Source organism: Ambystoma mexicanum, chromosome 1q, assembly GCF_040938575.1.
Source record: "Ambystoma mexicanum isolate Mex_15411 chromosome 1q, UKY_AmexF1_1, whole genome shotgun sequence".
In the NCBI taxonomy this organism is placed as follows: Eukaryota; Metazoa; Chordata; class Amphibia; order Caudata; family Ambystomatidae; genus Ambystoma; species Ambystoma mexicanum.
Window position 1 is genome coordinate 1412254266 of NC_090922.1, and position 1153433 is coordinate 1413407698.

The following is a 1153433-nucleotide window of genomic DNA, read 5'->3' on the forward strand; positions in this document are numbered from 1 at the left end:
TATTTGTATTTGTCAAAATTGTTAATTCAATTTAATCGGATATATAATAAAAAAAAGTACCATCTCTGAGTGTGACCAAAAAGTGATCTTATGACAAAAAGTGATCTTGCTTCCATCTCCATTGCAAATGTATGTATCTGATGTCAGAAAGTTAAATTAAGTGTATTATAACATGTTGCTGTATGTTATCACAACACTGGTGATTTCTGCCCTAAATATTATTTGTTTGATTTTGCATTGAATTTTAAAAATAAATAAATATTTCATTATTACACACCGGCCTCGTTCATGGTCCATTGTGACGCGCGGTGTCTGTTAAGCGGGGTGTGAGACAGGTTGGGTGCCTTCTCAAAGTGGAATCCGGAATCAATAAAGAGAGTAAAGCGTTTTTATTGTGTGCCGCATCCCTTGCCAGTGGAAAGAGTCCTGGTCTGGAGTGCGCTGTGTCATAAATCCGTTACAGTTTTGTCAAGTGCTGAAGCTGAGAGAAGGGTTCTCCAACAGAGAGCACTGCGTTTCCCTCTTCTCTTAAGATTTCTTTTTAATACTATCAGTGCATTTATTCCTGGCTGTTTGACATCCATCTCTATTTGTCACGTGTGCCTTCTTGGATCAACACATGAAAAGAATGTTTGCAAATATTCCTTGTCAAAAATGCTGAATGAAGGTCAACCTAAAAAAGACATTTACAAGAAATTAAAAAACGTTAAAGGGTTAAACAAAAAAAGTACAAAAGTAAGTACAAAAAGTAGGGTAAGGTTACCTAATACATAGATGCCATATGGAACACCATGCCCAAGTCCTAGCCTTTCTTTTCTCCTTCAATTGCATTCCGAAAGTTGTCGTTTTTGTTGACTACAACTGAATAACTAATAAACTACAGTAATATCAAAGCTCAGCACTGGAAACGGGTGTTCCTGGTGACATGGAGTCAGCGGATTACCTAGTTTAAGGGAAGACCAACAGGCAGATGGGGAAAAACAGCAGGGAATGAAAGAACCCCAACCTCCCAAAGGTACAAACAGAAAAGAGCAAGCTTGCAAAAAGCTACCATATTCTGGTCATGTAGTTCACAGGGAAGTTTTTTCATAAAATAGTTTTCGGGTGAAACCCCTCTGGCTTTACTCGCTCTTCTCTGATCAATGCCACAAGAGCCGTCAGCTTCCTACTTACCACAGCACAGTCACCTTTGCCACGTTCTATTTCACCTGACCCTAGGCTCGGCTACTAATAGAGCAGGGATAAGGGGAGGAGATTAGGAAAGGATCATGGGGGAAAAAACTGTTCACAGAGTATTCTTTTACATTATCCGCAGGAATAGTTGCTTTTTCAAGCGTTTCTGTAACTCCTTGAAGTCGGCCTCAAGGCGCAGACTCAGAGAATGGAAATCATGGCATAGTCTATAGAGTTTATGGATTGATGACAGGAATGTCTGGAGTTTGTGCCAGTGAAATAAATGCACTCTTCATAGACACTTGGGTGGAAAATCGCTTCATGTAAGAAATATTAAGTATTTTGATAATTTTCTAGCCTAGAATCAAAGGGGCAGATATGTCACGCGGGAATACATGATCAGAGAAACCGGCCGATACTCCACCCTACTCCACCCTTCTTTATGCCGTAGGCACACCGTATCGGGCTCGTGCCTGCATCGAGCTCAACGCAGTAGCTGAAACTGTTCTCCAGTGACTAGATCTCAAAAGCGGCTGATCCGTGTACCGATCGCTCACAAAGCTGGGAGTCCGGCAGAATTTTCTTCGCCCTGCCAGTCGCCCGCTCCCCACGCGTGAAGAGCAGGAGATTAACATAACAGACGGTGCCGTCGCCACCTCTCACCCACTCGCGGAGGCTAGCTGTGAGCGCCAGGCACGCTTCGCATGCTTGGAGTTTCCCTTCGGCTGAGCATATGCTGTGTCATTATGAGGGGAATGCTTTGTAAACAGAGGAGCTGACGTGTTCCCAGTGCCAGAGCCGAGGCGTATTCCAAGGCTGCCCAAGTGGGTTCTCTTTTTTTTTTTGCATTCAGTCCGGTGACCGGATATCACCTGGCAAGATCGTCGAAGGGTTCGAGACTGCATCTCCGGATAAGTTATTTCAGCGCCTACTCAACTCCATGACAGAGACGGGACTGTGTCCATTATTGGGAGTTGTTAGTCCGCAGCCTGAAGTCTACCTGTAGGAAGAGAAGCCCGCGTCGATACATCTGGGGTACGGAGAGCTTCTCACTGAAATTATGAGAGGGATGGAAGGAAGAGTGTGAGTTCAGAGCCTGGAATTGAACAGGGGTATTCGGCCGCGTAGTGGACGAAGTGCGACCAGCACCTGGACAGCTCCCTGCTGGGATCAAGCGGTGGGGCGAACTATCAGCACCTAGACGGCTGCTTGCGGGGCTTCGTAGGGAAGTGTGACCAGCACCTGGACAGCTCCCTGCAGGGATTAAGCAGTGGGGCGAACTATCAGCACCTAGACAGCTGCTTGCGGGGCTTCCGAGGGAAGTGCGACCAGCACCTGGACAGTTCCCTGCAGGGATCAAGCGGTGGGGCGAACTTTGAGCACCTAGACAGCTGCTTGCAGGGTTTCGGGGTAAGCGCGACCAGCACCTGGACAGCTCCCTGCAGGGATCAAGCAGTGGGGCGAACGTTCAGCACCTAGACGGCTGCTTGCGGGGCTTCGTAGGGAAGTGCGACCAGCACCTGGACAGCTCCCTGCAGGGATCAAGCAGTGGGGCGAACGTTCAGCACCTAGACGGCTGCTTGCGGGGCTTCGTAGGGAAGTGCGACCAGCACCTGGACAGCTCACAGGGCTGCGGAAGGATCGCGTCCAGCACCTGGACAGCTCCCTTCAGGCATTCCGCTTGGAAACTCCGTCACGCTCTATGCTTGTGACCCGCTGCGTCTCCTCTGAAGCCGTGCAGCGATCACACGATGTAGCTCAGGGCCGGCTACACCATGCCTTTCCCAAAGATTCCTTTCCTTGCTTGCCTGGGCAGCTCCTCCGAGGAATTCGGTCGGAGAACTGGGTCAGTTCTCGGTCTGCACACCTCACTGATAATTGTGGACAGGAATAATCTGCAATAAATAACGGGTTATTTTGTTAAAGAAGACCTCCTCATGCTGGAATACTCCAGTAGCTGACGAACTCCGAGAATCACTGATTTAGAAAAAAATAAAAAAAAACAGCGACGCGCGACGCTCGCGCCATCAACAAGTGTGCATGCAGGATTCCGCAAGGCTTCCCTGGGCTGACCGGAAGTGTGTTCTAAGGCTGGCATACACACTTTAAACGAAGCTTGGCTGGGGTGGACCGGCAGCCTATTGCAAGCTCTAAAACCTTTTGCTTTACCCCATTGAGGGCAACTCCGGTGAGAAACACGGCGCTGAAAAGCGAAAGTATTTGTAGAGATCCATTTTTCTAATGAGGCACCAGAAGTCTTCAGCCACGTCCTTTGGTCACCGCAGCAGAGGTGGGAATGGCTAGCAGGCAATAGCTGGAAACAACGGGCTGTGCTCGTTGTTTTCTTTCATCTAAACAAAGACCGTGTATTTCCTGGCGGAGTCCCCATTCCTCTCTCTATTGCATCAGGTTTGCATTTGTTCAAGCGGAGGGCTAAATGCAGACGCACTGCATTTCTGCTGGTGATTTTTTACCAAACATGGCTAGAAATAGATACCTCCCTTCCCTATCTCAAATGAGGTAATGTAGAGTAACTATGTGCTGACTCTCTTTGGACAGCTCTTTGCGGTCAGTGCCAAAGCAACACTTCTTTATTAATGTTGACTAAGCTGGATTTATCAGGATCAATTTTCAGCTTTTAAAAAACACTATATATTTCTTTCAATCTTGGCTTAGTGTTGACACACGTCTGAATTCGTAGTTCAGATCATCTGTGCACCTGCTAGACTTGAGCTCTCCAGTATGATCATATGTAACATCAGCGCCATCAAAGATTGGGGCTCTTTCCTCACCCAGCTGCTCCCGGGCATCAACAAGACCCTTAACCTTGTCCACCAAGGTATCAACACAGTGGAGGTGACCACTGGCAGCGTGGTGAGCGTCCTGCAGGACCCAAAGCCAAGCGGCCTCATCCCCAGTAGTGAGCCCCCGATGAATTCCACCAACTTCACAACTGGCCTCGACCACCTCTTCCAGTACTCCTACTCCGAGTCTGAGGATGAACAGCTGTACAAAGATTACAAGCCTCCCCCCAAGGAGCCCGTCCCACTTCCTAAAGCTGTGCTCTACCTGCTAATGGCCGCGCTCGTGATGGTGGCCGTGGCCTATGCTATTGTTGGCCATCTCGTCAAGGACTTGGTCTATGACTTTATAGGTAAGTCATTGATCTCTCAAGGCATTATCAGGTGTAACAGCTGCCAGGTAACAGCTTAATGGTGGGTGCTTTCTGAGTCCTTGGTTTTGGTCATATTGATACCGACAAAAGGTTTTGCCTTCTAGCACACTACCAAAATAACATAACCTTGTTAGAATATATTTACCTTCGAGCCTGAGCAACACTATTTGGAACAACCGTATGTTGACACACAAAAAGGATATATTTACATGGTTTAGGTGACCTATTGACCTAATAATTGTCAAGTCTGCACTAGCACTTTAATGAAAACAAGTTAAGGCTGTGCCTAGCTCTGTACAGAATTCTGATGAAATAGGACAATGGGGGAGTCTAGTCAGAGGTTACATTGTGTCTGTACTTATTTGTATTTCTATTTCTATTTATTTGTATTTATTTTATTTGTATAGCGCAGACCAGGCCCGGAGGCTACCGGGCGCATTTCTTAAGGCAATGGTTACATAAGTTGCATACAGTGATAATATATCAAACAATAAATATGGCATAGAAATAGACATAGGTAGGTAGTACAACGATACATGGTTTGTCAAGTAGTACATCCCTACATAGGTTATTGCAACACGTTTTGACTTTTATAATTATATGTACTTCATTCTAGTAGTCTTGCTAGTTGGATGTACACACATGCCTTTGTTGATTCATTGTTCAATGTAAAATACTGATAAAATGAAATCATTTTGAGACGATTGAGAAGGCTCAATGTTTCAAGTCACCCAGGGGATTTTCCATGCCTAACCGCAGCCGACATGTTCAGTGAGTTAGAGTACACTTCACTATGAATGCACATTTTCTAAATGCCTGATTTGTATATCCCACACACAACTTTGATTACACTGTGCATGAGTTAAGAATAATGTGTATATTGATAATGTGTATATTAACTTCGTTAGCTCGGTCACCTTGATGTACCTCCAGTGGTTTCTAATAATCTCCATATGTGCCCGTTTAGGCTCTACAGGGTGTGCTACATAATCTTGCACAGGATCACACCATTTCAGTGAAGTAGGGAAGCCGTGATTAGAACACATAACTCATTGGTCCAAAGTCAGCAGCTTAACCATACAGAAACAGGATTCCCTCTAATTTTTATATAGTACTTCTAAAAGGGTTGAAAACAAAATCTTAATTTTTTTTGTTGCCAGGTGTCCTTGTTCAGTAACTGGTTTCTCTCAAGTTGCACACTGTAAGTAACGCACCATCTCACCCTCTTTATCTGTGCCAACAAATGCCTTTTCTATTTAAAAAGTGTTTGACATTGCGCAAGAAGCATTTACTGCTGGTCTGTCTATGGGTTGTGGGCTTAGACACCATTTAGATTCCGTGATATATAAATTCATGAGCATTGTTGTAACAAATGACATCATTCTAAACCCTGATTGACATATCAATGTTAAGGGCTCCGGTTTTCATTTTGTGTTTCTGGAGGTTTAAAATCCGTGATCCCTGTTAACATTCCAGAGGCTGTAATATGTAATTTGGGAGAGTGCAACTTATTTTCTGACAAGCTGCCGGGATCAGAAGACCATTCTTGATCTCTGCAATGAACACCTGCGGCTCTCAGTTTGCAAATGGGCAATCAGACCTAAATGTAATATTTGCAGGATTATCATGGAACATTGGGTGTCCCAGCTGTGTTGCATGCACAATTTTCCTGCCCTTTTCGTGAAAATCATATGTTCAGCACTTTAACCACTCTACAGAGAGAGTCTCTGAGCACAGATATTTCAAGACAATATGTTCTGAAATGTGTTAGATTTTTTTTCTATGTGAGCCTGTGCGCTTGTTGATTTAGCTGTCCTCACTAGTTCCCAAATTTGGTAATGATTGTGAGGTACACACTTGTTAGTGTTTTTCATACAGTGTTACACTTTATTCAATTTGTTTCACATTCATCCTAAAAACACAAGTTAGTGTATTCAATTTCATTATTTTGCTTGTGGTGACTGTTTTGTTGGAAGATGCACCATTCTTCAAAAAGCATTTGTGCCCGTGAAAGATGTCTCATTTGTAAAATAAATAAATAAATAAATAAAAAACTGTCCTGAAATGTGCATTCCATTCTTGGTATACAGTGTTTATAACGAAATTAAAATAGTGACAAGCATTTTCAGTGAAACATAAATAACAACAGAAATGTCGAATTTGTAATGTTAAGTACATGTGGGGGTGGGATAAAGGATTAAACAGGGTGGGAGGGCCTGGGGACGGGTTTAGTAAAGCAAGGAAAACGGAGCACTTGGGGAGACGCCCATCAAAATAAAAAAAAGAGAAAAAAATCATTCTTTCGTTATTTTAGAGTCACTGCAAAAGTTTGTCATTATATTTCTTGTCTTTATAAAGACATGTAACCATGCATTCTGTGGCCACGCCCCACATTCCCAGGTGGTAGATGCACTTATAAGGAATTACCGCCTAATGTCTCCTTTAATGCAAAGTATTGCTCCACTCTCTTAGAGGAGCAAACGATCCCCCACGTCTTGTCATTCATATGCATGCCGGGAAGAAGTAGGTTACTGGGGCTGCACGTCTGGTGAACGCGTATACTCATCTTAACTTTGGTTTTTATTAAAGGTTAGACATAAGGCCCATCTCTGTTACAGACAAGATGAAAAACAACACATTGGGATCACATACATGAATATTATACAACTTATCTATTTGCTAGCACGCGGCGCCAGCGTGCGCACTTCTCAAGTGGAAATTGTGTGTGGGCAACAACCATCAAACATATAATATTAATTATGGAAGGAGTAATAGCAACGATACAAAGTACATAAACACAACAAAAAACCTAATTTTAATTAGTACAAATATCATAACAGTAGTATGAATACTAATAACAACAGCAATCACAGAGCCAAATCAAATTACTATTGTAAATGTATAACTCGCTTAAGAGCGGAATTGGGGATCGAACCTGTGATGTTCCATGTTGGCATATTTCCAAGGCAAGCGCGTTGCCCTTGAGCTATCCTCCCGAGACAGTTTTACATCTCGTTTTCAAAGCTTCCTACTACCACTTGTGGTCTGTGTTTACAGGAAGAATTTCGCTCTTTCGGCGATTGTCCTATTCTTGACAGTGGCTTGTGATTGGGAAATCCTCTTAGCCCCCATGCCACCATGCGCTCTTTCTCCCCATGTCCATGCACCCCTCGCTGGTATCTCGGGGAACACACTCAATCGTCTTCCAGCAGGAGAAAGTTCCAGGTACAAATGCCTGCGAATATAACTGCCACTGCAGGAACCTGTGTGTAACCCGTGGCACACCTGCTAGAAGTCCAGGCGGGGCTGACTCAGCCTTTCAACCTTCTAGGTTGATAAAAAGGACTGTGTTTTTGCTGGGAAACAGCAATGCCTGTTATTAAGGGGACAATCTGATTGGTCGGTGTTAAAGCGACTACTTAACTGAGCACTATTTCTTACTCTCATAAGCCCTCTTGCCCCTTGGCAAAACCAGCGAGTTGATAACAGCTAACCCTTCATTCAACACTAGCTTGGAACATGACACGAGCATGTCAGCCTTTACAAACACCATGCAGGTGCTGACATACACCAGAAGACACCATTGACCAAAAACAGCCATGGGAGATCTCCTACCACTTACAACGCAGACTCCTACAGAAAGAGAAAACCGAAGCATCCACATTCACCAATCTACCATTAAAACAGCCACCAGTCACATTCATACCCCTGAGACTGCACATATCACCAACCTAGTCACACCCACCATATCCTGCAACACACAACCAGGGTCGTCACCCCTACCACCTAATCACCAACCTAGCCACACCCACCATATCCTGCAACACACAATCAGGCTCGTCATCCCTACCACCTAATCACCAACCTAGCCACACCCACCATATCCTGCAACACACAATCAGGCTCGTCATCCCTACCACCTAATCACCAACCTAGCCACACCCACCATATCCTGCAACACACAATCAGGCTCGTCATCCCTACCACCTAATCACCAACCTAGACACGCCCACCATATCCTGCAACACACAACCAGGTTCGTCATCCCTACCACCTAATCACCAACCTAGCCACACCCACCATATCCTGCAACACAGAATCAGGCTCGTCATCCCTACCACCTAATCACCAACCTAGCCACACCCATCATATCCTGCAACACACAATCAGGCTCGTCATCCCTACCACCTAATCACCAACCTAGCCACACCCACCATATCCTGCAACACACAATCAGGCTCGTCATCCCTACCACCTAATCACCAACCTAGCCACACCCACCATATCCTGCAACACACAATTAGGCTCGTCATCCCTACCACCTAATCACCAACCTAGCCACACCCACCATATCCTGCAACACACACTCTGGCTCGTCATCCCTACCACCTAATCACCAACCTAGCCACACCCACCATATCCTGCAACACACAATCAGGCTTGTCATCCCTACCACCTAATCACAAACCTAGCCACACCCACCATATCCTGCAACACACAATCAGGCTCGTCATCCCTACCACCTAATCACCAACCTAGCCACACCCACCATATCCTGCAACACCCAATCAGGCTCGTCATCCCTACCACCTAATCCCAACCTAGCCACACCCACCATATCTTGCAACACACAACCAGGGTCGTCACCCCTACCACCTAATCCCCAACCTAGACACACCCACCATATCCTGCAACACACAATCAGGCTCGTCATCCCTACCACCTAATCACCAACCTAGCCACGCCCACCATATCCTGCAACACACAATCAGGCTATCCATACCACCTAATCACCAACCTAGCCACAACCACCATATCCTGCAACACACAATCAGGCTCGTCACCCCTACCACCTAATCACCAACCTAGCCACACCCACCATACCCTGCAACACACAACCAGGCTCGTCACCCCTACCACCTAATCACCAACCTAGCCACACCCACCATATCCTGCAACACACAATCAGGCTCGTCATCCCTACCACCTAATCACCAACCTAGCCACACCCACCATATCTTGCAACACACAACCAGGGTCGTCACCCCTACCACCTAATCACCAACCTAGCCACACCCACCATATCCTGCAACACACAATCAGGCTCGTCATCCCTACCACCTAATCACCAACCTAGCCACACCCACCATATCCTGCAACACACAATCAGGCTCGTCATCCCTACCACCTAATCACCAACCTAGCCACACCCACCATATCCTGCAACACACAATCAGGCTCGTCATCCTTACCACCTAATCACCAACCTAGCCACACCCACCATATCCTGCAACACACAACCAGGGTCGTCATCCCTACTACCTAATCACCAACCTAGCCACACCCACCATATCTTGCAACACACAACCAGGGTCGTCACCCCTACTACCTAATCCCCAACCTAGACACACCCAACATATCTTGCAACACACAACCAGGGTCGTCACCCCTACCACCTAATCCCCAACCTAGACACACCCACCATATCCTGCAACACACAACCAGGCTCGTCATCCCTACCACCTAATTACCAACCTAGTCACACCCACCATATCCTGCAACACACAATCAGGCTCGTCATCCCTACCACCTAATCACCAACCTAGCCACACCTACCATATCCTGCAACACACAATCAGGCTCGTCATCCCTACCACCTAATCAGCAACCTAGTCACACCCACCATATCCTGCAACACACAATCAGGCTCGTCATCCCTACCACCTAATCACCAACCTAGTCACACCCACCATATCCTGCAACACACAATCAGGCTCGTCATCCCTACCACCTAATCACCAACCTAGTCACACCCACCATATCCTGCAACACACAATCAGGCTCGTCATCCCTACCACCTAATCACCAACCTAGTCACACCCACCATATCCTGCAACACACAATCAGGCTCGTCATCCCTACCACCTAATCACCAACCTAGTCACACCCACCATATCCTGCAACACACAATCAGGCTCGTCATTCCTACCACCTAATCACCAACCTAGTCACACCCACCATATCCTGCAACACACAATCAGGCTCGTCATCCCTACCACCTAATCACCAACCTAGTCACACCCACCATATCCTGCAACACACAATCAGGGTTGTCACCCCTACCACCTAATCACCAACTTAGCCACACCCACCATATCCTTCAACACACAATCAAGTTCGTCATCCTTATCCCTTAATCACCAACGTAGGCACACCCACCATATCCTGCAACACACAATCAGGGTCTCCGTCCCTACCACCTAATCACCAACCTAGTCCGACCCACCATATCCTGCAACACACAATCAGGGTCGTCATCCCTACCACCGAATCTCCAACCTAGTTCCACCCACCATATCCTGCAACACACAATCATGGTCGTCATCCCTACCACCTAATCACCAACCTAGCCACACCCACCATATCCTGCAACACACAATCAGGGTTGTCACCCCTACCACCTAATCACCAATTTAGCCACAACCACCATATCCTGCAACTCACAATCAGGGTCGTCACCCCTATCACCTAATCACCAATCTACTCACACCCACCATATCCTGCAACACACAATCAGGCTCGTCATCCCTACCACCTAATCACCAATCTAGTCACACCCTACGTATCCTGTAACACACAAGCAGGGTCGTCATCCCTACCACCTAATCACCAACTTAGTCACACCCAACGTATCCTGCAACACACAATCAGGGTCATCATCCCTACCACCTAATCACCAATTTACCCACACCCACCATATCCTGCAACACACAATCAGGGTTGTCACCCCTACCACCTAATCACCAACCTAGTCACACCCAACTTATCCTGTAACACACAAGCAGGGTCGTCATCCCTACCCCTACATAGTTTCCATTGAGTGTATGCACACATATATCACGACACACTCCTACAGCGCTTCCCCCACTGCCTCATGGCCGTGGGGGCGGGGGCTAGTGATCTGGATCCAGCTGAGCTTTGCTGTAGGAAGCCTTTCCCGTAGCAGAGAAACACCAGCTAATGAGGCAGGCATCCACAGAACAGTGTAGAATAAACCTCTGAGGTCCAGTCAACGCTTCTATGACCATAGTAACAAGACGACCGCACTCCAGGCAAGACAGGCAAGGGCAAAGGAACGAAGGCTATTCATGCTCTACTTTGCCAAGTTGCCAGATCCAACCTGCCAACGGACCTGATGGATCTGCCATTGCCGGGGAATCCAGAACGATCAGAGAACACTCTGCCACGTTACCAAGTGAGTGGGAGGGAACCCCACTACAACCCTACTGCAAAGCTTCCACTGTGGGAGAACACTTCTCGCAGACAACACCCTGCCAAAGAGAGATGCCAGCATCCAGAGGCCCCGTAAACTGCAGGCGCGATTCATGCTGGAGTCGGAACATAGTATAACCTATGACATAATATGACGTACAACAGAACCACTTGGTTGACTTGCTTCATGCTGGAAGTGGCATGCCGTGAACACCAGGACCCTTGTCAGTAAAATGAAAATTCTCCTAATTACAAGCATGCTTTTTTCTCTGCAGCACAAGGCGATTCTACCAAGGGGACACCCACATGACATCAAGCCTCAACTCCACCAAAATGTACTTCTGAATCCCATCCCTGATGATTCCCCAGTTAGGAAAGGCCCACAAAACATAGCTGTTCCATCGTGCCTTTTTGGTCCTCTGTGAATGCCAACTGTACCTCATGCCAGAGTCTAAATACTGGTTCCCACTCTGCCCGCTATTCACACGGGAGACTCACATTGACCAGAATTGGGGGCGTGTGTTCTTTTACCATTTCAGGGGCTTTCCAATCTGGCTCTGTGTTCCACATGCTGTTTTGGGCCCCATCGCCATTACCCCCATACCGTGCCCCCATACCGTGCCCCTATGTCCCTGTTGCTTGCCGGTCTTGCTGCTGCACATGAAGCTTTCCCTCCTGCCATGCAGCACACCACACCACACCACACCGGTGGCATTTTCTACATTCTGTGTAAATATGCTGGCTAGCAAAGTGGCAGGGGTATTTCCCTTGGCCTAGTCTCTCTGCATGTTCTTTCCTGTCTGTCACTCCTATCACTTACGTGCATTACCACGTAAGCCCCTTTCTGCTAGAATCCTGAAGAAGTCCAGTGCTATACGTAGGGTCTATGAATGAACCCTATAATATAAGCAATTAAGTAAAATTCTGTATAAAGAATGCCTTTGGCACAGCAGTTAATGGTGATTTCAATAGCTCTGATATTGTTTCATACTTTGTGTGTATGTATTTATTTATTGTGTGTATACATATATAATGTGGTGTGTTACCGTGGGCTTGCTACGGGCATTCAGGCAACTGCTTCACAAAATGCTTTGCACAAAGGGGAAATACAGTGACAGGAACAGTAGCCTGGCCTGCACCTGCATGGGCCGAAGAGGACTCCTGATTTCATCAGGCTGCAGGTGAGGCATAGGTGACCACGTGCTTCTCCAAGCTCCACATGAGAACTCTTCCAATGATGACCTCTTTGATTGCATCAGGAGAGATGCTGAATGAGGTTTAGCACAGTACTCTTTCTTATAGCCACATGTATGTTCCTAAATATAACATTTAGCACAGGATCTATGTGCACTACCTAGAAGATAGCTGGTGACATTCCTAACACAGCTGGCCATACCGCTTACCTGCACTTGAACATTTCTAATGCTTTATGTAATTATTTAATTATTTATTCTTTGCTTGTTAGGTAAGAATGTACTGTTCAAAGCGCCCATAGGGCAGGGAGGGATGGTACATTACAACACAATATTAAGAGCTGAGGGGAAGAGGAAAAGTGATGAACCTACTATGCCTTGTGAGTATTCAGAACGTGCAAGTGCTAGGAATGTTGAGTGCTACACGGCCAGAGCCGCGGGAGGTGTAAATTCGAGTCTCCAGAGCAGAGGTTGTGCAGATGCAAAGTGCTGTGGACAGACAGGAGCTGGGAGTAATTGGTGTGAGAGGTCAAGGCCCCGAAGATTCATATGGGCCAAGGACACTGATTCAGCAACTGTGGGACTAGCAGAGGAGAGAAGGTGAGAAGGAGGAGGAAAAGAGGAAAGTCCTATAGAGCTTCCAGAATTTGAGAAGGTACTGCTCAAGGAGCAGGGGCAGGGAGAGGCTATTCCAAAGGACAGAGCCTGCAGAGAAAAGTGAGCGACCCCCCCGCCCTCTTTTTAGCAAAATGCTTTACACACAAAGAGTTGGTGCCAGAGGAGTGAAGAGGTCTAGTGCGAGAGTACTTAGTGAGATAAAGTTGAAGATAGTGTGTTCCCCAGGCCCAGACAGCCTTGTGGATGATGCAGAGGGAATTGAATTTAATCTGTGCAACAACCGGGAGCCAGTGAAGACTTTTTAGAGCAGGAGAGATGCGGTCCCTGGGCTTAAGACCAAGGATAGGTCTTGCTGCTCTATTCTGAATAAGCTGAAGGGGTCGCAGAGTGGAGGAAGGAAGATCCAGGAGAAGGCTATTACAGTAGTCAAGTCTAGAGAGAACTTGGGCTTGGGTCACATTGAACCTCTGCAGGAAATTTAGAAAAGGTAGAATTCCTCTGAGAAGGAGGAGCTGGTAGTTGGACCTCTTGGCAATATCCTGAGTGTGAGGGAGGAAGGAGAGAGAGGAGTTGAAGATGACTCAAAAGTTTCTAGTTTCAGTTGAAGGAGCAGGGGGAGAACCCAAGGAGGAAGGCCAGAGTGAAGGGAAGAAAGAGGGAGCAGGGGTTCCAATGGGAAGGATCTCAGTTTTACAGGCGTTGAGGCAGAGATCATTTGAGGTGCACCAGAACTGAGACGCAGAAAGGCAGTTAGGGATGATGGAGGGTCAGCAGGGAGTCTGAAGAAGAGCTGTGTGTCATCTGCGTAACACTGAAAGTTGGAGTAGAAGGAGGAGATGAGGCATGCAAGGAGAGCAAGGTAAATGTTAAAGAAGCAGGGGAGAGAATAGAACTCTGGGGACATCACAGGTGGAGATGGAAGTAGGAGAGGAGAACGGGCCCAGGATGACTTGGGAAGAGCGGTTAGTGAGGAAAGAGAACAGCCAGTCCAGTGCCTGCTCTGAGATACCAAGTGTATCTTGGAATCTTTCAATGAGGATGGACTGGTTAACCGTCAAATGCAGAGGAGAGATCAAGAAGGATAAGGACCGCTGGGGATTTGGAGGAGTTGGAGTCAAGAGAGGTGAGCAGTTCTTTACAGGTGTTCAGAGGAGCAGTTTCCATGCCTCTGGATGTTCAGAATCCAGATGGATGGTCATGGAGGCCACCAAGACGTTCAGTGTGAGAGTTAAGGTGGGGCAAGGCCAGCTTCTCGAGAAGCTTCCCAAGTAAGGGGGTGATAGAAATAGGGTGATAGCTAGCAGGGCAGGTGGGGTCAGAAAAAGGTTTTTTTCAGCAGTGGGTGCACAAGGGAGTGCTTTAGGACAGTGGTGAACAATCTTGTGGTAAAAGCGTGATTGCAGAACTCAGTGAGAGCAGGGGCAAAAGAGTACATTTTATCCTTGACGGTCATCGATGAGCAAGGGGAGACCTGTTTAGAAGAGACATTCATGGAGCGATGAAGTCTTGTAACTTCCTCAGGAGTGACAGATGAGAAAGAAGGAAAGGAGGAAGGAGGGGTGTGGCAGAGGGCTGTGGAGTGGGGTGTGGGATGCGATGTGGGGGAGTGTTGAAAGGGAGGTCAGAATGTCCTGTGTTTTGGTGGCAAAGTGTGAGTCCAATGCATTGCAGAGGGTATGTGAAGGAGAAGGAGAGGTGGAGACTGCGGAGGGGTTGGCTAGTTCCCTGCAGATTTTGAAAAGTTTAAGCCAAGTTATTGGATGCGCAAGAGACCCGTGCCTGAATGTGGGCTCTTTCCTTTGCATGGATGGCTAGTCTGTATGCTTTGGAGTAGATGGCAGGCCAATTTGTCAGAAGATAAGCCTGAGGTTAGCGACTTCCATTCTGCTGCCCTGCAATTTCCTTTCAGAGCTGCAATTCAAGTGTTACGCTTTGAGGCAGGTTTCATACGAATCCTCATGAGTGGGGCAAGAATGTCAAAGGTGTTAGTGGTGGACAGGTGTAGGTTGCTGAAGGCAGAGTCTGAGGTGGATGGGGCTAGGTAGAGATGAAGGCAGTCACAGTCACTCGATTCAGTGGGCGTGTGTCAGTGAACGAGGTTGGTGTGACTTTTTGGAGGGTTGGAAGGGGGCCAATGGTACCCGGGTGAGAGGAGATGAGAGAGTGGTCAGACCAGGATAGAGGGGTGACTAATGGGGGGAGAGAGAGAGAGGTCTGATTGTATGAGGGCATCCAGAGTGTGTAGAGCTATGTGGGTTGGCACAGAAGGGAGAATGGAGAGGGGAAGCGAGAGTGGTCTAGGAGCCAGCGGAGTCCAATTGAATGTTGAAGTCACCCAGCAGGAGAAGGTTAGAAGTGGAAACAAGTAAAGAGGAGCAGAAGTCAGCCCATTCAGAGATGAATAGGGAGACGGTGCCTGGAGAACGGTAGATGGCAGCAATAGTCAGGGTGGAGGTGGGAGAGGTGACAAACCTGCAGAACAGGCTTTCAAAAGAGGAATAGGTCTGGGTAGGTAAGATGGAGGCAAACACCCACTCAGGGAAAATTAAGGCAAACCTCCCTCCCCACTGTGGTGAGGTCGAGGCTAGGAGATGATTATGAATTCAAGAGGGAAGGATTGTCCTTGTTGGTTGTCCTTCATTTATGTTTGTCACCCATGTATTGTCCCAGGTGACTGTTCCATTTACTCCCCATCAAAACCTGGTCACAATGTCCCTCAATCTCCCCCCATTGTAAGAAGCTCAACAACATTGCCCCGATCAAACAAAAAAAAAGCAAAACCAATAGCCCACCTTAATAAATGATTTACAACTGAACTAAAAATTCTTCGCAACACCAAAATAACTGCAGCATCCCAGTGGACAAAAATCGCCTACCTCGCTCAATAAGGCAGCTTTCATCACAGCAGCCACTTCGTACAAATAAGCCATCCTTAACACTAAAAAAGAGACTTGCAACAACAGAATTCACAATGCTAAATCTGGCACCAAGGAATTCTTTAGCATCCTGCGAGAACTAGAGACACCAGCCCCACCAACTGAAACCTGCATCAAGGATGCAGCATGGTGTGCCAAAATCTAGAAGGCTCTGTCAGATAAAAAATACTATGTTACAAGTAGAAATAGAGACAAAATCAACCTGCTTGACCAACAATACCAACGCCAATACCTCGAGGGTCCGTCACCCTCCACCTTGCCCCCTTTATCCTTCTCCTCAGTCACATCGAAGGAAGTGGAAAATATATTCTTAGGCCTCAAACCCTCAAGATGTCAGGGAGACACCTGTCACGCCAAAGACTTGGCCTCTTTCATTGCCACCATGATCAATGTGTCATTCAATGACGAGTCTATCCCAAACAACCTCAAGGAAGCCTGGGTTATGCCCCTTCTGAAAAACTGAAAAAAAAACATAGACCCCAATATCCCGACTAATTACAGGCCCATTACCATTCTTCCATTCCTACTAAAAATATTGGACAGAGTGGCCTACCTCCAGATCCAAAAGCATCTGGAGGACAAAAATGTACTAGGTCTGTGTCAATCGGGCTTCAGACCAAGGCACAGCACTGAAACATCCCTCCTGGATTTAAAAATCAAGATGAATGAAGCCAAAGAAAAGGGCAAACTGGCCATTCTTCTGCTACTTGATCTCTCTGTGGCATTCAAACTCGTCGATCATCAAATTCTCTCAGAACATCTATCCACAGCCGCCGCCTTCTCCTCAAATGACCCACAATGGATCCAATCCTTCCTCTCTAACCGAACCACTAGGGTCTTTGCACCTTCAACCTCAGCTGAGCCAATCCCCATACATTGCCTAGTACTCCAAGGCTCCGGCATCTCCCCTACACTTTATAACATATTCACTAAGCTCCTTTTTGGTCGTCTTGACAACATGGGTGTCACTTTTACAAATTATGCTGATGATACCCAGGTTCTCATCACACTCTCAGGGAACTATGCAATGACGCCAACCTGATTAATGACATCTACCTGGAAATCGAAGCCTGGATAGGGGGAATACAGTTTGTGTCTTAATGTTGAGAAAACTGAGCTCCTGATCATTGGCTCCTCATCTCGTCTAAATAAACTGGACCCGCGGTGTACCTCCTGGGGAATACCATCAATGTTGCAACAAAGGTCGAAACGCTAGGAGTATACTTAGATTCTACTCTCTCACTTAAGAGACAAGTAAATGCCACAGCCTCTTCAACTGCCTATACCAATAAATAGATTAACGCTTGCAAATCCTACCTGTCCCCAACAGCTGCATTACGCTAGCCGGGGCTCTAGTCTTATTAAAATTGGACTACTGCAATACTCTTTTCCTAGGCACCATAGAAAGGAATCTCAATAGATTACAGGTCTTACAGAATAACACCCTGAGATCAACGTAAAACTTCCCAAGGTCAAACAATATCTCAAGCATCAGGCAGGATGCCCACAGGCTCCCGGTGCGAGACAGAATCACACTCCGTACTCTAGCCTTCACGCATAAATGACTGTCTAATTCTGCCCCAAAATACCATTTGGAAAAATTCTCTAGAAATGACTCAGCCAGACCTACCAGATCCCTCTACTCTTTCTGGCTCAATATCCCGAGGTTCAAACTAAAAACGGCGGGAGGAGCCAGCTTCTCAGTCATGGCCACCAAATGTTAGAACTCTCGCCCTCCCTCAATCCGAGCCGAACTCTCCTTCTGGTCCTTTAGAGCCAATGTGAAGAACTGGCTCTTTAATAAGAATCACTAACAAGCCCCGCAGACCTTTCTCCAGACAACAACTTCTCACACTGCTTTCATATCTTCCTGCTGCCTGCACTGTCTATGTAACTGCCGGCAATAACTCTCTGCACTTACCTGGGGGCGTGGCTTGATGGCTACGTGAGAGGACGTTCCTTGGAGGAGCTCCCGATGATCCGATCCTGATCCTGGGAAAAAAGTGATGGTTTTTGGCGGACTTTCGAGCCCACGGTGCATCTAAAGGCGTATGAAAGTGGGGGGCATATGGTGCGTGCCCTCCCCAACGGCGGGACTGCGTATTCACGGAACTAGACCCCGAAGAAGTTGGCGGTCGCGCAAAGGAAGGGGAGCACCCAAGATGGCCGCCTGTGGACAAAGGGCCATAAAAGGTCCGACGAGCTGAGGAAGACGAGGTTGGTCGGAACGTGGGTGAGCCCAACCAGATAGACGGGTCGCATGCGCCTCGGGCTGAAAGCAAGAACATAAGGGCGAGCCCCTACTGCAGCGGCCATGGGTTGTGGCGGACTAGCAGATTGAACCCGCTAGGATACAGCTGGGCGTGTGGGCCCAATCGACGCAACAGGATGTCTTCCAAGGTGGTGCGACCCCAGATCAAGCAGTCTACGATGGAGACCTATGCTAGGTCGCCCTCGGGCACGGAAGGGGGCAAGAGCAAAGAAACCCCTGCGGCGGCGACGGACCCACCGGGTACCATCCAGGAGGTGCTGGCAGCAATTGCTGACCTGAAGGTGGCCTGGGAGACGAAGCTAGGCCTGGCCATGAAAGAGTTGCAAGAGGGCCTAAACCTCAAGATAGGAGCGGTCCGGGAAGAAGTGAACCTGTTGCGCCAGGATGTGCGAACGATCGCGGAGCGTAATGGGGAACTGGAGCAGGAGTTGGCCCCGACCGTGGAGGCGTGCAATACACACGCCAAGGAACTTCATGCCCTCGTGCAGCGAGTGGGCAATTTGGAGGACAGAGCAGAGCAGACGGAGGGGCGCGCCAGGCGCAACAACATTCGCATAGTGGGGGTACCGGAGGGAATGGAAGGATCGAACCCCACGGATTTCGTTGAAACCATGCTTTTGCAGGAGATCACAGGCGGAGAGCTAACCCAGGGATTCCTGGTCGAAAGGGAGCACAGGGCCCTGACCCAGGAGCCCCCCCGCGGCCGTTGATTGCTAAGATCTTGAACTATCGTGACCGCGAGAAGATTCTCAAATTTTTCCGGAAAGGGGGCACGATAGAAAGGGGGTCAGCGAATATAACAGCGTATCTGGATTACACGCTGCTTGTACAACGGAGTCGAATGAACTTTGGAACGGTGAAGAGGAGGCTCAGAGAGGCAGGCCACCGCTACATGTTGCTTTATCCCGCCAGGTTAAAGGTGATCCATAAGAACAGATCCCTCTTCTTTGAGACGCCGAGCGACGCGATGGAATGGCTCGTTATGCAAGGTCGACCACAGGAATCGGATGCCCAGACAGAAGCGGATGGAGATAAGTAGCACGCTGCAGGGGCACTCGTGAGGCCATAGCTATGACATTGGGACTAGAATATAGTTTGATATTGTGCTTGTGAGGGGGAAGTCACAGCATCTGCGGGCGGGTCCTGTTGAATTCACTTCTCCTAAACAGATGACTGGGAGCTCCTGGGGAGCAACCTCTGTACCCGATAGTAGTATACTTAGTTAGGTCACTGTTCGATTGGTGACACCCCGCGGGGTCCTTGTTCTTGGTTACGAGACGGGTCCAGACGTGGGTAGGCCTGAGATCCAGGGATGGAGCTGGGCTATTGTTGGGGGTTGGTGGGGAGGGGGGGGAGTTGTGTGCAGTGGTGTGAGGTTGGAGAAGGGGGGAGGGGAGCACGGTTTGTTAATAGTAGGGAAGGAGCCAGGAAACGACCCTACATGGGGAACATTATGGGGAGGGATGGGACGGAGATAGACCGACTAGATGGCATCGGGTAATCTCAGAATTGTGACCTGGAATGTATGGGGCCTCAACAGCTATCTTAAACGCAACAAATTGATGAAGTATTTAAAGAAGATGCGCGTAGAAATAGCCCTGCTGCAAGAGACCCACCTCACTAGGGATAGGCTGGAGGTGGTCGGGAGGGAATGGAAGGGCACCGTTGTGGGGACGGCGTACTCAGCGTATGCCAGAAGGGTCGTCACTTGGGTGGCGCCCCACGTGCCGTTTCGAGTGCTTGATTCTTCGGTGGACCCGGAGGGTAGAATGGTGGTGGTAACGGGTCTCTTGGAAAACAGAGAAATACACATCATAAATGTGTACGCCCCCAATAACGATACAGCGGCTTACTTTAGGACCCTCTACGGTAAACTTGGCCCCCTGGCGGGGGGTACGGTAGTGTGGGGGGGACTTTAACTGTACCGTAGACCCCAGTATGGATAGGTCCAAGGATAGGGCAGGAAAAATGGCACCGGCGGCTAAAGCGCTGAGTACCCTACTGAAAGACCTAGGCCTGGAGGATGTGTGGAGGCGGCTGCATCCCACGGATAGACAGTACTCACACTACACAGCGCCACATGATTTGTACACAAGGTTAGACTACATGTTTGTAACATCCGGGATAGTGAGAGAAATAGAAGGAGCAGAATACAAGGCCCGAGTGCTGTCGGACCACTCGCCCTTGGTGGTAGACTGGAGACACCAGCCCCCACGCCCGCAGATCCCTACATGGAGACTTAGGACCGAGGCTCTGCAGGATGAGGGGTTTCGGGAGGGCCTGAGAGACGCCATTGAAGAATATTTTGATAAAAACACGGGAAGCGTAAGCTCCGTGGGCACACTGTGGGAAGCGTTTAAGGTGGTGGTGCGTGGGGTAGCTATTTCCCAAGTTAAAGGGCTACAGGGGGGGTTGAAAGGGAGCTCCGGGAGGCGGAAAGAGAGCTAGAGGTGCTCACGCGTTGCGTGAGCACCGCTCATGATAACAGAACTAAAGTAGAGGAGCTACAGTTGTCCTGTGGTGCACTCTGGGATAGACTGTGCAGACTCAGCTACAGGAAATATACGGAGCGGATACACGCAGGGGACGATAAGCCGGGCAGATTGCTGGCTTGGCTGTACAAGAGTGAGACCCCCCGCTCGGCGATTAGTGAGATTCAGGGCGAAGGAGGTAGCATTTGCAACACCCAGAAAGAGGTAAATGGGGAATTCCTTAAGTTCTACAGACACTTGTATGAGGACACGGGGGAGGATATGGGTCAAGACATACTAGACACATTGGGGGACATTGAGCTGCCCACCTTAGATGATCTAGAACGCTCTGAGTTGGACGCACCCATCACCTCGGATGAGCTGGAGGTAGTGATTCGGAACTTGCCCACTTGCAAAGCGCCGGGTTCGGATGGGCTGCCCAGCGAGTTCTACAAAACATACCAGCAAGAGTTGCTCCAGCCACTGCTTGCCACTTTCAACGAGGCCTATGAGAAGGGAGAACTCCCGTTGTCTCTCCGTGAGGCCGTAATCATCCCACTCTTGAAACCAGGCAAGCCGGCCGTGGAGTGCGGGTCTTACAGACCGTTGTCCATGCTCAACCAGGACAGCAAAATACTCACGGCGGTGCTGGCTAATAGACTGAAAAGGGTGATTAAGAAACTGATACACCCAGATCAGACGGGATATTTTCTGGGCAGGAACATCACCGACAACCACCGGAGGCTACACCATGTCATGGACCAAACTGAGGAGGACACGGGCGAGCTGGCCATAGTGTCGTTAGACGCGGTCAAGGCCTTTGACTGGGTACGATGGCCCTGGCTGAAAGCAGACCTGAAGGGGTATGGAGTGGGACCCGGATACCTCAGATGGGTACAGTTGTTTTACAGCACCCCGATGGCGAGGGTCAAGACAGGGTCCACGGTCTCAGATTCTTGGCAACTGGGCAGGGGGACCAGACAGGGATGTCCCTGGTCACCAATGCTATATATACTGGCATTGGAGCCGCTGGCAATATGCCTGCGTCAACAATATGGGGAGGTGGGCATAAACACGGCCAGTGGAGAGCTTTTGATATCATTATATGCGGATGATATGCTCCTTTATTTACGCTATCCAGAAGAAAACCTACAGTACGTCCTAGAGGTGATAGAACGGTACGCCATCCTCTCCAGTATATCGGTGAACCCTGGTAAGTCCAGCCTGTTCCCTTTGGGTAGATATAGGAACGTCCCGGTGCAGAGGCTGCCTGTTCTGCCAATACCATGGCAGCCCGTAACATTTAGGTATCTGGGAATAAACATTTACCACCAGATCGAGACAGAACACAAGCACAACACGGAAAAGGCGATAGAGGGGATTAGGAACAGTATGGTATTTTGGTCCAGACGGCCCCTGACCATGATGGGGAGGGCGGCCTTGCTCAAGATGGTGGTCCTGCCTAGACTCTTGCACTTTTTTACAAACATCCCGTTTCTGATACCCCGAAGCCTATTCGCGAAACTTCACAGCGTGTGTAGGGGTTTTGTGTGGGGCAGCTCTAGGAATAGGGTGGCTCTGTGGAAGCTCCAGAACCCGTGCGACAGGGGGGGGATAGGCCTGCCTAACTTCGAACTCTATTACCTGGCGGGGCAGCTACAGTACATGGCCAGGTGGCTCTCGACTGAAGATTCGGCGGAAGCCAGGCTCCTGCGCGAAGATACAGCCCGATACTTTCTGATGGAGTGGTTGAGCAGAGATAAACTGGTGGGCAAGGGGCGGTTACTGAGGTTGGGCTGGGAGATCTGGCACAGGACATGGAAGATGGGGGGGACTCGGAACCATACTCCCAGCAAGCCCCTTTGGCGGCTCTGTGTGGGAGCGACTCCCAACTACTTGAATCGGTCCGCAGATATTGGGAACAGGTAGGCCTAGCCACCCTCGGGGACATATGGCAGGAAGGGGAGGCGGTGGACTTTCAGCGGCTGCAGGAAGAGACGGGAGTACATGGTGGCCAATATATAACCTACACTAGGCTGGTGAAAAAGACTAGAGAAAGATGGCCGGAGACAGTGCTCGCGGGGGATCCAGATGCCTCCCTGTTAACCATGTACGATGTATCGGAGGGCGGGCACGAAATATCGAGGATTTATGAGCTCCTGCGGGCAAGGGCAGGGAAGGAGTTGCTACAATTGAGACAAGATTGGGAGGAGGAGGTTTGAGGACCCATGACGGATGGGCAGTGGGAACGGGCCCAGAGGTACCATAAAAAGGTGTCCCGTAATGCGAGATTCCAACAGCTTCAGTTGTATGTTACCCACAGGGCTTATTTAACCCCCGGGAAGATTGCAAAGTTTGGGGGATCAGCTATACAGCAATGCCCCAGGTGTGGGGAGGTGAACGCGGGACTGCTACACATGTTTTGGGCTTGCCCGGAGGTGCATAGATCTTGGAATGAGATCAAGACGAAACTGGCTGGCGGGGGGGTAGTGCTGGATGTGGAATCGGCCTGGTCATGCTTGCTTGGACTATTCCCTAGACCCCGGCATTTGAAACACATAAGCAAGATGAAGGACCTGGCCTATGTCTTGGCCAAACGTAGGATCGCAATGGGCTGGAAGGCGACCCATAGACCCAGGGTGGAGTTGTGGTGGACAGACCTCTTGAGATGGGCGGAAGCTGAATCCGTAGTCTGGTTTGAAGCGGTCACCAGGGGGGGCAAAGAAGAAGTAGGGCCCTTGTTGGCCTGGCGGCAATTGGTGGCCTCGTTGGCTAACCCTCACCAGGGTGATAACGAAACAGAGGACCCGGTTGATGGCAGTCTAGGTAGTGTGCCACCCAGTGATGTTCCCGTAAATCATATGTGAGAACTGGCTCTAGTTTAAAGGGGGAGGGGGGAGTTGGGGAGTTTGAAAATGTGTTGAAATATGATGCTTTCTATGTTTTGAAACGGTTGTAGTGTGTTTGTTTGACCTTAAAAAATAAAATAAAAATGTATTAAAAAAAAAAAACTCTCTGCACTTACCTGTTTTTAATTATCTGCATTAATGATGCTAGCCAACTAAATATGTAAACCTTAGTTGTCTAAGCTCTGCGATCTGAATTATATGTATGTATATGTAAACTTGTCTCAAGTTCCAGCGCCCAGTTATCTTAGAGTTAGGTGCGCGTTACAAATAAATAAACTAAACTAAACTCAACCGCTTCCCATTAAATCTAATTTCTTATCTAGTCTATGTTTTTTTGTGATCAATAGAGCATTGTTCCTCCCTGTATATAAATAGATAAATAAATGTGTTAGTGGACTCACAGAAACATCTCTTGTAGTGCTCTTTGACATATATAGGGCGCGTCTACCAAGGTGTTTCTTGGATGCATAGAACACATTGAACTAAATATGAACTGAGACTGAATCCTAGGGTGGAGTTTTTTAGAGCTGGACAAGAGTAATCCCTTATGTCAGATTTTAAATTTAACTGGCTCTCCCCCTTTGAACAGTCATCAGTATTCTCATCTACCCAGTTGACCGTTGTGTAGGGATTGTGAGCTTTGGCAAGTCGACTGCTTTATTTGTCAAAAGAGATAATGATAATGCTCGATGATAAATCATTATCATTTTCATTATCAGTGTTCTGATCTACCCAGTTGGACCATTGTGTAGCCGGCATTTCAATCTCATTTTTTTGAGACCTTGATGAAAAAATGGCGCCATGCTTTGAGCTGGTCAAAAGTAGGGATTGAGATTTAGCGGCTTTATAGTTCTGAATATGTTCCATTTTTTATTTATTTTTAATTGTTCATTTACAACATGCTTAATACTAATGAGTGGTTTGCTAAGCACCAGACCAGGATTAGAACCCGCGTTGCTCTGTGTTGTCTTGTTTTCAGGACGCAAGAGCTATCCTTCCTTGTTTTGCCATTTTGACTAATGTTGGGGAAGTTTCAGGGGGCATTGAGGACTCATCAGCCAGAATAGCTGCTGAATCTTCTTCACCTTCAATGACAGCCAATTGTACCTCATCTTATTGAGAATGACTGTTATAAATTGTATCTCACGTTCCTCTCCCAATTTTCACCACAATCTGTATATTATTTTTATGCATTTGTAGAGACAGTAAAAAAATGAAGTCATGTAGATTTTCGAGTGATTTTTCTTCCAAAAAGCCTTTCAGTGGGAAAGCCCTGTTGCGCGGGGCATGCTTTTTTTAAAATTCACCATTTGTAATTATTGTATTTGTATTTTTCTATTTAAATAAATAATAGTTTTGAGTCTTCCATCATTTAAAGAATGTAATCTCTCATTTACCTCGACACAATTCACATGAAGTGGCAACCAAAATAATATTTGTCTAGAGGAATTGCAGAGTATATGCATCATATGTGAACAGGGCTTTATTTGGGGCCTAGTGCTGGGGGTTTGTTCTCATTAGTAAAGGGCAATATCACCCCTATCCCTCAGTCCAAATCTGCCTTATAATCATCATCATCAGCAAATACTTTTATTTCGGCATCGCCATAAAAATTGCATGCAAAACAACAATCACAATGAATATATAAGGGAATATATAAATATATACGAAATGCACCACCATAAAAGCTCCGCAAAAGACATCAAACAGTTGAGATTATTCTACTGTGACTAAAAATCAAAAAAGGTCCAGTGCCTCTGCCTTATCTCATTATGCTTGCCCTATCAGGCTCATGAAACCCTGCCCCAAGGTACTGACTCACATTCTCAATAAATCTCTCAGCTCAACCGCTCTTCCCCATCCCTTCAAATCCACTACTGTCTCCCCAATCCTCAGAAGCCTTCAGTGGACACAGCTGTGTTTCATAGCTTTCATCCTATCTCTCGTCTGCCTGGCCCTTCTAAGATCTTGTAAGCCCATGCAATTACTCACCTTCAGCCTTCCTCAAAAGGTACCAACTCTGTCACCAACTCGTTAGTTTGAGAGGACAATGGACAACTCAGTTCTGTGGGAGTCGAAAGGGAGGTCACAGAGCAGAATAGAAAGATTTCAAGCCTTTCTGTTATGATTTCTTTCTCTTCATCTTCAAGCCTCCCTCAAAAAGTACCAGCTCCGTCACCTGCTTCAGTCAGCCTTTCTCCCAGGTCCGGGCACTCAGTCATTGCTGGTTGCAGCAGTCAATCACCCTGGCTTACCCACGGATAATGGGACAGCTGTGGCCCAACCCTTTTAGACCTCCCGGCTGCCTTCAACACGTTGATCATGATAGTGTAGTAAAGTGGCTCCATTCCTGAGGCATATGAGTCTCAGCCCTACGTGGGCTAATTATTTCTTTCAGACTGCATTCAGGCTTTCCCATTACTTTCTCTCTCCACCAATTCACTTGTTGTGTATCCCAGGGCTTTTTGATTTCTCCCTCCTGCTCAACCTCTAAATCCAACTGCTGGCATCACTTCTTATAGAATCTCATGGCTGGTTATTCTTCACCTATGCTGGATATGTTCAACTACTGGTTGACCTGAACAATGACATTAACTGCTCATCCATCTCGTAGTCAAATTTGATGACGAATTCTATTTATACCCAAAAATCTGTGACATTGCTTCATTTTGCTTTCATCCTAGAGTAATTTGTAAGATCCTTCCTTTGCTCCCTCCCCTTGCACAAACAATGTCACCACACTTGTGCAATCTCACTCAGATTATTGTAAGTTTTTATCTTGGTCTCTCCCCCTACAAAATTCACCATCTGCAACTAATCCAGAATGATGCAGTCTGACTGTGGGTAACTCCCTGATATGGGACTATCTGAAGCTGAAAACACACCCTGTAAAAACCTTGGAGGTAACAGAGGCGTGGGCACACATCCAAGGGTCACCATGGCTATGCAGGATACGCGGCAGTGGCAGCTTGGAAACTGCGCAACAATTGATGACCCAATGCGAGTCGACATTTGCCTTACTGGCAGTGGCAGGCTAGCCACTGGTCTAGATCTTTCTTTCTCCGAAAAGGCACTCTGGGACACTTTATGAGGGGAACCTTGAGTCCTGCAATATATTCTTCACCTTTTTTATGGAAAAAGATTGTTCTTCTCTTGGCAACCTACAGCGAGTAGTCTGGTCACTTTTCCTCTTTCTAATTTTAACTGCCATTTGTCTCATGTGTTGGTAGGTTGCTGTATAAGTACTGTGCAACACAGTAAATAAATAATAAATGCAAAAACTCCATTAGACATTATCACACCAAATAAATATTTTCTCCCTCCACTTGCTCCCCATCCACTCAAGAATTTAAGATTATTTGTATAGCTCATAGATGCTTTGATCAATCTAGCTAAGCCATTTTCCCCACTCCATCTCAGCCCCTCTTCACTTCTCAGCCTTTGCTTTTTCTGGCTCCTGATTTTCACCACTCTTAGAAAAAAAAATGATTGTGCTTGCTGCCCAAGAATGGCCAATCATCCATTCCACCTTCATTCTTGTCATCACTGGTCTTTCTGTTGCTCTCTCAAACCCATCTCTTCTGTGCTTTCTTTTTTCTCTCCAATGCTATCACTCTGTCAGTTTAGTTGGCTGCTATAACGTCCCCAAACTTGTCTTCCGGATATTTTAACAGCTGAAGGGGACACTTCCTCAACACAGAATGGGCAATTTCCAGGTGGTAAATGCGGATATGGACCATTTGGTCAAGGTATTCCTCCTCTGATCGATTTCAGTGTATGACCAGCAGTAAACATGTGACACACGGTGTAATTCACCCTAAACAGTGGAACATGTTCCAACAAATTAAGAATGAACCAGTCTACAGCAATATTGGCAGCAAGACTTTCTCCAGTCTTACATGTGTGGAGTAATGCAGCTGTTCAAGCGTGACTTTCAATTAAGTTACTGGCATCACTGGCTTGCCAGTGCTTTCCTGTCGCCCCTTCATTTCCACAGTTCTTGCTCTTCCTGTGGTGCTCTTACCTGAATCTCTATCAGTTGGGTTATCAACAGCATATTAAACCCCTGCTGTTCGAACATGCTTGTAGTCACATTTTCTTTAATATCCTCAGTATCAAAACTCTGAATTTCTGGAGAATATGCAACCCTTTTGGCTTCTATGTCCGTGGCTTTGTTCCCAGAAGAGACTGCCTCATCATGAGTTTGGTGGTAACCCTTAAATGCGGCGGTAACGCTATTACTGCTACATTTGAGGGTTCGCCAAGTCACAGTTTTTTTGGTGCTATTAACGTGTGCTAATACCGCCAGTGGTAGTAGCGCCTAAAATTCCCCATTGGGCCTAATGGGGAATGGGGAATTCCCGAATGGGCCCAATGGAGAATGGGGATTTACCGTTCTGCCAAACCTATGATCCGGCGCTAATAGCGCTGGGGGGTTTGGCAGTAATGCTATTAGCCCCAGTGATAATACCAGTGGTAATACCACCGGGGATACCACCTAACTCGTGATGAGGCAGAAAGTCTGTTCGTTTAGTATGGGCTGCAGATTTTAAAACCGCTATGGCTACTGGGAGTTGTAGTGCCTTAATGAGCCTATCCAATAAGTATGCATGCTGAACTGGAGAGCCGTCTGCCCAGAGTTAGCGCCTTCTTTTCCAACGTGACAACCCTGCATGTACAGTTGATGTCACATAGGCAGAGTCACTCTACACCTTCAATTCCTGCCTTTCATGTTCTCAAGCGTGACAACAAGCGCTACTCATTCTGTATGAGATGGTACCCATGCTCTTGCCACCACCTTGAATTCTCCATTCAATCTGAGTTACAACTGTGGCGCCTGAATGCCTTTCCCCATTAGTATGATCAATTTTCGATGAACCATCAATATAAAGAATCTACCCTCCTGGCAAAGCATTCTCTTTCACACAAAGTATATCATCATAAAGTTCAACATAATTTGCACAGTCATGCACATAATCATCTTTGTCCACTGGCTCAGCTATGAATGTGGCAGAGTTCACTTTTTTACATCTTCCAATTTTAATCAATGGGTTAGAAGTCATTACCTCATAAGCCAAAGCTCTTTGGGATGTCAGTGTGCCCTTTGGGCTTCTCTAAAATAGCAAACAAGGCATGCTCCAAGTAAAGGGTCATAGAGCAGCCCATGACAATACTTGTGACTTCTCAATTGCAAATGAGGCAGCTGCCAAAGACTATTCACAAGGGAAGTGTCCTCTCATAACTGGATCTAGAATCCCACTGTAATATGCCAAAGGTTTATATAATGTGGTTCTTTGTGTAAGCAATGCTGTCATGACTGTCCCATTTGTGTGTGAAAACAAATAAAATTCCATAATTGGCAATCCCTAAAACTGGAGCCATACATATGTTTTTTTAACTCCTCAAATCCTTCCTCCATTTCTTCAGCTCACTGAATCTTTTTTTTTTTTTTACCAACTTGTGCTTTATTTAATGCTTGCAGAAGTGGCTTTGTATACTTGCTATAATCAAACACCCTTGCTCTAATGTAATTGCACAAGCCCAGAAATTGTTGCATTTGTCTTACTATGCTCGGTTTTGTTGTTTTCATAGTTGGCTCAGCCCCTCCAGGTGTCACTTTCTTTCCTTCATGTGAAATTAACTGACCTATACCCTTGAAGCAAACAGGTGTGTTTTAGTCTTTTTTGATGAAATGTAAATTAAGTGAAGTCTTTTGAGTCCTTGTGCAACAGGATCGAGTAAAACACATTTTTTAAATCGATCATGGTGTAGTCTTGGGTTTCTACTGGGATACTGCATAATATTGTCGCAGGATTAGGAACTTAATGAAACTCAGCATTTACAATCTGCTTAAGAGGTCTCAAATCCTGGATAAATCTCCATGACCCTCCTTTAAATTATTTATTCAGATACACCGCAGTATTACACAATATCATGAGAATCCCCTGATTCATCAGTGCTGAAATAGTCTGGAATATACCTTCATCAGCTTCTCGAGACATGGAGTACTGTTTTGCTTGGGATAAAATTGCTCCTGGCTTAAGCTTTATTTTATCCACTCCTATGCCCTTCAATAAACCTACGTCATAGAGGCCTGTGGTCGATAGGGCACTCAGCACGTTCTCAAGATCCTCCTGAATAAATGCTGGTTGTTGCTTCATTATCTCCATTCTTTGTGGGACATCCCTTTTTTCTATTCTTATCCAGTATGTAATGCTCATGAAGAACACCACTTCGTCATCGCTTCGGTCTTCCCTGAACATATCATCATTGGTTATGTCAGTCAGTCTGTATCCCTCCTCAAGAGCTGTCACTGTTCTCCATGGTCTACCCTCATCATCTATCCCCTCGAGCATTGCCATCTCTCTTAGTATAGCTGCTTCCAGCTCTATCGAATAGTCTGCCCACCTTCCTCCTCCATAGGTATCTGTGGTCTAAATAAAAACTCATCAGGTATCTTCACAATCTTTCCTACCAGACCAGGTAGTCATTTCAGCACAATGCTTACTCCATGGATCTACTGGAACGCCTCACAGAGCCACTTGCCCTGTGAATGCCAGTGTGAACTCTCCCATGTTTAAATTGTGTATTCCTGGAGTAGTAGACATGAGATGGCATTTATAACACACCTAGTGTATCAAGGCGCGACGAGGTAAAGGATGGGAACAAAGGGAGGACAGACAACGATCCTACTAGGCCAGCTGTCATTCAGATCATGCAATTGCATTGGAAGGGGGCAGGGACAGTGCAGTACATGGGAATTAGTGGAGCACACTATTTCTTATCAGTAAATGAAATCGTTATATTAAGTTTCGTCATTAAATCTCTTCCTAAGATGTTAACTGGTGCCTGTTGTTAATAGAACAATGGGACAGATATGACACATTCTGCTATGGATAACAGTAATTTATCAGTAAAAGTAACTCTGCAAGTAGCTCCAGAGAACCCTTGAGCATTCCTGACAATACCTGACATTGGATATTTTCCTTCCCATATACACAAACGTGGTGCTCCAGTGTCTGCAAGAAAATAGAAAGACTTGCCTCCTATCGTCACTTCGACGCTTGGTTCCTCTTGGGGATCTGGTGTCATAGATAGTACTGAACACATCAAGTCACCCTGTGAGCTGTCCAAATAGAGTACAAGCTCATCCCCGTCCCTGTGAAAGGATTTCCTCCTACCACAGTGACACCTTCTATTCTAGGTGTTAGTATGTGTCCTGTATTCGCATACTGCTGTGTCTGCATCAGGGATTGTTGCGACTGCCCCTGCGATGGATTTATTTGTGCTTGTCACTGCTGTGGTACCTGCTGTACTTATGGCCCTCTCTCGTCTGTGTGATGTATGGTGGGGGTTAGCTGTTATGTTAATTAATTTTATAAAGCGCACGCTCGCCGAAGAGAAGAATAGAATGAAAGGAGACTTAAAACAAAAAGGGTTTCAACAGTCAACGAAATGACAGGTGGTTAGCCATGAATCTCAATGGAACCAGCTACGAGTTCCACAGCTTAGCAGTGGCCACCAAAAAAGAGCATCAACCTATTCGCTCAAACCGATAATGGGGAAAAGCAAGAAGACAAGAGTCTTTGCAATGTAGATCGCGGGAAGTCACATAATGACATACTTTTCCTGGAGATATTCTGCAACCGACCAATAAAAGGCCCAATGTACTATCACCAGTGATTTAAACTGCAGCTGCTGCACAACTGGCAGCCAGTGAAGTGATCTGAGAATGGGAGAAATGTGAACACCGTATGGATAACCTGTACCAATCTGTGCTGTATAGTTCTGAAGTAATTGTAAGGGATGGAGCAAGTATAAAGGTTGCGCCAACAATAGCGAGTTGCAGTAGTCTAGTCGACTAAATACTAATGAGGCCGTAACTAAGGGCCTAAATCAAGATGGCAGAAGTGGTAAGACCCTACGCAGGACGCAGAGTTGTAAAAAACCTGCATTACAAATAGCCCCAACTTGGGCATTCATCGATATTGATGTAGAGAAAATGACTCTTAAATTCTTAACCTCCAAAACCGGAAGGGGGCATGTCCCCAGCTCACTGGGCCAAAAGGCCAGCGATCAAGACAGAATGGGCTTGGTGACCATGCACTGAGGGCCGCACGTGGGGTGCACCACCAGGACCTCGGTCTTGTCACCATTCAGTTTCAGCCAATTGCTGCCCATCCACCCACTTACTGCCGCTAGGCAACTCCTAAGTTGAGATGCGAGGTCCGGCTGGGAAGATTCCAGCTGGACAATGATCTGGGTATCATCAGCATAGGAGTAACACCTAAAGCCAAAGTTGCGGATGTGCAGAACAAGAGGCTGAATATAAAAGTTTTGTACACTCCCTCAGCTCTTGCATGTGCGTGCAATATGTCCTGTCATTATACAGTGCCAACATACTGGGGCTATATCCTCCCTGAGCGTTTTGTGTGTTTTGAAACTCACATTGATCATTCTGAAATCCGCCTTCCCTTCCACTATAACCCATACCTTGTGGCTCGTGGCGTAAACCCATATCCACCTTGGTCTTTTGGGCACAGATTATTTGCCTGTAATGTATCTTGGCATCCTGCATTCCTATCCCCTCTCCGCCAGTCAATACCACCCCTTTTATGGCAAATTTTGACTACTTTCTCAGAACTTTTTCTGAACCAACTTGGCTTCCTCAATCTTTCTACTTTCATCTGTCTTTTTGTTCTTCGCATGCATCTTAAGGCCTACTGGCGAGGTTGCGCATCACTAAGAATACAAAAAATAAAAGAATTAAATAAAAATAATAACCGGCAATGGTGTACTATTGTCAACTGTATTTCAGCCCATGGCTTTGCTTCCATTCCCACTTGTTTTTTCATCTGTCTCTGTACTTGCTCAGGCAACTCTTAACATAAAATATGGTAAAACAATGCTACTGTCTTTTCCATGTTTTAAGCTACCATTTCTCCTGAATATCTTGAATATAAGCAATAGGCTCTTCATCTTCCTTACGTGTCATAATTGCACCCATATCTAATGTATCAGGATACTGTACCCTGAGAGCCCTCCAAACATCTACCCTACAATTATTAAATTGTACTCCATCATGCACTGTGTTTTGTGCAGTCACACTGGACTATTCCGCTCTCCTCCATATATCATCAGCCCAAGAATGGCTGCCAGGAGGCCTTTAATGTCCCCTATGGCCAGCATATTTCCTCCTGTCATTATCTCTAATTTGTATAATCATTTCCCAGCCCCCGAAGTCAAACTAGGTAACTTACATTTTAAGTTATCCTTGTCCATCTGTGGCCATGGAATATATTGCGGTCTTGCTCCCCCCTCTCTAACACGGGGAACTGTATGAACCCCATCACATAGTCGTATCCCATTATTAGTCTATCCATGGCTGGGATAATCAACCCTGTTTGTCTTCTTGCTGGTAATGATCTTAATCTGCTTACATATGGTGGAGACTCTCCCTTCACACTATATGCTATGGGATCTGGCATTCTATCCTATCCATTTGAGGGCTTCCTTCAGGGATGCACGTTCTCCCTCCTTCTGCCCCAAGACCTGACTCTCTTTGATCGTCTGACATGTCTAGGCCCCAACTAGTATGACTAACATTCTCCGCACCTTTGTCTAGGTTCAGTCTGCTCAAAGACAATGCTCGACATTCATCACTAAACAGGTTTCCCTCCTCACATTGTTTTGAGGTACTAGGGATCAATCACCGTTCCCTCAAGTTCTATACTCGCTATCTTTTCTTAACTGTTGGTAGACCTTATCGATCCTTTCTCCAATTCTTTCTGCATCATATCTTTCTTCTTCTAGCACTACTCTAGATGCTGCTGGCATTACATCCCTTATCAGGAGAATCTCTTCCACTCTGTCCCATCTTATTTCTGGGTTCTGCCTCATTTGTTCTTTATGAATGAGACTGGCATCGAAAACTTGCTGTCTCCTTTTTCATTCTATTTCTTGATCTTCTCCCTTCGCTTTCTCGCATCCCTTCTAACTCTTCTTCTTTCTGCCTTTGTTCTTTCCTCTTTACTCCTTCTTTTCTTTCCTCTTCTTCCCATTCGTCTCTGTAACATTTTTGTCCATTAATCTTTGGGCTTCTTCCTCCTCTCTCTTGCTTTCCTTCCTATCCCTTTCTTCTATCACTCTGTGTCTAGTGGCATACTTTCTTTGTTCCTCTGCCTGTTTTTTGTCTTTCTCCTGTTCTTCCTGCTATATCTATTCTCATCGATCACTACTTTTCCTTCTTTGCTCATCCCCCTTTAATCGCCTCTCACGTTCCTTATCCTTCCTCTCTTGTTTGTCCTTATCTTTCCTTTGCCTAACTTCCTCGATACTTTTCCCATCTATCGTAAGTAATATCTGTCCTCCCATCAATTTGTTTTGTACAAGCGCTACCTCGTCAGACTTATCCTTTTCTCCTTTCCATTTCATAATCTCCTTGTCTATTTCTAGTGAAAAATTCAACCATTTGCTTCTTTCTTCCTTGTCTTGTATGATTTTATAAATATGTTCCTTTCTTTTATTCTCTTCCAGACTATCATCACTATTGTAAGCATGGGGTTCATATATTGGATTACTATACCCTATTGTTGCTTTCAATTCCTTTAAAAGATATATTCCTATCTCTTCCCTAGAAACATTCTTTGCTTCAGGCAACGTAGGGGGAGCTGTGGGCTCAACACCTTCCCCCTTATGCGGATTAAGCATCCACTCCTCAGGTGGCGGATCTTCTCAGTCCTCTTGATACATCTTCCAAAATTCTAAAATTGCTAATCTTTTGCCATAATATCTTTCCTGTGTATGCAGCATGCAATTATGTGGTCATGTGTTGCAATAACGCTCTTGACAATGATCCCCCTTGAGGCCATGGCATGAACATTTTATCTGCTGTGCCCTTTATCCATTCTGCACTGTACTGTTTGAGCTTGGTTGCGTGTTTTGGCAGTGTCTTGCATAGGTGCATGGTGCATGAGATGAGTGTCCTCCATAATGACAAGTCTCAATTGACTGCCAATACTTACCAGATCGTTAAATAAAAACCTTTTGCCTTGGCTTAAATTACCACTTTTAATGATTTAAGACAACAACTATGAGCAAGCACCATCAATTGCTGCTTAAGTCTCTTATTCTAATGACCTAACTATTCTTTTGATTGGTGCCAATCGTTTTGGGCATCATTACAACCCAGGCGGTGGACCATGGGTCTATTAGCACCATGGTCCATGCCGGAATCCGCCATGGTGAATGGCGGAACTACCGCCCCATTCCAAGGTTGGTGGGGCGGTAATTCCACATTCACCATGGCCCCTTCCCCATTCCCATTTTTGGCCCATAGGGCTCAATGGGAATGGGGAAGGCGCTAATTACGGCACCGTAAATTACGGTGCCGTAATTAGCTCCTAGGTCCCTTTGCGGGTTGGTTTTTTAATGCCTGCTAAAAGCAGGCATTAAAGTGCACCCCTCAAAGGGACCTCGTAATCAGGCGTTAAGGGTTCAACGGCGCCGACACCTTTTACAGCGCCGTTAACCCCTTGACGCCTGGGTTGTAATGAGGCCCTTTATCTTTAATCACAATTACATTTCCAATTCTTCACAATTCTGTCGCTTTATTCAACAAACAAACATTTGGACTATCAGATATTACACATAATAAACACTGTGATCACCTTCCCACTTATTCATTTCTCATTTATAAATATGGGATACTTCTTCTCTCGCCTTTACTTTACCCTATACAGGGTTTAAGACATCACCTTACACAGTCCTGACCTGTTTTCTCTATTTCTACTCCTGTTGGAGTTTGAAATTTCTCCTTCTACTTCTCTTGAATTAGGAGTCCTAGGCGGTATCTCTTATCTTCACAATATTTCCCGTTACTCAAAATTATCAGAATCCTGTCCCCTTATCTGCCATTCCCCATAGTCTACTTACCATGTGTTAATTGACTTGAGGCCTTCGGTATCGACTCCTCCTTCAATCCAACCACTTCGCCTTCCATCCGCAGCGCGCCCGTGGAAACCGAGCAGGGATTTCTTCAAAGCGAAACCTGCCCACCATCTTGGTTCTTCTTGCAAGTTTATTTCAATGTGACCGCTCTCCACAGGAAACACTGCGATCTTCCAGCTAATGGCGGAGGATGCCCGATCATCTGAACCTCTGGAGCTGAACTAGTTTGGATCTTTAAACCATCCGCACCGCTACCACGTGAGCTTAGGGCCCTTGGAGACATTATATGTAATGGATGGGATCACTGTTAAGAATTTCAAAGACACGGTACAATCCAGACCAGGACTCTTTCTTCTGGCCGGGGATGCAGCTCACAATTAAAACACTTTTATTTTATTTATTACGAATTCAGTTTGAGAAGGCACCCAACCCGTCTCACACCCACCTTTACAAACACCCCAGGTCGCAATGGATCATGAAGCAGGCCGGTGTGTAATAATACAATATTTATTTATTTTTAAATTCCAATGAAAATCACACGAATTTAATATAGGACAGCAATCACCAATGTAGTTTGAACTTGTTACATAAGATATATAATGTACAATTGAATAAAGGCAAATTACTTTTTGGGAGGTATTTTCTGATAGCACCACAGTTAATATTTTCCCCTGCAACACTCCCTGAAACCCCTGTTAACCGAAATGTGTGTGTGTAGCAAGGAGTATCAAGGGGTCAGGTATACTAGGCAACAAACAGAATACAAATCCGACCTTTCCACTCTGAATGGGAGGCAACATCGGTTTGAAAACCTTTGAAATTGAGCAAAATAGCACTCAGAATTACTCAATATTTGTTTTACATGTGCGGTTGAATGAATAAGGCAAAAATCAGTATATCAGTATCAAAGATGTCAGAAAACTAGCAAACTATAAGGCAATGTTCTAACAAAGAGCGTAAAGTTCAGAAAATAGATTTGGAAGGAAAAACATAGTGCAGCCAAATCACACGTGGAGAAATTGCATTTGCTTAGTTTCACGGGTTTAAAATGACGAAACAGCTTGGAAAATGCGTTAAACAGACAAAATCGGAAATCGGTTGTTATGCTCAGGTACAAAGACACCTCACAGGTAGGATATGAAAGTGAAAGGGTAAGTCTGAATGAAATGACAGGATGGGACTCTTAAAGGGGAAGGAAACTCATTTTTTACTTGAAAGCAGTTCACAGGGAAAAGTGGTTTGAAAAGGAAAATGAAAAGTTTAACTGAAACTATATTTTAGTGGCTAGAAAAGAGGAAAACCTCCCGTGAAAAGGGTTAAGCTTCAGTTTTAACCCCCTCACGCCGTGTGTCTCTTTATGCGGGAATTAATTTATTCAAAATAGTACTTACACAACGGACTAACAGGATTGGAAAGAATGGTGCTAACACATGCAGATTAAAGGACAGGATACACAGAGGATTCTAACAATTTTAAAGATTTTGTTAGGGCAGTTATAGGATCTCGATGGGATTGCACCTAATTCAAGGTAACAAAGCAAGGGATGTGGTTTGTGGTTACTGGGGAAGGGAAATACTCACGACAAGCACTTGAATGAGGTAACTTGGACAGCGAACCGGGTTTCTGGACAGCAAGGCAAGATCTGGTCAGTGTGCAGCAGGCTCTCCTGGAGGGGACAGCTGGACCTAGTCCGGTCACCGGAGACAGTGAGTTGCATTAGCTGTGCAAGCAGGTAGCGGGGCAAAAGCCAGTCTAGTCACAGGATACTCCCAAAAAGGGTCCCATAGCCTTTCCCCGTCTCTCTTGGAATTATTGGAATTTTAGTGGGGTTTTTCTGGATCAGTGGATCTGTCTGGATAGGGTCAGCAAGCTCTGGCCTGGCAGTGGAATCTGGAATCTTGCAGGGTGAATCTGGAATGTCTGGATCTCTGTATGCACGGGAGCTGGAAAAGTCAGAAGAAATTATCCAGACCTCCCTTTGCCTCCCCTTTTTATCACTGGTCATGTTCTCATTAATTTTCAAAGTTGTATCATGTATGTTTTCCCCAGAATTTACATTTTCATGGTGCCAACATGACATTTAAATGGTTATAATCTCATATTAATATGTATTTTGATTTCTGAAATAAAAGACATGTTCTGAATAGTCTCTGGAATCAACTGGGCTGGCTTTGTTTTCCAAATATGGGCATTACTTCCAACCCCCAGCCAAATGTCAGGCTCTGGTCAGTTTAGCCCAGTGTTGCCATGGATTCGCCTTTGAAGTCCTACAGTTTGAGTTGAGGGGGGGTGTCAACAGGAATTCACACCTATGTGTCCTGGCAGTCCATTGTCTCCTGCTAGAGAAGTGCTGCTTCGTCTGAAGTGGATGCAAGATTCTCCCCGTTGGCCCATTCATAGTCTCCGGGGCCCTGGTCCACTTAGGGAAGGTGATTCTGATCCCAGGGGAGGCAGGGCCTTTTGAAGCCAGGGCCTGTCAAACCTGTTCTGCTGGCCTCAAAGTACTTTTATTTCTTTATTTCTTTTTCTTTCTTTAACCAAAGCAAGTCTTTTGGGAATAAATATCCTATGCATATTTTAAATCAAACCCCATCTCCCCTCACATTTCTATGCAAGCACAAAACCTTAGTTTAACATTTCTCTTTTTAAAAGGCATTTTCTTGTTTGGCAAAAGCACCATTGTACATGTGGGTTAATGTTCCTTGGATGTCACTTTTCAAATGCGTTTTTTCCTAGCATCTGTATTCTGAGCATTTCCATGGCCCTAGTCAATTTCTACTATACATAAATCTGTTCAATGCAAGGTTCCTTTGAAACTGACATGAGCAAAGAGAGAGAGGGCTTCTTGTGAAAGGTTTGCCTGTGTTATTTAGTTGCAAAAAGTAAAGTGTTTGTACGGCCTGGAGTGAAGTTATCTGCTCTTTCACAGATTTTTCCTGACGCAACATGCCATTCAGTGAAGCATGCCCCATTTGCTGGTGTACACCCTGAATATGGATGAACATGGATGTGTCTTACTGGAACCAAACTGTGAAATGTCGAAAAGATGAAAAGGGCATCAGGGTGCAGTCATTTTAAATGCAGAATATTTTCTTTTTCAGTGGGAAGTTTTGAGCTGGCATCATAGTGCGCTGCCTTTGAATAATGTTCTTTGGCGCACATGAAGAAAACACTGGCAGCCATTATCAGGGTGTTCCATGTTCCATCTCGCCCCATATATACTTGGCAAAGACAGTGCAGCCATTATTTTGGTGACTGCAAAATACAGTTGTGATGCAAGGCAATAGGGCTCAACAGAGCCAGTGCAGCCATTCTGCTGGTACTGCTGAAATGCAGTTTGGTGATGCGGGGAGATCTGCTGGTCTGGTAAATGTACCCCACATCACACAGAATAATGCTGAGTCCAAATAACTGAACCAACTCAGGAAGGTGGCAAAGTCCTTTTTTGTTAACAATTATCTAAAACACAGAGCTTATAATGAACATCAATGGCTGTAGGCTCGGCCCCTCTCAGCGATCTTCCTACAAATCATAGCTTTTATATTAAAAATACATCAGCAGTGACATCATACTACGTGGCAATAATGAAACACCTATCAAGGGGCGGGACTGGCTAAGGGGAACATCTAAGTATACTTTCTTTCGAAACTGGGATTGTGATTGGCTGTACACTATCAGGTGGAAAACATATGCCTACCTCTTAAAACATGTCATCTTCAGAAACATTAGATACACAGTTTCTTATTGGTCTTCAAACTATGAGATCCTTCGTTATATGGACTAATACAATTGGTTGGCACGCTTGTGCCAGGTCTGGAAAATTCGGTTTACTTAGCAGCATGTAATCCCCGACCCAGGTCCAAGGAGATGGGGCATGACACTACCTCCCCATTCAATTAGCCCAGCATTTCTCATTGCCCATGCCTTCTGCTCTGAAGATTGTCTTAGAACTTGCCCTTGCAAAGTATCCTTGTCTTTAGAATACCTGGGAGTGAGAGAATTCATGGGAGAACACTCACTATCATTTTCTGGGACTCCAGGATTGAACTCTATTTTCATTCTTGGCTCACGTGATAGGAGACCATAATGTGGTCCATTTTGCTTTAAATTAATTAAATTTGGCACTCTTGCTGTTCTTTCTTTGCACCTTAACAAGGGATGATTCATCCTTCACACATTCGCTTATTTTCGGAATAGATAGCCAACCGTTACTGCTTCAGTCTTGACTCCAGGCCAGACAGCCTCGTCTTGCAGCTGCACAATTATGCTTATTTTCCCTTCCCTTATGCCAGGGCCCTTCCCGCTTCATTGGTCCTGGCTTACTAAATCCATGATACCGATGTCCATCTTCTATATAATGGCGGCTCTGTCTGTGTTCTGTTCACTACGTATAGCCAATTTCTATGATGACTTAAGTCTACCTTGCGTTTCATAATCTGTACATTTATTGAAAGGTTCTGTGGCACTTGTGCACGTGTAATCTTTTTCATACTTAAAAGTTTACTTGATTCTTTACTCCGTCATTAGTTTCCTTAGGATCCATACATCCTCTTCAACCAGTATCTCGGGACGTCGTACATACTTTTTGTGACGTCAGTAGCTCCTTTTCTTTGCTCTCTCTCATATTCCTTCAGGGAGTTCCTCCCTTAGGTTGTCATCACTTCGGGGATACATTCGGTAGGGTTGTCTCAATGGATATCTTCTTTCGAACACACAGTGCGGTATTGGCACAACGTATGGTGCAAACATGGAAAGGTCTCATGTTTCCAACATATGGGAGGAAAGGGGGCAGGATCTCCAAAAGAGGTATGCCGCTGCTCCTCTACAGAACGTAGGTGATGTTATCCTTCATTGTGAAGAAGGAGAGAGGAGGTCACTGCTGATGTGATTACTGCCCAGGTGTTGGAATCAGTCAATTCTTGGAATGACAGAGCGATAGTGGCTTTTTTGTGAGTGTGCTATAAAATATACAAAATGGGAGGGAGACTGCACTTGTGATAATCACATGATGAAACACAAGGAAGAAGGTTGTGTGATTTGTAAAGGTTAAGTGAAGATGGCAACATTATCATACTACACCTGTTACCCATTATTTGTCTTTATATAATACACTATGAGATTCTCACTGTTGCTGTGATTACAATCATTAATTCAATGAAAAGTTGGAACTCGACTACTCTTGTATGATAGACTACTATTACTACTACTACTAAATCTATCATTACCCGAAATACTCTCGTTACAACTTTACAACCTTGCAGTCACTACTGCTACACTACTACTACTTGCTATTGTAGCATTACTGGTAGAATTCATGATAGTCACACCAGCCATTCCAGTGGTGCTAGTAGCATCCCCAAAGGTAGCACTGACTGGTAGTGTGTGTATTAGTAGCAGTTATTCTTCTACAGGTAGCATAACTAGTAGGACTAAAAGTAGTAAAGACATTTGCTGTGGTTCCTGCAATAGTCACAGGAGTAGAAGTAGTGCCTGATGTAGTAAAAGTAACATCAGTTGCAGTGGTGGGGCTAGAGTGTTGGCTCTTTTAAGGCACCCATGTTTTTGTATTAGACTTTAAAGATTTAGCATGATATTTCTTTTTAAATCATCATATCAATGTTGTGAATTTCTTTTTTTTGGTGGGGGTCACTTCTTTATTCCCTGTTGTGCATCCCCTTGTGTTTTAAATGGCAGCTTTTGTGGTTTTTTAATTGATCATGTGGTTCCTTTTCACTGAGGCCTCACACTTTCACAGGAAACATTTACACCCGTGAGTGAATCATTTCTGAAGTTTTTAATCTTGGCAACCTGGTGTGCACTGATTTCTTTGTAGTTGTGGTTTTACAGTCCTGGGTAGTGAAAGTAGAGGTTGGACTAGTAAAAACATTATTCGCACCAGTTGCAGGGTAGATTTAGCAGTAGTGCAATCAATAGTATTGTACTGGTGGTAGTGCCAATAGGACTGGAATTAGTGCTACCACTAGTGACTGGGTGACATGATTTGGTTCAGCAGGTATGTATGTCAATAGGGAAAAAGGACATGATTATATCTACTGGGCGGTGCAGGAGTACACAATGTTGCAGATTCTGGTGTGAGGATGGGGCAGGATCACAAGGTATACTCATAAGACAAGGTCACAAGGGTCGGTTTTTAAGGGGGTGATGTTGAAAATCACCATGTTGCAGTTCATGGTGTGGTGATGGGGCAGGGCCACCTGTTGATGGAAGGTAACCACATTCAACAATTTTCTTTGCAATGATGGTGCTGTAAGGTGTTTGCAGACTCCATTACCTTTCCCTCTTCCATGTTACATCTTCTTTCAGGGACTGAATGAAGCTGACAAAATTAATGCTGGCCCATGTAACAAAATGCTGATAAACAGTAAGATGCGCCCTGTTGTTTCCTGGCCAATTTGAACAGGTAAAACAGTAATAGAACGCCATACTTTGGGCCTCATTGCAGGGATGCCGGAAAACACTTCGGCAGGCGGTCGGTCACCGCCAACCCCGTTACACCTTTTCTACCGCCTGACTTCCAGGTACCACCGGGATATTAAAGCAGGTGGCGGAAACAGTAAATCCCCAATGCTGTGGAGTCCCATGGGACTCAATGGGAATGGGGGCATTGAAGCACCGGCACTGTTGCTAATGTTGCTTCAGTGACGACCATGCTGTAGAGGCCTGAAAACCCAGCAGATCAGGCCTCCCAGAGGATCCGTGACCCCTACCGGCATTTCTGTCATATGGCAGTCTGGAAAGGGTGCCGGTACGTATCTACCAGCACCCTTTTTTCCAGACCGCCATAATTATAATGAGGGCCTTTTATGTGTAAAGAAACAGCCTTCGTTAATAGTTTTGCTGGGCATGGTGGAATTACGTACACCACATTTCTGAATTACCACTTTATTATGATTTAAGATACCTCATAATTTATCTACACCTGAATGACCGGTGGACTGATCCTGTTTTGGCTTAAGTAAAACACTAGTCCTAGCCTATATGGACGATGTGGGCCTGATTCTTAAAACTCCACGCTCCCTGATTGATCAATAGATATGTGTGCCATATTGTCTCTTTAAATGTCACTGCGGCCAAGTCAGTAGACATTAGTTCTACAATAGAACAGAAACCCATTAGAGGAGTCACTTATACTACTGGGCAGAATGTCAGGATCCCAGACAAAGGTAGCTTTACCTACTGGGGGTGACTCTGGTAAAAACCCCTAGGCGCTTTGAACATGTAAATATCACGAATAGAACAATGATGCAATGATATAGGGGATGTTAATACATTTGGCTTCACATTTGAACAACCACCAATCTCAACCATAATGACCATTTACACTGCCCTTTCTAAAGTCATGGCAAATTATGGTGCAGAGGTATGGGGTCAAGAAGCATCACTTAAACAGAAGGCTATAGAAAATCAGTTCTGCCAGAGGATCCTGGGGCTACCCACATGTGCTCCCGCTTAACAGTTGGTTATTGTCTTGATCAAACAATAAAGCAAAACTGACCGACATCTTCTTAGATCAGTTTTTCTCACACTGTAGAGTGAAGAATATTTCCTAGTGTAATCTTGTCATGAAATCTTTGTTAGCTGCTCAATGCACTAATTTGTGGCAGACCAGCTGTATGCTTACGAAGAAGAAAATAAAACAGATAAGTCTGAAGGTTGGTTCTGTTACCAGTGAAAACCTGGGGGATGGAACGAACTCTGAGTTAAATCCGGTGGAGTTCCAATCTATCTCGTCTGGATGTATGCAGCCCTATTTAAACTTCACATAGACCGGCATGAATGCTGGGCAGTGACTAGGCTTCGTTTCAATTTGCTCCCAAAACATTTTGCTTATTTATTTATTTATTTATTTATTTATTTATTTATTTATGTATTTCTAGTTTCTATGAAGCACCACTCACCCATAGGCTGTGGTGCTCTTGCTGAAACACGCAGGGGAGAGTTTCAAACAGTTATGCCCTTACTGCCCCACCTTGATTGAGTCAGGCTTATATTTCACACTTATCTGCCCAAGTTATACACAATACACATGTTCAATAGCTGATCTCAATATTTAATTTAACCAATACTAGAAAGTCCTTCTCAGATACAAGCGTTTGATGTCCTGTAATGATCGCTGGGTCTTCTGCTTTCATAGTAAAGCAACTGACATCGCTCAAACCTATTGAAGGCTTGGATATGAATTTTGCTGTCTAGTGTATTATGACTTGCATATATATATTATATCTATGTACCTGTGATCTTAACCTGTTTATATACTTTGATGAAGAGATGGTTACAATTTGAATACATTTGTATACATACATACATACAACTTCAATGTGTACGTCCATCCACTTGGTGGAGATGAACATTTTAAAAATGTGTCTGAAATGTTGTGAATCCCTTCAATGCAGTAAAAGCGATTATTTTATGGGGGGGCAACAAAATGGGGATAAAAAGTGGATATCTTTGAAACCCACCATCCCACCTAACTTTTGAAATGTTTTTATTGAAAATTGTTTCAGTTGATGGTTCAAATTTTTCAAGTAGTCATTTAGAGTTTAAACAGTTTTCAAGCCATTTTAAATAAATAGCAAATATATTACTGATTCCGATTCATAAAACACGGTAGGATGCAATAGTGAAACAATACCGATGGAACATTAGATTGCAACCATTGCATTGATATCAGCTCAGAATTATCATGAAGTGCACAGATTTTCCACTGTTATGACGGACTTCAAGTAAATTCTGATTATATCTTATTTAAATATAACGATGACCAGTAGCCCAGCAGCTGCCATCTAACAGAATGAGATTAGACAGTATGAATTAGAAGGAGTATCACCAGAAAGATTAGGAAAAGTTTTAAAACCATCAATTAGATTAAGAGAGGCATTTCCAATAAATAAGCAACCAATTTTTTAAAACTGCAATAAATTATTCAGACAGTATAAATTAGAAGGAATGTCATCGCAAAGTTTACGAATAATTTTTAATACCATCAACTAGATTAAGAAAAGCATTTGTGATAAAATAAGCAATCAATTAATTACAACAGTAATATAATTTAGCAGCTATAATCATAAAATCATCCAATAAAAGCCTATTGATACTAAGTTTCACATCAGTTAAATCACTTTTACGTGAGAGATTATAGTTATACGGTTTCCTAAATATAATCTTCAAGCATCACATAGAGGTAGAGATAACTCAGATTGATACTAGCATGTTAATAGTGGTACAGTATCATGAATCTAGTGAGCGAATCTCACGAACTATCACATATCGCAAAATTGCATCGAAAGACGGTATGGATGTAGAATCTACTACCGCTATTTGGCGTCTTTCGTTTCCATAAAATCTATTTCAAGATCTTTTAGGGATATTGTTCTGTATGTATTTCTCGAAGAGCATTTGATGGATTAAGATTCAAAGCTGCCACGAATTGTACGGTGGCAATATTCGATGCTCTTTCAGAGGTATTGAACACTGCAACCCAAAATTCTTCTTTTGTCAGAATGGTTAAATGTTTATAGTGTTTGTAAAAAAACCTCTTCCTTAGGTCTGCAGTGGCGGGGCATTCTGGGTGTTTGGTGGTTTCTGGAGATGTTTTTATTTTGCAAAACCTACATGTAATATCAGAGTCAGATGATTTATTGTAGCTTGCTAGTTTGACTTTTGTTGACGAGAGATTGAAGTGAAAGCTAAGGATTGTGTTAGCATAGACTCAATCTGGGAATTTTATAAGGTACTGGGGTAATTCATTCACAGGTTTCATAATAAATGAATTCAATGCCCCTGCTTTGAAGTTACATAGGTGGTGCATTTCTCCCAGGTGGCAATCCAATCCCATAGCTCAAGTTTGATTTCAGCTCTTTCAGGGTTGTTTAGTAACATTTCTAGAGAAATATCTGCATTATTCATCGCTGTCAGACAGGAGGCCTTCCATGCTTGTAACGGGTCAGACGTTTGTGATTGTAGGAAGGACTTGCGTTTTGGAAAGAGGTTGCATGAGGCGTTGGTTGACTGCAGACACAGCCTATACGTTGCCAGCATTAGCCAAATGACTGTTGTAGATAAAGAAGTAAGGCCTAATTCAAATCAGATGAAGGCAATTGGAGTGCTCTGTGGAACTGGTAGAATGCTTTTCCAGTAATACTTTCTAAGGTATCCCACCTGGTTGGTAAGGGTAGCGCTTTTGTCTGATTTCCGTATGTTGTTATAGGGACTGCTTTCAGCCTGTAAAAAATAAAGGCCAGAGATATTGAAAACCTTCCATATTTGCCTTGAATGGCTTTTCCTTGGATAGCTATATACTGCATTCTGCTCAAATGTTCGGATTTATAGGGCTGATCAGATGGATGAGAATTGATATTTACTCCATGATTTCTGTATACTAAAATGTGCATGATCAGTCTTTTGGATAATTGACAATTAAATGTATATCCTGTTTTTGGCTGACAGTGTTGAAAAATGAGGATGTTGCATTCGGCATTATTAATAGCAAGGTTGTTTTCTTTTCAGCATAACAACTTAGGGCTGTCAGTTTCCTTAGTAGCCCGAGCAGCATCCCATCTAGAACTGCTAGATCGCTAGTGTATAAACGATAGGGAATTTCGATTGGTCCTATCATCGGAGCAAAAGAACAAACTGATTTAAAAACTGCATGGAGGTTGTTGATGAAAAAGTTAAAGAGAATTGAAGCAAGGGGACATCCCTGTTTTAGCCCAATGTTTGTTTGTATTGATTTTGATGATAGACCGCTAGTTGTTGTTTCACTTTAATAGAAGTGTTGGAGTAAAATTGATGAATTAAGTAGATAATGTATAAAGGACATAAATGTCCTGCTGGTCAGAATCGAAAGCCTGCTAAAAATCTATTAGTGCTATTAAAACAGGTTGCTTGGTTAAAATGGGTTGCTTTTTGATGGTGGATAATAGCGTTAAATTTAGTGCAGTGCCAACCCCTGCTACAAAACCCGATTGATGTGTGTCTAGGCGATTATTAAGCATTAGCCATTTTAAAAGGTCATGTAATAGTAGTCTTGCAATAATTTTACTGAGTCTGCCCTGCTGCACCGCGGTACAGCCATGGGCATAATTTTAATGGGGGATAGAGGGGTTTGTCCCCCCAACTTTCATGTCACACCATTTTGTCCCCATTCATTTCGCTGGGGCAGCTTTTCTTCAGATGTCATCCCACCCCCAACATTTTCAGAAAAGTTACTCCACTGGGTACAGCAGACAGCAATCAGTACTCGTTTGGTACTCTGCTTGGTGCATGCGCACTGGTGCGTGAGCCTGCTACTTTTGTAGAGATCACGTGACTGGGGGCGTGACTACAGAAAATAAGAAGAAATAAAAACGTGCTAGTATATTATACTAACAGTATAAATCGAAATTAAAAAGTCCAAATTGAAAAGATGATGTTGGTGTAACCAGTATGGATACTGAAGGGAAGTGAAGTCCAACGAAGTTGCAGAATGGTTCAGAGCGCGTGAGGCAGAATCCTGAAGCAGTACAGCAGTCAGTAGGCGTTCGGTACTCTCCTTGGCACGTGCACGCTGGTGTGCGAGCCTGCTACTTTTGTAGCGATCACGTGACTGGGGGCGTGACCAGTATGGATACTGAAGGGAAGTGAAGTACTCTACTGTTGTAGCATACTACTGTACACAATCAATGTCTACCCATTCAATGAGGGGGGAGGGGGCTGTAAAAATGAAGTTGAATGGATGCATATTTTCAGAAATGCTTCATGCAATATTTCAAGAAATCTACATCCATTACTGAAATCCTTTGGTTAATTTATAATCAGGGATATTTGAAGAAATAATGTATGGTGTAAAAGTAAGGGAAACTGCGCAAGCAGTGCTGGTGAGCGGAAATCCACCAAACCCCCGATAACGGAGGTACTTTCAAGCAGCATTTGAAGAAAATAAACTAACTAAACTGAGCCCAGAGACATCAGAATGCTAACTGGATACATAACATATCACTGCCAGGTAGGCAGCTCAGTGTGTTAATGCACCTTCTGCAGAAATCTGTGTGAGGCATGAAGATGATAGGTTTGGATTCCCACAAGGCCGACTCAGCCCTTCAACCTTTCCAGGTTGATTCAACGTGGACCATTAACTTGGGTCATAGAACATCGTTTAATTTGCGTGCTACAAACCAGCAAGAGAGAAGGCCAACAAAAAAAACAAAAAAAAGAGAGAGAAGGTGGCTGCAGTGTATATACAGATGTTACATTTTAATTGCAATAAAGCAGAGCTCTGCAACCTGAGGCTGTCCAGATGTGTTGGACTTCAGCTCCAAAGTTCACTCACTATTGACTCTGTCGGCTCTGGCTGTTGGGGCTTGTAGTTGAAAGCATGTTTTACCTGAGGTTGTAGAACCCTGCAATAAAGGGAATAGCTCTAGAACAGTTCTGAGTAAAACACCATTACTCACAGGGTTTATACCAAGAGATAGATGTCTTCGGGGGACCGCCAAGAAAGCAGGATTGGAATGCTCAGAACACACAGGAATTGCCCAGGTGCAGCGAGGTGCAACCGTGTATGTTTCACCGGAGGGGGTTCCGCTGCTGCGTCTGGCTTTTTGGGTGTCAGCAGAATCTGGAAAGGAACATTTTAGAGTTCGGCTTCAGCGCCTCACAGCTCATGAGTCAGCAGGTTAAAAAGCATGTACATATTTTACCAGGCAGACTTTGACATGTTTGGATACGTGATTATTTCCGTGTGTCTTATTTGGGAACTAACCCTAATGCCAGAGAAATGTAAAAGAAAGACAAGTGTAAGGGTATTCTACATATAAGAATATGGTGTGTTTAGGGTCTACTAGCTAGAAGCAGGTGATCATTGGTCTTGCATGAAAAGAAGTAGTCGAACTATGTTCCCAACTAGCCTGCCCCCACTAGTCACACACTCCATCGCCAAGCCCCCCTCCCACACACAATACACCCCCCCCAAACGCATGCACCTGCTGCTAAGTTTAAGGGAACGTTGAAAGCAGTTCACTTTTCAACTTCTTCCGATAATTTTATTTTAAAACGAAACCATTCGGGAACGATTTCTTTTTAAAATAAAAGTATAGTAACAGTAAAAGTTAATTCAAAAAAAGTAAAGGAACTCCGCTCCCAAACGTTCCCGCCCACTTCGATCACTGCAGGGGATCCCATTTCATAATGCTGGAGGCTTCCCAGTGCAGGTGAAAGTGGCCCTTGGGTTGGAGATTGGCAGCATGAAGCACTCAACATAACTCTAGAAACGTCTTCTCTTGTGCTGCAGTGACAACTAAACAACCTCGAGCCGCTATGCTCGGCGGCGCATCATCATGCAGCAATCCGCATGGACGAACCAATGGGCGCCCGAAAAGATCCTGGCACGTATGAGCAGTAGCATAGAGAATTCAGGGTGAAAAAGCGAAAGATTTGCATGAAGCAGCTCTGCCGGCTAACCTGCATCCAGGAGCCTTGAACAGGAGGATTGTGAGCATGAAGACATTAGAATGAATGAAGAATGAAACACGTGTGTAGGGCAGTGCTGCCATCTCAATTGCCTCGAGGTGCTTTTTTTTTAAATGGTGGGAGCATGAAGAATGAATGAATGCATTTTAGCAATAATACAGTGATACTGTAGATGTGTCCAAATGAAATTTTACCTAAGGAGAAGTGACCAAATTTAATTCACTTAAAATGGTAGGTAATGTGGTATATGTCTAGTGAATAATAGGTGGGGTGTGGGGTAAGGGTAAAAGTTAGGGGAGCGAGGGGTAAGGGGGGCTGTGGAGTGGTCTCCTCTCGCATTATAAAAAAAAAGTTTAAAAAGTAAAAAAGTTAATTTTGATTTTTGCTAAAATATATTCGGTCACCTCTCTCTTAGGTAAAATAATTTCGATCAAATCTACTCCATCTGGTAGGAAGGGCTTGATTTTCTTTCTTTCAGTCAGGTGAATTCAGAGAAATTTCTGAATGAATGAATAAATGAATCAAATGAAAATGTGCATAACCGATGAATTAAATTGGTTGAAGGTGCAGCTGCTTGGAAAAGTGGAAGCCTAGGGTTAGGCCGTTACCAACCTATACAACTATCAACGGTTTCCTTCACGCCTCCTGCCCTCAAGTAACCCATCGTCCGTTTTCTAATTGGTGTTAGCAAGAAGACATATTGTTTGAGGGAATGTACATTTCCTGTCACAGGGAGATGCATGTTCCCCAATGCTTCTTTTGGTGTTTTGGGGACTGAAAATGTCTTGGGAGGATAGCTCAGTGGCAACGTGCTCTCCTTGGAAGCAAGACGACACGGAGCACCAGAGGTTCGATCCCTGGTTCCGTGCTTAGAAAGCTCTGGGTATTAAGCGTGTTATAAATATCACATCATATCATATCAATAGGCTGTCTCCTTATATGAACCATGAGGTTGATCAATACTGGAGGGCAAGGTGAAAAAGGGCACTCGGCCAAGCACCACCTTGCCAGCACACCTTTCTAAAACACATATAGACTTTACTTTAACAGGTGATAGATGAATACATTTCTGAGCACCTCTCTATATTTTTTTGGTTTTACGTCAAATATTAATTGAAATATTAATTCGGATTAGGTTTAGACTGGCGGGATTCTGACTCCCTTTGTTTAAATACATGCTATTAACCTTTCGAACCTGTACTGGAGAAATATGCTTGTAGTAAAATTGTATGAGATGCTCAGTGATTCAAAAATATAATTAAAATACCGGCTTCTGATTTGATTGTTCTTGGTCAAACCCAATACAAGGAATGATGGAGGAAGTTCAAAGGTCTGCTCTGCCACTTGAATCACTTCACAGCAATTTGGTGTGAAGGGGGGGTTACACAAACATCTTCCTGCTTCATGCGATCATCCAGGAACAATTACACTGAGCTGGGTAATTCACAGGGCAATCTAATGCTATCACACGAGTGGAAGTCGTGCTGGCGTGTGCTTGTACCGTCCCCTTGCTTCCAAGCACTGTAATCATAGGTGATATTCTTAACTCATTGAATATTATGCAATTTATCAAACTCCAGACAATACTGGCCTGGGAGTGTCCTGATGGCATTTATACCCATGTCTGGGCATTACACACATATCTCGGCAGCAGGTGCTTATCCTGCTGAACTATATAAGCTCCTTCATCCATGTCCTGAGGAGTAGGGTAACTGATCATTAGAACCAAGTGGACATTTATATTGAGAGATATTTGGGAAACAGTAGCCTTCACCTTCTACATCCCGGTTTCAATCAGGGCACCTGTGAGGGGAAGGAGAGCGTAGTGGCAATTGCGACTGAGCCTCAGTCAACTCCACTTTGCATATTCAAACTTCTCATTCCGGGGGCTTGGATATGCATTGACACACTGGTTAGAAGTGGATGAGGGATGGGTGCTTGGGGTCTGTTAGCACATATTCAATGGATGGATTGCCTCAAATATGAATGCAATTTTAGATTTGGCTTGACAGAGCATTAGCTTCTTGCGATAGTCCTTTTATATATGTCTTTGTTTATTTATTTATTGCATTTATTGACAGTGCCCACACCCGTAAGTATCACGGTGCTGATACACTTAGGAAACAGAATATAGTAAGAATATGGTACATAAGCATGACAGTATATGTTGCGGAGAGTCAGGTAGGGTCCCAGGGCGAAACCACAAGTTCGGGTCAGACGTATTTGTCAAACAACCAGGTTTTTAGCAGTTTCCTGAAGATGATGTAGGATGCCTGCGCTCGGATGTGGAGAGGTAGGGCATTCCGTAGGGTGGGGGCAATGTCCTTGAAGCAAGTGGCCCCAGATCTTTTTCTCGAGAATCTAGGATGGCTAGTGACAAGGTGGTTTGGTTCTTACGCTTTAGCTGTATGTAGGGGGTACTTGCTTTCAATGCACTCTTCTGTGACGCAGACTGCATCCTGATTAAAGCCTTTTGTAGGAGATACTGCAACTGCGTGAGGTGTTGGGACCATTGTCAAATATTGCTTTTAAGAGCTCTGCGTAAGGTGTTGTGACCATTGTCAAATATTGCTTTTAAGAGCTCTGCGTAAGGTGTTGGGACCATTGTCAAATATTGCTTTTAAGAGCTCTGCGTAAGGTGTTGTGACCATTGTCAAATATTGCTTTTAAGAGCTCTGCGTAAGGTGTTGTGACCATTGTCAAATATTGCTTTTAATAGCTTCTTTTGTTTCCATGCTACTTGTTGCACTGATAGATTTTCTACTTTACTGTTGAATTTGCAGTGTAGTTGAATTATATAATAATGAGGCCCCAATCACAAGCCATCTGCTCTGTGAGAAAGAAAGTGCCTTTCATTGGTCCATTGCATCTTACCTGAAGCAATATTTTCACGACCCAATTTTTCAATAGTAGGGCATCACTAGCAAAGTAATTGTTACTTGTGTGTCAACAGCTCTGTGAAAGTGGGGCTCATTACAAGTATGTTGGCCCGGAAACAACGGTGCCGGTAAACTTACCGGCACCATTGTTTCCAGGCCGGCATAGTACAGGTCTGACTGCTGGAGCCGCCGTGCCTGACAGGTCTGACCCTGCCGGGCACAGCGGCAATGTTAGGCAGACCGTCACGGAAGCACTGGGACATTCAGCAACGGTGCAGGTGCTTGTGGTCCCCACTCCCATAGAATCCTCTCAGACTCTATGGGAATGGGGAACAACATTTTACTGGTGCCAGACTTTCCAGGCCGCCGGTGTTGTAATTCCCGTTGGCACCGGGAATTCAGGCACCAGTAAGTATTTACGGGTCTGGCGGCAACCCACTGGTAGCACCGGCACGGTTACCGTCAGACCCCGTAATGAGCCCCAATGTTTCTCTTCAGTGTGCATTATCCTTGTGTGTGACAACATTAATTTCCCATTACATAAAGATATATTATAGTCAATCATAGCATTTTAATATAGGAGAACATTATCCTTGTGTGCATTTTAACTCTGAGCTGTGACATGTAATAGAATCACGAATTATATTAAATAAATATCTACATGATATGATAAGAGAACATTTGCGCTTATGGGCTGTTTTTAGAAGAAACGTTAATTCACAGTCGAGACTTTCCCTTCAGGGCATAATTTATGACCCTCCAAGTAACTGTACATTACAGGTAAGTGGTTGTTTGATTTCCTAACAGCAGGAAACAAAACGAGATGGAAATTAAAACAAGTTAACACATTTACAATCTCTGGAGCTTCATTTGCTTTCATGGAGAAGGAACAAAATCACAAACTAAAATAAATATAACACCAAAGTGTACCATAAAAGCCAAGTAATTATGTATGTGTTTGTGTTTAAAGGACACCAACAACTTCTTTATATATAAACAATTATGCACGCAAATTATAAAGTACTTTCAAAACTATAGTTATGAAACTTCATAAGAAGAGTTTGTTTTGGAACATGGTATTGACTAGGCTAAACTGCATTGTAATTCAATCTTGATTCATTAAATCACCAACAAATATAAACAATCAAACATATCAATAGTTTAATTAGACTTGTTCTGTGGCAGACCCATTCATGGACTGAATCACAAAAGTAACTCTGCCAGCGGCAAATCATTTTGAATTGACAGAGTGCTTATTATGGTAAAACTGAGTAGACTGAACACAAACTGGCAAGATGCATGTGTAACCTGCAGTTCACAGGATTGAAGCTGGGCCGTGATGGCACAGCCATTTACATTTGCAGTAATGTGTGTGTTCATAAAACCTATTACGTAGGAATTGCGAGGACTGTGGCAGTCACACATTAGTAGCCAGCGAGGGTCAATGAGCTTGTAAAAATCAAGCGCATTGGCACACACCCGGGCCATACCTGCCCGACAAGTCTCAGAGCCTTGCTGCAACCCAGAGTTCTCTCTGTGAGTGGCCGCCATGGGAAGGGAGACTCCCATGGCAGCCAGCTTTTTTGTTTTACTATTTTTTACATTTCTTTTAATGGCCGCCATGGAAAGGGCGAAGGGATTACGCATAGTCCCTACTCCCCGATCCCTGGTGGGCATTTTCTTTGGCATTTTTTTCTTCCTTTTGCAAGTTGAGAAACGGTCACAGCGCCAATTCTCAACTTGAGAAAAACTGCTATTAGTACCCTGGTACGACGTGCCGACGTACCAATGGCAATATAACCCTCGGAGGGGGGGCATTACCGGTCCGTTAAAGCCCTTGCTTTACTCGGGTTTCTAACAATGGCTCCGGGGGCATTACCCTAACGGTAATGCCCCCCCCCTCCTCGGTTTATATTGCCTAAATAATATGCAAATGACAATCCCTGGGATCCATGAGTATTAATTTCATCAGTTTGCTTTCAACTTTAGCTCTATTTAACGACCAAGAAATAATTTAATAATAATGTCATATTTTGCATGGAGGTGTGATAACAGGCACACAAAAACGAAACCCCTTCTGAAAGCATAAAGAACCAACATTCAGAGTACAATTCTGCTCGAATTAAGTTGGAAGTGTTTCTCCTTCCCCTGGCAAAGTCAAAGTCCTATTCATACATTGTAGCATAATGGGTGATTTATGCCCTTTGAAGCAGTGGGGCAGTTTCCACGGGAATGCAGATTCGCCGCTGATCTTTAGCAGGCAAGGAAGGACACATGGACAATAACTCAGCTGTCACATAAAGGTAAAATGGTTTTTACCAGGAAATAACAGGTTGCCAGTAATTTAGAAGATGCCCTAAAAATGCCCTGAATAATATGGAAATGCACCCAGGGGCTCTGCCGTATCATTTAGCCTAAGGAAAAGGGTATTAACAGCCTGCAGAATTAATGATCATGAGTTAGTGAGTGCTCTGTAAGCGCTGTTTTGAAGAATCTTCAAATTGAAGAAGGGATTTGATCTGAGGACGTAATCAGATTGCTCAGTGAGGCAAGAACATGCCACTGTATTGTATTGTATTGTTTGTATTGTTTATTTATTTATAGAGCGCACCTGGCTGTTAAGCAACTGGGTGCTCACAGAAAATAAATCTTGGGTTGCAGGTACATAAATAAGTTACATTTCCTATGTTACAGGATCATATATCAAGCATTTCTTATGTTACAATGTCGGAAGACTTACATGTGAGATATGTTACATATATCAAACATTTCTTACGTTACAATATTGGATGACTTACATGAAAGATATGTTACATTTACAAGTGTTTACAAAAAATATACAGAGTATTTGGTACAGTTGGGGCATTTAGCGGTTGTTGGTGTTAAGCCAGAATTTAGCATTGGCTTTGAACACATGGAAGGAAGGGGTGGCTCTAAGTGCATCTGGGATGGAGTTCCAGAGATGAGCTGCTAGAACCGGGAAGCTGGACCCACCAGTTCTTTTCAGTTCAAAGTTGGGGACTTTGATGCTGTTTGAGAGGGCCTTTCTGTTCAGAAGTGTGCTTTGTGCATTTTTCTGTGATCTAAGGGCAATCGGAAGTAAACAGACTGGAATCCTGTAGCACTACCATATTGTTTTATTCTTCCAAGTTCATTAAATTGAGTGAGCTGTGCACAGGGGACCACCCAGAGGGTTCCATGTGGAGTGCAGGAGGGACAGAGGTCGCTGGGATGCGTAGCAGGTATAGGGGAGTGGACTCCCCAGAGCGCCAGAAGTAGGGTGAATTGATTGGCAAGATGGTCTTTGAGAGTAGAATCTTCAGGAGTTGTTTAGTCTTATATGCAATGGTACCTAGTTGCATTGGCACAGTGGTAGCACCGTTTCCTAGTTTTAATCCATTTTGAAATTCTTTGCTTCCAATCCGATGATGTTGTGGAGTCTGGTGGTGAGGTTGGTGAGGCATCTTTGCCTCCAGAGATGGTGAGGTTCTCAACCAGGCATAGTGGTGTTTTGTGGATGGCTGCTTTGTAGGTAAGGCTGGCTGTTTTCATCATGATGCAGGCTTGAAGGGGTAGCCAGTCCAACTCCAAGAAGATGGAGAGGATGTGGCCAGATTGTTGTTGTCCTATGACAGGATGGGCCGGAGCGTACTGCACGACCTTCAGAGAAGGCGAGGTAGCACCTGGGAGTCCTGCAAGTAGAGAGTTGCCACTGTCCAGGAGAGGAATAACCAGAACGCAGGTGGCAGTTCTAAAACTTGAAATGTGAATGAAAGGATTGTCTTTCCAGAATGGCACGAGCAATACCATGCTGGTTTGGTTTTCTTGGAGACATGTGCTTTGAATGATAGATTGCAGTCAATGTTGAAGGTGAGAAACGTGCACTCAGTGTGAGCTGAGCCAGTAATTCATCAAGTTTAATCTCCGCCAGTCAGTCCCAGCATGCTATGCACAAAACACCTTACATTGATCCAGAACTGCATTCCCAAGCTTTTAGGACATCTCTGCAATTTACAAAAAAGGAAAAATGTGTAGTAATGATAGACAGGCAATAACAATCTAGTGGCTGATTCGCAAATTGTTTCTGGGAGAAACTAAGTTAATCTTGTAGAGAGAATACTTGATTAGCAGAGTGATTATCGGTAGTAATGCTGATTTACTCCAGGTCTACTAGTCTCTTACAAGAATCAAGACAGTGTTACCTCTCGTAACTTCTTTGTGAATCAAACACCTCTCTCTAGGAGTAAACCCAAAGTAAACCAGAGTAAATGTCAGTAACCTCAGTGTGAAACAGCTCTCTAGGCATGTCAATGTTCATTTATTTATTGCATTTGAGTGTGGTTTTTGACAGCTCAGTCCATATTGTTATTGAAGAAGAGTTACTCAATAGTGATATTATAGAAAGCAATGACTAAGAAAATCAGAGAAGTGGTGTACCAGTTGTGAGAGCAACAATCAAGGAGAAAGATGTTTCAAGGGGAAGATTTGTGCTATGGAGGGAGTTGTTTCCAGTCACCTGCCAGTAAAATCAAGTGCGAAAAATAAAAAGTACCAGAATCTTCAGAGTCAATTAACTTGCCACACCTGAAAAAGAAATGCAGACACGCCTGAAAAAGCAAAGAAACTCAGCCTCCCTGAAGATTGATGAGTCATGAAAACGTGCATTTGGAGGAGAAGCTAATGACTGGTAACAGAGCGCCTGCCTTACCAACATTTAAACAAATAATTGGGGTTTATCTGAAACAAAGAAGTTATAGCTAGACATTCTGACTTACTCTTGACTTGTGTTATTCCTGTGCAGAGACTATTTGAGTCTCAAAGAAACAACAGCAGTAACTTCATATTAATCCTGACTTACTCCTAAGAAGAGAAGAATAAAGAGTGGGTCATGGCTACTACCTGTAAAATGAATAAAGTAGTCTCTCCCTAGAGATACCCCTGGTACCGTCTTTGAAAGTCAGCCTCGTTGTATGATGGACACTCATCGACAGGAAACAAGAGACAGCTGGAGAGTGAGCACCTCTGCTTTTTTGACTTTTTCCTGTGCCTCTCGAAAGCATAGTTTGTTTTGTTGGAAGTTGATGCCCGTTTCACATTTCTCATAGCCTTCCTCAAGACTTGCTATTTTTCTCCACAACATTTCTACAAATCGAAAAGACAAACACACATATGTTTAAGAAAGACTTGAACAGGTATTAAAAGGCAGTGCCTGTCTTTTGAATAAACTTATGTACAATCAAAAAGGCATTTAAATGTAGAAAGATAAACAAAGAATACATGTTGCAACGAGAAATCTGCTTTTTGTGATGCAGTTCATTGTTTTAAAGGAATAAAATGCCACTTACTCAAATAGTTTGTAATCCATTTACTGGTCTATTACCATATTAGATTCTAGTGGCTTTACAATGAACCCATCACTGTTTAGACTTTCTGATTAGGGACACCTGGTCATGTATTACCCCATCACTATGACTTAGCTCATACCCCTGATAAACTGGACATGTTCTTGGAAGCTTAGTATACAGTCATTACTTGTAAAATCCAGTATAGGGAAACCAATAAAGTCTCCAGACCAGCCAACCCCTACACTTCTTTTACATTGTCTGGGTGTTAGTAAGTGTGAATGCTATCTTTGTAGGATTTATTGTGCATTTGTTGTGGTATCTTGATTTGTAGAGTTATTTCTGTGAAATAATTGTTTGGATTATTGTTTTGTGCTTTTATGTACATAGGCAAGTGCTTTTACTTTGACTCCCAATGTAGTTCTCAACAGAGATAGAAGGGGAAACATTGCATTTGGTTATTTTGTCAATTTATATAACAATTGTTGCAACCGTTTGATTTTTCTTTATTTTTAACTCGTACTTTAGATTAGCTTTATGTTTGTTGAGCCTTATTGGTAGGTTTGTACTTTATTACTAAGACACATTTAATTTTGTCTTATGCTGATTTTGATGCTAAATCTATGTTGATGTCTGGATTATCAAGTGTTTTTTAAATATATATTAGGGGCTCAATTCCTGGTATTATTTCCGTGCGAAACAGGGGACTTGCGTGCCAAACTGCATGCAAATCCGCATTCATCAATTCATGAAACCGACTGCGCGGGACTTTCTTGGGACTGGTGTGGAATTCGCGCAGACCCAGAACATCTGTGTGAGACGTTGAGCGCCTTGCGTGAGTCACCACGTAGAGCATGGGTGTGGCTTGTGCAGAAAGATGGGACCGGGGTTCTGAGCTAACTTAAGGGTGCACGAAAGCAGTGTAGTGGGGTGCAGGAACAGTTTACAGGGTTTTGCACCGAGTTATGATTTTTTCTGCGCAGGGTCCCCAAATTGCAGGCCCGCCTGCAGGAGACCCAACGCATTGTTTGAAGGGTGCTTGTTTTGCACCCAATGAGTTGCATGCAAAGGTAGCTGTTCTAGCTGTTTATACTTTGAATATGGGTGTGTCAGGTGTTCGGGGAGTGACTTGCGATTACAGTTACTTTGAGCAGTAAATTCCATGAATAAGCAGGGCGTGCATTTTTTATTCTGCGCGCAGGCTTCTGCACTGTCATTTTTGGCACGTGGCTCTTGCAGGATTTCTGCGCACATTTCCATGAATTGAGTTTATGTTTTTATTTGTTGCTGTTTAATTAGCTAAGCTAAACATGCAAATCTTCGTCTTCATTTAGAACTTTAGTGGTTCCCACAAGTTTATGTATACTTTGTCTTAATTTAAGTATATTGTGAACTAAATCAGTGTTGGGACGTATATTCTAAAAGTTAGAAGTTGCCCAGCTAGGGGGCTTGGTGGCATTCCAGCCATTCAGGAAGCTCGGAACAGTAGGCCACTATCTTCCCCCTCCAGGACCGAGGTAAGTGTGCCCCTGTGATCCCCCACATTCCCTTCCTGCACATGCCTTTTCCACATATCTAACCCCCTCACTCCCACCCCACTTACCTGGCACTCCCTTGTCCCTGGCCGGTGGTCCCGGTGCATCCCCATTGCGGCAGTGGCCACCATGGAAAGGGAGAAAGAACTATTTGTAGTTCTTCCATAGTGGCCATCTTGGATTGTAGTTTTTCTTTCAATTTGAGTAACAGCGTGTGTGCCGTTCCTCAACTTGAAAATTAGCCTGCCGGGATGCTAATAGCAATATACCCATCACAGGGGCAGCATTACTCAGTCAGGTAATGCTCCGGGGCTATTGTTAAGGCCCTCGCTTCACTGGTGCATGTCACTAATTTCCCACACTGCTTATGGCTTATTGCTTAAATATAGTTAATAGCTTCTATTAACAGTTCATAAGAAATGCACACATAGCTGGCACTTAACAACGGGTGTTTACTGCTTCCCATCACTGTTTAAGCTTCTAATTAGTACCGGCTGTGATTTTTTTCTATCAGACTGTCTATACAATGAGGGATCTAAACCATCGCAACATTTACAAACCGGTTTTCAAGCACTGTCATTTTGGTAAAAGAGTTACACATTGTAAATCTGCAAATAAACTAAAGGTTGATGACTGGACTGATGATATGGTAAGCTAGGCTCTTTTGGAGAGACTATTGTGGATAATTAGTGGGTGACTCTTTGTCTGTGGTATAATTTGGGCTCATTTTGAAGAACGTTTTGACATAATAATATCTGTCCATGTCCTCTTTTGTGCGGTCTATGATGTGTTTGGTGTTTGTCATTGGTGATTATAAAATTCTATAATATGACAAATGACTGTAAACACAAATATAACTAAGCATGCCATTATGAGATCAGGATTTGTGTTATGTCCAAAGAACAAAAGAGTGTGGCTCCCATTGACAGTTTTTGGAACCTGATTGCCCTACATATTCTAGGTATTGCATTGCATTGAATTGTGCATTTCATCATTTTGAGGATCTGGCTTTGTAATTGTAGTGGTTTATTTGTAAAGCGCTTATACACGTGTGAAGTGCTTCAAAGCGCTTCATGGTGGGAAGGCAACAAGGGAATACAGTTGTCTTTCTTAGGCCTTGAAGATGCCGAATGATGTAACAACTATAGCTAGCATAGTTTTTTTTACTAGTAAGTGCTTGATAAAAAAGGAGAAAGATGGGATGGTGGGGGAGGAGCATACCGATCAGTACACTACAGTATCGGTCTGGTGCCATTTCAGACTGCTTGGTATTTGGTCATCCAATGCGCCTATGCATGAGAATTTCAAGCACGACCTAGTTAGGGAGGGGAGACAAAGGGAGGACCAGGCAGACCGCCTTGCAAGGCCTTGAACACTGAAGGTCAAGGTCGTGGAAGTGCGCAGAACAGGGAATGCTAGGGAGGGGGAGGGGAACAGGGAGTGTGAGGCAGAGGGAGGCATCCCACGTTATGTAGGTGGTGCTTCATTTTGTCCTGCAGTCTGCACCTTTCTATATTTGAATGGTGGCTGGAATCCACATATAAATGAAAGCCCAGGATGATGACTGGAATGTATGACAGTACCCACTGAATGAGAGGCCACCAAATGTTTGTATGGCTGCAAGCCTATGATTAAAAGCTGAGACCCCATTCACTTTCCCCATTCAACAGAGAACTATCATTATTTGTAGAATGTGCGGAAGTCACTCAAGTACCTTCCATAACTTGTTTCAGTCACTGTGCAACACACAGTTAAAGAAAATACTTGTATAACATCTCATTGTGGACTGTTACCCTAAGTACTATTGTGTTACACTGTAGTCAGGTCCACCCACTTTCACTCCAGTGCTTTGAGCCTGACTGCTCCACCTCAGTTACCACTAGCCGAGCAAGGGAATACTTAAGGGAAATCATGTTTGCTTGGGCCAGTGAGTACTGTCATACTCAGAACACAGAGCAAAGAGGTATCACACTGAGGGTGATCCCCTATATAAGGTTTTCCACTCCGTGTGGTAAAAAATGCATCATGCCAAACCAAGCAGGTGTACATAGAAAAAAAAAATTAACTCCAGTACCTAAAGAGGGAAAGGCAACATTTAGTGGTGTTGTAAATCAACTGGCCATGTGCGAAATGTATATGATTGATTGTATACAGGTAGACAGCACATATACTAAAAATAACTCTAACTGCCTGGGGCACACTTTAAGGAAAAAGGTTACCAGATCTAGTTTTGTGCAGAGTTACGTAGTACGAACTTCCTGGGAGGGTCCACATTAAAGTCTTGGTGGAAGCATTTACTCAATTGCTGAATGGTTTTCACTCTGGGAAATTGACTGATCGTTGTCGTTTCGAATCTACATTGGTCACTTATTCTGATGGTGCAGGTGAATCCCCAGAAAATTCAAGTCTCCCCCAAAATACCAATTGCTGTTTCACAAGTTATAATGAAGTGATATGACCCGAGAGACCGGGCCGATAATGACGATAGTTGAAGGCCCAAGTGAAGCGAGGGTCCCTTAATATAGGCTGCAGCGCTATTAGAAGCCCGGTCGGCCCACCCCAGGGATCATATCTCCATTAACCCCCTCATACTTGACACATGGATGCTAAGGACACTTTACAACTACAAAAAGGATACAGGCCTTATTCTGCACAGTGGATCCATGAAGCTGATGCACTTGGAAAGTCTGTTTCCTTCGTTCACGACCAGACAGTCAGGGACTTTAGAAGCGCAGCAGCTTCAGGACCGGCAGTGCAAGGTCTGTTTCCTTAAATTTTTGTTTAGCTAAAGCATGCTTAGCACCCGCGTGTCAGCTACAGAGGGGTGAAGGGACAGTGGGAGTCAGAGAATGAAGGGGACGCGCAAAGCGCAGCACAAGCTGCTTGGAATGTGGGTTTAAACCAGTATATACAGCCCTGGTTACAGACTTCCTGATTGGCTGGTGCCCTCCTCAGGTTGCTAATCTTTGTTATCTGCTTCTCTCTCTGCTCTTCCTCATATATCTCTGTTATCTCTGATCTTGGTCTTTTTGGCCGGTCAGTCATGCCAACAATCGTTCGGCTTCATCGACCTCCACATGAATAAGTATTGTGTGTTGGCTGTATTCAAACCTATTTAATACAGGCAATCCCCTCCATGGAGTCTTTTTGGGACTCTATGGAATGGGGAAGGACTGCCATTTCCAGCACCTCTAATATCCCGGGAATTCTGGGATATCAGGCGTCGGTAACAGTAGATCAGTTTGCTCGTATCCCGCCGGTAATTGCTGCAGGATACCAGCAAACTTGTAATGACCCCCATCATCTAATCTGGAATAGGAGCCATGAGTAAAAGAATAGTTGGAGTAACCTGTCCGCTGACCATGACTTTCCTTCCATAATTCCACCGAGTCCAAATCAGTGATTACGTCATTCAAAGCAATGTAAGATTGTAGCTTAAAGTGTCTCTTTTTCATCGAGCAATCCCATGTAGGATCCAAAAGACAATTAAAATCACCTCAGAAAAACAGCTCACACCTTTATCCCGCCACCCCCAATTCCACCACTGACAGAAAATATGTATTAGTGCACATGGTAATCCCCCTGGGTACCTTAAGCCTGCAACCTCTGCACCTTTGCACCACAATGTAACCAACAAAAATCCCCTAAAACTCCCCCGTCCCACCTCTCCAGTTCCTGACAACCATTCCACAGTTCACAACAAATATCCCAACCCCATCCACCCAAACCCACAACAAACCCCACAAAAACAATAAAACAGCCCCTCCCACCACCCATCAGAGGGACCCTGTAGGTTTTATATAGCACCAGTGGATCCTCCATCCTTCCACTATTGATTACCCTGTAATTCGAAAGCCCCCAATCAAACTACACTGGACCCTCTATAATGTGGATCCAGGGAGAACCAGAACCTCGGTCCATCACCTCAGTAACATATTCCAATGGCGCTGGTCAAATCCCATAAGTCCCAAGCAACTCTTACATGATGACCAACCTCCTCCACTGTCAATGTTTAGTCCCTCCCGCCTGGAAAGCTCAAAAAGCAAATAGGTATTATCAACAGCTCCTACCCCAGAAAGAGCAGCCTATGCAATTTTATATAACATCTCCCCTACCACCCTATACCCAGAGCTCAGCAGAAATCTGTTGCCAACCCCCATTCCTATCATTTATTTCATAACACGTGCGCCCGTCTATCAAACACCTCCAGAGGGAGATACGAAGCACCTCAGATTCTTTGAGTGTCAGGTGTGTACACCAGGGTGCTCTCCCAGAGCTCCATTCTGTGCTCTCGGTTTAAAACCCCTAGGCACCCTGGCCTCCAACCAGTCCCAAACCTCTTGAACCGGCTAGAAAAAGAAGGCCTTCCTATCGGCCAGAAACTTCAATTTGGCAGGAAAGCACATCATATATTTGAGGTTATTTTCACGCAAATGTCTTCTCACTGCATCAAAGGATCTTCTCTGTTTCTGGTCCTCCTGTGTGAATTTTATAAAGACCAGGATGTTTGAGGCCACCACCTTAAAATGCTTTGAAATGGCTACATTTGTGTCCCTCCTGCAACACCACATCTCCATCCCTGAAATTGAGAAACGTGGCCACTGTCACACATGGAGAGACCCCAGGGGTGGACCACATTCCGGCCCTCAGTGTGCCCTTTCGATCGTGAACAATTTTGAGAGACACCTAATTTGCAGGGTATCCGGAATAAATGTATTACGGAACAGTTCCATGCTCAGGCCCTCCTCACCTTCTGGGATCCCCAGCACTCAGACAATACACTGTCTGGATCTCCCCTCTGTGTCCTATGCCCTGTGTTCCAAAGACCCAGTGGCTCCTGCCAGGCCCATGACTTTAATTTGTAGCTTCGTCAGAACAACCTCCATATCACTAACCATTTGTTCCAGCTCTGTGACACTTTCACTTGCTTTCCTCAGGTAGGGCCGCACGAGGGAAACGTCTGATCCTACCTCCAGGAGTTTATACTCCAATGACTTTCTAGAGTCTTATATGGCTAGAAAGAGGCTCTACATAGTGACTCCCTCTGAAGCTGAGTCTGTCCCGGGGGAAAGTAACTTGAGTGGCCAATGTCTGTCTGTTCAAATTTCATCTTCTGCTGTCCTTTCACTTTTATGAGGTGCACTGCACCACTGCGGAAGGTCAAGAACACTCAAGTTGTTCCTTCCGGCCAATACACTTAACTCATGTTGGGCACTATTCTCTTCAGTGCCTCAGTGATCCAAAACCGCTTCGCTCCATCATATATCGTCCAGTTGGAGGGAACCTCAACTCTTCACAGGCTTCATGTTCGATTGTACCTTAGGCCACTCAACTGTGACACCAAATCACCTGCATGGCAATCAGGGCCATCACCAGGCATCTCTGCCTCCGTTCCCCAGGGCCCTCCATAGCCCACCCGGATCGAGTGCTCCCACCTGTGCCAATTCACTGCAAGTGCTTACCGGTACTGCTGCTCTCGGGCGGCAATGGGCTATATGTCTGTTTCCCCACAGAATGACTACAGTGTCTCTCCTACTTTGCGAACACTGCCTCTTCTCTCTCACATCCAGTCGAGCTCAAGATGATAGTCCTACTTCACTGTGATGGCCGAGTAGATTGGTCTGTTCAGGATCACACCATCCATCATGGGTACCTCTGGTTGTTTCCCTGATCTTGTGAGACTAATGGCCTCGGAATGTGTTCCCGGCCCCTCTCATTTTGGGATAACACAACAGATTTCCGGCTACAGGGTGAAAAGCTCTCATCTCTCACATCCTCATCAATCGGCTCCTGGCCACACACCCTTGGTTTCATAGTTTTCTGTAACAGCCTGGGAAATTAGAGACACTCTCGATTTAGTGGTGTATTACGTGCATGGGGATCTGGTCATTTATTTTTGATTTGTAATTATGAAGTTACCTGTATGAGTACTTGTAGGTCATATATATTTTCTGTTGATAATTGCTGGGATGTGGTAAGGCATTTTAATAATTGCATTTGTATTTCACTTGTGACGGCCACTTGTATTGACCTTTTACAGGGCCATGGTACTCAGGCTCACTTAATATTTCCGGGTTACGGAGGTTTCATAGCACGAGATTCGGTTCTTGATGAAATCACATTGAAACAATGGGCCTCATTACGACCCAGGCGGTAAGGGGTTAACGGCAGCGTTAACAGCGCCGATCCTTACCGCCTGAGTACGAGGTCCCTTAGCGCCATGGCGCTTTTAACACCTGCTTTTAGCAGGTGTTAAAATCCATGGCGCTAAGGGACCATGGAGTTAATTACGCCACCGTAATTTACGGTGGCGTAATTAATGCCTTCCCCACTCCCATTATACCCTATGGGGCAAAAATGGGAATGGGGAAGGGTAAATGGGGATTGGGGACTTACCGCCCCGCCAAGGTCGGAATGGGGCGGTAAGTCCGCCAACGACCATGGCGTAAACGTAGTTTACGCCATGGTGGTAAAGTCACGGCCCAGGCGGTAACTTACCGCCTGGGTCGTAATGAGGCCCCATGTCCGGTTTATCCCTGATATAACGCCTCACTTCATCATCTAGACGCAATATTTTCCAATGTTTAGATACGATTTTATAACGAGTGCTCCCATTGGCTGAAAATGTGGTGACAAACCTAATTGGTTTCCCATTATTTGGGGTATCTACATTGTTTGTTTTTTGAGTAAATGTTTCCTTTATTGCTTGCCCACTTTTTCTGATGCGATTGAAAAGTCTTATGCTTCATATGCTCTATTCCTGGATCTATTAGTTTGTTACTTCTTTCCCAAAATCTTACCCTTTGCTTCATCTCCTCCTAGCCCAGGTCACATCGGGATATTTTTAGTTGTGCTACGTTTGAGGTCACTAGTAGCATGTAGGATGGAGTTTACCTCAGTCTCCTTACAACGTTTTCATCACACTTACTTTGGGCCTCATTACGACCCAGGCGGTAAGTTACCGCCTGGGCCGTGACTTTACCACCATGGCGTAAACTACGTTTACGCCATGGTGGTAGGCGGACTTACCGCCCCATTCCGAGGTCGGCGGGGCGGTAAGTCCCAATCCCCATTTACCCTTCCCCATTCCCATTTTTGCCCCATAGGGCATAATGGGAGTGGGGAAGGCGTTAATTACGCCACCGTAAATTACGGTGGCGTAATTAACAACATGGTCCCTTAGCGCCATGGATTTTAACACCTGCTAAAAGCAGGTGTTAAATCCGCCATGGCGCTAAGGGACCTCGTACTCAGGCGGTAAGGGTCGGCGCTGTTTACGGCGCCGTAAACCCCTTACCGCCTGAGTTGTAATGAGGCCCTTTGTCTTGAATTGCAAACTCTAAATCCATAAATCCTATCTTGATGTTGCTGTGTACAAGTGAGGTTAATCTTAAAATCGTTTTCATTCAATTTGTTGGTGAAATCCTGATTTTCACTACCCTTCCAAATTTCAAATATGTCATTGGGCCTCATTACGAATCAGGCGTTAAGGGGTTAACGGCGCCGTAAACGGCGCCGACCCTTAACGCCTGATTCCGAGGTCCCTTTACACCATGGTGAGTTTAACGCCTGCTTTTTGCAGGCGTTAAAATCCATGGCGCTAAGGGACCATGGTGCTAATTACGCCACCGTAATTTACGGTGGCGTAATTAGCGCCTTCCCCACTCCCATTATGCCCTATGGGGCAAAAATGGGAATGGGGAAGGGTAAAATGGGAAATGGGGATTTACCGCCCCACTCACCTTGGAATGGGGCGGTAAATCCGCCATCCACCATGGTGTAAAGGTAGTTTACACCATGGTGGTAAGTGTACGACCCAGGCGGTAACTTACCACCTGGGTCGTAATGAGGCCCATTGATGTATCTTCTCCACCTCAGGACATATTTTTCCAGTCCTGAGTCTGAGGGACAGAGGGCTTGGGTAACTTCTTATTGGGCCTCATTACAACCCAGGCGTTAAGGGTTTAACGGCTTTTAGCAAGCGTTAAAATGCAAGGCGCTAACCTGCCTTGGTGCTGATTACGGCACCGTAATTTACGGTGCCGTAATTAGCGCCTTCCCCACTACCATTATGCCCTATGGGGCAAATATGGGAATGGGGAAGGGTAAATGGGGAATGGGGATTTACCGCCCCACTCACCTTGGAATGGGGCGGTAAATCCGCCATCCACCATGGTGTAAACAAAGTTTACACCATGGTGGTAAAGTAGGGAACTTACCGCCTGGGTTGTAATGAGGCCCATTGTCTCATGGAGAGATTCGCTAAAGTTGGAGGATACTTTGCTTCTATGGCAACTCCCCTTAGCTGAGTATAGTTTTGCCCATTGAAAATTAAGTGATTGTTAGACAGTGTAAATTGGAACATTGTTTCTAGTATAGCACAAATAATGTCGTAAATATATATATATATTCTATTCGTTTTTATGGCTGGAACAAATCCAACCTTTCAACATAAAATTATACATAAAAGAAAGAAAAACAAATAATTACAACACTTTTACAATTGTATCACATACTTCATACAATATAAAACTGTTTAACCAATTCTAACACAAAATGACAAATTATGATGTTAAAGCTGAAGCCTGATGCTAACTGTTAGCAGCCAGATATCAAATTGCCCCACACATCAAATTGGAAGGAGCATGATCTAGCTGTGATTCATTACTTTCACGAATATCAAATAATTTGCCCTAGTTTAAGCAGGAATAGTCAAATTTAGACTATGCAAGTACTTAACAGTAGCATAATTAATCTATTTTCTGGTTGTGTGGAACATATGTGTCCATAAAAATGTTGGACTTCTAAAATCTTCAAAATGAAATTTGAAATATAAAATTCTGCGAGAGAATATTTGATGATGTCATGGGCACGCTCATGTTCGATAGAAACGTATACTGCCTTTACATCATATGATACTAACCAACAGTGGTCTTGCCAATGCCACTCTGCTGATAAAAATAATGAAACTACATTTATCACAAGTACTGAGGCATACATTGTGTATGCAAAACAGGGGGCAGGGGCGTCTGGGAAACTCTCTGCCAGCACATTGACTTGTTGTTGGGTGGATGGCCCCTGGGAGAGTCTCAACCAAGTCTTTAGCTCGCTGTTCTTTTCACAGAGAAGAAATATCCCCACATATCAGTCTTTGTCCTGCCCAGGGGCAGTCCAGCACCGAAATGCTAGGCAATTCTCCTCTGAACAAGAGTACCACAGCAACCCGATACACATGTTTCAGCCTAGTTGGGCATCATCAGTGAGGTGAAGCTGTATTACTCTAAGAGCAGTGAGCAAGGGGTCCACGTCTGGAGTCCCCTGGTAACTTCGGGTGAGACCCAAAGTTACTTGGTATGCAAAACAGGGGGGAGTCTGGGAAACTCTCTACCAGCACGAAAACACCCCATCGACTTGTTGTTGGGTGGATGGCCCCTGGGAGAGTCTCAACCAAGTCTTTAGCTCACTGTTCTTTTCACAGAGAAGAAATATCCCCACATATCAGTCTTTGTCCTGCCCAGGGGCAGTCCAGCACCGAAATGCTAGGCAATTCTCCTCTGAACAAGAGAACCACAGCAACCCCATACACATGTTTCAGCCTAGTTGGGCATCATCAGTCAGGTGAAGCTGTGTCTCTCTAAGGCCAGTGAGCAAGGGGTCCACGTCTGGAGTCCCCTGGTAACTTAGGGTGAGACCCGAAGTTACTTGGTATGCAAAACAGAGGGGGAGGGGTTCTGGAAAACTCTCTACCAGCACAACACAGCCCATTGACAGGTTATCATGCCATGTTCTTTCTGGAGAGGAGCGCCTGCTACCTTTTTTGAAATATTTGCAAGGAACTTGGGGTTGGTCACCCTGAGTTACCTGGGGGCAAGCAGATGTGGACTCCTTGCTCACTGTGCTCAGAGAGGCACAGTTTCACCTCACTGATGAGGCCCAACAAGGCTGAACCACGTGTATGGGGTTGCTGTTGGTACTCTTGTTCAGAGGAGAATTGCCTAGCATTTCAGTGCTGGACTGCCCATGTGGGCGGGACAAAGACTGATATGCAAATGGATATTTCCAATCTGTGAAAGGTACAGTGAGCAAAAAGCGTGTGCTGCAAACTCTCATCTCAGAACAGGTTATTATGCCATGTTCTTTCTGGAGAGGAGTGCCTGCTACCTTTTTTGAAATGCATTGTGTAGGTATAACATGAAAATATTTCGGGTGAAAGCGATAAGTTAAAAAGTCTTTAGTTTGCAAAATACAATGTATATGCCAAACGAACACATTAGAAGCCAACCTACCTCATAATCGCAAGTATAGCAATTATAGCAAGTGACCCTTTAAATAATTTCACTAATAACCCTAGTTATGGTGCACCAATAATGAAATGCACATATTTCAGTATGGATATGACAGCTAGGAAATAGAATGTTTTGAAAGAAATGTACAGTATTCAGTGGAGCTAACTACAATGTATCTTGTATTTTCTCAATGTTCTTTACTTTCGGTGTATTTCGCCTTCCTATTTATTTTTTCAATTAAATTGGTTAATGAAATTGGTTAATTCTGTTCTTTTATGTTTATACTAATTCCATGGTAGCTGGTTTTCGTACATTCATATCAATTGTTTTTTAATTTGAGCCCTAATTCTTGAATATTAGTTTAATAATGGAGAGTGAATAAAAACTACAGAAAATGTTGTTGTACACTTGTTTTAATGGCTTTTGCAAGACGTGTGTAAGGAACTAGGAAGATACACATGATAACATTTCAGTTTTTGAGGTAGGCGCTGACTTACTAACCAAATGTTTTGTAATGTGTCTTCTGCTCACTCCATCCACCAGAAATGTGGTAATATCTCTACTGGGGAAGAACACAAGCTAAACATCTTTGTCTTTGGCAGTAACACGCTGAGAAGGAACTCAGCAAGGTGTTAGCTCAGAAGTGGGTCATGTGACCACAGATGAGGTACTGCAGGCAAACACTCTGCGTCCCACTGATGGTATTGATTGATCTTGCAGGCAGGGGGGCGGAGGATACGGAAGGGCCTTGCAGACAGGAAACATGGGTTCGAAAAAGGACAGACCTCACAGGAGTATCCCCCATGTAATTGGTTTTATAAAATGGTCATGGGTTACGAGGGTGCGCCCAGTGAGCCACCTGAGGGTGCAGAGGAAGACACACCTCTGCCAAGGAGAGAATGATCCACATCAGGAGCGGAAAAAGCAGAATGGCTGCGAGGATACTGAGCATCAAAAATAGGTTTGAAGACAGGGGTCCCAGGATTTACTGGAGAGGGTCACGGAGTGCCCCCAGGAGTGAATAGAAGAGGTAAGGAGAGAGGGTGGCAGCCAGAGCAGGCACACTGTGCATGAAGTCCTGTACTGAGCGAAAAGCTTGACCCCTATGCCATACCAGAGGAGAATACCCATTTACATTTCAATCTCGGCCCAACCATGAGGGCAGTACAGCTGACATGCTAGGCAAATTTCCTCTGAGAGCGACTACCTACAGTAAGCCCATGCCGGAATTTCTGCCTCATTGGGCATCGTCAGTGGGGTGTAGCAGTCTTTCTAGGTCAGGGGTCCACATATGAATGTGCCTTCTCACTCAGGGTGAAACCCGAAGGGATTGAAAATTAGCAACAACTGTGAGATGTCCTTGACTGAGAGTGAACAAATCCTGCTTTATGGACTGTAACTGGGGGCTCTCAGTCAGTCTTTGGCATGCCATTGGCCTCTTTTCTTCTGTTTATCAGTCTGATCCTAAACTACCAGGCACAAGAAGAATTTCTAATCCTAAATCTGTGTTTGGCTAATGAGTTGTCTGGCTTCCTGCTAACTAGTCATGCAGTGTAAGCACAGACATGTGTATGTTTGGTTGAGGCTGTGCAGGCGGGAGGACTCCACTCTCAGTGATATGTAGGCTAATGTAGCACCACTCTATGGGTGGATTCAGGCTGCCTGCCTGAGCTTATGCAGGTTTAGCATGAGGCATTGGGAGCTGCATAACTTATCTCTGTATCTATCTTACTGTGTCACAATAATTGAGGATGAAGCATCCTTACGAGTAAACTCGTCATTTTTACATACACTTCAATAATAGCCTGGCACTTAAGGGGTTAATGAAATGCATTTTATTAGTACGCTATGAGTAATCAATGATCAGAACAAAAAGGTCAGTGGGTGTTTTCGGTGATACCCTGTGCTTTATCAAGGCCGCCATTTTCCCTACTTTCCTTTGTGTGCATAATACGCTCATTTTGTCTATGTGTTTCACCTGGGGAGGCACACTTTATGCTGCATTAGCATCTCAAGGAGTAAACACTAAAATAATGTCATTAATTAATATTAGTTATTTATAACACACTTAATAGGTTACTAAGTGCTGACCAGGGGATCGAACGTCATCTTGCTTCCAAGGCGAGCGCGTTGCCCCTGAGCTATCCACCCAGGACATTGCTTGTAATTAGGGATTTCCTGAAGGGCAGGCGAGGGGAGGGGACACCTGAGTGCATAGGCAATGTTGGGGGGTCTCTACAGTGAACGCTTTCTCACCAGTGCCCATGAATTTGAAGCCAAGGCCGCTGTAGAGGTGGTTGTTTGTTCATCAACGATGAACGGCAGATTTGTAGAGCAGTGTTTTGGTGTGCAGTTTCAGAGTCGCATTACGCTGAGAGCCATGTAAACGTGATCCTGGCTATTACTGCAAGACAGCAGAATCTTTAGAGCATGAGGTGTCACCACCGTGAGGTGTGAGAGTAGTCAGGTAGTAACATTCTGCACCTGCTGTTTGGATTCTGTAAAACTATGTTGGACTTAAATAGCGGGTGGGTAGCTGTCACGCTGCAGTAGACCATGGGCCTGATTCATGGAACGTTTTCCTATGGGATTGCGCCATTATAAAACACTTCGATAAATCAGGCCCTCTCAAAGGCAGGCAAAGAAATGCAGCTATTGTTAACCTTTGCTTGACATGTTGATATTGTCAATATGTGGTTATGTTATGATCTATTTTATTGGTTTTTCATAACCCGCTTAATACCTGAGTTCCGTTTCTAAGAACGGATCTGGAATTCGAACTTCTGTTGTTCTACGTGGTCTTGCTTCCAAGACCAGCACGTTGCCCTTGCACCTGTTCTCCATTCACTCCGTGATTCCCAGAGGTTATACAATCCAAATACCGCAACACTCTCCATGTCCTGCTGGATAGTGTGGAGTCATCAGCTATGGAATACCAAGTCTTTCATTGGCCTATTAAAAGGATGAATCCTTCTATTCTGCTGGAGAGGCATGAGGCTACGTCTGGTTCTGAGAGCGTACATGTACGGAAATAGAGGAGGCCTTCGGAGTGGGCGAAAAACAGAGGGTCATCATCATATAATTTCTATAATATTGGAGTTTAGTCAACTCCTGTATTCACAGGGATTATGTTGCTTCTGTTCTCTTATAACTCCTTTTCACTCTTGTCTCATCAACATTCCTAACCTACAGTCACAACCTCCAGTTTGAACTTACATCACACTCTGTACACACATGTGGTTCTGGTGCTGGTATCTATCCTTAAAGAAGGAATCCATGAAATAGACCCAAGTACTGCACAAAGGAGGAGCCACATCCTACTAGATTCCCTCAGTGGCTTCGACACAACTGACCATATGAGATTATTTAAGATCATGGGCTCCCTCACAAGCTTCCAGGGCAAAGTCCTTGATTCTTTTTCAGCCTCCCTGGATACCTAAGATTAGACCCCACTGGAATGCCATGCAGCATCTAACATCTCTCCATTTTTGCCTATAATCTTTTCAACCTGTACATGGGCTACTTGAAAGGGAAATTAGGAGCCACTGCTTAACCCTATGCAATTATGCACCAGACAACAGTTGGACAAGTTGCCCTTCAACCTCATTCCAACCACAAAGGACCAGAAGGGAGTGAGAGCTTTTATCCAATCCAATACAGTCATTCTGTCACCCAATCCATATATCCAGGATAAGACTTCTCTCAGGAAGCCTGGATACAGGAACAGTACCACCGCATTTACCCTTATCCCATAGTTGGCCTGCCCGCTCTAATCCTCCTTTGTACCACTGTTGGAACCTATTAGGTTCTGAGATCAGGTCTTTTACCAGGAGGTCCTAAATAACACTTAATGGGGAAGACCATGTCGACAACTACCTAGTCCCCCCCTTTTCCCTCTATAAATCCCAAATTACATTAAGAACAGAGTGGGTTAAGATTCTTTTGGATATCCTATCCCTGCGGACCCATAACCATTTACTCAGGGAGGCCAGGTGAAAGCAGTGCTTTTTCTAACGAAACACATTGTTTGGTGGTGTGGGTGTAAAGGTGATCCATCATTACCCTCAATTGCAAGGGCCTGAAGTATGTATGAAGGTTGGGAAACCCCCTCTGCTTTCCATGGGGCGAATAAGAGTATTGTAAGCTATTAGTCTGTGATATTTTTGATCTGCGATGCAAGCTTAAGTGGGTTCCTGATATTTCTGATCTACACAAGCTTAAGCAGCTTTTGGTGTTGAATTTGGCAACCTTGTTCCAGTCGCCCAATCCAAGCCTACTGAGGCTTCTTCAAAGGTGGCCTAACATACAGCCTGCTTGCCTTTTTCACCAGCACAGTTGGGCTGCACCACACCAGTTGTCAACGGTCTTCATTAGCTACACAACCATAGCTCTACAAGACAGCAAACCTCTCTATTTACATCAGAAAAACGAACATTCTAACATTTCACACTAAGCGAGCCTCCAAGCTACCAGACCATGGTGCGGCAACGAAGATGTGGAACGGCCTCCAAACAGCCATTTGCGATCCGCCTAGCTGCATAATGAAAAGCATTGCACTTTCGTGAATTCCTACAGGTTTTACAATGTGGCTGCCTCTTTCCTATTATGTAATGTCCTCTGTCTTCTGTAGTCATGTGTAACAGCTCCTGAGGTGAAACATCTTCAGATCCCTCCCAAATATTTCTATAGAACCAATGGGAATATAAATAGCTAGGTTGCTATTTTACTTCCCACTCAAATATTAGCCAGGACCTGGCTGAGACTGGCGTGTATAGCAAAGATCCCTGACACCGCTCATTCCTCTTGGCTATCATAGTTTTAAGGGAAACATCTATTTACAATTTTCTGCCCTCTCCCCACTCTGACTATTGTATGGGATAGCATGCCCATATTTTGAGTGATTAGCAGAGTACGAAATGTTATGCACGCTTAATGGGTGATTTTAAAGGTGGCAATAGTGTTGCGCCATCCGCAACATCTTTCGCAGCCCGCTTATTGGTCATGAATGCAAACTATCATGGGCGATTAAATTAATCGCACATCTAAAGAATCTTGACTACAACATCTGGTTGCAATGCTCTTACATTCAGAACCCATGAAACATATGGTACACAATGGGCCTCATTCCGAGTACGGCGCTAACCAATGGCGCTATTAACGCTGTACCCGGAACAGCAGCGCCTTGGTGGATGGCGGAATCACCGCCCCATTCCAAGGTTGGCGGGGCGGTAATTCCCCATTCACCAAGGCTCTTCCCCATTCCCAAATGAGCCCCCATAGGGCTCAATGGGAATGGGGAAGATGCAAATAACGGTGACGGTTCATTACGGTCACCGTTATTGGCTTGGAGGCCCCTTTGCGCCCTCGACTTTAGCACCGTTACCGGTGGCCGCTATCCCTTACCGCCATACTCGGAATGAGGCCCAATGTCCCTATAAATCAAAAGTTCAGTAAAGTAAGTGGTGCAGCCAGCATCTCTTGCCAGGCTGGGTCAGCACATCAATCGCATGGGCACAGGGAATGGGCTCCCACAGCTGAAGGAGAAATATTTTTATTTTTCCTGGGTGTTTTCTTATGAATGTTCCTGCGCTCCATGGGGACGTTTGAACTACTTTTCACAAGATCAAATTCAAACCAATGCCTGAAACCATTCTCCTGGAACACAAAATAATGCAAACCCAAAAAATTAACTTATCTCAGTTTTGCAACTGTACTTTCAAGACAAACATCAAAAGCGACTGCAGGATAAGGGTACATGCTTCTAGTCATTCACAAGGGCACGCAGCTTTTAGTTGTGTGCTTTGATCGAATATTTGAAGTGCTGCATAAAGGAAATGGGGTTTACTTTGGGATACAGTTGGTTATTTTAGAATATTAGCTTGCTTAATGGGATGTGTGGCGCTTACAAACCAGGTGCACCTCTTGCAGTGTGAATAACTAAAACATTCACACTCACCAGAAAGAAACGTCTCAGGGAAAGGAGTACAATACACTGCATCATAATGAGTACCAGTAGCTTCATAACAGTATTCATAATGCATGTTGCTATTACCCAAATAGTACCCAAAGAAACCATATTAATTTAATCAAATGCACAATGATTAAGAGAAAGAGTGGGCCCTTGTACAATTGAAGCATGTTGGTGTTTTCTCTTATGGCACAAAACAGTAACAAGTAAAGTTTCTTCTGAACATGAACATTCATAAAGCTGCTAAAGACAGAAATGAAAGGCCAAGATCACAATCAGTTTGTCTCACCTAGCATCCTTCATTCATGCACACTAATATTTCTTAAAAATATGCCAAAGCTAAACTCTCAAATATTTTTTTATAAAGCATGTAAATTGTATCAAATTAAATGTTGTAATCCTTTACATATTATAAATGCAGGGCATCATGTGCCAGGATGTGATGTGATGTCAACCTAAAAGCCTGAACTGTGACAGGGCACAACTTGAGATCTTTGAAAACTGCATGTTTCAGACTTCCAACCAGTAAGAGTCTGTGTGACTCTGCTCATAGTCATTGTTTTAGGCATGCCAGCCTGCTGGTCCTATGAATAATAAGCATGACATTTGCAAATCTGCAATTAAAGGTGATAAATCCCGCCCAACAGATGGCCAGTCAAAGCCTAGTTGGCTGTTGTGAAGGTCAAAAACATTACGTGGCTTTATTTGTGTTTATTTTACCAAGATGGTCTTTCTGCAGAGGCACATGCTGCTTGCCTTTAAGGCTGAGGGCTCCAGGTGGGAAAAGGCTCTTAATATGGATGTGATGCTTGTTATGTTATGTTATTTTGCATTTACATAGCGCCTTATATACCATTGGTAAGGTCTCAAGGCGCTGTTCGATTGAACGCCCTTGGGAACAAAGTTTAGGTCAGTAGAGAGAGTAGAGAGAGTCAAAGGTGCATGTGAGCACCGGGTATGTGTGCAGCTGGTGCGGAATTCGTGTAATAGCTGCTTTTTATCGGTAGGTGTGGTGGTTGAGAGATCTGTAGTATGTGTTCGTTCTGGCACGATTTATCCAGACTGAGTGTGGCTGCGTTACGCCTGAGGAGAACGCCTGGCAGGGGGGGGTGTAACCAGCAGTGTTTACTTAGAATGATGGGGAGTAAGCGGCAGGTGTAGGTATGAGAACAGTTATGTCCTAGGGCCTCAATACAAATCGCCCGGTATGGAAACAACGGTGGCGGTAAACCCGCCGCCACTGTTGTTTCCATGCCAGGCGATCACAACTCCTGCAGGCGGGAGGTGATGTTCCCGCCAGGTCTGACCTGGCGGGTTTAAAACCGCCCACCTGCAGGCGGACGAGGAAACACCAGCAGCATTACTAGATGCTGCCGGTGTTTCCATGATCCCCATTCCCATTGAGTCCCATAGGACTCAATAGGAATGGGGATTAACACCATTCCACCTCTGTGATTCCCGGGAAACCGGGGTTGTAATGCCCCGGTAATTCTGGGAATCACGGAGGCAGAAAAGTAATACGAGTCCGACGGTAACCAGGCAGTTTTACCGCTGTGGTTACCGCCGGACTCGTAATGAGGCCCATAGTATCTCTGTGTTCTAGTTGAGTGGTGGTGTGAAGAAGAGAGTAAGCGTGGTGGTGAGATATGATGGGTTATATGCTCTTTCCAACGTTCCCAGCATTCCGAAACCATGCTATGTATGTCACGCAATTCAATGCGCTCCAGTCTGTTCCATGCACTCTTATTCGTTCCCCCTCTACGCGGAAAAATGGAGTATACATGTCCAGTGTAGCATGAACACCCTACATCCTAAAGTCATTAAAGGGACTACTTTCCCAACTGGAATTGTCCAGACTCCATTTGCATACTCGTAAGTTACGCAAATTGGTGAAATTATTTTATTTTATCTAATGAAGTAAACTGACCTGCTGTCAAAACTCTGGACACAGGTACCTTCCCATAACCTCTTGCGAAAACGAGCTCCTGCCCTCTCCTCAAAAAACGTAAGGATGACCCACGCATTTTGGCTAGCGGCTGCCCTGTTGCCAATACCCCCACTGCATTGGTTAAATCATAGAAAAGGTTATGGCTCAGCAGTCACTTGATTACAGTCAATCACAGGACCTCCCCTATGACTACTATTCTGAAATTCGGTCAGACAGAGGGATGGAATGAGCTCTGCTCTTTATCAGCGATAAAATGCTGAGTTCTTTTGATGTCAACAAATCCTCTATTCTCATTCTTCCGGACCTCTTGGCAGCATTAGATACCGTCAACCATACTTCTCTCCACACCAGCCTTGAAACATCCTTCAGCATCCCTGATGCGGCCTTGAAGCTGATCTCTTCCTTTTTGGTAGACAGGGAACTTCACATCAACTGAAGCCCTTTTCTTTCCTTAAATTTGGAGTCCCTTAAGACTATTTCTTTCTCCATGGATTGTTAATGCTCTTCTTAAACCTCTTTTTTGGCCTTATCATGGTTCGCACTACTACTTTTAAAACCTTTCTGACAATTGTGTTCAAGCTTTGTGGACTGCAAACTGCCTACGTCAGATCCAGGAGCACCTGGAAATGCATATTTTGACTTTTGTGTTCCTCCTTCCTTTCCCTTTCCCCTACCCTTCTCCATTAGGCACTCCTCCTAACCTATCATCTTCTTTGAAGAACCTTGGAGACAGCATCCTCACTTGTTCTCCTCATATTCAGAAAGTCCTGAAGAGATTTCACTTTACACTCCACACCATCAGATGGATTCTTCCTTTCTTGAATCTGACTCAAAAGATCGGGTTATCGCTCCATTACTATCACTCACCTCGATTATTGCAATAGGGCTTCATTACAAATCGCCCGGTATGGAAACAATGGTGGCAGTAAACCCGCCGCCACTGTGGTTTCCATGCCGGGCGATCACAACTCCTGCAGGCGGGGGGTGATGTTCCCGCATTACGAGATGCTGCCGGTGTTTCCATGATCCCCATTCCCATTGAGTCTCATAGGACTCAATGGGAATGGGGATTAACACCATTCCGCCTCCGTGATTCCCGGAAAACCAAGGTTGTAATGCCCCGGTAATTCCGGGAATCACGGACACAGAATGGTAATACGAGTCCGACGGTAACCAGGCAGTTTTACCGCTGCGGTTACCGCCGGACTAGTAATGAGGCCCATAGTCTCATCCTGAGTCCACCAAATGACCTCATCCAAAATTATCAGCTAACTCAAAAGAAAGCGGCTCTGCTGATTTTTAACGTGACGTTGCGTGATCACAACAGCATTAGTGTCCCTACATTGGCTGCCTGTTGGAGCATACGTCAAATTCAGAGCTCAATTCCTCAGGTTTAGGAGCAGGCAAGCCGACGTTTTTGTTATTCTATTGCAAAGGGATCAAATGACTGTGTTCCTTGCTACTCTGCAAAAATATATTGTGTGTGTTCTTTTTCCACACCTTCAACTTCATCTACAGGCTACACAAACCTATTACCAAATGTGTTGGCAAATTATCTGGCCTGGTCACCACCATATTCCTTAATTGCCCCCACAACTTCAACCTCCCAGAAAGCATGGCTCGGCCTATTCGACACACTGAAACTACCCCAGTACAAAACATACCCAACCCATAACCAAGGAAACACCCACGACCTCATTATCACTGTCATATTGACCCCCACACTCCCATTTAAACCTACCTGTACCCCTTGAATGGTTCAATCATGTTTCCATTCTCTTCAACACTGACCATGTCGCCGCAACCAACTGAACACACGTTAAGCCTATCATGAAGACTTTCCGCTCCTTCAAAGGCTTCCCTATGAAACAACTCAACCTCACTTCCTCCCTATCAGGACCCCAGCACAGGGACTGCAGAAAGATACTAAAATCACTCAATAATTCCCTGAAGATCATCGTTAACATACATGCCCCAGTAAAACAACAAACCATCAGACATAAACAATTAGGCACGTGGTACACATAGGAACTTACATTCTGAAACATAATCATCCAAATAAAAGATAAATGTGCAGCATGTTCAAAAGCTCATCTAACCTAACCCATCGTAAATAACTCACTGTCGCAGGCTCCTGGTAACCACAGCTACAGCAACCAACTACCAGAAGATCAAGGCCAGAGACAACAAAGCAAATCTGTCTTCAAAGTAGTCAAACAATGTATCAACACTCTCCCGAACCTTCCAATCCCTCATTCCATCGAGATATCCACCACATCAACAACGCGTTCATTGACATGATCAGCAAGATCCAGTTAAATGATGCCAACCACATTACACAAATTGCTCCACTCTACCCACTGCATGAAATAACAACCTGGTACAACTTCAAAACTGTATAAAGGGAGGAGCTGACTAACACCCCAGCATCGCTCAAAGCTACATCTTTGTTACACTAATAACATCCGGCCAGGCTACATCCTCAAAACACTCCACAGATATGATAGGTTATTTTTAACACGCTTAATACCCAGCGGTTTCTAAGCGTGGACCCGGGGATCGAACCTGCGGTGCTCTGTGTCGTCTATGCTTTCAAGGCGCGCATATTGCCCCTGAGCTATGCTCCTGGGACAGAAAAAGCACACCCTGAATTCCTGTCTATCCTCAATGCACCCTCACCCAAGGAACATTACCCAATAGCCTTAAAACTGGACAAATATTCCTGATTCTAAAATAACACTGGACAGAAATGACTTCAGCAACAATCGCCTCATTACACATTTCCTTTCCTTGTCAAGGTTCTTGAAAAAGCAACAGCCGACCAACTTCTAGCAGACATCTACACCAAAAAAACACCTACAGATCTACCAATCTTATAATCTGGCTTCAGACCCGATGAAGCATGGAGTCTGCCACCAATGAAGAGGTAGACAATGCTCTTCACATCCTCGATGATGGCCACCTCTTCCTCATGGTAGTCTTCGATCTCTCCTCAACCTTTCACACGGTAGATCATCAAGCCCTCATTGACATCCTGTGCAACCGCTTCAGAATTGGTGACTCTGTCCTCCAGCCTAGAAGACTGCCATCAGTTGATCCAAATGAATACCTCCATGTGACCGCCACTACCTGTTGCATGTGGAGACCACCACGGACCATCCTCTCACCCTTTATCTTCTACCTCTCCATGGAATCCCTTGAGATCCCGCCTAGCCAGCAAAAGCATCCACACCCACCAATACACAGAAGAACGTCAACTCTAAATCACTTCCAACAAAGACATTCACCAGCTCAAGGCCTGCTTTACCTGGGTACAAAGCTGGATGTCTAGTGCACACCTCAATCTCAAACCTACTAAAATAAAGTCCTCCTCCTCTGCTACAACACTAAAAACACATGTATACAGACATGACTGTTGATAGGAACCTATAGGACCTCTCCCTGCTGCTGACACCATGCACCAAGTCCCTTGGATTCCACATTGACAGCCATCTCTCTTTCAACATGCACAATGCAAATTAAAGATCAATAGCTTGCACCAACTCCCTCTTTTGTGGAAATTCAGGTGCTTTCTTCCCGACAATAACCTCCGATCCACACCGCAGGCACTCGTACTTTCTGACTTTGATGAAGAGAACCCCTACTTGCCGGTCTACCCGCTTCCACCGGGAATCAATGAGCAGCATCCTCCACACCACAGCCCACCTAATCAAAGGCCTCTGCAGTTGTGGTTGCATTTCCATCACACTCATTTATCAAACTATCTTGGTTGCACCTACCAGCACTCAAGACCAGCTTCATTATTTACAAAGCTGTCATTTTGCTTGCTCCCTCCTAGCTGGCCACCAATGTCATCACCAATGACTGCCAGCGCTTCTCAAGAAACCAGGACTTACCCAGATTAGAGCGGCAAAAATGCAAAAAAGAATGTCCAAAAACCATACCTGTCACCATTAGACGTGCAGTCGCCCATCCACAACCAATTCAGAAAGTAACTCAAGATCCTGATCCTCAAGGAGCACCTTTGTCATGCGCTATCCCCCCAATCATGACCCAAACTGACCCCTAATTAATGCTTCTTGTTGTGATGTGCTTGTCTCTGCATGTGAAAGCTGGTGATGTCATGTTGGAGTGTTGCCTTGTGAATGTCGGAATGTTTACCCAAGGATTCCACACCCAGCCAGTTAGAGTTCCTGGTGAAGGAATGCGACAAATTTGGGTTATGGTGCATCAAGGTGCTGCGACTGCAGAGGAGGCACAAGGACCGCATTTGAAGTAATGGCTGCAGTGTATCATTTTATGTTTAAGTGATTATGATGGTCACGAATCTGGTCTTTCAGAAGATAACGTTGGACATTCAGGAGCAGCAACGTGTATCCTTTAACTGTTTTTGCATTACGTTTGTGTTACCAACCTAGTTTTGTAACAGATTAAGGATTGACAAGCATGGGAGGTGCACGAGAAGTTTGTGTGTAGATATATGCGTGCAGGAATTGAGGTTCAGATCTAAAATGTATTGGATTTAACACATTTGAGGAATTTTAGGTTCAAAAGGACTCATTTGGACATTCTGAACATGCACAATATGCGTATGCATTAAGTTTGTGGTACCAACAGAGTTTTGTAACAGGTTAAGGATTGACAAGCATGGTAGGTGCATGAGAAGTTTTTGTGTGGATATATGCGTGCAGGAAGTGAGGTTAAAAGTTAAATTTATTAGATTTAACACATTTGAGGAATTTCAGGTTCAAAAGGACTCATTTGGACATTCTGAACATGCACAATATGCGTAGATGTGTGCAAGTCAGTAGCAGGGTGGGAGAGAGGTTGGAGAAACCATTGAGGGATTGCAGGGTAGGCTGCAGCCAACATGGACATGTAGGAATAAATGCGCATATTACTTGGTTACGCCATAAGGGCTGTGTACGCAAATGTCACTATGAAGTTGAGTTGTTAGGCAGTGTAGACACAAGTGTATGGGTGGGTGAGTGCCACAGAGGTGCAAGAACATAGTGTATCAGAGTGATTGTGGGTGAGTGCCACAAAGATGCAGGGTGGTACATAAACTGGCCATGGATTTTAGGAAATGTAATTATATAGTTTGCTATTGCTTTAATGGTGAGAAAAGAAGTATATGTATTGTGCAACACGAATTATTAGGATTTTAATTTTTGCAAAATGGTAATGCAAACTGTTGTTTTATGTGACTCATGTATGAAATGGGTGCACATGGGTAAAACATGTGTTTTGCTAAGAGTCAAAGAGGTTGAGTGTTGGGTAGCACCCAGAATATGTATTGTATGTGGGTGAAAGTGCCACACGGGTTTGGAGGTAGCGACTCCAGTGTATATGTAAGTATGAGTGTGGTTAAGTGAAACCACAGCTGTATGGGTGGTAGCGCCGCCATTACACTAGAGAAATGTGGTGAGTGTGCCACAGCGGTCTGTACGGTAGTACATCCAGTTGTGCAGGGTAAAGGTGGAGAGCCTGCGTGACCATTTGGGTATGTTAGAGGTGTGTGTGGTTAGGAATACCACAGGAGTTGCGGAATACCACAGGTGTTGCTGGGAGGTAGCGCCTCCAAGCATACTCTACTTCCCTTTCAAGCATAGCAGTGAAAATGTATGTGAGTTGGGAGGTAGCATTTCCAAGCATAACAGTGAGGATTTATGTGAGTTTTCATCACTCCATAATAAGATGCATTCATGTTCCCTCATTGTTCCAGTGTGGCTTTATGTGTGTAGATTAGGAGATTAATGCGGAGTACCATTCTCCATTAAAAGGCAGGTTTTTGAGAGATGCGAGGTTTGGAATGTTATGAAATAGTGTAATGGGTGAAGTTAGGTGAGAGGGAGAGTGAGTCAGAGAAGATGTGAAAGGGGGCAGCACCCATAGTGTGTGTAGCCTGTGGATGTGCTACAATTAAGTGAGGAGGCAGCGCCTCCGTGACTATAGTGGAGGTAGCACTTCCGCGAGTACAGTGGAGGTAGCGCCTCCCACATGAGGAGCATGAAAGTATTTTTGGAGGTAACGCCTCCGCCAGAGTAATTGGAGGTAGTGCCTCTGCCAGAGTAATAGGAGGTAGCACCTTCGCCAGAGTAGTTGGAGGTAGCGCCTCCGCCAGTGTGATTGGAGGTAGTGCCTCCGCCAGAGTATTCGGAGGTAGTGCCTCCGCCAGTGTAATTGGAGGTGGTGCCTCCGACAGTGTATTTGGAGGTAGCGCCTCCGCCAGTGTAATAGGAGGTAGCGCCTCCACCAGAGTAGTTGGAGGTAGCACCTCGACCAGTGTGATTGGAGGTAGCGTCTCCGTCAGAGTATTTGGAGGGAGTGCCTCCGCCAGTATCATTGGAGGTGGCGCCTCCGCCTGAGTATTTGGAGGTAGCGCCTCCACCAGTGTGATTAGAGGTAGCGCCTCTGCCAGTGTATTTGGAGGTAGTGCCTCTGCCAGTGTGATTAGAGGTGGCGCCTCTGCCAGTGTATTTTACTTGGAGGTAGTGCCTCCGCCAGTGTAATTGGAAGTAGCGCCTCCGCCAGAGTATTTGAGGGTAGGGCCCCGCCAGAGTATGTGTAGGTAGCGCTTCTGCTTGTGTCATTTGGTAGTGCCCTGCCAGAGTATTTGGAGGTAGCGCCTCTGCCTGAGTAATTGGAGGTAGCGCCTCCACCAGAGTATGCGTAGGTAGCGCTTCTGCTTGTGTCATTTGGTAGCGCCCCGCCAGGGCCCCAGTGTAGTTGGAGGTAGCACCTCCACCTGAGTAATTGGGGGTAGGGCCCCACCAGAGTATGTGTAGGTAGCGCTTCTGCTTGTGTCATTTGGTAGCGCCCTGCCAGTGTATTTGGAGGTAGCGCCTCTGCCTGAGTAATTGGAGGTAGTGCCGCTGCCAGTGTGATTGGAGGTAGCGCCTCCGCAAGAGTATTTTGAGGTAGCGTGTAGAGAATCTGCTAGAGTATTTGGAGGTAGCATATCCACCAGTGTGATTGGAGATATCACCCCAGATGCTTGAAGGTGTAGGTGGGTGTGTAGGGTTAGTGGCCTACAGAAGTAGGGAGAGTGTCCCTAAGAATTGATATTCCCCTTGCTGGTGATGGATGTGGAAAGGAGGGGAATATGCTGTGGTGTGCTTGTCCGTGTGTGTTGACGTTTGAGGAGAAGGGAGATATGTTGTGTCTATTTGATGTATCTGTGTGGTTGCATTGTGAATCAGTAAAGGAAGGAGATGTGTTATATCGTGCCTGAGTGTGTTTGTAATGTTTATCAGTAAAGGAAGGAGATGTGTTGTGATGTGCTTGTCTCTGCATGTGAAAGCTGGTGATGTCATGTTGGAGTGTTGCCTTGTGAATGTCGGAATGTTTACCCAAGGATTCCACACCCAGCCAGTTAGAGCTCCCCAGCCTGGGTGATGGGAGCCAGTGTTATGTCCTGTCCACTTATGTATATAACTTCATGTAACTGTGACTTAAGTACTTGTAATAAACATATAAGTAATCCCAAAAAGCCTGGAAGTCACTTTACAACATTTCTGTTGAGCATTTGTATTTTACTTTTGCTCCCTTACCTGTAATCATGTAGCCCTTTGCAGTACAGCGCCCTACTGCGTCTCAAATCAAAGTACATGCGCAATACATGCACACAACAAAATACAAACAGATTAGAATAGAGGGGATGCTAAAAAAAACCACTGAGACTATAAAAGATTTGCTGAGGTTACGAAAGCGATGTGCAAATGCGGTGCTTATTAGTGACTAAGCCTGTTTGGTTATTCATAATGTGTCTCTCTTTTCGATTGTAGGGAACTGTGACTCATTTCCAAGCCCTGAACCATAACTGTGTATCTTTCCAGCCATGAATAACGAGAAGAAAACTATGACTATAACTTAAAAGTGGGCGTTAAGATGATTAATTCCACTCCAAGAGCAGCCAGGAACTAGTGATATCACTTCCCCTTCCTCTCCACTTTATATTATGCAGATACTTGTGGGGATAGAAATTGAAGTAGCTTAAATCCTGTTTAAGATTTATTTTTATATGCAAAGCAGATTTTCATTAATACAACTGTATTTTTTATGATCTATAGACTAGAATTATAAGACTGGCCTCCAATTCACCAAAAGTGTTCTTTGGTTTTAATTGTACCATATTGTTTTTCCTGCTAAGATTGCCAATAAGAAGTGATGGCCCCAGGCTTTATGTGTGACCTTCTTGTAAATGTGGGTGTCAGAATATACCAACTTGCGAGCCTCAACAGCAAACACCAAAACACAAATGTGTGGTCACTGATGCTGGGCAAACATCACCGAAAGTGACTAGCCAACATTTATGAGTCGCCCTCCGTGGTGGGAAGCTATGCCGCCTGCGATCCACAAAACTCATTGTGCCCCAAAGACACTGCTTTTATGACTCTCATAACCCATAGCAACCCAAAACTGGTTAAACTCTTTTAATTGGCTTGGCAGTGGGGCATGTTACAGAGCCCAGTGTGTTGAGGCGACAGCCTGTCCTTGTGTGTGCAGTTGGAATTATACCACCCAGGTTGACTTCAAAGTTTGCATACCAATCTCTGAAAATGTTTGATAAGTTTTGAAGGTTTGTGGGATCTCGAGCCACTCAAAGCTCAGGTGGTTTGGATCTTCCCCAAGTTAGTTCAGCCAGCACAACCGTTGACATATTGTAGATGTTTCAGTGGCCAAAGCAGATCATGGGCGTCATTCTGGAGGACGTGAAATTAGATCTGACTTAAGCCTATCACTTGTTTTCAATTCCACTCTTGTTAAGAGTCCTAGAATGGTCTTCTGGGTCACAGATCAATACATCTGTCAAAGACGCCCTATCGGCACTTCTCCCATCATTACACATCCATCATTTCAAACTCATAAGGAAAACATTGTTTCCTGAATTGGATTTTTAGAGTGTAATCTACATTGGCCCACTACTGAAATCAAGACGCATGCAGCATCCATATAGAACCAAGACGTGTTGGATGCTCTTGCCCTGCCATTCTCTAATGTTTCTTCTCGACTCCTTACCCCCTTAAGTCAACTTTGTAACCTCCATATAAAAACTGTGCTACCAAAGCTGAGGTCTATCCAGACTTTAAAAGGGGCCTACGGCAAAGATCTTCTTAGGGAAGAAACATGATCGCGATGATGCTCATCCTGTGCTGACCTGACTCTGCATTTGGGACAGTCAGCCAATGAGAGATAGGCTTTTCAAAGCATGCCCCTGTTTTGTCCAGTTCTTGGTATCCTGACTGTGATTTCCCTAGAATATATGACCATTGGCTGTCCCCATCTATTTTGACATTTAATTATTTATATTTAGTGAGCGGTAATCATACCAAAATTGGCTGATAGAACCTTCTAGAAGAATTAGAAAACAGTTGCAGAGCAATCCCGTGTCATCACTATAGAACAGGTCAATATAATAACGATTCTCGCAGGATTTCCACAAGTGAATAAACAGTGCTTGATGTTAGGGAGAATTCTCAGAAATGTGCTTATTCCCTCCACCTTAGAGACCCCCAGCAACTTTGCTGGATTTTGAGGACTTGATTTCTTTACCTGGAGAGAGTGTGATCCTTTTTCCCATTCTCTCAAGCATTTTAATGTGATTTTGTCCCCTTGTTTCTTTTGGTTGTGGAGTCTGACAAACTCCATAGGCATCATCCTTTACATTGGGCCACACAGCACCTTCAGTGCAGTGGCCCAGGGAAGTCTTTCAGATTTCTCAAAGGTTTAAATACCTTCTCTTGGATGAACTACTGTTTCCAAGAGCAGTAAAGTGAAATTGATTACTCACAATTGTAACTTTCTAGACCCAGCACAGACTATCTTACCATAGGGTGCTGCGGGGTTACCTAGTATCCCCTTTTATCTAGCTTCTCATGTAACATTTTTTATGTTACCCTTTCCTCACTGAATGGCTGGTGGAAGTGGTTTCGTTTTAACAACCATTGGTGCATTTACCGTGTTCTACGTTTGCAGCCGCAGTAAAGCACCCAAGGGTGATATTTTTGTCAAAATGGCCCCGGTCTTCTTTATTTGCCATTTCTTTGTGGAAAGGTCCTTCTTGAGATTTACTCTGCGTGCCAAACCAGGTTTGGTCCCATTGTTCGGATTGCCTTTGGCGGGATTCATGAGTGAAGCCCGCCTCTGGCTCCAGGGGGTCTGGGGTAGGCAGGAAATGAGAGAGGTGCCCGAGACGCCCTTTACTTAGTCTCCTAGGAGACCCAAATGCACTCTGTGGTGATTGGTCAGCTGACTGTCCGGCAAGGACAGCCACCCTGCTGGGTGACTGACAGCTAGGCTGGAATGAATGGGAGAGAACTGAATAAAAGGCGAGGCTTTTGGTTCGGAGGGCAGAGTCGACCACTGGACGATGGAACCGGAGAGGAACTTGAAGAGGATGCCTGCTGCAACTCCTGGACCGTTGGTTTGCCCGGTGAAGCCCTGCTGCAGTGCCAAAACGCCAAGTTCGCATCAACAGGGAAGACCCTGCAAGGACGACTTCTCCCCTTGAGTTGGTGGGACCAATCAACTCCAAAGTAAGCCACCTAGACATCCATCTCAGAGCTCGTTGAATTTCCATAGAGTTGCTGCTGGAAACCGTATAACCAGGGAGAGGAACACCAGATTGTGTGTGTTGCTTTTAAGCAGGCCAAGAGCTCCAGGAATATCTTCTGGACTCCCAGGAAGCAGGACTGACCGAGCCTGAGCCCCCTCAACAGAGTGCGGGACCCCAGAAGCAAGGAAAGTCCATCTCGACAGCCAGGAACCGCTGTGTTGCTATTTGCGGTAGACACGCAGAGCTGAATAACTGAACAGCCACTGAAAGTGAAATTTGCCAGTTGCAAGTTTTGTCTGTCCCAGTGTTTTGCAGGAGTCGCCCGATGTCCTCCCTCTTGTCCCCATGACGGCGGCCCAGGACCAGTGAGAACTACAGAGCTGCACAGGAACAGGAGTCCTCTGCTGCATCTTTTCTTCATCTTTAAAGGTACTGTACACAGTCTGAGAGAACATACCTCTTGCTGTAGAGTTGATTGCATCTTCAACTACTCCCGAGTCTAATCAGCTTGTGGCCCTACATTTGATTCTTCTTTTTTTCAAAGACTTCTCAAACATTGTGCAAAGACTTTTCCATTTACCTACCAGAAGTGCTTCATCCTATATAATACATTTGCCCATTGACTTTGGCCTAGCCTATTGTGCTGAATGACTCTTTCTGGAGGGATCCAAAAGTAGTTTGCCTGCTTATTTGTGTTCTACATAATATTTTCCTTTGACTTACTACTATATGATTCTAAATGCAACAGTGATATATTACTGTCCCCAGTACCCTTGCAATTGAAGTCACCTGAGTGTGTAGGTAGTGTCTGTGGGCCATCATAAAAGGGTATCTACTTATTTAGAGATATTAAGAGTGTTTATTTCATGAAGTGTATTTGAGTGTTACTATTATATTGCTCTCTTCTGAAGAAAGCTTATTCTAACTGACTGATAAATAAATTAATAATAGTTTATTCAAGAAACCTTGGGCCTCATTACAACCCTGGCGGTATGGGGTTAACGGCGCCAGTAGAGCTGCCGGCGCCGTTAACCCCATGCTGACTCATTATGAGGTCTGATCGCGGGACCCGCTCAGGACGCCTGGTTTTACCAGACATCTTTAGCGGGTCCAGCGAGCGGCCCATCATGCTAACAACGGGACTGTCATTAACGGGCCCGTTGTTAGCATGCTCCCCATTCCCATTGAGCCCTATGAGGCTACACAGAGCCCTATGAGGCTCAATGGGAATGGGGATTAATTTTAACAGGGTCCAAGAAAAGGGCAATTACCGGGTCCGCCAAGGTCGGCATGACCCGGTTATTGCCCTTTTCTTGGACCCAGTAAAAAATCAATAAGGGCACAGCTACCGCCAGTGTCGTAATGCGGCCCCTTGAGTGTAAGAGTTTATTTTATTTGAATACTGGTAACTATAAATCTCTGTGTAACTCCACTACAGCTCACATTGACCCCTCTTGTGATACGCCTGGCTGCTCAACACACTACCAACACTGTGTAGTACAAGCTTATACCAAAGGCTGGGTTTCCTATACCTGTAGTCAGAGTTGTTTGTAGTGTTCCCAGAGGGTACTGCATACAAACATTGCCTAGTATTTGAGCAAACATATTGCATCATCTGTATATTTTTAACTATGGCAGCAATATGACAGCTCTAAGTGCTAAAACATTATTTGGGTCATTTTTTCCACACATTAGTTATGCAAATGGTACTCAACTAAGCTACTAGGGAACGTGTGGCTGGACGCATTTCAGCATAACCATGATCAAGAGAACTCAAGCCACTTACAAATGTCCACACGCAAGGCATCCAACACATTCTGCGCTTCCTATCCATCATGCAGGACTGCAAGACAGCGCACAAACATACATTGACAAGAGAAAGATGAGAGTTGGGCAGATCTTACAAATGTTCAGAAAGCTCAGTGTGGTAGTCATAGCAAGGGAGGTGAAGTGCTGTCCAAGAGAACCCATACGTGCCTTGGGCCGTCGAATAAGGTGGTCAAGGTAAAAGAATTCAGGAAAGGGGCAAAGAGGATGCATTGGACGCTAGGAGAAAGATAATCTCAATTTTACAGAAGTTGAGCATCCAGCTATGATATGATATGATATGTTATTTATAACACGCTAATACCCAGAGGTTTCAAAGCGCAGACCTGAGGATCAAACCTGTTGTGCTCTGAGCCATCTTACTTCCAAGGTGAGCATGTTGCCCCTGAGCCATCCTCCAAACCTGCACAGCCCTCCATTCATGCATTGGTGGTAAGCAGTTTTAGGAGGGCAGCGAGGGTGTGACAGAAGGGAATGGGAAGGTGATTTGGGTATCATCAGTAAATAGATGATATGAGAATCCAAGGGAAGATAGGTGTTTGCTAAGAGAGAAGGGGTAGAATGTGATGAGATCCTTGCATGACTTCCATGGTGGGGTGAGTGGTTGCAGAGGTGAGCGATGGAGCAGTCAGTAGATACCATTACTTCATCTCAGAAGATAGCAGTGGAAAGTGAAAGGTTGAAGGGAAAACATAGGTAGGTGCAGGCCAGGGGTCATGTCTCCGTCACTGTTTGTAGTTTGAAGCATAGAAGGGGTTGGCAGCTGGTGTCTGCTCATCCAGGAAAGTGTCTAGGAGTATAACATTGGTGAGAGAATAGAGGTGGCGGTGAAGAGGAGGGAGGATTAGAGAGAGAGACAGACAGAGAGAGAGAGACAGAGAGGGAGAGAAAGAGAGAGAGAAAGCTGGAGTGGGAGACTGAGGGAGAGAGAGTGAGAGAGACATAGAGTGAAAGAAAGAGGATGTATGTCCCGCGTTTTAGGGGCTTTAGATGGGAATTAGTGTGCAAAGTTGTCAGATGATTGTGAGGAAGAGAATGAGGAGAGTTGAAGGAGGAATAAAAGGACTGAAGGGCTGCGGATAACTTTCAAGGATTAGAGAGGGTATAAGACATGAGGAGGTGTGATAGGTGGATTTGTCTAAGTCAGAAAGGAGTATTTCATTGAAGGAGAGAAGGAGCGAGGTAGAGTGGGTCATTTTCCAGCACACGGGTTGAATAGCATGATCATCACCAGTTGTTGGCTAACCTTGGAAGTACATGGCAGAGGATGTGGGGTGAAATTGTGCGAAGTAGTGAGGGGGATCACAATGTGAGATGTTCCTCCAGTAGTGACAATTCAATGGGTTCGGCTAGTGTAGGAGAAAGATATTGAAGGGAAGTCCTAACTTGGTCAAGGTAGGGGGCTGTAAAGTCAGGCCTGCATTTTCATTTTATGCTTTTAGTAGAAAGGGGGATGGAGAGTGGAGTAAATACAAAGTCAGTGAAATATAGATAACATTGGTATGAGGGAGAACCCTAGGATTACCATATTGGCCAAGTATTAAGTGAGGAGGAGAGGAAGATGATATTGGGTCAGATGCCACAAATGTGGGCTGACAGGTTATTGAGGGTGACTAGAAGATAGTCAGAGAAAGTGAGGTCCTGGTGGTGACTGCGGGCCTTGCTTAGGTTGGAGAGATTTAAGTCCCCAATGGGTCTGAGTGGGCCTTTTGGAGGAGGAAGACAAGCTAATGGAAGAGGGGTTTGAGGGTGCTGTAGAGCTGTTCAATGAGGATTTTAGTAGCCAGCAGCCAAATAGCAGTGTGTTCAAAAATATTAATATGCAAAGATATTTTTGTCTATTTAAATAGGAAGATGTTAGCCTGTTACTCCATGTTTCCTTCATGGAGAGGCAGACATAACATCATTAGAGAATTTTATTTAAAATTAAAATAACTCTGCTCTGTGACAGGCTACATTTCTTGTTCAACTGCAGAAATGTTTGCTATTTGCCATACAATTATGTAATAAAAGAATCTGCATACTGTCCGTGTACGCAGCCCACAAATGAGGTTTCTCGATCTCACGCTTCCTATTGAGCTACTAGTTAGTGAGTCTATTCCAAGCCCAGGTGATATCGAGGTGCGGGTGAGGCTCAGCTGTATGCCTCTCTTATTCCCTGCCTTCCTGGAGCAGTTAACTTTCCATCTGAGGATGATGGTGGATACATGGGATGATACCATGTGATATGGGCATAATACTGCAGTTGAGTCAAACCATCTTGAGAGCCAAAGGTTGCTGAGCCCTGTCCTATACACTTAGTGTTTTTGCCCCACCCGTCTCACACTTTTTTGGGGACCCTTCATTTGTGCCCTAAGGCCACAGTGCTTATGTTTGGTGTGGTTAGTTTTCTATTGAGGTCAGGACTTGTAAGGGTCCCAGACAAGGCTGGCGCTAGGTGTTTAACCCAGCGTTTGAACAGCTAACATTATCCACCGTCAGTCATCAGGGCATTGCTGGTCTTCCCTTTCCCAATCATTGTGTCTAAAGTGTTGATGCCTGACCCAGAGCCTTCAGTGCAACAAACTGTTTATTCATTTTGATAAGGTTAGCAGGATTTCAGACTGCAAGGCCAATAGACCTAAGACCGAGACATTCAAAATCCATGCCGCATGTAGAACATCCATGTTGTCATGGCTGGAGTTTAACTTGGCAGAGAAAACATTCCCATATCTTGGGATCAATATTTTGAACAATATTAAAAGCTAGTTGGAAATGAATGTTAGGCATGTGTTGGGCAATCATGTCCTTGATAATAAAAGCTGGAAGAATCTCCCTCTGGGGGAAGTACATAGTATTGAAATGAACCTGCTATCCTCTATCTTGCACCTCTTCAGTATGAGTCTCTTGCCTCATTCTGTATCAATGCAAAAGCCCAAGGAGGAACTGTTTAATTCCTCCCCATGAGGAAACAATGACTGTGGAAAGATTCTGCTCTCCGTACTCAAGGGGGGAGTTTTATTTATTTAAATGTTATTGTTCATTTATAACATGCTTAATACCAGCAGGTGGTTTCTAAGCATGGGATCGGGTTTCAAACCTGTGTTGCGCTGCATTGTCTTGCTTTCAAGACAGATGAGTTGCCCCTGTGCTATCCTTTCACCACTTGAGAAATGGGTGCCGGTTTACCCATTAGTACCCGGGGCGGGGGGAGCAGCCAATCAGGTTTCATATAACACGGGCTGAAACTGCTAATCTCAGCCCGCATTCCATGGAACCAACAGGCTGCCTCCCCCGCCGTAGACGCCATCTTTTTTCTTTCCAAGACCCCCTCCCCAGTCCCACTTACCTGATTGTTGCGACAGCAGCACCTGCCGCCGCCGCATCAGCTTTCCTCCTCGCTTTTCCTGCTGCCATGGTAATGCAAGAGGGTTCCGTACAGCCATTTTGGATTTGGATTTTCAATCATTGAACGTGACACAGGCAGCGTCCCATTCAATGAATTTAAATACTTTGTTTTTTAGTACCCTAGGTTACCGCTTTGGTAACCCACAGTGCTAATGTCGTTAGCACTCCATTTCAAATACTGGAAGGTTGGGGTAATGGCCCAGAGCCGCCGTTAACCACCTTCGCTTCGCTCAGGCTTTTAACTCGGGCTGCTGGGCCTGCTGCTCTATGAAGCATCCCTATGGTGCAGCCTGACACTCAAATTACAAAATAATTCCCTGGATTGGAAGAACTAGGTCTCAGCGGGGATCCTATGGGACAAATCTGTCTGGTGTGATGGTGCCTTGCTGTCTTTTGACTTTGTAAAATGAAACTGCAAATTTCGAGACTGGTAGGTTCAACTTATTTATTTATTTTATTTTATTCTATTGGTTTTTTATGACGCGCCTAAAACCATACCTGAGTTTGGTTTCTTTGCACAGATCCGGGATTGATACCTCTGTTGCTCTGCGTGGTCGCGTTGCCCCTGGCCTGAAACAGAGAACACTGTTCCTGGAATTGATGTATGCTCTGCAGGTTACATTCTATCGTGATCCACAACATTTATCTCATTACTGTTAAATACATTTTTGCGACTTTACATACGTGGATTATGCCCTGGCTGTACAAACCATACGATCAGTATAGACCACATTTGGAGAATGAGGATGGCATGACAGTCTATGAGGAAATATGCTAGAAGACATGACCTAATGATGCCAGAAGTAGGATTGATCTAAATGTTAAGCTTATCCAGCAGAGGGTCCTGCGTTCGCTATAGTGGTCACCTGCTAAGAAGTACAACTGTTACTTATTGGCCAACGGTTGACTGAGCCATATGATTTGTCACTGTGATAGAGTTATAGGGGAAGGTGAGGTATTGGTAGAATTAGATGTTGGCTGTTTAATCTCCAGGGTTCCATTATTTATTTATTTTTGTATTGTTATTTGGTGAACAAGTAACCTTTAACAAAACATAGACATTCAATGAAATTTGTTAAAATAAGATTTTATGATACAGAATAGATGCTAAAATTACATAATACAACGCATATTAAAATACAGAGTTACAAGGTACATGTTGGAAAACAGGACAAACAAGGAAACCAAAGTAAGGCAGGAAATAGGAAAAGCAGATTGAGAGACACATGTGAGACCCTACAGATATGAACATAAATCAAGTCATTTTTTCTTCTAGATGTGCTTGGGTCAGTGCTGTGGTGCAAAAACGGCTATATAGGGAAGTGGCAAAAGAGGAAGTATTCAATGTTTGAAAATCAGCATTTAGGCTGTTGTGAAAACCCCTTGCTTATCTTACTTTCAGCAAACTAGAAAATAGCTCTCTGAAATAGGGATGTGCTTTACTAACTGGGTTCAGTGTACGTATCTACAGCTCACTGTTCCTCTTATGATAAGCCTGACTGCTCGGCCACTCTACCAAGGTCCTGAGTTAGCACAGACTGATACTGAGAGTTGGGGATAGCTTACTAAAGGATTGCCTCCAAGTGGGATTTCAGGGAAACTCCCCTAACACACACATGAACGCACACACGCAAGCACGCGCACACCCACTCACTGCCATAATAATGCATTATTAGTTTAAAAACGCTCTTATACAATCTATGGCATTAACTGTGTTAATATCAATGCAGAGCCCTGAAAATGTATTTAACATATCACAGAATAGAAAATGGTAATATACTTAAATGTCAGAGAGTATTCATGACTCCACCTGCACCCCATAATGCCCAAAGGAAGTGTCTGTTGGCCGAAACCCCTGACGGCGTGGATGGATGACAGGTTGGGCAGTGTTAGCAAACAGACTCTCTGGCCTTTTTATCCACTTGAGGATTCAATTAATTAAGTTGTAAAAAGGTTGCGGAAGCCGCAGCAGCTGGACTGAAATATCATTTCTCTCTGGCAGCTTTCCCTGGGAGCCACAGATGGGATCTCGGGAAAGTCATGTGTTCGACACAATTATCTTTGCATTATCTTTGCAGGTGAATCTTTATTGAATTGGGGTGTTTTTTCAGCCAATATCTGGCATCAGGGCACTAGTGTTGGGGCACATGGGGTTTGCATCGTACAGTGGCACCATGCCTGACCAGAACCCATCAGTTGATCAGGTTTTTTTTTACTAGAACATATTTGGACCTTTTCGCACCGAGCTTTCTTGTGAGTGAAATGAGTAGGTGAATGAGTGAGTGAAGGGAGAAGGAGCTGGATGCAAGCAGGCATCAAAGTAGGGAATGACTGGGTGTGTGGCTGAATGAACAAAAGAGTCAGAGAAAGGGCACGAGTGAGGAAATATGCAAATGAACATGAAATTCAATGACTGAATATTTGAGTGAAGCGTCAAAACTAAATTGGCTTTGCACATACATTTATTAATGATGAGCGTGCACAAGTTAACGAGGAAGTGAAAAAATATGAGGTTACACGAAGAGTTACTAAATGAATACATGAGTAATTGTGGTATGTATGTATTTATTTATTTACTGGAACTTAATATGATACCAACCGTGAACACAGTCACCTCGATGTGTCTCCATGGGCGCTTTGAGGCACAGTTTACTTGCTGTATAAGTGCCTTCCAAGTGCCCAATAAATAAATAAATAAATTAAATAAAGCAAAGGGAGGGGTGGAGGTGATCTTTCATAGGCTTGGGAGACATTCAGATCATTGAAGTGAAAAGGGGAGGGAAGCAAAGGCAATGTGCGCTGGCAGGTACAACAGCATGCAAGGTTCCATGCAGACATGTCGCTATGCAAACAATTTGCAGAAAAATTGCATTTTTTTGCAGAGACATGATTACATGGAAAATGCGAGGGACACCACTGGACACTCCTGCAACCCCCATTCCCTGTGTCCTTATATATATGCTCACCTATATAATGTCGCCACAACCTTCCCCCCAAAATTATGTACAGCAACCAAATATATAGGGACATTATTACCTGATACCGTACGCAAGTGCAGAGTCGCAAAGTCCAGACAGAAGTGTGTCAATGGCAGGAAATGATGCTCTGAGGGTGGGTTTTTCGTTCTTTTCAGAACTGTGGGTGGTTCTACACAGATCTGATGTCATCTGGGATGTTGGTTCAGAGGGAAGCCCAATCAGACTCCAGGGCCCTGTTGACATGAAGCAATGATCACAAGAGTCTTTGATCCCACGTAGCTCCCAAGGCTATGGGGATTTGTGTTCTAATCTTCTCCCTGTGGGAGATCGACAGAAGTTCCATTGCTAGACTACTTAGATCAGTATCTTCTATCCACTACAGTTTACTTGGTATTACTCCTGCCCAGCCGTGCCGGATTATCGATCTATTTATTACGGTCAAAAGGAAAACTGGGGAGATCGGATTATCTCTCTTGCAGAAGTGCTGTGGTAGGAAAAGCAGGTCTTCACAGCTTTTCCATGTGATTACAGTGCATCTCATTCATGATGTTGTTAACTCACACATGTGTTTCAACCATGTTGTCATATTTGAAGAGCTGGGTTGAATGACATAGGGGCATACAGGAACGAAGTTCATAGTCAAGTAGAAAGTGACCCACCAACGAGTCTATATTTTGCTCCACCGTGACCATTGATGTACATTTCAGTTTGTATGTATGCATGAATGTGTGTATGTATGTTTGTGTGTATGGGATTATTAAAGTGCTAATCTAACTGGGAAGCAAACAAGCACTTTACATAGGGGGGAGTTACAGGAAAGGGTGCACCGGTAGCAGAGGAGATGGGATGAATGGGGAACAAGGGAGGGGAATGCTCCAGTGGTAACACATTAGGGTTCAGTAGATTTGGTGAAATGTTCTTTCAACCGTAGGGTCTTCAGGTCCTTCCTCGAGTGTAGAAGGAAGGGGGCTAGTCGTATTTGCATCGGTTACTTGTTCCAGAGTCAGGCTACATAGCAGAACATTGCCTGTTTCTTTCACCTAGCGATGTTGTGGGTTCTGGTTGTGCACTGGCCTACAGAGATAATGAGCTTCTCATCCCAGTAAAATGGTACTTTAGATTGACTACTGCTATGCTGGTGATGCAGGCTGTCTTGAACATGATGTTTACTTGAAGCAGTAGTCAGTGCAGCTTGCTTTAGAATGTGAGTGCTGTTTTTCCTAGCCCCGTGATGAAGCTTGCTGTACTGTGCTAGATAGTTTTCAGAGAGTGTTAACAAGATAAAGGGGAGGGGGATACCACCTGTAGGACGACTGGTCAGTGTAGGAGGAGAATTTATAATATTTCTCAGTGATTGGTTTTCAGAGGGTCAAAGGTTGCATCTGGGACTCCAGAAAATTAGATGGGAGTTGACCCATAAGAGATGAATCTATGTTCCATTCGTGGTAGCATCCGGCAGAGTAGGCTCAGCCAATCAGGTTGATCAGAACACATACTGAACCCATCAAAAAACAGCGCCTGTCAAACCCTCCACTTAACTGACACAATCTATCGCTATCCCCATCCAGGAACATACACAAGGGTCGTATACCTTGACTTCCTTTTCTATTTTCCAGGAAGTAATCTTGTTTTTTTTGCTGTTGCAGTGAAATAGTTTGCATGGCTCAAGCTGAGCCTTTTTTGATGTACATAAGAATCCATTAGCACCCGAGACCTTATGCAATAACGATATTGGTGTGATTCAGTCATCCTACGTACCGGTAACATCTCTAAGACCTCTTTGAATGCCCTTGCTTAACTCAGGCCTGTCAACTCATTCTACCGGTCTGTTATCAGCTATTACCGCCCGCACATCCAGCTACTATCAACTCTGGCTCTCAGACCCACAAACCTATACGTTTTTTAGGCTAGTCACTGAGTATGTAAATGAATTCCTATGTGAGACTTAAAATGTATATCGTGCATAGTCATGTTGCATATTCTGTAAACCTGACCTCTTTATGACCCTGGAGAGCCAGAGTTGTGGGCCCCAGTTCTACACTTGCTGAAGTCCACTTTTAGCCCTAACGCTGTATTGCTTTTCTCAAGGTTTGAAACTGTTCCCATCATGCAGAAAACATTTCTCTTGATCTTCATCCTTCACTGGGTGGGTATTGGGATCCCCCCCACCAACCCTCCTCCCCTGTCCCACTCATCCTCTCCTGAGCCAGATCCTGGGACCCACATTTCAGGTCCCCTCGCCTGGAACTGGGATACTCATAATTTTAAACTGTAGTTACCTTAATAACAGCACCACTGGTTAATGTCCCCCATTATTCAATACATTTCTCCAGATTCTAAAGAGCACAGTAATGGGGTTGCTACCGTCAGGCGTTCTCATGTGTGTGCTTTCTTTTTTTCAAAAACATCATCTGCTTTTCACAACAAAGTACACAAAAAAGAAATGTCCTCTGCTCTGCCCTCACAAATCCAATGTATGCGCTCGCTCTTCCCCAAAAACCAGTGACCTATGTGCACCACAAGTGGAACGCAAGAGGAACAGTATGGCCAGATGTGGGCCTCACAACTACGCCTGCCTGTTAATTCCCAAAGGGACCCCACCACCTCTGGGGCTGCTTGCGGTTTTGTGCAAAGTAAATGTGACTTAGTGTTTGGACTCAAGTGCCTTTTTTTATGGGCACAGTCTATGGTTTTTACCCTTTTGAAATTGATACAGAAGACTAGAAAATAGTGGATTGGAGTGTTGCCCAGAGCAATGTCAGTGGTTATGATTGTTTTATCCATCACTTTCCACTTGTGAACTGAGACAGCACTGGCATTTCAACCCAGGAAAGTATGATGCTGGTATTGCACTGATGTTCTGGTAGCTTCTGTCACCTTACATGGCTCACTGAAGAATGACACTCTGACATCCCATGCTCGGCTCCCCACTGGCTACATCCTCGCTGTGTACTGCCCACTTTTCTCAAGTTGTGTCATGAGTCAGTATGACTCGGCAGTCCAAGTCTGGGCCTCGAGGACTGGAATCCTGAAGAGTTTTCAGTATGGCTCTTATTAATATTTATGATGAAAATATTAATGTGCAACAGGGGGAGTGAAGTTAAGGTGGCTTTAGCTGATTTTCAGGGTTTTTGTTGCGTTAAGTTCTCACCTTGACATCCCTGAAATTAAAGTTTAATATCTTTGGGAAAGTTTGTTTGTATGTTCGAGCTTGGCTCCATCCCCATATCAGTTGGTGGGCTGAAATGTTGCCCTAAGCTCGGCATACCAGTCAAGGGTGTGCTGGCGACAGTGAAATTTGACCAACTTCACCCATTCGTCCTGCACATGGCTGGGTCCGGATCTATGCAATCAGTCTAGGCATTGGCTCGAGCCCATAACAGTTGGTGGGCTCAAACTTTGGGCCAAGGTCAGCATACCAGTATGGGGTGTACTGGCGGTAGTGAAATTTGACCACCCTCACCCATTCGTCCTGCACAGGGCTGGGTCTGGCTCTGTGCCATCAGTCTAGGCATTGGCTCCAGCCACATAACAGTTGGTGAGCTAAAACCTTGGCCCAAGGCAGCATAAGAGTCTTGGGTGTACTGGCGGTAGTGAAATTTGACCAACCCCACCTATTTGCCCTACAAGGGTGGGGTCTGGCCTTGTGTTATCAGTATAGGAGATTTTGGGAGATTGATGATTTTGTGACTTATTCAAAAATAGGAAGTTGGGACACTAGGTGGGCATACCAGTCTGGGGTGTACTGACTATGCTAAAATATGACCAACCCTACCCATGCGCTCTGCACAGGCGTGGAGCGGGGTCTGGCCCTGTGCTAGCAGTATAGGCGATTTCGGGAGATTGCTGATTTTGTGAATTTTCAAAAATAGGAAGTTATTTCACAATAAAACATACACAAGGCTATAGCAGACTCCCATGTGCATGTCAGATACAGACCCGGCAAACACTGAGTGGTACCCATAGTATATATATATTGACATCTATATCTTTCATAATGTAGTCATTTATGGTGCAGTTATTCAGAAACAGGCTCTTCAATCAATGCCTCCTAATTAGTTCCTAATCATGTCATTGAATCCAACTACAGTTTACCTTTTGCACTAAAACTGGGGATTGTGCATTATTACCGGCCAAAGGAAAATCTAGCACTGCAAAGTGTTGTCACTTTAGTGGAAAATGTAATATGGCTCCATGGAAGTAATTGATGTCACAATCCTTTGTCTTTTCCATGCTATATTGTATATTTCATCTGGGGGCATAGCTCAGGGGCAACGTGCTCACCTTTGACGCAAGATAACATGGAGCACCATAGGTTCGATCCCCGGGACTGCACTCAGAAACCTCTGGGTATCAAGCGCGTTATAAATAACCTATTAGATGATATCTGTGTTGTGTTCTTTTCTTTTTTATGTGTACTTTTGTAGCTATGTCCTCCGCAAAAAAGTTTCTGATTGAATAAAATAGAGTGGCCCTACAGCAGCTGGAAGCAACAGAGAGTCACTGTATATTACACGGCCATGCAATAACACGATGCAATGATATGGGTAGAATATAGAGCGCGCACTTGGAAGACATAGAAAGAGGAGATGCAGAGGTTCATAGGAGAGTGATGCCTGTTAGGGGGGGGGGGGTCATGCTCAGGGGCTGGTTCCTGAAGACGCGTCCGATCATCACTCAATGCAAAGTCCTTTGAGGAAATGCGATTTCAGCCCTTTCTGTAAGTTGCAGGTGAGCGGGGGCAAGCCTGATGTCAGGCGGAATGTTGCATTGGCTTCTCTCTGTTATCCCTCAGAATGTATGCACTTGTTAGACTTCTCTTTTGCTGGCAAACAAGCATATCATGCTTTTTAGACGCAACCCTTGGGCACGCTTCTTTGATTTTCCCACCGGTTTCTTGGCCACCCCAAGTGCCTGGGTGGTATGGTACCAAAAGGAAATTAGACAAGGGGGGGAATATGGAAGTGAAAAGGCAAACACGCTGCAAATCTGGAACAGAATTTGTGGGGAGAATGAGGAGAAAAGACACCTCTGCTAGCTACGGCACAGAGGAGTAATAGAAGCAAGAGCATTGCTATATCAATGGGCACTGCTCTTTTTATTATTGATGAGTTTTATTGCAGTCCCAAAGCACCACGGGTCATTTTTGATATTTGTATTTCTTTCTTTTTCGCTTCCGTTTTCTTTTTTCTCTTTCTCACAATTTCTCATTTTCAATGTTTTTCCCTTCCTCCCTCCCCTCCCTCCCTCCCTCCCTCCCCTCCCTCCCCTCCCTCCCCTCCCTCCCTCCCTCCCTCCCTCCCTCCCTTTCTTCCTTCCTTCCTTCCTTCCTTCCTTTTCCTTCCTTCCTTCCTTCCTTCCTTCCTTCCTTCCTTCCTTCCTTCCTTCCTTCCTTCCTTCCTTCCTTCCTTCCTTCCTTCCTTCCTTCCTTCCTTCCTTCCTTCCTTCCTTCCTTCCTTCCTTCCTTCCTTCCTTCCTTCCTTCCTTCCTTCCTTCCTTCCTTCCTTCCTTCCTTCCCGCCCATGAGGTAGCGAATCAGAGTTGCTTTGAAAAATAAGACTAGTTTTAGAGTTACTAGTGTGAGTCAGTAGCCATCAGGCCAGTGCCACCCCAACAAAAGCTGTCAGGCATCAGAACCCTAAAAAGGTTGATTTCCTTCTGGTAACTGACCAATCATTTGTATTACTGTAGCACCTGCCTGCCTCCACCCATTGCAGAATGATTAGGCAGCCTTTGTGCTGCATTCCCATTGCACTGTGGCACACCCACAACTTATAAAAAGCAAAAGTGGAATTTGTGTTAAAGAGCACTCCTATAGTTACCAAGAATAATCAGCAAAACCTTTCGCTAAAAATGTGTAAGTTGTAAGACACTCCCATGGTCTAGTGGACTTGGTGGAGTACCAGAGTGAACTTGGTAGACAGCCAACGGTGTAGCAGAAAGCGGCACAGAAAAGCATGCATTCTATGGAACCTTAAAATCAGTCCACCTGAGGGTTTGGATGCACTCGAATATGTGAGCTAGAAAAATCCAGCGCACTTGCGTGTCGGTGTGAAGACACGCCAGTTTGACCGTACATTCAGATTCAGAGACACGCAAGGGTCAGCAGCCTTTGGCTCTCCAGATGTTTTAGACTACATTTCCCATTAGACCTAGCCAGCAGAGTCTATGGCTAGGAACGATGGGAGTCTTAGTCCAACATATATGGAGAGTCACAGGTTCTGGACCCTGTCTATGGTGTACACCTATTGCACCTGTGATTTGGAGACACACTAAGGACGATATTTCAGGGCTTGATCACGGATAAGGCTGTGTGATGAAATTCCTACTGCTCTGTAGGCTTAGATGGCTGAGTAGTCGATCAAATTCCTACTCAGCCCCACCCTACTCCTAAACCAGCAGTGATCCGAATTATAAGGGGTAAACAAGTACCGGCTGACTGGTTTATCCCCTTGCCCTCTTTAAGGTAGTATAGGCCAAGGGCATGCTATATGGGAGGATAGCTCTGCAGCAATATGTGGGTCTTGGACGCAAAACCATGCTGAGCAAACACAGGTTTGAATCCTGGGCCGCACTTGGAAAGAAATATATATTACATGGCCGCTGTAGCGGCCATGTAGTTATGGTTAAGTTGGTGTTTCCATAGGAAAAGCACTTTTTGGGCGGCTTATAACTTCGCTCCCCCTGGACGAATCCTCACCAAACTTTGGAAACAAAGTATATGGCCCACTCTGAATCCTTTTGCGAAGTTTGGTGAGGATTCGTCCAGGGGGGTTAAAGTTATAGGGGGGTCCCAAAACTTTTTTTTTCTCACGGCTACAGCCCGAACCGCTGGACGGATTTACACCACATTTGCGGCAGGAGCGGTGGCCTGGTCCCGAAAGCGTGCTTTTGCTAATTTGGTGTAAATCCGTCCAGTAGTTTTTTAAAAAATGACCAAAATGTAAGGCAAAAAAATTAGTGATATCTGTGTTTGCTTCGCGGACGGAATTCCCTGTTCGCTCCGCGTACAGCACCCCGATTGGCCCAGCGGCTTGCGTCATGTCCGCGGACATGTGACGTGTTCGCTGATTGGGCGGCGTGGTGCGCGTTAGATTTTCTGTCGCGCCCGCCATCTTGCATTTGCGGACGTCCGCGGACAGTGCGGTGAAAGTTTGTTCAAAATGTGTATTTAGTAGAGTGTGTTGGTGTGTAGAAGTCTTTGGGGAGGATGGGGGAGTATGAGATAGGTTCAAAGTTGTATTTTATTTATGTGCTAGACGCTTTTGTTGTGTTCGATTTGTCTGCGGACAACACGGCTGTTCTGGAATGTTCGTAAATAAACAGAATGGATTCGGTGTCAACTTGAAAGTGTTCTAAGAACACTCGTGGGGTCTTGGAATGTTTGCAGGGGGTGTCCTGGGGATGTTGTCTGTATTGTTCGTTGACAAGGTGAAAATGTTTTAAGAACAATCGCGGTGTCCACAAATGTTCATACATAAAGAAAATGGGGGTGTCCTGAGGACGCTGTTTGTATTGTCCTCTGGCAAGTTGAATGTGTCCTAGGACCTTCCCCCTGTCTGCGGACATAACAATGGTTGCAATGTTTGCATCTATGGGTGTGATATGCTGCGGTGGTTGTGGCCAGGGTATAGAATGTTGGGTGCATGGCCATTTGGCCATGCACCCAAGAGTGTATGCCCTGGCCACAACCACCGCAGCATATCACACCCATAGTGGCTTTTAACTTTGGGTCAAAAACTAATTTATAAGGAACAATGTTATAAGCTTGTATGGGTGTGATATGCTGCGATGGTTGTATTTATCTTGTTATACGTACTATTTGGTTTAGTAACGGGAGTCCATGTTTTTCTTGTTCATTTCTGTAATAAAAGAAAATAGCATGTTAGTATTAGTATTTTATAATGACTTATTACATTGTACAATCAACATTTTCTTCTTTTTATTGACCCTCATATTTAGTAGATTACAAACCAGAATACTGTGCAATGTGCAAAGTTTCTGTGTTTGTTGCTAAAATCATTGGGTCTGTGGGAGAAAAAAAATCCATGTTGGATTAATAAAAAAAAACATTTTTCTGTTATGCTACAGTTTATTTATTTGTTTCTTTTCCGCGTTTACTTGTTCTTTCTGCCTAATGCTTTATGCATTGGATTGTTCCAGTTTTTGTGAGCAGTAAGATATTAGGTATTTGTTTGGATATTGTAAAATTTTGGCCCAGTTAGATAGCAGTAGGCGTATTATAACTGTTTATGTTTTGATATAATTTCGTGGTATTGATTTATCTGTTTGCATATTTGTACATTTTGGGACAGTTAGATACCAATTGGCTTATTCTAACTGTCTATTTTTTGCTCTATTTGAGTGGTATTAATTTATCTGATTAGTTTTTGTAGAATCTTTGGGCAGTTAGATAGGTTTTGAAATATTGTGACAGTTTATATTTTTTTACTACAAGTGTACTTAAGGTTTAAGTACAGTTCAGTTATCAAATTTTGGTTTTAAGAACATTAAATACACGTTTGTAAGATTAGCTGCTAATCTCTGCTTTAGAGTAACGGTACTATCATTACATTCAAACCATCCACATTTTTTTTTTATATATGCAGTGTAGTGCCCTGAGTTGGTTGTGGCTCCTGCGTGGTAGATTATACCTATTGTTGTGAAGGTTTTCCTCCCAAGTGAAATTTGACCATGTGTGAATCCGGTCAGCTTGCAGTTGTTTTTCGTACCATCTGCATTGTAACGTAGAAGCATTAGTATTACCTATTTACTATGTGTTTGTATTAGTAACGTGGAGCGATTATCCGAATTGCAGGTAGAACATAATCTAGCATGGTTTGCATTTTGTACAAGTTGCTGAAATGGAACGGATTCACAATTAGGTATTGATATATAGACAAAGCGCTCATTGGGGATTTGTTCTTGTGTCACATTGTTGCAGAGAGTGCATGTATGTTTCCACATGTATGAAATCTGGAAGATTTCATTTATAGGTATGTGTTTGTTTTCCAGTACTAATAGTTAGTACATTAGAAATTCTTGTGGATCTTCCTGTGAGTTTTTAGTGAATTTCACCATTCCAGCACAGTAGTCCAATTGTCGTCTTATTCCAAAAACACTATACGTGTTGTCAGGATTGTTTGCTGCATTTCTGTGAAGTACTAACATTTGCAAACACAATGGGTCTGTACTGTGTAAGTAAATGTTGTCAACAATTGGTGGTAATTGAAATAGAATATTCATTGCTACATTTGCGTAGCAAGTTACACCAACTATATTTGAGAATTTAAATGGTCCAGGTAGTTCTGTATCTAACTGCTTTTTTTGGAGTTTGTCTTTCTTCTTTAAAGAAGTACCTGGTTTACTTTCCCTAATTGATTCTTTTTTGCTTGTGGTACTTGATGAAGTTTTGGTTTCTTTTAGTCTCTTTGGAGGATTTGCAGTGACATCCTGTTGCATTTCTGTTTGATTTAGTTTTCTTTTAGAACATTTTCCTTTTTGTGGGACAGGATATGTTTGTAGATGGGGGGTGTATAGTGAACAAAGTCTATTGTATTCTAAAATGCAAGGAATATCAGCGTTTACTTTACTTGCATCAAAGTTTATTAGAAATAGACCGTCAATTGTACGTAGGCGTGACAGTGCTACGTAGCTCATGCCTTCTTTAAAGACTGTGTTACCAATGTCTATCATTGCTTTGTCTAGAGTAAGACCTTCTGATTTATGAATGGTGACTGTGTATGCAAGAGTTAGAGAAAATTGTTCTCTGCGTACATACATGTCTTTGAAGAGAAGGAATCGAGCTGTTGAGCGTCCTATTCTTTTTACTTCTGAAAGTTTGTCAAAGAGAATATTGACAAACTGAATTTTGTTGTCACGTGGGTATGTTTGAAAGCCAACAACTGTACCCAGTGCTCCATTAACTAGTCCTTGGTCCACGTCAAGGTTACGTTTAAGCATTACTCTGCAATTTAAGGATAATTTTCCAAGCCTGCTGTGTTTGAGATTGATTTTTCTAAACTATTTAGTCTTGCTGTGGCTTGGCCACACATGGGTAGTGTCATTCCATGTACATCTAGTTTGTCTGTGGCGCTAATTTCCATAATTGGTTGCATTTCTTTGCTTAACATTATTTCATTGAATTTGAAACAGCTTGCAAGAGTTGGCATTAAGGCCATACAATTGACATTTTTGTGGGCTAATTGTTCCATAACATCTGTAGCACATGCATTATCACCATAAAGTGCATGAATGTGCCGGGTTTTCAATATTGCTTCTGCTTCTCTAGAAAGTATACCAACTCTGATACTTTTTAAGATGTTGGCATAAGTGAGATCTGCAGATTGGCGCATGTTTTCTGTTAATTCTCTGTATTGGAAATGTTGCCAAAGGTTGACATTTCCAATGCTGCCAACAGTTTTACGGCAGAGTTTGTGTCCTAATGTTTTAAAAATAGGCTCACCTTTTACAGGTGTCAATTGAAGAAGATCTCCGAAAACAATGATGTGTTTTCCTGAAAATAGCTCTTCATAGTTTGTTTTGAGTACTTCTTGTAATCTGAGGTGAATCAAAGCCAACATTAGGTTGGACACCATGCTCACTTCATCTATTAGTAGCATTTTCATTTGTTTCAATGCTCTGCGTACTTCCATTGCAGCTTCTGCAGAAAGTTTGTAATAATCTAACTTGTTTTGGTGTTCTACTGGCAGGAGTAGTAATCTGTGTAAAGTGACACCACCTATGTTGTAGGCAGCTAAACCTGTGGGGGCAGTGACAACAGCTGACAGTTTGCTGTTTGTCAATTGTTGAAGGAACTTACTGATGATTTTGATTAGGAATGTTTTGCCAGAAACAGCTTCACCACTGACATACAATAGTATAGGTTTGTAATTTTGGCAGGTGCATTCTTTGTTTTCATGTTGCACACCATGTGCAATTTCTTTTGTTATTTCTTGAAAAATGCTACGTTGCTCTTTGTTTAGTTTTGATTGTAGTGTACTTAAGTCTTCTTTATCTTCATAGTGACACATGGTGTTTTCTACTTCTATCATAGCTAATTCTGCCTCATTTGTTATTAGTGGTTCTCCCAGTGGTTCTTGGCTTCCTGTGACAGAAGGTTGACTACTGTCAGGAGTGTCCTTATCTAGTTGGGCCTGGAGTTCCACTTCGTGTTGCTGTTCATTGTGCAACATTGTTTTGTACTGTGCAAAGTTTACATCAGTTATACTGCTTTCATTGGCTTTGAAAGCGTCTTCATATGAGTCATAGGTATATAGTATTTCTTCTTCTTTTCTCCATGGTTTGAACAGTTGTAGCAGGGACATGTAACATATTTCTTTATGTTGAGGAGTCTTTAATGACAATTTGATATGATTCATTAAATTTGGTTTGGTGAGTTTTACTAAGCTGCCATCACAGTTTGTCACTTTATATTTACGGTTTTGCTCATCAGGTTTTATATTATTTTTGTATGTGTAGTTTTGGGCTATGTGGTATAGACACATGGTTTCCAAAGTGGTACTCCTGTTTGGGTAGTATGTGTCCAATAAATTGTTTTTTAAAATATCTTGGCTGTTGGGATCATGTTTGGCTATTGTTTCTATATCTTTGTATGATTTTAGAACTCTTTTTCTAGATTTAGCTGGACCAAGACTTAGCCATACTATATTTGCAGATTTACCATACAATGCGGTACCAGTTAATCGATCAGCTGCTTCATAGGATCCACATTCTCTATGGGACAGCATTTTTATGCCCAAGCTGTATAATTTCTAAGACACTGTTTTATCTGATGACTGGTCATTCCAGAGGTCTTGGAGCTCTGTCTTTTCTGATTTGGTTAAGTATGCTGTGACATATCGTGCAACTGCAGTAGAATTCTCTGCAATGTACTGCACATCTATGTTTGCATTCCACAAGTGGGCAATGATTGTATTGTAATCATTGATATATTTTTCTTCTTCTTTTCTTTTTATGCAATATGTATTTTTAGGTGACTTACCTTTAACACTATGTCTAACTGAAGACATGAGGTTGTTCACTTGACCTGTATTTGTAACTGGTCTAGGGAAACCAAATCAGCATTTGGTGTAGTATTTCCCTTTGTTTTTGTATTTGCGACGACAATATTTGCCACATTTGTGTCTTCGGAATTGTAAGATTTTTGCATGAAGATCACTATTTGTGGATTCTGATGGAATTTCACAAGTGACATATTTTTCAATAAACTGTAAAACAGTGGCATCACTGTCTTGACCAAATTTAGGAGCATCTTTAATCCATAAAAGCATGTGGACATGTGGCGCTCCTCTGACTTGGTATTCTTTTCTCCAAAAGAAGTGTTGCACTTCTCCAAGGGGAGGAACAGTTTTATTACAAATACAATGTAGCATAGCAATGAAGCGATGGTGAAAATATCTAGAAACATTAACAGGATCCTGAGAACAAAGTTCTCCAGGTGTTAGTATATCTATGTTTGTTTTGTTTTCGTTTGATATGCGTAGGAAAGCATGTAAATCTTCCCATGCATATTCTGCGCAACTTAATGTAACAAACCAAGTGGGTGGGCCAAGGTTTCTGATCATACAACGTACATCTCCATGGCGTCGAAACCAGTACTCTTTAGTACCTCGCATATTTGCTAATAGATTTGTAAGATTTGTCTGTAAAACCTCATCTTTTTGTTGAACTTTTTGTAATAATTGTGTGGCTGTCATATTTTGAAAGTGTGATCCTGATTTTAATATGTGTGCAACTCCGTAACATAAAGTTGCTAGTTCACTTTCAAAGAGTAGGTGGAATATGTATTACACCGGGATCTTCAGAATACATTCGTAATGAGCGATATTCTGATGCTGATATTTGAACAGGTCTATCATCGTATCTTCCTCCTTTGCCAGTAGGAAAGAGTATAGGAAAAGCACGTGCTTCTATACTTTTTTCCCATATGCTGATTGGTGATCCTTTTGTTTGACGCACTTGGTACGTTTCCAGTGCATCTTCTATGGTGTCATTAGAGTGCAATGGGTGAATTGTATAATGGTCTAAAGTGTTTGCTATTGTAGCAGGATGTAGGAGTCAAATTGACCAGTTTCTTGTGTCTCTTGAATTATTTCAGTTGTATCTTTCAAGTTTTATTTGATATTAATTTCTTTGTAATAATCATTATTCTCTTTGAGATAGTGCAGGGCTTCTCTAACTTTATGTAAATCTACCAGTTGTTGCCAAATTTTTTTGTCTTTTGTAGGTACTCCATTTACCAAGATAATTAAAGATTGTTGCATTGGACGTTGCACTCCTAGAGTGTGCACATTTTCTTTTAGATCTAATGGTAAATACACTACTTTTCCACAAATACCTTTCACTAATTCAGAGGGAGGTAATTTTGCAGTTTTTGGTTGAAGGCGTATTATTGCTTGAAATGGATGAACTGTTTGAATTATGATGCTCTGATATAAATTAAGTTGTTGAAGGAGTTTTGGTAGTGGATGTAATTCCAAGTTATTTGAGATAGGACGTGAAGGAGTTTGGTTGTTGTCAAGTTTGGTAGTGCAGTAACTGCAAAGTATTATGGGGTCAGTTATTTCGTATTTGTTTTCTGCTATAAGGTAGAGAGCTAATTCAAACCATTTAGAATCTTCATTGTCTTCTATTTTGTATGAAAGGTCTATAGTTTTTGTGTTACTTTTATAACACGTTCTGCGGCAACATACACACACGTGGTTTGGTACTTCAGCTGAAGTGCTTTGAAATTTCAGTATTTCTTTTTTGTATGTGTGTAGTGAAAGGTTGCCATGTGCAGATTTGTTACAAAGTTGGTTGACAGCTATTTCATCTTGTAAGTGGGTTTCATTTCCAAAATATATTTTCTGTATATACTCGATTTCTTCTAGTAGGTCTTTTGGTGTACCATGTAGAAGAATGTTTTTTAAATTGGCTAGTGCTAAAGCAGGGCTTTTTGCATAATACAGTTTATAAACTAGATTTCTTATACTTGCATGATGTGTTGATATCCTTTTGATATCATGGAAGGTTGTTTTGCAAGTAGCTCCAGATATGCAGGCCAACGAATGTCCTTGCAGTCCTGTGTGCTTGCGTACTGGACAAGCATCCATACTTTGCAGTATTTTAATTTTGATTTTGTCTTTGCTTTTCACATATTGATTGAGGAATAGGCGTAAAGATTGGAACATTTTTTTGGGAATGTTACACATTGACGTGCATGGCCATGTGTAAATTAGATGTTCTGATTTAATCGAATGGAGGGGTAAATCTAAGTTTTCAGGGCATATTTTTGTAAGGAGTACTTCTTGTTCCATTATGGTATTATTAACTTTTTCATAACCTCGACCACTGCTATGTATGGCAATTGTATTTGTTTGCTTTTGTTTGTACGCTTCTTCATTAAAGTATGGTTCTGTGCTTGTAGTGTGACTCCATTCACCTCCACAGATATTTAAGAAGTTATTTCTGTTCACATTTCGTTTATTGAGAAGTCTTTTTTGAAGTTTAGTTATTAGTTTTGTTAGTGGTTTAATTCTGTTTAACACAACAATAAATATGTTTCTTTTGAGAAGAATTGCACTGTCTATCAACGCTTCTAAGATTACTTTCCTACGATAGGTTTGAAGTGTTGAACCCGGTTTCTCTCCTGTTTTTATCAGATTTTGAAGGACTTTGTGACAGAACATTTTGGCTAATATGCTTTTCTTGGTATGCTTATTTTGTACTATATGAAGATTTATAGAAGACGTTTTATTTGTAGTGATAGTTGATTTTCTGTTAATACTTTTTTGGGTCGTTTTACTTTGTGATAGAGGAGGCAAAGTTTTTGCACTAGAAACTTCTTCTGTTTCACAACATGACTGTATTAGCTGTTGTGTTTCAATGTTTTTTTACAAATTCTGGTATAGATGGGTGTTTATGTTGGAGACTTTTCTTTTCATTTGCTCTACTTCTGCGTCCCTTTCTAGGGAGTTGCTTTTTGGTGGGCATTCTGTAGCGTCTGTTGAAAAAAATACAGAAGGTATGAGTTGGGGTTTTCTGCAATGCATGTGTGTTGTGTGCATGATTGTTTGAGTAAGATGATAAAGATGTATGTAATGGTGTGTGATTGTGAATTGGGAAGTTGAACTACCAGGGATTTGTTCTACAACATCTACATTCTAGCGGCTGAGTTGGGTAATTTGTGTGCCGAAAAATAGGAATTTGAGGGCCATTCTGACAGGAGATCACTGTTTAAGACGGGGGGGATTTTTGGTCAGAATGGTGCAGAATCTCTATTTTTAGGCACAGAAATACCATGAATGCACCGTACAGTGCGTGTGAGTTATAAATCAAATATTATGTTAACAATCTACTTACTTTTTTTTCAAAAATTAGTAGTTTGCTTTTTAGTTGTTCTTTGTAAATCAAAATCGGCTGCTTCTATTCAGGAGAATGGGCTTCACTGCAATTGTAAAAGAAAGAAATTTGTAATTTGGTTGCTATATAGCACTGTTTTTATTTTAGACATAGATTTTTTTAAATTGAAATGCTCAGTGCCTTCCTGAAAACCATTAAAACTATATTATGACTAAGAGTAGGAAAGAAAATATCTTTACTATGGTTTGTGGAATTCATAATCTACCAACGTATACCACTATTCTTGTAACTAAGCTTCAGCACGTAATAGTGAGTCATTGTCATAGCCTGCTTTTGCACGTAACAGTGAGTGAATGTCATAGTCTGCTTGTCCTATATAAATGTATGTAAGTACTTATATAAACGAAAAAAATTAAAACCAATTATGTGTTTGTACAAATATTATTGTTTGAGATTTGATCATAGAGTGTGTATGTTATTTTGTGTGATTATATGTCGTGTATATATTTTATTTCAAAAATGTTAGTTTAATAGTATTTGCATGTGTGTGTGTGTATGAAGAAATTAAACGATATAAAGGTTTGTAAGTGACAGGTCATTTTAGGACAATGAAACAATGATCATCCATTCATTTTTCAGATTATAGAAGGTAAAAGTCGGTTAGAAAATGTGTTCATGTACTGTGTAGAAAATATGCATACCTGTACTTTCTGTTCATGTATATGAATATGGACCAAGCTGCAAGTAGAAATATTGGAGATTTGTATAGTATTTCTCGTAGATCGTGGTTGTCAATGGTATGAGACTTGTACTCCGAGAGATATACCGTACATTTGTAGTGCTGCTCTATGATGATGCAGTTACATGTGGAGTTATTGGATTTGATTGGTGGATGGTCATGTGATTGCTTAGCTACATCCAATGAGGGAATGGCACAGAGAGTGAAATCGAAATGGTAGAAGGGCTGTACATGTTACGATACGTTCGCGGACATGGCGGTAGTTCTAGGACACCGCGTATTACATCCAGGGAATTTGGGGAGGGGAGGTATGGAAATGAGATTGGATGAAGCAAGGGATTGGTCAGTAAAGTTTAGTGAGTGTGTTGTGCTAGGAGAGGTTTTCGCAGATATTGTTTTTGCAGAGAGAAGAACAGATAGATATGGCTGAGTGTTTCAAAACACAGACTGTATGGATTTTGGGAGACACGTGGATTAATTGGTTGAAGGTGCATGCAGAAAGCTGTGGAGTATCTATAGATCTTGGATTCCCACATGTGGAAGTGCACTGGCATGGAGTGCGTGAAATGAAGTGGTTGGACTTGCTACCTCTCTGTGCAACTTTGAAGATCCAGACATAATTGTTATTCATTGTGGAGGGAACAGTTTAGGACATGTGTCTGGAATTTCTTTGCAATTTGCAATGAAAGAAGATAATGGATGTGTTTCCAAACTCTAAAATAATTTTTTCACGGATTGCGCAGAGACAAGTGTGGCTTCGTTCTTTCTCATGTGGTCCACAAATGGAGAAAGCAAGGCGTAATGTTAATAAGGCTGTTTGTGCCTTCCTAAGAGATTTTGGCATGTCCTCTTTTAACAATGAAAATATTTTGTTTCGTAGTACATACATTTTTCGCAAAGATGGAGTCCATCTTATTTATGCTGCCAATCAGATTTTTCTGAGAAATGTACAAAATGCATTGCGACCTTTTTTAGAAATACAGCATTCGTTTTGAAGTACGTCTTACGTAGTTAAAATGTTTTACATTCAAACACCTCCCAAAGGCTCTTTTCAGAGCCACCACTTCCTGTTAGAGAAAAATGCATTGGTTTCAATAGGGTAGCAATGCAATTGTTTTTCTGTTCGCGGACTTTCACGAAATGGAAATGGCTATGCTTTATGTATCTTCACTTCTATTTTTTAACTGTGAAAGGCGGCTCTGAAAAGGGCCTTATTTATTTTTTTGATTTTTTTATTTTGTATTTTTTTTGTTCTTTTTTATACGCGACACACTAGGAGAGAAGGAAGGAAAGGAGGGTAAAGGGAGGGGGACACCAACCACAGGGATAATAAAGGGCGAGCTGAGAGAGGAAGATGTAGAGTGGGTTTTATTTGGGTAGTGAGCAGGTCTTCTGGTGCTCTGAGACGATCGTCTCGAAAGCACTCCGAGATCGTCGCCCCCTTGCAGAGTACTGTATCACATTACACACATACAACTGTGACCCTCGAAAGGTAAGGGTCATCAGAATTCTGTATGGCCTGTGAGGCAGCTTGAGGAAGACGCTGTCCCACAGAGGTGTTCCTTGTGGTGACAGGATCAGGAACGGAGGATGAAGTAGAGGCAATCAACCTACTACTCTTCTCACAAGGTACAACCTTGCAAATGGCCCCAGTGTGGAATGAGCGCAGGTGTCGCGTCATGGTAGTGGTCCCAAAGCTATACGAACCATGCTTCCCATGACTGAGTACCATTTTGCACTCATTACAGGTGACACGGTTCGCATGAGACTTAGGACCATTTCCATGAACGGTAAACAATCGCCACATCCAAGATTCACGCCGAGGGCGGGTAGTAGGGATTTCCTCTACCTCATTCCCGTCATCCTCTTCTTCCTCCTCTGTATCCTCACTCCTGTTCCCCTCTTCAGGCCATTGGGGAAATGGTGGTGGTGGAGGGGGTGGGGTGGTGCTGAGGCAGATGTAGCACCATGTGGTAATAGTCGAGCCATGGATGTCATAGGCTTGAAGATGGAAATCTCAAAATCTGCAAAGTATGCAGCAAAATGCAGTGTGCTCTGTGGAATAGTCAGAAACACAATGAGAATGCGCTCTAGGGCATGGTCTTATATTGGGGTGCTTGTGCGCGGGTCGCGGACATGCGCGCCGTCTGCAAGACAGATCAAATATCAAAAAAGGTTCAAAAAGTCACAAAAACTATGTGGAAAGTTAGGATTAGTATGTGGGATTTGTGGTATGGTGATTTTTTAATGAGAAATATTGTGGATTACTTGGAAATGTACTTTTAAACTGGTCGGGGACACGAACAGTATCTGCATTTAGAGCACGAGATGAGCGTGGGCGGGGTCACATGATTGTTTTGTGAGCATGTTCGCTAAGGTAGCGGTCGTCCGCAGGACACCCAATGTACGGACATTGTTTTGCGCATGCGTGTTGATGTTCTGCGGACAGTGTTCAGGTCCTGAACTAATTAAAAGTGCGTCACATGTAAAATGAACAGTTACGGACAGCCGTTTGTTCTTAGCACAGTTTAATTTATTTGCTAACAATACGGACAGACATAGCGTTTCAAGCACACCTCCATTTTCGTTTATTTACGAACAATTCAGGACACCACAAGTGTTCTTAGAACAGTTTCTGTTTGCTATCGAACACTACGACTAGGCATAGTGTTCTTAAAGACACCTCTATTTTCGTTTATTTACGAACATTTCAGGACACTACGAGTGTTCTTAGAACATTTTCAACTTTCATGAGAACATTACGGACGGATGTAGTGTCCTCAGGACAGTCACATTTTCGTTTCTTTACGAACATTTCCAAACAACCGCGGTGTCCGTGGACACCTAAATTGGTTTTATCACAAGGAACTGAAAGTAATTACAACACAATATAAGAAAAGTAACTTCATTTCATATATATATACAATTATGACTGGGAAGGTGGGGCAGAAACGGAAACAAAAACAGGAGAATTAGGTATTTCTAGATAACTGGGATCAGGTGAAGAAGGGAAGGAAAGCTCATCGAAACGCTTTGGTCCATAGACAGGGTTTGGGGTTAACTGCGTGGGATACGGTGGGGGGGGGGACAAGTGCAGGTTGGACAATGGTGTGCTGTTGGGGGTTTCACATAATTTTCCACAAAGTTTTTCAAATCCATAAAATTTTGCATAAGGTCGTCCATTTTTTGATTAATCTGCTGTAGAGTGATATCCTCTGATTGTTGTTGTGAGAGCTTGGAATTTTTGTATGGTCTGTAATAAAAAAAATGTATATGTTAAATGTATACAGAATAATATTTATTAATTGGTTTATATAGTAAAGTGTGTACCATTAGGTGGACTATTTTCTAACATTTCCTCTCGTGGGAAATGCTCCTCTAGCCAGTCGAGAGTACTACACATTTCTGTGAGAAAACAAAAAAGTAATATGTTTTTTTTTTCTAATATAGAAAGTTTGTAAATATATGAGTAAAAAGAAGTGCACTTACTATGTCTGGTGAGATATGTAATCAGTAGTGTATACGTCTGGTCTTGCTGTTGGTTGTGGAGCGTCTGTGAGGTAATTATGGTGAAAGCCACTTTATCGTCTTTTGGTATATTCCATTTTAAAACATATTGTATTTACATGAATGGTTAGTGTGTTACATATATGGGTAACATTTTTTAAGTATTACTACATGTACTTTGTATGTGTGCTGCTTTGTGAATTTGTTAAATGTTCCTATGTTATGATATAACTATTACACATACCCCACCAGAGTTTTTAGGTGGTGGTACTGTTGTCCAAACATGTCTGCGGACCGTCAAATTCAGTAGAAAGGGTTCAGTATGTTCCATATTATATGTACATAAAGTCAAAGTTATTATTGTTAAGTTGTGCTACTAAAAAACTATGAAATTCAGTAAAAAAACTTTGTTAAAGGGACGTTATGGTTAAGTTGCGCTACTAAAAACCTATCAAATGCAGTAAAAAACACTTTGTTAAAGGGACGTTATGGTTAAGTTGCGCTACTAAAAACCTATGAAATTCAGTGAAAAAACGTTGTTAAAGGGACGTTATGGTTCAAAGTAAAACCGAAAAACCCCTGAAATTCGGCAGTTATGGTAAGATAAGCAACCATAACTCGCGCCGCCACCGTGCACTGCTAACACTAACACCCAGGACATCAAAGATGACATCACAAATGTCATTGATGACATCACTGATGACATCACATGTCTGGCTCCCTCTTTTTTCCTTTACTGATATATCTAGGCCAGTTACAATCAGGAACTAAAAATGCACTATACTATAATACAAAGTACTATGTTCGTAGACTTATACTACAAATATGTTCTTACAGTAATTCACTTAGGGTCCACTCAAAGCATATGAACCATATACAAGGGAGAAAACACAGACTTGGAAGACAACAATGCTTTCTATGTATGAAGATGATTAGTACGGTTATCAACACTGTGTTATAGTTCTGTTGTTTTTTTATTACTGTACTTTCTGTGAATATGCTCATATTTGTACACATTGCACTTACACTACTTTCATTAGGGTCTAGTCACAATATGTGATAGTTATACATAGGGAAGTAGTAGCTTTGAAGCAGAGCAATCATTTCTGTACATGAAGATAATCATTTAAGTTATGAAAATTGTCGGGTAATACTGCTGTTTTTTTGTTTACTTCACTTTCCCTGTATATGCTCTATTTGTATGTGTTATTGTCTGTTTGTGTTTGGTGTGCAGTAATGCAATAATGTAGTAATTGGGTTTTATTAGCTATCTATTACATGTTTCACATTATGCAAACCTCTAATAAAAAAGCAGTTATCATTTCAGTATTCAACATGGCAAGATTATGAATATTGCACCTTCATCATTTATGCTGCACACACTGCTTATGTTTCTGCATGAATAGCTTAGTATACTGGATAGAACTTCATAATAGAATGCTATGTATATCAACACATTCCTTAATGCACTAATTAGCTCATGATATTTATTCCAATGATCCTTGACACTTTTTTGTCAATATTACAATAAGAATCCCTTCTACAGAGTTTTTATGAAAAGTAAATGCACATGTGATGTCATCAGTGATGTCATCAATGACATTTGTGATGTCATCTTTGATGTCCTGGGTGTTAGTGTTAGCAGTGCACGGTGGCAGCGTGAGTTATGGTTTCTTATCTTACCATAACTGCCGAATTTCAGGGGTTTTTCGGTTTTACTTTGAACCATAACGTCCCTTTAACAACGTTTTTTCACTGAATTTCATAGGTTTTTAGTAGCGCAACTTAACCATAACGTCCCTTTAACAAAGTTTTTTACTGAATTTGATAGGTTTTTAGTAGCGCAACTTAACCATAACGTCCCTTTAACAAAGTTTTTTTACTGAATATATATATATATATATATATTTTAATTTTTTTTAAATGAGAGCCTTATAAATAACCAATCCTTCCACAATGAATCTAGTGCCTAGATACCTACAGGTCATGTGCGGAGCAAATAAAAAGGCAAAAATACAAAAGAAATACAAAAGTATATGTTTCAGGATGGATGTGAGCCCGCACAGAAGCAAACCAAAGAACAATAGAACCGTGGTACCCGAATAAAATAATTTCCAACCAAGGTTTCATAAAAAAAATGATGCTACAAATAAACTAATAATATGAACACATGAACCAAAAACACTATAAGCTACCTCTGTAAGGGAAAACACATATAATCTGCAGAAATGTCAAGAAATGGTGCACCTACTGGATAGGAAAAAGGGAGCCAGGGGAAATAATTGCATCAGCAATGCCAACTTCACTGAAGTTGTCTCTAAATAAGTAGAGCATAGGGTATTCATTGTGACTAAGGCACTTGAAATAAGCCAGCAGGATAGAACCAGGTATTGCTTGTTGTTGGGTCTCAAGAGCATCAGCCAGGCTTCTAGCTGCTTTAAATTTGTCGAGTCAGCATTGAGGTGGTACTTTTCAGTTGTTCCCAAATGGATTGCAGGGGTCGAAGCGGTTGAGTGAGCAGAAGAAGGCCCTGGGATGTGGTGCAGTCCTGAAACAGTGGCTTGCTTGAAAAGGCAGGTGTTGTGTGGAAACAGCTTCATCAATCAGTCGAGTCAGCTTGAAGAGGTCAAGCAATACGATGCGATTCTTCAGTGATAATAGTTTTGAAAATGGCTGGAGTGCAATCGGGCGATATATCGAGTCAGTGGCTCAATGTCTTGGCAGCGGATCGAAAAGCAGGGATCGGCAAAAACAGCTCTGGATGCTTACCTTGGCCCAGAAAGTGCCCTGAGATGGTCAAACTGGCTCAAAAGTCAATTACATTTCATAAACCAGGGTCCATAGCTGTTTCTTGTCTCCTAGTTGATGGGGGAGCCTGTCCTATGTCTCCAGGGGCAAGACAAATCATTTTTGTACACTTCCTGGCTAGGAGGTTTTTTAGAGAGCACTTGGTGAGCCATCCCCACCATTGAGTAGGTTCCTAGGTACCAGTGGTCTCAGCTTGAAGTTGGCCTTACCAGCTAGCAAACCACCCTAAATGTTCATCAGGGACAATTGAGGTAAGGGTATTTCTCCCTTCATGAAGCCTTTACCTTCATCCCTATGTCAGAGGACCTTGGAGCAGTCCAAAATGACTCAACAGGGGCTAATGGTCTATTCCCCTGAAACAATTAATCTTCTGAAGTGAATAGAATATCACCCGGTCTTATGTAAGGGGACCAATCCTGACTGCTGTTTCAGAACCTACTGCCTGTCATGTCATATCCACAGTGCTTGTCTCCAAGAACAGGTAAGGGTGTGCATGAAATGTGGGTGACCTGAAGGAATCCAGGTTGGTGAGACCCTTCTGCAGACTTATGATTCTCTCCTGTCTAACTCGACCCCCTTCTCCTGTTTTGCTACATCGACGGGTCTCTGTTTACTATCACCCTGGTGTGTTTTCATTTGGCCCGGAAGAGCCTACCCTTAGGAAGCACTAACCACTCCCTGCCCACTGGGCAGTTTCTACCTTTCTAGAAAATGACAAACCTTTCCCTGGGAAAACAAAGGCTTTTGCCTGGGCAGAGCCCAAATGGCCTATTTAAGATTATATGATATGATATTTTATTTATATAGGCCTATACACAAGTGATTCAAGGCGTGAAATGAACCCCAGGCGGGAATAACCCCAGTCCCAGAAAGTGAATGAATACAAAAGAGGCCCCGGTAGTTAGGTCACTGGAAACCAAGCTGACAATAAAAGGACGTCAAACTGTTTTGTCCATAGTAAGTGTGGATTCCCAGAGACCTCTATGTCATTAGCAGACATGGCTTATATTAAGATTTATCACCTGCCACCAGATTCAGGGAGAACACAACTGTATGATTTAATGTTGCATCAGGATTGCCCATGTTTAAAGGAAGATCCTGGCTGTTGGAGCTTGGGACCCACCAATCTGTTGGCAGGTATTCACATTTCTCTTTGCACTGCAATGTTGCCAAACTACGAGGCAGCTGACGGGAGGTGTCAATAGGCCCAGCACAGCACAGTGGCATTTTTGCACTATGCTTTCCAGCATGGAGATTTATGAAAGGGGGTCCTAATTTAAGAGCTCACTTTCAGTGACAGATCTACCCACTTTATTTTATTACAGATGGCGTTCTGTCACAGGCTGTATTTGCTCTAGAAATACTGACAACAAATATTACGATCACTCCATGCAGTGATCATGCCTTAATCTGAAGGGTGCACATAATTCTGAGTCATGCGGATCCATCAGTTTTTCACTAATTTGGTATCCCATAGAACTCAATGGGGATTTCATATTACTGCAAATGGTAATTACTGTATACAGCAGGTACCGCATATGGTAATGCTTTTGTGTGGCGGTAATTACTGCCACATAAAAGCAGGTGAAAATAAAGAGTTATAGGTATTGAAAATTGTAGTTTGTCGAAGCAGCGAAACATCTGAAATTGTAAAATACTACCAAACTTGTTTTCTTGCCCTCGGTGTACTTGTGCAGGTAAATGTGTATTGCTAGTGAACACTAATGGCTTCTTCACAAGTTTGGCCGAATTAGCAGTGTTAATACCCCCACACAGTTATCATTCCTGTTGGCGGCAATGGTAAATCTCCGCCTGATTGTGAGTGTTTGTAACTCCCCATTCTGAAGTCGCATAGGAATTGATTGGGGAGTGTCAGAATCACTGCGTTCGGTATACCACCAGCACCACTGCCACCATTTTTAGTGGAGCCAATAGCTCCACTCAGAAGCAGGCGGGCGCTTGCCTCTGGGTTTCAAAACCCATAATCTATTGGAGTGGTAAGTCATGCATTAACAGTATCACTGTCTGCTTTTACCACTGCCACAGACCGCTAATGTGTCGGTAAATTCGATTTCTGGCACCAAAGCAAAATTAACAAGTCTTGTTTGCACAACGTTGTATAAAACACAATAAATTCCACACAATACTAGTGTCTACCCAACAATTAATAAGGGATACAGATGATCAGTCTTGCAGAAGTACAAATCTACAAATCTACAAACTGCATAAACTGCTTATTTCGGCAGGTTACTTCTAAATGACATATGTCACAACTAGGAGCCATGCCGACAATCACTAGGTTTGATGGGGAGAGGAGTGATTCACGGTGTCAAAGGCGGCAGAAAGATCTAGATGGACAAGATTGGAGGAGAGCGGAGAGTGGTGGGCAGTGGTAAGAAGGGATCAGTAAGCGAGTGCCCTGAGAGGTTGACTATGCGTTTAACCGATCTCAAGGATTTTGAAGTATTAGGAAAGTTCAGGTCTGCAAAACAAGTGTATGATGGCGTCAGCACTTTGTTCGTGACTGTGGCTGTTTTTTTACAGGCTGGGTTGCTACCAGATGAGAGAGAGAGGAGGTGGAATAAGGCTGAGGAGGGAGAGGCAGTGGCGGGTACATGTGACTTAGCAGTATGCTGTACCAAGGGGTCAATTCGAGCGCAAGATGGATTAGCAGAAGGAAGGATCGTTAGGGACTCATAGGGAAAGGCCACAAGCAGTGAGCTAGAAAAAAGACTGTAAAGAATATGGTAGGAGGGGAGAATTGGGGAGGGATGGGAGAGAGAGAAAGGTGGACTAGGTGTGCCGAATTTTGGTGATTTTATTGGACATGAAGGAATAAATGGCACTGATGTAGCGATAGGAGGAAATAGAACAGTTCTTTTGATGGGACAGCATGTCCTGGAGTGTGCTGGATAGTTTGCGAGGGTGCATGCGGAGAGAGATTATAATATGAGTGGAACAGGAGGATTTGGCAGAGCTGAGAGCTGGGTCGCATAAGTAGAGAATCCAGGCACACAGTGAGAAGAGTGTGGGTTGGTCTTGGTGCCACTGTGAAGCAATGATGCAGTGTTGTCCTTAGCAGCTGGATATCTGGGTGGATCCACATTTGAGGATGTGGGAGGTGGTGAAGGAGTGGACTGGGCTGTGATCCTTTAACGGAGGTAGACAGTGCAGTGTTGTGTTGAATTTGTAAATTCAATCAAGTGAGCCAAAAGAGGCGTGAGATGACTTGTTTGAGGTAGGGAATCTTGGCACGGGGATTGGATTTATGTTTGCTAGATGAAGGAGGGGGATGGGAGAGTTTTGGAGAAATAGCCATGGTGAAGTGAATGAAATAGTGTTCCTTGCACGAGAGGTCAATTGTGTGATCAGAGGAGACCAGGAATATGAGATCAAGAGAGTTATCGTTGCTGTGGAACTGTGGGGTACATTTACCAGCCCAGCAGAACTCCCCTGCATCACCAAGCTGCATTCTCAGCAGTTACAAGAATAATGGCTGCACTGGGTCTGCAGAGCACATATTCCCTTGCATCAAAAGTGTGTTTTAGCAGTTTCCAAAAATAATGGCTGCGCTGGCTCAGCGGAGCACATGTGGGGCGAGATGGAACATAGAACACCCCGAGAATGGCCGTATTTATTTTATTTATGTGCACCAAAGAAAAGAATTCAAAGGCAGCCTGGCTCGGCGCTGCTATGCTGCCACCTCAAAACTTCCAACTGAAAGATGAAATGTTCTGTGTTCAAAATGACTTTGCACTGGTGCTATTTTTCATCTTTCAACATTACACAGTTTGGCTCCAGTAAAACACAATATGCCCATCAAAATTCAGGATGAACACCAGCAAATGGGGCATTACTTACTGAATGGCATTTTGTGTCAAGCAAAATCTGTGAACAGCAGAGAAATCCATTTCAGGCCATACGACCCACGTTCACTCTTGCAAGAAAGTAACCCATGCAGAAAACTTCAAAAAGAACGCTTTTTCTCCGTGGCCGTGCTTCAATGACAAAGAACAATATTTCCATCATCTTTCCATGCTCTGAAACTGATCTGATCTGTCAAGGCTCTTCTAAAAATGTGTGTTAAAGAAACCGCATCTTGTGAAATCCCCATGTAAAATCAGCTTGTGTAAATTCGTTTTGCAAAGGCAGTAAAATAATACTTTTTTAAAGCTGAAAATGTGAAATCATCCCAGATACTTGCACAGAAACAGTATGTTATGGGTAGAACTGGGGTGGTTTAAGTGTATATTATAGGTATTTACTAATGACTTGGTTTCTGGGAAAGAAAGTAAGAAAGAAAACAAAATGTGTTTGAAAGCAGCAGAATAAAGTGGCATGGGCAGGACATTCAAAGGCACTAAACCTTCCTGGGACAGGAATCTCCCTCACAAACTATGAATGGGCCAAGGTGTGAGAATTTGTGACCTCATCAGACTAACTGGCTTTACTACAGCCAGGAAAAATGGATCAAGGAGAACTGGCCTTGTCACGGGCAAGTGTGAATTCATTGTGACACTTCTCTTCAGTTGCATCTGCCAGAATTAAAGGGTGCTATTTTAATCCTGCTGCCCAGAACTGACACAGTGGGGGCTGGATGGCTGAGGAAATTTTAAGAACCGCCCTCCAGTGACAGATGCCATCCATTTAACTTTTGATATTAAAGCATTTATTTCAGTGACCTGAAGATGCAGCATTTTGAAATTATGACCATTTTATTGTAAATAGTGTACCATTAAAACAAGACTATGTGGGTTATCCTAGCATGTGGGGGGCAAAAATGGCATTAGAGGGGCATTTCTGGAAAAAGCGTACATGACACAGTTATGAAAGTTAAATGAAAATATGCCCGACATTAATAGGCTTAGGTGTATCCATTTTTAGAATTTTAGGGGAAACGTTTTTCATAGAAATTGTGAAAGATTGGTTGAAGGACTAAACAACATTGTACAAACATGGAGTTTGGAATAGGATACTCCGTGTGCAATATTGTATTTTTCTATCTAATTTTTTATAAGGGTCACTTTTATAAATATAAGGGTTTCGCTCCATAACTGATTTTGGCAAAAGTAACTTTGGTAAAACAAAGCACCTCATAAAAACACACACACTAAAACTGAGTCACTTCCTTCAGTCCAATCTGTTGACAGGTAGGTGGCGACATTTACAGCCTGACCTATCCCATTTTAGAGGTATGTCCCGGCTATTTCCTCCCACATAGTAAAAATCCTCTGATGTCATCCGGCCTTTAAAAGGAGGAGTCATTCAAGAATCAGAGATTCAAAAATCCGACATTCAAGAATCAGGAGATTCATAAATCAACATCCAGAGACCCAGACATTCCACATTCACCCTGCAAGATTCCAGTCTCCAGTGCCAGGCCAGGGGTAGCTGATCCACATCCATGCAGTAACTCCTATCCAGGCAGAACCACCTATCCAGAATTAAACCCTACAAACATCACAATAATTCAGGGAAGAAGGGGGGAAGGCTGCTGACCCCTTTTGGGATTATCCACTGACCAGACCTGCTTTGCCTAGCTGATGCACCCTACTCTCCACTGTGTTCCGACCCTGGTTGCCTCGCTGTGTCCCTAGAGGAGAGCCGCCACTGCGCAGTGACCAGACCCTTGTCCCGCTGTGCAGAGACCTGGCTGGCTGTCCAAGTTACCCCATTTTTGTAAGTATCACCGTTCCCCAGTAACCAAAAAGCTGCATTCATTGATTTATTACCTTGTATTATGTTCAATCCCATAGATTTTTCCTGTGTAACTGCTTTCATTATAAAATCCAATTTAGTTTACCTACAAAGAATCCCATACTGTCCCCATCCAGAGTCACCCTTTCAGTTTAGTATCATACCTTTTATGTGCCTTTGTCCTTCATCAGCAAAACCGATTTTCGATTCTGTCTGTTTAGCTCATTTATGAAGTTGTTTGCCTATTTTAAACCTGTGAAACCAAGCAATTTCTATTTTGCCACGTATGATTCTTGCTGCACTGTTTTTTTTCTTCCAAAGTCAATTTTCTAAACTGTATTCCTGTTGTTAGTACATTGCCTTGTAGCTTGTAGGTTTTCTTGCCTCGTTAGTACAGCCACTAACATTCTTGTCTTATTAATTCAACCGCACATGTAAAATAACTATTCTGTAATTCTGAGTGCCATTTTGCTCATTTTTCAAGGGAGCTCAATCGGACTTTGGCCTCCCATTCAGGGGTGGTAGGTCGGATTTTAATTCTGGTTTTTGGAGTGTTGCAGAGGGAATGCTTAACGGTGGTGCTATTTGAAAATGCTACCCGAAAAGTAATCTTGCTTTCATTCCTTTGTGCATTGTGAGTCTGATGTTAGAAGGTTAAACTAAGTGTATTGTATCATTTTCCTGTGTAATTATCACCACACTGGTGATTGCTGCCCTATATTACACACCGGCCTGGTTCATGGGCCATTGCGACACGGGGTGTACGTCAAGGGGTGTGTGAGAAGGTTGACTGCCTTCTCAAAAACTGAATCTGAATGTAATAAACGTAAAAGCGTTTTTACTGTTTGCTGCATCCCTGGCTAGTAGAAAGAGTCCTGGTCTAGAGTGTGTCACATCTTTAAAATCCTTAACAGAACCTTATGTAGGTTTACTTGCGAGATGTCAGGAAAAATGAAGTCAAATTACATCTGGTGAGCCTTAGTCATATAGGAGAGTCACAGTCCACCCATGATGACAGCAGGGACATCAGCTGGATCAGCTGTGAGCATTTTGCGTAAGAGCTCAAGGTCATTGAAGGAGAAGTTGAGCATCTTCTCTGGGTGGTAGATCTGGTGGATGGGATGAGGAGAATGGTAAGAGGGGTGGGAGTAAAGAGTCAGACTGAGATAGGCTTAGCTGAGGATGGAGTGTAATCACAGCGGAGACCTGGTGCCTATAATGTGTTGTTGCTGATTCTGAGACCAAAGCCAACACCTTTTTTGTAGAGATGAAGGGATTAACAGAAAGAGTACTTGATATTCTGCAAGTTCCTGGGCATCACCCATAGACCCACCCAGAATATCAGATCTAAATACTCAACAATGACCTTTCCTTATTCCTTTCCCGGTGTGTCTGCACCACATCTAAAGGTTTAATCACGTTTAGCAAAACCCTATTTACATGTGTCAGTGGTAAGATGGTGCCAAGCCTGGCCCCCAACTCGTACAAGCACTCTTTTATAAACTGTGACAAGAAAGGGATCATCACACATTCAGGACATTTCTGAAACCCACCTGTTCATCCAGGCCTTTCAAAATTCCAGAAGCCAACCTCCTGTTTCCTTAGCAGGCAACCAACTAAATAATAGTCTCCTATGAAGACCGGTGGTATCCCACCCTTCTCTATCAAATGCTAACTAGAAAACCCTGCTCTTCAACTAATGATGACAGCAGTACAACATACAATAATAAAAGAACATGTTCTAAGGTTTCGAGGAATGTGACTTTTGTTCTAGCTTGCAATTGATACCAATTGCTTGCCTTGTCCCGGCCATTTTCTTTTCCTCCTCCCACGCCTCCCTCCACCCCCCATTCCCGTTGAGACCCTAGGGTAGTTTAATCTGCATCACATTATAAAACCCCAGTAACTAAATATACACATCCTTCCTCTCCCATATCCTTCAGGGCCAGAGGGGTAAGGTTGAAACAGACTCCTTATAAGCTTGGGTACTGAGTGGTTGGGCCCACAGAGATGGGCCTCTCTAAGCAATTAGCTGGTCCAGTGCAACAGTCCAGGAGACTGTCTACCCTGTTTTCTGCTCTAAGATTTGGGGTCCTTTGACAGATGACATAGTCAGCAAGGGACACAGTCTCCGTCCTGTTCCTCTCATCCTACCCTACATTTTCTCCAGGAGAGGTTGTCAGTGGGCAGGCAATAGGTCCTGATGGCATCCTTTGCTTGCGGTGGCTGCAATTTGTTCCATGTTAAAACACTTGGCATAGGAGCATCTCTCTAGCAAGTCCTTCTCTCAAGCTCATGATTTCTTAATGGGACCGTCTTTAAGTGTAAGGAATTCCATGTTTTAAGATTGGAAACTTCAGCATCTGCAGAGATGACGTGTCTTTCTTTCTTTCAAAATGCAATTTCAAGTGGTCATGGCCATAGGACAGATGCAGCATTGTTTTCCTGGTGGTAAACCCTGAGGCACTAGATTGATTCAGACACTAAACCCAAAGTCTTTTTTTTATGTTCACTGATTCGAGGAAATTATTTTATATACTCTCTTTCCTCACTGTAGGACAATCTCCATCTCTGTGATGTAAGGATGCCTCTATCTATCTACTGAGCCACCCACCCTCCTGTGTGAGATCCCACCAGCCTTTGTGTGTTTCCCCAGTTTTTAGCTGGGCTCTACACCCATAATGGACTCTAATTGTGTCTGAGGCTGGAAAATGTTGCATCAGTTCCCTGTGTTAATGCACACTGGCAATTGCAGTTTATCCCAGTGCTGTATCGTGACCTTAACTCTAAAGGCCCATTGTATTTTGTACCAGAATCCTGATTTATGTTTTAAGTTCATTTCTAAACCTGAAACACACTAGCAAATAGAGGCCAGGTGTCATGTAAGACAGAATGATTTCAGACCCTGCCTCCTCTCCACCCTCCCCCGCTTCACTCCTCGTTTCTTTCATGTGTTCTTGGAAATAACACATGAAGGCTATTGGCACCTTGCTGTTTGTATGAAAAAACATTATGAATTGGAATATTCAATTTTTACAATGTTTATTGGATTTGAGATGATAGAAATTCATCTGGAATCAACCATATTCTAATGTGAATCTACCAAAAAGGAACTAGTTTGCAGGCTAACCTAAGCTGCACTTGCATTTCTAAAATGGCTGCACAAGGCTGTTCCACTGGAAAGTAAAAAGGGACTAAACCATGTCCCTTCCATTGCAGCCACAGGAAAGCTTCACACCGCAAATATACATCTTTCTCCCTGACACTTATGCCTATCCAGCGTACCTGAAGGAGACACTATTGTAATCGATTGATTGACTTTATTTCGTCAAATATTTCCATAAAAGTGCACAGCAAGAAAAAAAAACATTACTATTACAAAAGGCAGTAAATAAATAGTCAGCTAAATTAATTAAAATAAATTCAGAAAAGCACGACACGTTATATTTAAAAATTAGTCCAACTGTTACGATAAGAAAGGCACAAATACAGTAAACATCCACCATGAATATTTAAAATGCAAAATTAGTCACAATAATCAAATTAGTTTAATTACACAATTCTCTTAACAGTGGCGGAGACCAATTAGAGTGCAGAAAGTGCAGTTAAAAGTCCAGCCACAAGAGACACCAAAATCATCCCATGTGTCAATCAGATGAATGGCCGTAGATACCCTAACTGTTTCACAAGGACAATAGGATGTCGAACAATAACATTAAGGAGTACAGGGTAGATCAGCGGAAGTGAGAAGCTTTCTTCTTCTTTCCCCCCTGATCAGAATACGGGCCAGGGCAAAAGCCACGCTCGCCTATGTGCATGCTGATAGGAAGGTGAGTGCTGGTCTAGACTCCCTTATGCTGCTTTCCCTAAAATGCCCCAAACACATGCTGTCCTCATATCTAAGTAGTTCGGGCAGAAGATAAGGAAATGCACTATAGTCTCTCTGCCCCACAGGTACAGCATTAGGTACCGCTCAAATTTCAGCTGCTCATGTGCGCTGCCAACGGCAACAAGTTGAGCCTCGCTCTGGTTAGAAATATTCTATGCTACCGCTTTGTCACGGAGGTCAAATACTTGGGCATAGCATCCACTGGAGCCAGAGACAGACAAAGTCTGATTTGGGACCAAGTGGCCATTTCCGTCTCCTTCTTGTTGTCAAAATGCTGGGGGATCTTTGATTTTAGAGTCTGTTTAGATAGTTTAGGTGACAACTTAGACTCCCATGCTAAGTTTGTGCAAGAGAGATCACATGAATCCGACTTTACTCCGACCTGTTAAAGGCAGGAGATGTCTGACTAGGACCTTAGTCAGGGTCTCTGCATTTTCTACCAGAATAGAATTGAATAGAACAGAAATTGATTCTTAGCTGTCTGTAGCCTGTCCACATTTCAGTACCCCAAATCTCACTCCTGTACATCCCTGCCGGAATTTCTTTACCTCCATATACAGACAACTTATGATCAACCTGGACAATAATGAATATTAATAGCAAATCTAAAAATGCTGCCTGAGACCTGTCATAGTGTTAGAGCTGATTTGGCCACCTGATTACTCTAGGTAAGTTTTTTATAACACGCTTAATACCCAGAGGTTTCTTAGCACGGACTAAGGGATTGAACCGAACTTGTGTCCACATCGTCTTGCTTTCGAGACGAGTGTGTTGCCACTGAGCTATCCTCCAAAGAAGTTTTTCATTAAATCTAAGACCCAGGTAAGCAAAATGGTCACAGTCATTAAGTCGATGCCCATCCAAGCAGATTCTCGCATAGATCCTTCTTTTTCCTGTCACACACATAGTAAAACATTTGTTGTGATTTATCTTTAGGCCCCGAGCTCCCATATAACAATTGTTTAAGTCAACCAGTGGAGTGATTTTGGTGTTGTTGCCAGGAGCAGAGTGTCATCCGTGGTGCCCAGGACTGGCAACCGTCTGGTACTGTAGCTTGGAACATTAGGATTGGTGTCTGACAAACACTCTTCCAGTGAGTTGATATGAAGATTGAAAAGGAAGGAGGCCAGCACACAGCCCTGCCGTACACCCTTAGCTACTGCTATTTTGCTTGCTTATTTGCCCTATGGCCCATACCAAACTCACACAGTGCGGAGGGTAAAAGGCATGTGCAAAAGGTTACTGGGTACACCCAAGTCATTAAGGATTGCCCTGTTAGAGCCAATTGTGGTCTCTTTCGCTCCTGACATGGAACTCAAAATCACATACACTGTCCAACCCTGAGATGGGTACCGCTATGTAGTCAATGATACCCCTAAACCTCCCATTTTGAAAAGTGTAATTTACAGAGCCAGGTGAGCTAATCCTCCTATTAACTGCTCTAAAACCTGTACCAAGTAAAATTTCCCAGAGGAAGTGCCTCGTCGGATGTTAGCGGATCTACCAAGCAGGGTTCGGGTAGGCATAGGGCTGGTTCCTCATCATTATCTTCCCCCATGCCAAGTCCAAGATTCAAATCCCCTCCAGTTATTAAAGGATCGGTGGGTTTTGAAGATTATAGTCCATGATTCCCTTCAGTGTATAGGATGGCCGTAGAGGCCTTCGCATATGTGTTTTTATAAAAATTCACCAGGCCCAGAGAATTGTCCCCACTAAATTTGAGCAACAGGTACAACATATTAGACCTAATTTTCCTAGTACAGATATCCACCAAAACAGTGGCAAACCGATAAATAAATGGTCAGACCACCAGATGGCCTTCTTTTGGTGCTGGTCCGTGTTGCCGGGAAAGAATGAAGAACATACTCTTGTATGTCAATAGGGTTATCGGACCATGTTCCATGCAACATTAAAATTTGGTGTTTATTGATAAAGATCCACAAGATGGGACTGGTGACCCTGCCCTTTAATCTAGCTATGTGCCACACCCTCAGTTTCAGATTTCTGTGCTCCTCTGGCGTATTGACCTTGTGTGCTAAAGCTGCGCTTCGTCCGACCGTTAACCTCATATCGTCCTGACAGTTAAGGACCTGCCCCGAACAGAAGGGAGGCAGACACACACATTGGATGCTGGCTCCGTCTTTTTAGAAAGAAAGGAAGTTTGGGGCAGTCAATCCACCTCTTCTAGTATCACTAGACAAGTATAGCTATTGTGACTGCAGTAATTGATGGTCTTTGGGTTCGGGCTCAGGCACAGATCATCAGCTGTGGAGACAATACTAAAATAGGAATGCCACGAAGGGCTATGTCCTAGTGACCAGGATGGGTTATAAAAAAAAACAAGGGAAGAAACCCTATGTTAGACAGTTTCTGGCACCCATGGCACCCTTTCCATAATATTTGCTGGACTAAAGTTGGATTTCTAAGTGTCAGAGTAACACAATGCCCAGCAATATGTGTACAGCTCTTCCCCACGAAGTCTGATCTTTTAGACATCCGGAGATTTGTCCCACTATGCATTCACACTCCACAGACTGGGTCAATAAAATGAGTTGCCTTTTTAACGAAGGAGATTGTGTACTCGGACCAAGGATCTGATAGCTTTGGGACATTGACAGAACCACAACCAGCGGTGCCGCTTGGCAGGGTGCAGGCATAGTGAGAATGTATTGGGGGCAGTATTGCCATTGTTCTCTTCTCCCCATTTAGCTTACACTGGGTACTCACTGATTTGGGTTTACGCCTCCTGCCCTCAGTCCTGTCATTTCCCCCAAGTCCCGTCATCTTCTCTGTCGGAGTCGTCAGGTTGGTAATATTAGTGGGAGGGCTTGAAGATGCATACCCAACCTTCAGATGTTGGCCCGACTGTCATATCCCAGGTGTATTCGCCAGAGTGCCTTTATCCGCTGGCATGGTTCCCCACTTAAGCACCCTGGTACCCCTGACAGTCAGGCTAGTACTGTAAGAACACAGTGACAGTGACAGTTTTTAATTATTTGGGGCAGAGGGGTGGGTATTGTGAGGTTGTCATAAACCATGCCCGCGGGAGAAAGGGCGCGGGTGTTTGCGTCCCGCAGTTTGGCCCAGGAGGGCCTCCATACTGAAGCCACAACCTCTCCACTACTTCCGCTGGTCACCGGGACCCGCAGGGTGAAGCCCGCGGGAGAAAGGGCGCGGATGTTTGCGTCCCGCAGTTTGGCCCAGGAGGGCCTCCATACTGAAGCCACGCCCCCTCCACTACTTCAGCTGGTCACCGGGACCCGCAGGGTGAAGCCTGTGGGAGAAAGGGCGCAGGTGTTTGCGTCCCGCAGTTTGGCCCAGGAGGGCCTCCATACTGAAGCCACACCCCCTCCACTACTTCAGCTGGTCACCGGGACCCGCAGGGTTAAGCCCGCGGGAGAAAGGGCGCAGGTGTTTGCGTCCCACAGGGTGTTCGCGGACCCGTGGCGGTGTGCCTGGACTTTCAGGTGAGACTGAGGCATTTACTGTGGGGAGGGCCAACAAAGCCAACAAAGCCTACAGCGTACTGCGTACTGTGTACTGTGTACTGTGGAGAGCCAACCTCTATCACCCTACAGGCGCTCAAGGTCATATCATGGTGGGTCTTCCCCGGGATGTCGCCATTGGAGCCACGGAAGGTGGAGACATTACCTCTCCTTTTTCCCCTCTTTAACTCTCTAAATCCTCTCTCCTATCGAGTCTACAGGTTCCCTCGGCCCCACTGGCAAATCAGAAACCAATTAAGGGCAGAAGACTGAGGGGAGGTATGTCGATCAAAGCACTGGGGGCCACGTAGGCAAAGGGAACTTGCATTGGGAGTCTCTGTGGGAAAGGAGCTCCTGTCCAGCTGTCCTTGGTCACTGCTTGCATCAAAGAGGGAGCCTCCGTGGAGTCCTTGCTCAAGCTAACCTGCCCCCCAGCCCGCAGGTGGGGCGCCTACTAAGGCCCTCTGGTACCTCCTGTGATCTTGTTTCAATCCCTCTTCTCACAACCGGATATACAAGCCCATTTCTGGATGACCTTGGGACCCCTGTCAACCTGCTAACCCATGGAGGGGGTCTTGACTAGGTGGCTACAGCCAGACTTCTAGATACCTTAGAAATTTGGTTGTGAGAGGATCTCAATAGGGTTTTCGAAACTAATCGAAGGGAATGTGTTGCTGGCTCCATCTATGGTCCCACCTCTGTTTCCTTCTCTGGCGCTGGCCCATCTCCATCCATCTTCCGGTCCAAACCACGAGGTTATAGTTCCACTGTTGCCATCGTCTCGTCCTGAAGCTGAAGCCCACTCCGCCCCCTCCCTTGTGCCCATGTTTGTGGTTCCTGAGGTCTTGGGTCTAGTCAGCTTGAGCGGGGGAGAGAAGTCCAGCCCTCTGTCCAGATCCGGTAGTAAGCCCACGTCTGATGCTCCCCGAGGGGTTAGCTCCTTCCCCTGTCTTTGCCCTCCCTTGGCCTCTAAATCCCCCCCAAAAGGAGAACATTGCCTACCAGCCCAACCTTCCTCAGATTCTGCAACCCTGCCTAGCTGTCCCTGGAACCTCCTGTTATCAGAGATGGTCGAGATAAAAAATCTTTTACTAGTGATCCATAATGCAGCAGCAAGACTACTCCTCAAACTATCCAGAAGAGATTGCATCACTCCAGCCCTAAAAACCCTACACTGGCTCCCAGTTAAACATCGCATCACCTTCAAAACAATGTGCATAACGCACAGGGCAATCAGTGGACAAGGAGCAGAATTCCTATAAAAGAAAATAACAGTCTACAAACCAGCGAGACCCCTCCGATCGAGCAACGAAATCCGCATGGAACTCAAACCATACCTCAAGAAAAAACTTGGAGGCACCCCCTTCTACCACTTAGCCGCAAAAACCTGGAACAACATCCAAAAGGAAATAAGAAACACTGAAGATCACCTAAAATTCAGGAAATCACTAAAAACCTGGCTCTACAACACCACAGACTAAACCTGAAAAACGAAACTGGTAAAAAGGATAACTAAACCGAAAAGACACGGACATACCTGACCGGGGAGAGTAAAACCCATGGCAGCTGGACGGGTGACATCGAATAGACAGGGACACAGGTGGCACCCGGAGACTGAGTTAACTAACCCAGACAATCTCACCAACTCTTTCGCCAGCCCCGTAATTTAATTACCGCCAGGTACCACGTTGGTGTGGAATTATCGAGACATTGACAATCCCCCCACTACCTGAGAGGTTGTCATTAGCAGATGCACTGGCCACTAGAGTCTAAATGGAGGATAAGGGGAGCCATGAGAGAGCATGTTAGAGGTGGGGGCCAGAGGAGTAAGGAACCTGTAGGCCAGTCATACCCAGATCAGGACAGAGCCGCAACAGGGGAGACTACGCAAGCCGAGCGCTTCAATTCAGGATAGAGATGCAAACTAACCAACCCTACTAACAACTTCCCTTTCTGCATACACCTCTCAAACTCCAAACCAAACACAACCAAAACCTACAGCACAACAAACCGCACAAACTTCACTACATTGCAACAACAAATAAAAACACACATAGCCTTGCACAACAGTACACAACGACTACCGGCCGCAAACACCCCAGGCCCAGCCAACGGACCCACCGGGCTGAGGCCGCCAACAGCACATCACTTCTCTCTTGCATTTTTCCTGCTTCCTCCCACTAACTCAACCCCCCTCTCCCTTTTCAGAGCCACCAGAGCGCCAACGGACCACTACGGTGGTGATAGTGCGCAGTACAAATGTCCTTTAACATTAACATTAACATTAGTGTTGATCAAGGGGACGCGGGGGACCAGGGGGGAGGAGGGTACGGGTAGGGAAGGAGAGGGCTCAGTAGGGTCTGGCCCAAGGGGTCCTAATCTTGACTTTAACAAAGGGATACACCCCTCGCCCCCTTGTCCGTCCCTGGCTACCTCTGTGGTTAGGTCTCTCCAGTCCATGAGTAGGCGACCAGAGCTTGGTCTTCCCCCACTGTCAGCCCGAAAGAGGGAAACCATTGATCTAGTCTCAAAGGCTAAGCCCCCATTGTTGCAGAACCCCGTGGGGAGAGCCCAGGGCAACTTGCGCTCAGTGGGGAGGAGGGTCAGTGCCTCAATCCCCGGTCCGGGTAGGCCGAGGTTGGGCCACTACACTCATGAAGGCTGTAGTAGTTCCATGGTCCTTCTTCATGGTGTTCTAAAACCCACTACTGGCATAAGAGAACCAAGGGACGCCCTGCAGAACAAATGTCTACATTGGCTGCGGGCTCTGGGGGAGTGTGGGTTTGTGTCCATGGGCTTTTTGTTGGAGTGCACCAGACTGTCCAATCCTTCAGCCAAAACGGACATCGTCAAACTGGTTTTTGGGAATGCCCATCTGGCAAGGGCCGTATTGGAAAAATGTAATGGACACTGGCAGATAGGGATAAGTGGTATCACTGTCAGCGCACCCCCTATACCTGCCCTTGTGTGCCCTGCACGAGCCACCTCTGGTTTTAGTCCCCTTTCAGGGGCAAATCTAACCGCCTTGGGCCCGAGGCGCTACGGGAGATACCAGAGGGAAGGGGTTGATGGTACTTGATTATTGGCCTTAAGATCTGTGCGGGGGCACTCATGGAGGGTTTGGTTCTCTACATGGGTGTGTTGTTGTTTTTCTTTTTGTTGTGTTTCTCTTTGCATTCATGTATTAGAATTGTTTTTTAGGATGAACTTTGATGGCCTTTTAGGCCGAATAAAGTTGTATGACTGACTGATAAACCATGCCAAATTTCCTGGCTTTGTCTGTCTCAGTACTTTGTCAACTTTAGAATCTTGTTAAAAGTTCAAAAATATTCAAAATGTGGCTTTCCATTAATGCAAGTCTTTTACCCTGAGTGAACTCAGGGGAGGTTTCTTCATGTAATAGCATCCTGGCAAGGTTCATGCTTCCACTTGGGTCTCCCTAGCTGTTAATCAGAGCAGGGTTGGGGTTTTCCCTTGCCAGGATACTGCCCTTACCCGGCACCCTCTGTCCACTGGTCGGTAATAGAAGAATTTGCAACACACCCCGCGTGCATATCCACCTGAACCAAAATATCCTCCAACTCAGATGGGACCAGTCCAAGCTCTCCCTTCTGCCAATGTTTTTCTCAGCCTGTGTTAATAAAACAAGCTAACACAAGTTAAAAAGGAATTAAGACCAGTAATTAAACCAGGAAGTTTATATAATTATCATATACTGGTAAATACTAAAAACACATTGAGGAAAAGTAATTGCATATCACCCACTCTCTTAGCCTGTGTAAAAGACACTTTCCTCAAGTTCTATGTGGGGAGGAGGGGGTCGCCCAACTCCCTTCAGAGGATATCAGGTAATAATATCCCTACACATAATGTCCCCATAAATAATGTCACTGGAAAAAGCCATTGGCAACAGTATACATGGTGACATTATGTATTCGGGACGGGTTGCGGGGAAGTCCCCTGCTCCCATTTAAAAAAAAAAAAAAGGTGTTGTGGGGGTGTCTCCCGCATGTTCAATGTAATAATGTCTCCGCAAAAAACAACAACTTTTTTGTTAGGGGACATTATTACATGGAACCCTTCAGAGGCTGTTATGGACCTTTCGCCTCCCACCCACCAGCATCACTCATCCGAAGTGGAAAATAAAACAGGTAACATCACTAGATCTGCCCTGGGAGTGAGTGAGAGATGAACGCCCATTGGTTTGGGAGATCTTGGCCTAGTCTGTCCCTCCTCCCCTTAGGGGTCTCCAGGAAGTGTCCACAATGGGTTAGTGTACAGTTTGCGGTTATCATGGCGAGTTAAATAGACTGTGTTAGGCAGAATCCTGTGCAGTTCCCTTGGGGACCACTGCAAGAAGATTAAGACTACAGGAGTAAGCAGTAAACCCAATTGGTAGCAGTCCACACCACCCAGATGTACCTGGTAGCTGTGGCTGAGCAGTCAGACTCGAGAAGAGTTAGGCAGTATACAGAGGATACACAATAGGGCTAAAAACACAGTAGAACAAGCAAACACTGACCAGAGCTTTGTATCAAAAGTATATAATTATTTATTTAACACACACGTTAGGAAATACACTAGTACTATCAATCAAAGCAAGTTCAAAACACAATCAGAAAAGTATTCACACCTCCCTTGGCAATTACTAGACAAGTCTAAGTCAAAACACCACTTTTTGTCAAAACAGAGGTGAGCGTGTAACTTAGATGGCACTCCAATAATTAGGTTAAAGGGAGAGAAAAAGGCAGGTCATAAAAATAAAACAGTTCCCAACACTTTTAAGAGACAAAATCAAGTTACTGAAGGCAGGGTATACTGTAGAGCCAAAGTTCATAGGCCAGGCCCACTTTGAATGGAGCAAGGCAAAATGTGCCCAAGATCACACGGTTTAGCAATGCATTAAAGTCTTTGTAGAAATGTTCAAAAGAGGTTGTGGTGGTTCAAAAGATAAAGTTAGAAGGTCTGGGGGCCAACCCAGTTGGAAAGCCAAGGATTTAAGGGTCACCTTGGGCAAACCGAAGAAAGGGAGGCCAGGTGGAACACAGTACCTTTAAAGTTGAGGAAGCTCCAGCGGTGGCAGTTGTTCCTGGAAGTGGGTGCAGCTCGTGGTTTCGACCAGGGGAAGAGAGGATCTCGTAGAGGAGGAAACTTGGAGTCGTTGCACTGCCCAGGGAAGAAACCAGCCGCGGAGTTCGTCGGTGAAAAGGTGCGTTCCTGGTATTTGTGGTCACAGTGGTGCAGATTGGCTATCCGGCCGCCAGGGAGCTTGGCACGGGCGATTCGACCAAGAGACGTCCTGGAAGGCGAAATGGTGAACTGGTTGATCCCACCAGCTCAGAGGAAGAAGACTCTTTCAGCAGAAGATCTTCTCTTGTAGTCGGGAAAGTGGTGAGGTTGTTGCGGCAGGGCGCCACCGGTGTTGTCGTTGTTGGAGATAGCTCAGCTTCTCCCCTCTTTGGATTCTTAGGTCCTGTGGTGACTTCTGAAGTTCCAGTCTCAAAAGCCCTGCTTTTATGCAGAAAAACCCCCATTCAACAGCCTAGATTTCACTCAAACATGCTAAGTGGTGAGCCGGGCGGTTCACCACTGGCCCAATCAGAACAGAGTGCGACTTGGGTTGCTTAGGCAACGCAGTCCAGGGTGCCAATTCCCCCACCCACACATCCTGTGGAACCCAGACAGAGTGGCACCAGTTGGAGGGCTTCTGTGGAGAAGCCCGCCAAAATGTGGAACAAAGGGCCCGACCTTGGTTGGAGTTACAGAGACGGACACGAACGCCATTTTAGCAAAAATACCCAACCAGTGATTTAATATTAAATAAATAAACCGGCGATATCTTTAACATTGCACCAAAAAGTGGTGCGTTTAAAATCAATGGGAAAATCCCATAGGAAATATTCTGGTGGAATATTTTGTGTGGTAACCACTGCCACGAGCCAGGGGGGAATGGACAGTGCCCCCTTGGAAACAGACCCAGGGGCAATCGAATTAACCCCTTCCAGTACTTCCACAATATGATGGTTTGTACTGGCTCTGTTCACAATGTTGGACTAGTAAAGTCAATGGTGACTTTACATGCCCTGGGAGACAGTAGTCAGTGCCAGGGTATGGAGTCTATGTTTGGGGGTAACTATGACACCACTGTGTAACTGCACTGAGGGTGCTGTGTAACACATACACAAAAACAGATGATACCCTATGGAGTAAAAAATAACATAGCCCATAAGCACCCAGAAAGTCAAAAACATAGCTCAAATCATGCCTAAGAGTGGGAGGAAAAGAGTCTCACTCTTAGCAGGAGAAAAAAACAAACCCCAGAAATCCAGCAAAGCTGCTGGGGGACTCACTAGGTTTGGGAAATTAGCCTTATAAGAGAATTCTCCCCAACAGACTGTCAGTAAGGAAGTTGACTGTGCAAAGAAATACACGCTCAAATAGTCCACTGTGCTTTCGGATGTCAGCAATCAGACCACAGTCCCCTCCCCTCCCCCACACCATGCATGCCACCAATGTGAATATCGATGCATAGAGTCAATCTGCTATGAAAAAGGATTGAGACACTCAGATGTATGTTTAAGAAATTGAAAATAAAGAATAAAAAAAGGGTTCATGCTTGTATGCACCAGACTCCTAAATCGAGGAACACCGTCACAGCTATGAGGGCAGCCTTAGTCCATATCCCACACCACAATCCCTCCAAGGCTTGCCAGGTCCTGATGAGAGGTAGATTGCCAAGGTGTACCACTGTGCCCCACAAGGTGGCGCCTCCAACACTTTCCTTCCAGAGTATGTAATCATAAGTGGCAATAAGAAGGTAATAAGAATGAAGCGAAGAACAAAATGTGTGCCTCTGGTTGCAGTGTGTAACAAGTCAGACAGATCACCAAACCAGACACCAGCTGCTCTATGCAGAGGGACGGATGGATAGTAACCACCCACAAGAGTCACACCACATTGGCCAGTCGGTTGGTCACTTCTGCTAACCTCCTGTTACGCTCACCTGGTTCCCACGGGGGCGTCGACCGGAACAGGGCCGCTGTTGTTTCCACCAGCGTGACGTGTAGCGCCGAGATGACTGACTGGACTGGCCCGCTCAGCCTAGTTTGTCTGGCTCGCAGGAATATTCTTCCGCAAAGGAGAAGAGGAATTAACCACCCGTGGAATTGAGTGTCAACCCACCTTCCCCACTCCCGTTGTCTTCCCACAGATCACTCTTGATGTCCCCTCCTTAGTCTCACCTGATGGTTTGGAAGGATGAGCTCTCCATCCTGCGTCGACCGCAGGGGCGCGTTGATGGCCAGTTACTTCACTGGCGTAGAGGAATTGGTGAGTTCCAGTATTGACTCTAAAGTCCAATTGTTCATAAGAGTTCAAATGTCTGATCTTCACTCTGTCCGATTCCTTGCAGGTTGCCGATTAATCCACTCGAAGATTTCCAAATGGCAATTGGTAAGATTCAGGTAAGTCTATTGTGGTTTTCCCCTTAGGGGCCGGGGTACGGCGATGAAGCAGAGTTGACGGCGCCGACCCGAGATGAAGTGAGACCCCCGTGGTAAATCAAGTAAGTTTTGTGGGGGGTAACTTGTATTGTCTTTGCTTTCTCCCCTTAGGGGCTGGGGTACGGCGATGAAGCAGAGTTGACTGCGTCGACCCGAGATGAGGTGAGTACCCCCCGTGGTAAATCAGGTAAGTCCTTGGGGGTAGCTTGTATAGCCTTAGAGAGTCCCCTTGCTCACCTTGCTGTCTTTGTCTCCTTAGGTGTCGGAGGGCAGCCGCGAGATGGAGAGAGCGTGATGGAATGCTGAAGTACCGCCAAGCAGGTGAGTTCAGCGCGGCGCCGTAGGAATGTGAAGCAATGCTTCAAAGACTTCTGTCTTTCAGCTCTGTGGCGAAATAGATCAGGATTCAGGTAAGGATTAAAGTTAAAACTCCTGTTCTAACCTTTATCCTTCTTTTCTTCTTGTTTCAGGAGTCCCAGGACTGAAGCGGGCGTGGCCGAAGACTGGAGCTGCTGAAAACACGGTGAGCGTTACGCTGCAGCAAGCAGAATAACGCGAAGCACCTGTGGCTGTCCGGGCGTGGTTTAAATAGCCTTGGAAGAAGTTCCAGGTAAGTATTCTTCCACAGCCCCACCCAAGTAACAAAATAGTCCCTTCAGTAAAATAGTCCCTCCTAAGCCTCATTTGGCTTGAGTCTTCATGCAGCAAGGTCTGCCTCAGGTGAGTATGCAGCATGGTCTGCTTCAGGTAAGTTATCAATAATGAGCCTGGCGCCTATGGCGCCAGGACTGACTTTATCTTTATGAGCCTGGCGCCGTAGGCACCAGGACTGCACCCAAACAGCCCCTAACTGGGGTTTTTGGGCATGCTCCAAGTGGCATGATGCCTGCTTCCGGGGCTGCTGGGCCTGGTCTGGTCTTCCGGGGGCAGGCATCATGACACTCCAGACAGCTCACAACAGCTGTGGAACATCCTTGATGCAGGCTTATCTGCAGGCTGGAGAACTCTGAGTTTTGGCCCCTCCTGCCAGTCCTCAGGGGTCCTAGCACTCGGTCACACTTGTAACTCGGTCACCCCTGTAACAGCTTCAAACAGCATGGCACGCCCTCTGTGTGGACTTTGCCATTAACTAGGGAACTCCAAGTTTTGACCCCCTACTGCCTCTCCTCAGGGGTCCTAGCACATGCTCACCTCTGTAACTGCTCCCGACAGCTGTAGCATTCCCTCTGTGTGGGCTTTGCCGTGGGCTGGGGATCTCCGAGTTTTGACCCCCTACTGCCACTCCTCAGGGGCCCTGGTGTCCGCTCTCCTCTGTAACAGTTCCCAACAGCTGTGGCACGCCATTGGTGTGGATTTTGCCACGGGCTGGGGAACTCTGAATTTTGACCCCCCCACAAATGCTCCTCTGGGCTCCTAGTGTGCGCTCGCCTCTGTAACAGCCCCCAACAGCTGTGGCACGCCCTCGGGGTGGACATCACCACGGGCTGGGGAACTCTGAGTTTTGACCCCCCACAAACGCTCCTCTGGGCTCTAAGTGTGCGCTCGCCTCTGTAACAGTTCCCAACAGCTGCATCACGCTCGCAGTGTGGACTTCGCCACAGGCTGGCGAATTCTGAGTTTTGATCCCCCACTAATGCTCCTCTGGGGTCTTAGTGTCCGCTCGCCTCTGTAACAGATCCCAACAGCTGTGGCACGCCCCCGGTGTGGACTTTACCATGGGCTGGGGAACTGCAAGTTTTGATCTCCCCCCACTAATGCTCCTCTGGGTTTCTAGTGCCTGCTCGCCTCTGTAACAGTTCCCAACAGCTGTGGCATGCTCTTGGAGTGGACTTCGCCACGGGCTGGGGAACTCCGAGTTTTGACCACCCCACTAACACTCCTCTGGGGTCCTATTATCCACTCGCCTCTGCAACAGTTCCCAACAGCTGTGGGACGCCCTCAGTGTAGACTTCGCCACAAGCTGGGGAACTACAAGTTTTGACCACCCCACTAACACTCCTCTGGGGTCCTATTATCCACTCGCCTCTGCAACAGTTCCCAACAGCTGTGGGACGCCCTCAGTGTAGACTTCGCCACAAGCTGGGGAACTACAAGTTTTGACCCCCCACTAACGCTCCTCTGGGCTCCAAGTGTGCGCTCGCCTCTGTAACAGTTCCCAACAGCAGCAGCAGCATGCTCTCAGTTTGGACTTCGCCTCGGGCTGGGGTATTCTGAGTTTTGACCCCCACTAATGCTCCTCTGGGGTTCTAGTGTCCGCTCATCTCTGTTACAGCTCCCAACAGCTGTGGCACGCCCTCGGTGTGGCCTTCTCCACGGGCTGGGGAACTCAGAGTTTTGACCCTCCCCACTAAAGCTCCTCTGGGGTCCTAGTGTCTGCTCACCTCTGTAACAGATCCCAACAGATGTGGCACTCTCTCGGTATGGACTTTACCATGGGCTGGGGAACTGCGAGTTTTGATCCCGCCCCATTAATGCTCCTCTGGAGTCCTAGTGCCAGCTCGCCTCTGTAACAGTTCCCAACAGCTGTGGCACGCCTTCAGTGTGGACTTCGCCATAGGCTGGGGAACTCCGAGTTTTGACCCCGCACTAATGCTCCCGTGGGGTCCTAGTGTCCGCTTTCCTCTATAACAGCTCCCAACAGCTGTGGCATTCCCTCGGTGTGGACTTCACCATGGGCTGGAGAACTCTGAATTTTTACCACCCCCACTAATGCTCCTCTGGGGTACTACTGTCCGCTCGCCTCTGTAACAGTTCTCAACAGCTGTGGCACGCCCTCGGTGTGGACTTCGCCACGAGCTGGGGAACTAAGAGTTTTGACCCCCGCACTAATGCTCCTCTGCGGTCCGAGTGTCCGCTCGCCTCTGTAACAGTTCCCACCAGCTGTGGCACACCCTCTGTGTGGACTTCGCCATGGGCTGGGGAACTCCGAGTTTTGACCCCCACACTAATGCTCCTCTGTGATCCTAGTGTCTGCTTGCCTCTGTAACAGTTCCCAACAGCTGTGGCACGCCCTCGATGTGGGCTTCGCCACGTGCTGGGGAACTAAGAGTTTTGACCCCCGCACTAATGCTCCTCTGGGGTCCTTGTGTCCGCTCGCCTCTGTAACAGTTCCCACCAGCTGTGTAACGCCCTCGGTGTGGACTTCGCCACGGGCTGGGGAACTCTGAGTTTTGACCCCCCACTAACACTCCTCTGGGGTCCTAGTGCCTGCTCGCCTCTGTATCAGCCCCAACAGTTGTGGCACGCCCTCGGGGTGGACGTCGCCACAGGCTGGGGAACTCTGAGTTTTGACCCCACCACAAATGCTCCTCTGGTCTCCAAGTGTTCCCAACAGCTGTGGCATGCCCTCAGTGTAGACTTTGCCACATGCTGGGGAACTCCGAGTTTTTACCCCCCCCCCAACGCTCCTCTGGGGTCCTAGTGTCCGTTCCCCTCTGTAACAGTTCCCAACAGCTGTGGCACGCTGTCAGAACCCGTCCTTGGAAGCTCTGGCATAAGTGGAAGCATTAGAGCGCTTCGGTATCATTTCAGCTTTCTAGTGTTCCCCTATCATGGCCGCCTTGGATACTTAGTGGGCCATGCCCCCCGGAACAGCACATTGTATCCGTCATTTTGACTTTCAAACGCTGCTGTGCCACTTACAGTTATTCCTTCTTTGGAGTGTTTGTTCTCGCCTCCTTAAAATACTATTCCTCCTCTCGCCCTTGTTAACGTTCGCTAGCTCGGTCCTCCCCTTTTCCGGGTGTTGCCGTTTTCTGTGCACCGTGGATGCTTGCGCTGTGGTTGGCTCTTGTTTATGCTCCGGTGAGCCAGCCAACCTTATTTTCCTTGTCTTTGGGGCTTTTGGTGCCTTTCTGTTCTCCCCAGTTCCTTTTTACGGACCGTGGGCACGAGCAGTGAGTCTTTTTCTATTCCTTGGTGCGATAGCCGTTATTGTGGTACTACCGCACCTTTCTCCTCTTCCTTTTCAACTCGAATTCTTATGCTCTCTGTGCTTCTCTTGCCTATCTATTTCTCTTTGGAACTCTGATAGTTCTTTTACCTTTCTACACCTACCTCGTTCTGGGCTGCTCCTTGCTTCTTCACAAATTCTTCCTCTTATTTCCTATTGAGTACTCTTTCTCTCCTCTACTCCGCATCAGTCCAAAGTCTCACTTGCTCTGCAGTGTGTCTCCTTCTACACTGACTCCGGTGATCGCCTGTCTCGCTTACTTCTCGAGGCCATCTGGTCTGGAAACTACATCTCCCAGAAGTCATTACCATCCCAGCTTACCTACCAGTGGGGCCTTAGACTGCACTACTTGCGATCCTCCTACCAAGAACAGACCATCTGCGAACCCAGGGTTTTTTGTGACGTTGGCTTTTTCCCTGGTTTGAGGTTTGGCTCCTCGTAGTCCACCGAGGACAGGGTCCCTATCCTGCCAAAGTGGCCTCTGAGGGAGCCAGACCTTATTTGCACAACAAGAAAGAAAAGAAAGCCAAGAAAAGGAAGCCCCAGTATCCTAAGAACACCAGCTCCAGGAGAACACCAAAACACAGATGTAGCTCTTCTGAATCATCAGGTGAGGAGAAGGTTCGGGAGGATAGGAATCGTCTCGACCATTCTGACACACGCCCTCGGTGTGGACTTTGCCACGGGCTGGGGAACTTAGAGTTTTGACCCCTGTACTAATGCTCATCTGGGGTCCTAGTGTTTGCTTGCCTCTGTAACAGCTCCCACAAGATGTGGCTAGCCATCAGTGTGGACTTCACCATGGGCTTGGGAACTTAGAGTTTTGACCTCTGTACTAATGCTCATCTGGGGTTCTAGTGTCCGCTTGCCTCTGTAACAGTTCCCACCAGCTGTGGCACACCCTCGGTGTGGACTTCCCCACAGGCTGGGGAACTCTGAGTTTTGACCCCCCACTAATGCTCCTCTGGGGTCCTAGTGCCTGCTCGCCTCTGTAACAGCCCCCAACAGCTGTGGCATGCCCTCGGGGTGGACGTCGCCATGGGCTGGGGAACTGTGAGCTTTGACCCCCCCACTATTGCTCCTCTGTTGTCCTAGTGCCCGCTCACCTCTGTAACAGTTCTCAACAGCTGTGGCATGCTATCGGTGTGGACTTCGCCATGGGCTGGGTAACTCCGAGTTTTGACCACCCCACAAACGCTCCTCTGGGCTCCAAGTGTGCGCTCCCCTCTGTAACATTTCCCAACAGCTGCAGCACGCTCTCAGTGTGGACTTCACCACGGGCTGGGGAATTCTGAGTTTTGACCCCCCGACTAATGCTCCTCTGGGGTTCTAGTGTCCGCTCGTCTCTGTTACAGCTCCCAACAGCTGTGGCACGCCCTCGGTGTGGACTTTGCCACGGGCTGAGGAACTCAGAGTTTTGACCCCCCCACTAATGCTCCTCTGGGTTTCTAGTGTCCGCTCGTCTCTTTTACAGCTCCCAACAGCTGTGGCATGCCATCGGTGTGGACTTTGCCATGGACTGGGGAACTCCGAGTTTTGACCACCCCACTAATGCTCCTCTGGGGTCCTAGTGTCTGCTCACCTCTGCAACAGTTCCCAGCAGCTGTGGCACACCCTCAGTGTAGACTTCGCCACAAGCTGGGGAACTCAGAGTTTTGACCCCACCACTAACGCTCCTCTGGGTTCCTAGTGTCTGCTCACCTCTGCAACAGTTCCAAACAGCTGTGGAACACCCTCGGTGTGGACTTTGCCATGGGCTGGGGAACTCTGAGTTTTGACCCCACCACAAATGATCCTCTGGGCTCCAAGTGTGCGCTCGCCTCTGCAACAGTTCCCAACAGCTGTGGCACGCCCTCGGTGTGGACTTTGCCACGGGCTGGGGAACTCAGAGTTTTGACCCCCCCACTAATGCTCCTCTGGGTTTCTAGTGTCCGCTCGTCTCTTTTACAGCTCCCAACAGCTGTGGCATGCCATCGGTGTGGACTTTGCCATGGACTGGGGAACTCCGAGTTTTGACCACCCCACTAATGCTCCTCTGGGGTCCTAGTGTCTGCTCACCTCTGCAACAGTTCCCAACAGCTGTGGCACACCCTCAGTGTAGACTTCGCCACAAGCTGGGGAACTCAGAGTTTTGACCCCACCACTAACACTCCTCTGGGTTCCTAGTGTCTGCTCACCTCTGCAACAGTTCCAAACAGCTGTGGAACACCCTCGGTGTGGACTTTGCCATGGGCTGGGGAACTCTGAGTTTTGACCCCACCACAAATGATCCTCTGGGCTCCAAGTGTGCGCTCGCCTCTGCAACAGTTCCCAACAGCTGTGGCACGCCCTCAGTGTAGATTTCGCCACAAGCTGGGGAACTCCGGGGTTTGACCGCCCCACTAATGCTCCTTTGGGGTCCTAGTGTTCGCTCATCTCTTTTACAGCTCCCAACAGCTGTGGCACGCCCTCGGTGTGGACTTCGCCATGGCTGGGGAACTGTGAGCTTTGACCCCCACCCCCACTATTGCTCCTCTTTTGTCCTAGTGCCCGCACTGTAAGAGTTTCCAACAGCTGTGGAATGCCATCGGTGTGCACTTCGCCATGGGCTGGGGGACTCCGAGTTTTGACCACCCCACTAACGCTCCTCTGGGGTCCTAGTGTCTGCTCACCTCTGCAACAGTTCCCAACAGCTGTGGCATGCCCTCAGTGTAGACTTCGCCACAAGCTGGGGAACTCCGAGTTTTGACCCCACCACTAACGCTCCTCTGGGTTCCTAGTGTCTGCTCACCTCTGCAACAGTTCCCAACAGCTGTGGCACACCCTTGGTGTGGACTTCGCCACGGGCTGGGGAACTCTGAGTTATGACCCCCCCACTAACACTCCTCTGGGGTCGTAGTGTTCGCTTGCCTCTGTAACAGCTCCCAACAGCTGTGGCATGCCCTCGGTGTGGACTTCGCCATGGGCTTGGGAACTAAGAGTTTTGACCCCCGCACTAATGCTCCTCTGGGGTCATAGTGCCCACTCACTTCTGTAACAGCCCCCAACAGCTGTGGCACACCCTCGGGGCGGACGTCGCCACAGACTGGGGAACTCTGAGTTTTGACCCCCCCACAAACGCTCCTCTGGGCTCCAAGTGTGCGCTCGCCTCTGTAAAAGTTCCCGACAGCTGCAGCACGCTCTCAGTGTGGACTTCACCACGGGCTGGGGAATTCTGAGTTTTGACCCCACCACTAATGCTCCTCTGGTGTTCTAGTGTCCGCTCGTCTCTGTTACTGCTCCCAACAGCTGTGACATGCCCTCAGTGTGGACTTCGCCACGCGCTGGAGAACTCAGAGTTTTGATCCCACCACAAACGCTCCTCTCGGCTCCAAGTGTACGCTCGCCTCTGCAACAATTCCCAAAAGCTGTGGCACAACCTCAATGTAGACTTCGCCACAAGCTGGGGAACTCTGAGTTTTGACCCCCCCACAAACGCTCCTCTGGGCTCCAAGTGTGCACTCGCCTCTGCAACAGTTCCCAACAGCTGTGGCACGCCCTCAGGGTAGACTTCGCCGCAAGCTGGGGAACTCCGTGTTTTGATCCCCCCACTAACGCTCCGCTGGGGTCTTAGTGTCCGTTTCCCTCTGTAACAGTTCCCAACAGCTGTGGCATGCCATCGGTGTGGGCTTTGCCACGGGCTGGGGAACTCCGAGTTTTGACCCCCCCACTAACACTCCTCTGGGGTCCTAGTGTTCGCTTGCCTCTGTAACAGCTCCCAACAGCTGTGGCATGCCCTCGGTGTGGACTTCGCCATGGGCTTGGGAACTAAGAGTTTTGACCCCCGCACTAATGCTCCTCTGGGGTCATAGTGCCCACTCACTTCTGTAACAGCCCCCAACAGCTGTGGCACACCCTCGGGGCGGACGTCACCACAGACTGGGGAACTCTGAGTTTTGACACCCCCACAAACGCTCCTCTGGGCACTAAGTGTGTGCTCGCCTCTGCAACAGTTCCCAACAGCTGTGGCACACCCTCAGTGTAGACTTCGCCACAAGCTGGGGAACTCAGAGTTTTGACCCCACCACTAACGCTCCTCTGGGTTCCTAGTGTCTGCTCACCTCTGCAACAGTTCCAAACAGCTGTGGAACACCCTCGGTGTGGACTTTGCCATGGGCTGGGGAACTCTGAGTTTTGACCCCACCACAAATGATCCTCTGGGCTCCAAGTGTGCGCTCGCCTCTGCAACAGTTCCCAACAGCTGTGGCACGCCCTCAGTGTAGATTTCGCCACAAGCTGGGGAACTCCGGGGTTTGACCGCCCCACTAATGCTCCTTTGGGGTCCTAGTGTTCGCTCATCTCTTTTACAGCTCCCAACAGCTGTGGCACGCCCTCGGTGTGGACTTCGCCATGGGCTGGGGAACTGTGAGCTTTGACCCCCACCCCCACTATTGCTCCTCTTTTGTACTAGTGCCCGCACTGTAAGAGTTTCCAACAGCTGTGGAATGCCATCGGTGTGCACTTCGCCATGGGCTGGGGGACTCCGAGTTTTGACCACCCCACTAACGCTCCTCTGGGGTCCTAGTTTCTGCTCACCTCTGCAACAGTTCCCAACAGCTGTGGCATGCCCTCAGTGTAGACTTCGCCACAAGCTGGGGAACTCCGAGTTTTGACCCCACCACTAACGCTCCTCTGGGTTCCTAGTGTCTGCTCACCTCTGCAACAGTTCCCAACAGCTGTGGCACACCCTTGGTGTGGACTTCGCCACGGGCTGGGGAACTCTGAGTTATGACCCCCCCACTAACACTCCTCTGGGGTCGTAGTGTTCGCTTGCCTCTGTAACAGCTCCCAACAGCTGTGGCATGCCCTCGGTGTGGACTTCGCCATGGGCTTGGGAACTAAGAGTTTTGACCCCCGCACTAATGCTCCTCTGGGGTCATAGTGCCCACTCACTTCTGTAACAGCCCCCAACAGCTGTGGCACACCCTCGGGGCGGACGTCGCCACAGACTGGGGAACTCTGAGTTTTGACCCCCCCACAAACGCTCCTCTGGGCTCCAAGTGTGCGCTCGCCTCTGTAAAAGTTCCCGACAGCTGCAGCACGCTCTCAGTGTGGACTTCACCACGGGCTGGGGAATTCTGAGTTTTGACCCCACCACTAATGCTCCTCTGGTGTTCTAGTGTCCGCTCGTCTCTGTTACTGCTCCCAACAGCTGTGACATGCCCTCAGTGTGGACTTCGCCACGCGCTGGAGAACTCAGAGTTTTGATCCCACCACAAACGCTCCTCTCGGCTCCAAGTGTACGCTCGCCTCTGCAACAATTCCCAAAAGCTGTGGCACAACCTCAATTTAGACTTCGCCACAAGCTGGGGAACTCTGAGTTTTGACCCCCCCACAAACGCTCCTCTGGGCTCCAAGTGTGCACTCGCCTCTGCAACAGTTCCCAACAGCTGTGGCACGCCCTCAGGGTAGACTTCGCCGCAAGCTGGGGAACTCCGTGTTTTGACCCCCCCACTAACGCTCCGCTGGGGTCTTAGTGTCCGTTTCCCTCTGTAACAGTTCCCAACAGCTGTGGCATGCCATCGGTGTGGGCTTTGCCACGGGCTGGGGAACTCCGAGTTTTGACCCCCCCACTAACACTCCTCTGGGGTCCTAGTGTTCGCTTGCCTCTGTAACAGCTCCCAACAGCTGTGGCATGCCCTCGGTGTGGACTTCGCCATGGGCTTGGGAACTAAGAGTTTTGACCCCCGCACTAATGCTCCTCTGGGGTCATAGTGCCCACTCACTTCTGTAACAGCCCCCAACAGCTGTGGCACACCCTCGGGGCGGACGTCGCCACAGACTGGGGAACTCTGAGTTTTGACACCCCCACAAACGCTCCTCTGGGCACTAAGTGTGTGCTCGCCTCTGTAACAGTTCCCAACAGCTGCATCACGCTCGCAGTGTGGACTTCGCCACAGGCTGGGGAATTCTGAGTTTTGACCCCCCCACTAATGCTCCTCTGGGGTCCTAGTGTCCGCTCGCCTCTGTAACAGATCCCAACAGCTATGGCACGACCTCGGTGTGGACTTTACCATGGGCTGGGGAACTGCAAGTTTTGATCTCCCCCCACTAATGCTCCTCTGGGTTTCTTATTTTATTTTTTATTTATTTATTTATTTATTTGTAACGCGCCGAAGCTCGCAAGCATCAGGGCGCGACAAGGACACAAGGACGAAGAAGAACGGGACAACACATAGAGAGCATAGAGAGGGAGGAAGCAGAACGATGGCAACTAGAAGCGGTGTGGAGGTTGTCTAATTATATGAAGAGAAAGGTCTTCAATTGTTTCCTAAAGCGTTGGAGGTTGTTTTCCAATCTGAGGCTGCAAGGCAGTTTGTTCCAGTGGAAAGTCGCCAGGTTCGGAAAAGCTCGGCCGAGGCCAGTGGCTTTACCTGGAGGGCTGGGATTGATCAATCCTTGTTTTGCAGATCTCAAGCTACGGCTCGGCTCATACCAGCTGAATTTATTCTTAAGGTATGCAGGTGCCGTGCCATATAGGCATCGGTGGGTTAGGATCAGTGATTTAAACTTGATCCGTTCCTTTACAGCCAACCAATGAAGATCTTTTCTGTCCTTGGTGATGTGTTCACGTTTGGATTTATTAGTGATGGACCTAACAGCATTATTCTGGATAATCTGACATTGTTTCAGGCAGTTGTTGCTGGCGCCGAGCATTAACGCGTTCCCATAATCTAAGCGGGATAGTATGGTGGCTCTCCCTATCGTGGTGCTGTTCTTGGTATTAAGAAAAGGTCTTATCTGACATAGAAGCCTTTGGTAGTATTGACAGTTTCGCTTTAAATAAGCGGTTTGGGCTTCTGCGCCTAAGGAGGATTGTAAGTAAATACCTAGTGTTTTAACCTTATTAGATACCTTAATGGTAGAATCTTTTATAGTGAATGTGGAGTAATCCGAACCAAGATTGTTTAAGGCTTTAGCGCTTCCGAAGGTCATGAGTTCCGTTTTGGAGCTATTAAGACACATCCAGTGTGCAATCATCCAGTTTTCGATGATGTCGTAAATAGCCGATAGCTTCTCGTTATCTGCGTGATGGTCTCCGCTCAGCTCTAGAATGAGCTGTGTATCGTCAGCGAAGTTGGTGAAAAAAATTCCGAGCTGAGATAAAAGAGTACAAAGGCAGCGGATATATAAGTTGAAGAGCAAGGGTGAGAAACTGGCTCCCTGGGGGACGCCGCAATCTACAGGTTTGGGTGAGGTGGAATGACCTGCCCAATTGATTTTTGAGTTCCTGTCTTCTAAAAATGAAGACACCCAATCTATTGCATCATGGGAGCAGTTACCAGCTGCGCCTAGGGCCTCTCGGAGCTTTCCGTGATCTAACAAATCGAATGCCGCCGAGAGGTCCAAGAGGATTAACAGCCCTGTTTTACCTCTGTCCAGGATGCTCAACATTTCTGTCTGTAAGTCCAGCAATGCTGACTCAGTGCTGTGGGCACTTCTAAAGCCCGATTGTTGGGGGTGTAACAAGCTGTGATGATCTACATAATCTTGTAGTTGCCTGGTCGCTATTTTGTCAAGGACCTTCAGAAGAAAGTTGCAATTAGTAATGGGTCTAAGGTTGGCAGGGTCTTGTTGATCTAATCCTGGTTTCTTGACTAGGGGGGTGACTGTGACTGTTTTGATTTCTGTCGGTACCTTCCGGTCCCTGAAGGAAGCATTTGTCATACGGCAGAGAAAAGGGGAGAAGATTTCAGTATTATCAAGAATCAGTTTGGGAGGTATGATGTTTTCGGCGCAGGTAGTGCAATTTATGGAAGAGAGGGTGTCGTTCATGTCTTCAATAGAAACTGGCAAGAATGTGAATTTAGGAATGTCTAGAGCCGGATGTGTCATCTTAGGTTGCACGGGTGGCGGATCTGATATTTTGCGATTTATAATGGAATCTCTAGCCTTTTTGATTTTATTTGAGAAAGCCAGTTGGACTGCTTTGCAGTCAGACAGGGTTGGTTGAAAGGGTGAAGAGAGAGTGGGTGGTTTTTCGAAGGATTTAAGGATTTGGAACAGTTTTCCGGTGGCGTTGGAAGCGCTGGTAACTTGAGTGTTATAGTATTCTTTTTTTACTTCAGCAAGTTTGGCTCTGTATAAGAAGTCACACTTTTTCCAGTTTTCTTTATTTTCCTCTGAAGGGGTTTTGTTCCATATTCTTTCTAGTTTCCTTTTAGCTATTTTAAAAGTACTCAATTCCGGTGTGTACCATTGCTGATGGTTGGGGTTGGGGCGAACCTGTTTATTTTTAAATGGCGCATATTTGTCGAGAATCTCCCGGAAATGATTATTGAATTTGCGGATGATGCTTTGGCAGGAATCATTGTCAGCAGTGTTATTCATGACATGAATGAGGCCATCTTTAAGAATGTCATGAGTGATTTTCTTGAGGTTTCTGCTTAAAACTGGTTTAGGGGAATTGTCAAAGTGATCGGTTTTGACCGTGAGGTGGAGTGTAGCTTCGACTTTAAAGTGATCTGTCCAGATGCATGGAGTAGTATTGGTCACTGTCAGTTTAACATTATTTGTAATGATCCAGTCAAGTTGATTACCCGAGGTGCAAGTGGAGCCCTTATTGGCGATGTGGTAGTTGATGTTTGATAGGTCATTTTCTAGGCTAATAGCCTCTTTATCGCAGAGGTTACCTCGCCATCTATTCAGATCGCCCAAGAGAATAGTTCCGGTGTTAGTTCCCTAGTGCCTGCTCGCCTCTGTAACAACTCCCAACAGCTGTGACACGCCCTCGGTGTGGACTTTGCCACGGGCTAGGGAACTCAGAGTTTTGACCCCCCCACTAATGCTCCTCTGGGTCTCTAGTGTCCGCTCGTCTCTTTTACAGCTCCCAACAGCTGTGGCATGCCATCGGTGTGGACTTTGCCACGGGCTGGGGAACTCTGAGTTTTGACCCCACCACAAATAATCCTCTGGGCTCCAAGTGTGCGCTCGCCTCTGCAACAGTTCCCAACAGCTGTGGCACGCCCTCAGTGTAGATTTCGCCACAAGCTGGGGAACTCCGGGGTTTGACCGCCCCACTAATGCTCCTTTGGGGTCCTAGTGTTCGCTCATCTCTTTTACAGCTCCCAACAGCTGTGGCACGCCCTCGGTGTGGACTTCGCCATGGGCTAGGGAACTGTGAGCTTTGAACCCCACCCCCACTATTGCTCCTCTTTTGCCCTAGTGCCCGCACTATAACAGTTTCCAACAGCTGTGGCATGCCATCGGTGTGCACTTCACCATGGGCTGGGGAACTCCGAGTTTTGACCGCCCCACTAACGCTCCTCTGGGGTCCTAGTGTCTGCTCACCTCTGCAACAGTTCCCAACAGCTGTGGCATGCCCTCAGTGTAGACTTCGCCACAAGCTGGGGAACTCCGAGTTTTGACCCCACCACTAACGCTCCTCTGGGTTCCTAGTGTCTGCTCACCTCTGCAACAGTTCCCAACAGCTGTGGCACACCCTCGGTGTGGACTTCGCCACGGGCTGGGGAACTCTGAGTTTTGACCCCCCCACTAACACTCCTCTGGGGTCCTAGTGTTCGCTTGCCTCTGTAACAGCTCCCAACAGCTGTGGCATGCCCTCGGTGTGGACTTCGCCATGGGCTTGGGAACTAAGAGTTTTGACCCCCGCACTAATGCTCCTCTGGGGTCATAGTGCCCACTCACTTATGTAACAGCCCCCAACAGCTGTGGCACACCCTCGGGGCGGACGTCGCCACAGACTGGGGAACTCTGAGTTTTGACCCCCCCACAAACGCTCCTCTGGGCTCCAAGTGTGCGCTCGCCTCTGTAAAAGTTCCCAACAGCTGCAGCACGCTCTCAGTGTGGACTTCACCACGGGCTGGGGAATTCTGAGTTTTGACCCCCCCACTTATGCTCCTCGGGTGTTCTACTGTCCGCTCGTCTCTGTTACTGCTCCCAACAGCTGTGACATGCCCTCAGTGTGGACTTCGCCACGGGCTGGAGAACTCAGAGTTTTGATCCCACCACAAACGCTCCTCTCGGCTCCAAGTGTACGCTCGCCTCTGCAACAGTTCCCAAAAGCTGTGGCACAACCTCAATTTAGACTTCGCCACAAGCTGGGGAACTCTGAGTTTTGACCCCCCCACAAACGCTCCTCTGGGCTCCAAGTGTGCACTCGCCTCTGCAACAGTTCCCAACAGCTGTGGCACGCCCTCAGGGTAGACTTCGCCACAAGCTGGGGAACTCCGTGTTTTGACCCCCCCACTAACGCTCCGCTGGGGTCTTAGTGTCCGTTTCCCTCTGTAACAGTTCCCAACAGCTGTGGCATGCCATCGGTGTGGGCTTTGCCACGGGCTGGGGAACTCCGAGTTTTGACCCCCCCACTAACACTCCTCTGGGTTTCTAGTGTCCGCTCGTCTCTTTTACAGCTCCCAACAGCTGTGGCATGCCATCGGTGTGGACTTCGCCATGGACTGGGGAACTCCGAGTTTTGACCACCCCACTAATGCCCCTCTGGGGTCCTAGTGTCTGCTCACCTCTGCAACAGTTCCCAACAGCTGTGGCACGCCCTCAGTGTAGACTTCGCCACAAGCTGGGGAACTCCGAGTTTTGACCCCACCACTAACGCTCCTCTGGGTTCCTAGTGTCTGCTCACCTCTGCAACAGTTCCAAACAGCTGTCGAACACCCTCGGTCTGGACTTTGCCACGGGCTGGGGAACTCTGAGTTTTGACCCCACCACAAACGATCCTCTGGGCTCCAAGTGTGCGCTCGCCTCTGCAACAGTTCCCAACAGCTGTGGCACGCCCTCAGTGTAGATTTCGCCACAAGCTGGGGAACTCCGGGGTTTGACCGCCCCACTAATGCTCCTTTGGGGTCCTAGTGTCCGCTCGCCTCTGTAACAGCACCCAACAGCTGTGGCACGCCTTCGGGGTGGACGTCAGCACGGGCTGGGGAACTCTGAGTTTTGACCCCACCACAAAAGCTCCTCTGGGCTCCAAGTGTGCGCTCCCCTCTGTAACATTTCCCAACAGCTGCAGCACGCTCTCAGTGTGGACTTCACCACGGGCTGGGGAATTCTGAGTTTTGACCCCCCGACTAATGCTCCTCTGGGGTTCTAGTGTCCGCTCATCTCTGTTACAACTCCCAACAGCTGTGGCACGCCCGCAGTGTGGACTTTGCCACGGGCTGGGGAACTCAGAGTTTTGACCCCCCACTAATGCTCCTCTGGGGTTCTAGTGTCCGCTCGTCTCAGTTACAACTCCCAACAGCTGTGGCACGCCCTCGGTGTGGACTTCCCCATGGGCTGGGGAACTGTGAGCTTTGACCCCCACCCCCACTATTGCTCCTCTGTTGTCCTAGTGCCCGCTCTGTAACAGTTTCCAACAGCTGTGGCATGCCATCAGTGTGCACTTCGCCATGGGCTGGGGAACTCCGAGTTTTGACCACCCCACTAACGCTCCTCTGGGGTCCTAGTGTCTGCTCACCTCTGCAACAGTTCCCAACAGCTGTGGCATGCCCTCAGTGTAGACTTCGCCACAAGCTGGGGAACTCCGAGTTTTGACCCCACCACTAACGCTCCTCTGGGTTCCTAGTGTCTGCTCACCTCTGCAACAGTTCCCAACAGCTGTGGCACGTCCTTGGTGTGGACTTCACCACAGGCTCGGAAACTCCAAGATTCGATCCCCCCACTAATGCTCCTATGGGGTGCTAGTGTCCGCTCGCCTCTATAACAGCATCCAACAGCTGTGGCATGGCCTCGGTTTGGACTTCACCATGGGCTGGGGCCTCTGAGATTTGAACCCCCCACTAATGCTCCTCTGGGGTCCTAGTGTCCACTCGCCTCGGTAACAGTTCCAAACAGCTGTGGCACGCCCTCGGTGTGGACTTGGCCACGGGCTGGGGAACTCCGAGTTTTGACCCCCCCCCCACTAACGCTTCTCTGGGGTCCTAGTGTTCGCTTGCCTCTGTAACAGCTCCCAACAGCTGTTGCACGCCCTCGGTGTGGACTTCGCCACGGGCTGGGGAACTTTCAGTTTTGACCCCCACACTAATGTTCTAGTGTCCGCTTGTCTCTATTAAAGCTCCCAACAGCTCTGGCATGCCCTCGGTGTGGACTTCGCCACAGGCTGGGGAACTCTGGGTTTTGACCCCCCGACGAACACTCCTCTGTGGTCCTAGTGTCTGCTCGTCTCTGTAACTGTTCCCAACAGCTGTGGCGTGCCCTCGGTGTGGACTTCGCCATGGGCTGGGGAAGTAAGAGTTTTGACACCCGCACTAATGCTTCTCTGCGGTCCGTGTGTCCGCTCGCCTTTGTAACAGCTCCCAACAGCTGTGCCCCTCCCTCCGTGTGGACTTAGTCACAGGCTGGAGATCTCCGAGTTTTGACCCCCCCATTAATGCTCCTCTGGGTTCCTAGTGTCCATTCCACTCTGTAACAGTTCCCAACAGCTGTGGCATGCCATCGGTGTGGACTTCGCCACAGGCTGGGGAACTCTGAGTTTTGACCCCCCCCACTAATGCTCCTCTGGGGTCCTAGTGTTCCCTTGCCTCTGTAACCGCTCCCAACAGCTGTGGCACGCCCTTGGTGTGGACTTCGCCACGGGCTGGGGAACTTTGAGTTTTGACCCCCACACTAAAGCTCCTCTGGGGGTCTAGTGTCCGCTTGTCTCTGTTAAAGCACCCAACAGCTCTGGCATGCCCTCGGTATGGACTTCGCCATGGGCTGGGGAACTGTGGGTTTTGACCCCCCCACTAACGCTCCTCTAGGGTTCTAGTGTCCGCTCGCCTCTGTAACTGTTCCAAACAGCTGTGGCATGCCCTCGGTGTGGAATTCACCACGGGCTGGGGAAGTAAGAGTTTTGACACCCGCACTAAAGCTTCTCTGCAGTCCGAGTGTCCTCTCACCTCTGTAACAGTTCCCAACAGCTGTGGCACGTCCTTGGTGTGGACTTCACAACAGGCTCGGAAACTCCGAGATTCGATCCCCCCACTAATGCTCCTATGGGGTGCTAGTGTCCGCTCGCCTCTATAACAGCATCCAACAGCTGTGGCATGGCCTCGGTTTGGACATCACCACGGGCTGGGGCCTCTGAGTTTTGACCCCCACACTAATGCTCCTCTGTTGTTCTAGTGTCCGTTACCCTCTGTAACAGTTCCCAACAGCTGTGGGACGCCCTCAGTGTGGACTTCGCCATGGGCTGGGGAACTCTGAGTTTTGACCCCCACACTATTGCTCCTCTGGGGTCCTAGTGTTCGCTTGCCTCTGTAACAGCTCACAACAGCTCTGGCATGCCCTCGGTGTGGACTTCACCACAGGCTGGGAAACTCTGGGTTTTGAACCCCCACTAAAGCTCCTCTGGGGTCCTAATGTCCGCTCGTCTCTGTAACAGCTCCCAACAGCTGTGGTATGCCCTCGGTGCGGACTTCGCCAGGGGCTGCGGAACTAAGAGTTTTGACCCCCGCACTAACGCTCCTCTGGGGTCGTAGTGCCCGCTCACTTCTGTAACAGCCCCCAACAGCTGTGGCACGCCGTCGGGGCGGACGTCGCCATGGGCTGGGGAACTCTGAGTTTTGACCCCCCCACAAACGCTCCTCTGGGCTCCAAGTGTGGGCTCGCCTCTGTAACAGTTTCCAAAAGCTGCAGCACACTCTCAGTGTGGACTTCACCACGGGCTGGGGAATGCTGAGTTTTGACCCAGCCACTAATGCTCCTCTGGTGTTCTAGTGTCCGCTCGTCTCTGTTACAGCTCCCAACAGCTGTGGCACGGCCTCAGTGTGGACTTCTCCACGGGCTGGGGAACTCAGAGTTTTGACCCCCCCACTAATGCTCCTCTGGGGTTTTAGTGTCCGCTCGCCTCTGTAACAGTTCTCAACAGCGGCAGCACACTCTCAGTGTGGACTTCGCCACGGGCTGGGGAACTCAGAGTTTTGACCCCCCCACTAATGCTCCTCTGGGGTTTTAGTGTCCGCTCGCCTCTGTAACAGTTCTCAACAGCTGCAGCACACTCTCAGTGTGGACTTCACCACGGGCTGGGGAATTCTGAGTTTTGACCCAGCCACTAATGCTCCTCTGGTGTTGTAGTGTCCGCTCGTCTCTGTTACAGCTCCCAACAGCTGTGGCACGCCCTCAGTGTGGACTTCTCCACGGGCTGGGGAACTCAGAGTTTTGACCCCCCCACTAATGCTCCTCTGGGGTTCTAGTGTCCGCTCGTCTCTGTTACAGCTCCCAACAGCTGTGGCACGCCCTCACTGTGGACTTCGCCACGGGCGGGGGAACTCCGAGTTTTGACCCCCCACTAATGCTCCTCTGGGCTCCAAGTGTGCGATCGCCTCTGCAACAGTTCCCAACAGCTGTGGCACACCCTCAGTGTAGACTTCGCCACAAGCTGGGGAACTCTGAGTTTTGACCCCCCCACTAACGCTCCTCTGGGGTCCTAGTGTCCATTCCCCTCTGTAACATTTCCCAACAGCTGTGGCATGCCATCGGTGTGGACTTCGCCACGGGCTGGGGAATTCTGGGTTTTGACCCCCCCCCACTAATGTTCCTCTTGGGTCCTAGTGTTCGCTTGCCTCTGTAATAGCTCCCAACAGCTGTGGCACGCCCTCGGTGTGGACTTCGCCACGGGCTGGGGAACTTTGAGTTTTGACCCCCACACTAAAGCTCCTCTGGGGTTCTAGTGTCCGCTTGTCTCTGTTAAAGCTCCCAACAGCTCTGGCATGCCCTCGGTATGGACTTCGCCACGGGCTGAGGAACTCTGGGTTTTGACCCCCCCCCCACTAACGCTCCTCTGGGGTTCTAGTGTCCGCTCGCCTCTGTAACTGTTCCCAACAGTTGTGGCATGCCCTCGGTGTGGACGTCGCCACGGGCTGGGGAAGTAAGAGTTTTGACACCCGCACTAATGCTTCTCTGCGTTCCGAGTGTCCAATCACCTTTGTAACAGCTCCCAACAGCTGTGGCACTCCCTCCGTGTGGACTTAGTCACAGGCTGGAGATCTCCGAGTTTTGACCCCCCCGCCATTGATGCTCCTCTGGGGTCCTATTGTCCTCTCACCTCTGTAACAGTTCCCAACAGCTGTGGCTCGTCCTTGGTGTGGACTTCACCACGGGCTGGGGCCTCTGAGTTTTGACCCCCCCACTAATGCTCCTCTGTTGTTTTAGTGTCCGCCCGCCTCTGTAACATTTCACAACAGCTGTGCCACGCCCTCAGTGTGGACTTGGCCACGGGCTGGGGAACTCCTAGTTTTGACCCCCACACTACTGCTCCTCTGGGGTCCTAGTGTCCGTTCCCCTTTGTAACAGTTCCCAACAGCTGTGGCACGCCATCGGTGTGGACTTTGCCACGGGCTGGGGAACTCTGAGTTTTACCCCCTCCCCCCACTAACGCTTCTCTGGGGTCCTAGTGTTCGCTTGCCTCTGTAACAGCTCCCAACAGCTGTTGCACGCCCTCGGTGTGCACTTCGCCACGGGCTGGGGAACATTGAGTTTTGACCCCCACACTAATGCTCCTCCAGGGTTCTAGTGTCTGCTTGTCTCTATTAAAGCTCCCAACAGCTCTGGCATGCCCTTGGTGTGGACTTCGCCACAGGATGGGGAACTCTGGGTTTTGACCACCCGACTAACGCTCCTCTGGGGTCCTAGTGTCCACTCGTCTCGGTAACAGTTCCCAACAGCTGTGGAATGCCCTCGGTGTGGACTTCGCCATGGGATGGGGAAGTAAGAGTTTTGACACCCGCACTAATGCTTCTCTGCGGTTTGAGTGTCCGCCCGCCTTTGTAACAGCTCCCAACAGCTGTGCCACTCCCTCCCTGTGGACTTAGTCACAGTCTGGAGATCTCCGAGTTTTGACCCCCCCATTAATGCTCCTCTGGGGTCCTATTGTCCTCTCACCTCTGTAACAGTTCCCAACAGCTGTGGCACGTCCTTGGTGTGGACTTCACCACAGGCTCGGAAACTCTGAGATTCGATCCCCCCACTAACGCTCCTACGGGGTCCTAGTGTCCGCTCGCCTCTATAACAGCATCCAACAGCTGTGGCATGGCCTCGGTTTGGACTTCACCACGGGCTGGGGCCTATGAGTTTTGATCCCCCCACTAATGCTCCTCTGTTGTTCTAGTGTCCGCCCGCCTCTGTAACAGTTCACAACAGCTGTGCCACGCCCTCATTGTGGACTTCGCCATGGGCTGGGAAACTCCAAGTTTTGACCCCCACACTAATGCTCCTCTGGGGTCCTAGTGTCCACTCGCCTCGGTAACAGTTCCCAACAGCTGTGGCACGCCCTCGGTGTGGACTTCACCACAGGCTGGCGAACTCCGAGTTTTGACTCCCACACTAATGCTGCTCTGGGGTCCTAGTGTCCGCTCGCCTCTGTAACAGTTCCCAACAGCTGTGGCATGCCCTCGGTGTGGACTTCACCACGGGCTAGGGAACTAAGGGTTTTGACCCCTGCACTAATGCTCCTCTGGGGTCCTAGTGTCTGCTCGCCTTGTAACAGTTCCCACCAGCTGTGGCACGCCCTCGGTGTGGACTTCGCCACGGGCTGGGGAACTCTGAGTTTTGACCCCCCCACTAACGCTCCTCTGGGGTCCTAGTGCCCGCTTGCCTCTGTAACAGCCCCCAACAACTCTCGCATGCCCTCAGGGTGGACGTCGCCACGGGCTGGGGAACTCTGAGTTTTGACCCCCCACTAATGCTCATCTGGTGTTCTAGTGTCCGCTTGTCTCTGTTACAACTCCCAACAGCTGTGGCACGCCCTCGGTGTGGACTTCGACACGTGCTGGGAAACTCTGAGTTTTGACACCCCCACTAATGCTCCTCCTGGGTTCTAGTGTCCACTCTTCTCTGTTACAGCCCCCAACAGCTGTGGCACGCCCTCGGTGTGGACTTTGCCACGGGCTGGGGATCTTAGAGTTTTGACCCTCCTCACTAACGCTCCTCTGGCGTCCTAGTGTCCGCTCGCCTCTGTAACAGATCCCGACAGCTGTGGCACGCCCTCAGTGTGGACTTTACCACAGGCCGGGGAACTGTGAGCTTTGACCCCCCCACTATTGCTCCTCTGGGGTCCTAGTGCCCACTCGTCTCTGTAACAGTTCCCAACAGCTGTGGCATGCTTTTGGTGTGGACTTTGCCTCGGGCTGGGGAACTCCGAGTTTTGACCACCGCACAAATGCTCCTCTGGGTTCCTAGTGTCCGCTTGCCTATGTAATAATACCCAACAGCTGTGGCCCGCCCTCGGTGTGCACTTCACCACAGGTTAGGTAATTCTGAGTTTTGACCTCCCCACTAACGTTCCTCTGGGGTCCTAGTACCTGCTCACCTCTGTAACAGTTCCCAACAGCTGTGGCATGCCCTCAGTGTGCACTCGCCACTGGCTGGGGAACGCTGAGTTTTGACCCCCCACACTAACGGTCCTCTGGGATCCTAGTGTCCGCTCGTCTCTGTAACAGTTCCCACCAGCTGTGGCACGCTCTCGGTGTGGACTTGGCCACGGGCTGGGGAACTCTGAGTTTTGACCCCCCCCACTAACGCTTCTCTGGGGTCCTAGTGTTCGCTTGCCTCTGTAACAGCTCCCAACAGCTGTTGCTTTCCCTCGGTGTGGACTTCGCCACGGGCTGGGGAACTTTTAGTTTTGACCCCCACACTAATGTTCTAGTGTCCGCTTGTCTCTATTAAAGCTCCCAACAGCTCTGGCATGCCCTCGGTGTGGACTTCGCCACAGGCTGGGGAACTCTGGGTTTTGACCCCCCGACGAACACTCCTCTGTGGTCCTAGTGTCTGCTCGTCTCTGTAACTGTTCCCAACAGCTGTGGCGTGCCCTCGGTGTGGACTTCGCCATGGGCTGGGGAAGTAAGAGTTTTGACACCCGCACTAATGCTTCTCTGCGGTCCGTGTGTCCGCTCGCCTTTGTAACAGCTCCCAACAGCTGTGCCACTCCCTCCGTGTGGACTTAGTCACAGGCTGGAGATCTCCGAGTTTTGACCCCCCCCACTAATGCTCCTCTGGGTTCCTAGTGTCCATTCCACTCTGTAACAGTTCCCAACAGCTGTGGCATGCCATCGGTGTGGACTTGGCCATGGGCTGGGGAGCTCTGAGTTTTGACCCCCACACTAATGCTCCTCCGGGGTTCTAGTGTCCGCTTGTCTCTATTGAAGCTCACAACAGCTGTGGCATGCCCTCGGTGTGGACTTCACCACAGGCTGGGAAACTCTGGGTTTTGAACCCCCACTAAAGCTCCTCTGGGGTCCTAATGTCCGCTCGTCTCTGTAACAGCTCCCAACAGCTGTGGCACGCCGTCGGGGCGGACGTCGCCATGGGCTGGGGAACTCTGAGTTTTGACCCCCCCACAAATGCTCCTCTGGGCTCCAAGTGTGGGCTCGCCTCTGTAACAGTTCCCAAAAGCTGCAGCACACTCTCAGTGTGGACTTCACCACGGGCTGGGGAATTCTGAGTTTTGACCCAGCCACTAATGCTCCTCTGGTGTTCTAGTGTCCGCTCGTCTCTGTTACAGCTCCCAACAGCTGTGGCACGCCCTCAGTGTGGACTTCTCCACGGGCTGGGGAACTCAGAGTTTTGACCCCCCCACTAATGCTCCTCTGGGGTTTTAGTGTCCGCTCGCCTCTGTAACAGTTCTCAACAGCGGCAGCACACTCTCAGTGTGGACTTCGCCACGGGCTGGGGAACTCAGAGTTTTGACCCCCCCACTAATGCTCCTCTGGGGTTTTAGTGTCCGCTCGCCTCTGTAACAGTTCTCAACAGCTGCAGCACACTCTCAGTGTGGACTTCACCACGGGCTGGGGAATTCTGAGTTTTGACCCAGCCACTAATGCTCCTCTGGTGTTCTAGTGTCCGCTCGTCTCTGTTACAGCTCCCAACAGCTGTGGCACGCCCTCAGTGTGGACTTCTCCACGGGCTGGGGAACTCAGAGTTTTGACCCCCCGACTAATTCTCCTCTGGGGTTCTAGTGTCCGCTCGTCTCTGTTACAGCTCCCAACAGCTGTGGCACGCCCTCAGTGTGGACTTCGCCACGGGCGGGGGAACTCCGAGTTTTGACCCCCCACTAATGCTGCTCTGGGCTCCAAGTGTGCGATCGCCTCTGCAACAGTTCCCAACAGCTGTGGCACACCCTCAGTGTAGACTTCGCCACAAGCTGGGGAACTCTGAGTTTTGACCCCCCCACTAACGCTCCTCTGGGGTCCTAGTGTCCATTCCCCTCTGTAACATTTCCCAACAGCTGTGGCATGCCATTGGTGTGGACTTCGCCACGGGCTGGGGAACTCTGGGTTTTGACCCCCCCCACTAATGTTCCTCTTGGGTCCTAGTGTTCGCTTGCCTCTGTAATAGCTCCCAACAGCTGTGGCACGCCCTTGGTGTGGACTTCGCCACGGGCTGGGGAACTTTGAGTTTTGACCCCCACACTAAAGCTCCTCTGGGGTTCTAGGGTCCGCTTGTCTCTGTTAAAGCTCCCAACAGCTCTGGCATGCCCTCGGTATGGACTGCGCCACTGGCTGAGGAACTGTGGGTTTTGACCCCCCCCACTAACGCTCCTCTGGGGTTCTAGTGTCTGCTCGCCTCTGTAACTGTTCCCAACAGTTGTGGCATGCCCTCGGTGTGGACGTCTCCACGGGCTGGGGAAGTAAGAGTTTTGACACCCGCACTAATGCTTCTCTGCGTTCCGAGTGTCCACTCACCTTTGTAACAGCTCCCAACAGCTGTGGCACTCCCTCCGTGTGGACTTAGTCACAGGCTGGAGATCTCCGAGTTTTGACCCCCCCGCCATTGATGCTCCTCTGGGGTCCTATTGTCCTCTCACCTCTGTAACAGTTCCCAACAGCTGTGGTACGTCCTTGGTGTGGACTTCACCACGGGCTGGGGCCTCTGAGTTTTGACCCCCCCACTAATGCTCCTCTGTTGTTTTAGTGTCCGCCCGCCTCTGTAACATTTCACAACAGCTGTGCCACGCCCTCAGTGTGGACTTGGCCATGGGCTGGGGAACTCCTAGTTTTGACCCCCACACTAATGCTCCTCTGGGGTCCTAGTGTCCGTTCCCCTTTGTAACAGTTCCCAACAGCTGTGGCACGCCATCGGTGTGGACTTTGCCACGGGCTGGGGAACTCTGAGTTTTACCCCCTCCCCCCACTAACGCTTCTCTGGGGTCCTAGTGTTCGCTTGCCTCTGTAACAGCTCCCAACAGCTGTTGCACGCCCTCGGTGTGCACTTCGCCACGGGCTGGGGAACATTGAGTTTTGACCCCCACACTAATGCTCCTCCGGGGTTCTAGTGTCCGCTTGTCTCTATTAAAGCTCCCAACAGCTCTGGCATGCCCTTGGTGTGGACTTTGCCACAGGATGGGGAACTCTGGGTTTTGACCCCCCGACTAACGCTCCTCTGGGGTCCTAGTGTCCACTCGTCTCGGTAACAGTTCCCAACAGCTGTGGAATGCCCTCGGTGTGGACTTCGCCATGGGATGGGGAAGTAAGAGTTTTGACACCCGCACTAATGCTTCTCTGCGGTTTGAGTGTCCGCCCGCCTTTGTAACAGCTCCCAACAGCTGTGCCACTCCCTCCGTGGGGACTTAGTCACAGTCTGGAGATCTCCGAGTTTTGACCCCCCCATTAATGCTCCTCTGGGGTCCTATTGTCCTCTCACCTCTGTAACAGTTCCCAACAGCTGTGGCACGTCCTTGGTGTGGACTTCACCACAGGCTCGGAAACTCTGAGATTCGATCCCCCCACTAACGCTCCTACGGGGTCCTAGTGTCCGCTCGCCTCTATAACAGCATCCAACAGCTGTGGCATGGCCTCGGTTTGGACTTCACCACGGGCTGGGGCCTATGAGTTTTGACCCCCCCACTAATGCTCCTCTGTTGTTCTAGTGTCCGCCCGCCTCTGTAACAGTTCCCAACAGCTGTGGCACCCCCTCGGTGTGGACTTCGCCACGGGCTGGGAAACTCCGAGTTTTGACCCCAACACTAATGCTGCTCTGGGGTCCTAGTGTCCACTCGCCTCGGTAACAGTTTCCAACAGCTGTGGCATGCCCTCGGTGTGGACTTCACTACGGGCTAGGGAACTAAGGGTTTTGACCCCAGCACTAATGCTCCTCTGGGGTCCTAGTGTCCGCTCGCCTCTGTAACAGTTCCCACCAGCTGTGGCACGCCCTCAGTGTGGACTTCGCCACGGGCTGGGAAACTCTGAGTTTTGACACCCCCACTAATGCTCCTCTGGGGTTCTAGTGTCCGCTCGTCTCTGTTACAGGTCACAACAGCTGTGGCACACCCTCGGTGTGGACTTCGCCACGGGCTGGGGAACTAATAGTTTTGACCCTCCTCACTAATGCTCCTCTGGCGTCCTAGTGTCCGCTCGCCTCTGTAACAGATCCCGACAGCTATGGCACGCCCTCGGTGTAGACTTCGCCACAAGCTGGGGAACTACGAGTTTTGACCCCCCACTAACGCTCCTCTGGGCTCCAAGTGTGCGCTCGCCTCTGTAACAGATCCCAACAGATGTGGCACTCTCTCGGTGTGGACTTTACCATGGGCTGGGGAACTGCGAGTTTTGATCCCGCCCCATTAATGCTCTTCTGGAGTCCTAGTGCCAGCTCGCCTCTGTAACAGTTCCCAACAGCTGTGGCACGCCTTCAGTGTGGACTTCGCCATAGGCTGGGGAACTCCGAGTTTTGACCCCGCACTAATGCTCCCCTGGGGTCCTAGTGTCCGCTTTCCTCTATAACAGCTCCCAACAGCTGTGGCATTCCCTCGGTGTGGACTTCGCCATGGGCTGGAGAACTCTGAATGTTTACCACCCCCACTAATGCTCCTCTGGGGTCCTACTGTCCGCTCGCCTCTGTACAGTTCCCAACAGCTGTGGCACGCCCTCAGTGTGGACTTCGCCACGAGCTGGGGAACTAAGAGTTTTGACCCCCGCACTAATGCTTCTCTGCGGTCCGAGTGTCCGCTCGCCTCTGTAACAGTTCCCACCAGCTGTGGCACACCCTCTGTGTGGACTTCGCCATGGGCTGGGGAACTCCGAGTTTTGACCCCCACACTAATGCTCCTCTGTGATCCTAGTGTCCGCTCGCCTCTGTAACAGTTCCCAACAGCTGTGGCACGCCCTCGATGTGGGCTTCGCCACGTGCTGGGGAACTAAGAGTTTTGACCCCCGCACTAATGCTCCTCTGGGGTCCTTGTGTCCGCTCGCCTCTGTAACAGTTCCCACCAGCTGTGTAACGCCCTCGGTGTGGACTTCGCCACGGGCTGGGGAACTCTGAGTTTTGACCCCCCACTAACACTCCTCTGGGGTCCTAGTGCCTGCTCGCCTCTGTATCAGCCCCAACAGTTGTGGCACGCCCTCGGGGTGGACGTCGCCACAGGCTGGGGAACTCTGAGTTTTGACCCCACCACAAATGCTCCTCTGGTCTCCAAGTGTTCCCAACAGCTGTGGCATGCCCTCAGTGTAGACTTTGCCACAAGCTGGGGAACTCCGTGTTTTTACCCCCCCCACGCTCCTCTGGGGTCCTAGTGTCCGTTCCCCTCTGTAACAGTTCCCAACAGCTGTGGCACGCTGTCAGAACCCGTCCTTGGAAGCTCTGGCAGAAGTGGAAGCATTAGAGCGCTTCGGTATCATTTCAGCTTTCTAGTGTTCCCCTAACATGGCCGCCTTGGATACTTAGTGGGCCATGCCCCCCGGAACAGCACATTGTATCCGTCATTTTGACTTTCAAACGCTGCTGTGCCACTTACAGTTATTCCTTCTTTGGAGTGTTTGTTCTCGCCTCCTTAAAATACTATTCCTCCTCTCGCCCTGGTTAGCGTTCGCTAGTTCGGTCCTCCCCTTTTCCGGGTGTTGCCGTTTTCTGTGCACCGTGGATGCTTGCCCTGTGGTTGGCTCTGTTTTATGCTCCGGTGAGCCAGCCAACCTTATTTTCCTTGTCTTTGGGGCTTTTGGTGCCTTTCTGTTCTCCCCAGTTCCTTTTTACGGACCGTGGGCACGAACAGTGAGTCTTTTTCTATTCCTTGGTGCGATAGCCGTTATTGTGGTACTACCGCACCTTTCTCCTCTTCCTTTTCAACTCGAATTCTTATGCTCTCTGTGCTTCTCTTGCCTATCTATTTCTCTTTGGAACTCTGATAGTTCTTTTACCTTTCTACACCTACCTCGTTCTGGGCTGCTCCTTGCTTCTTCACAAATTCTTCCTATTATTTCCTATTGAGTACTCTTGCTCTCCTCTACTCCGCATCAGTCCAAAGTCTCACTGGCTCTGCAGTGTGTCTCCTTCTACACTGACTCCGGTGATCGCCTGTCTTGCTTACTTCTCGAGGCCATCTGGTCTGGAAACTACATCTCCCAGAGTCATTACCATTCCAGCATACCTACCAGTGGGGCCTTAGACTGCACTACTTGCGATCCTCCTACCAAGAACAGACCATCTGCGAACCCAGGGTTTTATGTGACGCTGGCTTTTTCCCTGGTTTGAGGTTTGGCTCCTCGTAGTCCACCGAGGACAGGGTCCCTATCCTGCCAAAGTGGCATCTGAGGGAGCCAGACCTTATTTGCACAACAAGAAAGAAAAGAAAGCCAAGGAAAGGAAGCCCCAGTATCCTAAGAACACCAGCTCCAGGAGAACACCAAAACACAGATGTAGCTCTTCTGAATCATCAGGTGAGGAGAAGGTTCGGGAGGATAGGAATCGTCTCGACCATTCTGACACACGCCCTCGGTGTGGACTTCGCCACGGGCTGGGGAACTTAGAGTTTTGACCCCTGTACTAATGCTCATCTGGGGTCCTAGTGTTTGCTTGCCTCTGGAACAGCTCCCAACAGCTGTGGCACGTCCTTGGTGTGGACCTCGCCATGGGCTGGGGAACTCTGAGTTTTGACCCCCCGACTAATGCTCCTCTGTTGTTCTAGTGTCCGCCCACCTCTGTAACAGTTCCCAACAGATGTGGCTAGTGTGGGATGTATTTACCCATGCATCCGAGCCCTACCTCAAAACTGTACAGTACTGACCTGAAAACATCATGATGGCCAGAGCTTCCCAGAAAATGCACAGGGAAATGCATGAAGAATAGGCTGCCACTCATTTTTGCCGATGTTATGGGCACAGAAGGACACTGCCTAAAACCACCATTGGACTACCCACACAGTAGTCTGAAACCATTGGGAATGGCAATGCTGATTGCCAAAAGCAAACCCATAACTGTGGAGAATTCATTTTCTTAAATCCCAAAAAGGGGTGCAGTACCAGTACTCACCACTATCCAAAAGCCGGCGTTTTAAAACAACACCAGATTTTACTTTTTGCAAAACTGAATAAATGAACCCAAAACAGGCCAAAGAAAGACTTACTGAGAGGTGGATCCAATGTAAAGTTATATTCTGAAGTGACTTGAAGGTTTATAACAAGACTGGCTGAGCTGGGGATTTCAGCAGTTTAAGTAAATTTGGACTGAAAGACATTAAAAATCTCAAGGTTTAAGAGAAATGAGTGACCTACTTTGAGTGTCACATAGGTTGCAATTGTTTAAATGTCATAGTTTTGAACTTAGAATCAGCATTCTAGCTGCATATGTAAAAAAATTGTCTTGACTTAAACTGGGAAACAAAAAGTGACATTTTATCTGAAACCTGGCTTAAGGAACTGAATTCTGCCTGGCAACTACCCCCATCAGGAGTGAAACTTGAGTCACAGCTGTGTTCCCAGGCCTAGCTGCCCTTTTGCTGCTCACACCAAAAGGGATATGACACTTCCCTGATTGAATTACCTGGGCTCTGCAGGAAATTGAACAAAGCCCTGTCCTGACTCAGGCAAATGTTTTATTGGCGGGAGTCGTAAACGGAGCTTCCTCTTGGCAGAAGCTGGGAGGGGCAGGGTCTCTGAGCTTGCCAGAAACTGGAAAGACTGGTTTCTGTACCATGTGACATGAAAAGACACACCTCTATAGCCAGAATATGGTTTTAGAAAAAGATGAATAACTCATAGAGCGGACATGTGAAAATTGTATAAATGACACCATAATTCTTGTGATTTTTCTGCCCACATTTTAAGAGGTTTTTAGAACCAGTGGCATGTTCAGGGGGGTTTTAGCGGAAAAGAGGATATTACTCAAAATGTGTGCATGTGAAAAATCTGACACTTCATCAACTAATGTCCATACTCCTTGCGCACATGTGTGTAAATTTGGGTCAATGTCCGGAATTGCAAAATCAGTTAAAAAGTGAAATATGTGCCATTTCTGAATGCAAGCCCCCAGGAAGAGCAAAGTTTGGACAGGGTATATCTCCTGTGATATGTGATGTGTGCATGTAATTTTAAACCAATGTTTACCTGTGCAAATATGTCTTTTGTTATCAAATATAGAATGTGTGCAATTTGACTGGGGAGTGTCCTCTCTGCAAGCCATAAAATGACATCACTCTGACACAACTTAGCTCCCCCAATCAAGTGAGAAATGGAAGTTTGACCAATTAGAAGCTGAGAGAGAGGTAGGGTCATTGATGCAAGAACACACCCACATTCTAAACACATAAAAGTAGAGAGACAGGACAGATAGGGACCTTCAAATCCATTTGCAGCTGGAAGCTCTGCCGGGAAAATCCATACCTTGCCTCCATCAAACCTCCAGAAAGCCAAACTAGAGACTTCAATCTATCCAGAACCAGAAACCCAGACCAGCAGAGTAGAGCTGACCTGTTAGCAGAACCAGAGAGAGCAGACCCAGATCACTGTGAAGTGCAGAGACCAGAGTCCAGTCCTAAACCTGACCAGATCCGTGGCAAGGCATATTTCTAATATATTGTGAGTACATAGAAAACTGTGCAGAACCAATCTCTTAGTTAAAATAATATAATCCAAGCTATTTTAATCTAAGTAGAACTGCCTCCTAACTGTCACCTGTCATTTGTAAAGCTGTCACTTGTCATTTTCTAGTTGCAAGCTGCACTTGTCTTTTTGAACTTTAAAATTTCAAATCTGAAAAACGACCTTTATTTAATCGCTCATATCTCCGCAACCGTTTGTGCTAGAGACTTGCAGTAACTTTCCCCTGAAAGCTGAGAATCCCCCTATAGTTTTGCCGTAATCGTGAAAAACGCACTCGCGAATTTTGCCGCGATTTGCAAATTTCTCCACGTGTGAAAACAGAAGCTTCTTGCTTTCAGTTGCTAAAAATTCGTTTAACCTGCTAGTTACACCCTAGATCCTTGCTAAAGTGAGCCTGGACTAATATTAACTTGATTTCACTCACCCTGAACCTCCTAGAGGGAATTAAAAGCAATTTAGCATATTTTTCACTTAATGCCAGCACATATCAAAGCATTTTGCCTGTGTTTTAAATTTCTGTAGTCTAAGTTGCTGGGTGAACTGAATCACATTTGATTGCATTTCTGAGAACTGTGTGCCTTCCTTCCATTTCCTTGCATTGCATAAAAGGGGGGGGGGTGAATTGCCAGAGAAAAGTGATTACATTGTTTGGTTGAAATCATATTGAGTATTTTCTGTACTGCATTCATTGAATATTGCATCCACCTGAGCTTACATAAAGCATTCTGTATCACCTTCTTCTTTTGTTCCTATTCACCTGTGTGCTACCTTATCCATTTCATGTCAACTCCTTATTGATTATAGAGAAGCGTGTTGGTGCCAGATTCTCCGTTGTTAATCTTTATCATATCAGATTAAGTGTGCTATTCAATTATTAATTTATTATAAATCGTGATATAATATATATTGTTTAAGTTATCAAATAAACCTTTAAACTTGCAAAACAGAACTACTTCTTGGCTCAGTGGGGTCAGGAGGATTCCAAGAGAGGGGTGTTATATAGGGGTAGTCATCCAGAACGCATGAACTGGACATAAAGGTATATCAATAAGGGTTTTCATTCAGTATTCTAGACTAGGCGTTGACTTAGCTGTAGTGTTGAATTGAATCCTCTTACACTAGCCATCAGTGTGGACTTTGCCATGGGCTTGGGAACTTAGAGTTTTGACCCCTGTACTAATGCTCATCTGGGGTCCTAGTGCCCGCTTGCCTCTGTAACAGTTCCCACCAGCTGTGGCACACCCTCGGTGTGGACTTCCCCACAGGCTGGGGAACTCTGAGTTTTGACCCCCCACTAATGCTCCTCTGGGGTCCTAGTGCCTGCTCGCCTCTGTAACAGCCCCCAACAGCTGTGGCATGCCCTCGGGGTGGACGTCGCCATGGGCTGGGGAACTGTGAGCTTTGACCCCCCCCCCACTATTGCTCCTCTGTTGTCCTAGTGCCCGCTCACCTCTGTAACAGTTCCCAACAGCTGTGGCATGCTATCGGTGTGGACTTCGCCATGGGCTGGGTAACTCCGAGTTTTGACCACCCCACAAACGCTCCTCTGGGCTCCAAGTGTGCGCTCCCCTCTGTAACATTTCCCAACAGCTGCAGCACGCTCTCAGTGTGGACTTCACCACGGGCTGGGGAATTCTGAGTTTTGACCCCCCGACTAATGCTCCTCTGGGGTTCTAGTGTCCGCTCGTCTCTGTTACAGCTCCCAACAGCTGTGGCACGCCCTCGGTGTGGACTTTGCCACAGGCTGGGGAACTCAGAGTTTTGACCCCCCCACTAATGCTCCTCTGGGTTTCTAGTGTCCGCTCGTCTCTTTTACAGCTCCCAACAGCTGTGGCATGCCATCGGTGTGGACTTCGCCATGGACTGGGGAACTCTGAGTTTTGACCACCCCACTAATGCCCCTCTGGGGTCCTAGTGTCTGCTCACCTCTGCAACAGTTCCCAACAGCTGTGGCACGCCCTCAGTGTAGACTTCGCCACAAGCTGGGGAACTCCGAGTTTTGACCCCACCACTAACGCTCCTCTGGGTTCCTAGTGTCTGCTCACCTCTGCAACAGTTCCAAACAGCTGTGGAACACCCTCGGTGTGGACTTTGCCACGGGCTGGGGAACTCTGAGTTTTGACCCCACCACAAACGATCCTCTGGGCTCCAAGTGTGCGCTCGCCTCTGCAACAGTTCCAAACAGCTGTGGCACGCCCTCGGTGTAGATTTCGCCACAAGCTGGGGAACTCCGGGGTTTGACCGCCCCACTAATGCTGCTTTGGGGTCCTAGTGTCCGCTCGCCTCTGTAACAGCACCCAACAGCTGTGGCACGCCCTCGGGGTGGACGTCACCACGGGCTGGGGAACTCTGAGTTTTGACCCCACCACAAAAGCTCCTCTGGGCTCCAAGTGTGCGATCCCCTCTGTAACATTTCCCAACAGCTGGAGCACGCTCTCAGTGTGGACTTCACCACGGGCTGGGGAATTCTGAGTTTTGACCCCCCGACTAATGCTCCTCTGGGGTTCTAGTGTCCGCTCATCTCTGTTACAACTCCCAACAGCTGTGGCACGCCCGCAGTGTGGACTTTGCCACGGGCTGGGGAACTCAGAGTTTTGACCCCCCACTAATGCTCCTCTGGGGTTCTAGTGTCCGCTCGTCTCAGTTACAACTCCCAACAGCTGTGGCACGCCCTCGGTGTGGACTTCGCCATGGGCTGGGGAACTGTGAGCTTTGACCCCCACCCCCACTATTGCTCCTCTGTTGTCCTAGTGCCCGCTCTGTAACAGTTTCCAACAGCTGTGGCATGCCATCAGTGTGCACTTCGCCATGGGCTGGGGAACTCCGAGTTTTGACCACCCCACTAACGCTCCTCTGGGGTCCTAGTGTCTGCTCACCTCTGCAACAGTTCCCAACAGCTGTGGCATGCCTTCAGTGTAGACTTCGCCACAAGCTGGGGAACTCCGAGTTTTGACCCCACCACTAACGCTCCTCTGTGTTCCTAGTGTCTGCTCACCTCTGCAACAGTTCCCAACAGCTGTGGCACGTCCTTGGTGTGGACTTCACCACAGGCTCGGAAACTCCAAGATTCGATCCCCCCACTAATGCTCCTATGGGGTGCTAGTGTCCGCTCGCCTCTATAACAGCATCCAACAGCTGTGGCATGGCCTCGGTTTGGACTTCACCATGGGCTGGGGCCTCTGAGATTTGAACCCCCCACTAATGCTCCTCTGGGGTCCTAGTGTCCACTCGCCTCGGTAACAGTTCCAAACAGCTGTGGCACGCCCTCGGTGTGGACTTGGCCACGGGCTGGGGAACTCCGAGTTTTGACCCCCCCCCACTAACGCTTCTCTGGGGTCCTAGTGTTCGCTTGCCTCTGTAACAGCTCCCAACAGCTGTTGCACGCCCTCGGTGTGGACTTCGCCACGGGCTGGGGAACTTTCAGTTTTGACCCCCACACTAATGTTCTAGTGTCCGCTTGTCTCTATTAAAGCTCCCAACAGCTCTGGCATGCCCTCGGTGTGGACTTCGCCACAGGCTTGGGAACTCTGGGTTTTGACCCCCCGACGAACACTCCTCTGTGGTCCTAGTGTCTGCTCGTCTCTGTAACTGTTCCCAACAGCTGTGGCGTGCCCTCGGTGTGGACTTCGCCATGGGCTGGGGAAGTAAGAGTTTTGACACCCGCACTAATGCTTCTCTGCGGTCCGTGTGTCCGCTCGCCTTTGTAACAGCTCCCAACAGCTGTGCCCCTCCCTCCGTGTGGACTTAGTCACAGGCTGGAGATCTCCGAGTTTTGACCCCCCCATTAATGCTCCTCTGGGTTCCTAGTGTCCATTCCACTCTGTAACAGTTTCCAACAGCTGTGGCATGCCATCGGTGTGGACTTCGCCACGGGCTGGGGAACTTTGAGTTTTGACCCCCACACTAAAGCTCCTCTGGGGGTCTAGTGTCCGCTTGTCTCTGTAACTGTTCCAAACAGCTGTGGCATGCCCTCGGTATGGACTTCGCCATGGGCTGGGGAACTGTGGGTTTTGACCCCCCAACTAACGCTCCTCTAGGGTTCTAGTGTCCGCTCGCCTCTGTAACTGTTCCAAACAGCTGTGGCATGCCCTCGGTGTGGAATTCACCACGGGCTGGGGAAGTAAGAGTTTTGACACCCGCACTAATGCTTCTCTGCAGTCCGAGTGTCCTCTCACCTCTGTAACAGTTCCCAACAGCTGTGGCACGTCCTTGGTGTGGACTTCACAACAGGCTCGGAAACTCCGAGATTCGATCCCCCCACTAATGCTCCTATGGGGTGCTAGTGTCCGCTCGCCTCTATAACAGCATCCAACAGCTGTGGCATGGCCTCGGTTTGGACTTCACCACGGGCTGGGGCCTCTGAGTTTTGACCCCCACACTAATGCTCCTCTGTTGTTCTAGTGTCCGTTACCCTCTGTAACAGTTCCCAACAGCTGTGGGACGCCCTCAGTGTGGACTTCGCCATGGGCTGGGGAACTCCGAGTTTTGACCCCCACACTATTGCAACTCTGGGGTCCTAGTGTTCGCTTGCCTCTGTAACAGCTCACAACAGCTCTGGCATGCCCTCGGTGTGGACTTCACCACAGGCTGGGAAACTCTGGGTTTTGAACCCCCACTAAAGCTCCTCTGGGGTCCTAATGTCCGCTCGTCTCTGTAACAGCTCCCAACAGCTGTGGTATGCCCTCGGTGCGGACTTCGCCAGGGGCTGCGGAACTAAGAGTTTTGACCCCCGCACTAACGCTCCTCTGGGGTCCTAGTGCCCGCTCACTTCTGTAACAGCCCCCAACAGCTGTGGCACGCCGTCGGGGCGGACGTCGCCATGGGCTGGGGAACTCTGAGTTTTGACCCCCCCACAAACGCTCCTCTGGGCTCCAAGTGTGGGCTCGCCTCTGTAACAGTTCCCAAAAGCTGCAGCACACTCTCAGTGTGGACTTCACCACGGGCTGGGGAACTCAGAGTTTTGACCCCCCCACTAATGCTCCTCTGGGGTTTTAGTGTCCGCTCGCCTCTGTAACAGTTCTCAACAGCTGCAGCACACTCTCAGTGTGGACTTCACCACGGGCTGGGGAATTCTGAGTTTTGACCCAGCCACTAATGCTCCTCTGGTGTTGTAGTGTCCGCTCGTCTCGGTTACAGCTCCCAACAGCTGTGGCACGCCCTCAGTGTGGAATTCTCCACGGGCTTGGGAACTCATAGTTTTGACCCCCCCACTAATGCTCCTCTGGGGTTCTAGTGTCCGCTCGTCTCTGTTACAGCTCATAACAGCTGTGGCACGCCCTCACTGTGGACTTCGCCACGGGCGGGGGAACTCCGAGTTTTGACCCCCCACTAATGCTCCTCTGGGCTCCAAGTGTGCGATCGCCTCTGCAACAGTTCCCAACAGCTGTGGCACACCCTCAGTGTAGACTTCGCCACAAGCTGGGGAACTCTGAGTTTTGACCCCCCCACTAACGCTCCTCTGGGGTCCTAGTGTCCATTCCCCTCTGTAACATTTCCCAACAGCTGTGGCATGCCATCGGTGTGGACTTCGCCACGGGCTGGGGAATTCTGGGTTTTGACCCCCCCCCACTAATGTTCTTCTTGGGTCCTAGTGTTCGCTTGCCTCTGTAATAGCTCCCAACAGCTGTGGCACGCCCTCGGTGTGGACTTCGCCACGGGCTGGGGAACTTTGAGTTTTGACCCCCACACTAAAGCTCCTCTGGGGTTCTAGTGTCCGCTTGTCTCTGTTAAAGCTCCCAACAGCTCTGGCATGCCCTCGGTATGGACTTCGCCACGGGCTGAGGAACTGTGGGTTTTGACCCCCCCCCACTAACGCTCCTCAGGGGTTCTAGTGTCTGCTCGCCTCTGTAACTGTTCCCAACAGTTGTGGCATGCCCTCGGTGTGGACGTCGCCACGGGCTTGGGAAGTAAGAGTTTTGACACCCGCACTAATGCTTCTCTGCGTTCCGAGTGTCCAATCACCTTTGTAACAGGGCCCAACAGCTGTGGCACTCCCTCCGTGTGGACTTAGTCACAGGCTGGAGATCTCCGAGTTTTGACCCCCCCGCCATTGATGCTCCTCTGGGGTCCTATTGTCCTCTCACCTCTGTAACAGTTCCCAACAGCTGTGGCACGTCCTTGGTGTGGACTTCACCACGGGCTGGGGCCTCTGAGTTTTGACCCCCCCACTAATGCTCCTCTGTTGTTTTAGTGTCCGCCCGCCTCTGTAACATTTCACAACAGCTGTGCCACGCCCTCAGTGTGGACTTGGCCACGGGCTGGGGAACTCCTAGTTTTGACCCCCACACTAATGCTCCTCTGGGGTCCTAGTGTCCGTTCCCCTTTGTAACAGTTCCCAACAGCTGTGGCACGCTATCGGTGTGGACTTTGCCACGGGCTGGGGAACTCTGAGTTTTACCCCCTCCCCCCACTAACGCTTCTCTGGGGTCCTAGTGTTCGCTTGCCTCTGTAACAGCTCCCAACAGCTGTTGCACGCCCTCGGTGTGCACTTCGCCACGGGCTGGGGAACATTGAGTTTTGACCCCCACACTAATGCTCCTCCAGGGTTCTAGTGTCGGCTTGTCTCTATTAAAGCTCCCAACAGCTCTGGCATGCCCTTGGTGTGGACTTCGCCACAGGATGGGGAACTCTGGGTTTTGACCACCCGACTAACGCTCCTCTGGGGTCCTAGTGTCCACTCGTCTCGGTAACAGTTCCCAACAGCTGTGGAATGCCCTCGGTGTGGACTTCGCCATGGGATGGGGAAGTAAGAGTTTTGACACCCGCACTAATGCTTCTCTGCGGTTTGAGTGTCCGCCCGCCTTTGTAACAGCTCCCAACAGCTGTGCCACTCCCTCCGTGTGGACTTAGTCACAGTCTGGAGATCTCCGAGTTTTGACCCCCCCATTAATGCTCCTCTGGGGTCCTATTGTCCTCTCACCTCTGTAACAGTTCCCAACAGCTGTGGCACGTCCTTGGTGTGGACTTCACCACAGGCTCGGAAACTCTGAGATTCGATCCCCCAACTAACGCTCCTACGTGGTCCTAGTGTCCGCTCGCCTCTATAACAGCATCCAACAGCTGTGGCATGGCCTCGGTTTGGACTTCACCACGGGCTGGGGCCTATGAGTTTTGACCCCCCCACTAATGCTCCTCTGTTGTTCTAGTGTCCGCCCGCCTCTGTAACAGTTCACAACAGCTGTGCCACGCCCTCATTGTGGACTTCGCCATGTGCTGGGAAACTCCAAGTTTTGACCCCCACACTAATGCTGCTCTGGGGTCCTAGTGTCCGCTCGCCTCTGTAACAGTTCCCAACAGCTGTGGCATGCCCTCGGTGTGGACTTCACCACGGGCTAGGGAACTAAGGGTTTTGACCCCCGCACTAATGCTCCTCTGGGGTCCTAGTGTCTGCTCGCCTTGTAACAGTTCCCACCAGCTGTGGCATGCCCTCGGTGTGGACTTCGCCACGGGCTGGGGAACTCTGAGTTTTGACCCCCCCACTAACGCTCCTCTGGGGTCCTAGTGCCCGCTCGCCTCTGTAACAGCCCCCAACAGCTCTCGCATGCCCTCAGGGTGGACGTCGCCACGGGCTGGGGAACTCTGAGTTTTGACCCCCCACTAATGCTCATCTGGTGTTCTAGTGTCCGCTTGTCTCTGATACAACTCCCAACAGCTGTGGCACGCCAACGCTGTGGACTTCGACACGTGCTGGGAAACTCTGAGTTTTGACACCCCCACTAATGCTCCTCCTGGGTTCTAGTGTCCGCTCTTCTCTGTTACAGCCCCCAACAGCTGTGGCACGCCCTCGGTGTGGACTTTGCCACGGGCTGGGGATCTTAGAGTTTTGACCCTCCTCACTAACGCTCCTCTGGCGTCCTAGTGTCCGCTCGCCTCTGGAACAGATCCCGACAGCTGTGGCACGCCCTCAGTGTGGACTTTACCACAGGCTGGGGAACTGTGAGCTTTGACCCCCCCACTATTGCTCCTCTGGGGTCCTAGTGCCCACTCGTCTCTGTAACAGTTCCCAACAGCTGTGGCATGCTTTTGGTGTGGACTTTGCCTCGGGCTGGGGAACTCCGAGTTTTGACCACCCCACTAACGCTCCTCTGGGGTCCTAATGCACGCTCGTCTCTGAAACAGTTCCCAACAGCTGTGGCACACCCTCAGTGTAGACTTTGCCACAAGCTGGGGAACTCTGAGTTTTGACCCACCCACTAACGCTCCTCTGGGGTCCTAGTGTCCGTTCCCCTCTGTAACAGTTCCCAACAGCTGTGGCATGCCCTTGGTGTGGACTTCGTCACGGGCTGGGGAACTCTGAGTTTTGACCACCGCAAAAATGCTCCTCTGGGTTCCTAGTGTCCGCTTGCCTATGTAATAATACCCAACAGCTGTGGCGCGCCCTCGGTGTGCACTTCACCACCGGTTAGGTAATTCTGAGTTTTGACCTCCCCACTAACGTTCCTCTGGGGTCCTAGTACCTGCTCACCTCTGTAACAGTTCCCAACAGCTGTGGCATGCCCTCAGTGTGCACTCGCCACTGGCTGGGGAACGCTGAGTTTTGACCCCCCACACTAACGGTCCTCTGGGATCCTAGTGTCCGCTCGTCTCTGTAACAGTTCCCACCAGCTGTGGCACGCTCTCGGTGTGGACTTGGCCACGGGCTGGGGAACTCTGAGTTTTGACCCCCCCCACTAACGCTTCTCTGGGGTCCTAGTGTTCGCTTGCCTCTGTAACAGCTCCCAACAGCTGTTGCACGCCGTCAGTGTGGACTTCGCCACGGGCTGGGGAACTTTCAGTTTTGACCCCCACACTAATGTTCTAGTGTCCGCTTGTCTCTATTAAAGCTCCCAACAGCTCTGGCATGCCCTCGGTGTGGACTTCGCCACAGGCTGGGGAACTCTGGGTTTTGACCCCCCGACGAACACTCCTCTGTGGTCCTAGTGTCTGCTCGTCTCTGTAACTGTTCCCAACAGCTGTGGCGTGCCCTCGGTGTGGACTTCGCCATGGGCTGGGGAAGTAAGAGTTTTGACACCCGCACTAATGCTTCTCTGCGGTCCCTGTGTCCGCTCGCCTTTGTAACAGCTCCCAACAGCTGTGCCACTCCCTCCGTGTGGACTTAGTCACAGGCTGGAGATCTCCGAGTTTTGACCCCCCCATTAATGCTCCTCTGGGTTCCTAGTGTCCATTCCACTCTGTAACAGTTCCCAACAGCTGTGGCATGCCATCGGTGTGGACTTCGCCACAGGCTGGGGAACTCTGAGTTTTGACCCCCACACTAAAGCTCTTCTGGGGGTCTAGTGTCCGCTTGTCTCTGTTAAAGCACCCAACAGCTCTGGCATGCCCTCGGTATGGACTTCGCCATGGGCTGGGGAACTGTGGGTTTTGACCCCCCCACTAACGCTCCTCTAGGGTTCTAGTGTCCGCTCGCCTCTGTAACTGTTCCCAACAGCTGTGGCATGCCCTCGGTGTGGAATTCACCACGGGCTGGGGAAGTAAGAGTTTTGACACCCGCACTAATGCTTCTCTGCAGTCCGAGTGTCCTCTCACCTCTGTAACAGATCCCAACAGCTGTGGCACGTCCTTGGTGTGGACTTCACAACAGGCTCGGAAACTCCGAGATTCGATCCCCCAACTAACGCTCCTACGTGGTCCTAGTGTCCGCTCGCCTCTATAACAGCATCCAACAGCTATGGCATGGCCTCGGTTTGGACTTCACCACGGGCTGGGGCCTCTGAGTTTTGACCCCCACACTAATGCTCCTCTGTTGTTCTAGTGTCCGTTACCCTCTGTAACAGTTCCCAACAGCTGTGGGACGCCCTCAGTGTGGACTTCGCCATGGGCTGGGGAACTCCGAGTTTTGACCCCCACACTATTGCTCCTCTGGGGTCCTAGTGTTCGCTTGCCTCTGTAACAGCTCCCAACAGCTGTGGCATGCCCTCGGTGTGGACTTGGCCACGGGCTGGGGAGCTCCGAGTTTTGACCCCCACACTAATGCTCCTCCGGGGTTCTAGTGTCCGCTTGTCTCTATTAAAGCTCACAACAGCTGTGGCATGCCCTCGGTGTGGACTTCACCACAGGCTGGGAAACTCTGGGTTTTGAACCCCCACTAAAGCTCCTCTGGGGTCCTAATGTCCGCTCGTCTCTGTAACAGCTCCCAACAGCTGTGGCACGCCGTCGGGGTGGATGTCGCCATGGGCTGGGGAACTCTGAGTTTTGACCCCCCCACAAACGCTCCTCTGGGCTCCAAGTGTGGGCTCGCCTCTGTAACAGTTCCCAAAAGCTGCAGCACACTCTCAGTGTGGACTTCACCACGGGCTGGGGAATTCTGAGTTTTGACCCAGCCACTAATGCTCCTCTGGTGTTCTAGTGTCCGCTCGCCTCTGTAACAGTTCTCAACAGCGGCAGCACACTCTCAGTGTGGACTTCGCCACGGGCTGGGGAACTCAGAGTTTTGACCCCCCCACTAATGCTCCTCTGGGGTTTTAGTGTCCGCTCGCCTCTGTAACAGTTCTCAACAGCTGCAGCACACTCTCAGTGTGGACTTCACCACGGGCTGGGGAATTCTGAGTTTTGACCCAGCCACTAATGCTCCTCTGGTGTTCTAGTGTCCGCTCGCCTTTGTAACAGCTCCCAACAGCTGTGCCACTCCCTCCGTGTGGACTTAGTCACAGGCTGGAGATCTCCGAGTTTTGACCCCCCCACTAATGCTCCTCTGGGTTCCTAGTGTCCATTCCACTCTGTAACAGTTCCCAACAGCTGTGGCATGCCATCGGTGTGGACTTCGCCACAGGCTGGGGAACTCTGAGTTTTGACCCCCCCCACTAATGCTCCTCTGGGGTCCTAGTGTTCCCTAGCCTCTGTAACAGCTCCCAACAGCTGTGGCACGCCCTCGGTGTGGACTTCGCCACGGGCTGGGGAACTTTGAGTTTTGACCCCCACACTAAAGCTCTTCTGGGGGTCTAGTGTCCGCTTGTCTCTGTTAAAGCACCCAACAGCTCTGGCATGCCCTCGGTATGGACTTCGCCATGGGCTGGGGAACTGTGGGTTTTGACCCCCCCACTAACGCTCCTCTAGGGTTCTAGTGTCCGCTCGCCTCTGTAACTGTTCCCAACAGCTGTGGCATGCCCTCGGTGTGGAATTCACCACGGGCTGGGGAAGTAAGAGTTTTGACACCCGCACTAATGCTTCTCTGCAGTCCGAGTGTCCTCTCACCTCTGTAACAGATCCCAACAGCTGTGGCACGTCCTTGGTGTGGACTTCACAACAGGCTCGGAAACTCCGAGATTCGATCCCCCCCACTAATGCTCCTATGGGGTGCTAGTGTCCGCTCGCCTCTATAACAGCATCCAACAGCTATGGCATGGCCTCGGTTTGGACTTTACCACGGGCTGGGGCCTCTGAGTTTTGACCCCCACACTAATGCTCCTCTGTTGTTCTAGTGTCCGTTACCCTCTGTAACAGTTCCCAACAGCTGTGGGACGCCCTCAGTGTGGACTTCGCCATGGGCTGGGGAACTCCGAGTTTTGACCCCCACACTATTGCTCCTCTGGGGTCCTAGTGTTCGCTTGCCTCTGTAACAGCTCCCAACAGCTGTGGCATGCCCTCGGTGTGGACTTGGCCACGGGCTGGGGAGCTCCGAGTTTTGACCCCCACACTAATGCTCCTCCGGGGTTTTAGTGTCCGCTTGTCTCTATTAAAGCTCACAACAGCTGTGGCATGCCCTCGGTGTGGACTTCACCACAGGCTGGGAAACTCTGGGTTTTGAACCCCCACTAAAGCTCCTCTGGGGTCCTAATGTCCGCTCGTCTCTGTAACAGCTCCCAACAGCTGTGGCACGCCGTCGGGGCGGACGTCGCCATGGGCTGGGGAACTCTGAGTTTTGACCCCCCCACAAACGCTCCTCTGGGCTCCAAGTGTGGGCTCGCCTCTGTAACAGTTCCCAAAAGCTGCAGCACACTCTCAGTGTGGACTTCACCACGGGCTGGGGAATTCTGAGTTTTGACCCAGCCACTAATGCTCCTCTGGTGTTCTAGTGTCCGCTCGTCTCTGTTACAGCTCCCAACAGCTGTGGCACGCCCTCAGTGTGGACTTCTCCACGGGCTGGGGAACTCAGAGTTTTGACCCCCCCACTAATGCTCCTCTGGGGTTTTAGTGTCCGCTCACCTCTGTAACAGTTCTCAACAGCGGCAGCACACTCTCAGTGTGGACTTCGCCACGGGCTGGGGAACTCAGAGTTTTGACCCCCCCACTAATGCTCCTCTGGGGTTTTAGTGTCCGCTCGCCTCTGTAACAGTTCTCAACAGCTGCAGCACACTCTCAGTGTGGACTTCACCACGGGCTGGGGAATTCTGAGTTTTGAATGCTCCTCTGGTGTTCTAGTGTCCGCTCGTCTCTGTTACAGCTCCCAACAGCTGTGGCACGCCCTCAGTGTGGACTTCTCCACGGGCTGGGGAACTCAGAGTTTTGACCCCCCCCACTAATGCTCCTCTGGGGTTCTAGTGTCCGCTCGTCTCTGTTACAGCTCCCAACAGCTGTGGCACGCCCTCAGTGTGGACTTCGCCACGGGCGGGGGAACTCCGAGTTTTGACCCCCCACTAATGCTCCTCTGGGCTCCAAGTGTGCGATCGCCTCTGCAACAGTTCCCAACAGCTGTGGCACACCCTCAGTGTAGACTTCGCCACAAGCTGGGGAACTCTGAGTTTTGACCCCCCCACTAACGCTCCTCTGGGGTCCTAGTGTCCATTCCCCTCTGTAACATTTCCCAACAGCTGTGGCATGCCATTGGTGTGGACTTCGCCACGGGCTGGGGAACTCTGGGTTTTGACCCCCCCCACTAATGTTCCTCTTGGGTCCTAGTGTTTGCTTGCCTCTGTAATAGCTCCCAACAGCTGTGGCACGCCCTTGGTGTGGACTTCGCCACGGGCTGGGGAACTTTGAGTTTTGACCCCCACACTAAAGCTCCTCTGGGGTTCTAGGGTCCGCTTGTCTCTGTTAAAGCTCCCAACAGCTCTGGCATGCCCTTGGTATGGACTGCGCCACTGGCTGAGGAACTGTGGGTTTTGACCCCCCCCACTAACGCTCCTCTGGGGTTCTAGTGTCCGCTCGCCTCTGTAACTGTTCCCAACAGTTGTGGCATGCCCTCGGTGTGGACGTCTCCACGGGCTGGGGAAGTAAGAGTTTTGACACCCGCACTAATGCTTCTCAGCGTTCCGAGTGTCCACTCACCTTTGTAACAGCTCCCAACAGCTGTGGCACTCCCTCCGTGTGGACTTAGTCACAGGCTGGAGATCTCTGAGTTTTGACCCCCCCGCCATTGATGCTCCTTTGGGGTCCTATTGTCCTCTCACCTCTGTAACAGTTCCCAACAGCTGTGGTACGTCCTTGGTGTGGACTTCACCACGGGCTGGGGAACTCCTAGTTTTGACCCCCACACTAATGCTCCTCTGGGGTCCTAGTGTCCGTTCCCCTTTGTAACAGTTCCCAACAGCTGTGGCACGCCATCGGTGTGGACTTTGCCATGGGCTGGGGAACTCTGAGTTTTACCCCCTCCCCCCACTAACGCTTCTCTGGGGTCCTAGTGTTCGCTTGCCTCTGTAACAGCTCCCAACAGCTGTTGCACGCCCTCGGTGTGCACTTCGCCACGGGCTGGGAAACATTGAGTTTTGACCCCCACACTAATGCTCCTCCGGGGTTCTAGTGTCCGCTTGTCTCTATTAAAGCTCCCAACAGCTCTGGCATGCCCTTGGTGTGGACTTCGCCACAGGATGGGGAACTCTGGGTTTTGACCCCCCGACTAACGCTCCTCTGGGGTCCTAGTGTCCACTCGTCTCGGTAACAGTTCCCAACAGCTGTGGAATGCCCTCGGTGTGGACTTCGCCATGGGATGGGGAAGTAAGAGTTTTGACACCCGCACTAATGCTTCTCTGCGGTTTGAGTGTCCGCCCGCCTTTGTAACAGCTCCCAACAGCTGTGCCACTCCCTCCGTGGGGACTTAGTCACAGTCTGGAGATCTCTGAGTTTTGACCCCCCCATTGATGCTCCTCTGGGGTCCTATTGTCCTCTCACCTCTGTAACAGTTCCCAACAGCTGTGGCACGTCCTTGGTGTGGACTTCACCACAGGCTCGGAAACTCTGAGATTCGATCCCCCCACTAACGCTCCTACGGGGTCCTAGTGTCCGCTCGCCTCTATAACAGCATCCAACAGCTGTGGCATGGCCTCGGTTTGGACTTCACCACGGGCTGGGGCCTATGAGTTTTGACCCCCCCACTAATGCTCCTCTGTTGTTCTAGTGTCCGCCCGCCTCTGTAACAGTTCACAACAGCTGTGGCACCCCCTCGGTGTGGACTTCGCCACGGGCTGGGAAACTCCGAGTTTTGACCCCAACACTAATGCTGCACTGGGGTCCTAGTGTCCACTCGCCTCGGTAACAGTTTCCAACAGCTGTGGCATGCCCTCGGTGTGGACTTCACTACGGGCTAGGGAACTAAGGGTTTTGACCCCAGCACTAATGCTCCTCTGGGGTCCTAGTGTCCGCTCGCCTCTGTAACAGTTCCCACCAGCTGTGGCACGCCCTCGGTGTGGACTTTGCCACGGGCTGGGAAACTCTGAGTTTTGACACCCCCACTAATGCTCCTCTGGGGTTCTAGTGTCCGCTCGTCTCTGTTACAGGTCACAACAGCTGTGGCACGCCCTCGGTGTGGACTTCGCCACGGGCTGGGGAACTAATAGTTTTGACCCTCCTCACTAATGCTCCTCTGGCGTCCTAGTGTCCGCTCACCTCTGTAACAGATCCCGACAGCTGTAGCACGCCCTCGGTGTGGACTTTGCCTCGGGCTGGGGAACTCCGACATTTGATCACCCCACTAATGCTCCTCTGGGGTCCTAATGTCCGCTCTCCTCTGTAACAGTTCCCAACAGCTGCGGCATGCTATTGGTGTGGACTTTGCCTCGGGCTGGGGAACTCCGAGTTTTGACCCCCCCACTAATGCTCCTCTGGTGTTCTAGTGTCCGCTTGTCTCTGTTACAGCTCCCAACAGCTGTGGCACGTCCTCGGTGTGTGGCAAATCCACACCGAGGGTGTGCCACAGCTGTTGGGAACTGTTACTGAGGCGAGCAGACACTAGGACCCCAGAGGAGCATTAATGTGGGGTTCAAAACTCAGAGTTCCCCAGCCCATGGCGAAGTCCACACTGAGGGCGTGCCACAGCTGTTGGGAACTATTACAGAGGCGGGCGCACACCGAAAAACAGAGGAGCATTAGTGGGGTGTTCAAAACTCATAGTTCCCCAGCCCGTGGCGAAGTCCACACCAAGGGCGTGCCATAGCTGTTGGGAGCTGTTACAGAGGCAGGCGAACACTAGTACCGCAGAGAAACGTTAGTGGGGGGGTCAAAACTCGGAGTTCCCAGCCCGTGGCGAAGTCCACACGAGGGCGTGCCACAGCTATTGGGAACTGTTACAGAGGCGAGCGGACACTAGGACCCCAGAGGAGTGTTATTGGGGTGGTCAAAACGGTACCTTTATTAGCACTAAAGTTCCTTTGCGGGTCCCGTCCTTAACGCCTGCTAAGAGCTACTGCTAAGAGCTAAGTTTTCTTGAACTTGTAGTAGGGCGGTAAGGGTGACCGTTAACCCTTACTGCCCTACTCGGAATGAGTCCCAATGTTTTTTTTCAGTGTGAAAATGAAAAATACTTGTTACGGTCCTGAGTACTGTTGTTTTCTTCAAAATAAAATGTTTCTATAATTTTTGTAAAAAGAAAAAAAAATGCATTTGTTTTATATATCTGTGCTTAAATTCTTCATTTTGGGTTAGATAACCTTATGACATTGGTGATGACAGGGTATGTTTGGCTACGCTGCCCACTGACGTTAGTGAAATACGTGGAGCTTATTTTGAGCATGTAGTGATGTTAGCGTTATGGGCGGGCTAACATAATCAGTGACGTTAGGGGATGGAATTTCATTGACTCTGTACACTTTATTGAGGAATGTGCATTAGATGTAGTCCTTAAGATTCTCCTTTTTAGTGCATTTTTTTTAACTGTGAAAGGTGGTTCCTAAAGGAAGCTTTTTTGGTGTTTTTTGTTTATTCTTATTTTTTCATGGGAGATTCAAAAGAAAGGTGAGAGGAAAATGAGAGACGAGGCACTGACCACAAATGTGGAGCAGCAGGTGGACAGAGGAAGATGTTGCAGGTGTGTTACATCTAAGGAAAGGGGCAGTGTTTCTCATGCTCTTTGTTTAGAGCTTCAAAAGCACTTTGAAACTGCTCCCCCTGCAGAGTGGTGTGTTGCAGTATATACAGAGTACTGTTGTCTGCCAAAGATATGGATCAACATCCTCTTTTATTGCTTGCATGGAAGATGATGGGAGTTTGTGTCCCACAGAAGTAGGCTGTGTGGTTATATTATTGATTGAGGAAGATGGGGTAGGGGAAGACAGCCTACTACTTGCTAAGAAAGGAACAGCCTTTCTGAGAGCATTGCAGTGGTTAGATTGGGTCTGGCGGTGCATGGAGGTAGTCCCATAGAAGCACTGTCCAGGTAGTCTGTGACTGAGTTCATCGTTGCACTCAGTGCATTAGACTTTGGTAGCTTTAGCCTTTTGTACATTCCCAACAGTGGTAAAGAACTGCCACAACCATGATTCTCTCTTGGTGCTAGATGTAGGCACTTCCTCTACCTCATCTTCTTGGTCATTTCCATTGTTTTGTAAGTACTGTGTTTTTTTTTTGTTGTGTAGATCCTGCAGCTGGTGGTGGCTCTTTGGGAGGAGGGTTGGAAATAGCTGATGCCATTTTTAAGATAAATATCAGTTGTGCTAATATTCCTCCAAGTATGTGCTGTGTACTAAATTGTTAATGGATAATGAGCAAGAATAGGTGTAGGAGCTGTGCAAGGGTACATTTTTAACTTGAACGTTCCTAGATCAATAGAAAGTGTAGTTCTGAACTTCCCTGAAGCATGGACCCAATTTTAGAAGTGAAGATGTGTTTGTGAAGACGTCATCATACTGCGCACTAGCGTGTTGTCACGTGACTTGGTCCACAAGGTCCGCAATGACATCAGATGTTACGCAAATGTTGATGGATGCAAAAAACTGTGAAAAAAGCGCCGGAAAGTGTATAGAACTTTTTAAAATGATGTCAGAAGGTGGGAAATGGCAGTGGCCCGATTATCCTTAAGACTTGGCTACTGGCCATGACCATGAGGGATCATCAATGGGGTTAAAGTGGGCATGGCCACCAGGCACCGGCTATGTGGTAACGTTTTCCAAAATTGGGATCGTTTTGAAAATGAAAGAAATATCTGTTCATGGGTACAGTGCTGGATGGGGTTGCAGCAAATATATACGAGTAGGGTCAGCAAAATTCAAAGCATGGTTTTGCAAATATGTCCTGTGTTTTATTTTTTTGAAAGTTTGAAAATGTAAGTACACAACACATTGATATAACATTAGTGTCTGGGCATTGGGTCTAGCTGTCAGCAAGGAGAACTGCGTACTAACATTTTAGTACTGCTTATTGAGGCATGCAGCATGTCCGAAGTGGTAGGTTTGAAAGGGAAATAATATTCTGATTGCAATTACAGCCTGAAATGGTGGACTACATTACAACATACTTTCACGACGAGCACTAGCAAGGTTTGAAAGCATGTTTTTTTAAATATGTCTTGTGTTTATTTTTTAAAGTGTAAGAATGTAAGTAGAAAAACTAGTGATATATTTATTTGGTGGCTAGGTAGTTGGCCTGGCCCTCTGCAAATGCACATGTGTACTCTGAATTGTTTTTTCGCGGCATGTCCGAAGCTCATGCCCCATGGATTTGGAGACTGGCCATGGCTGCAAGCCATGAGCACTGGCCATTGGGTACATTATTAGGGTATAATGGACACTGTGCTAGAATGCAGCGTAGGTGCAGTGATTAATAGGGGTGGTTTGGTTGGGCTGGGATCAAGGCACATTATAAATGCCATATCATATAATATCATAGTTGAGCCTTATGCCGTAGGCTATTGAACGATGATTGCACCCCCAGCATTTATTTATTTATTTGTGTATTTATTTATTTATATGGCACACCTAACCCTTAGGTATCTGGGTGCATTACATAACTGTTACATATTTAGTTGCATAACAGACAGGTAAGATACAATACAGAGGAAATTGGTAAAAAAAAATCTTTACACATATATACAAATACGTTGCAGATAAATACAATAGCAGGAAGAAGGAGATATTAATGTGACTCCTGCGAAAGGAGCCATGTATTAACATTCCCCCTGAAATGGTTGTAGGATGGTTCAGCTCTTAAGTCTACAGGCAAGGAGTTCCAGGATTTTGCCACAAGTACAGGGAAACTGCTGCTGCCTGCTTTTTTCCAGCTTAAATCTGGAGACTTTGAGGCAGTGTGATTGTGCAGGCCTAGTAGGGCTGTTTGACAGGTTTCTGCTGAATTTACAGGCCAATCATTTGGGAGCTGTATTTGAGAGACATTTGTGAGTGAGTGCTAGAGTTTTAAAGGCAATTCTGTTTTCGACTGATAGCTAGTGGGCATTGTATCTAGTTGCTGAAATGGGGTCTGTTCTTAGGATGTTTAGCGCAGTTCTTAGGGCATTATTTTGAAGTATTTGCAACTTTTTTTAGATTACGTTTGTTGTTTCCTAGGTATAGGGCATTGCAATAATGTGATGTAGATAGAATAAGTGGCCTTGCCAGAGACATGCAGCTTCCCGTTGACAGGAAGGTCCACAAGCGTTAATAAGTTTGCAGGTGTAAGCTGTGGCTGAGGCAGTTGCATTGACTTGTCTGGACAAGGTCAGAGAAGAGTCTAGATATATTCCAAGATGCCATCAATGTGAAAGCCTTTGAATTGGCTATCTAATTTAGTTAGTCTAGACTGGGATCCATTGAGAAGTAGTTGCACCTTCTCATCATTGAGACAGAGGCTGTGTAATAGGTACATGTTGTTAATCATTTTAGTGTCTATGTCATAGTCCCCACAGGGGTGAGGATTTGGGTATCATCTGCATAGTTAGTGTACCCAAATAGTCATGTTTATCGAAGAGGGGCTTCGTGAAGATATTGAAAAGTGTTGGTGAAACGCATGAACTCTGATGTACTCTGCAAGTGACCGGAGCAGGCTGTGCTGATGCGGTTGGTGTGAAGACCTTCATGGTTCTGCTGTCCAGAAGGATTGTATCCATTTAGTGGCTTTAGATGAGAAGTTGGCTACTGTTAAAAGGTGTTTATACAAGACTTTATGATTGACTAAATCAAATATGGCGGATAAATCCTGTAAGAGTAGGAATGCTAGATTGTCTTTATCTTTTAAGTCAACCATCTAGGTTTTTATGTCTAACTGTAAGAGGATTCAATTCAGCACTACAGCTAAGTTAACGCCTAGTCTAGAATACTGAATGAAAACCCTTATTGATATATCTTTAGGTCCAGTTCATGCGTTCTGGATGACTACCCCTATATAACACCCCTCTCTTGGAATCCCCCTGACCCCACTGAGCCAAGAAGTAGTTCTGTTTTGCAAGTTAAAAGGGTTTATTTGATACTTTAAACAATAGATATATATATGACACTTTATAATAAATTAATAATTGAATATCCCACTTAATCTGATATGATACAGATTAACAACAGAGAATCTGGCACTAGCACACTTCTTTATAATTACTAAGGAGTTGAGATGAAATGGATAAGGTAGCACACTGGTAAATAGGTACAGAAGGATAATGTGGTAGAGAATGCTTTATAGGGTTCAAGGAAATGCAAGGTTGAATGAATGAAATGCCGTATAGAAAATACTCAATATGATTTCAACCAAACAATGTAATCACTTTTCTCTGGCAATCCCCTCCCCCCCTTGATGCAATGCAAGGAAATGGAAGGAAGCACACAGTTCTCAGAAATGCAATCAATGTAATCAGTTCAATCCCCCCCAAGCTTAGACAACAGAAGTTTAAAACACAGATAGGAGTTTTGAAAACACAGGCCCAAATGCTTTGATATGTGCTAGCAATGGATGAGAAATATGCTGGAAATGCTTTTTAATTCCCTTTCAGAGGTTCAGGGTGAGTGGTATCTAGTTAATATTAGTCCAGGCTCACACTAGCAATGGGGCAGGGATAGTTAGCAGGTTAAACGAATTTCTGGCAAATGGAAGGCAAGCAGCAGCAGTTTTTACATGTGAAGAAATTTGCAAATCGCGGCAAAATTCGCGGATGCGTGTTCCGCGATTGCGGTAAAACTATAAGGGGTAGGAATGCGGTTCTAGGTGCGATTCAAAGCTAAGATTCTAAGCTTTCAAATAAAAGTTATTGCAAGTCTCTAGCACAAACGGTTGCGGAGATATGAGCGATTTTGTGAAGGTCGTTTTTCAGATTTGAAATTTTAAAGTTCAAAAAGACAAGTGCAGCTCGCGACTAGAAAATGACAAGTGACAGCTTTACAAATGACAGGTGACAGTTAGGAGGCAGTTCTACTTAGATTAAATAGATTGAATTATATTATTTTAACTAAGAGATTGGTTCTGCACAGTTTTCTAGGTACTCACACTATATTCTTGAGTGAAATGGGCCTCGCCATGGATCTGGTCAGGGTTTTGGACTGGGCTCGGGTCTCTCTCTGGGCACAGCACTGCTTTCTCTCTGGGTACAGCACTGCTTTCTCCCTCTGGTCTGGTCTCTAGTTCTGGATAGATTGAAGTCTCTAGTTTGGCTCTCTGGAGGTTTGATGGAGGTAAAGTCTGGATCTCTGGATGTTGTATGGTCCGGCAGAGCGCGTTGCAGCAAATGGAATTGAAGGTCCCTATCTGTCCTGTCTGTCTGCTTTTATGTGTTTAGAATGTGGGTGTGTTCTAGCATCACTGACCCTACCTCTCTCTCAGCTTCTAATTGGTCAAACTTCCATTTATCATTTGATTGGGGAATGAACTGTGAGTCAGAGGGATGTCATTTTATGGCTTGCAGATAGGACACTCCTCTGTCAGATTGCACACATTCTATATTTGATAATAAAAGACATATTTCAGAGTTACACAGTTGTTTGAAATTACATATACATGGTGTGGCTGAATTTAGCCATGTCTCTGTCCAAATCTGCTGTTTCTAAGAGCTTGCATTCAGAAATGGCAGATAATTGACTTTTTAACTGATTTTTCACTTTCTGACATTGACCCAACTTTACATACATGTGTGCAGGGAGTAGGGACATTAACTGATGAAGTTTCAGATTTTTAACATGCATACATTTAGAGTAATATCCACTTTTCCGCTAAAACCCCCCTGAACACGCCACCGGTTCTAAAAACCTCTTACAATGTGGGCAGAAAAATCACAAGAATTATGGTGTCATTTATAACATTTTCACATGTCTGCTCTATGAGTTATTCATCTTTTTAGAGTTATGTTCTGGCTCCAAAGGGGTGTGGTTTACCCTCAGCACAAGGTTGAATTTCTGTTTTTTTCCAGTTCTGCCAAGCCAGCTTGCTCTCACAGGCAGTGCCCCTCCCAGCTCCTGCCAAGAGGAAGCTACATTTTACGACTGCGGTAATAAAAACCTTTGCCTGAGTGAAGAGGGCTTTGTTCACTCTCCTGCAGAGCACAGGTAATTCAATTATCAGATAGATGGCATATCCTTAGTGTGGGCAGCAAAAGGAAGGTTGGCCTGGGAACACAGCTGTGACTCAAGTTTCACTCCTGATGGGGGTAGTTGCCAGGCAAATTGGAATCTCTTTAAGCTGTCATTTCTGTTCCCCAGTTTCTGCATTCAAATAAAACTAAACATTTTCACATATGCAGCTAGAAGGCTGATTCTAAGTTTAAACTATGACATTTAAACAATTGCAACCTATGTGACACTCAAAAGTAGGTCACTCAGTCAATTTAAACATTTTCGATTTTAGTGTCTTTCAGTCCAAATTTACTTAAACTGCTGAAATCCACAGCGCAGCCAGTCTTGTTATAAACCTTCAAGTCACTTCAGAATATAACTTTACATTGGATCCACCTCTCAGTAAGTCTTTCTTTGGCCTGTTTTGGGTTCATTTATTCAGTTTTCTACAAAATCTGGTGGTTTTAAAACGCCGGCTTTTGGATAGTGGTGAGTACTGGTACTGCACCCCTTTTTGGGATTTAAGAAAATGAATTCCCAACAGTTATGGGTTTGCTTTTGGCAATCACCATTGCCATTCCCAATGGTTTCAGACTACTGTGTGGGTAGTCCAATGGTAGTTTTAGGCAGTGTCCTTCTGTGCCCATAACATCGGCAAAAATGAGTGGCAGCCTATTCTTCATGCATTTCCCTGTGCATTTTCTGGGAAGCTCTGGCCATCATGAGGTTTTCCATGTCAGAACTGCACAGTTTTGAGGTAGGGCTCGGATGCATGGGTAAATACATCCCACAAGCCCCCCTCTTGCGATGGCCATTCTATTTCACGAATGGGACTCGCAAGACCTGGGATGTTTCCTCATCTTCTTCCAATAGATGGCACAGTTCAGCATCTTTTTCTCCATCCGGTCGGATCGATCGGTTCTCCTCGCCGGTTCTGATGGGAGTATTGGGCGGTCCACTGGGCCCATTGGATCTTCGTTCCCGGTCTCCGGATCGTCCTTCTTGGTCATTCTTCATGGTTTCATCTCTCCTAGGATGATAAAGCAAAAGCGGCAATATCTACTCATAGACGATTTTTTTTTTTTTACCACTGTTGAGATAGTGGGGCAGCATATGCATTTTATCATAACGAAACATTACATTCTTATTTTGAAAAAAAAACAGTATAACTAAGAGACAGTTTCATGCAAATCACAATATTTAGAGACTAGATGTGGTATGTTTTATGATTGGAACTGAATTAGTCTGATACAGTACCCGCTAGGATTCCAGAGGATTCCTCCAGTTGTTGCAGAGTGTGCCTGGGATGGCAACATTTCAACTGGTTTATGTGGACCCACTTGTCTTCCCCCTCTGCCGAACCGCCTTTGGGGATGCGGATCTTGTAGGCCACAGGGGAGATCTTATCGACGATCTCAAAGGGTCCCTTCCATGAAGGCAAAAATTTGCGCTGCTTGGCCTGGTTCCTTTGGAAGTTGTATAGATAGACCCGGTCCCCCACCTGATATTCCTTCCTGGAAGTTTCCAGGTCATAGTGGGTCTTCATGCTATCAGCCGATCTTTCTAGATTCCGCTGAGCATAAGCAAAAGCATGTTGGAGGTGTTTCCTTAAATTCTCTACATACTCATGAGTAGTGGAGGCATTTATCAGTGTCTGCTCTTGGGTCCTGTAGAGCAAATGCTGAGGAAGCACCATCTTGCGCCCAGTCATCAACTCAAATGGTGACATTTTGGTTGCAGATGAAGGGGTAGATCTGATAGCCATTAGGACCAGAGGTAATCGGATATCCCAACTTGGCCCAGAATCTGCCACAAACTTCTTTAATATGCTCACAATGGTTCGGTTATATCTCTCTACTGCCCCAGAAGAAGCTGGCCGATAAGCAATATGCAACTTCCTTTTGACCCCCAGTATCTCCCACATCTTTGTCATTACTTCACTGGTGAAGTGGCTACCTCTGTCTGACTCAATCCTTTGAGGTAGACCAAAACGGGAAAAGATGTGGTTAATCATCAAGGCAGCTGCAGTTTCTGCCTTGCAGTTTGGGGCTGGGAGACATTCCACCCACTTGGTAAACAAGCATGTCACAGTCAACATGTACTTATTCCCCCTAGCCGAGCGAATCACAGGGCCTACAAAGTCGATTTGTAAATCTGACCATGGCAGTGTCATCCCCCTCTTTTGTAAAGGCGCCCGGTGTGTGAGGGATGTCGGCTGAAATTGTGCACACACAAGACAACCCTTCAAATACTGGTCGAGGTCCTGTCCCATGTGTGGCCAGTATGCAACCTCTCTTAAGATTTCCAGTGTTGTGTGAAACCCCCTATGACCGGCAGTGGCCGCATCATGGGTGTGACTTAACATCAGGCTTCGGAACGAGGTAGGAACCACCCACTGATCGTGGCCAGCTTTGGATTTCCTTACCAACAAACCGTCTTGGATCCAGAACATTTTTGGACATTTCATCAACACTCTTAGGTCCTCTTTCCCAATGTAATCGGTATCCGTCAGGGGAAAGTTCTCAGGGTCCTCAAGGTGCTGGTAAAATTTACCAATAATTGGATCCCCCTTCTGAGCAGTAATCAAATCAGCATCAGGGGTCTCCTTACTCCATTGTGCAATTGAAAGGTCGTTGTGAGCATTTGTCTGGGACCTAGTGATAGCAGTGACCTGGATTTCCCCCAACAGGGACTCAATCTCAATTAGATCCCCTTGGATGGCCCCGGTTTTGGCCAGCTGATCAGCTAAGTCATTTCCAGTTTTGTCTGGTCCCTCTACTTTGGAATGACCCTTGATCTTTTTCCAATAGATGGTCATCTCATTCGAGGTGACCAAATCATCAATGTTTTGGATCAACTTCCCATGTTTCAAGGGTTTGTTGTTAGCACATAACATGCCTCTGGTTTTCCAATTAACCAGGTGCTCCACGAACCCGTTCCGTACATAATCCGAATCTGTGATTATGACCAGTTCGTGGAGTTGATGCTGGACAGCAGTGAGGATGGCCTGATGCACAGCCATCAATTCTGCCACCTGGCTACTTCGGGGACCAATTTTGTATCCAGCGGAGGGTTCTGGGGACTCATTCACCCATACATTCCCTACGCCAGCCACCAGTTCTTTCTCCCCGTTGTTGTCAACATGGTAAGAGCATCCATCCACATACACAGTGGGCATTCCCTCACACTTGTCTTCTTCAAAGACTTTGTGGGGGGAATTAAGGTATGCCTCCATGTTGTCCTTGATTTTCAGACTTTCGTCCTCGAGACAGTTTTCTCTGGCACAATCATGCAAGTCATCCAGACCTTGCGCGAGGGGACTCTTCTTGTTTTGGCCATATCTGACCTCCACAGGAAAGCCTTGCATTGACAGAATCCAGGAAGTAATTCGGGAATTACTCACATTTCCGGCCCGGATTCTGTCACTTTGGAGATATTGCAGAGGCTGGTGTGGAGTCTCCACTATGATGTGTTCCCCCTGGATAAACGGGCGGTAATTCTTCAATGCCCACACCGTTGCCAGGAGTGCCTTCTCACAATCGTTGATTTTTTCCTCCACAGAGGATAAAGTTTTGCTCGCATAGGAGATTACTTTATTGACCTTGTCATGCTTTTGGTATAATACTGCCGTCAAGCACGTATTAGAGAACCCCGTCTCCAGGAAGAACTCCTTGTTTCTGACAGGGTAAGCTAGGCAAGGCGCTTGTGAGAGGCTTCTCTTGAGTTGTCTTACTGCCTCGGCTTGTTCTGGACCCCATTCCCACTTGACCCCCCCCTTCAGGAGATGAATCAGGGGTCTGGTGATCTCTGCGTAGCCCTCAATGAACTTTCTGCTGTAATTAGTCAGTCCAAGGAGGCTCCTTAGTTCCCGCAGAGTTGTGGGGTCTTTCAGTTTCTGAAGTGCTTCCACTTTCTTTTCCTGGGGACAAAGACCCTGAGGAGTAATCTCATGCCCCAAGAAGTTAACACGGGTTTTACACCACTGTGCTTTCTGAAAGGAAAGTTTTGCTCCGGCGGCCCTCAACTGTGTCAGAACATAACGGATCTCCGCTATGTGTTCCTCCACAGATGAACTTTTGATGAGGACATCATCTACATAAGCCAGGTTACCCCTCGCACCCAAGTCGGGCATGGCCTTGTGTAGAAAAATGTTGAATTCATTGCCGGAGTTGAGGTATCCGAAGGGAGTCCGGGTCCATGTGTACTGCTGGCCCCCAAAGGTAAAAGCCAGCTTGTATTGGTCCTCCCTACTGACAGGCACAGTCCAGTATCCATTGGTCAGGTCTATTGCAGTGAATACCTGTGACCCCTGGATCTGGGCCAGCCCTTGGTCAATGTAGGGCAGAGGCCATCGGGAAGTATGGACCGGTTTGTTGAGCTCCCTAAGGTCAGCGCAGAGTCTCCACTGGCCGTTTGGCTTCAATATTCCCAGCACCGGATTATTGAAGGTGCTGTGGACGGGACGGATTATTCCCCGGGACTCAAGGTTCTTAATTATTTCAGTAAGGGACTCCATTGATGCGAGAGGCAAGCGATATTGCTTCACAAACACAGGAGTCATGCCAGGGTCCGTGGGGATTGTTGTTGTGTGGATGTCAGTGCGACCACAGTCATACGAGTCTACCGCAAAGAGATCTTGGAAATCCAAGAAAACTTGTTTCAACTTTTGCTTTTGTTCCAGAGTAAACACAGGCATCAGCTAGGTTGACTCTCTCTTCCACCATCTGCCTGAAGCCTGGAAAGACTTCTGGTTTGGCTATTTCCGCGGCCTCCTCCAGCTGGGTGGAGAAGTCCCTGGTCAGAGTGTTGATTTGGACTGGAGGCTTCAGGTGGGCAATGCAGCCTTCATGAACCTGGAAAATCAACTCATCCCTCCTGAATTCACAAGTCACATCTACCTTACCATAAGGGCAGGAAGTGTACACCAGGAAGTTCCCCCCATGCCGGGTAAAAATCCTGTCTGGTGTTGTATTGTCCTCACTGTCACTGTCAAAACAGTCCTTGGGGATTGGTCCTAACAGTTCATTTCTAAGATCAATGGAGAAATGTCGGTCATCAACCGCCATTCCAATAATGGTGCCTGCGGCTAGAGTAATACTCTTTAAGTCGCTGTTATCCACCTCTATTAGAATGGTGTCATGTTCTATGTTGACTAATGGAGTTGGGTTTACCCCTAACCCTTGCAGTTGGAGAGAAGCATTTAGATGTATGTAAGCATCAGGGTTTTGCAAATATTGTCCTCTTTTAACTTTCACTTCCAGGGAGAATTGTCGGGTCCTTTCTGGGATGGTGACTTCCTCTTTGATCTGAATTTCAACTGCATAAGGTAGCAATTGAGCTGACCTAAATGCTTTTTCTGGATCATCAAAGCCCATGGGATTATCCGCTATTCGGGACCAAGCTTTGAAGTTTATTAGGTCCAAACTAATGGCAAAGCGATTGAGAATGTCACTGCCTAAGTAAAAGGCGGCAGGGACGTCTCGCACGACCCAACAATTGTGGACTATGCTCTTGTTGCCAATGGAGATTTTGAGCATACACCTGCTTGGCAGGAGATGTTTGGAATTAGGCGCTTCCAGGTCCATTTCCCATTTGTCTATCAGTTTGAATGTGGGAATGGCTGGATCTTTTGGGAGTTGGCGGAACATGGCTTCGCTGATGAAGCTCTTACCGTTGTTCACACACACTCGAGCGAGAACAGAGTCCTTCCCATCATTTAACTGAACAGGGATGAACAACTGCTCTCCAATTTGCTGAATATCAGCCAGGCTCTGAGCTGATTTCGCATCTTTCTGGACTATAGGAGTGGGAGTTTCTGATTGTGGATTAGTATAGAATTTCAGAGTGTTTCCTTCCAGCGTGGAATACCACTTTAGACTGGAAGGAAGGTTGATTTTCAGAAACAGAGAGGACCCCCCATCACCAGTCTGTTGTCCTACTGCTATTACTGTCACGTCTGGAATTTGGTTGTTCTGGAAGTGAAATTCTACTTGGTCAGATTTTTGTTCAACCATGTGGCATGTGCCGTTTAAACTAACATGGTTGACACTCTGTTTTAATTTTATCGGTCGGCTAGTCTGGGTCCAGAGGACCTTGTTTACGCAATCTATTAGGGGTGACAACCTTCTCAGGAGGTCATTCCCTAGTAAACAAGGGGTGCCCTCTGGGGTCACAACTATGACCGGGTGTTTCAACTTATGTCGCCCAATTTTAATGTCCAAATCTGCCGTCCCCTCGACGGGAATTTCCTTCCCGTCAAAGTTCTGTAGTTGTCCAGGAAGAGAGGTGAGAGGAATTTGGTAATTCTCTCCCCTTCCTGCATTCAGTTCGTCAAAGGCCCTTCTGGACAGAAGGGTAGCTTGAGATCCAGTGTCCACCAGTGCCGAGGTTGTACCCTGCCCCTGTACTTGTACCGGGGCATAGTATCTTCCCTCCTTCTCCTCAAGGGGGCACAGATAATGTACATTTTTGGACAACTGGTGGGCTAATTTTCTGGTTTTGGACATCGATAGCGAAGAGATTTGGGCAGAATTCTGTGGAGAGTCTTGGGAATCTGAAAGAAAAAGTTGGCAACTGGAGATCAGAGCCATTGTGGGTTCCCCTGGTTCCGGTTCTGGGCTGCCCCCCCCTTTTTGGAGGCAGTCACCAGGATGGGTTTGAACCAGGGGATTTTCTTGCTGTTGGTTCTGGGATGAGATGGTGGGCGGCGGTAGCTCAGTCTCCACATCTCCCCAGTCTGGATTTGCATCCCTAGGGACCCATTTTTCTTTGGGAGGAGTTCCCCCCTCTCTGAAGGAGAAGATCCTTTTCCCAGGATCCTCTGAGGATCCCTCTCCCTCAAATTGGAAGATCTGTACCTCCTCCTCAAACTGAGTCTGTTTGGGTCTTTTGTTTCTCCTACCCCCCCTCTGCTCCTTAGGAGGCAGACTTTCAGGGGCAAGAGATTTTGTTTCCGGTTCCTGGGTTTCCAGGGGCTGTTTACAAGTGAGGAAGGAAGCTTCCTCCAAGGCTTTACACCCCCCTTCCCTTTGTGCCTCCTCCCTGGGAACCGGTGAGTTATCGGGGTGCTGCCCCCGTCATTGTTCTGGAGCACCAGGTCCAGAGTTGGGTGCGTTCTGCGCCGGCACGCCCATCTGAGGGTTCTGCTGAGCCCTCAGTATGTGACCCAGGTCCCGCGCCATGTTTTGAACCTGGCGCTCTAACTGGGAAACCCGCTCAGGCTGATACGGGGCCCTGTTTTCTCCCCTGGGCTGATCCCGGGAAGGGTAGCTGTCCCTCCTCTGGTAATACCCCGGGTTGGGAAGATTTGGGTACCCCTCCACCCTTGGCCTCCCCTCTCCCGGATTCAGTGGTCTGGGCTCAGGGAATTGGGGAAAGAAGGATGGATGGTTTTGGGGCTGAAAGTCGGGTGGATATCTGGGGAAAAAGTTCTGCCCAGGGTTTGGTAAATTTCTGCCCTCCTGTGGGAAGTTTGGAGGGAAGTTCCCTGGGTTAGGTGCTTGGCTGGATCCCCCCCCTTGGGCTGGAGGAGTCCACACATAACCCAGGATGGGTCGATTTCCCTTGTAACGGGGACTTACATAATCAGGAGAGCGAGGGACCCCATTTGTGGGGCTGCCTCCTTGGCTCCCTGTCTGTGACTGACCCGAGGACCTCCTGGGCCTAGCATTATTAGGTGCAGGTAGGTTTTTAGGCCCCCCCATCTCCAAATCCAAAACGGGGGTGACCTTTACCTCTGCCACCTTGGCAGCAGCAGGGGTGCTGTTGGCTTTGGGGTTTTTCTGGGCATTACTTTTGCTATCTACCGGTTTCTGCACCTCATAGATCCGGGTAGCCTGTTCAATGACCCAGTCTAAAGATCTTTTCTCGTGAAAATCCCTCACGAGCTGGGTCATGATATATTTGGGCAAGGCATGGAAAAACGTATTAATAAATTCCCTGCTATCCGTGCGCACCCTTCTTGTGGTCTGTGCAAAAGCACGCTTTAACTCCTGCACAAATTCTTGTGGGGCCTGATCCTCCCCACATTGCAAATTGTAGGCTGCCTTGCGAGCCTCTTGAGGATTTCTGTGAACAGAAAAATGTTTCAAGATGGCCGCCTTATAGGTGGACCATCTTAAATGATTTTGGTCCTCCAGCCCCGCAAAGAAACTGGAGTATTCCGGGGAGAAGGTCCACTTTACATATTGAATACAGCTTTGGCTGTCCTTCAAATGGAAAGTCTCCATCATTTGTTCAAACAACTCTAAGTGCTCCCAAACAGAATACTTAGCGTTCTTATGGTAAGGCGTGATGACGCTCCTGATCGCCTTAATCTGCTTTAAGGGGTCCTTATGCAAGGCCCTTTTTGCCTTATTGGCCTTTTTGGTTCGGGTAACCCTTGTCCATTCTTCCTCGGACTCAGAGGCACTGCTCCCAGAGGTTCCCGTCTGTTCTTCCAGGTTTTCCCGGATTCTGCGAGCCTGGGAATGGCTGGCAGAATGTGGGGACCTGGTCTCCTGTGTCCTGCGCAGTTCAGAGGAGTCTTCAGATTCCTCCTTGCTGCCAGGATTTGATGGGTACCCCCTCCACTGACCTAACTGGGCAGAGGTTTTCAGGATGCCCTTAATGGGCCTACTCTCCTGGGGTTCCCCATTGAACTGTACTGTACTTGGGTGCCCATACCCGGATGCCCACCCCTCCATTCCTGAGTGGTACTGGCCTATGAGCCCCATACTCTTAGCTGGATAGTAATCTGCCATCCCTGTGGCCCTGTGCTCATGTGCGCCAGGGGACACGGGGGTGGCAGAGTCCAGGGACTGAGAGGTATGAGGGCCTCTGGTACTAGGGCTCCTGAGGTTATGCTCCGGAGTTTCCATTTCCCAGCGAACCTCATCTCTATCCGCCCCTGCTCCCTGTTGCAATGCAAGAGCCTGCATTTGTGCTTTCAGTTCCTCTGTTAAGGCCTTACTCGACTCTATCAGTTTCTCCTGCATCGCTACCTGTTGCTGGAGCCTATCATTGTGTTGGCAGAGAGCCTCATTCTCTCTCTGTGCTTCCTGATTGGTCCTGGAGTACTGGGCCAGTCTTTGCTGCAGGAGGGTTACCTCCTGGGCAATGTCCCTATTGGCCTGCTCCTTTCTTGCCAAAGCCTCTTCCACCCTCCTGGTGTGCTCTAACAAGTTCTGATTTTCTTTTTGGAGGTCACCCAGCCCCTGGAGGGACAGGTGATTTTCTTCCATTTTCCTTTTTAAATGGCAGACTTCCTGGCCTATGGCGTCTCTTTCCTGACTAAGAGCCTGCATTTGTGCCGCCAGGTCATCCCTCTGCCTTTGGAAGGCACCAGCATTCTGGCGCTCCTGATCAAACTCTGCCTGGGTATCCAGGTCTTTCAGAATTAGTTTGTTGCTCTCTGCCTTCACTCTATCTAGGTGGCCTTGCAGGGTGACTACCTGCTCAGCACATACCCTGTTGAAGTCCAGTTGTTGCTCCAGCTTTTTCTGGTTTTGCAGTAGGAAGTCCAAACCTTCCTGGTATTCCTTCTGCAAGGCCAGAAATCTGGTATCCTGTTCTACCTTTTCCTGTTGCAGCACATCCATATCCTTCTTTATTTTAATGATGTGCTGCCTACTATCATCTTCTGACTCCTGGCTCCTCTGCAGCCTCTGCTCAGAAGAGACCAGGTCAGATTGGACCTTCTCTAACACCATCTGTTGCCTATTTGCCAGATTTTGGCTTTCAGCACATCTATCCTGCATGTCTCCCATATATAGGTACAGGTATGCTGCTATCCTGGCAATCTTATTGTGTTCCTCTTTGGCTTTAGGAGCCATATATAGTTCACTCAGGGCCACATGTAATGGACCCTGATCTCTCCATAAGTCTGACCCTGTTTCAGTGACCTGTCGCGTGATGGCCTGCAACCAGGCATCCTGGCCCTGCTCAGCCCATTCACCTCTCATAAATAATTTATGTAAGAAGTGCTCTCTGGCTATTTTCATATCTACCAAGGTCGTCATTCTAGAGATTGGTCTCTGTCCTGACTTACAGAAGTTAGTATTTTATTTTTGCAGAACAGAACTTTTCTTGGAGTGTCCCTTTTGAGGAATGCTTCACAGCGTAATGCAGCGTGGTGATCCGACCGGATGTATGTATCCCGTCAGTTAGCACACTGTATTAAGCTGCACAAGTGGTAAATCTAACCCAACGTCTCGGCTCGAGCCCCCAATTTTAAGAGGATTCAATTCAGCACTACAGCTAAGTTAACGCCTAGTCTAGAATACTGAATGAAAACCCTTATTGATATATCTTTAGGTCCAGTTCATGCGTTCTGGATGACTACCCCTATATAACACCCCTCTCTTGGAATCCCCCTGACCCCACTGAGCCAAGAAGTAGTTCTGTTTTGCAAGTTAAAAGGGTTTATTTGATACTTTAAACAATAGATATATATATGACACTTTATAATAAATTAATAATTGAATATCCCACTTAATCTGATATGATACAGATTAACAACAGAGAATCTGGCACTAGCACACTTCTTTATAATTACTAAGGAGTTGAGATGAAATGGATAAGGTAGCACACTGGTAAATAGGTACAGAAGGATAATGTGGTAGAGAATGCTTTATAGGGTTCAAGGAAATGCAAGGTTGAATGAATGAAATGCCGTATAGAAAATACTCAATATGATTTCAACCAAACAATGTAATCACTTTTCTCTGGCAATCCCCTCCCCCCCTTGATGCAATGCAAGGAAATGGAAGGAAGCACACAGTTCTCAGAAATGCAATCAATGTAATCAGTTCAATCCCCCCCAAGCTTAGACAACAGAAGTTTAAAACACAGATAGGAGTTTTGAAAACACAGGCCCAAATGCTTTGATATGTGCTAGCAATGGATGAGAAATATGCTGGAAATGCTTTTTAATTCCCTTTCAGAGGTTCAGGGTGAGTGGTATCTAGTTAATATTAGTCCAGGCTCACACTAGCAATGGGGCAGGGATAGTTAGCAGGTTAAACGAATTTCTGGCAAATGGAAGGCAAGCAGCAGCAGTTTTTACATGTGAAGAAATTTGCAAATCGCGGCAAAATTCGCGGATGCGTGTTCCGCGATTGCGGTAAAACTATAAGGGGTAGGAATGCGGTTCTAGGTGCGATTCAAAGCTAAGATTCTAAGCTTTCAAATAAAAGTTATTGCAAGTCTCTAGCACAAACGGTTGCGGAGATATGAGCGATTTTGTGAAGGTCGTTTTTCAGATTTGAAATTTTAAAGTTCAAAAAGACAAGTGCAGCTCGCGACTAGAAAATGACAAGTGACAGCTTTACAAATGACAGGTGACAGTTAGGAGGCAGTTCTACTTAGATTAAATAGATTGAATTATATTATTTTAACTAAGAGATTGGTTCTGCACAGTTTTCTAGGTACTCACACTATATTCTTGAGTGAAATGGGCCTCGCCATGGATCTGGTCAGGGTTTTGGACTGGGCTCGGGTCTCTCTCTGGGCACAGCACTGCTTTCTCTCTGGGTACAGCACTGCTTTCTCCCTCTGGTCTGGTCTCTAGTTCTGGATAGATTGAAGTCTCTAGTTTGGCTCTCTGGAGGTTTGATGGAGGTAAAGTCTGGATCTCTGGATGTTGTATGGTCCGGCAGAGCGCGTTGCAGCAAATGGAATTGAAGGTCCCTATCTGTCCTGTCTGTCTGCTTTTATGTGTTTAGAATGTGGGTGTGTTCTAGCATCACTGACCCTACCTCTCTCTCAGCTTCTTATTGGTCAAACTTCCATTTATCATTTGATTGGGGAATGAACTGTGAGTCAGAGGGATGTCATTTTATGGCTTGCAGATAGGACACTCCTCTGTCAGATTGCACACATTCTATATTTGATAATAAAAGACATATTTCAGAGTTACACAGTTGTTTGAAATTACATATACATGGTGTGGCTGAATTTAGCCATGTCTCTGTCCAAATCTGCTGTTTCTAAGAGCTTGCATTCAGAAATGGCAGATAATTGACTTTTTAACTGATTTTTCACTTTCTGACATTGACCCAACTTTACATACATGTGTGTAGGGAGTAGGGACATTAACTGATGAAGTTTCAGATTTTTAACATGCATACATTTAGAGTAATATCCACTTTTCCGCTAAAACCCCCCTGAACACGCCACCGGTTCTAAAAACCTCTTACAATGTGGGCAGAAAAATCACAAGAATTATGGTGTCATTTATAAAATTTTCACATGTCTGCTCTATGAGTTATTCATCTTTTTAGAGTTATGTTCTGGCTCCAAAGGGGTGTGGTTTACCCTCAGCACAAGGTTGAATTTCTGTTTTTTTCCAGTTCTGCCAAGCCAGCTTGCTCTCACAGGCAGTGCCCCTCCCAGCTCCTGCCAAGAGGAAGCTACATTTTACGACTGCGGTAATAAAAACCTTTGCCTGAGTGAAGAGGGCTTTGTTCACTCTCCTGCAGAGCACAGGTAATTCAATTATCAGATAGATGGCATATCCTTAGTGTGGGCAGCAAAAGGAAGGTTGGCCTGGGAACACAGCTGTGACTCAAGTTTCACTCCTGATGGGGGTAGTTGCCAGGCAAATTGGAATCTCTTTAAGCTGTCATTTCTGTTCCCCAGTTTCTGCATTCAAATAAAACTAAACATTTTCACATATGCAGCTAGAAGGCTGATTCTAAGTTTAAACTATGACATTTAAACAATTGCAACCTATGTGACACTCAAAAGTAGGTCACTCAGTCAATTTAAACATTTTCGATTTTAGTGTCTTTCAGTCCAAATTTACTTAAACTGCTTAAATCCACAGCGCAGCCAGTCTTGTTATAAACCTTCAAGTCACTTCAGAATATAACTTTACATTGGATCCACCTCTCAGTAAGTCTTTCTTTGGCCTGTTTTGGGTTCATTTATTCAGTTTTCTACAAAATCTGGTGGTTTTAAAACGCCGGCTTTTGGATAGTGGTGAGTACTGGTACTGCACCCCTTTTTGGGATTTAAGAAAATGAATTCCCAACAGTTATGGGTTTGCTTTTGGCAATCAGCATTGCCATTCCCAATGGTTTCAGACTACTGTGTGGGTAGTCCAATGGTGGTTTTAGGCAGTGTCCTTCTGTGCCCATAACATCGGCAAAAATGAGTGGCAGCCTATTCTTCATGCATTTCCCTGTGCATTTTCTGGGAAGCTCTGGCCATCATGAGGTTTTCCATGTCAGTACTGCACAGTTTTGAGGTAGGGCTCGGATGCATGGGTAAATACATCCCACATAACAATGCTGTCTCAGTGCCATGGCTCGGTCTGAAGCCTGATTGCTGCAAGCTGAGAAGGTTGTTGTTTTCTAGATGTTCTGTAACTGTAAATTCGCTGCCCTCTCTAGAATGTTCAATAGGAAGGGTACTGTTTTTATCAGCATATTACTTGTCTGGATGTTGGGGCCAAGGCTAAATTATTTTTAAAGATTTAAGATGAGAGTACCCAGGCATATTTTAAATTGGTTGGGACTGTGCTAGTTTCAAAGGAATGCGTCTATTAGAGTAGTGATGCAAGGCGCAAGGTCCCTTGCCTCCTCATTGATAATAGTTGCAGGGCTATGTCTCCCTGGCATCTTGATGGGTTGAGGCTTGCTATTATGCCCCAACCTCCTTCATATGTGCTGCTGATACCGACAGACATAAGTATGTGTTGCAAAAGATATGTTTGTTAAAGGAGGTTTATAGTTCTTCCAAATATAGGAAAATAGGAATTATTAATTACTTATCTACAGTGATGTAACACCATGAAACATTTTCACTTATGAAAACCTATTCAATTGACAGAAAAATCTTTGTTAAAGGGATGCTACGATTAAGATGCATCCCACCCTTGGAACTTACCTGCTCCAGTAGTCAGCCAGTGGCATCCCACCGTGGCATACCGTGGCATTTCCCTCCTGGGTTCTCATGAGCACTTGTCCATCAATGCTGCCCTTTCAATCTATGCACTTATCTCACTGCACAATGCATATGTGAATTTATAGGAGCACTGTGTACAATTTTTTTGTATAAGTAAGGGAAATGCAGATTGAAAAGATTTGTAGAAGATTGTTAAGTGGCAATTGGTGTGTGGAATCTTAATATGGTCATAAGGTTAAATGTACAGTTTTTGTGAGTGATTGGTGGATGGATGTGTGACTGTTTGAAAGCAGGTATTGAGGGAGTGTTACCAATATAACATTCAAAAGGGTAGAAGGTCTGCCCTTTGTGATGCCCATGCCATCTGGGCCTTTTATTGATCCATTTCCTGGAAAGGGGACTGTGGAGACCGCAGATAGTTATGAAGTTCCATCAATTATGGTCTTTACTGTATTCTAGAGAAATGTATATGGGACAGAAAATTGGTTGAGTCCTTGTATATTTTTCTCTAGTATACAATTGTCCATTAGTCCAATTAGCATAACACCAAACGCTAATGGAGATGTTGGAGAATCTTATTGAGTCTAAATACTTTACTGAGAAATGTAAAGTAGATTGAGTCTATATGATTACCATTTTACTTCTATTTTTTAACAGTGAAAGGTGGTTCCTAAAAGATCATTTTTACATGTTTTTTTTTAATTTTTATGTTTTACTTTTTTTGCAGGAGAGGTCAGAAAGTAAGTGGGGAGGTAAATGAGGGAAGAGGCACCAAAAACAAATATAAAGGGGCAGGTGGACAGGGGAAGGTGTTGCGCATGTGTTGATGAAATTGATCAACAGCCTCTTTTATCACTTGTAAGGTATCTTGTGGGATGTTGTCTCCCACGGAGGTAGGCTGTGTCATTACAGTATTATTGGTTGAGGAAGATGAGGTGGTGAAAGGCAGCCTACTACTAAGTAGGAAAGGACCAACCTTTCTGAGAGCATTGCAGTGGTTGGACTTGGTGTGGCAGCACATGGAGGTGGTCCCAGAGAAGTACTGCCCATGTAGTCTGTGACTGAGTACAATGTTGCATTCAATACATTTCACTTTATAGGTTTAGCCGTTGGCACATTCCCAACAGTGGTAAAGAATTGCCACACCCATGATTCTCACTGGGTGCTAGAGGTAGGCACTTCCTCTACCTCATCTTCTTGGACCTCTTCATTGTCTTTTAAAGTACTGCACTTTTTTAGTTGTGTAGGTTCTCCAGATAGTGGTGGTGGTGGCTCTTGGGGAGGAGGGATGGCAATAGCTGATTCAATTTTTAAGATAAATAGCTGTTTTTCTAATATTCTTCCAAGTATGTGTTGTGTGCTAAATTGATAATGGATAATGAGTAAGAATAGCTGTAGAAGCTGTGCAAGGGTGCATTGTGAGCTTCAACGTTCTAATATCAGCTGAAAATGCAGTTAAGAACTGTTCATGAAGCACAGACCTGTTCATGAAGTGCGGCCACGTTTGCGAACATGCCATCATGCCGCACCTAAAAACGTGGTTACATGACACTCTCTGGAAATTCTGCGATGACGTTAGACATTTGCGAACATTGACAAACAGAAAAACAGTGGAAAAAGTTGCAAAAAGTATATAGAAGAGTTAAAAATGATGTAAGTCATAGGAAACTAGCATGCACTAGTAAACACCATGAAATTCTCTGAAAAAACATTGTTAAAAGGACTTTATGGTTAAGTTGCACTAATAAAACATTTGAAATTCAAAGAAAACAAATTGTAAAAGGGACATTATGGTTACAAGTAAAACTGAAAACCCCAAGAAATTCACCGCTTATGGTAAGCTAAGCAACCATAACTCATGCCACCACTGTGCACTGCTAAGATGAAAGATGATGTCACAAATGTAATTGATGACAATGACATTTCTGAGCCCCAATTTTTTGTTTACTGACATGATTAAGCTAGTTTTTTGTTTTTTGTGATGTTATCTTTGATGTCCTGGGTGTTAGTCTTAGCAGTGCGAGTTATGGTTGCTTAGCTTACCATAGCTGGCGAATTTCAGGGGTTTTTCGGTTTTACTTGTAACCATAACGTCCCTTTAACAATGTGGTTTCACTGAATTTCATAGGCTTTTAGTAGCGCAACTTAACCATAATGTCCTTTAACAAAGTTTTTTCATTGAATTTCATAGGTTTTTATTAGTGCAACTTAACCATAACGTCCCTTAACAAAGGTTTTCATTGAATTTCATAGGTTTTTATTAGTGCAACTTAACCATAACGTCCCTTTAACAAAGTTTTTTCTTTGAATTTCATAGGTTTTTATTAGTGCAACTTAACCATAACGTCCCCTTAACAAAGTTTTTTTATTGAATTTCATAGGTTTTTATTAGTGCAACTTAACCATAACGTCCCTTTAACAAAGTTCAGAGTTTTTACCAGTGCATGCTATTTTCCTACAACTTAGTAAAATCATACTTACCCAATATAGCAATATTTGTGTCCCATTTACAAAGTGTCACCTTAAAACTCTGCCATTTCCCACCTTCCAGAATCATTTGTAACACTTCTATACACTTTTGCAACTAATTCAACTAGTTTTGCATCTGTAAACATCTACGAACATCTGACTTCATAGCGGACCTTCCGGACGGTGCCACATGATCATATGCTGGCGCGTGGCATGATGACGTGTCCGAGAACCCGTCGGCACTTCACGATAAGATCTCTGCTTTGCGGACAGTTCAGAACTGCATTTTCGACTGACCTAGGAACTATCAACTTCAACATTTCCCTTGCACAGCTCCAACACCTATTCCTACTCATTATCCATTAACAATCTAGTACACAGTACATACTTTTAGCAAAACTGCTATTTATCTTAAAATGGCATCAGCTAATGCCATCCCTCCTCCGCAAGAGCCACCACCACTGCGATAATCACAGAGCATGAGAAACACTGCCCCCTTCCTTAGAAATAACACACACGCAACATTTTCCTTTGTTCACCTACCCCTCCATATTAGTGTTTGGTTCCTCTTCCCTCATTTCCCTCCCACCTTTCGTTCCCAGCTCTCCTGCCCAAGAAAATACATCCAAAAACAACAAAAGACATATTCCTTTAGGAACCACCTTTCACAGTTAAAAAATAGAACAAAAAAAACATGTATAGACTCCATCTACTTTATATTTCTCAGTAAAGTACATAGACTAAATAAGATTTTCCATTTGCATTTTGTGTTATGCTAATGTGAATATTGTGGCGATCATCCTCCGTTCCAGGGACTGGATTCGTGGATACCGGCCCAGCAGCCCAAGTTATCAGCCCAAGCGAAGCAAGGGTGGATAACGAGGTCTCTGGACCGTTATCCTTCCATTCCAGCCCCTGAAAATGGGGGATGAAGGCCATTAGCACCCCGGGTTCCCAAAGCGGTAACCCGAGGTGCTAAAAAAGAGGATTTTTCTTCCTGCGGCATCCCGGTGTAGGAAGGAAAACCCTTTTCCAAGATGGCCACCATGGAAAGGGAAGGCAAGGGTTCCATACATGGTCCCTCTTCGCTTTCCATTGCAGCCTGCAGAAGGCAAAAAGAGAACCCTATGAGCATATTACCACAAGCACATTTTTCTTCCCTTTCAGATCTATCCTAATTTCGAATAACTTTACCACAAAGGTAGTCCCAGGTTGACATGGCCACTTGACTCCTATGTTTTGTCCCTTGTAGTCATGGCCAGTAGCTAGATTGTCTGGATCATGACCTTATTCCATAACCCGGACAATCTGGCCACTGCTCATGGCCACAGGCTACCACTCAGTCACTAAAGGTATACCGCTACTTTTTGCACTTTATGACACTTGTCAAATAATAAAACACTGGCACATTTGCAAAACCATGCTTGTAGGTCCTTGCCAATGCTCCTTACGCAAGTTTGCTGGAAATCCATCCATGTTTTATTTTTTCAAAAGTGTCAAATGTATGCACATACAATCATCATATAACCTAGCCCCCACTTGACAAAATCCATTCAGACTTTACAAAAACATCTATATCTAGATCTGTAATCGTTTTGCAAACCTTTGTGTAGATGTGTCAAATGACACCACATTTATAAGCCTTTACAATATTTTGGGCCCCCCCTTTAATTTTGCTCCCTCTTGACAGAATCCCACCAAACGTCACAAAAACATGTATATCTAGATCTTTTATCAGTTTGCCAAAATGAAGTGTAGATTTGTCAAATGGCACCTCATTTATAAGCCTTTACATAATTTTGGGATTCCCCCTCTAATTTTGCCCCTCTTCACAAAATCCCACCAAACTTCGGAAAACAATTATGAGGGTGATTCATGGAATTAATGTGCGCTGAAAATTCCTATGCAAGCGTGCGAAAGCGTGCGAATCGCAGCAAAAGTGCGAAAATCACAGCGAAACCCGCGCACAGCAATTCATGGAAGTCCGTGCGCGTGTCAATCCCTGGATGTGCGCTAAAATCCTGCGTGGCGCACGCTGGTGCGCACATCTCCAACATTATGTGCACAGCGAAAGCGCACATAGCGCAGCGCACACAACTAAAGTAGGCGGAACAGGGGGCGCAACATGCGGAATGGGGAACAACGCATGAAAATGTGGGCGTCACGGGGGAATACAGGAGCCAAATGTGCGGAACGCCCACACGCGCGTCTACTACACGTATTCATGGAATCGAAATGGGGCCAATGCGTGTGCCAAAAAAGACGCGCTAATCCGGAAACACGTACCCCAGCAGGAAGCAGGCGTACGTGGACCCGCGCAGCTTAAAAGTGCACGCAAACAACAAACAAGCTCAGACGCCAAGATGAATATACCGTTCCTCGCAGCAGTGGTCGTGGGATACCGCAGGAGGAGGAGGAGGAGGATAGTCAGGCCCAGAATTTTTACACCCAGAACCAGTCTTTTTGGGATGCCTGATGACCAGGTGTATGGGAGGTACAGGTTTCCACCTCACATAATACTCGACCTGGTTAGTGAGTGGGAGGATGACCTCACATCACCCAACCTGTGCTCCCAAGCACTGAGCTCCTTGAAAAAGGTGCTCAATGTACTGCACTTCTTGGCCACTGGTTCATTTCAGAGGACAACTGCCATAGTGGGGGGGGGTCTTACAGGCCACGCAGTCACGCTGCCTGCACCAGGTGTTGGCCATCAGTCCGCAGGCACATATACCTGTCCAGAACACCTGCAGAAAGGCAGGCTGTTGTCCAGGATTTTTACGGGGTGGCACACTTCCCCAAAGTGCTAGGTGCCATTGACTGCACCCATGTGGCTCTACATCCTCCCAGGGCAACTGAGCACATCTACAGAAACCGCAAGCACTGGCATTCCATTAACGTGCAGGTAGTATGTGATGCCAAGGGAACCATCACCTCAGTATATGCCAACTATCCAGGGTCCACCCATGATAGTTTCATTTACAGAATGTCACCCTTAAACCGGGACCCAGAAGCTGGGCGGCATGGCGATACACGGCTGCTTGGTGAGTATAAATGCCCCTGCACATGCAGGCATGTCAGATACTGAGTAATGTCACAACCCCACTAATGATACCCATCATCACCTCCCCAGGGGACAGTGCCTACCCACTGAGCACCCACATGATGACACCAATTTGGAACCCCACCACACCACCTGAGGTAAGATACAACACAGCCCATATTGCAACCTGGGGCATAGTGGAGCGCAGATTCGGATTGCTCAAGTCAAGTTTTCGCTCCCTTGACCGCTCTGGTGGGCAGCTGCTATACGCACTCCCGGAAGTGTGCAGGATCATAGTGGCAGCATTTGTCCTGCACAACGTTGCAACACGCCGGGGCCTGCCAGTGGACATGTTGGTGCCCCTAAATCCCCAACCACCACGTGCCCAACCCCTCCCATGCCGCTGTGCATGGGAGGGGAAAGGGCACGTGGTGAGGCAGCCCGTACGCAGCTGGTGGCTAATTACTTCACCTAAAATCACACCCCTGTGGAGTGCACACAGCCCTGGCACATACCAGCTGACAATCAATGATGATGACATAAGGGACAGTCAACTGTCACAACCATACCAGCCTGAGATTGGTCATCTGGAATTGTTACATTGTGTGTATCCCTACCTGCCGAAAGACAACCAATGCTCTGTCACAAAAAAAACACACATTTATGCTGCATGAATGACTACCCCCTTGCAAAATACAACATGAAAATAACGCAATGTCACCAAACCCATCCCCAGCTCCACCACCCAACACACCATGGCATGTCATGCAATGTGAAAGCAAACAAAGAAATGCACAAGACCTGTCACAAGTGTCACAAAGTGCACTGTCCCAAATGGAAACTGCCCACAGACAATATGCTCCAAGTAATCAATAACAAACAGCACACATGAACAAATACTTACCACCAACACAATACAGCAACACACCATGAAACATTGCAAAAACATGACAGTACTAAGTCAAAGTAGTGGTAGTCTTACAACCTGAATAAGGCAGCACATCAACCCCTTCCAACTGTAGAGTGTTGCTGCCACGCAAATGTGTCAGTGTACTGCATACAACATGAATTCCATCTGCAAAGGAGACGGCCTTGTGAAGACATGAGGAAGGAACCTGCAAATTAGGAGGAAGACATGGATGCACAAGCATATATCAATACACCATGCATTGTATAATACAACAACAATACCCACTAGGGATGTACACACAGTATTGACTACAGACTGCCCACACAGCTCATGGGAGCCCAATGTCACTGTGTAAGTCACTGTCACTTGGTCACACCTTTTGCAAGCCCATGGAAACGGGAAGTGTGTCACAAACCCAAGCATCTAACCCAAACTCAGGACAAGCCTGCATGTGCCCTGCCGGAATACAGTGGATGCCCATGGGCGCCACACAAGGCAACACACTGTAAAAAAAAAAAAAATCAAAAATCAAAAATGCCCATGTGGAGGCCAGGGGGGGGGGCACCCTGGAGGTTGGAGAATAGGGTGCACATCAACACCCACCTGCGTGGATGTTGCAGAAAAAAAATACCTCCATGGGCTCATGGCCTGCACGGCTATGCCATTGTGGGAGAACTGCTGTCGCTCTCTTCACCCTCTGCTGCTGCATCAAGAGGTGCTGGCACTATGGGAGGCAGCCCACGCAAAGCCCTGGTATGGTCCTCCATGGCAGCAAGCATGCGGGTCTGGAAGGTCTGATTCTGGAGGATTAAAGTGCGGAGATCCCCATGCAGCACGTCACGGGTTGCCTGCACTTCTGCACGCATGGCCTCGCGGGATGCCCGGATCTCCTCACGTGTTGCCTGCAGCTCAGAGAGTGAACATGTGAGCTGCTCCAGCTGCTGTTCTGCCCTAACATTTCGGGAAGCCTCAAGTTCAAGCAGACTCTGCCTGAGGTTATGGAATTCCACACTCAGGGCTTCCCTGTGGCCCTGTGACCCTATTGATATGGATTCACGCAGAGTCTCCAGAGCCGCCCGTCGGTCCCTGTCAGACGCCAACATGTCTTCCCTGTGTGATTGGCAAATGGAGTCTGTTGCCTGCTGTTGTTGCTCCATCTGCCTTTCAGGGGGGATAATGGAAGTGGCCATCCTCTCCATTGCCTGAGCCATCATTTCTACTGATGCTGCCTGTTGGGTTGCTATACCGTCCATGGAGTTTTCCTATACAGTATTGCCTGGTGGCGCACGGCCACCGCATCAGCGGGCACCACACCTGTTCCGGGCAAGGCGATCTGCACCTTGCTATGCTGGCACTGCCTGAGGCAGCAGGACTGCATTCCCCCTCTGATCTGCTGGCCCAGGAACAGGATCAGATTCTGTGGAGTGTGACCCTGTTTCCGTAACCGCCAAAAGCAGAACTACCAACACTGACATCCCCATAGAGGGTTCTAACCCTGGTGCAGGTGGGTTGGACAGAACAGAATCCCTGCCAGAAGCACTGACCTGCGACGGCACATAAGTCTCATCATCCGACTCAGTGCCTGAATAGAGGTCTGGGAAGTTGCACCCAGAGGCACCCCTCGACAGTATGGTCTGCAGTACCAAAGTGTTTTCACCCACCACCACACCACGTCCCCCACTGGTGCCTGATCGTGGCTGAGAATCCTCTTGGGTCTGCACCATCTCCTGAACCTCACCAGCATCAAGTGCGCCATCACCTGCAAAAACATGAAACACAAGAAATGGAAACAGGCATGAGCACCATAGCACACACATAGGCCTGACAAGACAGAGATCCTGTACATGGTTTACACATGTCCCACATGACTATAACCCTGGCATGCATGCACTGTCAATGATTTTGAAGGGGAGTCAAAAAGGCAGACAATGAGGACACCAAGATGGAAAAGCAACACATTCGCAGCATGGTTACCAGTCATTTGGTCAAAAACCAAATGGTCGAATGACCATTTGATCGAAGTGAAATGGTCGGAAAAAAAAGGTTGAATATTTTTATTTTTTTATTTTTTTATTTTATGGGGGTTCCCTCCCAACCCCCCTTTTTCTTTATTAAAAATATGTTTTAAGCAACCAAAACTTAAAAAATATATATAAATAAATAAAAAAAATCGGCCTTTTTTTTCCGACCATTTTGATTCGATCAAATGGTCATTCGACCATTTATTTTCGACCATTTGACCGGACACCTCGCAGCATGTCGTGTAGCACTGGCATCACACATCAGTCTGTGAGTGGCATGTCCAATACACATACATGACACATGCCAGCACACAGATGTCATGTAGCATAGCCATGGTAAATTAGACAACTACAGCGATATGTCAGTGAATGAGTACTGTCACACATCCATGTCACATGGACATGATGAGAAGATTAATGCAGAATTGTGTTGCAAAATATGCAAGTGCTGCACACTGCAACACATCCAGTGTACAATTATACAGTGATTGTAGGCAGATGTACACATCAATGGTTGGTCACTTCAACATGACAGGAAACAACTATCATGTTCCACATGCAAACAGGCCTTAAAAATAAATTTCAGCAGGCCAATACTCCCTCGCCCTGAATGGTTTAATCATTCACATAACCAGGTAACTAAAGTGGCACAATGTGGGGTGTAAACAATGACAGAAGCATGTCACATATGTGGCATTAGGGATGAAAAAAGCATATGAAAAATTGGATAATCTAAACAATCAGCCTGAATGAACACAGAAAAAAACAGAACAATGTTGTTGCAAGATGATATTTCAAGTGCAACAGCAGTAATGTGGGGCTAATTGGCTACTGTGGCCAGAAGGGATACTGTCATACCCAAATCAAAGGCACATGAATGTATTGGAGGAAGCACATGGGTGACCCATAACACTCAGGAGTACACACCCTCACCGGGCACTCAATCAGAACCCGTCACCCAAACAACATACACATGGATTACACACACATGCATGGGCACTCACCGGACAATGCCTCGTAATCAGGTAGCTCTCCCACACCTTGGATCTGTTCCTCTGTGATGAAGGTCCCAGCAACAGACTCATGTTCAGTGAGTTCGTTGTCCTCTGGTGGAGACCCACCGCCAGTCACCAGAGTAGCGACATGATTTGAGGCCAGCTTGTCTTTGCTCTGCATTTCAGGTCATTCCACCGCTTGTAGCAATCATCAGCTGTGCGCCTCACAAATCCAAGGGCACTTATGTTGTCCGCGATGGTTTGCCAGTGTGCCCTACGTTGACCAGGTGTGGTCTTGCACCCTGCAGTCACCACCATTTTGCGGCTATGTGCTGACACATAGGTCACAAGTGCATCAAGTTCGTGGCCTGGTGACACCAACTTGCACCGGCACACATGGCTTAGACTTGCTGACCTGGAAGTCAGCCTGGGAGTCATCCTGTGCCGGGTCAGGTGCCACAATGGGCTAGTCCAACAAGGTTTGAGCTGGGATGGTGTCAGCCACATTTCCCTCAACCATGGGGGGGAGCATGGGTGTCCCTAATTGGTCCTCCACACATGGGGGTCTAGGGGCACCCTGCAAATCCTGGCCACGTCCCCTACCGCGCCCACTACACACACCTTTTGGAGGTGGGCCACCTTTGCCTCCCTTACCGCTTGGTCGCATCCTAACCATGGCCCTGATGTTGTTGTGCGTATGGGAGCTGCAGTAAACAATTGTCCTGGGCAATTGGGGGTGAAAGGGGTAGGGTACTAGATGGAATTCGTACCCTAGTGCTCTAGTAAGGGTGTCCATGACCCCTGGGGGAAGATGACGGGTCACGCAACGCACAGGCACCCCAAAAACAAAAAGTAGCGTGCACGCAACCCCTCATAGACCACGTGCATGGAAAAATGAACCCGCACTACGCTGTGGCACCCAGAAACACAAAACTAAGCATACGTGTGTTACACGCAGCCTACAATATGACCTCTGAAGGGGTACGCGACACATGGGGCAAGCACAGATGGTAAAAAAAGCATCTACAAGGAAATTGCATCCTACACGTACCTTTTAAAACGGCCCACATGTACAACATCACTTACGCATGTACGCGTTAAGACCCTTTCCTCCAATGAAACGAGCTGACACTCAGATGTGCAGTTTTTGCATGTGTACAATGAACATGCACCCGTGTTGTGGGAAATGCCCTTGCGCGTCATGTCACAGACGCGCTTACGCGCTAAGGGCCTTTGGTCCAATGAAACCGCGTACGTGTGCTGACGCGCTTACGCGCTAAGGGCCTTTCCTCGAATTACACGCAGACGTGCACGATTTTCACGTGCCAAATCATTCCGTATCAAGCTGGCCATGCAACAACACACGGAAGACCACACTCCTGCCCAGAAGGCCGAATTACTGCCCCCCAGAACCCCAAGCACGCCCCCACCTGCCATCTGCTGCTGCCTGACTGCCTGCTGCCCACGTGCCCTGCTATTTGCTGCCTGCACGTCAGCCAGGGGTGCAGTTGCTGTGACCACCCCTGCTGGAACTGAAGACTCCCGACTGGGATACCATCGCTCCACAGTCCAGCCCCAGGACCCAGTTGCCCATCCACTCCTGCTTCTGGGGTTGCCATGTCGGGCACAACACCATCTGGCACCACTGGCAACCCCCAGCCAGAGAGGCAGAGGGCCACCAGCTTCAGTGCCAGGGAAGCTGGTGTCCTGGTGGAACAAGTCCTGGGGCAGTATGATGCCCTCTTCGGAGGTTCGCGCGCCGACAATGAAGGACGGACCAGGATCTGGATGGACATCGTGACTGCCATCAACGCGGAGGGGGTGTCAGTCCGCGACTTACAACATGTCAAGAAGCGCAGGGAGGACTTCAGCTCCAGGACCCTCAACAAGGCCCGGCGCCTCTTGAAGGCAGCGGATGCCAAGGGGCGCCGGGGCACCTGTCCGACCACCAAATGAGGTTCCTGGAACACATATGCACAGCGCTCCATGTCCAGGTCCTTGAGAGGCAGACCCGCCTGGAGTCGAGCAGTAAGTGTACATGCATACTGATTGGACGCTGTGCGTGTGGTGGTGTGCCAGTAGTGTGCAGGTTGCACATGTGTTTTTGTAGGGCCATGTAGGGATGTGTATGAACAGGGCCATGATGCTGCCACATGTGAGTCCTCTCAGGTTTGAGACACATCAATGGTGTATATGTTGGTAAGCATGCTGTGCAAATTCAGGTGTGGGAGCACACATGTTTGAATTTCTGTGTATGTACGTTGACATGGTTGTGGTGTCACACATGGATGGTGGTTCCTGCTGCATGTATCTGTACTGTGTACATGTGTGTGTATTTGACAAGTGTGCAACTGTGATGCAACATGGATGCACGTGACACTGATATGTAGAAGGCTGAATGCCAGATGTGACATGTATGACGATCTCATCACTGCGACAGTTGGAGGAGATGTAGACATGCATGTAAGTGTGGTGGTGTGTGTGCATGTCTAGTGCACTCCCTGTGTTTCATGTGATGTCAGGCTCACCTTTGGCTGTTCATGCTGTTGTATGTGTTTGGATGGTGCTGCCTGGTGCAATATTGCTGTGGAAAAGCTTGTGTGTGAGTTGAAATGACATGTGTGTCGTGGAGTGTGATGCCATGTCTGAAGTTTGACACTGCCACTCATGTGCAACTGTCATGTGTGTATCAGTCCATTGTACAGTGCCCTGATGTCTGTGTTTTATCTCTCCCTGTCTACAGCGTCAACTGATGAAGAGGGCAGAGAGGGTGCTGTGGAGCACAGCGGCAGGGATCGCACCACCAGCCGGAGACGCAAGGCCCGGATCCCGTCCCCGATTGTCATCTCATCGGGGAGTGAGGAGTCTGGTGCCGCATCCCAGGCCGCAGCTGCCGAGGGTAGGTCCAAGAGGTCGGAGGTGGACTCCTCGGCAGCAGAAGGGGCAGCTGAGACCCCACAGGGTCCAACGGAGGAAGATGGCACAGAGTCATCCAGGTTGGTGGGGGGTTTGTTGGAGGAGGAGGCCGCAGAAGGGACACACACGGGGTCTGGAGGTGGGGATTCCACTGGTGCTAGTGGTGCAGTGCAGGGGCAGGGACAGGAGGCAGCACAGGCCGCCACGGAGGTGCCTGTGTGCAATCCTGTCACTGATCATGTCACTGCATCATCTGGCACCAGCAGGGATTCCTACGGCCAGACCCGTTTTCAGGGAGGGGATGAGCGCACAACAACTGGCCTTCCTCTCCCTGCGGACATGGCTATCCGGGACCGTGTTGAGCCTGTCCTGGCCGGGATAGCATTGCGTCAACGGGGCATGCGAGGTGTCCTGCGGTCTTTTCGTGAAGAGACTGCACATCATCTCGGATGCCTCTTTGACCACGCTGACCTGCTGAGACGGGTCACCAGTGCTGGATTCCTCTGTGTGCTGGACCTTCTTGCGACCCCCTCTTCACCTGAAACCCCTAAGCGCCAGTCGTCCTCCATGCCATCTTCCCACCCATGTATCACCTGGGAGTCGGACGTCCAGCAGGGGTGGCCACCACGACAATTGCACCTCAGCCGGAGGAGGACGTGCAGGCAGCAAGAGCCAGGGCGCAGGCACAGGCACAGCAGCAGCAGCAACATGGTGGGAGCAATGATGGCTAGGGGGCCTTCAAAATCAGAGGGGCAGGCATCGGCCAGAGGGCAGGAGGACCCAGGATTTCAAGTGTCTTCCATGTGGCAGCGGTTGGGCCACGCCATAGATGCGGAGCGGCAGCGGGCAGAAGAGGCACGGCTCACAATGGTCAGGGCGGAGAACTCCATGCGGAGGGCACTGAGGGGGACCAAATCCCTTGAGGCAATTCGCAGGGAGTTGGAGGTGAACATGTCATCGTCCCTGCGAACCCTCGGAGCCATGGAAGAGGACCGCCTCCAGGACATTGAGCGGGAGTTCGATGATGCCCTGGCCTGGGACATCAAAAAGTGAGCCATCGGACAAGCCCGCTGCCATTGTAAATAGTTTTTAGAGTTAGGTTTCCTTTTCCTTTTTCTTTGATTTGTGGTAAATGGACTATGCCACACACATTTGCATATAGTTTTTTATTAGGTAGTTCATTAGGTAGGTTTCATTTCTTTCGTTGGGCTCATGGACCCTTGACAATGGATTGTACATAGTTGGACAATGGATTATTTTGACCTTTTTCATTTGATTTCACCATGGATCAATGGATTTTTCTTTTTACGTTTCCATTGGATTTGCGTTGTTGGAGGGAGAGTTTGGACTATTTTTCTTTCGGATTTCTTTGGATTGGTTATACTTTTCATTTACTCATCTTTTGCACTTGCTTTTCATTTCATGTTTGCTATTTTCTTATGCTTTCATGTCATTGCTTTTTTTTTGTACATAATACATTTTTATATTTTAGTTCTATGTGTGGGATTCGCTCATTGGGTTGATGCATGTGAAAATGTGGGTTTACACAATCAATGCCAACCAGTGTGTGTGTGTGTGATGACCATGTGTTGATGTACATAGTTGACTATTGGTTTGTGTCTTGAGATAGGCATGTCAGTGTGGGGTGGATTGGGAAATCAATGCGTCTCAAGAATGGGGTGGCATGCTGTGGTATTTTGGTGTAGAAGTGGGCCATGATTGTGCATCTGTATTTCATGTAGGGGGGGACATGAGTGGGGGCCTGCTGGCAGGTGCCCCTGACTGCTGGGGGGTGGGAGTGCTGGTGGACATGAGTGGGGGCCTGCTGGCAGGTACCCTTGACTGCTGGGGGTGGGGGTGCTGGTGGACATGAGTGGGACATAAGTGGTGGCCTGCTGGCAGGTGCCCCTGACTGCCGGGGGGTGGGGGTGCTGTGGGACATGAGTGGGACATGAGTGGGGGCCTGCTGGCAGGTGCCCCTGACTGCTGGAGGGGTGGGGGTGCTGTGGGACATGAGTGGGGGCCTGCTGGCAGGTGCCCCTGACTGCTGGGGGGTGGGGGTGCTGGTGGACATGAGTGGGACATGAGTGGGGGCCTGCTGGCAGGTGCCCCAGACTGCTTGGGGGTGGGGGTGCTGTGGGACATGAGTGGGGCATTAGTGGGGGCCTGCTGGCAGGTGCCCCTGACTGCTGGGGGTGGGGGTGCTGGTGGACATGAGTGGGGGCCTGCTGCCAAGTGCCCCTGACTGCTGGGGGGTGGGGGTGCTGGTGGACATGAGTGGGACATGAGTGGGGGCCTGCTGGCAGGTACCCCTGACTGCTGGGGGGCGGGGGTGCTGGTGGACATGAGTGAGACATGAGTGGGGGCCTGCTGGCAGATGCCCCTGACTGCTGGTGGGTGGGAGTGCTGTGGGACATGAGTGGGGGCCTGCTGGCAGGTGCCCCTGACTGCTGGGGGGTGGGGGTGCTGTGGGACATGAGTGGGACATGAGTGGGGGCCTGCTGGGAGTTGCCCCTGACTGCTGGGGGGTGGGGGTGCTGGTTGACATGAGTGGGGGCCTGCTGGCAGTTGCCCCTGACTGCTGGGGGGTGGGGGTGCAGGTGGACATGAGTGGGGGCCTGCTGGTAGGTGCCTCTGACTGCTGGGGGTTGAGGGTGCTGTGGGACATGAGTGGGACATGAGTGGGGGCCTGCTGGCAGGTGCCCCAGACTGATGGCGGGTGGGGGTGCTGGTGGACATGAGTGGGGGCCTGCTGGCAGTTGCCCCTGACTGCTGGGGGGTGGGAGTGCAGGTGGACATGAGTGGGGGCCTGCTGGCAGGTACCCCTGACTGCTGGTGGGTGGGGGTGCTGGGGGACATGAGTTGGTGATCACTAGTGCAAGGTGACATGTGGCCTGGCTGGGGGGCATGCCCATGGTGGATGGACTGTCTGTGGCACATGACCAGGGGTGCAGGGTAGTCCCCTGTGGTGTGGGCTGCCTGCAGGGGCCGTGGAGGTGGTAGAGGGGACGACTGGGAGGACCTACAGTGCTAATTCATGTGTGGGACTCCACGCGCACCCCACTGGATACACGTTCCCCGCTCTGACAGGGTAATCGATTGTGAAACTTCCCGCGCACCCTCAAAATACACGTACCCCGCTCGCATTGGGCCAATCGCGTGTGAAAATTCCTGTGCACCCCAGTAATACACATACCCCACTCGCACAGGGCCTATCGCGTGTGAAAGTTCCTGCGCACCTCCGAAATACACGTGCCCTGCTTCAATCGCGTGTGAAACTTTTGTGCACCCCCGAAATACACGGACCCCACTCGCACAGGGCCTATCGCGTGTGAAAGTTCTCGCGCACCCCAGTAATACACGTACCCCACTCGCACAGGGCCTATCGCGTGTGAAACTTCCCGCGAACCCCAGTTATACACGTACCCCGCTCCTATCGCGCGTGAAACTTCCAGCACACCTACGAAATACATGTACCCCGCTCCAATCACGTGTGAAACTTCCCGCAAACCCCAGTCATATACGTACCCCGCTCCAATCGCGTGTGAGACTCCCCGTGCAGCGGGGTACATGTATTCGGAGGGGTGCGCGGGGAGTTTTACAGGCGTTTTCGTGGTTGGGGGCCTGTATGCCATGTACAGAATTTGTGCGCTGTGCATGGCGCACAGGGAGGGGTTGGGGGCATAACTGGCGCTGCTACAGGGTCGCTGCACCACTCTGTGACACGGCTGGTTTTGGAAGCTAAAATCCATGAATACGCTGTGCGCGGACATGGATTTTAGCGCACACGGCTGGCGCAGAAAGTCGCACGCGCACACTGTGCGCCAGCCGCGTGCACCACTTGTGCGCTGAATTCTATGAATTACCCTGTATATCTAAATATATTATCAATTTCCTAAATTATGTGTAGATTCTTATGTGTAGCCTTTACATTATTTTAGGACCCCCCTCTAATTTTGCCCCCTCATGACAGAATCCCACCAAACGTGGCTTCCTCTCTCAGAATCAGGTCAGGAATATACATGCAAAATGTCATGCAGTTCCATTAATTGGCGCCAAAGTTATAAGCCATTCAAGAACTGCATTTCACCAACCCTTTAATGCTGAGGTGTCCACAAACTTTCACAGGACTGTTTGTGAACATCCGAACTGTTTGCGGACTTTCGCAGCAAAACAAAACACACCCGTTTCTTTGCTTCTTGCAGCCATATCCCAACCCATCCTCATCACCCCTCACCTCCCCAGAGATTATTTCATAAATTTGACAACTGCAATGTTGTGTTTTTTAATATGTTTTTACTGCGATGTCCACGGACAGCGGTGAAGTCCGCGAATCCAAGATGACGGGCCTTTCCAAAAATCTGATGCACTTCAGGCTCTTCACCATCCAATCAGCGAACACGTTGCATGCCCGCGCACATGACGCAAGCCGATTAGCCAATCAGGACACTGTCCGCGGACCGAACAGGGAAGTGTGTCCGCGGACCAGACATAGATATCACTAATTTATTGTGACCTACTTTTCGTTCCGTTTAAAAAAAACTACTGGACAGATTTTTACCAACTTTACAAAAGCATGCTTTCGGGACCAAGCTGCTGCTCCTGGTCCAAATTTGGTGAAAATTCATCCAGCGTCTATGGAAAAAAAGACATTTTGGGACCCCACCTATAACTTTGCCCCCCCTGGACCAAACCTCATCAAACTTTGCAAAAAAAAATCAGAGTGGGCTACATACCTTTTTTTTGCAATGTTTCGTCCAGGGAGAGCAAAGATATAAGCCGCCCAAAAAGTGCCCTTCCTATGGAAACCGCAACTTAACCATAACTATTGTGGCTGTGTAATATCTATGCTAATAACCTTTACAGATATAGCTGTCCAAATTCTCACACCAACACATCTCCCAACCTTTTCTCTCACTCAACTACTCAATCTATAGTATCGCTTTCCCAAACGCTCAAAGCCTGCCAGTAAAAAAAATATTGTTCCTCTCTGAAAACTACAAAGAAATTCATACTCATGGCACATTAATTAGCCACTGGGTTCATAATTTTTAAGTCAAAATGTCCTTAGTTTGACCTTTCTTGGAACTTTTTGCAACACTGGAAATTCGGGCAGTTCAAAGTCACCGAGCACTAATGATTACAGGGACATTTATATGTTTCTAGATATACACAGTAACCTAACAGAGCTGCATTTCTGTTATGCACTGAACACTTATCATCAGTTTCTGCAATTAAATCTAGCGGAGAACACTTGATCCAATTGACTTCAAGATGCATAGTCATGTTTACTATATACTGAACAGTGGACTTTGCATGACACCAATGCTCATTGCTGAGCGAGGAGGATCGACAGTGACTTTTATAATGAGCGTGTATTTATGTGTGTGTGTGTGTCTGCTCGCACTCGTGTGTATGCCCCACTTGAGTGTACATCTTGAATGCTAATACGTATTTGCAATAAAATGTATGTCATTTTTAATGTGCCAATGAGATTACAGTCTTGAACGTTTCCATCACAGAGCAAAGTAGGCTTCTAACTATTAAAATACATTGGGGGCCATTATGACCCTGGCGGTAGAGGGTTAACGGCGCTGGTAGAGCTACGAGGTCTGCTCGCGGGTCCTGCTAAGGACGTTTGATAAATACAGGCAGGCTACCTGCAAACTTGTGAAAAAATCCAGCACCCGCGAATGGGCAATTACCGGGTCATGCCGAGTTTGGCGGACCCGGTAATTGCCCATTCGCAGGTGCTGGTAATAAGGGACTCCCCATCGCCATTAGGGCCGAATGGGTATGGGGAGCTCGGATGCACCGGCACTGTTCATAACGGTGCCAGTGCATCCATAAATTGTGCTAGCGGGTGCCATACTGCCTGTCAGGTCCAACAGCGAGAGCCTCGAGCACAACTCGTAGTATGGCAGTACGGTAGCAATGGCGCAGGTAGCACTACCAGCGCAGTTGTTACTGTACCGCCATACTTATAATGAGGCCCTTTGTAATTATTAGTCACAAGTAAGTGTGACGATTTGAAATGGCACCCAATTTATTCATGAAATGTGTACTTCTTCATAAAAAATTATAATGCGTTCATACAGCACATCAAGGCAGATTCCTCCCACTTCTATGTGCAGTAACAAAAGGTGGTAATATTGAGGCGATATGCCCGAAGGTGGGATTGGGCCATTAATGTGGGCAGCAGTGCTGTTACCTACAAGCTCGTCCCACCACTGAGGGGTATATCACTATAAGAACCCATGTAGATGCCTACCCGGTTGGTAATATTTTTTTTTAAAGAAAGAAAAAAGAAACATTTAGTTGCTGGGCCGCCCGGCGGCGCATTGCTGTTATCTAGGGAAGTCCGTTTTTAATGTCCAAGACTGACTTCATGAACATTGAAGAGAGACTGCTTGGAAGACAGCTCTGCAAAGGTATGTTTATTTTATATTTTTGGGTGGAAAAAGTCCACCTCTTAGCGCGCGTTTAGGGCACTATGCGGGTGCCAAGAGCTGAGCGAGTTAGGGGTGCGGCGAAGGGAAGGGGCGCCGGCTGCCTAGGCAGCTCAGAACACAGGCATGTACCATACAGTACAGCCCATGTTCCGAGGTGGCTTATTGGCAAGCAGCCCCATACAGGGTGCTAATGCACGTTAAATGGTAATACATTCATCCCCCTTGGAAGGTTGAAGGGCTCGTGTTGTCTATTGATGGCTCAATGTTGGAAGAGGGAGCTTAACTTGATGACCTGCTAGCTGAGACATCATTTCATGAGATGGTATTGTATGTTATGGGGATCGGTAAACGATAGGTAGTTTTAAATATATTTAAAAAAAAAAAAGTTAAGACTTCTGCATAATTGCCAGGCTTGCCACTAAGTGGGGATATATTCGTTGCAATCAATGCTTGGAACATTAGTGATTATCCATTCTTTACTCGTTCATCGATTGCGATTAAACCAAGTTTCTACTGCACATGGACACATAAATTCGCTGCTAGTGCATGGATGGTGCCAACACACAACTGCATGGACACATTTGCTGAAGTCCTTTCTGTCACAGGTTTCTATCTGATACGAATCCAGTGATCCCAGAATTAAGCTTAAAATGGATGACAATGACCACTAGCTAGCATGCAATAGTATGTCGGAAAATATTCATAAACAACAGTTAGCCATCGTTTTGTACCCATATGAAAGGAAATGTATGTCTGGAAACGATTGTGTAGTAGGGGCAGCCTCTAAACTATCATTGCAGACAACCTGTAAAAATTGACAAGGTAGTCAAATTATGCATCTCTTTAGCTCTCTCTCCCTCTCTTACCTCTCTCTTCTCTCTTTCTTTATTCTCTCTTGCTCCCTCAATGTCTTTCTGTCTCTCTCACCTTCTCACTCTCGCTCACTCGTTCTTACTCTCTCGCAGACTGTGGGATTGAACGTCCAGTATTTAAGACTACTAGATGTTTTAACACATGTGTTCGATAATAAAACTCTTTAAAATGCCTGTTTCGGTGTGGAGGTAATTACTGCCACACGAAAGCAACCAGGTGAAGGAATTCCCAACAGTGCTAATTACCAAATGCAGAGAATCTGAACTCCATGGAGTTTCTATGGGACTAGAAAATGGGAATAACAAGAAGATCTGCATGACTTGATGGTAGTCGGTAGCAACAGTAGACAAGCTTTCTAGTACTACCGTAGATAACACCTCCAAACGCATACTGACAACCAGGCCCAATTTCTCTTTCTCGAACATTCTCTATCTCCCTCTCTGTCCCTCTGCCACTGTCCATCTCTCTTTCACACTACCTGCCCCTCTTTCTTCATGTCTTTCTCAGTCTCTCACTTGTTCTCCCTTGCTCTCTCTCTTAGTTTTTCAGTCGCTCTCTGTTTAGATCCTTGCTTTTCTGTCTGTCTACCTCTCTTTCTGTCTCCCATGGTCTCTTTTTCTCCCACTTTGTGCCACTGCTCATGTCCATCCCTGCCTCGCTTTCCCTCTCTGATTTGGTGGAGTGGCAGTGTTGCATTCTGGTACCTGTAGTGTGTTGCCTGTTTTCATCCTCATGGTTTAGGTATGTAATTGCCATTGACTGTCACTACAACAGTCTGGTGATGCACTGGTTTACTGTGGACTGACAACTGGGCATGTGCTGTTTGTTCCCAAAAATACATGTTGGTTCTGGTACATCCATTTGTTTCATGCCCCCCCCCATTGGCCTGTGACACATGCAGAAATATGTGTGTACTTGTCCATGTAATCACACAACATCCTGGTCCTTTGTCCTCTGTGCCGTGCCATGTATGCTGGCAGGGTGCTGTTACACAGAACCATGGAGTTGTGGGTTGACCCTGGGACCCGGGCAGAGCAGTGCGTGATGGTCAGGTCGTCATCACTGCACATTGAGGGAAGGGCACTGCTTCTGGTTCCTGTACACCTTCACTGTGGCATGGGAGGGCAACAGCTCAACATGTGTGCAGTCCAATGCACCAAGCACGTTTGGCATGCCTGCAAGTGCATAGAAGCGGGCCTTGGTGGAATTTACCTGTGCCAATGATTTTGGGAGGGAAATTTGCTGACCAACATGGTGCAGGAGGCCCTCTGGTACCTGCACCAGCACTCTGGAGAAGGCAGGCTGCGATATGCTATGCAGCTGGCCCACAGAGTGATGGAATGTGCCTGTGGCAAGAAAGTGCAGGACCGACACTAGCTTCAACAGCAGTGGTATGGCTGTCCGGATGTTGATCCTGCTCCCTATGTCACCCTGGATTAGGTTCAGTAGTTCATATATTGTCTCCCGGTTTAGCCGGTACAAGGTATGTATCTGGCTATCTGCCCGGGCCCGGGGTGTGACCCTTGTGCGGGCTATGAGAGCTTGCCTCCACCTTTTCACTTACATCCCAGCCATCATCACCCTCTTCCTCCTCCTCCTCTCCCTGGTCTCCTGTCACCATTGGTGCTGATCCAGCTCATTCAGCTACACTGCAGCATGCAGCGTCTCCATGTTCATGGCTACTATTGAGAGATGCAGCATGGTTGTACTTGGGGAGTGTTCTGGGTGTGGGAGAGAGCTGCTAGTACCATTGACTGTGTTTCCGGCACTGGTAGCAGAGAGTGTGCTGTTACCAGTGCCGGTGTTGCCAGCAACATGCCTCAGAATTGGGGAGTCCGGTAATAGTGCTGGTACATGGTTCTACCGGCACTTTATTACCAGACCAGCAAACTTGTAATGAGGTCCTATGTCTTGTGCCATGGTAATTATTATCTTGTGTTCTCTATGAGCCATTCAAACCCTTCCTAATTTCTTAGTAACAATGGATGGGTGCACAGAGATGCTGTCTGTGCCCTGCATGGGTCTGTATTCCAGTAAATTCAGCAGTTTAAGCTTACATGAAGCCTCAAGGCTTTTTCATTTCAATGCGTGCTGCTGCTTCCATTTTGAAAAGATGGCTACTCGGTACTGTTGAATTTCTATGTTAGTGAGCTATATAAGTGTGACGTTCATGTTGCATTATATATTGCCTATGTTATATTCTTCATGTCTTTATGATTGCAAGTGATATTCTTCATGTATAACATCATAATTGACCTATTGTCTGTGTTTCTTCATGGTGAGTGCATATTTGCTTTGTGTCTATTGTATGCATTTATGTTATATTACTGCAAGTTTGTTCATTCTCGCTATCTTTAAGTTCAATTTTTGCTGCACCTACCTGTGATAAGGGCGGTACGGTGGCCTTAATGAGTACTGTTTCTCAACTGTGCCATATTGGGGTGCGGGAGGGGCAGTTGCTATGACTGATGTGCTCATTTCCCTGTCAACATTCCCCCCTCTGGTCGAGTCCTCAACCACACCCCCTTAAGTGCTCTTTACCACATAAGGTAACTTGGAGTCCAACTTTTAGTCACCCCCTCGCAGGTTGCCTGCACGTCTTATGTGTTTGTTTACACTCCAGGCTATATAGCAGCACTCCCCATTGAATTTGCAGAATACCCATCGTCCAATGTAATTGTGAGGGTCCTGGAGATAAGTACATTTTGATCCTAGAGGTGTAATAAGGCTTTTCCTCACTTGGGCATGACGTATGACATCTGTTTGTGTATGCTCATGTGCAGGAGCCTTCACCTCTATTGTTATTTCCATCGCAACTGCTGCTTTGGCAGACTTTTTGCATCCACTTTTTGCTATACTTAGAATTCAGAAACCTAGTAGTATCAATACTACTATTGCTTTTAATATTTGGAATTAATTAGCCAGTCAGGTGGGTATCAATGAAACCAGGCTGCTGAATCAATCCTCATTTTCAGGCTCATTTATTGCTGCCACCATCAATTGTGTGTAATTGTGTTAAGGTGGCTATGACCTCTGTGAGGGTTCCATTCTCTCCATCATGGGACGGTATGTACATGCAACAAGATGGCCCAATTATTGGGCACATGCCACCCTCCATGGCTGTTATCAAATTGAGGACATACCTATTTTGGAGAGTCAGGAGCCACAATACTCTAAGCTCTTCCATTATGGCTTCAAAGCCCTTTACAGTTGTACTTATCACGTGTAACAACTTCCACCTGGTTATTTGCAATCATTTGGCATTTGTGCTGGTTTGCAACCCAAGAACAAAGAGAGATGTAAAGAATGTAGTTGATCTATTGAACAATGTGTGTTTATCTGGTACTTCATTAAAGGCCACTTCCAATTTAACTGAGAAATAGTTCTCTCTTTTATTGCATGTGAGGGTAATGGACCTTTTCCTTCTTAGGCGTGCATCCATTCGGGGAAAGTCGCTGAGTTGTACCTCACTCTGGGGTACTATTAGAACTGGTGTTCCTACTTTTACATTTGGGGTGGGGGAGGGGTAGTAGCTATGAATGCAATATTCATCTGCCTGTCAACAAAGCCACGTGGTATACCCCATCCAAGCAACTTCTGCCAGAGCAAATCCCACCTTACAGTGTCGAAAGCAGAGCTATAATCTAGATAGACCACATAGACAGTTTGTTCTAGTGGTTCCCGGGAAGTTTCATAAATAATACTTATAATTTTATTAAAAATCACATACCCCAAATCACTATTTGGGAATTATATTACTTGAGGTTAGACATACACTGCTACTTTCCCCCTCAAACAAATCTCCAGGCACGGATTCATTTGCTGTAGAATTTAACATTTTGACAATTTACAGACCCCATTCTAGGTAAATGTATATAATGCACTATAAAAAAAATGGCGTTTACCCAGTAACAATGAGATCCCCAATGCTGATGCATTACTCATTGAACAGTGAACAAAGCCATCCCATAATACCCAAAATAAAATATTACGCCATACCTTCCAACCCAAACTCTAAGGTCAAGCATTGCCCGCCTCCTAGTGAACCCCACCTCAAATTGAGCCAGGATCGGAGGGCCACCTATACAACCCAGGCACCAACAATCTGGAACTCATTTCTACCCTCATTCAACACATCCAAGATTACATGGCATTCCGGAAAGCACTGAAAACCTTCCCCTAAATGATGCAAAGGATCGATTTGGCCTTCACTCTCCTGCAAAGCCATGCTTCCCGAACAACACCCGCATCCACAAAAGGCATAGAACCCAACACTGCAGGAAGGTAAGAAGGACCAGGAGACAGAACCCAGTTGCCAGTAACAATCATGTTTATCATTATGACATTAATGGCTCCTAACATGGCTGGCAATGAATGCCCAGTTGCACTTGTACACCACGGCATTAATTGTGTTTACCCCTTAATTGTCTGGAAATGAATGCCCAGGGCTTCAAGCCCAGGGCCTGGTAGAATGTATGTTCTTATGCTATGATTGGACTTGATCTTTGTCTTCTACCAGGCACGCACTATGCTCTCAGATCAGCGGATGTTACCTTAATTTGTCCGACCGTTAATGCCCAGGACTCCAAACAGGGGGCCTCGTAGCACTTATATTCTAAAGCTATGATTGGGCTGGCGCTTTATCCACTATTGGGTATGCACTAGTCTTTCAGATCAGGTGAGGTCTCCAGCATGTGCAGCTCTCGCAAGGGAAAATGATGCGGTGTAACTCACAACTCAAACCATAAACTAGTACGGGAATACCCAACCATTCGCTGCAATGAATACCCAGGACTCGGAACCACAGACCTGTTAGCAATTATGCTCTAACATTAGGAATGGGACTGGTCTTGTTTCACTGGCAAGGGACTACACTCTTAAATCAGGATGAGGATCTGGCACCACAAACTCCTGTAAGTGACAATGATGAGCTGTCACCTAATAATCTCTTGGCCCTGGGGTCACCTTCGACTCTACACTCTCCTTCTCTCCTCACATCTCTGATGTCTCTAAGAAGTCACACTACCAGCTGCACCTCTTCAGGGGTATTTTTCCTTTCCTCTCCTTCCCCAGAAGCACACTGTCTCCAGAGCTCTGGTTCTCTCTAGGCTGGACTACTGCAACAGCCTCTTTCTAAATCTGCCTACTTCCACTCTCCGCCCTCTGCAACTCATCCAGAACAGGACTGTGAGACTTGTCCGTGGCCTCAAGCTCAGGGATCGCATTTCTTCGAGGATGGAAATCTCTTCACTGGTTCCCAGTGGCTGCAAGGATTAAGTTTGAAACCCTCTGCATTGTCCACAAGGCCTTCTTGGGCATGGGGCCTCAATACCTCCAACTCTCTCTTCCTAAATACCTTCCTTCTCAAGCACTTCGCTCATCCACCTCCAACGAGTTGGTGGTAGATCACTTTCTTCGGCTGTGGCCATCCTCTGGAACAGCCTCTCTGCCTCCCTGAAACTTGAGGAGAATCATCTCCGGTTCCAGAAGCACCTCAAAACCTTTCTCTTTGTTTCTGCTTTTTCTCCCATCTCCCCTGCTGACCTCCTGACTGAAACCGAAACTGCATTGGTTACCTGACCACCCTTTAGACGCTGGAGCAGGTCCCTCCCCCGCCAGTCACAAACACCTGCACTGCCTTCCTGGCAGCCCCCACACTTGGGGTCTGTTTCTGTATCCCTACAGTCCCACCACCAGCACTTGACACCTGTTGTCTGCACTTACCCTTGCACTTGCCAACTGCTGGCCTTACTTTTATTTATTATTTGTTCTATTATCCCTCGTACTGCACTTCCCCCGTCCCCCTTCCCATGAACTTGCACAATCTGAATGACACCTGGCCTAGTATAGGATCATTGTCTGTCTCTCCCCTGTTCCCCCTCCCTTGCCGTGTCGCGCCTTGAAACACTTGTGTATAGGCACGTTATAAATCCAATATCATATCATGTTGCTTGTGTGGTCATACGATGACATAGATGAACTAACTTTACATTCTTGATTATGTAATATATGTTTACGTGTATGATTTTAAAGCAATTGTTTAATCAATCCATGCATTTCCTCAGGAAGATGTCCATCACGAGGATCTCTCTAGGATGGTAAACAGCCAGGCCAAAAATACACAGATGAGGAAATACTGCATCTGTGAGAACAGACCTAAAAGGGAGTCTGGAAGCTTCAGATCTGTACTCCAGTCACCAAGGTGCCTTTATCCTGGACATTTCAGAAACCAGAAGCTCCTTCTGGTACGGGGAGTTTCTAGTTTTAATCCTACATCTCATGTAAAGTGAATTTATACATTTTGACAAACAAGAAATCAGTCTTTCATTAAGCATGTAATACATCAGAACATTAAGAGATAATGTACATTAAAGAAATATCAGTTTAAAACAAGCAAAATGCCCTTCCAATTGAAATCAAATGAATGCTAATCGGGCACTCTCTCTCTCCCTTATATCTTTCACTCTCTATGCTCTTTCTCCCTCTCACTCATTCTCTATGGTCTCTCACTCTCTCGCTCTCATCTCTCTATCACTCTCTCTCTCTCTCACTCTCTCATTTCTTTCACTGTATGCTCTTTCCATCTCTCTCTCTATCTTACTCTCTCAGAGCTATTAATAAAAAAAACAAAAAGTACATTTTTATAATTGGCCTAACATTGGAAATTGTCTCATTTTAAAATTTTGCAATGGGTATTTCGAATATTCACTTCCAGTAGATATTTTAGACATAATACCGACGCTATATTTGCCTTAATGAGCGTAACACATCATCAAAACCCACAACAACCATATCATGTACTTTCTGATAGTTTATCCATCTCGGTGTCCTGTACATTTTATTATAGTCTTATAAAATGCTCCTATAAAGGAAGGGGGAGTGGATACACAATGGTGAGTGTCTCTGACTGCCTTACATAAAATCAAAGAGCATTTTGGAGACAACTGAATGACTACAGCTCTTCTAACGTGACAAAGAATGTCTGTAATAAAAATGATGATACTTGAATCGATAAGTATATAATGTACACTGTTCTAAGTGCTAGTTTCATTTTTCACAACATTCACCCCAACATTAAAATGTTTTCAACCTGGAATCACATATACTATTAATTTGCACAACATCAAGATTTGCAGGTGAGGATAGAACAGCTGTAACATCAGTCACTCCATGGGAGTCCGACGGCTGTCCCTAAGCAACTTTAGCTGGGTCTCATGGCCAGGATGGTTGTGCACATGCTCAGTTCCCAATGCACACAGCAATGCACAAAACTTCCTAAAAGAAGTACATATTTGGAATTATTACAGAAATATCATAATTAGAACTGTCAATTGTATTTAGTTTGGAGCTAAATGGAGTGTTGGGTCATCATGTTAAAATAAAAATTATGAACCAGGTAATGTACCCACTAAGCGTAGAGAGTGGAGGACTAGTATATTCCTTCATTTAAACTCTGTTGGATAGTTGCAAAAAGGCTCTTGACACCTTAAGTGTTAAGGACGAGATTGTTCTTCACAAGTGCATGGGGTTTCTCATTAGGAACATTTCTAAAAACAATGTTATACAGTCAAACGTAGCAGTTGTTTAAACACTGGTACTTTACATTTAACAAATGCTTTGTAGTTACAATTTTGCTGACTATTGCAAAACTTCTAAAGAAATCCAAACCTGTACATAATTTTTCAATTATATTCCGGCCAAGAATCATGTCTCTCTTCGAGAGTATGCAAAATAAATAAGCTTCAATAAATCAAATGCTTGTTTATAAAAATACTTTACAACAGGAAATAAATGTGTACATTTTGCAGCGTCCCTCTAAACTGTAGGAGCGGGTAAGGGTACAATTAGCTAGTATATGCACTTGAGGCACAGCGGTCAGTGTTGCTAACCAAAATGTGATACAAGGCCATATAAATGCAATAGCGACATCTGAACAATCGTCAATGCCATCTTCCTATGAAGTGTTTCCACTATCCTCTTTTTTAAGCAGAAAAAACATGTAATGGGTCAAAGAAGAGAGAAATAATCAGGAATACACCAAACAATTTGATGAAGACACATTCAATGAAACACTGATTGCCACTCTATCAGGCCTACAATTAAGTTTCAAGTGTACTCATTTCTGCTGAAAAATAAGTGTAGAAATATGATTGAAGAAATGACAACATATCAACTAAACATTATTAAAGAGCTCCATTGTAATGCAGTAAAAACAAGAAAACTAGCAGATAAAGGAGGCCCCACCATTATTTTGAGTAACTGAGATTACAATGTTGACTGCTACACCAGTGGTCTTCAAAACATTTTGGCCTGGGCACCCCTGAGCAAAATTTGGGGAGGCTGGGCCCCCCCAAAAATGCCAAATGGACAGTATGTACAAATGGCTATGAACTATTACGCACCGTCACCGCTCCCTACTCCCAGTATAGTCACTGCCTCCCCCACCTGCTCCCATCACAGTCGCTGGCCTCCCTCATCCTACTCCTACCCAGTACCTTGGCTTTCCCCCCTACCTCACAGACCCTGGGCTCTCCCCACCTTGCTCCAACCACTATCCTAGTGCTCCCACCCATCCTGCTCCCACCACAGTCCCTGGGTTCCCCCCATACAGTTCCCAACACAGTCCAAGGGCCAGTGGGAACTGGTGAATTTTTTAAGTAGACGGGCATAAATATTTCCCACAAGTGGGATCCCGAACCAATCATTTTTTTTTTAGCCTGTGAATTTATTTTAAAGAATAGGTTCAATTGTTGCATTTTAGAGTATACTTTAAAAGAAAATGGGTAAAAAGCCAAACAGTTTGCAGTTGGCGCTCGGGGGGCCTAGAAGAAAAGCATGGTATCTTTGACTAGACATCTATGAAAGATATCCAGTAAAAAATACCCGCTCCAGGTTGCTCTATCCGTATGTGTGAGGAGGCGCAGGAGCTCGCCATCGCACATACAGACATGCAGTACCCTGGCCAGCATTTCTAATGAGCTGTGCACGGCTGGCGGGATCAAAATGCCCCCAGCGTTGCATGACTCAGTGAGTATGCGCGGCTGGGGAACTGAACTGTCAAAGGGAAACATTGTTTCCCTTTGACAGTTCAGCCAGCCCAGGAGCACTTGCTCAGCTAGAATAAGCAGCTGAGGGAATGCTCAGTGTTTCACTAGGTTGGCTCCTTGGTTCCTCCATAATGGGTGAGGGGGCCACTGGGTCGCACATTATGGATCAGCCGCCAGGTCCGGACTGGCCTATAGGGCAATAGGGTGATGCCCATACCAAAAATGAAAAATGCTAGTGTAGGCCAGTCAAAACGGGCTACTTTTTTGGCCAATGTAGGCCAGGTTGATGGGTTACTTCACTATGTAGCTAGTAGTTTTGACCATTGTTGCTGAATACATATTCTTTAAATATCACAATTTGCTTACATTTTAATAACAAAAAAAACCCTTGGGTACTATTCAAACAGTCTGTGACTAAAGGAATGAATATCCATTTGCAACTGCAGGCCACTTTTTCATTGGTGCCTGAGACTGTCACGGATTTAAAGACATGGCACACTCCAGACCAGGACTCTTTTTTTACTGGCCAGAGATGTGGCTCACAATAAAAACACTTTCAAGTTTATTAATTTCAGATTCTGCTTCGAGAAGGCAACCAACCCTTCTCACATCCCCCTTGATGAACACCCCATGTCACAATGGACCATGAACTTGGCTGGTGGATAATAATTAAATATTTATTTATTTTTAATTCAATTAAATCAAAAAGATTCTAGATAGGGCAGAAATCACCAGTGTGATTATAATTACACAGTAAAATGATAGTCTACACTTAATTTAACTTTTCTAACATCAGACACTTCAATGCAAAAATGAATGAAAGCAGGATTACTGTTGGTAATACTTTTAAATGGCACAACTGTTATGCATTCCCCCTGCAACACTCCCTCAAAACCCTGTTATCCAAGGTTTGTGTGAGTGGAGAGGAGTAGCAAAGGGTTAGGTATAAGAGGCAAAAATCAGATTGGAAATCCAACCTACCACCCCTGAATGGAGGCCAAAACCGGATTGAAAACCCTTGAAATTGAGAAAAACGGCACTCAGAATTCACTAAACAGTTATTTTACTTGTGCGGTTGAATGAATAAGACAGGAATTTGTGTGGCTGTACTAAAGAGGCAAGAAAACTTACATGCTACAAGGCAAGGTACTAAACAACATGCATACAGGTAAGAAAATCGACTTTGGTAAGGAATAACAGTGCAGCAGAAATCACACGTGGCAGAATTACAATGGGCCTCATTACAAGTTTGGAGGTAGCCCATGCTGTTCTTAGTGGCATGGATGCCTCCAAACTCGTGTCCGGGTCCGGGTCCCGAAAAAAAGGAATTACCGGGCCAATCTGACTTTTGCAGGCCCGGTAATTCCCTTTTCTCGGGACCTGGACCCGGTATATTTCACAATTCCCATTCGAGTCCCCATAGGGCCCAATTGGAATGGGGAGGAAGCTAACAAAGGACCCGTTAATGACGGGTCCGTTGTTAGCATCCTAGTCGGCTCATGGGTGGCGGTATGCACGTCCGGTCTGGTCCAGACGTGCATACCGCCACCTGCGAGCAAACTCGTGATGTGGCAGCCCGGAATGAACGGCCCCGGTACCTTACCAGCACTGTTCATTCTACGGCCGCCAGCCTCGTAATGAGGCCCAAACAGCTTAGCAAATGAGCTAAACAGTCACAATCGGAAATTGATTTTACTGAAGAGGTACAAAGGCACATAACAGGTATGATACTAAAGTGAAAGGGTGACTCTTGATGGGTGAAATTATGGGATTCTTTATAGGAAAGGAAAATCGGATTTTAAAAGGGAAACACTTTCACGGGCAAACTCGGTTTTTGTTAGCAAAATTATTTGTTCTACTGCAACTATATTTTAGTGGCTATATATTTAAAGAAAGTCATGGTACGCAAGGAGGTTAATTTGCAAGGTTAACCTATTCACGCCGCGTTCATCTCTATGGGAAAATAACTAATTTGATCAAATTACTACTAAGGACTTGCACAACGGACGGAAATGATTTGGAAAGAATTACGCTAACACATGCAGACTAACACAGATTCTTCTAAGGACGGGATACACAAAGCTTCTGACAATTAGAAAATTTAGTAGGGCACTTATAGAATTTTTATAGGATTGGACAGAATGCAAGGTAACAGAGCGGGGAATGCAATTTATTCTGGTTCTGGGGAAGGGTGATACTTACAAAATGCACTTGAGTTGGGGTTTTTGACAGCTAACCGGGTCTCTGGACAGTGGGTGAAGGATCTGGTCACTGCGCAGCGGCTGGGCTCTCCTTTAAGGAAACAACGGGGCAACCGGGGTCTGGTCACAGTGGACAGCGGGGTGCATCAGCTGGGCAAAGACAGGTCTGGTCACTGGATTCTCCAAAAGGGGTCCGCAGCCTTTCCTCCTTTCTCCCTGCATTATTGGGACTTTTGTAGGGTTTAGTTCTGGATAGTGGTTCTGCCTGGATAGGAGGTTCTGCCTGGATCTGGATCAGCTACCTCTAGCCTGGCTCTGGAGTCTGGAGTCTTGCAGGGGAATTTTGAATGTTCAATGTCTGGATCTCTGGATTTTGAATGTCCTGAATTTTGAATGTCCTGACTCTCCCTAAGCTTCCTCCTTTTATAAGCAGGATGACATCAGAGGATTTCTTTCTATGTGGGCGGAAGTAACCTGGACATTCCTCTAAGATGGGAGAGGTCAGGCTGTGGATGTCACTGACTCCCTGTAAGCGAATCGGTTCCCGGAAGTGACATCAGTTTTAGTGCAGGTGTTTTTATGATGTGCTTTGTTTCTCCGCAGTTACTTTTGTCAAAATCAGTTATGAAACAAAACTTATATTTACAATTGTTATCATCATGAAAATTAGATAGGCCAATCTCATATTTTGCACGGAATATGCCATTTCAAACCACCAGTCTGTGCGATTTTGCTTTGCCCTTCTGGCACTCTTTTGCAATTTCTATGGAAAACATTTCACCTTAAATTATACAAATGGCTACACATAAGCCTAACAGTGTCAGGCATATTTCGATTAAATTTTACATCTGTGTCATGTACACTTCCCCCAGAAATGCCCCTATAATGCCATTCACATCCCCCAAATGCTAGGAAGACCCACATCATCTCATCTTCACCTTCAACTGCTCCCTCAGGCATGCAAAATTCCAACTTCCTTCCCCCACTACTTTCTCATCCTCAGCTTACTCACCCCATTCCCCCACTAAGTCCCTCTTCTCAACCCTCTTCCTCCTCACCATGAACATCTCTTCTTTCTACCCCTCCCTCCTCCCATCCACATCTGAACCAACACCCCTCTACCCTATCTTACCGCCCTAACCTCATCTATCCCCCTGTCGATGCACCTGCCAACATTATCAACATCGCCCCCTGGAATGCTAGATCTCTCTGCAATAAGACTACCGCCGTACTGTATCTATTTCTTTGCCTAAATCTTCATTTCCTATGTTTTTCTGAAACCTGTATACCCCCTTTAATTCTACTGTACCTGCCTCTCTCACCTCCTCCTCTTCCTCCTCCACCTTTACTCATGTCTCTCGTTCCTCTGGCTGCAGAGGCAGCCTCAGTCTTCTCTATCACCCCAAATGTCTCTCTTCCCCCTGCCCTACTTCTCTCCCTGTCTTCCCCTCTTTCGATTACTTATTCAAAACCTTCACCTGGCCTCACGCTATTTCCTTTCTAATTATTTATCACCCTCCCGGTCCTCTCAACTCCTTTTATAATGATTTTGACCACATCTCACCTACCCCCACACCACTAACCATCCTTGGTGACTTTAATCTCCACCTATCCTCTTCTCACCAATCCTCCCCCTTTATCCTATACCCGACTCCTATCTCCCCCTTCCTACCTCACCTACTCATTCTTCTGGCTCCACTCCCGATCTCACCTTCATCTCCTCCTTCAATCCCTCTTCAGTTTTCTACTCTCCCCACCCAGCTAGCTGACCACGCTCTACTCTCCTTCTCTCTCACTCCCCGTCTATTCTCCTCCTCCTCCCTCCTCATCCATCTCTTTCTCCAGACGTGACCCCCATAACTTCAACCCCTCTCACTTCTATAATATTTGTTCTTCTCTCCTCCCTCTCTTTCTCAATGTTCTTCTCTCTCTGCTGATGACGCTCTTTCTTCTCTTTCTTCTGAGGGGGGCACACCCTACAGTTTGAAGACCTCTGGCTTACACCAATTAAATAATGAGTCTACCTGCATGCTCCTCAGCAACAACCAACATTTGAGGCTCAAGAGAGTAACAAACAACTTGACGATGAAGACGCATCCAATGAATGTCTCAACAAATCTACAAAAACCTCACTGCCTGAACAATCAGACTCAATATCGTGTTTTTTACATTTTGCCTAAACGTAAAATGAATCCTCTTATTCATCCCATCGTAGCACACACCAATGGATTGTTAACCTTGACAAGTTACTCTGATGTTTGGTCACAACGGCTAGTATACAGACATATTTGAACTATACCCTGATTGTATATGTCAGGTACAATGTCCACAAACTGTTTAAAATGATTGCATCGTATTTACTCATGATGCTTGCAGTCTCTACATCAATTCCTCATCGGCAAGTAACAGGGTATTAGATTGGAGACCATTAAATGCATCTGAAGTTAATGCCAAAAAATAATTTGTCTTTCTGGCACTCCATTTGGTCCTCTGTATCAGCGTTTCCAGAAATTCTACAATATCCTTTTGACAGTTAACTGGCACTACCGGGAGGGTCAGTGCGACTCAAGCATACGCCAAACATTGATGCACCCTTTTGTAGGTGCTAAACGCCAACTGTAAGGAAAAAAGAAATGTTGACATACATTTTCCTGAGTTGATTTCTACAGGCATGTTCGACCAGGCTTAGTTTTTCTTTACTGTTTATGATTTGCAGGACTACAATGAGGAATGCCCCTATGCACGAGTAGTTTCCAGTTTCTGTTCCTGAAACGTCTGGGATGCAACTTCCCAGTGACCGTTGTTCAACCATGAGGTTGTAATAAGACATTTTCAGTTCTGCACTTTTCCTCCTTTAAGCTTAAAGTTAAATTATGTTCCTGTTATGATTACTTCTGGCATTGAGTCCATTTATCCTTCTGGACACAAGCTCCTGGCTAAGGGCATCCCATCCGAAATATGTTCCGCAATGAATTAAGTCAACACTATATAAGATCTTTAAACATTGATTTACTCCGCATATGTGATTCATGTATATGTTCCTTGTACTAATTCAGTGTATTTAGATAAACATACTGTTACTATAACGGACCACCCCAGTGTCACATAAATAAGTCTCTTGATTTTCCTAAACCTTTACACATTTTTTTGGGCACAGTTCTGTACATGGGGATGCTGGTAGTCTCTATGCTGCAACTCTTTTGAGTACTCTGACAATAACATTCACATTGTGCTGGAATCTAGTGGCAACGTCAATTCCTCTTAAATGCAGGTATCTGAATGTTTCCCAGTGCCTTTTGGCTTTTTAGGGATCAGGTGTCAGGGAGTTAAATGGGAAGATGGTGCCAGGGCTTGTGGCAACACATGCATTTAGTGGTCAAATCAGTGAGAATTAGAACACACCATATTTTATTTTGTCTAACTCCTCCCTGGAAATCTTTATTTTTTATGACAACATACTATGCCCTAGGCTTCCCACACATATCATTCAACAGACATGTACAGAAAGGGTTAAGTCATGTTTGTTACTGTTAAGACAAGTTTGGTATTGTTATTTTCGATTTATTAATGACAAGTGTTAACTATTTTAAGGTGCCTAGAAATCATATTTGTGGGGTTTGTTCATCAAGTTCTGAAAGCAGACCACACAAAACAGTTGCAAAACAAGATTTTCTACAGCTCCGCCATTGACATGGTTTAGAATAACCCGGAAGGCTTGAGGGACAGACTGGATTCTTTGCTAAAGATGCGAAATTGAAGTATAGACCCTCTGCAGCAGGAAAATCCTATGTTAGATATAAAAATATATCCAGAATTCAAAATCACAAGCGGCTTCAGTCCAGAATTTAGACCATAGGCAGTTCAAAGAGAAAATATGCTGTTTAAAGATTGCTCTGAATAAGGAGTTCTGTTCAGAAGTTGATGTTTTCCAGCCACTAACAAAGTAGCTGGAAACATCTTTTCACTTATGCAAAAGGCCAATTGTTGGGTATACTTGTGTAGGCAGAGTGTATGTGCACCCAGCCTAATTAAGTATAGCACAGAGGTCCAAAGATAAGAGGACAGAGGAAACAGGAGCAGACAGGAGCACAGAGTGATGCGAAGAAGCCCACAGACCAAGACCAATGCCGCAAAGGAAGGGCAAAATATCAACAAATCTGCCATACCGAACAGAGCTAGGACACACAGGTGCAGCCAAATTAAAAATGCTATTTTAAATATTGCCAAACGCGAAATAACTTTTCAACGAATACGTGAATACACCAAATCACCTTTTTACATACGCATTTATTTGCATTTGAGATGAAATATGAAAAGAAACAGGTGAAGGGAAAGACTTGGCGCTGATCGCCGAAATGTGAGAAGCCCAGTGTCTTGTGCTGTTGTATCTCAGGAGGTGTCCTCAGTGCAATCTTAAGAGTGTAGTGCCTGTTTACCATACAAGCGGTGCGGGTACCTTTGGTGCAAGTGGAAATAACGTATGCGGATTGCGATCAAAGGAGTCCAAATCAATAACATTTGCTTTGTGTGCAATTCAAATCCAGCTGTGTCCGCTCCTCGGGATTGATCAATGCTAGGATTAGAAAATACCAACAACTCTTTACATGATGGACACAAGGAACCACTTTTCATAGTAAGGTAGGCTAAGAGATTGATATAAAAGTTTGTCCACAAGGTGGTGAAATATTTTTGGGGGTGAAAGTGGAGGGATGAGATAAGGATCATATTGTAGTTGAACTTGGCGGTAACTCCCTTTAAGGAGATAATGAGAGATGGGGAGCAAGACTTGCAACACAAATACAGATGGCTCTAGATGGCTGTCTTAAGTTGGTGGATGCCAGGAGTGATCCAAAGGTCAGGGTGAGAGGGCTTGAAGATACGAGACTGGTGGTAGTATTCAAGTCAAGGAATTCAGAGCAGAGTTGTAGTTAAGGAAGTCCTGCTAAAAGCTGGAGACCTAAGGTGGGGAAAGGGTTAGACTAGATGTCCTGATGCTGACTGGGTAACGAGCCTGTGAGTTAGGTTTGAAGGTGTTTTTATGCTGCACGGCGGCAGCAGGGTGCGGAAGAGAGAGCGGATGAAGGTGGCAACAAATGCAGAATGGAATGGGAGTCGGAGCAGGGTTGCTGTAAAGACGAGATGACAGAGGTGAGGGAGGATAATGAAAATATTAGATCCAGGAAGATTTTAGGTCATGTGTTGGTCATTTCAGATGCTATGACGTTTAAAGTCCCTGATGATGGCAATGGGGGATTCAGTGGGTAGGGAGTCAAGATGGGGGCCAACTTCAGAGAAAAGGGAATTGACAGGGCAGGGAAGATAGTTAAAAGGGTCGGGTGAGGAGTTTGGCTTCAGTGGGTAGGGAGTCAAGATGGAGGTTAACATCAGAGAAATAAAAATTGACAGGGCATCAGTATAGCTAAATGGTTCCGGTGAGGAGTCGAGTGCTAGTGTCTTCAATAGAGAGGGAGTCAGTTGGTTGTTGTGAGAGGGAAATATGGGCTTGTCTTGCTGATGAACAGATATCCTCTCCAGCGCACTTTGTCTTGCGAGGAGAGTGACAGAGTTGGTGAAGGACAGTAGGTGTCGCTGTATCATGGGTGGTGCCCATGACAATGTGTTTGGCTTGGTGTGAGTCGGAGTGTGAGAGAAGTAGAATGTGTTATCTCACAGTGTCCAAGCAGTCCAGAGCCCAACAATGAGGGAGTAATAGTGGAAGGGAGGGGTACACGTGAACAAATAGTGGGAGATGAGGAGGGTGAATCTGATGCAGCAAAGATGGCCAGGGGGCCTTTTCTGACAGCAGTGAAGGACATGGAAGCGGTTGGAGGAGAAGGGGAAAATGAAATCCCCATGAAAAGAGTAGGGAGAGTGTAGACATCTCCACACCCTCCCTACTCTTGGGGTAGATGTGCAGGCAAATGATGATGGGCAGGTGAGGACTAAGGTGAGAAAATGGTGCGGGCACTCAATAGACTGTTAACAACGAAGTAATAGCCTGTAGTGGCCAACAAGGCTGGTAGTACCCAACAGAGAGATAGGCAAGTTGATAGCATATTGAATATATGGTCTCCATGCTGTATGGGAGTAGTCTGTGATGGGAGATAGGGGTGCAGAGAACCAAGTAGTGAAAAAAAATATTGCATGCAATCATTTTATTTTCCCTTGTATGGAATTTTGCATCCCTGAGAAAGTTATGGAAATGCATGCGGGACAGCTGCAGTCCTTACCCCTCCTGTCCCACTGGAATGCTAGTATACAGCACGGGCGGGGAAAGGACATTTCGAACACTGTCCCTTCCCTTGGACCTCTTCCAAAGAGGCACATTGAACATATTCGCTTTTCCATGCATTTTAATTCTCATTTGTGTAAACAGGATGCGCCTTGAAATGTCAGAATCGGTCTTCTCCCAGCTTCCTTTGCCTACTTGCACACATGAGGGCACTACGAGCCACATTACAGAAAATTTGCATTCGGTGGAAGTGCAATGTTGCATGGTATTAGTACCCTAGACCAAAAAACATTTGGCCCATAGTAGAAAACCTTTGCAGCGCTAAAAGTGCACGTTTGCATGATATTTGTAATAGGGCAAGGTTTGCAGTGGTGTAAAAACCAGGTCAACCTTTACCCTAGTGCTCACACGGAATAGTATTAGCATAGGGCAAACCTTACCCTTGTGCAAAAAATGCATTGAAAGTATATTGGTTTTCACCAGGGCAGTTTTCGCCCTACTGCTAATACTATGCACAATTAGACTTGCTATTTTGCAAAGGCTTTCTAATGTGGCCCCAGAGTTTGTGCACTAGGGCTAATACCGTGCAAAATTGCACTTGCACCAGTGCCAGTTTTACGTAATCTGGCCGCAGAATGTGTGCATCTTTACTGCGCATAATTTGATGTCTCTTCGAAGTGAGGTTATTGTTTTTCTGCAGTTCATCCCCCTACACTGATTGGTAACAATGCTTCAGGAGGTAAAATTATGGAGCCTTTTTTTTACATTTTTTCAACTGTGTTTCCTATCATAATTGTGCTTTATTTATTGCATGCTGTTTTGTTTTGTATTCACCACATGCAGCGAACACTGCACGTGGTGCATACTCATCGTGGTCATTGGCGAGCACCGGTAAAAGAAATACAGTAAAACAATTCTGCAGGTGTTTCTTTCCAATACCCACGGTGGTTGCTTATTTATTTTTATTCTTTTATTTTTATTTCTTTATTTTCGTTTTCTTAAGTATACAACAATATTAAGAATTCATTTCATATAATACATATACAATCACAATGCTTAATCACAATTTAAATCAAGAACTAATAGACTGTACTGTTTCCTTATTTTTGAGATCTCTGCACATAATTGCGCGGATAAAAGACCTCAGATTGTAGTTGATCAGTCGCTTGATTGGGATAATCTAGACATTCTTGCAGGCCCATTTTAACCTCTTAACTGCCAGGCTATTATGCAAGTCTATGCTAAAAGGAAGAGCATACTACAGGTAAAAGAAAATGCAGGCCTGCAGTACATGTACAGAGCACCCACTGTGAAACAGAGGCAGAGTGATTGGGTGATTTAGAGGCTGCCATCCAGGGCTGGCCTACACTGCCCTCGCTGCTTGGAGTTAATTGGCTTCTGTGAAGGCTGCCACCCCCTTCCAGGAGAGCTTGGAGTCTGAAAGTGGGTCAGGGCCACGCCTCCATGCGCCTGCCTGGGAGCACGCGCTCAATCTGCCGGCAGCTGAGCGGGTCTGGCTGCCTCTGCGACTCTCCTTGAGAAGACAGGCGAGGCATTCATCATGCGAGCTCCCTGTGCAGTCAGGCTCTTCCAATGGGGACAGGCAGCGCGTGAGGGCTCCCATTTGTCGCAGAGCCAGCGAGACAAATGTAGTTTGCATCTGATTAAGGGCCCCGGTGTCATAAGAAAGAAAATGTCCTCAAGGCCACAGATGACAGGTTCTGAATTGGTAATGTCCCTCCTCATTAGGCTGCCTTATCAGTGCTGCATGGAAAACCCCTTACATATTGTTCTGTAATGTGAAAACCGGGCACTCCAATCAGCCTGGTCATTGTGTTAAAGCGCGTGTTTCAGCCCAAAGAGAGAACCCCAGGCTTTATGGTGGCTCAGAATTATTTGAGCAGAAAATAGGCTTCTTGCGTGCCAAACTGCAGGCAAATCCACGTTCGTCGATTCATGGAATTAAATGTGCTGTACTTTTTCAAGACTTGCTTGGATTTCGCGCAGGCTTGGCATGTCTCTGCGAGCCGTTGAGCGCCTTTGCACAAGACAATGCAGACGGTGGGTGCGGCCTGCGCGTAAGGTGGAAATCAGAAAATTGGGAAGAACATGCAAAAAAGTGGGCGTTATGAGGAATGGCCTGCAGACAGTCCCTCGCACGCCCACAATTGCACCGCTCATGACATATTCATGGAATCGAGCACGTAATCTCTCAGCAAGTAATTGACCACACACGTCCTTCATACTATTTCGCCACCCGAAGGCAGGTCTAAGTACACTTGCGCATAGGATTTGCAGTGCAGGGGTGGGTTTGCATGTCAGAATAAGGGGTGCACAACCGGGGTTCTGATCTTGCTTAGGGGTGCGGGTAAGCAGTGTAGCAGGGTGCAGGAACGGTTTATGGGGGTTCGCAAACAGATTATCTGAGTTTCGACTGAGTTACAATTTTTCATACCCATGTTGTCAGGGTGCCGGCAACCATTACGGGGGACCCCTGCGCAGGGTACCCAAGATGCAGGCCTGCTTGTGGGGGGCCCCCACGCATTGTTTGAAGTGTGCATGTATTTGCACCCGTGGAATGTGCAAAGTTGGTGGATGTGCATGTGGATGTGTTGGGGCATTCCGGCCGCGACTTTCGAATACGGATACTTTGCGCAGTGAGTTCCATGAATACGCAGGTAGTGCATTTTATATTCTGCACGCAGGCTCATGCAGTGTCCTTCTCTGCATGCACCCCTTGCAAGATTTCCGTGCACATTTCCCTGAATTGATCACCAGTTCTTAAACTGTAGATCACATGTTTGAAATCCAGCCGAGCAAATCACATGTATTGCAGTGGTGCCGGAAAATTTTGCATCAATATTTAGATTGAGCAAGTTGTGCAAAGATATTTTTAACTGCCTAATCAGTGAACAAAGATAATTTGCCGCACTCTGTCAGTGCAAGTAATGTTGCAAAATTGCCATTCAGCGGTGAAAAATTACACATCACTAAAGACAGTTCATGTAATCTGGTTCGCATTCCCTGCATGATCACTGGTATCTTTGTGTACATTGGCTGCCTGAGGCATGGTCAATCTGCTCGGTTGACCTAGGCACCGCTGTCAGGAACATGGGGGCAAGGAGGGGAAATAGTGAGGGGGCAAGTGAGTCATCAATATTTGTCAAGGATGTGGCAAGAGAGTTTACAATCACGTGAACCGGAAAGGTTATTTTCATTGGTTATGGCCTTCTTTATTTATTTATTTATTTATTTGGATTTGTAGAGCGCACATCTGCCCGGGGGCATCGTGGCGCTAAGAAGTCTTACTTGTTACAGGCATACATGGTGAATATACAGATATACAGATTAGCATAGACGCGTTTTTTCATACATTTGCTGTTATTTCCATAATTACAGTGGTGAGAATACAGGTGAGGCGGGGTTAGTGGAACAGCGTGGTTTTGAGTAGTCTATGGAAGGCATGGTATGATTTTCCGCTTCTTAAGGCGGTGGGGAGTGCGTTCCAATTTTTGGGTGCTAGGTGTTGGAAGCTGGACCCTCCGGCTTTGCTTCTTTTGAAAGTGGGTACATAGGTCTGGTTGGTCAGGTGTGACCTGGTAGGTCTATTGGAGGTATGGAGGGTGATCCTTTCAGAAAGATAGGGTGGGGCATTGGCAGAGAGGCATCTGTGTGTGATGGCCATGGATTTAAATAGTATGCGTTCTTTTATAGGTAGCCAGTGTGCTTCTTTTCTGGCTTGGGAGATGTGCTCCCTTTTTGGAATGCTTAGGGCTGCTCTTAGAACATTGTTTTGTGTGACTTGCATTTTTTTAATGTTTTGTGCAGATGTGCCCAGGAAGAGGGCGTTGCAGTAGTCCAATTTGGTACCTACTGTGGCTCTGGCTACATTCAGGCAGTTTTTAGGGGATAGGAAGGGTTTAACGGCGTTGATTATCTTAGTGGTTAGTGCAGCAGAGGAGGCTACGGCATTGACTTGCCGTGTCATGGAGAGAGTGGAGTCGAGGTATACTCCTAGCGTTTTTACCGCAGTGGAGACTGTGATGGTGCAGTTATCGACGTTAAAGGATTTGTATAGAGGCGGGAGTTTATTTAGTGTTTCTTTGGTGCCAACTAGTAGGATCTCTGTTTTGTCCCCGTTAAGGCAGAGTCCGTTGGCTGCCATCCAGGTTTGAATGGCTGTGTATCTTTTAGTTAGTGCTGCGGCGTCTTGTTCATATAAGCCAGTAAGGGGGAGCAGGACTTGTGTGTCGTCAGCATAGTTGGTGTAAGCTATGTGGTGATGGTCGAGGTCATTGAACAGAGGGAGGGTGAAAATGTTGTATAGGGTGGGTGCAGTGCAGGATCCTTGTGGGACGCCACAGTGGATGGTGGTTGGGGTAGCGTTTGCAGATTCAGAAAAGACTTTCATAAGTCGACCCTCGAGGAAGGAGTTTGACCCAGGAGACGGCTTCCGGCGAGAAGTGAGCTTCATTTTTAAGTTGTGTGCCTAGAATGTCATGATTGACCAGGTCAAAGGCAGCAGATAGGTCTAATAGTAGGAGGAGAGCCGGTTTGCCTTTGTCCATTATGTCATTAAATTGAATTTTAAGGTCTAGAAGGGCCGATTCGGTCCCATGCCCCGGGCGGAAGCCTGATTGCCTTTTGCCTAAGATGCGATTTTCTTCGAGGTAGTGCTGTATTTGTGAGTAGGCGACTTTGTCGAGGATCTTGAGCAGGAAGGACACTGTTGTAATGGGTCTATAGTTGTTGGCGTTTTCTGGATCTAGAGCGGGTTTCTTGAGAAGGGGGCGCACCCAAACTTCTTTTAGGCTGGTTGGGACTGAGTTAGAGTTGAAGGATGCATTAATGAAGGATTTGAGGAATGGTGCTAGTGTCTCAACACAGTCTTTGACTAGTTTGGCGGGGCAGGCGTCGCCTTTGCAGTTGGAGGGTTTGATTCTGTTAACGATATCGATTACCTCTTTTTCTGAGACTTCTCTAAATTTAAAGGGTGTGATGTGACTCATCTTTTTGTTCTCAATCACTGTTTCCTTATGGGGATGCAGCTAAGATTTGCTGAGTGAGATTTTTGCGATGGTTTAAGATTTTGGCTTGGAGGAGTTCGATTTTTTTTAGAAGGGCGGTTTGTATGGTGTTACACCAGTCTTGGTCCTTGACAATCTCTTGTGACTTAGTGGCTGGTGTGGAGAGTTCCTTGAAGATGGCGAAGAGCTCTTTGGATTCTGAGGTGGCGTTGGAGATTTTTTCATTATATGATGCAGATTTGGCTGCTATGATGCTTTTTTTGTATTGGGTGGCCAGTGATTTGTAGGACGATAGTGAGGAGGCATTGGGTGCTTTTTGCCATACGTTGAGGGCTTTGCGTTTTTTAGTTCGTAGTTCTTTTAGTTCTGCTGAGAACCACGTATTGGAGTGTTTGGAGTTTTTGGATTTTTTCTTTTGTAGGGGGGCGATGATGTCAATGGCAGTGCTAATGGTGGTTTTGTAGATATCTGCCAGTGCAGCTGGGTCAAATGAGGCAGGGAGGTTGTTCGTGAGAGGAACTAGGTAGGGTGTGATGCTTTCTTTGGTGAGGTTCTTGGCGCTCCTGGCCATGGCTGGGGGTGCAGGTGAGAGTTTTTTTACCGAGTTGATAGGTAGGGGGATGAAGAAGTGAATGAGAAAGTGGTCGGACCATGGCGTGGGCCTGGTGGAGCTGATGTCGATGCCGCAGTTGTGGTCAACTACCCAGTCAAGAGTGCGCCCTTTACTGTGGGTAGGTTGGAGAATTCTTTGTACAAAGCCCATTTCTTGGAGAGCTTGTGCTAGCTTAGTAGATGGTTTATCTTTCTGGTCGTGGAGCCCCAAGTTGAGGTCTCCTAGGAGAATGGTTTTGGTAGTGGTTTTAACGTTTTCACCTAGCAGGTGTGTGAGGTTGTCTTGGAAGTCCAGTAAAGGGCCTGGTGGGCGATATACTAGATTGAGAGTGATGGTGGTGTTGTGAGATAGTGCGATCTTGGCAGATAGAAAGTCGATGTTATCCCCTAGTTTGGAGGGAGTTTGTCTTAATTCAAGGTGGTCTTTGACTATGAGTGCCACTCCTCCACCTGTAGATGATGTTCTGTCCTGTCTGAGGATGGAGTATCCTGGTGGAATGGCTAGTGAGATGGCTGGGCCGGCGGCGTTGTGTAGCCAGGTTTCGGTGATGGCAAGAATGTCGAGGTCAAGGTTGGTGAGAAGGTCATGGATTTCGGTGACGTGGGCGGGGAGGGATCTGGCATTAATTAATGCACACTGTAGGTCTGGGCGAGGTGTGGGAGTGGCATTGGGCTTTTTGGCTACCTTCTTGGGAGTGGACTGCTTCTTGTGTTCAGGGGATATTTTGTTTTCAATTTTGCTTAGAGAGGTTTGCTGTGAGTGTCTGGAGCGGAGGCCTAATTTTTGATTTCTAGAGTTTGTGGTTCTGGGGTGCGTTGAGGGTTGGTTGGGTTTGTGTTCTGTAGGTTTGGTGAAAAAAGATGGGAGGAAAGGCATAGGGGCGATGAGTGCGGATGGTGGGGGTGTGGTATTGGCCATGACGGGTGAGCATAGGGTAGCAGTCATCTGTAGGTGCCGTTAGTTAAGGCACAGTGTGGAAGTCAGGTAACAGAGGTTTGGGCCCTGTTTACTAGCAGTGTGGGCACAGGCACAAAGCAGCAATTCACTAACAGTGTGGGGCACAGGAGTTAGGCACATAGCAGCAATTCACTAACAGTGTGGGGCACAGGCACATAGCAGCAATTCACTAACAGTGTGGGGCACAGGCACAATGCAGCAATTCACTAATATTCCTGGGCAGCGGCTAGGAGTGGGGCCTGAATCAGACGTACAGGAACGAGAGTCACGCTAAGGAGCTGCGTACATTTGAATGCGCATATGTATGCTCTATAGAGCAGCTTAGAATGGCATAGTGGTACTTACAGCGGATTTTTGTCCATGATGAGGCAGAGTTCGTTTAAGGATATCCTGGGCAACTCGCCACGCGCCGAGCACGGCGAACAGGGGCAAACAGGGCCTTAGAATGGCCTTTGAAGGTGGCCGGCTCTTCCGCCTGCCGGCGGATGTTGGGTGCTATTAAGCACGGTTGCTTAGCAACCAGGATGCTGAGCCTCGCTCTGGCGACGCATCGCACCCGACATTTTGTTTTCTTTTTTTTTATTTTGATGTCGGCGCGGCTGCAGGAGCGCGACCCGGGCCGCTTCTGGGTGAGGGGTGGGCGGCAGGGCGGTGGAAAGGCGCTCTTGGAAGGGTGGGCAGCACAGGGGTGCTGGTGGGGGCTCGTGGGGGCCTGTCTGGGCGGCGATCCTCTTCGTGCCTCGTGGCACGGTGCAGCAGCTCAGATGAGCTGATCCTGGGCTGGGGAGGGTGGGGGTTCCTGCTCGCGCCACCTGGCCGATGAGACTGAGTGCAGAGGGGCAAACAGGGCCTTAGAATGGCCTTTGAAGGTGGCCGGCTCTTCCGCCTGCCGGCGGATGTTGGGTGCTATTAAGCATGGTTCCTTAGCAACCAGGACGCTGAGCCTCGCTCTGGCGCCGCATCGCGCCCGACATTTTGTTTTCTTTTTTTTTTGTTCTGATGCTTTTGGGCAAACAAGTAGAGGATACATGTGGGTGGACAGTGTCCACCTACTTTTTCAGAGGGCATACATAACCCCACTTGGGTGTTTTTAAGGCCAGCAAGCTTGCGTACGTTTTTGGCTACCAGGATTTCATCCAGGTTGTCATGTTCCCAGTGCAGACGTTTACATACAAGATTGCATACAATTGTCATCAAGATATATGTTTCGCATTGGGATTTTGTTTTACAGAGAATATTTCATTTTAGGTTGTTGGGTTTTAAAGGTTGGCACTTTATACTTTATAGTCAGATTGAGTTTTCAAACCAAGTTTCAAAAAGATATTTTTGCAAACAATATGTCTGCAAATCACATCTGGGAAGAGATGTGTTCAAGTGCCTGAATTGCAGACTGGTCTCAAATCATGGCCTCGCCACTTAACCAAAGTGAGTGCTCCCAAGGAAATCCTTTTATCTGATTATGCCTCATCTGCCAAAATTGGAAGCAGGTTCCAAGTATTCAGCTCAAACTGTCTGCTACTTCAAAAAGCCTCACTGCTTCTATTGCCGCATAGGGAAATGTTAACGGTTACAATTCCAATTTCCAATATATTTAATATGCACATAACAATTACAGTTTTACATATAAAAAAACATAGAAATCACAAGATTTTGCCAGGGAGTACTATACAGTCACACATCTTTGTCAATCACAAGTTAAAATCTCACTATGAAAACATCAATACACCATTTGATAGTTCTGTTAAAATCTCTCAAATCTTCACATAAAATTTAATCAAGTGAAAAATTAAATTCATATCATTTCCAGCCATAAGACTCAACCACATATCAGACATATTGCACTTATACGTGTTGTTGTTTTATTTCATTAAGTATTTCCTGCGTATTTCATCGAGGCTTTCACATTCACATATCATGTGTTGTGCTGTTTCCAATGTATTTACCCCACATAGTCTACAATATCTTACATATTTATGAATACCATTTTTCACCCCTAATATTGCTAGTATGTTACAGATATTGAATTTGAACTTTAAATACCAACAAATCGTATTGCACTCTGGAAATGCATACTGATAGGTGGGTTTACCTTCCCGGGACATCAGATGATTTAAGAATGGACCACTGTTCACTTTTTCTCCCAGGTTAACTGTCATCTGTTCATAATCTAATTCACAGATTAATCTTTTTAATTTCTGCTTAATCTGCGCAATGGAGAACAGCAACCAGCCATCGTTATCATTTTTTGGCCAATTATCATATACCTTTCTCCACCTATTTATGGTAACAAAATTCGTTTTGGTGGTTGAACAATCATATTGTTCAATAACCTTTATCGCAAATGTGCCATTGGTAAGTCTTTTCAATTTCACATATAGCATAGCCATCATTAATTCAATACGACTATTCACACTTATCAGTCCACATTCCAGTAGTATATATTCGTTTGAAAGGTTTTTTGGCATCCTCAACAATATCCTCAGCACTTTGGCTTCAAATGCTTTCAACTCTTTCTTAAAGCAACTTCCCCATAATTCAGCACCATATAGTAAGCAGGATACAATTTTGGCAGAATATAGTGTGGCGACAGTATTCACAGAGAAGTTTCCTTGATTACCGATAAATTTGCTTAGAGCCATGGTGGGTATAATACCTTCCGTTTGCAAGCTGCCGAGGAGCAGGAGCTCCTCCGTCACGATCTGCCACTGCAGGAGTTTGGCGGCCGACACGAAGCCCAGCTGACCCCTGGGTCAAATTTGGAAGCCACCCGAGCCCAGCCAGGCCCACAACAGCTCCTAACCACCGCCCATTGGCTGCCCTGCCCTTCTTCAGCCGGATTGGCTGCCGGCAGGCACAGCAGGCTCTCCTCCAAGGCCCACGAGAATAAGGCCGATGCCTGTACTCAGCCTGTGGTCCTTCCCATTGCAAGCTGCCTAGGAGCAGGAGCTCCTCCGTCGGGATCTGCCACTGCAGGAGCAGTTTGGCGGCCGACACGAAGCCCAGATGACCCCTGCTGAATTTCTATGAAGCGCGGTAAGCATTGAGCCCGCCCCCGAATCGGCGCCCTGAAGCGCCACACAGCTTTGATATTTCATCCCTGATGCTGCGGATGAACTCCCCATGCCGATGCCCACATATTTGAATTTTTTATTGCCCTGATCATTGCGGATGCCATCAAGGTACACGAGGTACCTACCTACTCAAAGATGGCCGCCCGCTCGAATTTGGAAGCCTCCCGAGCCTAGCCAGGCCCACAACAGCTCCTACTCACCGCCCATTGTCTGCCCTGCCCTTCTTCAGCCGGATTAGCTGCCGGCAGGCACAGCCGGCCCTCCTCCAACAAGGACCACGAGAATAAGGCCGATGCTTGTTCTCAGCCTGTTTTCTGCCGACTCTGCCATCTGCCAGACCCCCTGGTCCTCCACACATGCCTGCTAAGGTAACTTTTGCACCCGCAGCAACATTGTTCCGCAGAGACCACAACCTATCAGCCTCTCTCATAACATACCTGAACTCTGATGCATCTGACTTTAGCCTCAGCATACCCTCAAACTGCATTTAATCTAAAAGATATACTTCACTCTTAGCCTATTGTTGGGTTATCTATGTTATTTTCCTTGACCAACACACCCCACGGCGCACAGATACTACTACTGCACGTTAGCACCGCCATGCTATGCGTTCCACAAAGCCTTCCAGTAACCTGATGCTGCGCAATTTTATCCCAGCCCACTTGTATTATCCTGCTTTGCAGGTGCTGCCCTGTGCATTTCAGCCTAACTGTGATATTTACTGGTCACAGGTGTTGCCCTGTCCTGTGCATTCTAGCCTAACTGTGATATTTCAAATCTAGGTACTGCCCTGTGCACTTTAGCCTAACTGTGATATTTCAAATCTAGGTGTTGCCCTGCCCTGTGCATTTTAGCCTAACTGTGATATTTCAAATCTAGGTGTTGCCCTGCCCTGTGCATCTTAGCCTTACTGAGTTATTGCAAATCTAGGTGTGTGTTGCCCTGCCCTATGCATTTTAGCCCACTGTGATATGTCAAATCTAGGTGTTGCCCTGCCCTGTGCTTTTTAGCCTAACTGTGATATTTCAAATCTAGGTGTTGCTCTGCCCTGTGCATTTTAGCCTAACTGTGATATTTCAAATTTAGGTGTTGCCCTGCCCTGTGCATCTTAGCGTAACTGAGTTATCGCAAATATAGATGTGTGTTGCCCTGCCATGTGCATTTTAGCCTACTGTGATATGTCAAATCTAGTTGTTGCCCTGCTCTGTGCTTTTTAGCCTAACTGTGATATTTCAAATCTAGGTGTTGCCCTTCCCTGTGCTTTTTAGCCTAACTGTGATATTTCAAATCTAGATGTTGCCCTGCCCTGTGCATTTTAGCCTAACTGTGATACTTCTGCCTGGTGCATTCTGCACTATTGTATTTGATCCGCCTGGCATTTGAATCTAGCTGCGCTGTATCTTGCACTGCATGTCCGATATGCCTGATATCTGAATCTAGCTGCGCTGTATTTTGCACTGCCTTAACCTCCTGTTGTGCCTGACAAATGCTGACTTTTCACTGTGCCGCCTTGGTCACTATATGATTGTTGTTATTTAGTCAATGTTAGGCATTTGCACACACTGTACATTCAGGTCACTTATGATTGCTGACATTTAGTCATATCAAGGCATTTGTACTCGCTGTGCCGCTCTGGTCACTGATACCTCAGTCCCATCTAATGAGACCCAATCTTGACCCGTGTGAGCAATTTCGTAGGTATCCTACTCAGGTAGCTAGTACTACCATCATGCACGTAAGTGTGCTCTTTCTACTACACTACACTCTAGCCCCACGGGCTGCCTCAGACACTCAGCTACACACTGCAACAACCCTCCCCTTTGGGCTAAATTCGATCAGTCACCTAATAGTCTGGCCTGCCCGAACCTACACCACCTGGCACTGCCGACTGTGACTTCTATAATGAGCCCTGCAGAAGCCACCGCAGGTTTACACTACTCTAGTCACCATATTAACCAATACCTTAATGACCCAGCTCTCTGGCTGGAACACTTCGCCAGGAAACCTACTCCTAACCAACCTTGCCCCCTCTTTCTTAGAAACAAGAGACTAGGCACTAGACTCCACCTACGACACTCCCGCAACAACGCCACCAAGCAAACTCATTTACACCATACACTGCCTGGCTCACCCTCACCCACTGCTACATGCAAATCCACTACCACAGGGGTTAAACTGCCTGTGTTCAAGGGCGCCAGATCTCTCACAGCACACGCATTAGACATTGCTGACCTCATCACCACCTCTGACCTTGACTTCATCGCTATATCCGAAACTTGGCTACATGCCGCATCTGGCCCCTCACTATCCCTGGCCTTACCGCCTGACTACGGCATCACACGATGTGACCGCACCACTGCCCAATCCAGAGGCTTCCATAAAAACTCTCTTGACCTAAGAGTGGTATCCGACTCCAAACTGGAATCAGCTGAGTCGTTGTCAGTCAAACTATCACTAACGCCTAAACAAACGGCCACCCTTCACCTTATCTATAGGCCCCCAGTTCCGGCACCGACCTTTGTCGGCGAAATATCCACTCTCCTCCTTGACAAAACTAAAAATAACTCACAAACAATCATCCTAGGCGACCTCAATTTAGGTCTTGGTGACCCAAAATATCCCGTAGCAAAAGATCTGGAGAATGTTCTAACTGACCTCAGCTTCACCTTGTACATTCAAGAACCCATACATATCAAAGGCAGGACCATTGACTGGTTAGGAGGTGCTAACTGCAATATCAAGGTTTTCGACAATACTCCTTGCTTATGGTCTGACCATCACATCATAACTTTTAATATTGAAGCAACCCCACAAGCCACAACACTGTAAGCCCGAGCACTCCCTACTAGAAGTAAAAAGGACATAACTAAGGAGAAACTTCTCCCACTGTTACTCCCTTCCCTCAATGTGGCTACTAACACCTGCTCTGATCCCACCTCCCTAGCAGACCTATAACCAAACTATGCTCACGGCCATAGACTCTATAGCACCCATCAAACTAAGGAAGGCCAAACCACAAGCACATCTTAATTCATGGTTTACCCCACAGTTAAGAATGCTCCGCAAAGCCAAACGCTGTGCGGAAAATCGCTGGAAAAGCCACCCTTCTGATGAGCATAAAGATGGTTTCTTTCTTGCCTCACTCACCTACAAAGATGCTATCATCACCGCTAAAAAAGAGTCTCTTAACAATCGTATTCTGCAAGCTGATTTGAATAAAAAGGAACTTTTCAGAATCCTAAAAGAGCTAGAAGCACCAGTCTCCCCCAAGACACTTGCACGAAAGATAGTAAATGGTGTGCTAACATTCAAGCAGCCTTACTAAATAAGATCTCTATGCTACAATCTGTAAGCGATATTCAATCAACACTACAGCTAAGTCAATGCCTAGTCTGGGATGCTGAAGAAAACCCTTATTGATGTATTTTTATATCCAGTTCAGTACTCTGGATGACAGCCCTCGTATAACACCCCCCTCTTAGAATCCCCCTGACCCCACTGAGCCAAGAAGTAGGTTTGTTTTGCAAATTAAAAGGTTTATTTGAAAATTTAAACAATATACATATCACACTTCTATAAATAAATTGATAATGGATATTACACTTGTGAATATGAGCAGTAATCAGCAAGAGGTAACTATGAATAGGAACAGAAGAACAAGGTGAAAATAATGCTTTATATGATTCATGGAAACGCAAGGTGGAATAAAATGCAGTACAGAAATAACTTGTTATGATTTTAGCAAAAGGTAATATGATCACTTTTTCTTTTGACAATTCACTCCCCCCCTATGCAATACCAGAAGTGGAAGGAGAGCACACAGTCTTCAAGATACCCAACAAATCACACTTTATAATGCAATACACAGTTCCAGTTCTCCCAGCAAGCTTAGGGAAAACAGGGATGAGTTTTAAACACAGGCGAATTACTTTAATGTAGTTTGCAAGGAAGTGAAAAGGTGCTAAAATTGCTTTTAGTTCCCTCTAGAGGTTCAGGGTAGGTGATGGCTACTTTATATTAGTTCAGGCTCACTTTAACAATAGTCTATGAATGATTAGCAGATTGCAAACAAATTTTAGCAAAGAGAAGCAAAAAGCTGCTGATTTCTACAGATGAAGAAATCGGGCCAAATAGCAAATCGCGGTAAATTTCGCGAGTGCGTGTCTCGTGATTACGGGAAAAGTATAGGGAGTAGGAAGTCGCTTCTAGGTTCTCTGGAAAGCCTAAGCTTTCAGATGAAAGTTAAATTCCGTTCCTAACCCAAACGGTTCCAGAGATACGGACGATTAAATAAAGGTAGTTCTTCGGATTTAAAGTAAACTCAAAATGACAGGTGACAGCTTGCAGCTGCAGAATTGACAGGTGACAGTTGTGCAGCTTTAAAAATGACAGATGACACGATTTCTAGGAGGCAGTTCTACTTAGGTTAAAATAGTTTGGATTAGATTATTTTAACTAAGAGATTGGTTCTGCACAGTTCTGCTAGGTACTCACAATATAAATTTGAACTAGGCCTCGTCACGGATCTGGTCAACATGTCCGGCTGCGGTTCTGTCTGCTCGGTGGGTCAATCAGGCACCGGTTCTGCTCACAGCGATCTGGGTCAGCTCTGCTCTGCTGGTCTAGCCTCTCTGGATTCTGGATGTAACACTGCTTTCTGGGTACTGCTACAGGTTCTTGCAAAAATTCTCAGCAAAAATTCAAACAGCTCGCCCGGCTGTTGAATAGTTTGGTTAGTTTTGAGGCCTGCTGAAGAGGATTCAGCTGGTGGATTCAGGCCTCTCTGCTACAAATTCTGGAGTTAATTTCTGCTGCAGGTTCTGGAGATTGATGGATTTGAAGTCTGGATCTCTAGATGTGAAGTCGTCGGTCAGCATGCTCCGCAGCAAATGGAATTGAATGTCTCTACCTGTCCCAGCAGTCTCTTTTTATGTCTTTTGGAAAGTGGGTGTGTGCGTTGGTCATAACTAAACCTGCCCCTCTCACTTATCATTGGCCAATTCCTCCTCTCTCCCTTGATTGGGGAAGGAAATGTGAGTCAGAGTGATGCTGTAGGTTTTATGGTCAGAGGAACCTCCCCTTGTTAGATTGCACACAAATCTATTTCTGACCCAAATACATATTTATCTATGTACGATTTTTCTAATATTATAGGTCCAGTTAACATATTTTCTGTAGCACCAAACCATTCGATCCCTGTCTTTGTATGATGTTGCGTCCACTGATGACAGAATTCTCCCCTTTTCATCCAGATAACGACCTCTAAACCTTTCCAGATTGTACACAAATGTGCACCAGGGATATGGGTTACAGATGATAAAGTGTCAGATTTTTAACATGCATACATTTGGAGTGAGACCCTATTTTCCGCTAGCAACCCCCCAGAATACACCACAGGGTCCTAACGCCTCTTAAAATGTGCACCGAAAAATCACAAGAATAATGGTATTACTTATATAATTCTGAATTATTCATCTTTTTTTAAATTATGCCCTGGTCAAAAAGGGGTGTGACTTCCCCCATCACATGGTGGAATAACTGGTTTATCCACTTCCCCCAAGCCAGCTTGTTCACAGAGGCACAGCTGCCTCCCAGTTTCTCCCAAGAGGAAGCTATTTTACGACGCCCCCAACATAACATTTGCCTGAGTCAAGGAAGTTGCATTGTTCTGTCCCTTCCAGTTCCCAGGTGTTCCACCCCTAATCTAATCAGAGAGGTGACAACTCCTTTTGGCAAGGGGCGGCAGGATGCAGCTAGGCCTGGGAAGAGTGGCTGTTGATCCAGTTTCAACTCCTGTCGGGGGTAGTTGTCAGGCAGAATTCAGTTTCATTAAGCCAGGTTTCAGCTAAATGTCACTTTTTGTTCCCAGTTTTCTACATTCAAATCAAACTGACAATTTTTACCTATACATTAAATAATGACTTCCTTCAAGTCATTTCAGAATATAGTTTTACATTGTATCCACCTCTTAGCAAGTCTTTCCTTGGTCTGGTTTTGTTTCATTTGTTCAGTTTTACACAAAAGTCTGGTGGTTTTAAAACGCCGGCTTTCTGATAGTGGTGAGTACTGGTAATGCAACCATTTTTGGGATTAAGAAAATGAATTCCCCACAGTTCTGAGTTGCTTTTTGGCAATCAGCATTGCCATTCCCAATGGTTTCAGGCTACTGTGTGTGTAGCCCAATGGTGGTTTTACGCAGTGCCCTCCTGTGCTCACAACATAGGCAAAAATGGGTGGCAGCCTATTCTTCATGTTTTCCCTGTGCACTCTCTGGGGAGTTCTGGCCATCATGATGTTTTCCATGCCAGTACTGCACAGTTTTATGGTAGGGCTTGGATGCATGGGTAAAAACATCCCACAAGCCCCCCCTCTTGCGATGGCCATTCTGTCCTTTCGCTGATGGAACTCGCAAGATCTGGGATGTTCGCGTCCTCTTCTTCCAATTCCATGGATGGCACAGTTCAGCATCTTTTCCTCCCTCCAGTCGATCAATCAGTTCTCCTTGCTGGTCCTGATGGGAGGATTGGGCGGTACCCCGGGCCCCTCGGGTCTCTGCTCCCGGTCCCCGGTCGTCCTCCTTGGTCAGTCTCCATGGTTTCCTCTCTCCTAGGATGATAAAGCAACAGCGGCAATTCACATTCCTAGACATTTTTCCACCACTATTAATGGTGTGGCGAACATGTACATTTTATACATCCGAATGCATTTTGCAGTCTGGTTTTAAAACAATATATAACAGGGAACATTTGCATTACGTTACTATATTTTTGATATGTGGAATATTTTAGAGTTTGAACTGACCTACTCTGGAGCGGCCCCCTCTGGTATTGCAGAGGACTCCTCCAGTTGCTGCAGGGTGTGCCTGGGATGGCAACACTTTAACTGATTTATATGTACCCACTTGTCTTCCCCCTCTGCCGAACTGCCTTTGGGGATGCGGATCTTGAATGCAACAGGGGAGATCTTGTCTATAATTTCAAACGGTCCCTTCCATGTAGGCAAGAATTTTCGCTGCTTGGCCTGGTTCCTTTGGAAATTGTATAGATAGACCCGATCACCCACTTTATATTCCTTTCGGGTAGTTTTCAAATCATAGTGGGTCTTCATGCTCTCGGCTGATCTTTCTAGATTCCGCTGAGCATAGGCAAAAGCATGTTGAATCTGCCACAAACTTTTTTAATATGCTCACAATGGTTCGGTTGTATCTCTCCACTGCTCCAGAAGAAGCTGGCCTGTAAGCAATATGTAACTTCCTTTTGACTCCTAGTATCTCCCACATCTTTGTCATTACTTCACTGGTGAAGTGGCTACCCCTGTCTGACTCAATCCTTTGAGGTAGACCAAAACGGGAAAAGATGTGGTTAATCATCAGGGCAGCTGCTGTTTCTGCCTTGCAGTTTGGGGCTGGGAGACATTCCACCCACTTGGTAAACAAGCATGTAATGGTCGACATGTACTTGATTCAACTAGATGAGCGAATCACGGGGCCTACAAAGTCGATTTGCAAATCTGACCATGGCAGTGTCATCCCCCTCTTTTGGAGAGGCGCACGGTGTGTGAGGGATGATGGCTGAAATTGTGCACACACAAGACACCCCTTCAAGTATTGGTCGAGGTCCTGCCCCATGTGTGGCCAGTATGCAACCTCTCTTAAGATTTCCAGTGTTGTGTGAAACCCCCTATGACCGGCGGTGGCCGCGTCATGGGCGTGACTTAACATCAGGCTTCGGAATGAGGTAGGGACCACCCACTGATCATGGCCAGCTTGGGATTTCCTTACCAACAAACCGTCTTGGATTCGGAACATATTTGGACATTTCATCAACACTCTAAGGTCCTCCTTCCCAATGTAATCGGTATCCATCAGGGGAAAGTTCTCAGGGTCCTCAATGTGTTGGTAAAACTTACCAATAATTGGATCCCCCTTCTGAGCTGTAATTAAATCAGCATCAGGGGTCTCCTTACTCCATTGGGCAGTTGAAAGATCATTGTGAGCATTTGTCTGGGACCTAGTGACAGCAGTGACCTGGATTTCCCCCAACATGTGGAAATCGATATAATATTATGACCCCAATCGCATCGTTTAAATGTATGTTGGCCTACGCCAAGCTGTCTAAAGGATACTATGTACATAGGTTCCGCGGCAAGGTCTTGACCTTAATGTATCGTGGAAGCCGCCATCTTGGATCTAGCCGCCATTTTAGGTACTCTTGCAGTGTGGAAGTCACCCTGAATCACAAAATGGAGGCCGAATGACATTTCGAGTAAGACTTCGGCCATGGTGACCTCCGCACACGTGAATGAATAATATGTCCGCAGGCTACTTGTTAGGGTCATGAACTAAGACCCTGTCCTCTGTTTAACCTATGTGTAAATATGTAACCGTATCAGCGGAACTGATCTAATGTATGGCAATCGTGTGTTCGACCTGGCTACGAACCCTAGCCATGGTTCCAGAAATGGTTAACTTGTAAGAGGGCTGGCCAATGCAGTACTAAATGTATAAAAACCCAAGCATCCCGATGATCGGTCTCTCCCACTTTCAGTGCGAACCTAACGTTGAAGGTTCGTGTGTTAGTCAGAGAGCCGAATAGCTATTCGCATGTCAATTGACTTTGGTAACTTTGTAACTTTGAAATAAAGCGCTTTGTATGTCCTTTGTAACCTGTGTTGGTGTGTTTCCTTTTGGGCTTCCCGGCCTCATGTCAATTTCTCTGTTTCCACAGTTGGCGCCCGAATAGGGACCCTCAAGATTGATGCCGGATCATTGAAGGTTGACGCAGACTATCGAATCGGGATCGGACGGTGTGATTCTGCGGGCCCGACCGATCGAGACGCGATACCTCGGCAGCGCTGCACGATCCGATCCTTGGGCGATAGTCGTGCGGTCTGACACGGCATCTTGACGAGGGTCCAATTCCGAGGCGGGCAGATTTGCCGAAACCACCGAACGCAGGTAAAATTTGTTAGTTGAAGTCCTTTGTAAACCGTACGGTCCTCCTTAGGTTTGGTCAGGTGCAGTCGTGACCTGGCTCTTAATTTAACCCTGACAATTTGAATTTGGCGTATTGTATCTGCAGACACAATTATTGGACCAGGTAACACCAATTTTTTGAGAAATGCCTGGGAAATTGTCTAGCTGCTTTAGGGTTCTGTTCCGCAGCGATCGACAATCTTTGCAATTTAGCCGTCCGGCACCACAGGAGGGGTCGCCGGCGTGTACTGTGTACTGTAAGTATGGCATTGGTAGTATTGTATTTAATGACATTTGGCACAGACAGACCAGAAATGCCTCCGAATTTCAGTGGCCAATCAATGGTAGCTTTGAGATCCCCCGTATTGAATACTTAGAGTCGATCTTGCTTAAAAAGAAGGCTAGGCCAGCAGCCTTTGATGTGTTACAAAATTGGAAAAAGGAAGCATTACAGCAGCTTAAAAGTAGGGATAAACATGCACGACGTCATAAAACGAATGCCGAAAAGGCATTGTTGTATGACAAGGAAAAACGATTAGATGAAACCCAGAAGATGGATAGAGCTTTCTCGCTCGGGGTCCAGAAAATTTACCCCTCTAAAGATTTCCATGTTTCCGAGGAGTTTATTGAGAAAATATTAAACGAACGGAGGCCTGATTCTTCAGCGCCACCTCCGTATGCTCCCGTTGTGGGCACCTTGCCCGTTCCTGCTATTGCTCCTATCGTTATTCCTACTCCTCCTGCGCAGCCTACTGCCCCTAGTTCTTTGGTTGTCGCTCCTCTGTCTATTTCGTCTATTACATTACCTCTTTCCCCTGCACCCTTGTTAGGTTCACCTACACCTCCGATTCTGGGGAGTCCCGTGTTCACTAAATCAGATCCCGGTGCAGGGTCGAAAATTGTGACTCGTAGTACTGTTCCTGCGGGCAGGAAACAGGAACTATTTGCTTGGGCTAAACATTGCATGGAAAAAGGTGATCAAACTGATGTACTTTCAACATTATCTAATTTGCACGATTTTCCCGAGAAAAACGTTTTTATTGAAGGACTGGGGATTCATTTAGGTGTAATGTGGGGTAGATTGCAGACTTCGGATCTCCCACAAGGGGTGAGAGATCTGAGTGCCTTGGCACTTTCAAGGGATACAGAGCAGAAAGTATATGGACATGTTGACAGATTGTTTGAGTTTAGGAGGGATTTTGAAAGGTTACAAAACAAGGATGATGAGGACGACAGGATGTATGCACAGAAACGGTTCCTTTCGTGCCGAAGTTCAGCACCTGAGGAGGTACGAATTTGTACCAAAGACGCGATTCGATGGATCTCGGATTCATCGATACCGCCAGATGAGGTGTATGACACATATAGTCAATACACGGTAGAGATGCAAAGGAAGGTAATCCAAGTGATGGTACAGCACTTACAGGAGGAATGTATAAGGAAGAAGGTTGGTTGCCCCATAGAGTTATTGGGTATTTGTAAAAGAGCTTTTTCGCCCAACACTTCTACAGCTGCTTTAGCGCTCGATTTGGCCCTATTGCTCAGTAAGCGGTCGGAGGTCCCTATATCTCAGTTGCCTATGAGAGAGGTCCCTCCGACCTTTGTCCCAAAAGTAGAAATCCCTGCCAACGCGGCGACTGGTGCTGCCGCGGTGGATATCCCTGCACATTACGTATCACAGTTTGTTCACGTCCCGTTCTCTCGACAGGAAGTGAACACGATTAGACAATCAGTCCCTGATATCAGGAAGAACCCGACAGGGTTTTACAAAGAAATAGAATCCGTTTTGCAGTCTTCTGTGTTCACCTTAAGTGACATGGATTTATTGTTTCCAGTGCTTTTACCTGTTGATGTATGGAAACAGGTACGAACAATAGATGATGTGCCGGGGTTAGGGGATACATGGGTAAACTTAATTAGAATAGATGGGGAACGACTAGCTGGTGAGAAACCACCCCAGGTAATACTCACTTTACCTGATAGAATAGTTGCCAAATTAAAAACTATAATCCCAGAAAAAAGGATTATTTGGGACAAGCTTACGGCCTGCGTCCAAGGGAAAACTGAAGGTACTACTGAATTCTTTAATAGATTCGAACAAGGTGTTCTCCGACTTCAGTGGACAGGATTTAGGTACAGAGTCGGGGAAGAGGTTGTTTGTGGACAAATTTGTGCGTGGATTGTTGCCCGACATCCAGTCACAAATTATGTCCTCAGAGAGCGCTTGGCAGGCAAAATCTCAGTCAGAGGTCTTGCATATGGCTCAGTATTACGAGAATCGGGTTAATAACGAAAAAGAGAAAATCGAAAAAAGAAGGGGTGACCTAAAGACTAAGGTATTGTTGCAGCAAATTGTCAGAAACCCCAGAGAAGGTACGACACAGACTAGAGGTCAGTACATTCCAAGAGGAAATACTCCTCCAAATTCTATAAATATTAATCAGTGTGCTTATTGCCGCCAGGAAGGTCACTGGCGAGCACAGTGCCCTGCCCTTCGTCAGAGGTCAGGAGGCACATTTGGAGGTATGGGTAGGCGACCAAGGGGCCGCCCCGGAGCAGGAGGCCCTGATAGGGGTCAGCTTCTACAAGATCCCCAGCAACCTTTTTCACGGGAAAATCAGACTCCGAGTATGGACTCGAGAAATATATTTGATCACCCTTCCGCCGCCTATCTTTCTGAGGAACTTCCCTTTGATGAAGTTCTGCCTTACTAGGATTGCCCGAAGCAGCGTTTGGAACATTTACCTATTCCCGTTATTCAGAAGGGCCCCTATGTTGAATTATTGGTGGGGAATAGGAAACATCAGTTCTTGATCGACACTGGAGTACAAAAGTGCTCCATCGACCATTTGAGGGTTCCAAACATCCCACTGTCAGGGCAAACAAACGTCTCTATAGGGTTCTCTGGCATACCAACTGTTTGTCCGGTTTCTGCGCCGGTATCCGTTTCTTTGGGTCCTGTTACAGACCAGTGCCCTTTTCTTCTTACTTCAAACTGTGGAGAAAATTTGCTGGGGTTGAATTTGTTGAAGAAACTGAATGCAGTGATTCATTGTTCCCCTGACGGAATAAGATTAACAGTTTCACCACAGCAACCCTTTAACTCCCAATACTTGACCCAACCTCTACCTCCCGAATTTGACATTGTCCCAGAATGTTTGTGGGCAATAGACGATAATGATGTCGGGATATTGCACATCGATCCTGTTAAGATAATATTGAAACATGGGGTTAAGCTACCGCGCATTCCGCAATATAAAATTTCAATTGAAGGAGAGCGCGCTCTGAAATGCATTGTCTCCGATTTTGTACATCGTGGAGTGATCGAAGAGATTACAGGTAGCTTATGTAATAGCCCGATCTTGCCAGTATATAAGAAAGGCGACAATGCAATTCCGTACCGGTTTATAATAGATCTTCGTGCTATTAACCGGGTGGTAGCCCCACAATTTCCAATCGTGCCTGATGTAACAACGATCTTAACAATGATCCCTGCTACGGCTACACACTTTAGTGTTGTAGATTTAAAAAACGCCTTCTTTAGTATTCCGATACATGAGGAGAGCAGGTATTTGTTTGCGTTCACCTTGGGGGGACGCTCGTTTACATTCACAAGGGCACCTCAAGGGTATACTGAAAGTCCTAGTATCTATAGTAGAGCCTTAAAAGAGCAGCTCGACACCCTTGAATTACCATCTACTTGCACGCTGCTTCAATATGTAGACGATTTGCTCCTGGCTGCAGACTCTGAGAAAGCTTGTAAAGAAGGCACTATATTGTTGCTTGTTCATTTAGCTGAAAATGGTCACAAAGCTTCACTTAAGAAATTTCAATATTGTTGTCAGGAGGTTGCCTATCTAGGCTACCTCCTGTCAAAGGAGGGGAGAAGATTGACACCTAAACGAATAAAACACATTTCTGGCATGTCTGTCCCAAAAACACAGAAGGAAGTCAGAGCCCTGATAGGGATGGCGTCCTACTGTAGACTGTGGATCCCGAACTTTGCCCTAGTGGTAAAACCGATGTTGGCTTTGACGAAGAAGGGCATTTCTCTGCCATTGCCATGGGAATCGGAACATCAACGATCATTTGAGCTTCTCAAAGCCGCGCTGTGTTCAGCACCGGTTCTGGGTACACCAAATTACGATAAGGCCTTTGTGTTGTTTGTGCATGAATGTAATGGATGTGCTTTGTCTGTGTTAACACAGGAACATGGAGGGAAGAATAGGCCGTGCGGCTATTATTCCTCCGCCCTCGATCCTGTTGCATGCGCTTTGCCGCGATGTCTGCGCGCTGTTGCTGCTGCCGCTGCGTCTGTAAAACAGAGTGAGGGGATGGTCCTAGGCCACGATTTAATTTTGATGGTACCTCACTCTGTCGATATTCTATTGAATAAAACTCAAACACAACACCTTACTTCTGCCCGGTTGACCAGGTACGAATTAGTTCTATTTGCTCCTCATATCCAAATTAAAAGGTGTTGTGTTCTCAATCCGGCTGAACTTTTGCCTCTCCCGCAAACTACTGCTTGCGGCGATGACGGATCACATGACTGCCTGTATGCCACCGAACAAGAAACAAAGGGCAGAATAGACCTCTCAGATACTCCTTTGGAGAATGCGGAAGGGGAGCTGTTTTGTGATGGCTCCTGTTTTAAACTTCCGAATGGCACGTCTACAGCTGCTTATGCAGTTACTACCTTGAACAAGATCGTAGAAACTAAAAGGATTCCGCATAACTCCGCGCAGGCCGCAGAGATTATAGCGTTGACCCGCGCTTGTGAGCTCTCCCAAGGGCATAGAGTTAACATTTATACGGATAGTCAGTACGCCTTTGGGGTGGCTCACAATTTCGGAAAACTGTGGTCGGAAAGAGGGTTTCTGACCTCACACGGGACCAAGATTCAGCATGGTCCCTTAATAGTACAACTACTTTTAGCGCTCTCACTCCCTGAACAATTAGCAATCATGAAATGTGCAGCACATCGCAAGGTCATAGACAATGTGGGAAGAGGAAATGCTTTTGCAGATTTGATAGCTAGACAAACAGCTACAGACCTTAGCACAGACATGTACACCTCGGGGGAAGTGAGAGATGGTTGTATAATAGATGAAGGCATTGGGTCTGTGCGAGATATTCAGACTGATGCCTCTGTTGAAGAATCTAGGAAATGGGCTGAAGGCATGGGGAAATTGGATGACGAAGGGTGTTGGGTGGACGCATCTGACGGGAAATGGTTGCTTCCTGATTCTTATGTATTAGCAATGGTCACGATGGCACACGGTCCAACACATGTGTGTGCCCAGCAAATTGCGAAGATATTACAGCAGGTTTGGGTGAATGATAAAATTTTGGAAACTGCAAAAAGACTCGTCCAGAACTGCATGATTTGCCTGCAGCATAATGTGGGTAAAGGGACAGTGACTCCAAGGGGAAGTTTCGGGCCCCCCTCTGTCCCCTTTGAAACCATTCACCTTGATTTTATTGAAATGGAGCGATGTAATAACTTGAAATATGTTCTTGTTATCATTTGTGCTTTTAGCAAATGGGTCGAGGCTTTCCCCGTCAAAGATGCTACCGCCATGACCACCGCAAAGATCTTGGTAAAAGACTATTTTCCTCGATTTGGGCTCCCGAGGATAATTTGGTCGGACAACGGCCCCCACTTCATCGCAGCCGTAATGTTGCAAATATGTGTTGCCTTAGGGATAGAGAAACGTTTTCATTCAGCTAGGCACCCTCAAAGTGCGGGGTTGGTAGAAAGACACAATGGTATTTTGAAAAACAAACTTGCAAAAACATGTGCCGACACTAAATTAAAATGGCCAGATGCTTTACCTATTGTGTTGTTAGCTATGCGCACCACACCCCAGACTAGAACTGGGCTCTCTCCATTCGAGGTAGTAATGGGAAGGCCTGCTAATATTTGGGGTCTCCCTAAACCTAAAGCCCTGAGGGATGTGGAGAATGTATTGCTCATAGACTATTGTAATCAATTGACTAAAAATCTGTATTTCATTTACCACCAGGTGAATGCTGCCTTACCTGTACGGTTTACGGGCCCAGGACACGATATATTGCCCGGCAGCTGGGTCCTGGTGAAGGCCTACGAAAGGTCTTCCTGTCTCGCGCCTCGCTGGCGGGGACCCTACCAGGTTTTATTGGTCACCAGGACGGCAGTGCGGGTGGCAGGAAAGAAGAACTGGATACATGCAACACATATCAAGAAGATCCCTCACCCGACGCCACACGTTACAGAAGAAACAGAACCCCTCGCTGGTGCTACACTCTCTGATCTCGGAGTAGCAGGCAGCGTTGTGAGTGCGCCGGAGAAGTTCTCTGAGCCTGAGGAGCTCGGGGAGCCGTCCATTTTGTCTCCGCACTCCCTTGATCAATCACTTCCGGAAAACCTTGTTTCGAGCTCTGCGACTTCCGTCGCTACTGATACGACGCTCCCCTCAGGGAGCGACGATACTTTGCTTTTGGATTCAACAAACTTGGGTACCATCCGGTACAACCTTCGACCACGCAAATAAAATCGCCGCACGAGTATCGTGCATCTGGAAGAAAAAGGAGTGATTGAAATACTATCGTCTTCCCTTTTTTTGGAACAAAGAAAAGGGGGGGTTCTGTTGGCCAGGGTTGGGAAGGACTAAGAAGTCGCGCGGCCGAAGTGCCGCCAGCAACGAACATTGGGGCCGTCGATCGGGATAACCATGATGCCTGCCGCCTTCACCGCTGCTCCTCGTATTGAACTATTAGATAAGGAGGTGACCAATTCGAACAATGGACAATGTGCCTGGGCCCCGAAAACGTACTGTTGTGTTCTCGTTTTGATTATTGTTAGTTTTGCAACTGCTGCTGTGGGACTTTGGTACTTTGAAGAAATTTATCCTTTGAAGCCTCTGTTACCGACCAAAATTGTACCAACTGTTTTGACTCCCTCTGTACACCTTCACACTCTGTCCCCTAGGGACTCTCGGCATAGACAGAAATATTATAATAACACTTTGATGATAGTGATGAATGCTACGCATGCTATTTTTAATAGGAGTAATTGTTGGGTCTGCACTCACTTACCACAACATGGGAACAAGGGACTGGGATGGTATATACATCCCTTACCTCTAACAACCTCTTGCTATGCCTCTCTTAGAGCACTCTTTTATGGCCGATGGAATGATAGCATCTCAGGGAACTTCGATGGGACTAATTTGAATGAATTTGAAAAACGTGAATTGACTCCCCTGGGATGCTCGCTTTTCGCAAATAGGAGTAGACCTAATATCGCTTCTATTAGGCCGTCTGATAAACTTTCTTTTCCTTTTCAAAATCTAGTTTCTTTCAAGATGGCTCCGATAGGCAATAAGGATGCCATGCCTCCTTCTTATTCTGTAAATCACAGTCCTGATTCTGTCCCTTTCTGTGTACAAAGAAACGGCACTAGGCCAATGGGAGATTTCGAGCCTTGTATAAATATTGTAAATTTGACTGGTGAAAATAGGCCTTTGTATGTAGGGGGACCGGTTTATTTTGTGTGTGGTAGTTTAGCTTTTCCCTGGTTGCCCAAGGATTGGCAGTGGACTTGTTATTTAGGGATATTGTTACCAGGTGTATTTATAGCCAGTACCTTAGAGATATCTAAGGCTCGCCCGCGACGGGATAATGATGGAGATACCCCTGGACAAGTGTTCGGGGATATAGCCAAATCAGTAGTTCCCTTCTGGGGACAAATAGCAAATTCAGAAAACATCAGGGGATTAGCGAGGGTGTTGGAGAAAACAATCAACCGGACCACGGACATACTTTACAATATGACCTTAGAGCAAAAGGCGATAAGATTGGTAGCACTTCAAAATCGAATGGCATTAGATGTCATTTTAGCTGAACGAGGTGGAGTATGTAAATTAGTGGGGTCCGCTTGCTGTGTTTTCGTACCAGATTCTTCACCAACAATATTCAAAGCAATTCAGAATTTACACACTCTTAGTTCTGAAGTCCATATCCCTGTAGGAGACTGGAGCCTTAGTACTTGGTTTTGGGATTCTCTACGATCTTGGGGGTGGAAGGTGCTTTCTGTTATTTTAGGTATTTTTGGGACTCTGTTATTCCTTTGATGCTGTTTTCAATGCCTCCCGAGTATATGCGGAATGATAGGGGGATGTTGTGCCCAAGTTATGAGCGCAATAGGGCGTAGAATATATACCCCGAAGACAGCATCTAAAGAATTCATGTTGCAAGAAGTTCTTATGAACAACTTTATGGCTATTGAATTTTCAGACAATGATGCGGAACCTATGGATGCTAATGCCCTCAAGTATTTTCAAAAGTATTAGGAAATAATGTTTTAGCACTTGGCATAGACCAAAAGGAGGGTCTGTGGAAATCGATATAATATTATGACCCCAATCGCATCGTTTAAATGTATGTTGGCCTACGCCAAGCTGTCTAAAGGATACTATGTACATAGGTTCCGCGGCAAGGTCTTGACCTTAATGTATCGTGTAAGCCGCCATCTTGGATCTAGCCGCCATTTTAGGTACTCTTGCAGTGTGGAAGTCACCCTGAATCACAAAATGGAGGCCGAATGACATTTCGAGTAAGACTTCGGCCATGGTGACCTCCGCACACGTGAATGAATAATATGTCCGCAGGCTACTTGTTAGGGTCATGAACTAAGACCCTGTCCTCTGTTTAACCTATGTGTAAATATGTAACCGTATCAGCGGAACTGATCTAATGTATGGAAATCGTGTGTTCGACCTGGCTACGAACCCTAGCCATGGTTCCAGAAATGGTTAACTTGTAAGAGGGCTGGCCAATGCAGTACTAAATGTATAAAAACCCAAGCATCCCGATGATCGGTCTCTCCCACTTTCAGTGCGAACCTAACGTTGAAGGTTCGTGTGTTAGTCAGAGAGCCGAATAGCTATTCGCATGTCAATTGACTTTGGTAACTTTGTAACTTTGAAATAAAGCGCTTTGTATGTCCTTTGTAACCTGTGTTGGTGTGTTTCCTTTTGGGCTTCCCGGCCTCATGTCAATTTCTCTGTTTCCACAAACAGGGACTCTATTTCGATTAGATCCCCTTGGATGGCCCCGGTTTTGGCCAGCTGATCAGCTAAGTCATTTCCAGTTTTGTCTGGTCCCTCTACTTTGGAATGACCCTTGATCTTCTTCGAGTAGATGGTCATCCCATTCGAGGTGACCAGATCATCAATGTTTTGGATTAACTTCCCATGTTTCAGGGGTTTGTTATTGGCACATAACATGCCTCTGGTTTTCCAATTAACCAGGTGCTCCACGAACCCGTTCCGTACATAATCCGAATCAGTGATTATGACCAGTTCGTGGAGTTGATGTTGGACAGCAGTGAGGATGGCCTGATGCACAGCCATCAACTCTGCCACCTGACTACTTCAGGGACCAATTTTGTATCCAGCGGAGGGTTCTGGAAACTCCTTCACCCAGGCATTCCCTGCGCCGGCCACCAGTTCTTTCTCCCCGTTGTTGTCAACATATTACGAGCATCTATCCACATAGACAGTGGGCATTCCCTCACACTTGTCTTCTTCAAAGACTTTGTGTGGGGAATTAAGGTATGCCTCCATGTTGTCCTTGATTTTTAGACTTTCGTCCTTGAGACAGTTTTCTCTGGCACAATCATGCAAGTCAGCCAGACCTTGCGCGAGGGGACTCTTCTTGTTTTGGCCATATCTGACCTCCACAGGAAAGCCTTGCATTGACAGAATCCAGGAAGTAATTCGGGAATTACTCACATTTCCGGCCCGGATTCTGTCACTTTAGAGATATTGCAGAGTCTGGTGTGGAGTCTCCACTATGATGTGTTCCCCCTGGATAAACGGGTGGTAATTCTTCAATGCCCACACCGTTGCCAGGAGTGCCTTCTCACAATCGTTGAATTTTTCCACCACAGAGGATAAAGTTTTGCTCGCATAGGAGATTACTTTATTGACCTTGTCATGCTTTTGATATAATACTGCCGTCAAGCACGTATTAGAGAACCCTGTCTCCAGGAAGAACTCCTTGTTTCTGACAGGGAAAGCTAGGCAGGGCGCTTGTGAGAGGCTTCTTTTGAGTTGTCTTACTGCCTCAGATTGTTCTGGACACCATTCCCACTTGACCCCCCCCTTCAGGAGATGTATCAGGGGTCTAGTGATCTCTGCGTAGCCCTCAATGAACTTTCTGCTGTAATTAGTCAGTCCAAGGAGGCTCCTTAGTTCCCGCAGAGTTGTGGGATCCTTCAGTTTCTGGAGTGCTTCCACTTTCTTTTCCAGGGGACAGAGACCCTGAGGAGTAATCTCATGCCCTAAGAAATTAACACGGGTTCTACACCACTGTGCTTTCTGAAAGGAAAGTTTTGCTCCGGCGGCCCTCAACTGTGTCAGAACATAACGGATCTCCGCTATGTGTTCCTCCACAGATGAACTTTTGATGAGGACATCATCTACATAAGCCAGGTTACCCCTCGCACCCAGGTCGGGCATGGCCTTGTGTAGGATAATGTTGAATTCATTGCCGGAGTTGAGGTATCCGAAGGGAGTCCGGGTCCATGTGTACTGCTGACCCCCAAAGGTAAAAGCCAGTTTGTATTGGTCCTCCCTACTGACAGGCACGGTCCAGTATCCATTGGTCAGGTCTATTGCAGTGAATACTTGTGACCCTTGAATCTGGGCCAGCCCATGGTCAATGTAGGGCAGAGGTCATCGGGAAGTATGGACCCGTTTGTTGAGCTCCCTAAGGTCGGCGCAGAGTCTCCACTGGCCGTTTGGCTTCAATATTCCGAGCACAGGATTATTGAAGGTGCTGTGTACTGGACGGATTATTCCCCGGGACTCAAGGTTCTTAATTATTTCAGTAAGGGACTCCATGGATGCGAGAGGCAAGCAATATTGTTTCACAAACACTGGAGTCATGCCAGGGTCCGTGGGATTTTTTGTTGTGTGGATGTCAGTGCGACCACAGTCATATGAGTCTACCGCAAAGAGATCTTGGAGATCCAAGAAAACTTGTTTCAACTTTTGCTTTTGTTCCAGAGTCACACATGCATCAGCTAGGTTGACTCTCTCTTCCACCATCTGCCTGAAGCCTGGAAAGACTTCTGGTTTGGCTATCTCAGCAGCCTCCTCCAGCTGATTGGAGAAGTCCCTGGTCAGAGTGCTGATTTGGACTGGAGGCCTCAGGTGGGAAAGGCAGCCTTCATGGACCTGGGAAATCACCTCATCCCTCCTGAAGTCACAAGTCACATCTTCCTTACCATAAGGGCAAGAAGTATACACCAGGAAGTTACCCCCGTGCAGGGTGAAAATCCTGTCTTGTGTTGTGTTGTCTTCACTGTCAATGTCAAAACAGTCCTTGGGGATCGCTCCTAACAGTTAATTTCCTAAATCAATGGAGAAATCTCGGTCATCAACCGCCATTCCAATAATGGTGCCTGCGGCTAGAGTAATACTCTTTAAGTCGCTGTTATCCACCTCTATTGGAATGGTGTCATGTTGTATGCTGACTAATGGTGTTGGGTTTACCCCAACCCTTGCTGTTGGAGAGAAGCATTTAGATGAATATAAGCATCAGGGTTTTTCAATTTTTGTCCTCTTTTAACTTTCACTCCCAGGGAGAATTGTCGGGTCCTTTCTGGGATGGTGACTTCCTCTTTAATCTGAATTTCAACTGCATAAGGTAGCAATTGAGCTGACCTAAATGCTTTTTCTGGATCGTCAAAGCCCATGGGATTATCCGCTAATCGGGACCAAGCTTTGAAGTTTATTAGGTCCAAACTAATGGCAAAGCGATTGAAAATGTCGCTGCCTAAGTAAAAGGCGGCAGTGACGTCTCGCACGACCCAACAAGTATGGACTATGCTCTTGTTGCCAATGGAGATTTTGAGCATACACCTGCTTGGCAGGAGATGTTTTGAAATGGGTGCTTCCAGGTCTATTTCCCATTTGTCTATCAGTTTGAATGTGGGAATGGCTGGATCTTTTGGGAGTTGGCGGAACATGTCTTCGCTAATGAAGCTCTTACCATTGTTCACACCCACTCGAGTGAGAACAGAGTCATTCCCATCATTTAACTGAACAGGCATGAACAACTGCTCTCCAATTTGCTGAATATCAGCCAGGCTCTGAGCTGATTACACATCCTTCTGGACTATAAGAGTGGGAGTGTCTGATTGTGGATTGGTGAAGAATTTCAGAGTGTTTCCTTCCAGTGTGGAATACCACCTTAAACTGGAAGGAAGGTTGATTTTCAGAAATAGAGAGGACCCCCCATCACCAGTCTGTTGTCCTACTGCTATTACTGTCACGTCTGGAATTTGGTTGTTCTGGAAGTGAAATTCTACTTGGTCAGATTTTTGTTCAACCATGTGGCAGGTGCCGTTTAAACTAACATGGTTGAAACTCTGTTTTAATTTTATTGGTCGGCTAGTCTGGGTCCAGAGGACCTTGTTTACGCAATCTATTAGGGGTGACAACTTTCTCAGGAGGTCATTCCCTAGTAAACAAGGGGTGCCTTCTGGAGTCACTACTATGACCGGGTGTTTCACCTTGTGTCGCCCAATTTTGATGTCCAAATCTGCAGTCCCCTCGACAGGAATTTCCTTCCCGTCAAAGTTCTTCAGTTGTCCAGGAATAGAGGTCAGAGGAATACGGTAATTCCCCCCCCTTCCTGCATTTAGTTCTTCAAAGGCCCTTTTGGAGAGAAGGGTAGCTTGGGATCCAGTGTCCACCAGTGCCGAAATTGTACCCTGCCCCTGTATTTGTACCGGGGCATAATATCTTCCCTCCTTCTCCTCAAGGGGGCACAGATAATGCACATTTTTGGACAACTGGTGGGCTAACTTTCTGGCTTTGGACATGGCGAGAGAAGAGGTTTGGGCAGAATTCTGTGGAGAGTCTTGGGAATCTGAAAGAAAAAGTTGGCAACTGGAGATCAGAGCCATTGTGGGTTCCCCTGGTTCTGGTTCTGGGCCACCCCCCCTTTTTGGAGGCAATCACCAGGATGGGTTTGAACAAGGGTATTTCGGTATTGTGGGTTCTGGGATGAGATGATGGGCGGCGGTAGCTCAGTCTCCACATCTCCCCAGTCCGAATTGGCGTCCCTTGGGACCCATTTTTCCTTGGGAGGAGTTCCCCTATCTCTAAAGGAGAAGATCCTTTCCCCAGGATCCTCTGAGGATCCCTCTCCCTCAAATTGGAAGATCTGTACCTCCTCCACAAACTGGGCCTGTTTGGGTACTTTGTTTCTCCTACCTCCTCTCTGCTCCTTGGGTGGGAGACTTTCAGGGGTAAGAGATTTTGTTACCGGTTCCTGGTTTTCCAGGGGCTGTTTACAAGTTGGGAAGGAAGCTTCCTCCAAGGCTTCACACACTGCTTCCCCTTCTGCCTCCTCCCTGGGAACCGGTGGGTTATCAGGGTGCTGCCCCCGTCATTGTTCTGGAGCACCAGGTCCAGGGTTTGGGGCATTCTGCGGTGGAATGCTCATCTGAGGTTTCTGTTGAGCCCTCAGTATGTGACCCAGATCCCGTGCCATATTTTGGACCTGGCGCTCAAGTTGTGAAACCCGCTCAGGCTGATACGGGGCTCTATTTTCTCCCCTGGGCTGATCCCGGGAAGGGTAGCTATCCCTTCTCTGGTAATACCCCGGATTGGGAAGATTTGGGTACCCCTCCACCCTTGGCCTCCCCTCTCCCGGATTAGTGGCTCAGACAATTGGGGAAAGAAGGATGGATGGTTTTGGGGTTGGAAATTGGGTGGATACCTGGGGAAAAAGTTCTTCCCAGGATTTGGTGAATTTCTGCCCTCCTGGGGGAAGTTAGGAGGGAAGTTCCCCGGGTCAGGTGCTTGGCTGGATCCCCCCCCTTGGGCTGGAGGAGTCCACACATAACCCAGGATTGGTCAGTTTCCCTTGTAGCGGGGACTTACATAGTCAGGGGGGCGGGGGACCCCATTTGTGGGACTACCTCCTCGACTCCCTGTCTGTGACTGGCCCGAAGGCCTTCTGGGCTGTGAATTATTTGGTGCAGGCAGGTTTTTAGGCCCCCCCATCTCCAAATCTAAAACGGGGGCAACCTTTACCTCTGCCTCCATGGCAGCAGCAGGGGTGCTGTTGGTTTTGGGGTTTTTCGGCGCATTATTTTTATTTTCGATGGGCTTCTGCACCTCATAGATCCGGGTAGCCTGTTCAATGACCCAGTCTAAAGATCTTTTCTCATGAAAATCTCTCACGAGCTGGGTCATTATGTATTTGGATAAGGCATGGAAAAACGTATTGATAAATTCTCTGCTATCCGGGCGCTCCCTTCTGGAGGTCTGCGCAAAAGCACGCTTTAATTATTGCACAAACTCTTGTGGGGCCTTATCCTCCCCACATTGCAAATTGTAGGCTTCCTTGCGAGCCTCTTGAGGATTTCTGTGCACAGAAAAATGTTTCAAGATGGCCGCCCTGTATGTGGACCACCTTGAATTAATTGATCCTCCAGCCCCGCAAAGAAACTGCTGTATTCTGGTGAGAAGGCCCACTTTACATATTGAATACAGCTTTGGCTGTCCTTCAAATGGAAAGTCTCCATCATTTGCTCATAGAGCTCCAAGTGTTCCCAAACAGAATATTAGTTTCAATAGGTCCTTAAGCAAGGCCCTTTTTGCCGTATTGGCCTTTTTGGTTCGGGTAACCCTGGTCCATTCATCCTCCGACTCAGAAGCGCTGCTCCCAGAGGTGCCCGTCTGATCTTCCAGTTTTTCCCGGATTCTGCGAGCCTGGGAATGGCTGGCAGAATGTGGGGACCTGGTCTCCTGTGTCCTGTAATGCTCAGAGGAGTCTTCAGACCCCTCCTTGCTGCCAGGATTTTATGGGTACCCCCCCACTGACCTAACTGGGCAGAGGTTTTCAGGATGCCCTTAATGGGCCTCCTCTCCTGGGGTTCCCCACTAAATTGCACTGTGCTTGGGTGCCCATACCCGGATGCCCGCCCATCCATTCCTGGGAGGTACTGGCCTATGAGCCCCATACTTCTAGCTGGATAGTAATCTGCCATCTCCGTGGCCCTGGGCCCATGTGCGTGAGGGGACATGGGGGTGGCAGAGTCCAGGGACTGGGAGAGATGAAGGTTATGATCAGGCGTTTCCCTTTCCCAGCGCACCTTGTCTCTATCAGCCCCTGCTCCCTGTTGCAATACAAGAGCCTGCACTTTCAGTTCCTCAGTTAAGGCCTTACTAGACTCTATCAGTCTCTCCTGCATCGCTATCTGTTGCTGGAGCCTATCATTGTGCTGACAGAGAGCCTCATTTTCTCTCTGTGCCTCCTGATTGGTCCTGGAGTACTGGGCCAGTCTCTGCTGCAGGAGGGTTACCTCCTGAGCTGTGTCCCTATTGGCCTGCTCCTTTCTTGCCAGAGCATCCTCCACCCTCCTGGTGTGCTCTAACAAGTTCTGGTGTTCTTTTTGGAGGTCACCCAGTCCCTGGAGGGCCAGGTGATTTTCTTCCATTTTCCTTTTTAAGTGGCAGACTTCCTGGCCTAAGGTATCCCTTTCCTGACTAAGAGCCTGCATCTGTGCTGCCAGGTCGTCCCTTTGCCTTTGGAAGGCACCAGCTTTCTGGCGCTCCTGGTCAGACTCTGCCTGGCTATCCAGGTCTTTCAAAATCAGTTTATTGCTCTCTGCCTTCTCCCTATCTAGGTGGCTTTGCAGGGTGACTACCTGCTCGGCACATGCCCTATTGAAATCTAATTGTTGCTCCAGCTTTTTCTGGCTCTGCAGTAGGGAGTCCAAACCTTCTTGGTACTCCTTCTGCAAGGCCAGAAATCTGGTATCCTGGTCCGCCTTTTCCTGTTGCAGCACATCCATATCCTCCTTTATTTTAGTGATGTACTGTCTGCTGTCCTTTTCTGACTCCTGGCTCCTGAGCAGCCTCTGCTCAGGAGAGTCCAGATCAGATTGGGCCTTCTCTAACGCCATCTGTTGCCTATTTGCCAGATCTTGGCCTTCAGCACATTTGTCCTGCATGGCTCCCATATATAGATACAAATATGCCGCTATCCTGGCAATCTTATTATGTTCATCTTTGACTTAGGGGCCATATATAGTTCACTCAGGGCCACATGTGGGTGACCCTGATCTCCCCATATATCTGACTCTGAATATACACTTGTGAATAGGAACAGAAGAACAAGGTGGGAAAGAATGCTTTATATGGTTCAAGGAAACGCAAGGTGGAATAAAATGCAGTACAGAAATAACTTTTTATGATTTTAGCAAAAGGTAATATGATCACTTTTTCTTTTGACAATTCACTCCTCCCTTATGCAATACCAGAAATGGAAGGAGAGCACACAGTCTTCAAGAATCCTAACAAATCACACTTTATAATGCAATACACAGTTCCAGTTCTCCCAGCAAGCTTAGGGAAAACAGGGATGAGTTTTAAACACAGGCAAATTACTTTAATGTGGTTTGCAAGGAAGTGAAAAGGTGCTAAAATTGCTTTTAATTCCCTCTAGAGGTTCAGGGTAGGTGATGGCTACTTTATATTAGTTCAGGCTCACTTTAACAATACTCTATGAATGATTAGCAGATTGCAAACGAATTTTAGCAAAGAGAAGCAAAAAGCTGCTGATTTCTACAGATGAAGAAATCGGGCCAAATCGAAAATCCCGGTAAATTACGGGAAAAGTATAGGGAGTAGGTTAAATTTCGTTCCTAGCCCAAACGGTTCCAGAGATACGGACGATTAAATAAAGGTAGTTTTTCGGATTTAAAGTAAACTCAAAATGACAGGTGACAGCTTGCAGCTGCAGAATTGACAGGTGACAGTTGTGCAGCTTTCAAAATGACAGATGACACGATTTCTAGGAGGCAGTTCTACTTAGGTTAAAATAGTTTGGATTAGATTATTTTAACTAAGAGATTGGTCTGCACAGTTCTGCTAGGTACTCACAATATAAATTTGAACTAGGCCTCGTCACGGATCTGGTCAACACGTCCGGCTGCGGTTCTGTCTGCTTGGCGGGTCAATCAGGCACTGGTTCTGCTCACAGCGATCTGGGTCAGCTCTGCTCTGCTGGTCTAGCCTCTCTGCATTCTGGATGTAACACTGCTTTCTGGGTACTGCTACAGGTTCTTGCAAAAATTCTCGGCAAAAATTCAAACAGCTCGCCCGGCTGTTGGATAGTTTGGTTAGTTTTGAGGCCTGCTGAAGAGGATTCAGCTGGTGGATTCAGGCCTCTCTGCAACAAATTCTGGAGTTAATTTCTGCTGCAGGTTCTGGAGATTGATGGATTTGAAGTCTGGATCTCTGGATGTGAAGTTGTCGGTCAGCATGCTCCGCAGAAAATGGAATTGAATGTCTCTACCTGTCCCAGCAGTCTCTTTTTATGTCTTTTGGAAAGTGGGTGTGTGCGTTGGTCATAACTAAACCTGCCCCGCTCACTTATCATTGGCCAATTACTCCTCTCTCCCTTGATTGGGGGTAGGAAATGTGAGTCAGAGTGATGCTGTAGGTTTTATGGTCAGAGGAACCTCCCCTTGTCAGATTGCACACAAATCTATTTCTGACCCAAATACATATTTATCTATGTACCATTTTTCTAATATTATAGGTCCAGTTAACATATTTTCTGTAGCACCAAACCATTCGATCCCTGTCTTTGTACGATGTCGTGTTCACTGATGACAGAATTCTCCCCTTTTCATCCAGATAACGACCTCTAAACCTTTTACACAATGTGCATCAGGGATATGGGTTACAGATGATAAAGTGTCAGATTTTTAACATGCATACATTTGGAGTGAGACCCTATTTTCCGCTAGCAACCCCCCAGAATACACCACAGGGTCCTAACGCCTCTTAAAATGTGCACCGAAAAATCACAAGAATAATGGTATTACTTATATAATTCTGACAAGTCCGTACTATGAATTATCCATCTTTTTTTAAATTATGCCCTGGTCAAAAAGGGGTGTGACTTCCCCCATCACATGGTGGAATAACTGGTTTATCCACTTCCCCCAAGCAAGCTTGTTCACAGAGGCACAGCTGCCCCCCAGTTTCTCCCAAGAGGAAGCTATTTTACGACGCCCCCAATATAACATTTGCCTGAGTCAAGGAAGTTGCATTGTTCTGTCCCTTCCAGTTCCCAGGTGCTCCACCCCTAATCTAATCAGAGAAGTGACAACTCATTTTGGCAAGGGGCGGCAGGATGCAGCTAGGCCTGGGAAGAGTGGCTGTTGATCCAGTTTGAACTCCTGTCGAGGGTAGTTGTCAGGCAGAATTCAGTTTCATTAAGCCAGGTTTCAGCTAAATGTCACTTTTTGTTCCCAGTTTTCTACATTCAAATCAAACTGACAATTTTTACCTATACATTAAATAATTACTTCCTTCAAGTCATTTCAGAATATAGTTTTACATTGTATCCACCTCTTAGCAAGTCTTTCCTTGGTCTGGTTTTGTTTCATTTGTTCAGTTTTACACAAAAGTCTGGTGGTTTTAAAACGCCGGCTTTCTGATAGTGGTGAGTACTGGTAATGCAACCATTTTTGGGATTAAGAAAATGAATTCCCCACAGTTCTGAGTTGCTTTTTGGCAATCAGCATTGCCATTCCCAATGGTTTCAGGCTACTGTGTGTGTAGCCCAATGTTGGTTTTAGGCAGTGCCCTCCTGTGCTCACAACATAGGCAAAAATGGGTGGGAGCCTATTCTTCATGTTTTCCCTGTGCACTCTCTGGTGGGTTCTGGCCATCATGATGTTTTCCATGCCAGTACTGCACAGTTTTATGGTAGGGCTTGGATGCATGGGTAAAAACATCCCACAAATCTAAAATTAAAGACAAGCAGGACAGTCTGAAGCTCGAAAACCCGCTCACTCTCCCCTGCTAGGGCCCCCTCCTCTAGACACTGCTAACACCAAACCATTTGCCTTCTCACCGTTCACCGTTACCGAGGTAGAAAATATAATCTTGAGAATTAAACCATCCAACTGCCAAGGTGACCCTTGCCCAGCTCCTATCATTAAGGACTCTGCCCATGATCTGGCCCCATTCATTACGTCCTTCATCAATTCCTCCTTTAAAACAGGTATTGTCCCGGACAGCCTTAAGGACGCTTGGGTGATCCCACTGCTCAAAAAACCCTCCCTAGACACAAGTATTCCTACTAACTTCCAACCTATCACCACGGTATCGTTTTTGGTTAAGATTGTAGACCGTGCAGCATATCTTCAGATCCAAAACTACTTGGAATCTAACAATCTGCTCGGTCTATGACAATCTGGATTTTGGCCCAGACACGGGACGGAAACTGCTTTAATAGACTTAAAAACCCAAATTGAGGTATTGAAGGATAAGGGCAAACTAGCAATGCTACTACTCCTCAACCTCTCTCCCGCATTTGATCTGGTCAACCACCAGATCCTATGCAGGCACCTCTACACTGCTGCCAACTTCTTGTCCTCTGCTGCTGCCTCCCCAATTCACTGCGGCGTCCCGCAGGGATCTTGCGTGTCACCTACACTTTATAACATTTTCATGAAACCACTCTTTGATGTGCTTCACTATCTGGGTGTCTCCTACACTAACTATGCGGATGACACCCAGATACTCATTCCCATCACAGGTGATTATCTAGCTGACACCAAGGCCCTTAACGACGTCTACCTGGTCATCCAAGCCTGGATGGCCCAACACCAGTTATGCCTAAATGACGATAAGACGGAGCTCCTTATCTTGGGCACCTCACAACGCCTGAGCAAACTAGAACCGCTCTATCATTCATTCACCATAGACGGTAATACCATACGAGTCTCAAAAGATACCAAAACGTTAGGTTTCTACCTTGACGCCACCCTATCCTTATCTAGAGAAATAAATGCAGTCAGATCTGCCTCTGCATACATGTGTAAACGTATTGCAGCCTGCCGACTGTTTCTTACCACCCCCAACAGTGTCACACTAGCTAGAACTCTCATTATGGCTAAAATTGATTATTGTAGTGCTCTTTACTTAGGTGCTAACCAAGAGAACCTGATCAAACTCCAAACAACCCAGAACAATGCCATACGAGCTGCCCTTAAAATCCCCCGCAACCACCACATTTCAGCATCCAGAACTAACCTAAAGTGGCTACCTGTCAAGCAGAGAATCTTACTAAAAACTCTTGCCCTCACGCACAAATGCTTGGCTAACAAGGCCCCTATCTACCTCTGCAGTCGGCTGTCTCGCCATTCGACCGCCCAACCTTTAAAAACTGCCCAGACTCACTGTCTATCGATCCCTAGGTTTAAACTTCAAAAAGTGGGGGGCTCTAGCTTCCCTGTCCTAGCCTCAAAGCTATGGAACTCCCTCCCCACTACAATCAGAGCTGAAGACTATTTCAACACATTCAAGGTCAAATTTAAATCTTGGCTTTTTGACCAGCACTAAGACATGCTCTGCGCACTTGTCTTACATACTCTGGCCCGCTGACCTCCGTTACTACTTCTGCACATCCTATGGGTATATCCACCGTTAAGCCTAGCGGCACTGTAATCACTGTAATATATGTAGTTAGAAACACTGTTAATGTTCTTTTCATGTGATTTTTGTCTGTATATATGCATTATTGTAACTTTGCACAAATTGCGCCCTGATGCCTCCGGGCCTGATGGCTTGCGCGTTATAAATAAAACAAATACAAATACAAATACATTTGCGCTTTGTTTCACACCAGTGTGTTTTCCAGTTAAGCTTATTATCTATAACCACGCCCAAATACTTATATTCATTCACAACCTCAAGCTGTCTCGTTTCTATCATCCATTTTGTTTTGTGATTTCTAATCAGATGTTTGGAATCAAACTTCATAACTTTTGTTTTTTCAGTATTAACAACCAAATCATTCTCCTTTGCAAACTTTGCTAATTCGTCTAATTTTACTTGAAGGCCCTAGTCAATCAAGACAAGATCATCAGCGTAGCCTAGCCAGCCAACTTTAACTGTGCCTATCTTGATATCAAATGTCTGACTATTACTAGCCTCCTTTAAAAAGTCTGCCAAGTATAGGTTAAATAGGATAGCTGCTAGGATGCAGCCTTGTTTAACACCACGTATGGTGGGTATGGCTTCTGATAGTCTCCCTTCTGGTCAAGACGAACTTGCACCGACGTATCGGTATATAGCAGTTGTATCCTATACAATAACCCAGGTGGTATGCCCCAGTTTTTAAGCTTTGCCCATAGCTTACTCCGTGTGATGGTATCGAATGCTGCTGAAAGTCTATAAAACCAACATATACCGACAGCCCACGGACCTTGCGCGAATATTCTATAGCAGTTACTAAATTTGCAGTGTTATGTGTTGTAGATGATCCCATTCTAAAACCAGATTGGTTATCGGGCAAAACTCTGCATTTGGTAATCCATTGATTTAAGTCTATTAACAATATTGTAGCAAATATTGTGGCCGGAATGTCTAGCATAGCCAGCATGCTGTAGTTAGCAGGGTCTTTACGTGGGCCTTTCTTGTATATGGGCAGTATTATACTTTTCTTCCATGACTCTGGCAGCTTACCTTGATTCCCAATCCACTGGATTATAATTAGTAGAACCCTGGCCCATAGTTCTGGGGCCTTCTGTAGCAGTGCATTACAGGTGCTATTTGGTCCTGCTGCTCTCGACTTGGGCAGTTTCCTTATTATGATTACCAAGGAAGTTACAGTCGTTGTGCCTTTCCATATCATAGCATCGTTCACATTCCCATATTCTTCGCTTATTAGCGTTCCTAAAGTGCTTTTAACATAGATGACCCATCCACTTTCTGGCACAAAGTTAATTGGGAGAGTAGTTTCTTTTTTACAGTTTATAATATCCCACATTTCTTTACTATTTCTATTTTTCGAGGCATGTGCTATTTCCAACCAGGTTTCTTCGTGTTTCTTTTTCTGATAGATTTTCAACCAATACTTATACTGCCTTTTAAGTATCTGTATCCTATATACTGCATTTATTGCCCTCTCCTTTACACATTTTTGAATACTATCTCTGAGCTTTTTCTTTTCCTTATGTATCTCATTACCAAATCTCTTATGATGTACCAGATTTCATTTTTCTTTGATAGTTCTATAAGTTCTTTTTTCCATGACAGAAGTTTTTATATTTTCGGTCATTGAGTCAAAGTCACTAAGCATTTCATTCATATTGTCAAGAGTGCTGTTTTCAAATGTATCGATAACATTTTCCAATAGATGTTCAGCGATCTCATTCCCTTTCTATATATTTTGGGGATTTCATTTGATACGATTTTCCACCTCATTTACCTCTATATCTCCATTCCTTTGGTATTCATTAATGTCTACATTTTTATCTGTGAGACAGAGATAGAGAGGCATATGATCGCTTTCTACCCTGCACCCAACTGCCATACCACATATTAGCATTCTTGCTTTTTTGTTTACAATCATATAATCTATGGTGCTCATACTATTTCCACATAAACATGTAGTTTGTAGTTCTGCGTCTCCTATGGTATTACCGTTTAAGATAAGTAGCTGAAATGTGTTAAGTAGGGAAATCCATTCTTTTACTTCCCTTTTCAGAGGATCGATATTGACTGGTTCGGACTTAGGTTCGTCATAGATGTATTCAGATTCAAATCTAAGCTTAACATTTAGGTCTCCAACTATAATAACTGGTAGTTTGTTTTCAAACTCTACCAGTACTTTAGTTAGTGTAGATATGTTTTCCCTATTATATTTTCCCCCGGGCGGGTTATATACATTTACTAAAATAAATGTATCTATTAATGGTAAGGTACATATCACAGTTACCACTAAAGTCATCTTGGTAGATACTTCATGTTTGATCCCGCTCCATGGTGATTTAATTGAGACCAATAGTCCTCCCTTTGGACGCCCTCTAATACCTTGTGTTGCAGGACTGACATGATTGCTACGTCCATCTATTTCACAGTCAGTTACTAGCCACGTTTCCTGGAGAGCCCTTATTCTGAATCTGGTAATATTCGCAAGCAAACCGTCCTCACTAGTATAGTGTGCATTTCCTCGAGTATTCCAGGACACTATTATCGCTAGCTCATCAGGAGCAAGTTTCAAAGTGGGGTTTGAAAGCAATGGGGAGCCATTGCCAATAGCCATCAGGGATCTTTATATCAGTCGATGGGTTTGAATTCACTTTCGCTACATTCTTTTCATATATTTTAGTCACCCATTGTTCGTTGTTCACTGTCTCTCCCTTATTTTCAATTTGTTTTGTTCGTTTCACTTCATATTTCGTGTGTGTTTTTTATGACTCTGCTTTTCCAGTTTCTCTTTTTCACACATATCTTTTTTACTTGGCAATTTATATTCTGACACATTATATTCATTCATTCTTTCACCGGTCTTACTCATTCTTATTTGATCATTTATTTTTTTGCAGTCACATGCAGATTCATGCTCTGTTTCTATTGCGGTGTTCACACCTTTGACACTCATATTTTTCTTGTTTCTTTTGCTAATATCACATAATAACAGTGAATGAATCGCTAACTTATCTTCTATGGACTCACATCTTTCTATGATATTAGTTGAGGCATTTTCTAATGCGTGAAATAGCTCTTCTGTGTTCATACTTTCAAAGCTTGTTTCGTCTAGTGATTCAATTATTATGACCTCAGGCTTTTCCACAGTATGTCTATCAGGGATCTGATTGTCTATTGCTAGACGAGCTTTCCTTATGACTATTAGTCCTGAATTTGGATCAATTTCAAACCTTTCTCCTGCATTTAACAATTCACCTTGCTGGGTATTTCACTCGGCTCTAGGGGGAGGGGCCACCTGGTACGAGCCAATCCTTCACTCTAAAAGAATAAAAAGAGCTACCATTAGGGTCATGTGCGTGGGAGCATCACTAAGGCGTATCCAATCTAACAAGAGGTCTGGGGAAATACAACACGGCGTATCCAATCTAACTAATAGGACAAAGAACGCTCATATATATTTACATCAGGGTCAGGCAATGTCCGGGTGTTACTGCAAACGACTTCCACCTTTTACTCGCGGCTCGCGAGCGGATTGCTCGTATCTTGTATCCAGCTGACAGGTAGTCCAAGGTCCAGACAGGGTCCATGCCAGCAAACAGCATACTTCCGTTACAATTTATTTTCTGGATGTCACAGTGTATGTGTCTCCTGCCTTACTCATAGCAACATGTTTTTAATTTAAATTCCCATTATACCTTTGCATAGGAAAGACGCATTTTGTGATTTCACGTCACTATTTATGCAAATCATAAGGCTGGCTCTCGATGTATCCAGTCGAGAATTCCACCCACATCTTCTAACATCTTCTAACACATAACATCGTTTTTGCCCTTCAGCACGCTTCACTGGTGCAATTGTGGAAACCTTGGCCTGTTTGTGTTGCACATGTTCTGAAACAGTGGTGGAGGTATCCAGTGATAATGTCGCCATGAAAATGGCTGCCAGGTGGTGACATTTTCCAAAAATGCACACTCCAGACAATCAAACACTTTCCCCAAATATTCTAGGATTAGAGGTAATACTATATAGCTATACCCCTCTTAGAATATTTAGGGAAAGAATTTTAGCGGTCAGGGAAAAAAAGTCACCTACCTGGTGACTTGTTCATGGTGACATTATCACGTGGAACTGTGGTGGATACTTACACTGTATCTGCATTTGAGATTTGTGGACAGGAGCCCTTTCTCTCCCTGTGTGCTCAGGTTTAGTATATGAGGGAGGCCTGCACCATCCCTGATGCATCCGTTCTCCGTGTGATGAAAGCTTGTACTGCTTCTGCCTGTACTGTACCTGTTCTGCATGTAAGGATACTTTGTGCTGCGCTCTGCTGTGCTTCCTGTGCTTGTGATTTAATTTTTGAATATCCTTGCAAGTGCTGTGTGCATTAGCAATATATCGCAGCAATTTTGATGCTGGCCTCTGATATCTGTGATAAGGCTGCAGAGCAGAGGTTAGAATTCCCTCAGTGCTTTGCTGTTTTCCACGGTCAATATGTTCAGCAAACATGTAGTATTACAGTGCTTTGAAACAGGAGGAATCTAATAATATAATAAAAGGCCAGATGTATGTTTGTCCCTGTATGCCTGTCCGATTCAGTAGCTTCACCTGTTGTCACCACTAGAGGGAGCTGTTGCCTTAGGATACATAAAGATACTGCCAATTTGCATAGCTTTGCATGTTACAGTGCCCCAATTCCGTAGCTCCGCCTGCTGTGCCCGCTAGAGGGAGCTGTAGGCTTAGGATTGATAGTGATACTTCTTTGTTAAATGAAAACCTGCACTTTGGCACCTCTACACGGCCTGTGCACGGCCTGTACTCTAGTTTCATATAAAGAGCTGCATATAAACGTGAAATCCGTAAGCACGTGAGGCAAGCTTTCGCATGCTATTGCCAGTGTTTTAACTATTTTCAATACACTAATATTTTACAATGCCTGTGCTGTTCCTTGTTCCAGTGCAAAGGGTGTGATGAAACGACAACTACTTTGCAAGATTACAGTGATGGTTTGTGACTAAAGGGCCTACTCAGCTCCACACCACTACTAAAGTAGCAGTGATCCCATTCAAAAATGTAAAACAGATGCAGCCCTTCGCTTTTCGTTGTAACGTGGGCCAAGAGCAGGCTATCATTTTCAGGAGGAGTGTGAGTAGATAACAGTGGCAACCCAACCAACACCTGTACAAAGACTGCAAAATAAAAGAATGTCCAGTCAAGTTCTATAGATGTAGATACATATACTTTAATTAAACAACAAAATGTGAATCAACTAACTAAAACACTTACCAAAAAACCACTTCTTTATAAAGAATGCAGACAATGCAGACTAGTCTAGCATGGCACTCTGGGTACATGAGCTTGGTTGTACAGGCACGACATTGCAACAATGTCAAGGTTCTAAAAGGATATGCTTGAGGAACAAGGTGGAAAAGGGGCCCTGCAGGGCACTAGAGTACCAGAAATTGGTCTGGGCGACAAGATCAATAAACAGCACCTTATGCGCACCATATTCTTGTCTTAGGAGGCACAAACACGCTTGATCTTGGTGCTTGAGCTATGGCCGAGCCAATATCTAGATGGTTCGAGTTGATGCAATCTCACTGGCGGTGGCCATCGAGTCGGTTAAATGGTACAAAGTCTCAAAGGTTCAAGTTGGGGTACGAGATGGTGGGATAATGTCTTTCAACAGTTTAAGTAGTAGTCGTGGCAGCAGTGGGAGGATGAGTTCTGCCTGGTTTAGGTGCCCTTTGCATGTTGAATTCTATAAGTAGGTCTAATCAGTGATAGAAGCAGTTTGACTTGTTCGAGACATCCATGACAATCAGTCGAGCCTGCTTCTGTGTTTATTGAGATACAAGTGGGTGGAAGTTGGTTTAGAGTGCCAAAAGCAGCTTGTCAGATTCTTACTTTCCTCAAAGGTGTTGAGCACAGTTGACATGACCTGGAGATGGCTGGAAGCTGACAGATGGGATTCCAGCTGCATTTGGGCTTCCAAGGAGTTGGGAGGCCCAATCCCAGCACTCTAGGATAAGGTGTATCCTTCTGATGCACTCCCACTAGAGGCATCTGAGATTGCACCTACAGGGGTTCCTTCACCTCCCATGACAGAGCCCTGGGTCCAATGCAGCAAGCAATTGAAGCCTCAGTCTAGCAACAGTTTACCCTCAACGTAATCTGGTGATGGTTAGGCAGCAGAACCATCCTGTGTCTTGGGTGCCTTCAGTTTTTACCTCCATGGCAGAGGACTCTGGAATGGACTGCTCTCCCAACAGTGGTCCAAAGAGTGGAAACCTATTTCTAAAAAATGCAACATGTCACAGGGGATTGATCCAAAGGAGTCCTGATCCTGAAGTAAGGAGTCCAATATCTTTTGAGGTAAAAAGTAACCCTTGCCTTCTTACTTCATACCTAGATTGTCCTGTCCTGCAGGCAACTGCGTACACAGAAGGAAAGGGAAACCCTGATAGAAACCCAAGAGCACCAGATCCCTTCTCAGGCCTGCCTTGCCTCTGACCCTGGATAACTACTCTCACTCTGCCCATTTCCAATGGCTGCTGACTTCAAATGAAATCTGGAGTGCAGCACCCTGGTGTGAGGTTGGCTGTGTTATGGTATGCTGCTTTTGAAGCACAGACTCCCAGGAGATCTTATACTGAGAGGTCATGACCTGGACAGGAGGTGTTACCCCTCCTCCCTGGGAATCAACAGAGGCAGTGTAGACAGTCAGACTAGACATTAATCCATAATGCCCTGAAATTGCTGGGATCAGGCTTTCAGGGTTGACACTTACATGTACATGATATCAAATTGGTGTGGCTCATAATTGTGTGCTCTTATCAATCACCATGCTACAGCCAGGCATGGCTAATTTCTAGAGATGCCCCTACCACCAGAATAATTAAGGCTTACAATTACTATTATTCAGATCAGATGTGCAGAGGTTACAATGCTACCTCTCTCTTTGAGGGACTTTGTGTCCAGCAGCTGTCAGAAATGCACATGACCTTTGATCCTGCCCTGCAACATTGTAGGGTACATTCTTTGCTTCATTAAATATATATTGAATTGAACAGAATAAAACTGATATATCTTTACATTACGTTCGATTCACTCTACATCAGCACGGCAACTCTAAGCTAAAATGAGACTACTGTTCAAAACAAATGCAAACTGCGGAATGAATTATTCAAATAACACATTAAGGTGGTGTGTTAGTTCACTTCACTATGGAATTTAAGAAGGTGTTTTGAGTGACTAACGCATTGATATTTTCTGAACATCCCTTGGTCCTTAAATAGGCGTTCCATTTGAATGACAGTGAAACATTTTTTTAAATGTCCAACTGTGCCAACTATGGAAGAAAATGATACTGTAGTATATGGATCTTACTCAACCTTAATTCACAGTGTTTAACTTGCCACTGAGTCTTGTTTTGATTCTGGTTTTTGTGAAACTACATATTTGTTCTCTCATTTGGTTGCTGTCACTTATATCATTCTAAATGGCCTATGTGTTTTCATGCACCCCCTTTTTATTCCCTTTTGATATTTGTAAACGTATTTGTATTACTAGTTTTCCTACGCTAAATGTGTTGATTTGTCTCTGTTTCTAGTAATATTATTGTGAGCTTGAACCCTTGATACTTTATGGTGTACCCTTTCAAATAATATGTGTAATTTATTGAGTTGTATTAATTATTATATATATATTATGAGTCTTGTTTGAAGTGTCTTTCCAATATGTGGCGGTGTGCTGTGCCCCTGAATATCAGGAACTGCGTATGTCAGGAAACTGGTGGAGCAAAGGCGCATGGATGCACTGTGGTGGTCTTTTCGCAGGCCACCCTTTGAGTGACATAATTAGTTGCATCATTTTATATTAATACAAATAAAAAAAGCTTGGGCTTTCACACCCTCGACGATGGCATTCCTCCGCAAAGGTACATTTGCACTGTCAATGCTGAAATAGTATTGTAGCATGTGTGGGAATCTTGCACTGTCCCCACCTGTGCTATTCTTGTATTGCATGTGAAAGAAATATGCACCCGCTCTTACCAATACTGTCCTTGTTCGGTGCCTAAATCTCGAAGGGGCATCTGGTAGGGTTCCTGCTCTCTTTAGAAAGGGAGGTTTTCCTCGTCCATGCAGGACCTGATCTGTAGCGGGTGAGGGAATCTTGCATGGGCTCTGCCTGTGCTGTACCTATGCTCTATGTGACAGAAGCTTACATTTTTCGTGGTAGTGCTGTTCCATGTGGAGGACACTGTTGTAAGCGATATTCAATCAACACTACAGCCAAGTCAATGCCTAGTCTGGGATGCTGAGGAAAACCATTATTAATGTATTTTTATGTCTAGTTCAGTACTCTGGATGACCACCCTTGTATAACACCCCCCTCTTAGAATCCCCCTGACCCCACTGAGCCAAGAAGTAGGTTTGTTTTGCAAATTAAAAGGTTTATTTGAGAATTTAAACAATATATATATATATCACACTTTATAATAAATTAATATCTGATAGTACACTTAGACATATGATCTTGATCAACAATGGGTAATCTGGCACTAGCACACTTCTTTACAATCAATGAGGAGTTAGTATAGGATGGATAAAGTAGCAAAAATGCTTTTATGATTTCAAGGGAAAAGCAATGAGGAATAAAATGCAGTACAGAAATACTTGATATGATTTTAGCAAAAGATAAGATAATCACTTTTTCTCTGGCAATTCACCCCCCTCCCCTATGCAATGTAAGAAATGGAAGGAGATGAAAAGAGGAGCACACAGTTCTCAAGAATGCAATCAAATACAATACGAAATTCAGTTCCCCCCCAGCAAGCTTAGAGGAAACAAGTAGGAGTTTGAAACACAGGCCCAAAATGCTTTTTAAATGTGATGGCAATGGATGGGAAAATGTGCCAATGATTTTAATTCCCTCTAGAGATTCAGGGTGAGTGGGAGATGCGTGTTGGTATTAGTTCAGGCTCACTTTAGCAATGCTCTATGAGTTATTACCAAGTTGCAAACGGATTTTAACAAAAGAAAGAATGGAGCTGCTATTTTGACAAGTGGAGAAATTGAGCCAAAATCGCAAATCGCGGTAACTTTCGCGAGTGTGTAAATCGTGATTGCAGAAAAAGTATAAGGAGTAGGAAGTCGGTTCTGCACAGTTCTGCTAGGTACTCACAATATAAATTTGAACTAGGCCTTGTCGCGGATCTGGTCAACACGTCCGGCTGCGGTTCTGTCTGCTCGGCGGGTCAATCAGGCACCGGTTCTGCTCACAGCGATCTGGGTCAGCTCTGCGCTGCTGGTCTAGCCTCTCTGGATTCAGCGGCCTCTGGTTCTGGATACTGCTCTGCTTTCCGGTCCGGATCAAGTGGATTCTGGATGTAACACTGCTTTCTGGGTACTGGCAAGAGTTCTTAGCAAAAGAATTCAGACAGCTCTCCCGGCTGTGGAATAGTTTGCAAATGATTTTGAGGCCTGCTGACAAATACTTTTGCTTGCAGTGGGCCATCTTGGTTCAAAGTTCTGTAGTCTATGTTTAGCTTGGAAGTCTAAGTGTTGGATCTCTGGATGTGAAGTCGTCGGTCAGCATGCTCCGCAGCAAATGGAATTGAATGTCTCTACCTGTCCCAGCAGTCTCTTTTTATGTGTTTTGAAAATGGGTGTGTGCCTGGTCCTAGCTAAGCCTGCCCCTCTCTACTTGTCATTGGCCCAATTCTCCCCTCTCCCATGATTGGGGGAAGGAAATGGATTGTCATCATGATGAGGTCTGTTTATGGGTCAGAGGATCCTCCCCTGGTCAGTTTGCCCACAAATCTATATTTGATTCAAATACATCTTTCCCAGATATACAATTTGTTGAAATTACATGTGCACATTATATATTCCTTATGGTCCATGCTTGTCCGCCTCTGATCTTCCTGGGGGCTTGCATTAAACAATGACAACATTTTGCGCTTTTTAACTGGTTTTGCAATATCGGACATTTACCCAAAATTACACACATGTGCGCAAGGAGTATGGACATTAATTGATGAAGTGTCAGATTTTTAACATGCAGACATTTGGAGTGAGACCCTATTTTCCGCTAGCAACCCCCCAGAATACACCACAGGGTCCTAACGCCTCTCAAAATGTTCACAGAAAAATCACAAAAATAATGATATTACATAGTCCGCACTATGAGTTATCTATCTTTTTAAAATTATGCCCTGGTCAAAAAGGGGTGTGGCTTCCCACATCACAGGGTGGAATAACCGGTTTATCCACTTCCCCCAAGCCAGCTTGTTCACAGAGGCACAGCTGCCCCCCAGTTTCTCCCAAGAGGAAGCTATTTTACGACGCCCCCAATATAACATTTGCCTGAGTCCAGGACAGGCCTTTGTTCAACTCCCTGTAGTCCCCAGCTGCTCCACCCCTAATCTAATCAGAGAGTTGTTAACTCCTTTTGGCCAGGGGCAGAGTGGCTGAGCATCCAGTTTCAACTCCTGTCGGGGGTAGTTGTCAGGCAGAATTCAGTTTCATTAAGCCAGGTTTCAGCTAAATGTCACTTTTTGTTCACAGTTTTCTACATTCAAATCAAACTGACAATATTTACCTATACATTAAATAATTACTTCCTTAAAGTCATTTCAGAATATAGTTTTACATTGTATCCACCTCTTAGCAAGTCTTTCCTTGGTCTGGTTTTGTTTCATTTGTTCAGTTTTACACAAAAGTCTGGTGGTTTTAAAACGCCGGTTTTCTGATAGTGGTGAGTACTGGTAATGCAACCATTTTTGGGATTAAGAAAATGAATTCCCCACAGTTCTGGGTTGCTTTTGGCAATCACCATTGCCATTCCCAATGGTTTCAGACTACTGTGTGTGTAGCCCAATGGTGGTTTTAGGCAGTGCCCTCCTGGGCTCACAACATAGGCAAAAATGGGTGGCAGCCTATTCTTCATGTTTTCCCTGTGCACTCTCTGGGAGTTCTGGCCATCATGATGTTTTCCATGCCAGTACTGCACAGTTTTATTGTAGGGCTTGGATGCATGGGTAAAAACATCCCACACTGTCTACTTGAGTGGCACCAAATAAATTCAGTAGAAACATCTTCCCATCACTGTGAAACAAACTATCAAATACATTAAATGCCCACATGTACCATTGCACACTAGAGCAACACATATTGCAGGGCTTTTTAAGTTTCCGGACAGCGAGTCTCAGAATGCAAAGACTATGCAATTCAGATGGCATCAGCACCACAATAACCAGGTCAACATCAGGGTGGTGGGATGTGTTCACACCTTCCATATCAGTCCACAATGTGCACCTAATGAAAAAGTGGCCCACAGTTGCAAAAGACTATTCATTTCTTTTGTGACAGACTGTTTGAATAGGACCAGAGGGGGAGTTTTTTTTATATAAAATGTGATGCAAATTGTGCATTTTAAAGATACTTTATTTACAAACAATGGTCAAACTATTAGCCGCATAGTGAAGTAACTCATCAAACTGGCCCATATTGGCCAAATAAGTGGCCCACTTTGACCACCAAATTTGTCCCACACCCACATTTTGCTGTTTCTTTTGGTTTGGCCCTGAACGTACTGTCCTATAGGCCAGTCTGAGCCTGCTATCAGGTAAAGTATTTTATTTGGGGGAATTTTGTGCCGATCTTTTTATGCGGTCTGTACCTCTGCACTGAGGAAAGAATGGTGTGATGCTGCATATCTACATTTCATGATTTGCATGCAATAGGAGTACCCGTGCACTCAATGTGCGTGCCTCTGCAGTACTGCACAGGATTGCGCTTGTCTGTGTGTACATATTTGCATCTGTTTCCTCGTGTGTATTTTTACCTGCATGTATGTCTGGGATTTTACTAGAGGGTCATAGGTCATAGCTTCTAATCATGGGGGTGTGTTTGAGTATTTCTGTGAGTATGCAAGAGAGTGAGAGGAAGAGAAACTGACATTTTAACGCACCAGTGAGGCTAAGTAGCTTAGTGTCATCTTTGACTCCACACTCTCCTTCTGTCCTCACATCTCTGATGAAGAAGTCAAATTATCAGCCGCACCTCCTCAGAGGTATTTTTCCTTTCCTCACTTTCCCCCAGAAGCTCACTGTCTCCAGAGCTCTGGTCCTCTCTAGGCTAGACTACAGCAACATCCTCTTTCTAAATCTGCCTGCCTCTACTCTCCGACCTCTTCAACTCATGCAGAACAGGGCTACAAGACGTATCCCTGGCCTAAAGCCCAGGGATTGCATCTGTCCAGCTCTGAAATCTCTTCACTGGCTTCCCATTGCGGCAAGGATCAAGTTTAAGACCCTTTGCATCATCCAAAAGGCTTTCTGGGGCCTGGGACCACACTACCTCCAACTCTCTCTTCATAAACATCTGACTTCTCGAGCTATCCGCTCATCCACTTCCAACTCTCTGAGGATCAGATGCTTTCCAAGCAGAGTGTTGGGGGCAATTCTCTCTCTTTGGCTGGGGCCTCCCTCTGGAACCGCCTCCCTGCCCCTCTCAAATTTGAACAGAACATCTCTGGTTTCGGAAGCAAATCAAGACTTTCCATTTCACTTCTGCTTTCTCTCTTCCTCTCCCCTGTTAATGTCCTGACTGCCCTACGCACTGCTGACCTTGCTATGCATCTGAACTCGGGCCCAGGCTCCTGCATGTCCAAATACCTTCACAATGACTCTGGGCTCCCCCCAGCACTTATGGTCTGTATCTACAACCCTACAGTCCCTTCTCTCTGCACTTATGAGCCACTCGCTGGCTGCACATATTGAGTTACCTGAACTCCCCCGCATTACAAATGCCATATCATATATCATATCACTTGAAGTGGTGTAGCACAATTACGCGGATTTTGTGTTTGACCAGCCTAATAGTGTTGTGCAGTGGGAGATGGCAAATTCATGCATAAGAAGACATTGTATATTTACCATTTCACCACAATCTGTTACTTTTCATTTCAAATGTTCTTTTCACAACAAAGATGGTTGAGCTATTGTTCAAAATGATTAAGCCTACCACCTGAGTTGAACCAATTCCATTCTCAGTGGCCTGATCATTACCAGATCGCATCTCTGAAAAATGTTAAACTCATCCATTTAAGAACGTAAACTGCGGGCCCTGGTCCCCATTCTCCACACAAGGCATCCATGAAAATTCCTCAGAGAGAGAGAGAGAGAGACGAGAGAAAATCAGACACCTGGGAGGTTCTCAGCCATCTTTATTAGCTGTAGTTACAAGACATGCTCTGGGCACGCTCAAAGACATTTGACCACTCCCCTACTTTTATTGACTAGTGTGCACCAAGCCCACATTAGTCGTAGCTGGCATCTACAATGTCCTCTGACGCACAAAACTGATAAGCTTATTTCAGACTTGGCTGGACACATTTATGACAGTTCTCAACTTCTGCTAAAAACACCTTCATTACATCAATGTCTACTCTTTTTCTGATTTTCGAGGTCATGCCAAGTTAGTTTGATCCTTATACTGTTGGAGAAATAGATCAACTCTATTATATAGTGCAAAATAATACAGATGGTCTCTCAGAATGGTCTGCATGACACACATTTGTGCCCTGTTCATTAAGAGCATAGATACATGTATCCAAGTTTCCCTTGCTTTATCTGGCTTCATCATTAATCTTGTCTGCTTTTCCTGCCAAGTTCCAAGTTTAACCTCACAAACCAAATTACTCCACTGCGAGATTCTGCCAAAGACTATCTCCAACGTGTCAGCCTCTATTGCTTGTCTGAAAATTCTTGGCATAAGTCATAGTTTCTCACACCTGGAAACCATTTTGTACTTGGGTTAATTATTTTGAAATATAGTCTGACACTGTATTTGTTCTTCATAAAGCTGCTATTTATTTATTTATTTATTTAAGCATCTCTCACTTGCATGCCTTATTCATAATGTATCTTTTACACATATTGTATGCATATGATATTTAAAGCACCCTCCATTTCCTGGGTCATCTTAACCCAAATATGTGCAGTGCCATGTGTACTTTTTACCTTAAATAAACACACTATAATCCTGATTTCTGCAATAATAGAACCATTTGATCTGCCTTTCATATTATCTATACTCGGTTGAGGGGGGAGGGGTTGGAATCCCTATTCAAAGGTATGTGCACAGGCTTCAATTTAGGGTCACTAGTTGTGCCAGATGGTACCTCTCTCATTTCATTTGCCACAGCTTCAGCGGATCTTGCAACCCCTAAATCAGACTGTGCATGGTCAGATCCTGGTCACAGCAAGAAGATGATCTCTTTCTGCTAAACTAAAAGCAAGTGTAAAATAGTGATCTGACTCGCCAATGAGGGTCTCTTTAGGGATATGTGAAACTCATTTAAATGGTCCACTGACTGTCCCTTATTTTACCCTTATTTCTAGTTAAGTTTATCCACTTTAGTAATACCCAGCTGCTGTGGATGTAATTCCTGGGAAGTGATCCCTATGCATGAAACTGGCCCATGCTTTACATGCACTACAGAATCCACAAAGAAACAAAGCAGGTAATCATTAAACATTTGTCTACATAAACAAAATGTTTCATTGATGGCTCCTTATTTCAAGGAAAATGCTGTGCTAATCGTGTTATGAACAGCGTTGAGCTTGATCAAAACAAACACCCAAATAACTCAACATTGGCTGCTTCGATTTTCAAGATTTTTGCAATATGCCTTGATCTTTTCACAAATCAATGCACTGAATATCCTTTTGAAAATTTAACCAGCCAATTTTGAGATATTCAAGTTTTAACATTTATCGACATGTCACACATGCTCATATTGAGTGTGCATCTTTTATGCAAACTGCTTACATGCGTTGAGAAGACTACATTTCATCCATGTATGCTAGTATACGTAAGAAAACACATCAAAGTCAGGACTGACACTGATGTTAGTTTTCATAAATAAATATGTATCAGAGACGTAAATAGCGCATATGTGTGAAACGAAAATCCTTGTACACTCATTAAAGTTAAAGCTCACTTTAAAGTACTCTTTTAAATCTATGAGAGTCATCTCATACATGAGGAGAATGAATGTGCATTTTATATATATGAACTGTACACATACGTCAGGGAGATACACATTTTGTACATGTACACTAACATACGTCTACAGACTCATGTCAAAGTCAGGACTGATTTTGTTGTCTGTTTTCTAGAGATGTAAATTGCAAAATTGCATTTATGTACAAACAAAGCAATTCTTATATGCCTTCTATACGATTACAAACGCACATGAGAGTCTTTGCAGTGTTAATGTTATATATGTTACCCAATCCTTAGTTTATTACACCTCCCATATTTATCTATTTAATGCATACTTACACTTTGTGTTGCATTTCATATTGTACTACCTTATAAGGAAATTAACATTAGTTAGTAATGCATTTAAGAGATACACATGATCAACTATATTAAATGAACATGTTTTGGTATCAACCTGCACTGTCATCAAAAGGAGGGTGTTCAGGTGGAAGCGGGTGCTCCAATTTATTCAGCAAATGCCCATCTGCGGTAATATGGTGTTTCAGGGCCACATCCAAAAAGCAGCAGGCCACTGATTGATGCTCATTAATCAGTGGGCCACTGGTGACTGGGAAATCAAAGCTATTGCTCCAAGCTCCAGTTGAAGGCTGATTACCTAATTGGGCAGTGCAGAGCATTTAAGAGTACATTGAATGTCCGTTAGTATGCATTAAAATGCTTCATAACTGTTGGAGGTGAAAAATGTTAGACAATAATATTGTATTGGCATCAATAAATGATCAATTGATATGATATGAAATGGCATTTATAACGCGCCTATACACAAGGGTTTCAAGGCGCGAATTGGAAATGAACCATTTGAGAAGAACAGAGAAGTTTAATTTGGGAAACTGCTTGTGGCATTCACTCTCACTGTTTGGTTGCACATCAGGTCGAGCTCGTCCATGCAGTAGCCATCTAGGCCCCTGCATGGGAAACCTCCTAGCCATTCTCTGGCTGTAAAGGACCCCTTCTTCCTGAGCTACAGACTCGGCCACTCATCTTTATATACCTCTAGGGTAGGGCACTTAGGTGAGATTACACTCATTTGTTTTGGAAGTTGGTTTCAAATGGGTTTGCGAGCACCGGAGCAGAGGATTAGGAATTTGTCCTTTTTTGTGAGTTACAATTACCAGGATTTTTTTGATCCAGCACAGAAGGGCAATGTTTTTGAAATCGAAAGGCAGCGGTCATTACTTGATTGGCAATGAACGTTCGGGACAAGGGCTTAGGTGCCCCCTCCGGGATCTTGTAGTCAAGCGGAACAGTCATATTTCTGTCACTGCTCCTCAGCGCCTCTCTCTAGCTGAGCAGTGATCTAGTATCTCCTCGCTCTGTGTGTTCGGGCAGTGCATGAATCCACAGTCTCCAGCATGTCTACCTTTCATGGTCAGCTCCTCTCCTGATCTGCAAGCTGGATTCTGAGCCGCTGTCTTCACGCTCTGGGTCCGCCCCAGCATTCTCTGATGTTGTAGTATCTGCAGGACCATGGGGTAAGAAGGAAGCCTACGCAATATAACGCTGTGCACAATGACTGCCACGTGCATTTGCCCCCAGGCCGGGCCCGACAGGCCATCAGATTGCTGGAACCGTAGGTTTAATCTCATGATCAAAGCCCACGATTTTAGCAAGCTGTAAACTGGTCGCTACTGCCCCAACTACACTTTCCGCACTCCCCACCATCCCCAGTCCCTCCGTCACCCTCATCCCTGCCCTCCAACTTCTCCTCCCACATTTTCGTTAATTCTGTGAATCTCTGTGCTACTGCTGAACATCTGCCGGGCAGTCCATGGAAATGTCGTAGGGGCTCCATGTGGAGCCTCATCTTCCATTTCCATGGGGGCCATCTTGGTGTGTAAAGGTTTAATGAACGGGTCGCAGAACTGAGGTGCTTAAAGCAATTATCAAGCCCTGCAGGGCGTCACAGGCCTTTAACAGGGCCAAGGTCCAGTGTTAAGACCTTCACTTTGCTCAGACCTGTAACATGGGCCCTGGGCCATTGTTGGCCTGTGAATCCTGGAAGTGGGGTGATTATTGCTAATGTGCTTAGCTTCCCCATTCTCATTTGCCCAATCACTTGCTCCCCAAACCGGGCTCATTATAAATGGAAATATGTCCCACCACCTGTAAATGGATAAAATATGTACATATATGACATCATACCTTAACAAAGGCCTAACAATATCCATGCACTACATCCCAATGCATTTATATTTTCTCATGACATCTTTTCATATGAAGCAAAAAATTTAATACTGGTCTTGTGTTACTCATCTATTATGTGTAAGTAACTTTACTCAGCCAGTTTAAGGCTTGCCTCAGACATCTACCACAACTTGCATTCACGGGTTCAAATCCTGCCAGCGTAACTCAGGCCTTCATCATTCCAAGGTGGATAACTCATGTATTTATGGAGGCATCTTGTACAGCACACTTATCACAGAGAATACTCAAAGTGTCTTGAAAGCTAACATGCATAAGTGCCAATTGATTACCACTGAATAACAATTGAGAACTATTAAATTGTGTACAATTGACTATCATTACATTAAGTACAAATCAATGGCCACCTGGTGGAACAGACAATAGAAATGAAAGCTGTGTGCACTATAAACAAGGCCCTTTGGGGTGTGAGTTGTCCAGCTCCAGTTTTCGAGGTGTCAGGATATCCCTCATTAATATTCATGAGAAAAAATGTCCATACATTTTGAATCATTGTATGCAAATTGATCTCAAGGGTTATCCTGAAAATGCTACATTTGCTACAGATGGATGGATACACCACGAACAACCCATCACATCTCTCTGGGCCTGAAATACCTCCACTGGCTACTGGTGGCTGCAAGGATCAAGTTTATGACCCTCTGCATTGTTCACAAGGCTTTTTGGGGCAGTGGCCCTTACCACCATCAAATCTCTCTTTCTAAGTACCGTCCTCCTAGAGCCCCTCGCTCATCTACCTCTAACTCTCTATGGGTGAGTCGGTTCTCCAAGCAGAGATGGGGGGGTGGTACTCTCTCATCTGCAGGTGCCTCCCACTGGAATGGCTGACCTGCCTCTCTCCATCTTGAGCTGGACCTCCTTAAGTTCCAGAAACTCCTCAAGAACTACCTTTTCTCCTCATATTTCTCCCCCTCTCAACAAGACTAACCTTCCCTTGCTCCTGCTCCATCTGCTGAGTGGCTGCCTGGTTGTCCTCTGAGTCTTACAGGACAACAGCTCCTCACTCCTTGACCAGTTCCCCTGCACTTGACGCCTGGCCATACTTGCACTGCACTTAACTCAGGGCTTGCTGCTCTGGGTACACTTTTCCCTTACAGTCTCCTCTGCACTTCTTGTTTGCGCATTTGCGCATCTGCACGATCTTAATGACACAAGACCTAGGAAGATCTTTGTCTTGTCCTCCCTCTGTGCCCCCTCACTTGCCTTGTTGCGCCTTGAAACACTTTTGTATAGGCGCATAATAAATAACATATCAATCAATCAAGCGGGCAGCCTTTTACCGGTTACTGGAATTCTGCTCAATGCATACTCATCAGTGAAACATTTAAAAGGGTCGGACACAATCGCACAGGGAGTAGAATGGATATAAGACCACCACAGACTCATGCTCATCGGATTTGTGCATTAAAAAAAAATCACTTATTTCTGTGTTATCCTTGGATGTAAATTGTGCTTAGTAAGAGGATTGAACACAAATTTGACAGGGTCGCATTTCTGTTTTGTAACCAGGGACGTATTGGCCCCTGAGCCTTTCGGGCCGTGGCCGTGCCGAAATCGTCCCTGAGGAGTGGGGGCCGGTTTCTGCCCCTGCCTGGGCTGGTTTTGAAAAAAAGAAAATGTTTTTTTTTTTTTGCAGTAGTGTATTTAGAAAAAATGCTATTTGATACCACTTCCTGTTTTGTCAAGGGGTGAAAGGTCGTGTTTCATTGCTTCCCGGGATGTCAGTTTGGGGTGGGGTTCAATGACATCACTTCCGTTGATGTCATCAGAGGTCAAGGGTGGTGAGGCGAGGGGTGGGTCACTTTTTTGAGGCGAGGGGCGAGTCACTTTATTTTGGGTGTCCGGGCCTATTTCTTGTCCCAGTCCGACCCTGTTTGTAACTGCAAGATGTTGGGGGTTCATTCTACAATGTTCACACATCAGCTGCACATCCATATTAAAAGGTATTTCACACATGGAGCTCTGCACTATAAAGCAAAGAACTGGGAACCTCTGCTGTTAAAACCCGCACAACTAAAACACATGATTAACAGGCCTTTTAGGACCTTTGGGGTCCGATTCATGAAATTATTTGCGGAGAAAATAGGGTACATGCACGCCAAACTGCGTGGATTCATGGAATCGAATGTGCAGCACATTTCCAAGGCTTGCGCGGCACGTTTTTGCAAGCTGTCGAGGGCCTTGCGTGAGAGTCTACACAGAGCATGGGCGTGGCTTATGCAGAGGGCTGGGAAGGGGAAGGAACACCAAGAAGGGGAAAAACTTGCTAAAAAATGGGCGTTCCGAGCAATGGCCTGCAGGCAGTCCCTTGCACCCCCACAATTATGCGGCACAAGACATATTCAATGATTTGATTGTGCAACCTTTCGGCCGGGAAATGGCCACGTAAGTCAATCATACGATCCGCTACTCGAAGGCAGGCGTAAGTACGCTTGCGCATAGGATTTGCAGCACGGAAGTGGGGTTGCATGTCGGATTTCAGGGTGCGTGTTAGCAACCAGGGTTCTAAACTTAGGGGTGCCATAAGCAGTGTAGCGGGATGCAGGAACAGTTTACGGGGGTTTGCACACAGATTTTCCGAGTTCAGACCGAGTTTCGATTTTTCATACACAGGTTGGTGGGGTGCTGGGAGCAGGCACGGGGGACCCTGTGCAGGGTCCCAGAGATGCAGATCTGCTTACGGGGGACACCACCAACTGTTTGAAGGGTGCGTGTATTCGCGCCCAGGGGAACATGCAAAGGTGGCTTATCTGGCTGTTTATGCTTTGCATGTGGGCATGTCGGGGCATTCCGCCCGCGACTTGCGAAAATGGTTAATTTGTGCAAAGAAGTCCATAAATATGCGTGGAGCACATTTTTTTATCTGTGCGCAGGCTCGCGCAGAGTTCTTCTCGGCACGCGGCCCTTGCAGGATTTCTGCACACATTTCCTTGAATAGGGCCCCAGGTAATGCAAACTAAATGCACATTGTGCATAGCATCAAGATAGCTGCACGTGTCAAACAAGGACTAAAATCAGGTGCCTCTCACACGGGCTCTGCTGGGTTCTGTGTAATTCTAAAAGTAGTACAACATAGTAGAATGCATGTTTTGCCATGTCAGGTTTGATCCAAATCTAAAAGTCAGGGTTGGTTTGTTGCGTCATATTGAGTGCTGGTACAGGTTGTCCTGCATTCGTTATATATGGTACGGAATGCAGTACAAATGCCATATACATGATTTGAGAGTTCTGTTTCAGCATCATTTTAAGAAACATGAATGTTTTTGACTGTTAGGTGAGAACAGTGGATAGTCATTTTCAGCAGCTATTTTACATGCATTTTACTAATGTATGGAAGAAGAGAAAACATGCATATACTCGAATTCTAGTCGGGTGGACTTTCTTTCATCTTTACGTAGTTGACCAAATTAATGCACTTTAGTCGATAATACTAACTGATTATTTTAAATGTTGTAAGCTTACCATATGAGTCCATCTCTCTGTGAACCCCTACTGTAGTCCTGAACTTTTTTTTTTGTTTCGTTCTACTTAAGTCTTTATTATTCAATTGAAGCATCCCAAAGTACGAGTTCCAGAATGGAATTGGTGGAGAAATGCATGCCTGCCACTTAGTCACTGTGTCCCTGATGAATTTGCTGCTAACGCTGGTGACCTTAAATGTTTTGAAGGTTCGGCTACTTATGTTTATGAAATTAATTTACACCATTGACTGTGACACACCTTCCATATTAAGTGTGAATGTCTAAGTCTCGGGAGGATAGCTCAGCGGCAGCGTGCGCCTCTTGGAAGCAAGACGACACGAAGCAACAACAGGTTCTGATCCCCGGGTCCGCGCTTAGAAACCTCTGGGTGTTTAAGCGCGTTATAAATACGTAACTAAGACAAAAAAAAAACAACACAATTACACAACTAATAAAAACAAACAATTCCTGTAACAGCGCCTCGATTCCTGTGGGCTGTGTGAGCGCTTTATAAATGTTAAATAAAAAAATAAAAAAAATAAGTGAGTCACAAATCAATGAGTGCATCTGACCTCAACGTCTAAACACACCTCAGTCACAAATCTAATCGTCCAAGAGAACAAATTGAACCACAAAGTAAAACCAATTATTTTCCAACTGTTGAGTTTATTTCCCAAAGTCTGTTCGTTAAACCTGCAAGAAATTATATTTTTTCACTTGACATCTTTCGTCAAAATAACCTTGAAAAACAATGACTACATTTAACTGCCTGTGTCACTCAGTTTTCTTTGATGTGTGTCTTCAATGCACGGTAGCGATAGTTCAATGGAAGTGGGCATTGCATTGAAGTGTGTCTTCTAATTATTAAAATAAATATATCTTCTTTAGTTGTATGGGCACCTATCCCGCCCGTCTTACACCCCCCGCCCCCAGAGAAATCAGAGCTACACCCCTGATGAGCGGTTACTTTTTATTTTTAAGAAATATAAAAGTAATCCTTGCTTTGGAACAACCATGACTAGTCAAAGAAAACGTAGACCATCTACTGAATGTTCTAGAAAGTTCTCAAATTGCGCCTAGCTTTTGCAGCTAGCCGGTCATGGTAAGACCAACACGTGTAGCAGTTCAATCAACAGCTAAATAAATACATGGGGTCTGGAAACATGAGTAATTGCTTTGAATCGTGAGTTCCCGTTGCTGTGCTTTCTTGTTGCCTCATTGTCTCCCGGGAGCTTCATTAAGGAGCACGACATCCATTCTAGAGAGTGTAGATGAACGCATCCAGACTTGCCACCGGGTTACCTCACTGACAATGTCATCTTCACCCCTGATAAATGAAACCGCCAGAGCTGCAGCTCAGATAATGGCATAAACAAAAGCTGGCCCAATTCAGGGCCTTTCCATTGCCTTGTGCTATAATTAGGGGCAAGACCTGCAGTCATCTAGAGTTGAAATGGGCTTCCTATCCAAAGAAAAACTAGATAAAAAAAATAATCTTGTGTTCCTACATAGCGCTTCTTGCCAGGCTCCTTCAGCTTCTTAGCACTGTATTAACAGGTGCTGCTATTACCCCAATTTGAATGGCGCTTGATGTATAGAGTCCGGAAGGACAAAAGGGCGTGCACAGTGCAGGTTGTGCTCATGTCAGAGGTGAACGAGGTACCATGTAGCTATGCACCCTTGGTTTTAAATCCGATAGTAAAAATGGACAAGCAAAAAGAGTGAGTGGGCATTTCACTTTCAGTTAAAGGAGTCTTTAAATGGGCACCATGCGACACCAAAAAATGCGATTGTACACTTGTGGTGCTGAAATTGCAGCTCTACTTTACTGTGGAGAGCAAATGGCCCAGGGAATACTCATCTCGTGCAGCACGGCGGGGTAGAGGGAGGAAAGAGCATCTATAGAAATGCATGTGTGTGAGGGCGCGTGGTGCAGCTTAGAGATGTAGCTGTGGGGCTCTACAAGCACACAGTAGTTAGAGACCTATTATCTGAACACCTTTCCTTAACAAATAAAGGGCAAAACAAAGGAGAACCAGCATGGATGAAATCAGGATCCCCTGCTGCTACATATTCATCGGAAGCAGACTCCTCCCTCCCTAGATTACAGCTGGCAATTGAGAACTAGCATGGATGAACTCAGGAACCTCCCCTGCTGCCTATTCACCAGGAAGCAGACTCTTGCCCTCCAAGATTACCGCCGGCTATTGAGAACCAGCATGGATGAAATCAGGATCCTCTCCAGCTGCATATACACCAGGAAGCAGACTCCTGCCGCCCCAGAATACAGCTGGCTATTGAGAACCAGCATGGATGAAATCAGGATCCCCCGCTGCTGCATATTCACCAGGAAGCAGACTCCTGCCTCCCTAGATTACAGCTGACTATTGAGAACCAGCATAGATGAAATCAGGATACTCCCCTGCTGCATATTCACCAGGAAGCAGACTCCTGCATCCCTAGACTACAGCTGGCTATTGAGAACCAGCATGGATGAAAGCAGGAGCCCCCGCTGCTACACATTCACCAGGAAGCAGAGTCCTGCCTCCCTAGACTACTGCTGGCTATTGAGAACAAGCATGGATGAAATCAGGATCCCCAGCTTCTGCAATGCCTTGCCACCCTTTATTGCCCCCAGCCCTACCCCTCCTGCAACCTGATAATGCCCTATCGCATATTCAGCCCAATGCACACATCTGCGCCAAACAACCCCAATCACTGGTGCCGTCCAAAGCGGCCTCCTCGCATGCTCAACCCCCCTTTACAACCTCCCGCCAACCACTTCGTTTCTGCACAAGCACTGCCCCAATAGGCACTGGCAGCTCAGTGAATGGTGTATCGCCTGCTGAAGAATTCAACCCAAGAACAGCATGTAGCCAACCGATGACAACCACCCGCATTGCTGAAGCTGCTCTCCTACCCTACTCCTCCCACCACCACCTCCCCCTACTGACCCCTTTCCCACCATCAGCTCTACCTCGTCAGTCCACTGTGAACCGAGCCAAGGGAGCATCCTTGGTGCAGCTCTTGATCCCCCTTCAACTCAGCATCAACTCAACTAAACCACCCACACAGCCCAAACCACGGATCACTGCCCCGGTAGCCACTCCTTTCAGATTGGCACCCTCCATCCTTGCCGACCCCCACACAGCTCCCAAATACACAACTCGCCATCAGCCAAGAGAATTCTCAGCATGTCCCTCCAGCCCATGCCGCGGAGCACATAGGCCATACAGGCTATGCGCCAGAACCTCCAATTCAAATACACAACTCGCCATCAGCCAAGAGAATTCCCAGCCTGTACCTCCAGCCCATGCAGTGGAGTGCATAGGCTACACAGGCTATGTGTCAGAAGTACCTCCAGGCTATACAGGCTATGCGTCAGAACCTCCAATTCAAATACATAACTCGCCATCAGCCAAGAGAATTCTCAGCATGTCCCTCCAGCCCATGCCGCCGAGTGCATAGGCCATACAGGCTATGCACCAGAACCTCCAATTCAAATACACAATTCGCCATCAGCCAATAGAATACTCGGCCAGTGCCTCCAGCCCATGCCGTGGTGTGCATAGGCTACACAGACTATGCCTCAGAAGTACCTCCAGGCTATACAGGCTATGTGCCAGAACATCCAATTCAAAAACACAACTCGCCATCAGCCAAGAGAATTCCCAGCCTGTGCATCCAGCCCATGCAGTGGAGTGTATAGGCTACAAAAACACAACTCGCCATCAGCCAAGAGAATTCCCAGCCTGTGCCTCCAGCCCATGCAGTGGAGTGTATAGGCCCATGCAGTGGAGTGTATGGGCTACACAGGCTATGCGTCAGAACCTCCAATTCAAATACACTTCTCGCCATCAGCCAAGAGAATTCTCAGCATGTCCCTCCAGCCCATGCCGTGGTGTGCATAGGCTACACAGGCTATGCGTCAGACGTACCTCCAGGCTATACAGGCTATGTGCCAGAACATCCTATTCAAATACACAACTCGCCATCAGCCAAGAGAATTCCCAGCCTGTGCCTCCAGCCCATTCAGTGGAGTGCATAGGCCATACAGGCTATGCATCAGAACCTCCAATTCAAATACACTACTCGCCATCAGCCAAGAGAATTCTCAGCATGTCCCTCCAGCCCATGCTGTGGTGTGAGTAGGCTATACAGGCTATGCGTCAGAAGTACCTCCAGGCCATACAGGCTATGTGCCAGAACATCTAATTCAAATACAGAACTCGCCATCAGCCAAGAGAATTCCCAGCCTGTGCCTCCAGCCCATGCAGTGGAGTGCATAGGCTACACAGGCTATGCGTCAGAAGTACCTCCAGGCCATACAGGCTATGTGCCACAACATCTAATTCAAATACACAACTTGCCATCAGCCAAGAGAATACTCAGCCAGTGCCTCCAGCCCATGCAGTGGAGTGTATAGGCCCATGCAGTGGAGTGTATGGGCTACACAGGTTATGCGGCAGAACCTCCAATTCAAATACACTACTCGCCATCAGCCAAGAGGATTCTCAGCATGTCCCTCCAGCCCATGCCGCAGAGTGCATAGTCTACACAGGCTATGCGCCAGAACCTCCTTTTCAAATACACACCTCGCCATCAGCCAAGAGAATGCCCCCCCAGCCCATGCCGCGGAGAGCATAGTCTACACAGGCTATGAGCCAGATCCTCCAATTCAAATGCACACCTCGCCATCAGCCAAGAGAATGCCCCCCCAGCCCATGCCGTGGAGTGCATAGTCTACACAGGCTATGCGCCAAAACCTCCAATTCAAATACACACCTCGCCATCAGCCAAGAGAAGGCCCCCCCAGCCCATGCCGTGGAGTGCATAGGCTGCACAGGCTATGCGCCAGAACCTCCAATTCTCCCCCACCTCTACCAAGCCTCACCTTCCCCATTGTGGGATGATGCCAGACACGCTAGGCTATCCTCTCTCTCCTACCCTCCCCACCCCCCATCTACCACTTATGCTCGGTGCCCTGCTCCTTCACAGTCACATTGCCTTCAAACAAACAAACAGTAATACCACTGTCTCCAACGAGCCAGTCAGTGCTAATTCATTGTGCCATGCTAAATACACACTCACTCGGAACGCATGCCACTGAAATCCATGACACCATCATTTACCACCACCTGCACCGTCTCGCTATCACTGAATCCTGGTTCCACAGAGCTTCTGGCCCCTTCCTCCCACTAGCCATTTCTCCCAACTACTCTATCTTTCGAGCTGACTGCCCTGATACCGAAGGGAGGGGGTGTTGCTGTGACTACCAAATCTTCCCTGCACATTGGATCAATCCAGTACTTGCTATGCCCCGGAATGAACCATTGGTCCTCAAACTCACTGTCAACCCTCAATCCACATACAACTTACTTCTCCTATGCCGACAACCCAAATCTCACACCCACCCAGAGTTAGACATCCCTCTTTTAATTACACCCCTCATTAAGCCAAATACTAAATTCATAATATTGGGAGACTTCCACTTGCGCTTCAATGACCCTGCTGACATTGACTTTCATTCAGTTGGTCTCCTCACCCACACACGCTAATGGACACATCTTAGATTGGATACTCACCTCCAACACACCATTGTTATTTCCTCCATCAGTCCTGTACCCTGGACAGACCACTCCTTAAGTTTGAACTCTCCCATTCTAAACCTCTGCCCGCCGCTTCACACCGTCTTAACTCAATACGGGTCACCCATGTGTTACTCAAACCCACCATCCAAGCTTTGCTCACCCCATTACCACTAGAGAACAATTGCCCACAAGACCTAGCCATCCTCTTTCATCAGAGCCTTCTCCACACAATGGACCAGCATGCCCCTCTCAAAAGTAAAATACCCAAACCACATAAGCCCCCTAACACATGGTTTACCGATGAGCCTTTTACACTACACAGAAGCAAAAGAGCACTACAGCATCTCTTTAGGAACCATCCCAATCCTGCCAAAGGTGTATACCTCTCCACTGTGACTAGGACCTACAAAAAAACAGTAATCACTCAAAATGCCACTTTTGAGGCCAGAATATCCAATGCAAGCTCCAACGATTGCCTCTCTTTGGTCCGCAGTCTTCTGGCCTCCGGAACCGGGTCCTATACCCACCTCCTCCTGCATCGTCAAAAACCTTGGGCTTAAGCTGTCCTCCTCTCTTTCACTTCTTCCTCAAGGGAGTGCAGTAGGCCAGGCTGTACATTTGAAACTTTGTGTTCTTAGGAATGTTCTACCTTTTCTCCTGGTCTCCCTTCACTCTATTGTTGTTTCTTCTCTTGTTTATGGTTCCCTGGATTACTGCAACTGCCTGTATCTGGCTCAACCTAAATATCTGCTCCATCGTTTCAGGTTCTTCAGAACTCTGGGGCTCACCTGGCTTGGGGTCCCTCAGTTCTCTTTGGCCTCTGCCACCCTGAATACTCTGCATTGGTTACTCATTTCTAGCAGGGTTGAATTCAAGGCCTTGTGTATTGTCCACCGTGCTTTCTATAAGAAGGGACCTCTCTATCTTCAAGCCAAATTTACATATTACATCCCCTCTCACTGCCTTCGTTCTGCTTCTTCCTGTTGCATTTCCATCCCCTGTATTCGACATGCTGGTTTTGGACGTCGTTGGTTTTCGGTCTGTGCTTATAAGTTGTGGAATTTGCTTCCCCTCTCTCTGCGTCGGATTCAGGAGCATCGTGCCTTCCGATGCCAGCTTGAGAAACTTCTCTGCCCTGCTATCCTAGTACTTTCTTTGCCTAGCGCCTTGATGCCTCGGTTGGTGATGCTGTGCTATACGAGTGCCCTAACAGAACATAACACTAAAGAATTATTCTCCATTCTGAGACAGCTAGAGAACCCAGCCCCAACTAACTCCCAGATTTGCACTGCCAAAGCTTTGTGCACCACTATATCTTCCTTCTCGAGCTCTTCGCTCATCCACCACCAACTCCCTCAGGGTCAGTCAATTCTCCAAGCAACAAGTTGATGGTAGATCTCTTTCTTCGGCTGGGGCCTCCCTCTGGAACAACCTCCCTGCCTCTCTGAAAAGTGAGGAAAACCATCTCCAGGTCCGGAAGCACCTCAAGACCTTCCACTTTACGTCTGCTTTCTCTCCTCCTCTCCCCTGCTGAACTCCTGGCTGAAACCCAAACTGCACTCGTCACCTGGCTACCCTCTGTTCTCGGTTCCAGGTCCCCTCCCCGCCAGTTGCATACCTGCACTGCCCCCCTGGCAACCCTTGCACTCTGGGGCTGTTTCTGTATCCCTACGGCCCCCTATCAGCACTTGACACCTGATGTCTGCACTTACCCTTGCACCTTCCACCGGCTGGCTGCACTTCTTATTTATTGTTCCTCTTTATTGGTCTATTTATTACTGTTTATCCAATGTACTGCACTTCCCTTTCCCCTTCCCCCTCGCACTTTTCCCCTTCTCCACCTCCCCTGCACTTGCTCGATCTCAATGTCACCTGGCCTAGTAAGATCACTGTCTCTGTCTTACCTCTGTTCCCCTCCCATGCCTCGTCACGCCTTGAGACACTTGTGTATAGGCGTGTTATAAATGCCATATCACATCATATCATATCATATGATATCACTATCAAAGATGCCCTTGCCAATAAAATTCTCACTCTATGCTCATAAATACATGAGAAGAAAAGGACAATTAGCGACCAAATTTCCATCACTAGTACACTACAATTACTGTTACCACTACTATACTATAGTATATTACTACTATAGTGAATGCTGCCCCTCCCTTACCCAACTGGCCACCACTACTGACCTTCTCCCAAGTCTCCCTAGCGAATGTTCTGGAAACAATTCAGGCCTTGAAACCCTCTAACTGTAAAAGGTCATGTGTTAGGCACACACTGTTAACCTCTGTGCTCCCACTTTGACGCCCATTATCAGTGAATTTGTTAATGACTCCTTTGCAACCAACATGGTCCTGGTCAGCATCAAAGCAGCTTGGGTCAACGCACTCCTAAAGAAACCATCACTCGACCCGACCCTGCTTTTCAACTACCGCCCCATCACTACTGTCCCTTTCCTTCTTATAATCCAGGACTGATTCACCTACTTACAAGTCCAATGGTAACTCAAACACTACCACCTTCTAGGAGTTAGCAATCCGGTTTTGGCCCCAATCACAGCACAGGGAAAGCCCTACTTGGTCTTAAAATCCAACTAGACAGCATCAGGGATTCAGGTAACCTGGCCATTCTCCTTCTTCTCAACCTTTCGGCCACCGGCGGGTTTTCGCCACCCCTGTAATGCCCTTACCACCACCTGATATCCCGGTGCCACTGGGATATTACAAGCGGTGATGGTAAGGGTTAATCCCTATTTCCATGGAGTCCCATATGGTCGTTAACGGTACCAGTGCTTCAGTGATATCCATGCCGGTAGGGGTCTGAAAACCTGGGAGTTCAGGCCTGTGGGGGATCTGTGGCCCCAACCATCATCAATGTAGAATGGTGGTCCGCAAAGTGTGCTGGTCCATTGCTATCGGCGCCCTTATTTCCGAACTGCCATACTTGGAATGGTATTATCCAAATTGATTGTTTCCAAATAATCGTATGGTACATTTGGCCGAATTCGGCCACTACCATTCGATCTGTGGTAAACAATCAGTTTGGGTAATGGCTACCAAACATGGGGAGCAGGGTTTGCAGGGATTTCCCCTGCTCCCCATGTTTGGTAATGATGGCTTTTGGGGGTGTCCCCTGTGGCGTCGGCTCCGACCCACGTAGGAGGGATGGATCCAACGCCGCAGCGTTAGAAGATGAGCAGACGCTGAAAAGGTAAGTAGGGGGTTAGTGGGGGAGTGCATGGGGGTCGGTGGGGTTTTAGTTTGGGCAGTTTGCCAATGGCAAAATTGGCTTTGTGGCCGAATTGACCACAGTCACAGGCACAAAACAATTATGCCACGGCCAAACTTTATACATCCCTTGGAATGAGGTCCTATATGTGTGGCAGTAATGATCATGCTGTGGCCCAATAGTGTCAATGTTTTAATTTGGATCAGACTCCATCATCCCAAGTTGTCCTAGCGTTAAACATAATTAAATTGGTGTGATTTGAAAATGCCTAGAGTATCACATGACGATCTAGTGCTCTCTCTCTCCCCCTCCGTCTCTCTACATCTATCTTTCTCTCTCTCGTTCTCTCCCGTTGTCTCTCTCTTTTTCTCCCTCTCTCTCAACTCTCTGTTTCTTTCTAACTCTTCCTCTCCCTCTCCACATCTCTCTCTGTCTCACTTGATGTCTCTGGTTCTTTGAATGAGGATGAGAGTCACATAGTCAGGTTATTTTGTGTTTTCTATAGCCGCCCCAGCTTTTGCTGACAGCTGCACAACCAGAGGAAAACAACCTATATCTTGTAGGATTTTTGGGGAGGCTGTGTTTTTATCCAAAGAAGCAGTTATTATAAAAAGGAAAGTATATAATTGTACTAAAATAGTAAACTGTCACTATTTGAAATTGTGTTTTCCTATTCATCTCTTCCGGTTTGTATTGCAGTCATAATAACAGTGTTTCATTTGTCTTACTGAGCAAATCACTGTTTCAAAACCTGGATTAACCATATACTTTATTTTCTCACAAAAGGTTAACATTCCAAGATGGACAGTGTGGTACACTGCTATTGCACTCTTTCAAAATACCTATGTAAGGATGTAAAAGTGAACCAAAGCTACAGTGAGGGTTCCCGCCTCCTTTGCATGATAGCAAAGAGCATTTTGGGAAGATAAGAATGACCACAGTTCGCTGTATCCGGAAATATCTCTGATGTAAGGATGCCATGCTTCAAGCCCTAAGTACATAATCCACACTGGGCTTGATACATATGTAAAGTTTCAAAACTCACCCAATATTAAAATGTTTGCAACATTGAAGACTATATAGAGATTCAGACAGCTTCAACATGGGGGTGTGAGGATAGAACAGTTGTATCGTCTGCCATTCGCTGCTTATCCTAGTGCTGGCAGTTCTTATTTTCAATGAAAACGTGGGTGTGGCCCATTTAATTATTTTTGTTTCACTTGATACTTTAATGTCCATCCCATTTGCTTTAGACCACTGCGCCAGAACACACGCAAACTTTGAGCTACTGCTCATCAGACTCTTTTTGGGAAATGTTCATTATTTATTTGTTGTTCATATTGATCTGCTGCTGATAACACCATCATGTTATTGGCTGTGCTTATGTTGATCATAAACATCAAGAGAAAGCTAAACATGTGAGAAAAATGGTGTTTGTCGCCTAGGGTTGTTGGTACTGCCTGGACCTACTTATATCAAGGTGGTTTACTCGCATTTAGTAGGCACTTGATGCATTTCGGAAGGGAAAACATGGCAGCACGTATCTTACTACTTTTGAGAAAAGTTGAGCCCCTTCCACCAGCTCTCTCCTCAATCCACGTGCTTCCAGTTGTGGCCCATGCTACGTTTAAGGCATTAGATTCCATTGGCCTAACCAGAACCTATGTTTAGCAAATAAACTGGCCTCATTATGAGTATGCCGGTGCAGAATTAATGTGCCTGTATTTCCATTTATCGGCACGTTTCCGCACCGGCATTCTCCAAGTTTGCCAGTGGGGTGGACGGAATTACATCCAGCCAAGAGCTACCGCACCAGAAAAAAATGCTGGTATTACTGGCATCGGTGCTACCGGTGCCAGTAATGCGGGCAACTCAGGAATGGAATTAACTGCCCTTACCGGCACTTGTAATCTGCGAGTTATTCCGGCAGACCAAATGCTGGTAACAGTAATAACGTTTGGTGGTATCCCTCTGGATTTAAAGGCAGGATATCACCAAACCTGTTATGATGCCCAGGTGTCGTCCACAGGTCCTAGAGAAAAGCATATGAAGGCAAAGCCTTTTCTGACATTTCTGCACAGCTATGGAATGAGTTACCACTGGCCGTGAAAACGATCTCTGATCCTGGAGTTTTCTGGAATAAATGATGACACGGTTGCTTTCATAATTCCTGCACTGGTCTCCACCGTTAGCTTTATTACCCATTGACTAGTTTTACCTAGGCAGCAGGCGACATCCTGGGAGGTGGTGGTGCACTAGGTCCTCATTATAGTTTGTTGGGCCGAGATGCCACCAAACGGGTTTACTGTTACCACCACTTGGCAAGTGGAATTACACACATATTACAAGAGGTGGTATGCAGGGTTAGCCCCCATTTAGTGGAGTCCACAGGACGCCATGGGGATTTTGAAGGATTTACCACTGCTGTAATTTTGCCGGCAGGTAATTCCGCCAATTTGGCCTTCATGGGCTGTAAAGCGGAGGTATTACCTCGAGCATTCTTCTAGAGGTTTTTCCTGCACCTTACATCCACACCCGTAATTCAGTGGTTTGGTAATGTACAGGTAATGCAGTGGTAACTTCATTACCACTGAACTAGCACCCTTTTTGGCCACACTGCCAACCGTGTAATGAGGTTCATATAAATTTAACCTCTTTAGAATGTTTTTACTTAGATTTTTTTTCACCTAGTTAACAACTCTAATTTATTTTTCTCCCATAAATGTATGGTTATTATTGAAGGAATTCTAGAAGCATCAATTCTCCATTGTGCCAGTTTGAAAATGATCACACATGTATTCATACACATTTATTGCCTTTCTTACAAAATATATGGTACAAGTGTACTCAATTTCCTGGTATAGAAAAGGGGATTTCTTGCGTTGAAAATGTGGACAGGAAGACTTATAAGGCTTCTGGTGTGAGCAAAAGAATTCCAATAAGCAAGACACTTGGTATTTTTTTAAATAATTATTTTCTTTGAATTTGTATCCAACACTGGCCCTATCCTGACAAAGCTCATACGGTATGAGATAAAATATGAAGTTGAAATATTTGCAGGACATGATAGGAAGATCGGGATAGACAGGGGATGGCAGGGGAAGTGGTCTAGCTGGATGAGGCGTGGGGAATGAGGCTTTTACAGAAAGTGTTGATGGAGGGTGTGGAGCAGATGTGCAGTGCTAGTATGTTCCAGGCACTGGGAGCCCATTGGGTGAGAGCTTGCTTGTGTGTGCTAGTTAATTTGCGCAGTAGAAATGCTAGGAGATTTTGATTAGCTTGTCTGGTGTTTTTGTGGGTGATGGGTTTCAGTTTGTTGTGATGGTAGGATGGTTTTTGAGGTGGGTGGCTTTGCATATGATGAGGAGACCTTTCATAGCAATTATCTGGCGCATGGGGAGCCAACGGAGCTGGGAGAGAGCCGGTTGGATTTTGCAGGTGTGGGTATATTTATAGGTTGTCTGTCAGTGAGTTCTTTAATCCAGGGAATGAGGACGGATTTATACCTGTAGGGAAATTATGTGGTGCTCTCCTTTGGACAGCATAAGTTTAAGAAAGTGTGGGGCCTCCAGGTGGTGAGAGTGGAGAGGCAAACTTTGTGGGTGGGAAAAGATTGGATAGTATATTTTTGTGTCATCTGCTTATTGTTGAATATGGACATTGTTCTTGCTAAGGATCTGTCCAAGGGATTCAGCATATGCATTGAAGACGAGGGGGGTAGGTACTATCATTGCAGATCTCTGTTCTTCTACGGTGGGTTGTATTGATAGGGAGACATAGAGACAAAGTGTGCCCTGTTAGTAGAGAAGGAGGTGAAGCAGCCGAGAACAATGCGTGGGAATTTCATCCTGTGTTGTAGGATTCGTAGGAGAATGGTGTGGTTGATGGTATCACAGGCAGGAGTACGAGGATGGCTGGGTGGCCTTTGTAAGTGATTTTGTGGAGGTTTACCAGGATGTGAAGTGTAGAGGTCTTGATGCTGCGGCTGGGTTGTAAGCCTGATTGTAAGAGCTTGACAAAGTTGTTTCTGGTGATGTGTTGTTCAATGATTTTGGCAATGAGTGGCAGGATATTGATGGAATTGACGTTTTTTAGGGAGTGTGGAGTTGAGGGAGGGTTCCTATTGGAGAGGGGAGAGTTGTCCTGTCTTGAGTATGTAGGGATTGTACCATGTGAGAGACAGGAGTTAAGGATGTTGACCCAATGTGGAGCCAGGCTGAGTGTGCAGTTTGATGGGGCTTGAAGTTGTCATGTGTCATCTGGAAAATGTGCTGGTTTGGTTTTCCCTGTGAGGGTGATGAGGGTGTCTTGATTGATGTGTCAGAATGTGTCCCATGGGTTGGAAGGCAGGGGAGAATGAAGTGGCAGGGGGGATGTAGACGGGAGGGCTTGTATGATATTGAGCATCGTAGAATTGAAGTCATCAATGAGTAGCTTTATACTGAGGTGGATGGGGTCATGGTAGGGGCGGATGGTGGCTTGGAGGGTGACGTGATGTTAAAATGTTTTAGTGTGTGATTGGTGGTGGATTGGAGTTCATGGAGGTAGTGGGTGACTTTGGCCTTGTGTATGGCCATCTTGTATGTGATGGGCAGTGTTTGCTTAGTGTCCTGGTGGAGGGGCATGGGTTTGTTTGCAAGGAACTTTCAAGGTGTATGGCTTCCAGTTGGATGGAGGGGAGGGAATTGTTGTACCACAGTTTGTTGTGATGTTTGATGGGGTTTTGTTTTTGATGAGGAGCTATATCGTCGAGTGTCTGGGTAATGGTGGTGTAATTGTTGAGGAGTATGTGTGAGGGGGTGGGGATAATATGAGCAGTGGATGGGGATTTATGGTCATTCCATCGAATATTTACCATCGAATGACCATTCCATCTAAAAAAATGCATCCATAAAATTCCCATCAAATGCATGTTTTTTCCTTTTTTTTTAAATGCGGGGTCCCCCCAACCTCCCTGTTTTTTACCCTTTAAAACCCATTATAAATAATACTAAACCCTTTACCTTGAAAAAAACATGCGTTCGATGCATATTTTTTTGAAGCAATTTTGTCTATGGAATGACATTCGATGGTAATGTTTTAGATGAATTAACAGATACCGTGTTCGGGCTGTGAGCTTGATTTGTCTGGCTTGGGTTCAAGGGGGATATTTGTAGGTGAGGAGATGTTGTTTGACAGACCGAGTGTAAAAGAACATTGCAGCTAGCTCCCAGGCCCATACTTGGCATTGGATAATATAACTTGAAATGGTGGCGACAGAAATATTTCTAAAGTGTTAGAAAAATGGATGCAGAGAACGTCAAGGTTCAGCATTATTGCTGAGGGTAAAAATCTAGTAAAATGTGTTAAAAATGTGGCATGATGCACTCAATCTTTCGGGTGCCGTCCCAGTTCACGACCCCTTTGGAAGGACGTATTGGCGTCATAAGATTAAGACTTTACATATCACTCTATTCCCTTTGCCTTCTCTCTGCTGCACTGGTGAACAGATTCATTCTTCAGTCCCTCTTGCTTCACTTTTATATCTTGATTTCTTTATTTCATCTTAGCCTAGAAGGTAAATCTATCACTTGCATTACATTTCACACATTCCCTGCTGATGTTCAGTTCTTGCTGACTTTCAATACTACTTTTACTTTACTTTACTTTACATGTATACCACGCACAAGGGACCCAAAGGCTTAAGGGTGCACAAAGAACAAAGAACATGACGAAATCAACAACTTGACGTTGTAATGCTTCACAGCGGTTTTTGTTTTCGAAAGCTTTCACCAAGACGGCTGCTGCAGCTCCCTTCTTTGTTCTCCTCCAAATCTTGTCTATTTCAGAAATCCTTTTCCTTTCCAAAACTGGTACTCCAGCAAAGTAGCTCTGCACATTGAGTGAATGCTGTAGCAGTCGTTGTTGAATCAACAGATAACATCCCTGATCCCTGCTGGACAGACACCGGCTTTCAATGTTTGAAGGTCAGTAACTTATATACTACTACAGAAGAAGCCTGTGTACACAGGTCAAAGTGCAGGTTTACATTAACATAGTAGGACTACTATATATCTTATGACAACAGCTCCCTCTAGCGGTGACAACAGGCGAAGCTATGCAAATTGGCATTGTCTCTATATATCCTAAAGCAACACCTCCCTCTAGCGGTGACAACAGGTGAAGCTACTGCATCGGACAAACATACATCTGGCCTTTTATCATGTTGTTAGATTGAGGAGGGTAGTGATATATATTATAGAGTATGCTGGCTATTCATCAAACGTGTATTTCAAGGCAAAATTGCAATCTTCAAATTTAGGGTGGTACATAGTCCTTCTAAACGCTAAATAATTTGGGTGTTTTGATTTAAAAACGTCTTTATCATGCTGCTGTTACCCACAGGGCTCTAGAATATGCCCCAATTCCTTTACAGTGAAAATAATATGTGCATTTTTTTTCTGTTTCTAGCATCAGTGACAGTCAAAATAATTTTAAAAAAAGGTTTCTTTCAAAAACCTAGCCTGGCACATTTTTAGAAATCGACAAAACATGTTTTTTTCTTTTTCATGTTCAACAGTGGCAGGGGCTAGTGCTAGAAATGAAAAATGTTAGTGTTTCTATGTTTAGCCCAGAAAAGCACACCTGCTGCCCACACTGAAAAGAAACATATATGTCTAGCTCAAGTGAGTTCAGTCACGCAAGAAATATAAAAAAAAGTTTTCTATTTCTAGCGGATGGCTGTTCACTCCAACCGCAAAATTTAAAAAGTAATGTTTGGGAGATTTTGAATTTCTCTGTACAAACCTTCCAACAATTGTGTCTCATCTTACTGTGTCATTGCAAAAGGGGGACGAAATATGCAAATCAAGCTTGGGGCCACCCCGGAAAAGGAATTCCAACCCAAACTGCAAGCTCATATCCTTTTGCACGAGAGCACAAGGAACCAAGGACATGTTTCGGCCTCATTAGGCATAATCAGTGAGTTGTTGGTTGTGACTCTCAGCATAGAAAGCCCAGTAACCTACATCTGAGCACCTGAAGGTGATGTCCGGTAGAGAAATGTGGAGCACAGTCTGAGCTCAGGATGAGTCTTTGAAAGGGTGTCAGCATTTAACCGGCTCTGGGGTCTCAGACCACTGCTGAGGAGAGCAACAATTGGCAAGGTTTAGTAATAGTTCAGCTGCCCTGGGGATTATTGTGCCATTTGAAAACCTGAGTTTCATGTTTCTGATTCCTTTGGTGACCTAGGAGTTGGTTAAATGTCTGTTTCAGGAGCAATGGTTAGTGATTTGATAGAGCATCAGTGTTTTCCAGATTCGTTGACCCTGAATTGGGCAGGTTCCCTTTGAAAGTGAGTTCCAGAGCTTGGCTGCTATACTAGAGAATGTGTATCCATACCTTATTCTGATGTGTTATGGAATTGTTAGAAATTCATTGCTGCTTGAAATTAGAGTTGTTCTGGGATGATATGGGCTGATTTCCCATTTGATGACACAGCTTTATGGCCCTGAAGGATACTGTGTGTGATGCAGTTCTCTCTGAAGTGTAACAAATTGCTGAACCAATTGCTAATGATGATATGCAAGGATGGTGTGATGTGATCTCTCCTGTTGACTCTGTAAAATTCTTGCTGCTGTTTCCTGGCCTCTTGGCAGCTTCTTTAGTCGATGTTCTGGGAGGTCAACGTATATGCGGTTGATGTATAGAAATGTTGTTGATACAGTCCATTCTTGATAGGTCCTGCATGGAAATCACTAAAAACCTCGCTCTACAACACCGCAGACTAAACCGGAAAAAGGAAACTGGTAAAAAGGACAACTAAACCAGAAAGACACGGACATCCCTGACCGGGTAGAGTAAAGCCCACGGCAGCTGGATGTGTGACATCGGATAGACAGGAACACAGGCGGCACGCATGGAGACTGAGTCAACTAACCCAGACAATCCCACCAACACTCTCGCCCACCCCGTAACTTAACTACCGCCAGGTACCACGTTGGTGTGGAATTATCGAGACATTGGCAATCTACCCACTACCAGAGAGGTTGTCATTAGCAGAGCCATGAGAGAGCATGTTAAACACGGGGACTAGAGGAGTATGGAACCTGTATGCCAGTCAGACCCAGATCAGGACAGAGCCGCAACAGGGGAGACTACGCAAGCCGAGCGCTTCAATTCAGGATAGAGACGCAAACTAACCAACACTACTAACAATTTCCCTTTCTGCATACACCTCTCAAATTCCAAACCAAACACAACCAAACTACAGCACAACAAACCGCACAAACCTCACTACATTGCAACAACAAAACAAAAACACACATAGCCTTGCACAACAGTACACAACGACTACCGGCCGCAAACACCCCAGGCCCAGCCAACGGACCCACCGGGCTGAGGCCGCCAACAGCACATCACTGCTCTCTTGCACTTTTCCTGCTTCCTCCACTAACTCAACCTCCCCTTCTCTTTCAGAGCCGCCAGAGCGCCAAGGGACCACTACGGTGGTGATAGTGCGTGGTACAAATGTCCTTTAACATAACATTAACATGGTAAAGTAAGAAAGGGCATCATCCGTCTGATAGAGCATACATGATAACACACATCTTGACCACAGCATTGAGGAGCAGCACCAGGGTTAGCTCATTGTTCATCAGAACTCCTTAGTCCCTGACCACATCTAATGTCTCTGGCAATTTCCCATTTCTTGAGATCACAGGATAGCTGTGTGAGTTGATGCATTTGTAGGGATTGACGTGATTTCATTTTGCTTAGGTTCAGTTTCATGTTCTTTCTGTTCACTCGCAAGCTCTCTTGGAAGAGTCATCTTCTCGGGTGGGCACCTGAGTCATTCTTGTTTGTGCGCTCGAAGATGATTAGTGTGTTGTCAGCCTCGTTGTCTTTGATTGGACTTGGGAAATAATGGATCGCATGATCTAGTGGAATTATAACACATACACAATTGTTATGGAAAAATGAGATATTGTTTCTAAATGAACAGATTATGGTTATGATCTTATCCTATGTAATCTGTTGTTTTTTGTTTCTGTTTTTGTTTTTGAATTAGTGTACTGATATATCTGGAAGAATGTGCTGAATATCTGGAAGTTCCCATTTTTGATTATTTTAGATTTTTTCTGTTTTCTTATTTTTTGCTCCTTTTCATCTTTTGTAAACTGTTAACATTTGAATTTGCAGAACTTTGATAATCATTGAAATAAATTGTTATTTTTTCATGAATACGTTGTATGTTCAATACAGAGTGTATGTACATTACTACAGTTGACAAATTACCGCAATGGCTAATCAATGTGTGTGATTTAACTCCATATTCAGATGGTGTATTGTTGAGCAGAGAGCCGGCAAGAGAACACTGCCAGAGATAGTGATTAGTTGCACCAATCCTTTCTTAACCATCACACAGTGAGACAGTGAGCACTACATTATTTACTGCAACAATTTAAGTCAACCATCCTGTTGGGACGTTCTTGTTTGTTCGTGCCTCGGTGTAGCATGTGAGGCAGTGTCTCTTAATAAGTTTCATAAGCAGTGCCATGTATGTGTGTTAAACAGCAGTGCTGATAAATGAGATCCTTAAGGAACTCTGCATGCTGTGGTTTTTGTGTTAGCTCTGTAGGGTGGTAGCCAGATTAAAATAGGACATTCTGGAAAGTAAGTGAAAAAAGATGTGCAAAATACCTACACTCTTGATATAGGTCCCTAAAGTACATCTATCAAGGCAATATTCCCACTTTACGTGTCTTGTTCATAGCTGTGCCGGTAGTGATAAAATTAGATTTTTATCATATAGAGATTCTTGAGATTTTTTCTCCATATGTGATATGCCTGCAAGGCACCAGCATTGCCTTGAGCAAGTCAAATGGAACCAATAGACTCTCCTGGCAACTGCTAGAATTCTTCCTTGGACTGTTCCAAAGTGTCCAAAATAGGGCAATGAACATCTTTTCTAAAAAATAGTCTTTCTAGTGAAAAAGTTTCACCTTTCCTCAGAGCCATGCAATGAATTCCAGTGGAATGGGGAGGGCAGAATTGAAGGCCTTATAAGCAATCCATCTAGCCAATTGTGAGCTTAGCCCATACTCCCTGTTTTACAATTCTTAGCAATATGTTTGAGCATGAAAATCTCATGATGTTGAAGCCATTGAAAAGGCAGCAGAGGAAAGAAGAACGAGTGAACAAAGAGGACTCTAGTTTATAGGGGGCATCAAAAATCATGGTCGCTCGTCAAGCAATACATCATCAGAGGGAGCTTGTGCTAGGCAGAATTATATGCAGTACCTTTTGGGAACACCACAAACAATTAGGAATACAAGTGACAGTACAAATTCACCTTTGGTAGATGCCTGTAAAGTGGTGGCGATGGCTGAGCAGCCAGCCTTATCTCAAGAGTAAAGTGAGCATTATCAATAGTGTAATGTACTCATCATCCTTTCATCACGAGGCGCTACGCGAGTTTCCCTCGTGAAGAAAGGATGAATGGAATGCGGTGACGAACGACGGAGTCAATGCGAGTTTCAAATGTGTAACGTTCAGTTGCTGCCCGCGGTCGGTGGGGCCTGTCCACCTTTACTTAGCTTTGAGTATAAATAAGTAATCTCCCAACAGTACATGCCTCTTTGCCTTACCTTAACCACTTCAAGTGGCGACGAGGATTACTTCCAGGCCCCACCGCCCCCCCCTTCATCAATCGCTTCAGGACTCTCCAGCTTCGCATCCATGAGCGTATAGCAGGCCTTGCAGCTGTGCCAAAAGCTGTGGCCGCTCTGGTCGCCCTATCAGCTGCATTTCTTTGAGCGTATAGCAGGCCATGCAGCTGTATTAAAAGCTGTGGCCGCTCCGCTCCATTTGCATCCAGTTCCATTTCCAGTAACGCAGGACCGAGCGTTTAAACCAAGTGAGTGTCTGCACAGCCCTTCTGAGTTTTCTTTTCGCTCTTCCTGTGTGTTTATTTCTGGTTGTGTACCATCCGGACACGCCTCCTTGCCTGCTTCAAGTTTCTGACCGTATTTCACGGTATATAAACACCTTTTTGCCTTCTTCAGGTTTTGTACCGTATTTCATGGTATATGAGTGCAAGTACATTACTTTACTAGTATATGGAAAATAGGGGCAAGCAAGAAATCGGTAACAGTCCACGTGTACCACAGCGATTCACAAGTTTTGCTGGACATATTTTAACATGTTGGGATGCATGATTCACTGAATTGTATCTGAAATTTAAAGGACTGCAACTGTGCAATTTGATCATCTCATCACAGCTGTGTGGTGCATACCCTCATCTCGTCCACTATGTCTTTCAATAGTGTGCCACCACCCATGTTTTTCCTGTCTGATGTTGGTGAGCCAGCAATTCCATGGAAAAGGTGGATTAAATCATTTGAACATTACGCTGGCGTTGTATGTGGTCATAACTGCAGCATGGAGAAGAGGAAATCTCTTTTGATGCATTGTTTAGGCCCAGCAGGGCAGGAAAAGTTTGAAGACCTACCAGATCTATTTCCTGATGAAAGTAATGACCTAAATGAATATGAACGTTCTGTGAAGAAGATGGGCAAGCATTATGAAAAAAAATTGAGTACCATTTTGGAACGTTATAAGTTTGGGAAGAGAACTCAAGAAGAGGGCGAGAGTATAGAACAATACATCACCAATTTGAGGAAATTGGCTAAAACATGCAATTTCAATGCCCAATTAGATGAAAGATTGAGGGATCAATTCATGTTGGAGTGTAGGAGTAGTAAAGTAAGAGAAAGGTTATGGGCTGAAGATGATCCCAACCTGGACACAGTTTTACGCATAGCCAAGGAAGTGGAGCACACCGAGAAATGTGTCAGAGAATTGGAAGACAGAATACAGACTACTGATATTAAACAAGATGTTTCCAAAGACAAGATGGTGACACCCACTGTGAACAAGAACAATGAGTCCATTGTTCAGGTATATGAAGGCCTCAATAGAAGATGCAAGTCGGAGAGGAGTGGAAGGTTGCCTTGGAATGATGATAAAAGAAAAAAACTAAGCCGTAGAGTCAATAACGGTGATGGGAGGAAGAAGAGTCTGCGCAGACGAGGAGATGACTCTAGGAAGAAGAGTACAGGGAGATGTTTTAGATTTGATAGCGTGGATCATTGGGCGGATAACCCATAATGTCCTGCTCTGAAAATTATATGTGGGAAATGTAAGGGCAAGGGACATTATGCCCGATGTTGTAGAACGCAGAACACTTCCTCTAACTGGATAGGAAATGATGAGTATAGTGATGAAGATGGAGAAGAATATGTGTTTGTCGTAACAGATGAAGAAAATAAACAAGAAATGGAAAGTCCCAAAGCCGTAGTGTGTGTTGATGGAACCGACATGCACATGATGATTGATTCAGGAGCTAAATATACCTTGATACCACAGAATCTCTGGGACAGAAAAAAACATGAGTATTTGCATGAGCCAGACATAAAACCCAGAGCTTATGGTGAAGTCAAAATAGATATCATTGGATGGTTCTGGGGAGCACTCAGATTCAAGGAAAGGAAAGCCAATGGGAAAATATACATAACAAAAAAGGGGAGAACACCCTTGTTAAGAAGGACTCACCAAAGCAAACTCAAGTAAAATTGGATGCCACATCGGACGAGTCTGTATATTCTATTGAAAGCGGTGCTGGGAAGATTCACGAGATTAAAGGGATCACTAGCAGTGTTGACATGATGAAGGAAATTTTCAGGAAGGAAATTGGATGCCTGCGCGGGTTTGTTCATGAGATCAAAATGAAACCAGGACATGTTCCTGTGGCACAGAAGTTGCGCAACATCCCACTCTCTATGAGAGAAGAAGTGAGAAAGGAGATCAAATTATTGGAAGATCAGAAGATCATTGAAAGAATAGATGCCAGCGAATGGGTTTCGCCATTGGTAGTGCTGAGGAAAAAATCTGGAAAACTGAGAATATGTGTGGACATGAGACAATTAAATAAAAGTGTGATCCCAGACAGACATCCACTCCCTAATATACAAGAGATTGTGTCCACCATTGGACCTTCAAAGTATTTCTCTACTCTTGATTTAACGTCAGCGTACCATCAAGTCAAACTTCATAAAGAATCTAGGATAATGACGGCATTCATTACGCCGGATGAATTATACCAATACAGAAGACTACCCTTTGGGTTAGTATCAGCTGCTTCAGTATTTCAAAGGATCATGCACAAGCTGTTTGAAGGTGATGAAGGGATTATTTGCTTCCAAGATGACATATTAGTGCATGCCATTGACCAGAAGGTACATAATGAAAGATTACACCATGTTTACAAGAGGTTATATGAGGCAGGAATGACTCTCAGTAGAGAAAAATGTAACATCAATCGCAGCGAAATTGAATATCTAGGACATACCATTTCTGCAGGAGGCATAAGGCCAAAGAAGCAATTAGCTGATGCCATAATGAACATGCCAAGGCCAAAATCAAAGGAAGAGGTGCGAACGTTCATTGGGATGGCGGAGTATTATTCAAAGTTTATAAGAGATTTTGCTATACATATAGTTCCACTGCGTGAACTTTTAAAGAAGAAGATATTTGAATGGAAGACCATAATTACGACAGATGCAAGCAACTTGGGATTGGGGGCTGTTGTCACCCAAGAAGTTGACGGAAAAGAAGTTCTAATTGCGTTCGCGCCAAGATTGTTAAAAGGTGCAGAAAGATCATACACTGCAATAGAGAAGGAAATATTGGCCATCAAGTGGGCGACAGAGAAGTTCAGAAATTTCATCTGGGGAGTGGAAGTGGAGATTCGCACTGACCACAAGCCGTTGATACATGTCATTATGAATAAAGGTTTGGATAATGTATCCAACAGGATCAAAAGATGGGTTGTACTTCTGCAGGAATACAACTGTACAGTACGATATGTACCAGGAGTGAAAAATCGTGCTGCTGACTGTCTGTCATGGCTTACCAACAATTCTGAGACAGATGATGAAAGTGAAGATAATTCAGAAGTTGTTTTGAATATAGAAGCACTATCCATATCCAAAGCTGAGTGGGAAGAAGCGGAGAGACAAGATGATAATATGGGTCAGTTGAAGCAAATTATACAAAGCAACGGAAGCTTGAGGAAAGTTACATTTGAGGACTCCGGTCTCATCGAATACTGCAGAATTGCAGATGAACTCAATGTAACGAATGACAGAGTCATGAGAGGAAATCGAATAATTCCACCTGCGAGCCTACGACAAAGAATCATTGATTTGGGTCACGACGGCCATCAAGGGATGGTGAAGATTAAACAGATAATACGTGATGATTTCTGGTGGCCGGGATGTGATCTACAAATCGAGAGAGCTATCAGAGAATGTATCCTTTGTAATCAGATTGACAGAGCATGTGTGAGTGTGAAGTACCCAATGGTTATAATGAACATTCCAAGAAAAGTATGGGATGAAGTAGGCATAGATATATTAGGACCCATTGTGACGGTAAACAACAATTTTGTTTAGTAGTCATAGATCTTCTGACCAGATGGGTAGAAGTTTTAATTAAACCTAATATGAACGCAAAGTTAGTTGTAGAATTCTTGTCAGAAATATGCGCCAGAGAGGGTTTCCCAAGAAGCATATTAACAGACAATGGTGTCCAATTCAGGTCGAAAGAAATGAAGAGATTCTGTGCTAGTAATTCCATTGTACACAAAACAAGCGCAATATATCATCCACAAACCAATGGGATGGTTGAGAGATTCAACCGAGTACTCAAGGATGCCATTCGTTGGGCTTGGGCTAATAGACTTAGCTGGGAAGAAGCAGTAAAAAGAAAAATAATTGCTCACCGTTTTACTCCACATAGTACGACAGGTTTATCACCCTTTGAATTAAGTAGGGGACGCAGAGCAAATACCAAATTGTCCCCATCCTGGTTAGAAAGGAAGACAGTTGGGAGGAAAGATTTTGGAGAGGCAGTAGAGAACATTAGGGACATCCAGCTAAAGAACAAAGCAGCTCATGATGGGCAAATAAGGAAAGGGAAAAAGAATGAAGTTCCAAGAGTAGGGAGTCTAGTAAGAATTAAACTACCCCCAGTACTAAGAGATGGACCCTGCAAATGGTCCAAGCCAGTAGGTGTGATTGAGGTCTTTAAACATGCGGTGAGAGTACAAGATGGCAGAGTTTGGAATATGGAGAGGGTGTATGTGGAGAAGTCATGTAATGGGGTGAGAACTGGTGAAACAGTGTACAAAGAGCAACCAAGTTGGAGTGGTAGTGGAAACATGGAGAAGAATGGTGAGCATGTGAGACCAATGTCGAATAGAAGTGCAATGTCACAAATTTCCTTGCCAAAAACAAAATCAGATTCTTCACGTGTGTCAAGAAAAGGAAGGATAATCCGCAAACCAGACCACATGAAACATTTTGTCTAAGGATGCAGAAGACACAGAAGAAATATTATCAGACAGTGTTCTACAAACAGCAAGAGACTAAGGAGGGGAGATATGTAATGTACTCATCATCCTTTCATCACGAGGCGCTGCGCGGGTTTCCCTCGTGAAGAAAGGATGAATGGAATGAGGTGACGAACGACGGAGTCAATGCGAGTTTCAAATGTGTAACGTTCAGTTGCTGCCCGCGGTCGGTGGGGCCTGTCCACCTTTACTTAGCTTTGATTATAAATAAATAATCTCCCAACAGTACATGCCTCTTTGCCTTACCTTAACCACTTCAAATAGTTACACAAAGGACATCAATTACTATGATTCAAACAACACTGACTCAAGGTTTCTGAGTAAAAGAATATACATTTATTTACACACCAGTTATAAAACATTTAACTATTATCAAACAGTTGAAAAATCACACTCTTAATACACTACACCACACCCAATAGATTCTGGACAAGTTATGCTAAAATGAAGTGTGAGCAAAATGGCACTCTAGTAATTAAAAAAGGGAGGGAAAGACAAAGTTAGGCAGAAGTTGAGCAGCACCAACAAGTAAGTAAGCATGGCAATGTAGAAAAAAGAACAACAATGAGGAAATCAAATCAAGAGGCCTGGGCCAACGACAATGGACCAAAGTCTTTGCAGAGGATCACACAGTTCAGGGTAGTTCGCGGTTAAGTCTTTGCCAAGAGTTCAGAACGAAGTTGGTTAGACGAAAAGTTACTTGAAAGAATAGAGAAGGAAAAGGTCTCGGATTAGCGAAACATTTCACACACTTTCACCACGGTTGGATGAAACGAACAACCGGGTTATCACAGTACCGTTAGAGCCGAAGAATGCTGTAGCTGAGGCAGACGTTCCTGGCAGGTCCTGCAGGATCATGGATCCTGAAGCGACTGTCGGACTGACAAGAAGGAGGAAGACTGGAGGGTCCTGTAATGCCCAGGGAACAAACCAGCCGCGGAGCAAAGCGATGAATAAAAGGTGTGCTCCTTAAAACCCAAGCAGGGTCTGATCCTCCTGGCTAACCGGTTCACTGTAGCTGTGCACAGCAAATTCGACCAGAGGAGGGAGGCCTGACTTGAATTTTGGTGAACTGGTTGTTCCCACCAGCTCAAGGGGAGAAGATTACTTGCAGATCTTCCCAGTCGTCGAAGTTTGGAGATTCAGACCCGCAGCAGGGGTTCAGTCATGGTAGAGGTCCCCTTCTGTCAGCTTCTCTTTGGTTCTCTCGATCCAGTGGCGACTCTGCCTTCTCAGTCCCAGAGACCTGCTTTTTATGAAGTTTTCCCCCATTCACACAGTCTGGCTGTCAATCACACAGCAGGGTGGCTGTCCTGGCAGGACAGTCACCTAGCCAATAAAACAGGGATGCAACTTGGGTTACCAAGGAAACCCATGGCAGGGGTCCTAAAACCCCTCCCTCGCATCGTGCCGGCCTAGACTTTCAGGTGCCTAAGGAGGGCTTCTGTGCAGAAGCCCACCAAGGGTCGGCGAACAAAGGGACCAAACCTGGTTTGGCGGACAGAGTAAAACACTAGAAAGACCTTTACAAAAATAAATGGCGTATAAACCCAGCCGGAACCAAATAAAAACATATATAGTGCAGTGGGTTTAAGTTTGAGGCTACTTAGATAGCCTAAAACAATACCAGGGCTATTTAAAATAACCGCGGTAGGAAAAATAGGGTAGATACCACTGCCACCAGCCAAATCTTAATGAAAAGGGAACGAAACACTGTTCCATGAGAGACAGACAAAAAGTGATAACTATTAACCCTTTCCAGTACTCCATGTAATATAGTTTGTACTGAGTCTGTGGTTTTAAAAAAATAAAAATAAAGTCAATGGCAACTTTATATGTTCTGGGAGACAGTAGTCAGGCCAAAAAATGGAGTCTGAGTTGGGAAGTCTAAAAAGACAACCCTGTGTCACTGCACTGAAGGTGCTGTGCAACACACAGTAAAAAGATGATGCCTATGCAGTAGGTGAGGCTCCACAATCTATGAACACAAAAATGTTAAACACACACAGCAAAACACATGTAAGAGTGTGAAAAAATGCTCACACTCTTACCAGGTGAAAAATAAATCCTAGAAATTCAGCAAAGCTGCTGAGGGACTCAGTAGGTAAGGGAAATTAGCCATTTTGGAGAATTCTCCCTAACAGCTTGCGTCATCAAATCAGGGCAGATCTGATGGAGAAGGGATCTCCTCCTGATCTAGCTTTGATGAACCTGGACATTTTAGAAGTACATTAGAACTAGATTCCAGGCTGCAGAGCAGGTGATATTTAGTGAATTTCTCGAGCAAAGATGGCTGGCCTAGAAAACTCGACCAATCACAGAGCATTAACTGAACCCAGCTAACCACCGGAACCAAAAGCAACTAGTGACAAATAAATGGGATGTACACAATGTGCCTCATACCTGTAGACAACTGTCCTGCCACAATCTGTACCAACTGAATGCCCCTAATAAAAAAGGCTAGGGAGCCAAAGTACAGGGCATCACAGCTTTCTGATCTTTAAGCCACTTATTTCATTCTGCCTTTAACAGGGAAGAAATGCTAGAAGCTTGCACAGCATATTTAGATGGAAAAATCCTGAGCTGACAATGAACTTTACCTGTAGTGTAAAGAACAAAATCTAGTTGAATCACAAACCTCAGGATTGTCTCGGGAGGGTAGCTCAGCAGTAACATGCTCGCTTTAGAAGCAAGACGACACAAAGCAACATGGGTTTGCACTTAGCAACCTCTGGGTATTAAGCACATTATAAATAACCAATCATATCATATCATAACCAATTGCACAGGAGATGGCAGAGACCGTAAGGCAGCAAGAAAGAAAGAAATCTCTATGATGATCAGGGTTCCCAAACACCTGGCACGGCCAGTTGGTCTTCATCCAGTTATGGACATCCAGCAAAAATTCCTGCAAACAGTGATACAGACGACCCTGTGTGGGATGTTTCACCCACGCATCCAAGCCCTACAACATAATTGTGCATTACTGGCAGCGGAAACATCATAATGGCCGCCGGAAAGCATGCTGCTTGCCAGAAATCATCCAAAAATGCACAGAGAAAACATGATAAATAGGTTGCCATCCATTTTTGCCTCTCTCAATGTTAATACAGGAGACCATTGGCAGACCCTATCCTTTGGCTGCACACAGAGCAAAACCAGTGCAAAGGAATATGGTGCTGTTCAAAATCCGTTTTAATTGATGTCAAAAATCGCTAAAATCATGGGCACGAAACCACCAAACAAAAAAACCCAACTTCTGGTTGGGTGTTCTACATTACTCTACTGCAGAATCCACATCAATACAATGTTAGCAAGGATCATATGCCATCAAGTAAAATCCCCTTTTTGAAATGTATTAATTCAAGACATCTGCCAAAAATGGGTGCAATACCGGGGTTTACCACTGACCGGCGCTGGTGATCTAAACTCTGACAGGAGACCTGTATTTCAGGAGCTGAAAAGGAACCTGAGTTAGCTGGGAATACAAAGCCTTGCTTGTCCCCAGGAAGTCTTCACACCTCAGACAACGACACACAAGAAGGCAGGAAATCACAAGTTTCTGTTAATCAAATTGAGAGTGGCACCCTGGTCTGCTGACCTCAGTCAAGACAATAGACTCTTTCAGTTAAATAGAATATGCTAATTTGGATGTGCCTGAACAACTGCTCTGGGGGAAGGCAAGACATCTGATCTCTCTGAGTCAGAACCAAGTTCCTGGTGGCGGGGACAAACAAATGGGTGTACTGAAGGGGAGGCAAATGTATGTTTTATTAAATTGCTTATAAAATATTGTATCAAGCTGACAGAAATGTACACTTTGGGGAATCTTAATATGAAAAATACACCCAAAATTTGAGACTAAGCTCAACTCCGTACGATGTTCTGAGACCAAACCCCATAATTATTAATATTGCAGACACTGGGATTACACTAGAGAATTGAAAACTTACTGTGATGTGCCCAGAGAGGGTGGGGACCTCCGTGGAAGATTTGATGAAAAACCAATATGCGAAACCCACTAAAAGCGCAAAATGTTGTCATTTCTGAACCCAAGCTCTTAGAAAGATCAGGGTTGAACAGAGAACTGTCTTAAATTAATCTGGGAAGTGTACATGTAATTTCAGCAACTTGTGTATCTGGGAAATATGTGTTTTGGGTAAAATTGATTTTCTATAAGAAACCAAAGGGGAGTGTTCTTTCCTTAAAGCCATAAAAATGATACCTGATGAAACAGGATGACTCAAAACTCCATTCTCCAGTCAGGGCACATAAAATCCTCTAACCTATCAGGATCCTCAGAGGGTTGGGCATAGAAAGTCAGCCTTGCCACCCACTTAATACGGTCCAAAACTAGGAGTGAGTATCCAGCCAGAACTGTACAGAACCAATCTCTTAGTCTAAAATAATCCTATTCAAACCATTTTAACCTGTCAAGAACTGCATCATAGAATTGTGTGTCCATCCTGTTGATTCAAAACCTATCACAGCGCATCTGTCATTCTGAATTCTTAACTTTATTTCTGAAAATCTACCTCCACAAAAACGTCTGTATCTTTTGACCCGTACATGCTAGGAACGTGATTTAACTTTCATTTTAAAGCTAGGAACCTAAGCTTTCCAACAAACCCAATAGGACATTCCACCTCATTATAGTTTTTCCGTAATCACGATCGACGCACTCCGAAAAAGTGCCACGAATTGCAATTTGACTCAATTTCACCACTTGTAAAAATAGCTGCTTCTTGCTTTCGCCTGCTGAAATTCGTTTTCACTCTGATAATCATTCCTGAATCATTGCTAGTGTTGACCTAAACTAATTCAAAGTAGCTGTCACCTACCCTGAATCTCCTATAGTGAATTAAAATCATTTTTAGCATATTTTTCACTTCATTGCAACCACATTTAAAAGTATTTGGCCTGTGTTTTAAAATCATCCCTGTTTCTCTAAGCTTGCTGGGGGGGGGGGGACTGAACTGCTTTTGATTGTATTCCTGAAAACCTGTGTGCCCTCATTTCCATCTCTTCATATTGCACAGGGGGGGAGTGAGTTGTCACAAGGCAAAAAGTGATCAGATTATCTCTGGTTGAAACCATATCCAGTTTATTTCTGCATGCATCCTTTCCATCATTGCTTTTCCTTGAAACCATACAAAGTATTCTCTGCTACCTTATCCTTTCTATACCAACTCCTAAGTAATTAAGGAATTGTGCTACTGTGATATTATCCCTTGTTGATCACTGTTCATACTCATAAGTGTACTATCAAATATTAATGTATTCATAAAGTGTGATATATATATTTATTGTTTAATCTTCCCAATAAACCTTTCAATTTGCAAAACAAACCTACTTCTTGGATCAGTGGATTCAGGGGGATTCCAAGAGAGGGGCGTTATATAAGGGTTTATCATCCAGATTTAAGAACTTGACATAAAAATATATAAATAAGGGCTTCCATTGGGCATTCCAGACTAGGCATTGACTTAGTGGGATTGCTAGATTGAAGTCACTTACACCTGTGACTCTCTCCAAACTGAAAATCAATTGTTTATTTTCAGTATCAGAGTAAATGTGGAGCCTGGAAGATTGGATAAGACAGTCCAAAAGCTGGGTATAAATAATAAAGAGTGATCGTAGGAGAACCTCTGTGGGACACCGTAGGTCACAGAAATGGCCTCTGGTAAGAGAAGGGTAATGCACACCAGTTGGGTATATTTAGCCAAAATTGGCTGAACCCAGGCCAAGGCAGAGCTATGAATCACAGCCCAGCCCTATCAAAACCAGGAAGAGTTGATAGCAGCCAACAGATGAAGTAACATGACCATTGCAGACCACCATGTGTAGGTCATCAACAAATCCACAGACCAATGGGTACTCCCCTTGTGGGACATTACTTCTAATGCATGAGTTAATCCAATACTGGGAATCTGAATTGGAGGTGCATCTCTACATTCTTGCTGTAAGGGATTTTAATCTCCAAATTGACTCCCTAAGAATTTTACATGGGGATATGGGATGACCAAAATTATGTTTGGAAAATCCCATCCCTCATGGCTGATAACCCTTCTAGAACTCAAAACCTGTTGATACATCCAGAATGTTTATGACCAAGATTTAAGAGCTTGCTATGGATGCATAGCTCCTGATCTGCCAATGAAGAAAATGTATGGTGGTCATGATGGTTCGTCTCTTATCGAGTTTGTATTCATTCTTGCCAGGACTGGGGCCTAGTCAAAAACATTTGAGGTGCTTGATCGCCTAGAGAGTGATCATAGACCTCTTGCTGTTAACTTTTAAAATGCTCAGGGGTTTATGAGGTGTAAAATATCAGCACTGGAATCCTCTGACATGGAGATCACAGTTGATGATTTTTGCACTGTTAAATGGGCCAAGATTGATCTCCCAGAGATAGAACAGCAAATCTATAGTACTGCTCTCCTTGACATTGAGAATATATGTCATGCTTCAAGCCCTGATTAGCTCATAATAAATACATTTAACAACCTGGTTGATTCTCCCTCCCCCTTCTTAACTCATAAGACTGGTGGAGTTAAAAACTCAGCAATCTTAAGAGAGGGGTGGTATGATGAGGATTTCTGGGGTTCCAAAAGACAAATAATGGCTTTCCTTTCGGTTAGAGGAACCGTAGCTAGGCAGCAGTTAGGGGTACTTTGTGCGAGATATAAAGTGATGATTTGAAATAAGAATAGGTCATTTGGGCATGCTGACTGGGGTGAGCTAGTGGACACGGTGAAAAGGGTGTTTCTTTGACATTCTGGAAGCTGTGTCAGCGATGGAAGTGAATACTGCCGAGGTGCTGAAATGTTGCATTGGACCAAACCTATGCGAGGAACATTTTAGAGGGTTCTATTTAGATCCGGAAGTAATAATTATTGAATCTTGTATCTTTGCTTCTGATGGTGAAGATACTATGGTACCAGATAGAGAATTGTATTCTTACTTTAGTTGAAATTAGCGAGGCTCTGGATTCCCAAAGTTCCCACAAAGCCCATGGACCAGATCATGTCCCTGCGAATATTTCTGAGGATGAGTCTCTAGTGTGGGTTACAGTTTTGTGTAGACTTTTCAATGCTGTGATAAGTTCTAGTGTTATCCCCTCTTTATGGCGCCGGGCGGTTATTGTTCCAATTTATAAAAAGGGGGGCAGAGATTTCCCAAGCAATTACTGGCCAATATCCCTATTGGATACAACAGGCAAACATTTTGCCAAAGTCATCCTTAACCATCTCCAACTATGGTTGACTCTAATTGGATAATTCACCATTTTCCAACAGGGTTTCGATGCAAATGAATGCTATTGATCAGAGCTTTTGTTTCTCCCTAATTTTACAATGTTAAACTGTCATGAAAAAGGTAAATGTTTACGCTGACTTTGTAGACCTTAAGACCGCATTCGATAGTGTCCCCCAAAATGTATTGTGACAGGTACTTAGGAAGAAGCGTATTCCGATCACCTGCTGTCTATTGTTAGTCAGTTGTATACGGATAACAAGACAGCTGTGCATTGGTGTCCAGGAGGTGAAACAACTGATGAGTTTGATGTTGCAAGAGGAGTTAGGCAGGGTTGTGTCCTTACCCCCCTCCTCTTCAGCATTTATATTAGTGAGGTTATCGAGGAGCATACTCTGATTTGTCTAAATCCTCCTAGGTTAGGCATGGGGAGATACCTAAAGTTATTCTTTGAAGACTATGCGGTTCTGCTTGTCACCAGCCCTATGGGATTGGAGTATACTTTGGGCTGCTTTTCTGCTAAATGCATTGAATTGGGGGTTGAGTTAAATACAAGACAATGTTAATGGTTTTTAGATGAAAGCATCTGTGGTCTCGTACGTTGATTGTGGAGGTAGGAGGCCAAAGATTGGAACAGATAAGATTCAATGATTGTCTGGGGATTTGATTCCAGGAGCACGGTCGTTGGCAAGAGCAACTGAGAAAAGCATGTGTCTTGCTGGAGAAAAACAGCGGGGAAGTCAGGAAATTTGCATCCAGAAATGGTAATGGTTCTATAACTCCAGCTTTGGAGATTTATAACACACAAGCCTTTTCTTCTGCTATTTATGGAGCTGAAATTTGGGGTTAATCAAACTGTCAATCCCTGTCAGTAATTGAGAACACATTCTTGAAAATGCTGCTGAGGTTGCCAAATAGCTTTTCAAACGTTACCCTTCATTTGGAGTGTGAACTCCGCCCAATATTGGATTTGGTCCTGCTTAGGCCAGTGCTGCTCTGGGTAAGAACCTGGGCAAACCCCAAATTGTCTTAAGGAGGTGCTTTTGCATGTCTTGGCCAGTGAGGATGGGATATTGGGTGGGATATTCCCCCATGCATAAAACATGTTAGGAGGTGCCTGTTGACTCTTGGTTTGGAGGATTTGTGGAACAACACAATTAATATTGATAGGGGAAGCAAACTCGAAATGTGCAAATCTGCGAAACAGCTATCATGGCAAGGGCTGGAGGAGGACTGTACCCGATTGAGTACGGGATATATGTATCTCCTGAGCAAGAAAACCTCCGTTTTTCAACCAAATTTTGATATGATGGCTCCCGCACTGGCCTTTTCTCTTTTCCTCCAATGTAGGAAAAATAATCTAGGCATAGCAAAGTTCAAAAGCAGTAGATTGAATTCTCCCATCTGTCCTGTGTGCCGTATAGAAGAGGAGACGACTCTGCACTTTCGATTGTTTTGCGAGGGCTGTAGAGCTATGAGGGCAAAGTATTTAATCCCAAGGGTTTCACTTTTTAATGATCGCTCTACAGCTGAGGCCTTGGCCTTCTGCAGATCGACATTTGATTAAAATTTCTCTTATTTTACAAGTAAGTTCATCCACCGAGCATGGATGATTTGTATCAATCAACTACATTTTGATTTTTTCATTGATTTTAATAGTTTTACTTGGATTGCTTGCAGTTTTGAGGATTTTAATATGTTGTTGTACTGTTTGCAACACTGTTCCAGTCCTTGGAACGGAGGATTAATGCTATAATCAGCACCCGAATTGGAATTGGAAATGTGTCACAGCCAATCAAGTTTCTTCAGAACACAAACTATATATATCCATATAACACTACAGTCAATCCCCACCCAGCAGCACATCACACAATGGAGAAGTGAGGCAAGCTGTCGTTGTGCAGCACTGCCCCTTCTTACACCTCTCAAGGTGCAATACATCCTCGGTCCCGAGCCTGCCCATGTCTCTGATCCAATCTCTTTAGCTTCTCTCTTGTTCTTCACCAGGTTGTGGCCACAGAGTCAGTGCTGTTCTAGGTCTTGGACTGTGTTGAATTTATTGTTTCTAATCGACATGGAAAGAGGACTGACCACTTTTAGAGTCCTTTTCTATTACCGGACATCATTTAGTGTACTCAGTGCTGCCAACATACCTGCCAAGTCTCTAGGTTTATCCCGGAGACTCTGGGTTTTTCACGCTCTTCTCCAGATCACCCAGGAAGAGCTTGGAGTATTACCGGCAATCCAAGGAAATCCACCATGCCTCGATGTGATTACAAATAATCACACCATGTGTGGACAATAACATTGAGTTGTGGGTGGAAACTAAGGATCAGCGGCAGATCGGAAGGCCAGGTGCTCAGTTCCCCTGCTAGCAGCATCTATCTCCTGCACTGTCGTGAAGAGAATGAGTGACACGCACACACACACACACTCGACTCACTTCAGAGAAAATGGCGGTTTGGAGATCTGCTACTTCATTCTGCTCAAAAAGGGGAAGAGGGCTCATGTGATAGCATCTGTAGCGTTGCTTTTACCATTGTAGTTTTATGATTTATAAATAGGAATTTAAAAAAAGAGAATTTTAAGTCAACGGCAAATTCTTTTGTAAACAGCACGTGATCTGTGTTTTATCCGAAATTTACCTTGAACTAATTTTGGAAAAGAGGCAAGTGGCTGAGTCGAGTCGGTGGGGTCTTGGAGAAGGCGGCGGGACATATGTGACGCAATTCTCTGGTTTTTGCATTTGGGAATGTAGGCAGGTATGGCTGCCAACTGACATCTACTTTTATTGAAATTTCTAGAGACCGAGCTCCCACAAAAACCACACGCAAGGCACGCTGGCCATTAGCATCACGCTACTTCTCCACTGAATAAAAAAGTCGCTCAGCAGCAGCACCTTTTCTTTGAAAGCTGTGCTGCAGCAGTGCCAGCACTACCTGCAAAACGGGGTCTCTTGCCTTGTACATCCTTTTTCCAAATCCTCATTACCAAGAGACTTCTAACAGGCAGATCCCATGCCATGTGTTGGCACTGCCTGACCTCCTTTGACCCATGCTTGTAAATTAGAAGGCCCACCCTAGAACTGCAGACCCGCAGCTCAGCTGTGTCATTAAATGACACAATGACACATCATGCCTCTCTCATGTTGCATTGGCAAATGTTATGAGAATGATAGCATTCTGACTATTGCAAACTCGTGGCAAGTCAAAATCCAATCGAAGGGCATTGTGCTTGTGATTCTTTGATGCACCTTTCCTGACTCAGTGCAGCGGGTGAGAGAAATACATTCCTAATGTGGTAAATGTTTTTTTAAATGTATTTATTTATTGCATTTGTTAGTACGCCCAAACCCGGAGGTATCACGGCGTAAGTTACAGGGAGATGTGTTGCTTGCTGGTTACAATAAACAGTAGATACATGTAGGTACAAAGAGGAAACAAATTGAGAAGAACATATCTTCTCAGAAAAGACATGAAAAAGAACATAGTAAGACAATAAACTGAAATGAAGCAGTGGGGTACAACAGATGTAAGTAATACAATTGAAGGAGTCAGATATATACAATTGGATCTACAACCCAAGGGTTGTGTGCTAGGCACCAGTGGTAGTCTTAGTATTTATTGGATAACCAGGTTTTTAACAGCTTCTTGAATTGGGTGTGGGGTGTTTAGTGATATGGGTTGGGCGGAAATTCCAAAGCCTGGGAGCTGCAATCGTGAAACTGGAATTACCTGATATTGAGTACTTGAAATGGGGGATTACCAGGTGAGTGCTGGAGTTAGATCTTAGTAGTACCTAACAGAAGTATATTACAATAGTCTAGCTTAGACATAATGAGAGTTCTCGCAAGTGTGATAGAATTTAGGGAGGAGAGGAACTGGCGGCTAAGGGCGATAAGTTTGGCTGTGTAGGCTGTGGAGGATGCAAGGGAGTTGATGTGTTTGCCCATGGTGAGGCTAGAGTCAAGGTAATCCACTAATGTTTTTACTTGACTAGAGATGGGGATAGGGGTACCATCTATGTCAATGGAGGTGTAATCTTGGGGCAATTTTTTCAGTTGGGCTGGGGATCCCACAATAAGGATCTCTGTCTTTTTGCCATTCAGGCAAAGACTATTAGCTGCCATCCATTTCTGAATGAGGGAGTAGATTTTATTTACGGTGATGGTGTCTTGTTCTGTATTACCTGAGATTGGGATGAGTAACTGCGTGTCATCCGCAAAGTTGGTATATATCACTCCCATAGCATCCAATGCAGTGAAAAGTAATTTTGTATATGCATTGTATAGCGTGGGAGAGACGCAGGATCCTTGTGGTACCGCAAGGGGGACAGCTCTAGGGTCAGCTGATTCATCCCCTGGGGCTATTCTCGAGGTGCGTTCTGATAAGAAGGATTTGATCCAGGCGGTTGCATTTTGAGAAAAGTGGACATTTTTGAATAAGGTTAGGCAAAATTTGTCATGGTCCACTAAATCAAATGCCACGTACAGGTCTAGTAGTAGTAGGATACAAACTTTACCTGAGTCTGTGAGAGCATCCATCTGATTTGTTAAATCAAAAATAGCTGTTCTGTGTTTAGGCCGGAAACTGGATTGTATGTTGCCTAATAGGTGGTTATTTTTAAGGTGAGCTTGTACTTGGGTATATGCTAATTTATCAATAATTTTGAGGAGAAAGGGAACTGTTGTAATGGGTCTGTAGTTAGTGGGGGTAAAGGTGTCGAGGGAGGTTTTTTTCAGTAGTGGTGTGACTCAAGCTTCTTAAATGTCTACTGGGACAGTATTGGTGCTAAAGGCTAAAGGATGCATTAACAAAACTAGTGATGATGGGGTAGCGTTAGGGAACATTCTTTGACCAATTCGGCAGAAAAACGATCTCCTTTGCAATAGGAGGGTTTGAGGGTGGCAATCGTGTTGATTGCTTGATCCTGAGTAACTGGGGAGAAATCGAATTGGATTGCTGGGTATATGATTTCTTTGGAGGCAGTGATTGAATTGATGTTGCTGCTTTTGTCAAGTAATGTCCTTTTTAGTTGGATTGTTTCTTGGAGGGAGGTGATTTTAGTGGCTAAGGTGCTCGGAATGGTGGTACACTACGCTTTGCTAGGGGTGATTAAGTTAGGAGGGGGGAGTGCATTTCCAGTTCTTTAAGAAGTATGAAGAATTCTTTACTATTAGATGCTGCATCCGAGATACGAAGATTGAGATAATTGGATTTATGAGAGATGACTGCAAGTTTGTACTTCTGTGAGAGGAGTTTGAGTTTTGTTATGGCTTCCTTGGTGGGGGGTTTTCTGGTGAGATGCTCTAAAGCTCTTTTGTTTCTCCTCAGCTCTATAAGTTCATCATTGAACCAGGAACAGCTACGTTTGGGTTTGGGGGTTTTGAGCTTGAGCGGGGCTACTTCATCAATGGCTGTTTTCAAACAATGGTGGTACTATTGTGATATATTACTTGGGTCGTTGGTGGTATGAGGTTGTCATTAGTAGTTGGTTGAGTATAAGGGAGAGATTATCTTAGGTAAGCTCACGTGAATTTCTCACTAGTACAGGGATGGATGGTACTGCCTGTGTTTTTTGGGATTTAGTGATTGAAAGGTTAAAACTATTGGGAAATGGTCTGACCAGAAGACGTTACTGATGTCAACAGGAGTTATTTGGGTATTCAATGTTAGTATCCAGTTCAGGGTTCTACCTTTTGCATGGATGGCAGCATTGACGATTTGGGTGAATTGCATTTCTTGGAGTGCAGAATAGAAGGCAGTTGCCTTATTATCCAGTGGGTCGTTAAATCCAAGGTTACGTTGCCTAGTAATACAAATATGGTATTAGGCTTGAGTGTGTGGGTAATGTGTGGATGTCATTTTCCGGATGGTTGGCAGAGCTTGCTGATCTATAAAATAGGAGGAAGTTAATGGTTGTTTTAGGGTCTGTTGTAAGTTTAAGTTTGAGGAGCTTGTAGCCGTCTATAGTGTCAGAGTTACAAACTCTAAGCTGTAGCAATGACTTGGCTACAATAGCTACTCCTCCACCCACGGTATCTTGGCGGTCTGATCTAAATATGGTATATTCTGTAGGGATGGCGAGAATTAAGAAACAACCTGATGCTGGGTGTAACCAGGTTTCAGTTAATGCTATAAAGTCTAGTTGGTGTTCTAGAATGAGGTCATGTACTTCAATGGCATGTGCACCTAGAGGACGCACATTCAGTAATGCATCTTCCCAGTGTTTATTAATGTTGGTAGTCTGTGGGCAGGAAGGTGGTGTGCTGTATTTTGGGCTAATGGCAAATTAGGTCCTGAGGGGGTTGAATATATTTGCTTATTAGGGGAGCAGTGTGAAATGGATGAGGACATTTCCTGTTTTATGAGGGCAGGGAAGCACTGGTGTGTACATGAGGAAAGTCTGAGCTCCGGATGGCTCCTATTATTGGAATGGAAGAAGGTTGGATTTGTGTTTGCGTTCTAGCTCTTAACGTTTTTTTGCGTACAAGGCCCACGCAGGGGGCTGCAAAAATGTGGGCGTACACATGGTGGGATAAACCAGCTAGAGCGTGTACTATGATGGTAGGGTCTAGTTCTATTGAGGTTCTGGGAATGACATGGGATTTGTAAGAGGTGTCCATGGGGCGAGAGGTGGCTAATAGTGCTACAGGCGGGAAGGCTGCTATCGTAGGTAAAAATGGCATATGACACAGTAAAGGATAGTGTCTTGGGCAATATGTACGGGCCAGACCTGATTCGAGGTAGATGTAAGCGCTCTTGGTGCAGGGTGCAGGGAGCATGACATTCTTAACTTGAGTATCGTTCATGGTGGTATGAATTATGACAGGAGGGGTGGAGAGCAGGTGGGCAGTACTAAATACATAATATAATACACAACATGAGGTAAGTGTTTGCTAAGTTAACTTTAAGCATATCCTATGAGTACAACTTGCACAGTGAGTCAAACTGTTGTATAGCGGCGTTCAATGTAACACTATGCTATGCGAGTGGATGCCGAGCACAGATATAAAATGACGGTATAGGAAGTTTAATTCGTACAGGTATACCTCCTTTCAATACTGGTACAGTTCATATGTGGCAGGAACATGAGCAACAACGCTAAATAGAAAATGTGGCACTAAGCTCCCTTAAAAGCACCTGCATACACATTTTGTGGCTTAATAGGTTTCGAATTTGTACCGCAGGTGTTGGCACAAGCGGCAAGTTGAAGAGCGGGGTGAACTAAATAGGGCTTGCTTAACTGTGTTCAGTACAGCGAGGTAAAGCAACACTCAAGGCAAAACAGTGCAGCTGCAAACATTGGTACATAGCTAAACGGATTGGGTGACAGTAACCCCAAACAGTATTAGATGAGCGTACTTGTGGTGTAGAAGTGGCCTAATGCATCGCCTTTAATGATTTGCTGTGGCAGATAGAGAGTTTCGTAGTACTGTTAGCACATATGGCGTAAACGGCAGCATAAGGTACTGAATAAGGGTGCGGTGTAGCACGCTTACCATATGGTGTGGTTCGCCAGACGGTCAGCAAAGTTCAGGAATTCTTTTGAAATGCTAGCTTTCTGGATCGACTGCAAGATGGGTGGACTACAGTACACAGTGAGGGCGCACAAAGGGAGGGGCAGAAATGAACAGAGTGAGGAGCCGTGCGTCCGTGTAGTCACGGAGAGGCACAGATAGGCGACAAGGGCCTTTTAAGGTGGCCTTCTAAGGAAAGACCGTCTGGCGCCTTCCGTCGGTGTGTGGGCCCGGAAATAGGGTGCTGCTTCCAATCCGGGATTGCGGCTCGCCTCAGTGGTTACCTAGCAACCTAGGTCAACAACTCCAGTGTCTGCCATTTTCTGGAGGCTGCACGCTTATGTTGCCAATCTCTGACTTGTATTGAAGGACTGGACACGGTAAGTTTGTTTTATGTATCTTTATTCAGAGCACACGTATTACATCTTTTCTCGAATCAGCTCTATAACTTTATTTCACTCTAGTGTTCCTTTGCATTCTCTCATCCACGTTGTTGATTCTAATTCTACCACATACTTCATTAGTATTGATGATGATGATAATTTTGCTACTTTTCTTTGACAATCTACGTTGCCAATTCTATACACAAAGTACATTGTGCAATAACATTCCTTATCATTATGCACATCATTATGTTACATTTCTGCTGCATAAACAAAGTCTCTCTTTTTCCCTGAATCTTATAGGAATCTATGAAAGGTATCCTCTTATTTTCACTCTACTGGCTATAGAATTTGTTATAAATAATGTAGGTTAATTCCTTTTTGTTGACAGTTGTGTTCTAGGTGTCACCTGAGGGATAACTCCTATCTCACTTGCTATACTGCTGCTATCTCTCATGTTTCCTTCCGGTTGATCCTCCCCCTCCTGATCTGGCAAGGGACTACAACACTGTGTGGTGCACTGTTAAGATCATCCTGTGTATTTTCTACCAGTGTGTGTAAGAAGGGTACTCAGGTGCGGCTTATTGGGTCTTGGGCAATAAAGCGTGGTATTGTAGCAACTTTGTTTACATTCCAAACTCTTCCATCTGTGGTTCTAACTGCGTTTCTTAGAATCTGTTGTATGCAAATAGGAGGCCCAAAGCAAATCAATCTTTACTCTACACGCCCCATTTTTACTGCTCGTCTTACTGAAAAGCTTTGTTCTGTTACACCTGTTGTCCCATTACACCACATTTTCATATCGCTTTGTTTATTCTTTATTTGTTCTCGTACTTCCTAATAGGTCACCCTCAAGACTATCTAGTTTCCATTCTCTGAACAACCACCAATGCCTAATGGAGGAATGTGTCTTCCTACCCCTTATGAGTCTAAAGGGAGCCACCCCTGTGGTAGAGTGTGGCGTTTTTCTGTACATTTCAAGCTTTTCCCTTCTGGCTTCTCTTCCCCTTATGTTATTGAGAAGCACAGACGGTCACAGTATTTGAGTACACGGTTAAATCGTTCTACTAATCCAGTGGCTTGTGGATGATACAGTGCTATGCTGCAGTGTTTAATGCCTGATCTCGCGAGGTATTCTGTCACTTCTCTGGATATTAACTGGTTCCATTGTCTGTCATTAATGTTTATGGTGTACCTTCCCTGTCAAATGTTTTAACTAATAATCTTATCACGTTGTTCTTGTTTATTTATTGTACACATTCTACTTCTGGCCATTTGGAAAAATAGTCTACTAGGATTATAGCAATAATTTTATCAATAGGCAAGTTATTAAATGGTCCTATTAAGTCTAATGCTACTTTCTGCCATGGACCTTATGGGATTTCTGATGGTGTGAGAGGAGATGGCCAAGTTCCTTGTCACTGTTTTGTCATAGTGAGCATGTGCATACCGTTTCTTCTATTTGTGAGTCTCCTGCTGTGCTCCATAAATGTTCTCTTACTATTCTTTTTGTCAGTTTTATTCATGGATGTCCTTTGTGGGCACGTTGTATTATACATTCTCTCATGTTTTCTGGAGGAATTATGCAGTCTCCACTAAACAGTAATGTGTCATTTATATATAACTAGTTGGCTACTATATGTTATGCCTTTACTTGCTCAGTTAATGATTTATTGCTCGGCCACCCCTGACCTATATATGATCACATTTTCTTTTGAACTTGGTCATTCTGCTGAGGATAATATATTTTGCTTACAAACTGTGCCAAATGAATTCTGAAATGAATTCATCTATTTGTGTGTGGGATGTATTAACCCACTTATGCTCTGCCCTGCGGCATCACTGTGTCCTGGTGGTGCCAGAATCATCAAAATGGCTGCAAAAGCCCTACGCGCGCCAACACCCATGGAATTTGCGCTCTACAATGTACAGAAAGATGGCTGCCAAATCTACCATGCTTGTTATCAGTGGTGACTGCATGAAAAGCAGTGCTTGCTGAAAGAAATCTAGAATCTTGTTTTTAAATCTTTTCTTGGTTGCTGAAAATACAGAATGCTGGTCCAAAACACCCACCAACATCCAATCTTCTTGCTGGGTGTCACATTTTACTGAATTAAAGAAATCGTGAAATTGCAGGAAAGCTGAATTGGTCATTGTAAAAGGATTCAATCCAGCACTACAGCTAAGTCAATGCCTAGTCTGGGATACTGAATGGAAACCCTTATTGATATATCTTTATGTCCAGTTCATGAGTTCTGGATGACTACCCCTGTATAACACCTCTCTCTTAGAATCCCCCTGACCCCACTGAGTCAAGAAGTAGATTTGTTTTGAAAATTTAAAAGATTTATTTGAGAAATTAACAATTTATAGATATATCACACTGATAATACATTAATAATTGATAGCACACTTAGGCATATGAGCAGTAATCAGCAATAAGCAATCCTACAATAGCACAGTTCCGGTGACTTATGACTAGGAACAGGGGAATAAAGTATCAGAGAATGCCTTATGGTTTAAATGAATTGCACAGATGAAAAAGAATGCAGCACAGAAATCGACTTGATAGGACTTCACTAAAAGACAATGGGCCTCATTACGACCCTGGCGGAAATCGAAAAACGATGGCGGAAATGCAATACCGCCATCGAATAGCGCTCGGTGCGATTATGACCCGTCACCGCAAAGTACGATGCCATTAGCGACACCGTAGTGAACGCCAACGCTAACTGCACCAAGTACGCGTGCGCGCCATGCCAAACCGTAATTACCACCATGGCGCAACGGTACGCGAATTCTGACCCTAGCGGACATGCACCTAACGCCATCAAGCACGGCGGAAAGTACCATTCCGCCATGGTGAGAAGTACGGCATCGCGAACCAACCGTAAACGGCCCCACTGAGTGCCTGTACACCACTCGCTGGCCACATTGCACAACTCCCCGTAGGTGCAATGAAGTCACACAATGCAACCAGTGAAATGTACTAGTCATCCATGCCTGCCAACGAACAAATGAATCTCAAGAGGGGCCAATGGGAGCTGCAAGGCACAGATGGCACGAATACAGAAGCCATCCCAATGGACATGACCTCAGTCTCCCACCAAGAAACGCACGCAAACACAGGCACCTGTGACCAGCAACATTCCGAAAATCACATCATTCCACCAATCCACCTGGCTGACCGGCATCTGTTACACAAAAGCTAATCCCCCGCCCCTGAGCATGACATCATTAAAACAGTCATATTGGCAGCCCTCATCCCTGACCTCACTGGGCTTCGTAGGCAAACGCGCCCAGCACAGTACCACGCAACTATACTCCGAAGCTGGAACCCAATGCAGATCTCCTCACAATACATCGCTCCCCAAATAGGAATATGCCACATCACTTGCAAAGAAGAACGCTACACGGTCCATATCAGAATAGAAATTTAATGCACAACAAATTCACCAAGCCCATACAGCCATTAGGCCATGAACTCCAAAACACATTTCACCATTGTGGGCTGCATCCGCAATAAATGACCAGCTACTTCTTGTGTGACGCCCTGTTCCTTCATGGTACACAGGGGCTACATTCTCGTACGAAAAGGCAACATGGAAGCGCCTAGAACCGCAGGGCCGTCCCAATAGGGAGGCACTAGTCCAGCTGAAAGGCCGAAGTGTTGCTCCTAGCCACTAGTACTGCGTAAGGGCATGTGGCCCATTGGCGATCTTCCCATAAGATCGTAATGCTGCTCCACTGATTAACACGAAGCAGCAGGTGTCGGGAGTAAAATCCATCTGCAGGAGTGGCATACAGATGGCAGTGGCAAAAGGGGAGGAGATACCTGTCAACCAAATGAAATGAAAAAGAATAGTATGGCCATCAGAACTACATTTGAATTACTCACTTCAATGATCACACCAAATCCACAGCCATATGCATGCTAGCCCACTCCAAAGGATCATCACCACCCAAAAACCACTTGCGAATCATAACTATCTATATCGAGGTGAAAACACCATCACAAACGAGTGTACCTGTGCATGCGTCTGTTAAAACAGAATCCATCAGATGGGATTGGTAACGTGCATAGACACAAGTGTCTGAAGGCGCGTTGAGACAGGGAGGGCTCAACAAGGCCAGATAGACGATGGTCCCACTATGGCAGCCCTGCATCACATAGCGCAGGGGAGGCGGACAGATTCCAAGAAGCCCTGTACATGGCAAACTCTGTATCAATTCATCTGTCCATGCATCCATTCATCATTCCCTCATCCCGTAATGAAAACGCCTGTTTCCATACTCACATAACATGTGAAATTTCCATTGAGTCTGTGCGTTATGCAGCCTGCAAAATCCACTGTGCCCCAGCCCGTAATTCCAGTGTTGTGAAGTAACATGTATTTGGGAACGTCCGGCCTCATCGTCCACTTCGCCATTGCGCATCCCAAACTATTCATATCAATCATTGCATCCTCGCCATGGCCCCTGTCCCAAGGACATTGAACAATAGAACGTTATATTTGCAGTCAGACCTGTGGGCATCTCCTCGCCGCTAGCTGAAAACCGAAAGCGCCGCCCTTCGAATTCCTCATTTGCAACATCACGTCGAAAAGGCATCTGTGGCCGCTTGAAATCACAAATTAATCCATCTAGTGCGGCTGTGTGTGAAAATGGCAACTGCCTTCACTCACAAATGGGACGCCCCGCCCGTCGTTGAACCTCGGTACAGTGATGCATGAGGGTCCACCGTTACTCGAGTACTACGTTCCACTGACCCTTCACAAGTCTGTTCGCGACTGCAAAGATAGTATGTGAAACAATGGGACCATAGCCGAATGAACATATCAACCAATGTTACACTGCCATCGGGTACAAATACATGATTGTAATAGCAAGATGCCATTCGTCGAATTGCAGCGTTGTGTGCGGGACGTGCTCGCCCAAAGGGGAGAGCAGCTTGCACAGGTGGAATGAATCACCACAGGTGGAGGCCATACAGCCTGAAAACACATAAATTGCACACCCAGTCTCCTCCCACAACCACTCCGAAATGCTACCGGCAGGACTAGCTATGTTGGCCCTGGGGGACCTGATAGCACTGCAAGTACTCCAACTTCAAGAAGAAGACGAACACCAACTACAACCGGCCGCACAGAGGAGACGCAGGAGGAGGAGGAGGGCAAGGCAGGGCCAGCAAGGGCCGGCAGCACAGCCACTACCACCACGCAGGCAGCCCGCAATCCCACGCCTCCGAGCACATCCGTTCAACCTCACTGATGAGCAGATCCACACCCTCTACCGTTTGGACCGGGACACCATAACCGCCATTGTGGACATGACACAGGCTGACCTTGTCAGCATGATAGATAGCCCAACCGCCATCCCACCCCTACTGAAGGTGGTGTCTGTACTCCACTTCCTGGCCACAGGCACCTACCAGCACACAGTCGGACAGTTGCATGGCATTTCACAGCCACTGTTCTCACGGACACTATTGCAAGTGCTCGATGCCCTCCTGCAGCACGCAGACGACTACATCTCTACCACGCTCGGAGCAGGAAATTACCAACACAAAAGTGGGATTCCATGCACTTGCCGGCATACCGGGTTGCATTGGTGCCATCGACTGCACCCATGTGGAATTGGTCGTCCCACATGCCATGGAGGCCCAGTACCGCAACCGGAAACAATTTCATTCTCTGAATGTACAAATGGTGTGTGACTCCAACAGGATCATTACACATTGTTGTGCCCGATTCCCTGGATCAACCCATGATTCTATGATCTTGAGGAACTCTACAATACCACGCTACATGGAGCGACACGCAGGGAACAGATCCTGGCTACTCGGTGAGTCTCATTTCATGCATGATGATGTGGGGTATGTGATGCGGCAATGACCTGGCAGGAAGGGGGGGGGTGCGTACGTAGCAATGGCATTCCACATAATTCGTTTATCGTCCACATACAGGTGATGCCGGATATCCACTGAAGAGATGGCTCCTCACACCAGTCCGGAACCCACGGGACCAGCATGAGGAGGACTACAACCATGCCCACTCACGTACCCGTGTAGTCATAGAACAGGCATTCGGCCTACTGAAGACTCGTTTCCGGTGCCTCAGCAGGTCTGGCGGGGCACTCCTGTACCGCCATGTGAAGGTTGCGAAGATGGTGATGGCATGTGTCATGCTACACAACATGTGCGTACGTAGAAATGTGCCCATGCCCCCTGACGCAGAACTGCAAGCACCTGAAGATGGTCATGATGAGGGTGGGGATGTGGCAGCACCTCAAGGAGTCTGCGAGGCACAGGAGGGCCGTGACATTCGTCAGCATCTCATAGATGCATGCTTCTAGCACTCACGCCTGGTGGCTGATACATGGACACGGGACTCGTGGCACTGTGTGTGTCTGGTACATGCACAATATGGACTGTACGCCTATAATGGCCTCGTACACAAAGATCAATGTCCACACATCTCATTGGTTGATCGTGCATTGTTTATGGCATATGTGATATCATGTTATACACCCTATCGACCCGCCACCCAAGTGAGCCCAACACCCCCCCTCCACCCTCCTACCTCCCCCCCGAACACCAGTGTCCAGAGATGATCATTGTCAGTGGGCAGTCGCTATTGCAAGCCCCCTCTGCGGGTATCAGGGGCACCCCTGCCTGTGGAGCGCAGGTTCCTCCCAGATCTACGTTGGGGGCTGCCCTGGACGGAACTTGCAACGGATGATGTCTCTGCCTGCTCACGTCCATGCATGTCCCTAAGGGTTTGTGAGAGCTCAGTGAGCACACGGCGCACTGCGGCAAGTTCGGCACATACGTCTTTGGACGTCGCATGCAGTTCCCCCCTCAGGCTCTCGGTGCTTCTCTCCATTTGGACTCTCAGGCTCTCGGTGCTACTCTCCATTTGGACTCTCAGGCACTCGGTGCTACTCTCCATTTGTGCCCTTAGTGTCTCTGTACTTCTCTCCATTTCTGCCCTAAGTGTCTCAGTTGATGTTTCTATGTCTGCCTTAGTGCCCCCACATTCATCGGCATGGTCCTTGAGGAGCGTGGCCAGTTGCTGCTGTTGCACGATTAACTGGTCGAGGGACTGTTGCCTCTGCTGGGCCATGGCCATTTGCGGTGGTGTCACAGAGTGGCTGTTCGCCTCATATTGCCCTGCCACAGGGCTTGTGGGGGATGGCCAGTCGTCGTCTTGTGGGTGCCCCTGCGTGGTATCCTCATGGTGTACGGGATGGAACAGACAGGGGGATTGGGACAGGTCATGGATGGATCTGACTTCGACATCCCCGTTTGCTGTGTCGGAGCATGCTGCCATTAATGCAGTGTCACCTATGGTGCTGCTGCCACCAGAAGCAGTGCCTACTGTGGCATCCATTGGGGGGACCTGTGGTGGTGGTGGTGTGGGCATGCTGGCTGCTGGGGTGCCTGTTGGAGTTCCCTCCTCTGTGCTGCCACTTGATTTGTGCTGCTGCCGTGTCTTGATGCGTGCAGCTGAGGTGGAGGGTCTTTGGCCGTTGGTCTTGGCCCTCTTTGCAGGTGTGCTGGTAGGGGTGTCCTGGAGCTTGTCGTTTGGATCGGACCCTGTGGTGGAGTAAAGGAGGGCGAGCGTTATTAATGGGTCTGTGGGAATTGGAATGGCAATGTATCACATGCATCGGGGTGGTACCTGAGGGTGATTTGGGTCGGGGCCTTGGAGGTGGTTTCATTTGTGTGTGGAGTGAGGGTGCAGTTGTTTGGCAGCCTGCAGTTAGGGTGTGCCTGCTGCATGTGTAGATGGTGTTTTTAGGATTTTTAATTATTTATGTATTTGATGTGAGTTTTGAAGTGTGCTATCAGGCCTATGTATGTGGACGTTCTCCTGGACATGTGTTACTGTTGCACTATGTGGGCACTTGGTACTTCACATGATTGAACATTGTGGTTTTGGCATTGTTTTATTTGGGCCACCTACCTGATTCTTCGGATGTCTGCACTCCTTTCTCCATCCCTCCGACTCCCTCTATGCTCTCCATTCCTATGGTGGAGGCACAGATTTCTTCCCAGGGGGTCAACTTGATGGGTGATTCCGATCCTCCCCCGGTGGCTGTGGCAATGTTGCGGTTGGCAGAAAGTATGCTACGGACGCGTATCCGCAGGTTGTCCCATCGCTTTCTGCATTGCTGTGGGTTGCGGGGTGCGGTCCCCACCGCACTTACCCGCTGTGCCACCAGGGCCCATATGGCCTTCTTGTTCGCAAGTGCCGTCCTGGTCATTTGCGTGGAGAAGACGGCGGCTGCATTCTCCTGGAGGGTCTCTGTGAGTACGGTGAGTTCCTCACGGGAGAAGTGGACCTGCCGCTTGCGGTCGAACGCTTTCTTCGCTACTTTTCCCATTTTTCTTGGTTTCACTAGGGTGGATGACGGGTTGGGATGTGTCTCAGGGTAGTATTTTTAATGGTTGTGTGGATTTTTTGGTTTTATAGGTGTACGGCGTGATGTTTCCCGTTCCGGGACCATGCTTTTACTTCCGTTTCCATATATTTACGGTCACCGTACTTTCCGGTTGGCGCTCACTGCGGTGTCCGCTAAGATGGGTGGTGGTATTGCACCTGGGGCGCCGTACGGCGGCGGTGTGGGCCGTTTTGGGGTCATTTCCGCCATCGCGGACTTTGCACTTCCGCCATGGCGTGGTGCTCGTGCCCGATGGGTCGGAATGAGCCGCACTTTGCTCCATCGTGCAATGGCGGAAACGCTATTTACGCTGTGGCGGTCCGGTCAGTCACTTTCCGCCAGGGTCGTAATGAGGGCCAATGTAATCACTTTTCTTTGAAAATTCACTCCCCCCTTTATGCAATATAAGGAGATGGAAAGGAGAGCACACAGTTCTCAGGAATGCAATCAATACAATACGAAATTCAGTTCCCCCCCAGCAAGCTTAGAGGAAAACAGGTCGGAGTTTTAAACACAGGCCCAAAATGCTTTGAATGTGGTTTGCAAGGAAGTGAAAAATATGCTAAAATGCTTTTAATTCCCTCTCAGGGTGAGTGATAGATACTTTGAATTAGTTCAGGATCACTTTAGCAATGCTCTATGAATGGTTGTCAGGTTGCAAACGAATTTTTGCAACGGAAGGCAAGCAGCTGCAGATTTTTACACGTGAGCTAACATTTCAAATCGCGGCAAAATGTCAAATCGCGGCAGATTTTTCCGAGTGCGCCGGGCGCGATTACAGAGGAACTACAAGGAGTAGCACTATTGTTTTGGGGTCCTAGGACAGCCTAGGATCTCAGCTTCCAGATGAAAGTTAAATTTCATTCCTAACCCAAACGGTTCTGGAGTTATGAACGATTTAGGCACAACATTTTCGGATTTAAAACAACTCAAAATGACAAGTGACAGCGTGCAACTTTGGAATTACATATGATAGCTCGCAGCTTAAGAATGACAGGTGACAGGATCTCTAGGAGACAGTTCTACTCAAGTTAAAATAGCTTGCATTAGATTATTTTAACTAAGAGATTGGGTTCTGCACAGTTTTGGCGGATACTCACTCCTAATTTTTAGAAGGACTGGGCCTCGTCACGATCTGGTCAGCGGGTTTTCTTCACTCGCCACAGACGGTCTCTGCACACAGCGTCTGGGTCAGCTCTACTCTGCTGGTCTGGTCTGGGTCTCTGGTTCTGATCAGGTCTGTGGGTCCGGATACAGCGGTCTCCGGTTCAGCTGGTCTCTCTCTGGATACAACACTGCTTTCTGGCAAATGGCAAGAGTTCTTGCAAATAATTCAAACAGCTAGCCTGGCTGTGAATAGTTGCAATGATTTGAGGCCTGCTAAAGAGGGATTTAGCTTGTAGTTGACCTCTCTGCTACAAATTCTGAAGTAAAGTCTTGGTCTCTGAAGGTGGATAGATTGAAGTCTCTGTGTTGGCTCTCTGGAGGTTGATGGAGGTAAAGTATGGATTTTCCCGGCAGAGCGTCCCGCAACAGATGGAATAGAATGTCTCTATCTGTCCTGACTGTCTGCTTTTATGTGTTTTGAAAGTGGGTGGAGAGGCTAGCTTTCTAGGCCCTACCCCTCTCCACTTGTCATTGGCCACTTCCTCCTCTTCCCCTTGATTGGGGGAATGAAATGAAGTGTCATCATGATGAGGTCTGTTTATGATACAGAGAACCCACCCCTGTCAACTTTACACACAATCTATATCTGATCCAAATACATACTTCCCCGATAGACAGTTGTTTGGCATTGCATACACACATCATGCATTTACTGATGGTAGCCCCTGTTCCAATTCTGTCGTTTCTAGGAGCTTGGGTTCAAAAATGGCAACATATTTCACTTTTTGGTCGGGTTACCAATATTGGATTTGTCCCCGCATTTACACAAATGTTCGCAAAGCATGTGGGCATTAGGTGGTGGAGTGTCAGATTTTTAACATACATACATTTAGAGTAATATCCTCTTTTCCGCTAAAAACCCCCCTGAACATACCACCGGGTCCTAACACGTCTTCAAATGTGCACAGAAAAATCACAAGAATAATGATATCACTTATAAAATTTTCACAAGTCCGCTCCATGAATGATCCATCTTTTTAGATTTATGTTCTGGCCCCAAAGGGGTGTGGTTTCCCCCCAGCACAAGGTTGAATTTCTGGTTTTTCCAGTTCTGCCAAGCCAGCTTGCTCTCACAGGCAGTGCTCCTCCCCTTTCCTTCCAGGAGGAAGCCACTTTTACGACCCCCCCCCCAATAAAACATTTGCCTGAGTCAGGACAGGGCTTTGTTCAATTTCCTGCAGAGCCCAGGTAATTCAATCAGAGAAGTGTCATATCCCTTTTGGTGGGAACAGCAAAAGGCAGCTAGGCCTGGGAACACAGCTGTTGTGCAAGTCTCAACTCCTGTCGGGTCTAGCTGGTGGGCAAAATTCCCTCTCTTTTTAAGCCAGGCCTCAGCTAAATGTCTCTTTGGCTGCCAGTTTTCCTGTCCAAATCAAACTTCCAATTTTTACGCGTGCAGCTAGAATGCTGATTGTAAGTTTAAAACTATGACATTTAAACAATTGCAACCTATGTGACACTCAAAAGTAGGCCACTCATTTCTTTTAAACATTTAGATTTTTAGTGTCTTTCAGTCCAAATTTACTTAAACTGCTGAAATCCACAGCTCAGCCAGTTTTGCTATGAACATTATTTTAGGCTCATCCTCTTTCCAGATTTTGTATGCCCACAAGACTTTATTCTGTCAAATGTCTGCTGGTGTTCAGTGAGATTGTTGGATATTCTGCAATGTTTGAAATGGGCATTCTGAGCTTGCCTTCAGAGAAACAAAGGGTGATTTTTAAAGTGCTTTCTAGCGAACAGGCACTGCTGTTTTTCTCTTTGGCACCTCATTTCACTCATGGCTCTTCTGACCCAGCACACCCGCACCGGGGGGTGGCAAGTCAGGCGACCATTTTGGTGTGCGCACAAACTGCGCGGTTTTCATAGATTCTGGCGCACATGTGGGCTTTTTCGGCCATTTTGGATTTCCTAAGCCCACAGCACCAAATGTTGTAGCATAATAGTCCAAACGTGGGTAAGAACACCCAACAAACCCCCCTGCCCGACTGCACTTGGATTGAGTCGAGGGGATGTCGGGTGCTAAAGATGTTGACCCACGTGCTGGGAGGTCCGCATCATCTTCTTCCAATTCCGCAGATGACAAAGTTCAGCATCCTTTCCTCCATCAGGGGTGGATCAGTCGGTTCTCCTCGCCGGTCCTGATGGGAGTATTGGACGGTACACTGGGCCCCTTGCGTCTCTGCTCCCGGTCTCCGGATCGTCCTCCTTGGCCAGTCTCCAGGTTTTCTTTCTCCTAGGACGACAAAGGAAGAGCGGCAATACCTATTCATGGACATTTCTCCCCCACCATTGATATAGTGGGGTGGCATATATATTTTAGAACTCAACAGATATGAACATGCACATTTTTTTTAAATTAAGAGACAGGAACACATAAACCTGAGAAACACAGAATTTGATAGGCTATATGTAGGATCTTTTAGGGTTGGAATTTAATTACTCTGGAGCGGTACCCTCTGGGATTACCAAGGACTCCTCCAGTTGCTGCAAAGTGTGCCTGGGATGGCAACACTTCAACTGGTTTATATGGACCCACTTGTCTTCCCCCTCTGCCAAACCGCCTATGGGGATGCGGATTTTATAAGCTACAGGGGAGATCTTGTCTATTATTTCAAACGGTCCCTTCCATGTAGGCAACATTTTTCGCTGTTTGGCCTGGTTCCTTTGGAAATTGTATAGATAGACCCGGTCTCCCACCTGATATTCCTTCCTGGAAGTTTTCAGGTCATAGTGGGTCTTCATGCTATCAGCTGATCTTTCTAGATTCCGCTGAGCATAGGCAAAAGCATGTTGAAGGTGTTTCCTTAAATTCTCCGCATACTCATGAGTTGTGGAGGCATTTATCAATGTCTGCTCTTGGGTCCTATAGAGCAAATGCTGAGGAAGCACCATCTTGCGCCCCGTCATCAACTCAAATGGTGACATTTTGGTTGCAGATGAAGGGGTAGATCTGATGGCCATTAGGACCAGAGGTAATCTGATATCCCAACTTGGCCCAGAATCTGCCACAAACTTTTTTAGGATGCTCACAATGGTCCGGTTGTAGCGTTCCACTGATCCAGAAGAAGCTGGCCTGTAAGCAATATGTAGCTTTCTTTTGACCCCCAGTATCTCCCACATCTTTGTCATTACTTCACTGGTGAAGTGACTACCTCTGTCTGACTCAATCCTTTGAGGTAGACCAAAACGGGAAAAGATGTGGTTAATCATCAGGGCAGCTGCAGTTTCTGCCTTGCAATTTGGGGCTGGGAGACATTCCACCCACTTGGTAAATAAGCATGTGACCGTCAACATGTACTTATTCCCCCGAGAGGAGCGAATCACGGGGCCTACGAAGTCGATTTGTAAATCTGACCATGGCAGTGTCATCCCCCTCTTTTGGATAGGCGCCCGGTGTGTGAGGGATGTTGGCTGAAATTGTGCACACACAAGACAACCCTTCAAGTATTGGTTGAGGTCCTGGCCCATGTGTGGCCAGTATGCAACTTCTCTTAAGATTTCCAGTGTTGTGTGAAACCCCCTATGACCGGCGGTGGCCGCATCATGGGCGTGACTTAACATCAGGCTTCGGAATGAGGTAGGAACCACCCACTGATCGTGGCCAGCTTTCGATTTCCTTACCAACAAACCGTCTTGGATTCGGAACATTTTTGGACATTTCATCAGGACTCTTAGGTCCTCTTTCCCAATGTAATTGGTATCCGTCAGGGGAAAGTTCTCAGGGTCCTCAATGTGCTGGTAAAACTTACCAATTATTGGATCCCCCTTCTGAGCGGTAATCAAATCAGCATCAGGGGTCTCCTTACTCCATTGTGCAATTGAAAGATCATTATGAGCATTTGTCTGGGACCTAGTGATAGCAATGGCCTGGATTTCCCCCAACAGGGACTCAATCTCAATTAGAACCCCTTGGATAGCCCCGGTTTTGGCCAGCTGATCAGCTAAGTCATTTCCAATTTTGTCTGGTCCCTCTACTTTGGAATGACCCTTGATCTTTTTCCAATAGATGGTCATCTCATTCGAGGTGACCAGATCATCAATGTTTTGGATCAACTTCCCATGTTTCAAGGGTTTGTTATTAGCACATAACATGCCTCTGGTTTTCCAATTAACCAGGTGCTCCACGAACCCGTTCCGGACATAATCCGAATCTGTGATTATGACCAGATCGTGGAGTTGATGTTGGACAGCGGTGAGGATGGCTTGATGCACAGCCATCAACTCTGCCACCTGACTACTTCAGGGACCAATTTTGTACCCAGCGGAGGGTTCTGGGAACTCCTTCACCCATGCATTCCCTACGCCAGCCACCAGTTCTTTTTCCCCGTTGTTGTCAACATGGTAAGAGCATCCATCCACATACACAGTGGGCATTCCCTCACACTTGTCTTCTTCAAAGACTTTGTGGGGGAATTAAGGTATGTTATCCTTTATTTTTAGACTTTCGTCCTCGAGACAGTTTTCTCTGGCACAATCATGCAAGTCAGCCAGACCTTGCGCGAGGGGACTCTTCTTGTTTTGGCCATATCTGACCTCCACAGGAAAGCCTTGCATTGACAGAATCCAGGAAGTAATTCGGGAATTACTCACATTTCCGGCCCGGATTCTGTCACTTTGGAGATATTGCAGAGGCTGGTGTGGGGTCTCCACTATGATGTGTTCCCCCTGGATAAACGGGCGGTAATTCTTCAATGCCCACACCATTGCCAGGAGTGCCTTCTCACAATCGTTGAATTTTTCCTCCACAGAGGATAAAGTTTTGCTCGCATAGGAGATTACTTTATTGACCTTGTCATGCTTTTGGTATAATACTGCCGTCAAGCACGTATTAGAGAACCCCGTCTCCAGGAAGAACTCCTTGTTTCTGACAGGGTAAGCTAGGCAGGGCGCTTGTGAGAGGCTTCTTTTGAGTTGTCTTACTGCCTCGGCTTGTTCTGGACCCCATTCCCACTTGACCCCCCCTTCAGGAGATGAATCAGGGGTCTGGTGATCTCTGCGTAGCCCTCAATGAACTTTCTGCTGTAATTAGTCAGTCCAAGGAGGCTCCTTATTTCCCGCAGAGTTGTGGGGTCTTTCAGTTTCTGAAGTGCTTCCACTTTCTTTTCCTGGGGACAGAGACCCTGAGGAGTAATCTCATGCCCCAAGAAATTAACACGGGTTCTACACCACTGTGCTTTCTGAAGGGAAAGTTTTGCTCCGGCGGCCCTCAACTGGGTCAGAACATAACGGATCTCCGCTATGTGTTCCTCCACAGATGAACTTTTGATGAGGACATCATCTACATAAGCCAGGTTACCCCTTGCACCCAGGTCGGGCATGGCCTTGTGTAGGAAAATGTTGAATTCATTGCCGGAGTTGAGGTATCCGAAGGGAGTCCGGGTCCATGTGTACTGCTGGCCCCCAAAGGTAAAAGCCAGCTTGTATTGGTCCTCCCTACTGACAGGCACAGTCCAGTATCCATTGGTCAGGTCTATTGCAGTGAATACCTGTGACCCCTGGATCTGGGCCAGCCCTTGGTCAATGTAGGGCAGAGGCCATCGGGAAGTATGGACCCGTTTGTTGAGCTCCCTGAGGTCGGCGCAGAGTCTCCACTGGCCGTTTGGCTTCAATATTCCCAGCACCGGATTATTGAAGGTGCTGTGGACTGGACGGATTATTCCCCGGGACTCAAGGTTCTTAATTATTTCAGTAAGGGACTCCATTGATGCGAGAGGCAAGCGATATTGCTTCACAAACCCAGGAGTCATGCCAGGGTCCGTGGGGATTATTGTTGTGTGGATGTCGGTGCGGCCACAGTCATATGAGTCTACTGCAAAGAGATCTTGGAAATCCAAGAAAACTTGTTTCAACTTTTGCTTCTGTTCCAGAGTCACACAGGCATCAGCTAGGTTGACTCTCTCTTCCACCATCTGCCTGAAGCCTGGAAAGACTTCTGGTTTGGCTATCCCAGCGGCCTCCTCCAGCTGGGTGGAGAAGTCCCTGGTCAGAGTGCTGATTTGCACTGGAGGCCTCAGGTGGGAAAGGCAACCCTCATGGACCTGGAAAATCACCTCATCCCTCCTGAAGTCACAAGTCACATCTTCCTTACCATAGGGGCAGGATGTGTACACCAGGAAGTTCCCCCCATGCCGGGTAAAAATCCTGTCTGGTGTTGTATTGTCCTCACTGTCACTGTCAAAACAGTCCTTGGGGATTGGTCCTAACAGTTCATTTCCTAAATCGATGGATAAATGTCGGTCATCAACCGCCATTCCAATAATGGTGCCTGCGGCTAGAGTAATACTCTTTAAGTCGCTGTTATCCACCTCTATTAGAATGGTGTCATGTTCTATGTTGACTAATGGGGTTGGGTTTACCCCCAACCCTTGCTGTTGGAGAGAAGCGTTTAGATGTATGTAAGCATCAGGGTTTTTCAAATGTTGTCCTCTTTTAGCTTTCACTTCCAGGGAGAATTGTCGGGTCCTTTCTGGGATGGTGACTTCCTCTTTGATCTGAATTTCAACTGCATAAGGTAGCAATTGAGCTGACCTAAATGCTTTTTCTGGATCATCAAAGCCCATGGGATTATCCGCTAATCGGGACCAAGCTTTGAAGTTTATTAGGTCCAAACTAATGGCAAAGCGATTGAGAATGTCACTGCCCAAGTAAAAAGCGGCAGTGACGTCTCGCACGACCCAACAATTGTGGACTATGCTCTTGTTGCCAATGGAGATTTTGAGCATACACCTGCTTGGCAGGAGATGTTTGGAATTAGGTGCTTCCAGGTCCATTTCCCATTTGTCTATCAGTTTGAATGTGGGAATGGCTGGATCTTTTGGGAGTTGGCGGAACATGGCTTCGCTGATGAAGCTCTTACCGTTGTTCACACACACTCGAGCGAGAACAGAGTCCTTCCCATCATTAAACTGAACAGGGATGAACAACTGCTCTCCAATTTGCTGAATATCAGCCAGGCTCTGAGCTGATTTCACCTCTTTCTGGACTATAGGAGTGAGAGTTTCTGATTGTGGATTAGTAAAGAATTTCAGGGTGTTTCCTTCCAGTGTGGAATACCACCTTAAACTGGAAGGAAGGTTGATTTTCAGAAATAGAGAGGACCCCCCATCACCAGTCTGTTGTCCTACTGCTATTACTGTCACGTCTGGAATTTGGTTGTTCTGGAAGTGAAATTCTACTTGGTCAGATTTTTGTTCAACCATGTGGCAGGTGCCGTTTAAACTAACATAGTTGACACTCTGTTTTAATTTTATTGGTCGGCTAGTCTGGGTCCAGAGGACCTTGTTTACACAATCTATCAGGGGTGACAACCTTCTCAGGAGGTCATTCCCTAGTAAACAAGGGGTGCCCTCTGGAGTCACTACTATGACCGGTCGTTTCACCTTGTGTCGCCCAATCTTAATGTCCAAGTCTGCAGTCCCCTCAACGGGAATTTCCTTCCCGTCAAAGTTCTGCAGTTGTCCAGGAAGAGAGGTGAGAGGAATACGGTAATTCTCCCCCCTTCCTGCATTTAGTTCATCAAAGGCCCTTTTGGACAGAAGGGTAGCTTGGGATCCAGTGTCCACCAATGCCAAAATTGTACCCTGCCCCTGTACTTGTACCGGGGAATAGTATCTTCGCTCCTTCTCCTCAAGGGGGCACAGATAATGCACATTTTTGGACAACTGGTGGGCTAACTTTCTGGTTTTGGACATTGCTAGCGAAGATAATTGGGCAGAATTCTGTGGAGAGCCTTGGGAATCTGAAAGAAAAAGTTGGCAACTGGAGGTCAGAGCCATTGTGGGTTCCCCTGGTTCCGGTTCTGGGCCGCCCCCCCCTTCTTGGAGGCAGTCACCAGGATGGGTTTGAACCAGGGGATTTCGGTATTGTGGGTTCTGGGATGAGATGATGGGCGGCGGTAGCTCAGTCTCCATATCTCCCCAGTCTGAATTGACATCCCTTGGGACCAATTTTTCCTTGGGAGGAGTTCCCCCATCTCTGAAGGAGAAGATCCTTTTCCCAGGATCTTCTGAGGATCCCTCTCCCTCAAATTGGAAGACCTGAACCTCCTCCACAAAGTGGGTCTTTTTGGGTCCTTTGTTTCTCCTACCTCCTCTCTGCTCCTTGGGTGGCAGACTTTCAGGGGTAGGAGATTTTGTTTCTGGTTCCTGGTTTTCCAGGGGCTGTTTACAAGTTGGGAAGGAAGCTTCCTCCAAGGCTTTACATCCCCCTTTCCCTTGTGCCTCCTCCCTGGGAACCGGTGTGTTATCGGGGTGCTGCCCCCGTCATTGTTCTGGAGCACCAGGTCCAGAGTTTGGGGCATTCTGCGGTGGCACGCTCATCTGAGGGTTCTGTTGAGCCCTCAGTATGTGACCCAGATCCCGTGCCATATTTTGGACCTGGCGCTCTCTAACTGTGAAAACCCGCTCAGGCTGATACAGGGCTCTATTTTCTCCCCTGGGCTGATCCCGGGAAGGGTAGCTATCCCTTCTCTGGTAGTATCCCTGGTTGGGAAGATTTTGGTACCCCTCCACCCTTGGCCTCCCCTCTCCCGGATTAGGTTATCTGAGCTCAGGGAATTGGGTAAAGAAGGATGGATGATTTTGGGGCTGGAAATTGGGTGGATACCTGGGGAAAAAGTTCTGCCCAGGATTTGGAGAATTTCTGCCCTCCTGGGGGAAGTTAGGAGGGAAGTTCCCCGGATCAGGTGCTTGGCTGGATCCCCCCCTTGGGCTGGAGGAGTCCACACATAACCCAGGATTGGTCGGTTTCCGTTGTAGCGGGGACTTACATAGTCAGGGGAGCGGGGGACCCCATTTGTGGGACTACCTCCTCGACTCCCTGTCTGTGACTGGCCCGAGGGCCTTCTGGGCTGTGAATTATTAGGTGCAGGTAGGTTTTTAGGCCCCCCCATCTCCAAATCCAAAACGGGGGTGACCTTTACCTCTGCCACCTTGGCAGCAGCAGGGGTGCTGTTGGTTTTGGGATTTTTCTGGGTATTGCTTTTATTTTCTATGGGCTTCTGCACCTCATTGATCCGGGTAGCCTGTTCAATGACCCAGTCTAAAGATCTTTTCTCATCAAAATCTCTCACGAGCTGGGTCATTATATATTTGGGCAAGGCATGGAAAAATGTATTGACAAATTCTCTGCTGTCTGTGCGCACCCTTCTGGTGGTCTGCGCAAAGGCACGTTTCAGTTCTTGCATGAATTCTTCTGGGGCCTGATCCTCCCCACATTGCAAATTGTAGGCTGCCTTGCGAGCCCCTTGAGGATTTCTGTGAACAGAAAAATGTTTCAAGATGACCGCCTTATAGGTGGACCATCTTAAATGATTTTGGTCCTCCAGCCCGCAAAGAAACTGGAGTATTCTGGGGAGAATGTCCATTTGACGTACTGGATGGAGCTACTGCTGTCCTTCAAATGGAAAGTCTCCATCATTTGCTCATAGAGCTCCAAGTGTTCCCATAAGGAATACTTGGCGTTCTTATGATAAGGCTTGATAACACTCCTTATTGCCTTTATTTGCTTCAATGGGTCCTTAAGCAAGGCCCTTTTTGCCTTATTGGCCTTTTTGGTTCGGGTAACCCTGGTCCATTCATCCTCTGACCCAGAGGCACTGCTCCCAGAGGTTCCTGTCTGATCTTCCAGGTTTTCCTGGATTCTGCGAGCCTGGGAATGGCTGGCAGAATGTGAGGACCTGGTCTCCTGTGTCCTGTACCGTTCAGAGGAGTCTTCAGATTCCTCTTTGCTGCCAAGATTTGATGGGTACCCCCCCCCCACTGACCTAACTGGGCAGAGGTTTTCAGGATGCCCTTAATGGGCCTACTCTCCTGGGGTTCCCCACTAAATTGCACTGTGCTTGGGTGCCCATACCCGGATGCCCGCCCATCCATTCCTGGGAGGTACTGGCCTATGAGCCCCATGCTTCTGGCTGGATAGTAATCTGCCATCCCTGTGGCCCGGTGCTCATGTGCGCCAGGGGACATGGGGGTGGCAGAGTCCAGGGACTGAGAGAGATAAAGGCCTCTGGTACTAGGGCTCCTGAGGTTATGCTCAGGAGTTTCCCTTTCCCAGCGAACCTGGTCTCTATCCGCCCCTGCTCCCTGTTGCAATGCAAGAGCCTGCGCCTTCAGTTCCTCAGTTAAGGCCTTACTAGACTCTATCAGTCTCTCCTGCATCGCTACCTGTTGTTGGAGCCTATCATTGTGCTGGCGGAGAGCCTCATTCTCTCTCTGCGTTTCCTGATTGGTCCTGGAGCACTGGGCCAGTCTTTGCTGCAGGAGGGTTACCTCCTGAGTCCCCTCCCTACTGGCCTGCTCCTGTCTTGCCAGAGCCTCCTCCATCCTCCTGGTGTGCTCTAGAAAGTCCTGGTGTTCTTTTTGGAGGTCACCCAGTCCCTGGTGGGCCAGGTGATTTTCTTCCATTTTTCTTCTTAAGTGGCAGACTTCCTGGCCTAAGGTGTCCCTTTCCTGACCAAAAGCTTGAATTTGTGACACCAGGTCGTCCCTTTGCCTTTGGAAGGCACCAGTTTTCTGGCGCTCCTGATCAAACTCTGCCTGGGTATCCAGGTCTTTCAGGATCAGTTTATTGCTCTCCTCTTTCTCTCTGTCTAGTTGGATTTGCAGGGTGGCTACCTGCTCTGTGCATGCCCTGTTGAAATTGATCTGTTGCTCCAGCTTTTTCTGGCTCTGCAGTAGGGAGTCCAAACTGTCTTGGCGTTCCTTCTGCAAAGCCAGAATTCTGGTATCCTGGTCTGTCTTTTCCTGTTGCAGTATATCCATGTCCTCTTTTATTTTAACAATATACTTCCTACTATCATTTTCTGACTCCTGGCTCCCCTGCAGCCTCTGCTCAGAAGAGACCAGGTCAGATTGGACCTTCTCTAACGCCATCTGTCGCTTATTCGCCAGATCTTGGCTTTCAGTACATTTATCCTGCATGTCTCCCATATATAGGTACAGGTATGCCGCTATCCTAACCATCTTGTCTTGTTCATCCTTAGATTTAGGAGCCATGTATAGTTCACTCAGGGCCACATGTAAGGGACCCTGATCTCTCCATTAATCTGACCCTGTTTCAGTGACCTGTTGCGTGATGGCCTGCAACCAGACCATGCGGTCCTGGTGAGTCCACTCACCTCTCACAAATAACTTATGTAAGAAGAGCTCTCTGGCTATTTTCATGTCTACTAAGGTCGTCATTCTAGAGATTGGTCTCTGTCCTGACTTACAGAAGTTTGTATTTTATTTTTTGCAAAACAGACCTTTTCCTTAGAGCGTTCCTTTGAGGAGTGCTTTACAGCGTAACACAGCGTGGTGGTCCGACCGGATATGTGTATCTGGTCAGCTGGCACGCTGTATTAATCTGCACAAGTGATAGATCTAACCCAAACGTCCGGCTCGAGCCCCCAATTTGTAAGAGGATTCAATCCAGCACTACAGCAAAGTCAATGCCTAGTCTGGGATACTGAATGGAAACCCTTATTGATATATCTTTATGTCCAGTTCATGAGTTCTGGATGACTACCCCTGTATAACACCCCTCTCTTAGAATCCCCCTGACCCCACTGAGTCAAGAAGTAGGTTTGTTTTGCAAATTTAAAAGATTTATTTGACAAATTAACAATTTTTAGATATATCACACTTTGATAATACATTAATAATTGATAGCACACTTAGGCATATGAGCAGTAATCAGCAATAAGCAATCCTACAATAGCACAGTTCTGGTGGCTTATGACTAGGAACAGGGGAATAAAGTATCAGAGAATGCCTTATGGTTTCAATGAATTGCACAGATGAAAAAGAATGCAGCACAGAAATCGACTTAATAGGACTTCACTAAAAGACAATGGCCCTCATTAGGACCCTGGCGGATTTTTTCCGCCATCGGCGGACTTTTCCGCCATGGCGCAAAGTCCCTTTACGCCATGGCGGATGGCGGACTTACCGCCCCATTCCGAGGTCGGCGGGGCGGTAAGTCCCCATTGACCCATTTACCCTTCCCCATTCCCATTTCGGCCCCATAGGGCTCAATGGGAGTGGGGAAGGTGTTAATTACGCCACCGTACACTACGGTGGCGTAATTAACACCGAGGTCCCATAGCGCCATGGATTTTTACGCCCGCAAAAAGCGGGCGGAAAAATGACCATGGCGCTATGGGAACTCGTAGTTGGCGGTAAGGGGTCGGCGCAGCTAACGCTGGCGCAAACCCCTTAGCGCCAGGGTCCTAATGAGGGCCAATGTAATCACCTTTCTTTGAAAATTCACTCCCCCCTTTATACAATATAAGGAGATGGAAAGGAGAGCACACAGTTCTCAGGAATGCAATCAATACAATACGAAATTCAGTTCCCCCCCAGCAAGCTTAGAGGAAAACAGGTCGGAGTTTTAAACACAGGCCCAAAATGCTTTGAATGTAGTTTGCAAGGAAGTGAAAAATATGCTAAAATGCTTTTAATTCCCTCTAGAGGTTCAGGGTGAGTGATAGATAATTTGAATGAGTTCAGGATCACTTTAGCAATGCTCTATGAATGGTTGTCAGGTTGCAAACAAATTTTTGCAACGGAAGGCAAGCAGCTGCAGATTTTTACACGTGAGCTAACCTTTCAATTTGCGGCAAAATGTCAAATCGTGGCAGATTTTTCCGAGTGCACTGGGCGCGATTACAGAGGAACTACAAGAAGTAGCACTATCGTTTTGGGGTCCTAGGACAGCCTAGGATCTCAGCTTCCAGATGAAAGTTAAATTCCGTTCCTAACCCAAACGGTTCCGGAGTTATGATTGATTTAGTAAAGGTAGATTTTCGGATTTAAAACAACTCAAAATGACAAGTGACAGCGTGCAACTTTGGAATTACATATGACAGCTCGCAGCTTAAGAATGACAGGTGACAGGATCTCTAGGAGACAGTTCTACTCAAGTTAAAATAGCTTGCTTTAGATTATTTTAACTAAGAGATTGGGTTCTGCACAGTTTTGGCGGATACTCACTCCTAATTTTTAGAAGGGCTGGGCCTCGTCACGATCTGGTCAGCGGGTTTTCTTCACTCGCCACGGACGGTCTCTGCATACAGCGTCTGGGTCAGCTCTACTCTGCTGGTCTGGTCTGGGTCTCTGGTTCTGATCAGGTCTGTGGGTCCGGATACAGCGGTCTCCGGTTCAGCTGGTCTCTCTCTGGATACAACACTGCTTTCTGGCAAATGGCAAGAGTTCTTGCAAAGAATTCAAACAGCTCGCCTGGCTGTGAATAGTTGCAATGATTTGAGGCCTGCTAAAGAGGGATTTAGCTTGTAGTTGACCTCTCTGCTACAAATTCTGAAGTAAAGTCTTGGTCTCTGAAGGTGGATAGATTGAAGTCTCTGTGTTGGCTCTCTGGAGGTTGATGGAGGTAAAGTATGGATTTTCCCGGCAGAGCGTCCCGCAGCAGATGGAATAGAATGTCTCTATCTGTCCTGACTGTCTGCTTTTATGTGTTTTGAAAGTGGGTGGAGAGGCTAGCTTTCTAGGCCCTACCCCTCTCCACTTGTCATTGGCCACTTCCTCCTCTTCCCCTTGATTGGGGGAATGAAATGAAGTGTCATCATGATGAGTTCTGTTTATGATACAGAGAACCCACCCCTGTCAACTTTACACACAATCTATATCTGATCCACATACATACTTCCCCGATAGACAGTTGTTTGGCATTGCATACACACATCATGCATTTACTGATGGTAGCCCCTGTTCCAATTCTGTTGTTTCTAGGAGCTTGGGTTCAAAAATGGCCACATATTTCACTTTTTGGTCGGGTTACCAATATTGGATTTGTCCCCGCATTTACACAAATGTTCGCAAAGCATGTGGGCATTAGGTGGTGGAGTGTCAGATTTTTAACATACATACATTTAGAGTAAAATCATCTTTTCCGCTAAAAACCCCCCTGAACATACCACCGGGTCCTAACACGTCTTCAAATGTGCACAGAAAAATCACAAGAATAATGATATCACTTATAAAATTTTCACAAGTCCGCTCCATGAATGATCCATCTTTTTAGATTTATGTTCTGGCCCCAAAGGGGTGTGGTTTCCCCCCAGCACAAGGTTGAATTTCTGGTTTTTCCAGTTCTGCCAAGCCAGCTTGCTCTCACAGGCAGTGCTCCTCCCCTTTCCTTCCAGGAGGAAGCCACTTTTACGACCCCCCCCCAATAAAACATTTGCCTGAGTCAGGACAGGGCTTTGTTAAATTTCCTGCAGAGCCCACGTAATTCAATCAGAGAAGTGTCATATCCCTTTTGGTGGGAACAGCAAAAGGCAGCTAGGCCTGGGAACACAGCTGTTGTGCAAGTCTCAACTCCTGTCGGGGCTAGCTGGTGGGCAAACTTCCCTCTCTTTTTAAGCCAGGCCTCAGCTAAATGTCTCTTTGGCTGCCAGTTTTCCTGTCCAAATCAAACTTCCAATTTTTACGCGTGCAGCTAGAATGCTGATTCTAAGTTTAAAACTATGACATTTAAACAATTGCAACCTATGTGACACTCAAAAGTAGGTCACTCATTTCTTTTAAACATTTAGATTTTTAGTGTCTTTCAGTCCAAATTTACTTAAACTGCTGAAATCCACAGCTCAGCCAGTTTTGCTATGAACATTATTTTAGGCTCATCCTCTTTCCAGATTTTGTATGCCCACAAGACTTTATTCTGTCAAATGTCTGCTGGTGTTCAATGAGATTGTTGGATATTCTGCAATGTTTGAAATGGGCATTCTGAGCTTGCCTTCAGAGAAACAAAGGGTGATTTTTAAAGTGCTTTCTAGCGAACAGGCACTGCTGTTTTTCTCCATGGCACCCCATTTCACTCATGGCTCTTCTGACCCAGCACACCCGCACCGGGGGGTGGCAAGTCAGGCGACCATTTTGGTGTGCGCACAAACTGCGCGGTTTTCATAGATTCTGGCGCACATGTGGGCTTTTTCGGCCATCTTGGATTTCCTAAGCCCACAGCACCAAATGTTGTAGCATAATAGTCCAAACGTGGGTCAGAACACCCAACATCATCCAAACACCCACAGCACAAGTTTGCCTGCCTGTGGGATCTGTCAAAATATGGGTGTAGTACCAGCGGCCGCCTGTATGACAGCTGTCAGTAGTTTGCATCATAAGGTTTTAAACTTGTACACTGAAATCTAATGTCTGAAATCTAAGTGACCTGTTATCAAGAATAACCTAGGTTGTAACTATTTAAACTTCATGGTTTAGGGTCTGGAATCAGTGTTCTAGATGTTTGTTTTAAAATTACAAGTTTATTTAAACCAAGAAAAATCTGTAACAAAAGGACATTTAAATTCACCCTGCCTCCAAGCCAAACCACAAACAACTTCCCCCACAGGGCCAGGCACCTCCCTTCTGCTCTCTAGATCCGGAACTCACATTCAGGTGATGATTAAGAGGGGAGGAGCACTTGGGCTGCTCTGGGAAGGGCACAATGGACTTCCTCCCAGGCAAGGAGATGCTATTCAGGAAGGATCGTAAATTGCCTCTGCCAGGAGGAAGCGGGCTGAGATTGCTTTTGAGCTACAAGAAGGAGAAGGAGGCGGGGACAGACAGCCCTTTGTTGATTCACAATGGACAAAAAGCATATTTCTAAAAAAACTGATAATTCACTGTGTACAATTGTAAAAAAATATGCAAACCCCAGACTTCTGAACCTAATTTTTGGCTGCATATTTTAAGAGGATCCAGAACTCTGTGCTATGTTCCGGGAACTAACTGTAGAAATTGTGGTTTTTCACCAAATATAATTATGTCAAAAGCATAAAACTTCACACGCATATGCCCATATGCAATGCGCACAGTTGTACACATTTTTGGATAAACTAGATATTTTGTTCCGGCCCAAAAGGGCAGAATCTGTCAAAAGCCGACACAAGATCCGACAATGATGGGGCTTGGAAGAGCATTTGCTCCACAAAATATGTGATCTAGATATGTCATTGTTATAAAGTTTGAAAAATTGTAAACATGTATTATCCTAAAAGTAGATTTCATGTTCAAAAGCCAAGGGGAGGATTCTCTGACTCATAAAACCACATCATCATGGTGACACCCTGTTTTCTCCTCCGATCAAGGAAGAGGGGAAATTCTAGCCTATAGCCAGCCTAGGGGAAGCACTTGGGATAATTAAGCACACTCACCCCTTTACCAAATGCATAAATAGAGAAAGCTGAGGACTTACAAAAGACACACAGATTCACCCACCAACCGATTCCTGGCGAAGTACCCTGAAGGAGATCCATCCATATGGATCCATCCATATTCCTTATTCCAGACTCCAGAAACTTGGCAAGCAGAAAGGCCCATTCCATTAGTTGAACCATTTTCAACTAGGCCTTGAATTTCCAGAACTAGAATCCCACCACCAAAGGGGAACATCAAACAAAACAGCTGGGCTGTGCTGTAACTGCTTTCCTGCTAAATAAGTATCTTCAGAACCGAGAAGGGCAGATTAAACCCAAGGCTGTGCCGTGCTGTGCCGATCCTGTCCAGTCCTGTCGTGCGGTGCCCAGACCGCCTTGCTGATTGCAGACCCTGTCCAGTCCAGTGTGCCCAGCAGAATTCCTGTCCAGAAATCTTGACTGACCAGAATTCCTGACGGTTCTGTTCAAACATATATAGTTAGTATCCATAGTCTAGGACTGTCACTAGCCTATGTACTGTCCGTAGTCAAATTTCAGTTTACACCTTGCTTATTAATGTCAAATCATTGCTAGTGTTTGTCTGCAACCATACACAGCGGTTCCCAATAGAATTTAAAACATTTCAGTGATATAAGCCATATTTAGTGTTTTACCTATTCCATTCAAAGCCAACTTTAAAACCATTTTGACAGTTTCCAATCAATTCTGTTTCTCTCTTGTGTTGCTGAGGGGAAATTGGGATTGACCTTTGTCTGAATTCTGCATTCCTGAAACCTGTTCTCATTCCTCTATCTCTCTACATTGCATATTGAGGGGCTGAGGAGTGTGCAGGGGGAAAGAGTAACCACATTGCTATTTGATTTGATTTGAACACACACACACAACAGTATTATGGCTGTGCTGCATTGTTTCTGCTCATTATTACTCCTTGTGATTAAAGAGATTGCTTAGTGTGACATCACCACATTGGTGATTATTGTATCCCTATTAAAAATAGTGTGATTATATTGTGAATATCTAAATAAATATTTTAACTTTGCAAACCAGCCTGATTCCTGGTTCAGTGTGACCGGGGGGGGGGGTTCCAAGAGAGGGGCGTGATGTGAGTGGTACATCGTTCAGAATAAAAGAACTTTTAGACACACAAAATAAATAAGGGTTTCTGTTGTGCATTACACGCTAGGCATTGACTTAGGTGAAGTGCCGGATTGAAATCACTTACATGTGTTTCCTCTGTCTTCTTATTACTGTCTACGGGTAATCGTGATAAACAATCAGCAGTTACATTGTTTTTCCCTGGTTTGTAATGAATACACATATTATCGAGAGATTTGCAGATATTCTGACTACTTTTGGTGAGATGTTGCTATCTCCCTCAGCTACCAGTATTTTAAGCAAGTGCTAGTGATCAGCGTGAAGCACACATCTGACCCCGCCCATAGAACTGTCTGAAATGCCTCCTAGCCCACAAGCACACTAATGCTTCCTGCTCGATGATGGAGTCATTCATTTCAGCTGGCGTAAGGGTACGCATTTTCCTGGAGGGCTCTTGATTAGCCATGTCAATTGCTTCAGGATAATTGAGAAATTCGGATTTCTATCTCTGGTGGACATTCGTGGTCTTTTCAGAAATATTGGTGGCAGATCCATTTGTTGTATAGTGATTTGTGTTCTACTTATGTGTTCTGCTTGTGTGCCTGCTCCCTGTTCATTTAGGTTATTGGCCTTGGCACTTGTTCCATTTGTATGGACTGTCTCTCCCTGCCCTTGTTCACTCATGAGTCTCCTTCGTTGTTGTGTTTTTATGAATGACCCTTTCTGCTTCAATGTTTCTAGTGTTTTTTACTATTGTCCGATTTCTGTGCCCGTGTCCGTTAGAGGAGTTGCGACGTGCCTATGACACATTACATCTGCTCAGAGCATTACATTACAATGCTGTTCTGTGTTCCGTGGTGCATTGACGCGTTGGCCGGCTGCGGAGGGGGCAGGCTTGTGCCTTAGTAGCTCCCACTCTTTCAACGTGAGATAGTGCTTGTGTTGAGGGAGTGTTGGTGGGCCTCACCGGCCGACTCTGTGCATCGGTGGGATTTGCATGTTGGTTACAGTTCGGTCATGCACAGGGGGGATCGCGACATGCCCGGATCCCACCTTGCTTTTGGAATCCGACTCTGGTTGTCATGTGGAACTATGTGGGCTCAGTGGGCTAGATGCATACTGTACAACCAACTGAAGACTTGCAGCCATTTTGTTGTGCTCGAAGGACCAGACACGTATGTCGGTTTCGAGTTCGTTATTCAGAGTGCATGTATTCCAGCTCCACTCCAGTTAGCTCTCTAACCGTTATTCCACTCTAGTGTTCCTTTGTATCTGCACATTTTCCCATCCATGTCCTACATTCCAATTCTACTACACACTTCATTAGTATCAGTGATACACAATATAACACTCTGGCATTATTAATGGAGGCACACAATATACCCTTTAAGTGAGATGGGCGGTGCTACACACATTTCTCAAATGTGTACATTTTATGAAGGTGAGTGTGGGAAAAGATGACATCTTTCTTAAATAATACCTGTGCTCCAAAGGCTGTAGGTAGATGACACACTGGCTGCCTGTCTTTGGGATATCACCGGTTGTTCTCTGCACTTATTTTCTGCCCAATTTCCCAGGAATTAATAGCTGGAACTGCACACAGCTACAGATAGAAGGCAACATGTGTTAGATTGCATTCACCTATCGGCCCTATGGTCGCAGTAAAGCAAGTCTATTATCGTTCTGACATCCCATAGCTTATTGCCCACCTCATATTATGTATCTGTTGTGTGAACAGACGCGCAGGGCAAGTAGTCTGTCTGTGATCATGCAGAGTAGTACCTCGGACCATGGCCCGCAATATACTTTTTGGAATAGCACCTAATGGTGTGTTACTCAAAAGGAAAAATGTCAGAAATGGGATGTTTGTGCAAGATTTGTTGCTCAGTTATATAAAAGGGCACCATCATATTTATGCTCCGTGTGCATGCATTATGGATTGTACCAAGATTCAGACATTCGTTGGCGCTGAAGTTATATGAATGCACTAGTGCTTCAAGTATCCAGAACCAAATCCAGAAGGTTGTGCACCTATCATGTGTTTCACCCCAGCACACTCCTTAAGAGCAGTCACCTCAAATGGCAGCAGAACCATGGGTATCCGCAGGGACAAGTTAGCACCAGCCTGTGCCCCCTCACTCCTGCCAAATCCCACTAGAATGTGAGAACTAACGAGCAGTCAGAAGGTGTTTCCGTGGATGTGGATAGCATGTCGCTTTTAAAGGAGGGACTATTTGGAGGGCCACTTGATAAAGGTCACCGCTCACAAGTTTGCTCTTCCAATTTTACCCCAGTCACCTAGTCAGTTTTAGGGGATTCGCCTGCACGCTTCCTCCAGTTGTGCGACCAACGAAACCTGCACCTCCTGGCCATCTTAAGCACGTTTGGGTCCCTGGGCACGGACATCTTTGGGGCCCACCCTTCACCAAACCAAAGGAATTAATTGATCAAGAATATCTGGTCGCACCCTACCTCGTCATGATCTCAACCCATGGGTTGATATGCTGCCTCCATTTAAGTCCCCTTTCTCTCTTCATTTTTGCACTAATCAGAAGGATACACAAGTTGCATTTGAAGGCCAACATTAGCAGTCTGCATTCACAGCCTACAAAGAGTTTACTTCTGTTCTAGAACAGATACAGGAGACTTTTTATCAATAGCATCCAGGAAGTTAAGCAGCCTGTAGTATTAATGCAGGACCGTGTGTAAAAAGGTACATGTACCCCAGAATAGACTGAGAACCAACATTAGCTTGCTCACAGAATGCATAAAAGTGCTCAAGCATTGATAGAGGAGACCAATTGGAAGGAATGAGAAAGCTACACATAAAATAGCATTGATAGTGAATGCAGATTAGAAGCTACTAGAAAGGTGTCGGTATCCAGACAGACCGAGATTAGAAGTGGGACATGGTTTTCAAATAGTGTTGCGATTCGAAATCAAAGTAACAAGTGCCTGTGGTATGCAATATGCCAGCAAATCCACGAGTGAGGGTTTTTGGAAGATCATACCCTGAGAAGGAAATCCCTCTGAAAGGCTGACAATTTTGAAAGGTTTCGGGACTGACAATTTTGAGAGATTAGGCAATACAAGATTAAATGAGATGCCCAGGATTACACAATGGTTAAGGGGTGAATCTGGTATTCGTGGCAACTCTGCAAATTATGCATTTGAACATTTTCTTTTCCAGTTCTTACCATGAACTACAATAATGTAATTTTATAAAACTGACTTGTAAAGTGCACAAATAACATTACCAAACACGACAATTTTTAAAAACAAAATATTATAAAAGGGTGTTACGCAAAATGGGAATGAGTTGAGCTGCATTCTCTTCATCATCAATGGAAGTATATAAGTACCAGCAAACCAATCGATGTGATTGAATAGATTCAATTTGAGCTTGTCTTTTTTATTTTAAAGCTTCAAATACTTTCAAAACACTGGCTTGTGAAATTGTCATTTATAAATGTGCAGAAAAGCCTTTGATTTTTACAAAAAAGCACCCCGTTTTTTGTGTCAAACGAGCAGACCTTCAAATATGCTTGCCTGAGGCCTGCAACATCTGGTCTGCTCTCTTCTGTCTACCACCCCCTTCCACTCAAATAGCCTATATAAGAAAAAAGATCTAGTAATGGGCCGAACGAGGCCACCAGCGTGCGAGAAGGCAAACCTCACAGAAGACAGCATAGTGATGTAAGAGATATTTGATGATTATACCAGGATCACTGTATCGTCTGCAGGCAAATCTAGGATACAAGCATGAACACTTTGGTTCCACAGTCTTCAATTTGGAGACCTATTCACCTCTTGCACTAACAATGTATGCTAATTGTTGGAAGTGATTGCCTAGGCTTTACAACACCCCATCTGAACAAACCGATTTCTAGACCTTCACCATACGGATGACATGTTAGTTTTTATAGCAACCCCTCCCTGGTGCAGGTACATTACCGATAATAGCACCTGTTGTGCTGCAAAACCAAGTACATATGCAGGCTGATTTATACACTTCAGACATAGAAAAGATTCAGCCATCCAAGCTGGAAGGTGACATTCTAATCTTGCATGTGAACACATTTCTCTGCAACGAGTGATTAGCACACTGAGCCAACATCTGAACCATTGTAGCACTCAATTTATCAATTTGCATTTCAACTTTAGCTATTGCAAATTGTATTGTATTGTACTTGTCATTTGTATAGCGCTCTTTTACCATTATTATAGTTTCAATGCACTGTTACTGGGAACACTCTCGGAGGAACAAAGTCCAGAGTGTTGGTTGTCATGGAGTGTATTTGGGATGCTGGTGTGAATTTGGACAAATAAGGCTTAGCAGTGCTGGCCAGTCTCTGGTAGAGAAGCAACCCATGCGGTCAGGCATGTGGTGGGTGCTGAGAGGAGTAGGGATAGCATCAGTGCTAGAGACTCGATAGGTGTTCAACCTGCCAAATGTATCATAGGTATGCGCTGCATTCTGGTGTCAGAGGTGTAGAGGCGTAGTCTGGTGTAAGTAGGCTGAGAATTATGAGAACAGCACGACTGAATGTTTTCGTAGTCCTTGCTGTATGCTGATGTGTGTGGATAGCCATGCCTGCAGCCAGCGGAGTCGTGTATTATGCATCCCTCGCCACCATAGATGGCGTTTTGTGGTTAGGGCGCCCGCTCCTGTACTTAGCTTCTTCTGTCAGTTCTTGCGGCTGCATTTCCACATTCCACATGATCAACATAATTCCCACCGGAAAGACAGAATGCTACAGGAGTTGTGCCGCAAGGAATGCACAAACTATGTACAGCACAGTGAACACCGAAAGCATTATCATGAATCCATCAAGGCAGGATGTACTTGTCAGAACAGACAGGCAATAGGTTCAGAGCGGTTCATAGTGATTTGTTTGACAGTCATAGTGTCGAAATACAAAAGTGTCAACACAAAAGGATCAAAAACAATTTTATTTATGAAAAACCAATAATTTTACTATACAAACCCAAAAAAAATATTTATATTAAAAAAGTGCATTCAAAAATGTGTTTTTCAATCCTTTTGTTTTGAAACTATTGTATTACGAAACTATGTTTTCCAAACTTTGACGGGACACCGTTCAGAGGCTCAGCAGCACCCCATGAAATATCTTCACGTGTGCTATTTAAGTCTGGTGAACAATGGAATCTTACTTCTTTATATCAGACAGCTTTGTGGGCCCCCCTCCAAGGTGGGGCCCCGGTGCAAGTGCCCCTTTTGCCCTCCCATAAAAACATCTCTGGCCCTGACACACTGCACCCGTGTTCTCCCGCTACTACCACTTACCTGTCCAGCCACAGCTCCATTCAGGATTCCCATGTCCAGTGTGCAAGACTGAAGCGCATGGTGCGCACTGGCCTAAGTTCGAGTGTCTTTTGTGTGTCGCCCTTTGGCGATGTGGTCTGGATCCTGCAATCGATGTTGCTAGGTCTGGAAAAGATCCTGGGCTACACTAATTTTTGGACTGTCACGACTGGGGGCTAGCTAGCCTTTTTGGTTGTAACCCCTGAGCTGCTACTATCCAGGGCTACAACCAAAAGACCTGGGGCTATAGCCGCTCAGCCCCCCACCCCCCAACCCCTAGCAATGCCTCTGCATGGACTGCTTTCTAGTGTGGAATGCTGTCCTGCAATTTGCATTGCATTTTGCATTTGGGCTTTAGAAAAAGACTCTTTTGCATAGTGGTTTTCCATACGTGTATGAAACTTGCATTATTCAGTGTATCAGGTGGGTGATGCATATAGCTGTGACAGAGTGGGGCCCTCACCTCCCGTAGTATTACTAGTAGAAGGGTGCACTTGCCCACGTGGCTGCCCGCAAGGAACACGCATTGGGGAATTGTGAAAGAGGAACCCAGGTCTGTGTGGGAGAAGCTCAGAGGAAGAGCTGAGTGCATGACAGAGTAAGGCGAAGGGTGGTCGAGGAGGCGATGATGCCTGAACACTGCCTTTTCAAGTGTCCCTTTTCCATAGAGTTTCAGGTAAGATTGAATGAGCTGTCCATGCCGTGGGACGAGGACGGGGTTCATTCATCGAGACAACACCCTCATTTCACAAGGATGCACTTGCCCACGTGGCTGCCCGCAAGGAACACGCATTGGGGAATTGTGAAAGAGGAACCCAGGTCTGTGTGGGAGAAGCTCAGAGGAAGAGCTGAGTGCATGACAGAGTAAGGCGAAGGGTGGCCGAGGAGGCGATGATGCCTGCCTTTTCAAGTGTCCCTTTTCCATAGAGTTTCAGGTAAGATTGAATGAGCTGTCCATGCCGTGGGACGAGGACGGGGTTCATTCATCGAGACAACACCCTCATTTCACAAGTCATCAAGCAGTGACTATCATGCCTGGTGTAGAGGACAGGTGCATATGAATCCGTCCTGCTTTGGTACTTAGGGCAATGTCGAATTGGGGTCATTCCCAGCATTCTCCCTGCTCTTTGCGATTTATGTCGGATGCCTGTGCCTGACGTTGCTGCTGCTCCTGTTCACGCGGATTCCCTATGCATTCAGTGGAGGCAGGCAGGAAGCAAAACATCATTCAGTGGAGGCAGACAGGAAACAAAACATCATTCAGTGGAGGCAGGCAGGAAGCAACACATCATTCAGTGGAGGCAGGCAGGAAGCAAAACATCATTCAGTGCAGGCAGACAGGAAGTAAAACATCATTCAGTGGAGGCAGGCAGGAAGCAAAACATCATTCAGTGGAGGCAGGCAGGAAACAAAACATCATTCAGTGGAGGCAGGCAGGAAGCAAAACATCATTCAGTGGAGGCAGGCAGGAAGCAAAACATCATTCAGTGGAGGCAGGCAGGAAACAAAACATCATTCAGTGGAGGCAGGCAGGAAGCAAAACATCATTCAGTGCAGGCAGACAGGAAGCAAAACATCATTCAGTGGAGGCAGGCAGGAAACAAAACATCATTCAGTGGAGGCAGGCAGGAAGCAAAACATCATTCAGTGGAGGCAGGCAGGAAGCAAAACATCATTCAGTGCAGGCAGACAGGAAGTAAAACATCATTCAGTGGAGGCAGACAGGAAGCAAAACATCATTCAGTGGAGGCAGGCAGGAAACAAAACATCGGCTTTCGTGCTGTGCCTTAAAAGTACATTTCTTGCAAAAACCTATAAAATGAATACTACCTTTCTACTCTCAGATTCCTGTTATGTTAAGCATTCTTACATAGCACGACTTATAAGCAAGGGCATCATGGCGCTATGGCGAGCCAGTAAGATGCAGAAGACTAAATACTTGGTTAAAAATTACTGAAAGAAAACGTTTTTGGAATGACGTTGAAAGACCAAATGGTCAGTAGTATTTTGAATGTACAATTGAAGGTTGTTCCATATTTGTGCAGCTGCGACAGAGAAGGCTCTACCGCCTATTCTAGCTCGGCGAACTCTAGGCACTGCGATACGAAAATCTAAGGAGGACATGAGGGGCTGAGCCGGCGCATAGCGACAAAACCTTTGCTGCAAATAGTCAGAGTCTCAATTAACCATCCTCTGCAAACCACAGCCATCTGCATTTCATCCCCGTATTATCCAACTCCCTCTTAATCCCTCTCCGCTCCCAGTCACTCCTTTCAACAGTCCACACTAAGGGCTTCATTTTGATGCAGGCAGCAAATCTGCCGAAAATAGCTCTACTGCCTATGCATCCGTTTCCAGAGACATTTCCAGCGGATGTTCATGATTCACTATGTAGAATTCTATGCAGAGTGGAGTTACGCATGCACAGTCCAGGGTGAAGCCGCAGTGTTTCAGAGTGACTGGTGCACAGGTAAACACCTCCCACAAGCATGTCTACTTCCACATGTATTTTATTATTATTATTATCATGGACCTAGCATCGGGAAGCAAAAGAGCTTTTTACAATCAGGGGACGAACACAGCTAGGGAAGCAGAGAAAAAGGGAGCAGAGAGCTAACTGGGGATGGTTGGGGTGGGCAGTTTGCAGCAAGGGATCTACAAGCAGCCAGAGGGGGGGGCAGTGGGAAGCAGATCACAGAGTCTCAGGTCCAGTGGGGAGTGCAGTATGTGTGGATCTAGGTGTTTAGGGAGGAGCCATTCCTTGAAGAAGAAGGTCTTGAGCTCTTTCCTGAACTGTAGAACTGATGGGGCAAGTCTGATGGTGATGGGGAGGAGGTTCCAGAGTCTTGGAGCATAGAGAGAGAAGGTCTGTCTCCTGGTTCTTTCCTTCCTGCAACGTTGTAATTCAAGTCTGCACATTTCCTTAATTCTGGTGGATGGCGGGCCTCTAGATATACTGAGTTTCTCAGTGAGGTATCTTGGGGACTTCAGGATCACAGCCTTGTAGATGATGCAACAGGATCTGAATATGATCCGGGCTTGCAGTGGGAGCCAGTGCAGTTCAATGAGGGTCAGGGTGATGTGGTTACATTTGTAGAGTTCTTAATGTGTCTTGCTGCAGCATGCAGGACACATTTCGGTTGTGCCAGGGTAGTCACAGGAAGGCCTTCCATAAGGGTATTGCCACCATCCAGGTGAGAGGACAAAGGCTTGGACGGCGGATCTGAAGTTGTTTTCTGGGATGAGGGGTTGATGTCCCGCAGGAGAGAAAGTTGGTACCAAGCTGTTTGTGTCTTCCTTGCTATGTGCGGTTTGAAGGTGAGGTAATTGTCGATGTTGAACCTAGGGGACTTGGTGCAGGTGGCCAGCTGGGGTGTGGCATCCTGCAATGAACCTCTTACACAGAAGAATATTCAGCATGGGGGGCATTGCCTTTTTGATCTCTGTCGCGTTCTATGTCATCCTGGATTGCAGCCAAGAGTGACTGCATGGCAGTCGTTCCCATCTCATAGATAACCAGTGCCCGCTGGTCACTCTTTCCCGGCCTGTAATACATCGGCACATGCACCCTAAGCAATCTTGTTCTCTGCATGTTCTTCTGTCACTGTTGAAGGGCTGGTTGTTGGGAGGATTCCTAGGCATATGATTGGGCGTCTGCTAGGATGTCTACCAGGCATGCTGTCTTGGGGCTGCTAGGCTGTCAGCTACACTTGATGATACTGCTCCACGAGAGGGGCTGGTATTTGTAGTGTTAATTGATGTACCATCATTGCCTCTGTATTATAGTGCATGCAGCCATTTTTACACTTTTACATTGACCACACCTCTTCACGGGGGCATGGTTTCAGGTGCTGGCTATTTAATATTATATTTGGACTAGTTTGCATTGCTATAGAGATGCATTGTACACTCTACGGTGTCCAGTCATTCATTTGAAAACAAAAGGATCAAATGATCGAATACAAAGGATCGAATGCAATACATTCGAGTCAAAAGGATCGAAAAAAAAGACCACTTTTTTTTTTGTTTTTTTTGGGGGGGGTTTGGTATAGGTAAAATTCATGGTTTTTGGTCTAACAACAGGGGTTTGGGGGGGGCGCAAAAAACACATTTTAAAAAAATGTGGTCTTTTTTTCCCAGTTCTTTTGACTCGAATGTATTGCATTTTGATCCTTTGTATTCGATCCTTTAACCCATAACCACACTCTACTCCATGCTCTACTCGCTGCCGTTTGGGTAGTTACTAATATCAGAAGGTACTTATGATAACACATGCATCATTATTCTGACATCCAAGTTTCCCACATGTGGACATTCTGACCAAAATAGTGAAGTTGCTGCGGTTTAAAAATCAGTGCTGGGTTGGATATCCCGACAGATATTTCATGAGGGATATCTGCATCCTCATTTGGAGTTTGATGGTATTTAATCTGGACATACTGCCAAGCCAAGTCACCATTATTGCTACTCACAATCTGGCATATTCCGCCAGATTATGAGATGCACTAAAGTGGCAGTAATGACTGTGTTTGGAGTCTGTGGGACCCCATGCGGATTGTGGGGGATTTACAGTGTGAGGTTATTTTGCCTATGGGAAATCTTCCTTTTTTGAGGGTTACGTGTAAGAGAAACCACCAGCTATTTACAGGAGGTTTCACCTCCACTGCTGACTCTATTCTCGTATTTGTTTGCGTGGTAAAGATTACCACCAAAAAAGTGTCAGTTACAGATCTACAGCCACCTTCTCCACATCACCCAACTCTTTATGGGGACTATAGTTTTTCCATGCGTGAGAATTTGCATATGAGGTAAAAAATACTGATCGACGTGTTCTGCAGGTTTTACAGCATGTGTGCACACATCACAATCAGTGGAGTAATTTTGCTAAAAATATTGGGGGGGACATGACATATGAAGAAAAGGTGCTCCAGCCAAATGAATGGAGACAAAATGGTCTGCAATGAAAGTTGGGGGGGACAAACACCGCTGTCCGCCCCTAAAATTACGCCCATGATTACAATGAGGTTAGGATTCTGCTCTACAATGAACGTTCCGTGGTGCCCTCACTGTCACTCTTAGACACTCATTGTATCATCTGTATGTCCAGCTCTCCTCATACCATCTCATTTTGCTCTCAGCACCCTCTCATCATCCCTTCCTTGCTTAGACCATGACCTCACTCCCTCCCCTGCACTCAGTCGCCCAAGTGCCATCCTCACTCACAGTCCACTTCATGATAGACTAAGCACACCTCAAAGTCTCCGCTCTGGAGATCATTCCCTTGACTCGCCTCCTCTCTAATGCTACCCATCCAATTTCAACTCTCTCACAGCATCCCCTCCACGCCTGGATTGCCTGTAACATCTAACATTACTCTCTCAAGCGTCTCGTTGCCTCGATTCTAAGACACCCTCAGGTATTTCTATACACTCTCAGTAACCATCATAGCACCCCTTTCATGCTCAGACCATTATTTCACCCCTCCACTCAGCCTTCCCAAGTCACCTCTATTCTCAGCCCACCTGAAGTCATCTCATGTCCTCACATCCTCCCTAATGTAATTCTCGCCTCCGTACATCGTTCCCGCCACCCTCATCCTCCCTAATAGCCCCCTTGATGTTCAGTCCTTTCAAATCATCCCCCTCCTTTACTGGGCTTCATATTATATCTACTACCCTATTAGCCCCCTCATGTCATCACATCCATTCTCAGCTACGCTTAGATAGTTCAATGCATTCTCAGCCGCCACCACACCACTCTCAGGCTCATAACAAAGCCTCAGCATTAATATATCTTTACAGGAAAATATATGTTTCCATTTCAGGGAGATTCACTAATCCTTTTCAGAGGAAGCATGCTAATATAAAATAAAAGCCTGACTCCCAGAAGCTAAAGAAACCCAGGTCTTTATGATGTTGCTTTAATTGTCAAGGTTCAGCAATATGATTAGCACACAGGGTAGGGTACGGAGCCAATCGGGTTCTGTAGATCACGGGCCGCAGTAGCATCTTCCCTTTTCCAGCTGCCATGGTCATAGAAGAGGGACTCAGTTGAATGAGGGAAAATATATATTTTTTTTTTTTATCAGCCGGGTTACAGCTTTGGTAACTCGGGGTGCTAATGGCCTTAATTCCCTGTTCCAAGGGTACACTCACTATAGACACTTGCCAGATAATTACCCTACCGTTACAGCCCTTGTAACAGGCGATTAACTCCATATTAGGATCATTCCATCTACCAGTGGCAACTGGTGAATTTTTTAATTGGAGGGGAACAAAAGTTTCCCTTAAATATGCGGGAGCCATGGAGCATAGCGAGGGAGCTTGAACCAACCAGGGTGATTCGGGGGTTGAGGTCCACCTTAGAGAACATTTAAAATAATGGGTTAAAATGGTGCATTTTACATTATACCTTTACTAAGTTTGCAGATGGTTTTTAGGGTAACTCATGAAAACAAAAACAATAGATGCAAGTCACCAAAGGTGCACAGGAGCCTCTACCAATGTATTTTCATGATGCCTTTTCCCACAATGTATGCCAGTATAAAAAACATGTTCATGCTGGCAGTGCCCATGCATTGCCATGCTGGCTGCACCAATATCTGCCAGCATTCTCATATTCAAACATACTCAAGTTTGTTTTGTGTATAATAACAGCAATGATAATATAAGAAAACATGTTCATGCTGGCTTCAGGGTATACCCATGCTTACTTTACCAGAATAAATGCCATGCCACAATATGAAAACATATAAAGATTTGCTGCACCAGTATAGGCCAGTCTAGTCATGTAAGAATATTTGCTTTACCACTTGTGCAAGTACAAAATCAATGCATGTCCAAAAATATATCCAGTCTATCCACATAAATAGACTTAGGCCTTCTAGCCAGCAAATAACACTCATCAGAATTGCTTTACTCTTCATGCCCATTAAATCTTACCATTCCACAGTAAGAAAATATACCCAGTCTTGCCCACCAAAGTAGGCCAGTCTAGCCACATAATAATGCTTATGATGTTTACTTTACCTCTGATACTCACTAATACATGCCATGTCACTGTAAGAATATGCATCCAGACTGGCCCACCAACGTAGACCAGTCTTGCCACATAGGAACCCTTATCATGTTTGCTTAAATCTTGATGCCTATTAAAACATGTAATGCCACAGTAAGAAAATATATCCAGACTAGCCACCAATACAGGCCAGTCTTCCCACGCAATAGAACTTATTATGTTGCTTTACCTTTGTTTGCCAGTCAGAAATGGCATGTCCTGGTTGCACAAATACCCTCCCTCCAACCACTCCGCGGGCAGTGCATAAGCATGCATGCACATTCATTCATTTCTTTCATTAACACACACCTTCATACATTCATTTATTTCTTGCATTAACTTGCATACAAAAATACATACATAATTACATTCATGCATAAGAAAATATATTCGTACCTTACGTACAGCCCTGGTCTGGATGCTTCGTGCTAGAATAGCTCTTTGGCTCATGCGCAGCATGATCAGGAAACGCAGAAACCTGGAATCATAGAGCTCTTCCTGGTTCCTGAGGGCATGTATAGTGGAGCCAGAGTACCTCCTGGACACCACCCAGGGATGCCTCAATTTGTGGGGAGGTGCAAGAGTGGCCCCTAGGCATATTTGGGTTTGCTGGTCTCCAGACTGCATCCGCAATGGGCCATGCAAGACAGGGGAAGCAACACTACCACGGTCTGCTATGGCCCGTTGGGCATACACTATGGGGAACTTAAACTATAACTTAGGTGCTCTCTCGCTGGTCTGGCTTTGATTCATCCATTATGGTCAATGGTGGTGATTCTGGGCCTTGTTGCCCATTATGGACCAGCCACATCTGTCACCTTCCCAGGCTGTCCTCCCCCATCTGTTGTCTCTGGTATCTCTTACTGTATTGCCTACACCAACATTTTGTATTTTATGTCAAACCTTAACATTCCTAACCTATCACCTATCTGGTTTCTGATAAATATATACAAAGGTATAAACAATAACTAGCTGTTTTATGTATCACTTGCAGCACTTGCTGCATTATTGCATTAATGCATTATTGCAGCACTTTTTGTAACAGTAGCTACTCCTTTTCTAACTCAATGGTACTCATTTTTGTACTTAGTCATAAAAGGCTAAGCCCACCCTCTTGGATGCGACCCTTTCACCTCCTGGTTTCACATAGTGTTTTCGACAGGTGCAATACCCATGGTTAATGGGACAAGATGTATAGGTTTACATACATTGCAATATGCTTTAAGTAGTAGTGATTGAAATCACTTTACTTGTCCAACTTTCAGCTATTTCTTTCTGTCTCTTGCGTCATTGTATCACACTACATTTAGCTCAATTTGTCTGGACTCAGTCTGAGTTGCCAGTCCGTCTGGGGAAAGGTCTGTTACATGCCAGTACTCTTCCTAAACCCAACCAGCCCCTCCAAATAATAGTGCTGCTCCCATTATCGCCACAGACCAGTCGTATTGTATGTTTGAGAAAGCACATCATGTCATAATAATGGCTATATTATTGATTGGTTATTTATACAGCGCATTTGTCAAACTGCTGTACTTAGACCATTTTGACATACAATGGAATATATCTGTATCCCCCTCACTTCACCTGAAACCGATATTCACAAAGAAATCGAGTGTAACTTAGACATAATACGAATAGGTTGTACCTAAAAAGGCCCACCCACATGCATAATGGGTGATCTGACATGCAGTTACTTGCTCAGGAGTAACTTTGTTCACAGTAATACTAATATTCTTTTTTACAATACTTTCTTAACCACTTTTACTTTCAATCCAATACATATGTATACTACATTTCCTTCTTTACTCCACTCATCCACCCATTTACACACACTTTCACTCACTTTCCAACCTCTTAGCCAACATTTAAATCTAGAACGTTCTGCTGTATCGAAGGCTCCACTTCTCCCGGGCTTACGCGTCTTGCCCCTTCCGCCTACTGTACGTGCGCTTTTCCCCTCGCTTCTTAGGTACCACTTGCTTCATGGCCTCGTGCGTCTTCCCTTCCCCGACTGACTCTATGTGCATTGTGCCCCCTGTCTTCTTAGGCACTCCCCTTCCATTGGCTAACTTTACTTGTGCTCATTCTCTTCTTACTTCTTTAGGTGCCCCCAGTTGTTACTATTGTATTGAATATTTGGTATTGTATTGTGTGCATTTCTCTTCTTACTTCTCTAGGTCCACCCCAGTGGTTACAGTTGTGTTGTATATTTTGTATTGTATTGTATGCATTTCTCATCCTACTACTCTTCTCCCCCCCCAGTGATTACTTTTGCATTGTTGCACTGCCACACTCTCTTTAGGTCCTCCCCCTTCTAACTGTGATTACTGCTGTTACTGTATTCTTGCATGTATCACTTGCAGCCCTAGTGTGTGACACCGCTCCCCCCACCCTCCTGCTTGTGCTTCCTCAGATTCACACTTCCTCCACATCCCCCTCTATGGTGCTTTCAGTCTCCCCTATCTTCTCTAACTGCTACTCCATCTCCTATCCTATCCCTGTCACTAGGTATGGTAGGAAACATTTCCAAAGGGATATCCTGGTCTCCAACCCAGGCCTCCCTATCGCTGATACCTACACCAGTTCTTCCTCCAGACAGACCCTTTCCGACATACTCTTTGGTGCTCCCTATCCAGAGTCCTCATATGGTCTCTGTTCTCTGTCCTTTTTCCTCCACTCCCATTATTGGTGGCACTCGGTGGGAGGTCCTCCAGGCCTCCTTCCACTCCTACATTACCATAATTAATGTCTTTCTGAATGGTATCATCTAGGTCCAGGGGCCTCAGCCCAATCTCCTCCTTTTCGATAGGCGTTTCCCGAATCTTATCAACTTCCTTCCTTCTCCTACTACTACGACCTACACCTTTCTGTCTTTGCCGCCACCTCCCTCTTCTGCCACCTCTCTGGCACCCTCCTCATTTTCTCTTGAACTCTCTGACCTCCTTCTGCGGCCACCTCTCTGGCACCCTCCTCATCCTTTCTGACTACTCTGCAATCTCCATCCTACTCTGCCTCTCGGACACCTCTACCGCCTCTGCAGGGCATACTTCATGCCTGTACCCCTCCAGGAAAGTCTTTCAAATGTGGCAATCTGCTCCACGTCCCTCCTCTCAACTCTTGCTCTGCTGTCATAAAACTAGATCTGGATGTCCTTGGTCACACCGAGACATGGTTCATGGCCAGCTCTGTCACGAGTTTTGACACTCTTCTCCCTGATGGCTACAAGATACACTCTGAATGCAGAACCAACCGTCCAGTAGGTGGCATAACTCTGATCTTCCCGGAGTGTATCCCTGCTTCTGTCATTAATAAACAGGCCTACTCCTCCTTCTTATCCCTGGTCTGCAGGCTCTCTAGCTCTCCTGGTCTCTCTCTTACTATGCCACCATTTACAGACCACCTTGCCAGATCACCCTCTTTCTCTTTGAGTGGGCCAACTCCTCTTCCTCTATCCTTGCCTCTACCTCTCAACTTTTCCTCCTCAGAGACATCAACATCCATCTAGATGCTTTTGCAATCTCTGCGACTCTCTCTCTCTTACTATTTTACCATCTGGCCCAACACACTCTGCTGGGCACACCCATATTGTTATCATCTCATCAGACATCCCCTCTCCCTCTCACCATTCCTGTCTCTTGGACTAAACACTTTCTTCACTCCTCCCACCTGACGCTCTTTGTCCCCAGGTGAAGTCGACCCCAGCACTGCCACCCACCTTCTTGGTCATCTGGCCCATGAAGTGTGTGTCAGTGGAGGCTTTCGCTGCTTTCTCTCCTCCTCCTCTGACACAGCCCTCTCTAACCTGCATCTCTCTATTTCTAACACTCTTGATATCCTTGCCCCTGTCATGAGGATCTGTTTGAAGCCCACATCCAAGTGTAACTCTTGGTATGACTTGACCTTATCATCCTTAAACGAAAGTGTAGGGGGGCTAAGAGGAAGTGCAGGGCATCAGGCACATCCTCTGACAAACTGGCCTCCCACTGCTCCAAAGGCAATACAGACTCTCTGTCCTGTCCAAGAAAAGAGCTTGTTCCAACCCTTGGCCAATTTCTGCAATCACTCTTTTGCCACTGGAACTTTCCCCTCCCCCTAAAGCATTCGCTCGTGCACCCCCTCCTTAAGAATCCTTCTGCCGATCCGTCCTCTCCAGCAAACTACTGCCCAATCGCTATCACTCCTTTCCTGGGAAAACTCCTGGAAAAGCTGGCCATCTCCCATCTTACTCTCCACACTGAATCGTTTGGTTGTCTCCATGACCATTAGTCTGGCTTTAGAGCAGCCAGACGCACGGAAACTGCTCTTCTGAACACCCGTCAAGACCTGCTCTCTAATCTCAACTCTAGCCTTCCTTCTGTCCTCATTCTCCTTGATCTATCCTCTGCTTTTGACACAGCCAACCACATCATCCTGATCAATCATCTCTGCAACAATCTGGGCATCACGGATCAGGCCCTAGCCTGTTTGACCATCTTCCTTTCTCTCCACCACCTCTCTCTCCACGTGTGCCGTTCCCCAGAGCTTTAACCTCTAACCCTGGCTCTTCAACCTTTACTTGGCACCTTTGGCCAACCTCATATCTACTTTCCTTCCTAACTTTCAGTGTTATGTGGATGACACTCAGCTCTCCTTCAGGCTCCCCTCAGCCTCCTCTCCTCTCTCGCTCATTCCTGACTGTCTATCCGCAATTCAGGAATGGTGTGCATACAAAAATCTCTGCCAGTAAGACTGAGATCCTTCTCATTGGGACCCCCGCTCCCGCTTTCCCTATTTCACTGGGACCCCCCTCCTTGGGTCCTCTACCTGGCCTCCCTGGAAGGCAAAAACCTTGGTGTTGTCTTCGACTCCACTCTCACCTTCGTTCCTCATTTCATGGAACTCTTTAAGAATTCTCACTACCAGCTACACCTCCTTAGAGGTATTATTCCTTTTCTCACTTTACCCCAGAAGTTCACTGTCTCCAGAGCCCTGGTTCTCTCTAGGCTGGACTACTGCAACAGCATCTTTCTACATCTGCCTGCCTCTACTCTTTGCCCTATGCAACTAATCCAGAACAGGACTGTGAGACTTGTTCTTGGCCTCAAGCCAAGGCATCATATCTCTCCAGCCCTGAAATTTCTCCACTGGCTCCCGGTGGCTGCAAGGATCACGCCAAGACCCTCTTCATCATCCACAAGGCTTTCTCAGGTTTTTGGTGATAAGACCATAGCTGAAATGTTCGAGGGAGAAAAAAAACAAAAGTTGTTTTTCCGAAAAGAACTTTCGGTCTTCTTTCCCCTGAACATTTCAGACTTTGCCCTTATGCCCACCCCCTTACTTACATGTACCTCCTTGTGTGCCACTTTCTCCAACATCCGTTGCAAAGCTGGTTCCCTTCACTTGCGTGTAGGGGAACCAGCACCGCAACGTCCGTTTTTCTTTATATTATTATTTTTATACTTTATTGAGTCAAGGTTGCAGGGGACTATCCCACAACCCACGCTCACATTACAGTGAAGAAGGGTGTGGGGGATGCCCCTGCAGTCCCCGCTGCCCTTCTTTACTGTAATTCTTTTATATGGCATAGTTGTTCCTAATTTTAGGCTCTACGAGATTTTCGTATAGCCAAAATTCGGTCAAATATACCATACATTATTTTTTTCTGTCTTTTAGGGTGATTCCCTTTCTGGGGCCGGGGACCACAGCCAAAATTCGGTCAAATATACCATACATTATTTTTTTCTGTCTTTTAGGGTGATTCCCTTTCTGGGGCCGGGGACCACACTACATCTAACTCTCTCTTCCTAAGTGCTTTTCTTCCTGAGCTCTCCTCTCATCCACCTCCAACTCTCTGAGGGTCAGACTCTTCTCCAGGCAGAGAGTGGGGGTACATCTCTCTCCTCGGCTGGTACCTCCCTCTGGAACAGCCTCCCTGTCTCTCTCAAACTTGAGCAGGACCACCTAAAGTTCCTGAAGCATACTCAAGACCTTCCTTTTCACTTCTGCTTTCTCTCTCTCTCTCTCTCTCTCCCTCCCCTACTGATGTACTTATCTAATGTGCTTACTGGTTACCAGGCCACCCTCTGAACCTTAATGATCACCAGGCTCCTTCACGACCATTAGCCCCTTGGACTGCCTCCGGGCATACCACGCACTTAGGGGCTGTATCTGCAACCCTACAGTCCCCTGCCTCCTTGCACTTGTTTGTTTGTTTGTTTGTTTATTATTTGTAATGCGCCGGAATACCCTACGGTAACAGGGCGCAGCAGATACAAGAATTTGCGAAGCTTAGTTGCAGACAATAAAATATATACATGGCATATACACAGTAATAATGAAGGAAAGCAAGGAATATATACATATATAGAGTTAGCAATTGTACTTTCCTAGAGCCGGCCACCACAGGGACGCTTACTTGAGCTTTTCCTTTTGCACTCTCTCCCCTCGTCCCCCTGGCACTTCTCCTCTCTCTTTCCACTTGCACTTGCATGATCTGAATGACACAAGGCCTAGTAAGATTGTTTATTTGTTCATCCCTTTGTCTGCCCTTCCTTTTCTTGTCACACCTAGAAACACTTGTATACAGTCGCATTATGAATTACTTAACATATCATATCATATATTAAGAGTGGTTGCAAAGTTGGAAATTCAACTTTGAAGTTCAATATATAGACATGAGTTCATACTTTGGGCAAACACTCTCATCCATTCAGACATTCCCAGAGCACACGTATAACTCCATGGCATGCCCTTGGGACCTCCATCTTTGTTGTCTTGGAAGTTATGCAATGTAATGTAATTTGTCATTTGTTTAGTGCCTTTATCCATTTGGTATAGCCACAAAGCACTTTAGTTGAACACTCTCGGGGGTCTGAAGTCCAAGGTTTGGGAAATTCAACAGAGAGGTTTAGAATGTGTGTGTGAATTTTGCATGGATAAGTTAAGTATCTGTGAGTAGCTCACTCTGCAACGTATACCAATAGAAAATATGACAATACTTCTGTGAATCACTCGCAAATCCTTTTGGAGTAATCTTGAAAAAGCTTTGCAAGCCTGAGCAAATGTGTACTTTATCAAGAAGGGGGCAGGGAACAGCATTGCCTTAAACCATCCCGCCTGTACTGATTGCTGCTCTCTCAGCTCCAAGACTGTCCCTCAAAATCCCACCCCACATCACCCCTGCCTACTCCCACCCTGAGACAGGGTGCTGTGGAGAAGTGTTACATTCAGTATTGCACAGGTGACCACACCGGCTTCTCGATCTTCAAAGGCATTGGGATTTTACAATTTCTTCCAAATCCTGCATAAAGCAGCCCGGGCACTGAATGCATTGGCTAACACGATACATGATTTGGCAAATGTACCAGTCTTCTGTGGCATTCTCTTTTTTGTTGCAAAATTAGAACTAATAAGTATTCCTAATTCGTAGCTTGCTCACGGTGTGCTCTACTAATAGAGCTACAAAAAGTTTGATTGCAGTTTTTAGAAAACACCAGAATTGTGGCGCATAGCCCTGATGATGGAAACAATTCTGAAATGCATTGACCGGTTGTGCCACGTCACTGATCTGGATATGCACACGGCTTCCTGATTAAAATCTGGAATTACTTTACTAAACAATGACTGCAAGTCGAGTTCTAATAGATCTTTGTGAAAAAACGAATAAGTGGGACCAATTACCTAACATTTTCGTAGCTCTCTTAGTAGAACACACCGTGAGCAAGCCACGCATTAGGAATACTTCCTAGTTCCCATTTTGCGACTTTCGATACCTAGGTGACTAGGCCTTAGTGGTCTGCTCCGATACTGCACCACGCACATTCTAACTGACCTTGTTAAGCACATAAGGACCTTTGGTGGTCTGGTTAAATCAGAGTTGTTCACTGTGTCAGACCTTTTGACGTATTCTTACACTTGCCCTCCACAATTCAATTGAATCAGATGTCTTTCCAAAGGATTGCTATATGAAATACGAGGGAGCTTATATTGCAGAGCGATGCCTCATTATAACACATGGTAGACATGCAGTTTCTTTGCACAAACGTGCACAGCATTTTCATATAATATCAATTTTAAAAAAGGATGCCCGATTAAATTAAATGTTTGTGGAGTTCTTCCTATTCCATATGAATACAACTCTGCAAGGATATCTGTGCATTGCGCACAGTCCATACACACAGACCAAGTTGTGGTCTATCCTATGATACATAGAGGAATAAAACATAATATCCGTCATACAAAGCATGGCAATATCTGCAACAGTGCAGAAATATTTGAAATATCTAACATTGTCAGTAGTATATAGGATTACCTTCCATCAAAGGCAAAAGGGGCGTGGTGTGCATAATGTGACAGGTCATACGTTATTAGTCCTGCCCCTTTTCAAGTGTTTTTTGAAGGACGTAATTACAGTCATGCCACACCCTGTTATCAAGGTCATGCCGGCCCCCGATGTGAAGGTCATAGATGTGTTTCAATAACGTTCATGTATAGAGCATTATATGACATTATAAAATAAGGTAAAATACTTACAGCAATATCTGGTCGATTTCTTTTCCTAAAAACATTTCTTTCCTAGGTACATAGTTGCTATACAAGTCTTTTCCCTGAGTGGACAGGGGTGAGTTGTTTCACTTCCGTAAAGAGGGGGGGTAGCCTTGCAGGTGGAGAGAAAAATAATAAGCACAGATCTAGTCTTGATCACCACTTCAGCACACAGTTCTAAAGCTTCACTGAAAAGGACTGAACAAGGTGTCATATCAGCAGCACATCTCTGCATGTTCTTCAATTTGAGCAATACCTGATTCCTAAAACCCAGAAAAAACACATGCCTAGAACATGTGACCACCTATACACACCCTCACAGATCCCCTGTAGCTATTCAGTGACGGTGCAAGACCCATGGATAACAATTTAGAGGGAGTGCAATAATAGCAATGAATTATTTGAAATTGTATTTATATATTTTTTTCAAATTATAGAATACATGGTGCAATATTTCCCAAAACAAATTGAAATATGCTGCGTTTCTCTGGAAATTGAGCAGCCATCCGACCATACATTAGCTTAAGTACAGTTCTTCTGTGAGTTCTATGGTAAAAAGGTCTGTAATCTCAGAAAGACATCAAGCTCCTGCTACATTTCAAATGTGCATGTTGAAAGGAGCTCTCATGTGTATTGTATGCGTATGTGTGAACTACAGGCCCATCACCACGGTGTCGTTCCTACTAAAAATCCATGACTGGGCTGCATACCTACAGATTCAAGGCTACCTCGAAACTAATAAACTCCTGGGTCTAAAAACTCAGATCGAAGATTAAAGAGACAAGGGTAAACTTGCTTTACTACTTCTTCTCAATCTCTCTGCAGCTTTTGATCTCGTCACTCATCAAATACTGTGTCGACACCTTAAACTAGCTGCTCATTTTTCCGATAAAGCCACAGCCTGGATCAGTTCATTCCTGGACAACAGATCGATGCGTGTCTTTTCCCCCTTAGCAGCAGCATTACCTTCACTTGTCACCTGTGGGGTATCACAAAGTTCTTGAGTCTCTCCCACATTGTGCAACGTCTTCACAAAACCACTATTTGATATTTTGGACTATCTGGGTGTCACATATACCAATTATGCTGATGACACCCAGATACTCATTCCAGTCTCAGGAGATTACGCCTCTGACTCTCTCTCTGTGAAGGCCATCTACCAAGTCATCCAAGCCTTGTTGCTGCAGCATGGACTTTGTCTGAATGACGAGAAGACAGAGCTCAACATTCTCGGCTCTCCTCAAAAACTATCCAAACTGGCCCCTGCGTTCCAATCCTTCATCATCAATGGTAACACTATCAAGGCCTCCAAGGACACTAAAACGCTAGGGATTTACATCGACTCCACTCTTTCCTTGGTTAGACAAACCAATGCAGTCTCCTCTGCAGCGGCATACACCTGTAAACTCACTACATCTAGCCGCACCTTCCTATCACCAGCCAACTGTGTCACACTTGCCAGGACGCTCGTGGTGTCAAAAATTGACTATTGTAATGCCCTCTATTTGGGCACTAACCAATATAACCTAAACAAGCTATAAATCATCCAAAATAATGCCATTAGAGCAGCACTCAACATCCCCAGGAACCAACACATCTCAGACGCCAAACGTAACTTACGCTGGCTCTCGATCCCTCAACGAATTACACTGAAAACACTTGCCCTCACTCACAAGTGCCTTTCCAACCAAGCACCCTGCTACTAAGCCAACAGATTTGCCTTTCACAACACTAATAGACCCAGCAGAACTGCTCAGACTAACTGCCTTTCCATACAACGTTTCAACCTTCAAAGATCAGGCGGAGCAAGCTTCCCTGTAATGGCGGCGAAACTTTGGAATTCGCTCCCTATCTTGCTAAGAGCTGAACCCTCCTTCCACAGATTCAAAAACATGGCTAAAGCTTGGCTAACCGCCCAAGACCCATCATCTACGAGCCAACCACCCCCCATGCGCTAGCCACTTGCCCCATTTCATGTACATAGGTTATGATCTTCTGCTCACCCGGTAACTGCTTTATGCATATAATTATAATCTAAAGTGTAATTTGTAATTTGTAAAGTGTAATTTGTAACTTAAAGTGTAATTTGTAATGCTCCGTTGCTTTATCATGTTGTAACCAAACCCAAGGTCCTGGTGCACTCTATAAATAAAATAAACACAAATACAAATATTGCCAGATATCATCTGTTCAATGTCACTGAAAAGAGACCATTTATGTTTTTTTTTATTGGTGCCTTTTCCATGTGTACTCCCCAAAGAGTGAAAAGGGTCAGACTCAGATTACATCCAATGATCTGTTTCTTTTATGAGCACTAAGGCAATGATTCATTTGTGTGTTGGCCAATCGTTGGTTGGCAGTGCTTCTGAGCCCTCACATGCGTTACACAGTGCATAAACACTTATGATTACCAAAAAAAAAAAAATAATAACAAACAGAGTTACAGACCTAGGTCCTCTGGTCCCCTACAAGGTCTTTCAGAACTCCAATACCACCCAGACAGTGTATGCACTGTTGCTTTTTTTAAATGTGCAAAACGTTCTCTTCCAGTATAAACTGTTGTCATAATACGAATGTTACACTGGTCTTACTTAGCAAAGCACATTATCAAGTCCTACACAAATTATAATAAATGTTTTCTGATAGAAGGTTAGCAATCCAAGATGGACATTCTCATACACATTCATACTGTACTCTTTCAAAATACCCCTATCAGAAAAGGCAATATGGCAAATAGCATCAATGAAGATTCATGGCTGCTTTGCATAGCATCAGTGATCATTTTGGTGACTTAATGAGGACCATATGTTTTTATATTTTAATAACATGTCTAAGATAAAAGAGTGGTGTGCATAAATCACTAAGTACATAATACACACGGTCCTTGATGCTTATTTCAATTTTCACAGCACAATTTAGTATTAAAAGGTTCCTAACCAGGTAGCATATATACTCATTTTGACAGCCTCAGTATTGGAATGTGAGGATACAATTACTGTGATATCTATCACTCTATTTGGGCCTGAGGGTTGTAGTACTTCTCATTTCCATAGATAATCATTTATCAGCCCTCAACAGCAGAGCCTGACACATTTTAGAATTGAAGGAGCTCAGATTGGAAGCTGTGCTCAGAAATACGTGAAGAGTCCACACAAAGGATAAATTACACTCTACAAAAGCGAATCACATTTTTCAAAAATACTCCAAGGTTCCTGACATTGTAAAAGAACTTGGTGTAAGACCAACATTCCTCTGCTGAACCTCTGTAACAGCATAACTACACTTTGATGGACTCACAGGCATGGTTCACAACTTTTCCTTGATGTCCCTTAATACCAAGAGTTCATCAAAGAGTCCCTGAGTTATGCCTGCAAGACTCTAGGGTGTGTGCCATGTTCCCTATTTTTACCCAGGTCACTAACATCCTAGTTGACTGTGTGCAGACTGCCCTAGTTGGTGGATCTTTTTATCAGCTGTCCCTTCTAAGATCCTATGAATGAAGCTGCGCAGGCAGACATTGTTCCTTTGAATGTGATTTGGGCGTACATTAGACTATATAAACACCACTATTTGAGGTCTGCTGGTATCCTTCTCTGGTATTTTATCATAAAGCAAAGAATGAATAGTCCACACATAACATGTCTCATTCAATTATATCTTGAGCGGAAGTGGATGAGATTTTGTCCATATCAATCGAGTGGTAAATTTGAAGCCAAGAGATGAATACTTGGTGCCTTGGTTTTGTGAGAACGGTTAGCATTAAAAAAAAGCATTAAAAATAAAGATGCACTAAACCAATTCACAAGGTGCTTATGCAGTGTTGGTATAGTGAGAGCTCTGGCACAACAAGGAACCTTGGAAGATCAAACCGACATGAACCTCAAAATGTAAGCGAGCGGCCGCTTAACAACCGTGAAAGGGCTTGCTCGCATGCCAGACATAACTCTGATCACCCAAAACATAGATATTTATCTTCTACTGGGAATCATAACCAAAACAAGGAGGCAAAGATGCGCCTGGAGGAGCGGAATGATAGATGGTACGAAACCACCGACAGAAGACCTCTAAAGGACTGCCCCTCACCTAGAAGAAAGGAGTACACACCGAAATACTCTTCTAGAACAGAACATCAAAGAAAACAGCTGCCACATAAGAAATACGAGAGGCACAACAGCGAAATAAACAATCAATATACTGACATGGATGAAGAACGGCTGCCTCAGAGACCTCTCCCCAACTGGAATATGACCATTGCCCAGGATCAACAGAACCCAAGAACCGATGAAGCTAGCCAAAACAACGCGCCAAACTCTAAAGACATAGAGCTCAAAAGATGGGCGTGGGTACCAGAAGCATTATCTAATTCCTCAAGATTCTAGCCACGAAAAAGGAACACCAGGGAAGGAGCAAAATTAATCGAAGAGTACTCCAAACTCACTAAGCCCACATACGGTGAACCTGGGATCATGGAACACCCAAGGTTTCACTCACCTCACACAACCAGGAGATGTAAACTTAGGGGCTTTTGATTTGCTCTGTCTTCAAGAGACCTGGTTGCTAGAGTCACCAACTCTAGACAGTTTTGAGGTTATTATCTCACCAGCTACGTAAGGTCTCAAGGGAAGACTGGCCGCAGGGTTACTGACAGCAATTCGCTCAGGCTGCGGCTTTCAACTGGACACCATCTTGAGGATCAATACCTTCATCTTAGGTATGACAATATCGGGAAACTAGACAGTAACAGATAGGGGGGGAAATGGCGAGGCCCTCCTACTGTTAATTAACACTTACTGGAACTGTAAAGCGCAGAACGATACCATGTTCCTGAACGAGAATTAACAAACCATCGACAAAGCTACAGCTCAATTTGACATCAGTAAAATCCTGAAATGTGGTGACTTAAAGGCCACCTGTGCATATCTGGGGGGAGGAACTGGAAAGGACTCCTATGGTAATGCCACTAAGGAGACGCACCGAGACAAAAAGACCTCTACAGCGAGTCGAAGAGGCAGCCAGTGGGACCAACTCATGACCTCCAGAGACCTCCGTAGCCTACATAACATAAGGTCAAAAGACAATCTTAATATCCCAACATGGGAACAGGAAGGCCTGAAAGCTAATATTGACCAGCACTGACCTCTAATTTTGATGTGAGGCGATCAATCAACCGTAATCATAACATTTTAACCACAACATGGACAATATCAGCAAAAATTAACAACCAATATATGGAACTCCCAATTGCACTAGCGACCCAAGGCATGAGATTAAAGTTAACAAACAGTGCAATAAAAACATCACAGCACAATATCACAGAGCCACATGCGATGTAACAAATAAGCAAAAACTAGCAAAAATAGACTACTACCCTCTACTACAACCTTATCAACAAACCCGCCAGAAGACCAATCACAATACAAAGCCACAGTTACATAATAGGAATCAGTTTCTGGTGGAAAAGAGAAGAACCATGAGACAAAAAATCAGAATGGCAAAAACTCGACCAACAGAAAAGAATAAAACAAATGCAAAATTGGCGATCAAGCCCTACAAATCTTGGACGAAACATAACAGACTGATCCTATACCAAGGAGACTCGGAAACCATGCTAAGTTGCATAAGTGGAAAATGAACACAAGACTTTTGGTCCGTAATAGATTCAGTAGGTAATGCCACTCAAGAAGCACTCCTGAACCATGTTGGAGAACACAAATGGGTAGCCCATTTTTCAGATCTTTTTCAGAAGCCAGCAAACGACAAGATATACAAAGTCTCCCAGTCGTCTACAACATGGAACTTAGATCATGATACAGTAATGATTGAAGATAAAATTAAGAAGTTAAAATCGTCTTGGGCTCCGGGACCAGACTGGATAACTAATCAAGATCTAAAAAAATAACCTGGAATCATGGGCCCCTCTAATATCTGACATCTTCGATACCTGTGTCAGGACTCAGTCTATACCGATCTCCTGGAATACTGCAAACGTGGTTCCCATCTACAAGAATAACGATAAGGGGAACCCAGAGAACTACCACCCCATTGTACTGCTGGACGTGCTAGGAAAATTATTCGGATCTTTACTTCTAGATAGATTCCAAACGTGGGTGAAATCGTCAAGGTGCTACGATCCATACCAGTCGGGGTTTGTCAAAGACTCGGGAACCCAAGAAAACATCCTGATGCTGAGCATTATGAAAGTGAAGATTCTAGAGGGTGGCCATAGAATATTTTTGGCGTTCGTGGACTTAAGCCAAGCTTTTGATCGAGTGAATAGGCAAAAGCTATTGGACAAACTGACAACGTGGAGATGCCCCGATTCAATCCTTGACCCAATTAAATGTCTCTACTCTAACACCTCAATGCGAGTTCGCCTTAGCGGCGCGGGCCAACTGTCAAAAGAAATCAAGACCTCGCGAGGCATCAAACAGGGCAGCCCGTTAACACCAGCTTTATACAACGCCTATACGGGTGACATAGGCAACGACAAAATCAGCCATTTATTTTACACAGATGACATCATCCTGCTTTATCAAATGGCTATAGGCCTTCAACGCAGACTCAACACCCTACAAGAATACACAAAAGAAACCGATCTCGAAATAAATACCAAGAAAACAAAAGTCATGATAATGGAGAAATCTCACAAAGACCCGGGACAATGGTTTATCGAAGGGAAAAAAGGTGGAAAGGTCTCATCTTTCAAATATTTGGGTATAACTGTCAACTGCAACCCTCAAAAAACAGTTATGCAAGAATCCCTCTGGGCCAAAACAAAATGTTTAACATCGCAAACAAAGAAAATGGACAGAAAATACGGCCGATTTTCTTTGCAACCAGCCATCAATTTCTATAAAGCAAAAGCCATCCTGTCCATCATTTATGACACAGATTCAATGCCCGCCATTGCAGACAGTATCTGGATAAGATTGGAAGGGTTTTATTGGAAGAAAATTCTGAATTTACTACCATCAACGCCAATGGCCTCAGTTAGGAGGGAATTGAGTCTGGTATCCTTAAAAGCGACCGTGCTCCTAAACGGTTTGATGCTCTTCCACAAACTCAAAACTCCAAACACAAACACTTTGAGATAATTTGAGAAGAAGCCAAAAAAGAATCCAACAAGATGTTGACAGGGTGGATACGGAAAAACTGTGCCTTACTCCAGGAGATTGGAAGCTCAGAGGTGGAGTTAGAGGAAAATCCCACAAAAGTAAAAACCAGACTAAAAGATTGGGATTGGATACAAAGACTTCAGGAGGCGTCAAAAAACAAACTCACCCAGCACCTCCCTGTGAACTTACAAAAGGTAAACATCACGGTTGAATACTTGTCAAAGTTTCCCAACAAGTGCATCAGATCAACATTCTTAAGAACCCAACTAAACCTACTAAAAACCAACGAGATCCTAGCGATAAGAGGAAACTCCATAACCAACATATGATGATTCTGCAAGAGTGAAGACACAGTGGAAACAGTAAGGCATCTACTTCTGTCGTGTAAGGGCACAGTCACTACAGGCAAACCCACATGGGCCACCTATTCAAAGACTCTTATATCCTTGACGAAACATATTGGTGGGATCAGCTGATGAGCGGAAAAACAACGAAAAACCGTGATGGCTGTTGTATGATATTTTCAAAGCCTGGGCTTGGATAACGTGGTCAACGGTTCTCCAAGAAAACACGCAAGAACATAACTTCTCTTATTGGACTCATGATATCAACAACAACAAACATTTTATCTAACAACAAGAAAATGGACTCAGAAATTTTGCAAAAATTGTATTAGACAGTTAAGACAATAATAAATAAAAAATATATATTTCTGCAGAGCCTTCATTGACACTCTTTAAATATTATCAAGAGGGATGACAAGAGAGAATTTGAGAAAGTAGAACCTCTTTGAAAATTCTACTCATGATGAAGGACTGAGAGTGGGAGGCAGAAATAATTGTAATTGTCAAGATATGGAGATTGTACAAAGTGGTAGTCATTGTAAATGACATAAAATGTTTAGTAAAATTAAAAGGATTATTTGTATTTTAGATAGGAGCATAATATAAACACCTATTCCAATTTGATCTTCAGGACAGTCAAGGACCACACAGTTGTTTCAGATTTTAAGGCATCATTTTCTGGCTCCTTAGTTTTAAAGCTATGCTTTGGAGGAAAACAAAATATAACAGACTTGTTTTTCCTAACAAGTGTCTGAAAATTGCAGTATAGAAGAAATAAATGCATGAAATTTATAAACACAATTCTATTTGATGGGTTTAAGGAAATGTGTGAATGTTGCTTGAAAGTGATCAATAAACAAGGTCCGTCTGGTATGACTTATCTACATATGTAGCCATTAATGATCATGAGTCATCTGCCTGAAATTCACATAGTCAATGCAAGTCAAGAACAAATATGGACAGTGTGATCGGAATGTGAGGAATCTTGAGCGAATCCACATCCTGATAGTTTCCTTAAGAAAGAAATCCCCAAAAAGTGACTATCAAAACCAAAATTAATTGGGTGGTGGACAAAATGTTTCATTGAATGCAACCATCTCATTGATTCTGGGGATGCTAACACTTACCCCAATTTCTAACAAATATGTGGTTTTATAGCAGACAAAGCCTGCGCCAAATATATGTATGGAAGCCTGAAATGGACTCTTCAAGACCTTTCTGATTGTGAAGCTTGGCTTGTTATGCTTGGTAGCCAAATTTCCTGCTATCAGAAAGAGTCTGAAGACACATCCTCACTTTTCTCGTCTGATATGATAATATGATATGAAATGGCATTTGTGACGCGCCTATACACGGTATCTAGTCATTGCATCGAATGAAATAGCATTGAATGCCTTGCCATTGAAAAAATGCATCGAAAAAAAGCATAGAATGCATTTCTTTTAAAGGTAAAGGGTTTATTTTTATTAGAATGGGTTTTAAAGGTTAAAAAAAGGGGGCGGGGGGAGACCCCCCATTAAAACATTTTTTAAAAAAATCATTTGATGCTTTTTTCCGGATGCATTTATTTCTATGGTAATACATTTGAAGCTATTTCATTAGATGAAATGACTATAAACCCGATACACAAGTGTGAGCAGAACTGGTCTGGATGAAAGCCTCAGCCGTGGTTCTCTCAGGCCAGTCAAGGTCAAGATCCAACTAGGCTGCTGGGAGAAATGACCTGGGAACTGAGAGAACCAGAGATGTCCCCGCTTCTAAATAACCCCATGTGACTATAGTGCTAACCCCATGGTACCCACACCCATTGTATGTGTGCTTAGATTCCCTCCAGTGTTGGAGAACACTTCAGCCTTATCTGATACGATTGTCCGTGGAGCTGCATCTCTATTAGACCACAGCGTCTGCAGCATACCTCAACAGCCTCCTATGTCCCCTTTGCTAATGTGACACCGCCCATACTGTCTGCATCTAAAGATCTACAATTACCACCACAACAGTCCATAACCCTAACACGAAAAGAACCTTCAGTTTGTGTCAGAAGGAGCTGAAAACACCTGACTGCTAAATAACAACCAGAACTTTTGAAAGTTGGATATGAGCAGAACATATATATCCCAAATTCTGGTTACCATCTATGTAAATAACTGTTTTTCTTTAATTTATTTATTTTATTTGTTGAAAGTGCAGACCTAGCTTGAGTGCAGCATAGCGCTATGCAGGCTGTGGTTAGCCAGTGTTTGGGCTTACATATTTTAAAATTAGCGCAGTACTCTGAAATGGGGTGTGACAAATCAAATTCCGGGGTACCGGTCGTCCAGGGGTGAATATCGGTTTCTAAACCATCAATCAGCCCCACACCTCTAAAACATCAGAATGTATCCAGACAGATTGGACTAAACAAGCATACAATTCAAGTTATAAACCTCCTTGACCAGTTTTTGTAACATGGATGGAATGCCAGGCTTTTCTCCTCTAAAGGTCGTGGATCGTTAGTTGGTTGCAACACAACGAAAATATCATTATTCCCCAATGATAAAAGGAATGTCCAGTCAAGGTTGTATACAAATATGTACTTTATGAATTTAACAACATGCAGTCTAACAACACTATGAAACACAACCCACCCTGTAAATGTATGCAGAGGACAGACAGTTTCAAAGAAGGAAAAGGGATGCACTCTGGATAGTCACAAGAGGGTAGTCAGTATGGTTAATAACCACAATAGTTTGTTAAGGTTTCTTGGCTTCAGCAATCTAGGGGCCTTCTGAAAAGGGCCACGGGAACACCACCTCAATGTAATTTTTGATGTAGGTGTTCTTGGTAATTGACAGGGTTGAGTCAGCTTCAGGGCGCTTTGCAGGCTTCTGTGACAGAGTTTGTGATGGGAGTCAGCTGCGAGTATTAGGAGGCAAGATGTTTTGGTGATCTACGCTTGACGAGTGGCTGCGGGCTAGCCTACACAGCGACTCAAGGTCAGAAATCGTTGTCTCAGTGCTGTTAGGCAGTTCTGAATCACTGGTCGAGACATCTCAGGTTTCTGATCGAGGAACTCGACTGGCTCGAGAATGTCCTTTAAGGCGAACAGCAGTTAATTCTTGTCGTTGCACTTCTCCCAGCTTCTTCAATGGGCTTGCATTGTCCTTTAAGGCGGATGGGCCGAAGCTCAGGACTGTGTTTCAGGCAGCTGGCTTGTGCTTGGTTTTAGGTTCAGAGACCTTCTGGCACTCACTGTCCTGGGAGCTTGCTGCAGAGCCTATGAGGGCACGCTGTGTGCTGGATGGGTACTGGTTCTGGAGCAGCTGGTTTTTTTCTCCCTCTGTGCCCTGGGGGAGGGATCTTGATTCCTTATTTGGATATTCCTGGCCTTCCTTCACTGTCTGAAGATGTAAGACAGACTGTACCTTCAGCCAGGATACAAGGATGAATTCTTCTTTCTTTCTTCTAGTGAAGTCTTCAGATTATCTGCCTAAAGAGGGGCTCCAGCACCCTTTTATATTTGTATTTGTATTTGTTTATTTGTAATGCGCATCTAACCCAAGGGTAGCCAGGCGCAAAGGCAGCAAGAGGGTTGCAAAGCTTAGTTACATACAGTGGGGTGAGGTCCAGCTAGGGTTACAGTGCCGGACGTATCACACCAAATAGGAAGGGTAGAACACGTACACTAAAGGCAATACTATAAACATATTTACATTCAATGAGGAGCCACATGGTAGTGGCGCATCTGGGTCTCTGAGAGTTGTTATGAGTCGAGAGATTTGAGCCAGTGGACGGTCCTGGCTCTGAACTGGTGGTAGGGAAGGTCCTCCCTGCAAGTAGGAGGGAGGGAGTTCCAGAATTGCGCTGCTTTTACTGGAAAGCCGTTGCCTCCAGATGTAGTACGTTTGAACCTGGGCACCAGAAAAAGGTTGGAATTGGCCGTTCTCGAGGGGCGGGAGAGGGTAGGTCTAGTAAATCTGGCGATGAGGTATTGGGGGGCTGCTTGGTGGAGGCATTTATGAATCAGAGACACCGATTTAAGGAATATCTTGTCCTTGGTGGATAGCCAATTGACAGATCTTCTGGAATCTGAAATGTGGGCTTTCTTCGGGATACTGAGGGCCGCTCTAAGGGCATTATTTTGGATTTGGATTTTGTTAGAGATATATTTGTTGCCGCCTACATATAAGGCATTGCAATAGTCCAACTTGGACAGGATCAGCGCCCTGGCCAAGGTGGTACAGTTGGTGGGGGAGAGAAAGGGTTTGGCTGCCCTGATGAGTTTGCAAGTGTAGGAAGTGGCGGAGGCCATTGCGTTCACTTGTTTGTTGAAGGTGAGGGTGGAATCTAGATAGAAGCTGAGGGTTTTAACCTCCTTAGCTACCTTGATTTTGTTATCGTCAATTATGAACGATGAGTATTTGTGGCCCAGTTTGTTGAGGTAGTGTGTAGAGCCTAGAATGAGAAGTTCCGTCTTGTCATCATTCAGGCATAGACCGTGTGAGGCCATCCATGCCTGGATGATGAGGTACACTTTATTAACGAAGGCCAAATCCTTGTCATAATCCCCCAACAACGGGATGAGGATCTGGGTATCATCGGCGTAATTGGTGTAGGTGATACCCAGATTGTCTAGATCATCAAAAAGGGGCTTTGTGAAAATGTTATAAAGTGTAGGGGAGACGCAAGATCCTTGAGGCACGCCGCTCGTGATAGGGGTAGGGTCGGCTGCTGCTGATAATGAGAAGACTCTCATCGTACGGTTATTAAGGAAGGATTGAATCCAGTGGTTGCTTCTTGAGAGAAGTGGGCAGCTATTTGTAGGTGGTTGCACAAGATCTCATGGTCGACCAGATCGAAGGCCGCAGAGAGATCAAGGAGAAGCAATAATGCTGTCTTCCCCTGGTCTCTCAACTCGTCTATCTGTGCCTTGAGATCTATGAGTGCGGTTTCGGTTCCGTGCTGTGGCCTGAAGCCCGATTGTCGGACGCCTAGGAGATGGAAGTGCACAAGGTAGTGTTGGATCTGTTGGTATGCTATTTTGTCGATGATTTTAAGAAGGAATGGTACTGTGGTAATAGGGTGGTAGTTAGTTGGGGTGGAAGGGTCTAAGTTCGGTTTTTTAAGCAGAGGGAGGACCCAGGACTGTTTTAAATTATTAGGTACGGTGCCTGATGTGAAAGACGCATTTATTAGTTTGGTAATAAATGGTGCGAGATCACGGGCAGCATCCTTAATCAGTTGAGCGGGGCATAGGTCTCCGTGGCAGTTTGAGGGTTTGAGGGTGAGAATGGTATTTTCTACCTCTTTGGTGGATACTTTGTGGAAGTTAAAGGAGGGGTTGTGCGCTGGGGGGGAGGATTGAGTCAGGTGAACCTTTTTATGGGAGACGGTACTCTGCTTGGTGGAGGAGAGCAGAGATTCTTTTTTAATGCTTATCTTGGTCTTAAGGGAGGAGATTTTGTTCGCTAGGGCATTTTGAATACCCGTGCACCAATTTTTATCTTTGATACACGAATCGGGTACTCGGATCGGGGATTCAACCTCTTTAAGTATTGTGAAAAGCTCTCTAGTGTTAGATTTAGCTTGTGAGATTCGCATGCTATATGACGTTTGTTTGGCCAGTATAATTTCTTTTTTATATTGGGAGGCTAGACTACTCAAGTTTTTTTTGTTATTTTCTGAGGGGGAAGCTCGCCATATTTTTTCACAGCGTCGCTTTTCCTGTTTGAGGGCTTTGAGATGAGGCGAAAACCAGGAGTTAATGTGTTGCCGGGGGTTGCTCTTTTTTAGCTTCAAAGGGGCTACAGTGGGCCACAGTGATTGGTGTGTGCTGAGTCCACCTTAGTGAAGCAATCCTGGGGAACCTACCAACAATATTCAGTGTGTGAGGTCATAACCAGAGTGCTTTGCAACAGGAAAAGGTAAGGGATTGAAACAAGAACAAGGTGTGCCCCAGAACTATTATGGTGGACTCCTTCTCTCAATGGAAATAGCTCAGGGGGCTCACTCCCTCGTGCTACTAAGTCCCACCCATCCACTTGTCTGTTTTGTTCAAATAGTCTCTCTGGTTAATGGTCCTCCCTGTGTGGTTACTGTTAAAGCGGCAGGTCTCCCTTGAAGATGTTGAGAGACCGGACTCTCTGGCTCCTGCAAACCACATTCTCGTACCTTATGAATGGGGTTTCCCCTAGAGGGTGTGGCCTACTGCAACAAAAGATCCAGACATGTCAGTTCATTGTCATTGATACTGAGAGGTGGGAGCCAGCTTCAGGGTGACACAGTCAGATATGAAAGGTTTTTGGGATTCCTGGTTCCTGTTATTCTCTGTAGCCAGGCTCTGTGTGAGTCTGTTTGAAGTACCCCCTGTTGGTTGATAATCATTGCCACCAGCTGCAGGTCCTAACAAAAGAGCAGGGCACTTCCATGGAGCCTTTGTCAGTTAATTAGGCTGATCTTGACAGGGCGAAGATTGGTCTCCCCCTTCCTATGATGAAATCGGCTGTCACATTCCAACTAAATATGACAGGGGTAGACTGTGCCTGAAGGTGATGTCCAGACCGGAGTACACAGGTATATGCGTTTGTTGTGGTATGACAATAGCAAAATGTGTGTGGATTAGCCCCACACATATTCCTGAGGTTGGTCTACCATCAACCATTTAATAAAAAAAGTTCAAAAAAGGCCAGGTGCATCCAGGCCCACCATGCAGATAATGGAATTCCTTACATGCAGTCTGTGCATCCACTGAGTTTAGTCCTTGGTCAGATGTTGTAGAAAAAGCCATGTTTTCAGAGATTTAAGAAATAGGAAAATTGTGGGAGAATTATCAGCCAATACCACCGTTGAGTTCCATGAGTGTGTAACAAGAGAAGGATTGTTTCTGTGTTCTCTCTATGCAGAATATTTGTTTATCAAGATTTGCTTAGCTAGGACTGTGTTCCACCAGATATGTGGAGCTTAGCCGCCACATATCTGGACCAAAGGATTGCTTATTACCCTGCTGAGTTAAGGCAGCAGATTCCCACTGAGGGATTGTAAAGAATTGGACCAGTAGGCCCAACATCCAAGGAACATTCAGTTGCAGATAGTCACAGCTGAGTACCTAACTATAACCTCTTCAGAGGGGTGATTTCAGAATCGTCAATATCAGACTTCAGCATGGTTGATAGAATTCACAAGTATCCTACAGTGCAACCATGGAGGGATTTATTGATTATACAGAAGGGGTGTCTTTACATCTTTGCCAGGCCATGAAAAAAGTGCCAGTATTTCTGTATAGCGGCCATTTTTCCAGACTGGCAGAGTGCACGTTTGCTGTGGGGGTTGCCTGATTTACCTCCAGCTGAGAGCTGTTGGTAAATCAGGCCCCCACTGGCAAAAAAAGGTGGTTTTACTGGCACCTGTGTGACGGGTGCCGGTATTACCAGTGCTGGTAATACAAGCAATCCCCATTCCATGGAGTCCTACAGACACCCCCTCAACTCCTGCTCCCCATGTTCGGTATTGATTACCCATTTTGATCAAAGTTAATCAATCGAATTGTACTAGCCAGATTCGGGCAGATTTACCATTCCATCAATTAAATTCGATGCAATTGGGAATCCACTTAGGTGATTAGAAATTTCCTCATGCATGTGGTAGAGGTTATATTTCTGCCTGTCCTCTCTTTCTGTACTTTGTCTAATACACTCATCCTTTTCAGTACTTGGTCTAATACTCACACTGATTCAAGATATTTTGTTCAGTTAGCAATAAGTAGGCTACATGGTCAATTTATTAATGTTGAAAACAAAAACATTTATAAAGAAAAATATAATAAAATGCATTTAAACATCTTCTTTTAAAATACCTGGTAACGTACAGAGAGTAGACAGTTCACCTGCATTAAACTTCAGAAGTGCCTGAAATGTCTCGTTAACAACTAATGGCTGTGAATTGCCAAGGGATCTCAAGAAGAAGGAAACCTTCAAAGCTGGGCATGGCTTTAAAGAAATGATCAACTGGCAGCTGGAACTATTAGAGTCGGTGGTGTTGTCACTTTCCTAATGCAGGCGAACCCTGATGTCAAAACTAGACTGTAGTATATGAAATAAAGTACCTCTTAGTGCCCAGTATAAGGATATTGCAAGTCACTGACGGGTTCTGTGACCAAATAGAGGAACGAGATCAAATGCCAAGTTTCTTCTGAGGTCACAGAACTGTGAGGTGACTTGCAATATCCTTTATTTTTATTTTTTGATACAGGGTGTATTATTCCTTATAATACATGGCCACACACTGCCATCTCCTTAATACCTGACCTCTTGCTTACTCTAGTGCAAGTGATCTTACAGTTGCTGATACATATAATCAATATAGAATATGGAATAAAAACAACCTAATATGCAGCGTTTCATTTATTGCAGAAAAATAGATTAGGCAGTTTTATAAAATACATCTCATTTAGTAATAACATGCAAATTGATTCTTGCTTTCAGGTGTTTACCCCCAGCAGTGCACACAATACACATACTACTGCAACCAATTCCTTATCAGTTAATGGCTGCAATGGGTCACAGGAAGCTATTTTACACAAAAGGAATTTGAAACGCTTGTCATGGCGTTTCATTAGTGCTGTGGGGCGTGCTAGGATTCTTCTCTCAAGCAGGAGGTTTAGGTATGTTTTACCAAATTTATTTTGATCACGGCAAACTGACCGCAAATCAATTTGCACAGGGCCCAATGTAAATGTACATTTTTATAAGTTTTTTAGTTTTTTTGTCCCTGCCTCCAATTTTTTGGGGACACCCCCAAAATATCTAAATACCAAACATGGGGAGCGGGGGACATCCCCGCAACCCCTGCTCTCCACGGTTGGTATTTTGCAACATATGCAACCAAATTGCCCCGAGAGCCAAATCACCCATGCAAAATACGACCAAATTGGTCATTAGGTCAATTGTTTAAGGGTTTGTGAAGTCAAAAAACAACTGTAATAACCGATTACAGAGCGTTAGTGATGTCATTGTATTATTAGAGGTCAGTAGTGATGTCATAACTAGACTGTTATAAGAGCATTATTTGCAAGCTTTTCTATGGATATTTCAGGCTTCGATTTATCATACAGCTTTATTTACAAGGTTTTGTAGAGATGTTGGAGGCTTCCATGTATTAGAATAATTTATAGATACATCAAGCAGTAGAAAACACTTGCATAATTGGCCAACATTGATACCTCTAACCCCACCACTGCCCCTGCAAATACATTTTACATTATAAATACCCAAAGCAAGAAATTGATATATCCACTGACAATCACCCAAATGTGCACTCTGATGAGACTTCATCTGTCAACGGGCAGGGGTCTGCAGCCTGTGGCTCTCCAGATGATTTGGACTACGACTTCCAGGATCTCTCACCATTGACTATGCTGGTTAGGGCTGATGGGTGTTGTAGTCCAACACATCTCGCAAGCCAAAGGTTGCAGACCTCTGGTCTAGGGCAATGTTATTTTCCACCATCTGGTGAAAAGCAAATACACTTTTGTAAGCTGCTAAAAGAAAGGCTAATTTGAAAGAAAACCATCTTATTTATCACTTCAAAAGCTGCCACACCCAATGACAGCACGATTAGAGAACACTTACAGGAAGGACCTTGACAGCGCTGCCAGCCAGTATGAAAAATACAACAAATGCCAGGAAGTGATATATAGGTCCTTTCAACAAGTTAGCAGCCCATATTCAAACGTCCCGGTGACCTCAGTATAAATGCAAGTGGAAATAATTTGCACATATTAATTGATGGTGAATTAAAAGCCATCTCCATTTGCAAATTCCAGAAGATGTACGAAAGAAAACAGGATAAACAGAAACGGGAGAGAACAGAAGCGCAAATGGGGAAGAACAGCAAGGGGGATCCTGGGTACATAACATATGGTGACTAGAGTTGCCTTTCAAATATATTTAAGATACATTGGGCTTCATTACGACCCTTGTGGTCCCGTAATGAAGGGTGCCGGTACGGAACCGTCACCCTTCATTATGGGTCGTCCTATCACGAGGTTCCCTTGCGGGACCCGGTAAGGACACCTGGTAAAACCAGGTGTCCTTTGCGGGTCCCGCGAGGTGACCAGGGAGCTAATAACGGGCCCGTTGTTAACGGGCCCGTTATTAGCTCCATCCCCATTCCCATTGAGCCCGATGGGGGCTCAAATGGGAATGGGGATGGCTTCCTTGAAGGAGGAATTACTGGGTCCTCCAAAGTCGGAATGACCCGGTTATTCCTCATTGAAGGAACCCGGTACTGGGACCCGGTATGGAGGGTCCATACTCGTAATTATACCCATTGTATTGATTGTGATCCCTGAGCCTTTCTTTCCCCATCTATGGTTTAAAAAGGGGATTTGCCTTTGCAAGCCATTAGCTCCAGGTGAAGCCTGGTACAGGTTTGAGAAGCGCCTTTAAATTAGCAGCATTTTAATCTGGAAAATGGATAATGTAGATTACAGGTCAGTGCAATTAGGAGAAAATGGAATTTAATGTTGAGCATTAATAAACTGCGAGATATATGCAAAGAACTTTTAAAGGTCCATTTTGTGTGCCATTATCTTGTGTAAAAATGACATCTCTTATAGAGATTAGAAGCAGAAGAGGTCTGAAAGTGATATATAGGATCACATGGTGTTATTATTACAGAGTAATTGAAATCAGTGTTCAGTTCTTATGCGTTGAGCGGTCACTCGATTTAGTTTCCAACTGCTCACCACACCTACAGCAGCACCACGCCCGCCAACCAACGTAGACCCTGTCCTTGAAGCACCTCTCATACCTCTAAAGCTACGCCTCTCCTTCAGCTGCATGGAGGAACTTTCCAGGAAATTACAACAATCCTCTTACCCAAACACCTTCCTATTCCAGCCAGTCTCCATTAACAGAATCACAAGCGCTTAACCTGTTCATGCATTGATTATTGTTATGCAGTACTGTATTGCCTGAGATTCACGGCTCTAACATCAAAAGTAAAGCTCTAAAACAAAAAACCCAAATGGGGGGATGGGCAGGGCAGTAACATTGGGCAATGTAGGCTGTGCTGTATCATAAAGGCCCCACTCCCCTCCTTGAAAGATCCTCCAAAGGATGGAAAGTCTGTTGTCTAATCCCGCTTTTACTGACCAATACATCATTCAGAAAATGGATGCCCTGGTAAAGGTGGGCCAGCTGCCATCCAATCGTAGCCACTCTTCATCCTCCTTCACCATCACCTCTGCAGATCCAGCCTTATTGAACAGGTATGACTTTGAAGCCATTTTGTATGAGGACCGCAAACTTGTCTGAGATTTTGCAATATTCTATCTGGCAGAGCAGCAGCAGGAAATTCAAGGATGATGGAATGTATATTTTTTTATTTTTTCCAAGACCATGTCTAGGCCTGATTTGGATTATTCATTTTTATTAATTTAATTATTCATTATTAATTTATTTATTTATAATGTGCCAAAGCCTGCAGGCATCAGGGCGCATACATTTAGACAGGGATGCCATAGTAATAGACGGGACAACTGGGTGCTTTTAGATCATCCTAAGGATCGGCTAAGGCTGTTGGTCTAAACCATGTGCAATTGTACAATGAGTTAATACTTTCTAGGCAACGCAGGGGCTGTATTACAATATCTTTGCACCGGTCCAAGTGCAATCAACACTGTGTAAAATTCTTCTTGTCCAAAAACTTGTTATTTCAAGGCATTTTGTTTGCCCTGGTCCTTTGTCCATGTGCAATGAAGCATTGATAGAACATATTTCTTGCACCAGGGCAATGCTTGCCGTACTGCAAACTGCAAATTCTCTGTAATACCTATGTCTTACTGAAAAAAGAGGCATTTTGTTTTTCATTCCTATCATTGAGTTTCTGACAGCTTTGATTAAGGAAATATGATTGGCCTCAATTGACAGCAATTGTAACAACACAGGGATTTTGATTTGAGTGTGTAACATTTAAACAGTGCTAAAAGTGGAGTGGGTGTGCTCACAGGAGATTGTGGTGTTGAAAGAATTCACTGAAAGATTTGTTTTTTAATTGTGACTTTGATTATACAAGTAAACCTTGAACAAAAACCCTTTCCCGTTCTTCCTACCCATACCTCTCCTCTTCTCTTCCTTCCCAAATTCAAATTGTTCTACATGCTGTTTTTCTGGTTTGAATCATGTTTATTTTATTGTTTATATGTTCCAAGTTTAATGTATTTTGGTTGTTATGCTGTAAAGCGCTTTGGTGTAAAGCGCTATATAAATAATAAAATACAAATACAAATACAAAACGATCAAATGCAGAAGAAATAAAATTATCTAAATTCAAATGCAAACTTTAAAAATATGACTTTTTAGCAAGCTAGAACTTTTTTAAGAGATAGCTTATAACATAATTAATAAAGTGCATTAATAAAGCCCTAATGCTAGTACAAAAATTATAAAAAAATGTGTAAAGTGGAATAGACAATAACATCACATGCTTGAGAGATACAATGAGGTAGCATTCATAAAAGACAAACACCCTGATTCATAGAACCGTGCAAAGTCTTTTTATTTGCAGTGCAAAGTCACTTTGTACTGCAGAAATACACTCTGCACTGTTCCATGAATCAGGGTGGAGCAGTGCAAAGTGTACACACCTGTGAAACACTTGTGTATAGGTGCGTTATAAATGCCATATCATATCATCACATGTTTGTAATGCAAAGTGCCTTTGCAATGCCAACAAACACCCTGATTCATGGAACTGTGCAAAGTGTATTTTTGCAGGGCAAAAGTCAGTGCAAAGTCATTTTTGCAGTACAAAATGAACTTTGCACTGACTTTGCCTTGCTAAAATGCACTTTGCAGACTTCCATGAATCAGGGTTTGTGTCGGCAGTGCAAAGTCACTTTGCACCAGTGAAGAGTCACTTTGCACCGTGCAAAAAAATCCATACATCAGGCCCATAATCTGCCTGCCTTCTAAAAGCAATACGTTTGATTCTGTATACACATTTTCGTACTGCAATTGTGAACGGGTTTTCTTTCTCACTAGATAAACATAACTAAAAAATCATATTCCAAGAGACAATCCCCTGAATCAACAAAAGTCCCGTACAATGTAGTTCGTAAATTGTGTAGTGTGGGACACTGAATCACCAGATGTTTTAAAGTTTGGGTATTTTGCAGTTGCCCATAGAAACAGCAATGATGTTCCAATACAGGCAATTTAGAGCGCAGGTCCACAACTTCTCCCATTGGTTGGGGTGGGGCCAAGCCTGATTTGCATATGATCTTTCCCCTTCTGTAATGGCTTGGCAGATGAAGAACGGTGGTCTGGAGGGTTGCCCAGAGCATTGCCAGTGGTTAAGATTCATTCTAAACCTTCCAGCCATCACCTCTTTGTTTTTGCTTTGTCACCCCGAGTGGGACGGGGATGCCCAGACGTGGGTCCCGTGTCTGCTGGGCCTAGAGACCCAAGCTACTCCTCACTGATGAGCCCCAACAAGGGCGAAACATGTTTGGGGATGCTTGTGGTCTCATGCAGAAGGGATGTGGCCTAGCAGTTCGGGCTGGACTGCCCCTTTTGGGGTGGGGCCAAGCCTGATTTGCATATGATCTTTCCTCTTCTGTAATGGCTTGGCAGGTGAAGAACAGTGGTCTGGAGGGTTGCCCAGAGCATTGCCAGTGGTTAAGATTCATTCTAAACCTTCCAGCCATCACCTCTTTGTTTTTGCTTTGTCACCAGTCAGATGACAAATCTCCTGTCCATAAAGATGAAATGGAGCTATTTTAGTTTCTTAAAAATTGATAAGCAGTGTAATCGAAAAACTGCAATACATGTTATTAATATGTTTCGTTTGAGAAACAAGTGTGCTTTCTAAAACCTTTGAAATATGATTTTCTGCAAGGTGAGGCGTTGAGATAAAAACCCAAATATTGCAATAGTGTTACAAGTTCAATTGGAGTTGTGCCGATATTCCAGGTGAATTTATATGGCTTTGATAACCTGACATTGAATCTTAGTTATGTTTGTTTTACTTGCATATATTATTGGGTCATTATTATCAGCATATTGAACGGTGGAGTTAATGAGGCGCTGAAGAACCAGTTGTGTTTGGTCTAGTAAAATCACATTGTCTGCATGTGCAAACCAATAGGAAGAAGGATGTCTCAGGGGCAACACGTTTGTCTTGGTAAGAAGACAGCACAGCACAACACAGCACAACACAGGTTCGAATCCCGATCCCATGCTTCGAAATCCCCGCTCGTATCAAGCATGTTATAAAAGAACAATTATAATACTTTTTTAATTCATTCTTCCAAGGAGCAGCAAAGATAGAGAAAGTTATATGCTCCCCCAAATCAGACACGTATAAATTAAAAAGGCAGGGGGCCAGCATGCACCCCTTTCGAAGGCCTCTATATGTTTGAAATTCTTGCGAAAGAGTACATTGCTGGTCCAACCTTACTTGTAAGTGCTCGTCCATATGCAGAGAGACCAGAATAGTCAACAGTGATTTAGGAATATGACTGTCTTCTAATTATTTCCATATTATGCTCCTATTTACTGTATTGAAAGCTAAACAGAAGTTGATACTGGCTGAAAATATGGGTGGGGAATATATAAGCTAAGCTCTTTGCTGTATTGCATCCCTAATGAATCCATTCAAAGTGGTGCCAACACCTTTCCTGAAACCTGTTTTAAATTTGCTAAGACATCCCGTAGGTACCGCTCATTGCTCTAATTCACACACAATTAGTGATGTGAATATTTTACTTTTAGCTTCAAGAAGTGCAAAGGGTCGGTAATTTGCTGGATTCAGTCGATCCCCTTTCAATAGAAATTTTCCAGGATTTAGGGGTAGATTTTGATACAATAAAAAATTAAAAAAATCAGTAGAGTATCGCAGCCCATAGATTTGGTTCACCTTTTAGAACACATTTACTTGAACCGCTAGCACCAGAGGCCCTAGAGTTTGATGCTTTCACATCATCAGGATTAAAATCATGTTCCCATATGGGCAATGAGCTAAAGGAGGGATCACAGGATAGCGATGATACAACGATGTGTAGCAGAAGCCCCACTTTTCTTCTGCGATGGGATTGCACTGAAGATATGCACCAAAAATTATAAGTGTGTTTAGTTACCACAATTTCAATCATACACTCCCAGTCCTTTTGCAAAAGCAGAAGACTATAGCTTTGGTGCCAGTTTTTATAATGCTGTCGAACAAGCAGGAATTCTTCAATTTTCAGAGTTGCACAACATGATCATAAGCATGGACTTCCAGTGAGGCCAGAGAGAGCAGATCAACAGGGGAGAGGGGGAGTGAAGGCAGAAGCAAAGCGGAAGGCCTTGAGGTGCTTCCGGAACCGGAGATGGTTCTCCTCAAGTTTTAGAGTGGCAGGCAGGCTGTTCCAGAGGGAGGCCCCAGCCAAAGACAGAGATCTACACAGGGACGTCATTTCACCAAAATGCCAGGGGTAGCGGAAGTGACATCACACGACCCTTGAGCCCTAATGACATTACAGGAAGTGATGTAATTTGACCCCACCCCGAAGTGATATCGCGGGAAGTGATGGAACACAAACTTTCTCCCGTTGACAATACAGGAAGTGGTATCACATAGCATTGTACACTACGAAAAATATGGTTACAATATCACAATAATGTGATGTACATTTCATACCTGAATGGATCGCCATATGTATCATTAAGATCAGTGTGTATAGGCCCATATTACCAAATTACTGTGATTGCAAGCAGACGTCCATGACCAAATGATAATGATGTGTTATTATATAGCACTTACGCTTAAGCGCTTTACATAGAAGAAATATACACCCAATATCACCCAACCTGTGTTGGTACCCGTTTATCGACCTAAGAAGGATGAAAGGCTGAGTTGAGACGTTTGAGAACAGTCTAAATCAGTGACTCACCCCCTGAAGTGTGCCTGAAATAAACCTTTATTGAGTCTAGCAATTATTGTATAGAATTCCAGAAAGACACATTTGTTGGCATTCCTATTCTTTCTTATTTAGATTCAGTGCTGAAAGTGTTAGACTTATGACCTTCATGTTCATATTTTTCTTCTTTTTTAAGGTGCCTGAACAAGAAAGACAGCCACTCCAGAACTAAAGAGCCACATGGTGCTGGCCACAGCCCAGGAACTTGCATTGCAAAAAAAAAGAAGAAAAAAAAAATGTACTGTTTTTTTAGAGGTCGCAAGGGAGACCACAGAGGTCGCAAGGAAGACCTCAGAGGTCGCACTTGCAACCTCTGGCGACCCCCAAATGACATCCCTGGATCTACACCCAGCTTGTTTCTTTGAAAAACGACTGACCCTGAGGGAGTTAGAGGTAGAGGAGTGAAGAGCTCGAGAGGGGAGGTATTTTCAGAGGGATAGCTGAAGGTATTTTGGACCCAGGCCCCAGAAAGCCTTGTGGACAATATAGAGGGTTGTGAATTTAATCCTTGCATTCACTGGGAGCCAATGGAGAGATTTCAGAGCTGGAGAGATACGATCCCAGGGCTTGAGGCCAAGGACAAGTCTTGGAGTACTGTTCTGGATTAGTTGCAGAGGGCGGAGAGTAGAGATAGGTAGATTTAGAAAGAGGCTGTTACAATAGTCCAACTGGTATCAGGTAATGAAATTGTGGCAAAAATGTCACTGGGTAAAAAAATCACGGCAAAAATTCTGTGGTTTGACCCAGTAAGGGTGTACCCCATTATACCATTTAAGGGGATGGGGGTTGTGGGGGCTTCCCCCGCTCCCCTTAAATGGTATAATGGGTCCAGGGGTTGTGGGGGTGTCCCCCGCATCTGTTACATGATTGTGGCGGCAAAACCACGGCATTTTTGCCACAATATTTTGTATCCACGGCCATTTTTGCCACGATTTTAAGACCTGGAACCGTCCAACCTAGGGAGAACCAGAGCTTGGGAGACATTGAGCTTCTGGGGGAAGGAGAGGAAAGGAAGAGTACCTCTGGGGAGGTGCAGTGGGAAGTTTGACTTTTTAGAGACATCAGAGATGTGGGCAGAGAAGGAAAGTGTGGAGTCAAAAGATGACCCAGAGGTTCTTAGCCTCGCAGGTAGGGGTAGGAGGAGGGCCAAGGGAGGCTGGCCAGAGAGTGAGGGAAAGGATGGTGAATGTGTGCTGATGAGGAGGATCTCACTCTTGCTGGCATTCAGACAAAGATCATTGGCGGAACACCAATCTTGAATGGCAGTTAGTCAATCAGAGATGAGAGAGGGAGAGGAGGTGGCCGAGGGCAGTCTGAAAATGAGTTGAGTGTCGTCAGCGTAGCACTGGAAGTTGGAGCAGAAAACGGCAATGCAGTGGGCAAGAGTTGCCAGATATTGGTTGAAAAGCCAGGGCGAGAGGTAGACCCCTGGGGAACACCACAGCTAGAGGGAAAGATAGATTATAGGGAGCACCACAGTTGGACCTGGGAAGGTCGATCAGAGAGTAAAGAGGTCAGCCAGTCCAGAGCCTGGTCGGTGATACCCAGGTTATCACGGAGACGGTTGAGCAGGATGGTATTGTTGACCGTGTCAAGGCAGAAGAGAGATCAAGTAGGATGAGGACAGAGGAAATATTTGAGTCAAGATTTGAGAGCAGTTCTTCACAGATGTTCAGGAGAGCAGTTTCCGTGCTTCTGAACGCTCTGAGGCCAGACTGGTGGTCATGGAGAAAGCCAACAGAATTGGAATGAAGTGTAAACTGAGAGATGGCCAGCTTTTCCAGGAGTTTGCCCAGAAAGGGAGTAATGGAAATTAGGTGATACTTAGCCGGACAAGAAGGATCGGCTGTTGGTTTCTTGAGAAGAGGATCCACAAGGGAGTGCTTCAGAGGGGAGGGTAAGGATCCTGAGGCAAAGGAGTGGTTGCAAAAATCGGCAAAGGCCGGAGTGAGGGTGTCAATGTGGTCCTTAATGGTTTTAGAGGAACAGGGATGAACTGTTTTGACGAGGCTTTCATAGATCAGACTTGTCTAGTGACCTCATCAGGGAAGAAAAGAGGAAAGGAGGAGAAGGAGGGTGGGGAGTGGGAATCGCAGAGGTCGTGAAAGAGCAGGGGTGAGAGACAGGGAGAATCGAGGTGAATGTTGAGGTCACCGAGGAGGAGTTGAGTGGTTGAGGCCAGGAGGGAGGAGAAGAGGTCAGCCCACTCAGAGAGAAAAGGGGTGATTTGGCCAGGGGACCGGTAGCGAGTAGAACAGTAAGGGAGGGGCTAGGAGAGATTGAGAACCTGCAGACAAGGCAATCGAAAGAGCGGTAAATCTGAGTGGGAATGACAAAGGCAGAAATCCACTCAGCAAAGATCAGGGCTACGCCCCCTCCAAGCCGAGTGGATCTGGGTTCAGAGAGGATCTTGTAGCCATCAGGGAGGAGAGTGTCAAAGCTTGTGATAGAGCTGGCCGTGAACTATGTCTCCGTAAGACAAAGGACATCAAGGTCCAGTTCTTCAAGGAGGTGGCAGATGTCAGATGAGTGTTTGACAGCAGAGCGGGAGTTGAGATAGGCAAGATGAAGAAGGGGCCAGCCATAATATTGCTTAAAACGTTGAATATTTCTTTAAAGACTACATTTTCATGGTTAAGTGGGCTTAGGGTTGCAAGAAGAGACTTTTTATCAGATGAGGACAGGTTGGAGATCACAGGTAGAGAGGAAGGCATGTGTCCCGGAAGGATAGCTCAGCGGCAACTTGCTTGCCTTGGAAACAAGATGACACGAAGCAACACAGGTTCAATCCCTGGTCCGCACTTAGAAACCTCTGAGTATAAATACACAACTAAGAGACATATTCTTGTAACAGCGCCTTGATGTCCCCGGGCTGTGTGAGCGCTTTAAAAATGCAAATAAATAAAAAATAAAATATATATATACCTTGTGATGAGTATAGTATACATGACAATGTCAAATAATGTTTTTCTGTGTATTGTAAAGAGCATTTGGTTGGGTGCTCATTGTTTTAAGCCTTCTCCTGATTATTTTAGATACTCTTCTTTCCATGTTGACTACTTAAGAAAACGAGTCCTGATGCTCCTTGTAGGGACTCATATGATATTTGAGTCTCTTTGTATGGCCCAAAAGACACACACATGCACATTGTTTTGCTCTATGACCTGTACAGCACTCTGGTTCACACAATACAAGCCTGTACTAATAATAATAATAATAATAATAATAATAATAATAATAATAATAATAATAATAATAATAATAATAACAACAATAATAAAATTGAATGAGGAAATACTATTTTCGGTAGCAACATGACAACTAAAAGAAAAAGGAGATGGTATGTGAAATTTAAAACCCAGAGAGAATTGAGGCCAAGTGGAGGGAAAAGGAAGGGATTGCTTAGTTTATGGGCATAGTTTACGGGCAGGCAAGGAAAGATTATAGAAAAAGAATAAAAGTGAAATTGGGTGCAAGATGCTTCGTGGGCAGAAAACAGGAACTGGAACTGGAAATACGAGTAGGGGATAGTAAGAGAAGACAAGAGTGATGGGAACGGGCAGGACTCTGGATCCATCACAATACAAAGCAGGGATAACACCCCAGAAAATGGACTGTGAAAGGAGGACTTGGAAGAGAGGTGGGCACATACAGGAGATATGAGAACGAGGTGGCAGCTAGAGGAGGAGGAAGAATGCAGCACTGAGGATGAAGGGCAGAGGTGCCAATGTGTGGCCATTTTCCGTGCACAGCTCAAGTTGCATGTGCCTTTACATGTTGCACATCTATCACACAGTGGTCACATGTCTTTGATACTCTGCATGTGAATTGAATGTGCATGTTTTGGTTTATTGTGCGCCCTTTCATGTAACATATATATTTGGCGTATTGTATACACATGCGGTTATATGACCCTGGCATCATCCGGTGACAGGACATTTGCATTCTGCCTGCACAGTGTGATTATACGTGTTGGCATGCTTCGAGCACATACACCCCCACACTGAATTGCCTCGTGCCTCTAGCAAGACTTGGCAGGTGGAAGAAACACACTTCCCCTCCCCCTGGCACTTCTCCCCTTCCCCTTCCCTGCACGTGAGTGATCTGAATGACACAAGGCCTAGTAGGATTGTTTTATTTTGTCCTTCCTCTGTTTCCCTGCCTTGCCTTGTCGCACTTGAAACACTTGTGTAGAGGCGCTATAAATGCCACATCATATCATATAATATCATATCATGTCACGGAAGGGAGGGGGAAGGTTGATGTTCAAACTCAGTCTTCAGGCGTCTGGCATACTGCGTTCAAGTTCCCTTTCCGGGAATATAGTTTATGAAGTAGCCTTGCCTTTCACGTGCATGTGAGAGTGCTCAGGTGCGTAAGTGGAATTGTGTCAGAGACAACACTTGGCTGTTGCCAGGGGCACCAGCTGGTAGCCATATCTTCCATCTTTTTTTAATCCTGCACTGACCCTGTGACTAATGGAGCAGAAGTCACAGTGGCATGACCAGAAAGAAAAAGAAAACGAGGCAATTATGGGAAGTTTCTTCCATGCAATTACTTTTTATTAAATGTTCCCCTTGTGTTTGTGTTAACATTAGTGATTATACTTCCTACAATGTCATAAGAATCAAAGCTCGTAAGGCGTTACTTTTTTTTGATGCTGTCAGGTAAAAGGTCATGCGACACTTTCTCTGATGTTATTTAGGGGCCGATTCATGGAACAAACGTGCGCCGAAAATCTACGCACAAGCAGGCGCAAGCAGGCGCAAGCGGAAAAAAACAGGCGCACGCGCACGCGTGCGATTCATGGAAGTCCCTGCACGTGAACACCCCGGGATGTGCGCCAAACCGTGCATGGCGCACAAGTCACAGCAACATCCCGAAAGGCGTGTGCGACGCGCACAGTGAAAGCGCACAACCTCGGCGCATACGCCAGAAAGTGGGCGGGACACGGGCGTAACGCACGGAATGGGGAACAACGCGCGAAAATAAGGGCGTAACTGGGGATGTACTGCAGGGAAGCAGACGGAACGCCCACACGCACTCGAACCACACGTATTCATGGAATCGAATAGGGCAAAGCCACGCACAGCCAAAGACACGCACAAGCCGAAACACGTCTGCCACACGAAGGCAGGCGGTAGCGTCCCTGCGCATTACAAAAGTGGCAACATACAGCAATTGGGCCTGTGCGAGCGGGCTATGTGTATTTCAGGGGTTCGCGTGAACTTTTTCACGCGATCGGGCCTGGGGGAGCCGGCTACGTGTACATCAGGGGTTCGCGTGAACTTTATCACGCGATCGGGCCTGGGGGAGCCGGCTACGTGTACTTCAGGGGTTTGCGTGAACTTTTTCACGCGATCGGGCCTGGGGGAGCGGGCTACGTGTACTTCAGGGGTTCGCGTGAAGTTATTCACGCGATTGGCCCCGGGGGAGCGGGCTACGTGTATTTCAGGGGTTCGCGTGAAGTTTTTCACGCGATCGGGCCTGGGGGAGCGGGCTACGTGTATATCAGGGGTTCGCGTGAAGTTTCTCACGCGATCGGGCCTGGGGGAGCGGGCTACGTGTATTTCAAGGGTTCGCGTGAAGTTTCTCACGCGATCGGGCCTGGGGGAGCCGGCTACGTGTACATCAGGGGTTCGCGTGAAGTTTCTCACGCGATCGGGCCTGGGGGAGCGGGCTACATGTACTTCAGGGGTTCGCGTGAAGTTTTTCACGCGATCGGGCCTGGGGGAGCGGGGTACCACTCACCGTCTGCCTTGCGTGTAGAAGAACGCGTAGCCAACACCCGCTGTGAAGTAATCGCGTGTGAACCCCAACGGATGGAAAACACACGCACCGCACAAAAAGCACGTACAGAACAGTGTAAAGGCACGCGGGATCTCCAAGCCCTGCCAGGGCAATGCCCGTGCGCAAAACGTCACAGACGCGCTTACGCTGTAAGGGCCTTTGGTCCAATGAAATCGCGTACGCGTGCTGACGCGCTTACGCGCTAAGGGCCTTTCCTCGATTTTCACGCTGACGTGCAGGATTTTCACGTGCCAAATCACTCTGTATCAAGCTGGCCACGCGAAAACACACGGAAGACAACGCTCCTGCCCAGAAGGCCGAATTACTGCCCCCCAGTGCCCCGAGCAGCCTCCCACGTGCCATCTGCTGCTGCCTGCCTGCCTGCCTGCCTGCCTGCTGCCACCGTGCCCTGCCATTTGGTGCCTGCACATCAGCCATCTGCAGGGGTCCAGTTGCTGTGTCCACCCCTGCTGGAACAGAAGACTCCCGACTCAGATAACATCGCTCCACAGCCCAGCCCCAGGACCCAGTTGCCCACCCACTCCTGCCCCTGGGGTTGCCATGTCGGGCACATCCACATCTGGCACCAGTGGCAACCCCCGGCCAGAGGGGCAGAGGGGCACCAGCTTCACTGCCACCGAAGTTGGTGTCCTGGTGGAGCAAGTCCTGGGGCAGTATGATGCCCTCTTCGGATCGTCCCGCGCCAACAAGGAAGGATGGGAGAGGATCTGGGCCGACTGTGTGGTTGCCATCAACGCGGAGGGGGTGGCAACCCGCACCATCCAGAAGGTCAAGAAGCGCTGGGAAGACATGAGGTCCAGGACCCTCATGAAGGCCCGGCGCCTCGTGGAGGGGGGCCGGGGCCGCATGAGTTCCATCCAGATGGGGGTCCTGGAACGCGTACACCCAGCGCTCCACGCCCAGGTCCTTGAGAGGGAGACCCGTCTGGAGTTGAGCGGTAAGTGGCCGTGCATTGCTGTGTGAGACAGGGCATGTTGCAGTGTGCTGGTTGTCTGATACTTGCCTGTATGTGTGACATAGGCCATGTACGCATGTATGTGTGCAGGGACATCATGGTAATGCATGTACGACCAGTAATGTGTGAACCGCACGGTTGTTGCATGTGTTTAAATGCGACATGGGGAGCCCTATGCAGATTGTACACATGAGAGCATGGCAGTCTCTGTTCCTGGACATGGGTGGGGGTGAGGGATGGGTGCTGATGCCAGGTACATATATGGTGTCCATGTCTGTGTGCCTGACCTGCGTGTCTGTGACTTGTGGATGCCATGGATGCATGACACATGTCTGTGACAATGTACAGATTCACTGATGCAGCCTAGTCATCCTTGTATCCACTGTGATTGGGGTGTACAGGGCCAGATGGATGTGACTGAGGTGAAGTGTGTGCATGTGATAGGCATGACCCATGATGCATGTGAGTTCCATTACATTGTATGTTTCGAGAGTCCATTGGACATGTATGGAAATGTCCATGGCATGCACCATGACTGTCACTGTGTGTGTTTTGCCTGGACTGACACATGTGTTGTGGAGGGACATGATGGAAGTGTACTTTGACAGTGGAACTCATCTGCTAATGCTTCCTGTCTAGGGGACCATTGTACAGTACCCTGATGCTTGTGTTCTATGTCTCCCTCTATGCAGCGGCTAGTGAAGAAGAGGGCAGAGACGACGCTGTGGAGCAAGGTGGAGGGGATGCCCCCACGGCTGCAGCGGAAGGGGTGGGTGAGCCCCCACAGGGGCCTGCTACGGCGGAAGACGGTGAGGAGCCATCCAGGTTGGTGGTTTCCACAGAGGAGGAGGAGGCCGCCACTGAGGCGCACATGGGGCCTGGTGGGGGCATCCCTGCTGGTGCAAGTGGTGCAGTCCAGGGGCAGGGGCAGGAGGCAGCACAGGTCACCGTGGAGGGGCCTGTGCATGTCGCTGTCCCTGACCCTGTGGGTGCACCACCATGCACCAGCAGGGATGCCCCGTCCCTGGCCCGTCCACAGGTAGAGGGGATGTCCATGTCATCTGACTCCCCTCCACCTGCGGACGAGGGGACCCCTGGCCGTATGGAGAAGGTCCTGATTGGGGTCGCGATGCGCACGGCTATGATTCGTGATGCCGTGCGTGCTTCCCAGGAGGAGCACGCACGTCATCACGAAGAGCACCGTGCCGACGTGGCCCAATTGGGATCGTCCATGTTCGCGGGTTTCCTGCATGTGTCGGCCAATCTGGCGGCCCTCTCCTCCTCTGTGGAGACTATACGCCAGTCGTTCTCCTTGCCGTCTTCCGGCCCAGATGCCACCAGGGCACCCTGTGGACCTGCCCTGACCAATGCAGCCAGCTCGGTGGGGATCCCATCCCTGCCAAAGTCGGGAGTCAGAGGTCCAGCAGGGGTGGACACCACAGCAACTGTACCCCAGCAGATGGAGGATGTGCCGGCATCATCAGGCAGGGCACGTGCACGACGGCGTCGGTGGATTCCATCAGCCTGGATGCCGTCGTGCTGGCAGAGGCAGTGGCGTCGGAGGCAGCAGCGGAGTCAACGTGGGAGGCATCATGGCTCGGGGCCATCAACATCGGAGGGGCAGGCATCGGCCGGAGGGCAGGAGGACCCAGGACGGGAAGTGTCTTCCGTGTGGCAGCGGTTGGGCCAGCATATAGGTGCGGAGCGGCGGCGGGCGGAAGAGGCGCGGCTCACAATGGTCAGGGCGGAGAACTCCATGCGTAGGGCCCTGAGGCGGGCCGAGTGCCTCGAGGCAATCCGCAGGGGGTTGGAGGAGCAGATGGCGTCGTCCCTGCGGACCCTCGGGGCCATGGAACAGGACCGCCTCCGGGTTATAGACGAGGAGTTTGATGATGCCCTGGCCCGGAACACCACGGAGAGAGACGCTGGACTTGCCCGCCGCCTTTGTATATAGTTCTTTAGTTTTAGGTTTCATTTGTTTCTTCTTATGATTTGGAGTCGACGGACACAGCTCCACTTTTTGTATATAGTTGCATTTTAGTTAGGGTTTTTTGTAGGTTTCCTTTGTTCAGTTGGGCTCATGGACCCTTGGATGTTTTGTACATAGTTCTTCATTGGATTGATTTTATTTTTAATGTGACTTTGAACAACTTTGGATTTGTAGTTTTGATTTTTTTGGACGGACATGCAGCTTATCTTTTTTTCATTGCCATTGTAGTTTGTTTCATTTCATTTGCATTAATTTTTTTTAATACAATTTTGTTTTCATACTTCACTGTGTGGTATCATCTCATTGGTTTCATGCATGTCATGTTGGGTGTTATCCCATTGATTTGCAACCATTGTTTGTGATGGACATGGGTACATTTGCTTTATGAACATTGATGGTGTAACATGTAATTTCCATTTCCATGTGGGTGAATGGGTTACTTGGTAGGGCCTTTTGGCTGTGGAGGCTGACCATAACGCACATGATTGGGGATTTTGAGGACCTGGGTGCAGGGGGACATGTGTGGGGGACTGGTGGAGGCTACCCCTGGTGACTGGGGGGGTGCGGGGGGTGGGGAACATGAGTTGGACATGGGTGGGGGCCTGCTGGCAGGTGCCCCACAGTGCTGGGGGGTGGGGGGGTGGGGAACATGAGTTGGACATGGGTGGGGGCCTGCTGGCAGGTGCCCCACAGTGCTGGGGGGTGGGGGGGGGTCGGGAACATGAGTTGGACATGTGTGGGGGCCTGCTGGCAGGTGCCCCACAGTGCTGGGGGTGGGGGTGCTGGGAGACATGGGTGGGGGCCTGCTGGCAGGTGCCCCACAGTGCTGGGGGTGGGGGTGCTGGGAGACATGGGTGGGGGCCTGCTGGCAGGTGCCCCACAGTGCTGGGGGGTGGGGGTGCTGGGAGACATGGGTGGGGGCCTGCTGGCAGGTGCCCCACAGTGCTGGGGGATGGGGGTGCTGGGAGACATGGGTGGGGGCCTGCTGGCAGGTGCCCCACAGTGCTGGGGGGTGGGGGTGCTGGGAGACATGGGTGGGGGCCTGGTGGAGGCTGCCCCTGGTGGCTGGGGGGTGGGGGTGATGGGAGACATGAGTGGGGGCCTGGCCTGGTGGAGGGTGCCCCACAGTGCTGGGGGGTTGGGGGGGTGGGAGACATGAGTGGGGGCCTGGTGGAGGGTGCCCCTCAGTGCTTGGGGGGTGGGGGGTGGGAGACATGAGTGGGGGCCTGGTGGAGGGTGCCACTGCACTGCTGGGGGGTGGGGGTGCTGGGAGACATGGGTGGGGGCCTGGTGGAGGCTGCCCCTGGTGGCTGGGGGGTGGGGGTGATGGGAGACATGAGTGGGGGCCTGGCCTGGTGGAGGGTGCCCCATAGTGCTGGGGGGTGGGGGCGGTGGGGAACATGAGTTGGACATGGGTGGGGGCCTGCTGGCAGGTGCCCCACAGTGCTGGGGGGTGGGGGGGTGGGGAACATGAGTTGGACATGGGTGGGGGCCTGCTGGCAGGTGCCCCACAGTGCTGGGGGGTGGGGGGGGTGGGGAACATGAGTTGGACATGGGTGGGGGCCTGCTGGCAGGTGCCCCACAGTGCTGGGGGGGTGGGGAACATGAGTTGGACATGGGTGGGGGCCTGCTGGCAGGTGCCCCACAGTGCTGGGGGGTGGGGGTGCTGGGAGACATGGGTGGGGGCCTGCTGGCAGGTGCCCCACAGTGCTGGGGGGTGGGGGTGCTGGGAGACATGGGTGGGGGCCTGCTGGCAGGTGCCCCACAGTGCTGGGGGGTGGGGGTGCTGGGAGACATGGGTGGGGGCCTGGTGGAGGCTGCCCCTGGTGGCTGGGGGGTGGGGGTGATGGGAGACATGAGTGGGGGCCTGGCCTGGTGGAGGGTGCCCCACGGTGCTGGGGGGTTCGGGGGGTGGGAGACATGAGTGGGGGCCTGGTGGAGGGTGCCCCTCAGTGCGGGGGGGGTGGGGGGTGGGAGACATGAGTGGGGACCTGGTGGAGGGTGCCCCTGCACTGCTGGGGGGTGCGGGTGCTGGGAGACATGGGTGGGGGCCTGGTGGAGGCTGCCCCTGGTGGCTGGGGGGTGGGGGTGCTGGGAGACATGGGTGGGGGGCCTGGTGGAGGCGGCCCCTGGTGACTGGGGGGGTGGGGGTGGTGGGAGACATGGGTGGGGGCCTGGTGGTGGGTGCCCCTGCACTGCTGGGGGGTGGGGGTGCTGGGAGACATGGGTGGGGGCCTGTGGAGGGTGCCCCTGGTGGCTGGGGGTGCAGGGGGACATGCGTTGGTGGGCAGTAGTGCAAGTTGACATGTGGGTTGGCTGGGGGGCATGGCCATGGTGGATGGGGTGCCTGCAGGACATGTGCAGGGTAGGCCCCTGTGGTGTGAGCCACCTGCAGGGGCCGTGGAGGGTGTAGAGGGAACACCTGGGAGGACCCACACGTGCAATTCACTTGTGGTGCTCCCCGCGCACCCCTGAAATACGCGTACCCTGCTCGCACGGGCCCAATCGCGTGTGGAAATTCCCGCGCATCCCTGAAATACACGTACCCCGATGGAATCGCGTGTGGAACTTCCCGCGCACCCCTGGAATACACGTACCCTGCTGTAATCGCGTGTGAGACTTCCCCTGCACCCTGAAATACACGTACCCTGCTGATATCGCGTGTGGAACTTCACGCGCACCCCGAAATACATGTACCCTGATGGAATCGCATGTGAAACTTCCCGCGCACCCCTGGTATACACGTACCCTGCTGATTTTGCGTGTGAGACTTCCCCCGCACCACGTAATACACGTACCCTGATGGAATCGTGTGTGGAACTTCCCGCGCACCCCTGAGATATGCGTACCCTGCTCGCACGGGCCCAAACGCGTGTGGAAATTCCCGCGCACCCCTGAAATACACGTACCCTGATGGAATCGCGTGTGTAACTTCCCCTGCACCCTGAAATACACGTACCCTGCTGATATCGCGTGTGGAACTTCACGCGCACCCCTGAAATACACGTACCCTGCGGAAATCACGTGTGTAACTTCCCATGCACCCTGAAATACACATACCCTGCTGATATCGTGTGTGGAACTTCATGCGCACCCCGAAATACACGTACCCTGATGAAATCGCGTGTGTAACTTCCCATGCACCCTGAAATACACATACCCTGCTGATATCGCGTGAGGTACTTCCCGCGCACCCCAGTGATACACGTAGCCCGCTTGCTGTGCTGGTACAGGGTTAGCGCAGCCCTTTGTGCTGGATTGGGTATATTGATGGCTTTTCCCTGCGCGAGAGGCGTTCTTGGGGCGTAACTGGCGCTGCTGCAGGGTCGCTGCGCCACTGTGTGCCACGGCTGGTTTTGGTGGCTGGAATCCATGAATACGCTGTGCGCGGAATTGGATTTTAGCGCACGCGGCTAGCGCAGGGATTCGCACGCGCACACTGTGCGCCAGCCGCGTGCGCCACTTGTGCGCTGGATTCTATGAATTACCCCCTTGATGTGTGTTGTCATTTCCGTTAACCCAGGGATTTCTGTGAATTGTTGTCACTGATTGTGTGTTGTTATGCATTTTGCTTGTGCTTTGATATCCCTCCATCTACTTGAGTATCTTCCTTAACATGCTCCAATGCGTTGTGTTTTAGGCTTTTTGAATGGTCTATAATATGTTGATGTTTAGTCATGCTGAGTACATTTATGCTGTGTAACTATTATGTTGCACCTTCTCTTCCTGATGTCAGTCTCTCCCTTACCATAGCTAGATCGGTTGTCTGTATTCCATATTTCCAGTGTGTGTTATTGTGGTGTGTCATGCTTTGACGTTTGAGTGGTTGGATGTGAAAAAGTTGTTTTTTCCAGTGCACCCCTAAAAGCCTTCCTCCACATATTCCAGGATGGGTACTATTTACTATGCTAACTCCAGTCATAGAATATTTGGGGAAAGTGTTTTATTTTCTTGGGAGTGCAGATTTGGAGAAATGTCGCCCTCTTGCAACCTTTTCCCAGGCGCCTTTATCACTGGAGTTTGTGAAGAGAGAAGAGCTGGTGTTCTGGCCTCGAACACTTGTGTACAGGTGCTTTATAAATGACACATCGCATCATATCATATCACGCAGTCTCTTTGATTGTGCATTTTGATTTTAAATATGAGGTGTAGAATGTGAGCAGGGTTTCTCTGGTAGTTAGTCTGAGCGTTTTCGTCATGGGGTCATAGTAGGACAAGGATCTTCTTGGATGGTGCCATTATGTTTCATCAGAGGCAACGTGCTGGTCTTGAAAGCAGGACAACGTGGAGCAACAGAGGTTCGAATACCGGATCCGCAGTTAGAACCGAACTCAGGTATTAAGCGCGTTATAAAAAAAACAATAAAATAAATCCTTGCAACTTACCTCTGAAGCATATATAAGAAGAAGTTTTCCTTTCTTACTTTGGTTGCCGATGCTTCTTTGAAGAAACTCGATTTCTCTGGATACACGTCAGCGCAACGTCATTCACTATCCAAAAACCTGGAAGGGGAGAGGCAAAACAGTGGACGAGGCTACTGAGCCTGGCAGCTGCTGCAATGGTGCGGTCTCCGGGATGCCCAGGTCTAATGTCCCATGTGTTGGGAGCCGTATAGCATGGCCAGCCATACGGAGGACCTTCCCGGTTGTGGCGCTTGGTTGGCCGGCTCAGCGGCGTCATTGGGAACCCTGTTCTTCATACACCATATCATACGGTGTATCAGCACATGTTCAGGACAGTGAAGCCTTGAAGAATGTTACCTTGAGGCCTTTCAGATGTGGGGAGAGGTGATTGGCTCCTCTGTCCCTGCTTCCTGGTTCACAGAAGGGAGGAACGCTGGAAGCACAGGCACATAGAAGAGATGGAGTGGGCTTGGTGAAGTACACTCTGTGTGCTTCATTGTGTGTACTTAGTGAGAGTGCGTGGGGCACCATTGGGTGCCTTGAGGGAATGTGGACTGGACTTTTCACAAATCAAGGGCAATGTGTAATGGCATGGGTCGTCCAGGCCGACAAGTGATTTCAACTGGCATGGAACACTTCTGAGGCAATATGACACAAAATTATGAAAGTAAGGTGGCAATGTGAATTGTTATATGCAGTTCCGAGAAAATATGGCTTGGCATGGGGACAAGTGGTGCAGCGTGGCATGTCAGCGTTCTAGGCCATTGTATGACGGGCCACAGGGCAATATCAGGGGCATCATAAGGAGCCATGTCCACTGCAATCAGTTATGTGACTCTTCAAGATGAAATTCTGATGGAGAGGTTAGTTGAGTATATGTGGACCACCAGTTGCATGGTAATATGGCAGACGCTAGCATGAAAACGCGTTTGACTGGTGCAATGTGGCAATGACATTATTGAGATTGGCATTTCGATTTCCCGGGGCTATATAGATGTGTATGCATTGCACCCAGAAAATACTGCCAGTTTCAGGGAATACCAAGCTATGGCTGCCCCAGAAAGACACGCTTACACTTTGTGAAACCGGCATATCAATTTCCCTGGGGAAATACAGATGTGTCCGAATCTCTGGAAGAATATTGCGATGCCATTTTGCAAAATGAAAACCCACTATTGATCAAATGAAATAACATTTGTTTAAACAGCATCACAATTTTCTGAGGACAATGCTGGCATTGCTTTGTTGAGAGTGAAATCTGGGGAACTGATAGATACCAGCAAGATAGTAAAGGCAACTTTGACCACACTTGCATGCATGCCAGTGTTGCAACTGGCATGACACTGCTAATCTGTGCAGAGTTTTGAAACAGCTTGGCAATGTGGACATTGGCATGGTTTTTAAACCGACAGTCTAGCACATCGAGATGCATTCTGGAATATTGTGTAGCCTGCCATATGTTGGCAAAACTTTTGCAGCTAATTTCGATTGTACTTGATGTGGTGGCAGACCTAAATAAAACATGGGCACTGATGTGCAATGAAGGAGACATTGAAGAGCACAATATTTGTAATTGATTTAACTTCTACTAGCATTTTTATGATTTTCATGTTTCATTGAGTTGCAGTTACACACTGCATTTAACTCTGTCAATGCGTTGGCATACATGTTCATGTATCTACTGTACATACAGTCTTTCTGTCAGACATTAAAATGTTTTGATTGACCCATACATCATGAGCTGTTGGTGTCCTGCCATCTGAATTATTCAAATACTTCATGAGCCCATCCCCCCTCCACTCTGTTATTATCCAATTTCTCTAAAAACAGGAGCTGTAAAGGGCACCATTTCTACATAATGTTTTTCAAACATTTACCTGAAGGGGGAAATCTCCCCATCTCTGTTGGATGGCTTTGCGCTCGCTACACCCTTTTGCTCATGCCCATGTGCGTGTAGTATTTACGCCCCATCACGTTAAAAATAAGCAGTCTCTGCTGCCAGTAAATGTGCCCAAGCCCACCGCAGAGGAATTTGCACCCCAGCTTGAAAACATGTGTATTAAATGTCCAGAAGGATTCAGTGGAGTTATATAAAGATTAAATGGCGGGCCTATTATCTAACTCCAAACAGCAGAGGAGTAACTAGAACATTCTAGAATACTAGCTGCTGCTGCTGCTCCTATGATGAGGTCTACGGTGAGGTCCACACTTCAAGATTTAGTCTAACATGTTTTAATGTAATCATAGGCTTGCACTAACATTATCGTAGAAGCGATGTCATCAAAGCATGTTAACATTGACTTTAGCCAACAAAAAATATCAATTGGGATTGTCAAATACTACCCCGCTTGTATGTTTGTGAGACTTTCTCACATTGAATTTAGACGGAAAAATGTCATCAACTGATTGCAGAATTTTCAAAATGGCAGGAAAGAGTCAAGGGGTTAGTATTGGGAAATGTAGTATATAAGTGGGCATAACACCTTACGACTCATCTTGGTTTAGCCATCTTATTAAAGCACATGGATGTTTGATATTCGTTTGCCCTCAGTATTTGTAAAGTTAGGAGGCTGTTGCCTAGGGAGCAGTGGCTGATCAAAAGTTGTGACTAGAAGCTCAGGTTCACACTACGGTCTGCAATCAACCCTCATACCACTACTAGTCTCCATAGGTTTTTAAGTGATTAGAGCTTACAGGGAGTTACAATACCGTTTTGGGATCGTGGGAATAGTCGGTTCTCCTCTCAATGGTTCAATGACGGAAAATACTAGATTTTTTATCACCCTGGTTTACCGCTTTGGTAGCCCGGGGTGCTAATGGCCTTAAGCCCCCATTCCAAGTGCTGGAATGGGGGATAACGGCCCAGAGCCCTCGCCAGGAACAGAGGCTTAACGCCACATTGGCATGTCCATTATGTGAACGGGGATTATACATTCATCCACAGTCTTACTAATTAGTTTGTAGCTAGTAAGAGTTAAAGACAGAGGACACATACGTCCTAAATAAGTAGATAAAACACATCAGGAATCCAACGTTGTACCTGGCAGAATCTTGAATTCATCTTGATCCTGTCATTACAAAAGTTTATCTTGCCAGAAGTTACTTCTTTCAGAATACGATCTGGGGAACTACTTCTCAATTAATTTAATGGATTACAATGTTAAAATGCTGGGCTTTACATATTCATATTCTCGAATACTGAGAACGTGCTCTAGCCCATTGTGTTTCTGTTTAATGGGCTTGTCCTTTGTTTGTACACCCACACAGCACTAATACACTGGTTGCATGCCTGACCCATATTAAATCATGAGAGTGGCCTTCTGGTGGGTCTCATGATCAGGGTGCCCGATACTTTGTGTGACCAGTAATTAACAGGACTTGAGTCTAGTCAATTTTCCATGTCATAGTGGGGTGGGCACCCTCGCTCCTGCTGCCCCTTCGTCACCAAACCTTCCTGCCCCCAAGAACACTGGCAAGCTTGTTTGGTGAATATCTGATGCCACCATACTGTATTAAAGTGTGAGTTGGAGTGTCTGCTCCAGTATAGATTGGTCTGTCCAGGAAGTTGTTGGAGATGTATTTCCATCAACAAGGCAACAGGGCATCGATTCAAGTGTGTCTATCTCATCTGGCCAGATCCAATTCTGACCATATTGTACCTCTACTATGGGTGAATATCTATCTATCTATCTATCTATCTATCTATCTATCTATCTAGCTGGTTTTCTATATATATCTTGTTCTACGATGGCCAACAAGAATAGCAATTGTTTTACCAGATCAAAGATACTAACATATATGGAAATTAAATAGAGTGTGGTGTGATAGTAGACTGCATACAAACAGACTTTGTTGGCGTCATGTCAGAGGTGGACTCTAAACCTGCAGACCTAAGGTTTGATTTGATAGTTTAGCTATAGTCTGTAGTCATTAGGTTAGCGAACATCCAGAGGTGAATAGGTAGTGCATTAGAGAAGAAAAGCTTTGATTAAAAACATGTTTAATGTTTAAGTTCCTAACTTAGAGAAATAGAGTATGCTCACCTAAACATGAAAAGGGCAGCTGGTGAACTTGCAGTTTTCTGAAATTCCCAAAATAGGATTGTGCATAAACACAAAAAAATGAAAATTATGCTAGATTACAAAACACTGGAATTATTAGGCCTCCATTGAGAGCAAACATTAGCAAAGTCAACTGTTTTGGCTATGCTAAGGGAAATCTTTCAGCTGCGCAGGGACACAAAAAGGTCCCAGCCAATGGGACCAGGGAGACATCATGCATGGCCAAAGGGGCTCTGCCACAAGAGAAAGTGAAGCTTCCCTGTCCTTCCCTCCTACATGACTTCTGGTGACTGTCACTATGCGCTGTAAGTTGCATGCCACAGCCTATATATTTATAACAATATATCTGGCTCTTTCTGTTTAGCAATATAGTGCCACCCAGACGGATGCACCACCACCTATGAGCCAGAGCTAATGTAATTTGTTTCTAATTAGCCTTGTTTTTGTACATTTTATTTTGTTTATTTTAGTTTACCCGTTAAAAAACGCATATGAATGTTATGCTTTGATCAGGAATTTTCCACACAGCTTGACGGCAGAGCGGTGTGGGCCTGATCCTATGTAATGTGAGAGGTCAGGAATGTGAGGCGGACAACTTGGTAAGGAGTTTTCAAGTTTTTCCAGCTTATTAAATAAACAGGTTGAATAAACGCCTCACTATCCCTACCCTGACGAGGATTTCCCTGCCTAAAACAAACTAACGAGAACACTCGAACCACAGGACATCTAACCTTACACTTACACAACAATCAAAGCAAGAAGGAAATATTTAGCAATTCAATTAAACAACAGTATGTAAGCAACCCCGGTCTAATGTCCGTCCCTGCAACGTCACCACCAAACTTGGTTAGTGGTCACTTGAGACCCTACTTCTAAAGCATACTCGGACTCTAACACGGAAGCAATCACTGAGGGCCCCTGGCCCAGATGGGACCCATCGCAACTCGCGCATCTACTGGCAACCATAAACTTTCCAACGATATTGACTGAGCTTCTTTGGCTGACATTGATCAGTTCCAAATACACCTGGTCTGTCGCGTTCTACAGCGGTCAGGCCCTCAAAGGGATTGGGGCGAGGGAGAGGGGAGGGCTTTTCTTTTTCTTTCTCTTAGCTCTGCTTCCTTACCCCCCCCTTCCACATCTCTACTCTAACACCTCTGTGTGGAAGGGGACTGTTCTTCACTCTTGATAATGTAAACTCTGAAAATGTAATTTTGGTGATCGTATTGTTACATTTGTTTATCCTATTTGAGCCTCGCTGCAGAGGCACTTGTTGATCACAATAAAAACATATTTAAAAAAAAAAACAATATGTAATTTATGACCTGGTTCACAATATAATCAATGTCTCTTGTCGTGGTATGAGCGAACTTCCCTTTCCACAGATCCAAACAAGGGATTTCTCCACAGTTCAAAGGAAATGCAAGGAAATACAGTTGAACACAAAGTTCTTTAACAGTTCTTAAGTTCTTGTACTCAATTTCACAAAGGTCTGCTGCTTCAATAAAGTGCCTTGCGAAAGCCATGAGTTGTCACTCCTCCTGGAAAAAGAACTGTCTCACATTTGTAGTAAGAACACACAATTTGGTCAGGATGGGTAACCACAACTAGTTCGCAAAACTCTGTTGTAAATGAGTGCCTTGAGAAAGTAAAAAAGCTTTTCTCCTGGAATAGGACATGTCTCATGCTTTTAGTAACAACAAATAATTTGTTCAGGGTGGTTTATCATAATTTTAACTGCAGGAAGAATTATAACTTTTCTTTAGCCAGCTTTTGCAATTCTTCCCCAAATGTCACAAATCAACATGTTGTTTTCTATCATTACCACTCCTCAGCACTTGCACCTTCTACTACCTGGCTTACCCTTTCACCAGTATCTTCTGGGCAATCACTCCTTGCCCTCTGGGTATTCTCTCCTGCCTGTCTACTTCTTCAACAACCAGAATTGAAAAGTGTGTCAATGATAATTTGAAAATTAGAATAACAACAACTTCAATAGTCTTCTTTGATGTAAAAATATTAACAATTTTCAGGGTAAAATTCACATGAATCCATGCTTGGACTAGTCTGCAAATAATGCTCATCTCCCTCTGGATAGCTCACTCCAGAAGGGCAGCCTGTTTGCTACATTGCTTTCCCTCCTGTATCAGTCACAAAATAGTCTTCAAGATAAAGTCTATTCCTGCTTCTGCCTTAGCTGTGGCAATGTGAGTTTAAGGCAACCACAATTATAGGTGTACCAGAACCTGAGACGTAACCTTGACAACCCTGGGACTTTTTTAACATTCCTCTCTTATGTTTGGCAACTTCTGTTAGTCTGATTTCTGAGTTCTTTAATTTCTCTTGGCATGGGTATTGGTGGTATGCCTGAGATTCTAATAAGGCCTCCCACCAGGTTGTTGGAGACTGAACTCACATATTCAGTTCTAGGGTTATTTTGATCTAACATCAGCCACTTTTATGAATTTTCAACAATTCGATCTTCATAATTCTTATTAGTTGGCTTTAGTGAGTTTTCAACAGTTCAGTATTTATAACACTTCTTAGTTTGCTTTTGTGAGTTTTCAATAGTGCGGTATTCGTAGCGCTTATTGTCTTGCTTTTCACTCGCTCATGAGAGTTTCTGCCAGCACTGAAAATGTGGCCTGCACCGAGGCAGCCCCGACTCACTTGTTTGCCTCAGACTCACTGGGTAAATCGCATCCAGGTGCTCCCCTTCATGTTCACAGGACTGCTGGAGCCGCTCTCTTTGGTCACCACCACTTCCACCACGTTGCTTTGGAGCCACTCTGACTCCCGAGCTTCCTGAGACCGCTCGTCTGCTCATACCATGTTTGCTTCTCGCACCATGTCTGCTTCCCACTGCACAACCTCTGCACAATGTAGTCTTACTCCGCAAGCATTTCGTCTCCACGCTTCCCGCCATGGGGCCTCGGCAGTTTAGAATTTTAAAGCACAAACCCTCTCAGGACCCGTCCTGGTCCCGGCGTCTTCTTGCTCCTCTGCTTTTTCCACCCACTGCATGCACGGCCCAGTCCTGCTCCGCTATTTTTCTTCAGCCTGCACCTGAGGGGTCCATTTAAGCATCTGCGTCTCCCTCAGGTGTGGGTCATTTAGGTTAATGAGTGGTTCGCTACAGCTTTGTTTGTCGGCATCCCTCTTCATCGTCCCAGTACTGAGGAGATAATGTGAAATTGAAGTCCCAAATAACAAAATGAGATATCTTAACTAGATTTCTACTAATAGTTTAATCTCCCTTTTCAACAACCTTTACTAAGGAAATATTATGCAAATCAGTTATCAAACTGGTTTCTAAAGTGGAATATATATAGAATATAGATTTTTAGATGACATGCTGTTAACATGTACAAACCTTCTTTTATTACACTTTGGAAGTTAGGGGGATTTTCAATTGTTTGAGTTATATGAATTCGAGAGAGATGTCTATCTGTTTTATTCTTACAAGGTTTCTGACTAATTCCACCCACAGCAAGAAGGTTAACCCATGCAACAGAAGGGTTATGGTGGCAACATGCCATTATATATTGTGGAGGTGGAAAATGTCTCTTTCAAAAGAAGGCACATACTGTGTCTCATCCCTTGGATTCCTCTCACTTCCCTGAGACTATTCTTCGCCCAGGTAATCTTTCAGCAGAGCACCACCCCCAAGTTCAGGATCAGGAAGCATCTGCCTTTCCATGTGCACCTGGATGGAGACTCTAGGAAGGGATTCAGTGAGGGGTTCATAGGATTAATCACATACCCTTCCCCTAAATACCTGACCTCCCGAGCCAGGTTCCTCTTCCTTACCGCCAACTTTCACCTACCCCGTATTCACAATGGATTCACAGGTTTCCCAGTCCCATACTGGGTCATCTATACACAACTCCTCTTGGTTCCAAGAATTTAGAAGAGAAGACAAGGGACAGGCCTTTTTAGGTGTCTGGTCAAATGTTTTGCATGATTTCACTTTTATCTGGGCTATTCTTAAAATTCATTCATCAAAGTATGAAACTTCACTTCCTAGAACCATTTGAGTAGGTAGGTCAGGTTTTCCCAAGATAAATATGTCAATCTTTGTCAAAGGGCATCATTCTGTTTATCCAAAATCAGAAGTCTTTTGTCCTATATTCCTCCAGTATTTTTGAAGACAAATAGCCTATACTGCAGAATCTTTACTTCCAGCATCAAACTGAGCCCAAATAATTTTCCCTTGCCATACTACAGGGATTTGATTAGAATTCCTTTCGCCAGTACAAAGCATAACATCAGATCTCGTAGCTGGGTTCTCATTGATGTGTCAGTTCTGGGCCTGACCTCTAGATTTCTTGGTCTGGGGACAAAGGGCAGGACAATGGACAGGTCTCCTGGTATTCATTGTTTGCAGCTCTGAAACACCACAGCACCTCGGGAAATGGCTCAGATTGTACATTGTCTTAGGGATGGTTGGTTCCACTAGCCAAAGGAAAGGAGTCAACCTCTTTGAAGTTCCGCTGGCACATAGAAAATGGGGTCAGGACGGCAGTGGTTGCTTCATGGTGTTGCAACAGGTATGCAGGTGTGTATGGTCATCTTCTTCTTTTGTTACTTCAGTTGCCAGTGGTTAACTTGTCTTTTACCTCAGGAACCTCATCTTTTATTCAGTTTCAGCACACACTCCTCTGCAGTCTCTGTATTTTACAGAAAGGGGTGGGTAGCTGTACAATCAGGACAGCCAGATGCCCAGTGGGAGCAGGAAGCAAGGCAGACAAAGAGCAGGGGAGTGAAAAACTCCTCCTCCACTTCCTGCCTGCTCAGACGCACTGGAGCCTAGGCAGGGACACCCAAGGGTTGCTGCCAACGGAAAACAACTCACACAAACCTCCTCCACACAGAATGGTATAAGTGCTAATACAGAACAACCACATTAGAAATGGTGAAAAAGAAAGTAGCCCCCAAGTTAGTACTTAGGTGCCCCTATTGTGCACAATCAAGACTGTGAATACACTATGAGGTAAAATAATAGCACAATAGTTGGCAGAACACACCCACTGCCGAAATTCATAACTAGAAGCTTGTCTATGCAACTAAACTAAGCATTCAAAGGCCCCAAACGGTAGGTCTTCTCACCTGAAAAGCAAGATTTTTTCAACACTGACACAAAAACAGCTTTGCTTGTGGCTGCAAGTGAAAACTGACAGTCTCTTTCACATAAAAAACAGGATTTTTAAACAATGACACAAAAACAGCTTTGCATTTTATTGCAGTTTAAATGTTGAAAATGTGCCACTGCTGACAGGAAAAATGTCAGGGAAAAGGACAGGGTGTGTGTTGACAAAAAGTAATGTATATTATGTTTTTGCATACAAAATACCAGTGATATTTGAAAAGCCACTTTGTTTTCCATGAACAAAAATTCTGTATGCCCCAGGAAAACCCTATTGCTGGCTAATGGACACATGTCACAAGGAACTTCAACACTGGATGGCTGGCATCCTAGTGCTTACAACTGCAAAAAAATGTGAGTTGCTCTGTAAGGTGTGGAAAACCCAGTGTTCTTTAGACTGGCTTTATCTGCAGAACTGTGTTGCCTGGCTGATCCATGTCCAAAAGGTAGACAAGAGGGGAGCTGTGAAGACAATTCAATTAAGGGAACCTGCAAATACAACTTCAAAGAGCAAACAACCAACTTCAAAGAGACTAAAAAAAACTCCAGTCACAGGCTGGCCCAGGGAGATATATGGCTGTATTAATCAGATCTCCCCTTTGCTGAACATACAGATTTACAGATTTAATTTCAAAGGACTATTATAGCCTTTTTTCCCAGAAACCATAAGGCAGATTTTCTTCATTTATATAACATTTTATAGGTAATTACCAGGTGATTTTGCACCAATGAGTTAGGGAACTGTAATGGCCAGTTAAACTGGGCTCCTGGCTGATCTGAAAATATCCCGAATGTAAGAGTTGACAAACTGGTGAAGGATAAAATTAGGAATATAGGTAGGAAATGACATGTTCATAACTGTTATGCTTCATATGAAAATTGACAAACGGCCGTGCAACATGGTGTAGAGCTGGTTGCCATCTTATTTAATTCCCCATAATTAACTGAAAAGGAAAATATATATGTTATGGCAGTTGCTATTAAAAACAGATGAAGTGGTGTTTGACATTTTAGTGAAAATTTCTATTACTTTTAATTTAAATAAATACAAATGTATTTCCTGTACACCGGCCTGGCTCTTGGCTCATTGTTAGCTCAGAGGGCGGGCGATGGGCGACTGTCCAAGGAGCATGATATGTGTCTGAAGTAGGGCTGAATAATTTAATCCATTAAACAGTTTATTGTGTGACACCTTGAATGGGGAGGGAAGGATCTCCTCGTGTTGAGGGTGACCTCTGAATAAAAAGCTACACTCAGAATATAATGTTTTAGGAGAGATATTAAGTACAGTAGAAAGTAAGGATAAGAAAGAATCTCAAAAGAGATCCCAATGGTTTACCAGCAACACTGTCCATAAGAAGCTGTGTGCTGCAATAGTAAAATACAGATGCCTTAAAAGAGATATGGAGGAAAGTAGACTCCATAGAAAGACTGAAACACAGAGAACAGAGTTCCAAATGGTAGAGCCCATAAAAATGACTGAATGGAAAAAGGCAAAACTCATTAATTACATAAAAAAAACATTTTCCAGAAGTCCAGCAAGAAGTGCTCGGGGTCTTACTAGGAGAGTGGATGAAGCATAAAATGATAAATCTCCCTAACACTGACATGATTACAGGCGAGGAATATGCTATTTTAAAAGGTGACATTTGTTTAATGAAGGTATCTCTAAGATGACATCACATCAAAATTGGAGGGAAACTGGCTTTGGAAGTTACTCCCATAAGACAGCCCTCCTCAATAATATGCCAAATGACTATGAGGACGTTATATAAGTGAGCTTTCGCGTTTCGAACACTGTCCAATTGCATACATTGACCAATTAGATTACAGAAATGATCCACAACTTTAATAGGTGTGGGTTTTGCTCTACAGAAATTTGAACCCATAGATTCTGGGACACACTCACTCCTTCACGCATTGACGGGCTGGCTGACTGAGGGGAAGAAAGAAAAGAAAGGAGAAATTATAACAACAGAAAAGGAGAATGAAATAGATTTCTTTCCCTTGGACCCATTTGAGGATTACTAAGCAGAGCACTGCAATATAGGCCAACCTGGAATTTAAGTCTGAGGCCTTCTTCAGCGGGAAAGACAGACAACAGGCCTAGACCCAGGAAGAGGGCAACCAGATGGTTGTAGCATGCTGACAGCATTTTGCTGACTGATGCCCACCTGTCCCAGAAGGGGATCATTAAACCATTCCTTAAGAGGGGAACCACCTGTCTGTTAGACAGCCAAAACCAGCTCCTTGCAAGTATAAAGCCCAGGGGAAATAATTCAGAGGGGAATAATATTGTGAATAGATGAAATCCCAGCCCCTTTTATTTGTGGAAGTACTGAGGAGTGGGAGTTTATACATTGATTGTACATCCTGGGAAGTTAGGGAATATTTCAAAAGTGTATATACTTCAGGAATTATATATTTGATAGAATAAGCAGTTTTTTTGTCTACAAGGTGATCCCCACTTTACGTTTCTGTGAAGGCGTCTAGCGCGGAAACATTATTTTGGGAGTTAAAAAGATATCTCACTTTGTACAAACCTAGAAGAATTATGGAACTGAAGACATTTCTTTTGTGCACCACCAGGAAGAACCATGTTATTTGTACTGAGACTCTCAAACCAAAAGGGAAAAGGTGATTATTTGCTACCCATGTTCCTGCCTTTAAGTTGCCATTATCGCATAAGGTAATGACCCCTACACTCAGGACTGCAAATTTATGCGGTAAATGCTTGCAAGCAAGGGGTTTATCACCATTAGTACCCGGCCTGTTATACCGGGCTACTACTAGTGTTTTTTTTCTCACAGTGAGACGCATTGCGTTTCACAGCTGGAACAGCTGGAAAGAAAAACATTTTTTTTAAAAGGCTGCTGCGTTCATGAAAACATGGTCTGTTTTCTCTTTCCGTGGTGGGCATACTAAACAAAGAAAATGGGTGTCATGGCAGGGAGTCCCTTCTCCCTTCCATGGCAGCCTTTCAAGTAAATTGAGACAAATTTAACAAAATAAATACCTGCCATGGAACAGGGAGAAGGTACTACACGTAGTCCCTTCTCCCTTTCCGTGGTGGCCTGAAAAGTTAAAAAAAACAAGCGACACCGGCGTGAAGGATGCGCAATAGCATGAGCAGGCTTACCATCTTGTAAGGCTTGCAAACGAACCAATCAGTGCATTTGTTACATTAAGAGAAACCCACAGCCGGTACTTATTTTGAATAACAGATTGTTGGCCTTAAAGTTATGGTTTGATCTGACTAAAATCATATATTTATTAGAGCAAGCTATCTTTGGGAACCTTTACTGTTCTAGGCTCTTGTCACTCAATTGGAGTCAAAGCACCCACACATTCATGCACTAGCTCTGGTCACTAACACACTGTGTGATATCAGCTGTCCTCACAAGAACATGGGTGTTTAGGCCTGGGCTGTTCACTACAGATTGAAGGACAAGGGTTTGCACCTTGTGTGTGCCCCATCAATTTGGCGAATGCCTCAGCAAGAAAATTGCCCGTAAATCAACAGGGTCTAAGGTTTTGATCGACTCCTCCGATGTTATGGTGAATGTGTTTATTCAAGAATACCTGTTACACCTAGGTTATTGGATGTGGGTTGCAAGAAATAACCATGGGACAGCACTATATATTATTGTCAATTACTCATTGTTTTTATTTATTCTCTGCTGTGTTTATAGCATTTGTCAGCTAATTGTACATATTTTGATTAAAACTACTTTTATTGTACAGTAAATGTAAAAACAAAACAGAAGAAGCCATGCACAACTGCAGTTTTCCATTAGAGATGTAGGACTACATAGCCCAGAGTGCATTCAGCATGTTGACAGGTTCTACATACTTACGGCGCATGCATATAACTCATGCATTATCTGCTTGTTAAGGCAGTTGGGAAGGCATCCCATATAGTGCACAGAAACAATCGAGACCTAACAATGACTCTACCTCCCCACAGTATCAGATTCTTCAAAATACCTTTTTTTACGCTGAACCTGCCCTCTGCTGGATGACCTCTCATTTTTATCTACTGTGCTGACTTTTGGTTTCAAGGCAAGGCCATTGTCCATGAGGATTCCTAGATTTGTTATCACTGTTAATGTCTCCAGTTGTGTTTCCATGGGCGAGGGCCATGTAAACAAATGATACATCTATGAACTTCCAACGTCCATGGTGAAAAATTATCAATACACTAGTCACCTCGGTTTTCAAGAGGAATAGAGACAGCTGGTTGCGGTTCGATCGCTTGACTGTCTTGAAAATGTCCATAAGAGATGGGTGCTGGTTGATGCTTGTTGTGGCTTTCCTCCTAGTTTCTTCAAAGGGATTGTGTCATCCTTTGCGGCGGACGGTCTGAAGCTGAGGAGAGTGTTTGCAGGCAACAGACTTGTCCTTTGTTCAAGGACTCTCTGGCACTTCCCTGATTGTAAATAACTTGCAAAAAGAAAAATGTGCTTTCCACGTGTATATTTGCAAGGTTTCGTCCAGTGGTATTTCTATAGCATTATTGTGAAAAAGTGAACATTTCTCACTTTCAGGGGACACTCGGGCCTGTAACTATGAACCCATAGTTACAGGCCTAAGTGTAGCGGGGGCCTTAATGAAAGCCCCAAGGCATTACCTTAAGCGGTAATGGCACGCAGGCTCGGGGCTTAGTGCCTAAATAGCAACATATCTTAATTTCAAAGAAACATTTATAAATAACATCAAGTGCATGATTGTACAATGTATTAACCTAAGTCATAGTCAATAATACGTGCTGCTTTTTTCCAGTCGTTGTTCCCATTCTATCATGTACAATATTCATTCATACAAAAATATACAAAAGCCATGAACAGAAAATAAAAACATAAAAATGTGCAAATTCTTTCACATCTCCCACTCCTTTCTTTGGTCAGTAAATCAGTCTTCTTCTGTCGGCTGTCATCGAAATTCTGAATTCAACATGGCACCATTAATAAGCGCCACCTAGTGGTGAAATAATAAACAGCGTCTCCGAGGTCCCTGTGTATTGGAGATGTATTGTGCCGAAAATAATGCTGGGATGTGTTCCAGAGATGGCTGATTCGTTCAATAAAAAAGTGGTTTGTGGAAATGTTGCTCTCAAGAACAGTATAATGGCTATTAGTACCCCGGCGAGAGACAATCAGAATGTAACAAGCATTCTGATTGGCTCTCGCCAGGTCCCTACCCGGCCGGGAATCCCTCCGTCGGGATTCCACAGCCTTTGACCCCGGCAGGGGGCATGGCAGCCCCTCAGCCAATGAGGATGCTCGAAGCCCCCCGCCGGGGACTCGGGTAAGTCTTTTCTTTTTTTTTATTTTTCCCTCTCCTCCCTCCCACCCGCCCCCCCAAATTACCTTGCCATCCCCGCTCTGCGCCTCCACACGGCTGGGGGCTTCCCTCAACCCCCGCTGGGGGTGCAGGTACTTTTTTTTTTTCCTCCCCCCGTCCCGTTCCCGCCCTCCCAACCCCACTTACCTTTTTATTAATCCTTTTTCGGGAGTGGGCACACGGGGAACACTTGTGTTCCCAGCGCGTCCGCTCCTGATGGCCGCCATGGAAAGGGAAAACGGACTCCGTTTTCCCTGTCCATGGCGGCGGCCATTTTCTTGGTCGTTTTTTTTTCAGTCCCAAAACGCTGCAGATTTTAGTACCCCGGTCACGCAAATTTTGCGGGCCGGGATACTAATAGCAATAGAACCCTCGCGGCGGGGGCATTACCGACTCTGGTAATTCCCTGGGGGCTTCGGTAATGCCCCCGCCCCTCGTTTTCTATTGCTTAAGTATATACCTGCTACCTATCGAGCATTTTAATAAACTTCCCTTGTACTCAACTGCCTCTCCATCTCCAATGCTAGACGATGTAGCCTCTGCATTAGCAGGGGAAAGAGAGACAGGGTGTAAAGGCAAAAGCAGGGGAGAAGGGAACGCTTTGATCTCTCCACTGCCATTCCCTTTACACCCTGCCTCCCTTTCCTCTGCTAAGGTTGGAGGCAAGAGAGTGAATGCTTCACTTCCATTCAGCCACTGCCTCTGCCTTAAAGGAATGCCATAAAGGGTTCTCTCCATTTCAATGAATTTGCCACTCCCTTTTCCTTAGGATGCCCACACATTGCCGCTCCAATCCCAAAGGAGTCAGGAGCCCTATAGTTTTGCAGGGGGCAGAGGGAGGGAGACTTCCTCCACCTTTCTACACCTTCCTTTGATGACTCAAATGGCGGGTGCAGCCCCTGCCATCACTCAACCAGTTAGGGCCCCCTTGGTGAAATCAAGAGGAAGGCCTATGGGGTGTGAATGGTATTTCACTGCCCCTGATGTTCTGGCAACATAGAATATTTAGGAAATAAGCCCCTCGCCTGTAGGCCATTATCGCATATGGTAATGGCCCGCAGGCAAGCGCCTTATTGTCATTAGTAACCCACCCTGTTAGAACGGGGTACTTACTAATGGTGTTTTTTTCTGGCTCTAGACGCATTGCGTTTCGCAGCTGGAAAAAAAAGTTACAAAATGGCCGCTACGGACAGAAAAACGTGGTACGTTTTTTTCTTTCTGTGGCGGCCATAGTAAACAAAGAAAATGGCTACCATGGAAGGGGAGAGGTCCCCACAGTCCCTTCTTCCCTTCCATGGCGCCCATTCAAGTAAATTTAGCAAAAATTAAACAATAAAAAAAGGCCTCCTTGGAATACAGAGAAAGGACTACATGTAGTCCCTTCTCCCTTTCCATGGTGCCCGGAAAAGAAAAGAAAACACAATCAAACTACGGCACAAGGGGCACGCAATAGCGTAAGCGGGCTTAACCTCTGGTAAGGAGCGCAAACAAACCAATTGGTGCATTTCTAACATTAAGAGAAATCTGTGCCGGGTACTAATTAATATTATTGCATTCTATGTGCAAATTACAGGATTTTCTAATAGCCCACCATAGATGCTATGCTGGCCATTAATGCCTGTTTAAATGGCTTTATTATGATATTGCAGTATGCACAGCAGAAAGACAGACCATTAAATGTGCAAAAGAGTAATATTACCTTCCACTGCTATGTAGGTACCAATGTGGCTGTAGGTGATACTACTTATCAGATCAGTTTCTTTTGTCTACTTTTTTGGCTAATACTGTTATGCTTATTGTTGTACCTCTTTATCAAAAAAGCTTATGGCTACTTTTTCTTTCTATATTTTTCTACCCTTTTCATTCCTTATTTGCTGTTTTCTTTTTTTCTGCTTCCTTTTTCCCAGGGCATGGCCGAGTTCAGGGGGTGAGGTGAACTGTACTCCTATCCTTTGTCTTTTTTTGCCTCATGTTCTATCCCCCTTCTCTTATTCTGCTGTTCCCATTGTCTGGGTCACGGACCTTCACCATTTCTCCTTTCGTGTCCTTGGTCCCCCTTGGCCAGTCCTTGGTGGTGCCTCTATATATGTTCTTCATGGGTACTCCTTTATTCTCCAATCTGTAAAATAACTCTTTTCCTTTTCGTCTCATGCCTATCTCCCTTTTCCTTTATTTGTATTTTCATTTGACTACCATTATAGTTGTTTTAAACATGTATTTAGTTCAGGCAGATTGTTTTTTAGGTAAAAAGTGTGTTCCAAAACTCAGGGTTTAGCTTACATTATAACATCACAGTTATCCCAGTCCTCTCAGTAAGCCTAGGCAACAATGTCTTACCATTTTATATTAAAGTAAATAGCTCTGGAAACATAACTTAGTGTTTTCTCACCTCTGAGACCTGATTGAAACAGAATGTTCGGGATTACATGACAGTAGCCCACACTTTGCGCAATAAATGGATTACTATTGAGGTGTGTGTTTTAACCTGGAGGAAGTAATTCTGAGTGTAGAAGGATGTCCGAGATTCTGGGCTCAGGTAAGTTCCCCGCTACTTAAAGGAGAGACCCACCATTGCCCGCCACCCAATAAATCTACAATTGCCACAGGAGGAACACAAGAGACTCAATATTTATGACAGATTGCCATTTGACAAGGATGTAGAAGCCCTGTTTTTTTTATTTTTATTAATTTAATAAAATGATAAAGGTAATTCAACCTCTGAAAGGGAAATCTGCTAATCAGATTCTCCTTTCTAGGATCCATGTCAAAAACATAGGGTGTGCCTGTGCTTTGCTGCATCAGGATACTGATCTGCAGGGCCTCCTCTCCCAGTGGCACAAAGCAGGTTCAGATGTCACGGGTACCCATTTGACAGCTGCGGTGACAGCCAAGTCTCTGCAGCGCAGGGGTTGCATTTAAGATATGTACTCCTGTACCAATATTATGATGATTATAAGTAGCTCATGCTGGTGGCAGGGTAAGCTCTAAACATAAGCTATGCCACAGTTAAGACATGGTGCATGGCACTGCTCATAATCATTGCAGCCACATCCAATTTGAAAGCACACTCGTGTCGGCTCCTGTGAGCCAAGCTCAGCTCTGGAAGTTGATGTGTATTCTGGCCAGACAGGCTGTTCCTGCCAAGTGACAGGACAGGTACCTACATGCCCACGCCTCTTCTTTATCTCTTTGGGAGTGTAGGTAAAGCTCTCCTCCAGAGACAGCCACTCAACAGGAAGCTGTTCTGGGCCCAGACGTCAAAGGAGAACACCAATTCAAATGGAATAGCCTCACACAGGGCTGCTACATACCATAGGGGTCTTTGCCCCTATTGAGAATGGAAGGGTGGCTGGGTTAGTGTAGACAGGGAGAGCTCGGTACAGTTGGGGAAGGATTCCATCGTCTTGTTTCTCTCTGCCTCTCTCTCTCATTCCTGTCCACTCCACTTCCTCTAGTATAAATAACTTTGGGTGTGATGTCAGAAGGTCAAAGTCCACTCATTCCATGAGCAGGGACTGGACCCCTAAAGCAGGTTAGCTTTAGTCCAACCACCTGTGGATGTTTAGCTTTAAAACAAGGGGTCTCACACCACTGCTTTCATTCACTCTAGATAGAAAAAACACCTGAGAAGGAGCAGTCCAAGGCAGAGGAGAGTTCTGCCGCCAAAGCACTCCCATTTGTGATTATTTTTCCTGCTTGTCCTTGAGTCCCAGAAATGGGCCTCTCACCACTTGAAGGACCAGACCAGCTAGGTATCCCTGTTCTGCCACCTTGACTCCATTGGAACTGACATTGCAAAGGAATCTCACTGATGATGCTTTTTGTTGTTCCTCCAAACCTTCAAACTAGTGCCTGGATCTTTAGCCCACGTGACTCTGCATCATGCCCATCCTGAGCCTGTCACCTGCCCGGCTTGAATCTACCACTTGATGCCGGGACCTGACTCGAACCGCTGCAGGCTTACTTGTCGACTTGAACCACGGGTTACACCATGACTGAACCCACCCTCCAACTGTCACTTTGCCAAATTTGCACACCGGAACAACAGGATCACCAGCTTTTTGACCCTCGCCACCCACTAACTCAAAATGCTGGAGCGTCAATCATAGACCCTTCCCGGCAGTTATAATCTGACTTGACCTCAAACAGATTCTGCTGAGATTCCTAACCTGCTTCACAAAAAGCCACCTTTGAGGAGCACAGAGCTACTGCCTTTGAACCTGCTTTATGTCCACCTGCTGCTTTGGCACACACTACCCAACATACCCGAACGGAGCTCGATCCACTCGAACACGGCTCAAAGCCGGGTTTTACGTGGTCGACCCACCACAGACCTGAAATAGGGTGCTTTTGACCAACAACTGCCCCCTTTGGCTAGTCTCCTGGGCCGCCAATGAAATAGAAGAGGGGCTCCATATGGAGCCCTGCCTTCCAGATCCATGGCATCCATATTTAGTAATTATTTTGTTTCAATGTACGGATCGCTTCAAGGCATCCCGTTCATTGAAACAAAATACATTACACTTAGCACCCCGGGTTTCCAGATTTAAAACCTCGGGTGCTTATAGCAATTGCACTCGATTCGGACAGCTGGATCGCGTGTTTTCGCTTAATTATAGTGTTTAGAAGTTGGAAGAATCTTCAAATAGTTGTAAACTCAAAAGTGATATGAATGTTGTCTAATATGCTACTTTATTTTGCATAGAAGTTCTAGGGTGCAAACCAATGCACTGGCATTGCCAGAGGACATTATTTAACGTCAATCTTGGGAGGATAGCTCAGGGGCAACGTGCTCGCCTTGGACGCAAGACAAAACAGAGCAACACAGGTTTGATCCCGGGGTCCGTGCTTAGAAACCTCTGGGTATATATAACGCATGTTATAAATAACATATATCATTTATCTTTCACACATGTGGCTTCATAGCGCTGTTGGCGTGTCTTAACATTGTAAGCTTGAGGCAGGGTGGAAGTGTGCACAGTGAAAATGTGGCCTGTGGGGATCAGGCCGGGTGTGAGCTGCGGAGAGTGGCTGCAATCATCTTGCCCTAGGTCCAGGTGATCAAAAGGGTGCTCTCAGCCAGGGCTCAAGTCAGTCCCCCCACTTTAATTGTTAGGACTTGAACCCTGCTCCTAGCACTCATTTTGAGACTGCTGCAGGGTTAGCAACAGCCTGTGCTATCTGAATATGTTTTTACTAGTGGTAAAATATAGAAGACTGTGACAAACACATTTCTTTTTATATTATACAGCAAGCGTAGTCCAACAAGAGTGACACGTTTTGCCCTAATGCCAAGGTTGTTAGATAATACGCATTCCTGCGTTCTGTCATACGCAAGCGTTAGTTTCAGCACTGGTGCAGATGTTAGACAGTCTGGCCCCTGGTGTCTCCTGCATGTGCTGTCCCAGAGTATCCGCTAGAAGGCAAGACGTGCCCACTGGCTGCTGCTGTCATCGGTTAACCTCCACGGGAGACCTTCGTGTCTGCGTCCTCCTCCCAGAAGCGTCAACTTGAGCGCAGCCAGGCAGCCTTGCTCTCCCTCGCTGGGCAAGCCGCAAGGCTGCCTCCTTTCATAATTCACCAGGCCACCGATTTCCATTCTGCATATTTCATTACAGTTCCGCACTGCCAGGCAGTGCTCAAGCTTCAAATTCGCTTTAAATGGTCTAATCACGCACCGTGACTCACGCTTCTGGGCAGTGAACTTGCATGGCCAGGAACATCTCTGAAGGACGAGACCTGAGACTCACACTGAGTGTTTGAGCCTTCCAGGCGCCCCTTGGTTTGCTAGCACCCAACTAGAACAGGGGTCTGCAGCCTTTGGCTCTCCAGATGTTTTGGACTTCAAATCCCATCAGCCCGAGCCAGCATAGTCAATGACTAGGATTAAGGGAGTGATAGTCCAAAACACATGCAAAGGCAGAAGTTGCAAACCCCTGAATTAGAAGCTCAAACTATCATTAACAAACTACCTGTATTGTTTATTATCACGAGCAGTCAAAACTCTAGCTGTAATGATTCAACTTACGCAATGGGGCTCATTACAAGTTTCCCGGTAACCTGCCAGTAATTCTGCTGGGATACCGGAATCTTCCCCTACCATCTCCGCCACCTGATACCGCCACCTGATATTCTGGTATTACAGGGATATTACAGGCAGTGGAGATGGCTGTAATATCACTCCATGGGAAGGGATTGCCAGAATGACTGACACCGATTTACCGGTGCCGGTGAACCCAGCATTAGATTGCCGGTAGGGGCCTGATCTACTGGCAGGTCAGGCCAGTCGGTTTATCAGATCCCCCACTGCAAACTCGCGTTTCCCTGGTCCGGTAGAAATTCCAGTATGTTCCATTAACATTCCCTACTGGAGCCATCAAGCAACCGAACATTAAGTTTACCAATGCCTACATAAGATTGAGACATACATTACTACATCATACCAGGAGCGCTTTGGACATTCATGGGTTATAAATGCTAAAAACCACAGCCCTGGTCAAATAGCCCCAACTGGCTACCCCCTATCTTTATATCAGTCATTGGGCCTCATTACAAATCGCCCGGTATGGAAACAAAGGTGGCGGTAAACCCGCCGCCACCGTTGTTTCCATGCCGGGCGATCACAACTCCTGCAGGCGGGAGGTGATGTTCCCGCCAGGTCTGACCTAGCAGGTTTAACACCGCCTGCCTGCAGGCAGACAAGGAAACACCGGCAGCATTACGAGATGCTGCCGGTGTTTCCATGATCCCCATTCCCATTGAGTCCAATAGGACTCAATGGGAATGGGGCTTAACACCATTCCGCCTCCGTGATTCCCGGAAAACCGGGGTTGTAATGCCCCGGTAATTCTGGGAATCATGGAGGCGGAATGGTAATACGAGTCTGGCGGTAACCAGGCGGTTTTACCGCCTCGGTTACCGCCGGACTCGTACTGAGGCCCATTGTGTGCCCAGATTCGGTGTAGTTTGCCGCGCCTGGTTGTCTGCCAGGACACTAGATGGAAATCTGACTTTTGGCATTCTTAAGCAGCTTGATGTGTTTCCGTTTATATTATACGCATCTTTAACTTGGTGCTTGTACTCGTCTGTTTCGTTTGTGCCTTTTTCGCCCATGGGCCGCAGACGCGTTATAAGTATTAAAATAAATAATAATAAGCCATCAGACTTGCTCACACCTCCCATTTTATCTATGGAAATGCCCTGACATATTTGTTTTCTGCACACATGCTTTCTGACTTTAAAAAATGTGCCTTGGCAAAATGTCTTTATTTCTCCAACAAGGGGGGTCATTACGAGTTAGGAGGTAGCCATGTCGCTATTAGCGACATGGCTACCCCCTTACCGGGTTCCTTAAATAAGGAATTACCGGACCATTCCATACAAACAATACTCCATGAGCACCTCAAAATCCTGCTAGAACGCAGCTATACCCCACAAAGAAATCATCCTATACAGGCCTAATGCCGCCAGAATGCAGTCTCGGAGACCAACCACCTGACTGCACACATTCGACTGAACTCGCACTACCACCCCACCTAGTGTTAGGATGCAACTACCATCAGGCAAATCACACTAGCTGCACACATATTGAATGCACCCAAGCACTCTATACTACCCTACTCTCTCGACTGACCTGAACTATGGTCCCCAAGTATGGTCAACCCACAAACACTTTGAGATCATACCAATGATATATAGGGTGCTATATAAATGCCAAATAACAATGACAATACTGCCTCCTAAGCCCCCTCCTCTACCTTTTTCTTACAGAACACCCTCTTGAACATTCTACAACAGATTGCATTTTCTATTTTTCTTTAAAGGTGTGGGTTTTATCTTGAGTTTTTAGTTAGTTAATTGCTTTTGTGTTTGACTAAAAGCCTACATTTTTATAGAACCTTGAATGGACATTCTTTTATTTTGGACTATTATACTTACGCTGCTTAGTTTGCTACTGCTATTACCTGACACCCATCCTAAAGATATAGACTGCCCTTGGTCTGTGCATCCAAAGAGGTGAAGGAGATCTACCTGTACATGCTTCAACTTTGTGATTTGAATCACTGCTGGTTTGCTAGCATTGTGGAGGACACTCCTGTCCCCTGCACACCATCTACACAGAGTAATATCTCAGTCAATACTTTCAGTGCATTCAAGAAAATATTCATACAGTTGAATACAGTTCTAATAGTTTTTTGTGGTGCTGACAATTGTCTGATTTTTATTCACATATAAGTAAAATACAAACAGTAATAAATAATATTGAGCTCTACGCATTTCTAGAACAGTTTCCCTTCATCAGGAGTGGTAAACCTTTAACAGTTGTATCAATAATTCTTCAAACCTCATGTTTCTCTAGGGGTAAGTAGATAATGTATTTATTTATTTTGTAGTTAATTTATAACACGCTTGATACCAGCGAGTGGTTTCTAAGCGCGGGATCAGGATTGAAATCTGTATTTTGCCGCGTTGTCTTGCTTCCAAGACAAGCACGTTACCCTTCCTCAAGATACATCCTTAAGAAAAACTTAAATAAGTAAAGAGAGATATAAAGCGTCTATATGAACAGTACATTTTCAGTATTATTGTCTTTAAAAAACCTTACATATTCACCTCAATGAGAGTGTGTGTAAATCTTGAACGAGAGAGTCTTGATACGATGATGTATTGAGGGGGAAAGTGGTTCTACCTAATATAATATTTCAAATCATTAGTATTGGTACTCAGACCAGTATAAGCATAGGGTTCAGTAGGTTAAGGAGAGCTAGGCCTACCTTTGTATAGGATAACACTGGGGTCCACAAGGAAGCAACTCTATAATGCTCTATGAGTCACCATCTTGCGCTGTGTGTCATATTTAGATGTACAATAACAAATCCACTGTCAAGCAAATCTAAAGCTACATAGCAGGGAGAGATGCTCTTTAATTATCTGAAGTGAAGTAGCTGCAGTTATTCTGCTATAATCTGTATTGTTCGTATTTAGAGGTGGTTCAATGTGTGCCTACCAGATAAGTGGCATCCAGTGATATTACTAATACCTTTATGATAAATAGGTATGTACGTTCACTTAACTAATCCCTCCCTTCAATACATTTTAGTTTGCCACGTAGGATGCCTTCATAGCTGACATACATCGAGGTATAAATTCTCTGTATAATCAAAACTGAAGCATGAGTGTGTGGACTACAGTTTGTTGTATGCCAGATTGACCTACTTTATTTTAAACTGATAATAAAGTAGTACTTTTCTATATTCTTTGAGTCTGTCCAGTTATTTGGGTCTGAGATCATTTTTGGTAACTCCATCTAGCACATTAGACGCTTCAAGGTGCTAGAGCTCAACTCCCTGATAATCCAACAATGTTATTTTCAGAATTTACAATTAGCTTTGTCTTATTTAAACTCGGGTAATGTGGTGCTGGCTCAGAAACTCTACGGTCTCACTGAAGCTTTTGGTTTTCCACTATCACAGAGTACACAGACACTTCACGCCTAAAAATGCCCTAAGATCACTCACTGCTCAGAACACAGAGGCTACCGTTCTGACCATTCTTCATTTTATCAAATTAATCTTACCAAAGATTGTGGTTCAGTCACTTCTTGGAAAGTGGACACACCGCTCTTGTGAACAGTTTCCCCACTTTCCAAATGAACACTACTAGAGATTCAGAGGTATGTTCTCTTTTTCAGTACCTGCTGCCTCTCTATGTTCTTGCATGAATATTCCTTAACAGTAACCAGGAAAATTCCAGGTTCACTACACTAAGGCACTACACAAGATGATCATGCAGCACGAACAGCCACCAGATCATCTATAGACCATTGCGATTAGACACCTTTAATTCTGTTATTGAGCAGGGGTAGATGGCCTGACAGTTTCTGCAGAGGGGTGCTAGTAGACCACCAACCACCAACCTGGAACTTTAAATAAATAGGGTGAAAAAGACCAGCTCTGTTGGCTAGTTGTTGGAGATTTAAGGTGTCTGTGGTCCTTCCATTAGAGAGAAGAAAGGAGAAGGGAGAAGGGAGAAATAGACTTTCCTTAAAGCCCGAAGAACGGATGAGGTGCACGCTGGGAGAACCAAGGATCTTTCTTGCGGCTGAGAATAAGCTGTTTAGGACACCCTCATGCCTTCAATGAAATTGTGTGCTTAGAGGTGCGTGTCAGACTTCAACCTGAGCATGAAAAGCAAAACAGAGGTGTAGAAATGTCCAGTATCCAAAGGCCAGGAAATGCCACTTCTGGCATTGCTATTGCCCAGCAGATGCAAAGTCATATTGTGCCAACATCAAGCTGTTGAGCCGACATCAAATCAGCAGGCAAACCAGGGCGCATTGGACTGCTGTATGAGCCATTGAGCTCCACTTCACACTGTTGGACCACTGTTCAGATTAGGGGAGCCAACTGCGTTGGGCCTCACTTGTCAGATACAGCATCATCAAGGCAAATTGTTCACCTTGAGATAACCTGATTGAATTGATTGATTTTCACCTTTGGAGGCTTTCAGTCTCTTGGACCCTACTGCTGTGACACAGTCCCTTCAAACCATCTTAAAATTGTGTCATGCACCAGGGCGACCATATCAACACTGCTGAGTCTTTCGGTCCCGGGAGGATAGCTTAGCGGCAACGTGCGCGCCTTGGAAGCAAGACGACATGAAGCAACACCAGTTCGATCCCCGTGTCCGCGCTTAGAAACCTCTGGGTGTTTAAGCACGTTATAAATACGTAACTAAGACAAAAAAAAATACAATTACGTGACTAAAAAAATGAACAACTCCTGTAACAGCTCCTCGATGCCTGTGGGCTGTGTGAGCGCTTTAAAAATGCAAAATAAATTAAATAAATAAATAAAAATGAGTCGCCAAAGATTAAGGTCAAACAACTAGCGGAGAAGGTGCCCCTAACAGGAGCGCAATGTAGTCTGACCAAATGTCCTTACCGTAAGCCCCAGAGACAGACTTTCACACATATCATTAAGTTGACCCTAAGAAAGAAGATTTCTTAAAGAAAATGTAGGGGCAGTGCCTGGGGGCATGATGTGAGGATGCATCGTGCCAGGCTCCTTCCTAATTTCCCCATAAAATCCTTCAAAATCCTGTATTTTTTCAGCAAAGGACCACCGTGCAAAGCGGACATTGTGTGGTTACACGAGAAGAGGGAGGTGGCTGCTGGTCCCCAGTCTTGATGCAAGATCACACTGGCTTCCTCGCTTTGAGGTGTGCACTAGTGGAGTAGAAGGAGAAGGCCTATGCAGCCCCTCTGTGGGGGCTTGGGCTGTGCTTGCCGGTGGCAGAAGTCTGATTTATAGACTGCTCCGGATCAGCAAACTACCTGCACCCAGAGCTGTGGAGGAGATAATGCTAGGACCAGGTTTGGTTCTGTGAGCCTGCTCCATCCCCCTTCACCTTTTACTGATATTCAGTTACTGATGGGCACGCACTCGTGATGTGGGGGTGAGATGTGAGTGCACTTGCCTCTGATAACTTGACCCTCTTGCTCTCCCACTTTGTAGCTATTCACCAGGAACCCTGGAATCCTCCATCCCCTTAAACTGCAGGGGGTGGAGTTTGCCAGATGCGAGCATTGTGGTGGGGGAGGTTGGCATGTTGATCTATGAGACTTTCAAGTGATTCTACTTATCGGAGGCTTGGCATCTGATCTACACTGGAGCTGAATGTTTGTCTGATCCCCTAAATACTGGCACGGACGCCCACTTGTGCTTTAAACAGGTTAAAATGGATAGCAACACCAGGAAGATGCAGACTGGGGCTGCAACATAGTCTGTGAGGAACACAGCTGATCAACAGGCCCAGCCATCAGGAGAAAACACTATCCTGAATGCAATAGCACCCCTTAAATCCTCTATAGAGCTAATGATAGGGGAGGTGCGAATGGCTTTCTCACTTCTGCACCCAGATCTGCGCACATTGTCAGAAAGAGTCACCAGGTCAGAGGCAACATTAGGTGAAACTGCAACGCAGACTGAAGCAATAAGGGAGCAGGTAGATGGCCTACTGAAGAGAACGTCAACATTGGAAGCCAGAGTTGAAGACGCAGAGTGGTGGGCAAGAAGAAACAATGTTGGATTCCTCGGTCTGCCAAAGTGTGAAGAAGAAAGTGACCCGATGACATATGTGGAAGATATGCTACTGCAGGAGATAGGACCTGAGAAGCTAATGCAGGGATTCACTGTGGAAAAGGAGCTCACGGTGTTATGCAAGAAACCTAATCCTGGTGCAGCGCCAGAGACCATGATTGCCAAAATTCTTAATTATAAGGACAAAGAATACATTTTTAAATACTCGAGACAAGACGGAAAAATTAGAAGGAGCAACTCTGCTTTGGCATTGTACGATGACTATACTGCTTTGGTGCAGCATAGGCGGGAGAAATATGACTCGATCAAGGAGTACCTTGGGCAGCATCAGATCCAGTACATGCAGATATACCTAGCGAACCTTATGAGCATCAATAAAAGAATATCTTAGTGTTTTGAGACACCAGAATTGGCACACCAATGGATGGGCCAACAGAACCTTCAATCTCCATCTAGGCTCTAGGGTCAGGAGAGCAAGGGTGAGGAGCCCTCTATAAAAAAATATGGCTGGCATTTGGAAACTACGTTGGAGCATTGTAAGAGACTAGGGGACAGAGAGCACCTTATGCTGCAGTCGCGCCTAGACACAATTGTGTACAGGTGCATTATAAATGACATATCATATCATTGATATGGTGTAGGCCCTCTAGCCTATGTATCACTGGCTCTGATTTGAGTTTGGAATGCTGAACACTATTCTGAGATTGTTGGAATGATTTGGTGAGGGCAATGGCTTGTTGTTAGGTGGGAGAGATACTGTTAGGGGTTGGTTAGTGAAATGTACACCTTTTGGCCTCAATATCTGGGTGTAGCTATGCTCATTGTCTTCTAGGCCCTTGGAAGGAGAGACCTGGCAACAAGCTGGGACGCCTCCCTAGAGGCCCAGGAAGCAGTATTGCGTAATCTCTCAATTATCAGCTGCCGTTGAGAAATATTTCTGGTTTGTTGCGTTATGTTGTTAGTGCAGAGGTGTTATTATTGCCTGACTTATCCATGAGAACATTTGGGGATGATGTTGTAGATATGCAGTGTACATGTTGTCTGAGTGGTTTAGCGCTGCACACGAGAGAAGGCTGGCTGCATAGGTGTGGGCAGGCGAGTGGAGTCATGGAATGACAGGGGATTGTCAAGGATCTCTTACGTAGCTCTGGTTCCTGCAAAGCATCAAGCGGAATGCCAAGCAAGGATAGAGTCAGTAAGGGCATTTAAGCCCATGACTGCTCTGATTCACTTGTGAAAGGTATTTTGACGAATGCAGGGATCAACTTTGCAGCAGAATTATGCCTATTAGGCTTGACACTTCTCAGGAACCAAAGCTATTTTTAATTTAAGTGTCCCACCTCTGCAAGATGTTAGATAAAATCAGAATACAATGGAAATTGTCACGCATTCAGTAAAAACTCAGAATAAGAAACCACATAACGATTAAGCCTTGAGAAAGACCCTACGGGTTGAAACACATGTGGGCTGTCATTCATAAAATTATTAAATCATTCATTGAACCTGAATATGGAATTGTATTTCTTTGAAAGAACTTGGGAATATACCGCCATTTTTTTCTGATAGAATTGGATTTCTAAGGAATATTGATTGACTTAGTGATCTATGATCACAGGATCTATTTGGTGCAGAATATGACATTTAGTAGGTGCTGTCGGGCATGGCCACCTAATAACAGGTGCCAATAAAGCCAAGTCACTAATAGATAATAGAAAAAGATAGATAGAGAGTGGACATAGTTCCCTTGCCCTGTTATGCTACAAAGGAGTGTATGGAAGCGTGGGATAGGCTGGCCAAGCATAATTACACTGTGTACTCAGAGATGCTACATGAATAGGGTGATAAGCCGGGCAGGTTATTGGCTTGGTTAATGGGATGTGAGTACCCTAAGACTAATATAGTAGACATTACGGACGAGTGCAGCAAAAAGTGGAGGACCAGGTTTGAGATTAATAATGAATTTGCTGACTAATGTGAGAATTGATATGGTTGGGAGGTTCAGGTTAACGTGGAGGACATAGAACATGTATTTGCAATAATTGTCCTGCCAGTGATATCTGCAGGTCAAGCGAGGAAGTTGGATGATCCTGTTATGGAGCAGGAAATCACTACAATAAATATCTGATTACCTTGAAAAAAAAACTTGGCAGTGATGGGCTCCTTGCTGAGTTGTATAGAACGTACCATCAATTGTTATCTGGGAAATTGCTGATGGAGCGAAATCCATCCTACGAAATTGGTAAACCTCCGAGAGCCATAAGGGAGGCAGTGATAGTGCTTATCCTGAAAGCGGGGAAACATCCTAATTTATGTGAAGCATACCGACCATTTTCCAGGTTAAATGTGGAGTATTAGCTCTATTTTGGGAAAGCGCACACAGAGGGTGTTACCTCAATTGATACATCATCATCAGACCCAGTTTGTACTGCAAAGGAACACCTTCCAAAATCTGAGAAGGCTGCAACATGTCAACGGTAGCCTGTCCCAGATGTTGGTAGCATCACTAGATGCCATCAAAGCGTTCGAATCAGTGGGGTGGAGCTGGTTGGTCGAAGTGCTGCGAAATGTCTAAAATGAGGAAACATTCTTAAAGTGGGTGCATCTTTTGCATTCTGAAACGGTGGCAAGAGTTTGTACAGGGTGCGCAATCTCCAAGGCATGGACCATTAGGACCGGTACGAGGCAGCAGTGCCTGCTTTTCACCAATATTGTTTGTATTGGCCATAGAAGCCCTGGCAGTTTATGGGTTAATAGAGTTTTGAGAGGCAGATACAATGATTGGAAACATCTCTGACTTTGCCCTAGATCCATCTCCTTTAAATCTTTGGGGATTTCAGAACTACAACAACACATGTGACACTTGTATATAACACAGACAGATCCGTACATAACTTGGCCCTATTGATAGGACACTGGAGGAGACTGCCACTCTCCTTGATGGACAGGGTTGCCCTGGTAAAGATAGTATGCCTAGAATTCTGTACTAGAACACAAATGCAGCCCCTCGCAGGCACTTTGTGTAGTTGCATAGTAGAATAAGCCCTCAGAAAGGAACCGGCCTACTGGACCATCCGCACAATCTAAAGACCTGGCTTTTCAACTAACACAGCTCCTCCTAAAACCTTCCTGATGTATTTACCCCCTCTGCTCTTTTCTCCCCTCCCCCTTTTTTTCCTCAATGTAACTAGCGCCTAGATACCCGAGGGTTTTGTGCTGTGAAATTAATGCAAAAATAAATACATAATAAGAGACCTACTGGGGGCAGATTCTAGGAGGAAATTAGCTCTGTGAACTTTGCACAGACCCTACGAGAGAAGGGGTCTGCATCTCCCAGATTCTGAACTCATGACAAGACAGCTACATTGGTGGTGCAGTGGCTAGCAGATGAGGAGAACCCTGAAATGAGTATGTTCATCTCACTAATTAATTAATGTTTCTTTTGTAACACTCTCAATACCAGAGACCAGTCTCTAAGCGTGCATCCGTATTCGAACCAGTGTTGTTTTGTGTTGTCTTGCTTCCAAAACAAGCGCTTTGCCCCAGAGCTCCCCTCTCAGCCCCTAACAAAGCCATATGACATGAAGGAGGTCGAATGGGTGGACCATAAGAGAATTGATAAGTGCCATATGCCACTGAAGCTGGGTGGAACAATATGGAAGGATGCACTTAAGAAATTAGGCAAACAGAATCCATATAAGTCCAATATTCTGCTGATGCAGCATGTGCTGGGGATGGATGCTAGCATGAGGACCAGAGTGAAAAAGTGGGAGGAATTGGGACTGGCGGTGTGGAGGGATCTGCTTGAAGATGGTACCCTGCTGCCCTTTAGCGAGCTCTGGGAGAAATATGACCTACTGAAAGGCCAGTGCAAGGTGACTAACTTGTCCAGAAAACACTGGCCAACATTACCTTTAGAACAAGAAATGTATGGGCTGCTGATTAAGATGTATGAAGCAGCTGACCCTCCTGGAGAAGTGTCAGAATTGTATAAAGAAATGGCTGATCGACTGGGTAAAGAGGAGCCGTAGATCAGAACAGCCTGGGAGGGTGGTTTGGTGCCTTACGGGATGGTGAGCTAGCACTCGGCTCCTCACTCCGCACCTATTCAAATATAACAAAATATAGCTAAAAGCTTTACTTTTCTGTAATGCAGAACACCTCCGGGAGACAAAGGATGTGTTTGGAACTCCTGTGGCGACTCAGCGCTTCCATCTCCTGAAGGTCAGGGGTGAAGATGTGGCAGGCAGCAGGGCCTGCATGACAATGCGTCACAGTTAACGCGCAGCCGAAATTTCCTATCAGCTGGTCGGATCTCATGTGACGCGCACACTGCAAGACTATGGAAGCCGTTTCATTAACAACACTGTCCTCTTAAAGGTAACGTTCTGTGAAAAACAAAAGGCTCTATTTACATAGACTTTTCAAATATAATCCTCAAACAAGCTGTCACAGGGGCTTGCGGGTAGAGAAGTACCCACAAAGCCAAAGGGAGAAAAGTACACAAGAAACAGGAGTACAAGGAGTCCTTCAGACAAGAAAGGATAGGCAACAGAGGCAGTGAACAGAAACAGGAAGGGAGTCAAAGTTAAATAAAGACATTAGGTTCCCTCTTGGGGTGTACGCAGATTGGGGAAGAGTTTCCCACAGAACCAGGGAAACTCCAGCTTTCTAAGCTGGTTACTATTACAGGGCCCCGCTCTGAATGCTCACGGAAAGGAGCAACAGCAGTGAGTGTCTGTGCCTGGACCCAAAGGCACGAAAAAGGAAACAGTACAAGACGGAAGCCTGTATAGGGCCAGCAGGAACTGAACAATGACTGCCTCCTGAAACTGGAACCAGTACACCATTGACAATGCACAAGGTACAATACTGAAAGGAGACAAAGGAAAGTGGGCAGAGATTGCCTGCTGGAAACCCAGCAACCAAACTCTAAAGAAAGGAAATACACAAGTCACAAGTGAAGACAAGAACTGTAACAGTAATATCCAGGGGGGAAGAGGAAGTCAAAGTGAGAAAGGTTCAGGACGGAGAACTGTAAGAAAGAAGAAAAGCAAGGAAACTAGAATCTGAGTACAGGGTTAAGGAGACTGGAATCTGAAGACTGATAACAAGGAGCTGTATCTCTGAAGTGGGATAACAAGGGCAGGATTGAAGACTGATAACAAGGAAACTGTAGCTCTGAAGTGGGATAACAAGGGCAGTGCTGACAACATATAACAAGGAAACTGTAGCTCTGTAGTGGGATAACAAGAGCAGGACTGAAGACTGACAGCATGGGAAATGGGCACAGAACAAGGAACTGCAGGTAGGGGGCCAGATAATTAGTCTTAGAGTGCAAAGGGCTGTAGACAGGAAACATAGGACTGCAGCCAGGGGAGCAGGGCTGCAGTATAGAAACTATAGAGGTGCAGGGCTGCACGGCAGGGAGCACAGGGCTCTACAACAGGCGCAGGTTCAGGAAACAACAGGACCCAGCAGAAATCCAAGGATCAAAGCGACAATGGGCTGGAAGTGAGCTCAATGCAAGAGACCAGTGCTCCTGCAGGCAACTGCTTAAATTTTGAGCTGCCCTGTGTTGAAGCAGGCTAATTAGTAGCACCTAGAGCAGCACACCTGAAGCTAATTGGCCCCCTCCCTCTCTGGTCCTGGGAAAGTGAAAGCAAACTAATCTCTAAGCTTCTGGGGATTGTAGTTCTAAGACTGCTGCATTGGAATATCCAGAGAATGGGAACTGCCACAAGGTGCATTATGGGACATGTAGTTTGTGAAATTAAATAAGGAAATTCTAAAGTCTTGCAAATGGAAAGTAAAGACAAACATATGAATAGGTATTGTCGAGTGAGGATTGTGGAGATGAATGAGTCCCAAATAGTCCACAAAGGGTGCCAATCGGTGCACCAATTGCACAGTCGTGCCAGTATGCCCCTCCCTACGCCCCATGCAGATAGACAAAAAAGAAGATTAAGTCCAAGGCCTGTCTCACTACAGAAGGGTCCTATACTGTAATAGCACATCATGAAGATCCAAGACCTGTTTAAGGCTTCAAGGTGAGAGTCTTTCAAGGAGGACACATTTACATCTTTTAGAACCTTTGTGATTGAATCCCGGAAAGACAAAGTTTCAAAGGCACAAAACACAGCAGTGCTTTCATAGACTGAGGAACTGTGAAGCTCTGCTGCATACTCCATGGTTTCTTCGTTTCGGAAAGAAGAGGTTTCCCTTAGGGCAAGCAGTGGTACAGTACTGAAAGGTGGAACCAGGGCTTCAGCTGAATTGGTTGCTTTAGGGAGGTCTTCCAAATCTTCAAATGTATTGATAGTTGGTGTGATTTTCTTATTGGAAGGCAAATCAGGCAAGACAGGAATCTCATCTCATAGTGTAAATAGGGGTGCATCTTTGTTCGCAAATTAATCTTCACTGGCATTCAGATACCTGGAATGGTTCTTGAAAGGTGCAGTAGCCACTAGGCACTCAGTTTCCTCAGTAGATACAATAGAAACTGTCTCCACTACAGAGTAATTTGAGGGATGTAGATCAGTTTTCCCTTGAACAATTACACAGTCTTTGTAAATGGGAGGAAAGGATTCAAGAAGCATGACATCAATAACTGTGCTTAACAGTAGATTATGGACAACTTTGTTCAAGTTCATGTCTTCCCTGTTGGTTAGGGTAGTCTCGGGCAAGGGCAGGCTTTCAGGTCGCTGGGCTTCAAAGTCTTTGTGCTCAATTTGACTGATGGATCTGGGGTATTGACCACTGTGAAAACTGGTCTCCATACAGGTACTAGGTTAAATTCAGGATTGGTCGCAATGCCTGACCCATGGTCTGGTCAAAGATATCCATATAAGCAGAGTACATATCAGACTTGGTCACTGCAGTAGGGGCTGAAAGTGTGAGTAAAGGACCGACATCAAGGGCAGGAACTGGACAATCTTTTGACTCAGCAGGATCTTCACTCAAAAGATTACACTTGGTTTGTGGTGTAAAGGCAGTTTCAGCAGGAGTGTATTCTTCACTAGCTGTACAACAGTCTGAGCTATTCTGACCGGTAAGTGAATGAGCCGTTTTAAGCTTTAGCTGGTATGATTACGACACGTTCAGGTCTTCCATCTGCTCTTTGTAGGTCTGTATCTGTTTCTTTGTTTCCAATCCAGGCCTGGTTGTGTCGATATTTAAAGACAGAATGTCGAGTGTTTGGTAGAGTGTTTAATTGTGGCCCTTTGCAAGATTCTTATAATGCAAGTAGACAAATTCCTCATAGAGATCTTCAGTTTGTCTTTTAAGACACAAGAGTTGTTTCTGTAACTCGCATGTTCCTGTATTTTCTTCCAGACTTACAATGTAACACTGGTGTAGCAGAAGAGCAAGGTGTTGAAATGTGAAGACAGACTTTTGTATTATCATGGTTAGTAGCCCTTGGGGAAGTGTTAATAAATGCTTTGGTCTGTATTGGTCTTTTATAAACAGGACCAAATGCACTAACCTCAGGACACAGAATGTCTTGTCCTGTTAAATGAGTGTTATGAACAGTCTGTGGTGGTTGTGTAGCTAGCCACGCTGATCTAGAGCAAATAACTTTGGCAACATGGATTCCATTAATGTATTGGTGTGGCATGCCTTCTGAGGTATGAGAGGTGCCTGGAAAAGGAGCATCAAGTAGATTCAAATGGGGAGTTGTGTGCTCTGAGAGACGCACAGTGGAATGCAAGCTCTGAGAGAAAAGTACATCTTTGGTATGAGGATCTGAACTGATGTGTGCATTGGCAGCACTAAAAATATTATGGGAAGTTTCCATGGGCTGTGCTAGTAATTTTAGTAAAAAGTGGTTCTCATCTTGCAGTTCCTCTGTAGATAGTAGCTCAGGGTCATAATCACATATGCATTTGTAATCTAACATTGTTGGGTCACTGAGCCAATGTGTGTAATAGGCAACACGCAAAAAGTAATTCTCTTGAATATATGTCTCTCTAAGACTAGCAGTTCTCTTGGCAAAGGTGTGTGAGCCTGCAGTTTTACGCAATGGCTTTTTTTCAGGTATAAAGATACCTTAGGCTTAAGTGTGCCTACCTTTACTGGGAAAGCAGAATAATGTTGCTCTTGCATTCTGTCAAATGGGTTTGCGGGTAGAGACTTGCCCACAAAGCCAAAGGGAGAAAAGTACTCAAGAAGCAGGAGTACAAGGAGTCCTGCAGACAAGAAATTATAGGCAACAGAGGCAGTGAACAGAAAGGGGCAGGGAGTGCAAGCAAAACAAACACGTTAGGTTCCCTCTTGGGGTGTACGCAGAATGGGGGAAGAGTTTCCTACAGAACCAGGGAATCTCCAGCCTTCTAAGCTGGTTACAATTACAGGGCCCCACTCTGAATGCTCATGGAAAGGAGCAACAGCAGTGAGTCTCTGTGTCTGGACTCTAATGAACGAACAAGGAAACAGTACTCACAAAATGGAAGCCTGTACGGGTCCAGCAGGAACTGAACAATGATTGCCTCCTGAAACAGAAAGCAGTTCACTGTTTACAATGGCACAAGGTACAATACTGAAACGTGACAAAGGAAAGGGGGCAGAGGTTGCCTCCTGGAAACCCAGCAGCCAAACTCTGAACAAAGGAAATAGACAAGGCACTAGTGAAGACAAAAACTGCAACAGAAATATCCATGGGAAAAAGGAAGTCAAAGTGAGCAAGGTTCAGGACAGAGAACTGGGAAAAAGAAGAAAAGAAAGGAAACTAGAATCTGAGTACAGGGGTAAGGAGACTGGAAACTGCAGACTGATAACAAGGAACAGTAACTCTGGAGTGGGATAATAAAGGCAGGATTGAAGAAAGATAACAAGGAAATTGTAGTTCTCAAGTGGGATAACAAGGGCAAGACTGAAGACTGATAACAAGGAAACTGTAGCTCTGAAGTGGGATAACGAGGGCAGAACTGAAGACAGATAACAAGGAAACTAGCTCTGAATTGGTATAACAAGGGCAGGACTGAAGACAGATAGGATGGGCAATGGACACAGAACAAGTAACTGCAGGTAGGGAATAAGATAATTAGTTTTAGAGAGCAGGGGACCGTAACATATGAACATAGGGAAAATAGGACTGCAAGCAGGGGAGCAGGGCTGCAGTATAGGAAGCACAGAGGTGCAGGGCAAAAGGCAGGGGTGTGAAGGCAGAGTAGCAGGGTTGCAAGGCAATGAGCCCAGGGCTCTGGAACAGGAGCAGGTTCAGGAAACTACAGGACACAGCAGAAGTCCAAGTATCAAAGCAACAAAGGGGTGGAAGAGAGCTCAATGCAAGAGACCTGTGCTCCTGCAGGCAGCTGCTTAAATACTGAGCTGCCCTGTGCTGAAGCAGGCTAATTAGCAGCACTGTGGAGCAGCACACCTGAAGGTAAATGGCCTCCCACTCTCTGGTCCTGGGAAAGTGAAAGCCACACTGATCTCTAAGGCTTCTGGGGTTGCAGTTCTAAGACTGCTGCATAGGAATAGCTAGGGAATGGGAACTGCCACAAGTTGCATTATGGGACATGTCGTTTGTGAAATTAAATAAGGAAGTTCCAAAGTCTTGCAAATGAAAAGTAAAGACAAACATATGAATAGGTGTTGTCCAGGGAGGATTATGGAGTTGAATGGTTGCCAATTGGTGCACCAGTTGCACAGTCGTGACACAAGCATTGATAGTTTCACTCTTTATTATGTGGCTTCTGCAACTTTAAGAGTTAAAACTTGGAACAAGCATTGTACAACTTTAATAAGTATTCAAACTAACTATGCAAAGGGGAAAATATACCAAACTTCATAATAATTTTTCTTCCATTAATACACTGGACGCTTTGTCTTCACAAAGTGCCATTGTCGGTCAGAGTCAATTCTTTTCAACATTTTTCAAGTAAATTATTACCCAACCTTCTCCAAGATACACTACAGCCATCTCTAAGAAAAACCCCAGCAAGCAAGGAATCTATTACCTTAAAGAGGTCCAAAAGTGAGTCGCCAACTAAGGAAGAAGCTATGGCCCAGCCATGCTAGCCATATTGAATGAAATCAGAGCCTTATAGCCATTTTTGGAAGCAACAAATAACAAATTGCAATTGTTAGATGAAAAATGGTCAGATTTTGAAACAAGGATAGCTGAAGTGGAGCGCAGGGTCAGTGATGCAGAAGATCTTACATACAGAGTTGGAATCCTGGAAAACACGGTGAAGACTCTGCAGAAACACTCTGAACATTTGGAAAATAGAAACAGGAGAAACAACATATGCATTGTTGGCATTCCTAAAGGAATTGAAAGATCATATGTTAACATATTCCTTGTCAATATGCTCACCAGGTCATTGGATTTATCCTCATCATTACAACTCAACATTCAGTGTGCGGACAGAATTGGACCTCCTCGTCCTCAAACCAACATCAAAAATGCACCAAGAACTCTCATTTTTGGTCTTTGGATTTCAAGCATGTTCAGCTCATAATGCAAAAAGTGAAACTTATTAAACACCTAACCTCGAATGGACACAACATGTTTATATCTCAAGATGTCGCAAATGCAACAGCTGCTAGAAGAAAATAACTCTTACTTTTAAATCCTGCACTAAAACAAATCAAAGCTAGGTATGGATTAGTACATCTAGCAACTCTAAAAGTAGCCCTCAGTGGTGACACCACGTCTTTTGATAACTGAGATCTGAAGGGTTTCATTCACTTCCAAAGGCTGGAGGTCATGGATACGGTAGACAATTCCACCTTTAACAACCTACCATAGGAAAATGATTTCTCTTTTTTCTTCCTGGAAACTCAGTAGGCTTTATATGAGGTGTGCGTGAGTGAAGTCCTGTGTTGCCTAATCTCGTTTTGGATGCCCCGCCTTACAATTTTTGCCTTTTTCTCTCAACATGAAATTGTATGGCTATTTCCTGTAAGCCATTTTGGTTTCGTATATCAAGAGTCATTGCCAATGTTTTGTTCTTTTTCATGTTGCTGTTCATCATCCCTCTCCCCTCGTATATCACCTTTGCCTCCTGTTCTTTCCTAAAGAGTATTTTTTATGCACACAATGACTGAAATGAATATCATAATTTCATTGAAATATAGCTAAGTATATTTACCAAAATGTCATCAAATGTCTTATTTAGGCCTATATTTTACACATATGTTTTCAAATGTCTATAAATATAACATCTTGGAATGTTAAATGTCTCCATAATCCTATCAAAAGACAAAAGGTACTCACCTATTTTAACAGATCTAAGCCCTCAATTTCTTGTATACAAGAGCCTCACCTTTCATGTGAAGAAGCGGCCAAACTTAAAAAGCTTTGGGTTGGTAAAGTATTTATAAGCGCAGTTATTGGCCAGAAAAATTGAGTCATTATACTAGTGAACAAAAAATGTGACGGTAAGATCATAAGCTTAGAAACTTGCAACTTAAGGAGATGAGTCCTGTTGAATATTTTCTTTAACTCCACATATTCAATATTTAATATATATGGCTCAAATGCACTTAATCGTAGGTTTGGGAAAACACTGAAACAACACTTGCTCCGCTCTAATACACAAAATCTTATCGTATGTGGGGACTGCAACAAGGTAGTGGACCCCTTTCTTGATAGAAAACCCAAAGTTCCATTTAAACAATCAAAATCTCTCAAACAATTTCTAAATTTTATCTCAGAAATGAGCCTTACTGACTCCTGGTAACTTCATCGTCCATCAGATATAGATTCCACCTTCCATTCTCTCTCCCATGATTCCTTCTATAGAATAGACTATATATTCCTAGCTAAATCTATATCTGCCAACCTAATCAAATGTAATATTGACTGTATATCCTTATCCGACCATGTCCCAATTCATATTAAATTAAGTGATTCCAATCCCGCCTTTAAATGAAATAGATGGAGAATTAACTATGCCCTACTGAAAGACAAAAAAAAAGTACCCCATTTTTAACTAAAATTCACAAAAATTATTTCAAAATTAACAAGGGAGAATATACATCTATTCCCAATAATTGGAACTGTTATAAAGGTGTCTTAAGAGGAGAAATAATGTCTTTTGTAGCCAAAAAGAAAAGAGATGAAATCAGAATCTGAAGAAATATGACATAAATTAAAAAGTCTTGAAAAGTCTTGAAGAACATTATTTCATTAACCGCTTCCTGATAAATCACTCAAACATATTAAAATTAAGAATTGAATACAATAAACTCACACCTGATTACTCTTGTGCTAATCTGCTTCAATATAAATCAAAATTATATCAATTCTCCAATACAATAAGCAAATCCGTCGCTTCCTATCTCAAAATAAAAAAATGAACGAAGCAGAATTATTGTGATAAAACCTTTGAATGGCATCAAAAAATGTAATGATAAGGATATCATCAATGTGTTCAGAAAATGTTATCATCAATTATACTCCTCTGAATCTTTCCCCAACAATCCAAATGTTTCTGCTTTCCTCCAAAATGTTACATGCACAAACTATCCAATGATCAATTCTGATTCACTTAACTCGCCCTTAACACAAACTGAAATTATTAATGCTATTTTACAGTTTAGCAAAGGCAAAGCGCCAGGTAAGGACGGATTCTCAATTAATTGTTATGCCCACTTCAAATCAATACTCACTCCCAAGTTATTAGACCTTTTAATTCATTTTATCTCTAACTCTAAATTAGAAGGATCCTTTACTGAAGCTGTGCTCCTAGAATTCCCGAAACCTAATAAAGACTCAGAATTACCACAAAGCTTTAGGGCAATTTCTCGAATCGATATAGACCATAAAATGTTTGCAAAAATTCTAGCAAATAGACTTCTGCCGTTTAAGCTAATTAAACAAGATCAAGTGGGATACGTTAAAGAGTTTCTGCTTCCAATATTAGAATGTTTCTGAATGCTTTGACTATCACTTCCCTCTCACCAGATTCATTTGGAGCTGTTGCCTTAGATGCAGAAAAGGCATTTGAAAGAGTTGAGTGGGATTATCCATTTTATACACTGGCATGGGTTGCATGAAACCTTTATATCTATGATTAAAATTCTTTATTCTAACCCGCAAACATCTATTTTGATCAATGGTCTGATGTCTCCCTTCTTTCCTTTAGGTTGAGGTACACAACAAGGTTGTGCTCTTTCTCCCTTGTTATTCATTTTAGCCCTTAAACTCTTCATAGAAATTATCAGAATACATCCAGGTATCCATGATATAATCTTTGGAGATCTCAATGTCAATTTAGCTGCATATGCAGATGATATTCCTATATTTCTGAAAAATCCAGAAACAGGTCTGCAAAATATAACTGATATTGTAACAAACTTTTCTTCAGCCTCAGGTTACAAATTAAATATAAATGCATCTGAAATTCTTCCCTTAAATGTCTTCTGTAACAAACAGCAGGTTCATGAATTTGGAATGAGATCGTACCACAGAAAATTCAAATACATATGTCCTCATCAATCAAAGATATCATTAAAGATAACACTAACAGTATCCTGATTAAAATCAAAACCCTCTTGGAGCCATGGTGCCCACCATTCCTATCCTGGTGAGGTCGTCTACAATCCATTAAAATGATGATTTCACCGATCATACTGTATGTTTTATATATGCTCCCTATTCCTATTCCGAGCAAATTCTTCAAGAATGTTGTTTCATGCCTTGCTAATTTTTTATGGGGAAAGAAAAAGCACAGGATGTCTCTCAGTAAATCAAAGATTAGACCCACCTCTGGTGGAGTAGAGTTCCCAGATTTTGCTAGGTATCATTCTGCCTTCATACTAAAACAAGCACAATGCTGGTTTTCTCAAAATGATCAATTTCTAGTACCTACATGGGTTAGTGTGGAAATGAACGTGGTTAAACCTTTCTCTCTTGTTGACTGCTATGCATTTGATTCTAATAATAGATTTACCAAACACTGCAATGTGCACTTCACAGCCAAACAGATCAGAAGGTATCTTACCTCTTCAAATCTACCTGAGTTCATACCACAACCCATTTGACTAAACAAACTAATGAAAATCAATGACAAAACCATGTTCTGTAAACATTGGATTATTAAGGGAATCAAATTTGTACATCAACATTTCAAGTCATGTATGCCTTTAACTTTGAATGAATTTAGAATGTAATTCCTTGTTCCATAGTAATTTTATAACCAATACTTAATATTAATCAATACAATTACAGACAATTTACAGCTTCTGTTACAGCCATCTGGACAAACCTCTGATGTCAGACATAAGTATTTCTATAATAGTCAGGTTACTGCCTCCCACTTCTATAAAGGTCTTACCAGCGATGCCAATCAGAATCCTCAATGGAAAACACAACAAGAATGGCAACAACAGTGTTCAATCTTTTTGGAAGACCATGGATGGACGTCTTTTTGAAAAAGGTCTTCCACCATAACTGTCGCTGCCAATTTGACCCAAACTCTCTTCTTCTTATGCAATAGATTTATTATTACTCCTGCTAGTCAGTCCAAGTGTAAAATCACTTTAGACAACAAATGAACTGTAAAGATGGAGAATGAACGTTTCAACACATGTTTGCTGAACGTAAATTCGTTAAAACATTTTGTAAAAATGTATGGTGTTTTTTGTCAAATGTTTTTTTAAATGTTTTAAATTGAACAAACCCTTTAATTTTAAGATCCTATTCTTGAGTAGTGCCCTCTTTCATCATCTAAACTCCCATGCATCTAATCTATTTAATCTCTTTATTCTAATTGCAATTCAAGTAACACCTTCACACTGGAAGAAATCAGAACGTATTCATTACAAAATATGGTGGAATTTTACATGCAATATACATAGAATTGAGGGATGTAATGCTTCGACTCTGTTATTGTATTGCAAATATGTATTAACATGGAAAATATTTTCTGATTTCCTGGCCTCAGATAGCCTTACTCCTTTAACATAAAGTCACATTAATTAACCAATTATTGCCCTCATTACTTCCCTCCCTTTCTTAGCATCTATCCACCTCTCCTCCTTTATTTCTTGTTCATTTATTGTATGTCTTATATGTTTTCTCCTCCCCATTCCCTGCTGTATTTCTAAACATGTTATTTGCATTATTAGAATGTACACAGTATCAATACCATGCTATATTTCATTCATTATAATAACTTGAAATATTCAATTTTCACTTATATACCAATGTTTGTTATACATTCTTATCACTTCATGTTATGCACATGCATTGTATATGAAACCTTAATAAAACATGTTTTAACAAAAACAAAAGAAAAGAACAGCCTGGGAGACATCAACATTGTCTCAGACGATGATACCTGAAGAAGAACATGTCTGTACCCACGTAAAGTCTCGAGGAACACTAAATGTATACTGATTCAGTATAACCAACTTCATAGGGTATACCTGGCACCGACAAGAATGACTAGAATGTTTCCATACAACTCTCTGTGAATGCAAGGTAGTGCAGGGATGATACATATGTTTTGGGACTTCCCCTGGATACAAATGTTTTGGACAGGGGTATATAATGAATTGGAAATTATGCATATTTGTCCTGAGTCTGTCTTTTGGGAATGCACCCTAGGCAAGGGATAAACACCCTGGAGCATGAGATAAAATCTGTGGATTCGTCAAAACGTCAAACTGCACTGGCGTGGAAAGATAAAACTGCCCCCACATTGACAGGTGGTCACTAGATTAAACGGCAGTCTGGTTGAAAGCCAGGGGGAACAGGATCGGGGAGACAGATGGCACTCTGATGGCCTGGAACTGTCTAACTTAATTACTGTGTTAACCTATGGATGACAAACCAGTGTGATGGTTTGGGATGAACCAGAAGGGGGGAAAGAATGGAAATATTACTAGAGGACACTCATGAGTGGGGATGGATGGCATTGCTGATAATCCTGGGACTGCCTTTTGAAAGTTATTCTGGAGTCTGTAATGTGCAGTCAATATTATTGTAGGAAAATGCAATTTTCGTCTGTGCTACTGTTATATTTTGTAATATCTGTAGACAGGTACATGGGAGGGGAGTCAAGGAAGTTGTGGTGGAATGGTTGGGTGTGAGGAATTCGACTATCCACACTGGGAGAGTGTCTTGGCCTGGGTTCTTTGATTTTTTGATAATGAAAATGATTGATGGTATATCAACCTTTTGGAAATGTGTGAGGCCATGCTGCACATATTTCATCTGCTTCCCACACGAAACGCATAGTCATGTGCACTCCGATAAGACACAGCCAACAGCTGCCGTCTTCCCCTGTCATATTCAGCTGGAATGGGACAGCCACGGGTACATCGAAGCGTTTCAAGAAAGGGGAAGGCATAATTTTCTCCAGCCATGGCAGCCTAATTTAAAATAAAAGGCTCCATGGATCTGCTTTCCTGTTGTGTTTATTCGGCTGGTGGTAGTGCATACTAAAGAGAGATAATTGAGGCAAGCCTGAAGGGGCTTGGTTGTCGTACAAGATATCAGGAAAGCAGGGCTAACACCCCTTTGTATGCAATGTGTCAAATTGAAGCTAGTTCCCACTTCTATGTATGAAAGCCACTCTGGCTCCAGCAGTTACTGCAGGTGTCCCTGCAGAGCAGACCCATTTCAGAGGAATGAAGGATGTGATTTAGAGGAGACACACAAACTTCAAGGGAGACCTGCGTTTTAATAAAGAGTCACAGAGGGCTCAGTTAACCAGAGTGAAACTTTGATCTACAACAGACAGGAAGATGGATGGCACTTGGAAATATGCTGTCACACCTTACCCTTACTGTTGCACAAGACTCTGGTCCTGACTTCATGCATAACAGAAGATTGTTAGTGGAACTCAGGATTGGTTCATTAAGGTGGGTTTAGCCTGCACCAATCACTGTGGCCCCTTTGGATTTAAGAGAGGGCTGAACCCTTAACTTAACAGATCATTCAGCGACTTCGAAAAGGAGTAAGAAGAAGGATTAATTTTGACCCGACCCAAAGGTACATTCTACCTTACATCTTCCTCCAGTGAAGGGAGGCCAGGAGTTCCAAGAGGGAAGCAGGATCCCTCCCCTAAATATCTCCCAGGGAACAGAAGTAGATACCAGATTCAGAGGACCCATCCAGCAGCTCCAGAACCGGTATCCAGCCAGCACACAGAGTGCCATGCTAGGTTCTACCAGCAAACTTCCTACCCGGGAAGTGCCAGAGAGTATCTGGACTAAGGACAAGGCGTTGCCTGCAAACACTCTCCTGAGGTTTGGGCCATCCACCTTGAATGGATGATATGAGCCCTGCGAAGAAGCTAGGAGGAGTGCCCCTACAAGCATCAACCAGCATCCATCTTTTAATTCCATTTTCGAGACAGTCGAGTCCTCTAAACGCATCCGGCTGCACCGCGGACTGTTGTCATGCCGCAGTCACCAGACCCATCCGAGCACCTTGACCAGCATTCCAGAGCCACCAACCAGCACAGAGCAATGATTCTTAGCCTCGTGCCGCTGCACGGGCCATGCTGCAGCCGTCCATCCAGCCTCGCTTGCTGAACTGCCTGCTATGATATGATAGGTTTTTTATAATGCGCTTAATACCCAGAAGTTTCTAAGCGCAGACCTGGGAATCAAACCTTTGTTGCTTTGTGTCGTCTTGATTCCGAGCCGAGCAGGTTGCCCCTGCGCTATCCTCCCGAGATACCTGATACCTGATGGTGCCTGATACCAGCAGTTGACTCCTGCCATTAACTCTGTCTCAAGGGCTGCAAAACGCCCTGGAACTGCCTTGACACTGTTGAGCACCAAGAACTTCCTCAGCACCAGGTACATTGTGGTTCTGCCTCATGGTGCTTCTCCGAGGGCCCCTAGAGACAGTTACAACCCTTTGCCCCCTTGGAGCTGGAACCAAATAACCTTGAACAGTAATACTGATTACTTTACCATCTTACCTCCTGTCAGTATTCAGAGTGCATTCCTTTCCTCTCTGTTCCTTTACAGTGTGGGTTGTATTGCTTTAGTGCTAGAACACTCTGTTGTAGTAATAATAAAGTAGATATTTTGTATACAACCGTGACTGGACAGTCCCTTTAATCATTGGGTAATAATTGTATTTTTGCTGTGTCACAACTAACCAACGATCGATGACTTTGCGGAGATAAGCCTGCTGTTCCATCCATGTTACCCAAATTGGACAAGGTGGTCTTATAATTTACTTGTATTAATTTACTTGTATTCCAATCTGTTTGGATCCCTTCTGGTGTACTAGAGATGCGGGGTTGATTGCTGCTTTAGAAGCCGATATTCATCCCTGGGCCACTGGTGCCCCAGAAGTTGATTCATCACTGTGAGTCCTGTAACAACAGTGGGAATGAGTATAATTTTTGCGATTGTGGGACATATTTTCTTTGGATTTCTGTTATGTCGTTTATTGGAAATGCAATAATAAACAAATTCAATTTTAAAAAATAATACTTTTTTGTGTTTTTTCTTTTACCAATTAAAAACGTATTTTTATTTCCCTTCTGCATCACGCCACTCGGCTTTCCAGCCTGCCTACTGTAACAGCCTGTCTGTACTATGCTATTTCTCTTGCAGTGATAGGCTGTTAATATTGTTAGCGTTTTTTGTGACTTTTAGTAGAGATTTGTTTGGAGAATAATTTTATTCAGTGCGTAGTACACTTTGATTGTTTTCTCTGCTGACCTACGACTCTGGTGCGTGTAGCCTGCCCCCAGCCATTATCGCATGAGGCGGAAGCGGCATGTTAGAGCTTTGAAGCCTTCATTTCATTACCCCCTGCGGCCCCTCAGCTTGTACTACTTCAGGCCACAGAACGATTTTCACAGAGCAATAAAGCAGAGGTAGAAAGGTTCTGCTTAAAGAGTCCGTTGAAGTCTTTGCAGCTTTTGAGGGCCGCAGAGAGGCCTTGCGAGTAATCTAACGGGGAACAGCTATTTCCCTTCTGATTGGCATTGCCTCTGCTTGTTTTGCCCTTTTCCACACTTTAAGCAATTAACTCTTCGAAGGATAATCGAATCTCAAGAAAGTATGACAATGAATGAATTGTATTAAACAGCATTAGTCAAGGCGAATGTGCACGTTTACAACGTTTCATTAGTGCAGACAGATGTCATGCAGTGAAGGGTTTGTTTTCACTGCAGGGATGTCCTCATGAAGATGCCCCTACTGGGGAAACAGTAGCACTACTCACACCCCTGGTTAGGATGTATGTTCTTTTCTCAGCTGTGGCTAGGCTTTCAGGCCTTACAGGATGACTCCTGTCCTCGTTAATGTGTGGAAACAATGAATGGGGACAGGAGGGTAAATTCCCTTCTACTCCCTCCATAGGTCATGATATGATATGATAGGTTATTTATTACGCGCTTATTACTCAAAGGTTTCTAAGCGCAGACTCGGGGATCGAACCCGTGTTGCTCCGCGTCGTCTTGGTTCCAAAGCGAGTACGTTGCCACTGAGCTATCCTCCCGCTCCCCAAACACCGTGTGATAGACAGGAAATCTGGGAGTAACTACAGGCACTCTTCAATCAGGGTGGGATGTGTGCCCTCTTGGAGCAATGCCCCACTCCGGGCTGTCTGGAAGTTGTTTACGGTTGCTTGTAGCTTCAGGGGCATATTCCCCAGAAATATCAACAACACAAAAGCAGACCTGGAGAGGGCAAGATGGTCTCTTCCCTCTCAAATATAATGTTCATCCTGGTTAGACTTTAAATCCGCACACATCCACTTGCTAGGTGTGTTTTCACTACTGGTAATTTATGCGGGTAAGGAATACTTCTCAAAATTGGTTTTGCATGTTTGAAGCTTAACGCTTTGGGGCAGTTCAAGCATAACCTTTTTAAGACAATTTGGTATGTGGATGTGGGGTTACAACCCAAAAGAACTCCATGCACATCAATAACACTAGTATACTTCAGAGCTACTGGTGGATGGCACATCTTCTAATTGGTAGAGCATACGTATTTGCCACAAATGTGCAATAGTGACTAGAGTGTAGCACTGAGTCTGTACCAACCAAAGGCGGTGCGATTGAATAATATGAAAAAATGGTGCATTATACAGCACACCTTCAGTGAACAATTGGGTAAAAAGCCAGTTTTCTTTAGGTTTTGTAGGGTAATTCATGAAAAATTCAATGTATGCAAGTCACCAACAGTGCACAGGAGCATTTCCCAACGCGTTGTTAGGATGCTTTTCCACACAATATTATGCCAGAATAAAAAAAACATGTTCACGTTTGCTGGGTTTATACATTGCTAAACTGGCTGCACCTATATATGCCAGCATTCCCAAATAAGAACATTGTCATTTTTGCTTTGAGCATAATGGCAGTAATAATACTGTAAGGAAAAATGTCCAATATTGCCAGTATCTACACATAAGAACATATTCCTGTTGATTTTGCAATAAAAAATGACAAACCACAATAAACCAACATGTTCAAACTGGCTGCTCCAATGCAGGCCAGTCCAGACACATAATAACATTTATCACGTTTGCTTCATCATACATCATAGATGCCCAGTACAAAATGCCATGCCATAGTAAGATAGTAAAGCTGGACTGGCTGCACAAAAATGCCAGTCTAGCCATATAACACTTATTGTGCTTGCTTTAACCAAGATATCCAATTACACATGTCATGCCAAAGTAAGAAATTGCTAGATCTGTTTACTAGGTTTCTATGATAAAGCAAGCATAATTAATGTTACTACATTCCTTGACTATCATTTTGGTTTAGTATATGGCTGTCATGATGCCTACCCCCGGAACACCAGGCCAGGCCCAGCACCCCCGGGAGCAGGCATCATGCCCCCGGGTAAAAGCCCAGTGGCCCCTTATAGGGGCTCTTTGGACTCTGTCCTGGCGCCAGGCTCATGTTGGACATCAGTCCTGGCGCCATAGGCGCCGGGCTCATAAAGGAAGGTGTTTTGTGCACTTACCTGATGCAGACCATGCTGCAAGATTCAGGCCTCCCAGAGACCTGAAAGGGACTATTTTTTCATTGGGACTATTTTGCCACTCGGGCGTGGCCAGGAAAGGATACTTACCTGGAACTACTTTGGGGGCTATTTAAGCCACGCCCAGACAGTAGCTCACGCTTCGCGTTGTTCTGCATCCAAGCAGCGGAACGCTCACCGTGTCTGCTCCTGCATCTGGTCTCCAGCCACGCCCGCCTCGATCCTGGAACACCTGTAAGGAAAGAAGAGAAGAGAAAGGTGAAAACCAAGAATTTTATCAAACTTCTTACCTGCATCCGGAACCTTCACGCCAGCGTTCCTGAGAAAAGACTTTCATTGAAAAGCACCCTGTTGCTCACCTGTCCTCGGGAGTTCTTCTGGCTCCACCGCGACTGTCTGCACCGGTCGCCACATCTCTGCGCCTAGGGGAGAGAAGAAGAGACAAAAGGTGAGCAGAAGGAACATATGAGGAAAGCCTAATTTTCCGCCATAACACTTACCGGTCTTCTGTTGGTGGACCATTCGTCATTTCAGGTCGGCTCCGCTTCGTTTGCAGGTACCGCACCCCGGCCCCTATGGGGAAAGGACAAAAAACATTACTGGGGGAATATAAAGACATTAAGAGCGATCGCTCCCATCGCTAACTCACCTGAGTTTACCATCGGCAATTCAATCCCTCAACGCATCGCCTTCATTCTGCACCTGAAATAAAGGACAGATCACAGGTTAGGAAGGCAACAGAAAAGGAGGCTCAGCACATGAACTTTTCTAATCTTCATACTTATGGCGTTCCGCTCGGAAAAGTCAAGTGGATTTTGCCAGCGCCATTATGAAAACCAGTGAAGTAACTGGACAAACACGTGCCCATGCACCAGAAGCAGGATGGAGAGTTCATCCTTTCAAACCATAAGGTGAGCTTCAACCGGGGATTTCGGAGGAAGTTAGAGAAGAACGAAAGGGGTGAGGGGGGAGCAAGCACACTATTCTGCAGACTGTTAATCCCCTTTCTCATCTGCAGAAGGATATTCCTACGGGCCAGACAAGCCAGATTTGAGAGTCCTGTTCAGTCGGTGTTCCGAGTTCTGCGCATCACGCTCGAAGAGGCCACAGCAACCCAGACTAGACCAGTGCCTCCATGGGAGTCAGGTGAGCGTTACAGAACGCGAAGCGTGCCTACAAATTCCCACCCAGGTGCTATGGAAACTTCTGAGACTGATCAGTTGGCCCAACTACTGGGGGAATTACGGGCCGAAGTACACGCTGCTCGTCAAGAGACTAATGCTATCAGGAGGGAAGTGATTGTATCAAAGGAAAGAACTGATGACCTGGCTAGACAGTTTTTGCAAGGTCAAGCTGGACACACTGCTCTACCCGGTTCCGGGGGGAATCCCTCTCCTGTGGTTCCCAGTAACCCTGTGCAGATTAATCTACCTGGAAACATGCCGCTGGCCACACCCGAACGCTTTGCTGGGGACCCCAAACGATTCGCCGTATTCATGAATCAGTGTCGTTTGCACTTCCTATGCAGACCTGGGGCCTTCCCTAATGACCAGACCAAGGTAGCCTTTGTATTGTCATATCTCAGCAGCTGTGCTGTCGATTGGTCAGTTCCACTGGTTACTCAAGATGACCTGATTCTCCGTGATTTTCAAGGATTTCAAGCAAGCATGGAAAGGTTATTTGCTCGACACTCTCAGGGGCAGGCTCTGGATGACGAACTCCTATCCCTGCGACAGGGCAATCAGGACCTCCTATCCTACATTGCAACCTTTAATAGACTAATTGTGGAAACTGGGTGGCCAGAGGATAAAAGAATCACGTTATTTTATCTAGGTCTACGTGGAGAACTTAAAGATGTCCTGGCCCAAGTTGTAAATCCTCCCCAAGAATGCACAGAATATATAGACTTAGTGGTCCAATTGGATCACAGACTTCAAAACAGAAAAGCAGATTGGTCCAAGTTTGAGACCCGGGTGTTGGTCAAGACCCACGCTAACCCCAAGGGTGCTGATGTCTCTGAGCCTATGCAAATCGGAGGGGTTAAAGGACCTTTAACTCAAAAAGAACGTGAAAGAAGACGGCAGATGCAATTATGTCTTTATTGTGGGTCCTCTGGACACTATCTACGAGATTGCCCGGCAAAACCGCCCAAGAAGGTGGTAGGAGCCGCTGATAAAAACCATGAAGACTCTGTTTCGGGAAACGACCACGCCCGACAAGCGTAGGGGTCCGCTTGCCAAGCTTGAAAACTAACTCTCAGACCTCGCATTTCATTGTGCCAATGGTCCTCATAGATCTGGAACAGCCTAAGCGGTTGCATGCAATAAAGGCATACATCGATAGTGGGGCTATAGGAAATTATGTGGATCGTGAATTGGTCTCTAAGATTAACCTCCCTCTGCGTCCTAAAACCAGCAAAGATGTCATCACCACAGTCGATGGAACCGAAATTGCCTCTGGACCGGTAACACATTCCACTGCTTAGGTGACACTTATAGGTCCGGACGGCCATCGGGAGGCAGTTGTGTTTGATGTGATCAAGGCTGAACAGTTTCAGGTTTTTCTCGGAATCCCTTGGTTAGAGACACATAATCCTCGAATTGATTGGCGAGCAAAGAGAATAACCTTCCCGGATTGTGCACAAACCTGCTACCCAGAAAATCTGAAGATTAGTCTAGCGTCTCTAACCTCTGTCTCCATGCAACTACCTCCGGAATACCAAGACTTTCAGGACGTCTTCCAAAAGGAACAGGCCAACACGTTACCTCTCCACAGATCGTACGATTGCCAAATCGATCTGGTGCCCGGTGCACAACCCCCTTTTAGCAGGATTTATGCCCTTACTGAACCTGAGAATCTGCATTTGAGACAATATTTAGATCAATACCTAGCCAATGGTTTCATTCGCCCGTCAAAGTCTCCGGCATCCTCGGCTTTGTTCTTCGTGCCCAAAAAAGAAGGCGACCTTAGAACTTGTATCGACTACCGCGCATTGAACCAGATAACTGTTAAAAACCGTTACCCTCTGCCCCTGATCCCTGAACTCCTTGACCAGGTGAAGGACGCTTGCGTATACACCAAGTTAGATCTCCGGGGGGCTTATCATCTGGTGCGAGTAAAAGAAGGCGACAAATGGAAAACGGCCTTCCGTACAAAATATGGATTATTCGAATACCAGGTGATGCCTTTCGGGTTGTGCAACGCGCCTGCTGCCTTCCAATTCTTCATGAATGATGTCCTTCGGGAACTCATCGATGTTTGTGTTGTCGTATATATCGATGATATTCTTGTATACTCCTCTTCGGAATCTGATCACAGAAGGCATGTCAGGGCCGTCCTTGAGAAATTGCGCCAGCACAAACTGTTTGCAAAGCTGGAAAAGTGCGTTTTCCATACCACCGAGGTTGAGTTTCTTGGATTCATCCTGACACCTAAAGGGGTCCGCATGGACTCACGAAAAGTGGATGCCATCCTCAAATGGCCATCACCTCGTTCGGTGAAAGGTGTCCAAAGCATGCTTGGTTTTGCTAATTTTTATCGCAGATTTATCCCGGAATTTTCACGTGTGGTACAACCCATCACTGCACTCTTGCGAAAAAATAAACGCTTCGAATGGACCGAGGAAACCGAACAGGCCTTTCAGGAATTGAAAGCTAAATTCACGTCCGCACCTATTTTGAAGCACCCGCGTCCCGATCTCCCATATATAGTCGAAACTGACGCGTCCAGCTTAGCCATGGGAGCTGTCCTGTCTCAGAGAGACTCTGAAACCAACCAACTGCACCCCGTAGCATTTTGGTCCAGAAAGTTCTTGCCGCCTGAGGTAAATTATGCAATCACCGACAAGGAATTATTAGCCATTAAGTCCGCCTTTAAGGCTTGGCGGCATTATCTTCTTGGCGCCAGGCATACCATCACCGTGATCACTGATCACCGAAACTTACAATATTTAAAAACTGCCAAGGCTCAATCGTCACGTCAGCTCCGTTGGGCTTTGTTCTTTGCTGAGTTCGATTTTGTAATCACTTACCGCCCCGGCTGTAAGAATGGCAAAGCGGACGCGCTATCTCGAATAGGAATGGGAGAAATAGACACAAACTCAGAACCTGTGCCGATAATTCCCAAACAAAGAATTTTGGGGATAACCTCTTTACAAACCCTTGAAGACATTCAAGCACGGGTAAAACAACTCCTGGACTCTACAGCCTTGCAGGATTGGATCCAAAGGGGGTCTTACTTTTCGGTCAACGATGACCTACCTTACTTCCAAGGACTCTTATTTCTGCCAGAAAAGGAGTTGCAAGAACTGGTTATTTCCCGTCATCATGATACCCTGATGGAAGGACATCCTGGCATTGCCAAAACTGAGGAAAAAATTAAACGACAATTCTGGTGGCCTTCCTGGCGAAAGGATATTAAATCTTTCGTGATGTCCTGTGGAGTTTTCGCCCAAAACAAAGGCCAAAAGACAAAACCCGCCGGTCTTCTTCAGCCTTTAGACATTCCACCAGCACCTTGGCACACCTTGTCACTAGATTTTATCACGGACCTGCCCCCTTGTAATGGATACAATTCTGGTTGTAGTGGATTTATTTTCCAAGATGGCCCATTTTGTTCCGTTGAAAGGATTACCTTCAGCTTCTGTCCTAGCCAAGCTTGCATGGATTCCCGTCCATACTAGTCTCCGACCGGGGAAGCCAGTTTATTTCTCATTTTTGGAGAAAGTGTTGTCAACTGGCACAAATCGACGTAAGACTCTCAACCAGCCACCACCCACAGACCGATGGTCAGACGGAGAGAACGAACCAGACCCTTGAACAATACCTACAATGTATGTTGCACCAATCGGAGGATAATTGGAAGGATATTTTATGGGTGGCCGAATATGCATACAATAACTCGGTACACTCTGGAACTGGACAAAGCCCCTTTTATACCCTATATGGACATCATCCTCATACTTCAGACCTGGACTCACCTCTGAGCCTTGAAATGCCCGCAGTGGACCATTTGCATTCCACGATAACTCAAGCCTTCAAGGATGCAACTGCACATTTGCAACAAGCGAAAGGGAAATACAAAAAGAATGCGGATCTGCATCGGAGTGAGGCGCCTCCATACCAAATAAGGGATCAAGTATGGTTGGCTACCAAACACTTATTGCTCAAGGGACCTCGAACTTTTAATCCAAGGTATTTGGGCCCTTACTCGATCAAAGCTATAATTAACCCAGTGGCAGTCAAGCTCGATCTACCAGCTAACATGCGGATTCACCCCCTTTTTCATGTGTCACTTTTGAAACCAGTGCAACCAGGAACCAGATTAATAAAGCCACCAGAACCAATCCAGATAGATGGGGAATTCGAGGTGAAGAACATTTTGGATTCTCAGATCTCAAAATCAAAACTTTTCTATCTAATTGATTGGAAAGGGTACGGGCCTCAGGAAAGGTCTTGGGAACCCAGTGACCACGTACATGCACCTCGGCTGGTAAAAAGGTTCCATCAGAACTTCCCAAACAAACCGAAACCTCCAGAGGGAATGACCTTGGGAGGGGCCTTGGGGGGGGAGTGCTGTCATGATGCCTACCCCCGGAGTACCAGGCCATGCACAGCACCCCCGGGAGCAGCCATCATGCCCCCGGGTAAAAGCCCAGCGGCCCCTTATAGGGGCTCTTTGGTCTCTGTCCTGGCGCCGTTGGTGCCAGGCTCATGTTGGACATTAGTCCTGGCACCATAGGCGCCAGGCTCATAAAGGAAGGTGTTTTGTGCACTTACCTGATGCAGACCATGCTGCAAGATTCAGGCCTCCCTGAGACCTGAAAGGGACTATTTTTTCATTGGGACTATTTTGCCACTCGGGCGTGGCCAGGGAAGGATACTTACATGGAACTACTTTGGGGGCTATTTAAGCCACACCCAGACAGTAGCTCGCGCTTCGCGTTGTTCTGCATCCAAGCAGCTGAACGCTCACCGTGTCTGCGCCTGCATCTGGTCTCCAGCCACGCCCGCCTCGATCCTGGAACACCTGTAAGGAAAGAAGAGAAGAGAAAGGTGAAAACCAAGAATTTTATCAAACTTCTTACCTGCATCCGGACCCTTCACGCCAGCGTTCCTGAGAAAAGACTTTCATTTAAAAGCACCGCGTTGCTCGCTGCAGCGCCGCACTTCACTCACCTGTCCTCAGGAGTTCTTCTGGCTCCACCGCGACTGTCTGCACCGGTCGCCACATCTCTGCGCCTAGGGGAGAGAAGAAGAGACAAAAGGTGAGCAGAAGGAACATATGAGGAAAGCCTAATTTTCCGCCATAACACTTACCGGTCTTCTGTTGGTGGACCATTCCTCATTTCAGGTCGGCGCTGCTTCGTTGGCAGGTACCGCACCTCGGCCCCTATGGGGAAAGGACAAAAGACATTACTGGGGGAATATAAAGACATTAAGAGGGATCGCCCCCATCGCTAACTCACCTGAGTTTACCATCGGCAATTCAATCCCTCAACGCATCGCCTTCATTCTGCACCTGAAATAAAGGACAGATCACAGGTTAGGAAGGCAACAGAAAAGGAGGCTCAACACTTGAACTTTTGTCATCTTCATACTTACGGCGTTCCGCTCGGAAAAGTCAAGTTGATTTTGCCAGCGCCATTCTGAAAACCAGTGAAGTAACTGGACAAACACGCGCCCCTGCACCAGAAGCAGGATGGAGAGTTCATCCTTTCAAACCATAAGGTGAGCTTCAACCGGGTATTTCGGAGGAAGTTAGAGAAGAATGAAGAGGGGAAGGGGGGAGCAAGCACACTATACTGCAGACGGTTAATCCCCTTCCTCATCTGCAGAAGGATATTCCTACAGGCCAGACAAGCCAGATTTGAGGGTCCTGTTCAGTCGGTGTTCCGAGTTCTGCGCATCACGCTCAAAGAGGCCACAGCAACCCAGACTAGACCAGCGCCTCCGTGGGAGTCAGGTGAGCGTTACAATGTAGCCATGTGGCATGACATTTTTACTGGGCATCTAGATACTCTATCATAGATGGCAAGTAAACATTTTTTACGTAACAGTAAGAAATGGCTAGATTTATGGCTTCAAAATGACAATCTATCCATATAATAACAATTATGCTTGCTGCATCATGCTTTTAAAAGGAGCATGATACGTGTCATTACATGGCTAGACTTGTATTTTGGTGTAATATGTCTAGCCATTTCTTACTATGGCATGCCATTTTGTACTCGGCATCTATGATAGAGGACTAACATTTTTCCTAATTCTCAAAGGGTTCTAGATCAGTAATAGGGGAGGACATGTTGAGGACTGTCTCTATGAAGGTTATATCATTACAGACTCTGAAAATCCCGAACTACATTATTCTCATCTTCAAGGCCATACGTGTAGCAGCCTTAACTGGCATTCGAGTGAGGACATAAAATGCAAGATATGATATATTTGTTATAACCCTAAATGCTACCTTAGACCATGGAAGAAACATCTACAAAAGCATGTTGTAGGACACTTTGTCTGAGCACAACACCATCTCTTGCAGATCTTTAAAATCTACACGGGATCCTGAACTTTGTATCAATGAAACCTAAAACATCATCTTTCATATGCAGAATGCCGGACCGTGTGGTAACAGCACCTTGGCCAGGGGTAAGGTCCTCGTTGCACTCGGGCCTCGTTCGGTCGTTCACATCCAATCTGGCCCACCGGATCAGGTATTATTGCTAAAATAACATCTTTACTGGGATTTTAGGGCATTGCAACATTGATTCGAAAATATTGTGGCATCAGAAGGGCAATTTTGCGGCACAGTGTTTGAATATTTGCGGCCCACATGTAGCACTTACATTTATAGAAGTAAAATAACATCCTTTAGAGAAGAATACACATTGAAATAGCTCTCTTTTAATGTAATCTTGAGTAGTTTCTACAAGCAAGCTGATGCCCGCCGTAGTCTTCATCTGTATTGACTTCAATAGAATTATCCTCCAAAAGCTTCTGACTTACTCCTCCCTCTACACTATACAGGGTGGGAGGCATTGCACACTAATATACACAGACCACCCCCTCACAAATGAAACCATGGTGCCCTGCAATCCGCCCCACAGCATACCCAACAACTGCAGCCGTGCCTCCCCTCCACCACCCACAACAATATCTGTATCTGGGGACCTGCCTCCCTACACTGCTCACGTTTCACAAGGCCATTTGTGAGTCTGTAATGCAGTCCCAGTGGTAGTCTTTGCACTCCCATTTTAAATGCAAGTCTAACATTCCCAAAAAAGTCAAACAAGAACTAGATGACCCACTGAAGCTGGAAAGCTACTGGCATACAGAACATTCAAGTGGGTATGGATTATTTTGTGCTGCTTGGGTGACTACCAAAATATGATTTATTAACACGTGATTTAATAACAAAAAGTACATCCTTTTAAGTTTTTGGAAATTAGATGGCGCTAAGAGCGGACCCTATGCAGCAAAATCTATTGGCATGGTAATAGCTGGCATAGGGGAGATGGCATATAAGGAGGGACAGCCAGCCTGCTGATGTGGTTTGGTTAAGTGTCTTCCCCATCACTGTCCAGGGCCATGCAAAGGCCTATGTGGTCCCTGCCCATTCCTCCCGTTCTATGCACAAGCTACGACCATTGCACACCCTTACCATGTGGCCAATGAGCTGCGTGCCTCACAGGCCCGTCAGCGAGCCTGTAATGCGCAGCTGCTTGACACTACGAGAAAAGGGGAACTGGCGCAAGAGTTTACAGTGTCCATAATTGGCTCCCGTCTGTTGTGCACCTGCACATCGCCACTCATTCCTGGAAGCCGACACTGGCCGGCGATGAACTGTTCGTTCATTTTTTGTTTTTGTTTTATTTTCCGTGTTTTCTCTCTTTGTGGGTTTAGATTTGTTTTTTATAGACTGACAGATTTAATATTTTTACCCTCGTCAGTAGACTGTGTAGATCAAGGAAGGATGTGCGCAGCCGTGGCTGCTTCAGTCTCTTTTGTGGGAGAGGGATGTTGCAGTGACAGTGCGGAAATGAGTTGTGTCATGCAAGCGGTTTTACATGCCTCTCTGCTGGATTCCTGCCTCTAGGAATGTTCTCCTTTACTTTACTTTATTAATTTGTAAGGCACTGCCAAAGTGGCCCGGAGGCTGGGGTATCTATATGGGGTTAGAGGAAAGTGAAGGGAGCAGGCAAAGAACGCCAAAGTCTAAATAAGTGAGTTTTAAGTTTTTTTTCTTAAAACAATCCAGGGAAGTGCAGCTTCTGAGTTCTCAGGGCATGGCATTCCAGCCGGCGGGTGCTGCAACCCAGAAAGCACTCTTTTTAACCATGGTCAGATTTACTCTAGGGACTCCAAGACGTTTTTTGATTGTTCGATCGTAAGATTATAGTTTCCTGTTTTTTGTTTAGTCTGAGCACCAAGTACGCTGGGTATTGCCCCGCCAAACATTTGTGGGTTATGGTGAGTAGGCGAAACTCAATCATGGCCTCTGGTCGGAGCCAATGGAGGCATCTCCGAACATTGGATATGTGTTCGCATTTCTTCCTCCCCATAATGTCTCTGATGGTACTATTTTGTACAACCTATAATTTTGTCATTTCTCCTTTTCCAATGCCCACCAGAGGCTGCTACAGTAGTCAAAGAGATGATAGCTTGAGCTACTGTTTCCCCAATCTTTTGGGGAAAAAATGGGTGGATGTGCGAGAGCAGTCTGATGTAATATGCCGAAGACGAGACAAAACTATTCACTTGAGCTTTCATGCAGAGGATCTGATCAAACAAGACTCCTATTGTTTTTATCTTATCTTTTGTGGGAATATCATACTCTCCAATACCAACGCTTTTGTAATCTTCATTCTATTTATTCAGTCTAGTCTTAGTGCCCAGAATCATCAGTTCGGTTTTATCATGGTTGAGAGCTATCCGCTCATACACATCCAGTCTTGAATGATGTCATACGTTTATTTAACCATTTTGTCATTTTCCTCATAGTTGCCTGTCAAGGGGATGAGGCATGAGTGTCATCAGCATAGTTTGAAAAACAGATCTTTATTTCCTCAAGCATCTGAAATAATGGTGTGGTAAAAATATGATAGATCACGCACCCTATGGAACTCCAAATCTTTGTGGGACTGGCTGAGCTTCTCCTATGTTACTACACATCCTCATGGTTCTATCTCCCAGGAATGAATGCATCCAGGACACAGCTTGATCAATAAAATGGGCCACTTCTTTCAATTTATTCAGCAATAATGAATGATCCACTAAATCAAAAGCGGCCGACAAGTCCAAGCCCTTCAGCATCATAGTTTGGCCTTTGTTTATCTTTGTTAACATATTGGATTTTAGGTTCAGTAATGCTGATTCTGTACTAAAACCTGGTCTAAAGCCTGACTGCCAGTTGTTAAGGACAGTGTGGCTATTAAGGTGTTTCAGTACTTGTTCATAGGCCACCCTATCCAGTATTTTTAACAGGAATGGGGAATTGGTGATATGCCTATAATTAGAGGGAGTTGTGGGCTCAAGGCCCTGCTTTTTTTTTAGCAAAGGGGTGATCCACGCACCCTTCAATTTTGAAAGAACATGGTCTTTGTTAAGTGATGCATTCATGATCTTAGTGATGGTAATGATCAGTAATTGAGAGCATGCCATGAAAGCTGTAGCTGGGAAGATAACCCCTTTATACCATGATGGTTTAGGTTTGAGCAGAGTGTTTCTAAATTTGTCCTCCGTTATGCTCCTAAAGTTAAAAATAGGGATTGTTGGAAGGTCCGTATTCTTATCTTCTTCCTTAGATTCTCCCTGAATGGAGCCACTGGTCTGTATGTTTCAGGCTTTCGTTTTCTGAATGGTGGATTTTAACTTTTCCACTTTGTCCACCATGGGTTTTTGGATGCGGGTACACCAGCATAAATCTTTACGAATATTTTCCTGAGGTCCAATCGTAGGTTTCTCTAATTCCTTCATGATTGCAAAGATTTGTTTGGACTCATGCTGTCCCTCAGCAATCCAACGATAATAAGATTCTTTTTTTAGCTTTAATGACTGCTTCTTTATATTTCTTGGCAGAGTTTGTCGTCTTCGCCCAAGAGGTTTTCCAGCAGTTAAAGTCTTTCTTTTTACATACTCTGAGGGCTTTGACTTCTTCTGAGATCCAAACATTTTGTGGGGGACTTGTCACCTTCCTGCGCTTTAAAGGTGCCGACGTGTTGGTCGCCTTTTCCAAGGCATCCAAGAGAGTATTAGTCATATCTTCTGCAGAATGTGAGGTAGGGTCACTCCGAGTGGGGGTGGGAAGCCACTCCTTGACTGACTCAGGATTGAGTCTCATCAAATTTCTCGAGACATATCAATTTTGATTAAATACCCTGTTTTTAATGTTTGCCTCCTGTGGAATATCGAACTCAATGAAGCAACGATCCGACCACAGGCATTGGCCAATTTTGGGTTTGCTTAACATCACATTATACGAGGCCACCCAATCCACCCTATTGCCCTTCATGTGAGTATGTTCATAAATGTGTTGTATGTACCCCAAGCTAATCATAATCCTTTCTAATTCCATTGCTGCTGCACCATTGGGGTCTGCTTGTCATAGATGAAGATCACCCAAACTAATCCATTTGGCTGATATTTTAAGTTGCGCTAGGATCAAGCTATTCAGGTGTGGAACAAAGTCAGACAAGTGGGTGGACGATAGATCAGCATTATATTCAGCATTGTGGAGGCATCAGTCCTAACCTTTTCACAACCTATAGGACCATCCACCTCCAGTTTCTTGTCTGTTTTGTTTAACTTGAGAATGGTAGTAATAGGGAAGGTCTATGAACCTTGGATCATGTGCGTTGTCATTTTAAATTGTTTAATGTATTTGATGTTCCCACCTGGTTTAGGAACACAACACAAGAAGAATGTTAAGATCTGACTCATGCAAATAATATGGGATTGAAACAAATTAATCCTACACACAGAAACACATGCATGCGTACTGCTCCACACACACACTGCCTCCACAGACATTGATGTCACACACATCCCAATTCACATAAACACACTGCCCTCCACACACATCCACACACACACACTTCCCCTCACACACTCCCCCCACATTCAGTCTAATGCCCATGCACATACACGTCCCACACACTACCCCTGCACACTCTAACCTCTCACATACTGACAATACAGACACTGTACACCATACACACTGACTCCATGCACACTACACTCACACATGCACTGCCCACAAAGCACACACACTGCCCAGACACACAAATGCACTTCCCACTCATGATAGTTATTGAACCACAAACACATGCTGCACCCCCACACACCCTGACCCCACTCTGGCCCAATCCATCTCACACTGTAACCAAACAAACACTGTCGTCTCACACATTTCCTCATTAAACTGCCTACAAGCACACAACCCAATACTGCCCCACCCGACACACCCACTATCCAACTCCCATACACAAAAACACAGCCCCAACGCACACACTGTCCCCATGCACACACTGTACCTCTATGAACACACACTGTATCTCACAGACACACAGTGCCCCTACACACAAACACTGCCCTCAAATACCACTGCTCCAATGCACAGAGCTCGTCCCCTGCACACGCACAGGGCACACACACACACACACAGACACATTAAGTCACCACCACACATAGAAACACTAGCCCCAAACAAACAGTTCCATCCGAGAAAGGGCCCAACATGCACGCATTGACTCACTGCATACATTCCTATCCTCGGTGCACAGCTCCGCAAACACACTGCCCCCCACATACACTCTGCACACAAACTAACTTCTGCCTTATGCATGATCCCCCATACAAATATAACCCACACAATGATTCTGCACAAACCTAACATACTGTCTCTCACACACACTGACCCAACACACACTACCCCCACACATATTGCGATCCACACACACAAACACAAACAGCCTCATCATTCTGAGCACCCTCACACTGTGGGTCTCACACATATTGCATCCAACACACACACTGCCACCATATACATACATAAACAAGTACCTTTCAACCCAACCTGTGTTGCTCTGCGTTGTCTTGCTTCCAAGACAAACGCGTGGCCGCTAAGCTATCCGCCCTCACTTCCCCTCCCAAAACACTGTCCTCACACACACTGCCCATCCACATACGATGCCTATATACAACATGTCCACTCATTGCCTACACACACTTCCCCCCATGGCCGACAAATGCACCTTAGAAACACACACGTATCCACACACACTTTGGCACAGACTGCCTCCAAAGCATAATGCCACACCCTCACTGCGCCAAAACACTGCACATCTCCACACACAAACACACACCCACACTACCCCCACACACTGCCCACACAGTGCTTCCAACACACACACACACTTCCCCACACGCAATACTGCCACAAACACTGATCCCACCCCTGCTTCCCCATACATAGAGTGTCCAAACAAATGCAACCGACACCCTGCCCATAGACAATTACACTACCCACTAACTCAGTCTGGCAGGCACATTTCCTATTTCCCATGCAAATAATTCCATGAATCGGGCCCATAGTCTTCAAAATGCACAAATTAAAACACATTTTACCAAAAACTCCCCTATGATTAATATTGTGTTTGGAACAGTGGGCCGCGTTTTCATTGGTGCCCGAGCCAATTTATGTGTCATTCTGAACCTTTCTGCCCCCCATTCTCTGCCCTCTAACACAAACACAAAGGCCTACACATGCACTGCTCCCATAGATACAACCCAACACTCACACTCCCCATCACAAACTGCTCGCCTCACAAACTGCCGACAGACACAATGTACCCACAAACATACACTGTGCCAACCTACAAACACACACTGTGTCCCATTCACAGACCTCCTACATGCACTGCCTCCACACATACTCCCCCACATATTGACCCCAATGTAACCACTGAGTCCCCCCCATACACTACACATACCGCCCACACACATTTTCCACACACCCTGCCCACACTCTCCAGACAACCACTGGCAAATACATACACACACACACTAACATTGCCTCTGCACACTGCCCAAGTCACACAGCCATAAACCACACTCTGCCCACTCACACATATCCTGCACACACATATATTGCCCCAAACACACTGCCCCACACAATTCCACCAAAACATTGCCCCTAACACACACTGCACCCCCAGCATAGTCCCCTGCGCACATCCCCAACAATGGTGCACTACACACACTCACACACAAACGGTGCCCACACAGTCACTGGCTACACACACACACACACACACATAGACAGCCTAGACATACTAATACAGCCACCACACACATAGCCCACGCACTGCACCAACCATCCTCACCCTACCGACACAAACCCCCAAAGATCTACTCACTCACTGCTATTCGCATGCACACTGTCCACATACACTAACATCACAAACTGAATGCTACCCCCACACACACCACCCCATCTCAAACACTCTGCCACTGCCCCACACTGTTGCCACCCTCACTACTCCCACACACTGCCTTCACATGCAGTGCCCCCACACACACTGCCCCACATGCACACCCACACACTGATCTCCAAACACACACTGACCACCACTCACTGCCTACAACATGCACACCCACCAATGTAGCACCCATCCACATAAACTGCAAACACACATACACATATACACACACTGCCAATACAACACACACACTGTTCACCCCCACACACAACCCCCACAGTGCTTCACAGCACACACACACATTACAACCCACATTCACTGCCTCTCTCTCACACACACACACACACTGCCGCTCTCTCACACACACACACTGCCCCTTATCCATACAGTGGCCCCACACAAACATTCCTGGACACACACACACACTGCATGGCCTACATGTTGCCCCCTACAAACACTGCCTCCCACACACACTCTGCCCACAATCACATGCTTGTCCTGTCCACACACACTAACACTGCCCTATGCCCACTGTCACCCACACAGTACCCTTCACTCCCTTATGCAAACTGCCCCACACACACACACACTTCTCCACACATGCACACTATCTACACATACAGACATTGCCTCATACACGGCTGCTTCCATGCACACACTGTCGCCAAAACACTCCCCACATGTAAACTCAAAACCATAGCCACAATTACACACATTCTTCCCAGCCACTCACACACTAACACAATAACACTACACACACGCATACACTGCTCACACACACACTGGTCATGCACACAAACACACACTGCTCCACCACACACACATATTGCACACAGCAGCAAATGGGACAGATTCTCAAAACATCTTTTGCGCAAGTGAGGTGATGTGCTAGCGAATCCCTCCTCTCTCACACAGACATCACATGTGTGAATACCTAGGCATGTCATGGAATGGCACAGCATATATTGCTAATGGTTTTTGTACCTAGACATTTGAAGACAATCCTTGGTGGTGATGGAAGTACTTGGGCATAGGTTGCCAAACGATGCAAATACCTAGGCATATCGTGATAATACCTGACAAATGTCTGTAAAGCGCCTACACGCACGCTACATTTATCCTCTTTGCCTTGTTTTATTGAGCACTTTGAAAATGCGTCCGACTGATGGTAGCACTTTAAAAATTAAAAGTATTGATATTGTATGGAAGGATGAAGTACGCGGAACGTATCGTGAACAGGTGCATTTTAAACATGTTAAGAATTGAATGCTCAGCTTTGTTATTTTGTGTGTGTGCCTAATAGAGTAAATCTTCCCCAGTGTTTGCCCTACTGCGGGGTATTCCTGAAAGATAGGTGTGTAACTCCCTGCACGGAGGGCCTTCCTAGCGGGAATAACAGGAATCCCATTAACTCTCTCCTGCCCAACAGATGACTATCCACTTGCAAATGCAGTGCTATCCTCCTTGTAGGTCTCCCCCTCATTGTCCCCGCACCTCATAGTGCAAACAGTCAGCTGTAAATTGACAGGAGGCACTTAACAAAACCCCTCAATAAGTTAAAGAAATAAATACATCTATGTGTACACTTTGGGCGACAATTTACACGGTAGGCGGTGAGCCATGGCGCTATTAGCGCCATGGCTCATGCCGGTAAAATACCGGCACCGCCTTGGCGGAAAGGGGATTTACCGCCCCATTCCAAGGTTGGAGGGGCGGTAAATCCCCTTTCCGCCATTGCCCTTCCCCATTCCCATTTCTGCCCCATAGGGCTCTATGGGACTGGGGAAGGCGCTAATTACGGCACCGCAATTTTGCGGTGCCGTAATTAGCTCCGAGGTCCCTTAGCGGGTTGGATTTTAACGCCTGCAAGAAGCAGGCGTTAAATCCTCCAACCCGCAAAGGGACCTCGTAGTACGGCGGTAAGGGTTAACGGTCACCGTTGCCATTAACGGTGACCGTTAACCCTTACCGCCGTCCGTGTAATGAGGCCTGTTGCCTAACTGCTACCCATTTGGCATATTCGGCCAAGAATTTGCGCATCAGTCATACAGATGTGTGTTTGTGGCTACGAGTTCAATTTGCTGTTTATGGGGTGGGACCTCGATATTTGCAATTGACTAATCCATGAACAAGGTCATCATGGAATACCACAATGTGCCTATTCTGGTGCCAAGGAGGGAATCAGTGCAGCTGAGCTGTTTGCATTGCTCTCAGAAAACATTTCCTAGTTGTTCATTGGCATTTGTTTAGCGCCAACTGCCATTGGCTTCAAAGCACTGTGGGTTGAATGCCCTTGGAGGACCAACGTTCCGAGACAGGAGATTTGAAAGGATTCTAGAATACATTTGTGCATTTGTAGCCACTACGAAGGTAGGTAGGGGTAGCTAAATCCCTGCTACCGACCCATGGAGTTAATTTACTTAATTCCTGGAAATGTTTAATTCTAACATTTGACACGCAATGCCTTTAATTTTCTGCTTTAGAGCATTATTATTTTTGATGACTGAAAAACGAAACATGAAAGAAAATGAAAGAAAACTTATGCCATGAAAATACCCTGTCTGCTAGGGCTAATCGGTGGGCTATATGAATGGATATAGCTAGATTGGTTACCAGTCAAATGGTCGAAAACATTTGGTCGACAGGACAATTGGTCGACACCATTTGGTCGAATGCCAAATGGTCGAATTTTTTTTTTTTTTTTACCCATTTTTTTTTTTTGGGGGGGGGGTCCCCCCCAACCCCCTTTTTTTTTTTTTTTTTTTTTTTTTCCCCACACGAAAACCCACAAAACACATATATATATATAAAAAAAAAAAAAATTCGACCATTTGGCATTCGACCAAATGGTGTCCACCAAATTGCAGTCGACCAGTTTGTTGTCGACCAGTTGACTGGACACCTAGTAGGATTAGCCAAGCATAGATGCGGGCAGAGCTCTCAGTGCAGCACTCCCTCTCTTTATAGGAGCACTGCTCACCTCTTGTCTCCTGGGCTGCCCCTGAGAGACGCGGCCCAAGAACCTGAAAAGCCCACTCCGTGAACCCCTACTCTTACCTTGGGTGTCCTTGCCACACACCCATCTGCCGCAGTCTTCTGCGGGCTGCACCTGGCAATTGACGTCCAGCCTATCTTCCTCACCGCTCCTCGGACGGCCATTCCTTTACTTTTCCGGGCTGCACCTGTCAAACACTGACTGGCTGTGTTGGAAGCCCCACCCTCACTTCCCACTTCCTCCCTCGGCATGCACGTGCTTAATCCATGCATATTTTACCAAACACAACAAACAGGAATCAGGGGCTAAAAAAAGGTAATCCCGCTACCTTCTGGGGAAAAGAACGAACATTTGAAAAGTCTTTCCACCTCCAACAGGGTGGTTGTCAGATGGTAAGTTAATACCCTGTACTATGTCTCCACTGATTCCGGAAACCGTTGTAAGCTTGAGGTTGGTCGATTCTTAATCGTTTGATGGTTAAGTTACGATATATGCCATGTATTGTGCATGATTGTACACAGATGTATCTGCCCATTTTCATGGTTAACCAGACGATCGCTGTGAGCACCTCAGACCGCAACACCAGGCCCACAGGGCTGAAGGAAGGTAACCAGCTATTCACAGACATGACCTAGCAGGCCCCTTGTTTCACGCCTTGAAAAAGACCCTAGGTCGAAACACGTGTTGGCACACTAGACATGCAAACAGCAAAATGTGTAGATACATCTGTGCACAATCATGTCTGCCAATACATGGCATATGTCATAACTAAACCATCATACCAATAAAGATTGACCAACCTCAAGCTTACAACAGTTTCCTGAATTACTGGAGACATAATACAGGGTACCATTGGCAACCACCTTATCCAGCGCCAAGGTCGCCGCGGTTCCTTAACCTACTTTCCATATCCTAAACCCCTAGGACTTCAGGAGCTCTGTCCCAAAGGAACCCCAACTACAGGCTGCAGGAATTAAAACTGACCAACGGAGAGAAATAACGGATCAGCGCAGTGATCCACGGTTCCTTGAAGCTCCTAACTTCCAGTAACACCTCCAAAAGGGGTTTCAACTGGGCTGAGAGCAACACAGAGCTCATCACAACAGCGCCAGAGGCACTCATTTCATCTGCCTGAGGCTGCCTGCAGAAGTCAGGGAACGTGCAAGAAACAACCAGGATCAATTTACAGACTGCTCAGATGACCTCTGACCCCAAAACCACCATGTTTGAAATGTCTTGCCACTTCCAATAAGGGAATCAACTGGGCTGAGAACAACACAGCAGCACCAGAGGCGTTCATTACATCTGCCTGAGCATGCAGAGGTGGCTTCAGAGGTAGCCTGCCTCCCCCTCCGACTCTTGCTGCTAATCTGAGCATGGCATCCTCCAGCCAGCTCCCCTCAGCCACCTGCACCACCAACAAGGAGCAAACAGGGCAGCCGGGCCAGAACTCCATCTACCAACAGGCCCTGCTTTGTAGCATCAGGCTGGTGGTCCCGCCTCCACTTCTCCTCACCACTTACAGTACTTGATGTACTGCTTTGGGGTGACTTAGCCCCTGCGACCCTACAAAGGGCAAATGGCTAAGGGCCAACCTCCAGCCTGTCCCTCAGCCTCTTTTGTATTTTATTTATTTATTAAGGTGCTTTCGCCAAAGATCCGCACATAAAATCAAGCAGTACACAAATTGAATAGAATGTAATAAGGTGAACAAACCAAAAGAAGAACAATTACAGGAAAGTAGAAAGTACATCGTTTTTAAGGTGAGAATGAAAAATGTAGTAAGATGCGATGGATCTGATGTGTAGGAGCAAAGCATTCCAAAGTTGGGGGGCAAGCACACAGAACGCAAATGGGATTGAGCAGAGAGCTGCTTTGGATGCATTGAGACTCTGAGCATAGGGACTGAGCAGGAACATACAATGGAACTTGAGAACAAAGGTAGGAAGGGGCCAGACCATGGAGACATTTAAAGGTGACACACAGAAAATGGAACTGAGGACGGATTTGAAAGGATAGCCAATGAAGAGAGTGACGACGGATGGTAATGGAAGAATGAGGAGGGATTCTGCACTGAGTGGGGATACCCAAGTTAAAGATGGAACATAATGGAGCAAGATATGAAGCAGTAAGGATAACAAGGAGACAGGATCACAAGATGTGAAAAGACTAGTGAACTGATAAGAAGCTAAAAGGAATGAAATGTGAGAAAGGAACGAGCTTAGCAAATTTTAAAGGCCCTCATTAGGACCTTGGCGGAGGACCATGGCGCTATCAGCACCATGGTCCATGGCGCTAAGCTGCCAACTCCGCCATGGTGGTTGGCGGACTTACCACCCCATTCCGAGGTTGGCGGGGCGGTAAGTCCCCAATCCCCATTTACCCTTCCCCATTCCCATTTTTGCCCCATAGGGCATAATGGGAGTGGGGAAGGCGTTAATTACGCCACCGTAAATTACGGTGGCGTAATTAACAACAAGGTCCCTTAGCGCCATGGATTTTAACGCCTGCTAAAAGCAGGTGTTAGATCCGCCATGGCGCTAAGGTAACTCGTACTCAGGCGGTAAGGGTCGGCAAGGTTTACGCCGGCGTAAACCCCTTACCGCCTGGGTCCTAATGAGGCCCAAAGAGTTGAAAATGGTAGGAGCGTGCACTGTTACAAATATGTTAGGAAAAGGAAAGTGACAAATCAAAGAGGACCCCAGCACTATGGAAAATTCAAAAGAAAGCGTTGCAGGAGAAAAGGAGATAGAGGGTGGGGGAATTTGTTGAGGGAATAGTAGAGGCAGGACAGAATATAACTTCTGTATTGGAGGCATTTAGGTGTAACAGTGTCAATGCACCCATGATTGAAAAGAAAGAAACTATCAGAAATAGTACAAAGGTATCGGAGAAAGCGGCGAAAGAGATATAGCGTTGGGAGTCGTCAGCAAACAAATTAGCGTACAATGAAAAAAAAGGACCCCGGACTGTGCCCTGAGGAACCCAGTGATCAAGAGGAAAAGCTGGGGAAATTGAGCCACCCCAAGGCGCAGAGAAAGACTGGTCAGTCAGGTAAAACTTAAATCAAGAAAGAGCGGTACCAGAGAAACCCTAATAACGTAATGGGGACAGGAGGGTGAGGTGGACCATAGTATCAAAAGCCACTGAGAGACTCAGTCAAAGGAGGATAGAGGAGGGTTTCAGTGCCTAGCGCATAGGAGAGAATAAATGACTGCGAGAAAGGCCGTTTCAGTACAATGGAAAGGGTGCAAGCAAGATTGGGTTAGAGGGAGAAGGGAGTCGTGATTAAAATAGGATGAGACTTCAGCATAGACCACACATTGCAAGATTTTAGAGATGCAAGGAAGCAAGGAGATAGGACAGTAGCTTGAAGGTGATGAGGTAGCCAAAGAAGATTTTTTCAGAAGATGAAGGAAAACCATGCACTTAAATTCAGTGGGGAAAGCAGCAGGGGAGAAGGAGTGAGCAGTAAGACACATAAAATAAGGCAACAGGAGAGGGAAAAGTCTTGTAATAAGAGGGGATGGGATACGATCTAAGCACGAAGCGGTATGAGGAGCTTGATCGAGATAAGATGCAGTATCAGATTCAGTAACAGAGGAGAAAGAGGAGAGAACAGAAGCAGGAGAGGGTGGGATAAAAGAAGATGTGGAATTGGTAGACAGGAGGAAGAATGTAGGAGTTCAACCTTAGAAATGAAAGAAAAGTGCAAAGTCAGAGGGCGAGAGAGAAGAAGGAATAGATGGATTAAGAAGATGGAAAAGGTGTCAAGGGTGAGGAGGATAAGAAATGATAAGGTTTAGGTTAGAATAGTACAGCAGCTACAAGAGCAGAGTCATAGGACCAGTGAATAGTAGAAAGTGAAGAAAGGTAAGAGAGAGAATGAGACTTTTTCCAGACATTGCACACGCCTTAGTTAGGAGCTGAGAGAGCAGAGTTCAGTGGTCAACCAGGGTTGAGGAGGCTTGGCTGAGGGACAAAATGGGCGTGCAGGATGAAAGAGGTCAAGAGAAGAGTGAATAACAGTATTAAGAGTAGAGAGTCTTTGAGCTATTGCATTGCTGTCCTGCTACTTGATTGTAAGTACCGTTACTTTGCTCAGCACCAAACTCAACATGCACAGATCTTACTAAATATTCGTTTCTCTTCTACTTATCTCTTCATTCTCCTCTGCTCAAAACCATTACAACTCTCGTCCCATCTCTTTCCTCGATCACACCCCTCTTCTCGCTCACCTAGTTCCTCTCTTAATAAAACCTCCAACCCTAACTTTCACACCACTTCCTCTTCTTGCATCTAGCCCAAGCGCCTCTCTAATTCGCAGACTCAACATCAGTATGCTTCTGCTTCTCACTCTGTTTATATTGCTCTATGGAATGCGCAATCTGCCTGTAACAAGACTTCCTTTACCTCTAACCTCCTTCTTTCCCTTTCTCCTTCTCTTGAATTTATTGCAATTACAGATACCTGGACTTCTCCCTCACACTCTACAATCCTTGCTGTTTTTCACAACCCTAGCTACACTTCCACCCACTCTCCCCATCAAACTTGTAAGGGTGTTGGTGTAGGGCTGTTCTAATCTCCAAACTTTCTATCCCTCCTACTCTCCTCTTCCCTGCAATTTATCCCTCTTTTAAAAACACTATCTCAACAATCTCTGCTCCCTAGGGCATTGATATTATATCTCTCTATCGGTCTCCTTGTCCCACTGGTCCATTTTTTTTACCACCTCTCACAAACAACTGACTCCCTTCCTCTCCATCATCACCTCATTGTCACTGGTGACTTTCACCTCCCCACTCTTTCCACACCTCTATCCACTGACTTTAGCTCTCTTCCACTTAACCACTCACTCTCATCTGTCCACTCTCTGCCCACCCATTCAAATGGAAACTCACTTGACCTTATTCTCATCCCCTCTCAACTCTCCACATCTAATATCTCCTCCATACCTACTCCCTCTGATCATTCCATCATCTTTGTCTCAATGTCCACTCCGACTGCCACCCCTCTCTGTCCATCTATCACTTCCATTAAAAAGCACAGGTTACTCTCCTCCAAGTTTTCTAACTACATCTCTGACCTACAACACTCTCCCTCCAATGCAAAATGTACTGTTCCAGCCACTGATAAATCCTTCTCGAACTTAGCGTTGCTCTTAAAGGTCCCTTCTCCTCCCACTTCCCGCTTACTACATTCACTCCTAAACCCTCCTCTCCACAGTCTTGGATTGTACCTCTCCTCCACCCCCTAAAAAGAACAATGAGTAAAACTCTTTGCACTAGACAGTTCTTGAATCTCCAACATCTACCTTGCTGCTCTTCAAAACATCCCCTCTGCTCTCGACTCCTCTTCCTCTTGTTATTCTACCCATGTATCTATTCTTATTCTTCTTGACCTCTCTGCTGTCTTCAGTACCATCATCCATTCTGACCTTCTCTCAAAGCTTTCTCTCCTAGGCATCAGGGACAAGGTCCTTGCTTGGTTTGCTTCATATCTCACCTGCAGACTTCTAGGTGTCTAGGTGTCCTGGGGAAGCCTTACCTCCCCGCTCACCCCCCTTACTGTTGGTGTTAACCTAGGGTCAGTCCTGGGTCCAGTTCTCTTCACTCTCTACACCTAGCCTCTTGGCATTTTGATCTCCTCCTATGCCCTCTCCAAAAAACACTTTGCTCTTTGCCATCAGGCATGGCCTTTCACTCGCTCATGCTCAAATCCACTACGACTGAATCTCTCTATTTCATATCTAAACAGGCTATCTCTTCCTCTCCCTCTCTCCTATTCTTCTCCCCTGACTACCTTCCCATCTCTTCTCCTGCTCACAACCTTGGTGTTGATTTCGACCCAAATCGTTACTTCTTACTCTTCTTCTCCAGCCAGACTTAATCTCCTCAACATCAGTAAAATAAGACATCTTCTTTGGTTCAAAACTGCTAAGCACCTAATCTCCTCTTTAGTACTCTCTCGATCTGACTCCTGTGCCAGTATACTCTATGCCTTCCAAATTATGCTTTTTCACTGCTTGACAAAGTCCTCAATTTTGCTGTCCGTACACTATTCATCCTTCCCCAGTTCATCTCCACCCCCTCCAGCTCATTGTCAGTTAGGCTGGTTATCCATGAGACAGTGAGCAAAATAGAAACTCATTCTCATCTTCAAAACTATACACAGACTTTCCCCACCATACCTATCTGCCCATCTCACTCCCTACTCTCCTACTCACATCATAATCTGTTCATCCTTCCCTGGTTCTTCTCCACCCCCAACCCATTGTCAGTTAGGCTGGTTATCCACGAGGCAGAGGGAAATATAGAAACTCATTCTCATCTTCAAACTATACACGTGGGGTGTCGCTCCCATTGAGGTCCCGCTTGCCTCTACCACTAGGGAGGATATTGCAGCTCACCTCCCTAGCCTCACGGGGAAAGGCACCCCTCCAGGGAGAAGTGATTGAATCCCACCATTCATCACATACCTCATTTGCTAAATGGACTACGACAATACACCATAGATGAAAGTATTGATTTGTTACTTTTTATCAGCTTTCATTGTCACTCAGAGCCTCTGCAGTGTGTTGTTTATTGTGACAGATTACTGTGAAATATAGCTCAGTTGGTCATTGCACCTAAAACATGACCAAGGAAGAGTGCCTCCGCAGCTCTGGCTCCACCCCTTGTGCTGAGGCAAGTCTCTTCTGGGTGTAATCTGCATAATCCAGCGTTTCTTGCGTTCTCTACCTGGGATGCATTTACCATGTCCTGTTACACAAGGCCAGCATGTGTAAGCTTGGGTCTTACATGAGTCTGCTTACCATCTTACACTTGTCAGTCTAATTAGTTATGAATACCCTTTTGATGGCATGAGCGCTGTTTTAGGTATAATAGGTATGTATTTGGGAGTGCTGTGGAGTACTAGAGGGCACCTCCAAGATGCTTTAATGCTGTTAGACTTGGGTATGATGTCACGGTAGAAGGTTTGAGTTTGTATTGGTGCTGATGATATGATGAGTCACCCTGACTGTTTAATTAGCTGATGGCTTAATTCAGCTGGGGTAGAGCATTGCTCACTAAAGGTTTTGACCTGCTCAAGAGGTTTTGGATGCGGCCATATTCGATCTGTTGTGGGGCACAAGGTATAATTGGCTCCTTTGCCGTCAAAAACTAGGCGGGTTAGACCTTGCAACATGACACAATTTGAAATGACATAAAATAACATGGCATCGCATACCAGGAAAGTATAACAAATGAGTGTATTACTTACTAAAACTAAAAAAGGAGCAAAGAAAAGTAAAAGAGCAGATAGCTGAGGTAATGAGAAAAAAAGAGGATGTTATGTGATATTGTGAATCTGTAAACTTGGAAATGGTAAAGGTTTTTATAGATGGCTAAAGGTATGCAATGTATTGATTTTAATTGGATGGATGCTGCCATCTGGAAATGTGAAAGGTTTGAAATAAACCAACCATATTAAAAAAAAAAAATAGAGCAAAGCTCCCTTAAAATCCGAAAAACTTAAATTTGGTATTAAAATTGATATTTGTAAGGAAATAAGAGAATCAAGTTTATAAAAAGTGTATTCTGAATACTCCTGTTTCAATGGCGTAATTGTGCAACTTTTTACAAAACAGTTAAATAGATAAAAAGTTAGAGTTTTTCAAAACGTCATGTCAAATAATGTGAAACCAGTGGTTCTTAATGGATTGAAGAAGAAGGAGCAGAGTGAAACAATTATGATGATGACCGTGGTGGTGGTGGTAATTATGATAATGAGGATGGTGCTTAGAAGGGTGGTGGTGGTAATGAGGAGGATGATGGTGAGGATGGTGGTGATGAGGATGGTGAGGATGGTGTTAGTGGTAATGATGATGATGGTGGTAATGATGGTGGTGGTGATAATGATTATGGTGAGGATGATATTGTTCGTGATGATGATGAGGATGATGGTGAGGATGGTGGTGGTGATGATGATGAGGATGATGGTGAGGATGGTGGTGGTGGTAATTATGATGGTGAGTATGGTGGTTATGGTAATGATGATGATGATGATGATGGTAAGGATGGTGATGATGATAATGATGATGGTGAGGATGGTAGTGCTTATGATGATGATGATGAGGATGATGGTGAGGATGGTGGTGGTGGTAATTATGATGGTGAGGATGGTGTTGGTGATAATGATGATGGTGAGGATGGTAGTGATTATGATGATGATGATGAGGATGATGGTGAGGATGGTGGTGGTGGTGATAATAATGATGATGGTAAGGATGGTGGTGGTGATAATAATGATGGTGAGGATGGTGGTTGTGGTAATGATGATGATGATGGTAAGGATGGTGATGATGATAATGATGATGGTGAGGATGGTAGTGCTTATGATGATGATGATGAGGATGATGGTGAGGATCGTGGTGGTGGTAATTGTGATGGTGAGGATGGTGTTGGTGGGGATAATAATGATGGTGAGGATGGTGGTTGTGGTAATGATGATGATGATGATGGTAAGGATGGTGATGATGATAATGATGATGGTGAGGATGGTAGTGCTTATGATGATGATGATGAGGATGATGGTGAGGATGGTGGTGGTGGTGATAATAATGATGATGGTAAGGATGGTGGTGGTGATAATGATGGTGAGGATGGTGTTGGTGATAATGATGATGGTGAGGATAGTAGTGCTTATGATGATGATGATGAGGATGATGGTGAGGATGGTGGTGGTGGTAATTGTGATGGTGAGGATGGTGTTGGTGGGGATAATTATGATGGTGAGGATGGTGTTGGTGATGATGATGATGATATAATGTGTTGGTTTATGATATCCACTACCCCAATCTGTCTTTCTACGATTTTTCGATTAACTGGTACCTCCTCCTCTAGCCCCTTTGTGTGAGAAGAGACAGTGGTATGACTTTCTATTCTCTGAAGCACATGCAGACAGGACTATATGAACTATTAGTGCATCCACTTTAGTGAAACACTTAGGTTTGCTACTGGTCAGTGAATCAGGTGAATACACTTTCCAGCATCGGTCATGTTAGAAATAATTGCTTTCAACTCCCAGCAGCCACACGTGTGGTGTAAGTGTGCTCCATAAGTACTAATAACAAACATACCATTATTAAGTATGATTTCCTTATGAGGAATATAGCCAGCGCATGTTCCTCACTTTTTCTGTTACCAATGGCTAACAGCTCATTAGAAATCGTTATTGACATCAAAGAGAAAGCAATAAGAACACTGTCTGAAAGGAAGTCCTGCGCTTATCTCCATATAAGGCTTCGTGACATGTGAGACCGATGCAGGGAGCTATCATGACAACAGCCAAACATGTGGAATTCCAGGCAACCAAGGGAAAGTCAGAGGAAGCCCTCGGTTCAAAATGTGTCTGAGCTGAGCCAAAACCCCAGACCAACATTATTATCCCAGCAAGATGCAGACCCTTCACAGGAGGATCAGGGCGGAAATCAAGAAATGGTCATAGATCAATGATTTGAATTGCCCTTTAATGAGCATGGGCTATAGTTGGCATTCATTTTCTTTTTTGAGAATTATTTTTTGCCTGTTTTTTTTAAAGCAGTGGTTAAATCACCATACCCCTTCCCCATTGCTTCAACCCATCTCCCTCTTTTGCACCCCTTTTTCCATCCTTTTTTCGACTTTTATATACCCCATCCCGACTGACAATCCTATTCGTTTTGCCTGCTGTCTTTTACTTAATGGTTTAATGGAGGAGTCAAAATGCAGAATTCTCTAAGGAATTTTCAAATTCGTGAATCAACTCAGTAAAACCATCTGGTCCACTTGCGGATGTATTGAGTGTGGGTGGATTCTTCCTTTGAGGATTTTGAGGGAGACACAGGTAGCCGAATATTCAATCTGTAGAAGCCAAATCCTTGAGGATCAGGAATGGAGTACAGTCGGCAGCCGTGGTACCATTCCCTCTTTCCGGGTTAACAGTTCACCCCTGGGAGGATCATATGATATGATTGGTTATTCATAATGCGCTTAATACCCATGGTTTCTAAGCGCGGATCCAGGGATCGAACCAGAATTGTGTCATTTTGCTTCCAAGGCGAGCACATTGCCAGTGAGCTATCCTCCCGAGAACGGAGAAGGGGCAGGTCCACAATAACAACAGTTATACTGAAAAGCTAAACCTGTTGGACAAAAAAAGCGGCCACCAGAATCAGATTTCTGTCACCCCGAAACAATTTTCCATTCTATGGGGTTATCCCAAAATGCCTGAAAATGGCCACTAGATGGCTGCACCGACACTGCGACACGTGGATTCCTACATTCAATTGAAATGGATTCAAACCCAAATAAGCCATATGATATATTTTCCATCCCCATGTCTTTTCAGCAGTAGCGGTTCCTGAAGCCACTTGTCGGAGATGATCCAAATGGGCGTCTTGGTCAAGTGGTACCAGCATTCCAATGATCCTCCATCAAACACTAGTCTGTTCAAGTTTTATTGGGTAAATGGATGAAGTAAAGTCACTTCTGTTTCCATAATGCAAAGTTATCATCAACATTCTTTTGTATTTTTAGTTAAAGAATAGTGTCTCATTTGGAATTCCCAATTGCCATCACATTTTCTAGCTCTTGCTTATTGTTTCAGAATCTGTTTAATTGTCTGCTTAGTAAGAATGCAAACTTTATATTTTTGTCCTTGATAAAAAGACACTTAGTGACCCACAAGTGTTATTTTCAAAATTATATTTTTTTAATTATTTCTCCTATATGGCGTTTTGAAAAATGAACGTATAGATAAACCTAGCTCTGTCATCCTTTCCTTTCCTCTCCTGTACACCAGGTTTTGTTCTTCTAACTTTGTGTGCTGCATGTCTTATGGGGCACTGCAAAATTCAGTTGAGCTCTGATTTTCCTTCGGGAGGATAGCTCAGGGGCAACGTGCTCGCCTAGGAAACAAAACAACGTGCAGCAACACAGGTTCAATCCCCGGGTCTGCGCTTAGAAACCTCTGGGTATTAACAGTGTTATAAATAACCAATTATAATTTTGCCTAATGTCAGGCCACTGGAGCCCACCAAGTCCTTATTTGATGAACTGTTTTTGGATTTGTAGCTTTCTTTTTCCATTATAAATTCAGGATTACAATTCCAAGAATGCAGAGGGCTTCAGCATCATAATGTGTGATGTAGGCATGATATTCATGCAGCAATACAAGATTCATTTTTGTCTACAGTGGAAAAGTACAGTTGACCGTGATTTTTTAGGGCACCAATGGTAAGCACTGATAAACACATATTTTAAGAATTGGGAAAACCCTCGGAATATGCCTCTGGAATTGTAAAAATATAATCACCAAAAAAAGAATACCCTACCCACACATAACCGATGAGTCTGGGAGTATGTTTGGTCAAAGAGGATTTCTTACGGGAATATGTTTATTTTTTGTGACTGTGATATTACGTACTACATCACCGCAGCAAAATATAGGCAAAAGGTCACCGGGAGGACGGGGGTTCACCACAAGAAAAATAAAATAAGTAGTTATGAGTGTGTCCACCATGAAAAGACACCCACACTGACCTCAGAGCACGCAAGAGAGTCTTGTGCATAGAAAAAAAGTGGGGGCATCAGCAGCTTGGATTTGGTGGGCCCCGGATACAGGAGGGCATCATCAGCGCCCTGAGGCATTTGGGTGTGTGTGCGCTATATAAAAAATCTTTCTGTTAGTTAGTTAGGTAGGAGGGCAGGAAGGAGCGGAAACAGGTTGCACAGGGACATGATTTGTGAAATTATATTATGCAGAAACATGGCCCTAATCAATTTCTTACAATTGATAGAAAGATCCAATGAAACAAGAATCTACAGAAAGAAATAAGGAGCTGAATGCACTTTCCTGGGAACAGGCCATGAATAAGCACATCGCCTAGTTACAGATACAAATGAATACCCCCTCAATCTGAAGTGTAGGCCAGGGTTCTCCTCACCTTGGTAAACAGCCCTGGACACATGTTGAGGCTCAAAAGCAGACCCCTTTTTCGAAATTGCTTTACCCCTCTGTCAAGTGGATGAACTAACAATGAAAGAGCCAAATAAGAATGTGTAAATGTGTATCTTTGAAATCCACCATTCAAAGGCCAGTCTCCTTGCTGCAGTAAGGAGTGGCTATGCACGGGTGTGGGCCTCTTGTACAATTGAAGGGATTGAAGTGGGTAAGGATGAGTATCATAAGTGTACCTCCCTTGTTCTTCTTCCCCGCAGTAAAGAACAACAGGAAGTCTCCACAGTAGGAACGGCTTCGCAGGCCTGAAACTGCAGGTTGGACTATATCTTCCAAGAGAGGCTGAGGTATATTCTTTTGAGGTGAGGGAAGGATGAAAGGTGAGGGGAGAAGAAGTCAATGGGGATCATTACGACCTTGGCGGTAAGGGGTTAACGGCGCCGGTAAAGGTGCCGGAGCCGTCAATCCTTTAACTCCCTATTTCGAGGTATCCTTGCGGGATCTGGTAAGGACGTCTGGTAAAACCAGACGTCCTTATCGGGTCCCGTGAGCAGCCCAGCATGCTAACAACGAGCCCGTTATTAACGGGCCCATTATTAGCATGCTCCCCTTTCCCATTGAGCCCTATGGGGGCTCGAATGGGAATGGGGATGTTTAGGATCTGGGTTTCTTGAATGGGGAATTACCGGTCCCTCCAAGGTCAGAATGGCCCGGTAATTCCTCATTCAAGGAACCCGGACTGTCAGGGGTTTTGACCCATGTTCGAGTTATTATGCTGCAACATTTGGGGCTGTGGGCACCGAAAATCCAAGATGGCCGAAAAAGCCCACATTGCGCCAGAATCCAGGAAAATCGCACAGTTTTTGCACACACCAAAATGGTCGCCTGACCTGTCACCCACCTATGCGAGCGTGACGGAACAGAAGCGCCATGAGTGAAACGTGGTGCCAAGGAAAAACAGCAGTGCCTGTTAGCTCCAAAAGCGCTTTGAAATCACCTTTGTTTCTCTGAATACAAGCTCAAAATGCATATTTCAAAACTCTACTGCAGAATCGACCTTAATACACTGTTAGCAAGGATCATATGCTATCAAGTAAAATCCCCTTTTTGAAATGTATTAATTCAGGACAGCTCCCAAAAATGGGTGCAGTACCATTGCAAGCCACTGACCAGCGCTGGCAATGGGAGCTGTCTTGCAGAACTGTGCAGTGAACAGAAGGTGGTCTTATGTAATTAAAAGTTCAAAAGGCTTGCTTTTCCTGAGAACCCTTAACACCTCAGAGACACGCACAACAGCCCAGGATATCACATGGCCCTGTTGATTGAGAGGGAGGAGTTTCCCCTGCAACCTGCAGGACACAACACAATAGACACTTTCAATTGAATAGAAATGCAGATTAGGGTGTAACTGTCAACAGCTGCCCTGCCAGGAAGGAGAGGCGTGTGATCTCTGACTGACCAAGTTCTGGGGGGCGGGCAAGACTGGTTTGCGGATTCATATTGGACCAAATGTATGTTTGATTAAATTGCTTGTATTAAGCTCACAGAAATGTACGATTTGGGGGTCCTTAATATGGAAAATGCCCTCACGATTTGAGACCAAACTCCACTTTGTGCGGTGTTCTGGGACCGAACCCCGCTATTTATTAATATTGCAGACACGGGGTTTATGCTAGAGACATAGTAAATTACTGTAATCTGCCCAGAAGGGGGGTGTACCTCTGTGTAAATTTGGGTAAAAGTCAAATATTGGAAAACCAACCAAAAACTGCAAAATGCTGTCATTTCTTAACCCAAGCTCTTAGGAAGATCAGAGTTGTGCTAGAGTGTATCTTAAATTAATCAGTGATATGTGTATGCAATTTCAACAAACTGTGTATCTGGGAAATATCATTTTTGGGTAAAATTGATTTTTCTAAGTAAATGCAAAGGGGAGGATCCCCTGACTCATAAAACATACTTCATCACGATGTCACTCCATTCCTTCCCCAATCAAGGGAGAGAGGAGGACTTGGCCAATGATAAGTCGTGAGGGGCAGGCTTAGTTATGCCCACGCACACACCCATTTTCAAAACACATAAAAAGAGACTGCTTTGGACAGGCAGGACTCACTTTCCATTTTCATGCAAAGCACTCTGCCGGACCAGACAATATCCAGAAGGACCATCTCCAGAACTTAGAATCCAGACTTCAGAACCTTTTCAGCAGGCCTCAAAATCTTTTGCAAATTATTCAAGCAGCCGGGCTGAGCTGTTTGATTCTGGCTAGAACCCGGTGCCAGTACCCGGAAATCATTGTTGTATCCAGAATCCACTTGATCCAGACCTGCAGAACCAGAGACCCACACCAGACTGCAGTGCCGCTAGCAGACCCAGACCAGATCGCTGTGAGCAGAACCGGTACTAAAGACTGTCTGTGGCGAGAGAACTGCAGCCAACCCGACCAGATATTGACGGCCTATTTAAAATTTATAGTGTGAGTACTCAGCTAAAACTGTGCCAGAACCATCTCTTAGATTAAAATAATCTGATTCAAAACATTTGAACCTGTCCAGAACTGCATCATAGGAATCGTGTGTTCATTCTGTCATTTCAAAGCTGTAAAAGTGTCATTTTGTCATTCTGAAGTGTACTTTCATTTCGAGAAACTATCTCCACAAAATCGTCCGTATCTCTGGAACCGCGTGTGCTAGGAACGAGATTTAACTTTCATTTTAAAGCTAGGATTCTAAGATTTCCAACAAGCCTGAAACCAATTCATTATAGTTTTTCCGTAATCACGCCCGACGCACTCGGAAATAGTGCCGTGATTTGCGCTTTGGTCCAATTAGCTCCTGTCAAAATAGCTGCTTTTGCGTGAACTGCTAAAATTCGTTTTCAACCTGCTAATCCCTCATTGAGCATCGCGAGTGTGACTTGAACTAATCTTAAGTAGCTATCACCTACCCTGAAGCTCCTATCGGGAATTAAAATCATTTTTACCATATTTTTCCCTTCTTTGCATACCACATTTAAAAGTACTTTCGCCTGTGTTTAAAACCATCCCTGTTTCTCTAGGCTTGCTAGGGGTGAACTGAAAATCGTATTGTATTGTGATTGTATTCCTGAAAACTGTATGCTTTACTTCCATCTCCTTATATTGCATAGGGGGGGAGTGAATTGCCACAAGGGGAAACGTGAACATATTATCTCTTGTGAAACCCTATCAGTTTATTTCTGTACTGCATTTTATTCATCATTGCATTTCCTTGAAATCATAAAGGTATTCTCAGCTACCTTATCCTCCCTATACTAACTCTTAAGTAATTAAATCAGTGTGCTAGTGTAACATCATCCATTGTTGATCACTGTCATATGCCTAAGTGTGCTATCAAATATTAATTTATTCATAAAAGTGTGATATATATATATTGTTTACTTTCTCAATAAACCTTTTAAAATTGCAAAACAAACCTACTTCTTGGCTCAGTGAGGTCAGGGGGATTCAAAGAGAGGGGCGTTATATAAGGGTTTATCACCCAGAGTATAACTTGTCATAAAAATATATACATAAGGGCTGCCCTTGGGCGTCCCAGATGAGGGACTGACTTAGTGGGATTGCTGAATTGAAGTCACTTAACAGATTGGGGGCTCGAGCTGGGGATTCTGGATTAGATCTATCACTTGTGCTGATTAATACAGTGTGCTAACTGACAGGATATATAAATCCTGTTGGATCACCACGCCGTGTTACACTGTAAAAACACCCATCAAAGGAACGCTCTAAGGAAACGGTCTGTTTTGCAAAATAAAATACAAACTTCTGTAAGTCAGAAAGGAAATCAATTTCCAGAATGACGACCTTGGTAGATATCAAAATAGCCAGAGAACACCTCTTACATAAGCTATTTGTGAGAGGTGAGTGGGCTCATCAAGACCAGGCGGTCTGGTTGCAGGCAATCGCACCCCAGATCACTGAAACAGGGTCAGACATATGGAGAGATCAGGGTCCATTACATGTGGCCCTAAGTGAACTATATATGGCCCCTAAAGCCAAAGATGAGCACGACAAGATTGTCAGGATAGCGGCATATTTATATTTATATATGGGAGCCATACAGGTCAAATGTGCTGGATTCCAAGATCTGGCAAATAGGCAACTGATGGCATTAGAGAAGGCCCAATCTGACCTTGTCTCTTCTGAGCAGAGGCTGCAGGGGAGCCAGGAGTCAGAAAATGATAGCAGGCAGTATATTATTAAAATAAAAGAGGATATGGGTATCCTGCAACAGGAAAAGTCTGACCACGATACCAGATTCCTGGCCTTGCAGAAGGAGTACCAAGAAGGTTTGGACTCCCTACTGCAGAGCCAGAAAAAGCTGGAGCAACAGATAGATTTCAACAGGGCATGCACAAAACAGGTAGCCACCCTGCAAAGCCAATGGGATAGAGAAAAAGAGGAGAGCAATAAACTGATTCTGAAAGACCTGGATACCCAGACAGAATTTGAGGAAGAGCGTCAGAAAGCTGGTGCCTTCCAAAGACAAAGGGATGACCTGAGGGCACAGATGCAGGCTCTTAGTCAGGAAAGGGACACCTTAGGCCAGGAAGTTTGCCAATTAAAAGAAAATATTGAAGAAAATCATCGGGCCCTCCAGGGGCTGAGTGACCTCCAAAAAGAGCATCAGGACTTGCTAGAGCACACCAGAAGGGTGGAAGATGCTCTGGCAAGAAAGTAACAGGCCAGTAGGGATGGGACTCAGGAGGTAACCCTCCTGCAGCAAAGACTGGCCCAATATTCCAGGACTAACCAGGAAGCACAGAGAGGGAATGAGGCTCTCTGTCAGCACAATGATAGGCTCCAGCATCAGGTAGCCATGCAGGAGAGACTGATAGAGTCTAGTAAGGCCTTAACTGAGGAACTGAAAGTGCAGGCTCTTGCATTGCAACAGGGAGCAGGGGCTGACAGAGATGAAGTTTGCTGGGAAAGGGAAACACCTGAACGTAACCTCAGGAGCCCTAGGACCAGAAGCCTTCATCTCTCCCAGTCCTTGGACTCTGCCACCCCCATGTTCCCTGGCGCACATGAGCACAGGGCCACAGGGATGGCAGATTACTATCCAGGCAAAGGTATGGGTCTCATAGGCCAGTACCACCCAGGAATGGATGGGCGGGCATCCGGGTATGGGCACCTTAGTACAGTGCAATTTAGTGGGGAACCCCAGGAGAGTAGGCTCACTAAGGGCATCCTGAAAACCTCTGCCCAGTTAGGTCAGTGGGGGGGGGGGGGTACCCATCAAATCCTGGCAGCAAGGAGGAATCTGAAGACTCCTCTGAACGTCACAGGACACAGGAGACCAGGTCCCCACATTCTGCCAGGCATTCCCATGATCACAGAATCCGGGAAAACCTGGAAGATCAGATGGGCACCTCTGGGAGCAGTGCTTCTGAGTCACAGGATGAATGGACCAGGGTTACCCGAACCAAAAAGGCCAATAAGGCAAAAAGGGCCTTGCTTAAGGACCCCTTAAAACAGATTAAGACAATAAGGAGTGTCATCACCCCTTATCACAAGAACGCCAAGTATTCTGTTTGGGAACACTTGGAGCTTTACGAGCAAATGATGGAGACTTTCCATTTGAAAGACAGCAGTAGCGGCATTCAGTATGTAAAATGGACATTCTCCCCAGAATACTCCAGTTTCTTTCTTGGGGCTGGAGGACCAAAATCATTCAAGATGGTCCACCTACAGGGCGGCCATCTTGAAACTTGAAAGAAAATTCTGTTCACAAAAATCCCCAAGAGGCTCGCAAGGCAGCCTACAATTTGCAATGTGGGGATGATCAGTCCCCACAAGAATTTGTGCAGGAGTTAAAGCGTGCTTTTGCGCAGACTACAAAAAGGGTACGCACGAACAGTAAAGAATGTGTTAATACGTTTTTCCATGCCTTACCCAAATACATAATGACTCGCGAGAAAAGATCTTTAGACTGGGTCATTGAACAGGCCACCCGGATCTATGAGGTGCAGAAGCCCATATAAAATAAAAATAACGCTCAGAAAAGCCCCAAATCGACCAGCACCCCTGCTGCTGCCAAGGTGGCAGAGGTAAAGGTTGCCCCCATTTTAGATTTGGAGATGGGGGGCCTAAAACCCTGCCCGCACTGAATAATTCTCAGCCCAGAATGCCCTTGGGCCAGTTACAGACAGGGAGTCAAGGAGGTAGTCCCACAAATGGGGTCCCACGCTCCCCTGACTATGTCCCCGCTACAAGGGAAACAGACCCATCCTGCGGTATGTGTGGTCTCCTCCAGCCCAGGGGGGGGGATACAACCAGGCACCCGACCCAGGGAACTTCCTTCCTAACTTCCCACAGGAGGGTATAAATTCCCCAAATCCTGGGCAGAACTTGTTCCCCAGGTATCCACCCAACTTCCAGCCCCAAAATCATCCATCCTTCTTTCCCCACTTCCCTGAGCCCAGACCACCTAATCCGGAAGAGGGGAGGCCAAGGGTGGAGGGGTACCCCAATCTTCCCAACCCGGAGTACTACCAGAGAAGGGATATCTACCCTTCCCGGGATCAGCCCAGGGAGAAAACAGAACCCCCGTATCAGCCTGAGCGGGTTTCCCAACTTGAGCGCCAGGTCCAAAATATGGCACAGGAGCTGGGTCGCGTGCTAAGGGCACAGCAGAACCCTCAGATGGGCATGCCGGCACAGAATGCACCAAACTCTGGGCCTGGTGCTCCAGAACAATGACGGGGGCAGCACCCCGATAACCCACCGGTTCCCAGGGAGGAGGCACAAGGGGAAGGGGGGTGTAAAGCCTTGGACAAAGCTTCGTTCCCCACTTGTAAACAGCCCCTGGAAACAAAGGAACCGGAAACAAAATCTCCTACCCCTGAAAGTCTGCCACCCAAGGAGCAGAGAGGAGTTAGGAGAAACAAAGGACCCAAACAGACCCATCTTGTGGAGGAGGTAAAGGTCTTCCAATTTAAGGGAGAGGGATCCTCAGAGGATCCTGGGAAAAGGATCTTCTCCTTCAGAGATGGGGGAACTCCCCCCAAGGAAAAATGGGTCCCAAGGGATTACAACCTAGACTGGGTAGATGTGGGGATTGAGCTGTCGCCGCCAATCATTCTATCCCAGAACCAACAATACCGAAAACTCCTGGTTCAAAGCCCTCCTGGTGACTGCCTCCAAAAAGGGGGGGGGGGCGGCCCAGAACCGGGACCATTAGTTTTGACCTAATAAACCTCAAAGCTTGGTACCGATTAGCGGATAATCCCATGAGCTTTGATGATCCAGAAAAAGCATTTAGGTCAGCTCAATTGCTACCTTATGCAGTTGAAATTCAGATTAAAGAGGAAATCACCAATCCAGAAAGGACCCGACAATCCTCTCTGGAAGTAAAAGTTAAAAGAGGATAAAAATTGAAAAACCCTGATGCTTATATTCATCTAAATGCTATTCTCCAACAGCAAGGGTTGGGGGTAAACCCAACACCATTAGTCAACATAGAACATGACACCATTCCAATAGAGGTGGATAAAAGCGACTTAAAGAGTATTACTCTAGCCGCAGGCACCATTATTGGAATGGCGGTTGATGACTGACATTTCTCCATTGATTTAGGAAATCAACTGTTAGGACCAATCCCCAAGGACTGTTTTGACAGTGACAGTGATGACAACCCAACACCAGACAGGATCTTTACCCGGCATGGGGGGAACTTCCTGGTGTACACTTCCTGCCCTTATGGTAAGGAAGATGTGACTTGTGACTTCAGGAGGGATGAGGTGATTTTCCAGGTCCATGAGGGCTGCCTTTCCCACCTGAAGCCTCCAGTCCAAATCAGCACTCTGACCAGGGCCGCTGAGATAGCCAAACCAGAAGTATTTCCAGGCTTCAGGCAGATGGTGGAAGAGAGAGTCAACCTAACTGATGCCTGTGTGACTCTGGAACAGAAGCAAAAGTTGAAACAAGTTTTCTTGAATTTCCAAGATCTCTTTGCGGTAGACTCATATGACTGTGGTTGCACCGACATCCACACAACAACAATTTCCACGGACCCTGGCATGACTCCAATGTTTGTGAAGCAATACCGCTTGCCTCTCGCATCAATGGAGTCCCTTACTGAAATAATTTAGAACCTTGAGTCCCGGGGGATAATCCGTCCAGTACACAGCACCTTCAATAATCCGGTGCTGGGAATATTGAAGCCAAATGGCCAGTTGAGACTCTGCGCCGACCTTAGGGAGCTCAACAAACGGGTCCATACTTCCCGATGGCCTCTTCCCTACATTGACTAAGGGCTGGCCCAGATCCAGGGGTCACAGGTATGCACTGCAATAGACCTGATCAATGGATACTGGACCGTGCCTGTCAGTAGGGAGGACCAATACAAACTGGCTTTTACCTTTGGGGGCCAGCAGTGCACATGTACCCGGACTCCCTTCGGATACCTCAACTCCGGCAATGAGTTCAACATTTTCCTACACAAGGCCATGCCCGACCTGGGTGCGAGGGGTAACCTGGCTTATGTAGATGATGTCCTCATCAAAAGTTCATCTGTGGAGGACCATATAGCGGAGATCCGTTATGTTCTGACCCAGTTCAGGGCTGCCAGAGCAAAACTTTCCTTTCAGAAAGCACAGTAGTGTAGAACCTGTGTTAATTTCTTGGGGCATGAGATTACTCCTCAGGGTCTCTGTCCCCAGGAAAAGAAAGTGGAAGCACTCCAGAAACTGAAAGACCCCACAACTCTGCGGGAACTAAGGAGCCTCCTTGGACTGACTAATTACAGCAGAAAGTTCATTGAGGGCTATGCAGAGATCACCAAACCCCTGATTCATCTCTTGAAGGGGGGTAAAGTGGGAATGGGGTCCACAACAATCCGAGGCAGTAAGACAGCTCAAAAGAAGCCTCTCACAAGCGCCCTGCCTAGCTAATCCTGTCAGGAACAAGGAGTTTTTCCTGGAGACAGGGTTCTCTAATACGTGCTTGACGGCAGTATTATACCAAAAGCATGACAAGGTCAATAAGGTAATCTCCTTATCCCGAGCAAAACTTTATCCTCTGTGGAGGAAAAATTCAACAACTGTGAGAAGGCACTCCTGGCAACGGTGTGAGCATTGAAGAATTACCGCCCGATTATCCAGGGGGAACACATCATAGTAGAGACTCCACACCAGCCTCTGCAATATCTCCAAAGTGACAGAATCCGGGCCGGAAATGTGAGTAATTCCCAAATTACTTCCTGGATTCTGTCAATGCAAGGCTTTCCTGTGGAGGTCAGATATGGCCAAAACAAGAAGAGTCCCCTCGCGCAAGGTCTGGCTGACTTGCATGATTGTGCCTGAGAAAACTGTCTTGAGGATGAAAGTTTAAAAATCAAGGACAACATGGAGGCATACCTTAATTCCCCACACAAAGTCTTTGAAGAAGACAAGTGTGAGGGAATTCCCACTGTCTATGTGGATGGATGCTCTTACCATGTTGACAACAACGGGGAAAAAGAACTTGTGGCCGGCGTAGGGAATGCATGGGTGAATGAGTCCCCAGAACCCTTGCTGGATACAAAATTGGTCCCCGAAGTAGTCAGGTGGCAGAATTGATGGCTGTGTATCAAGCCATCCTCACTGCTGTCCAACATCAACTCCACGAACTGGTCATAATCACAGATTCAGATTATGTACGGAACGGGATCGTGGAGCACCGGGTTAATTGGAAAACCAGAGGCATGTTTTGTGCTAATAACAAACCCTTGAAACATGGGAAGTTAATTCAAAACATTGATGATCTGGTCACCTCGAACGGGATAACCATCTACTGGAAAAAGATCAAGGGTCATTCCAAAGTAGAGGGACCAGACAAAACTGGAAATGACTTAGCTGATCAGCTGGCCAAAACCGGGGCCATCCAAGGGGATCTAATAGAGATTGAGTCCCTGTTGGGGAAATCCAGGTCACTGTTATCACTAGGTCCCAGACAAATGCTCACAATGATCTTTCAACTACACAATGGAGTAAGGAGACCCCAGATGCTGATTTGATTACGGCTCAGAAGGGGGATCCAATAATTGGCAAGTTTTACCAACACATTGAGGACCCTGAGAACTTTCCCCTGACGGATACCGATTACATTGGGAAAGAGGACCCTAGAGTGTTGATGAAATGTCCAAAAATGTACCGAATCCAAGACGGTTTGTTGGTAAGGAAATCCCAAGCTGGCCATAATCAGTGGGTGGTCCCTACCTCATTCTGAAGCCTGATGTTAAGTCAAGCCCATGATGCGGCCACCACCGTTCATAGGGGGTTTCATACAAAACTTGAGATTTTAAGAGAGGTTGCATTCTGGCCACACATGGGGCAGGACCTCAACCAATACTTGAAGGGGTGTCTTGTGTGTGCACAATTTCAGCCAACATCCCTCACACACCGTGCACCTCTCCAAAAGAGGGGGATGACACTGCCATGGTCAGATTTGCAAATCGACTTCATAGGCCCCGTGATTCGCTCCTCTAGGGGGAATAAGTACATGTTGACGGTGACATGCTTATTTACCAAATGGGTGGAATGTCTCCCGGCCCCAAACTGCAAGGCAGAAACAGCAGCTGCCCTGATGATCAACCACATCTTTTTGGGTTTTGGTCTACCCCAAAGGATTGAGTCAGACAGAGGTAGCCATTTTACCAGTGAAGTAATGACTAAGATGTGGGAGATACTGGGGGTTAAAAGGAAGCTACACATTGCTTACCGGCCAGCCTCTTCTGGTGCAGTAGAGAGATACAACAGAACCATTGTGAGCATCTTAAAAAAGTTTGTGGCAGATTCTGGGCCAAGTTGGGATATCCGATTACCTCTGGTCCTAATGGCCATCAGATGTACCCCTTCATCTGCAACTAAAATGTCACCATTTGAGCTGATGACTGGACTCAAGATGGTGCTTCCCCAGCATTTGCTCTACAGGACCCAAGAGCAGACATTAATCAATGCCTCCACAACTCATGAGTATGTGGAGAATTTGACGAAAAACCTCCAACACGCTTTTGCCTATGCTCAGCGGAATCTAGAAAGATCAGCCGAGAGTATGAAAACTCACTATGATTTGAAAACCACCAGGAAAGAATACAATGTAGGAGACCGGATTTATCTATACAATTTCCAAAGAAACCAGGGCAAACAGCGAAAATTTTTGCCTACATGGAAGGGACCTTTTGAAATTATAGACAAGATCTCCTTAGTCGCCTACAAGATCCGCATTCCCAAAGGCAGTTTGGCGGAAGGGGAAGATAAGTGGGTCCATATAAATCAGCTAAAGTGTTGCCATCCCAGGCACACTCTGCAACAACTGGAGGAGTCCTCTGCAATACCAGAGGGGGCCGCTCCAGAGTAATTCAGTTCTGACCCTAAAATATCCTACATATAGTCTCTAAAATATTATGATTCTTGAATGAAAATGTCTCCTGATTATATCTTGTTTTTTTTAAAAATAAGAATGTAAATGTCTATTGATTTATAAAATGTATATGCTGCCCCACTATATCAATAGTGGGGGAGAAATGTCTACGAATAGGTATTGCCGCTTTGCTTTGTCATCCTAGGAGAAAGAAAACCTGGAGACTGACCACAGAAGACGACCTGGGGACCGGGAACAAAGATCCGAGGGGCCTGGGGTACCGCCCAATACTCCCATCAGGACCGGCGGGGAGAACCGATCGATCCACCCTGATGGAGGAAAAGATGCTGAACTTTGTCATCTGCGGAATCGGAAGAAGATGATGCGGACATCCTAGCGCGTGGATCAAAACATCCTTTGCACCCGACTCCCCCTCGACTCAAAATCAAAGCTCAGTCGGGCGGGGGGGCTTGTCAGGGGTTTTGACCCATGTTCGAGTTATTATGCTGCAACATTTGGGGCTGCGGGTGCAGTTTTTGCGCACACCAAAATGGTCGCCTGACCTGCCACCCACCAGTGCGAGCGTGATGGAACAGAAGTGCCATGAGTGAAACGTGGTGCCAAGGAAAAACAGCAGTGCCTGTTAGCTCAAAAAGCGCTTTGAAATCACCTTTGTTTATCTGAATACAAGCTCAAAATGCATATTTCAAAACTCTACTGCAGAATCTACCTTAATACAGTGTTAGCAAGGATCATATGCTATCAAGTAAAATCCCCTTTTTGAAATGTATTCATTCAGGACAGCTCCCAAAAATGGGTGCAGTACCATTGCAAGCCACTGACCGGCACTGGCGCTCTATACATCCTGACAGGAGAGCTGTCTTGCAGAACTGTGCAGTGAACAGAAGGTGGTCTTATGTAATTAAAAGTTCAAAAGACTTGCTTTTCCTGAGAACCCTTAACATCTCAGAGACACACACAACAGCCCAGGATATCACATGGCCCTGTTGATTGAGAGGGAGGAGTTTCCCCTGCAGCCTGCAGGACACAACACAATAGACCCTTTCAATTCAATAGAAATGCAGATTAGGGTGTAACTGTCAACAGCTGCCCTGCCAGGAAGGAGAGGCCTGTGATCTCTGACTCACCAAGTTCTGGGGGGGTGGGCCAGACAGGTTTGCGTATTCATATTGCATAAAATGTATGTTTGATTAAATTGCTTATAAAATCTTGTATTAAGCTCACAGAAATGTACAATTTGGGGGTCCTTAATATGGAAAATGCCCTCACGATTTGAGACCAAACTCCACTTTGTGTGGTGTTCTGGGACCAAACCCCGCTATTTATTAATATTGCAGACACAGGGTTTATGCTAGAGAAATAGTAAATTACTGTAATCTGCCCTCTGTGTAAATTTGGGTAAAAGTCCAATATTGGAAAACCAACCAAAAAGTGCAAAATGTTGTCATTTCTTGACCCAAGCTCTTAGGAGGATCAGAGTTGGGCAAGAGTGTATCTTAAATTAATCTGTGATATGTGTATGTAATTTCAACAAACTGTGTATCTGGGAAATATGTGTTTTGGGTAAAATTGATTTTTCTAAGTAAATGGAAAGGGGAGGATCCCCTGACTCATAAAACATACCTCATCACGATGACACTCCATTCCTTCCCCCAATCAAGGGAGAGAGGAGGACTTGGCCAATGATAAGTCGTGAGGGGCAGGCTTAGTTATGCCCACACACACACCCATTTTCAAAACACATAAAAAGAGACTGCTTTGGACAGGCAGGACTCACTTTTCATTTTCTTGCAAAGCACTCTGCCGGACCAGACAATATCCAGAAGGACCATCTCCAGAACTTAGAATCCAGACTTCAGAACCTTTTCAGCAGGCCTCAAAATCTTTTGCAAATTATTCAAGCAGCCGGGCTGAGCTGTTTGATTCTGGCTAGAACCCGGTGCCAGTACCCGGAAATCAGTGTTGTATCCAGAATCCACTTGATCCAGACCTGCAGAACCAGAGACCCATACCAGACTGCAGTGCCACTAGCAGACCCAGACCAGATCGCTGTGAGCAGAACCGGTACTAAAGATCGTCCGTGGCGAGAGAACCGCAGCCAACCCGACCAGATATTGATGGCCTATTTCAAATTTATAGTGGGAGTACTCTGCTAGAACTGTGCCTGAACCAATCTCTCAGTTTAAAATAATCTGATTCAAAACATTTGAACCTGTCCAGAACTGCATCATATGAATTGTGTGTTCATTCTGTCATTTCAAAGCTGTAAAAGTGTCCTTTTGTCATTCTGAAGTGTACTTTCATTTCCAGAAATTATCTCCACATATCGTCTGTATCTCTGGAACCACGTGTGCTAAGACTGAGACTTTCACTTTAAAGCTTAGATTCTAAGATTTCCAACAAGCCTAAAATTGACTTTCTATTCATTATAGTTTTTCCGTAATTGCGCTCGATGCACTCGGAAATCGTGCCGCGATTTGCGATTTGGTCCAATTAATTCCTGTCAAAATAGCTGCTTTTGCGTGAACTGCTAACATTCGTTTTCAACCTGCTAATCCCTCATTGAGCATCGCGAGTGTGACTTGAACTAATCTTAAGTAGCTATCACCTACCCTGAAGCTCCTATCGGGAATTAAAATCATTTTTAGCATATTTTTCCCTTTTTTGCATACCACATTTAAAAGTACTTTCGCCTGTGTTTAAAACCATCCCTGTTTCTCTAAACTTGCTAGGGGGGAACTGAAAATCGTATTGTATTGTGATTGTATTCCTGAAAACTGTGTGCTTAACTTCCATCTCCTTATATTGCATATGGGGGGAGTGAATTGCCACAAGGGGAAAAGCGAACATATTATCTCTTGTGAAACCCTATCAGTTTATTTCTGTACTACATTTTATTCATCATTGCATTTCCTTGAAATCATAAAAGTATTCTCAGCTACCTTATCATCCCTATACTAACTCTTAAGTAATTAAATCAGTGTGCTAGTGTAACATCATCCATTGTTGATCACTGTCATATGCCTAAGTGTGCTATCAAATATTAATTTATTCATAAAAGTGTGATATATATATATATATATATATATATATATATATATATATATATATGTATATATATATATATATATATATATATATATGGTTTACTTTCTCAATAAACCTTTTAAAATTGCAAAACAAACCTACTTCTTGGCTCAGTGAGGTTAGGGGGATTCAAAGAGAGGGGCGTTATATAAGGGTTTATCATCCAGAGTATAACTTGCCATAAAAATATATAGATAAGGGCTGCCCTTGGGCGTCCCAGATGAGGCACTGACTTAGTGGGATTGCTGAATTGAAGTCGCTTAACAGGACCCGCTACCCGGTAAGGGGGTAGCCATGCCGCTAATAGCGGCATGGTTACCTCCTACCTCATAATGACCCCCAATATCTTCCCACCACCACAGATGTTACCTGAGGGTGCAGAACCTAAAGTGAAGAGAGATGTGTCTGCCCTTAGATGTCGTGAGAGTCACAGCTTTCAACACATCCAATCTCTGGCTTATGGTCAGAACTCTTCCTGGCTAAAGTAGCTATTCTTCTGCTGCTTTTCACACTGGATTTGGTCATTCACTATGACTCCTATGAAAGTATCAATGTCATGGCAGCTTCCAGACTTGGGGAAGGTCAGTGAACTACCATTTGGGAGGAGTTCACTCCTTGTGAGCTTATTTTTGCCCACATAGATATTGGACAATGGAAGAATGAAGTATGTTCTTTCGATCGAATGGGAAAGTTGATGATCTTATCGCCTTTCCCAGTGTCCTTTAGGTAAGTCTAGCAATGAAGGCACTTGCTATGCTATTTCTCTGTCAGCCCTATCCACAATATAGAGTGCACTCTGCAAGATGTCCATTGCGTAGTATCGTACCGACATTCTGGAACTGTTGCTGCTTGTCCGTTGCAAGAGAACAAGTAAACTCTAACATAAACCTCCAGAGAAGAAGGTTAATAACATCCTACTTTGCTAGTTTTAGTCCCTGTTAGAAGCTCTTGTAAACCATGTAGTCCATCTGTACCTTATTTCCCTAGACTATACGATAAGAAAAGTGGAAGCAGAAGAGGGTTGTCTCTTTCACCAATCAAGAGCCACAAAAAACACTGAGGACGGAGTGGAGGGTTTAAATTCGATGCAGAACTGTTCTGACTGCAACGCTCATTTGGAACAATGTGGAAAAAGATACTGCAGTGGATAGAGTGAAAAAGTCCCAAGAATGATCGCAGGCCAAAAATATAAGACAACACAAGTGTGGGTCCATGTCAGAAAAAGGCTGTCACTCAACAAACCAAAAACCCAAAGAACCTACATAGCCTACATGAGGGGAACAAAATGTACGCAGAAGAACATAGAGATATTTCACTGCATGTTCCACACAGAGAACAGTGCTGGTGGGTGATGTCAATGGCATCCCAAGAGGCAGTGGTGGGTGCAGGAATGGCAGGGCATGTGCTGCCCATTTTAGCATGTCTTAATAGCTACAAAATGCTGTACTGTGCCCAGGAGGACAGTTATCTCAAATGTATTTGTTTAAGGGGGAGGGGGCATGAGAGTATCTCATTTTCATGCCTCCATCATCTCCTATATTCTTCAGACCCCAAAACCTGCTGAGCCTCCTTATGAGTGTGCCTGTGTGGTAATAATATGCCGGTATTGCCACATACTTGAATGTTACCTCACTGGCACACTCCAAGGTTGCCGGTAGCACGGTGGTCTGGAGGTATATCCACCACCGTACTGATATAAAACTGCCGGTATTATCGGGCAGTTAATACCGGTGCAGGTAATACCAGCAAATCCCCCTATCGGTCTCCATGGAATGAGAATTTACCAGCGTTTCTGCCACATGGAATCGGTCTGTAATTCCGGCAGACCAAGTGGCGAACACAGTTTGACAGTTTGTCGGTATCCCGCTGGTACTGCTGGTGGGATACTGGCAAACATGTAATGAGGCCCAATTGTATCTTGTCCTGTTGGCTGCCCGACGATCCATTATTGACTTGCGGCATGGGCTTCCTGAAACCAATGGATGAGAAGGTGGCCTTTCCTGCTAGACTCAGTCCCAGCATGGCAACTTTTGAGTTATTTTAGTCTGCCATTTTCTTCTGAAAACAGACAACCAATGAGCCCGTCCTGCTGTGTTATTGGTTATGAATTGGCCCAGAACTGTCTGTACTGGGTAAATCCATTCTTAACTCTCTCACTGCCCCGTCGCTTCTCTGTGTCATTGTGATGCGGTTTCCCTAGAATTCGTTGCAGAGCTCCCCAGAATTATCTCCTGACCTCAGTGTAACGTGCTGCCTCCGATAATATTCAATAAATAAAACTCAATAAATACAATGCCAAGCACCTCAGTAGTTAAATATTAGCGATACTTCAGCAAGGATATTCATCAATGCAAATGTCTTCTAAGAAGCCTCACTTAGTCAATATTTCCCTATGGGAACTAGGGCTGTTTAATTTTCAATCTGCATTGTGCCTATTAGCGTCAGCCGCAGAGTTCTTTGGCAGGTCTGCAGGTCGTCAGCTGCTGACGGACTGAATAATAACTGGACCACACAGCCGGCATCTGGGCTGCTTCGCTCTCTCGCGCCATCCTGGGATTTCCAATTAGGGAGGAGATGCCGTAGTATATCTCTTTCCGAAGAGTTCTCCTCCGCGACATCTCGTTACTAGAAGTGATGGGAAGTGAGAGTGCCAAAAAGCATTATTCTCCCGCGGAACAGGAAACAGAATGCTGTGAACAGGAGAACTGTTTAAGTGCATAGCTGGTGATCAGCAAGCCTTGGAAAAGAGGGAGCAGGCTTGGGGAGACGGGGTGGGGGTGCAAGCAGTTTAAGAAAGTGAATGCGTGATTATTATTCTGTCAGCATCTTCATGGCCTGCCCTGTGTTCGTGTCCCCCACGGCTCTATGAGCTGCATTCTGAGGTCACCGGTAATTACCGCCACTTTTACCACTCTGACGAATTAAGGCTGGCTGATAATAAGCAATAGTTCCTCTGGCGGAATTACTTCTGGAGCTAATTCGACCAGGTTTCGGCAGTAATTTCTCCAGTTTACCGCTGTAAGAGAATTTCTGCTGAAAATTGGTTGTAATTACTGCTTACCTACATTGTTCATTGGTAATTCCGCCAGATTAAATTACTGTTACCTCCGATGCTTTCTGCGTGCACCCGTCCACTGCTAATTCCGCCAGATTAAATTACTGTTACCTCCGATGCTTGGTGTGTGCACCCGTCAGTAATTCCACCAGACACCACGGCGGTAACGGTGATTCTGAACGGTGATTCTGTCTGGCAGAATTACCGCTGTCCTCACCCCCAACTCGTAATTAGGGCCCATACGGCAACACATTAAGGTGTATTGCTTACTAATTTGCTTTAACAAATTTAAGGCATATTCCGTGAAAATGTTACAGTGAAAATGGCCACCAGGTGCGACATGTTCCTATAAATGCACCCTCCACACAATCAAACACTTTCCCGAAATATTGTAGGATTGGAGGTAATAATATATAACTATACCCGTCCTAGAAAATTTGTGGAAAGAATTTTAGGAGTCAGGAATAAAAAACGTGCATACCTAGCAACTTTTTCATGGTGACATTATCACATGGAACCATTTTAGGCATCTTCTAACCGGTCATAGAGGAGCCAACCAAGGTATGGACCATGTTGGGAGAATTAGAACACTAGGAACGTTGGGTTGCAGCGCTGCATGGTTTTCTTCTGGGTCAGTAGTATACGTTTTGCTGCCAGTAAGTAGGTTCCCATGGGGCAGTGCTCTAGTGTCCCGAGTTTTGAAGGATATGTTTGGGGTGGGAATCAGTTACACTGGTGCTTCGTATCATAGATAAGGAGAACATTTTGGTTCTTTGTTCGGTTTTAGAAAATGAATGAGTAGTCTTGTTTGTGGGTAATTCCCATAGCTGATTGCATTGGTGTTCAAGGTGCTGACACGTGTTTCGAACCCACAAGGGTCTTTGTCAAAACCCACATCGTAATTTACATGTTTAGTGCATGTGTGACAATAAATCCACAAAATAATGAATACAGGGTGAACCCAGGATGGCCAGTGTTGGGTGTCAGGTGAGGTGAGGTGGTTAGGGTTGTAATTTAGGTTTAGTGCCACACATCTATTTTATACTCTGTGAATTAAATATTGTAAATGTTATGATTCATCATATATGTTTATATTTTATAATATGTGAATCATTTACATCGTTGCATAATAGGACATTTGTATTGTATAGCAAGTGATCAGATTAGCATCAAGGGGGGGGGGAGTCCGGCCCGTCAGGTAAGTAAACTGTGCTCTCAACCTTCTCCCCGCTGCGTGTCTTGATACTTTGGGTCACTAGGTCCTACTTAACTTAATGTCTTCTGCACAAGACACTTGCCTAACGTATGAACACAACGTTGTTCCCATGACACTACACTGTCAATTCACTTCACCTCCGTGCTTAATGTTATTGTCTGTTGCGGATCTCACCACCTTCTTGGACACAAGAGCAGTCACCTAAATCACTGGCATAACCACACTCGCCAAACACATCCCCCCTCATGCCAATTTACCACTACACACATTACACACGAGTAGGGCGCAGTCTGACCCCCAACAGAGCCCAGCAGTATTTTTCCATCATCAGCATTTATTGCAACAAGCGCCAACCACTCAGTTGTCAATCGGCTTCTGGCACTCATTCATATAGCTGACTGAGGCATGCACCTGCCATTCGAATATCGCAAATTCTTTGCTCGCAACGTTGTTGACATATGGGTCTTCCGACAGGACTATTCACACACCGAGAAACCAATGTTGGTTCCCCACGACAGTATCACTACACGGAACTGCTCACCATCACATGCAATCCTTAGCAGCTACACCAATTAGCAAGCCTCCACATAATTGAGAAACTGCTTCGAGTACACTCGGCTCACGTCCCGACAAATTCTGAGACATGTATCTAAATATCAGCTGTCTACTTCATCCCCAGCCTGCTATTCATCAAATCCACCAATTCAACTTTGTATAAGGGACAACCGTCGTACTTACCAAGTGAACTCGACTATACACATTGGTAAGTCAAACTAAGTAGTAGGAACTTGGGGCCACAACAATAAGCTTCATTACCATGCAGGAAGAGACCACCATAACTCTAATGATGTACTCTTATTCTACTTGTCTCCTCCCTCTCTGCCCCCCTTGGTGCTAATCCGATCACTTGCGATACAATACAAATGTCCTATTATGAAACAATGTAAATGATTAATGTATTATGAAATATAAACATGTACGATGAATAAAAAAAATTACAATATTTAACTCACATTGTATAAATGTGTGGCACTAAACCTGAATTACAACCCTGACCACATCACCTCACCTCACATACACACAAAGCTGACCAACCTGGGATCAACCTACATTCATTATTTTGCACAATTAATTTCACATATGCACTATGAATGTAAATTACAATGTGAGGTTTTTAACAACACAGCCTTGACAAAGACTCTTGTGGGGTCGAAACACGTGTCAGCACCTTGAACACCAATTAAATCAGCTATGGGAATTACCCACAAACAAGACTAGACCTTTATTTTCTAAAACCAAACAAAGAACCAACATTTTGTCCATATCTACAATATGAAGAGCCAGCATTCGCAAGACGCGCCTGTATCGCCCCCCTAACTTGCCCACACGCAAATCATAAACAGCCAGAACAGCTACCTTCACGCAGTTTTTTCTAGCGTGGGTGTTTAGGGGTTTGTTTTCAATTGGTGACCCCAACGTGATCCCAGCGCCTCCTGTACGTGCAGAGGTATCCAGCCAGCCTCCCTGGAAAGCCACGCCCACCTACAGCGACCTGTCCCAAAACGTGTATCTCCTAGTGGGTTTGCAGAACCCGTCTTTGCAGAATTCCTGTCTGCTCTTTGGAGCGGGCGGGGCTCTTAGGTGAAGTGCAGGCCAGTGTTGTTGGAACCCCATGATGGAGGAGTTCAAGTGAACGCACGCACGTGAGTATTGCCTTGCAAGAGATAACAAGTAAGGGATAGGTGTATGGGAAAGTGTGGACAGTGTGAACATGCAGAGATTGAAATTGGGAGTGTGCATGTATAAGCTTGTTTTGTTTTTTGGTTTCATTAACCTTTTGAAGAGAATTTTAAAGAAAGGAAGACGGAATGGTAGGCATCCTCCATGAGTGAGGAGAGAAAGTGGCACCACTCATATTGTTTACTGTAAAAGAAAAAGGCAATACAGAATAAGAGAGCTCAGGAATAGACGTGTTTGTTATTTTAGCTTGTTATTATTGTGTTTGTATTGTGTAGGCCAGAGGCACAGTGGCACAGAGACACAGAGGGGGTGTTGTTTGATTTGTGGTGTGTGGGCAAAGTGTGGTTTGTGGTTTGTGTGAGTAAGGAGACTGAAAGGAAAGGAATGGGGTGTGGAAAAAAAAGGTCATTTTTTGACAAAGAGAGGGGGGAAATTGAATGTGTTTTTTGACAATGTACAACACTGTGTGTAGCGCAGAGTGCATGTGCAAGGCCCTACCATTGTACTGTGACAGAATGAAAAGATACCACAACCGGTGGTTGATGGAGATGTGGGCAGGAGGATGCTCCGCTCGTGGCCAGAGCAGGTCTTCTATGACAGAAGTGTGGGATGTCATGACCCACATAGCAACGTGGCATCCCTGTGTTCTGATAGTGCCAGAAATATCAACATGCCCCAAAACCTTTGTGCACGCCAAAACCAATGGAAATCACGCTTTGCAACACAAAAAGATGGCTTTCCAAATCTACCATGCAGATTGTAAGTGGTGGAACAGAGATCTCACTCCTGAAACATGTCACTGGGCTTCACAACAAGTAGAAATGGAGCACAGAGGGAAAAGCAGTGCTTTGCTGAAAGAAATCCAAAATCTTGCTTTTAAATCCTTTTTTCTTGGTTGCTGAAACTGCAGAATGCCGGTACAAAACACCCTCAAACATCCAATATTCTTGCTGGGTCCTGCAATTAATTTAGTTCAAGAAATCATTGTAATATTACAATGTCATGGAAAGCTGAATTTGTCAAAGAAACATCCACAGCAAAAGTTGCCTGTCTGTGGAATCTGTCAAAATCTGGGCGCAGTACCCTCAGCCGCCTGAATGACAGCTGACAGAAGCCTGCATGATAAACTGTAAACTTGTACAAACTGAAATCAAATGTTTGAAAACTAAGTGGCCTTACTGAGAGCAACCTATGTTGTAAGTGTTTAATCCCTGGTTTAGAATCTGGAATAAGTGTTCCTGCTGCTTGTTTTGAAATTATAAGTTTGTTTTAAGCAAAGAAAAAAATGCAACAGAATTAACATTGAATTTAAGCCTGACTAAAAGCAACCAAACCAGTATAACATCTTCCCCCACAGAGGCAGGGCCTCTCCCTTCTGCTTCCCTCCACCAGGAAATCACACCTAAGTGATGATTATAGGGTGGGTGGAGAATTTGGGCTGCAGTGGGAAGGAGACAATGGACATCCTCCAGCTACAGGAACTGCCAAGTGTGAAGGGTCATAAAATGGCCTGGGCCCGGGAGGAACTGGGAGGAGACTGCTTCTGAACTACACAGAGACAGAAGGAGGCAGAGACAAACAACCATGTGTTGCTTAAGAAGGACCAAAGACACATTTTAAAAAGACTGATAACTTACTGTGTAAAATTGTCAAAATCCCAAAAATAACAGCATGTTTAATGTAAATATTAGCTGCACATTTTAAAAGGTGCCAGAAATCTGTGACATGTTCTAGGAAGAAACAGCGGAAAATGTGAAGCATGAAACTTCATACATTTATGCCCATATTCAAAGCGCACATTTGTAGAAATTTGCTCCGAAATTGGACATTGTGTTCCAGATAGAAAGGGCAAAATTCTGTAAAAAGCAGACAACAAATCTTACAGTGACGGGGTTCGGAGGAGTATCTGCTACACAAAATATGTAAACTGTATATATGATTGTTATAGAGGTTGCACACATGGAAATATGTTTTGTGCCAAAAGTAGATTTTGTGTTCAAGAGGCTAGGGGTGGACTCTAGGCCGCGTAAACCCACATCATAAAGGTGACACCCTGTTTTTCTCCTCCTATCAAGGAAGAGAGGAGACTCTGTCCAATCCCTGGCAAAAGGGGCACACTTAGGATAAACCAGCGCACACACCCCTTTATCATAAGCATAGAGACAGCTCTACACTCAAAAAGCCACACAGATTCACCCACTAACCGATTGCTGGCGAACCATACATCTATTGCTCCAGACTCCAGAAACTTGGAAAAGCAGAAAGGCCCATTCCATAGCTGAACCATTTTCAGCTAGGATTTAAAATTCCACAACCAGAACCCCAGAAACCTAAGGGGAAATAGACTGCTGGGCTGCGCTGTACTGCTTGCCTGCTGAAAATAATTATCATCAGATCGAATCCAGTCCTGTGCCGAGCTGTGACCAGAGCTATTGCAGACCCAGTCCAATCCGGTGTGCCCAGCTGTCTGTCTGTGTCTGTCCTGACCGGAATCCCTGACCAGAATCCCTGACAAGAATCCTGACGGTTCCGTTCCAAAACATATCTAGTGAGTATCTATAGATAGAACTGTGTCACTAGCGTATGTACCTGGCTTAGTCCAATCCCTATCTGAAATACATCCTACTTTGTCTTCAGAACCTGCATTGTTTGAAATCTTTTTGAATTGCCTGAACTCTCTACCCTATCCCTTCTATCTTTCCTCCTGTGTTAGTATTGTTAAAACTATCTCTGCGCTGATCTTTCTCATCTGAAGTAGGCGAGCTCCACTGCAAGCAAGTCGCCCTGATCAGGTGGCTGTGTTCTTGTGTGGTATTCGTGTATTCATAGTCATCCTCTAGTGTAAGAAATACTTTTTGTCATTTCCTGCTACCCATTCTTGCGCCTATCCAAAAAACAACCTCCACTAAAATGTCCATAACTTCCTTTGTTTCTATGCTAGTAACAAAATGTCAACTTCTGCTTGTAGCTAACATCCACAGCTTTAATTCATATCTATAATTGCATTCCAAATCCATATAGTTCTCCTGTAATCGCGATTATTGCGCACTGAAAGTTTGCCATGAATTTTCGTTTAGGGAATTTCTGACACGTGTAAAACAGCTTTTGATTGCTTCCGAGCTCAGTTTTAATATTTCACATTGCTTATTAGTATTAAATCATTGCTAGTGTTTGTCTGGAACTATCTAAAGCGGCTCCCATAAGAATTTAAACAAGTTCAACAATGTAGCCCAAATGTAGTGTTTTACCCAATCCATTCTCAAGATAACTTTAAAACCATTGTGACAGCTTGCCAATCAATTCTGTTTTTCCTCTTGTGTTGCTGGGGGGAAATTGCGATTGATATTTTGTTTGACTTCTGCATTCCTGAAACCTGTTCTCTCCTCCTATCTCTTTACATCGCCTATTGGGGGGTTGAGGGGTGTGCGGGGGGAAATAGTAACCACATCCATCTGTTCTGGACACAGACATAAAGTATTATTTCTGTGCCAAATTGTTTTGCTCACTATTGCTCCTTGTGCATTAAAGAGATTGCTGAGTGTTACATTACCCCATTGGTGATCATTGTGTACCCATTAAACATAGTGTGATTAATTTGGAACTACATAAATAAATATTTTAACTTTGCAAATCAGCCTGATTCCTGGTTCAGTGTGACCGGGGGAAATGGGTTCCAAGAGAGGGGCGTGATATGAGTGGTACATCGTTCAGAATAAAATAACTTTTAGACACAAATTAATAAGCATTTCAGTTGTGCATTACAAGCTAGGCGTTGACTTAGGTGAAGTGCGGGATTGAAATCACTTACAGAAGCATTCTGGAAAATATGTCCATATTTTTGACAGCTAAATACAAGGGGAAGCAGCTATCGAACAGGAGGTAAATATGAACCTCTGGGAGATGTTTGAGGATACAGAGGAGTGCGAGTGAGGAGGAGGGGCGCGATAGCAAAGACGCAGGTTTAAGCGAGGATGGGAAAATGTCAACAGGACACAAGGAACACAAGGGACACAAGGGAATATATTCCTTAGCAGACCGCCCCACCGTGGCTACACAAATCCAATCTCCGTGTCGACACCAGCGACAACCCCACCACCCCATGTATCTCCCCAATGGACTTCGCAGTGAACACAGACATCAATAAAAGAGATCTAGAGGTAGCACTGGCAGCGACGCACACAGAACTAAACAGACTGCAAGCCTCACAGAACGTGACCAAGGCAGACAACCTACTGGTGCAGGGGACGGATGAGTGGATATCAGAAGACTTTTTGTTCAGGAGAGACAACGCACCCACGAAGACTGTACACACATAGCTTGATGGCGAAACGGATAGCCTGGGTTATGAGAATGTTGGTTTGATTTGATTTGATTTGATTTTGATTTTGATTTGTTTGTTTGTAATGTGTCGGTAGCCCGCAGGCATCAGGGCACAGAGAGACAGATTCATGTCAGGCAAGAGATAGATGGACAGCTAGGAGGAGGCACATTATTTGAAGAGCTAGGTCTTCAAATTTTTCCTGAAAATTAACAGATTTGGCTCTGCTCTCAGAGAAACCGGAAGATTGTTCCACTGCTGAGGAGCAGTGTGGACCGGAAAAAATTTCCCAGCACCGGTAGTTCAGGATGCCTGAGGTATCTGTAACTTGCCTAGTGTTTGGGATCTTAGTGCCCTATTAGGGATATATTGTGTAAACTTGGCTCTAAGATGAGATGGAGCAACTCCATATAAACATCTGTGAACCTGAGTCATGGATTTGAAGAGGATTCTATCCTCTACTCTGAGCCAGTGGAGGGATCTTCTGGCCTCTGTCACATGGCTTCTTCTATCGATCCCTTTTATGATCTGAACTGCATTGTTCTCCATTATCTGGCATTTATTGATGCATTTTTTAGATGCTCCCAGCAGCAGTGAGTTGCCATAGTCAAGGCGTGCCAGTATAATGGCCCTGGCTATTGTGGCCGCATTGTTTTCTGTTAGTAAAGGGCGTATGGCTCTCAGTAGCCTGATATAGTATGCGTTATTTTTTATGAAGGTAGTTGGTTTGGGATTCTGATCCCAGGGACGCCTCCAGCATCATCCCAAGTGTTTTCACATGGGGGACCACCTTAATGCATGAGTCTTTGATAGTAAATTCTTCGAAATCTTTACCACGCTTACCCCGGCTTGACTGGAACCGTCGTTTTTTTTTGCTATTCAAGCACATCCAATTGTCTTCCATCCATTTGTCTATCAGGTTTTAGATGGTTGTAATCTTTTCCTTATCTATTTGATAATCTCCCTCCAATTCAAACACCAGCTGTGTATCATCGGAGTAGTTATTAAAATGAACACCGATGGATTCTAGGAGTACACATAGATATTTCATGAATAGATTGAAGAGAAGAGGAGAGATACTGGCTCCCTGCGGTACACCTGCGCTTATAGGAGTAGATGTTGAGAACTTCTCTTCCCAGTGTATTCTGGCTACACTGTGTGTGAGAAAGGATGCTAAGCATGCCAGGGCTGCCTTGGAGCACCCCGCTATTTTCTCCAAAACTTGTTGTAGAAGTGTATGGTCGATGAGGTCAAAGGCAGCACTTAGGTCCAAAAGCATTAGGATCCCTGTTTTGCCCTTATCTATTATGGAAAGCATGCGTGTTTGGAGATACAACATTGCAGTTTCCATGCTATAAGCAGCACGAAAGCCCGACTGTTGCAAATGCAGAATATTGTTGGCTTCCACATGTGCCTGCAATTGTCCTGTAGCAATTCTGTCCATGATTTTCAGTACAGAATTGTTATTAGTGATAGGGCGCATATTATCAGGATCTTTACGATCCAGTCCTGGGTTTTTTTAACAGCGGTGTGATGGTCACCTATTTTTACTCACTTGGCTTTTACTAGCCATTAGGCTACATGGAGGGAAGGTTGGGCGATTGCCAAGTCGGAAAAACATAGCACCGCTCTGAGCATGATACCCACAACATGGGAAGAGACAGGGGCCATTAATGCAAACACACAGCTACTATACTCTGAAGCCCCTATAACACTATCTAGCACCAAGAAAAAGGAACAAAAAGACAAAATTATTGAGCAGACTAATTCCCAACAGCAGGTCTTGGGGACTCTTAAAGTCTGCCTATTAAATACCCGGTCCCTCAGTAAACACTCAGAAAATATCCATGACCTTATTATGGAAGAAAAGTTAGATATGTTATTTCTCACAGAAACATGGCTTAAAGACCCAATTGGACCTGTGTGCAATAAAGCAGTCCCAGAAGGATACACTTTATACCACCAGAACAGGGAAAAAGGGGTAGGAGGTGGAGGGGCCTTAATTGCAAGAGAATCATTCAGTCTCTTTAAAGCCTCAATGTCTTGCACTGGCTGCAAAACCCTACACCTCAAATACTCCCCAACCCCTAGAGTGTGCATCAATGTTATTGTACTGTATTTACCCCCTAGCTGGTATCAGACTTTAGCTGTGAGATTACCCAGCAGCTCAATGCACTGAAATCTACTAACTCCTCCTCAATTTTAGTTGGCGGCCTCAAAAGATGGTGTCAAAATCCCCTGGTTAAAGAGGCCATTAGCCTTGAAAAGTCTTTAAAAAATGTTGATTTGTCAGTCCAGAATAATGACCCTACTACCATGAAGGGCAATCAGTTAGATTGGGTTGTAACACATAACCTTACTACTCAGAATACCCAGCCGTGTATTTGGTCGGATCACTTTAAAGTTCTTTTTGAGATCAGTGTATCAGATACTCCTAGCCACAAACATAGCCCTCACATTAAAACTACGAGCAGAAACTTTAAAGGTATAGGCCCAGAACAGTTAGCTTCCGCCAAATAGGTGAATGCTTCCAAACTGGCGACACATGCGAGCAATTGCTACAAATCTACACTAACCAGATGTCAGAGATGGTAAATCAATATGCCCCCCTTAAATCTAAAATGGTTAGAAAAAACAGTAACCATCAAAGCTGGTTTAACAGTACACTCTGGGACCTCAAGATAGAGAAGCGACGATTAGAAAGAATCTGGCAAAAAGATCTTTCACCCGATTCCAAGGAGCAATGGAATCAGGCGAACGTTAAGTATAGAAACTGCATCACAACTGCTAAAGCAGAATACTATAATAAGCAGATTGAGGCCGCACCTAATGCAGCCAGTAAGCTTTTTGATATTGTCAGATCGTATGAGAATCCTAAATCCATGTCTCCCCCATACTCTCCCACAGAGGAGGACTGTGAAATTGTATAAAAGGCCTTTGAAAACAAAACTCAAAAAGCCAGAGAAGCCATCATCCTGGCCAGAGAAACCGCTAAGGAATTCCATCTTCCTAACGCGGCTAATTTACAGCCCTATGGTTCCCATAGGGGAGAGGAAGATGGATAGAGCATGTTCAATGAGGTCGAGGACGATGATGATGAGGATGCAGAGCAAGCACCTCAACGCACTCCTAGACTAGAGAGCTTATGGGACAGCAGGTTGAGAGAGAGGTTTGGCCAGATGGCAAAGGCAAGGAAAAAGGGAAGTATGAAGGAGGGCACGAGAAGTAAAGAAGAAATACAAATGCCCCTAATACACAAGGGTGCTGGGAGACTGCACTGTGGGCACCGATGGACAAAAATAACTTAATAAAGACCCTTACGGCAGGCACAGGGAAATGTATATATGCATTTTAAAAACAAAAAGCGGGAGTGCCCCTAGCAGTAGGAGACATCAAAAGCCAATTGGTAGCCACCATCGGGGATCTTGCTGCCGATGTGCGGGTGAAGGCGGGGTAGCCGGGAGTAACTCTGGGCAAAGATGCACACAATTGAGCATCCTTTAATAAGATTAGAGCAAAAATATGGGTTGTGATTCAGCAAACTTTCCCAGACACAACCGACTTGCAGTCTATTATGTACTATAGCATGCGTGATGATGAAGATGCCGCTGAGTTCACTTTTAAGGTCCAAGAGATTTGGAGAGCAGAAACGGGAAACATAATCGATACCCTTCTTCTATTTTATCATCAAACTGGGCTTACCCAAAGAAGTGAAAATGCACTTGTAAGAATTGTAGGGGTCAAAGCAAAGGGGTGGCCTGAAATACATAGCATAATGGTGCACCATTGCAAAAGAATAAAAGAGCGCAAAATGAAATGACCCAGAGGCGACAGGCAGAGGAAGCAAAACTAGTACAAAACAAATGAGCTAAAGTAGCTGTGGAGGTATCTGTATCAACACCAGCACAGACAGAAGTGGCAGCATGCACTCCAGAATGTTCCCAGAGTTAGAATATCTGCGGTTTGGGCTGAAGGAGGACAAGGACAGTGGGGTGGAAACATACGATACACCGGCCCGCAGTGGCAAGAAGGACAACCACGAGGAAGAGGTGGGTTTTGAGGACAAAGGGGTGGGAGATTTGGAGGAATTGGGTCTAGAGGAGGTTCATTGGACCCGTCACAGTGTTGGAATTGTGGAAATTGGGGACATTTCTCAAGAGAATGCAGGAGCAGGCAGGGGATGGGGTACAGTTATGGCCAATAGAACTATAGTGCACTGCATCAATGGGCCCCTCAAGGGCCGAATCCCAGAATGACCTCAATAGCCTATGAGATACACCAAGCTTACACCCAGTTGTCACCGCAGATACCAGGCCCTCCCCAACAGCAACAGCACCATCAGGCGATGCAACAGTACATGCCTCACAACAACACCCAGCAGACAGGAAACATGAACCCCTTTAATGCAGCGCCTAGTGGCACAATGGCCCAGTTCCAAGGGGCTAAAGTGGTGGGGGGAAATCCCTTCTCATTCCCAGGGACACAAGTCTACCCTGATAAGGACAGCCCACACGAGCATTTGCATTTCCAGTCCTGTCAATGACCCTCAATCCCAGAAGAGGAACCCTTGATGGGGGCAGAGATAGGAAACAAACAATTCTTCTTTATTGTGGATTCGAGCACTGAGAAATCATGCATCAGAGAAGGTGACTTCCTGTTATCAGGCAAAACCCTTGACACGCAGGGATTCACTGGGGCTATTTCTATGGTTCTAAACACTAAAGATGTGGATGTTTAGGTGGTAGGAAAGTTAGTACGCGCTTGCCTTTTGTATTCTGAGAGTCCTCCTGTCAACTTGCTCAGCAGGAATCTGCTTAGCAAATTGAACATGACAATCTCATTTATGGACAACGGTATTGTCTGCGCCACACCAGGGATGTATGCAATGAAGACAATGCTCATAATACACATCATGACAAGCGGGGTGGTGGTGTGAGTCATACTCGTTGACCCAGACATGTTAATCTACGGCATAACAGTGTTTGTGGAAGCAATGCTACAAATGGCAACCACTTTACGTAGGGCTACTAAAGGAAGTGACCCCAGTACAGATCACACTAGAAATTGGAGTGGTCAAGTGGTCAAGTGGCACAGCGAGAAGAGCGCTCGCTTTGACATCCGTGCAGAGCCTGCTAACGCAGGTTCGAATCCCGGCGGGGCCAAACTCAGCCTTTCATCCTTCCAAGGTCGATAAATGAGCACCACAAACTGTGGGTAATAATAAGCAGCGCTCAGATACCTGAGGTTTCCTAGTGCTATATAAATGCCAAGTTATTATTATTACCCCAAGTAAAACAGTACCCATTATCAAGGGAGGCGGAAGAGGGTATATAAGATATGATACAGACCCTTCTTCACCAAGGGATAAGAGTGCCCTCTACCTTACCATGCAATACTGCCATATCCTGTCAAAAAAAGCAACAGGGGGCAAATGGAGAATGATCCATGATCTCTGCTCACTTAATGACATAATACAGAAAGAATTTCCTCTAGTTCCAAACTATACATCCATTTTGTGCAGTATCCCTAAGGAAGCAACCCACTTCACAGTAGTTGATTTAAAGAACGCCTGTGTTTCAATACCCTTGCACCATGACTCGCAGCACCTCAAATCCTTTACTCATGTGGTGGAAAGTGCAACAATCACACTTTTTGCCCCAAGGGTATTGCAATAGCCCAAGCATATTCAACAGACTTTGGAAACAGAGCAAAATTGTCGTAAAGACTCCATTACCATTCTACAACTCTTGACCTGCAAGAGGAACATGGTTGACAAGGCCAAACTCCAGCTTGAGGTGCTATACTTAGGACAGCTAATATCAGCAAACGGAAAAAGAATAATACCAGACCGAGCAGCATCTGTGCACATCACCCCCAAACCTAGGATGGTGAAAGACATGCACACCTTTCTGGGGTTGTGTAACTACTGCAGGGCATGGATTCGGGACTATGTAGCATACACAAGACCGCTCCTACAGGGTCTCAAGGTCTCAAGAACGGGAACCACAAACTAGAATGGACAGCAGACATGGTACAACATTTTAATGATTTGAATGAAGTGATTTCTACAGCCTCAGTTCGTGCCACCTCAGATTACAAACAAGAATTCTATATATTCTCACATTCAAATGGCACACTAATGACAGACTAACACAGAAAAGCATAATGGGCCATAAGCATTGGCCTAATGGGAAGGGTGCATAGACGAGGACTTGCAAAGACAGGACTGTGCCACATATGAAGGTGAACAAGATGACAGCCCCAAAGCAAACAACAGTCCACTAGAGGAGGGAGAGGTACTCTTTGTTGATGGGTCAGTGACAATTGACCAGGACACAGGACAGAGACTTTTGGGGATGGCAGTAGTGTGCCTCGAAGGAAGAGAATATGAAACATTAGTAATGAAGAGATTACCCATGCACTACTCAGAACAAGAAGCAGCGCTTGTGGCACCACACATATCACAAGGATGCTAGCTGACCATTTTTTCACACTCGGCATAGGTCACTACAACAGTGCATGCTGGGTTGTCATAATGGAAAAGGAAAGTGTTCCACAGAGTAGATGGATTCCCAGAACAACATGCCACACTATTAGACACACTAATTTCCATACTGTCACAACTCTTTGTGGTATCAGTCATTAATTGCGCTGCCCACACTGGGAACACTGGTGAAATATCTTCAGGAAACACTGCGGGGGACGTTGCGGACAAAATGGCGGCTTATCTTCCTGACCCAGTAATTTCAGAATACGTCATAAATACATTGTCATATGATCCACAACAAACATCATACACAGCACTGCCCATCTTACAACTGAATGAACTACAGGTAAAGGCACCAAATGAGGAAAAAGAACTATGGTCCAGAAGAGGATGTAAGAAGGCCCCCACAGACCTATTTTGGAGACAAGAATGCACTGGCAGTAATGTCTATAGAGCTCTTAGCAATAGCATTCGATCAACTACACCACCCATGCCACAGCTCTAAACAGCACATTGCGGCAGTCCTACAGGAAGATTGGTTGATACCAAATCTTCAGTAGCATGTCACAAATATGATTATACACTGTACCACCTGTCAGAATTTCAGCACTGGCATGACGCTCCAGACATTGGGCTGTTCCATGGTTTACACATAGATTACGCAGACATGGGAGAACAATGCAATGGCTCATGGTATTTAATAGTTGTAGTGTGCTCTTTTACACGATGGGTTGAGGCTGGCAAATGTTCTGCTAAATCTTTAGTGCACAAAGTTTTCTCTCAGTGGGGCGTATGCGATGTACTTAAATCTGACAGTGGCACCCACTTCTTCAATTAACTCTTCAAAGAAATTACAGCACTATTGGCATTAAAGACCGATGTGCTCAATTTACCACCCCCAAGCAAATGGCATTGTTGAGAGAATAAATAGCCATCTTCAAAAGCAAACTCTCCAAACTCTGCACCACCTTAAAGAAAAACTGGGTGCATTGCCTGCCCCAGGCTCTGTTCAGATTACACACTCAACCAAGTAAAGACCATTACCTTTTACCCTATGAAAAAAGTAACTGGTAGGCGCATGCACACACCCATCTCCCAAGTAAGCAGGGTAGATGCCCATAGAGCTGCAGCAGTTCTAAGTGAGAAATTCAAACAGTACTTAACAAACCTGACACGTGCGATCAAATATGCCTCCTGACAGATCAAACCTCCTCGCCTACAAGATGCACTAGGCACTGCAGAGCAACCTACCAGAGACACCATGCCCACCCAACTGCTGCTGCCAGGTGAACCGATATATGTCAAGAACTTTGTGCGGAAATGGTGCTGCCCTAGGTTCCATACCGCCTACGAAGCAGTGTTTCCCACCCCTCTGACAGTAAAAGTGAAGGGGCTTCAGTAATGGATACACCTCTCTGATGTTCGTAGGGTACCCCCAAATACCTCACCAGCACCCTAAAGAAACTACACATATACTACAAAGTAACTACCTCAGTATTAACAACATGCATATCTGCTAAAAGCATTAGCACATTTAAGTAAAATACAAATTCTCTCTCTCTCCCTCTCTCACTCTCTCTCTCTCTATATATGTATATATTTCTCCCTCACTCCATCTTTCTCTCTCTCTCTTTCTCTCTCTCTCTATCTCTCTATTTCTCTCTCTCTTTCCTTCCCTCTATCTCTTTCCCTCTCTCTCTATCTCTATCTCTCTCTCTCTTTCTCTCTCTCTCGCTTTCTCTCTCTCTCACTTTCTCACTTGCTCTCTCTCTCTCTCTCTTTCTCTCTCTCTCTCCCACCCCTGTATTGTGTCTTCTCTATAGGAGTGTACTGAATGGAACCCTCCAGGTGAACTGATTTGTTGTACATTAAAAAACTAGACAGATATACTGTTAACTCAAGATGGTTATATGTTTACACTTGTGGGCTACATTGTACTGCCCTCCTATTTACTATAATGATGTTTATGTTAGGAATTTATTGGGTACTTCTTTTACTTGCGCAAACCATCTAAAAGGGGGTTGGGGGTACATGAACAGAAGTGTACTACTAAACACAACCAATAAAGCTACGGTACCGATGTATAATGTTTCTCAGTGTCAAAACGTAAGTAAATATAATGGGCCAAATGAGTGTGTGCATGAGCAAAATGTTAGAAATATTAATTCCCACAATTAAAAACCTTGTTTGTCAATACAGATATTAGTAACAATGTTAGCAATAGTACAGCAACGAGACTATATATGTCACAACATGATAGAATGAGGAGACAAGCACAAAGACCCAAATATGATGCATACCAAGGCCTAGGCCTGGATGCTATTAAAGATATTAGACATCCCGAGCACTCAAATAGTTGGTACACCAACATGAGTGTGGTGGGCACTAAGACAACAAATGGTAGCTGTTATGTATGCTCATTGATACTGCACGCATCGGGGCACCCAGGGTTTTAGTACCACAGGATGTTACAATTATAGAGGCACAATTCCTGGGTCATCCTGCACTATGTAGAATAAAAGACACCTTTCAGGCATACATTTTGCAACTAGAACCTGTGGATTTAGATGCCTTGCAATGCAACAATGACCCAAAAAACCACAATTGCTTACAACAACCATATTTAGTCATCAATGGACTAAAGTGTGGGAACAACAAATGGCAGGAAACAGCGCTGAGCTGCCTAGCTGAAGGTCTCCTGCGATACGAACAGGAAGTAGTGGCATTCGTGGGAAAACATGTGAAAAAATATGAACAGAGCATGTCACAAAATTGACATGGGTTGTGGCAATGGAGAAGCCAGTAAAAGTACACAGAAAAGAGAGCTATGAACTATGTTTACACAGCGAAGGAACTATCTTTGTCAGCTCCAACGAGCGATGCAACAGGACATTGTTGATTCCAGACTTGAAAAGCGGCACAGCAGCAGTGATGGACTTCTACTGGGTCTGTGGCCAACAAGCATACTTGTACCTCCTGCCATCATGGAAGGGCAATTGTTTGCTGGCCACGCTGCACTCAGTGCTACTAGTAGTCCCAGAAGAACACTTGAAAGGGGGACAAATAACTGATACAAAATCACCAGTACTGGTATTTGCAGAACAGAACCCAAAGCCGCCACCGGAATTTCTCATTCTACCTGGGAAAAGCCAATATGATGAACTATGAAGAAAGAAAAGAGCCTCAAACTATCTATCAAAACCCTCAACAGCACTGCTCGGGGAGATACCTGAAGAATATTGATTGTTCAGCTCTGCTGAAACGTTTTCTGCCTCTCTCTTGCTACCCGGCATACAGGCAGCAGCTAATGCAAAATAGCTGCAGACAGTACACTGAAAATTGATCCAGTTGGCAAAAGATACCGAGCATGGGTTCAATGTCATGAAGGTCACGCTCCGTGCCCTACGGTTGATGACAATGCAGAACCACTACGTCCTCGACATGCTGACGGCGACGGAAAGATGCATGTGCAAAAAGATCGGGGATTCACATTGAACATTCGTGCCTCATGAAGATGCAGAGACAGGATCGTTGTCTCACAAAATAGTGGCAGTGCACGGCCTGTGAGTGCGAAAGAAAAAAGAAGTTGGTATTCAAGGAGAAGATTGGTTTGACATTGCCTTTGACTGGGCTCCATCCTGGCTCGGAGCTTTTGTGAACATGCTGGTACCTGTCATTGTGTTCATCCTGGTTCTTTTCTGTACCTGTAAAATGGGACTCTGCTGTTGTGCCAAAGCAGTGCCTAATAGCACAATAATGATGGCTTCAATTGGTGTTTCTAAAGTACCATGTGCTACAAAAGAGACAGAATTACAAACTGACCATGCCATCCCCAAATGCTCCCTATTTACTATGGAGTTGAAGTAGTTTGCGTATACCACACCATCATTGTTCCACCCACTGACCCTGAAAACTATAAAGAAGTTTGGGTAGATTTAGCTGGAGATGGGGGATGTATCTACATGACATCCACCCCGAAGAATATGCGCAAGCAGGAAAATGTCTGCAGGATGTATGTAGGGCAGGCTTCCATTAAAGGGAACTCCACCATATGAGGCTGCCATGAGAAGGGAAAATGAACGCAAGTATGCAGAGGAATTTGGTACTGTAGAAGTAACGATAGGGGGATGTCGGGAAGGAAATTAACCTCTCCCATCCCCCTAGGCACTTTAGGGTGAGGAGATACACTTGCAATGTACCAGGGGGCAGCCGGGCATGTTAAAACAATCTGCACAAACGCAATATTACGAATGCATGGATTTGGTGCACACCTATGAGGAAGTGCAATTTTTGTAGTTATGGTACTTGCATCTGGCACTGCATGGCTGTGCGGTAAACACAGACCCAACAAATAAATCTGAGCAGGCTCAAGCGCTGAGGATGGAGAGACTCATGCTGCAAGCTCCCATAAAAAATTCCCTTTGTCCATAACTGTTGCGAAATCATGTTATCCCAAGAAGGAATGTGCCCTGCAAGGGTGCAAAACAGTACCAGGTGCCTTGCAATAAACGTTAATCGCAGCCAGGCCAAAAGCAGATACCCAACCCCCACCTAACCCACCCTGAGTTATAAAACCCACAACTGCCGCAGTTCTAGACCCCTAAATTCCGTGATAGTAGGTGACATCAGACCACCAACCATAAACCCTGTGGTCATAAAAGATCTTATAGAATACAACCTTATTTCATAATGACACATTTTGTAATAGGAGGGTGCAGATGGTGTGATATGGAATGAGAAAAGATTGTGTGGGTCAGCAGGATCTTAAGCCTCCCCCTGTGCCAGTCCCAGAGCTTCCCAGGTGCACGCCATACTGATAGAGTATCATTGTCTTACAATAGTAACTAATGAGGAACGTGACCTTCATTCCCTGGAGACATGAGCCCAGCTGACCCCACATGATGGAAGATGGACGGACGGGGCTGAGGAAAATAGCAGCATGATATCCCCTATGGAGCATGCTGCCCATTTATAGGGTCTCACCAACCAGCCACGCAGCTTCTTACTGTATATGTGTGATGTAGTGATGAGGTTGTGTGTCATGTGGGATATATTGAGCCACTCAGATGTGCCTTACCACAACATTTGCTGCATTGGTGCAAGAAACAGCAAAATGGCCACACTAACTCCTGTGCGCGCCAAGAACTATAAACTGCGTTTTTGCAACAACCAGAAAATGGCTGCACCACCCCTGCCACACACATTTCAGGTGGGGTGGAACAGAATACTCACTGCAGGAAGGTGCCAGTGTGCTATGCAACATTTAACATGGAGTGAAGTGAAAGAGGCAGCATTACTTTGCTGTAAACCCAAAATGCCTCTTTAAAATGAAACTTTCCCAACCTTAAAAGTGCTAAATCCATCCATTACTCATGAACCACTGTGGTTAAAAAGGCCCTGCAATGCCTAGGATCATCCATTGTGTCTCAGAGTAACCGGGCCTCATTTGAATGACAGCTCCTGTCAAAAGTATCTTTGAAAAATCAAACAGGTGCTTTGTTTTCATTTTACATGGGAAATGCGTCTATTTTCTTTGCAAGAGTATCAAGAATCAGCTGCTCAAAGAAAGACTCTAAATAGATGCATGTTAAATATATCTTTAACAAAGCAGCATCAGCCGTCTTAGGCTGACATGCTAGGTTTGTTTCTAGCTTCGTAGGCATCTTTATAGCAGTAAATCATGTTATATTTAAGTTACATATATGACAATAACACACTGGCAGCCCATCCCCCAGGCAGAGGGCTCACCAACTGACCAGGTTAGAACATTCACCCATGTATTCCATCACTCAGGCATAAACACTCCACATGACATCACAACATTCCTTCTGCAAAGCCAAGCCATCCACAACAGTATCCACGCTGCAAAACAACTCCAGCACTCAAGAAAAGAACTATAGCTGCAGAAAGTGTGTATTTGCTGGAGATGAAAACCGAATTTAAAGAAATAGTAAAATGTGCTTTTTCTGACTGAAGAGAGAAAATTGCCTATTTAAAAGTAAATTGTTAGTTAAAGGTCTGCTTATTTAGCAATTTAAAAGGATTTGTTGCTGGTAAAAGTGCACCTTGCTATCTTTCCAAACAAGACAAAAGTGTTATTTTCTCTGGTGTTTTCCATCTGTGTGGCTAAAGAGTGAATTTAATTGCATTACATACCTTCCTATCTTTTATTATCACCACATTGGTGATTGCTGCTCCCTATTAAAAATATGTTTAATTTGAATTTTAAATAAATAAATAAATATTACCTTTACCAACCAGCCTGACTCCTGGTCCATCGTGACCCGGGGTATTTGAAAAGGGGTGTGATATGAGTGTTGTATCCCTCAAAATATTGAACCTATATATATATATATATATATATATAATAAAATAAGCATTTTGGTTGTGCGATTGAAATACTTAACAGATTTGGGGGCTTGTGCTGTGTTTTTTAGTTTGATTACCATGCGTGACAGTCTGGCACAGCGGACTAACCTGCAGGGTAGTGACACTTTGCTTGGTTGGTGTGCAATGCTACACTGTACAAGCGCCTCCCAAAACAACTACTCCAAGACCAGGCCTGTCTGTAAAAGTAAAAAGTAAATCAACCACAAAATAATTAATAAACAAATAACATTCTCTAAATGGCAATCCCAGAGGAAATCAAAATGGCTAGGGAGCACCTCCTGCACAAGCTTTTTGTCAGGGGTGAGTGAATGAACATGGCTGGCTGCAGGAAATCACAGAACAGGTCACTGCCATGGACCTGGATACATGTCGGGACAATGGCCCATTACACCAAGCTCTTAGTGAATTGTACATGGCCCCAAAAATTAAAGAGGAGCAAAGCAAAATTGCCAGAATTGCGGCCTACCTATACCTCCACATAGGAGTGATGTGGGAAAAGCATTGTGGGGTGATTTACCAGGTGCCGGCAGAGCCGTCCGTGGACCTCTGGGGCTGGTGAGGCCCCAACTCCTCCCGAGTCCCAAAAGGAGTATGAGACACACACAAGGAGCAAGGTAATTACTGCTGTTTATTATAGTAATAGCAGGGATAGTTCTCAGCTCGTATGCATCCAGTGAGACTCTCGTCGTTAGTGGGTTCGCAGGCCCTTTTTACAGCAGTATGACGCGCTACTTGCGTTCCCTGGGAAAATCATCACAAAACCTATCGCCACTTCGGGTTGGTTCTCCGAGTGGTAGGGTTAGTATAGTTACCCTATGTAAAGAAATGTTAGTGGATAAGGATGGGTCAGGTGGTACACTTGGGCTGTCCCTAACAGTTGCGACATTGGAATTGTTACAAGGGGACCCTTGGTGATTGGCTAAGAGTAAAGGCGTCAGTGATGAACCCCCTGTATTCTGATTGGTTCTCCCGCGAGCCCCCAAGCCTGGGACCATCTCCGTTCCCAGCTCGCGGTGTACCTGACATTAGCAACAATGTGCAACTATGTGTTTGCGGCGGACAATGGACAGGTCTGCTTACGGGCTGGTGAGCAGGTCTTTCCCATCGCTGTAGGTGTCCAACTTGCCGCTTCGTTGTTGCAAACTGTGTCCCAGACGTGAGACCCTGGTGATTTTCTGTCTCGTGAGCTTGGCATCTTGTCAGATCGGCTTGGTCACGTGTGGGGAGGCTGTAGCTGGAGCAGAATTGTGAGTATTAGATTTGTGTTTTTCGGCTCTGATGGCTTGGCATCGGCAGGTATAACCTAGGCGCTGGGAGCGCGGCATGTGGGTTGCAACATCGTGGCCTTGGCTACGAGCTCTCGTTGGGGGCTCGTTCTGCATGATCAGCACTTGCATTTCCGTTCTTGGAGGATTTTCGTTTGCGAGGCTCCTGCCTAGGGACTCTTGCTTGAGGCCTACTTGGGCCTAGTTCATGGGTGGCGGTACATAATCCATACTATGGAGGTCACAGGGTGACAGAGTGTCATACGCAGCATTAGATATACATGGTGGTATCTTCATAGGGATAGGTAGCGAGAAAGCATCAGCAAGCATATACATGAGCTCTTCAGGCGTCTTGCATTTCTGCGGTGATGTAGAAGGTCTATGTGAAAAATAACAATGATGCATGTCCGTGGGTATGTCAGTCCGCTACGTCATAGCACTGAGTATATTCTTCGTGTGGGTTAGTGTGTGAGTGACCAGACCAGTGTGCATGGTGGCACGTGTGTTCTTGTCTGTTGGCTATGTCGTCATGGCATCTCTAACAATGATGATTTCCGTTGTTGGTGTCTAATCGAGGTGGTCCATGGCGCAGGCATCGGCCTGACCCGGGCGTGCTAGTGGGCATACTCCTCGTATGTGTATGCTTTTGAAGCAGGATGCTTTGTCATCCGGTAAGGAAGGGAATTGTTGGAACTCCTCTCGTGGGGGTGCTTGGGCCTTGATCCCCTAGGCCATGGTCTGGATGAGACTGGGGGAGGGTGTTTTCCCATTCTCCTACTTCAGTCCCCCCTCTGGTCGACTTGTCGACCACAAAATTATCCTTTTCCTTATCTCCTTTTACTCTCCATACTTTCGTTATTCCAGCCAGGTGTCTATAGTGGTTGACATGATCTTCAAATGACCAATACATATAAACGCAGCCACCCCTGGGTTTGCAGTAGACCCACTTTCCAACATAGCTCTTCGGGTTCCTTGGGTTCTCCACCTTCACAGATGGTGGGTCCAGGTGATTTTCAAGTATTTGTTTGCGCAACCTCTCTCGTCGTATAATAATGTCTGTGTGCTTGTCGTCTTCGGCTGGTAGTAGGGCGTGCATGCTGACCATTTCCATAATTTCATCCATTGTATGTGCTTTTCTTGCTTTCCAAAACTTCATTCCTGTTAACACAGCCATTCCCACTATTATACATCCTACCATTAATTTTAGTCCATCTGACAGCCATGATGGCATCCATGACCATAAAAATGAAAACCAACTGCCATCTTTCTTCACTCCCTTCCCTTCCTCTGCCATCTTTGAGTGCATCGTGGCAAGTTATGATACTGCCTCAGTAAGTGTTCCATTGTCTGCGTCATTAGCAGAGATGAATGTGCAACATGATTTTCCAATTTTTGCACAAACACCTCCTTCCATTGCTGTAAGGGGGTCCAGTACATATCTATTTTGTAGTGCTACTATTCGTACAGCCCTCAATTTTTCTTTTATTGCATTAAATCCATTGACAGTGGAATTTATTGTCATCAGTAGTTCCCATCGGGTTATTTGGAGCCCTTTTTCATTTGCATATGCCTGCAGTCCCTGATGTATTATTGATGAGAAGAACACTGCTGCTCTGCTGAAGAGTCTGTGTCCTGTAACTGAGTGCTGTTTCCGATCTTCCCCACAGGTAGTTTCCCGTCAGTGGTTTTCCTTGTCTTTTCACTCTTGACAATATGTCTGTGTCGTTTCTTCCTGCACTGTCTTCAATCATCACATATCTTCTCCTCCTTTTGTTTCCTTCGTACATCTTAGGGAAGTTGCCCAAGTTGACATGTTTCTGAGGCACAACCAGAGATGGTACGTTGACGTGTACCATACTGCATATGCCATTCCAAGATGGTGGTAGGCTGTGGTATGCCTTATCTCCGCAGGCCCAATAGTGGTCCATTAGAACTGCTGTGCCGTAACCCCCCTCAGGTATCAGTACTGTACTTTTACAGTTGTTGTTACTTCCAACATCAACATCGCCGGTGTGTTGGTAGCACAGTGTGGGTGCAGTTAGCGGTATTATAGTTATTGGGTCTTTGTCTTCCTCCAGCCATGTTAACAGTGGTACGCTCGTTATCCATTCCGTCCAACATTTGTGGTTTATTTCATTCATTCTGTGCACATTTTTATTTGCGGATGTTACCATATTGCTCCCCACAACTCCCTCAGTCCATCCTTCATTCGTGTATATCTTCCCATATATTACTATCAGTGGTCTTTCCCCGCAACCTAGTTCACCAGCATGTTTGCTTGCATACCAATCACACGGCAGGTATTTCAATGTCACTTTCTTTGTTTCTCCTTTTTCAGGACCATCCGTCACATATCGGAACCCTTGAGTATGTTGGTGGTAGCTATTGTACATCATAAGCGTTTTTATGATGTTATTTTCATATGGGTATGAGTCCCTTGTCTTCCAATGCAGCAATACTACTGTCCCTTGAAATTAGCCTTTTGTTTGGAACATCGCCAGATATATCAGGCATTCTGCTGTCTTTACTGGCACCTCAGTAGCTACAAATGTCCTTGATGCGCTCATGGTTTATGGGATCAACGAGCACATGTAGCAGTTGTCCTTGGTTGTCTGCTTACCAATTTTGGACATGTGCTGATACCACATGTTGTTTGAGACATGTGCTGAATCTGTAAGATATGTGTCAATCCCATTATTATCTGCATATATGCTGCATTTAACCCTTTCCCTGTTTATTCTCGTTCTGCTTGTACCACCTGACACCGTATCTGTTGCAGCCGTGGCGTGGGGGAAATTAGTTTTAGGTGCAGCCATAACATTATAAGCATAGTGTGTCTGCCAGACAGAGGCAGCCAATAGACCAGTGACAACCAACACACCTATTCATTTTATTACAATAGCTAATCTCACTGTCATTTTCCTCTTGCCTTTGCTGCTGCCCTGCAGCTTATTGTCTTTGACGTTATAGTTGCCCGACTGAACATTTCTAAAAATATTCATTAATTTGTTCGTTTTTCTTTAATCAGGCTTTCCCTATCAGGTAGGCGTTTAATGCCCAGGCGAAAAGCTGTTCCCACATTAATCTCAGTGACCTATCTCTCAGAGCTGGTCAGTGCTCGTAGAGGTGCGGGAATTGTTGTTTTATGGCCAAAATGAACGTGCTGTAATATACAGGTATCCTTCTCCTTTTTAAATATTTTGGTCTTTTTATAGCGTATACAAATTGGTAAGACCGTGATTCAGGGGTGTTATCGTCTGTGGGTAGCATTTACCCCTGGGCAAAATGCAATGTTAGTTTCTTCACTTTTCCTTATACAGAAACAGTTGTGCACGGTACCTGCATGTGCGGAACAAAAAAGAGAAAGAGAACATGCACATGTCTACAGGTGTGGTGCAACGTGACAATTTGTTAGGCAATGTCCTCTATTTGGGTAGTGACAGGGGCGGGCCGGCCGGGGCAGGGTTTAGTTTGATCTGGGACCTCATGACCGTGGGGTGGGCTGTGGGTGATTGTCCAAGGTTTTTAGGTGTGTCTGTAGTTGCGGAGGGGTCAGGGGCAGTGTCGCAATTGTCTTTTGTTGCAGTTGCTGCTTCGTTGTCTTTCATTGTTGTTGCTGTTGCGTTGGCCCTGTCGTCAACGCAAGGGCGGGTCTGATCTTTGTAGGGCTTGATGTCATGTAAATCGTTCCACACTTTCTTATCTCCCAACTTAACAGCTCCAGTGTTTGAACATTTCATTTGCAAAGTGCGGGCCATTGTCTGACCGCAGCACCTTGCAAACTCCCTACCTGGGGAAGACCTCTCTCACCAGGAATTTGGCTGCTCTGAAGGCGTCTGCATGAGAGCAGGGCCCAGCCTCTATCCACCTGGAAAATGGGCATACCACTACAATCATGTATCTGTATCCTTGACATACATTGATCATGTCAACGTAGTCAATGTGCAGGTGCAGAAAGGGTCCTTCTGGCTGGGGTATAGTACCTTGTATCACTTGCAGCGTGTGACCGACTATGAACTGTTGACAGGTTAGGCATTTGCTGATAAAGTTTGCAACATGTGAACTTAACTCGGGACAGAACCAGGCCTCCTTTATTCGTGCTGCAATCACTTCCTTTCCTGTGTTTGTGGGATGGTGTAGCTGAGCCAGGGCTGTTTTCAATAGGGCTAGGGGCATCACTACCTTGCTTGTATTATTCTGACACCACAATGCATCTGTGGGTGACATTGTGCACCCTCTTTTGACCCACAGCTCCTTTTACGCCATGGGTGCTGCTGCCTGTAATTCCATAATTTGGGTTTCAGGGATGTGTGTGTACCCCTCCTTCATCAGCATCTGTCTTGCTCCGCCCTCCCCTTATCTTTTTGTTTTTCTGGGAGTGTCCATATCTCGCCAAAGTACACAGCATGTTTGGCATGTGCGTCTGCTGTTTCATTACCTTTTTAGATAGGGTCGTCCCCGTTAGTGTGTGCCTGACACTTCACCTAGGGTCATTAATTACTTCAATCAGTTCAGCAAGTAGGAGGGCATGTTGTACTGGGGTACCATCTGCTCTTCTGAACCCCCTTTGTTGCCTTTTTGTTAGCCCTGAGTGCACCGTCGATGTGATGTATGCACTGTCCGAATATATTGTTACCCTCTTGTCTTTGCTCTCTTTTAGTGCTAAAATTAGGGCCACTAGTTCTGCTGCTTGGGCCGAGTAATTTTGTGGTAGCTGGACACATTTAACTGGTACATACATCCAATCCTCTGTGAGCCTGACCATTGCTGCTCCTGTCCTTCTTGCCCCATCACTCTGGTCAATTTTTGAGGACCCATCAATGTACATTATCTCTCCCCCCTCTATGGCATTTTCCTCAACCTTTCTTGCACTGGAGTAAATTTCAATGGCCTGTGTGCAATCATGAGCATAGTCACCATCTTCAACTACATCTGCTATAAATCTTGCTGGGTTTAGATTACTGCATCTAACAATCGTTAATTCTCGTCTTGACAAAATAATCTCATATCCTGATGCCCTCTGTGTGGTCAATGTCGATTTGGGTTTGTTCAGTATGGCAAAGAAGGCGTGTTCCACAAATAGTGTGGTAGGGCACCCCATTGTTATTGATGATGATTTTTCCACCGCAAAGGCTGCGGCGGCCAGGCTCTGTTCGCAAGGGAAGTGACCTAACATTACAGGGTCCAAGTGTCCGCTGTGAAATGCTAAAGGCTTGTGTCCCAGGCTTGTTTTTTGTGTCAGTACTGCCTTCATTACTGCTGAGTCACAATGTGAGAAGATGAAAAATTGGTGTTCATAGTTTGGAGTGGCCAGCACTGGTGCTGTTGAGATGGCGTGTTTTAATTAGTCAAATGCCTCTTTCATTTCTCTTGTCCACCCAAACCTTTTGTCCCCCTTCTGTGCCTCTCTGAGGGCCTTGAGCAGGGGTCCTATGTATGAGCTGTAGTCGAAAACCCACGCTCTGCAGTAGTTTCAAAGGCCCAGAAACTGCTGTAGTTCTCTCACTGTCTGTGGTTGTGGTATGTTTGTTATGGCTTGTGCCCTTTGTGGTGCAATGTTCCTTCCATGCTGTGAAATGAGCTGACCAATGTAGAGCACCTGTTCTTGGCAGTACTGTAACTTTTCCTTGTCTACCGTGTACCCCTTCTCAGCTAACACTGTGAGCATTTTTACTGAGTCCTTCCTACACCTCTCTTCTGTGGTGCTGCAGATGATTATGTCATCCACATATTGCAGCACCGTGCTCTCCATCTCAATGTTTCCCAAATCCATTTTTATCACTCTGTTGAAGATGGATGGCGACTCACAGTACCCTTGGGGCAACCTTGTGTGTTTCCATTTTGTGTTGCGGTATGTCAAGCTTGTTGAAAAGAAGGCATTTTTTAGGTCAATCGTGGTAAACTGTGATGCCTCTGCTGGTATTCCACATAGTATGGTGGCTGGGTTAGCTGCTATGGGGTACTCTGCTTCTACAATGTAGTTCAAAGGTCACAGGTCCTGGATAAAACACCAAGACCCTCCTTTTGCTTTGCGTACAGGGTACACAGCAGTGTTTGCAAGGTGATTCTGATGGTACTAGTATACCATTGTTTATTAGGGCTGTTATTGTTTCATATATGCCCTCATCCGCCTCTTTTGATAGTGGGTATTGCTTCACTCTTGGTAGCATTGCTCCTTTTTTCAGTATTATTTTCACTCCACCAATGCTTTTGATGCAGCTAAAGTCATATGGACTGGTGGTCCACAGTGATGTTGGTACAGCTGCCTTGTCTTCCTCGTAAAATGGCACTGGTGTAGAGGAGGGTGCCTCTAGTGCCATTGCCATTTTTGTGCCACTTGCTTGTATGTTACCTTCAACTCAATGTTAATGCTCATCCCAAACACCATCTCTCCCTCTTCATTGTCGTCTGAGAAGAGCTCCTCATCAGATACCTTTCTGAGCCTGCATCCCTCTGCCAGTGCTATTACAGCTCTCCAGGTCCTCCCCTCCCTGTCCTGGGCATGTACTGCGATGTAGTCTGCAGTTGCCATAATGCTCTCGATGCTTACTGAAATCATTTTCCCCTCCTTTTCACTTGCTGATGTTTCAGGTCTGAATAGGTAAGCTACTGGCCTCCTCACAATTCCAGGCAACCATGCTATTGCCATGTCTGTCCCATATTGGAAGAGGTCTCCGTCTACTGGCTCAGCGTGGGCCACTGTTTGGCCGCAGTAAGCCTGCAGTATTTGTTGTGCTGTGAGAATGTTGATGCCTGGTGTAGAGAAAATGATGCTCTTCTCCGTGAAGGAGATGGTCATATTCAATCTGCTCATTATATCTCTTCCAAGTATGTTTACTGGTGACTGCTTCGAGTACAGAAGTGGAAGAGACATGTCGTGATCTCCTATAGATAAGGAGATGTTATCCGTGAAGGGAACCAACCCTCGAGCCCCAGAAGATCCTTGAGTGTGCATGGCTTCACCTGACAATTTAAACTTCCCCTCCCTTATGCAAGACATAGTGGCCCCGGTGTCAACTAGGAAGGAACATTTTTTGTCACCTATCGCCACATGTATGCGTGGTTCCTCCGCAGTATTAGGTGTTACTGATAGAATGGGACACATCAAAGACATCTGGGGCTGTCCTATTGTGGATATAGTGACTGATCGCTTCCTGTGTAAGGGTTGTGACCCAATATTGTCACCTTCCCCAGCTGTGTCTGCTGTAGTGGTGCATCAGATGTTGATACTGCATTGTCCTGTATTTGTGTGAGCTGCTGTACCGGTTGTACTTGATGTTGTTGCATTGCTATCGCTTGTTGCTGTGGTGGTGTGTATGTTTGTACCTGTTGCTGTGGTGGTGTGTATGTTTGTACCTGTTGCTGTGGTGGTGTGTATGTTTGTACATGTTGCGTGGCTGTGGTTGTTGCAGTGGTGCTTGTTGTTGTGGTAGGCATTGTTGTATTCCTTGTTGTTGTTGGTAAACTTGTTGTTCCCCCATAGGTCCTTGTTGCCCTTGCTCCCCCCAGGCTGCTTGGGTGGGCATCATCCAGCAAGTGCGTGACATGTGTCCCACCATCCCACAAATCCAACATAATGGTGGTTCTCTGTCCTGCCATGGGAAAGCCCGCGTGTTGTCTTGGTATCCTTGCTGTCCGTTTGGATAGTAGCCCTGGAACCCTCCCCCTTGTTGTTGTGCAGGCGGGCCATAGCCCCTTCCTCTCATCATGCCGCCCCTCCCCCTGTAGTTGTTTGAGTACCCATTTCCCATATATCCTCCACCTGCGTATGCCAATGTATGGTGGGCGCGGGGGCATCTGTTGTGTTATCATTTGTGTTGGCTGCTGTAATTGTGCTACCTGTTGTTGTGTTGTGTCTTGTGCAACCGTGACCTGCATGGGGGTTGGTGTTGCTACCACGGGTGTTGTTATTAGTGCTCCTTCCATGGCATATTTAGATAACTTTTTCTGCACCAATTTTGCCTCCTCTGCCTTTCTATCTTCCTCCTTTTGTTTAATCTTTTCCTGCCACATCCTGCAGTGGTGTACTATAGTTAATTGTGTTTCCGGCCAGGCCTTAACTTTCATCCCCACTATTTTCTTCTGTTGCCTCTGTACTTGCTCCGGGAGCCCTTGTATTAATATATGGTAGAAAATTGCTAGTGTTTTATCCCACGGCTCCCGCGTTTCCAGGCGCCACTTCTCCTGAATCTCCTGGATGCAATCAACAGGATCTTCATTCTCACGCATCTTGCGTGACGTTATTGCTCCTATGTCTGACGTGTCTGGGTACTGAACCCTCAAAGCCTACCACAGTGCGTGTCTGCAGTTGGCAAATGGCGCTCCATCATGTGACGTGTCTGTTATTGTGACCCCTGGGAAGCCCGCCCTTTTCGAAATGTCATCTGCAGCATCCCCCAGTATTGATATAAGGAGCCCCTTCACGTCCCCCACCGCTAGTTTTTGCCCCGCAGTGTGTTTTTCCATCTCATATATCCACTTCCCTGCTCCTCCACTTAGTGATGGGAGTCTGCATTTTATGTTCTCTTTATCGGCATGCTTCCAGGGGACATATTGTGGTCTGGCCCCTCCCCTTTCCAGAAGTGGCATTAAATTGTATCCCCTCATTTCCCCCAGTGCCCGTGGGGTTATGTCAGTGTATTCATCCTCTTCCTCTGTGTCAGGCAACTCTATAATATATCAATATTACAGTGGTTTGTTCTATCGTCCCCTTCATGCTTCCTCCCTCTCCTGTTACCCTCTTGTCTCACCGTGGGCGTGCTTGCCAGTTCTTCCTGCCTGCGTCCTGAGAGGTCCCTAAGTCTGACGACATATGGGGTGTGCGCAGGGGTGGGTGTCAGTGGGAGTGGTGTTAGTGGGCGTGGTGTTTGTACTGGTGTCAGTGTTGATGGTTGTGGCGTTCTCCTTGCTACCTCTCTTATCTGTGCTTCACCTGTGTTTCCTTCTTCCCTTCTTCCGTATGCCCATGGTGACTCGCAGTTAGTGCGTGTAATGTACAGTTTATCTAAACTCTCCCTATTGCCATCTCTTCCACCTTTTCCCGAACATTCTTCCTCCTCGCTGCAAAATCCATCAGGAAAAGACAATTCCCACTCTGTGCATTTTTGCCCCACTGTTACCTTCCTTAAATCTATTAAGTCCGCTTCCTTGTGCTCACCTCCTTTAACAGCTGCCCCCTGTGTTGACGTTGTAGCCACCTCCGAGTCCTGGCGTATGTATATTTTTACTCCGTGACCAACTCTCCTATCTCCTCTCTCCTCTTCCTTCTTTCCCATTATTTCACCACCTATTTCTGCTCTCTTCCTCTGTAATTCTTCCATTACTTCTGCACTTACCTTCGCTAATATCCTCTCTTCTTCTTCCTTTCTCCCCCATTTTGCCCCTTCCCTTTTTAATATGCTCTCTATTACTTTACCTTCTTTATACTTCCGGGCGCTTTCAGATAGTATCTTCTTTTTCCACAGTTCCATTTCCCTATCCTTCTCTTCCTCCTTCCTTTTCATTTCCCGTTGCTCCACGCATGACACCCTTTCTGCTATTGCCCTCATCCGCTCCTCCTCCTTCTTCCTTTCTTCTGTTCGTTCCTTCATCCTCGCCTGCTCCTCCTTATTCTCCTTTCTTTCCTTCTTCCTTCCTTGTGTTTCTTGCTCGAACTGTCTGATCAGTGTGCTTCGTACTTCTCTTAATTCAGCCAACCTTTCCTCCAACATTTCTTCCTCTACCTGTGACAGTTGGCCTTCTCTTGTCTTACTCACCTCAGTCCCTGTCTGTGTGTTGTCCATTTCTTCCTTGTTCACCTTCCTCACTGCTTCCTCTTCTTCCCCTGTTAGTGTCTCTCAGAGCTTTAGGAGCACCTGTGCTGCTATCCATTCACCTGGTCCTATGTTTGCGATGTGTTCCCCACTTTTCTTCCCTCCCCCCGTGCCTGCCTGTGTTGTGTTTAAGTCTATCGTGCCCGTCGCCGCCACCCCCCTCTGGTAGCTGTCTGTAGGGGCGTATGGTGGAGGGCTGTATGTGGGGTTTGAGTACCCCTAAGCGGCTGTTAATTGTTGTCTGGCGGCTTCTCTTAATTCTGTTACTGGGTACAACCCTCCTTCTTCCTTCTTTACTACCTTCGCCAGAGACATAGCGTCTGTCCCTTCCTTTTTCACCTTTGCTTCTGATACTGCAGCCGATCCTTCTTTCTACTTCTTGCCCTCTTCTGTGCATAGGGCATTGCTGCTCGCCGTGCCCACACCCCTCCGTTCTCCTTCTCCCCTTTACCCTCCTTCGTTTCATTTCTCCCTTTCTCTTCTGTTGACCCTTCCATAGTAAACATTCCCATTGCCCCTGGCCTGGCTCCCTGGAACATCTTCCATAAGTTAAACATCTCTATATGGTGAGCTAATTTCTTTCCTTTGTACGTGTTGTGTATGAATGTCAATAGCGAGTGTTGGGTGTATGAGTCAAAGCTGCCGTTAGGCGGCCACAATGTTAGTATTTTGTTGTCTGTCCCTTGTGTCCAGTCAATGCTGTACTTTATAATTTTCTCCTTGTGTGGTGATAGTGACATGCAAATGTGTTGGAGGGGTGTAGTTAAAGAGTTTCCCTTATCGAGTGCTGCTGGAATTCTCTGTGCGCTGCCTTCTCTCCCCTTCTCTTCTGCCCTTTCCCACTTCCTGTCCCCCGACCACCCCTTGATCAACATGAGATGGTCGCACTGTCCTATACAAGCCCTACGGGTGATGTCACCAACTTCTGCAAACTATTACCGGTAAGAAAACTTTATAAAATCAAAAGAGCGCGCAATATGTTCTAACCCTCTTATCCCCCATAAACCCCACAGCTGTCTTCCCACCAAGAGTAGAAGATACAACAATCAATTAACTTATTACAATCAGAATGCACACGCTGCGTCGCCTCGCGTGTGATACGCCCACCCTCTCTAGGGGAGCTTAACCAGCTAATCGTCTTCCGCACTTGGGAACAAAACCAGCTACCTCCTGCGGGGAAACTTCATCTACCTAACGAGCTTCAACACTCAATTAGTAGGGATCCTCGTCTACTCATTGATCTATAACGCCAATTCATAGGAAAGCCACACCCCTCCCCTACAGGTGCCCACAATCTGGACAAATCAGTGCCTTCTAACAACCACAGGTGGTACCTTTCGACTCCACCCAATTCACTTCGTGATGTGGTAGAGGACAGCCCTCGTGCCTGTCCAGCTACCGCTCACTCGTCTATCATCACTTATTAATCAAATCTTCTGCAACACACTGTAGACACCTCCCACCACCCTTTTTCACAATTCCTCCCCCCTCCCACACAACATTACATTGCTTGTTGGTAGACCTCTTGAGCCGGGGTCGCTCGACCGCGTGCACCCCTCCAAAGCAGCTCGCCACCTCCCCTCGTCTGGACCTCATCTGGACCACATCTGGACACTCGCAAACCGCGGGCGGGATACTTCTCAAGTCGGCTCCCGAGGGCCAATATCTGGGTTGCGCTGTCCTGTCTTCTCGCAGTTCCGCGATGGTCCTGTAGTCCTCAAAAGAGGGCAACGGCAGAGGGGGTCACGCTGCCGGGTTGCCTCGTTGCAAGAGGCCTTGGAATGATACTCTCAGGGGAATAGACCTCAAACAGATCTCAGCAGTGCCTCCAACTTGTCGGGCTGATTTCCCGGGGGCCGGCAGAGCCGTCCGCGGACCTCCGGGGCTAGGGAGGCCCCAACTCTTCCCGCGTCCCAAAAGGAGTATGAGACACACACAAGGAGCAAGGTAGTTACTGCTGTTTATTATAGTAACGGCAGGGATAGTTCTCAGATTGTATGTATCAGGTGAGACTCTCGTCGTTAGTGGGGCTCGCAGGCCCTTTTTACAGCAGTATGACGCGCTACTTGCGTCACCTGGGAAAATCATCACAAAACATATTGCCACTTTGGGTTGGTTCCCCGAGTGGTAGCGTTAGTATAGTTACCCTATGTGAGGAAATGTTAGTGGATAAGGATGGGTCAGGTGGTACACTTGGGCTGTCCCTAACAGTTGCTACATTGGAATTGTTACAAGGGGACCCTTGGTGATTGGCTAATAGTAATGGTGTCAGTGATGAGCCCCCTGTATTCTGATTGGTTCTCCCGCGAGCCCCCAATCCTGGGACCGTCACTGTTCCAAACTCGCGGTGTACCAGACATAGCAACAATGTGCAACTATGTGTTTGTGGCGGACAATGGACAGGTCTTTCCCATCGCTGTAGGTATCCAACTTGCCGCTTTGTTGTTGCAAACTTTGTCCCAGAAGTGGGATCATGGCGATTTTCTGTCTCGTGAGCTTGGCATCTTGTCAGATCGGCTTGGTCACGTGTGGGGAGACCGTAGCTGGAGTAGAATTGTGAGCATTAGATTTGTGTTTTTTGGCTCTGATGGCTTGGCACCGGCAGGTATAACCTTGGTGCTGGGAGTGCGGCATGTGGGTTGCAACATCGTGGCCTTGGCTCCGAGCTCTTGTTTGGGGCTCGTTCTGCATGGTCAGCACTTGCATTTTCATTCTGGGTGGATTTTCGTTTGTGAGGCTCCTGCCTGGGGACTCTTGCTTGCAGCCTACTTGGGCCTACGGTGGCGGTACATAATCCATACTATGGAAGTCGCGGGGTGACAGAGTGTCATACGCAGCATTAGATATACATGGTGGCATCTTCATAGGGATAGGTGGTGAGAAAGCATCAGCAAGCATATACACGAGCTCTTCAGGCGTCTTGCGTTTCTGCGGTGCTGTAGAAGGCCTACGTGAAAATTAACAACGGTGCATGTCCATGGATATGTCAGTCCTCTACGTCATAGCACTGAGTATATTCTTCGTGTGGGTTGGTGTATGAGTGACCAGTGTGCATGGTGGCTCGTGTGTTCTTGTCTGTTGATTATGTCGTCATGGCATCTCTAACGATGATGATTTCCATGGTTGGTGTCTAATCGAGCTGGTCCATGGCGCAGGCATCGGCCTGACCCGGGCGTGCTAGTGGGCATACTCCTCGTATGTGTATGCTTTTGCAGCAGGATACTTTGTCATTCGGTAAGGAAGGGAATTGTTGGAACTCCTCTCGTGGGGGGTGCTTGGGCCTTGATCCCCTAGGCCATGGTGTGGATGAGACTGGGAGGAGAGTGCTTTCCCATTCTCCTACTTCAGCATGCTGAAAACATAGTTCTGGCACAGAATCAAATTGAATCACTAGAGAGAATCCAGAATGATCTAGACTCTGCAGACCAAAGGCTACTGAAGAGCCAAGAATTAAAGACAGAATCTAGAGATGATGTCACAAAATTAAAAGAACATCCTATTCTCCTACAGAAAGAGAATGCAGAGCAAGACACTCAATTACAGGCACTAAAAGAGGAGTGTCAGAAAGGGTTGACTCTCTGCAACTGAGTCAACAGAGTCAACAGAGTCAACAGAGTCAACAGAAACTGGTGCAACAATTAAATTATAGTAGAGCCTGCGCAGAAAGATAGTTACTCTCAAAACCAGACAGAAACCTTGAAAGAAGAAAATAACAAATTAATTTTGAGGGATCTACATTCTCAAACATAATTTGATGAGGAGCACCAGAAATCCAATGCCATCAAAAAACAAATGGACGGCCTGGCTGAACATAGGGGCACCCTAGGCCAGGAAGTAAGCCAATTAAAAACTGAGTTAGAGGGAAGAAAGCTGTCCCTCCAGGAGCTCAATGAATTAAAGACAGAGTATGGGAAGCTATGGGGCACGCCAGATGGGTGGAGGATGCTCTGGAAGAGAACACCCAGACCAAAGATGCTAAAACTCAGGTGAGTCTCCTGCAGCAGAAATTGTCCCAGTATTCCCAGACCATGCAGGCAGGCAGCATGGAGAGACAATGAGGCTCTCTATGAAAAGAATGATGAACTCCACCAACAAGTAGCAATGCAAGAGCGAATCATTTATACCAGTAAGGCCTTGATAGAGGAACACAAGGCCCAGATTTTTATCAACAGGAAATAGGGGCTGAAAAGAAAAGGTAGAGAGGGACAGAGCAACACCTGATCATACCATAAGGACCCCTGTACTCAGGAACTCAAACCCCTTCAATACCATGAACACTGTCAGCTTCATGTCTACTGGCTCATATGAACCGGGGGCTATGGGGATGTCATAATTCAATAGGGTTGGTAAAATGGGACTGACAGATCAGCTCCCACCAGAAATTGATGGACAGGCTTCCCTGTACAGATCCCCAAATGTTAGGGCTGATATCTCTGACCAGGAAGACTCCTATGAGGGGAGAGTCAGGGAATTTGATCCACAAAAATACCACCTCACAAGAGATCAGTTTGTGGGGGACTCCAAGAAATAAAGCCTAAAAAGAGTATCCTGAAGACCTCTACCCAGTTAGGGCAATGGGGGGTGGGGAGTACTCTGCCAATCCTGGGAGCAGGGGAGAATCAGAAGACTCTTCTGAGCACCACAGGAATAGGGAAACTAGGCCCCAACATTCTGCAAGCCCTTCTCAATCGCGCAGAATCAGGGAGTGCCTAGAGGACCAAGAAGCCACCTCCAGTAGCAGCGCCTCTGAGTCTGAGGACGAGTGGACTCAGGTGTCTAGAACCAAGAAGGCAAACAAAATTAAGAGAGCTATGCAAAAAGTTCCCATTAGGCAGATCAAGGCCATTAGAAGTGTGAAAACTCCATATCATAAAAATGCAAAGTATTCTGTCTGGGAACACCTAGAATTATATGAACAGATGATGGACACTTTTCATATGAAGGACAGCCAGAATTGCATACAGTATGTGAAATGGACATTCTCCCCTCAATACTCCAGTTTCTTTTCGGGACTGGAGAATCAGAACCACTCAAGATGGTCCACCTACAGTGTAGCCATCTTTAAACATTTCTCTGTACACAGAAACCTCCAAGAGGCCCGTAAGGCGGCCTACAATTTGCAGTGCGGGGAAGAACAGGCCCCACAGGAATTTGTGCAGGAGCTCAAACGCGCCTTTGCTCAGACCACCAGGATGGCGCGCACAGATAGTCGGGACCACCTTCTTTCATGCACTCCCTAAATATATAATGACTCAGCTGGTGAGGGACTTTCATGAGAAGAGATCACTGGACTGGGTCATAGAACAGGCGACCCGCATTTATGAGGTGCAAAAACCAGAAGATAACAAAAACACAAACAAAATCCCCAAACCAGCGAACACCCCTGCTGCTGCTAATGTGGCAGAGGTGAAGGTTGTCCCCATTTTAGATCTGGAGATGGGGGGGGCCTAAAAATATACCTGTAGAAAAATCATCCAATCAAAGAAACAGAAGGCCCTAAGGCCAATCCCAGACAGGCGGAAGTCAGGGAGGTAATCCCACAAATGGGACCCCTAACCCCCCTGATTACATCATCCCCCAATACAAGGCTAACAGACCCATCCTGGGGTATGTGTGGACTCCCCAGCACATGGGGGGGTCCAACCAGGTAGGTACCACCCGAGGAAACTTCCCTCCTAACTTTCCCCAGGAGGGCAGTAATCCCCCAAATGCGGGTTGAGTTTCTTTCCCCGGTACCCTCAAAACCCCAACCTACAGAACAACCCTCCTTTCTTTCCCCACTTTCCAGAGCCCAGACAGCTCAATCTGGGAGAGGGGAGGCAAAGAGTGGAGGGTTACCAAAATTCTGCGAACACGGGGTACTATGGGAGAAGGGATAGTTACCCTTCCCGTGATTCACCTACGATGGACCAGAGATCCCCGTACCAGTCCCAACTGGAGCGCCAGGTCCACAACCTGTCCCAGGATCTGAGTCGCATGTTGAGGGCTCAACAGAACCCTCAGATGAACATGGCGGCTCAGAACCCCACAAGCCAAGGGTCTGGTACTCCAGAACAATGACAGGGGGAGCACCTGACAACTCACTGGTTCCAAAGCAGGAGGCACGGGGGAAGGGTGGTGTAAAGCCTTTGAGGAGGCTTCCTTCCCCACTCGTGAAAAGCCCCTGGAACCCGGGAAATGGAACAAAAATCTTTTTCTTGCAGATCCCCAAGCTTCCACACAGAATCATGCCCAAACTACACCTGTGTCGGAGGCAAGAAGGAGAACAAGAGCAGATGTTATGCCCCGGACCAAGTACAAGGGCAGTGTACAGTGTCGGGACTGGTGGACACTGGATCCCAAGCAACTCTTCTGTCAAAGAGGGCCTTTGATCAGTTGAATTCAGGAAGGGAGAGAGATATCAGATCCTTCTCACTGCTCTTCCTGGACAACTTCAGAACTTCGATGGGAATGAAATTCCTGTCAAGGGGACTGCAGATTTGGAAATTAAAATTTTGCGAAACACCCAGTCATAGTCGAGACTCCAGAGGGCACACCCTCTCTACTGGGGAATGACATCCTGTGAAGGTTGTCCCCCCTAATAGAGTGTGTGAACAAGGTCCTCTGGACCAAGACTAACCGGCCAATAAAATTAAAACATAGTGTCAACCATGTTAGTTTAAAAGGCACATGCCACATGGTTGAACAAGAACAGATCATATTGAGTTCCATTTTCAGAACAACCAAACACGGACGTGACAGTAATTACTGCAGGACAACAAACTGGTGATAGGAACTCCTCTCCATTTCTGAAAAATCAACCTTTCTTCCAGTTTCAAGTGGCATTCCACACTGGAAGGAAATACTCTGAAGTTCTATACTAATTCACAATCGGAAAGTCCCAACTCCATAGTTAAGAGTGATGAGAAAACAGCTCAAAGTTTACAGGGGCGCCCTCTGTGGTCACCCTTGCGACCTCTAGAGAAAAAAAAAGAAAAAACATTTTTTTTATTTTTTTTGTAATGCAACTCATGGGCTGTGGCCAGCACCATGTGGCTCTTTAGTTCTGGAAGGCTGGCTTTCTTGTTACAGCCCCTAAAAAAAGAAGAAAAAGAAGAAAAGGAGTGACACAAGTCTAACACTTTCAGCACTGACCCTAAATAAGAAAGATTAGGAATACCAAATTATGTGTCTTTCTGGAATTCTATACGCTAATGTGTGTCACTGATTTAGTCTGTTTTTAAACGCCTCAATTCAGCCTTTTATCCTTCTGAGGTCAATAAATGAGTACCAACACAGGTTGGGTGATATTGGGTGTACATTTTTTCTATATAAAGTGCTTAAACGTAAGTGCTATATAATAACACATCCTTATCATTTGGTCATGGACGTCTGCTTGCATTCACAGTAATTTGGTAACATGGGCCTATATACACTGATATTAATGATACATATGGTGAGCCATTCTTGTATGAAATTTATATCACATTACAGTGATATCGTAACTATATTTATTTTAGTGATAGCGCAACCATATTTTTTGTAGTCTACAATGCTATGTGATAGCACTTCTTGTTTTGTCAATGGGTGAAAGGTCACATGCCATCACATCCCGCTATATCACTTTGGGGTGGGATCAAATGACATAACTTCCTGTGATGTCACCAGGGGTCAAGGGTCGTGTGATGTCACTCCCGCTACCCCTGGCATTTTGGTGAAATGACGTCCCTGAAAGTTTAGCTGACATTCAGAAAATTAGAGAACAGTTATTCATCCCTATTCAGTTAAATGAGGGAAGGAATCTGTTCTCGCCCGAGTGTGCGTGAACAACGGTAAGAGCTTCATCAGCAAAACCATGTTCCGAAAACTCCCAAAAGATCCAGCCATTCCCACATTTAAATTGATCGATAAATGGGAAATGGACCTGGAATCTCCCAATTACAAACATCTCCTGCCTAGCAGGTGTATGCTCAAAATCTCTATCGTCAACAAAAGCATAGTGCATAATTGTTGGGTTGTCCCTGCTGCATTCTATTTAGGCAGTGACATCCTCAATCGCTTTGCCATTAATTTGGACCTGATAAACTACAAAGCCTGGTCGCGATTAGGGGGTAATCCCATGGACTTTGATGATTCAGAAAAAGCAGTTCGGCCAGCCCAATTGCTGCCGTATGCAGTTGAAGTTCAAATTGGAGAGGAAGTCATCATCCCAGGACGGACACACTATTCCCACTTGAATTAAAAATTAAAAGAGGACAGAAACTGCAAAATCCTGACGAATTTGTTCACCTCAACGCCCATCTCCGACAGCAAGGGTTGGGGTTGAACCTAACACCATTAGTCAATGTATAACACAACACCATTCCAATATTGATGGATAACAGCGACCATAGGAGTATCACTCTGGGCGCAGGCACCGTTATTAGAATGGCAGTTGATGACCAACATTTTTCCATAGATTTAGATAATGAACTGATAGGACCCATCCCCAATGACTGTTTTGACAATGATAGCGACAATGACATGCCACCAGACAGGATCTTCACCCGGCATGGGGGGAATTTCCTGGTGTACTCTTCCTGCTCTGATGGTGCGAAGAGGAGACCTGTGACATCAGGAGGGATGAGGTGATCTTCCAGGTCCACAGGAACCGCCTCCCTTGCCTGAAACCCTCTGTCCAGGTCAATACTTTAACCAGGGACCTCTCCACCCAGCTGGAGGAGGCCACTGAAATAGCCAAACCAGAAGTCTTTCCGGGCTTCAGGCTAAAGGTTGAAGAAAGAGTCAACCTAGTTGATGCCTGTGAGACTCTGGAGCAAAAGCAAAAGTTGAAACAGGTGTTCTTAGATTTTAAAGATCTCTTTGCGGTGGATGACTGTGGTCGCACCAAAATCCATACAACAACAATTCCCAAAGACCCTGGTATGACTCCAGTATTTGTGAAGCAATACCGCTTGCTTCTCACATCCATGGAGTCCCTGATGGAAATTATCAAAAACCTGGAGTCCATTGGGATAATTTCTCCAGTCCACAGCACCTTGAATAATCCGGTGTTGGGGATTTTAAAACCGAACGGCCAGTGGAGACTCTGTGCTGTCCTAAGGGAGCTAAACAAATGGGTCCATATGTCTCAATGGCCCCTCCGCTACATTGGCCAGGGACTGGCCCAGATCCAGGGGTCAAAGGTATTCACTGCCATTGACCTTACCAATGGGTACTGGACCATACCTGTCAGTAGGGAGGACCAATACAAGCTGGCCTTTAACTTCGAGGGGCAGCAGTACACATGGACCCGGACTCCCTTTGGATACATCAACTCCGGCAACTAATTTAACATCTTCTTACACAAGGCCATGCCTGACATGGGTGACAGGGGTAACCTGGCATATGTAGATGATGTTCTGATCAAAAGCTCAACTGTGGAGGAACACATAGTGGAAATCTGTTATGTTCTTACACAGTTGAGGGTTGCCGGAGCAAAACTATCCATCCAAAAGGCATAGTGGTGCAGGACCTGTGTCAATTTCTTGGGACATAAGATCACTCCGGAGGATCTCTGTCCCTAGGAAAGGAAAGTGGAAGCAGGCCTGAAACTAAAAGACCCCACAACTCTGCGTGAGCTAAGGAGCATCCTTGGACTGACTAATTACAGCAGAAAGTTCATTGACGATTACGCAGAGATCACAAGACACCTGATCCATCTGTTGAAGGGGGGGTGGTCAAGTGGAAGTGGGGTCCAGAACAAGCTGAGGTAGTAAAGCAACTCAAAAGAAGCCTCTCACAAGCGCCTTTTCTAGCTTACCCTGTCAAAAACAAGGAGTTCTTCTTGGAGACAGGGCTCTCAAATACATGCTTGACAGCAGTATTATAACAAAAGCATGACAAGGTTTAATAAAGTCATCTCCTATGCAAGCAAGACTTTATCCTCTGTGGAGGAAAAAATCAATGATTGTGAGAAGGCACTCCTGGCAACGGTGTGGGCATTGAAAAATTATTGCCCGTTCATCCAGGGGGAACACATCATAGTGGAGACTCCACACCAGCCTTTGCAATATCTCTAAAGTGACAGAATCCGGGCCGGAAATGTGAGTAATTTCAGAATTACTTTCTGGATTCTGTCAATGCAAGGCTTTCCTGTGGTGGTCAGATATGGCCAAAACAAGAAGAGTCCCCTCGCGCAAGGTCTGGCTGACTTGCATGATTGTGCCAGAGAAAACTGTCTCAAGGATGAAAGTCTTAAAGCCCAGGACAACATGGAGGTGTACCTGAATTCCCTGCACAAAGTCTGTGAAGAAGTTAAGTGTGAGGGAATGCCCACTGTCTATGTGAATGGATGCTCCTACCATGTTGACAACAATCGGGAAAAGGAACTATTGGCCGGCGTTGGGAATGCCTTGGTGAATGATGCCCCGGAACACTCCTCTAGGTACAAAACCAGTCCCCGTAGTAGTCAGGTGGCAGAGCTGATGGCAGTTCATCAAGCCATCCTCACTGCCTTCCAACACCAACTCCACGAACTGGTCATAATCACTGATTCAAATCATGTCCGGAATGGTTTCGTGGAGCACCTGGTTAATTGGAAAACCAGAGGCATGCTATGTGCTAACACCAAACCACTCAAGCATGGCAAGCTAATACAAAATATTGATGATCTGGTCACCTCTAGTGGGATGACCATCTACTGGAAAAAGATCAAGGGTCATTCCAGAATAGAGGGACCAGACAAAACTGGAAATGACCTAGCTGATCAGCTGGCCAAAACCGGAGCCATCCAAGGTGATCTCCTTGAGATTGAGTCCCTGTTGGGGGAAATCCAGGTCATTGCTATCACTAGGTCCCAGACGAATGCTCACAATGAACTGCCAAGTGGAGTAAGGAGACCCCAGATGCTGATTTAATCACGGCTCAAAAAGGGGATCCAATCATTGGTAAATTTTATCAACACATTGAGGACCATGAGAACTTTCCCCTGACGGATACAGATTTCATTGGGAAAGAGGACCTCAGGGTGTTTATGAAATGTCCAAAAATGTTACGAATCCAAGATGGTTTGTTGGTGAGGAGTGTCATGATTCGACGTTTCAGCCCCTTCTGGACTACGTGGTCCATAAGACATTGCTACATTCCTTCAACATGGCCAACGTTAGTGCATGATTAACGCTCTAGCATTTTCAGGAGTTCGCCTGTTCCTTGAAAAGAGACACTCCCCCGCGGCGGTTTTTGTCTCATTGCTAACCTCCGAACTTCGGCAAATGTGGTCGTACTTTCCCTATGCTCATACCTTTACTTCCAGGTTCTAAAAGCCCTCCTCTACCCTCTACCCTAAGCCATCTTTCAGCGCTCTCCTTCCTAGGGCCTTCCGCCCGTAGCGCTTGCTCCTTACCTTGTTCTTATCCTGGTTCCTTCCTGGCTTCCTTCATTCAGGGACTCTGCATATTATTCGTGCCCCTCCCTGGAATAGAACCCATACTCACCTCGGTCGGACTCGCCTGCATGCTGGCGACGGAGGATACACGACTGTGTCTCTACAAGTCCCGAGCTGTCCGGAAGAAGGAAAAGACCCAGTCCAAGACCTCGAAAGACAAACAGGTGGGATTTCAGGCAAAGTGTGACAGTTTGAGACGCCAAGGATTGAATATTGATTCTACAATAGAAGCAGCCGTTCAAGACCTCACGAGAGGTATGCAAGAACTGACTACTGAAGTACAGAACCAAAAGCTGCAAATTGCTGCATTGAAACAACTTGTGCTCTCCAGGGATTCGGTCTTCCAAGAAAGTGCCATAGTAGGGGGTATTGTGGACAAATATGATGGAACCACCAAGGCATTGCGTTCCTTCCTCGTCTCATGTTTAGTGCATTTTACCTTCAAACCTTACTACTTCTCAACACCCAGAACCAAGAACCAAGGTAGGGTTTATAATTTCCCACCTTTCAGGAAACACCTTGGCCTGGGCAACACCCCTAATTAATGCAGGGGACCCACTCCTAGACAACTATGAAGGTTTTGTAGATGCCTTTAAAACTATGTTTGATTGACCTAAACAAGTTTACAGTGCTCAAGAGAAGCTACTGGAGTTTCAACAAGGTTCTCAGGATATGTTGTTATACGTCACCCGTTTCAAACAATTGGCTGACTGGGCTCCGGAAGCCTGTTTCACACTGTTTCGCCGTGGATTGAACGACGAAATCAAGGATGAACTCGCCCGGGTAGCCCGTCCAAGCTCGTTTCAGGCTTTACTGGATTGTCATTGCAAATTGATTTCCGCATCCACGAAAGGAAGTCTGAAAAGAAAAAGACACGTTCCTTGCCAATAAAGGCCCCCTTGGATTATACCAGTCGTAAGGAGACGTCTTCTAGTCCCCAGCCGGATCCTGAGCCAATGCAACTTGGCTCCTTACGGGGCCTCATTTCTCCACAAGAAAGAGCTTGTAGAATTGATACAGGAGCATGTATGTATTGTGCATCAGACAAACAACTAGTGAAAAATTGCCCAATAGCTTCTCCCAGGCGTTCGGGAAATGCCAGCTCCCGATCTTGAACGGAGCCCAGCTTCGGGAGAAAGATTCGTACTCCAAGTCTTCTCCAAGCAAAACCAGTCAACCCACAAACAGCCTGGTGATTCTTCAAGTGTTTCTGTCAATCACCAAAGATGAAACGTATCCCGTCCTGGCCAAGGTAGACTGTGGAGCAATGGGCATATTCCTTGACCATGATTGGGCCCTGAAACATCATTTTCCCCGGAAGACCAAAGACATCATCCAGGTGGTCGAAGGTATCGATGGAAGTCTGTTATCCTCAGGACCTATAACCCAACAAACCACGGAATTGTTATTGACTATAAACAACCACCAATAGATGCTACACTTCAACATAATAAAGGCTGCTCATTATCCGATGGTGCTAGGCATGCCTTGGCTTCAAAGACACAATCCGTATATTAACTGGACCGCGGGTTCCTTGTTCTTAGGGTCAGAGTATTGTCTTTCACATTGTCTGTTTCAAGGGTCACAACCCTATTCCCTGGAATCCCAGGAGACTAAGAACTCGCCTATAAGTGTGTCTACTGTCGCCCAGATACCTGAGCCTTACCAATAATTCTCGGATGTATTCTCATCAGATATTGTTCAAGCGTTACCTCCCCACAGACCAGAAGATTGTGCCATTGAAACAGACGACTCTGCAGTCATACCATTCGGAAGGATGTTCATACTTTCGGAACCTGAGAAGAGAGTCCTATGTGAATACTTGGACACTAATCTATCCAACGGCACAATTAGCCCATCGAAATCCCCTGCAGGAGCATCCTTATTCTTTGTGCCAAAGAAAGATACTAAGGAACTTCGACCATGCCTGGACTAGAGGGTGCTCAACCAATGCACACAAAAGGACCGTTATCCATTACCACTCATCTCAGACATCCTAGAAGCAGTCCGTGGAGCTGTGATTTTTACCAAACTTAACCTTCGGGGCGCCTACTATCTGATCCGCATAAGAGAAGGTTATGAGTGGAAAACTGCATTCAGGACACCCTTCGGGCATTTCGAGTTCTTAGTAATGCCTTTTGGGTTATCTAATGCCCCAGCAGTGTTTCAACGGTTCATGGATAGAGTATTCTCAGACATGCTCTTCCTCTTTGTCATCATTTATCTGGACGACATCCTAATCTACTCCAAGAATCTAGCAATACACCAAGAACATGTGTCAATGGTCCTACAACGTTTACGAGACAATAATCTACTCGCCAAACCAGAAAAATGTATCTTTCATGTTCCTACTGTTCGTTACCTGGGATTTATCCTAGGTCCTCAAGGAATTGAAATGGATCCTGCCAAGGTCGACTCAAACCTCTCGTAGCCCAGACTCACATCAGTAATACAAATATAGTCCTTCCTGGGCCTTGCCAATTTTTATCGGAAATTCATTCCTACCTTTTCTGCTATTGTACGGCCCATAGTTGCCTTACTAAAGAAAGACGTTCCTTTCAACTGGACAAAAGACCAAGAATCGCCCTTCCATGAGTTAAAACAAAGATTTACTCAAGGACCCATCCTGGCACAACCTGACATGGACAAACCCTTCCTGGTGGAAACAGATGCCTCAGAATACGCCATAGTAGCTGTTCTGAAACAAGAATTGGAAGACAAAAAAGAACATCCCATCGTCTATCTATCTCGAGCTCTAAATTCCAGTGAAACACATTACTCTGTTTTGGAGAAGGAATTGCTTGCCATCCGACAGGCCTTTCCCAAATGGCGGCATCTGCTCTTGGGTGCCAAATATCTGATTCAAGTCCAGACTGATCACCGGAGTTTACAAATTCTTCAGTCCTTAGAGTGCAGACAAAGTGGTCAGGCTTACTGGGCCTTTTTTTTTGCTCAATATCAGTTCCAGCAGATAAACCATGTTCCAGGATTGACAAACATTATTGCTGACGCCCTGTCCAGACGGCCTGACTATGAACCAGAGGAAACCAGTGCCCTTCCAAAGATGTTTCCCGATTCCGTCTTTATTGTCCAGGCAAATTCCTTATTGGATAATATTCACTTAGAAGCACCTTCATCAGATCTCTGGAAGGAATACCTCAAGACAAACAGATGGGGACTCTTGCTAAAGACGATACCTATTTAAAGATAGGAATCTAGTGATACCTACACAAGAACTGGGGTTGAAGATAATAAAACTCTGCCATGATACCTTCCATTCAGGGCATCAAAGCATATCAGCAACTCTCAGACTCATTCAGAGGAACTTTTGGTGGCCCAGAATAGCGGAAGATATTAAAAAACAACATCCAAGCTTGCGCAGTCTGCAGTCAGAATAAGCATGACAATAAGAAACCAGCAGGACTCCTATACCAGCTTGCCTTACCTGACCGACCCTGGGCGACTATTGCTACTGATTTCATCGTGGAGCTACCTGCTTCCAAGGGCTTTACAACCATAATGGTGACCATCGACCTCTTTTTCCATATGGCCCATTTCACTCCCTTGGAAAAGTTACATTCAGCACAAGAAATGGCAGGAATTTTCGTAAACCACATCTTTAGACTTCATGGCCTTCCTTCCAAAAGCACTTCTGACCGGGGCCCTCAGTACATCTCCCAGTTCTGGAAATACCTGTGCAAAATGTTAGGCATCCAACATGCTTTTTCTTCAGGATATCATCCTCAGACCAATGGGACAGAACGAGTCAACCAAACACCCGAACAATATCTACGATGTTTTGCCTCCAAGGTGCAGGATTATTGGGCTGTTTTGATTCCTGTGGCTAAATTTGCTTACAATAACTCCGACCATGCTGCCATTAAGACCATTCTTTTTCTCCCAAGGATTTCAACCATCAGTCTTACTTACTGCTCTACTTCACTTCACCCCAGTTCCATTGGTTGATTCCTGGATAGAGCATTTGGTCACAGTACACAAAGATGTGAAAAGTAATTTGGAAAAATCCAGGAAGGATGTTAAACGATATGCTGATTCCAGGAGAAGACCAGGTCCTAGGTACGCCATCGGTGATAAGGTCTGGCTTTCCTCCAGACTCTTACCTAGACATTTAAGATCAAACAAGTTGGCTCCACGTTTCTATGGGCCCTTTTTGATAAAAGAAATAATCAACCCTGTAGCCTTCAGGCTTCAATTGCCCCAATCCTGGAAAAGGATTCACCCAGTTTGTCACACATCCCTACTGAAAGCTTATTCACAAGACACTAGGACCTCTCCTCGACCTACCCCTGTGATCAACAATGACCAGGTCGAATAAGAAGTTTCCAGGATTTGTGACTCCAGATACAGAAGGGGTCGCCTACAATATTTGGTGGAATGGAAAGGATACCCACCTAGTGAGCGAACATGGGAACCTGTGTCCAATATGAATTCCCCTCGCTTGCTACGACAGTTCCACTTGACCCATCCCGGCAAACCAGGAGGATCACAATTTAAGAGGGGGCATGCTGTCATGATTAGACGTTTCAGCCCCTTCTAGACTGCGTGGTCCATAAGACATTGCTACATTCCTTCCAAGGTACACCCAGCATAGCTGACATTAGTGTGTGATTACCGGTCTAGCGTTTTCAGGAGTTTGCCAGTTCCTTAAAAAGAGACACGCCCCCACGGCGCTTCACGTCTCAACGCTAACTTCCGAACTTCGGCAAGTGTGGTCGTACTTTCCCTGTGCTTGTACCTTTACTTCCAGGTTCTAAAAGCCTTCCTCTACCCTAAGCCATCTATCAGCGCTCTCCTTCCTTCCGAGCTGTCTGGAAAGAAGGAAAAGACCCAGTCCAAGACATCGAAAGAGAAACAGGTGAGATTTCAGGCAAAGTGTGACAACGAGATCCATATCTGGCTGTGACCAGTGGGTGGACCCTAACTCATTCCGAAGCCTGATGCTAAGTCACGCCCATGATGTGGCCACAGCCTGTCATCGGGGGTTTCATACTACATTAGAAATCTTGTGAGAAGTTGCATACTGGCCACATACGTGGCAGGACCTCAACCAATACTTGAAGGGGTGTCTTGTGTGTGCACAATTTCAGCCAACATCACTCAAACACCGAGCTCTCCACCAAAATAGGGGGATGACACTGCCATCATCAGATTTACAAGTAGATTTCATCAGGCCCATAATTCGCTCTTCTAGGGGGAACAAGTACATGTTAACCGTAACATGCTTGTTCACTAAATGGGTGGAATGTCTCCGGCCCCAAATTGCAAGGCAGAAACAGCAGCTGCCCTGGTGATCAATCATATCTTCTCACGTTTTGGACTACCGCAAAGGATTGAGTCAGACCGAGGTAGTCACTTCACCAGCAAAGTGATGGCAAAGATGTGGGAGATACTTGGGGTAATAAGGAAACTACACCTTGCATCCCGCCAGTGCTCTAGTGGTAGAGTTGAGAGGTACAATAAAAGCATTGTGTGCATAAAAAAAAGATTTGTGGCAGTCTCTGGGCCAATTTGGGACGTCTGATTACCACTTGTCCTGATGGCCATCAGATCTACGTCTTCTACTGCAACTAAGATGTCTCCATTTGTGCTGATAACTGGACGAAGGATGGTGCTACCCCAACATCTGCTCTATAGAACACAAGAGCAGACACTAATACATTCATCCACAACTCATGAGTATGTTCAGAATCTGAGAAAACATCTTCAACATGCTTTTGCATACGCTCAACGGAATCTAGAAAGATCTGCAGACAGTATGAAGACCCACTATGATCCAAAGACAACCAAAAAGGAATACCAAGTAGGATAGAGGGTCTACTTGTACAATTTCCAAAGGAACCAGACCAAAGAGCGCACATTTTTGCCTACCTGGAGGGGAACATTTGAAAATGTGGACAAAATCTCACCAGTCGCCTACAGAATATGCAGAAAGCTGCCAGTGTGCTCTGCAACATTCAACATGGAGTGAAGTGAAACAGGCAGCATTACTTTGCTGTACACCCAAAATGCTTCTTTAATTTGACACTTTTTGGACCGTAAAAGTGCTGCTTGGCGCTAAATCCATCCATTTCTCATGAACCATGTGATTCATAAGGCCCTGCAATGCCCAGGATCATCCATTGTGTCTCAGAAGAACCAGGCCTCATTTGAATGACAGCTACTGTCAAAATTATTATTGAAAAATCAACCAGGGGCTTTGTTTTCATTGTTTTCATTTTTCAAAATTTTGAACCTATATATATATAATAAAATAAGCATTTTGGTTTGGCGTTGCATACTAGGTGGAGACCAGGGTACATTGCCTCATTGAAATACTTAACAGTCCTTATAACCTTCAGCTTTTACTATTTTCCAGCAGAAAGTTCTCGAACAGCAGAGTTCTTTGCTGGCCTACTAACTTTTTGTGTGATTAAAACTTGTTATCCTTGCAAGAATCTCTTGCCCTTTTTTCCCAAGTGGATTGTATTACTTCTGACGAGAACGATTAGGGGCGTGCCTTCAGTTGGAAGACACTGCAAAATTCTGACTGCTTAGAATAATTGTTTGAGTATATTAAGATGTCCTTTTGACAATGCATGTGAGTCTCGGGAGGATAGCTCAGGGGCAACGTGCTCGCCTTGGAAACAAGACAACATGGAGCAACACAGGTTCTATCCCTGGGTCTGCCCTTAGAAACCTCAGGGTATTAAGCGCGTTATAAATAACCTATCAAATTAAAATGAAATAAAACCCTTTGGGGGATTAGGGTGAGGTGGAGAATTTTGTATTATTTGCACTTGAAAGCTTTACCAGTATGTTTACAATTGCAAGTGATTGGCTCTCTTAATTTTGAGGATGTGTGTCTCCAATCCAAAGTGAAGGGGGTTGGACTTAAAAGGATCCACTGCCTACTAAAGCTTGTTATAGTCTGGTGTCCGTAGGAAGGGTGTCCCTGGGGATGTCCGAGCTCCTCTCTTAGCTGCTGTTCCCTGATTAATGTAAGGTCATTAGCATTAAAGTCTGCACTGCCAAAGCAAACAGGAGGACACCTCAATAAGGCAAGTGCCAGGGCATTATAGTCCCTGGATTTCAGATGCAGTAATACTGATTGTGCAACATGTTGTAGTCTCCCAGCTCTTATTCGGAATGAATGTTGTACAATTAAACATAATGAGTTGCCATAATCTATTAGAGAGATAGAGCCAAGGTGTTGTTTGACTGATCCCAGCAAGAAGATGACAGGTAAGGAAACACGTGCTTTAATATTTTATATCATAGGTTTTACTACCGCCCAGGTTTGAGGCATACATTAGGGCCAAACACTCCTATTTATCAGCTTCTGTGGTTCTGGACATTTTTGGTTGTTTCAAATGTGGATTTAAGTATTTTGTGATCATATACTGTATGAACACTCCGACATGAAGTCGTGTGTGGGTTTCTTTTAGGAAACTTTGAGCCTCATTACAAGTTGGCCGGTCAGGAAACAAGGGTGCCGGTAAGCTCACAGGTATCCTTGTTTCTGGACCGGCAAACTACGTGTCTGCCTGGCGTGGCCGCTGTGCCTGACAGGTCTCTGACTCTACCGGGCACAGCAGCCACAGTAGCTTGACTGTTCATGGATGCGCCAGCACTGCTTACAACGGTTCCGGCGCTTCTGATTCCTCACTGCCATAGAGTCCTGGAAGACTCTATGGGAATGGGGACTTACATTTTACTGGCGCCTGACTTCCCGGGCTGCCGGACTTGGAATCTCCTGGTGGCACCGGGGAATCAGGTGCCGGTAAAATATAATGAGTCTGGCAGCAACCCGCCGGTAGCACCAGCAGCGTTACCGCCGGACTCGTAATGAGTACATATGACTTTTAAAGAACCTGATGAGATTTCGGTAGGTTAATTTCCTTTAAAACAATATCCTTCATGGACAATTAACAGGGACTGCTCTAGCATTTGCTATCACATGCTTCGGTCATATGACCTTCCTATAGGAAATGTTATTGAAAGAACCTGTAATTATGCCCTATATGAAACATAGAATAATGACGTCTCGCCCAATAGGAACTTAATGCGAATAACCAGGTTCATGGAGGTTCCACCGAGGATGTCATATCCATCCGGTGTCGATGCACTTTATGTGTTTCATCTCTCAATAGATAGATACCTTATCATTGATCTTGTGGTCATGTGTTCTGGGCAGCCCTGGACATCCGCATTGTGGTATCTGTGCTGTAACCTGTTCCTGTGATGCTTGAATTTGAAGTGCGGATATCTCTGGTCTAATAACTTCATGGGCTGCCCCTCTTACCTGCGTGCATTTCACATGTGTTCATGGTCTGCACTTCGTCCTGGTTAAATGCCCATTGTGCCTGGCCATGTGACTGCAGACCTTCACATTGTTTGCTTGCATCGTAAACATCCAATGCATTGTTTTACTCTTTCAGCTAAAATTGAGTCCATCTATGATGGATCAAGATATTTGGTATACCCATTGGAATGTCTCCTGCCTAAAAGGGAGGAGACATTACTCATCCTGGCTTTAAAGGAGTGGCCCACAATCATATTGTCTGCATTGATCTTTAATATTGGCCCTTTTCAATTTCTTTTTGGTGTTTTGAGAAACATTGCACACTGCATTTCATGGGGTTTTAGATGCAGTGTCTCATCTTCTGGGGTTGTTTTATTTCTTTGGCTACAAGACATCTGACCCATTTTCCTTTCTACTTCTTCCTCTCCCAACAATCTATCCTCATGCCTCCTCTGGTGGCATTCTGTTCAGCATAGCTCCCGTTCTCCTCCTGACCCCTCTCTCCATACACAGTGCCACAGTTCCAGGGACTCCTCTGCCAGCTGGCTACCCTTCCTATGAAAGGGCTTTAAAGGCCTTTTTCTGTGTGTGCTCATTGGATCGCTTTGAGATTCCTTAGAGAGACATTGAGGAGCCAGGATAGCTCTTCTGGCCATACCCTCTTGTCTCCAGGTGACTCTTCTGCACCATCAAGATTTTGTCCTTTTCCACCTTCTGGCCTGCAAACTATAGAATGGATTACATTGCTCAGTACTATAGACCGCACTGGGCAACATGCATATTCTCTTGGTTCTCCTTTTGTGTTTTGGTAATACTTTCTGGCATTTTATTACTGATCTATAACTGTGCAAAGAGAAGTATAGATGCATTAATTTAATGAAAGTAAATGACATGAAAACACCTTCTTAGTAAACAATAAAAGACAAAAACAACCAATTACGCTAATTCTGTTGCATTGAATATTGGACACCTTTTAATGTTGGATTTTTCTTTCCTCTTCACCGTAGACTGGATATTTGGCTCAAGTCCAGACGACAACAGCAACAAAAGCGACGTCAACTGCATCACCAACAGCGTGAACGGAAGTAACAGTGCGCCTGAGATGGCGGCCTCGTCACCATGCCGTGGGTCGTTCTCACGCAGCCCCCCTCAGGAGTTTGTCATCTCCATGGAGGAGATCTCTTACATACCTCAGGAAACGTGACACCCGCAGCCCCCAGGAGGGAACCCTTGCGGGGATGAACTACGGAAGTGAGAATGGGAAAACGGACCTGTGGCTTGAAAGCCCAATTTTGTCAACCTTTTATTACAATTTATACCGTCAATAAGCGCAAAACATGAACTTGAACTTATGGTGTCAATTTTGAGTATAATTGCCAGAAGGATAATATGCGGAACTGCATGATGACGTTTCACGATTTTTTTTTAAAATTCAAATATTAATCGCATTTGACTGTGATCCGCCCCAGCATGATCTGATAGCCAAGAGCATCTGTAAACACAGACCCTTGCTCTTCCTTTGCTGGTTTATATTCTTAGACCCAACATCCTATTGTGGAAAAAATTGCAAAAAAGTTCAAGAAAACAGTTTTTAAATAAGCAAAACATATGGTAATGAATTAACTTCTTTACGAAGGAGTACCTTGAAAGGTGGTATCTGGTCACAGCATCGAATTCCAAACCGTTGAATGGCATACCATAGGAAAAAATGCATCGGAAAAAAAGCATTGAATGCATTTTTTTAAATGGTAAAGGGTTTGGTTTAATTTTAGTGGGTTTTAAAGGTGAAAAAAAGGTGGGCTGGGGGAAGCCCCCCATTAAAAAATGTGTTTTTTTAAAATGCATTCGATGCTTTTTTTTCGATGCTTTTTTTTTTATGGTGTGGCATTCAACGGTTTGGGACTCGATCAGTGACTAGGAACCTTGAAAGATGTATGTGTTGGAGAACGCATGGGATCATTGATTGAATGTGATAGGTTTTGTCTCCTGTTGACCCTTTAATCACTTTCTCTAAGAGCACCGGAGACTCCATTTGCCTTCCTGATGTTCCTCACTGTCACACTCCTGCCAGTTCTCCCATGTCCTACAAGCCGTCACGCTCACACAGCAGTCTCTTCCAGGGTGCATCGATAGCACAAAGAAATGCTCAGAAATAGAAAGTCCTGGGTGCCGGTTGGTGTGCAGGGATGCCATTTTGATGCAGTGACAAGTCAAAGGAGGGCCACGGAGCGGAGATAAGATCTTCGTCGCGCATTCCTCTACCATCTTGTCAGTGCGATTTGTTGTACGTCTGCATCACATTTTTACAACAAATGGATTCCTATGGAATCCGCCTTGTGTTTGCACCTGGTCAAGACCAGGCGGATTCCATAGGAATCGATTAGTAAATGCCACCTGCAAAACATATTTGCACGGGGCGTTTGCTTCCCCAGAAGACAAAGTAAAACATTTACTCTTTTCTTGCAAAAGTGAGTTTGCCTCGCTTTTACTTTTGCCTTGTCCACACCATCTCGTGGACCTGTAAAAGTGCATGCATGGGACCCCACAGCACTTAAGTGCTAATGTTGGTGGTCCTCTGTTTGAAATGTCCAATTTATATTCACGGCATAACAGTGATGACAGACTAAGTCATAGGATGGAGAAGGAGAGGAAAAGAGGCATAGGAAGGGAGATGTAAATATGGAGAGGAAAAATTATTAGAAGGTGGTGAAGAACAGGTGCACTTATTCTGAAGGTGCTGTAGAATTCTTCATCTCAGAGATGAGGTCTAGAATTCCAAAACGCTATGAGGCTGTACAGCAACATAACACATATTATTTGAGAAATCTTTGCAAGAGAAGTCTCAGGCATCTTCATGTATGAAATGCTGTGGGTGAGGCAGAGGATCTTGAAGATGAAAAGAGATGAGAGCAGAACCAGTGGCGTTTTGAATGGACTGAATGATAGGGCCATATGGCTATGGCTTGGGTGTATTATGGAAGCTTTGTTCTGGGTGCTTTGATGCTTGGCAGTAGAAGTTAGGCCATACAAATAAGGAGAACATTGAATTTCTCAATTTTAAAGATGGTGACTCTGGTGAAGGAATCCCAGTGGTTGCTGGGAATAAAAGGAGGGTGGGTTTGACCCAGGCTGAGGTGGCAATTGCTCTGTTGGACAGCTTGGTTGTTTGGTACTGAGATAACAGCCCGATAATGGCAGGGAGAGCACATGGCCTAAATCAGGTGGCTACATGAAAGACTTACAGGAGGAGCTGAGGTCCCCCTGGCTTAGCTGACCCAAGTCGAGCAGCTCTAACCAACAGCTGGGTGTCAACAAGATACACGTGGTATGCATGTTGGCACTCTTCATGGCATTAGGTAGTGGGAACAGGAAGACATTAAAGAACCAGGGAAAGAGGAGAGACTTGAAGTACTCAACATTTAAGCCCTAGCTAAGCCACCCTATAGATGTCAAACCTGTATTACAGACGGTCAATGTAGATGTCGTTGTCAATAGCATCACGTGCTGCAGATACGTTCCGAAGAATTACCACTGCGGGATGCCTAGCAAAAAGCTCCATCAGGTCACATTCCATCATGCCCAGGCGATTCGTTTTCTTGCGCCTCTTCTGGTGCAGGGTTGCTGACTGCTAAATAATTGAGTTGATTCAATTCGGAAATTGATGTACTGTGAGTGCTCTAGTGTTGCCAAGGCATCAAAGGTTGGATATTTGGCAGACGTTGACAGTAGAGTTATTGTGCAATTGGTGTTTATTCAATAGAGGGGTTTTGAACGGCAGTTGGAAGCATTGGTGTTTCCTTCAAGGGGTGTGATACGGATGCTTCAGCTGGGAAATTGACACTGGTTCCTGGGCATCGGTCAGGAGGAGAATCAGAGGGGCCTGTACATTTAATCGGTTTCTGGACAACATGTTTGGTCAAGCACCATCATTCGTTCACATCCACCACACACCATACAGTGTGTGGTGGCTGGCAGGGGGATTTTCCTGGAACCTTTGTGCATTTTGATCCAATTTTGGGCCTTTTGGAGAAGGAGTCAAAGAGCTTCTTTCATAGTTCTTGTGAGAGGGTTATTTGGTGAGAGATGGACTTTGGTTGAGCAGTGACTGGGTTTGACGAGCCCAGCGGTGTTGTTAGCAGACTTTTTCACGGGTTTAGTAGGTTTGCTCATGGGATGACATTCATGGTGACTTTGTAGTTGAATGTGGTATGCTCACGAGCACCTTTTACCATTGATATTGATATGGATATTTTATTTCTATCACGCTCGTGCACAAGTAATAATAAGTGTTTCAGAGCGCAACAAGGCAAGGGAGGGGAACAGGGGGGAACAAGGGAGAACAAAACAACAATCTTACTAGGCCCAGTGACATTGAAAATGTGCAAGTGCATGGGCGAGCGGGTGGGGAAAAGTGCATGGAAGGTCCGATAAGTGGAAAGTGTGGAGCAAAGGAGAAACAGATAAATAATAATAAATAAATGATAAAGGCATCAAACAGTGGTAGTGCAGCCAGCAAGTGTCAAGTCCTGGGTTTAAGGCAGCAGACAGGGTAGGTCTGATAAGTGCAGGAAGAAAAAGGGGGGGGATTTATGGGTACAGATACAGACCCCAGTGCAAGGACTTGTGGACAATGCAGAGGGTTTTGAATTTAATCCTTGCATCCACTGAGAGCCAATGGAGAGATGTCAGAGCTGGTGAGATACGATCCCAGGCCTTGAGGCCAAGGACAAGTCTTGCTTGGAGGAGGCACTGTCCTGTTCTGAATTAGTTGCAGAGGCAGGTAGATTTAGAAAAAGGCTGTAACAATAGTCCAACCTAGAGAGACCCAGAGCGTGGGAGACCATGAGCTTCTGGGGGAAGGGGAGGAAAGGCAGAGTACCTCTGAGGAGGTGCAGTAGGAAGTTTGACTTTTTAGAGACATCAGAGATGTGGGCGGAGAAGGAAAGTTTGGAGACAAAGATGACCCTGACGTTCTTAGCCTCAAAGGTGGGGGTAGGAGGAGGGCCAAGGGAGGCCGGCCAGAGAGTGAGGGGAAAGGATGGTGAAGGTGTGCAGATGAGGAGGATCTCCGTCTTGCTGGCATTCAGACAAAGATCATTGGCGGCACACCAATCTTGAATGGCAGTTAGGCAATCAGAGATGAGAGAGGGAGAGGAGGGATGCTTCACAGGGGAGGTGAATGATCCCGAGGCAAAGGAGTGGTTGCAAAAATCAGCAAGGGCTGGAGCGAGGGTGTCAATGTGGTTTCTTGATGATTTTACAGGAACAGGGATTAACCTGTTTTGATGAGGCTTTCATAGATCGGACTTGTCTAGCGACCTCATCAGGGGAGAAAGGAGGAAAGGACAAGAAGGAGGGTTGGGGGGTGGCAAGAGGGTCAGCAAGCAAAGACGGAGAAGATAGAGGACGGGCAAGGGTGGAGAGGGTGACCAGGATGTCCTGGGTTTTTTAAGATAAAGTGAGAGACAAGGGCATTGTCAAAGAGCCTGGGAGGCAATGGGAGGGATAGCAACTGCAGCAGGGTTGGCCAGCTCCATACAGATTTGAAAGATTTCGGCCGAGTTATTAGATGCCACAGAGACACGAACCATGAAAATTCAAGTTTACTGCAGATCAAAGGATCTATCGAATTCGTGAAGTTGGGAACTAAGACGTTAGATTGAAGGAAGTCTGTCATGAAGAGGGTCCATAGGTTTGATGTAAAAATGTTGCGTCTGGAGATGCCTATCTGCAAGCACTAGAAAAGGTGTTGTTATATGCATAATTTGGGCATTTGTGAATTTGTCCTTGCTAAGTCAACATTTGCTCTACCGATTTTTTTTCAGATAAATATTTTATTGCCATTATTTTTAATACTACTATTCCATATCCAGGGCCAAAACCAAAACCTTATGGCAGGGGTCTGCAACCTTTGGCTCTCCAGATGTTTTGGACTGCAACATCTATCAGTCCTAGCCAGCATATGCAATCTTGAGGGATGATTGGAAGCGTGGACAAACATCTGAAAAGACACAGGTTGCAGACCCCTGCCATAAGGGGCATTTCACAGTATTACAGCTACATGTACAGCATAGTGTTCAAAAAGGATCTCATTTCAATGGGTACGTCCTACCTCGTAGCTCGCCAATAATATATAGATCTAGATCGAATTACTGAGCAGATTACACACTGTGTCAACATTCCGCATATGTTTTTTTAGATACAATGTGCCTAAAATCCCATCTGTTGATGTCCCTGCCTCATCAATTCATACTTGCCAGCATCAGCTGTTTTTTCCCTTTGGATACCCGCGACTTGTTTTTTTTCTACATTGGAAATGGGAAAGAAACAAACTACAAGTTCCAGAATTCCAAGCAAAACAGGACTGGATGGCCTTCTCACACAGGACCATGGGAAATCTGACAGCACTGCCCATAAATCAATCAAAGTGCAACCAAATATTACTGAAACATGCAATGCATGCACACATTTGCATGCACGATCATGGAACACTGTTAGGCACTTCACTTAATTTTGCACAGCAATGTGTACTGCGCATGCACACCAAAACGCATATGAGCTGTACTTTTCAGTGATGTCCTGTTTATGTGCTCTGAGTATGGTTTAGCAGGTGGTGGCACAAAAACACGTGCTCTTTCCTGTGCTCCGGCTGTAAAATATGTTAAATTGTACCGAGAGTCAATATACTAAGGTATTAAGCTATCTGTTTAATAAATATAAATACTTCTTGTTTAGAAACAGTTGCATTTTCTGGTAGTGTTTATATTTCATATTTTAATCATTGATTTTTATATAGCTAGTAAAGCTGACTTCTTTCCTACAAAATATGTATTTAACAATATTATAATACTATTTACTCATAGATTTGGATTTCCTTCAAAGATATGTAAAAGCATTTGAGAATGTATGTTAGTGGTGACTGGAACCACTTAACACTGACTTTATTCGGAAATGGAAGTTGCAACTAATGATTTCAGCTTGTAGTTTGGCAACCAGATGTTCAGGGAGTACTGAGTGGAGTGTAGGGTTCAGGGATAGTTGGCCATGCCACAGTTTGTCGTGTGTTCCACACAGCTCTGCCGCTGCAGCTAATGTCCAAGAAAGATACAACTTGCTAACTTGCCTCTAAGTCCATCAAACTGTGCAAGGTGACCAAAGAAAGTCTCACAACAACATTGCAAAGACAATAAAGCGAGCCCCCTTCATTTCCCTGCTACTTGAACAACTCCTGGACAGCCGCAACAAACAAGGGCTTTGAGACCAACAAAACTCTCCACTGGAAACCCAACATGACGATCTGTCTGTTTCAGAGCCTTGCGTGAGGCTGAGGATGTTTTTCAAATGACCAAAGTATTTCTTCTATGTTTGTCACTTCTTGGAATTTTCATAAAAAACATGATTTTCAGAATTATAGACCATGCCGGTGTGCTTCATTGTGTTTCTTCAGTGCCTGTTGCAGGGTTGTGAAATGATAAACATGTCCATTAGAAAGCAATTCCTTCCTAGCTGCCAGTGCAGTGCATTTCAGTTATCCTGTTAATGTCTTTGCATTTCACTATCAGGTCCATGAGTACAAAGTGCCTGGGCTATAGTCACACTGGTCTTAATTATGATGAAGAATTACCAACACGGAAGACGTTCTCGCATAGTCAAAAACCTCCAACAAAGAAGATAGTAAAGCAATTTTTGTTGTGTTGTCATAATTGCCTTCCTTCGCCACTTCAGTAGGCTGGTTAACTAAGACAGCTACACAAAAGAGAGTGTTTGGGACCTAATCAAGATGAAAGAGGGTCCATGCCAGAAGTAATGTTTCAAAATCTATTTAATCAGTGCATTCCGGAATGGCAGATGTTGCTGCTACATATTTGCTCAAAGTAGATTTAATCAAGTTTTTTTTTAACCAGAGTTTGTAGCACATATATGCAGAGGGTGGGTTTATGTTAATATTGAGTGTTGGGGTGTTAAGGTGGGGGCCTTGAAGGGGTCGCACCGCATATATTTGCAGTAAAATCACTCATTAATAAATTTACACTGTGAAAATGATCTCGACCAAATCACCCAGAACCGTGCAGTCCCGGACCAGGTCTGTCCCTCATATAGGGCAGCTCCAGCCGTCAATGGACCTAGGTCTCTTACCCATAAAATTCTCTGTGACCAATACATTCTACACACTGGGCTTCATTGCAAGTATGGCGGTACGGTAACAACGGTGAGAAAGGGCAATTACCGGGTCTGGCTCGGCCGGAATAGCCTGGTAATTGCCCATTTGCGGGTGCCGGATCTGGATGCGAGTTTGGGGGTAGCCTTGCCGGTTTTACCAGCAAGGCTACCTCCAACCTCGTAATAAGGCCCACTATGTCCTAATAAACATTGCAAGAATTATGTGTTGCACATTACAACACAACCCTCCTTCATAAAGAACAACATAGCTTGATTCTATGTAATCTATACAATTATACATGTGCACACTTCCAGTGACGTATTGTGTAAAATGAGACTGCCACTGTGCTCCCATAGTACAGATTCTAAAACCTCTTTTTTATCACCAAACTAATTTGCTGTTAACTCTATTGTAATCATGCTAAGTGTTAGAATGGCCCACATATTTACCAGTAATAATTCTTACTCAATGTCCAGTTTTTCCCTAATTACAAACCTTGACATAATAGAGCACAGACTGTCATGAGGAAAAGGGATGAGGAGCTAATGATATGATATGATATTATATGATATGACATTCATAACGTGCCTATACACAAGTGTTTCAAGGCGCAATGAGGCAAGGGAGGGGGAACAGATGGAAGACAGACACCGATCTTACTAGGCCAGGTGTCATTCAGATTGCGCAAGTGCAAGGGAAGGGGGAAAAGAACAGTGTGGGGGGGTAAAGTACATGGAATAATAATCATAATAACATAAAATAAATAAAGAACGGACAGCAGGTGGCAAGCACAGGGTGAGTGCAGAAATAAGTGCTGGTTAGGGGACTGTAGGGATACAGAAAACAGTCCGCAGGTGTGGGGGTTGTCAGGAAGGCAGCGCAAGCATGCAGCTGGCAGGGCTTGGGCCCGAGATCAGATGGGTGGACAGGTAACCCGTGCAGTCTCTGTATCAGCCAGGACTTCAGCAGGGGAGAGGGGGAGATAAAGCAGAAGCAAAGAGGAAGGTTTTTAGGTGCTTCCGGAACGGAAGATAGTTCACCTCAAGTTTCAGGGAGGTGGGGAGGCTGTTCCAGAGGGAAGCCCCAGCCGAAGACAGAGATCTACTGACAACCGGTTGCTTGGAGAAGCGACTGACCCTGAGGGAGTTGAAGGCGGATGAGCAAAGAGCTTGAGAGGGAAGATATTTAGGAAGAGGGAGTAGAAGGTATTGAGGCCCCAGGCCCCAGAAGGCCTTGTGGACAATGTAGATGGTTTTGAACTTAATCCTCCCAGCCACTGGGAGCCAGTGAAGAGATTTCAGTCCTGGAGAGATACGATCCCTGGGTTTGAGGCCAAGGACAAGTCTCGCAGTCCTGTTCTGGATGAGTTGAAGAGGTCGTAGAGTAGAAGCAGGCAGATTTAGAAAGAGGCTGTTGCAATAGGCCAGCCTGGAGAGAACCAGAGCTCTGGAGACAGTGAGCTTCTGGGGGAAGGTGAAGAAAGGAAGAATACCTCTGAGGTAGTGTGACTTCTTAGAGACGTCAGCAATGTGAGGGGCGAAAGAGAGTGTGGAGTCGAAGATGGCCCCCAGGTTCTTAGCCTTGCAGGTAGGAGCAGGAAGACGGCCAAGAGAGGCCGGCCAGAGAGTTACAGGAAAGGAGGAAGTGGGAGTGCCGATGAGGAGAATCTCAGTTTTACTGGCATTAAGGCAGAGGTCATTGGCAGCAGAACACTCCTGGATAGCAGACAGACAGTCAGAGATGAGAGACATGGAAGAGATGGCTGAAGGTAGCCTGAAAATGAGCTGAGTGCCATCCGCGTAGCACTGAAAGTTGGGGCAGAGGGCGGCAATGCAGTGGGCAAGGAGTGGCAGGTATTGTTTGAATGGCCAGGGAGAGAGGTTAGACCCCTGGTGGAAACCACAGGTAGAGAAAAAGATAGCAGAGAGAAAGGACCCAAGTTGGACCTGGGAGGGTCGGTCAGAGAGGAAGGAAATCAGCCATGCCAGGACCTGACCGGGGATACCTAGGTTATCACAGAGACACTTTTGCAGGATGGAATGGTTGACAGTGTCAAAGGCAGAAGAGAGATCAAGCAAGATGAGGACACGGGGGTGTTAGAGTCAAGGTTTGAGAGCAGGTATTCACGGATGTTCAGGAGAGCAGTTTCCAGGCTTCTGGCAGCTCTGAAGCCAGACTGATGGTCATGAAGACAACCAACAGATTCAGTGTGGAGATTAAGCTGGGAGATGGCTAGTTTCTCTAGGAGCTTGCCCAGGAAGGGAGTGATGGAGATTGGGCAATAGTTGGCCGGGCAGGAGGGATCGGCAGAGGGTTTCTTAAGAAGAGGGTGCACAAGGGAGGTGAGGGAGTGGTTGCAGAAGTCAGCCAGGGCAGGAGCCAGGGTGTCATTGTGGTCCTTGATGGTTTTGGAGGAACAGGGGTGCACCTGTTTTGACGAGACCTTCATAGATCAGACTTGTCTAGAAACCTCATCTGCGGAGAACAGGGGAAAGGCAGAGATGGAGGGAGGAGGGGTGGCTGCAGAAGGGCCAGAGGAAGAGCAGGGAGTATAGGGAGGGGAGAGGAGGAGAGTGAGGACAGGATGTCCTCAGTTTTAGAGTTGAAGTGAGAAGCCAGTGCCATACAGAGGGCCTGGGAAGGGACTGGAGAGGTAGAGACTGCGGCAGGATTGTCCAGTTCCTTGCACAGTTCAGCCAAGTTATTAGATGCCGCTGAGACGCGGGCTTGGATATGAGCTCTCTTCTTGGGAATGACAGAGAAACGATATTGCCTTTGGAGCAGGCTGCAGGCCAGTTTGTCAGAGGATGATCAAGAAGCACACTGAGAAAGTGGCGGTGAAAGTCTCAACTGATACGCGCTTCATGGGTCGGATGACCGAGAAGGTGGGTGGCAGTGATGGAAGTGGCTAGGCCTGTGGGGTAGAGAGGGTGAGATGGGAGGAAAGGAGAAAGTTATCACTCCAGGAGAGAGGAGTAGTGAGAGGGACAGAGAGGGGAAGATCTGAGGAGATCAGAACATCCAGAGGGTGCCCTTCAGAGTGAGTCGGGCCAGAGGGGAGAATAGTGAGAGAGAGTCGTAGAGGCCGCAAAAGAGTCCAGAGGGAGGACAGGAGGCATCCAGTGGATGTTGAAGTCTCCAAGAAGGAGGAGTTGAGTGGTCGAGGCCAGGAGTGAGGAGGAGAGGTCCACCCACCCAGAGAGGAAGGTGGAAATCTAACCAGGCGGCTGATAGATAGTAGCCACAGAAAAGGAATGCCTGGGGGAGTGAGAGAGCCTGCAGACGAGGCATTCAAAAGAGGAGTAGGCCTGCATAGGGATGACAGAGGCAGGAATCCACTCGGGAAGATCAGGGCTACACCCCCTCCGGAGTGGTTGGACCTGGGCGCAGAGAGGATATTGTAGCCGTCAGGGAGGAGCGTGTTAAAGCTTGTGAAAGAGCTGCCCGTGAACCATGTCTCGGTGAGGACATTGAGGTCAAGTTCTTTCAGAAGGCGGCAGATGTCTGAGTAGTGCTTGACAGCTGAGCGAGAGTTAAGAGTGGCTATGTGGAGAAGGTTGCCATCCTTGAAGGACTTCCGGGGAGGGGTACAGATCAGAGGTACCCCCTGCGGAGGTGTGGAAGGAGCCCGAAGGGGGGCAGAAAGAGAGTGAGAGGGCAAGGTAACCGAAGAGGAGGCAGTGGGGGGAGGCAAGGAGGCTGTGGAGGGGGGAGAGGGGACAGGGGACAGCAGGAGATGAAAGGAAATTGCTGTGGTGTGGGAAGCATCTATCAAAGAGGTGAAGGTTGGCCTGAGGGTCTTGGACCAGGACGGTCCCGTTAGAATAAACATTAATGATGACCTTAGAGCAATGGAAGGAAGCCAGGAGGTCATCCCACCGGGTGCCGCCGCTAATGGGAGAAGAAGAGAAAGGAGAGAGCACAGAGACCATATGTAGGGTCCATAGGTCTGGTGAGGATGACACTGAGAGTTTCCTTGGAGGAGGCACTGGTATAGGTGCCAGCGATAGGGAGGCCTGGGTTGAAGACCAGGATATCCTTTTTAAGCTTCTTCCTACCAGATTTCGTGAGGAGGGCAGGATAGTCAATAGAGAAGCAGTTGAAAAGATAGGAGAGACAGTGAGCACCATAGAGTAAGTAGGGAGAGGAGAGGGTGGAAGGGAGAGGGGAATACTAGGGCAGGCAGACAAGACAGCGAGAACCAAGAGGTTTGAGCAATAGGACAAGACGAACAACACTCAGGATTAAGGAACTATACAAATGCACGTTTAAGACAGGGGGAAAAACCATCTAAGTTTGAGAATCCTGAATGGAGGGAGAAAGGCCTAGGGTTCACAATGCAAACTTAAGTACTGATACAGTGCAATTAGACAACAAGGGGGGGGGGCACCTACGTTTGAGGATCCTGAATGGAGGGAGAAAGGCCTAGGGTTCACAATGCAAATTTAAGTACTGATACAGTGCAATTAGACAGCAGGAAGGAAAGAACCACCTACATTTGAGAATCCTGAATGGAGGGAGAAAGGCCTAGGGTTCACAATGAAAATTTAAGTACGATACAGTGCAATTAGACAACAGGGGGGAAAAAACCACCTAAGTAATGGCCCGAAAACATACCAGTAATATTTATTACTCCAAGTCCAGGTCTTCTTTGTCATAGTTCTTGTCAAGGACTGTGACGAAGATCATGGTGGAGAAGGTAATAGTTATGTGAATCCTCCTTTTTGGAGTCCAAAGGACTGGCAATCCCATTACCGCCATACTCCTAATTAGGTCATAATACTGAAAGGATACACGCATTCTTCCACAACGTCTGCTCCACAGTACCATTATTGCTTTCTTGTCGAACCGTTACCCCGACTCACCACGCCTGTTGCCCTACTCTTTGGGGAAACTCTTTCTCCACAGCACTGCTTCCAACTTCCATGTTCAATTCTTCCCCACAATAAGCCTATGTTATCCACAGTTTCTCCCACAGAATTCTGGATCATCTCACACTGACTGAACAATCTCCTTTCGGCTTTTGCTCCATATTTAGCCCTCATCCAAACAAACATAAATAGCTACAACATTTCCCAATTTCTTTGTGGTGGTAACACTTTAGCCACCTTTTGGGAATCCCAAATTCTCACCATATCCTCTGCTTCCCTATGCACTTTCTTGTCAATGTGCCTTCTACTTATCACACCCTCACAATCCTTGACACATTCAACATGTCCACATTCCTTTTTGTGTGATTATGCAAGCAAAAGGGGCAAGAAACTACAGCGAGAACTCCACCCGGCCGTTATAGTAAAGGAGGGTGCACCTGTGTCACAATGCAGCGTGTCTCAGTAATTAGTCAGAATCTCTTTTTGGAGCACCCTTTAATTCCAATGACAGTTCAAGCACTATTGGACATTTACCTTAATTAATCAACCATTACTTTTAGTGTTATGCAAAAGCAGTGATACGGCCTCTGAACCCGCATATGTTATGCTAGTCTATTATGACAAGTGATATTAGCTGCACCCCATTGTCAGTGGCAATCTCCAAATTTTAATAGGGCCTCAAAACAGCTAATTATATCTAATGCAAAATTTGACCAGACCAGGAGGACCCAGGGCCCGAACCCCTGCTCAGAAAACAAGTAAGCACATGTGTTTTCTCACTCTGTCCCCACAGGCCATCCCCACTATCACCAGGCAACACCACCGTCAACAACATCGCCACTCCTCTAAGGCATGGGCTCAGCAATGTAGCAACCTCACCCATATCAACCTCAAGCCTATCTGCACCCCCTCACCGTCCACAACATGGAAGTAGATGCTCGCCAACATCTGCTCAGCTATCACCCATGTAACAGACATCACCAACCTCAACATTATAAACAACCTTGATGCAATCTTCATCACAGAGACCTGGCTGACATCCACCTCTACCCACATTCTAGAGATTCTTGTCCCCGACGTCTACAGCATCCAAGACAGAGACCGGCCGCACAAGACAGGTAGAAGCTTTGCAGTCATACACAAGACCTCATGGCCCTGCACCAGACTTGAGATCAACAACATTGGCTCCTTTAAAGTCCTCTCTGGTCAGTTCCCGCTCTCCCCCATGGACACAGTCACCTTCCACGTAATCTACAGACCCCTTAAACCCAACACCGCCTTCATCAGAGACTTCACCAACCTGGTCACCACCACATCCTTCACGCATGCCCACAACATCTTCCTAGGCGACTTCAACCTCCCAGGCAACAAGGCCACAAACCGATAAAGGGTGCTCTCCTCCACCTTATTGACACCCTCAGCCTCACACATCACAGGAAAACCCAACACATGAGAAATGTAACATCCTCGTCCTAATCATCACCACACTGTCTTCCCTCCACTACAGCTCTCCTCTTCCACTTGACTTCTCTGACCACCTAGCCATGTCTTTCAACATCCTCAACACCACACCAGTAAAGCACTCCCAGCAGAAACCCAGCAGGCAAACCTTCAGGTCCTTCAAGAACCTCACAGTGGAATCCCTGAAAGAAGAAAAAAAAACACTTGAGGGACTGTGGTTGGTAGCTAACCTGTAACCAGCCCTTGTATGCTAACACATTATAGGGACAGCTTAAGTATTTGGTTTAGTTCATTTATGTTGTGTATATAAATACAATTTGTCTTGCCCTCCAACCATTCTGTCTAACCCTCATTGGATAACTATCCCTAGTGTGAGGTGGTGTGACGCTTATCTAGGGTGAGGGAACAGAGGCAAAAAGAACATGGATTTCTCCTGAAGAACTGCCCTAGATATCCTGCATTCTAATGCATTGCCTACACAAGGGCCTCAACCCACCACCAGGGAGACCTATAGTGTCGAGCATCGGTTCTATTCTAGAACCCTTACCACAATTTGTAGACTTCTTTCTCAAACATGAGGTGACTAAAATGAAGTCGCACTTAAAAGACACCAACGCCGTCCTATGCCTGACCAAGGATCTCCTGTTTGACCCGCACCACCAAATCTTGATGACCATGGACATAGAATCTCTCTATACTAAGATCCCCCAGAATGACACCCTTAGGGCTGAGAGAATATTGAGTGACAAACAATCAATGATAGACACCACGGTTAATTTCATAATGCAACTAACAGAATTACCACTGACTACAACTACTTGATTTTCAAAAAAGAATACTACAAGCACATATCAGGGACGGCTATATGCATGAACTTCACACCAAATCTGGCCAATCTCTATGTAGCAGACTTTCGAGAATTAAAATATCTACAGCCCGACCATCCATTCTCCGAGAAAATAATACTTTAGGCAAGGTATATCAACGATATACTAATGATATTTGAGGGTCACACCCATTGACTAAAATGAAGTCGCACTTAAAAGACACCAACGCCGTCCTATGCCTGACCAAGGATCTCCTGTTTGACCCGCACCACCAAATCTTGATGACCATGGACATAGAATCTCTCTATACTAAGATCCCCCAGAATGACACCCTTAGGGCTGAGAGAATATTGAGTGACAAACAATCAATGATAGACACCACGGTTAATTTCATAATGCAACTAACAGAATTACCACTGACTACAACTACTTGATTTTCAAAAAAGAATACTACAAGCACATATCAGGGACGGCTATATGCATGAACTTCACACCAAATCTGGCCAATCTCTATGTAGCAGACTTTCGAGAATGAAAATATCTACAGCCCGACCATCCATTCTCTGAGAAAATAATACTTTAGGTAAGGTATATCAACGATATACTAATGATATTTGAGGGCATGGATGCAGATCTCAAAGAATTCATGACCTGGATTAACTCAAGAAACAGATTCTTGAGCTGCGGCAACACACAGAGTATGTTGGAAGTCAACTTCCTAGATCTAATACTATACGCTGAAGCGGGAAGAAGAAAATGCAAAGTCTTCCACTAACCTGCAGATAGGAACTCCCTTCTCCTATTCCAGAACTACCATCCAAGGAGGCTAAGAGAAAAGATACAGGCCAAATTGCACAACACTAAATGACTGCGATCAGCAGTCTACCAATCTTGCACTGAAATCGAGACACCGAGGATACCCGAGAAATACAGTGAAACATGCAAGAAAATGTGCCAGAAACATGCCTAAAGAGATGACCCTGGAACAACATGTACAGAGATCCGACACTTCAGACATAATTACAGCAGTCTTCAGTTTCTCCCTTTTGGTCAATCAAATTAAAAAAGTGGTCAAAAGGCTCTGGCCACCACTCAATGTAGGCAGATCCACCATCAAACCCCCCCAGATTTGCGATCAACGTAGACCCAACCTGTGGGACAGTCTCGTCCAAACATTCAAGGAACTGACAAAAGAAGCAAGCCACCCCCTGTGGGGCCTACCTGGTCCAGCAGGCCATGCCCCATGTGGACAATGTAGCATGTGTCCTTTCACACGGAGGAGCACATCAATTGATATAGGCTGGAGTTACTCCTGGCAACAAAAGTCCTTCACTAACTGCAACAGTAGCAACGTAATCTACATGATCACATGCCCCTGTAATCTAAAATACATTGGCATGACAACTCGTCTGGTGTAGTTGCGCATGGGGGAACATCGGTCATGTATCAGAAACAAAAAAATGATTGCAGCGCTTGTGGAACACTTCACCCTAAAGGGTCATGGCCCCTCGTATTTCAAATGGACCATTGTGGAAAAGATCACCACCCCACAAAGAGGTGGGAACCCACATGCGGCACCCTTTAGAAGGGAACAGCTGTGGATATTTCACCTTAGCACTGACAAAATAGGCCTGAATGAAATCACCATTTGGCAATCTCTGGCGACTCTACAAACATAACAGCGAGTTGACCCCTGCTATTCATCACACTTCAGTGTGCATCATTCCCTGCAGAAACCAGTCAGCCTAAGAATAAGGGTCCTAGTGGTGCCCCAAGAACTAAGGAGCCCACCCTACAGGAACCAGAGTTCACAGTACATGGTGCATATGCTCCTGAATCATGAGGCCTTGCTTTTAAACCTTACTTGTTTTGAACACTGTGGAAAGTCACAAAACTGGGTTATTAAAAGTTATCACACCCATGTATGATTTCCAATACCTTGCAATCCAAGTAATGCTCTGTAGGTACTTTTACCATTAGCCATTGTGGCACCTTTTGTCTCTTTTCTGCTCTGATCAACTAGGGCAAGCCTCTTCCTCTGTCCCCTCACCCTAGATAAGCGGCACACCACTGCACACCAGTGATAGTTATCCAATGAGAGCTTAGAAAGAATGGTTTGAGGGCAAGGAAAACTGTATTCATATACACAACATTAATAAACAAAAACCAAATACTTAACCTGTCTCTATAATGTGTTAACAGCCCTCACAGAAGACCGTGCCAACCTACACCTTACATCGACTGAATACCCCCAGCCCAACTGGGATTCTCTACTGAAAGCACTCAGTGCCACCCTCTAAGCCTCCATCGACCAACACGCACCTATGAAACAACGTACCTGCAATCCAAAACCGTCAGCACCCTGGTACACAAGAGAACTCAACCTCAGCAAAAAAGCCCATGAAAACAAAAACTTGGAGCCACTCCAGGACTGCATCCAACCTGGCGCTCCTCAAGGAACTTCGAGCAACCCGCTGACAACTAATCAACACAGCCAAGGCCTCCTACTATCCGAATATCATAGCCGAACCTGACAACAAAAGCCGAGCACTCTTTAAAGTGGTCAAGCAGTGCGTCAACCCGCTAACCAACCCTGCCATGCCTCACTCCATTAAAAAATCTACAATCAACATCTTCTTCATCGACAAAATCAGCAAGATTCACCAGCACAAAGATGCCAGCTCGGCATCCAGGGACACACATCACATCCCTCCTTGCAATATTTCCACACCCTGGACAACATTCAAGACACTCTCGACAGAGGACCTGGTAGAACCCCTGGCTGTCTCAAAGCCACATTGTATACAGCTGACATCCTCCCAGCATCCAATCTCAAGATGCTCCCCACAGAAGCTCTCCTTCACTACATGGAGATAATCAACAGCTCCCTAACTCAAGACACCTTTCCATCAACCCTAACAACAGAAAAATGATCCCTCTAATAAAGAAACCCACTCTGAATCTCGACAACCTATGTAACTATCACCCCATCACCCATTTTATGTTCCTGAAGCAACACATCCACACCAGCAATCTCCTCAAATCTACTAATCTGGATTCAGACCCACATGCAGCATGGAGACAGCAACCATACAGGTGGTTAACAATGCCCTCAACATCCTTGACGACGGCCACCCCTGCCTTCGGTTTCTACTCAACCAATCAACCGCTTTCAACACAGTAGACAAGGCACATACGGATATCCTACGTCAGAGCATGGGGATCAGCAACCTTGACCTACACTGGTTCAAGTCCTACCTCGCCAACCACAAGCAGTTTGTTCAGATGGACTCTGCTAGATCGCCAATGTTACCCATCACCTGTGGAGTGCCACAGGGTTTTATCCTCTCCCCAGTGATCGTCAATATATACATGGAGCCACTGGGAGCCCTCCTAGCCACACACAACATCAACATACACCAGTATGCCAATGAAACACAGCTATACCTTAAGATTGACTTCATCAAGGACATCCATAGGCTAAAAACCTGGCTCTCGCTGATCCAGGCTTGGATGTTCAGTGCTTGAAACTCAACTCCTCCAAGACCAAATTCCTATTCCTCACGAACAACACTGAACACCCAGACATACAGACCTGGCTATCAACCTTGAGCTCTGAGGGCTTCATACCCTAGCTCATCTCCTGCGCCAAGTCCCTCGAGTTCCACATTGACAAACAGCTCTCCTTCAAGACACATATAGCTAAGAAAAACCTAGACAGCTTGGTATCAGCTCTCTCCTCCTTCCTCCCTCAAGACAGCTTTAGAGCCACTGTTCAAGCATGGGTCCAATCCCATCTGGATGGGCGCAATACATGCTTCAAAGGCCTCCTGTCATCCTCCCGTGTGCCCGTGAGAAGTGTCCTACACACGGCTGAACACCTCATCTAGAGTCTACCCAGATACGACCACATCTTCCCGGCCCTCATCACCTTCAACTCTTGCTAGATCATCTATAAGGCAGTCACCCGTAAGTCACCCAGCTACCTTGTGGAGAAACTCTGCATCTTCGGCAGACAGTGATCCACCAGAAACGATGACACATGGAGACTTGAAATCCGCCACTGCACAAAGAAAAGGATCAGAAAACAAGCCTTCTCTGTCAATGCCCCAATACTATGGAACCTCCTTCCCATCGGCATCAGCCATTCCCCCACGCACCTTCAATTCAGAAATGAACTCAATACCCACCTCTTTAAGGAGTCTCTCCCCCTCAACACCTAGGCCATCAGGTTGCCCCTCGTGCCACCTGACTCACTAAATACTGCTTGCCCCTCTCCTCCCTGCCACCCGTACAGATGTACCCCTTCTCTTCACCCTCTGCATCCTACTCCCCGCTGTATATCTGTTCTTTTGTTACCACTGAAAAGTGCATCTTTAATGTTGTACACCTCTGTAAAGCTCTCAGTTATGTATCTGTATTGGAGTACCTCTGTAAAGCTCTCTATTGCTTCTCGAAGCAAGGTCCATGCTCGGAAATATCACAATAATGAAACACCATAATAATAACTTACCTGGTGCGACCACCAGCATTGACTGGGAAGTAATATTTCCATGCACCTTGTCATTTCTTGCTAAAGGGACTTTTTCTATCCTTGCATTTCCCAGCTCTGAATCCTAAGTGAGCCACAAATACCATTTTCTGAGTCTTCCCAGTGACATTACTACCTTATTGGCAATTTTGAACATTGATTTTCTACACTGGAAACTCAGTCGAGGAACACCACAGCAAACCCATAATGATCCAAGTCGAAAATCCAATATCGCTTTGGTAAACCTTCTACACAGCCCACTTTCAAAGACTGTCCTTCCCCAACATACATTTTATACAAACACAGCTTGTCCTCTTTTTCACCCTCTCCAAATAATGACTGGTCACTTACTGTGATGAAAACACTTCTGATCCGCAGGAGTAGAAGGTTGAGTAGGGTCTAAACCGCATACTCAGCCCCCAAATGTCTACAAACCAACAGTGACCACGATCATAAAGATGAAACAGGTATAGTTCAGAGATAAACCTCCTTCGCCTTTTGTGGTAATGTGGGCCGACAGAATGTTATTCACTCAGAACTCAGGGAATGTGAGCCAGTAGGAACCCAAACAGCAAAAGTGAACAGTTCCAGAATAAAATAATGTCCAATGAAGGTCCTATAAACCTATATACTTTACCTACACAAATCAATGTATTTATTTATTTTTACATGTATTTCAGCGTGCAAAGCCCTAAGGCATCTAGTCGCTAGTTACAGAAAGTGCATGGTACAGGATAGGTATATGCAGGTATACAGACTGGTAAACTACTCCTCATGTTACGGGGAGCTACATCAGACGTGCTTACAGTGGTGATAGTAGGTACAGATATACAGACTGGGAAAGCTACAGTTATTTACTAAGCGCATGTTTATGGTGGGGTATGACATCTTTAGCAGACACAATGAAGTGCACTTTGCATAATATTTACATTAATATTTATATATGATATTTGCATTCACTCAATATGTAAGATATCCTCACAGAAGCATGTCAGAAAAAACAGTCCTGTACGATCTTGTCAAAAGGACATTAATATGAATATACATATATGCCACTCTTTCCATGGGAAATGGAGGACATTTAAAACACGTCCATGTTAATGTCAGTGGCAATCAATATATAGATTTATTTTGCAAGCTGACATAGTTAAAAAGGCAAGGTGTTCTTCTTGATATAGGAACTATATTGAATAATCATGAAAGCAGGCGTGTACAGTCATCAATCCGAAAATTCCATTGATAACCAAGTAGTTCAACCAATTCAAAAAGAATGTTGGCAAAAGGAAGACATATGCATGTCTGGATGGACACAAAAACTTGAAAATAATGGTGGAAAAAAGAAGAATAGCGGTGTGAAAAAAGGGGAGTAGCGGGGGGGGGGTGCTGAATGGGTAGCTAGAAGTGCATAGGGGAAAGTTCTCATTTTAAAAAAGGGTCAAACAAAAGAAATGATATGACAGAAACTTATTCTCATCAAAGGCCAAATTTAACTTATGACATATGACCGATTCTGAGAGCGCCAGCAAGCAGGCCCTGCAGTCTATGTAGGCCCAACTGTGCCTACCCATTGGGGAAAGTAGCAGGGGGGAGGGGTGGGAGGGTCCTGAGTCCATTGTGCTCAGTGACATGGAACAGCAACGCACAGAACGAATCTAAAGCCATTGTGTCGGCAGCGCACAACACTCACACCTCAGATAAAAACAGCTATTGGAATCCCAAGTACCAGCATGAAACCGCACTCTCATGGAACCTTGGCCTGCCTTGGCGCAGCATTACCCTCGAACCTTTAAGGCAGCAGCAAGCAACCCTACTGGGGATCCCTGGAGTAAGCAGCTCACAGCACTCGAACCAAAGCAGAAAACAGCACACTAGAAATATAAGCATGAAACATCACTATCATGGAGCCTTGGCCTGCCTGGCCACAGCATTACCATCAAACCATTAATGCAGCAGCAAGCAACTATAATGCAGAGCCTTGGAGCAAGCAGCTCACAGCACTCAACCCGCAGCAGAAAACAGCATCCTAGAAGTATAAGCATTAAACAGCACTATCATGGAACCTTGGCCTGCCTTGGCACAGCATTTCCCTCGAACCTTTAAGGCAGCAGCAAGCAACCCTACTGGGGATCCCTGGAGTAAGCAGCTCACAGCACTCGAACCAAAGCAGAAAACAGCACACTAGAAATATAAGCATGAAACATCACTATCATGGAGCCTTGGCCTGCCTGGCCACAGCATTACCATCAAACCATTAATGCAGCAGCAAGCAACTATAATGCAGAGCCTTGGAGCAAGCAGCTCACAGCACTCAACCCGCAGCAGAAAACAGCATCCTAGAAGTATAAGCATTAAACAGCACTATCATGGAACCTTGGCCTGCCTGGGCACAGCATTTCCCTCGAACCTTTAAGGCAGCAGCAAGCAACCCTACTGGGGATCCCTGGAGTAAGCAGCTCACAGCACTCGAACCAAAGCAGAAAACAGCACACTAGAAATATAAGCATGAAACATCACTATCATGGAGCCTTGGCCTGCCTGGCCACAGCATTACCATCAAACCATTAATGCAGCAGCAAGCAACTATAATGCAGAGCCTTGGAGCAAGCAGCTCACAGCACTCAACCCGCAGCAGAAAACAGCATCCTAGAAGTATAAGCATTAAACAGCACTATCATGGAACCTTGGCCTGCCTGGGCACAGCATTTCCCTCGAACCTTTAAGGCAGCAGCAAACAACCCTACTCGGGATCCCTGAAGTAAGCAGCTCACAGCACTCAAACCAAAGCAGAAAACAGCACCGTAAAAGTATAAGCATGAAACAGCACTATCATGGAACGTAAAAGTATAAGCATGAAACAGCACTATCATGGAACGTTGGCCTGCCTGGGCACAGCATTACCATCGATCATTTAAGACAGCAACACACAACCCTACTGCAGAGCCCTGGAGCAAGCAGCTCACAGCATTCAACCTGCAGCAGAAAAAAGCATCTTAGAAGTATAATCATGACACAGCACTATCATGAAACCTTGGCCGGCCTGGTCTCAGCATTACCATCGAGCCATTAATGCAGCAACAAGCAACCCTACAGAGGAGCCCAGGAGTAAGCAGCTCATAGTACTCAACCCGCAGCAGAAAACAGCACCCAAGATGTATAAGCATGAAACTGCACTATCATGGAACCTTGGCCTGCCTGGGCACAGCATTATATTACACCATTAATGCAGCAGCAAGCAACCCTACTGGGGAGCCCTGGTGCAAGCAGCTCACAGCACTCAACCCACAGCTGAAAACAGCATTCTAGATGTATATGCATGAAACAGCACTACCATGGAACCTTGGCCTGCCTGGGCACAACATTACCATTACACCATTAATGCAGCAGCAAGCAACCCTACTGGGGAGCCCTGGAGCAAGCAGCTCACAGCACTCAACCTGCAGCAGAAAAGAGGATCCTAGAAGTATAATCATGAAACAGCACTATCAGGGAGCCTTGGCCAGCCTGAGCTTAGCATTAGAGATAAATAAACTGTGACATCCAACAAATAAATGGTCACTGCTAACCTATGTGTCAATATCATGAGTGAGGTGTTTTTTAGGTAGGAGACAGTGTAAGCTGAATACCTTGTAGAAACTTCAAATTCTGGCAGATAATAGTAAGATAAAAAGGATTTGCCCATGAGTACAAACGTTGGTTAAGTGGTGAAGCCAGGATTTGAGACCAGTATGCAATTCAGGGATTTGAACACAACTTTTCCCAGAAGTAATGGGTAGAAATATTGCTTGCAAAAGGTTCTTTTGAAATTTTGGTTTGAAAACACTGCCTGAGGGAAGGCAATACCAAAGTATGGCGATTGTGTTTTGCTAACTAGAGCTAACTACTGGTTTTGCTGACGTTTCATGTTGTTTTTATATTTATTGCATGGATATTTGACCATATTGTCCAAACTAGCAATATGCTTTTATTTCAAAAGCTACAGTTAAGGATTATTTTGACTGTCAAAAGAAATAAACTCCAGCAGGTTTCAAGGATGTCATGCCAGGGAAGGGATTGTGCCTGGTGCAGACAGGGCAGGGTGCTTATACTGCAGGCTGGTAGTGCAATACAGCCTATTTATTTTAATAGTACGCAATTTCGCAGGTATTCAAATGTTAACAAAATGAACAGAACCCAAGTCCTAAAATAAGCAGAAGGTGGTCAATAATATATGCATGGGATCTGAGTACATAGGGCCAAATGGCACAGTTGCACCAGTTCTCCTTGATTAACTAGGACATGAGTGTTATTTTGCGCTTGTGGAGATTCTGCAAAGTAGTTGCATGTGGTGTCCAAAACAAACCAAAATTCTTTGCGAGGGCTGTGCTCCTCTAAATCACTTTTTGTGGCAGGATTTCTATCTCCTGCTGGGTTCAGGCTTGGTGATGTGTTAGCATGTATCGAGCAAAAATATCAAGTGTTGCTCCCTCCAAAATGGAGTTGGAGGGGGTGAGTAGCTGATTGGAGGGTGCATGAATATCAAGGGGAAGCAGAATATCCTAAAACAAAATGTTGCACAGGCAACTCAGAAGGTTAGGTCCTTGATACTGAGATTCTAGATGTTCATACCTTCCTGTCAATCATATAACTTTTGTCCTATTCCTCCTGTAAATGTGGTGTTTTGACCTGGGGATGGGTACGGCTCCCTTGCTGCACTCAGTGTGGGATCTTCTATCGTATAGAGAAAATTGAAAGCTGCCACCCTTTAATCTACACACTGTAAGCGAGCATATCGTAAAGTGAAACATACAAGTTTAGTTCAATTGCTCTTTTTCCTATTACAGGAAAGTGCACAAGACAAAAGCGCATTGGCCTTTCACAAAATCTATTTTTCAACACCTGAGAAATAACCTTAGAGAGAAATGTTTCCAATAACTACACTGGCAAAGTATAAAACGTGTCCACCTTTTAAAACTTAACAATGTATGGTGATATATTCTCTGGGAAATCAAAATCCCATTATGAGAACTATGCTTTGATGATACTTTTATGTGGTCTTGTGGGTAATTGGTTTCACTGGGAACATGACAACCTGGATGGAATCCTGTCAGTCAAACACTTGAGCAAGCTTTCTGGCCTCACAAACACTGAAGGGGGGCCTGCGTCCACCTTCTGAAAAAAAAGTCGCCATGTCCACCCACATGTACACTATACGTGTACGCTGAAAAGCAGCACCTGGCTACAACAAGAGAAAATAACCTCTGCAGGCGTACATGAGCGCAAACCCTCTTGCCACATACTAAGCAAATATGCATTACTCACCTGCCCTCTCATCATGACCCCTCCTCATCACCATGTTGAGCTTTCAGCAACACTTGGTTTTATAAAGATGACTTGAAGAGTACACAAACCATGGTAAGGTACTCACACAAATATATAAATATCTAAAGAAATATGTTTATCAAACATAAGAGACTACAAATACCAGAGAGCAATTCAGCAAAAAGCAAAAACATATCTTTGGCTTTTAAAAATGTACTTCCAATACCTAAAGACTTATAACAAAAGTAAATGTGTGAAACGGTTACCTGTTTGTGTTTCAATGTGTGACAAATGCAGACTTCAAACATGATGTGATGAAAAAATTACATTCACTCAAAAATAAACATCTGAAAATGTGTTAAAAATAAACATCTGAAAATAATGTAGTTAGTTTAAAACTGTTTTGTGTAGTATATTTTAATTGGCCTGGATGAGGGAGTAGATTTAGGCAGCTAGTGTGTGCTCTGTGTGTGCTTTAGAAGAAAGAAAATAAGAAATAAACATGGGGCCACTGGGAGGGGAATTTTGTCTCTAGATCGTCACAGGGAGGAGTCAGGGCAGAGCCGGAGCAGAGCAAGGGGGGCCAGTCTGATTTTAGAGCCAAATGCAAGTCGAACCAGGGAAATGGCCACAGGAAATGTGGTGGGTCTGTGTCGAAGGGCTGGAGGGCTGAGAAAAGGGGCTGGCGTGAGAACAGAGTCTAGGGCTACAAACATGGCCCTGTGAGAACGTTAGGAGTTAGGATACAATTCATCTGCATACTCGATTCGTCTATACCCACAAAGTACTTTGTCAACAGTAGCAGGCCTCAATTCAATGTTGAGCTACTCTTTAATTTTCCACCCTAGTAATCTACCTCAGAGACACATATATTGTACAATGGTTATCTCTCTTGAAATCAGGGTTTCCAGGAAATGCCTATGATGGGTATAGGCACACCTATGGAGGGGTTGGGCAAATGGCAGACACATGTAGGTCCTTTACTCTAACCTGTGAACACATTTGCATATAGGTATCGGTGGAACTATGCTGTGTGGTGACCCGACACTGCACGCATACATAACGCAATCCTCACCTATGAAATGAGTGAGTTATTGTCACTACCTTCTACATTCAAAACAGCTCGGCCATTGTCCTCCTCTCTATCTCATTGGTCAGTACGCCTGCTGTCAGACACACTCCTTCCTGCAGGCTAATCTATTTTGGCATAATGCCCCCCCTCCCACTGCACTTCTTGAATAACATATGCAGATGTCCTGCACACATAACACACCGCTTTCCCTCCCTCTCTGGTCTCTGGTGCTTAGGAACTAGCAGCACTCACGCCCTGGTCATCAGTGTCTAACATCTCCGGGACCGATCTACCAACCAGATTCGTGTTTACTTCTCCGGTCGCAACCTGCTTGGAATTCAGAAAGTTATGCATTTAATAATGAGCTCATTGCCTGTGACAATCAGGGTCTTCCAGCAATGTGGGATGTTTTAGTTGCCACAACCTCTCGTGGATAATTTCATCAGACATGTTCATCATTATCTGGTCGTGTATATACTGATCCTCTGAAGTAGCACTTCCACAAAGTTGTCCTAGAAAACAATAACATGTATATCTATTTACAATGACATTTGACTTATCTGGCCACAATGCTCCTTGTGTTTTCTCAACAGGATATTGAACTGTTGCCTGATCCAGATGAGATCTTAGACAAATGAATTCACTGGATTAAATAAGCACTTTGAGTTCCCAAAGGAGCTTCTCACATACCAAAGTGTACCCATAATCTGAAATGCCAACGGCACTCTCAATACACATTGGAACGTTCCATGCTTGGCTGCTTAAAACAAGACATTCAAAAAAATGCATGTAATTCAAAAAAGTACAAGACATTCAAAAATGGTGGTGGACATCTAGGAGGACAGAACTCTGAGACTTTGACCAATGGTCATAGTACCTACAACAATCAGGCTTTGTGTATCTTCTTGGCAATAAAATCAGTGAGGCTGATTGCTTCCCCAAAGTAGAAATTGAGAATGGGCTGTCTCTCCAGTGTACACCAGCAGTAGCATTTTCCAATGCTGCTCCAGTGATGTTCCATCAGTGTCACACCCTGCTGAGGTTCTAGCCTCTTATCGAGCATCCTTTTGTTCAAGATGGAAAATGATCAGTTAAACACTTGATCGAAATGCTATTAGTATATATTGTGTTCATTGTTTGATAATATAGTCAATTTCAGGCCATAACGTTCATATTAAAAATAGTCATTGAGTGGGAAGTTCACATAGACGTTGGCCTGCGTCGCATCTGGATAGGTTTGATTGAAGGATAACATGCCCGCGCCCAGAAAAAACGTGAATGCTAACATGTGCCACACCGAAAATTGTGAACACCGGCCTGCGTAGCGCTCAGATGGAGTTGTGAATGTTAGCTTGGGGTCTCTAGACACTAGCCTGCGCCGCATCTGGATGGGCGTGTGAGGGTTGGCATGACCACACCTGGATGGAGTCCTAAACATTGGCCTGCGCCGCGTCTAGATGGGAATGTGAGGGCCAACAGGTGTCACACTCAGGCAGAACTATGAATGTTAGCATGGTAAAGGTCAGGTAACCCACTAACCAATTTAAGCTCAAACTCTGCATACTTATCTCACTCAAAAAAACTCACACAACCATCTCTCGCACAACAAGCTGCACGCACTTCACAACACTGCAACAACAGATAAACCGGAACAACAGCACATGCGGACTGACTCCGATTCGATACCCGCACCAAAGCTCAGCATCTGGTGTATACTGAGTTGAAGCTGCCAACAGAACACCACTCCTCTCACTATCCTACTCCCTTCTTCGCCTTATTAACCCATCCCACCTTTATCGTTTACAGATCCGCCTGAGCGCCTGCAGACCAATATCGTTGGTGACGGTGCGCGGTACAAACACCTTTAACATTTAACATTTAACATCCATATCCTTGCCTGCTGCCTTTTTCAATGTGAGTGTTCCAACCTCTACACTACCAATGCTATGCTTTTGAGCCTTGTACAAGTGATTTATCTGCTTAAGCGCAGCACTGTACCTCTCTTTGTACTCAGTGCCACCTTGGTGACAGCACTGAGTGACTATTCTTCAGGACAGTGTATACTGGCACATGCTAGGTAATAACAAACCCTTGTACATATGCAGTCCGCTGGCATCTAGCACCACATTGTGGAAAAAGGGGAGCGTTGCAGTTAATTTAACTGTTTGCCGATTGGTTGCCTATTGGTGATGGGAGAAAAATAGAAAAAAATGTGTGGTATGCTGCTGGCTGAAAAAAAGTATCTTGTATCACGGAAAAGCATGCATTGGATGTCAGGCGATAATATGAATGTTACTGACAAGCAGTATTCCCTCTAATTATTTTTCCCTAAGTGCGGAAATGCTTAGCTTTTGTGCGCAACTTATTTTCCATGTGCACAACTAAATTACGAGGTAAGCTACTTTTTGAGCATGCGTAGTTGGTGAGCTATCATCTCCAAAGAGGTTGGAACAGAATTTCTCCTTCCCAAACACTGCAATTCTTTATGAGTCAGTGTAAAAGGTGCATATTGAATAACATTTTCCAAACATATTGGCTTAAAAGAACAAATATTTTATGTTGTTATAAGGAGAGCTCTTTAACCAGTACAAGACTTCAAGATATACCATACTTCATTACCAAAATTACTACTGTGCAGAGAAAAAAATGTGTATGCACAAAAAAGCTCTTTACGGTCGGTGGAAACTAAGGTGTCGATTCATGGAATTAATGTGCGCCGAAAATTCCTGCGCAGAGGTGCCAAAACATGCGATTTGCAGTGCAAGCGCGAAAATCGCAGTGCAAGTGCGAAAATCGCAGGGAAACCAGTGCACATCGATTCATGGAAGTCCGTGCGTGAGAAAAACATTGGATGTGTGCTGAAAAAGTGCACCGCGCACGCCGGCGCACAGGTCATCCAACAGCGTGCGCCACGGCCACTGCGAAATCGCACATAGCGCAGCGCACATCACAAAAGTAGGTGGAACACGGGGCGTAACACTCGGAATGGGGAACAACGGGTGAAAATATGGGCATCACGGGGGAAGTACAGGAGGCAAGTGCACGGAACGGCCATACGCTCGCCTACAACCCGTATTCATGGAATCGAATAGGGCAAACCAGTGCACGGTGAAAGACGCGCACAGGGCCAAAAAAGTACGCCACAAGAAAGCAGGCGGTAGCGTCCCTGCGCCTGAAATAAATGTGCGCCAAAATGTGCGCTAACAAAAAGCACCCATATACAGCCATGATGAATGGTCCATACAGTGGCCCTCTAAGACAAATGAGGTGCAAAGGGGTACCGACAAACACGGACACCCGCTGTGTGAAAAATAGCATGTGCATGTGTTTCTGGGTGCACGGGCAGTTCCACACGCGATTGGCCTGGGTACGTGTACTTCGGAGTGCGCGGGAACTTCCACACGCTATTGGCCTGGGTACATGTGTTTCGGGATGCGCGGGAAGTTCCACACGCGATTGGCCTGGGTACGTGTACTTCGGGTGCGCGGAAAGTTCCACACGCGATTGGCCTGGGTACGTGTGTATCGGGACGTGCGGGATGTTCCACACGCGATTGGCCTAGGTACGTGTACTTCGGGGTGCTCGGGAAGTCCCACACATGATTTCAGCAGGGTACGTGTATTCCGAGGTGCGCGGGAAGATTCACAGGCGATTTCAGCAGGGTACGTGTATTTCGGTGGTGCTGGGGAATGCTACACGTGATTTGGCCGTGTGGGTCCTTCCAGGTGTTCCCTCTACACCCTCCACGGCCCCTGCAGGCAGCCCACACCACAGGGGACTACCCTGCACCCCTGCTCATGTCCCATGTCCCGCAACCCATCCACCATGGCCATGCCCCCCAGCCAACCCACATGTCAACTTGCACTACTGATCACCACCACATGTCTCCCATCACCCCCACCCCCCAGCAGTGCAGGGCACCCTCCACCAGGCCCCCACTCTTGTCTACCATCACCCCCACCCCCCAGCAGTGCAGGGCACCCTCCACCAGGCCCCCACTCATGTCCAACTCATGTCTCCCATCACCCCCACCCCCCAGCATCCAGGGGCACCCTCCACCAGGCCCCCACTCATGTCTCCCTGCACCCCCACTCCCCACGAGTTAGGGGCACCCTCCACCAGGCCCCCACTCATGTCCCCCTGCACCCCCACCCCCCAGCATCCAGGGGCACCCTCCACCAGGCCCCCACTCATGTCTCCCATCACCCACACCCCCCAGCAGTGCAGGGCACCCTCCACCAGGCCCCCACTCATATCCCCCTGCACCCCCACCCCCCAGCATCCAGGGGCACCCTCCACCAGGCCCCCACTCATGTCTCCCATCACCCCCACCCCCCAGCAGTACAGGGCACCCTCCAACAGGCCCCCACTCATGTCCAACTCGTCTCCCATCACCCCCACCCCCCAGCATCCAGGGGCACCCTCCACCAGGCCCCCACTCATGTCTCCCTGCACCCGAACCGCCCACCAGTCAGGGGCACCCTCCACCAGGCCCCCACTCATGTCTCCCTGCACCCCCACCCCCACCAGTCAGGGGCACCCTTCGCCAGGCCCCCACTCATGTCCCCCTGCACCCCCACCCCCCAGCATCCAAGGGCACCCTCCACCAGGCCCCCACTCATGTCCCCCATTACCCCCACCCCCCAGCAGTGCAGGGCACCCTCCACCAGGCCCCCACTCATGTCCAATTCATGTCTCCCATCACCCCCACCCCCCAGCATCCAGGGCACCCACTGCCAGGCCCCCACTCATGTCTCCCTGCACCCCCACCCCCCACCAGTCAGGGGCACCCTCCACCAGGCCCCCACTCATGTCCCCCTGCACCCCCACCCCCCAGCATCCAGGGGCACCATCCACCAGGCCCCCACTAATGTCTCCCATCACCTCCACCCCCCAGCAGTGCAGGGCACCCTCCACCAGGCCTCCACTCATGTCCAACTCATGTCTCCCATCACCCCCACCCCCCAGCATCCAGGGGCACCCTCCACCAGGTCCCCACTCATGTCTCCCTGCACCCCCACCCCCCACCAGTCAGGGGCACCCTCCACCAGGCCCCCACTCATGTCCCCCTGCACCCCCACCCCCGCAGCATCCAGGGGCACCCTCCACCAGGCCCCCACTCATGTCTCCCATCACCCCCACCCCCCAGCAGTGTAGGGCACCCTCCACCAGGCCCCCACTCATGTCCCCCTGCACCCCCACCCCACAGCATCCAGGGGCACTCTCCACCAGGCCCCCACTCATGTCTCCCATCACCCGCACCCCCCAGCAGTGCAGGGCACCCTCCACCACGCCCCCACTCATGTCCAACTGACGTCTCCCATCACCCACACGCCCCAGAAACCAGGGGCACCCTCCACCAGGCCCCCACTCATGTCTCCCTGCACCCCCACCAGTCAGGGGCACCCTCCACCAGGCCCCCACTCATGTCCCCCTGCACCCCCACCCACCAGCATCCAGGGGCACCCTCCACCAGGCCCCCACTGATGTCTCTCATCACCCCCACCCCCCAGCAGTGCAGGGTACCCTCCACCAGGCCCCCACTCATATCCCCCTGCACCCCCACCCCCCAGCATCCAGGGGCACCCTCCACCAGGCCCCCACTCATGTCTCCCATCACCCCCACCCCCCAGCAGTACAGGGCACCCTCCAACAGGCCCCCACTCATGTCCAACTCGTCTCCCATCACCCCCACCCCCCAGCATCCAGGGGCACCCTCCACCAGGCCCCCACTCATGTCTCCCTGCACCCGAACCGCCCACCAGTCAGGGGCACCCTCCACCAGGCCCCCACTCATGTCTCCCTGCACCCCCACACCCCACCAGTCAGGGGCACCCTTCGCCAGGCCCCCACTCATGTCCCCCTGCACCCCCACCCCCCAGCATCCAAGGGCACCCTCCACCAGGCCCCCACTCATGTCCCCCATTACCCCCACCCCCCAGCGGTGCAGGGCACCCTCCACCAGGCCCCCACTCATGTCCAATTCATGTCTCCCATCACCCCCACCCCCCAGCATCCAGGGCACCCACTGCCAGGCCCCCACTCATGTCTCCCTGCACCCCCACCCCCCACCAGTCAGGGGCACCCTCCACCAGGCCCCCACTCATGTCCCCCTGCACCCCCACCCCCCAGCATCCAGGGGCACCATCCACCAGGCCCCCACTAATGTCTCCCATCACCCCCACCCCCCAGCAGTGCAGGGCACCCTCCACCAGGCCTCCACTCATGTCCAACTCATGTCTCCCATCACCCCCACCCCCCAGCATCCAGGGGCACCCTCCACCAGGTCCCCACTCATGTCTCCCTGCACCCCCACCCCCCACCAGTCAGGGGCACCCTCCACCAGGCCCCCACTCATGTCCCCCTGCACCCCCACCCCCCAGCATCCAGGGGCACCCTCCACCAGGCCCCCACTCATGTCTCCCATCACCCCCACCCCCCAGCAGTGTAGGGCACCCTCCACCAGGCCCCCACTCATGTCCCCCTGCACCCCCACCCCACAGCATCCAGGGGCACCCTCCACCAGGCCCCCACTCATGTCTCCCATCACCCCCACCCCCCAGCAGTGCAGGGCACCCTCCACCAGGCCCCCACTCATGTCCAACTGACGTCTCCCATCACCCACACGCCCCAGAAACCAGGGGCACCCTCCACCAGGCCCCCACTCATGTCTCCCTGCACCCCCACCAGTCAGGGGCACCCTCCACCAGGCCCCCACTCATGTCCCCCTGCACCCCCACCCATCAGCATCCAGGGGCACCCTCCACCAGGCCCCCACTGATGTCTCCCATCACCCCCACCCCCCAGCAGTGCAGGGTACCCTCCACCAGGCCCCCACTCATGTCCAACTCATGTCTCCCATCACCCCCACCCCCTAGCATCCAGGGGCACCCTCCACCAGGCCCCCACTCATGTCTCCCTGCACCCCCACCCCCACCAGTCAAGAGCACCCTCCACCAGGCCCCCACTCATGTCCCCCTCCAGCCCCACCCCCAGCATCCAGGGGCACCCTCCACCAGGCCCCCACTCATGTCTCCCATCACCCCCACTCCCCAGCAGTGCAGGGCACACTCCACCAGGCCCCCACTCATGTCCCCCTACACCCCGACCCCCCAGCATCTAGGGGCACCCTCCACCAGGCCCCCACTCATGTCTCCCATCACCCCCACCCCCCAGCAGTGCAGGACACCCTCCACCAGGCCCTCACTCATATCCAACTCATGTCTCCCATCACCCCCACCCCCCAGCAGTGCAGGGCACCCTCCACCAGGCCCCCACTCATGTCCAACTGACGTCTCCCATCACCCACACGCCCCAGAAACCAGGGGCACCCTCCACCAGGCCCCCACTCATGTCTCCCTGCACCCCCACCAGTCAGGGGCACCCTCCACCAGGCCCCCTCTCATGTCCCCCTGCACCCCCACCCATCAGCATCCAGGGGCACCCTCCACCAGGCCCCCACTGATGTCTCCCATCACCCCCACCCCCCAGCAGTGCAGGGTACCCTCCACCAGGCCCCCACTCATGTCCAACTCATGTCTCCCATCACCCCCACCCCCTAGCATCCAGGGGCACCCTCCACCAGGCCCCCACTCATGTCTCCCTGCACCCCCACCCCCACCAGTCAAGAGCACCCTCCACCAGGCCCCCACTCATGTCCCCCTCCAGCCCCACCCCCAGCATCCAGGGGCACCCTCCACCAGGCCCCCACTCATGTCTCCCATCACCCCCACTCCCCAGCAGTGCAGGGCACACTCCACCAGGCCCCCACTCATGTCCCCCTACACCCCGACCCCCCAGCATCTAGGGGCACCCTCCACCAGGCCCCCACTCATGTCTCCCATCACCCCCACCCCCCAGCAGTGCAGGACACCCTCCACCAGGCCCTCACTCATATCCAACTCATGTCTCCCATCACCCCCACCCCCCAGCATCCAGGGGCACCCTCCACCAGTCCCCCACTCATGTCTCCCTGCACCCCCACCCCCCACCAGTCAGGGGCACCCTCCACCAGGCCCCCACTCATGTCCCCCTGCACCCCCACCCCCCAGCATCCAGGGGCACCCTCCACCAGGCCCCACTCATGTCTCCCATCACCCCCACAACCCCAGCAGTGCAGGGCAACCTCCACCAGGCCCCCACTCATGTCCCCCTGCGCCCCCACCCCCAGCATCAAGGGGCACCCTCCACCAGGCCCCCACTCATGTCGCCCATCACCCCCATCCCCCAGCATCCAGGGGCACCCTCCACCAGGCCCCCACTCATGTCTCCCTGCACCCCCACCCCCCACCAGTCAGGGGCACCCTCCACCAGGCCCCCACTCATGTCCCCCTGCACCCCCACACCCCAGCATCCAGGGGCACCCTCCACCAGGACCCCACTCATGTCTCCCATCACCCCCACCCCCCACCAGTCTGTGGCACTCTCCACCAGGCCCCCACTCATGTCCCCCTGCACCCCCACCCCCCAGCATCCAGCGGCACCCTCCACCAGGCCCCCACTCATGTCTCCCATCACCCCACCCCCCAGCAGTGCAGGGCACCCTCCACCAGGCCCCCACTCATGTCCCCCTACACCCCGACCCCCCAGCATCCAGGGGCACCCTCCACCAGGCCCCCACTCATGTCGCCCATCACCCCCACCCCCCCAGCATCCAGGGGCACCCTCCACCAGGCCCCCACTCATGTCTCCCTGCACCCCCACCCCCCACCAGTCAGGGGCACCCTCCACCAGGCCCCCACTCATGTCCCCCTGCACCCCCACCCCCCAGCATCCAGGGGCACCCTCCACCAGGACCCCACTCATGTCTCCCATCACCCCCACACCCCACCAGTCAGGGGCACCCTCCACCAGGCCCCCACTCATGTCCCCCTGCACCCCTACCCCCCAGCATCCAGGGGCACCCTCCACCAGGCCCCCACTCATGTCCCCCTACACCCCGAACCCCCAGCATCCAGGGGCACCCTCCACCAGGCCCCCACTCATGCCTCCCATCACCCCACACCCCAGCAGTGCAGGGCACCCTCCACCAGGCCCTCACTCATGTCCAACTCATGTCTCCCATCACCCCCACCCCCCAGCATCCAGGGGCACCCTCCACCAGGCCCCCACTCATGTCTCCCTGCACCCCCACCCCCCACCAGTCAGGGGCACCCTCCACCAGGCCCCCACTCATGTCGCACTGCACCCCCACCGCATAGCATCCAGGGGCACCCTCCACCAGGCCCCCACTCATGTCTCCCATCACCCCCACCCCCCAGCATCCAGCGGCACCCTCCACCAGGCCCCCACTCATGTCCCCCTGCACCCCCACCCCCCAGCATCCAGGGGCACCCTCCACCAGGCGCCCATTCATGTTTCCCATCACCCCCACCCCCCAGCATCCAGGGGCACCCTCCACCAGGCCCCCACTCATGTCTCCCATCACCCCAACCCCCCAGCAGTGCGGGCACCCTCCACCAGGCCCCCACTCATGTCTCCCATCACCCCGACACCCCAGCATCCAGGGGCACCCTCCACCAGGCCCCCACTCCTGTCTCCCAGCACCCCCACCCCCCAGCCATGCGATTTGCCTGGGTATGTGTATTCCTGGGGTGCGCGGGTAGTCTCACATGCGATACCATCAGGGTACGTGTATTATGGGTCCGCGTGAACTTCCACACGCGATACCAGCAGGCTACATGTATTACGGGGTTCGCGGGAAGTTCCACAGGCGATTGCCCTGGGTACGTGTATTTCGGGGTGCGTGTGAAGTTTCACAAGCGATTTTGTAGGGTAAGTGTATTTCGGTGTGCGCGTGAAGTACCACACGCGACTGGGCCTGTGAGAGTGGGGTACGTGTATTCCAGGGGTGGCCGGGAATATTTACTCGCGACTGGGCCTTCGAGAGCGTGTTACGTGTATTCCTGGGGTGGGCGGGAAGATTCACACGGTCGCCTACAACGCGCCAAAAAATAAATGGTCCAATCCTGAAACACGTACGCCAGCATGAAGCAGGCGTACGTCGACCCGTGCAGCATAAAAGTGTGCGCAAGCAACAAACAAGCTCAGACACCAGGATGAATATACCGTTCCTAGCAGCAGTGGCCGTGGGTTACCAAAGGAGGAGGAGGAGGAGGATAGTGAGGGCCCAAATTTTCACTCCCAGAACCAGCCTTTTTGGGATGCCTGATGACCAGGTGTATGGGAGGTACAGGTTTCCACCACACATAATACTGGACCTGGTCAGTGAGTGGGAGGATGACCTCACATCACCCACCCTGTGCTCCCAAGCACTCAGCCCCCTGGAGAAGGTCCTTTATGTACTCTACTTCTTGGCCACTGGATCATTTCAGCGGACAAGTGCCATAGTGGGTGGTGTGTCACAGGCCACGCAGTCACGCTGCCTACACCAGGTCTTGAACATCATCACTGCACGCCCATCAGTCCGCAGGCACATATACCTGCCCAGGACACCTGCAGAAAGGCAGGTTGCCGCACTGGATTTCTACGGTGTGGCACAATTCCCCAAATTGCTAGGTGCTATTGACTGCACCCATGTGGCACTACATCCCCCCAGGGCATCTGAGCACATCTATAGGAACCGCAAGCACTGTCATTCCATCAACGTGCAGGTAGTATGTAATGCCAAGGGAATCATCACCTCAGTATAGGCCAACTATCCAGGGTCCACCCACGACAGCTTCATTTACCGAATGTCTACCCTAAACCGGGACATAGAAGCTGGGCGGCATGGCGATACATGGCTGCTTGGTGAGTATGAATGCCACTGCACATGCATGCATGTCAGATGCAGAGTTATGTCACTACCGCACTAATGATACCTATCACCTCCTCACCAGGGGACAGTGCCTACCCTCTGAGCACCCACATGATGACGCCAATTCGGAACCCCATCAACCCTCCCGAGGTAAGATACAACACAGCCCATATTGCAACCCCGGGCATAGTGGAGCGCACATTCGGAGTGCTCAAGTCACGCTTTCACTCCCTTGACTGTTCTGGCGGGCAGCTGTTATATGCGCCCCCAGTAGTGTGCAGGATCATAATGGCAGCATGTGTCCTGCACAATGTTGCAACACGCCGGGGCCTGGCTGTGGACATGGTGGTGCCCCCACATCCCCAACCACATGCACGCCTGCTGCGCATGGGAGGGGAAAGGGCACGGGGTGAGGCAGCCCGTACGCAGCTGGTGGCTAATTACTTCACATAGAAATCCCACCCCTGTGGAGTACACACAGCCCTGGCACATGCCATCTGATAAGCAATGATGACTCGACCTGACAATTATGACGAACAAAGGGACAGTCAACTGTCAGAACCATAGCAGCCTGAGATTGTTCATGTGGAAGTGTCAGAATGTGTGCATCCCTATCTACACAAACACCACCAATGCAGTGTCATCAAAAGACACACTTCCATGCTGCAGAAATGAATACCCACTTGCAAAATATTACATGAGAACAGTGCCATGTCACCCAACCCATCCCCGGCACGGCCACACAACACACCATGGCATGTCATGCAATGTGAGAGCAAACAAATTAATCCCCACAACATGCCCCAAGTGTCAACAACTACAGTGTCCCTAATGGAAACTGGCCACACATGAAATGCTCACAGTGATGCAGGACCTACAACACACATTACCAAATACTTACCAAGAATACAATCACCTACACAACCTCCAACCTACTTTAAACATGACATTACAGACTTAAAAAACTGGTAGCCTCACTACCTGATAATGCCAGCACTTCGAACACTTCCTAGTATACAGTGTTAGCGCCACGCAAGAGTGTAGGTGCACTGCTTACAACATGGACTCCAGTTCCAAGGTAGACCGCCTTCTGAAGACATGAGAAATGGACCTGCAAATTAGGAGGATGAGATGGATGCAGAGGCACATATCAATACACCATGCAGTGTACAATACAACAACAATATGCACTATAAATGTATACACAGTATTGACTACAGACTGCCCACACATCAAATGGGAGTCCAACGTCACCATGTACGTCAATGTCACTTGGGCACACCCTTTGCAAGCCCATGGAAACGGGAAGCAGGAGGGGTGTGTGTCACACAAACCCAAGCATCTGAGCCAAATTCATGACAAGCCTGCATGTGCCCAGCCACAATACGGCGTATGCCGACGGGAGCCACACAAGGCAACACACTGTCAAAAAAACAAAAATTAAAATAAATAAATAAATAAAAAATGGCCATTAATGGGCCCGGGGGAGGTGGGGGAGGCCACCCAGGAGGTCCGAGGACAGGGTACACACCAAAATCCACCTGTGTGGATCTTGCAACAAAAAAAAACACCTCCATGGGCTCATGGCCTGCGCGGCTACCCTATTGTGAGAGAATCACTGCTGTCGCTCTCCTCACCCTCTGCAGCTGCATCAGGAGGTGGTTGCACTATGGGAGGTAGCCCACGCAAAGCCCTAGTCTGGTCCTCCATGGCAGCAAGCATGGGGGTGTGGAAGGTCTCGTTCTGGAGGATAATTGTGCGTAGGTCCCCATGCAACAACTCACGGGATGCCCGGACCTCCGCCCTAGTTGCCTGAATCTCAGCAGAGAGCGTACGTGTGAGACGCTCCAGCTGCTGTTCTGTCCTTCTGTTTGTTGAAGCCTCAAGCTCAACAAGAGTCGTCCTGAGGTGAAGGAGTTCCACCCTCAGGGCTTCCCTGTGGCCCTGGGACCCTATGGAAATGGCTTCCCGCAGAGTCGCCAGTGCCGCCCGCCTGTCCCTGTCGGACGCCAACATGTCCTCCCTGTGTGACTGGCAGATGGAGTCTGTTGCCTGCTGTAGTCGCTCCATCAGCCTTTCGGGTGGGACAATGGAAGTGGCCACCCTATCCATGGCCTGAGCCATCATCTCTGATGATGCTGCCTGTTGGGTTGCCATACCGTATATGGATTGCTCCCATGCGGTATTGCCATGTGGCGTACGGCCACCACGTCGGCGGGCACCACACCTGTCTTGGGCAAGGTGAACTGCGCCTTGCTATGCCGGCACTGCCTAAGGCTGCAAGGACTGCATTCCCCCTCTGATCTGCTGGCCCAGGAACAGGATCAGATTTTGCAGAGTGTGACCCTGCATCCGTAACCACCAAAGGCATACCTGCCAACACTGACATCCCCATTGAGGGTTCTAACCCTGGTGCAGGTGGGTCGGACAGAACAGAATCCCTCCCAGGAACACTCACCTGCGACGGCACAAAGGTCTCATCATCCAAATCGACACCTGAATACAGCTCGGGGGAGGTGCAGCCAGAGACACCCCTTGAGAGCACGACCTGCAGCAGTTGTGGGTTCTCACCCACCACCACACCATGTCCCTCACTGGTGGTCGGTCGGGCCGGTGACCCCTCCTGGGTCTGCACCATCTCCACAACCCCAGCAGTATCAAGTGCGTCATCCCCTGCAAAGACATAAAAGAAAACAAATGGAAACAGGCATTAGCACTATGGCACACAATTAGGGCTGAGAAGCTACAGAAACAGTACTTGATTGACACATGTCCCACATGACTAAAACCCTCCCATGCATGCACCGTCACTGCTTGGGAAGGGGAGGCAGATGGCACACATTGATGACACCAAGATGGAAGATGAACACATTTGCTGCATGCTTCCTAGCAGTGGCATCACACATTGGCCTGTGATTGGCAGGTCAAATACACATGCCATCACACATAAAGTGAAGTGGGAGAGGAGGGCACCAATTGTTCATTCAGTCTAGTTTGCTCATGAAATTGATTTTTTCATTGAAATGGTTCAAATGTTTAACCTGGAGCTGCCAGTCCAAAATGGTCCTATAGCACAGGGACATGTGTAAACAAATCATATCCAGGAAACAAAGTCAGTCCACTGTACCATAGCCATGTCAGACATGTGACAATAGGACTGAGAAATGCCTAGTAAAAGTGGTGGCATGCAAACAATCTGCCTGAATAAACAGAGGAAAATAAGCAACAATGTTGTTGCAAGATGACACTTCAAGGGCAACTGGCGTGGTGTTGGGCTAGATGTCTAATGTTGGCAGAAGGGATACTGCTATACCCAAATGCTGGTGCGCAGAATGTATTGGATGAGGCACATGGGTGACCCAAACCACTCAGGCACACACACCCTCACCTGGCACCCAAACAGAAGCCCTCACACACACACCATGCACATGGATGACACACACATGCATGTGCACTCACCGGACAATGCCTCGTAATCTGCCAGTTCTCCCACGCCTTGGACCTGTTCCTCCGTGACGTAGGTCCCAGCAATATGCTCATGTGGAGTGAATTCTATGTCCTCTGCTGGAGACCCACCTGCAGTCACTAGAGTAGCGGCATGACTTGAGGCCAGCATATTCTTTGCCCTGCGCTTCAGGTAATTCCAGCGCTTGTAGCATTCATTAGCTGTGCGCCTCACGATTCCAAGGGCACTTATGATGTCCGCAATGGTCTGCCAGTGTGCCAGACGTTGTGCAGGTGTGGTCTTGGATCCTGCAACAATCACCATTTCGCGGTCATGTGCGGACACAAACTCTACAAGTGCATTCAGTTCGGCCTCATTGAAGCTGGGCTTCCTTGACGGGCCGGACTGTGCAGCCGTGTCTGGGGCATCAGCCTCTACTGGACGAGCACTTTTCCTCTTCCGCTTGGAAGGTGGTGGGGATCCTGAGTGTCCTACGCCGCTCTGGACACTAGGGGTAGGAGCTCCGGTGGACTCTGTACTAGGAGTGTGGGATTGCACACTCAGAATGGGAGTTGGTGCAGGCATTAGCTCAAGTGTGATGGTGTCAGGGGGAATGTCAGCAGGATGGACTTGGACCGACACTGTCCTGGCTGGGTGTGTGAGAGGTGCGGTGGATGGAGCCGCAGCTGCCCCTGCAGCGTCCCCAGCCTGCCTACGCGGGGCAGCAGATGACCTAGCTGCCCCTGATCCACGTGGCCTGATGACACCAACGTGCACCGGCGCACGTGGCCTAGACCTGCTGACCTGGAAGTCAGCCATGGAGTCACCCTGTGCCAGGTCTGGTTCCACAGTAGGCTGGTCCAACAAGGGCTGAGCATGGATGGTGTCAGCCACGTTACCCTCAACCAGGGGGGGGTCATGGGTGTCCCTGACTGCTCCTCCACACATGGGGGGCTAGGGGCACCCTGCAAGTCACGGCCACGTCCCCTACCGGATCCACCACGGCCACCACTTGGGGCTCGGCCACCTTTGCCACCCTTACGGCTTGTTCGCCTCCCAGCCATGGCACTGATGTTATTGTGCGTATGGGAGTCGCTGTGAACTATTGTCCTGGGGAATTGGGGGTCAAAGGGGTTAGGTACCAGATGGTAATCGTACCCTAATGCTCTAGCAAGGCTGTATGTCACCCCTGGGGAAAGATGACGGGTCACGCAACGCACAGGCACCCCAAAAAAGGGAAGTAAGGTGCATGCAACCCCTCCTAGACCACGTGTGTGGAAAATAAACCTGCACTAATCTGTGGCACCCAGAAACACAAGAATGAACGTATGCGTGTCAAACGCAGCCTAGAATGACCTTTGAAAGGGTATGCGACACACGGGGCAAGCACAGATGTTAAATACGTGCGTGACTCACCGTCTGCCTGGAACAAAAGCGTAAAAAATATGCGCGTGTGCGCGTTGGCAACACCCCCGCCAAAAGAAGAATTGTACGCTGTCTGAGGAGACAGGACAACAGTAGAAGGGAACGATGTTTGAGGAAACAGGCACAGGAAAAAGAGGAAAAGAGAAAATGCTGTCAGAGGCAACAGGGAGTACGAACTTGAAACGCTGTGAAGTAAATCGCGTGTGAACCGACAAGAAGTACAGATTTCACCCACTCGCTCTCCACGAAAAGCACGTACAAGAAAATGGCGTTCTATACGTACCTTTTATACACACGTCACAGACGCGCATACGCGATGAGGCCATTTCCACCAATTACATGCTTTGACACTCGGACGTGTATCTTTTTTTTTACACGCGCCATTCTCTACAGCCATGCGCGTGACGTCATAGATGCGCATGGGGGCCTTTGGGCCAATTAAATCGCGTATGCGTGCAGACGCGCTTACGCGCTAAGGGCCTTTCCTGGAATTACACGCAGGCGTGCAGGATTTTCACGTGCCAAATCACTCTGTATCAAGCTGGCCACGTGTAAGCACATGGAAGACCACGCTCCTGCCCAGAAAGCCGATTTACTGCCCTCCAGATCCCCCAGCACGCTCTCACCTGCCATCTGCTGCTGCCTGACTGCCTGCTGCCCACGTGCCCTGCCATTTGCTGCCTGCACATCAGCCAGGGGTGCTGTTGCTGTGACCACCCCTGCTGGAACCAAAGACTCCCGACTGGGATTCCATCGCTCCACAGCCCAGCCCCAGGACCCAGTTGCCCACCCACTCCTGCCTCTGGGGTTGTCATGTCGGGCACTGCAACATCTGGCACCACTGACAACCCCCGGCCAGAGAGGCAGAGGGGCACCAGCTTCACTGCCACCGAAGTTGGTGTCCTGGTGGAGCAAGTCCTGGGGCAGTATGATGCCCTCTTCGGAAGTGTGCGCGCCGACAAGGAAGGACGGACTCGGATCTGGACGGACATCGTTACTGCCATCAACGCGGAGGGGGTGGCAGTCCGCGACATCCAACATGTCAAGAAGCGCTGGGAGGACTTCAGGTCCAGGACCCTCAACAAGGCCCGGCGCCTCTTGAAGGCAGCGGATGCTAAGGGGCGCCGGGGCCACTTGTCGGAAGATCAGATGAGGGTCCTGGAAGGCATATCCCCAGCACTCCACGTCCAGGTCCTTGAGAAGCAGACCCGTCTGGAGTCGAGCGGTAAGTGTACATGCATCATGATTGTAAGCTGTGCGTGTGGTGATGTGCCAGTAGTGTGCAGGTTGCACATCTGTTTGTATGGGGCCGAGTATGGGTTGGGGTGTACAGGACCGTGAGGCTAACACATGCGAGGGCTGTCATGTGTGAGACATGGATGGTGCTTGTGTGTGTAGGCTTGCATGCCAAATGCAGTTGTGTGGGCACACAAGTTTGGATGAATGTGTATGTAAGTAGGCATGTTCGTGAAGTCACGCATGTATGTTGTTTTCAGCTGCATGTATCAGCACTGTGTACATGTGCATGTGTGTGTATTTGGCAAGGGTGCAACAGTGATGCAACATGGATGCATGTGACAGCGGGATGTGGAAGCCGGATTGGCAGATGTGACATGGATGCCCATCTGAACACTGCGACAGTTGGCCGAGGTGTACACATGCATGCAAGTGTGGTGGTGTGTGTTAGGCGGAAACCTGTGCAGTTCCCTCTGGGACCACTGCAAAAGATTTAGGACTACAGGTGTTTGGCAGTAAACCCACTTGGTAGCAGTCTGTACCACACAGATTCACTTGGTAGCTGTGGCTGAGCAGTCAGACTTCTCTCAAGAAGAGTTAAGCAGTATGTGGAGTATACAATATAGGGCAATTCTTCACAGTAAGACAAGCAAACATGCAACGAGGCTTCAGTTTAAAGATATTAAGGTATTTATTTATAACGGAACATCTATAGAAAACACTATGGCACTATCACGGCAAACACTTCAATTACAATTACTCTACGAAGAAGAAACGATCAATCGTCCTAACAATATTTTGACAATTCTAGGTTCTACCAGCATCACTTATTTGCAGACAGAGGTGTATGCCTCAACCTAGATGGCACTCTAATATTAGTTAGGACGGGAGAGAAAAATAAGCAGGTTACGAAATCAACACAGTTCAATACTTCATGGGAAAAATGCAAGGCAAGAAGGCAAGAACCACAATAGATCATAAAGTTCAGAGGCCAGGCCCACTCGGAGAGAGGCAAGGCGGTATGTCCCAAAAAGTCTTTTCGTGGAAATGCGGCAGATTGTTATCGGCAGATTGAACCAGCTCAGAACAAAACGCTAGAGAAAGCTTGGAGGCGACCCAAGGGAAAGGCGAGGATTAAGACACCTCACTCGATCCGGCAGAAAGGGAAGCCAGGCGGACACGGTACCTTGTTTGTGGAGAGACAGCTCCGGCGGGGGCAGTTGTTCCTGGTGGTGGATGCATGTCGGGTCTTTGCCAAGAGTAGAGATGATCTTGTCGTCGAAGAAAAGTGAAGTCCGGTGCACCACCAGGGAAGAGACCAGCCGCGGAGTGCTCCGTCACAAGGCACCACCTTTTGGTCGCGGTACAGGGGTAGTGGCTATCCGGTTGACGGGGTGCTCTGCACGGGCAATTCGACCACTGTGTCCTGAGGCGAAGAAAAAGCAAAGGGGACTGGTTCTTCCCACCAGTCAGGGGAAGAGACTCTCCGGCATGGAGATCTCCTCTGTCGTCGGGAAGTGGTGAGTCGGTTCAGCAGGGCTCCACCGGAGGTGTCGTCGTTGCAGGTCATCTCAGCGTTACCCTCGTCGGATTCTTAGGTCCTGTGGTGACTTCTGAAGATCCAGTCCCAAAAGCCCTGCTTTTATGCAGAAAACCCCCCTTCATTCAGCCTAGCTGTCAATCAACACTCGCTAAGTGGTGAGTGGGGAGGCTCACCACTTGGGCCAATCACTCCAGAGTGCGACCGGAGTTGGCAAGGCAACTCGGTCCAAGGTGCCTAAACCCCCTCTCACACCCTTGTGGTAACCCAGACAGAATGGCACCACTTTGGAGGGTCTCTGTACAGAGGCCCGCCAAAAGTGGAACAAAGGGCTCAACCTTTGGTTTAGGAGTCACAGAGATGAACACAGACGCCATTTTAAAAACCGAGTTCTGGCAGAAAACACCATCCGATAAACTTATTTAAGATAAGTAGACCGGTGGTACGTTAGAGATTAACGAGGAAAAGTATCAATCTCCAACAATGGGACGAATCCCATAGGGTTATGTTCGGGGTCGAACATAACAAGTAGTTTCCACTGCCACCAGCCAAAACTCGACGAGGGGGGACGGGACAGTGCCCCCTCAAGTAACAGACCCAGGAGTAATCGAATTACCCCTACTAGCACGTCCACAATAAGATGGTTTGTAGTAGTTCTGTTAGTAAATTTAGGTCTAGTAAAGCCAATGGTAACTTTACACGCCCGGGGAGACAGTAGTCAGTCCCCGGGTATGAAGACTATGGTGGAGGTCTGCTAGGACGTCCCAGTGTTACGGCACGTAGGGTGCAGTGTAACACACATAGAAAAACATATGAGACCCTATGGAGTAAAAGTCCCCATAGCCCATAGAACACATTGGAATTACACACATTCATGTCCAAGAGTGGGAGGAAAAGAGTCTCACTCTTGGCAGGATGGAAAAAAACAAACTCCAGAAATCCAGCAAAGATGCTGGGGGACTCACTAGGTTAGGAAATTCAGCCTAAACAGAGAATTCTCCCTAACACTCGCCCCCCCAGACTAAGGGACAGGAGGATTTCATCCACTCCTGGATGAATCTCATACCTCTAGTCGATGACATACATCCTAGAGAGACCATCAGCATTTTGGTGGTGACATCCTGACCTGTGCTCAATGGTGAAATCAAACCCTTGCAGGCAGATCGACCATCTCAATAGTTTTGGGTTTTCCCCTTTCATTTGCATTAACCATCTCAAGGGTTGGTGGTAAGTCTGGATGACAAAAGTAGAACCATACAAGTACGGCCTAAACTTCTTCAGAGCCCACACGATAGCAAAGCACTCTCTTTCGATTGTTGCCCACCTTGTTTCAGGATCCTTCAGTTTGCGGCTGATGAAGCAAACGGGGTGCTCCCTACCTTTCCCATCCAGTTGACTGAGTACAGAACCTATCCCTACATTTGAAGCATCTGTTTGCACAATGAAGTGTTGGCGGTAATCAGGAGCTCTGAGTAGTGGGGCTTGGCAAAGAGCCTTTTTCAGGTTTTCAAAAGCCTGATTACACTCCTCGTTCCATTTTGTAACGCTCACCTGATTCCCACGGAGGCGCTGATCCCGGCTGGGCTGCTATCGTTTCTTCAATTGAGAAGCGTAGAGCTCGGACGACTCTCAGGACTGGGCTTCCTCTTATCGAATGTCTGACTTGCAGGGTAAGTTTTCTGCAGGTGGAAGAAAAAGGGTTAATCACCGTTTGATGGGATTCCTTCTCCCACCAATCGCCAGTTTCTCCCACAGCCTAGCTTTCTACTTGTCTCGGCGAGCTCTCACCATAGGCGTATAAATGCTGAGCTCTCCATCCTGCGTCTGGTGCAGGGGTGCGTGGATTCCAGTTACGTCACTGGATGAGTTCAGTGTTGAGGCTCAAGTCTTTTGCGGCCTTAGTTGTGGCACTGGTGCTGGGATGCCGAAGAGCGATGCCACCGTTACTGCACGAGCGGATGCCTGTAAGTATACTGTAGTCTTTAGGCTTCAAAAGATGGGCACCTCAATAATGTCCCTGTTCCTTTGTTTCAGGCCTCAGGAAGCTGTGGGCGTAGTTTTCCGTAGCCGCTGCACGTGCCGATGCACGTAAGTATAATGTTTGTTGGCCGCTTTTAATGGCACCTCTAATAATGTCCTTTTTCTAGTTTTCAGGTGCCGGGATGCTGCGGGCTTTATATCCGTTGCTACTGCACGTGCCGATGCACGTAAGTATAATGATCGTTGGCCGCTTTTAATGGCACCTCTAATAATGTCCTTTTTCTAGTTTTCAGGTGCCGGGATGCTGCGGTTGATGCGGCCGCTTCTGCGCGTGCAAAAACTGGTAAGTTAAGATGAATGCGACTGCCTTCACCCGAACCCCCTTTTAATTATGTCCTTTGCCTTTCAGGTGCAGAGACGCTGCCGAAGAGAAGGCAGCGGTTAGCTCCGTTGCAATCACGGATGGATCAGGCAAGCGGGCGCGGCTGCGAGCGAGTTGCACTTTTCTAACCTTATGTTTATTCTTTGCAGGTTTTGACGGTGACTGGATTCCAGGATCTGGTAAGTATTGTTCTGTGTCTTTCTTCATCCACAGGTTGCTGCGCGGAAGATGAAGATGACTCTGGAACTAGAATGCAGGAGCCGACTCGGTGAGCATCCTACTGCTGCTGCAGAATAACGCGAAGCATGTGTTTTCCATCGGGCGTGGTTTAAATAGCAGAGAAGTCCTTCCAGTGTGTACCGGTTCCACCCAGGTAAGAAAAGAGTTCCTGAATGGAGGGAATAGTTCCTCCCAGCCCTGATGGCTGGGGACTTCAACCAGACTGGATTGTTCTGGGTAAATATGCAGCATGGTCTGCCTCAGGTAAGTCCACCCAAGCATTATTACACTGTTTATCAATATGAGCCTATGGCGCCGGGACTGAAACCCTTCATGAGCCTGGTGCCAAAGGCGCCAGGACACGGTCCAAAGGGCCCCTGTAGGGGTCTGCTGGATCCGGAGTAGTGGAAGACGGGTCTGCTTCCGAGGGCGCTGGGCCAGTCCTGGCCCCTCGGGAGTTGCACCCATGACAGCACCCCCCCTCAAGGCCCCTCCCAAACTTGTCCTCCCTGGGGGTTTTGGTTTATCAAGAAAGGTTCGGTGAAAGTTCTGGACTAGACTAGGAGCATGGACGTGGTCATAGGGTTCCCATGACCTTTCCTGAGGTCCGTAGCCTTTCCAGTCGATTAGGTAGAATAGCTTCGATCTGATGATTTTAGAGTCCAAAATGTCTTTTACTTCAAATTCGGGCTCCCCATTCACTTGAATGGGCTCTGGAGGATTGGTCAATCTGGTTCCAGGTTGCATGGGTTTCAAAAGAGATACGTGAAATACAGGATGTATTCTCATATGGGTTGGCAATTCTAATTTAACGGCCACTGGATTAATTATGGCCGTAATTGGATATAGTCCCAGGTATTTGGGGTTGAAGGTGCGAGGCCCTTTAAGCGATAAATGTTTGGTGGACAGCCAGACTTGATCCCCAACCTGGTATTGAGGGGCATTGCTTCGGTGTTGATCTGCTCCTTTTTTGTACCTCTCTTTAGCTTGTTGTAGATGTGCAGTCGCTTCCTTAAAAGCTTGGGTAATAACGGTGTGCAATTGATCCACGGCGGTTGTTCCAAGATCTTGAGGTGGATCAAGGTTGGAGGTTCGAGGATGAATCTCATACAAGATGTAGAAGGGACTCTTCCCGGTACCCGAATGAACAGAATTGTTGTAAGCATATTCAGCTATCCAAAGGTTTGCCCGTCGTTCTGGGGATGATGGCTGGTCGAAAGTCTTACATCGATTTGAGATAATCGACAACAGCTATGCCAAAAGTGGGAAATAAACTGGCTCCCCCTATCTGAGATTAGTACTGACGGGAAGCCGTGTAGCGGGGCGATGTTTTCAAGAAATACTTTGGCTAGGACTGATTCTGAAGGTAAGCCTTTTAGCGGAATGAAGTGGGCCATTTTAGAAAACAGGTCCACAATAACAAGAATGGTGTTGTACCCAGAACAGGAGGGTAAGTCTGTGATGAAGTCCATGGAAAGGGTATGCCAGGGACACGGAGGGATGTCTAATGGTTGCAGAAGACCAGCCGGCCTCTTCTTCTGACCCTTGTTTTGAGCGCACACACCGCAGGACATCACAAATTCCTTTATGTCTTTTCTCCACGAAGGCCACCAGAAGTGTCTCTTCACCTTTTCTGTGGTTTTGGCAATGCCAGGGTGACCCTCAATTAATGAATCATGATAGCAGGAGATTACCTGTCTTTGTAAATCGGCGTGTGGTAGGAACAATCGTCCTTGGAAATAAGGCAAGTCATTTCTTACAGTGAAATCTTTTCCTTTTTGTAACCAGTTCAGTAAGTCTGGTGAGGTTACAAGTTGTTTAGTTTTTTCTTCAATATCCTCAATGGATTGTGAAGAAATCAGACCCACGATCCTTTGTTCAGGAATTATTGGCACAGGTTCTGGATTGGCAAGGTTATCTCCCATTCCAATTCGGGAAAGAGCATCCGCTTTGCCGTTCTTGTTGCCGGGGCGATAAGTGATCACGAAGTCAAATTCAGCAAAGAATAGAGCCCAGCGAAGCTGACTGGAGGATTGAGCCTTGGCAGTTTTCAGATACTGCAGATTTCGATGATCGGTGATCACTGTGACGGTGTGTCTGGCCCCGAGGAGATAATGCCGCCATGCCTTGAAGGCTGATTTAATCGCTAGAAGCTCTTTGTCTGTGATGGTGTAGTTGATCTCAGGCGCAGAGAACTTCCGAGACCAGAATGCCACAGGATGCAGTTGGTTAGTCTCTGGATCTCTTTGTGATAGGACTGCTCCCATTGCTAAGCTGGAGGCGCCGGTTTCAACAATGTAAGGGAGGTCCGGGCGTGGGTGTTTCAGTATTGGCGCCGAGGTGAATTTAGCCTTTAGCTCTTGGATGGCTTGTTCTGCTTCTGCGGACCATTCAAAGCGTTTATTTTTTCTTAAGAGGGCGGTGATGGGTTGTACCACTCGTGAAAACTCTGGAATAAATCTACGGTAAAAATTGGCAAAGCCTACCATGCTTTGAACGCCTTTCACGGAAGTAGGAGACGGCCATTTGAGGATAGCGTCTACTTTTCTCGAGTCCATGTGGACTCCTTTGGGTGTCAGAATAAATCCCAAAAATTCGACCTCAGTGACATGAAAAACAGATTTTTCGAGCTTGGCAAAAAGTTTATGTTGGCGAAGTTATTCAAGGACCGCCCTAACATGATTTCGATGGTCAGCTTCTGAAGATGAGTACACAAGAATGTCATCTATGTAGACAACAACGCAGACATCAATGAGCTCTCTGAGGACATCATTCATAAAATATTGGAAGGCGGCCGGTGCGTTGCATAGTCCAAAGGGCATCACTTCGTATTTAAATAGCCCATACTTAGTGCGAAAGGCCGTCTTCCATTCATCTCCTTCCTTGACCCCTACCAAGTGATAAACTCCCCGGAGATCAAGCTTAGTATAAATACAGGCGTTTTTTACCTGGTCAAGGAGTTCCGGGATTAGAGGTAAGGGGTACCGGTTTTTTACTGTTATCTGGTTCAGAGCATGATAATCTATACAGGTTCTGAGGTCACCTTCTTTTTTTGGTACGAAGAACAGAGCCGAGGATGCAGGGGACTTCGACGGACGGATAAAGCCATTGGCCAGGTACTGGTCTAAATACTGTTGCAGATGAAGATTCTCAGGCTCGGTAAGGGCGTAAATCCTACTGCAAGGGGGGTAGCAAAACTATCTGACAATCGTATGATCTGTGGGGTGGCAAGGTGTTGGCCTGTTCCTTTTGAAAAACATCTTGGAACTCTCGATACTCTAGAGGTAATTGTGGACCGTCAGCCGTTACTGACGCTAGGCCAATGTTGGGTCGTGGATAACAAGTTGGTGTGCACTCTGGGAACTTTATCGTCTTTGCTCGCCAATCAATCTGAGGATTGTGTTTCTCCAACCAAGGAATCCCTAGAATTACTTGGAATTGAGGAGCCTTGATCACGTCGAACACAATTACCTCCTGATGCCCGTCTTGGCCTAGTATCGTCACTTCAGTAGTGGTATGGGTCACTGGTCCGGAGGCGATTTCCGTCCCATCCACCGTGGTAATGACGTCTTTAACCACCTTTGGACAAAGAGGTAAGTTCATCCTGGAAGCCAATTCGCGGTCCACATAATTTCCAACTGCTCCGCTATCAATGTATGCCTTAATTGCATGCAAACGATCCGGTTGCTCTGGGTTTACGAGGACCATTGGCATTATGAAGTGCGAGGTCAAAGAACTGGTTTTTACGCTCGGCAAGCGGACCTCTACACTTGTCGGGCGAGGTCGTTTCCCGGCTCAGGCTTTTCAGAACTCTTATCAGAAGCTCCCACTGTCTTCTTAGGTGGTTTCACCGGGCAATCTCGAAGAAAATGTCCTGAATTTCCACAATAGAGACATAGTTGCATTTGTCGTCTCCTGTCGCATTCTTTCTGGGTTAGGGGACCCTTTACAACCCCAATTTGCATAGGTTCGACGGCTTCAACTCCTTTGGTGTGACTTTGAGGCTTTCAAACCGAGATCGATCCGCCTTTCTGTTTTGTAGTCTGTGATCCAATTGGACCACCAAATCAATGTACTCTGAACAATCCTGAGGAGGATTCACTACCTGGGCAAGGACGTCTTTGAGTTCGCCACGCAAACCCCTGTGAAAAAGCGTGATTCTTTTGTCCTCAGGCCATCTGGTTTCCACGATTAGCCTATTGAATGATGCAATGTAGGCCAAAAGATCTTGATTGCCCTGTCGTAGGGAAAGGAGTTCGTTGTCCAGGGCCTGCCCCTGGGAATGCCTTGCAAAAAGTCTTTCCATATTTGCCTGGAAGGTCGGGAAATCACGAAGGATCGGGTCATCCTTTGTAACCAGAGGGATCGACCAATCAGCGGCACTGCCGCTAAGATGCGAAAGCACAAAGGCTACCTCAGTCTGGTCAGTCGGAAAGGCTGCAGGTCTACAAAGAAAGTGCAATCGGCATTGATTTATAAACACTGCAAACCTTTTAGGGTCACCAGAGAAGCGTTCAGGCGGTGCCAATGGCAAAGGTAGGTTGATTTGAACAGGATTGGCTGAAGCCGCTGGGATATAGCTCCCTCCTGAATTAGGTAGCAGGGTTTGCCCCGCTTGTGTCTGTAATAACTGCCTGGCGAGATCATAAGTTCGTTCTTTTGATATTATCAATTCCCTCCTAAGGGCATTCGTTTCCTGGCGGGCAGCATGAACTTCAGCTCTTAATTCCCCTAATAACTGGGCCAGTTGGTCTGTGTCGGAAGTTTCCATAGCACCTGGGTAGGAGGTTAATGGTGGGCTTCGCGTTCTGTAATGCTCACCTGATTCCCACGGAGGCGCTGATCCCGGCTGGGCTGCTATCGTTTCTTCAATTGAGAAGCGTAGAGCTCGGACGACTCTCAGGACTGGGCTTCCTCTTATTGAATGTCTGACTTGCAGGGTAAGTTTTCTGCAGGTGGAAGAAAAAGGGTTAATCACCGTTTGATGGGATTCCTTCTCCCACCAATCGCCAGTTTCTCCCACAGCCTAGCTTTCTACTTGTTTGGGCGAGCACTCACCTAAGGCGTATAAATGCTGAGCTCTCCATCCTGCGTCTGGTGCAGGGGTGCGTGGATTCCAGTTACGTCACTGGATGAGTTCAGTGTTGAGGCTCAAGTCTTTTGCGGCCTTAGTTGTGGCACTGGTGCTGGGATGCCGAAGAGCGATGCCGCCGTTACTGCACGAGCGGATGCCTGTAAGTATACTGTAATCTTTAGGCTTTAAAAGATGGGCACCTCAATAATGTCCCTTTTCCTTTGTTTCAGGCCTCGGGATGCTGTGGGCGTAGTTTTCTGTTGCCGCTGCACGTGCCGATGCACGTAAGTATAATGTTCGTTGGCCGCTTTTAATGGCACCTCTAATAATGTCCTTTTTCTAGTTTCCAGGTGCCGGGATGCTGTGGACTTTATATCCGTTGCCACTGCATGTGCCGATGCACGTAAGTATAATGATCGTTGGCCGCTTTTAATGGCACCTCTAATAATGTCCTTTTTCTAGTTTTCAGGTGCCGGGATGCTGCGGTTGATGCGGCCGCTTCTGCGCGTGCAAAAACTGGTAAGTTAAGATGAATGCAGAGAAGCTGCCGAAGAGAAGGCCGCGGTTAGCTCCGTTGCAATCACGGATGGATCAGGTAAGCGGGCACGGCTGCGAGCGAGTTGCACTTTTCTAACCTTATGTTTATTCTTTGCAGGTTTTGCCGGTGACTGGATTCCGGGATCTGGTAAGTATTGTTCTGTGTCTTTCTTCATCCACAGGTAGCTGTGCGGAAGCTGAACTTCCTGGAAGCATGACTCTGGACCTGGAATGCAGGAGCCGACTCGGTGAGCGTCCTGCTGCTGCTGCAGAATAACGCAAAACACGTGTTTTCCATCGGGCGTGGTTTAAATAGCAGAGAAGTGCTTCCAGTGTGTGTTCTTCCACCGGTTCCACCCAGGTAAGAAAAGAGTTCCTGAATGGAGGGAATAGTTCCTCCCAGCCTTGATGGCTGGGGACTTCAACCAGACTGGATTGTTCTGGGTAAATATGCAGCATGGTCTTCCTCAGGTAATTCCACCCAAGCATTATTACACTGTTTATCAATATGAGCCCGGCGCCTATGGCGCCGGGACTGAAACCCTTCATGAGCCTGGCGCCAAAGGCGCCAGGACACGGTCCAAAGGGCCCCTGTAGGGGTCTGCTGGGTCCGGAGTAGTGGAAGACGGGTCTGCTTCCGAGGGCGCTGGGCCAGTCCTGGCCCCTCGGGAGTTGCGCCCATGACACATTTAACCTTTTTAGGAAATTTGGGCGCGGAGATGACATTCAGTGGAGAAGCTATGGTCCCATAGTTCTCTATGAAATTCCTGTAGTACCCAGTGAGGCCTAGGAAGGCTCTCACTTGGGTTTGAGTAGTAGGTGTTGTCCAATTTTGCACAGCTTCAATCTTACTGAGCAAAGGCCTTATTTCTCCACCTCCTACCTCATGTCCAAGATAGACTACCTTACTCTGTCCAATTTGGCATTTACTTGCCTTTATGGTCAGATTGGCTCGTCCAAGAGCCTGCAAAACATCTCTCAGGTGGGTTACATGTTCTTCCCAGGAATTGCTGAACACTGCGATGTCATCCAAGTATGCCATGCAGAAGTCCTCCATCCCATTCAGAACCTGATTTACTATCCGTTGAAACGTAGCAGGTGCATTCTTCAATCCGAAAGGCATTACCTTAAACTGGTATAAGACAACAGGGGTAGAAAATGCAGTTTTCTCCTTGGCATGGTCTGTCAGGGCTATTTGCCAATAGCCTGACGTCAAGTCAAATGTGCTGAGGAACTTGGTGGCGCCAAGTTTATCCACCAACTCATCTGTTCTTGGCAAAGGGTGGGCATCAGTCTTGGTGACTGCATTAAGAGCTCTATAATCCATGCAGAATCTAAGCTCTTTAGATCTGGACTTTGGTACTAACACAACTGGGCTAGACCATGGACTAGTAGAGTGCTCTATTACCCCGAGATCAAGCATCTTGCTGACCTCACCTTTGATGTGGGTTTGTACGTTTTCTGACATTCGGTAACCTCTGCTTTTGACGGGCAGACAGTCACCAGTGAGTATGTCATGCTGGCACCAAGGGGTCAAGCCTGGTGAAAGCGAGAACAGAGAGGCAAACTGATTCAACATGGATTTGTACTCTTCTTGTTGCTCGGGTGTCAGAATGGAGGAGAGATTTACTCCTTCAATTTGTTCGTCTAAAGGCAAGCCTCTGAGGAGATCCGGAAGAGCTTCACTCTCTTCTTCTTCCTCGGATGATGCTAGAGCAACGCTCCTACATCAGGTCGTGAGACATACGCTATGAGGCGGTTGGTGTGGAAGACGGTCGGAGCCTCCTTGGGATTGCCCAAGTCCACCAGATAGTTAACCTCTCCAAGTTTACCCACAACTCTGAAGGGTCCCATCCATTTATCTTGCAAGGCCCTCTGCCTTGTTGGGATCATAACGAGAACGAGCTGGTCTTGAGCGAACTCAACCATGTTAGCCTTTTGATCGTGCCAGTGCTTGACCAATGCTTGTCCAGCTTTCAAATTATCGCTTGCTTCTGTCATCATGTGCGACATTCTCCTCGGAGACCTATCACGTAGTCAGTCACTCTGACTGGCTTGGGGGAAGGAGCACTCTCCAACCCCTCCTTAATCAGGGCCAATGGACCTCTGATGGGATGACCATAGAGAGTTCGAAGGGAGAGTAACCTACTCCCTCCTGAGGGACTTCTCTATAAGCAAAGAGAAGGCATGGCAGTAGAAGGTCCCACTTACGCTTAAGGGGTTCTTCTAAAGCACCTATCATGCTCTTCATGGTTCGGTTGAACCGTTCTACCAACCCATTGGTTTGGGGGTGGTAAACTGTTGAGAACTTGTAAGTAACTCCACAGGTTTTCCACATGGCTTTCATGGAGTGGGACATAAAGTTTGACCCCCTGTCAGAGATTACTTCCTTAGGAAACAAGACCCTAGTAAAAATACCAAGGAGGGCCTTAGCCGGAGCTGTAACAGTCCTCATATGAATTGCCTCAGGATACCTAGTAGCATGGTCTACTAAATGGTCTACTACAACAAGTATAAACCTGTTGAGGAGGTTGGAGGATCAACGGGACTAACAATGTCAATCCCTACTCTCTCAAATGGGACTCCCACAACTGGGAGAGGCACTAAAGGTGCCACATTCTTGGAGCCAACCTTACCAGAGGTCTGGCAGGTGTGGCAGCTCCTGCAGTGTTTTTCTACTTCGGCCCCCATCTTTGGCCAATAGAAGTAGAGAGAGAGCCTTTCCTTAGTCTTCTTTAAACTCAAGTGACCAGCCAAAGGAATCTCGTGGGCTAACTGCAAGAACTGTGGTCTGTTCTCTTGGGGTACTACAAGTCGTTTGTAGTCTCCAGGTGCAGACTCGGTCGGTTCACTGTAGAAGAGGCCATCTTCCCAGTGAAACCTGTATTTCCCAGAAGACCTTCCAGAGTTGGACATTCTCTCTGTCCCTTACTGAAGTCTGCCCTGCTGGGTCCACCTTCTGCCAGTAAAGACTGCAGCTCAGGATGGTCAACAGGATCCAGATCTCCAATGAGTTCCTGGGCTTCCATTAGCTCTTCCTCAGAGTCTAATTCTACCACACAGGGTTGTACCTCCCTCTCAGCCTCAGCTGGAGGTGGAGTTACGGGTGTAACTTTGGACAACTGCGGGGAAGTCTGTGTTGGCTGCACTGAAATGCTGGCTGCTGGTTTCGTGATAGAAGTCTTAGGTTTCCCTTTCGCTTCCGACTTCTTGGAGACAGCTGCCGACAATTCTAGTGGAGAGGAGTGATTTCTTTCTTCACCATCTCCTGGAGAGTACAGCGCATGGTCCTCTGTCTTGCGGGTCTGGTTAGCTCCTGTAACCGTTTACTAGGAGGTCTGGGAGTATGTGATACAACTCTGAGAGTTTTCAAATCGTTACCCAACAGTACGCGTCCTGGTACCTCACTCTGTATGCTGACAGGTATCTTCATAGTCATGTCGTTACACTGGATGAGAACTGGTAATTGGGGAAGCATCTGCACAGGCCCTCCAGCTAACTTGGTGAGGCGTTTGGGTGCCTTAGCATCATCCTCAGCCTGAAAAAAGATTTATCCACCACAGTTATGCTGGCCCCAGTGTCCCTAATGGCAGGAGTCTCCTGACCATTCACCTGGACACTGTCCTTATAATACTCTTTAGTATTATCAGGGATAGAATTATAGGCATCTAAATTCTGTTGTTCCCACAACCCCAGAGATACTAAAGAAACGCTGGCTGAGACTCCAATGGGTTCATCTGCCAGCAGTAGAAAGTTTCCACTTGCCATTTGGACTTCCTCCTCTGGAGCGAAGGTTAAGGAGACAAGCTGGACCCCTGAAGGTTTACCCTTACATCTGGGATCTCCTTTCACGTGGTCAGTCGAGCCACAAACAAAGCATTTACCGAATGCTTTCTGGAATAGTGGCTTGTTCTGACCTCCTTCCGGTTTGGCACCAGAAGACACACTATTCTGCTGTGGTTTTCCTTGTGGCTTACCCTTCTGGTTTTGTTTGGGGCCCTCTTTGGAATTTGAGTTATTCGAATTCTCTTTGAGTCTTTTTTAGGCTGTCTTCCCTCATCCTTTTTCTGAGTTGCCCCAGAATCCTTATGAGTAGCCCTGTTCGCAACCCATAAGTCAGCAGCCTTAGCTAGCGTCCGGGAATCCAATTCCTTTGAATCAGCCAAGTGCTGTCTGAGCTCAGGAGAACAGGCATCATAAATCGACTCCAACATAAAAAGATTCTTCATACCCTCATAAGTGTTCACTTTGTAACCCTTAATCCATCCCTCTAAGTTTTTCAACCCTTCACTCACCGAGGTAGCCCAAGGGGTACCATCATGCTTTTTGAGGTTTCTAAACCTCTTAAGATACTGCTAAGGGGTCTTCCCGAATCTAGCTTTCAAAGCTAGTTTCACACTTTCGTAATCCGTCTTATCCGCCTCCCCCAACTCCATTACCACATCAGTCGCAACAGGAGGGAGCCTAGAGAACAACCAGGGAAGTAAATCATTCCCGGTGATGTCCTGGAGCCCATGATTGTACTCAAACAGTTTTAACCAATCCAACACATCCAATCTCGGTTCATACATACCCACTAATTCCTTCGGCATCCGGGGTCTTTTGGGACTGGAGCTCCTAGAGGAACCAGAGGAGAGAGAAGCATTTTCCATAGACAACTTTTTCATTTCTAACTTGTGATTAAGTTCTATTTCCCTGAGTCTTAACTCAGCTTGCTTCTGCTCAGCCTGGGCATTCATCTGTCTGAACTCGAGCTCTTGGTTTCGTTCAGATTGAGCCAAGAACCGTTTGTATTCTAATTCGAGCTTCATTTTTTCAAGTTCAAAATAAGCAGGGTTACTTGTGGGACCTGGTATGGGCCCCGTAGGTACAGCTGGTAAGGCAGGTAGAGGAGCAGGGAGAGACAGTTTCGTTAGCCTCTCCGTCCCCGTCAGCCTCTTCATCGTTATCATCAGAATTACGATTTAGATCAACACCATCACTGTTATCTACATTTGCTGGAGAAATTGGTTCCTCTGAACCAGTACCCAGACTTTGGTTCGCCAGCAATCTCTCTATTAGTTCTAACTTCTTGCCTCTTACAGAAAGATTCTCTTGCCTACAGAGAGCTCGCAAACTCTCAGTATTTTCACCTGACAAGGATTCTTGACTGTAAGTTTCCATCGTAGACATGTTTGTGAAAGTTGCTTTTTTAGTGCTAAGCTTTGTGGTTAGTTATCCTAAAGTGTCGAAAAGCACTCTAAACTGTATACTCGATACAAATCCACCACTGTACACCAGTGTTAAGCAGAAATCTGTGCAGTTCCCTCTGGGACCACTGCAAAAGATTTAGGACTACAGGTGTTTGGCAGTAAACCCTCTTGGTAGCAGTCTGTACCACACAGATTCACTTGGTAGCTGTGGCTGAGCAGTCACACTTCTCTCAAGAATAGTTAAGCAGTATGTGGAGTATACAATATAGGGCAATTCTTCACAGTAAGACAAGCAAACACGCAACGAGGCTTCAGTGTAAAGATATTAAGGTATGTATTTATAACGGTACATCTATAGAAAACACTATGGCACTATCACGGCAAACACTTCAATTACAATTACTCTACGAAGAAGAAACGATCAATCCTCCTAACAATATTTCGACAATTCTAGGTTCTACCAGCATCACCTATTTGCAGACAGAGGTGTATGCCTCAACCTAGATGGCACTCTAATATTAGTTAGGACGGGAGAGAAAAATAAGCAGGTTACGAAGTCAACACAGTTCAATACTTCACGGGAAAAATGCAAGGCAAGAAGGCAAGAACCACAATAGATCATAAAGTTCAGAGGCCAGGCCCACTCGGAGAGAGGCAAGGCGGTATGTCCCAAAAAGTCTCTTCGTGGAAATGCATTCGAGTCTTTGTAGCAAATTGTTATCGGCAGATTGAACCAGTTCAGAACAACACGCTAGAGAAAGCTTGGAGGCGACCCAACGGAAAGGCGAGGATTAAGACACCTCACTCGATCCGGCAGAAAGGGAAGCCAGGCGGACACGGTACCTTGTTTGTGGAGAGACAGCTCCGGCGGGGATAGTTGTTCCTGGTGGTGGATGCACGTAGGGTCTTTGCCAAGAGTAGAGATGATCTCGTCGTCGAAGAAAAGTGAAGTCCGGTGCACCACCAGGGAAGAGACCAGCCGCGGAGTGCTCCGTCACAAGGCACCACCTTTTGGTCGCAGTACAGGGGTAGTGGCTATCCGGTTGCTGGGGTGCTCTGCACGGGCAATTCGACCACTGCGTCCTGAGGTGAAGAAAAAGCAAAGGGAACTGGTTGTTCCCACCAGTCAGGGGAAGAGACTCTCCGGCAGGGAGATCTCCTCTGTCGTCGGGAAGTGGTGAGTCGGTTCAGCAGGGCTCCACCGGAGGTGTCGTCGTTGCAGGTCGGCTCAGCGTTAACCTCGTCGGATTCTTAGGTCCTGTGGCGACTTCTGAAGATCCAGTCCCAAAAGCCCTGCTTTTATGCAGAAAACCCCCATTCATTCAGCCTAGCTGTCAATCAACACTCGCTAAGTGGTGAGCGGGGAGGCTCACCACTTGGGCCAATCACTCCAGAGTGCGACCGTAGTTGGCAAGGCAACTCGGTCCAGGGTGCCTAAACCCCCTCTCATACCCCTGTGGTAACCCAGACAGAATGGCCCCACTTTGGAGGGTCTCTGTACAGAGGCCCGCCAAAAGTGGAACAAAGGGCTCAACCTTTGGTTTAGGAGTCACAGAGACGAACACAGACGCCATTTTAAAAACCGAGTTCTGGCAGAAAATATCATCCGATAAACTTATTTAAGATAAGTAGACCGGTGGTACTTTAGAGATTAACAAGGAAAAGTATCAATCTCCAACAATGGGACGAATCCCATAGGGTTATGTTCGGGGTCGAACATAACAAGTAGTTTCCACTGCCACCAGCCAAAACTCGACGAGGGTGGGCGGGACAGTCCCCCCTCGAGTAACAGACCCAGGAGTAATCGAATTACCCCTACTAGCACGTCCACAATAAGATGGTTTGTACTACTTCTGTTAGTAAATTTAGGTCTAGTAAAGCCAATGGTGACTTTACATGCCCAGGGAGACAGTAGTCAGTCCCTGGGTATGGAGTCTATGGTGGAGGTCCGCTAGGAGGCCCCAGTGTTACGGCACGTAGGGTGCGGTGTAACACACATAGAAAAACATATGAGACCCTATGGAGTAAAAGACCCCATAGCCCATAGAACACATTGACATTCAAAGGAATTACACACATCCCTGTCGAAGAGTGGGAGGAAAAGAGTCTCACTCTTGGCAGGATGGAAAAAAACAAACTCCAGAAATCCAGCAAAGCTGCTGGGGGACTCACTAGGTTAGGAAATTCAGCCTAAACAGAGAATTCTCCCTAACAGTGTGCGTGCATGTGTAGTGCACTCCCTGTGTTGCATGTGATGTCTGGCTCACCTTTGCCTGCTCATGCTGTTGTATGTGTATGGATGGTGTTGGCAGTTGCAATATGGCTGTGGTATGGCTCATGTGTGCAAGTTGAAATGACATGTGTGTTGCCGATTGTGATGCCATGTCTGAGGTTTGCCAATGTTACTCATGTGCAACTGTCATGTGTGTATGTGTCCATTGTACAGTGCCCTGATGCCTGTGTTTTATTTCTCCCTGTCTGCAGCGTCAACTGATGAAGAGGGCAGAGAAGGTGCTGTGGAGCACAGCGGCGGGGATCGCACCACCAGCCGGGGACGCAAGGCCCGGCTACCCGCCCAGGTTGTGATCTCGTCGGGGAGTGAGGAGTCTGGTGCCGCGTCCCAGGCCGCAGCTGCAGGGGGGAGGTCCAAGAGGCGGAGGTCGGAGTTGGACTCCTCACCAGCAGAAGGGGCAGCTGGGACCCCACAGGGCCCAACGGGGGAAGATTGCAGGGAGTCATCCAGGTTGGTGGGGAGTTTGGTGGAGGAGGAGGCTGTGCAAGCAACAGAGACGGGGTCTGGAGGTGGGGATTCCACTGGTGCTAGTGGTGCAGTGCAGGACCAGGGACAGGAGGCAGCACAGGTCGCCTCAGAGGTGCCTGTGTGCAATCCTGTCCCTGATCCTGTCACTGCATCATCTTGCACCAGCAGGGATGCCTACGTCCAGACCCGTTTTCAGGCAGGGGATGAGCTCACGACAACTGGCCTTCCTCTGCCTGCGGACGTGGCTATCCGGGTCTGGGTTGAGCCTGTCCTGACTGGTGTGGCGTTGCGTGAATGGGCCATGCGAGGTGACCTGCAGTCTTTTCATGAGGAGACTGCACGTCATCTCGAATGGCTTGTTGACCGCGTCGGCCTACTGGGACAGGTCACCCAGGCCGGATTCCTCCGTTTGATGGGGCTTGCTCCGACCCCCTCCTCAACTGAACCCCCTATGCGCCAGTCGTCCTCCGTGCCATCTTCCCACCCATTAGTCACCTGGGTGCCCTGTGGAGCTGCCTCTGACGGTGCGGCCAGGCTGGTGGAGGAGGCATCCCTGCCACAGTCGGGAGTTGGACGTCCAGCAGGGGTGGCCACATCAACGACTGCACCCTAGCCAGCGGATGATGTGCAGGCAGCAGGAGGCAGTGCACAGGCAGAGGCACAGCAGCAGCAGCAACATGGTGGGAGCCATGATGGCTCGGGGCCTTCGACATCGGAGGGCCAGGCATCGGCCGGAGGGCAGGAGGACCCAGGACGGGAAGTGTCTTCCGTGTGGCAGAGGTTGGGCCACGCCATAGATGCAGAGCGGCAGCGTGCGGAAGAGGCACGGCTCACGATGGTCAGGGCGGAGAACTCCATGCGGAGGGCCCTGAGGCGGGCCGAGTGCCTCGAGGCAATCCGCAGGGAGTTGGGGGTGAACATGTCGATGGCCCTGCGGACCCTCGGGACCATGGAGGAGGACCGCCTCCGGGACATTGAGCAGGAGTTCGATGATGCCCTGGCCCGGAACATCCCGAAGTGAGCCGTCGGACTAGCCCGCTGCCTTTGTAAATAGTTCTGTAGTTAGTGTTAGGTTTCCTTTGGTTTTGCATTTTTTTTGGACCTTTTGGACAATGGGCCACATTTTTGTATATAGTTTTTTTTTTTAGGTAGTCTTATTAGATAGGTTTAATTTCTTCTGTTGGGATCATGGACTCTGGATTGTTTATCTGTATATAGTTGACTGTTGGATTTTCATTTTTTTTTATGATTTACCCACTGAGCAATGGTTTTCGATTTTAATTTTCCATTGGATTTACTTTTGTGGACTGTGATTTTGGACACCTTTCCTTTGGATTATGATTTGTGGTTTTGCATTATTGCACGGACATGCTGGTTTATTTTTTTTACATTTCCATTATTGTTTGTTTATTTTTGATTCAATTTATGTTGCTTTTAATACATATTTTTTCTTCAAACTTCAATGTGTAGTATCATCTCATTGGTTTCATGCATATCATGATTTGGGTTTTGACATTCACTGACACCCATTGGGTGTATGTGAGGGACATGTGTTCAATTCCAAACTTGCAATTGGGGTTCTATCATGTTATTGCCATTTCTAAGTGGGTGGATGCAATACTCGGGTGGGTGTTTGGCATTTGGAGGCTGACGATAAGGGCCAGGGATCTAGATTGTAATGACATGTTGGCTGGGGGACATGAGTGGGGGCCTGGTGGTGGGTGCCCCTGGATGCTGGTGGGTGGGGGTGCAGGGAGACATGAGTTGGACATGAGTGGGGGCCTGGTGGAGGGTGCCCTGCACTTCTGGGGCGTGGGGGTGCAGGGGGACATGTGTGGGGGCCTGGTGGAGGGTGCCCTGCACTGCTGGGGGGAAGGGGTGCTGGGAGACATGAGTGGGGCCCTGGTGGAGGGTGCCCTGCATTGCTGGGGGGTGGGGGTGCTGGGAGACATGTGTGGGGGCCTGGTAGAGGGAGCCCTGCACTGCTGGGGGGTAGGGGTGCTGGGAGACATGAGTGGGGGCCTGGTGGAGGGTGCCCCTGGATGCTGGGGGGTGGGGGTGCTGGGAGACATGTGTGGGGGCCTGCTGGAGGGTGCCCTGCACTGCTGGGGGGTGGGGGTGGTGGGAGACATGAGTTGGACATGAGTGGGGGCCTGGTGGAGGGTGCCCTGCACTGCTGGGGAGTTGGGGTTGTGGGAGACATGAGTTGGACATGAGTGGGGGCCTGGTGGAGGGTGCCCATGGATGCCGGGGGGTGGGGATGCAGGGGGACATGAGTGGGGCCTGGTGGAGGGTGCCCCTGGATGCTGGGGGGTGGGGGTGATGGGAGACATGAGTTGGACATGAGTGGGGGCCTGGTGGAGGGTGCCCCTGACTGGTGGGGGTGGGGCTGATGGGAGACATGAGTGGGGGCCTGGTGGAGGGTGCCCCTGACTGCTGGGGATTGGGGTGATGGGAGACATGAGTGGGGGCCTGGTGGAGGGTGCCCTGCACTGCTGGGGGGTGGGGGTGATGGGAGACATGTGTGGGGGCCTGGTGGAGCGTGCCCCTGGATGCTGGGGGGTGGGGTTGCCGGGGGACATGTGTGGGGGCCTGGTGGAGGGTGTCCCTGGATGCTGGGGGGTGGGGATGCAGGGGGACATGAATGGGGGCCTGGTGGAGGGTGCCCTGCACTGCTGGGGGGTGGGGTGATGGGAGACATGAGTGGGGGCCTGCTGGAGTGTGCCCTGCACTGCTGGGGGGTGGGGTGATGGGAGACATGTGTAGGGGCCTGGTGGAGGGTGCCCTGCACTGCTGGGGGATGGGGGTGCAGGGAGACATGAGTGGGGGCCTGGTGGAGGGTGCCCCTGGATGCTGGGGGGGTGCTCGGAGACATGTGTGGGGGCCTGGTGGAGGGTGCCCTGCACTGCTGGGGGGTGGGGGTGGTGAGAGACATGAGTTGGACATGAGTGGGGGCCTGGTGGAGGGTGCCCCTGGATGCTGGGGAGTGGGGGTGCAGGGGGACATGTGTGGGGGCCTGGTGGAGGGTGCCCTGCAATGCTGGGGCGTGGGGATGATGGGAGACATATGTGGGGGCCTGGTGGAGGGTGCCCTGCACTGCTGGGGGGTGGGGGTGCTGAGAGACATGAGTGGGGGCCTGGTGGAGGGTGCCCTACACTGCTGGGGGGTGGGGGTGCAGGGAGACATGAGTGGGGGCCTGGTGGAGGGTGCCCTGCACTGCTGGGGGGTGGGGGTGGTGGGAGACATGAGTTGGGCATGAGTGGGGTCTGGTGGAGGGTGCCCCTGACTGCTGGGGGGTGGGGGTGATGGGAGACATGAGTGGTGGCCTGGTGGAGGGAGCCCTGCACTGCTGGGGGGTGGGGGCGCAGGGGGACATGAGTGGGGGCCTGGTGGATGGTGCCCTGCACTGCTGGGGGGTGGGGGTGCTGGGTGACATGAGTGGGGGCCTGGTGGAGGGTGCCCTGCACTGCTGGGGGGTGGGGGTGGTGGGAGACATGAGCTGGACATGAGTGGGGGCCTGGTAGGGGGTGCCCTGCACTGCTGGGGGGTGGGGGTGCAGGGAGGCATGTGTGGGGGCCTGGTGGAGGGTGCCCTGCACTGCTGGGGGGTGGGGGTGGTGGGAGACATGTGTTGGACATGAGTGGGGGCCTGGTGGAGGGTGCCTGTGGATATTGGGGGGTGGGGTTCCAGGGGGACATGTGTGGGGGCCTGGTGGAGGGTGTCCCTGGATGCTGGGGGGTGGGGATGCAGGGGGACATGAATGGGGGCCTGGTGGAGGGTGCCCTGCACTGCTGGGGGGTGGGGTGATGGGAGACATGAGTGGGGGCCTGCTGGAGTGTGCCCTGCACTGCTGGGGGGTGGGGTGATGGGAGACATGTGTAGGGGCCTGGTGGAGGGTGCCCTGCACTGCTGGGGGATGGGGGTGCAGGGAGACATGAGTGGGGGCCTGGTGGAGGGTGCCCCTGGATGCTGGGGGGGGTGCTCGGAGACATGTGTGGGGGCCTGGTGGAGGGTGCCCTGCACTGCTGGGGGGTGGGGGTGGTGAGAGACATGAGTTGGACATGAGTGGGGGCCTGGTGGAGGGTGCCCCTGGATGCTGGGGAGTGGGGGTGCAGGGGGACATGTGTGGGGGCCTGGTGGAGGGTGCCCTGCACTGCTGGGCGGTGGGGTGCTGGGAGTCATGAGTGGGGGCCTGGTGGAGGGTGCCCTGCACTGCTGGGGGGTGGGGGTGCTGGGAGACATGTGTGGGGGCCTGGTGGAGGGTGCCCTGCACTGCTGGGGGGTGGGGGTGCTGGAGACATGAGTTGGACATGAGTGGGGGCCGGGTGGAGGGTGCCCTGCACTGCTGGGGGGTGGGGGTGATGGGAGACATGAGTGGGGGCCTGGTGGAGGGTGCCCTGCACTGCTGGGGGGTGGGGGAGCTGGGAGACATGTGTGGGGGCCTGGTGGAGGGTGCCCTGCAATGCTGGGGCGTGGGGATGATGGGAGACATATGTGGGGGCCTGGTGGAGGGTGCCCTGCACTGCTGGGGGGTGGGGGTGCTGGGAGACATGAGTGGGGGCCTGGTGGAGGGTGCCCTACACTGCTGGGGGGTGGGGGTGCAGGGAGACATGAGTGGGGGCCTGGTGGAGGATGCCCTGCACTGCTGGGGGGTGGGGGTGGTGGGAGACATGAGTTGGGCATGAGTGGGGGCCTGGTGGAGGGTGCCCCTGACTGCTGGGGGGTGGGGGTGATGGGAGACATGAGTGGTGGCCTGGTGGAGGGAGCCCTGCACTGCTGAGGGGTGGGGGCGCAGGGGGACATGAGTGGGGGCCTGGTGGATGGTGCCCTGCACTGCTGGGGGGTGGGGGTGCTGGGTGACATGAGTGGGGGCCTGGTGGAGGGTGCCCTGCACTGCTGGGGGGTGGGGGTGGTGGGAGACATGAGCTGGACATGAGTGGGGGCCTGGTAGGGGGTGCCCTGCACTGCTGGGGGGTGGGGGTGCTGGGAGGCATGTGTGGGGGCCTGGTGGAGGGTGCCCTGCACTGCTGGGGGGTGGGGGTGGTGGGAGACATGTGTTGGACATGAGTGGGGGCCTGGTGGAGGGTGCCTGTGGATATTGGGGGGTGGGGGTGCAGGGGGACATGTGTGGGGGCCTGGTGGAGGGTGCCCTGCACTGCTGGGGATTGGGAGTGGTGGGAGACATGAGTTGGAAATGAGTGGGGGCCTGGTGGAGGGCGAACTGCACTGCTGGGGGGTGGGGATGCTGGGAGACATGTGTGGGGGCCTGGTGGAGGGTGCCCTGCACTGCTGGGGTGTGGGGGTGCTGGTAGACATGAGTGCGGGCCTGTTGGAAGGTGCCCTGCACTGCTGGGGGGTGGGGGTGCTGGGAGACATGTGTGGGGGCCTGGTGGAGGGTTCCCTGCACTGCTGGGGGGTGGGGGTGATGGGAGACATGTGTGGGGGCCTGGTGGAGGGTGCCCTGCACTGCTGGGGGGTGGGGGTGCTGGGAGACATGAGTGGGGGCCTGGTGGAGGGTGCCCTACACTGCTGGGGGGTGGGGGTGCAGGGAGACATGAGTGGGGGCCTGGTGGAGGGTGCCCTGCACTGCTGGGGGGTGGGGTGGTGGGAGACACGAGTTGGACATGAGTGGGGGCCTGGTGGAGGGTGCCTCTGACTGCTGGGGGGTGGGGGTGATGGGAGACATGAGTGGGGGCCTGGTGGAGGGTGCCCTGCGCTGCTGGGGGGTAGGGACGCAGGGGGACATGAGTGGGGGCCTGGTGGAGGGTGCCCTGCACTGCTGGGGGGTGGGGGTGCTGGGAGACATGAGTGGGGGCCTGGTGGAGGGTGCCCTGCACTGCTGGGGGGTGGGGGTGGTGGGAGACATGAGTTGGACATGAGTGGGGGCCTGGTGGAGGGTGCCCTGCACTGCTGGGGGGTGGGGGTGCTGGGAGGCATGTGTGGGGGCCTGGTGGAGGGTGCCCTGCACTGCTGGGGGGTGGGGGTGGTGGGAGACATGTGTTGGACATGAGTGGGGGCCTGGTGGAGTGTGCCTGTGGATATTGGGGGGTGGGGTTGCAGGGGGACATGTGTGGGGGCCTGGTGGAGGGTGCCCTGCACTGCTGGGGATTGGGGGTGGTGGGAGACATGAGTTGGACATGAGTGGGGGCCTGGTGGAGGGTGCCCTGCACTGCTGGGGGGTGGGGATGCTGAGAGACATGTGTGGGGGCCTGGTGGAGGGTATCCTGCACTGCTGGGGGGTGGGGGTGCTGGTAGACATGAGTGGGGGCCTGTTGGAAGGTGCCCTGCACTGCTGGAGGGTGGGGGTGCTGGGAGACATGTGTGGGGGCCTGGTGGAGGGTGCCCTGCACTGCTGGGGGGTGGGGGTGGTGGGAGACATGAGTTGGACATGAGTGGGGGCCTGGTGAAGGGTGTCCCTGGATGCTGGGGGCTGGGGGTGCAGGGGGACATGCGTTGGTGGGCAGTAGTTCAAGGTGGCATGTGGGTTGGCTGGGGGCATGGGCATGGTGGATGGGCTGCCTGTGGGACATGTGCAGGGTAGGCCCCTGTGGTGTGAGCCGCCTGTAGGGGCTGTGGAGGGTGTAGAGGGTACACCTGGGAGGAGCCACATGTGCAATTCACGTGTGGTGCTCCCCACGCACCTCTGGAATACACGTACCATGATGGAATTGCGTGTGATACTTCCTGCAGACCCCTGAAATACATCTACCCTCTGAAATACACTCACCCTGCTGCTTTTGCGTGTGATACTTCCCGCGCACCCCTGGAATACACGTACCATGCTGCTTTTGCGTGTGATACTTCCCGCGCACCCCTGGAATACACGTGCCCTGATGGAATCGCGTGTGTTACTTCCCATGCACCCCTGATGTACACGTACCCAGGACAATCGCGTGTGAAACTTCCCGAGAACCACTGAAATACATGTTCCCCGCTTGGCGTTTGCTGTTTGGCAGCCCTGTGAACTGGTCCAGGGTTAGCGCAGCCCTTTGCGATGATTTGGGAATTTTGAAGGCTTTTCCTTGCGCGAGGGCGTTCTTGGGGGCGTAACTGGCGCTGCTGCAGGGTCGCTGCGCCACTCTGTGCCACGGCTGGTTTCGGAGGCTAAAATCCATGAATTCGCTGTGCGATGAAAAGGATTTTTTCGCACGCGGCTGGCGCTGTGTATCACACGGGGACACGGTGCGCCAGCCGCGTGCGCCACTTTTGTGCGAATTTCTATGAATTACCCTGAATATGTTTAGCTGTGGCTATTGATTTGTCGACACTGCTTAGAGACAATGCAGAAAGTGTTTAAAACCTTTTGAAAAAATACTTGTGTTTATTACAAAAAGCAAATATCACTTATCACTGATGTGACTGTCAAAAAGAGAAGATACCATTTTTGCAAATTAAATAACGGCAACTAAAAGGAATGTGTCAGAAAACATGCAAATAGGAATTCATGTGCCACTTTAATGAAGTAATTCAAGGGCCAGGAGAACATTCCTCAAAATGTGTGTAAGGACGATAATTACATTTGAATAACTGCACCACAGAATATGATGATAGGAATTCCTGGGTCTCTGCTTGCTATCCACATTAGATGGTCCTGTGACTTGTGACATTTGCTCAAAACCAGCCTTACAGCTAAGACGCACAATCCATTGTAATCCCTAAAAACAGGAAAATGTGCTAAAAAAAAAAGGGAAACCATGAACATATAGGAACCTACCCCCTGATTTTACCCACGAAGTTCCACTGATATTTGTTTTTGAATCAGTGACCTGTCCAGCAGTGGCATTGCTAGAAACTCAAATCATACTACTGCCCAATCTCAAGAGGAATTTTGAGGGGAAAGAACATATTTAAAAAAAAAACATGAAACATCCCTTCTGGCAAAGCTAATTACATTCTTACTCCCTGAAAAATCATTGGATTCGGAGTAGGGCGCAATATCATATCAGAGCCCTCCTTGTAACCCTGACATAGGAAGTAATATGACAGGATACATAATGTTTACAGTTTTGCCGACCCTTTCTCACCACAGCCTAGACACAATTCCACTAGAGTCTTACTCAGGTTTTGCCTGAAATACGGTTGAGGAAAATCACATATATTTGCCTTTTAAGTCAATAGCAGCAATGTTCATAGGTACAACAGATTGAGTACTTTCTTCTTTAACTACGGACCCCTCTTATGAAATTCACTATTATCAGTTGGACACGATACATGGGGATGCTAGAGGCAATAAACACAAACACATTATCATATTGAAAATCCCTCAGCAGCTGAGCAGAGAAAAAAAACGAAGGTACAGTTTCCTAGACTTTTCCTAGAGTATCCTATTCTTCAGAAAACAAACACAATCCCTTCACTGTACTGCCCTGCCAGAATATCTGATTTGGTTTTTGAATGCTGCTGATTTGTTTTTCACCCCCAAAGGATTGTTCTCCTGTGCCCTTCCATCTGTACCCCACACCGGCACATCTGCTAGCCTCCAATACCAGTTGACAGGGCTCTGTATACAGTGAGTGATTGTGGCAGTAAAACACTAACTGGGATATTTTCATACCCACAATACTTTGTAAAGCAAAACATATTTGAAACTTCACCATGATATTATGTGCAGTTTAAGTAAATGCCACAAATCTGTAAGTGCACAATTACTATGAAGTGTATACAAGATTGTTTGCAACTTACCCCACCTTTAAATTGTTGGGTAGGATTATACAAATGCTCAGTGAAACATTTTTTGCAAAGCAGTGAGTTATCATATAATTTGTTAAGGTCTATGCCCCATGCATGGAACTCTGAAAACTTGGAAAGGTGGCAGATTGTGCGAAAAGCATTTTAGTAATCTGTATATCCAATGCCCTAAAACTTTATACGAATAATAGCAGGCATAGTCCATACCCATCATCCCTTGCAGGCCAGGTAAATGATATTGCAAGCTCTCCGCTTATAAAGTAGACATGACATTTGCCTACAAAAAATCCTTAGAAGGCAAATTAATATTTGAGTTTTAGAATGCATTAACTTGCCAGGGGGCCGCTACTGTGACACATGAATAAATAATAGGAATCATGGGATGAGGTTACACATTCAAGTAGCCTGGTTACTTGCACTCAGTATCTGATATTTGAGCTGATAGGTGGGCTACATAGTCTGGGTGACGCTTTTGCTAAGGCGCCATAAGTAACAAAGTCTTGTGCTTAAGCATCATTCATATTAGAAACATAAAACAAGTGGATGTAGGTACAAGTCTGTTAACCTTTTGTAGAGCCGAGGTAGGCAGAGTCAAGGTTGTCTGGTAGTATATCTGAATGAGGCCTGGGGCGGAAGTTCGAGTCATAAGGTATAAGTTTGGTAGAGTCAAGTATAGGAGTCATGGGTAGGGAGATGAGATACAATTTGGTTACTGCATACAGACATCTCTTATATATATCTTCTGTTCATGCAGTAGTTTTTTCATTTTAGTTTTTAAGCTATTGTGGATGTATTCTACTTTCAGGATTTGGGGGCTTTTAATGGTTAAGCTTGCATAGGGCACTGTAAAAAGCTAGACCAGAACATCAATACTAGTTCATATAATTTAGCGTCATTTTGAGAGAAAGCAAATATTAGGTACCTGCTGTGCCTTGTGCATTATTACATCTTTTTGAATAGGTGGGAATTGTCTGTGTGCTCTGCTCAAATTCTTCTGAGCGGCACCCAGAAGGAAGTTGGGCAAGCACACATGCGCACAGCTTAGAGGGAACATTGCTGACAAGTACTGTAAATCACTGTTTCAAAAAGATATACTACACCGACATAGTCCAGGAGGTACCAAACTAAGTCATACAATCTGTGCCACATTTTTCAGGAAATCACTCAATGTCCCCACAGCTGCAATGAATTGTGTATTTAATTTTTTAATGAAATTACTAATACCATGACTGGTATTGTGGGATGCATTAACAGGCCCTAAACAGAAATTCGTATCACCTGAAAAGCTGCTTTGAACATTGCCACCAAAAATTGGCTGTGCTTTGCTTTCCCTGGCACATGTGGGACAAGCATTCGAACACCTTTCATCAAGAATGGCCCTGTGTTTGCTTAAACCCCATCTGAATGACAAGAAGTTAAACATTGCACCAAGAAAGGCTCTGTGTTTGCTTTTATTCTATCTGAATGATAAAAAGTAAAACATTGCATCAAGAGCAGCTCTGTGTTTGTTTTCTTCCATCTGACTGACAAAAAGTTAAACAGTCACCAAAAACGGCCCTCTGTTGCTCTGATTTCATCTAAATGACAAGAAGTATGCATTACATCCAAACATGGCTTTGTTTGACTTTTAATTCACACAAGGGGAAAGAAATCCAACACTCCACAGAAACGGCTTTGTTTTCCCTTTCATGTGAACCGCAGCACATTACACATGGCAAAACACGTTACACATGGCAAAAGAAATATGACTTTTAAAAGCCACAGGAAAAAGACAGCACCACTTCAGGGAAATCCATGTGGGGGAAGATTGACTAAAGCAAGGTACATTAGGTTTTTTCCCCACAAGACTCCAATCTCCTTTGAAGTGGCCCGCAACACCGGACAATCAAGTTTGGCCTAAAGCAGGACACTCCACAAGGAAATGCCCCGCTTCCACTGAAAGTCGCACCTGCCAGTGAACTATTCCGCAGTATCCTGTGATGTGATTAAGGGTGACATAATTCCCTGCTCTGCCAGACTCCAAGGCAGTGGCTCAGGGAGAACGAAGAAAGCGAAGTGTGGATGGAGCATGACTAAGAGGGGTGAGCCCTTCCTGCAACCCCTACTAAAGATGAACTGACAGACTTCAAAGAAGGCCGTAAAAATATCTGGTTGCAAGCTGACCCTGGAAGACAGTGGGCTGTGGGGTATGATGCGCCCTCCCACAGAGGAGGTTAGATCCTTTCAATTGACATTTAAAGGTTGATTTCAATTTAGGCATTTTTCACAGCACTCAGGATAAGAAATAATTCTGTTTTATGCTATTTCTCCATGCAATTTCCAGGTAGATTTTTAGAGACTAAGGGCCTCCATACCAGGTTCCAGTACCGGGTTCCTCCAATGAGGACTTACCAGGCTACTCCAACCATGGAGGACCCGGTAAATCCTCATTGGAAAACCCATCCCTATTCCCATTTGAGCCCCCATAGGGCTCAATGGGAATGGGGAGGGAGCTAATAACGGGGCTGTTAATAACGGGCCCGTTATTAGCTCCCTGGTACCCTCGCGGGATCCGCTAAGGATGCCTGGTTTTACCAGGTGTCCTTACCGGGTCCCACAAGGGAACCTCGTAATAGTCGTCCCGTAATGAAGGGTGCCGGTTCCGTACTGGTACCCTTCATTACGGGAGCGCCATGGCCGTAATGAGGCCCTAAGTGCATGTTCCTAGGACTTTGTGGAATGAAATGGCCAGTGAAAACTAGTTTCTGGCTGATTTAGAAATGGGACAAATATGACAGTTGGTGGAAATATGGAGATCGGCATTATGAATATGCTTGATCATTTGCAGAGTTAAAACTGTTATACATTTTGTGAAAAGGACACAAATGTGACAAAGGGCCATGCTACCTCGTACGGATTTGGCAATCGATTTATCTAATTCCCCATGACCAGACACAACTGTATATCTTGTTCACAAGGCCCAGCTGAATATAAGTATGAAGTTATTAGGCATAACTCAGTTTTGATAAAAAAGTTGACCTGAGAACAAAGAACTGTAATAAATGCCAAACAGACACATGGGGCTCTCTCCCCTTGAACCAATGATGCCAGAGGGCTGTTAAGGGACTTCAATTCAGCACTCCAAATAAGTCAATGCCTGGTCTGGGATGCCCAAGGGAAGCCCTTATTTATATATTTTTATGACAAGTTATAATCTGGATGATAAACCCTTATATAACGCCCCTCTCTTTGAATCCCCCTGACCTCACTGAGCCAAGAAGTAGGTTTGTTTTGCAATTTACAAATTTATTGGAAAACTAAACAAGATATATATATATCACACTTTTATAAATAAATTAATATTTGATAACACACTTATGAAGATAATGTTGATCAACAATGGATCCTAGCACACTTTTTTATCAGTTAGGAGTTGGTACAGAAAGGATAAAATAGCTGAGAATGCTTTATGGTTTCAAGGAAGAGTAGTGGTGGACAGGAATGCAGTACAGAATTAAACTGATATGGTTTCAACAAGAGATAATATACTCACCTTTTCCCTTTGTGGCAATTCACTCCCCCCTATGCAATATAAAGAGATGGAAGGGAAGCACACAGTTTTCAGAAATACAATCACAATACAATACGAATTTCAGTTCCCCCCTAGCAAGCTTATAACACAGGGATGATTTTAAAACACAGGCAAAATACTTAAATGTGATTTGCAAAGAAGTGAAAATATGCTAAAAATGATTTTAATTCCCTATAGGCGAATATGGGTAGGTGGCAGCTACTTTGAATTAATTCAGGTCAACACTATCAGTGATTCATGAGGGATTATTAGGTTGCAAACGGATTTCAGCAATGCAAAGCAAAAGACAGCGATTTTTGACAGGTGGTGAAATGAGCTAGTTGCAATTTGCAGCACTTTTTCTGAGTGCGTCGAGCGTGATTACGGAAAAACTATAAGGAGTAGAAATTCGGTTTACAGCTTGTTAGAAAGAAAGCTGAGGATCTTAGTTTTAAAATGAAAGTTAAATCTCGTTCCTAGCACACGCGGTTCCAAAGATACGGACAATTTTGTGGAGGTAGATTTTCAGAAATAAAGTAGTGAATCAGAATGGCAAATTACACTTTCACAGGTTTAAAGTCAGAGAATGGGCACGATTTTTATGATGCAGTCCTGAACAGGTTAAAATGGTTTGAATCAGATTATTTTAGACTAAGAGATTGGTTGTGGCACAGTTTTCAGGATACTCACTCCTAGTCTTGGAAGGAATGGTCCTCCGTCACCTATCTGGTCAACAGGTTTAGCTGCGGTTCTCTCGCCACAGACGGTCTCTGGTACCGGTTCTGCTCACAGCGATCTGCGTCAGCTCTGCTCTGCTGGTCTGGATCTCTGGTTCTGGCAAAAGTTCTTGGCACTGCACAGCGGTCTGGATACAGCTCTGCTTTCTGGGTCCTGGCACAGGGTTCTAGCCAGAATCAAACAACACAGCCCGGCTGTTGAAGAGTGGAGTTAGTTTGCAAAATATTTTGAGGCCTGCTGAAAAAGGATTCAGCTGGTGGTTCAGGCCCCTCTGCTACAAGTTCTGGAGTCTGGATTCTAAGTTCTGGTTCTGGAGTCTTCTGGATATTGTCTGGTCCAGCAAGATGCTTCGCAAGAAATCAGTTTGAAGTGGAAAGTGAATGTCTCTACCTGGGTCTCAATGACTCCTTTTATGTCTTTTGAAATGGGTGTGTGTGTGGTCATAACTAAGCCTGCCCCTCACAATTTATCATTGGCCAAGTTCTCCTCTCTCCCTTGATTGGGGGAAGGAAATTGAGTGTCATCATGATGAGGTCTGTTTATGGGTCAGAGGATCCTCCCCTGGTCAATTTGCACACAAATCTATTTTTGATCCAAATACATATTTATCTATGTACAATTCTTCTAATATTATATGTCCAGTTAACCTATTTTCTGTAGCACCAAATCATCCGATCCCTGTCTTTGTAAGATGTCATGTCCACTTCTGACAAATTCTGCGCTTTTCATCAAGAACACAACCTCTACACTTTTCCAGAATTTACACAAACATGCGCAAGGAATATGGCCATCAGATGATAAAGGGTCAGATTTTTAACATACAGACATTTGGAGTAATACCTTATTTTTCGCTACTACCCCCCAGAACATACCATCGAGTCCTAACACCTCTTAAAATGTGCACAAAAAATCACAAGAATAAATAATATTATTATATAATTTTGTACTATGAATTATCCATCTTTTTAAAATGATGCTCTGGCCCAGATGGGTGTGGTTTAGGTTCCAAAGCACATGGGGGGATTTCTGTCTGTCCCTGCCTCCAGCTCAGGTGGCTCCCAGAAGCACTGCTCCTCCCAGTTTCTTCCAAGAGGAAGCCATTTACGACCCCCCCTAATTTAACATTTGCCTGAGCCAAGGAAAGCTCATTGTTCTGTTTCCTGCAGCCCCAGGTACGCCACCCCTAATTCAATCAGAGAGGTGTGATCTCCTTTTGGTGGTGCAGCAGAAGGGAGGCCAGGCCTGGGACTGCAGTTGCTGGGCAAGTTTCCACTCCTGTCGGGGGTAGTTGCCGGGCAGAATTCAATCTCTTCAAGCAAGGCTTCAACTAAATGTCACTTTTGTTCCAGTTTCTTTCATGAAAATCAAACTTACGCTGATTCTAAGTTCAAAACTATGACATTTAAACAGTTGCAACCTATGTGACACTCCAAAGTAAATCACTCATTTATTATAAACATTTCGATTTTAGTTACTTTAAGTCCAATTTCACTTGAGCTGCTGACATCCAAAGCTCAGCCAGTTTTGTTATCAACATTATTTTAGGCTCTTCATCTTTCCAGATTTTGTATGCACACAAGACTACTTTCTGCCAAATGTCTGCTGGTGTTCAGTGAGATTTTTAAATATCTTGCAATGTTTGGAATAGGCATTTTGAGCTTGCATTTCAGAGAAACAAAGGTGATTTCAAAAGTGCTTTTTTTGAGCTAACAGGCACTGCTGTTTTTCCTTTGGCACCACGTTTCACTCATGGCGCTTCTGGCCCATCACGCTCGCACTGGTGGGTGACAGGTCAGGCGACCATTTTGGTGTGCGGAAAACTGCACGGTTTTCCTGGATTCTGGCCCACATCATCAAATGTTGCAGCATAATAACTTGACCGTGGGTCAAGACACCTGACAGGGCAGAGAGAGGAATGGTAAGTTGTTCGATCCCAGGGTAAGAGTAATTATAGAGTACTCCCCCTAGATTGTAAAGTGAATGATATAATTTGGGCTATATAAGGGGGGACTGTAATAGACACAAATAAATCAGGCCCACACCAGAAACTGGGGAGACAGGCGTAGGAGGACGAGGAGGAGGCAGCTGAACCCTCCCAAGGAAAGTGCAGAGACCAGACCCCTTGCCCTAGCTGACCAGGGTGTCATGAAATCCAGCTGACTTTCCAGAATTCCAAACCAAGGCTTACTTTGTAAGTAGCAGATAACCCCATTGAAAATCCCATTAAAATCCCATTGAAATCCCATTGAAAGTCCCAAAATTGTCAGTATAATTCATTCACCTTCCCATAGAAGAATCTGTATTAGCCTGTGCATGTTAGCGTATTCCCTTTGATAAATCTCTCAGTTGTCTGTATAACTCCTTAGCATTATTATGAAGTAAATCAATGAATACCCCATTGAAATTCACATTCAAAATTGTTGCCATTCGAAATCAACAATCTTGTCGAGTGTTTTTATTAATTATTATAGTCATTAAAGTATTGCCTCAAAAGAATTAGTCTCTGTGTACTGAAAACCGAATTTACCCGTGCATTGTGTGCATTACCCCACAAACTCCTAATATGCATCTTTCCTATTAAAAAACCCAAATCGAAGTCCCACTGCGAGCAACCTTGTTTGTCTAGAATCCTATATGTTGTACCTCTGTCCTTGTCCTTGAAAACCGATTTCCGATTTTGTAGCAACACAAATTGCCTTTCATTCTGTACCATAGCAGTTGCGAGTAGCCTTGTGAGTAATAATCAAAATCTGATTCTGCCATTTTGCTCCAAAAACTGGTTTTCACTTTCTTTTCTGGCTTCCCATCTTGGGGTGGTGGGCTTTATTCCAAATCTGATTTTCTCTTTCTATCCTTACTCCGTGCCACTGCCTTCCATTCAAAGGAATTAAGTAAGATGATGTTTGGGGGTGAGTGTTGCAGGGGGAGTGCTAAACGTTGGTGCTATCACTTGACTCAAAACTGTTATTTTTCCTGTTTTATATGATATGATATTATATGATATGGTTTATAGTCATAAAATCGAATGACATTGGGCCTCATTACGACCCAGGCGGAAAACCATGGTGCTAAAAGCACCATGGTCCATGCCGGTAACTTACTGACTCCGCCATGGAGAAAGGGGGAATTACCACCCCATTACAAGGTTGGCGGGGCGGTAATTCCCCCTTCCTCCATGGCCCTTCCCCATTCCCATTTTTGCCTCATAGGGCTCAATAGGAATGGGGAAGGCGCTAAGTACGGTACCGCAATAAATTGCGGTACCGTACTTAGCACCAAGGTCCCTTTGCGGGTCCCTACTTTAGCGGCTGGTGTAGAGCAGCCGCTAAGGTCGGGTCCCGCAAAGGGACCTCGTAATCAGGCGCTAATGGGTTAACGGCACCACAGCCTTTTACGGCGCTGTTAACCCTTTAGCGCCAGGGTCGTAATGAGGCCCATTATGTTGAAAGTCATAATGTCGGGAAAAAAAGTAGAAAAAAAAATCATTTTTTTTTAATTGATTTTTGTTCGAAATGGAGGGGTTCCCCCCAACCCCCACATTTTTTTTTGTTTGTGTTTTACCCTTTTTTTTTACTCCCGGAACCCAAAATAAACATACAATGAAAAAAATAAAACATTCAATTTTTTTTCGACTTTTTTTTTCCGGCATTATGTCTTTCGACATAATGTTTTCGACTTTTTGACTGCACACCATATGATATGTTATGGCATTTATAACGCGCCTATACACAAGTGTTTCAAGGCGCGACATTTGCCATTAAAAGTCTGTGTAAACATAGAATATCTGAACCAATTGTTCTGTAGGAATCATGGCATTTGTGATGCCACATATTGGAAGGCTGCTGTATTTTGAGTATTTCTGCTTGTTCATTAAAAAATAAATTACTATATATCTTATTGATATACACCGGCCTGGTTCCTAGTCCATTGTGACAGGGGTGTTTGTGGAGGTTGGAGGCCTACTCAGGAAGAACCCGTTGTATAATAAAGGTAAAAAGCGTTTTTATTGTGCGCCACATCCAGTGTCGGGGAAGGAGTCCCTGGCTGGAGTGTGCCATGTTGTAAAACAGTGACAGTATAATTTGGGCCTGAGCACATCAATGCAGCTGTAATGAATTGTGTGTACATTTATTTACGACACCTGTAAACTAAACTATTGTATTAGAGTACAGCTAGGGAGAAATTTCATATGAGGAGGGGAACACAGCGTGTGGGTGTTGCTTGATTATGTACCCACCCAGTGACTGCCCATGGCCATGGTAATCGCTATTGCCATTTCCATCCAATTCCAGCTCCTACCCACCCAAAACACTGCCCCATGGAATCTCGCTGCACTTTCAAAGCAGCACCTCAGACTTAATGACTTATTTCGAATTGTAAATGCGCTACTAGTGTAATAAAAATGGCTTCAACCACTCTATTTATAAGCATGATGCGTGTTCTTCACTGACCAAAAACAAGCGTTGGCAAAGCCAACAGTTTTGGTTTATGTATTGGTTTGTTATGTATTGGCACTTGCCAGGCGCTGCTCTTAGATGCCCAGGTACTCACAACATTTTGGACCTGCTACCATCGATAGCCAGTTAATACCACTATGGCAGTGCCTGGCAAGGGCCTTTCCCATGCCTACAAAAATGAAACGGCCAAACTGCTTGTTTGAAGAAGCAGCTGCACCGGATCAGCCAGTGGAAGATTGCAGAAGCTAGTAACTCATATTTCAGCAGCGGAGACATGCTTAGCTTCCACGGGTTCTACACCACCCAACTCTAAAAGAGCAGGAGTGACACAACTCCACACAAAATAAGCACTTTAATTCACTTAATCCCAAAGAACCCTTAAAAACTGCCTCACCATAACTGTAAAGCACCTCACGAGAGTCATCACTAAGCAGGTATTGGACTGTTTTGCACTACAACAGCTTTTAAACTCCTTTCCACCCTGGCTCGGGCTAGAGAACAAGGTACAGAAGCAGTGCTCCTTCCTCTAATTAATGATATTGCTCAGATCTCGAGAGGATAGCTCAAGGGCAACGTGCTCGCCTTGGAAGCAAGACGACACAGAGCAACACAGGTTAACTCCCCGGGTCCGCGCTTAGAAACCTCTGGGTATTAAGCGTGCTATAAATAACCTATCATCATAGGTGTGTGATAGCACTGGTATCTGCGGTATCATACTTTTGGACATGTTGGCAAAATAGGACACGATGAATGAGATAGCCTTCTGATTGGGCCTAAGGAATGGGCGGCTGAGTGCGGAAATGGCGAGCCTCCAGTTTCTCTAGTTATCATTGGTACGTTTTCTCTGTCCTAAAATGTTGGATTGATGGGAAGAATCTGGTAGCTGCGTTGTCCTATAAAGCCTGCCGCACAGACATCCGTCCCGGCAATCCCGGTTTCTACGATCTATCAGCAGGAAAGCGAGAATCCTGTTGGTTTGGGACAAACAGTACTGGACACTGTATACCTCCAAACACAATTCAAAGCTTGTGTCCAAATCCTACCACTTCCAACTTGGCAATCCACTGCTGTTCAGACAGAGCTTCTATGTGCCACGCCCAACCATCTGGAACTCAATCCGGACAGAGGCTCGAAAATGCCCCCACCATCTTCCAGTTCTGCAAAACCCTAAAAATGTGGCTCTTTCAACATAACCTGCCAGACAAATAAAAATGGCTCTCTCCCCCTTCACATTTGCTGAAAATGGAAAGCCCAATGCTTGTAGCCCCCTGTTGAAAAACACTCAGCTGTACTTGAGCGAGTTTCGCACTATAAGCAATACATCAATATATATATATATATATATTTTGAATGGACTCTTCCCAAGTGGATTACTCTGTTTGCTGTCATCTGCGCCTGTGTCACCTGACTACTGGACGAGAGCTTCCCGAAAAGACAGCAGCAATGCTAGGGATGGAAGCCAATCAAAGCCAATGCATAACGCCAGCTCTTAAATATTTAAACCGGTCTCCATGGAGCCAGGGAATTCCCTTTAAATCTCTTATTGTGGTTCAGAAGGTCCTCCTCTCAATTGGCCCATTGTCCATTCTAAATAGTTGTGAACAGTATGTCTAGTGACCTTTTGAATGTCAGTAAGTGCAAGAAATCTTCTTTGGGGCTGGGCTTCTTCATTACGGCCACCTTCTTCTAGAATAATCTCCCAAACCGCTATGCAGCCAACACAATTACCTAGCTTGTTGCAAGCAACTCAAAACGCAACACTTTACTTAGTGTATCCCATTGCATTCACTTAGGACATACAACATGGGTCTCCGATCTGTGGCTCGTCCGATGTTTTGGACTTCGATCTCCCATGATAACTCACTATTGGCAATGTTGTCTGGGGCTGATGGGAGTTGAAGTCCAAATTATTTGAAGAGCCAAAGATTTAAGACCCCTAACATAGGAGACTAAATTATAACACAAAATATTATTTTATATTTATCAAACTGCAATGAACGCACTGACGCAGAGGATGTAAAAAGGAGGCAACGAACACAAGCCTACCAGGTGGAGGGCTTGTAGCGATTCAGAGCCTTGTACCTTCAGAGTACCATTGCCACCGTGGGCCGATAAGGCGCTCCTTCTCGTGTCTCATGGATCGCGCGGATCTTCGCCGAATCACGACGTCTGACTTATGACAGTAAGAGGCTTGTACATGATGACTTCAAGCTAAACTCAATCAGGGATATTCAGGCTTGGAGGCCGACCTGTCCATTCGTATATTAGAATTGATTTTTCTTTAGGGAGGACGGCATTTTTCTTCAGAGCCCATAATTGAATTCTGAGAACATTCTATCCCAGCAGCGTCATCCTCCAATTTCTAGCCGACCCGTCTCTGCTATCGACCATGTTGATCCTTGCGGTGCCCATTCGACCTTCTCCTTCCAAGAGCTTCAAATCCATCTTATTTTTAGACTCTCCTTTTCCAAAACAAAATGTAAGCATTCTGTGCAATTTCCAAATATGAGTAAAGAAAAGTTCATCATCAAGGCTGAGCCACCAGTCAATTCACAAAACAGTTTTTGTGATAAATAAAGTGTGTTTGGTTTTCTGTGATGGTCCTAACAAGCTTGATTTTGATTGTGAAATTCATTTTTTGATTATTAGAGGCAGTGCCCACACATTAAGTATATGGTGTAATTGCCACACTTTCCAATGTTTTCAAATGTTTCGTGTAGGTATCACTCCTCAGGCTTAGAATGCATCTGGAATGTTGCCCAGAATTCTGAATTACTTATTATATTTTGTAACCTGAGTTTTGGAATATGGTACACGTCACGTGTGCATTTGCTTTGGATAGGCAATTCCACTGGAACGCACTAGCACTTTCAAAGTTTAGCAACTTATACAGTCTAGAAGGAGGTGCTGGTTTTTGTTAACTAATTTGTTGCAGTGAGGAACAGGTGTGAGGATTTATGAACCATGACCCTTAAGCACTATACTTTCTTAAATCATTTTATGTACTCGTGGGTAAGAGCTTATGTTAAGCCTAAGGCAGGCTGAGCTGTCCATTGCATATTAGAACATTGAGAGTGTGAGTGTGAGGGGGTGACTGGATGAGTGAGTTTGAGGGAGTGCGTGAGTCAGTTAATTTATGAGTGTATCTGTTCATACAGTGTATAACACAGATTGAAATGCCTGTTAGTGCTGCCTCTTAATTATTGTCATCTACTAAGGAGATTGTGTGGTAGTGCAGGGAATGTGGCTAGGGACTGTGGACTATTGCAAAGTCATGCAGAGTTGTCAATGGGGATTGCGAACAGGATGGTTGAGGCAGAATTTAGCCATTATTGTAGGGTTCATGGGGAAGCAATTATACAATTAGCTTGAATAAAGGACTACATATTCTACCTGCCAGTGCTGTCTGTATGGTCTACAGATTGTGGATCTAAGTAGATTAAGTATTCACACCCAGGGAAGGGGGCTCAGCCAATCAAGTGGCTGGAACAGTGGGCGAAAATACACAGTGTACCGACCATTGTTTCCAGCCACCCGAGGCCCTTCTCCGGGTGACACCATCCTTCCTATCCCGAAAAAGAAAACATACTCCTTTCCCAACCCCCACTTACCTGCTGAGCCAGAGGTTTGTGCTCCGGTCACGGCGCTCCTCCCTCCCCTTTTGTTTCCTTGGGTTCGCACAATAGCGCAGAGCCCATCTCCTGTGAGAAATACAACAGTTTGCACTCTAGACAAACCATAGGGTGTGACTAGCAATCACACCCCAGTAGGGGGGCATGGAGGCCGGCAATGGCCCTCAGGCCTTGTCGAGTCCTTTGCTTCGCTCAGGCCTGCCTAGGCTCAGGCCGACGGGTCTTTAATGGCCATGTACACCCCTCAGCTCAGGCATGATTCGTACAGTGTTTTAGATAAATCCTATAGACAATCCTATAGTCTCGTAATCATGAGAAGATTCCAGAATATGGGTATGAAGACTCTAGAAACATATTCTTCTAGGTGCTCGATAAGGCCGATATTCCACTGAAATCAGTGTTCACTGGCAGTTTGTCATCATTTTGAATTTTCCCTCCCTGGGGTATAATATAGACAAACAGCATGAACAGTGCAAAGAAGACTGTACAGAGGAAATAGGGCTCAAGATAGAAAACGATGAAATAGAAGACTTTTCAACACTTTCTTAAATCTAGCAAAATGTGCTTAATGTCACTGAATAGTCAGAAGAAACGTTCCCAATCAGAGCCCCCTGAAAAGCCAATTCCCCCTGCTGAATTAAGATGGAAACTGGGAGTCTTGAATTGAGCTCAAGCGGGTGAGTGAGGAGTCGTATGCGATTGATGAGGATTAAACCTACAGGCCAGCTATCGTTGAGTCTTTGAATTTTAGAATGGAAAACCCGGCTGTGACCTCGTAAATAATTCTACCAGGGCTCTTACTGAACCTTGCTCAAGGATACAGTTGCCCATCCAAACAGGGGGCCTTGATGACAAGTCTAGCAATGGTATTTCGGATTCATCTCTTATTGCCAAAAATTCACATGGAGTATATTAGGGCTCGTTTACGCCCCAACATTCCGTGCACACAGGGAGTAAAATGCATGTGCATTTTCTTCCTGCATGTTTCTTACTGTGTGAGTTTGATGTGTATGTGAGGTAGAGCGAGCACACGGATTGGAAAGAGCAAATCCAGTCCGTCACCCCCATCCACTCTGCCTCAAACATATGAGAACAGCTCACCTTGCATGCGCTTTTTATGTGGTTGAAGATGCTGTGAATCCCAAGAGCAGGTGGATTCCCTAGGAATCCGTGAGAATTGCCCCCTGGCATGTGCAGACATGGAAGGCAACATCGTTTATGCGAATGGGGTAAATATAACATGGATTTTCCGCTTTTTAAATACAACAGTTGCCAAAGCAAATCAAAATGGCATAGAGGGGGCTGCTTCCGGGTTAGAGCCGCTAATGTGGATCCCCTTTGTGCTATGTAAGGGGTTCGACCAAAATTAGCCCACTGAGCCTTACTGAGGAAGAATCAGTTTGTGTAAAATGTATACTTAGAGCCTGATTCATTAAATTGTTTGCTTGGAAAATAGGGTAGTTGCGCGCCAAACTGCGCGCAAATCCACGTTTGTCGATTCATGGAATCGAATGTGCAGTACTTTTCCTGGACTAGCGTGGAGTTCGTGCTGACTCGGCACATCTTTGCGAGCGGTCCTTTCACGAGACACCACGCAAACCATGGGCGAGGGGAAGAACATGCAAAACAGTGGGCATTGTGGGGACGGCACAAAGGCAGTCCCTAGCATGACCACAATTGCATAGCATGAGATGTATTAATGGAATGGAGCGCGCAGCCTCTTGGCAGGGAATTGGCTACGCAAGTCCTTCATACTATCCGCTGCCCAAAGGCAGGCAAAAGTACACTTGCGCATAGGATTTGCAGCCCGTAGGTGGGCTTGCATGTCGGATTAAGGGTTGTGTGTACTTAACTGAGGTTCCGATCTTATGGGGTTCCGATCTTATTTACGGGTGCGCATAAGAGTTTAGTCCGAGTTAGGATTTTTCATACGCATATTGTCAGGGTGCCGGTAACAATTACAGGGGAAGAGTCTACGAGATGCAGGCCTGCTTGGGGGAACATATGCTCTATTTGAAGGTTGCATGTTTTCGCACCCGGGGGAACACGCAAAGTATCTGTTCTGGCTGTTTATGCTTTGCGTGTGGGCGTGTCAGGGGCGTTCCAGCCGGGACTTGCGAATACAGTTACTTTACGCAGTGAATTCCATGAATATGCAGGGCACAAAATGCATATTCTGCGCGCAGTCTTGCGCAGTGTACTTCTCGGCACGCAGCCCTTGCAGGATTTCTGCACACATTTCCATGAATTGGGTCTTAGGAGTTTGGGAAATCACCTAGAGGTTGTAGGAAAGCTGTACAAAATTAGGTAACATAATTACCTCATAGTCTGCTCATCCAGGACCATCAAGGATAACATTAGCTCTCTTGCCCCTGCTCTTGCTGATTTCTGCAATTACTCTTTTATTACTGGATCTTTCCCCTCCCACCTCAAGCACTCCATTGTGCACCCACTCCTCAAAAAAGCTTCATCTGACCCTACCAGCCCTGCCAGCTACCGCCCTATCTCCATCACCCACTTCCTGGGGAAGCTTCTTGAGAAGCTGGCCTAGACCCAACTTAGCTCTCACACTGAACTTATTGGTGGCCTCCACGACCATTAATCTGGATTCAGAGCCTCCACTGGCATCCAATGGCACAGTAACTACTCTTCAGAACAGCCTGTGAAGAACTGCTTGCATCTCTGGACTCCAATTCCCCAGCTGTCCTTATCCTTCTCGATCTCTCCTCTGCATTTGACACAGTTAACCATTCCATCATCATACAAGGGCTCCACAATACACTTGGTATCTCAGAACGGCACTGGATTTGCTGTCCTCTTTCTTCAATAACTGCTCTGTCCAAGTCATCTTGGTCCCCTTATCCTCTCTTACCTCCATCCCCTCCTGTGGTGTCCCCCAGGGCTCTATACTTTACCCCTGGCTCTTTAACTTCTACCTTGCTCTCCTTGCATGCCTCATTTGCACCTACTCTTCCAACTTCCAGTGTCACGCAGATGACAACCAGCTCTTCTTCAGACTCCCTGCTCACCCTCTTTCACCCTCCATCATCCATGACTTCCTATCTGCCATCCAGTCCTGGTGCACCTCCAATGATCTCTGCCTCAATGCCTGTAAAACTGACATCCTTCCCATTGGGGACCCATGTTCCCTCCTTCTTCCCCTCAGTCAGGCCTGCCTCCTTGGGCTCTCCCCCTACACCTTCAACTGAAGCCAGAAACCTTGGAGTCATCTTCGACTACTCTCTCTCCTTCCTCCCTTACACTCAGGATATTGCCAAGAAGTCCAACTGTCGGCTCTTCCTTCTGAAAGGAATTCTACCTTTTCTCACTTTCCCTCAGAGTCTCAATGTGACTCAAGCCCTGGTTCTCTCTAGACTTTACTACTGTAACAGCCTGAACCTGCCTTCTTCCACTGTGCGACCGGTTGAGCTAATTCTCCTGCACTGAAAATTCTTCACTGGTTCCCCTTTGCTGCACAGATTAAATTCAAATCCCTCTGCACTATCCACAAGGCTGTCTGGGCACGGGGACCACACTATTTTCAACTTTATCTCACTAAATCCTCTCCCTCTAGACGACTTGGCTCCTCTGGCACCTCCTTGTGTGTCAAGCGTTTTGCTAAACAGAGGGCATGGTGTCGCTCTCTTTTCTCTGCGGGCTCCCTAGTTTGGAATAGCCTCCCCCTCTCTCTGTGCCTTCAGCAGGATATTCCCAAATTCCGGAAGCTCCTTAAGACATTCCTCTTGTCCTCCTTCTTCACTCCTTCTCTCCTCTGCCAATCCCACAGTTGCTGTTGTAAGAGGATTCAATTCAACACTACAGCTAAGTCAATGCCTAGTCTGGGATACTGAATGGAAACCCTTATTGATATATCTTTATGTCCAGTTCATGAGTTCTGGATGACTACCCCTATATAACACCCCTCTCTTAGAATCCCCCTGACCCCACTGAGCCAAGAAGTAGTTCTGTTTTGCAAGTTTAAAAGGTTTATTTGAGAAATAAAACAAAATATAGATACCACGCTTTTATAATAAATTAATAATCGATATCGCCCTTATAAATATAATGTTAATCAACAATGGGCAATCTGACACTAGCACACTTCTTTATAATCAATGAGGAGTTGGTGTAGGATGGATAAGGCAGAGAAAATACTTTTATGGTTTCAAATGGATGCAATGTTGAATGAAAATGCAGTACAGAAACTAACTGATATGGTTTCACAAGATATCATATGTTCACTTTTCCCCTGGTGGCAATTCACCCCCCCCCTTATATGCAATGCAAGGAGATGGAAGTAACACACACAGTTCTCAGGAATGCAATCAAATACAATATGAAATTCAATTCCCACCCCAGCAAGCTTAGAGAAAACAGGTATGAGTTTTAAAACACAGGCCCAAGTGCTTTGAATGTGGTGGCAGTGAAGTGAGAAATATGCTAAAAATGCTTTTAATTTCCTTTAGGAGGTTCAGGGTGAGTGAGAGATACTTGGGATGAGCCCAGGCTCACTTTAGCAATGATTCAGGGATGGTATTAAGAGGCAAACGAAACAAAGGTTTTAGGTTCGTTGGAAAGCTTAGATTCTAAGCTTTCAGATGAAAGTTAAATTTCGTTCCTAGCCCAAACGGTTCCAGAGATACGGACGATTAAATAAAGGTAGTTTTTCGGATTTAAAGTAAACTCAAAATGACAGGTGACAACTTGCAGCTGCAGAATTGACAGGTGACAGTGGTGCAGCTTTAAAAATGACAGATGACACGATTTCTAGGAGGCAGTTCTACTTAGGTTAAAATAGTGTGGATTAGATTATTTTAACTAAGAGATTGGTTCTGCGCAGTTCTGCTAGGTACTCACAATATAAATTTGAACTAGGCCTCGTCACGGTTCTGGTCAACACGTCCGGCTGCGATTCTGTCTGCTCGGCGGGTCAATCAGGCACCGGTTCTGCTCACAGCGATCTGGGTCAGCTCTGCTCTGCTGGTCTAGCCTCTCTGGATTCAGCGGCCTCTGGTTCTGGATACTGCTCTGCTTTCCGGTCCGGATCAAGTGGGTTCTGGATGTAACACTGCTTCCTGGGTACTGGCAAGAGTTCTTGGCAAAAGAATTCAGACAGCTCGCCCGGCTGTGGAATAGTTTTGCAAATGATTTTGAGGACTGCTGACAAATACTTTTGCTTGCAGTGGGCCTTCTTGGTTCAAAGTTCTGTAGTCTCTGTTTAGCTTGGAAGTCTAAGTGTTGGATCTCTGGATGTGAAGTCGTCGGTCAGCATGCTCCTCAGCAAATGGAATTGAATGTCTCTACCTGTCCCAGCAGTCTCTTTTTATGTGTTTTGAAAATGGGTGTGTGCCTGGGCCTAGCTAAGCCTGCCCCTCTCTACTTGTCATTGGCCCAATTCTCCCCTCTCCCATGATTGGGGGAAGGAAATGGATTGTCATCATGATGAGGTCTGTTTATGGGTCAGAGGATCCTCCCCTGGTCAGTTTGCCCACAAATCTATATTTGATTCAAATACATCTTTCCCAGATATACAATTTGTTGAAATTACATGTGCACATTATATATTCCTTATGGTCCATGCTTGTCCGCCTCTGATCTTCCTGGGGGCTTGCATTCAAAAATGACAACATTTTGCGCTTTTTGGTCGGTTTACCAATATCAGAGATTTACCAAAAATTACCCACATGTGTGCAAGGAGTATGGACATTAATTGATGAAGTGTCATATTTTTAACATGCAGACATTTGGAGTGAGACCCTATTTTCCGCTAGCAACCCCCCAGAATACACCACAGGGTCCTAACGCCTCTCAAAATGTTCACAGAAAAATCACAAAAATAATGATATTACTTATATAATTCTGACAAGTCCGCACTATGAGTTATCTATCTTTTTAAAATTATGCTCTGGTCAAAAAGGGGTGTGGCTTCCCACATCACAGGGTGGAATAACTGGTTTATCCACTTCCCCCAAGCTCAGCTTGCTTGCAGAAGCACTGCCCCTCCCAGTTTCCCCTAAGAGGAAGCTTTTTTACGACGCCCCCAATATAACATTTGCCTGAGTCCAGGACAGGCCTTTGTTCAACTCCCTGCAGTCCCCAGCTGCTCCACCCCTAATCTAATCAGAGAGGTGTCAACTCCTTTTGGCAAGGGGCAGCAGGATGCAGCTAGGCCTGGGAAGAGTGGCTGAACAGGTTTCTCCTGTCGGGGGTAGTTGTCAGGCAGAATCCAGTTTCACTAAGCCAGGTTTCAGCTAAATGTCACTTTTTGTTCCCAGTTTTCTACATTCAAATCAAACTGACAATTTGTACCTATACATTAAATAATTACTTCCTTCAAGTCATTTCAGAATATGGTTTTACATTCTTCCACCTCTTAGCAAGTCTTTCCTTGGTCTGGTTTTGTTCCATTTGTGCAATTTTACACAAAAGTCTGGTGGTTTTAAAACGCTGGCTTTCTAATAGTGGTGAGTACCGGTAATGCAACCATTTTTGGGATTAAGAAAATGAATTCCCCACAGTTCTGAGTTGCTTTTTTGGCAATCACCATTGCCATTCCCAATGGTTTCAGGCTACTGTGTGTGTAGCCCAATGGTGGTTTTAGGCAGTGCCCTCCTGTGCTCACAACATAGGCAAAAATGGGTGGCAGCCTATTCTTCATGTTTTCCCTGTGCACTCTCTGGGGAGTTCTGGCCATCATGATGTTTTCCATGCCAGTACTGCACAGTTTTATGGTAGGGCTTGTATGCATGGGTAAAAACATCCCACACTGTATTGGTGTCCTTGGCTCTTATGCATCTTTGGGGCCTTGACGTCCCACACCAATTCTCCCCAGCTCCTATCTATCTACAGCACTTTGCATCTGAACACCCTCCGCCCTGGAAACTCGCACTTAAACCTTCCGCGACCCATGCTGTGTAGCACTTAACATTACTAGTACTTCGTCCATGGCTCAGCCTCGATCTTTGAGGGCTCAGCACTAACCCCTTATTCCTTCTTCCTTTCTGCACTTGCATGTTCTTAATACTCACAAGGGATAGTAGGTTTGCCCCTCTCCTTTTCCCCCTCTGCACTTAATATTGTGTTGTAATTGTAGTGCCCACCCTCACTCCCTGCCCTGTGGGTGCTTTGAAACAGTGTATTCTTATTGTACAAGCGCCTAACAAGCACACAATGAATAAATAAATAAATAAATAAATAAATAAATAGAAAAGACGTTAAACAAGCTGCTATTGGATTGCATCGCATAGTACAACACAAATGAACATGCATTGGTAATTGTATGGCAAAGCATTTCCAGTTGTCATGCTGCCACGAAGACTGTTTCTTGGAACCCTTTCTTTACTGTAGCAATGGTGTTGGTGATATTTTGGTGACTATATATTCACAACCCAGGGAAAGTTACATTAACATCCCTAAGGATAGCACAAAGCAATATACAACTGGATTAACAGGCTACTGAGTACACACCGCGCCAGATACCCAGTGTTTCTGGCCTTGTGTCTATATTGTCTTCCCAACATGTAGGTGGACCTAATCCACTACAATTCAGTAGCACCCAGCACACCTAACAGTGAAAATACACCCAAGGTACCCAGTTCAGGACAGGCTGACGTCACACAGGAAGGTTTCAGCAGCCAAGTCTAGCAGAGTAAAACAACAACAGGAGAATGTGTTGCTGGTGAGGGCTCCGTGGCGTTTACCCATGAGCTAAACCGAGCATGATTCCCAAACAAGAGCACACTCCACACACACCCTTCGCTCCCCAACCAATCAGTCAAGCAACCCCTCTCCCACCTCCCATGAGCACCAAACACCAAATGCCTGCATCATCCTATCATTCCCACCCAGGAATAATACAGGGATTAAGAGTACATGAATCCCAAAGGGGCAGCATAGAGACAGAAAAGCTGCCACTCAGCCGGTAACATGGACTGCTGGCACTGAACATAGCAAGCAAGAATCCCCCAGCTCAGGTCTAAAATGACAGAGGAAAACCTAAGTTACTGACAGGTGCTAGTCTATGTGTATTTATTTATTTATTTATTTATTTATTTATTTATTTATTACTTATATAGTGCCAAATATCAAGCACGGAAGCATCAGGGTGCTCACAAACATACAACACAGACAGAGACGAGACAAGACACATACCTTGTATATAGGCGTTTTATAAATGCCATATCATATCATACCGGTTTAGGGTGAAAGGATCGAATACAAAAGGTCGAAATGCAATTCTTTTGAATCAAAAGGACCGAAAAAAAAAAATAATTCAATGCACTTTGTGTTTTATTTTGCGCCAAAAACCACAAATGTAACTTATACCAAGCACCAAAAAAAATATATATATTTAAAAAAAGTCATTCAATAAGTTTTTTTTTCAGTCATTTTGATTCAAATGGATTGTATTCGACCCTTTTGAATTCGACCCTTTGACTGGCCACCTATCATACCTACATCAGTGAAGGTGGCCTATGGGATGGTACTAATTATCAAGACTAGTTCCGTGAAGCGCATGGATTCTTCATGATAAACCTAGACCAGGCAGCTGGCCATCTCCAATATCTGGTATGCATACACCGGGGCACCGAGACACTGTTCCTGGCCTTCTGTGGACTTTCCAAAGCCCAGGCTTTTCAGGTATTGCCATCATCTGCCCAGGTGCTGCAACCATGTTCTAGTTATTGATAACTCCCCAAACTAATGTGGTTAGCAAAACTGGTAGGCACTTCGGCATCGTTTCTTCACATGCCCATCTTTACTTGCCTCACCACCTCTAGGTGAGATGCACACTCAAGCACTCATGCACACTCTCACAGCAATCACTGCATACCTGCCCTCACTAGTGAGTTAGTGTGTTTGAGTTAGTGAGTGAGGCATTCAGCTCACTCACCTTCTACACTCATCCCACCCACAACACTCACTTTGCTCACCTGATTTACCACCCACATCTCACATCTCAGCCAATAAACCCGCTAACTCATCTTACTAGCGAGGAACCTCATGCATTCGCTGGTGAGTGAGTGAGTAAGACAGAATGTGTACAAGAGAGTATGAGTTGGTGGGACCGAGAGAGAGAAAGAGAGAGAGAGAGAGATAGAGAGAGAGAGAGAGAGAGAGAGAGAGAGAGAGAGAGAGTAAGAGAGAGAGAGAGAGAGAGAGAGTGTGTGTAGGTGTGTCTCTGTCTCTACCGGCCTGTGTTTCAGTGTCTAGTCAATCATTATGGTTTTATTGAAAGACCACATCGACCATCATTTAGGTATTTCTTTATATTATACATATATATATGTATATATATGTATATACATATATATATATATGGATATATATATATATATATATATATATATATATATATATATATATATATATATATATATATATATATCCATATATATATATGTATAAATATATACATATATATGTATATATATATATACAGGAGAACACTGCTCTTTTGATCACAATAGAATGCACACTAGATAAGAAATCATATTTCTCGGGAAGCAGTAAGCTTCTTACAATGGGGTGAGTTTGAGAGAAATTATGCCCAGCTTGTGGAGAGAGGAGTACATGGAGCAGTCACTGTGGACAATACATAAATGGACATTAATCGATTAAGGACAACTAACATTGTACATTTTTAAGTTCAGGTAGGCAGTACGGCCAGCTGTGCTCGGGATGTGACCATGATGGGTAAAGTGGTTGAATGGAGGCAAAGGAAGTGAGGGACAGAGGCAGGTTAGAGAAGAGGGGAAGGTATTAGCTAGCAGGAAGCATGGACAACTTTGTGTTAGATCAGGTCTTTGGACTGTGGATTGGCCTATAGCTGAATGGCGTGATGCAGGGCAGCATGGGAATAGGAGAAAGGGGGTGAAGTAGATAAATAGTATATCACTCAAGAACTTTGGTGGGGGGGCAAGCCTGATTTGCATATGGTATTTCCCCTTTTGTAATGGCTTGGCAGGCAAACAACGATGGTATGGATGGTTGCCCAAAGCAATGTCAGAGGTTAAGATTAATTATAATCCTACCAGCCATCACCTCTTTTGTTTTGCTACATTACTCTAGACCCAGAACTTCCTGGCAGTTGTACCAAATATAATCACAGTAATACGAAGGGGGGAACACAGCAAACAGCAATCCGTAATACATACAATGAAAAATGATATTCATCTTGCTTGAAATGACGACGTAAGTGCAGGAATATACATCCTGACAAAAGATGAGTTAAGTGTTAACAATGGCATGGGTGGCTCCCTTGCTCAGGGTCCAGGAGGTGAAGGCTAGGAGATCAGAAGGGGTGCAGAGTGCCGAAGGGTATGGCAATATGTGAAGGAGGCGGGCCGGTTGTGGAGCTAGAGAAGGGATGGAAGAAGCAGCAGCATCTGATTGCCTCTTGTCATGATTTAGACTGGCTCCTAGAAAGGTTTTGTGAGGTGTCTTCATCTACCGTTTGAATGTGAAGTAGTTTACTTCTAGTCGCAGGTCTTTGCTGAGCTTGTTCCAAATACTGGCTACATTAACTGCAAAGGGTTTCTACCAATACTTTTTAAAAAGACATTTTTTAGACTGCACAAGACAGTTCTTCTTCCTGGATCTCCAGAAGGTGTTTGGGTGGTTAGATGTGAAAAGAGAGGAGATATCTGAATGATCCTCTCGTGGACTCAATGGCTAGACAGACAGAGTAAATGAAGATGGATGCGGTCCTAAATATGCATCCAACACAGAGCTTTAAATCCTAGCGTGCCATGGTGGAGTGGCCTAATCATGAACCCGTAATCAGTCTTGCCATCAGGTTTGGAACCTACCAGAGCTACTTCATTTGGAATCTGTGAGGCCAGGGGATATACCAACGTGGGACTCTAGATTGGAGTCTAGATTGGATGGAATCATGGTATGTGCAATCACTACTAGGACTCTCTAGCAACTTCCTTAATCCTTAGAGGTGTGAAGGACCTATATTCCTGTATCCAGCCAAAGCTTGCCCCAGCTAAATATATGTTTTTTTTTTCATTTAGTGTCTACGTTTGCAGATGTGTTCTGTACAAGCCTGTATGTATGCATATATCTAGTGCATTTGTCATTAGCTGGGGCAGGTTATCAAAGCCCCCCACCCCACGGTTCCCTGTTGTGCTGACCCGCTCTTTTATAAACTGCATCATTATGTGTGGGGAAGAGGAGGTTGCTTTGGGGGGCTTGTCCTGCGACCTTTCAGAGAATCTCCAAATTGTATGCCCTAATGTAGGAATACCCATTAAACTGCCTGCGGGTCGCTTGAAAACTTTGGAGGTCATTTCAAGTTTCCCTATATCATTCTGGTAATATTGGCGTGATACCGGAAAACTGACCATACCGTTGCCAGTGCCTGATATCCCGTTATTACTGGGAAATCCCAGGTGCCGACAATGGCAAGTAAATCCCCATTGCATGGAGTCCATGAAGACTCCATGGAGGTTATTGCTGGTAAAACCAGTGTGGGATATACCCGCTTTTTTTTTGCCAGTGAGGGCCTGATTTACCTCTGGGTCCAGAATGCACCCTGCTTTAAACCTCACCCCATAGGGGTTTTATCTGATACATCTCCCTGTTTATTTAGCCTATCTGAACAAGACGTTTCTGAGTACAGGTCCCTGATGTTTGCGAGCAGGTATGCTGGACAATTCCACTTGGCTCGCTTATGCCACAATCGCTACCGGTCTACGCTGTTGAATGCCAGTTGGAAGTCTATAAACGCCATGTAAGTTTTATTGTCACTACCCAGGATGCCGGCTTTAAGGAGATTTAAAATTATGCATTTAGAGAGGTTCCCATCCCCTTAACAAATCCAGCTTGATTTTTGTCTAACACGCCATACTCTTTAGACCATTCTCCCAGTTTCTTAAGAAAGTTTGAGGCAAATATTTTGCCCGGGGCATCAAAAAGAGCAAGAGGCCTATAATTCATAGAATTCAATCTATAACCCTTTTTAAAGATTGAGATCAAAATTCCATCTTTCTAGGAGAATGGAAGGTTTTAGTTTCAAAATCTGGCCAAAATTTGTGAAAAGTACCTCGACACAAGCATATATATGTCCAGCGCTAAAGGGTCACGGAATCTGAACTTGCTACTTTTGCTAATCATCGATCGTGTTTCACTGTTCTCCACCTCTAACGATCATGTACCCACTTTATTGGCACAAGATGCCTCCAACATTCCTTAGGGACTACCAAAAAAATACTCCCAATGGAGTTTCATTACAGATGAAGTGGTAACACAAATACTGCCTATTGTAGCACCCACCATATTACACTCCTGGGAGAGTATGAACCCCTTGGATGATTCCCCTAGAATGCCACCTCTGGCAAATACCGCAGTATTACAAGGTGGAACAGAGGCTTAAAAATACCTCCAATTACTGCCTCCAATTCACGGCTGGAAAAGCTTATAAAATCTCCCCTTATTTATTTATTTTATATGTCAGATGCAGATGGACCTCAGTGGTGACAGCAGACCATCCTGCGCCTTTCAAGACTTGGGAGAAGTGAGGCCTTGTCAAGTGCTTAGAGCTGTTACTAAAGGGATAAACCCCAGACCAAGGTGGCCAATGCTATTACCACTCCTCCTGGTCGATGTGTGCAGTGCTAATTGGCATTTTCCCTTGTCTTCTGGCACTTAGGACCCTGTGCCACTTACACTTGGCTGATATTTGACATCAGGGTGCACGTGTCAGCTGCAGTGTGTGCTTCTTTGTCTCAATCAGTTTTATATGATTTTAGGAGTTATCACACCTGCCATCTGACCTTGTAGGATTTACTGGCTCTATGTGAATACTGCAAAAAAATAATGTCGATGCACAAAATACTGATTTGCTATACCCCTTTTACCACATTTATGTGGCGGAGAACACCCACAGCCCTCCGGATAACCCTCAACCTTTTATATTTGCTTTACCCACACCCCCACATATATAAGTGGTAAAATTGGAGTGTTGAATTTCGAGCTTCAACATTTTTGCATTCTCTATTTTCGTATGATCCAGACTTTACTCACCTTTTCTGGGGCACGCGGAGTCTTCGTTCACTACATTTTCTATGAGAGGGGCATTTCCGGAATATAAACAATAGTCCACCCCTCGCAGCTACCTCCACAGTGACATAGGCCAGGTCTTCAGAAGGCGGAGCCACAGCCGTGGCACCGTGCACGTGCGCGTCTGATGTGTTTCAAATTCCACTCATCAGGACAGACTGATTTGCATATTTTGATGGAGAGATGCCTTTGCCATCTGTCCCCACATTTATATTCTGAAATCAGTACCTGCTGCAGTCGCTGAAGGAGAAACGCTATCTTTATCATTGATAAGTGTTTTTTCTGTTGGTTGCAACAACATCATTCAAGAGCATAGATCCTCTGTGTGTGTGAGCATGACGCGCCACCGCATTCTGCATTAATGCCGGACGGGTACCACACTCATGCATACAGCAATGCTCTTTTTTGCTAAAGTACTGATTGTCTTACTATAAAAGAATTGACGTGACACACCAAACTCTTCCACCAAGTTTTTAGCTCATATTGGATGGGTTGTTGCCATGTTGTATAACTTTAAAGTTACTCATTGTCTACAAACCCCAGTCACTGGGAAGCACATCCCATGCCCTACATACTGAAAAATTGCTACACGGACCAGAGCATGTCACTGACCTTGGGTCTCATCAGGGGTTTGGCGGAGCTGCAGAAACGCAGCGGAAACACCATTATCACTGCATTACCGATCTGTCCAATCCTGAGTTTCAATGGAAAGTGGGAGGTTCCCCCTTTACGTCCATTTGCGGCACTAATACCGCCAGCGGTAATAGCGCCATAACTGCCCCATAGAGCCCCCCTACGGACGCTACAAAAAATGGGAAGTAACAGCCTTACCACAGCTCGGGATCCAGCTCTAACGCTATTTGCATTGGCAGTATCCCGGCGCATTTACTGCCGGGATACCGCCATGGCCGTGATGAGGCTTGTCAGACATCCCCTGACATCATTGCCTGTTGCACATTAATTATGCTGTCAAAGGTCAATTTAAAGTTACTGCAGGTGCATGAAATCAAATCTAAAAGGCAATTATTGGAACTTGTAAGATGCTGGTCCGTTGCATGAAGTGGGCTCGGATCTGCAGCTCATCCTTGTAAGCTCAGTGCAAGCCATCTGCCAGGCCTAATTTGCCTACAGATCAAGTGCTAAGCGACGTTCCATTCAGAGGCACAGATTCCCTTTGAGGTTCTGCCCTCTGCCTTGCCATCAGAGGCAGATTGGCATTCAAGGAAAGCCCAAAGGACGGCATCACTTTGCACAATCAACTCAAGGAAGAAGTTGCCATACCAAAATGCAGAAAATAGCCAGTACAATATGCCATCAGCACTCACTCCCTCGGACACACGTGGCAGTGCCAATTGCTTCAGCGTACATTGCCAGCCTGCCAGGCACCAGGATTTTAGAATGCCGGTAGGATCGGAGGTGGCGAAAGGGGGGTGAAGGTTTTCACAGATAAGTGGAAGAGGGGCATGGTTTACCAAGCAAGATGGACCTCAAGAGGATAGCTACCAAAATTGTCCTATTGGTTCAAGTTCCTTTACTTTACTTTATAATCTAGCGCTAGAGACAGGCTGATAAGCATACAAGAGCTGAACAAAACAAGCACAACATAACACCCCACGACAACATAGATCTGGTCAGTTACCAGCAATAATTCAAGTGGTCAATGAAACCGGAATGTCTTTCAGACAATGCACCCTGGCATTAGCTTGCCTCTGTCAGATCAACTCAAGTTCCGCAATGATTAAATGCTGTGAGCTTTGGAATTGGTCCGATGTGTGTAGGAACATCACAAGTCTACCCTGTTGTGGAGACCGACATCTAACCTTCTTAGGGAATGTGGGGACATTTTACCCGATAAAAGACCCAAACAAAATGTAAAAAAATACACAATAAGTAACTTTTCATATTTTAAGGGACAATAAATTGACTCTTTGCTCTGTTCAAGTCTCCAATGTCATGCCTTTGTCTCATTTGACCTCCTCCGGGTTTCTTACTTCCTCCTTCTTGCATCCGGGATCTAGGGACAATTTTCGCTCTAGAAGATGGACGAGTTGCAGACATCAGTGACAAACATGGTTTTGCTAAATTTGGATGATCCATTTGGGACTTTAAATGGCAGCGGCCTTCAATGACCCTACAGGAACATACATGCTCTAGCCACTTTAGTCACATCAAGCCTCTCTGTATAGTGGTGTTGCTAGTTCTGGAAAAGATCCGGGACTACACTAATGTCGGGACTGTCAGGACTCCGGGCAAGCTACGCTTTTGGTTGTAGCCCCTGAGCTTCTATCGAGGCTATAACCAAAAGCCCCGGGCTATACCCCGCCTGACCCCTTCAGCAATTCCTCTGCTGCATACACTTCCTGTGCTCTCCTGGCTTGGTCTACCTGTCCTTTGTTTATTTCCACACCCATGCCGCCTTTCACCTCTGTCATTTCTTATGTCCTCCGCGATGAAATGATCACGTCACTCGGCTTTGTCCTCAATGGGAGCCATCTGATTGGCTGTATCTGTGTACTGTATCAATGGAACATTTATTGGATGCCAACTCTAAGTAAATCTCCAAAGCTAATGATGAGTAGTACTCACTCATTCACCAATCTTGTAAACCATTCAACCTGTTCTTACTGTGTTGTTGGGGTAGGCACCAACTTAACAGGAATCCCCTGTGAATTCCACTCACATCATTCTTCACAGGTCTTCAGCCAATCACATTTCTTTAAAATGGCACTGCACTTCAGTGAAATGTTGAAATGCACGAATCAATCACCAGGGAAATAAACAGAGTAGAACACCTCCACGTTCCACCATTCTGTCACGCGCGCTTTGCACCATGGCTAGGCGTTCGCCACGACCTAGCTGTATGGGTTATTTGCAATTTTTTGCAATATTGCTTCAGGTCATGGGCCCAGGCAAGCCCGATGCAACATGTGCACCTCTTGCAAGTATGAGGTCAGCGAAACGTTGGAGGGTTCACCTCCAGCTCTGAGCTGGATGTAAATCTGCCGACTTTCTGCCCATTTTCTGTTGAATTACCATGGTGGAATTACTGCCGCGGTAATTCTGCCAAAAATGCCTCATTGAGTCCTAGGGCCTCAAAAATGAATGGGGATCTACACCGCCACCACCACTTGTAATCCGCTGGACCAACTGTCGGCAACGGTAATACAGTTTGGTGGATTTACCGCACAGACGCCACCGTTCTTTCTCCATGCAGCAGATTTGTGGCTAGGGCTCAGAGTTAGGATGGCTGTGCGCATGCTCCGTTCTTGATCCGCAACAGCATAATAGTATTATATATGTATATAGGTTGGATGGTGACAGCTCATTCTGATCTGCAACTAAGCAAGAACTCATATCAATTCACTTGGAGTAAAGGGAGAAACGCCACGTGGCGCCTTTGGGACAGGTGGGCTCACAAAGATTTTGCTGGTGGACAAAACGTTTTGTTTGGTCTTTGTCCAAGGGCCAGATTGATCGTCGGCCAAGGGCCACATTTATCGCTGGCCAAGGGCCACATTGATCGCCGGCCATTGCACAACTCGTGAAGCCACCCAAAAAAAGGAATGAATACTTCAGTCTTAATAGTAAGATTTCCAAATTCCCAAAAATTATGTGTTATTCTTAAAAGCACATTGAGCACTAATATTGCTAGAACCTGAAATTATTTAAATACCGCTACACAGGCCTCCTTACAGGCAGAGAGGATTTTTTCCTGACGACTACCACCAGTGGTAATGTACGGATACCGTGTCATTACAGTTTTGCCGTCTTGACGATGGTAACAGCAGGGTATTTAATGAAATACCTTGTCCACATTGCAGTAAATCCCCACTCATCCTGGACATTTTTTTTTTAACCATTTCCATCCTGACACTGAGGTTTGGAAATGCTTTTAGTGCAATAGCGGATCATATCGCAACTGTATTTCTAATGCACAAGAGGGTGAAATCTGACCTTTTCATGCATTACTTGTTGAATTTCCAGATGAGAGGACCACTTTATCACTCCCTTTTAATGAAGAAATGAGCTCCCCTGGGGCTCCCCTGGGAGTAGTGCTAGCCAATCCGGAAGCTAGAAACATGCTCTTGCGCCTATGGTATAAGATCTCATTTCCTTTCCTCCCTAGCAGCCTACCACACCATTATCTCAGCTACCTTCTTTTTTACCACGGCTGGCCCTGGCCCCCTTGCCCTTTCACCCTAGGGCCCCCCACCCATTCACTGACCACCACATCCCCCCGTTGCCAGTCCTTACCTGCGGTGCTCTTGCTCTCTTTCCAGCTCCTACACCCCAGGATTCTGCTGGACGCACACCTGTGTTCCATGGCCCTGCTTTCCAGTTCAACCCAATCCTGTAATCCAGGCAACATCAACAAAAATCCCAACTGGGCCATAGAGAAATTACTCCACACACTGATATTCACTTTTTGAAGTTATGTGAAAAGCAACACTAGTGTTATCAAAGGAAAAGCGTGTTGCCTTTTACATTTAGAATAAGATATCAGACGATACAATTCATGCATCCTTTGGGAGAACATTAAATTGTAGCATTGGCTCAACATGGACCGCTGAGATAAAGCTGGCGAAACAAAGGTCCTGCCTGTGTCCCTCATGGCCTGTAGATGGACTCGCCAGTGCTATCAGATCGTCTCTAAGGAAGGTCCGATGGCTTGGCAAAGATTGATTACAGCAGGGTAGGGATCTGGCTAGATCGAGTACTGGTTATTCAGCAATGCATCTGCAATTGGTGCATTGGCGATGTGTGCATTGCGGAATGAGTCAGGGCTCGTTGCCTGCTTGAATGAAAGGCCCATTGTAAGGACGGTGGAGACCGAGGCTTTGGGGGCGGGGTGGAGGGGGGTGGTGGGGTGAGGCAGGTGGTCATCTGGGAGAGATGAAGGATAAACAAAGCCCGACATAGGTGTCTGGCAGGTTTTAGCCAATGGGGGAAACATGGAGGTTGTGAGGATCACTGGCATTTGAGAAAAGACTTGGTTTGTGTGGGTACCTCTGTGCCTAGTGTGTACCTCCAGCATTCATTCCCGGCTCTACTCACTTCATGTGTGCTGTCCTGTGCAACACGCCCTCCTATTTGTTTATCTTTCTCGCTGTTGTCTCAGTAGGATAGCTCAGGGGCAATGCGCTTGCATGGACTTAAGATGACACAGAGCAACACAGGTTCGATCACTGGGTCTGGGCCTCATTACGACCCAGGCGGTAAGGGGTTAACGGCAGCGTTAACAGCGCCGACCCTTACCGCCTGAGTACGAGGTCCCTTAGCGCCATGGCGCTTTTAACACCTGCTTTTAGCAGGTGTTAAAATCCATGGCGCTAAGGGACCTTGATGTTAATTACGCCACCGTAATTTACGGTGGCGTAATTAACGCCTTCCCCACTCCCATTATGCCCTATGGGGCAAAAATGGGAATGGGGAAGGGTAAATGGGGATTGGAGACTTACCGCCCCGCCAAGGTCGGAATGGGGCGGTAAGTCCGCCAACCACCATGGCGTAAACGTAGTTTACGCCATGGTGGTAAAGTCACGGCCCAGGCGGTAACTTACCGCCTGGGTCGTAATGAGGCCCTCTGTGCTTAAAAACCTCTTGGTATTAAGGGCATTATAAATAACCAATTTGCTTCTGCCTTCTCTCTTCCTCTCCCTTGCTGATCACCTGCCTGATCCATGCACTGGTCACCTGCTCAAGCTCTGAACTCGGGCCCAGGTCCCTGTATGTCCTGTTGCAATCCTAATACACAAAGTGGAGTCCCCCAAATGAACCATTAACCAACTGGTTCAGAAGGCAAGTTCTTGCATCAACTTGGCCCTATTCAATGGGTTTCTAATTTACCTCAAAGAACAGCACACACAAAGGCCCTCATTAGGACACCGGCGGAAAACCATGGTGCTAGTAGCACCATGGTCGATGCCGGAGTCCGCCATGGCGGAATGGGGAATTACCACCCCATTCCAAGGTTGGCGGGGCGGTAATTCCCCATGCCACCATGGCCCTTCCCCATTCCCATTTTTGCCCCATAGGGCATAATGGGAATGGGGAAGGCAGTAAGTACGGTACCACAAATTGCGGTACCGTACTTACCTCGCAAGTCCCTTTGCGGGCCCCTACTTTAACGGCTGGTCTAGACCAGCCGTTAAGGTCGGGTCCCGCAAAGGGACCTCGTAGTAAGGCATTAAGGGTTTAACGGCGCCACAGCCTTTGAAGGCGCCGTTAACCCCTTAACGCCTGGGTCCTAATGAGGCCCAAAGAGTAGTGTTTTTGTTACATTTAAAAATTAATAATTTATTACGTAGGCCATAGGTCCTACAAATTGAACCTTAAAAATGCTAATTAAGTCTGTTTATAATTATAAAGATAAGCAAAGACATAAGTCAATACATAAAACAATATGACAAATTCATACATTCACTATTGATACCCATACCCCACCCTATATGCAACACATATAAACCATAACCCATTCACAATAATGTCATCTCTTCTAGATTTGTGAATGAATAATGTGAGATAAGATGGGGAAAGAAAGGGGAACAAATCCTTGATGTAATAGATACGTAAGGGTATCAAATTAATCAATGCAAACCTACATGGCACAGTATGGAAATTCAGTTTGAGGAAGCACAGACAAGGACTATCTTACTGGCCCTATCCATCTAATAAATCACAGACATCCTCAATTCAACAGTGCCACTTGCCCTAAATTCTAAAAATAATTGTTCAAGACCGAAAACACATCCCAGTGTCCTGTTACAATCCTGCACTGCCGCTGGGCTCCCCTGCACTTGTGGTCTGAATCTGTAACCCTACAGTCCCTCTCCTGCACTTATTCTCCACCCATTGGCTGCACTTATGAGGCCCTACATTTGCCACTCGTTGGCTGGACACTTGTTTCTCCTTTGTTCCTGCACTTCTGCATCCTACCCCTCCCTCAGCACTTCTCCCCTCCCACCTTCCCTGCTCTTGTGCGATCTGAATGACACAAGGCCTAGTAAGATTTGTGTTTTGTCCTACTCTTTTGTTTCCCCCTCCTTGCTTTGTCGCGCATAGAAACACTTGTGTACAGGCATGTTATAAATACCATATCATATCATTAAGGAGCACACTGCCCCTGTGTGCGCATTAAAACACACATCATACACAGTGACAAATGAAGTACAGTGGAGGCTGGTACATTTCTGAACTTAAGAGGCTTAAAAGTTTGTGCCAATTAGGCAGGATCAACAGTGTCTAGGCAGGTGGTCTGGACAAAGGGGGGAGGAGGATGTGAGAGGATGGAGAGGAAGATGTAATAGGACAGAGACAAAGGGGAGAGGAGGTTGTGGGGGAAGGGAGACAAAAGGAGGAGAGGAGGATTTAAGAGGAGAGAGACAAAGGGGAGAGGAGGACGTGAGAGGAGAAAGACAAAGGGGAGAGGTGGATGAGAGAGGATGGAGAGGAGGATGGAATAGAACAGAGACAAAGGGGAGAGGAGGTTGTGAGAGTAGGGAGACAAAGGGGAGTGAATGATGTGAGAGGAGAGAAACAAAGGGGAGAGAAAAATGTGAGAGGATGGAGAGGAGGATTTGAGAGGACAGAGACAAAGGGGAGAGGAGGATGTGAGAGGAGAGAGACAAAGGGAGGAGAGGAGGATGTGAGAGGAGAGAGACAAAGGGGAGAGGAAGATGTAAGAGGGTGGAGAGGAGGATGTTATACGACAGAGACAAAGGTGAGAGGAGGATGTGAGAAGAGAGAGCCACACAACAACACAAGAGCCTTCATGACAGGCCGCCATGTGGCCTCCGAGGCCGCATTAGTTCTGCTGCTCAACTGCGACATGCCGGGCACACACCAGCCTCACAAAAGCCCAGGCGGCAAATAGCGCAGGGCTTCATGCTGGAGGCCTCTCGAGTTGAAAGTTTTATAGACCCAAACAAAGGGCTATATCGGGCATTAGTGGCCCTAAAACCCAGTTAAAGGCTCAACTCAATGAGGTTCACGGTCCCCATCGCCTGCTATGACCGGATGGTCTAGAAAGCCATTAGAATCCACTTTTTCCCCCTCAATTTGATATTTTTGTTCACAATTCGTCAACATAGTACATAAATCTTCCAGGGCAATGAACCAACCTCGCACTCTTGCCACCCAATCCACCCTCCCTTAGAACTGAAATGGTCAGATCACCCCAAGTGCCCACTGGCAGAACAGGTCCAGCTTCGTACCCTCAAACTCCACACTGGGCAAAAGGGACGGTCCCAACTGTGAGTGAACACTGGGGGGCAAAGCACAGTGCAGGAAAAACAGGTTTCTGGCAAATGAAACAAGCTATTGGCCAACTCCTTCGCCATCCTGTAATCTCCCCCAGTGCTAATCTTTCTCAGCCCTGCCATCCAGAGTGCAGAACCAATTTGTATTGGAGGCCAACTCCAGCAAACCAGAGTGCCACTGAAGTGCTTTGTGGACAGGGGTGTGCAAAGAGGGTAAAAGGCAAAAAAAACACAAGGACTGAGAGGTGGGTATATGGAAGAAAGCCTGGGAAGGGACACCAAAAGAAAAAGCAGTGACAGATCAGTGTGGATAGAACCGTTACACAGGAGAAGAATAAAGAAAGTACCATGACAGCAATAGGTGACAATAGTAGCATGCAAGAGGCATGGAGGTTGAGAAAAGTGTGGGGCTGCAGTGGCAAAAAGAAGGCTACAAGACAATCTGAGGGGAAAATAAAGTAAATAAGAGGGACGATGGAAGGAAGAATAAACTATGAACATTTTAGGTGCATAACAATACACCATAGGCAACCAAGATGCACAGCCCTGATGAAGCCCAACAAGGCCGAAACATGTCTGACGTGGCTTGTGTCCCGGTACGGAAGGGGCGTGGCCAAGCAGGTTGGCCCATACAGTTCCTGTTCGTGGAAGCCCTAAGACAAAGGGGAGTGCAGGATGCCAGAGTACAGAGACACAGGGGAGAGGATGACTTAAGAGGAGGGAGACAAAGGGGAGAGTAGGGCGTGAGAGGAGGGAGACAAAGGGGAGAGAAGGATGTGAGAGGAAGGAAACAAAGGGGAGAGAAGGATGTGGGAGGAGGGAGACAAAGGGGAGAGGAACATGTAATAGGACAGAGACAAACGGGAGAGGAGGATGTAATAGGACCGAGACAAAGGGGAGGGGAGGATGTGAGAGGAGGGAGACAAAGGGGAGAGTTGGGCGAGAGAGGAGGGAGACAAAGGGGAGAGGAGGATGTAATAGAGCAGAGACAAGGGGGAGAGGAGGGAGACAAAGGGGAGAGTAGGGCATGAGAGGAGGGAGACAAAGGGGAGAGGAGGATGTAATAGGACAGAGACAAAGGGGAGATGAGGATGTGACAGGAGGGAGACAAAGGGGAGAGGAGGATGTGAGAGGGGGACAATGGGGAGAGGACGATGTGAGAGGAATGAAACAAAGGGGAGAGAAGGATGTGGGAGGAGGGAGACAAAGGAGAGAGAAGGATGTAGGAGGAGGTAGACAAAGGGGGGAGAAGGATGTGAGAGAAGGGAGACAAAGGGGAGAGGATGATGTGGGAGCAGGGAGACACAGGGGAGAGGAGAATGTAAGAGGCGCGAGACAAAGGGGAGAGAAGCATGTGGGAGAAGGGAGACAAAGGGGAGGAGGATGTGAGAGGATAGAGGCAAAAAGAAGAGAAGGGTGTGAGAGGAGGGAGACATAGGGGAGAGAAGGATGTGAGAGAAGGGAGATAAAGGGGAGAGACGGGAGCGAGAGGAGGGAGATAAAGGGGAGAGGGGGATGTGGTGTAAACCCAAGTAACAGGTAGAAGAGAACATGGGGGAAAGCAAAGTAGCAGAGAGAGGGCAGAGTGAAAAAGGGAAGAGGAGGGAGTCAAAGGGGTGAGCAGAATTTGGAACAAGTCAAAATAAGCGTGAAGGAGTGAGACACCAGGGTGAGCAGGATGCAGGAGAAAGCCAAGTAACAGGGAGAGGAGGGAGACACATGGATGGGGATGTGGAGAAAGCCCACCTGGAGTGGAGGGAGACAGATGAATGAGCATGACTTGGGAGAACACAAAGAAACGGAGAGGAAAGTGATAAAGGAGACTTGGGGTGGGTGACATTAGACACACGAGCAGAGGAGAGACAAAGGAGAGAGCACGGCACAGAGGAAATCAAACCGGAGGGGAGACACAGGGACATGCTGTCTGACAGGAGAGGACTCCTCTCATATCAGTCAGTCGCCGTCGGCGCCGTTAACACTTAACGCCTGATTCACACTTTAACGCCTGCTTTTTGCAGGCGTTAAAGTCCAAGGCGCTAAGCGACCTTGGTGCTAATTACGGCACCGTAATTTACGGTGCCATAATTAGCACCTTCCGCATCCGCATTATGCCCTATGGGGCAAAAATGGGAATGGGGAAGGGCAAATGGTGAATTACCGCCCCACTCACCTTGGAAAAGGGCGGTAATTCCTCCATCCACCATGGCGGAATCCGGCATAGGCCATGGTTGCAATTGCACCATGGTCCACCGCCTGACTTGTAATGAGGGCCAGTATGTTCAATCACACTGAGCAACGTGAAAACGCTGACTGACAGGAGAGGAGCCCTCTCCTGTCATTCAGCATGTCCACGTTGTCAGCTGAATAATTAATGGGAGGCAGCAGAGCTCAATTCTGAGCCCTGCTGTCTCCCATTATTTTGCTGTTTGTTGCGGAGCAGAACAGCTTTGCAACAAACAGCAAAATCATTGCGGGGGCAGAGAGGAGACAGCACAGTCCCCCGTGTAAATTAAGGACACGGGAGACTGTGCTGCCTTCTCCTTAGTAGAAGGGGCTGCGAGGCCCCCCGCAAGCACGAAGCCCGGGGCTGTTTGCCCCTCCTGGACCCCCCTCGTGACGGCCCTGGTGACTAGGCAAACACATACAACAATGGCATTTCATGACAAACGCACACTACTTACTAGTAACTACGCTTTTACTCGATCCTCTCCCACATACCAGACACACCCATATGGGCTAGGCTCCCTACACACAACACACAAGCCTCACATCCTACAAACTGCCACAAATAACAAACAAACAACCCAGACACTGGTCGTTGCCAGGACGGACACAATTGCCTGGGGGACACAATCAAAGCACACTCAGAGAGCTGACATGCACCGATGCAGTGCACACTCAGAGAACTGACATGCACCGATGCAGTGCACACTCAGAGAACTGACATGCACCAATGCACTTTCTCCTGGATCTGAAAGCACGAACAGAAGAGCACAACCTCCATCCTGTCCCTCTTCCCCACTAACCGTCCCTGCCCACTTTCTTTCAGAGCCACGTGACAGCCTGGAGACCATGCAAATGGTAGCGGTGCGTTGTATAAATCAACATAACATTAACATAGCAATGGCAATGTTTATCTCAGGATCTGCTTACAGTCCAACATGGCATTTCCTGTGGCTATTGTGTTCTCTCACTGGGTGAAATCATAGCACATTCAGTGGAAATAGTAATCTAGGCATGGCCCATCCTCTGTGGCGTTTACATTCTGGGACATGAAACAAGTTCACTCACATTTATTTATGTTTTATGTTATTTGTACATTTATAAAGCACCCTAACACCATGGGCATCAAGGCACTACTTACAGGCGAATCAACATAGTCAGGTACATATAGTCAAACAGTCAGGGGTCACCAATCAGTCCAGCAAGGGGCCCTGGGAGAATAGCAGTGTCTTTAGGTGTTTCTGGAAGTTCTAGTGGGATTGGTCTGATCGCAGCGCTGGAGGTAGAGCTTTCCAGTTCTTGGTGGCGATGACTGGTAAGCTTGTTCCGCCCACTCTTGTTTGCCTGAATCTTGGTGTGATCAGCCGGCGTGAGTAAGCAGAGCAAGTTGGTCTTGAGGATTGAGATTTGTTGAGTTTTTGGGAGAGGTATACAGGGGCAGAGTTGGAAAGGCATTTGTGAGTGATTTCCAACTCTTAACTGTGGGACTGAGCAGTATTGCCAGTGCTTACATCTTCCTCCATGGGCACTGGCGCATCCTTCCACGATGTTCCTCACAAGGCACATGATATCCATCCACTCGAGGGAAACATAATAATGTCTCACACTGGGCACTGGCGAGAAGTCAGCCCATTAGTAAGAGGTTTGCAAATAACTGATCAGGACCCAGTGAGTGTCTCACACTGGGTGAACTGGGTGCCGAATGGTCGGCAAGAGTTTACTGTGTTGGGCACAGACTTTATCAGTCAAGCAGTGCGTTCTAACTTGACTTGTGCCTCTGTGGGTGGAGTGCCCCGTGTTGCTAGGAATAGGCACGGGCGCGCATGGATGAGGCAAATAGGCTAAGGGAATATAGTCCAGCAGACACTGAGCCTCATCACGAGTATGGCGGTGCGGCAGAAAGTTTCAGTAAGGTGTCAGTAAGTCAATTGCTGCCAATGTAATAACTGCTGCATTGATGCACCTCAGCACTATGCGTTTTGACAGTAAGGTGGAGGGTGTGCAGCGGGCAAATAGCCGAAGCTCAGTCAGTTATCCACCTTACCACCAAAAATCATTGGAACGATCAAAAGATGCCCCACGGATCCAAGTGGCAGCAATGAATTACACTCCCTAGGGTTCATGTGTTCCTAAAGGGGTGAAAGATCACCTGGATCGTCAACCACGGACTGCACTGTCAATGCGGGACAGTAATAACATTTAATGGAGAACATGGTTCACACATTAGTGTGGTGACCAACAGCATCTAAAGGGGTTGAATATAAAAAGGCATATCATTTAGAAAATCTAACTGGCATACAGCGTTGAGTAACCATGGGATGGAAATTGCATTTTATGGAAAACACTGTTCACGTGTCAGGGTTGAGAGCACCTGTGCCTCATTGCACTGATTTCATTGTGGTTCGGGTCCTATACTCATTGCCGAGATGTTGAGGTCTGCTTGTGCACAAACCACTCAAGAGCCTTAGGTACTTTGTCCAGTGTGCCTTTATTCTCTTCCAGGTTACCTGTTCACTTCCAGGATCAGGATAGGCAGGCCAACAGGGTACATCTATTTATTTATTTAATGTATGTTTTACACGCCCAAACCCAAGGGTATCACAGCATTGGTTACTTAAGAGCTTGACTTGTTAACACCCAACAGAGACACCATCACATCCAGCTCCCAGACACCCACCAGACACCAAAAGACATCCATCGAAACGTTCATCCAGGACACTCCACGCAGCTTCACGCAGCCATGTCACTTGCTCGCTTCATTAGTCTTTCACCGGATGCACTATCACCCTCATTCACACACACACACACCCTCACAACATTGCATTGGATAGTATGCAACATCCACCTACTCCCGTATTTGCTACCTGAAATTGTCAAATGTTACTTGCATTTGCTGTATGCGGTGTAGGCCGCTCTTCTTTTAGAATGAGTTCCCATCACCCACATATTCATTTGAACCCTTCATAGGGCCTTTGGACATATATACAGTGAACACTCTGTGGCACTCCATTAACCAGACCGCTTGATTAAATGGCTCCTGTCATTGTCGCTAACAGTACCGTTTTGGTTATTAAAATACAGGATAACAACGCTGTTGAGGCCCTTTAATGGAGATTCGGGGGCAACACCAACCAGAGCAAGAGGCCAGGAAGCTCTGTTATTTAATCTTTAGCTCTGTTTTTTGGCTCTGACATCCAAAATACGAATATTTGGTTGTCTGGCATACATGGTTATCCAGGACCATTATATGAATAGCAGAGCTTCTACACACAGTGGTACTATCGCTTGGATTGCCTGGCACTTTACGCAGGCAGATGAGAGATCGAGTTTCTCTACCCATAAAAGCTTGACATCTTCAGGAAGCAACTGATCAGACCTCCCATGAAAGCTCACCATCTTCAGCAAGCATAAGGTCAGACCTCCCATGAAAGCTCGCCATCTTCAGCAAGCATCAGGTCAGACCTCCCATGAAAGCTCACCATCTTCAGCAAGCAGCAGATCATACCTCCCATGAAAGCTCACCATCTCTAGCAAGCAGCAGATCATACCTCCCATGAAAGCTCACCATCTCTAGCAAGCAGCAGATCATACCTCCCATGAAAGCTCACCATCTTTAGCAAGCAGCAGATCATACCTCCCATGAAAGCTCACCATATTCAGCAAGCATCAGGTCAGACCTCCCATGAAAGCTCACCATCTTCAGCAAGCAGCAGATCATACCTCCCATGAAAGCTCACCATCTCTAGCAAGCAGCAGATCATACCTCCCATGAAAGCTCACCATCTTCAGCAAGAAACTGATCAGACCACATCATACATTCATGCCACATTCAGGGAAACTTCATGACGATTTCATGTAGGAAATTAACGAGTTGCACTGGTGTTTATATAGACCCCAAAAAAAACCACTTTGCGGATGCATATCTCAAACCTGCCTGCTTCCATTTTTTAGTCTAATGACCAAACACATCGACTTTACCTGGAACTGGTCCCCGCTGCAATAATTATGAAAATCGGATCAGCCAAACTTGAGATATCACTTATGAACAAAGTGTAGTACTGTAATTCAGAGATCGTTTGTGTATATATTGCTTTTTTTTCAACCACAATTACCATTTCACCACTATGTTGGCAAAAATGAGCGATGCAAATGTGCCAGATGCTATCACTTCTTGTGTAGCTGTCCCACTGTCATTCATCGTGGGTCGAAACCCCCTCACCTGCATGCTCTTTCCACCACACGCATGGGCATACCTTTCTGAGACATGTAAGTAGTCAGGCGTGCATCCTTCATGTCACGTTGGTGGAGTTTGGAACTCTCTCTTTTGAAGCTCTCAATTAATTGGGAATAAAGCCATCAGTTCGATCCACCCCACCAATGTTATTTTGCAAATATAGACACAACTGAACGTACTTAGTATTTATGTCAATGTTTGCTTTTTTTAAGGCAATTTTGTCTTTATTCATGAGCTTTTTTTAACGCAATTTTTGTTTTTATTTATGCCATTTCTTTCTATTTTTGATTTTCTTGTTTGCTTGCATGAAGCTATGTCAAACCGTATTTTAATGCGGTTAGTTGTGTTCCTTGGTGCAACAGGTGAAGTCTGGCAATATAATTGTGGTGCCCCTGCCCCAGCTCCGAAAGAAACCAGAAATGAAGTGGTAAAGTGAGTCCCAAACTTTTATTTAGTAAATCACCAACGGTCTTCAGTGCTCCCTCCGACATCCACCTCTTTCTCTCAACCCTCTGTCTCGCACGCCCACCACATTCCATGCCCTCATTCCAATAACCCTCACGTTCCATGAATAGTGGCACTGGCAATGAAGATACTGCAATAATCTTTCCAGCCCCCATCAGGACAGCTGATACCCATTGGGTTTTGTATCCACAATACACACGCAGGGCTCACTGTTCTTAGGTACATAAGTGTTTAGACTCTCATCACTCCTATTGTGGTGGTGGGCCAGAGGTTAGACTTCTCACCTGGGAACCTCTCAGTCAACGGGGTCTCAGGAGCTGTCAGTTTGATTCTACCCTACATTATAATTTTCCATATGTAAAGATTACTGAACATATTCTGCTTTTATGTATGCCCTTTTTATATATTCCAGTGGGTCCATCTACCCGTTTTGCCTGCAAAAGGTCAGGAAAAACAACGTTTGACTGTGATCACTGAAGTATTATTCTTGACATTTCTTTTTACACCGATTCCTTTAATGGTGAACTCAATTAAAATATAGTTCCTCTCCAGATTAACAAACTCCAGAGCTGGAAAACGTGCTGCTCAGATTTAGCCCCCCTTCATCCCTCATTCACAATGGAGGGTGTGACAAATCAACTTCTGGGCCACCAGTCGTCCAGGGATGAATATCGGTTTCTAAACCATCAACCAGCCCCACACCTCTAGTACACCAGAAGGAATCCAAACAGATTGGAACACAAGTGAATTTCTTTTTAATTTTTTGTTTTATTTGTAACATTTAGTTTCTTACAAGCCTTTATTACAACTCTTTACATCAATTCATTAGTAGCACATCCAATTTCAATTTAAGTTCTTATCCTTTCAGTGTATGACTTTGTCTAGGAAATTTATCACTGAACAGGTTAGGTGTACCGAGCTTCCACTCAGTATCCGGAGCCACAGATCTTCCAACATATCGTTTTCAGGCTTAAATTTATCCAAATGGATGGATCTCAAATCGCTTATAGCCACACATTCGATTATCAGATGTTTTAGTGACTCCACATGAGTTTGGCAATGCCTACAAGCTTCATAGGTGACAGGCTTCATTTTTCTCATCACCATCATTTGGTTTGTGTTATGCATGTTCATTCTTAGTCTGAGAAATTTGTCTCAATGATATCTCGAGGGAAATTGACATAGGTATTTTGGCATTTTATCCACTTTATTCTTTGTCTGTCCAAGATCTAAGGCTGTCAGCATCTTTCCATACTTATCCAGGTTATCAATCCATAACCACTCTTTCAACTTAGTTCTCGCGATTTGAGGATGATTCGTCAGTGTGTCCATTGAGATATTTGCATTGTGCATGATGGCTTTCACATTTTCTGCCCATCCTAAGAGCAAACCTTTGTGTTGATGTTTTCCTCCTGATCTTAATATTTTATATGCTGGTTCAGGATTCGATATTTCCATCTTTCGTAACAAGGACATGGATTGCCATAGTACTGTTCCATAAAGACTTTACAGGGCCAGTTCATGACGTATTATAGTCATTGAGAGATATTTAGGTAACCTCAAGACTTGGCGCCAGAATAAGCCTTCCATTTTAGACCAGATCTTTTGGTCTATATTCCAGCCGGCTTCTGCCCCAAAAGTTATTGTAGGGACCACTTTTTGAAGGTAAAACGTGCGGAGCGGTGTTACTGAGAATTTTCCATAGAAAGTATGCAGTCTTGCTCCTTGTAAGGCAAGCGTTCGAGTCCGATAGATTAAGTCTTGAACCCCACTCCCCTCACGTATCTAGGTGTTCATCAGTATTCCTAAATAACGAATTTCTGTGACTTCCTCAATCAATTTGTTATCAATTCGCCATTTAAAGTTCTTATTTTTGGTGACCCGATCGCTGCCAATCTTCATGATTTTTGTTTTTTTTACGTTGATTGACAGATCGTTATCGATCATGTAGGTTCCAATTTTCAACAAAAGCCGCTGTAGCCCTATCCGAGTCTTGTCAAAAAGTACTATGTCATCGGCATAGATCACATAATTTATATGATGGCCGTTGATTTTTGGAGGGAAACAGTTGACACTTGCTAATGCTGTGGAGATGTCAGCAATGTAGAGTTTAAACAGGATAGCTGCAAGTGGACATCCCTGTTTCACCCCTCTGGTGGTAGTGATAGATTTGGACAGGTCACCACTTGCATTTAGTCTCACTCTGATTGTTGTGTTGGAGTGCAATGCCTTTATAGGTAACAATAGAGCATTCGGACAGTTTCTGTTTTCCAACTTCTCCCATAATTTATTTCAATTTATTGAATCGAATGCTTGCTGCAAATCGATGAAAGCCATGAATAAGTTGTCCTTCTTGTTTAATGCATCAAGCTTCAACAGGGTCACCAAGGCTAGGTCATTCTCTGTTCCCACACCCTTTGTGAATCCTGTTTGTCTAACATCATGTAGATCTACTTCCTTGGCCCATGTAGATAGCTTTTTTTGCAGAAATGTCGCCAACACTTTACCAATAGTGTCCAGAAGGGCAATCGGGCGGTAGTTGGCAGGATCGTCCCGACTGCCCTTCTTGTACACTGGTACTATTATTGCATCAGTCCATGATCTCGGGACCTGCTTTCTGTCTGCCATCGCCGCAAACAGCTTTTCAATAAATGTCAACCACGAATGTTTGTGTTCTTTTAGCAACGCGTTACTGATGCCGTCTGGGCCGGCAGCTCTTGATGTCTTTAGCTTTGATATGGCTATGAGGATATCTTCGCTGGTCTCTATTATATCCCAGGCTGTGTCATCATTTCCACTTACTATTGAGTGTGGCATCTCCTTTCCTGTGAAAACCTTTTGAAAGTGCGTTACCCAGTCGTTTTCAGCCACTCCATTTGTCATTAAGGCGTCTTGATTAACTGTTCCTTTATTCAGAATTTTCCAAATTTCTCTTAAGTTGTTTTTTTTTTATCAATGCCAGCATTTTTTCACCACGCTCTTGATCTCTCTGATGGGAAAAGGTTTTTAGGCAATTTCGATAGTGTTGTTTTCTCTGTTTTAATTTGCTCAAGGCATTCTTTCCATGCTGTTTTTTTTAATTTGGTTAAGTCTTTACTAAGATGCTTTTTTTGATTTTTCAAAGTAACACTCCATTTATGTTTATGGTCGTTGTTACTTTGGTGATTTTTTTCAGAAAAGCCTGATTTCAGACTTGGTAGCAGCGGTATGTAGTCTAATGGATCAGCAATATCATAGTTTGTCTCCTGTATCTCATTTGTCATTTTGATGATTTGATATTCTTTTATTCTTAGTCGATTTCGCCCGTAGTTTACCTCTAGTGCTTGACTATTACGGTCAGATTTCCTTTTGCACATAGCGGCCATGACATTACTAATGGGCAATGATCACTATTTTTTTTTTTTTTTTTTATTTTTTATTTTGATTTAATTGTATTACAATTTTTACAAAACAGGAACCCATGTAAACTCCTATTTACAGTTTATAAAGTTTATAGAGTGGCCTTGGCTCCATTTAGCTTTGTGTGTTCGTTCCAGTCATGTTTTCCCTTCACCAAGTTTCTTTTTTGATAATGATAGTGATAGCAAGTCTCTATCCATATTGGAATCATAGAATCCAAACGTAGTTCACCGTTTAAGTGCGGCATAGCCATCCTTACAATTTTCCCTCATTGTAAATTCAGTGATTTAAGAAACAGACTTACGCCTATCACGCATCTCTTATTGTTCCCGTTGTTCAATAGTGACCAGAGATTTTCCCGATCTAATGTTACGTAGTACTTCAATGGGTCCGTGAGAAAGCGGGATCTTTCTGTCACCAAACCAATGCAATCCATTATTAGATGCTTTAAGGTTTCAACATGCTCAGTTGATTTACAGAAACGGCATAAGTTCGTTTGCGCTTGTTTACGAATTACCAAGATCTCATTGGTTTTCAGTTGGTTCAGTTTAAATCGTAAGAATAGGCGACTGAGTCTCTTATCCGGGAATTTGTGGAGGTATCCTCGGACTGCGTTTAGCTTCATGGGAGCATTTGGCAAACCGTCTGTTAATAAGTGGTCAGTTGCCAATTCTTGTGTGTGGATCCAGTCCGCTTCGAACAGTTTTGCCACCACTCTGTTCGGGTTTTGGATTAAAGTTTCCAACGATAAGTCTAATTCTTTCAGGAGTGCTAAGTTTGCTTGTTCCCACTCCGCAAGCATCCGGGTGTCTCCTTCTGTCAATTCTTTGCGGATAAGTTCTAGCACTCTTACTTCCGGCTTGTTAATAACTTTGCGATATAGCATCAGCGATGCTCTCATCTTGACTGCCAGGAGTGATGAAATACAGAGTTCCCTCCTTATTAATGGCATAGGAGTTGATGAGGCTAGACCCAAGACACTTCGCCAGAAGTAGCCTTCGTATTTCAACCAGATTGAGTTGGGAACCAAAGGCATAGCATCTATGCCATATATCAGTGCGGGTATCACCTTAGCCTTATAGAACCTCAGAGTGGGAATTAACGAGAAGCGTCCGTGTCTTCTATCCACTGCCTTAGCTTGGGCTGTAAGATTTTTCAACTTTGTCCAAAGTGTATCTAGCATGGTCTTTTCATTTTTCTCGTTGCTAATTATAATTCCCAGGTACTTGAAAGCCTGCACTGTTTCCAGTTTCTTGCCCTCACAATACCAGGAACATTTTTGGAACTTTTTTGGTGGTTTCCCCAAAATGAGTACTTTAGTTTTTTCTTTATTTAACCGGAGATTATTTTTTGACATATATGCTACCAGGTTATCCAACTGACGCTGAAGACCAATAGGCGTCCTATCCATCAGGATAATGTCGTCAGCGTATAATAGACGATTGATCTTCTCTCCGCCCAGTGCTGGTGGAAAATGTCTGATTGCCAGAGTTGATTCCCCGTAGTCTGCGATGTATGCATTATATAGAGAGGGTGCCAAGGGGCAACCCTGTTTCACTCCTCTGGCTGTCACAATCTTTTCGGATAAGATTCCTTCGGCACTAAGCCGGACTTGAATAGAAGTTCCTTGATGCAAGGCCTTTATGGGGTCTAAAATTGAGGCCGGGCACCCTTTTGCTTCTAATTTCGACCAGAGACGTTGTCTATTGACCTGGTCGAATGCTTGTACCAGGTCAATGAAGACGACGTAGATCGGAAGACCACCTTGTAGCGCTTTTGCTTTCAGGGCACTCATAAGCAAGATGTTTGTGGTTGTCCCTGAGTTCCTCACAAAGCCGTTCTGGAAAGGGTCCGTAGATTTGGAGGAGTGGACCCATTGTCGGAAATCGTCCAATGCAAAGGACGCAAACACTTTTCCCATGACGTCCAAAAGAGCAATTGGTCTATAATGGTTCGGGTCGTCAGTTGCGCCTCTTTTGAAGATCGGCACAATGTTCGCCTTTTTCCATGTTGGTGGGATGTCTTTTGACTGATTGCAATTCATAAAGACCTTGCTCATAAAGCTTGCCCATAGTTCTGGGTGTTTTTTAAGTTCTAAGTTGCTAATGCCGTCAGGCCCCGGCGCCCTGGAGTTGTTCAATTTTGTAAGCTTGTTCAGAATTAATTCTTTGTCAACAGGGATATTCCACGTTGAGTCCTTAGGGCGACTTTTTCTAGTAGGCCAGTGGGTGTTGTTCTCGTCTACGATTGGAGCAAACAGTTTCGAAAAATGCTCGATCCAGTGGGCTTCTCCCACGTTGTTCTGGATGTTGTCGTTGACATTGCTTTGGGTCCCTTTGATCAGGTTCCAGAATTCTTTTGGTTTGTTTCCACAAACTGCTATCAACATTTGTTCTGAATCGTTCAAATAAAGTTTATAGCGGTAGTGGACCAACCAACTTCTATATTCTTGCACAGCCTTTAGCCATTGTGCCTTGTTCTCAATAGAGGGGAACTTCTGATAATGTTTCTTCAGCCTTCTATGTTCCAACCTTTTCGTTACCAGATCTTTGTTGTAGAAGTGGCGATGTCCCGTCTGTGGTTTAGATACTTTGATTGGATCCATCTGGAATCTAGTTAGCAAGGGGATGTAGTCCAGAGCATTCTCATCCCTTAGGCCTTGTGTCGTGATTTTTGTTCCAGATCTTACGTATTGCGCTTCAAGTTGCTGTAGTTCCTTTTGTGATATCTTCACCCTTTTACCTCTCTCTGAGGACTCAAGCGGCAGAGAGCTCTTGCTTACTTTAGGTCGTGACACCCAACCTTCTAAGACTAAGAGGTTATGGTCGCTGAACACTGTGCGAATTACCTTAAAAGAATGAATCTTTGGCAGAATTTCTCTTGATACAAAGATGTGGTCTATTGTCCCCTTTTGATCACCCCTTTGCCATGACGGGATCTCCGAGTTTGGTTTGGAACGAATCCAGTGGAGGTTGTGCATATCCCTGTCAGCCATTATCTTGTCAAGGAGAATCCCTCTTTCCCGTGCTGGGGTCTTTTGGCTCGTCTGCTTTGGTGACGTTCCGATACCGTCGCAGATTGCGTTGAAGTCTCCGTTGATGATTATGCTGCGGTCCGGCCAGTTTATTTGGGTTTCTTCCCAGAGGCTGTGGAGTTCTTTGGTAAAGTCTTCGTTTGTTGTCGTCACCGGGTTCCAATAAACGTTTATTAGAAGCAGAGTGGACCCTTGATGTTCATTGGCTAAAGGCTTTCTTGTCAAGATTACAGCTTGGATCCAGTGCAGTGGCGATGGAATTTCATAAGCTTCTAGTCCTGTTCCAATTTTGATTGCCGTTATGAGTCCCGCAGATGGGCGCCCTGTTACTCCTTTTTTAGCCCTCTTGAAGATTAATTCGTAACCATCCAATTGAGGCTTCGCAGTCAACCACGTCTCTTGGAGACAAAGGACGTCAAAGATGCCCAGGTTAACATCAGTCCTTTTAGTAAGGTGCGTAGAACCCCTTGTATTCCAGCATCCCAATCTTAGTGGTTGCGGTACGTCGGAGATCTTGTCTGAGGTCTTTTTGGGTGTTTCAGGGCCGCTCTTCTTTTCCAACCATCGTTGCTAATGGTTTTGCCTACGGTTGGTCTCGGATTTTTGCCAAGCCCACACCGTGGTTTTGTTCTCCCTTGGTGTTCCACAGCTCCTCAGTGTCAGATCTTTTCGTGTTCGATCTTGGTGTTCTTTACCTCGCCCCTGGATCAAATCTTGATTGTTTTCTGCTACATAGTTTCTCCCTGGTTTTCCGTTCTCCTCTCGATTAGACCTCTGAATTCTCTGTTTATTTGTTGGTTGAGTATTCTGCTCCGGGCGGACGTGAGGCATCCGACTAATGTATCGGGCACGATTTTCCCTATTCGGTTGAGAGAGTTCCTTTCCATTATTTACTTCTCCGTAAGGTTTAGCTTTTTTCTCTGTTTGGGTGTTTGAGTGCCCAATGTCCACTAATTCGAAGCCCCCTTCCAGAAGGTTTTTCGCTTCTTTCAGTAGGCACAATTTGATACTTTCGGAGTCAAGATGTATGTATGAATAGTCTGTTCTGCCTGAAGTACTTGGTTCGACTATCCACAAGTCTTTATTTTGGATGTTTTTCAGATTGGTGAGTTTGCTTAGAATTCTGATGATGTTCGTTCTATTCAAGGGCAGGTCATCCTGTCTTGAGTTGATGTTTTTCAACCTGAGGGTAAAATCGCTAACAATACGCTTTACTGCGTTTTTCTGCGTACTTTCCATGGGGGGTCTTCTCACCTCTTTTCTCCTCTCGTTCTCGTCCGAAATGAAGCGTGAGTATGAGTCTGAGATTTTTTTTTTTCTTTCTGTTTCTCTTAAGGGTTTGGAGCTCTTTCTCTGATCAGGTCTAACCTCCTGTTTCCGAAAAAGTGGAGATGCGTTCCGGGATCTGTTCCTTTTCCAAATATTTGGTTCTTCACTGCGTGTTCGATCCGATCTTTTCTCAGCCATAATGTTTGTCCTCGACTTTACGTTCCTCTCTACCTCCAATTTTTTAAAGTTTTGAGTTTTCCTCAAGGACTTTGGCGACGGAACAGAATTGTCAACAATTTGTACTTTCTTTGGTGGTTCACTGTTTGAAATTTCAAAAATTGGTTCAATTGCTTTCCTCTTCGCTTGTTTTTTTGGGCGGTTTTCAGATCCAATTTCATCGACTGTCTGAATACTACAATCCGACTCATCCTCAACCATGAGGACGGGCACAGTTTCTTTTGGACGAGCTGGTCCCTTTTCCGTCGTGTGTTTCTGGTGTATTTTTTTTATCTCCTTTGTTTTAATAGGAGAGTCTTTTTTCTTCTCCCTCTCAATGGAAAGGGTGTTCTGAACTTTAGACTTGGAGCTCCTTGAAGGAGTTTGGCTCACTATAGATTTTTGCTGGTTAAATATACCATACGTGAATTTCTTAATATTCTTTCCCAAGCCTTTATTGGATTTTTTTGTACTTTCTACTTTTTTTATGTAAGAGAAGGGATTAGGCCCTTGTTCCACCTCTGTTTCTGTAGCAATGAATTGATTTAGCGCAGAGCGGACGTCTTCTTCCTCCAATATGGCTATGATGGCGTCTAGGGGTTCTCTCGCCAAATTGTTAATTGAAGTCTCAGTTTCAGGGTCTTGTGTGGTTAACGCTCTATCAGGTTCGTTTGGAGTGATGAACAGGGTACCTGCGTTACCCTTCGGATGTTGCAGCTGTCGATTTGCATTTTCTTTGACAGGCTGATGTTCGTCTGTCAGATGATTAAGAGGTTCACGTTTGGGATGTCTTTTCCCATTAGTACTTTCATCAATTTCCGATCCTTGGCGTCCCAGTATGAACCCTTCCAAATATTGCAATTTCGACTGCATTATGGATAGCATGGTCACCTGGTCTCGAAGTGTATCATTAATGCTCTCATATAGTTTAGAGAACGGAGCCAGTGCCACTGTTACTGTTGACATTATGGAAGTTAAGTCCAACTTCTGGTGGACCGGGTACTGGGGAGAAAAATGCGCGGTTCTACTTAAACTGCCCATTACAATGGGCGTGTTGATCGTTAGAGGTATTTCTGTTGGCTCAGGGGACAGTTCCCTAATGGAGATGTTTGAGTTTGTCACGTTAGTCTGGGCGGAGCTTTTTGACTTAGATGATTGTGTAGGGACAGGGTGCTGTTCCAGATTTCCATCACTGTTCGTCACAGTGTTTTTTTGCTCCATAGCGTGACAGCTTTGATTAGGTAAGGTCTCTATCAAATTGGTACTTAGCAGTTGATCCTGTCCCCTGCCTTCACAGCTTGAGTTTACCCCTTCTATATTATCAAGGTGTCTTTCTTGGTTGGGTTTTTCACCTAAACCATCTTGTTGCTCATCATTTGTATTTAGGGATGCAGTTTTGTTCGAGTAGTGCCATCTGAGAGGTGAGGCACCCGTTAATACAGTCCTAGTTACGGTATTTCCCAGTAGACCCAAGTTTTCCAATGGGTCCTCAGAGGTGACTCTTACCCTTGATGTTTCTGTCTCTAGGTGAGTAAGGCTTTCTAAGATTTCGTTATCCGAGAGATCTCGCTGAAGATGAGATCGCCTTTCCATTTTTTTCCTAAAGAAGTCATTTAGAAGTGACACTGTACAAGGCTTAGTTTGCCCATTCATTGGGCCCATTTTCTTGTTTAAGGGGACCTTGGGTTTTAAGGTCTGCCTCCTTCTGACCTTGTTATGAGTGTGTCGCTGAATTTTCATTGACGTCAGTGAAGGTAGTTTAAGTGAGTCGTCGTTATGAGATCCTTGTTTTTCTTTTCTCTTTTTCGGCAAAATTACCATTTGTGGGTGTGTTTCCTCTGGTGATTCAATATTCCCATTTGGAGTGGTTGAGTCTGTTAAGACTTCAATCACTTCTTTCAATTTACAGGATGTAGGATCCAGTACAGCTGGATTTTGGAGCTGGCTTCTCCCTTTAGACTCTTTGGTTTTACTGTTTGCGTCATGTAATTTTAAAAGATTATCCTCTACGGAGCTCACCCGCACTTCCAGGTTTTTGGCCGTGTGTATTTGGGCGGCACAAACTAATTCCTCGCTATCCACCTTTGGGGGTGAGTTACGTTTCAGGTTATGTATTTCTGTAATTACGGGCAGTTGTCCCGTTCTCTTATTACTCTTTTCCTTAGGTATTTCAGGTTCAGAGGTGCTTTCTTTTTGGTAAGCACAGTCGACCTGCAGGTATGTACTCTCGTAGCTTGTCCGTTCATTTATTTGATGCACGCCCTCTTCTTGGATAAGAAGATCTGTCGTCTGATGGTTTAGATCCTCTCTTAAAGCCGATACCATTGCAGCGGATGTCACAGCAGCATCAATAAGTGTGCTGCAGTTGATCTGATTAGACAACAGCCTCGCACTTTTTGCGTTGTTTTCCTCGAGCGTGTCCTGCTGAGTTGAGGTTATTGTCCTTTTCGGCACCCGTTTCGGCGCTGCTTGCCGTTCGCCCCTCTTCTTCAAACTCGATCTCGCCGCTGGCGTTTCCTTCAGTGGACGGAGAACGCGGCGAGTGGTTTCTACCTCCAAAACCGCCGACGCACAGGTACGAGGGGTAGAAGGAAAGGGGGTTAAGGGAACGGATAGGGGCAATGGTGATGAAGGGGAGGGAACGGGAGGAACGGAAGGAAGGAGGGGGGGGGGCGGCAACGTGACGGAAAAACAAGGAGGGGAGGTTGGAGACACAAACACGAACGCAGATCGGGTACTAGGAGACACACTAACAGGGGTGGGGATGGAAATAGGAAGACAATTTTCAGGATTAGGGAGGGAAGGGGGTGCCGTACCTGCGCCCGGTCTGGGGCTGTTCAATGGAGGCAATCCGGACCACGGACTTGAGTGGTCTGTGTCTGAGGCTGTGACTGAGGCTAAGGCCTTCGGTCGCTGTAGCAGGTTTTCCATGACTGGAGGTGTCTTCTTCGGGGGTACGATGTCTGCCTCCTCGATGTAATTACTCATGCTGGCCGGGCAGTCGGTGGTGGAACCCGATGCCGCGGTCATGACACGGTCTGCACAGTCTGCACTACCACTCTACAGCCCACTCCGCGGCCGCTCCGCGGCTGGAAAGACCTTTTGAAGAGATGAGGGAGCTGGGTAAACAGTGTCCACTGTGGAAAGACTCCGGTCTGCACAGTCTGCACTACCACTCTACAGCCCACTCCGCGGCCGCTCCGCGGCTGGAAAGACCTTTTGAAGAGATGAGGGAGCTGGGTAAACAGTGTCCACTGTGGAAAGACTCCGGTCTGCACAGTCTGCACTACCACTCTACAGCCCACTCCGCGGCCGCTCCGCGGCTGGAAAGACCTTTTGAAGAGATGAGGGAGCTGGGTAAACAGTGTCCACTGTGGAAAGACTCCGGTCTGCACAGTCTGCACTACCACTCTACAGCCCACTCCGCGGCCGCTCCGCGGCTGGAAAGACCTTTTGAAGAGATGAGGGAGCTGGGTAAACAGTGTCCACTGTGGAAAGACTCCGGTCTGCACAGTCTGCACTACCACTCTACAGCCCACTCCGCGGCCGCTCCGCGGCTGGAAAGACCTTTTGAAGAGATGAGGGAGCTGGGTAAACAGTGTCCACTGTGGAAAGACTCCGGTCTGCACAGTCTGCACTACCACTCTACAGCCCACTCCGCGGCCGCTCCGCGGCTGGAAAGACCTTTTGAAGAGATGAGGGAGCTGGGTAAACAGTGTCCACTGTGGAAAGACTCCGGTCTGCACAGTCTGCACTACCACTCTACAGCCCACTGATCACTATTTGTTGTTGGTATAATTGTAATTTGTTAATTGTTACAAACACATTGCTTGATGTCCAGAAGTAGTCTATGGTCTTTTTATAGCCCATATTTTGCCAGGTGAAATTTGGTGGTATGTCACCTCTCAGATGTCCATTTACCATCATGCAATCACGAGCTTCGAGTTCTTTGCTCCATTGCGATCTTCTTGCATTTCCTGGACATCCATCTATCGATTTAATTTCAATAAGCTTCTTGTGTTCATCAAATCAGGAGATATTCAGGTCTCCACATAGGATAATTGCAATGTCTAAGCAAGTCCTTTGATAGTTATCTATTATTTTCGTTACAGCAGATATGAACGCGTCAGCTGAGATTTTTAAAGGGTTCCAATACATGTTCAGCATTAAGAGGTATTTTTTATTATTGCGAACATTCAGGGTTTGAAGTAATGTTCCTTGGACATAACCGTTGGGATTAATTTTTTCAATTACTTCCCAGTTTGTTCCTGACTTTATCATTGTGATTAGTCTGGAGAATGGGAGTCCTTTGTTGTTTTTTTCTGCTGGATTTAACAGTGTTACATAGCCATCTTTGACTGGTGGCACACGCATCCAGGTTTCCTGGAGACAAATTGCAAAATTATCAGTTAAATCTACGGGAAAGTCATTGTATAAATGGCTGAAGCCCCTTGTATTCCACGAAATCACAGTCACAGGAGCATCAGTTTCCACTTTTGCGAGCTAATGCTTAGTTGACTTGACCGCAGCATTCCCATTCTTTGAAGTTAGGAAGGGTACAGATTTTAGCAGTCTCCCCAGGTCTTCTCGTCGCTGATCTATAGAGTCTTTCACACTTTTGGAGTCCAATGCCCCAACTGAACCTTGTCTTCCTGTTGAGTCATTGGGCAAGATCTCAAACCCTAAGCACAGGAGATCTTGCTTCGCGGTCAATAACATATTACGTACTGCTTGGGAGTTAATATGGAGTAGTACACTGTCTACTCGATCTTCCGATTAGTACTCTACAATGCGGATGTCATCGGACCTAATGGTCCGTAGCACTGGTACTGCATGCAGTAGACACATGATGTTTGCACGGTTCAAGTTGACATCTAGTTCATTTTTGAATATATTTTCGATCATAATTTTTTGGGAGGATGCTTTGTGCTCACCTCGAGTAGCTTCATGTAATTCGGAAGACGAATTACGGCCATGCGCTGTTGTATGTTTCGGGTTCAATACAGAACGCAAGTTATTTGCTGACTTGGAGCTGGAATCTGCAAGTCCTTTATTCCGTTCTGTTGGGTGCTCACAAGTGGTTCTTTCTTTCTCCCAGGTCTCTCCTTTTACATTTTAATGGCGGCTTGTTTTCTTTAAGAGAGGTTTCTCTGGTTTGGTCTGTCTTGGTGAATCTGAACTACGTGTAGACATGTTCGAAAAGTCAGCGGCAGATCCTTGGGGACGTTCCTCAACTTCCTCATCAGAATATGTAGACAGGTTGCATAGTTCTTCCAATAGGTCCCCAGAGGCAGACGAGCTCTGGTCAGACTCAATTCTCATCTGCTTTTTTGGATTAGCAATCGCTTTACATACAGGTCCCGCTCTTTTCTCTTCTTTTCCCTCTTTATTGTTTCTGTTTGGTCTGCCAAGTGTTCCGCTTTCATTTGACTTTGGTTTCACAGGCGTGGTCAAATTTCTCATAAATTGCCTTGTGTTGCTTCTGTGTTTTGTTAAGGCCTGAATGTTCTTTTTTTTGTCAAGCTTTTTCTTTGCATGACCTTTTATCTCTGTGATCAGTTTTCCTTTACTCACTGTAATCTCAAGATTTTTGAGGGACCGCTAAATATACCATACGATGCTTTTGCGGAAGAGCACGATGGATTCTCTAAACACTTCTCCGGTATCCTACTTGACTCTCTGCCTCTTTTGCTGATTTCGGCATTCAAATCTTTAATGTCTGTCGCCGACGATTGTTTTAGGCTGTCGGCAATCTCATTTGCTTCAGGGGCCGTGCCTTTCGTCATCGACCTGGACGTCGTTTTTTACACTTTTTTCTGTTAAGTCAATGAGAACATGTGAATTAGACCCATTGACTATAGTATTTTTGTCATTTGAGTTGTCCATCACAGTTATTTCTTCTTCTATTTTGCATTGTGTCCCTACGTCTATTCCACCGTGGGCATTATTTGCAAAAGAGGCTTGTTTCTCCAATGATTGTATTGGCATTTGTTTTATGCTGCTAAGCATTTCATATAAGCGCAGTTTGGTTCCTTTATGTTCAATCAGCAACTGTTCGAAATGCCTGCTCATGTGTTCGGCAGACTGGGTGTTTTCAGCTTCCTGTCTTAATTGAAAGGCCACAAATTGCGTTTCGATTTTGTTTATTTTGTCGTCCAAATGCCTCATTATTGCTCCATTGTTTTGGGAAGATTCATTTAGGCTTTCATACAACTTTATAAATGGAATCAAAGCCAGTGATGTAGCGGCCAAAACGTTATTGTGACTCTGTATGGCAGCAGCAACTGATAAGTTCGATTTTGATTCTGGGTCTTTTCTTTGCGGACTGCAACGATTCTCCTTGCTTGAAATGCTCTGGTTGCTCCTGCTGTTTACTGGAGTGATTTTCGGCCGTTGCTGAATTTGCTCGTCAGGAGCATATCCCCTCTGGATTTTTGTTTTAGAGCTAGTATCGGCCTTTGTGTAAAAATGCTTTCCTTGACTTTTTGGGCATAGCGTCGTTTCATTCACCAGATTTGAGTCCAGGCTGACGGTAACACGCTTCTGTTCTAAAAATTTCTGATTCAAGCTGGTCACTTTGCCACTAGTAATGCACTCTTGTTCGCCTGCTTTAATTTGACGAGTGACTATTTCCACCGTGTTGTTATTGCTCGAGGTACCAAGTGAGAAGCTTGCAGCTAATCTTTCTTTCATTTCCTCGAAGTCGGCTAGGTGTCTCCTGGTCAAGCGTGCTTCTCGCGCTGCCAAATCGATCTCCTTTGATGGTAATTCATTACAGAGACCCTGATGTAAACCATTGGTAAGGTTCCCAGTTGCGACTCCGGGTGATATATCGCCACTGTTTAATAAGGATGGGACATTTGTCTCACTTCTATTACATGCAATGGTTAACGGCTTGATTTGGTTAACATCCTTATTGCCATTTGCAGTTTTTTGTATAGGCGTGCTTTCCTTTCGTAAATTTGCATGCTGTTTAGCTGCCAATGGAAAAGTGAATTTTAACAGATTTGTGGCTAGCACTATGTTCGGTACTTCAAGTGCAAGCAATTAATTGTCAGTTACATCAAAGGGAGATTGAAATGCCTGCGCGTTTATCTCAATCACCTCTGATTCCACATTGTCTCTATTTAAATCGTATTCCTAATGATTTGCCCCATTACTCAAACTAGCGCCAGAAATAATGCTGCCCCTAGCATTAATGACATTATTGATATGCATGTTCGTGGGTTCGGGTGGTGCTCAATAGAAGCCTTTTACTTGCTAATCATTTCATTCTTAGAAACAGCAGTACTCTCAATGTCCACGCGTGCATTTTCTTTCTTTGCTTGGTCTCGCAAATATAATTGTTGCGGTACTGGAAGTATATCAACATTTGAATTCGCCATAGATTTTGCTTCAGAAACAACAACCAGAGCCTGAGCTTGCGCCGAGTCAGTTGCCAGATTATCTGAGGCCAACACAGGCACCTGCTCAAGCTCTGCGTGAGGGGGAGCTTCTAGGGGGCACGGCGCTGCTTCTGTGGTGAAATTGCAAAATGCCTCCTCTCGCACATCCGGAATTGTGCCCGTTAAGCATTGGACATTAGAAATTGCAGGGTATGTCAATCCAATCGCATTACTATCTACTCCACCTTCAGTTACGTCAAGGGGTAAACAGTGCCTTAGTTCACTCTCATTTTCAGATTCACTTCCATTGGCACTGTTTAAATGCAATTCATAATCCATAGTGTTACCGGGCAAAAGAGTTAGTGATTTCTGGGCTTGTTTTAATTTAAGCCGTGTCAGTGGCCCGTTATCACCCATGGATATCTCTTACCTCTTGACTTCAGTCACGCGAGTCACTGCTGCCTGCTGCTGCCTTCTGTGGACTGCTGCAGAATGGACTCTACACGGACTCCGCCAAGTGAATTATAAGACCTCCTTGTTCACTTTTTGGCAACGTGGACGGAGCGGCAGGCTTATCTCTGCAAGGTTGTGGATCGTTAGTTAGTGCAATACAGCGAAAATACAATTATTACCCAATGATTAAAGGGACTGTCCAGTCAAGGTTGTATAAAAATATCTACTTAAACAGACAGTTCTAGCACACTACAATTACAATCCACACTGTAAATGAACACAGAGGACAGACAGTTTTGCGAAGGAAAGGGATACACTTTTGATACTGACGGGAGGATAGTTGGTAAAGTAATCAGTCTTATAGGTGAAGATTAATTGGTTTCAGTACCAAAGGGGCAAAGGGACATAACTATTTCTAGGGCCCTTCGGAGAAGGACCATGAGGGCAGAATCGCAATGTACCTGGTGTGGAAGAGGTTCTTGGTTCTCGACAGCTTTGAGGCAGTTCCATGGTGCTTCGCAGCCCTTGAGACAGAGTTAGTGGCGGGAGACAGCTGCGGGTACCAGGCAGCAGGCAGTTCGGCAAGCGAGACTGGATAGACGTCTGGAAGCTGTCCGGCGCAATGGCTCAGGGCCAAGTATCATTGTCTCTGTGCTGGTTGTTGAATCTGGAATGCTGATCGAGGCGTCTCGGACAGTTCTTCTGGTCAATGCGGCGTGACAACAGTCAGCGGTGCAGCCGAATGGGGTTTGAGAACTTTACTGTCTCGAAATTGTACTTACAAAGATGGACGCTGGATGATGCTTATGTGGCAAGTCTCCAAGCTTCTTTGCAGGGCTTGTGTCTTTTCAAGGCAGATGGGCCAAAGCTCAGGAGGGGCTTAGCAGGCAACAGCTTTGTCCTTTGACCAGAGACTCTCCAGCACTTCCCACCTAGGAAGCTTGTTGTCTGAACCTAGCAGGGCACGCTGTGTGCTGGCTGGGTACCAGTTCTGAAGCTGTTGGACGGGTCATCTAATCCGGTATCTCCCTCTGTTCCCTGGGCGATGTTTAGGGGAGGGATCTTGCTTCCCTCTTGGAACTCCTGGCCATACTTCACTTGTGGAAGATATAAGATATACTGTACCTTCAGCTTGGTACAAATGAGTGCTTCTTCTTACTCCTTGTAAAGTCTTCAGGTGATCAGATCAGTTAGGGACTCAGCCTTCTTTTGAAGCCAAACAGGGCCCAGGGATTGGTGTAGGCCAAGCCTAACTTAAGTGCGCCAATTCTGGGTCTCCAACAACAATCGTCAGTGATGCTTCAGGTCAGAACCAGGGCGCTTGGCAACAGATAGAGGAAGGATGACATATACTTCTACATCCCACCCATCTTCCTGTCTGCATATCAAAGTGTCCCCTTAATTAACTGAGCCCTATGTGGTGCTTGATCACAACATGGGCCTCCTTTGAAGCAGAGGGTTGCAGGCAGGCTCTCGTCTCCTACAATTCACATACTTCCGTGCTATGAAAGGAGTGGTTCCAGACAAGACATTCACTGTCCTTTCATACCAAGGAGGGTTGTTATTACTGTCTGGTCTACATTGTCACTCCCTGCACCCAGGCCTTCCCTGAGCCTAATTAACATTCTTCAGTATTCGCTGCCACCAGCAAGGTTTGACAATGGAGATGCAAATCCATGGGGCCTTGAAATTCTTAACAGGCTGCCCACGGCCAAAGGCTTTTGATGTACCCACGGCTGTCAGGGGTCAGCTACACATGACAGGGGAGGGCGGTGCTGGTAAGCTGTGATTTCCTTTTTCACATAGCGGCCATGACATTACTAATGGGCAATGATCACTATTTGTTGTTGGTATAATTGTAATTTGTTAATTGTTACAAACACATTGCTTGATGTCCAGAAGTAGTCTATGGTCTTTTTATAGCCCATATTTTGCCAGGTGAAATTTGGTGGTATGTCACCTCTCAGATGTCCATTTACCAACATGCAATCACGAGCTTCTAGTTCTTTGCTCCATTGCGATCTTCTTTCATTTCCTAGACATCCATCTATCGATTTAATTTCAATAAGCTTCTTGTGTTCATCAAACCAGGAGATATTCAGGTCTCCACATAGGATAATTGCAATGTCTAAGCAAGTCCTTTGATAGTTATCTATTATTTTCGTTACAGCAGATATGAACGCGTCAGCTGAGATTTTTAAAGGGTTCCAATACACGTTCAGCATTAAGAGGTATTTTTTATTATTGCGAACATTCAGGGTTTGAAGTAATGTTCCTTGGACATAACCGGTGGGATTAATTTTTTCAATTACTTCCCAGTTTGTTCCTGACTTTATCATTGTGATTAGTCTGGAGAATGGGAGTCCTTTGTTGTTTTTTTCTGCTGGATTTAACAGTGTTACATAGCCATCTTTGACTGGTGGCACACGCATCCAGGTTTCCTGGAGACAAATTGCAAAATTATCAGTTAAATCTACGGGAAAGTCATTGTATAAATGGCTGAAGCCCCTTGTATTCCACGAAATCACAGTCACAGGAGCATCAGTATCCACTTTTGCGAGCTAATGCTTAGTTGACTTGACGGCAGCATTCCCATTCTTTGAAGTTAGGAATGGTACAGATTTTAGCAGTCTCCCCAGGTCTTCTTGTTGCTGATCTATAGAGTCTTTCACACTTTTGGAGTCCAATGCCGCGACTGAACCATGTCTTCCTGTTGAGTCATTGGGCGAGATCTCAAACCCTAAGCACAGGAGATCTTGCTTCGCGGTCAATAACATATTACGTACCGCTTGGGAGTTAACATGGAGTAGTACACTGTCTACTCGATATTCCGATTAGTACTCTACAATGCGGATGTCATCGGACCTAATGGTCCGTAGCACTTGTACTGCATGCAGTAGACGCATGATGTTTGCGCGGTTCAAGTTGACATCTAGTTCATTTTTGAATATATTTTCGATCATAATTTTTTGGGAGGATGCTTTGTGCTCACCTCGAGTAGCTTCATGTAATTGGGAAGACGAATTACGGCTATGCGCTGTTGTATGTTTCGGGTTCAATACAGAACGCAAGTTGTTTGCTGACTTGGAGCTGGAATCTGCAAGTCCTTTATTCCGTTCAGTTGGGTGCTCACAAGTGGTTCTTTCTTTCTCCCAGGTCTCTCCTTTTACATTTTTATGGCGGCTTGTTTTCTTTAAGAGAGGTTTCTCTGGTTTGGTCTGTCTTGGTGAATCTGAACTACGTGTAGACATGTTCGAAAAGTCAGCGGCAGATCCTTGGGGACGTTCCTCAACTTCCTCATCAGAATATGTAGACAGGTTGCATAGTTCTTCCAATAGGTCCCCAGAGGCAGACGAGCTCTGGTCAGACTCAATTCTCATCTGCTTTTTTGGATTAGCAATCGCTTTACATACAGGTCCCGCTCTTTTCTCTTCTTTTCCCTCTTTATTGTTTCTGTTTGGTCTGCAAAGTGTTTCGCTTTCATTTAACTTTGGTTTCACAGGCGTGGTCAAATTTCTCATAAATTACCTTCTGTTGCTTCTGTGTTTTGTTAAGGCCTGAATGTTCTTTTTTTTGTCAAGCTTTTTCTTTGCATGACCTTTTATCTCTGTGATCAGTTTTCCTTTACTCACTGTAATCTCAAGATTTTTGCGGGACCGCTAAATATACCATACAATGCTTTTGCGGAAGAGCACGATGGATTCTCTTAACACTTCTCCGGTATCCTACTTGTCTCTCTGCCTCTTTTGCTGATTTCGGCATTCGAATCTTTAATGTCTGTTTTAGGCTGTCGGCAATCTCATTTGCTTCAGGGGCCGTGCCTTTCGTCATCGACCTGGATGTCGTTTTTTACACTTTTTTCTGTTAAGTCAATGAGAACATGTGAATTAGACCCATTGACTATAGTATTTTTGTCATTTGAGTTATCCATCACAGTTATATCTTCTTCTATTTTGCATTGTGTCCCTACGTCTATTCCACCGTGGGCATTATTTGCAAAAGAGGCTTGTTTCTCCAATGATTGTATTGGCATTTGTTTTATGCTGCTAAGCATTTCATCTAAGCGCAGTTTGGTTCCTTTATGTTCAATCAGCAACTGTTCGAAATGCCTGCTCATGTGTTCGGCAGACTGGGTGTTTTCAGCTTCCTGTCTTAATTGAAAGGCCACAAATTGCGTTTCGATTTTGTTTATTTTGTCGTCCAAATGCCTCATTATTGCTCCATTGTTTTGGGAAGATTCATTTAGGCTTTCATACAACTTGATAAATGGAATCAAAGCCAGTGATGTAGCGGCCAAAACGTTATTGTGACTCTGTATGGCAGCAACAACTGATAAGTTCGATTTTGATTCTGGGTCTTTTCTTTGCGGACTGCAACGATTCTCCTTGCTTGAAATGCTCTGGTTGCCCCTGCTGTTTACTGGAGTGCTTTTCGGCCGTTGCTGAATTTGCTCGTCAGGAGCATATCCCCTCTGGATTTTTGTTTTAGAGCTAGTATCGGCCTTTGTGTAAAAATGCTTTCCTTGACTTTTCGGGCATAGCGTCGTTTCATTCACCAGATTTGAGTCCAGGCTGACGGTAACACGCTTCTGCTCTAAAAATTTCTGGTTCAAGCTGGTCACTTTGCCACTAGTAATGCACTCTTGTTCGCCTGCTTTAATTTGACCAGTGACTATTTCCACAGTGTTGTTATTGCTCGAGGTACCAAGTGAGAAGCTTGCAGCTAATCTTTCTTTCATTTCCTCGAAGTCGGCTAGGATTCTCCTGGTCAAGCGTGCTTCTTGCGCTGCCAAATCGATCTCCTTTGATGGTAATTCATTACAGAGACCCTGATGTAAACCATTGGTAAGGTTCCCAGTTGCGACTCCGGGTGATATATCGCCACTGTTTAATAAGGATGGGACATTTGTCTCACTTCTATTACATGCAATGGTTAACGGCTTGATTTGGTTAACATCCTTATTGCCATTTGCAGTTTTTTGTATAGGCGTGCTTTCCTTTCGTAAATTTGCATGCTGTTTAGCTGCCAATGGAAAAGTGAATTTTAACAGATTTGTGGCTAGCACTATGTTCGGTACTTCAAGTGCAAGCAATTAATTGTCAGTTACATCAAAGGGAGATTGAAATGCCTGCACGTTTATCTCAATCACCTCTTATTCCACATTGTCTCTATTTAAATCGTGTTCCTAATGATTTGCCCCATTACTCAAACTAGAGCCAGAAATAATGCTGCCCCTAGCATTAATGACATTATTGATATGCATGTTCGTGGGTTCGGGTGGTGCTCAATAGAAGCCTTTTTCTTGCTAATCATTTCATTCTTAGAAACAGCAGTACTCTCAATGTCCACGCGTGCATTTTCTTTCTTTGCTTGGTCTCGCAAATATAATTGTTGCGGTATTGGAAGTATATCAACATTTGAATTCGCCATAGATTTTGCTTCAGAAACAACAACCAGAGCCTGAGCTTGCGCCGAGTCAGTTGCCAGATTATCTGAGGCCAACACAGACACCTGCTCAAGCTCTGCATGAGGGGGAGCTTCTAGGGGGCACGGCGCTGCTTCTGTGGTGAAATTGCAAAATGCCTCTTCTCGCACATCCGGAATTGTGCCCGTTAAGCATTGGACATTAGAAATTTCAGGGTATGTCAATCCAATCGCATTACTATCTACCCCACCTTCAGTTACGTCAAGGGGTAAACAGTGCCTTAGTTCACTCTCATTTTCAGATTCACTTCCATTGGCACTGTTTAAATGCAATTCATAATCCATCGTGTTACCGGGCAAAAGAGTTAGTGATTTCTGGGCTTGTTTTAATATAAGCCGTGTCAGTGGCCCGTTATCACCCATGGATATCTCTTACCTCTTGACTTCAGTCACGCGAGTCACTGCTGCCTGCTGCTGCCTTCTGCGGACTGCTGCAGAATGGACTCTACACGGACTCCGCCAAGTGAATTATAAGACCTCCTTGTTCACTTTTTGGCAACGTGGACGGAGCGGCAGGCTTATCTCTGCAAGGTTGTGGATCGTTAGTTAGTGCAATACAGCGAAAATACAATTATTACCCAATGATTAAAGGGACTGTCCAGTCAAGGTTGTATAAAAATATCTACTTTAACAGACAGTTCTAGCACACTACAATTACAATCCACACTGTAAATGAACACAGAGGTCAGACAGTTTTGCGAAGGAAAGGGATACACGTTTGATACTGACGGGAGGATAGTTGGTAAAGTAATCAGTCTTATAGGTGAAGATTAATTGGTTTCAGTACCAAAGGGGCAAAGGGACATAACTATTTCTAGGGCCCTTCGGAGAAGGACCATGAGGGCAGAATCGCAATGTACCTGGTGCGGAAGAAGTTCTTTGTTCTTGACAGCTTTGAGGCAGTTCCATGGTGCTTCGCAGCCCTTGAGACAGAGTTAGTGGCGGGAGACAGCTGCGGGTACCAGGCAGCAGGCAGTTCGGCAAGCGAGACTGGATAGACGTCTGGAAGCTGTCCGGCGCAATGGCTCAGGGCCAAGTATCATTGTCTCTGTGCTGGTTGTTGGATCTGGAATGCTGATCGAGGCGTCTCGGACAGTTCTTCTGGTCAATGCGGCGTGACAACAGTCAGCGGTGCAGCCGAATGGGGTTTGAGAACTTTACTGTCTCGAAATTGTACTTACAAAGATGGACGCTGGATGATGCTTATGTGGCAAGTGTCCTAGCTTCTTTGCAGGGCTTGTGTCTTTTCAAGGCAGATGGGCCAAAGCTCAGGAGGGGCTTAGCAGGCAACAGCTTTGTCCTTTGACCAGAGACTCTCCAGCACTTCCCACCTAGGTGGCTTGTTGTCTGAACCTAGCAGGGCACGCTGTGTGCTGGCTGGGTACCAGTTCTGAAGCTGTTGGACGGGTCATCTAATCCGGTATCTCCCTCTGTTCCCTGGGCGATGTTTAGGGGAGGGATCTTGCTTCCCTCTTGGAACTCCTGGCCATACTTCACTTGTGGAAGATATAAGATATACTGTACCTTCAGCTTGGTACAAATGAGTGCTTCTTCTTACTCCTTGTAAAGTCTTCAGGTGATCAGATCAGTTAGGGACTCAGCCTTCTTTTGAAGCCAAACAGGGCCCAGGGATTGGTGTAGGCCAAGCCTAACTTAAGTGCGCCAATTCTGGGTCTCCACCAACAATCGTCAGTGATGCTTCAGGTCAGAACCAGGGCGCTTGGCAACAGATAGAGGAAGGATGACATATACTTCTACATCCCACCCATCTTCCTGTCTGCATATCAAAGTGTCCCCTTAATTAACTGAGCCCTATGTGGTGCTTGATCACAACATGGGCCTCCTTTGAAGCAGAGGGTTGCAGGCAGGCTCTCGTCTCCTACAATTCACATACTTCCGTGCTATGAAAGGAGTGGTTCCAGACAAGACATTCACTGTCCTTTCATACCAAGGAGGGTTGTTATTACTGTCTGGTCTACATTGACACTCCCTGCACCCAGTCCTTCCCTGAGCCTAATTAACATTCTTCAGTATTCGCTGCCACCAGCAAGGTTTGACAATGGAGATGCAAATCCATGGGGCCTTGAAATTCTTAACAGGCTGCCCACGGCCAAAGGCTTTTGATGTACGCACGGCTGTCAGGTGTCAGCTACACATGACAGGGGAGGGCGGTGCTGGTAAGCTGTGTCCTCCCAGAGTATGTTACTATTTTTCTGCTGTGTGGTGAGCATGGATAATATGTTCGGGAATGGCCCTGCATATTTTTGGAGGTTGTTCTCCCATCATCCGTTCTTTTAAATATACAAAAGAAAAACAGACGAGCACACTCTTTCCGTACGGGATTGTCGAATCCCTCACAGAGGGACTGCCCAGCACTGTACTATTCTGATGAGCAAGGGTGCATTGCAATCTATTGCATGCCAAATATTCAGAAATGGCTTCCCTGCAGAGTGTGAATCAGCTCCCTCATGTGCCTCACTCCCATAGTCTGAAGGCACTTCAAACTGGAAAAATAGATTATTTTCATGTTATAACATCTGCAAACTTGACAATAGTCCTTGTAAGGGAGTGACACTGAAGCAGAAATGCACCATTACTGCAGGTACAAGTCCGGAGGCAGAATTTGACACTGAGGCAGAAGTTCACCATTACTGCCGTTTCAAGTCTGAACGCAGAATTTGACACTGAGGCAGAAATGCACCATTACTGCAGGTTCGAGTCTGAACACAGAATTTGATGCTGAGGCAGAAATGCACCTTTACTGCAGGTTGAAGTCTGAACACAGAATTTGACGCTGGGGCAGAATTTCACCATTACTACACGTTCGAATCTGAGCACAGAATTTGACACTGAGGCAGAAATGCACGATTTCTGCAGGTTCAAGTCGGAACACAGAATGTGCCAAGAACCGATGTGTTAAAGGCACCATTCTAGAATGGAGGCCAACACGTTCTGCAATAGTCATACAATGCCAAGCAAACAGCAAAAGTCTGCCCATAAACCATTGCTGGGGGTCTGCCATGAAAAAGTGAACACCCCCGAAGGAGAGTAACATGCAAGAACTATGAATTGTATGTTTCAGTGGGCGCCAAACAAGATCAGCAGTGTAGATAGAACACTAGAAGAAAAAAGAACAGCATTAAACGATCTAGCAAGGAGGGCTGATCAATCAAATGTGCAAAATTCAGCTAGTGAGCCTGCTAGGAAGGAGATTTTGAAAACTTAGGAGAAAGCACCAAAGCAATCTTGTGCTGAACAGACGGCGGCTAAGAAAGGCCTCAAAGTATCTGGCCCTGAAGCTTCAAATCTGAACCGGTGGAACGTTATGGAACTTCTGCACTACATTCCTGAGCTTAAACATATAACCAAAGATGACATTTCAGTGGTCGAATTTGTGACGGAAAGAAAAATGGACTGGGTGATTCTTCACCTAGACTCGCCATCTACCAAGCAAAATGTGTAAGCCCAAAGTGAAAATCTGCTACCTCTGGGGTATGAATTAAGCGATCATCAGAAACAAGGTCCTGTTGATGGTTATAAGAGCCAGAATAGTATTGCTCCTGAGCAGCGCTTTAAGGAAATTGTAACAAGGAAGAGAAGACACTCTGAGTTCAACATTAAGCCTTTGTATGTAGCTCCGTTCACAAGGAAGAAGCCAGTGTCATTCTCATACAAAAATCTACCTCTGTCAAAATTCACAGTGAAGAACCAAAGTTCAAACAGCAATGGCAACAAAAGGCAAGATTCTGACAAGTGCCAAGACTGCAAACAATTCTGATGGGATTGGCTAGCGGGGGGGCTTGGCAAGCCCAACCCCAAATAGACTTACCAACCCTGTGACCACCCAGTACCTTTGCAAGGATCTTGGAACACCAGAGGATTCAAAGCTCTCTTAACTGATGGAGCCCGCTCATTGGGGCAATACCATATCTTGTGTTTCCAGAAGACCTGGCTAAGGACTAAACCGTTGTGTTAGGGTTACGAATGCCATTTAAATCCAGCATGCAAAGGCATACTGGGTAGACCCTTATCAGGTTCATTATCCTTGGTAAGGGTGGATGCGGGTCTCACAGGAACCAGTGATGAAATTCTGAGTCCATACGTGCAAGTTCTAAAGTTTACTAGAGGCCTGCTCCCGTTGGTAACAACATATCTGCTTAATAATATATATTATGGGGTGACTATGTACCGACAATTGAAGTTTGCGAAGTCTATAATGAATGTCATAGACAAAAGTATGGCGGAGGGGGGAAACACACATATTATTGTTTGCAGGGACCTGAATATGCGTCTGCTGAATGGGGAAGGATGGCCCTTGAATGAATGTCAGAAGGATGAAAGAGCTAGGTGCTGGACTCTTGAACTATCTGCTAGGGAGCTGTTTATGCTAAAAGCCCAAACTGAAGGCAATAGCCTGTACGTGGGGGAGAGATTTGTTTAGATCATGCATTGATTACTGCTTTGTATCTAGGGCCCTAATGAGCTAGGTCACTAGAGTAGAAATAGTGAAATAACCCTCAAGTGATCATGACCTTCTGGCGATCTCCATCCATGATTGATTGATTGATTGATTTGTTTATTTATAGAGCGCTTTATACCAAGGCTACCTTGATACCTATCTCCTTCCGCATTAGGCCAAAATGGGCCAGGTGGAGGTTAACTAGGGAAAAAGCTGGTTAAGGAATCGCCACAACAAATTATGAGGGACCAGAGATCGGTGGAGTATGCGTAGACACTCCACGATTACATGGTAACATGTAATAAAAGAGGTGATACGAATCAAGCTCCCAAACACGCATATGATCCCGTGGTGGCGAAGAAAGAGAATTGAGAGCGGACATTAGGGGATTTAACAAAGACCAAGGCCCAGGGATTAGCCACCAAAGCCATGAGAATGCAGAGGGATGCGGAAACTATGTTGAAAGCTACATGCCAAAATTATTCTAGGAATTTATGGGAGTTCCTGAATAACGGAGGTCACTTTAGACCTGCAGTCTTGACTGGCCAGGTCACAGAGGACCGGTGGGTATCTCATTATACTGCTATTTTCTCCTCTAACCAGGGCCATAGCCAAGTCAAAATTGGGAAGCCTAATAACAACTGGAATTTTATCCTCATGAGCGTTATGGCTGGATAGGCTGTCGATACCGGTGATGAAAGAAAACATTGATGGATGGGGAAGATTGTCTACCTCCATAGTCAAACAAATAATGAAAACTAAACAAATTCCAGCCACGTGGAAAGAAGCCATTATGGCCCCCATATTTAAGAAGGGCAATCGAGGCAACCCTAAAATCTATCGCCTGATCGCACTTCTGGATTCACTTGGCAAGTTCGTTGCATCGGTACTGCTACAGGATCTAAATGGATGGGCATTGAGTTTGGGGAGATTGGACCCGAGACAAACAGGGCTTGTGAAGGCAGTAGGGAATTCACTAAACTTGTTGCTCATTAACATCCTAAAACAGAGAGCTCTTGAGACGGGATCCCATTACTTATATGGCTTTTATGGACCTTGAGCAGGCCTTTCACTGCATGAACCGAGAGTGGTTGTGTAACAAATGATTGCAATGGAAATGTCCCACTGACTTCTTGGAAGCCATGTGGGCCCTATATTTCAGCCAATGGTTTCCTTTCAAGGAAAATTGACATTCTTTGCTGTAGTAAACAATGATGTGCCTTGGCGCATTTGCACTTCAGTCTCTATATCTCAGACCTTGGAGATTCTCATAAAACGATGCGTGCATTCCCACCGAAAATAAGCATGACCAAGTTTCCTGGATTCTGTACGCCGACAATTTGGTGTTTTTGGAACAGGAAACAAAAACCCAGATTCTCCTGGAGATAGGGTCATGAGCGGCTAGAGGTCGTCAACATGATGGTTTATTTAGGAGTGGTCATCCATAAAAATATTAATGACAAAAGCCACTACATGTCACTTAGGAGGAAGGTGGAAATGCTCTCAGTGCAGGGAGCAACATTACACAGAGGTTATGGTAGTGTATCCCTTGCGCCAATCATCACCTTTCATCAGCAAAAGGTGGCCCAAATCTTGACAAATCTTAGAAGCTATGTTAAACCAATCGTGGGAAACTTGGAGGATTTTGGAGTGAATTTTTTGGTGTAAAGTCTTAAAACTGCTCAATTCTCACGGATCTGGTAGCCCCATTGGCAATTCTCCAAAGCGATGTTTGGGAACCTGAATGAAGTCTAACCTGCTGGAAAGTAAAAATGGTGGTGATCCTAGGGAAGGCAAACATCAAATTAAATGAATTGATTGCAAACCCTATGAAAGCAAAGAAAAAGCTCCAGAACTTAGACTGGATGGAAACTACTGAAAGGAGAGGGTTGGACAAGCTTAGACAAGTTCTGACCTCAGAATGTAAGGGCTTGATACCAATGTATCTCCGAAAGTTTCCATCACCAAAATACAGAGATCTCCTGCTCAGATGCAGATTAAACACCTTATCCACTAGAGAAGTGGAATTAGCAAGAAAATGAATCTATCTGGGAAATTCCCAATGTAGATTCAGTGGGGAGGAAGAGAAGGCTGAAACTTTGTTTCACTTAATAACCTCATGTAAAGCACTTATCCCGATAAGATCAAGATTGCTGGAGGACACCGACACCTTCAGCCTATCTGCCGAGAATTGGTGGGAGTGGATCCTTCTGGGTGAAAGAACGAGCCTGGTTTTGAGGGTGATGAAATTGGTTGATTATGTGTTTAAAAGGGTTTTGTAATCCTGCTTCTATCAGCTAAATGACTAAGGATGGATAATCTTAGAGGGGAAGTTTATAAATATGGTTATGTTGACCTAATGATCACTATTGGCCCGGGGAAACATTTTAAAAACATTTTTTTTTTCATTTCCTTTTTAAAACTGATGAAATGTTGAAGAATGTAAAAGGTGTTTTCGTTGTTGTGCAGTTTGTGCAATTTGTTAAACCAATCAACATTTTAAAATATGATTTATTTTATTATAATTCTGCTTTCTTCATGCTCCAAAGGCTATACTGTGATCCGTGATATCAATAAGGTAAAACTGGTGGCCCATTTAAAGGTCTGGATCAGGTCTGGATCAGGTCTGGATCAGGAGGATGGAAGACTTTGAGGATGTTCTGTAGACAGATAAGACTGCCATCTTCCTCGAAGGGTTCAACAGGATGGCATTTAGGAAGAAATTACCCTTCTCAATGTTTTGAAGCATCCAATCAAAGTGGCCCTTTTGGGAGGCCTATCCAGGAAAGGATCACCAGGGCCCCTGATTTGTTTTCAGGGCATACTGAGCACAGAGAACATACTTATGCAGGGGCTACTGCCATATGCAAGGCTACATTATCCACAGGACAACTGTAAATTACGCAGGACAATGACTACAAGCTCATAGACTCTCTTAGGTTAGAACGCACCTAAGAATCTCCTCACCTAATTCCCATGAGTTGAAATGGGCACACCGTAAGGGTACTTCAATATGGGCACAAACCCACCAAGCTCGTGGAACCTTTGGATGGCTATTCTAAGTTTTTGGGTCAAACCCTGAACACAGATACCTGTGCAAAAATTATAAACCATATTAAGGATTTGCTCCCTGCGATTCTGGAGTGCAATGGGGTCATAACCAATATGTGAATGGATTGTAGGGTCCCTCAAAATTCTCTTACCATTATATTATGTTGTTATGTTACTAAGCATTTATGCCACACCAGTCACAAATAAATACAGTACAATTAAGTGCATGTTTGACCTCTTGGCACATTTTTTATCATGGAAGCAAGAATGTAAGTGCACTTTATGGTAAACTATAAAAGTAAAGGGTTTCCTGCACAGTTAACTGTACAAGGGGAAGTTGAAGGAATAGTTATAGTCAGCAAAGGCGTAGGTTGACAGCTGCCGATGGACTAGCCACTGGTGTTGGGGCCAATGTGGATTAGTAGAGTGGCAGTCAGGGAAGGTAGGTGGCTTCCACTGTTATCAATGGCCAAGTGGAGGAAATTTGCGTGGGGTAGGTCAAGGGAGAAGGTTGATAGCTACCTCTGGTGTTGGTGGCCAAAGGGAAGAGAGCTAGGTTGGTACATGCGGGAAAGTTGACAGCAGTCACTGGTGCCTGTGGACAACCAAATGAGAGGTGGGTGGTCATAGGGGAAGGCTTGCTGGCTGCCATTGGTTTTAGGAACTAAGTGACAGATATCACGGTGCATGTGGGTACATGGGTTCTACATTCATTATTCATATAATGCTGTGTGTGATCACTCTCAATCTAAACATGCAGAAAGACAAGGATGGTGGTCCTCAGAGGAACATGGAAGTCTAACTTTTTGTTCAATCCATCAAATTGCTTTCACCACTAATCCTATTTCTCAAAGGTATTCAAATATTTTAACAGTATGCATAGATATTACCTGTACAGTGCTTATAGGTGTTAATAATCACTTTCTCATCCACTGCTGAAATGATTTCAATGACTATTCTGTCAACGGGTACTTAGATGCTTCTGCCACTGAGCCACAGGGCAGTGGTGGGGATGCATGCCATGCCAGAGGATACATGGAAAAGGGTTGGGTGTCAGTGGTGCTAATGCTGAAGGAGATGCTGGAATCTGCGAGAATGGGGATGAGTAGAAGGTAGGGGTAAAAGTGTTGGGATAAGTGAGGAGAGGGCACGGGATACAAGAGTGGGGTTTGTGAAAAAAAGGTAACAGTGGAGGTGTGCGAGGAGAAGATGGAATACAAGGCAGGTCACCAAACAGGGAAAAGGGGGTCCAAGCATGAGGGATGGCGAGGCAAAGGCAGAAGGTACTAGGGTGTGGGCAAGTGGGGAGATGGTGGGTGTTAAAATGGTGGGTCTGAGTGAGGAGAAGGTGCAGGGTACAAGGGTGGGAGCAGGTATGGAAATGGGATGAAGTACAAGGGTAGGGCCCCAACATCACCCTCTTGTTGATCCTCTTCAAATTCAAGTTCAAAGGTGGTAGCGTGTACCCCATTGCTGTACACATTGTCACTGAGTCAGTGTCCTCTATTGAGGATATTTTGCAAAATCCTCTTGTGAACCACCAGCTCAGAGAACATCTGTCACATTTCGGGTCCTCTGTGCCGGGGGTAGGGGTGGCGAAGGAGCAGCTCTTAGCCCTCGGAAAGGCTGAGACGATCCTGTGTGGGGTAGGGGTATCCCACCATGAAGTGCATTCCAGCCTCTTTTAGACCTCCTTATTGAACTGCAGGAATTCTTTGGAGGCTCCTGCTGTAAAAAAAAAGATATTACAATATTATAGCACATCACCCTATAGCAGAACACATTTCTTTTACAGAACTAATGGAGAGACCCACACACAGATATATTCCTATTATTTTGTTTTATTTTAATATTTGTCAAGCACTGGCCCTACGCAGAGCGTCTTGGAGCATCTTGCAGTTCAAAAGAGAAAAGGTGAAAAAGAGGTTGCCATATTTCCAGCACAGGATAGGAGAACCAGGATAGTCAGAGAGTGGCAGGGGTCTGGATACATTAGGTGTGGAGAAAGAGGTATATATGGAAGCTTTTTCAGAAAATGATGTTGGAGGGTGTGGTATGGATGTGTCGTGGTCGGCCGGTCAGGGCTCTGGGTACCTACTGGGTGAATCCTTTCTGTGCAGGTTTGTTTTGAGGAATGCATAGAGCACTTTGGTTGGCTTGGCTGGTGTTTGAGTGGGGGATGGGATTCAGTTTGACGTAAAGGTTGGATGGAGTTTTGAGTTGGATAGATGTGTATATGATGCATGTTCCACTGAAATCAATTCCCCTGGTTATGGAGAGACAATAGATCTTGGCGGGAACCGGGGTTATGTGCGACTGTTTGGTTTGTTCTACTACATGGCTTGCAGGAGGGCAAGAGTGCTGTTGAGGCATGCAGTGAGGATAGCGTGTCCATAGCCCAGCTTGAGCCAAACTTGTGCACGGACCGCAGTACAGATGTTGTCTGGGGGTCATTTTTTTCTTACTATCGGAGGAAGATTAGTTGCATGTTTTGGTGATGACAGCTATGTGGCATTAAGGTTAAGTGGGCAAAGATAGGAAAGCCTAGGGATTTTATAGGTGTGGAGAACGATGTGTGGGTTGTCCTCGGTGAGTTCTTCAATCCAGTAGTCAGAGTTAGTTTGTTCCTGGGTTGGTCAAATGAGGAGGTATCGTGTTTTGGATAGGCTGGGTTTTATGAAGTTGGTCGTCATCCAGGTGGTGACGGTGGATAAACAACGTTTGAGGGTCTGTAGTTGTAAAACGTCTGAGATTTGGAAGTCTATTTGTGTGGCATCTGCGTGTCGGTGAAAATGCACATTGTATTTGCTAGGTCTGAGGGATTCAACATAAATTTCAACAGGAGGGAAGATATGGAAGCTCCTGGAGAAACACTTTACTTACTCTGTGGTGGGGTTCAAACGATAGGGGGTGCATGGAAACAAAGTGTGTCCATTAGTGAGGAGGAAGCTGAACCAGTCAAGAACAATGCCTGAGAGTTTCCTCATGTGGCAAAGGATGTTTAGAAGAATAGTATGGTCAATTGTGTTGAAGGCTGCAGGGAGGTTCAGGAGTACGAGTACGTTTGCGACTGATGTTGTGGAGACTATTCAGGATGTGAAGTATTGCAGTTTTGGTGCTGTTTCCTGCCAAATCATGTGAAGCCTGACTGAACGGAGTTGAGGAGGTTGTTTGTGTTGATGTGCTGTTGGAGTTTTCGCATGACAAAACATTGCATGAGTTTGGTGAGATTTGGCAGGCTAGTGATGGGACAGTAGTTTTCACAGAGCGTGTGTTTGTGGGATGATGTTGTGAGTAGGGGGAGATTTGTCTCGCTTTGAGTATGGAGGAAATTTCACCACGTTGGAGACATGGTTTGATGATGTTGAGCCAGTGCAGGGCAAGGTGTTGAAGCAGTTTGATGTGGCTTGAGGTGTGCATGCATCATACAAGTAGTGCACTGGTTTTGTTTTGGCTGTGTGGGTGATGAGGGTGTCTTGGTTAATGAGGCGGAATGTGTCCAATATTTCTGAAGGGTTTGGAGGTGGGACGGAAGTGGTGCATCAGAGGGGAGGGCTTGGCTGATGTTGAGTTTTTTAGAGTTGAAATGAGTCCATGATGTGGAAAGGGCCATGGGAGGCCTGAATTGTGGTTTGCAGAGTGACGTGATGGTGTTAAAAGTTTTCTCTGTACAAATGGTGGAGTTCTTGGAGGTAGTGGATGACTTTGGTGTAGCGTTTGGCCATATTTTATTTGTTGCAGTAGATTTTGAGAGGCAGCTCTGGTGGAAGGTCATGAGTTCTTTTTCCAGGCCGTTTCAAGGCATCTGGCATCCTGTTTGATAAATGGGGAATTGTTAAACCATGGTTTGTCCTGATGATTTTGATGTTTTTGTGTTTTGAAGGAGGCAATTTCGTTGAGTGCCTAGGTGATGATTAATGAATAGATCAATCAAATATTTGTAATGCGTGCTATCACCTCAAGGAATCATAACGCAGTAAGCTACACGCGAGAGGAAAACGTCAATCACACAAACAGATATGTTTTTAGTCCCCCTCTAAAGAACTTTTGTGATATGATGCAGTGCTATCAGCAGAGTGTTCCAGAGTTTTGGCTCTGATATGGAAAAAGCTCTGGTTCCCACTCGCTCTTCAGAGTAGCTTGGCATACACGGTAATGCTGCTTCCATAGACCTAAATGGCCGACGTGGGCAATAACGCTGTAATTTACTCTTAATGGCCAGGCAACCTTTCTCATTCAGAGCTCAATGTATAATGCATGAGGCTTTGAATTTAATCCACACAGAAACAGGTGCCAATGCAAAGATTGGCAAGCCTTTGTAATATGATGATGTAGAGGAGCAGGTGCATGCCTCTACAGGAAACCCTGCCCCGCCTTCCTCCCATATGTTGTAGATATGCGACTGTGTCATGTTTAACACCAGCAGTTGTGCCAATACTACAACGTGTGTTCAAAAGAAGATAACCATTGAGACAACCCTACCAAATGTATTCCCGAAGTGATGACATCCTAAGGGAGGAACTCCCTGAAGGAATATGAGATAGAGCATAGAAAAGGAGTTAGTGACTTCACAAAAGTATGCATGACGTCCCGAGATACTGATTGAAGAGAATGCATGGTTCTTAAAGAAACTAATGATGAATCAAAGAATCAAGTGAACTTTTAACTACAAAGAAGAAAATAATATGTGCACAAAGTGCTGTAGAAAATCAACCGTTCAATAAATGTACAGATGCTGAAATGCAAGGTAGATTAAATCATCAAAGAAGCTGGCCATACATAGTAAATAGAACGCAGGCGAAGCCACCATTATATCGAAGCTGGACATTGGTATCATGAATTTAGAAAGCCAGGACCCATGAAGTGGGAAGAGAAAACGGTGTTGCAGCAAGAATAAGCAGAATTGTGGCGCTGCAAGATGAGGCTGTCTGGCCTGCAGTCAAGACTGAAGCAGCTAAGGTCAGCTATATATTCTGGAAATGAACTAATGTGCGAAGCATGAATCATCCCTTATTAAGGTGCAAATAAAGAACATCAAGAGTGCCATGTTTATTTTATTTAAAGCATTTGAAACATGCAAAATGGACCAAATCGTGGTCTCCTGTTATGTGAGCCAAGGATGAAAACAGAGTTTGAACTTGGAGTCCCAGAACACGATTGTGAGTGCTCTCAGGCCGATGTATTCTAAAGACATGGATACTTTGCAAGGCCAATTTCAAAGACAATTTTCATGGCAGAAGGTATGGGTGATGAGAGATGCTGGGCTGATTGTATAGGGAGGTAGTGTCATGCTGCTAAGTGAACTGAATGTTCCAGACCAGGCACAGGCGTGCCAACCAATTGTAGTAGTTGATATAATGAAGGACCTTATAGTTTGAAAACTAATGAGAAACTGTGCATCTAATGTGTCTGAAGATTACATGTTTTAGAGGTAGGCATATGATGTCCACCTGATAGTGGGCAGTTAATCACAATCCTGGTCCTTATAGAAAAGTATACTTAGATGTTCCCCTTAGCCAATCCCGACCCTTGATAGGTTTTTCATTATTGTCACATAGTATGACATCCTCTCCGACGTATTTTTGATATAAAAGCTATGATTTGTGTGAAGATCGCTGAGAGAAACTGAGCATCCGTCCGTTAATGCTCGTTGTAAACTTCCTGTTTTAGATAATTGTTAACAAAACAGTACTTTGCAATCTTCCTGATTTGGTTCGGTTAATTGGACTCGGAATCAATCTGTGTGATCCCATCCATTGCATATGCACATTCCTAAATTACCTAAGCTCAATGGCTAATCTGAATACCTTTAACTAAATAAACAGCTGTATTCTGCAGAACCTGGTTTCACTGAATTAAGTATGCAGGCTGAGAGAGGTAGATGGCATTACAATAGTCAATGCTGCTGTTAAGGCATGCTGCTTGAGCGTGGAGCTCCTTAGGAATAAAGGGGAGAACCTTTTTCATTGGATTCAATTTAAGAAGGTAAAGAGTGCTGCCAGGTATGCATTTGGGGTAGGTGATATGTTGGGTGAGTACATAGAGGATGAGTAGTGTAGGGTTACTGTTCCATATGGGGTTGCTGTCTGGAATGGAACTACCTGGGTTAAAGGTGTAGGTAGATGGTGATGCAGGGGAAGCTTGGACTGTTAATGGAGAAGTCAGACCATTCTGTGTGGAACTTGGGAATGGGCGTTTGGGTGTGAATTTGGTGGATACATGTGGTGTGTGGGTTTGATGGAGCAGTGCATCTGAGAGACATGCTTCAAACGATGTGTATAGTGGAGGGGTGGCATTGCAAGGTGTGAGTGAATTTTTGAATATGATGGCAATACCATCACTTGAGTTATGTGGGCGGTCCCTATGGTAGATGGGGTAGAAGAAAGGGAGCAGGTCTAGGAGGATAGTTGTGTGGTGAATCTTCAGCCATTTATCTGAGAGAAAGAGTATCTCTGGGGAGTGTGTGGTAATGAGATAATGTATTGTGAGTGTGTGTGTGTGTGTGTGTGTGTGTGTGTGTGTGTGTGTGTGTGTGTGTGTGTGTGTGTAGGTGCAATAAGCAGCTGCAGAGTGGCAGTTAAAGAGAATGCACGTATGTATGTAGTGGACTGCTGTGCTTGATAAAGTGAGGAGAGAGAGAAAGAGGGAGAGAGAGAGAGAAAGAGAGCAAGAAAAAAATATGTGCAGTTAAATCTCAGTAAAATAATATATTATGATGAACACACTATGCCTACTAGAGACAATTGTGTAAAAGGTGTCCTGTCTGAGAATATTGCCGGGCTTTTAAGCATACACTGGCCATTGTGTCAGCATTGGTATGCTGATTGCATCATTCCCCACCGGTATGCAAAGCTGAAAGTGATACTAAAGAACATGGGGTGGGAAGGGGTCATGCCAAAGCAAGAAATTACTGTGCAGTAACTTCGTTCTGCCAATCTGTGTCCTAAATCAAAAGGGATGTACATGTGCATTACTTTCCTCATAACTGAGATGTTTGGCTCCTTCTTCTTCATTGATTTTTGTGAGGACTCAATTTTGACTCTGCAGGGTTCAGTGCACACAGTGGGCCTCATTACGAGCCTGGCGGTACGGGATAAACAGCACCGTAAAAGGTGCCGGCGCCGTTTACCCCGTACCACCTCATTACGAGGTCCCCTCGCAGGACCCAGGAAGTAACGCCTGGTCAAACCAGGCGTGCCTACCGGGTCCCGTGAGGGGAAGAGGGAGCAAACAACGGGCCAGCTTGTAATGGCTCGTTGTTTGCTCCCTCTCCCATTCCCATTCCCATTCAGCCCTACGGGGGCTGAAATGGGAATGGGGAAGGACCGGGTCCGGGTCCTTGGAGGGAGGAATTACCGGGCCTTCCGAACTCGGAATGGCCCGGTAATTCCTCATTCTGAGGAACCGGACGAGATTTCGGCGGCAGCCATGCCGCCAATAGCGTCATGGCTACCGCTGAGGTCGTAATGAGGCCCCGTATCTTTCTGTTCCTATCTGTTTTATTCTTATTTAATGCGAGTGGGGGGGCATGTGGGCTTCCAGTATGCCTAATATTTCTGTTATGATATCGGCTTGTAGCTGGCAAGAACCCATGACCTTCGGTGATCTTTATTATATATAGACACACAAATTGCATTTGATATTAGTCTACACAATACAACCTTTAACTGGAAGAGATCTGTTCACCTGTTTCCACAAGGAGTTAGGTGATAGGTTACTTGAGCTGTGTTTACAGTATGTTTATAAGTTCATGAGAGATTGTATCCTGCTATGCCTTGTTCCATGATTAGTATAGAATGCTGTGTACATAATTTTACATTTTGCAGATCACAGATCAAGAATCCCAACATACATTTTGCAGGACCCAGGACAGGAATGCCAGCACTGTAACTAATGTAGGGACTGGATAATAATCACAGACTGTAGTCTTCAAAGTTGGGGTCTGAACCCTAAAACCGTTTGGATGTTTTAGACTACAACTTCCATGATGCCTCACGATTCATCATGCTGGCTAGGGATCATGGAAATTCCAGTCCAAATAATCTGGTAAACCAAAGGTTTCAGATGTTTGCATAGTAACAAGAAACACCCTTCATAATGTTAGGGTATGTTTTGGTGGTTTCATGTATGCTCTCCGAGCATGTGAATGCTGTGGCTTGATAGTACAGAGCAGTGACATATTTCTCTATGAAGCATCCATGAACCTTCCATTCGGAATCACCATGCTCATCTTGTCTTTTCGATGCTGCAGCCACTGTGTGCCCCAAAACACAACATGCAATATTTCCCCATTCAGTGTTTTTCAACTTTTAATGTTCCATTGTTCTATGAGCGCACATCTGAACACAGGATGCTGAAAATATTTTTTGGATGGGACGGGACACTGTTAGGGAGAATTCTCATAATAGTGCTAATTCCCTTCACCTTAGAGACCCCCAGCAACTTTGCCTGGAGAGAGTGTGAGCCTTTCTAATCACTCTCTCATGTATTATGATGTGGGTTTTACTATTGTGTTCTTTGATTATGGAGTTTTAGACAACTCCATAGTCATAATATTTTCATTTGTGTCACACAGCATCCTCAGTGCAGTGACATAGGGGAAGCCTTTTAGGCTGTCCCAAGGTTTAAATACCTTCTCTGGGATAAACTACTGTTTCCCAGAGAAAGTAAAGTGACATTGGGCCTCCTTTACCGGGTTCCCAGAATGAGGAATTACCGGGCCATTCCGAGTATGGAGGGCCCGGTAATTCCTCCCTCTGGGAACCCAGGCCCGGACCTTCCCCATTCCTATCTGAGCACCATAGGGCTCAATGGGAATGGGAGAGGGAGCAAACAACGGGCCGATTACGAGCAGCCCGTTGTTTGCTCCCTCTTCCCCTCGCGGGACCCGGTAACAACGCCTGGTTTGACCAGGCTTTCCTTACCGGGTCCCGCAAGGGGAGCTTGTAATCATGCAGAATGGTGTTAAGGGGTCCGCACCCATTAGCGGGACCCGTTAACCCATTCCCCACAGGCCGTAATGAGGCCCATTGACTTTAACTAGTCTTTTCAAATTAATAGACCCAGCACACACTATCTTGCAATAGAGTGCTGGAGGGGTTATCTAGTATCCCCTATGTCTAGAAACACATGTAGCAGTCAAGTGCTACCCTTTCCTATCCAAATGGCTGGTGGCAGTGGTTTTACAACAAACTACCATGATTTTTCCCGACCGCGAACACCGGTAGCTAAAAATCGCGGGAGACATGTATTTCAAGATGGCGTCTGAGTCCCCTTTGTTGAAACAGGTCCCGGTCTTCTTTTTTCACCATTTCTTTTCAGAAAAGTCCTTCCAGAGTTTGTCTCTGCGTGCCAAACCAGGTTTGGTCCCTTTGATCCTACGCCTTTAGCGGGCTTCAGGACTGAAGACCACCTCTGGTGCCCGAGTGTCTGGGGTGGGCAGGAAGTGAGGGAGGTGCCGGAAACTCCCTGTGTTTAGTCTCCTAGGAGACCCAAAAGCACTCTGGTGTTATTGGCTGGCTGACTGTCCGGCAAGGACAGCCACCCTGCTGGGTGTGTGGCAGCTAGGTTGTAATGAATAGGAGTAAACTGTTTAAAAAGTGAGTCTCTTGGCTTGGTAGGCGGAGTCGACAACTGGCACGAAAGAACCAAAGATGAGCTGGAAGAGGACGGCTGCTGCAACTCCTGGACAGTTGGTTTGCCCAGTGAAGCCCTGCTGCATGTCTCAATCACCAAGTTCATCTCGACAGAGAAGCCCTTCAAGGACCCTTCTCGCTTTCAGTTGGTGGGACCAATCAACTCGTAAGCCACCTGGATACCATTCTCGCAGCTGGTTGTATTTTCCTCAGAGTGCTGCATGAAACCGAATAGCCAGGGAGAAGGACACCAGTTTGTGTGCTTGACTACAGCTACCGGAATTGAATATTTGCCTTTGCCAACTTTTTGATCAGTCCCAGTACAGTGAAGGAGTCCCCCGATGTCCTCCCTCTTGTCCCAAGAACTGAGGCTCAGGAACAGTGAGATCTACAGGAACTGCCAGGAACAGAAGTCTTCAGCTGCATCTTTTTCTTCAAAATAAGGTACTGTGAAAACCAGACGAGAGAATTTACCTCTGACTGCGAAGGTGCGTGAAACTTTGGCAACTTGCAGGCCTAGTCAGCTTGTGACCCGACATATGAAACTTTATTCTATAAACTACTTCTGAGAACCGGGGCAAAGACTTTTCTGTTTAAGTACCAGAACCGTTTTTACCTATATAAGACTCTAGCCCATTGACTTTGGCCTATCTATTGCATTGAATCAACTCCTCTGGTGAACTCAAACTATTTGCACTGTTTAAGAGTAACTGTAACATTCGTTTTTATCTTATGCCTTTTTGCTCCTACTTCTAATGCTCTGAATGCCATGTTTTCTCCTACTCCAAAGTAGTTTAAATGCCTCAGAACCTGATGGTGAGAAGTACTGTAGTATATTTTTCTGTGATATTGATTGCCTCCTTTTAGTGAATGTTTTCTAACTTACTGTTTAATAATTGTTTTACCAACAAACCTTGAGTATGAGAGTCTATTTGAATACTTGTAATTATAGACTTCTGTGTAACACCCTTACAGCTCAAATTCCCTCTTCAGATAAGCCTGGCTACTCAGCTCGCTATCAAAAACTGTGTGGTACAGACTTATACCAAAGGTTGGTTTTGCTTGCACCTGTAGTCATAGCTGTGTGTAGTGGTCCCAGAGGTTACTGCATGTGAAGTGGGAGAATGGGACAAGACCCTCCCCCAATCTTATCCAGACCATGGGATCACGGCCCACGAGACGAGTTCGTCTATTTACCAGATGATAAAATACCCTGGTTCAGAAACGTACACATAAGAGGAGCATTCCCACCAGCACGCCAAGCTCAAGCAGACGCCTGCGACATGGATGAGCTCGACTAAGAACAACAGCCACAAGTATCCACATTTGGATGACAGCTAACACATGCAACAACCAAGGCGGTAGAGCATGTGTTTTTTAGCACAACACATGTGCCCAAGAGACTTCTTGGAAAGCGCAATTAGCTAATTTGGCTTTTTGGCAAACTCCCCTCCACTCGACATAACTGTGTCCTCCCTAGTGTGAAAACGTTTTTGGGCAACACACAGTTGAGATACCCATAAGTAGTCCCCTTTGATTTTGTTGAGTCCTTCTTACAGCCATGGGCTGTGGACTATAACTTGAAATTTTCGAGTACCTACACCATTTTGCCTGTTTTTGTTTGGCAGACATACCAATACTAAGACACCCCACCCACATCCGACCGCACCTCTACAATGGCCGAAGCAAGATGCCTGGCTTTTGCTGAAGAAATGGTAGATACCATCCTGGCAATCCCCTCAATTCTAGGAGATGAAATATCCATACCAGCCCCAGGGATGGTGAATAATGAATGGAATGAGCTGGAGGTCCTGAAAAAACAATTGATAAGAACAGAACTGCACGGGGCAATAATGACAGAGTATCTACGAGCCCATGCAGCTCCCGTGGGACTGATCATACGGATAGAACCCAGAATATTCCTGGAACATATAGAGTTCAGGAAGGACTGGAGTTATATCTCTAATAAATGCACCAGGGACTGGCTGATATTAATCATCAGCACAGCCAAATCTGTGTCTGAAAAACTAATGAAGGAGATAGAAGACAAACAAGAGAACCTAAAATCTTCGAATGTCCTTGCCCAATATAAGAAGAGCTTGGAGGACCTAGAGGCCACAATGAAAGAATTTAGAGACTTTAATCTCAACAAGAAGTTACTAAACTTAAAAAAGATCTGGCGGTCTATACACAAGAGAGAATCTATCCCTATATCACAGATGCATACTATGAAGACCTGAGTGCCAATAATACCTCTACGCCAGGCCAACAAGTAAACCAACACAACAAAAAAAGAATTCATAACAACCGAGCAAGACCTAATCAATGGGCACTCTCGAGTGGAAGTTCAGGGAGTGGATCAAACACCTCAGGATCCAGCAGCTCGCTGGGTGGAACAGCCCCAGCCAACAGTGGCCCATCAAGACCTTTTTTTCAAAGAGGGCAAGGAAAAGCCAAGAACAAAGGGCGAGGCAACTGGCAACCGCAAGTGCATTGGCAGAATCAACCAACTCGAGTCACCCGCAGCAAAGGTCGCGGCCAAGGACAGGCAACAGCACCGAACGAATGAATCGACACTCTGGAAGACGGCCACAGGAGAGCAGACTTCAAACAGAATGTCCCTGTGACCCGTGACGCGCGTTGCCTGACTCTGCGATGGCCGCCGCCTCCTCCCGATGGGGCGGCCATGCTAGAGCCAGGCGCGCACGCGCGGCATACTATGGACACAGGAACAGTCTGCGAACGCCACCCGCTGAGAAACACATCTCTTGCGCGCGGCCCGTTACGCGAACAGAGACGATCGCTCCAAGGTAAGCGACCACCCGTTGCAGCTTGCCTGGGACTGTCCCTCTCCTCCACCCACTCCCTCCCCCCGAGCGTGGTGTCCTTGACTCAGACACGCGGCTCAATGTGTATACCTGGGATGTCCTCTTGTGTATGTTTGCTAAACCATTAGTGACCACGCTACGCGCGTCGCTGTAGACAGGATATACACTCAATTTGGTTAAAATAGATAGCAATTATTGTGCTGCCTGTTGTCTTTCTGAAACGATGCACTTAGGCATCATTATTGACAGTACTTATTGTCTTTTGGCCACCAGGTTTCGGGCCGTCTCACCCACCGTGCTAAGTTACCAAACCATACGGAGCGGGTAAGCCTTTTTCCCCTCGTTATATACTAATGCAGTGTTTCGAGATCGTTTTTAGATATGGCACTAGACATTTACTCGTGCCCATTCTCTCTCCCCTCCCTCCTTGTCACCCCTACAGGGAGTGTTTTTGAAGAAATACAGACGTGATTACCAGCAGGCACAGGCCCAGATGCCCTGCAAAGCCCTGATGAATGTGGCCACTAATTTGTTCCACAGAAACCGGTTGGCTAGAGAACGACCATACCTAGTGCACTACATGAACTGCACAGGTCACGTTCGTTCAGATTAAGGACCCCCTGCCCAAGTATTTAGGGGTCTTTCCTGTAATTACCTTCGGAGAGAACATTGCTGAAGCAACATTCTTCATTTTTTTACAATTCTAACCTGCACCTGTTCATCCAGAGAAAACCTATTAAAATTAATGTTAATTTTTCATTTGGATGACAGCTAACACATGCAACAACCAAGGCGGTAGAGCATGTGTTTTTTAGCACAACACATGTGCACAAGAGACTTCTTGGAAAGCGCAATTAGCTAATTTGCTTTTTGGCAAACTCCTCTCCACTCGACATAACTGTGTCCTCCCTAGTGTGAAAACGTTTTTGGGCAACACACAGTTGAGATACCCATAAGTAGTCCCCTTTGATTTTGTTGAGTCATGGATTATGTACCGCCACCCATGAACTAGGCCCGAGTAGGCCGCAAGCAAGAGTCCCCAGGCTCTCAGAACAAGAGTACAAGTGCTGACCATGCAGGATGAGCCCCCAGTGAGAGCTCACAGCCAAGGCCATGATGTTGCAACGCGCATGCCGCGATCCCAGCACCAAGGTTACACCTGTAAGTGCCAAGCCCTCAGAGACGAAATACAAATCTAATGCTCATAATTCTGCTCCAGCTACGGTCTCTCCACACGTGACCAAGCTGAACTGACAAGGTGCCAAGCTCACGAGACAGGAAGCTGCCAGGGTCCCACGTCCGGGACACAGGTTGCAACAACGAAGCGGCAAGATGGACACCTACAGCGATGGGAAAGACCTGTCCACAAGCCCATGAGTGGACCTGTCCATTGTCTGCACAAACAGATAGCTGGACATTGTTGCTAATGACAGGTACACCGCGAGCTGGAAACGGCGATGATCCCAGGCTTGGGGACTCACGGGAGAACCAATCAGAATACAGGGGAGCTTATTACTAATGCCATTACTCTTAGCCAATCACCAGGGGCCCCTGTGTAACAATTCTAAAGTAACAAATGCAAGGGACAACGCAAGCATACCACCTGACCCATCCTCATCCACTAATATTTCTTTCCATATGTAACCTATACTAACCCTACCACTCGGGGAACCAATCCAGAGTGGCAATAGGTTTTGTGCTAACTTTCCCAGGTGACGCGAGTAGCGCGTCATACTGCCGTAAAAAGAGCCTGCGAGCCCCACTACGAGTGAGAGTCCTGTCGGATGCATACGAACCGAGACTCATCCCTGCCGTTATTATAATAAACTGCAGTACCGCCTTGCTTCTTGTGTGTGTCTCATACTCCTTTTGGGGACACGGGAGGAGTTGGTGCCTCTCCAGCCCGGAGGTCCGTGGATGGCTCTGCCGGCCCCAGGAGAATCACCCTGACAAGTTGGAGGCACTGCTGAGATCGGTTGATGTCCGTTGGCCTGGTAATACAATTCCAATGCCCTTGCAGCGAGGCGACCCGGCAGCGTGGCCCCCTCTGCCGTTGCCCCCTTTGAGGACTACAGGACCATCGCGGAACTGCGAGAAGACCGGAAAGCGCAATCCGGATACTGGCCCTCGGGAGCCGATTGAGAAGTATCCCGCCCGCGGTTGGCGAGTGTCCAGACGTGGTCCAGACGAGGGGAGGTGGCGAGCCGCATGGAGGGGTGCACGCAGTCGTGCGGACCCGCATCAAGGGAACTTGGTAAGTATGACACACCCAACAAGCAATGTGACATTGTGAGGGAGGGGGGAGGAATTGTAATAAGGGCGGCGGGAGGTGTTTTTACGGTGTGTTGCAAGGATTTGATTAATAAGTGTTGACAGACGAGTGAGCGGTAGTGGGACAGGCACGAAGGCCGTCTTCTATCGCGTCACAGAGCAGGTTGGGTGGAGCCAAAAGGCACCACGTGCGGTTGCTTGAAGGCACTGATTTGTCTAGATCGCGGGCACCTGTAAAAAGGGTGTGTGGTTTTCCTATGAATTGGCGTTTTGATCAATGAATAAACGAGGATCCCTACTGATTGAGTGTAAAACTCGTTAGGTAGATGACGTTTTCCCGTAGGTGGTAGCTAGGTTGTTGCCAAGTGCGGAGGATAATTGGCTGGTTAAGCTCCCCTGGCCAGGGGTGTATCACATGCGAGGCGATGCAGCATGTGCAGTCCGATTATAAGAGTTTTGTGTTGAGTACCTTGCTCCGGGCGTAGCGAGAGGACAGCTGTGGGGTCGACGAGGGCAAAAGTATAAAACATATTGCGCGCTCCATTAATGATATAAAAAGTTCTTACCGGTAATAGTTTGAAGAAGTTGGTGACGTCACCCATAGGGCTTCCATAGGGCATCGTGGCCACACCGTATTGACCAAGGGGTGGCCAGGGGATAAGTATCGGGATAAGGGCGGCATAGAAGAGGTGGGGAGGCCACGCATGGAGAACGCCGGCAACCCTCGATTAGGGGAGGGCGAAAAGGGGAAAAGTGGCCGCGCACGGAGAATGTCGGTAACGTTGAGCAAGGTGGTTGAAAAGAGGAGGGAGAAGTTTGGGAAAAAAAAGAGGTGGGGCGGCTGTATCAGCACGTCACACAGGGCACGCAGCCGCAGGGGGCTCCATGCGCCGCAGCCGCAGGGGGCCTTACGAGTGATATCAGAGGAGGAAAAACAATAGAGGAAAAGAACTGTATATCAGCAATTGTATTACCTTTCAGCGGACGGTCGGAAGTCCCCAATTTACGGGGCCAGGTAAAGACGGTGGTTGCTGAAAAAACTTGAAGTACAACATAACAATGTCCCACGGGTCAGGGTCCGGAGGGTGGGAAAAACTCTAACTACCCCCCTCCAACATATTTGCGAAACACTATCACCTTACAAGGAGAAGCTTATCAAGTATAGTATAGACTGGACACAAGAAACAGATAACAAAATGACGACACCATGGCTGCCTAGCGGCAGTTTTGACCCATACGTCCAACACTCGCTATTCACATACATACATAACACGTGCAAGGGGTAGAAATTAGCTCATCATGTAGAGATATTTAAGTTGTGGAGAATGTTCCAGGGATCCAGGCCAGGAGCAACGGGGATGTTTACTATGGAAGGGGCAAGAGAGGAGAAGGGGAGCAAAGAAACAAAGGAGGGTAAAGAGGTGAAGGAAGAAGAAGGGGACGTGGGCATGGCGAGTAGCAATGCATCACAAGTGAAGGAGGGCATGAAGGAAGAAGGAGGATCGGTTGCAGTATCAGAAGTAAAGATGGAGAAGGAAGGGACAGACGATACGGCTCTGGCGAAAGTAGTGAAGAAGGAGGAAGGAGGATTGTACCCAGTGACGGAATTAAGAGAAGCCGCCAGGCAGTGCTTAAAGTGGGCCGGGGCCTGCCGTGGCCGGGCCCTGGCAGTCTCCAAAAAGTGGGACTGAGCCGTGGCCCTGCCGGGCCCCCGTCCTACCACAACATTGGCGGGATGCATTATCCCGTCGCGGCCGCAGCTGCGACGGGAGATGCGCCTGCAATGAAGGCAGGCAAGCTGACAGAAGTGGCAGCCAGCCACAGCAACGCTGTGACTGGCTGCCACTTCCATCAGTCGTAGTAACTGCATCTGGTGACCCCTTGCGCGAGAGGTCACCAGAGGCAGTTACTGTCCCTTTGTTTCCCCAGGTTGCCGAGGCGTCTTTAACCCTCGGCGAACCTGGGGATTCCTCGACATATTTCGAGGTTTATAAAAGATGGCTTTGAAAGTACACATTTCAATCCATCTTTTATAAAGCTTTGCCGACGGGCAATTATGTCCGTAGTCAAAGCTTTGTAAAAGATGGCTTGAATTGTGTACTTTCAAAGCCATCTTTTATAAACCTGAATGTTTTAAAAAGATGGCCTGAAAACTAGGCAAACCATAGGGTATGCACACAAATATATATAAATGTTATATATTTGTGTGCGTACCTTACTATGGTTTGTGTACTTTGCAAGCCATCTTTTATAAACGTAGAACTATGTTACATATGTCTATGTTTAGAAAAGATGGCTTGCACAGTACACAAACCATAGTAAGGTACGCACACAAATATATAACATTTATATATATTTGTGTGTATACCCTACGATTTGCGTACTTTTTAGGTCACGCCCCTCCCACAAGCCACGCCTCCAAATGAGGCCCCCCCCTCGATTTCTTACCCCACTTAAAGCCCTGCCGCCAGGACACAATTAACAGCTGCTGAGGGTTATTCAAACCCCGCTTACAGCCCTCCACCTTACGCCCCTAATGATAGCTACCAGAGGGGGGCGTCGGCAGCGGCGGGCACGTTAGGATTAAACACAATACAGGTCGGCACAGGGGGAGGGAAGGAAAGTGGAGAACATGTTGCAAGCATAGGACCAGATGAGTGGATAGCAGCACAGGTACTCCTAAAGCTCTGAGGGACACTAACAAGGGAGGATGAGGACGCAGTGAGGAAAACGAAAGAGGAAGAAACGGACAAAACGCAGACAGGGACTGAGGTGAGTATTGCAGAGGAAGGGCGACTGTCACAAGCAGAGGAAGAGATGTTGGAGGAAAGGCTGGCTGAGCTGAAAGAAGTACGAAGTGATCTGATTAGACAGTACGAACAAGAAACACGGGGAAGGAAGAAGGAAAGAAAAGAGAGTAGGGAGGCGCAGGAGAGGATGAGGGAGAGATTGGCGGAGAGAAAGAAGGAAGCAGAAAGGATGAAAGGGATACAGCGAGGGTGTCACGTATGGAGCAGCGGGAAATCAAAAGGAAGGAGGAGGAAAAGGAAATGGAAATGTGGAAAAAGAAAATATTGTCTGAAAGCGCCCGGAAATATGAAGAAGGTAAAGTAATAGAGAGCATATTGAAAAGAGGAGGGGCAAACTGGGGAAGATGGGAAGAAGACAAAAAGATACTGGCAAAGGTAAGTGATGAAGCAATGAAGGAATTACGCAAGAAGAGAGAGGAAATAGGGGGTGAAGTATTGGGAAACGAGGGAAGGGAGAGAGGAGATAGGAGAATGGAGCATGAAGTAAGAACTTACACCCACCAGGACTCGGAGGTACCTACAACATCAACACAGGGAACAACTATTAAAAGAGGAGAACATAACAAAGGGAACTTGATCAATTTAAAGACGGTTACAGTGGGGGGAAAACTGACAGACTGGAGATTGTCTTTCCTTGATGAGTTTTGCAGCGAGGAGGATGGATGTTCGGGAAATAATTGAGGATATGACAATAGGGAAAGCTTAGATAAACTGTACATCACACGGGTAAATTGCGAGTCACCTTGGGCATGCGGGAAACGGGAGGAGGAAAAGACGAGCGAAGAACACGTAAGAGAAGTAGCAGGGAGAACGCCACATTCAGTAACACCAACGCCACGCCTACCTCGCCCACCAACACCATGCCCACAGCACACTCCATATGTTGACAGACTCAGAGATCTCCCGGGACGTAGACAGGAAGAAAGGACGAGCACGCCAGCGGTGAAACGCGAGGGTAACACAAGAGGGAGGGAGAATGAAGGGGACGACAGAACAGATAACTGTAATGATCTAATGATAGGATCACATGACACAGAGGAAGAGGATGAGTACACTGATATAGCCCCACGAGCATTAGGGGAAATGAACGTGGAAAACTTAATGCCACTCCTAGAGAGGGGAGGGGCCAGACCACAATATGTCCCATGGAAGCATGCTGACAAGGAAAACATAAAGTGCAGACTCCCCTCCCTAAGTCGGGGAGCTGAGAAATGGATATATGAAATGGAGAAACACACTGCAGGACAAAAACTAGCGGTGGTAGATATGAAAGGGCTCCTAGTATCAATATAAGGGGATGCCTCAGATGACATCTGGAGAAGGGCAGGCTTCCCAGGGGTCACAGTAACAGATACGTGGCATGATGGGGCACCATTTGCCAACTGCAGGCACGCGCTGTGGCAGGCATTAAGGGTTCAGTACCCAGACACATCAGACATAGGAGCAATTACATCACGCAAAATGCGTGAGAATGAAGATCCTATTGATTACATCCAGGAGATTCAGGAGAAGTGGCGCTTGGAAACTCGGGAGCCGTGGGATAAAACATTAGCAATTTTCTACCCTATACTAATACAAGGTCTCCCGAACCAGTTCAGAAACAGCTGAAGAAAATTGTGGGGATGGAAGTTAAAGCTTGACCAGAAATACAGCTAACTATAGTGCATCACTGTAGGATGTGGCAGGAAAAGATTAAACAAAAGGAGGAAGGTAGGAAGGCAGAGGAGGCAAAACTGGTACAGAAGAAGCTATCCAAATACGCCATGGAGGTAGCACTATTGACAACATCTGTGGTAGCCACACCAGCACCTACTGAGGCCATAGTTGCACAAGGCACGACACAACAACATGTAGCACATATTCAGCAGCCAGCACAAATAATAACACAACAAATGCCCCCGCCCCCACCCTACACGGCAAACACAGCAGGGGGATACATGCAAATGGGAAATGGATACTATAACAACTACAGAGGAAGGGGTGGACTGATGAGAGGAAGGGGCTATGGCCAACATGCACAGCAACAAGGGGGGGCATTCTGGGGATACTACTCAAACGGGCGGCAAGGGTATCAGGATAACACAGGGAACTTTCCATGGCAGGCCAGGGAGCCACCAACATGTTAGGTTTGTGGAATGGTGGGACACATGTCGCGCACATGTAGAATGAGACCCTTCCTACCAGCTTGGGGGGAGCTGGGGCAACAAGGGCATATGGGGGAGCAACTAGTTTACCAACAGCAGCAAGGAACACAACAGTGCACCCCGCAACAACAAGCGTCCACGCAACAATCACAGCAACAGATACAACAGCATACTGCACCACAACCACAGGCACAACCACACGCTACACCGCACCAACAGGTACAGGCATACACACCACCACAACAACAGGTAGTAGTAACACAACAGCACCAGGTACAACCAACGCAGAAGCTTACCCAGATACAAGACAATCAGGCGTCAACAACTGGTACACAACGCCAACAAACACAGTTGGGGAAGGTGACCATATTGGAGCATAACCCTTACACAGGTAGTGGTCAGTCACTATATCCACAATAGGACAGCCCACAGATGTCTTGATGTGTCCCATCCTATCGGTAACACCTAACACTGCGGAGGAACCATGCATACAGGTAGCAATAGGTGACAAAAAATGTTCCTTCCTTGTTGACACCGGGGCCACTAGGTCCTACATAAGGGAGGGCAAATTTAAACTGTCAGGTGAAGCCATGCACACTCAAGGATTCTCTGGGGCTCGAGGGTTGGTTCCCTTCACTGATAACATCTCCTTATCTATAGGAGATCACGACATGTCTCTCCCGCTCCTGTATTCGAAGCAGTCACCAGTAAACATTCTTGAGAGGGACATAATGAGCAGATTGAACATGGCAATTTCCTTCACGGAGAACGGCATAATCTGCTCCACGCCAGGAATAAATATGCTCACAGCCCGACAAATATTGCAAGCTTACTGTGGCCAAACAGTGACTCGGGCTGAACCTGTAGATGGAGAACTATTTCAATATGGGACAGACCTGGCATTTGCTTGGATGCCTGGGATTGAGGGCAAGATCTGGAGGAGGCCAGCAGCATACTTGTTCAGACCAGAGACCCCGGCAAGTGAACCAGAGGGGAAGATAATTTCAGTGAGCATCTAGAGTATCATGGCAACTGCAGATTACATCGCAGTGCATGCCCAAGACAGAGAGGAGAGGGCCTGGAGAGCAGTAATAGCACTGGCTGAGGGGTGCAGGCTCACGCAGGTGTCTGATGAGGATCTCTTCTCTGACAATCAAGAAGGAGAGATGGTGTTTATGATGAGTGTTGTCATCTGGCTACGGGTGACATACAAGCAAGTGGCACTTAAAATGTCAATGGCACTAGAGGCTCCTGCATCCACACCAGTACCATTTTATGAGGAAGACATGGCAAAAGTACCAGCATCACTGTGGACCACCATTCCATATGACGTGGGCTGCATAAAGAGCATTGGAGGAGTAAAAATAAAATTGAAAAAGGGAGCAATATTACCTAGGGTAAAGCAGTACCCACTATCAAAAGAGGCAGACGAGGGCATATATGAAACAATAACAGCATTGATAAGCAACGGTATATTAGTACCATCAGAGTCACCATGTAACCCATCCATGTATACAGTGCGCAAAGCAAAAGGAGGGTCTTGGCGTTTCATCCAGGACCTTAGGCCCTTGAATTACATTGTAGAAGCAGAGTACCCCATAGCAGCAAACCCAGCCACAATACTATGTGGAATACCAGCAGAGGCATCACGGTTTACTGTAATTAACCTCAAAAATGCCTTTTTCTCGATACATCTACACCCAGATTCACAAGACCTCACAAGCTTCACATACAGGAACACAAAATGGAAACATACAAGGCTGCCTCAAGGGTACTGTGAGTCACCATCCATCTTCACCAGAATAATACAGATGGATTTAGGGAATTTCGAAATGGAGAGCACAGTGCTGCAATACGTTGATGACATCATCATTTGCAGCACCACTGAAGAAAGATGTAGGGAAGACTCTGTAAAGATGCTCACAGTGTTGGCTGAGAAGGGGTACAAGGTGGACAAAGGAAAGTTACAGTACTGTCAGGAACAGGTACTGTACATTGGCCAACTTATCTCTCAGCATGGAAGGAGCATTGCACCACAAAGAGCACAAGCAATAACCAACACACCACAACCACAGACAGTGAGAGAACTACAGCAATTTCTGGGCCTATGCAACTATTGCATGGCATGGGTTTTTGACTACAGTTCTTACATAGGACCCCTGCTTGAGGCCCTCAGAGATGCACAAAAAGGGGACAAAATGTTGGGGTGGACAAGAGAAATGAAAGAGGCGTGTGATTAATTGAAACATGCTATATCTACAGCACCTGTGCTAGCCACTCCGAACTATGAACACCAATTTTTCATTTTTTCACATTGCGTCTCAGCAGTAATGAAGGTAGTACTGACACAGAAAACAAGCATGGTCCACAAGTCCGTAGCCTTCTACAGCGGCTACTTGGACCCTGCAATGTTAGGCCACTTCCCTTGCGAACAAAGCCTGGCTGCCGCATTTTTGTGGTGGAAAAATCATCATCGATAACAATGGGATGCCCGACCACACTATTTGTGGAACATGCCCTCTTTGCCATTTTGAACAAGCCTAAATCCACACTGACCACCCAGAGTGAATTGACAATTCTAAGGTGCAGCAATGTGAACCCGGCAAGATTCATAGCTGAGGTAGTTGAGGAGGGTGACTACGCTAATGACTGCACACAAGCCATTGAACTTTACTCCAGCACAAGAAGAGTTGAGGAAAATGCCCTAGAAGGGGGGAAATAATGTACATTGATAGGTCATCGACGATAGACCTACGCGATGCTGTTAGAAGGACAGGAGCAGCAGTGGTTAGGTTGACGGAAGACTGGATGTATGTGCCAGTAAAATGTGTCCAAGTACCCCAACATTATTCGGCACAAGCCACAGAGCTACTGGCCCTAATATTGGCATTAAGGGAGAGTTCTGATAAAAGAGTGACAATATACTCTGACAGTGCATACGTCACGTCAACAGTCCACTCAGGATTAATAAAATGGCATAGGAGAGGATTCAGAAGAGCAGATGGTACGCCAGTACAACATGCTCTATTACTGGCAGAACTAATTGAAGTAATTAATGACCCGAAAGACATAGTTCTGGTTAAGTGTCAGGCCCACACCAATGGGGATGACCCTATCTCAAAAGGTAACGAAACAGCAGGCGCACATGCCAAGCATGCTGCGTATTTTGGAGAAATGTGGACCCCCCCCAGAAAAGGAAAAAGATAGGGGGAGGATGGGAGTGAGACAAATGTTGATGAGGATGGGTATACACACATCCCTGAAGCGCAGATACTAGAATTACAGGCAGCAGCACCTATGGCAGAAAAGGATCTATGGGTAAAAAGAGGATGCACAATGTCCCCTACAGATGCATTGTGGTGTCAGAGCAATACAGGAAAGGTAGTGATGCCCCTAGTATTACTAAAACAGCCCTAGCTCAGCTACACCATCCAGCGCACACAGGAAAGGAGGTGATTGCAGCACGGATGAAGGAAGCTTGGTTTTGTCCTGAGCGAAATTCACATGTTGCAGCATTTATCAGCAATTGCTTAAAGTGCCAACAGTTTACAGCCGGTCACACGCTGCAAGTGATAAAAGGTACTATACCCCGGCCTGAAGGACACTTCCTGCACTTACATATTGACTACGTTGACATGATCAACGTATGTCAAGGACAAAGACACATGATTGTAGTGGTGTGCCCATTCTCAAGGTGTATTGAGGCTGGACCCTGCTCCCATGCGGAGGCATCCAGAGCAGCCACATTCTTGGTGAGGGAAGTCTTGCCAAGATGGGGAGTGTGTGAAGTGCTGCAGTCAGAAAATGGCCCACACTTTGCTAATGAGATGTTCGAGCACATAACTGCAATGCTCGGCATAAAACATAAGTTTGCATGCACATACCACCCGCAGGCTAACGCTACCTGTGAATGCCTAAACAGCCTGCTAAAAGAAGAAATAGCCAAGATACAGCAGACAACTAAGAACATTTGGTTGTACTGCCTTCCCCTGGCTCTGTTTGAGCTGAGGAATAGGCCAGGATCGGACCACCACCTCACTCCCCACGAGGTGGTGACTGGATGTCAGATGCGCCTTCTATTAACACCAACATCAAGGGCCTTCACCGACCACAAAAGTTCTGCAAATGTATTTGGTGATGAAATGTATCAATACTTGTCTTCCCTGATTACTAGTGTTGCTTTTATCTCTCAACAGCTCGAGTGCATGCGGGGCGGGTCGAAAATCACCCAACCAGAAGGAAGAAATGAGGAACAACAGCAGCAAAAACAGTGCACAATTGCGGAAGGAGACTACGTTCTCCTCCGCAACTTCAACAGGAGGTGGAACGGCCCCAGGTTTACGGGGCCCCACTTAGTGGAAGCAGTAGCTCCCAGAGCAATTACAATAGTTGACAAGAAGGTCTGGAACCACCTTCACGACGTCAAGCCCTACAAAGGCCAGACCCGCTCTCGCGTTGACGACAGGGCCACCGAAAAACAACAGCATCAGCAACACCAACAACAGACAAAGACACAGTAACCGCAGACAAGGACAATTGTGACACTGCCCCTGACCTCTCCCCAGCCACAGACACAGCCATAGACTTTGGACAATCACCCATAGCCCACCCCATGGTCACAAGATCTCAAAGCAAACAAAGCTCCGCCCCGCCCAGCCCCGTCCCTGCCATCACCGAATAAAGGAAATTGTATAACAAACTGGAATGTTGCACACACACATATAAACATGTGTACGTTATCTCTCCCCTTTTTGTCCCGCACATGCAGGCACCGCATATTACTGTATTGTTTAGAAAGTGTAGTAACGTTGTGTTCTGCCCAGGAGTAAATGCTACCCACAGATGAGAACACCCCTGAGACCCTGTCACACCCATTTGTATACCATATAAAGAGGTCAAAGTATATTTAAAAGAGAAGGGTATGCGTGTACTACAACACGTTCATTTTGGCCATAGAACAACAATTACCACATCTCCACGAGCACTTACCAGCACTGAGAGATAGGTCACTAAGACTAGCATGGGAACAGCTTTTCGCCTGGGCACTAAACGACTACCTCATAGGCAGAGCTTGATTAAAAAAACTAACAAAATAACGCACATTTTCAGAATTTTCAGGCGGGCATCTTTAACATTGCAAGAATAAGCTGCAGGACCGCAGCAAAGGTAAGAGCAAAAAATGCCAGTGAGATTAGCTATTGTAATAAAATTAATAGGCGTGTTGGTTGTCACTGATCTATTGGCTGCTTCTGTCTGGCAGAAACACTACGCTTATGATGTGATGGCTGTACCCCAAACTAACTCACCCCTTCCCACAGCTGCAACAGGTACGGTTTCAGGTGGTACAAGTAACACCAGAAGTAAGGAACACAGGGTTAAACGCAGCACATATGGAGATGATAAGGGAATTGACACATACCTCACAGACTCAGCACACATCTCGAACAACATGTGGTATCAGCACATGACCAAAATTGGTAAGCAGACAACTGAGGGCAACTGCTATGTTTGCTCGTTGATCCCATACGCTATGAGCGCATCAAGAACATTTGTAGCCACTGAAGTACCAGCAAAGACAGTGGAATGTCTGATATATTTGGCACTCTTCCAAACAAAAGGATGGTTTCAAGGGACAGTGGTGACACTTCAATGGAAAACAAGGGATACATATCCATACGAAAATAATTTCATCAAAACATATTTGATGTACCACAAAAGAAGCCTCCATACTGAAGCTTTCAGATACATGACAGATGGCCCCGAATAAGGAGAAACTAAGAAAGTAACGTTACAATACCTGCCGTGCGATTGGTACGCAAACGAATTTGCTGGTGAACAAGGGTGTTGGGAAAGACCTCTAATAACTATAACTGGGAAAGTATATACAAATGAAGGGTGGGAAATAGCAGTGGTTGGGAGCAACATGGTAACAAGAGAAAATATTACCTCCATAAAAGAGCACAACGACAGATGTTGGATGACGTGGGGAAAATATGTACCGATGTTAACATGGCTGGAGAAGGACGAAGATCCAATAACTATACTACCACTCACAGCACCCGCACTGTGCTATCAACACAACGGCGATGTGGGATGTGGGTTATAACACTAACTGTGAAAACACGATGGAAATACCAGAGAGGGGTGTCGGCACAGCAGTCATAATGGACCACTATTGGCCATGCGGTGATAAGGCGCACCACACCTTGCCTTCATCATGGAATGGAATATGCACTATGGTGCACATCAATGTGCCATCCCAGGTTGTGCCTCAGAAACACGTCAACATGGCCAACTTTCCCCAGATGGACAAAGGAAACAAGAGGAGGAAAAGATCAGTAGAAGTAGAAGAAGGTGACGAGAACAACAACAATAAAGTTTTGCCAAGAGTGAAAAGACAAGGAAAACACCTGACGGGAAACTACCTGTGGGGAAGATCAGAAACAGCTCTCACCTCCATCCCACCAGAACACAGGCTATTCAGCAGAGCAGCAATGTTCTTCTCATCAATAATACACCGAGGACTACAGGCATATGCAAATGCAAAATGGTTGCAGATCACCAGATGGGAGCTGATGATGACAATAAATTCGACAGTAAAGGGATTCAACGCAATAAAAGAAGAAATGAGAGCAGTAAGAATGGTAGCACTGCAAAACAGGTATGTGCTAGACTTTCTCACAGCAATGGAAGGAGGAGTTTGTGTAAAAATAGGGCAATCATGTTGCACATTCCTCCCTGCTAATGATGCAGACAATGGAACACTTACTGAAGCAGTATCACAACTTACCCTGCGGCACTCCAAAATGGTGGAAGAAAGTAAAGGAGTAGAGAAAGACGGCAGCTGGTTTTCGTTCCTATGGTCATGGATGCCTTCATGGCTATCAGATGGGCTGAAGATAACAGTAGGATGCATAATATTGGCTGCAGCTGTGTTGATCGTAATAAAGTTTTGGAAAGCTAGAAAAGCATGTACAACACACGAAATAATGGAGATGGTAGGCATGCACGCCTTACTGCCAGCCGATGATGGAAAGCACACTGACATGATAATAAAAGAAAGAGAGAGGCTGCGCAAACAGATCCTTGACAACCATATGGATCCACCATCTGTGAAGGTGGAAAACCCAAGAAACCCAAGGAGCTATGTTGGAAGATGGGTATACTGCAAACCTGGCGGCGGTTCCGTTTACATGTACTGGTCATTTGAAGATCATGTCAACCACTATGGGCACTTGGCTGGAATAACTAAAGTATGGAGATTGAAAGGAGATAAGGAAAAGGATGAGTTTGTGGTCGACAAGTCGACCAGAGGGGGGACTGAAGTGGGAGAATGGGACAAGACCCTCCGCCCAATCTCATACAGACCATGGCCTAGAGGATCACGGCCCAGGCACCCCCCACAATACAAGTTTGTCTATTTACCAGATGATAAAATACCCTTGTTCAGAAACGTACACATAAGAGGAGCATGCCCACCAGCACGCCAAGCTGAAGTTGACGCCTGTGACATGGATGAGCTCGACTAAGAACAACAGCCACAAGTATCCACATCGTTAGAGATGCCATAACGACATAACCAACAGACGAGAACACATGTGCCACCATGCACACTTGTCACTCACACACCAACCTACACGAAGAACATACTCAGTGCTATGACGTAGGTGACAGACACACCCACTGACGTGCATTGTTATTTTTTTTTACATAGGCCTTTTTACAGCACTGCAGAAACGCAAGACGCTGAAGAGCCCGTGTACAAGCTTGCTGACGCTTCTTCCGCCACCCATCCCTATGACGACACCACCATGTATATCTAATGCTGCGTGTGACACTCTGTCACCCCGCTATATCCATGCTATGGATTATGTACCGCCACCCATGAACTAGGCCTGAGTAGGCCGCAAGCAAGAGTCCCCAGGCAGGAGCCTCGCAATGAAAATCCTCTCAGAACAAGAGTACAAGTGCTGACAATGCAGGACAAGCCCCCAGCGAGAGCTCACAGCCAAGGCCACGATGTTGCAACTCGCATGCCGCGAGCCCAGCGCCAAGGTTACACCTGTAAGTGCCAAGCCCTCAGAGACGAAACACAAATCTAACGCTCATAATTCTGCTCCAGCTACGGTCTCTCCACACGTGACCAAGCCGAACTGACAAGGTGCCAAGCTCACGAGACAGAAAGCCGCCAGCGTCCCACGTCTGGGACACAGGTTGCAACAACAAAGCGGCAAGATGGGAAAGACCTACAGCGATGGGAAAGACCTGTCTACAAGCCATGAGTGGACCTGTCCATTGTCTGCACAAACACATAGTTGCAAATTCTTGCTAATGACAGGTACACCGCGAGCTGGGAACAGCGATGGTCCCAGGCTTGGGGGCTCGCGGGAGAACCAATCAGAATACTGGGGGGCTTATTACTGACGCCATTACTCTTAGCCAATCACCAGGGGTCCCTCTGTAACAATTCTAAAGTAACAACTGCAAGGGACAACCCAAGCGTACCACCTGACCCATCCTCATCCTCTAATATTTCTTTCCATATGTTACCTATACTAATCCTACCACTCGGGGAACCAATCCAGAGTGACGATAGGTTTTGTGCTAACTTTCCCAGGTGACGTGAGTAGCGCGTCATACTGCCGGAAAAAGGGCCTCCGAGCCCCACTACGAGTGAGAGTCCCGTTGGATGCATACGAACCGAGACTCATCCCTGCCGTTATTATAATAAACTGCAGTACCGCCTTGCTTCTTGTGTGTGTCTCATACTCCTTTTGGGGACAAGGGAGGAGTTGGTGCCTCTCCAGCCCGGAGGTCCGTGGATGGCTCTGCCGGCCCCAGGAGAATCACCCTGACAGGTTGGAGGCACTGCTGAGATCGGTTGATGTCCGTTGGCCTGGTAATACAATTCCAATGCCCTTGCAGCGAGGCGACCCGGCAGCGTGGCCCCCTCTGCCGTTGCCCCCTTTGAGGACTACAGGACCATCGCGGAACTGTGAGAAGACCGGACAGCGCAATCCGGGTTTTGGGGACACGGGAGGAGTTGGGGTCTCTCCAGCCCGGAGGTCCGAGGACGGCTCCGTCGGCCCCAGGAGAATCACCCCGACACATGCAAACTTTGCCTAACAGACACTTTACCACATTTGCCTGTGACAGGTGGGGATGGGAAGAATAACAGGTGGTGGTTAAACAAGGGATGTGAGGGTACGTTGCTGTGGAAGGGGTGCTATACCATGTGGTATAGGGATAGGGATATAGGAGGCATAGCCCACCCAAAGGAATTGTCATGGTAGCATGCAATGATATGTCCCTGGCAGCCACGTGGCATAGATCCCTTAGTTCAGTGAGCACACTTCGTGGGAACAGGGGCATGTTGAGAATGCCTTCAATTGATCATTTTTGAATATCGCTTTTGTACATATTTGCACATGGCTCGGCTGCTCCCCACCACCAGCCCTGGGAGCATCGAGTCAAGGTCCATTAGGCAATTGATTGGAAACAGCAGAAACGTTGATGTCTTTGAAGGCGGGGTGATGACCGCTTTAATGGTACACCATGTTACACCAAAGTGAAGGTGCTGGTCTGATAGAAGGTCTTGCTAGAGGGGAGAGGCCAAGTCTGTTGTCCCTGGTCCACAATTGTCCACCAACTAACCAGGGCCCCCTCAAATGGAAGCAGCTTAAAATAACGTGTGCATGTGCCATGTTGCTGTTAGAGAAGTCTGACGGGGAAAGGCGAGACAATTCAAGAGTAGGGTTCTTGGAGAGCAGGTGGGCAAGATGGTGGGTGAAATAACAATAGAGAAGGGGCAACAACTGGTAATTAGGTTATAACACACAAGAATCGTGTTGTTGGCTGGAGGCTGGAGGGAGCATACACTGTACTTTAGCCTAAGATAGATAGAGTGCTGGTAAGATGTTTCTGTTACTGTTTTACCCAGATTACTGGTGCTGTGCGTTATTTGACACATGTCGCAATCTTTCTGACGATACAAGGCCCTTTGCTACAGCGACATACCTCTGGTTTATGGCAGGGGCCAGTGCATTAAGCTGGAACACACTCTGCCAATGTGTAAAGGGTTTTCCAGAGCTGAGAATCATTGCTGATTTTGTAACTGTTAAAATGGAATAGTAAACAAAAAGAGACACACTCAGTGTTGCAATGAGCCTTGCATACCGTGGTATGGGGAATTGTGATGTGTGCTTTAATCAGAGTGCAGTCTGATGTATAAGACTGGAATAATGCTTCCCTGCACTTCGCCAGGCGTCATCTTCATGGCGCTGCTTGCAAAGTGGTAAGTGCATTCGCCTCTGGTGGCGCAAAGCAGGCGGAGCTTGCTCTGACTCTCACCTCCTCCAACGCCTTTTGGAATAGTTTTTTTTTTTTTAAATGTATTTTGGTGCTTTTGTTATCTTCAAATGGTATCCTGTTCATTCATCGACAGTAATTACTTTGTGGTAATTTACTACAAAGTAACTACTTTGAAATGACTTCGACTAATATTGGTATTTAAGAGTTAAGGGGTAAAAAGGGGATGGGGAGGTTTTTGGGGAGGGCTAGTAATGAAAGGGGTGGGGGGGCGTCAACATGTTTTAAAAAAAAGAAATTACATTTTGAAGTAATTACTTCATTGTAAATTACCAATGAGTAATTGCTGGCCATGAAATGACAAGGAACCGCTTCAAACAACTCAAATGCAAAAACAGAAAATAATAAACACAACAATAATAATTGGAGTACAAAAGACAATACCGTTCTGGGTGCTTTTTCCATTTCTAACTTTTCTCGCAGTTTCTTCGAATGTTGGGTTTAATCAGCGGCTTTACAGGCAGTGGGGTGAGGACGCACGACTCATATGGAGAGAATAACCGCCTGCCAAGTGCCTGATACTACCTCTAGCTAATTGCAAGTTGTTCACACCTTGCACAGTTTCATATGGGACCCAGTTGCTTTTAGGTGCCAATGTCTGGGGAGGGGGGGTTGGCAGAACGTAGGGCAGATTGAAGTAAATACCAGGGGTTGATTCATTAAATATTTTGCACGGTGCAAAGCACTTTTCACTGGTGCAAAGTTACTTTGCACTGCCCTCAAACACGCTGATTCATGGAACAGTGCAAAGTGTCTTTTTGCCGTGCAAGTCTCTTTGTACAGCAAAAATACACTTTTCAATTCATGGAACAGTGCAAAGTGTCTAGTGACTTTGCACGGCAAAAAGACACTTTGCACTGTTCCATCAACCAGGGTGTTTGTTGGCAGTGCAAAGTCACTTTGCACCAGTGAAAAGTATTTTGCACCATGCAAAATATTCAATGAATCAGGCCCTAAATGTGTGCAATAGTGTCCAATTGCACATTTTCTGACCATATTAAAAGTAAAAATAATGGGTCAGGTCAAATCCTGGTCCTCAAATCTACCACTGGTGCAATAGACAGGCTTCAAGCCCTACAGGCCCAGCTGCTACAGGGAAGGTTGAACATCTAAACACCCATGTTCTTGAAAGTAGGCTTATGTTTTACTCGCCTTCCATTCATCACATGCCTTTGGCCATGGCCAGTGCATTCGGGTACAGGTGCATCCGCCCTTATTGAATGGCAAGAAGCCACTTAATGGCAAAATGATAAACAGCTTCTCAAAAGCAGTGCATGACCTTTCTTGAAGATACGTTGGGGCCAAACTAACTGTAGACATCTCTGACAAATGATGTCGCCTATTCACCTGATTAAAAAAGGAAGGAATGATAGCTCAGGGGCAACGCGTTTGTCTTGGAAGAAAGACAAGGCAGCGCAACTCAGGTCCGAAAGCCGATTGCGTGCTTCGAAACCACTCATTGGTATTAAGCGTGTTATAAAAGAACAATTATAATTATAATAATCACTTTCAGGTGCTTCTAATAAGCCACATGATAGCAATAAAAAAATGTAGGTTCAAGGAGAAAGTAGCCATCCACTTATTTTCCCTTCCAATATTACCTCATATCTAGACATCACCGTGTATCACAATTGTAGTGATTAAAAAGTGTACTACTGGTTGTAGAGGGGGAAATGGAGTGCCTGGACCACTGCATGATGTTATGCAGTGCACTGCCAGCGGCAGGTCCCCTTGGTTACCAAAGGACTGAGAATGATTGCTTAACCCTTTGCTTAATTTGTAAAGAAATGATTCTCTTTACAACTGATCAGATTATCATAAGTACTCTAAGGATGTCTGTACATTGGTGACTGGACATGCGCACAGATCTATACAGACAGACATCTTTACCTGAAGACTGAACCTCTCCTTGGCCCTCATTCCGAGTAGGGCGGTAAGGGATACCGGGCACCGGTAAGGAGACCGGTGCCGGTAATCCCTTACCGCGCTACTACGAGGTCCCTTAGCGGGTCCCTTCCTTAATGCCTGGTCTGACCAGGTGTTATGGACGGGACCCGTTAAGGGACCTGGGTGCAAATAATGGGCTTGGCATATGCCGGCCCGTTATTTGCGCCCTCCCCATTCCCATTGAGCCCTATGGGGGCTCAAATGGGAATGGGGAATGGTTTGGTGAATGGGGACTACCACCAACCTCGGAATGAAGGCCCTTGTCTGCAAAATCCAGCGAGGGGAGAAGCAGGATTGCCCTCAGACCTCATTTAGTGACAGATGTAACAGCCAATTTAATTTAATTCTGAAAACAAGGGTAACTCTTTTATTATGACTACCATATATACTAGAAGTGATCATTAGAAATTAACAGAGTTACATTTGAAAAGGACCTTATTTACAATGTTGGCAGAAATCTTTTCATTAATAGCATTATTTGGCAAAAATACGCACCATTTTGTCTCTGGAAAGGGTTGCGCTCAGATTAAAACCAATTGTATCCTGTTGTTTCCACAGAGTAATTTACTTTGGTGTAATATACTTTGTCGAACTTACTTCGAAAAATACATTTTTAAGTATTTGTGGGGTAAGGGGTGAAAGGCGGGTGGGGAAGGGTTTGGGGTGTGGTGGTAGAGAAGGATAAACGGGGAATGGAGGGAACTCCCCCAAAACAAAAATCCAAGTATTTTCAAAGTAATTTCAACGAAGTTGAGTGCATCGAAGTAATTGGCATTGTTGAAATGACTAGAACCTAACCAATGTTCTGTTTCTTCTGTGAACTCCAAGTCAATATTACTTTTCCATACTGCCCACTTTTTGATTAGTCATGGTCCCAAATTGTGTATTTGTGACACTATGCATTGTGCATATTAAACAGAATTTTGAACCATACGCTCATGTCCCTTACAAAAACCCCAGCACCCTGCTCATTGCCTATCCGTATCCCCCAAACCTCACCTGATACGGACAATGCACCCAAATTATGATGACGGCATTCCTGCAAGACACACTCGCTGGCAATGAATGTATACAAATATCAGCCCGGCCCCCACCTGGGAGATGTGTCTGTCACTGAAGGTCTCATTCTACAATTAACCATAAACACAGGACCCCACAATTTAGTGATATCTGAATATTGGGGTTCTTCTCTGGTTGTTCAGCTGTCCGCAATGGCTGAGGTGACTCTTGCAAATGCACACCTGACAACGCAACTGTCACTAAAGGAGAGAAAGAGAACAAAGAGAGAAGGAAAATGAGAAAAAGAGTGAAGAGAGACATACCGGGGGATGGAGAAGAAGCGAGAGAGGACAGAGAAAAAGAGGAGAGAGAGAGAAGTATACCAGAATATAAAAACTCCAGATACAACTAGTTATCAGTATTTTGATTTAGTTATTGGACACCATTAACCTTTTTTTTTATATTAAAGGCAATGACACCCAGGCTGCTAGGCATTTCTGTAGGTGAGAAGTGTGCCTACACACACTACCGCAAGTGATTCCCTAATACAAAAGAGTTCATCGCACTACAAATCAACTCTTAAAACACATTACACCACTACTTTACAATACTTGCTTTCAGTGTTAGTTTGCTTGCCTCCATGCAATAGTTAAAGTAACTCTTATGTAGTAGTTTGATTGAGGACTTTGTAGTATGGAATTACTTAATTTGAACTAAGTGTTGAAAGCTAAAATTGTCAATCCTCATGTAGGCCACATTTCGGGAAATGGTTTGTACAGGAATGCTGACATTCCTAAGTTTATAAACGTTGCCTTTCTATAGGTACTAAAGTGATTATTCAATGTCCTAATAAAGTGGTGCTGACATGCTTTAGGATGCTGGTGCCCGATGATTGGAAGTGGCTTGCCTGGTATTGATGGCTACATGCAGAGTTCGACTACATGCCCTGCTTCTCCAGTCTCCTGGGCTGCTTATTTGTTAGAAGAACTTGCATGTCACTGTTAGGGAGATGTATCACTTTTACGCTTTATCCCCTCTCCTAGTGAGACCTGCAGCACTTTCTGCTGGACTTCAGGGCCTTGCAGTGTTGCTGGAAAAACGTTGGGTTCTCTTTTGAGATATTTTCTTTATCCTTAGAAACCACCGTTCTTAAGGATAGAGGGATACTTGGTATCCTTCCTAAAACTGAATACTAGGCGAAATTAGCACACACCACCTTAAGTGGAGTGCTAAGGAGATAACTAGTATCCCCCTTCTATCTGCACCTGTGATGTTTTAGTCACATAGACAACACTCTAGTTATGGCTGGTGGCAGTGGACGTGTTCTACCAACTATTGTGCTATTTCTTTTACCAAAGACTGTATTCACAGTCTTGGTTGTGCGCAATAGGGTCACATATTTTTTTTTGTTGCCATTTCTATCCTGGTTGTTCTTTGTTAGACCTTTTCTACCCTTCTGTGAAGGTGAGGTCTATGTGTGCATTGTGTCTTTGGCAGGAACCCTTGGGTGCCCCTATCTAGGCTCAAGTGGGTCTGGGCAGGCAGAAAACGAGGAGGAATTATTCACTCCACTGCCCTTTGTCTGCCTGAGTGCCTGACTGGAGCCAGTTCCCACTGTGGGGCTGGCTGTCCTGATTGGACATTCACCCACCCCATTCTTTAAAATGCTGAGAGAGTTTGCAGAGGAGTGTGTGGGAAAACTGAATAAAAGGTGAGGTTCCTGAGGTGAAAGGCAAGTCGACCCCTGCAACAAAGGAACCAAAGCTGAAGATGACAAGAGATGCCTGCAGACTCTACCAATCACTGTGAAGCAACCACTGCTGTCCTGACCCATTTTTCTAATTGACAGTGGAGCCCCGGAGAGGAAGACTCCTTCCCTTTGGCTGATGGGACCATCCAGCCCTGAAACGGCCTACAAATTGAGACATCACCCGAGGGACTGTGACTTTCCAGAGCCGGGGACCGTACATACCAGGAGAAAAGACTTTGGATCCACTCCTACACTGACTTTTTTCATATAGTTAGGGTTTGAACTTTTAAAGCATCAGTCTGAAAACTTTCTTTAGAACGGTAAGCTCTAATGCTGTTTGATTAACCGACCTTTTTCCTTCCTAAAAGGCTTTTTGCTAACTAAATACAATTACTATATATCTTTCTCTTAATGCAAGTGCGCGATAGTACCGATAATTTGGTAGCATTACTGTCAAACACTCTAACAATTGTACCGCGAGCAACTACCATTGAAGCAATGGCCTTTGAAAAGTAAGAATTCCTATGTGTGCTGGTTAAGTGAATAAAATATTTATCTACCGTTCTTGTGTAAATATAATAAATGTATATTTGAATATAACGTTTTAAGTGTGAGTGTTTCTTTTTTGGGTGTACTTACCTACAGCTCACTTCTTCCTCCTATGATAAGCCTGGCTGCTCTTCCATTCAACCAGGATCCTTTGGATAGTACAGACTTTACTAAGAGTTGGAGGCCTGTACACCAAGGGATAAGTTTATGAAGTCTTACCTCAAGTGGACTTTAGGAAAACTCGCCAACAGTCACTTTATGACGTGTTGTGCTTGTCTTATTGGCAGGTCTTGGTGTCAACCATCTTGCAAATCATAGCAGCTGTGTCCTTTTCTCTTTGAATGTTTTCATTTCGAATGATGTGCTTTGTTATGTCAGATTGATAGTGTGTTTCTTTTTCAATTAACCTTCCTCCTTCAGGAAAATTGGTGGTCTAATTATCTTCCACTGCCTGATAAAATGTGCTGTGTACTCAGCTGCCAGGACCCTGGATTTGACCTATTCCATGTTGGCAAATCGACAGGATTCCGACCAGTTACTGGAGAAAACAATTGCCATGGAAGATCAAGTCAGTATATAATGCATGCATTCTTTAAACGGATGGACACCCATATCACAATAATAAACAATATACTTACAAGGCAACCAACCGATGGGCGTGAGCAAAGACAATTCACCTCATTCGGAGTTCGCTGTGCCGTTAAAAAATTGAATTACCGCCACAATTAGTGCATACCCACTTAACCTTCAAAAATTGGCAGATTTACTGCACGATATTACCGCTCATGGTAAAGCCACCAAAAATCCACATGGCAAGTATTCCAGAAAAGGGTATTTACACCATCTATCACCACTCATAATGCCACAGGACTGAGTGGTTGTAACAGTAAATTAGTATGGCACTAAATCAGCAAAATCACCACCGCTTTATCACCAAACTCATAGTGGTGCCAAATGACAGGTAGGGCACGGACACCCATCATTACATGTCACAGCAATTTCTGTAAGGATGGCCGAGCAGGGGCAACACAAGGAACATGTCACACCAGCGATCGAACAATCAGTAGGGCTGGAGCGCTGCACTGTTGGTTACATGTCAAATGCTGACAGGGGTGGGGCAGAGTCAATCACATGACATGGCACAGTGGTGGCGGAGTTGGGCACACATCAGATCCTCTAGATTGTCACTATTAGAAAGCTCTACTTTGTTGAAGGTAGGTAGTTGTAATGTCATTGCGTGACAGGATTTACGAATTCGATTTGCAACCAAACTTATTATATTACAAAGTTTTATCATTATTCTGAGGGCGACTGAAAATGGTCCTTCTTCGAAACACATAATAAAATGAGATCTATGATGATTGTGTTCTGAGTAGCACAGGCATCATTCCGTTTTTGAGGGTGAGGGATTGGAGGCCGAATACACAGCACCAATGTTTTTAAGAGGAAAGGGAGAGGTTTAGGGAATTCTATCAACACAAAAGGTTGTGGAAACTGGCCATGGTGGAAACTCCTACGGAGGACTGTAAATGTTCTAAAGGGCCTCATCACGAGTTGGGCTGTAGCCCTTAAATGCGGTGGTAACGGTATTACCGCCGCATTTAAGGGCTGGCCCTATCACGAGTTGGGCATTAAATGGGCTGTTTTACCTCCAGCCTTTCTCTTGAGGTGAAAATCCCCTGTTTTCCACTGTATTGCCGCCAGCTGTATTAGCCCGCATAATTAGCGCTGAAAATGCCCCATTGAATCCAATGGACCCAATGCGGAATAGGGATTTATCGTTAACACCCAACCCGTAATACCGCCAGACCGGTCGGTGCTAGGGCTATTACAGTCGGGCTGTATTACAGCCGGGATACAGCCCAACTTGTGATGAGGCCCTTCTAATGAGTGTATAAAATACTGTTGTGCTATTCAGCTGAGGAAAGGTTTGGACATTCAACACATTTCCAAGGTTCTTCTATCTAGAGCAAGGTGGGAGCTGAGGATTCGGTACATTGCTTGGTGTTAGATATTAGAAGTTTCAATGGACAATTCACATAGCACATGCCGGCCATCGCAATCTATTGAACTGTGACTGTATGATACATTCAAGAGCTCCGAGCAAACAATTCTCTGGATACCAGGTTAGATAAGAAGATGCAAAAGGCCTAGGAGCCGACTCATTGATCCCGCTAACCTTGCTTTCCAAAAGATTGCAGTTAGCTATGTATTCATGGTAAATTCATAATGTGAGAGCAAAGGCAGCAAAGAGGAGCAGAGTGAAAGAGGAAGTGGCAGGCTAGCAGCTGATATATTAGGTAGGAAAGAGGTGGACTGGCCTATAGGGAAGTCTGGAGATTGCCTGGTGGGTCTCTGCACCGTGGGCCTCTTTTGTGTGATATTTCAAATTTCACATAGGAAAAGCATTAGGCTAGCTGAAAATGTGTCATATGGGGCCACTTTGAAAATTATTTTCAGGGCCTCTTTTGGTCCCCAGTAATTATTTCCGGGGCCTCTTTTAGCTCCTAGTCCACCCATGGTTGTGTGTGGTTTTGTGAGGATGATTACTTTACATAGTTTCCAGCAATGTGTTGCCTGTAGATACAGGATGCCAATGTGTTTGAGACCAGTCACAGGTCTGGGCACTTGCATCAGTGGTAATGCATGCATGTGTGTGTGTGTGTGTGTGGTGTGGGTTTGTGGCTAAGTGTGAATGTTTTACTCCATGCCTGTATGACAGCACAGGGAGCAACTGGAAGAGAACTGAGAATCCGCAAGGTTTCACCCTAGCTTTATGGTCAGATGTCCTTCTCAGGGTGTTCATGCAGGAGATCTGCATGTTGGTTTCATTATGCATGTGGAAGGTATGTTCTGCACATGGGGGCAGCACCTGAAATCAGCACCCACTAAAGCCAGGTGCAAACCACTTTTCGGGGCCAAACATCAGCACAAAACGAATGAAAACATGTCGGAACAACTAAGGAAACAGCCAACACCTAAAACCATCCACAACAAATCAGGGAGTAAAGCCAAAAGAAAGGAGTTCTAATGGATCTATGGGATCACTGCGACCACACATAATTGCGACGGCCGAAAATACCTCCTTTTTAAATTCATTTATTAAAATTAAACCCCCTTTACCCCACATAGATATGCGGGGGGAGACCCCCGTAACCCCTATATTACTATAATATCCCATACCCCACCCTCACATATATATGTGGTGTAAAGGGGGTATTAAAAAAAGAAAAAAGTCGGGCATTTCAGCCGTCGCAATTTTAAGAGCGACATGTTGGCCCATTTCCGGTCTTATGATCATATGCACAACAATGCAATGCAATGGTCCCTGGGCGGCGCGGCACCAACGTGCAAAGGGTCTGGGATCTTGACCCCCACATCACACGCATGCTCACTCAACAGGGTCAGCTCATGACTCAATGATCCTCCTCAACAGCTGGCTGCCATGCATCGTGAGCAACTACAGTTGCACATGTGTGCAATACAACAGTTGTGCATAAATGCCTACCATCTTCACACAGTTTGCATAATTGACTACCCATCTGAAAGCACTCCTTGCGCATGTTTTTGTGAGTGGAAACATACGTGATGGAATACCGCATTCACAGCAAAGTCACTCAAGTCAATCACATGAGACAAGAGAAACAAATCAATTTCTAATGACCTCTCAATTTCATTTCAGCCCATCATTGATGGTGCAGCCATGAAATACATGAGCCATCAGTGAGCTTACCAGAATTGCTATGCAGAGTACTGCATCCAGGCCATGTGTGGCAAGCCCTCCCTTCTCATGAACACATTGTTCAACCTGGTTGGTTATGTGTTTAGAAGCAGATTGGCCTCAGTCACCATTAAAGAAAAGCAGCAGCTTCCACATCCTCACAGAATCTAGGCCTGCACACTTCCTCTCTACCAAGTCCACCAAACACTCCAAACCCTTCCACTCCTTACAGGTGACACAGGAAATCCACCAGGAACATGGGGTTGGACACTGTAATGCCAGACAGGGACACCAAGACAGCATATCTACCAAGAGGTGCAATCCAGAACCATGAACAGGCTGCTGGGGTGCCAAAGAACCTCTTCCTATGTCTAGTAAGGATGAGGGGCTTATGGTTAACCCCTGGCAGGGTTTGCCTGATCACTGCAATGTACTGCGTGCTACATAATATTGCCATCCAGTGCAATGTGGCCAGGCCCGCACAGTATGGGGATGACGACGCCGCTGATGATGCGGTAGATGGGCACAGAGCAGACATACATGTGGCACATGAACACATATGACAAAGTAGAATGGGTCATTCAAAGGGATTCAATCATTAATAACGCCTTGAGATAAATGTATATTTTCAACAAGGATGTTAACACGTCAACAATCAGCCTGTGCTACCCCTCCCCAACTCACCAATAAATCCCCCAACATTCTATAAGCATTTTTTTTTTAAATTTAAAAATACTCCAACTGGAGAAGGTGGGGGATGAGGAGAAGAGTACATGCTGGAGAGGATGAACATGCACCATTAAAGAAAAGCCCTTACTTGAAGAGGTTAAATTCTTAAAAACTGAGAAACAAGCAATTCCAAGGATAGGTGTGGGGTTCCAAAATCAAATATTTAAATTCAAGGGGGGTCATGGAACTAAAAGCAACAAAAGTAGAATTTCCGGTCGGGAATGGGACTAGAAAAGAGATTGTTGTTTGCAGCCCCTTCCTTGGATGCCTAAACCTTGTAGGAGTAGTGGGGTGTCCATTGTTACTGTGCAGGAAATACAACAAGGCTGGTCTGGGGACTACTGTGCCAAGGGGAGGGCCATGAAGCTGGTGGAAGTGACGTCAGCTGTGGATGTGGAGTGGACACTGGAAGATGGAGTTCCACTGTCCCAGTGGATGGAAACTGTCACGTGGGACAAGGTCAGCACCTGGTGCACCAGCAACCCCGTCTAGGTGGCATGGACTGGTTGTGTTGCGGCCGGCATACACCATCTGGAGGCAGAGAGAGAATATGGGAGCAGCCAACACTACAGAGGGAGTAATGCATTCAGGGACGTCATTTAGGGGTCGCAACTGCGACCTCTGTGGTCTCCCTTGTGACCTTTGTGGTTTTATTTTTTTTGTAATGCAACTCATGGGCTGTGGCCAGCACCATGTGGCTCTTTAGTTCTGGAAGGCTGGCTTTCTTGTTACAGCCCCTAAAAAAAGAAGAAAAAGAAGAAAAGGAGTGACACAAGTCTAACACTTTCAGCACTGACCCTAAATAAGAAAGATTAGGAATACCAAATAATGTGTCTTTCTGGAATTCTATACGCTAATGCTAGACTCATTAAAGGTTTATTTCAGGGACACTTGAGGGGGTGTGTCACTGATTTAGTCTGTTCTTAAACGCCTCAATTCAGCCTTTTATCCGTCTGAGGTCGATAAATGAGTGCCAACACAGGTGGGGTGATATTCAATGTATATTTTTTCTATATAAAGCGCTTAAGCGTAAGTGCTATATAATAACACATCCTTATCATTTGGTCATGGACGTCTGCTTGCATTCACAGTAATTTGGTAACATGGGCCTATATACACTGATATTAATGATACATATGGTGAGCCATTCTTGTATGAAATTTATATCACATTACAGTGATATCGTAACTATATTTATTTTAGTGATAGCGCAACCATATTTTTTGTAGTGTACAATGCTATGTGATAGCACTTCTTGTTTTGTCAACGGGTGAATGGTCACATGCCATTGCATCCCGCTATATCACTTTGGGGTGGGATCAAATGACATCACTTCCTGTGATGTCACCAGGGGTCAAGGGTCGTGTGATGTCACTCCCGCTACCCCTGGCATTTTGGTGAAATGACGTCCCTGAATGCATTCCTTTGTGAGGCATGGCTGAGTGCAGCAGTGTGCATGGAGGATGGCTCTCAGACTGCCTGAGCATCCTTCGGGGCTATACAGCCTCTGCTCTTCCACATCCAGCTTGGTCACTTCCTCTTCAGGAAATGCTGCAGCAGTCCCCAGTCATACCTCTGCCGCCTTCCCGCGCATCTCCCCTGCATCATCTAGCATGGCCTCCCTGGGGGGGGGGGGGTTTCCGGACCTTATTTACTGCTGAATGAGCGTCTACATCTGATGCATCTGCCCCATGGCGATGCAGGTAGTTCCCTGAATCCTCCTTTTCTTCTCAATCCTCACCTGCCAAACCTCATTGGCTGACAATCTGTCCATGGTGGCATGGTCAGCTTTAAGAGCATGTAGGAGGGAGTAAGAAGATGGGAGGGAAACTAGAGCTGTGTGACCACTAACTAGGGAGGACATCTTTCCAGAGCTGGCACCTCCACTTTGTTTCCAATGTCAGCCACTCACAACATGCCTACTGGACTCATCATGCCAACCCCCATTGGCACAGAGCGTAAGTGTGATAATGGAAGTTGGCGTACTGGAGCTGGAGGCCGCCATGGGACCATGATGGCCAGGATGTGTTGGTGTCTGTGGGAGCAGGTCTCCACTTCTGTGTACAAGGGAGAGGGTGGCTTCCTTCCTGGTGTGTGGTGCCCTCTGCTACCTTTGTGGGGTATGTGTAAGTGAGAGTACACAATGAGTATGCAAGTTCCCGTATGCTCACATTGAACATGTCGGACAATACATTCACCATTTTGATTGTCAAGCGTTCCCCCACTATCATTGAACCTCTCCGTGGTACTCTGTGGTATCTCATAGAATTCCAAATAATGGTGATTTCACACCATGAAGTATTATGCACTGATATGTCTGATTGGTGGAACAAAGCCCCCTGGCAGGGACCTGAGGCATCACCTTGCCCAAACCCAACACTATCAACTACGTTTTCAGCTTCCACCCTAAGCAACACCACATGCCTCCACAAATCATAAGACTAAAAACTGCATGCCAACAACCTCAAAACACATGACATGCATGAATGAACATTGCTGACCCATCACACAAACTCAGACTTCGTAGGAAGCATAGCCACCCCCACGGTAGGGCTATACAGTGGTATTTATGGACAGCAAACCTCCAAAAACAGCTGTGAGCTTGCTCCACCCACACACACAGTGCTTGGGTTCCTATGATCATATATTGCTGTCTGAGAGTCTCTGAAGCATATTAATGTATAACCACAGATGAAAGAGCCTGTCCCAAATAAGCCTACATTTTGATTTTGGTGGTAAATGACAAGAGTAAAAAGATAACAGACAAGGACAGGTACCCTGCCTTTTTTTACGTTCAGTGCCATTTTAGTTAGGGCTATTTTTTTTTTTTTTTGATTTGTAGAGCGCACTACAGCCCACAGGCATCGAGGCGCTATAATCAGAGCGTAAGAAGGCTTAATTAATGGTTACAGGAATGCATCCCAGCAAACGTAACTTGGTACAGGTAGTTTGGTTACATATATAGCGGTACATACAGGTAATTATAGGTACACTGACAGTGATACATAGAATAGGTACATGTGCGTTGTCAAACAAAGAGCCTGGGTTTGATGCCATTCCGGAATGCTGCATGAGAGTCAATCGCCCTGATGTGGGATGGGAGGGCGTTCCAGAAAGTGGCGGCCATGGTTGGGAAGCTGGTACTGCCCGCATGGACTTTGCGGGTTATGGGTACTGTGATCCTATCTGAGTATGCCGCTGTGGTAGGCCTGGGGGGAATAGGTTTAGATATCCTGTGTGATAGGTAGGGAGGTGCCAGGTCATGGACACACTTTTGCGTCAAGGCAAGTGTTTTGAAGCCAATCCTTTCCTTAACAGCAAGCCAATGGACCTACCTCCTGACCTGAGAGATGTGGTCTCTTCGTGAGATGCCTGTTACAGCCCTGAGAGCATTGTTTTGTGCTAGTTGGAGTTTGGCAAGATTCTTACGTGATGTCCCTACAAGGAGTGCATTACAGTAGTCCAGCCTTGACCCAATTATTGCCCGAGCAATGGTGAGGCAGTTCTGTTGGGTTCAGAAAGGTCTAGCTGCATTGAGAAGTTTGGAGTGATACGCAACTATTAGCTGGTGCTTTTTAGTTTGGCTATTAGGTGGTGCTTTTTAATTTGGCTATAAGGTGGTGCTTTAGTGAAAATCTACATGACCACTGCGTGCCCCGTCACACCAAATCCGAAAATTTCGGCTCCGAAAACGGTGGCACGCAGTGTGCACAAGGAACCCACTGTGCCGCTTTCCCCCACCAGTGACCAAGGCTCACTACTTACCTTTGTCTCCTTTCAGTTACCGTCATTCCTAACTGTTCCTACACTCGTCCGTCCCCCTGAAAAATAAGTTTTCATCCCCTAATGTGGCTAGGGACTTCCATCTCAGGCATCCATTTTCTTTTCTTTTTTTTTCTTTTAATTATCTTTTGCAGGCACTGCACTCCTCGAATTGGAAGCGGGAGACACCCCTGCAGCCCCCAAATCCATTATACTGAACACAGGAGTGTGGGACTCCCCCGCAACCCTTGTTCGGTATAATGGGACTCAGCATTTTCGATCGGGCCGAATGCGCAGTAAATGCGCAGTCAGCATTTTATGGAGGGTATTTTTATGCAATACCCTTTAGCACCACCTATAAGCTCAAATATTGTATTAGAGTACAGAAAGGGAGAAATGGCATAAAAGGAGGGACACAAAGCCTGTAGGTGTTGTTTGGTTATTTGCCCACCCATTGCCTGCCCATGGCCATGCTAATCTCTATGGTCATTCCCACCCAGATCCTGCCCCTCTCCCCCCAAAACACCTCCTCATGGGAATTCTTTGAGCTCCTTTAATCAAGCCATACCATCACCCTTTTTCATCCTCAGCCCCGTGGGAACACCAAGCACCTCCTGCACTGCTAGCGAGGGGAAAAAAAACCAAGAGACAACTCGACCTCCTTGACTAGGCCCACAGCCCTCCCTTTCTCCTTCCCAGCTTTCCTTCTCCCCTGCTTCCCTCCCCTGCATCAGCTCCTCTGCGCTACTGCCCACCCTCACCTGGATTGGTTAGCAGCCTCCAGGAAGGCCATCTACATTGAACAAATTGCATGGAATCACTAATTTGCAACCAGGGCCCTGTGGGAATATCCAGCACCTCCTGTGCTTCTGGTGAGGGCAAACCCCCTGAGAGACAACTCAGCCTCCTTGATGAGGCACACGGCCCTCCATTTCTCCTTCCTGGTTTTCCCTCTTTTTTGCTTCCCTCCCCCTGCACCAGCTCCTCTCTGCTCCCCTTACCCTCAACCGAATTGGTTAGGGGCCTCCAGGAAACCCCCCTTACCAAGAGTCCCAGGGCAGCCCTGCCTGCGCAGCTGGCTAACGGCCACAAGGCAAAGGGCAGCTGTCTTCCTGGGCAGCACCCCCTGTTTGTCACTGTTTGCCGTGGACGAACGACAGAGCAGCCTACTGCAACAACACCAGGTAAATTGGCATGAGTGCTGAGCAAAGCCATTACTCTGCTCAAATAAAACCCTGTCCCTTCTATTACTACTATGGCAGCCTAATTACTATTGTACTCTCACCTCATCCTCACCAATTGCATCGTCTATCTTTGGATTCTAGTCAATCTCTCACTATGATTGTGACAAATCAACTTCTGGAGGACCAGTGGTCCAGGGGTGAATATCAGTTTCTAAACCATCAATCAGCCCCACACCTCTCACACACCAGAAAGGATCCAAAAAGATTTGAGTAACAAGCAAATTATAAACCGCCTTGTCCAATTTTTGTAACGCTGATGGAATGGCAGGCTTATATCCAAAAGGTTGTGGATCGTTGATTAATTGCAACACAGCGAAAATGTTTTACAATTATTACCCAGTGATAAAAGAAGTGTCCAGTCAAGGTTGTATTAAAAATATGTACTTCATTAATCACAACAGACAGTCTAACCACACTACGTATTACAACCCACCCTGCAAAAGAATGAAGATGACAGAGTTTCAAAAAAGGAAAAGAATGCATTATGGATACTGACAGGTGGCAAGTCAGTATGGTTAATAACTACAAACGTTTATTAAGGTTTCTTGACTTTGGCACAATACGAGCAATTGGTCTTAAAAGGCTTCTGGGAGCCTTCTGAGAAGGGCCCTAGGGACAGAACAACAATGTACCTTGTGCTGTAGATGTTCTTGCTGCTCAACAGTGTCGAGTCGGCTTCAGGGTCCTTTGCAGGTTTCTGTGACAGAGTTCGAGATGCAGGTCGCTGTGGCCATCAGGCGGCACAAAGGTTTGGTGAGGAAACCTGGATGAACGGCTGCAGGCTGACCTACACAGCGGCTCGTGGTCAGGAATCTTTGTCTCCGTGCTGATCTGATCAGCGGTTCTGAAGCACTGGTTGAGAAGTCTCAGATGTCTTTAAGCGACGGTGGCTTGACAACGGTCAGTGTTGCCGTCGTTTGCAGATCGACAAACTCGACTGGTTCAAAAATGTCCTTTAAGGCATACGTTAGCAGAGGCTCCTTGTGGCACTTCTCCCAGCTTCTTCAATGGGCTTGTGTCCCACTTTAACGCGGATAGCCCAAAGCTGAGAAGTGTGTTGAAGGCAGCTGCCTTGTCCTTGGTTCTAGGTTCAGAGACCTTCTGGCACTTCCCATCTGGAAAGCTTGCTGCACAGCCTAGCAAGACACGCTGTGTGCTGGCTGGGTACTGATTCTGGAGCGGCTTGAAGATCCTCCAAGTTCTGTATCTTCCTTTTTTCCCTGGGAGATGTTTAGGGGAGGGAGCTTGCTTCCCTCCTTAGATATCCTGGCCTTCCTTCACTGGGGGACGATGTAAGGCATACTGTACCTTCAGCCAGAGTCCAAGGTTGAGTTCCCCTCTCTTACTTCTTGTTAAGTCTTCAGATGACCTGTCAAAAGAGGGGCTCAACCCTCTTTTAAAGCCAAGTGGGCCACAGTGATTGGTGTAGGCTAATCCTACCTTAATGAACCAATCCTGGGGTCCCTACCAACAATCTCCTCTATGCGTGAGCAGTGGAGTAACTTTGCTGAAAATGTTGGGGGGGGCATGACATCTGAAGAAAAGGTGCCCCATCCAAATGAATGGTGACTAAATAGAGTGCCATGAAAGTTGGGGGGGGGACAAACACCCCTGTCCCCCTCTAAAATTACGCCCATGTGCGTGAGGTAATAACCAGAGTTCTTTGCAACAGGAAAGGTAAAGGGGTGAAAACAGGAACACAGTGTTCCCTAGAACTAAAATGGCAGAATCCTTCATTCAACAGAAAGAACTCTGGGCTCACTCCCTTGTGCCACTAAGTCCCACCCATCCCCCTGTCTGTTTTGATCAAAGATTCTCTCTGGTTAATTGTCCTCCCTGTGTGGTCCCTGTTAAAGCGGCAGGTCTCTGTTGAAGCTGCGGCAAGACCAGACTCTCAGGCTTCTGCAAACCACATTCTCCTACATTATGAATAGGGCCCCCTAGTGAGTTGGCCTACTGTTAACAGACTAAGACATGACTGTTCACTTGTCATTGATACTGAGGGTGCGAGCTCTATTCAGGTGGACGCAGATACATATGAAATATTGTTTGGTTTCCTCCTTTGTTAACCTCTGCAGCCAGGCCCCATGTGGGCATGTATGAAGTACCCTCTTGGTATGTTAATCACTGCCACCAGGTGTAGGGCCTAACAAAAGAGCAGGATTGTTTCATGGAGCCTTTGTCAGTTAATCAGGCTGGTCATGGCAGGGGGTAGTTTGGCCATCCCACTTCCTAGAGATGACATTATATACTCCCGGCTGTCACATTCCAACTAAATAGCCCGGAGTAAACAGGTCTATGCTTTTGTTGTGGTGTAAGCATTTGAAAATGTGTGGGGATTAACCCCTCACATTTTCCTGAGGTTGGTCTACCATCATTCCATTTAATTAAACATTTCAAAAAGCCCAGATGAGCGCACGCCAACCATGCGGATGGCCGAACTCCTCACACTGATACTATTTTGAATTTAGGCATTCCAAAACACTGTTAATGTTTTTGAATTTAGGAATTTCATCGCAATGCAAAAGTTTTGAATTGAGGCATTGCCTTGACTCTGCTGATGTTTTTGAATCTAGACATTTCGTCACACTGTTAACGTTTTGAATTTAGGCATTCCGTCACTCTGCCGATGGTTTTGAATCTAGACATTTCGTCACACTGTTAATGTTTTGAATCTAGGCATTCCGTCACTCTGCCAATGGTTTTGAATCTTGACATTTCGTTGCACTGTTAATGCTTTGAGTATAGGCATTTCGCTACACTGTTAATGTTTTGAATCTAGGAATTTCTCTGCAGTGTTAATGTTTTGAATCTAGGCATTTCGGTGCACTGCTATTGTTTTTAATCTAGGCATTCCCTCACTCTTTCTAATGTTTTGAATATGGACACGTGTGATGTATTGAATCTAGACATCTCAGCCACTGTTCATACTGAATATAGTTTGCATTCTTCAGACTGCTGTGTTTCTCAAATGGTGAACCGTCCACTGACCAGATCTCAGAGCAGCAACACCCCCTACCCCACCATCCATTAAGGACACACCTTTGTCACAATGCCTCACTCTGCCCAGATCAAAGCTACATGCTGGCGCTCCAAAATCCTAGCCAATGATACTCCTTGCCACTGACACCACCCTTTCACAGCCCACCTTCCTCCCCTCCTCTCTTTCACTCACTCCCCTCCCCTTACCAATCAAACTCCCATCCACACCCATCCTCCTTCCTGCTTTACCTCATATCCTCTAACACCCACTCCCTCTGTGTCCCTCACACTTCCAGGAACAGGGACGCACGCTGGTGCTCTACTGTCCAGAACAACAGCACTATCTACTGCCCCCAGGCCATATTCTCACCAATCCTCTCATCCCTTATACACCCAGACACCCCTCCTAACCCACTTCCTCCCTTCCCAACCCACCACCCCTCCCCACCATACCAATTCCCAGTATCCCTAACTTGCAATTCTACTCTTTAAGCGCAGCACAGGGTGCCCTGGCGAGCACACCATGTTCAACATCCCCTCTCACCTTCATTCACACCACTTTGCACCCCAAACCACCCCCAAAACGCACAGGTCTCATGCACCATAGCACCTCACACCCACATTCTTCTTCTCAGCTCTGCCCCCGCCCTATACCCAATTTGTATTCCTCCCAGACCCTCTGCTCCCACTCCCAACCCTGTCCTGGTTCTCTTCACCTCCCTGCTAAAACCCCCTACCAGCACCACACATACCCCCCAGGAAACCACTCCATGCCTCCTGCTGCTTCCACCATTGTCATCTCCCCCCACTACCCACCCCCTCCCTTTTTCCAGCACTACAACTGCTCACCCCTCCGAACTCCCCCAGACAATCCTCCCTCACCATCACATTGCTCTGCCACCCCTCAGACAACCACCCCTCCCATCCCCAATCCGACCCTACACCAGAACGCACACCAGCATCCTGCATTCTCCTTATCGCCACATCTGTCTCCAAAAACAAATACAACATGTTCAACCTCATTTCCCATGAAAACCCTGACATCCTGTTCATCACAGAAACCTGATTCACCAATGACAACGAACCCATTGCACACAAGGGTTCCCCTGCCCAACTACTCCCTGATCATACAAAATAGATCCTGCAGAGTTTTAGGACTACCTATCCTCCACAAACAACACCTCTTTGTCATATCCACTGAGAATCTATCCTGTAACACTGAATGCAAATCATCACTAGTAAAGATCCGCTCCCACCCCTCCTTCACCCACAGCTTCCAACTCCTACAGAGGCCTCCCTTTGCTGACTCCCTCAGTGACTCCCTATCAGACACCCTATTCCAGCATCATCCCTCACTATATTAGAAGACTTCACCATCTGGTTTGAAGTCCCCACCAACCCAATGACCCATTCTCTCACTGACAACTTGGATGCAGCTGATATCCCTCCCAACCCACACCGCAGGTCACTCCCTTGATGTCTGATCCAGCACATCAGACCTAATCTCCACCTTCCCTCCTCGTCCTTTAATCTGGGCAGATCATTACGCTATATTCTTCTCCCTCATGCATCCTTCCCTCTCCCTTCCCTGACCCACAAACTCCTCCTCAACCCCACCCCCCACCAACCCTCTGTGGAATAAAGTCATCATAAACCCTGATATGGCCAATTCTTTGGCTCTCCAGCGCCCTGATCCCCCTCAGTCCAACTACACGCACCTCTCAGAGATCAAGCCCCACCCCAAAGTGGTACACACCCTCCCCTCAAATCCCATAGAATGATATGATATGATATGACATTTGTAACGCGCCTATACACAAGTGTAAGAACCCTCAAGCATTGCCTCAAAATAAAACCACTCTTGCAAGATTGAATAGGGCCTACCTGACCAAAATCAGAAAAACCAAAAAAAGCCTTCTATGGAAACCGAATTTCTAACACCAATAACCAGACCAGGGAACCCCACAAAATCATTGCTGAATTCAAGACTCCAAGCTGCTTAACCACCCCACCACACTCCCAATCTTTCACAACATCACAATTGATAGACACTGCTCTATCTTCTCCAAACTAGCTTTGGTCATCCGACAGTCCACCCTCCCTTCACCCTGTCCTAACCCTCCCCTGCCCACTCGGCCAGTCCTCTCCTCGTTCACACCAATTTCCCACTCTAAATTCTTAAAACACCTAGCACTAATCCAGCCCTCGGGCTCCCCTGGAGATTTATGTCCCGCTTCACTTCTTGAAAATGACCTAAGTACAACCTTTGCAGGCAATGTTGCTCGGTCTTTCATCTGGTATCTTCCCAGAGGTCTTCACAACCTTTTATGTCAACCCCCTGCACAAAAAACCCTCTCTTAACCTCTTCCTTCCTTCAAACTACAGCCCTATATCTAACACCTGCTTCATTGCCAGACTCCTAGACCACACTGCTTACAAGCAACTCTGCCTATTCACAGAGGTCATCAGACTCCTCGAACCAGCCCAATAGGGCCACAGACCCCTTTGAGGGATTGAATCCTCTACTGCGTCTATTTGGGATGATCGAAAAAGAGCAACAGATTTGGAAGGATGCTCTGCACTCATTCTCTTCGATCTATATGCTGCTTTTGACACCACAGACCACACAAAACTCATGGACACGCTCGACAAAATAGTCATCAGAGACCTCCATCTAAAATGGATCTCACCATTCCTTTCTAATTGATCGCAAATCATGCTCCTTCTGCCCTTCACCTCTGCCCCTCACACTGTTCCGGGAAGGGTCCCACAGGGAGCCTCCCTGTCACCCATTCTCTTCAATCTCTACCTTATTCCACTGCCGGCACTCATACACTCTCATACACTATCATGCTATAACTATGCAGATGGCACCCAGATCATTTTCAAGATCCCCGAGACACTGGCCTCCCCCTGACTCAACCTCTCCTCCTGCCTCTTTGCTATCAACACTGGATAAGAGCCAACCACCTTCTCCTCAACCCGGGCAAAACTGAAATCCTAATATGTGGCAAAACCACATTCATCCCCCAACCGATACCCTGGCCACTCTCCATAGGAGCCCAGCCCGCAGCTTACACTTCTGTAAAGAAATCTTGATGCACAATGGACTCAGGTTATCACTCTCCGAACACATCAACACCATGTCCAGAACGTGCCATGTCTACTTAGGCATCCACAGGAGAATCTTCCCTTATCTCTCCAACCCTCACAGACTCTCTGCAACACTTGTCATCATTCTCTCCCACTTAGACTATGCCAACTCCCTCTGCTTAGGCGTCTGAGCAAATCAGCTCAGGAAACTCCAGCAAATCAAAAACTCTGCGGCCAGACTCCTTCTTGCCCTCCCATCCAGGGAACATATCATCCCGCCCTCAGAGCACTACACTGGCTCCCTTTCAGCCAGCAGGCCACCTTTAAAGTCAAGTGCATCACACACTGCACTCTCCATAATACTGGGCCAGAGTTCCTCCAGGACAAGATCACACGCTACCAACCCACCACAACCCTCCGATAAGGCTCAGCACTCATTCTCATAATCCCCCCTCACACTACACCCAGAAAGGGAGGCTCTGCCTTCTCTATACAAGCCCCCTCCCTCTGGAGCTCCCTTCCACCACACATCGCCGCAAAAATGACTACCTCTTCTTCAGAAAGGACCTCACAACGTGGCTATTTCCAACCACACTCTGAAATGTGTAGTGGAAGGGAGTGCCTCCTTCATCTCCATCATGACAGCATCATGTATCCAGCCGCTGCTGCGTAGGTATCTAAACATGTCCCTATGCAAGGTGTAACATAACACAGATCAGTCCAGTCATCTCCATCACCCTAGCAGCACCATTGCAAAACTCCACTCAGGTACATGATCTGACACCACCAGGCAGAACCAGCCATAATCGCGGTGGCCTGCCCTTGCAAACTGCCAACCACAGTCCACGGATATGTCTGCGAGCCATTTGGACCTGGTAAGACCTAATGCAATGCCCCAATCAGGAACATGGCCACGCTCCACTAGGTGGAAAGCAGACTTAATTGCGGCTGCCCTGCCTACGATCACCAGCATCTCACTAAATGCACAGAACACATCATCCATCTACAGTCTATAAACTACTGACATGACCACGAGTAAAATAGATGTAAAACGAACCCACTGCTATCGCACACACTGCTCGCCTCCTCAGCACCCTTCCACATGCCTGACCTCTTAGGAGGCTTATTGTAGCATAGCCAGCATGCCTAACAGCTTAGCCCAGCGTAAGCACACACACATTCTAAGCCTCAAGACGTCCTTCCCTTATCTCGAAACCAGTATTAGGATAGCCTGTCCTCTGCACTTACTTCTGTCATTACACCTAGCAGACCTATGATTTTAGCCCACCTTCAGCGCATATATGTAGAGGATTGACAGTAAATTGCAATTAATGATAAATGAGTAGCCTCGATATCGCACCTAGAAGACAGTAGGACAACCAGTCTATCACGCTTAGAAGATGCATTATGAGCTTGTTCATTACGCTTAGAAGACCTAATATGGCAACCCGGCTAGTGCGCCTAGAGTACTATCTCACACAGACAACCTGATTAAACAGTGGCATCAATAACAAAGCTCCATCCGCACCTCAAGGTACATATAAATGCACCACTTCAGTGGACATCTGCCACAGGCATGGCCACCCATATGCACGCAACAGAATGTAGTGATGACCTACGACAAATTTGGTCTAGCTGGGCATATAAGGCTTTTGCCTACTTACACCAGATTAAGCATCAACACCTCTGCCATCAGAATACAGCGACAACCTATGCCAAATGTCGGTCCAGCTAGACACATAAAGAGTCTATTGCGCACATGCACTCCCCTGACCTCCCTCAGCACTCATCCACATGCCTGATATCGGGGGTTGCTTACTAGAGCCCGGCCAGCACACCTAATGTCTTATCTTGGCCAAATGCGCACATGCATTCTAAGCTTTTTCTGAGAATGCTCCCATGCTTTGGACTGTGGTCCCAGATGGCGTTCCCACCACAAGTGCGTTGAGACCATTATAAATTAGTACCACTACTACTCAAAGTGCCTGCCAGTGTTTTCCCAATGCAGTCTTCTGAGATGTAATGACTTAATTGGAGTTGTAAATGTGCTACGGGTGTAATACAAATGTCTTAACCAGGTCTACCTTCAGCCACTCACTCTATAAGCACTAGGTGTGTCCTTCTCTAAAATCTTAAAAACAACCACTGGCAAAGGCAAAATGTAAACTTGTGTATAAGTATCTTGCATTTGCCAGGCACTGCAATTAGATGTCCAAGTACTCACACCATTTTGCAACTGCAGTCATTAATACCCTGTTAATACCACTATGGCAGTGCCTGGCAAGTTCTTCTCACATGCCTACACAAAAGACCAAACTGTTGGGATTGCCAATGCGTGTTGGATTTATTTCCTAAATGGAGTGTGACACGGAGCAAAAAATCGACTCCATCTGTGTCCCTTGCTCCATCTCTTCCAGCAACAAATTTTGATGTGGAAGTAGTGGATTGAAACCTCAAAGATTGGCGCTGCTTTTGTAAGAAGCTGACAGAACGCATGCAATCAGAATCCGGGCGTGACTCCCATAGAGAGAGCCTTGTTTGTGGACACAAATAATGATCCCAGGGTGCCTTACACCACCAGACAAGGCATGAACTGCAACATGTCAAATAATAAGCAGTTTCGTAATGACGTCAAAACAAGTTAACAATGTTTCCACAGAGCCACATTTGGACTGCTTCCACTGGCATGGGGTGGGTGGGGGCTTGGCGGGGAATATCATGTTATCGCTGGATTGAGGAACAGCTGGACTGAGATAGGTAAATTGAATGTTTTCGGTTTCCAGTTAAAGCCTCGAGGTTTCTGGAAATTGAAGCGTGTTTCCTGAGCTTCAAAGGAATTTACAAATTCATTCTCATAATTGATACGCGTCATCATTTGCATAGACTACAGATAAAAGACGGGCTCATTTAAAATGCGCAGCAACCGATTCAGGCCTATCCAAAGGCGCCCACCGAGTGTTGAAATTCCTGAGAGCTGCCTTCCCGCTGCGATGGATGGATGTTTATCTGAGTGAATGAGAGAAGCTGCAGGGAAGACGTAATGCCGAGTAAATCCTAAGAGATCACGTGCATGAAGGTAGGAGCTGATTCCTAACGGAGCTACAAAGAGTAACTCGGACTAACCTTTGGCTTAAACCTGAAGTGGGCTATTCGAGTCACAAAAAAGCTATTCTGAGGAACTCCAGCATACTACTGACTAAACCTGGCAGGGGCTATTCAACACACAAAAGAGCTACTATGACAATACTCCTACTTACTACGGACTAAACCTCTACACTCTAGACTAGAGGGCTATTCCACTCACAAAATGGTTACTGTGAGGTACACCGACGTACTGCTGACTAAACCTGGCAAGGGCTATTCGATACACAAAAAAGCTACTATGACAATACTCCTACTTACTACGGACTAAACCTCTACACTCTAGACTAGAGGGCTATTCGACTCACAAAATGGTTACTGTGAGGTACACCGACGTACTGCTGACTAAACCTGGCAAGGGCTATTCGATACACAAAAAAGCTACTATGACAATACTCCTACTTACTACGGACTAAACCTCTACACTCTAGACTAGAGGGCTATTCGACTCACAAAATGGTTACTGTGAGGTACACCGACGTACTGCTGACTAAACCTGGCAAGGGCTATTCGATACACAAAAAAGCTACTATGACAATACTCCTACTTACTACGGACTAAACCTCTAGACTCTAGACTAGAGGGCTATTCGACTCACAAAATGGCTACTGTGAGGTACACCGATTGTCATGATGCCTACCCCCAGAGCACCAGGCCAGGCCCAGCACCCCCGGGAGCAGGCATCATGCCCCCAGGTAAAAGCCCAGCGGCCCCTTATAGGGGCTCTTTGGACTCTGTCCTGGCGCCTTTGGCGCCAGGCTCATGTTGGAAATCAGTCCTGGCGCCATAGGCGCCAGGCTCATAAAGGAAGGTGTTTTGTGCACTTACCTGATGCAGACCATGCTGCAAGATTCAGGCCTCCCTGAGACCTGAAAGGGACTATTTTTTCATTGGGACTATTTTGCCACTCGGGCGTGGCCAGGGAAGGATACTTACCTGGAACTACTTTGGAGGCTATTTAAGCCACGCCCAGACAGTAGCTCACGCTTCGCATTGTTCTGCATCCAAGCAGCTGAACGCTCACCGTGACTGCTCCTGAATCTGGTCTCCAGCCACGCCCGCCTCGATCCTGGAAAACCTGTAAGGAAAGAAGAGAAGAGAAAGGTGAAAACCAAGAATTTTATCAAACTTCTTACCTGCATCCGGAACCTTCACGCCAGCGTTCCTGAGAAAAGACTTTCATTTAAAAGCACCGCGTTGCTCGCTGCCGCGCCGCGCTTCACTCACCTGTCCTCGGGAGTCCTTCTGGCTCCACCGCGACTGTCTGCACCGGTCACCACATCTCTGCGCCTAGGGGAGAGAAGAAGAGACAAAAGGTGAGCAGAAGGAACATATGAGGAAAGCCTAATTTTCCGCCATAACACTTACCGGTCTTCTGTTGGTGGATCATTCCTCATTTCGGGTCGGCGCCGCTTCGTTGGCGGCCCCTATGGGGAAAGGACAAAAGACATTACTGGAGGAATATAAAGACATTAAGAGGGATCGTCCCCATCGCTAACTCACTTGAGTTTACCATCGGCAATTCAATCCCTCAACGCATCGCCTTCATTCTGCACCTGAAATAAAGGACAGATCACAGGTTAGGAAGGCAACAGAAAAGGAGGCTCAACACTTGAACTTTTGTAATCTTCATACTTACGGCGTTCCGCTCGGAAAAGTCAAGTGGATTTGACAGCGCCATTCTGAAAACCAGTGAAGTAACTGGACAAACACGCGCCCCTGCACCAGAAGCAGGATGGAGAGTTCATCCTTTCAAACCATAAGGTGAGCTTCATCCGGGGATTTCGGAGGAAGTTAGTGAAGAACGAAGGGGGGAAAGGGGGAGCAAGCACACTATTCTGCAGACTGTTAATCCCCTTTCTCATCTGCAGAAGGATATTCCTACGGGCCAGACAAGCAAGATTTGAGTGTCCTGTTCAGTCGGTGTTCCGAGTTCTGCGCATCATGCTCGAAGAGGCCACTGCAACCCAGACTAGACCAGCGCCTCCGCGGGAGTCAGGTGAGTGTTACACCGATGTACTGCTGACTGAACCTGGCAAAGGGCTATTTGATACACAAAAAAGCTACTATGACAATACTCCTACTTACTACGGACTAAACCTCTAGACTCTAGACTAGAGGGCTATTCAACTCACAAAATGGCTACGGTGAGGTACACCGACGTACTGCTGACTGAACCTGGCAAGGGCTATTCGATTCACAAAAAAGCTACTTTGAGGGACTACTAGTGTTTCAATCTGTCTGATGCTTCTTTATCTGCTGAGTGAAAAGATGAAAAATATGATCTTGCTGTCTGCATCCTACGGCTCTCTATGTTTATCATTCCACTCCCAGGATTCTTCACTATTGACTACGTTGGTTATGGATGATGGCAGTTGTAGTCCAACACATCGGCAGGGCCAAAGGTCGCGGACCTCTGCTTTCTGTTTATTTAAATGTAATCAACTAGCCGTTCCCCAGACTGTTAAAAGTTATTAGTTGATGTGGTGGAAGTTCTAAGTTTAAAGCAATCTAGAGGAGCATAGGATCCTGATTCTGGTCTAAGCATTAAATGGTCATACATTTTTCTGTCCTCACTTGTGACTTGAATGAACTGGCTCGAGGAGGCAACGCTGTTCTGAATCCATACTGGTATCCGCTCCCCACCAAATGGCAAAGGGAGGACACATCATGCTAACCGGACTCAAAGCACTGTGGCAGACGCACTGCGGTATCAGCAAGACATTCATCCTGTACTTATTTTCTACCATTGTTTGCTTTGGTACTTTCACAACATCACGGGAGGTGCCATGATATACCACCTATTGTCATCAAAGGCTAAGGCGTGGAACTGAAGCCCAGAAGGAAGGCGAGAGTTTGGGGTGCAGAGTAGAACCAGAGGGGATTGAGTAATCTCATAAAAAAACATCCCTGCTGGCTGCTCCTCTGAGTCCTCTCTGCTCTGGTGCCTATCTATGTGGTGTTGTTGCTGTGCTACTATCTCTACTGCCTACACTGCTACCGTGGCATGCACCATAAAGGTGGAGGGTCGTAGTGGCCAGCTCGTCGGCAGACACAGCAACAGCAGGGTGAGGCCATGAGAGTCATGCAGAGCTGCCGCCGCCCTTACACATTGATGCATGCGTACGCTGCACACATCTGCCTCCTCTTTCTCATCAGGGATGACACAGTGTGCAGCGTGAATGCCACAATCAGAAAGTCAACAAACAATGGGGGTCATTCTGAGGTTGGAGGTAAGGGATGAACGATGCCAGTAAAGGATTACCGGCATCGCTTACCGCTCCGGGCTATTCCGACCAGCCAAACCGCTAATAGCGGCATCGTAAATAACAGTGCCTCTAATAGCGGCAAGGGCGCGGGCACGCGGGCCATCATACTGGCAATAGCGGCATGCCGTAACCTGGAGGAGATAACAAGTGAAGCGGACATGCAAATACCGGCATCTCTGACCAACCGTAAAATGCCATGTGCAGTGTTCCCAACTGCCACAGGTGCACAGGTAGAGGCAATGGAGGCAATGGAGTCTGGGCCTGACTAAAAGGAGCACACCCACACACCACACCCCTTTCCACACCAAGATCAATCCAATAGTAGCATGAACACTTCAGCTGGAGGACATGCATGCATTGCAACACCAGCAACAACACCAACACCAACAGCAGGCACCACACAGGAGACGGAGAGTAAGACAGGCCCAGCATGCCCCACCAGTGCAGCCAGCGTAACCACGCATGCAGCACCTAATCCCAAACATCAGAGCCAGTCCCTCCAACCCAACCCCGCAGCGAAAACCACACCCTGTACCGTCTGGACCGTGATACCATCAACACCATTGTGGACATGTTACACGATTGTCAGCCTCATTGAAATATGCACCGCCACCCCCCCTCTACTGAAGGCAGTGTCGGTGCTCCACTTCCTTTCCACAGCCACCTACCAGCACACAGTGTGGTACATGCATGGCATATCACCACCCTCATTCACTTGCATCCTAAATCAAGTGCTAGATGCCCTCCTCAAGCACACAACGGAATACATATCCCTACCACGGACTCCCTAGGAGATTCTTGAAACAAAAGGTGGCCTCCATGCCAGGGAGGTGGTTTACCACAATCGCAAACTATAACACTACAAACAGGTGCAGATGGAAGGCGACGCAAGCAAGATCATCACACATTCTTGTGCCCGATATCCCGGATCAACCACAGGAATGCTGAAAGTCACCATGGGTAAAATCAGCGCAGAATGCCTGACATTGCAGAGCCTACTGCCAACGCCCCCCATCAGAAAATCCTACAGAACACAACACATCACTAAATTTACACAAACACAGCTGTATAAGTACACAATGCATGAGCTACAATATGGCAGAGCACACCGTGTATCATCTTGAAGATGCAACCCACACCATTATTCCATGGCACAGGACACATTGAGGGCCTAAAAATGGCGTCCATACAACCAGGGACATGTGCATGTGACCAACGATAATCTGCCAACATGTGTGACTAGTACAGCTGTGCATCATCAATCGACTGACATATAGCTTTTAATGCCTCCCATGCAGGTAACAGTGGCTATCCCTTGATGCCGTGGCTCATCACCCCTGTCCGAAACAGACAGAATAGGCATGAGGAGGACTACAATCGATCCCACACCCTTACCCGTGTGGTCATTGACCAGACCTTTGGCCAGGTGGGGAACTCCTTTACAGGCATGAGAAGGTGGCCAAGACCATCATGGCATGTGTTATGCTGCCCAACATGTTTATCCGACGAAACGTGCCCCTGACCCCTGACATTAAACTGCTACCACCTGGTGATGATGAAGGGGATGAAGAAGAAGTGGCTGCACATCATTGTGGTGCCGATGCATAGGTGGACGTGCTGTGCGTCAGTCAGTGATTGCACAATATTACTGACAGACATGGCTGCAGAGGGTGACATGATATTCTGACAGAAGCCACTGGATGTGTGGGTACATGCACACTATGCACTGTATATGAATAAATGACACATGTGCAATGATGAATGTCCACTCAGGTCTTGCTTTTGACACAACGGGTGTATTAAATATAACAATGATAATGATAAAAAAACTCCCCCGCCCCTCCCCCCACAACTTCCCCACACACCCTCATCCCCCTCCCGCTCCCCCCACAACTCCCCCACTACCCTCCTCCATCCCCCTCCACCCACAACTCCCCCACCACCCACAACTCCCCCACACATGTCCCATCAAGTCTCCAATGCCTACATAAGGCTGCCCAGACTGTCAATTCGCAGTCCCTGGACCAGGTGGTGGCATGTCTTGCCGGCACAGGGTGCGTGCTGACCTGCGGAGCGGCCCGTCTCGGTCAAGCTAGACGATGACGGTGTGGCCGCCTGCCCCAATTGGGTACCCAGACGCCCTGCCTCCATGGCATCAGCTATGCGGCCTAGTACCTGGCAGAGGGCGGAGACCTCCTCGCAGAGGTGGCTAGTGTTTTCGGAAAATATTTTGCCCATGGAGGCGGTGTTCTCAGAGAAGGACCTGCTTAGAGAGGCGAGTTCTCCTGCCACTCCTTGCTAGCCAGTGTGTTGTGCTCAATGAACTCCCGCACAAGGGCAGTCAGCTGTTCTGCATGCTGCGGCGCTGCGGTGCACCTGTGGAGGTTGATGGTTCCTGGCTGTCCTGCTCAGCCTGCTCAGCCTCAATACTCGGCCCTATAGGATTGAAGTGCCCTTCCATTTGCTCCTGACCAGACTGCTCTGGGGTGGTGGCGTGGTCTGTTTCAAGGGATGATATTTGGGGGGATGCCGGTGGACTGGGCCTGCGGAGCGGATCTGTTCCATCGTCCTCAACGTGCACCCATTCCTCATCATGTGGGTCTTCCACAGCCTGGGGTGCTGTGGCTGCCACCTCCCCAGCCAAACTAGACTCCTTGGAGTGTGGTGCCTCGGCTGATTCCTCAGGCTGGGCAATGGGTGTTGGTGCTTCGGCCTCTACGGCCCTTGGCGGCACCGGTGTACTGGCAACCTGGGGTGTCCTGCCTGGTGGTGCACGGCAGCCCCTGGGTTGTCCCTTCCAGTTTGAAGGGCATTGACATCATCCCGGGACCTCTTCTGGGGTGTGGTCTTCGCAGGGGTTGCGTCACGCCCATCACTGTCATGGTCAGAGCCTGTGGGTGTTGAAGAGAGGGACGGCATGAGTGATGTTTTGATAGGCATCATACATACATTTGGGCAATTGATCATCCACACAATTGAGGGTAATAGGCATTTGAGTTTGGATGAGCACGTTGTTTGATACATGGGTGGGTTATGCAGGCATACGTCGAGGTCACTCATGTTGGCCAAGAGCTATGCTATCTGACATGCATATTTGTTGGGGCCTGCATGATGTGTGACTTATGGCATTTACATCTTTGTGTGGTATGTGTCAGGTACGGCATTGCCTTGCTGCAGGCATCTGCATGTGTCTGTGATGCGTCTGCCTACTTTGCTGGGAGTGTGCGTGTGTTGGACCATGGCTTGCCTCTTTGGACTGACATATTGGTTGACTTTCTTCAGACTCTGCATTACAGTGTTTTGTTAGGACACTCACCCCCATCGGCCGATGTTGTGACGTCACACTCCATCTCGCCGACACCTTCTATCCCCTGCATTCTGATCACGCTGGCGCAGATGTCCCCCCATGGGGTCAGCTTTATGGGTGAGCTGGGACCTCCTCCTGTTGCCATTGCCTGGCTCCTGTTGACAGAGAGCATGTTCCTCCCTCTGAGTCGCAAGTCGTCCCAGTGCTTATGGTAGTCTTTGGTGGTACGTGGGGTGTTTCCAACAGCACTAACTTTCTGTGCAACAAGTGCCCTGATCTCCTTTTTTTTTAAGATGGCCTCCCTCTTCAGGCTGTTGGCAAAGCATGCTCCTGCAGTGTCCCGGTTAGCATCGCCAACTCAACCTCGTTGAATCTCTCCTTGCGCTGGCGGGCAGCTCACTTCTTAAGGGCCTTGGGCATTGGGGTGTGTTTGGAGAAGGTTTTCTGACAAACAGAGATTGTGTTTTTAAAGATGGCCGCCGTGCTCCTTCCCGTTCCTGTGCGATGAAGCTACTTCCGGTTCCGCTTATTTACGGTGACCATTATTTGCGGTGACCGCTCGCTAATGCTGCATTGGTTCATGCCGGTAGTGCTATCTGCGCTATGCATGATGCCGCTAAGGGAATTTTTCGTGCCTTTAACGGCATGGCGGTAATGCCCTTACCGGCATGGCACAAAGCTTGTGCCCGCGAAGTCGTAATAGTCCTCTATTAACGGACTAATGACTGCACGGGCACGTTATTTGCGCCATGCCGGTAAGGACCGTTACTTACCTCCAAACTCGGAATGACCCCCAATGTATCAATCACAGGAGCATGGTCAATGTGAAATAGACCAATTAACAATACTTTTTGCATCCGCTCTGCAGATGTTGGATTTCCTACATGCTTCTCTGCATGTTTTTAATAATCTAAAGATTGAATCACTGCATTATTTTACCTCGTGTTGAAATATTACTGCAAAACATATGATTAAATGTTTTCCCATGACATCAAATTCTAATGATAAATATTGTTGTTATTTGTTGTACGTTACTTCCATCACCTTATTCTTATTGCATCTTGGTTATCTTTACCATCTTAAGATGGCGGCCAGATTCTGAGGCATAGTCTTCCTCCTCAATGACCCATTTGGCACAGTGAGTGCATGCTAAGAGCATGCTGCAGTTACACAAAAACCAAGCACATCTCTGCACTAGATGTTCCTGCTCTGCCTGTGTATTTGTAACCACTTACAACTTGGAACTCTGTGTCTCCAGGCCCTTTTAAAATTGGTGAATTCTCGAGTCCTCCTGTTTTTGCTCTCATGACAACCTACATTATACTCACATATTATATGAGAGGCCATGTGATAAATATTTCTCTCTCTACTGGCACTGTACATCATTATTTTAAAAAGGCAGTTGTCCCTCCCCTTTAAAAAAAAAACTTCACTTGACAAATGACAACAGCCTTTTTTCGTTCTTCCTTTTCCCCATTAAACTCTCTGAGAGTATTACGGCAGTTCAAATTCAAACTTTGTTGGTGGGCCAGGACATTCTACATCTTTTCTGACCAGATTTATGCCAGATCACAGTGATGATGACCTTGGTTGGCCACTGTCTTGGCAGGAGTCAATGGGCCTCATTAGGAGTCAGGCGGTAGCCGTGCCAGAATAACCGGCAGGCTGCCGCCAGACCCGTAATACCATTCCGCCTCCATGATTGCCGGAATCACCGGGGCATTACAACCCTGGTGACCCGGTAATTCTGGAGGAGGAATTCATTAAATCCCCATTCCCATGTAGTCCTATAGGACTCCATGGGGATGGGGGCCATGGAAACACTGGTTCCATCTATGACGGAGCCGGTGTTTCCATGTCACTCTGCAGGCAGGTGGTGTTACTCCCGCCAGGTCAGACCTGGCGGGAGTGACACCTCCCGCCTGCAGGACTCGGAATCAGCCAGTCCGGAAACAACGGTGGCAGCGGATTTACCACCACCATTGTTTCCAGACCGGCTGACTTGTAATGAGGCCCATAGTTTGTGATGCCTGACATGTGTGCCACTTTTGATACAGCAGAGCATGTTATTCTCCTCGGCCGGCTCTGTCCCCATGGTACTGTCCTGGCTCTCCACTTTTCTTTCCAACCTCTTCCTGTCAGTTTCTTTGCCCCCATGAGCACCCTGCGGGTGTGCGCCAGCGGTTCAGGAGGCTGGAAACGTGGGCTGATACTCCCGATCTTACGTTTCAAGCTGCCTGACGGTCGGCTCCAAAGCCCGTCATCTTCACCTCACACTCAATTCCCCCTTTTTTTCTATCCCAACCAGCCTCCTCAACCCCACTTAACTGATTGTGGCCTCCACCGCTGCAGCTCCCATGCCTCTTTCTTTTTCGGTACGCCTTGGTAATGCAATAGGGCTCCATACAGAGCCCCACTTCTACTACCATGGAGGCTATCTTGGCATACTCCGGGTTACCGCTTTGGTAACCTGGGGTGCTAATGGTGTTCTTAACCCGCTCCACGGGCCGTAATGGCAGGAAACGTTCAGGTGCCCTTGTTCACTGTCTTTGCCTCACTTGGGCCATTAACTCAGGCTACCGGTACGTTATTCCCGATATGGCCCGTGCAACGGGTTAAGAATGCCATATTCTGTTCTAATGTTATTCTCATCTGTGGTGCATATCAGGGCACCTCCCTCTTGCCTATTCTATTTAATCTTTATGTTTAGCATATTTATTCTTTTATAGCCCGGTTTGATATTGTTTTATATACATAGGTTGATGACACCCAGCAACTCGTCCATTTGAATGGGAACTACAATATCACTTCTCTCTGGGCCCAATCCTGCAAGATTTTCATATCTTCCTGGGGGAAGTTCAATTTTCTTACTTAACCCGTTGTTATTGACTTTGGCAGATGTGCTAGTTTGTCCTGTTCTCCTTTTCAGCCATCTTCTTTGGGGACTTATCCTCCCTCTCCTCCACTGTAAAAAAAGGACTTGGCTTCCAGCTGGATATTTCACTGACTTTTCTTCCTGTACTCAGTCAGTTGTCATTTTCTTATCGTCTCCTTTATGGTACCACTTTCATCTAATTCCCCAAATTATGCCTCCTTTTCTTTCACACTTTGATTGGAGTTCTTCCTCTACAGTTCTTATTCGGTCCTGCCGTGAGTATTCAAACTCTATCTTGGCCTTCCAGTCACTCAGCTTAAACATCTTCAAATGTTGCAAAACTCTGTTGTCCTTGTATTTGGACTTCGTTGTTCCTCGCAAGTATCCCGCTTTGTCATTAAAATCAACTGGTTACCAATGGAGCATCTGGTCCAATTTGAAACATTTGTGATTTGTCTTGGCTTTTTGCACATACATTAGATGTTAGTTTCACCAATCATCCTCAGCATTATTTTTTCCTGTCGACTCTTTCTGTGCGGACTGCTAAGCATTTCTGAGTCGGACGCCCTTCTTTTGCTGTCTTATGTATGCTCCCCTATGGGTTAAGCAGTTGGAAACCCGACTGGGGTAACTATGTGCTTAACAAATCGCAGAAAATAGAAAAATAGAAATGATTGCCAACAGATTGCCTGTACGCATGGCAAGCAAAAGGTCTGCAAGAGAGATACAGGTTTCTCTAACAAGACCTAACAATGGGGAATCCATTTTATTTATTTATGTGTTCATTTATCAATGTATGCATTTGTTATACAACAATCTTACTAGGCCCAGTGACATTTAAGAAAGCGCAAGTGCATGGGAAAGGAAAAGGGGGAAAAGTGCAAGGAAGGGGGGGAGTGGAAAGTGTGAAGCAGAGGAGAGAAAACATAAATAAATATTAAATAGAATAAATAATAAATAAGGGCTTTAAACCATGGTAGTGCAGCCAGAAAGTGGCAGGTGAAAATTAGTCAGAAAGGTATATCTGATAAGTGCAGAAGAAACATGGGAGGGGGACTGTATGGGTACAGATACAGAAGTCTAGCCCAGATGGTGGGCTGGAGGCAGTGCAGGAGCAAAGGGCAAAGTTAGCAGTAAAGTTATATTTTGCTGGGCTAGGATTGTGCTGGATTTCCCATTTGTAAATTGTTCGCCAGTCAGATAGCTCAGGTGACTAAGAACTCACTGTCAAAATCTGTCTTTATCATACAGGTCCAAATGCCAGCAAAACCGACTCCTTATTTCATCCTTCTGATGTTGATAATTTGAGTAAATTAAAAATGCATATTAAACCTGTTATTTAAAATACTACAACAAAGGAAAACACTGTTTTAGCGAATGCAATATAAAATGCAAGCTATTATTTTTAGTCATATTCTCACAAGTGAATTGGGTATCAAGAATTCAGTAATGCTGTGGCAAATCATTTTGTTTCATAAATGTATAAAGGGATTTTTAATTTATTTTAATTTTAAACAGAGTCTGATTCTGAATGGTTGTAAAAGCCACTTGATTTGCTTTTGAGCAAATGTTATGTTATGGTGATTTATACCGTGTACCCTTACCACCCAAGTGTAGGCTCCAGGCGCTCGCATGGCTCTGCAAGAGAAGAGGGCCGGGTGTGTTAGTGGAGATAGGATGATAAGATAGGTTTAGAACCAGGAAGAACTGGCCTCAGTGTGCGTTGTCTTGCATGTGGGAGTTTGAGAGGCCTAGCTTGCTCTAACTGTATGGGTAGTGCCTCGGAAATGTGCTGGTGTTTGTGTTGGGTGTGTGGGCCATGTGAGGTTAGAGTGGGGTTGCGGTCATACGCACTGGTTAGTGGACTCCAGAGTTGCGGATGACTGTTAGGTTGTTTATTGTACTGTGTGCACATTTGTGTAGTGTCGATGGATTTATGGACTGTGTGCAAGGGTATGTTCCCTCTAAGGTTACTACCAGATTAATTTCAAACCTTCCAGCCATCACCTCTATTTTTTTGCCTAAGTCACCCCGAGTGGGACAGGTGTGCCTAGACATGCGTCCCGTGCCTGCTGGGCCTGAGACCCAAGCTACTCCTCACTGCTGAGGCCCAACAATGGTGGAACATGTTTGGAGATGCTCGTGGTCTCGTGCAGAAGGGATGTGACCAAGCAGTTCGGGCTGGACTGCTCCGTTTGGGGTGGGACCAAGTCTGATTTGCATATGGTCTATACCCTTGTGTAATTGCTTGCCAAGTGAAGAACAATGGTATGTAAGGCTGCCCAGAGCAATGCCAGAGGTTAGGATTAATTCAAAACCTTCCAGCCATCCCCTCTTTTCTTTTGCGTACTTCGAGAGCCTCCCATGAATGAAATTCTCCCAGCCCTACCGAGAACTACAGAAAGTTATGGGTTGTTATTAGCAGACCCTGAACCCTAGAAGTCCCGCTTGGCCCCCTTGATCCTTGAGGTGCCATGTCTAGCCCTCATGCAAGGAAGACCTCTGGGACACAGAGTGTCTTTCTGCATGCATTTCACAGCTGCTTGGCATTCTACAAGGGAACGAAAAACTCTTGACAGATATATGATAATTGCTGATTTTTATAAATGGTAATATATGCAGGAGGCTACTTGCAGTCAGAAGGGGAGCATATATTCTCAAGGATGGGACGAGTGTGTGAATGCTATTTGCCAAATTACTCGACGCACATATTAATGATAACTTCTCATTATGGCTGGCATAGCCTCACTTAAGTGTTTTCCGAGACATGGGACGCTAGCTGAGCAAATACAGCTGTAATAGCACCCATAATGATGGAGATAGACAAATGGCATAATTAAAAAATTGCCTGTCTGTAAAGTGCGCTCGTTAGAGGTACCCGCGGTGTTAAGTGGTCATGGCGGAATAGGGGATAAACCGCTCACGCAGCGACGTGCCAGGAAAAGACACATAGTGCTAAGAGATGTCGGTGCAGGTCCTGGACTCCAAAATGACATGCTAATCAGTGCAGTTATGTATGGCTTCTCTCACGTATGCGGCTGATTCAAAGAACCTTTTTTACAATTTGTGCACCCACAAATGTAAAAATGCACAAAGGTGGCCTTGGACCAATTCACAAAAGAGCATCTGCATTTGCGCTTTACTGGTACGCACAAACTTGACAGTGTTTGCATAAGTGTGCAAATATGGATTGCGGGAGAGAAATATTACCTCATTTAATTTTATTGTTAAAGCGCAGTCCTAGCTCGAGAGCAGCAGAGCGCTGTGTGGGTAGGCTGGCATCTTTTAACAGTAGTGTTTGAGAGATTTGCGAAAATGGAGAATTGCGGGCCCATTCCGAGCCGATACCGGGATTGAATTCAAAAGGATAGGTGCGTTGCAAGACAAGGATGATTTGTGGGTCCTCCTTTGCAGGCTAGTTGTGATCCCTAAAATTTGGGAATGTATCCGGTATTCACAAATAGGGTAACTCTTGCCATAGATTGGGATGGCAATGTGCCCCCAGCAGGGAAGACCTAAAGCCTGCTGGAAATATCAGGCCCACCCCCACACATATTCTGTGAACCAACAAAAACATAAATAGTGGGTGCGCACATACTAAGGGTACGAATCATGGAACTTTTAGTGTGTTGCAAAGTGACTTTACACTGGTACAAACTGATTTTGCTCTGCAAAAATACACTTTCCACCACACTCTGAATCAGGGTGTTTGTTGGCGTTGCAACATCACTTTGCACCGTGCTAAAAGTTCCATGAATTAGGCCCTAAACGTATGCATTTGTGACAGGTGGTGTGTGCATCACAGTGCAGCACAGCACTTCCCAGCCCTCTTAATAAGTGGTTCCTTCCTGCCTTTTCTGATAAGACTTGTAAAACGCTTCTGTGAATTAGACACTCAGTTTTGTAACTCCCTTTGAGTGGAGAATCTTAAACTGTGCAAAAGCACCTTGAAGCGTCCTGTGTGTTCGAAGGAATTACCAATAATGATTTCAGACCCGAATAACCAGACAGACTCAAAGAATATGGTAAAGTACTACTTTATTATCAGCACAATAAAGTAGGGCAATCTGGCAAGCAACAGAATGCAGTCCACCTGCTCACACTTACGTTTCAATTATACAACAACTTCATGTTTCGATGTACGTCAGCTATGACATCATCCTACGTGGCAAACTGTAAAACCTATTAAAGGGAGGGATTGGTTAAGGGAACATATATGCCTATATGTCATATAAGTGTTACTAATGTTACTGGATGCCCATTATCTGCACGCCTTGAACCACTCTTAATATGTGTAATACAGATTATAGCATAACAACAGCAGTGGGTTGGCCTGTGCAGCATTGTATAGCATGTTGCTACATAGACCCATTTGTTTGGTTGGCATTCTTTCGCACCCTTTGACTTTCGGCTCGTTAGCTAAATGAAACTCAGGTGCAGAGAACATCAAACTACTGCCCACTTGCCCAATTAGTCCATCATCTCTCATCGGTCAGGCCCTAAGCCAAGGCTTCTTCTTTGTAGTTGACCTTGCAGCCTGTTGTCTGCTCTGGGACTTTCAAGTGAGTGTAGGTACACCATTATCTTTGTCCAGGGATAAATGAATAGCTCTTGTGTTGATCTTCTCAATCACGTGTGAGGAGACCATGATTTTGTCATTTCAGCCTTTTATTTAGTGCTTTTTAATTCAATTAGGCTGGTTGTCATTACTCCTCTTGGCCTCTGGTTGGAGACTTGGTTGTACTACCTCACATAAGCTTTCTGCATCTTAGATTGTCCAGTACTTGGCACTTGCAGATGTTTTCTTCTTTGCTTAATCTAAGAGAAATATGTCTTATGCACATGGCTTATCCTCTTGACTCCCTTTGTACCTTGCAATTATTCCTTGACATGGCAGCCTTGATCTCAGGCCAATAGACTGCTCTTTATTCTTCACACAAATCTGTTTTTCCAGTGTCTCCTGACTCTGCAGCCCTGGTCTGTCTCTGAGGTAGGTTGATTGATTTCAACACAAGGCTGGCGTCCATCTTTTTCTCATTGCTGCTTTAGTGATGTTACATTTTCTTCTGCAGAAAGCTTCTACATGTCTCATCTACCTTGTGTTTCTGCATATGTACATTCACTGTGTCTCTGCTCAATAATTTATTTGGTGCTCATGATTTCTTTATGTTCAGTCACATCTTCATCCTTTGCATATCGTTTCAGTGCATTCTCATGTCCTTCTTTCTTAACGTCACTTTGCAGCTGGCAGACTTTCTTTAAAGCTCTTCAAAGCTTAGTGGTTCCTGGAAACCTTCCACTACCCTTTCACTTTGAGGGTACATTTTATACGGTTGTCTGAGTGCATATCGTCTCTCACACACTCAATGCAGTATTGGGAGGATACCTGTTGTCACACATAGGGCTTTTCTACCGTTGTTCCAGTATGACGGAGGAGAGGAGGTGGAGTCTATCGATGATGTACATGTCCGCTCCTCTACAAACCCATGGGAGTTTCAAAATCAATCACTTGTGTCTTCTTTCTTGTTACACAGCCCCACCCACCCCTATGTCTCTTCACGACTCCAGAGTCCATGCGGCTTGCCCTCACCCCTTCACCTCCAAACTACACCTAGTATGAGGACACCTTGGGAATGCTGGACACCTTTCTGCTACCTTGTACCCTCTCCCATTAGCTCCCCAGTCTTCTCGACCCCCTTCCCATACGATGCTCTACACCTATCTCCTTTTACCGGCCCCACTGAGAAGCCCTGATCCTCCTAAAAATACGATGCATTGGAGAAGGTTTTTCCGTACGGGATCACACATCAAAAATCCATTTCACAATGCACCCCAGGGTCCTAAAAAGTGACCTTTGAATTGTGTACCCCTTACTATCTTTATACGACACAAGACTTGCTGAGCACACAGAGCCGCAGACAAAGACAGATGAGGTGACAATCTGGAGCCACACCCATACGCGGAAGCAAAGAAGTGCAGCATTCTTGCTGCTTTCAAAATAAAGAATGGTGAAAATTGGTATGGCACCAGTCCAGATTAAAGATGAATTTTGGCAACAGGGCGATAATGGAGGAAAGGAACTCTGAAACCATTGGAAATGAAAATGTCATCATTCAAATGTTGCAAATAAAAGAGGTCCCTTATAAAATTCTGTTTCAATAAATTCTCTATCAGAGAACATAGAGGAATTTGTATTTTTGTTGTGTTGTTTTTAATGCCTATAGAAAATAAAATGCTGGAAAGGTGATTTAGCATCATACTTCAATGGTATACTTGATTAAGTTCTAGTTATTCCACTACATATTACATCATTGTATTGCAATACAGGCAGACAACCAGTATGCTACACATGTGACATTTGTGTAGAACCTTATGTGATATAGGCCAATTCCCGCTCATGCAAAAAGCACAAATGAGGCAGAATGGATATCTTACATTTTTGCACCTGAGCAAAACCTAATATAATATAGCACATATTTCCTTGTTTAACAAATGTTTTGCTGATTACAGACTCATCCACTAATCAGGGTCTGTTGTCATTAACATGGCAGGGAACTAAAATGGCTGAAAAGAATAAGGACGGAAACCCAAACACTCTGGGCCTGATTTACAAAGCATTGTTCAATGGGATTGTGCCATTATAAAAGGCTTTTGTACATCTGTCCCTCTATGTCGTGTGCATCCTTCCAGATGCGAAGTAACATGTGCAATAGGGTACACACAGCATAGAATTCTGCAGAGCACATTTATTTATTTATTTATTCGTATTCATAAAGCGCTCAACAGCCCCTGGGCATGGTGGCGCTGTTACAGAGGTGAACAAACTTGCTGGTTACATTGGAGAGGAGGATGGTTACATGGAAATGTACATTTATAGAGCAAATTGTAGAGAGGAGGATGGTTACATGGAAATGTACATTTATAGAGCAGATTGTAGGGACACAGTGATAGAGATAAGGAACAACTTCAGGAATGCGGTGACGTGGAAGGGTGTATGTGGAGGAGGGGGTTGGGTAAATAAGATAGTTTTAAGTGATTTGCGAAAGGCAAGCAGGGATGGTTCTGCTCTGAGTGTGTTGGGAAGGGCATTCCAGAGCTTGGGTTCAATGTGGGGGAAGCCAATGCCACCGGCTTTGGCTCTTCTGATGGTCGTTATGCGGAGTTGGTTCGTGTGATGGCTCCTTTTGGGGCGGTCTGAGGAGTTCTTCACTATGGTTTCGGATAAGCAAGTAGGTTCGGTGAGGTTAATGCATTTATGAGTAATAGTGAGAATTTTGAAGTTGATTCTTTCCCTAACTGGGAGCCAGTGTGCATTTTGTCTTGCTTGGGATACATGGTCGTATTTAGGAATGTGCAGGGCGGCTCGGAGTGCATTATTTTGCACTATTTGGAGTTTGCATAGGTTTTTGGTTGAGGTGCCGGCTAAGAGGGTGTTACAGTAATCTAGCCTCGCTCCTATGGTGGCCCTAGCAATGGAGAGGCTGTTTTGGGAAGTTAGGAATGGTTTTATGGCATAGATGAGTTTAGTGGTGAGCGCAGAAGCGGAGGAGATTGCTCTGACCTGTTTCATCATTGAGAGTGTGGAGTCTAAATAGACTCCTAGAGTCTTTACAGATGCAGAAACTGGTATGTTAGTGTTGTCAATAGGAAAGTGGGAGTACTCAGGGCCGAGTTTTGCTAGAATTTCCTTGGGGGCTAGGATGATGATCTCGGTTTTTTCACCGTTTAGGCAGAGGCCATTGGTGGCCATCCTGCTTGAATGGTAGCATATATTTGGAGGAGGGCTTCTGTGTCCAGGGAGTAGTCCCCGGTGAGGGGGTGGAGGACTTGGGTGTCGTTGGCATAGTTGGTGTATGCTATGCCGAGTGCATCCAACAAGTCAAAGAGCGGTTTGGTAAACAGATTATAAAGGGTGGGTGCAGTGCAGGATCCCTGAGGGACTCCGCAGTTGATGGTCTCAGGGGCAGCGTTGGCCACATCAGACATTTTCATGGCCCTTCCTTTTAGGAAGGAAGTAATCCAGGTGGTCACCTTGTGTGAAAAGTGTGCTGCGTTAGAAAGGTGGGAGGTGAGGATGTTGTGGTCAACCAGATCAAATGCGGCGGAGAGATCGAGGAGGAGCAGTAGTGCGGGTTTGTCATTGTCCATTATTTTGGTGATTTGGTTCTTTAAGTCTAGAAGGACGGTTTCTGTGCCATGACCCTTGCGGAAGCCTGATTGTCTTCTGCCAAGGATGGCGTTGGTTTCCAGAAATTGTTGGATCTGATTATGGGTGGCATTGTCTAAGATTTTGAGGAGGAAGGGGACAGTAGTGATAGGGCGGTAATTATTGGGTGATAAGGGGTCAAGGGAGGGTTATTTTAGTAGTGGACGAACACAGGCCTCTTTTAGGCTTTGTGGTACGATGTCTGTTGAGAATGAGGAGTTAATGAATTCGGTAATGATTAAAACCAGTGAGTCTGCGCATTCTTTGATGATGTAAGGAGGGCATATGTCCCCTTTCCATGTGGACAGTTTGATTTTTTTGAGCAGGTCGGTGACTTCCATCTCAATGACACCTCTAAAAGTGAAGAGGGGTATTTGAAGGTGAGGATTGTGCGCAAGGGGAGTGGGGGGGTGTCTTTATTGGGGAGGGCCTTGCGCTGAGATGCTATTTTGTCTTGGAGTGTTTTAACTTTGGTGAGGAGGGCAGTCTGAATGCTGGAGCACCAGGCTTCGTCCTTAACGATTTCATCTGGGCTGGAAATAGGTGAGGTGAGCTCTTTGAAGATGGATAAGATTTCTCTGGATTTGGAGCTGGCGTTAGAGTTTCTTTGATTATAAGATTCTGATTTGGCTTTAAAGATGGCTTTTTTATAGGTGGAAGAGATCTCTTTAAATTCGCTGAGGGAGGGTTGATTGGGCGCAGATTGCCACTTGGTGAGGGCTTTACGTTTCTTAGTATGGAGGGCCAATAACTCTTCTGAAAACCAGGAGTTGGAATGCATAGATTTCTTTTCTTTTTTTCTTCTAGGGGTGCTATGGCTTCAATGGCTTGGGTGAGGACATGGGCATAGGTGTTGGCAAGAGAGGTGGGGTCGTTGCTGAATGGAGGTTTGAGTTAGGTGATATTGAGAAAAGGGGCAAGGTTGGTTTTGGTGAGTGTTTTTGAACTTCTAACTTTAGCTGGTGGGGCATGAGTGAGGGTCTTGTGTGTGGCAGAGGTGGGAATAGAGAATTGTATATAGTGGTGATCGGTCCAAGGGAGGGCTTAGATGTCGGTGACGAAAGATGAGCAATTATGGTCGGCGATCCAGTCGATGGTTCTGCCTTTGCAGTGCGTGGGGGCTGAGATTTTATGTTCGAACCCTAGGCGGGTGAGTTCTTTGGCCAGGGATGCAGCTGCTTTATCCTTAGGGTCAAGTTGACCTAAGTTAAGGTCACCGAGTAAGATGGATTTAGTTGAGCTCTTGAGGTTGTTGTCTATGATTTGCAGGAGTTGCTTTTGGTAGTCGGGGTGAGAACCTGGTGGCCTGTAAGTGATTATGAGGTTTATTGTACAATTGGGAGAGAGTGCACGTTTGGTTGTGAGGAGGTCAGCATTGTTTTCCCATTGATGGTTGCCAGTTCTAATGGAGAGGGGTTTTTTGTGGATAATGGCTACGCCTCCGCCTTTAGAGGTGTTGCGGTCCTGCCTCAGGATGGTGTATCCTGGGGGGAGAGCGAGGGAGACGGCGGGGCTGGAGGCTTCATGGAGCCAGGTTTCAGTTATGGCTCGTAAGTCCAATTTGTTGGAGGTGATAAGGTCATTGATTTCAATGGCATGTGCAGGGATGGAACAGGCGTTGATGAGAGCGCATTTGAGGTCATAGTGAATGGGTGTCAGCGGAAGTTGTTTGTGGGTGCTGGAGGTGGTGGTGCAGGGGGTATTGAGAGTGTGTGGTGGTGAACGGTATGGGTTGGGAGTGGAATGTTGGAGGGAAGTGTGTGTGAGTTGTAGAGAGCGGTGTGTGAAAGTGCGTGGTGTAGGTGTGCGGTAGCTAAGTCTGTTGTTCCTGAAGTATGTGGTAGGTGGAGAGCTACGGTGGGTGCTGGGAGGCTTGGTGCGAGTTCTGAGGTGCCAGAGCCTATGTTGGAGGTGTGCTTGTCTAGTCAGTTTGGTGTTTTGGAAAAAACTGTTGGATTGGAGTGTAGTGGGATGGGGGTCAGGTGGTGGGGAGTGGTCAGTAGGTGAGGGGGGTATACTGCTGGTAGCCCAGAGCATGAGTGTGATGATAAAGATGGAGGAGCAGGTGAGGTTGAGTGCGGTGCACTGGTGAGGTGGTGCTGTGGTGTGGGTTCTACTGAAATACATTAGTGCAAAAAACAATACAATACAGTATACTGTTTAAGGCAAGTAGTCTACCTAGAAATATCAAATAACATTGCAGTTAAATGGCTAGTGCTAGAGGACTCAGATATTGTTAGCATAGCTTGCTTGGGCATTGGGACGCCGTTTAGAGTAAGGTACTCAGGGCAATGATGTGAGTACCAGGGCAGTTGATAGCAATCCCGGATAATGGTGCGATGCCAATGTTAAGTTATGTTGTGTAATAAGATTTTACAAAGCGCTCATTCACCAGTGGCATCTAGGCGCTAGGGAGAAAGACCACCAGAGTAGAGGACAGCTTGAGATACATTAGAACAAAAGGGGTTTCAATTGGTGTCTAAACAACAGATCGTAATCGATAGACCTGAGAGAGTCAGGTAGGGCCATTCCATAGCTTTGCGGTTGCGACCAAGAAAGTGCGGCCATCCATTCTAGACAACGGCACCCGAGGGACCTGAATAAGGAAGCCATCCTGAGAGCGAAGAGGGTGATCCGGTACATAGGGACGGAATTTCTCCTGCAGATACTCTGCACCTTTAGCATAGAAGGCCCGATGAATGACACAGAGAGCCTTAGATCTAATAGTTGGTATATCAAGGCAATTCCTGTCATATGATGTGAGAATGAAAGCAAACAATGGGCACATGATGAATGTCTGTCAAATCCCAATACAATGTCCATACAAACGCCAAATATATTGGCAATTTTCAATGCCTTGGTATAGCAGGGTACTTTGCTGAGATCACTTTTTGTAGCAGGGGCATGTCAGACTCACATGGAGGGCTGTACACATAATGATAAAGTGTGTGGAGTGGGAAATAGGATGGTATCAGGATGTGGGGAGTGCGCATGGGGACATGTTATGAAGCCCGCACTGTGTGGTGCTGTGGGTTTTACATATTCACTTTATACAAATTGTTTGGGTCAAGATCCTAAGCTGATAATAGAATTTAGCAACAGCCCATGCTGGTGCCCAAAAAGGAGACACCAAGCCTTGGAAAAAGTATGTCTCAGACGTCCAAGGAGGTGGACTAGGTCTGGTGACCTCACAAACAGCACGAACACTCTCTGCATTCATCAGAATGCAGAGCAGATGGATGCATTCTTCCCTATTGGTGATTTAGACTCATCAAGGTCCACCACCGTTCTTCATCCGCCACCTAGGCCTGTGAGACCAAATAATCAACATGCAGCGATTTGCACTGGAGCAAATCTGAAGAGTTGAAGAATGCAAATAGTGAAAAAGTGAATGTTATCTGCACTTGAGCCTCTCTATGTTGTTCAGGCATCTTCATATTTACTCCAGTGCATGCACACCTGCAATAGACTGTCTAGATACTTTAATTGTTAGGTGCTCCCATAGATGAGATTCTCTGATATGAAGGATATAGACTAGATAGCGTCAGACACACAGAAGCTGGCACAGCTCATAGACATGTATGTAATAACATCATTGACTTTTCAACATAGCTGCAGCGATTGCATGTATGTTGACACTAAGCACATGGAACACTCTTTTTTCCACCTTTTATTTATTTTAGGAATACCATGACAAGGAACAAAGCAGGAAGGAAAGGGAGAAAAAAAGGAAAAAACTTCAAGAAAAGTACAAAAAAGATTGTCAAAAAAGGGAGAAATACTAAATACAGATCACAACAACAATAATGCAAAAGAAGACAAACAACATTTTAGCACATCCAACAAATGTAAGAACATTGATTTACAAAGCCATTCCCTAAAAAATATTAACCCATAATAATGAATATTTAGTTTTCATTTTCACCAATTTTCTCATTATGACACCCTGTCAGTAGCTCCTTCATTAGGTGAGAAAGCATTGAGCTGATAAAATGCACGTGCAAAGTTCTCTCTGTGACTCCTGAGTTATCTATCGTCCTTCAAATATAAAAGTCTTCGGGAGTTTTTAGCTACGAGATACTGGATTTTCATGGAATTTGGATCCTGGAAATATTGATAGCTTTATTTATAAATACTTGATACAGTATAATCTGTGTTTCAGTTACAAGGACAAAACTACATCAATCCTAGTTTGAAAATGTAGTCTACCTATAATCCCACTCTTGCATCTGTCATTAATAGCTAATTGCCTGAGTCGTAATGAGGCCCTATAACATTTAAGTTGCAGATGCAAAGGGTCGTAATGAGGCCCATAGACAAGTCTAAATAGCTGGTACCAACACAGTTTCAGATTGTGGCACCAGCTATTTAGACTTGTCTAGGGGCCTCATTACGACCCAGGCGGTAAGTTACCGCCTGGGTCGTACCTTTACCACCAAGGCGTAAACTACGTTTACGCCATGGTGGTTGGCGGACTTACCGCCCCATTCCGAGGTTGGCGGGGCGGTAAGTCCCCAATCCCCATTTACCCTTCCCCATTCCCATTTTTGCCCCATAGGGCATAATGGGAGTGGGGAAGGCGTTAATTACGCCACCGTAAATTACGGTGGCGTAATTAACATCAAGGTCCCTTAGCGCCATGGATTTTAACACCTGCGGTGTTAAAACCTCCATGGCGCTAAGGGACCTCGGAATCAGGCGGTAAGGGTCGGCGCTGTTTACGCCGCCGTAAACCCCTTACCGCCTGAGTCGTAATGAGGCCCTATAACATTTAAGTTGCAGATGAGAATCATCCTTCAGTCTTTCCAAAATTAATAAAATGAGTACCAGTCAGTTGTTTTTAGTATTTTCTGACGTTGAGGTGCTATTGTGCTCCAGTACAGGCAAAACGAGGTGCACATTTTATTTTAAGAAAATCTCTTGTTCATTATGGAAGTGCCCAATTGTGTATCCTGTCTACTAACATCACTCCAGTATGGACCCCTGTCATGCAAAGTCTTAACCCATCTTTTGTGATAAGGTATGTGCTGGGGTGTATGCTAATTAAACCGTTCTAGCTGCTCCAAGACCATCATCTGCCACTGTAGAGCTCTCTTTTGCTCTCTCTACCCCTCTCTACGCCTCTTTCTCTCTCTCTCTGTCTTTACAATGTTTTAATCGGACAGCATCTAATTCAGCTGAGCTTTCCACCCACCTCAAACCAGGCACGCATCATTTTCGTTTAGTTGGTAAGGTTATTTTTATGAATCTGGGACGGCAATTTAGCAGTATTGATTGCCTACAGCTTCCCTCCCCTTTCGGGACAAGAAACACACAGGGTTGCACAGAAGGTACATTTTTTAATGAAATAGCAATAATTGAAACAATTAAATTATCAACTATGAACTTCCAATGTCAAGCTGTACCACAAAGAAAAAGTATATATGTACTGGTTACATCACTTTTCTATGCTATATTAACTTGAATAGACTTTTGCAAACACACACATCACCATATGTGCATTGATTACGCTGGGCGCACATGCACCATGGACTGAAACATGCATGAAGGTCAAGGATAAGGCTTTCATTTGTTAAAAACCAAAATAAATCAAAATGCCACCGCCTATCTAAATCTCTCTACTTCTTATTAATTGCAAATATACATTGCCCACATCCAATGAAACTGTCAGAAATTAAAGCAGCGTCCTAAACAACTCCATTGCATGACAAGCTACTTAGCATACCCGCATGTGGCTCACTTGCAAAATGAAAGCTTGCGTTTGCTAAACTCCCTTCATTAGTGTTTCTATTGCATTCATGTGTACAACTGTGCATTTCAAATCTCTTAAAAGCGAGAAAATAGGTGGCAGTTAATGACTCTTTCGCCCTTTTCTTGAATGTATGAGCACCAGTGACAGAACTCTGCTTGGTGATGTGACCAGGAAATGACTTCAATTACTTTATTCTTCTAGGTATGCACACAGTGAGATGTTCTTTGCTCTTCTGTACTTGTACATTGCACGGAAAAGGAGTCAAGCGATATTACAGTATTGCACACACATACACAGTCAATTTATATACCCCTGTCTCTCAATACTGACAAAAGGCAGGGCCAGGTTTTAATCTATTACCCCTTAAAGTATAGGCTTCCCTCTGGATTATTTCAACTATATATATAATACTTCTAATATGAGTGTTTTATGGCTGTCTTACAGACAGGTTGGCACCCTCTTAAAAGACTTGTTCATTTCTCCCCCTCTAGGAACAGGTCAGTAAGCAAGGTCAGTGTGATTTCCCCAAAGCCTGGTCTCCCTCTTTCTGTATTGCAACCTGCCTGCTGTCTCTTCCACTGAAGAAGGCCTGGGTCTTTAACGCCAGGTAGGCCTCTCTCACAGTTCTCTACTGAAAACCAATATAATTGTTGCAAAAGGGAAGGCAGTTTACTCCTCTCTCCTTTCTGTTGTTATCAATTATGCTTCCTCTCCTTCTTCCTCTTCATCAGACAGTGAGTGAGCAAGTGCCTGTGTCAGAATCTATGGGTTGGAACTTTTATAGTGCAGAAACCACTCCCTGGTCAGGTGTGTATGCTTTCTCAAAACTAACTGGCCAATGCATATGACTGAACAATGATCCAAAAGTGATATCAACATCACCTAAAACCTACCCCTCCACAGGGGCAGTCTGATGGGAGTAACTTCTACACCCAGCTTCCCTCCCATTTGACGTGATGTAATCTTAAAGATTTCTGCATTAAATTAATTAACTTTCTGAAATAGCATATTTGACACATGTGACCATTTTACTAATCGATTCAACAGGTTGCGTTCACTTACACAAATTAAATAATCAACATTTCATCTCAGTAGGACATACAGGGAACATGTTACACATGTTGGCTTTTAACTCATTCATACTTGTATACACACATTTAATTTCCATCTCAAAGTAATGGCCTCACCAGCACAGATGCTCGGATATATGAATCACTGGCATGTGTCGTTTCTACATGACAAAATACACATTTTTCTAATTTGCATAATTAAATTAACATCACACAAATATTTTTTAGGACCATCTAATGGGGATTCTCAAGCTGAACATTTAAAATAAATGTAATTTCTATGTTTGATTCAATAGTCATAACATGAAATAGTGAATCCCAATGTAACCTTCAAAAGGTATTTCTTTCTCTCTGTTCCACTGTACTCATTACTACATGGCAGTCATTCATTTTTTCTGCCCAGCAGCAGGACATCTGGTGTCCTTTCTGCTAGTTCAGAACTGGAGTATTTATGATCCAGACGCTTGACACCATGGTAAAAGGTATTTGTAGATTAAGCTGGCAGGGTTTTTATTGACATCAGTTCCACCTCCTTAGAGTAATCCTAGGGTCTGGCTGCCCTTAGATGAGACATCTACCCCCAAAAGGCACAAGATCCCTTCCTTTAAGAAAGCGTGGCTGTTTGGGAGATCAGATTACTTGGGAAGAGACTACTACTGACCACTGCTCTGAATAAATTCAATGGGCCTCATTACGAGTTTGGAGGTAGCCATGCCATTTTTACTGGCGCGGCTACCCCCAAACTCGGGTCCAGGTCCCGAAAAATGGGAATTACTGGGCCATTCCGACCTTTGCGGGCCCGGTAATTCCCATTCCCGAGACCCGGACCCGGTACATCCCCATTCTCATTTGAGCCCCCATAGGGCTCAATGGGAATGGGGAGGATGGTAACAACGGTCCTGTTAATAACGGGACCGTTGCTACGATCCTGTTCTGCTAGTGGGTGCCGCTCTGCACATCTGGCCTGACCAGGCGTACAGAGCGGCCCCACGAGCAGAACTCGTAATGCTGCGGTAGAGTGATAACGGCGCCGGCAGCACTACCGGCACCGTTATCACTTTACCGCCTGGGCCGTAATGAGGCCCAGTGTATAGTTAAGAATTTAACCCAAGCTAATAGACATATGAAGGCTGAAAATCGATAATATTGGATTTTTCTGGTGGTCCTGGCTTCCTGATAACTACTTCCAAGGACATTCATCAGCTTTGATTGCTCAGCTTCAAAAGAGTTTTATTTTCTTGAGAAAGCAATGCATCCCCTTCCTGCGTCTGTGTCTGGGTTGGAACACCATTTGTCAGTTCAGGCCTTAAGCTGGTGCTTAAGTCAGAATGTAGCATTTAAAAGTACTTTAATTCTCTGTGTTCAAATTGTCACTTTAAAATAGAACAACACTAAACATTGCATTTGCTGACCAAAGTTCTGTCCACGGCACATCTTTAATGTCTGTGCCTATTTCATAATACTGATTATTAAACTTGTAAAAGGAAAATGCATGTTCAATTCTGTTTTTTCTGTCATTTTCATTGATATGCTTCTCATCTCACATTGGGCTGTTTTTCATTTTAATAAAGGTTGCTGGACACTTTCTGGTAACGAGCAGGACTTATTTTCTTGGATATATCAGTTACTTTGGACATTTACAATTTTAGATTTCCTGGCACATGTAATTTTTCAGAACAGGGCCAGCTCATGCATTAACTTTTTTTAAATGGCACTTTTCTTTAAGTACTTTCCTTGAGGGTAGATTTCCCTACAAATCCTACCCCTTGCTCTGACACTTAGCAGTAGCAAAAGGGGAAGGACAAGGTAGTTGATCTGTACACTGGAGTCTTTTTTTTCCTGAGAGCCCCTTCCCTATTCCACCAGCCCTGGAAATAATGTTCTGGTTAATGCACTATTGACAAAGGTAGAAAGGATGGTTTAGTAACAAATAGAGACACACATTTTCATGAAAACAGCACATCCTATCATGGAATTTTTACATTTACTTCATAAATGTAAACTAGTCTTTTCATCCAGTCTTTCTCTTGCACTAGAATTTTGCTACTTACTGATCAATTGTTCTTGCGATTCCTTTTCCTGTCCGGTTCTACGGGTTTCTTTCTTCAGGAATTTCTTCAGCCCTAACTTCAGATGGCACCTCAATTATTCTCAATGCTAGTCTAAGATGACATCTTTTCACCTGATTAATATGGACCAATTTTTCCTCAATAAAATCTCCTTTTGGGATGCAGATCTTATAGGTGACAAGAGAGATTGTATCGATGAGCTTAAAATCACCTCACCAGGAAGGCAAAAACCTCTTCTCCTTTTTTTTGGTTTCCTTACAAATTATGGAAATGAAGGCTGTCACCTATCTTGTACTCCCATTTTGTTGTCGTTAGGTCATCATAGATCCACATCCTTTCAGCAGACTTCTCCAGATCACGCTGGGCATATGTGCAAGCATGCTGGATGGGTGTCATCAAATTCTCAATGTGTTCATGATTAGTTGAGGCGTTTCTCAATTTCTGCTCCTGACTTTGATTTAAATGTAGACATCTTGGTGGCAGAAGAAGGTTTAGATCTGAGGGGCATCAGATGTCCCAACTTAGCTCAGTATGGACCACAAACATCTTCAAGATACTTACAATTGTTTTGTTGTACCTCTCCACACCCCCACTCGATGCTGAGTGGAAGGCAAGGTGTACCTTTCTTTCTTTTCACTCCTAAAATTTCCCACATCTTAACTATCACCTCACTGGTAAAATGACTACCTCTGTAGCTCGGAAGTAGCTGGTCTGCTGTGTCCTGCTGTTCCTGGAGACTGCGAGCTACATTCAAGGAGAAGAACCTGTGCTGTAAAGTGAAACCACACCCACAAAACTACGCGTCATTAAAACTGGCCCCCTGTGCGCTCCTGCGCGCACGCTCCAAGAAGTAGCTCGGAAGTAGCTGTTCTGCTGTGTCCTGCTGCCCCTGGAGACTGCGAGCTACATTCAAGGAGAAGAACCTGTGCTGGTATGCACACTACGACTCTTTTACATCTTTAGCGATTAAGATGAACATTTATAGACATTGTAATCTGTTTGTCAGTGGTCAGTGGCAATTATAGTTTCTAAATTCCCAATTGTTCTATTTTAGTAACGTGAAGCCACGCCCACAAAATTACATACGTCATTCAAACTGGCCCCCTGCGCGCTCCTGTGCACGCGCTCCGAGAAGTAGTTTAGAAGTAGCTGTTCTGCTGTTCAGCTGCTTCTGCGCTTTGAGCAAATAGTGAGTTTCTATCTTTTCGTGACTTAAGATTAGTAGGAACCACGCTGTACTCTGTCCCGGTGGACTTCCTTAAGTGTACTTAGCAGCATTTTGGTACTCTGTGTGTGTTAGAGGTTAGAGGTTAGAGTTTAAGGCACATGGTAGCAGGTGTTTACAGTGCACAATATTACATGTGTCTTATTTTCCCTCATTGTGCACAATTCTCTTTGTCTAGATACATTTGCATACGTATCTGTTGTACTTGTTAGCTTTGAAAGGAGTATTTTAGTTTGGGTGCTTTCCAGTCTAATTTGCATAGGTTAGCGGCGAATTAAAAAGTCTAGAAACAGCCTATGAAATTGTCATCTTGTGGGCAACTAATGGTTAAGTCAAGTTGTTAGCCTTATGAAAGTGGTTTGTGGCCACACGCACTAAACTGTCAGCATACAGAAGTACAATTATACAGAAAGCAACCTTTGATCCACAGGTCCTGACACATCGGGGAGCATGGCTCTGGCGGTTGCAACTGCAATGCCCGGCTCATCCGACATGGATGATGATCTAATTGAATGTGCTCAACCTGGCTTAAATGTTAGTGAGGGTTTTGTTGACATAGGCAATGCTGTACTTCCTGGTTCATATCAAAGTTTATATAAGGGGGATGGCATTACGGCATGTGATAACTTGCCTGTTTGTGATTTAAACTGGAGCTTGATGTTTAAAAACACACCCCCATCTTTAGCACAGCGGACCATACCTTAATGGGAGTCACGCAAGATCTAGATACCATTATAGAGGGTCCTGATCATCAACACTTCACAAATATAAATGTGGCAACATATAATGGCCATATTAGTGTGAATGGGCTGATGTTCATAGAGCTCAAGAAGCAGTCTAGACTATTGAACGAGATAGCTTTGGCCATTACGGCTTTACCTGAATTGTGTACTAGAATGATGAATGAATTGGAGGCTAAATGTTTCAGAAAAAGAACTAGCAGGGAACCACCAGGTTGTGGTATCTGCATTAATCCAATGGATACATGTGATCTGGAACCTAGTAGTGAACCCATTCTGATTTCTGAAAATACTATTTGGGTCAAGAAGAGATTCATATGCAATTGCCAAATATGCAGATAAAATTAGATTTTAATATGGGGAATGGCGTTAACACCTCAAATGGGCTTGAGCCAATAAAAATGTCAAAAAAACAAAATAAAAAAGAAAGAAAAAAATTCCTTACCCAAGGGCTCTAATAACAACTCGCGTAAGTTCATGAGAAATATGGACTTACGGCCCGTGCAAGAAGACTTTCAAAATGAGAAAGATAGCCTGAATGGGTCTGGGATGAACATAATAGCCAGACCACCATCAGGGGAACAGATGTCTTGTACAAGAACTCCTCTATATTCTGAAGCCGGAAATAAAACAGAGAAAGAGTATTCTGAAGGATCTAATCGATTAACAGATTTTATGAAACACAAACAGATGACAGACAGGATAGATAAAAATCTTAGGCGCATGGAAACGGGTGTGGCTGACATTTTTGATATTTTCAAATATCCAGAAGTACAGTCATGTGCGAATACACCCTCTTCAGCTGGCCTTATGTCACCAAATGTACTACCTCATTTAATGGGTGTGTCTGTAGTGTGTGTGGATGATATACACCCCTGTATCTCTCCTGCTACGGTCTCAGGTCATGTAGTCAGCGTGATACCGAAGGCACACAAGAGGACGGGGAATGATGCTCTTAGGGATGAGCAGGTGAATTTTGCCCCGGTGAAGGTTCCCACGGCTATGAAAACAGGAATGGGTATAAAGAATGATGTTCCTCCTGTTCATTTGAGGGATCCAGTCTTCCCAAATGAGCATAGTTTAATTCTGTATTATGTATTTGAAGAAGGTGGCCCCATCACTTTGAATAGATCGTACTCATTGAAACTATTTAATGAAATTCCGGAACTCTGTCTGATATCATCGGCAGATATTCAACTAGTTGACTTTATTCATAACCTAAGATATGACTATGTTCGCCTGATTATCAAGTCCCCTCTGATCAGAGCTCTATTACTGAATCAAGTGGGCTCTCTTCAGAAGAAGGGATTTGACATTATACCATACAATGATACATCTAATAACAAATCTAGACAGATGAATGACGTGCATAAGGGAACTTCGGTCGTTAGAACAGTTGCAACATCCTTTATAAAAAATGAGGGAATCGAGGTCCTAAATGAAGCCAAGTCTTGCTTGAAAGATATGCAAGAAAGGCGTTGGCTTGCACTTTCCCTGCGGGAATCTATAGAACATCTGAAATCAGTACCTAAACCCCTTTAGCACAAGGAATTATTTTCAATGTGTTTCCTGGAACACGAGAGGTTATAAACATATTTTGCTGGATACAGAGGAAAGTGCGAAACACAATACATTTGATTTTGTGTTGCTACAGGAAACCTGGGTCACCTCTAGCCTATATATCGAAGGTTTTAATACTATATGTCTTTCAGAAAAAGAAAAAGAAAATGGCAGAGGTAGCCCGAGCAGTGGCCTGGTGTTTGCTTACAGAAATGATGTGTGCATTAATCTGGTAGAAAGCACTTTCTTGCTGGATTGCTCCATACAAGCTAGTTTTAAATTGTCAACAAATAACGGAATGATCTTTATCCTGATGTTCAATGTGTATTGGAACACTTGTGATGAGAGTATGTGCTCCTTACAGGAGTTTCTTGCGTGCCTAAATGAAGATATCGGCAACTGGCTCGATATCCATCCACAAGGAATTATATTACTTGCATGCGACCTGAATGTGGATTGTTTTCTCACAAGGGACGATCTGTACTTGGTGTGTGTACTTCCCCCTAATGATAATAAAAAATCTAGAGGTTGCTAATGGTTGGATTTTGGGAAGAGTTTGGGATTGGAGCCGATCTACAACATTGTTCCTACATGGGTTGCTTGTGGTTCCTGTTCTATAATAGATTACATCTTTGCGAGTACTTATGAGAACTTCTATTGTAAAATCATTCAAGAACTATATGATTACAATAGTGATCAGGCAATGTTGCGTTTTGAACTACCATGGTGCACGGCTGATAAAGAAAGTATGTTCTTTCCAATACAGATTGAGGCACACAATGATGGAAAGCGGATAAAATGGAATCAATGCAAAATAGAACAAGCCAATTATATCAAAACACTGGATTTTGCATACTCTAATTATGAGAAAAGCGTGTCTGGTACTCTGTTGATGTTTTTGGAGACTTTATTGAAAGTATGTTAGATCGAAGCAATGTACTTATTAGTGATAGTACTGAAATAAATCACGTACATACACACACATTTTCTCAGGCCATAAAGAAAGCAAAAGCTAATATGAGAAAGACTATCCGTAGCATAAAGAAAATGGCCATAGGAGATCTGGAGAGGAGTATAAAAATTAGACGATGTAAACAAACTTATAAACATTGGATCAAGAGCATTAGAGGAGGACTTGCTCAAAAAGATGGAGAGGCAATGATTTAAGCTATGCGTGGGAATACCAACAACTGCTGCTGGTCTTTGATAAATAAAGATCAGTGTGCACAACAGCAGCTTCAAATAAATCCTATTGATTCTGGGGTCTAGGCCACATATTTTGGATCCTTATATATGTACCCTGATACCAATTGTCTCTTGTAGGACTCGCAGATGTGATATGGCATTTGGATACATCTGTATTGAATATCAAAATTTTAATTAAAAAATCTAAGCCGACTTCCACTCCGAGTCCCAATCATGTGTCTTTTGCCAATCTAAAAAGCAACATAGATTTGTGGTCTAAACTTCTACACTTATTATTTGTGGATATTTGCAGTAAAAAGAAAATACAGAATGATTGGAAAACCTCATATATACTATTGCTATTCAAGAAAGGCAATCGCCTATGTCCCAAAAACTATCGGCCAATTACTTTAATGAATGTTGAGTCGAACATTTTGCAGCACTTGAGAAATTGACCACATGGATTGATGACAACAGTGTATTAGATTACAGACAGATAGGTTTTCGCAAAGCTATAGGAACTGATGCTGGTGGTCTTTTGGTCGCTCAATTAATGAGTGCAGTCAAACAAAAAGCAGTGAAGTATCTATACATTGCATCTATGGATCTAACTTCCGCTTTTGACCTTGTGGATAGACCTACTTTGTGGAAAACCCTGTCTATGTTGGGCATTGATAGTGCTCTACTTGATGTGATTATCCATCTTTATACTGAAACAGCAATTAGAGTAAGGCTCAATAATAAAGAAGTATTCTCTGATATTATATCAACCGGCCATGGGCTCCAACAAGGGTGCAGATTAGCTGCAACTGTATTCAATCTGTATGTTTCAAATGCAGGCAGGTCCCTTAATTCTAGTGGGCTTATTGGTCCTAAAATTGGAGGTCTAACCATTAGATGGGTGGCATATGCAGACGATTTTTTATTGATGGATTGCACAAAAATAGGTCTCCAAAGATTAATAAATGATTGTGGCTCTTTCGTAGAAGAAAGGAAACTCAAAATCAATCCAAGCAAAACTATAATATTTCAAGTGGGATTGTAAGGATATTTGGCGTGTTACAGTACACAGTACAGCAATACTGCACAAGTAGCATTTTTTTTTGCAGCACCACCACAAGGGTGCGGTGCATTGCTATATGGGTTAGCAGATTAACAAGGAAAGACAGACTATTCAGTCAAAAACGATTTTAACATATAAGATGCAAATCTATTTTTACAGTTAAAAGCACACGTGTTCATTTAAAAATGCACACTATTTTTCACCTGAAATGCCTATATTGCTAGAGACACATTTGAAAATTAACAGCTAACATATTAACCATTAACCTGACTAATAAAACCTTATTTTAATATAAATCACTAATAAAATGTGTTCTCTACTGCAGAATTAGGCATACTTTGAAAACCAGTTAAATGAGTGTGCAGATTTTTTTTTCCTCTCTTCTCTGCCTGATTATCCGTGTTGTTGTGCACAGTAACTGCAGGAGGAAGGAAGTCAGATTTGCAACAATTGCAAATGTATAAGCGAAGCTATTGTTGAAGAGTAGGAGGATCAGAGATGATGGATTTCATTGGAACACGTCATAAAGAGGGCTGAGAGGAAAGTTTTAGTGGGCAGTAGCAGGGAAAAAGACAGGGAGACATCTTTCTGCACTACTGGGGAGAAGACCTGGCTGTGGGGGTGTCCTGCTGCAGTCGAGACTGGGGAAAGCTGAAAGAATTACCTTTCCACTGGCAGAGGCAGTCCTATCTGAAAAAGCTGAGAATTCCAGGCAATGACCCCGGCTTGAGAAGGCAAGCGTTCCTTTTTGTTGGAGTTAAGCCAAGAGAGCCACATTCACAGAAAGAAGCCTCTGAACAGATAAGGTAATTACCTAACTGGGGGAGCTGTGTGTGTGCACGAAAGTATGCAGTCAGTGTAGAAAAATGAAAGTCCCGTGCGTGTCTTAATCAAGTGCTAATGTTGCAATTTAAGTTCTGTTCTCCGCCACTATAATTGCAGTGTGTCATTGAAAATGCTTTGATTGTTCCATTTTATTGCTGTAAAGAATGAGATCATGTCTAAATGCAACTTTTATAATACAGAAAATATTTGAAAACAGACGGGTGGTTTATTTTCTATTTACCATTACAATGCCAATGATGTGGGGAGATTTTTAAACAGTGCAATGGTCATTTTAAGACAGATGTGTGTATGTCAGAATCAGTATGAATAATTGTGAGTGACTGTAGTATAACTTGTTGGAGGTACATGAGCCAACGGGAAGAGAGACTCTCTGAACATAGCTCCCTACCGTATATAAGGTAGTGGAAATTACCACAAGACTACCACATATAGCTCTCTGTCGTAAATAAGTCAGTGAGTTTGCCCATGGTGGCGCACCAACACTATCACTGGAAATTGTGGTATCCCTAGAATGCAGGTCTGAGGTCTCTCTAGTGATCACACGAAAAATCTAAGCGAAGATAAGGGATTCTGGACATTGGGGCCACAAATAAAACAAGGGAATTATGCTCACCAAAATACCACCAACCACGTATACCAAATATGCAGGTCTGGGTGCTGAAATAATGCATGTCCATTGTATTATTGTTGCACATGGCCAAATCTGAATACAAAGAGTGATTATTGCTAAGTTATTTTTCGGCGGTAATAAAATACCGTCAGGCCCCAAATCTCCACAAAATACCCTACATATTTATGGTGCGTTGCAGGCCGGGAAAGTGATCATAGAGTACCTACTGGGCGTGGCAAGCGTGTCTCACACTGCCATTTGCACATTAAAGGGAACCCATTTTATAATAGCAGTGTGCCACTAAAAACGAATTTCAGAATGTCACAAAGGGAAACCACATTCTCAGATCTAGTGCAATATTTAGAGGCAAAGTTATTTGCACATGGGAATTGGTCTTCGAACAGTACCTTAGAATGGAGTAACCGCATTCAGGGTGAGGTGCAGAAAGAAAAACTAGACAATATTTTTGCAGAAGGCAGCATAATTCAGGTCTGCCTTACAAGATTATTGAATGCAGCCGATAAAAGTGCAGAGAAAGACTGTTTAATACGGCTATGCGGCAAAATATGGTTTATTTTAAACAAGTCCCTGCGAATGCAAGAGAATGATACTCAGCTAATTAACAGGTTAAAGACTGAATTAGATGGGGCAAATAAAAATCAGGAAATGTTGAGAGCAGAATTGGATGTATGCCAAAAAGACATGCAATTAAAATGCAGAGACTTTGATACTCAGTTATCCAAAAGCAAGAAACAATTTGAAGATAGTGAGCAAGAATTGACACGCTTAAAAGCCTTAGTGGATCACATTAGGCAGGATAAAGATGAGGTTGTTTCAGAAATGCAGATTTTACAAAAAGAACATTGCGAAAAAGAAGGTGATCTCCAGAGTGCAGAACAAGAAATGATTAAAATGATCCAAGAAAGAGACAAGAGAAATAAAGAGTTCAATGAATGCCAAATGCAAATGTGCGATATGCAGGAGGCAATTAATAAAATGAGTGATGAAAATAATTATTTGCATGATGAAGCCAACAGACTCCTTAAAAAGTGTAAGGACTTAGAACAGCAAATGTGCATTCCCAGGTCCCAGGAGAGGCGGCAGGGTACCACATTCAATGGAGTGGAGGTGAATTCTAGCTCTGCCCAAAGAGCTAGTGCCCCAGTGACTGGGCCGGTGACTGAACTTGGTTGCAGCGCCCTTGGGGGATTTGATACTCCCATTGGGGGCAGCCACCAATCTCATACACCTGAAAACAGGATTGAATCACAAAATAGTGCAATTCCATGCATTGCAACAAGTAGCCCCATAAAAATAATGAAATCCATTAAAGCCCTGATCAAACCATTTAAAAAGGGAGGTGAATGCTGCATTGAGGATCACTTAGAAGCGGTGCATGACATTTTTAAAGCGCTCCAGATACCTAAGGAACAGTACAGACAATATTTTCATTTAACTTTAGATGCCCCGATGGCCAGCATCATAAGGGGATTAAATGAACAGCAGAATATGACATGGCTGGAGTTTGAAAAAGAAATTAGGCGTCATTTTTCTCCTTTTCAGTCATTGCAGGAGGCAAAGAAAGTCGCGTACACTATTACTGCTGGACCTAATACATCACCTCGCCAATTTTTACAAGACTTAAAAAGAGCATTCTCTCGCTTTGATGTATCTTTTGACTCAAATTCCAATGAGTTTAAAACCGCATACTTCTATGGGCTACAGAAAGACATCATATCCCAATTGGTCCGTGAATTTGACCGTGACAAGTCCCTTGAATGGATTGTACATCAAAGCACCAAGCTATATGAGGTACTCTATTGTCAGGGTAGAGAAAGTGATAAAATGAAAGATACTAGGCCTAAATCTAAAGAACCCTCAGCCACAGTAATGGAAATCAGGTCAGCCAAAATGTCCCTTGAGTCTGCTCAAAGCCAAGGTAAAAATAATGTGACACCTGAACAAAGGGGTAATCAACAAAGATCGCCATTTCCTGTACCAATGTTCCAATCACATGATCATAGTAATAGAGAGAGCTACATCAGCCCTAGATATTTAGGAGATAGACCCCGGGTAAGGTACCGGTCTGATATGGCAGGTATGAACAATAACCAGAGACAAAATCAAGATCAAAGAAATGATGGTCCCTACCAGTCATTGGGGACACAGAGCAGATTTGATCCCAGCACCATGATATATGGTAATCAGGATAGGCCCCGATATGTGGATCGATTTACTGATAATGGAAATCAATATAGGGGCCAGTACCCACAATCTGAGAGACAGGACATGAAGCAAAACGTGAACTACAGTCCACGCCAGTACAATGATTCCCCACCAGGGGACTATAATCAAAGGATGGGTGCAACCCGCTCCCCTCCACAAATGAATCAAGAGTTCAGAAACCATCCCAACCGGTATCAATCACCTGAGAGGTATCAGAATAGATCCAATCAGGGGGAAAACAACCAATATCGACCTAGGCCACAGAAAGAGGATCCTAGAGAGGTGGAAAGGTTCCAATGCCTTGAGGCCCAAGTGAAAATGTTAGCTGAGCAAATAGGAAAGCTCTATACAGCGCAAAAACAACCTTCCAAAGAGGGGGCTGATGGCCATAGCAATGACCGGGGGGCTTCCGAAAAGTGACTAAGTACTCATGATAACTGCAGTGCCAAAATGACAGATTGCTCTGATATAACTTTGCATAACGACTCTGAGATGACTAATGGATTAAAAATGAAAGTACCAGTAAATGAAATTGTGATGGAAAGTGTAAATACTTCTAAAAAAGAGGTACGGTTTAACTTAGAGCTAAATAAAACAGTAAAGATTTGCACAAATGAAAAAGAAACATTAGGAATTCCAAAAGAACAAAGGGACAGATTTAAGAAAAATGACTCATGCATGGGGAATACCAGTGAACAGGGAGTAAGTGGGGATGCCATAGCTCCTTCCCTGGGCAAGCAAAACAATGACCAAACACAGACAGAAAAAGGAAATACTCACAAGGAGGGTACAAGTCAATCACCTGAAAAATTCTTTGAGCCACATATTTTTGAAGAGGCTGAAAGGGCTGGTATTATACTAAATGATCACAAATGCACAGAATTAAAAAATGACAAATTGCTGAATGATGTTGTGACACATGTTCAGTTGGAAGGTTGTAATGTGGTCTCTGATGTTACCCAGATGGATGGGCGAACGGTGGCCACACTCCAAAAAACCTCTGAACATGGAGAAATGAATAAAATACCTCGCACAGAAATGGGTAAAAAGGAGGGAAAAATGTCTTTTCATTTACCAATGTGCTTAGCCAAAAGTGAAAAAGACCTGAGAAAGGTGAGCCCTGAAATCAGTAAGAATTCACATTTCTTATGTGTATTAGAGGAAGTTGAGGACAGATATTATGCACCCATCACTGTAGAAGAAAAATGCCACACCTTTGCTATGATTGACACTGGCGCACAGGCCACAATTATGTCCAAGGAGCTGGTAAAGAGTATCAATGAAGGGAGGCCTCCCCAGAGTCAGATCACAGTGAAGGCAAATCAAGGCCCAGTGCATAACTTTAATGGGGAGGAGGTGCCCATCATAGGTGTAACTGAGGTTGACATAAAAATAGGAAAGCACAGAATGAAACAAGAGGTATTGATCACATCTATTTGTGAAATTCCATTTCTGATGGGGACAGATTGCCTGAAAAGATTGTCTCCTCTCATAGATGGGGTGAATGGAGTGCTGTGGTCCTTAACCAAAAAACCATTGAGGCCTAAGAAACTAAAATCACAAAACAGCAATATAAAAGAATGTCACACCGTTGCCAAAACAAATGATGCTGTGGAGGTATATCTCCAGAATAGCTGCATACCTAGTGTCACTGTTATATTAATGTGTCAAGACAAAGATCAGAGCGACAATGAAAAACTACCTGTACAAATATACTTGGACCCAAGGAAAGATTGGCAGACTGCCATAGATGAGTACACATTACGTTTCTACTTAAAAGAGAATACATGCAAACAGAATATTGTTCCTAAAACAGATTCAGAAAAACACATTACCACTCTGGCAGAGATACACATGAAAGATGAGCAACCATGGGTTCACGTTGGTATAAATGATTATCTTAAAACAATAAAAGCCACTTTAGCGCTTGAACATGAAAGGAGTTTCATTAATGAGAAATTGTTGCAAAAAATTATGGAGAGGGAAGAAATCCCGAAATTTAGGATTAAAAACCAATATGTTTCTGGGTTGGACAGTCCAGACTTTGAAAACCGAATTACAGGCAGATGCATGCTTAAAATTAGCATTGGGCAGAAAACAATTTACCATAATGTATGGATAGTGAATGGAGCACAAAATGAATTTTACATGGGCAATGACATCATGCACAGAATGTGTATGGTGTTAGATTTCCTTAATCAAAAAATATGGTCACGCCTAGGTGGTCCGGCACCTGAATTTGAAGACAAAAGAAGGGCTTATCATTGTGCACAACTAGTTCCTTATGCAGTCGAATTACAAATGAGGAAAAATACTATTGTTCCTGCATTTACAAAACAGTTTGCAATAACACTGAAATGCAAAAATGGACAGCAGATGAAAGGCTCTGATGCATTTGTATGCCTGAATGAATCCATAAAACAGCAAGGCCTGGATTATGAATACATTCCATTGGTAGACATTGGTGAGGGATCTGTAAAAATCATGGTAAATAATAAAGGTTGTCAGGATATTCATTTAGAGGAAAACTCCCCATTAGGAATGGCCATACAAAGATCACATTATACGGCAGATTTAAATAACATGGTGATTGGGAATATTCCTGAAAAATATGTAGATGCCAAGGGCGAGTTGCCAGAACACCTGGACTCTCAGCCCAAAGGAATATTTAAAATTCATTCTGTGTATCCTTATGATTCAAATGAGACAGTGTGCTGCCATCAAGAGGATTGCATAATATTTAATTTAAATGAAAATGAAACAGGAAATCAGCCCATTGAAGTGGAAGCTGATATGCCAAAATATTTGAAAGTGGCAGCTCTACAAAAAGACACAGCCACACAGTTAGAGGAAAGCGCTGAGATTCCTTTACCAGAAGAGTTTCCAGAATTTTCCAGAATGGTAGAAGAGCAGATCTCCTTAGCGGATGCATGTAACAGCGATGAGGATCGACGCAATCTGAGGGAAATATTTATGGAGTTTAAGGATGTATTTGCAAAAGATGCTTATGATTGTGGTTTAACTGATTTACATGTGGCCACACTACCAGAAGGTTGTAGCAGAAATCCAGTGTTTGTACGCCAGTATAGACTACCGCTGGCATGTTTAGAATCATTGGCAGAGATTATTAAAAATTTGGAATCACGGGGAATAATTAGGCCCATTCATAGCACATCCAATACGCCTATTTTAGGTGTGTTAAAGCCAAATGGTCAATGGCGGCTGTGTGCAGACTTAAGAGAGTTAAATAAAAGAGTACCAGTATCTAGATGGCCACTACCATTCATTGATCAGGGCCTAGCTCAGATACATGGTTCAAATGTATTTACCACGTTAGATCTCACATCTGGATATTGGTGTGTGCCATTGGCAGAGGAGATACAACACCTATTTTCCTTTACATTTGACAGGACTCAATATGCCTGGCTTAGAGCTCTGTTCGGGTACATCAATAGTGGGAGTGAATTTGGCATATTTTTGAGAAAGGCCATGCCGGATGCAGCGGAAAGAGGGACAATAGTTTATGTGGATGATGTCTTGATAAAAAATGAAAACCTTAAAAGCCATTTTGATGAAATAAGACATGTGCTTGGCCAATTGCAGAAAGCAGGCGCCAAAGTATCTTTGCAAAAAGCACAATGGTGCAAGAAAAAAGTGAACTTTCTAGGGCATGAAGTGACTGAACATGGGCTAAATCCACAAAGGAAGAAAATAGAGGCCATACAAAGATTAAAAGATCCTAAAAATGTGAAAGGAGTAAAAAGTTTATTAGGGATGACAGGCTATAACAGAAAGTTCATTGAGAATTATGCAGAAATCACTCAACCATTGACTAAACTGCTTAAACTAAATACTCCCTGGAGATGGGAAAGAGAGCAATCTGATGCAGTGGCTAGATTGAAGGAATGTCTTGTAAAGGCACCATGTTTAGCATACCCCATAAAGGACAGGGATTTCTTTATAGAAATAGGCTTTTCTGAACATTGTATGTCAGCAGTGTTATCACAAAAACACGATTTGAATCACAAAACCATTGCATATGCAAGTAAGGCATTTTCCCAAGTTGAAATGAAATTTAATGAATGCGAAAAGGCCCTATTAACCACTGTGTGGGCGCTACAACATTTCCGCCCCATTATTCAGGGAGAAAAGGTGATTATTGAAACAAATCATCAACCTTTGCAATTTTTAGAGAGTAAAAGAATTAGATCAGGCAATTTAGCGCAATCCAGAATCACTTCATGGACACTGGCATTACAAGGTTTTCCCGTAGAAGTAAGATATGGACAAAATAAAAAGAGCCCAATTGCTCAAGGGTTAGCTGACTTACATGACTGTGCAGCTGAACAAATAACAAATGAAATGGATGTGGAAGCTAGTTTACAGGAATTTGAACAATCACCACACAAAGCTTTTGATGAAAAAACATGCAAGGATTTGCCAACTGTATATGTGGATGGTTGTGCTTTTCACATTGAAAATGACAGTAATAAACAATTAGTGGCAGGAATAGGAAATGTCTGGTTGAAATGTGAAGGCGTTCCTAGTATAGGGATGAGGATTGGAGATAGGAGTAGTCAGGTGGCGGAATTGGCAGCCATCTATAAAGCAATTGCTACTGCAGTTGATAAAAAGTTCAGTGAAATTGTCCTGGTGACTGATTCTGACTATGCACGGAATAGCTTTGTGGAATATTTGCCTGGTTGGAAAGCAAGAGGCATGGTTACATACAACAAAAAGCCACTTAAACATGGAAAAATGATACAAGCCATAGACAAATTGGTGTCAGAAAATAATTTAACAATATACTGGAGAAAAATTCGTGGGCATTTAAAAACACCAGGAGAGGATAAGGAGGGAAATGATAAGGCAGACCATCTGGCTAAGATTGGGGCTGTGATGGGAGAATTGCTACCTATTGATTATTTAATGGGTGAAATACAAATTGATGCAGTCACACGTTCTAAAGCACCAAAGGAGGTAGATCAACCGGTGGTGCAGTGGAGTCATGACACGCCAGACCAAGATTTGATGGAGGCACAAAAGAATGATCAAATTTTAGGAATCTATTATAATCATTTGATAGATCCTGAACAAAATCCTTTAACAGAAAATGATTGTATGGGAAAAGAAGAGTTGAGGGTGTTATTAAAGAACAAAACACGAATTAGATTACAGGATGGACTCATGATTAGAGAGTCCATAACAGGGCAAATACAGTGGGTAGTACCCCTTTCATTCAGAGGACTAATGCTACACCATGCACACGATGCCATAACTGCAGGCCATAGAGGTTCACAAAAGACATTAGAAATACTAAAAGATTATGCTTACTGGCCACATATGTCCCAAGATGTGGAATTATATACTAGAGGATGTCTAGTATGCGCCCAATTTAAACCTGCTTCACCAATGCATAGAGCACCATTGATGAAAAGAGGCCTAACTCTCCCATGGTCAGATTTGCAAATAGACTATGTAGGTCCTTTAAAAAGGTCGAGCAGGGGACACCGCTATATTTTGAGTGTGGTATGTTTGATGTCAAAGTGGATTGAGTGCATTCCCGCACCAGATTGTAGTGCGCAAACAGCAGCCACATTGCTGGTGAACCATGTGTTCTCAAGGTTTGGGTTGCCACAAAGAATTGAGTCAGACAGAGGAAGTCATTTCACAAGTACTCTAATGAGTAAGGTATGGCAAATACTAGGTGTGAAAAGGAAACTACATATCGCATATCGGGCGGCGTCTTCAGGTACAGTTGAAAGAAGCAATAGGTCTGTTGTGGACATTTTAAAGAAATTTGTGGCAGAAGCAGGTTCCAGCTGGGATTTGCGTTTACCATTGGTTTTGATGGCAATCAGGTCGACTCCTGCCAAAGCAACAGGTGTTAGCCCCCATGAGGTCTTAACAGGTAGGAAAATGGTGTTACCACAACACCTACTATACAGAACACATGAGCAAACTCTAGTGAGTGCATCCACAGTTCATGAATATATTGATGAACTGAGGAGGCATTTGCAACATGCATTTGCTTTTGTGCAGAGAAATCTGGAAAGAGCTGCTGACAGTGCTAAGTCATATTATGACAAAAAGACATCAGTAAAGGAATACAATGTAGGGGATCAGGTGTACAAGTTTCATTTTGGAAAAAGTAAACAGAAAAATTCTAAATTTCTGGCAGCCTGGCAGGGGCCATTTCGAATTATAGATAAAGTCTCTCCTGTAGTGTATAAAATTTTGAAAAATGAAGGTGAAACAGCAATAGAGCAGTTTGTCCATGTAAATCAAATCAAACCATGCCATCCCAGACATGAGATCAGGCAGCTTGAGCATGTGGAAACGGATAGAGTCCCTTGAGAAAATAAATGGGTGTGATCAGGAGGCAGTGACAAAGAAGTTAAAAAAAAAAAAAAAAGTTGATTGTTATGATGGCACATAAACACTGTAATATATGTAAAAATATATAATATAAATAAATAAATAAATAAATAAATAAATAAATAAATGCACATATAACGGAAGCTCGTGGTTGGTGTGCAGAGAGAAAGTGTATTAAATATTGAATGCTGTTTTATATGTGTTTGTTTTCTTTTAACTTGTGTTTAATTTCAGAAAAAAGAAAAAAAAAAACGAAGTATTTTACCAAGCATGTTTTATTTTTGGCAAAAGGATGAAGTTAGTATTGTGCTATGTACTTAATCTGTTTATTTTCTATTTTGATTTAGACAATTAACATTATTTGGTCGGAGGTTCTGGGACCAGAGGCCACGGGAGACGATGGAGTCCTGGAGACCGCGAGGACGGATTCCGGGAAAGCCCCAAAGAGGGGTGAAGACCAAGGCTACAAAGCGATCAGCATTGAAGATGATACCGATGACATGTTTAACGATGGTGATATTTGGAGGGATCTTCAAGAATTCAGAAGCACAGGTTGTCATTGAACCTGGACCAGCATCTGGTATCGCGGTGGAAGAGGCACCAGGATTCATCATGAGTGATAGAAGGATGATTTTCCAAAATATATACATTCCATTAAATCCTGAGATTTTGATTGAAAAACACTTGAACAATACCGGAATTAAGATTGAACAGACTAAAGAGTGGCTGGAAATAAGAAAAGAGGACACTAAGCAGTCAATAAGAGATATATTAATGCAATTGGAAAAAACATTCGTGAATTCAGCAGACATTAAGAAGAAGAGAGGAAAGAGAGGTGCGGTGATGCTCGCGATATCAATGGTAATGTCTATAATTGGAGCAATAATAGGTACTACAATATCAACAGCCAATTCTATTTCGGTAGGAACACTGAGTACTAAAGCACAACAACTGAGTATTGACCTAGAAATAATACAAAAGACATTAGATGGAATTAGAGGGGGACTGGATGAACAAGTAAGATTCATAAATGAAACTGCAATCATTCTAAATGAACAAGCGGATGTGGTGCAACGGGCGACTAAAATAATACTTAAGCATGACAGAACTTTAAATGAAATATTGAACATAATGAGTCCTGTTGATAGACTATTAACGAATTATATGAGAGAAGTTCAAACTGCAGTTTCACAATTGATTCAAGGACATATTCCCTTGTATTTTGTTTCGCAGGATATCATTCGTCAAATGATAGAAAGATTGACCAGGAGGGAAATTGACCTTATACAGATAAAAATTGCATTCGAAATGGGGAATGCAATGCCGTTATATGTGGACTTGGAAAGACTAGAGATCGGATTTTTGCTATGCATCCCATTTGTAGCCCCTGAACTTATTTATCAAACGAAGTGGGTACACAACGTGGGATTTTGGCAAGAGGACAAATTCATTAAGATTAAGACTCCAGAAGTGGTGGCATTTCAGTCATGGGAACCTGAAGTTTATTTAATACCAAACCTGGAAACATGTGTAACATTTAAAGAACAAAATTATATGTGTCCAGGTAAACCGTTTGTTCCTGATGCCACAGATGCTATTTGTGGGTTGAAATCTGACCCAAGTATATCAGAGGGATGTGAAGTGATTATTAGTAATATGGGGAGTGAAGAAATGGCACAGGCTAAGATGGTCAGAGGTAAATGGTTGGTCAGCACCTGTTTAAAGAACATGACGGTAGTACATTTAAACCATGGAACATACGTGGTTAAACAGGTAAAATATAATGTTTTTTATTTACAGGTTCCAAAGGATGCAATTGTGTCAATTGGGGGATTAACATTGTTCCATGTAACAAATGATGTTTGGGAAAGCCAAGTGGAAAATATCGATTTTTTTCAAAGGGATACTTTTCCAATAGATCCAGATGTGGAATATTTATTGAATCACAAAGAAAGACATGTTATGAAAATGAATTTGCGAAAAAACAATATTACAATTAGTAATCTGGGCATAATAGAAGTGGAAAGATTTAATTGGGGAACCTGGGGGGAACGCTCAATAGTGGGTTTGGCTATCCTGGTGCTAATCATGGGTGGATGGTTGATTGTGCTATCAGTAAAAATGAAAATGTTACTGATTTTACTGACTACGTCAGGAAGAGAAAGATATCCCAATACACATGCATTTTAAGAGAAAAAGAAAGAACAAGTTGTTTTTAGGAATTGGCTTGGATTATAGCCAAGTTCTAAAAAAAAAGGAGGGTATATGTAAGGATATTTGGCGTGTTACAGTACACAGTACAGCAATACTGCACAAGTAGCATTTTTTTTTGCAGCACCACCACAAGGGTGCGGTGCATTGCTATATGGGTTAGCAGATTAACAAGGAAAGACAGACTATTCAGTCAAAAACGATTTTAACATATAAGATGCAAATCTATTTTTACAGTTAAAAGCACACGTGTTCATTTAAAAATGCACACTATTTTTCACCTGAAATGCCTATATTGCTAGAGACACATTTGAAAATTAACAGCTAACATATTAACCATTAACCTGACTAATAAAACCTTATTTTAATATAAATCACTAATAAAATGTGTTCTCTACTGCAGAATTAGGCATACTTTGAAAACCAGTTAAATGAGTGTGCAGATTTTTTTTTCCTCTCTTCTCTGCCTGATTATCCGTGTTGTTGTGCACAGTAACTGCAGGAGGAAGGAAGTCAGATTTGCAACAATTGCAAATGTATAAGCGAAGCTATTGTTGAAGAGTAGGAGGATCAGAGATGATGGATTTCATTGGAACACGTCATAAAGAGGGCTGAGAGGAAAGTTTTAGTGGGCAGTAGCAGGGAAAAAGACAGGGAGACATCTTTCTGCACTACTGGGGAGAAGACCTGGCTGTGGGGGTGTCCTGCTGCAGTCGAGACTGGGGAAAGCTGAAAGAATTACCTTTCCACTGGCAGAGGCAGTCCTATCTGAAAAAGCTGAGAATTCCAGGCAATGACCCCGGCTTGAGAAGGCAAGCGTTCCTTTTTGTTGGAGTTAAGCCAAGAGAGCCACATTCACAGAAAGAAGCCTCTGAACAGATAAGGTAATTACCTAACTGGGGGAGCTGTGTGTGTGCACGAAAGTATGCAGTCAGTGTAGAAAAATGAAAGTCCCGTGCGTGTCTTAATCAAGTGCTAATGTTGCAATTTAAGTTCTGTTCTCCGCCACTATAATTGCAGTGTGTCATTGAAAATGCTTTGATTGTTCCATTTTATTGCTGTAAAGAATGAGATCATGTCTAAATGCAACTTTTATAATACAGAAAATATTTGAAAACAGACGGGTGGTTTATTTTCTATTTACCATTACAATGCCAATGATGTGGGGAGATTTTTAAACAGTGCAATGGTCATTTTAAGACAGATGTGTGTATGTCAGAATCAGTATGAATAATTGTGAGTGACTGTAGTATAACTTGTTGGAGGTACATGAGCCAACGGGAAGAGAGACTCTCTGAACATAGCTCCCTACCGTATATAAGGTAGTGGAAATTACCACAAGACTACCACATATAGCTCTCTGTCGTAAATAAGTCAGTGAGTTTGCCCATGGTGGCGCACCAACACTATCACTGGAAATTGTGGTATCCCTAGAATGCAGGTCTGAGGTCTCTCTAGTGATCACACGAAAAATCTAAGCGAAGATAAGGGATTCTGGACATTGGGGCCACAAATAAAACAAGGGAATTATGCTCACCAAAATACCACCAACCACGTATACCAAATATGCAGGTCTGGGTGCTGAAATAATGCATGTCCATTGTATTATTGTTGCACATGGCCAAATCTGAATACAAAGAGTGATTATTGCTAAGTTATTTTTCGGCGGTAATAAAATACCGTCAGGCCCCAAATCTCCACAAAATACCCTACAGGATGCAAAAGCCTGACTCCATTCTTCTCTTATTGGAGTTGTAATGGTGTCAAAATCAAAAGTCAAGCCGTCCTATGTGACTTGGGGTATGTTTTTGCGAGCAACTCCTGTGTGATGTTAAAAAGTAGCTTGATACAAAAAGCTAAGGTGGCTCTTAACCAAATAAGAGCCATAGAAAGGAAATATGGTAAATTCACATTAATGCCATGCATTTTTTTTTATAAGCTTAAAGTGTTTCCAAGGCTTGCATATGGGAGTGAATTTTTCCCTGAAAATATGTGGCCTCTTTTATGTCATCTGGAGGCCTTGATATGGCGGAAAATATTATATTATGTCCCGAAGTGTGTTCCACTGGAATTGCTTAGATATGAACTGGGTTTATATTCCCTTACCAGCGTCATGTTTAACAAAAAAATGGCTCTTTTGAGAAATTGTCTGGGTGCTGAAAGCGGCTCAATTTATTATCATTTGAGTAAAGCTACAAATGGTAATTTCATATCCAAACTGAAATCGGAATGTGAGAAAAAACGGCTTGATCTAGGATTGTCTATAAAAACACTACTTAGGTTTCCAACGAAGGTCAAGGAGCTAGTTAATGCTTATGATTGGTTGGAAAAGAATGTAGTTTTGTTAAATTCTAAGCTCTATTCTGACAGTGTTTCGTATTGGAAATTTCTCTCCTATCCAGAAGAATATCGAATGAAATATATTCAAGGGTATTTATAAATTCCTTTATGCGTTTCCGGTTTAATATATTAAGCACAAACAAGATATTATTTATTCGTGGGTTAAGTACCAGTGGGAATGATGAGTGTCGGTTCTGTAAAATAAAGGGTGTTAGTGAATCTTTGAAACATCTACTTCTGGTATGTCCTACTTTACTGGAGAAGAGACTAGAAAGCTTCTCAATGTTTGTAATGAATACAGCCTGTTTTATGAGAAGCAAACTTTGGCATGATATGCTTCATGGCTCCTCTATTGCCTTGAAAATGAAAGTGAATGAGCTTTTGAAAAATACCTGTTCTCTAACATGATAATATTGCCTTGAAAATTAAAGTTAATCAGCTTTTTCGAAAAAATACCTGTTCTCTAACATGATATTACCTCATGTTACGATATGTTAAACAATTTGTAATTGTTGAGCAATGTGATTTCGTCTTTTACGTGCATTATGTCTGAAGCTTATACACTCCTGAAGATTAGGTTAAGCAAATTAGATGTGATGGGATCGTTTATAGACCCGCTAATAGCCTTAGGTCATTATGTGAGGTGGCATAATGTGTGTTCCTTTTCAAAATGATTGGTAAAGACTCTTTAATGGTAATGTGTAATGATTTGTAAATTGAAAACGTTCCTTTTTTTTAAATACATTAATGCAAATGATATTTATTGTGGAATTAATGAGTTATTGTAATCTGATTATGTTTCTTTTAATAGTAAACATTTTTCTAAAAGTTTGAATAAACCAAAACAAATAAATAAAACAAATAAAAAATGACTACCTCTATCAGACTCAATCCTTTGAGGAAGACTGAAACAAGAAAAGATATGTTTGATCATCAAAGTGGTGGCTGTCCTAAATTACTAAAGGAATCCAGACGTGGTCCCCTTGCTCACTATTCTTAGAGAGGCACAGCTTCACCCTACTGATGAGGTTCAACCAGACCGAAACACGTGTCTGGTGTTGCTGTTGGTACTCTTGTTCACAGGAGAAGCCTAGCATTTCAGTGCGAGACGGCCCCAGGGCAGGGTAAAAACTGATATGTTTAGGATATTTCTCCTCTATGAAAGATAGTGAGGTAAAGACTCTGGGTAAGGCTCTTGTAACTAGGACCTCATGTCTGGCAGAGAGTCTCCCATGACCCCCCTTGTTATTTGCATATTTCAAGTAACTTTGGGTCGCACCCTAAGTTATTAGGGGAATCCAGACGTGGACCCCTTGCTCACTATTCTTAGAGAGGCACAGCTACACCCTAATGATGAGGTTCAACCAGACCAAAACACGTGTCTGGGGTTACTGTTGGTACTCTTGTTCAGAGGAGAATTGCCTAGCATTTCGGTGCTGGACTGCCCCAGGGCAGGACAAAGACTTATATGTTTAGGATATTTCTCCTCTGTGAAAGATAGTGAGCTAAAGACTCTGGGTAAGGCTCTTGTAACCAGGAGTCATGTCTGACAGAGAGTCTCCGAGGACCCCCCTTGTTATTTGCATATTACGATTTCGGGCAGGCAGGCACTCAATCCTTTTTGGGTGGGAAGAGGAATGTCACTATCAACATGTATTTGTTTCCCTTGGGAATGGGTTACGGGTCCAATGAAGTCTACCTGCTTGCATATCAGATTATGGCAAAGTCATTTATTTTTCTGTAGAGGAGCTCTGTGTGTGTGGGAGAACTCAGTTGGAACTGAGCACATGCAAGACATTCCTTTAAATGTGTATTGAGATCCTGGCCCATTTGTGCTGAGTAAGGGACCTCTCACAGTATCTCAAAAGTAATTTGAAATCCTCTATGCCCGGCCGTAACTGCGTCATGGGCATTGGATAACATCAAACTTCGGAGTGAGGTATGCTCCATCCACTGGTCATAACCAGTTTAGGGTCTCTTCACCAACAGTCTGTCTTGAATCTTGAACATTGTCTGAAATTTCAGCAAGATGTAGAGGTCTTCCTTTCCATGATTATCTAATTCTGATAAGGGAAATATGTTTGGATCTTCTAAATAGGTAAAGGATTTCCCAATGTTTTTTAATCAATGATGAATTCTGCATCAGCAGCATCTCTACTCCATGGGGCAGTTGAAGGTTCACTGTCAGTGTGAGTTTGTGATCTGGACACTGCTGTGACCTGGAGGTCTCAGAGGAGGCGTTCCATATCTATGAAGTCCATTTGTAGAGCTCCTGATTTGGCCAATCATTCGGTCAGCCAAGTCATTTCCAGTTTTATCAGGACCCTTTATCTTGGAATGACCTTGGATCTTTTTCTAATAGATGGTCATTTCATTAGATATTACCAGATCATCAACCATTTGGATCATTCTACTATGTGTAATGGCTTATTACTTGCACATGGCATGGCTCTGTTTTTTTTTACAATTAATCATGTGTTTCACAAACCCATTTCACTCATAATCAGTCTGCGATAATCACTGGCTTTGTCAGTTGTTGGTTTACAGCAGTGAGAACAGCTTGATAAATTGTCATCAATTCTGGCACCTGACTACTTTGGGGACCTATTTTGCAGCCATCAGAGGGTTCAGGATGATCATTCACCCATGCGTTCCCAATGCCAGCAACTATTATTTTACCCTGTCTTTAGTAATGTGTTAGGAACACCCATGCACATAAACTGCAGGTATCCCCAGACAAGTGATTTCATCATGTACCTTGTTTGCCGATGTCAGGTATGCCTCTATATGTGAACCCGAGGTAACAGTATCTGAGATGGATGGGGATGCAGATCTTACTCATACATCAATAATCAGACCGACTCAGGAAGTTGGCAAACATTATTTGTTTTAATAACAATTCTTTAAAACAGGGAGTTCAACTGACATCTCCGGATGCCGCAGAGCTCGCTCAACGAGTTCTCAAAAACATTTCATAAAAAACACAACTTTATACTAATAATTCATCATAAGTGATGTCATACTACGTGACAAAATAAGAAATCCTAGTAGGGGATATGATAGGCTTAAAAGGAACATCTATGGGGTATGGGGGTTGTGATAGGGTCTATAAGCCCACCCCAAGTGCAAGTCATCTTCTGTGTTAGACTAATACACAATGTTCTATTGGCTTCTCAAACTATAGGGCTCCTTGCTATGTGGCCCTCTACAATTGGTTGGCATGCTTGTACCATTCTGGAATATGTCACTCACTAGCAGCACGCAAGCTGGTAGCCCATGAGCTGGGGAGGTTGGCCTGAGAATAAAAGGGAGTGAAGGCATCACCATATCTTCTGGTCTTGGTGTAGCTCACCCCAAAGTGACCATGTGACCTGAGACCACATTTTGAGCTCCTTCGTTGCTTTTAATACTATTAAGTGAAAAAACCTTGGCACTTCTAGTGTTTTTCCATTACACCTCAAACAGGAGCTCAGTTCACTTGTCAGGTTATTGTATCTTCTCGAGTCGATAACCAGAATCTCGGCAGCCCCGACTATTGACACTGGGCCAGGCAAGCCTTCCCGAATCTTCCTTTGCCATCAGCTATTCTATTCTGCTGTGTCACACTTCCATCCCTTTCATCCATGGGGTCCAAGTTTGCTAAAGTGTGTTGTGGAATATCCAGATGCTATACATTCCTATATATATATATATAGTCACATCCCCTGCTGTCTATTCACTAGGTAGCCAGCCTCATGATTACTTTGTCTACTTTTGTTACTGCATCTGTACAATTGTGAAATGGTTTTGCATTTTCTTCAGTACTTCTCTGCACGTGCAATCTTCATTTCGCTCCCGAAATGTTGCTTAATTTGCTTACTTCATCATCAGATTCTATAAGGTCTATATTCTTTCTTCATTGGCATCTCTTCTGGATGCATAACTTCCGCTTCATATGACCAGTCTTCTCTTTCATTCACTTTCACACTTCTTCTGGAACTTCCTACAGAAGGCCGTCAGCTCTCTGTGGATACGTATAGTGTTTTCTCAATGGATACCTGGTTTCAAGGACTCTTCGTGGTATAGGTACCATTACTGCCCTTGCGCATGTTGCAATTTCCGGCTGCCAACATATAGGCAGGATGGGGGTGAGACTTCTAGTAGGAGTACTTGGCTTCTCCTCTACACTCCCCCCTCTTGTTGATTCAGTCTTGACATCTAGACAGTCTTGACATCTAGACATCCTCGTCTGAAGAAGTGCTTCTTTGGAGTCCATGGGGGTCATTACGAGGTTGGAAGTAACCATGTCCGCGTTCCTCAAATGAGGACTTACCGGGCAATTCCAACCTTGGAGGACCCGGTAATTCCTCATTTGAGGAACCCGGACCCCGTACATCCCCATTACCATTTGAGCCCCCATAGGGCTCTATGGGAATGGGGAGGGAGCTAACAACAGGCCCGTTAATAACGGTGCCCGTTGTTAGCTCCATGGTCTGCTAGAGGGACCCGCTAAGAGCACCTGGTTTTACCAGGTGCCCTTTGCGGAGCCCGCAAGCAGACTCGTAATAGGGCAGTGTTAGGAAAGATTTCGTAATTGTAGGTAATTTTCCTTCCATGTGGCAACCCCTAAACTTTTTGCTGTTGTTTTACACCTTGTTCTTGACTTTGCCAGAGAAGTGCAGCCTTCTGCCGCACTCCTCTGGGCTTTCGCTCCTTTTCTTACGGGGAAACTGACATGCCCTTAAGACAGTCAGTACCGGGGAACGCTGTTTCCCGTAGTTTCTTTTATCATGTTGCGGCTTTAGTGCAACATGACACGAGAGGGCACTGTAAGCTAAGTTACAGCTCTCTTGGGTCTCTAGCCTTCTACAGGCCCTAGATACTCTTTTAGGATGGTATTTGATCGGTGCAAGTCATTCAGGGACTGGAATGGTGGCAGCGATCGTTTTGTTTATTTTGAGCTCCTTTTGGCGTTCTGAGCACGTTTTTCGCACTGAACCCAAAATGGTGGCCTGGCTCCCAAAATGGCCAGACCACGAGGCTCCTTTGTCCTGTCCACTGACCGTCTTGCTCCCTTCACCTTCCCCAGGTCGGGCAACCCGGGGCCTTCCTTATTTGGGCATGTACTTTCCCGCGAAACGTGGTTGCTTTCGCTGGCTTCTACATGTCGTTTGTGTGCCTCCAGGGTGTGGGCTGGGATGTCTGGTCCCAATACACATCCTGGGTGCCAGAGAGTCTAGGGTAGTGTGAATGCCTGGGACCACCGTGGTCCGTGATTGGTCCACGTATGGTATGTGTGTTGATGAGCGGATCTCCCATTGGCTCCCCTCCGTTTTGGCGCGAAGGGAACCGTGGATAAGAGGGGGCTGGAAACACCACTACCATGTCGATCTCCTGAGTTCTCACGAACGAAGGAATACAGGAGCCAAGTATCCTGCAACCAAGAGGCTGCACCGAGGAATCGCTGGTGACCCGCTGAAGGAATCCTCCTTTGCACTGCTGTCGTCCTGTGAAACCCTTTCCTCCTTGGATCGAACCAGAAGGCCTGTACTGGTGCTTCGACCTTTGGAATAGCAGGAACAGCTATTCCCGGCGACTTCATCATCTCCTGCCAAGTAAGCCTTCGGAAGCGTCTCTGGGCCATCCAGTTGACTGACCAGCTTACAAGGGAGTCCTGCTCTGTAACCGCCGCCAGGTTGTGTTGTATTTAGAGTCCTTGTCACTCTCCCACGCTTCGTACACTTGGCGTTCCCAAGTCTGAAGGGAGGAGTGTACATTTGGCTCGAATACACACGGCCGCTCCGTTGTCCTGCTGCGGCAACAAACTGTGCTGGTTTCGTCGATTGGGACGTCTTTTTGCTCTACACGACTACGAGGCGTTCCCTGCTCTTCTGAACCTGCCAGCTGCTGAAACTAACGTGGAGAAGCCTGGGTCTGCTTGCTTCGGGGACCGGTGAGTAGTTTAGCTAGGATCTGGTCGCCCTCCTGCAGTATCCCATTGCTTTTCCCTGCTGTGTAAAAACAGCACCCTTTTGGCCGTACTCGCGCTCTGCTTCTGCCCGCTGTGGAGACTGCGCTTGAGTTGCGGAACCTGTTCTCCTTCTGCTGTGCACTAACCCGAACTGCCTGACTTCCTCCGAAGAGCTTCCCCTTTTGCCCGTTGGCACCGGCGTGGCAGGTACTTTGAGCACAAGGCTCCACTCTTCGCAGGGCTCGGACTTCCATCTAGTTAGGTGCCTCTGAAGGCGAACTGAGTCTAAAGCGTTATCGCACTGCCTGTTTTCCTTTCCTTTCAGGTGGACTACATATTTCGTGCTTTAAACGCTTGCGACTGTGTATTTGTATATATATATTGTGTTAATATGGTATGTGTTGGTTTAGTATTGTGATATTGTGATTTTCTCGCTACGGTCATTATTTTAAAGGCCTTAAAATAAATGTGTATCTATTTTTGATATAACAACTGTTTGGAGTAGTTTGTAAGCGCTCTTGCTTTGTGTGCTCATTGCGGGCTTTCAGTCACCCTCACCCCTCTTGAGACCTAGTCTTGACCGCCGCGATCGCTACCTTGATTGGTCTGGCTCGTCCACAGGTTACCCTGTTCCAAGTAATTAGGTTGGCCTTCTGAACTTCTGCGCCACCAGGACAGAGTTCAGAAATCCGTCTTAACAGGCAGCATGGGGTTAACGCACCGGCACCATTACCAGCGCTGTTAACCCCTTACCGCCCAGCTCATAATGACCCCCCATATCTTTATCACTACTTTAAGATATCCTGCTGATTTCACATGTTTGTCAACACTCCAGGGGCCTCATTACGACTTTGGAGGTAGCCATGCCCTTAATAAGGGAATGGCTGCCTCAAAAATCGGGTCCGGGTTCACTGAATGGGGAAATACCGGGCCATTCCGAGTATGGAGCGCCCAGTATTTCCTCCTTCAAGGAACCCGGGCCCGGTCCTTCCCCATTCCCATTCGAACCCCCATAGGGCTCAATGGGAATGGGAATGGGGAGGGAGCTAACAACGGGCCCATTACAAAACCAGATGTCCAGAGCGGGTTCCGCGAGGGGACCTCGTAATAGTGCGGAATGCGTTTAACAGCGCCAGCACCATTACCGGCGCCGTTAAACGCATTCCGCACATCTTATAATCAGGCCCCAGGTCATAAGAATGCATTGCCCATTCGGGTTGCAATAAACACATCTTCCCACATACTTCTTGTGGTTCTTCGGATACAGGAACTTTGTACCCTCAGGTGCATGAATACTGGCTTTTTTTTTTTTTTTTTTTTTTTATTTGATTTAATTGTATAAAACAATTTTTACAAAATTGAAGAGGTGTAGAACGAAGAAAAGAAAGAAGAGTTTCCACGTTAACTGTTCCAAGTTTCCCTCCGTCATTCTTTGGCCTGCGCCCCAAACGTCACGCCCGCGAGGCTCCGTCAGGTCAATTCTTTTTCAGTTCAAGTTCAGGTTCGGAGTCAGGGTCAGATTTTTCTCTTTTTTCAGCTTCCCCCCCGGAGGAGATGAAATAGGGACGCCCGGCTGGCAAACCAGCCCCCTCATTAACTGCCGTCAGTTGAGCAGTTTTAACTCTCGGAAGAAGCCCACCACCGCGATCACCCAAGTAGACTTTTCCCCACTTAGAAGCCGACACCACCATTCCTCTTCATCGTAGATATATAGATTTTTGAACAAGTGACCCAGATGTCTCTGGCGGGGGCCCGTGACTCCTAAGCAGTTTAGCAGTAGGTGTTTTATGGTTTCTGTCATCTCTGACTTTCTACAGAATCTGCAGGTTTTGTCCGAAGCCAGTTTTCTTCGGAAAAGAACTTCTCTTGTATGTAGAATATTCAGGCGGATTCTTAAAAAGTTTGCCCTAAGATTCGGATCTACTGGCTTTTACATAGTCTCTGATTTTTTAATCTGTGCAAACCCAGACTCGACCTCAATCATGATCTTCATTCCTGTCGCTTTCTTTGCTGTCTTCTTGCACTGTGTGATTATTATTCTGACCACACAGAATCCAAACATGATCATCACCAACAGGGCTCCGAGAAACTTGAAAATATTCACCATCCATTGTGGAACCCATGAGAAGATTGATGCAAACCAGCTGTCATCAGCAACTTCTTCCACTTCATCTTCCATTTTGACGTGCAAGTTTGTCAACATTGTTATGGCTTCTGTCAAGGTCCCATTCTCTCCATCGTGAGAAGCTGTGAATGTGCAACTTGATTCTCTGATTTTGGCACAAACACCTCCATCCATAGCTCTAATCATGTCCAGGGCATATATGTTCTGATGAGTCATCAGTCATATGGCTCTCAGCTCTTCTCTGATAGCATTGAATCCCTGTATGGTAGTGTTAATCGTCTGCAGAAGCTGCCATCTGGTTATCTGTAACCATTTGGCATTTGCCATCGTCTGGAACCCTGGCATAAAGATTGTCGCAAACACTGTTGAAGTCTGGCTGAACAACCTGTGTTCACACGGAATAGAATTGAAGGCTTTTATCGATTTAGCTGAGAAATAATTCTCCCTCCTTGTTCGATTGAGGAATCCACTTGAACTCCTCTTTCTCAGGTGAGAAACTGCTTTTGGAAACTCCCCAATGTTTGAGTCACTTTTTGGAATCACTATCCACAGGCCCAGTAGTGATCCATCATCACTACTGTCCCATCCTTCATTCCTGGTACATCGAAGATTCGACCACACTGCTGAATTTCTCCAACTTTTATTGTGCCATTATTTCTGAAGTATAGCTCTGCACTAGCCAGAGGCGCTATCTGCAACGGGCCTCCTTTGTCTTCGACCCATGTCAGCAACTTTGCAAGCCTGCATCCTTTTTCCACACAATCTATAACCGGTTTGTTATGTCATGGTACTGCCAGAGCTCTGCATACGACCATGCATCTGGCCTCTCTCCTTGCATCTTCGTATTTCTTCATCAGTCTTTCCTTGGAAATTGAGCTTCTTGTTTATCTGCCATTGGATTCCTGCTCCCTTCAATACAGGCTGTTTGAATCTTATCACATGATCTCTGGTGTGTGCTCTTTCTCTTGTCTTCAAATCTTGAACATAATCATCTTCTTCTGGGGCCGACCATTCCATCACCCATACTAAGGATACTGTTCGACCATGGTATTGTCCTGTTGTATGGCAAGGGCAAGGTGAGTAAGGCAATGAGCTGTTTGGACGTCTATTTCTATAGCTATGAATATCTTGGACTTCCTCTTAGATTAAGGTAGGAGAGCACATACATAGCAGTCCTCCTCAGGGGTTCTGTTTTCTACCTCCTTCATGGGTTGATACCACATGTTGTTCCCCAAATGTTCTGTACTGTCTAGATAATTATTTAACTTATATTCATCTTTTCTTGCACTTCACTTGTGTCTCTTTCTGGCCAAAAGAATGTGTGAATAATGCTCATGGAGTATATCAGTCATCATCCTTCCTACAGGTGGAATCATAGGAACACTGGTCAGAGAAATAGGTGACCTTGTATTTGTCATTGGTGTAGGGATAATCACATATGGCCTTGGTTTCCTTGCAGTATCTCTTTCTGCATAGGTCACTAGTGTGGGAAGAATCAAGGGGACTCCTACCTTTCTGGGACCAGCAAAGTAAGCACTGTGCATTAGTAAAAACAGGAAAGCAATAATAGATGCTGTGCGCACATATATTATGCATCAATACCTGACATCCGGCCACTGGTGTCCCTCCACTGGTCGCTTTGTAACCAAACATCAGCTCTACGCATGATATCTACTGAGGACATTAAAGTTGTGGAATTCCCAAGAGAACAGCGAATGGTCCAAGTTATATTGCATCTTAATTCAAATGACATCAAGCAGAAATTTCTGGAGGCTACTGACATCGTAAGAAAAAAGGGATTTCGTTTGACGGAATTAGAGGATGACATCAAGCCTGATAGTATTAATATATCACCAAAGGACAGAAGACGTGCTAATAATGAGGTCTCATCCTGCATGGAAGAAGAATCTATGGGGAAAAAAGAGAGAAAAAAATGGTCAAGAAAAAGAGGAAAAGAAGAGGAAGACTCCAAAAGAAAACGAAAAAGAAGGAAATAAAAACCCCGAAAACCATTCATACAGCACCAAAGAAAATGTTGAAAAACTAAAATATTTGAGGTTTACGGTAGATAATTCACAAAACCCAAGGAAGGGTAAAACAAATGAAAACAAACCTGAAAATAAAACAAATGATTGGCCCCCCCATGGCAAATGATCACAACTAAAAATAAAACCAATAGAATAAGGAAGTTGGAAATGGATCCGTTCGCTGTGCCTCATGGAATACCAGAGGATTTCATCATCTGTTCTCGACGGAAAGCTCTTTCTTGGCCAAATATGATCTCATTTGCATCCCAGAATCATGGCTGTGTGAACCTCCAATATGTGAAGGTTATGAAGTTTACTTCAATCCGGCAAAAAAGGGACAGAAAGGCCGACCATTTGCAGGCCTCTTGGTATTAAAAAAAATCAATAGCCACTTACAAATACTCAAGCATGAAGCTCCAAATCGTTACGTTCAAATATTGAAAATAGCCTCTGCACAGAAAATCAGGAGGAGATGACCAACTTGCTATTGATTAATACATACTGGAGGGATAATATGCCAAACCCAGGGTCATTCTTAAAATCTATCACGAATGCCATTGACAAGTCCATGACGGAGGAAGAAGATCAGCTCATATTGCTGAATGGTGATTTAAACATCAAGCTCCTAGACAAAGGGGGCGAAATTAAAAAGATTGAAAATCTTACAGGAAAAGAAAGCCAAAGGATGAAGGAAATGGGCATACGGGATATGATGATGTTAAACAGCCAAACAAATGGCGACCTCATGGGGGCCGACATTTGGCATAGTGGAAAATTGAGAGCATGCTTGGACTATTGTTTTGTGGGAAGAGATACGCTTGCCTGGATAAAATAATTTCGAGTCATCAAGCAAGCTAACAGTGACCACTCTCTTCTGGAAACTGAGCTTGCATGGGATTCAAGAGCTTTCTCAAAGGGAGGAAAAGTGATGGAAACAGAGATATCGTGGGGAAGAAACAGGCTGCAACTTAAAGATCAGATTATACCAACACTGGCGAAAAATGTCCAGGAAGCCGTAGAAAAGGGCGAGGAGGTGGTCGATTATAAATGGCTGTTTAAAGCTTATGAGGTTAAGTACGATTCATCTAAACTGAAGCAGGTCAGAAGGAAACACGCCTTTAATGAACTTGTAGTCGCCAGACGAAAAAGATACAAAGCTGACCTCAGGTGTATAAAAAAGTTTCATAGCCTAGACAAATGTGAATTGGAAAGAAAATGCCGACAAACCTATAAGAATTGGCTGCAATCAACCAGATACCAAAGAACTCAAAGAGACGCAGAACAAATGATGGCAGCCTTAGCAACAAATAATACAAAAAGTACCTGGGATCTAATTAACAACAGAGATTCAAATCAATCGGCCATAGGTATCAACCAAGTCTCTGAGAAAAACTGGTTCGACCACTATACTGCCCTGTTCAAAAGGAAAAATGAGGAAAAAGTAGTTGAGAAAAGAACAGGAAACGCTACCTGGACATTGAACTTTGATAGAAGTTCTGATCAAAAAATTAAGCTCTTCCAGGGCTGCCGGTCCAGACGGCGTCTCCAACAAAATGTTGAAAGAAAACATGGAAGGCTGGTCAGACCTAATTTACGCACTTTTCAAACAAGTAGCGAGAACCAAACAAAGTCCAACTACATGGACGGAGGCCTACATCGTGCCTATTTTTAAAAAGGGTGACCGCGGCAATCCAAGAAATTACAGGCCGATTGCGCTACTAGACTCCATTGGCAAGCTCTTCGCCTCCATCCTCTTACGGGATTTAAAGAACTGGGCAGCTCAAGCCGGAATCTTGGACGAGAGACAAACTGCTTTTGTGAGTGGAGTGGGCACCTGCCTTAACCTGTTCCTGATCAATATATTAAAAGCAAAGGCCCTAAAAGGAAAAACAACGATCTACTTGGCCTTTATAGATCTTGAACAGGCTTTCGATGGAATAAATAGAGAACGGCTGTGGGCAAAACTGAGGAATTGGGGATGCCCTGTGGACCTATTGGAGGCAATCCAGGCACTGTATACTGATACCTCGATCCAGGTTCAAATTACTGCAAATGGAGGACTATCAAGGCGGATCAAGAAATCCGGAGGCATCAAGCAGGGATGTGCCCTCGCCCCTTTTCTCTTTATACTCTATATGGCTGATATGAAGTCTTCACAAGATCAGATCCGGGCCTTCCCACCGAAGGTAAATGGCATAGAGATACCATGGATGCTATATGCGGATGACGCAGTGTTCATAGACCAGACGCCGATAGGTCTTCAGCGCAGGATTGAGGCTTTCAATGACTATCTTAAAGCCAATGACATGAAAGTAAATGCAAAAAAATCTATGATTTTGACTATGAAATCAACCCGCGGAAAGAAACTAGCAGGGAAAATACAGACTTGGTCATTGGAAAAAGAAAAACTGGCAGTAGTCGACACTACGATCTACCTCGGGATAAGAATTAATAGGAACTGCAATGAGCAGGCCCATTATACCCTGATCAGAGAAAAACTAAAAAGTCTGGTTAACCAAGGGCTACTTCTACATCGTAGATATGGGAAATTTTCTCTGTTGCCGATTACAACCTTCTATAAGCAAAAGGTAGTGGCCATCATTACATATGGAGCCGAGGCCCTTATAGCCCTAAGATGGGAGGTCTGGAACCTATGCGAAGCCTATTTCTGGCGAAAGATCTTGCGCCTTCCAAATTCGCTACCCTTGGAACTTATAAGATCGGAACTAAGACTGCAATCCATCACTTCAATCACGACGTGGAAATCACTATCTCTTTATAGAAAGTGTATTTTGGACAATCCACCCGTGCCATTTAGAATCCTAGCAAAGCCAGGGGCTTTCAGTAGTGATTCAATTCTCCAAGACTGGAAAATGAGATGTGAAGAAACTTTAAAATACCTGGCGATCTCTGAAGACACCCTGAAAAATAACCCAGATAAGGCTAAAAGAACAAATCGGGAAAAAGACTGGGAGGAAACACAGGAAAAGAAATTAACACGAGACCTATGTCAAAATGTCATCTGGTAACGCAAAGCTCTGAACATGTTACCTCCATATTTGATGAAATTTCCCTCACAGCACTACCGAGATCTGCTTATGCGCTGTAGATTTAACATCTGGCACTCGAGAGAAATAAGGTGGCGAAGAAGGCAAATTGACAAATCACTAGCATATTGTAGATTTTGCAGAAAGAAGGACCAACTGGAAACTATAAGGCATGTGATGCTAACTTGTCCGAACCTGGTATTGAATCGCCTGATGTACATGGGAAATTATACGAGCCTGATCTCGGAGGAGAACGAAGAAGAGTATTGGGAAAGGCTCATCACAGCTGAGAAAGTGGGCCGCACTTTGGACGCATTGAAATTTGTTGAATCCTTAAAACTGGAGCAGGAGGAGGGGGAGCCTGAGGTGGACGTCACCCAAACAACTGGAGATTCTGGCCTAGGGGCGATCATTTAGGGATTTTGAACTTGAACCTAATTTGGGGGGCCTCCACCTCTTTGAGGAGGGATTGTTAAAGGAATGTTAAAGGTTGTTAAAGGTTGTTTAACCAATAAAACAAAAACAAAAAAAAAAATTAGGCAGCTCCTCCCAAAGTATTCCCGCCTTTTCTATCCCAATGTTCACTAGCTTTAGCAAGCAACTCTTCATTTATGTTTTTGGCTTTCTCTCTAGCATTCGGCCCTCATTTATAGTCACTTTGATTTTCAATACATTTACATTTTTATTTTATTTTAAAAGCGCAGACCTAGCTTGAGAGCAGCGGAGCACTTTACAGACTGTAGGTAGCCGGCATTTGGTACTGTGAGGTCTGTGCATCGGTTAAAATCAGGAGCGAATATCCACCAGATATAGGAGCTCATTATATGTGGAGCGATATACGTCAAAGTAGCAGTGACACTGTATCCACCACTTTTACCGATCTGTCAAATTAGGAGGCAACTGTATCACCGTTAGCGGTAATACTGCCAACGGTAAAACCATTGGCTGACTTAACACCAACGGTATTACTGTTGACGGTATTACCACCAAAATCACAAAATGGTATTACCAACCTATTACAAGCTGGGAAATGGCAGTAATACCATTGAAATTGGTTGATAATACTGCCAAAAGCAGAGTGCAATTACCTCCACCTAAAAGGTGGAGGCTAATGCATACATGTGATAGAAATGTAGCCACAGGTGCCCCCAATCCACTCAGGAAGGATACATAAAGCCCACACCTACCCCAAACACACTTTCCAACACCATCATGTTGCCACTGGCTTCTTTGCACAGGGACGAGCAGCTGCTCCAGTTCCACATTGAGCTGCAGAGGCTGGAAGAGCAGGACGCAGAGGAGAGGAGGAGGAGGGAAGGGTGAAGGAGGAGATGCCATGTAAAGCAAGCACCCACACCCCGGCTCAGACCCTCACCCTGGACCTCAACTGGCAACCAGCTAATCACACTGTACCAGCTGAATAGGGAGACCATCGCTGAGCTGCTCACCCTGATCCAGGATGACATAGAGAGCAGGATCAACATCAGCACACCTTTACCCCTGCAGTTGAAGCTTGTGTCGGTCCTGAATTTCTTTGCAACAGGCACCTTGCAGCACACCGTGGGCGTGCTGCACGGCATGTTCCAGCCCATATTTTCAAATGTGCTCGTGCAGGTGCTAGAAGCAATTGTGTGCCATGTCTCCCATCACATCTCCATGTGCACCATCCCAGCACAGGAGAACACCATGAACGCACAGTTCTATGTAGCAGCACACATGCCCAACGTGATTGCTGCTCTGGTCTGCACCCATGTTGAGTTGATGGCACCCCAGGCATCCGGATAGGTATTCCACAACTGGAAGCAGTACCATTCCGTGAATGTCCAGGTCACCTGTGATTCTGACCTACTCGTTACACACTGCTGTGCCCACTTCCCTGGTTCCACCCATCATGCCATGGTCCTGTGGGTACATAGAGAGGCACAGAGGGCAACAGACGTGGATTTTTGGAGAGTACAAGTATCATCACACAGGCTATTCCTGCAGAACAAGTGCAATGCAATGTGGGGGTGGTGGGGGTGTTATCACAACTGCATAATGCTTGCCCTGTTAAGGCACTGTACATGCACGACCTGCCGTCTCACCTGACAGACTAAATCCCAAAGGACTAAAACATTTGTCACAATGCTGCAGAAAATCGCTAATGCATATTCGCCCAACAGGCAAGCAACACACACATACGACTACAGGAAACACATTGCAGCATCACACATTCCTATACATGTAATGACATGCTTCAACACTGCAACAAAGGAATGTAACACTGGAAGTAGTAATGCCATGTACTCAGGTGGCTACGGATAAGAAGCCATCATGGAACAGACTCGGGCAACCTGTGCAAGTAGAACTAAATACAAAATCAGAGCAATGCACAAGCACAACACAGGCAGCATGGCATGTTCAAAATAATGCACCCCGAGCTGCCATTGGTATCCCTAGAAGGGAACACATTTCAGATCCCGGGAAACAAGCCCATTGGCTACCTGTCAAAGAACAGATCATTTTCAAAACATTACCCCTCACACATAAATGCATCCACCACGCAGGTCCTCAATACCTGTCTCAGAGGTTCACTAGACCACACACAGAAAGACCTATCAAAACCCCATAGACCAATTTACTTGCAGTGCTCAAGGTCACAAAAGCATGAGCCGGGGGCTCCAGCTTCCCCTTAATTGCTGCAACACAGTGCAACACAGCTGAACTCCCTCCCAACCTTAGAGGGATCTCATCTTCGCGAAGAAATCAAAACATGACTGTTCATCTGAAATTTCGCAGTACCCACCTATAATGCTATAAAAGTTTCAGTTGTACTGCCTGTTCTCACTGCTTCTTATCCTAATGTTATGTGTAATCACTGTTCATCCATGTAACCTGCTCCAAATATGCTAGCCTCATGTAACCAGTACCATGTCTTACCTTGTAACCAAGTCAGTCATGTGTAACAGAGCCTCGAAGCCCTTCGGCTGCTAGTACGCTTTATAAATGCAACAAAAAAAAATGCTGCCCTGTCAATCACAGACTCTTAAGGTGACAAGTGCTGGCTGTGATCTGTATACATGATGTTCCACAACAGAGCAAATGTACCCTCTGAGTGAATGACTCCGTATGCAAGTACTGGCATGTTAAGTCATGTTGTGTGACAATGCTTGTGAAATGCATTTTTGGGCTAGTTGAGGGCCTTATGTACCCTTCCTGAGTGGATTGGATTCACCTGTGGCTTACTTACCATCACATGTATGCAATCACCACCTTTAGGTAGAGGTAATTGCAGTGTGCTTTCGGCAGCATTATCAACCAATTTCAACAGTATTACTGCCACATTCCAACGTGTAATACGTTGGTAATACCTCTAAGTGAATGACTCCAAATGCACATACTGTCATGTTTTATGACAATACTTGTGAAATGCATGCACAGACTGTTTATCAACATGCTGTTGCAATGGGCAACATATCTACAATGCACTGTGACTGACACCTATGATCTTTGACCTTGCAGGTGACTCTGGACACCCCCAGCTTCCAAGGCTTCCAGTGATGACACCTGTGCAGAATCCACAGATGCCACAAGAGATGACCTACAACGAGGCACACGTCCGAACCAAGGTCTGCATCCAACAGATATTTGGCCTGTTGAAGGCTCGTTTCTGGTGACACCACTGGTCTGGAGGGGCCCTAATATACAGGCCAGAGAAGGTCGGACAAGTTGTCCTTTCCTGTGCCATGCGACACAACATTTGCCTCAGGCAGAATGTTCCCCAGCTCCATGATGAGGACATGCCACCCCCAGAAGAGTAGGTGTCACTACCCACGGGTGCTGTGCTGCCATGCAGTTAGTGGGAAGAGGGTAGGGATGGACGTCTGGTTCAGCAAGAACTCATTGTCAATCTGTATACAGTCACATTATTAATGATACACTTGGACACAATAAGGAATATCCTAGCATTGCTTTAAGTGAGAACCTAATTGATGTGCAAACAACCCTCCCCAAAAATCTTCCCCAGAAATCCTTCAAAAACACTGTCCCCAATACACCGTCCCTACAACACCACCCTCTCTCAGAAACCCTCCCAAAACACCATCCCCAAAACACTCTTGCAACATCACACAAATAGTAATTTCCGGTGCCTCTTGGATGCTTGCTCCAGCACTTTTGGTGTCAGGTAGCGCTGTGAGCAGTGCCTTGGGGTGCTGGGTTGTGAGCCCTCTGTGGGGGTAACAGAGGTGGAGGGCTCTGAACCCTTGCCCCGGATATGCTGCAGGCTCAGCAGCAAAGTCTGACATTCCCTCTGTGTGTTCATGGCTTTTTTGTGTAAATCTAAATCTGTATCCTCCATTGCCTATATGCCTGCCAATACTGTAACTAAGAGCCTTCTGGCACCTGTATGTTATCTCAAATCTGTGTTTCCTCTGTAACAGTGCCTTGATGCCTTATGGGCTGCAAGTGCGCTTAACAAATGCAAATAAATAAATAAAATAAAATGCATTCAGTGCCCAACGGTGGTCATGGCATCTGTGACCTGGTCGAGGGAATGGAACATTTTGGGGCAAAACCCCTATAGTCAGTCCCTCATTGCCTGCATATGTTGTGCACTGCTAAATGGCCACTGCTAAATGGCATCTATCCATGTAGACCATATAACTGACATTTTGCAAGGGCAGAGGTAGTAGGTTGTGGGGAGGGTGTGGGCTGAAGCACAAGGAGTGAAAGCCCATGTCCTGCTCATCCTCCTCCTACTCCTGCTAATTAGTGGTGTAGGTACTGCACATGCCATGATGGTGTTGGGGCTTCACTACCTGTGACAAATGGGAGCTGGAGAGGGGACTGCAGCTGTGTGGATTGCCACATGTGCATGCTGTGGCATGACTTTGGTAGCTTCAGTGGCAGCCAACCCACCTGCCTGGCTGTGGGGATGGTGCTATCCTCGAGACCTGCCGAAGGTATCACTATGGAAGAATGTGGTTGCCTTGCTCCATGGATCCCCCGCTTACTCCCGCTGCCTACGGTGGATGGTTTGGCAGCAGTGGAGGATCCGGCCTCTTCAATGTCTGTGGACTGTATACCATGCTGTCAGTCATCTTTCAGACAGGTTAGCGGGCTTGCAAGACACTCAGGTAACATTGTGTGTGTTCTACATACACACATTTTCTTTGTTTGGCATGGGTGGTATTAGGCCAATGAGGGCTGCTACTACTAGGTGGAAGTAGTGCCTTCTGAGGGTGTGCATGGTGCATGCATGTGCACGTTGCCTGTTGGTCTGTCTAGGTCGCTTGTTGTTGTGGGTGCACTGGGGATTCACTTCCCAACATAAACTGTCATGGTTCACTGAGTGCTTCTCATGTTTCCATGTTTTGGTATGCACATTTCACCTACAGTGCATGTGCATTACATGTCCCCTTGCCATGTGTTTGCCCAATCCCTTGCCCATTGTGCTCATCTATGCTGTGGGATGCATGCTTTTGGCCAATTCATTCCCATGTAATTGGGGTCTGATAGACTTACTGCCATCACCGTTGCTTCCTGATCCGGCCTCTGTGCTCCTGATACCCTCAATGCCCTCCATATACAGGATGTAGCTGAATTTCTCCTCCCATGGCATGAGGGTGAGGGTTTCCACTGTGCCACCTCCTGTGGCAGCACTCTCCCTGCTGTGGCATGAGATCAGGCTGTGGACCATCAGCTTCAAGTCGTTCAAAGCCTGCCTGTGGTAGTCCTCTGCATCACGTGGAACAGTGCCCACAGCTGTCACCTTGTCCTGGATGGATGTCCAGATTGCAGCTTTCCTCTGTGAAGAGGTCTTCTGCTGAACAGCTCCTCTGCATGCTGCACTACCTCCTCTGCCAGCATGTACAGCTGCCTCTCTGAGAACTTTGGCTTGCACAGCCTCATTTCTGGGAGACAAGCTTTTCCCTTTTCCTGAGACATGTTGATTCCCCAATTATGGTGTCTGGATGGCAACAGGAAATGGGAGCTTCAGAGTGGATACAGTTTCTAGAGATGGCAGTGTACAAGATGACTTTTTTCCGCCAGCGGTAACAGTAATACCTTTGTATCTGGGTGTTATTACCACCAGATGACCATTATCAGCGGTAAAACCACAGGACAGTACTATTGATACTGCCGGGAGGGTGTTGTTGCGCCCATAAGGTCACAATACTGTGGTAATCCCACCGGTCATCCTAGTGGTAGCAGTAATACCTCCAGTGGTATTACCACCTATAATGGTCATCTGGCAGTAACACCACCAAGCTACAATGGTATCATTTGCACCAAACTCGTAATGAGGCCCATAGTGTACAATTTACATGAAGGAATCAATTTGAATTTGGGGTTGTTTTATTAAGCATCCGCATATCAAAAATGTATCCCTACTATATAGGTGGATGTCTACCTAGAGATACAGCCTCATAAAATTTCTTGATTACTTCGATATTTTCTGCAGCATCTTGGCAGTACCTTTATCTTGGGTAGGGCAGCGTCTCACGTTGTCTACAGGATCAGAGTGGTTTTATCCTCAGAAGTGATGGATCAGATTTGGAGAAGTTCTAAATGTAACCATCTCAAGATGTGTGCATGCACTGATCTGCCAGGATTGCTTATCCTTGTGCTGCGATGCACATGGACGGTCACAGCCATGGGCACTCATATGAAATCAATGCTCCGTGACGACCACAGCGCAAAGTGATTTGATTGCCCGGGACAGACTAGAAGAACCCCGTCAGGACGGGTTTCCAACATGCCATGGATGGAAGACGCCCTGCGATGGTCGCGCAATGATTCGCCCATTCTCTTCCTCTGCACCCACGCCAGGATTAACTCGCCTTGAAGTTCAGCGACTTCTGTCAGCTTAACTCTATAAAAGAGCAAAAAGCAGCAATACATGGATCAGAGACCTCCCTCTGGCAGTTCCAAGTGAACGTGACATTTAAAAAAAATGGTTTGTCAGTAAGGTAAAGTGAATGTGGCCGCTACTGGTCAGGTCGTGTTTATGTCTTTCCCCACCCCTAACTCATACCATCGTGATTTCCCCCTCCTACCATAGTCTCGCCTTCAATTGTTAGTTCATGTTTTAAACCCTTAACCCTTTCCCCTCTGCTCAATATGTTTTCTGGGTCAACCTTATTTCGCCCAACCGTAATGACAAGGGCATTTTTAAGCACAATCTTTCTTCCCGTGTCTCCCTTCCGACTTGTTCCTGTTGAGTGATACCCAGTAAGGCAAATGTCTCCGTTGTTGGCCTTCTGTCTTCAGTATTAGACCTTTTCCCCATGGTGCTGTTCTTGCATCACAGTGCGGGTCACCTCCCGAGATCTCACCAGAAGCGCACTGCTGACAATACAGCAAAAGCACTCAACAGGGGCTACGGACTAGCCGGCAGAGCAATAGGGCAATGCTCAAAGAGCCGGCCCATCTGCCAAATAGGGGGCACTTTTCTGGGGTAACGTGTGTCACTTTGATCAGTTAATGCATGGTTCAGCGTGTATCTTTGGCTATTGAAACACTTGTGTATAGGCACGTTATAAATGCCATGTCATATCATTGCTATTGAGCCAATGAGTATGCAAATACGCCCTTGAATGTTACCAAATAGCTAATTTTGTTTACTAGGAAAATAGTCTGTGATGGAGTAGTAAAAAGCATTATGTGATTTTGGGCCACTTTTTTTGTCCTAGTCAACCCTGCTCAATAGGTCTTAGCTTCCTTTGCCTACGTTAATCTCCCGGGAGAATATCGACTCTGATGGTTTTCAACAAAGGTCGTCACTTTCAATTCATGAATACGTAAACATTTGTCTTTTTCTCACAGGTGTAACCAGCCCATATGTCCTTCTCACTCGCCCCTGCTCCTCAGGCTTTCTCAGGGTTTGTCGCTTTGGGCTTTTCTTAAAGGTGCAGTGTCCTAAGTTAAAGTCACTTAATTTGTGCTGCCTCTGAACTGACACTTTCTTCTATGTCAATGGGCCTCCTTACGAGTCCGGCGGTAGCCGTGCCGGAAAAACCAGCTGGCTGACGCCGGACCCGAAATACCATTCCGCCTCCGTGATTGCCGGAATCACAGGGGAATTACAACCCCAGTGACCTGGTAAATCCATGGGGACAATGGAAACACCGGTTCCGTCTATGACGGAGACGGTGTTTCCATTTCCGCCAGCAGGCGGTTGGCGTTACTCCTGCCAGGTCAGACCGGGCAGGAGTGACACCTCCCGCCTGCAGAACTCAAAATCAACCGGTCGGAAAACATCAGTGGCGGCGGATTTACCGCCACCGTTGTTTCCGGACCGGTAGGATCATAATGAGGCCAAATCTCTTGTGAATGCTGCTAAGACACCTGTAGATTCTCTTAGCTCCCAGGGCGCACCTCTCTTCGATGAACATTGAACAAATATTCGTTGGGGATATTCGAATTTCGGTGTGCTTCCCAATCTGTGCATCCCCCATTTATGTGCTGTATTTAGTGCTTTGTGGGAAATTCGAATTTAGGTGTGCTTCTAAATCTGTGTATCCTCCATTTTTCTTCTGTATTTAGTGCTTCAGGGGGATATTCGAATTTAGCACGGCACAGCGCCCCTGTAGTCTCTGTCTCCTCCACTTCTCTCATGGCACTCTCTATCTCTCCTTTCTATTATAACTGCTATTGTGTCAGCTATCCTACCTCTCTAATGAGGTCTGGAAGAGAAAAGCTGAAAGAAGCTCTCCTGGACTCTAATCCAGGCCTACCTATTGCTTACACCTACGTCAATGCCACTTCCAGGCAGACTATTACAGACATCCTCTTCTCTGTCCCCTCACCTGACCTATGAAGCCCCCACTTGGTCTCCATTCACGCACCCATTAATGGCGGGTGGTATGTACTCCTGCATACTTGTCATCCTCTAGGTGTATCATTAATGTCTATCACAGTGGCACTATCATGGCCCAAGTTTCTCAACTTATCCTTCTCCTTCACAACCGGCGCCTGCCCTGTCTCATAAACGTCCTCCCTTCTCCTGCCACTCCTTCTTCTTCTCCTCCCACCCCCCCCACCACCACCAACTGGAGTACCACATCCCTGTAGCCCCCATGGAAAACCTTCAAAGGTGGTAACCAGCTTCACTTAGATACTCGCCCTGCTGTCAAACACTTCTCTGACATCGGTCTCCTTTTCGAAGACTTTGATCTAGACATCCTCGCTCTCAACGAGACATGGTTGAATGCCAGCTCTGTCACTGCTCTTGACACTCTTTCTCCTCTCCAAACCCTGACCCAACAGGCCTGGAGGTGGTGTGGCCCTGATCTTCCATGAGTAGGTCCCTGCCTCCATCATACCTACTAAATCCTACTCCTCTTTTGAATACATCACCTGTAGGCTTGGGATCTCAGCCATTCTCTCTCCCACTCTTGCCACTATCTAGATGCCCCCTCAACCTATCTCTCTCCTCCTCTCTGAATGGGCTGACCTTGCCTCCTGCCGCTCAACCTCTTCTTCCAAACTCCTCGTCCTTGGTGATTTCCACATCCACCTCGACTGACCTGAATCATCCACCTCTCAGTTTCATGTACTCTGTCTCTCCCTCCGTATCTCTATTCTCCCCTCTGGATCAACCCACTCTGCCTGTCACAACCAGTATGCCCTCATTTCTGGTGTCATCCCTATCTCTAATCCAGTCACCACCCCTCTCTCTTGGTTTGACCACTCTCTCCTCTCCTCCTGCTTGGGAACCCTTGGTTCTCTATGCAAGCCTCCCCCAGCAGTGTCTCCCTCCTTCACCTTCATCCAACCTTTGAAGCGAGTGTCAGTCACTGCTTTCACCTCCACCTTCATCCCCACTCCCACTCCCGCCTCTGACTCTCCCTCTGACTCTGTCATTGCTAACCTGCGCCTCTCCATCTCTAACACCCTTGACTGATCTTGTTGGCTGCCTTCATGACCATCAATCGGAATTCCGGGCATCCAGGGACACAGAAACCTCTCTTCCTGAACACCCGTGAAACCATGCTCGCAAATCTCGACTCCAACTCTCCTGCTGTTCTCATTCTCTGTGATCTCTCCAGTGCCTTTGACACTGTCTATCATTCCATCTTCATAAAACGACTCAGTGACACCATCCGCACCACGGACCAGGCACTGGATTGGCTGACCTCTTTGCTCACTAACCGCCCTTCTGAGTTGCAATTGGGCCCTTTCTCCTCCACCACCATGCTCACCACCTGTGGCATTCCCCAGGGCTCTATCCTATTGCCATGGCTCTTTAATATCCACCTTGCCCCTCTTGCTCACCTCATTTCTTCCTTCTCTCCTCATTTCCAGTGTTATGCCGATGACACACAGCTTTCCTTTAAACTTCCCTCTACTACCTCCTCCTCCTCTCTGATCTCTGACTGTCTGTCTGAAATTCAGGCATGTTGTGCAGCAAATGATTTCTGCCTTAATGCCAGTAAAATAGAGATCCTTCTCATTTGAACACCTGCGTCCTCTTTCCCTCCCACCCTCTGGCCATCCTCTTTGGGCCCTTTTCCTCCACCTTCCTGTGAGGCCAAATACCTGCCACTATCAGCTCCACCTCCTCAGAGGCATTCTTCCTTTCCTCACCTTCCCCCAGAAGCTCAATGTCTCCAGAGCTATTATCCTCTCCAGGCTGGACTAGTGGAACTGCCTCTTTCTCATTCTTACTCTTTCCTCCCTTTTTACCCCGCCAGTTAATCCAGAATAGGGCTGCAAGACTTATACTTGGCCTCAAGTCCAGGGACCATAACTCTCTAGTCATAAAATCTCTCCACTGGCTCCCGGTGGCTGCAAGGATCAAATTCAAGATCCTCTGCATTATGTACAAGGCCTTATGGGGCATGGGGACTCGCTATCTCCAACTTTCCCTCCCTAAATACTCCCCTACTAGAGCCCTACAGTCCTATAACTAATTTTCTTTGACTATCAAATGCTTCTCTATGCAGAGAGTGGGGGCAGGTATCTCTCCTTGGCTGGTGCCTCCCTTTGGAACAGCCTCCTTGCCGCTCTCAGACTTGAGCCAGACCTCCTTAAGTTCTGGAAACTGCTCCAAACTCTGCTGTTCTCTACCTCTTTCCATTCCCTGCTAACCACCCCCACTGCCACTGTGACCGGTGGTCTGATCCTCATGAACCTCACAGGATTCCAGGCACTTCTTTATTTATTTATTTACTCGTGCATGTATTTATTTATTTTGGCATTTATATAAGCGCTCCAAGCACGAAGGCATCAGGGCGCTGGTTACAGTAAGAATGGAGCAGACACAGGGGTTTGGGGGAGAAAGAGTCTTAGTTGAAGAGGTGCATTTTTAGCTTCTTCCTGAAGCTGCCGACGGATGGTTATTCAGAGAGGTAGCCAGGGAGTTTATTTCTGAGTCCACGGCACGGACTGGGAAGCTGCCCCCCCTTTTTTGCAGTAGAATCTGGGGGTGATGAGGCAGTGTTTTGTAGGCAGTGCATTGCAGCCTTGTCGTAGTGCGTCTTGAGATTTTTGTTGCCAGGTGGGAGGGGGCATTGTTAGAGAGGCAGCGGTGTGTGATGGATAGAATCTTGAAGTTGATCCTAACCATAACCGGAAGTCAGTGGGTGGATCTCCTAGCTTCGAATATGTGGTCATACTAGCCAATGTCAAGAGCTTCTCTCAGTGTATTGTTTTGGATCGATTGAAGCTTGCATAGGTTTTTGGTGGTAGTGCTGCAGAACAGAGAATTGCAATAATCCAGTTTGGAGCAAATAAGAGCACAAGCCACTCATAGCTAGTTTTTGAGGACAGAAAAGGTCTGCTCGCTGTGATGAGCTTAGTGGCATAGCCTGATGTTGAGGCAATGTGGTTGGTTTGACGAGTCATGTTGAGGGTAGAGTCCAGATAGACGCTGAGGGTTTTTACAGCAGTGGCGGCAGGAATGATGTGGCCATCGATTGTGAAGTATTTTGTAGTCCTGATGGAGCTTTGCTGGTCTTCCTGGGGGGGCCCACGAGAAGGAGCTCAGTCTTCTCATTGAGACAGAAGCAGTGTGTGGCCATCAAGGTTTGGATTGTTGACCTTGAGTGAGTCTTGTGTGTGATTGCCTGAGAGAGGGATGAGGATCTGGGAGTCATCCACATAGTTAGTACAAGAAAACCCTTGTTGAGTCGAGGTGGTCAAAGAGAGGTTCTTCCCAGTCGATACGAGCACCCCCACCCACCTTGCACTGCCCTTGCAGGCCCCTGTTTGGCGGCTCTGCTCCCCACCCTGGGAGGCGCCACAACTAGCATTTAACCTGAGGTTCTCCTCCTTGGCTCCCCTTTGCATTTCCCTTGAGAGACCTCCACCAGCACTTGCCCACTCCTCTGCCCCCCCCCACTCCCTATCTCCTGCACTTCTCCTCACTGCACTTGTATGGTTACCGCATACCGTGTAATGAGGCCCAATATGTGGAGGGGGGATACAAATGAGTTGAGATCTGGAGTATCTCCCCCATTTTGTGCACGAAAGAAACAGGAAAGAAGTGTGGTTAAAAAAATGGTCATTGCCAGAATTTAGTTGTTTTTTTTTATTTTATGTGTATGACTCAGAATGAGAGCCCTCGGGCATAGGGGCGCCAGGCCAAGACATACAACACCATAAAACAAAAGGAGCAATTCAAGGCTGAGAGGGCGATGCCAGGGTCTGCTGGGGCAAGAAAAGTAGTTTAGAGGAACAAAGCAGTTTTTAGTCCTGGTTTGACGGGAGCCAGAGAGGAGCAAGCTCTCAGGTCAGGAGTCAATGCATTCCCGATTTTAGGGGCTCCGTAGGGAAAAGACCCTTGGGCAACAGTCGACAGTCTAGCCCGTGGTGTATCTAAGATGCGGGCCTTATTGAATAACACAGAACCGCTCTACAGAATTCTGAGAAGGCTGGGTTGACAACTCCTCCACAACACTGCTGTATAGCAATGGTGTGTCCAGGCAGTGGCCTGGGGTGGCACGTGCTACTCCTCGAATATGATTGGCCACCCAAGGTGCCACCCAAGTAGCCTAAACTATGATCATTGAACTTTAAACACAGGAATGTAAGGCACTAATATTAGTCATTAAAGTAGATATGGGCATTGGAGACAATTTTGTAATTAATGCTATTCAGCCGTGTGTCTTTGTGTGTGTATGTGCACGTGCGCTCGTACTTCATGCCACCCATGCATAAGGCAGTGCCCAGTTGTGCAACACCAGTCAAAAGGGTCTAGACACGCCTCTGCTGTATTGCCACCTTCACGTTTCTTTCTATGCATTACAGTGTGTTTGTTATTTTTTTGCAGCTCACAAGCCTCGGTTTCCTCAGAAGTTATACTCCTTATTACTTTGCTCATGTTGGGGCTCCGTCACATGATTTTATTTACTTGCATTGGTTAGGCTTGTGCTTTTGGATTTATTTACTTCTGATATTGCTCTTGTACTTGACTCCTTTGGCTTTTAGAGTGCTTGCACTCTGGTTCACCTAAATTGGCACTCACACTTTACTCTTCTAGATGTAACTGCTATTCAATTTGGGTATTGTGGCGTGGCTATTCTATCATCGAACCAACTGATGTTTTATGGCATCTTCAATTATATTTTGGTACATTTTTATTGTATATTTAGGCTGTGTCTTGGGCATGTGTGTATTGTGCATTTTGAAATGCTGGTTTCATGGATATGCTTTATTCAAGATAAACTACTCTTCGATTGATTGCTACTTGGTATGTCACACTTGTAACTGACGCACATGGATTTCTCAGTGTTCGGTTTCTTCATTCAGACAACTTCTTTCACTGTGTTCCTTGGAGTGTTGCAACCAAATTTTCCATAAGGCAAGCATAGGATTTGTTAAGCGGCTTCACTTCAATACTACAGCTGAGTCAATGCCTAGTCTGGGATGCTGAGGGAAACCCTTATTGATATATTTTTAGGTCCAGTTCATGTACTCTGGATGACAACCCTTATATAACACCCCTCTCTTAGAATCCCCCTGACCCCACTGAGCCAAGAAGTAGTATAGAGGATGAGGTAGCTGAAATGCTTTATGGTTTCAAGGAAATGCAAGGTGGAATAAATGCAGTACAGAAAATAAACTGATATGGTTTCACAAGAGATAATATGTTCACTTTTCCCCTGGTGGCAATTCACCCCCCCTATATGCAATGCAAGGAGATGGAAGTAACACACAGTCTTCAGGAATACAATCAAATACAATACGGAATTCAGTTCCCCCCCAGCAAGCTTAGACAACAGGTATGCTTTTTAAAACACGGGCAAGAGTGCTTTGTAATGTGGTGGCAAGGAAGTGAAAAATGCTAAAATTGCTTTTAATTCCCTATAGGAGGTTCAGGGTGAGTGGTAGACGCTTTAAATCAGTTCAGGTCAGCCCTAACAATGGTTCAGGGATGGTTATTATGTTGCAAATGAATTTTAGCAGTTCAGGCAAAAGCAGCTATCTTTTTACAGATGATGAAATCAGGCCAAATCGCAAATCGCGGTAAATATTGCGAGTGCGTAAATCGCGATTGCGGTAAAAGTATAAGGAGTAGGAAGTCGGTTCTAGGCTTGTTGGAAAGCTTAGATTCGTTCCTTGCCCAAACGGTTCAAGAGATACGGACGATTTAATAAAGGTAGATTTTCGGATTTAAAGTAAAACTCAAAATTACAGGCGACAGCTTGCAGCTGCAGAATCAACAGGTGACAGTTGGGCAGCTTTAAAAATGACAGATGACACGATTTCTAGGAGGCTGTTCTAATTAGGTTAAAATAGTTTGGATTAGATTATTTTAACTAAGAGATTGGGTTCTGCACAGTTCTGGCGGATACTCACTCCTAATTTTGAAATGAATGGGCCTCGTCACGGATCTGGTCAACACGTCCACCGGCGGTTCTCTCTGCTCGGCGGGTCAATCAGGTACCGGTTCTGCTCACAGCGATCCGGATCTCTGGTTCTGCTCAGAGCGGTCTGGGTCTGGTCTGCGGTTCCGGCAAAAGTTCTTGGCAAAGAATTCAAACAGCTCGCACGGCTGTTGAATAGTTTGCCAAAGATTTTGAGGCCTGCTGACAAATACTTTTGCTTGCAGTGGGCCTTCTTGGTTCAAAGTGCTGTAGTCTCTGTTTAGCTTGGAAGTCTAAGTGTTGGATCTCTGGATGTGAAGTCGTCGGTCAGCATGCTCCGCAGCAAATGGAATTGAATGTCTCTACCTGTCCCAGCAGTCTCTTTTTATGTGTTTTGGAAGTGGGTGTGTGCGTGGCATAACTGAGCCTGCCCCTCTCTACTTGTCATTGGCCCAATTTTCCCCTATCCCATGATTGGGGGAAGGAAATGGATTGTCATCATGATGAGGTCTGTTTATGGGTCAGAGGATCCTCCCCTGGTCAATTTGCCCACAAATCTATATTTGATTCAAATTCATATTTCCCAGATACACAATTTGTTGAAATTACATGTACACATTATATATTCCTTATGGTCCATGCTTGTCCGCCTCTGATCTTCCTGTGGGCTTGCTTTAAAAAATGACAACATTTTGCACTTTTTGACTGGTTTACCAATATCGGACATTTACCAAAAATTACACACATGTGCGCAAGGAGTATGGACATTAATTGATGAAGTGTCAGATTTTTAACATGCAGACATTTGGAGTAAGACCCTACTTTCCGCTAGCAACCCCCCAGCATACACCACAGGGTCCTAACACCCCTTAAAACGTGCACAGAAAAATCACAAGAATAATGATATTACTTATATAATTCTGACAAGTCCGTACTATGAATTATCCATCTTTTTTAAAATTATGCTCTGGCCCAGATGGGTGTGGTTTAGGTTCCAAAGCACATGGGGGAAGCTTCTGTCTGCCCCCGCCTCCAGCTCGGGTGGCTCCCAGAGGCACTTCTCCTCTCACTTCTCCCAAGAGGAAGCCACTTTACGGCCCCCCCAATATAACATTTGCCTGAGTCCAGGACAAGTCTTTGTTCAACCTCCTGCAGGTGCCCTTCCCCTAATCTAATCAGAGAGGTGTCAACTCCTTTTGGTGGGGCAGCAGGATGCAGCTAGGCCTGGGAAGAGTGGCTGAGCAGGTTTCTCCTGTCGGGGGTAGTTGTCAGGCAGAATTCAGCTAAATGTCACTTTAGTTCCCAGTTTAAATCAAACTTACAATTTTTACATATACATTAAATAATTACTTCCTTCAAGTCATTTCAGAATATAGTTTTACATTGTGTCCACCTCTTAGCAAGTCTTTCCTTGGCCTGGTTTGGGTTCCTCTGTTCAGTTTTACACAAAAGTCTGGTGGTTTTAAAACGCCGGCTTTCTGATAGTGGTGAGCACCGGTATTGCATCCATTTTTGGGATCTGTCTTGAATTACTGCATTTCAATAGAGTGGTCTTTTGCTTGATAGTATAGGACCCTTGCTTAACATTGTTTTGATGGCATCCTTACAGTAGAGTGGTGATGTGGAACCCCCCACAAGAAGGTTGTATCTTTGGAGTGGTCTTGTGCCAACTGCGCAGTTCTCCTGGATTCTGGCATGAATGTGGGCGGCGATAGCTCATCCCCACATCCACCCAGTCTATTGATTTAGTTTGTTCCGGGATAGAATAATGGGCGGCGACAGCTCATCCCCACATCTACCCAGTCTAAGGATTCAACATGTGTCAAAACCCTTGACAGATTTTACCCATTGTAAATGTGTCGAGTTTTATAATCGAGACCTAGAGAAGTCAGATATATAAGATGTGAAGGGTGTTGGGGGGCGGGGGCTTGGCAGGACATAGAGTCAAGCCCAAGTGGAGAAGTGGGGGCGGGGGAGTGAAGAGGGTATCTCCACCTTCAGGAGCAATGGTCAGAGGGACCATAGGCTGAAACAAATAAGGCCAATGTTCTCTCAAAACAGACACCAAACATGGGAGTCTGCATGTTTTGGCTTGTTATGCAGGTAATTCAGCTTATTTTTTGGTCTTTGCGGATGTGCTGAAAGATGCTATGTTAAACCATTGCAGCTAAGATTGCCAGCCATAGATGTTGCACTGCAGAGACATGGAAGCAGCAATGTTGGCACTGGTTTAAATGTGTTCATTGGCTCTGCTGTGCAGCCAACAATTCTCCCTTGGTTCTGTGGGTTTGTCAATGCCTCAGCGCACATTGGACTGTTGGATTCAAAATGCTCAGAAGGCAACTTTGTCACTAGCTCTATCCTATTTATGGGCACCACTGTGGACACAACAATTCCCCTTTAGTCTGCCTGGTGTATCAGTGGCACTCGTTTTGTCATGACTGATTTAATTCTATCCATTCATACCTTTGGCACTCATAGCATTGCTTGCTTGACTCGTATTGTTTGTCAGTACAACAATCTTGATCATTGGCGTTGGAACCACAACTCCCACAAATCATCACTTGAATGATTCACTTCAAGCTGCAAGCAACTTCTTTGACCACCGTGTGCTTGGAAGCAGCCTATGGTAGATGCGGCTTGAGATTTATGATCATGATTATGATTGGTTATTTATAACGTGCTTAATATCCAGAGGTTTCTAAGCGCGGACTGCTCCACGTCGTCTTGCTTCCAAGGCGAGCATGTTGCCACTGAGCTATACTCCCAAGACAATTTTGTACCCGTCTGTCTTCCTACCTCCTCCTGCGAGGGAATACTCCCACCAAATGCATTCTCTGAATGCAGACGCATGGTCTCCTTCAGCCTCTGCAGTAATGGGTTATTGAGAGGGCAGGTAGTGGAATAATCAGGACCCTTCCTGTTGGCCACCATACCCCTTGTCTGTCCCATGCAAACTAGCAAATTGGAATCCCGATTCCTGGCAGGGATGTGGGTCGGTGTGGTACAGCTAATCAGGGGATCCCTGCTACCAGGGCACTTCACAATAGCAGCCGGTGGAGGCTGCTTTGGCTATTTTTACCATAGTGCAACCTGGCTTAAGATGGCAGTGCTGCTTCCACTGGTGGCAAGATACAGCTACCTTCAGTAAATTGCATCTTGAGATGTTGAGTGGGTAGCTGGCATATTGTCTGGGACCTTTCTTTGCTTGATCCCAATTCAGAGTGTGTCTGTGCTCTGGATAGAACAGGGGGAAAGGGTGTATGGGATGTGGCAGTTAGTAGAATGCAAAGATCGGGTGCCAGCTTTTGGTGCATCTACAACTTTTCCCCGTATCCCCCAGGTATGTTGCACTTTATCTTTTTTGTCTAACTTCAGAGCATCTTGGCATACTGCTGACCTTATTTGATAGTGGCCACTTCTTGGTTGTTGGTGCTAGATCAGAGGGTAGGGGTGCATAGTGCTCTCCTTCCAGGATATTCCTTTTAGCTGTAAGTGGCTCCAAGGTGCGGCAACATCTGGACGGAGCAGGAGAAGACACCCCTGCAGCACTTGTGCTGAGACTGATGAATGTCTTCCGGCCTGGCTGGGAGTTGATCGAGGGCCGCTGGGGGTCTGGAGCGGCTCAGCCTGTCAATCAGCAAATTTGGTGTTTGATAACACCAGACTCTCATAGCCATTACAATCATTAGGCCCACTAAATCAATTCACTTACACCACTGGGACTATAACTTGGACCATGCACAATTATGATTAGAACTGCTAGGGATTTTAGCCCCACTTGCGTTTTTGTGAAAGATATGATATGATATGATATGATATGATATGATATGATATGATATGATATGGCATTTATAAAACACCAGAGAGCAGAGGATGGCGACATTTACAGGCTCGTGTTTTTTTTTCTTCTTAGTTTTCTAGGATAATCTAGAATTCTGTTAAATTCTTTGTGAGATATTGTTTTACATTACTTCTCACCTAGGTTGGTTAGCAGTGGCTATGGTCTAGCCAACACCGGTTCTCTATCCGTTCCCTCTACCTTCGTAGAGGTGATGATTGGCTTGGGAAATAGGCCAATCCTCCGTACAGTTTTTAGTTTGTATTTATTTGTATATCCATAGAGAGATCTCTATATCTGCATATGTGTATATATCTTAATGGTCTGAAATGGCAGATATTGCCCAATGGCTTGCCTTGAAGATAAATGAATAAAAAAGAGGTGGGAGGAAGCAATACACCTGCCAATTCCCTTAGGATGCACACATATCTCCCGTTTGTCCAACCCGGGATTGAGCTTGCCAGCTGCTTTGAGTGGTGGGAGTGGCCCAATAGCATAGCACCATATAGACATCACATGACTTTCACAAAGAATCATTAGACTGGGCTTCTGGCAATATCTAAGCCACAAGCCATTGGTTGATTTCAGCAGCCAGCCAGACTTCTTTTTCTGATAATAGATGTCCATTATCCAATCGTAGTAAACCGGGCAGTACAAGAACGAGTATGATATTAACCATCAGTTATGGACCCTCCCATGGTGCTAACAACTACTCTTTGCTCAACCACATAGTTGCCAATATTAACTGGGGAAGGTGGATGGGTGATGGCAGAAATCATGAACAGCCTTGTGATCTCTAGTTAGGACACCAAGGGCCTCATTACGACCCAGGCAGAATGGGTTTAACGGCTCCGGTAATGGTGACAGTGCCGTTAAACCCATTCCGCCCTATTACGAGGTTCCCTCTCGGGACCCGCTCTAGACGTATGGTCAGACCAAACGTCCTTTGCTGGTCCCACGAGGAGACCAGGGAGCTAACAACGGCTCTGTTATTAACGGGCCCGTTTTTAGATCCCTCCCCATTTCCATTGAGCCCTATGGGGGCTGGAATGGGGGATGGGTAAATTGAATGAGGAATTACCGGGTCCTCCAAGGTTGGAATGGCCCGGTAATTCCTCATTCAAGGAATCCAGACCCGAGTTTGGAGGCAGCCATGGCGCTAATAGCACCATGGCTACCTCCAAACTCCTAATGAGGCCCCAAGAAGGGATTAAGTTTCATGAAGTAGCAAGAAGCACCACAATGAATCTTCTTCCGGAAGTGGGTATATTACTTCCGGTTATGATCATTGTTCCCCAGCTCCCCCAGGCAGTGAGAGAGCCCACCAAGTCTTTAACTAATATTCCACTGCAGTGTCTCAGCAACCAAAGACACCACAGTGAAATAAACAACGAACCGTGGCTAGGAGAGTTTCCGGGGTGGGGCTCAGGCCGAATACAGCCCTGGGTGATTGCACAATGTTAACTTATTACATTTTCTGGCTGGAAATTGGCTTGCTATTATCCACAACACCCACAGCAGGGATGACTCTCAGCACCCCATTCGAGCAGGAATAAAGGTGGGGTCTACTCATCTAGAGGAGAGGTGAAGTATGAAAGGCCAGGCTTAGGTACCTGTTCTTCCAGGGGGCCTGGAAAGAAGAGTGATGTAAGAACTCACCTGGCGGATGTTAAATGCTGGCCACGATCTGTGACAGGCCCAGGGGAACTGGGCCAAACAATGGTAGGTAGATTATATCACCAGTGCACGTAATGCCAGGCCTCTTCCCTTGCTGTTCTTGCTCTACCCTGATCTTCCTCTACTGTTCAGAAGAACTGCACCTCCTCCCTTTGCACTTGGTAGAGTGCTCAGAGGCCCACTGGGTAGGGCCGGCACAGTCTAAAAGTTTAAAAACATATCGGTCAGATAGCACAGCCAGTAGAGCGCTCGCTTTGACATCCATGCAGAGGCTGCTGATGCAGGTTCGAATCCCGGCGGGGCCAAACTCAGCCTTTCATCCTTCCGAGGTCGATAAATGAGCACCACATAGTGTGGGAAATAAGCGGCGCTCTAATACCTGAGGGTTCATAGCGCTATATAAATGCACAAACAAACAAACATAAACAATGTTCGTTCTCGCAAGTTGTGTTGTAGTGTAGAAGCACGCAATAAATGTAATCCGTGTTTGCCCATTTATGGAACCATAAGCAAAAACACATATACCATGCCATCATAAGCATGAACACAACACCCGGAAAAAAACCAACCCAACGACTGAAAATAGCAGGACATGCAGCAACATCTAACAAGAAAAGAACCGGTGCTTATTTAAACAAAGGGATGTGAATGGGACAAAACCCTTTCACCACCCGGCCTCCCACAGCCTTCCCATCACCTGCCAGGGCTCCACCCATTCGTCTGTGTTCTGCTGTCTTCCCCTATCAGTAAATAGTTTTTTTTACCTCAAGTGCAATTTTTACTGCGGGCTATTTTCCAATGAGCAGAGTGCCAAACTAAAGAGTAGAAATGCTTTTACGCGACCCTTTTCAGCTCATGTGTGTGCCTTTCCAAGGATCAGAAGGGCAGCAAGGCGGAGTTGGCATCTTTGCTTTGCTTTCCTCCTCATCTTGGGAAGGCACCGGGTTTTACGCCTGCAGGAATCAAGCGATTCATATGGTATACACGCCCTGGTTTAGCAGCTACTGAAGACCAGACGGGTTCCATTAGAATCCATTATAACACGCCTCCTTCAAGGCATCATTTGCAGGCGGAGTTCTATTTCTCACAAAGCCGGGGGTAACCGTGAACCCTAAAGTAGATTTCGCCTGCATTTACTCTTCAAAGATGCACTCTTCCTTTTTTATTTTTTTATTGTGCATTTTGGTTTACAAAAACCGTAAAAACAAAACTTTATCATAAAATATGAAAAGAAACCACAGTTCCATCGTTTCCACAATTTCACATTACAAACATACCCTAACATTCTAAAACATTAATAAAATTAACTAACTTATATAAATATAAAATGTGTTAGGCAGCAAACTCAACTGACTTGTATAAAAGTGTTATTCAACAAACAAGGCACCCATTCCAGTGTATTTCAAATCGATGGATCAGGTACACACTCTGCTTTCTCCACCATTATGCGACTGCCAGCAAGAACTTCAAGGATTCCTTCCACGCATAAAACCCAGCGCCAGAAATAACAAGCGAGTTTGCACTGTATGATGAACTCCAGAAGTGGCTTTTAAACTAATGAGGACTGGGTTTTTTTTGTAACTGAGGCCAGGACCACGCCCCTCACTCAAAAATGTAAATGTTACAAAAGAGATCCTGCTACCTCACTTTCTCCCCTTTCTAATGAGCTGATTACTCAAAATATCCCCTTTAGGATGTGCAACATCACGGTTCAGACCAAATTACTATGTTGGACCCATAAAGTTAGAAACAATATATATTCTTTATTTTATTATACCAAATTTCATTTTGTTCTTAAAAATCGTACATCCTCATTAGGTATACAATATCATCTTTAAAACACCATAGCCCTCAGTACAAGGTATGCCGGTAAGGGAAAAAACGATGCCGGTATGGTAATACCGGCATCGTTCACCGTTCTGTAGCATTCCGAGCTGGAACCCCGGTATTAGCGGCATACTAAACAACGGTGCCGCTAATAGCAGCATAGGCGCATACACGCGCCCCTTCAGGGAGCAAATACCGGCATGCCGGTAATAGGGGGTAATTCCAACCCACGCATACATGCAAATACCGGCATCGCGAAGCCGGTAATAATGGGCTGCACGATGCCGGCAAAACAGGCATCGTGGACCACCCGCAAACAGCAAGCAAGATACAAGGCAGCTGCCACAGGTGCACACAATCCCCACAGGTGGAGTCAAAGGAGGCTGTGCCAGTATAAACTGAGCACACCCACACACCACAACCACCCCCCCACAGGTGTAGGCACTAGTGCCCAGCACTAAAGAAGCACAACTAAACACCACACCCCTTCCTACACCAAAATGCTACCACTAGCATTTGCAATCATGGCACAGGAGGACATGGCTATACTGATACAACTACAGCAACAACTGCAACAACAACAACTACAGCAGCAAGAACAGGCAGCACAGAGGAGACACAGGAGGAGAAGGAGGGTGAGACAGGCCCAGCCATTACCACCAGCGCAGCCACCAGAGCCTCGTAGGCAGCCAGCAATCCCTCGCTCCAGACCCAGCCCATTCAACCTAACGCCTGAGCAGCTCCACAACCTGTACCGGTTGGACCGTGACACCATCACCACCATAGTGGACATGATACAGAACGACATTGCCAGCCACATACAAATACGCACTGCCATGCCCCCACTACTAAAGGTGGTGTCTGTGCTACACTACCTGGCCACAGGCACGTAACAACACACAGTGGGCCTGCTGCATGGCATTTCACAACCACTATTCTCACGCATGCTGAACCAAGTGCTGGATGCCCTCCTGAAGCACGCAAGCACCCATATATCCCTACCACGGACTGGCCAGGAGATAGCCAAAACCAAAGTAGGCTTCCATGTACTGGCAGGCATGCCCAATTGTGTTGGTGCCATCGACTGCGCCCATGTGGAATTGGTAGTCCCCCATGCCATAGAGGCGGTGTACCGCAATCGCAAGCAATACCACTCCATCAATGTGCAAATGGTATGTGACTCCAGCAAGATCATCACCCATTGCTGCGCCCGATATCCCGGATCCACACATGATGCCATGCTACTGCGCAACTGCACGCTACCCCCGTCACATGGAGCGACATGCTGGACCACGTGCCTGGCTGCTTGGTGAGTTGCACAACAGGGCCATGGCCATGCTGTGGGGTACTGATGTGTGTGGAAGCAGAAGGGGGGGCTACTGCACCAGGGTGGGAAAGGGGGGTTAAATGTTCACCTGGGTGGGAAAGGGGGGGTAAAAGTTCACCTGGGTGGAAATAGCCAGTGAGTGGAGAATGCATGCAGAGCTAAACACTCCTCACCTGAACCAGCAAAATGGAACAGGACACATCACTGGGCCACATATCACAAATAATGCATATGGATGACAACAAGTAAGAGGTACAACCAGGGCACCATGGTGATGGCAAGCAATGCATGACTGAATAGGATGGCAACAGTGGCAATGCGGCTAGTGTGACCATGCATAGCAATCAATATACAGCATGAATTTGAGACTAAACATTGTCGCACTACCACAGCACATCTGCCTCAGCATGCAGGATTACACCCTGCATCATCTATTGAACCCGATCCAGTGTACCGCACCTCTTTACAGTATATATTGCATATAGGTGACTATTTTGTACATGTACTGGGACATGTGCATGCCCACACCAAATAGCTGCTGCCATGGCCGTGCTCCCTGAAGGTGGCAGTTCAGAGTGACACACACTTACTTGTATCTGCTTGCAGGTGATGGAGGATATCCCTTGAGGCCGTGGCTACTTACCCCTGTGCGGAACCTGCAGAACTGTCATGAAGAGGAGTACAATTTTGTGCACACTCGTACCCGTGTTGTGATTGAGCAGACCTTTGGCCTGTTGAATACTTTTGAAACGCAGCGACAATGAAAGTAATGTGTTTGTGACACATTGGCTGAATGTGGACATGCACACTTGTTTTGTTAGAACTGCCCCACTGTACACCATCACACAATAAATGTACATGTACAAAAAGAAGTATGTCCAGCCAATGATTTGCTTGCACACAACGGTGTATTTTCAACAGAAGTGATATTGTGAACATAATCCCCTCACAACCCCCAGTAAACTCCCTCACCCACCCCACAAACCCCAAAAATACCCCAGTAAACTCCCTCACCCACCCCACAAACCTCAAAAATACCCCTGTAAACTCCCTCACCCACCCCAACAAACCCCAAATGTCCCCATATGTCCAACAAACAGTAGTCCCTTCATACCTTCCGCAGAGTACTCAAAACCACGTTGTTTAACTAACTCCACCTTACCTATCCTGACTGTATTTTCACAACTGTATGTAAATAAGCACAACTGTATGTAAATATGCAAATATTCTCTGCACTGTATCTATGTATACACCATGTATGCCTGTAACAAGTAAGATTGCTCTCAGCGCCACGATGCCCCTGGGCAGATGTGCGCTATACAAATCCAAATAAATAAAAAATAAAAAATAACGTACATTTTCAATATGTCATTGTCTGTCATGTTATTTCTTGGCAATTTTTGGATCTGGGGGTGCCATGGTCAAGCGCCGTGCATTCCTCCGCATCAGCCGCACAGGACTCGATTGGGCCGAGGTGGAAGGGGTTGGAGCAGTTGTAAGCAATATTCAATCAACACTACAGCCAAGTCAATGCCTAGTCTGGGATGCTGAGGAAACCCCTTATTAATGTATTTTTATGTCTAGTTCAATACTCTGGATGACCACCCTTGTATAACACCCCCCTCTTAGAATCCCCCTGACCCCACTGAGCCAAGAAGTAGGTTTGTTTTGCAAATTAAAAGGTTTATTTGAGAATTTAAACAATATATATATATCACACTTTATAATAAATGAATATCTGATAGTACACTTAGACATATGATGTTGATCAACAATGGGTAATCTGGCACTAGCACACTTCTTTACAATCAATGAGGAGTTAGTATAGGATGGATAAAGTAGCAAAAATACTTTTATGATTTCAAGGGAAAAGCAATGAGGAATAAAATGCAGTACAGAAATACCTGATATGATTTTAGCAAAAGATAAAATAATCACTTTTTCTCTGGCAATTCACCCCCCTCCCCTATGCAATGTAAGAAATGGAAGGAGATGGAAAGAGGAGCACACAGTTCTCAGGAATGCAATCAAATACAGTACAAAATTCAGTTCCCCCCCAGCAAGCTTAGAGGAAACAGGTAGGAGTTTGAAACACAGGCCCAAAATCCTTTTTAAATGTGATGGCAATGGAATGGGAAAATGTGCCAATGATTTTAATTCCCTCTAGAGATTCAGGGTGAGTGGGAGATGCGTGTTGGTATTAGTTCAGGCTCACTTTAGCAATGCTCTATGAGTTATTACCAAGTTGCAAACGGATTTTAACAAAGGAAAGAATGGAGCTGCTATTTTGACAAGTGGAGAAATTGAGCCAAAAATCGCAAATCGCGGTAAATCCGCGAGTGCGTGAATCGTGATTGCGCCAAAAGTATAAGGAGTAGCAAGTCAGTTGTTGGAAAGCTTAGATCCTTAGCTTTCAGAGGAAAGTTAAATCTCGTTCCTAGCCCAAACGGTTCCAGAGATACGGACAATTAAATAAAGGTAGTTTTTCGGATTTAAAGTAAAACTCAAAATGACAGATGACAGCTTGCCGCTTTACAAATGACAGATGACACGATTTCTAGAAAGCTGTTTTACTTAGGTTAAAATAGTTTGGATTAGATTATTTTAACTAAAAGATTGGTTCTGCACAGTTCTGCTAGGTACTCACAATATAAATTTGAACTAGGCCTCGTCACGGATCTGGTCAACACGTCCGGCTGCGGTTCTGTCTGGTCGGCGGGTCAATCAGGCACCGGTTCTGCTCACAGCGATCTGGGTCAGCTCTGCTCTGCTGGTCTAGCCTCTCTGGATTCAGCGGCCTCTGGTTCTAGATACTGCTCTACTTTCCGGTCCGGATCAAGTGGATTCTGGATGTAACACTGCTTTCTGGGTACTGGCAAGAGTTCTTGGCAAGAGAATTCAGACAGCTCACCCGGCTGTGGAATAGTTTGCAAATGATTTTGAGGCCTGCTGACAAATACTTTTGCTTGCAGTGGGCCTTCTTGGTTCAAAGTTCTGTAGTCTCTGTTTAGCTTGGAAGTCTAAGTGTTGGATCTCTGGATGTGAAGTCGTCGGTCAGCATGCTCCGCAGCAAATGGAATTGAATGTCCCTACCTGTCCCAGCAGTCTCTTTTTATGTGTTTTGAAAATGGGTGTGTGCCTGGGCCTAGCTAAGCCTGCCCCTCTCTACTTGTCATTGGCCCAATTCTCCCCTCTCCCATTATTGGGGGAAGGAAATGGATTGTCATCATGATGAGGTCTGTTTATGGGTCAGAGGATAATCCCCTGGTCAGTTTGCCCACAAATCTATATTTGATTCAAATACATCTTTCCCAGATATACGATTTGTTGAAATTACATGTACACATTATATATTCCTTATGGTCCATGCTTGTCCGCCTCTGATCTTCCTGGGGGCTTGCATTCAAAAATGACAACATTTTGCGCTTTTTAACTGGTTTTGCAATATCGGACATTTACCCAAAATTACACACATGTGCGCAAGGAGTATGGACATTAATTGATGAAGTGTCAGATTTTTAACATGCAGACATTTGGAGTAAGACCCTATTTTCCGCTAGCAACCCCCCAGAAAACACCACAGGGTCCTAACGCCTCTTAAAATGTGCACCGAAAAATCACATAAATAATGATATTACTTATCTAATTCTGACAAGTCCGCACTATGAGTTATCTATCTTTTTAAAATTATGCCCTGGTCAAAAAGGGGTGTGGCTTCCCACATCACAGGGTGGAATAACTGGTTTATCCACTTCCCGCAAGCCAGCTTGTTCACAGAGACACAGCTGCCCCCCAGTTTCTCCCAAGAGGAAGCTATTTTACAACACCCCCAATATAACATTTGCCTGCGTCCAGGACAGGCCTTTGTTCAACTTCCTGTAGTCCCCAGCTGCCACTCCCCTTTCAATCAACGGGGCCATGTGACCTCAGGATGCAGCCAGGCCTGGCAGCCAGGCCTGGGAACACAGCTGTTGATCCAGTATCAACTCCTGTCGGGGGTAGTTGTCAGGCAGAATTCATGGTAGGGCTTGGATGCATGGGTAAAAACATCCCACAAGCCCCCCCTCTTGCGATGGCCTTCTGTCCTTTCGCTGATGGAACTCGCAAGATCTGGGATGTTCGCCTCCTCTTCTTCCAATTCCATGGATGGCACAGTTCAGCATCTTTTACTCCCTCCGGTTGGATCGATCGGTTCTCCTCGCCGGTCCTGATGGGAATATTGGGCGGTACCCCGGTCCCCTTGGGTCTCTGCTCCCGGTCTCCGGATCGTCCTCCTTGGTCAGTCTCCATGGTTTCATCTCTCCTAGGATGATAAAGCAAAGCGGCAATACACATTCCTAGACATTTTTCCACCACTATTAATGGTGTGGCGAACATATACATTTTATGAATCAGAAGATATGAACATATACATTTTCTTTTTTAACTTAGGAGACAAGAACATATATATATATATATACAAGGATCACAGAATTTTATATGCTATATGTGGAATATTTTAGGGTTGGAACTGAATTACTCTGAAGCGGCCTCCTCTGAGATTCCAGTGGATTCCTCCAGTTGTTGCAGAGTGTGCCTGGGATGGCAACACTTTAGCTTATTTATTTGTACCCACTTGTCTTCCCCCTCTGCCAAACCGCCTTTGGGGATGTGGATCTTGTAGGCCACAGGGGAGATTTTGTCTATAATTTCAAACGGTCCCTTCCATGTAGGCAAAATTTTCGCTGTTTGGCCTGGTTCCTTTGGAAATTGTATAGATAGACCCGATCACCCACCTTATATTCCTTTCGGGTAGTTTTTAAATCATAGTGGGTCTTCATGCTCTCGGCTGATCTTTCTAGATTCCGCTGAGCATAGGTAAAGCATGTTGAAGGTGTTTCCTTAAATTCTCCACATACTCATGAGTTGTGGAGGCATTTATCAGTGTCTGCTCTTGAGTCCTGTAGAGCAAATGCTGGGGAAGCGCCATCTTGCGTCCAGTCATCAACTCAAATGGTGACATTTTGGTTGCAGATGAAGGGGTAGATCTGATGGCCATTAGGACCAGAGGTAATCGGATATCCCAACTTGGCCCAGAATCTGCCACAAACATTTTTAAGATGCTCACAATGGTTCGGTTATATCTCTCCACTGCTCCAGAAGAAGCTGGCCTGTAGGCAATGTGTAGCTTCCTTTTAAGCCCCAGTATCTCCCACATCTTTGTCATTACTTCACTGGTGAAGTGGCTACCCCTGTCTGACTCAATCCTTTGAGGTAGACCAAAACGGGAAAAGATGTGGTTAATCATCAGGGCAGCTGCTGTTTCTGCCTTGCAGTTTGGGGCTGGGAGACATTCCACCCACTTGGTAAACAAGCATGTAACGGTCAACATGTACTTGTTTCCTCTAGACGAGCGAATCACAGGGCCTACAAAGTCGATTTGCAAATCTGACCATGGCAGTGTCATCCCCCTCTTTTGGAGAGGCGCACGGTGTGTGAGGGATGATGGCTGAAATTGTGCACACACAAGACACCCCTTCAAATATTGGTCGAGGTCCTGCCCCATGTTTGGCCAGCATGCAACCTCTCTTAAGATTTCCAGTGTTGTGTGAAACCCCCTATGACCGGCGGTGGCCGCATCATGGGCGTGACTTAACATCAGGCTTCGGAATGAGGTAGGAACCACCCACTGATCATGGCCAGCTTGGGATTTCTTTACCAACAAACCGTCTTGGATTCGGAACATTTTTGGACATTTCATCAATACTCTTAGGTCCTCTTTCCCAATGTAATCGGTATCCGTCAGGGGAAAGTTCTCAGGGTCCTCAAGGTGTTGGTAAAACTTACCAATAATTGGATCCCCCTTCTGAGCTGTAATTAAATCAGCATCAGGGGTCTCCTTACTCCATTGTGCAGTTGAAAGATCATTGTGAGCATTTGTCTGGGACCTAGTGATAGCAGTGACCTGGATTTCCCCCAACAGGGACTCTATTTCTATTAGATCCCCTTGGATGGCCCCGGTTTTGGCCAGCTGATCAGCTAAGTCATTTCCAGTTTTGTCTGGTCCCTCTACTTTGGAATGACCCTTGATCTTTTTCCAGTAGATAGTCATCCCATTCGATATGACCAGATCATCAATGTTTTGGAATAACTTCCCATGTTTCAAGGGTTTGTTATTAGCACATAACATGCCTCTGGTTTTCCAATTAACCAGGTGCTCCACGAACCCGTTCCGTACATAATCCGAATCTGTGATTATGACCAGTTCGTGGAGTCGATGTTGGACAGCAGTGAGGATGGCCTGATGCACAGCCATCAATTCTGCCACCTGACTACTTCGAGGACCAATTTTGTATCCAGCGGAGGGTTCTGGGAACTCCTTCACCCATGCATTCCCTGCGCCAGCCACCAGTTCTTTCTCCCCGTCGTTGTCAACATGGTAAGAGCATCCATCCACATAGTCAGTGGGCATTCCCTCACACTTGTCTTCTTCAAAGACTTTTTGTGGGGAATTAAGGTATGCCTCCATGTTGTCATTGATTTTTAGACTTTCGTCCTCGAGACAGTTTTCTCTGGCAAAATCATGCAAGTCAGCCAGACCTTGCGCGAGGGGACTCTTCTTGTTTTGGCCATATCTGACCACCACAGGAAAGCCTTGCATTGACAGAATCCAGGAAGTAATTCGGGAATTACTCACATTTCCGGCCCAGATTCTGTCACTTTGGAGATATTGCAGAGGCTGGTGTGGAGTCTCCACTATGATGTGTTCCCCTGGATAAACGGGCGGTAATTCTTCAATGCCCACACCGTTGCCAGGAGTGCCTTCTCACAATCGTTGAATTTTTCCTCCACAGAGGATAAAGTTTTGCTCGCATAGGAGATTACTTTATTGACCTTGTCATGCTTTTGGTATAATACTGCCATCAAGCACGTATTAGAGAACCCCATCTCCAGGAAGAACTCCTTGTTTCTGACAGGGTAAGCTAGGCAAGGCGCTTGTGAGAGGCTTCTTTTGAGTTGTCTTACCGCCTCGGATTGTTCTGGACCCCATTCCCACTTGACCCCCCCCTTCAAGAGATGAATCAGGGGTCTAGTGATCTCTGCGTAGCCTTCAATGAACTTTCTGCTGTAATTAGTCAGTCCAAGGAGGCTCCTTAGTTCCTGCAGAGTTGTGGGGTCTTTCAGTTTCTGGAGTGCTTCCACTTTCTTTTCTTGGGGACAGAGACCCTGAGGAGTAATCTCATGCCCCAAGAAATTAATACGGGTTCTACACCACTGTGCTTTCTGAAAGGAAAGTTTTGCTCCGGCGGCCCTCAACTGTGTCAGAACATAACGGATCTCCGCTATGTGTTCCTCCACAGATGAACTTTTGATGAGGACATCATCTACATAAGCCAGGTTACCCCTCGCACCCAGGTCGGGCATGGCCTTATGTAGGAAAATGTTGAATTCATTGCCGGAGTTGAGGTATCCGAAGGGAGTCCGGATCCATGTGTACTGCTGGCCCTCAAAGGTAAAAGCCAGTTTGTATTGGTCCTCCCTACTGACAGGCACGGTCCAGTATCCATTGGTCAGGTCTATTGCTGTGAATACCTGTGACCCCTGAATCTGGGCCAGCCCTTGGTCAATGTAGGGCAGAGGCCATCGGGAAGTATGGACCCGTTTGTTGAGCTCCCTAAGGTCAGCGCAGAGTCTCCACTGGCCGTTTGGCTTCAATATTCCTAGCACCGGATTATTGAAAGTTCTGTGGACTGGACGGATTATTCCCCGGGACTCAAGGTTCTTAATTATTTCAGTAAGGGACTCCATGGATGCGAGAGGCAAGCGATATTGCTTCACAAACACTGGAGTCATTCCAGGGTCCGTGGGAATTGTTGTGGTGTGGATGTCGGTGCGACCACAGTCATATGAGTCTACCGCAAAGAGATCTTGGAAATCCAAGAAAACTTGTTTCAACTTTTGCTTCTGTTCCAGAGTCACACAGGCATCAGCTAGGTTGACTCTCTCTTCCACCATCTGCCTGAAGCTGGGAAAGACTTCTGGTTTGGCTATCACAGCGACCTCCTCCAGCTGGTTGGAGAAGTCCCTGGTCAGAGTGCTGATTTGGACTGGAGGCTTCAGGTGGGAAAGGCAGCCCTCATGGACCTGGAAAATCACCTCATCCCTCCTGAAGTCACAAGTCACATCTTCCTTACCATAAGGGCAAGAAGTGTACACCAGGAAGTTCCCCCCATGCCGGGTAAAAATCCTGTCTGGTGTTGTATTGTCCTCACTGTCACTGTCAAAACAGTCCTTGGGGATTGGTCCTAACAGTTCATTTCCTAAATCAATGGAGAAATGTCGGTCATCAATCGCCATTCCAATAATGGTGCCTGCGGCTAGAGTAATACTCTTTAAGTCGCTGTTATCCACCTCTATTGGAATGGTGTCATGTTCTATGTTGACTAATGGTGTTGGGTTTACCCCTAACCCTTGCTGTTGGAGAGTAGCATTTAGATGAATATAAGCATCAGGGTTTTTCAATTTTTGTCCTCTTTTAACTTTCACTCCCAGGGAGAATTTTCAGGTCCTTTCTGGGATGGTGACTTCCTCTTTAATCTGAATTTCAACTGCATAAGGTAGCAATTGAGCTGACCTAAATGCTTTTTCTGGATCATCAAAGCCCATGGGATTATCCGCTAATCGGGACCAAGCTTTGAAATTTATTAGGTCCAAACTAATGGCAAAGCGATTGAGAATGTCACTGCCTAAGTAAAAGGCGGCAGTGACGTCTCGCACGACCCAACAATTATGGACTATGCTCTTGTTGCCAATGGAGATTTTGAGCATACACCTGCTTGGCAGGAGATGTTTGGAATTAGATGCTTCCAGGTCCATTTCCCATTTGTCTATCAGTTTGAATGTGGGAATGGCTGGATCTTTTGGGAGTTGGCGGAACATGGCTTTGCTGATGAAGCTCTTACCGTTGTTCACACACACTCGAGCGAGAACAGAGTCCGTCCCATCATTTAACTGAACAGGGATGAACAACTGCTCTCCAATTTGCTGAATAACATCTTTCTGGACTATAGGAGTGGGAGTTTCCGATTGTGGATTAGTAAAGAATTTCAGGGTGTTTCCTTCCAGTGTGGAATACCACCTTAAACTGGAAGGAAGGTTGATTTTCAGAAATAGAGAGGACCCCCCATCACCAGTCTGTTGTCCTACTGCTATTAATGTCACGTCTGGAGCTTGGTTGTTCTGGAAGTGAAATTCTACTTGGTCAGATTTTTGTTCAAGCATGTGGCAGGTGCCGTTTAAACTAACATGGTTGACACTCTGTTTTAATTTTATTGGTCGGCTAGTCTGGGTCCAGAGGACCTTGTTTACACAATCTATTAGGGGTGACAACCTTCTCAGGAGGTCATTCCCTAGTAAACAAGGGGTGCCCTCTGGAGTCACTACTATGACCGGGTGTTTCACCTTGTGTCGCCCAATTTTAATGTCCAAGTCTGCAGTCCCCTCAACGGGAATTTCCTTCCCGTCAAAGTTCTGCAGTTGTCCAGGAAGAGAGGTGAGAGTAATTCGGTAATTCTCCCCCCTTCCTGCATTTAGTTCCTCAAAGGCCCTTTTGGACAGAAGGGTAGCTTGGGATCCAGTGTCCACCAGTGCCAAAATTGTACCCTGCCCCTGTACTTGTACCGGGGTATAGTATCTTCCCTCCTTCTCCTCAAGGGGGCACAGATAATTCACATTTTTGGACAACTGGTGGGCTAACTTTCTGGTTTTGGACATTGCTAGCGAAGAGATTTGGGCAGAATTCTGTGGAGAGCCTTGGGAATCTGAAAGAAAAAGTTGGCAACTGGTGATCAGAGCCATTGTGGGTTCCCCTGGTTCCGGCTCTGGGCCGCCCCCCCTTTTTGGAGGCAGTCACCAGGATGGGTTTGAACCAGGGGATTTTGGTATTGTCGGTTCTGGGATGAGATGATGGGCGGCGGTAGCTCAGTCTCCACATCTTCCCAGTCTGGATTGGAATCCCTTGGGACCCATTTTTCCTTGGGAGGAGTTCCCCCATCTCTGAAGGAGAAGATCCTTTTCCCAGGATCTTCTGAGGATCACCCTCCCTCAAATTGGAAGACCTGTACCTCCTCCACAAAGTGGGTCTGTTTGGGTCCTTTGTTTCTCCTACCTCCTCTCTGTTCCTTGGGTGGCAGACTTTCAGGGGCAGGAGATTTTTTTTCCGGTTCCTGGTTTTCCAGGGGCCGTTTACAAGTTGGGAAGGAAGCTTCCTCCAAGGCTTTACACCCCCCTTCCCCTTGTGCCTCCTCCCTGGGAACCCGTGGGTTATCGGGGTGCTGCCCCCGTCATTGTTCTGGAGCACCAGGTCCAGAGTTTGGGGCATTCTGCGGTGGCATGCTCATCTGAGGGTTCTGTTGAGCCCTCAGTATGTGACCTATATCCCGTGCCATATTTTGGACCTGGCGCTCAAGTTGTGAAACCTTCTCAGGCTGATACGGGGCTCTATTTTCTCCCCTGGGCTGATCCCGGGAAGGGTAGCTATCCCTTCTCTGGTAGTACCTCTGGTTGGGAAGATTTTGGTACCCCTCCACCCTTGGCCTCCCCTCTCCCGGATTAGGTTGTCTGGGCTCAGGGAATTGGGGAAAGACGGATGGATGATTTTGGGGCTGGAAATTGGGCGGATACCTGGGGAAAAAGTTCTGCCCAGGATTTGGAGAATTTCTGCCCTCCTGGGGGAAGTTAGGAGGGAAGTTCCCCGGGTCAGGTGCTTGGCTGGATCCCCCCCTTGGGCTGGAGGAGTCCACACATAACCCAGGATTGGTCGGTTTCCCTTGTAGCGGGGACTTACATAGTCAGGGGAGCGGGGAACCCCATTTGTGGGACTACCTCCTCGACTCCCTGTCTGTGACTGGCCCGAGGGCCTTCTGGGCTGTGAATTATTTGGTGCAGGCAGGTTTTTAGGCCCCCCCATCTCCAAATCTAAAATGGGGGCAACCTTTACCTCTGCCACCTTGGCAGCAGCAGGGATGCTGTTGGTTTTGGTGTTTTTCGGCGCATTATTTTTATTTTCGATGGGCTTCTGCACCTCCTAGATCCGGGTAGCCTGTTCAATGACCCAGTCTAAAGCTCTTTTCTCATGAAAATCTCTCACGAGCTGGGTCATTATGTATTTGGGTAAGGCATGGAAAAACGTATTGATAATTTCTCTGCTATCCGTGCGCACCCTTCTGGTGGTCTGCGCAAAAGCACGCTTTAATTCTTGCACAAACCCTTGTGGGGCCTGATCCTCCCCTCATTGCAAATTGTAGGCTGCCTTGCGAGCCTCTTGAGGATTTCTGTGCACAGAAAAATGTTTCAAGATGGCCGCCCTGTATGTTTACCACCTTGAGTGGTTTTGATCCTCCAGGCCCGCAAAGAAACTGGAGTATTCTGGTGAGAAGGTCCACTTTACATATTGAATACAGTTTTGGCTGTCCTTCAAATGGAAAGTCTTCATCATTTGCTCATAGAGCTCCAAGTGTTCCCAAACAGAATACTTGGCGTTCTTATGATAAGGCGTGATGACACTCCTTATTGCTTTTATTTGTTTCAATGGGTCCTTAAGCAAGGCCCTTTTTGCCTTATTGGCCTTTTTGGTTCGGGTAACCCTGGTCCATTCATCCTCCGACTCAGAAGCGCTGCTCCCAGAGGTGCCCGTCTGATCTTCCAGGTTTTCCCGGATTCTGCTGGCCTGGGAATTGCTGACATAATGTGGGGACCTGGTCTCCTGTGTCCTGTGACACTCAGAGGAGTCTTCAGATCCCTCCTTGCTACCAGGATTTTCTGGGTATTCCCCCCACTGACCTACCTGGGCAGAGGTTTTCAGGATGCCCTTAATGGGCCTACTCTCCTGGGGTTCCCCACTAAATTGCACTGTGCTTGGGTGCCCATACCTGGATACCCGCCCATCCATTCCTGGGAGGTACTTACCTATGAGCCCCATACTTCTAGCTGGATAGTAATCTGCCATCCCCGTGGACCTGGGCTCATGTGCGCGAGGGGACATGGGGGTGGCAGAGTCCAGGGACTGGGAGAGATGAAGGCCTCTGGTACTAGGGCTCCTGAGGTTATGCTCAGGACTTTCTCTTTCCCAGCGAACCTCATCTCTATCCGCCCCTGCTTCCTGTTGCAATGCAAGAGCCTGCGCTTTCAGTTCCTCAGTTAAGGCCTTACTAGACTCTATCAGTCTCTCCTGCATCGCTACCTGTTGCTGGAGCCTATCATTGTGCTGACAGAGAACCTCATTTTCTCTCTGTGCCTCCTGATTGGTCCTGGAGTACTGGGCCAGTCTCTGCTGCAGGAGGGTTACCTCCTGAGCTGTGTCCCTATTGGCCTGCTCTTTTCTTGCCAGAGCATCCTCCACCCTCCTGGTGTGCTCTAACAAGTTCTGGTGTTCTTCTTGGAGGTCACCCAGTCCCTGGAGGGCCAGGTGATTTTCTTCCATTTTCCTTTTTAAGTGGCAGACTTCCTGGCCTAAGGTATCCCTTTCCTGACTAAGAGCCTGCATCTGTGCCGCCAGGTCATCCCTTTGCCTTTGGAAGGCACCAGCTTTCTGGCGCTCCTGATCAAACTCTGCCTGGGTATCCAGGTCTTTCAGAATCAATTTATTGCTTTCCTCTTTCTCTCTGTCTAATCGAATTTCCAGGGTGGCTACCTGCTCTGTGCATGCCCTGTTGAAGTCCAGTTGTTGCTCCAGCTTTTTCTGGCTCTGCAGAAGGGAGTCCAAACCTTCTTAGAACTCCTTCTGCAAGGCCAGAAATCTGGTATCCTGGTCAGCCTTCTCCTGTTGCAGTCTATCCATGTCCTCTTTTATTTTAATGATATACTGCCTACTATCATTTTCTGACTCCTGGCTCCTCTGCAGCCTCTGCTCAGAAGAGACCAGGTCAGATTGGGCCTTTTCTAATGCCAGCTGTTGCCTACTTGCCAGATCTTGGCCTTCAGCACATTTGTCCTGTATGGCTCCCATATATAGATACAAATATGCCGCTATCCTAACCATCTTGTCGTGTTCATCTTTAACTTTAGGAGCCATGTATAATTCACTCAGGGCCACATGTAATGGACCCTGATCTCTCCATGTATCTGACCCTGTTTCAGTGACCTGTTGCGCGATTGCCTGCAGCCAGACCGTTTGGTCCTGATGAGACCACTCACCTCCCACAAATAGCTTATGTAAGAAGTGCTCTCTGGCTATTTCATATCAACCAAGGTCGTCATTCTGGAATTTGAGTTCGTTCCTGACTTACAGAAGTTTGCATTTTATTTTGCAAAACAGACCGTTTCCTTAGAGCGTACCTTTGAGGGGTGCTTTTACAGTGTAAAACAGCATGGTGATCTAACCAGATATGTGTATCTGGTCATTTGGCACACTGTATTAATCTGCACAAATGGTAAATCTAACCCAGAACATCCCAGCTCCGAGCCCCCACTTTTGTAAGCGATATTCAATCAACACTACAGCCAAGTCAATGCCTAGTCTGGGATGCTGAGGAAAACCCTTATTAATGTATTTATATGTCTAGTTCAGTACTCTGGATGACCACCCTTGTATAACACCCCCCTCTTAGAATCCCCCTGACCCCACTGAGCCTAGAAGTAGGTTTGTTTTGCAAATTAAAAGGTTTATGTGAGAATTTAAACAATATATATATATATATATATATATCACACTTTATAATAAATGAATATCTGATAGTACACTTAGACATATGATGTTGATCAACAATGGTTAATCTGGCACTAGCACACTTCTTTACAATCAATGAGGAGTTAGTATAGGATGGATAAAGTAGCAAAAATACTTTTATGATTTCAAGGGAAAAGCAATGAGGAATAAAATGCAGTACAGAAATACTTGATATGATTTTAGCAAAAGATAAGATAATCACTTTTTCTCTGGCAATTCACCCCCCTCCCCTATGCAATGTAAGAAATGGAAGGAGGTGGAAAGAGGAGCACACAGTTCTCAGGAATGCAATCAAATACAGTACAAAATTCAGTTCCTCCCCAGAAAGCTTACCAAGTTGCAAACGGATTTTAACAAAGGAAAGAATGGAGCTGTTATTTTGACAAGTGGAGAAATTGAGCCAAAATCGCAAATCGCGGTAAATTCGCGAGTGTGTGAATCGTGATTGCGGCAAAAGTATAAGGAGTAGCAAGTCGGTTCTAGGCCTGTTGGAAAGCTTAGATAAATCTCGTTCCTAGCCCAAACGGTTCCAGAGATACGGACGATTAAATAAAGGTAGTTTTTTGGATTCAAAGTAAAACTCAAAATGACAGGTGACAGCTTGCCGCTTTACAAATGACAGATGACACGATTTCTAGGAGGCTCTTCTACTTAGGTTAAAATAGTTTGGATTAGATTATTTTAACAAAGAGATTGGTTCAGCACAGTTCTGCTAGGTACTCACAATATAAATTTGAACTAGGCCTCGTCGCGGATCTGGTTAACACGTCCGGCTGCGGTTCTGTCTGTTCGGCGGGTCAATCAGGCACCGTTTCTGCTCACAGCGATCTGGGTCAGCTTGTAACGCTCACCTGATTCCCGTAGAGGCGCCGGTCTTGACTGGGCGTATACCGTATCTTCAAAGGTGATGTGTAACACACGGCTGGCTCTTTGGGCTGGACCTCTGTGCACTGTATGTTTGACTCGAAGGGTAAGATGTCTGCAGATAGAAAATATGGGATTAATGAACTGGGTTATTGAATGTCTCTCTTCTTCCCTTTCTCTTCTCCTGTAAAACCCCGAAGGTTAACGCTCTCACCTTAGGTAAGTGAACGCCGTGCTCTCCATCTGCCTCGGTGCAGGGTGCTGTAACCAGTTTCTTCACTGGATAAGGGGAGCAGGCCTCTTGACTTCAGAGGACTGCTGTCCGTCGTTTACTGCACGAACGGTAAGTTTCGAGTAATTCTAATGTCTTTAAAGTCTTTAGTAATGATGTCTCTTGTTTTGCAGGGTTCCGGCGATGGTGGATGACGGGCTGAAGTGAGTTGAAGATGGAGCCCGTGTGATGAATAGAAGCGCCTGGAAGCACGTAGGTAAGCGCTTGTTGCCTGCTTCACGATGCGCTCTAACTGTCTTTTTATTTTGCAGGTACAAGTTCGGAGCTGCTGCAGGGTGCCGGAATACCCACTGGGTTAGATGTGGAAAGGAGTAATGGCACGTGAGTATTAAAGTTCCCCAATGTCTTTAAACGCACCTTGTTTTGTCTTTCAGATGCGGGATGCAGCGCCGAAGGCCTCCGGAGCGTGCAAAGAATTGGTAAGCTTTTGTCTTTCAGATGCCGGAATGCAGTGTGAAGACCTCCGGAGCGCACGCAGAGTAGGTAAGCCTTTGTCTTTCAGAATGCAGCGCGAGGCGTTGGTGACAGCCGATGGCCCAGGTAAGTGAAGAGCTGTCACTGAAGACCGTAATGCTAACCTGTTCTTTCTTGTCTTTATAGGTGTTGCTGAAGACTGGATTCAGGATGGTAAGCCTTTTTCCTTAGGCCCAGGATCAGATGCAGAAGACACGATGAGCGTTCTGCTGCAGAGGATGCAGAATAACGCAAAGCAAGATTCATCCATCGGGTGTGGTTTAAATAGCCTCCTGTAGTGCTTAGGTGTCTCCTTCCACAGCCACGCCTAGGTAAGAAAAGAGTTCCTGCTTTCCAGAAGAGTTCCAGTGTTCTGAACCTAGGGAGTGGCTCCTGCCCCACCCAACAGGAAAAGTAGTTCCAAACAGAAGAGGATCAGAGGCTCAACTGGCAGGCAAGTAAGCAGCATGGTCTGCTGCAGGTAAGTCCACCCAAGCATTATGAGCCCGGCGCTTCCAGCGCTGGGACTGGGCATATTTATGAGCCTGGTGCCACTGGCGCCAGGACTGGGTCCAAAAGGTCTCAATTGGGACTGGTTGGCACTCGGAACCTGGGTTATGAATCTGCTTCCAAGGGAGTTGGGAAAACCCTGACCTTTTGGAAGCAGAGATCATGACACAGCTCTGCTCTGCTGGTCTAGCCTCTCTGGATTCAGCGGCCTCTGGTTCTGGATACTGCTCTACTTTCCGGTCCGGATCAAGTGGATTCTATATGCAACACTGCTTTCTGGGTACTGGCAAGAGTTCTTGGCAAAAGAATTCAGACAGCTCGCCCGGCTGTGGAATAGTTTGCAAATGATTTTGAGGCCTGCTGACAAATACTTTTGCTTGCAGTGGGCCTTCTTGGTTCAAAGTTCTGTAGTCTCTGTTTAGCTTGGAAGTCTAAGTGTGTCATGATGCCTACCTCCAAGGAGCCAGGTCCGACCCAGCAACCCCAGAGGCAGGCATCATTTCCCCCAGGGGAGTGCCAGTGGGCCCAAGCTGGGGCCCTTAGGACGCAGTCCTGGCGCCTTAGGCGCCAGGCTCATGTTGGACCTCTGTCCTGGCGCCTTAGGCGCCAGGCTCATAAAGCTAGACATGTGTTCAAGTGTTTTAATGTGCACTTACCTGATGCAGAACATGCTGCCACATCCAGGCCCTCTTGAGGCCTGAATGGAACTACTTTACCTGTGGGACTACTTTCCACCCGGGTGTGGTCGGGGAAGGATACATACCTGATCGGGCGAAGGATACACACTTAGAACTTCTTCCAAAGCTATTTAAACCACACCCGATCAGCAACTCACGCTTCGCGTTTTTCTGCTCCTCGCAGCTGGACGCTCACCGTGTCAGCTCCTGCATTTGGACTTCAGCCACGCCTGTCAGCATCCTGGGTCACCTGCAAAGGGAGACAAGAGACCTTACCAGCTAAATCGGCACCACGGAGACATCACACCGACGATCCTGAAAAGGAAGACATCATTTTTAAAAGCATTTCGTTATGATCGCTGCAGCGCTGCATTTCACTCACCTTTCCTGGGTGCCTCCATCTTCAGCAGCGATCATCCGGATACACAGCCACTTCCCAGAGCATAGAGAAAAAGACAAGAATAAGAGGTGAGAGAAGGAAGGGAATAAGACTTACCTGTTGGGTCATTCCCATTTCATTTCGTGTCTTGCCGCTTCCAGGCATTTTCCGGACCCCGGCTCCTATGGGGGAAAAAGACAAAGACATTGAATGAGCGAATGCAAAGACAGTTCCCGAGCGCTCATCCAGAACTAACCTGCCATTTACTGGAACTGCACGTTTCACTTCGGGTCAGCGCCATATCTCCGGCATTCCGAACCCCGGCCCCTAAGGGGAAAAAAGACATAAGCATTAGCGCTTGCTGCAATAAGACAATGAACATTATTATTAAGCTTGGACTTTTGAACTTGCAACAGAACTTTTACAGAGCATTACCTGAATAGTCAAGCTTACCTGAACTCCCATCAATCCTCAATCCAGTGAAGTAACTGGGTTTCAACGCGCCCCTGCATCTGAAGCAGGATGGAGAGCTCATCCTTCCTGACCCTAAGGTGAGACTTCACGGGGAATCGTGGAAGGGTATCGTGGAGGGTTGAAAGAGAGTGGGAGGCTTGAGCATAACTCAGTCAGTAGGTAATACTCCCTTTTCACGCACAGGGGAATATTCCTGCGAGCCGGAGAAGCCAGAGTAGAGGGCCCTTCCTGTCCATCTTCAGAGTCCTGCGCTTCACAATTGAAGAAGCATCAGCACTCGAAGCCAGACCTGCGCCTCCGTGGGAATCAGGTGAGCGTTACAAAGTGTTGGATCTCTGGATGTGAAGTCGTCGGTCAGCATGCTCCGCAGCAAATGGAATTGAATGTCCCTACCTGTCCCAGCAGTCTCTTTTTATGTGTTTTGAAAATGGGTGTGTCCTGGGCCTAGGTAAGCCTGCCCCTCTCTACTTGTCATTGGCCCAATTCTCCCCTCTCCCATGATTGGGGTAAGGAAATGGATTGTCATCATGATGAGGTCTGTTTATGGGTCAGAGGATCCTCCCCTGGTCAGTTTGCCCACAAATCTATATTTGATTCAAATACATCTTTCCCAGATATACAATTTGTTGAAATTACATGTACACATTATATATTCCTTATGGTCCATGTTTGTCCGCCTCTGATCTTCCTGGGGGCTTGCATTCAAAAATGACAACATTTTGCGCTTTTTAACTGGTTTTGCAATATCGGACATTTACCCAAAATTACACACATGTGCGAAAGGAGTATGGACATTAATTGATGAAGTGTCAGATTTTTAACATGCAGACATTTGGAGTAAGACCCTATTTTCCGCTAGCAACCCCCCAGAATACACCACTGTGTCCCAACGCCTCTTAAAATGTGCACCGAAAAATCACAAAAATAATGATATTACTTATCTAATTCTGACAAGTCCGCACTATGAGTTTTCTATCTTTTTAAAATTATGCCCTGGTCAAAAAGGGGTGTGGCTTCCCACATCACAGGGTGGAATAACTGGTTTATCCACTTCCCCCAAGCCAGCTTGTTCACAGAGGCACAGCTGCCCCCCGGTTTCTCCCAAGAGGAAGCTATTTTACGACACCCCCAATATAACATTTGCCTGAGTCCAGGACAGGCCTTTGTTCAACTTCCTGCAGTCCCCAGCTGCCACTCCCCTTTCAATCAAGAGGGCCATGTCACCTCAGGATACAGCCAGGCCTGGCAGCCAGGCCTGGAAACACAGTTGTTGATCCAGTTTCAACTCCTGTCGGGGGTAGTTGTCAGGCAGAATTCAGTTTCATTAATCCAGGTTTCAGCTAAATGTCACTTTTTGTTCCCAGTTTTCTACATTCAAATCAAACTGACAATTTTTACCTATACATTAAATAATTACTTCCTTCAAGTCATTTCAGAATATAGTTTTACATTGTATCCACCTCTTAACAAGTCTTTCCTTGGTCTGGTTTTGTTTCATTTGTTCAGTTTTACACAAAAGTCTGGTGGTTTTAAAACGCCGGCTTTCTGATAGTGGTGAGTACCGGTATTGCAACCATTTTTGGGATTAAGAAAATGAATTCCCCACAGTTCTGAGTTGCTTTTTGGCAATCAGCATTGCCATTCCCAATGGTTTCAGGCTACTGTGTGTGTAGCCCAATGGTGGTTTTAGGCAGTGCCCTCCTGTGCTCACAACATAGGCAAAAATGGGTGGCAGCCTATTCTTCTTGTTTTCCCTGTGCACTCTCTGGGGAGTTCTGGCCATCATGATGTTTTCCATGCCAGTACTGGACAGTTTTATGGTATGGCTTGGATACATGGGTAAAAACATCCCACAAGCCCCCCCTCTTGCAATGGCCATTCTGTCCTTTCGCTGATGGAACTCACAAGATCTGGGATGTTCGCCTCCTCTTCTTCCAATTCCATGGATGGCACAGTTCAGCATCTTTTCCTCCCTCCGGTTGGATCGATCGGTTCTCCTCGCCGGTCCTGATGGGAATATTGGGCGGTACCCCGGGCCCCTTGGGTCTCTGCTCCCGGTCTCCGGATCGTCCTCCTTGGTCAGTCTCCATGGTTTCATCTCTCCTAGGATGATAAAGCAAAGCGGCAATACACATTCCTAGACATTTTTCCACCACTATTAATGGTGTGGCGAACATATACATTTTATGAATCAGAAGATATGAACATATACATTTTCTTTTTTAACTTAGGAGACAAGAACTTATATATATATACCAGGATCACAGAATTTTATATGCTATATGTGGAATATTTTAGGGTTGGAACTGAATTACTCTGGAGCGGCCCCCTCTGGGATTCCAGCAGATTCCTCCAGTTGTTGCAGAGTGTGCCTGGGATGGCAACACTTTAGGTGATTTATATGTACCCACTTGTCTTCCCCCTCTGCCAAACCGCCTTTGGGGATGCAGATCTTGTAGGCCACAGGGGAGATTTTGTCTATAATTTCAAACGGTTCCTTCCATGTAGGCAAAAATGTTCACTGTTTGGCCTGGTTCCTTTGGAAATTGCATAGATATACCCGATCACCCACCTTATATTCCTTTCGGGTAGTTTTTAAAACATAGTCGGTCTTCATGCTCTCGGCTGATCTTTATAGATTCCGCTGAGCATAGGCAAAGTCATGTTGAAGGTGTTTCCTTAAATTCTCCACATACTCATGAGTTGTGGAGGCATTTATCAGTGTCTGCTCTTGAGTCCTGTAGAGCAAATGCTGGGGAAGCACCATCTTGCGTCCAGTCATCAACTCAAATGGTGACATTTTGGTTGCAGATGAAGGGGTAGATCTGATGGCCATTAGGACCAGAGATAATCGGATATCCCAACTTGGCCCAGAATCTGCCACAAACATTTTTAAGATGGTCACAATGGTTCGGTTATATCTCTCTACTGCTCCAGAAGAAGCTGGCCTGTAAGCAATGTGTAGCTTCCTTTTAACCCCCAGTATCTCCCACATCTTTGTCATTACTTCACTGGTGAAGTGGCTACCCCTGTCTGACTCAATCCTTTGAGGTAGACCAAAACGCGAAAAGATGTGGTTAATCATCAGGGCAGCTGCTGTTTCTGCCTTGCAGTTTGGGGCTGGGAGACATTCCACCCACTTGGTAAACAAGCATGTAACGGTCAACATGTACTTGTTTCCTCTAGACGAACGAATCACAGGGCCTACAAAGTCGATTTGCAAATCTGACCATGGCAGTGTCATCCCCCTCTTTTGGAGAGGCGCACGGTGTGTGAGGGATGATGGCTGAAATTGTGCACACACAAGACACACCTTCAAGTATTGGTCGAGGTCCTGCCCCATATGTGGCCAGTATGCAACCTCTTTTAAGATTTCCAGTGTTGTGTGAAACCCCCTATGACCGGCTGTGGCCGCATCATGGTCGTGACTTAACATCAGGCTTCGGAATGAGGTAGGAACCACCCACTGATCATGGGCAGTTTGGGATTTCCTTACCAACAAACCGTCTTGGATTCGGAACATTTTTTGGACATTTCATCAACACTCTTAGGTCCTCTTTCCCAATGTAATCGGTATCCGTCAGGGGAATGTTCTGAGGGTCCTCAAGGTGTTGGTAAAACTTACCAATAATTGGATCCCACTTCTGAGCTGTAATTAAATCAGCATCAGGGGTCTCCTTACTCCATTGTGCAGTTGAAAGGTCATTGTGAGCATTTGTCTGGGACCTAGTGATAGCAGTGACCTGGATTTCCCCCAAAAGGGACTCTATTTCTATTAGATCCCCTTGGATGGCCCCGGTTTTGGCCAGCTGATCAGCTAAGTCATTTCCAGTTTTGTCTGGTCCCTCTACTTTGGAATGACCCTTGATCTTTTTCCAGTAGATGGTCATCCCTTTCGATGTGACCAGATCATCAATGTTTTGGATTAACTTCCCATGTTTCAAGGGTTTGTTATTAGCACATAACATGCCTCTGGTTTTCCAATTAACCAGGTGCTCCAAGAACCCGTCCCGTACATAATCCGAATCTGTGATTATGACTAGTTTGTGGAGTCGATGTTGGACAGCAGTGAGGATGGCCTGATGCACAGCCATCAATTCTGCCACCTGACTACTTCGGGGACCAATTTTGAATCCAGCGGAGGGTTCTGGGAACTCCTTCACCCATGAATTCCCTACGCCAGCCACCAGTTCTTTCTCCCCGTCGTTGTCAACATGGTAAGAGCATCCATCCACATAGACAGTGGGCATTCCCTCACACTTGTCTTTTTCAAAGACTTTGTGTGGGGAATTAAGGTATGCCTCCATGTTGTCCTCGAGACAGTTTTCTCTGGCACAATCATGCAAGTCAGCCAGACCTTGCACGAGGGGACCATATCTGACCTCTACTGGAAAGCCTTGCATTGACAGAATCCAGGAAGTAATTCGGGAATTACTCACATTTCCGGCCCGGATTCTGTCACTTTGGAGATATTGCAGAGGCTGGTGTGGAGTCTCCACTATGATGTGTTCCCCCTGGATAAACGGGCGGTAATTCTTCAATGCCCACACCGTTGCCAGGAGTGCCTTCTCACAATCGTTGAATTTTTCCCCCACAGAGGATAAAGTTTTGCTTGCATAGGAGATTACTTTATTGACCTTGTCATGCTTTTGGTATAATACTGCTGTCAAGCACGTATTAGACAACCCCGTCTCCAGGAAGAACTCCTTGTTTCTGACAGGGTAAGCTAGGCAAGGCGCTTGTGAGAGGCTTCTTTTGAGTTGTCTTACCGCCTCGGATTGTTCTGGACCCCTTTCCCACTTGACCCCCCCTTCAAGAGATGAATCAGGGGTCTAGTGATCTCTGCGTAGCCTTGAATGAACTTTCTGCTGTAATTAGTCAGTCCAAGGAGGCTCCTTAGTTCCCGCAGAGTTGTGGGGTCTTTCAGTTTCTGGAGTGCTTCCACTTTCTTTTCTTGGGGACAGAGACCCTGAGGAGTAATCTCATGCCCCAAGAAATTAACACGGGTTCTACACCACTGTGCTTTCTGAAAGGAAAGTTTTGCTCCGGCGGCCCTCAACTGTGTCAGAACATAACGGATCTCCGCTATGTGTTCCTCCACAGATGAACTTTTGATGAGGACATCATCTACATAAGCCAGGTTACCCCTCGCACCCAGGTCGGGCATGGCCTTATGTAGGAAAATGTTGAATTCATTGCCGGAGTTGAGGTATCGAAGGGAGTCCGGGTCCATGTGTACTGCTGGCCCCCAAAGGTAAAAGCCAGTTTGTATTGGTCCTCCCTACTGATAGGCACGGTCCAGTATCCATTGGTCAGGTCTATTGCTGTGAATACCTGTGACCCCTGAATCAGGGCCAGCCCTTGGTCAATGTAGGGCAGAGGCCATCGGGAAGTATGGACCCGTTTGTGGAGCTCCCTAAGGTCGGCGCAGAGTCTCCACTGGCCGTTTGGCTTCAATATTCCCAGCACCGGATTATTGAAAGTGCTGTGGACTGGACGGATTATTCCCCGGGACTCAAGGTTCTTAATTATTTCAGTAAGGGACTCCATGGATGCGAGAGGCAAGCGATATTGCTACACAAACACTGGAGTCATTCCAGGGTCCGTGGGAATCGTTGTGGTATGGATGTCGGTGCGACCACAGTCATATGAGTCTACCACAAAGAGATCTTGGAAATCCAAGAAAACTTGTTTCAACTTTTGCTTCTGTTCCAGAGTCACACAGGCATCAGCTAGGTTGACTCTCTCTTCCACCATCTGCCTGAAGCCTGGAAAGCCTTCTGGTTTGGCTATCTCAGCGGCCTCCTCCAGCTGGGTGGAGAAGTCCCTGGTCAGAGTGCTGATTTGGACTGGAGGCTTCAGGTGGGAAAGGCAGCCCTCATGGACCTGGAAAATCACCTCATCCCTCCTGAAGTCACAAGTCACATCTTCCTTACCATAAGGGCAAGAAGTGTACAACAGGAAGTTCCCCCCATGCCGGGTGAAAATCCTGTCTGGTGTTGTATTGTCCTCACTGTCACTGTCAAAACAGTCCTTGGGGATTGGTCCTAACAGTTCATTTCCTAAATCAATGGAGAAATGTCGGTCATCAATCGCCATTCCAATAATTGTGCCTGCGCTTGAGTAATTCTCTTTAAGTCGCTCTTATCCACCTCTATTGGAATGGTGTCATGTTCTATGTTGACTAATGATGTTGGGTTTACCTCTAACCCTTGCTGTTGGAGAGAAGCATTTAGATGTATATAAGCATCAGGGTTTTTCAATTTTTGTCCTCTTTTAACTTTCACTCCCAGGGAGAATTGTCGGGTCCTTTCTGGGATGGTGACTTCCTCTTTGATCTGAATTTCAACTGCATAAGGTTGCAATTGAGCTGACCTAAATGCTTTTTCTGGATCATCAAAGCCCATGGGATTATCCGCTAATCGGGACCAAGCTTTGAAGTTTATTAGGTCCAAACTAATGGCAAAGCGATTGAGAATGTCACTGCCTAAGTAAAAGGCGGCAGTGACGTCTCGCACGACCCAACAATTATGGACTATGCTCTTGTTGCCAATGGAGATTTTGAGCATACACCTGCTGGGCAGGAGATGTTTGGAATTAGGAGCTTCCAGGTCCATTTCCCATTTGTCTATCAGTTTGAATGTGGGAATGGCTGGATCTTTTGGGAGTTGGCGGAACATGGCTTCGCTGATGAAGCTCTTACCGTTGATCACACACACTCGAGCGAGAACAGAGTCCTTCCCATCATTTAACTGAACAGGGATGAACAACTGCTCTCCAATTTGCTGAATATCAGCCAGGCTCTGAGCTGATTTCACATCTTTCTGGAGTATAGGAGTGGGAGTTTCTTATTGTGGATTAGTAAAGAATTTCAGGGTGTTCCCTTCCAGTGTGGAATACCACCTTAAACTGGAAGGAAGGTTGATTTTCAGAAATAGAGAGGACCCCCCATCACCAGTCTGTTGTCCTACTGCTATTACTGTCACGTCTGGAGTTTGGTTGTTCTGGAAGTGAAATTCTACTTGGTCAGATTTTTGTTCAACCATGTGGCATGTGCCGTTTAAACTAACATGGTTGACTCTGTTTTAATTTTATTGGTCGGCTAGTCTGGGTCCAGAGGACCTTTTTTACACAATCTATTAGGGGTGACAACCTTCTCAGGAGGTCATTCCCTAGTAAACAAGGGGTTCCCTCTGGAGTCACTACTATGACCGGTTGTTTCACCTTGTGTCGCCCAATTTTAATGTCCAAGTCTGCAGTCCCCTCAACGGGAATTTCCTTCCTGTCAAAGTTCTGCAGTTGTCCAGGAAGAGAGGTGAGAGGAATTCGGCAATTCTCACCCCTTCCTGCATTTAGTTCCTCAAAGGCACTTTTGGACAGAAGGGTAGCTTGGGATCCAGTGTCCACCAGTGCCAAAATTGTACCCTGCCCCTGTACTTGTACCAGGGCATAGTATCTTCCCTCCTTCTCCTCAAGGGGGCACAGATAATGCACATTTTTGGACAACTGGTGGGCTAACTTTCTGGTTTTGGACATTGCTAGCGAAGAGATTTGGGCAGAATTCTGTGGAGAGCCTTGGGAATCTGAAAGAAAAAGTTGGCAACTGGAGATCAGAGCCATTGTGGGTTCCCCTGGTTCCGGTTCTGGGCCGCCCCCACTTTTTGGAGGCAGTCACCAGGATGGGTTTGAACCAGGGGATTTTGGTATTGTCGGTTCTGGGATGAGATGATGGGCGGCGGTAGCTCAGTCTCCACATCTCCCCAGTCTGGATTGGAATCCCTTGGGACCCATTTTTCCTTGGGAGGAGTTCCCCCATCTCTGAAGGAGAAGATCCTTTTCCCAGGATCTTTTGAGGATCCCCCTCCCTCAAATTGGAAGACCTGTACCTCCTCCACAAAGTGGGTCTGTTTGGGTCCTTTGTTTCTCCTACCTCCTCTCTGCTCCTTGGGTGGCAGACTTTCAGGGGCAGGAGATTTTGTTTCCGGTTCCTGGTTTTCCAGGGGCTGTTTACAAGTTGGGAAGGAAGCTTCCTCCAAGGCTTTACACCCCCCTTCCCTTTGTGCCTCCTCCCTGGGAACCGGTGGGTTATCGGGGTGCTGCCCCCGTCTTTGTTCTGGAGCACGAGATCCAGAGTTTGGGGCATTCTGCGGTGGCATGCTCATCTGAGGGTTCTGTTGAGCCCTCAGTATGTGACCTAGATCCCGTGCCATATTTTGGACCTGGTGCTCAAGTTGTGAAACCCGCTCAGGCTGATACGGGGCTCTATTTTCTCCCCTGGGCGGATCCCGGGAAGGGTAGCTATCCCTTCTCTGGTAGTACCCCTGGTTGGGAAGATTTTGGTACCCCTCCACCCTTGGCCTCTCCTCTCCCGAATTAGGTTGTCTGGGCTCAGGGAATTGGGGAAAGAAGGATGGATGATTTTGGGGCTGGAAATTGGGCGGATACCTGGGGAAAAAGTTCTGCCCAGGATTTTGAGAATTTCTGCCCTCCTGGGGGAAGTTAGGAGGGAAGTTCCCCGGGTCAGGTGCTTGGCTGGATCCCCCCCCTTGGGCTGAAGGAGTCCACACATAACCCAGGATTGGTCGGTTTCCCTTGTAGCAGGGACTTACATAGTCAGGGGAGCGGGGGACCCCATTTGTGGGACTACCTCCTCGACTCCCTGTCTGTGACTGGCCCGAGGGCCTTCTGGGCTGTGAATTATTTGGTGCAGGCAGGTTTTTAGGCCCCCCATCTCCAAATCTAAAACGGGGGCAACCTTTACCTCTGCCACCTTGGCAGCAGCAGGGGTGCTTTTGGTTTTGGGGTTTTTCGGTGCATTATTTTTATTTTCGATAGGCTTCTGCACCTCCTAGACCCGGGTAGCCTGTTCAATGACCCAGTCTAAAGCTCTTTTCTCATGAAAATCTCTCACAAGCTGGGTCATTATGTATTTGGGTAAGGCATGGAAAAACGTATTGATAAATTCTCTGCTATCCGTGCGCACCCTTCTGGTGGTCTGCGCAAAAGCACGCTTTAATTCTTGCACAAACTCTTGTGGGGCCTGATCCTCCCCACATTGGAAATTGTAGGCTGCCTTGCGAGCCTCTTGAGGATTTCTGTGCACAGAAAAATGTTTCAAGATGGCCGCCCTGTATGTGGACCACCTTGAATGGCTTTAATCCTCAAGCCCCGCAAAGAAACTGGAGTATTCTGGTGAGAAGGTCCACTTTACATGTTGAATACAGCTTTGGCTGTCCTTCAGATGGAAAGTCTCCATCATTTGCTCATAGAGCTCCAAGTGTTCCCAAACAGAATACTTGGCGTTCTTATGATAAGGCGTGATGACACTCCTTATTGCCTTTATTTGTATCAATGAGTCCTTAAGCAAGGCCCTTTTTGCCTTATTGGCCTTTTTGGTTAGGGTAACCCTATCCATTCATCCTCCGACTCAGAAGCGCTGCTCCCAGAGGTGCCCGTCTGATCTTCCAGGTTTTCCCAGATTCTGCGGGCCTGGGAATGGCTGGCAGAATGTGGGGACCTGGTCTCATGTGTCCTGTGACACTCAGAGGAGTCTTCAGATCCCTCCTTGCTACCAGGATTTGCTGGGTATCCCCTCCACTGACCTAACTGGGCAGAGGTTTTCAGGATGCCCTTAATGGGCCTACTCTCCTGGGGTTCCCCACTAAATTGCACTGTGCTTGGGTGCCCATACCCGGATACCCGCCCATCCATTCCTGGGAGGTACTGGCCTATGAGCCCCATACTTCTAGCTGGATAGTAATCTGCCATCCCCGTGGCCCTGAGCTCATGTGCGCAAGGGGACATGGGGGTGGCAGAGTCCAGGGACTGGGAGAGATGAAGGCCTCTGGTACTAGGGCTCCTGAGGTTATGCTCAGGACTTTCTCTTTCCCAGCGAACCTCATCTCTATCCGCCCCTGCTTCCTGTTGCAATGCAAGAGCCTGCGCTTTCAGTTCCTCAGTTAAGGCCTTACTAGACTCTATCAGTCTCTCCTGCATCGCTACCTGTTGCTGGAGCCTATCATTGTGCTGACAGAGAGCCTCATTTTCTCTCTGTGCCTCCTGATTGGTCCTGGAGTACTGGGCCAGTCTCTGCTGCAGGAGGGTTACCTCCTGAGCTGTGTCCCTATTGGCCTGCTCCTTTCTTGCCAGAGCATCCTCCACCCTCCTGGTGTGCTCTAACAAGTTCTGGTGTTCTTTTTGGAGGTCACCCAGTCCCTGGAGGGCCAGGTGATTTTCTTCCATTTTCCTTTTTAAGTGGCAGACTTCCTGGCCTAAGGTATCCCTTTCCTGACTAAGAGCCTGCATCTGTGCCGCCAGGTCGTCCCTTTGCCTTTGGAAGGCACCAGCTTTCGGGCGCTCCTGATCAAACTCTGCCTGGGTATCCAGGTCTTTCAGAATCAATTTATTGCTTTCCTCTTTCTCTCTGTCTAATCCAATTTGCAGGGTGGCTACCTGCTCTGTGCATGCCCTGTTGAAGTCCAGTTGTTGCTCCAGCTTTTTCTGGCTCTGCAGAAGGGAGTCCAAACCTTCTTGGTACTCCTTCTGCAAGACCAGAAATCTGGTATCCCGGTCAGCCTTCTCGTGTTGCAGTCTATCCATGTCCTCTTTTATTTTAATGATATACTGCCTACTATCATTTTCTGACTCCTGGCTCCTCTGCAGCCTCTGCCCAGAAGAGACCAGGTCATATTGGGCCTTTTCTAATGCCAGCTGTTGCCTACTTGCCAGATCTTGGCCTTCAGCACATTTGTCCTGCATGGCTCCCATATATAGATACAAATATGCCGCTATCCTAACCATCTTGTCGTGTTCATCTTTAACTTTAGGAGCCATGTATAATTCACTCAGGGCCACATGTAATGGACCCTGATCTCTCCATCGTCTGACCCTGTTTCAGTGACCTGTTGCGCGATTGCCCGCAGCCAGACCGTTTGGTCCTGATGAGTCCACTCACCTCCCACAAATAGCTTATGTAAGAAGTGCTCTCTGGCTATTTTCATATCAACCAAGGTCGTCATTCTGGAATTTGAGTTCCTTCCTGACTTACAGAAGTTTGTATTTTATTTTGCAAAACAGACCGTTTCCTTAGAGCGTTCCTTTGAGGGGTGCTTTCACAGTGTAAAACAGCGTGGTGATCTAACCGGATATGTGTATCTGGTCAGTTGGCACACTGTATTAATCTGCACAAATGGTAAATCTAACCCAGAACATCCCGGCTCCGAGCCCCCACTTTTGTAAGCGATATTCAATCAACACTACAGCCAAGTCAATGCCTAGTCTGGGATGCTGAGGAAAACCCTTATTAATGTATTTTTATGTCTAGTTCAGTACTCTGGATGACCACCCTTGTATAACACCCCCCTCTTAGAATCCCCCTGACCCCACTGAGCCAAGAAGTAGGTTTGTGCTGCAAATTAAAAGGTTTATTTGAGAATTTAAACAATATATATATATCACACTTTATAATAAATGAATATCTGATAGTACACTTAGACATATGATGTTGATCAACAATGGGTAATCTGGCACTAGCACACTTCTTTACAATCAATGAGGAGTTAGTATAGGATGGATAAAGTAGCAAAAATACTTTTATGATTTCAAGGGAAAAGCAATGAGGAATAAAATGCAGTACAGAAATACTTGATATGATTTTAGCAAAAGATAAGATAATCACTTTTTCTCTGGCAATTCACCCCCCTCCCCTATGCAATGTAAGAAATGGAAGGAGATGGAAAGAGGAGAACACAGTTCTCAGGAATGCAATCAAATACAGTACAAAATTCAGTTCCTCCCCAGCAAGCTTAGAGGAAACAGGTAGGAGTTTGAAACACAGGCCCAAAATGCTTTTTAAATGTGATGGCAATGGATGGGAAAATGTGCCAATGATTTTAATTCCCTCTAGAGATTCAGGGTGAGAGGGAGATGCGTGTTGGTATTAGTTCAGGCTCACTTTAGCAATGCTCTATGAGTTATTACCAAGTTGCAACGGATTTTAACAAAGGAAAGAATGGAGCTGCTATTTTGACAAGTGGAGAAATTGAGCCAAAATCGCAAATCGCTGTAAATTCGCGAGTGCGTGAATCGTGATTACGGCAAAAGTATAGCAAGTCGGTTCTAGGCCTGTTGGAAAGCTTAGATCCTAAGCTTTCAGAGGAAAGTTAAATCTCGTTCCTATCCCAAACGGTTCCAGAGATACGGACGATTAAATAAAGGTAGTTTTTCGGATTTAAAGTAAAACTCAAAATGACAGGTGACAGCTTGCCGTTTTACAAATGACAGATGACACGATTTCTAGGAGGCTGTTCTACTTAGGTTAAAATAGTTTGGATTAGATTATTTTAACTAAGAGATTGGTTCTGCACAGTTCTGCTAGGTACTCACAATATAAATTTGAACTAGGCCTCGTCACGGTTCTGGTCAACACGTCCGGCTGCGGTTCTGTCTGGTCGGCGAGTCAATCAGGCACCAGTTTTGCTCACAGCGATCTGGGTCAGCTCTGCTCTGCTGGTCCAGCCTCTCTGGATTCAGCGGCCTCTGGTTCTGGATACTGCTCTACTTTCCAGTCTGGATCAAGTGGATTCTGGATGTAACACTGCTTTCTGGGTACTGGCAAGAGTTCTTGGCAAAAGAATTCAGACAGCTCGCCCGGCTGTGGAATAGTTTGCAAATGATTTTGAGGCCTGCTGACAAACACTTTTGCTTGCAGTGGGCCTTCTTGGTTCAAAGTTCTGTAGTCTCTGTTTAGCTTGGAAGTCTAAGTGTTGGATCTCTGGATGTGAAGTCGTCGGTCAGCATGCTCCGCAGCAAATGGAATTGAATGTCCCTACCTGTCCCAGCAGTCTCTTTTTATGTGTTTTGAAAATGGGGGGTGTGCCTGGGCCTAGCTAAGCCTTCCCCTCTCTACTTGTCATTGGCACAAATTCTCCACTCTCCCATGATTGGGGGAAGGAAATGGATTGTCATCATGATGAGGTCTGTTTATGGGTCAGAGGATCCTCCCCTGGTCAGTTTGTCCACAAATCTATATTTGATTCAAATACATCTTTCCCAGATATACAATTTGTTGAAATTACATGTACACATTATATATTCCTTATGGTCCATGCTTGTCCGCCTCTGATCTTCCTGGGGGCTTGCATTCAAAAATGACAACATTTTGCACTTTTTAACTGGTTTTGCAATATCGGACATTTACCCAAAATACACACATGTGCGCAAGGAGTATGGACATTAATTGATGAAGTGTCAGATTTTTAACATGCAGACATTTGGAGTAAGACCATTTTTCCGCTAGCAACCCCCCAGAATACACCACAGGGTCCTAACGCCTCTTAAAATGTGCACCAAAAAAACACAAAAATAATGATATTACTTATCTAATTCTGACAATGTCGCACTATGAGTTATCTATCTTTTTAAAATGATGCCCTGGTCAAAAAGGGGTGTGGTTTCCACATCTCAGGGTGGAATAACTGGTTTATCCACTTCCCCCAAGCCAGCTTGTTCATAGAGGCACAGCTGCCCCCCAGTTTCTCCCAAGAGGAAGCTATTTTACGATGCCCCCAATATAACATTTGCCCGAGTCCAGGACAGGCCTTTGTTCAACTTCCTGTAGTCCCCAGCTGCCACTCTCCTTTCAATCAACAGGGCCATGTGACCTCGGGATGCAGCCAGGCCTGGCAGCCAGGCCTGGGAACACAGCTGTTGATCCAGTATCACCTCCTGTCGGGGGTAGTTGTCAGCAGAATTCAGTTTCATTAATCCAGGTTTCAGCTAAATGTCATTTTTTGTTCCCAGTTTTCTACATTCAAATCAAACTGACAATTTTTACCTATACATTAAATAATTACTTCCTTCAAGTCATTTCAGAATCTAGTTTTACATTGTATCCACCTCTTAGCAAGTCTTTCCTTGGACTGGTTTTGTTTCATTTGTTCAGTTTTACACAAAAGTCTGGTGGTTTTAAAACGCTGGCTTTCTGATAGTGGTGAGTACCGGTATTGCAACCATTTTTGGGATTAAGAAAATGAATTCCCCACAGTTCTGAGTTGCTGTTTGGCAATCAGCATTGCCATTCCCAATGGTTTCAGGCTACTGTGTGTGTAGCCCAATGGTGGTTTTAGGCAGTGCCCTCCTGTGCTCACAACATAGGCAAAAATGGGTGGCAGCCTATTCTTCATGTTTTCCCTGTGCACTCTCTGGGGAGTTCTGGACATCATGATGTTTTCCATGCCAGTACTGGACAGTTTTATGGTAGGGCTTGGATGCATGGGTAAAAACATCCCACACAGTGGAGGTGTCGATGTTCAGTCCCATGGCTGCCCCAAGGTGTGGGCGCTGCATTTGCGGCAGATTCGCAAGCAGGGCTGTGTAAGTGACCCCATACACTCCCTAAAGGCACATGTCGATGCCTCCACAGCAGCAGTATTGGCTGCGATGGCCGTGGCAATGGCCCTCATGGCGTCATTCCCAGTGGTTACGTGTTGCCGCATGAGTTCCAGCATGGACTCCTGTCGGGCCTCAACCCTTGCCAGGCGAGCCTCGAAAGAGTCGTTGGCTGCAGGAGTACTGGAGCCAGGGTGGCGGTAGACAGAGTGGTGGCTGACAGGGTGGTGGATGGCACCTGCGTGGGGTCCACGTCCAGGGCACTGTCCTCCTCAAAGATGCCAATGTCAGACTCTCCAAGGTCCGAGTCATGGAGGCACGGATCGTCCATGCTCTCAGACTCTGTAGTGGGGGGAGGCTGGTAATGGGGCTTGGGGTGGGTGTGCCGGACATGATGTCACCCTCATTATCCACCTCTGTAGACACAGTCCGCGGTGGCTGGCGGAGCATCAATGGAAACGCCTCCCACTGTTGTGGGTGGCTGCTGCTGTTCTGTGGCTGCAGGTGTCCGCTGCAGGGTTACTGCCTTGCGTGGCACACTGCCTGTTGCTCTAGGCAGTTTCTTGGGCTGGGGGGTGGTGGTGGCCCTGGTCCCTTGGCGTGCAGTGGATGAACTTGCACCCCTGTCCTGCATTCCATCTTCCTCATCGGTGCCTGGGGGATAGAAGAGATGCAGGTCATCAGTGATGGTGTCAAATGGCAGCTATGATGTATTGCGGTGTGATATGTTCATACATTCAGGCATCATTTAATTTCTGGGGTGTGGCATTTGGTGTTCTGAGGGGGCATGTGGGCAATCAATCCATGCCTGGTGGCATGCCATTGGTTTGGTGTCTGTGTGGTGAGTTCCATGGGCATGGTTGGGTCATGTTGCACCTCTGTTGGGATTGGCACTCAGCATGCGTGTGGTGCAGGGTGTGGCACACATTCTTGAATGGATATGTTGATGTAGCCGTGGGACATGCATTGCCTTGCCTAGTTTCATTTCCACATCACTTGTGCCACATCATGGTTTAGTCTACATGGATGTGATGGTTCACTCACCTTCCTCTGTGGATGATGCGGCACGAACCTCCTGGTCTCCAATTCCCTCGATTGATTCAGGGTCTATGAAGGAACTTGCGGTCTCCTCCCATGCCGTCAACTTCACACGGGAGTGTGGGCTCCCGCCTGTCGCCATTGCGGCCCTCCTGTTCACCGCCAGGATCTTCCTCACCCGGAGGCGGAGGTCGTCCCACCACTTCCGGCAGTCACGCACACTCCTTGGGGTGCTCCCCACTGCCGACACCCTCTGTGTGACCTCCTGCCAGACTTCTTTTTTTTTTGTTTGGGCCGCATGCTTCAGGTCAGTGCTCCTGATCGTATATGCATGCTGTGCAAGGGTGTTAGCAAGCATGCTTAGTTCTGCGTCTGAAAAACGCTGCTTTCTCTTCCTCGGGGTTGACTTCTTGGTAGCCTTAGATATCCTGCTTCTGTTGTGGCACACAACAACACGAAAGAAGTGGTGGTTGTAGAGGATGGCAATGGATTGTGTTTTTAAAGATGGCCGCCGGCCCATTTCCCGTTCCTGCCTGATGACGTAATTTCCGGGTCTGTTTTTTGCGAACACGGTAATACCGTGCCGGTATTACCGTGCCGGTATTTAGGGGTTGTTATGAGGCGGTTACGCATGGGCGGGCCCCGCAATGCCGGTATAGGGGGGTTGGTGGCCCTTTACCGGCATGGCAGTATTGCCACTACCATCATGGGGGAACGCGCGTGCTCGCACACTCGTAATCACCCGCTGTTAGCGGGTTCATACGAGCACGGATTTGCACGTTCCGGCATGCCGGTAATGAACCCGCTTTTACCGGGCAACTCGTAATGAGGGCCCATAACTCAAATGTATTACTAACATGAGAAACAACAGAATATTGACATACATTTTTGAAAAAAGAAAAAAAGAGAAAAAAAGATAAAAAGTGAAGGAGTGAATCAAAAACTCCAGAATTGGTCCATTTGTATGTTGTCCAAATTTGACACAAGGCCTGCTTATGCCTTTCTATACTGCTGTCCAACACGCTACATTGTGTCAGGACTTGGCGGCTAGATTCAACATGTTCCGCACACAACTGACACTATCTGTCATCATATGTGACTCCACTCCAACTCCCTGAGTATTCGTAAGTGGGTAGGATATTTAAGCAGAGCTATATGATGAATTGCTTCATGTTTTCAGTGCAAGGCTTGAGACCATAGGAACACAGCCGTCTATTATGCATGCCTCTTGCGAATATTCCTGATAGCGCCTTTTGGTGCTTAATTTCTGGAAAGAAACAGCCCTGTCAACCTCCCTGGTCTTTTTCTTAAGCAGGTTGAGCTAATCCGGCATGTCAGGGAGATGCGATAATTGAAAGCTAATGTTTTCGCAATGAGCTGTTGCTGTTTTTGACGGTGAAACAGGAAAAGTATTAGGGGGTCTCTGCATAGGTTCTACTCCACCAGGCTCTATAACTTGGTATTCATCCATGGGGCACAATCTTAGAGCACAGCATGATATGATGATTGGCTATTTATTCATAAATACCCAGAAGTTTCCGGACCCAGGGATCAAACCTGTGTTGCTCTTTGTCGTCTTGCTACCAAGGCGAACACGTTGCCGTGAGCTATTTTCCTGAGACAAGAACTTACACCTCTTGAGGAGCCAGTGAGCGTGAAGAGAATCGTCAGTGGTTGTGGGCTTTGGAAAGTACAACTCTCCCAAAACAGGTCCAAACAAATTCTTCTTCAGGTGTTTTGACAAGAGTGAATCAAGGAAGTGTTGGAAGACCCTTCTTTCAAAGGCAAACATCTACAGATTATTGGTCAAAAGCAAACCTACTTCAAGGATCCATTAACAGTCCTTGGAACAAGTGGACTTTCACTTCTGACATCACAGTCAAAGTGCTTTGTGCTATTGGAAGTGGAGCGTAGAGGAAGGAGAGATAGAGGCGGAGAGTAGAAAGATGGTGGAACCTTCCTCCTGCTGATAAGGAGCTCCCTCTGTCTGCATCAGTACCTTCCCCTTCACTTTTCAATAGAATCAACAGCCCTTTTGATGTGCAGCACTCTGGTGTTAGGCTACACTTTTTGTGAATGGGTTTGCGCTTTGATTCCTGTTCCTAGGACAGCTTCTTGTGGAGTGGCTGTCTCCCTGAGGAGGGTGTTAACTGTCCTCATAAATGATCAAATGAGAGGCCCAGTCGTCCAGGCCCCTGCCCTCACACTTGGCAGGCCCAGGCTGTCTTGGCAGAATATACGTACCACTTCAACAGCTGAGCTATGCTCACAGGGCTGATACATATGTGATATCAATTTGATGTGGCGGTTACCATCCACCATACGTTAAATCAGGTATGGTTTATATTTACAGTTTTGTGTGCCACCAGAACAGTAACATTCATAAATATGGTATTTTGGAACAGGTGGCAGATCCTTAATGCAATCCCTGTGCTGCAATGACTTTGCTGTCACTGCATCTGTCAAATGGGCAAATGTGTCCTTTGTTCCTGCTCTGTGTCACTGCAGAGCAGGCATTGCAGATCAGAACACAGAAGCAGTAGGACACAGGAGTATACATGCTTTTGGCATGGATCTTAGAAGAGGGGAATCAGATTAGCGGATTATGCTCTCTGTTATGGAGTTCCCGCATCGTTTTATTAATGAATACAAACCCAAAAAGTCAGGGCTTCAATGCCCTTTCCAGATATGATAGGATATGATATGACATTTATAGCGCGCCTATACACAAGTGTTTCAAGGTGCGACGAGGCAAGGGAGGGGAACAAAGGGGGGGACAAGACAACGATCTTACTAGGCCAAGACCAGGAAGACCAAGGAGCAGCAGACAGTTCATTTACTTAACAAATGTAATGTCAGTAAGGCAGAAACTGCTGTATGATGGTTACTTGGAGGGGTATGCTTTCACTAGGGACGGATGGGACATATGGGTCTTAAAGAAAAGATGGACTACGTTCGTGATCCGGAGAGTGGAATCTCGCAAGTAAGCGCAGGTATAGAGAAGATGGACGTGGAGGTAATGGTAATAGATTTTTAAATAGCACTTTATGTAAGATTCTGCCAGCTGCAAAACGCTGTAGTTACAACCCAATCTAATGGTAATTAAATTTAACAACCGTGTATGGAAGTAAGGTTGAGTGGGCAGGGATGATTCGAGCTTGCTAGGGGCAGGCTTGACCTTGGCCTGAGGGGAGTGCTTAATGCATGGTATGTAAAGAGCAATTGGATTTGTTCCCAGTGTTTCAATTTAACAGGGAGATACTCCAGTGCAAATCAGGTGTATAGCCCGGGAAAAAAGGAAACATATTGTCTTGCAAGTAGTGAGTTCTACTTCTGAGGATAAATCCCCCTCTTCTCCCAGGAAGAGAAGAAAGGTTACAACAAACAAAAAAACAGCAAGATGGACATATTCATAAGTGACAGAACTGGAGAAGCAGACACTTAGAGAGGAAAATAGGCAGGACAACAGAAGGCACACGTGAAATAGCCCTGCCTTCTTCTCATTCATTTTCAAGCTCTTCTATCTCCTCCTCTTTCTCGAGCTCAGGATCAGAACAGGGAACACACTTCAGCAGAGAGGCAGTGGCAGAGGTCCTGACCGAAGGTTGCCTGACCAGATGGAGACCCAAAGATCTCTCAGTCAGAGTATTCCGCAAAGAGCAGACTGCCACTCATCTTGGGTATGAAAAAAGATATTGAGAGAGTGGAAGGAGCAAGCACAAGCCAGTGCCAAGGTTTCTGGTAAAAGGTTATCATCTTAGGGCAAGAAAAAGAAATCTCTGTAGACATTGTGTTGGATGCGGGGCCTTACTGTTTTTGAGTCTATGGCATATGAAGCCACTATCAGAGACCAGGTGGATAAAAGAGTTGGCGGGGCCCAGAAAAAGGTCAATGCGCAACTTCTTCATCCATACATTCTTCATTGTATGCTTCCTATGCTGTCCATGCAGTAGTCAATGGATTCCACAGTTGCCAAAGGGCAATATATCTGGTGCAACACTATGCCCATTAGCTGCAGGCCTTTTAGAGACAACAAGAGATCCTGTCGGACCTAGGATGTGATGGTGTTTGAGCTGCAGCATTGACAATGGGGGCTTCTGTTTTAGGTCGGAGTCACATACACATCAGGCAGCGGCACACATGAGGATGTCTTTTAACGGGAGCACTGAAATTCAGAGAGCGCTTAGAAAGAAAGGTGCATTAAGAGTGTCCTAATGTCAATCATGCGGACAAACTCAGGAGAAAATCTAAGCAACCAACCTTGCTAGACTAAGTCAAGCAGATGTAGAACGCCTTAAAAGAGCAATGACTCTTCAAAGGGAGATGGCATAAACAAACTAGCAATATGTCAATACTCCCACTGTGTAACCTTCCTCGCTGTAGTGGCGGGTAGGAAAGCTTCAGTGGTGACCAAGAGTAGATGGATTAGATGGGCAATCAGTCTCTTTCCCCGCCAGAGTGCACAGTTGGCCTACAAGACGAATGGCAACCTCTTGAGCGGATGCTCAAGGGTTTCCTTTGCTGGACATTTGTGGGGCTGCTACACTGACTGACCAAAATGTCTTTTTAAGGCATTATAGGCTAAATCTGGAAGGTCGCGCCTAATGTACATCTGGTTTCCTGAAAGTGAGCATGGAATGAAGGGATGATATTTGGGTATTTCAGAAAAGAAAAGCCTGTGGTTGAGGTGTGCAGCATAATTCTTGGTATGTGGTGTTATTCACAGGACCCTTCCTCTTGCATTGTTGGAATTCCTCCAATTTAAGTACTGGCACAAGGAAGGGGGACATACTCGGTAATCTTCATTATTCGTAATACTACTCTTCCTGTAAGGATGGGAGGGCCCATAATATTAGCTGGTTTGTAATTGAATATTGTAGGTATACACACATCAAAGAGGGGCATGAAAAGGGTGGGGAACAAATGTTGGGATGGGTTCCTATGAATTGGGGACTGTAAGTGATTTCAATCCGACACACACCCAAGTCAATGCCTAGCGTGTAATGCACAACTGAAATCCTTATTTATTTTTGTCTAAAAGTTATTTTATTATGAACGATGTACCACTCATATCACGCCCCTCTCCTGGAACCCCCTCGGTCACACTGAACCAGGAATCAGGCTGGTTTGCAAAGTTAAAATATTTATTTATGTATTTAAACAAAATGTTCTTTGTGAATGTTTAGCCACAGATGGATGTTTGTCTCCGCCTCTTTTTGTCTCCCATAAGTTCAGGAGCCATCTCCTCCCTGTTCTCTTGGCAGAGGCCATTTTACGACAGTCCTCACACCTGGCCTTTCCTGCTTTGCAGCTGTTCATTGTTTACTTCCCCACTGCAGACCAGGTTCTTTCCACACCCTATAATTATCACTTAGGTGTGATTTCCTGGTTGAGGGAGCTGGAGGGGGAGGCCTTGCCTCTGTGAGGAAAGCTGTTATTCCGGTTTGGTAGCTTTAGCCAGCTTATTTTAACTGTTAATTCTGTAGAAATTTCCCTTAGCATACAACAAACTTGTGGGATCAAATCACAGCTAAATACTTCTGCAAGATTTTAAACCATGGAATCAAAACAATTACAACATAGGTTACTATCAGTACAGGCCTCTTAGATTGCAAACATTTGATTTTAGTTTATACATGTTTAAAGTTTTAATCCTGCTGGCACCTGACAGCTGTCATTCAGGCGGCCAAGGGTACTGCCCCAGATTTTGACAGATCCACTTTTGCTGTTGAAATCCCTCGATACTTTTCAGCTTTTCGGGACATTGTAAGTTCACAATGGTTTCTTATACTAAGTGAATTGTAGCACCCAGTAAGAATTCTGGATGTTTGAGTGTGTTTTGTACCAACCTTCTGCAGTTTCAGGCACAAGAAAACAGGGTTTAAGGCAAGATTTTGGGGTTTCAATTAGCAAACATGTTGTGGAGCCGAGTGACATGTTTCAGGAGTGAGATCTCTGTTCCACCACTGACAACATGCATGGCAGATTGGGCAGCCATCTTTTTGTGCTTTGCAAAGCGCGATTTTCAGAGGTTTTGGCGCGCACAATGGTTAGAACACAGTGATGCCGCATAGCAGAGCAACAAGTGGGTTGAATCTTCCGGCAGGATGGAACAGCCCAGCCACCTGACATGGAAGAGCCAGTAGAATAACATGTATGATATGATATGGCATTTATAACCCGCCTGTACACAAGTGTTTCTAGGCGCGACAAGACAAGGGGGGGACAACAAGGGAGGACAAAACAACGATCTTACTAGGCCTTGTGTCATTCAGATCACGCAAGTGCGGGGAAGAGGGAAGGGGAAAAGTGCCAAGCAGGGGAGGATGGAGAAGTGTGGGACAAAGGAGAAACAAGAGTCCAGCCAACGGCTGGCAAGTGCAGGTATTAGTAAGAGCAGCCAACAGGTGGCGACTAAGTGCAAGAGAGGGGACTGTACGGTTACAGATACAGACCACAAGTGCAGGGGAGTCCAGAGGCAGTGCAGGATTGCAGCTGGACAGGTCAGGACCTGGGTCAGAATTCAGAGGGTGACCAGGTGACGACTGCATGGATCAGGCAGGTGATCAGCAAGGGAGAGGAAGAGAGAGAGAAGGCAGTAGCAAAGAGAAAGATCTTGAGTTGCTTCCAGAATCGGAGATGGTTCTGTGCAAAGTTTCAGAGAGACTGTTCCAGAGGGAGACCCCAGTCAAAGAAAGATCTGTCACCAACTCTTTGATTGGAAAAGCGACTGATCCCCAGAGAGTTGGAGGTGGAGGATCAAGAGCTCGAGAAGGGAGATATTTAGGAAGAGAGAGTTGGAGGTAGTGTAGTCCCAGGACCCAGAAAGCCCTGTGGACAATGCAAAGGGTCTTGAACTTGATCATTGCCGGCCGCCACTGAGAGCCAGTGAGGCCAAGGACAAGTCTTGCAGTCCTGTTCTGGATGAGTTGTAGACGACATAGAGTAGAGGCAGGAAGATTTAGAAAGAGGCTGTTACAGTAGTCCAGCCTAGAGAGGACCAGAGCTTCTGGGGAAAGTGAGGAAGAGAAGAATACCTCTCAGGAGGTGCAGCTGGTAGTTTGACTTCTTAGAGACATCAGAGATGTGAGGAGAGAAGGAGAGTGTGGAGCGGAAGATTACCACAAGGTTATTAGCCTCACAGGTCGGAGCAGGAAGAGGCTCCAGGGTTGGCGGCCAGAGGGCAAGAGGAAAGGAGGGAGATGGTGATTTGATTATTAGGATCTCAGTCTTACTGCCATTAAGGCAGAGATCATTGGCAGCACACCCCTCCTGAATTGCAGAAAGACAGTCAGGAATGAGAGAAGGAGTAGAGGCAGCTGAGGGGAGCCTGAGGGAGAGCAGAGTGTCATCCGCATAATACTGAAAGTTGGAGCAGAGGGCGGCCATGCGGTGGGCAAGAGGTGCAAGGTATTGGTTGAACAGAACAGCCAGGGAGAAAGATTGGACCCCTGGGGCACACCGCAGGTAGATAGAGAGAGAGATAGAAGAGAGGAAGGAACCCAGTTGGATCCGAGAGGGTCCATCAGTTAGAAAGGAGGTCAACCGGGCAAGATCCTGATCAGTAATACCCAGGTTATCACAGCACTGGTTAAGCAGGATGGCATGGTTGACCATATCAAAAGCAGAGGAAAGATAGAGGAGAATGAGGACAGAGGGAAGGTTAGAGTCAAGGTTTGAGAGCAGGTGATCTCAGATGTTCAGTAGAGCAGTATACAATGGATAGGTACCCATATAGGTTTTTATACTCCTGACGGCCAATCCCACGCCGCAATAGGTTTTTGGAGAGAGGCCCAAGTATTGTCCGAGTGGTGCCGTGTTTTTTAGACAAAAGTGGCCTGCACGCCATTTACTATGTGACATGCTGAAACTGTTCTGAGAACTTGTATCGATCCCTGTTAGTTTTGGCTGTAAAAGACCGCAGTTTGAACTTAATATTGACTGAGTCGTCCGTGTATTCTGTGGGAGGGTGTTGGGCCCTCAAGACCGGGAGCTTCCAGTATCGCTCTGGCATACCTGGGAGTTATAGTTATCCCAAACAAGTTGGTAGTAGAGTCAATGGCTTGCCCTGCCAGCCCGGCACCGGGTCATCTCCTCTGCCGCGGAACCTGAGAGGCTGCAGGCCCCTCACATATTTCAAGAAGACCGGAAATGCGTGCCCTTGGAAAGGCTGTCAGGAGCCAGTTGGAAATCATCCTGCCTGAGGTCAGCGAGGAGTTCAGGCAGACCAGGACAGGGAAGTAAGCACCTTCTGGAGGAGTCAGCAGCCGAGCAGTGACAGCAGACCACAGAGTTTAAGTATTGACCCAGTCAAACAGCAACTGTGGTTGTGAGGGAGGGTATTGAACATTGTGGAAAATTGTTTAGTATCATCGAGTATTGTCAAAGTATTGTCTAGGATTGTCAAAGTGAGTAGGGACAGGAACTGAGGTAGAAGTCCTTTTTCTATGTGTAGGGCATAACTCCCAGGTATGTCATTCGGATTTATAGGTAAACGGTTCTAGTGAATCACCTACACTATTGACTTAAGGACACGGATGACAGAAGATATGTAAATAGTGGTTTTCTTGTGGGTTGGGCATTTTAGCTCGTGTCATAGATGACAGTATCCCCGTAAGGGTTAGCAAGGGAAGCTGACCTAGATTCTGGAAGGTGAGTTGACTGGTTAAGTTTCCCGGAGTGAGACATTTTGCACTCTAGGCCACGCAGTGGGTATAGTTCAACCACAAGAGAATATTGGTATACTCCGCCTGGAGGCAGGAAGACAGCTGTGGGGGTTTTGTGTTGTTGGGAGTAATGGGCTATAACAGTGTGCACACAGTATTTGATTTTTCTTCACTAGCATGTTTAGTAAACTAATGATGTCACCCATAGGTTTGCACATAAGATACGTAGAGCATGAGATGGTGAGGAGCTAGCAGTGGAAAGTGGGATTGGCAGACGGGGTGAACAAGTGGCGGTGCGCGGAAGGTGCATGCGCAAGATTGTGGGTGTGCCTGAGGAGGCAGTGACAGTGAGTTTGTGAAGGGGCCTTGCGCGGTGCACGCCTGGTAAGTTGTGGTGCCAGAGAGGCTCGTAGTAACCTAAAAAGTATTGTCATTATATTGTACCTTTCTCCCTCTTTTGTTCTTTGAACCCCCGCCTGTATTTTCTCTGTACAAGAAGTTTTACAACCAATTTGAACTTCTAAAAATACAGACACAAGAGAATGTAGAACTCCATGGCACAATTCTGTATTGTTTTGCTATATGCAAGTTTTGTCATTTTGTACTATGTTAAATGTTTTTATGTGAAAAGATATGTTTTGCTAGGCAAAGTCAGGATCTATGATTCACAAATTAATAAAATATGGTTTCCTTTTATAAAACACAAAGGTGTCCTATGTGGAGTGTAGAAATTGAGTGTTCCACCAATAACTAGACACTTACCCTCGGCTTTTGACTACAAAGAGTCAGGGAAATACAGGAGCAGGAGAAAGCTTGTGATTCCCCCCTTTTCTTCTCAGAGTAGAAGTACCCTTACATCACAGTCCCCTCCTTAACAAAAAAATGATGGGTACGACCTATTATAATACATGCTATGGTATGCTCCATTTTGGCTTTTCCTGTGCCTCCCTCTGCCCCCCTCTGCACTCAGCTCCTCTAACATGCCGAGACCCCTACTGGTGCTGATTGGACCACTGCCCCATAACAAGGCAGAAGGACACATTAGACCATCTCTTCTGTGTTTTTCTCTACAATTATAGCATGAGCACCATATGTGATAGACAGGAACAGTGTTTCTGCAAATACTGCTTACCCATATGACATCACGATGTGCATAGCCCATACACCCGCAAGCCTTTGTCACAAGGTCACAAGTGAGATGCTGACAGCTATTGCCAAATGTCTGCAATTTCATGCCAAGTATCTCCCACCATTATGCAAATGCTATAATATAATAGTGATTGAATATGATATGCTATATAACCTGCATTCTAAGGACTGTCCCTAGAGAGCTCCAAGTGCCAACTGTCCGCCACTTGTCCTACTGTATATTCCTGCGTCTCCGCTGATCATTTCTATATATGCTGTTTATTTTATATCTAATACAAGCAGCTTGTCTGTTAGGGGGAATTCTCATTCTATGGCTAATTTCCCTCACCTAGTGAGTCCCCCAGCAGCTTTGCTGGATTTCTGGAGTTTACTTTTTCCACTTGGTAAGAGTGTGAGCCTTTTTCACACTCTTACACGTGTTTTTCCATGTGTATTTCTGCTGTTTGTGTGATAGTGGGCTCTGGAGGACACCACTCCATGAACCCCACTTTATATGTGTGTTACACAGCACCTTCTGTGCAGTAACAAAGGGTTGTCTTTGAGACTTCCCACTGACTCCATTTTTCTGGGGCTGACTACTGTCCCCCAGAAAACAGGTAAAGTTGCCATTTACTTTACATAGTCATTTAAAACTACAGACCCAGTACACACCATTTTACATGGAGTACTGGAAAGGGTTAACTCCTATCCCTTTTTGTCTGTGCCTCTCTGAGCTTTGTTTTGCTCTTTTAACATTTAGACTTGGCTGGTGGCAGTGGTATCTACACTAATTTTTGTACCGTGATTACATTATATTATATAAATGTGGTACTGTTCCAGGCTATCATATTAGCCTCGAACAATAACCTGCTTGACCAAATACTCTTTCTTGTGGCTCCCGTCGGGTTTATTCGCCATTTCTTTTTGTTAAAGTCCTTCTTGTGTTTTACTTTGCGCGGCAAACAAGGTTTGCCTTCTTTGTTCACTGTCTTTTGGCGGGCTTCTCTCAAGAAGCCCTCCTTTTGGCGCCTGGGTGTCTAGGTGGGCTGAATGTGAGGAAGGGGTGTAGTCACCCCCTGCACAGGGTATCCTTGGAAACCCAAGTCGCACTTGGTCATGATTGGCTGAGGTGGTTGTCCGGGCCGGACAAGCCCCCTGCTGGGTGATTGACAGCCAGGTTGTGTGAATGGGGGATTTTCGCATAAAAGACAGGACTCTTAGGCTAGAAGTCAGAGTCTCCACTGGAACTGCAAGGAACTGAAGAGAAGCAGAGAAGAAGACGGCTGCTGCAACTACCGAGTCTCGGTGGAGCCCTACTGCAGTCCTGAGCCATCTACCCTTCAACGACAAGAGAAGATCTAATCCGGAGTCTTCTTCCCTTGAGCCTGGTGGGATCAATCAGCTCATCTTCCACAGAAAGAGGATGCTCTTCTTGGTTGAAATCGCTGCACACAGTTGTAGTGGTACGGATAGCCATCTGAAGAGCTTCTCCTGTTTTAAAGGAGCGCACCTTTTATTCACTGTTGCTTTTGCTGCTGCCGGCCTCATCCGTGGGTACTGCAGATCGCTCCAGACGTCCTCCTTCTTGTCCCCACGACTGAAGCCACAGGAACCGTGAGTCTGCAGGAACTACCAGGAACAACTGCTGTAGCACCAGCTCTTCTTCACTTTGAATAAGGTACTGTGTCCGACCTCGAGGAACTGGGGTGAACCCCTTTTTCCTCACCAAAGGCTTGTCCTTATCTTCCTTCCCTCTTATAAATTTTGCTTCCTCTTTTGACAATATCCAAGTACTCCTGGCAATCTCGAATCGTGAACTGTACTAACCGTGTGATCCTCGGCAAAAGGAACCCTTTTCCACTTGACACTGGCGCGGACATATTGACTTTTATTCACTTGTAGGAAAGTGTCCTCTGATTCCATCTGCCTTGACAAAAGTATTGCCTATGATTTTTATCCCTAACTCTCTTGTGTTGATTTGTGTGCTAAGTGTGGTTTAACTCCGGTAACATTTCTTTCTGCGGGTACGCATATTTTTAGTAAAACCGAACTGTCATTACTGTCAAAAAGTGTTTGCATCTGTACCCCCGGTAACGTATCTGTTTCACAACACCGGTCTGTCAAATCCAGAGGTACTTACCTTGAATTGTCATGCACAAAGTTAATTGGTTGTGGTTAGTGTATTTTATGTGTGGTTTTAAATTAATAGAAGTGAAGTGTTTTACGAACAGATGGTCTAGAAATAAATGTACTCTTACTTTTTAAACCAAAAACCTTGAGTCAGTGTTTGCTTGAGCCACAGTAATTGTAGTCCTTTGTGTAAGCTCCACTACTGCTCATTTGCTCTTGAGATAAGTCTGGCTGCTCGGCTACTGCTACCACTTTAACAGTGTAGTACAGGCTTGTACCAAAGGTGAACTTGTATTGCCACTTGTCGTCTTAATTGTGTATAGTGGTCCCTAAGGGCACTGCACAGGATTCTGCCTAACACTGGTGTACAGCGTTGGGATTTTTAAGTATAGTGATTACACTTAGAGTGCTGCTATTACCTTGGGTCAACAAACCACAAGGCTAAACACCACTTATTCTGTTAACTGAAAAACCATGTAAAATATGGAAAACTACAGTGAAGAGAGTCTCTTAAACTATACTGCTGAGGTTCTGAGAACCATGTGTAGAGAGAGGAGCCTCTCTGGTAAAGGAAACAAATCTGAACTGGTTGCTAAGTTATTGGGAAAACAAAGTCTGGAGAGTGGGTCAGAAGGGCCTACCACTCCAGCACATGTGGATAATGATGTTTCTGATTCTGAGAGTGCTGGATTAGAAGAAGTATATGAGTCCTTGTTAGGAAACCCTACAACTCCCTTGCCTGCTCAGAAAGCACAACCGTTGTCCACAGGGACCACCACAGGTCCTACACTCACCCCTGAATGTATTGCACTGGAGAAAATGAGACTTGAATTAGAAGTGAAACGTATTGATGCACAAACTGCCATGAAACATCAAGAATTAAGGCTCAGAGAAATGGAGATGGCTCATGCTCTAGAAATGAAGAAATTGGCTTTGGAAAATGCTTCTCTCTCAGAGTCTTCTAGTTCTTCCATCCCTGTATGCCAAAGGAAATGATTGGTATGTATGAGACTAAACTTGATGTTTTGGATTGGTTAGCAATGTTTGAATACAATCATTGGATTCAGGGTATCTCGGGGAATCAGTTGATTCCTTGGCTTTTCTCTAGGCTTCCCCCTGTTGCAAGTAATGCTGTAATGGAGATGGGGGAGGAGGATAAGCAGGATTATGAGTGTGTGAAGCTAGCTTTGATAGCTAGTTTTGGGAAGACCCCTTCCCAGTACCGTAAGAGCTTTAGGACCCTCAAAAAGCATGATGGTACCCCTTGGGCTACCTGGGTGTGTGAATGTTTGAAAAACGTAGATGGTTGGGTTAAGGGTTATAAAGCGAACACTTATGAAGGTTTGATGAATCTTGTGATGTTAGAGTCAATCTATGAGCTTAGACAGCACTTGGCTGATTCAAAGGAGATAAATCCTAAGGAGTTATCTAAGGCTGGCTGCTGACTTGTGGGTTGCCAACAGGGCTACTCACAAGGATTCTGGGGCAACTCAGAAGAAGGATGAGGGAAAGCAGCCAAAGAAAGACTTCTAAGAGAGTTCCAATAATTTCAATCCAAAAGAGGGCCCCAAACATAACCAGGGTAAGCCACAAGGGAAACCGAATCAGGCTAATGTACCATCTGGTCCCAAACCAGATGGAGGTCAGAACAAACCCCCATTCATTAAAGCATTTGGTAAATGTTTTGCTTGTGAGTCAACTGACCATGTGAAAGGGGATCCCAGATGTAAGGGTAAACCTTCAGGTGTCCACACTATCTCCTTAGCTTTCTCCCAGGTGGATGAAGTACCTATAGCCAGCAGAAACTTTCAGTTACTAGCTGATGAGCCCATGTGAGTCTCCGCTAGTGTTTCCTTAGTGTCCTTGGGTCTTTGGGAACAACAGAACTTAGATGTCTATAACTCAATCCCAGATAATACAAAAGTGTATTATAAAGATAGTGTTCTTTTGGATGGTCAGGAGACCCCTGCCATCAGAGACACTGGAGCCAGCATAACTGTGGTTGATGAATGTTTTTTCAAGGTGGAGGATGTTGCTAAGGCACCCAAACACCAAACCAAGTTAGCTGGAGGCCCTGTGCAAATGGTTCCCAAGTTACCAGCTCTCATCCAGTGCAACGATATGACTGTCAGAATACTTTTAAGTGTGCAAAATAACATACCTGGGAGAGTCCTGTTGGGTAATGACCTTAAAACTCTTGGAGTTGTGTCTAGTACCCCCAGGCCTCCCAGCAAAAGGAAGCAGGAGCTCACAAGGTCTGCTAGGGAGAGAACCTTGAGAGGCTCTCCTGGGGACTTGATAGAGGAAACTATCACCCCAGGTCCACCGGACTTACTTACTGCTATTGCAGGACAGAAAGAGACAAAGGGGAATCCCAAGTCTGCCAGCAAGAAACCAGCAAGCACCCCTGTGCCCAGAAGGACGTCTCCAAGACTGTCCAAAGTCACACCTGTGACTCCTCCACCAGCTGAGGTTGAGTGTGAGGTTCAACCCTGTATGGTTCAACTAGATACTGAGGAATCAGATCTAGAAGAAGATCTTACTCTGGTTGAAGATATTGACCCTGTTGAACATCCTGAGCTGCAGTCTTTACTGGCAGAAGGTGGACCCAACAGGGCAGACTTCAGCAGAGGACAAAAATAGTGTCCTACTCTTGAAGGTCTTCGCCCACAGGCAGCTTCTCAGCTCAATGGGACAGAGCCTGGAAAGTATAGGTTGCACTGGGAAAATGGCCTCTTCTACAGTGAACCAACTGTTTCAAACCCTGGTGACTGCAAAAGACTTGTAGTACCTCTAGTGAACTGACTCCAGTTCCTACAGTTAGTCCACGAGATACCTTTGGCTGGTCACTTCAGTTTAAGAAGACCAAGAAAGGCTCCCTCTCTACTTTTACTTGCCTAAAATGGGTTCAGAAGTAGACAAATTCTGTAGGAGCTGCCACACTTGCCAAACCTCTGGCAAGGGTGGAGCCAAGAATGTGGCACCCGTGGTGCCTCTCCCATTGGTGGGAGTTCCTTTTGAGAGGCTAGGGATTGACATTGTTGGTCCCCTTGATCCTCCCACATCTTCAGGTAACAGGTTTATCCTTGTTGTAGTAGACCATGCTACTAGGTATCCTGAAGCAATACCTATGAGGACTGTTATGGATCAGGCTGTGGCTAAGGCCCTACTTGGTATTTTTACCAGAGTAGGATTTCCTAAGGAGGTGATATCTGACAGGTGATCCAACTTTATGTCCCACTACATGCAAGCCATGTGGAAAACTGTGGAGTCACCTACAAGTTCTCTACTGCCTACCATCCCCAAACCAATGGATTGGTAGAGAGGTTTAACAGAACTATGAAGAGCATGATATGTGCTTTCAGAAGAACCCCTTAAAAGAAAGTGGGACCTTCTACTGCCATGCCTCCTCTTTGCATATAGAGAAGTCCCTCAGGAGGGAGTAGGTTACAGTCCCTTTGAACTTCTCTATGGCCATCCAGTCAGAGGTCCATTGGCCCTGATTAAGGAGGGGTTGGAAAGTGCTCCTTTCCCCAAGCCAGTCAGAGTGACTGACTATGTGATAGGTCTCCGGAGGAGCATGTCACACATGATGGCAGACGCAAGTGATAACTTGAAAGCTGGTCAAGCTCTGATCAAGCATTGGCATGACCAGAAGGCTAACATGGTTGAGTTTACTCAAGACCAGCTTGTTCTTGTTATGGTACCTACAAGGCAGAGGGCCTTCCAGGACAAATGGATAGGACCCTTCAAAGTTGTGGGTAAAGCTAGAGAGGTGAACTGTCTGGTGGACTTAGGCAACCCTAAGGAGGCTCCTAGAGTCTTTCACACCAACCGTTTAAAGGCTTATGTCTCTAGACCTGACATGGGAGCACTGCTCCTAGCTTCAGCTCAGGAGGAGGAGGAGAGTGAACCTCTGCCTGACCTCCTCAGAGTCTTACCTTTAGATGAGCAAGTGTAAGGAGTTAATCTCTCTTCCAGCCTAACATCTGACCAGCAGGAAGAGTGCAAATTACTGTTAAATCAGTTTGCCTCCCTGTTCTCACTTTCACCAGGCTTGACCCCTTGGGGCCAGCATGATATCCTCACTGGTGACTGTATGCCTGTGAGAAGCAGGGGGTACAGAATGTCAGACAATATAAGAAGCCATATAAGGAATGAGGTCAACAAGATGTTTGATCTCGGGGTTATAGAACCCTCTACTAGTCCATGGTCTAGCCCAGTTGTGCTTGTACCAAAGGCCAGATCCACAAAGTTGAGATTCTGCTTGGACTATAGGGCTCTAAATGCAGTCACTAAGACTGATGCCCATCCTTTACCTAGGACAGATGAGCTGGTGGACAAACTTGGTGCAGCCAAGTACCTCAGCACATTTGACCCAACGTCAGGCTATTGGCAAATAGCCCTGAAAGACCATGCCAAGGAGAAAACTACATTCTACACCCCAGCTGGCCTCTATCAATTTAAGGTAATGCCCTTTGTACTAAAGCATGCACCTGCTACATTTCAGAGATGGGTCAATCAAGTTCTGAATGTGATGGAGGACTTCTTCATGGCATACTTGGATGACATTGCAGTGTTCAGCCCTACATGGAAAAAACATATTGATCACCTAGGATATGTTTTGCAGGCTCTTGAACAGGCCCATCTGACCATAAAGGCAGGTAAATGTCAAATTGGTCAGAGCACAGTGGTCTACCTTGGACATGAGGTAGGAAGAGGTGAAATAAGGCCGTTGCCTAGCAAAGTACAAGCTGTAAAAAAACTGGGCCACCCCTACTACTCAAACCCACGTGAGAGCCTTCCTAGGTCTCACTGGGTACTACAGGAACTTCATAGAGAACTATGGGACCATAGCTTCTCCCTTGAATGTCATCTCCTCTCCCAGATTTCCTAAAAAGGTCAAGTGGATTGGGGAGTGCAATCAAGCTTTTGAAGGCCTGAAGAAAGCCCTTTGTCAAGCACCAGTCCTAAGAGCTCCTGACTACCATGTTGGGTGTCTTGACCCACGTTCAAGTTATTATGCTACAACATTTGGTGCTGTGGGCTTAGAAAATCCAAGATGGCGGAAAAACCCACATTTGTGCCAAAATCCAGGAAAACCGCACAGTTTGTGCGCACACCAAAACGGTCGCCTGACCTGCCACCCACCAGTGTGAACGTGAGGGGCCAGAAGTGCCATGAGCGAAATCAGTGCTAAGGAATATGGTGCTGTTCAAAATCTGTTGTTATTAATGTCAAAAATGGGTGCAATACTGGTGCTCACCACTACCAGAAAGCCGGCGTTATAAAACCACCAGACACTTGTGTAAAACTGAACAAATGAAGCCAAACCAGGCCAAAGAAAGACTTGCTAAGAGATGGATACAATGTAAAACTATATTCTGAAATGACGGGAAGGAAGTAATTGTCAAATGTATGTATTGAAAATAGCTGAGGATGTCAGCAGCTTAAGTGAATTTGGGTTTAAAGCCACTAAAATCGAAATGTTTAGAATAAATGAGTGACCTACTTTTGAGTGTCACATAGGTTGCAATTGTTTAAATGTCATAGTTTTGAACTTAGAATAAGTGTTCTAGCTGCATGTGTAAAAATTGCAAGTTTGGTTTGAATATAGAAAACTGGGAACCAAAGTGACATTTAGCTGAAGCCTGGCTTAAAGAGATTGAATTCTGCCTGACAACTACCCCCGACAGGAGTTGAAACTTGATCAGCAGCTGTGTTTCCAGGCCTGACTGCATTCTCCTGCCCCTGCCAAAAGGAGATGACACCTCTCTGATTGAATTACGGGAGTGGCACCTGGGGACTGCAGGAAACTGAACAATGGGCCTTCCTTGGCCCAGGCAAATGTTAAATTAGGGGGGTCGTAAATGGCTTCCTCTTAGAAGGAAATGGGAGGGGCGTTGCATCTGTGAGCAAGCTGAGTTGGGGGAAGTGGACAAACCAGAAATTCCACCATGTGCTTTGGAAAACCACACCCCTTTGGGGCCAGAGCATCATTTTCAAAAGATGGATAATTCATAGTGCGGACTTGTAAAAAATTATATAAATAATATCATCATTCTTGTGATTTTTCAGTGCACATTTTAAGAGGTGTCAGGACTCTGTGGTATGTTCTGGGGAGTAGTAGCGGAAAATAAGGTTGTTACTCCAAATGTATGCATATTAAAAATCTGACACTTTATCATCTGAAACCCATACCCCTTAGAGGTCGTTATCTGGATGAAAAGGGCAGAATTCTGTCAAAAGTGGACACGACATGCTACAAAGACAGGGATCGGATGGTTTGGTGCTACAGAAAATATGTTAACTGGACATATAATATTAGAAAAATGGTACATAGATAAATGTGTATTTGGATCAAATATAGATTTGTGTGCAATTTGACAAGGGGAGGACCCTCTGACCCATAAACCTACCTCATCACTCTGACACACAACTCAGTTCCCAAATCAAGGGAGAGAGGAGGAATTGGCCAATGATGAGTTGAGAGGGTTGGGCATGCAGAATGAGCCGATCCACCCACTTTCAAAACACATAAAAGGAGACTATGCAGGACAGGTAGGGATTCATTCACTTTCCACTTTCATGCGGGACGCTTTGCCGGGAGACTCCAGACTTCAAATCCATCAATCTCCAGAGACCAGAACTTTGAATCCAGACTCCAGAACTTGTAGTAGAGAGGCCTGAATCCACAAGCTGAATCCTTTTTCAGCAGGCCTCAAAATCATTTGCAAATTATTCAAACAGCCGGGCTGAGCTGTCGGATTCTGGCCTAGAACCCTGTGCCAGAAACACCCAGAAAGCAGAGCTGTATCCAGAACCGCAGACCGGACCCAGACCAGATCACTGTGAGCAGAACCAGAGATCCAGACCAGAGATCCAGAACCAGAGAACCAGTACCAGAAACCGCCCAGAAGTCCAGTCCATCCTGTTGACCAGATCCGTAACGAGGCCCATTCCTTCCAAAATTAGGAGTGAGTACCCAGCTAGAACTGTGCAGAACCCATCTCTTAGCTTAAATTAATCTGATTCAATACATTTGAACCTGTCCCGAACTGCATCATAGAATCGTGTGTCCACTCTCCGATTTTCAACCTGTAAAAGTGTCATTTTGCCATTTTGAATCATTATTCATTTCTGAAAATCTACCTTCACGAAATCGTCCGTATCTCTTGAACCGTTTGAACCGTTTGTGATAGAAGCGAGATTTAACTACTCCTTATGGTTTCTTCGTAATTGCGCTCGACGCACGCGACTAAATTGTCACGATGTGACATTGTGTTTCATTTCAGCCGCGTGTAAAATTATTTTATTGATTTAATGTTTTTACTTAAGCAAGAATGGATTTTTGTAACATGTATAAAATTGAAAAAGTTGTTGTAATACAACTATATTCAATAATAAAAAAAATTATTTGTCTTTTGCTTCCATTACGGAATTCCGTTTTCAACCTGATAACCATCCCTGAATCATTGATAGGGCTGGCCTGAACTGATTTAAAGTATCTCTCACTCACCCGGAAACTCTAGAGGGAATTAAAAGCATTTTTAGCATATTTTTCACTTCATTGCCACCACATTAAAGTATTTTGGGCCTGTGTTTAAAAATCATCCCTGGTGCTCTCAGCTTGCTGGGGGGGGATTGGAACTTTGTATTGCATTTTTGTTGGTATTCTTGAAGACTGTGTGCTCTCCTTCCATTCCTTATATTGCATAAAGGGGGGGAGGGAATTGTCAAAAGAAATTATTCTGTGTTGCATTCTGTCCCACCTTGCATTTCCTTGAACCATTTGAAGCATTCTCTGCTACCTTAGTCCTCTGTTCTTATTCATAAGTAACCAAGAACTGTGCTACTGTAGGATTACCTATTGCTGATTACTGCTCATATTCACAAGTGTGCTATCAATATTAATTTATTATAAAAGTGTGATATATATTTATATATTTTATATATTTGTTTTAATTTGCAAAACAAACCTACTTCTTGGCTCAGTGGGGTCAGGGGGATTCTAAGAGAAGGGGGTTATACAAGGGTTCATCATCCAGATTATAACTTGTCATAAAAATATATAAATAAGGGCTTCCCTTGAGCAATCCCAGACCAGGCACTGACTTAGTGGGAATGCTTGATTGGAGTCATTAACAACCACCAACCCCTCTTTGTACAAACGAATGCTTCTAATGTAGGTATAGGTGCAGTCCTTAGTCAACTGGATGAGAAAGGTAGGGAACACCCCATTTGTTTCATCAGCAGGAATTTAAAGGATCCTGAGACAAGGTGGGCAACAATAGAACATGAATGTTTTGCTATTGTGTGGTCACTGAAGAGGTTTAGACCATACTTGTATGGTTCTACCTTCATTATTCAGACTGACCACCAACCCTTGAGATTGCTGATGCAAATGAAAGGGGGAAACTCCAAACTACTCAGATGGTCAATCTGCCTGCAAGGGTTTGATTTTTCAATTGAGCATAGAGCAGGAAGTCACCACCAAAATGCTGATGGTCCCTCTAGGATGTTTATAACCGAATAGAGGTATGAGATCCATCCAGGAGTGGATTAAATCCTCCTGTCCCTTAGTCTAGGGGCGGGGGGGCGAATAATAGGGAGAATTCTCATTCTATGGCTAATTTCCCTCATCTAGTGAGTCCTCCAGCAGCTTTGCTAGATTTCTGGCATTTACTTTTTCCACTTGGTAAGAGTGTGAGCCTTTTTCCCACTCTTACATGTGTTTTGCCATGTGTATGTCTACTGTTTGTGTGATAGTGGGCTCTGGAGGACACCACTCCATGACCCCCACTTTTTATGTGTGTTACACTGCTCCTTCTGTGCAGTAACACAGGGTTGTCTTTGACTTCCCACTGACTCAATTTTTCTGGGGCTGACTACTGTCATTTAAAACTACAGACCCAGTACACACACCATCTTACATGGAGTACTGGAAAGGGTTAACTCCTATCCCTTTTTGTCTGTGCCTCTCTGAGCTTTGTTTTGCTCTTTTGACATTTAGACTTGGCTGGTGGCAGTGATATCTACCCTAACTTTTCTACCGCGATTATATTATATAAACGTGGTACTGTTCCAGGCTATCATATTAGCCTCGAACATAAACCCGCTTGACCAAATATTCTTTCTTTTGGCTATGGTCGGGTTTATTCGCCATTTCTTTTTGTTAAAGTCCTTCTTGTGTTTTACTTTGCACGGCAAACCAGGTTTGCCTTCTTTGTTCACCGTCTTTTGGCGGGCTTCTCTCAAGAAGCCCTCCTTTTGGTGCCTGAGTGTCTAGGTGGGCTGAATGTGAGGGAGGGGTGCAGTCACCCCTGCACAGGGTATCCTTGGAAACCCAAGTCGCACTTTGTCATGATTGGCTGAGGTGGTTGTCCGGGCCGGACAACCCCCCTGCTGGGTGATTGACAGCCAGGCTGTGTGAATGGGGGTGTGCGTGGCATAACTGAGCCTGCCCTTCTCTACTTGTCATTGGCCCAAAGGAAATGGATTGTCATCATGATCTGGTCTGTTTATGACAAGTCCGTACTATGAATTATCCATCTTTTTTAAAATTATGCTCTGGCCCAGATGGGTGTGGTTTAGGTTCCAAAGAACATGGGGGAAGCTTCTGTCTGCCCCCGCCTCCAGCTCGGGTGGCTGCCAGAGGCACTTCTCCTCCCACTTCTCCCAAGAGGAAGCCACTTTACGGCCCACCCAATATAACATTTGCCTGAGTCCAGGACAAGGCTTTGTGCAACCTCCTGCAGTTGCCCCTCCCCTAATCTAATCAGAGAGGTGTCAACTCCTTTTGGTGGGAAAACAGGATACAGCTAGGCCTGGGAAGAGTGGCTGAGCAGGTTTCTCCTGTCGGGGGTAGTTGTCAGGCAGAATTCAGCTAAATGTCACTTTAGTTCCCAGTTTTCTACATTCAAATCCAACTTACATGCAGCTATTTTTTTATATATATATTAAATAATTACTTCCTTCAAGTCATTTCAGAATATAGTTTTACATTGTATCCACCTCTTAGCAAGTCTTTCCTTGGCCTGGTTTCGGTTCCTTTGTTCAGTTTTACACAAAAGTCTGGTGGTTTTAAAACGCCGGCTTTCTGATAGTGGTGAGTACCGGTATTGCAACCATTTTTGGGATTAAGAAAATGAATTCCCCACAGTTCTGAGTTGATTTTTGGCAATCAGCATTGCCATTCCCAATGGTTTCAGGCTACTGTATGTGTAGTCCAATGGTGGTTTTAGGCAGTGCCCTCCTGTGCTCACAACATAGGCAAAAATGGGTGGCAGCCTATTCTTCATGTTTCCCTGTGCACTCTCTGGGGAGTTCTGGCCATCATGATGTTTTCCATGCCAGTACTGCACAGTTTTATGGTAGGGCTTGGATGCATGGGTAAAAACATCCCACAAGCCCCCCCTCTTGCGATGGCCATTCTGTCCTTTCACTGATGGAACTCGCAAGATCTGGGATGTTCGCCTCCTCTTCTTCCAATTCCATAGATGGCACAGTTCAGCATCTTTTCCTCCCTCCAGTCGATCAATCAGTTCTCCTTGCTGGTCCTGATGGGAGGATTGGGCGGTACCCCGGGCCCCTTGGATCTTCGCTCCCGGTCCCCAGGTCGCCTTCCGTGGTCAGTCTCCATGTTTTCTTTCTCCTAGGACCACAAAGGAAAGCGGCAATACCTATTCATAGACATTTCTCCCCCACTATTGATATAGTGGGGCGACATATACATTTTATACTTTAATAGACATAGCATTCCAATTTTTAAAAACAAGATATAATTCAGAGACAGTGGCTTACAAGCATCATAATATTTTAGAGACTATATATGGGATATTTTAGGGTTGGAATTGAATTACTCTGGAGCGGTCCCCTCTGGAATTCCAGTGGATTCCTCCAGTTGTTGCAGAGTGTGCCTGGGATGGCAACACTTCAGCTGATTAATATGGACCCACTTATCTTCCCCTTCCACCAAATTGCCTTTGGGGATGCGGATCTTGTACGCTACAGGGGAGATCTTGTCTATAATTTCAAACGGTCCCTTCCATGTAGGCAAGAATTTTCGCTGTTTGGCCTGGTTCCTTTGGAAATTGTATAGATAGACCTGATCACCCACCTTATATTCCATTCGGGTAGTTTTTAAATCATAGTGGGTCTTCCTGCTCTCGGCTGATCTTTCTAGATTCCGCTGAGCATAGGCAAAAGCATGTTAAAGGTGTTTCCTTAAATTCTCCACATTCTCATAAGTTGTGGAGGCACTTATCAACGTCTGCTCTTGGGTTCTGTAGAGCAAATGCTGGGGAAGCACCATCTTGCGTCCAGTCATCAACTCAAATGGTGACATTTTAGTTGCAGATGACGAGGTAGATCTGATGGCCATTAGGACCAGAGGTAGTCGGATATCCCAACTTGGCCCAGAATCTGCCACAAACTTTTTTAAGATACTCACAATGGTTCTGTTGTATCTCTCCACTGCTCCAGAAGAAGCTGGCCTGTAAGCAATATGTAGCTTCCTTTTGACCCCCAGTATCTCCCACATCTTTGTCATTACTTCACTGGTGAAGTGGCTACCTCTGTCTGACTCAATCCTTTGAGGTAGACCAAAACGGGAAAAGATGTGGTTAATCGGCAGGGCAGCTGCTGTTTCTGCCTTGCAGTTTGGGGCTGGGAGACATTCCACCCACTTGGTAAACAAGCATGTAACGGTCAACATGTACTTGTTTCCTCTAGACGAGCGAATTACAGGGCCTACAAAGTCGATTTGCAAATCTGACCATGGCAGTGTCATCCCCCTCTTTTGGAGAGGCGCACGGTGTGTGAGGGATGATGGCTGAAATTGTGCACACACAAAACACCCCTTCAAGTATTGGTCGAGGTCTTGCCCCATGTGTGGCCAGTATGCAACCTCTCTTAAGATTTCCAGTGTTGTGTGAAACCCCCTATGACCGGCGGTGGCCGCCTCATGGGCGTGACTTAACATCAGGCTTCGGAATGAGGTAGGAACCACCCACTGATCATAGCCAGCTTGGGATTTCCTTACCAACAAACCGTCTTGGATTCGGAACATCTTTGGACATTTCATCAACACTCTAAGGTCCTCCTTCCCAATGTAATCGGTATCCGTCAGGGGAAAGTTCTCAGGGTCCTCAATGTGTTGGTAAAACCTACCAATTATTGGATACCCCTTCTGAGCTGTAATCAAATCAGCATCAGGGGTCTCCTTACTCCATTGTGCAGTTGAAAGATCATTGTGAGCATTTGTCTCGGACCTAGTGATAGCAATGACCTGGATTTCCCCCAACAGTGATTCTATTTCGATTAGATCCCCTTGGATGGCCCCGGTTTTGGCCAGCTGATCAGCTAAGTCATTTCCAGTTTTGTCTGGTCACTCTACTTTGGAATGACCATTGAACTTTTTCCAGTAGATGGTCATCCCATTCGATGTGACCAGATCATCAATATGTTGGATTAACTTCCCATGTTTCAGGGGTTTGTTATTAGCATATAACATGCCTCTGGTTTTACAGTTAACCAGGTGCTCCACGAACCCGTTCCGTGCATAATCCGAATCTGTGATTATGACCAGTTCGTGGAGTTTATGTTGGACAGCAGTGAGGATGGCCTGATGCACAGCCATCAATTCTGCCACCTGACTACTTCGGGGACCAATTTTGTACCCAGCGCAGGGTTCTGGAAACTCCTTCATCCATGCCTTCCCTACGCCGGCCATCAGTTCTTTTTCCCCGTTGTTGTCAACATGGTAAGAGCATCCATCCACATAGACAGTGGGCATTCCCTCACACTTGTCTTCTTCAAAGACTTTGTGTGGGGAATTGAGGTATGCCTCCATGTTGTCCTTGATTTTTAGACTTCCGTCCTCGAGACAGTTTTCTCTGGCACAATCATGCAAGTCAGCCAGGCCTTGCGCGAGGGGACTCTTCTTGTTTTGGCCATATCTGACCTCCACAGGAAAGCCTTGCATTGACAGAATCCACGAAGTAATTCGGGAATTACTCACATTTCCGGCCCGGATTCTGTCACTCTGGAGATATTGCAGAGGCTGGTGTGGAGTCTCCACTATGATGTGTTCCCCCTGGATAAACGGGCGGTAATTCTTCAATGCCCACACCGTTGCCAGGAGTGCCTTCTCACAATAGTTGAATTTTTCCTCCACAGAGGATAAAGTTTTGCTCGCATAGGAGATTACTTTATTGACCTTGTCATGCTTTTGGTACAATACTGCTGTCAAGCACGTATTAGAGAACCATGTCTCCAGGAAGAACTCCTTGTTTCTGACAGGGTAAGCTAGGCAAGGCGCTTGTGAGAGGCTTCTTTTGAGTTGTCTTACTGCCTCGGATTGTTCTGGACCCCTTTCCCACTTGACCCCCCCTTCAAGAGATGAATCAGGGGTCTAGTGATCTCTGCGTAGCCTTCAATTAACTTTCTGCTGTAATTAGTCAGTCCAAGGAGGCTCCTTAGTTCCCGCAGAGTCGTGGGGTTTTTCAGTTTCTGAAGTGCTTCCACTTTCTTTTCTTGGGGACAGTGACCCTGAGAAGTAATCTCATGCCCCAAGAAATTAACACGGGTTCTACACCACTGTGCTTTCTGAAAGGAAAGTTTTGCTCCGGCGGCCCTCAACTGCGTCAGAACATAACGGATCTCCGCTATGTGTTCTTCCACAGATGAACTTTTGATGAGGACATCATCTACATAAGCCAGGTTACCCCTCGCACCCAGGTCGGGCATGGCCTTATGTAGGAAAATGTTGAATTCATTGCCGGAGTTGAGGTATCCGAAGGGAGTCCGGGTCCATGTGTACTGCTGGCCCCCAAAGGTAAAAGCCAGTTTGTATTGGTCCTCCCTACTGACAGGCACGGTCCAGTATCAATTGGTCAGGTTTATTGCTGTGAATACCTGTGACCCCTGAATCTGGGCAAGCCCTTGGTCAATGTAGGGCAGAGGCCATCGGGAAGTATGGACCCATTTTTTGAGCTCCCTAAGGTCGGCGCAGAGTCTCCACTGGCCGTTTGGCTTCAATATTCCCAGCACCGGATTATTGAAAGTGCTGTGGACTGGACAGATTATTCCCCGGGAGTCAAGGTTCTTAATTATTTCAGTAAGGGACTCCATGGATGCGAGAGGCAAACGATATTGCTTCACAAACACTGGAGTCATTCCAGGGTCCGTGGGAATTGTTGTGGTGTGGATGTCGGTGCGACCACAGTCATATGAGTCTACCGCAAAGAGATCTTGAAAATCCAAGAAAACTTGTTTCAACTTTTGCTTCTGTTCTAGAGTCACAAAGGCATCAGCTAGGTTGACTCTCTCTTCCACCATCTGCCTGAAGCCGGGAAAGACTTCTGGTTTGGCTATCTCAGCGGCCTCCTCCGGCTGGGTGGAGAAGTCCCTGGTCAGAGTGCTGATTTGGACTGGAGGCTTCAGGTGGGAAAGGCAGCCCTCATGGACCTGGAACATCACCTCATCCCTCCTGAAGTCACAAGTCACATCTTCCTTACCATAAGGGCAAGAAGTGTACACCAGGAAGTTCCCCCCATGCCGGGTGAAAATCCTGTCTGGTGTTGTGTTGTCATCACTGTCACTGTCAAAACAATCCTTGGGGTTGGTCCTAACAGTTCATTTCCTAGATCAATGGAAAAATGTCGGTCATCAACCGCCATTCCAATAATGGTGTCTGCGGCTAGAGTAATACTCTTTAAGTCGCTGTTGTCCACCTCTATTGGAATGGTGTCATTTTCTATGTTGACTAATGGAGTTGGGTTTACCCCCAACCCTTGCTGTTGGAGAGAAGCATTTAGATGTATATAAGCATCAGAGTTTTTCAACTTTTGTCCTCTTTTAACTTTCACTTCCAGGGAGAATTGTCGGGTCCTTTCTGGGATGGTGACTTCCTCTTTGATCTGAATTTCAACTGCATAAGGTAGCAATTGAGCTGACCTAAATGCTTTTTCTGGATCATCAAAGCCCATGGGATTATCCGCTAATCGGGACCAAGATTTGAAGTTTATTAGGTCCAAACTAATGGCAAAGCGATTGAGAATGTCACTGCCTAAGTAAAAGGCGGCAGTGACGTCTCGCAGGACCCAACAATTATGGACTATGCTCTTGTTGCCAATGGAGATTTTGAGCATACACCTGCTTGGCAGGAGATGTTTTGAATTGGGTGCTTCCAGGTCCATTTCCCATGTGTCTATCAGTTTGAATGTGGGAATGGCTGGATCTTTTGGGAGTTGGCGGAACATGGCTTCGCTAATGAAGCTCTTACTGTTGCTCACACACACTCGGGCGAGAACAGAGTCCTTCCCATCATTTAACTGACCAGGGATGAACAACTGCTCTCCAATTTGCTGAATATCAGCCAGGCTCTGAGCTGATTTCACATCTTTCTGGACTATAGGAGTGGGAGTGTCTGATTGTGGATTAGTAAAGAATTTCAGAGTGTTTCCTTCCAGTGTGGAATGCCACCTTAAACTGGAAGGAAGGTTGATTTGCAGAAATAGAGAGGACCCTCCACCACCAGTTTGTTGTCCTACTGCTATTACTGTCACGTCTGGAATTTGGTTGTTCTGGAAGTGAAATTCTACTTGGTCAGATTTTTGTTCAACCATGTGGCAGGTGCCGTTTAAACTAACATGGTTGACACTCTGTTTTAATTTTATTGGTCGGCTAGTCTGGGTCCAGAGGAACTTGTTTACGCAATCTATTAGGGGTGACAACCTTCTCAGGAGGTCATTCCCTAGTAAACAAGGGGTGCCCTCTGGAGTCACTATTATGACCGGGTCTTTCACCTTGTGTTGCCCAATTTTGAAGTCCAAATCTGCAGTCCCCTCGACAGGAATTTCCTTCCCGTCAAAGTTCTGCAGTTGTCCAGGAAGAGAGGTGAGAGGGATACAGCAATTCTCCCCCTTCCTGCATTTAGTTCATCAAAGGCCCTTTTGGACAGAAGGGTAGCTTGGGATCCAGCGTCCAACAGTGCCGAAATTGTACCCTGCCCCTGTACTTGAACTGGGGCATTATATCTTCCCTCCTTCTCCTCAAGGGGGCACAGATAATGCACATTTTTGGACAACTGGTGGGCTAACTTTCTGGTTTTGGACATTGCAAGAGAAGAGATTTGGGCAGAATTCTGTGGAGAGCCTGGGGAATCTGAAAGAAAAAGTTGGCAACTGGAAATGGTTTCGGGTTCTGGGCCGCCCCCCCCTTTTTGGAGGCAGTCATCAGGATGGGTTTGACCCTTGGGGTTTTGGTATTGTCGGTTCTGGGATGAGATGATGGGCGGCAGTAGCTCAGTCTCCACATCTCCGCAGTCTGGATTGGAATCCCTTGGGACCCATTTTTCTTTGGGAGGAGTTCCCCATCTCTAAAGGAGAAGATCCTTTTCCCAGGATCCTCTGAGGATCCCTCTCCCTCAAATTGGAAGACCTGTGCCTCCTCCCCAAAGTGGGTCTGTTTGGGTCCTTTGTTTCTCCTACCCGCCCTCTGCTACTTGGGTGGCAGACTTTCAGGGGCATGAGATTTTGTTTCCGGTTCCTGGTTTTCCAGGGGCTGTTTACAAGTTGGGAAGGAAGCCTCCTCCAAGGCTTTACATCCCCCTTCCCCTTGTGCCACCTCCCTGGGAACCGGTGGGTTATCGGGGTGCTGCCCCCGTCATTGTTCTGGAGCACCAGGTCCAGAGTTTGGGGCATTCTGCGGTGGCATGCTCATCTGAGGGTTCTGTTGAGCCCTCAGTATGTGACCCAGATCCCGTGCCATGTTCTGAACCTGGCGCTCAAGTTGTGAAACCCGCTCAGGCTGATACGGGGCTCTATTTTCTCCCCTAGGCTGATCCCGGGAAGGGTAGCTATGCCTTCTCTGGTAATACCCCGGATTGGGAAGATTTGGGTACCCCTCCACCCTTGGCCTCCTCTCTCCCGGATTAGGTTGTCTGGGCTCAGGGAATTGGGGAAAGAAGGATGGATGATTTTGGGGCTGGAAATTGGGTAGATACCTGGGGAAAAAGTTCTGCCCAGGATTTGGTGAATTTCTGCCCTCCTGGGGGAAGTTAGGAGGGAAGTTCCCCGGGTCAGGTGCTTGGCTGGACCCCCCCCCCTTGAGCTGGAGGAGTCCACACATAACCCAGGATTGGTCGGTTTCCCTTGTAGCGGGGACTTACATAGTCAGGGGAGCGGAGGACCCCATTTGTGGGACTACCTCCTCGACTCCCTGTCTGTGACTGGCCCGAGGGCCTTCTGGGCTGTGAATTATTTGGTGCAGGCAGGTTTTTAGGCCCCCCCATCTCCAAATCCAAAACAGGGGTGACCTTTACCTCTGCCACCTTGGCAGCAGCAGGGATGCTGTTGGTTTTGGGGTTTTTCTGCACAGTACTTTTAATTTCTATGGGCTTTTGCACCTCATAGATCCGGGTAGCCTGTTCAATGACCCAGTCTAAAGATCTTTTCTCATGAAAATCTCTCACGAGCTGAGTCATTATGTACTTGGGAAGAGCATGAAAATATGTGTTGATGAATTATCTGCTGTCCGTGCGCACCCTTCTGGTGGTCTGCGCAAAGGCATGCTTCAATTCTTGCACAAATTCTTGTGGGGCCTGATCCTCCCCACATTGCAAATTGTAGGCTGCCTTGCGAGCCTCTTGGGGATTTCTATGTACAGAAAATTGTTTCAAGATGGCCGCCCTATATGTGGACCATCTTGAATGGTTTTGGTCCTCCAGCCCCGCAAAGAAACTGGAGTATTCTGGTGAGAAGGTCCATTTGACGTACTGGATGCAGCTACTGCTGTCCTTCAAATGGAAAGTCTCCATCATTTGCTCATAGAGCTCCAAGTGTTCCCAAACAGAATACTTGGCATTCTTATGATAAGGCGTGATGACACTCCTTATTGCCTTTATTTGTTTCAATGGGTCCTTAAGCAAGGCCCTTTTTGCCTTATTGGCCTTTCTGGTTCGGGTAACCCTAGTCCATTCATCCTCTGACTCAGAAGCACCGCTCCCAGAGGTGCCCGTCTGATCTTCCAGGTTTTCCCGGATTCTGCGAGCCTGGGAATGGCTGGCAGAATGTGAGGACCTGGTCTCCTGTTTCCTGTAATGCTCAGAGGAGTCTTCAGATCCCTCCTTGCTGCCAGGATTTGATGGGTACCCCCCCCCACTGACCTAACTGGGCAGAGGTTTTCAGGATGCCCTTAATGGGCCTACTCTCCTGGGGTTCCCCACTAAATTGCACTGTGCTTGGGTGCCCATACCCGGATGCCCGCCCATCCATTCCTGGGAGGTACTGGCCTATGAGCCCCATACTTCTAGCTGGATAGTAATCTGCCATCCCCGTGGCCCTGGGCTCATGTGAGCGAGGGGACATGGGGGTGGCAGAGTCCAGGGACTGGGAGAGATGAAGGCCTCTGGTACGAGGGCTCCTGAGGTTGTGCTCAGGAGTTTCTCTTTCCCAGCGAACCTCATCTCTATCCGCCCCTGTTCCCTGTTGCAATGCAAGAGCCTGCGCTTTCAGTTCCTCAGTTAAGGCCTTACTAGACTCTATCAGTCTCTCCTGCATCACTACCTGTTGCTGGAGCCTATCATTGTGCTGGCAGAGAGCCTCATTCTCTCTCTGTGCCTCCTGATTAGTCCTGGAGTACTGGGCCAGTCTCTGCTTCAGGAGGGTTACCTCCTGAGTCCCATCCCTACTGGCCTGCTCCTTTCTTGCCAGAGCCTCCTCCACCCTCCTGGTGTGCTCTAACAAGTTCTGGTGTTCTTTTTGGAGGTCACCCAGTCCCTGGAGGGCCAGGTGATTTTCATCCATTTTCCTTTTTAAGTGGCAGACTTCCTGGCCTAAGGTATCCCTTTCCTGACTAAGAGCCTGCATCTGTGCCGCCAGGTCGTCCCTTTGCCTTTGGAAGGCACCAGCTTTCTGGCGCTCCTGGTCAAACTCTGCCTGGGTATCCAGGTCTTTCAAAATCAGTTTATTGCTCTCTGCCTTCTCCCTATCTAGGTGGCTTTGCAGGGTGACTACCTGCTCAGCACATGCCCTATTGAAGTCTAACTGTTGCTCCAGCTTTTTCTGGCTCTGCATTAGGGAGTCCAAACCTTCTTGGTACTCCTTCTGCAAGGCCAGAAATCTGGTATCCTGGTCCGCCTTTTCCTGTTGCAGCACATCCATATCCTCCTTTATTTTAGTGATGTACTGTCTGCTGTCCTTTTCTGACTCCTGGCTCCTGAGCAGCCTCTGCTCAGAAGAGTCCAGATCAGATTGGGCCTTCTCTAATGCCATCTTTTGCCTATTCGCCAGATCTTGGCCTTCAGCACATTTGTCCTGCATGGCTCCCATATATAGGTACAAATATGCCGCTATCCTGGCAATCCTATTATGTTCATCTTTGGCTTTAGGGGCCATATATAGTTCACTCAGGGCCACATGTAGGGGACCCTGATCTCTCCATGTATCTGACCCTGTTTCAGTGACCTGTTGCGCGATTGCCTGCAACCAGACCGTTTGGTCCTGATGAGTCCACTCACCTCTCACAAATAGCTTATGTAAGAAGTGTTCTCTGGCTATTTTGATGTCTACCAGTGTCATCATTCTGGATTTTGAGTTCCTTCCTGACTTACAGAAGTTTGTATTTTATTTTTGCAAAACAGACCGTTTCCTTAGAGCGTTCCTTTGAGGAGTGCTTTACAGCGTAACGCAGCGTGGTGATCCGACCGGATGTATGTCTCCTGTCAGTTAGCACACTGTATTAATCTGCACAAGTGATAGATCTAACCCAGAATCTCCGGCTACGAGCCCCCACTTTGTTAAGCGGCTTCACTTCAACACTACAGCTAAGTCAATGCCTAGTCTGGGATGCTGAGGGAAACCCTTATTGATATATTTTTAGGTCCAGTTCATGTACTCTGGATGACAACCCTTATATAACACCCCTCTCTTAGAATCCCCCTGACCCCACTGAGCCAAGAAGTAGGTTTGTTTTGCGAACTAAAAGGTTTATTTGAAAAATTAAACAATATATATATATCACACTTTTATAATAAATTAATATCTGATAGTACACTGAGACATATGATGTGGATCCACAATGGGTAATGTTACAGTGATACACTTGATTACTTAGGAGTAGTATAGAGGATGAGGTAGCTGAAATGCTTTATGGTTTCAAGGAAATGCAAGGTGAAATCAATGCAGTACAGAAAATAAACTGATATGGTTTCACAAGAGATAATATGTTCACTTTTCCCCTGGTGGCTATTCACCCCCCTATATGCAATGCAAGGAGATGGCAGTAACACACACAGTCTTCAGGAATACAATCAAATACAATACGGAACTCAGTTCCCCCCCAGCAAGCTTAGAGGAAACAGGTAGAAGTTTGAAACACAGGCCCAAAATGCTTTTAAATGTGATGGCAATGGATGGGAAAATGTGCTAACTGATTTTAATTCCCTCTAAAGATTCAGGGTGAGTGAGAGATGCTTGTTGGTATTAGTTCAGGCTCACTTTAGCAATGCTCTATGAGTTATTACCAGGTTGCAAACGGATTTTAACAAAGGAAAGAATGGAGCTGCTATTTTGACAAGTGGAGAAATTGAGCCAAATCGCAAATCGCAGTAAATTTTGCGATTGCGGAAAAAGTATAGGGAGTAGGAAGTCGGTTCTAGGTTCGTTGGAAAGCCTAGAATCACAGCTTTAAAATGAAAGTTAAACCTAGCTCAAACGGTTCAAGAGATATGGACGATTTAATAAAGGTAGATTTTCGGATTTAAAGTAACACTCAAAATGACACGTGACAGTTTGCAGCTTTAGAATGACAGATGACAGCTCGCAGCTTTAGAATGACAGATGACAGGATTACTAGGAGGCAGTTCTACTTAGGTTAAAATAGTTTGGATTAGATTATTTTAACTAAGAGATTGGTTCTGCACAGTTCTGCTAGGTACTCACAATATAAATTTGAAATAGGCCCCGTCACGGATCTGGTCAACACGTCCAGCGGTGGTTCTCTCTGCTCGGCGGGTCAATCAGGCACCGGTTCTGCTCACAGCGATCCGGATCTCTGGTTCTGCTCACAGCGGTCTGGGTCTGGTCTTCGGTTCCGGCAAAAGTTCTTGGCACAGAAATCAATCAGCTCGCCCGGCTGTGGAATAGTTTGCAGATGATTTTAAAGATGCTGAGGCCTGCTGAGAAGAGTTCTCAGTTTGTGGGTTTAGGCCCTTGCTTTAAGTTCTGAAGTAAAGTTCTGGTCTTTGAAGATTTTTGGATGTGAAGTCTGGAGTCTCCCAGCAGAGCGTCCCACAGAAAATGGAATTGAATGTCTCTACCTGTCCCAGCAGTCTCTTTTTATGTGTTTTGGAAGTGGGTGTGTGCATGGCATAACTGAGCCTGCCCCTCTCTACTTGTCATCGGCCCAATTCTCCCCTCTCCCATGATTGGGGGAAGGAAATGGATTGTCATCATGATGAGGTCCGTTTATGGGTCAGAGGATCCTCCCCTGGTCAATTTGCCAACAAATCTATATTTGATTCAAATACATATTTCCCAGATACACAATTTGTTGAAATTACATGTACACATTATATATTCCTCCTTATGGTCCATGCTTGTCCGCCTCTGATCTTCCTGGGGGCTTGCATTCAAAAATGACAACAGTTTGCCCTTTTTGGTCGGTTTACCAATATCGGACATTTACCAAAAATTATCCACATGTGTGCAAGGAGTATGGACATTAATTGATGAAGTGTCAGATTTTTAACATGCAGACATTTGGAGTAAGACCCTATTTTCCGCTAGCAACCCCCCAGCATACACCACAGAGTCCTAACACCTCTTAAAACGTGCACAGAAAAATCACAAGAATAATGATATTACTTATATAATTCTGACAAGTCCGTAATATGAATTATCCATCTTTTTTAAAATTATGCTCTGGCCCAGATGGGTGTGGTTTAGGTTCCAAAGCACATGGGGGAAGCTTCTGTCTGCCCCCGCCTCCAGCTCGGGTGGCTCCCAGAGGCACTTCTCCTCCCACTTCTCCCAAGAGGAAGCCACTTTACGGCCCCTCTAATATAACATTTGCCTGAGTCCAGGACAAGGCTTTGTGCAACCTCCTGCAGTTGCCCCGTCCCCTTATCTAATCAGAGAGCTGTCAACTCCTTTTGGTGGGGAAGCAGGATGCAGCTAGGCCTGGGAAGAGTGGCTGAGCAAGTTTCTCCTGTCGGGGGTAGTTGTCAGGCAGAATTCAGCTAAATGTCACTTTAGTTCCCAGTTTTCTACATTCAAATCCAACTTACATGCAGCTATTTTTTTATATATACATTAAATAATTACTTCCTTCAAGTCATTTCAGAATATAGTTTTACATTGTATCCACCTCTTAGCAAGTCTTTCCTTGGCCTGGTTTCGATTCCTTTGTTCAGTTTTACACAAACGTCTGGTGGTTTTAAAACGCCGGCTTTCTGATAGTGGTGAGTACCGGTATTGCAACCATTTTTGGGATTAAGAAAATGAATTCCCCACAGTTCTGAGTTGCTTTTTGGCAATCAATGGTTTCAGGCTACTGTGTGTGTAGCCCAATGGTGGTTTTAGGCAGTGCCCTTCTGTGCTCACAACATAGTCAAAAATGGGTGGCAGCCTATTCTTCATGTTTTCCCTGTGCACTCTCTTTGGAGTTCTGGCCATCATGATGTTTTCCATGCCAGTACTGCACAGTTTTATGGTAGGGCTTGGATGCATGGGTAAAAACATCCCACAGCAGTCCTGAGCTATCTACCCTTCAACGACAATAGAAGATCCAATCCAGAGTCCCTTGAGCCTGGTGTGATCAACCAGCTCATCTTCCACAGACAGAGGATCCTCTTCTTGGTCGAAATCGCTGCACACAGCTGTAGTGGTCCGAATAGCCATCTTAAAAGGCTCTCCTGTTTTAAAGGAGCGTACCTTTTATTCACTGTTGCTATTGCTGCTGCTGGCCTCATCCCTGGGTAGTGCAGATCGCTCCAGACGTCCTCCTTCTTGTCCCCACGACTGAAGCCACAGGAACCATGAGTCTGCAGGAACTACCAGGAACAACTGCCGTAGCACCAGCTCTTCTTCACTTTGAATAAGGTACTGTGTCCGACCTCGAGGAACTGGGGTGAACCCCTTTCTCCTCACCAAAGGATTGTCCTTATCTTCCTTCCCTCTTATAACTTTTGCTTCCTCTTTTCACAATATTCAGGTACTCCTGGCAATCTCGAATCGTGAACTGTACTAACCGTGTGATCCTCGGCAACAGGAACCCTGTTTCACTTGACACTGGCGCAGGCCTATTGACTTTTATTCACTTGTAGGAAAGTGTCCTCTGATTCTATCTGCCTTGACAAAAGTATTGCCTATGATTTTTATCTCCAACTCTCTTGTGTTGATTCGTGTGCTAAGTGTGGTTTAACTCCGGTAACATTTCTTCCCGCGGGTACGCGTATTTTTAGTAAGACCGAACTGTCATTAATGTCAAAAACTGTTCGCATCTGTACCCCCAGTAACGTCTCTGTTTCACAACACCGGTCTGTCAAATCCAAAGGTACTTACCTTGAATTGTACTGCACAAAGTGAATTGGTTGTGTGTAGTGTATTTTATGTGTGGTTTTAAATTAATAGAAGTGAAGTGTTTTACGAACAGATGGTCTAGAAATAAATGTACTCATACTTTTTAAACCAAAAACCTTGAGTCAGTGTTTGCTTGAGCCACAGTAATTGTAGTCCTTTGTGTTATCTCCACTACTGCTCATTTGCTCTTGAGATAAGTCTGGCTGCTCCGCTACTGCTACCACTTTAACAGTGTAGTACAGGCTTGTACCAAAGGTGAACTTGTATTGCCACTTGTAGTCTTAATTGTGTGTAGTGGTCCCTAAGGGCACTGCACAGGATTCTGCCTAACATTGTCCATTAGTCCGGTGTCTTGTCTCCTTATTGCTGCAAGCTGAGACTGATGCCGGTGTGACCCTTGGGAAGGGGCTAATCTTGGCCACCACAGAATGTTGCCCGTGTCTCTGGCTTAACTGTGCAGGAGTTTTCTGTTGGCTGCCCTCAACCGCAACTACAAGGGCGGGTAACACAAGGTCCTCACCCTACCTGAGTTTGCTTTTATAAGCGTGGCACACCTGTTGACTACGAAGTTGCCAAATCTGCAGTGTGCTTCGAGAGGTGGGCCACGGACGATCTCCATTGCGGCGCACAGCTGTGAGCCTATTCCCCTCTGGCTGATTGGTAAATACATCCTTCCTTCTGCTTATTTTCTGTCACTTTATTTTTCTCAGCATTGTAGCATTGTACTGTATTTTGACTAAACGTTGATTTTCCATGTCATGTATGCACTGTCTCTCTATCTAAACACCCTGGTATATTTTGCATTTGTCTGTATCTAAGTGGATAGCTGCACTGCAGTTATTTTAATTTTATTTTTGTTGTGCTCTGTCTGTCGTATTCATCACATTCACAGTGTCTGTCAAGCTTCTAGTGGTTATTGTCATAGGTACGGCTTTGCTGGCTCCAGTGTAGAGCTCAAATTGAGACCCCATGAATGTAATTAGTGCTGCTGGCTTTCCTGTGCGTAGGTAGTTATTTTTGCCATCACTGAGGGCGCATTAGGGCACGCATCTATGCCTGGATGGCAGCCAACGGCCTATGCCTAAACGGGGAAAAAACGAAACCCTACTAGTAGGTCCCAAGGAATCTCTAAAAAAACTGGACAACAAATACAACTCATTCATCATTGAGAACACTGTTATCACAGCCTCTGTGGCGGTGAAAACCCTTGGTGTATACCTTGATGCTACCATATCAATGGATAGGCAAGTCAGCGCCATATCATCCTCAGCAGCACTGACTACAAAAATCATAAATGCTGTAAAACCCCACCTCTCACCTAGTATCTGCCTCAATATCGCCAGAGTCACTATCGGCGCTAAACTGATTACTGCAACATTTTACTCCTTGGCACCTCAGCCAACAACATCAACAGACTGCAAACGGCACAGAAAAATGGCCTTAGAGCGCCCCCTTAGAATCCCTAAGAGAGAGCACATTTCCCTGGCGCGTAAAGACGCACACTGGCTCCCCAACAAAGATCGCATAACATTCAAAGCCCTCGCCTTCACCCACAAATGCCTTGCCCAGTCTGCACCAGCATACCTCTCGGAAAGAATACACGAAGTCTTGGCACACAGAACTAAACGCGCCCAATACACTCACCTTCTCCCAGTCCCAGCCTTCAACAGACCCAAAGCTGGTGGCACTAGCTTCGAAGTACTAGCCCCAAAGGATTGGAATGATCTCCCTCTCAGTCTAAGAAAAGAAGAATCCTTTACTGTATTCAGAAAAGTACTAAAAACCAAGCTATTCAATTAGACCTTCACCATACACTTGATGCTCTGTCTCTATCACTGTTCCTATGTAACCTCAGAACACCCATTATGGTTATACACTGTTGTCAATGACTATTCTATTATCACTGCTTCTGTAACATGCCATAACCTGTTTTCAAGTGAATATGCTGTAACAGCACCACAGTGCCTCTGGGCCGCTGGGCGCTTTATAAATCCAAATAAATAAATATTTAGAGTTACACGTCTGTGTACAGTGATATAGACAGAAAAGTATAAAACAAACAGTTTGATTACCCATAGACAGGGTGCCACAGTCCACAACTCCCCCTCTTCCTTTTATCAGAGCAGCTCCCTGCAGATGCAGAAAGCACTGACAGGGTGCCTGCCACAGCCCACGTCAAAGCCGATGTTTTCCCAAACATAAAACAAACATAAAAACAAGCACTGAACTACAGATCACAGTCCTTCTGTAGTCCTAATCGGTAATTTTAATCTGGGTATCATAGTTCACTGACTCCTGCTCTTCCCTCAATAAAGATCTGCACATTTTACCGGGCCTTTCTTGCAAACAGCTTGTATGTGTCATTACTGTTTATTTGTCATGTTATGTTAAAACGGCTTGTGCTGCTGCAGATGTTTATTTCTTTTCTTAGCACTTTCACACTGTTTAAAGATGAAGTTCTGATTCTCATTGCGTTTTCTTCTGATTCAGGCCCACAGTCCCCATGTGATGTCACAGTCTATTTCTGGTTTGCAAACCAGATGGAATGAGTTTTAGAGTCACTGCACCGGTGGTTAATGGTTAATATGTGCCACCACATAGCCACGATTTATGGCCTGGGTGGCTATACAGATTGGGGGTCCAGGTATGTTGCTGCATGGCCCCAGAATTGGCTGCAGATTGCGATGTATTTACCCCTGGTTGTCTATTAAGAGTTCTTTCTCAGCGTCCCATCACTGTAAGATTATTGTGCATTCCTGGGTCTGTCATTTCTATGGTTGCAGCTGATTGTGTTGCATTGTGTTTGTCCTCCGTCTCTGTGCTATTTTTGACTTTCTCCACTGCCTTGTTGTGGGTATTTCCATATTCCCTTGGGGTTACTTGTCATTCTTTGGTTGATGAATTGACTGTGTGTTTTATATTGTGATTTATTGATTAGATTTGTTGATTTATTGATTTATTGTAGGCATTATTAACAATTTGGACAGTGAATGGTGAATGCATCAATAATGCAATAGCCACCTATAACCACTCAACTGTTGGTAGGATAGGACAGTTTCATAGTAATGCAACACCTGGCACCGCAATAGCACTCTACACCCACAAATCGTTATATTTCCTTTGTGGGGCTAGCGCATACCAATGGCTGCCAGCAAATTGGACTGGGAAGTGCACCATTCGACCAGCGATCCGCCATGTGTCCCTTTTTCCTGAAGCTCACTGCACAACCCAACGGTCCAAACGTGATGCCTGGACATGGTTCAAAGGCCTCCTAGGGTTCCTGGTCCTGTACATTGGCACTGAGATCAACAGAGCCGATCTTCATTCCCTATCGCTCATTCTTGAACAGGTAGCCAACAACACGGCAAAAGGAATACAGATATTGCACTCAGAACTAAGGTCCTTTAAAATAGAATGGCGCTCAATTATTTACTAGCCGAACAAGGGGGTACCTGTACAATTAAAGGATAAGAATGCTGAATCTGTGTACCTGATAACTCCTCCCAGGTTCAGGATGCCATAAAACACCTCCAGGGGGTGGGTACCACCTTACACGAAATAAACAAAGGTTATGCTGCCTCACTGTTAACTTGGATTCAAAACACTTTTGTTTCACTGGGCTCTTGCATTATACATGGTATTTTAATCATTAGTGTTATAATTGCCACTTTTGCAATTATAGTTTTTCTTATTTGCTGCATTCTGTCATGCTGTGCTAAACAGGTGTCTCACTTGCCCGCCAAGTCCAGGCTGCTGCCACTCGAAATAGAGACACCTCTAACTAAGGAGGACGCCTCCTATGCCTATGTCACCAGTTTACCTCGGCATCTATGATTGATGGTATGCCCCAATCCTGCTCCCCGTGGCCTACAACCTCTCTCAGGGATGACCAAGCGGGGAGTTGATGTGGCAGGATTGTTATGCTCTGCTATGTTATGCCATGCTATGTTATGCTATGGTATGCTACATTATGCTCTCTCATGCATTTAGGCCTCAGACACTCCATTTTGCCTTACCCTCTGCCTCCCTCTGCTCCTTTGACATGCCCAAACCCCTCCTGGAGCTGATTGGACCAAGAACCTGTAACAAGGCAGAGGGACATGTCAGACCATCTCTTCCATTTGCTCCCTAAAATTATAGCATGAGCACCATATATGGTAGATAACAATACTGTTTCTGCGAATGGTTCTTATCCATATGACATCACGATGTACACAGCCCATGACCCTGCAAGGCTTTGTCACAAGGTCACGAGTGAGATGTTGACCGCTGTTGCCAAATGTCTGCAATTTCATGCCAAGTACCTCCCACAATTGTGCAAATGCTACAATGTATTAGTGATTGCATATGATATGCTATATAACCTGTGCTCTAAGGGCTGCCCTAGAGAGCTCTGAGTGCCAACTGCCCGCTACTTGTCCTTCTGTATTTTCCAGCTTCTCCGCTGATAATTTCTCTGTATGCCGTTTATTTTCTATCTAATACAAGAAGCTTGTTTTTATCCATCAATCCGGTATCTCATCTCCTTATTGCTGCAAGCTGAGGCTGATGCAGAGGTGACCCTTGGGAAGGAGCCAACCTTGGCTACCACAAAGAAGAAGTTGAAAGGCAGAATTTGTACATGTCTCCCTATCTCAGAAGCCAATATGGGGAAAGTTAGAACAAACATTGCCACAAGCAAATGAAAAGTTGAAAGGCAGAATTTGTAAAAGTCTCCATATCTATGAAGGCAATATGGGGAAAGTAAGTTGGAACAAGCATTTCCACAAGTGAATGAACATTGGTGAAGGAGTTAACTTGAACAACTCTCCATATATGAAATGCTAAATTGGGGAAGATTGGAAAAAGTAGTATGTAAAGCCAATAAAGTATAGACAGGACAGGAGTACAACTGTGCCATATTAAAAGAATAAGAGAATATTAAAAGAAGTCTTGTTCATCGGACAGTCAGCTCTTGGTGGAAGAGATACCTGGAAGAAGAGTAAACCAGGAGGTCTGCAAGACCAAAGGGGGGGTTCCTGGCAAGGGAGTATAGCAGGTAATCCCTGTGAAGTACATGAAAGGAAAAGACATTGTGAATAGATACCTGGCAGGAGAGTATACCAGGGTATCTACAGAATCTACTGAAGGATTCCTGGCAGGGGAGTATACCAGGAAGCTTTCATTGAGAAGTTGTGATATAAAATAGACACTTTTGCCATCCTTAGAAAGATACTGTGTGGAAGAGACGCGTTTGCCATCTTTGAAGCATTTTTTGTATACGAGAGACATTGCCAGCTTTGAGAAGGTGTTACATGGAAAAGACATTCTCACCATTCTTGAGAGAACATCTGTGTGGAAAATATGTTTTTGCCATCCTTATAGCATTTGTTGTCTAAAAGAGACATTTCTGCCAGCTTTGAGAAGTTGTTGCATGGAAAAGACATTCCTACCATTCTTAAAGGAACCTTTCTTTGGAAAAGACACTTTTGCCAATCTTCCTGAATTAACCCAGGGGAAGGGAACTATCCTCTGGATCCAAGGATGTCTCCTTGGGAGAAACCACTTTGTGTTTAATATATTTATTTTCTTTACATTTGAACACGTTTTGGCTAAACCTGTATCAGAGACTATTTACCTTACACTTCTTGATTGTTTCATTTTTAGTGTGAGGGTCGGATATAGTTTGGACACAAGGACAGTTTGTTTAATTTTGATGACAAGGCTCATACTGATCTTTAGTTGTAATTTCCTAGGTAGGGAGACTCTGTTTAGGATAGGGTGAGAGATCCCTTCATCCAACCCCTTTTCTTTTAATAAAGATGTCTGATGTTGAGAACACTACTGCTTTGTGTCTGCCTCTCATTTCTGACCCCTCACATTAGTTTGTATTGGCTTTTATGGTTCACTGCCCGGACCAGCATGCCCTTTTGCTACATCTCGGATATTATAGTTTTGGGCCAGACTGCAGCTCATTCTTTAATTTTCACTGATGTAATCGCTTCATCCACAGTGGGTTCTGACATTTGCAGGATTCTCTCTCATATCTGTTCATTGTTTTTATGGCGTTGTCTCCCAAGACATCTTCTAGGAATTGTCCAATGTTTCCCCATAATGTTCTTTCTTGCTGTAAAATAAGTCTCTCTTCATTATGATGCTAACCCTGTGTAAAAGATGCATGTCCATTTATACCACTAACTACTCATATACATGTTATACATCTCTTTCTCTGTCTAACACTGGTACATGTCCTCACACCTCCTTAGATTTTGAACCTCGACAGTGTAGAAGCATTGCGTTCTTTCTTGTCACCTGGCATATAAGTCCATCTATGGCCTCTAGCATCTAGCATGGCCTTAACCCATTAAGTGCTACGGTTGAGCATGTTAGTCCTAACTTCCATAAGGAATCACTGTAGGCTCTGCTCACTTCTGCAGTTCAGTGGTTAACACATTTCCATGGCATGGCTTGCATGCATTGCCTCAATAGAAACATTGGTAGAGTACCTGACCATGCTATCATCAACCAATTATGATAATGAAAAATCATGATCTGATCCATTCTGTTCAAAACAGGTGATAGTTCCAATAGGATGAACTCTCAACACAGGCCTCATTCATCTGCTCTAGAACATCTCCCTTGATCTGAACCAAATGCACATTCAGTCTTTCGTTTGGCACTGAAGAATTCCTACGGAAATGGGTGAAGCTGATTGTTTGCGTTCGGATGTATGTTATGTTATTGGGCATTTGTATAGCGCCTTTCACCATTGGTATGATCTCGATGCGCTGATGTGATTACAAATGTCAGCAAACACATTATTCTAGAATTTGCCCAATACTGATCTGACAACAAGATGGCAATTAGAAGGTTCACCAAGACAGATGATTCCTTTCTCAGCAGCTTTGAAGTGAGGCATTTAGTACATCAGGGGGTGCTTTCTTCTTCCAGAGAGGAATTCACAATGTCTGTAAATCAATGGGAAACATAGGTCTTTACAGCTTGATGGCCCAGCTCTGGATAGGGGCCACCAGAGATAAGTAGGGTGTGCATCTCTTGAGTCTGTAGGATCTCTTCTTGTTATGTTTTCCACCTCGCAAAGGGTATCCCTCACTTGCACATAAGCACGGCTCAGGTTTAGCAATAGCCAGTATCTTACCTCATATGTATTTTCTTTTTTTGCTTTTTGAAAGCTTTAATTTGTGATTTTCAAAGGAAAAGGAAGGATGAATGATACTTAATAAATAGAGTGCTTAAGTTTAAAGAATCCAAATTCCCATGAGACCAATTTCATGCATGTTGTAGGAGTGGTGAGATATTTTTTCTTAATATTTGGGTGAGGTGTCACCCTGTGTGTCCAAAGAAATTGTTGATGGGAGTTGTAGTCCAAAACATCCAGAGAGCCAAAGGTTGCAGACCCCTGCACTGAGGAAACATATGCTTTTTCTATTTATGTTTTAGTATATGCGTTACTATTTTAAATGTTTCAATGTAAGACAAAAATCTTATTAAAATGACAAGGGATACTCTTGTTTGTATATTACATACCTAGCAGGGAGGTTCTAGTGCAGTCCATGTATCATTCTATTGAAAAGATATGAGACTGGGCCTTCATTTCTACCTACACCCCTGCTCTAGAACTCCCCATCTCTGCCATTACCATCTAAGGGCCAACCCTCTTCCCTCCAACTCTCCCACTTACAAAACTTGGAATATGTGCCCAGTGCACAACAAACATTTTGAAAATATATATTAAGTTGTCGTATTACACTCCTTTGAAATGTAAGCCAGCCATAACTTAGCTTCAAACACATAGTGCACTTCTTTCCTGATGACTTTCTAGGGCCTCATCAGGGGTTGGGCAGAGTGGCAAGAATGTGGTGGTAACGCTATTACCGCCGCATTACCGGTCCGGCCAATCCTGAGTTTGCACGGAAAGCTGGAGATGTACTTCCAGCTCTGAGCTGGAGTTAAATCTCCAGCGTTCTGCCTATTTTTGGCGCTATTACAGCTGGCGATAATAGCACAGATAAACCCCATAAAGTCCTATGGACTCATAACAAATGGGGACTAACAGCACCACTGCAACACAGGAACCACCGCAAATTGCGCCAGACCAAGTTGCGGTAATGCTAATTGCATTGGGTTTTATCCCAACATAATTACTGCTGGGATACCGCCCAACTCTTGATGAGGTCCAAATGCAACTCACTACTCTGAGGGGCTGGTTCAATCTGAAACACTGTACACATAGGTGTTTAATGCCTGCTTAGCTACCGTGTGCCCAATGGCTGATGGACACATTGGGCCTCATTACGAGTTTGGAGGTAGCCATGCCATTTTTAGCGGCATGGCTACCTCCAAACTCGGGTCTGGGTCCCGCAAAAGGGGACTTACCGGGCCATTCTGATCTTGGAGGGCCCGGTAATTCCCTTTCGCAGGACCCAGACCTGGTACATCCCCATTTCCATTTGAGCCCCCATAGGACTCAATGAGAATGGGGAGGATGCTAACAACGGGCCCGTTAATGACAGGCCCGTTCTTAGCATCCTGGTCTGCTTGCGGGTTCCGCTATGCACGTCTCGTCTGGCCAGGCGTGAAGAGCGGGACCCGCTGCAGAACTCATTATGGGGTGGCCCGGTATGAATGGTGCCGGTCCCTTACTAGAACCGTTCATACCGGGGCCGCACTCCTAATAATGAGGCCCATTGTGTGTTACTGGCCATACCCATGTGATGATGCCTGTGGCACTGCAGAACTGGAAAAGTACGGAGGAACCAGAGGGACAGATAGTCGGTGGTGTCCTGACAGAACTGCAATGTACATGTGTGGGAGGAAGCCACGGATAGTCCAGGCCATTCATGGCGGGTGAATTTTTAATTGGAGGGACATAAATGTTTTCCATGAATATGCTTGAGCGACTGAGCCTAACAAGGGAGCCCAAATTCACCAACGGTGATTTGTGGAATCCTCCCAGTGAGAAAAGGTATTAAATAATGGGTCAAAATGTTGCCTTTTACAGCCAACTTTCTGTGAAAAATTTGATAAAATGGCATTCAGTTTTTCATTAATTTTGTAGGGTAACTCATGTAAAACTTCACCAACAGTGCACAGGTGCATTTTTCAGTGAACATTCATGATGCCTTTTCCTACAACATACGTGGTATAAAAACATGTTTCTTGCTGGCTGTACCCATATATATCCATGCAGGTTGCACCAATATATTTGCTTCGAGTGCGCCCATTTCCGAACCCCCCTCTTGTCCAGACCAGGGCGCCTCCATCGGTCCGGAAAATTTGCAGGATGAAGTAATAAGAATTACTATGATAGACAGAGTCTACTCAGACCCATTCCCATGCAGATCTACCCTTTTGGCAGTTTTCCATCTTATCCCAGCTTTACAACACATTAACTCTAAAGATATATGCAGGGTATCCTACCCTAAGCCTGCTTATCAAGACACTGTCGACATAACGATACCATCGGTAATAATTAAAAACTATGTATGGCAGCAGAGACATCTTCTTCTAGAGAAAGGCTTAGCTTTGGACATTGTCGAACCTCAATTTATTCCTCCTACTATAAATCCTCAGATGGTGATGTCGGACTGCGATATCCCCTTTGACACTGGTAGGGGTGAGTCACAAAAATGTTGCACTTGTAATTCTGCGCCGCCCATTCCTTCCCAATTGGTCCCCTCAAAATGGGCTTGGCTAACAAAGAGCGAGGTGGGTTCTGCTATCAATCAGTAGCTCACTGCCCCTGTATTATCTCATGAATGCTCTATGGTATCTTGGAATACTCGTGGGTTTTCCCACTTACTGTCATCCAAATCGAAGCTACTTAATAAGTATGATTTAGTACTGTTACAAGAAACCTGGATGCTACAGACCCAGTTTGGCCTGACCATTTGGTTACCTTTGTTCCAGCCTCAAAGGCGGCCAGAGGTAGACCGGTGGTGGGCCTTCTAATGGCAGTCCGTATAGATTCCCAGTTATCTATGGACCTATTGGCGTCTCCTGATCATGGGATTCAACCAGTCATCATTCGCACCTTAAATAGAACTCATCCTTTTTTCCCAATGGTAACAGTTCTGAATATATATTGGAATCTGCTGTCACCGACGAACCCATTGTTTATAAGTAAAATTGAGTCCCTTTTGGACCAAACACTGTTAGATCCCAACAATGCATTTACCATTATTGCTGGGGACTTCAATATGAATTTGTTAAATACTGCTTTCGAATCAGGTACTAGAGCTGACAAGTGGTCTCTTCTAATGAAAATGAGACAATTTACATATTTGAATGGCTCATACACAAAAGACATTCCACCCCATCCAACTTGGTCTAGAGCCAACTCTCAGTCAGTCTTGGGCTACGTGGTTATCTCAAATCATGCTAATAACCTTGTTTCTGCGTTTGAAGTTATTTCTACTCAAGCTAGTGATCACAATTTGCCTGAAGTATTATGGTTTCCCCATTTGGTGGAACCGGTTTCAAACTTTATTGGTGACTTCTAAACAAATAATGCCCAGAATTGAATTAGATGGAATGTGAACAAAATCTCTTGCTTATAGCAAAAAGTTGAACATCTGGCTGGAGATAATCTAATGAATTCTCATACATTTTACAATGACTGCATTCAGATCATTGCTCAGTCATGTAAAGGTAATAAACCAACTTTTATTCATAGATATAAATGGAATCCAACCATCTATGATCTAAAAAAAGATTTACAAAGGGCCCTCCGAATGCTGCCCAAAAATGCAAGCATTATACAAAAAATATCCCTGAAAACGGGTTATCGAAACAAAATTAAACAGATTGTTCATATTGTGAAACAGAGAGAAGCGGAAACAATGCTTAAAGCCTTGCTTCTAAAATCTGCCTCTGAGATCTGGAGGATTATTAACTCTGTCTCTGGGAATGTTTATAAATCTACACAACTAAATAGTATCGATGAAAGGGCTTGGAAAGCCCACTATCAAACACTTTTGCTTATACAAGACACAAATCCCGTATCTATTGACTGTGAGCTTTCTGAACTTGCTCAATTCAGTTTGATTCCATCGATATCTTATTGATAATCAGAAAGTTCATCATGGGTCCCGGGGCCAGATATGCTCACAAATTACATTTTTAAAGTGCACCCGGAGGCTTGAGTGGAGGTTTTAAATCGAATTTTCCATAGTATTACCAATTTTTAAACATGGTGACAGAACAAATCCTTGTAATTACCGCCCAATCACGCTTTTAGATGCTCCTGGCAAAATCCTAGCAAGACTTTTAATAATTGATTTTACTAAATGGCTTAGTAAGGAAAATCTAATGGACACTCACCAATCGGGTTTGGCTCGGGCATCAGTACAGCATTAAATTTAATGCGAATTTCAGCAATTAAAGCGCAAGCAATAAAAGCCAGACAACCGGTTTATGTTGCGTTTGTGGATTTTAAACAAGCTTTGACTCAGTTCAGAGAAATATTTTATGGAATAAACTTTTATCTGCCAACTGTCCTTCGTATATCATATTTTTAATCCATCAATTCTATTCTAATACATCAATTAAAATTAAACTTTCAACTAGAGGTCTTTTATCAGAATCTATTGAGACAAACGTAGGCCTGAAACAAGGGTGCCCGATTGCTGCGATTTTATTTAACTTTTATATTAGTGATTTTTATAATGCTCTTAAGAATATCCGGACCTTCTCTCCTAAAATGGGCTTCTATCACATTCAGTACTTACTCTATGCATAAGATTTGGTTCTTTTGGACTTAACTCCAATAGGGCTGCAAAGAAAGTTAACAGCCCTGTCTCCTTTTGCTGAACAAAATAATCTTGAAATAAATGCTAAAAAGTCAAATGTTTTAATATTTAATCATGTTAACAAAAGATCCAAAAATAAATTTACTTTCCTTGCTAATCACCCATTGGTATATGTAAGTTTGTATAAATATCTTGGAGTGAATGTTAACTCCCATCTGTTTGAGAAACCATACAAAGAGGAACTGTCTCTGAGAATGCGTATGGTGGCAATCCAAGCTAAGGCACTACAGAGAAAGTATGGAAAATTCTCCTTGCTCCCTGCTCGAACATACTATTTACAAAAAGCTGTCCCCATTATCACCTATGGTGCCCAGTCTAAAATAGTGGATAAAGATATCCAGTGGGATGTTTTAGAAGGAATCTCCTGGAAAATGATTCTACCTGTTCCTGTAAGTACGCAAATTGCTCTTATCCGCTACGAAATGGGATTGATATCCTTAGAGGCAGCTGTGCAGTGGGCAATGTTAGCCCTTTATAGGAAAATTGAGTTATCCTCGGACCTTTCTAAAAATCTGTTCCCAGTTTTAAAAAACCTGTTAAAAACACTGTTAATACTCCTTTGACAAAGTGAGAACTGCACTGCGAGGCTCTTCTAACAGCGGCTGATGTTAAACTAGAATTTTTAATTTAATTTCCTGACAAAGCAAAACTAAAACTTTATAAGATTGACTGGATTACTACTGAAAATAGATGCTTAAATTATAAGGCGTATAAGGCCGGGTCATTTTTATGTAAAGCACTGCACGTGATTCCTTTGGATGTGCAACAATTTCCTGACAGATCTTACGCAGATACATTCCTACGTCTTCGTTTTAATCTTTTAGCAACTAAATCCCAAAAGGCACTTTACGTTAAGGATCAGGTTTTGTCAACGGAATGTAGATTCTGTAAACTAGATAACCAACCTGAGACTATTGCCCATTTAATTTCGGAATGCATTGGTTTGGTTGACCTGAGAAAGGACTATTTTTTAAAATATTTTAAGGAAAGACCTCTGCTAACGAAAGAACAACTATGGCATGAGATCTTTAATGCTTCTTCGGTCTCATTGGTAATTGCAACTGTAAACTTTATTTTAAATCTGAATTTATGAGAAATTAGTAAGGTTTGGTGGTCTCGTAACTGAATTTTAATTTAATTGATGTTTTATACTTCTCTCTTTATGTACTATTAGCAAAGTTTTAAAATTGTACTTTTGATTTACCTTCACGATATGAGTAGTTGGAAATGGGCCAACATGGCTAAAATCTAATGACTTTGATATGTTTTAACCCAATAAGTTTAAGGATTCATTTGATTGTTTAATTTGTTTCAGATATTTTTATTCATAATGGATTGTCTTTATCTGATTAGACTATAACTTTGAACTTAAGTACTGTTCTTACACTATTAATGTGTTTTAAAATTTTATTATGCTGCTGAGGAAATATGTTTTGATGCTGGAATGGTTTTGTTAATGTAAGATAATATTAAAAAAGTTGATCTATCAACTAATACAATGTTTCAATAATAAAAAATTGAAAACCATGTTTCATGCTGGCTGTACCCATATATATCCATGAAGGTTGCACCAATATATGCCAGTATTCCCATATAAGAATTTTCTCATGTTTGCTTTGCACATAATGCCAATAATGATCCTATAAGAAAATGTGACCAAGTTGGCTCTGCCAATTTATGCCAGTATCCCAATATAAGAATAATCTCATGTTGGCTTTGCCAGTAAAATTGACATGCCACAATAAGAAAACTTGTCCAGACTGACTGCACCAATTTAGCCAGGCCATACACCCATGTAATAACACTTATCTTGATTGCTTTACCCTTGATCCCCAGCAATGTATGCTATGCAACAGTAAGAAAATATAACTAGACAAGCTGCATCAATGTGGGCCAGTATGGCCATGTAAAAAACCTTCATCATGATGGCTTTGCACCCTTGATGCTCAGTAAAATAAATCCTACGCCACAGTATGAAAACATGTCCACATTGGCTGCAACAATGTAGTTCATTATAACCATGAAAGAGCATTCATCATGTTTGCTTTACCCTTGATGCCAAGTCAAGAATACCATGCAATAGTATGAAACTATATCCAGGCAAGCTTCACTGGTGTAAGCCTGTCTCGCCATGTAATAACACTTATCATGTTTGTTTTACCTTTGATGCCCAGCAAAGCATGCCATGCTACAGTAAGAAAATGCATCCATACTGGCTCCAGCAATGTAGGCCAGTATAGACACGTATGAACATCTATCATGCTTGCTTTACTCTTTATGCCCAATAGAAATTGGTAAGCCACGGTAAGAAAATATCCACAGACTAGCTGCCCTTATGTTGACCAGTCCAGGCATGTTATAACACTTACCATGTTTGCTTTACCTTTGATGCCTGTGCAGTACAAATAGCTGTTGGGTGTCCTGACCCACGTTTGAGCTATCATGCTACAACATTTGGTGCTGTGGGCTTAGAAAATCCAAGATGGCCAAGAAGCCCACATGTACGCCAGAATAGGAAAACTGTGCAGTACTGGCATGGAAAACATCATGATGGCCAGAACTTCCCAGAAAATGCACAGGGAAATGCATGAAGAATAGGCTGCCACCCATTTTTGCCTAGATTGTGAGCACAGGAGGGCACTGCCTAAAACCACCATTGGGCTACCCACACAGCAGCCTGAAACTATTGGGAATGGCAATGCTGATTGCCAAAAGCAACCTAGAACTGTGGGGAATTCATTTTATTAAATCCCAAAAATGGTTGCATTACCAGTACTCACCACTATCAGAAAGCCGGCGTTTTAAAACCACCAGACTTTTGTGTAAAACTGAACAAATGAAACAAAACCAGACCAAGGAAAGACTTGCTAAGAGGTGGATACAATGTAAAACTATACTCTGAAATGACTTGAAGGAAGTAATTATTTAATGTGTATGTAAAAATCGTAAGTGATTTAAACTGGGGGACAAAAAGTGACATTTTATCTGAAACCCGGCGCCAGAAATATCCAGAAGCAGTGCTGTACCCAGAGAAAGCAGAGCAGTATCCAGAACCAGAGGCCAGAGATCCAGAGTGACCCAGACCGCTGTGAGCAGAACCAGAGAGCTGACCCAGACCACTGTGAAGTGCCGAGACCAGAACCGGAGTCCAGTCCAAAACCTGACCAGATCCGTGGCGAGGCCTATTTCAAAAATATATTGTGAGTATGTAGCAGAACTGTGCAGAACCAATCTCTCAGTTAAAATAATCTAATCCAAACTATTTTAATCTAACCAGAACTGCCTCCTAACTGTCACCTGTCATTTGTAAAGCTGCACCACTGTCACTTGTCAATTCTGCAGCCGCATAGCTGTCACCTGTCATTTTTAAAAGCTGTCACCTGTCATTTTGAGTTTACTTTAAATCCGAAAAACTACCTTTATTTAATCGTCCGTATCTCAGTAACCGTTTGGGCTAGGAACTTGGTTTAACTTACCTCTGAAAGCTTAGAATCTCAGCTTTTCAACAGGCTTAGAACCGACTTGCTACTTCTTATACTTCTGCCATAATCACGATTCACGCACTCGCGAATTTTGCCGCGATTCACGATTTGGCCCGATTTCTTTACTTGTAAAAAGATAGCCGCTTTTGCCTGAACTGCTAACATTTCGTTTGCCTCCTAAGAACCATCCCTGAATCATTGCTAGAGTGAGCCTGAACTAATATTAACTAGATACCACTCACCCTGAACCTCCTGAAGGGAATTCTTACATAGCTAGCCACAGTACAAAACTACATCCAGAATGGCTGCACCAATGTTTGCTTACAATTGATACCCAGTTAAACAATTCCATGCCACACTGCAACAATCCATCCAGACTGGTTGCTGCATAAATGAAGCACCCCTCCATTCAGAGGCCCTCAGCCTGGCACACAGGTATGCACACAAAGTTTATACTGCACATGTGAATGAGCTAACACATGTTGTATAATACAGCATGCACTCACAACTTCACACATGCACCTAACAGCATACACTCTCATTCACCCGCACATCCATACATCACTCACTCATTCACATGTTCACTCAAAGTGAATATACATATACTCTCTCCTTCATACGTGCACTGATACAACATACACTTTCTCATTCACAAACACACTTCCAGGCACAAATGCTTACCTCCAGCAGGGAGTGCTTCCTGACTCCTGCACCTGCAAGGTGGCATGAGTGCCTCCATCACGCTGACCTAGACACCCTGATTAGGAAGGGGAGTGCAGGTGCACTCTCAATTGATATTGTGAGAGGATCAGGGTGTTGACCCTGTCAAGGGGTAACAAGGACTCCTGCAAAACTGGGTCATGTGGCATACCAAGGCATATACTAGAGCTGATACTACCCCAGATGTGGAGTGAGGAAGTTGTGGGGGCCCCAGTAATAGACCCCAATGTGCCACTGTCTGTTCAACCATGCCTACCTGCCTTTTTTCTGACTCATTGTCCTTTTAATTCCTTTCGGAGCTACGGTATCCAAGAGACATGGAATAAACCACAGACTTTGTTGAATGGAACAAGGATGACAGCTGCACGTCTCACTCCATTGACAAATGCAAATATACCTAAGAAGAGGAATCTTTCCCCAGGCGGAGAGGGGCCAATTTGGGTAACCCAGGTAGCTTCAAAAGCGGGAAACTGGGGAGAATGCCATTGAATGGCAAGCGTTTAGAGCCAGCCATGGACTTTGAAACTTTGTGCCATGAAGGTCCAGCCCTTTGGGAAAGTGCAGGGAAGGTTTGCCTGTTTTGATCAGGTGACCTACAGGACCAATGGGACGGGGAGGGAGGAAGGGCAATACCCAGATGGACAGAGATATGAAAGCCCCTCACTGAGAAGAAAGAATGAGTGATGTTCAGTTGAGGTCTTAAAAAAATGAGAAGGATGAGAAGCCAGGAAGTGGAAAGGGGAAGGTGAAGTGAATTGTTAAAGAGTTTGTGGGCCGGTTGGATGAAAGTACAGGTAAGGTACTGAGTTTGAGATAGTGGCACCAAGCTTGAGAGACTCTAGTGATTGTGGTGTGTTTATCAAAGTGTGTGAGAAGAGAAGTGAGTCGGGTGATGGGAGAGAGTGCGAGATTAGGAGGACATGAGTGTATATAGTAGAAGGTGAGAGTGGTATAGAAAGAGAGAGAGATTGAGAGTGACGATGTAGGCATAGTAAGGGATGATAAAGAGGTGGATGGAGGAAGTGGTAACAAGAGCAAGGAGAGATGAAGGAGAAGGGAAGTACGGAGGGAGTGGGAGAAGATCTGAAGCCGGCAGGCAAGAAAGAGAGCAAGAGAAAAGAAGAAGCAAGGGGAAGAGTGGAATAGAAGAGGATGTGATGCATAGAGGTGAGATAGATTCAAGATCGAAGAATATCGAGGCAGGAGAGAGCAAAAGATAAGTAGAGACCGTGGGGGAACGAAGCAGGAGAGAGAGGGAAGGAAGGAGAAGAAACATAGTGTGAGATAGAGGAGAATAGAGTTCAGGCAAAGGAGAGAGAGGGAGAGAGAAAGTGTGTGCGAGAATATGGGACTGTGGAAACACCATTCTGACTCCATTAAAACCCAAACGTCGAGCCCTTCCAAGATGAGGCCCACGAGGAAACCGAAGGGAGTAAGGTAGATAAGACCAGGTTAGCAGTAGCCGGTAGGCGCTGCATGTGCATAATTCTGTTTATTCTTTTGCATTGGGGAGTACGGATGCCTGGACTAGGGAGGAGAAAGCCCATGGGTAGGAAAATGGTGAGACCAGGCATCCCCTTAGTTGGGCCTTTCTACCGTCAAGAATGTTTAATTGATAATAAAACACGTAAACTGTATACTTGGGTCTCTGAGTTATTGAAACCATCTGTGAGAACATTCAGCCCTGCAGTACCCTGTCATGCATCACCATTGCGGCATTTAAGGCTGGTGTAGCAAACTCTCCCAACTTCAAATATCTCACTGGACATGCACGCCGGGGTACTATCAAAGGGAAACTGTGATTCCCTGTACAGTTTAAAGCCAGCCTATGAGCACTCCCTCAGCTGCTTACGGCAGCATCTGGAACCTTCTGTGTTTTCACTGGGCTGGTTTAGCGCATCCATAATGGCCGGTCAATGGCCCGTAGTACATTATGGACAAACTGCCCCAGAGAAAAATCCAGTTGCACCAAACTGTCCTGGTGGTTCGATCCACAGATCCTGCTGGCATAAGTGGATGTGCTTCTCAGGGATCTGCAACCTTTGGCTCTCCAGCTGCTATGGAATATAACTCAAACAGCCTCAGCTAGCATATTGAATGAGGAGGAACCATGGGATTTGTAGTCTAAAACAACTGGAGAGACGAAGGTTGCAGACATCTGCTTTAAAAGAATCAGTGGTCATCATGATAGACACCTCTCTCAAATGGTGGTGAGCAAAGATGTGGAACTGCTCGAACAAGTCTCCCACGCCTCCCACAGATGTAAGGCGTTTTCCGCCCAGAGCAAGTAGACACCAGTATTCAGGGCCCTCGGAAAGCTTTGAGTTGAGGATGAAGAGCAAACGGTTGCTGATAGTTGACACAACCAGGTAATCAAGGCTTCCATGAACCAGCAGGGGGATACCGGGGATGCTCTGATGAGCTCCTTGCTGAGATGCCCATGCATTTGGACAGAATCACACCTCTAGGATATGTGAACATGGTCTCTCCCAAGATATCAAACCGGGCAACAGATCACTGAAGCAGGGTTGTTCTCTCCTAGGCCCTAATGCCTATCCCCAGAGTCTTTCAGCTTCTGATCAATCATTGGGGCCGCCCTTCTTCAGGTATATTTGCTTCAGAAACCAAGTCCCTCCTACCGTAGTGTGTGTCTGTGTCCACAGGTCTCAGGGGTTGCTTGATGCGTTTTTCTGATCCTTGGCAGAAGGGTCTTCTGTTAACATTCATATATGTTCCCTTCGACCTAGGGGTCTTCAAGAAGATCAAGCAGCAGCCATCAGGATGAATCTGGGATTCGTTCATTGGACAGAACAACTGTGGTTTCCTCTCCTGTTGACTCAAGTATTGAACAATCAGTGTCAGCTTCCCATGCATCTTGGTTGCAGATTTCTCCTGTTTTTCCTTTAGCGAGCAGATTTCAGCCACCAGTTCAATTTTATTTTTTATTTTATTTTATTCTTTATATTGTAGAGAGAAGCAGATCTTTGTACAGTGTGTGGGAAGCCGGCATTTGGGCTGGCATCTTTTAACAGTAGTGCAGTACTGTGAGGTCTGTGCGTCGATATGTGCGTCCATTGGAATTATTCCTCGGTCAGGTGTTGTTGAAAGAGCCATATTTTTAGTGCTCAAGAGTGTAAAATGCAAATAGTCTGATTTCTAAAAATGTATGCAAAAGAACTCCAAAACCCCTGACATTTGTCTACTCCTCCTCTGAAAATCACTGACAACCTATTTTGACATGGTGCTCATTAAAATGCTGTTCGTGTTGTTTAGGAGATTATTGAAAAATGTAGATTTATGATAGTTTCAAACACCTGGATCTAGCCTGATGTCATCGAATGCCACACAATAAATAAGGCCTTTACACATGTTATATTATGCTGAGTTATACCGTGCACCGCTACCGCCATGGGAGGTCTCCAGGCGCTCATGTGGCTCTGCAAGAAAAGAGGGCGGGATTTGTTAGTGTGGAAAGGATGATAGCATAGGTTCAGAACCAGGAGAAACTGATGTCTGTGTGTGTTGTCTTGCATGTGAGTTGGTTGCGTGGCCCGGTTTGTTGTAACCATAAGGGTAAGTGTCAGTGCCTTGGTTGTGTACTAATGTTTATTTTGGGTGTGTGAATCATGTGCGGTTAGGGTGGAAGTATAATCGTGTGCACTGGTTTATTGTATCCATTAGGGGGAGTCCAGTGTCATCGTTTGTTGAATGCATGAGAACCTCTTTTGAACACTTGACTTGCAAAGCCTGAATAGACACCAACACCTGCTTTCTAATTATCACAGCCCCGACCACCCAGGTCCTGATCCTTACTTCGGCTAGAAAGGAGGGCGATGAAGATGCTGACCTCAAGCACATCAACAGGTCTCTGATGGTGAGGCACCTACAGACATGGATTGATAACAAAGAAAATATCCACACTCAAGATCCCAAGGATACTCATTTAGCCTTAGTCTTCACACAACACGTTAAGGTCACACACACACAGACTCAAGCCATACAATGGTCATCAGGTTTTCTTTCAGACACAAAGGCCTTATGGCTCTTCTGGCCCGATCACGTCACAAGGATTCCTCAAACCATCACCTATGAATTTCAACAACAACAAAAAATCTCTACAATGGGCTCTACAATAAGAATCCGGACCTGAGAAAAGAGCGTACCCAGAGAATAGCTCCAACGTGTAGACCCGCTACTAGATGCAAGCGTTGCTCTCTGACCTTCACAAGGCAATCCCCAACATCCTCAATGCCCCGGTGTCCTGCATCACCCAAAGCCAGAAGACCTTCTGCAAGGACTAAAACAAATGGTTTAATCTCCAACTTGCACTTATGAACAGGTAAGGAAGAAACCTGTAAAGTCTAGTAGAAATCCCAAAGACTGGTGGACAAAAGGAAATTCTGTGACCCCCAAAGGAATTATAGAGGCCCCATCCAAAACAGAAAACTGATCTCCTACCACCAATGGATCGATACACCAAAAAACGAATCAAATATTCCCTACTTGCAAAGATACGGCCAATCCTGCCTAAACTACCACCACCTTGGAACCCTCCCATGTCCTAGTGGGCAATATGGCTTATTTCCTCACAATGGCTGCTGGAACCAATCGAAAGTCAATCCAGGCACTGCTCACTTCGGAACCCTCTCTCGGCAGGATAGCTCAGTGGCAAAGTGCTCGCCTTGGAATCAAGATGACACGGAGCAACACAGGTTCGATCACCGGGCCCGCGCTTAGAAACCGCTGGGTATTACGTGTGTTATATATAACCCATCATATCATATCAATCAATTGCGCCACAGGCTGACCACATCCTCCTCAGGATCTCATCTCAATGGATAATTCTGATTTCTTCTCTAGGAAACCCCTCACAGCCTTGAGCAACGTGCCCCCCCCTCTGCTGCTGATATCAAAGCTACCCCCTCGCCCCTAAACCGCAATCATCACACCCCCTCCTCAAGATACCAGATACAAACACAACTCAATTGGCTATCTACTGCCCACTCTCTACACTTCCAGGTAGTGTGGTGACATAAACCTCCTGGAACTCAAAACAGTTTATGGTACAGAAGATCATTCAGATTAAATAAATGCAAGGAATTGAGGGTACACTCTTAGAACTTGGCCCTTTTATATCCAAGCCGATTGATCAGAAATGTGGAGTCTCACAGAGCCGTTTACTCGTCCTGTGGCTGCTCGCTGTCCATACCCTCCTCTTAGGAGCGTTACCTGACCTCTACAACATCATCCTCAGTGTCCAGACTGAAGATACACACTTTCCAATCCACCCACATGCCTATTCACCAAACTATACCTCCAACATCTTCCTCCTGCCTTTCTATGTGCACACCTGTATTTTAGAGAGCCACCTCTGCCTTGATCCAGGAAAGACAGAACCCTCTCTTTGATGGGGGCCTGGGCAAGTCTCAGCTCAAAAAAGCTGTGAAACCTTGGCTTCAACAACTCTCCTCTCAACCACCTCCTCTTTAATAAGCCAGTGTAACTTCCTGCTCTCACTGCTCCGCATCATCCCACCTTATATGAATTATAAAACCCAAACAGTCCAGGCTCTGGTTATGTACAGGCTGGATTACTGCAATAGCCTTGTTATGCGCGTCTCAAAGAAAGACATCACAAGACTAGGCGCTGTCCAAAACAGGGATCACGGCAGGTCTGTGGTCTCGGTTGTTAGCGTCTGGCTCTCCATTGGCCTTCACTTCATGAGATGAACACAGGAAGGTGGTTGGGAGTAGGATTAGATTCCTCCCTGTAGAGGCTGAAGTACAGGTTTGCACTAACTGGATGCCACAATGCCTTTGATGGGTAAGGGCTGTGACGAGTTGTGTGGGCCAGGAGTGATGATGATAACCATATGTACTCTCCAGTTAACCACCTGGGGTGGTTCAGATCACATATTATCTATATGTCACAACGTGCTGTAGATTCACGGGCATACGGCTACGGCAGGGGAGCATTCACCAATCGCTAATTGCACTGGGAAGGAGTTTGTGGGTTAGGATACCCTTTTCGCAGTGGTCTGGGACAGTCACCGTCTAGCACTTTTAAACTATTGCCATTTTTTGCATCCACCCTGATTGAAATCCTACAGCATTCATTCATTCTCGGTCCAAAATACCTTCAACTATCCCTCCGTAATTACCTCCCCTCTCGAGCCCTTCGCTCCTCTTCATCTAACTATCTCAGGGTCAGCCGTTTTTCAAAGAAACAAGCTGCGGGTAGACCTCTGTCTTCGGCTGGGGCCTTCCTTTGGAACAGCCTCCCCGCCACCTTGAAACCTGAGAAGAACCATCTCCGGTTCCGGAAGCAGCTCAAGACCTTCGTCTACGGTTTTGCCTTTGCCCCTCTTCTCCCCTGCTGATCTGCTTTCTCTCTCAGCACCGTGCACCTGGCCATCCTTTGTCCCTCTGGCCCATGTAGCTGCTCACCCTGCCTCCCTCCTGCACTGCTGACGGGCCACCGCTTGCACTGGGGTCTGTAGCTGTATCCATACAGTCACCCACCCACTTTTCTTCTGCACTCATCAGATACACCCTATTTTACAAACCTAGCGCTTTGTCACATGCTGGTGGCACTACCACTGTTTATCACCTTTATCTATCTATTTATTTTACTTATTACTGTTTTTATTCTGTTCTTTCCTCTGTTCCGCACTTTCCACTTCTCCTCCCTCCTATGCACTTTCCCCCATTTCCCCTTACCATGCACTTGCACGCTCTTGGGGCTAGTAAGAGCATTGTTTTTGTTCTCCCCTGTTCCCCTCCCTTTGCCTGGTCGCGCTCTGAATCACTTGGTTATTAGTGCGATAGAAATAAAATATCATTTCATTTCATATAAAATACAGGAGCAGGAAGGGGAGTCCGAGGAAGCATTACCCCTTTCTTTCCACTTGAGGGCAGTAATGTCCTGGTAATCGTGTTCTCCTTCTCAGAAAGCTTTGCCATTTCATTGTACCAGCTATACAGTGTTTTGTACAACAGCTGTTATCAAGGGGGCTCGTCAATGTGTTTGGGTCGGCAGCAAACGGGGCTCGTCAATGTGTTTGGGTCAGGACCCCAATGTGTTTGGGTCAGGACCCCAGAGACTAAGCAGTAGAGTCAGAGTAGGGTCACTGAGCGAGCTCCAAGCCCCCGAAGCCAGTTATTTACGTGCGGCTAGGAAGTGTCGGACCTGTTTCATGTAATCTCTCGCTGTGCATTAATAACATTTGATTTTTTTTTATTTCTATATAGAGAAAAAGACATGAAGTGTCACCGAAATAGCGGTGTGAACACATCACAGCATCTTGTTATGCCGAATCATGTAATGTACATTTGACATAAAGTGGTCTTATACACAGTGGTAAGGTTTTGGTGGGTGGAATCGGCGCGCAGGTACCCCCACCCCAACAAAAAAATGAACGGATCCAAGAATCGCTGTGATCCTCCTCCCCAACCATCGCCCCAGTCACATCTCATAGTATCTGACTGCCTGACCTCGCAGCTATCAACATAAGCAGTGTAACTCAGTTGAAGTCCCCTGATCTCCCTCGTATGTGCTGGCATCGGATAGTATACATGTGGCATTTGATTGCCAACACCAGCAGTCCCCGTAAGGGTACATGTGTTCTACCGTAGGTGTAGGGCACATGGTAACAGTAGCAGCCCCAAGGAAGACATATTGGCTGTACAATAGGTGCAGGACATTGGTCAATATCCACATGAGAAAGGTAAACATGCTCTTGTACAGACAAGCAACCCAAACTACCTGACTTGCCCAGGATCACACTCTTTGGTTAAGTGGTGAAGCTGGGGTTTGAGCCGAGTCTGCTATTTCAGCACTTTACCAAATAATTTCCCATTTCTTGTCATAAAGCAAGGTGCAATTTGTGAATATTTATCTTTAAAGGGTTAAAATAGTACCCAGATGTGTAGTACTCAAATCACATCATAAAGCAACATGACAATATTTTTTACAAACCATAAATTAAACATGACATCATTGGGACCATGATGGTAGCTTTATTTTCTCCATCATACTATGAAGTATGCAGGTAGCAATTTATCGTATCTGGGTTGTTCTACAGTATTGTGTATATGTGTATATACTCAACATAAGAAACGGTGTGTTAAGGATACCTGCTGATAGGCATTGTTTGACACCAGTCAGCAAATTGTTAGTTATGTTGTCAAGATCATATGAAATTCTAGTGTGAATGAAACTGTGTTTGTGTCAAAAAAGCAGGGCAGAAAATCCTTTTACCAGCCACCTGCGAGATTTAGTCAGCTCTCTCCAATCTAGGGTCCTTTTCGCCCAAATGGCCTACATTGTGAGAAGGCAGCACAGTACTACATAGTGAGATCTACTACTGTGCCATCTCAGCAATATTGCGATCTCTCTACGGTTACAATATTATTGGTGCAAAGCCCGAATGTGAGCCTCAGCGCTGTCCTCGCCATTGTGGCTCCCATTTTAGGAGACAGAGCTTTACACTTGGTTGCAGATTAAACTGGTGTAGACTGGTTCCAAAGGGCCACATCTACATCCAGAGTGAGTGTGCCTAGGTGTTTGTAAGGGTTTGGCCTGCCCACCAAACCCTTTGTGTGCCTGTCTGGAGTGTGTTTGGTAGGCTGGCATTGGCCTGCCCCAGAGTGATCGCATTATCAGTGGGAGAGCCTGTGCATTCTTATGCATTGCTGCAATCTTGCAAGACTGCTGCTGAAGGTGGCTGCTGCTCAGGATCCTCTGGTGGCCATGATGCAGACTCGGAGACCACCCACCTTGCTGCACACATTACACTGATCTCTCTCAACCACTGCATCGCACCTAGCATTAGAATGCAGCCAACCTGCCCAAACCACTCTGGCTGCACACATGCCAAGTGCACCCAAGCACTTTTCACTACTCTACTTTCTCCACTGACCTGCGCTATGGTCACCAAGGGCGTTCAACCCACAGCGTCTTGAGATCATACCAATGGTATATAAGGCGCTATAGAAATGCACCGTAACATAACATAAGATAACATACTGGCAGGGCCCTCGCTCAGTTGTCCTTGCAACCTAATCTTTCCCTGATGGTAGAACCCTGCACAGGCCTCTTGTTTCGCCAGGGGCCCTTGTTGTCTGAGCTGGCTGTTCCTTTGTGGGTCGTCTTACTCGCCCGAAGTGTTGCATTCTTAGCAAATCCTTCTGGCCCAAGTGCCTAAGGGTGTGGAGACTCCCTGACCTGGAATTTGAATAGATCCGTAGCTTGCTGCTTGTCCACTGCAGCTCAGTTTTGGGGTATGCTGGGTCACCCCTGCCATTTCGTTCATCAATGGACTATTCCTTGGTATCTGGTTGCCTTCATCCTACTTCCCCAGACTGACCTGGAACATTTGCCGAGTTCTTCTGTTCCCCTGTCCCCTTCTTCATGGATGCTGAGTCTTCTTCTCACACACCCTGTATTTTCCTTCATCCAATTGGTTAAAAGAGACTCATATTCTGGGCTCTTCTAATAACTTCTCAGTTATGGCTAAAACCCCTCGCCTTTACATTGGACTCAAGTCTAACTCTTTTGCCTCAAATTAATTCTTTGGTTAAAGCGGCACAATACCACCTTTTCGCTTTAAGAGTTGTCAAATCCTTTCTCTCTTCCACGCATTTTCGAGTATTGGCTCAGTCACTTGTATTTTCCTGGAGTGACTTTGGTAACTCAGTTTTAATTAGTCTTCTTAACTCTGTTCAGGCCCCGTTGAAAGCAATTTTTCATGCAGCAATGTTCGTAGGTTCTAGATCGCGAACATTTGACTGAATAACTCCTGTTTTAGTGGCCCTGAATTGACTGCCTCTGCATGCTAGAATTCCTTTTAAATTGCTTTGTACTGTGCATAAAACAATATACTTGAAATCCCCATCTTATTTGAGAGATACATTGAAGACCCCTGGGGGATGAAGACACCGCCGTAGACATGATTCTCTTCACTTAGAGGTATGCAAGTTTGGGTACGGTTGCTCCTTTGCAAGATCCTTTTGGTGTGAGGCAGTTATGCATTGGAATTCTCCACTGATTTATATGCAGAACATTTCTGTTTACCTGAGTTTTAGGAAAGCTCTTAAAACATGGCTTTGGAAAACTGTATTCCGATTTGATTTTTAATCTGGCTTTTTTCTTCACGATCTGCTTTTATACCTTTGAATTTCATTTGGCATTACTTATAATAGGTTGTACTTGTTATTATACACATATTTTGTGCAGCGCGCTGTTGCTTTATGCCATGTCCGCGCTCTATAATTATTAATAAATTACTGGGTTGTCACTCCTATGTTTATCCTTTACTTGATTCTGTTCTTGCTGGACCTTGGGTTTCTGTTCATCTTCTCTGAGCCTCCAATTGCCACTAGCAAGACCAACATTTCGGGCACCGGAACTCACCTAAGTATTGCAGTTTCTGATACAAACTCTCTGCTACCAGTACCATGAGTACATGTCCCCATTTATTTATTTATTTATCTATTGTGCATTTATTAGGCACTCATACAAGTAAATTGTGTTTCAAAGCGCCCACATGGCAACAGGGAGGGAACATGGGATTGAAACAATATATACACAGGAGGATAAAGACAAACCTAGTTGGCCTTGTGAGTATTCATAGCGTGCAACTGCAGACAGAGAAGAGGGGAAGGAGGGAGTGGGGGTAAGTGCTGGAATGTCCGTGCTTGTGGGTGAGCAGCAGGTGTAAGTGCCAAGTATGATAAGTGCTAAGGTGCGTTGGGCTGCAATAAGTGATTAAGTGCAGGCATACAATGGGGTAGGCCTGTGTGTGCCGAGGGAAGTGGTGTGTGTAGGCAGAAGCTGAAGCGATTAGGTGTGGGAGGCCAGGGCCCCGAGGACACATAAGGGCCCTGGTCACCAATCGTAGCGACTGTGAGGTTAGTAGAGGAGGGAAGGCGGAAGTGATGAGGAAAGTCTTGAGGAGCTCCCGGAATTTGAGGAGGTCTGGCTTTAGATGAAGAGGAAGGGGGAGACTTTTCCACAAGAGGGAGTCTGCTGAAGCAAGAGATCGGCCTCCGGCCCTCTGTTTAGTGAAATTCCACACACACACAGAGTTTGTGCCATAGGAATGTAGAGGTCTAGAGGGAGAATATTTAGTGATAGCAAGTTGCAGATAACGTGGTCCATGGCCCCAGACAGTGTTGTGGATGACAGAGTGTATTGAATTTGATGCGTGCAGCAACCGGGAGCCATTGAAGAGTTTGAAGGGCAGGAGAGATGCGGTCGCTTGGCTTGCAGCCAAAGATAATTCTTGCTGCCCTATTCTGGATTAGCTGGAGGGGTGATAGAGAGGAAGAGGGTATATTCAGGAGTAGGCAGTTGCAGTAGTCAAGAAAGAGGTGTTGGGTAAATGTAATGCCCTTGCAGAAATCCCCTTCAAACAAAAACTGTGTGGAAATAATGCGGAAAAATGGCTGCGCTTTTCTTTCCATGGCGCATATGTGTGGCGAGCACTGAACACAAGAAAGCCACCAAAAGAAGTGCTCTGCATTGTTTTACCGCCATTTAAATTATCTGAAAATGACATACATGCAGACCGGCACCACATTTGCTTTGCTGTTTTCGGAATACTAAAGCTGCACACATGACATCCAAGACCGCTTTACATGTGTTCTTGATTTCATTTTAAAACATCACAAAGTTGTGCCCTTCATGGAAACACACCCTGGCATGCTTTATTTCTGTTGGTTACCAAGTAGTGAGGCAATACATTTCCAGAACAGCTGATGTACTGGGAAATCACTTGAAAGGCAAAGAATTATGTTTTCCACTTAACACAGCTTTTCTTTTCTTTTGCTATGAATCATCGCCCACAAACTGAGGTAAATGAAAGAAATAACGCTGTGTTTCTTTTTCTCATGTCAATATCAAAGACAGCCTGGGCAGCATCCTTTTGAGTCCATAAATCAACTGTATATGCAACCCCCCCCCCCCCAGAAGATTAAGTGAAATGAAACTATGGTCTACAGAACCCGCATTGGGAAGAGCAATGTAAAGCTTGCACACGTGTTATTTTGTTATTTGCAAAACGAAGCAAAAATGACATTTAAAGTCAAATGTCAAATGACAACTGTTGCTAGCACAAGAATATTATTCTATATGTGGGAGGGGGCTGCAAAGCAATGGATCCTATGCGCTTCCCCACAAGACTCCAAGCAGCCTGGCTGATGTGCTGTTCAGATCGAGGGAGGTCTCCTTGAAAAGGGGAGACTCTCCCCTTTACAACGACACATTTTTTTGAAGCATTGCTGGGTGCACATTGGGCACGGAGCGCTCGATCCGCGCCCAGCAATGCCACTAGACCACCAGGGATCTGTTTGTGATGGTCGGGAGCAAGGGGGCTCCTGCATGTGTCACTTTCTGCTCAATTATCGCCCACCTGGGTCCCATCCGGTATTCTCAAAACACTATTGGACATTTTGGCTGACCTTCATTCACAATTTTCCAACCTTGTGGTATTAGGAGATTTTCATTTAAAATTTAATAAACAGTATGGGCCTCATCACGAGTTGGGCGGTAACGCCAGCGCTAATTGCGCTGGCGCTATCTGCCCTACCGCCAAACCCCCCGGCGCTATTAGCGCCGGATCACGGGTTTGGCGATAATGGGAGTCCCTATTCCCCACTGAGCCCATTCGGGAATGCCCAATTCCCCAATGGGCTCAATGGGGAATTTTCGCGCTCATACCGCCGGCGGATTTCATGCCGGCGGTATGAGCACGTATTTTCGGTGGATTTCCCCCCAGGTCAGAGCTGGGGAGAAATCTGCCGAAGCCCTGATTTGGCGGACCCTTAAATCCGGCAGTAATAGCGCTACCGCCGGATTTAAGGGTTACCGCCAAACTTGTGTTTAGTTCCTTCTTTGAGAGTTTGGTTGACCTGGGTCTGGTGCAATCTGTCTTAAACTCCACCCATAAATTGGGGAATATCTTGGAGTTAGTGTTTGCCAATGAAGATCGATGACTAACTTTTTAGTGGAACCAGTACTTTGGTCTGACCATCACTTGGTCTCCTTTATTCTTCACAAGGCTTGTACCTATCGAAAGATAACTCCTATAAAAAATTACAGCAGAGTTGGCGCCCTGCCAAACCTGATTTCTATTATCAAAAGGAAAGGGTGTGACGCACATGAAGCCACATGATCAGGAATTACCTATGCGTTGCGTACTGCGTCTGACTTAGTAGCTCCGCTACAGCTTATCCAGACCGGAGACTTCCTACACAGCCTTGGTTTACAGAAAATCTTAGCTCTCTTCGTCTCACCATGAGACAAGCAGAACGTAAATGGCGGCGGACGTACAACCCTAATCTTAAAGTATACTTTAAATCATGTGCTACTGTTTATTTTTCAGCTATCCTGGCAGCAAAGAAAGTATTTTTTGCCCAGAAAATCGAGTCCTCTATCTGTCAACCCAAATAACTTTTTTCTGTGGTGAGATCTTTCTCAACTACAGTTAGTTTCACCCCCTCAGTCACACCCACCCGTGATCTATGTGATACTCTAGCACTCTCAGTAATCACAAAAACAGACAAAATACGCAGCGATATTACAAAGATTTTAACGTAAACTACTATTGTGGTTTCTAACCCCACGGTTGACCTCTATGTTACATCTGGAACCCCCACTCACATGAATCAGTAACATTTTGAGAGCTGGTCTACATTGCCACTGTTCACTCAGTCAGAAGTCTATACTGCTATTTGCCGTATTAAGTCCGGGTCTCCCTCTGAGGCCATCCCCTTGGCCATTATGAGAGATATTTCCACAGAATTGTCGCGGAAATCACTGCTGCAGTGAACAACTCTTGTCAAACCGGCCTCATCCCCTCTGAACTCAAGGCCACCACAGTGATCCCACTGCTCAAAAAACCTGCACTTGATCCTTCAGTGTCCTCAAACTACCGCTCTATTTCACTTCTTGCATTTTTTATGAAACTTCTTGAGTCTCGTGTCTCTCCGTTGCTATTGTCTTTCATGCAGTCTACTGGGCTTTTTGATCCTGCTCAATCTGGGTTCAGACCAGGTCAGGGGACCGATAGTGTCCTGGTCTCGGTTTTTGATGATATGGCCAGGTTGGTCGATGCAGAAGGGGTAGGTGGCCTGATTCTATTAGACCTGTCAGCGGCTTTCGACACTGTCATTCACCCCATCCTGCTCGACCGCCTGGCCCAAGTCGGAATTTCTGGCCAGGTTCACGCTTGGATTACCTACTTCCTAGCCGATTGAACTCAGATTCTCTCACTCCCCCTGTTCCTCTCTTCTATCTTTTCACTCCTTTGTGGTGGCCCTCAAGCCTCCACCTTGTTCCCCATTCTCTTCACTATTTACATCTGGCCTCTTGTGCCTCTCATCCGCTCCTTCGGCGTCAGATGTTACTCGTGAGCCGACGACACTCAGATCCTGATCCGATTGGATCACGATCAGGCTGAGAGGTTGTCGTGCTTGAGGAGATATCTGACAGCCGTGGGAGGAGTTGCTGGTGGTTGGATCCCCTCCTGATCCGTCACTTTGGGTATCTTCTTTCTGGCCTTCCTCTTTTGGTCCCCTCACGGCCGATAGGTGAGGAACTTGGGGGTAATAATCATGGCCACTCTCTCCATGGAGTCCCAGGTTGCTGCTGTCTGAAAAGCAGGGCATTTCCACTTACAAATTCTTAGGAAGTTTCTCCCATTAATTCCTGTCCATCTTCATCCTCCTGTTGTGGCCGCCCTTGTGCTTATTCGTCTCGACGACTGTAATTCCCTCCATTTATCACGACCAAAGGGACTTCTTCAGCGGCTTCAACGGTTACAGAATACGGCTGCCCGGGTCGCCACTGGCTCTCCTTATGGTGCTCACATATCTCCAGTGCTGCGGTCCTTGCACTGGATGCCAGTTGCCCAGCGCATTGTTTTTAAAACCTTGTGTTTGGTTCATCGTGCCCTGCAGGCCCAAGGGGCTGAATACCTGTGTGCTAAGTTTACGCGCTACCTCCCTAGCTGATCCTTGCGTTCATCAACAGCTGGCTTACTTGCCGTCCCTGTGTTCCAGCGCTCGCACTGTGTTGGGTGCACTTTTTCTGTCTCTGCACCTCGACTCTGGAACGGCCTGCCATTGCAATTGAAAAATCTGGAATACTACCTCGCCTTCAGAAAGGCTTTGAAAATGAATTTGTTTTAGGGCTATTGCTACTGTGTATTCTGGCATATCTCCTTCACAGCGCCATGATGCCTCTGGGCAACGTGCGCTTAACAAATACACCTATAATAACATAACATAACATAACAACTCTCCCCCCTTAGCACCCAAGGCATGGGGCCACAAGTATTGGGCCCACTGGGTCTGATTTTCGTGCCTTGAAAGGGGTGGTGGCCCTCTTCCTCCCACCCTAAGTGGATGGGGGGGCACCTCATGTAGCCCTCCCTGGGGGATGATTGTTGCCCCTAGGAAGGGGTACATGAGATGCCCCCATCCATTTGGGGTGGGGGGAGAGGCGACCGGAAATATTGGCACAGGCCCCCCTGTGGAAACAGAAATAAAATATGAGGCCGGGAAGCCCAGAACGAAACACACCAACACAGGTTACAAAGAACATACAAGTGCTTTATTCAAAAGCTACAACAGTTACCAAAGTCAATTGACAAACGGATAGCTATTCGGCTCTCAGAGTAACGTAACGAACTTCAACGAAGGTTTGATGCATTAGTGAGAGAGACCATACATTGGAATACTTGGGCTTTTTATACTCTTTATCCAGCCCTTGGCCAACCCCCTCGCGGGTTAACCATCCTAGGAGTCGGGCTCATGGGTTCATTGCCAGGTCAATCCTATAATATATGCATTTTGATTAGTTTCGCTGATATAGTTGTACATTTACACATAGGTCAACAATAGGACAAGGTCTCGGTTCGCGGCCCTGACAAGTGGCCTGCAGGCATATTAATTATTCATGTGTACGGAGGTCACTTCGGCCAGAGTCTTAATCAAAATGTCATTCGGCCTCCATTTTGATGTTCAGGGTGACTTCCACATTACAAGAGAACCTAAAATGGCGGCTTAATCCAAGATGGCGACTTACATTACTTTCTCTAAGGTCAAGACCTTGCCGCGGAGTTTGTTCGCATATGATGTTTAGACAACTTGGCGTAGGCCAATACACATACACATACAATTGTTGTGATAGGAGGGATAACATTATTTCAATTCCGACAAACCCTCCTTTTGGCCTATGCCAAGTGCTAATATCATTTCTAATACTTCTGTAAATAACTCCATGCATTGTCGTCTATACATCCGGAATCATTATCTGTAATGTCTATAGCCATTAGGTCGTTCATCAGAACCTCTTGTAACACAAACTCTTTAGATGCTGTGTCCGGGGCATACATTTTGTGCCCTACTGTGCTCACCGCTTGAGCACAACATCCCCCTAGCATTGCACATATACTAGGTAGACATTGGAAACAGCAACAAAGGAATAGCAGGATTCCCAAAATAACCAAGATAACAGAAAGCACCTTCCAACCCCAGGATCGTAGAGAATCCCAGAACCAGGCGCTAATATTCCAATCTCCCACAGGAACATGCACCTCAGAACTACGGATGTGCAAGTTCTGAATTGCTTTGAAAATTGTCGGTGAGGAATCTGGTACGAAAACACAGCAAGCGGACCCCACTAATTTGCATACTCCACCACGTTCTGCCAGGATGACATCTAATGCCATCCGATTTTGGAGCGCTACCAATCTTATTGCCTTTTGTTCTAGTGTCATATTGTAGAGTATATCCGTGGTCCGGTTGATGGTTCTCTCCAGTACTCTTGCTAGCCCTCTAATGTTTTCAGAGTTTGCTATCTGTCCCCAAAATGGTACAACTGATTTCGCTATATCTCCCAATACTTGCCCAGGGGTATCTCCGTCATCGTCCCGCCGTGGGCAATTCTTAGAAACTTCCAATGTACTAGCTATAAATACCCCAGGTAACAGGATTCCTAAATAACAGGTTCCCTGCCAATCCTTGGGGAACCGGGGAAATGCTGAACTACCACAAATGAAATAAACAGGCCCCCCCACATACAGAGGCCTGTTCTCCCCGGTCAAATTTACAATGTTCACACAACCTTCAAAATCTCCCATTGGCCGAGTGCCATTTCTTTGTACACAAAAGGAGACTGAATCAGGGCTATGATTAATAGAGTAGGAAGGGGGCACAGCGTCCTTATTGCCTATCGGAGCCATTTTAAAGGAAATTAGAGTTTGGAAAGGAAAAGATAGTTGATCAGATGGCCTAATAGAAGCAACATTAGGTCTACTTCTATTTGCGAAAAGCGAGCATCCCAGGGGAGTCAATTCACGTTTCTCAAAATCATTTAAATTAGTTCCATCAAAGTTCCCTGAGATGCTATCATTCCAACGGCCAAAGAATAGTGCTCTAAGAGAAGCATAGCAAGCAGTCGTTAAAGGTAAAGGGTGAATATACCATCCTAGCCCCTTGTTCCCATGTTGCGGTAAATGGGTGCAAATCCAACAATTACTCTTATTAAAAATGGCATGCGTTGCATTCATTACTATCATTAAAGTGTTATTATGATACTTTCGTCTATGCTGGGAGTCTCTGGTGACAAGGTGTGAAGGTGTACAGAGGGAGTCAAAGCAGTATGTACAATCTCAATTGGCAGTAGAGGTTTCAGAGGGTAAATTTCTTCGAAATAGCAAAGTCCCACAGCAGTAATTACACAAATTCCAATTATTATTAACACAACACAGCAATACGTTTTTGGGGCCCAGGCACATTGTTTGTTGTCCGAGTTGGCCACCCCCTTATTTACAAGTCCAATGCGGGGAGCAGCGGTGAAGGTGGCAGGCATCGTAGTTTCTCAATCGATGACCCCAATGTTAGTTGCTGGCGACACTACGGTCACGCGACTTCTTAGTCCTTCCCAACCCTAGCCAGCAGAATCCCTTTTTTTTTCCTTTTGTTCGAAAGGAACTTTTCTTTTACAAGAGAAAACTTTCAATCACTTCTTCTTTCCAAGTGCACGGAAAAGACCCGTGCCGTAGTTCTATTTTCTTCGTCGAAGGTTGTACCTGGTGGTACCCAGAACTGTTTGATCCGGAAACAAGGCAACGTCACTTCCTGAGGGAAGCGACGTATCGGAGGCGACGGAAGTCGCAGAACTTGAAACAATGTTTTCCGGAAGTGACTTTTCCAAAGAGTGCAGAGACGAAATGGACTGTTGCCCAAGCTCCACGGGCTCAGAGAAATTCTCCGACGCACTCACAGTGCTGTTTGCTACTCCAGGATCAGAGATTGTAGCATCAGCAAGGGGTTCTGCTTCTTCTGTTACGTGTGGCGTCGGGTGAGGAAGTTTCTTGACATGCGTCGCGTGGATCCAATGCTTTTTCCCAGCCACCCGCACTGCTGTCTGGGTGACCAACAGCACCTGGTAGGGTCCCCTCCAGCGAGGAGCGAGACAAGAAGACCTTTTGTAGGCCTTCACTAGGACCCAACTTCCAGGCTGAATATCGTGTCCTGGGCCAGTAAACCGTACAGGTAAAGCTGATTGGACCTGATGGTAAATGAGATACAGATTTTTAGTCAACTGGTTACAGTAGTCTACAAGCAATACATTGTCCACCTCCCTCAATGCTATAGGCTTCGGAAGACCCCAAATATTAGCAGGTCTCCCCATCACTACCTCAAATGGAGAGAGCCCAGTCTTAGTTTGAGGTGTGGTACGCATGGCTAACAATACAATAGGTAAGGCATCTGGCCATTTCAGTTTGGTGTCGGCACATGTTTTTGCAAGCTTATTTTTTAGGATGCCGTTATGTCTCTCTACCAACCCAGCACTTTGAGGATGTCTAGCTGAGTGAAATCGTTTTTCAATGTGTAAAGCTGTGCATATCTGCAAAATGACTGCTGCAACAAAATGGGGACCATTGTCCGACCAAATTACCCTTGGAAGCCCAAATCGTGGAAAGAATTATTTTACCATAGTCTTTGCAGTGGTCATGGCAGTAGCATCTTTAACGGGGAAAGCCTCGACCCATTTACTAAAAGCACAAATAATCACAAGAACATATTTTAGATTGTTACACCGTTCCATCTCAATAAAATCAAAGTGGATGACCTCGAAGGGAACAGAAGGGGGCCCAAAGCTTTCCCTTGGAGTTACTGTCCCCTTCTCCACATTGTGCTGTAAGCAAATCATACAATTCTGAACATGGCGCTGTGCAATCTTCGAAATTTTATCATTCACCCATACTTGTTCTAATATTTTCGTGATCTGCTGAGCACACACATGCGTAGGACCGTGTGCCATCGTAACCATTGCCAGTACATATGAATCAGGGAGCAACCATTTTCCTTCAGATGTATCCACCCAACACCCATCGTCATCCAGTTTCCCCATTCCTTCGGCCCACCTTTTAGACTCTTCTATTGTGGCATCAGTTTGAATATCCCGCACAGACCCGATACCCTCATCCATTACATAGGCATCTTTTGTTTCCCTTAGAGCATACATGTCTGCGCTAAGGTTTGTAGCCGTTTGCCTGGCTATCTGGTCAGCAAATGCATTCCCTTTTCCCACATCATCTATGACCTTACGATGTGCTGCACATTTCATGATCGCTAACTGCCTAGGGAGTGAGAGTGCCGAGAGCAATTGCACTATCAGGGGACCGTGCTGAATCTTGGTCCCATGTGAGGTTAGGAACCCTCTTTCCGACCAGAGCCTCCCGAAGTTGTGAGCCACCCCAAAGGCGTACTGGCTATCAGTATATATGTTTACTATACGCCCTTCGGAGAGTTCACAAGCTCGGGTCAACGCTATAATCTCTGCGGCCTGCGCGGAGTTATGCGGAATTCTCTTAGTTTCAACAATCGTACTCAACGTAGTAACTGCGTAAGCAGCTGTAGATGTACCATCTGGAAGTTTGAAGCAGGAGCCATCACAAAACAGCTCCCCTTCTGCATTGTCCAAAGGAGTATCTATAAGGTCTATCCTGGCCTTCGTTTCCTGTTCAGTGGTATACAGGCAGTCATGTAACTCTTCGTCACCGCAAACAATATTTTGCGGGAAAGGTAGAAGTTCAGCCGGATAAAGAACACAACACCTCTTAATTTGAATGTGAGGGGCAAACAGAATTAATTCATACCTTGTCAGCCGTGCAGAGCTGAGGTGTTGCGTTTGAATTTTATTCAATAGGACATCTACAGAGTGAGGTACCATCAAAATTAAATTATGGCCTAGGACCATTCCCTCACTCTGTTTTACAGACGCGGCAGCAGCAGCGACAGCTCGCAAACATCTTGGCAAAGCGCATGCGACAGGAACAAGGGCGGAGGAGTAGTAGCCGCACGGCCTATTCTTCCCTCCATGTTCCTGAGTTAACACAGCCAAAGCACATCCATCACATTCATGCACAAACAATACAAAGGATTTGTCATAATTTGGAGTACCCAGAACCGGTGCAGAGCATAACGCGGTTTTGAGAAGCTCAAATGATCGTTGATGTTCCGATATCCATGGCAGCGGCAGAGAAATGCCCTTCTTTGTCAAAGCCAACATCGGTTTTATCACTAGTGAAAAGTTTGGGATCCACAACCTACAGTAAGAAGCCATACCTATTAAGGCCCTGACTTCCTTCTGTGTATTTGGAACAGACATGCCAGAAATGTATTTTATTCTTTCAGGTGTCAATCTTCTCCCCTCCTTTGACAGGAGGTAGCCTAAATAGGCGACCTCCTGACAACAATATTGAAATTTTTTGAGCGAAGCTTTATGACCATTTTTAGCTAGATGAACAAGCAACAGTACAGTGCCTTCTTTACAAGCACTTTCAGAATCTGCAGCCAAAAGCAAATCATCGACATACTGAAGTAGTGTACAAGTAGGCGGCAATTCAAGGGTGTCAAGCTGCTCTTTCAAAGCCCTACTATAAATGCTTGGACTTTCAGTATACCCTTGAGGTGCCCGAGTAAATGTAAATGAACGTCCTCCCAAGGTGAACGCGAACAAATATCTACTTTCTTTGTGTATAGGAATGCTAAAGAAAGCATTCTTTAAGGCCACAACACTAAAATACGTAGCTGTAGCAGGGATCATTGTTAGTATCGTTGTTACATCAGGCACAATTGGAAATTGTGTGGCGACAACTTTGTTAATAGCACGAAGATCAATTATAAAACGGTATGGGATTGCATTGTCGCCTTTTTTGTATACAGGCAAAATTGGGCTGTTACATAGACTACCCGCAATCTCTTCAATCACTCCTCGATGCACAAAATCGGAGACATTGCACTTCAAAGCACGCTCGCCCTCAACTGATATTTTATATTGCGGAATGCGTGGTAGTTTAACTCCATGTTTCAAAATTATCCTAACGGGCTCAATCTGTAGTACCCCGACATCATTGTCGTCAACCGCCCATAAACATTCCGGAACAACACTAAACTCAGGAGGCAATGGTCGAGTCAAAAACTGAGAATTGGGAAGTTGCTGTGGTGAAACCGTCAGTCGTACTCCATCAGAGGAACAATGAATTACTGCATTCAATTTTTTCAGCAGATTTAACCCCAGCAAATTCTCTCCACAGTTCGAAGTCTGAAGGAAGGGACAATGGTCCGTAAAGGGACCCAAAGAAACAGACACCGGTGAAGAAACAGGACAAAAAATTGGTATACCAGAAAACCCTACAGAAACATTTGTTTGCCCTGACAGTGGAATGTTTGGAACCCGGGAATGATCAATGGAGCACTTCTGTGCTCCAGTGTCTATCAAAAACTGATGTTTCCTATTCCCCACTAAAAATTCAACGTACTGACCTTTCTGATTAACGGGAATAGGTGAAGGTTCCAAACCCTGCTTCGGGCAGTCCTAACGAAACAAAATGTTATCGGAAGGAAGCTCTTTAGAAAGGTAGGCAGCAGAAGGGTGATCAAATATGTTTCTTGTATCCACACTCGGAATCTGATTTTCCCGTGAAAAAGGTTGCTGAGGATCTTGCGAAAACTGACCTCTATCAGGGCCTCCCGCTCCGGGGCGACCTCTAGGTCGTCTACCCATACTCCCAAATGCATTGCTTGACCTTTGGCGAAGGTCGGGGCATTGTGCTCGCCAATGACCTTCCTGGCGGCAATAGGCACATTGATTAATATTCACAGGACCCAAAGGAGCATTTCCTTTCGGGACATTCTGACCTCTGGTCTGTGACGTACCTCTATTTTCTCTTTTTCGTTATTCACACGGTTCTCATAATACTGCACCATGTGCAAAACTTCAGATTGGGATTTCGCCTGCCAAGCGCTCTCAGAGGACATAATCTGTGACTGGATGTCGGGCAACAACCCACGTACAAATGTGTCCACAAACAACCTTTTCCCAGACTCTGTGCCCAGGTCCTGTCCACTGAAATCAGAGAATACCTGTTCGAATCTATTAAAGAACTCGGTGGCACCTTCAGTTTTTCCTTGAACACAGGCCGTAAGCTTGTCCCAAATAATTCTTTTCTCAGGAATTATGGTTTTCAATTTTGCGACAATTCTATCAGGCAAAGTAAGTATTACCTGAGGTGGTTTCTCACCAGCTGGTCTTTCCCCATCAAACCTAGTCATGTTAGCCCACATATCTCCTAACCCTGGCACATCGTCTATTGTTCGAACCTGCTTCCATAAATCTACGGGCAGGAGTACAGGGAATAGTAAGACAATGTCACTTAAGGTGAACACAGAGGACTGTAAAACGGACTCTATCTCTTTGTAGAATCCTGCCGGGTTCTTCCTAATATCGGGAATTGATTGTCTAATAGTGTTCACTTCCTGTCGTGAAAACGGGACGTGAACAAATTGCGATACATAGTGTGCAGGGATGTCCACAGCGGTTGCACCAGTCCCAGCGTTAGCGGGAATCTCAACCTAAGGTACAAATGTCGGAGGAACCTCTCTCATAGGCAACTGAGATGTAGGTAACTCTGACCGCTTACTAAGCAACAGAGCCAGGTTGAGCGCTAAGGCAGTCGAAGAAGTGTCGGGCGAAAAAGCCCTCTTACAAATACCCAATAACTCTATTGGACAACTAACCTTTTTCCTTACACATTCATCTTGCAGGTACTGTACCATTACCTGAATCACCTTCCTCTGCATTTCTACTGTATACTTACTATACGTGTCATATACTTCATCCGGCGGTATCAATGAATCCGAGATCCATCGAATCGCATCTTTGGTACAAATTCGTACTTCCTCAGGTGCCGATCTACGACACGGAAGGAACCGTTTCTGCACATGCATACTGTCGTCTTCATCATCCTCATCTCGTGATTTCTCAAAGTCCCTCCTATACTCAAACAATCTCTCAACATGACCATGTACTTTCTCCTATGTGTCCCTCGAAAGTGCTAAAGTATTTAGATCCCTCACCCCTTGTGGGAGATCCGAATTTTGTAATCTATCCCACCTTACACATAAATGAGTCCCCAAACCTTCGATAAAAACATTTTTCTCGGGAAAATTGTCCATATTTGATAATGTGGAAGAAACATTAACTTGATCACCTTTCTCCATACAGTGCTTAGCCCATGCAAATAATTCCTGTTTCTTGCCTGCAGAAACAGTATTTCGAGTGACAAACTTCGACCCCGCACCCCGATCAACTTCAGTCAATACAGAACCACTCGGGAGCAGAGGTGTGGGCAAATTCAATGGAGGCGCAAGGATCGGCGTAAGAGGAAGGGGTGGTGCGATAGGCGGAGGAACAACAACTAAAGGAATAGGAACAATAGGTTGCACAGGGGGAACAGGAATAACAGCAGGAATAACAGCAGGAATGGGCAGAGCACCCGGAAGAGGATCATACGGCGGTGGCGCGGAGGCACCAGGTCTGCGTTCGTTTAACAATTTTTCAATAAATTCTTCGGAAACATGGAAATCTTTAGAGGGATACATTTTCTGGATACCTAGGGAGAAAGCCCTATCCATATTTTTGACTGACTCCGAATGTTTTTCCTTATCATATAACAAGGCTTTGTCGGCATTTGTTTTATGACGGCGTGCATGTTTACCCCTACTTTTAAGCTGCTGCAACGCTTCTTTTTTCCAATTCTGCAAAACATCAAACGCTGCAGGTCTGGCCTTCTTTTTTAGCAAGACCTATTCTAGGTATTCAATACGGGGGATCTTGAAACTACCATTGATTGGCCACTGAAATTCGGAGGCATGTCTGGTTTGTCTGTGCCAAATATCATTAAATACTATACTTCCAATGCCATACTTGCAGTGCATAGTACATGCCGGCGACCCCTCCTGTGGTGCCGGGCGGCTTAATTCCAAAGATTGTCGATCGCTGCGGAACAGAGCCCTAAAGCAGCTAGACAATTTCCCAGGCATTTCACAAAAAAGTGGTGTTACCTGGTCAATAATTGTGTCTGCAGATACAATACGCCAAATTCAAATTGTCAGGGTTAAATTAAGAGCCGGGTCACGACTGCACCTGACCAAACCTAAGGAGGACCGTACGGTTTACCAAAGAACTTACCTAACAAATTTTACCTTGTGTTTGGTGGTTTCGACAAATCTGCCCGCCTCAAAAATGGACCCTCGTCAAGATGCCGTGTCAGACCACATGACTATCGTCCAAGGATCGGATCGTGCAGCACTGCCGAGGTATCGCGTCTCGTTCGGTCAGGCCCGCAGTATCACACCGTCCGATCCCGGTTCGATAGTCTGCGTCAACCTTCAATGATCCGGCATCAATCTTGAGGGTCCCTATTCAGGCGCCAACTGTGGAAACAGAAAAATAATATGAGGCCGGGAAGCCCAGAAAGAAACACACCAACACAGGTTACAAAGAACATACAAGTGCTTTATTCAAAAGCTACAACAGTTACCAAAGTCAATTGACAAACGGATAGCTATTCGGCTCTCAGAGTAATGTAACGAACTTCAACGAAGGTTCGATGCATTAGTGAGAGAGACCGTACATTGGAATACTTGGGCTTTTTATACTCTTTATCCAGCCCTTGGCCAACCCCCTCGCGGGTTAACCATCCTAGGAGTCGGGCTCATGGGTTCCTTGCCAGGTCAATCCCATAATATATGCATTTTGATTAGTTTCGCTGATATAGTTGTACATTTACACACAGGTCAACAATAGGACAAGGTCTCAGTTCGCGACCCCGACAAGTGGCCTGCAGGCATATTAATTATTCGTGTGTACGGAGGTCACTTCGGCCAGAGTCTTACTCAAAATGTCATTCGGCCTCCATTTTGATGTTCAGGGTGACTTCCACATTACAAGAGAACCTAAAATGGCAGCTTAATCCAAGATGGCGATTTACATTACTTTCTCTAAGGTCAAGACCTTGCCACGGAGTTTGTTCGCATATGATGTTTAGACAACTTGGCGTAGGCCAATACACATACAATTGCTGCGATAGGAGGTATAACATTATTTCAATTCCGAAACCCCAAGCCTGGGGCTGTAGGTTTTGCACTCCCCCTGGCGGCAGATGGGCACCTAAGAAAGGGGCAACAAAAAAGAATATAGAGACATAACTTGTTTTGGATGGGGGATCCAGGGGGAGGGGCAATAGACCACCAGGATGTTCGTGCCTTGACAGGGGTGGTGGCCTTCTCCCCCCACCCTAAGATTTCTCCCCCTAGGAAGGGGTACATGAGATGCCCACCATCCATTTGGGGTGGGGGGAGCGGCCACCGGCCATATTGGCACAGGACCCCCCAAGCCTGTGGCAGTATGTTTTGCCCCCCCCATGGGGGCAGATGGGCACACACATGTGCCCATCTACCCCTATGAAAGAGGCAAAACAAAACAAAATTAAAAAATATATAACTTGTTTTGTGTGGGTGTGGGGGGGCCACTAAACCACCATGGATGTTTTTAGTCGAAAGGAGGTTGGTGGCCCTCTCCCCCCCACACCAAATGGTTGGGGGGCATCTTATGTAGCCTTCCCTGGAGGCAGATTGTGAGTGCAATCTGCCCCTAGGAAGGAGTACATGAGATGCCCCCCCATCCATTTGTGGTGTGGGGGAGAGGGCCACCAGAAAACATTGGAATGGCCCGCCAAAGCATGGGGCAGTACATTTTGCCCAACCTGGGGGCAGATGGGCACACTAATGGGCCCATTGGCCCCTAGGAAAGGGGCAAAACAAAAACAAAAAAAACAAAAAAATTATAACTTGTTTTGGGTGGGTGTGGGGGGGCCACAAAACCACCATGGATGTTTTTAGTGGAAAGGGGGATGGCCCTCTCACCCCACCCTCAAATGGATGGGGGGCATCTCATGTATACCTCCCTGGGGGTACATTGCTAGTGCAATCTTCCCCTAGGAAGGTGTACATGAGATGCCCCCCATCCATTTGAGGTGGGGGGTAGAGGGCCACAAGAAAACCTTGGAATGACCCCCAATGCATGCAGTAGTATTTTCTGCCCACCCTGGGGACAGATGGGCACACTAATGTTTTTAGTGGAAAGTGGGGTGGCCCCTTACCCCCACCCTAAATGGGTGGGGGCATCTTATGTAGCCCGCCCTGGGGTCATATTGCTAGTGCAATCTTCCCCTAGGAAGGAGTACATGAGATGCCCTGCATCCATTTGGGGTGGTGGGGAGAGGGCCACCAGAAAACATTGGACTGGCCCCACAATGAATGGGGCACTAAGTTTTGCCCTCCCTGGGGCAGATGGGCATACTAATGTGCCCCTCTGCCCTTAGAAAAGGGGCAAAACAAAAATAAACAAATTATAACTTGTTTTGGTTGGGTGTGGTGGGGTCACTTAACCATTGTGGGTAATACGTTCTGGGGTGATTCACACAAGTCACACCTCTGAGGATTACCGTGGGTGTCCTCTTTTTGGAAATGCATGGGGTTCCCTGTTTTCCATGGTGGCTGTGACACCTTAGGCCCAAATGTGTAGGTTGTCTACAAGAGCAACATTTCTCAAAATCTGATCTGCTGAAAGACTTGGGGTTACCAGTGGTTTAGCATTTTCCCTTTGTACCCAGGTAGATACACCTACACATGTGAGGAGCTGTTTTCATTGGGACACCAGTGGGAACACGGCAAGGTAGGACATGTGGTGTTGGCAGTGTATTTTGGTGGGTGGGCAGAGTGAAATGTCAGAAAATTGTGATTTTTTCACCACATTTTGGTCTTTGCCGGGGATTGTGGGCAATACATTCTGTCCAGATTCACGCAAGTCACCCCTCTGTCGATTCCCACGGGTGTCCTCTTTTCAGAAATTCATATGGTTCCCTGTTTTCCTTGGTGGCTGCGATACCCCAAGCCCAAATCTGTATATTGTCTACATGAGCATAATCCCTCAAAATCTGCTCTGCCGAAAGACTTGGGGTTACCAGTGGTTTAGCATTTTCCCTTTGCGCCCAGGTAGGTGCACCCACCCATATGAGGTACTGTTTTGGTCAGGACACCTGTGGGAATGCAGGAAGGTAGGACATGTGGTGATGGTGGTATTTTTCAGTGGGTGGGCAGAGAGAAATGTTTGAAAATATTTTCGGCCATATTTTGGACGTTGCAGGGGATTGTGGGTAATACATTCTGTGCTGATTCGCGCAAGTCAACCCTCTGTCGATTCCCACGGGTGTCCTATTTTCAGAAATTCATATGGTTCCCTGTTTTCCTTGGTGGCTGCGATACCCCAAGCCCAAATCTGTATATTGTCTACATGAGCATAATCCCTCAAAATCTGCTCTGCCGAAAGACTTGGGGTTACCAGTGGTTTAGCATTTTCCCTTTGCGCCCATGTAGGTGCACCCACCCATATGAGGTACTGTTTTCGTCAGGACACCTGTGGGAATGCAGGAAGGTAGGTCATGTGGTGTTGGTGGTATGTTTCAGTGGGTGGGCAGAGAGAAATGTCTGAAAATATTTTCGGGCATATTTTGGACGTTGCAGGGGATTGTGGGTAATACATTCTGTGCTGATTCGCGCAAGTCAGACTTCTGTGGATTCCCACAAGTGTCTTTTTTTCGGAAATGCCTGGGGTTCCCTGTTTTCCTTGGTGGCTTCGCCACCCTAGGCTCAAATCTGTAAATTGTCAACATGAGCAAAATCCCTCAGAATCTGCTCTGCCGAAAGACTTGGGGTTACCAGTGGTTTAGCATTTTCCCTTTTCGCCCCAGTAGGTGCTCCCACACGTGTGAGGTACCGTCTTTGTAGGGATACCTGTGGGAACGCGGAAAGGTAGGACAGGTGTTGTTGGGGGTGTGTTTCAGTGGCTGGACAGAGTAAAATATCTGAAAATTGTGTTTTTTCACCACATTTCGCTTTTTGACGGGGATTGTGGGCACTACATTCTGTCCCGAATCGTGCAAGCCACACCTATGTGGATTCTCATGGGTGTCCTCTTTTCGGAATGCCTGGGGTTCCCTGTTTTCTTTGGTGGCTGTGACACCGCAGGCCCAAATCAGTAGGTTTTCCACAAGAGCAACATTCTTCAAAATCTGCTCTGCCGAAAGACTTGGGGTTACCAGGGGTTTAGCCTTTTCCCTTTGCGCCCATGTAGGTGCTCCCACACATGTTAGGTACCGTCTTCGTCGGGATACCTGTGGGAACGCAGAAAGGTAGGACATGTGTTGTTGGGATGTGTTTTGGTGGGTGGGCAGAGTAAAATATCTGATAATTTTGTTTTTTCACCACATTTCGGTCTTTGCCGTGGATTGTGGGCAATACGTTATTTCCCGATTCGCGGAAGTCAGACCTCTGTGGATTCACATGGGTGTTCGCTTTTTGGAAATGCATGGGGTTCCCTGTTTTCCTTGGTGGATGTGACACCCCAGGCCCAAATCAGTAGGTTTTCCACAAGAGGAACATCCCTCAAAATCTGCTCTGCCAAAAGACTTGGGGTTACCAGTGGTTTAGCCTTTTCCCTTTGTGCCCAGGTAGGTGTTCCCACACATGTAAGGTAACGTTTTCATCGCAACACCTGTGGGAATGTGGGAAGGTAGGACATTTGTTGTGTTTGCATGGTTTTCATAACGTTTTTGACTATTTGCTGCTGCACTTTGTCATACAACCCTTTCATTTCCCAAATGTGACCTACATTTAGTCGCTGCTTTAGGCACTATACACATTTTTAAACTTCACAAGTAATCTACCTTTCAAAAGGTCTGCCTGTGTTCTTTCAAAAAATGTTTGCGTACCCTTCCTCACCACATTTGTTTTCTTTACTTACACATGCTAAGTACGTCTGTTCAGGCCATAAGCATAAAAAAGCTGTGTACGATAGCTCTGTTTTTGGCTTGAGATATTGCTTGATTTGTGACACTTTACAAAATATTTGTGATTCCCTAACTGGAAGAGTCGGGGAAATTCACAGAAGCCATTGCCTTAGCAGGCCAACCATGTCCACCACATAACTTTTTTTCTGTCATTTTCCCAATTCCCCCCAGCCCCCCAACTATGGAATTTTTCCCTACATAGTTGTTGAATGACCTGCGCAAATCACCCCTTCCAAAACTTGGAATTTTGTCTACTTTTCAGAAATGTATGCCTTTCTGTCCTCCCAGTCAGCTTTCCCACACTTTTCTTCCATTCTGTCCACACATGTCCTATTGGAAAAAAAAAGCCAAATCGCCTACCTTTCACAAAACGGTTGGTAACCATATCAAAAAATGTTTTTTTGGTTTCCACTCCACCTGTTCTTGAAAGCCTGGAAAATGGGGAATTCAGGACAGCAAACAATGTTCTCCCTTTTTGGTTATTTTGTCTCACCCCCTACAGTAAACTAGGATTCCTTGGTGCCGTTACGGCCGCCTACATGTGGGAAACAAGGGGCCAAATTTGGCTGAGATATCTCAAGTAACAAAAAAGTTGCAGGGATTGAATGGCGCATACCAAAATGACCAAAAAAGGCCTTGGCACTGGGAGGCGGGGCACGCATGGCAGTTAAGGGGTTACATTTGTTGATAAGTGGGAAATGGGTCTGGAAACTCCCAATTCCAGATATCACCTGCCTAGCAGGTGTATGCTAAAAATTTCCATAGGTGATAAAAACATAGAGCATAATTGTTGGGTCGTGCAAGATGTTCCCTCTGAATTCTATTTAGGCAGTGACATTCTCAATCGGTCCGCAATTAATTTGGATTCCGAATATGGGTCAACCCTATAGGCTTTGATGATTCTGAAAAGGAATTGTGGTCAGCTCAATTGCTATCGTATGGAGTTGGAATTCAAATTGGTGAGGAGGTCACCATCCCAGGACCGACCTGACAATTCCCACTTTACTAAAAAATTAAGAGAGGACAGAAACTCCAAAACCCGGACGCTTTTGTACACCTCAATTCCCATCACCAACAGCAGGGGTTGGGGTTGAATCCGACACCATTAGTGGACTTAGAACACAACACCACTCCAATATTGGTGGATAACAGCGACCTAGGAGTGTCACTATAGGCTCAGACAACTTTTTTGGAAGGATGGTTGATGACCAGCATTTTTACATGGACTTAGGGAATGAAATTATAGGACCAATCCACAATGACTGCTATGACTCTGACGATGACATACCGCCAGAAAAGATCTTCACCCAGCAAGGGGAGATTCTCTTGGTGTACTCTTTCTGCCCTTATGGGGGGGGAAGAGGTGACCTGTGACATCAGGAAGGATGAGGTGATATTCCAGGTCCCCAATCACTGTCTCTCCTACCTGAAACCCTCTGTCCAGGTCAACACCCTCACAAGAGATCTCTCCACGCAGCTGGAGGAGATTGCTGAAATCGCAAAACCGGAGGTTTTCCCAGGCTTCAGACAGGTGGTTGAAGAACGGGTCAACTTCGCTGATGCCTGTGAGACTGAGGAACAAAAGCAAAAGTTGAAACAGGTGTATTTGAATTTTCAAGATATCTTTGCTGTGGACTGGTACGACTGTGGTCGCACCGAGATATATTCTGCCTCAATTCCCAATTCACGGGCCCTGGGATGACTCCTGTCTTTGTGGAGCAATATTGCTTGCATCTCACGTCTATGGAGTCCCTTAGAGAAATCATAAAAAACCTGGGATAATTTTTCCAGTCCACAGTACCTTTAATAATCTTGTACTGGGGATTTTAAAACAAAATGGCCAATGGAGCCTTTGTGCAGACCTTAGGGAGCTGAACAAACGGGTCCACATGTCCCGATGGCCTCTGCCCTACATTGACCAGGGACTGGCCCAGATCCAGGGGTCAAAGGTGTACACCGCCATTGACCTGGCCAATGGATACTGGACCATACCCGTCAGTAGGGAGGACCAGTACAAGCTGGCCTTTACCTTTGGGGTGCAGCAGCACACATGGACCTGAACTCCCTTCGGATACATAAACTCCAGCAGTGACTTCAACATCTTTCTACATAAGGCCATGCCCGACTTGGGTGCATGGGGTAACCTGGCCTATGTGGATGATGTCCTGATTAAAAGCTCAAATGTTGAGGAACACATAGTGGAAATCCGCTATGTTCTGACCCAGTTGAAGGTTGCCAGAGCAAAACTGTCCTTCCAGAAGGCACAGTGGTGTAAGACCTTAGTAAACTTCTTGGGACATGAAATCAACCCTGAGGGTATCTGTCCCCAGGTGAAGAAAGTGGAAGCCCTACTAAAACTAACAGACCCCACAACTCTGTGTGAACTAAGGAGCCTTCTTGGACTGACTAACTACAGAAGGAAGTCATTGCAGATTACTCAGAGTTCACGAGACCCCTGGTCCATTTGTTAAAGGGGTGGGTCAGGTGGGTGTGGGGCCCAGAACAAGCTGAGGCAGTGAAACAACTCAAAAGAAGCCTCTCACAAGTGCCATATCTTGCTTAGCCCGTCAAAAACAAGGAGTTCTTCTTGGAGACGGGGTTCTCAAATACATGCTTGAGCAGTATTACACCAAAAGCATGACAAGGTCAATAAAGTCATCTCCTATTTGAGTAAGACGTTATCCTCTGTGGAGGAAAAATTCAATGATTGTGAGAAGGCATTCCTGGAAGAATCGGAAGAAATTACAGAATCAAAAAGTCCGACCTGACAAAAAGTCTGAGTACGCATACCACCAAAGGTTTGAACACCAAAAGTTCGACTTTGGTGGTATGCATTTCAGGTTGGGAAAAAAAGAAAGATTGCGGGTGCTGCGGGTGTGTCCCCCTCAACACCCCGCTCACTATACTACACAGTATACCCAAAAAAAAGAAAAGGACCCTGCAGTGCCGGTTCCCGATCACGGAAATGAAAGGGAACTGGCACCATAGGGACACAGCGTGTCTTAAAAGGTAAGTAGGGTGTGCCTGGGGGGATGTTTGGGGTGTGGGTGGGGGTGTTTGTTTGTTAATTCATTTATTTATTTCTAATGCGCACCAGACCCAGGGGTAACAGGGAGCAGCAGTGGGAACATTCGAAGCTTACAAAGTTACAAAATATTTCACAGTACAATGCAATATATTTACAGGTAAAATTACAGAGGCAATATAGCAGTACTCAAGGTATAGATACAAGTGTACAATATACAGTTTATAAACACATTAGGTTATACATTTCACTAGGTTGCTAGATAGGCTAATGCAACCCAAATGAGGCAAATAGCATTCGCAAGGCTAGTGTTCATTGGTGTTGAGCAGGTTGATATAATTTTTTCTGAAATGTTGGTAAGGTTGGTCTGCTCTGATCTCAGGAGGCAGGGAGTTCCACAGTTTGGCCGCCTTCTCGGGATAGCTGTGTCCGCCAATCTTAGTGAGTTTAAATCTCTGTACCACAAGGCAGTTGGCATTGCAAGCTCACGTTGGTCCAGTTTAAGTTCTTCTAATCAGTCTGTCTATTAGGTAGCTAGGGGCCATATTACTTAGGGCAAATTTTGGTTCATACATTTCCCATGCAAACGTTTCCGTCGCTGACTTTTCCACGAGAAAAAAATCACTTAGATCCCTCCTGGCAACGTTGTGGGCATTGAAAAATCACCGCCCGTTCCTACAGGGGGAGCACATCATTGTGGAGATTCCACACCAGCCTTTGCAATACATCCACAGTTTCAGAATCCGGATAGGAAATGTAAGTAATTCCAGAATTACTTCCTGGATTCTGTCCATGCAAGGCTTTCCTGTGGAGGTCAGATATGGCCAAAACAAGAAGAGTACCCTCGCGTAAGGTTTGGCTGACTTGCATGATTGTGCCCGAGAAAACTGTCTCGAGGACGAAAGTCTCAAAACCCAAGACAACATGGAGGCGTACCTGAATTCTCCACACAAGGTCTATGAAGAAGACACGTGCATGGGGATGCCCACAGTTTATGTGGACGGGTGCTCCTACCATGTTGACAACAACGGGGAAAAGGAACTTGTGGGCGGCATTAGGAATGCCTGGGTGGATGATGCCCCAGAACCCTCCACTGGGTACAAGATCGGTCCCGCAGTAGTCAGGTGGCGGAGTTGATGGCAGTTCACCAGGCCATCCTCAGATACCCTAATGATGTTTCCATTGATGGTGAATGAGTAATATTCATGACCTAATTTAATGAGGTTGGAGTGTGCGCCCAAGATTATCAACTCTGTCTTATCATTGTTCAGGCATAGACCGTGGTTGGCCATCCATGCCTGAATGATGAGGTATATTGGGGGTGTGGGGGTGTTGTGGGGGTGTTGTGGGTGTGTGTGGGGGTGTAGGTTTGTAGGGTTTTGAAATGTATTTTCGCATGGGAAATGTACGAAAAAATGTTGGTGCGTACATTTCCCATGCAAACGTTTCCGTCGCTGACTTTTCCACGAGCAAAAAATCACTTAGATCCCTCCTGGCAACGGTGTGGGCATTGAAAAATCACCGCCCGTTCCTACAGGGGGAGCACATCATTGTGGAGATTCCACACCAGCCTTTGCAATACATCCACAGTTTCAGAATCCGGATAGGAAATGTAAGTAATTCCAGAATTACTTCCTGGATTCTGTCCATGCAAGGCTTTCCTGTGGAGGTCAGATATGGCCAAAACAAGAAGAGTCCCCTCGCGTAAGGTTTGGCTGACTTGCATGATTGTGCCCGAGAAAACTGTCTCGAGGACGAAAGTCTCAAAACCCAAGACAACATGGAGGCGTACCTGAATTCTCCACACAAGGTCTATGAAGAAGACACGTGCATGGGGATGCCCACAGTTTATGTGGACGGGTGCTACTACCATGTTGACAACAACGGGGAAAAGGAACTTGTGGGCGGCATTAGGAATGCCTGGGTGGATGATGCCCCAGAACCCTCCACTGGGTACAAGATCGGTCCCGCAGTAGTCAGGTGGCGGAGTTGATGGCAGTTCAAAAGGCCATCCTCACTGCCGTGCAACACCGACTCCACAAACTGGTCATAATCACAGATTCAGATTATGTCTGGAACAGGTTCATGGAGCACCTTATTTATTGGAAAACCAGAGGCATACTATGTGCTAATAACAAACCGCTGAAATATGGCAAGCAATTACAAAATATTGATGATCTGGTCACCTCTAATGGGATGACCATCTATTGGAAAAAGATCAAGGGTCATTCCAGAATAAAGGGACCTGACAAAACTGCAAACGACCTGGCTGATCAGTTGGCCAACAAACTGGCTGATCAGTTGGCCAAAACTGGGGCCTTCCAGGGGGATCTCCTTGAGATCAAGTCCCTGCTGGGGGACATCCAGGTCACTGATGTCACCAGGTCCCAAACACTTGCCCACAATGAACTCTCAACTGCCCAGTGGAGTAAGGAGACACTAGATGCTGATTTAATCATGGCACAAAAAGGGGTTACGGTTATTGGAACATTTTACCAACACATTAAGGACCCAGTGAACTTTCCTCTGATGGAAACTGATTACATTGGGAAAGAGGATCTCCGGGTGTTGATGAAGTTTCCCACAATGTTCCCGAATCCAAGACGGTTTGTTGGTAAGGAGATCCATCTCTGGATGTGACCAGTGGATGGACCTAGCTCATTCCGAAGCCTGATGCTAAGTCATGCTCATAACGCGGCCACAGCTGGTCATCGAGGGTTTCGCACTACTTTAGAAATATTGCAGGAGGTCACATACTGACCACGCATGGGGAAGAACCTCGACCAATATTTGAAGGGGTGTCATGTGTGTGCAAAAGTTCAGCCAAGTTCACTCACACACAAAGCTTCTCTCCAGATGTGGGGGATGACACTGCCTTGGTCAGATTTACAAGTAGATTTCATTCACACCTCTAGGGGGAACAAGTACATATTAACAGTAATATGCTTGTTTACCAAATGAATGGATGGAATGTCTCCCGGCCCCAAATTCCAAGACAGAAACAGCAGCTGCCCTGATGATCAGCCACATCTTCTCGTGTTTTGGCCTTCCCCAAAGGATTGAGTCAGACCGAGAAAGTCACTTCATCAGCGAAGTGATGACAAAGATGTGGGAGATATTAGGGGTAAAAGGGAAACTTCATATTGCATTCCGGCCATCCTCTAGTGGAGGAGTTGAGAGGTACAATAAAACCATTGTGAGCATTCTAAAAAAGTTTGTGGCAAGCTCTGGGCCTATTTGGGACATCCGATTACCGCTTTTCCTGATGGCCATCAGATCTACACCATGTTCTGCGACCAAATTGTCTCCATTTGAGCTGATGACTGGATGAAGGATGGTGCTACCGCACCATCTGCTCTGACTAATGCCTCAACAACACATGAATATGTTGAGAATCTAAGAAAACACCTTCAGCATGCTTTTGTGTATGCTCAGCAGAATCTGAAGAGAACGGCAAAGAGGATGAAAACCCACTATGACTTAAAAACAACGAATAAAGAATATCCATTTTGAGACAAGGTCTACTTGTACAATTTTCAGAGGAACCAGAATAAGGAGAGGAAATTCCTCCCTCCTGGAGCGGTCCCTTTGAAATTGTAGATAAAATCTCACCTGTCGCCTACAGGAGCTGCATCCCCAAAGGAGAGCTGTCAGAAGAGAAATGGTCCACATCAATCAGTTAAAAAGTTGTCACCCCAGACACACTTTGCAGCTGATTGATGAGCCAAAGGTAATTCAAATTGGGAAGCCATCTAAAGAATAAGAAGAAAGGAAAAGAAAAACCAGAGGGGAGTATTTAGGTGCATAGGTATATGTATAAAACAGGGAGAAATTTGCTTGATGTTATCATAAAATGAGAAAAGAGATTTTAAAAGTCAAATTGTTTTCCTTGTGCTGTGAGTAATTTACTTGGCGTGATTGTAAAAATGAGAAAGATCCCGATAAGAACAATTGTAAACTGTAATTATGGTTCCACTGTTGTAAATCTTCTGGGAATACTTTCATTGAAAAAACCTTAAAACTTGTTTTTCATCTATCTTCTATTAGTAACCCGGCGAGAGACAATCAGAAGGCAAGAGCCATTCTGATTGGCTCTCGCCAGGTCCCTACCCGGCCGGGAATCCCTTCATCGGGATTCCACGGCCTTTGTTCCCGGCGGGGGGCGCTCCGAGCCTCCCCGCGGCTGAGAGGCTGCCTTCGTCCCCCGCCAGGGACTCGGGTAAGGAATTTTTTTTTTTCTAAATCCCCTCCCTCCCCCCTCCCCCCACTTACCTTCTTGTTCCTGCGTACCCGGCGGGGGATGAAAGCCTACAGCCGTGTGGAGACTCCCGTTCTGCGCCTCCACACGGCTGGAGGCTTCCCTCATCCCCCTCCGGGGACACAGGTACGTATTTTTTTTTCTCCCCTCTCCCAACCCCACTTACCTTATTTTTGATCCTTTTTCGGGAGCGGACGCGCTGGGAACACTTGTGTTCCCAGCGCGTCCGCTCCCGATGCCCGCCATGGAAAGGGAAAACGGACTCCGTTTTCCCTTTCATGGCGGCGGCCATTTTCTTGGTCGTTCTTTTTTCTCCTGAAACGCCGCAGTGCCGAAACGCTGCAGCGTTTCAGGACAAAAAAAAAAGCTTTTAGTGCCCCGGTCGCTCGGGTCCTTACCTATGGGCCCCGGGGCATTACCTGAGACGGTAATGCCCCCGACGCTCGGGTTCTATTGCTTAATTAGATAATTAACTCCATTACCTCTTAGCCTGGTAAGGACCGCCTCGGGGACCGGAAAGGGAATTAAGGAAAGAGAGTGCCGCTCCTTACCCTCCAACTCAAAGACTGGAGGGAATCCTGGAGGGCTGCGCCCTGATGAAGGAGAATTCCATCGTATGAACCCCACTCTGCCCTACTCTCCCTAAATAAAAAGTCACAGGAGAGCAGGGGTGTGAGGGGGGGATTCTATGTGGTACATTTAAGGCCCTTACAGAAATCCCCTTCAAACAAAAACCACATGGAAATAATGTGGAAAAATGGCTGTGCTTTTCTTTCCATGTCGCATATGGGTGGCGGGCACTGAACACAAAAATTCCACTTAAAGAAGTGCTCTGCATTGTTTTACCTCCATTTAAATCATCTGAAAATGACCTACATGCAGAACAGCACCACATTTGCTGTTCTGTTTTCTGTTCTGTTTTCTGGAAACTAAAGCTGCACACATGACATGACATCCAAGACGGCTTTGCATGTGTTCTTGATTTCATTTTAAAACATCACAAAGTTGTGCCCTTCACGGAAACACAATCTGGCATGCTTTTATTCTGCTGGTTACCAAGAAGTGAGGCAATACATTTCCAGAACAACTGATGTACTGGGAAATCACTTGAAAAGCAAAGAATTATGTTTTCCACTTAACACGGCTTTTGTTTTCATTTTCTATGAACCATCACGCACAAACTGCAGTAAATGAAAGAAATAACGCAGTGTTTCTTTTTCTCATGTCAATATCAAAGACAGCCTGGGCAGCATCCTTTTGCATCCATAAATCAACTGTATATGCAAACCCCCCCCAAAAGATTAAGTGAAATGAAACTATGGTCTACAGAAACCGCATTGGGAAAAGGAAATGTAAAGCTTGCACACGTGTTATTTGGTTATTTGCAAAACGAAGGAAACATGACATTTAAAGTCAAATGTCAAATGACAACTGTTGCAAGCACAAGAATATTATTGTATATGTGGGTGGAGGCTGAAAAGCAATGGATCCTATGCTCTTCCCCCACAAGACTCCAAGCAGCCTTGCTGAGGCCCAGGAATTCAAGTCAGACCAGTTTGGCAGGAAGCCTTGCCTCCTACTTTTCGCGGCTACCAGTGAACTGATGCTGCAAGGACATGTGCTGGGGATAACAGTGTGATAATGCAAGACTGCAAGACTGGCCGGCAGGACTGCCAGTAAATACAAAGAAAGTGACTGGGCCCTGTGTTTTGACCCAGAGGTGTGATTTCCTTCAGCAGCCATTGTCAGGAGGTCCTTGTGCAGGCTGACCCAAGAGGAGACCATTTGGTTGTGGGGGTGGCAGGACTGTCTACACAGTGGCTAATCCAGCCCATTGTTTCAGCACACTAAATAGGCAATAATTCAATATTATCCCAGTATTTCATATGATTTTTCAACAAGCAAAATGAGATCAGTGCATGTTGCTAGCATCAGAGGAAATGGAATGGCATTTCTGGGTGAAGTATAAATGACACAAACATAAAACCTGGTGAAAATATGCAAAATACTAATAGGCATATGTGTAGTTAATGACAGAATTTAAAATATTATGCTTCCCCTACAAATGGCAATATTGTGCCCAAAAGCGATGCTACCTCTCACAGAGTTGGCGATCGGACTGTCTGCTTCCCTGTCAAAAATGGAATCTGCATATCTGTTTGTTATGATGGGGAAACAAAGGTAGTCATAAATGCACACAAATAAAATGATGTCTTTTCCCCTGAACCAATCAGCTTGGGGGGAGTGGGGGAACACCAGGTTCCTGGCCTATCCTAGGATAGGAGTAACTCTAGAGCACTTCCCACCAGATTGTAAAATTCTATGATGTCACTCTGGCTATATAAGCAGGAGACAGAGAAATACAAAGGATTCAAAAACTCAAAACCAGATCCAGAGGCAGCTTATTCCATCCAGGCAGAACCACCCATCCAGATCCAGGCATACCCAATAATCCAGGGAGAAAGGAAGAAAGGCAGCTGATCCCATCTAGGAGAGCCCAGTGATCAGACCAAGCCCAGCTGATCCCATCCAGGAGAGCCCAACTGTCCACAGTGACCAGAACTTCCCTAGCTGTCCTGTGTCCCATCCAGGAGAGCACAGCTGTCCCAGTGACCAGATCATTGGCCCGCTGTCCAGAGACCTCGCTGGCTGTCCATATTTCCAAACTTAAGCTTGTCCTGTAAGTATCATATCACCCAGTACCCAAAAACTGCATAGCCCGCTCTTTTACCCTTGCGTCCTATTAACATCCTATTAAAATCCCATACAAAATCCCAAATTGCCAGTATCATCTGTTCACCTTTCCTTAGAAGAATCTGTGTTAATCCATATCTGTTAGCGTATTCCGTTTTTAGATATTTCAGTTATCTATGTAAGTCTGTAGTACCATTTTGAAATTAATTAATTAATTCCCCTATAAGGATGGTACGCAGTGCGAGCTGGTTAAAAATCAAAATTAACCCCCTTGCGCGCAGTGTCTTCCTTTAATAATATAGTCACTAAAATATAGCCTCAGTAGAACCAGTCATTGTGCAACAAGAACCAAATTTGCCCATGTATTTTGCTTTACTCTATATTCCAATTTGCACTTGTCCTAGAAAAGCCCAAATATCATCCCATTAAGAATATTCCCTTTCTCTCAGAATCCTGTCTGATATATGCCTTTGTTTCTCATCCAAAAAACGATTTCCGATTTTGATAGCTAAGCCCCTTTTCTGAGCTGCTTGTCATTTTAAAGCCTGTGCAAAATAAGAGTTGCAATTCTGCCGCTTGTGTTTTCTTCTGCATTGGTTTCCTCTCAAAATCGATATCTTACCTGTTTCCACGTTGCTTTGGTGCCCTGGTCAGTAGTCTGTAAGCTTCCTTGTCTCTTAAGTGCAGCCACACGAATTTCTGTCATAGCTATCCTACGGCAATTGTTTACTGATATACAAGTAACAGGTAAAATCCGAATATGCCATTTTGCTCCTTTTGAAGGTTTTCATTTTCGTTTCTGGCCTCCCATCTTGGGGTGGTGAGCTGAATTTTTCCCTCTTCTTTCTGACTCCTTGCCACTGCTTTCCATCCACAAAGAATTTAGTCAGCAGGTGTTTGGGGGAAGTGTTGCAGGGGGAGTGCTTAACCTGTGTGCTATCTGTTATTGGAAGAAAAGTTATTTTGTTTCTGTTTTTATTAAAGGTTTATGTATCTTATGTTAGGGGTGTGAAGTAACTGTATTGTGGGATTTTGCATGTATACTGCCATGCAGTGGTGGCTGCTGCCCTTATTATGATTTGCTTGATTTTCTTTGAATTCTAAAAATTTATAAATATTTCATTGTTATACACCGGCCTGGTTCATAGTCGATTAACATGGGGTATATGTTAAGGTCAGTGTGAGACGGGTTGGGTGTCTTCTCAAAGTAGAATTCAACAATCAATAAATATAAAAAGCGTTTTTATGGAGCGCCACATTCATTGTCAGTGAAAAGAGTCCCTGCCTGGAGTGTGCCGTGTTGTAAAAGTGTTACAAGGAAGAGCCCATAGAGGATGGCCAGAGTGAGGGAAAGAAAGAGCGAGCAGGGGTCCCAATGGGAAGGATCTCATTCTTGCTGGCATTGAGGCAGAGATTGTTGGAATTTCTAGTAAAATAGAAATTAATTTTATATACATACAGCAAAGTTATACTCAGGTAATTAAGTACTATTTCAACTAATCAATACAATAAAAAACATAAGCAATGCTAAGAAATACTTCAGGTGAGTAAACCAATATTAGGAAATATGCAAATCATGAACGCAGTTCAATGGTAAGTAAAATCACTTGTAATAAAAAGGGTTATTCAACACCAGCAATAGAAGTTCAATACTTTAAAAGACGTGTAATACTTTTCAATGGCCTTCAGGCTTCAGCAGTCCATCCATATCTAGGTATGAGTTCTTCACAGTTAGATTGAAGGGAAAGCAAGCAAGGCACATCAGCAGAAAAGGAAATGTTCCAGAGGATTCTTTGATTACCAGTATGTATGATGCTTTTGAGGGTCAAAAAGGGCTTAGGGACCTTGAGAAAGGCTCCCTATAGGTCCACAAGCATTAGGCTTGCCTGGGCGAATGGTTTGGGTGAACACGTAAAAACCGGAATCAGCACTCCAGAAACACAGGAGCGACAAAGCAGCTTGAGGTTAGTACCTGAGGAGTGATGAAGGAGATGCAGCTGGATTCATTCACGGTGCAACAGCGGTGGACCCGGTCTCCTATTCCTTGGTCATGGTGATGAAAGGAGGGACTCTTGAAGGGATGTGGCAGCAGCAGTCAAGAGAAAGGACTATCAGCAAAGGATGTGTTGTACTGCAATGTCGGTCTGCAATTTTGATACCTTTTCACAGACTCCAAGGATGAACGTTTACCACCCGGTCAATCCGCCATGATTCCTTGGTTCTGCCCTCTGGTGAGGGGACTTTGAGGAGGGGGATCTTGCCTCTGCAGGTCCAACTGGAGTCCTCATAGTTCTGAGAGGATTCATTCACGTGAAGACAATGCACTCCAAAAGGGTCAGCGGTCCCCTGGTATTGGCGGTTTGTAGCCCAGCCGGTTTGTCTTGCAGGCCGGCGTATGGCTAGTTGGTCCCACCAGCCAAAGGGAAGTAGTCATCCTCTTCAGAGATCCTCTATCGATTTAAAAAAAGGGTCCGGATACAGTTGCTGGAAGGGGCAGCAGGAATCTCTGGTCATCTTCTTTGGATCTTATGATCCAGTGGTCGACTTGCCTTCTGCCTCAGGTATCTCAACTTTTATTAGGATTTCACACACATCCTCTGCAAACTCTCCCTGCAGTTCACAGAAAGGGGTGGGTGGCTATCCAGTCAGGACAGCCAGCCCCCCAGTGAAAATGGTTCCTTTCAGACACACCAGAAGACAAAGGATAGCAGAGCTTCAGGATGCCCCCATGCTTCCTGTCCTCACAAGCACACTGGAGCCTCAGCGGGCTACACAAATGGTTCCCGCCAAAGACAAAACGTAAACCAGGGCCAATCCCTCCCAGAATGGCAGAAGAAGGACCAAGAAAGAAGAATCAAAAAAGAAATGGTGAAAAAAGAAAGAAGCCACCCTGTTGGAGCAAAGGTGACCCATCTGTGCATAACCGCAGCTGTGACTAGAACCTGTGAGCAAAGAATAGCACAAAAGTTGGTAGAACACTTCCACTGCCACCATCCATACTTATGTGCTGTGTGCTGCAAACGTGAAACATACATGCCTTTAAAAAGTAAGGAGGAAAGCGTGACTTCATAAAATAAGTAAAAACACAATGAACAGGTTTCCCATGAACTGCGAAAAAAGAATGAATAATGGGAAAAAGATTCCCCTCATTCAGGAGAACAAGAAAATGGTCCAGAGGTCCAGCAAAAAATGTTGGGGGTCTCACAAGGAGAGGGGATGTGGGGATTATTTATGAATAATACAATGAGGTAGGTAAATGTGTCTCAGAAATAGTGGCCTGCTAACCAGACTCTGCTTTCAGCAAACTCCATGGCATAAGCACAGTGTACACTTGTGCCCTGCTGAACCAGCATCCAGATCTGCTTTCCCATGGCACAGAGCAGGATCAGGGGCCACAGGTGCCCTCTTGAAAGCTACAGTGACATGTAAGTCACTTTATTTTAGGGGCTACATTTAAAACATGCACCTCTGTTCACAAACCACCTAACTATGAAAGGTACTCTCGTGGTTGCAGTTGTAAACTTTAAATGTAAGCCACACCTTTGTTTAAGAGATGGCAGCTAGTATCTCTCATAAATATTAAAGCCACCCCACACTGAAATATCACATACATCAGAACTGTGAGCCCATCTCAGCTATGGAAGGGTTGTGCACATTCTGGCCAGAAAGCCTGGCCCTGCCAGCTTTTAAGGCAGGAGACTGAATGACCTTGCCTCTCCTTTGATACTTTGTGAGGACTGGTAGCTCCTCTCACCAGCAGGACAGACTCCTAGCAGAAGCTGTCCTGGGATACAGGGAAACAGGAATTAAAGGGCACACCCATCCTAAAAGGACAAACCTCACACCAGGGTGCAACATACCAAAAGGGTATTTGATGCTATGGGCAAGAGTAGGGGATAGAATTAGTGTAGTCAGAGGGCGCTCAGGATAGTTATAAATCTTCCTTTAGCACAAAGCACTTTGGGTATGATGTCTGAAGACAAACACCACTTGTCACAAGGACAAGGATTGAACCACTTAAAGCAGGTTTCCAATTGTCTGATGAGATATGGGCTAGTGCCTATAAAAGAGGTAGTCTCCCATTTCTTCATTGATTCAGTTTGTATTGATTTTCAAGAACTTAAGCAAGAATTAATTTGGACAACTTTGGGAGAGCTGATTTTCTCCAAGACCCTCAATCATTGAACTAGAGCAGTCCAAGGCAGAGGCAAGCTCTGCTCCTGACCCACCCTGATCGCATAGTGGGAGTTACCCTTGCTGAGGACAAGGACCTGCCACTCTAAACAAAACCTCCCTAGGATGAGAGAGCAGAACCTGAATATACACATCCTGTCCTTGAGCCCCCGGAGTGAGTCTCACTGCATCTAGATGACCATATTAGTCCAATCTGCCTGTACTGCTACATCGGACGAGTCAAAGCACCTTTTAACCATATCCCCTCCCCCGCACTCCCCCAGCTTACTTCTGCAGGCGTCTGTCCTGATATATTTTGGTTTCACCATCACTGTCTTGTGGCCAATGCTGGATTTGACTTTTATGGACTTCATTGATTCACGGTGCATCGCCCTTTCTCATGGTGGCCCTGAATCATGCTGTTCCCATCTTCATCTTGTATCCTGGCTTGCAACATTGTGTGTTACTACTGACTTCTGCAATTGTATTCACTCTCCCCTCTTGCTTCTCCACTCTTTTTGACTGCTTACTCTCTGTGCTCTCCTCTTCTCTCTTTCTCCCTTTTCCTATCTCCTACACTTACTAGCATCTATGCACTTATTGAATTGTCCCTGGACCTAGTATGATAGCAACCTCGTCTTTCTCCTTCCCCCTCCCCGTACTTGTTTTTTTCCTCCTCTCCCTTCCTGTTGTCATGCCTAGTACGATAGTTGCTTGTTTTGTTCCTCCCCTCCCTTTCTGCACCCCTCTCCCTCACCTTTTGTTTTTCTCCGGCTCTACCAGAAATGTCATCAGGCCTAGTACGGTAGTCACCTGTGTGTTTCCATTTCCTTCCCACTCTCCCCCTCCCTTCCTTATCTATGTCTTAGCTCTTGCACTATCTGAAATGTCAACAGGCCGGGTATGATAGTTAATTTCACATCCTTACTCTTCATGGAATGTAAGAATGTCATTGTATTTTCCCTTCTTCCCTTCCTTGTCTTGAAGCGCTTTGAAACAAATTGTGTATAGGCGCTATATAAATAAACTATCATATCATATCATTCACTGCATTCAAACCAGAGGGATTCACGGGTGCTGCTTTTGGAACTAAATCGAACTTGGACTACCACTGCATTGCCCTCGTTGAGCCGTCTTGCTCCCCATCGTGCCATATAGAGCATGTCATTTCTTCGACTCGAACCACTGACTTTTCAAACCCTACACAGAATCAACAAGGTCATAAAATCGAACCAAAAGACCTCGGCTTCAATTGTTGGGGCATTGCCTCACACACTGAACCGAACCAATTACTAACATCTCACACCACCTCGGCTCACGATCCAGCATGAAGAACCATTAAAACAGCATGACCCAAATGTTGCACTTTTGCTGCATCAAGCTCCTTATTCAAACCAACTAAACGCCCACTCCCTGCACAAATCAGCCTGACTCCCTGGATTAGAACGTAGTTGGACTGACACCACAGCACAACTCGAAGCCTGGTTCATTGCAATCAAACCGTCCAAGAACAGCAGAAATGTACTATTGACTCAAAACTGCCCCTTTGGTCCATCTTTGGGCCCTAGAGACTGGTTAGGTAACTTTTGCACTGTTTTCCACTGAAAAACATTATTTTATTCATTATGGTTGCTTCATAACTTTTCACCCCTATTTCATTACCTGTGTTTTTATAGTTATTTGTACATTGGTGTATTTAATTAAAGAATTTATATTTTTATACACATGATTGGACACTTTTAATTTGGACTATTTATCCTTTGCTGTTTGGGTTGCTTTTGTTATAATATTCACACCCCTCTTAAGAGACTTCCCTCGGCCCACGATACCAAAAAAGGCAAAGGCGGTCTATCTCTTGACTGTGCCTGTTTCACCTTTTATTATTGTGTTTCCTGTTGGTTTGCAGAAGTCGAGGGCTGAGTAGGTGGCTTGGTCACATCTCATCCTTGCACTCCTTCAGAGTAGAATTCATGTTGTCACGCTGTCCCTCAACTAAAGCCTGTTTTAATAGTCCACCCTCCCTCAACTCAATTCTATTCATCTTCTGCCTCTTTCTAATCGAAAACCAAGTCCATCTAGAAACGTCCTGCCTCCTCCTTCTAAAGACATATTTCGAGACCACACTGGCCAAGTGTATACACAACATTGTCCAAGATGGAAACCCCTCCCACTCTTCCAGAATTTCATCCACGGAGAGACGGGTGGGGGTTCTCAATACCCTAGTACACACTCACGGTTCCCCATTTTCACTCATCCACTTACTTTAAGACTTCCAATAGGAAGTCCTTAAAGCATTGTTGCTTTCCGGGGCAGCGCGTTCCTCTACCGCAAATGGGGTTCATCCTCTCTGATACTCATTGAAACTCTGTCCCTGCGCAGTATGCACCTGAATAGATACCACTTTAGCACAATCATTCACACACACCCCTATCGCCTTTGCAGCCGATCACCGTAAATAAGGCACAGCGAGCAAAGCATTGCAAGCTTTATTCTCGCTCGCTGCCTTGACAAATATTAATGACGTCAGACGCAATGTACAAATATTGCAGTACATTAGAATGTACATAAATTAAGTGACCGCCCAATGAGCGGGAATTTACGTGGGATGTGTGTGTCCATTGTTTGTGCCTCAATTACTAATATTATTCATGCGCGTTATCGTTCTCTCCTCATTCAACCACTGTGAATATTTATGATGCTGACGCCATGACTTTGGAAGTGAAATGTCAGAGCTTGACGCTCGCCCTTTTAACTTCCTGTGAACCTCTGGAATGGCAGTTGCTGCGCGGCCTCATTGTCAATTGTCCGTCACCGCTGTTCCTCCCCCTCGCGCGCATGGTCTGAAGAATGCACAGGCGCCCAGACGGTGTCACAGTGCAGGAGGCTCCCCCCGGCACGCCCCCACCCAACCTTGCGTCTGCTCTTCAGCAGGATTATCCTATTGCCTCCTCCACGCCGCAACATCAAGCCCCGAAGGAGTGCAAGAAAAAGGGTAACTACTTTGGCTAGGAACAGTGGCGCTATGGGCAGGAGTTCCTCTGAGATGGGTGATGGTGGGGATCGTGCCTCGCTTGAGGCCTATAAAGCCCAGGCGAGACAGGCGGCAATCTATGGAGCAGGGGTTTGGGGACACACCCAAGTGGGTGCCCTTGCTGTTATAGAGAATAGATACCTACAAGGTATCCAGAGGTGTAGCCAGGATTGTCTAACAAGTGGGGCCTGACGCTAATGTAGTTGGGTCCACCACAGTGACATTAACATGTGTAAATGCCCACAAAGCGCTGCAGAGTGGGCATTTACAGATGTTGGGTGGGCCTTGCCCACTCAGGCCCTACCCTGTCTAGATCTCTGAAGGTATCATGGGTTTACCATCAATTGCGCCGAATGTATTGCTGCGCATAGAAAAAGGTATGCGAGGGATTGAGCGCATTTGCAAACTCTGCCCACTTTATTACTGGGTTCGATTATGGTCGAATGACCCCTTTACCAAATGCAGAGAAGCCATGATGAATGTAATCACTCAGGAGGGGAGCAGGTCCCTGGGTTGGGTTGTACATGTCAGGGAACTGTTGGGGCGCTGGACCTTGATACATTTTGTACTAATATAAGTGTGATAACCGGCTCCCCAAAGTCTGCTGCATTTAGTAAGGCTGAACACTATATTGCATTGAAGGCTGCTCGTTCAGTTGTTCTATCTAGCTACTGCAGTATTAAGATGAATATGGGGTATGGTAAACGTAGTTTACGCCATGGTGGTAAGGGTACGACCCAGGCGGTAACTTACCACCTGGGTCGTAATGAGGGCCTATGGGCCTCATTACAACCCTGGCGTTGGACCATGGTGCTATTAGCACCATGGTCCATGCCGGATTCCTCCATGATGGATGGCGGATTTACCGCCCCATTCCAAGGTTGGCGGGGCGGTAAATCCCCATTCACGATGGCCCCTTCCCCATTCCCATTTTTGGCCCATAGGGCTCAATGGGAATGGGGAAGGCGCTAATTACGGCACCGTAAATTAGCACTAAGGTCCCTTAGCGGGTTGGACTTTAACGCCTGCAAAAAGCAGGCGTTAAAGTGTGAATCGGGCGTTAAGGGTTTAACGGCGCCGCAGCCTTTTACGACGCCGTTAACCCCTTAACGCCAGGGTTGTAATGAGGCCCTATGTGTTATATCTGTACTGCTGGGCGCGCCACCACGAATACTAACCAGTATCTAAGGGAGGGGTAGCCTACGTCCTTGCTTTATATCCTCATAGAATCGTCCCTCCTGACATAAGCCCCCGAAAATAAAAAAAGAGGGCATTTATCCCGTTTGTTATCCTTAAGTTAACCCCAAACACGAACGCTCCCTGTACGTTAAGGTGCGTCTAGGAATCTGGCCAATAGCAAGCATTAGGCATAAATGGGACAGCAGTGTCTCTGCTACATGCCTCTTGTGTGGCAACCCAAATGAGAATATGGCTCATTTTTTATTTTTTGTTGTGTTACAGGTGACCAAGGATACATCTTGGAAAGCCATTGCTCCTGGCCCGCGGCTGCTGAATGATAATTGATGCCATGGTTGCTGTTTTAACTCTAAAGATCTGTTTGCTGTATATGCTACTTGAAAATATTAAATCCGGCCACGGAGACTAAGATTGAAGGGGGCCTTGATGAACCGTGGATGATGTCTGCTTGTTACTCTGTAGGGATGCAGCTTGTGTTTTAATATGCTACCTTGCATTTTTGACTTACGTTTTAACTTGTCCTTGCTGTTATGAGGTTTCTTTAAAAATATATATATTTTGATGCATTGCCAAATCTTTATACTCCAAACAGGATTGAAGAGTTTATGATGCAATATGTCAGTGCTGTCATGATGAGTTTTATTTTCTGTTATTGCGCCATATTCTAAGAATTTCAGATCTTCAATGTTATTGATTAATTTTAAGCTGTATCGAGTGCTTTTATGACAATTTTTGTCGAAATAAAGTATGAAATTCAAAAAGCTTAACTCCTTAAACAGGAGCAGTAACGTAGGTGGAGGAAGACTCACAGAAAGACTTATGTTTACCACCCGCAGGTGTCCCCACACTGCCACATACAAAAAGAAAACCGTTTATTGCACTTTTAATAACTGCATGCATTGATCAGTTTAAAAGAGGTGCATATTTCTTTCGGGTGAGAGTTGGGCCAAACCCAAAAATGAAAGCACCCTGTGCTTGTGGTCATTCCTAGGAGTAAAGGAAATTAGAGTGGGTAGGGACCACGCGCACTAGTTAACAAAATGCGTCGTATAATAGTCCAGAAAATGTCTTGATTGAAAGACTTCTTGAAAAACTCATGTGTTTGTTATGAAAGATGAATTTATTCAAGGTTTGGACAGCCGACACGTGTTTCGACCTACGGGTCGTCCTCAAGGCTGTGTAAGTTCCATATTCCAAATATTTACACATGATTAGACACATTTAAACATGAAAAACCAAATGACAGAATTATCCGATTCCCAAATATAGTAACAAACGAACAATAAAGCAAATTATTACATACCATAGACATAAATTGGCAATAACAAAACAGAACAAAACAAAATATAAAATGGGTACTACATACCAGTTGTAGTAGGGGCGGGTTCCATTGAATGAAGGTCAGATCCATGGAGTATTTCAAAGAAAAATTATCAGAAATATATAAAATAAATTGAGGTCCAAGTAAAATTAAGATTCACAATTAACCAGGTTAAACTACCCAAGGTGAACCGGTATAAAACCCAAATGTGTTTGGCAAAGTGAATGATTGTTCCTGAATAGGAATTAGTACTAAGCATCACTCTAGTGTAATATGATGGCTGGGCCCTGTTCATAAATAAAAAGAGAATCAAAATGAAAATAAGTATAAACTTTGTAGGAATTGCCACCCGGAGTGCTTTGCTTGATAGACCAGAAAATGAATTAAATATCATCATGCACTATAAATGTGCGTGAAAGAAAACCACAAATCCAGCCAAGTTACTAGAAATAAAAGAAAACACGCTTACCGAAACTGACAAGTTCCAGTTCAATTACTAACAATAAATAGAACGTACATCACATCATGAACTGTTCTGACATGAATATATATACATCAGAGGTTGTACATATTACCCTAAAATTGCAAGGAACGGAAGCATACCTTCAAATTGAGGTGCCGGACCCTCATTCAGGCAAAAGTATAGAATCAATGCAAATGCCAGCAATTATTAGCATCCCTCCAGTGGGTTCACAGCGTCAGTACTTCTGGCCCAGGGATGGAAGAACCCCAAAGGCCCAAGGGCTCAATGGGAATGGGGCATGTTGGGCATGTTGGTGGGTCAAGATATGGCACATCCTGGCGATGGAGAAAGTAGGGGCCCTATAGGATAACAAATATCTGAAATTCAGGGCGGTGTGGGACCCATTCATAGACTATGTCACAGACAGGGAAGCTCACTTTCATAGACCTAACCTGCTGAGATCAATCTTGAACTAAGGCCCTTGACAAGGAGGAAACATGAGGGGCCCAGGCCTCCAGTCAACACAGGCAGTCAAGGCCCAGACTGTAACAAAACTGCCTAACGGTGGACGGATGCAGAACCATCCCAGCTTTGTTGTTTTTGTTTTTGTGTTTGTTTTTCATCTGGAGAGGGGGAGGGTTGAAAGGGGAAATATACTGACGTTATTACTCATGGACGTACTACAAATTTGAAAACGGACTGGGGGAAAAGAGGGACAAGAACAATATTAAGGTTTAAGTATACTGTTCCTTACCTGAATGCTTGTAAGTAAGACTCCATGAGAAGAAAATAAAGTTGGTAAAAAAAAAGAAAAAAAAAAGAAATAAATGACCTGAATTCAGAAAAACGAAGAGCCTGAATTAGTCTCTAGCCGTCAAAATAGCGCAATATGCACGCGCTATGAATAATTGCAATCGTATATTCCATACACTGTGTGTATATTGGTAAAATGACACAAAGTGTTCATACAAATATCCCTCCCATAGCCAGATATTTAACCTACCCATCAATCGGTAGCGGACACAAAGTCAAATGGGCCAAATCCCCTCCTTCAATTGTAAAAGAAGCACAATCCGCCATTGCCTATTAACCAGTAACCGGCCAAGACATCACGGAAGTGACGTAGGTAACGTCAAGAGTCTGTACCTAATCGATTGGCAGTAGAATTTTTTTTTGTGCTTTTGTGCAAGACATCCCAATTTTATCATAAGAATATATCTATCATAATAGCATTAAGAATTTGTTGTACCCACTGAGATACCTTCATAAATACCATACAAAGTCTGATTGTAGATCATATGAAAAATTCTTAACACAATATTATGAAGCTAATGCCATGCAACATTAAAAACAAATATTGGAGAAATATGGCGAGATTAAAGAAACACATGCATCTCATGATCAGTGTTGAGTCCCCTCTCAATACATCTCAGAAAACAGATAAGTTTAGATTCCATCTGTCTTAGTCGGAGTTGGATATTGCCCCCTCTTTTGATCCTGTTCTCTTGCATTAGACCCACAAATCTAAGGTTAGCTTTGTCGCTCATTTGGTGCACCAATTGCCAGTGAAGAGCTAATGGAGATTTGGCCTCGGGAACCCAGAGACTTGCTAGGTGTTCCTTGATCCTAAATCTCAACTGCCAAATGGTGCTGCCAATATACAATTTACCACACACGCAGACAATTGCATACACAACATAGCATGATCTACAATTGATGAAGCTGTTGATTTTGACTGTAGTTCCATACATATCAGTGAAGGATTGACAATTATCATGGGCATATGAGCATTGGTTAGAGTTCCCACATTTGAAAAAGCTGTTGGCTGTTTTAAGCCAGCCCCCCCACAGGACCCGCAGCGGCAGTGTCCAAAAAGGATGGGCTAACTTTTTGTTTGACTGTGACAGCTCTAGTGAACGTACATTTTGGTCTTTCTGATAGGAAAGGCAATAAATCCTTGTCTAATCGCAAGATGTGCCAATGTTTTTCAACTAGTTTTTAAAGTATGGCAGAGTCCTTCAAATACCTGGTAAAGATAGGAATTTGAGATGGTGTTACTTTAGAAGATTCCTGTTCCACCAATAAATCAGCCTGATTAGTATCTGCAAATTTAGACACAGCTTTGTTAATGGTGCGCATTTTGTACCCCCTGTTCAAAAATCGCTGCGTTATAATGTCACATTCATTGGCATAATCAGAATTCCTACTGCAGTTCCTTCTCGCTCTATGAAATTCCCTGCTAGATATGTTATCTATTGTGGCCCTTTGATGGCTGCTTGAAGCAAGCAGCACTGAATTAACCTCAGTGGGTTTGCGGAAGGTTTTGGTGTGAATGACTTTGTTATCAATGAAAATATGCAAATCCAAAAAGTCGATTTCTAAGGGACTACATTTCCCTGTAAATTTGATTCCAAATGAGTTATTGTTGATATAATCAAGGAAAACCTGAAAGGAATCAGGTGTTCCCTTCCAAATTTTTAAAATATCATCAATAAATCATCGCCACAAGATTAGATTCAAACCATATACAGCATTCCTGGGAACATGTGACTCTTCATATTGTGCCATAAAAAGATCAGCTAGTGAAGGTGCGAATTTCGCACCCATTGCAACCACTTTAAGTTGTGCATAGTACTCATTATAAAATATGAAAACATTGTTGCATAAAGCAAATCTCAAAAAACTCTTCAATAGTTCAACATGTTGTAAGTATGAAGCTGATGAATTCCAAAAAGTATAATCAATTGTTTTCACTGCTAACTCGTGATTGATGCTCATGTACAATGAGACCACATCTTTAGTGGCTAATAAGTAGTCAATTTCCCATGTGACATTCTTCAGAGTTTGTAGAATATGAGTACTGTCTCTAATGTAAGACAAGGTGGTAAGTACAAATGGTTTCAGTGCTTCATCAAGGTATTTGGACATACCCTCTGTTGCCCAATTGATGCCACTCATTATAGGTTTTATTTGCGGAAATTTCTCAAAGGGCTTATGTACTTTCGCCAGAAAGTACAATGCCGGCATGGTCGGTTCAGAAATAAAAAGAAATCTTTTCTCCTCATCAGTTATAAAGCCTTTAGCATACCATTCCTGTATCAGACTACCTAAATCCATTACATCCATTACAATTCTCTTGGTAGGATTAGATTTTAGTTTGCAATAACAGTTAGGCGTAGCCAGGTGTTCTTTCCCCATAGTGATGTAGTCCTGTGTATTAAGAATAACTATATTGCCGCCTTTATCGGCTTCCTTGATAGTTATACTCTTGTCATTAGCCAGATTATCCAATGCCTTGTACTCTTTTCTTGTAAGATTAGGTCTCTTGCAAGACCTACTCTTGTTGTTGCTATCCAAATAATTATGAATATCAGTAGTAAGGGCTTTGTGAAATATTTTGAGCACGTTATCCATCAAGAGTTGCGGGGTAAATTTGGATTTGGGTTTCAGTTCTTGAATATGAAGGTTCCTGACATTAATCCCTAACTCTTTCTGAATGGTATCCATAGAAGAAATTACATCTTGATTAAGAGACACTAAAGTGTCGATATTCGTCACATCTGCAATAGACAGAGAACTTATTGGTTCAAGTTGAGGCTTTGGTATGAATGATTTGACCTGAGTAGCAAAGAATTTTTTAAGCTTGAGTTTCCTAAGAAATTTAAACATATCAATCTAGAAATCAACAAAATCTGATGACGTACTTGGGGCAAAAGAAAGACCTTTATTCAATACCGAAATCTCATCCTTCGGCAAATTCCTATTGGATAGATTGATTACAAGATCTACATCGTTCATTTCCCCATGCATTTTTTGGTACTGGAGCGTGTCAGAATCCCTGGACGAGTGCTGTCCTCGTCTGAGCTTCCGCTTCCGCTTCCCCCCTCCTACCCCTCGTGTGGTATTTGGTATTGGAGTAAACACAGTAGGTGTATTTCCGAATCTGACTTGTTTTGTGTTTAGAAATCTTTGATTCCCTTTCTTGAAACTGCGTATTTGATCTAAAAAACCCTTCCCATCTTTGTTCACCTGTTCCTTGTGAGTTTGTTCTTTATCACTCATGTCAATTACATCTGGATCTACAGAATCTCCTTCTGATTTAGGATCAGAGCTTGCTGGTGTAGTATGTGAGGAGCTAAGTTTATTGCGAGGAGTGATGTTATCATATTTTGCCTGAAACGTATATACACTATTCATTCGATAATCCTTGTCATCACGAAAATATTTTCTGAATTTACGGAGCTTGATATCATCTTGAGACTCAATTAGTATTTCATGCATTTTGTCCAAATTATTTTGCTTAGTTTCCTCTGCGTTGGTCATTTTACTAATCTCCTCCTTCAAAGCTTCAAGTTGTGTGATCACTCATTTATGCTCGTGTGTTGCATGTAAGATGGGTAGTTCAAGCTTATTTTTAGAGCTTTGGTTCAAGTTATTCACCCATTGCTCGGCCAGAACGGCATCTTCATCATTGTCAAAATTAGTATACAGTAGTCATTCCTAGGAGCTCCACACTACAGACACAGACAGCTCTTAGGTCACAGTACATGCAGAGCACTGAACAAATACTCAGAACACAGACAGTAGGCCGCTATGGTCTGTACTAAGTTCTGTGGTTGTTTACTGATAATCTTCATTACTCCTAGCCCTACTCTTCCTTGTCCCGGGCAACAGGCAACAATATTTGCTCATGAAGTTGACCCACCTCCAGACAACATCCTTGCCCATGATCCTCTGAACATTTTCTTTGTAGGGCCAGCTACCTCACATCCGGGCTATAAAGCACATGTCATGACGCAGAATCCTCCTGTACATATCAAATACATATGGTGATCTTACCACTGGGGCGGGAGAGGCGGCGTCAGTAACGTGATGGGGAGGTACTAGGAGTAAGGAGATTACTGGGAAATGATTGCCCACATCCCTCTTGCTCATTGAGGTACTTAAGAAGGACACCAATGAACAAAGTTCAGCCCGGAACACACCGACACAGCAGTACCGGTAATTTAAACAACACTATGATGAAAGGCAATTAATTTATCAGACGAAAGTACCAAGTGAGACAAAACCTTACAGACCTTTGTTCCCAACTGGGAAGAGGCAACATCTAAACTCATGGGCAAAAAGGCAAAATACCTACCAGAATTTCATCTTAAAAAAACAGAGGAAAGGAGGCAAAATCCCTGAACTTGGTAAATTAAAGAGGGGGGACTCAGATTGTAGAGCATGGCAGTAGAAAGTCAGACCTCCGAGCAGTACTACCACCACCGCCTAGCCTCAAGGAAACATGATATCAGAAACAGCTGTCAGTAGAAGCATATCTGGGGACGCCAGAGTTTCAAGGACAGAGATGTGCACCAGCTTGACACATAAACCAGCCCATATTCTGTGAAAGTGACCAAGTGGTAATTTATATATTTTATTTTGCTTTTTTAAGCGCTCACAGAGCCCGGGGGCATGGAGGCGCTGTTACCAGAATATGTCTTAGTTGCGTATTTATAATGCGCTTAATACCCAGGTGTTTCTAAGCGCGGTCCCAGGAATCGAATCTGTGTTGCTTCGTGTCATCTTGTGTCCAAGGTGAGCATGTTGCCCCTGAGCTATCCTCCTGGGATGTAATAGTTCATGCCAAAGGTTCTGGGCCGGAATTGGGCATCTGAAAATGCTGATCGAATTGAAATTTATCATAGATGGGTGTAGAGACTGCATGGAAGAATTTTGAATACCGAACAAGCTGCAAAGTACTTTAAAATACTAAACTAAAACAAAGATATGGAAAGTATGTGACAAAACAGCACAAGTGAAAAGCAGTTATCTGCATTTATGAATGCAGTGAAAACAATTAATTAGCTTTTATGAACAAAGTGATAGCCCGTAATGAGCACTTATGAACCGAGTGAAAATCAAGTGATAAGCATTAACGGACAATGTAAAGCAAGGTGGTGGGAAAGGATAAACACCACAGAGTGAATTGTGTGAAATACGTTATAGCCAATTCAAAACACTGGCAAGGAGAAACAGAAGTGACTGTTAATCAATGACACAGGTTAGGGGAGAAAACTTGTGTTGGCAAGACGTTCTGAAGGAATGTATAAGATATATGTTGTGGCAAGAAGAATCTGAGACAAGTGTAAGCACAGAGATATCCAAGGTATAGAAAACACATTGTGGCACAGCCAAGAGACTGTTAAAGAGAAGCTGCATTGAGTTCTGACTAAGGATACAGGTTCAAAGAGAGAAAACATAGGTTGGTAACCTATTACCAAGTGTCATCGGTTGCGTGACCTGTAATGGGTGAACCGTGTGGATTGACAACTGCGCCTAGACCGATTTACTCCTTTTTGGAAAGAACCTAGGAACGCCAAGAGCATCACAAAGTGCCAAGGGTTATCGGTTGCGTGACCTGGGTGGTCGACAACTGCGCCTCGACCGAATAGCCCTACATGGAAAGAAAAAAGGAAAGTCAAGATACACAAGCAGTTTTGTATAATAAGTCATGAAGTGATAGAAGAAAAGAAACAATCTGTTTGAACTATTGAAAGGATTGAATGGTCACAAAGCTGAGCTGGAAGTATGAATTGAAAAGCCAAGAGATGTGAACTCATTGTAGTTTTGAAGATGGAACAACTGCCTGCTTAGAGAAGCAAACCCTGAGACTTTGTGAATTGTGTTGAACATGGGGAATGGAACCCCAAGGCCTTTTGGAACTAGGAGGAATTTGGGGAAGGGAACCCCAAGGCCTTTTGGAACTGTGTTGAATTTGGGGTAGAGAACGCCAAGGCCTTTTTGGAACTGTGTTCAACTTGGGGAAGGGACCCCTGAGGTCTTTTGGAACTGTTTTGAACTTGGGGAAAGGGAAGATGAAAAGCAAGCCAGGAGGTGGAAGAAGCTCAGAACTTTATTTGGAACATTGTTTCTTTTGTTGCTGACAGCCTTACACATTTTATATCTTTAGTTTCATATAGGTTTTGGACACAGACAGACTTTTGAGTTGAACTTAATGAAACAGACTATCCTTAGTTTCTTTAGTCCCAGTCCAGACATAGCTGTCCTTGGAGGGCAAAGTAAAGGTCAACTGAGAGCCACCACCAGGTCCATCCTACACAGATCCTAAGAAACAAACTGGGCGATCTGAGAATCCTATGTTTAGTAGCAGAGTAACTCCTGATTGCAGCCAATGCCAAGAAAGGGAGTAGTATTGCATATATACAATACCAAATGTTCGTTGAACATCAGGACATCCTCACAGTACAGCAATCTGGCTTCCGCCAAAATCATGGGACAGAGACTGCCCTGCTGCATTTGAAGTCCAATATTACTGGTATTATCAAAGAAGAAAAGGCGCCACTACTTCTACTTTGGATCTTTCTGCCGCTTTTGATTTGGTGAACTATTGCCTCCTGGCAGATAGATTACCCACTGTTGTCAAATGTACACCTCTAGCCACGTCATGGTTCAAATCATTTCTTGGCCCGAGAACCATGAATGTAGTCAAAGGCAGGGATCATGTCTGTCGCCTCTGCTTTTTAACATCTATTCAAGACACTTATGTGATCTTTTGTCTGCTCTGGGGGTACAGTTTGCAAACTATTACATGTGATACCCAGATCATACTGAAGCTATCTGGTACATATGCTGATGAGTCCAAGTAAATAAATAAAAATGTTCTAGCTGTACAAGCATGGATGGCTCTGAATTCGCAAGCGTTCAATAATTCTAAAACTGAGCTACTCATCCCAGGTACTCAACAAAAGCCAAAAAAAAACTTGATTCTAAATAGGAGAGCTGAATTATAGAAGAACATGTTATCCCAGTCTCTAATTCGGTGAAGACTATGTTTTTTTTGTTTTTTACCAAAGCTATCTTTTAACAGGCACCTTAGCCACCTTAAATATTCCTGCTGTTCTGGAGGAGAGGAATTCGCTGACGGGCCCATTGGTCAGCTCTCACCCTCTAGAACAAGTAAGACAAGATTGCTGCACCACGTGAGGACAGGGGGTGCAAGATTCACTTACTCCGACACAACTCAAAAATGAGGACTCAATAGGTTGGCAAAGGGAAGTCTGTTTAATGACAAGTACATCAAACAGGGAAACAAACGGGAATCAACTGTAGTGCGATCACCTGTCTCGCTCCGACGGATTGGATAACTCTTATCGGGTGGGCGTCTACGCCCATCCCTCTACATCATGCGTGACAGACGTCACTACAACTACGACGTCCTATTGGTTACAATATCTATAGGACTCCAGATAACTTGGTCCATTGTGATTGGGCAGGTTACACCCCTAGACATAAATGTCCACTTTTAATTAGCAGCATGCAGAATGTATACTCCTGTGCCTGGTGTCCCAAGTTTCACCCTGCCTCCCTTCCATCAATCAGTGTTTTAGGGCGACGTGTCAATTAGTTGGCTAAGGATGGCCTCGAAACGGTAGTCTCTTATCGGGAAAAGTTATGGCATCCTTGGGTCCTGGATGACCTCAGGCGATGGTACTTCTTCGCGCCTGGCTGGTCACGTTTTAGTTCACCATGAATCTGCTTCAGTTTCCAGCTTTTAGTGCATTTAATTCTGTGTTGGCCTAGCCACCTGCATGGGCCCCCCTTATCTTGACCTTCATGAGGCAGGCTGGTATGCTCTGAAGTTGGAGTCTTTTGAGCTGATGCTCTCCTTCTCTGGTTGACCTCGATTTCCTAGGCATGAGCCGCTCTTTCTTAAGTTTCGATTCCACTCCTTTTCTTGCCTTTGGCCTGTCAGGTCTCTGGTCGCCTGGGAACCTTTCTGCTTTTACAAAATGGAGTTGCACTTGTATAATATGCCTCATTGAGGTAGATATGGTTGGCGCTTGCAAGCAGTATTGATTTCTTAGCATCTTGCGTTTCAAGCCCATTTACACACGTTTAACAGGACCGTTGCTTCCATCTTTGTCTCGTAACACTGTTTCCTCACATTGTAACATTGTCTCCTCTCTGTGCCTATTCCATTCAGTTTCGTAATTACCAGCACTGGCGTGTTATCTTCGATAGCTGCTTTTGTTCATTCACGGATCTGTTCAGGCCCTTGTGTCGTTTCCACTGGCCTTCCATTAAGGCTTTTGGGGTCTCTTTGTGGACCCTGTGTAGATACTCCTCATTTCGTATCAGCGGCTGGTATGGCTGTCTGATAGGGTACCGTGCTGCCCAGGGTTGTCTGGTTATGGGTGTATGGATCTTCTGATGTATACTGGGCAGAGTCCCAGTGCAGCTCTTTGTAGGTTAATTTGCCCTTCATGCGTCACATACCTTGGCAAGTATGCTCCCGGTACCTCGAAATGAGGGGAAGGGGTGCAGGCCATGTCTGGGACCTCCTCTACACTGCTAGTATTATGTCCAGCTACTATGGCAAATTCCTGAAACAAACCGAGCAATGATTGCTGCTGCAATCATAAACTCTAAACTGGACAACTGTAATAGTTTACTGATAGGTACCTTGCAGACCAACATTAAAAAACTCCAGGTTACTGAAGGCTTACACCCAGCATTGCACGTATACCTGAGACCAAATAATGGACACACCATGCTAGGGAATGAGACCAGGAGAATAATTGCAAGTAAAACAAATGTATATAAGATAAATGCAAGCAGAGGACTCTGCGGTCTGAGCGCGCTCTGCCAAACAATACACGGGCAGCACATTAAAAAGACACACATCGTCAGACATGACGTTTCAAAATAGGGCCTGCTCTGGTGTCACACAGTGCAGTGAGCTCATCTGGCCTGGGATGATACTAAATGTTGCAACAATGAATGGCATAACTTCTGTGAGAACAAGGATTGTGTGGAGCTTGCAGGAGGCGGCCTGGGCTGTCTGTGTGAGGTGCTGGGCAGGGGAGAGACAGCATTTATAGATCATTTTTGGGCCTAGTAAAAGATGGCATCTGGTATGGCACAATAAAGGTTTGGTTATTCGTTTGTTTACTGCTATTAGTGCGAATGATAGACAGGGTGAGGGGCCTCCCCCCCCTTTAGCATACCCTTTAGCATACATAAGATCTTATTCAGCGCAGGATGGTGAGGGGACGGGCACGACCATGTCTCCCCCAACATTCTCCCCTTTCATTGCTACTAAAATAACGAAAACCCTCCCCCAGTACGTCTACTTTCCTCTGCTCTCTTTACTGCTTCATCCCAGGTGGGAGTACCCTTTATAGGCATTCATGCTCTACACATGTTCATTAGCCTTTCCCCACATCGTGCATATTCTTCAGGATTGCCTGTCATGTAAATACAGTCCCCATCCCCATCTAGTTCAACCCACACTTCTATAGCCGGTCAAGTGGCACAGCGAGTAGAGCACTTGTGTTGACATCCGGGCAGAGCTTGCTAATAATAGTTATCTACCACATCCCCTGTATTGCATTTGGCCACCATGCAGTATTTGGGCTCATCACTCTCACCAGTTTGTACTTGGGCTTCCCTAGTATCATGAGGCACCTTTACTGTTACTATTTTTGATGCCAATAGTCACCATCATCATTGCACTACTAGGAATTGCCTTTGCACAGCATCAAGCCCCTAACTGACACACACAGAAAATCAGCAGAAGGAAGACAATGATGGGGGCCAGCATTTTCATTACAGTTTCAAGCCATGATGGTACCCAATCGAAAGCTGCACTGAACCAACCATTCTGCTGTACGCCACCTTCCTTCTTCATTCTTACTCCGGGTTCATGTACTTCAGCAATTACGTGTGAAAGTGACCACTTATCAGCATCTGAAGATGGTATGGATGTGCAACATGCACTCCCGATGCCTATTTTGCATTGGAATTAGTCTCAGTCGTCTTAGTTCTACCTTGATGACATTGAACCCCCTCCTCAGTGTCGTTTGCCAGTTGGATCAGCTCCCAGCAGATGATTTGGAGCCACTTGGCGTTTTCTCGTGCTTGAATGCTGGGGATCAGTGATGCACAAAATGTCTCGACTGAGTTGAAAAGTTTACATTCATCGGGGATCTGTAAGGTCGGAAGAGTCCTTAGAGAGGTAGTTGGATGCTCTCTTTTTGTCTGACACTTGATTTGCAGCTTACATTCTGATAGTATGTCATAGATGGGGGTGCTTCATTTGTTGGTTTGTGTGCCGGTTGCTGTTTGTCGGACACCCCTTCCTCCTGTACATGCTTCTACATTATCACCAACAGTGCAGAGTGCAGCATTGCCAGAGCACAGTAGCCCCTCCATGATGATGGGAGGTATGCCTGTTTGCCACATACCCAGTAATGGTCCATCAGGGCCACCGTTCCTTTCTGCATATCATAGATCACGAGGGTTCTGTTGCAACGTGTGATTGAACCCATGGGTACTTTTCCTTCCCCGTGAAAGCACAGTTCATAATTTTCTTCATGCTGAATTTTGATCTGTTTTTCTAGGGCTGTGACCCACGTCAGCTTTGTGATGTGTTGGGACCATATCTGGGCACATGTATATCCATTCATTGCAGTCTTTCATCCGATAAGCAGCGCAGTGCTTCTGCCTTGCACATGATGGTTGCATCTTGCCATTTGTTTTCCACGCACATTGTCCCTTTTATTGATAAAATCAGTTCCTTGAAGCATGTTGCACCTTCAGGTTTCTTTTTACATATCTTCTCATCGGAAGGAAGCAGTTGTAGTTTTACTATGTGTGCTTGGAAGGTGCTCCTGATTCTACATAGTGTGAGATGAACCAGACATTGGGCTTCAACTAGTGGGGTTTCTTGAGGTGCTAAAACCTTAGGCGTTCTTGATGCATGAGGTATCACTGAACACACATAGCAGCTACCATTCGCGGCCTGTTTCCCAGTGGCGCTCATGTCAGAGTCCCACTTGTTAGACTGGTCCTGATGGCGGAGGTATTCTACCTTGTCCAACCCAAATCCATGATACACATCATATTTGTACTGTTGCAATTGCCTTTTCCTTCTATGGGTCAATAGATATTTATCATTAGCAAATGACCTTTTGGACCGTCTATCTGTCATTCCTGGGTGTTTGTGTACATTAATTATTTTCAGACGGTAGATTGGAAAAATACCAGTATCCATATTTACATTTGTATCCATATTAAGCTGCCAGTATTGGGTATTTGGGAAGGCATTTGGTGTAACAGTGGGAGAATAGTATACCCATTATCAACATTTGAGCTAGGTTTCTCGGTTGGCTGTGAGGCAATTTGTGGCATTATAAACACTGTGGAGTGGATAATTCATCGTTTCGAACATACATTACTCTTTCATTGTCATTATTTACCAGTAACCCAGGCTGCAGGATTACTTCTGTGTGATTCTTGTGTAAGGTACTGAGGTTTGGTGATGCGTTGTGGTCTCATATTAGTTTTACCCCATCCCATATTACTTAACCCCCTTCCTGTATTAGTTCCCCCCCTTCTTTTACGTCTCCTATCATAAAAGAGACAACCCAATATATTCCCAAGCCAAGCATAATACTGGAAAAAACAATGGCCATACAATACAGCCCACATTCATAAGAATATTTCCTAGTGGCACTTATTTCATTTCTACGGCTATCTATCTGAGTTCTAGCAGTTGCAAGTTGCGTTCTCTCCCAACATCGTAGCATCTACAGAGAAGAACATAACGGGGAACGGCGGTTAATAAAGTTTGAGGCTGAATAAGATGTAAGAACAGTGGAGGAAAAGGGCAAAGCATGGAAATGGGGTGTAAAGAGAAAAAGAAAAAGCTTTTCACATCATTATGTACATTTTGTGTCAATTACTGCATTTAGCATTGTGCCTTTGTTATCTGTCTTTCTGTTTCAATAGCTTCTATAGTTTGTTATGGCTTCTCTAAGGCACTGCTGCTTCTCGCTCTTTCTCCTTGTAAAAGGCAGGGCATCCTGTTTTGCGAGGCTCTTTACCGCTTTTGTGAGTTGTGTGAGGTATTCCTTGAATTCCTCACCTAATACTGTCACTGTTCTGTGTGCATATGACATTCTTCTTACTGGGAACAGTGGTGTTTGCATATGTTAACCAGTTACTATCTCATGGGGGGACAAGTGGTGGTTCTTGCTGGACTGTGTGTTCAACTGAAATAAGGCCAATGGTAAACAATAGACCCAGTTGAGAGTGTGACATAGTTTGGCCAGTCTGCTTTTAAGGAGGCCGTTGATTTTCTCGACCACCCCATTTGTTTACAGGTGGTAAATTGAACACATTTTATGTTTTATTCCTAATAAGGTTGTTATTTCCTTGAAGAGGTCATTTACAAAATGTGTTCCGCTGTCAGATCATATGACATCACATATTCCCCAATGTGGGAACACTTCGCATCTGGGTGGGTGCAGGGCCCTGCCTCCACCCAGCGCGAAAAGGTACATACCACCACTATCAAGTATCTTGCCCCATTGCACCTTTCTCCCATGTCTGCATAATAAATATGCAGTTCACAGAAGGGACCAATGGGACGAGGCAAGGTTCCTCGCAGTGTTCTGAGAGTCATCCCTGAATTAAATGTTTGACACGTGATGCATTCAATGGTCATTTTAGTGAGATACTCCTGGAGGTTTGGGATGAACCAATCGTCCTGGATATCTGCTGCTATGTGCTGCTTCGAGTATGGGCTGGAAAGTGTAGTTGTTGGAAAGCTACTTGCATCAGCTCTACAGGCATCACTACCTTCCCTATTGTGTCCTGCCTCCTTAAGAGATCGGTAAGTGACTGGGTACACCATCGATTTGTCTATAGCTTCTGTTACACAGGTGGCGCTTTCTTTTGTAGTTCAATAATTTGTGCTATACGCAGTGCATCCTTCTCTTCAGCTCTCTGGCCGGCCTCTTTTGGCCCTCTTCCTGCTCCCACCTGCAAGGCTAAAAACCTCGGGGTCATCTTCGACTCCACACTCTCCTTCTCTCTTCACATCTCCGATGTCTCTAAGAAGTCACACTACCAGCTGCACCTCCTCAGAGGTATTCTTCCTCTCCTCTCCTTCCCCAAGAAGCTAACCATCTCCAGAGCCCTGGTTCTCTCTAAGCTGGACTATTGCAACAGCCTCTATCTAAATCTGCCTGCCTCTACTCTCCGCCCTCTGCAACTCATCCAAAACAGGACTGCGAGACTTGTCCTTGGCCTCAAGCCCAGGGAACGTATCTCTCCAGGACTGAAATCTCTGCACTGGCTCCCAGTGCCTGCAAGGATTAAGTTCAAAACCCTCTGCATTATCCACAAGGCCTTCTGGGGCCTGGGGCTGCATTACCTTCAACTCTCTCTTCCTAAATACCTTCCTTCTCTGGCTCTTCGCTCATCTGTCTCCAACTCCCTCAGGGTTAACCGCTTCTCCAAGCAACGTGTTGGTGCGTGATTTCTCTCCTCGGCTGGGGCCTCCCTCTGAAACAGCCTTCCTGCCTCCCTGAAACTTGAGGAGAACCATCTCTGGTTCCGGAAACACCTCAAAACCTTCCTCTTTGCTTCTGCTTTCTCTGCCTCTCTCCCCTGGGGAAATTCCCTGCCAATTCTGCACTGCTTACCTGGCCACCTTTTTCTGATCTTGGGGCCAGGTCCTGCCTTTTGCACACCTGCCATGCCTCCTTGGCAACCCCCTGCACTCAGGGACTGGTTCTGTAGCCCCTCAGTCCCCTTACCAGCACTTATGTCTGCTCTTACCTTGCACTTGCCACCATCAGGCCATTTTATTTATCGTATTTATTCTTCTTTCCCATGTACTGCACTTTCCCCTTTCCCTTCCTCCAGGCACTCTTCCTCTGTTTTCCCCTCCCTTGCCGCGTCGCGCCTTGAAACACTTGTGTATAGGCTCGCTATAAATGCCATATCATATCATATCATTTTATCCTTCTCCCTTGGGCTCTTCTTGTCTCCTTTTTAGCACACATTCTGTGGTTGGTGGTTTTTGGAAGTGCACTGCTTGCTTTGCTGCAGCATCTGCCACTGCTTTTCCCAGTGATATTTCATCACTGTTGTTGTAATGGGCTTGGCATTTTACCAGGGCTACCACTGATGGCTCGTTGAGGGCCTTTAATAACTCAGTCAGTAACTCTGCATGCTGAACTGTGGACCCATCAGCCCTTCTGAACCCCCTCCTTCTCCAACGGGACAATCAAGCATGTACCATAGTGGTGACATATGGTGAGTCTGGATATATGGTTACTGCACATCCTTTCGCTACATGGGGGGGCCTCAATGAGTGCTACTAATTCTGCTACTTGGGCCGAATAATACATGGGTAAGCGTTTTTGTACCAGAATCTCGTATTCTCCCTCCTCCAACCTTACTACTGCTCTGCTGCACCAACATGTTTCTCACCGGTCTCTGGGCCGTCTAGATGCTGACCCATCTACAAAGAACACTTTCCCCTCTTCTAAGGCATTTTCATTGGCTTTGGGAATGTCGTCCCCTTCTCCCTCATAAGTGGCACAGTCATGATCTTGCATGTCCTCTACTGTGCATGGTTCTGTGAGGAACGTGGCTGAATTTACTGTTTTGCGACGTATTACATGAACATTTGGGCTTGAAATTATTAACTCGGAAGCTGAGGCTCTCTGTGTGGTGAGTGTGGACTTTGATCGTTTGAGTATGGCAAACAAGGAATGTTCAACGAACAATGTGATGGAACACCCCGTCACAATTGCAGAGCTTTTTTCAATGGCGAAGGCAGCTGCTGCAAGAGCCTGTTCGCAAGCAAAGTGCCCTTGCATTACTGAATCTAGAGTGCTGCTGTAATAAGCTAGTGGCTTATGGCCCAAGGATGTCTTTTGTGTCAGCACTGCAGTCATCAGCGTGCCACTCGAGTGGGAGAATAGGAAAAATTCCTTTTCATAGTCCGGTGTGGCTAGGACTGGAGCAATACATATCAGTTCTTTTAATGTGGTGAAAGCAGTGCGCATTTCAGGTGTCCATGTAATTGCTGTTTTCTCTTTCTGAGCTTCTTTTAGTCCTTGCAATAGGGGTCAGGTATAGGCGGCATAGTCCAATATCCATGCCCTGCAATAATTGCAGATGCTGAGAAACTTCTTCATGTCTTTTACAGTATGGGGTCTGGCTGCGGCACGCACTGTCGCCGCTCTATAAGGTATTATCCTTTTTCCATCTTTTGAAATCAGTTGGCCCAAGTACAGGACCTTAGTCAGACAATACTGTACTTTGTTTTTGTCAACCTTGTAGCCCTTTGGGCCCGAAATTTGAGCAGGGCAACAGAGTCTCTTCAGCATTTTTCCTCCCCCTCACTACATACCAGGAGGTCATCAATGTATTGAATAATGGTGCTTTGAACATAAATATTGCAGAGGTCTTCATGCAATATTCTGTTAAAAATGCTTGGGCGTTCGCAGTACACCTGGGGAAGCCTGCGATGCTCATATCTTTTCCCGCCTAGGGTGAAGGCTGTGAGGTATTTGGAATCCGGGTCGAGGGGCACTGAGAAAAAGGCATTTTTTCAGGTCCACTACAGTAAAGAGCGTGGCCTGTTTCGGGATGCTGCACAAAATGGATGCTGGATTTGGGACAAGAGGGTACTCTTTTTGGACAGTATCATTAAGAGGGCGGAGGTCCTGGATCATACACCACAATCCCTCTTTCACTTTCTTCATCGTGTACACTGCAGTATTGCATGGGGAATTGGAGGGGGCAATAATGCCCTGGTGCAGTAGTGAATGTATGGTCTCTTTAATCCCTTCTTCTGCTTCCCTAGACAAGGGACTGTCTTACCCTGGGCAGCAATGCACCTGGTTTGAGTTTTATTTTTTTTTGGGGTCATTTCTCTTAACAACCCTACATCATGGGGGTTTGTAGTCCACAAGTATGGTGGCACTTGCTGCAATCCACATCACAGAAAGATGGTGGTGCACTGACAACGGCCATGAGGGGGTTTGTCACTCGTCTGTTTTGTATCATTATATCACATGGCATTATTATTTCCATTATGATTTCACCATCAGTGTTGTTGTCAGTGAACAACTCTTCACCTGTCAATTCACGCAATGGGGTATGTTTGGGTCAATACACAGCACTGTCCACCACTCACACCCATGTGTGTACAGGCCACTGCTACAAAATGCTTTGCTGAAACCTGTACCCCTTGCAGATCGAGGGACAGGACGGTACCGGGCAGTATCCTGGAGGTGGCCACTGGGCTAAAAACAAAATCAAAGAGTACTCGCCAGTCTTTTCCTGTGATCTCTGGCACTACTCTTGCTAATAACTGCATGCCATAAATAAACATGTCTGCATTGGTTGGTACCCCTCGTATGGCTGTTTCATTAGCTATTGTTTGTATTAGCTGCATTGCTCGGATCAAGCACATATTGGGAGTGGAGTATACTATACCCCTGTCTGTAAATACTATGGTAATGTTCAACTTACTGAGAAAGTCTCGTCCCAGTTAGTTTATAGGTGAGTTTTCATGGTAAAGGAGGGGTGCTCTTACTGTTTTCCCCCCTGTTTTTCCCCATATCCTAACATCCAAATCTTCTGTTTAAAGAACTGTGACCACAGCCACAGAGAATCCTTGTGTCTTAAGATTTTTGCCAGATAGCGAGAAATCACCTTCACATAGAGATGATTTCTCTTCCCCCGAGTCCACCATAAAGATGATCTGTTTGTTTCCTGTCTCTGCCCCCACCAGTGGTTCCTTGTCTGGGCGTAAGGTAGTTGATAGGACTAGACAAGCAAGTGCTCTGTGTGGGCTCTCCTAATCTGCCTGGGTGTTTGTTCCAGGGTAATACATTTTTTTTCACTCAGTACACATGTTCCCTGATAAGGCGCTGGTGCACCGTTGGCGGTAGTGACAAGTGGGTTTGCGTGCGTATGTGTCACTTGATTTTGACGGGTTGGGCGAGACTGCTGACAGTGCAAAGGGTGTCTAAGCGTATTGTATCCTGGTATAGGTCTACTGTCGGGCTGCCCATCTGGTTCATTATTTCCTTTGGGCAGCCCGTACGGGCTTCCCATGTGTGGGTGTTCGTACTGCTGTTCATTGCTATATCTCTGGCTGTTCTGGTAATTGGCCACTGGCCTAATGCTGCATTCCCTTGCAAAATGACCCCACCTCCCGCACAACCAGCATGGTCTGCCCCCCCTGGTTCTTGTCCTCCATGTCCTCCTCCTCCTCCTCCCTCTTGTCCTCGGTACCCACCTCTCCCTTTTGCAGGTCTTCCTTGTTACTGGGGATCCATGTACCGTTCTTCTCCACCCCACTGTTCCTGGCCATTGTCTGTCCATGCTGCAGCCATCCTAGCCTGTGTCACTACTGACACCTCCCCTTCTTCTCCCTGCTGCTCTGGGGGCGGCACTGCGGTTCCTGCTCTTTTCTTCACTAACTTGGTCTGCACAAGCTTCGCTTCTTCTGCTAATCTCCTCTGATCCGTTTCTTTTTCCCTTTATATCCCAGCTATTTTATCAAGGGCCTTCTGTACCTCCTTCGGTAGACCTCGTTTAATGATGAATTAAAATAGGGAGGTGGATTGGTCCCAAGCCATGCCTCTCTCTGCCCGCCACATCTCCTGCACCAGAAGAATTAACTGCGCAGCATCTTCCTCATCCCCCATAGAGTGTAGATCGTGGGTATCAGGGAAGGTCCTCCACAGTGCATCCCAAACTTGTGCGCGTTCATTATTAAAAGATGCCCCATCATGCATATCATTTCCTGTAGTTACACCCGGGAACCCCGCCTTCAGCCACAGTGAGCCGGCTTGGTCTCCCACTGCCGATACGAACAGGCTTTTGATGTCCCCTATGGCCAGAGGTACCCCCGCAGCATTCTTTTCAAAGGCATAGATCAATTTTCCGGCGCCAGCCGTGAGTGGGGGAGGCACTTGAGGAGGTTGTTTTTATCCATCATCGCCCATTGCACATAATGAGTCCACTCTGCTCCCTTATGGATGAGGGGCATTTCTAATTTCGATCTCACCTTTCCCTTACTTACCTTTACTCCTTTGATAGGGCTATTCTCCCTATTCTGTTTCAAAGCCTGTTTTCCCATCCATCTTCTTCCTCTGTTACCCGCGGGTGGACCCATTGTACTTGCTGTATTTCCCCCACAGCCCTCTCATTGGTATTCATCAAAATTGCTCCAACATTCCTCATCCCTCACTGAAGCCACTGTGTCATATACCACGCTTTCTATTTCCCCCTCTCATTCTACCCGAACTGTTTTAATTGGGGCAGTATCTATCCTGAAGTGGAAGTCCCCTGATTTCCATTTGTCTTCTGGCAACAAGGTAGGGCTTTTCAATGGGGGTTGTAATGGCGCTTGTGCTCACCTGGGTAGTGGCAGCGTTGTCTCGCACAATGTTCGCAATCAGGCCAATTCTGTTTGGGTGGACGTTAGTAGTATTTCTAAATCTCTGGTAGTCGGCCCTGCAGGGGCAGGGGTTGTGGTGATTGTAACATAAGGAGGGTATAGAGGTGTGGTGGCAGGTGGGGTTGGCGTGCTTCCCCCGGTATGTACACTGGGTCAGTGTATCCCTCTGCGGATCTCGTGAGCAGTGGGTATAGTTTCTTGGGTTCTTCACTCCCTTTCCTTTCTTTCTCCTCACTTTCTTTCACTTCCACAGCCTCCTCCGCTGCTGTTCCCGTGCGTGACGGGCGTCTCCTCAAACATCTTCCACAAATCTAAAACCTCACATCTGTTTTGGAGCTGCTTCCCCTTATATTTTGTCATCATGTAAGTTGCTACATTGTCCAATATTCCCTTATCAAAAGACCCTTCTTCAGGCCAAGCATGGGGCGACCCCCTGCCCTTTGCTTCTACTACCCACTGACTGTGGTACTTCTTTATTCGGTCACTGTACAAGAGGAGCTGCTTACAAATGTGTGAGAGTGGGGTACCCCTCCCCATGCTCTACAAGGGGCCTCTTTCTCTCATCCCCTTTCCCACTGTCACCTTTAACTCTATTGAACATTTTCCCATTTTCCCTTATTTGTTTTCCCTTGCAATTAATACTCATGTGCCTGTGTTCTTCCAAGAGCCTCAATTCGCAGTCTATCCACAACGCCTGGGCCTCCCCGTCGTGACCTCACCCGGCTCCGGCGAGCAGTTGGGTATTCGCAAAGCCGGGACACACAAAACCTTCTCTTCTGCATACACGTTTTGTTTGGGGAGTGGTCAGTCGTAGGTGGGGCCGGCCCTTCCGGGGAAGCCCTGGATCGAGCCGCAAGTACGGGGGTATCTTGAGGAATATCACATCGGTGTCACCAAATGAAGGCTTACACCCTGCATTGCATGGATAGCTGAGACCAAATAATGGACACACCCTGCTAGGGAATGAGACCAGGAGAATAATTGCAAGTAAAACAAATGTATATAAGATAAATGCAAGCACAGGGTACAATCTTGACAATTGACTGGGGGAAGGCCTATGCCATATGGATAGTATAGGGAAGGTTGAATGCTAATTGGACATTGCTCCCCTTTGCCCTGGACACACGTGGGTCTGCTGGGCTCATCTCAGCGGTGTGACCGTCGGGTCAGAAGAGCGCTACATTTCTATCTAAGCTAAGACAACAGGAACTGATGGTATGAGACAAATGGCAAGCATAAAAGTTTGGCATAGATGGGGTACTTTCAGAACCTACTGACAAATATATTTGCATTCCCACCCTTGTACCCAGGCGTTCATAAAACACAGGGCTCCAGACCCAAGTGCCTGCCCTGTGGGTTTTGATCTACCTGATGCCTCATGATACAGATGGACACGTGTTAGGTTTGAGGAGGATATATTGGTGCATAGGATTAGGGCTATGGTGGGTGTCCTCATCTGGTCACTGTGAGGGTCAGATGTGTATCTGCATCAAAGAGCAGTGGGGCATTGGCTCAGTGGACTGTGGCCTGGTGGGGTGGGGGTCGAGGGAGCACAGGCACGTTAGTGGAGATGAATGCACACACGGGCTGGGGCCTAATCTGGTCTCACAAAATGCAGTGAGCTCACCTGGCCTGGGATGATACTAAATGTTGCAACAAAGAATGGCTGTACTTCCATGAGAACAGGGCTTGTGTGGGGCTGGCAGGAGGCAGAGGAGGCCTGGGCTGTCTGTGCGAGGCAAGGGAGAGACAGCATTTAGAGATCATTTTTGGGCCTAGTAAAAGATGGCATCTGGTATGGCACAAAATGGAGTCTCTATGCATTAATAAAGGCTTAGTTATTCATTTGTTTACTGCTGTTAGCTAGTGCGAATGATAGACGGGTTGAGGGGAGTATCTCCACCCTTTAGCATACAAGGGAACTTATTCAGCGCGATAATGGTGAGAGGGCGGAAAAGACCACACCCCCCCAACATTACTCAGAACGGCGCTGTACGCCCTGTTTGTGGTTTGAATCGTTAAGCCCGTGTTACTGAAGCTCGGAGGAAACTACACTGGCTTCCAGTCTGAGGCTTCCATTCAAGGGCCTAGTTATGGTTTTCAAGGACCTCCATGATGAGGCACCATCATACCTGACAGCCAGAATAAATAAGAACCCAAACTGACGCGTCCTACGATCCAATAACATCATCAGACTGAGCCAACCACGAATCATTCCCAAGAAAATTGGTGTAGTCAGCTTCAACTCCTGGGAACATACTCTCCAGGTCTCTTGCTGATAGTGACTCGACTGCTCTCTTAAAAAAACACTTGTAGACGTTTCTTTTTGATGAAGAACTTGGCTAAACTACTGGACCTTTTTCTTTGTGAGTGCCCTGAGGCCTACAGGTTAGTGGTGCTATATAATAAGTAATATAGATAGATAGTTATAGATAAATAGTAGGCCTGTAGTCTCCCTTTTCAATAGGATACCCTAAATATCTAGGAGACATCACCACCATGCTGTTTAACTCCAGCCCAAAGCTGGCAGGGACCATGCAATGGGAGCTTACATCTGAGCCTAGGCCGCAGAACAGCTAAGACCCACACATGAGTCCTCAACCTGGATGCAAGCCCTCTAACCTCTGAGCATGCAGTTCGAGTTTCAAAAGTGAGGGAATATCAAACAAGGAATCTTTTGAATCCTACACCTCTTCCTGATAATCCAACAAGCAAGTGTCCACCCTCCTTCGTGAGTCCTGAGGCTTATAGAAAACCTACTTATAGAAAATCCACTCTAAAGAAAAGCGCACACAAACTGCACCCAGATCCCAGTCACTTCCCACCATGCACTCATGGTTATCTCACAGCTGCTCGGGAATGCGTCAGTCCATTTCAATATGAGGCTTCTTCTATTTGTTAAGGTCTCTCATATTGGATGTGGGCTGCACAGCAATCACATACCTCCTCTGAAACTCACTACCTGCTCCTTGACCAGATTCAGGCATATGGAGAGCTCCTCACAGCCACCCTCCGACCCGGGCACCCCTTGCATTCTGCCCAGCTAGAACCTGCAGAGGTACTCACTACACCTGGTAATGATCTCCACCTCCATAGCCGAAGAAGAGCGGGGACTAAATGGGGAGATGATGACCATGCATAAACCTCAAAGCCCGCTATGTGGGGTCCCACTTCAGGAAAGAGCAGACACGGCCAGAAGGCTAAAGCACTTTATGCATACAATATAATTTGACCATTACTGGCATAGATAGGTTATGGCAGCAGCTTCATGCATGTGATTTAAAGTGACCATTACTGGCATAGATTGGAAGCGGGTCACAACCTATCAATGCTCGTAATAGTCACTGTAAATCACGTGATGTGGGTCCCGAGCCTGCTGGGCCTAGAGACCTAAGCTACTCCTCACTCAAGATGCCCAACAAGGCAGAAACATGTCTGGGAATGCTTGTGACCTCTTGCAGAAGGGATGTGACCTCTTGTAGAAGGGATGTGACCTAGCAGTTCAGGATGGACTGCCCTTTTGGGGTGGGACCAAGCCTGATTTGCACATGGTCTTTCACCTTCTGTAATGGGTTGGCAGGCTAAAAAATTATTTTCTGGAGGGTTGCCCAGAGCTTTGCCTGTCTTTATGATTTATTCAAAACCTTCCAGCCATCAACTTTTGGTTTCACTGTAAATCACATGCATGAAACTGCTGAGCAGGGAAGGCACCAGGGTCTTTCAACTTTTTTCCTTTGAAATGGGCCTTGAGCCACAGGAGGGTTCCAGCAACTGTTCCAATGTTGCCAGTCAGCAGTCTTATAACACAGCAATATATACATTTATATTTTACTTTGTTTTGGGGCTTACAATGTTCACTTTACAGTGCTCGGCTTACAAGCTGCGTTTGCTTGAGCCCCTCTGGCCGTCACTTCCCCAGGGAATACAGACGTTTTATCGCTGTGTTACATTTTACACTGGCTCCTCCACATCAGCCACTTGCTGACAAAGAATGGTTCATAGCTTTTCAGCAGGGATTTAGTGTTTCAGTTCCCAGCTGGCTGGCCGCCTCATGATAAGCAGCGGCTATTAACCTGCGTCTGTATTTGTCTCCTTTATAATGTATGCACCCCACGGGTGCCTCAGACTGTCTACCGCTGTAAACCAGGTCGGAACCCAATCATAATGTTGAAATGGGCCCTCAAACATCTTCTGCCAGGCTTGCTGCAGACACACAAGCGATCAATGCTAGGTATAGATATACCTACATAAAACATGTCCAATAATGTTTTGAAAACTCTTGAAGGTTACATTTTCCTCGTGGTCGCTTTAGAAAATGTTCTATTCTGGAAGGAGTGCTTGGGAACCGGAACTATTCTGGGGATCTGGATGGCAGATGCCCAAGGAGTTTATTTGTGTCCCCTTTAAACATCCCGTTTTCAAATAACCATTAGTTCCACTCACTCGGGCGCCAAGTCACTGCCCTCCCGTCACAGCAAAGAGCATCCGTGGAACTTCAGCTCACTTGAACGTTCATCACGTGCCACTGCGGCAGAGGGCCTGCACAGCTGTGCAACAGCAGCATGACGCGTTGCACGTAGACTGGGCGGAGTCAACAACGCTGGGATAATTCAGAGTAACTGAGGGGGCGCATTCATTCACTAAAAATGAAAAACTCCACCAACTGGAGAAAGGGAGACGCCCTGTGGGGGAGAAGCCCTGGTCGCCCCTGGCTCGGGTTCTATCACAGTCTCATTTTGGAAGGACTAAAAAGCTGGCGGAACGTCATTACGTGACTTCTCACAGGGTGGACATTTTGATTGGAGCCTCATTGCCAAAGTTATTTAAATGGCTATAATTTGCACTTAAACTGTGATTGATTAAAATGCTTCAGTTCACATGCTTGAGAATGGAGGGCCTCCAAGGAGGAAAGACAGATGGTTCCGTGGCTTGTCACGGACGCCTGGGACTTGTCACTCTAGAGCCCTTCTCATGGGGAAAAACCTAGCTTGTGATTGTAAATAGATTTCTGGAATGACGCGCAGCAATGGGTGTGGGAAAGAAACTATTTCCACCGTTGATGAGATCAAAATGTGTTTGTCATGCTCGAAGTTTCCATGGAAACATGGAGAACTAATAGAAACAGGCTAAACTAGTTATGCTCCTTACCCACTCCAGCACTCAGCAAGTGGTTTGCAAAAATCTAATTGGGGAAGAGGAGATTTGCCCAAGCCAAGGCGGAAGGAGAGATAAAGCAACTGATCCCTATGCCCACTGGTATTGGATGATGCCAACCCGGTGCTGTGACAGCACTGGTGTCCTGGTGGTATTATCATAGCCACTTTTGATTAGCATAAAAGCAGCACCAGTCAAGTTCTCAAAGGAGCTTTGCCCCAAGTTGCTGCATGCATCATTTCTTCTTTCAGTCACTTCCTCAATTTTCCCTCCGAGCTCCAGCATACAGCGTTTCGCAATGAACTCTAGGTACTTTACTCCAAGTTGCAGCATGCCGGTTATCTCCTTTAAACCACTTCCTCTATGGACTCTCGAAACTTTCCCTCCAAGTTCCAGCAAGCAGCATTTTTCCATTCAATCACTTCTTTTAGAAACCTTCCCTCCAAGTTCCAGCAGGCAGCACTTGTCTTTTCAATCACTTTCTCAATGTGCCCTAGGAACTTTCGCTCCAAATCGGAACATGCATTTTTTTCGACCTTTAAATCACTTCTATAGACTTTCGGGAACCTTCCCTACAAGTTCCAGCATGCAGAATTTCTCTTTTAAATCACTTCTTCGTTGGGCTCTGGGGACCTTTCCTCTAAGTCCCAGCAGCATGCAGTGGTTCTCCTTTCAATCACTTCTTCAATGGACTGTGTGACCTTTCAAATTCCAGTGTGGATTGTTTCTCCTTTAAATTACTTCTTCGATGGGCTCTACGAACATTCCCTCCAACTTGAAATATTTCTCATTTAAATCACTCTCTCATTGAGATCTAGTATCTGTCCCTCCAAGTTTCAGCATTTTGCCTTTCAATGACTTCTTACTGGGATGGTCACCTAACAAGTGTGTCAAAGCCCTGTTGAATCTGCTACGACAACAAAGTCACTTCAGAAGAGAGGCTGCATTTAAAATCTACACCTCTGTCCCAAAAACCCATAATCATGTGGAATGACCATCCTGGTGGCAGTTTAATCTTTAAACATAAGCCATACCTGAGTTTGGGGTATCATGGCTGGTAACTCCAACAATTATTAAAGGCACACCTGAATTGAATCATACACATGTCAAAATTGTGGGCCAAGGTCAGCAGCCAAATGTTTGTGTATATTCTAGTCAGATAGTCTGTCTCTACAAGATAACATGGCAAGAGAATGAAAGAATATGTGTCTCTTTTTATCCTTGTGAGGTCGGCTAACACCTCTTTATGGGAAGACACCCCCTCAGTAGGAGGTGTCCTGGGAAAAAGGAATCAAAGAGCACTCTCTAAACAAATGGTCTAGCCTTAGACTAGTGTGTTGCATACTAAAGGGCCTTTGATGCTAAGATTCTGAGAAGAGGCCATAGTTAGAGCAGTCAGAGGGAGCATAGCACAGATGGAAAAGGATTCCACCATCGTGTTTCTCTCTGTACCTTGTCTTCCTTCCTGCCCTCACCATTTTCTTTAGCACAAAGCACTTTTGGGATGATGCAAAAATGCAAGAACCACTTGTCACAATGGCATTGATAAAACCACTTAAAGCAGGTTTGCTTGTATACAATCCCCTGTGGACCTTTGCCTATAAAAGAGATTGTTCCCCACCCCTTATTTCATTAATTTCTGGACTGCACAAATGATTAATTTGGCTCTCTTGGGAGAAAACCCCTCTCCAAAATCCTCCGACAGGATGTGAAGATTGAGTGTCTCAAGGCAGAGGCAAGCTCTGCTCTCTAACCACACCAAGGGCACATTGGTTGTTGGAGAAGGTCCTACCTATTTGCAAGCCACAACTGTGCCCAGGATCTCACTGGAGGTGAAGGCCCCATGTTCAGAGAAAAGAGAACAAGGACTCATCTAGTTCGTGAGCCCCTGGATTTGGACAGCAACCTGAGAGCCAGATCAGTCGGGATCCCTGGGTGTTCACCATCAAAGCCCCACGAACTGCATTTGAGCCATGTCCGACACATTTAAATCAACAGCCCCTGCAGGTGCTGCCTTTGATGCTCAAACTCTTTGTTCTGCTGGTGGCGGACACTCAAACCAGTTTGCCGCCCTACTTTGCCTGCTGAGCACATCATTGTCTTTGCTCTAACTAGAAGCTTTCACCGCAGAAGTACTTTGAACCACTGCATCTCGACCAAGTGCCTCAGCCAGCAGCACCTTTGTCTTTGACCCGATATTGAACATCAAACAAGCCCTGGTGATCCAATCAGCCCAACTTCATGCGAATGTTGCATCAAACTGCATCATGCCTTCAAAACCGGCTCAATGGCTACTCCCCATCTGGGTCACAACGACTTGTCACATCTGAACCTGAGTCCCTAGATACCCTTGTCCATTTATTGGGACCCCATACACTGGCTAAGCCTCTTTTGCACCTTTTTCATCAAGAAGCAAATCATTTTGAACATTGTGGTGATTTGTTGCCTTTTTCCTCTCTGCTAAGTATCCAGAGTGCTTGGAATTTGGCCTTTCTCTGTCTTCCTTTACAGTGATGGGCTTTTGTTAATGTTTTTCAGTACAGTTTTATTGCAATTGGTGTGTTTAATTAAAGCATGTAGGGTGTTGATTTTTTATTTCTCTTTGGGTTGCCACCATTTCACATTCGCATCCCTCTTAAGAGTATAGTCTGCCCTTAGCCCACATTACCTCAAAAGGTGAAGAAGGTATAGCTCTTACCTGTGCCTGTTTTACCTTTATGATTGGGATCACTCCTGTTGGGTAGAAGTGTGAAGGCTGAGTAGGTAGTTTAGCATCCTGCTTTTAAAGAGGATCGAACCTGCAGAACGAGGCTCCCAGGGCCCAAAACACCTCGGACTCTTCCTGCCACTGTGGAAGCCGACTGCAGCATCTTGATTGGCTTTCAGAGTGACATGTGACTGTCTAGAGGTTCAATAACAATATGTATTTTCTTGGCCACTTCTTGCTTTGCCAGAGGACCCTGTGCACCATCTGAGGTTCCTGCCTGCAAAACAAATCTCCCTTTGTCCGTGTGGAAGTCATCTTGAGCACTGTGATTGGCTTCCGGAGGGACACATGGCCCTCTGCCTCCATCAGTCTCGCCTAGGCATACTGCCTGAGCGTTTGTAGCCGAAGGCCAAAAGCAGCAAAGAGCTGCTCCCGGTTTGGGCCTGTTGGGACCAGAAGGGGCTTACGGCACAATGCCTTCTTTATCCAATACTTCACCAATCTCACCCTTTACCTGACTTTTGCTTCCATGCATATGGATCCCTCCAGCCATTGACTATCCATTCACCACCGAGCTTCTGTTAACTCAACAGGGCTACAGAACATTGCTCTTTTCGGCCTGTTAACTATCTTTTGTTTATGTTCGCCTCCATTCGGCCCTAGCCCGACTGAGAACTTACACTTGCCACTTTTCCGCAAACCATCCACCCCTTCTCTTTCCTTTCACCCACCCTCCCTCTCTCTTGGGCTGCACCTTTCTTCCTTATCTTCCCTTGCCTATTTATTGTACCCTTCATCATGCTTCTTGACTTCACTTCAATGCTCCTTCCCTAACCTTACTCCTTCACTTCAACTTGGTCTAACTTCTGCATCACGCTCAGGCTTCCACATCTTCTCCTCCACCTCTGAAATATACACTTAAATAAGATACTCCCATGCTCCCAGGATTTCCAACCTCATATCACAACACTTGCTTTTTTCCCCCACCTACTATCATTATTTCACTTGGCCTCTGGAGTGCACAATCCGTCTGCAACATGTCTTCCTACATCACTGACCACTTCAACTTTATCACTCATCACCCTTAACTTTCACATCTTGCTATCACAGAAACCTGGATCTCCCCTCATGGCTCTGCTACCGTCTCATATTCTTCCCAACTTGTTGGGAAGGGCGGTGGTGTGAGATTCATTATCAATAAGGCCTGAAACACTTCCTCTCCACACCCGCAGACATCAAAACCTCCTCTTTTGAATATGCCATTATTTAACTTCTCTCTCCTACTCCTCTCACCTTTATTGCTCTCTAACGACCCCCTGGTCTTCTAAACTCCTTCTTCCCTGATCTGACTTTTCTCCTTGAGTCACTTACTACCGACATCCCCACTGTCATACTGGGGGACTTTAACATGGCTCAGCCCTCTATATTCACCTGCCTTGAACCTAACTCCCCCCTTTCTGTCCATTCACTCTACTCCCTCCTCCACCAGCCTACCAACTCTGATGGAAACTCTATTGACCTTCACTTTCTCTACATGTCATCTCCTCCTCTAACCTTTCCATTGACTCCTCTTCCTCGGATCACTCTATTGGTAACATCTCGGCCCCTTTACCTTGTACTCCTCATCTCCTCTCTTCAATGACTAACAAGAAATTCAGACACAGCTCTCTTTCCCCTTACCTTGATGCTGTGTGGCCCTCTCTTCTTTCTCTTTTCCCTATTCATGTGTCTTCCATTGAACAGGCTTTCTCTGACTTTCTCTATGCCCTTATGGCTCCATTTGATCAACAATATCCTGCTGAAACATTCACACCAACCCTTCTTTGTCCTAAACTGTGGATCACCTCTGATATTCAGACCCTCAAAATAAACAAGACCAGACATTATACACACCTACCCTTCTTCTAGTATACAAAACCTCCCTTGCTGCCCTTATCTCTGCAGTGGACACTGCCCAATTATCCTCCCTTCGCAATCACCCCTGCACACTTTCATCTACCCTCCAATCTTTTCTCACACCTCACAAGCCACTATCCATTGCGTCCTCCCTTTCTGCTAATGACTTTCCTCACTACTTTTCATATAAAATCACTAAACCCACACCACTCTTACAGACCTCCTGCAGTATGTGTTAAGGATTTCAATCAGGCAATACACCCGGGTCTAAGCCTAGCATGCAATGCACACATTAAATACTTATTTGTTGTGTCAATAGGTTCAATATTCTGAGTGATTTACCACTCATATCACACCCCTTTTCAAAACAACCCCAAGGCCACCATGGACCAGGAATCAGGCTGGTTGGCAAAGGCTTGTTGGCAAAGGTAATATTTATTTATTTATTTATTTATTTATTTATTTATTTATTTATTTAAAATTCAAATCAAACATATGTTTTAATATATATGGGGCAGCAATCACCAACGTGGTGACAATACAAATAAGAAAGTAGGTAAGGTAGTTGAAATCACTTTCTAGCAACACAGAATATAAAACACAGAGAAAAGAACAGTTTTGGCTTGTTGAAAATATAGCATTTAAGTTAAGATTTCCCCCTGCAAATTTCTCTACTCACAAATTAGCAATTCTACACAGATGTAAGTAAGCAGCAGGTATTCAGGAATATAGAACAGTGTATAGGGTTTGAAGGCAATCTTCCTTTCCCAAACAAGAGCGAAAAACGTGTTTGGAAATTTTACACTCTTTAAATGACCTTTGAAAATGGCTGAGCAAATCAATGAAAAGTGTGCAAAATTCTTAAATTGATATAAATTCCTATGGGAGCAACACTGAAAAGATCCTAACAAACATAAACTATAATATGAGCAACAGTACACACTTTGAATCAGAATGGAAGTTTGGAAATACTTTGAATGGGAAAACACACGTGTAAAACCTTTGCAAAATTGCAAATTCTCACCTAAATTTCCCTATGCGATCTTTCAAAAAAATGGGTCAAATACACTGGGCCTCATCATGAGCTTGGCAGTAGCCCTTAAATCCAGCAGTAGCGCTGTTACCGCCGGATTTAAGGGTCCACCAAATCACAGCTTCGGCTGATTTCCCCCAGCTCTAAGCTGGGGGAAATCTGCTGGGATTTTGCCGATTTTTGGCGCTTTTACCGCCGGCGGGAAATCCGCCGGCGGTAAAAACGCGAAATTTCCCCATTGAGCCCAATGGGGAATGGGGAATTCCCGAATGGGCTGAATGGGGAATGGGCAATACCCGTTCCACCAAACCCGTGATCCGGCGCTAATAGCGCCAGTGGGTTTGGCGGTAGGGCTAATAACGCCAGCGCTATTAGCGCCGGCGTTACCACCCAACTCGTGATGAAGCTCACTGTTTCTGGATGTGGTTTTTAGGTAGGGATGTAGTTAAAGGTCTTAGGTTTAAGTCAGAGTTGAAATTAAGTCTCTAGCTATTAATTTGAGGAAGTTATGCAAGTTTGAATGAGAGGCCTTTTTAGAAAAATAGAACTGAGAAAATCAGAAAATCGGTTTTAAAATGACAGGTTGATTTTACTTAAACTAGATTAATGGCTAAGAAAAAGAAGAATGCCACCCGTGAATCTCCACAGTTACTTTCCCACTGTAACCCTTCACGTGGTAAATACCCTGTTTTCTTTATGGGAATTAATTTATTTAATCCAAATCACTAATGGCTTATGGTCTAGTAAAACACAATGAGGAGAAATCTGGGCTAACACTCGGAATCACAAATAGGGTTGCGAGCATGGTTCTGACAATATCATAGGTTCTTAAGTTACAGATAGGATAGGTTATAGGTTGGGATAGGACAAGGCAATATACTATGGTTCACTATGATTCCTATTGATACTTACAGTCCACTTTAATTTAAGATTTGGACCGTCAGGTTCTGGTCATCACGGATCGAGTCTACAGACAGTAGGGCACCTCTGGTGGGATAGGTCAGCTGGGTGGTTCTGGTCAACTGCACACTGGACTGGATTATATTAGATTGGCCCTTCTGGTTGCTGGGCACTGTAGATCAGTGGGATGGCGAGTTTCAGCAGGCAAGCCTTAATGGTAAGCAAGCCAAACTGGATCAATTTACTTCCCTCTGGTTTTGGGGTGGTTTCAGGATTTGGGCCTAGCTGAAAAAGGAGTTCAGCAATTCTGAGGCCTTGGCTTTGCAAATACATCTGGATCAGGAACAAGATGGAGAATTCAGGAACAGGGTGCCACGCCGAAATCAGTATGGAGTCAGGAATCAGTGTGTGTTGTGAGGTTCCCTTATTTATCCTGCCAAATGACAACACTAACTTTATGGTAGGGCCAGACTTGCAACCCACACCCACAAGGCTATGATTGGTCAAAGGCACAGTTTCCGCCTTGCTATTATCTGGTTGGATGGCTTCTGGGCTGCTTTGTCCTTAGATACATTTCATAACTGCTGTCAGTCAATGAGGCCCAGTTCCTCTGAGCCACACTGGATGATTCTGACATTTCAGTACCCTTTTTAATCTCAATGATTCAATGGACATAAATGGATCTACAGCACTTTTGAAGGTTGCAAAGCTAACATTTTAAAAGGCATTTTCATTTTTTTAAAACAATTCTGCTGCATTGCTCCATGTTGAATGTAACAGGGCCCACTGGCATGCTCCTGCAGTGATAAGTCTGTTTTCACCCCCCCTTGACTTTGTGTGGTGAGGTGTGCAGCTTTTTCTGGCTCTGCCCAAACTCAGTTTTGAAGATTTTGGTGCGCACAGGAGTCAGCGCATCCATTTTGGGCTGTTTCTTTCACCTTTTGTAAAGTGCTGCAGTGGGGCACATTAGAATGGGTCAAAATATCCCACAGATGGCATCACAAATCTCTCTCTCCCCAACTCTTTTTCTGTCCACCACTTCTCCCCATACCTTGACTACTTCCTCCCTACCTCCACTATTGAAATGGCATCCATCCTTTTTGGTGCCAACCCATTAGGTGCTCCATTCGACTCCATTTCACCCCAAATGGTAACGAATTAGCCTCAATCACTAGCCCTCAACTCTCTGAGCTATTTAACCCCTCTGACTCCGCTGTACACTTTCCTGCCTCCTTCATATATGCAACTATCTATTCAATATTGAAGAAACCCTCTGTTGACCCAAACATCCCAGAAAAATATCACCCAGTTTCTCTCCTTCCCCTTTACTCAAAAGTCCTTGAGTCAGTAGTCTTTGACCAGATCAATAAGTTCCTTGAGGAAAATTGCCTTTCGAGAGCCACTTCAACCTGGCCCTGTAGCAAACACCCCACTGAAACTGCACTCATGCATGTCTCCAACATTGAAACCAACAAGGCATGGCCTCTCTTCTTGCTCGGTGATTGACTATATTTACATTATGTCTATAAAAAGAGACAACATAAAATCATTTAATGTGATGAAAACAAATGTAAGTGACCACGACATTTTGACGTGCACTTTTGCAACAGGAAAATCAGAGGAAACAGTACATTCTCAGAGTAAGAATTTCATTGTAAATACCTCTAAGAATCGAGTTTTGCAATTTAATAAAAACATAAAGTGAATATGAGAATTGGGAAATGGTGGAAAAATGTAAGTGAAAAGAAACAAATCTATCGCACTAATCCAGCATAATTTATGAATACTGTAGCATTTAAAAAAAAATCAATGTTTGACACAAAGACATTGGTGTACACAGGATATTATAAAGGATAAAGTAGAGTGCTTTGACAAGAGCATTAATCAGGAGAAACGTATATTAAGATCTATGGTCAGAAATGATAAAAAAAGAAGGACTAAAGAAAGAGATGAGAAAAGATGCATGATCAAAAGATATAGATCTGAACATAAGAGGTGGTTGAAAGATTACATAATACAAAAATATATTAAGATAATCAAGAACTGTTCATGAATATAGTCAAAAAACATGTTAGATAAATTTGGTGGAAACTAAACCATATGAACACGGTCCAAATAGATAGTCATACGCCATGTGTATCAGAGTCAATGGATAGATCACTTTAAGAAGAAGTATAACAAAGAAGAGGTTGAACGAGGGATAATGGGGGAGTAGACCACACAGTCTGGGACACCCTGCGCCTATAATTTTGACATTCAGGATATCATCATGATAATATCAAAATTAAATGAGTCTAGATTCTGTGGAATAGATGGGATGACCAACAGCCTGCAGAAAAACAACAAAGAAACGTAGGCAGAAATATTACGCAAACTATTTACTCAAGTCATTGAAATTGGTACTTGTCCTAAATCCTGGAATTGTTTGATAATTGTACCAATTTTTAAAAAGGGAAGAAGTGAGGACTCAGGTTGTTATAGACTTATTTAATTGCTGACTGTGTCCTCAAAACTCTTAGCCTCCCTAGTACTACAAGATTCATCTAAATGGTCCAAGGTGACACAAAGGTTTAGCGCCCTACAGACCGGCTACAGAAAGGGTGTTGGAATCTTCACTATTTGTTTGATGTTAACAACTTGTATGGCACAGGCTGGTAGGGATATGTGGAGAACCCTGCATGTAGCGAGACTTGATCTCACCTCGTCTTTCGACAATGTTGATATAGGGAGGTTGTGGAACAAATTGAAATCATGGAAGATTTATGTGGAGTTGTTAAAAATGTTGGAATTGTTGTATTCTAAGAATGTGGCAAGAGTGAGGTTGAATAGTGAATGGATGCTTTCTAGTGTGATAGTGGAGGCCAAGGGAGTCTGTCAAGTATGTGTCCTTGACCCCACACTGTTCAATTCATATCTGTCAGATCTTTGGCAAACCAGCATAAATTTGGGAGGTTATCACCCCAAAAACTAATTGTATAGCTTGTGCAGATGATTTAATTTCACCATATTATACACCTGTGGGTTTGCAGAGATCATTGAAGGGGTGGCGGCTTATTTGGTGGAGAATAAACTAACAATCAATCCCACTTAATCTCTTATAGTGACACTCAGTAGGAAATGGAATAAAAGCATTATGTCTGGTATATTAATGATAATAAAGTTATAGAGGTTAAGACTTTCAAATATCTATGTTTTGCCTTCTCAGTGGTAGATAACCTGCACACTCAGAAATTAAACATGGAGACTAAAGTGCAAGCATGTATTTCACTATTGAAGAGGATAATAAGTAAGCTATGTGCCTATTCATTAATACCACTTATAGGATGCTATCACCTCAAGTGCTTGGCTATGGTTCTAAGTGGAGTAGAGCAGATTAAATTCAGTTACAGGATATATCTAGACAGCCTGGAAGGAAAAAGTTTGACAGTAGTATAGGGTCTACCGAGATCAATACCTATTAGTGTAATCCATCTGGAATTGGGATTGCAATCTTGGTGGGCCCAATACTTGAAGAAAAGTTTGTTTGCATATAAGAAGGTATTGTCCTCGCCTACACCTAAATGGGGGTCATACTTAGGTGTAATGTTGGAAAAAGGTGGCAATGTTTTCTTGTGTGATTTTAAGAGGCAATGTACAGACTTTATGGAAATTGCAAATATTGCACTGTTCTAGTCACACGAGAGTATGAAGGCAAACATAAAATGTTTGGATCAATCAACTGACATGGGCGGGTTAAATAGGATAAAGGCGCATCGAGACAATGGAATTTCTGAAAGCCTCACGCAAGCTGGCAAGCTTTATTTGAAGAAATGTTCATCACAGAAATACCAGACATGGTATAATAAACACCAATTAAATTGATTGCCCACTTTGGAAATAATTGTTCCTCGACTAAAGATTCCAGTGTTACTCCAGGATTTAAGGCTTTGCAAGTCAGAGGCCCCTGAAACTCTCTACCATTTGGTCATGGAGTGACCTCAAACAGTAAAATATTGTGTGACCATTCTGTGGTGCATTCGTACATTCAGTACCTGCAGTAGCAGCCGCGGTGGCACGGAACTGTTTGATGACAACAGAACACGTATCACTCATAATTATTTTGTATTATTATGCATTTATTTGTTATTAGTTCACTAGGAACTTTTACAAATGTCATACACGTACAAAACATTAACATCACATTTCACCATATTCGTCAAGTTTTATAAATGTACTATCACATTTCCTTACGTATGTAAGAACCTTGATAACATTCATCATTGATAACATTCAATCTAAAATCCTTAAAAATCCATATTATCATGTCTACACTCCACAAAGAATATTTCATACACCTAACATCACATTTTATTACATTTCATTACATCTCTAAAAGGCAACTAATAAATGCAACATTGATGCCATGCACTCTAAAATCTATTCAAGAAGAATTCCTAGTAACATGTGTAACATGTGTGCACTCCATAACCACAAGCCCCTCATTCTTACAGGTGCTTGTTATTAACGTAGCACCATAGTCCATATAGAGCAATATGAACTGATTTGCTCTCTGTGTTCAGACAATAATTCCAAAAGTGCATAACCACAAGCCCCTCATTCTTACAGGTGCTTGTTATTAACGTAGCACCATAGTCCATATAGAGCAATATGAACTGATTTGCTCTCTGTGTTCAGACAATAATTCCAAAAGTGCACTGTTTCTATGGGCTCGTAGCAACTGACAAATTGCCACAAAATATTTATGTAAGTGGGGCCTAACTTGGTGCAATTAGTAAAAACATGCCACGCTGTTTCCTGCATATTTACTAATTTACATACAGACTCTCTTCTCTGTGGGTATCTTAGTAAAAGCACCACGTATCCTCAAAAGAGGAAGCTGCTTCGTACGTAATTGAAGCACAAAGTAAGGAACCGCAGGACAAGGGCATCGCAAAAGGTAGGTTTGAGCCTTCAGGAATGTGTGTGTAGAAACATACTTATAGTTCTGTAAAATACTTTAGTGATTATAATTCCTCACCCAATCCCATTGCTCAGCCTTTTTCTTATATAACTTTTTTATGGTATCAAAGTCAGTCCCCATCCCAAAAAACTGGTTGCCATCCAATTCTGGCGAAACAGTCTTCATTCAATTCCTTAAAACTGTTAGCGCTGCTGCACCCTACAAATTCTGTGTTGTGGTGGCTGTTTAACAGGTTCAGCAGAGGGCACCAGAGGTTCATTCTGGATTTAATGTATAAAGGTCCTCTCCATATTTCCTGCATGGGTACCTAGTGAACCCAACCCCAGTTCCAATCTAATATTTTCTTAAGGGGTTGGCCGGGCCCATATGTAAAATACTTCTCCAGAACAGCCCCTCCAGGACATTGAGCTTGTCTAGGTCCCTCATAGAAAGCACCTCCAATATGGCTGGGCAAAACCTCTCTTTATAGAACTGCAAAATTCAACCAAGTGCTTAGGCCGCTGTCTGCATGGAGAATTGTTTGATCATCTGCATAAAGTAAACAAGCTTTGCACTTTTTCCCTGCTATGAAGTGGGTCTACCCTCCCCCGGCGCACAGGTCCAACCGCAGGTACTGATAGTCCCCCGCATATTCTAAATTTCCAAGAACAGAACCCAGTGCCACCCAGTTTATCTTATGGCCTACCAACACCATAGCCTTGGTCGTACTCATGTTAAATAGCAGATCGTTTGGGGCAGCATACTCAAGCAAAACAACGAACTTAGCTCTGATCTCCCTGACGGTACAGTCCATCACACCCAAATCATCCATGTACAACATGCAAGATATGGGTCTCTCTTCCAGTTTAACAGGACAACCAATTTCATTCAAACATACCGGGAGATTGGCCAGATATAAATTAAACAGCAAGGGAGCCAGCACAAAATCTTGCCTGACACCCCTGTCTATCCAGACCACGTCAGATAACAAACCTTTATTATCCAGGTGCACTTGTAATGCTGTATTGGAGTGTAAACCCACCAAAATTGCCATTAACCAATCGGGACAACCCAAACTTTTGCCAAAGAATGGTGCGATTGACAGTGTCGAACACTGTGCTGAAGTCCACATAGATTCAATACAATGGAGGATTACCCAGCACCGCAGCCTTTTGTATCAGCCTATCAAAAAACATGATGTTGTGTCTGGTAGCAAACCCTGGTCGAAAGCCAGTCTGTAGTGGGTCCAAGATATTCTTCTCTGTTGCCAAGTTCTGACGAGACAATGACATTGTGTACATGTACTTTTGTGAATTAAGACATTTGTAACATAGGACGAATGTCTTCATGGTCTGTTTATAACAAATCAGAACATTGGAAACTGTAGACATGTTTCAAATCTCTGTGTCCCTTCGTTTTGTTTGTACGTTGAAGTGTGGGGTGTTTGTGGTACAAATGTGAATGGGAATGCTGATGGATGGGTCATTTGATATTGAGCAGTGTCTGGGGGCATGTTTGGTACTCCAGGATATACACACTTGGGTTGTAATTATGAGTGTGTCTTAACTATTTGATCTACAATGTGATTGTTTCTTTCAAAACAATATGTAAATAATACATTTCAACAAAGAAAAAACAAATATCACTAGATGATATTGTCTGAGTTTAATTAATGATCATTGCGATAGAGCACGTTTTCCTTGTGTGCGCGGTCGTGTTTGCAGGTTTTCATTGTGCCTCAGCCATATCTCAGCTTTATCTTTACCTCTCTCTTTGTCCCAAGTTCTGCAGAATAGACAGGATAAAAGAAGCAAACAACTTACCGGCCACGTCCAAAAGAGAGAGGATTCTGTAAGTAGATGGCAGCTCCCTATCTCCTTTCTTGTAGGCTGGTAGCAGTATTGCCTGTTGCCAGGATGCAGCTATAACTGCATCCATACAAACTCTGTCAAACAGTACATTTAAAACCCCTGACCACAATCCTGGGTTGGACTTCAGTACAGCATTCGAGAGGCCATTTGGGCCAGGTGCTCTTGAATTATTTAGGTGAGTGATACTCGTGCGAATGTCCTCCCCATCAATGTCCATGAGCCAAGAACCACTAGGCCAACACTCTATTTCCATTTTTCTAGATACCCCAGAGCTTTTCATAAGAAATTCCACCCACCTGTGTTCACTAATGGGGCACCATGTCAACTCTTTTATCCCCCTTTGCAAGGGCCAAAAATTGCCATATAGATCTTGGCCTCCCACTACACAATGCCTTAAGAATTCGCATTGTGAGCAGAATTCCTCCATCTTTTTAGGCATGACCTACAACCCTGCTTAAGCTTCCTGATTTTAGACTCAGCCACCCACACTAGGCAATCGACCACTCTCATCAACCTGATGTTTCTTCTTAATAACCGTTTGGCATCATGGACTCCAATGACAAATCTGTGGGCATGATCTGGGTTGGAAATGATCGGGGACCCCTGTACCGTGGTCCCTGTCCTGTCTCACCAGCCAGCTGTTTAAGATGCCCTTCCATCTCAATGCAATCTGAGCCCAAAAAGTCCATAAACTCATAGGTTGGAAATGTATAGACCAATTTGGACGCTCTGTTAATATTCCCTTGGGTCCACCGCAGACGATTCCCACCGTGGTTCACCATCACACCCACACCACCCTGTGCCCGGGTACGCAGACCTGGACGTCTCAACCTAAGTTCTAAGAGGGAATGGTCACTGAAGTCGGTGTTGCGTACCTCAAGGGACTCTACGAACTCTGCACTGGTGTTACTAACAAATAAATAATCAAGGGTGGCAGCCTTCTTCCCATGTGCCAGCTACACTGCCCCGGAGATTTCCCTTTTGTTCATCCGTTTAACATGGTAATTTCCCACTTCCTTAAAATATTTCACCCACTACCCACCCTGTATATTTCCACCCTTCTTGACCATTGTGCTCTCCGCCTTCACATTCCTATAGTTGGCACATAGGTGGTAATCCCTGCACCCGGCCTTAAAGTCTCCACCGACTATAATATAGTCATGACCCGGCCTAGCCAACCATGCCATACAGATGGAATCAATACTTGCATGTACAACATCTAGATCGTAGGTGTCAGGTGAACGTAGACATTAATCAATAACATTAGCAACCTGGTGCCTTCAGCATTTACAAACACCTCAAACACAAGCACATTGCTGTTGCTGGTAGTCAATATTGTACTCTGGGTACACCATATCTGTTTCATGCCAATGATTAAGCCATCAGAAGGGTGATCTCTAATGCCCTTCGTCACCAGTTGTTGGAATACGCAGTTTTCATTGTAGGAAAATAATTTCAAATTCGAGCAAAACTTGCAATGAACGCCTTTCTGCCAGAAAGTGCTTGTAGCCTCGAGTTTTCCAACTCACCAGTTTCCTAGTTCACTTTTCAAAATCAATCGTTTAAACCAGGCCCACCCTGATGAATTGTCAGCCAGCTCTTCGGCTGTTTTGGGGGCAGGTTTAGGCGGCACCTGCCCCCCCTCAGCCACTGGTTCCTGATGTTGAGGGGACGAGCGGGGATCCCTTTATTCGGGACCCCAACATGTGTGGAACAGTCAACCACGTACCCCATAGTCTGTATGGAAGCCTGGTTGGCACGTATGAGCATGGGGACTTCTGGGGCAATGAATTCTAGCAAAGTTACCCTTACTTATTTGCACAGGTTTCACAAACTCATACTCACTCGACGACAGAACTCTAAGAGCAAGTACCTTTTTACATACCGAAAGTAGGACCGCTCTATTTGGCCATTTCTCCGTAAAGATCAAGGGCCTCATTCCGAGTATGGCGGTAAGGGATAGCGGCCACCGGTAACGAGACCGGTGGCGGTATTCCCTTACCGCCATACTCCGAGTTCCCTCTGTGCCCTCGCCTTTAACGCCTGCTTTGAGCAGGTGTTAAAGTCGAGGGCGCAAAGGGGCCTCCAAGCCAATAACGGTGACCGTAATGAACGGTCACCGTTATTTGCATCTTCCCCATTCCCATTGAGCCCTATGGGGGCTCATTTGGGAATGGGGAAGAGCCTTGGTGAATGGGGAATTACCGCCCCGCCAACCTTGGAATGGGGCGGTGATTCCGCCATCCACCAAGGCGCTGCCGGTCCGGGTACGGCGTCAACCAAGGCGTTAATAGCGCCATTGGTTAGCGCCGTACTCGGAATGAGGCCCCAAGTCACCACGACCAAAACTAAAAACAAGAGGGTTTAGTTCAGGGGGTCTAGTGTTTGACATCCTTTAGTTGGGATTTGTAACAGTAGGTGGCCCTGGGATACCACCTGCACCTCATCAGGCTCAGACCCAGGATGGCCGTCTTGATGTGCGACCACCACGTCTGGCGGAGTGGGTGCTTCCCGACCACCGCCCCCTACCAATCAGCTTGTTAGGATGCCCGCAGACCTGCGTAAGCATTTCTGCCTCCTGTTAATGTGTCTTCTTCGTTTCTTTTGTTTTAGGAGGGCCCTCAACAATGGGCGTCGAATGAGCTGATCCACAATATATGATATGATAAGTCATTTATAACTTGCCTGTACACAAGTATTTCTAGACGTGACAAGACAAGAAAGGTGAGAAAAAAGAGGATGAAACAATGATCTTACTAGGCCTTGTGTCATTCAGATCGTGCAAGGGTGGGGGGAGGGTGGAGGAGACGTGCTAGGGGGGAGAGGTAGGGGAGAGTGCAAAGGAATTAATAAGTTCTGCCAGGGAGGTGGCTCATAAGTGCAGAGAGTCAGGGGACTGTACCGTTGTAGATAAAGTCCGTAAGTGGTTGGGAGGCCTAGAGGCACTGCAAGGGAAACTGGTCAGGCAGGCGTCTGGTCCGGTAGGTTCAGTGGGTGGTCAGGTAGCCAGTATGCACAGTGACCGGGACATCAGCAAGGGAGAGGGAGAGAGAAAGCAGAAGCGAAAAGGAAGGTCTTGAGTTGCTTCTTGACCCTTAGGTGGTCCTGCTCAAGTTTGAGAGAAGCAGGGAGGCTGTTCCAGAGGGAGGCCCCAGCCAAGGATAGAGATATATCCCCCACTCTTTGCCTGGAGAAGCGTCTGCCCTCAGAGAGTTAGAGGTGGATGAGCGGAGGGCTCGAGAAGGAAGATGCTTAGGAACAGAAAGTTGGATGTAGTGTGACCCCGAACCCAGAAAGCCTTGTGGATGATGCAGATCCATTCCGGAATTGTGGACAGTCAGGTATGAGAGAACTAGTAGAGGAGGCTGAGGGAAGCCTGAAGTTAGATATGGGTGTCATCCGCATAATGCTCAAAGTTAGAACAGGAGATAGAGATGCAGTGGGGCTGGGGCTGCTATTTCAGCAGTTGTACCGAGAGCAATCGGCCCCCATGTCCTTTCATGTTTTTCCAGGCGACTTTTCCTCCAGGTCGTAAATATGGAGAGATCAGGGCTCGATACTTTGATCACCTGTCATTCCAGTGCTGTGGGAGCCCCTTTCTGAAGGGTACCAGCAGCACTGGGATCCACAGCCTCCTCAGGAACTGGTTCCAATGTGCCTAGGCTTTGGACACTACCACCCTGTAACCTTTGATCTATAGAGGCAATGGGCCAACCCTGCTTCTGGACTTCTGCCAGCATTACTCCACATAGCTTAAGCAAAATATTTACAGCGAAGTCAATCGCTCCAGATGTTGTGTTGTCGGCATCCACCTGAGTTCCCACTGCCAACGGACCCATCCAGCTGATAGCCTATCCCAGATACCTCAACCCCCGTGTAGTCCGGGCATAAATCTGGGGATACTGAAAGCCGTTGCCCTGAATCACCCATAATAGCCTTAGTTAAAGTACTAATAAAGACGTTTTGTGACCTACAAAAAGTCATAGATATGGGTCAAGAGCTACTGCAGAGAATAGGGGAGACTTATATTGACCTATGAAAAGGATTAGGGACACAATTGAGTACATTCTTTGCACTGGCCTTAGGAATGATGAACTCTGCTTCATGGCTTGTGAGTCCTTATGCAGAGGTCAAAGTATGCGGGAACTAAAGGGCGCAACATTCGCTTACTATTCAGGCCAACCCACCATCGTTTTCTTACTTTATGCGACCCAGAATACCGTTCCAGGATGGCAACCCTTTTTTTATTTCATCCCTACTGGGGACTCGAACCTGCACACTGCTGATAGCTAGCCAAGGCAGTATTGCACTGCGCTCTCTCTCCAGTGCTGGAACAGGATTATTTATTTCAATAGGCTGCTTGGGATACAAAACCCATTCGCAAGCAGCCAAAACGCGCCCAGCTTGATCGCGATCTGCGCCTGAATGGCTGTAGACTCAGAATTGTTAGCAGGCAATGGGAGGGGTCTGTCTTTGCCTGGCCATGTTTTTCAGGAGGTGCAAAGGGAGGATGATGAAGGAGAGGCTGCAGGGAGGTGCATGCTGAATGGGACAATGACACACTAATGGTGATCATTTAAATACATTTCTTTCATTGTGCTCTTATCAGTCTTACTAGACCTGTTGTAAAACACAATGTTGCAAGGTGGAGGGGAATAGAGGAAAGGAAGGAGCCAAGTATGCGATTTGAATGGCGGACGGGGGTGACGGTGAGTATGTGCGGAGTGCACAGAAAAGGGGGTGGGGCAGAGGGTTTTTCCGGGATAACGAATTTTCCTTTAAAATATGTGTTTTAAGGTTGATGAATGTTTTCTGAATTCCTAGGTAAAATGCCATTTTAGACTGTATGAGGCATGAAATGTATGAAGGTTGTTTTAACGAAATGTAGTAATGACTGTACGATAATGAATCGTATTATTAGTTTTGATATTGCAATGTAATGAAATGAACATGATTGCTTTTTATTGTGGAATTGTTTACAGTATATATTTAATATACTAATAAAACAATTGTTTTTTAAAAAAAGTACATGAAATCTGTACTTCCGCCGGTCCACCTGATAAATGCCAAATTAAGTCACTTGAACGAAACAAAACGTCTTGAACCTGAACTCATCATTAAACGCATGGTGCTCTGATCATGAAGTATTCAATGATTTATTCTGGAATTACAGTGCCTGCTTTTGCCAAGAGCTGAGATCATCCAGCTTCTTGCCCAGGGTTGCTGTAAATCATTTTTATAAGCTCTTGGTCATCCGCCAGTCTGCAGAGGTTTCTTACAGAGGTTTTTGCAAATATCTTCAATTGTTTCTTGAGCCTGCAATCATAGCATTGGATCCAGGAGCTGGAAGAAGCCCAGAAGAAGCCCAGCTTGGATAAGCTCCCGTGGGTAAAGCTACTTTCCACTGAAGTGAGCTGCTTCGGGCCAGGACTGGCCAATATAAGCAGACTGAATAGTCTTAATTACTCCTCACGCCACCACTAATTTGCTCTCTCATAAAAAGTGGTATCTTGAGACATGGCAATGAAAGGTTCGCAGTCCAATGCACCTCATAAAAAAGTTAATTGAATAGAAATAAAAATGAATCAGAACTGAAGGATTTCAAAATGTTTTAAATACCCTATTTAAATAAAAACAGAACCAAGTCAGCTACATAATAACAATACCTGCAATTTAACAGACGTATAAGGCTTGCCTAGTCCATTCTGCACTTTATTAAAGACCCCACTCCTCGCAGATCATCTCGCCAATTGCTGATCACTCCACTCAACCCTAATTCTGCCCCTTCAAGGCCATCTACTCCACCCCTGCTCCTTCCATCTCCTCCGTTACCACTTCATCCTTATTGTCTCCCCCTAGGCGCGTCCTCTTTGCACATTTCTCTGTTGGTTCCCAACTAGTTTTGCGCTTTGTGAATCCCAGGCGCGCATACACACAAGTCAGGAATGCTACTAGTATAAATCAAATAGCAAAGCAAAAAAGTTACAGGGCCCATAGCCCTGTTGGTGCATGCAGGCTGGCAGTACTCAATCCTTGAGTGTTAGTAGAAACCTACCTGGTGTGTATTTCAGCCACCGAGAAGAGGCCAAAGTGAATCCTGCAAATCTAGTCTCTATTCCCCTGTCCACCTCCCCCTTCCCCGAGATTTTCTCCCCTTTGGCATTCTTAATGCTTTTTCTATATGTAACAAATCGCACATCATTCTTGTCACTTTTCTTAATCTTCGCTTACACTTGAGCACCACGCACCGTGGGTAATAATAAGCAGCGCTCAGATACCTGAGGGTTTGTAGCACTATATAAATGCTAAATTATTATTATTATTAATTTGTCCCACCCCCTCGCCCTTCTGGGAGAGGTGGAGGGACTGGCATTCTATTTCAACCCTCATACACCATTGCCTCTTCACCTGCTCCTTTCCGATCCTTCCCCTCTTTTGAGTATCACTACATCCCATCTTCTCTCTTTCCTAGTGATCTACCTTCCGCCCAGTTCCCTTAGCTTCACTTGTGATCAGGGGCGTTGCTAGGGGGGGGCTAAGGGGGCTATAGCCCCTGATCTTTTGGTTGTAGCCCCGGATAGAATCTCAGGAGCTACAGCCAAAAGACTAGCTAGCCCCCAGTCCTGACAGTTCCAACATCAGCATAGCCCCGGGTCTTTTCCAGACCTAGCAACTCCCCTGCTTGTGATGACTTGGATGCTCTACTCTCGTTTCTTCTCCCTACTTCCTCTTCCTTCTTTCTTCTTGACAACGTCCTTCTTCATCATCACTCCTGTGTCCTCCCCATTCCTTCCATTACTTGACTCATTCTTTCTTTCCCCGTCCATCTCCCGTCCTACCCATATCTTAGGATCCTACTTAGATCTAATATTTTCATCAATCTTTCCCACCTCTTCTGTATTAGCCATCCCTTTCCTTACCTCAGATCATGTTCTTTTCTTTGCCATCCCTCCTTCCGCCACTCCTGCTTCTCCCGCCCCAGTGTGAGGAACTCATGGTGGCAGCAAGTAAGACAGTCGCAAGTGATCACAGTTCAGTGGTGTTTATTGAACAATGAATTATGTATGCAGGTTGGAAAACACCTATTCTAAACCTAAATCTAAGATGGGAGTATGCGTCGGCCATCAAATGAAAAATAAGGAAGTCCTAGTGGTGTTGTGTCAAATAAAAGGGCCTATACTAAGAGACTTAATGCCAAACCTTACAACTAATACAAAAAAGGGTGTGAGATAGTTCTCAAGAAAAGAAAGAAGTGTTCTCAAATAATATGTCAGGGTGCTGTAGCCTGGCTCTCCCTTCCTCACGTTTTGAGCATGGGGTAAGGTGGGATTGTGGAGCACAGTACAGTCTCTGGCTTTTCCAGCACGAGACAACAGTTCTAAGGTCTGCTCTCAGGACCGTCGATGGCCAAGTCTCGTTTCCTTGAAAGTCCCTTGCCTTGGAGGACCCGAGGTCTTCAACTAACAAAAACAAAAGTTCCTTTAAGAAATTAAAGTTTGTTTTCAATGTTCGCTGGGTGATGGATTCACCCCTTGGTTATCCCTCTTCTGGGCCCTGACCCTTCTGAATTGTTTACCAGAGTTTCACGTAGGGTGATGGATTCATCACTGGGTCCCCCTCTTCTCCGCGCTGACCCTTCTTACATAACTCATTCCACAAATGGCATGATCGTTTTTTTCTCAATTCACATTCACTTGTATTTGCGGGATCCACTTCCCTTGCTTTCTCATATGGCGAGATTCACTTCCCTTTCTTTCACTTAGCTTATAGATCAAAGTATTTCGATTTTACAGGGATTTTTGCTTGACCCTCAGTATGACCACTTTGATCTATTCCGCTGGCTCTCCTATGGCCTGCTTTTATCTGTAGTTTCTCTCATATGGGGCTTGACCAGAGTCTCTTGAGTTAGCACCCACGTGGTGCTGATTTCCCTCTTAACACTGGTTACAGTTCTTTCACAGTTCATAGACCTTGGTTCAAACTTGCCACTTTGCGAGTCTTACCCAACACAGCCCTGGTTCTTATTGTTTTCCCTTTTGACTCACTGGCTGTGATGAACACTTGGCTTATCTTCTTCATTGAAGTGAAGGCCAGTACCATGGTCGCGGGAGCTTGCCTCGCTCCTGCTTATCGGCGTAGGCTTGCCCCGTGTACCATTGACATATGCTGCAAGACACTTGTGCTATTGTTCACGGTCTCAGGCTCTCTTCCATGAAGGTTACGTGGGTCTGGGACAAAAAGGGCCAGGTCACTTCTCTCCTCGCCACCCTCTCGATTCCTGCCACTTTTCTCCTTTTGAACTGCCGAGCCTGATTAGCCATCTCGTTGTGCTGTCTGCCTTGCTCGTACTGTGCTCTCTGGCTCTACCTTTTATCCCTAAGGGGAAGGGAAAGGGACGTCAGATGTGTGTGATTTTGGCCTATCGCCTGACTTGGCCGGACCTTGTATTGGACATGTCAGGTAACCGGCTCAGGTGTTAGTACATTTTCCTCTCTGTTGTGCAAAAGTGTTTGTGTTAGAAAAGGAGGGGGCAGTGGTTTGGAATGTCCTACGTGCGAGGATGGGCAAAAGGTGTCAATGGAAGGGGGATACCGCGTCTCACCTGTCAGTGTCTCACTCCTCGAGTACCCCCCCCATCCAGGTGATCCTCCCTCATTGGTCCACCCCCAGGAACTGGACTCAATAGCGATTGGCCATGTCCTGGCCACCTGGATGACAGATCGCTGGGAACTTACCAGGGAGACACCTTCCAGGTGTCTCACACCAGCCACCCCCTGTGTCGCAACCTCTCCTCCTTTAACACTGGACTTTCATCTTCACTCTTAAAACCTCTCTTCCCCTCCAACAGACTTTCCTCTATTATCTACCAAAACATTTTATCTTCACTGAATTCTATTTCTCTCTATTACAATTAGTTCTCTCCATACCGCTTGTCCATTTCACCCTACCCGTAAACCTTCTGCACCCTGGCATACTCCCACACTTCTCCTCTCTTCATCTTTCTTGCGCTGAGCTCATTGCATTGAAAAATAATACCTTCCCCTGGCACTCTTATCATACTCTCTTCTATGCCTTCCTTTATGATTCCTCTCTGTCATTAGCAAAAAATAACTACTTTTCTGATCTGGTTCTGCCCTACTCCCCCATCCCCGCCATCACTTCAGACATCTTAAACAAATCTTGTCCCTCTACCGCTACTGATCCTTCTCCTTCCTTCTTCTCTTTCTCCTGCCGAATTTGCCACTTTCTTTTCAGATAATATCACACTGCTTCATTTATCTTTATCAATCGGATCGTCCCCTCCTCGTCCCTTTCTACTCATCTCTTCTATGTCTTCATTTCCTTCCTCTCAGACTCTGACACTGCTCATTATCTCACCCAAGCCCACTCTTTTGCTTCCCTCTCGATTCCGGCCCCCTGTGTCCGTATTTCCAAAAATCTTTCCTCTGCTACTGCCCTGCCTTGCATCAATCTTTAACTCATCCCCTTGCTCTGCAACTTTTTCCCTCTCACTTTAAAAGAGTGGGTTTTACATCCATTCTCAAAAAACCTTCACTTGACCCTTCCTCCTCTCCCAACATTCGTCCGGTCTCCCTTCTAGCATTCCTCTAAAAAAGAAAACTGAAATGGGTTGTTTACTCTCAAATCCCTTCCTACCTTAACGCCCAATTCTCTTCTTCTCCTGGCCCCAGGTTGGTTTCCATCCTCTGCACTCCAACAAAACTGCCCTTTTAAGTGTCCCTAACTCACTTCTCTCTGCCCACCATTCCAAACTATCAACTATCATTATTTTACTTGACCTATCCACTGCTTCCCAAAGCAGCACACCCTCCCATTCACCCTGGCTTCCATTGGATTCCGTCTTACAATGGTTTCACTCCTATCTTGATGATCTCCTTTTTACTGTCTCCTGGGCTGACAGTCACTCCTCAGTCTCTCCTTTGCTGCACGGGATTCCACCAGGTTCGTTACTCCACCCTCTTCTCTTCTTTCTTTATACCTGCACCCACCTCTCTACTATAATCTCTTCATTTGGACTTTCCTTACACATTTTATGAGATCGTTCTTTCATTTACTACCTTTGCCAATTCTCTCCATGCCTCTGTTTCTTCATGTCTTACTGCCATTGAATCCTGGAATGCCTCTAAACAGACATTCTATTTTGTCCCTCTATTTCTATTCCCCTTCCATGCCGCCTCTTCTATTACTTTCCATCTCTCTCTCTCTCTCTCTCTCTCTCTCTTCTCTCTCTCTCTCTCTCTCTCTCCCTCTCTCTCTCTCTCTCTCTCTCTCTCTCTCTCTCTCTCTCTCTCTCTCTCTCTCTCTCTCTCTCTCTCTCTCTCTCTCTCTCTCTCTCTCTCTCTCTCTCTCTCTTCTCTCTCTCTCTCTCTCTCTCTCTCTCTCTCTCTCTCTCTCTCTCTCTCTCTCTCTCTCTCTCCTCTCTCTCTCTCTCTCTCTCTTCCTCTGCTCACAATCTAGGTGTTGTTTTTGACTCATCCCTCTCCTTCATCCCACATATCTCTAACAATGCCTGCTCCTGTAGATTCAAGATGTACAACATCCGGAAAGCCCAACCCTTCCTCACTTTCCATACTACCAAACTACTAATTTCTACATTGTCTTTTCCCACTTCGACTACTGTTCTTCTCATCAGTCTTTCTGCTCATCATCTTGCCCTCTCCGCTCTTCATCTTTTCTGTGTTCACTCTTTGCTGCCTCCCTCCTCGCACTTCTACTCCTCCATCCCCTCCGCTCCGTTTGCTGACTTTCATTTGAATGTCACGTGTTCTTCTGCTTCTGCTTACTCTATATTATCTTCAAAGGCACCCAAGATCTAGCAACTCCTATCTTTGTATTTATTTTTTATTCTATATGGTTAAATAACCCTTACAAATCATTCACATAAAATCACGAAAAATATAAAATAACATTTTGCAAGTAAACTTTAAAAGAAAACAGAAGCAAATAAGATGAATAAATATGAATAAAATGAATAAAGATTAATAAAACAAACATTACTCAATGAATTAGAACAAAAAAAAAAACATTCACATACAGACAATGGAATTTAACACTTGGGGTAATTCTAAAAAGCAGAACACAAGATGATTGCAACTCAAAGTCTGCACTAGAACGAAAACACAAGAAATTACTGGTTCAAGCTGTTATTGTTAGTATAAAGCTCTCAAACAATAGGTACCAACTCCTATCCCACCTCTCTACTTTCTTCCTACACCCCGTCAAGTCCCCTCTGATCAGAATCCCAGTTCCTCCTCTCTGTTCTGAAACCTCCCTGTGCTCAATTCTACATTTGTTCTTTCTCTCTCCTCACCTCTAAACATTGAAACTCACTCCTGCATGACATCGGACATTCCCTTATCTATGTTGTTCCCGTCTTAATTCCTACTTCCTTAACACTGACGATTAACGTCTTCCCCTGCCTGGACCACTGTAATATTCTTGACTATTCTACCTACTGTTTTATTTTTCCTTTTTGCCTGCTTCATGAATTGTACCACCATGTTAAAGTCAGAACTGCAAGACCGGATTAGCATCTGGCGTAGTGTTGTATGTGATAGGTTCAGAGAAATGAGCAGTGGTGTTGTGCTGCTAGTGTGATGAGTTTGTAGGCATCTCGAGAGCAAGCGGAGGATGTTCCATAAGTGGGAAGACTATTTGTTGGTGTTGGTCTGAGGTGCTTGGGTTTGGTCTGGCCTTTAGAGTGGCGTTCGTGTGTGGTATTTGAATAGCCAGGTTGGCAAGGACTTTCTGAAGGATGAGTATGATATAGGTTAGAAATGTCAGTGATGAACACAACGCCTTTATCAGGAAAAACTGGTACCAAGTGCAAGAATGAAGGCCAAGTACTGGTGACCAATCGAATGGCAGATCTCAGATACGCAGCTATGTATGCAGCACGCATGCACGTATGGGATTTGTAATGTGCCAACCTGCTTGGAAAGCAACACAGATCTATAAATAGGGGTGCAACCCAGGGGTTACAAGTAGGGATGCTGGGGAAGTAGTGGAGCTGGGTTTGATAGATGGAACACAGGGGGTGAAGCAAGAGTGAGATAATTAGGTTTGAGTAGAGCTGTAGTGCTCCGACCATTAGAGCATAACTCACCGTGGGTCTTCCCATCACCCATGGATCCCTCCCTGCCAATAAGTAACTTGTATTAAGTCACTTATACTTATACAGCAATATGCTGCCACCTAGCTGGATTTGCCCTTTATAAAAACATACTCATTAATAGATATATCTATAAATTCCTTTAATTTCCTACTATTTCTCCTAACATCACACCATCATAAAGCTGTATACAAGCATTTTAGCATAGCATTACATCAAACAGCACCAGAAATTATAGCAACAAAGCGATTACAGGAAACACAAAAACTGCACAATTGCCACCATAACATTCAAATTAAGAATTGAATTGGTGAATATCTCTGGGAAAATCTAAAAACTAAATGCGCCCCTTTCTTATCATATCGCTCTGACATATTCTGCGGAATTACTCATGCCTCATTATCCCCTCATCCTTCCAATCATGAGGCCAACTATCAGGCGTGGCAAATTATTGCAATTTGTAGAAGCATAAAATCAATATAAACAAATATAAATTAATGATGGAATATGGGACATTGTAGAAACAGCTAAATGAGGATCATCCACAAAAAAGTTGATTGCCCCGAATAACAAAAACTGTCATCCATTTATGTTTATTATTTATGATTACATTTATAAAAAATATGGCTGTGCACTTGGGCCTTTTATCGATCGAAGAGAGTACAACAGATATTATATCAGGTTGTCCATGAAATAACCGAAAATAAAATAACGAATTAAAAATGGCTGCATTTATTTTGCCTGAAAAATGAAATTTACATTTACTTCTGTGTTCTTGAACCTTTTTTAATAATGTGGGGGAGACCTCCCTCACTCTCTCCCCCATTTCCCCCTCCTCTAACTTGTACCCTTACCCCATCCCCCACCGATTTTTTACTAAAAATGATTCGTAGAAATTCGACCAACAAAACTATTTTTGCATTCGGTTATTTCTACGGTTAGCATTATATCACAAATGAAAGGACAATGATGTTTTTTCAGGTTTCAACTAACCTTATTTTTTTTAATTGTATTTATTTCATTTTAATGTGATATAGTTTATAAATAAACTTTACACATAAAAAATGAAATACACATAAATAATATTTTCATATTTAGACAATAATTAATGATTCCACATTAACACTTATTACCTAAACTATTCAGACACATAAACCTGAAATTATGAAAATCATGATAATCAATTGATATACACCCTAAAACATGATATCATGATAAAAAATACTTAGATATCTCTAAATTTCATAAAACCATAAATCTGTCTTTTTTTTTAAGGGGCAGATGGCACACAATGACTTCAACACATATAATAACAGAATCCGTTTTTTATAAACATTTGGCATGTGTAGGAGTGGGTCTTTTCATCACTGTAACCAAAAGCAAGCCCACCCTTAAAGAGTACGTACGTACTTCGGCCGTAAAGAAAGTTTATTGTACAAACGGCCAGGAGGGATTAGATGACATCAAAGAGTCAAACTAACCGGTCTCCCTGAACCACACAAAGAACACGCATTTATACAATTTGCAACAGTTAAAACACTTTTGTTACCGAGTTAACTCCCCACACATGATTGGTTGAACCTATACAATGTAACCATATTCCCTTCACTTCCCACACTTCTTATTGAATACATTCATTCAAGCACTATCCTCTTAAACTTATAATTGCATATTTCATATTTACACCACATCCCTCTCTGGGGCCTTTCCATATTTGGTCAGAGCCTCATCTCCTAGTTACACAGTTTACACAACTCACAAACAATTTCAATTATCACAGGTTCCATCTGGTTAGAAACCTGTACCTCTACTTGTGACGTACACGGCTATTCTATAAAAACACCATTGATTTGAAGAGGAGGGGAGTAAACAAATTTCCTTTTGATTTATTGTTGCTGGGTTTATCGCCCAAACATGTTGGTGTCCACTTTTCAATCTAAACTATGCGACTTACCATTCCAGATGACATTGTCCCAACCCAGACCTTAACAACTCTATTGAAAACCCATGATGTATCAATCCTCCTTTCTCCGAAAGCAACCCTCATCAAGTTTAATTATCCGCCCCTAAAATCCAGTTCAGGCACCTTATGCAGAGCGTGCTCAATTTTAAGTTAGGCAGAAAAATAAAAATCCCATGTAGTTGATGCATGACTTTATATCCTATTGCACCCAGGAAAGGAAATATTCTTGTGCTGAAATACCTTCTACCATTTCCTGAGTAGATGCATAGGCTAGCGATTCAGGAAAAGTTCTTCTGTGAGTACAGTGAAAACTGAAAATGTAGTGGTCTCTTTCCTGGAATAGGAATGACAGGTGGTCTCGTCTGGTGAGCACGTTGTAAGGAGAAATAGATGTGGAGATTATACCCCACAAAACCATCCATCCCAGACACACACATGAACTACATGGTCTTGGGAGGATAGCTCAGCGGCAACCTGCTTGTCTGGGAAGCAAGACAGCACAGAGGAACACAGGTTTCATTCCTGGGTCTGCGCTTAGAAACCTCTGGGTATTAAGCGCGTTATAAATAACCTTTCATATCATATCTTCATATCATATTCATTTTCCACTGCATACTGTTCTGCTGCATATGATATGGTATGATATGGCATTAATCACGCACCTATACACAAGTGTTTCAAAGAAGACCTGCAGCCTACCGGAATAAAAATGCCCAGACTCTGGCCATCAATGGACTCCAGTAGCAGGTATGCTTATGTGCTCTGGGAAAGAAATTACAACATTTGCAACAGTTACATGACATATCTAAAACATGTGTAACTGCTATAAAAAGATGCTAGCGATACACAATATATATGTTTGAGAAGATTATGTTCAACACTCCTAGAATATACATTTATTTTAATCAAATCTTAATAAGTCCCTATTAATTGGGCCATTCGAAATCTTTGCTTCTATGGTCCGCATAAGTTCTGGATTTGTTGCGATATAATCAGGATGAACAAATAAATAAAATGACACTGCTTGACAGAATGTGAAAGATAGGCACATCTCTTATTAGAATATACAAAGATTCTAGTAAAAATGTCAGTGTATGATGTCACTAAACTAACTGCTATAAAGAGGAGGCGAGAAGGGAACATGTTACAATTCCCCAAGGTGGAAGGGCAGTCAGAAACAGGATCTTTATGCACTGACAATATGAGTTCCCATGCACCCAGCCAATAAGGTTGTTGTAGTTGGAGTTTAGTAATATTCCCAAGAGGGCCATAACCAATGATACTTAAGACTAACAGGAATTGACATGTATGAGATTTACAACCAAGAGAATCATAGCACGTCAAAGAACCCTTGAAGTGGCAGAGATTATCTGGCTATCTGATGGGCAACCGAAGGGGAAAAAAACATACAAACGAAGAAGGCGGCAAAAGGGACAGAAGCAACACCAAGACTTGAAGGTATCTGGTATTTCCATTGAAATAGTTTACAACAAAATGAATTCCTTCAAACGTTTTGCAATGACATTTTTACCATCAAATGTATGTTTGTGTGGGTTTAAGGGTTAATTTTGTTTGGGGTGGGTCTGTAATGTTAGTGACACCCCCCAAAAAAAAGAAAATTACTAAAATGCATTTGATGGTAACAATTTCGATGGAAAACTTTCAATTCATTTTCTTTTTGTTGCAAACTTTTCGATGAAAGACCATAAACCAGACTTGAAGAATGAAAGGTCTCCTATTAGCCAAATTGGAACCGAAAAGAGAACTCTCTTGTGCCTAGCAGCTGAGTCATATCCTAGAAGTCGAGGCGACTTCTAGCTCCTGGTTCAGAGACGATCTCTGGTGCTTCTGATCCCAATCCAGAGGTGCAAGAGCCCAACAGCATACCCGGACAGAAGGAACAAGGCTTACACAGAGAGTACCCTCAGGCACACCCGTCTATGCTCACTCACTGCCACTGTCCTGTGCCCAACTGCAGCCTTTTCAAAAAGTAAACTGATAACCTCCCAGTTTAAATTGTAGATCCCTTTATGACTCAAATAAACTGCAAAAAGTAGCGGTATCTGTAGATTATAAATTACTTGCTAAGACTATTACTGAATCAAAGGTCTACCATGAGCTGAGATCCCTGTATGCATTTTATTTATCAGACAGACAGTAGGTTTACAAGAAGTGATTCCATGTAATAGCCATAGTCACATCAATGTCCCTAATGTGATCTCTTTTCTTAGTCTATAGAGGTCTGAGGAGAGCATTGTACATGAGGAATAAAACATAAGGAACCTAGGTTATCGATAAGGTTACACCTTGACTGGTCCCTGTTGAATTAAATGTAATTTAAGTCAATTTATTCAGTAGTCCTGAATGTGAGAGAACATTGTAAACATGTAGGTGCTTTGACCTCAAGCCATCACTCGAGTTCTGTGGGAATTGATTTACATTCACTTTACATTATGAGGGTGGCGGTAAAACCTGTGAAGGGTTTTGACCCATGCTGAATCAATAGACTGGGTAGATGTGGGGATGAGCTGCCGCCGCCCATCATTCACGCCAGAATCCAGGAGAGCTGCGCTGTTGGCACAAGACCTCTCCAAAGATACAACCTTCTTGTGGGGGGTTCCACATCACCACTCTACTGTAAGGATGCCATGAAAACAATGTTAAGCAAGGGTCCTAGTCTATCAAGCAAAAGACCACTCTCTTGAAATGCAGTAATTCAAGACAGATCCCAAAAATGGGTGCAGTACCAGCTTTGTCCACAAACCGGCGCTAGCGGTCTAAACTCTGACAGGGAAACTGTATTTAGGAGTTTCAAGAGGGGCAGGGACTTCAAAGCCTGTTGGTTAATTGAAAATCTTAGCCACCTGCTGTTCCTAGGAGGAAGGCTTATTTCATTAACAGCTTCAAGAGGCTGGGAAACCTCTCACCAGAGAGATTCACACCAGGAGGCAGGATATCACATGACACTGTTGATTGATTGAGGAGAGACTTCCAGGCAGCCTGCTGGAGCCCACACAAAAGACTCTTTCCCTTGAATGGGGTATGTTTATTTTGAGTATTGACTGTCAACAAAGATCTGCCTGTGAGCAGAGACATGTGTTCCCTGGCCCACCCAAGCTTCTGGGGGCGGACCCAAACACTTTGGGGAGTTGAATTGAAGGCAAATATATGTTTCATAAAAAGACTGATAACTCTTTGTAACCAGATGACAGAAATGTGAAATTTGGGGATCCTTAAAATGAAAACTGTGCCCACAATTCAAGACCAAACTCCAATTTGTGTGATGTTCTGGGGCAAAATCCTGCTAATTATGAATATTGTAGACACTGTATATAAGCTAGAGACCTGAAAATGTGCTGGGATATTTGGAGAAGGGGGGTGTACCTTTATATAATTTTTGATGAAAAACCAATGTTGCAAAACCCACTAAAATCGAAAATAAGTTGCCATTTTGTGTAATATGTACATGTAATGTCAACCACTTGTGTACCTGGGAAATATGTATTTGGATCAGAAATAGATTTGTGTGCACATTGACCAGGGGAGTGTCATTTCTGCAGGTCATAAAAATGACATCACTCTGACACACTATCCCTTCCCAAATCAGGGACCAAAGAATCTATTGACCTATCAAATTAAGAGAGGGGCAGGCTTAGTGAACTAGCCTCTCCACCCACTTTCAAAACACATAAAAGCAGACAGTGCAGGACAAGTAGAGACATTCAATTCCATTTTCTATGGGACGCTCTGCCGGGAGACTCCAGACTTCACATCCATCAATCTCCAGAGACCAGAATTTTACTTCAGAACTTAAAGCAAGGGCCTAAACCCACAAACTGAGAACTCTTCTCAGCAGGCCTCAGCATCCTTAAAATCATTTGCAAACTATTCCACAGCCGGGCGAGCTGTCTGAATTCTTTGCCAAGAACTTTTGCCAGTAACCAGAAAGCAGTGTTACATCCAGAATCCACTTGATCCGGACCGGAAAGCAGAGCAGTATCCAGAACCAGAGGCCGCTGTATCCAGAGAGGCTAGACCAGCAGAGCAGAGCTGACCCAGACGCTGTGAGCAGAACCGCCCGAAGTCCAGTCCAGTTGACCAGATCGGTGACGAGGCCCATTCATTTCAACATTAGGAGTGAGTGTCTGCCAGAACTGTGCAGAACCCAATCTCTTAGTTAAAATAATCTAATCCAAACTATTTTAACCTAAGTAGAACTGCCTCCTAGTAATCCTGTCATCTATCATTCTAACGCTGCAAGCTGTCATTTGTCATTCTAAAGCTGCAAGCTGTCACCTGTCATTTTGAGTTTTACTTTAAATCTGAAAATCTACCTTTACTAAATCGTCTGTATCTCTTGAACCGTTTGGGCTAGGAACGTGGTTCATTTAAAAGCTGAGATTCTAGGCTTTCCAACGAACCTAGAACCGACTTGCTACTCCTTATACTTCCTCCGTAATCACGATTCACGCACTCGCGAAATTTTACCGCGATTTGCGATTTGTCATTTTGCACAATTTCAGCCACGTGTAAAAATCAGCAGCTCCTTGCTTTCCTTTGCTAAAATTCGTTTAACCTGCTAGTTACTCATAGAGCATTGCTAAAGTGAGCCTGAACTAATATAAAGTAGCCATCACCTACCCTGAACCTCTAGAGGGAATTAAAAGCAATTTTAGCACCTTTTCACTTCCTTGCAAACCACATTAAAGTAATTCGCCTGTGTTTCAAACTTCTACTTGTTTTCCTCTAAGCTTGCTGGGGGGAACTGAATTTCGTATTGTATTTGATTGCATTCCTGAGAACTGTGTGCTCCTACTTCCATTTCTTACATTGCATGGGGGGGGGGGTGAATTGCCAGAGAAAAAGTGATTATATTATCTTTTGCTAAAATCATATCAAGTTATTTCCGTACTGCATTTATTCCTCGTTGCTTTTCCCTTGAAACCATAAAAGTATTTTCGCTGCCTTATCCATCCTATACCAACTCCTCATTGATTGTAAAGAGGTGTGCTAGTGTCAGATTACCCATTGTTGATCAACATTATATTCATAAGTGTGATATCAATTATTAATTTATTATAAAAGTGTGATATATACATATTGTTTAATTTTTCAAATAGACCTTTTAAGTTTGCAAAACAAGCCTACTTCTTGGCTCAGTGGGGTCAAGGGGGATTCTAAGAGAGGGGTGTTATACAAGGGTTCATCATCCAGATTATAATTTGCCATAAAAATAAATAAATAAGGGCTTCCCTTGGGCATCCCAGACAAGGCACTGACTTAGTGGGATTGCTTGATTGGAGTCACTTACAAACCCACCGGTAGCCGGAGGGTTACGAGCAACCCTGCGACACCGTTACCGCCGCCTGACATCCCGGTGCTACCATGATAACACAGGCGACGGCATGGTTATTTGTCCAGTAGGACTCCATGGGAATGGGAAACCTGAAGCACCGGCACCGTTAGTTATCGTGTCAGTGCTCCCGTGAAATGCCTGCCGGTAGGGACCTGAACTCCCGGCAGGTCAGACCTGCCGGAAGTACCATACATCTGCCGGCAGACTCGTAGTTTGGCGGTCTGGAAAGGGTGCTGGTTTGTTGCTACCGGCACCTTTATTTCCGAACCGCCAACCTTGTAATATAGCCCATTGACTTTTTTTCAAGTACAGCATTTGTGTGTGTCACAATGTCCAATAGGGACCATTACGCGTTTGGCGGTGCAGGAAAAAAGTGCAAGCAATTCTGTTTTCCTCAATTTTTCCTGCACCGCCAAACTACAAGTTTGCCAGTATTACCTATACCGAATAGTAATACCGACAATATTTGGAGGTAACACTTCCACTTTTACCTCTAAAAATCAGCAGCATTACCATCCGGTAATTCCATCGGAGTTAATACCTGCAAAAATCCCAATACATGGGGATTTACACTGCCAAAGCACCACTTTTAATCTGGTGGCCTTACCGCCAGAGGTAATACCTCCAATGGTGATAGCGGATGACTAAGTGGTGTTATCGGTAATTCTGTTTGCTGGTATTTACCCGCTGCTACAAGAACAACTTTGTCCCAGCTACCACACTCTGTCTCGGGAGGATAGCTCAGGGGCAATGCGCTCGCCTTGGAAGCAAGACGAGGCGGAGCAACTCAAGTTCGATCCCCGGGTTCACGCTTAGAAACATCGGGGTATTAAGTGCGTTATAAATACTGTATCATATCATATCACCCTAACATGACTTCTACTGCAGGTTTTGCTAGCGTGTTTTCATGTATTGTCGCAGGTGGTTTCTCAGGTGATCAAGAACTAACCTCGGAGGCAATGATGAGCAGGAGTAATGGCTCCCTGTTAGCCTGGCACGGCGAGGGGTGGAAGGTCGGAGAAAGAGCTGCACTGCCATGGTAACATGTTTCGGGATTTTCAAGTAAAAGGTCTCTGCTTTCGTGTGATCCCTCCACACTTAGCCAGAGGTACTGCATAATGTGAGGATCGCGCTGCAGCTGCGCCGTTTCCCTCACGCCCCCCAGGGCCTAGTAGCGACCCATTTCCCTTCACTGAATCCGAGACAGAAATGCAAGCAAAATTCCAGCTGCTCCTCCCCCAGGTCCCCCATAACACGGATTGCCAGGCGATTCAAAAAAGCATCGCTTAACATATTGTCAAATGACCGCCATTTCTGACCACCCAGCATTAAAGACACTTCTGTGGGGCCGGAAGCTGCGTGCGACCGTCACGCGCCCGTCTGCTTCCTGGAAACCAATGGGTCGCTCTCTCCTGCAGCATCAAATGGGAATGGGGAAGTGCCATGGTGAATGGGGAATTACCGCCCCCACTCACCTTGGAATGTGGCGGTAATCCCGCCATTCACCATGGCGGACTCGGTACGGTACCGGCGGCCACCATGGCGCTAATAGCGCCATGGTTACTGCCTACCGTGTAATGAGGCCCATTCAAAAAAAATTGCACCTCGACAACTGCAGTTTGGCATATTAAAAGCACCAGGGAGAAAATTGCCCTAGTGCTAAAAAGATACATTTTTGCATCAGGACAAAGTTTGCCCTAGTGCTAATACCATGCCCTGGTGCAAGAATGTAGTGAGAATGTATCTTTTTTTGCAGTAGGACAATTTTCATGCTGGTGCTTTTAATTTGTCAAACTGCCCTTTTGTCGAGGTGCAATCGTTTTTTAATGTGTCCCAGTGTTTTTTAAAAATAGGGCAAACTTTTCCCTGATGCTAATACAGTGCAAACTTTGCACTTTCACTCGTGCACAATTTCTTTAATCTGGCCCCTGGAGTCCGTGTAAGTACCGGCATGGTGGAACGTTCTTTGACCCCACGTAGAGATGCACTTTGCTTTCTGTGTGGCTCCGTCCTCCACAAAGAGACACCCTAGACCCTGTGCCGTAGAGTATCTGAAAGAGCACTCTGCTAAAAACGAGAAACGCCTGGAGTGGACATGATATGAGGCAGGCATTACCAGCCGAGCCGTGGTCACTTAACCTGAAAAACCGCGCTCTAAAGTCTAAGAGAGAGGACTGGACGTTCAAAATGACAATGTATACATGTACCACCAAACAGTGTAACTCCACAGCTGTCCTTACTGGTGCCATGAAGGAGTACTGGATTGTTCGAGCTGGCAATGAAGCCAGGCCTCTAATTCATTTTAAATGGGTTGAAGTATTAAAGGGGGGCGTGAAAGCGAAATGAAACCCTGCGGCAAACTTTCTCTTTAGATAGGAAAGGATTCTCAGCTCCTGTATTGCACAGCAGGCAATGCATTCATTTGGATGACAGTCTACCGGGCCTGTCTGTGTATAAGGGTCACACACGCTGCCTTCCCATGGCGACACATCTGAGACTTGTGGGTCCTTAATCAGGGCTTTTTAACTCAGCCCCTTAACACAATAGAAATGAGCTTTCGAGAAAAAAGACTGAGGCCTATTTCGGCCATTGTGGCAACATCATAGGCGGTCAAGTGGCACAGCGAGTACAGCGCTCGCTTTGACATCAATGCAGAGCTTGCCAACGCAGGTTCGAATCCCGGCAGGGCCAAACTCAGCCTTTCATCCTTCCGAGCCCGATAAATGAGCACCACACACCGTGGGTAATATAATAAGCAGCGCTCAGATGCCTGAGGGTTTGTAGGCTATATAAATGCGTAATTATTATTGCGTTTTTTCAGAAATCTGTGGTTGGCGGTACTTTAAACACATGAAATTGTCTTCAAAGAAGTTAAAAGTAAAAAACAAGTGTACTAATACTTGTATAAAACAGCATTAGAGGTGGCCGTCAAGCACGTTTTCAAAGATATTTGGATATGTTGCTTTGAAAAGAGAAATTAAATGTGTACATTTTAGTTAAAATAAAAAAAAACATTCTATTTGGTTACAGGGTTATTAACATTCTTCTTAAGATTAAGTTCACTGCGACCAATCTTTCCACCTCCCCACCCTCACCTTTTGCTATTTGGAAACATCTGTCTGGTGCCGTCGCTTTATCAACCCCAGTCCCATCCACCCACATTCCTGCAACCCCAGTCCCATAAACCCACATTCCTGCAACACCAGTCCCATCCACCCACATTCCTGCAACCCCAGTCCCATCCACCCACATTCCTGCAACCCCTGTCCCATCCACCCACATTCCTGCAACCCCAGTCCCATCCACCCACATTCCTGCAACCCCAGTCCCATCCACCCACATTCCTGCAACCCCTGTCCCATCCACCCACATCCTGCAACCCCAGTCCCATCCACCCACATTCCTGCATTTCTTGCTTCTATCACGTCTGACCAACTCATGTAATCGCCGCAGCTCTGCAGGAAAACAAGCATTGTGTCTTTTCCTGACGAGCCTCAAACGTCCCACACCTTAATATGGGAACCACATATTAATGGATGGATTTGTTTTTTCTTGCATCTAAACTAAGGGGAGCGTGCTGGCTGAATTACCCAGGGTGTGGCTCAGTGTAACTTAACACAGGGAGAGACATCATTTTGACCCAGACACCGTGATTCACTAAATGAAGCTACAGTACTACACAGTTGAGATGCCTACCCTCAGTCTCCCAGGAGCAATATCAAAACGCCTTTTCTCACTCTGAGAACCACCCATCCACGAACAATCCAGAGATATGCCTCCCTACCCAGAGAGACGTGTTGCTGAGCACAAACCACTCCCACACACTTCCTCAACCGTACAGACGTTGCTATGGATACAATCCACTTAACAGTATGCTGACTGGATCCTTGTTCCCTTTCTGCCCTCTTCTAGTCCACCATTCGCCTCACCCCTAACCCAAGTGTGTGTTTTAGCTAGGTCTGAAATGTAGTTTTACCTCAAGAAAGTCCATAATCACAAGTGGGACTGAAACATGTTGGGGTATTAAACAAAGCAATGAAAAACATCATTTGATGAAAATATGTATTGATTAAGTAATAACTGTGTGCTACCTAGCCATGAATGTAAGCATGAAACACATTGTTGATTTTTTATGCACCGTCATTAATCAATAAACATGTTGTGTCACTCTACACTTTTCGGAGACATATGTGGAGATGGCTACATATAAGCAGATGAATGGGTTTAAATTAATTATATAAGTACAACACTAACTACATTCATCATCAGAAAATAAGATGAAAAAGGAAGAAACCGTAAGAAATGAAAAACGGATGTTTTGCAATGCAACATTGTCAGGGCAATTTAATGTCTGTGCTTAAAATGAGCTCCCTATTTTCTTTGCCACTGATGACGATTTTGTCTTGTCTGTTTTACTCTCAGTTGTAAATGTGATCATAAAGGCTTCCATTTCTTCAGTACAATCGTTTGCACTCGCCAGTGATGCTTAGAGTCCACCCAGGCACCACTGTCGAAACCGAGCTACGAGCCATGCCCAACCCTGTGCAAAGCTCTTACAGTATATTTCCTTGAACCTCAGATCAAAGAAAAACCACCAAATGCCCAACGTGAACCCAACCAGCACAAACGATACGGATCCAGATATGCACATGTATAACAAGAGTGCAAACCAGCTTAGCGCAAGAAATCAGACCCGCCAAGGCACAAGGTAGAGGAGCAGGTGGATGCCTTTACCCTAGCTCCCGCCCCCTCACCACCGTCATATTGGATCAGCAGGAGATGAGCTGTATGTGGGACCTCGTGTGTTGTCCCTATACTGCATTGAGTGTATGAAAGATGATATACCAAATGTACCCTCGCACTGAAAGAGTGGAAGGATGTCAGCACGCACCTTTGAACATCATGATGCGCTGAGTGAAATCTGACGAAGGCAGAATGATGTCATGAACCAAATATATGAGATCATACAGAAATGATATGAAATTACTTAAGAATGACGATGTGGCTGACAAGAGAAACATGTACAAAGTGATAAAGTAATCATATACAAACCAGATTAAGTAACTTGTTGACCCATAAGTATAAATACGTAATAACGCAAGATATGGAAGCTTGCAATAGAGGAAAATATAACGTGGCAAGAACTGCCGTTATAGGAAAATGGACGTTGGCTCATGTTAAGATTCAATCCAGCTACCTCAGAGACAGACCAGGGATGCAGAGTCAGGAAAGGTTGCGGCTTTGTGTGCAGAATATAGAGGAGTCTACGTTGGCCTCGGATCAAGGTGCTATTTTAAGGAATAATTGCAAAGCACAAAGGGAGGGAGATTGATAAGCCATGTACTTAATACATATTTCTCTTAAAGTAAAGAAGAAGAAATCTATTGCAAGTGCCAAGTATTGGACAATTAACAATGGATAAAGCTCCTACAAGATGGAGTGAGCAAGTGTCTAGAGGCCAAGAGGAGCGAGAACACCCAATATAAGTAAATCAAATAGCAGTAAATAGAAGGTCGAAATGGACAAATTCGCAGTCCCCTCACACGTGATTCAGAAGTCAAAACAAAGGCTATTCATTAAGCCTCAGATGAAGATAGTGATGCGCTTACACTCCCTTGAATGTCCTAGAACCGAGAGAAGACTGCAATGTCAACTACAGATGGGAATCTTTGGCTTATGGCCGGACTGATGAGAGATGATGGACTAATTGGGAAAGTGGGGAGTAATCTGATGTGACTCAAGCACCTGGGTTTGGTTTTGCTCAAGTGCCGCTAGCAATGCATGCCAACCAATTAGAGGTCTACGAGGCAACGTGCTATACAATGTTGCATAGACCAATGCCCTGCCATTTTCTCTGCTATAATCAGTATTATACGTATTTAGAAGTAGTTCAAAGTGTGCCTTACAGATTAGAGGCAGCCAATAATGTACTAACCCCTATGCACACCATAGGTACAATTGTTCCCGTAACCAATACTTCCCTTCAATAGGTTTTGTAGTTTGCCACGTAGGATGACATCATAGATTTCATTTTTATTTATGTATTTATTGCATTTATTTTACGCCCAAACCCGGGGGTATAACAGCATAGTTACAGACATCATGTTGAGAAAATACAATATACTTACATACAGTTTGCAAGAGCACAGTACATAGTAATACATCTGGTAATACAATACAATACAAGCGTTGGCTGGCCTTCAGTTCTTTTCATGGGGAGCAGGTGTAGGTAGGGTGAGGCAGTAGTAGTGTAGTACTTATTGCTGACAGAAGTTAGTGGTGGAGGGTGAGGGGCCATCTGATTCGAATTGATCGAATAGCCGCGTTTTAAGTGTTTTTTTGAAACACTGGTGTGAGGACTCCTTTCTAGCATGAATTGGGAGATTGTTCCAGAGTTCTAGAGCCATTACTGTGAAACTGCTTCCCCCTGCTCTGATGCATTTATAGCGTGGGATGAAGAGTTAAGCATTGTCGTTAGATATAAGCGTTCTTGTGGTCCTGTCCAGTGAGATGGTGTTCTTAATGTAAATGGGGCCTTCTTAGCAAGACATTTGTGGGTGACCTAGAGTGATTTGAATGGGCCCAATTGGCTTCCCTTCTGATGACTGAGATGTGGTCAGATTATTTCAGTCCTAGGGCTGCTCAAAGAGCTTTATTTTGCAGCAGTTGTAGTTTGGCTAGGTAGTTTGGCTAGGTTTGCTTTTGAAGTTTATAGATGACCTATATTGGGGTATATAACCTCTGTATCAAAGAGTTTGTATGTGAGTGTGCGAGCATCAGTCCACTTTATTGAACTGAGAATAAAGTAGTATTTTGCCATATTTTCTGAGTCTGTCCAGTTATTTGGTCTGAGATCTTTATTGGTACTCGCACCCAACACAAGAGACGCTTCAAGATGCTAGAGCACAACAACAGTGTTTGGAAGCTGAGCCTGTAGCTTTTCCCACAAACCAGCCTAGAACCCAGGCCCGAGCACAGACCAGAGCTGAGTGCACCCTGGACCCTGGAGCATGCCCAGTGACCAGACATGCCTGGATGACTTGCCTGTCTGAAGCCATCCAGAGCCCTGCACTCCAGACCTTCTCAGAGCCCAGTCTGGACCGTGGACTCCAGACCTTCCTAGACCCAAATCCAGAGCTCGGCCCAATAGAGCTCTGATCCAAGATCAACACTGCTCCACCTGCAGCCTTATGCCACCCACAATCCAACCAAATTGAAAATCATGATAATCAATTGATATACACCCTAAAACATGATATCATGATAAAAAATACTTAGATATCTCTAAATTTCATAAAACCATAAATCTGTCTTTTTTTTAAAGGGGCAGATGGCACACAATGACTTCAACACATATAATAACAGAATCCGTTTTTTAAAAACATTTGGCATGTGTAGGAGTGGGTCTTTTCATCACTGTAACCAAAAGCAAGCCCACCCTTAAAGAGTACGTACGTACTTCGGCCGTAAAGAAAGTTTATTGTACAAACGGCCGGGAGGGATTAGATGACATCAAAGAGTCAAACTAACCGGTCTCCCTGAACCACACAAAGAACACGCATTTATACAATTTGCAACAGTTAAAACACTTCCAAAGGTTTTGTTACAGAGTTAACTCCCCACACATGATTGGTTGAACCTATACAATGTAACCATATTCCCTTCAGTTCCCACACTTCTTATTGAATACATTCATTCAAGCACTATCCTCTTAAACTTATAATTGCATATTTCATATTTACACCACATCCCTCTCTGGGGCCTTTCCATATTTGGTCAGAGCCTCATCTCCTAGTTACACAGTTTACACAACTCACAAACAATTTCAATTATCACAGGTTTCATCTGGTTAGAAACCTGTACCTCTACTTGTGACGTACACAGCTATTCTATAAAAACACCATTGATTTGAAGAGGAGGGGAGTAAACAAATTTCCTTTTGATTTATTGTTGCTGGTTTTATTGCCCAAACATGTTGGTGTCCACTTTTCAATCTAAACTATGCGACTTACCATTCCAGATGACATGGTCCCAACCCAGACCTTAACAACTCTATTGAAAACCCATGATGTATCAATCCTCCTTTCTCCGAAAGCAACCCTCATCAAGTTTAATTATCCGCCCCTAAAATCCAGTTCAGGCACCTTATGCAGAGCGTGCTCAATTTTAAGTTAGGCAGAAAAATAAAAATCCCATGTAGTTGATGCATGACTTTATATCCTATTGCACCCAGGAAAGGAAATATCCTTGTGCTGAAATACCTTCTACCATTTCCTGAGTAGATGCATAGGCTAGCGATTCAGGAAAGTTCTTCTGTGAGTACAGTGAAAACTGAAAATGTAGTGGTCTCTTTCCTGGAATAGGAATGACAGGTCGTCTCGTCTGGTGGGCACGTTGTAAGGAGAAATAGATGTGGAGATTATACCCCACAAAACCATCCATCCCAGACACACACATGAACTACATGGTCTTGGGAGGATAGCTCAGCGGCAACCTGCTTGTCTGGGAAGCAAGACAGCACAGAGGAACACAGGTTTCATTCCTGGGTCTGCGCTTAGAAACCTCTGGGTATTAAGCGCGTTATAAATAACCTTTCATATCATATCTTCATATCATATTCATTTTCCACTGCATACTGTTCTGCTGCATATGATATGGTATGATATGGCATTTATCACGCACCTATACACAAGTGTTTCAAAGAAGACCTGCAGCCTACCGGAATAAAAATGCCCAGACTCTGGCCATCAATGGACTCCAGTAGCAGGTATGCTTATGTGCTCTGGGAAAGAAATTACAACATTTGCAACAGTTACATGACATATCTAACACATGTGTAACTGCTATAAAAAGATGCTAGCGATACACAATATATATGTTTGAGAAGATTATGTTCAACACTCCTAGAATATACATTTATTTTAATCAAATCTTAATAAGTCCCTATTAATTGGGCCATTCGAAATCTTTGCTTCTATGGTCTGCATAAGTTCTGGATTTGTTGCGATATAATCAGGATGAACAAATAAATAAAATGACACTGCTTGACAGAATGTGAAAGATAGGCACATCTCTTATTAGAATATACAAAGATTCTAGTAAAAATGTCAGTGTATGATGTCACTAAACTAACTGCTATAAAGAGGAGGCGAGAAGGGAACATGTTACAATTCCCCAAGGTGGAAGGGCTATCAGAAACAGGATCTTTATGCACTGACAATATGAGTTCCCATGCACCCAGCCAATAAGGTTGTTGTAGTTGGAGTTTAGTAATATTCCCAAGAGGGCCATAACCAATGATACTTAAGACTAACAGGAATTGACATGTATGAGATTTACAACCAAGAGAATCATAGCACGTCAAAGAACCCTTGAAGTGGCAGAGATTATCTGGCTATCTGATGGGCAACCGAAGGGGAAAAAAACATACAAACGAAGAAGGCGGCAAAAGGGACAGAAGCAACACCAAGACTTGAAGGTATCTGGTATTTCCATTGAAATAGTTTACAACAAAATGAATTCCTTCAAACGTTTTGCAATGACATTTTTACCATCAAATGTATGTTTGTGTGGGTTTAAGGGTTAATTTTGTTTGGGGTGGGTTTGTAATGTTAGAAAACAGCGGGTTGGGGGGGGGGGGAGTGACACCCCCCCAAAAAAAAGAAAATTACTAAAATGCATTTGATGGTAACAATTTCGATGGAAAACTTTCAATTCATTTTCTTTTCGTTGCAAACTTTTCGATGAAAGACCATAAACCAGACTTGAAGAATGAAAGGTCTCCTATTAGCCAAATTGGAACAGAAAAGAGAACTCTCTTGTACCTAGCAGCTGAGTCATATCCTAGAAGTCGAGGCGACTTCTAGCTCCTGGTTCAGAGATGATCTCTGGTGCTTCTGATCCCAATCCAGAGGTGCAAGAGCCCAACAGCATACCCGGACAGAAGGAACAAGGCTTACACAGAGAGTACCCTCAGGCACACCCGTCTATGCTCACTCACTGCCACTGTCCTGTGCCCAACTGCAGCCTTTTCAAAAAGTAAACTGATAACCTCCCAGTTTAAATTGTAGATCCCTTTATGACTCAAATAAACTGCAAAAAGTAGCGGTATCTGTAGATTATAAATTACTTGCTAAGACTATTACTGAATCAAAGGTCTACCATGAGCTGAGATCCCTGTATGCATTTTAATTATCAGACAGACAGTAGGTTTACAAGAAGTGATTCCATGTAATAGCCATAGTCACATCAATGTCCCTAATGTGATCTCTTTTCTTAGTCTATAGAGGTCTGAGGAGAGCATTGTACATGAGGAATAAAACATAAGGAACCTAGGTAATCGATAAGGTTACACCTTGACTGGTCCCTGTTGAATTAAATGTAATTTAAGTCAATTTATTCAGTAGTCCTGAATGTGAGAGAACATTGTAAACATGTAGGTGCTTTGACCTCAAGCCATCACTCGAGTTCTGTGGGAATTGATTTACATTCACTTTACATTATGAGGGTGGCGGTAAAACCTGTGAAGGGTTTTGACCCATGCTGAATCAATAGACTGGGTAGATGTGGGGATGAGCTGCCGCCGCCCATCATTCACGCCAGAATCCAGGAGAGCTGCGCAGTTGGCACAAGACCTCTCCAAAGATACAACCTTCTTGTGGGGGGTTCCACATCACCACTCTACTGTAAGGATGCCATGAAAACAATGTTAAGCAAGGGTCCTAGTCTATCAATTAAAAGACCACTCTCTTGAAATGCAGTAATTCAAGACAGATCCCAAAAATGGGTGCAGTACCAGCTTTGTCCACAAACTGGCGCTAGCGGTCTAAATTCTGACAGGGAAACTGTATTTAGGAGTTTCAAGAGGGGCAGGGACTTCAAAGCCTGTTGGTTAATTGAAAATCTTAGCCACCTGCTGTTCCTAGGAGGAAGGCTGATTTCATTAACAGCTTCAAGAGGCTGGGAAACCTCTCACCAGAGAGATTCACACCAGGAGGCAGGATATCACATGACACTGTTGATTGATTGAGGAGAGACTTCCAGGCAGCCTGCTGGAGCCCACACAAAAGACTCTTTCCCTTGAATGGGGTATGTTAATTTTGAGTATTGACTGTCAACAAAGATCTGCCTGTGAGCAGAGACATGTGTTCCCTGGCCCACCCAAGCTTCTGGGGGCGGACCCAAACACTTTGGGGAGTTGAATTGAAGGCAAATATATGTTTCATAAAAAGACTGATAACTCTTTGTAACCAGATGACAGAAATGTGAAATTTGGGGATCCTTAAAATGAAAACTGTGCCCACAATTCAAGACCAAACTCCAATTTGTGTGATGTTCTGGGGCAAAACCCTGCTAATTATGAATATTGTAGACACTGTATTTAAGCTAGAGACCTGAAAATTTACTGGGATATTTGGAGAAGGGGGGTGTACCTTTATATAATTTTTGATGAAAAACCAATGTTGCAAAACCCACTAAAATCGAAAATAAGTTGCCATTTTTTAATGCAAGCTCCTAGAAACGCCAGAGTCGGAACAGAGACTACCTTAAGCAATGTGTAATATGTACATGTAATGTCAACCACTTGTGTACCTGGGAAATATGTATTTGGATCAGAAATAGATTTGTGTGCACATTGACCAGGGGAGTGTCATTTCTGCAGGTCATAAAAATGACATCACTCTGACACACTATCCCTTCCCAAATCAGGGACCAAAGAATCTATTGACCTATCAAATTAAGAGAGGGGCAGGCTTAGTGAACTAGCCTCTCCACCCACTTTCAAAACACATAAAAGCAGACAGTGCAGGACAAGTAGAGACATTCAATTCCATTTTCTATGGGACGCTCTGCCGGGAGACTCCAGACTTCACATCCATCAATCTCCAGAGACCAGAATTTTACTTCAGAACTTAAAGCAAGGGCCTAAACCCACAAACTGAGAACTCTTCTCAACAGGCCTCAGCATCCTTAAAATCATTTGCAATCTATTCCACAGCCGGGTGAGCTGTCTGAATTCTTTGCCAAGAACTTTTGCCAGTACCCAGAAAGCAGTGTTACATCCAGAATCCACTTGATCCGGACCGGAAAGCAGAGCAGTATCCAGAACCAGAGGCCGCTGTATCCAGAGAGGCTAGACCAGCAGAGCAGAGCTGACCCAGATGCTGTGAGCAGAACCGCCCGAAGTCCAGTCCAGTTGACCAGATCGGTGACGAGGCCCATTCATTTCAACATTAGGAGTGAGTGTCCGCCAGAACTGTGCAGAACCCAATCTCTTAGTTAAAATAATCTAATCCAAACTATTTTAACCTAAGTAGAACTGCCTCCTAGTAATCCTGTCATCTATCATTCTAAAGCTGCAAGCTGTCATTTGTCATTCTAAAGCTGCAAGCTGTCACCTGTCATTTTGAGTTTTACTTTAAATCTGAAAATCTACCTTTACTAAATCGTCTGTATCTCTTGAACCGTTTGGGCTAGGTTCATTTAAAAGCTGAGATTCTAGGCTTTCCAACAAACCTAGAACCGACTTGCTACTCCTTATACTTCCTCCGTAATCACGATTCACGCACTCGCGAAATTTTACCGCGATTTGCGATTTGTCATTTTGCACAATTTCAGCCACGTGTAAAAATCAGCAGCTCCTTGCTTTCCTTTGCTAAAATTCGTTTAACCTGCTAGTTACTCATAGAGCATTGCTAAAGTGAGCCTGAACTAATATAAAGTAGCCATCACCTACCCTGAACCTCTAGAGGGAATTAAAAGCAATTTTAGCACCTTTTCACTTCCTTGCAAACCACATTAAAGTAATTCGCCTGTGTTTCAAACTTCTACTTGTTTTCCTCTAAGCTTGCTGGGGGGAACTGAATTTCGTATTGTATTTGATTGCATTCCTGAGAACTGTGTGCTCCTACTTCCATTTCTTACATTGCATGGGGGGGGGGGGTGAATTGCCAGAGAAAAAGTGATTATATTATCTTTTGCTAAAATCATATCAAGTTATTTCCGTACTGCATTTATTCCTCGTTGCTTTTCCCTTGAAACCATAAAAGTATTTTCGCTGCCTTATCCATCCTATACCAACTCCTCATTGATTGTAAAGAGGTGTGCTAGTGTCAGATTACCCATTGTTGATCAACATTATATTCATAAGTGTGATATCAATTATTAATTTATTATAAAAGTGTGATATATACATATTGTTTAATTTTTCAAATAGACCTTTTAAGTTTGCAAAACAAGCCTACTTCTTGGCTCAGTGGGGTCAAGGGGGATTCTAAGAGAGGGGTGTTATACAAGGGTTCATCATCCAGATTATAATTTGCCATAAAAATAAATAAATAAGGGCTTCCCTTGGGCATCCCAGACAAGGCACTGACTTAGTGGGATTGCTTGATTGGAGTCACTTACAAACCCACCGGTAGCCGGAGGGTTACGAGCAACCCTGTGACACCGTTACCGCCGCCTGACATCCCGGTGCTACCATGATAACACAGGCGGCGGCGTGGTTATTTGTCCAGTAGGACTCCATGGGAATGGGAAACCTGAAGCACCGGCACCGTTAGTTATCGTGTCAGTGCTCCCGTGAAATGCCTGCCGGTAGGGACCTGAACTCCCGGCAGGTCAGACCTGCCGGAAGTACCATACATCTGCCGGGAGACTCGTAGTTTGGCGGTCTGGAAAGGGTGCTGGTTTGTTGCTACCGGCACCTTTATTTCCGAACCGCCAACCTTGTAATATAGCCCATTGACTTTTTTTCAAGTACAGCATTTGTGTGTGTCACAATGTCCAATAGGGACCATTACGCGTTTGGCGGTGCAGGAAAAAAGTGCAAGCAATTCTGTTTTCCTCAATTTTTCCTGCACCGCCAAACTACAAGTTTGCCAGTATTACCTATACCGAATAGTAATACCGACAATATTTGGAGGTAACACTTCCACTTTTACCTCTAAAAATCAGCAGCATTACCATCCGGTAATTCCATCGGAGTTAATACCTGCAAAAATCCCAATACATGGGGATTTACACTGCCAAAGCACCACTTTTAATCTGGTGGCCTTACCGCCAGAGGTAATACCTCCAATGGTGATAGCGGATGACTAAGTGGTGTTATCGGTAATTCTGTTTGCTGGTATTTACCCGCTGCTACAAGAACAACTTTGTCCCAGCTACCACACTCTGTCTCGGGAGGATAGCTCAGGGGCAATGCGCTCGCCTTGGAAGCAAGACGAGGCGGAGCAACTCAAGTTCGATCCCCGGGTTCATGCTTAGAAACATCGGGGTATTAAGCGCGTTATAAATACTGTATCATATCATATCACCCTAACATGACTTCTACTGCAGGTTTTGCTAGCGTGTTTTCATGTATTGTCGCAGGTGGTTTCTCAGGTGATCAAGAACTAACCTCCTGGCGGAGGCAATGATGAGCAGGAGTAATGGCTCCCTGTTAGCCTGGCACGGCGAGGGGTGGAAGGTCGGAGAAAGAGCTGCACTGCCATGGTAACATGTTTCGGGATTTTCAAGTAAAAGGTCTCTGCTTTCGTGTGATCCCTCCACACTTAGCCAGAGGTACTGCATAATGTGCGGATCGCGCTGCAGCTGCGCCGTTTCCCTCACGCCCCCCAGGGCCTAGTAGCGACCCATTTCCCTTCACTGAATCCGAGACAGAAATGCAAGCAAAATTCCAGCTGCTCCTCCCCCAGGTCCCCCATAACACGGATTGCCAGGCGATTCAAAAAAGCATCGCTTAACATATTGTCAAATGACCGCCATTTCTGACCACCCAGCATTAAAGACACTTCTGTGGGGCCGGAAGCTGCGTGCGACCGTCACGCGCCCGTCTGCTTCCTGGAAACCAATGGGTCGCTCTCTCCTGCAGCGTCAAGAGCCAGGCGCGTCTTGCAACCTGCTGTGGTTTGGGAGCGATATGTAAACAGAGCCAGTCAATATTAGGTCATCCGTATTGTTATGAGAGGCTAAAAGAGCTTAGGTTTCAGAGTGGAAAGAGTTGGAGAATACGTTCTGTTCCATTACCCGTTGCCGACCACGCGCTGGGTCTCGGAGCAACACTGATGGCTCGGAGCGCCTGCCCTTGCCTGCTCCCCTGCTCCAAATATGTGGCTTCAAGGAGACGGATCAGCCTCCGTCAAAACTCACCAGTCCCTTCTCTGTTTTTTTTAGATGTATCTGGTGGTCAAGAAACTTATGTGAGGATTATATGTCCCACTTCCAGGAAGAAATGAAGCTGGCCCTTGACTAACATGAAACAAACTTTTGAACAGACACTAGCGGAGTCCCTGCGACCTTTCCTGTCTGGGACACACCATCTAGGAGGAACAGTAAACATAATTGCATCAACCATTTTTCTATGTACAGCACAAAATTTACTTTTTTCCAGCAACCAGCCACCCAGGCAATTCATGCTGCTTACTATATCCATGCAAACGTGTGGCTGGAAGGATACAGAAAGATTGCTGCAGCAGGAACTCCTCCCTCTGAGCTATCGCTATGCAAAGGAATCTTAATTTAACGCTTAAAATAACATCCTAAGGCATTCTATTGTCCCATGTGTTTAGTGGAACGATGCCAATAGTTCTGTGTTTCCTACTTATCCCCCATTCTTCTCATTCTCATCTCCCCCCTTTAACTTATCTGGTAACATAGCTCAGTGGGTTGAACGCTCGTTTCAGCGAGCTGTGTTGATCTGTAGATCGCAGGTTTCAATTCTGGCAAGGCCGACTCAGCCTTTCATCCTTCCGAGGTTGATAAACTGAGCCCCTATTTTGATTGGTAGGCTAATTGTAATAATTTATGTAAATATGTTCTATGTAAAGCGCTTTGGATAAAAGTGCTATGTAAATTAACAAGTGATTATTACTATTATAATTCTTGATGCTCCGAAACATCGTCGGTCTTAGAGTGAATAAATAACACATGTGAATAAGTAAAAGTATTAATACACACAATAGTTTCTGAAAGACATCTTATAAAGACAGGTATGCGGAAGAGGGATAAGGGGGCCGGTAGGGATGCCGGCCCAGTTATCACTCTACCGCCCCATTACGAGGTCTTCTCGCAGGACCCGCTAAGGATGCCTGGATTTACCAGGCGTCCTTAGTGGGTCCCGCGAGCAGACCAGGATGCTAACAACGGGCCCGTTAATGACGGCCCCGTTGTTAGCATGCTCCCCATTCCCATTGAGCCCTATGGGGGCTCGAATGGGAATGGGGATGTACCGGGTCCGGGTTCTCTGAATGGGGAAATACCTGGCCCTCCAAGGTCGGAATGCCCGGTATTTCTCCATTCAGGGAACCCGGACCCTGCACCCGGTATGGAGGTAGCCATGCCGCAAAAAGCGGCATGGTTTCCTTCATCCTCTTAATGAGGCCCAAGCTCTTCTTTCTTTTTGCCAGCAATTTACCTCCCTCTCTCTCTGCATATCTAACCTACCCTTCGCTCTTTTAGATTTACCTGAACATCAGGGGCCAGATTACAGACGCTTTGCACCGGTTGAAGTGCAAAGTTTGCACGGTATTAGCACCAGGGCAAAGTTTGCCCTATTTTATAAACACTGAAACAGATTGGGCCACATTACATGGAACGCGGTAGGGGATTATCGGCACCGGTAAGGGCACCGGTGCCGGTAATCCCCTACCGCCTTACTACGAGGTCCCTTTGCAGGACCCGACCTCAACGGCCGGCTGGTAAAAGGAACGGGCCCGCAAAGGGACCTTGGCGGCAATTACGGTACCGCAATTTGCGGTACCGTAATTGCCGCCTTCCACATTCCCATTGAGCCCCATGGGGGATCAAATGGGAATGGGGAAGTGCCATGGTGAATGGGGAATTACCGCCCCCACTCACCTTGGAATGTGGCGGTAATCCCGCCATTCACCATGGCGGACTCGGTACGGTACCGGCGGCCACCATGGCGCTAATAGCGCCATGGTTACTGCCTACCGTGTAATGAGGCCCATTCAAAAAAAATTGCACCTCGACAACTGCAGTTTGGCATATTAAAAGCACCAGGGCGAAAATTGCCCTAGTGCTAAAAAGATACATTTTTGCATCAGGACAAAGTTTGCCCTAGTGCTAATACCATGCCCTGGTGCAAGAATGTAGTGAGTATGTATCTTTTTTTGCAGTAGGACAATTTTCATGCTGGTGCTTTTAATTTGCCAAACTGCCCTTTTGTCGAGGTGCAATCGTTTTTTAATGTGTCCCAGTGTTTTTTTAAAATAGGGCAAACTTTGCCCTGATGCTAATACAGTGCAAACTTTGCACTTTCACTCGTGCACAATTTCTTTAATCTGGCCCCTGGAGTCCGTGTAAGTACCGGCATGGTGGAACGTTCTTTGACCCCACGTAGAGATGCACTTTGCTTTCTGTGTGGCTCCGTCCTCCACAAAGAGACACCCTAGACCCTGTGCCGTAGAGTATCTGAAAGAGCACTCTACTAAAAACGAGAAACGCCTGGAGTGGACATGATTTAAAATAATGCTTATGAGAATATGTATGAGGCAGGCATTACCAGCCGAGCCGTGGTCACTTAACCTGAAAAACCGCCCTCTAAAGTCTATGAGAGAGGACTGGACGTTCAAAATGACAATGTATACATGTACCACCAAGCAGTGTAACTCCACAGCTGTCCTTACTGGTGCCATGAAGGAGTACTGGATTGTTCGAGCTGGCAATGACCCCAGGCCTCTAATTCATTTTAAATGGGTTGAAGTATTAAAGGGGGGCGTGAAAGCGAAATGAAACCCTGCGGCAAACTTTCTCTTTAGATAGGAAAGGATTCTCAGCTCCTGTATTGCACAGCAGGCAATGCATTCATTTGGATGACAGTCTACCGGGCCTGTCTGTGTATAAGGGCCACACACGCTGCCTTCCCATTGCAACACATCTGAGACTTGCCAGTCCTTAATCAGGGCTTTTTAACTGAGCCCCTTAACACAATTGAAATGAGCTTTCGAGAAAAAAGACTGAGGCCTATTTCGACCATTGTGGCAACATAGGCGGTCAAGTGGCACAGCGGAGTAGAGCGCTCGCTTTGACATCAGTGCAGAGCTTGCCAACGCAGGTTCGAATCCCGGCAGGGCCGAACTCATCCTTCCGAGCTCGATAAATGAGCACCACACACCGTGGGTAATATAATAAGCAGCGCTCAGATGCCTGAGGGTTTGTAGGCTGTATAAATGCGTAATTATTATTGCGTTTTTTCAGAAATCTGTGGTTGGCGGTACTTTAAACACATGAAATTGTCTTCAAAGAAGTTAAAAGTAAAAAACAAGTGTATTAATACTTTGTATAAAACAGCATTAGAGGTGGCCGTCAAGCACGTTTTCAAAGATATTTGGATATGTTGCTTTGAAAAGAGAAATTAAATGTGTACATTTTAGTTAAAATAAAAAAAAACATTCTATTTGGTTACAGGGTTATTAACATTCTTCTTAAGATTAAGTTCATTGCGACCAATATTTCCACCTCCCCACCCTCACCTTTTGCTATTTGGAAACATCTGTCTGGTGCCGTTGCTTTATCAACCCCAGTCCCATAAACCCACATTCCTGCAACCCCAGTCCCATAAACCCACATTCCTCCAACACCAGTCCCATCCACCCACATTCCTGCAACCCCTGTCCCATCCACCCACATTCCTGCAACCCCAGTCCCATAAACCCACATTCCTGCAACCCCAGTCCCATAAACCCACATTCCTGCAACACCAGTCCCATCCACCCACATTCCTGCAACCCCAGTCCCATTCACCCACATTCCTGCAACCCCTGTCCCATCCACCCACATTCCTGCAACCCCAGTCCCATCCACACACATTCCTGCAACCCCTGTCCCGTCCACCCACATTCCTGCAACCCCAGTCCCATCCACCCACATTCCTGCATTTCTTGCTTCTATCACGTCTGACCAACTCATGTAATCGCCGCAGCTCTGCAGGAAAATAAGCATTGTGTCTTTTCCTGCCGAGCCTCAAAGGTCCCACACCTTAATATGGGAACCACATATTAATGGATGGATTTGTTTTTTCTTGCATCTAAACTAAGGGGAGCGTGCTGGCTGAATTACCCAGGGTGTGGCTCAGTGTAACTTAACACAGGGAGAGACATAATTTTGACCCAGACACCGTGATTCACTAAATGAAGCTACAGTACTACACAGTTGAGATGCCTACCCTCAGTCTCCCAGGAGCAATATCAAAACGCCTTTTCTCACTCTGAGAACCACCCATCCACGAACAATCCAGAGATATGCCTCCCTACCCAGAGAGACGTGTTGCTGAGCACAAACCACTCCCACACACTTCCTCAACCGTACAGACGTTGCTATGGATACAATCCACTTAACAGTAAGCTGACTGGATCCGTGTTCCCTTTCTGCCCTCTTCTAGTTCACCATTCGCCTCACCCCTAACCCAAGTGTGTGTTTTAGCTAGGTCTGAAATGTAGTTTTACCTCAAGAAAGTCCATAATCACAAGTGGGACTGAAACATGTTGGGGTATTAAACAAAGCAATGAAAAACATCATTTGATGAAAATATGTATTGATTAAGTAATAACTGTGTGCTACCTAGCCATGAATGCAAGCATGAAACACATTGTTGATTTTTTTATGCACCGTCATTAATCAATAAACATGTTTTGTCACTCTACACTTTTCGGAGACATATGTGGAGATGGCTACATATAAGCAGATGAATGGGTTTAAATAAATTATATAAGTACAACACTAACTACATTCATCATCAGAAAATAAGATGAAAAAGGAAGAAACCGTAAGAAATGAAAAACGGATGTTTTGCAATGCAACATTGTCAGGGCAATTTAATGTCTGTGCTTAAAATGAGCTCCCTATTTTCTTTGCCACTGATGACGATTTTGTCTTGTCTGTTTTACTCTCAGTTGTAAATGTGATCATAAAGGCTTCCATTTCTTCAGTACAATCGTTTGCACTCGCCAGTGATGCTTAGAGTCCACCCAGGCACCACTGTCGAAACCGAGCTACGAGCCATGCCCAACCCTGCGCAAAGCTCTTACCTCAGATCAAAGAAAAACCACCAAATGCCCAACGTGAACCCAACCAGCACAAACGATACGGGTCCAGATATGCACATGTATAACAAGAGTGCAAACCAGCTAGCGCAAGAAATCAGACCCGCCAAGGCACAATGTAGAGGAGCAGGTGGATGCCTTTACCCTAGCTCCCGCCCCCTCACCACCGTCATATTGGATCAGCAGGAGATGAGCTGTATGTGGGACCTCGTGTGTTGTCCCTATACCGCATTGAGTGTATGAAAGATGATATACCAAATGTACCCTCGCACTGAAAGAGTGGAAGGATGTCAGCACGCACCTTTGAACATCATGATGCGCTGAGTGAAATCTGACGAAGGCAGAATGATGTCATGAACCAAATATATGAGATCATACAGAAATGATATGAAATTACTTAAGAATGACGATGTGGCTGACAAGAGAAACATGTACAAAGTGATAAAGTAATCATATACAAGGCAGATTAAGTAACTTGTTGACCCATAAGTATAAATACGTAATAACGCAAGATATGGAAGCTTGCAATAGAGGAAAATATAACGTGGCAAGAACTGCCGTTATAGGAAAATGGACGTTGGTTCATGTTAAGATTCAATCCAGCTACCTCAGAGACAGACCAGGGATGCAGAGTCAGGAAAGGTTGCGGCTTTGTGTGCAGAATATAGAGGAGTCTACGTTGGCCTCGGATCAAGGTGCTATTTTAAGGAATAATTGCAAAGCACAAAGGGAGGGAGATTGATAAGCCATGTACTTAATACATATTTCTCTTAAAGTAAAGAAGAAGAAATCTATTGCAAGTGCCAAGTATTGGACAATTAACAATGGATAAAGCTCCTACAAGATGGAGTGAGCAAGTGTCTAGAGGCCAAGAGGAGCGAGAACACCCAATATAAGTAAATCAAATAGCAGTAAATAGAAGGTCGAAATGGACAAATTCGCAGTCCCCTCACACGTGATTCAGAAGTCAAAACAAAGGCTATTCATTAAGCCTCAGATGAAGATAGTGATGCGCTTACACTCCCTTGAATGTCCTAGAACCGAGAGAAGACTGCAATGTCAACTACAGATGGGAATCTTTGGCTTATGGCCGGACTGATGAGAGATGATGGACTAATTGGGAAAGTGGGGAGTAATCTGATGTGACTCAAGCACCTGGGTTTCGTTTTGCTCAAGTGCCGCTAGCAAGCCGAAAGTCCAAGCTTGGGTGGGCATGCCAACCAATTAGAGGTCTACAAGGCAACGTGCTATACAATGTTGCATAGACCAATGCCCTGCCATTTTCTCTGCTATAATCAGTATTATACGTATTTAGAAGTAGTTCAAAGTGTGCCTTACAGATTAGAGGCAGCCAATAATGTACTAACCCCTATGCACACCATAGGTACAATTGTTCCCGTAACCAATACTTCCCTTCAATAGGTTTTGCCACGTAGGATGACATCATAGATTTCATTTTTATTTATGTATTTATTGCATTTATTTTACGCCCAAACCCGGGGGTATAACAGCATAGTTACAGACATCATGTTGAGAAAATACAATATACTTACATACAGTTTGCAAGAGCACAGTACATAGTAATACATCTGGTAATACAATACAATACAATCGTTGGCTGGCCTTCAGTTCTTTTCATGGGGAGCAGGTGTAGGTAGGGTGAGGCAGTAGTAGTGTAGTACTTATTGCTGACAGAAGTTAGTGGTGGAGGGTGAGGGGCCATCTGATTCGAATTTATCGAATAGCCGCGTTTTAAGTGTTTTTTTGAAACACTGGTGTGAGGACTCCTTTCTAGCATGAATTGGGAGATTGTTCCAGAGTTCTAGAGCCATTACTGTGAAACTGCTTCCCCCTGCTCTGATGCATTTATAGCGTGGGATGAAGAGTTAAGCATTGTCGTTAGATCTAAGCGTTCTCGTGGTCCTGTTCAGTGAGATGGTGTTCTTAATGTAAATGGGGCCTTCTTAGCAAGACATTTGTGGGTGACCCAGAGTGATTTGAATGGGCCCAATGGGCTTCCCTTCTGATGACTGAGATGTGGTCAGATTATTTCAGTCCTAGGGCTGCTCAAAGAGATTTATTTTGCAGCAGTTGTAGTTTGGCTAGGTAGTTTGTCTAGGTTTGCTTTTGAAGTTTATAGATGACCTATATTGGGGTATATAACCTCTGTATCAAAGAGTTTGTATGTGAGTGTGCGAGCATCAGTCCACTTTATTGAACTGAGAATAAAGTAGTATTTTGCCATATTTTCTGAGTCTGTCCAGTTATTTGGTTTGAGATCTTTATTGGTAATCGCACCTAACACAAGAGACGCTTCAAGATGCTAGAGCACAACAACAGTGTTTGGAAGCTGAGCCTGAAGCTTAGCTTTTCCCACAAACCAGCCTAGAACCCAGGCCCGAGCACAGACCAGAGCTGAGTGCACCCTGGAGCATGCCCAGTGACCAGACATGCCTGGATGACTTGCCTGTCTGAAGCCATCCAGAGCCCTGCACTCCAGACCTTCTCAGAGCCCAGTCTGGACCGTGGACTACAGACCTTCCTAGACCCAAATCCAGAGCTCGGCCCAATAGAGCTCTGATCCAAGATCAACACTGCTCCACCTGCAGCCTTATGCAACCCAAAATCCAACCAATGGTCTTGAACCATATTTGATTGCAGCCCACCCTACTTCCTAATGCAACCAGGGGTCCTACCCAGAGCCAAGTGCAGAGGTGTGGTAAAAAAGTGGCATTAATTTCATTAAAATGATTGCATGCTTCCCAGCTATGAAAACCAATGAATACATGTATATCTATCTAACAATATAATAAAGGGCCAGATGTATGTTTGTCCGATGCAGTAGCTTCACCTGTTGTCACCACTAGAAGGGGCTTTTGCCTTAGGATACATAGAGACAATGCAAATCAGCATAGCTTCGCCTGTTTCACCGCTAGAGGGAGCTGTTGCCTTAGGGTATATAGAGACAATGCCAATCAGCATAGCTTCGTCTGTTTCACCACTAGAAGGAGCTGTTGCCTTAGGATATGTAGAGACAATGCCAATCAGCATAGCTTTGCCTGCTGTCACCATTAGAAGGTGCTGTTGCCTTAGGATATATAGAGACAATGGAGGTCATTACAACCTTGGTGCTAAGTGCACCAACTTTACCACCATGGTGTAAACTCTGTTTACACCATGGTGGATGGTGGATTTACCGCCCCATTCCAAGGTGAGTGGGGCGGTAAATCCCCATTTCCCATTTTCCCTTCCCCATTCCCATTTTTGCCCCATAGGGCATAATGGGAGTGGGGAAGGCGCTAATTACGCCGCCGTAAATTATGGCGGCGTAATTAGCACCATGGTGGGTTAGCGCCATGGATTTTAACGCCTGCTAAAAGCAGGCGTTAAAATCAGAATCAGGCGTTAAGGGTTAACGGTGGCGTTAACCCTTAACGCCTGAGTTGTAATGAGGGCCAATGTCAATCAGCATAGCTTCGCCTGTTGCACTGCTAGAGGGAGCTGTTGCCTTAGGATATATAGTGGTCCTACTATGCAAATGAAAACCTTCACTTTGGCCCTTGTACAGTAGTTTTGCCTGTTGTCACTGCTAGAGGGAGCTGTTGCCTTATAATATGTAGTTGTCCTACTGTGTTAATGGAAACCTGCACTTTGGCCTGTGTAGACAGGCTTCTACACTAGTAAACATACATTTTACTACCTGTTCTCAAGGGCTTTGAAACTTGTTCATTCCTTTGTGCGGCACTATGCATAACACAAAGTATTAATACCATTAAGTCTAAGGGCCTCCTGAAGAGGCGGGCAGTGGAAAAAAAGAAGGAACCCAAACCCAGGTGTGGAGGTAAATCATTTGGTAATTGTGGTGGTATCGGTTGGCGGTATTACCACATGTGATAATACCACCTATCTCCAATGGAGTCCAAGAACAGGTGTAGATCTGTATTTAATAAATACCTGTAAATGGCCAGGCCAGTATCCCCACAGCTAATACCTCCAAACTCACAATGAGGCCATAAATCACTGCAGAAAAGTTACTACAATACGTATTATATGTAAAGAAGCCACAGTATATTATCCACTGGGACTGTTTTTAAGTAATGCTGTTAGAACCAGGGGATGGTTTTTATCTTGATTTTGATCTCGGGTTTTTTTTGTTGTTTTTTGTTTTATTTGATGACTATGCCCAACGTTGCGGGGAATTATTTATAGATTTACTCTGTTATGGGGTGCATTGGACTGCGAAATATAGAAACATTGAATTGAAGTCTTACAAAAGACTCCTACTAAGTTATGCTTAGCCCTGAATATCCACACTCTTCTTATGCATTGTCATAGACCCCCTTCCCTGACCTTTCTTTTCTTTACTCGTGCATGCCACATAGTGATTAAAGAGCCCTGCTGTAAATGTTTGCTCTGAGAAGTAATTCTAGGATGTATGTGTTCTAAATGAAAATCAATAAGCATCAACAAGAAAATAACCTAACCTTGGGATCCCCATTGGAAAGGTAGCATGGAAGAGATTGCATCTATTCTATTACATTAAAGGACCACAGTGTTATTTCGATCAGAAATGACCTACAAAGCAGGCAGTCACATTAAGAGGAGGCAGTCACTGGGTCTTGACAAAAGAAGATGCATTGCAGTTTCCTTGAAAGTGGATATTCAATAATGTTCGGTGTGGAAGCTAGGGAGAGCTAGGAAGAGCTAGGGAGAGCTAGGGAGAGCTAGGGAGCTAGGGAGAGCTAGGGAGAGCTAGGGAGCTAAGGTGAGCTAGGGAGAGCTAGGGAGAGCTAGTTGGAGCTAGGGAGAGCTAGGGAGAGCTAGGGAGCTAGGGAGAGCTAGGGAGAGCTAGGGAGAGCTAGGGAGCTAGGGAGAGCTAGGGAGAGCTAGGGAGCTAAGGAGAGCTAGGGAGAGCTAGGGAGAGCTAGGGAGAGCTAGGGAGCTAAGGAGAGCTAGGGAGAGCTAGGGAGAGCTAGGGGGAGCTAGGGGGAGCTAGGGAGAGCTAGGGAGCTAGGGAGAGCTAGGGAGAGCTAGGGAGCTAAGGAGAGCTAGGGAGAGCTAGGGAGCTAGGGAGAACTAGGGAGAGCTAGGGAGAGCTAGGGGGAGCTAGGGAGCTAGGGAGAGCTAGGTAGGGCTGGGAGGAACCCATCTCATGTTAGATGGATAAAACCAAGGCTCAGTCAAGGGGCTCTAGGAATTCATCAGAATGAGAGCGGGAAGAAGAGAAACTATCCCATATCACCCAACGGCCCCATTTGAAGAATGTTATACAATGTGATATATCTTCTATAAAGCGTGAGGAAGCAAACAATTAGCAGCAATTTGTAATTACTTTATTCTAAGAAATATATCAACATTTCTAATACGTGATTCTTTTTACCGATAAATATTCCTGATCTAATACTCCCCATAACTACCTTCTCACCCGAAAATCTGGAACAAGAAACTTGGTGTATTTAGTCAGAATAGTTTATTTAAAATAGTAGGGCCTAATTCATAGAAAAAGCGTGAAGCCCCCCCCCCAAATAATTCTTAAGCCTCATAAACAACACGGCGCGTGCAAAATGTTTTGTGCCGTCTGCGTATTCATGGGTTCTAAAGCGCCAAGTAACCCACAGCTCAGCAACACACTCCCACGCAAACAAGCTTTGCACCTGCCTTGGCCACGCAATCCTGCACCCCGAACTGCGAAACTCAAGGCAACACCCCAGCGAAACTGCAGATCATCCCTGGTAAATCGAAGCAGTGCCCAAACTATGTAACGTCACCCTACTTTCAATCAGAACACAAACTACGTACATCACCCTTAAGTTCAAGCAGCACCCAAACTGTGTACCATCACCCCTCAGTTCAAGCGGCACCCAGACTACTTATCATCACCCCGAAGTTCAAGCGGCACCCAAACTACATACCGTCACCCCTAAATTCAAGCTGCACCCAAGCTGTGTATTATCACCCCTAAAATCAAACTGCACCCAGACTACTTACTATCACCACTAAGTTAAAACGGCATCCCAGCAACATTGATGCCCATCAGCCCTAAGTCATAGCAGCCTCCTCAAGTCCTGATGCTTCCCACTACCCCAACTCACCTCTGCCAGCAACCCCATGCTGCCTCCTCAATTGCTCACACCACCCAACGCCCCCACTCTCCTTCTCCTACTACCCAAGACTTCCCCCTTTAGTGCTAACATCACCCACCACCCCCACTCACCTTGGCCCACGACCCCAAGCTGCCCTCTCAAGTCCTGACACCTCCCACTACACCCACTCACCTCTGCCACCAACCCCAGGCTTCCCCCTCAAGTGCTCACACTTCTCACCACCCCCACTCACCTCTGCCCTCGACCCCAGGCTGCCCCCTCAAGTCCTGACACCTCCCACTATGCCCACCCTAGGCTTCCCCTCAACCCACTCCCTTCCACCCACTATCCCAGGCTGCCCCTCAAGTGCTCATACCGCCCACCACCCTCAGTTACCTCCACACAAAACCCCATGCCGCCCCCTCAAGTGCTCACACCACCCACTACCCCCTCATCTCTGCCCACCACCCCAGGCTGCCCCCTCAAGTCCTGACACCTCCCACTACCCATACTGAGCTCTGCCATCAACCCCAGACTGACCCCTGAAGTGCTCACAGTTCCTACCACCCCCACGCACCTCCACCCATGACCCCAGAATGTCCCCTCGAGTGCTCCCACCTCCCACCACCCCCGCTCACATGCAGCACTGCCCTAGGCTGCCCCCCAAGTCCTGACCCATCCTACCCCCCACACCCTTCCACCTACTACCCCAGACTGCCCCCTCAAGTCCTGACAACTCCCACTACCCCTACCCACCTCCACCACCAACCCCAGGCTGTCCCCGCAAGTGCTCACACCTCCAACCACCCACCTCCACCACCAACCCCAGACTGTCCCCGCAAGTGCTCACACCTCCAACCACCCCCACCCACCTCGGCCCATGACCCCAGGGTGCCCCCTCAAGTCCTGACACCTCCCACTACCCCTACAGACCTCCGCCATCAACCCCAGGCTGCCCCCTCAAGTGCTCACTCCTCCCACCACACCCACTCACCTCCACCCATGACTGCAGGCTGCCCCCTCAAGTCCTGACACCTCCAACCACCCCCACTCACCTCCGCCCACTACCCCAGGCTGCCCACTCAAGTCCTGGCACCTTCCACTGCCCCCACTCACCTCCACACTAACCCTAGACTGCCCCTGGAAGTGCTCACACCTGCAACAACCCCGCTCACCTCTCCCAGCAACCCCATGCTGCCCCCTCAAATGCTCACACCTCCCAGCACCGCCAATCAACTCCGGCAACTACCCTAGGCTGCCCCCTCAAGTGCTCACACCACCCACCACCACCACCCACCTCGGCCCACTACTCAGGATGCCACCTGCTAATCTACTCTCCTTCCACCACCCACACTGACCTCTGCCCACTACCCCAGGTTGCTCCTTCAAGTCCACCATCTTCCAACCACCATCACTCACCTCCACCCACGACCCCAGGCTGCCCCCTCAAGTCATGACACCTCCCACCACCCCCACTCATCTCTGCCCACTGACCCAGGCTGCCTCCTCAAGTGCTCCCACCTCCCTCCCACCCACTCACATCAAGCAATGACCCTAGACTGCCCCCTCAAGTCCTGACCCCACCCACCATCCTCACTGACCTCTGCCAAGTACCCCAGACTGCCCCCTCGAATCCTGACACCTCCCACTAACCCCACTCATCTCTGCCGCCAACCCCAGGCTGCCCCCTCAAATGCTCACACATGCCACAGCCCCCACTCACCTCTGGTAACAATCCCAGGTTGTCCCCTCAGTGCTCACATCACCCACCACCCCCACTCACCTCTGCCACCAAGCCCAGGTTGTCCCCTCAAGTCCTGACACCTCCCAATGCCCCCACTCACCCCCACCACCAACCCTAGGCTGCTCCCGCAGGTGCTCACACCTCCCGCCACTCCCACTCACATCTGCTACCAACCACAGGATGCCCCTTCAAGTGCTCACACCTCCAACCAGCCCCACTCACCTCTGCCCATGACCCCAGGCAGCCCTCCAAGTCCTGACACCTCCCACTGCCCCTACTGACCTCCGCCATCAACCTCAGGCTGCCCCCTCAAGTGCTCACTCCTCCTACCACCCCACTCACCTCCACCCATGACCCCAAGCTGCCCCCTCAAATCCTGACACCTCCAAGCACCCCCACTCACCTCCACCACTAACCCCAGACTGCCCCTTTAAGTGCTCACATCTGCAACAACCCCCGCTCACCTCTCCCACCAACCCCAGGCTGCCCCCTCAAGTGCTCACACCATCCACAGCCTTCACTCACTACAGCCCACTATCCCAGGATGCCCTCTCAAGTCCTGACACCTACTACCCCCACTCACCTCTGCCACCCACCCTAGGATGCCCCCTCAAGTGCTCACCTACCCCAGGCTGGCATCTGCTAATCCACTCTCCTTCCACCACCCGCACTCACCTCTGCTCACTACTACAGGCTGCTCCTTCTAGTCCACCATCCTCCCACCACCACCACTCACCTCCGCCCATGACCCCAGACTTCCCCCTCAAGTCCTGACACCTCCCACCACCCCCACTCACATCAAGCAATGACCCTAGGTTGCCCGCTCAAGTCCTGAAACCCCACCGACCATCCCCAATGGCCTCCGCCAAGTACCCCAGGCCGCACCCTCAAGTCTTGACACCTCCCACTAACCTCACTCATGTCCACCACCAACCACAGGCTGCTCCCGCAGGAGCTCACACCTCCCACCACCCCCACTCAACTCTGCCACCAACCCCAGGTTGCCCCCTCAAATGCTCACACCTGCCACAGCCCCTTCACACCTCTGGCAACAACCCCAGGCTGCTCCTTCAAGTGCTCACACCACCCACCACCCCCACTCACCTCCGCCCACTACCCCAGGCTGCCCCCTCAAGGGTTCACATCGCCCACCACCCCCACTCACCTCTGCCACCAACCCCAGGCTGCTCCCGCAGATGCTCACACCTCCCACCACCCCCACTCAACTCTGCCACCAACCCCAGGCTGCCACCTCAAGTCCTGATACCACCCACTACCCCCACTCAACTCTGCCACCAACACCAGGGTGTCCCCTCAAGTGCGCACACCTGCCACCACCTCAAATGCTCACACCACCCACCATCCCCACTCACCTCTGCCCACTACCTCAGGCTGCCACCTCAAGTCCTGATACCACCCACTACCCCCACTCAACTCTGCCATCAACCCCAGGCTGCTCCCTCAATTCCTGATACCTCCCACTATGCCCACTGACCTCCATCACCAACTCAGGCTTTCCCCTTAAGTGCTCACACCTCCCACCACCCTCATTCACTGCCACGCACTACCCCAGGCTGCCGCCTCAAGGCCTCACACCACCTCCTACCCCCGCACCCTCTCCCACTACCCCAGCCTGCCCCCTCAAGTCCTGACACCTCCTACTACCATCACTGAACTCCGCCATCAACCTCAGACTACCCCCTCAAGTGCTCACTCCTCCCACCATCCCCACTCACCTCTGCCCTGGACCCCAGGCTGCCAACTCAAGTCCTGACACCTCCTAACCACCCCCACTCATCACATCCCCTTAGCCCAGGCTGCCCCTTCATGTGCTCCCTCCTGCCACCACTCCCACTCACATCCAGCAATGGCCCTAGGCTTCCCCCTCAATTCCTGACCCATTCCACCACCCCCACTCACCTCTGCCTAATTCCCCAGGCTGACCCCTCAAGTCCTGACACCTCCAACAACTCCTGCTCACCTCTCCCACCAACCCCAAGCTGCCCCTCGAGTGCTCCCACTCCCACCATCCCCAATCACCTCTGGCCACTACCCCTGGCTGCTCCCTCAAGTGCTCACACACCCACCACCCTCACTCACCTCAAACCACTACCCTAGGCTGCCTTCTCAAGTGCTCACACCACACACAGACTTCTCTCCTCGGCCCACTACTCAAGGCTGCCCCCTCTAGTCCTGACACCTCCCACCACCCCACTCACCTCTGCCCACTAACCCAGGCTGCCCCCTCAACTGCTCAGACCACCAACCACCCCCACTCACCTCGGCCCACTACCCCAGGCTACCCCCTCAAGTTCTGACACCTCCTTCTACCCCCACTCACCTCTGCCGACTACCCCAGGCTGCCCCCTCAAGTGCTCACACCACCCACCACCCCCACTCACCTCGGCCCACTAGCCAGCCTGCCTCATGCTAATCCGCTCTCCTACCACCACCCCCACTCACCTCCATCCACTACCCCAGGCACCCTCTGCTAGTGCACCCTCCTCCCACCACCCCCACTCATCTCTACCAACTACCCCAGGCCACCCCATATATTTTGCATCCTTTCCAGGCCAATGTTGAACAACAACTTACCTCAACTCCTCTGGCCTGCCTAGAAAATAAAGTACATCAGCCACATATCCTACTCCAACATGAACAACTGGGAGCACTGCTGTTGAATCCATGTTCTTAGCTCTTACAGGACTCCCTGATATATCACACTCAGTTGCACATCAACAGGGCAGCATAATGTAGCACCAGCTACACTTTGACCACTCCATGTACTTGTGACATAGTAATGCAATGGAATGCCATTGTGCATTTTATTGTGCCCATGTGCCATTTCAATAGCCTGAACGTGCTGTAGGCGAATGCCCTTGGAGGACCCAAGTCTGAGATATCAGAGATTGTTGTGAGTCCTTTGGGATGCGTGTGCGCATTGAAGGCTGCAGAAAGGAAGGAAGGAAGGTAGGTATGTAGGTAGGCAGGGGTGGCAAAGTCCCTGCAAGTGACACAAGTAGAACAGGCTTGTGGCTGGGTGATGTGAAGGCTGACAGAGAGTGTGTGAGTCAAGGAGACGGATAATGTGTACAACCAGACAGATTAATCAATCATGTGAATATGCAGCATTTCAGTGGCAGATGTGCAGCACAATATGAGAGCAGGCAGTGGTGATTGCAGATGTGTGGGTGGGTGGCCATGCTTTGAGAGGATACTGCCACCGAATATTGAGTGCACAAGTGCTGAGCGTAGCACGCCATCCACAGTAAGGCCCCAACCCACGTGACAGTCATAGAAGAAATGAATTTGGATAACATGGAAAAAGTGATTTTGCACATGGACAAAGAGACTGCAAGTAGTCTGGTATCAAGATTCATACAAATGTATTAAAAATATGTACACTGCAATAATAAAATATGGGGAAGGGTAATAATGTCCAGGGATGAAAATAAAATAAAAGTCCAAAATGGAACCTAACACTATAATACTATATACACTGGTAGTGGGCTCCCAAATCTTGTAAGGCCTCCACCTGGGCCGAGTCACTCTCCTCATCCTCTGCCTGGAGGGCTTGCAGGCCTTCAATCATACGCCTCTCCTCCACCTCCACATCCCTGCAATTGTCCTCCAGGATTGCTGCACACCTTCTTGCCTGCCTCTCTGCCACCTCAATCCTGGTCCTGGCAATGGTTGCCTCCCTGACCTGCTGCCTCTCCACCATCAGAGTCGTCTCATATTGTGCTCGGATGCATACCATCTCCCTTAGCCGCCTCCTTTCCTCCTGCCAGATGTTCTCCATTTATATAACTGGAGGGTAAGCTCATAAACAAGGGGGAGGACCTAGGATCTAATAATACTTGGAACAAGGGGGATGGCGTCCTGCCACTTCCTTTAAGTCTCTTTACCTACATATTTTGGTAAAGGCTAAATTATTCAGTATGCTAGATATGGCAATAGCTATTTCATTAAGCTAACTGTCATACGTGTTCTAAAAGACGAGCAATAGAGCCCTTCAAGTGTGCACTGTACCTTTTTTATTTGGCCAGTGTTAATACGTGCAAATCAAATTTTATGCATTTAGGTTTGACAAGAAACCTTTTCGTTTTCTAGTGTACATTTGTATCAAAACACATTCATTTTATTCCACAAATGCATTGAAGAAAGAGTAACAATCATTGTTTTGCAAAAGTTAACAAATACAATAAACAGATACACCATCATTAGTGTTTTGTCTCAATGAGCAATAAATGCAAAGAAACATGGTGTATTCTTTTGACACAAGGCAAACAATTACATGGGGGTGTGAAATCAAGAACCATGTGTTAAAGAAAAGGGCATTATTTCTTTCTGAAACTGGGTTAATTTCTTGTTGGCTCTTGAAGAAAAAGGCACCTAGTCATTGGTCAATGTCAAGAAACAGATCGAGTTATGGAACGGGATTGTGGGAATGGAGCCCTCAAACTAATGTGGTCCCGTGACCTTTCGGCGGGAAGCCTTCTTCATGGGCCTCGACTTGGTCTTCCCTGTGTAAGAAACAAAGGAAAAGAAAGAAAAAGTGGGGCTCAAAATTTTTGTAGAGCTCATCTAAAAAGGGAATAGATCTAGTGCTAGTGATACTGGCATGCATTAAAATCTAATTGGGACCATATATGGGTGCAACAGTGGCGTTGTCCATAAGCTTGCTGGCATTTGGTTACTGACCTGGACGGAAGTCCGGGATTCGTATTTACTTCCAGTCGTTGTTGACAGGGAATTGGGAGTGATGTGTGGGGGACCTCTTCAAGGAGATTGCTGCAGGTGGATGGCAGATGTACTGGGTGTACTGGATTGTAGGGCGAAAATAAAAACATATGGATATGTATAAGCAGAGTATATAGACCAAAAATTGGTAGTCACTTGAGTATAGTGCTGTCCTGGACTGGACAAAAGGACAGCACCATACCTGATTCACGAGGTCATGCAGCCGTATGAAGGTACTTGACTGTGCAGTTGGGAGAAATTCCTTTGAGAAGTGACTTGTAGGTGGCGTGCAGGCGGAGTCTCGCGTGTTAATCGAGGTCCTAAGTCCTCCCACTTGTTTATGAGCTTACCCTCCAGTTATATTTTAGATATAGCATCTGCTATACTAGGGTTTTCTAAACCAGCAAATCTGAACTCGTTTTTCAGTTCTTTTCTAATCTATTGACCACAGCTTGCTTCGCACTCACTTGCTACCCTGGACACTCTATACTCACAAGTTTGCCTAACAGGCTCTGTGTCACATGGCTTCAAAGAAATAGGTACCAGCAGTGCTGAATTGGACTGTTTTTGAAGAAATGAAACTAAGCATCCTATATATTAATGATGGGCCTATGGATTTATATTGGACATGTCATGTTCCTCCATAACTCTAAAACCGAAGGACGCACAGTGTCTATTCATATGTCATGAGAAAGCTAGTAATGATTCAGTTATTCTGAGGTAAATATGATCCACATGTGAGTTTTGGAAATCATGTTATCACCTGAATTCTGTTTCTAGCTTCCCCCGAAAATGTTCTGAATTGAAGAATTGGTAGGCTGATGGGTTAGAAAATTAGGTAGCTGGAGATTAAATTGCATGTTCATAACTATTATACTTTTTGTGCACAGGGCAAATAATTATAGGACACCAATGCAATAAGGTGCTGAAATTAAACTAAGCTTCACTGATTCATCAGAAGGAGAGGAATAGCTATGGTTATGGTTAAGTTGCTGTTTCCATAGGAAGAGCAGTTTTTGGGCGGCTTTTAACTTCGCTCCCCCTGGACGAATCCTCACCAAACATTGCATAAAAAGTATATGGCCCACTCTGAATTTTTTTGCAAAGTTTGGTGAGGTTTGGTCCAAGTTATAGGGGGGTCCCAAAACGTTTTTTTTTCCACAGACATAATGGGAAAAAACTTTGCTCACACCTACAGCCCAAACCGCTGGACGGATTTACACCAAATTTGCAGCAGGAGCGGATGCTTGGTCCCGAAAGGGTGTTTTTTTTATTTGGTGTAAATCTGTCCAGTAGTATAAAAAAAAGACAAAAATGTAAATGAAAAAAAATAGTGATATCTGTGTCCGCTTCGTGGACACACTTCCCTGTTCGCTTCGCGGACAGGCGGGGGTTGGGCAAGCGACTTGCGTGATGTCCGCGGACATCTGACATGCTCTCCCATTGGCTGCAGTAAAGCGTGCAGTGCGTCTTATTTTCAGAGACGCCCGCCATCTTAGTTTATTGTTCGTATATTGGCATCTGTGGCAAGCTCTGCGGTGACTTCAGACTTCACAAGTGATTATCACAACGTAACAAGCAAACATTTTCCAATGCAATAAGATCAGAGGACAGCGGGGCCTCCAATGGGGCTGTGTGAGGTTCATGTGGATTACACTTCCTGAACATCGCAGGCTGCTGCAGACTTGCAGGAGACACGCCATCAGTACACGGTGGCATGCGGAGGACCGAGGAGCAGATAACCGGTTACCCCCACCCCCGCTCATTACCCGTGTCGCCCTCCTGTATCCCTCCACCCCCCACTCATTACCCATGTCTCCCTCCTATACCCCACGACCCCGCTCATGCCTGTGTCTCTCTCTTGTTTCCCCCCACCCCCGCTCATGCCCCGTGTCTCCCCTGTTCTTCCCACCCCCCGCTCATACCCCGTGACTCCCTCCTGTTCCCCCCACCCCCCGCTCATTCCGTTTCTCTCTCCTGTTACCCCCCACCCCCGCTCATGCCCCGTGTCTCCCTCTTGTTGCCCCCAACCCCCGCTCATGCCCCGTGTCTCCCTCGTGTTCCCATTCCCCCGCTCATGTGCCGTGTCTCCCTATTGTTGCCCCCCAGCCCCCGCTCATGCCCCGTGTCTCCCTCGTGTTCCCCCCACCCCCGCTCATGCCCCTTGTCTCCCTGCTGTTGCCCCCCGCTCATGCCCTGTGTCTCTCTCCTGTTGCCCCCCCACCCCCCGGTCATTTCTCGTGTCTCCCTGCTGTTGCCCTCCAGCGCCCGGTCATGCCCCGTGTCTCCCTCCTGTTGCCCCCCACCCCCCTTTCATGCCCTGTATCTCTCTCCTGTTGCCCCCCACCCCCTGCTCATGGTCTGTGTCTCTCTCCTGTTACACCCCACCCCCCTCTCATGCCCCGTGTCTCCCTCGTGTTCCCCCACCCCCCGCTCATGTCCCGTGTCTCCATGCTGTTGCCCCCCACACCCCACTCATTCCCCGTGTCTCCCTCCTGTTGCCCCCCACCCCGCTCTCATGCCCTGTATCTCTCTCCTGTTACCCCCACCCCCGCTCATGCCCCGTGTCTCCTTTATGTTCCACCTACCCCCCGCTCATGCCCCGTGTCTCCCTGCTGTTGCCCTCCCAACCCCCGCTCATGTCCCATGTCTCCTTTGTGTTCCCCCACCCCCCGCTCATGCCCCGTGTCTCCCTCCTGTTGCCCCCCACCCCACGCTCATGCCCCGTGTCTCCCTGCTGTTGCCCCTCACCCCACGCTCATGCCCCGTGTCTCCCTGCTGTTGCCCCCCACCCCCCGCTCAAGCACCGTGTCTCTCTCCTGTTACCCCCACCTCCCGCTCATGCCCCATGTCTCTCTCCTGTTGCCCCCATCCCGCGCTCATGCCCCGTGTCTCACTGCTGTTACCCCCCACCCCCCGCTCATGGCCTGTGTCTCTCTCCTGTTGCCCCCACCCCCCTTCATGCCCCGTGTCTCTCTCCTGTTACCCCCCACTCCCCTCTCATGCCCCGTGTCTCCCTACTGTTGCCCCACACCCTCCGCTCATGCCCCATGTCTCCCTGATGTTTCCCCCCACACCCCGCTCATGCCCTGTGTCTCTCTCCTGTTACCTCCCCACCCCCTCTAATGCCCCTTGTCTCTCTCCTGCTACCACCATCCCCCGCTCATGCCACATGTCTCTCTCCTGTTGCCCCCCACCCACTCGCTCATGCCCCATGTCTCTCTCCTGTATCCCCCAAGCCCCCGCTCATGCCCCGTGTCTCCCTGCTGTTGCCCCGACCCCCCAGTCATGCTCCATGTCTCCCTGCTGTTGCCCAACACCCCCCCTCATGCCCATGTCTCCCTGCTGTTGCCCCCCACCCCCCGCTCATGCACCATGTCTCCCTGCTGTTACCCCCATCCCCCTCTCATGCCCCTTGTCTCCCTCGTGTTCCCCCCACCCGACGCTCATGCCCCGTGTCTCCCTGATGTTGCCCCCCACCCCCTCTCATGCCCCATGTCTCTCTCCTGTTACCCCCACCCCCCTCTCATGCCACGTGTCTCTCTCCTGTTGCACCCCCACCCCCTGGTCATGTCCCGTGTCTCCCTGCTGTTGCCCCCCAACCCCCGCTCATGCACCGTGTCACACTCCTGTTACCCCCCAGTCATGCCCCCTGTCTCCCTGCTGTTGCCCCCACCCCCGCTCATGCCCTGTGTCTCTCTCCTGTTACCCCCCACCCCCTTCTCATGCCCCGTGTCTCTCTCTCCTGTTGCCCCCCACCCCCGGACATGCCCCGTGTCTCCCGGCTGTTGCCCCGCACCCTCCGCTCATGCCCCGTGTCTCTCTCCTGTTGCCCCCCATCCCCCGGTCATGCCCTGTGTCTCCTTGCTGTTGCCCCCCACCCCCCGCTCATGCCCCATGTCTCTCTCCTGTTCCCCTCAGCCCCCGCTCATACCTCGTGTCTCCTTGCTGTTACCCCCACCCCACGCTCATGCCCCATGTCTCTCTCCTGTTGCTCCCCACACCCTGCTCCTGCACCGTGTCTCCCTCCTGTTACCCCCCACACCCCGCTCATGCCCCGTGTCTCTCTCCTGTTGCCCCCACCCCCCTCTCATGCCCCGTGTCTCCCTGCTGTTGCCCCCCACCCTCCGCTCATGCCCCGTGTCTCCCTGCTGTTGCCCCCCACCCCATGCTCATGTCCCATGTCTCTCTCCTGTTACCCCACCACCCCCCTCTCATGCCCCGTGTCTCGCTCCTGTTACCCCCACATCCTTCTCATGCCCTGTGTCTCTCTCCTGTTTCCCCCCACCCCCCTCTCATGCCCTGTGTCTCTCTCCTGTTGCTCCCCCACCCCCGGTCATGCCCCGTGTCTCCCTGCTGTTGTTACCATCCACCCCCGCTCATGCCCCGTGTCTCTCCACTGTTACCCACAAACCCCGCTCATGCCCCATGTCTCCCTGCTGTTGCCCCCCACCCCCTAGTCATGCCCAGTGTCTCCCTGCTGTTGCCCACCACCCCCCGCTCATGCCCTGTGTCTCCCTGCTATTGCCCCCCACCCCACTCATGCCCGTGTCTCTCTTCTGTTACCCCCCACTCCCCTCTCATGCCCCGTGTCTCCCTCGTGTTCCCCCATCCCGCTCATGCCCCGTGTCTCCCTGCTGTTGCCCCCAACCCCCTTCTCATGCCCCGTGTCTCTCTCCTGTTACCCCCCACCCCCCGCTCATGCCCCGTGTCTGTCTCCTGTTACCCCCTACCCCCTCTCATGCCCTGTGTCTCTCTCCTGTTACTCCCCACCCCCCGCTTATGCCTCGTGTCTCTCCTGTTACCCCCAACAGCCGCTCATGCCCCATGTCTTTCTCCTGTTGCCCCCCGCTCATGCCACATGTCTCCCTGCTATTGCCCCTCACCCCCCGCTCATGCCCTGTGTCTCTCTCCTGTTACCCCACCCCCCTCTCATGCCCCGTGTCTCCCTCGTGTTCCCCCCACCCCCCGCTCATGCCCTGTGTCTCCCTGCTGTTGCCCCCCACCCCCCGCTCATGCACCGTGTCTCCCTGCTGTTGCCCCCCACACCCCAGTCATGCATCATGTCTCTCTCCTGTTACCCCCCTCTCATGCCCTGTGTCTCTCTCCTGTTACCCCCATCCCCCTCTCATGCCCTGTGTCTCTCTCCTGTTGCCCCCCACCCCCCGATCACGCCCGAGTCTCCCTGCTGTTGCCCCCCACCGCCTGCTCATGGCCCGTGCCTCTCTCCTGCTACCCCCCATCCCCCGCTCATACCCCGCGTCTCCCTGCTGTTGCCCCCACCCCCGCTCATGCCCTGTGTCTCTCTCCTGTTACCCCCCACCCCCTTCTCATGCCCCGTGTCTCTCTCTCCTGTTGCCCCCCACCCCCGGACATGCCCCGTGTCTCCCGGCTGTTGCCCCGCACCCTCCGCTCATGCCCCGTGTCTCTCTCCTGTTGCCCCCCATCCCCCGGTCATGCCCTGTGTCTCCTTGCTGTTGCCCCCCACCCCCCGCTCATGCCCCATGTCTCTCTCCTGTTCCCCTCAGCCCCCGCTCATACCTCGTGTCTCCTTGCTGTTACCCCCACCCCACGCTCATGCCCCATGTCTCTCTCCTGTTGCTCCCCACACCCTGCTCCTGCACCGTGTCTCCCTCCTGTTACCCCCCACACCCCGCTCATGCCCCGTGTCTCTCTCCTGTTGCCCCCACCCCCCTCTCATGCCCCGTGTCTCCCTGCTGTTGCCCCCCACCCTCCGCTCATGCCCCGTGTCTCCCTGCTGTTGCCCCCCACCCCATGCTCATGTCCCATGTCTCTCTCCTGTTACCCCACCACCCCCCTCTCATGCCCCGTGTCTCGCTCCTGTTACCCCCACATCCTTCTCATGCCCTGTGTCTCTCTCCTGTTTCCCCCCACCCCCCTCTCATGCCCTGTGTCTCTCTCCTGTTGCTCCCCCACCCCCGGTCATGCCCCGTGTCTCCCTGCTGTTGTTACCATCCACCCCCGCTCATGCCCCGTGTCTCTCCACTGTTACCCACAAACCCCGCTCATGCCCCATGTCTCCCTGCTGTTGCCCCCCACCCCCTAGTCATGCCCAGTGTCTCCCTGCTGTTGCCCACCACCCCCCGCTCATGCCCTGTGTCTCCCTGCTATTGCCCCCCACCCCACTCATGCCCGTGTCTCTCTTCTGTTACCCCCCACTCCCCTCTCATGCCCCGTGTCTCCCTCGTGTTCCCCCATCCCGCTCATGCCCCGTGTCTCCCTGCTGTTGCCCCCAACCCCCTTCTCATGCCCCGTGTCTCTCTCCTGTTACCCCCCACCCCCCGCTCATGCCCCGTGTCTGTCTCCTGTTACCCCCTACCCCCTCTCATGCCCTGTGTCTCTCTCCTGTTACTCCCCACCCCCCGCTTATGCCTCGTGTCTCTCCTGTTACCCCCAACAGCCGCTCATGCCCCATGTCTTTCTCCTGTTGCCCCCCGCTCATGCCACATGTCTCCCTGCTATTGCCCCTCACCCCCCGCTCATGCCCTGTGTCTCTCTCCTGTTACCCCACCCCCCTCTCATGCCCCGTGTCTCCCTCGTGTTCCCCCCACCCCCCGCTCATGCCCTGTGTCTCCCTGCTGTTGCCCCCCGCTCATGCACCGTGTCTCCCTGCTGTTGCCCCCCACACCCCAGTCATGCATCATGTCTCTCTCCTGTTACCCCCCTCTCATGCCCTGTGTCTCTCTCCTGTTACCCCCATCCCCCTCTCATGCCCTGTGTCTCTCTCCTGTTGCCCCCCCACCCCCCGATCACGCCCGAGTCTCCCTGCTGTTGCCCCCCACCGCCTGCTCATGGCCCGTGCCTCTCTCCTGCTACCCCCCATCCCCCGCTCATACCCCGCGTCTCCCTGCTGTTGCCCGCCACCCCCCTCTCATAACCCGTGTCTCCCTGCTGTTGCCCCCCACCCCTTGCTCATGCCATGTGTCTCCCTGGTGTTGCCCCCCACCCCCCGCTCATGGCCTGTGTCTCTCTCCTGTTGCTCCCCACCCCCCCGGTCATGCCCCTTGTCTCCCTAATGTTGCCCCCCACCCCCTGCTAATGCCCCGTGTCTCCCTGCTGTTGCCCCCACCCCCCATTCATGCCCGTGTCTCTCTCCTGTTACCCCCCACCCCCCGCACATGCCCCGTGTCTCTCTCCTGTTGCCTCCCACCCCCCGCTCATGCCCTGTGTCTCTCTCCTGTTACCCCCACTCCCCGCTCATGCCCCGTGTCCCTCTCCTGTTGCGCCCACCCCCCGCTCATGCCCCATGGCTCTCTCCTGTTACCCCCCACCCCTCTCATGCCCGTGTCTCCCTGCAGTTGCCCTCCACCATCTGCTCATGCCCCGTGTCTCTCTGCTGTTGTCCCCCACCCCCAGCTCATGCCCTGTGTCTCTCGCCTGTTAATCCCCCATCCCCCTCTCATGCCCCGTGTCTCTCTCCTCTTACCCCCCACCCCCTCTCATGCCCTGTGTCTCTCTCCTGTTACCCCGGTTCAGGCCCCGTGTCTCCCTGCTGTTGCCCCCACCCCCCCGGTGATGCCCCATGTCTCCCTGCTGTTGCCCCCCAACCCCCTCTCAAGCCCTTTGTCTCTCTCCTGTTACCGCCCACTCCCCTCTCATGCCCTGTGTCTCTCTCCTGTTTCCCCCCACCCCCTGGTCATGCCCCGTGTCTCCCTGCTGTTTCCCCCCAACCCCTGCTCATGCCCAGTGTCTCTCTCCTGTTAACCCCCACCCCCGGTCATGACCCGTGTCTCCCTGCTGTTGCGCCCCATCCCCCGCTCAGGCCCGTGTCTCTCTCCTGTTACTCCCCACCCCCCTCTCATGCCCCGTGTCTCTCTCATGTTGCCCCCCACACCCTGGTCATGCCTCGTGTCTCCCTGCTGTTGCCCCCCCGCTCATGCCCCGTGTCTCTCTTCTGTTGCCCCCACCCCCCGGTCATGCCCCGTGTCTCCCTGCTGTTGCCCCCCGCTCATGCCCCGTGTTTCTCTCCGGTTCCCCACACCCCCCGGTCAAGCCCTGTGTCTCCCTGCTGTTGCCCCTCACCCCCAGCCCATGCCCTGTGTCTCCTGGCTGTTGCGTCCCACCCCCGGTCATGCCCTGTGTCTCCCTGCTGTTGCCCCCCATCCCCCGCTCATGCCCCGTGTCTCTCTCCTGTTAGCCCCCACCCCCCACTCATGCCCCGTGTCTCTCTCTTGTTGCCCCCAGCCACGCTCATGGCCCGTGTCTCTCTCCTGTTACCCCCATCCACGCTCATGCCCTGTGTCTCTCTCCTGTTGCCCCCACCCCCCACTCATGCCCCGTGTCTCTCTCCTGTTACCCCCCACCCCCCTCATGCCCTGTGTCTCCCTGCTGTTGCCCCCACCCTCTGCTCATGCCCTGTGTCTCCCTGCTGTTGTCCCCCACCCCCCGCTGATGCCCTGTGTCTCTCTCCTGTTACCCCCCACACCCTCTCATGCCCTGTGTCTCTCTCCTGTTACCCCCCACCCCCTCTCATGCCCCGTGTCTCTCTCCTGTTATCCCCCACCCCCCTCTCATGCCCTGTGTCTCACTCCTGTTGCCACCCAACCCCCGGTCATGCCCCATGTCTCCCTGCTGTTGCCACCCACCCCCCGCTCATCCCCCGTGTTTTCCTGCTGTTGCCCCCCACCCCCGGTCATGCCCCGTGTCTCCCTGCTGTTGCATCCCACCCCCCGCTCATGCCCCGTGTCTCCCTGCTGTTGTCCCCCACCCCCCGCTCATGCCCGTGTCTCTCTCCTGTTACCCGCCCACCCCCTGTCATGCCCAGTGTCTCCCTCGTGTTACCCCCACCCCCCGCTCATGCCCTGTTTCTCCCTGCTGTTGCCCCCCACCACCCGTTCATGCCCCGTGTCTCTCTCCTGTTACTCCCCACCCCCATCTCATGCCCCGTGTGTCTCTCCCGTTACCACCCACCCCCCCGGTGATGCCCAGTGTCTCTCTCCTGTTGCCCCCCATCCATGGTCATGCCCGTGTCTCCCTGCTATTGCGCCCCACCCCCCCATGCCCATGTCTCTCTCCTGTTACCCCCACCCCCCACTCATGCCCCGTGTCTCCCTCTTGTTGCCCCCCACCCCCCGCTCATGCCCTCTGTCTCTCTCCTGTTACCCCCCACTCATGCCCCGTGTCTCTCTCCTGGTACCCCCCACCCCCCGCTCATGCCTTGTGTCTCTCTCCTGTTACCCCCCGATCATGCCCAGTGTCTCGCTGATGTTGCCCCCACCCCCCACTCATGCCCCGTGCCCCCCTTGTGTTCCCCCACCCCCTGCTCATGCCCCGTGTCTCCCTGCTGTTGCCCCCCACCCCCCGCTCATGACCCGTGTCTCTCTCATGTTACCCCCCACCCCCCGCTCATGCCCCGTGTCTCCCTCGTGTTCCCCCCACCCCCTGCTCATGCCCCATGTCTCCCTGCTGTTGCCTCCCACCCCTGTTCATGCCCCGTGTCTCCCTGCTGTTGCTCCCCACGCACCGCTCATGCCCCGTGTCTCTCTCCTGTTACCCCCCACCCCCTCTCATGCCCCGTGTCTCTCTCCTGTTACCCTCCACCCCCCTCTCATGCCCCGTGTCTCTCTCCTGTTGCCCCCCACCCCCCGATCATGCCCGTGTCTCCCTGCTGTTTCCTCCCACCCCTGCTCATGCCCCAGTCTCTCTCCTGTTACCCCACACCCGCCTCTCATGCCCGTGTCTCTCTCCTGTTACCACCCACCCCCCTCTCATGCCCCGTGTCTCTCTCCTGTTGCCCCCACCCCTTGGTCATGCCCCATGTGTCCCTTCTGTTGCCCCCCACCGCCCGGTCATGCCCCGTGTGTCCCTGCTGTTGCTCCCCACCCCCTGCTCATGCCCTGTGTCTCTCTCCTGTTACCCTCCAACCCCCTCTCATGCCCCGTGTCTCCCTCGTGTTCTCCCCACCCCCCGCTCATGCCCCGTGTCTCCCTGCTGTTTCCCCCCACCCCCCGCTCATGCCCCATGTCTCTCTCATGTTGCCCCCCACCCCCCGCTCATGCCCCGTGTCTCTCTCCTGTTACCCCCCTCTCCTGCCCTGTGTCTCTCTCCTGTTGCCCCCAACCCCCGGTCATGCCCTGTGTCTCTCTCCTGTTGCCCCCACCACCCCGTCATGCCCCGTGTCTCCCTCCTGTTGCTCCCTGCTCATGACCCGTGTCTCTCTTCTGTTACCCCCACCCCCCTCTCATGCCCCGTGTCTCCCTCGTGTTCCCCCACCCCCCGCTCATGCCCTGTGTATCGCTGCTGTTGCCCCCCACCCCCCGCTCATGCCCCGTGTCTCCCTGCTGATGCCCCCCACCCCCTGCTCATGCCCCGTGTCTCTCTCCTGTTACCCCCCACCCCCTCGCTCATGCCCTGTGTCTCTCTGCTGTTACCCCCCACCCCCCTCTCATGCCCCGTGTCTCTCTCCTGTTGCCCCCCACCCCCCCGGTCATTCCCCATGTCTCCCTGCTGTTGCCACCCACCCCCCGCTCATGCCCGTGTATCTCTCCTGTTACCCCCACCCCCCTCTCATGCTCCGTGTCTCTCTCCTGTTACCCCCACCCCCCTCTCATACCCCGTGTCTCTCTCCTGTTGGTCATGCCCCGTGTCTCCCTTCTGTTGCCCCCCCGGTCATGCCCCGTGTCTCCCTGCTGTTGCCCACCAACCCCCGCTTATGCCCCGTGTCTCTCTCCTGTTACCCCCCACCCCGCTCTCATGCCCGTGTCCCCCTCGTGTTCCCCCCACCCCCTGCTCATGCCCTTTGTCTTCCTGCTGTTGCCCCCCACCCCCCGCTCATGCCCCGTTTCTCTCTCCTGTTACCCCCACCCCCTCTCATGCCCCGTGTCTCTCTCCTGTTACCTCCCACCCCCTCTCATGCCCTATGTCTCACTCCTGTTGCCCCCCACCCCCGATCATGCCCCGTGTCTCCCTGCTGTTTCCCCTCACCCCCGCTCATGCCCTTTGTCTCTCTCCTGTTACCCCACACCCCCCTCTCATGCCCTGTGTCTCTCTCCTGTTACCCCCCACACCCCTCTCATGCCCCGTGTCTCTCTCTTGTTGCCCACACCCCCTGGTCATTCCCTGTGTCTCCCTTCTGTTGCCCCCCACCCCCGGTCATGCCCCGTGTCTCCCTGCTGTTGCCCCCCACCCCCTGCTCATGCCCTGTGTCTCTCTTCTGTTACCCCCACCCCCCTCCCATGCCCCGTGTCTCCCTCGTGTTCCCCCCACCCCCCGCTCATGCCCCGTGTCTCCCTGCTGTTGCAACCCACCCCCCGCTCATGCCCCGTGTCTCTCTCATGTTGCCCCCATCCCCCATGCATGCCCCGTGTCTCTCTCCTGTTATCCCCCACCCCCCTCTCATGCCCTGTGTCTCTCTCCTGTTGCCCCCCATCCCCCGGTCATGCACCATGTCTCTCTCATGTTGCCCCCCACCACCCGGTCATGCCCCGTGTCTCCCTCCTGTTGCCCCCCACCCCCTAGTCATGCCCTGTGTCTCCCTCCTGTTGCCCCCCACCCCCTGCTCATGCCCCGTGTCTCTCTTCTGTTACCCCCCACCCCCTACTCATGTCCTGTGTCTCCCTGCTGTTGCCCCCACCCCCCGCTCATGCCCTGTGTCTCCCTGCTGTTGCCCCCCACCCCCCTCATGCCCCGTTTCTCTCTCCTGTTACCCCCCACCCCCTGCTCATGCCCTGTGTCTTTCTCCTGTTACCCCCCACCCCCTCTCATGCCCTGTGTCTCTCTCCTGTTGCCCCCCACCCCTGGTCAGTCCCCGTGTCTCCCTACTGTTGCCCCTCCACCCCCCGCTCATGCCCCGTGTCTCTCTCCTGTTACCCCCCACCCCCCTCTCATACCCCGTGTCTCTCTCCTGTTGCCCCCACCCCCGGTCATGCCCCGTGTCTCTCTCCTGTTACCCCCTCTCCTGCCCCGTGTCTCTCTCCTGTTGCCCCCAACCCCCGGTCATGCCCTGTGTCTCCCTACTGTTGCACCTCCACCCCGCTCATGCCCCGTGTCTCTCTCCTGTTACCCCCCACCCCCCTCTCATACCCCGTGTCTCTCTCATGTTGCCCCCCACCCCCTGCTCATGCCCCGTGTCTCTCTCCTGTTACCCCCCTCTCCTGCCCCGTGTCTCTCTCCTGTTGCCCCCAACCCCCGGTCATGCCATGTGTCTCTCTCCTGTTGCCCCCACCACCCGGTCATGCCCCGTGTCTCCCTCCTGTTGCTCCCCACCCCCGGCCATGCCCCGTGTCTCCCTCCTGTTGCCCCCTGCTCATGACCTGTGTCTCTCTTCTGTTACCCCCACCCCCCTCTCATGCCCTGTAACTCCCTCGTGTTCCCCCCACCCCCCGCTCATGCCCTGTGTATCCCTGCTGTTGCCCCCACCCCCTGCTCATGCCCCGTGTCTCCCTGCTGATGCCCCCCACCCCCTGCTCATGCCCCGTGTCTCTCTCCTGTTACCCCACCACCCCCTCGCTCATGCCCTGTGTCTCTCTGCTGTTACCCCCCACCCCCCTCTCATGCCCCGTGTCTCTCTCCTGTTGCCCCCCACCCCCCGGTCATTCCCCATGTCTCCCTGCTGTTGCCCCCCACCCCCCGCTCATGCCCGTGTCTCTCTCCTGTTGCCCCCCACCCCCCGGTCATGCCCCGTGTCTCCCTTCTGTTGCCCCCCCGGTCATGCCCCGTGTCTCCCTGCTATTGCCCACAACCCCCCGCTTATGCCCCGTGTCTCTCTCCTGTTACCCCCCACCCGGCTCTCATGCCCGTGTCTCCCTCGTGTTCCCCCCACCCCCTGCTCATGCCCTTTGTCTTCCTGCTGTTGCCCCCACCCCCCGCTCATGCCCCGTGTCTCTCTCCTGTTACCCCCACCCCCTCTCATGCCCCGTGTCTCTCTCCTGTTACCTCCCACCCCCTCTCATGCCCTATGTCTCTCTCCTGTTGCCCCCCACCCCGATCATGCCCCGGGTTTCCCTGCTGTTTCCCCTCACCCCCAGCTCATGCCCCGTTTCTCTCTCCTGTTACCCCACACCCCCCTCTCATGCCCTGTGTCTCTCTCCTGTTACCCACCACACCCCTCTCATGCCCCGTGTCTCTCTCTTGTTGCCCACACCCCCTGGTCATGCCCCGTGTCTCCCTTCTGTTGCCCCCCACCCCCGGTCATGCCCCGTGTCTCCCTGCTGTTGCCCCCCACCCCCTGCTCATGCCCTGTGTCTCTCTCCTGTTACCCCCCCACCCCCTCCCTTGCCCCGTGTCTCCCTTGTGTTCCCCCCACACCCCCCGCTCATACCCCGTGTCTCCCTGCTGTTGCAACCCACCCCCCGCTCATGCCCCGTGTCTCTCTCATGTTGCCCCCATCCCCCACTCATGCCCCGTGTCTCTCTCCTGTTATCCCCCACCCCCCTCTCATGCCCTGTGTCTCTCTCCTGTTGCCCCCCATCCCCCGGTCATGCCCCATGTCTCTCTCATGTTGCCCCCCACCACCCGGTCATGCCCCATGTCTCCCTCCTGTTGCCCCCAACCCCCTAGTCATGCCCTGTGTCTCCCTCCTGTTGCCCCCCACCCCATGCTCATGCCCCGTGTCTCTCTTCTGTTACCCCCACCCCCTCTTATGCCCTGTGTCTCCCTCGTGTTCCCCCCACCCCCCGCTCATGCCCCGTGTCTCCCCGCTGTTGCCCCCCCTGCTCATGCCCCGTGTCTCCCTGCTGTTGCCCCCCCACCTCCTGCTCATGCCCTGTGTCTCTCTCTTGTTACCCCCATCCCTCTCTCATGCCCCGTGTCTCTCTCCTGTTTCCCCCACCCCCGGTCATTCCCCGTGTCTCCCTGCTGTTGCCCCCCACATCCTTCTCATGCCCCGTGTCTCTCTCCTGTTACCCCCCACCCCCCTCTCATGCCCCGTGTCTCTCTCCTGTTGCCCCGCACCCCCCGGTCATGCCCCGTGTCTCCCTTCTGTTGCCCCCCTGGTCATGCCCCTTGTCTCCCTGCTGTTGCCACCACCCCCCACTCATGCCCTGTGTCTCTCTCCTGTTACCCCCCACTCCCCTCTCATGCCCCTGTCTCCCTCGTGTTCCCCCCAACCCCCGCTCATGCCCCGTGTCTCCCTGCTGTTGCCCCCCACCCACCACTCATGCCCCGTGTCTCTCTCCTGTTACTCTACACCCCCTCTCATGCCCCGTGTCTCTCTCCTGTTGCCCCCCACCCCCTGTTCATGCCCTGTGTCTCTCTCCTGTTACCCCCCACCCCCTCTCATGCCCTGTGTCTCTCTCCTGTTGCCCCCCACCCCCGGTCAGTCCCCGTGTCTCCCTACTGTTGCCCCTCCACCCCCCCGGTCATTCCCCGTGTCTCCCTGCTGTTGCCCCCCACATCCTTCTCATGCCCCGTGTCTCTCTCCTGTTGCCCACACCCCCCTGTCATGCACCGTGTCTCGCTTCTGTTGCTCCCCCCGGTCATGCCCAGTGTCTCCCTGCTGTTGCCCCACCCCCACTCATGCCCCTTTTCTCTCTCCTGTTACCCCCCACCCCCTCTCATGCCTGTGTCTCCCTTGTGTTCTCCCCCCCCCGCTCATGCCCCGTGTCTCCCTGCTGTTGCCCCCCATCCCCCACTCATGCCCCATGTCTCTCTCATGTTGCCCCCCACACCCCCGCTCATGCCCTGTCTCTCTCCTGTTACCCTCCACCCCCTCTCATGCCCCTTGTCTCTCTCCTGTTGCCCCCACCCCCGTAATATCCCGTGTCTCTCTCCTGTTGCCCCCCACCCCCCGGTCATGTCCCGTGTCTCCCTCGTGTTCCCCCCACCCCCTGCTCATGCCCCATGTCTCTCTCCTGTTACCCCCCACCCCCTGCTCATGCCCCGTGTCTCCCTGCTCTTGACCCCTACCCCCGCTCATGCCCCGTGTCTCCCTTCTGTTGCCTCCACCCCCCGCTCATGCTCAATGCCTCCCTCCTGTTACCCCCCACCCACCGCTCATGCCCCGTGTCTGTCTCCTGTTACCCCCCACACCCCTCTCATCCCAGTGTCTCCCTCCTGATCCCCCCTACCCATGCCCTGTTGTGTGCTCTTTATACACCCAGCCTTCCCTTTCCATGGTGTCCATCTTGGTAAAAGATTTTCCTTCCTACACCGGGACGCCACATGCGTTCCGGTTTGGGAAGAAAAATCTTTTTTTTACCACCCCGGGTTCCCACTTTGAGAACCTAGGATGCTAGTGGTCTTCATCCATTGAAAAGAACGTTATGGGTACGTTGCACTAATAAAAAACCATGAAATTCAATTTAAAAAATGTGTTAAAGGGACGTTATGGTTAAGTTGCACTAATAAAAAACTATGAAATTCAATGAAAAAACTTTGTTAAAGGGACGTTATGGTTAAGTTGCACTAATAAAAACCTATGAAAATCAATGAAAAAACTTTGTTAAAGGGAGATTATCGTAAAGTTGCACTAATAGAAACCAATGAAATTCAGTGAAAAAACATCAGTGATGTCATCAATGACATTTATGATGTCATCTTTGATGTCCTGGGTGTTAGGCTTAGCAGTGCATGGTGGTGGCGCGTGTTATGGTTGCTTAGTTTACCATAACCAGCGAATTTCATGTTTTTTTTGGTTTTACTTGGAACCATAACGTCCCTTTAACAAAGTTTTTTCACTGAATTTCATAGGTTTTTAGTAGCACAACTTAACAATAACGTCCCTTTAACAAAGTTTTTTTACTGAATATATATATATATATATATATATATATATATATATATATATATATATGATGACAGTTATTAGTAAATTACAAAGTTTTGCCATGTAGCTACTTTCTGGTTAATATGGACATATAAAAAAATTGAATTTCAAATGGGAGTTGCTATATCTTTGTTCTAGACTCCTGAACCAATCCTTAGACAGGGGCTGGTTTTAGAGCTTGGAAATGTGAAAGGGAAGTACGCCTTGCTGAAAGATTGAAGGCGGACTTCCTAGTAATACATGATCGTTTAAATGATAGCTATACCAACAAATATCACAATAAAACTGGTCCGAGTCAAATTGAGATATCGCTGGAAAATAGATAACCACCTCTAAACAAGACCCCCCCTAAGAAAACTGAATTACCAGCATATCTAGATGAAGGGCACGCAAATATGTCAGAAAACAAGGGGGGGGCGGGGAGGAAAAGTGATACACACTTAATAAAACAGGGGCGTCCGAAAGATGACTCTTCCAGTTGCAGCATTGACAAGTCTACTGCAGGAAGTATTGAACAGGTGCAAAATGCCAACAATGCCCTATCAGTAGCAGCGGGCATTCAAATACATAATAATGTGTTGGCTGCAACGTCGATTGCGCTCCTGCCTTTTATGAAGCTATATGATTTAAACGACGCAGTAGGGGATCAAATGTTAATGTTAACAACAATACAAAACAAGCTCCTGTCCTTAGATGTCTTTGCCCAAAATATTGCATCAAGAATGGACTACCAAGCTGAGACTTCCTCAAGGTGGCAATCGCGCCTCTTTGATGTCGCCCGGAAAGCGACAGGAGATAATGATGCTATGACAGAGGCAATCATAGAGTGCACAAAATGGATGCGCCATAATGTGGCAACAAGGAGATGCCATGAAGAGCACGAGGTATTAGAAATTCCAAATGTGGAAAAAAATCAAAAAGTAAAAGGCAAAGAGAATGCAGACGACCTAACAGAAAGTAAAACCCCAAGGTCGTTGAGTACATCAAAAATTGATATAGATGAAGATGTGGTACCATCAAAAGTGAGTACAGAGGCAAAAAGGAATTCACAGAAAGAAAATTATGTGGATGAAAGGACTCTATCAGCTGGGTGTCCGGAGCTAAACCGTGGCCGCATACCTCCCACTGGTATGGAGAAGAATGACAGTGAATCAAATGGACCCAGAGCGATAAAACAAAGCATGGTTGATCCCAAAATAATAAACTTGACTAAAACATTGTCCTTTGGGATTTTCAAAAGTGCGACTAAAATACATCACGAAGTCGGAAGAAACAGATTGCAAGATTGCTACAACAAAACGTAAACAAAAAAAAACGGTGGCCAAAAGAGCACGCACAAATAAGGCAACCACTCCTACAAAAACAAGTATATTTGTGCGAGTGGAAAAAAAGACTCAAAACTTTCAGAAAGAGACAATTGATGTTGGACAAGTAGCAAAACCAGTGATTGGCTCAAAATGACCAAGAGAAAACTCTACTGTTGATGATGATTCATCACTGGAAGTCTCCATTGAAATAGGTGAGTTTTCAACCTATTCCATTGACGATGACGAGATTGAGACACTGGATGCAGAAAGAGATAATTGATGTTGGACAAGTAGCTAAACCAGTGATTGGCTCAAAAAGACCAAGAGAAAACTCTACTGTTGATGATGATTCATCACTGGAAGTCTCCATTGAACTTTGTGAGCTTTCAACATATTCCATTGACGATGACGAGATTGAGACACTGGATGCAGAACAACTTCCCAGTGGTCAGACGAATAATAGTCACAAGCGAAGAAAGATCGGCTGCATCCGAAAATGGAGTGCTATCAAAAAAACAGAAAATGGCAAAGATGCCTGAATCCCGACTAAATTCAAGTGATACAGAAGGAAGAAGGCAAGAGATACAGAAAACGGTAGAAAATGTTTATTCCTCCAAATTAGATTCTAAACAAACGATAGCGCAACGACTTAAAACTGAGAGACAAAAGTCTGAGTCTAACCATAAGCTAAATATAAAGCAAAGAAATGGAGTATGGAAAATTCAAATTAAAAACATATTGAATGAGCAAAAAAACATGAACTTAAACAGAGCAAATGTAATGAATTTACTACACTGTGTTCCAACATTAGATACAATAAGATCTGATGACGTTGCTGTTGTGGAATATTTGTCAGAAGATCGAGCTGACTGGGTAAACTTACATATTAGATCAGGTTCAATAGCAACGAAGATACAATTTTGTTCTTTGGATTTGAAGTGCAGCTCGCAAATGAGCAGACACTAGAACAAAAACGCGATGAAAGCGACACAGGAGCACAGACTCCTAAAGAACAAAGAAGAGAGAACATGTGGACCGAATTAAAAGGGAATCAATCAAGGAAAATAGTGCCTGCTCAGAAAGTCTTCAGCAAAAAACAACAATCTCATTTCCAGCACTAGCATAATGTCTGTAACGAGGAGAAAACCTGTGTACTATCATCCTGGAACACAAGAGGTTTTGTTCATTTGTTTCGGGGAAAGTGGCAATTAGCAACGGATTCAACTTTAATATGCCTGCAAGAAACTTGACTAAGAGAGCCACCTAGTTGTGACGGGTACACCGTCCTTTTGAATCCTGCTGGAAAGAACCTGTTTGATCGACCTTTTCAGGGCTTATCACAATGATTAAAAACTCGAGTGAGTGTAAAATAAAATCATCCCTAAATCCAAACATGTTTGTTCAAGCAACCACACTCAAATCCACTACTTCAAAAACCAGGAAGGAATGGACGATGATGGTAATCAACATATACTGGAATCCAGCTATATCAGAACAAAAATGTATCTCATCGGTAACTACTTTGATCGATGACTGCTTGATATCAGTAGCAGATCCCGAAATCATAATATGTGGTGACTTCAATTATGCGTGGTTAAATAAATCAGGAGTGGTGCAAAATAAAAGCGAAACAAATGAAAATTCAGTAGAAATGGACAGAGGAACACAATGGACCAAAGAAATACTACGAAGAGAATGCATGATGTTGAACGGCCGTACGAAGGGAGACATTCCGCCAGCTTATACCTGGCAGCGGGGAGAGAGTAAAAAGACTCTGGACTATATATGGGTCTCAAAGAACTTACTAGGTAAAATCAACTCGTTGGCCGTATTAAAGACATCCAAAAGTGATCATGATGCAGTAATACTGACATGGGTGGGTGCAGCACAATTAAATCGGGTGATGTATACCGAGAAAATAACCATAAACAACTGAGCGAATCGGGTGAGAATAAGAGCAGAACAAGTGAGTAGAATTACAGCAGATTTTTGCAACATGGTGACACGAGATGTTGGTGTCAACTACACTCCTCTGCTGCAAAAATACGTGATAAAGAATACATCTCACAATGCTGACTTTGCAATTAAAACACACCCCTTTAGTGTAACAATAAATGAAGCAAAGAAAGTGCTGCGAACAGACCTAAAATTACTGAAGAAACTGAATTTGGAGAATGGGCAGATGCAGATGAAAAAGCGTCAACAAAAATACCATAATTGGGTAAAGTCCTTTAACGCCACACGAGAGCAAGAGCAGGCGGAAACAATGTTGTGACTAATGATGCATAACGATAGCAGACACATTTGGGAGATTTTGAACACTGGTTCCCTGAAACATGCATACTCACTATCAAATAGTGTAAATGGTGCCAAATGCGTAGAGCATTACAAAAGGGTGTTCGGAAACCAAAGAAGCTTAAATACGCCTCTGACATCAAACTATTCAGTAGCCTGGCAGGTCATTGATTCCAAAGATGACATCAAAGCAGCAATCAAGAAATTGAAAAATTCGAGGGCAGCAGGCCCTGATGGGATATCAAATGTGCTGCTCAAAGCAAATAGTACCCAGTGGGCAAGCTTCATGGAAGTACTTTTCAAGAAAATTGCTGAGGACAAGACTCTGCCAGTTACATGGCTGCGAGCAATTGTGGTTCCAGTGTTCAAGAAGGGTAGTCGAGAAGATGCATCCAACTATCGCCCGATAGCCCTTCTTGACACGATTTGAAAGGTCTTTGGAGCATTCTTACAGAAAAGGCTGACGCGCTGGGCAGAGGATGCTGCGTTGGTGGATGTGCGTCAATCTGGTTTCACAAAGGAGGTGGGAGTGGAATTAAATCTATTCCTCTTGAACTTGATAAAGCAGGACGCGATGAGCAGAGGTCGAAAGGCCTATTTTGCATTTATAGACTTTAGTCAGGCCTTTGATAGTATAAATCGAGACCACTTGTGGGCCAAACTAAAATCTTGGAACTGTCCGGGTGAATTGTTGGAACCTTTAAAGGCACAACATATAAATACCTCAATACGCGTCCGTTTGAATGCTCAAGGCAAACTTTCTGATCAAATTAAAACTGAAAGAGGGGTGAAGCAAGGCTGCCCTCTGGCAGCGTCATTATTTAAACTATTCATATCGGACCTGCCTGCAGCATTAAGAAGACCAAGAACATTTCCCCCACTAATAAATGGTCAGAAAGTAAGCTGGGCAATCTATGCTGATGATATTGTGCTTATAGACAATACGCAAATTAGGTTGCAAAGATTACTGCGAGACAAACGAGCTACAAATTAATATCACAAAATCGAAGACAATCTCATTAGGACAAAAAACCAAAGGAAAAAAACCCAAATTTTGTTTGGCGATTAAAAAATGAACCAATGGAACAAGTAAACAGCATACGATATCTAGGAGTATTGTTTAACACCTCATTACGTGAATGGGAATGGACACAAGATCTTGCTGCCCGAATGCAGACCTTTGCGACGCAGGGAGTAAAACTTCATGCGGCTTTTGGTAAATTCACTCTCGTACCTGTGTTATCCTTTTATCGCCAAAAAGTGGTGCCAGGAATCGCATTTGGAAGTGAAGCAGGTTGGAACATTTATTGTGATATCTGGACAAAGCTAGAAGGAAAATGTTGGCAAACAATACTGGGTTTACCACCGTATGTTTCAATAACATCAATCCAATATGAGTTAGGGTTGGAATCACTCTATGGAACAGTTCTGTGGAAATCGATGATGTTCCTTAGAAAGTTGAAATTAACACCTGGAGCACGCCAATACGACACATTGAGGACAAAGTCGAAACATCCTTCAGCTGACTTGCTAAATAGATGGGTGACAAAACTGTCCCTGATTATTGAAGATGCAGATGTATCATGGGAAACGATATTAACAAGACCTCAGACTGTAAAAATTAAACTGCGTCAAAGGAATTGGATTATGAATGACTAAAAACGGAAAAAACTAGTCTCGACCATGGACCTTGGTACTGCTGCCCAGAAATTTGATGCAACACCAAAATACTTAACTAGGTTTCCGTCTCGGTACCATCGAGATAAGTTTTTGCGTTTGCATCTAAATCTGTATAAGACTAAAGAGATGCTAATGATAAAACGAGACCTTGCAACTCTAGATAATCTGTGTAGGTTTTGTAGGACCCATAAAGAATCAGTGAAACATCTATTGATTGAGTGTACTAAGATTTCATCACAACGTTCTCTGCACTTGTTGAAATTTGCACCACAGAACGATAACATGGAAGAATGGTGGATGTACTCGATGTCGGGTGTTAACACTTGACTGACCTGTGTTATAATAAATTTTATGGAGGCATTGCAATTGGAAAAGAATTCAGAAGGATAATGAAAGTTTAGATGAGGAACAAGAGAAGAGATGAGTAAAAAGAGCTAGCGATTGTAATGAAAAGTTTGTCTTTTTTGTATGAAACTGTAAGTTCCAAATAAAAAAAAAAGACTGTGATGTTATTGGATAATCCCCTTTTTTCGGGTGGATCCTGACTTCTTTAAGGCAGAGGGGCGTCCTTTTCCCTAAACCAAAATGAAATTCCTAACTATCACCATCCCCAAACCTGGCCTTCCAACCCAAAAGATACTTGTCCATAAAACGATAATTCCCAACTGAAACCCATTCCCAAAACTTGCTTTTAAATAAAAGGTATTGTTATCTTAAAAACAGAATTCCCAATTGTCATCAACCACTCTTTCAACATTGTATTTAACCAAGGGGTGCCCCGGGCCCCACAAACAGCGACATTCTAAATTGCCCAACTTCCCCAACACAGACCTTTTAATGAGGGGGTAGGAAAAGCGAAATTCTAAACCGCCAAAATTCATAATCACCCCCATTTTACTGCCCAACTTACCCAACACAGTGGGTGGAGAAGTGCTTATCACCCTATGATTATTCCAAGGCAAAAATTGTGGGTGAAATATTAACAGGCATATGCATTTGTACAAATCTGTAAACCAAACTGCTAGCCTTTTTAAGCGTGCAGGAACATCGAAATTGCACGGCACTGCATATGTAAATTGATTTTGTTCATTGACCAGTGTTGAATATTCCTTCAATTGAAATCCGCATACAATAAAGTATTGTGATTTGTGTTTGTCAAAACAACTTGTGTGATTTATTTATGTAAAAAAGACGGTTAATTGTGAGCCACAGAGAAGGTGGCGTGTGTAGTTTTAGTGTGATCTTCATCACCTATAATTCAACTAATAATACGCCGGCCTGGTTCTTGGCTCATTGGTGGCACAGGGGGAGGGATCTAAGTGGCATGATATGAGTCAGAAATAGTTCTGAACAAATAATCAATGAAACAGTTTGTTGTGTTATTCCTTGATTGAGGAGGGAAGGAACTCCCCGTGTTGAGGTTGGCCGCTCAAACCGTTACAAGTGTCGGTGCCTTCGGCAGGCACAGTGACCACCTCATGTTTTTTTCTGTGGACTTCCACCTCATGCAGGGATTTACGCACAACCAGACTGGGCAGCGGTTGTGGAACTGGCGCGTAGGGGGGCATGGTGGTATGTGATGTGGAAGGCTACCTGGAGAATGACTGCTCATGATGCTGAACCAGCTCCTCGCGAGAGCTGAAATAATCACAAATAGATGCGGTCCGCTTCACAAGATCAGCCTTCAGAGGCTGCACTGCATCTCGAATGGCCAGCTCGGTCTCAAAGAGGGCCTGGGTCTGGGTGGAGGCATCCACAAAGGTGGACACTGCCACAACAGATGGCCGTGCGACAGGAGGTTGTTCAGTGCCCTCCGCAGTGAACTGCACATCCTCAAGTCTTTGCGCAAGGGGTGCAGCCTGAACACCCTCTTGGATGCCCCCAACTGACCCCGTGGGCTGGCCTGCAATTGCCTACTCCTCCACATCCACCTCCATCAACCCTAATGTCTCCAGAGAGTCTTCTGCCCCTCTGTGTCAGCACCCTGTCCCACAGCCGCTGAGGTGTCCCTCACCACAGTCACATCCTGGGACTTACCCTCAGCAGCATCGCCTGATGATACAGGTGCTCCCCCAGTCACACCTTTCTCAGAGGAGGAGGTATCAACAATGAGTGGCATGGGTTATCACCTGAGTCTGGAATCCGTGTCCCTGCTTACATTGGGTGATGGCTTCACCCCTTGGTCTCCCTCTTCCGGGCTCAGACCCTCCTCAACTGGTTGCCTCTCTTTGGGTGATGCTTCTTCACCACTGGGCCCCCCTCTTCTGGGCTCAGACCCTTCTCGAATGTCAGCCTCCCTCCGTCGGGTTCACTATGGCTCGTATGCAAAGATATTTTTACCTTTTGTATTCACAAATCTTTTTAAACAGTTCACTGGGGACATCCATCCGTTGGGTTAACTCTTCTCAGTTCTTTTGCTTCCCTTAGTTTCTAATAGTTAGTCAGTAAAATACTTTCGACTGTACAGAGGATTTTGCAAGACCCCTGTATGACCACTTCGACATTTCTTCTATGGCTCTCCTATGGCCTTCTGGTATCTGTAGTTTCAAAAAATGTGGGATCAACCAAAGTCTCACGAATAAGCCCCCATGTGGTGCCAGACCCCTCTGCATCTGGTTTTTCCTTAAGGTTCACAGTTCTTTGTACTTTTCTCCATCTGCCACTTTGCGACTTTTATTCAACACAGTTCAGTTTCTTATTGGTACTCCCCTCGGCTCACTGGCTTTACTTGTATCTGGAGTCAAGGATGGTACCACGGTAGCAGACATCTCTCTCTGCCCTGCTTATCAGCGTAGGCATGCTCTGTGTACAAGTAACATCTTCTGCAACACACACTGGCTATTGTTCGCTGTCTTACCATTCCTTCCGTGGAAGCCTTGCAGGTCTGAGTCAGAAAGGACAAGGTTGCTTCTCTCCTTGCTGGCCTTTCGCTTCTCGCTGCCTTTCTCCTCCTCTGAGCTACTGTGCTTGGATAGCTGTTTCATTGTGCTGTCTGCCTTGCTCATTGTGTGCTCTTGTGCTCTACCCTTTATCCCTGTGGGGAAGGTAAAGGGCAGTCAGGTGTGTGTGTCTGATTCTGGTCAATTGCTTGACTTTGTCTGACCCTTGTGTTGGGACATGTCAGGTAAACGTCTCTGGTGTTACTCCATTGCCTTTCGTACTGTGCAAAAGTGTTTGTGTCGGAAAGGGATGGGATAACATTTCTGAGTATCCTACATAGCAGGATGGGGAAAAGGTGTTAGGAGAAATGGATACAGCATCTCACCCGTCAGTGTCCCACTTCCACTCACTGAGGAACCCCCATCCAGGTGATCCTAAATCACTGGCCCACCTGGAGGAACTGGATCCAATAGCGATGGCCATGTCCTGTCCACCTGGATGACTGATCTCTAGGGTCTAGTCAGGGGGAGACCTTCTTGGTCCTCGTTTCATTGTGGGAGTCAGGCCCATACTAACAAACACTAATATCCTTCGGCTTGCTTTTAGCTCCGTCATTCTTCTCCACGCTACTGGTCTTCTCACTGAAGAATTCTTGGTAAGGCTTTCTCCTGCTACCATCCTACACTCAGGTTTAGAATTATCAGTTCTACACATTTCATTGTCCCTTGTTCCCCAAGGCTACACTGCATTTCCCACCAGACGCCCTTCCGCAACTCATTCCAGGACTTCACAGCTTTGTTTTCTTAGTATTGTATGTGGAATAATCTCTTCCAAAGAACACATTCTAATCTTTGCTATCTTCTTTCCCACAGCCTGGCGTATACATGGGGGTATTGCTCTTTCATTTAAATCTGCCTTGTCTGTCATAGACACAGATAAGGTGGTACTTCAAAGGAAAGGTTGCTCTATTTTGAGGAGATCCTTTAACTGAGGGTTTACTTCAGTAATACAGATTAGACGTGCCTGACGGACAGTAATCTACTGTGTAAGTACGACAGGCGGGAATACTGCATTAGCCTCTTTCTAAATCTGCTTGCCTCTACCCTTCGCCTTCTGCAACTAATCCAGAACACGACTGCAAGATTTGTCCTTGGCCTCAAGCCAAGGAATTGTATCTCCAGCCCTGAAATCTATCTTCTGGCTCCCGGCGGATGCAAGGATCAAGTTGAAGACCCTCTGCATTGTCCACAAGGCTTTCTGTGTCCGGAGACTACACCACATCCAACTCTCTCTTCCGAAACATTTTCCTTCTTAAGCCCTCCGGTCATCCACTTCCAACTCTCTGAGGGTCATCCGCTTCCTGAGGCAGAGAGTGGGGGGTCGATCCCTCTCCTCGGCTGGTGGCTCCCTTTGTCATAGCCTCCCTGCCTCTCTCAAATTTGAGAAGGACCACCTCAGGTTCCGGAAGCAATTCAAGACCTTCCTTTTCACTTCTGCTTTCTCTCTCTCTCTCTCTCTCTCTCTCCCCTGCTGATGTTCTCGTCCGCTGCACTAACTGTTTATCTGGCCTCCCACTGAACCTTATGGGGACCAAGCTCCATCATAACCAGTAGCCCCATGCACTACCTCTAGGCCTACTGGGTACTAGGGACTGTATCTGCAACCGTACAGTCCCCTGCCTCCTGCACTTACTTAGACCCAGCCATCCCTGCAGCACTTACTAGACCTTTGCATTGCACTCTCCTTTTTTCCCTCCCCCTGGCATTTCTCCTATCCTCACCTCTTGCACTTGCACAATCTGAATGACACAAGGCTAAGTAAGATCGTTTGATTTGTTGCCCTCTATCTTCCCCTTCCTTGTCTTGTAAAACCTAGTAACACTTGGGTGCAGGCGCATTATAAATGACTGATCATATATATCATATCATTATATTAGGGTGTGACACACCCTGTGTGGTGAGAGCAGTCCTCACAAGTGTTAGTTCATGATTGCATTATATGCTGTTCCTTTCTACTTGTGTTCTCCTGGGTGTGTCTGAGTACGGTTGTTTACACTTGCTATGACTGTGCCAGTGGTTTGTGCATTTGATTTGATGGCTATGGACACATACAGGTTTCCTCTCCCAGACACACATTCTCAGGATGTTGTCATGGACAAGGTGTATTAGCCCAAGTTCATAATTGAGGGGCACCAGGGGTATGGCTTCACCACTGTGTGTCCTCTGCAGGGGCTGCTTTTCAGGTGAAGTAGGTTGCACAACCTGATTGCATGCATCCTCTCCCTGTGCCCTTTGGCTAGTCAAGGAAATCGGTAGTGCCTGTGGCTGAGGGTGATGTCCCTCCTGCAACTCTACTGATATGCTACGCTGTGGCAACATTATGCAGGACACAAGATGCCACAATGATCTTGCATACTATTGGTGGGGCATACACAGAAGCGTGAATTGAGCACCCTGAATGTGCACTCCATTATGCCCCTAGTGGCTATGTGTGCTGCGTTATAGCTTACCTTAGCTGGGGTGGCAGGATTCCTGAATCGTGTCAGCAGGAATGGTGAGAGCGGGAAGGCACTGTCCACTACAAATGTGGAAGTGGTTGTTGTTGGCATTGATTGTCATGGGCTGTTATTCTGTGTGTCGTGTGACTGTTTGCATATGTGTGATAGTTGATACTCACCGATGAGCCAGGTGTTGTCAAAGGTTCTCGATGCCAGGGCCTGATATACTAGAGAACGGTGGTGAGTGAAGGTATCACAAGTGCTTCCAGGGAAATTTACATTCACATGCATGATTACTCCCTTTGTCTCACAGATGACCTGTGTACTGATTGAATGCCAATGCTTCCGGTTGCAGTACATGTGCTCGTTCGGGAGGGCTGTAGCACAACATGCATGCAGTCAATGACTCCTCGTACCCGTGGGAAGTGTGCATTGACAGAAAACTCCTAGCACACTCTCTGCCTCGCCTGCAGTGTGCGTGGCACATATATGTGCCTACACACGGTGATGTAATGCAGCGCAATGCCTTGTGTAGTCCCCAGGATTGTGTGGCCTGTGACAACCCCCCAACAATGGGAGAGGTGTGCTGAATTGCACCTGTAGTCAAAACATTTAGAGATGACAGCACCTTATCCAGGGGGTGTGAGTGCATGGGAGTAGATGGTGTGTGATTCAAGGTCTTCCCTCCACTCCCTGACCAGGTCTAAGATGATATGGCAGGGAATCTGTACCTTGCATACACCTGGTCATCTAGCATCCCAAAAAGCATTGTGCAAGGATGGAAAATCCTGTCCCGCACCAACCTCCTCCTCCTTCTTCTCGGAACATGTATGATCGCTGCCACTGGAGCGGGATTCATCCTAGAAGTGCAATTTTATAATAGTTTACATTGCATGCTTTTATAAGTCGCCTTTGCGCTTTGTACCTTGTGTTGCGTATCATGTAGGGTTAAGATGACAAGGTTGCATGTGCCTTTTCACTCTGGGAAGTTGCGGTTAGGAATCCATGACTTGGCTTGTGTAATGCATGTTACAGGCTTGATACCTGGCGTATCACGCAACACGTCCACATTATTCCTTGTTCTTTCTCATGTCGCTAAAAGAATGGGGAATATGCATGTTCCAGCCCCCTAATTGTTTCTTTGTGCAGGCTCTTCCCACAATTTGAGCTGTGTGTCATGCAAAGTGCTTAGCATTATGCAAATTAGGGAAGGACCCACACAAAGTGAGTATAGACCCACGCAAAGTTTGATCCATGAATCAGCAACTTGAGTTTTGCACAGCAAAAGCGTACTTTATCCCTTTGCGCTGTGCAAACCTTTCTATGAATTAGGCCCTGCATGAAGAAATTAATGGTGGTCCCCTAACTGTTGATGATGATTATTATCATTTATTTATTTGCAGTTTTTAAAGCGCTCACACAGCCCACGGGCATCGAGGCGCTGTTACAGGAAGTGTTTGTTTTACATACGTAATTCTTAGTTGGGTATTTATAATGCACTTAATTCACCGAGGTTTCTAAGCGCAGACCCAGGGATCGAACCTGTGTTGCTTAGTGTCGTCTTGCTTCCAAGGCGAACATGTTGCCTCTGAGCTATCCTCCTGGGACATGATGACACCCACAATATTCCGCATAAATACAGGCAGCTTGTCTACTGAAAATAAATTCATCCTACCTCCTATTATCCTACTAATGTTTACGTTCACACAAATATCCATAAGCATAAACGTACATCTGAAGAACTATTCTATAGGACAATAAAATCCTCTCCAATATACACGTTCTGTATTTGACTTGAAGCAGACAAAAATCATCAAATTGTACAACACAATTCACTTTGCTTTCACTGAAACCATTGACACATGTTGCATCAGAGAAATGCATTGGTTGAACATAGAATTGTTTCACTTTCAATACACTTCACAACAATATTTCGAATGGTTAACTTGATTACACCTATTCCAAAGGCTTGTGTTCAGGGTCGAAGCTTTTATGTTGAAGAGCAAAATATAAAGAATCAGCAAAAACACTTGAATTGACCTTAGGAGACTACTTAAGGCAGATGCCTTCTATTTCTGCACATTGTTATTTGGAAAAATGACATTCGTTATTTGAATTGGAATTCTTTTCTTGGGAATGAAGCTACTATTTTTCATATTCAACTTTGAGGTGTAGAAAACTATCCAGGATGTGTGTTTATGTAAAATAAGGTACACCATGTTCACAAACAGAGATATAGTTTGATCCTCTGAAAACCCAGGGAATTATTTCATAATTGGTTACTCTCAAAGACTAATATTCCCTGTACAATTTGGGATTCTGCGGCATTCTATTTCAAGTACACTTCCACAAAGTAGCATTAGCAGGCCCGGTCCCCATTAAGTAACATGGCTGTTAAACATTGTTCGCCTGAAACACTTTCAATTTTTATCTGGGATTTAATTAATTCTTGGGACATTCATCTAAATGCTCTGGACTTACAGCAATCACTTGTGATTTGACCTTTTCAGACAAGGAATGGGCAGGACATTAACGCCTCAAGGCAACTCTGGCAGTCACGATCAATCTATCCTGCTGCTTCCAAATCCCTCTTAGCTCCCTGTGGAAAAAGCCTTCAATAAGGAGGTTGGGATGAGAAGAAGTGGGTACCACCACAAAAGTTGAGCTAAATATTGTCACTGTAGATTAGGATTTGACATTTTCATCAATGAAATAAGCACGCACATCCAGCGTTCTAGGATCCCGTACAAATGCTGGACTATTATATTCAGTCCATCTCATTTAAGGGTCATCTATCTTATGAGAAGAAACACCTTGCTTAGTATGTTACCCATAAGGACCATTGAGGATATTTTGATTGTTGAAGGGTCTTAGGTTTAGTCACCCTAAGCTTCCTAGTGTCATTTAGATGTGGACCCTTTGCTCACTGTGCTCAGAGAGGCACATCTCCACCTCACTGATGAAGCCAAACAAGGCTGAAACACATGTCTGGGGTTGATGTTGGTACTCTTGTTCAGGAGAGTATTGCCATGGCATGTCGGTGCTTGACTGCCAATATGGGCGGGACAAAGACTGATATGCAAATCAATATTTCCCTTCTGTAAAAGGTACTGTGAGCTGAAGTGTGACTGCGGACTCTCGAGTGAGTAACTTTCCAAAGAACAGGGAATTTAGCCATGTTCGTTCACGCAGAGGGGCGCCTATGACTATTCTTTTATATAAAACCAAATTGTCAATGGTAAATAATAAGGAGGGAAAATGTATAAACCGGTTGCCAGACATTTCGTCGAAAAGAATTGGTCGACCAGACAAATGGTCGAACCAATTTGGTCGAAAACCAAATGGTCGAAATTTTTTTTTTTTTATTTTAACCCTTTTTTTTTTTTTTTTGGGGGGGAACCCCCAACCCCCTTTTTTTCTCTAAAAACCCCTTTTTTAACTAAACGAAAACCCGAAAAATAAATATATAAATAAAAAAAAAATTCGACCATTTGGTTTTCGACCAAATTGCGTCGACCAAATTGCAGTCGACCAGTTTTTTTTCGACGAGTTGACTGGACACCGTATAAACCATTAAGAAATGAATTATAAAACATTTAGAACCATTTAGAAATTATTGAATCATTCTGTTTCAATAATAGGATGTTCATTCTGTTTGAATAAAAGGGCCACGCATTGGTCATGAGAGGATATTTATTCTGTTTGAATAAAAAGAACCAAACATTGAGCATTAGGAACTGAATATGGTGCATAGACACCATGAGGATTTTCGTTTTGTTTGATTAAAAGTCTTTAAGAAGGACAATCATTTTTGTTTGAATAAGAAAGAGCAGATCTGGTAAATCAGAGAAGAACTCGTGACCTTCACTTTGCTGTTTAAAGAATATGCCACACAGCTGATATGTTTATTAATTATTTGCTGGTGCAGGCGCTTTTCTCCACTTTAAGTATTTGAAACACAGAACAAGTGAAGGCAGCAGAAAAACAAACTTCAGCTCCACGCAAAACAGGGATAGTACCGGCAGTTACCATTCAAGCATCACACGAATACCGGACAGCTGTTCACCAACAATGCAGGTAAAAACCTCCAAACAGCATTTAGAGTAGAATAAGCATCCATTTCGGACTATGTATTTTACCTTTCGCAAGTTGCAGTTATAGCATGTTTTTTTCTGTTGGCACACATGGTGATCTATTTTTGTATGAAATGTATATCACGTTACAGCAATATTGTAACCATATTTTTCATAGTGTACTGAGAAAGAATGCTATGTGATGCCACTTCCTGTTTTGTGAAGGGGTACGATGGTCGTGTTCACCACTTCCCGTGATGTCACTGTGGGTGCGGTCAGATGACATCACTTCCTGTGATGTCACCAGAGGTCAAGGATTGTGTGATGTCACTTCCGCTACCCCTTGCATTTTGGTGAAATGACGTCCCTGCCAGACAGGCACAATAGAGGTACAAGTCTCACTCTCAGACCCAAACAGTGAACCTTTACATTATTGGGAGAGACGGTGCTAGGAGCCAGAGCATGTAAAATGGTGACTGCACCGGTAATAGTGCCTGGTTCACACGCACAAACAGGGCCAGACCGTGTATAAAATGGGTTCAAGAACCTCAAAAAGTGGCCCACAGTCACAAAAGGAAATCTGGTTCTTTTGTGTCTGTTTCAGTAGTACCCAAGGGGGGGATTTTTGATAAAATGAGTTGCAAATTTTGAATTTTAAAGAGTATTTGTCAACACATTTGTCAAAACTACAGTGAAGTAACTCATCAAACAGTCCCACTTGAGGCAAAAAACTGGCCAACTATGACCCAAATAAATGGCCTATACTAGCATGCTGGGCCTGCACTTCCGGTATTGTCCTATTGCCTTATGGGCTTGCCAGTACCTGCACACACACGTGATAAGAACCTTCGAGGGAAATAGAACAATCTTGATGACCACAAACGTATACAGTGCACATGGCAGCAGTGAAACCAGTGACGGAGAACTCAGTTAACCATGCATTTGAACTACTTCTAGAGAGGTATAAGAATGTAATAAGAAGCGTATCCACCGGGTGCACACAACCAAGCACAAGTCACAAGCACCGACCAAACTGTCTGCAGAAAATATGCAAACGTTTGGCAGGTATTTCCTCTCCCAGCTGCTTGGTGCCATGTAAGTTAGAACTCATTATGAGAACGAAATCGTCAGCGCATTCTTTCAAAAATCAATTTCTTAAATTAGAGAAAATTTACTTAAATGTTGTTTGCAGCTCTGTGGGGTTCTGCTGAGGCCTTTCATTATGGCCCCAATCAGCTTATAACCAATGCACCCCAATGTCTCCATTTCCCACTACTTTTATTCCCTAGCAACTAATTGCCATAACACACTTTTGTGTAATCTCATCTATGTTACTGATGTTATTTTTCAGATTGTTTTATATTGAAGTGGTTTGGACGCTCACTTTCAGAAAGGAGATCATGAATTTGAGATGGGTTTGAATCTAACATCTGCCACGGCTTTTTAGTTTTCGCTATTAAGCGCCATCTCTAAGCCAAAACTACTGCATTGGGCATACACACAACACTATCCATTTAATTTGGGAGACACACGTCTAGTCATGGTTTTAACTTTGTATTCTGGGATTTGTAGTCCTGGATTTATAATTGGGAAATCCAGGACTTCAAGTCCCAGAATGCAAAATTAAAACTAGCACAGGACTAGCTGAATAAAAGGGATAATGTTGGCATGTATTACATTGAAATAATGTTAGGAGGGAGATGACATGTGAGGATGGACACACAGCGCATGGTTGTTATTTGGTAATATTCACCCACCCATTGACTGCCAATGGCCATGCTAATCCTTATGGCCATATCCACCCACTACCCGCCCAAAACATATCAGTCTGGGATCTCTTTAAGCTAGCACTATCAAGCAGTGCCATCAAGCTTTGGCTTTCCAGTGTTGTTCCTGAGCAACCTGGGTGAGTTTATGGCTTAATTGTAGCTGTAAACACAATACTGGTGCAGTGGATGTGGCTTGCAGAAGTGTACTTTTAGCCACTTGATTTATAACTCTTCCTTGAACTGAAATCAAGCCAGAAGCTTTGATTATGTATAGGAATTATATGGGTATTTGGCAGGAGGCACTACTATCACATGCCCAGATAATCACACAATTGCCCAGCTCTTTCCATCTCATGGCTCGGCCAATGCTTGTTTTTAATGTATTTTATTTTGATGCTTTTGTTGACCCATTGACAAGTACAGTAGTGGAAAAACAAATACACTATGTGATCAAAACATATATAATTTAGGGCAGGTTGGTAAATGAGTGGTCATGTGCCCCCATTTCATAAATGGAGATAGGGCCTGGCTGTATCAGAGTGGCCAGGTTCTCATCCCCTTGGCAACCTATGCTGTTTTTGTTTTTACAAACATAATTCTAATACTTAGATCAAATAAAAACGAAGTCAAGTCCAATTTCAGAGCCACCGACAGTACAGTGTGGCTGCCACTAACCATCTGGGTGTCATCAAATCTCTCCACCCTCAACTCAGAGGCATGTCCTTATCTTGTGCACAGTATAAAGTCAGGGGTCCACCTCCTGCAAAGCACATAGTACCTGAGATCTACTTTCCTCGGCCCTTTTGGCTCTTGCAGAGATGTGGATTTGCACCGTTTCAATGGGGGGACTTCTGTCTACGCAGCACGCCATAACTTCATCCAATTTAGAGCTGTGTTGTGGTGCAGTGGGGAAAAATAGGTGCACATTAAAACATGTCTTGCTGCCTCCTTGTATTAAAAATTACACACATTTTTTAAGGCTTGCTAATACTCATCATTTAAGTCCAATGTGCCACCCTACTCCTCTGTAATCAGGTACGCACGGTGGCGCTGGGTTATGTGCTATTAAAATCCGATTATTTTTCACTTAAGTGTACAGTACAAGGCATGAAGATGGCTTTTACATTTTATTTCGATGTATTTTTGAAGACCAATATCATGGCCATCAGCTATCCAGCATAGCCATATAGTGAAAGACTTTCGGAGGCCTATCGGCTTTGGCCATGCCCACTGTCCATTTTAGAACACCACCGGACCACTAGCAATTGCTGTCATCCATGTCCGGTGGGAACGGACACTCAATATTTTAAAACACTTGCAACAAAGTTGTTCATCAATCACAAACTCATTTCGGCATGTTTTGACAGTGGTATTGTTATGTATAAAATATTGCAGACTTTGAGAACTCACAATGTTTTTAGGCAATGTGCAGTGAGATTACATAATGTCCAGTTGGTTAAGCAGCGTGCTACAAGCCCCTTGTTTTATGGCCGTCTTTCGGTGACTATTGTGATACATCGCACAACCACAACTAACCCCATTTATGCAGCACGGAAAAGGTAAACAATCTGCAAGAATGGCATATGCCCAGGTACTTTTGCCCCCATAGCAACAATCAAAAGCTGGCACCCATGAATATACACACAGCAAGTGAACATATATATTAATGTGAAATATACAAATGTAGTTCATTACACCTGCTCCTAAGAAGAAATTTGACAAGCCAAAATAGCATTGGACTTTAAATAAAAGTAACGAACACCAGAAAAATAACCTGAGAGAGGAAATGTTCCAATAAAGATGCTTGCAAAGTATAAAAGGTGCTCACCTTCTAAACCCAGCAATCTGTTGTGAAATATTCCCCGGAAAACAAAATCCCAGTTCGAAACAAGTGCCGGTGGTCTTGTGAGTAAGTGTCTGCACTGGAAACATGACAACCTGAGTAAAATCCTGGTAGCTAAATACTTGAGCAAGCTTGCCAAACTGAAAAAAAACCTAAGCGGTTACGTGTGCCCGCTGAAAAAAAATGTACGCTTTCCATCCACGTGTGTTCTTTACTTGTGCCCTGAAAAGCAGCCACAATCAGAGGAAAATAACTGCACCAGTGTGCAGATTGCTAAATCCCTTGCCTCAAAGAAGGCAAATACTAATTACTTACTGCTCTCTCATCATTTCCCTTCTCAATCCCATACTGGCTTTCAACAATACTCTGCTTTATAAAGCTAACTTGAAAAGTACACATACCATAGTGTCACTGAAATATATGAATCCTTATAGAACTATGTTGGGCAAAAAGTGTACAATTGTGACTTTATTATCTTCCTCTTCACTGGGAGACTACAAATACCAGAATGCAATTCACCAAAAGGCAATACATCACTATAGATCATGAGCCCCACTATGTTGTGTCTCAAAATGTTATTTTTGTAAAATGGAATTCTAAAATTTTAACTAATAATCTGTTTCCTCTGTAAGCACCAACTTAATGTTTATTTTGCATTCTGGCCTCTGGTTGGTTAGTGGTACTGTTGAATCTATTCATTTGCTACAGTATACCCACACATTAACAATTAACAGAAAATGTAAACTAGCAAAAACAGTTGGATAGAGTGAATAGAGAAAAAGAGAGGAATAGGAAGGCCAAAGAGAGAGATAGAAATGGATAGCGAGGTCATGGGAGAGACATTCAGCGATAGAGAGAGAGAGAGAGAGAGAGAGAGAGAGAGGTCATGCGAGAGAGAGAGAGGGGGGGCAAGCTCAGCATGGCTGTTTATGAACAGACAGAGGAGGATCTACAGAGAGGGTTAAGTGAATGGAAAGAGACAGTTGGAAGGAGGGAGGGAGATAGAGTGAAGGAGAGATGGAGAGAACGGGAAATAAGAAATAGGTTGATATAGAGAGAGGGGTGAAAGGCAAGAAAGATGGACAGAGGAAGAAAAGAAGAGATAAGGAGGGAGAAGAAGAGATAAAGAACAAGATGATGGGACAAAGAGAGAGACAGAGAGATGGACAAAGAGAGACAGACAGATAGAGGGAGAAATGGAGACAGTCAGTGAGGGGCAAAGAAAGAAAGATAAAAACAGAGGGAGGAATGGATTGAGGGACAGGGGTGATACAGCAACAGTCCATAATGCCAGGAAGAGAACCCATGTAAATGAGAGAACAGAGCCCACAAGAGCACACTAACAGAATCAGACGACAGCGACAGAAGTCAAGTCAGACCTTTATATGAGTTTGCAGCCAGTGTGCAAGTGGTTCTAATTAAAGAATACTAGTATTTTGAGATTCCTAAAATGAAGCACTGAAAACATAAATTTGCTACAATAGTTTCAGTGAGGCTTGCCACAATGACTACCCCTGTGTGGTTGTAGCAGAAAGAGTGCTGTAATCTTAAATTAATCCCAAACATTGACCATATGTTGAATAATCATTTTTATACATATTTAAGGCTGACTCATTTTGTTTGTGTTTTCAGTCGAAGGCAATTCATTTATGGATCTGTTTGGCTGAATCCAGGTGAAGAAAAACGATAACTCCCCGAATGCATTAGCAGTCGTGCTGGCGAATTCGTAGATTGGAGGGGCAAATGTTTCCCCCGAATAGGCGGCAGCGACTGAACGTAGCGAGGGAGCCTGAACCAAGCATGGTGGGGTAGAGGGAGCTCAATGTGTAACATATTGGGTTACAGCCATCCATTTCCATCACACTTTCTGTAAAAGAATTGGGTAAAAAGCAACAATTTGCAATGTGTTGTGTTGGGCAACACATGATAAAATCCAATAGGTGTAAGTCAACATTGCACAGGAGCATTCCCCACATCATTTATATGATGCCTTTGCACACATTATATGCAAGCATTAAAACATGTTCAACTTATCTGTGCCTACACATGTCCATGGAGACTGTTCCAATATATGCCCGTATAACCATATAAGAACATACTTCTGTTGGCTTTACCTGTACCAAATGCCATGCCACAGTAAGCAAATATGCCTAGATTAGACACACCAATATAGGCCAGTGCCATATAGGAACACTCATCATACTACCTTCACCATTGATGCCCAGATAAAATGCCATGCTACAGCGAAGAGTTGTCTGCACTGGACCCACCACAGTTGGACAGTCCACATAGGAACACCCACCATGCTGCCTTAACCCTGACGCCCAGTAGAAAATGGCATCTCACAGTAAAGAAATATGCCCCCTGGATCCATTAATGTGGATCAATTTTATGTAGGAACACTCATCATGCTGCCTTCCCCCTTAACGCCCGGTAAAAAATGCCATCCCACAGTAAAGCAACATGTCCATACTAGTCCCACCAATGTGGGCCAGTACCAGAAGGAACTCTCATTATGGTGCCTTCTCCCTTGTTGTCCAGTAAAATAATACAATGCTACTGTGAATATTTGTCCAACAGGGACACACCAACTTGTAGTGTCCAGTTTGTACAAATATTCACCTCACCAAATATAAAAACATAGTCCTAATGGCTTCCCTCCCACCCACATCCTCTTCCTCACGTCAATAAGAGACTGGCTGCCCAGCTCACACAAACGTATTGCATTCATCGATGATCATTTGTACAGTATTAATTCTTCACTGCCTCTCAGATTCACACACGCTCGCCAGCATTCATACGGCATCATTCATTCCCTATTCACTCTCCATTCAAGCACATGTATCAGCATTCATACAGCATCATTCATTCTTCATTCTTTCTCAGATTCACACACACATCAACATTCATATGGAATCATTCATTCTTCATTCATTCTCCATTTGCACACACGCATTCATATGGCATTCATTCTACATTTGCGATCACACTCCAACACCAAGTAGAATTCATATAGCATCATTCATTCTTCATTCACTCTCACCTTACCACCATGTCCCTCTTCCTCGTCCCACTACTTACTTGTAAGATAACCCTTCCTGAGATGTAAGTACTGGAACAAGGAAGATTAATACTCATGTAATTAATATTACTATTACGTAATCTCAGCATTACCACCATGTCCAACTCCCTCGGGCCAGTACTTACTTGCGAGTTACTGTTACCTCAATAGTAAGTACTGGGACGATAAATAGTATGCCAAGGAGTAATAAAGATTGCTGGTAAGTGAATCCAGCCTTCACACACACATATTAGCAATCATTCTTCATTCACTCCCACATTCAGACACACATTCATAAGAATTCATACGACATCATTAATTTTGCATTCATTCTCATAGCCACACACATACACACATGCATCAACATTCATACAGCACCATTTATACTTCATTCATTCTCCATTCACACATGCAACAGCATCATTAATTCTTCATTCACTCTCACATTCACGCACACGCGCTTCAGCATTCACACTGCACCAGTCTTTCTTCATGCACTCTACCTTCACATACACACATAAGCATTCATACAGCACCATTCATTCTTCACCCTCAGATGCAAACACACACAAGCACACACACAAGCAAACATACACACACACACACACACACATCAGTAATCATATGGCATTCATTCTTCATTATTCGTTCACTCACACTCAACCTCATACAGCATTTAAATGCTTTTACATAAACATGTGCACCCAAACAACATAAACTTTCATTCATGCACCCACTAACAAACACAAACACATTTTCTTTGCTCCTGCCACGCTCCGGATTCAGCCCTCTCAGCCGCACGATGAAAGCCCTCGGCTCCGATTCATCGTACACTGGCAGAGAGTGGTTCCTGGCTCCTGCTGCATATGCACAGTAGAGCCGGAGCATTTTTGCTCACAACACCTACTGACCCCTGTTTGTCCAAGGAGGTGCAAGAAAGCCCCCTTACACATTCAAGCCGGCAGTCTCCCACCCTGCATCCGCAATGCGCCCTGCAATGCCGGGGAGGCAAAAAACCCTGGTCTTGCAAGGTTTATTGAGCATGCACTGGGGTACTACTGAACTGTCAAAGGGAAACCACATTTCAGGAAGTCCAGGAGCGCACCTTCAGCTACCGCAGAGGGGGGGATCGCTCAGTGCTTTCACTGGGATGGCTTGGCTCGTCCATAATTGCAACAGGTGAACACCCTGTCGCCCATTATGGACAAGACACCTCTGTGCATTAGATTGCTAAAGTAAAGTCCAGGACTGGATTACCTTCTGGGTTTTCCTATCATAACCGAGTTTTATTTTATTTTTGTATCACTGCACAGCCCCTCTCCTACAGCTCATAGTGTCACTTCACATTTTTCGAGATTTGCTGGGACGGCAAATCCAAAGCTTTTGCTCCCAGTGTCGCTGCCCTTTCGGTATGTGTGTCTATGTGTGCACAACCAGTGTGGCTCCCTCCCATGTCTTGAGACCATCGTCCAAACCTTTGAGTGCTTACAGGGAGCTCCATAAAGCACAATAAAAACATACCACTGAAAGGGGAGAGTCAGCCAACAGTGAATAGAGGATAGCACAACGGCTGGTTTTGGGAAAAAAACCACGCAGAGCAACAGAGGTTCGAATCCTACATATGTGCTTAGAAACTGAACTCAGGTATGGTATTAGGTGCGTTATAAAAAAAACAATAAAATAAAATCCACAAAAGGTCCCATGTCCACGTGGCTTCTAGTCTTGCCATGTGCCCCAGGCTGAACAAATCAAATCCAGATACATACCCAGGTATGGCTGATGGCATCACTTGACTGCCTGTGCTCTTTTATGATAGCTGCCACATCCTTGTGCTGAATTAAGAGTTTAGCAGTATTCACTCTGGCAATACCGCCAAACTCCTTTACCGTTACAGCATATGGTATGCTTGCAGAAATGTGAAAGGCCCGCATGATTCTAAGTCATTCATACCCTTCTACTATTTCCCATTACTGTTAATACACACATCACTGTCTTTTGGATAGCTGTCACCTTGATTCCTGGCCTTTCACATGTGTATGTTTGATTCGCCATCAGTGCACTAAACAGATCTATGTGATCATTTCTCAAAAGAAATCCTAAAACTAAAAATACTGATTTATTTTGTTAATTTATTTTTCTTTCACCCAATTTCACTGCATATATATGCAGGGGAAGGCCTTCCAGAAATCCCCCATACCCTTCCACTTTTTATATGTTAATGTTAAAGGACATTCTTTTTGTACTGCGCACTAGATTGAGCTTCCGGCGTAAGGAGCAGGAGCTCCCCTACGCTGCTCCTGCAGTGCTTCACCACCCAGCAGCCTAATCCACTATTTTCGAGGTAAGCGTGAAAGCGCCTCCTCCTGCCAGACCATTGCTTTATTCAAAAGCATTTTCACGGCGAGTCACGCTTTATTCTGATTTCACTCGCCCTTCCCTGCTGCCTGGCTATCGGAGAGGAGACATGCGTGCGCTGCATAAGGTTGACAAATGATTTGGTAGAGTAATGTTCGACGTTGGATATTTTGACTACGTGCCCACTGTTTAATTCATTATTCTGGGCTCTTGATGAAGAGAATGAACTTCTCGAAACGCGTCAGCCACAATCAAATGAATTGAATCCTTCCTGTTTCACGCGTTTGGAATAAAGAATCTTCTTTTACATTGGATGTCATTACTACACTCTTTTTTAAAAAAATGTTTTATCTTTTGAAATTCACTGGAATTTATATCTAATTTATTGTGACAAAAGTCAATCTCAAGGCGTCTTATTGGCGCAAACTTAAGGTGTGCAAGGGACAGGAGGGTTCCAATTTTGGATCCTCTTTTCTCTCCTTATCGGCATATATTTGCCACCTTTAGCCAGGAAACAAGCCCTGTGTGCCCCAGCAGCCAAATCCTCACCACGAGACCTGGACCAACCTAAAATGGCCACTCCGACTATCTGAGTATTGAATCTGCAGCCTAGCTTGGCAATCGGCGCCATCATGCACTGATTGGCCCATCCTGCACTCTTACCGGCTAATCCACGGCCGGGAGGCGAGAGCCGGCTCTATCACTGGAAGGCACTCGATTGCAAGGCTCCCTGCCTGTCCGAGCCTGGCATCTAGATTGAGCATCCAGTGGAGGGGCAGGAGCTCCCCTACACTGCTCCTGAAGTGCTTAACCACCCAGCAGCCTAATCCGCTATTTTCGAGGTAAGCGTGAAAGCGCCTCCTCCCCCCAGACAATTGTTTTATTCAAAAACATTTTCTCGGCGAGTCACGCTGAATTCTGATTTCACTCGCCCTTCTCTGCTGCCTGGCTATCTGCTTATATTAGCCACCTTTAGCTAGGAAACAAGCCCTCTGTGCCCCAGCAGCCGAATCCTCAGCACGAGACCCGGACCAACCTAAGATGGCTGCCCCGACGATATGAGTATTGAATCTGCAGCCTAGCTTGGCCATCCGGCGCCATCACGCACTGATTGGCCCATCCTGCACTCTTATCGGCCAATCCAAGGACAGGAGGCGAGAGCCGGCCCTCTCAATGGAAGGCACTCGATAGCAAGGCTCCCTGCCTGTCCCAGCCTGTTGGAGCCGAAGGATCCTGGGGCCGCAGAACGCTGACCGCGCTTTGACGAAGTAAGTGCCAGCCCATAAAGAACAAATGACATCCCCTGAATTTGTTATGATGCCAGCACAGAAGTGCACTACACGCATGTGAGGCAGAGCATAATGATTTATATTCTGCCCAATCGGTCTCCGTGATTACTGCAATACTCGAAATCAGGTTCCAAATGCTCATGCCCACGCTACTAAGAACATCTGCCTGCACTTCCTGATTCGCTACTCGCAGCCAGCCTAACTTTTGAGCCACTAAGGCTATTGACTACTCTGCCACTGCCCAGCTCACGCTGCTATTACTGTTTATGCTCATTGCAAAAGTGTTTGACACCTCCTATACTGTCTCCTATACTATTGGTATAATGTTTGGACTCTGCACATGCTGGCCACTCTGCCCCTACTAAGCATATTCTGCCACAGCTGCATTGATCTTTTGACCTATGATATTTTTGGCGCAATCAACCCAGCTCTCGCTGATCTAGCGCACTCTGCATTAGTCATATGGCAACCTGCACTACTATCTTCCTATCAAACCCCACTGTGAATTGCATGCCGCCTCTGCTGATGTGTGCATTGCCTAACTTCTAGACAAAGTCGCTGCCTACCTTTGAAACGTACATTGTTCACTTAGCAATGTTCACAAATAACCACCTATTTAAAAATTGCTGACTACTCTAAATGAATGCCACCGAACAGCAAAATGTGTATCACTCGTTCTCAATGTACTAGTGTATCCTAAGGCACCAATACTGTATTTAGCTTGTTACACACTCACCACACAGGTACTGTGACTCTCCTATAACTCACCATTCCTAACGATAGAGACATTACCACTCTACCACTCTGTCAACCCACAGACACCATCCTGCATCACAAAGTAGCTAGTTATAGAATGACACCTCATGCCTTCTGGTATCTTACCTCTCTCTGCAGTATATCACTCCTATACACAACTCACATAACCCACAACATGCATCCCACCTGCTACAACCCTAGTAAAACTCATCACATCATCACAAACACTACCATGCCAAACATTACCCCCTCCGAGAACATAGCCCCAACTTGGTTCCTACCTGCATACATCCATCCAAACATAGATCAACATGTCACCACAAGCACCACAATCCCAATCACACTCCCTGACAATATAACACCAACCTGGTTTCTACCACCTTGCCTTCCAGCTCATTACAACATGATCCACAAACACCCACTCCAACAACCACACACAACACTCCCTCCAAACGCACCACCTAAGCCACACAATCCGAAATCTAGATCTACCACACCCAGTACAACCACAAACAGAAACCTCAGATTAGGCTCTAGAACTCACCAAACTCACAGTCCCAATTTTGCACGCCGGAAACCTAATCCTGCTACCTCTCTCACACAGACCACAGCATCCATGAACAACAGGAATACCCCCCCACCCCCCGATGACACAACCCAATCACCACTCATCAGGAAGTCACAGCACACCACCCAAACCATCAAAGGTGCTCTCATTAAAGCAAGACCCTTAACCGCACATGGTCTCGACATAGCAGACATCATCACCACCAATGACCTTAACTTCATAGCTGTCACTGAGAGCTGGCACCACGCAGCTTCAGGACCAGCCCTAGCGCTAGCCATCCCTAAGGAGTATTACATATACCGTATGAACAGACAAACAGCTAAAGGCGGAGGCGTCGCCTTTATAGCAAAGACCTCTATTAATGTCAGACACATAGGGCCTCATTACACGGAATGCGGTAAACCATGGTGCTATTAGCACCATGGTTGCCACCGGTACCATACCAGTACCACCATGGAGAAAAGGGGAATTACCACCCCATTCCAAGGTTGGCGGGGTGGTAATTCCCCCTTTCTCCATGGCCCTTCCCCATTCCCATTTTTGCCCCATAGGGCTCAATGGGAATGGGGAAGGAGCTAATTACAGTACCGCAAATTGCGGTACGTAATTAGCACCAAGGTCCCTTTGCGGGTCCCAACTTTAACGGCTGGTCTACACCAGCCGTTAAGGTCGGGTCCCACAAAGGGACCTCGTAGTAAGGCGGTAAGGGTTTACCGGTACCGGAGCCCTTACCAGTACCGGTAAACCCTTACCGCCTACCGTGTAATGAGGCCCATAGTCAGCCAAACACTCCCATCTGCAGAATTGATCACCACCAAACTATCCCCAACCAACACGAACACCACCACCATCCACCTCCTATATCGGCCGCCTAGTCCCATCTCATCCTTCAACGACGACATCGCTCTCCTGCTCTCTAACAACACCAAACCTAACTCACAGATACTCATTCCAGGTGATTTCAATCTTGGCTATAACGACATCAAAGATGACAAAGCAAACACGATCACCAACACCGTCTCAGAGCTAGGATTCACCCATCACAACTCACAACCTACGCACAATAAAGGGAGAACCCTTGATTGGTTAGCGGACCTGAATTGCAATACCACCATTCTATCCAGCACACCCTGTGCCTGGACTGACCACCACCTAATCACCTTCACATTAACAAAAACAAACATGCCTTACCCCTGACAACTTATGCCCAACCGTCATTTACAAGAAATAGCAAAAATATCACAGCTGAGAAATTAATCCTGTTGCTCCAACCTATCATCGACTTTACACCCACCATTGCCCACCCCACAGATCTAGTAGATCTATACAACTCAACTACCCTTAAAACCAACAACACTGTTCCGCCAACTAAATTACGCAAAGCCGAACCACACGCTCACCTTAACTCTTGGTTCACCCCTGAACTAAAAACGCTTTGGAAAAACAAGAGACATGCCGAATCAGTATGGAAACACTCCCCCTCAGCAATTAAAAAGATCTCATACATCGCAGCCTCTAATAGCTATAAGCAAGCCATCATCCAAACAAAAAACAATATGTATAATGAAAGAATCAGTAAGGCCAATTCTAACACAAAAGAGCTCTTTAATATCTTAAGAGAGCTCGAATCCCCTCACCCATACCCGACACTTGCACCAATAATACCTCATGGTGCACAAATATACAAGAAGCCCTCCTCGGCAAAATTGCTATGCTCCAGGCAAAAATCGAAGCTAAGAAAGCTAGCCTTACAACTGCCAATAACCTCACCCCATCCCCTCCCACCAAACAAACAGGCAACAATATCCCATTCGAATTCTCAACCATCACCACCAAAGAGGTCGAAGACATAATATCTACCTTGAAACCGTCCAAATGCCAAGGCGACGCCTGCCCAGCCCCAGTAAACAAAGACGCAGCCAAATATCTTGCCCCTTTTATCACCTCACTCATAAACTCTTCATTTACGTCAGGTATAGTACCTGACAATCTGAAGGATTCTTGGGTTTTACCACTGCTCAAGAAACCCACACCGGACCCTAGCATCCCCACCAATTACAGACCCATCACTACAGTGCCTTTCCTCTTAAAAATTCTGGACAGAGCAGCCTACCTGCAGATCCAGAACCACCTAGAGAAAAACAACTTACTTGGACTAAGACAATATGGATTCTGCCCCAAACATGGTACAGAGACCGCTCTGATCGACCTCAAGACTCAAATGGACAAGTTAAAAGACAATGGCAAACTGGCCCTTCTACTCCTTCTTGATTTATCAGCCGCTTTGGACTTAGTAAATCATGACATCCTATGCAAACATCTAGCCTCTGCAGCCAACTTCTCTGACAAAGCTAACGCCTGGATTCAATCCTTCTTGACCAATAGATCTATGAGGGTCTTCAGACCCACCGCTACCACCGAACCAGCACCTGTTACCTGCGGCGTCCCACAGGTATCCTGCGTTTTGACCACACTATACAACGTGTTTACAAAACCCCTATTCGACATGCTGGATCATTTGGGTGTCATCTACACAAACTATGCAGATGAAAACCAAATACTCATCCCACTAACAGGCGACTACTCAACGGATAATAAATTCCTCAATAACATCTATTCCATCATCCAAGAATGGATGGCAAAGCAAGGACTATGCCTCAACGACGACAAGACCGAGCTTCTTCTCCTAGGCTCCCAATCTAGACTCAACAACCTTGACAAACTTTACAAAGAATTCACCATTGACAGCAACAACATCGCTGTTTCTAACCATGTAAAGACCCTAGGAATTTACCTCGACTCTTTCCTCACCCTGACTAGACAAATCAACGCCATCTCTTCCACTACCGCCTTTACATGCAAGCTTATCAACGCCTGCAGACCATACCTATCCACCTCCAATTACACAACCCTTGCTAGAGCCTTAGTACTATCTAAAGTAGACTATTGTAATGCACTCTATCTCAGCACCAGCCAAAAGAACATTGACAAGCTTCAAGTTGTTCAAAATAACGCTCTCCGAGCAGCCTTGAATATACCAAAATCTGAACACATTTCAGATCTGAGATGCTCCACCCACTGGCTATCTGTACCACAAAGAATTGAGCTCAAAACACTGTCCCTCACCCACAAGTGCCTGTCTAACCAAGCCCCCAAATACCTTGCTGACAATTTCACCCTTAACATCTCTTCCCGACCAACCAGATCATCCCAAACTCATTGCTTAAATGTCCCTAGACATAGGCTCCAAAGAGCAGGTGGCTCAAGCTTCCCAGTGCTTGCCTCGAAACTCTGGAACTCCCTACCACTTGCCCTCAGAATTGAACCATCCTTCCACCGATTCAGACAAAATGCCAAATCCTGGCTGATCACCAAAGAAACATAAGCTCGCATTCATCATTCACCTGAGACACTTGTACATATATTTATAGACATATATTGCGATCACAACCTGCCTAACCGATCTTCTTATAATCTTATTGTAAATACCCTACTTGCTACCTTTGCGCCGAACATCCCGAACCATAACGGATTGCACAAACTGTGAATAACATGTACCACAGGAACCATGCATATGTAACATTCACACTATACTACAACAACCATGTATGTATTACCAGCTACCTTGTAACCTTGTCTAACCTGTATATATCTTATGCTACCTGTAAGTATGTCAAGCGCCCAGATGCCCCAGGGCCAGGCCGCGCTATACAACACAATAAACTAAACTAAACTAAACTATCACCACCGGAGTGGTCCCCTGGTGCTATTAATTTTACATATTCCCACACATATATATGCAGTGAATGGGCCATCCAAAAGTCGGTATTTTGGTATTTGCAGTGATTGTCTGCGATATTTTGGGGGTGATACCCATTAAACCATTGCACTAACTAACTAACTGAACATTTATTAGTGAGATAGTCCTAGCACTAAATCCTATTCCTATGAATTCAAGTCTGTTTGCAAATTCATAAGGACAGAGTTAAAAATGAGATTGCTGAAGTAAGTGGCACAACCCCAGCCTCACCCTACATTCTAAAAGAGCCTATAGGGATGAAGAAACTGCAGGGCAGGCATATTTGCCAAGTGGTTGCGTCATGCAGCATACACTTTGCATATGCGATATGTAGATCTATGCTTAAGGCTGAATGCAAATTGCTCTTGACTGCAAGAGCAGGGCTGGCTACGGGTGTCACAAATAACAGAGTCACTTGATTTCTGTGACCCTTGATGAACACCTGCATAATACAATACACACCCACGGTGCAAACTCCTTCATTATTTTAATTTATGGTAATAAGGTAGTTAGTTACCATACCAACCCTGGGAATTATTTTCCTTTCTAAGCTGGCAGCTCGCAATGGCATCTTTCAAGCATCGCATCCTCTATAAAGCTCATGGTGAACCCTGGAAGCAGGCTAAGTATAAATTCTATGCATTGGAAATGGGAGTATAAGTGTCCCGGTGGATGAGGAAACATGGAAAGGAACCAATAAAAGGAACCAGCCACTGTCCTCCGAGCCTTGTTTGACATCTGTGATACATTAAGCCAGTTCTAACTATAATGGGATCTGACACTACCATGCTAACTGTGCATAATGAAAACGGACACTGATACTCCAATTGGACATTTCCTGTACAATAATGTGTGTACCTGGGCCATGGATGGTAACAGTGCAAGAACACATGACAACACTTAACAATGAGTACATACGATTTCGAAGACAAATTCTTAAATTGGTGTAGATACTGTCACAAAGCTCATGCTAAGCACCACCATAAACAACAATCAGCTGAATGATGGAATGTTTTTGAAGGTTCTTCTGCATGTATTTGGGATGGTGAATAAATAAAGGGTGTCCACTACTGTGGGTAGCTAAACAAGAGAGTTCCTTCTCAGGGCTAGCACCTCTCCTTTCCCCTCCTTGTCCCTACAAGTGATTTACTAGTCCGCTGTCTCCCCTTGGCATGCCTCCTAGCAGGACGTAGTCAGGATGTTGAGGTCACTCGAAGTTTCATTGTATTTTATTCTGAACTCACAAGTAATGGCTGCCGGCTTCACAGAAGATGTCTAATACATTTTCCCAGGCTGGAATGGGTAAAGTGAACATCAGTTCCTTCTTGATGCACCAAATACTGTATTGCATCAAAAAATAGTCTCTAACTGCGTCTATCCCAGCCATCATTCATGGCCCTGCTCCACAGAGGGAAAAGTGTTCTCGTTCAAATAGTCTCCATCTGAGTCTCTCCCCGGCAACACTCACGGTCTCCTGTTTCAAGCACCTTAGTGGCTTCTCTCTGGGTGGCCACTAGTTGGTAACATCACTAGGCACTCTAGCCACATGACTAAGTTGGTTAGGAGCGGATTCCTTCCCAGGGGTACAGCAGGTTCCTGGGGTTCATGCTCACCTCTATCTCTTATGGTCCTGTACACAGTGCCTCCCAGTCCCATCTTGCTACCCTCCTTGCTGAAATGATCCTCGCACGTCCCTACGCGTCTAGCTGTAGGCTGCATATACTGGCCTCAAACTGGATGTTGTCTAATCTCCTCAATGTTCCATCACATTCAGTTTTTCCTCTCAACACTTCCCGCAGGCATCTGTCATGATGACGTGGCCACACTCTCTTCACAGTACCCTTCTTATCTATTTAAGGACCTTCCCACTGTCTCACGCTCTGTTTCTTCGCCACTTCTCCCTCAGTATTTTCCTTCTCCTTCCAACTGCTCCACATGTCTCTCTTTTGCAGGTGCTTTACACTCCCCCTCTTCTGCTCCTCCTAATCTCCTGTGCCTCCTTCCATTCCCTTGTTTTTTTCCTTATCCCTCTCTTGTCCTCACTACTCATCCCTCTCCTCCTGCCCCCCATCACCCGCCAATTACTTACATTAATGTTAATGTTAATGCTAATGTTAATGGGTCTTGTACTGCGCTCTTTTGCCACTTGCGTAGTCTCTTGGCGCTTTGGCCAATCTGCAATCGATGGAGGGTTGAGGGTATATTAGTGGGATCGAGAAGAAGAAGAGCAAGAGAGCTTTGATTTGCTGTTGGCAGCTTAAGTTCCGAGACAACAGTCACTGAGTGTAGGTACATTTTCAGTTGGTAGCCGTCATGTGATGTTGAGGTATGATTGTGTATGGTCTGGTTTTGTGGTGGGTGTTGTGAAGTGCGTGCAGTTTGTGATGCGGTAGAGTTGTGGTTGTGTTTAGTTCAGAATTTGAGGGTAGGCAGAATGGTGCTTGTGAGGATGGGACGGTGAAAACCGAAGGAGCACAGGCTGCGGCATGCAGGACAGGAAGGGGTTAACCTGGGTGTGATCAACAGTTACAAGAGTGAAGGACTGTCAGGTGTGAGCGAAGGTGCGGATGCGGAGAGAGGCGGAGATGGCCTAATGAATTGGCACTGTCTTCCTCTTTAAAAAGGTGGAAGAGTCCCGGCTGGGGGAGGAGGTCGTGCCACGAGGGACGGAGGACACTGCAGGTCATGGACCGGAAGAGGCATTCATCTGGGCGGATGCAGTTGCGATAGCAGAAGACCAGGGTTGCTGCGCTGAATGCCGCACAGAAGGGAGCAGGTGAGGCTGCCAAAGATTGCCGGGTATGTTGGGAAGTCCAGGGTGCCACAAAGAATGCCACCCACGAGGGAGAAGGTGAGCCTGCCAAAGAGAAAAGGGGGTTGGACAGAGAAAAGGGGGGATCACATCTGCAGAACACCGCCACCGCGAGATTTGTTCATGACCAGGACAGTCAGGCCAGAACCTTGCGAGTAGTGGCCCCCATAGAAGAACAAGAACACCGGGCAGAGGTGAGGTAACCACTGCCCTGCTACCAAAAGGTTGAACTGTTCATACGTAACCAGTCAGAAATTTAAAAAAATGAATACGTATAACCTTCCTTGAGTCTCAGCATGCATTGTAAAAAACAAGTTGTGACAGTGTGCCTTTAGTATGGTTAGTTAGGAGCAACACATTTCCTACCCTCAACAATCCATTTAAGTGTAATACTTTTCCAACACCCAACAATCCAATGTATGCCTCTTGCACTGCCAACTCTATCTCCAGAACCAAATTCTCGTGCACATTCACCATTTCCTGCACCTCGATGGGCTGCTCTGCTTCTCCTCGCTCATAGATCACACTGTTTTCTGTGTAAGCGTTTTAATGGTGGCTTCCTTCTTTAAGGCTTGTGTTAGAGGTTTGCAGCTGAGTGTGATTAACTCTCCCCATACACATGGGGAATCTCTCCCAACCAGATCTTGCCTCTAAAAGGCCAGTCAGCCATCTTGTATATGACAGAATTGTACATGCGTGCTAGCCACTATCAGAGCCATCGGGAGCCAAGACTGCTTTGCAGTCTGCGTCTCCCGCATGGCGAGAGCAGCGAGCAGGTCATTACTTGATTCTGCTTTGGAAATCTCACAAGAGGCCAAATAACGCGGGAACTGCTTTATTAGGACTGCAGATGGGAATACAAGACCCTGGGCCTCATTACAACTCAGGCGGTAAGGGGTTTACGGCGCCGTAAACAGCGCCGACCCTTACCGCCTGAGTATGAGGTCCCTTAGCGCCATGGCGGATTTAACACCTGCTTTTAGCAGGTGTTAGAATCCATGGCGCTAAGGGACCTTGATGTTAATTACGCCACCGTAATTTACGGTGGCGTAATTAACGCCTTCCCCACTCCCATTATGCCCTATGGGGCCAAAATGGGAATAGGGAAGGGTAAATGGGGATTGGGGACTTACCGCCCCGCCAAACTCGGAATGGGGCGGTAAGTCCGCCAACCATCATGGCGTAAACGTAGTTTACGCCATGATGGTAAAGTCACGGCCCAGGCGGTAACTTACCGCCTGGGTCGTAATGAGGCCCCCTGAGTCTGATAATTGAAAGTAACAGTAGAGGCAGCCCAAACCATGTGGCTGTGCCATGCTTTAGGCCTCCGCGTTCAGTGGCAGACCAGAGGATCCGCCTTCTATTGTCTCCAAGCCTCATATAATGGAGCGGAAGGTGGGGTCCACCAGCCTGAGTTGCTCCCACAAGCAACCTGAGGGCAAGGGAGGGGACATCATCACATCACCAGGGCTTTTCACATGCTTGGTCTTTGATAAAAGTGCCAGGCATATGGTATGAGCATTTAAGCAAAACATGCCAATATCTGACATATGGTGGTACATCCTAGTCAAAAAATTAAAGTTGGTGATCAATGGTGTGAGCACAAGAGATACGGTGTCAATTCCTAGGCAATGCGTATACAAAACAAGTGGATTTGTGCTGGTTTGAGAGTACAACAGACACTGCATCATAAACAATGCACCGATTGATGTTTAGACTTGGCTGAGAAAGCTGTCTCAGTGGGAACACAGGAAGGTTTTAGTGTGGTAATAGGCCCGTGATCGCACAGCCGATCAATCATCACCCATTAGGAATATGCACTGATAGGCAATTTAGCAGAGAGACTAACTCCCAGATTCTGAATGATAAGGAAATCAGTGAACAAACACTGAAAGGGATGAGGTGTAAGCAGTTTGGAGCTCCTGCAGTCACAAGCAACTCCTCACCTACAATGGGTAATACACATGTTTTCTGGCAAAACCCACTTATGGAGCATGCCACGACATGCTATATGAAGGTGACCACTTCAGCGATGTTATAAATGGTAAGTTAAGGGCGAATCACACAGAGGACATGAACCAATAACTGGAATGTCAGCTGTACCGACAGATCCTGTTTATTATACAGGAATAGAAAAGGCTGAAACAATAAAGCAGTACATGGCTTAAACAGAGAATAAACGGGTGTATAGGATCACTGCGCGGCATGACATTTCGTTGATAAAAATGTCAGAACTGAAAATGGCGCTGCGCAGTGATCACATAGATCACTTTTACCCCTTTATCCCTACGTACTTTTCCGCTGCACACTTCTTTTTTTTATTTTTTTTTAATTAATTTTATTGGTTTAAAACAAACTTTTAAAATATTGCACAAACATCTACACAAAACAGGAGTTTTACCGACATCGTCCTCTTTTATCAATGCCCCCGACTGGATCGATTTCATTCTCCCCATACCTTCGAACAGAGATTGTCACCCAAATTTCCCCTTGCAGATGGTTTTTAAGAGATCTCAACCCTTTTCTCAGGCTCATTATTCACCTGCGTTCTCTTTTAATTTCGCTTCGACAATAGCCAGAAAGGAAGTCAAGGGCAAGATTAGTTTCATGTCCAGTCCATTCCACATTTTCCGCCACCACTCCTCTGCGCACGCAGAACGATTTGCATCTGACCATTGGCCCAGATGTATTGATCTAGCGTCTCTTAGAGCTGGGCAGAAGAGGACTAAGTGTTTTAAGGACTCTGGCTCCTTATTACAAAAGCGACAAGTAGAGGTTAGACCCGCATTACACGCCCAATGACTGGTTCGCTCTTTGGTTCTTAATGCATTCAACCGGAACAGTAAAAATAATCTTCTTGCATTTGCGTTTGGAAAGCGGGACAAGTATTTTTGCAAGATGTTGTACCCTCTTGCTTCCGTAGGAGAGTCTGTCATCGCGTTAACCATCACTCGCTCATGACATGTATTTATCCAGTCAGCACGCCATAGACGCGCTTTTGCGGCTGCAGGATTACTATGGAGAATTTGCAAGCTGATGTTGTTGATCACCAGAAGATCTTCACAGCGTTTTATCCATTGAGAAAGGATATCTGGACTTCCTGATGCCGCCTTGTGAAATATCTAGAATTGAAATATTCCCGCTTCTACACACGTTTTTCGAAATAGTGCAAGTTGGTTCCAGCATATTCTCGCATGCAGGGAGATTAATGCTAATTCGTACCGTATACAGGCAGTTGCGATTCCAGGTGGTAGATTTAGGGACTTTGACCAGAACATATGTTCTAGTGAGCTCCAATGTGTTGATGGGCATCCAAAGGCATTTTCTGCACCATATACCAGAATTGGTACTACTTTTTGTTCATAAAAGTTGCGTAATGGTATCATTGAAAATTGCCCATATTTTTTGTGTATTACCAGACCTTGACAGGCCAACTGGCCACATTTCCTTTTTGAATCGGCCACCCAAGGCTCCTCGCAGATACTGGAGTTAAGTGTCATGCCAAGGTATTTTACACTTTTTGATATCTGCAATTTCTCTTGATTTAGAGACCATACATACTTTGGGCCTTTTGAGTTGTGACTTGTTTTCAAGTTCTCGAACACCAATATTTCTGTTTTAGATGTGTTGATCTTCAAATTATTCTGGCAAACATAATTCTGTACAGCATCAAGTTTGCGTTGGTGCCCGATAGATGTTAAATCCAGGATTACTAAATCATCTGCGTACAGCAGCCAGTTTATCTTCGATCCATTGAGATTAGGTGGAAAGGATCTCACAGTTTGAATCGCTTCACCGATATCGGAGATGAATAGGCTGAAAATCGTGGCTGCTAGTGGGCAACCCTGCTTCACTCCTTTCAGTGTCTTGAATTGGGTGGACAACGTTCCTGAGGGATCCAGCCGAATGGCAATTGAGGTGTTTGTGTGGAGATCTTTAATTGCCGCTAGTAGGCCAACCGGGCAACCCCACAACTCTAGTTTTTTCCACAACAGTTCACGATCGATCATATCGAAGGCCATAGAGAAGTCGACGAAGGCAAGATACACTCTCGTGTTCGTTCTTAGGGCTTCCATTTTAAGCAGATTTAGAATCAACAGGTTTAGCGAGCATCCAACAAATTTCACAAAGCCCGCTTGTCGTTCGTCTATTTTTTTCGCTGTTTTGGCCCAGTTAGTCAGTTGCACTTGCAAAAGAGAGGCGAAAATCTTACCCAACACATCAAGCAAGGCCACCGGGCGATAGTTTTTTGGTGATGCTCTATTCCCCTTCTTGAAGATCGGCACAATAATGCCAGTCTTCCAAGAGGTTGGGACTTGCTTTTGTTGGCTGATTCTCGTAAATAGATCAAAACATATGTCAGTCCATAGGTCAGGAAATTGTTTGATCATACAATTAGATAACCCGTCAGGACCGGGCGCACGAGAGTTTTTAGCTCTCACAATTATCTCTCGGATTTCATCCTTGGTAAAGTGTAAGTTCCATGAGGTTATGTTGGAGAGTGGCACAATTGGAACAACGTCTTTGGAGTATAGGTCTGTAAAGTGCTTGACCCACTCCTTTTCTAATACTGGGCACGCTTGCAGAGCCATTTGCGAGGTTTCCATGCAGTTGATGGTACGCCAGAACTCGCCACTGTTCTTATTCCTGAGAATCTTCATCATTGCTTCGGCGTCGTTTTGCTGTAGTACAACACGATGACTTTTAAGCCAGTTTTTATAGGCTTGTTTAACCGCTTTGTTTTTTGCAGTTATTTCAGACTTGGGGCCCTGATTGTTTTTTCGAATCTCGGCTCTCATGGATCTTTTCCGTTGCATTATCATGAGCTCAAAGCTATGTTTTTTCGTAAATGACTGGTTTTCGAGACCAAGATTCCTGCTTTTGAACTGAGACAGAATTGGCGTATATTCAACCTCTTTCGTCGTTGCCTTAAACTGGCGGCTTATCTTCATCACGTCCTGTTCTTTCAGTTTTAAGCGAAGGCGATTGGATTCCACCAATACTTTGGAGTTCCACTTATTGTATTGCGGGCCTTTCGTGTCAAGGAATCTAAGTTCCAGCATATCGTGATCACTGTTGGGCATTGAGCGGATGTTCATAGTTTTTATTTTTCTGTGCAACGTATCGGATACAAACATGTAATCGATAGTGGAACTTTGCCCATCGCGCTGCCATGTGGACTTAGCTGGAATGTCACCCTGCGTGTGACCGTTTAACATCGCGAGCCCTCTCACTTCCATCTCTTCTCTCCATATCTCTGCCAAACGGTTTTTAGAGGAATTCTGAGGTTTGAAGAAATCGATGTTTAGATCACCACAAACTATCACTGCGCTTCCACTGCTTGATTCCAGCAACTTATCAAGGATTGCAGTAATTTGGTCGACAAATGGCAGTGAACCAGTCCGTTGATGGTTCCAGTATACATTAATGATATAGATCACATCACAAACATTGGCAGCAGCAGCAGTTTTACGTATCTCGCAGACTTGAATGAATGCTGTGTAATTGACTGAGTTGTGCAGTCGGTAGCCCGATGATCTTTTGATCATTGTTAACAGGCCTGCAACTGGACGGCCCTTCTCGGCTTTAATCGCTGGATTTAGCGCACACTCGTACTCTGGAGCTATTGGTAGTTCGCACATCCAGGTTTCCTGTAAACAAATAAATTGTAGGTCTTGTGCCCAATTGTTGTTTAGAAGATGTAAAAAACCGCGTGTGTTCCATGAGGCAAAGGAACATTCCTGCTCGGTAATAGTATTTGGGCGTTAGCTGATCGAATGAGCATTCAAGGCCACAGCCATCCATTTCCAGTCTTCCGCCCGTTCGGGTTGCCTTTGATTATTTGTTTGTGGTGGCACGTAATTTCCTGGGCATCTCCCATTTTCAATGGTAATTTTAATTCTCTCAATTGGGACAATTCGACTCTGCGGGTTCTTTTCTGCCGCCAAAAAGCCTTGGGACGGAAGAGATGGAAACTGGGCCGTGCAAAAGAGATCGGTCTGTTCGGGATGAACCTGCCGATTTAATTCTCCTTGATCTGGATTTCTCGCCTCTTCGTGAGCTTTAGCCGTACGTTTCGTATGAAGCTGGATATCGCCAAGCTCAGTTGTCGTCGCATCTTTAACATTTTCTCGTTGTTTTCCGGGTTTCTCGCTTTATACGTGTCGAAACCCATTGATAGTAGCTCTTCAGTCGCCTCCAAGATTACATTTGCGATTAAGTTGGAATTTACATGTAGAATCACCTTATCGGTGCGACGTTCCTCAGGAAATTCGATTATTTTCAAGTCTTTCGACTCCAAAGAGCGAAGTCGGGGTACATAGTGAAGCAGTTTCAACACATTGGTTCTGTTACAAATTAGTTTGTCCTCGCCCTCCAGACGCTCAAGCACTAATTTGATCAGCAATGAGGGTTCTGTTTGTCTAGGAGCATGCGGCGCTGTCTTATTTTTCAGATTTAGTGTCGCCGGGGAGGCCTTATGAAAGACCAGTTTCTGGGATTTTTCTGTAATGGCGTCAAAAACGGGGGACACCTCTGAACAGAGTTCTTTTTTTTTGGCAAGTGGCCCAGTTAGATCAGATTTTTGAGACTTAAGTAGGCCTTGAAGCCTTTGTCTTTCCCTTTTTGCGTGCAGGGTCAGGAAAACTGGACTCCTCTGCTCACTGATTATGTCAGGCTCCTCATTAACCTGTGGCATAATCTCGCAAATTCTATTTTTGGCAACTCGAATGGGGCAAGTTGAAGGAGTTTCACATTGCTGTGCTTCCCACTTAGGACAGCTTTGGTTTCCTGGTGCTGGATTCTGAGAGTTATTACTTATGTTTTTACCAGCTAAATAATTAAACACTTCTTGAACGGCACATATGTCGTCAGTAGTTTTATTCACCTCATCATCAGGATCGATGATATCTTCATAAACTGACATGTTCAAGAGTTCTGTTTGTATGACTAAGTCCTCAACGTTCGACGGATTCTGCGACCCCTTGGACTTTAAATCATCCAGTTCGTGATGAGCATTTTGAGTCTCCTTAATAGTGTCTGCTAATTTCAAGCTGGTAGTAATAGCCTTGTCAACTATTTGGAACATATTTATGTTCTGCAGAAATTTACGAGCTCCTTTTAGTTGCGATTTTTTTCTGGCAGGCATGTTTTTTTGCTTTTTCAATTGAGCGTTACAAGGCTTTCTGCCAGCATGTATAGGCGAATGCACTTCGTTGTCTAAGCTTCCGAAGATGGAAAACAAGCCTACAGGCTTTGGAGTTGCCACTTTAGCGAGTTGTGGCTCGGGGGCCAACTCTGTAGTTTTCTGTACTATAGAAGTGCCGGAGGCCATTTGCACGTCCCCTAGAGCTGGATTGAATGCATTTTTTGATTGCAGAAATGCTGTATTAAAGGAAATATCGAGAGAAGGTGTTTGGCCAACGTTTTTATCCCGAGGTTCACTCACAGTCATTTGTTTTTGAGCCTCCGTTTCCCGCGTATTTGAACTGTCCTTCAGTGATTCATGTGAGATGTTAATCACCTCCCTTGATACGGCATCACCTGCCTTATCATCCTGGAGGACTTGCTTCAATTGATGGATTGGTTCTGAACATAGAGGCGACGTCTTAGCCAACGGTGAGGAACTTGCAAATGTATTCACATTAGTGGGCAGGGCTTTACTTCTCGGCGCTTCTGGATTTTCGTCGCCCAGCCGGCCTTCGCTTTTTTTAATATCATGTGATCTATGAAACAAGGACAAGGCTTCCTTTGCGACCTCAGCGAATAATTTTTTGTCAATCATGTCATTCTTTTTTGCCTCTTTTACTGCTGTAATACCAGCCAAAATTTGATGTGATACATCTTCTTGTTTATGTCTCTCCAACTCTTGTATTGATTCAAGATGGATCAGTTTAGAATTCAACAAGGCTAGTAACGTAGTGATGTCCTTGACATTGTCGCTCAAGGATTCGTATAACTTAGTAAAGGGTGCCATCGAGATTGCCATTGCCGATGTAAGCGCCATCATGAGATCGCTAGAGGGCACATGAACACAGGGAGCTGTTCGATCTTCTGCTAACTTCCTCTCTATCTCAGGAACAAAACGCCTCCCTCTGGCCCATTTCCTCCTTATCTTTGGGAAGGGACGGTCTCCCATTGAGGAATCTGACATTTCCGAATCATCAGACGACTCTTCACAAGTTAAACTTTCCCTTACACCGAGCTGGGTTTTCCTGTTATTAGAGTGACCGCTCGTGTGTGGGATCGGTATTCTTTTCTGAGAGTCGACAACGTTATCAACTGGAGATTGACAAGGCTCTCAGGCGATTCAGCAGTGCATGCTTTGCTTCTTTTGTAGTTACTCGATCCCCATATATCACGATTTAATTCGGTGACATTCGTACAAGATCTTTTCTGAGGGGCTTTTGGCGATATTTCGGCTGTTAGGGTAGATACAGATGGCCGTTTGCACGATCTAGATTTATTTAAATTAATCAGATTCTGTAGCACGGCCGAGACGACCTCTAGTGAGTTTCTTTTGTCATTGCCCAACGAGGCAGCTTCTTCAACGTGGGGTGTATGCGGGCTCAAATTCTGATGCCAAACGGTCGTCCCACTGGGCTCCTTAGAAGGGCTGTCGTTCAAAGCTTTATTAATGGCAGATCTAGCACTGTCTGTTCCACTGGACAGCTCCGTATGGATCTCGGGGCGAGCTGGCGCTGCTGCGTCAATCACCGCGGCAGCCAGATCTCCCAGGCGCAACACCAGCCCCGGGACGCCCACATTACCCTCCCCACACGTGACCTTGGCTGCCGCTGAAGGCCGCGCCCCCCCGGCTGGCCCACCTGCGTCATCAATGAGCGCCGCGGCAGAAGTGTCAGACGCAGCACTGGACCACCAGGCCGCTGCGGTCCCCTCTATAACCGGGACGCCTCCAGCCGCACCGGCAGCAGCCGACGCGCACATCGTTGGCAACATGGCGCCACTGCTAGTCGGCTCATCCAGGTTAGATGTGCTCGTATTACACGACAAATCGAGGTTATTCTTTGCCCCCTTCGCTTCGTTCGAGGATGTTATACCTATGCACCCCTCTTCCTCCGCCTGGTGCACATGGAAAAATGGGGCAGATAGGGGGGGTGAATTGAGTGCAGCCAACACTGGCGGAGCCAGGGACGATGGCGCGATCTGCTTAATGGGTGCAACCTCGTCCGTGAGCTGCACGGGTTCAAACACCTCTTCCAACTGTGTGGCAGCGTTATCATCAGTTAAGTCAGTATTACCAGATTGCGACCCACAAGAAAAGTATTCACTCACTTTTTTGTTGCTTCTGATGATGTTTGCTTGGGTCATGGTAGTCATTGCTGTTTGTCTTACTTGTGCTCTAGTCCTTCGTTGCACCTTAGACGTATTTAGATTTGATGGATCCATTTCTCGGGTAACAGTTAACCTGTGCGATGTCGCCGTACGCCGCTCGCCAAACAGCAAACAGTAAGATCCACAGCCCTTCGGTCCTCAGGGCTTAGCGCCACAAGGGTGAAAGAGGCGGCCTTATATACCTTGTGACCAAAGTCAGGTGACTAGGTCAGCTGCTGTTAAAGGTATAGGCACACGCACCTCAACACCTTCTTCCCCTTCTCTTTCCACTCGCCACAGCAAACAGTAAGATCCACAGCCCTTCGGTCCTCAGGGCTTAGCGCCACAAGGGTGAAAGAGGCGGCCTTATATACCTTGTGACCAAAGTCAGGTGACTAGGTCAGCTGCTGTTAAAGGTATAGGCACACGCACCTCAACACCTTCTTCCCCTTCTCCTTCCACTCGCCACAGCAAACAGTAAGATCCACAGCCTTTCGGTCCTCAGGGCTTTCCCCCCGCCCCTACAACGGCAATTCCCTATTCCTAACATGGGTCGGAACTGATGCTGCAGGGCCCTTTTTCGGGGGGGGGACTTTATTTTATCCCCCACCATCCATGTAACAACCCCCACAACCTCTGAATCCCATTTTAACGAACAAGGGGAGCAGGGGACATCCCCACATCCCCCACTCCACTCTTTTGGTCGAAACGGATTTGAGAGTTTCTGGGAATAGCAAATAAACAAGGAACATTCCTTAACAGGACAGAATATAAAACATAGGCAGTCATTCAGGTGCAGCAAAACAAACTACCCAGCATTGAACAAATGGTAGAGATGAGATCTGAGCTTAGCAGCAAGGAAAGCAAGGTGGGGAAAACAAAAACCGTGGACGTCATTTTAGGGGGGACAGGGGTGTTTGTCCCACCCCCAACATTCATGGTCAGGGCCTGATTAAGCACTTTGGGGGCCTGAGGCACGGACACCTCTGGGGCCCCCCCTCCAACAGACCAAAGGAATTAAGGGATATAGAATATCTAGTGCGTCGCACCCAGTGTCACGATAACAACCCGTAGCTTGATATGCTGCCTCGCAGAGATCAAAATAAGCATGGTAAACTTCCTTTCAGATACCTTACACTCTTCATTCATGTTGTAATCAGAGTGATAAACAAGTAGCATTTCAAGGGCAACATTAGCAGTCTACGCGAGGGTACTTGTGTTCAAGCATAGATACAGCAAACATGTCATCAATAGCAGCCACGTGGAAGCTATACTGTACATAGTATTTGCGCAGGACGCAGATGTTATGACACAGGTACATATAATCCAGAATATTCTGAGATTAGCTGCCTCCGAGACAGCAAAAATGCTCAAGCGTGAATACAGACGACCAATGGGAAGCAAGGATAAAACTACACATACCATAGCATAGAGAGTAGATAACGATTTGCAGATACCAGGAAGGTGTCTGTATACAGACAGACTTAGATTAGAATCGGAACATGGTTTTCAAGCAGTGTTGCTATTCAAGAGCAAAGAAACAGGTGGCTGTGTTGTATAATATATCAATGCTCACTGTCATTATAGAGGAAGCAACACTATAAATAGCCAGGGAAACCATGAATGAGTCTTTCTCAAAGGTCATACCCTGAGAACGAAATCACTCTGAAGGGCTGACAATTTTGAAAGGTTTAGAGACTTGAAATTTTGACAGGTGAATAAATGCAAGATTAAATGAGATACCCAGGATCACACATTGATTAAAAGGTAAAGCTGGGTTTCCTACCCACAATATCTGCTCTTTACCAATTTATTTTCTATTTTTTATCTTGAACTAAAATAATCCCATTTTACAGAACTCACTTGGAAGATATGAAAATTACATAACCCAATATAAACATTTAAAAAAACAAAACGTTATAGAAACATTATTAAAAATGGGAATGATTCTAGCTTCATTGGGCCTCATTTTGACCCTGGTGGTAGCCGTGCCGCTAAATACCGGCATGGCTGCCGCCAGAGTCATGATTTTACCAGCACCAGAGGGGCATTCCAGCCCCGGCAGACCCAGTAATTGCCCATTGACAGTAATTTTTAGTCCCCATTCCCATTGAGCCCCATAGGGCTCAATGGGAATGGGGAGGACGGTAGCACCAGCACCAATCAGAATGGAGCTGGTGCTACCTTCAGTGTCTGCGAGCGGGTGCCGGTCCTACCCCAATGTACAATAATGTCTACACTGGGAGTTCATAGGTACTCAATATGACCATATAATATTGAAAAAAAGTATTTGTTACCTTTTTCAAATTTTGTCTAGTTTGATGTTATCACACTGTGGGAAATACTATATTGATTTCTCTTCATGTTTTAATGATCTTGGTGTTTTCCTTTTTCAAACTTCACAGTTTCGTCTTGATTCATTGTACCTTGATTTCTCAATATATGTTTAAAAGAATTATTATTATTATTATTATTATTATTTTTTAAGTGTGTACAAATTGCATTATTGACTATATATGCCCCTATGGTTTTGGGCTTTTATTTCATGCACAACTTTTCAATATAAAGCCTTGTTTGAAATGTATACAAACTTGAATGATTCTCTTTGATGTTTTGGTTTGAGATGTATACAGATTATATGTAGATGTAACCCCCCTAGGGGTTACATAGGTTTGGACCAGAGGTAGGACTTTAATTCATTTACACCTCCCTATAGGCCAATCCACATATGTACCAGTACCTTGTGTTAATACTGGTCTGCCCGCCAGGTCAGACCTGGTGGACAGAAAGGCACCCCGCTCGCAGACCTTGTAGTTTGCCAGTCTGGTAACAACGGTGCCGGTAGCTTACCGGCACCGTTGTTACCGGACCGACAAACTTGTAATGAGGCCCATTGTCTCCATCATCAAGGAAAGGGTATAAATACCAGCATACTAATGGATGTGATCTTAAAAGATAGGTTTCTCTTTTGTAAAGCTTTAAATACACCCCAAACACAGGCTTGTGCAATGGTATTTAAAAATATGAAAAAAAACCTTTGAATTCTACAAAACAGCAAACCATGTTGTTGTCACATAAGCAGACCTTAACATATGCTGGGAAGAAGCCTGCAATATCTGTTCTGCTCTCTTCTGTCTAGAACTCCTTACACTCAAATGGCCTACATGATAGGAAAGATCAGGTAATTGGCCAAACAATGCCACCAGTATGTGCGAAGAAAACCTTTTCATAGATGGCAGTACAGTACTGTCAGTGATATAAGATTTGTCCAGGATCACTGTATCGTCTGCTGGCAAAGCCAGGATCCAAGCATGAACGCTTTGGATCCACAGTCTGGAATTTGGATACATAAACACCTATAACATTTTATTGTCATCACTGGAGGTGCCAGCCTAGGTTTTACAACTCCCCATCTAAACACACCAATTTCTAGACCATCACCATACTGACGCTATGTTAGTTTCTATAGCAACCGCTGTCTAGTGCAGGTACATTGTTGATAACACCTGGAGTGCTATAGAACAAAGTACATATGCATGCAGGCTTAACAACTTCATACATTGGAAATGCTGAGTCGGCCTAGCTAGAATTTGGTATTGTAATCTTGCACGTCAAAGCATATCTCTGCAATGAGTGCTTAAGACACTGAGCTATCCTCTTAACCATCGGGACACTCAAATGTATCAATATGTATTTCAACTTTGGCTATTATTGCACACGATCAATATAATCCCCACAGAAAGGTGAGAATGCTGCAGGTGTTGTGCCACGCAAACTATGTATACCATAGTGAACGTAGCATTACAGGATGAAAAGATCAGAACAAAATGTACTTATCAACAACAGACAGAAATTAGGGTTAGCCTTAGCAGCACACCATAGAAAATCCTGATGTGTGATGTTTAATTTTGTTGATTTAGGGAAACTGACTTTTTTTTAAATAAGGCTCCTTCTTGGGGCCCCCTCCAAGGTGGGGGCCCGGGGCAAGTGCCCCTTTTGCCCTCCCATAAAGACGTCTCTGTTCATGGTACACCATTTTGTCCCCATTCATTTGGCTGGGGCACCTTTTCTTCAGATGTCATGTCCCCCCAACATTTTCAGCAAAGTTACTCCACTGCAAAAAACTCACCTTCATTACTTCCCAAACCTCTAAGTCACTAGGAAGGGCAGGGAAGAGTAGACCTGTAATAGAAGGGAATGAGGTGGAAGCTCAGTGGAAGCTCAGGAAGCAAATGTTTTAAATGAATGGTTACATCTCTGAAACATGTGGGATGTGGAAAAGTGACATAGATTTGAGCATTTCAAGGACAATTATCTGTGCTTGCAAAGATCTATATTTGAGTAAATATATTTGTTCTGGTTATGCAGGGCCAGACTCGTCTGCAAACAGAAATGCCACCATGCCTAGAAATATAGAGGCTCCTTTATAGAGTATTTACATCAATACAGCAAGGAGGAAAGTTTGTCCTATACAATTGAAATTATTTTAATATAGTTTACTCCAAATGCCTGATGATACCCTAATTTTCGACCTAATACCAGTAGCAAGGACTCCACTATGCTGTACAATAATTGGGTGCGCATAAACTGAAAACAAACAAGCTTAAATAAAAAATTATGGTATTTTGGGGAAAAAGTCAAGTCATAGAAGTGATCACTTAATAACAGCAGTATAAGAATAGTGGATGTATGTTGTGAGAAATGCATGGTATCAAGGGATGACACCAACAACAGATTGTGAATTCAACAATAGAGTTTTATTAAGTATCAGGATAGGTGTAATGCCTAACTTGCCCAATAGCTATGGTGGGTAGTTCCCTACCTAAATAAACTAAGTCCAAATCAAGAGTCTGTCTGTTTCAAAGCCTTTGCTTGCCCTCACGTCTAAAACAGAAATGTAGTGTAGGGTTATTCTAACTCAAATAGTGTTCAAAACAAAGTCTGGAACAATCTCTAGCTCACTTTCCCAAGTTCAGGATACAGTTCCAACAATTATAGGTTTCAAATGTTCCTTCAAGACTTGTGTTTCTCCTCCCCAAGTTTCAATCACACTTGGCTTCACAAAACAATGTTCCAAAGGAGCTTGGCGTTCCATTCCCCCCAAGCTGTCAAACACTGGTTCACAAACAATGTTCCAAAGGAGCTGAGGGTTCCCTTCCCCAAGCTTTCAAGAACTGGTCCACAAACAAACTCACAATGTTCATATTTCTCACAATATCTATATCGGGGCTAACATTTATGTGTAGTGGGGCGTGGTCCATGCATATTAAGAGCATAGCAGCCTCCATGGAGGCAAAAGATCGTCTAAGTTTCTACTAGATGTATGGAGCGCAAATGCTTGACAAATACCTCAAGGTGTATACACCAAAGCTCCGCCCAATGACCCTGTACGGTAGCGAAATCTGGGGCTAAAAGAAATGCCCAAAACCTGTAGTGGTACAAAACAAATTTCTAAGGTAGTTACTAGGTCTTCCGCCAGAAATCCCAACTAGCGCCCTGAGACTGGAACCCGAGTGTAGCCCAGTAGACACATTTAATATTTTTAGTTTATGTCTTAAAGACTAACCAGGCCGGGTCAAAGTATAAGTAGTACAATACACCCATTAATTTATGGAAGGCTTGATCGATTGAAGACAAAAAATAATTATATAAGCTGATTAAGCAGTTTAGGTAGCCATAGGAAAGAAATCAAAATGAAAGCAACCAAATGTGGAAGAAATGCAGAGAAGCAATCAATTGATAAGTTACCCTCACTTACATTATATGCAGAGTGTCAATCACACGATCAAGGGGATATTACTAGGACTGAACCCCTGGTCTGCACAAGGTGGATGCTTCTTGTCAGATTAAAACCACTGCCTCTGAACAAATGGACTTGATAGAAAAATTGGCAAACCAAATGCAAATGTTATAAGGGGCAGTAAGACAGTCTGAACCATTTTCTTTTAATTTGTACTCACATTTTAGACCTTTGCAGGTTCTGGTTTAGATCATTTTTTAAGGCAAATGGAATAAGGACATTTCGATCAGAAATGAAGTATATGATGAATTGTGAAGACCCGCATTTCTTCTATAGATTGGTTGAGTTTCTTAAAGGAGCAGACCTTTTTAAAGGAAAGTACATTTACTATGATGATTTTAAAGCTATTATGACATGTTGGTGAACAGTTTATATTTTTTGTTTTGTTTATATGTAAATGGAAATATCTGAATAAAATGTATATTTGTTGTTATATTACCATCAAAAGGGTTAAGGTTTTGGCACTGACCTTTCCCCATTGACCCCAAATAAAATCAATAAATTGATCTTGAGTTGTTGCCGCATCTATCAACTCAATGATAATCACTTTGCGTTTAGTCTGGTAGGGAGGATCCAGAAGGTGAATTTCTATGCCATGTCTGGCCAGATTTCACCTGCAAGCATTATCAAACAATTCGTTCTTTGGTAACTAAATGTTTGCAAGTATGGCGGTATTACTACCCACTATACCACTTAACTCATTCACTGTTACTACATTCAGTAAACATGCAGAAACTGGCAGGGTCCACATGGTTTAGAGCCATACAAACCCTTCCCGTAAAAACTAATTTTGGCGTCCCATAGGACTCAATTGGGAATTACTGCATGGGAGCAGTAAAACATTCAGCTTTCAAAAAGACTGTATGTTTTGCCATTGCCGTCAGTCTCATAATCAGGCTCTAAATTTGTTTATCCTTTCACTGACCAGGGGTTTGGTTCCTTACCCTTTTAAATATTTCATTTGGAACCGGCTGTCACAAAAACACACAGTTTATACTTTGATATAGTTTAGACATATTGCTCACAATCCTCAAATTACCTGAATTTCAACCAGGTCCAACATTGGATATTTTGAAGTTTGTCTGTTGGAAGATGACCAAATATTTTAAAGGGGGAAACATGGCTTGACCTCCTTTTCAGTGTCAAGCAGTTTTCAGAGAGGCAGGAGCCTGTGGCTGGAGGCAGGCTTAGGAAATGCTTGAAAGGTTTAATAATCAGTAGTGGATTTGGAGTAGTTGAAGAAGGGTAGAGCGAGCCAGTGAATGATTGGGGCCTATTCAGTCAGTTAGATATAGGGCTGGTATTGTATAAACAGCTCTGTATGATGCCGTCAGTGATTTGGAGGGAGTGAACAAAAGTGCCTGATTGTTTGCTGGGAGAAACAGCTATTCAGGGAGGTAAATCACTGTGGGGAATTGCCATCTGGAAAAGGAGCAGTAACTACATTCTGATTTTTATTGGTTAATAAAATGATGTGGGTATGCACCTCTGTTCCTAAAACTACACAACTATGATAATGCTCGTGGCACATTAAACTGTACATATAATTCATACCTGAGTTTGAGGTCTGGTGGCTAGCATCTTTCATATTTATCCAAGCTAAATCAATTTGATATCACACATGGTTCAGCCCTGTGAGCCCAGTGCAACTGTGGAATGGTTATGTGTATTCCGCCCCAGCCGTGAGGTACTTACTGGTTCTCTTTGTTCCTTTGTGAGTACATGTAGCACCCTCCCACTCCACAGGAAGCTTTCCTGGCAATAGGATTCAAAGGGCACACCCAGTTACAAAAGGAGCAGACTCACTCCAAGGTGCTGCATATCAAAAGTCTTTTGATTCTATTGAGATGGGAAGTGGGGCAGGGTTAGTGTAGACAGTGGGAAATCTGTACAGCTGGATGAAGGTTCCACCCTCTGTCTTTCGCTGCTTTCTCTCCTTTCCGTATGCTCCACTTCTTGATCACTTCCTGTAACACAAGGCATTTAGGGTGTGATGTCAGAAGGCAAAGTCCACTTATTCCAACACAGGGATGTGACTATTAAAGCAGGCTTGCTTTTGAGCAATCACCCGTAGACCTTTGCCTTTAAAAGAAGGGGTTTCCCACCAGTTTTCTGAATCATCTCTGAACTTCAAACTTTCAAAAAGATTTTGTTAGATCTTGTTAAGAGAGCAGTCCTATCCAAAGTCATCCAGTTGTGAGGTGAAGGCAGGTGTTTCAAGACAGAGACAAGTCTCTTCCCTAGGCATCCTGATGGACCATTGGGGTGCCTTGCTGCTGGAACAAGACATGCATCTCTGCCAGCCACACTGCTGCCCCGGACCTCAGCATGCTGAAAGACCCCTGAAGGTTGGTGCCAACCTCCCCTGTGTTTGGGATACTAGAAAAATGACTCATCTTGTCCCTGAGAACTTGTACTGGGGCTCACAGCGATCTTGAGAGACAAGACAGCAGGATTCCTGCACTTTCACAGCTGAACTGCTGCAAGCACAGGCGCGTTTGACTAAGTTCGAATCAACTGGACACTCCAGAGCTTCCTTTGCCACTCACCCACTTACAAACCTCAGGTGCCACCATTTAAACCAGTTCGCGGAGGTACCGCGCTATTTGAAGAGAATTGTTGCCTCATCTCGAACAATGAAATGTCATTGTACTTGTTAGAACCACCTGTCTCTTCATCACCACTCCAAAATGACCCTGGCGTTGTCTCTGAACCCACATCCTTCAAACCTCACAACAAACGGACCTGCCCACACATCCCGTTACCAGCACGACCGCAGTCGAACATTGGCCCGCGGAACTCATTGTCCCCCATGATCCACATCGCTTGAGTAATGCTTCAAAACACAGCATCCTTCCTTTCGACCCCGCCTCAACATCCGGATCACCGTGACTGCCACCTTTCAGACTGAATTGAGCAGCTGAACAGCACAGAGAAGCCTGCTTCGATGTGTTGAACCAGCAAGACCCTGCAAAGCTATTATTGACGGATCTCTCCCCCCCAAGTCCATGTTGGGCCCTAGAGACTGATTAGAACATATTAAGCCCTTTTTTCAACTCAAGACCATATCCTTTTTGAAGATTGTGTTTTTTTTGCCTTTTCTCCCCTGTCTCATTACCCAGAGTGCTGTATCTCGCGTTCTTGCACATTCTGTGTTCTTTCTATAGGGGTGGGTGTTTGGTCACCTTTTCTATTTAGTTATTATTACATATTGTGTGTTTAACTAAAGCATATGTATTTTTATAGCACCATGATTTGACATTCCTTTATTTTAGACTGTCATTCTTTGCTGTTTGGGTTGCTACTTATATCACATTCACACCACTCTTTCGAATATAGCCTTCCCTCCTTTGACTCACATTACCACAAATGAGAAAGGAGGTATATTTGTTAACTGTGCCTGTTTAACCTTTGATTGGGTACACTCCTGGATTGTAGGAGTGTGAGGGCAGAGCAGGCCCTTTAGCCCCGTCTCATCCTTGTACTCCTGTAGAGCAGAAGTCAGTTCATTGCAGTGACTCACCAGCCAGTGAACACCTCTTCAAGCAAGTGGACAAGACACATATCATCAGGTGGGACCTCGGAGGATGTGCGTGGGAACCAGGAATCTGGGATGGTACATTGTGGAAGAGTCACACTGGTCCGCATCTTTCTCTTGAAGCAAGCGGATGAGACAGGTGCCCGTGCCAGTTTGTAACTCCTAGGAGAAGGATTAGTGGGAGGAGAAGGGCCTCCCTCAATGGAGCTCGTGGCAAAAACATCCTTGTTGATTTTTTGCTGGCAGGGAGCATCAGATATTAAGAGAGGGAGGGGACACACACCAGTAAGTGAGTGCACAGCACACTTAAAAATGTCTGCACTCCAATGAGCCAAATATGGGGGATAAACCCTGCTGTCTTTTCACTCCTACGGAACTCCTTGAAGCACTCCTTGAAGCACTTGTGCTGGCAAGGCCAGAATTGCACTCCTTGAAGCACTTGTGCTGGCAAGGCCAGAATTGCACTCCTTGAAGCACTTGTGCTGGCCAGGCCAGAATTGCATCTGATCAATTGAAGGTATCATCCATCTCCACGTCCACACCATCAGTAATAATTCACCCTGGGATGCACACGTGGGGCCAAGTAAATACACACGATGATGAACATCCAGGAGAGCGTCAGAGGAGGTCATCTACACAGTTCAGTCCACCATCCCTGTGGATGAAGAGGGAGGTGTGCAGAGCTTATCTACCACAGAGGAACAACACATGGAGTGGTTGAATAGCGGGAGGAGAATGAAAATCCCAGGTCTTTGTCTGTGTCTCGGCCACTCTGATCCACTGATAATATCGGCAATAATGATGAAGAGGAGAAGGATGATGCACAAGACAAAAGTTATGTGCCATCAGAGTACAGACCCAAATAAGCATGGCTGCTGTAAAGTGGTGCTACTGGGAAGGAAGTGGAGAATGACATCATAGATGCAGAGGCTGCCATGTTAAGCTTGCCCAGAACCTGTTTCTTCTACAGACAACCTAGCCGCCACATATCACAAAAAAACCTCATCATTATGTGGCATGCAGAAAACCACCATACTACCACCACACCACCAGCACTGTTTCTCCCGCATTAGCTCAGCAGGTGTGCTACTCCAGAATGAAAGTCAAAAGTGTGGCAGTACATCACACAGAATAAACAGCAAAACAATATGGCTACTTGCAGACGCTGTCAGAACAGGTGTGCCAAGGGACCAACCACTTCGATGCAGTCCCACATGTGACAGACATGGAAAAAGTCAAAAGATCTTAGCTGCTTCCCTTCCGCAAACCATCAAATAAGCAACATACCACAAATAGTCTGCACAATAACCACTAGAAATAATGCATCTGTGCTTGTGCTTTTTGAATGCGCACCAGGTTCTACCCTCTGCTCCCCCAGAGGCGCAAAGCAATGAACCCCATTGGGGAAGCATTTCAGTGTGGCGCAAATTATCACAAGACAGTGCCTGCTCAATTGCTATCATTTTGCACTTAGACCTCTTGCCCTACTCCTTTGTGGTAAACCATGTATTCAGCAGTTTGTGAGAACATCTGATCACCTCTAGGACGTCCCAGCCGTGGTTTAGCTGCACTGGAATCGAACCTCTCCCTGGCAGTCTACGCTGGTGGCAGGGGGCGCTCAACACAATGTGGGGTGTATATAGAGTTAGAACTCTACATGCCCTCCCTGGGGCAACATCCGTTGCCTTGCTTTCCCCTCAACCATGGAAGGTATAGGAAGTGACTTCCTCGACCCCGTCCTTTTCCGATTCTTCTTCTTAGCTTCCTGTAGGTGCATCACAAGCTGCAGCACGTCCAAAGGCTAGTGCTACCACTGATCCTCCTTCTGGTAGTCTTTCCCTTCGTCTGCCGCAGCAACACCCATTCAATGCTGGGTGTAGACCACTTCCTCCTCAATGCACCCCACCCAGACAGGAGCCACCCCATTTCCCCTCTGCAGGGTGTATGATGCAGCCACTTCCTCATCCCACATGATGCATATGCCCTCCTGCTCCTCCGTTGGCTGTGCATCCATGGGGACATGCACTATGGACAACGCCGCCCCTGTCTCTATGGAGGCATCCACAAGAAGACGTGAATCTCCTGCCTCTGTGGGGCCGTCTAAAATAGGCACTGCCTCTCCTGACTCTGTGGTCCATCCACTTAAGACCTTGGCGATTAGTGATGGATTTCTCTGATGGTCCTGCCTGCTCCCCCATCCATCTCCTGTGGCCCCCCATTGCCACATCCTTCCCTTCCGACTTGGAGAACCTGTGATGCTGTGAAGCCTGGGCCCATGAATGGGTGCCCACAAACAGCACAATGCTGTCCCCTACTCTTTCATCAAGGAGCTATCCCCCTCTTCCTGCAAAAAGAAATAGAGCTGCTCTCCCTCTCCTGCAACCTTCTTCCCCTTCCTCTCCCAGCGTTGCATGAGCCATGTGAACCACAAGTGCCAATTCACAAAGCTAAGAACCATGGGTGACCTACCCTTGGAAATCCAAAAGGGGTCGTCAACAGAGGGTCAAAGTTTCTTTAGGAGATCCTAGGAATGAGATTACAAATGAAGTAAAAAAAATCAGACAGAGAGAGCCCTGATTGGCTGGACAAACTTGGGGAACAAACCCATGATTCTGAGGATCCTGATTGGACTTCACATCATGAGACACAGAAGCCTGAAGCTTGTTGAAGCCGGGAGTCGTCTGTGCCAAAAACCTGTCCGATCCTGCAGTAGAGACGAATGTTTCCTTAAAGATTTGCCCAGCCTTTGAGTCATCTTTTTTAAAACTGTATCCAGGCTTAGCTGCTGGTGCAGCATTTTGTGGAAGAGGAGGAGGAAAATATGCCCTAAACATTTACTATTTGGCTTTACGATGCATGCACAGTATCATCCCTACATATAAGGAGTGTATCTGCCACTTCTTAATAACCAAATACACCATTAAAAAATAAAAATATGGAGTAAAATGCCTCCCAACAAAAAATAGGAAACACACCTTGTGCCCCTACTTTCACCCACACAGCTCCATGGATATGTTTGGGCCAGTAATTAATGTATTACCACAGGAAGAAACTGCTGTCACAAGTGCCTGGTCAGAAGAAGTAAAGCTGTAGCTTTTAATGGACATGCAAAGAAATAATTATTACCCACAAATGTAATGTAATGTTCGAGTTAAAACAATGTTCCGACATATAAAATACTCTCATTGGGAATTCGAATTACATTTTTACTCCTTAAAAAGTCATTGGACTCCCAACTTTAAAAATAGGGAGTAAAATATTCCCACTTTCAAATCTTATCTGGAGCACTGCACAGGATAGGGACTGATCTTGTGACCATGTGGACTAGTTCTCAAGCCCACGTGACGAAGACTTTCCCAAGCCTAATTCCTTGGATGTTTGAGAACTTTAACATAATGAAGTTGAACTTTTACTCCAATTGGTTTGATTGTATGATATAATTCCGTACACTGGGAATAATAACCCAGAGTAAAAAGTAAGTGCTAAAAAGAAAAAGGTCAAAATAACACATTTTACACTGAAAGTAAAGTTAACAGTCAAAAAAGACATTCCATGTGAAGAAAGAAAAGAAATCAAATACCTTGTTTTCAAACAAATTGCAATTATGTTAAAACATATACATTTGTTACAAAAAAAGTGTGTTGATTTCTTATTCATTTATTAGTATGGCTGAACACCCATGTTCTCACTTCCTGTCCATTTCAACTCAGTACCCCTTTATTGGAATGTACCTTTTTCCATCAGTGAAGGGACGCTTTCAAAATAAGTGTACCCTCCAATATAATCAGTAGCACCATTCAAACCCCCCTCCTGCAGTCTACACAATCGATAATTAAGTGCTTTGATGCACGTTGTTTTGTGTCAACTATTTAAATCAGGTTATCTTTGCTTTCTTCATGTTAATCCTATTTTTAATCAGTAAAATTTATTTTGCCTCTTTATTTTCAATATTCTCAATATTTGCAGCGCTGTTTTACTATTGGTTTATCAGCTGCAGTAAATCACCCATTTTGGGGATACGGGTTCTTGATGAGCAACCCTCAATGGTATCTCTTGTCTTATTTGGTAGCGCGGGCCAAGCTCAAGACTTAGTCATAAAATGTGCGAGTACTGAAGTCATGGTCAAAAGTCAGGGTCAAAAGCTCAACCAACATTCATAACAAAAGATTAAACAATGTCAATGGCAAAACCAAGTTATAAAAACAAAGTGCTCATGTTTATTTTCCAAATGCCATGACAAGCAAACTAATTCTGTTCTGTAATTATCACAATATAGATCGAATCCTCCAAAAGGAACTGAAGATTTTTTTTTTTTAAAGTTACTCATAAAAAGATATTGGGATCCCATGGGAACTATTTTTATCCAATCGCTAAATGGAAAAAATATATAATAAATTGCTAGATTTTAATTGTTCATTGTTGTGCTTGTTCTCCGGAACAGGTCTAGGCCAAAAAGGATCAGGTTTCTCTAGATCGGGAATGTTTTCTTCTGACATAGCCATCTTTAAGCAGAAACAAGTCTTAACAGCAGGGAGGCTAACAGGGTCATACACAGCAAGTCCTTGATGATGTTGGATGCTTTTTCCAGTCCCACTGGTAAAGAAAAAGAAAGAAATTCCAAAATAACAATGCAGAACAACATGAAGCAGAGCATCACTAGGGCCATAGATAGTTCTATGTGTTTACCTGATTTCCATGTATTCAAAGTTTCCCCGCCTGGGCCCCACTCAATGAATCCTCCTATCCAGATTGTACTTCAAAGGGTACTTCCATTCCTGCGACTCATGCGCTTACTTCCTCTGCCACTGCCATCTTGGAATACATGGGCCATCTCCACCTGTCTTATTCATTCATACCTTTACCCCGCACCCAGCTGAACACCAACCTTGCCCCACACACCTCAACCGTCCCATGCATTTATGAACGGAGGGAAGGGGGTCGCAATACACTTCTATAGCTCTATCACTGAACCATGTCATGCCGCCTCCTCCTTCCATGCAAACCCGACATGCATTATTGAATGGGGGCTTGACCAAATATTCACTTCTTCCGCTGCACCCCTGCCCCTTGACCCGGTCGAACTGCCTGACCAACACCTTCAACTGTTTCTGAAAACCTTCTTCTGCGGCTGCACACACCCCTGTCCCTTAAGCCCCATGCTCCAATACACTTCCTCCCCCACTGCTTGGGCCGTGTTTGTGCTGGTAGAGGGACTCCGGGAACCCCCTTGTTTTGCATTTGAATGTAGTTGATGATGTTTCGATGGAGGTTCGACCTGGGAGATTGCATCAGAGCTGCTGCCTTGCCCCTCTTTGCACCGCGAGTCCCCAACCAGAAGCTCAGGGACAAGCACAGTCCATGTCCTCCTTCTCTCAACTTGGGGGATGCTGGCTAAGACCTTCACCTCCGCTGAGGCCCTGGGTGCCAGTGTAGCTGGCAGAGAGGCAGAGCTTGCTCCAGCAGCAGTTCACCCACAATGCACCCTGAGCATGGGAGGGAGTAGAGCTTGCCTCTGCTTTGGAACGTTCCTTCTTCACCTCTCTGGTAGAGGACTTTGGAAGGGTTGTCTCTCTGAAGCGTGATCCAAATGAATTCTTCTTTAAGTCCAGGAACAAAGTGAAGGAGAAGGAGGAGGAGGGGGAGAACCCTTCCTTATAAAGGCAACAAACCACAGAGGATTGGTTGAAAGGAAGCCTGCTTTAAGGGGTTCATTCCTTGTTAAGATAACATGTGCCTTTTACTGTTTTGCATCATACCCAAACTGCTTTACTGTGCAGGAAGTTTAGGAGAAAGGACAAAGAGATCAGAGAGGAGTGTGCAGCATGCGGATGAGGACTTGGAGGCGTCTTTTGATTTGTTTGAAGACAGTGAGTGAGTGGGTGAGTGAGTGAATGAGTGAGTGAGAGAGTCATTGAAGGTAGTTTTGGATGGAGAGCAGGTGGGTGTTTGAGAGTAAGAGAGAGCGAGAGAGAGATAGAGAGAGAGAGAGCGATGAGAGAGGTGAGAGGTAAGATGGAGGAGGATAGCAGAGGCATGGGTAGTGTGGGGGAGGAGAGAGATCAGGTGGTAGCCAAAGAGTAGAGACCAGAGGAGGTGGAGAGATTGAGAGAGAGAAAAAAACTGAAGACTGAGTTGTTGCCAGGAGAGAACCAGTGGGGTGTAGACTAGAGAAGGAATAGAGAGCGAGAGAAGACATGACACAGAGCGTGTCGAAAGGGAGAGAGGAGACAGGAGGGAGTGAATAAAAGAGATGGTCATCGGGAGAAAGGATGCGCGGGCAATTAGACTACCCTTCTAGGTCACTATAATTCACTATAGTAGGGGTAGCCTAGAACGCATTGAACATGACTAAAGTGAAACTGTACTGCAAAAGAGCCTTCTGGAGTAGGAAGACTGGCCTAGGGATGTGCTACCCCTCCCCTTCTAGGAGTAGGGAAAGGGGAAATGGACCACCCCTACATTTCAAGTACCAATGTAGTACTTTCCATCCGTTCCATCTGCCAAGCGAAGAGGGCAGGAGCCCTCTCCCCCTCCCTGAAGTTGCCTCCAAGCTTCCCTCGCTGCCGCAGAGATCCACAGAGGCCTGCCTGACCCTGTCTCGAGGCCTGCCTGACCATCCAATGCCGGGCGCATTGCGGCGCCGAAACGAGGCTGAGGCCGCCTCTTTTCACATCCCAGCATTCGCCGGCAGGCAGATATGCCGGCGGCCAACACAAAGGCTATACTAAGGCCTGTTGTGTGCCTGTGCCCCCACTCCGTTCCATCTGCCAAGGGAAGAGGGCAGGAGCCCTCTCCCCCTCCCTGAAGTTGCCTCCAAGCTTCCCTCGCCGCCGCAGAGATCCACAGAGGCCTGCCTGACCCTGTCTCGAGGCCTGCCTGACCATCCAATGCCGGGTGCATTGCGGCGCCGAAACGAGGCTGAGGCCGCCTCTTTTCACATTCCAGCATCCGCCGGCAGGCAGATATGCCGGCGGCCAACACAAAGGCTATACTAAGGCCTGTTGTGTGCCTGTGCCCCCACTCCGTTCCATCTGCCAAGGGAAGAGGGCAGGAGCCCTCTCCCCCTCCCTGAAGTTGCCTCCAAGCTTCCCTCGCCGCCGCAGAGATCCACAGAGGCCTGCCTGACCCTGTCTCGAGGCCTGCCTGACCATCCAATGCCGGGTGCATTGCGGCGCCGAAACGAGGCTGAGGCCGCCTCTTTTCACATTCCAGCATCCGCCGGCAGGCAGATATGCCGGCGGCCAACACAAAGGCCATACTAAGGCCTGTTGTGTGCCTGTTTGGAGCCACAGGAGCCAGGGGCCAGGAACTCTGCCCGTTCTGCTCCAGGTAAGCCAGCGCTGCCACATGCATAACACCATTTGCTGACTAGAAGCGCTTAATTCATAGCGCATTTCTTACGTTCCTGTCCAATTAACGCTGCCATCCCACACGGCTGCACACGTGTGTGCTGTCCATGCCTATAAAATGCCACCCGGATACCTCGCATTTCACCTCCCGACTCACCTTCGCTGGACGCCCTTGCCACTTACCCGCAGCTACAACTATTATGGACCACATCCTTTACACCTACGGCTGAACGCTGTGCATCCCTTACTTGCCCCTCTCCTTTAGACCTTTCTTTACATCCCCCTTATTTACAAGTATATTCTGTAATGCCTGTCCAATGCCATTTTGTATCTAGATGCCTTTATACTGCGCCTATTGACCTGATTTGCACTGCTGTTAGCTGCCTAAATGTGCCATTTCGCATCTAGATGTCCCTGTACTGTGCCTACTGACCTGATTTGCACTGCTGTTAGCTGCCTAATTGTGCCATTTCGCATCTAGATGTCCCAGTACTGTGCCTATTGACCTGATTTGCACTGCTGCTGGCTGCTTAATTGCGCCATTTTGAATCTAGATGTCCCTGTACTGTGCCTACTGACCTGATTTGCACTGCTGTTAGCTGCCTAATTGTGCCATTTCGCATCTAGATGTCCCTCTACTGTGCCTACTGACCTGATTTGCACTGCTGTTAGCTGCCTAAGTGTGCCATTTCGCATCTAGATGTCACTGTACTGTGCCTATTGACCTGATTTGCACTGCTGCTGGCTGCCTAATTGCGCCATTTTGAATCTAGATGTCCCTGTACTGTGCCTACTGACCTGATTTGCACTGCTGTTAGCTGCCTAATTGTGCCATTTCGCATCTAGATGTCCCTGTACTGTGCCTATTGACCTGAGTTACACTGTTGCTGGCTGCCTAGTCGCGCCACCTCTACTCCTTTATACCCTTTGTCCTGAACCCATATAATTATATCCTCAGTCCCCTGAGAAATACAAGCTGCGGCATGCAGCTAAGAACCTGTGCCAGCATTGACCTTATATTCATAGTCTTCCTAGGACTATCAGCCTGCACTGCTGCCAGCCACCGTGCAAGTAACACTAAGACCTTACTTATTCGCCCATCAACCATGCTCTACCATCCCGAGCCTCTATCGAACCCTTACCTCAATGACCCAGCCCTCTGGCTCAAGCACTTTGCTACCAAACCCACTCCAAACATCCCATGTACTCTACAACAAAGGAATAGCAGACTTAGAACTAGACTGCCCAGACCACCTTGTATTTTGCGCAATCGCTCTGCCCTTCCACTGCCCAACTCTACCGCAACGCCTAGTCCTCCACCATCCACCTTACCCATCGCAGCACTCAAGGGAGCCCTTATCAATGCTAGATCCCTCACGGCGCACGCCCTTGACATCGCTGACCTCATCACGGTCCAGAACCTTGACTTCCTAGCTATTACCGAAATCTGGTTACATGACGCCTCTGGCCCACTCCTCGCTCTATCCCTACCCAATGGTTATACCATTATCAGAAACGACCGCCATTCCAACTTGTCGAAAGGAGGAGGAGTCGCTTTTATTCACAGCAACATAATCGTTATGAGAGCTGCTCCCCACATACAACTTAGTTCTGCAGAATCTCTCTCAGTGAAACTATCGCTCTCTCCTACCAATACAGCAACCCTCCACCTTATATACAGACCTCCAGGCCCATTGGGTTCATTCACAGATGAGGTTGCATCCACCTTGTCGACTAACACCAAGCCCAACTCTCAGATACTGCTACTAGGAGACCTTAACCTAGGTCTCTCAGATCTCAAGGACCACATGGCCACTGAAGTAGACACCACCCTCTCCAACCTAGGCTTCCAGCAGCGTATTCGTGATCCTACACACATCAAAGGAAGAACGCTCGACTGGCTAGCCGACCTTAACTGTAACACCAATGTCACTTCTAATGATGCATGCGCCTGGTCTGACCATCATGTTATTACCTTACTCCTGGCAGCCACCAACCCCCAGCCCATAGCTACCATAGCCCCCGCTATACCTACCAGAAATAAAAAAGATATCACCAGGGAGAAACTGCTTCCTCTTATCCTCCCTTGCTTGAACACACTTGCTGCACAGCAGAAGGATAAGGACCCCACTGTCCTAGTAGACACTTATAACAGCCTAATGACCAATGCCATTGAGAGCCTAGCTCCACTAAAAATCCGTAAAGCCAAACAACAGTCCCACCTGAACACCTGGTTCACCCTGCAGCTCAAAGCTCTGCGCAAAGAAAAGCGCAAGGCTGAAGCCCTTTGGAAAAGCCACCCCAGTGCTGCCAATAAAGCCTCCCTTCTAATCACCTCTCTTAATTACAAGGAGGCCATATTACAAGCCAAAAAGGAGACATACAACTCACGAATATCCCAGGCAGAATCGAACACTAGAGAATTATTCAAAATCCTCAAAGAGCTAGAATCTCCCTCACTTGCCCCGGACACGTGCACCAAGGAGAGCACCTGGTGCAACAATATACAAAATGCCCTTCTTAACAAAATATCCACCTTGCAATCCAAAATCAACGCCAAACAAAATACCCTCTACACCCCTACATTTAGCAATACCAGGCCACCTAAAATAACAACCCCTGACTCCCCGGTGCCGTTCAGCTTCACACCACTCACCGTTCTGGAGGTTGAAAAAATCATCTGCAATTTAAAACCCTCAAACTGCCAAGGGGACACCTGTCCAGCCCCGATCATTAAGGAGTCGGCTCATGACCTCGCTCCTTTTATCACCTCTTTCATCAACGCCTCCTTTCAATCAGGAGTGGTCCCCAATAACCTAAAGGATGCTTGGGTTATCCCTCTCCTAAAAAAAACCACCTTAGACCATGGAGGTTCCAACCAATTATAGGCCCATCACAACGGTCCCATTTCTGCTAAAGATCTTAGATAGAGCAGCCTATCTTCAGATACAGAACTATCTGGAATCAAACAACCTACTAGGCACGAGGCAATCCGGCTTCAGACCGAAGCACGGTACGGAGACAGCCCTCCTCGATCTCAAGACCCAAATTGAGGATCTCAAAGACAAAGGTAAACTAGCCCTGTTACTACTATTAGACTTATCTGCTGCCTTTGATCTGGTTAATCACCAAATCCTCTGTCACCACCTGAAAACTGCAGCTCACTTCTCCGATATGGCCACAAACTGGATTCAATCCTTCCTGGATAACAGACAGATGAGGGTATTCTCGCCCACCTCCGCGGCTGACCCTGCACCAGTCCCTTGCGGAGTCCCCCAAGGATCGTGTGTATCCCCTACCCTTTACAATGTATTTACTAAACCCTTATTTGATGTGCTCGACTATCTGGGTGTCACCTACACAAATTATGCTGATGACACCCAGATACTCATCCCCATCACGGGTGATTACACATTAGACTCAAAAGCCTTGAATGACATTTACCATGTCATTGAAACATGGATGGCCCAACATGAGCTCTGTCTCAATGACGACAAGACAGAGCTCCTCATCCTTGGTACTCAGCAAAGACTAAACAAGCTGAACCCTATGTTCAGTTCCTTTAACATCGATGGAAATATAATAAAAGTCTCCAAAGACACAAAAACGCTTGGAATCTACCTCGACTCCACCCTCTCCCTTCACAGACAAACTAATGCAGTGGCGGCCGCCACCGCCTATACCTGCAAGCTGATCACAGCATGTCGCTCTTTCCTCTCCTCGCACAACTGTACTACCCTTTCTAGGACCCTGGTCATGTCTAAACTTGACTATTGCAATGCATTGTACCAGGGCACTAATCAGGGTAACCTAGACAAGCTCCAAATCATATAAAATAACGCCATCAGGGCAGCCCTCAATATCCCCAGATCTGCACGCATTTCGGATGCCAGGAAGAACCTTCATTGGTTGTCAGTCACCCAAAGGATCTCACTAAAATCGCTTGCCCTTACCTACAAATGCATGAACAACCTGGCCCCCACTTATCTCTCCTCACGATTCACGCTGTACACTCCAGTTCGCTCACTTAGATCTACCCTGAACCAGAGCCTACTGATACCTAGATACAAGCTCCAAACAGCTGGTGGTTCTAGCTTCCCAGTCCTGGCAGCCAAACTGTGGAATGCTGTCCCCTTGACTATCAGAAACCTTCCCTCCCTTAACCTTTTCAAACATAGAGCCAAATGTTGGCTCGCCTCTTCCAATGCCTAAGCTACATTCTAAAAACGTGTTGCAATAACCTATGTATGGATGTACTACTTGACAAACCATGTATCGTTGTACTACCTACCTATGTCTATTTCTATGCCATATTTATTGTTTGATATATTATCACTGTATGCAACTTATGTAACCATTGCCTTAAGGAATGTGCCCGGTAGCCTCCGGGCCTGGTCTGCGCTATACAAATAAAATAAATACAAATACAAATCCAACTGTCTCTTTGCGCATACTCTTTTGTGATAAAATTGTAAATATATTTCTGGGGTTAAGTGGCTCATAGAGAACATTGTCGCAAGTAGCAGTGTTCAGTCGGAGGGACCTTTTTAAGGAAGTTGCCGGGCCTATGAGTTACGAGCAGACGCATAGGTACTCATGTATGCAGGAGTGAATGAGAGATGCCCAGGAGCGAGAAAGGAGTGACTTGCTTGCCAACCTGCACCAATATCCGCCATGGGCACTCTACTGAGCCTCCGAGGTTGGTAGCCAGAAGAAGAACAGAGATGAGCAGAAGATGTCCTCAGGTCTGCGGGCATGATGGCATTCAGTAAAAACAAGGAGTCACCAACTCAGAAAGGGATAGACAGAGACAGCTCCAGAATAAGACCTCATGGTTCTCCGCTTCCACCTCACTGTCACACATTGAGCCTCATTACGTCTTCGGCGGTAGCCATGCCGCTATTGGCGGCATGGCTGCCGCCGAATTCGGTCCAGGTTCCCAAAATGGGGAATTACCGGGCCATATCGAGTTCGGAGGGCCCGGTAATTCCTCCCTCCAGGAACCAGGGCCTGCACCTTCCCCATTCCCATCTGAGCCCCCATAGGGCTGAATGGGAATGGGGGAGGGAACAAACAACGGGCAGATTACGAGCGGCCCGTTGTTTGCTCCCTCTTCCCCTCACAGGACCGGGTAAGGACGCCTGGTTTGACCAGGTGTTACTTACTGGGTCCCGTGAGGGGAGCTTGTAATGAAGCGGAACAGGTTTAACGGGTCCACCTCCTTTAGCAGAGCCCGTTAACCCGTTCCGCCTCAGTCATAATGAGGCCCATTGTCTTGATATGCCACGGCTTAGATGGCCACCATGACCATGCGATGGACCAGAGGCAGGTAAGAAGACCTTGGTAGTCTGACTTTTGCACCTCTGGATACACACACTGCAATAACACTTGTAACTTTGCAATTGCATTGCAACCCAAAAGACCATGGGCCTCATTACGACCCTGGCGGAGTGGGTTTACGCCAGCGGTATTCGCGGCGGACCCGTCCGCCCTACTACGAGTTCCCGTAGCGCCATGGAGCGTTTTCCGCCTGGTTTTTCCGGGCGGAGAAATCCATGGCGCTACGGGACCTTGTTGTTAATTACGCCACCGTATCTTACGGTGGCGTAATTAACGCCTTCCCCACTCCCATTATGCCCTATGGGGCAAAAATGGGAATGGGGAAGGGTAAAATGGGGAATGGGGATTTACCGCCCCGCCAAGGTCGGAATGGGGCAGTAAATCCGCCAACCCCCATGGCGGTATCGGCAGCTTTCCGCCGTGCTCCATGGTGCATATTGCACCACGATTTCCGCCAGGGTCGTAATGAGGCCCCATATGTGTTACACTTCAGCAAAGCTTTCAATTTCCCTTGAAATATATTCATAGGAACCTCAAAGTGCCAAAGATGTTCTAGAAAGAGATGAAAGAACTTCGTGAATTCCAACTAGATGTACTTGATCATTAATGCCCCCCTGCGGGGGGTTTCTAATTACTTAAATAATTGTCAGCGGTTTCAAAGTGCTTGGCTTTTCATCTACGAAAACTGAAGCCTGTTTCTGCATAATTGAGATCAAGCAGCTTGCTAGTTAGCGAGTGGCCTGCGGCATAGACGCAGCTGCCCACCCACACCCTTAACTGATAAGGAAGGGAGTCAGAGGCTCTCCTTTTTGGCTGCTAGTCCAATGCTTACATGCAGTCTTGGAAATGTATATCAAGGAGTCCTATACGTATTAAAGTTACAGTACATGGGGCCCTTTACTTGCTTTCCACCCGGATAAACATATCCAGGTCTTCTTCCTTCTGATTCAGTATTAAAAAAGGAGTCTTCATGACTCCTTACCTGCATCTGGTCTCATTCCTGTACTGACTTTGGGAATCTAGGAAATGTGCATTACATAAGACTCCCGGTTTTAGGAGAGGAAATATTGGGCCTCATTATAAGTTGGGTAGTGCAGTAAAGATTGGTGGTATTACCGCATACCACCGCATTACCACACCGCCCAACTACAAATTTGGGGTAAGGCACACAAAACCCTCCAGCAAGAAGCTGGATGTATTTCCTTAACCTTACCGTCCAACATCGCCCAATTTGGCGGTATTACTACGAGCGAAATTACCGCCAGCAGTAATACTGATGAAATCCCCCATGGAGTCCTATGGACTTCAATTAATGGGGACTAAGATGCCTATCACTACTTATAATCCAGCGGTAATACCGCTGGACCAAGTGTCAGCAACGGTAATACAGTCTGGTGGTATCTCGGCAGATTTACCGCCCAGATACCACCGAACCCATAATGAGGCCTGTTATCTCTGCTCAGACCCCTTATATTGTCCTCACATGCAAATTGCTGAAGCTGTCCCAGTGAGTGGATGTGGTCCACGGTTACAAAATCATAGTGTGAGCGATATGAAAAATGCAATGAACCCAAAGACTAGTGTGCATTATGTTCTTAGTGATTCAAGCCTTCAGGACCTCATCACAGGGAGGACATTGCACAGAGGGTTCTGTTAATCCCATTTTACGTCATTTTATCATTTCATTATACTCTGATACTACTGTTAGAATTAAGGTTAATAGTGCAGGTGCACTTACTCCTGCATTCTTACTAATACAGGTATGTATGTATCAGATATGGGTCAATATATTTAAAAAAGTCTGTAACTTTCCCCCAATGATTGGGACCACCCCAGTACCATGGATCAGCTACGCCGAAGACACTATGATTATGGATTGTACCCCTATTGGGTTGCAACGGTCGCTTAACGCTTTAGCTGAATATGCCCATAATAATTATCTTCAAATAAATGGCTTCAAAACCAAAATAGTAACACTTGGACATAACAGAAGAACAGTTAAATCTGATTGGTATATTAATGGTGTCAAAATGGAGGTAGTCGATATGTATAACTATTTAGGAGTCCCTATTAAAAATGCTCCTTGTAAGGAATTTTATTGCAACAGTGTACTTTTACAGGTGTTAAAAAAATGTCTCCTTCTCAGGAGTATTATGGCAACAACATCGAGGGCCTCGTAAAGGTTTACACTAGCAGTATTATTCCTAGTATTACGTATGGACTTCCGACCATACTGGAAAGCAATTTAGATGGGATTGTGAACTTCGAAGCAAAACTTATGTGCACAATTTAAATGTCCCTCAGACAGTCCCAGTGACTGCGCTTCTATTAGAACTATACGTTTAATTCAGAAATGCGCTTTTTTTTGGACTCATGGCGGAACAATATAACAAAAATAGTAATAATCCATTCTTAGTTAACTTGAAAGAATCTGTGGAGGACTATCTGAAGCTTCTTAATTTAGATTGGAGGAGATATTAATCAATTCTAACTGAATGAATCTCATTAGGAAGGAAGCTAAAGAGTATGATGTCTGTATGAACATTGACTTATCTAAGTGCATCATGTACAAGGAATATAATATGCAGGCTTTCACACTGGGTTTCCTCGTGCATTTCTTACAAAAATTTGTGACAAAGAAGTTAGAAGATTCATAATCTATTTACGCTTTAATGTTTTACCAACTCTTGAGCATACAGACCATTGGGCTCGGATTCCAAGAGAGGAAAGGCTTT

The 1153433-nt window shown here is 45.9% G+C and overlaps 1 protein-coding gene across 1 annotated transcript; it reads left to right on the forward strand.

Annotated features, from left to right (window-relative positions):
- The first annotated feature begins 1624 nt into the window (after window positions 1–1624).
- On the forward strand, window positions 1625–578069 carry LOC138548539 (uncharacterized). Its single transcript, XM_069642284.1, has 2 exons — window positions 1625–4327; window positions 571678–578069. The coding sequence occupies exons 1-2, from the start codon at window positions 3916–3918 to the stop codon at window positions 571872–571874; spliced, it is 609 nt and encodes a 202-aa protein (XP_069498385.1). The 5' UTR covers window positions 1625–3915; the 3' UTR covers window positions 571875–578069.
- The last annotated feature ends 575364 nt before the right edge of the window (window positions 578070–1153433 follow it).

Excerpts from the sequence above, each read along its gene's own strand:
- LOC138548539 (XM_069642284.1), top strand. The coding sequence starts at position 3,916 with ATGATCATATGTAACATCAGCGCCATCAAAGATTGGGGCTCTTTCCTC. Across the intron at positions 4,328-571,677 it reads CTTGGTCTATGACTTTATAG|ACTGGATATTTGGCTCAAGT; the intron begins GTAAGTCATTGA and ends TCTTCACCGTAG.